This window comes from Macaca mulatta, chromosome 10, assembly GCF_049350105.2.
Source record: "Macaca mulatta isolate MMU2019108-1 chromosome 10, T2T-MMU8v2.0, whole genome shotgun sequence".
In the NCBI taxonomy this organism is placed as follows: domain Eukaryota; kingdom Metazoa; phylum Chordata; class Mammalia; order Primates; family Cercopithecidae; genus Macaca; species Macaca mulatta.
In genome coordinates, this window is record NC_133415.1 from 7,958,248 (window position 1) to 9,031,071 (window position 1,072,824).

General features: G+C 51.7%; 17 protein-coding genes, 21 long non-coding RNA genes, 3 other non-coding genes and 3 pseudogenes across 158 annotated transcripts; 20 read left to right on the plus strand and 24 right to left on the minus strand.

Moving 5' to 3' along the window:
- Window positions 1-5,753: 5,753 nt before the first annotated feature.
- Window positions 5,754-102,067, minus strand: MPPED1 (metallophosphoesterase domain containing 1). The gene is made up of 7 exons (XM_028827623.2): window positions 102,013-102,067; window positions 88,613-88,914; window positions 78,761-78,942; window positions 38,933-39,158; window positions 14,773-14,888; window positions 10,860-10,973; window positions 5,754-8,126 (listed from the first exon to the last, which is right to left on the minus strand). The coding sequence occupies exons 2-7, from the start codon at window positions 88,834-88,836 to the stop codon at window positions 8,008-8,010; spliced, it is 981 nt and encodes a 326-aa protein (XP_028683456.1). The 5' UTR covers window positions 88,837-88,914; window positions 102,013-102,067; the 3' UTR covers window positions 5,754-8,007.
- Window positions 102,068-170,142: 68,075 nt separating this feature from the next.
- Window positions 170,143-314,033, plus strand: SCUBE1 (signal peptide, CUB domain and EGF like domain containing 1). 3 transcript variants are annotated; one of them, XM_028827624.2, is made up of 23 exons: window positions 170,143-170,371; window positions 174,021-174,152; window positions 193,852-193,980; window positions 224,210-224,344; window positions 251,783-251,908; window positions 256,229-256,345; window positions 259,005-259,094; window positions 275,678-275,794; window positions 282,791-282,913; window positions 285,472-285,588; window positions 287,154-287,276; window positions 291,826-291,945; window positions 292,297-292,401; window positions 293,735-293,851; window positions 294,438-294,575; window positions 296,764-296,967; window positions 301,983-302,144; window positions 303,666-303,833; window positions 305,145-305,306; window positions 305,978-306,175; window positions 307,988-308,140; window positions 308,596-308,675; window positions 313,270-314,033. In XM_028827624.2, the coding sequence occupies exons 1-23, from the start codon at window positions 170,284-170,286 to the stop codon at window positions 313,420-313,422; spliced, it is 3,057 nt and encodes a 1,018-aa protein (XP_028683457.2). In that variant the 5' UTR covers window positions 170,143-170,283; the 3' UTR covers window positions 313,423-314,033. The 3 variants fall into 3 exon arrangements, with proteins under 3 accessions (XP_028683457.2, XP_015006008.3, XP_077805521.1); XM_015150522.3 differs by lacking the exon at window positions 259,005-259,094; XM_077949395.1 differs by lacking the exon at window positions 305,145-305,306 and having other exon boundaries at window positions 313,270-313,572.
- Window positions 208,295-213,524, minus strand: LOC144331624 (uncharacterized). Its single transcript, XR_013398934.1, has 3 exons — window positions 213,356-213,524; window positions 209,724-212,050; window positions 208,295-208,602 (listed from the first exon to the last, which is right to left on the minus strand). It is a non-coding gene; the product is annotated as an uncharacterized LOC144331624 (long non-coding RNA).
- Window positions 258,461-264,365, minus strand: LOC144331622 (uncharacterized). Its single transcript, XR_013398932.1, has 3 exons — window positions 263,928-264,365; window positions 262,533-262,668; window positions 258,461-261,805 (listed from the first exon to the last, which is right to left on the minus strand). It is a non-coding gene; the product is annotated as an uncharacterized LOC144331622 (long non-coding RNA).
- Window positions 277,946-364,841, plus strand: TTLL12 (tubulin tyrosine ligase like 12). 7 transcript variants are annotated; one of them, XM_077949396.1, is made up of 19 exons: window positions 330,283-330,577; window positions 334,182-334,351; window positions 336,679-336,877; window positions 337,606-337,765; window positions 337,854-337,987; window positions 340,839-340,915; window positions 342,914-343,030; window positions 343,126-343,320; window positions 343,706-343,817; window positions 345,156-345,307; window positions 345,788-345,869; window positions 348,230-348,298; window positions 348,896-349,034; window positions 349,634-349,700; window positions 354,604-354,763; window positions 355,596-355,662; window positions 361,886-361,989; window positions 363,222-363,295; window positions 363,971-364,841. In XM_077949396.1, the coding sequence occupies exons 1-19, from the start codon at window positions 330,401-330,403 to the stop codon at window positions 364,134-364,136; spliced, it is 2,421 nt and encodes an 806-aa protein (XP_077805522.1). In that variant the 5' UTR covers window positions 330,283-330,400; the 3' UTR covers window positions 364,137-364,841. The 7 variants fall into 7 exon arrangements, with proteins under 7 accessions (XP_077805524.1, XP_015006003.3, XP_077805522.1 ...); XM_077949400.1 differs by lacking the exon at window positions 361,886-361,989 and having other exon boundaries at window positions 355,596-355,658; window positions 363,515-364,841; XM_077949399.1 differs by lacking the exon at window positions 361,886-361,989 and having other exon boundaries at window positions 355,596-355,658; window positions 363,799-364,841.
- LOC107000681 (uncharacterized) lies at window positions 316,110-330,036 on the minus strand. Its single transcript, XM_028827626.2, has 3 exons — window positions 329,832-330,036; window positions 319,591-319,760; window positions 316,110-318,595 (listed from the first exon to the last, which is right to left on the minus strand). Exon 3 carries the CDS (start codon window positions 317,949-317,951, stop codon window positions 316,779-316,781), a length of 1,173 nt encoding a protein of 390 aa, XP_028683459.2. The 5' UTR covers window positions 317,952-318,595; window positions 319,591-319,760; window positions 329,832-330,036; the 3' UTR covers window positions 316,110-316,778.
- On the minus strand, window positions 330,367-353,806 carry LOC144331630 (uncharacterized). The gene is made up of 2 exons (XR_013398940.1): window positions 353,227-353,806; window positions 330,367-331,966 (listed from the first exon to the last, which is right to left on the minus strand). It is a non-coding gene; the product is annotated as an uncharacterized LOC144331630 (long non-coding RNA).
- TSPO (translocator protein) lies at window positions 354,765-367,109 on the minus strand. Of its 4 annotated transcripts, none has more exons than XM_077948640.1 (4): window positions 366,513-366,715; window positions 358,301-358,511; window positions 356,495-356,633; window positions 354,765-355,210 (listed from the first exon to the last, which is right to left on the minus strand). In XM_077948640.1, exons 2-4 carry the CDS (start codon window positions 358,480-358,482, stop codon window positions 355,022-355,024), a joined length of 510 nt encoding a protein of 169 aa, XP_077804766.1. In that variant the 5' UTR covers window positions 358,483-358,511; window positions 366,513-366,715; the 3' UTR covers window positions 354,765-355,021.
- Window positions 367,110-375,139: 8,030 nt separating this feature from the next.
- Window positions 375,140-387,393, plus strand: MCAT (malonyl-CoA-acyl carrier protein transacylase). Of its 2 annotated transcripts, NM_001261372.1 has the most exon segments (4): window positions 375,150-375,612; window positions 378,188-378,275; window positions 382,746-382,963; window positions 386,775-387,393. In NM_001261372.1, coding segments are annotated over 4 exon segments (1,173 nt in total). In that variant the 5' UTR covers window positions 375,150-375,189; the 3' UTR covers window positions 387,219-387,393.
- LOC144331627 (uncharacterized) lies at window positions 380,883-406,887 on the minus strand. Its single transcript, XR_013398937.1, has 3 exons — window positions 406,748-406,887; window positions 400,923-401,060; window positions 380,883-381,404 (listed from the first exon to the last, which is right to left on the minus strand). It is a non-coding gene; the product is annotated as an uncharacterized LOC144331627 (long non-coding RNA).
- On the minus strand, window positions 388,124-410,788 carry BIK (BCL2 interacting killer). 3 transcript variants are annotated; one of them, XM_077949458.1, is made up of 5 exons: window positions 410,687-410,788; window positions 393,996-394,161; window positions 390,001-390,099; window positions 389,190-389,319; window positions 388,124-388,624 (listed from the first exon to the last, which is right to left on the minus strand). In XM_077949458.1, the coding sequence occupies exons 2-5, from the start codon at window positions 394,154-394,156 to the stop codon at window positions 388,532-388,534; spliced, it is 483 nt and encodes a 160-aa protein (XP_077805584.1). In that variant the 5' UTR covers window positions 394,157-394,161; window positions 410,687-410,788; the 3' UTR covers window positions 388,124-388,531. The 3 variants fall into 3 exon arrangements, with proteins under 3 accessions (XP_077805584.1, XP_001108040.3, XP_077805585.1); XM_001108040.5 differs by lacking the exon at window positions 410,687-410,788 and adding an exon at window positions 409,306-410,620 and having other exon boundaries at window positions 393,996-394,523; XM_077949459.1 differs by lacking the exon at window positions 410,687-410,788 and adding an exon at window positions 406,384-406,504.
- Window positions 410,789-427,319: 16,531 nt separating this feature from the next.
- On the minus strand, window positions 427,320-427,679 carry LOC144332230 (small ribosomal subunit protein eS25 pseudogene; annotated as a pseudogene).
- An 8,302-nt stretch (window positions 427,680-435,981) lies between these two features.
- Window positions 435,982-502,139, plus strand: TTLL1 (TTL family tubulin polyglutamylase complex subunit L1). 13 transcript variants are annotated; one of them, XR_013398913.1, is made up of 12 exons: window positions 435,982-436,118; window positions 444,111-444,195; window positions 448,490-448,606; window positions 454,254-454,462; window positions 455,491-455,671; window positions 456,500-456,634; window positions 456,903-457,011; window positions 461,892-462,035; window positions 465,140-465,226; window positions 470,529-470,692; window positions 497,585-498,585; window positions 501,522-502,139. XR_013398913.1 is itself a non-coding variant. In XM_028827630.2 (12 exons), the coding sequence occupies exons 4-12, from the start codon at window positions 448,494-448,496 to the stop codon at window positions 478,238-478,240; spliced, it is 1,272 nt and encodes a 423-aa protein (XP_028683463.1). In that variant the 5' UTR covers window positions 435,982-436,118; window positions 439,030-439,105; window positions 444,111-444,195; window positions 448,490-448,493; the 3' UTR covers window positions 478,241-478,372. The 13 variants fall into 13 exon arrangements, 9 of the variants coding, with proteins under 9 accessions (XP_028683463.1, XP_077805563.1, XP_077805564.1 ...); XR_013398912.1 differs by lacking the exon at window positions 501,522-502,139 and adding an exon at window positions 499,361-499,640 and having other exon boundaries at window positions 497,585-497,964; XM_028827630.2 differs by lacking the exons at window positions 497,585-498,585; window positions 501,522-502,139 and adding exons at window positions 439,030-439,105; window positions 478,111-478,372.
- Window positions 502,140-505,669: 3,530 nt separating this feature from the next.
- Window positions 505,670-651,896, plus strand: PACSIN2 (protein kinase C and casein kinase substrate in neurons 2). Of its 39 annotated transcripts, none has more exons than XM_077949407.1 (12): window positions 505,670-505,802; window positions 588,564-588,652; window positions 608,960-609,096; window positions 627,977-628,133; window positions 629,983-630,218; window positions 631,458-631,613; window positions 635,970-636,145; window positions 638,774-638,894; window positions 642,201-642,322; window positions 644,674-644,796; window positions 645,353-645,549; window positions 650,213-651,896. In XM_077949407.1, exons 3-12 carry the CDS (start codon window positions 609,037-609,039, stop codon window positions 650,323-650,325), a joined length of 1,461 nt encoding a protein of 486 aa, XP_077805533.1. In that variant the 5' UTR covers window positions 505,670-505,802; window positions 588,564-588,652; window positions 608,960-609,036; the 3' UTR covers window positions 650,326-651,896. The 39 variants fall into 39 exon arrangements, with proteins under 39 accessions (XP_077805533.1, XP_077805539.1, XP_015005987.1 ...); XM_077949413.1 differs by lacking the exon at window positions 588,564-588,652 and adding an exon at window positions 626,056-626,085; XM_015150501.3 differs by lacking the exon at window positions 588,564-588,652 and adding an exon at window positions 640,458-640,463.
- Window positions 530,639-552,421, minus strand: LOC144331631 (uncharacterized). Its single transcript, XR_013398941.1, has 2 exons — window positions 551,269-552,421; window positions 530,639-531,276 (listed from the first exon to the last, which is right to left on the minus strand). It is a non-coding gene; the product is annotated as an uncharacterized LOC144331631 (long non-coding RNA).
- On the minus strand, window positions 609,403-629,762 carry LOC144331628 (uncharacterized). The gene is made up of 2 exons (XR_013398938.1): window positions 627,279-629,762; window positions 609,403-609,665 (listed from the first exon to the last, which is right to left on the minus strand). It is a non-coding gene; the product is annotated as an uncharacterized LOC144331628 (long non-coding RNA).
- Window positions 620,512-623,430, plus strand: LOC144331626 (uncharacterized). The gene is made up of 2 exons (XR_013398936.1): window positions 620,512-622,945; window positions 623,010-623,430. It is a non-coding gene; the product is annotated as an uncharacterized LOC144331626 (long non-coding RNA).
- Window positions 641,269-646,499, minus strand: LOC144331621 (uncharacterized). The gene is made up of 2 exons (XR_013398931.1): window positions 642,682-646,499; window positions 641,269-642,469 (listed from the first exon to the last, which is right to left on the minus strand). It is a non-coding gene; the product is annotated as an uncharacterized LOC144331621 (long non-coding RNA).
- Window positions 651,897-664,124: 12,228 nt separating the features above from the next.
- ARFGAP3 (ADP ribosylation factor GTPase activating protein 3) lies at window positions 664,125-728,404 on the plus strand. 6 transcript variants are annotated; one of them, NM_001266947.1, is given in 16 exon segments: window positions 664,130-664,283; window positions 675,025-675,143; window positions 682,148-682,220; window positions 687,644-687,775; window positions 688,818-688,901; window positions 691,456-691,543; window positions 696,320-696,379; window positions 700,235-700,281; window positions 701,493-701,632; window positions 705,986-706,114; window positions 706,866-706,988; window positions 713,206-713,337; window positions 715,540-715,663; window positions 717,298-717,388; window positions 725,781-725,902; window positions 727,355-728,142. In NM_001266947.1, coding segments are annotated over 16 exon segments (1,551 nt in total). In that variant the 5' UTR covers window positions 664,130-664,214; the 3' UTR covers window positions 727,373-728,142.
- LOC107000680 (cytochrome c oxidase assembly factor 1 homolog pseudogene) lies at window positions 667,599-667,986 on the plus strand (annotated as a pseudogene).
- Window positions 678,483-681,340, plus strand: LOC144331616 (uncharacterized). The gene is made up of 2 exons (XR_013398926.1): window positions 678,483-679,183; window positions 680,043-681,340. It is a non-coding gene; the product is annotated as an uncharacterized LOC144331616 (long non-coding RNA).
- On the minus strand, window positions 693,720-696,094 carry LOC144331619 (uncharacterized). Its single transcript, XR_013398929.1, has 3 exons — window positions 695,910-696,094; window positions 694,806-694,949; window positions 693,720-694,209 (listed from the first exon to the last, which is right to left on the minus strand). It is a non-coding gene; the product is annotated as an uncharacterized LOC144331619 (long non-coding RNA).
- A 1,044-nt stretch (window positions 728,405-729,448) lies between the features above and the next one.
- Window positions 729,449-731,682, plus strand: LOC144331610 (A disintegrin and metalloproteinase with thrombospondin motifs 7-like; annotated as a pseudogene).
- Window positions 731,683-800,777: 69,095 nt separating this feature from the next.
- Window positions 800,778-829,620, plus strand: A4GALT (alpha 1,4-galactosyltransferase). 6 transcript variants are annotated; one of them, XM_077949442.1, is made up of 3 exons: window positions 800,778-800,913; window positions 825,970-826,110; window positions 827,763-829,620. In XM_077949442.1, exon 3 carries the CDS (start codon window positions 827,809-827,811, stop codon window positions 828,868-828,870), a length of 1,062 nt encoding a protein of 353 aa, XP_077805568.1. In that variant the 5' UTR covers window positions 800,778-800,913; window positions 825,970-826,110; window positions 827,763-827,808; the 3' UTR covers window positions 828,871-829,620. The 6 variants fall into 6 exon arrangements, with proteins under 6 accessions (XP_077805568.1, XP_015005984.2, XP_077805567.1 ...); XM_015150498.3 differs by lacking the exon at window positions 800,778-800,913 and adding an exon at window positions 801,147-801,291 and having other exon boundaries at window positions 825,970-826,612; XM_077949441.1 differs by lacking the exon at window positions 800,778-800,913 and adding an exon at window positions 801,178-801,291 and having other exon boundaries at window positions 825,970-826,216.
- Window positions 810,831-882,002, minus strand: LOC144331623 (uncharacterized). Its single transcript, XR_013398933.1, has 3 exons — window positions 881,944-882,002; window positions 816,235-816,311; window positions 810,831-810,993 (listed from the first exon to the last, which is right to left on the minus strand). It is a non-coding gene; the product is annotated as an uncharacterized LOC144331623 (long non-coding RNA).
- Window positions 829,698-836,161, minus strand: LOC144331629 (uncharacterized). Its single transcript, XR_013398939.1, has 3 exons — window positions 834,674-836,161; window positions 832,553-834,231; window positions 829,698-830,524 (listed from the first exon to the last, which is right to left on the minus strand). It is a non-coding gene; the product is annotated as an uncharacterized LOC144331629 (long non-coding RNA).
- On the plus strand, window positions 832,236-836,239 carry LOC144331615 (uncharacterized). The gene is made up of 2 exons (XR_013398925.1): window positions 832,236-832,534; window positions 835,952-836,239. It is a non-coding gene; the product is annotated as an uncharacterized LOC144331615 (long non-coding RNA).
- On the minus strand, window positions 866,167-874,345 carry LOC144331618 (uncharacterized). The gene is made up of 3 exons (XR_013398928.1): window positions 874,041-874,345; window positions 868,132-869,141; window positions 866,167-867,809 (listed from the first exon to the last, which is right to left on the minus strand). It is a non-coding gene; the product is annotated as an uncharacterized LOC144331618 (long non-coding RNA).
- Window positions 875,031-936,307, plus strand: CYB5R3 (cytochrome b5 reductase 3). 21 transcript variants are annotated; one of them, XM_077948713.1, is made up of 12 exons: window positions 875,281-875,457; window positions 875,664-875,784; window positions 877,490-877,528; window positions 877,641-877,773; window positions 888,690-888,821; window positions 894,497-894,569; window positions 894,961-895,067; window positions 898,071-898,200; window positions 898,651-898,734; window positions 898,949-899,034; window positions 903,095-903,194; window positions 906,262-907,388. In XM_077948713.1, the coding sequence occupies exons 5-12, from the start codon at window positions 888,738-888,740 to the stop codon at window positions 906,432-906,434; spliced, it is 837 nt and encodes a 278-aa protein (XP_077804839.1). In that variant the 5' UTR covers window positions 875,281-875,457; window positions 875,664-875,784; window positions 877,490-877,528; window positions 877,641-877,773; window positions 888,690-888,737; the 3' UTR covers window positions 906,435-907,388.
- LOC144331617 (uncharacterized) lies at window positions 879,679-882,797 on the plus strand. Its single transcript, XR_013398927.1, has 4 exons — window positions 879,679-879,737; window positions 881,174-881,255; window positions 881,373-881,471; window positions 882,631-882,797. It is a non-coding gene; the product is annotated as an uncharacterized LOC144331617 (long non-coding RNA).
- LOC144331612 (uncharacterized) lies at window positions 903,092-905,044 on the minus strand. The gene is made up of 2 exons (XR_013398919.1): window positions 904,314-905,044; window positions 903,092-904,013 (listed from the first exon to the last, which is right to left on the minus strand). It is a non-coding gene; the product is annotated as an uncharacterized LOC144331612 (long non-coding RNA).
- Window positions 911,864-912,013, minus strand: LOC114670714 (U12 minor spliceosomal RNA). Its single transcript, XR_003720407.1, has one exon. It is a non-coding gene; the product is annotated as a U12 minor spliceosomal RNA (small nuclear RNA).
- POLDIP3 (DNA polymerase delta interacting protein 3) lies at window positions 912,324-944,074 on the plus strand. 6 transcript variants are annotated; one of them, XM_077948708.1, is made up of 9 exons: window positions 912,324-912,469; window positions 924,111-924,501; window positions 925,152-925,289; window positions 927,488-927,583; window positions 930,627-930,806; window positions 931,371-931,448; window positions 935,251-935,380; window positions 939,941-940,007; window positions 940,400-942,651. In XM_077948708.1, the coding sequence occupies exons 3-9, from the start codon at window positions 925,221-925,223 to the stop codon at window positions 940,575-940,577; spliced, it is 798 nt and encodes a 265-aa protein (XP_077804834.1). In that variant the 5' UTR covers window positions 912,324-912,469; window positions 924,111-924,501; window positions 925,152-925,220; the 3' UTR covers window positions 940,578-942,651.
- On the minus strand, window positions 931,744-933,900 carry LOC144331625 (uncharacterized). The gene is made up of 2 exons (XR_013398935.1): window positions 933,829-933,900; window positions 931,744-932,611 (listed from the first exon to the last, which is right to left on the minus strand). It is a non-coding gene; the product is annotated as an uncharacterized LOC144331625 (long non-coding RNA).
- Window positions 944,075-944,389: 315 nt separating the features above from the next.
- LOC710642 (ribosomal RNA-processing protein 7 homolog A) lies at window positions 944,390-952,756 on the plus strand. Its single transcript, XM_077949443.1, is given in 7 exon segments — window positions 944,390-944,732; window positions 946,608-946,750; window positions 948,852-948,977; window positions 949,721-949,853; window positions 950,207-950,304; window positions 950,694-950,892; window positions 951,818-952,756. Coding segments are annotated over 7 exon segments (993 nt in total). The 5' UTR covers window positions 944,390-944,524; the 3' UTR covers window positions 951,904-952,756.
- LOC144331613 (uncharacterized) lies at window positions 944,637-948,654 on the minus strand. Of its 3 annotated transcripts, XR_013398921.1 has the most exons (4): window positions 948,497-948,650; window positions 947,813-948,361; window positions 946,033-946,882; window positions 944,637-945,714 (listed from the first exon to the last, which is right to left on the minus strand). It is a non-coding gene; the product is annotated as an uncharacterized LOC144331613 (long non-coding RNA). The 3 variants fall into 3 exon arrangements; XR_013398922.1 differs by lacking the exon at window positions 947,813-948,361 and having other exon boundaries at window positions 946,033-946,953; window positions 948,497-948,654; XR_013398920.1 differs by lacking the exon at window positions 947,813-948,361 and having other exon boundaries at window positions 946,033-947,687; window positions 948,495-948,650.
- Window positions 952,572-1,005,326, minus strand: SERHL2 (serine hydrolase like 2). Of its 15 annotated transcripts, none has more exons than XM_077949448.1 (13): window positions 1,005,033-1,005,326; window positions 1,004,570-1,004,682; window positions 974,703-974,852; window positions 974,447-974,560; window positions 974,094-974,135; window positions 973,717-973,736; window positions 973,213-973,287; window positions 971,462-971,571; window positions 969,473-969,552; window positions 961,907-961,941; window positions 956,962-957,044; window positions 955,664-955,760; window positions 952,572-953,554 (listed from the first exon to the last, which is right to left on the minus strand). In XM_077949448.1, the coding sequence occupies exons 4-13, from the start codon at window positions 974,541-974,543 to the stop codon at window positions 953,441-953,443; spliced, it is 753 nt and encodes a 250-aa protein (XP_077805574.1). In that variant the 5' UTR covers window positions 974,544-974,560; window positions 974,703-974,852; window positions 1,004,570-1,004,682; window positions 1,005,033-1,005,326; the 3' UTR covers window positions 952,572-953,440. The 15 variants fall into 15 exon arrangements, 13 of the variants coding, with proteins under 13 accessions (XP_077805574.1, XP_077805575.1, XP_077805573.1 ...); XM_077949449.1 differs by lacking the exons at window positions 1,004,570-1,004,682; window positions 1,005,033-1,005,326 and adding exons at window positions 977,765-978,013; window positions 978,819-978,886; XM_077949447.1 differs by lacking the exons at window positions 1,004,570-1,004,682; window positions 1,005,033-1,005,326 and adding an exon at window positions 978,819-978,886.
- LOC144331614 (uncharacterized) lies at window positions 953,343-968,616 on the plus strand. 2 transcript variants are annotated; one of them, XR_013398924.1, is made up of 4 exons: window positions 953,345-953,660; window positions 963,147-963,221; window positions 966,589-967,771; window positions 968,080-968,616. It is a non-coding gene; the product is annotated as an uncharacterized LOC144331614 (long non-coding RNA). The 2 variants fall into 2 exon arrangements; XR_013398923.1 differs by lacking the exon at window positions 968,080-968,616 and having other exon boundaries at window positions 953,343-953,660; window positions 966,589-968,067.
- On the minus strand, window positions 953,804-954,092 carry LOC144331620 (uncharacterized). The gene is made up of 2 exons (XR_013398930.1): window positions 953,954-954,092; window positions 953,804-953,920 (listed from the first exon to the last, which is right to left on the minus strand). It is a non-coding gene; the product is annotated as an uncharacterized LOC144331620 (long non-coding RNA).
- LOC114670648 (U6 spliceosomal RNA) lies at window positions 958,784-958,890 on the plus strand. The gene has a single exon (XR_003720348.1). It is a non-coding gene; the product is annotated as a U6 spliceosomal RNA (small nuclear RNA).
- A 59-nt stretch (window positions 1,005,327-1,005,385) lies between the features above and the next one.
- LOC144331611 (uncharacterized) lies at window positions 1,005,386-1,008,296 on the minus strand. Its single transcript, XR_013398918.1, has 2 exons — window positions 1,007,662-1,008,296; window positions 1,005,386-1,007,336 (listed from the first exon to the last, which is right to left on the minus strand). It is a non-coding gene; the product is annotated as an uncharacterized LOC144331611 (long non-coding RNA).
- On the plus strand, window positions 1,005,393-1,015,313 carry RRP7A (ribosomal RNA processing 7 homolog A). Of its 2 annotated transcripts, none has more exon segments than NM_001194373.2 (7): window positions 1,005,393-1,005,495; window positions 1,007,048-1,007,190; window positions 1,009,899-1,010,024; window positions 1,010,768-1,010,885; window positions 1,011,255-1,011,352; window positions 1,011,735-1,011,933; window positions 1,013,278-1,015,228. In NM_001194373.2, coding segments are annotated over 7 exon segments (843 nt in total). In that variant the 5' UTR covers window positions 1,005,393-1,005,422; the 3' UTR covers window positions 1,013,364-1,015,228.
- On the minus strand, window positions 1,013,717-1,029,255 carry LOC713772 (serine hydrolase-like protein 2). The gene is given in 13 exon segments (XM_077949457.1): window positions 1,013,717-1,014,113; window positions 1,015,522-1,015,618; window positions 1,017,418-1,017,454; window positions 1,017,457-1,017,499; window positions 1,020,507-1,020,544; window positions 1,022,739-1,022,815; window positions 1,024,723-1,024,832; window positions 1,026,594-1,026,668; window positions 1,027,101-1,027,120; window positions 1,027,477-1,027,518; window positions 1,027,830-1,027,941; window positions 1,028,084-1,028,235; window positions 1,029,162-1,029,255. Coding segments are annotated over 13 exon segments (939 nt in total). The 5' UTR covers window positions 1,029,184-1,029,255; the 3' UTR covers window positions 1,013,717-1,013,999.
- On the plus strand, window positions 1,018,961-1,019,066 carry LOC114670639 (U6 spliceosomal RNA). Its single transcript, XR_003720341.1, has one exon. It is a non-coding gene; the product is annotated as a U6 spliceosomal RNA (small nuclear RNA).
- Window positions 1,029,256-1,072,824: the final 43,569 nt, after the last annotated feature.

Genomic DNA, 1,072,824 nt, shown 5'->3' on the forward strand with positions numbered 1-1,072,824 from the left:
ATACCAGACTGTATGCATTTGTCAAAACCCATATGACAGTAAACAATGAAGAATGAACGTCACTTTATGCAAATAAGTAATCAGCCAGGAGATCAGGGGATCCCAGGATGGAATGCAGACCAGGGACAAAGTAATCTAACTGTATTACAAACAGATGACATAGCCATACAGAAAGGCAATGGGGGAGGAACTGACCACTATAACTTCATAAAGCTGAAGATGAAAAGCCTGCACGTGGACACTGCACTCTGGTTGGAAACTGCTGCTCACGAGGGTAAGATGAGCAATAGACTGTAGGTATGTTAGGAATGGACAAATCCACAAGTAAATTGTAATTGTGGGAGCCAGGCTTCTTACCATCCACTGTCAAAGAAAAAAGTTACAAATAAGCAACAGGGCACAGTGGCTCACGCCTGTAATTCCAGCACTTTAGGAGGCTGAGGCAGATGGATCTCTTGAGCCCAGGAGTTTGAGACCAGCCTGGACAACATGGCAGAATCCCATCTCTACAAAAAATACAAAAATTAGCCAGGTGTGGTGGTGTGCATAGGTAGTCCCAGCTACTTGGGAGGCTGAGGCAGGAGGATCACCTGAGCCCAGGAGGTGGAGGTTGTGGTGAGCTGAGATCATAGCACTGCACTCCAGTCTGGGTGACAGAGTGAGACCCTGTCTCAAATAATAATAATAATAATAATAATAATAATAATTTACAGATGAACAAGGTAGAAAGGTAAGAATCAGTTGCATTGCTGAGATTGCATTGTTGGGTCAGGATGGGAGGTGGGGCTATCAGTAGGAATTAATGTCTATTGATAGGGAGACAGGGATGGAGAGATGGGGTAGATGATTGACAGATGATAGTAGGTTGACAGAGAGATGGGTGGGTGGTTGGATAGAGGTAGAGATAGATAAATATGTGTGCATAAATGGGTTAGTACACTAAATATGCTCTGTCTCTGAGAAGGCCTAGAAGCAGTGATGCCACAAGTTGCAACCAGCACACCTACCACCCAGATCTTTTTTTTTTTTTTTTTTTTTTTTTTTTTTTGTGAGCTGGAGTCTCACTCTGTCACACAACCTGGAGTGCAGTGACACAATCTTGGCTCACTGCAACTTCTGCCCCAGGTTCAAGCAATTCTCTCCTGACTCAGCCTCTCGAGTAGCTGGGACTACAGGCGTGCGCCACCACACCTGGCTAATTTTTTTGTATTTTTAATAGAGACGGGGTTTCAACATGTTGGCCAGGCTGGTCTTGAACTCCTGACCTCAAGTGATCTGCCCACTTGGCCTCCCAAAGTGCTGTGATTACAGGCGTGAGCCACCACACCTGGCCCTAGATCTTAATTTCTAAGTAAAAGGAGCTAGGACTCTCTGGACAAATGACTGATTCCAAGGCCAGGGCAAGGTAAATATAAGAGGAGCCTAGAACATCTTCTAGTGCCTGAAAGTAAGGAAGTAAAATTAATAAGCAAAAGGAATCAGGAACCAACTTGCCAGAGCTTCCAGCGGACAAAGCTACAACCATTGAAGCAACAAAACAGATAATGATAGAATCAGTTTCTAACCTAAAGAATAAAATAATGAGTTCAGAGTGAGATTAGTGCATAAACAGCAGAAAGAGGGCAGATCTTCCTTACAGAAGAATTCCAAAGGATAAATGCAGAAGGAATGAGGAAACGGAAAGTCACCACGTGAGTACCACAGTGGCAATTGCTGAAGCCAAGATCGACTGGCAGCTGCTAAAATGAGTGGGCAAAACTTGAAGGAGAAATGGGATATTGGCGTGGCCTGACAACATCTCCCCGAAATATTGATTAATTACCATGCTGGTTCTAACAGATGCCCACAAATCCTTTGATGTTCCTCCCTCCAGGAGGAGAGGCTTAACTCCTCTCTCCTTGAGTGGAGCTGGACCTAGTGGCTCGCTCCTAACAAATTGAATGTGGCTAAAGAAGAATAATATCTTTACAGTGGAGAAACCCACAGACATCACTTTAACCAAGGGATCAAGACGCATATCACCAGGAATGCATCCTGCTCCTCTCGCGTCACCCTAGATGGATGGCTTGAGACGGCACCTTCCTCTCCATGGGATTTTTCTCGAAAATGCATAACCCCAGACTAATTATGAGAAAATGGCAGACAAACACAAACTGAAGGACAGTCTGCAAAATACTCATCCAGCACTCCTCAAAACTTCCAAGGTCAGAAAAAGCAAGGAAATATGGAGAAACTGTCTTAGACTGGAAGACAGTTGGGAGCCATGATGACTAAATGCAGCTTGGGATCATGGATTGGATTCTGGAACAGAAAAAGGACACTAGTCAAAATTGTTGACATCCAAATAAAGGCTGTATTTAACAGTGTTGTACTGGTGTTGATTTCTTAGTTTGGATAAATGTATCATGAATATACAGGGGAAACTGGCTGAAGGGTGTGGAGGAACTCCCTCTATTAGCCTTACAACTCTTCCTCAAAACTAGAAGTATTTCAAAATAAAAAACGTTTTGTTTGTTTGTTTGTTTGAGACAGGGTCTCCCTCTGTTACCCAGGCTGGAGTGCACTGGCATGATCCCAGCTCACTGCAGCCTCAACCTCCCAGGCTCAAGCAATCCTCCCACCTCAGCCTCTCAAGTACCTAGGACTACAGGCACATGACACCATGCCCTGCTAATTTCATTTATTTTTTTGTAGAGGCAGGATTTCGCTATGTTGCCCAGGGTGGTATCAAACCCCTGAGCCCAAGCAACCCTCCTGACTCAGCTTCCCAAAGTGTTGGGATTACGGGCGTGAGTCACCCTGCCCCTGCTCAGGAGCCCTGCTGGGATGCATGCTGGCCAAGAGCAGCAGCCAGGGTCCCTCAAACTGAGTGGTTCCTTGTGGCCTGTGGATGGGGAGCCAGGGCCTGGGATGGCTGTTGTACACCCCTGTGAGACCCTGGTGGAAGGGACTCTGGAGGGGCAGGTGACAGGTGAGGTCAGTCTGAGAGAAGAAGAACACCATGAAGAGGTGACACATTGTGGTCTTCCCCAGGCTGTCCCCTGCCCTGCACAACTCCCTTGGAGGTCTCCCCTGCCCCACATCTTTGTTTATGATCCACATCTGGCTCCAGAGACACTGTTTCTCCTGCAGGCCTGTTTATCCACTGAACACCTCCCCCGTGTAGCCCAAAGATTCCCCCCGCTCATGAGTCCCAAACAGAATGCCACGTCCCTCCTCAGCCCTGTTCTTCCTGCTCCTATGCCCCTTCTCCATGACAGCACCCGACTTCCCCTGCCATCCTTGGCTGTCCCTCCCCCATGCCCCACATCCATTCCTCACTGCCATCCTACCTCCTAAATCTATCGCTGCTACCACCACTTCCCTAGCCCAAGCAAGACCCATGGGAGGTACTCAGTGGTGTTTGTAGATTGGATGGATGGATGAGAGGGAGGGAAGGATGAAGGATGGATGGATGGAAAGAGGGAGGAAAGGAAGGAGGAAGGGATGGATGGTGGATGAATGGAGGGATGGAGGGATGGATAGGGGTAAATGGAAGGATGAATGGAGGGATGGAGGGATGAATGAAGGGAGGGATGGATGAATGGAAGGATAGATGGGGAATGGATGGAAGGATGGATGGATGGGGGATGGATGGATGAATGGGGGTGAATGGAGGGATGGATGGATGGGAGGATGAATGGAGGGATGGATGGATGAGGGATGGATGAATGGATGGATGTTGAATGGAGGGATGGAAGGATGAATGAGGGATGGATAAATGGGTGGATGGGGGATGGATGGATACATGATAGATGAGGGATGGATGGACGGAGGGAGGGATGGATGGAGGGAGGGATGGATAGATGAATGGGGGATGGATGGCTAGATGGGGGATGGATGGATGGGGGATGGATAGATGGATGGATAGATGGGTGGATGGGGGATGGATAGATGGAGGGATGGATGGATGGACAGATGGGCGATGGATGGATGATAGATGGGGGATGGATGGATGGGGGATGGGGATGGATGGATAGATGGGTGGATGGGGGGATGGATAGATGGAGGATGGATAGATGGACAGATGGGGGATGGATGGATGATAGATGGGGGATAGATGGATAGATGGGGGATGGATGGATGGGGGATGGATAGATGGAGGGATGGAGGGATGAATGGATGGATAGGGGATGGATAGATGGAGGGATGGAGGGATGGATGGATGGATGGGGGATGGGTGGGTGGGTGGATGGATGGGTAATGGATGGATGGGGGGATGGATGGATGGATGATGGATGATGAATGGATGGAGGGAAGGATGGATGGATGACAGATGCAGGGAGAGATGGATGGATGGGGGATGGATGGATGGATAGATGTGGGATGAATGGATGGAGGGAGGGAGGGATGGATGGAGGGAGGGATGGATGGATGGGGGATGGATGGATGGAGGATGGATGGATGAATGGGGGATGGATAGAAGGAGGGATGGATGGATGGACAGATGGGGGATGGATGGTTAGATGGCAGATGGATGGATGGAGGGATGAGGGATGGATGGATGGATGATAGATGGGGATGGATGGATGGATAGATGGGGGATGGATGGATGGGGGATGGATAAATGGAGGGATGGAGGGATGGATGATAGATGGGGGATGGATGGATGGATAGATGGGGGATGGATGGATGGATGGATGATAGATGGGGGATGGATAGATGGAGGGATGAAGGGATGGATGATAAACGGGATGGATGGATGGGGATGGATAGATGGAGGGATGGAGGGATGGATGATAAACGGGATGGATGGATGGATGGGAGATGGATAGATGGAGGGATGGAGGGAGGGAGGGAGGGAGGGATGGATGGGGGATGGATGGATGGATGGATGAATGGATGGATGATGGATGGATGGAGGGAGGGATGGGTGGATGATGGATGGATGGAAGGAGGGATGGATGGATGAGGGATGGATGGAGGGAGGGATAGATGGATGGGGGATGGATGGAGGGAGGGATGGATGGATGGGGGATGGATGGACAAATGGATAGATGGGGGATGGATGGAGGGAGGGATGGATAGATGGATGGGGGATGGATGGATAGATGGGGATGGATGGATGGATGGATAGATGGGGATGGATGGATTGATGGATGGGGGATGGATGGATAGATGGATGGGAGATGGCTAGATGGAGGAATGGATAGATGGACAGATGAGGGATGGAGGGATGGGGGATGGATGAATGGATGGATAGATGGGGGATGGATAGATGGAGGGATGGGGAATGGATGGATGGGGGATGGTGGAAGGAGGGGTAGATGATATATAGAGGGATGGATGGACAGATGGATAAAAATGGCAGAATTTTTGCAGCTTAGGGACTTTGAGACTAGGCTCATTGTACCTAAGAGTGTTTCTCCGGGGCAATGTCTGGACCCTGCGTTTCACAGGGGCTGGGCTGAACACGCCACTTCCAGAAGAGTCCAGCACTAAGGCCTCTGGAGGCGTTCTATTTTGGGAGACCAGGCAGCCAAGTATTTGAACACAAGAGGACCCAGAACTGCCCACACCACCACATCTGGGATCCCCCCGCCCCAGGGGAGGCTAAAGCAAGCAGAGGGACACCGACCACTGCCACACAGGAGGTCTTCGGACTCCAAGCTCTGTCCAGGCCTCAGCATTCTGCAAGAGAACACCACGCTGCCCCCACGTGTCCCAGGCAACACCCAGAGATGTGGAAGGAAGAGACGCTGCGCGGACTTCTCTTTTTACAAAGACTTTATTGTCTGACATGCTTGACAAAAAAAAAAAAAAAAAAAAATTACAGCCACAATCAAGTTATGCCAAAATGATTGAGAAGCACGCCGTCATCTTCATATCTCGAGGACTTTTAATGAATTTTCTCTTAAAGTAACAGCTGCCTTCATAACTTTTCTTTTCCACATAAAAATACACCATATTCTGAAGATACCTTAGGAAAAAAATTTTTTTAAGTTTATAGTTCTTGGTCCACACAGAAATTGAGTGGAGCTGGCACTGAAAGGGCTTGCTTTTCTCCACCGCACACATGTCCCGCGCCTGGGGCATCAGAGAGACCTCGTAAACAACCCCGGCTACAGGAACCCCTTCAGCCAAATGGGATTCCTGGAGCCCTACACCCCACGGCGCTCAGCTTCAGCCAATCAGACACAGTGCTGCTGCCAGGCTTCCAGGGACAGCAGCCCCAGCCCTCGAGAAGCCCAGCTCAGCGTGGGTAGAAAAGGACTCCCAGCATGCTAGGATGCTGCACCCAGGGTTCAGGACTCCTCAGAGCTCAGACCAGTTTAGAACAGGACCCTTAAAAACAAAATTACCATCAAAAGAGCCTTGGACCATGCATTGCTTTGTAGGGACATAACTTCAGGTCATGGCAAAGTGAGGGCAGTGAGGTCAGAGAACAAGGGTCAGATCCTGCCTCTGCTCCTTTTGTGCTGTGAGCCCCCAGGCAAGTTGCCACACCCCTCTGGCCTCAATCGTCTCATGTTTAAAATGGGGAATAAAGTACCTACCTTGAAGGACCATCTGAGGATGAAATGAGACTATATCTGCAAAGGGGCTCACGGTAGGCTGGTTTCCAGGGCTGGGACCTGGGTGAGGGAGTGGCACCCTCCTCTCAGAGGAACAACGTAAAGGGGGTGCAAAAAAAATCACCAATCAGGACAAATAATACTACTTTAACGCAATGTTAAAAATAAAAATCAATGCAAAAAAAGTCCATGATGAACAAAATATTAAATAAAGACAGAATCTGACCCTGAACTTGCCATTTCTGCCTAACTGCCTGCCCCTCATCTAAGCCCTACCAGTTCCCACCACCATCCTGCCCCCACTCCCTCCAGTCCTAATTCAAAGAAGAAAAAGAAGCTGTCCAAAGTGGGGCTGCTGAAGCCTGAGGCCTGCTCTGTCCCTGTGCCACCCTCCCGTTCACGGGGCTGGCTGGTCCTGGGATGAGGATTTTGAGCCCTTTTAGCTTCCTCAGCTGCAGGCATGCCAGACAGAATCCTAACGGTGCAAGGGAAGCCACACCAAGGAACAAAACCTCACTGCGGGGCAGCAAAGAGAAACACAGGACCCGCTTGGTTCAGTTAAGAGGGGTGCGTGCGTACATGTGTGTCAGTGCGTGCCTGGACATGGGTTCACACCCATGGTAGGCCTGCTGCAGCCTAAGCCTGCAGACCCTCCATCCAGGCTACCGAGTTCTGCAGAGCAGCGTGTTCCCCGTGGGACCAAGGGTCATCCCCCCATGACTGGGAACCCTCTAGCTGGTCCTGGGCACGCACGCCAGCGGCTCATTCTGCAGAAGCAGCCCCCATCATCTAGGCGCCGAGTGAATGCCTAGAACACTCAGGCCATTGTTCACGTCAACAAAAATGCCTACAGGAAGAAGAAGAGGGGAATAATGCCAGGCAAACTGCTGTGGGCCTGGCCAGGTGTGGTCTGAATTCCTGAGATGTCCCTAAATGCTCCTTCGGAGGGCCTCCTTCTTGGGCCTGTCTCCTCCCTCACTTGGGAGGAGAGCAAGGACTGTCTGTGTGCAGCCCACGAATCCTCCCACCCACCCCTAACACAGGGGCATGCCACCACACAGACCCATGGTTAAAGGGAGATTTTGTATAACTTCCAAAACCCATTGAAGAGCAGCAGCTTCCCAAACCAGGAGGGCGTCCAAGGGAGAAGAATGCAGATTCAGTCATTTCCCAAACATGACAGGGCCATGAGCTTAGTAGGTCCTTTAACGAGGTACACGCAGGATGTACACGCAGAAAAAGTAAATGAGCACAGAACCCCTGATGGGGATGCGCAGGGTCCCAACTCCAGGTGACAGAAGGCTGAAGAGTTGTTTCAAGGCCCTGACCCGCCTGCTAGGCCAGTCCCCGCAGCCAAGTGGGTCGTCCAGGCAACTCAGTATGGAAGGAACGGTGGCCGGACCAGGCCTATGGAGCTGGCACAAATGGGCAGGACTGGGGCAGTGGGGATCAGTCAGGAGTTCCGGGGTGTGGGGAGGTCGATGACTATGGGCGGGTTCACGGGCTGGTAGTTCACAGTGCATACGGACGCATTCACATAGGTGGTCGTCCCATCTGCCATGACACCATACCCTGGAAAGTAAGCACACGCCCATCAGGTCAGCAGCCAGAGCAGTGAGGATGGTCAGGTGGATGTGGCAGTCATAGGACACTCAGCCCCCATGGGCTGAATGTCTTTGGGGCAAGCTAGTAAACTCTCAAGGTCAATCCCTTCATCTGTAAAATGGAGATGATAATGATACATGCCACTTCCAAGCTTGCTGTGAGGATTATATGAGAAAATTATCTATGTACTGTGCTCGGCCCAGTGCCTGGCACATGAGAAGCACACAGTGAGTCATCATCATCGACATCACCTTCACCACCATCCTCATCACCATCACCACCACCACTGCATCACCATCATCACCATCAACATCATCATCACTACCACGCTTATCGTGATCATCACTATTTTCACCACCACTACCATAATCATCATCACTAAGGCCATCATCATCACTATCATGATCAACATCATCACCAATGCCCTTATCATCATCTTCACCATTACCACCACTACCATTACCGTCACCATCATCATCATCACTAGTGCCATCATCATCACTATCACCATGAACATCATCAGCACTATCTTTATCATCACCATTATCACCACCAACACCGCCATCACCAACATCATCAAAAATGCCATCATCATATCACCATCAACATCATCATAACCACCCTTATCATCACCACCACCATCATCATCTTCACTAATGCCATCATCACTACAATCACCACCGCCATCATACCCATCACCACCACCATCAACATCATCATAACCAATGCCATCATCATCACTATCACAATCAACATCATCACCACCGCTCCTATCATTATCATCATCATTATCACCACCACCATCACCATCATTATCACCAATGCTATCATCATCACTGTTCTTATCATTATTGACATCACCATTATCACTGCCACCATCATCACCACCATCCCTAGTGCCATCAACATCACCAACATACCACCACCATCACCATCATCATCACCAATGCCATCATCGTCACTATCACCATCAACATCATCATCACTACCACCATCACCAAGAATGTTGTCATCACCAATGCCACCATGATCATCACTACCCTTATCATTTCATCGCCATTATCGCCAACATACCACCATCATCATCAGTATTGATGATGTCATCATTGATGCCATCATGATCATCACCACCAACACCACTGTCATTATTATCACCCTCATTATTGTATAAGCACCATCATCATCACCACAATCACCATCATCATCACCATTGTCATCATCATCACCACCACTGTATTTATCATTATCATCACCTTTGTCACCACTATCACCATCATCATCAGTATCATCATCATCATTGACATGATTACTATCACCATTATCACTACCAACACCACTGTGATCATGGTCATCATCTGTCATTATTGCCACCACCATCATCATCATTGCTACTATCACTACCATCCTCTCACCATCATCTCTATCATTATCATCATTGTCATGTACTTTCTCTGCCTCCACCATACCCTCTTCCTACCATCTTTATTTGTTAGAATCCCCCTCATCCTTCAGCTCAGGTCATCTCCAAGATAGAAGGAACATTTCCTCTTCCCTGTGTGGTGCTGGGGGAGGAAGGGAGTGGTGAGGGGTAGGTGAGGACCTATTCTTTGGACTCCAACTGTGCCTGTCCAATTGTGTGGGGGTGTGGTTTGGGTCACAGGCAAATTTGGATCTGATGGAGCTACATGCCCATAGTAGGGCCGCAGAAAATGACAGCCATTATTATTATCCCACAGCACGTGAGCTGCCCATCTCTCCCAGGACCTCTCACATCTGGCTTTGATGACTCGTCTGTGCCCAGGGCTCCTCCAGGAGCTACTCCCAGGCCAGGCAAGGTCTGCTCACTCCTGCCCCTTGAAAATGAGCTGCAGAGGCCCTCAGGGAATGAATGGTTTGAGGCTTGCTTGCTTTTGAACTGAAAAACGATCTGATGTGGACTAGACAATGTGGACGCCTGAGGTCCAACCAGACAGAGGTTCAGGAGGCCGGGAGATGCCTCTGGGGGAAACCACATGAGTCCAGACATCCCACAGCAGCCAATATGCTTCCTGGCAGGGATGTGACAGCGAGGCCTCAGGCAGGTGGGATAAATATCCAAAAGGAGCCAAAAGAGGCATCTGTGCCAAACTGGTGAAATGAGGCTCAGGTGAGGATGGCTGAGGTCTACTAGGGAACACCTGCACACAGCAACAGGCCAGGGCGTGGCCGTGTGGATGATAGACCTGGAGCGGACATCACCCTCACCATCACACGTAGTCCCTCCACACTTATTAAGCACCTATTGTATGCCAGGCCCAGGGGACAGAAGCAACAAGACAGAGCCACCAGTTTTAAGGGATTCATAGTGTGCTCACCAAATATAATTCATCCTCCATGTCGTGGCCCCAACACCCCCTCCTCTGAAAACCCCTGCCCCCCTCCCGATGACTTCCCAGGCTGGAGGCACAGCAGAGTTGCAGGGCTCCCCGGAAGCAAAATTTACCCCCTAAGTCATGCAGGATTTTGCGATCATCTTCCTATTATTAAACATTTAGCAATAGCTCATTGACAGCCAGGGTGTATATGGCAGTTAGCAGTTACAAAGCGAACAGCAGGAATGGGCTATTTACTTCCCTTCTGGCTGAACGGAGGGGAGGCCCCGCTGGAGGGTCCATTAGGAGCCCCTAGCCCGTGAGGTCCCCATCTCCACCACGTACTGACCTTCGTGGATGTGGCCAAAGACGTGTAGCCGCGGCTGGACGCGCCTCTGCACCGTGTTCAGCAGCTCCACGCAGCCCACCCGCTGCATCTTCTTGGGGACCCAGTCCAGGAAGCCTGGTGTGGGGGAGACAACAGGAGGTCATGACGGGGTCTGTTCCAGCCCCTCACTGCCCCATGCCCGGCAGCAGCTTCTGCAGCCTGGAAGAGGCATGGGGCTCCTGGACTATGGCTTTGCACTATTCTCCCCGAGCAAGCTCCCCAGAACCCTGCTCTGCCTCAGCCTTCAGGGATGGAAACCTTGCAGCCTCAGCCTCCTCGTCCATAGGGCTGCACTGAGGGCCTCCTTGAAAGAGCTTAGTGTGGGCCAGGCACTTGGGGCGGGGTACTCAGTAGCTGCTAGCGCCCCCCTCCCCCAACCATCTGTGCTCAAGTGGCCTCGAGGGTGGCATCTGTCCACTGCAGAGATCAGCAAACGGAGGCCAGAGAGGGACGGGTGAGTCCCAAGGGCGGGCACCCTGGTGGTCAGTGGCAGAGCGGGGCGTCCTGACACACAGCCCAGGAGTGAGATTTCCATGTCAGAAACTTCCTAAAAAGCACAGACTCATGAGCAGAAACTTCCTCCGTGGGTGCAGCATCGCTCACGTGGCTGCGCCTGCGCCTGCCCCCGCTGCCAGCCTCCTGGAGCCGCCCAGATGGTGGCTGCTTATTATCCTCACATGGCTACACAAACGGAGAATAACGGATTACTCCAAGCGAACAGTTCGGGTTCGCGGCGGCCTCTCTCTGTCTGGGGGAGCAGAACAGGTTTCCGCAACTGCCAGAAAGGGAACAGGGGAGCTCCCACTCAAAGGCCCAAGTGAGCGGCAACAGGCGTCAAGAGAAGACACAGACGGAGACAGAGGCAAAGATGAGGGAGGAGGAGGAGGAGGAGAAGTAGGGGAAAGCAGAGAAAAGAGGCGGGGAATGCGCTGGACACAGGCTGGGGGCAGACACTGGGGTGAAGTCCCAGGCTCTGCTGCCTACTGGCTGTGTGACCTTGGACAAGTCACTTAACCTCTCTGTACCTCCATATTATCCAACAGAGTGCTTGGGCCGGGCACTGGGATCCCACCATGCATGAGGCCAGACCCTTCCTCAATTCTGGAGTGTGTGTTGTGGGGAGGGTCTCCAGCACCTCGGTGCCCTGGCGCGCACAGTCTGGAGACAATGCAAGGGCAGCACCAGCTGGAGCGCCTGGCACACGGGCAGCCCTGAGACAGGAGCCGGGAGGTGTGTGAAGGGCCTGGGTGGGGCGTCCAGAGAGCAGGAAGCCAAACACCATGTTTGGAGAGATGGATGAATGGAAAGGAGAGAGGGAGAGACAGAAGGAAGAGGGAGGAGGGGAGGAAAGAAGGAAGAGGGGAGAAGGAAAAGGAGGAAAAAAAGGAGATAGGGAAAGGAGGGAGAAGGGGAGCAAGGGAACGAAAAGAGAAGGAAGAGAACAAGACACTTTTGCTGCTGAGCCTGTCAGTGACCGATGACACTGAATGTTGACCAGAACCGTCCCAAGGCTCAGGTGGCTTCCGGTGGGGGTGATACAAACCCAGCTACAACCTCACTGTGCTGCTTAAATCACACCAGGGGGGCCTCCGCTTCCACCTGTGAGGGTGAGGCTGACAAAACCTTCCTTTCCTGGACTTTGTGAGGAGGCAGAGGGGCCGTGGGGCACTGGCTGGGTCGGGGCACAAAGTGGTATCAGGAGTTTCTTCCTGAACTGGTGTGTGAGCCAGTGACACTCAAGCTGTCCTGTGCCTCACCCCACAGCCTCCCCCATGGCTTCTGCCGGGGACACCCTTCCCTCCCCTTCTCTACCTCCCCAGACCCAATTCTGGGATCACAGCTTGTGCAAGCTCCCCAGGCAGCCTAACAGCAGTCATCTCTCCTGACTCCTCAAGCTTCCCTCACCCCTGAATGTGTCCCACGGGGCTTGGCTGTTCCTAAACCCTCCACCCTGCAGCCTGGGGGCCCCCTCAACCCAGGCACACACTGAAGGGGTTACCCTGGACCAGTGTCGCCCAGCACAGGGGCTGGTCCCAAGCACTGAGGGAGTGATGGTGGGTTTCTGGAGGTGGTGGTGGGAGCAAGACACTGATATGGGCCGAACTGCTGGGAGATTGAACTTCATTCAGCGGCCTGAGGGAGCCACAGAGGGCCACAGAGGGATGGCATGGCATACATAAGGATACAGAGAACTCCCTCCTGCCGATGTAAAGTGAGTGGACTGGAAGGGACAAGAGCTTCACCTCCACCACTTCCATTACCATCTCCATCACCACCTCCACCACCACCTCCACCACTACTTCCGTCACCACCACCACCACCCCCATCACCACCAGCACCACCTCCATTACCATCACCACCACCACCCCCCATCACCACCACCACCTCCTTCACCACCACTACCACCTCCATCACCACCACCACCTCCACCACCACTATCACCACCACCACCTCCATCACCATCATCACCTCCACCACCAACATCACCACCACCTCCTTCATCACCACCACCACCACCATCACCACCACCACCCCCATCACCACCACCACCACCACCATCACCACCTTCATCACCACCTCCATCACCACCACCACCACCTCCATCACCACCACCACCCTCATCACCACCACCACCACCACCTCCATCACCACCTCATCACCACCTCCATCACCACCACCACCACCTCCATCACCACCACCACCACTTCCATCACCACCTCCATCACCACCACCTCCACAACCATCACCACCCCCATCACCACCACTACCACCATCACCATCATCACCTCCCACCACCACCACCTCCACCTCCCACCATCACCACCACCTCCATCACCACCAGCAACACCTCCATCACCACCACCACCCCATCCCCACTGCCACCACCTCCATCACCATCACTACCTCCCACCACCACCACCACCTCCACCTCCCCATCACCCCAACCACCCACCATCACCACCACCTCCATCACCACCACCACCACCACCCATCCCCACTGCCACCACCTCCATCACCATCACTACCTCCCATCACCACCACCACCTCCACCTCCCACCATCACCTCCATCACCACCATCACCTTCATCACCACCACCTTCATCACCTCTACCACCATCACCACCTCCACCGCCACCATCTCCACCATCACCACCTCCATCGCCACTACCTCCATCACCACCACCTCCACCATGACCATGGGAGACAGAGAGAAGACATTGTCCTGAACTGAGGCGGGGTCAGCAGTATGGAGAGAAGGGGGAGTGGGAGGCAGTTTGGAGGCAGAATGGGAGGCATGTGGTGATGGCCAGGCTGTGGGAATGAGGAAAGGAAGGGAACTGAGAAAGCCCCCAGATGGGACAGCAGGGGTGGGGGAGGTGATATGCGGATGAGGAATGACCTCAGTGTGGATTGGGTCATGGGGTGGGGGCAGAAAGGAGAGATGGGAGGTGGTTCCCAGGCCATGGGGACGTTGGGCTGGGTGAGGGAGCGGGGACCCCAGGTTTCTGAGGGAGTGAGGGCTGCCCGGACGAAGCCCTGTGCAGGGCTCTGGTGATTTTCAGCACCCAGGACTGGGGTCTGCAGGGGCATGAGCCAAAGCTCCAGAGTCCTGCATGTCAAATGGACGGGTGACTCTGGCCTCCCGTGCTGTTGTGAGGAGCCCACAAGGTAACAAGTCAAACCTCCAGCTCTCAGTGGGCACTCAGGAAATAAGAGGGACTATGGGGTGACGTGTCCTCAGTGCCCCAGCAAGTGGAACTCAGAGCCCCTCCAGGGCTCCCCTACACAGGCCAGGCCCAGCCAGCCCCCCATCCCAGAGCCCACCCACCAGCCCAGGTGGGCGAGCTGGAGGGCCATGCCAGCAGAGCCTTACCTAGTGGCGGTCCATGGGTTATCAGGATGTCTACGCCTTCGGGAATGAGGTTCCATTTCTCCAGCAGGGCTTGGCCTCGCGGGAGGTTGAAGCCCCAGCCGTAGAACCAGGGCTGCCTGCAGAAGAAGTGCAGGTGGTTGAGGGAGGGCGGGTGAAGGTACGGGGCGGTCACACAGAAGGCGGAACTCCCCGCAGGCCAGGTGGTCTTCAGGACCAACTTGCTACCTGGAAAGTCAGGGAAGGTCTCCACCCAGGGAAGGCAGGGACTCACCAGGACTCTGACCCACTGGCGGACTGTGGATCCCCGGGCAATTCTCTCTCCTGTCTCCTTCTGCTTACCTGTAGTTTCTGTTTTTCCATAAGTATTATTTACATAACCAAAAAAAAAGAAAGCTAAATACATACATATACACACACACACACACACAGGCACACACACACATATACACATACATACATATATATACATATACATGCAAGACCAGCCTGGGCAACACAGTAAGACGCTGTCTCTAAAAAATTATTTTTAAATGCATATATGGGTGTATGTGTGTGTGTATATATATGTGTATGTATGTGCGTGCGCGCGCGCGCGTGTGTGTGTGTGTGTGTGTATCAGCTTCTTCCTAAAACCTTTCCTGCTCCAAGCCTTCCCAAGAAAACCCACAGGGAACATTCTCCATTCTCCACTACCCCCACCCCCACCCCCAGGAAGATGCCCCTCCAATCTCCCTCCCCCAGGCAGAGTGTGTGGACCCCCAATCAAAAAAGAGCAGATTCCAGGTGTGGGCTGCTCATTCTTGCTTATACTGGAAGCTCTGGCCAGGGAGTCCAGGTAGAGTTGACCCACCCCCAGCTGGGAGGGTGGGGCCAGGTGGACCTAGACCATTAAATGCAATACCAGCCTGGTAGCCTGCTCTGCAGCCAAGACCTGGACCCATCAGTGCCAGATATTCCTCCTAGTCAGTTCAATGGTGAACACATCACCTAGATTCTTCCAGTTACAGGGAGTCTCAGATTCTTTCAAGGAGAAGAAAAGTGGATACTGTCATCCCTGTGTATAAACAGTGAGCTTCTAGCCTTGGGAGCTGTCAGCAGCTGCTAGCTACCCAAGAAACAGCTGGATCAAACTGGACCAGACAGCCACCCTACCTCAGCACTTCCCAATTATATGGGCCAACACAAAGCCATTTGAACTGGGTTTTCAGTCATTTGCAACAAAAGCATCAGAATCATCCCTCAGGTTTCACCCATAGATGATATCACAATAGGCCCTTTATGTCGATGAAGTAGCCAGCATCACCACCTCCACCACTACCTCCATCACCACCACTACCTCTACCACCATCACCTCCATCACCACTACCTCTACCATCACCAGCACTTCCACCACCACCTCCACTACCACCACTTCCACTACCACCACCTCCACCACCACTGCCTCCACCACCACCATCTCCATCACCACCACCACCACTTGTACCATCACCAGCACTTCCACCTCCACCACCACTACCTCCACCACCACCACCACCTCCATCACCACCACCACCACTACCTCTACCACCTCCACTACCACCACCTCCACCACCACCTCCACCATCACCACCACCTCCATCACCACCTCCATTACTAGTACCTCCTCCTCCACCACCACCAACTCCATCACTACCACCACCAGCTCTATCACCACCTCCATCACCACGACCACTGCCACCACCACCACCACCACCTCCATCACTACCTCCATCACCACTACCACCTCCATCACCACCACCACCACCACCACCTCCACTTGCATCACCACTTCCATCACCACCACCTCCATCACACCTGTCACCACCACCATCATCACCATCACCATCACCACTACCTCCATCATCACCAGTGCTTCCACTACCACCACCAGCACCTCCATCACCACCACCACCACCTCCTACCACCACCACCTCAACCATTGCTATGATCTAAATGTTTGCATCCCCCCAAAATTAATATTTTGAAATCTAATCCCCAAGGTGCTAGTACTAGGAGGTGGGGCCTCTGGGAGGTGATGAGATCATGAGAATGGAGCCCTCTCAAATGGGATCAGTGCCCTTATAAGGAGAGGCATGAGAGATCCCTTACTCCTTCCACTATGTAAGGAAACAGCAAGGAGGTGCCATCTATGAACCAGGAAGTGGGTCCTCACCAGATATGGAGTCTGCCAGCACCTTGATCTTGGAATTCTAGCCTCCAGACTATGAGAAACACACTTCTGTTGTTTAGAAACCACCCAGTCTATGACATTTTCTTGTAGCAGCCCAAATGGTCTAAGACAGCCACCATCACCATCACCACCACCACCACCACTGCTGTGAATCAAATTGTGTCCCCCAAAAAGACATGCTGCCAACCCCCAAGACCTGTGAATGTGACCTTATTTAGAAAGAGGTTCTTTGTAGATGAAATCAAGCTAAGATGGGGTCATACTGGATTCGTGTAGGTCTTACATCCAATGATGGGACAGTGGGGGTGGGGGAGGCGGTATGCAGATGAGGGATGACCTCAGTGTGGATTGGGTGGTGGGATGGGGGCAGAGAGGAGAGATGGGAGGTGGTTCACAGGCTGTGGGGATGTTGGGCTGGGTGGGGATGAGGGAGCGGGGACCCCGGGTTTCTGAGGGAGTGAGGGCTTAAAAAGAGGCCCTTAAAAGAGGGCCATGTGGTAACATAGAGACACCGGCAGAGGGAAGAACACCAGGTGACAATGGAGGTAGAGACTGAAGTGACACTTCCACAAGCCAAAGAATGACCAGGATCACCAGCAACCATCAGAAACCACGAGAGTGTGGCCAAGCATGGTGGCTCACGCCTGTAAACCCAGCGCTTTGGGAGGCTGAGGCAAGAGGACTGCTTGAGCCCTCGAGTGCAAGACCAGCCTGGGCAACACAGTAAGACACTGTCTCTATAAAAAATATTTTTTAAGAGTTAGTCGGTCATGGTGGTGCACACCTGTAATCCCAGCTACTCAAGAGGATGGGGTGGGAGAGGACTGCTTGAGCCCAGGAGGTCAAGACTGCAGTGAGCTAAGATTGTGCCACTGCACTCCAGCCTGGGCAACAGAGCAAGACCCTGTCTCAAAATAAAGCAGCAGCTGGAAAAGTGGCCCGGAACAGTTTTCCCTCAGAGCCTCCCAAAAGGAACCAATCTTGCAGTGGCCTCTCCAGGCTTCTGGCCTCCAGAACCGTGAGGGAGTGAATTTCTGTTGTTTTACGCCACTGGATTTGATCCTCAGTTACACAGCCCGACACACTAATGCAGTTGCCATCCCCACATCACCTCCCCGCCCGCTGCCCTGGGACGACCTTTACCCCTGCAGCACAGTTGGCCAGACAAGTCTCCTTCTACATGTTTTGTAGATGAGAAAATTGAGGACCAGAAGGTGGAAAATAAAAACAGCCACCAGCGTTTCCTGTGCACCTACTGCTCTGCCAGGCCCCGAGTACGTACATTGCTGGGATGGGCTCAGCTGTTAAAAGAACCCCGTGAAAGAGGGACTAGCATTATTCCCCTTTTACAAATGAGGACACTGAGGCTCCCAGCGGTGAGATGGTACAGGACTTGGGTCCTGGCGTGCTGGCCCAGACAGGGTGTCTCACTACCACTCTCCCGCCACCACATGCTGTGAGAGTCGGTGGGGCTGGGGGAGGGGTGGGTTTTGCCATTGTCTCTTCTGTGCCCAAGGCTGCCACTTAAATCCCTCCCTGGGTCATGCACTGTTCTGTGGGGTGACTAACACCCCTGGCTGTTAACCCAACATACTACCCTGTTGGCAGGCACCCAGTGCACCTCCTTGGAACCCTGGGGGTTCCATGGAACACCATTTGAAAACCCCAACTTAGTCCTATGCTGGCAGGTCCTGGACTAGAAGACGGAGGTTTGGCGAGGGAACGGAAGGTGCCCAGATTCACACAGTGGGTCAGTGGAGAAGTCATTCTCAAACCCATATCTGATGTTCTCTCCCCACTGTCCCACCCTGCCTTCAAGCCTGCAGAGGCATCTCCTGGGACACAGGCTTGTGACGGAGGAGGATGGGTGACCACACTGGTTATTTGGTGTCAAAGGCCTTTTCATTGTTTCAGACACCAGCCCAGGAGACACGCAAATCTATGTTTCACGAATGGTGGTGAGTGAGAGGGGACTGAAATAATGAATAAATTGTTAACAGGATGTTGAGCAGGACTTTACCTGCTCTTGGGATTGCAGCCAAAATGCCAAAGCTGCCACCAATCCCCCTCATTAGAAAGAGAAGCCCGAGAACCCCCAGGGGAATGTACTAAAAGCAGGCAGAACACGCCAGACCACCACTTCCCCAGTCCCCTACCAGCCGAGCTCTGGACCTTGAGGAAGAGGGCTCTCCCTCCTGCCTGGCTCTTGAGGGAGAAGAAAAAAGGGGGTCGCCTACACCCAGCCATAAGCAGGGTCCAGGAGAGCCCCTTGCACAGGCGGGGGCCTGGGGAATGAGACTGGTTGTGCTTTCTGGGCTGTGCCTGGGGATCCGCCCTGAGGCCTGGGAGAGGAAAAATTAAGTGTGAGGGGTAGGCCACAGAAGAGTTGCCTGCACCCCCAGTATGGGCTCTACCAGGGACCCCCACCCACAGGCAGTGCCCACCAATTGAGGAAACCAGGCAGCTGCGGCCGAGGAACAGCCTCTGGGTGGGCAGCACCAAGGACAGTGACTAATCCCATTAGGGGGCACTGCCTTCCTCAGTCACATCCACACAGGCCTGCAGGAAGCCAAGGTTCTCTCCGCAGAAATATGTATCACCCCCTAACATGCACACACACAATTTTACACCCAACTGCGAGTGCATCTTGGAGTTAGACCTGGGTTACAATGGTCCACCTCTTACCACCTGTGTGACCTTGAACAAAGAACTTAATTTCTATGCCCCAATTTCCCATCTGTAAAGTGGGGATAATACTATATGTCTCAACAGGGCTGTTGAAATTATTAAATCAGTTAATCCATGTAAAGTACCTAAAACAGGGCGTGGTTCACAGTAAGTGTTCAACATATTGCAAGTTCATCATCCCCATCACCTCCATCATCCCTATAATCACCCCCAGCACCACTTCCATCACCATCTCCATCATCACCAACATCATCACCACCACCACCTCCATCACCACCACCTCCATCACCACCAACATCACCACCACCACCACCACCTCCATCACCACCACCTGCACCACCTCCACTTGCATCACCACTTCCATCACCACCACCACCTCCATCACCACCACCTCCACCACCTCCATCATCACCACCACCACCTCCATCACCACCACCACCACCTCCATCATCACCAACATCATCACCACCACCACCTCCATCACCACCACTCTCACCATTACCACCACCATCTCCATCACCAGCACCTCAATCATTACCATCACCTCCATCATTACCACCATCACCACCACCATCTCAATCATTACCACTACCTCCATCACACTTCCATCACCACCACCTCCATCACCATCACCACCACCTCCATCCCCACCACCACCACCACCATCACCACCACCTCCATCACCACCAACATCACCTCCATCACCACCAACATCATCACCACCACCACCTCCATCACCACCAACATCACCACCACCACCACCTCCATCACCACCACCTGCACCACCTCCACTTGCATCACCACTTCCATCACCACCACCACCTCCATCACCACCACCTCCACCACCTCCATCATCACCACCACCACCTCCATCACCACCACCACCACCTCCATCATCACCAACATCATCACCACCACCACCTCCATCACCACCACTCTCACCATTACCACCACCATCTCCATCACCAGCACCTCAATCATTACCACCACCTCCATCATTACCACCATCACCACCGCCACCTCAATCATTACCACTACCTCCATCACACTTCCATCACCACCACCTCCATCACCATCACCACCACCTCCATCCCCACCACCACCACCACCATCACCACCACCTCCATAATCAACAACACCACCACCACCTCCATCACCACCAACACCACCACCACCTCCATCACCACCACCATCATCTTTATCACCACCTCCATCACCACCACCACCACCTCCATCACCACCATCACCACCTCCATAACCACCACCTCCATCATCACCACCTCCATCACCACCACTGCCTACTCTATCACTATCACCACCATCATCTCCATCACCACCACCATTATCAACATCAACATCACCATCATCACTCCCATCACCACCATCACCATTACCATCATCATCACCATCATCCGCCACCATTATCAATATGACCACAATCACCATCACCTCGTATACCACCACTACCACCACTATTGCTACCACCATTATTATCATGGAGCCCTCCTGAGACTCACCCATGGAGCCTGAATGAAAAACCTTTGGCCTACAGCAGGGTCTTTCAAATTGCATTTTGATGAATGGCAACAGCATATTTTTTAAAAAAAGAATAGAAAACATCAGCTCCCCAAGATTTGAGAGTCCATCAAGCCAGGAAAGGGATACTTCAGTTGAATATATTTCTATTTAAATAGCCACCCACATCCACACGGACTGAGTCACAGAGTAAAACGCTTTCCTGCCACAGTTCCTGGTGGAGAAGAGCCGACAGCGCCTCACTGGCAGCTCCCAAGGCTGCCCCAGTTCTAACCTGCTGAGCTCACAGCTGGAATTTTCTGATGCCGTGGTCCTAGACACATGCAGAGCCCCACCAGGCAGGTCGGGGGAGTGGGTAAGGTGCTTCTGGGAAGGACTCAGCAGCTTAGAAGCCACTTAGGGTCCTCCCCGGAGCCCCAGACCCATCAGCCAACAGAAAATGAAGCAACACATTTCGGATGCTGCCTTCCAAACACAGCCTCCATTTTTCAAAAATCTGATCAAATATTGACAAGGCAGGAGGAAGCCTCATCAGTAGGGAGAGAACACGTCTGTTGGTTCCCAAGAGCCACGGCAGGGGGCGGTTATTTGAAGGAAACACTCGGAAACACATCAGAGGCCCTGAGCACCCACCCCTGGGAGCTGGCCCCTGGTAGAGCCGCTGCCTGTCCCGCCTCCCCTCACCCAGCACCAAGGACCCTTCCTCTAGGGGTGACAGTTTCCTGCCAGCTTCTTGGAAACACATGACCTCAAATCTCGGGGAGCCGGAATCTGCCCTGTTCCCCCACCCCAATGCCCAGAGAGGTTGCTCCACTTCCCAGGGTCACACAGGGAGGCCCAGGCAGAGCTGGATGAAGAACCAGATCTCAACAGGGTAGCGGGTCTGGAATTTGTTCCTTTTTCCCTCCCCATCACACCCTTGCCCATCTTGGGGGCCATGAGAACGTCTCCAAATGCACAGAAGGACCAGCCTTGCCTGCAGGATCTGGGGACACGGGGACAGCTGACACCACAGCATTGGGTCCAGGGGCCAGAGGCTGCCTCGTTCTCCTCTACTGGGTAGAAAGGGCACTGAAGTGGGCATTGGACACCCCAGTTCTGCCCCTGGCTGGTCACTGCACCTCTTCCAGCCTCAGTTTCCTCCTGTGTAAAGATGGGGTTAATGATGCTTCTGTCCCCAGTCCTCTTGTTCTCCTCTGTGTCCCACTGCCTGATGCACGGGAGGAAAGGAGGGAGGAGAGGAGTCAGGAGGATGAGACTGCACCACCACTGTGAAAATGCCTCCCAAATACCCAGGAGCTCCATCAATGGGAAGAGGTGATGTTCCAGTTTTTATTAGAATGTCAGAGGACAGGGGCCGGGTACGGTGGCTCACGCCTGTAACCTCAGCACTTTGGGAGGCCGAGGCGGGTGGATCACCTGAGGTCAGGAGTTTGAGACCAGCCTGGCCAATGTGATGAAACCCCGTCTCTATTAAAAATACAAAAATTAGCTGGGCATAGTGGCGCACACTTGTAATCCCAGCTACTCAGGAGGCTGAGGCAGGAAAATCACTTGAACTAGGGGGTGAAGGTTGTAGTGAGCGAGATCATGCCACTGCACTCCAGCCCGGGTGACAGAGCAAGACTCCATCTCAAAAAAAAAAAAAAAAAAAAAAAAGGATGTCGGGGGATAGGAGGAGTCAAGTCATGCCCCATGCCCAAGACATCCAGAAGAGACACTTCCCAGGACGGACTGCTCGCTGGTGAGCACCATCCCCAGGCTGGGAAAGGGGGACTTCTCAAAGGCAGGCAGGAGCAGGTGGGTGAGCACGACTGAGTAGACCCCTCAGGGTGACCTCACTCCCAGAGGTCTCTGAGCCTCACACGAGGCCTGGACAGCCCCCGGCCTCCTGTACAGGCTTCATGGAAACCACCATCAGGTTCTGCCCTGGGCAGAGGAGACAAAAGGAGCGGTGCCTCCTGACGGCAAAGTGCACAGAGGTCCTCCCTGCGTGCTGTGTGTGGGGATGAAATGACCCTCTCCATGTCCAGTGAGACCTGGCAGGTGGGATCAACCACTGTGACCGGCAGGCCCCAAGCCTGTGGGGCCCCTGGTGTTTCAGAGGTCAGAGCAGACAAGGGCTCCAGGGGCCCAGTCAGCCCTGATCCAGCCCACCCCTCACTGCCCACACTGCCGCCATGGTCTGAGACTCACGAATGCCCGAGATGCGATGCTGAGGTGCCCCAAGAGCCACTGTACTGGTTGCCAACGCAACCCAGTGCCTGGACCCAACCTCACCACCCTGAGGGTCCACGAGCCCCAATGCCAGCCCCACTGTCCGGGTCACATCACAGCCCCGGAGGAAGGCGGACGGATGCGAATTCCCACTAAGCCATAGGAGGCGGCTTTATGTCCTGAATTTCTGTCTTTCTGTTCTAAAGTAACCATTGGAATAATTTTCTTACAGAATGATAGTTGCCATGACAACCAGAGCAAATTTTCCTTTTCTGAAACAGATGTCTCATTTAGTTGAAAATTAGAATGTGAACAAACCCATGGGAAAAATTAATTCAAACTTTAACAGAGCGCTGAATACAATGTAATCTCTCAGAGGTTAACCCCTTAACAGCTTTTTTGTGCTCTTATGGTAACCTTCGAGTCCCATCTAATTAAGCCCGCTTAGCCAATATAAATGACCTCCTCGTGGCCAATCATTAAACCGTCTCCCGCTGAAGCATGAATTCCAGGTTCCGCTGCAGCAAACAGGGAAGCCGGGAGACACTCGTCTACAGGAAATGGCAGAAGCCGAGCCTGCCCTGCTCAGGTTCTCTGCCTCCCCAGGTAAGGTACACGGCTGCTGGGCAGGTCGTGTCCCCAGGAGTCACTGTAGCACCCTGGAGTACAGCCATCCCTGACTGTACCCTATTTCCTGGAGTGCTGGGGCCTTGTGGGGCCCTGGGTCATGCTGAGCCCACAGGCACACCTGGGCCCGAGGCCGATGCTGAGGGCGGCGTAGGGGCTGCCCTCAACGGGACACTGAGCGGCACCCACACAGATGCAGTGCCCACGGCCTCTCCAGGAACAGCCAGACTCAATCCTCACGCCCCCCAGAGAGGCAGCTGCCACCACAGCCTCCACTCTACAGAGGCAGAAACTGAGATGGGGAGAGGTTCCCGAGTGACATGGTCAGAGCTCAAGCCCCGAATGCTAGTTCCAGGGCCTACACTCTATATGTCCATCCCATAATGATGCAAATGTGACCAGGAATCACCCTTGTGCCACCCCACCTCCCCTGCCACTGCCCTGCCCACAGCAAATCCCCTTTAGCAGTCGCTATGTCTAGCAGCTCAGTTCATCCTCAGGGCAAAACCATGGGGAGGACCCCGTTTTAGAGACAAAGAAACGGAAGCACAGAGAAGTCAAGCAGTGTGTCCGAGGACACGTAGGAAGCCAGAGGGGTGCGGGCCAGGGCTTGGGGCTCCTGCGTCCTGTACCCAAGCTGGCAGCTGACACACGGACGATTCCTGGGGTGCCAGGCCACAGGCTCACCCTCTCCCAAGACGACTTCCTGCCTGCTCCTCTGAGCTCCCTGATCCCTTGCCAGGTCCCCTCTTAACCCCGACTGGACAGAGGGGAAGAGGCCTGCACCCCTGGCTCCTGGGACCCCACCCACATGTCCCCTGCACGTGACTCCTCCACTCCTGCGCCTCCCATGGCTCCCTGCTGCCTCCAGGAAAAGCCCAGCCCTCATCCTGGCACACGGGGCTTTAGGATCTGCCCCGCCCACCTTCCAAGCCATTCTGCTCAGGCTCCCCACGGAGCTCATCGCCCATGTCAACCTTAACCATCCACTTCCTGCCATTCTGGCCTTTCTGTACCTCCAGGTTTTTGCTCGTGCTAGTTCAGAAATCTGAAATGCCCTTCGTAGCCTCTCCCGTCATCCACGACCCGTATTTTATTAAGGCCTGGCTCAAAGGCCACCTCTTCCAGGAGTTTCTCCTGATCACCTGCCTCCCCCTGCACAGGCGCGCTCTCTCCACCCTGACTGAGGTCCGTCCCTGAACCCCTCCTGCCCAGGTCAGCTTCAGGGAGCGGTTGCTCAAGACGGCCATGAATGAATGGATGAAGAATGAAATGAACAAGCAGGTGCTCTACCCGACAGGCAGGTGGGAGGAACCACATGCTAGCCCTCTTCACTCTGCACCCTCCTGCCAGGAGCCCCACCTCAGAGCCCCTGACAGTCAGGAAGCCCCTGACAGTCAGGAAGCCCCAAGACCTATATCAGCAATGAAAATAGTCACAAGAACTCTCCGAGCCCTCTGCCATCTGCTGAGTGTCCCATTCTCTCTCCCTCTCCCATGAACCTGCGCTGGGGACTTACGTGTCCATTTTACAGATGAAGCCTCAGAGGCGAGCCCAGATCCAGGATGCTCAACACCCCTCTGCTGCATCTGGACCCCCAGGAAGGCTCGCCTCCCCTGGAGGCCCCTCCCTGCCTCCCCAGGGCCCCCATTTCCTAGGGTACGGGCTGAGTGCTGGCAACCCCGCTGCCTGCTGGGGTGGCCACCGCCATGAAAGCCCTGTGGAGAAAGCAAGGCCTTTTACAGGACCTGCTAGCGGCCAGGTATTCCTATAATTCCTCCTCTTGACAATCCTCTGAGGACAGCTTTGCTGTCTCTACTCTACAGGAGCTGCAGCTCCAAGCAGGGGTGTGACATGTTCCAGCCATGTGGCTACTGCAACGGCCCCTGAGCTCTCAGAGGAGCCTGTCCAGGTCCAGGTCCGATCTCCCTCCCCCAAGGCCAAGCACTCTCTGTCCTGATCCCTTTGTTTGTTCTTCCCACCGCAATACCTACCCTCCCCAAAGAGGTCGGGCTTTCCAGGGAGCCAGCCATGGCCACAGCCAATATTAAAAGTGTCTCTGATGAGGATGACATCTGTCATTGGCCTCAAGTCCTTCCCCAGACACTCCCAGCACCCCAGTGAGGCTGTATTCCCATTCTGCAACAGGGGAAGCTGAGGCTCAAAGGTGTCAGAGACGTGCCTGGCTCCCAAGTGAGGGCATGCCTGCATGGAGACCAGACCAGTGTGTTGACTCCTCACCCCACAAGTTGTGGCTATCTCCTGGGGATGTCCCACCATCCGAACTTCCTCTGTCGTCTACCCAGCCCTGGTGACAGGGGTTTGCCCCGACCCCTCCCTCTGCATCTCCTAGGCCAGTGGGCCCAGGCAAAGGCTGGGGCAGATGGACAGCAGGGGTCCAGATCCAATGCCCTTGGGGCCCAAGAGGGGGCAGGGCAGTGCGGAGCTGGCAACGTGTCCCCAAAGCCCGTCAATCACACACCTGGTCGGGGCACACAACAGCGTACGGCAAGTCAGCAGCAAGATAAGTGGAACCAAAGAATGGGGTCCTTTGTCATTCCTAATTAATTTCCCCACCCTTCCCATGCACAGAATCATCCATCTTTTGTTTCGCTGGGATTTTGCGGCAGGAAAGAGGCAGACGATTCGTTTCAAACATTAATCTCATGTGGAGTAGTGTGCACACGTGTGTTGAGGGGCCTTCCAGAAAGGAAAACAGCCACGTGAAATCAATTTTATCTGGACAAGCAAATGGAAGACGAAGATAGGAAGGGGGCAAAAGAGAAATCGTGGCGGTGTCTGTGTGTGACTGTGTGTGTGTGAATGTGTGTGTGTGAATGTGTATGACGTGTGTACCCATGTGAATGTATGTGACTGTGTGAGTGTGTATGTGTGTATTTGTGACTATTAGTGTGTGTGAATGTGTGTATGAATATGTGTGAGTGTACATATGTGAATATACATGTATGGGTGAATTCATATGGGTATGAATGTGTCTGTGAATGTGCGTGTCCATGTGTGTCTATGAATATGTGTGTGGGTGTGTGAATGTATGTGTGTATGAGGGTGTGTGTGTGAACACATGTGTGTATGAGCGTGTGGGTGTGTGTGAACGCATGTGTGTATGAGCATGTGGGGGTGTGTGAACGCATGTGTGTATGAGCGTGTGGGGGTGTGTGAACGCATGTGTGTATGAGCGCGTGGGTGTGGGTGTGAATGCATGTGTGTATGAGCGTGCGGGTGTGGGTATGAACGCATGTGTGTATGAGCGTGTGGGTGTGGCTGTGAACGCATGTGTATGAGCGTGTGGGTGTGGCTGTGAACGCATGTGTGTATGAGCGTGTGGGGGTGTGTGAACGCATGTGTGTGTGTGTGTGAACATGTGTGTATGAGCATGTGGGGGGTGTGAACGCATGTGTGTATGAGCGTGTGGGTGTGTGAACACATGTATGTATGAGTGTATGGATGTGTATGTGAGTATGCATGCGTGTGTATGTGTATAGGTGTGTGTGTGTGAATTGTGTGTGTATATGTGAATGTTGTATGTGAATGTTTCTGTGCATATGTGATTGTGTGTGTATATGTGTGAATGTGCATGTGAGTGTGTGTGGTATGGGAATGTCTGTGCATGTACATGAATGTGTGTGTGTGTGAATATGTGTGAGTGTGTGTCTGTGTGGTTGTAGAAGCAGCACAGCAAGCTACCAGAGACTGAAACATTTCTTTGCCTCCATCAGAATTCAACTGATGCAGCGCGTCGGGCTCAGAATTCTAAGAAGCCAGAGCAGGAAGAAGGAGGTGGGCGGCTGTGGGATCACTCTCGGTGGACACTGCTGGCTGCCTTGGGCCCCCTCACCCATGGCACGTGCCAGCTGGCTCCCAAGCCCCTCAAGCAGCCATCAGAGAATGCCCCATTTCCCTGAGAGGCTCAGGCGGGGCTCACATCTGCCCTAGACGACAGGCTCTACAGCCACCCCTAAGCAGATGGGGCAATTCCTGACTCGATCTGGGCTCAAGGCAGGTAGGTCTCCACAACGCCCCAGCCGCATGGCTCTGCAGCCCTCACCCTGTTTCACCAGCCAGGACCCCGTGAGGGGAGAGGGAGAGTCCTCTTTACAGATGCAGGACCCAGTGCTCAGGAGGAATCTGTCACAGAAGGGGACAGGGATACAGGAGCCCAAAGCTCAGCAGGGACTGCCAGAGGCTGGGCCCAGGGGAAGCCAGGCAGCAGCTGCCAAGGCAAACCGCCCACTGGACGGCCAAGGCCAGGAGCTGCCCAAGTCTACACGCCTGAGCCAGACCTGGAGCTGCCTCTTCCTAGGGCTGAGATCTTGAGCCAGGTGCTAGACCTAGTCAAGCCTTACCTGACCCATCTGTAAGATGGGAATGGAGATCATCCTGCCTTGCCCGTTGCTAGGCAGATTACATGGGACAATACACGGGGCAGTCGGCCGAATGCAGATCTCGGGTATGAAGCAGCGGGGAAAGTCTTTGCCTCACCTGCCCAAACAAACTGGGGAAGGCCAGCCTTGTGCTGGAACCACCCAGAAACACAAGGCAACACGCAAGCAGCACTGCCCCAGGTGCATGGGGACTGCTGGCCCCTGGAACCAGAGGACATAGCCCTAAGAGGCTGCAAGGAGGGAGGCCTCGGCCACTTAAATGGGGAGTTGGACTCAGCCTCCATTCTCGGTATGCTGGGCCCCAGAGGGCTTCAGGAAAACAGCAGAACAGAAAAGGCCCCCACTGGCCACAGGAAGCAGGAGCTGGAACCCCAAAGCTGTCCTCAGGCCTGCAGACCTGTGTGGTCCAGGAAGCCCCAAGCCAAGAAACTCAGGTAAAGTGGCCCCTGCTGGATGTGCCCACAGACTGAGGCAGACACAGTCTCCCCAGGGAGCACCCCCAAACTGGGCTACACCCCCTAAACCAGTCACACCCCAAACCAGCCTGCCCAGGACTCCCCCAGATTGCACCTCGCTGGCCAAGAGCCTGCCATCTAAAATGACAACACCCCTAATACCTCAGAGGGAATTATTGGAGACTAAAACGTCAATGTTTTATAAAAGATTTAAAAGGTTCTTAAGAGAAAGGGCAAAGGATTCCAGGTCAGGAACTTGGCACCGAGTGCCAGGCCCACCTGTGTCTCACCCAGAGACAGGAGGGGACACCGAGGGCGTGGCATGCTGCAGAGAAGCTGGCAGTCCAAACCAACCCCCGCGGGGCTTCCTGGGAAGGGTGGCATCACCGGCCGCCTTGAATCCTGGGTGGAGCATGCCATGGGGCAAGGTGGAGAGGGGAGAAAGAGCCTCACCACTGTCAGCCATCAGCAGTGACAGCTGAGGGAGTGGGGGCTGCCTCAGGGCCGGCCAGGAATCCCGCCACCCTGCCCTCCACTTCCAGGACTCGACCCCATTCTGGTGGGAGACAAGGAGGAAGCTATGGGGCCAGGAGATCATCCTGTCTCGTTTTTTCTCTAAAATATACATTTATAAAGTTAGAAAGAAGCATTCTGGCAGCTCGCAGCGCACACCGGGTGGGGCCTCCATCCTCCCTGCCGTGCAGACCCAGCTTGTTCAGTTCCTGCAGGACCTCTCACAAGCCACTTCCCTGCTGGGGTCTCAGACCCCTCAGCTATAAAAGGGGGACAAGATTCTAGGCCTCCCTGACTGTTTCAGAGGACAGGGCCTCCGGGCCAGCATAAGACAGGGACTGTCACTACAATCACATCAACCCCTGGCCCCTGGCTCTTTCAGAGGACAGATTTCAAGTTCCAGGCTGCTCCGTTCTGGCTCCATCCACCCCGCAGGCCTGCTAAGTGCACAAAGGGAAGGGAAGGGAAGGAACAAACGTCAAAGGCCAGTGCCACAACCCACCCCAGTCTTGTCCCAGGGGCCACCTGGCTGCAGCTCTGTCCCATGGCTGTGGGCGGTAGAGAAACCACCCATATCGCCCCCGTCCCCTAGCCTGGGAAGTCATAAACGTTGAGCAGCAGGCGTGTGCATGCCCATCATGTGCCAAGCAGTGCACACACAGGACCTCCTTCAGTCCTGAGGGCAGTTCTACAAAGTGACTATCCCTCTTGGCATTTCACAGAAAGCCAAGATTCTGACCCAAGGTTAAACAGCTGGGAGCCATGTACCAGGACATGTATTCCAGAATGGTCTGGAGCAGCCCTGGCTGTTTGAAGAGGGCTGACACCCAAGGCCACTGGCTCCCACAGAGAGGTGCAGGGCATCCTGGCACCTCTGCCTGGCCTTGAGGTCCAGCCCTGCCGGGAGACAGTGAAACCCCTGAGCCGAGAATCAGGACCCGAGTGCAGATGCCCAGCAACGGGCCCGGCAGCCACTTCTCAAAGTTTAATGTCTCAGCAGGTTTGGATCCCTTCTTTCAAAATACCAGAAGTAATTAGACCAGATGGACTCGCTGCGTGCCAATTTCACTCTCTCCCTCACTCTTTTTTTTAAATCAAGGCCGTTTTCAGTTAAATGAGAACAAAAAATGCATCCAAAACCCATAAATGAATACGGTATGTATACGGGATTTTTTTTAACACTTAGGATTTTGTACCAGCTGAGTTCTTCCTCTTCTCCTGCAGTTGGTTCCCGCCCCCTTCCGCTAAGCTGCTCTCAGCGAAGGCCTGACACCGTCTGCACCTGAGAGTCCACAGTCTCCCTGAGCCCTGGAACATCACAGTGCCCTGGGAGGGGGCAGCACAAACACGCCACCCTAATGAGACTTTCATCCCTTCTTGCCCAGACAGACTGAAAGACTTGGTAAGTGCAGGGTGCAGCAGTGGTTATGGCCCTTCCCCTGGTAGTGATGATACTGTGATAGAGACCTTCTTCGGAGGGCAGGGCCCAGGATCCAGGGGACACAGAAGGGGGCATCTGGCCTTCAGCTTGAGGGTTAAGGGGATGGTATCAAGGGGGCGACATGGCAAGCCAGCAGGGGGCACAGTCAGGCCTTGCTTTAGAGACAGCAGCACAGAAGAGGAAGAAGGAACCAGAGGGGAGGGAGCTGGTGACAGGCCTGGGCGGAGACCCCAGAAAGGTTCAATCACAGGAGAATAAACCAGGCTTGGATTTTAACTGAGTCCCCACAGCTTGCCATCCATCCATCTGGTCACTCATTCACTCATTCATTCACCCAACAAATACTTATTATGAGGAGCCAGACTCTGTACTGAGCACTGGAGTTAGGTCCATGAGAAAGGGAGATCTGGGTCACTGCCCCCATGAAGTCTCAAATGCTCTAGTAGGATAAAGAGACCATAAATCAGCTGCCAGAGTAATAAAGACAGGGTGGTCCTACACTGAATGGCACAATGGAGCGGGAGAGAGAAGCCAGACACAGACCTCACGTGTCAGATAACGGTGGTAGGAGTAAAGAGGACAGGCTTTCTACACATGGTGCTGGGCCAGGAGGGTGTCCATGTGGAAAAACCCTGAACAAGATCCCTACCTCACACCATCAACACAATCATTTCCAGTAGATCCAACACCTGAACATAAGAGGCAAAACAACAAAACTTCTGGAAAACAATACAGAAACAAGGCCAGGTGAGGTGGCTCATGCCTGTAATCCCAGCACTCTGAGAGGCCTAAGCAGGTGGATCACTTGAGGTCAGGAGTTTAAGACCAGCCTGGCCAACATGGTGAAACCCTGTCTCTACAAAAACACAAAAATTATCTGGGCATGATGGCAGCTACCTGTAATCCCAGCTACTCAGGAGGCTGAGGAGGGAGAATCACTTGAACCCAGGAGGCAGAGGTTGCAGTGAGCCGAGATCATGCCATTGCACTCTAGCCTAGGAGACAGAGTGAGACTCCATCTCAAAAACACAAAAGAAACAAGTCTTCATGATTTCAGAGAACAGAAGATCTCTGCAATAAGATCTCTGCAATAAGGTACCAAAAGCATTTATCACAAAGAAAAACACAAGATATTTGACTACACCAAAATTTAAAACTTCTGTGCACCCGAAGGCTCTGCTAAGACAGGGGAAAGACAGGTCACAGAGGGGGAAAAGCTATTGGTAACATCACAACTGAGAAAAGGCTCATACTCATAATCAGAATACATGAAGAATCTCCATGAACCAGTAAGAAAAAGACAAACAACCCAATTATTGTTTTTAATGGACAAAAGACTTGAGCACTTCCCAAAAGAGGAAATCTAAGTGGCCAATCAACATGGGAAAATATTCTCAGCCTCACTGGTCATTAGGGGAATGCAAATGGAAACCACCCAGAGACACTGCACCAGCACATACCCATGAGAATCAACCCACTGCAAGGACTGAACGAGAACATGTGAGCAAGCACTGAGCAGGGGATCTGGCTTGTGCAAAGGCTGGGTAAGCAGAGGATTCCAACAGTCACAGGCCCCTGCCCCCAATAGTTATAGGCCCTTGTCAAACCTGAGCTCCTGGGAGGCAGGCTTGATCCATTTCAGGGTCTCCCAAGCCCTGCATAGAGCCAGGCACATGACAAACCACAATGGGCCTCAGAATGTGTGACTCAACAAGCAAGGAAGTCAAAACCATTACAATCTAGCCACTGAGGACTGCTTGAGCCCAGGAGTTTGAAATCAGTCTGGGCAACATCATGAGACCCCATCTCTACAAGTAGTTTTAAAAATCAGCCAGGCGTGGTGATACGTACCTGTGGTCCCAGCTACTTGGGAAGCTGAGGTGGGGGGATCACTTGAGCCCAGGCAGTCGAGGCTGCAGTGAGCTGTGACTGTACCACTGTACTCCAGCTAGGGCGACAGAGCAAGACCCTATCTCCAGGGAAAAAGAAAATCTGACCTACCAATCTCCCAAACAGAGTATCTCTTAGTGGTAGCAGAAGAAAAGCCAGTTGCTATAACCATATGTTTGCTTTTTGCTTCCCCTTCTTAGCTTGCTATGTAAAGCCCTCAATATCAAGGCTAGCCTCCAAGTCTAGCAGAGAGAGGACCTCCCAGGAATGGGCCCGTGCATCCCTCTGCTTAAGGGGGAATTGACAGCCACAGGCAGAGGAACTGTGCCCTGTAAGGGGGAAGAGGCTGGAAGGACACTAGGCCCACCCACAGCAGACCCCCTGCTTGCATGCCCCTCGTGATGGGCAGCTCACTACTTGGTAAGGCCACATCACCTCTTCCCTGGACTCCTGCCTATGGAGGAGTCTTCCCGCACTGGTGAGACTGCCTCCTGTCACTTGCCTCTGTCCCCTGCTCTGCCGTCTACCTCCTAGGGCCACATGGTGAACACATCTGCCCCTCAACCCGGTCGGCCCTGCCCACATGTCCAGCTGCAGCAGCTATTAGGTCACTCGTTGCTAGTGTTTATTCCATCCCTGCTCCCTGCCTGCTGGTCTAACTGTGCTTCTAAAGCTGGAGGGAATGCCTCCTGTAGTCCACGTGGTAGCCAATATGTTGGGGGCAGAGGGGAAAGAAAAGGAAAGTCTGGAACATCTGAACTCCCAATGATCACAAGCAGCTCCGTCACCTGCACCCCCCAAAAGAGCCGCCATATGCCCAGGTGGCCGGTGCCAGGGGAGCGGAGTGCCCCAGCCAGAACTTCGACAGGCAGCTGGGGAGGGGGTGCACAACCCCCCACACCCCACTGGACACCAGGCAGGATTGGCAGCCGGGCCGGGGGGTTCTTCAGCCGTGAATACTTTTTTAGGGGCTGGTTAATGCCACTTCCAATTGTGTCACTTCTAGCATCACCTGGGGATACCGGCAGCTGAGTGTCCCTCTCCGCCGAGAGACTCTCACAGGGTAGTGTCCTGCGCTCGCCAGATCACGTCATGTCACCTTCCCAGTTGCTTGGAAGCCCAGGGCTCAGAGAGGCTACCTGACACCCTCAAGGGAGAAGGCCGACCTGCAAAGTCCTGGCTACCAGCAGCATGGTGGGTGGACGGGGGTATGGCCAGGGACCTGGATTCTGGCGGCACCAACACGATCTGGCTGCCCAGCCGCTGCTCTCTTGCTGTCATCCACCCAGACCCCCGGAAGCCACACTCAGCTCTGTGTTCCCCAAAATGCCCCAGGCCCTTAAGCCTCCTGGCCTTTGCCCAGGCTGCTTCCTCTGCCTGCCACACCGTTTCACCTGCACTTAGCTGCCTGTATCTATTCAGCCTCTGGCTCTTCCCACAGGAAGCCTCGCCTGACTCCAGCACCCAAGGCCCCTCCTTCATGGCTCCTACGGATGATGGAATTAGCTGTTGACAGTCTCCCATGAGAACGTAAATCCCATGAAGGCAGCAGTGGCGTCTGTCTGTCCACACCATGTCCCCAGGGTCTCCCTGGCACTCCGTACAACCTTGATGAATGAATTAACAAGTTTATTCCTGAGGGCATGAGGACATCAGCTCGATCCCCAGGCCTCAGTCTCCTCAGGGGGCCGAAACGGCCCCTGTGCACCCAAAGGCTGTTCTGAGGATGGAGACCTGCCACACGGGAGGCGTTCAGAAAGGCCACTGAATGGCCTCCGCCCTGGAGCAGGAAGAGCTAGGACCGGGAGCATGGAGGGTCACCCCCCAGGTGCCCTGGGCAAGCCACATCCCTGCCTGGACCTCTACCTGCCCTTCTGTAAAATGGGGTAATTGCAGGCCTAGCCCTGCCTTGGAGTTTGTGGAATAAAACTAAATGGTTATTCTCTTCCTGGCTCCCCAAGGAGCACCCCAGTAATAATAAATGACCGCAGCCACTCTCCAGAGCCTTCCTTTGAGCCAGGCCTTCACCTGGATGGGCCCACGCAGCCCTCACAACCCCCCAACAAGGCAGGCACTGTCGTTTCCCCACTACACAGAAGGACCAGAGAAGCTGAGCCACCTGCCCAAAGTCACACAGCTGAAAAGTGGTGGTGTCCCAATTTGAACAGCCTCCAGTACTCAAAGGCCCTTGTCTGGGACCTCACTGGTTGCAGGGAAGGTTCATTGAGACTGTATACATCATGAGGTCCAGAGAGATGACAGCAGGCACCTGCCGAGGACAGGGAAGATGGGACAGTCCTGCACCTCCCCACTTTCCCCTCTGCTCCATGAGGAGGCTGTGGCAAGATGAGACCAGGTCCTAAATCCGCCCACAGCCTCCAGCCACCAGGTGGTCACCATGTGGCACCAACCAGGGCAGCGCAGGGGTTTCCCAGACACTCTCTGCTGGGGCATGGTGGCAGGACCCAGCCTCCCAGGGGAGGGTAGAGGCCAGAGTGGCTCGGCATCCATTCCGTGGCACCACAGCGGCGGACACCGGCAATCTGCTCACAACAGTTGGAAACTGAGTGAAACTTGCCAGCAAATGAGCCCAGGCCTCACCTCCACCACCTGCTCCCAGCCCCAGATAGGGCCTGAGAGGAACAGGAGGAGCACCAGCTCACAGCCTCCCTTGTGGGACGGAGAGGAGGGGGCGTTCAGCCCTCGGTGTTAACGGTTGTCAAGCGACACGACCCAAGAGCCTGGCACAGAGCCTGGCACAGAGCCTGACACGTAACAGAGGTTCAGACATGTGGGTCTTCCCCTGCCTCCTCTGCCTGTGGAAATCTCATGCCTCTTCTGGCCCCAGTTCAAATGCTCTCTCCAACAGGGAGTCCTCCTGGATCTCACCAAACCCTTTCTGGGGCAGGGTCACATGGCCCCTGAACCCATCTCCCGGGCTCGAGTTCCCTTGTCTATCCTTTGGCTTCTCCCACTCCCTAGCATGGCACAGGCTGTGTGTGTGCACCCAGTGGGTAGGGAGTCAGGGAGAAAGAAATGACACCGCCTGCTTGTGCTCAGACCCTGGGGGTAACCAGGAATGAGGGAGCCCAGAACTGCTCACACTGGAAGACACAGAAGCAAAACCGGGAGCCACTGGTGGCTGGAACTCAGAGCAGCTGGACCACAGCAGGACCACAGGCCGGTCTCACTTGGTCCTCAGGCCCACAACCACAGCAGTGCCAGGACTTGGCCTCGGCTGGCAGACGAGGGCAGGGCCCACTCCTGGCCTTTAGTTCGCTCCTGAGCCCAGGGAGCCAGTGGTCAAAGGGGCTCTTCGGAGCCCAGCTGTGGGATGCACAGAGCTGCGCTGTGTGGGGGAGTGGGCAACACCCTGAGTGATGCCTGGCAGCCCTCCTCCCCCACCATCCTCCACCCAACACACTGGGTGCCGGGCAAAGCTGTGCTGGAAGAGTAAGCTCTGCAGCAAACAACAAGAATGAGGTCTCTGTAGTGGCACCAGGCTCAGCCGAACCCTCCGGCAGCCTTACAGCCACCCTCTGGAGGAGCCACACTCTCACTCCCATTTTGCAGAGGAGGAAACTGAGGCACAGAGAGGTTAAGTGACTCACCCAGCATCACACAACTAGTAAAAGATGAGTCTGGCTAGGCACAAAGGCTCACACCTGTAATCCCAGCACTTTGGGAGGCCAAGGTGGGTGGATCACCTGAGGTCAGGAGTTCGAAACCAGCCTGGCCAACATGGTGAAACCCCATCTCTACTGAAAATACAAAAATTAGCCGGTCATGGTGGCAGGCTCCTGTAGTCCCAGCTACTCGGGAGGCTGAGGCAGAGAATTGCTTGAACCCAGGAGGTGGAGGTTGCAGTGAACCAAGATCGCACCAGTGCACTCCAGCCTGGGCAACAGAGCGAGACTCCATCTCAAAAAAAAAAAAAAAAAAAAAAAAAAAAAGGTGAGGCCAAGATTTGAGCCCAAACAGTTGGGCTCCAGAGCCATGCTCTTAACCTCTACAAAATCTAACTTAAACAAAAAAGCAGTTTGCTGAGGAGAAAAGTACAAACCATTGGGCAAAGAGATCAGTCCAGATTCCCAGGGACTGCGGGCCTCCACCTCTCACCATGCTGACCCCTACCTGCCCACCTGCCCGCACACACCTGACACTCCAGACTTTCCATCGTGCCTGGCTCACCCCCAGGCTGTTGCTTGCCGGTCCTCCTCCTAGACTGCCCTCCTGGTCTTCAGCCTATCAGACTTCTCCAGATCTGAGCTCTAGTCGCCTGTCAGGCAGACTCAACCATCTCCCCTCCTCTCCTTGTCGTTGGCACTGACCTCATCACATCCTTGAGTGCCCAAAGGTCCTTGTCTGGGACCTCACTGTCTGCAGGGAGGATTCACCAAGAACCTGTACATCATGAGGTCCAAGGAGATGATAGCAAGCACCTGCCAAGGCCAGGGAAGAGGAAACAGCCCTGAGCCTCCCAGCCCTCCCCTCTGCTCCATGAGAAGGCCATGGCAAGATGAGACCAGATCCTAAATCTGCCTACAGCCTCCAGCCACCAACCAGGGCAGCCCAGGGGTTTCCCAGATGCTCTATGCTGGCAGTAGCTCTCTCTGAAGTCTCTCCACCCAGGCAGGCCCTTTGTGCCTCTAAAGGGCTCCTTAGCCTCACTGACTGTGCTGCTTCCTGATAGTGCAGACTCAGACCACGTTACTCCCCCTGCCTGTGAATGCCTTTCTCTTCCCTCAAGGCTCAGGTCACTCCACACCCTCCAGGGAGCCTTCCAGGATCAAGCCACACTTTTAAGCATATGTGATCTTGCCCTTCCATGTATGAAGCCCATCTCACCCTGCCAGCACTGGACACCCTGTGGCCGATCATTCTGTCCACCTATAAAACAGGGATAATAAATCAATCCTCACAGGGCTGAGTCAGGATTAGAGGTAAGGTTTATGGAGCCTTTAGCCTAGGGCATAGATTACTGTAATTGCTCGGAAATTATTTCCTGCCATCACCATTATCATCATCACCATTGCCTTCTCCTTCATCATCATTGTCACCATCATCATCATCACCATCACCATCATGATACCATCATCACCAACACCACCATTATCACCATCATCACCATCACCACCCTCACCATCATCACACCACCATCATCATCATCACCATCACCATCACCATACCATCATCATCACCAACACCACCATTATCACCATCATCACCATCACCACCCTCACCATCATCACACCACCATCATCATCATCACCACCATTACCATTATCACCATCACTACCCTCACCATCATCATCACATCAGCATCATCACCATCATCATTATCACCATCACTACCCTCACCATTATAATCACACCAGCATCATTACCATCATCACCATCGTCATTCTCACTGCCATCATCATTGCCACCATCATCATCATCACCACCATCATCCTCCTCATTACCATCATCACATCATCACCACACCATCATCACCACCATCATCACCATCAGCATCAGCATCACCATCATCATCAACCATCATCATCACACCATCATCACCACCACCACCATCACCACCACCATCATCATCACCGTCACCACCATCCCCATGATTATCACCATCATCATTACTATACCATCAGCATCACCATCATCACCATCACCACCAATATCATCATTATTACCATCATCATCTCGCCCAGCCCCTGACATATGCATCTTTTTTGTGTGGAGCTGGAAGACAGCATCAGGGAAAGATTCCTAGCATTACAGAACATTCATTAAAGGCAGGGGTTCTGGAACCAAATCGCTTGGGTTTAATCCCAGCTCTGCCCCTTCCTAGCTGTGTGACCTTCGGCAAGGTCCTCGCCCACTCTGGGCCTCAGTTTTCTCACCTGTGAAATGCAGATAATAGTACCTGCCTGTAAGTGAGCTAGTATCGTGCACAGCATAACACAGGATACAGCTGATCATACTATTTTCAGTGAGATATGGGGGAAGAGAGGCCCAGAGAGCAGCAGTCACCTGCCTAGGTTCACACAGAGGGTGAGGGGGCAAGATTCAGTCCTGAGCCTCGCATGCGGAGCTCCCTGCTGCTTCTCCCATCCCCTACACCCCCTGCACTCAGCCTCAGCTCTGGTCTTGCCAGCAGGCAGGACCAGTGCCCAGGCCCACTCACCATGGGGAGCCGTAGATCCGGAAGCCCCGCACGGTGACCTCCGAGTCCTGAAGGTAGATGCAGTTGGTCAGCAGCGACTGCACATTCTCATAGTTCTCCGGCTTCAGCTTCGACACAGATGGGAAGTAGTAAAAGTCCTGCTTGATGAGGTCGGCCATGAACTCCTGGTCAAAGGTCAGCTCGTGGTTGCCTGCGATCACGATCTTGTACTCGTAGGGCAGGCTGCCTGCAGGGGCGGACACAGACAGACACGCAGCACACAGCTGTCAGCTTTTCCAGAAGCCACAGCACAGCTGAGAGAGGGGCGGCCAGGAGGAAGCTGCTGGAATCGCTGACGGAGTACCTGCTGCCAGGCCCCCAACAGGTGTCTTCATCAGATCAGAGGAGGCAGCAGAGGATCACTCAGACAGATCCTCAGACAGGATCACTGTCCCCATGGTCCTGCCTGCCCGGGCCTCCACTGGCCATCGGCCCCTGAGATCACTGGGAGGAGGCTGGACAGGTTCCTCCCAGGCTGCTAAGCTGCAGAGTGCCTGGCCTTATCCTGGGACTTCTCTGCCTCCGTTTCTTCTTTCTGGACTAGTTGTCTACTGGTAGAAGACCCCTCACCCTGCACCCCCAGTCCTAGCTGTCACCGGCCTCATGGTCCCAGGCCCCTACCCCCTGGGTATCTGGGACTCTATCCTCCACTTTCCGAAAGGAATCACAAGGTCTTTGCAGAACCCAGTTCAAACGTTTGGAGACCCCACACTCAGGAAACATTATAGGGCCGACCCCTACTGCCATGGAAATTCAAAGCCAAAACGCACTCTAGATGGAATCAAAACAAAAACGTCTATGTATACAGCCACCGAATTACAACAGTGTCATTCTAGCTTTGCCGTGTGCGAACTTTTGGGTAGTTCCTCCAAGGTACACATCTTTCTCTGGGGTCCAGTTTCATGGATGCCCTAGGCAGGAGTGTGCCACCCAGGACACTGGCTGGGGCTGGTTTCTGGACAGCTGCCTGGCAGGCTTCACCCACCAGACTGGCTCTATGCAGGAACAAGACCACCACGGCTCTTCGGTCTCAGTAAACGCCACTCGCCCCTGTGCCCCCTACTCCATCTGAGAGCCAGCCTGACCCCAGGCTCGGGCCCCTGACTCCCCAGTCCCCACCAGCCTCAGCTGCTGGGCTCTCATGGGCCTGGAGAGTCAAGATGGTACCTGTAAGCCCTGATTTGGATAAAAAATGAAATGTTGAAAGTGCACTTGGAGACCCAAGCCTTTCTCCCGGCCCCTCCTGGGTGGAGAGTGCCCTGGTGGGTCAGGCAAGTAGCATGTGAAGGCACCAGCACAGCACAGGGGCCTCGGGGAGATGGGGGCCCGGACAGGAAAACGGTGACATTCCATAACCAGTTCACAAAGCAGTAACTGTGGCTAACAGACCGACACCTCGTGAGGCATCCCCTCCATCCCTGGGAGACCGTGACCTTCATCTGCTAAGTCACACACAAGGCAAGGTGCTCGAACACTCCTCTGGCCGTCAGGCTCCACTGAGCCCCTTCCCTGACACCCCCTTCACTCCTCACCCTCCCGGGCAATGCCCAGCAGCATGGGCACCGTGCTCTGTCCCCTGGGACAACACAGCAGCCCAGGAACAGCAGAGCCTTTTCCACCAGGACCAAAACCTCTACCTCTCCCGCTGTGTGAGCATTCCATGGGGAACCGAACTCCAGAAATGCCTCTGCTCCAAATACTAAGGATTGTTTTTCTTATTGGAAACGGATGCTCGCAATATGGGCTGAGACTCAGAAGATGTGCCATCACACTCAGCTCTCAGGAAGCGCTCTAGGAAGAGCTCGCCTCCCCATCCCTTATGTGAGCTCCCGGGAAGGGCAGAGTGAGGTTTACGGCAATGCATGTCCTATAACTACAGCCATTATTATATCCTAATTGCAATGAAATAGAAGAGTCCAGAGCCCCTTTATAAGCTTCTTCTCTACTCCCAGCTAGGTAAGATCTATGCCGTCTGTCTAACCACATGCCCTATGGCCACGGCAAATGACCAGTTCCCAGCCTGGCCAGGGAAGGTAGGCCAGGGCAGTGAGAAAGGGAACCCTGAGGTGAGATAGAAGTTTTCTGCAAAACAGGAAGAAAATCCCAATCTACTCATAGCTGACTCACCGACCACCCCAGACTGCTTTACAGGTTTGAGAAAGCACTGCTCTTTCTTTTTTTTTTTTTTTTTTTTTTTTTTTGAGACGGAGTCTCGCTCTGCCGCCCAGGTTGGAGTACAGTGGCCGGATCTCAGCTCACTGCAAGCTCCGCCTCCCAGGTTTAAGCCATTCTCCTGCCTCAGTCTCCCGAGTAGCTGGGACTACAGGCGCCCGCCACCTCGCCCAGCTAGTTTTTTGTATTTTTAGTAGAGACGGGGTTTCACCGTGTTAGCCAGGATGGTCTCGATCTCCTGAGCTCGTGATCCGCCCGTCTCGGCCTCCCAAAGTGCTGGGATTACAGGCTTGAGCCACCGCGCCCGGCCAGCACTGCTCTTTCTTCTTCAGGATTTATCAACTCCAGGGCGGGGGGCCACTGGTACATAGCAGGCCACAGAATCTCAGCTCCAGCAGCCTAGATCCCAGACCCACTGAGGCACCAACGAGCTGTATGACTTAGCTTCCCTGTGCCTCAGTTTCCTCACCTGTAAAATGAGAAAAGTCACGGCTACCTTGCAGGACTGTTCTGATATTATAGAAGATAATCAATGTACAAAACTTTTGATGTTCAAAAAAACCAAAGAGCTTCCCTGGGCCGGAGTTTGCAAACTAGAAGCAGGCAGGCCAGACCCACCCACAGACATATTTTGTTTGGCACAACTTTTTTTTTTAAACTTGAACTTGTTGCCAACATCAAAAATCTGAGACATTCCTAATAACACTTCATTACTTCTGTTTTCTAAAAATAAAGAAATAAATACAATTTAACCTCTGGCCATCCCGGTCCAGTCAGGAAGTGCTGAGTGTCTGTGTCCACTTGGACAGGATGAATGCCTCCAGCTGGCCCCAGTCCCCACCTGTCCCTACCGTCTCACCCTAGTCCGCTTCATTCATTTGAAGGTACTGCCCACTCCTAACAGGCATTTGGGTTTCTGTCCCTGGGGATGTGAAGGGAACAGCCTGGCCCTGGTCTGAGGTTCTTCCAATCAGGCTGCTGGGATGAGATTCTCCAACCCCCTTCCACCTCCCCGACCCTCCTCTTGTTCATCAGAGCCCACCCTGGCCCCAGAGCGCTGGGAACTCTGCTTGCTGTGCTCTTGGGAGAGCTCCAAGACCATGGAGGCAGGCGGGTTTGCTTCCCCCAGCTCTGTCCCTAGCAGGCCCCAGCAGGAGTCTGGCAAATGAAGCTGCCCACAGCCCCACAGTGCGACCAGGAATGGTATGGAGAAGCCCTCTCCAGCGAGGCTCAGGCTGCGGAGCGGAGGGAAGAGGACTGCGTGGGCCTGAGCAGCTGGCGGTGGGCCGGGGAGGACACAGCAGGAAAGATGGCCACTTCCGGACCCCTGGTGGAGAGCTGAGATCTCATTTCCCTAGAGCACCCCCAAGGTACTTGGTTCTATTATCTCCTCTTTGCAGCTGAGCAGAATGAGGCACAAAGGCTGGGAAACCCACCCAGGCCCCATGGCTGCGGAGGGGGACGCTGGTCCAGCTGACCCCATACCTCTAGATGGGTGCCTCAGACTCCTCCAAGGCCAGCAGACCCAGAGTCAGTGTGCAACCCCTCACCGAGCCCCTCCCCAAACACACTGCAGCAGGGAGGCAGCCAGAACCCCCAGCTCAGGTCGGGGGTGGCCACCATCACTGCCTTCGGCTCTGATTCACCGCATTTCCACTTCAGATCACCCATCCATCCTGCCACCCAAGCTGGGGATGTGGAGCCTGCGCTCAGGTATTTATGTCATGTCTTTGACTGGGGGTGTTACTTAAGCAAATTAGCAAATTACTCCAACTGTACGGTTCCATTTATTTCTGCAGCTCCCGACTACTGGGGATTGGGAGGGGCGCAGAAGCTGTCAGCTCTCCTCTCTTCTTCTCACCTCAGCAGCCGATGACTGAGGCTTCTTCCCTCCCAGGAAAGGGTGGATGGGGCACAAGGCCGAGCTCCTGTACATAAAGCTGGGCAGCAGGGCAGGAGCCACCACCTGCTGGGGTGACACTCTCAAACACTGTCTGTTCCATGGCTTGGAGGCAAAGGGACATCCACTTATGAACACAGAAACTGTCCAGCACCACATCCCTCTGAGTCCAAAGTCGTGAGTATGCCTGTGGATGTCCACCTGGACTTGGCAATTCACCAGCTGTGCATAACCTTCACAGACACTTAAGTGTTACTATCCCCAGGTTACAGCTGAGAAAACTGAGGCCCAGGGAGAGGTTGCATAAGATCACACAAATCAATATCAAAATGACTGACAATTACAGAGGACAATGGACATTTGGTAGACCCTATGGCAGTATCCTGAGGTGCACTCTGCACCGTCATGCTACCCTGCCTCTCAGTGGATGGATGGATGGATGGATGGATGCATGCATGCATGGATGGATGAATGGTTTATAGATATGGACACACACATGGATAGACAGATGCATGCATGGATGGATGAATGGATGGTTTATAGATGGATGGATATATAGATGCACACATGGATGGATGGTTTATAGATGGATGGATGGATGGATGGATGGATGAATGGATGGTTTATAGATAGACGGATGGATGAGTGGATGAATGGGTGCTTTGTAGATGGATGGATGGATGCATGGATGGATGAATGGTTTATAGATATGGATGCACACATGGATAGATGGATGCATGCATGGATGAATGAATGGATGGTTTATAGATGGATGAATACATAGATGCACACATGGATGGACGGTTTATAGATGGAGGGATGAATGGATGGTTTATAGATAGACGGATGGATGAGCGGATGAATGGGTGCTTTGTAGATGGATGGATATATAGATGCATACATGGATGGATGAATGGATAGATGGATGGCTTATGGATGGATGGATGGATGCTTTATAGATGTATATAGAGATGGATGAATGGATGGATGGTTTATGGATGAATGGATGGGTGGGTGGAGGGATGCTTTATATATGTATGGATATATGGATGCACATATAGATGGATGGATGGACGGATGGATGGATGGATGGATGGATGGATGGTTTATAGATGGGTGGGTGGGTGGGTGGATGGATGGATGGATTGTTTAATGGATGGATGGGTGGGTGGATGGATGGATGTTTTATATATGTATGAATATATAGATGCATATATAGATGGATGGATGGATAGATGGTTTATAGATACATGGATACATAGATGCATACATAGATGGGTGGATAGATGAACTGACAGATGGGTGGATGGATGCATTTATCAATCAATACATCCTTAGCTGGGTCTGACTGTCTCCTTTACACCAACTGACCTCCGTGTCGTCTCTTTTCCTCAAACGTTTTCTCCAACTGTCCCTGCCAGGACATTTTTTTCAGACTCACCCTCCTTACCCACAATCTTGATTGTCCAACTCTGAATCTTCTCCAATAAACCTTCTCTCTTGCAGGTGGGTACGGGGGACAAAGAACGGAAGTTCCGGCATGGCCTGACCATCACAGAGTGGGGAAGAGGAGTCTCCTCCTCTGTTCTAGGGCTGCTACCTCTATTGTTAGAGCCTAAGGCTGCATTAGTTTTCCAGTGTTCACATCACCCTGCAGTTCTTACCAACCCAAACATGGATAAAATTCCCAGTGACCAATCATTAGAGGCTCTCTTGCTTAGTTTCATCAAAACCCTCCATCTAAACAGTGAATGAGGGGAGTGTCTTGGGGACCTCAGCCAACTAATTGATTTGCAGGGGCTTTATGGGGAAAAATTAGATGGATACAAACTCTTCTGCCTAATGCCTGCACTGAACACAGAGGAAATGGATGTTGTTCTCTTTGCCCTTTCCTGCTGCTGTTCCTCCCTGCAGCAGATAAGATGGCTGACACACAGGGAAGCTTCCCGTGGCCCTGATGAGAGCTGCCTGAGAAGCCACCAAAAGCACCTGAACCTTGAGAAAGCAACTGTTCTCCAAGCAGGTGTGGAAAGAGATTAGGCAGCACCAACCCTGGAGACCAGAATATAACGTGACCCCCTGAACCAAAGATGGATACAACATGGGGAAGCCGAAAGAAAAAGCCCTCTTCACACAGCACCCTGGGCTGGGCATGGTGGACAGCAGTGCGGGTGCTGGGGGCTGTGCTTGCCTTGGTAAGACTCAGCAAGGGCACAGATGGGTCCAAATGCCTTTTCTTATCCACTTCCCCCCATCAACCCAACGGAAGCTAAGAATCCACTGAGCCTATCCTGAATGCCCCTTAGGCTGAATGCCCACTTTCTTCCCTGAAGTTGGATCCACTGCAAAGCCCCCAGCCCTGGTCAGCTCTCCATGAGCCCTGATTAAACATGAGCCCAATGTTCCTATGTTCCAGACCCCGGCGAGGCTCCGCTGGGGACACAGTCATGAACCAGACACCACCAAGAGGCCCGCAGATCTCCTAATCCATGCCGCTCACTGGACAGGAGGAAACTGGAGCTCAGAAAGGGGAAGATACTTGTCCAAGGTCACACAGTGAGACAGTGTAGGGCTAGGACTTGAACCCTGGCCTCCTGCCTCTGAGATGTCTGAACAATGACCAGCCTCTGGTAGGACATGCCTGATGAGTAGACAGTTTAGGGGACTGGAAGGGTATGAGAGCATCTCGGAAGAGCGGAGCAGGGACTTGTGGCACCGGTCAGACCCTGAAACTGGAGACACGCCAGTCGGGCTCTGCTAGGTGGGCAAGGATGCTGATCTCCCCGCCTCTGCCACAAGCACCAGGTCCTTGATGCCAAAATCAGTCCTACCTCCCCTTGCTTTTCAGAGCTGGGGAGCAACGCTACACGTCTGTATTCTCCATGAAAATATTCAGACCATCTTCCCCAAATGCCTCCTTTTCCCCCCAGCCAGATCATTCAAGATCCTGGCATTTGCTAGCCATGGATTTCTTGGTGAAAAGATGTTTAAGTATTAACCAGGAGAGTACTAGAGGATGGCCCTATTGTTTTAACTTTTCATTTGCCACATACGTGTATTCAAATAGCTGTGCATCCACACACAGATTCCACACCGCAGCAAGCACGGCTGCCACACGGGGCAGAGGGGGACGCGCATGGAAGTCTCTGCTTTTTGTGCTTCCAAGATTAATCTCCCTCCAAAAGGTTACAATTCTTTATCGCTAACACTTACCCATCCCATTTAACAGAAAGTGCTGCCTCCAAACTGCATAATCTGTTAAATTCAACAAGATATGTGCAAGCTTCTCCACCATCGATGCCATTCCCGGAGCGAAGTATTGAGCCCGGCGGAGTTTTAGTGTTCTCTAAATGCAGTGACAATCAGGAAAATGCCCACTTATGGCTTCTTCCGCCCATTCCCACCTCGCAGAACACAGCAGAGGGGGATGGAATAAAGAGACGGCATAACGATCTCTGATTGCATTTTTAGTACGTCTTTGACAGTTCTGTGTTTAAACACTTGCCGATGTCTAGGAGATTCACATTAGCAGACTTCCTGGTATGGCGCATGGTCTAGAAACACACTGGGATGGAGCAAACTGCGAGAGTCAGCTGTGAGCCACCGTGGGGTCTTGGTGCAGCTCGGTGCATGAACGCCAGGAAGAGCATCACACGGCCAAGCACACACAGAGGACCGTGGCTGACCATGCAGAGAAAGGGAATTCTGTGTGTAACCTGAACAGGCGGGAGAGCTCTAGAGTCAAGATGTCTGGGCCAACAGCCAAGGCTGAGTTCAGGGGAACACTCTGCAGGGCTGCACCTGCAGCCTGCAGAAGCTGAATTCTGCTACCCTGCACTGAGCGCCCTGTCCAGGCACTGCGACCAGCAACATGCATTCGATGCTTCCAGACACCCCTAGCAGACCCGGGCCATTTTCCCCGTGACAGAGATGAGAGGCGGTGCAGCAGAGTGGGTAAGGGTGCAGGCTGGGTAGCCTGACTCCCATCTCTACCTCCCACTGGCTCTCTGGCCAGAATGAGAACCCTCACTTCCCTGAGCTTCAGTGTCCCCATTTGTAAACATGTCTATGCTTCCCCCACAGAGTACTTGCAATGATGAAGCTGGTGAGGACACGTGAGCCCCACGCTGTACCTCTACTTCTGCAGGGATTTGTTTTTAAGCAGGTTCGATAAGACACATGGACACAGAAATGACTGTCACAAAGGAGGCTTACACTCACAGTTCTCTAAAAACGCGAGTCACACTCCACCATGCCTGGTCAGACAGGGAAGCACCAGAGACAGTCAGGAGGTAGGGGGTGAGGGGAAAACATGGGCAGGAGCCTGTTTTGTGTTTTCCAAAGGAAGGGTCGGGCAAGGCAAGGGAAAGAGACTTAGGACTGTCTAGTTCGAATAATTCTGGCAGGCTCTGGGACACAGGGGCTGTCCCTAACTCTCTGGCACTGCCCCTGGGGTGATCAGGGCAGGTGGATAGTGGCCCTATCCACTTCACCGTGGACTGTGGAGTGGTTGGGCTTGTGTAGTTATTTGCTGTATCTGGGAACTGATTAACCCTGGGAGGGACAATCCCCTTGGCTCAGCAAGGCCTGCAGATGTCAAAGCATCAGAATACAGAAAATGAAAGGCAAGGTTAATATAACCTGGATGTTAGCCATTTTCAATGCATTTTGGGGTTATTCAGGAAGATTAATGCTGCAATGTACGGCACAGCCCAGAAATGTGAGCTGCGAAGCTGGAGATGAGAACAGAGATTCTAGAAGGTCAGGTCACCTGCCTGGGGCCACATAGCAGCTCTGGGAGCCAGGTCTGCCTGCCCAGAGCTCGGTGCCACAACACCCCAGATAGAACAGATATCCTAGGATGGCAGACCCCAATAAGCTGCAGACCCCCGGCCTCATCCAGCCTCCACGGGTCCTGCACGGGAGGCTGCTGGATTCGAGACTCAGCTCTGGTGCCTGGATTTAAAAGGCAAATGTGATTTTTCTTCTGTTCCATCTTAATAGCCAAAATGTTTAACTTTCAAACATTTGTTTTTCCTGGGAAATGTTTTAAAAACAGGAACATTCAGTCCTAATCATCTTCAACTGCTTGTTTCCACTGCTACTGCAAAGCACATATGACTTCAGGCTGAAAGTTTTCTGTGTTTTTTTCCCCCAGAATCAAGGCTGCCTGTAGCTAGCAGGACTTTGTGGGAACCCCCTCAGAAGTCACAGTCCGGAAGAACACACATGCCCAGAGATGTGCACAAAAGGCCCCTGGTGGCCCCTAGCTTCCCCAGCCAGGGGCTACTTCCTGCAGTGCTCTGACCTCAGCCCTCCTCCTCCGACCCTGTACCCCTCTGGGTGCTTACGGCCTCCTGACATCTGCATCTGCTGTTCCACACCCCGGGATCCTCTTCCCGCCCTGCTTTCTGAGTCAACTCCAATTCTACTTGCTCTTTATCAGCCAACCCAATGGCCGCTTCCTCCAGGACACCTTCCCAGAGCCCCTTCTCTTCACTCAACCCTAGTAGGATGATGGATGCCCCCCAACAAGCACCCGGGGACATGCCTCTCACAGCCCTGACCAGGCTGTGCTATCACTGTGGATTGATTTGTCTGCTTCCCCAGCAGCCTAAGAGCCCCTTCAAGGCCCCCCGCCTGGTTCAGCACTACCCCCAGCACGGGGCTTGGTGACAAGTAGACACTTAACACACAGCCACTGAATCCATGTGGTTCCATCATCCGTTACGACACTGGCAAGGGCCAGGGAGGTCACATGACTCCACAAAGGTCTCCTAAGTGATCGGCTACAGGATGCCCCCAGAGGCCAAACAGATGGCCCACGGATGGTAACCAACACTGTTAGGATGAGGTGAGCCCGTCAGGTGGCAGCATCCAAACTGCCATGGTCTCTGCTCACTCAGCAGACATCAAGAGTCCATGACATCAAGGCCCATGCCACGGAGCTGCCCCACGAGGCTGTGGGAGAGCCCTGGCCCAGGAGTTGGCTCAGCTCTCTACTATCTCACCATGCGACCTGGGGTGGTGAGGCCCTTCCCCGCCTCGTGCCTCAGTTTCCCTATCTGTTCCATGAAGACGTTCCTGACCTCCGAGAGCCCTTTCAATTCTCTGAGACTCTCCAGGCAGGTGTGTATGTGGTGCTGGGGTGGGGTGCCCACAGAGGGTGTTAACAGGGTCAGATGGTGGGACCCAAAAGGCCCTTGTGTAGGATGGGATTCTGGATGCCCATGTTTGTCTCCACTTGTGGCTGACATCCCATGAAATTGGCAATAAAGGAAGGAAAAGGCATGGCCTGCCAAGGACAGGTTTGGAAGCTGGAAAGAGATGGATGGGTGGACTGGCTTAACTGAGCAAAGACAACTAAAACCAAAGTCATGGGAGTGGGTAAGAGGAATGTGGAGCTACAAGAAGCAAGGTGCGCTGTGGCCAGATCCCAAGGGGGTCTCAGGGACTAGGAGCCCAAGAGCTGCAGTCTGACTTAGACCCTGTATGAGAAGCAGGTGGGACCCGGGCCCCTCCCACCTTGCACCCATCCAGCAGCCATGCCCTTTGCCTCTCATCCCCACAGAAGTGGGGAGCACCCCCAGGGGCACACAAAAACTCCATAGAGCCCCATTTAGGGAACACTGAGGCCAGGGGATGAACCCTGGGGTCCCAGCCTCCAGACCCACTTAGCTATCAAATCTGGAAGCCAGACTTGGAAAAGGAAAACTGGGGAGAAAAACAGATCCAGGAGGAAAAACCCACAGATATCGATATAGGGGTTGCCCAAAGACATGGCCAGGGCCCCATGATCACATCCCCCTACCCCTACTACACACACACACACACACACACACACATGCACACACACGCACACACACACACACGCACACAGAACTAACCAACAGCTTTCAGATGTTCAATTCATATACACAAATGCAGTGTCATCAGGCTTCTGGGAAAAACCCCACAGTGAAGGCCGGACGCAGTGGCTCACACGTGTAATCCCAGCACTTTGGGAGGCTGAGGCAGGTGAATCACCTGAGATCAGGAATTCAAGACCAGCCTGGCCAACATGGCGAAATGCTGTCTCTACTAAAAATACAAAAATTAGCCAGGCATGGTGGCAGGTGCCCATAATCCCAGCTACTCAGGAGACTGAGGCAGGAGAATCACTTGAACCTGGGAGGCAGAGGTTGTAGTCAGTCGAGATCACGCCACTGCACTCCAGCCTGGGCAATAGAGCAAGACTCTGTCTCAAAAAAAAAAAAAAAAGAAAAGAAAGAAAGAAAAGAAAAAAGAAAACAAAGAAAAATCCCCCACAGTGAAAATAGAGTCAGAGGCCAAATCAAACAAGAAAAGGAAATCAGAGGAAAGAAGGCTGAGGCAGGAAAATGCTTGTTTTTAACCATATCATTGACACCTTTGTTGAGATAATAAAATATTGCACCCATGAAATTTTAGCAGGGTGCTTTTACAAAAGAAATAAAAACATAGCAGGATATTTTTTAATTTGGCCAAAAGTAGGAAGATGAAGTCAAGGAAACCTCCCAGAGACTAAAATAAAAAAGACAATGAAGTAAATAACAGGTGAGAAAAGATTTAAAAATCAGGCTGGCTGCAGTGGCTCCCATCTGTAATCCCAACACTTTGAGAGGTTGAGGTGGGAGGACAGCTTGAGCCCAGGAATTCAAATATTCAGTGACCTATGACTGCACCACTGCTCTCTGGCCTGGGTGACAGAGCGAGATCCTGTCTCTTTAAAAAAAAAAAAAAAAAATCTTAAGCCCAACATGTGAGTATACAAGTTGCAGAAAGAGAAATCAGAGAAAGAGATGGAAGAAAAAACTGAAAATGAGAAAAGTTCCTAAATTAAAGGACAAAATTTTTCCATTAAGAGAGTGCTCAGAAAAAAATAAATGAAAAAAAAAAGACCCACATTAAGCACATTCTCCAGAAACCCAACAGGTTATATATAAAGGATGAAAAATCCCAATAGCGGTGGAATTTTCAATAGTGACACTGAAAAAACAAAAACGGAAAAATGCCTTCCAAATTCTAGGGGAAAATGTTTTGCAACCCAGAATTCTTTACCTAGATAAACTATTAGTTAAGACAGGACAGAATAAAGATCCTTTCTAACATGCAAGTCTGCCAGAGATTTATCTCTTGTGCACTTTCTCAGAGAGCTATTGGAGGGTGTGCTCCACCAAAATGAGGGAATAAACCAAGACCCAAAGCCTCCAAGAAAAACAAGAGGACAGATGACCTAGCACATCTCACTACACTACAGAGGGGCATGTAAAGCTCTGCAGAAGGCGTGACGATGAGCTATGATGGGCACATGAAAATATAAGCAAACAAACAAAATAACTAACTACTTTAAAAAATAATGTCAGCCAGGCGCGGTGGCTCACGCCTGTAATCCCAGCACTTTGGGAGGCTGAGGCGGGCGGATCACAAGGTCAGAAGATCGAGACCATTCTGGCTAACATTGTGAAACCCCGTCTCTACTAAAAATACAAAAAAATTAGCCGGGCATGGTGGTGGGCGCCTGTAGTCCCAGCTACTCGGGAGGCTGAGGCAGGAGAATGGCGTGAACCCGGGAGGCAGAGCTTGCAGTGAGCCAAGATCGCGCCACTGCACTCCAGCCTGGGCAACAGAACAAGACTCTGTCTCAAAAATAATAATAATAATAATAATAATAATAAATGTCATATAATGAATATTCAACCAAAAATTGTGATAGGAATACTAACAGGTGAAAAGATGCATATGTCAGTGGGGAAGCTAAACCTCTAAATCTTCATTTCCCATTGTAAGAAATCTAAAAGTAATGTCTAAATTGAAAAATCAAAACATAGCAATCCCAGGTTGTGCCTTCGAGAAACAAGGGAAGCAGCTCTAGAGCTGCACTGGGAGTGGGAACCAGGCCTCGGGAGGCGGCTGCTATCTTGAGCATAAGCCTTGTAGCACTCTGTGACTTACAGTGCACATATTACCTGAATGTAAATAAAATGTTGATTAAATAAAAAGAAGCATCTGCAAAGCCAGGTGCTTCTCATCTACTTCCCAACTCTGTCCAGGGCCACCCTGACCTCTCACTTGCTCTGCCTGTTGCTCAAAACCTACAACCAAAGCAAACTGGGCCACGATTAAGATTGATGGAAAGACAGAGCGGGTGGAAAATCAAAGCTGGCTGATTCATCCGAGACTCAGAGGGTCTGAGTGTTGGAATGACGCTAGCACCAGGTTCAAAGGCAGGCGATCCAGCTGAGCACCTCACCTGGACAGGTCAGGCAACTGCTAATGACATCACTGTTGCCACCTGCTGAGAATCTCAGCCACCTCCCTCGTGCTCTATTTCTCACCCTCGCAACAGTCCCACAAAACAGGCAATATTACTATTTGGCAGATGAAGAAATCAAGGCTCATAAAGTTAAGGAACTCCACAACTGATTGCCGAAGAAGTGGGAATTTGAACCTGGGTGCATCTGAAGCTGAAGCCCATGATTTTCCCCTCAGTCACAACCACTTAGACATATATTCTCAGGTTTTTTCATTAAATATTTCTCAAAAAAACAAAAGTAAAGAGTGTTGCCATACATTTGAGTCTTTATGGTATCCCTCCTGTTATGAGCAGCTCTCAACGACTTTATTTTAAGCAATGTAATACTCTGAGCAAGACTTTGTGGCTGTTATAAACAAAGAAGCAATACAGAGAAGCACTTTGAGAATGAGGATGAAGGATCTTTGAGCACATGCTCCTCCGCAAAGTCAACAACAACACTGGCAAAAGTTGTCAACATCTACTTTTTTAAAATTCTGGAAATTAACCAACAATCCGAGGAGCATATATGCAAGAAAAAGAGCTGAGTTGTGCAGCATTCTAACTTGGCCTCTTCTCAGCCTCCTCTTCGGAAGCCTGTAGCAGCCTGAAAATCAGCAGTCTCAGAACAATTGCAGCTGTGAAAATTACCAGCCTAGCAGTCACTGGAGGGGGAAAAATAGCTTTGAGACTCTCAAGAAAGCCCCTTTCACTATTTGGCATATAAAGCCTCATTTGTAGAACTTGTCTTTTTTAGAGATGAGGTCTCGCTATATTGCCCAGGCTGGTCTCAAACTCCTGGCCTCAAATGATCCTCCCATCTCAGCCTACCAAAGTGCTAGGATTACAGGTGTGTGCCACTGTACCCAGCCAGGACTTGTCTTTATTTGACCTGACTCAGAGCTTGCTCAATGAGGAAAGTCCTATCCCCAAAGTATTTGTTAAAAACAATCAGCAGCAGTTGTCTAACATCACAGCTTCCCAAGGAGGTCATACCAGTTAGGGCAAACAAGAGGCCAGCCAAGAAACTTAAAATGAAAATCTGGAGAATGAGGCATCCACACGGCATCTAGAGGATCATGCTCATGTGCAGGGCTGTGCATGTGCCCAGGAAAGGGGCCCTCATCATTCACCTCAGAATGACCTTGAGGCTCTGCACATGCAAGAAGCGAAGGTTTTTGTAAAATGCTAGGGTGTTGAGGATGTGCCCCAAAACAGTGGTTGGGAGCCCCTCAGCAAATGACGGGAGACTTATCATTTCAAGGCATGTAAGGAAATCTCTGACCAGTCATCAGCTGACAACTAAGCGAACCAAGCAGAGACTTTAGTAGCCACACATGATGGAGAATACAAACACCAGAGTTTCCAGGACATTCACCAAACAAACAACAACAAACCTTGGTGCCAGGCGGGGATCTGATGCCCACAGTCAGCAAATTATATTATTTAAAACAGCCACAGTCTTAAGTGTGGTGGTGCTCGCCTGTGGTCTTAGCTACTCAGGAGGCTGAGGCAGGAGAATCACTTGAACCCAGGAGACAGATATTGCAGTGAGCCAAGATCGTGCCACTGCACTCCAACCTGGATGCAGTGAGACAGAGTGAGACCCTGTCTCAAAAAAACAACAAACAAACAAACAAAAATCCATTTTTTGTTTTGTTTTGTTTTGTTTTTGTTTTTTGGGGTTTTTTTTTTTTTTTTTTTTAGATGGCGTCTTACTTTGTCGCCAGGCTAGAGAGCAGTGGCACAATCTCGGCTCACTGCAACCTCTGCCGCCCAGGTTCAAGCGATACTCCTGCCTCAGCCTCCTGAGTAGCTGGGACTACAGGCACACGCCACCACACCCGGCTAATTTTTGTATTTTTAGTAGAGTCGGGATTTCACCATGTTGGCCAGGATGGTCTCGATCTCTTGACCTTGTGATCCACTTGCCTCAGCCTTCCAAAGTGCTGGGATTACAGGCGTGAGCCACCACTCCTGTCCACAACAACATCTAGTATTTTTTTAAATGAAACACAAAGAAACAAGAATGTATCGTCCTTAGACAAGGAAAAGAGCAGTCAATAGAAATTGTCCTTGAGGAAACCCTGATGGTGGACATAACTAAATAAAGGCTTTAAATCAGCTATTAGAAATATGTTCAAAGAACTAGACTGTCTAAAAAATTCAAGAACATTATGAGAATGATGTGTTCACAAATAAAGAATATCAATAAGGAGATATAACTGTTAAAAAGAATCCAGTTCTGGAGTTGAAAAGTAAAATACCTGAAATGACATTTTCATTAGAGGGTCTCAACAGCAGTTTCAAGCTGGCAGAAGAAAGAATGAGCAAACCTGAAGACAGATCTGTTGAAATCATCCAGTTTGAGGAACAGAAAGGAAAAAGAATGAGGAAAAATGAACAGAGCCTCAGAGACCTGTGGGACACCATTGGGTGCATTAATGTGTGTGAAAAGAGGAGCCACAGAAGGAAAAGTGAGAGGGGACAGAAAGAGTAATTAAAGAAACAATAGCTGTATTTCCAAACAATAGCTCACGCCTATAATCCCAGCACTTTGGGAAACTGAGGTGGGTGGATTACTTGAGGCCAGGAGTTCAAGACCAGCCTGGCAACACCCCATCATGGCAAAACCCCATCTCTACTAAAAACACAAAAATTAGCTGGGCGTCGTGGTGTGCACTGGAGGCTGAGGCACAAGAATTGCTTGAACCTGGGAGGCAGAGGTTGCAATGAGCCAAGATTGTGCCACTGCACTCCAGCCTGGTGACAGATTGAGACTCTGTCTCAAAAAAAAAAAAAAAAGAAAAGAAAAAGAAAAAAGAAACAATAGCAAAACCTACCCAAACTTGATGAAAAACATTAATCTACACATCCAAGAAGTTCAAGTAACTGCAAACATGATAAACTCAAAGAGGTCCACACCGAAACACATCATAATCAAACTGTCAGAAAGCAGACAATCACTCATCATACACAAATAATCCTCAATAACAGCTGACTTCTCATCAGGAACCATGATAACCAGAAGGCAGTGGGATACACAAATGCTGGGAAGAACTGTCAGCCAGCAATTCTACATCCAACAAAACTATCCTTTAAAAATGGAGAAATTAAGTCATTCCCAGATAAACAAAAACAAACTGAATCTGTCACTAGCAGACACTCTCTACAAAAAATACTGAATGGACTCTTTCAGACTGAAATGAAAGGGCACCTGACGGCAACTCAAATCCATATGAAGAAATCGCACTGATAAAGGTAAATATACCTTTTATATTTACACAGGTAAATATAAAAGACAGTACAGGCCAGGCGCGGTGGCTCAAGCCTGTAATTCCAGCACTTTGGGAGGCTGAGGCAGGCAGATCACGAGGTCAGGAGATTGAGACCAGCCTGGCCAACATGGTGAACCCCCATCTCTACTAAAAATATAAAAATTAGCTGGGTGTGGTGGCACATGCCTGTAATCCCAGCTACTCGGGAGGCTGAGGCAGGAGAATCACTTGAACCAGGGAGTCGGAGGTTGCAGTGAGTCAAGACAGAGTGAGACTCTGTCTCAAAAAAAAAAAAAAAAGAAAGAAAGAGTACAATTGTATTTCTGTTTGTAACTCTTTTGTTCTCCTATCCGGTTTAAAAGACAACTACACTAAGGAACACAGTCATGGACTGTTAATGACAGAGAGGTATTCTGAGAAATGCACTGTTAGGTGATTTTGATATTGTACAAACAGCATAGAGTGTACTTATGCAAACCTAAATCGTACAGCCTACTACATACCAAAGCTATACGGTACAGCCCATCACTCACAGGCTACAAACCTGTACAGCACGTTATTATACTGAATACTTCAGGCAATCGTAACACAGTGGTAAGTATTAGTGTATCTAAACATAGAAAAGTAAGTAAAATTACAGTGTTGTAATCTTATGGGACCACTGTAGTATATACGGTCTGTCACTGACAGAAACATTACACACAGCACATGACTGTAGTTATAAAACTGTGTTAATGAGCTTATAATGCACAAAAATGTAATTTGTATGACAATAATAGCATCAAGGAGGGAGAAGGCATGGAATTCTACATTAGAGCACAGTTTTTGTATATTTATGAAATTAGGTTGCTATTAATCAAAACGAGATTGTTATAAGGTAAAAAAAATTAATTATAATCCCCAGGGCAACAACTAACAAAATTTTTCAATATAGTAAAAGAAATGAAATTAAAATAGTGAACTAGAAAATATCTATTTAACACAAAAGAAGGCAATAATAGAAGAAAAGATGGACAAAAAAATATATAAGATATATAGAGAACAAAAAGCAAAATGGCAGATATAAACCCTACTTTGTCAGTAGTTATATTAAATATAACATGCTTAAACACTCCAGTCAAAAGAAGGCAGAGATTAAAATTTTAATTTTTTAAAAATCCAATTATATGTTGTTTATAAAAGACACACTTTAGATCCAAAGAAACAAGTGGGTTGAAAGTAAAAGAATGGAAAAGATATACAAACAGTATCCAGACGCCAAAAGAGAGCTGTAGTCGCTATACCAGCATCAGAAAAAAATAGATTTGAAGACAAAAATTGTTACTAGAGGAAAGGAAGAATATTTTATAATGATAAAAAGCCCAGCAACAGATGGCTTCACTGGTGATTTGTATCAAACATTTCAAGAATTAACACCAGTCCTTGACAAACTCTTCCAAAAAGCAAACGAGGAGAAAACACTTTCCAGCTCAGTCTAGGAGGCTTTAATATCAAAACCAGACAAAGCTATCACAAGAAAAGAAAACCACAGACCTAGATTCCTTCTGAATATAGGCGCAAAATCCTCAAAAAAATACTAGCAAGTCAAATCAAGCAATAACAAAGGATTAGACACCATATAAAAAGGGATTATACACCATCACCAAACGGGATTGAACTCAGGAATGTAAGGTTGGTTCAACATACAACAACAATTAATGTAATATACCGTAATAAGGGGGAAAACATATGATCATCTCAACAGACACAGAAAAGCATTTGACAAAATAAAACACCCTTCCATGATTTAGACACACACACACACACACACACACACACACACACACTCTTGGCTGGGTGCAGTGGCTCACGCCTATAATCCCAGCACTTTGGGAGGCTGAGGTGGATGGATCATTTGAGGCCAGGAGTTTAAGACCAGCCTGGCCAACATGGCGAAAACTCTGTCTCTACTAAAAATACAAAAATCAGCCAGGCATGGTGCTGCACATCTGTAATCTCAGCTGCTTGGGAGGTTGAGTCACGAGAATCGCTTGAACCTCGGAGGCAGAGATTGCAGTGAGCCAAAATTGTACCCTTGCACTCCAGCCTGGGCGACAGGGCAAGACACTGTCTCTAAACAAAACAAAAAACATGCAACAAACTGGGAAGAGAAGGGACCTTCTCAACCTGACAAGGAACATCTCTGAAGGTTCCTCAGTGAGCTAGGCATGGTGATGCACACCTGTAGCCCTAGCTGTTTGGGAGGCTGAGGCAGAATCACCTAAGCCCAAGCTTTCAAGGCCAGCCTAGGCAATATAATGAGACTCTGTCTCTAAATAAACAAATAAATACATACATATTGCAAATCCCACAGCTAACATCATACTTAATAGTGAAGGACTGAAAGTCTTCCTCCTAAGATCGGTCAGAAAACAAGGAGGTCCACTCTTACCATGTCTATTCAGCATTATGCTTGAGGTTCTAGCCGGGACAATGAAGCATGAAAAAGAAAAAAAAGCATCCAGAATGGAAGGGAAGAAATAAAACTGTCTCTATTCACAGATAAACATGATCCTGTGGCCACAAGTCAAGGAAGCCAAAGATTGCCAACAGCCACCACAAGCTACAAGAGGCAAGGAAGGATTCCCTGCTTCCTCTCCCTCTCCAGAGCCTCCAGAAGGAACACAGCCCTGCTGACACCTGAATGTCAGATTTCTGACCCCCAGAGCAGTGAAAGGATACCTTACCTTTCTGGTTTTTTTTTTTTTTTTTTTGGAGATGGAGCTCACTCTGTCGCCCAGGCTGGAGTGCAGTGGCACAATCTCGGCTCACTGCAAGCTCCGCCTCCCGGGTTCACGCCATTCTCTTGCCTCAGCCTCCCGAGTAGCTGGGACTACAGGTGCCCGCCACCATGCCTGGCTAATTTTTTTGTATTTTTAGTAGAGATGGAGTTTCACCGTATTAACCAGGATGGTCTTGATCTCCTGACCTCGTGATCCACCCACCTCGGCCTCCCAAAGTGCTAGGATTACAGGCGTGAGCCACCGCGCCCGGCCCATTTCTGTTATCTTAAACCAAGAAGCTTGTGATAACTTGTTACTGCAGCCTATAACAGTCAAAGTGCCGGAAACCAAAGACAAGAAACTTTCAAGCAATGGCGGCGGAGGAAAGCACACATTATCTTCAAAGAATCAACAGTAATGCTGATAGCTGATCATTCAACATGGAGCAATTACACTGAGAAGTTCTGTTGCTGAGATTATGAATGGGTTTCTAGAGCTTCCTGCAACAGATTGGAAAATGCTCTGAAAAATATGTCGGAAACAGAAAATAGCTCTAGTGATGGCAGTTTCACCTGTTATAGGCTAAAAATTGTGTCCCCCTCTGCAAAATGAACATGTTGAAGTTATGTTAATCCCAAGTACCTCAGAATGGGATGGCATTTGGAGACAGGATCCTTGAGGTAATTCAGGTAAAATGAGGTCATATGAGTGGGCTCTAATTCAGTGACTGGTGTCCCTATAACAAGAGGACATTGGCCCGGTGCAGTGGCTCATGCCTGTAATCCCAGCACTTTGGGAGACCAAGATGGGTGGACCACCTGAGGTCAGGAGTTTGAGACCAGCCTGGCTAACATGGTGAAACCCCATCTCTACTAAAAATACAAATAGCTGGGCGTGGTAGCGGGCACCTGTAATCCCAGCTACTCTGGAGGCTGAGGCAGAAGAATCGCTTGAACCCCAGGACAGAGGTTGCTGTGGGCCGAGATCACATTACTGTGCTCCAGCCTGGGTGACAGAGTAAGACTTCATCTCAATAAAAACAAAAAACAAAAAACAAAAAAACAAAACAAGAAAAAAGGACATCATGAAGGCACAGACAGGCAGAGAAGCCCATATAAGGACACAGTGAGAAGACAGCCATCTGCAAGTCAAGGAGAGAGGCCTCAAAAGAAACCAACCTGCCAACATCTCAACCTCAGATTCTGGAACTAGGAGACAACAGGTTTCTATTGTTTGAGCCTCCCAGTCTCCGGTACTCGGTCAGGGAAGCCCTATCAAACTAACACAGTATCAATGCAGAAAATGCACTTGAAGAATCTGAATACAAACGTTCCATAAGATGCGAAAGAACAGAAATATATGTCTCAATCCCAGCACTGTGGGAAGCTGAGGCAAGTGGATCACCTGAGGTCAGGAGTTTGAGACCAGCCTAAGCAATGTGGCAAAACCCCATCTCTACTAAAAATACAAAAATTAGCTAGGTGTGATGGTGTGCACCGGTAGTCCCAGCTGCTCAGGAGGCTGAGGTGGGAAGATCACCTGAGCCTGGAAAGTTGAGGCTACAGTGAACCATGATGGAGCCCTATTCCTTAATAATACTGGTGGTTCCTTTAAGATGAAGAACTTTGGGAGGCCAAGGCGGGAGGATCCCTCGAAGCCAGGAGTTCAAGACCAGCCTGGGAAACATAGTGAGACCTTGTCTCTACAAAAATTCAAAAAATAAGCTGGATGTGGTGGCAAACACCTACAGTCCCAGCTACTCAGGAGGCTGAGGTGGGAGGATTGCTTGAGCCCATGAGATCAAGGCTGCAGCAAACCAAGAACACCACTGCACTCCAGCCTTGGCAACAGAGTGAGACCCTGTCTCTAAAAGGAAGAAAATAGGCTGGGAGCGGTGGTTCACGCCTGTAATCCCAGTACTTTGGGAGGCCAAGGAGGGCGGATCACCTGAGGTCAGGAGTTCGAGACTAGCCTGGCCAACATGGTGAAACTCCCTCTCTATTAAAAATACAAAAATTAGCCAGGTATGGTGGTGGGTGCCTGTAATCCCAGCTACTTGGGAGGCTGAGGCAGGAGAATTGCTTGAACCTGAGAGGCGGAGGTTGCAGTGAGCCTAGATTGTGCCACTGCACTCCAGCCTGGCTAACAGTGTGAGACTCTGTTTCAATAAAGAAATAAATAAATATTTAAATTTAAAAAAAGAAAGTAGAATGGTGGATGCCGGGGGCTGGGGAGAGGAGGGAGGAAGAAGTTGTTTAATGGATCATTCCATTTGGGAAGACAAAAAATGTTCGAGAGAGGAAAGGCAGTGATGTTTGTACAACAATGTGAATAGTCTTAATGCCACTGAACTACACACTTTTAAAAGGCTAAAATGATCAATGTCATGTATATTTCACCACAATTTAAATAAATAATCTGGGGAGCCTGGATCCTAGACAAGTAGAAGCGTCAGCAGGCAGAACTGTAGGCTCTTGGAGCTCTGAGAGTTCTAGCAATGCAGCTTTTCAAATCTTAGAATCCTGGGCCAGGCATGGTGGGCTCACGCCTGTAATCCCAGCACTTTGGGAGGCCGAGATGGACGGATCACGAGGTCAGGAGATCGAGACCACCCTGGCTAACATGGTGAAACCCTGTCTCCACTAAAAATACAAAAATAAATAAAATAAAATAAAATAAAATAAAACATTAGCTGGGCGGGGTGGTGGGCACCTGTAGTCCCAGCTACTCGGGAGGCTGAGGCAGGAGAATCACTTGAACCCAGCAGGCGGAGCTTGCAGTGAGCTGAGACTGTGCCACTGCACTCCAGCCTGGGCAACAGAGCGGGACTACATCTCAAAAAAAAAAAAAAAATGAGTAAGACTAAAAGTTCCTATTTTTAAAATTTTAAAATATTTATGGCTGGGTGTGGTGGCTCACACCCTTAATCCTGGCACTTGGGGAGGTTGAAAAAGGAGGATTGCTTGAGCCCAGAAGTTTGAGACCAGCCTGGGACACACAGGGAAACCTCGTCTCTACAAAAAATAAAAAAAATGAGCCAGGTGCAGTGGAATGTGCCTGTGCTCCCAGCTGCTTGGGAAGCTGAGATGGGGGGGTTGCTGAAGCCCGGGAAGGCGAGGCTGCAGCGAGCTGTGATCACGCCACCGCACTCCAGCCTGGGAGACAAAACAAGACTCTGTCTCAAAAAAAAATAATAAAATACTTATTCATAAAGCCAAGTGTTTTAAGGCTAAATAAACATTTTGAATGTTAGGATACACTAAAATAAAATCATCTTGCTCCCCCTCTGTTTATTCATTTCCCCATTCCCCAGTTCTCTTTCTTGGCCCTAGGAATTTTTGGTCGGCCCCCTCTAATCCCTTCCTCTGTGGCCGAGGGTTATGGAGGGAGACACGCACACGCAGCTGGGGAGCAGCAGTGGGGAGGGTATTGAGTTCTACAGAACCACAGGCAGCAGTGCTGTTTCCTTTCCCTGGCCAGGAGTATGAGAGTTTCCACAAAGTTGATAAAAGGGAGTGATTAGCTGGGTGCACTGGTTCACGTCTGTAATCCCAGCACTTTGGGAGGCTAAGGCAGATGGATCACCTAATGTCAGGAGTCCAAGACCAGCCTGGCCAATATGGTGAAACCCCACCTCTACTAAAAGTACAAAAATTAGCCAAGCGTGGTGGCACACGCCTGTAATCCCGGCTACCAGGGAGGCTGAGGCAGGAGAATCGCTTGAACCTGGGAGGCAGAGGTCACAGTGAGCCGAGATTGTACCACTGCACTTCAGCCTGGGCGACAGAGAAACACTCCGTTTCAAAAAAACAGAAAGAAAGAAAAATATGGGGAGGTGATCACAGAAACAGGTATCCACAGTGGACAGCAGCTCCCTCGGCAGACGACGGGATCGGCACTCCGGCAGAAGCAGCCCACACAAGAAAAGCACGGAGGCGGGAAAACATCCAACAATGTGACAACTGCCCCGAAGCCTCAGACAGACAAAGGGGAGCGGTGGAGCCAGGCCTAGTAGGGACCCTGGGGTCCCTCCCAGAAGCCTTGACCACAGGAGCAGTGCCTGGACTCACCCAGGACACAGGAGGGAACCTCTGCAGAGTTTTAAGGGGGTGCGGTGCATGGTTGAATCAATGAACAAAAAACTTCTTTCAAACACCAACATGACAAATGTTAGTTTGGAAAGTGACTATTTTGAGAGGTTGGGATGTTACCAAAGAAAGCCTCGCTTTGTCAGCTCCATGCTTCCCCTTCAGTGTCGTGGCTGTCAAACCAGCCCAGAATTAGCTCCAAACGGCCTTCCGCGAGCTCTCGGATCTTCATTTGCATCGTGCACACTCCGAAAGGTGTGAAATCCTTCTTCTTAAGAGAGATCAAAGAAACAAACCTATACACTTTTAAAAATCCGCTTTTCTTTTAAAAACAAATTTCAAAGAACTAAATTCTAACTTTTAAATGCACGATTTTAAAAAGCGGAAGTCCTCTTTGGATGATATTAATAGTAGTAATTAAAGCTACCACCGTCCGGGTGCGTGGCTCATGCCTGTAATTGCAGCACTTTGGGAGGCTGAGGTGGGTGGATCACGAGGTCAAGAGATTGAGACCGTCCTGGCCAACATGGTGAAACCCAGTCTCTACTAAAAATACAAAAATTAGCTGGGCATGGTGGCACACGCCGGTAGTCCTAGCTACTCAGGAAGCTGAGGCAGGAGTACTGCTTGAACCTGGGAGGCTGAGGTTGCAGTGAACCGAGACGGCACCACTGTACTCCAGCGAGACTCCAAAAAAAAAAAAAAAAAGAAAAAAAAGGTCGAGCACAGTGGCTCACGCCTGTAATCCCAGCACTTTGGGAGGCCAAGGGTAGTGGATCACCTGAGGTTGGGAGTTCGAGACCAGCCTGACCAACATGGAGAAACCCCATCTCTACTAAAAATACAAAATTAGCTGGGCATGGTGGCACATGCCTGTAATCCCAGCTACTCGAGAGGCTGAAGCAGGAGAATCGCCTGAGCCCGGGAGGCAGAGGTTGTGGTGAGCCGAGATGGCACCATTGCACTCCAGCCTGGGCAACAAGAACGAAACTCTGTCTCAAAAAAAAAAAAAAGAAAGAAAGAAAAGAAAAGAGTCTCATCAACTGAGCCGTCTACTCTGTGCCAGGCACTTTAGATTTAATGTGTTCACAAAATCACCATCACAGCAACAGCTGCGTGTGTTATGCATTTACCCCACGCCAGGCCCTATGATGAGCCCAGATCACCCACTGCCTCACTGAACTCTCCCAATATCAGCTCCCTTTGATAGATGAGAAAACTGAGGCTCAGAGAGCAGACAGAACATGCCCAAGGCCATATGGCTGGGAAGAGCAGAGCCAGGATCCAAACTCGAGGGGTCTCTCAGGACCCACAAGCCTAAGCAGATTCCCAGCTGCAATGCCTTATTCAATCCTCACAACAGCCCTCCAAAGCAAGTGTGTGGCCCCATTTTTTAGGTGAAGACACTGAGGCACAGGGGAGTAATGACCTTCTCAGGGCTGCCCAGCAGGCACGTGGCCAGGCAGGGCTGAGAGGGGGTCTAGCCATTCCTTTCCCCTGGTCCTTGTCTCATTCAGGAACTAAGCTAGGCCAGGTCCATGGACATGACCACATCATGGCTCCCTCTGAAACCCAGATAAGCCCTGCAATGGGGGAGGCTCCAAAAGCCACTGAGAACACTGAGTGGGAGGGAGGTCACTGACACCTGACCAGAATGGAGCTGGTCCCACTGAGGACAAGGGTCAGGGGGCTTACACCCTGCATGCCTCCTCCCCAGAGTACTTGCTGGTGTCCCTGGTTCTACAAACCACCACCACCCAGCTGGGCCCGCCCATTCTGCAGCCTCATCCCTCCAGCTGCCTCCACTGCGTTTCTGCTTCGAGAATGCGGTTTGCTCAGGAGGGACGGAAACAATGAAGAGTTTATGCTGCATCCACCTGAAGCTTGCATTCTCTTGTTCAGGTCTCACCAAGGCCCTGTGAGAAACATCCCGTTACTGACCCATTTTCCAAATGATAAAACTGAGGTCCAGGGAGACTAAGTCCCCTGCCCAAGATCACACATTGAGGAGGCAAGGTGGCCCAGCTCTGGTTTCAGTTCAAAGTCTGAGCTCTCAACCATGTCACCCCAACGCATGTGTGTGGCCCTCAGCGTCCAACTCCCTCCCTTGCTGGGTGGTAGGTGGAAGACTTTCAGGGTGCAGGAATGGGGCCGAGCAGGGGATCGAGGCAGGCAGAGGTCTAGCATATCCACAGTCTGCCAGGGCACTCACAGGGCCCACATCTGGAACTCAGTGCGGTAGGGGAAGGGGATGAGTGCATTCCTTGACTTAGCCAATAACAACACTGAGAGCCTACTATGGGGGGTTAGCACTGTCCGTGGTGCTGAAGATATGGCAGTGTACCCGACGGTCCAGATCCCTGCCCTGGAGATCTGCATGACCTCCAGAAACCACCTCTCTGCACTGGGTCTCAGTCTCCTCATCTGTCAAGTGGGGACAATATACTCAAGGCCCAGGATGTTTGCTGCAAGGGATCAGTGAGAAAACAACGTGAAAGTGCCTGTAAACTGTAAACTTCTGTCCAGAAGTCATTATTGCTGTTAAGCCCCCGTGTGACTTGGATACGAGGCTTTGCAGCAAAACGTGTATTTCGAATATGAAACGCAGGATGTAAAAATCCCTGTATCCCATCAGCAACTGACACAGGACTTTTTTTAGTTAGTCCTAAGCCTATAAAGCATTACTCCTGACCATAAATATTGAAACCGTCTTGGAAACGAAGAATTTGCTTTAAAAAAAAAAAAAAAAAGAGTCAGGAGCTGACAGGGGATTTTCCGGATACACAAGAGTAGTTCCCATATACAAAAGGTCTCCTTAGGTATTAAAAACAAATAAAAAAAAAATTAGGGCTGGGCATGGTGTCTCACGCCTGTAATCCCAACACTTTGGGAGCCCGAGGTGGGTGGAACATCTGAGGTCAGAAGTTCGAGACCAGCTTGGCCAACATGGTGAAACCCCGTCTCTACTAAAAATACAAAAATTAGCTGGGCACGGTGGCAGGTGCCTGTAATCCCAACTACTCGAGAGGCTGAGGCAAGAGAATCACTTGTACCCTGGAGGTGGAGGTTGCAGTGAGCTGAGATCATGCCACCGCACTCTAGTCTGGGCGACAGAGCAAGACTCTGTGTCAATCAATCAATCCATAAAGATTTTTAAAGAGCCTAGACCTTGGGTTGGAATCCTGACTCCACTTTTCTTTGCTGTATGACCTTAGGCAAGCTTTCTCTTCCCTGAGCTCAGCTTTTGCATCTGCAAAGCAGAAACAGCAACAGCAGACACCTCCAGGGATGTCTAGATGTGTGGTCCAATGCAGTAGCCATGAACTCCCTGTGGACATTTAATTTCAAATCAGCTACAATGAAACAAAAATACAAAAGTCAGTTTCTGAGTCACGCTAACTGAATTTTGAGTGCTCAATACCCACGTGTGGGCTCGCAGTTACCACACTGGACAGCACAGATACACAGCCCTCCACTATCTCAGGAAGTTGGGCAATGCTGGTGTCGGGCCCTACTACTCAAAATGTGATCCCCAGGACGGGCGCGGTGGCTTATGACTGTAATCCCAGCACTTTGGGAGGCCAAGGCAGGTGGATTACTTGAGTTCAAGAGTTCAAGACCAGCCTGACCAATATGGTGAAACCCTGTCTCTACTAAAAATACAAAAATTGCCAGGCGTGGTGGCAGGTGCCTATAATCCCAGCTACTTGTGAGGCTGAGGCAGGAGAATTGCTTGAACCCGGGAGACAGAGGTTGTAGTGAGCCGAGATTGTACCACTGCACTCCGGCCTGGGCAACAGAGTGAGACCTTGTCTCAAAAAAAAAAAAAAGGAAAAAAATCAAAGTGTGCTCCCCAAGAGTTCTCGGGAGAACAGAGAAGGGGCATCCCCTGGGAGCTCATTAGAAATGCAGAATGTCATGTCCTCCTGAGACCTGCATAATCTGCTCTTGAGCACTGAAGTGTGAGATGGGCCAGTTGTAAAGATAAACGAGAAACCAGGAGGGGAGACGCCCCTCTATATGAACAATAACAGCACCTGCTGGTTTCCACTCTCTCTAAGTGGCGATCATATTCTCCAAACGGAACCAGTCCCAGGGTTTCTGACAACGTTTACACTGAGTGCAGGTGCAGGAGGCAGGCAGGAGCAGGTTGTATAGACAGGGAAATAGTGGAAACTTCCAGACATTTCAGAAGTTTATGTGCACACAGGGACAGAATATTTTAATTCTGTGCTGGCCAGGATTTTCTGGCTTGTTCATTATTCCTGTTCTGGAATAAAATCCTGTATGAAAATGACATTTTAAAAAAATCTACAGGCTTGTTTCATATCCAAACACCTCTCTCCATGTTTGTGAAAAGAGAGAAGAAGCATGTCAGTAAGAAAATCTTGCTTCCACCAACTTCTGATCAACCAGCCAGCAATTTCTCCCCAAAGGGTCCACAGCCTTGAATGAGCTGAAGAGAAGCGGCACAGGAAGAAGAAGACTCACACAAGGGAACCTGGCACAGCCCCAGATCGCACGCTTGGCACACATCATCTCTCATCCGCAGAACCATCAGCTGGGGGGAGGAAGGCACCGCCACCCTCCATTGCACAGGAAAGTCACCTGCCCTCCGTCTCACACCTGGGAAGCAGGTGAGCTTCAAGTTAAGCCTAGATGGTCCAACTTGGTCCCAGGCTACCACTTCTCCCTGTCCTGTCTCCATCGTATCATGGCATTTTCTTGTTCGCGTGGCTCTCAAGTGGAAATCTTGCCTGATTTGCTGCCCACGGTATCTCTGGCATCTGGCACAGGGTGTAGAACAAACAGGGGCGCCACAAATGTTTGTTAAGTGAATGAATGATTGCAAACCAAAGGCAAGTAGCAGCTTCAGCCTTGAGCCCTTGGTTAGCCTCACCGCTTGAGCTAGAAGGCCTGTGCCCGTACTTCATGTGTCCAAGCACTGCCCAAATGCCCAGGCTGCCTCACTTGCCACCTCCTGTGTGAAGCCCCCGGAGCTTCCCTACTGGGTCCCATCCCCCATTGGGACTCAACTGCTTCCACTGACTCGCTCAGACTCTCCGTGGAGCTCCAGCCGCATCCTGCCATGTGCCATCAACACCCCCAACTCAGAGCTGCTGCCTCTGCCCAGACATGGGCACGGCTGGGTGCCTCCATTCAGGTCTTCATGCAAATATCACCTCAGCAGAGAGTCCCGCCCTTCCCCATCCCTTCATGTCCCCTCAGCCTGAACAGCCCACATCACATGACAGCTGTTTATCCACAGCCTGTCTTCTCCCCTGACTCACAAAGGCAGGAACTAGTTTCGTTCACTGCTGCATCCCCAGTGCCTAGAATCATGCCCAGTGCAGAAAAAGTGCTCGGAAACATCTGTTGAGTAAATAATCAAGTGCAACCTGGAAAACAAATACTTGACTAGTTTGAGGCAGAGTTTAAAATGCATTAAAAGTAAGCACCAGGCTGGGTGCAGTGGCTCATGCCTGTAATCCCAGCACTTTGGGAGGCCAAGGCAGGCAGATCGCTTGATCCCAGGAGTTTGAGACCAGCCTGGGCAACATGCCAAAACCCCACCTCTACAAAAAATAGAAAATCAGCTGGGTGTCGTGGTGCATGCCTGTAGTCCCAGCTACTAGGGGGGCTACGGTGGGAGAATCGCCTGATCCCAGGAGGTTGAGGCTGCAGTGAGCCATGATCACACCACTGCACTCCAGCCTGGGACCTCGTGTCAAAAAAAAAAAATGTAAACACCAGGCTAGGCACAGTGGCTCATGCCTGTAGTCCCAGCAATTTGAGAGGGCGAGGTAGGCAGATCGCCTGAGCCTAGGAGTTCAAGACCAGCCTGGGCAAAATGGTAAAACCCCATCTCTAAAAAAAAATATGAAAATTAGCCAGGCATGGAGGTGCATGCCTGTAATCCCAGCTACTTAGGGTGAGGTGGGGAACTAAGACGGGAGGCTTGCTTGAGCCCAGGAGGTCGAGGCTTCAGTGAGCAATGATTGTGCCACCACACTACACTGGGCAACAGAGTGAGGTCCCGTCAGCAAAAAAAAAAAAAGAAAAAAAAGTAAACACCAGACAGCCAAGATATAGATAAGATGGCAGCAAGAGGGGGCAGGGTAGGAGTATCCCCGAGTTCCTCAGGGAGGAATGGAGATGTTGATTAATTTTAGGCTGTGTTAAGTCTGATACACACATTAAAAATTTATGAGTAACTACTAAACAAATCAAAAAAGAATATAGAATTTCCAAACCAGTAGAGGCGAAAAAAAGAAACTTCAATCAATCCAAAAGAAAGCAGAGGTGGGGGGGATAGAAAGCACAAAATGAATGACAGAAATGGGCATGCTTTATATACCAAGAAACTAAATAAATATTTGTTGTTATTATCCAAATACAAAAGCCTTTACCAAGGTCTTTCCACACAGAAATAAGGAGGACACAGGAATAGGCCTTCAAGCTACTCCCAGTGGAATGAGATGGATGCCAAATATGCTACAGAGGACCAATCAGAGGAGCTGGCACATATCCCAATAATTAGGGCCATTAGTCAAATTACCTTCTTCACTTTGGCCCCCAGGAAGCTCAGACCCTAGTTTCCCACTTAGAGCCCCCATAGCACTGGGTGCTGGAATTCTAGGCCCTCTGTCTGAGCTACCCTAACTTTTTTTCAACCTTGGCTTTTAATTTATCATCAATATTCTACCCAATTTACTATTTTTGTCATTTTTATAAGCTATCTCCAACTCTTTGACACAAAATGAGATATAAACAAGCAAACAAAAAATCTAAACGAATAACAAATTACACAAAACAAAGCCACACAAGAACTTTCAGAGAGCCCAGCCCTTTCCGAGAAATGAATCTCTCTACCCTGCTTATATATTTTTTAAGTTTTTAATTTTAAGGCAGAGATACTTAGGATGATGGTCTTCAAAAAAAATAAAGAAAGGGCCAGGCACAGTGGCTCATGCCTATAATCCCAGCACTTTGGTAGGGCAAGGCAGGTGGACCACCTGAGGTCAGGAGTTCGAGACCAGCGTGGCCAATATGGTGAAACCCTGTCTCCACAAAAAATACAAAAATTAGTCAGGCGTGGTGACTGGCACCTGTAATGCCAGTTACTCAGGAGGCTGAAGCAGGAGAATTGCTTGAACCTGGGAAGGGGAGGTTACAGTGAGCTGAGATCGCGCCATTGCACTTTAGCCTGGGTGACAGGGTGAGACTCCATCTCAAAAAAAAAAAAAGAAAGAAAGAAAAAAACACCACTGCATAACATGTTTGATACACACACACACACACACACACACACACACACACACCAATGGGTCTCATTTTATTTCCAAAGCCATTTTGTTGTAAATAGATAATTATCACTTAAGCACACCTTTCAAGAGTTTATACATTAACATGAAAATACTGTAATTATGGCTGGCCAAAATCACTTGACTACAACTTAGAATTCTAGATTTTTCATCTTTCTTAGAAGTTAATTTTCTCCCTTTTAGCCTCTAACACACAGCGTGGCTTGTGAGGAGTTTTTTTGATGAAGAATATAGAAAATTAATTTTTTAAATGAAGACCAAACCTCTGCTGCACAAGCCATCCATTTTTCATCTGAGCATTGATCTGTCTCCCCAGGTGGTCACTCTGTTTATCAATCACGCTGGCCATGTGACTACGCCACCAAAATCCCTGGACACCAACCAGTTTCCCACCAGAGAGTGCCGGAGGTGACAAGAGGCTCTAGAGTTTAAAAGTAAAATTATTTTTAAAATATTCAATCTCAAGTCTGAGAGAATAACAATGTGTGTCTGGAAATGTCTGAATCAGGCCGTTGTACCAGAATCCATTTTAAGTCTGCTGTACACTTTCAGAGATAATTCTTGTTAGCTCTTTAAAAAAAAAAAAAAAGTTGGTTGGATGTTTTTTATCAAAGTGACCACATCACAAAATTTGTCTTTTCTTTTCTCATTCCTTTAACAACTATTTGTTAAATGCCCACCTCATGCTAGGCTGCCAGGCCCTAAGGATACCAGGTCAGCCATCTCCCTCACCCCTAACTCCATACCCCACCAGCAAATCCTGTTGATTTCACTTCCAAACCAGAGCCAAGCCCATACTGCACTCTTCCTGGGCCACCTCCAGGTCCAGTCTGAGCTACCCTGGCCTCTCACTGACACCTGCGCCAACCTCCCCTGGTGCCCTGGTGTCCCCTCCTGCCTGCCACAGTCAGAACCCCGAATCAGACCTTGTCCTCCCCTGTCTAAGACCCCCAGTGGCCTCTAGAATAAAATTCATGCCCTTGCCCCAGCTGGTCAGCGGGTCAGGATCACCAGGATCAGGCCCACAGGCCTCCATCGTGCAGCACAAATTCACAGCTGGGTCCTTCTCAGTGCACGACTCTCCCAGGGGGATCTTCCCCAACCATCTGATGTCAAGGAGTTTCCCACCCCAGTCACCACCAGCCTACCCCGCGCATTGATCAATTCTCTTCACCCCGCTTGCTGTGTACCACCTATGACTTCATTCACCCTCAAGCCACGCGGGCAGGGGCACCTCTGTGCCGTCCATCACTGAATCTCCGGCACCAAAGCAGTGAACACAGGAGCCCCTCACACTGTGTTGACTGAGATGCGTGTAGACCCCTGCCCTGGCCCCCAGCAGTCACAGCCCCGTGGGAGAGGCAGGAGCTCCACTAACCCACGCTGGGGGCTCTGATGCTGGCAGGTACGTGAACTGGCAGGGCCCTAAGTGCCAGGAGGGGCTAAGTTCACACAGGGTGCACAAACGGTCTCATCTGATTGAGGTGGACACTCCATGAGGGAGAAGAGAGGCCAGCTGCCTAAGGAGGACAGAGCCGGAAGTGGCCCCACACCCCTGACCTCCAGTGCTTGGTGCCCTGCCCGGGGGAGAGGCTGCAAGTCCCGACAGAGCCAGCATGAGGCCTGATGGCCCTTGGCACCCCATTCCCAGGAAGACTCCAGTCCCACCCGACTGCACCCTCCACGCATAGAGCAGGACGGCTCCACCTCCCGGAGGCAGGAGCAGCCCCGCACAGGGGCAGGCGCCCGGGTACCAGCTCCAGGTCCTGAGCTAGGATGGGAGGTGCCCGCCCAGCACACTCTGCAGCAGTCAGAAGGGGCGGCCACGCGGCAGGATCTTGCAGTGCTCAAGTCAGGAAAGGGCGGAAGAGCGAGGTGCACCCCGGCAGGAAGGAGCACGGGAGAGAAGGAGGGAGCTTGTGCATGCTGTTCATTGGGTGGGGAGGTGGGAAGAAGGCAGGGAAAAAATAAAGAAATGAGACAAGAGCAGGGACTCACACAAGCTGCAGGGGACAGAGAGCCATGAACTCTGAGCTGGGGACCTCCCCCATCCGCATCCAAGGTCGGTCCCCCCTCCAAGAAGAAGAGAGGAGGCCAGAGAGTAGACTGGAAGGAACAGACAAATTTTGAGGGGGACGTGGAGGGGTGTCAACCACCAGCTTGCACCAGAAAGTACTTGTTTCCCACACATGATCCTAATTCCTGTGCCTGTGAGCTGCCTCCTGCTCCTGCAACGGGAGGGTGAGGTCCCACCTGCTCCTTTCCGAAGCCCCCGACCTCCACTTGGAGCCTTGAACACAGAAGGTGCCCATTCCGCCGGGCCGGCGGCCTGGGATTAAATCACAAAGAGGCAAAACGATTGTGTGTGGCTCATTTCCACGCAAACCCCCTGCAGCCTCGGGCCTTCCACGCAGTGGCAAATGAGGCAAGAACCAAAGAAACGGTCTTGACGTGAATTCTCCATTTCCCTTTCTCTCCCTTCCTCCCTCACGGATTTTAATTAAGGGTTTACTTGCAAAAGACCTAGTTCTATTTCACTAAATCCTTGGACCCCTTTTATATTGTCTCATATATCGTGTTATGCTCGGCACCAGTACAAAGTTAATTATAACTTCTAAACACTCCATTACCAGGCCTCATCTTCCTCCCCTGCCTGAGTCTGCTAAGGGTAGTGCTACTTAATTAACGGGCCCTTCATGTGCTTTACAGACCACACTTTTTCAACAGACACCCCTGGGCACCTCGGTGCCAGGCTGGGCTGGGCTCTGAGGACCTGTGCTGACCAGGGCATGGTCTCAGCCCTGGAGAGGCTGATAGAAGCTGCAGGAGGAAGGGGGCCAGCAGGCTGGCACACAGAGCACCCACAGCAGCTCAGCAGATGACACAGTGGGCAGAGGGGACAGTGGGCAGGACAGACGATAGCAGTGTCAGAATCACAACAGATGACTGCAGACATCAGCCTCCAAGGGAAAGGAGAGGGGACACAGGAGCCCTGGCTGGGAGGGTACCAAACACCACAGTGAAGTGCTTCATCTTACTACATAGCCTAAGGGGATGGGTCAGAGGTTTGGGAGTTCAGTTTGGGATAGAACTGGTCTAAAACCCTGGCAGACACCCAGGAGGAGGTGTTTTGTAAGAAGACTAGACAATGCAGTGGCTGGACGAGAGAGATGGAGGCATTCTGCAGGTCTGGGTGGAGTGAGAACTGGGGAGTCTGAATGGTTAACATTTGGAAAGAAGGTGGTTGAGAGGCCTAAGGATGGACCCTAGGAGGAGCCCCCTTTGGCAGGCAGGAGGGGAATGAGGAACAAAAGGAGGAGATTGGAAAGGGCCCTGGAGAGGGAGGCCACATGGAAGCTGTGGCAGAACCCACGCTAGAGGAACCTTCGTCCAGCATCAGGCACCGCAGAGCTGAGGGGAGGAGAGGCTGACCAGTACAAAGCCATCTGTGGCCTCTGGCAGTCACTCCCGAGGGTGGCGCAGGGTCCCCAGGCTGTGGGGGCTAGGGGTGCAGTGAGGGCTGTGGAGGCTGCAGGCTTCCTGTGGCTGGGGGTGGGGAGGCCAGCCTGGTACCTGCCAGTCACAGAGAGGGAACTTTCTGGCATCTTGCAAATCCCAGCTCAGGAACTGACAGTTCTTGCAGGCAGGGCTGTCACTCAGAGACGGCAGCAGAATTGAGACCTGGCATTCTTGCCTTGGGAAAGATGTGGGCAGTGCCAGGGCCCTGGGGTCAGTGGCTGCCTCTGCAGAGCATCCCGGGAGGAGGGTGCTTCTGGGTGCTCAGCCTCCCCTCCTGCCCTCAGCACCCTGGCCTCCACGGGACCTGCATGCAAGCACATTTCATCAGGTCCAGAGCCCCTGTGGCCCCAGCTTCTAGCCTCGTCCTTGAGACCCCAACTCAACCTGTGCTCCCTGAGTCTTCCCAGATCGCTTCCCAAGTCCTGTATGGCAACAGCGATGGCTCACACTGGTCTGTGTCACAGCACTGCCCTCCTTGAAGCCCCCATTTACTGGTGGCCCACCCGGCGGCATTCAGGCACGCCCTGCCCTGCAGGGGTCACCATGGCCAGCTCACAGACAGGGCTGTGTCTGCGGGGTCAGCATGCCTCTCATGGCTGCACACTCCTCTCTGTCCAGGGCTCCCCTGGCTGGCGCTGGGCCTGAAGCCTTGACCCTCCCCTCCAGGGGCTGCCGGTGAAGGTGGGAGACACTCCCCCTGCCACAACGTGAGAGCCACTGCCAGAGCCCAGACCGGGAGCTCTGGGCGTACAGAGGAGGAGGGAACAGCTCTGCCCAGCGGGGTGGGGGAGGCTTCACAACGGGCAGCTCCGGAGGGGTGAGTGGAGCACGGGCCCAGGACCAGGGAGGGGAGGTTGTTCTATGAGTGAGGAGTCCAGGCGCCCGGTGTGGCTGCAGGGAAAAGGTGCTGCTGGTATTGAAGTCAAGGAGTCTGTTTTGTGTGGGGCAAGGATGAGGGAACGGCAAGTTGTTCACCATGAGAGCCATTTCACAATGACAGGGCTCCCGTGGTGCCCGGACTGGGCGAAGCGCTGCATGGGAACATTATTCATCAACCTTCCCCCACAGCCCTACGGCAGGAAAACAATTCTCCCCGTTCTACAGGTGAGGCACAGAGAGGTTGAGAGACTGGACTGAGATCACACAGCAAAGAAGAGGAGGAAACAGGGGTGAAGACAGCTGCCTGGCCTCCAGCCGCCCCACCTTCCTGCACTGGCACCGCGGACTGATCCGTCCAGCTGTGAGCTCCCTGAGGCTGGTGAGGAGCAAGGAGCCACCTGCACATTCTTTGCCATTTTCAGCAAGTTTTCCTTCTGCGTTCACTCTTTATAGCTGGAGAACCTGTCCTTATCAATTTTTTAGCTGCTTACTTGACATTTACAAATCAAGCTGCCGCTTCTAATTCATGAATACATTTGGGATATTAACGGCCAAGGGGAAAGAGGGACTGTTCAGAGGGACTTTTTCATCCCAACCCGGCCCCCTCCAACCAACTCAGACCCAGACAGAAGCCTGCAAACAGGCAACACAAGGACACCAGTCACAGCCGAGCCGAGAGCAACGCACCTCACAGCAAGTTAGAGTCCGCAGCAATTTAGCCACACAGAGCCCGGTTAGGTGCCTTGTCTTGTCTTACATGGTGGGTCTTTATTAATTTTTTAAATCTCCTCCTGTTTGTCTGGAGGCGGCTCTCAGAATATGATTTTAAATGCTTTCCATGAGATCATTGAACAGGGAAGGAGCAGGTTGTGAATTTCAAATCTAACTTTCTCATCCAGGAGAAGGGGCTGAGCCAGCGGGTGGGCGAGGGGGGCAAGGTGATGAGGTGGGTGTGCAAAGGTCTCCCACCCTGTTGGCTGGGGAAGGGGCTCATGGAGACCCTGGAGTGGCTGGATGACGCCAGGATTGACCCAAGGCCCAGCGCTGTCCCACCCCCTCCTGGGACACACTTGGCACCAGTCGCCCAGGAGCGTTGCCTTTGTTTGAAATTACCAGAAAAACACACCCCTCCCCCACAGAAAATCAGAGAGAGAGAGAGAGACGGACAACCCTAAAGGAGAAGGTAAAACCCCATGACCCCACCACCCAGACATCGATTCTGGAACATTCTGGAGCTTTAGCCCTCTCCGGGCACACTCTGGTTCTACAATCCATCATGGCCTAAACCTTCCCAAAGCTCCCCCTGCCCTTAGGATCAGCCCCTCACTCCTGTCCCTGACCCAGGAGGCCTGTGTGGACCAGTGCCTGCCCCGTTGCCCTGCCTCTCCCACTTCTCAATGCTCCCAGCGCTCTCTGCTCCCACCTCAGGGCCCCCTGCAGCCTCCACGTCCTCTGCCTGGAACGGGTCCTGCCCAGAGCTGCACGAGGCTGCCTCATTCTCACCCTCAGGCCTGGCCCAACATCCCCTCCTCAGGGAAGCCTTCTGTGCCCACCCAGCTGAATGGCCACCACCACACGCCCCCAGGTGGGTCCCTGACAGACCCCGTAGCTCTCTCTAATGAATGGCTCCCATGCCGCCCTCATATATATGGAGCCATAGTCCCCCCTCATCAGGCTGAGTGGGGCCCTGCGTGCCCTTGGCCTACTGTTACCCCAGGGCTTGTGACACACCTGGCACCTCGTGGGCTCTCAGTGAGGCTCAGCAATAGGATGACGGAATGTTTCCTTCCAGTCTCTTTTTCTGTGTCTGTTGTTGGGAGGGCTGTTGCTAGCTGAGACCACACGTGCATATCTCTCGGGAACTCCACACGCTGTAACACATGTGTTGTTCCACCACCTTCCCTGCCAACTCCACCTCAAGGTTCAGGTCCAATGTCTTCCTCCTAACACCCCACCCCTACCCAGGGGAGCCCAGATCTGGAGACGCCAGTTCATGGGGGCAATCATAACGGGTACACAGCACTTTACAGTTTACAAAGTGATTCTTTCCTCCATTCCAACACAGCCTCAAAACAACCTTTGGAGGGATGCGAGGCAGGAGAGCCTGACCGCCCCCATTCAAAATCAGGCCCAGAGGGGCCACGTGGCTGCTGCGGTCACCCAAGCAGAAAGCAGATCCAGACTCCAAACAGCATCGTCCATACCCTTACTTCCATTAGGGAGGCTTCACCTCAAGAAGGAGAGGCAACACAGAGCTATACCAAGAGTTCAGCACTGGGGTCCAACTACCCAGTTCTGCCATTTACAAGCTGTGTGACTTTGGGTGAGTGACTTCACTTCTCTGGGCCTTGGTTTTCTCCTCTGTAAAATGGGAAGGATAATGGTTCCTGCCTCATTGTCAGGAAGATTGAATGAGTTACTAATACATGCGAAGGGTATAGAACAGCACCCAGCACATACTAAATGTTCAGTAAACTTGAGCTTTATAGAAAAATGCCCCTGTCCAAATGCACCACATAGGCACACAGTCCCTCTCTCAGCCATAATCACCAAACTCTGGGGACCTGAAGCACTGGCCAACCAAGGGGTCTTGCTTTGTGCAGTGGGTGAGTGCCCAAAATACCAGCTGCAAATGGACTGCTATTCATGCCGTCGCTCGCATGCAAATGCTCCTCCTTCCTCAGTCTGAAGCCCATTCCTCCCTGAGTGACCGTCCTGACATCTGCAAACACTTCCAGGCAGCAAAGGGGCGAGGCCCGAGGGAAAGAACCTTTTGTAAAAGGAAGACCCCTTTACAAGTTATGAGTTCACACTTTCCACCCATGATGGGGTGCACCTGGAAGGCCAGGCTGTGTGTGAGAGACAGTCCTCACCCTTCAGAACCTCCATTCTCCTCTGTCGAATAGGGACGCAAATGGTAGCCACCTCAAATAGCCGTTCCCAAATTCAACAAGGCAGAGGTGATAAGAGACTGCCACCCTGTGCCTGGCACACAGTGGGGGCTTGGCCCACAGCGACTCCAGCCTCTCTGCCTTGGAAACGGCCTCTTGACTCCACCAAGTGCAACCTCCTGTCTTTTGAAACCCACAGCAGATGGGACAAGCAGCCTCCCTCGGGGAAGGGACCCCTCCTGAGGGGCAGCCCAGACCTGGAACCAGTGTGGACAAGGTGAGAATCCCAGGGCAGGCCTGCAGGAGCCCTCTCCCCCGGCCTGCACTTCCTGCAGCCCAAACAGAGCCTTTGATTAGAATTTCCCGTTTGAAAAATCAATTTTAAAGGCCTCTGCCTGCCAAACAGAAGGGAAGGCCTTGCTTGTAAATATTTGTCTCGCCTGGCAGAGTCAGGCCCCTGGCTCGCCGCGGCTGCCCTGCCTCGCTCCTGGCCCTCTGCTCGCGCAGTCTCAGCCAACTGCACAGCGGGACGCCCCTGAGGAGGCGGAAGGGACCGTCTGGCAGCTACGTGGGGCTGCGCAGAAAGGTGAGCGGCCCTGCACCCACGCCTCCACGGCAGCAGGCCTGGGTGCTGGGCTGCACAGGGGCCGTCCATCTGTCTTCCCCGGGTGGGGACAGAGACGCCTCACTGTGAGGTTTCTCTGGATTCCAAGGCAAGCGAGTTTTCCCAGGGGGTCCCCCAGGTTTTTTTCTCATTTTGGAAAAAAAGCACAAAGACAAAACCCAGGGGATGTGCTTATACATCATCATCCGCCATGGTGCAGTGTGTGGGAAAGGGCTCTGCTGCCGAGACCAGCAGCTGCCCACATCTGGTCCCTGGAGAAACCATCTCCATGGCAGTGGGTGGCTGAGCTAGGACGAACCAGCTGAGCACCTACCCTGGCACCACCATTCTCTATGCCATTCATTCATTCATTCACCCACTCAGCCATTCATTCATTCATTCATCAATTTCTTTTCTTTTTGAGACAGAGTCTCGCTCTGTTGTCCAGGTTGGAGTGCAGTGGAGTGATCTCAGCTCACTGCAACCTCCGCCTCCTAGGTTCAAGTGATTCTCCTGCCTCAGCCTCCCATGTAGCTGGGATTACAGATGCCCGCCACCACACCCGGCTAATTTTTGTACTTTTAGTGGAGATGAGGTTTCACCATGTTGGCCAGGCTGGTCTCGAACTCCTGATCTCAGGTGATCCACCAGCCTTGGCCTTCCAAAATGCTGGGATTACAGGCATAAGTCACTGCACCCAGCCTCATTCATCAATTATTTATTGAGGCCCTACCTTTGCCAGGCAGCGGGGCCTGGACACTCAAATGGACAAAGACATAAGCAAAGTCCCTTTTGGAGGGGGTCTTCCAGGCCAAAAAACAATTCCCAGAAACAAATGGAAAGTCACAACCAAGACAGATGCTGGAGGAGGGGAGGTCCAAGGTGGATGGGAGAAAGGGGCACCTGGTCTGAGAGGTCAGGGAGGATGACCAGGCAGGAACAGGCCAAGGAGCGGGCCAGGCAGAGCAGGAGGGAAAGGCAGGGAGGCAGCCTCGGAAGACGGCGGGAGCCCCCTTCCTGCTCAGCACAGCCGCCCACCTGGGGCAGGAGGGACCTACCCAGCCACTCGTTGAACTTCTTCACCTCGCTCGGGAGCCCCAGCTCGGTGAAGTCCCCAGCGTGGATCAGCACGTCGCCGTACGGCATCTGGATGGGGTCCGTCCTGGAGTGGGTGTCAGAGACGCAGACAAAGCGGGTGTAGCCCGGAGGCTTGGGGGCATCATGAGGCACCGGGTCCACCCTGTGGGGAGAGATGAGACTGCGGGTCAGGAGGCCATGGAGCCATGAGCCTGCGGGTGGTGCGTCTGCAGCCTCCTCCACCACAGTTCACAGCCCCGTCAATCCTGTTCATATCCACCAGACCAGGGACTAGACACCCAACCTTCCCACTGCAGCCTGAATCCTGACTTCCCTCATCTTTAGCCAGGCAAAGCATGTTTGGCCCCCGAGCCTCAGTTTCCCTGTCTGTAACATGGAAACGTCAGGTTGTGGGGGCTGTAGTGAGGGTTAAAGGGAGTGGGAAGCGGGTACAGCGAGCATCTGCCCTCCGAGCTGAGGTGCTGCACAGCTACCAACCTTTTGTTCATGATCACCCCCAGAGGAGACTTGAGGATGTCTTTTATTTCCCCTACTCACCTCCCTCCCATGAAGCTTCAGCACCACTGGGATGCCCTACGTGTGTTTAGGTACCTCCTGTCCACATCCGCTTTAGACAGAAGAGCAAGACGTTTTTTTGACTCCCCAAGCACCAGATTTTACCCCCTGGGGGCACTATGGCCCCCACTGAAACTGCATGGAATAAAGCCTACGGGGCGGGCGATGAGGACGACTGCCCGGCTGTGCAGGGCACGTCGGCCATCACAGGAGAGCCGCATGGGAGGGGGAGTTTCAGGAGAAATAAAGAACCTAAAGGCAAGGTGTCCATTTTTCAAAACTGCAAGACAGTGTGATCATTTCTAGACCGAGGGCCTTCCAGGGCTGTGTCAGAAAACAATCCTGAGTCAGAAGACCAGGCTTTGCACAGCCTCGGTCTGCACATCTGTAAAACGAAGCTACTTCACTAAGCGAAAATAACATTTTAAAAAGCGGCATAAATGTAGATTCTTGTGCCTCAGGAGCCCATCGTGGCCCTCTCGTTTGACAGACGAGGATGCCAAGATCCAGCCAGGCTGAGCAAGTGGTCCTGGGCACCCCAGTGCAGAAATGTGGACGTGGACTAAGACCCCGGCTCCCGGCTCCCCGTGGGCTAAGACCGCAGCTCCCCATCCAGGGCTGTCTCCACTACACGTTGCCTCCCCAGTTGAATGGTTTTACCAGGCTCAAAACTCTTAAAAACAACGCAATGACATTTCAACAAGCAGCTCTCTCCAAATGAGTATGCCGCTCGAGGAGTTGTGTTTAAATCTAATTATGCGGCAAACCAAAAGCGGTGCCATATCAGTTACATAAATACTTTTAAAGACATCTTTCTAATTATCCTTTTTTTTTTTCAGACAATATACTTCGAAGAAATTTAATTAACACCTTACGAGAGACGTGGGTTCAGCATGCTAATTTGCAGGGCGCACTAGCGCGCTCCATCCGCCGCAGCCGCAGCCGCAGGCGCGGAGCCAGCCTCTCCCCACCATGATGCCGCGGCGGGAGCGCGCACCCGGGGCCCCTTCCTGGGGGTTGTGAGGCCGAGGGAGAATCCCAGCAAGTCAGAGCTGGGCCAGACTGGGAGGAAAATGAAATGAATCCGATGACGACCAACTAGGGAAGTACTAGGAGCTCTTCCTCGTGTCCTCCATTCACTCATTCACTCATTCATTGAATACAACACATCCTGAATGACTACCGTGTGCCAGCCCTGAGCTCAGCGGAGGACCACAGGGATGAACCAGGCTGACCCCTACTCACGACGAGCCCAGGGACTGATGGCAGCAGCAGCCTTGGCCAGACGATGACAATACAGCCAGCACCTTTGACAGGGCAGCAGAGGGGACAGGGCCCAGAGAAGGCCCTAACCTGGCCTGGAGTCTCCTGGAAGCTTCCATCAGGGCAGTGTCTGAGCTGATCTGGAAGCCGAAATCTCCTTCCCAGGAATTCCCACCACTCCTCTGTCCTCTGGGGCCCCCAGTGACCCCCACTCCCCATGACACACAGCTGATGTGACCTACACACCCTGCCGCCGCCCCCCCCCAACCCCCACCACACACAGCTGAGCAGACCAAGGGCAGCCAATTGCTACTGGGCTACTGGCCTGGCACAGAAACTCAAGTGAGCCAATCAAATTCATTCATTCATATTCTCTCTCTCTCTCTCTCTCTCTCTCTCTCTCTCTCTCTCTCTCCGTCTCTCCTCCCTCCTCCTTTTCTCTGTTTCCCTCTCTCCTCCCTTTCTCTCTCCTTCCTTTCTCTCTCTTTCCTTTCTCTCTCTCTCCTCCCTTTCTCTCTCCTCCCTCTCTCTCCCCTCCCTCTCTCTCCTCCCTTTCTATCTCCTCACTTTCTCTCTCTCCTCCCTTTCTCTCTCTCCTCCCTTTCTCTCTCTCCTCCCTTTCTCTCTCCTTCCTTTCTCTCTCTCTCCACCCTTTCTCTCTCCTCCCTCTCTCTCCCCTCCCTCTCTCTCCCCTCCCTTTCTATCTCCTCACTTTCTCTCTCTCCTCCCTTTCTCTCCTCCCTTTCTCTCCTCCCTTTCTCTCTCTCCTCCCTTTCTCTCTCCTCCCTCTCTCTCTCCTCCCTTTCTCTCCTTCCTTTGTCTCTCTCTCCTCCCTTTATCTTTCTCTCTTCCCCTTCTCTCTCTCCTCCCTTTCTCTCTTTCTCCTCCCTTTCTATCTCCTCCCTTTCTCTCTCTTCTCCCTTTCTCTCTCCTTCCCCCCTTTGTGTGTGTGTGTGTGTCTCTCTCTCTGTGTGTGTCTCTGAGGTTTTGAAGATGTTATAAGGTGACAAAGACTAAGTCAAAGAGACAAAGAGATGAAGAAAGGAGAGACAGGGAGTATAATGCCACCCCCGAGCTGCTGGGACCCTGACAGTCTACCCTCCCCGGCGCCCTTCCTAGCAGAGGGGCCCTGAGTGGGCCTCAGCTCCCGCCCGCCACCAGCCAGCCAAGAGCAGTGTGGTTCTGAGGGCTCCGGTTGGGCTGGGCCTGCTACTGGAGCCAGAGCTCTTTAATTAACTCAACTCTTACTTCCCTGCACCCCGAGGCTTCTGGAGCACAGCGAAGATGCAGACCTAGTCATCCCCAGAGAAAGAAATAGACTCTCATTACCCGGCACAGTCCCCCAGCTATTTGGATTGAAACAAATGCTCGACTTTGAAATAACAACAACAATAATGATTCCAATGATCCCCACGCATCAAGAGCTCATTATGTGCTGGGCATGTTACAGGCAGTCGCTCTCTTCACCCTCATAATGACCATCTAAACAGGGTACTATGGGTAGCCCCATTTTACAGGTGAGCAAACTGAGGCTCAGAAAAGGCTGACTTGTCTATGATCTTAGCTACAGGAGCTGGTGCAGCTGAAATTGGAAGCTGGTTTTTGGCTCCAGAACTCACACCACACTGGACTATTACCAGGCTGGACTTCATTTCATTCAGTCAACCTATGGACAAATCTTACCGAATGCCTCTAAATGCCAGGCACCTGCTTGGTGTAAGGATACGTCTGTGGTCAGGACACCCACAGAGGCCACCGGTGTGAAGATCCAGAAACCCTGACTATGTTTGCAAATGAAGGAAAGAGCAAAAAGAGTCAAAATATGGAGAAGGAGGCCAGGCACAATGGCTCACACCTGTAATCCCAGCACTTTGGGAGGCCAAGGCGGGCAGATTACTTGAGGAAAGGAGTTCAAGACCAGCCTGGCCAACATGGTGAAACGTTGTCTCTACTAAAAATACAAAAATTAGCCGAGCGTGGTGGTGTGCACCTGTAGTCCCAGCTACTCGGGAGGCTGAGACAGGAGAATTGCTTGAACCTGGGAGGCGGAAGTTACAGTGAGCTGAGATCGCACCACTGAACTCCAGCCTGGGCAACAGAGTGAGACTGTATCAAAAAAAAAAAATTAACAACAACAACAAAATGTGTATATGTAGAGAAAGAGAGAGACAAAGAGACAGTGAACAACGGGGCATCATTTGAAGATCCATCTATACCTGAAGCCAGACCCAAACTTGAAATTCTTAATATGGGCCAGCAGACTCCTTTTCATCCTTAAGGCAACTTCAGTTGTGTTTCTGATACTTGCAATGACAATGAAAAGTTAGTCCATGCCCAAGCTCCCAGCTACTAAGTTAAAGAGTGGAATTTGAACCCAGGACTTCACAACAGGAATCTGGGTATCTAATCTCAACACTTTGTGACCAAAAAAAAAAAAAGTACAAAATGGTTCTTTCTCAGTGACATTCTGCAGGGACCAGAGATAAGACATGGAAGCAAAGGCTTCTTGTTTCTTGGAGCCAAACTCAACTTCCCCAAAGCTGCTGCCTACTGGGGTGGCTCTGAGACCTGACACCCATCTCCAGCTCTCCCCAGCCTACACCGATCTTCCCATGGGATTCCTGGCAGCAGGAACAATACAGAGGAGAGAACAGCCTCCGACACCAGACCCCAGGCTGGCACCCCAGCTCAGTGACCTCCTCCTCGCTGTGCCCCTGGACCCCACCAGCCTCCAGCCCTGCTCCGTAGGGTGGGGACGAGCCACTCCCTCTTTGTCATGTTGTGAGAACTTAACCAACCTTCACAGCTGGAGCCCTGATGCCAATATCCCTGCAGTGCGCTCTGCATCCTGCTCTCGGTTCCTTCTCTCCCATAAGCCACTGGTTCTGTGGAAGTGCAGTTCCTGGTGCCAAAAGCCCAGAGAGGCATCAGAAGCAGAGGCTGTTACCCCTCGTAACCCTATTCCTGCAGAAATGGGGTGCTCTGAAGGTCCAGGCAGGGACAGCTTCCAACAACTCGTCCAGCCGTGTGACTGGGCATCAGCCATGGTGTTTTAGTAGGAAAGGACCTTTAGCCCCTTCCTCTCATTTTACAAATGGGGAAACTGAGGCCTGGGGAGGAGCAATGACTGGCTGGATCAGCATCACACAACAACTGCCCCGACCCCTTGCCCAGTGGTCTTCCCACAAAGCAATGGATCCAAGGGGACCCTGGCCACAGGACCCTCTGGCGTCCCCACGCCTGTCCTTCCTTCCCACATCCTGGCCTCTGCTCTTACTGGTCCCTCTTCCTAAAGTGGCCCACTCCACAGAGGCCACAGTGCAGCTGGTCCTCCACGCCCAGGGATTATGCCACCCCCACCCCCACAGAAAGCCCTCCGTGATCCCTGACACTCCTCCTGAGTCTTGCCACCTGTCCCGTTCTCACTCTCTTCTCTTTCCTGCTTCCTGTTCCCTGTGCTAGGCTCCAGACATGCAGCCCCATGCTCGTGCAGGGGACAGATGCTTGGGAAATCCTCCCGCAAAGGAATGTATCAGCACAGACTGAATCAGGTTCCACTAAGCGTGCGCCACCAGGCCCAGCAGTGAGCACCTAGAGCTGGAGCGGGGAAGACTTCCCTGAGGTGGTGACACCTGGGTGAGATCTGAAGGAGGAGTCAGTGCTCATAGGGCAAAGAGTTGGGATCAGAGGGAACAGCATGTGCAAAGACCTGAGGCAGGAGGAAGACTGGAATGTTTAAGAAACCGGAAGCAGCCACTGTATCTGTTGCCCAGCACGACACGGATGGAGAATGAGGCTTGGGAGCCAGGCGGTGCCGGGGTGAGTCCTCCCCACTTGCTTTGCTCCTTGTCCCCCATCCCTGCACTCCAGGCTGAGCTCCACGTCTCCAGGAGCCTCTCAGTGTGTGGACAGGCCAAGGAGCCACACGGCACCGGGTGGGAGTCCCAGCTCCCCACGCTCACCTTCCAAAGCCTCAGCATCCTCATCTGTAGAGAGGGGGTCCACACCATCCTGGGACAGCAGGAAAGGCCAGGAACAGGCACAAAGGGGCTGCTCCAGGCCTGGCATGCAGCTGTGGCCTCCCATCCCACTCTGCTATAGCTTCAAGGACCCGGTGCACGCCTGAGGGGCTCGAAGGGTCTTTCAGCGATGACTCAAGCCTCTGCCATAACGCCTTGTAAAGGTCAGAGAGGGGTTGCTGTGCCTGATGCCATGGTCCTGGGGACCTACATGAGAGCTCCAGGCTAACCCTGTCCCCCAACACTCACTCTTGCCTTCCCACTGACCACTAGGTCAGTGGTCCGCCTGCCCACCCTGGGCAGAAGGGCCGGGCCTAGAGGGGCCTCCTGAGACCCCCACAGGGTTGCTCAGTTGCCAGGGCAAGGAATCTTCAGCCTTGCTCACAATCCAGAGGCCCAGCTCCAGAGATTCATTACCCAAGCAGAGCCGGCCTCGTCACCAGCAGGGTCTCTGAGGGCAACGGCATAAATCACAGGACTCAATCAGAGGCCATGTTTGGACTGTCACTGTTGTTATTAAATATAAATTGTGGATTTATTAAATAAGGCCCCCTCGCTCCCTCACCCCGGAGACAAAGCCCAGGGTGGCGACAAATCACATGTCAGAAGGTGGCAGCCATCCCCCCACCGCTCCTGGGAGGAAGCAGCCGACTCGCCATGGAAATCCGTTCAGCCACCTCCAGCAGCCTGCATGCTTCCGAGCTTGGGGTGTGGAGGCTGAATGAAGGGGCAGTGGGAGGCAGAAGCCCCCCATCTCTGTGCCCACCCTGGCTTTACCCAGCTGTGTGCAAAGTTGTGTTTCAAAGCTGGAGCTCAGAGCACGCTCTCTCCAGGGCCCCACCCAAACCCCAGCTGCCTCGGAGCCCCAGAGCCAGCAGGAGCCAGGAACTCTCCCCACTGCCGGAGGTGGTGGTGCAGAGCCGTCCAGGATGGGGTGGGGCAGGCCAGGTGTAAATCCTCACGGGGCCTGCTCCAGCTCCCCAGCTAAGTTCCTTCTCCACAGCGCTTACCATCACCAGCATCACACGCTTTCATGACCATCTGCTAACTGCCTGCCATCCACTGGATGTAAGCTCAGCACAGGCAGGAGTGCCTTCGATCACTGCTGGGTCCCAAGCCTCTCACCAGGCCTGGCATGTGCTACCAATGCTGAATGCTTGCTGCCCACTGGGCCTTCTCTACCAGGATTTAACTCTTTCATCCCCAGTATTACTGTGTGCAGCATTTTTTTCACCCCCTAAGAACCAGTTTTTACCCCTTGGAGGGGCTGTTTCCTCCACTGAGAATGCGTGGACTAGCGCCACGGGGGGTGAGGACCAGCTTTCCGAGCTGTGCAGAGCACATGTGCCAACCGAGGAGGGCGGCACGGCAAGGGGAATTTCAGGGAAGCATGTGGTGCCTCCACCTGGAGTAGCCAGCTCCAGATTGGGGAAACTGAGGCACCAAGCAGCATGACCCCCATCCAAGCAGGCAAGCTCAGTGCCCAAGGTCCTAAACACTGAGAAACTCAGCAGCTCACAGACATCCCAAATGCGTGAATAAATGAATGACTCAACAAAAGAATGAATGGCCCCGGGTGGCTCAGTTAAATGGAGTAGATCACCCCTTCTCATTCTGTCATTCACCACCCTCCCTCAGGACGCAGCCCAGCCTGCAGAGACCTGTGGTGTCTCCTGCTCATCCCCCACTCCCACTGCCTGCCCAGCTGGGCCTCTCTGCAGTTCTTAGAGACCCCCGTCTTCTAGCCACCTGCAGGCTCCAACCCTGCCACTGCTTCTGCCTGGTCCACTTCCTCCTCACACCCCCTTCCAACTTGCTATGTCTATTCCTCCTGCTCTGGCCTCAACCTAGAAATTATCTAGTTCTCCAGGAGGTCCAGGAGGTCCTTCCTGGATCCCTTGAAACTGGGAAGCGCCTCCTCAGCCCCCACTCCCTGTCTTCCTGTTTCCCCGGCTCTGTTCTCAGACTAGGAGCTCCCTGAGTGTGTGCCTGGCCCAGGAAGGGGCGCTGTGACTGACAGCTGTCCATGGTCCCACTGTGTGTGGTGCCGGCACCCTCACAAACCCCACCTGCCCTGGGAGGCCTTGCTGCTCTCTGCCTGCCCACTAGGCAGGAGTTCAGCCTGGCCTACAGGGACCTCAGGCTCAGTCACCTCTGACCCACCCAGTTGGAGGATGACCCTCACCAACAAAAGATAAAACTCAGGCCAGGGAAGGTCCCCGTCCCTGCAGCCCCTCCCAGGCCTCAAGTCCCACAGACCTAAGGCCCGAGGCCTTCCTTCCTGCCCAAACCCACCAATTTGGTCCCAAAAACAGAAACCCAGAGGCAGCAGCCCAAATAGAAATCTACCAAAAAATAAAGTAGGCAGCCACAGGCAACACCAGTCCTGCGGCCCCACACGGAGACAAGCATTTTCCTGGGCAAGTGCCACTAGAAGACCGCAATCCCTGCCTGGAGCCTGCTGCCCTGCAGAGCCCTTCCCTGTACCCCCCTCTGCCCACAACAGAGGCCAGGCCTGAGGGAGGCCGCACAGGCACGGGAGGCTGCAACCTCACACACATCCCACCAGGCCAGGGTTTGGAAACCCCCTTAATTCCTTCTCCAAGTGGTCCGAGGGACAGTGGCTGGGACTCCACAAGCACCGCTGCCCCAAGATGGTGATCACAGCCCCAGAGGCGGCCCAGAGCCTAGACCCTTGTTGGGGCACCAGACCCCTGGGCAGTCAGGAGGGCTTCCCGTAGGTCCTACAGCACTGGATCAGCCCCTGTCACAGCTCCCGCCTCCCTGTGCTGTTACCTCCCTGCTCTGCAGGGGTCATCCCTGATCCAGACCCAGCTTGGGCGCGGGCACCCAGAGTCGGGTGAAGGTACAACAGCCGAGGGGACAATAGCCTCCGCTCTCAGGCAGAAGCGTGAACATCCACACACATCACAGCCCGAGGATGTGGGAGGCCCAGCATGGAGAGCCCCGGGCTGGACTCAGGAAGCCTGGGTTCGAGTCCAGCTCTGGCACCTGCCAGCAGGGTGGGGCACCTCATGGGCCTGGGCCCCTGGTTCCTCACCAGGTAAACTCTGTCGTGCAGGGCTCATGGGAGAAGCAACAGGTATAAAGGAGGAGGGGAGTTCTAGGGACTCAGGGAACCACCCAGAGCAGGGTCAGGAGCTTGACCATCTCTGGAGCCACCCCCAGCCACCCACAGCTTTCCAGGACCTCAGGAAATCCAGATGGGAAAGGCTGGCCCTGCACACAGGCATCAGGACAAGCCCTCCTGCTGCCTATGGGGATCTTGAGTCTGTGTGCTCCCCAGGGCCTCACTGCTTGAGCACTGCTTGGCACTGTCTACCCCTAGTGCCCCAAGGGGTAGACAACAGAATCCCCCAGTCCTTTTGGAAAAGCATCTCTGCTTTCACAAGAGAAGCACAGGGTCTGGACAAAAGGAAGGGCAGGGAGAGGAAACACAGAGCCCAAGACTGGGTCCTAACCTGCCATGGGGCTTGTGGCAAGCCCCTTCCCCTTTCTGGGCCTCGGTCTCCCTGTGTGTACAATGAGGAGAGTAAATCAGACAAGGGGTCACCACCCAAATGCCAAGAAAGGGATCTGGAATGTGGCCCCCGCCAGACGCTGCCAGGAGGACATGTGGGCCTGGGGTTGCCAGGCCTTTGGGTTTTATAAAGTGAAGCCAGAAGTCTGGAGTTTTCTGTGCGTCCACCTCATCTTTAAATATTTGTAAAACATGCTCCTGGCCAAGTGAAACAGGACCGCGGCCAGAATCGGCCCACAGGCCATCCATCTGCAACTTCTTGCCGGTCCCTCCCAACTCAGAGCCCCAGTGATCCTAGGATTCCAGAATTGCTGCAGTCAACAAACATTCAATGCTTGTTAACGGTGCACCCAGAACCAGGAGGCACCCGAGACCATGCACCCACCCCAGGGGGCTGTCACCACCCCCACCCCCACCCCACAGGTCCCACTTACATCTGCACATGCGGTGGCTGGAAGCGGCCCTGGTTGATGTTGTAGAAGGTGAAGGCCTGGGTGGGGTTGGAGCTGTACTCGTCCACCTCGATGATGAGCCGGCTGTGCTGGTGCCGCCGAGCGGCCATCACGTGGGACTGGGAGAATGCCATGCCCAGGCCACAGGGGAGGAGGGCCAGGGCCTCCGCCTTCAGGACGCCGGCATCCCACCTAGAGCGCCACATGGACCTCCGCTGGCCGCCCCGGCATCTCCCACCGCTGCCGCCACCGCAGCCCGGCCCCCCGCCAGACCTGGAAACAGACTGAGGAGACGGAGCAGAACCGTGCGACAGTTAATCTGTTTGGGATTTGCTTTATTTAATGTCAGATGAAGATTTAGAAAGAGGGAGAGGGCGGGGGGAGAGGGAAAAAAACACAGTCGTACAGCTCAAAAACTCATTACAAATCTTTCCAACTCAGCAGTTTGATGAATATACTTTGGTAAAAAGAAAAGGGAAGGGAGGGAGGGGACAAGAAAAAAAAGAAAAAAAAAAAAAACACAACCCACAGCACTGTGGACGGATGCATGCATGGCCCAACGTGTTTAAATACTTCAGGCTTTTTTTTTTTTTTTCCTTCAACAAAATCCTCCAGAGCCTACAGGGTGACAGGGAGCTGGGGTAAGACAATGGCTGGTATTTTGTAAACAGGTGAGTTAAGTTTTACTTTTCAGAATTGGGAAATAAGAAGGATTCTCCTACAACCCTCCCCCATCCCCCACAGACCCCCAAACACACCCACACGGCCCCACGCCCACACCCCTGCAAGCCCGAGCAGGTGGAGACAGCACGGGCGAAAATTCTTCCCTCAACATCAATTTCATCTAAAGATATCTTTTAGTGGTGCCCCGAGAAGGGGTTTTCCCAGACATAGATGGTCACATACCCACCGGCTCAGGGGTGGTGGTGCAGGTAGGGGCGGAGATGGTGAGGGAGGAGGAACCTTTTGCAAAAACCTCCTCTGGTGCCTCACTACCTTCTCTCTCATGAGGATCTCAGGAACCCTGAGGTACCCCGTCAAGCTTTGAATTGCAGCTTGAGAATATGCAATATTTTTCAAATCTTTTTCACCGGGAAGTGCAGTTTGCACTTATATTTACTGGGCTTAAATATCCCTCCAACCGACCCCGCCTCGGGGTCAGTGTAGAACTCTGTAGAAACTTGGAAATGCAGGCCCCGGGTGAGACCCCATCCTACCCCAACACACAGCACTACGGCCGATGCCTCGTTACTCAGACCATCGAGTTGTCTCGTTCCTTTTCATAATTATTTTCTAAACTGTGTCAATGGGAAATGCCTTGAAGACTTTTTGTCGTTGTTTTCAGTTTGGGTCGTTAAGACCCTCCGACGATTCCTTTTGCACTGTATTTAACCAAGGAGAAAATAACATCATTGAAACTATTCCTGGATAGGCATATCGCAAACACGCTAAATGAAGAAAAATCCCGTTTGCTTTGCGCTTGGAAGAAGAATCGACACGGTCAGAAAACAAATTAGATTAGGAAAATGACAAAAATTAGAGAATGGAGAACATTGTAATTATGTGCAAAGGAGAAATGGGTTATTAATTGTTTTTAAATCTTGATCATCTCCCTAGAAGTTGAAATAAATAGCAATATCCTCCTTCTCCCACCGACCCCTAAAGACACGTCCTGATTCCCAACACATATCCCTCTTCTCCACCTGCAAAGACAAGGGGGGAAACGTCTCCCTTTTCCTGGGGACACACTTGTGCCATTGTTTGGTCCTGTGGGTTGTTTCTAAGTGATTGGCTCTCCCTGCGGGTGCTACGCAACAGAACTGTAGGTGGGGGAGCAGGGAACTGCACCCCTCTTGTCTGTAACTGCTGCCCGGCACCCAGAAACCCCGGGAAAGGCCTCAGAGCACCAGATGCCAAGTTCCAGGACTCTGCATACTCTGAGCCAGGCCTGCCCAGATCTGGACAGGGGTCAAGCCCCAGCATGGCTGACTTGCTGTGTGACCTTAAGTCAACTTCCTAACTTCTCTGAGCCACCAGCTTCCTCTTCTAGAAGATGGATTTGAGGCCCGGTGCAGTGGCTCACACCTGTAATCCCAGCACTTCCGGAGGCTGAGGCGGGCGGATCACCTGAGGTCAAGAGTTCGAGACCAGCCTGGCCAACATGGTGAAACGCCCCTCTCCACTAAAAATACAAAAATTAGCCGGGCACTGTGGTGCACACCTGTAATCCCAGCTACTTGGGAGACTGAGGCAGGAAAATCGCTTGAACCCAGAAGGCGGAGGTTGCAGTGAGCCAAGATAGCACCACTGCACTCCAGCCTGGATGACAGAGTAAGACTCTGTTTCAAAAAAAAAAAAAAAAAAGAAAAGACAATGGATTTGATAGTAGTAATGCCATCTCCCGGGGATTGTGCAGGTTAAATGAAGAGGTAAGCAGGAATCCTGAGTACAAAGCCTGGTGGGTCCCAGGGGCCCAGCTCACCTCGGCTGTGATGGTCAAAGTCACTATTCTGTTCAATTCGATCCCTGCATATTGAGGAGCTGCTGTCAGTGGGTGCTGCCTGAGTACTGGGCACCCTTGGTACCAGGGTGTCAAGTGCGAACTAAGGGGCCAGTTCCAGGAGCTAGGGGTGCCAGACGGGCCCTGAAGAACTCAAATATTTCTCAAATGCAAGCTGACCACATCACATCCCTACTTGAAATCCTTGTGGTGGCTTCTCTGATAAAATCCCTTGACCATAAGACCCCGCATGGTCTGGCCCTATGACTGGTCTGGCCTCTATTTGAGCCACACAGGCCAGCCCCGGTGGGCTCTTGCACCTGGAGGCCTACAGCTCACAAGGGCCATGCTCTTGTTCAGAGCCACACAATTCCAGCACTTTTCGAGAGTCTTCCTCTGCAATGCTCACCACTAAGAGACAGATATTGATGCTCATGTCTCACGTTTGACAAATGATGAAGGGTACATCCCACAGAAGTGATGTCTCGTTGCACAGAGAGTAGGTGGCAGGGCTGAGCCCCCAGACCTAGCTGCCTGGCTTCCGGCTTTGCCCTCCTCTCCTGCTGGCTGAAGCTGACACCCTTCCTCTCAGCAATGCTGGTGTCTCCTTGGAGAAGCCTGGATCTGGGGCCTTCTTTTCAGGGTGCCAGGAAGAGCCCGGATGTCCCCTGAGGGCAGGGCTGGGCCCCCCATTTGTGCACCCCATGTGTCAGCTCCGGCCCCCAGCAGCTCTGTGACCCTGAGCAAGCGGCTGAACCTCCAGAGGCTCTGTTTCCTCTTCTACAAAATGGAAAGAAAAACAGTCCCTATCTTGTGGAGTCATGAATATTCAGTGAGGTGACACATGTAAGCTGCTGATCACAGAGCCCAGCACACAGTGAGTGGTCAATAAATGTTAGCTAATATTTTTATAACATGATCACCCCATGGCCTATCACAAATACTTCATCAATAGTATTAGTGGATGGATGGAGGCAGGGAGGGAGAAACGGATGGATGGAGGGATGAATGCAGAGACCATAAGGGGACAGAAGGACAGAGTGTCTGGAGACTGCCTGGTGCCCAGCAGAGGCCTGGGAGAGGCTGGGTGTCAGGAGAGCACAGCTAAAGACTGAAGAGCCACTGCCCCGTCTCCATCTTACCCTCCTTGCATACCCAGCAAGGAGGCTGCCAGGCTGGCACAGCCCTTGTGAAAAGGGGTTCCGGGGCCCCCACCCGTCTTTGCCCCAGAGGAGCAGGCGCCAGCATGCAGATAGCCTGCAGTCGAGGGAGAACCGCTCTGCACCAAAGGGACTCAGCCGGGAAAGGCGGGCGGCAAGGCTCCCGGAGGCGCTCCGCGGTGAAATGCTGCATTTCACATAAAGGGGGTTCGCAACGGGCCCTGCTCAGAGAAATCCGGGAAACTGGAAACGCAGCGCCTTCTTTTAATGCCCATTTAATATTTATGGAGCCGCAGCAGCACGTTAGCCACCGTGCGAGGAGGCGAGCATTCTCCGCCGCGCAGCCGATCCACGGAGGAGGCGCAGCATCTCCCAAACAAACAGCTTTGAGCTAGGAAGCGTTTACACCTGGTCCACAAAACAGCACAGCACGCGAGCGACGCAGTGGTGCCCCGGGACCCGCCGCAGGGAGACCGCCTGGGCTCCCAGCCTGGCTCTCAGTACAGCGGAGTGACCTTAAGCAAGTCATGCATCCTGATGGGGCTGCAGGTGCCTCCCCCAAATGAAACTAGGGGGGAGGATGGATGGAATGAATGAATGAATGAATGAATGAATGAATGAATGAATAGACGAACGAGTTATTCAACAACCATTAGCCACTGCCCTACATCCTCTCCCTGTTCCGGGTGCCAGGAAGGGCAATGGAAAAACAAAGAGACCTGCCCTCAAGGACTATGGGACGGGGTGGGAGGGGGGACAATAAGGTAAACAAAGAATTAAACAGAAAAGACACTTTCAGCTAATAATCAGTACCTGGAAAAAGACAGAGCAGGGTGATGGGGTGATTAAATTGGATGATCAAGAAAGGTCTATCTGTGCTGGGCACGATGGCTCACACCTGTAATCCCAGCACTCTGGGAGGCCGAGGCAGGAGGATCACCTGAGGTCGGGAGTTCGAGACCAGCCTGACCAACATGGAGAAACACCGTCTCTACTAAAAATATAAACTTAGCCAGGTGTGGTGGCGCATGCCTGTAATCCCAGCTACTCGGGAGGGTGAGGTAGGAGAATCACTTGAACCCGGGAGGTGGAGGTTGCATTGAGCCGAGATCGGGCCACTGCACTCCAGCCTGGGTAACAGAGTGATACTCCATCTCCAAAAAAAAAAAAAAAAAAAAAAAAAAGGCTATCTGAAGGGGCCTCACCTCACATACCAGTGACAATAGCCATGCCCAGACCTAGGGAATGAGAAGCCGGGCAGAGGGAGGGGAAGTGCTAGGTCCCTGAGGCCCGGGCGGCCTGGATAAATGGCCTCACTCTTTCATTGTCACAGGTCACTGGCATGCGTCTGCCACGGAGGACAGCCTGGACTCTGAAGTCAGAGGAAGTGGGGTTCCCATTAAATTCCATCTCAGGCTGCTGAGCAGTGGGACATTGGGCAAGTCACTCAACCTCTGTTTCCACTTCTTCGGTGGTCCCCTTGAGGGGTTACCGAGGGGCCGGAATGAGCCTTGGACCTGCCCATAAAGGCCCAGTGAACCCAGAATGGGAGACTCCAGGTCCCCCCAGCCCAGCACTCCTTGAAAAATTCCCTCTGGTTCTAAGGGCTTGCTTTTCCAAAGTCTGATTCTCTTATCAGATGGTTTCTCTTTCCATTTTCCTCTCAGAGACATTTATTTGTTGTTCCTCGGGTACTGTGAGTTCAGTGACGCCAGGGTGCTCCAAGGAGAACCTGGGTGTCAGCCAAGACACTAAGGAGCAGGTCCCATTCGACGCCAACTGTATGGAAAACTGGTGTCTAGGAAAGAGGTCAGACTCCAGGCCCCACCTCTTTGTGCCTCTCTCTGACCGCCCCCCCACCCCCAAACTTGTCTGGTCTCTTGGCCGTATTGACCCCTCATCACCATGGCCACACCACGCCAGCCTCCAGAAGGAATGTCCTAGAACTCACCTCTGCCCGTGCCATTCCCTCTGGCACACCCAGCCCCTCCAGAGCCGCTGCTGCACTCAGGTGAAGCTCAGTGCCTCAGGTCAGCTGAGGAGGCTGCACCTGGCTCCAGTCCCACTCCCACTTCTCAGGCCCGGCTCAGTCATGCAGGCTTTCCCTGGCACAGAGGGGGTCCTGTCTTGAAGCCTCCATGAATGCTATTCCCTCTGCCCAGAAGGCCCTGCACCCAGCCCCACCCCTGCGTTCACCCTCGTTTCCTGACACAGGCCCACTCAGTCTCAGGAAGGTTCAGAACCTCGAAAACACCTTCCCTGACCTCCCCTGGCTGGGTCAGGAGCCTCCACCCACAGCCCCCAAGGCTTCCTGTATCAAAGTTCCCAACACACAGTCGGCTTTTTATCTGAGCTGAAACACCAAAGAATAAACTGGTATGTGAATGAATGAATGAATGAACGAATGAATGAATGAAACTACACAGGCCTTTGAGTATGACAGCAGGACTCCAAAGCAGCTTTGCCCCCCCTTAATCTTAGTTTTTCATCTACAAACATACGGTTGCTGGAGCACTGAAGGACACAGGAGATCCAAAAGCCTCCTGCCAGGGCCCAACACACAGGAGGTGCTCACTCCATGTCTCTTCTCCTCTAGTTAGAATGTTCTGATGAACTCAGAAGCTCCCCAGGGAAATTTCAAGAATGCAGATGGGATTTTCTTTTTTTTTTTTCCCTGAGACGGAGTCTCGCTCATCGCCCAGGCTGGAGTGCAGTGGTGCGACCTCGGCTCACTGCAAGCTCCGCCTCCTGGGTTCACGCCATTCGCCTGCCCCTCAGCCTCCCAAAGAGCTGGGACTACAGGCGTGTGCCACCACGCCCGGCTGATTTTTTGTATTTTCAGTAGAGACGGGGTTTCACCGTGTTAGCCAGGATGGTCTCCATCTCCTGACCTCGTGATCCGCCCGCCTCAGCCTCCCAAAGTGCTGGGATAACAGGGGTGAGCCACCGTGCCCGGCCACAGAAGGGATTTTCAAGCAACCCGTCCTCTGCTGCCTGAAAGCCCAGGGTGCCTGACCCCTTCCCTCTCGCCCTACTGAGTAAGTCTTTGGGGCTTTGACTTCCCAGGGAGTTGTGGCTGGACACATCCACTACGACCCGCCCTTGACTCGTTTTTCTAGGCAAATTCTTCACCACCACCCCCATCTGGACACTGCAGGGCACTGGTCAGCCCCAGCGCACCCGCTGCTGCTCCTGCTCTGGGCCAGATCCTTTTCTGGGCCAGGTCCTGTTCTGGGAGTCACAGGACCGACACGAAACTAGCCCTCCAAGGGCTCAGACCTGACGAAGCAGCCAGGCAGACAACAGACCTCCTCAGAACTCTGTTTCGAGGAGTTGCAGTGGACGGGGTCTGTGGGCCCCTAACAAGGCCCCCACCAAACAGCAAGGCCAGCCAGTGTGTGCTGAAGGCCCAGGAAGGAGAGAGAGTGAGAGAGGCCTTGGCTCACACACAGCATCTCAGCAGCAGATGGATTTTTGCAAAAGAGATTCTTGGATCATTCTGGTGGCCCCTATCTGTCCGAAGATATGTGAGGAAGATCTTGGAGCATTACACTACCAGAGGAGCTGCTGCCCTGCAGACCAAAGATAGATTTCGCTTTACCATGTGACTTGAAGCATCGCTCCCAGCCAACACAGGCTCCTCCAAGTCAGCGCGGGCCCGGGACAGCCCCGGTTCACATCGACTGTCCCGGTGCCACCGTTACCAGCATCCTCTTCGGCTCTCGAAAGTGCTCTCGTTTGGAAGGGAAAGGTCACTCTGATCAAAGCCAGTGCCAGGCCGGTAAGGCAGCCATCCCTAGAACCCACCTGTGTTTCTCTTCCATTCTGTCGGCAGCTCTTTAACAATCACTGGGGGGCTAGGACAGTATGGTGCTGTCCTGGGTCCAAAACTCGATGACAGTCAACGAGCACACAGAAACCACTGTCTTATTAAGCATGAGAAGCTTCCAGAGAAACATCTCCCCCAACAGCCGTCCCCGCGGCGGCATTCTGAGGAACCCCACCTTGGAAAGCTTTCGCAGGATCCTAGATGCACCTTGGCTCCGTCTCCTCTTGGGGCCTTTAACTGAGAGCAGGAGCGACTGAATAGCCCCAGCCTCTCTAACGGGCCAACCCCAAGTGCAGCTGCCTGTCTTCAGGCCGGTGGCTCAGGGCGATGCAGAGAAAAAGCCGGCTCGGCTCAGCGAAGGCAGTGCTTACTAGGGCTTTTGTCGCAATGTGGCAAAATGTCACAGAGAAACCACGCTAACACTTCCTAAGTGGTCCCCCCAAGCAAAATGCAGGAGATAATATTTAACAGAAAAGTACCAAGATGTAGGGATCTGGGGAGAATTGTTTTACAAGCGACGATTCCTACACAAGCCCAAAAATCACTTTTAAAATCGTATTTTCTTTCCTTGTTTTGCCTCTGCTTGAAAATATGCAATTGATGAGCTGATAGTTGAAAATGCCATAAAAGAAAAAAAAAAAAAAAAAAGCAGAGCAACTCAAAGGAAAAGAAGCAAATACCCTAATGGGAGAAAAAAAAATCAGACCTCGTCCCACCATGTCCTAAAATGACAGACCTTTGTGTTTGATCTCCTTCCCAATCAAGTGTGGGATCCCAAGGAAAAGAAACGCTGGCCAGCAGCTGGTATTAGCATCTAAGTTGAATAAGCTGATGAGCTCAGTAGATGAAGGAATCCACAAATAAAGTGAAAATTAGCCCCTATTCCTTGAAAAAGGATCAACCACAGTGACTTTAAAGCATTTACCACTTAAAAACCTTTTAGCTGGGCCCATTTTGAATTATGACTACATGATTTTAAATTACACTTTCTAATTCCTCACCACCGCCACCCCCCAGCAGTCTCTGCCGCTTCATTTTCCAATTATGTACTTTTATTTCGGAATATGAAGAGTGCTACTTACTGGATCATGTCCTGTCTGCCACAAATAGCTGCTCACTTATTCCTTTAATTTTAGCTATGAATGCAGTCGGCTCGCCGGGCCCGTCTTCAGATTCTGAATATTCTCCGTTCCCATTGCACGGAACGAGCCCCGAGACGCAAAGAAACCCACAAAGCTCGGGCAGAGAAATATGTTTGTAAACCAGTGCTCCACTCCATAAATTATTATAATTCTTGGTGCTTTCTATATCCATCTAGCAGATCAGCGATCACATAAACAATAGCAAGTGGACTGATTTTTCTTCTGCAAAGTGCTACGTCCTAGTTTTCAAAATAAAGCACTTGGAGAGTCACGTATCTATGGAGTTGAAATGGTAAGCTGTTCAGATCTGTTTCAAACATGCACACAGACATACCCACACACAAAAGGAAATAGGAGGTAAATGTGTAAAACTCAGCATTGTGTCCCCTTCCCACTTATACATCAAGTCACCCTCCACAGGAATGGGGGTTGAGCACATACATGGCTAGGGAGGGGAAGATGCTAGAGGGCTGTGGTTGCTCAGCATTCAAACACAATTTGCAAAGAAAGTAAATGTGGATTTACAGTTCTTGTGGAAATCTATTAAACAGATGTCACTGAAGCATAATCAAATCAGCACTATGGCAATTCTACACTTAAGTCTGATATTGGGGTTTTGCCATTTTTATGATCAGTTCAAGTGTATGTTTTGTGATCGTGCGGGAATTTGCAATTAAGGATTAAACCTCCCAAGTATGATCAATTCACTAATGTGTCTGAATGACAAACTTAACAAAAGCAAAACTCCATTCTCACCAGCCCCTCAGCACCCGCCCTGTGCGGGGAGCCCAGGGCAGAATAAGGGTTGGGGGAGAGAACCTTTGCCTTTTCTGTGAACACTGAGACACTAAAAAGCGCTTTGTCAGGAAGAAGGGAAAGGCAGGTTGCAGGAAGGGATTACATTTCTCAGGTAGCCAATGCAATATATTTTGCAGGCTTGCAGACTGCAGTACTGTCCGTAAAATGCAAAAGAATGAAATGAAGAGGAAATGATGAGAGTGTTAGAAATTGGAAGCAGGCATCGTTTTCTCCTTGAAGTGATGAAATTAGCATGGGCGATGCCAAAAGTCTCTTCTTGTGCATCAGTGCTGAGCCTCACTTCCTTCTTGGAAGGAGGAGACGGGAATGCGAAGGTGGGCAACAGACAAGTCACATTTTACAGAAACAAACGTTCAGGTGTAGACTGGGGTGGTGGAAAGAGGAGCCTACTCATCCCTGGCTTTGAACTGGATGCAGAGCAGAGTCAACCAGAAGGGAGAATTTTATATATATTTTTTTTTCCTGCAGCTGCTTCTATTTATGATGACGACCTGGTTCTGACATTAAGCTGGCCAAGTTCAGGTCCAAGAAAATCCCCCACAGACTGATTCACAAAAAGGCCTGAAAAGGCCAATGAACACCTCAAATCACAATTTGATTTCAAAAATAATACCTATAATCTCAATTTGTTATGATTTTTTCATGGAATTGGGCTGTCCTCATTGGTCACAGATATTTTAAGTGGAAATAAAGCATAACTAAGTCTTGTCTCATTAGGGGAAAAAAGTCAAAATAAAGTAAAATATTTGTGTTGGTAGCAGACCTGTCAGGTCACTGAGGAGAGCCATGGTGAATCAAATTAACTGAGAAGCATTTTATACCTTTCCTCCAATACCGCCCCCAAAAAGGGGTCTCTTATTTTTTTCCCCTGGGGGTTTTTGTTTCTTTCAAATTTTTTTTTTTTTTTTTTTTTTTTTTTTTTTTTTGCTTTTGACATTTTAGTCACCTCTTCAAACTCAAGTCAGACAACTTCAGTCTCACTACATGGGGACATCCACACAGCAGGAACGAGGGCTGCAGGGAATGGCTTTCAGACTGCCCCAGGCTACACTAAACGGTTCTTGCTGTGGGAAACAGTCCCTTCACCCCCTCTTCTCCCTGCCACCCCCAAGTGTTGGAAACTTCTGGTCCTAGAGGGTGAGGCGCCCAGGCCAGAAGGCAGGCCCCTACCTCTTATCGGAGGTGCCATCGACTTTGATCCGTGGGTATGGAGTGAGCCTGAGAAGCTATTCCCAGGCCTCTGCACCTGGGGAGCCCTTTGCCCAGGACCCTTGCTCCAGAGGGGCAGGCAGACAAAGGTACTTACTGCTGAACGGAAAGATCTCAGGGAGAAGAAGAATAGAAAGGGGGAATTCGTGAAAAGACCCTTTTTTGTTCCCGGTGAGGGAGGGGCGATGGGAGAGACATGTCACATTGTCACATTAAAGACTTTGACAGACAATTCAGGGATAACGCAGAAATTCCACCCTTAACTGCAGCTCGATGCAACTTGAAAGGCATTAACTAACCTCCACTAATTGCATGTTTTTCTGTGCATAATATTTACTTGTTAAAAGTCTTTGCCTGGCTGATTAATTTCCTCTGCCCTGGTATTCATGATCAGTTCACAGGCCTGAAATTGGGAAAATGAAGTCATTTTGATAGATTAAAAAATGATTGCACTTTGGGGAGGGTTTTCTTTTTTTTCCAGAAGTCCAAACCTGCACCCAGAATGCTGGTTTTTCTCCTTGAATGCTACCCTTCAGGGAAACCCAGCGACCACCCTAATTCCTCAAACAAGTACAGAGAGATGTGTCCTGTATAAAGTGAGCACACCAAGGCCCGTACTGCCTAGGTGGGAAGGTAGCAAGTTCAAAGAAGAACAAATGAACTTAAGCCACATTCATTGGATGAAGATTTAAGAGTCTCACGGGTAAGCTGGGAATTTATTAAAAGCAGGTTTTTCAAGAACAATGATTCCCTACATCAGTCTGTGTATTCCTGACAGTTGGGGCTCAAGTAAAACACCCTAAAATTCTTATTGTTCACCTAGATCTAAACCTGTCCTATGTGTCCACAGGCACAGCCCACAGGGCATCAGCCAGGGTGGATGTGAGTGATTCTAAGCATGCCATGGGGTGGTTACATCAGAGGTACCTCCTCAGCCATGTAGGTGACTCTCTGAACCCAACCACATCACCAATACAGGGACCTCATTCAATCCAGGTCTTCCGAAATTCCTGGGGCCGAGAAATAAACAGGAAGGCAGTCCCACGTTGAAACACTTCCGAACACACCATTAAGCCTCCGTGACTGGATTATCGCCTTTTGACTAGTCATCGCCCAATTAATGTACCTCCAACCAGCGCGCACTAGAATCAATGGAACCATTCCACCGACATCCATCTCGAGAAAAAGATTTTACAAGTGTTGTGGGGCTGCCACTCGGAAAGCCAATTTGCAAGGAGCCCAGCACGGTGAAGTGCAGTTTATCATGCATGGTTCCCACACAGTGGGCCCCTGTAGACCGCGCCTGACTCCAGAATGCCTGCCTAGCTCCACCAGCTCAAACGCCCTGAGATTCTCCCCTGCCTCGGACGGCCGAATCCATCAGCACCCTCCCCAAATAGTCTCTTGCCAACTGGACGTGGCAGTCAGCTGGTGGCCTCTCCAACATCCCCTAAAGCATGGTTAGCCCTGTGCCAGGTTTCTCACCAAGTTGGTTTAATTTTTTTTTTGAAAAGTCCAGTCAGACTATTGACAGTGCCTGTCTGCCTGACCCGCCCCCGCCCCCCAGCGCCTCAGATCCCTGCTAACAAGTCTCCCACTGCCATTCAACTCCCGTGAGCCAGCTCCACCATTCAACAGCCAGCCCACTTTTGTTCCCCCAGTTTAATTTCATAATTGTTTGCCACTTAACAAGCTCTCCTCTGGGCCATTCAATGGAGCCCGGGAAATGGGGAGGGGGAAGGCAAAGAAACTCAGGGAGGGGAGCTGGGAGCCAGGCCAGCCCAGCACTGGGGAAGAGACACCCTGGAGAGGTCAGCTGGACAGGAGTGGGGGCCAGTTCCGGAGTGGAGCCTCCTGACACCAACTGGGCCACCCAGCTTGAGCCTGGAGAGGTGGGAGGGAAAGGAGAAGGGTGAGTCCCAAAGGTCAAGCCGGGGCCTGCCAGATTCCTGGGCACATCAGTGCTCTGAATGACACACCTCTGGCCCTACCCGGGTGAAGGGAGGCTGTGCACGAATTCACGCTCCTCTAACATGTCCCAGAACAAACACACAGGAGACAGAACCGCTCCTTAGCTTGGGCATTCCATGATCAACATTCCCTTTGAGGGCTGGGACCTGTCTAGGTAGCCACTGAATCCCCTGGCCGGGCACATAGCAGACAGGAATAAATATGTGTTGAGTGAGTGGATGGATGGATGGATGGATGGAGGGGAGGGAGGGATGAATGAATGGAAGGAAATGGATGAAGTTTCCAGCAATACCTAGCAAAAGTGGCCACTCGGCCAGCGTTAGTCCCCCCTTTCTTCCCCCCAAGTGCCAGCAGCGGCTTGGCTGAGCACACAGTAGGCTCTCCACAAGCAGAGGCTGCTATTGTTACCACCATCATCATCACTGGCACCCCACCAGCCCGCTGCTTCCACCGGCTACTCTGCCAGCAGCCAGCAGCGACTGGCGAGCAAAGGAAAAGTTTCGCTGACCCCGCGGCCCCAGCCGGAGTCCCGCGCCCTGGCCGAGCCCCCTCCCGCCGGCGCCTGCTCGGCAGGCGGGGCAGCTGGGGTGCCCAGACCGCTTCCCGCACCCGGCAAAGGCGGCCAAAGTAACTTTGCGGGCGCCCCTGCGCAGCGCCGCGGGCGTTGCCCAGCGCCTGGAGAGGGTCCCGGCTGCGCCCCGCGCCCGGCCCCCCGCCCGCGCCCGCCGCGCCCCGCCCGTCCCTGGTCCTACCTGGCCCCGGGCTCCTCTTCGGCGGCCGCGGCGGCCGCGAGCAGCAGCGCGCACCGAGGGAGGCAGGGGCTCCCGGGAGGGAGGCGCGCAGGGGCGGGGGCTCCTCCGGCGGCGGCCGCCTTGCCGCGCGTCCGAGGCTGCAAGTGGGAGCCAGACTCCTCCTTCGGGGGGCGGGGGGCTCCCCGCGCCCCCTCCGCCGCCCGCCCGCGCGCCGCGAGGCTCCGAGCCTCCCTGGCTCCCCCCGCCCGCCGCCGCCCGCCTCCCCCCGCCCGCCCTCCCAGCCTCCCCGCGCCCGGCCGCCGGGAGCGGCGCGCTCGCGGCCTGGGTCCCGGCCCCTGCACCGCCGCCTGCCGGGTCCCCAGCCAGGCCCGCCAGGCCTCGGCCCTCGGCCCCCGCCCGGGCCCGGAGCCCGCATCCCGCTGCGGAGGAACAGGGAGCGCGGCCGCTGGCCTGGACGCGGGAGGAGGAGCGGGGCCCGCGCTGCGGAAAAGGGAGGGGGGCGCCCCTATCCGCGCCCGCCCCCCAGCCCCGGGCCGGGCCGCGCACGGGCTGGGCGGGGAGCGGGGCGGGGGCGCTCTCACCTCCGGATCCGCGGCCGCCGCAGCGGGCACCGCGTGCTGGGGCGTGCGCGGCTCCTTCCGGGGCGCCACAGCCCTCACCCGAGGCCGGGACCCCCTCCTGGGGCCGCCAGGGCACCCTGCTCCGGGCCCCTCCCGCCCGGGGTCTGAAAGGTCCCCCTCCGGAGACGGAGACACTCTGACCCCAGCTCCCAGTCTGAATAGGTTGAGGTCCTCCTCCCGGGCCACCATCTCTTCCCCTGGAGAGTCCCACGTCCCCAAACCCGGGCACAGCAGGTAGCCTGCGGCAGCCTGAGCCCCAAGGGGACGGGTAAACAAGTCAGGACCTCAGAGGGCGCGACACCCGTTGTAAAGAGGCCCTGCCTTGCTGGGAAGAGCGGAGAGCATCACCCTAAGTGTCAGGGGTCACCCTGGGGAGTTTGAGGCCCTGTGGCTTCCAGCCACCCGCCGCGAGTGGGACAGGGGTCCCAGGACCTTGTATAGCATAGCTAGGGTGCAGATCACTCTGGCCTGGGCCTCCCAGACCGAGAGGAAGATGAAAAGGGGCTGTGGCTCCTCAGAGGCTCAAGGCCCCTCCACAAATGCTTGTGAGTCTCCTTGGCCAACACACACATCATCCCCAAGGACAGCCTCTGTGGGCCCCTCAGGCCTGTTCTGCCCTTGAGGACAGCTATCCGGTGTGGCTTCCTGGAGGTGGGGACAGCCCAGTTGAATGAGTGTATGCCAGGGGAGAAGGCCTGGAAAAGACATCCAGGCCGAGGGAATGGAGCATGCAAAGGCCTTGGCATGTGAGTTCAGTAGGGCTAGAGACAAAGGAAAAGCAAGAGGAGGGAGATGAGGTGGCAAGGCTGGGAGTGAGGGAACAGAAGCCAGATCAGGAAGAGCCTTGGACAGACTTTATCAGGGGCAGTGGGGGCCATAGAGGGTTTTTGAGCAGGGCTGTGACTTGGTCAGGTTATCTTTTTAGAGCTTGTTCTGGCACCTCTAAAGACAGAGGTAGAGAGGGAGAGGCTGGGGTGTGGAGGGAGAGGATGGAGGCCTGGGGCCCTGAGGCCAGAGATGGGGGACAGGGGCTGGCTGAGGGGTCCTCAGGCAGTCACCCGCTCCTGCTTCCTTGTCTTTGGACCCTAATTATCTCAGGGAATCCCAAACTCCACCCGGGAGCCTCTTTCTCCTCCTAGGCTGCAAGCTTCCTGAGCACAGTAACTTTGAGGGAGGCGAAGGAGAAAACTCGTGCCTGCCTGGGAAGGCGGCTTGGACTCAGTGTCTCAGCAGACCCCACCTGCCGCCTGCCCGGGACAAAGCCACAGCTTGGCTATGGCCTCCGGAGATTACAAAGGACAGTGACAAATGTGCCTTCCTGGTCCCTGGGTCGAGAGCAGAGGTTCCTGTGACATTTGTCCTCCAAAGCCAGCTTCCTCACCACCTCCGGTCCTACCAGAACTACCCTCACCTCCCAGAACATCATCTCCTACCTTCCCAGGGTACACATTTAATGAACACCTACCGTATGCCTGGCACTCGGCACTTCCTTTGAAGCCTGGCATGAGCTCTCCACCAAAGGGGCCTGGTGCTACCTGCACCACCCAGGCCCAGGCACAGAGCTCTCAGCTTGACCCACACCGTCTCACGTAGCCCTCATGCCTCCCCTGGGTCAGGCTGCACCCCAGAGGTCAGCCTCCCCGGAGCCTAGTGCTGCATCTCACAGGGCCTGGCACTCTGTAGCTTCCCAGGGAATGGTCCCTAAAAGATGAGGGAATGAGGAGTGTGGGATGGGCAGGATAGAGCCACTCCTAAAAGAGCAACCATTCTGGCAAACACAGCACACATTCTGCTTTTGGAAAAATTTAATAACACAGTGGCACTTGTTCATGGAGACTAATAGAAACACCACACAATCCCACACTGCTAAACCAGCCAGGAGATGGCTCGTTCTGCTGGAAAGCATTTCCTAGGCGCCTACTACGTGCTGGAGGCCCAGGCAGAGGAGGAAGAGAAGGAAGGCACTCTGACCTGGGAGAAGCAGAAGGTCAGCAGATACTCATGACACTGGGGAGAAGAGGGCAGCCCAGGGCAAGGAGAGCAGCATATGCAGCCAGGACACTCCAGAGGAGGCAGTGTGTGTGCTGCAGAAGAATCTAGGGATCAATGGGAGAGGGGTAGCTTGGCAGAGGGACCAGCCTGTGCAAAGGCTCAGAGGCTCCAAAGTGCATGTGTGATATCCCCTGGCCAAGACACTCACCTTCCAGAAAGGTGTCCTGAGGCAGTAGCTGCAGGTTGCTTATTGCAGCCCAGAAGTGAAGGCAACCTACATGCCCAGTCAGAGGGGATACGTTTTTTAATTATGCTATGTCTGGGGAATTTCAAGTAGCCAAGTCATGTTGCTGAAATGCCGTGTGGTGGGAAAATGGGCTCCATGCTCACCACCCATCCCGTGAACGAGCGAAGCGGGTTACACCAGAGTGTGCCCGATTCCATGTTTTGAAAAATGAAAAAATAGAGGGAAAGAGGAGAAAGAAGGCCGGAAGTAAATATAGCAAAATGATGATAAGATTCTGGGCAGGGGAGGAGGGAGTCTACTTTATTTATGGGAATTTTTTGTCTCCTACTTTCCTGCGATCATCAGGATGTCATGAAGGACGGTGAGTGTGGGGCATTCAAGGAGGGGTGTGGGGTGTGTGGGGTCCTTGCAGGGCAGGGGCTGGGATGAGCTGGAGCCCTAGGCGGCTTTGTTGACAGAATGACCTAAGCTTTCATGCCTTCCTCGGGTCCTTCATGGTGACTGGCTCACAGCCAGCATGCCAGAAACGTTATTAATCAGCAAATATCCACGTGTACTGTGTTAGGCCCCAGGAATCACTCTGGCAGAGAAGGGCAGAGGACTTTGGAGGACATGAAAGTCATCGTGGGCTGGGGTTTGGGAGAGGCTCCCAAGAGGAGGTGACTCAAGTTGGGTCTTAAAGGATGGAGCCCTAGTTTCATATCTCCACCTCGGCTCCATTAGACCCCAGCAAGGTCTCTACCTGCCAGCCAGGTCTGTGTGGATCCTGACACAGCCCAGAGCGGGGTCAATTTCAGTCCAGCTATCTGGCATGGTCCTCATCCTGGGCCTTCCTCTAGGCCTAGAGCCCAAGGTGGAAAAGCCACACCTTATCAGGGTCCCTGGGCCCTGCTCACCTCCAGCAGGCTCAGGTACAGCCTGCAATGACTGCACCTACTCTTAAACCATGCCCTAAGCAAATTCTGCTTTTGCCACTTAACAGCTCGTGAGTCTGAATCTCAGTCTCTTCTTCTGTAAAGCTGATGCAATAATCCCTACCTCAAGGGCCGTGCACCTGCAGAGTGTGGGGTGCACAGTAAACATTCGGCACGGGGTGGCAGCTCACACTGTCACAGCTCTAGATACCTGATTTGGGCATCTGGATTCTAAAACGCAGTTCCGTTCCCAACTTGCTTGGGACCTTGGGACATTCTCATGTTTCTCTGAGCCTCAGTTTCCTCAGCGTGAGGAGAAAGGGCATGGGATGGCTCACTCCTGAGCTTGCTCATAGATGAAATGATAAGCTATGGAAAGACCCCAGGAGGTCCCTCCTCCTTCCCCCAGCAAGAGTTCCAGTCGGACCACTGTTCACGTGAGACGCCCACCCCACTCTGCAGCACTCCCCGCCACGTGACTCCAGGCCATCACCCGGAAAGCCAGGCAGGAGCTGGATGGAGGCCAAGCCCAGGCAGAACTAGGCTCCTGTGCAGTCAGCAGGAGGCAGGAGGCCATGCTCCCGAGGTGGAGGCTGCTCCTGGTGCCACTCCTGGTCCTCCGGTCACCGCTCCCGAGCCTCCCCTGTGGGTGGCCTGGGCTGACGGTACCTATGGCTCTTGGCCCCTCACATGCTGCCTGTGAGCCCTTTGCTCTTTGAGAGAACTTCTGCAGATGCCTTCTAGCTGGTTTATTTCTTGCAACAGCCTGGTTGGGAGCTCAGTGAGGGGCAACCCTCTCTGTGAAGGGAGATTAGAAACCCCATTTTATAGATGAAAAAACTGAGGCTCCAAGAGGTTTTGAGACCTGCCCAGCTGCTATAAAGTTGAGATGACAAGGCCCATCTTCAGACTCCAAGACACCCGCTCCTCCCTCCACCCAGCTCCCCTGCCCCCCACCTGGCGCCAGACCAACTCCTTCAGACCCTGCTGAGGCCCCCAACACATCTCGGCTACCATCCCAGCACTGCCCCCAACACATCTCGGCTACCATCCCAGTACTGCCCCCAACACGTTCTCGGCTACCATCCCAGCACTGCCATGGCCAGATGGGCTCTGCTGAGCTGTCCAGGGTCCTGGCCACACTCAGCCCTGCCCCTTGGCCTTCTCTAATCCTTCCCTGACTGCCACCTCTCCGACTTCCTGGATAGCAACAAAAAGTGGGAACATGTGGCCGGGTTTGGTGGCTCACGCTTGTAATCCTAGCACTTTGGGAGGCCGAGATCGGCAGATAGCCTGAGATCAGGAGTTTGAGACCAGCCTGAACAACGTGGTGAAACCCCGCCTCTACTAAAAATACAAAAATTAGCTGGGCATGGTGGTGCATGCCTGTAGTCCCACCTACTCAGGAGGCTGAGACAGGAGAATCACTTGAACCCAGGAGGCAGAGGTTGCAGTGAGCTGAGATCGTGCCATTGCACTCCAGCCTGGGCAACAGAGTGAGACTCCATCTAAAAAAAAAAAAAAAAGAAAAAAGAATGACTACACCTACTCATCACTATGTGATGCCGGGGCTGGCCCAGGGCTTCCGGTCCTACGCTGCCTGTGTGCCCATAGACACCAGTTTCCTTTTCTGAAAAATGGGCGCAGTGCGGGGCAAGCCAAGAGGTGGTTCAGACTCAGCACACCTCTGCAGACGTCTCTGCCTCCTCTGGGCCAAGAAAAGTCAGAGACTCAGAGGCATTCGGACCCAGCCCTGCCCTTGAGCAAGAGGTCCAGAGGCTGTGAGGCTTGAGAACACAGTGACCATGCCCTGCCAGGCTGAGGGGCACACGGGCTGGGGAGCACAGTGGGGCCTCCCATCCCTCCTGGAGGGCAGAGAGGAGAGGGGCTTGGAGAGTGCCCTTGACAAGGGCAGAGAGGGCATAATGGGCAGAGGGAGCAGAAGCAAAGGCCTAGAGGCAGGAACCAAAGGGGAGCCTGGCTCAGAGAGTGCCTGGGAAGCAGAGGTGGCCCCTCTTCCCTGCACCGTCAGTGGCCACAGAGAAGAACACCAGGGAAGGTGGTCGGGGCCAGGACCCGTCCTGGGGAGATTCCTCAGGCAGTGGGCGGAGGCTGAAGACTGAAAGCCAAGTGCAAAGCAGAGGCAGCAATCCAAGGGAAAGTGCGGGGCAGGGGCAGAGGGATGGCGAACAGGGGTCCCCAGGAGGTAGAAAGGCCAGAGCTACATGGCTTGTGGCATCAGAGTCCACAACAACAGCTGACTCTTGCTAAGCATTTGCTCAGCCCAGGGGCTGTGCTGGGCTCCTCATTCAATCCTCATGACCACCCAACCTGTTCTCTGTGGAGTGGTGGCAACGGTGGCATGAACTGGGACACTGTGAGGTCCACAGGTTTCCAGTCACCCCCTCCAGCTGAGCTTCTGAATTTGTCTAACGTCCCCGAGCTCAGTATCCCCACCCGGAGAGTAAGTTGCAGAGCCTGAGGCAACAGGCTCTGAAAACCAGGCCCTTATCACTGGGGATATTTTTCTCTACTGCGGGAGTTTGGGTGAGCTCACCAGCTCGTGGCGGGTCCCCTGTGTCCTCTTCTCTCTAGGATGGCCATCTCCAGAGCTGCCCCCACCGCAGGCTCATTTGCCCACACCACCCACAGAAGGCTCAGGTGCGGGGGCCAGTAGCAGGAACCCTGGGTTCAAGTCCAATAGTCTGACCCCAGAGCCAGGTCAACAGTGGTGCCAGAGTCAAATGTGGGGAAGGAAGGAGCAAAATAGGGTTCGCTCTTGGGACCCAGGAAAAGGATGAGTGAGGGAGGTCCTGGCTCCGACCATGAAAGCCCAGACCCAGATCTCTGCCCACCCCCAGCCCCAAACACCACACCCACCCACCCCAGACAGGTCCATGGGTGGCTTGGACAAGAAGGGGCTCCGGACATGGGCCTGAGTCTTGACACGAGTGTCCTGGCCAGGACCAAGCAGACCCTGGAGCGAATGTTCAGGGGTGCAGAGGGATGGAAGATGAAGGCAGCAGACAGCAGCTCAGAGCGGGCAGGTCCTTCCAGGGCAGTGAGACCCGAAATCTGTGCATCCCCATGCTCTGTCCCCTGTCCCTTACTCCTGCATCAGGCAGTACCCAGGTCCCGTCCACCTGCTCCTGAATCCACCTGCAGTCCCTCTGGCCCTCCCCACGCTCAGGCCTCACTGAGCTCCCAGCTCACCTTGCCCAGCACCCTGTTTGGGGAGGGGGTCCTGCCTGTCCTGCCAAAGATACGCTCATCCAGGCAACCTCCCCCTCCTGGCCACCATGGGCTGTGGCTGCTCTGTCCTCAACCTTGGCCCACAGCCGGTGGCAGGGCCTGGGCCTGTGAACCTTGGGTGGAATCAAGAGCAAAGGGGGCAGCTGGATGGGCCTGAGGTCCAGCAGCACACAACTGGGGCTTCCTGCCACGCAGGCGCCTTCTGGGAGCCCATACTAGCGCCACCCAGAGCCCTGCCTCATTCTTCTCCTGCCAGAAGTCCCCCTCCCAGTACCCCTCACCTGGGAGAGGCAGCACAGTGAGCTGGGGAGAGCACGGCCTAAGGCATCAGACAGGCCTGGGCCCGCTATGTGGTTGTGGGCAGGGTGCCGGACCTGCTGCCTCACCTGTAACATGAAGGAAAAGACGCTGACCTGCAAGGCTGTGCCAACGGCATGGAATTTGCACTGTGAACTGGTTAGTGCCAGCTCTGATTCCAGCAAGTACCAATCAGCGGTGGTCCCCGGGACAGCCAGCAGGCGCCTGCCCCAGCCTCCCCAACCACAGCAGGTCCCATGCTATACACTGCGGGACCCCCATCTCCATTCCTACTATGCAGAAGACACTCAGTCAACACAGCACGCACCAGGATGCATCAGACAGAGGAACCTGGGACAGCACCCTAAAAGGGGAGCCGTTATCCAGTGGTGAGAAGCGATTTCCCAAGGAGACAATGCAGGAGAGCTGGGGAGGGTTCGCGGAGCTGGGGGAGGCACAGAGGAGCTGGGGAGGAACAGGAGAGCTGGGGGAGGGACAACTGAGGTGAAGAGGGTCAGGAGAGCTGGGGAGGGACAGTGAAGCTGGGGGAGGGTCAGGAGAGCTGGGGAAGGGCAGTCGAGGTTGGGGAGGGGCAGAGAAGCTGGGGAGGGACAGGAGAGCTGGGGGAGGGACAATTGAGGTGGGGAGAGACAGAGAAGCTGGGGAGGGACAGGAGAGCTGGGGGAGGGACAATTGAGGTGGGAAGGAACAGGAGAGCTGGGGCGGGACAGGAGAGCTGGGGGAGGGACAATTGAGGTGAGGAGGGTCAGGAGAGCTGGGGAAGGGCAGTTGAGGTTGGGGAGGGACAGAGACGCTGGGGAGGGACAGGAGAGCTAGGGGAGGGACAATTGAGGTGGGGAGGAACAGGAGAGCTGGGGAGGGACAGGAGAGCTGGGGGAGGGACAATAGAGGTAGGGAAAGGACAGAGAAGCTGGGGAGGGACAGAAGAAGTTGGGGAGGGACAGTAGAGCTGGGGGAGGGACAGTAGGACTGGAGGAAGGACAGGAGAGCTGGGGATGGATAGTAGAAGTGGGGAAGGGACAGAAGAGCCTGGGAGGGACGGCAGGACTGTAGGAGGCACAGAAGAGCTGGGGAGGGACAGTAGAGGTGGGGGAGGGACAGAAAAGGTGGTGGGGGAGGGACAGTAGAGCTGGGTAGGAGGAGCAGTGCTGGGGAAGTAGCGCCGGACAAACCTTGCAGCTGCCCCCTGCTGCCCTCAGAAAATAGGCCTCTCCCCTGCATTCCTGCAAGGGTCCACATGCTCCCTGTGCCCACTGCTTTTCCCCTACCTGGACCTGTTCTATCTTTGGCATAGAACTTCTACCTGTCAGAAGTTTCTTCTTCTGTTGAGCTTGGAACTTCTCCCTTTGCGTCTCACCCCGCCTCCAGGGCTGCACAGCACCCTCAGCTCCCTCCTGGGTTCCCCAGGGAGCCCTGGAGCCATCAGTAGAACTCCCTGAGCTTCTTCTTCCCCATGCTCCACAGCCCGCCCTGCAGCTGTCTTGGCTCACCTGGCTGCACATCCCCACCCTTCTCTGGATGAGCCCCAGTCTCTCTTTCCCCTCAAGGTGAGGAAGTCAGACCAGCTGAGGCCAAATGCAGCTCTTAGCAGGGTGTGGATGATGCAGAACCCAGCTAGGCAGCGTGATGCGTCTGCCATGGCAGTCACTCACATCCTGCTCCAAATATTTCCAGCGCTTTTCTAACAGCATATGTGAATTAAGGTGCGGTGGCTCACGCCTGTGATCCCAGCACTTTGGGAGACTGAGGCGGGTGGATCACCTGAGGTCAGGAGTTCAAGACCAGCCTGGCCAACACGGTGAAACCCTGTCTCTACTAAAAATACAAAAATTAGCCAGGTGTGGTGGCGGGCGCCTGTAATCCCAGCTACTCAGGAGGCTTAGGCACGAAAATCACTTGAACCCAGGAGGCAGAGGTTACAGTGAGCCGAGATCACATCACTGCACTCCAGCCTGAGTGACAGAGTGAGACTCTGTCTCAAAAAAAAAAGGAATCATCAAAGTTAGACCTGGTGGGGACCTCAGTGCCCTTCTCCAAACCCACTCTATTCCTCCACTGTACAAATAGGAAAACTGAGACCCATGCCGAAGAAAAAGTGTAGGAGAGGAAATACTCTCTCCTCAGATTCAAGGAAAGGATAAATGGCTCCTGAAGAGGAGGTCAAGGTGTGAGGGCAAGACTAAAAAGAAACTTTTATGTTTTCTGTCCAGGATTGTTAACACCTATTACCTGAGACTGCAGAGGTTGCTGATAAACTTTACTATCTAATTCATCAGGAAAGCATCTATTTTGCCAATGAGTCAAGGGAGGTCAGAGCCACTGAGTGACTTGGCCAAGGGTGCATTGCAACCCTGCCCAGATCTGCATGACCCCAACCTCCATATACTTCCACTCCCTGACACCGCTCTGCAGGCAGCAGAGGGGAGGAGAAAGGTGTGCTTGCATGTGCAGTCCCCAGGCCATCACCCAATGCAACAGCACTTGGCCTCCCTCCTGACTCCCATCCCTATACTCCTCTGACCACCCTGCCTCTGCAAACCACTCACAGAGATCAAAGCTGCGATGTTTGAGCATCCCCCTTGAGCTGGTCACTCTGCACAAATTATGCATTTAATCCTCAAAACCACCAGGAAAGATGGAAGTATTATCTCCAGTTTACAGATGACAAAATTGCACTGGAAGAATGGACTTACCCAAGATCACACCTTGAGTCTCTGGTAGGGCTGGAGTGGCACCTAGTTCTAGCACCACTAGCAGAAGAAAGAGCCCAGGCAGGGGCAGTGCAGAAACTACTCAAGCTCTATACCTCCCAGTGTGTGTCCACAGCAGACATCACTAATCAATCACAGAACTCTTTCCTATTAAACCAGGATGCAGCAGATATCACTCATCAATCACAGAACTCTTTCCTATTAAACTAGAATCCTTGCACAGGGCTCCAGGCAGCCACTCAGAGGGCTTGGCCCTAGAAACAATATCCACTTGCCACTCCTACCTGGGCCAAGGTCCTTTTGGAGCAATCTGAACATTCCATGCCTGCCCCTGTGCTCTTATTCAGCTGTGACAGACCAGAAACTGGCCCAGAATCCCACGGTATTAGACTGGAAGGACTTGTTGGCAATCTTTGGGCATATAAGTGAAGAAAGAGGTGAACTGACCTATGCATACAGCAAACTGGTAGAGCAGCCTCTGCAGCAGGCCAGGCCTGGAGTTCCTCCTCCCTGTCCCCACCCCACTGTCCACCACTCAGTTTCCCCAAAATGCAATGGAGCCCTGGGGACTGCCTGCCTTGCAGGGTGCCCCCAGAGCCTGTGGCCCACAGGCAAAATGGCAACTGGAAGGTTGGATGATTATCTCAAAGCTTGCCACAGAAGCTGGTATCTCAATGTGAAAGACCCACTGGGCTCCCAGAGGCAATTACATCCCTGAAGGGCTGGATCTGGAGCTGACCAGGACCACACTGTGGTCCAGCAGGGCTCTGCTACTTCCACACTGCCCTCTCTCCCCAGATCTTCCTCTCCTTACACCTCCTGGGGTCTCCAGTTCTCTGCCTTGAAGACAAGCATACTTTGTATCTCACTGAACCAAGGAAACCCTCACAGCCTAAACCCTAAGCTGCAGCCCTTCCTGAAGCTCCTCTCTCCCCTCCAGCCTCTGCCTCCCTCAATAGCCCTCTACTTGGTACCCCACTTCTCCACATCTTCAGGTACCCCGGTGCACCCGCCCCTCTCCATCTGCATTCATATTTGCTCACATCACCTGACCTAAGAAACAGGCCTCTGTCCCTCCCACTCCTGCCCCATCTCATCCACCTCCTCAACTGAGTTTCCTTAAAGAGCCATCGCAGGTGTCCTCTCTGCTTCCCTGCCTCCTCAGGCCAGGCCAGGGCCACCAACGTTCTCCTTGGTGTCTAGCGTGGTCTTGGTCAGACCTCATCCTGCTCACTCCTGGCATATGGGCCCCACCCTCACTCTCAGCCTCCTGGCTGTGGCCCTTAAGTCTCCATGGTCTGGTCCAGCCTCATCCAGATGCACTGACCAACTTTCTTCTCCTGCCCTGGGACTCCATGCTGGCTCAGTCCTCTGCACCCTTGATAAACAATCACAGCAACAATAACAAAGATATTGCTTTTCTAGAACAAACATGTACCAATCACTGAGCTGAGCAAGAATTAGCCAGTTCCATGTTCCATCAAAACTATTGATTTGTTGACTCCAGAAAAATTCATTGAATGCCTACTGTGTGCCACTCACTACTCTCAGCACTGGGGATAAAATAGTGTAATGATGGTATTGTTCCAATTGCACAACTGTAGAAACTGAGGCCCAGAGAGGCTAAGTGACCTGCCTGGGCTCACATAACCACGAGGTGGGTTCCAAATCCTACACCCACACACACACTCATGCCATGGCCTCTCTGTGGGCCACACACTCCAGAACCCTGCCCCCATCCCCCACTCCTCTGTTGCCCCTGGAGCCCAGCATCCTCAGTGCTTTGTTCTCCCCAGAAGCCCCCTCCCACCACCGCCACCACCCGCCGCCAACTCGGCTGCTGCCTCCCTGGGAGCTGCTGCCAAGCCGTCAGCTCCTGTCATCGCCCCAAGGCAGCCAGAGGGAGCACCAGCAGCAGCTTTGGCACAGGCCACCTCCGGCCGCTCCACAGCCACCAGGCCAGCAGGGTGGGTGCCCCTCCCACAGTCATGCCGTGGGAGCATCAGTGAGAGGGGATCCAGCCTTCCCCATTACAAACCAAGAAACTGATGCTGGAGAGGAAACTGAGGTTCAGCTATGCCTCCAGTGACAGTGGCTAAATTTGTAAAATCAACCCATGGTAGTGAGGATCCGAAGTCTCTGGAAGGCAGTCCCTCTGCTGGCATAGTCCCCTGTTCAGCCTGCCACCAGTCTCTGGGAGCTCAGCGGGGTGGGGCACTTCCTCAGAGGAGGGTTCTGACCTCTGCTCAGATCAAAGGTCCCTCTTAGGTGCCCTTGGCACCCACCCCAGGGGCCCCGCCAAAAGTCAGCCCTGGGATCACCCAGCCCTGAGGTCATCCAGCCCTGAGGTTACCCAACCCTGGAGGAAACCCCCAGGAGGGATGCGGGCGCCGTGCTGGGGCCACACGGGGACTGAGGAGCACACGTGGCCAGGCCTGGCCACCACGAGACTGTGAGGGGCGGCCTGGGGCTCCCCCACAGGCAGGGAAGGCACCCCCGGCTGGGTGTCTCTCTCGGCTGCCACAGGAACCTCGTCCGAGGAGTTTAAGGGAAAAGGTTGTCCTCTGAGGGGTCCGTAGGTTGAAGGAAGGGGCTGGAAGGCAGCATGTGGAGCAGAGAGGCACACAAATCGTTGCCACCTACAGTGTCCAGGTCTCCTCCCCGGGTTCAGAATCACAGGAGAGAATCCCATTGGGTTTCACTTGGGTCACGTGTCCAGCCTGGACCAATCAGCCATGGCAGGGGTGGGGCCATCCAGAGGGAGTCTGGCCAGTCCCAGAGAAGAAAGAGTCTGTGGGCGGGGCAGTCACCGACACGCAGCTTCCCGTTTTACAGGCGGGAGGTGGATAGGCCCCCAAGGAAAGATCCCTGGGCACTGTGTCCTTGCGTTTCTGGATCAGCCCAGACAAAGGCCCTGCAGTGGAAGGGAGCCAGGTGTGCCCTGGTGAAGAGGAGGAAGAAGAGGTGGGGTAGGTCCCCAATGGAGGTGTGTACCAGGTGTGCCCTGGTGGAGAGGAAGGAGGAGAGGTAGGGTAATGTCCCAATGGAGAGGACCCCCGAGGCGGCCAACGGACTTCAGTCCATGCAGCAAGACAGACATGAGAGGCCCCTGTTTCCAACAATGACACTGGTAATAGGAGCCCAGGAGGTGACTGGGAGGAGGGAGGGAGTGGACAGGGAGAGAGAGAGGGTGAACAGCTGGACCCAGGCCACTGAGGGCAGGTGGAGAGAGAGGAGCCGCCGGTCTGGGCTCCAGGACACCCAGTGGGGCTCACTGGGTGAGATGGGGGGATCGAGGGCAGGAAGCCAGCTAGGGGGAGGATGAAGAGTTCAGTTGGAAACATTTCAGCATAAGGTTCTGTGGGGTACACCGGAGAGCCGGCTGGAGGGTAGGGGCCACAGGGAGAGAGCCCCGAGCTTTGATCGGGAACTTATGGGTGACTGGCAAGTGACACAGGTGGCCCAGGAGGCCACGGGAGTAGTCAAAATCTTATAGGAAATGGCTAGAAGAGGGGGCCAGGGCTGGGTCCTGAGGAACCCAAAATATGGGAGAAGGGTGCAGAGGAGTGCGGGGACAGCAGAGAGGGGTGAGACCAGGTCCTGTAGGAGAACTTGGACTTAGCAATGGGAGGTCATAGGGGACCTTGAGAAGAGGGTCCCCATGGGGTGGTGAGAAGGGGAGACATCACCCCGAAAAACGAGGAATCTCTTTATGCCTGGGAGTCTCCAGCACTCGGGAGCGATCCTCCATTATGTTGAGAACAATGACCTCAGTGTTCATCAGGGGCAGAGGTTTCCTTGGCTAGAAGGGACCAGTGTCTGAGATGTGTTGGGAAATGTCTGCACTGTGTTCCCAGGGCCACCTAGCAAAGCCAAGGTCATCCACGTTTGACAGATGGAAAATGAAGGGAAGCAGCTCATCCAAGGAGCACACCCCTGGCAGAGCTGGGACCAAGATCAGGACCTTGGTGTCCAGCCTCTCTTCCTGGTCCTGACCACTTCCCAAGTGCTACTTCCAGTGAATGTCATGGCTATAGTGGGGAAGACTGGTTAGATTTCCTCTCCTCAGGCCTTGGCCCTCCTTCCAGGTTCCTGAGCCAGACCTCTGCTTTTCCATGATGCCCTCTTTAGCCTGGCCTGGGGAGGCCAGAAGAGCCCAGCCTGCAGGTGATCCAGCTCTTACATAGAGGCCTCAGGTGGGGTCAGCCCCTGCCAAGCCCCAGATGTCCTGGGCAGATGCCCACTCAGGTCACCACCAGCAAATGAACTCCAGAGAACAGCAACCACCCTCACTAGCAAGCCGACACCAGCAACCCCGCACACCAGCAACCCCTCACACCAGCAGCCCCGCACACCAGCAGCCCCGCACACCAGCAGCCCCGCGCACCGACAGCCCCACATACCAGCAACCCCGCACACCAGCAACCCTGCATACCAGCAACCCCGAACACCAGCAACCTCAGGAAGAAGGCAGTGGGCATTTGAGTTCTCAACGAGGGCAATTCCAGGACTATTGTGGCTTTTTGGAGCCCACAGGAGCTTTGGTGCTTGTTGGACCCAGATTCCCGTTCTGACTTTGCCACCTGCCACCTGCCCCCTGCACAACCTTGGGCAAGTCTGGACACCACGTCAGAACCTCGGTTTCCTCATCTGCAAAATGGGCTTTCTATGCCCATCTCCCAGGAAGATGAGGATTAAGGGGGACCCCTTTGGATAGTTGCCTGAAGAGCGAGGGCCCCTATTTATGTCAGGTATTGAGCTCAGCACCAGCAAAAGAGGCAGTGCAGAGCCCAGCCTCACATCGCTCACTCCAGGGTCCTGATATTTCCCATCAGTGTGATCCAGGATTGAGTTCCTGACTCGCTGCCTTCATCTGCGCTGTGCCCTCTGCTTACTGTGCCCACACCATGCCAGTTTTCCAGGCTGTCGCTGGCCCTTGGCCTGTTTCTGCACCCTCCGGGCTGACCTGTCCTAACGTGGTCCTAGCCTTCTCCTTCTCTTTGGCGGCAGTCATTGGTGCCACACAGACAGCCCATCTGAAGCTCACGTTCAAACAGCCAGCCACCCACGGGCTCAGGAGGCTGCAGGAGCCAAGTGGATGCCCCTCCCCTTGCACCCCTCGCAGTGAGGGAGGGCGGGCAGGACTGGGCGGCCCGCACAGGAAAGCGGCTGTTTACACTGCAAACAGAGGCTGAGCAGAGATTGTGCCGTGGATTCAGCTTCAGGGAGGTGCAGACGCCCAGGTGCCAGGCCTGGTGTTTGCCCCCAGCCCCGGGGGCTGTTGCTGCCACCCGCAGCGCGGAGCATTGCTGAGCTGGATTTGCCTGTGCTGTGTGCGGTGGCGGCGGAGTGTGCTGGCTACAGGGTAGTAGCTGGCGCCTGCTCACCCTCCGCAGGCTGCTTCCTCCTGCCTGGGATTCGGCCGCCATGGCGCCTGCTGCTGAGTAGCTTGGCTCTGAACAGAGATGCAGGACCGACCCTGCTTCCTGCCCCAGGCCCTGCCCCAGCCAAGGACCCGCCACCCCCAGCCTCATCAGCTCCCCACTCTCTCTGGCGTCACCTCCCTGCCTTCCGCCTCACCCCAGACTAATCACTGTGAGCGCCACCCTGGCAAAGGCCATTCCAGCCCTCCCTCATCCCTTTGACAAGCAGCCCTGGTTTGGGCCTCTGTGCTCCTGCCAGTGGTGCAGGCGAAGGAGCAGCTCCTGCCCAGGGGGAGAAACAGAAGCCTGGAAGAGAGGCCAGGACTGCAGACTCTGAGCCAGGCGCCCAGCGCCACCACTCAGCGGCCGGGTGCTGACCTCGGGCAATCACGGTGCAGCTCCGGGCCCCCTTTCCCCTGCATCTGTGAAATGGGAAGATGCCAATCCCAGTCTCCATCTTGCAGGGCCAGCGTGAGGATTAAATAAGCCAGGGCAGTAGAGCATTTAGAAAAGCACCCAGCCGGGCACGGTGGCTCACGCCTGTAATCCCAGCACTTTGGGAGGCCGAGACGGGCGGATCACGAGGTCAGGAAATCGAAACCATCCTGGCTAACACAGTGAAACCCCGTCTCTACTAAAAATACAAAAAAAAAAAAAAAATTAGCCGGGCGTGGTGGCTGGCGCCTGTAGTCCCAGCTACTCAGGAGGCTGAGGCAGGAGAATGGCGTGAACCAGGGAGGCAGAGCTTGCAGTGAGCCGAAATCGTGCTGCTGCACTCCAGCCTGGGCGACAGAGAGAGACTCTGTCTCAAAAAAAGAAAAAAAAAAAAAGAAGAAGAAGAAGAAAGAAAGAAAGAAAAGCGCCCAGCACAGCCTGTGAGCTCCGCAGGTGACAGTTGCTGGTACCTCACTGTCATCACTGTGCTGGGACTAACGGAGGTCCCAGGAACTGGGGGCTCAGAGGAGGGTGAGGATGCCTTACACACCTGCCTTCATCCTCACAAACCCTGAGTGATGACAGTTGCCAGACCCCTGGAATACAAGAGAAAATCTTACCTGAGCCACCAGGCCGGGTAGAGCCTGGATTTGACCCACCAAACCCAGGCAAAAGGAGGAGGGCACAGTGCTTTACTGTGGTAGGCAGGTGGCTTCCCGAGGACCTGCCCAGGGCTCACCAGCACCAATCCCAATGTCCCTGTCCTTTAGGAAGCTGGCAGCCCTGGGGTCCCATCTCAGGCAGAGCCAGGACAGCCATCCCTCCCCCTGGTCCACATGTCTGGCCCAGCTGTGCCCCCACTGAGAGGCCTTTGAGTTTCCCAAGGCTCCGGCCCAATCGGACCCCCCCACACTGGGCTGGAGCTATGCTGGGCAGAGCTGGAAACAGGGCCATCACTCACCAGCCCTTGGCATCCAGGCCCTCCCTTCCAGACTGGTGAAATTCCGTGTCTGTACCGAGGTCACCTCTACCATCCACACTGAGCAGCTAGGGTGGGAAGCAGCCATGAGGAGCCCCCTCTGCTCTCAGAGCCCCCTCCCCGCATTCTCCTGCCCCGAATTTCCCCAAGACCCATCTCTCATCTCAACTACCTTGAGCCCCAGCACTCAGCAGGATGGCATATCTTGGAACAAGCAGAAAGAAGAAGGCAGGCGGAGAAAGCCCAGGAGCCTGCTGGCCAAGGCTGCCTGCGATTCAGGAGCAGCTGGGATCCAGCCTCATTCCCTCATCTGTGTGGTGAGACCCATGGCACCTAGGGGAGGCCTGGCGTCCTCTCTGAGCTTCAGTTTCCTCATCTGTAAAATGAGGCTGATAACATCAGGCCCTGTGCCACGGGACTGTGGAAAAAAGTACCCAAGATGGAGTTCCAAGCAGCAGCAAGCAGGTGGTAAGCGCTCAATGGAAATTAGCTGTGCCTGTATCATTGCCCCGTCCAGGTCCCCGACACCAGCTCTTACATGAGAAAGGCTTTATAGAGTGCTGTAGCCATGCAGCTGGGTTATGAAGAAGGGTGGATGTGGGGGCAAAAAGGCCTGGCAAAGTGGGAAGAGCCTGGCGAGGGATCAGGCACACCTGAATTCAAGAGTTGACTCCCTGAGGTGAGAGCTGGGCCACCTTGGTCATGCTGTTTAACCTCTCTGGACCTCTTTGCAAGGATTAAATGGGGAAAGGTGCATGAAGGGGTCTAGGAGGTGCCAGCACACAGTAGAAGCTTCATTAATGTCAATCTCATTATCCCTTCCTTCCTTCCTTGGATTTGTGAATAGTAGAGAAAAGATGCTCTTACACACCTATGCATTCTCCGTCTCCCTCCATCTCACTCAAAACCCTGATTTGGCCGGGCACAGTGGCTCATGCCTGCAATCCCAGAACTTTGGGAGGCCAGGGTGGGTGGATCACCTGAGGTCAGCAGTCCGAGACCAGCCAGGCCAACATGGTGAAATCCCCATCTCTACTAAAAATACAACTATTAGCCAGGTGTGGTAGTGCATGCCTGTAATCCCAGCTACTCAGGAGGCTGAGGCAGGAGAATCACTTGAACCTAGGAGGCGGAGGTTGCAGTGAGCTGAGATCATGCCACTGCACTCCAGCCTGGGTGACAGAGCAAGACTCTGTCTCAGAAATAAATTTTTTAAAAAACCTGATTTGTATCATCTGCCAATTTCCATGGTGTAAATACTCCCACTATGATCGATTTCAAGCTACCAACCTAAGCAGCGTTGGGAAGAGCTGTGCACAGACGACTGTCATGCATGATAAGAGCCAGCTCCAAGACACCACAGCTGTCCACAGCTCCCCTTCTCCATCATGCACCCCTCTTCCCAACCCACTGCTCTCCTGCCGTACCCACCATGTTTCTGGTCCCACACATGCCAGGTGTTCCTGCCTTAGGGCCTTTGCACTGAACTGCTGTGTCCTCTACCCAGAACATTTCTCCCCTGGTTGTGACATGGCTGTCATGTCTTGCTTTCCAGATCTCACCTCCTCCAAGAAGCCCACCGTGATCACCTTGCTAATATTGCTTTCCCACCCCACACACACCCCTACTGCTCTGTGATCTCATGATATTTTATTTCCTTCATGGCACTCGACTTGTCTTGAAAGTCTGACACACATTTATCTGTTATGTGTGTTTATCTGTTTACTTTCTGTCTTACCCACTATGGGATTGGCTCCATCAGGGCAGGGCCCCATCCCCGAGGTCCCTGATGTGTCCTTGGTGTTTTGCACAGTGCCTGACACATAGTAGGTGCTCAGGCAATATTTACAGCACAGATGAATGAATGAACAATTGAATAAGGAATGTCAGGACCCACCTGGGCTGAACTTCCCAGGCCCCGCCTGGCCCACAGCCCCTCCCCCGCCACAAACTTCCCATGCAGTGGCTCTAATTAGCAGAGGTCCCCCCCACCCAGTGCAGCCCCTCGACTGCGGCCCCATTGTGGACCCTGTAATTGCAGTCTCCTGCCTTTTTCTCCCCCACCCCAATTCTCCCTCTTCAGCAGAAAGACGGAGGCCGGCCCCATTGTGCAGCTCCTGTTGACACAGGGATGACCTCACTGGGGGCCTCCTGAGAGGGGCCCAGCAGGGGAAAGGGGAGTGGGGAATAGAGGGGTGGCAGTGGCCCGGCCTAGGTTGGGAAAGGCCCGGAGGCTGAGGCCTGGACAAAGGGCCACGGGGGGGTGAAGCCAAGGGTGGGGGGTACAGGAAGAAATGGAGAGAGAGAGAGAGTTTCCAGGGGTAAGACAAGGGTGCTTTTCATTAGAGGAATACTTGAGGGAGGGAAGATTTCATCCCAAGAAAGGATCCCGAGAGAAGCCTGGGCCAGACGGCCATGTTCTTGAGGGGCTTTTGAAGACACAGAAAGACAGACAGACCTAGGCCTAGGACCTGCCCGTCAAGAAGGCTTGAAGCAGAGACTCCCTGAGCCTGGATCTTCGTCTGTAACATGGCAAACAATGATACCTTCCACCTGGGACTGTCCTGGGGTCTCTAGTAGATCACAGAGGCCAGGGAAGGACACGGTAAAGGCTTGCTGGTCATTCCTCCCCACCCACGACTCCGGCACACACTCACGTGCGTTCTCGTTTTCTCTCTCTCCTCCCCTTTTACAGACTTTACTCGTTCCTTGCTGCCTCAAGCTGCCCACAGTTTGGCAAGGTCCCTCCCGCAGTGACCTCCGGCTGAGCCTGAGCACCTGCTCTCTCCTGCTCTGGACTCCTGCACTTGCATCCTCATATATGAGCCCCCAGCAAGGCCACCTGTTGTCTGCGCCTGGATTTCCGCCCTACGCCCCTGGTTATTGCTCCAGCCCTGAGCACCCCACTCCCTATCCCCCTACCTGAGGGGCCTTGTGGAGAGAGCATCTGCCCCCATGATGCCGGGGAGCCCTAGGTTTGCCATCAAGTCCCTCTCCCTGGAAAGAGGACAATCCCTGGGTCTGCACAGCTGCCAGATCCCAGGGAGCCCCATGCACTGGAGGGAACAGAGCGGGGCTTGGTGGGGGCAGCGCGTGGGCTCGAGGAAGAGTGGGGGGCCTGGCCAGGCCTTCCTCCTTGTCAGTGAATCACATTACTTTTTTTTTTTTTTTTTTGAGACGGAGTCTCACTCTGTTGCCCAGGCTGGAGTGCAGTGGCGCAATCTCAGCTCACTGCAGCCTCCACCTCCTGGGTTCAAGCAATTCTCCTGCCTCAGCCTCCTGAGTAGCTGGGATTACAGGCACCCACCGCCATGCCTGCTAATTTTTGTATTTTTAGTGTAGACGGGGTTTCACCGTGTTGGCCAGGCTGGTCTTGAACTCCTGACTTCAGGTGATCCACCCGCCTTGGCCTCACAAAGTGCTGGGATTATAGGCGTGAGCCACCGTGCCTGGCCACATTTAATTTTAATCAGAATTTTTTCAGCATTGCATCATTTTCATGAGCAAATATTTTGCAGATGGAAGCTCCTTACGTGAATTTAGTTCTTTGGCTGGTCTTCTATCGAGTGTGTTTCAAACAGTTTCTAACTTATTATTTTTATGTTCATTTCCATTTCACTGAACTTATTTTCATTGGCATCCGTATTTCCCCCTGTGATGTTTCCACTGAAGATTTCATCGTCCGAACAGTTTTCATCCACATCTCAAGTTAGCTTTTGCCACCATGGGTTTCCTTTGCTAGCCATAGTTTTCTGCCGAGGTCAATGTTTCCGAGACAGATGTCATAAGTGCTAAATTTGGTTAGGAAGGTTTGATTCTAACAAAAATCAAGAGGTTTTCCTGGGTGCAGATTTGGTTTAAGATGGATGATTCTCCCAGTGAGATTTCTCCTGCACTAAAGGACCAGGAGTCCTGCTAAGTCACCGCAGCGAGGAGCATCATCACAGGCATAGAGCAACCTATCAGGGCTTGGATCAAAGTGACATCCCCAGGGTCAACGTGCCCTGAGTCTGAAGAGGGCCCAGGTCCTTGACGGCAGAATCAGGACTGGAAAAAAGTCAACAGAAACCACCACAACCCAGTTAAGGCAGGACTAAGAGCCCAGACTCTTTAGGAATGAAGGTTTGGGTCACCCCACCTGGCAAGGAACCATGACCGGCTCAGGTACCACGTTCTCTTCTAACAAAACTTCTGCCTTGGGCCCCTGATGATTACGGTGGTGGGCCAGGTCTAAGAGGCCCTCAGCAATCTCTGCCTCCCAGCAGTCATGCGCTTCCTCTGGAGTGAGGGCATTTGGTTCTAGTCAATGGGGTACACCAAAAGTGATGGGACAATGTCACTTCTGCTGTGAGGTGATGTAAGCGTATGGCCTCCATCTTGCCAGCAGTGATGAAGCAAGCTGCCGTTGTGGAGAGGCCCATGGGGCCAGGAGCTGAGGTCCTCCAGTCCAACAGCCTGCAGGGAGCTGAATTCTGCCAGAACCATGTGAGTTAGGAAGCAGATCCTTCCTCAGTGGTGCTTTCAAGTGAGACTGCAGACCCCGTTCTCACACCCTGATTGTAGCCTTGTCAAAGACCCTAGAGCTTGGCTGGGTGCAGTGGCTCACGCCTGTAATTCCAGCACTTTGGGAGGCTGAGGTGGGCAGATCACATGAGGTCAGGAGTTCAAGACCAGCATGGCCAACATGGTGAAACCCCATCTCTACTACAAATACAAAAATTAGCCAGGCAAGGTGGTGCACCTGTAATCCCAGTCACTCAGGAGGATGAGACAGGAGAATCGCTTGAACCCAGGAGGTGGAGGTTGCAGTGAGCTGAGATCACACCACTCCACTCCAGCCTGGGTGACAGAGTGAGACTCTGTCTCAAAAAAAAAGACCCCAGAGCAAAGGACGCAATGACACGGTGCAGCCTCCTGCCCCACAGAGACCAGGAGATCATAAATGTGTTTTACTGTAAGCCTCCAAGTGTTGTGCTAATTTATTTTGCACCAGTGGACAATGAATCCACCAGGCAAACAAATAGCAATAACAAGAAGAAGAATTAGTAGTGGTAGTATAGAGATATGTTTGTATATTGAACACCTACTATGTGCCAGGCACTGTGTTAAGTACTGCACAGGCTTTGTCTTATTCATTCCTCATATGAACCATGTCCATGCTATGGTCACCTTTTACAGATGAAGAAAGTGAGGCTCAGAAAGGTCAAAATGACTGGGAGGCTCCAGAGGAAAGCCCAGAGCCTGGCTCTGAGCTAAGGGCTATTGGGAGAGGCAGGAGGTGGCCCAGGATCACCCACCCCAGTTTCTGTTTTCCAGATCCATTCTCATCCATATCGTGCTCCTCTTTGGGTGCAGACACCCTTCATCTTGTCTCACGGTGATCACATGGACACAAACACACCTGCAATATCTTTAGGCAGACAAACTTCCCAGAAACATAACATCAATTTTACCTGTACTTTTAGTAAGCTTTTAATTCCTTCAGTTGTCTGGTGGTCCATTTGCAGGGGAAACGGAACTACCTGATCATTTCTCACTTCACCTGCCGTACGGGGAAGAGATTCAATTAGAAAAATCTATTGCTAATTTGAAAGCTCTGATTCTATAATTTCCTACAGGGAAGACATGTAAATTGCGTGTTACTTAACACCCTTTCATGGCAGGTGAGTTCCGTGGGGGGCAATTATAATCCACTCTCCACTCTTCTTACAGATTCCTGACAAGCCGGGAGGAGGCAGGAGGGAGAAGGAGAAGGAGAAGGAGGGAGAACAAGAGAGTATTTTGAAGGCTGGTTCCAAGTGGCTTTAGGAACCCATGAATTTGAAGGGCTTAAGCAGGGTTAGCTGGTTGGTCAGCTCCCTGGGAACACAGGCCAGACCCCGCCCCCTCCAACTCTACAACTCCTCCGGCCCTCCCCCAACCATCTGGAAAATCACCATGGCAGGGGGAGGGGTCAGGATGCCCTGATCCACACTCCTGCCTCTGTCACCAGCTGTGTGGCACGTAGCTGTCCCTTAATCTCTCTGGCTCTGGTCTCCATCTGTGCAATGGGGAAATGTAACACTCCCCAGCCTGAGCTGCTGGGAGGACCAAAGCCAATTTCAAGTGTAAAACACAAAAGGGGACTTCACAAACTACAAAGCACCGTCCCCTGGTGGAGGGCGCTAGCATTGGGACCCGGACCGTAAAGCACTCACTCAGTGTCTCCCACCCTACAAACTCCCTAGAAGGTTTTTCTCTAGAGGGACCCGAATCTTTCTGGCTAAGGGGTTTTCAAGATGAAACTATTTCTTCCCACACAATTATAGCAAACGGGCTCTTTCCGGCACCCCCTGCACACACACACACACACACACACAGACACACACACACGCAAACACACATACCCCTGGGTAGATGTCTCTGGAAGAATGTTTCAGAAGCCAAGGGACCTCTGGGGACCTCTGGGGTGGGGAGGTGGGAAGGGAGGGGACAAAGAGACCTAGTTTTTACTGAATGCTTTTTGTATGGCTTAGATGTCCTTCCTCCTTCCTTCCCATCAGATGCACTCAATTACCTCTCAAAAGCATTCTTTTATACTTTTATACATTTATTCCGTTTTAACAAATGAAACACGTGACCCACGGCTTCTCCCTCCTTCCCCCGACCCTGGACCCCTGGCTTCCTGGCCTCCCCTGCCTCAGGCCATCATTCAGACCCCCATGTTCCAGCACTTGCCCCAGCCAGACCCAGGGCTGGGCTCCAACCAGGGGCTGTCACTTCCACCTGGGCCCCCCTTGAAGCTGTCGACCTGGAGCTGGCTCTAGAGGGAAGAGCAAAAGTGTGCTGCTCCTTTCAGGGAGCTGTGAGCAGACACACCCCCAAACACGAATGCACTGGGATGGGGCGCCCTTGACAACACCCAACGCCCTCCTGCCTAGCCGCCCTCCTTGCAGGCCCAACTGGCCGGGCGCCACCTGCTGGACGCCAATGAGAAGTGCATGCTGGTGCCCACTCTTTTCCTTGGTCCTTCCAGACTAAGACGGGCACAGGGGTCTGCAGCACTGGTCAATGTGTCCCGGGCTGCCGCCGGGGGCACGACATCCTCCTCCCCACAAGTTTCTCCCAACAGCTGTTTCAGGTGTTTTTCCCAGACGTGACATTTTTACATGTTGGAGGTGTGTCGGACTAAACATCTCCATTTACTCCCCAAATGTGCAGCGGGCCAGCCCAGTGACATGGTGACCAACAAAATATTCATGGTCCCTGCAGGCTCTGAGGACTGGAGACTGAGATTAAACAACTTAGTACACAAAGGACCATTTAATTACAAGCACAATCACGCTTAATGGGGAAGGAGAGAACGGAGCATGGTTTAAGATGATCTCCTCACCAGTTCTGCAAGCTAGGATTAATTGCTATATTACAGAGGAGGCTCAGAGAGGTGGAGTGACTTCCCTAACATCACACAGCAAGAGAAGGTGGGGCTCAGATAGGGACCCGGGTCATCCAGGCCCCAGGTGTCTGGGAAGGTGCAGGGTCCCCGGTAGACCCACTGGCAGTTTGCAGAAACAGCCTCCAACCCCCTCCCTCACAAGGGCCCAGGGAACAGCTGTTTCCCCAAAGGCTGGTTTCAGCAGGTTGCAACCACTGCTAGGGGTTACACCAGGCCCCCTGCAAGAGCTGCAGTCTCCTTTGTCTAAAAGGACAAGCAGACAGAATGGAGCCCTCAGACACTGTCCCCAAGAGACCACCTTCCTCTGTTCACCTCCCTTTTCAGCAAACTATCCCACCATCCTTCATGACAGAAGAGGGCCCTGCAGTAAAATGTAGCATGCCTGGGTCCCCTACAGATTGCCATCTCCTCCCTGGCCTCAGTTTCCCTGCCTGTCTATAAAATGAGAGTTCAGACCAGATGGTCTAAAGGTCAAGGTTGATCTAAGCGCTCTAACCCTCCCCGCCCACCTCCCTTCATCAGCCAATGCAGAGACACACACGCCCCTCCATTGTACTGGATGCCCTCAGCTTCCCTAAAATGACCTGATTTGGGGAGACCAAGGCCAAAAGTGTTTGGCAGTGACTGTGGAGGCCAACAGGACTCCCTGGCCCCATGGTGACTCAAGGAGGCAGCCTGCGGGACAGCCCTGCCTCCCTTTGGGACAGTGATGCAATCTGTGGACAGCTGGGAGGGCTCCGTCGGCCAGACCCCTGGGCAGGACCCCTCCCTGCCTGAGTTTCAGGACCTCATGGTAACCTGCAGACCCTCCTTGAGCTGGAATCAAAAGTCCTTCTGTGGGTGAATCCTGCACTTCTCTAAAAGTGATGGAAAAGACAGGCCAGGTTCAAGTCCAGCTCCCAACCTGCCACTGCTGTTTTCAAAGCCTTGTGCCCTTGGGCAGGTCACCTCACTCACCTCCTGCTGTCCTATCTCATTCCCAGGTGGATGTCGATGACACCTGCCTCCCAGGTGGTGGCAGGTAAGACGAGATCATCCTGTCAGCAGAAGGCAGAGTGTCTTGAGGGCATTGGTGCTCACAGAGTTAGCCCTGATGGAGATGGCTGCCCAGGCTGGCCCGTGTCAGCCTCCCCAGATGATGGATGAATAAGGGATGGGCAGGCCGGGCATGGTGGCTCACGCCTGTAATCCCAGCACTTTGGGAGGCTGAGGCAGGTGGATCACCTGAAGTGAGGAGTTTGAGACCAGCCTGACCAACATGCTGAAACCCTGTCTCTACTAAATACAAAAAATTAGCTGGGCGTGGTGGCGTGCGCCTGTAATCCCAGCTACTTGGAAGACTGAGGCAGGAGAATCGCTTGAGCCAGGGAGGCAGAGGTTGCACTGAGCTGAGATAGCGCCATTGAACTCCAGCCTGGGCAACAAGAGCGAAACTCAAAAGAAAAAAGAAAAGAAAAGAAGGAAGGAAGGGAGGGAGGGAGGGAGAGAGAGAAAGAAAGAAAGAGAGAAAGAAAAGAAAGAAAAAGAAAGAAAGAGAGAGAAAGAAAATAAAGAAAAAGAAAGAGAGAAAAAGAAAGAAAGAGAAAGAAGGCAAGAAAGAAGGCAAGAAAGGCAAGAAAAGAAAGAGAGAGAGAGAGAAAGAAAGAAAGAAAGAGAGAGAGAGAGAGAAAGAAAGAAAGAAAGAAAGAAAGAAAGAAAGAAAAGAAAGAAAGAAAGAAAGAAAGAAAGAAAGAAAGAAAGAAAGAAAGAAAGAAAGAAAGAAAGAAAGAAAGAAAGAAAGAAAGAAAAAGACAGACTGGATGGGCAAACTTGGACCATGCACCCACCAACCACCTTGCACAATGCTTGGTACTCTCACATCTGTGACTTCACTTAGCCCCCACAAAACCCCTGCTTCCATCATTTTCCAGCTGGGGAAACTGAGGCCCAGAAAAGGGAAAGACATTCCCAGTGTCACGCAGTGCTGGGTTCCAGCTGGGCCGTGCTAGAATCAAACCCCGGTCAACAGTCAGATGAACAGCCTGAGGCGTGTGGCCGCGTTTCGCCAGAAAATCACTCCCTTCTCATCACAACCGGCACCTCTCCATCTCGACCACACGGGGGCAGCAGCTCCCCAGCCATCGCCTGGCCTCGCACCGAGGCGTCTCCCATCCCTGCTGAGAACGCCTGGCGGCTGCCGCCGACAAGACTCAGAGCAGGAAGGGGCCACATGGGCGACCTCTAGGGTCTACCAGGGGGCCAGGCTGGGTCCTGCCGCCTCCGCTGCCTTGGTGCACGGAAGACGGCCGTATTCTAGCCCCAGTCCTGTGTCTGTCTTGCTGTGTGAACGGGGTAAGTCCCTGCCCCGCTCAGGCCTCAGTTTCCCCATCAAACGTAGAGTTGGTTCGAGTCAGGGATGGTAAAATGACAGTCTGCAATTTTGTTCAACCTACACGGGGTTTTTCAAACATTATAATTGGTTGACGGCTTCTCTGGAGTGGCCTGGCCAGGCCGGTGGGCCATGTGGCCTCCTCCGCCAGCCTCTGCCTGTGCCCAGGGGCAGACTCCGTGAACTTACGCCCCCGACGTACCTGATCAAGGCCAGAGTTTATCAAGCCACCTCGCCTTCTGGAGACACCAGGAAACAAAGCCATCAGTCCCCCGTGAACCAGGCTGGAGAAACAGCCTTCCAGGAGGGGCACACAAGGCCCCCACCCAGCCAACCACCTGCCCGCCCTCAGGAACACCACCAGGGTCCAGGGCAGCCGTCCCCTGCCCAACCTCAGGTATGGATTACAACAGATCACTTTTGGCGGGGACCTCACTTTTTGTCTTCTGTGAAAATGGATATAACCCAGAGTGGTGGTGAAGTTTGAGACTATATGTGTGTGTGTGTGTGTGTGTGTGTGTGTGTGTGTGTGTGTGTGTGTGTATGTATGTGTGTATATATATATATATATATATATATATATATATATATATATATATATAAAATACTTGTCACAGGGCCCAGCACAAACTAATAATGTGTAATCACATCAGTAGAGTCCTCCAATCCCACCATGAGATGCCCCAGATCCCCAGACCTCCTCTCCCCGACTCTCCCCTCCCCATCCAGAACCAAGCACCAAAGCGCTGGATAAACACAGACTCCGGGATTGTAGAGCAGGAGGGCATCAGGACACACTGCATCCTCTGGTCCCTGAGTCATAGGAGGGATTCCCTTGGGTCAGTCTCAGTAGATCATAAAGCCTGGCAGGTCTGGGGCCTGTGTCCCTACCCAGGCAGCCCAGGCTCCGGATAACATCGAGTGCCTCTGCCAGGCTGGGGTGTGGCGAATAGTCAAAGGGAGCATGGAACCACTGACCGGGTCCAAGTCTCCATTTCACAGAAGAAGTGGAGGCTTCATGGTATCACTACCTCCGTGCAGATGAAAAGGAGACTCCAGAGGCTGACGCAATTTGTCTGAGGTAGACGCAGAGTCAGACTCAGAGGCCGTATTGGTTCGTCCCACCGTTTTCCAGAAACAGTAGGCTGCCTGCTGGAACCCTGACACACCCACGACAGCCCCCAGGATGTCCTACAGCCAGTTGCAAACTCAATTTGTCCAAAGCCATTGCCTTTCCCTCTCTGCCCCCTGCCAGTGGGTGGCACCACTGCACAGAGCCCCCCAGCCTGAAACCTGGCATCTCCCAAAACTTCTCAGAGCCCCTTAACCCCACATCCCCCATCCAATTCATCACCAAACCCTGTGGATTCTCCCCAGGCCCATTTTTTAAGATGATAAAAATTGGCTTGAACTGCATCTGGGCTGTGCCTTCGGATTGGAGCACACACTCTTTAGTTTGCCACAAGCTTCACCGCTCCCTGCTGCATCCCCAGTTCTGAGGGCTCAGATCAGCTGCTGTCGAGTACTGGGCTTCAGTGATGTGCTTTTTACAGTGAGGAAACATCTCCTTGCCCCATCAAGTGTGCAGGAAAGAAAGCTGGGCAGAGAAGTCTGCCTATTTGAAGAAAAAAAAATGAGAGACAGTTTTCTTCATGGGAGAGAAGGCAATTTCTAAGGATCATGCAACCAAAATGCGTTATATGTAAAGTGTGTAATATCTAATTTTTTTACACCTGGCCCACGTTATACATTTTTGCTACCTGTCTGGCCACTGTAGGCTTTGGAGGTTGCAACCTCCAGGTTAGAGTAATCACAGAAGAGGCTTACAGTGAGATGGGGGTGGGTGTGGGCAGAGGGAGAGGAAGAGTCAAGCCATTTAGATAACTTAGGTTTCCTCTCCAGTCTCCAAAAGACAGGAAGGGGGTGTGTAGGTACTACCTCCTATCAGATTCATAATCATTGCCACTTCCATGCACCCCCCCTCTCAGCTTCCCACCCAATTATCCATAGACTGGGCCTCTCCACTATCTCCTGCCCACAGTGTAAGTTGCAAAGCCTTGAGCTGTCTCCCAAGCCTCAACCAGCTGAATGATGGTGCCTGATGTCACCCAGGACCTATTGAAATGATTATGTGTTTTTCATTTAAACTGTTAATGGAATGAATTATATTAATTAATTTCCTAATAATAAATCAACTTTGCATTCATAAGAAAAACACAACTTCATCATAATATATTGTAAATTTTTTTTCCTTTTTTTTTTTTTTTTTTTTTGAGATGGAGCCTTACTCTGTAGCCCAAGCTAGAGTGCAGTGGCGTGATCTCAGCTCACTACAACCTCTGCCTCCTGGGTTCAAGCAATTCTCCTGCCTCAGCCTCCCAAGTAGCTGGGACTACAGGTGCCCACCACCATGCCCGGCTAATTTTTTGTATTTTTAATAGAGACAGGGTTTCACTGCGTTGCCCAAGGTGGTCTCAATCTCCTGAGCTCAGGCAGTTCACCTGCCTCGGCCTCCCTAAGTGCTGGGATTATAGGCGTGAGCCACTGCACCCGGCCTCTACTGTATTTTTTAATTATTATTATTGCTGAATTCACTGTGCAAATAATTTTCAAGACTCCTTGGAATCTATGTTCGTGGGTAAAATTGACCTGAAAGTTTTCTTTATTGTATTGTCATCATCTGATTAGCAAGCTTATGCTAACCGAGTAAGGTGGACTGGTTAAGTGTTGACTGTGTTTCTCCACTTGCGGAGTAGAAATTTGGGTAAGCTTGAACTTATTTGTTCTTTGAATGTTTAGCCAAATTAGGATTTGGTTCATCCCACCATCTTCCAGAGAGAGCTGGGCTATCAATTTGGTGAATTCCAAATTCACATATCTGGAATTGTCATCTGGGACACATGTTTTCTTTATAGGAAGATTTTAAACTACTAAATTAATGTATTAAGCGATTACAGGACCTTTCAGGTTTTCTGTTTTTCCTTGAGTCAACTTTAATAAATTGTATTTTTCTAAGAATTCGGCAATTTTGTTTAAGACTTCTCATGTATTGGCATACAGTCACATAATAGTCTCGTGATATTTAATATTATTCACTTACTCTGTGAAGAATCTAGAATTATCCCTTCTTTCATCCCTAGTATTGTTTATTTGTGCTCTCTCTTATGTCTTAAACTTGTAAGAGATTTTTGTAATATTTTCAATCCTTTCAAAAAATAATCTTTTGTCTTTGATTCTTTTCCCTACTTAGGTTTGTTTTCCTTTTTTTTTTTTTTTTGTAATGGCACCTCACTCTGTTGCCCAAGCTGGAGTACAGTGGTGTGATCTTGGCTCACTGCAGCCTCGCAGCTCCTGGGTTCAAGTGATTCTCTGCCTCAGTCTCCTGAGTAGCTGGGACTACAGGTGCCCACCACCACGCCTGGCTAATTTTTGTGTTTTTTAGTAGAGACAGGATTTTGCCATGTTGGCCAAGCTGGTCTTGAACTCCTGGTCTCAAGTGATCCACCCGCCTCGGCCTCTCAAAGTGCTGGGATTACAGGTGTGAGCCACCATGCCCTACCATTTAGGTTTGTTTCCTATGTCATTAATTTCTGGTTTTTGTTTGGTTGGTTGGTGGGTTTTTTTTGTTTTTTTTGTTTTTGAGACAGAGTCTCATTCTGTTGCCCAGGCTGGAGTGCAGTGGCATGATCTCGACTCACAGGAAAGTTCCACCTCCCAGGTTCACGCAATTCTCCTGCCTCAGACTCCCGAGTAGTTGGGACTACAGGGGCCCACCACCACATCCGGCTAACTTTTTTGTATTTTTAGTAGAGACGGGGTTTCACCTGTGTTAGCCAGGATGGTCTCAATCTCCTGGCCTCGTGATCCTCCCGCCTCGGCCTCCCAAAGTGCTGGGCTTACAGGCATGAGCCATCGCACCCGGCCCTAATTTCTGTTCTTAACATTTGATTCCTTTTACTATCTTAGAGTTTATTCTGCTGTTCTTATTTTAACTTTTAAGTCAGATGCTTAGTTCATTCATTTGAAGCATTTCTTTTTTCTTCTTCTTTTATTTTATTTTATTTTTGAGACACTCTTTCTCTTTTGCCCAAGCTGGAGTGCAGTGGCACCATCTCAGTTCACTGTAACTTTTACCTCCTGGGCTCAAGCAATCCTCCTGCTTCAGCCTCCGAAGTAACTGGGACTACAGGTGTGCACCACCATGCCCAGCTAATTCTTGTATTTTTTGTAGAGACATGGTTTTGCCAGGTTGCCCAGGTTGGTCTCAAACACCTGGGCTCAAGCAATCCACCCACCTCGGCCTCTCAAAGTGCTGGGATTATAGGCGTGAACCACCACACCTGGGCCATGAAGCATTTCTTTTTTTTTTTTTTTTTTTTTGAGACGGAGTCTGGCTATGTCGCCCAGGGTGGAGTGCAGTGGCCGGATCTCAGCTCACTGCAAGCTCCGCCTCCCGGGTTTTTACGCCATTCTCCAGCCTCAGCCTCCCGAGTAGCTGGGACTACAGGCGCCCACCACCTCGCCCGGCTAGTTTTTTGTATTTTTTAGTAGAGACGGGGTTTCACCGTGTTAGCCAGGATGGTCTCGAACTCCTGACCTCGTGATCCGCCCGTCTCGGCCTCCCAAAGTGCTGGGATTACAGGCTTGAGCCACCGCGCCCGGCCCATGAAGCATTTCTTATTTGCCAATACAAACATTTAAGATTATAAACACTCCTCTAAATACTGCTTTGGTTGGATCTCACAAGTCTTGATGCGGAACATTTTTGTGAATACTCAGTTCTAAGTATTTTCTAATTTGAGTTGTAATTTCGTTTTTGGACCGCGAGTTGTTTGGATGTACTGTTTTTCCTAAAGTACAGGCATTTGCTTGTTGTCTTTTTGGTTATTAACATCTAACTTGTTTAGATTGTGATCAGAGAATATAGTCTGTGTACACATTGTGGTGGAAGCTATGACTACAGCACAGCTTCCTCTTCCGGAACAAAGGACTTAGTCCTCCAGCTGCTGGGAGAGCTGCTGGACGATGGCCCCCAGCTGTCTGCTCTCTTAGGAAGTTAAGTGGGCTGAGGAAATTGACTTGCGCAGTTAAGACCATGCATGCCTCCTTCAATGAGCAGCCTGCATGCAATGGCTGCTCAGGGTGGGAATGTAAAGGCCTGGTTCCTTAACCAACTCAAGACCCTTCTGAAGGACCACCCAGCTCCAGCACTCTCTGCAGAGCTGGCAGAGGTTTCCATGGGTATTGCATTGCCGCTCCACCTCTCCATCTGTGCAGACCTGCCTCATCCCATCCATTCCACACATGCTGGTCCCAGGAGTGTTCTCGAATAAAATTCCTGCACCCCAATCTCCATCTCAGAGCCTGACTCCCAGGAGATCCAACATGCCACCCTGATCTTGGACGTGCATTGAGGTTAGCTTTATAGTCTATGATACTTTCAAAAGGTCCCATGCATGCTTGAAAAGATTGTGTTTTACCCCATTTGGGGGTTTCATATGCTACGTGTTGATTATATGAAACTTTTCATTGTGTTCCTCAAATCTTCAGTTTCTTCACCAAAATGGCCTAAAAATATCCCATCCTGAAGGTGGAGATATCTATTCTTGTCCCTTCCCTTTTTGCTTTATATTTTTTGCAGCTATGATGCTATTATATATAAATTGAGAACTGGTATAGCTTCCTGGTGAATTGAGCCTTCCACCATTATCTAGTGACTCTGGATCACTGGATAATAGATTGCAATGGCACGATCTCGGCTCACTACAACCTCCACCTCCCGGGTTCAAGCAATTCTCCTGCCTCAGCCTCCTGAGTAGCTGGGATTACAGGTGTGCGCCACCACACTTGGCTAATTTTTTTGTATTTTTAGTAGAGACCGAGTTTCTCCATGTTGTTCAAGCTGGTCTCAAACTCCTGACCTCAGGTGATCTGCCCGCCTCAATCTCCCAAAATGCTGGAATTACAGGCATGAGCCACTGCGCCCGGCCACATATTTTTTTCTATACTTGGACTTTCAACAGTTCTTGGTTCCTATGTTTGAGGTATGGGATTATGTTCTCTTATAAACAGAACATAATCTCTATGTTTTTAAAATTCGTTCTGGCAGTCATCTTTTAACTAAAGTGTTTAGTGCTTTAATATGAATTACTGATAACATAAATGTAGATTAATTTCCATGGTCTCATAATGTGTTTTCTATTCATTCTATTTTTCCTACCCTCAGCCCCCTTTCTAATCTTCCTTTGAATCATTTGAGATTTTTATCTGCTTTTTCTTATCCTATTTTTTCTTTCTAATCATTTAGAAGTTATAAGCTCTATGACTAGTGTTTAGTGCTTACTCTAGCTATCTTAACACTGAGCACTTAACAAAGTCTAAACTCAATATATTTGCTTTCTCCCCAAATAATGGAAAGACATTCACAACTTGAATTTTGAGCATCCATCCCATATTATATGGTATTGTCCAGTATTTTAATACTAGCCCGTTTTTCCTATCATAAATTAGGCCGTACTATTGTGGAGTCCTATACTCCATTGTTGTTCAGTTTTCCACCAAATGTTTCCAACATATGTGCCCATTGTTCCTTTTCTCTGGAATAATTTTGATTCTGTCTGAACTACATTACATTTAAATGTGTCCTTAGTGAAGATCTTTTGGAGGTAAAATCTCACAGTTTCTATTTGAATATGTCTTCATTCCACCCTCAGTTCAGAAGGATAGTAAAGAGTTCTAAGTTGACCGTTGTTTTTTCCTCAGCACATGAAAGATATAATTCCACTGTCCTCGGGTTTCCATTGATGATAGTGACACATCGGCTATAAATGATCCTTTAGAGTTTTTTTTTTGTTTTTATTTTGTTGTGTTTTGTTTTTTGTTTTTTGGTTTTGGGGTTTTTTTGTTTTTTTTTTAGACAGTTTCACTCTTGTTGCCCAGGCTGGAGTGCAATGGGGTGATCTCAGCTCACTGCCACCTCCGCCACCTGGGTTCAAGTGATTCTTCTGCCTCAGCCTTCCCAGTAGCTGGGATTATAAGTGCCCGCCACCATGCCAGGCTAATTTTTGTATTTTTAGTAGAGACAGTGTTTCACCATGTTGGCCAGGATGGCCTTGGACTCCTGACCTCAGGTGATCCGCCCACCTTGGCCTCCCAGAGTGCTGGGATTACAGGCGTGAGCCACGGCGCCTAGCCAGATGCTTTCAACATCTCTTTTTCTCTGACGTTCCATAGGTTTCTTGGGATGTATGTAGATGTGAATTTCTTTTTATTTACCTTGCTTGGGATTCACTGGGCTTCCTGGATCTCAGATTTGTTATGTACAACAATTTCACAAAAGTATCAGCCATTACCTCTTTGTACATTGCCTGTTCTCCTATTCTGTTAGCTTCTTCCAGAACTCTAAATACATGTACATTAGGCCCTGCCACTTAATTTTTCTGGATAATTTCTTTGGTTCTATTAGCTTATTAAACCTCTCTTTGGCTGTGTGTAATGTGCTGCTCAGTCTGCTCATTTCAAATTTCAAATGTTGTATTTTTCACTTCTGTACATTTTATTTGATTCTTTTTCAAATCTGGTTTTTTTGGGGGGGTTTTGTGTGTGTGTGTGTGTGTGTGTGTGTGTGTGTGTGTTGTTTTTTTGTGTTTTTTTTTTGATGGAATCTTCGTCTGTCGCCCAGGCTGGAGTACAAATGGCATGATCTAGGCTCATTGCAACCTCTGCCTTCCGGGTTCAAGCCATTCTCCTGCCTCAGCCTCCCGAGTAGCTGGGATTACAGGCATATGCCACCACACCTGGCTAATTTTTGTATTTTTAGTAGAGACAGAGTTTCACCATGTTGGCCAGGCTGGTCTCAAACTCCTGAGCTCAAGTGATCCACCCACCTCAGCCTCCCAAAGTGCTGGGGTTACAGCCTTGAGCCACTGCGCTCAGCCTTGGTTGTTCCTTATACTTTCTTATTCCCTGAACTTCTCTTTCAATTCTTTGACAGCATAAAAATAGTTATTTTAAGTGTATATTCTGCCTGTGATCATTTCAAACCTGAAAGCTCTAAGGTTCCACTTGTACTGTCTCTTGTTTCTGCTGGTTCTCTTATCTTCCTTGCGAAGTGTATTAGTTTTCACTCGGAGTTGCTCATTTTCTTGGGAACTTTGTGGACATTTCTATAAGGCTGAGATTGTAGCTGAATTCCTCAAGGAAGGTTTAAGGTTTACTTCTGCAAGCTGACCGCGGGTACTATCAAACAGGGGCCAGTTTCAATTTTCAACTTGAGTTTTTTGAACCACACAAGTAGCAGGAATTCAAACTGAAAATCACGTGAGGACCAGCTTGTGGTTACAGATTCTCAGTGGAGATATTTTTCTCTCAACCCAATGTCAAGGTCAGGGCAGGCAGGCTTCCTTTCTGTTCTCCTCTGCGGGGTGAGATTTGCTTTTCATTCTTTCTGACACTCTAGACATAGACCTTTTGGACTCAGGCTTTGAAGAGGTCTCCTATTACAGCCCACCTTGGGGGAAGCCCAGACTTTATCTCCTGTCCCTTGCACCTCACACAGCTATGGAAACACAGGCTCCAAGTCTCCAAGGTTCTCCTTTGCTTCATGTTGGAGATCCGTAACTTTCTTGCATTCATGCTAACTCAGCAATATGTTAAAAAAAAAAAAAAAAAGATTAAAACAACATTTTATCCAGCATTTTGGTTATAATCAGGGGAGTGATTAAAGGTATCGAATCTGGCAGAGTGCCAGAAACAGAAGCTCTCTCTCTGAGAACTTTCCAGAGCGTGCCTTGGCCGTGAGCCCGTACTTTGCTTTTTAACACACACAAGAGCATATTCACAGATGTATCGTGGGTTGCTGTTGCTGTTGTCGCGGTGTGTCCTCTTACGCGGGCTTCTCAAGGGCCAGGAGGAAGGGCAGGTTCGGGGTTCTCAACCTTGATGTGGACATGAAACAATGAAGGCTCTGGAGAAACGTCTGGAGAAAGTTGAGTAACGGAATGATGGCTGTTATATGTGTGCAGCATATTTGCACGTCACCCGTTGTTAATCACAGCTTCCCCTCTGTACCGTGGAATGCATTTCAACCAGGATATGGTCACAGAAAGCTTCAAAACTGACCTGCAAAAAAAAAGTTTTCATGCCACAAAATGAAAATACTTCTTGCCAGTTGGAATCACACCAACCAAAGCTAGGCCTGTGGATCTTAGCAACCCTAACCAGAAGGCCCAACCGACGGGCGTCAAGAGCCTGGCAGGGAAAGCACTGGACTGTCTGATGGAGCGTGCATGCTTCAACCCTCATCTTTCTTAAAATGGAAGCAATCCCGGTCCCTAAATATACATGGGTCTTTCAAAACCTTGCTCCTTCTCCCACCTACCTTCACACTTCTGACTCAAGGGGGAAAAATAGCCCTCTAGCAATTCATCTTCTTCACGGGCTGCCGGCAAGCTTATAATTTTTTTTCACAGCTGAGTTATTTCTGATCTATGTCCTGGCAAAAAGAAATATAGAGCAACAGTGGCTGGGAGACGTTTGGAAGCTGTGCCAAGCCAAACAGTGTCTAAAAGTCTGCATCTGAGCCGCCAACCTTGGGAAAGTGTGTTTTAACTCTACAAAAAAAAAAGAAAAGAAAAGAAAAAAAAACACCAAAAACCTTAAAACACTCGTGATGTAAAACAAACTTAACATGAGGGTCAGAAAGGAACTCTCATGAGTTATCATGGGAGGCAGCCCCCCAGCCCCTGAACATGTTGCCTCACACACCCCTTCCGAGGATATCAGAAGAACCACAAAGCACTGCAGCTCAGCAGGTCCCAGAGGCCCCTGGTGACAGCGAAGTTTGGAGTTGACAGACAAGCTTATGAACCTCATCACACTGGAGTTGATGCCTTCTTCACCTCTTAGCTGGGTGCTCCTGGGCAATGCATTTGACCTGAACCTTCATTTGCTGAACTGTAAAACTGATGCTGATAAACCCACCTCATGAGGTCAACACAGCAATCAGATAAAATCATATAGGCAATCATACATACTCACAGTGCTTAGACAGTGCTAGTGCTTACTAAGTGCTCATGATGGCAAATGCCGCATTTTTTTGTTGTATTGATGCTTAGTAGATGATGATGATAACAATGATGAGGTTGATGATGATAAAGGAGGAGGAGTAGAAGAAATTGAATCTGAGAGAAAGAGAGAGAGACATGATTAAAGTCATTTTAGGCCAGGAACAGTGATTCATGCCTGTAATCCCAGTATTTTGGGAGGTGAGGTGGGAGGATCGCTGGAACCCAGGAGTTCAAGACCACCCTGGGTAACATGGCAAAACCCCATCTCTACAAAAAATACAAAAATTATCAGGGGCTGTTGGTGTGCACCTGTGGTCCCAGCTACTCAGGAGGCTGAGGTGGGAGGATTGCTTAAGTCCAGGAGGTAAAGGTTGCAGTAAGCTGCGATTACACCATGTCACTCCAGCCTGGATAACAGAGTGAGATCCTGTCTCCAAAAAATAAAAAATAATGTGATTTTAAAAAACAGTCAGTGGTAGACACAGGATTATAGCCTGGCTCTCCTGACTTCCAGTCCTGTATTCTTTCTACCACTACTAACATTGCAGTCATTCTTTTAGTATTACTGTTAACCACCGACAGTTCTAAATGGGTCTCATGCTCACTCAGTGCTCCCACACACATCTCCTTGGCACTGTTTTATGTCAACTTTGTGAGGAAATCTGGAGACACCCATTTTGCAGATGAAGAAATTGAGACAGAGAAATAAAATGATTTGTCCAGTTCCAGTAAGCCAATAGCAGAACTGGGGTCTGAACTCGAATCTCTTGGGGGAAGGTCAACCCTGGTTTTGTCTTCCAAAACATCAAACTAGTATTGATTAAGGCTGGGTCCTCTGCTAACTCAGGGGACTTGGACAGGATTTGGAACCGTTCCTTGTCCTGAGGACGCTCACAGACTAATGGGCCAGACAGACATTAAAAGAAATAAATAGGGGCTTCCAGGTCCAGCATGGTGGCTCACACCTGTAATCGCAGCACTTTGGGAGGCCAAGGTGGGTGGATCACCTGAGGTCAGGAGTTCGAGACCAGCCCAGACAACATGGTGAAACCCCATCTCTACTAAAAATACAACAATTAGCTGGGCATAGTGGCACATGCCTGTAATCCCAGCTACTTGGAAGGTTGAGGCAGGAGAATCACTTGAACCTGGGAGGCGGAGGTTGCAGTGAGTCGAGATCATGTCACTGCACTCCAGCCTGGGTGACAGAGTAAGACTCTGTCTCAAAGAAAATAATTAAATAACCAAAAAAAAAAAAGAAAAAATAAAATAAAATAAAATAAAATGAGGGTAGAACTAATTGAACATCTCTTCAAGGATGTTAAAGCCCCAGAGTCTTCTCCCCAACTCCAGGAAGCCATACAACACACCTCTCAACCACTCCCTGGCAGGGCCTAGAGGTTTATATTCTGGAAAGGGTGAGAGAGATCCTCTGGACAGGTATATATGGAATGCTGAGAATCCTCAGACTTTCCTCCCACCCCTGTCCTAGAACACTAGCAGCCAGTCCTTCACTGTCAGGCAAGAGATTGGAAGAGGTTTCTCCAGGGAATCTTACCAGCCCAGAGAAAAGGTCTTTACATGGAGACATTTTCCAAACCAATCCTCCCAGTCAAATGACCTTCAGGAAAGCTCTTATCACCAAGCCCCTCTCACACACTCAGAAGGACCAATCCCATGAATAGGCAACCAAGGATTGTTAGACATGGGAGGAAAGCAGCACAGAAGAAACAAATGACTCAGGTAAAAGTAACTTGGAAGAAATAGAACTATTTTAGGGGAGGAAAACTTCCTCTTTCTTTTTTTAGAGATGGAATCTCACTCTGTTGCCCAGGCTGGAGTACAGTGGCATGTTCATAGCTCACTGTAACCTGGAACTCCTGGGCTCAAGCAATCCTCTCGTCTCAGCCTTCCTAGAATCTAGCACAACAGGCATGTACCACCATGCCCAGCTAATTTTAAAAACAATTTTTTTTTGTACAGATGGAGTCTCTCCATGTTGCCCAGGCTGGTCTCAAACTCCTGGCCTCAAGCAATCTTCCTGCTTTGGCCACCCAAAGCCCTGGGATTATAGGCGTGAGCCACCACATATGCCCTAGGAAAAAATTTTTAAAACTGCCATTGACATTCTTAGAGAAAGAAGAGAAGATATTATACTCATGAAACAAGAACAGGGCACTGTAAAAAATGAATATTCTGAGAGTCTAAAAAGAGCTCTTAGAAACTAAAAACAGCAGAGATTTTAAACAATTAGTAGAAGAGCTGGAATATAAATTTGAGGAAATATACCAAAAGGACAGAGATGGAAAATAGAAGGTACGATGATTAATTTTATGCATCAATTTGGCTGGATCATGGGGTGCCCAGATATTTTGCTAAACATTATTCCAGAATGTGTCTGTTGAGGGCCCTCCCTGAGGAGATCCACATTTGACTCGGTAGCCTGAGTAAAGCAGACGGCCCTCCCCAGTGTGGGCAGGCACCACACAAACCTTGAGGCCCTGAATAGAACAGAAAGGTGGAGGAAGGGCAAATTTGCTGTCTGCCTGACTGCTTGAGCTGGACATTAGTCTTTTTCTGCCCTCAGACTAAGACTATGGGAACTCCATCAGCCCTTGGGTTCTCAGAACTATACTGCCGGCTTTCCTGAGTCTCCGGCTTTCAGACAGCAGATTGTGGGTCTTCTCACATTACACACACACACACACACACACACACACACACACACCCACGGTTGGTTCTGTTTCTCTGGAGAGACTTCATAAAGAAGTGGGGGAAAAAACAATGGAGCAGTTCAAGACTTTTATTTTATTTTATTTTATTTTGTTTTGTTTTATTTTTGTAGAAACGGGGTTTCACCATGTTGCCCAGGCTGGTCTCAAACTCCTGGGCTCAAGCAATCTTCCCACCTCAGCCTCCCAAAGTGCTAGGATTACAGGCATGAGCCACTGCACCCAGCCTATATCCAGTTAACAGAAGGTTCAGAAAAACAGACTAGAGAAAGTGGGGGGAAGAGATTAATAAATAATTTGGGGAGTTTTTCAAAATTAAAGGGCCCAAATTTTAAAAAGTACAAGGATCCACCAAGTACTTCTTCAGGCAAGCTATAAAAAGGGAGCCCTAATATGACACATCATCATGAAACATGAGCCTCGGGGACAAAGAGAAGATCCCACAAGCTTCCAGGAAGAAGAAACGGCAGGAATAGCTCTGGACTTCTTGACAGCAACACTGACAGTCAGCAGGTGCAGGAGCAATGCTATGAAGTGCTGAAGGAAAAGTGTTTCCAACCTAGGTTTCTTTGGGTTGTTGTTGTTGTTGTTGTTGTCATTGTTGTTTTGAGACAGAGTCTCCCCCTTGTCGCCCAGGCTGGAGTGCAGTGGCACAATCTCCAGCCCACTGCAACCTCCGCTTCATGGGTTCAAGCTATTCTCCCACCTCAGTCTCCCAAGTAGCTGGGACTACAGGCACGTGCCACCACACCTGGCTAATTTTTTGTATTTTTAGTAGAGACAGGGTTTTACCATGTTGCCCAGGCCTGTTTCGAACTGCTGACCTCAGGCAATCTGCCCACCTTGGCCTCCCAAAGTGCTAGGATTACGGGCGTGAACCACCGTGCCGGGCCCCAACCTATATTTCTTTACTCATCCAAGCTATCAGTCAAATGAGAGGATAGAATAAAGAAAGTTTTAGACATGCAAGGTCTTGAAACACATACAGTCAGTCCTCATTATTCTTGGATTCCATATTTTTGAATTCACTTAATCAATAAAATGTAAGTGTAACCCCCAAACCCGTATTCACACGGCTTTTGCAGTCATCTGCAGACATGCCTACAGCAGCAAAAATTTGAGTCACTCGATGTGCATGTTTCCAGCTAAGGTTGAACAAGGCGACCCTCTGCCTTCTTGTTTTGACTCTGATGGTGTAAACAAGTTTCCTTTTTGCAGTCTGGTTAGTGCCATGTTTTTCACATTTTTTGTGCTTTTTGTTGATGATTTTGCTGGGTTGTTTTTCATTTTGGTTTGGTTTTGCTTTTGGCTTTTTTTTTTTTTTTTTTAATGGAGTCTTGCTCCATCACCCAGGCTGGAGTGCAATGGCGCGATCTCAGCTCGCCGCAACTTCCGCCTCCCAGGTTCAAATGATTCTCATGCCTCAGCCTCCCGAGTAGCTGGGATTACAAACATGTGTCACCACACCCAACTAATTTTTGTATTTTTAGTAGGGATGGGATTTCATCATGTTGGCCAGGCTGGTCTTGAACTGCTGACCTCATGTGATCCACCTGCCTCAGCTTCCCAAAGTGCTGGGATTACAGGTGTGAGCTACCGTGCCCGGCCTGGATTTTGTTGTTGTCATTGTTGTTGTTGTTTTGTTTTGTTTTGTTTTGTTTGAGACAGCGTTTCACGCTGTCACCCAGGCTGGAGTGCAGCGGCATGATCTCCGCTCACTGTAACCTCCACCTCCCAGGTTCAAGCAATTCTCTTGCCTCAGCCTCCCTAGTAGCTAGAGTTACAGGCATGCGCCACCACACCTGGCTAATTTTTGTATTTTTACTAGAGACGGGGGTTTCACCATGTTGGCCAGGCTGGTCTTGCGCCACTGTGCCCAGCTGATTTCGCTGTTTTAAATGACCCCCTCCAAGCGCAGTGCTGAAGGGCGTTGATATGGTTTGGCTGTGTCTCCACTCAAATCTCATCTTGAATTCCCACGTGTCGTGGGAGGGACCCGTGGGAGGTAATTGAATCATGGGGCAGGTCTTTCCCGTGTTGCTCTGGTGATGGTAAGTCTCACGAGATCGGATGGTTATTATAAGGGGGAATTTTCCTTTCCTCTTTGTCTGCGACCATCCACGTAAGATGGGACTTGCTCCTCCTTGCCTTCTGCCGTAATTATGAGGCCTCCCCAGCCACGTGGAACTGTAAATCCAATTAAGCCTCTTTCTGTTGTAAATTGCCCAGTCTCAGGTAAGTCTTTATCAGCAGCATGAATATGGACTAATACAGCTGTCTAGTGTTCCTAAGCGCAGGAAGTCTGGGGTGTGCCTTACGGGGAAAGCCCATGTTAGAGAAGCTTCGTTCAGGCAGGAGTTAGAGTGCTGTTGGCCATGAGCTCAGTGTTAATGAGTCAATATACATTAAATAGGGTATCTTTAAACAGAAACATACAAAACGAAGTTATGTGTTGATCAGTTGGTGACAACACTGTGACCCCAGACTCATAGGAATGGAACCCTGTATTTCTCTCTTAGAGCAATGGCTTAGTTTTGGGTAATTCAGCATTTTTGGTGACTTTATAGACCGTAACTGGTGTGAATGAGAATAGACTGTGCTTTCCTTACACGCTTTCTTTGGAGGTTACTAGAGAAGATACTTCACTAGAATAAGGGCTAAATCAAGAAAGAGGAAAATATGGGATACGGAAAAAAGAGAAAGGCAAGGGGGATCCCAGGCTGCTGGGGGCGGGAGCCCTATAGGCCTGAGGCACCAGACTCTGGCTTCCCTGGGCAGATGGGCATGAAGACCCCGGTGCTTCAAGAAGCCCTGCAAGGAAAGTGCAGGACCGAATTAGCAACAATTGTCTAGAGAACGATGCAAAGGAGAAACCAAGAAAACGATTTGCTGGGGTGAGGGTAGGGAGTACGACTGTGCGGGAAAGGTTGACAAAGAGGACGGCCATTTCTTTGCTGCTGGAAGCCATTTACATGAATTGACTCATTGAAAGCAAGGCAAGGTCGAAGGCAATCAACCAAGAGGCTGAAGAATTTGTCCGGGATCACACAGCTAAGTGGCAGGAGGAGGACTAGAACCCAGGAAAGTGGCTCAGGACTCCTTGCCCTTCACCACTGACAATACTGGTGTCCTAAGAACAGGTCTGAGGGTGGGGCTCAGGTGCGCACAGTGAGTAGGGGCCAGGAGGCAGTGATATCCTCACCTTCCAGAAAGAAAGGTCAACCAATGAGGCTGACAACTAAAAAAAACTCGAGATGGCATCTCAGAGGCCAGGCAGAGTGGCTCACGCCTGTAACCCCAGCACTTTGGGAGGCCGAGGCAGATGGATCACCTGAGGTCAGGAATTCGAGACCTGCCTGAGCAACATGGCAAAACCCCACCTGTACTAAAAATACAAAAATTAGCCAGGTGTGGTGGCAGGCATCTGTAATCCCAGCTACTCAGGAGGCTGAGGCAGGAAAATCACTTGAACCTGGGAGGCAGAGATTATAGTAAGCCGAGCTCATGCCACTGCACTCCAGTCTGGGCAACAGAGCAAAACTCTGTCTCAAAAAAAAAAAAAAAAAAAAAAAAAAGATGCAGTCTCAGAGGCAAATGACACAGGGTAAAAACAAAATACTTGGTTAAAGAAGGTGAAATAGTTGCCTCTGGGGAGGGGACGGCGGGGGGTGGGGTGAAGGACAGGAACAGGGAACTGCTGTTGCTGTTAACAAACCTTGTAGAACTATTTGCCTGTATAAGTTTGATAAAAATAAAAGCTAAAAATAAAGAGAAGAAATAAACACTGTTCCCTGATCCTAGACAGAGCCTGCAAGCCAGGGCTGCCAGGTGGGGCCCCAGGGCTGGGGTAGCCGTGGCTTTCCCTGTTTGCCCTGGAGACTTTGTCTTTGACCTGGGAGACAACCTCTGGCCCTCCAGCACCAAGCAGGGTGATGGGGGGGATGAGGGAGTGGGGGGAAGGTAGGGGGCGGGGAGGTGGGGGAAAGGTTGGGGGGTGGGGGGTGATGGTTTCCCCGTGTGAGTTATGGCCCCAGATTGGTTGACGATCCCAGCAGAGAGGGAATCGCCCGCCTGTGGAAGACCCCAGCTGCACCAACCTTCCTGCTCATTCAGGGGCTCCTGGGATTGACATATCCATGTCAATTGCAAACGAGGGGTCCTCCCACAGCTGCTCAGCCGGCCCCTCATCTGAGACCCGTGCTCCATAAAAGAAGCTGGGGCGGCAGAGGGCTGTCACCTCACACGCTAATGACATGGGCACGGACATAAGAGGCCCCCAAGAGACACACCCAGCACCTGAGGTCACAGAGACAAAGTAGAATCCACAGAGCCGTGGTGCCCCAGGGAGGCAGGGGACCCTCATCCCACCTCTAATCCCGCCCTGGTCCCCACTCCCCAGTCCAGATGGGACTCCCTGCCTCCTTCCCTGATGTCCCCGACACTGACTCACTGTGGGTGGCAGCTTTTATGTAAGAGTCCCAGGTGATGGCCCCCACAACAGATCTTCTGAGGCTGAGTATTAGACACCACTGCATACCCACCTCCCCCCTCTTTTTCTCTTCCGGTCAAACTCAATAATGGAGACAATCTCCTTCCTCTGGGAATTTCAGATGCGGAGAGGCCCAGTTTTTCCTCATAGCTATGATAACTGTGTCGTCTCATCTGGCCCTTAGCAATTTTTGAACCCCAGCACATCCAGCTAGTGGAATTAATACTTCTTGCCTACTTCTCAGGGTTCCTTCGAGGGCCAAATGAATCATGCAGGCTGGGGTATTTTGGGAAATAAAAGGGTGAGAAATCCAAAGAATATTTTGAGAAATGCGAGCAATCAGCCCTTTCAGATGTTCAAATAGATGATTAAGTCCCTGATTAAACAGCAGAGCCGGCATGAATGGAACTGACCAGAGAGGAGAGAAATGTTCTCATGTACATGAATTTAATACATGACCAAGCTGTCTTCAGTGGGCAAAGAACAGTGGAAGGAGTAGCCAATACAAAAGCAGCTTGGGGGCTGGGCGCAGTGGCTCACACCTGTAAACCCAGCACTTTGGGAGGCCGAGGCGGATGGATCACCTGAGATCAGGAGTTTGAGACTAGCCTGACCGACATGGAGTCTCTACAAAAAATACAAAATTAGCCAGATGTGGTGGTGCATGCCTGTAATCCCAGCACCTCGGGAGGCTGAGGCAGGAGAATTGCTTGAACCTGGGAGGTGGAGGTTGCAGTGAGCCAGGATCATGCCACTGCACTCCAGCCTGGGCAAAAAGAGCAAAACTCCATCTCAAAAAAAAATAGCTTGGATGCCTTCTTCACATCTTTCACAGATGTTGAAAAAAGGAATTATTTATCAAGCAAAGCAAACCCTAGGAGGGCTGGCCAAAAATATAAGTGAATATTGACCAGATCCCAGAAGGAATGGGAAGTCTTCGAGCTTTAAAATCATTAAGGAGATTTTTTTAAGGGAAGGAGAAGTGATTGACGACTATATAAAAACAAAAAAACAAATCTCCCATACCACAGAAAAAATAACGGGGGTAGAAGGGAACTAGATTGACAATCAAATGAATGGCAAAGGGTTAATATCGGTAATCTGTGAAAACATTACACTGGCTGGTAAGAAAAGCCTTAAACCAACAGGGTTTTTATTTTCTTTTATTTTTTGGAACTTGACAAAATGATACCAAATTTCATCTGGAAAAATAAACATGTGAGACCAGCCAGGGAAATTCTGAGGAAAAACAAAAGTAGTGGAGGAGGGCTGGCTTTACCAGATGTTAAAACATCTTAGGAAAGTACAATAACTTTTAAAGTTTAGCCCTGAAAAAGAAGTAGACAGTTCCATCCAGACGCGAGTGCAGAAATGGTGGAAATGTGTAGGATTTCAGCATGTGAATGAAAAGGAATTTCACATCAGAGGGGAGAGGTGTGTTGTTCAAAGTAAGGTATGGAGATAAGTGGGTAGTCAGCCATCTGGAAAAAATAAAACGGAATCCCTACCTCACCCCCTACACCCAGATCAGTTCCAGATGGGTCAAAAATTTAAACCAAAAAATTGAACCATAAAAATTCTAAAAGAAACATAGGTGAACTTACAATCTTTAGAAAAGAAAGATCTTTATAAGCAGGATCCAGAACCCAGAAGCCACAATAAAATTCATTTGGGGAAATCGATGGGTCAGAAGTCCCAAGAATATTTTGAAAAAGATGGGGAATAAGCCCTCTCTGATATTAAAATACATGATTGGCCGGGCGCGGTGGCTCACGCCTGTAATCCCAGCACTTTGGGAGGCCGAGGCGGGCGGATCACAAGGTCAGGAGATCGAGACCACGGTGAAACCCCGTCTCTACTAAAAATACAAAAAATTAGCCGGGCGCGGTGGCGGGCGCCTGTAGTCCCAGCTACTCAGGAGGCTGAGGCAGGAGAATGGCGTAAACCCAGGAGGCGGAGCTTGCAGTGAGCCGAGATCGCGCCACTGCACTCCAGCCTGGGCGACAGAGCGAGACTCCGTCTCAAAAAACAAACAAAATACATGATTAATGGGGAGATGAGAAACTGTGAAGTTGGGACATCATGAAAAGAAACATAAGTTTAAGTCCATTTTCCACATATACTAAAGAATAAGTTATTTATAAAGCAAATTAAATATTAGGCTGGCCAAAACTGTAAAGGAATATTGAACAGGACTCTGAAGGAATGAGAACCTTGCAAGCTTTAAAATGATTTAGGAAATCGTAAAGGAAAAGGGGAACTGATTCAGCTATTTAGAAAAGACCTTCTATATCAAAATATCAAAGTGCAACAATTTTAACTACATAACATTTTTTCATTTCTAGGTGAACAAAAAAGGAATATACCAAGTCAAGACAGAGCTGAACAGGTACTGACATTTACAGAATTAATTGCTTTAATTTAGAACAAGTTCATACAAGTAAATGAAAGAAAGAATTAAAACCTAACAGATAATTGACAAAATCTGAATATGAAAAGGCAACTCCCAGAAAAACAAATTCAAGTGAATGGTAGCCATATGAAAAATGTTCAGGCTCACTCATCACCAAGAAACAATACAATGCCCTTTGGGGATAGGTTAAAAACCTATCAAATTGGCCAAGATTTTTAAGTTTGAATATACCCTAAATATATGGAAAAATAACTATTCTCAAACACTGTAGTGGGAGTATAAATTGGTCTTTTCTACTCCTTTTAATGGCTGTATAATACTCCATGTGTGGATGTAGCAACATTTATTCAAGCAGTTCCTGTTTATGGACATGAAGGTTTTTTTTCCTTCCACTTTAGAATGAAAAGTGGTACCATGATGAACATCCTTGTACACACATCTTTGCATCCATATGTAAATACATTTGTAGTAGAAATTCTTGACAATGGAATTTTGCAGTGAATGCTGGTTTGCTATGAAAATTTTGAAAGATGTTTCCAAACCTCCTCCCATGAGGTTACAGTCATTTACACTCTGACCAATTGTATGTGAGCTGTGTTCCTATACCTTCTCCAGCAGCAAAAATTATAGCATTAGTATTGTTTTGTTTTCATTGTTAAGTTTATTTTTTAAAAGGGCAGTGGGGTGGGGTAGAGTGGAGTGAGTAGGGGGATTGCCAGGAAATTGCAACTTGTGGTCCAAATGTAAGACATTTTCCTTTCTTCACCTTTGCCACTTACCTTCCGCGAGCTCCTCAGCTTATCCCCTTCCCTCCCTGGGCCTCAGTTTCCCCATCTGTGAAACAGGAGAATGAAATAAATTGACACTTTTCAAACTTATTCACCAAATGACAAAGCTGAGTGAGGTGATCTTACCTCTGTGTGTCTGGGGTGGGTGGGAGGTCACCCCTGCCCACTCTTCCCTCCAACATACCAGAGAAGCAACCACACATCAGGGGCTCCAGCCTGGCCCAGCCCAAGCATTCAGGACTCCGGTCTCATCCCCAAGCTGCAGCTGAGGAAGGTTGGGAATCCAATTCTGTTGCCAAAGTGGTTGCTTTCCTGCCATAAGTGATGTTGGACCCCAGGCCTGCCTTTCCTGTTGTCTTAGGTGTGAGCCATTCAAACACCAATCTTGCCCTGAACCATCTGTGGCTCCCCATTGCCTAGGGAATTAAGGCTGACTGGCTTCATTGATTGTGGCCTTGAGGCTCCAGATTCTGGCTCCAGCCTCTCTCTCCATGGTCTGGCCAGACACCCAGTTTCCATCTCCTGCAAACCAAGCCTTGAACACAGACCTTATCCAGGGGCTCCCCCTCCTGCAGGCCTTTGTTCACCCACCAGGTCTCCCGCCCATCTCTAATGACTTCCTTTACCACCAATTGTGTGTGCCCTTGTGTGTAATCTCCAGTGTGTAATGAGGTGTAGGAATCAGAGACCATGGGGTTATAATGGGGAAATCTATAAGCCTTCATCAAAGCTTTCCAGCTTGGTGAATCTTAAAGAATCTAAGAGAAAAAAAAGCAAGCATATTCAAAATAGAGCAAGTATACTTACAATTAAGTTTGGGTAGGTATGCATGGATAAAGAAAAAGACTGGAAGGAAATATAATACACCAAAATGCCCCAGGTTTTGAGTATCTTCCAGATAATACACTGATAGGCGGGGCACTGTGCCTCACCCCTATAATCCCAGGACTTTGGGAGACCGAGGCAGGTGAATCCCCTAAGGTCAGGAGTTCAAGACCGGCCTGACCAACATGGTGAAACCCTGTCTCTACTAAAAATACAAAATTAGCCAGGCATGGTGACGCATGCCTATAATCCCAGCTCCTCAGGATGCTGAGGCAGGAGAATCACTTGAACCCGGGAGGCGGAGGTTGCAATGAGCTGAGATTGCGCCGTCGCACTCCAGCCTGGGCAATAAGAGAGAAACTCCGACTCAAAAAAACATTGATAATGGTGATGATGATAGCTTACTCATGTTAAACACACCATGCCAAGGAGAACGCCAAACATTGTATATGCTCTCTTTACCTAATTTTATATATTTCAAGCTCTCTGTAATTTACGTGTTTAACTTTTGTCATAAGAAAAATGTGTTGCTTTTGAGCATATTTGAGTTAAAACGTGATGGATGGAGAATTATTTTTGTGCAATGAAAAGTGGGTTCTAGATACAGATGGCTAAGGTCAGACTCCTCCCACCTTCCAGATGAGGTTCCTAAGTTTCTTGACCCCCGTCCTCTGCTGCCCCCTTCCTACACCCCTGCAGTCTTCCTGAAAAGTGGGCCCAGCAGCTGGCTCTCATACACATCGTCAGAAGAATGAAGCTAGAACCCCAGATCCCAGGAGTCCCCTCCCCTGACCTGTTTTAGGTGACCCAAGCTCCCACAGCCACCCGGCAGCAGGGTAGTGGTCAAGAGCCCACACTCTAGAAGTCAGACCATCCCTGACCCTGCTGTATGCCCCTGTGTGAACTTGGCCAAGTGGCCCCTTCCTCTGTGTCTCAGTTTCCCCATCTGTAAAATGGCCATCATGGCGGAAGCCACCTCCTTTGTAGACCTGGGTGAGAAGGAAACAGGATGAGTTAAGAAAAGGCCTGGCACATAGTAGGCCCTCAGTACCCAGGTGCTATCATCATCATCGTCATCATTTGTGGTTAATGCGTTGGAGGAATGCTTAGAGGCAGCAGGCAGACATTCTCCCCAAAATAAGCTCTTGTGAAGAAGCCCTCTGGACGCAGGCTCGGAAAACCGGAATGTTAAAAAGATAAATAAAGGCTCTCTGTAGCTGGACGAAGTCTGGGCGGACCAGAGGGGGCAGGGGAATTCGGCTGCGGAGAAGGATTTAAGCCCTGGACAATGGGCGCCGTCTGAACTAACCGGAGCCGCTTCTTTGAGTCGTGAGAAGAGCTATTTTCTTGCTTAAAGCCTTAAAGAGCTATTAAGTTGGGCAAATCACTGGTAAAACAGCTGGAAACCTAAGTAGCAATTTAAACAGCCCATTGCCCTTCCATCCCGACGTAGAATGCCGCCGCTCGGACAGACCATCTCCAGGTCCGACTTTGTCAGGCCTAAGAGGATTGAGTGGGGGACCCTTCCCCAAGCTCTGAATGCAGCCAGGAACTTTATTTAGCAAATCCACAGTTTCTACCCCACCCCCTCCTCTTGTTTTTTTTTTTTTTTTTTTTTTTTTTTTAAGTGAGCAGACTGAACTCTAATTTTCCCTCTTTTCTCTCCCCAGTCTCCTTGAATCGGCCCATTCTTTCATTATGTGGAACTAATGAAGGCCTCGCAGAGTCCCTGCTCAGGAATAGGGCCCTTTACATGTTTCATTGATCAACTTCAAAAAGTCTTTTAGTGGGGCTGGAGGTGGGAGAGGGAGGAGGTGGTTGGGATAGAGTGGAGCGGGGGAGGGTCTCCCAGGGCACCGCTGGGGGAAGCTGAGCCTGGTGAGTGACAGCCTGGCTGGGGCAGGCGTGCATAATGTCTGTTTCTTTCCTCGTGATCCAAAATCCAAATCCACAATCCATTTGTTTGTTTTGTGGGCCGGTGATTCTGCAGGCGCAGGGACAGGCCTGCCTGAAGCCTCCCCATTCACCCACAGTGGAAGGGAAGGAGAGCTGGATTGCTTTAAATTTTTTATTTTATTTTTTCTTAATCGCCCCACAAATAAAACTTTTGGCCAGCTAAACAGTCCCCCCAGGGAAATATAGCCACCAGCTTTAGGCTGCTCTAACATCCGTTCCAGCAACATCCCTCAGGCATAGTGTGAGGGGGAAGGCGCCGCGGCACACAGACCGTGGGACCCCCGCCTGCCATGAATATTAAGTGAGCACCTACTGTGTGCCAGGGAGCCCTACAGATTAATTTTACTTTTACGGTTTTTAAAAAAATTTGTTTGAATTGCAAAAGCAGTGAATGCCAATTACAAAGCCATTCCATGACACCATGGGGTACACAGTAAAAAGTCAAAGACCCTATTAGGGACTTTTCTTTTCCTTTCTTTTTTTAAGAGTCTTGCTCTGTCGCCCAGGCTGGAGTGAAGTGGCACAGTCTCAGCTCACTGCAACCTCCACCTCCTGGGTTCAAGAGATTCTCCTGCCTCCGCCACCCAAGTAGCTGGGATTAGAAGTGCCTGCCACTGCACCCAGCTAAATTTTTTTTTTTTTTTTTTTTTTTTGAGACAGTGTCTCACCCTGTTGCCCGGGCTGGAGTGCAGTGGCGTGATCTCGGCTCACTGCAAGCTCTGCCTTCTGAGTTCACACCATTCTCCTGCCTCAGCCTCCGAAGTAGCTGGGACTACAGGCATCTGCCACCACGCCCGGCTAATTTTTTGTATTTTTAGTAGAAACAGGGTTTCATTGTGTTGGCCATGGTTGGCCAGGCTGGTCTTGAAGTCCTGATAGATGATCCGCCCACCTCGGCCTCCCAAAATGCTGGGATGACAGGCATGAGCCACCACTCCCAGCCCCTATTAGGGATCTTAATCTCACTCCCAGGAGAAAACCACTATTAACATTCAGATGTGTCACTTTTTGAGACTTTCTTTATAAAAATACACATGTACACTCACATCAGACAAGCAGGGTTTTTGAGTTTGTTGTGTTTTTGTAAACACAGGATCACAGACAAATCCTATTTCAAAACTTGATTTTGTCACAATGTAGCAGGACCATTTTTTCAAGACACTCTTTAATGGTTGCACATTAATATTCTATTGTGGCCAGGCACGGTGGCCCAGCACTTTGGGAGGCCGAGGTCGGTAGATCACCTGAGGTCAGGAGTTCAAGACCAGCTGGCCAACAGGGTGAAACCCCGTCTGAACTAAAACTACAAAAATTAGTTGGGCGTGGTGGTGAGTGCCTGTAATCCCAGCTACTGGGGAGGCTGAGGCAGGAGAATCGCTTGAACCCGGAAGGCGGAAGTTGCAGTGAGCTGAGATCACGCCGTTGCACTACAGCCTGCGCGACAGAGCAAGACTCCATCAAAAAAAAAAAAAATTCTGTTGTGTTTGTGCCATAATTTACTGAGCCTTTCCCCTATTGGAATATATTTAGGTTGTTTTCAAGTTCTTCTTGTTATTAGTGTTGGTGTCCTAAACACCCTTGAACAGATATCTCTGTCCATGAGTAAGTATTTCTGTAGATTTCTGGATGGGAAACTGTTGACTCAAAGGTAGCTGCATTTCGTTTCACTTTTATTTTTATCTAATACATACAGCATGGTACATTATGCACTCATCTTAAGTATTTAGCTCAATACATTTTGCACGTGGATATATCTGGGTAATCCTACCCAGACTGAGACAAAGAACACTTTCCTCAGCCCCGGAATGCTCCTTTGGGTGTCTTCCCTGACAGTCCCCCTCCCTGGAGGTAAGGAAAATGGATTTTCCATTTTGATAGATAAGCCCTCCATAAAGGCTGCTCCATCTTAAATCCTGCCCACAGTGTCCAAGAATGCCCATCTCCCAACAGCCTCTCCAGCACTGGCTGTTGCTGATATTTATCTTTTTTGCCAGTTCTGCAGGGAAATGTGTGTCTCATGTTGACCTAGTTGAGCCCTTGAATGAGAATGAAGCTAAACTTTTGTTTCCAGCAATACTCCACCTTTTATTAATTCCTCCTCTGCAAATTGCCAGTTCACATCCTTTGTCCATTTACTTTAGTCCCTTAAGAATTAATTATTTTGGGCCAGGCACAGTGGCTCATGCCTGTTATCCCAGTACTTTGGGAGACCAAGTTGGACAGATCACTTGAGGTCAGGAGTTCAAGACCAGCCTGGCCAACATGGAGAAACCCCGTCTCTACTAAAAATACAAAAAATAGCCGGGCGTGGTGGTGTGCACCTGTAATCCCAGCTACTCAGGAAGCTGAGGCCAGAGAATCACTTGAAGTCAGGAGGCAGAGGTTGCAGTGAGCCGATATTCCACCACTGCACTCCAGCCTGGACAACAGAGTAAGACTCCATCTCAAAAAAATAATTATCTTGGATTAAGTTTGGATTAATTATCTTCTTCCCTCATACTTCCAAACTCCTCACCTTGTTAGTTAAGGAAGAATTTAAAGATTCTCCTTTGTTGACTTCTGGACACCCATCTTTCTGGCCATTTTTACCCTGGAACACCTGGGACAAGTCGCTGAACGTCTCTGAGTCTCAGTTTCTGCATCTACAAAGTTGGGGGGACTCACACCTTCATGGCAAGAGTGTTTTGCAAACAAAGTGAGATTGTGAACAGCTGGCTTGTATTAAGAACTTACGTTCCCAGTCTTTTCTTGGGTTCCAAAATGAGGAGCCCCTGGAATTGGATTCCTGTTGCCAAAAGGCAAGAAAAGGTTAGGAGTTTAGAGGCTCCAGGTCCACCATGGTGAGGGTCCTAAGGTTTACATCCAAGCGGTTCTTCCCAAACCCTGGCATCTTCTCAACCTTAGATCAACAGGGTCTATACTGCCCCTCAAAGAGTGTTCCAAATAAACTAAACAGCAGCTGCATGATTGAAAGAAAGGGGGCGGGGGTGGTCAAACCAACACGGGGCACACAGGGCCAAGTAGACATAGGATATCTCCGCTGCAGGATCACCCAGAGCCCTTAGTAAGCCAACAGCCAGGGCTGTCTCCAAAAGGGCGGGGTGTACGTGGAGTAGTTCCGAAGTGGATGTGACCCTGGATTCCCAGAGCAGTGGAAGAAACAGCTTGGGTGTCTGCTCTCAGAAAGCTACCTTCAAAGAAGAGTTGGGTGGAGCTAAACAAACACCTTAACCCTATTTGCAGGATCCCCACCCAGACCAGAAGGAATTTTTTTTTTTTTTGAGACGGAGTCTCACTCTGTTGGCCAGGCTGGTCTCAAACTCCTGACCTCAAGTGATCCACCCTGTTCGGCCTCCCAAAGTGCTGGGATCACAGGCGTGAGCCTAGAACACAAATCTGCTATGTCAGACCCTTGCCCCGAGCCCTCCTGTGGCTCCTCACCACTGCCAGGATAGAGTGGGAACCCCACCTCACTCCCCATCACGGCTTTGCCTCCAGGCCCAACACACTATTTGCCATTTGCTCGCTTCTCAGGATGTTTCATGTCTATTCGTCTCCTTGGAATGTTCTTAGTCTCCAAGGCACCTGTCAAACTCCTACTGATCCGACAAAATCCCACTTAACCCTCTGGTGAAACTCTGTCTTCTAACATGTGCTCCTCCCCACCATGCCTGTCCTGCTGAGTGGACACCTCTCTCCTTTATCACAAAACAGCACATGGTATGGACTTCAAATCCAGCCCCTATGTCTCCAAGAGGTGACTATCTGCTCATTTCTATCCCCTAGTAGACTCTGAGCTCCCAGAGAGCAGAAGCTGTGCCCGGAACAGTGCTTGGCATACAGTGGGTGCTTGGTTAAATGTTCGTTGAATGACGAAATGAATATTTCTCCAAAAGAATGTCACCCAAAGAAAAGCGCAGAGGTTTGATGATCATTACTTTCTTTGCACTGAGTTCTGTGGAATCAAGTATCCAGGACCAGAAACCCAAAGAGAAAGTTAAAGCTTGGTCACTGGTTTGTCAAAGAAGGCATTGCCAAAAATGCCGTGTCCATTAGCTGCTGGTTAGGTGGCATCCTTCAGCAAGGCCTTCCTGGGTAGGTCATGATGGCAGAGGACAGCATCCCTTCCCCCATTCCCCATACCCTTGGGGGTGTGACATTCTCCCTGCAAGGCCCAGAGCCAATGCCACCTTCTCCAGGAAGCCCTCTAGGAGGCACACGGCAGGCTCTCAACAGGTTTCCTTTTCCTTTTTTTTTTCTTTTTGAGATGGATCTCGCTCTGTCGCCCTTGCTGGAGTGCAGTGGCACGATCTCAGGTCACTGCAACCTCCGCCTCCCAGGTTCAAGGGATTCTCCTCTGTCAGCCTCCCAAGTAGCTGGAATTACAGTCGCCTACCACCATGCCCAGCTAATTTTTATATCTTTAGTAGAGACAGAGTTTTACCATGTTGGCCAGGCTGGTCTTGAACTCTCGACCTCAGGTAATCTGCCTGCCTTGGCCTCCCAAAGTATTGAGATTATAGGTGTGAGCCACCGTGCTGGGCCCCTTTTTTCTTTCTTTTTTCTGCAGAGTGGGTCCCTTCTGTACCTACAGCTTGGCCTACAATGCCCCTTCTGGCCATGGCACCTCCACAGCCTACAGTCCAGTGGGCTCATCAGGCAAGGCCCCAAACCGCCCTGGCCAAAGTGGGCCCGCAGGTGTAGCTCTACCCACTAGACTCCTTCCTAGGAGCCCTCATCTTGACCCAGGGACTCACTCGAGCTGATGTACCCTGGCCCTGGAGAGCAGGGCCCCGGTTCCTGCTGCATGAATACCTGAGCTGCCTTGAGTCTGTCCCTTCTGAGGCCGAAGCTTCATGCTGTGCTTTTTTTTTTTTTAAATTCTGGGACGGAGTCTTGCTCTGTCACCCAGGCTGGAGTGCAGTGGCACGCTCTCAGCTCACTGCAATCTCTGCCTCCCAGGCTCAAGTGATTTTCCTGCCTCAGCCTCCGGACTAGCTGGGATTACAGGCGCCCGCCATCACACTTGGCTAATTTTTGTGTTTTTAGTAGAGTCAGGCTTTCTGCAGGTTGGCCAGGCTGGTCTCGAACTCCTGACCTCAAGTGATCTGCCTGCCTCGGTCTCTCAAACAAGCTGTCCTTTAATCACTGAGGTGTGTACCACTTTCCAGCAGATTTTGTGTTGCCTCAGTTATCCAGAGTCACAACCAACGACCTCTGAGCCACTGGCTCATTTCACCCAGGCTAGCACTCCCTACTCTCTTCCTTACATGTGTGTCTCTGGACTTACTCTAGCCTGTCTATAAAGTTTATACCAGTATTTGTTGAGTGCCAGCTGTATGCCAACCACCATGCCAGGAACTCTACATGTGTTATCTCATCTCTCCTTCATGAGTCCCAGTGATGAGAGTTTTTTATTATCATTTTACATATGAGGAAGCCCAAGCTCAGAGAGGCTAAGTAACTTTCCTGAGGACACACAGCTAGTTAAGTGGTTGTGTCCATTCAGGTCCACAACTAGTGTATGTGGTCAGTTGTGGGAGACTTGCAGTCTAGAAAAGAGGAACCAGGCTGGGCGCAGTGGCTCACGCCTGTAATCCCAGCACTTTGGGAGGCCAAGTGGGGAGGATCATGAGGTCAGGAGATCAAGACCATCCTGGCTAACACAGTGAAACCCTGTCTCTACTAAAAAGACAAAAAATTAGCTGGGTATGGTGGCACGCACCTGTAGTCCCAGCTACTCAGGAGGCTGAGGGAGGGGAATCACCTGAACCTGGGAGGTTGCAGTGAGCTGAGATAGCTCCATTGGACTCCAGCCTGGGTGACAGAGTGAGACTCCGTCTCCAAAAAAAAAAAAAGAAAGAAAGAAAGAAAAAGAAACAAAGACTGGATGTGGTGGCTCATACCTGTAATCCCAGTATTTTGGGAGGCCGAGGTGGGTGGATCACCTGAGGTCAGGAGTTCAAGACCAGCCTGACCAACATGGAGAAACCCTGTCTCTACTAAAAATACAAAATTAGCCAGGTGTGGTGGCGCATACCTGTAATCGCAGCTACTCAGGAGGCTGAGGCTGGAGAATTGTTTGAACCTGGGAGGCGGAGGTTGCAGTGAGCCAAGATCATACCATTGCACTCCAGCCTGGGCGACAAGAGTGAAACTCCATCTCAAAAAAAAAAAAAAAAAAAACACGAACCAGGCCCCTCCGGCTGGAATCTTGACTGCTGCTACAGAACTCATTGCTGGAGCCTCCTTCTCCAGCCTCAAGCTGATCATGGGCAGGGGCCAGGTCTCTTCCCATGGCTCTAGTGTCTGCCACAGGGCCTAGAGTTTCTGCTTAGTCAATTTCTTTCTAAATGAAATGAATTCTTTTCCATTTCTGCTGGGTATTATCCAACAACTGAATAGTTCTTTTTCTTTCTCTAACAACTTAGGTGTGACCAGCACAGCCTTGGGTGAGGGGGACTTAACTTTTCTTGGCCTCAGTTTCTCCATCTGCAAAAAAAAGGATACGAGATCCCCAACCTCACCCTAACTGTGAGGATCAAACAAGCTGATGGGTGTGACTGAGTCTGGCAAACTGTGAAGTCCTGCATAAAGCCCATTGTCACTGTCACCATGACCTGCCCCAGCTATACCATAAGCACCAAGCTAGTTATCAAAGAGTATAGCTGGCCTTGGGGGCAGAAGAGCTCAAGCCTCTTGGTCAAGCTCTCCCTGGCTGGCCTTGACTCCCCCGGCATTCCTCGGAGATAAGGCTGTCAGGCAAGAGGCTTAACGGCTCGCTGTGCGTGGGGTGCTGTGTCTGCAGGCAGCCCAGCATGGGCAGCTGTGGGGAGACTTTTATCATGGTGGTATTTGCACCCTCCTCCCCTTGTGCTGGGCACAGACTTAGAATTGAACTAGGCCTGGCCAGGTGGAGTGGCTCACGCCTATAATCCCAGCGCTATGGGATACTAAGGTGGGCGGATCATGAGGTCAAGAGTTCGAAACAAGCCTGGCCTACATGGTGAAATCCTGTCTCTACTAAAAATACAAAAATTAGCCGGGCATGGTGGCGCATGCTTGTAGTCCCAGCTACTCGGGAGGCTGAGGCAGGAGGATTGCTTAAACCTGGGAGGCGGAGGTTGCAGTGAGCCGAGATCATGCCACGGCACTCCAGCCTGGGCGACAGAGTGAGACTCCATCTCAAACAAACAAACAAACAAACAAAAGAATTGAACTAGACCTGACCTGGGACCAGAGAAGGGTTCGCATCTTCCATTCAAAATAGCCAACTGGGGCAAGGCCCCAGAGGATGGCAAAGCTGCGGATCGCTGGGCTGAGAGCCTTTAAGTTCTTCCTGGATCCTGGGAGACCCACCCTGGGATGCCACTGAGCAGCAGCATCGCTTCCTATTTCTATATTGTCACTTCCACTAATTAACCTTAGGGAAACACGTTTACGGGGAATCCAGGCAAATGTCTCCTCTGCTATGCCTGTTCTCAGTACCTTCTCTGTTGGACCACTTGCTGGGCACTGGAGGAAGAAAAGAAGGAAGGGGACTAGTGACGCCCTAATGTATTGATGCCCCCAAATTCATGAGGTCCCCTCTTTGTGCCTAGTATCAAGGCGCCTGCCCCCATCTGCAGCCTCGAAGGCCCTACCTGGCTTCCCTTCACCTCCTTGGAGGACAGTGTTGGTCTTGGGTTTAGAGAGCTGCTTGCAGCCCAGGCGGGTAGCATCCTTGGGCCGGAGCCCCAGGAAGAGTGCCAGGGAATGACTCCAAAGGGCAGAGGAAACTGAGAAGGTGGGGAGGGCTCCATGATTTGAGAGTCGCTTTAGAGGTAAAATTGACAGGACTTGATAATGTCTTTTTTTTTTTTTTTTTTTTTTTTTTTTTTTTTGAGACAGAGTTTTGCTCTTGTCACCCAGGCTAGAGTGCGGTGGCACAATCTCGGCTCACGGCAGGCTCCGCCTCCCGGGTTCCAGTGATTCCTGTGCCTCAGCTTCCTGGGTAGCTGGGATTACAGGCACCTGCCACCACACCTGGCTAATTTTTGTGGGGTTTCACCATGTTGACCAGGCTGGTCTCGAACTCCTGACCTCAGGTGACCCACCTGCCTCGGCCTCCCAAAGTGCTGGGATTACAGGACTGTGCGACCATGCTCAGTTGGTAACATGTTTCTGAGAAGCAAGTTGACAATAGGTCCAAGGAGACTAACACCTGATTCCCTTCCACCCAGTTGTTCCACCTCCACAGATTCATTTTCAAGACATAAGAGAGGTAGGCAAAGATTGAAGTACAAGGATGTTCCACTCAGTGTTGCTTATAACAGCAAAAAGTTGGAATCAAACTAGACTGGTTAAGTAAATTATGGTGTAGTATCCTTACAATGGAATACTATTATAGCCTGTTTAAAATGTTTATTTTATTTTGAGACAGAGTGTCGCTCTGTTGCTGAGGCTGGAGTGTAGTGGCGTGATCACAGTTCACTGCAGCCTCGACTTCCTGGGTTCATGGGATCCTCCCACTTCAGTCTCCCAGAAGCTGGGACTACAGGCACATGCCACCACGCTGATTTTTTTTTTATTTTTTATTTTTTTAGAGACAGGGTCTCACCATGTTGCCCAGGCTGATCTTCAACTCCTGGGCTCAAACAGTCTTCCTGCCTCAGCCTCCTAAAGTACTGGGATTACAGACATGAGCTGCTGTGTCTGGCCAAAAACCACGTTTTAAAAGATTTTATGCTTACAATTCTGAATGACGTGAGAGAAAACAGGTTGCAGAATGCATCTGTTGAATGAAATTCGAAAAGCACGCTGAACAAAAGAAGCCAGGAAGGGTAAATCACTATGTATGATTCCACTCATGTATAAAGTTCTGGAACAGGCAAAATCAATGCACACTCGAAGACATCAGATCAGTGGTTGCTTGGGTTGGAGGGATTGGGGCAATTGACTGGGAAGGGCAGGTGGAAGTTTTGGGAGTACTGAAAATGTTTTCTATCTTGACTGTGGTGGAAATTATACAGGAGTATGCATTTGTCAAAACCCGTTGAGTGGGGCCATCACCGTGGAAGTGAGCGTGGCAGTTTCTCCGAAACTTAAACATGGAATTACTACATGGCCCAGCAATTCCACTTCTAGTTATACCCAAAAGAGTTGGCAGCAGGGATTCAAACCAATATTTGTACAGCAATGTTCATAGCAGCATTATTTGCAATAGTCAACAGGTGGAACACCCCAAATGTCCATCTGCAGATAAATGGATAAGCAAAATGTGGCATAGACATGTGATGGAATATGACTCAGCCTTAAAAAGAGATAAAATCCTCCAGGTGGGGTGGCTCACGCCTGTAATCTCAACACTTTGGGAGGCTGAGGCAGGCAGATCACGAGGTCAGGAGATCAAGACCATTCTGGCTAACACAGTGAAACCTCATCTCTACTAAAAATACAACAACAAAAAACTAGCCGGGTGTGGTGGCGGGCGCCTGTAATCCCAGCTACTCAGGAGGCCGAGGCGGGAGAATGGCGTGAACCTGGGAGGTGGAGCTTGCAGTGAGCCGAGATAGCGCCACTGCACTCCAGCCTGGGTGACAGAGCAAGACACCATCTCGAAAAATAAAAATAAAAAATAGAGATAATATCAGCCAGGTGGGGTGGCTCACACCCGTAATTCCAGCACTTTGGGAGGCCAAGACAGTCGGATCACCTGAGGTCAGGAGTTCAAGACCAGGCTGGCCTGCATGGTGAAACCCTATCTCTACTAAAAATGCAAAAATTAGCCAAGCGTGGTGTGGTGTGCCTGTAGTCCCAGCTACTAGGGAAGCTGAGGCAGGAGAATCACTTGAACCTGGGAGGTGGAGGTTGCAGCAAGCCGAGATCATGACACTACACTCCAGCCTGGATGTCAGAGGGAAATTCCATCTCAAAAAAACAAAACAAAAACAGATAAAACCCTGATACATGCTACATCATGGATGGGCCTTCAAATCATTATGCTATGTGAAATAAGCCAGATATGAGAGGACCAATATCACATGATTCCACTTACATGAGGTTCCAAATTCATAGATCCAAAAAGCAGAATAGTGATTACCAGGGCAGAGGGAGGGGGAATGGGAAGTTACTGTTTAATAGGTACAGAGTTTCAGTTTGGGAAGATTAAAATTCTGAAGATGAATGGTAGTAACAGTTGCACAATGCGAACATACTTAATACCACTCAACTGTACACTTAAAATGGTTAAAATGGTAAATTGTATGTTATATATATTTTACCACGATAATTTTTTTTTCAGAAACACGGTCTCTGTCACCCAGGCTGGAATGCAATGGTGCTATCATAGCTCACTGCAGCGTCAAACTCCAAAGTTCTAGAGATCCTCCCATCTCAGCCTCCTGTGAAACTACAGGCACACGCCACCAGGCCCAGCTAATTTTTAAATTTTTTGTAAAGACGAGAGTCTTGTTATGTTGCCCAACTGGTCTGGAGCTCCTAGCCTCAAGCGATTTATCCACCTCACCCACCCAAAGCACTGGCATTATAGGCATGAGCCACCACACCTGGCATAAAAAAAGAAAAAATTGTTTTAAATCCATCAAACTATGCACATTTTTTTTTTTTTTGAGACAGTGTCTTACTCTGTCACCCAGGCTGGAGTGCAGTGGCGTGATCTCAGCTTATTGCAACCTCCACCTTCCAGGTTCAAGCAATTCTCCTGTCTCAGCCTCCCGAGTAGCTGGCACTACAGGCCCGCACCACCAGGCTTGGCTAATTTTTGTATTTTTAGTAGAGACGGGGTTTCACCGTGTTAGCCAGGCTGGTCACAAACTCCTGACCTCAAGTAATTGGACCTCAAGTAATCGGCCCGCCTCGGCCTCCCAAAGTGCTGGGATTATAGGCATGAGCCACCACACCCAGCCAAGTAGGAGCATTTTTATCGACTATTATGGTTATACCTGTTGGAGTGGCAGAGAGTATGTACTCTGGAGCCGTAGTACCTAGGTTTGACTCCTGGTTCTGCTGTGTGACCTCTCTGTGCCACATTCCACACCTGTAAATGGGGATAATATCACCTACCTCATCTAGTACCTGTAGGGTTGTAATATATGTAAAGTGTTGAGGACAAGGGCTGCCATGTGTGTTATTTGTCAATGGTGTCATTTCACAGAGGCACCCCCCACCACCCCCGTGCAATGATTGAGCAGGACTTTTTTGGCTGCAAGAGGCAGAAACCAACATAACTGTCTTAAGAGCAGAAGAGATGACTCAACGAGGGCCTCAAACAATGTCGCATTCCTCCTTTCCCTTTCTTCTCTACTTTCTCTCTCTCCTCTTTCCCTCTCCTACTCTCCTCTCTGCTTCTCTCTGATTGATGGTGGATACATTCCTCCAGGCAAGCTGTCCACACAATGGTAGGACCACAGTGACAGGCAGCTCTGGCCACCCGTCTTTACTGCTTCATGCCCACACAGGAATGAAGACACCCCCCAGCACCCAGCTCCACCTAGAGAATCCCAGGAAAGGCATCTCACTGGTGTGGCCCCATTGTGTGTGTCCCTGTCTATATGGCTGGGAGGTAGATTACAATGAATGGCTCAGCCAGTCACCTTTTCACTCCTGAGGGCTTGGGTTGCCATGTGGAAGGGATACTAGGTGGCCAGGATGTCTAACTAACCTATACACTGGGTATACCGCAACATTTTTACCTAAGCGGGAGGACATCAACTGGCGGACAGGTTCCAGGTTTCAACACTCTCCCAGTGCTCATGGCGGAGGGGCACGCAGGGCACAAATGGGGCTCAGCACAGAGGCTGGTGCCCGAAAATGGGGCCCCTGAGCTGAGCCTGAGTCTGTCTGCCAGGGGCAGGGGATGGGGAAGGGCATCGCAAGAAGAAGGAATGCAGTGAGCTGTGGCTCAGAGGTGTGGGGCAGCATAGGGTAGAGATGAAGCGTGGGAGTTTACCAGACAGCAGGTGAGGATGGAGAGGCCCACAGAGCACCATGTCCAAGGGTTTTGAGTGGATTTTGTCCTACAGGCGGCAAGGACTGGCAAAGTTAGCAAGCCCTTTGAGAGCTGCCTCTAGCTACTCTGGTGTTATGAGTTAGATTCTCAGTGGGTGAAAGCTGGTGCCAGTGGGTGAGGGGATGGAGAGGGGAGGTTACGAACACAGTGCTGACGGGGGGTGGGGAGTGGAGAGAGGAGATGAGAGGCATCCTCCCACCCCAGCTGGGAGTCCTGAGAGAAGCAGGCTTGGGCAGGAGGAGCTGAGGGTCCACTTGGTGGACTTTAGGTGCCGGAGGGGGCTCCAAATGGATGTGTCTGAGGGGCAGCAGATCTGTGAGGCTGGGCCTCAGTTTCCCCAGCTGTCAAATGAAGACCATAGGCTGGGCTATCTCTAAGATTCATCTGCAGCTTTTCCTGTAAACGTGTCTATGAACTTGCAGCCATGAGGCGATGGCTGGAGGTGTGCCTGGTGCACTGCAAGGCTCCACACGGCGTGGCTACAAGGGAAAAGCAGCTAGTCCTCCAGCTCCCGCTGGAAGACTCCAGGAAGTCCTTCTTGGTGTTGTACCATCTCTTGTGTCTCCTTAGCATGTGGGAGAGCAGTTCCAACAGATTTGGGAACTGTTAGAAAGATGAGAGAACATAAAACTCAGTCATCCCTAAAACCAACCCTGTGAGTTATTTACAGTTACAGTTTGACCACTGTGTTAGTCTGTTCTTGCATTGCTAGAAAGAACTACCTGAGACTGGGTAATTTATAAAGAAAAGGGCTTTAATTGACTCACAATTCTGCAGGCTGTACAGGAAGCATGGCTGGGAAGACCTCAGGAAACTTACAATCATGGCAAAAGGCGAAGGGGAAGCAGGCTCGTCTCACATGGCAGGAGCAGGAGGAAGAGTGCAAGGGGGAAGGTGCTACACACTTTTAAACCACCAGATCTCATGGTTACTCACTCACTCACTATCACAAGAACAGCAAGGGGGAAATCCGGCCCCATGATCCAATCACTTCCCATCAGGCCTTTCCTCTTCCTACATTGGGGATTACAACTGGACATGAGATTTGGGCGGTGATCTGGTTTGGCTGTGTCCCCACCCAAATCGCATCTTGAATCGTACTCCCATAATTCCCACGTGCTGGGGGAGGGACCCAGTGGGAGATCATTGAATCATGGGGGCAGTTCCCCCATGCTGTTCTCATGGTAGTGAATAAGTCTCACGAGATCTGATGGTTTTATCAGGGGTTTCCGCTTTTGCATCTTCCTCATCCTCTCTTTGCCTGCTGCCATCCATGTAAGACGAGACTTGCTCCTCCTTGCCTTACACCATGATTGTGAGACTTCCCCAACCACATGGAATTGTAAGTCCAGTTAAACCTCTTTCTTTTGTAAATCACCCAGTCTCAGGTATGTCTTTATCAGCAGGATGAAAACAGACTAGTACAGGTGGGAACACAAATTCAAACCATATCAGGCACTATGTGAAAACCACTTTTCTCAATATCTAAACTAAAAAAGTAAAACTTGAAGCATTACAGCCAGGAGTCCCCTACCACCCTCACGCCCCTCAACCCTTTGAGTCTCTGAGTGTGTTTCATTAAGGAAGAATGGTTAGGACTGTGCCGTGAGGGGTCACACAGGCCTAGGTTCAAATCCCACCTCTGCCACTTGCTAGCCCTGGGATCCTGGCCAGGCACCCTGAGTCCTTGTCTCTGCAGGTGTGAAGTGGAGATGGCTCACAGGCTTAAAAGATGTAATGCCTGGGACATCTCAGCAGAGTGCCTCGTACATATAATGCTCAACACATGTCAACTATTGTACCCCTCCAGAAGCAGCAGTGACAGGTCAGAATATGCTGGGTGACGCAACTCAGGCGGGACATCTCAGAATCTGGAACTTGGGTTCTTGGGAACTAAGCCCCTCACTTGACAGGTCAAGCCAAGAAATGGGCCTGTGTGGCCAAAGGTCATTTAGGGATTGCAAAAGTCTACCCTTGAAGGTCTAAAAACGTGTGCAACCACAGGAGGCTATTATGCCATTTCACTTTTAATAATAATAAAACAAAGGATGGCTGGGTGCAGTGGCTCACGCCTGTAATCCCAGCACTTTGGGAGGCTGAAGTGGGCGGATTGCCTGAGGTCAGGAGTTCAAGACCAGCCTGGGCAACTTGGTGAAACCCCGTCTCTACTTTAAAAAAAAAAAAAAAAAGGCCAGGCGTGGTGCCTGGTGTAATCTCAGCTACTTAGGAGGCTGAGGCAGAAAAATTACTTGAACCTGGGAGGCAGAGGTTGCAATGAGCTGAGATTGTGCCACTGCACTCCAGCCTGGGCAACAGAGCGAGATTCGGTCTCAAAAAAAAAAGAGAGAGAGAAAGGATGGCAAAAACATCTAAAGGAATCAAGATGGAGGCTTGACATCTATGTAATGACATTTTATGCTTGCAGATAACTTTATTTTCTGAAAGAACTTCCACAACTGTTATTAAGCAAGAGAATTCTTCATGAGGAAGTTTTTAAAATGTAAAGTGTTCCTAACTGGTTGTATATTACTACCATCTGCTACTATTAGTAACAGTATCAGTACTAGCAGTAGTGATAGTAGTAGTAAGAATAATCATCGCATGTCCTAAGGGCTTTATGTACAAAATCTCACTGAATCCTCCCCACGGGTGAGTGAAAAACACTAGCTACCATCACTTTCATTTTACTGACGAGAAAACTGAGGTTTGGAGAGCTTCCACATCATTTCTGCTGTGTTGTATCTTCCCGACTACTCTAAGAGGTAGGTCACCTACACAGAGGAGGAACCAGAACCCACAGAGATGTCAATAGATTTAGCCAAGGTTACAGTATGTGGTCTGGGAGCAGACCTGCCTGGTCCAGGGCCTCTGGCTTTCCCAGTGCTGAGGACTGGGGTCAGCCACTGGGGTCAGGTCTGAGAGGGGAGCTCACCTCCTCTCCCTCCTCTTCCACTGAGATCTGTGTGAGGCGTCACCAGGGGGAGCCAAAGGGCCCCAGGTCAGCCACTCGGCCCCTGAGGACTGCCATCCTGCTGGCTGGACCAGCTTCCCACCCACCCTGGGGCACAGAGGTGGAGGTGGGCAGGACGGAGTAGGCATTCGGATTCACTCTCAAGGCCCTGTCAAATAGCCACAGATTTGGCTTAAATTCTCCATTAGCTTGTTGCTCCTTTTCCCAGAGCAATAAGAATGATCAGGTAAATGATGTCTGCTCTGTTTCTTTCTTCGTTCATTCATTCATTTAGCAATAATTTCTTATGCCCCAACTAGGAGCTGTGGTCTCAGATAAAGATCAGCTGCAAGCCCTGTCCTCAAGAACCCCCAGTCTAGGAGGAGACAGAGGTAAAACCCAGAGCGAGCTGGGCTCTGATGAAGTAACTCCAGGGGACTGTGGGAGCCCAGAGGAGGCCCCACATCCAGTTGGAGGCAGTGGTCAGGGTGTGGGCAGAAGAGGAGGGGTGGGCCCTGTGAAGAAGGGGAACCAAGGGTGCTCCTGGCAGGGGAAAGGGTGCAGGCTCTGGGGTGTGAAAAAATAGGACAGCTGTGGGGCTCCCTTTGCAGCAGTTTGGTGAGGCTGGGGATTGTTAGAAAGATGAGAGAACATAAAGCTGAGTCATCCCTTATATCCCAGAGGGGTAAGCAGTGCTTTGTTTGCCACACAGAGAGCTCATAGGTCATTTGGAGGTGACAGGAGCCATAGCGTGCTCCCCGCCAAAGTCACTGCGCATTTCAGCCTTCGGCCTCCACTATTCCAGCTTGGTGTCCGGAGGTTCCAAGTCATCCTGTGCTGGAGGCGTGGCTGTGGGTTCCCACCTGCCAGCCCACCCCAGTCCAAAACAGACTCATCCGTTTCTGCACACAGCCCTCCAGCACATCACTATCACGTGCATACAGTGCTCTGCAGTTTTCAAGATGCTTCCAGAACATTCTCTGGCTCACTTATTCAGTCCTCACCTTCTCTCATGGACCTTGGCAGATTCTCTATTTGTTCTTCTCATCCATTAGGCAAATCTCCTCGTTATGTTCTGTGTCCAGCCCAGGTCACCTGCCCTAAGAGGCCTCCCTGATGGTGCCCTGCGGCAGAAGTGACCTCCTCTTTCTCTGCCCCACAGGCCACCTCCTTTCCTTCACCTGTGAGGGGCTTACAGGTGTATCTTCTCTCCATTTCCTTCCTCTGCTCACTGACTCCTCCACATAGACGACAGCCACCTGGAAGGAACCACTTTCCCTCTGTCTGCACACCTTAGAGGGTGTTGATTCACCCGCAAACTTCACCTGAGCAATCACTTGGGGGCAGGCTGGGGACTACAACTTGGTACAAGGGAGAGCTACCTCTGGGCTGAGGGGTCCCAGCGTAACCTGCCTCCATTCCTGCCTTGATTTGTGGGGACAGAGCCTGGAAGAAGGTTCTCCTGCTGCCATCAAGCTTGAGGGGCACCTGGCCAGGGCGGGGGGGGGGGGCGTAATGACCAGGTGCGTTAAAGGGCATTGTTTCAAGTAGGTTAGAGCCCCCTGGAAGGACCTCCTCCACCACCTCACACTGCTTGCCCTGTTGCCCAATGCACAAGATAATCTGTGGTTCTGAGGGAACTCCCCACCCCCTGCAGAAACTCAAAGCTACACAGTTGACGGGGACAAAATAAAGCCTGTCAACAGCATCTCCCAAATTAAATCAGCAGCCAGGAGCTGCCATACAGACTGAAATGTCTGGAGCAATGGGGTGGGGGCTCAGAGGAGACAACGAGCAGTGCTTCCTTCGCGCAGTGCTTCCTTCTTCTTTGGGCCTCTCTGGACCCCCTACACCCCCAATCCCCATGTAGGGGACCCCTTGCCTCGGCCACCAGGCCCGTGCCACAAGCTGATGTGAAGTCAGATAGTGAGTGAGAGCTGGCTGGATGCAGATTTAACCTTCCAGGGCTGAGGAGCTCATCTACAGCAGGTCGGATGAGGGCGTGAAGAAGCATGTGTGCCTGTGTGTGTGCTGGAGGATGTGAGGGTGTGAGGCTGTATCTGAGTGATTGCATGTGAGAGCGTGTGTCTGCATGTGTGACGGTGTGTGTGTGTGCGCGCGTGTGTGTGTGTTGAGGGCAGGAAGGGGAGCTGGTGTGGAGGGGCTCAAACTGGTGCAGGCAGAGTGGACAAAAAAAGAGAAAAGAGTTGTCTTTGAGTCGGGCCTGGAGAGCAGAAGAAAAAAGGAGCTCTTATTGGTGGTTGTCAAGGAGATGGGCCTTGGGGTTTGCTGAACTTTCTTCCCTTAAAGCGTCCTGCCTGGAGCTGAGAGGGGCCATTTATTTCCAGCCGCCCCTCGCTCCTAGGCCTGGTGGGACCAGACCCGAGGCCGACCCTCGCCAGGCGTCAGGTGTAGACCCCAGGCCAGGCCAGAGCAGTTCCCGGGTCTTCGGACCGGGATGCCCGCCCCGCCCCTCCTCCTGGCCCCGCCGGGTCTGTCACTGGGAGAGGCCCCGGCCTCGCATTCCGGTCAGCGAACTTCCCGGGCCGAGGTCAGCCCCGTGCGGGGCCTCGCGCGGCACCGACCGCCAAGGGGCATTGTCCGCCCCGGGCGCCCCGTTCCAGACGCGGGTCCTGCGGCCGCCCCGTGACAAGCACACTGACGAGCCACTGTCCTTTGACGAGTGCTAAAAAGTTCGTTTGTTTTGAACGTCAACTTTCAAGCGATCTTTACGAGGATTCCCCGCCCGGTTCGCTCGCTGCTGCCTCGCGGCGCTCAGCCCCCAGTAGGTGCTCAGGAAACGTCCAGCGAACGACGGCGCAGGCGAGTCTGCTCTGCGCGCTAGCGCGTTTCACTGCACACGGGTGGCGGGCGACCTCGCGGGACCCCCGGCTCGCAGGATCCCTGCCTCCGGGCCTGGAGGGACGGCGGGCTCGACGGCAGGGGCCGGGACGCCGAGGGCAGGGGAGGGCGCAGCCTCGGAGCAGCCCCAGCCTGGCCGAGACCCCGCGCCCGCAGCCTAGCGAGCAGACCGGCCAGGCCCCCACCCCCCACCTGCCGCCCGCCCCAAGGAAGGGCCCCCCCCACGACGCCCGCGCCCGCCCTCCCCCGAAGGGCCGGCGGCCGGCGCCCATTGGCCGGCCGTGGGCGACGCCCCGCCCCCCCGACGCCACGGGCCAATGAGCGCGCGCTGTCAGCTCATCAGCCGGGCCGGCTGGGCTGCTCAGGAGCCCGAGCCGTGGCGGAGCTGTGAGCAGCGAGCAGCGCCTGCGGGAGCCGCCGGTCGGTCGGGTCCTCGCGCCCCGCACGCCCGCACGCCCGCACGCCCAGCGGGGCCCGTATTGAGCATGGGCGCGGCGGCCTTGCGCTGGCACTTGTGCGTGCTGCTGGCCCTGGGCACGCGCGGGCGGCTGGCGGGGGGCAGCGGGCTCCCAGGTAAGTCCCCGACCGAGGTGGGGGGCGGCGGGCGCGGGGGGCGCGGGCGGCCGAGGCGCGGTCCCGGAGGGCTTCTTCCCTGCGCATCCCGAGCTCGCCCCGTGCGGCCCCGCGCCCCCCGCCTCTTTGCAAAGTAACTTCTGGGGCCGGCGCGGGGCGCCCCCTCTCGCAGCCCGGGCGGCCGGGGCTCCTGAGCCCGGAGGGGCCGCAGCAGGGGCGGGTGGGCCGGGGCCCCGGGAGGGGAAGCGCGAGCGCGGGAGCGAGGAAGAAAGGCGGCGGTTCCCGGGGGCCCCGCGTGCGGACCAGGGAGGGGCGGGACCCCGAGCGCAGAGGGGCGCTTTTCCCGGGAGAGGGAACGCGGGGCGGGGCGGGCGAAGGGGGACACGCCGGGAGGTGGAAGGGGAAAGGGTCGGACCGAAAGACCGGGACGGGGCGGGAGGTGCGGGACAGACGGACAGAAGAGGCTGCGCTGAGGGAGCAGACAAAAGGAAGCCCGGAGAAAAGACAGATGCGGAAGGGTAGAGAAGGAGGCCCGCACGGCCCGGGGAAGGAGGAGGAGGCCCGTGGACCAGGAGGAATCAAGAGGGACGGTCCCACTGTTGATAAGGGAGAGAGAAGAGGAGATGGGGGACAGATGGACACTGGAGAAAAACGGGGTTGGTGGGGCGGTGAGAGGGAGACCCGGAAAGAGAGAGGGACGGAGATGCCTGGAAAGCCGCGGACGAGGGACCGTCTGACAGGACGGGGAGGAGAGACAGAAGGAAGGAAGGCAGAGGAGACGCAGGGACAGACACGAGAGGAGAGTCCGGACGTCGGTGGAGCAGACCCAGGAAGGGGAGGGGGAGACCCGGAGGCCACAGGCCCAGGCCCGTGGGTTTCACGGGGACCCCCCACCCTCCCACCCCTTCCCCTCCTGCTCTCTGGCTGTCTTCAGGGGCTTCCCGAAAAGCTGGAGTCACATTCTCTCCCCCGCGTCATCAGAGACGCTCCTCCAGTGCTCTGCTTGGAGGGGGAGGCAGGGGAAGGGTCCTGTACGTCCTTCGCGGCTCCCTGAGGTCTGGTTTGGGTGGTGTAGGGTCTATTCCTGGTGGTCCCGCGTGCCCCGAGTGAGGATGCTGGGCCCGTGAGACTCTTCCACAGCAACACCCCTCCTGGAAGCCCAACCCTGCTGCCCCATTCCCCTTGTGTCTGTGGGTATCTCTCCCAAGCTTTGGGGTCCCTCACCTCTGAGTGACTGTTCCTGGGGGTGCCTATCTCTGCCTGTGTCCCTCCTCGTGTCTTTCTGTATCTGACTCTGTCTCCTCCCTGACCCTCTCAGTGGAAGCCCTGTGACTGTGAAACGCCAATAGCCTGTCCCCAGCATAAGCAAACCAGAATCAAAGGGAGCAGCCTATGCTGGGAGGGCTGGGTCGCCCTGCAGGGGAGTCTCCAGCCCAGACAGGAGCGGGAGCATGGCAGAGGACCGGTGGGGACAAGTGGCTTCTCACCCTCTCTTCTCAAACTCCTGTGTCCTCTCCCCATACTCCACACCAAGGACACCCAAGTGTTGAAAGATGTGTTGAGAGATAGCTCCACCCACCCCTCATCAACATCCATACATTTCCATCCCAATGAAGACACCTGTCTAGGTGGGAGATTGGCGGTGAGGGCACAAGGGGCTCCCGCCCCTCATTCCTACACACTGGCCCCTGGGAAGTGGGAAGAGCCATACCTGTGGCCCACTGCCTCTGCTGGTCCTGTTTCAGAAGTGTCCCCAGTCCTCCCGAATAGAAGCCTGGAGATGGGCCCTCTCTGGCCCCTGGGTCCCTGCCTTAGAGGCAGTGCCAGTCCTGCACAGCGTCCCTCCGTTGCCACTTCCCCAGAAGGCCCTCATGGATGTTCCTGCTGGCCCAGCCATCCAGTTGCCGGCCCCCTCCAGTCCCTGCCTCCTGGTCCCCTTTCCACTCTTCCCCTGGGCAAGCTGTCTAGGACAGGCCGCCCACCTGAGCAAATGTAGCCCCCCTGAAAAGCAATGCCACCTGCCATGTGTGTGCGCACGCGTGCACTTGTGTGTGTGTGCAGGGGGGTTATGCTGTTGTGTTTCTTTTTGATGCCTCTCTTCCTTCAGGGGTGGGCAGGAGACTTGGGGGCTAGGGCAAAGAAGGAGGAGCCCTGGAGGGCATGGATCTCATAGGCCCCACTGGCAGATTTCAAACCCAGATATTATGCAGGGGAGAAATTTAGAGTGGACACTCTTGGGGACCCAGCAATCTAAGGTGAGGCCAGAGGCATGACGAGATGGGGACATTCTGAGCTTAGCCCTGGGGCACTGCCCTCATGGCAGCTGCTGAGAGTTCTTTGTGCTGCTGCACTCCTGGGTCCTTCTGTCTGTCTGTCATCTGTCTGAATTTCATGCATTGCTAGCTAGAAGTCACATGGCACGTAGGAAAGCTCATTCTGTGTTGGAGTCCACTCTCTGTCCCAGTGAGCTACTGACCCATAGCAGATGTGACCTCACCGGGCCTCGGTTTCCTCATCTATAACCTGAGGAATTAACCTGGATTATAGCTTCAGCTCGGACTGTGCTGAACTGTGCCCGACAAGAGGCAGGTCCCCTCCCTGCCTGAACTGTGTGTGTGTGTGTGTGTGTGTGTGTGTGTGTGTGTGTGTGTGTGTGTGTGTAAAAGAGACAGGGAGAGAGGCTTGGGGTGTGTAGATGGACCGGATATGCAGAATCTATTTTGCTTGATTTGCCCCAACAGCTGTTCCAGACTGAAGGTGTATATGTGTTGGGGGTGGTAGGTGGAGAGTGTCGGGAGCCCTCAAAGCCTAGACTGAACTTGCATTTAGAAGTTGGGATATGAAAACCAGGTTCACGTGTGGATTTCCGAGGAGGGAGGACCATGGGGGGAGTCAGAACCACGGATGGGCTCAGGTTAGCCCAGTTGAGGGTGTGGTTCTGCCACCAGACACTTTGGTGTGGGGGTGTGGAAGCCAGATGACGAATCCCATTTTTCCACAGGCTAGCGGCAGGGTGGGATCCCACGTTCAGGTGACCTGCAGGAGCCTCCTAGCATGGCCTTGGTGTCCCCATCTGGAACCCAAAGGGGCTGGATTTAAACTCCTCCAAGGACCTTTCTGGCTCTAAATTCTAGAATGAGGAGAGTGGGGGAGGATTGGAGCGATGCCTGTGGGGGGATAGAGTGAGGAGAATGGGGGAGGGTTGGAGCGATGCCTGTGGGGGGATAGAGTGAGGAGAGTGGGGGAGGGTTGGAGCGATGCCTGTGGGGGGATAGAGTGAGGAGAGTGGGGGAAGGTTGGAGCGATGCTTGTTGGGGGAGTAGGACAGATGGAGGAGGAGGTTCTTCCTCACTGTCTCCTTAAGCCTCAGTTTTCTCATCTTTTTAGCGGAACGATAGCTCAATGGGATCATTGCGACAATAAATAAGGCCAAGTGTATCGATAGCATTGTCCCTGCCACAGAGTGGCTGTGCAAAAGATGCTACCAGTTGCCACTTGTCACACCAGATTGTCCTGTGACAGCTGTTATTGCCAATGAGCCCACTGACCAATGGACAGGCAGAGGCAAGAGCTCCCCTGCCCCACACCATCAGCCACCTGCCGCGGGGCCACAGCTTACCTGTTGTTCCCCCTACACCCCTACCCACAGGATCAGTCGACGTGGATGAGTGCTCAGAGGGCACGGATGACTGCCACATCGATGCCATCTGTCAGAACACGCCCAAGTCCTACAAATGCCTCTGCAAGCCAGGCTACAAGGGGGAAGGCAGGCAGTGTGAAGGTGAGTTCAGCCCGGCCCTCCTGGCCAGACCCTGAGGCTGCCAGGGCTGCTGTAGGTGGCCGATGCCTGCCCCATTCATCACCAGCTGGGGCTGAGCCTCCCGCACCACCGTCATGGTTGCTGACAGTCATGGTTGCTGACAGCACAGGCTTCTCTCGGCCTCAGGAGGGAGGCAGTGAACTTTTCGGGAATGCCGGCTGTTTTCCCTGGAAGGGTGGAGTTAGAGTCATGGGGTGCCTGATTCTCAACTGGGCTTGAAACTTTTCGTTTTTTTTAAGAAATTGGCTGGGTGCGGTGGCTCAGATCTGTAATCCCAGCACTTTGGGAGGCTGAGGCAGGCAGATTATCTGAGGTCAAGAGTTTGAGACCAGCCTGGCCAACATGGCAAAACCCCGTCTCTACTAAAAATACAACAAATACAAAAAAAAGTTAGCCGGGCGTGGTGGCGTGTGCTTGTAATCTCAGCTCCTCATGAAGCTGAGGCAGGAGAATCACTTGAACCCGAGAGGCGGAGGTTGTAGTAAACTGAGATGGCGCCACTGCACTCCAGCTTGGGCAACAGAGAAAGACTCTGTCTCAAAAAAAAAAAAAAGAAAAAGAAAAAGAAATTAAGATGAAGTATTGAATGATGTATTTGTGCATCTGTCCTTGACTGGCTATATGGGGCTGGAGTGCAAAGACCTGGGCTTACCCCCTGACCTCCAAGGTCCCTAACGTCAAGTTCAAAACCACCCTGTAGGTCTCTGTCTCGAGTTCCAGTGCTTGGACAGACACTGGTGGATTTGTACCATCTCTCTGTCTATCCAGCCTTTCTGCCCTGCACCTGGGGTGCTGGTTAGACCTCCTGGCATTAGAAACTGCCTCCCAGCAGGCTGAAAGAGAGAAAAGAGCAGCTCTGGCTGCGTTTGGTGCCAGGACTCTCCAAGCCCATTGGAACCTTTGGAGCTTTTGTCCATGAGGGTCTGCATGGCCGTCCTCACCCCATGGGTCTGGAGCAGGACTGGGCATCTGGGAGCTGGAAATAGCTCTCTCCGAAACAGACACACCCCCGGATGGGGTCACTGATCCCCAACTTCCCTGTCTGCACCCGTCGTATAAATGAGGAAAACTGAGGCTCAGACAGAGGAAGCATCATTTGCAAGATTCCCATGTTCACAGTGACATGACAAGGACTGAAATCCACGTCTTGCGGCTCCCACTCAATGACTGTGGCAGCTAGTTTTCTTCTCCCTGGACCCTGCCAGCTGAATTTTTCCAAGTTTGATATTTGTATTAGGAAAGTAACATGTGAGCACAGGATGGGTCCCTGTTCTTTCTGTATAAGGCGTTTACAGGGCTAGAGTTTTGTGGGCGATGCAGCCACGCCTCTCTGGGATGCTGGTGGTGTTTATCCTTCGCATTTGTTGAGCATTTATTTAAGGCTGAGTGCTGGGCAGATGACATCGCCCTGGATCATGCCTGGTTGGGTCATATTCCTGGCACGCTCAGGGCCCCAGAACCCAAAGGGGGGAGCTGGCGCCTACCTACAGATCTCTGGAAGGAGGCCAGGCTGGAGGCACACAGAGGAGGCCATGAGTGAGAAGCCTGGTGGGGCGGCTGGCCTGGCTGCTGTCAGGGCCAGAGGTTAGCTCCCTGGTTTGAGTGGTACATGTGAGGCTGTGTGTGACCGCTTTCTGATCCTCTATTCTGCCCCCCAGACCCAGTGTCCTGGCAAGGCAGGGCCATGGTTGACCCTCCATCTCTGCTGGTATAAGCCATTGACCTGGCCTCTTCGTCCCCCAGCCCAGCTCCTCCTTAGGCCCTCTCCTGCTGTCCCCTGCCCCGGAGGCCTTACCTGTTTCCCTAAAATTTTTCGGAGTTCAGCTTTAACTCCCCACTCTGCTTGACCCCTGAGTTAGGAGTCAGACTCTTGCCCCAAGCCCAGCTCTGTTGCTCACTGGCTCTGTAGGCCTCATGTTCTCACCTGCTAGAAAAGGAAATTTTTTGTCCTGCTGGGTATGAAAATGAGACAAGAGGAGGCTTGCGAATGTGCTGCAGGAACTGCCAGGGGTCTCCCTATCTCTCTAGCCAAATTTGGGCCTCCACCCTTCACATCCTGAAACACCTCTATCCTGGCATGCACACACACACACAGACACACACACATGCACACACACTGGGTTGCTCTACGTTTGTGAGCCCCAGCTCAGATTTCCTGCCTGCCTGGAGCTCCTTACCTTCTTTCTGCATCCTATCTAAATCTGAAGGCTAATCATTCTTTAGATTTGCCTCCTCCAGGGAGCCTCTGATACCTCCACTTATACATGCACTTACCCATGCACACACATGCATACTAGACTGCATTAGTTACCTACGCTGCTCCCAGAGGCTTCTGGGCTTCCCTCCATCATCACACTTCTGACTTGGTCATAATTACTTGTCTTGGTCCCCCACAGAACTGTGAGCTCATTTATTGCGGGCCCACCATAAGCTTGCTGTAGGGGTCACCATACCGAAGCTGTCAAACTCAGGCCATGCACCCAGGAGCTCTCAGAGAGCTCCTCAATTAGAAAGGGGCTTTACATTTGTAGCCATGTTCCCAGCTCATGGGGCAGGGCCTGGCACTAGCGTAGGTCTGCAGAAAACGTTTAGTCTTAGTTGGCTCTCCTTTGCCCAGACTGGACTTCACATTAGATGAGCAACCTCTAAGATAAACACAGAGGGGAGTGTGGAGTGTGGGGTCTGTAGAAGGGCTCGTTCTGGCCCTGGTATCATCTTGACTCTGCACAATGAGAGACAGGAGAGCAGATTCAAGGCTGGTCTCTTCAAGGGGAGCCTGGGTTGCAGCCCACCTTTCATGTGAACATTTGGGTGGTGATTTGCCCTCACTGAGCCTTAGTTTCTCCTTCGGTTGTGAGGGCCAAAAATACTCCCCATCACAGGTCATCCTGAAGATTGAGTGAGCCACAGTATAGTGCACTGGGGGCTGGCATCCAATACACAGTAGGCACTCATTCCACAGTGTGTGCTCCATATACAGATGGCAGGGTCATCACCATGGTCCTGTCATTATCATCATCAGCATTATCACCATCATCATTATCATCACCATCATCATCATCACCATCACCATCATCACTATCATCACCATCACCATCATCATTATCATCACCATCACCATCATCACCATCACTATCATCACCATCACCATTGTCACCATCATCACTATCATCATCACCACCATCACCATCACCATCATCACCATCATCATCATCACCATCATCACCATCACCATCATCACTATCGTCACCATCACCATCATCATTATCATCACCATCATCACCATCACCATCATCACCATCACCATCACTATCATCACCATCACCATTGTCACCATCATCACTATCATCATCACCACCATCACCATCACCATCATCACCATCATCACCATCACCATCATCATCATCACCATCATCATCATCATTACCACCACCATCACCATCATCACCATCACCATCATCATCATCACCATCACCATCACCGTCGGCATTATCATCATTATCATTATCATCACCGTCATCACCATCATCATTATTATCATTATCATCATCACCATCACCACCATCATCATCACCATCATCACCGTCATCATTATCATCATCACCATCATCACCATCACATCACCTGTTCTCACTAGCTGTCAAAGTGGTTTCAGGCTCAAATGAGACTATGAATGATGAAGACCTTTGAAAATCACTCCATTCTGCATATCTGTGGTGATAGTTATGGTGCAGCATAGTCCTTGCTCTCCAGGAGCTTGTGGTCTGGTGGGACTGCATGAGCTGGAAATTCCTGATAACAGATTTAGGGTAGTTCGGGTCATGAATCAGTGTCTGTTGAGTTGCTGTGTTAACAGTATGAGAACAATTGTTAGGAACCAAGAGGAGGGCACCATTTGGTTATGGGCTCCCTAAACCCTCAGTCAGTGAGTGTTGGCATGGATTCTGGAGGCCTGTGTGGACCCTGTCCTGCTAGCACTCTGGTTTTCTCATCCCTGGGGACCCATCTACAGTCATCAATTTGAATCAAGGCAGCCTGCCAGAGTGCTCACATATATACCTCACACCGCCAACACATAAACACGGAGGACCATCAGATCCCTGCTGGCTTCCCTGGGAGGACTACGGAGAGACATCCGGGGGTTTTGAAATCTGAAGGGGCACCATGTGCAGCGCTGGCCTGAGGGAGCTGGGAAACCATCCAGATGTTCACGTCCTTGGTTTACAGATGGAAAAATGGAGGCCTGCGGGGGCAGGGTCTTTCTTGGGTGGGGACTAGAGCCCAGGTTTGGTAGACCTGTTACTCCACACTATGTCTCTGCCAGTGGTTATTCCTATCTGTGGCTCTCTGTTCTGAGAAGAGGACGTGAACAGTCTCTATTAAGGTCAGCATAGGGGTTAAAGCATTGACTTTGGTGCCAGATGGCTTGGGTTCAAATCCTGCCCATGTAGCCTGGGCATGTTATTTAACCTCCATTTGTTTATCTATAAATTAGGCATAATGTTACTACTTATTTCATACAGATAGTGTGAAAATTAAATGAGTTAATGTATTTAAAGCCTTTGAACATAGCCTGGCACATAGGATGCTGTATATAAGCACTAGCTGCCCTTACTGTGATGACAACGACGACGACGATGATGATGATGATGATGATGATGATGATGATGATAGTGATGATGGTGCTATTGATGATCAGGGTGAAGGGGGTGATGATAATGTTGATGGTGCTGTTATGGTGCTATTGATGAGGGTGATGGTGATGGTGATATTGATGATGATGGTGCTGATGAAGATGATGATGATGTATCTGATCATCATCATCTTCACCATGTCAATGTCAGTGATCACAATGTTGTTCAAGATATGAAAGAACTAAAGCTTCGTCTTTTCCAACAATTTCTGGGACCTAAAATGGTTGGGAAATGAGGTATTCTGGTTCATCGACTGTTCATATAAACCATATGCATATACCTATATCCCCACAGAGGTGGACAGTCAGGTGTGCCATTCACAGATGGCTGCTTATCGAGAATGTACAATAAAAAAATACATAGGAAAGAAGACTTTCCTTTGTTCAACTAAGCCTACTTCGGGGATGGCAAATATGCCGTCACCTTCTGCCATAGCAGACATTAATAATCAATCACCACGCCCTCCAGTCATTTCTGCAGTAGATGAAACTTGCTTTCCTTCCCTGGGCTCCTGCATCTGCAGGTCCTGAGCTGGAGTTGAGTTTTGCTGAGGCTGGGGTTGGAGTCTTGGAGGCAGTGAGCCCCCTGTCCTGCAGATCTCACTGACTGTGCTCTTTGCTGTAATAAGCATAGAGGACGGACTCTCAGCAGAGCCTTCCCCGAGGATGTGGCTGCCACAGTCTCCCCAGTTTTTCACCAATATGTTGAGTGTTTGCTTCCAGACACCCCACTACATGCTCCATGTCCATGATCTCATTTAATCCTCTCAAGAACCCTACCAGATAGGGAGTATGCCTTCCATTTTTCAAGCAAGGAAACAGGCATGGAGAGGTAAAGTGACTGGCCAAAGGTCACACAGTTGATAGAGGACAGCTAGAATTTAAGCCCCAAACTGGCAGTTCCCAAGGTCTGTCCTCTTGACCGCTGGGTGATACTGCCTACTTTTAACTGGCTCTCCCACAGGGACTGTCAGCTCTGTCTTCACCAACTAATCAGTGCCCGAAACATACTTTCTCTATCATTTTCACAACCCAAGCCTGGGTTGTGGGAAGCCCGATGTGAGGCTGACCGAGCCTCTTACCCACTTCACCAGGTCACCTTGAAACCTGCTGCTTGCAGAATCCCTGTTAGCAAATCCAGCCCTGAAGGCCACCTGCCCCCCATTCTGGGAACAGTTTCTTCTCCCACCTTCAAGGGCAACTTGCCTCATGGCCAGTGGGCATATGCGATGATGCCATGGCCTCCATGTGTGCAGACATGTTGCATCTGTGCCCAGGAGTGGCCTGGGGCCCCCTGCAATCAGCCTAATGCTGGCAGAGGGCTTGCTGTAGCCAGACGGGTGAGTGCCTCAGAGAGCCGGGAAAGGCTCTGAGCAGGGCTGGAGATAAAGCACTGTTTTATTGATTGAATCTGAAGTACCTTGAGGTAGACTCATGGCTGTGTGGAGTTGGAAGAAACTTCGAAGGGCATTGAGGCAGCCCCTGTGAGTGACAGCTGCCACCCCTCTTTGCAGCCCAGCCCAGGTCCATACACACCACCATTGTAGCCCATGCCACACTGCACTTAGCTTGTCCCACATCTCCTCCTGGAATGTGAGCTCCTCAAAGACTGGATCTGGGATCCGTCAGCTCCCATCCCTGGAACCTAGAGACTGGGCCTGGCACAGGGTGTGGATGGCATTTGCTGGATGAAAGGGTCTCCTCCTCCAGGAAGCCATCTCTGGTCTCCCAGACAGGGGAGTTATCACCTGTGAGCATCCTCACTCAGTGCTCCTGTCACACTAGATTGTGAGGACCCATGCAACTTCCCTCAGGGCTAAGCCCAGAGCTGGTGTCAGTGGGCAGTGAATGACCCTTATCCATGCTGGGAGGACCCAGGAAGGCCTCCCAGAACCTCACAGACTCTGAGGGTTCTACAGATGAGGAAGCAGAGGCTTGGACAGGGAGAGAGCTAGTCTGAGGATAACTGGTGTGGACCGATGGCAGAATTCACCTGGGGAAACTGGTTCCAGAGAGGTCTGTCTCTAGCCAGGCCTCCCAGGTGAGAGGCAGCAAGGCCTGGGTTCCATCCATCCCCCATCAGCCAAGGGGTCCCAGCATCAGGCCAGGCCCCCATCAGCCCATTGGAAAGCAATAGGGAAGGCTCCTTCACTATGGAGGGATCGAGGGGGCTGCACAGCCCCTCTGCTTCTACACGTACTCGTTCCCTTGCTGCTGCTGGCTGGTCTGAGACAGGACCTGGGAATGGGAGGGGCTGGAAGCTACCATTTGTGATACTGTTATTATTTTAATTTATTTTAGAGGTGGGGCTTTGCTGTGTTGTGAGCTATTATTGTTATTTCTGTTTGTTTTTGAGATGAAGTTTTGCTTCGTCACCCGGGCTGGAGTTCAGTGGCTCAATCTCGGCTCACTGCAACCTCCGCCTCCCAGTTTCAAGGGATTCTCATGCCTCAGCCTCCCAAGTACCTGGGACTACAGGTGCGCACCACCATGCCCAGCTAATTTTTTGTATTTTTAGTAGAGATGGGGTTTCACCATGTTGGCCAGGCTGGTCTCAAACTCCTGACCTCAAGTGATCCACCTGCCTCAGCCTCCCAAAGTACTGGGATTATAGGCATGAGTCACTGCACCCGGCCATTTTTTATCCATCCCTCCCTACCCAGCCTCACTGTCTTCTTTTAGTTCATCAAACTTGCCAGCTTGTTCCTACCTCTGGACCTTTGCATACTCCATTTCCTCTTCCCTGTCCATTTAGCTAAGCGTGTGCATCCGCGGCTCACCCGGCCCCGGGGGCATGGGCCTTTCGGAATCTGCCAGGCCATTCCCGCACTGGCTTCCTGGTCTGAATTAACCAGGCCTGTTTGTGCTTATTCTGCTGAGGGGGCAGGCTGGGGGTGAGGAAGGGGCATTTCATCCCCTTTAAATACTTCAACTCATTTAACCTTAATTGCCTTGTTTTCATAGACATTTGCTAGGGAAAAGGACCAAATTATAGCTTGAATTGGGTCCTACTAATCTTAATTAAAAGCTCTCGTTTATAATCAGGACCAGGCCCCAAACGAGGAGCAAACCGCCCTCAAATGGCTTGTTTAAATAACTAAGACCCTCTTGATAATCACTGTTTAGTCTGAACCAACAGCACACATCACCCCTTCTATGTGTACTTAATTTTTTAGACCATTTATTCAAGTGGTTTATTCCACTTGCAAGTTCTAACTCGGGCCTTTTCCAAAATGCTATAATTAAAACTCTTGGGGGAAATAACTTTTTGTTTGGGCCACAGTATATCAAATATATTACTATTTTCCTCTTTTTGTGTGAAAAGGAAAAACATGACAACCTTGTGGCCGTCAGAGATCACAAAATTAGTGTGTATGTAATGAATGTAAATAGTCACTTCCTGAATTTTATATCCCCAGGGTCTACTTGTCAATCACTGAAGTTAGGTGGATTACAGAGCATGTTATTAAAGTGTTTTAACAAAATTCCTAATAACATACTCAGTGATCCATTTAGTTTAACATCAGAAAAAAAAAATCTTAAAACCAATTTGGCCTTCTTAGGAAATAATGTCCATGACCTTATTAAATCATTTTCATCATCATTACTACACACATTATTGAGACTCCAGATAAAATTCTGCTTTTTGGGAGGCCAGGAAAGGCAGTAGGAGGTGGGAGGGTGGGGGGAGAGAAGGGGAAATTCTTCTCCTTCAAGTCTTAAAACATGCAATTATGCATGCTAACGTGTGCTCTGCCGAAGATGAAAGTGCTCAAGTCCAGCAGACCAGCAGGCAGGAAGAAATTGGATGTGACTTAAAATTCCAAGGTGCTGTCAGCTAGCAATTAGGCAATGTTGCTTGCCAGCTCTGCTGCTGATTAGGGCTCTTGCAGAGTTCTTGGAGCCAATGTCCATTTTTAGGAGGAAAAAGTAAAAAACTCATGCTACCGCATTTAAACATTGGAGGCAAGTTCACCTCTGAGCCTCAGTTTGCCCATCTGTAAAGTGTGTGTGCACTGGACTGTTTTCAGTTGAGTATCAAGAATGTTTACTGAGCACCTACTCTGTGCCAAGCTAGGTGCTGGGGCTGAAACATGTTTCCTGCGTTTGACCTGCCTTGTGGGAGACACAGATTGGAAAAGATGTGATCATAATAGGATGTGGAAAGTGCAGCAATGAAAATACAAACAAAACAGGTGTTGTTTTGTTGAAGTAGAGAAAGTGCATATCTCTGCCAAGGAGGGGAAGAAATTCAGGAGGGCTTCTTAGAGGAGGTGTCCTCTGGGCTAGGTTAGGAAAGCATAGCAGAAGCAGGTCTCTGATGCTCCTTCCAGCTGTGATGGTCAGTGGAAGCATTTGTAGCAAGGATTTAGAGGCCTGCATTTCGGTCCCTTCTAACTCCGTGAGCCAGCGGTGACTTGACCATTCTGAGCCCTGGTTTCCTCATTCACCACATGGGAGCCACAACACCTGCCCTACAGAATGTGCACTGGAGTAGAGATTTGAGGAGGGAAGGGGCCTCACTGTCTGTGAGAATGTGTTGAAGGCTGCACCAGTGCCTGCATGTTGGGTTTTTTTTTTTTTTCTCTAATTCCCCATTTCTCCCAGGGTTAGGAGTCTCTGCCCCCACCTCCCACCCTCCATGTCCTCCAGCTCCCCAGGCAGCAGCCCCTCTCTGCCCCCTTCCTCTGGGCCCTCTCACCTCCTCTTAGCCGCTTCTTATTACAGTGGCTGTATTTGTTTTCCATCCGAGGAATGCTAACCAGCAAAAACCATTATTTCTAAGAAAATAAACCATGGACTTGTGTGCCTTTGAATGCTACTGAAATGGATGACGGCCTTCCCTAAAGGCCTTGAGACAAAGAGGGCTCGGGGCCTTGTGTGAACGGGCAAGGTCAGGGGGTCTCAGAGGGTGCTCCCAGACGGGCTTCCAGATGGGCCAGGACTGCGGCCTCTGGCTAGAAAGAGTGTAAAACCTCAGCCAGCTGGTTGGATGCCTGGCCTGGGTTAACAGCAGCCACTGGCGTAGATCACTCCCCACTCCCTCCAGGGTCTTCAAAGTGCTCCCCTCTCTCCAGGAACCCCTATGTCTTCTGTCTAGACCTCCTGCCTCTCTTATAGAGGGGAGTGGAGCTGGGAGTGTGTCCATGGAGACCGGGTTCCAGCCCTGTGTGGCCTGGGCCAAGTCTGTGGGCCTCTCCGGCCTTTGCATCCTGACATCAGAGTTCAGCGGGGGCAGGAGATCTCAGGCCCCTTGGACCCTCACTGTGGGCAGCTCCTTCCTCAGGGTGCTCCTCATTTCCATGGCGCCCAATGCTGGCCTCAGTCTGTCCAGCATGAGGGGTGGGCTTCAGTGGGGCTTAGCCAACTGTCCCTTCCCACTGCCAGCCCTGCGGGCAGACGTGGGCCTGGTCGGTCTGTGGGCAGGAGCACATGAGTTTGTGTGCATCTGTGTCTGGGTCATTCCCCTCTCCAGGCTGGCAGCACCTTGTGGCCAAGGTCCAGGCTAAGGGCAAAAGGCCTGGCCCAGGACAGCATTGGCATGGGAGGGAAGAAGGCAGAGAGGTGGCCTGATCCTTCACAAGGCCCGCGGGCCCCAGATTCCTGGTTCACAGAGATGCCATCTTCTCTGGACAACTGTGTCGAGGTGAGGAAGGTAGAGTCTGGGACCAGCCTGCCCAGGTTCAAATGTTGCCTTCACCACCTTCTAGCTGGGTGATCTTGGGAAAGACACTGAAATTTTCTGAGCCTCAGTTTATTTTTCTATGAGCCATGGGAAGTGAAGACCTTTCTGCACGACTCTAGGGAGGATTAAGCCAGTTACCATCAAGATGGTGCCTGGTGTGGAGTTGCCACTGCTGTTATTTTATTACATTGGAGAGGAAGGCCACCCGGGGGTTCGGAGAGAAGGGGAATGAACCCGAATTGCACCAGGCAAGCTCAGGCCCTGCCCACTGCTGGATCCTGAGATGAGAGAGAGAAGGCCAGGCCGAGAGCCCTGAGTTCAAGGTGCCGTCAGCCCCTGATCTGCTAAGATTTGTCTTTCAGCTCCCCTCTTTGGGCCTCAGTGACACCTTGATAAAATCCAGGGTGCTCTAGGATCCAGCTTACTAATTCTAAGGGGCGGCCCAGGTTTTCAGGCAACTTCCTGTTTGTGATTGTCCTCCTGAGCTCGGAGGTGGCTGGGCCTGTGGAGCGGCCCCACAGAACCTGCAGTGTTTGGGTCTCGGGCCTCTCCTTGGCCTTTCCCTAAGGGGATGGGGGAATGACTGCCTGTAATGGGCAGGAGGGTGGAACAGGGGCCTTGACTGAGGGCTGGCAGAACTAGACTCAAGCCTGGCAGGTTCCCCGCGGTCTCTCCTGGCTTCCATCTCACACGCGCCAACGACTCCGTTTTCTCTTGACCAGGCTGCCTCAGCATCCGTTAGTCCTGATGCGGGAGCCCAGGAGCAGCCCTCAGCAAGGGCTTCAGGGCATTTTTGAGGGAGAAAGGAAATAATGAACTGGTCTTCGTCATATCGGTTTGGTGGGAAATCTCCCCTGCTTCTTGGTAGCAACACGGCCCACCGTGACCCCAAGCTGGGCAGGTGGCATTTGAGGTCAGTTCAGAGCCAGCCTCCTTGTGGTTGCCCTTCATGCAAGCAGAGATCCCTGGAGATGCGACCAGCCCAGTGGAGAAGAACACCCACAGCATTACTTGTTTGACTTCTATTTTTAAACAGCTTTATCGCAATATAATTCACATACTGTACAATTCACTCATTAAAAGTATACAATTCAATGCCTTTAGTATATTCACATTGCCAGTCCATTACCACAATCAATGTTAGTATCTTTTTTTATTTATTATATGTGTGTATATATGTGTGTGTGTGTGTGTGTGTGTGTGTGTGTGTATATATTTTTTTTTTTTTTTTTTTGAGACGGAGTCTCGCTTTGTTGCCCAGGCTGGAGTGCAGTGGCGCAATCTCGGCTCACTGCAAGCTCCGCCTCCCGGGTTCACGCCATTCTCCTGCCTCAGCCTCTTGAGTAACTGGGACTACAGGTGCCCGCCACCACGCCCAGCTAATATTTTTGTATTTTTAGTAGAGACGAGGTTTCACCGTGTTAGCCAGGATGGTCTCGATCTTCTGACCTCGTGATCCGCCTGCCTCGGCCTCCCAAAGTGCTGGGATTACAGGCGTGAGCCACCATGCCCGGCCTTTTTTTTTTTTTTTTTTTTTTTTGGGGGGGGGGACAGAGTCTTGCTCTGTCGCCCAGGCTAGAGTGCAGTGGCATGATCTTGGCTCACTGCAACCTCCGCCTCCTGGGTTCAAGTGATTCTTCTGCCTCAGCCTCCTGAGTAGCTGGGATTACAGGCGTGCACCACCATGCCTGGCTAATTTTTTGTATTTTTAGTAGAGACAGGGTTTCACAATGTTGGCCACAATGCTGGTCTCAAACTCCTGACCTCAGGTGATGCACCCGCCTCAGCCTCCCAAAGTGCTGGAATTACAGGTGTGAGCTACCCTGCCCAGTCCAGTGTTAGAATCTTTTCATTACTCCAAAAAGAAACCCCATGCTCCTTGACCATCCTCTACCACTCCCGAAGTCTGCAGCCCCTCCAGTATTAGGAAAGCCCTCATCTGCTTTTTGTCTTAGCAGATTTGGTTTTTCTGGAGATTTGACGTAAATAAAATCATCGACTATATGATCTTGTGACGGAGACATCACTAACTCTGAAGTCAAGCCGCCTGGCTCCCTTCCCGGCTCCCCTTGCATTTGCTGTGTGATCTGAGGCAGGGCAGGCGATGTCTCTGAGCCGTGGTTTGCTGCTGTGAGATAGAGATGGTGGCACCCAGCTCTCAGGGCAGTCCTGTGTGTGGGGCCTGCAGACGGCCTGACGTGTCATGAGAGTCGCTCAGCAAGGCCACTGTCGTGATTGTTCATTCATGCAATGCCCAGAGGATTCCTTTGAACATGCTCGGGCTCTGCTTGGTTCTGAGGCTCAAGCTGCACAGGACATGGTTCTCATTCTCATGGATTTGCAGCATCAAAGGACACAGACACAAGCAAGCAAGAATAATGCTAGTGCCTGCTTGGGCTGGGGGAGGGGCTAGATCTGCTCGAAGATGAGCAAAAGCTTCCGGGAGGAGGTGGTACTGGGGCTCAGGATGCAGAAGTGAGTGGATGTTGTGGAGGGAAGGACCTCCAGGCAGAGGGAACAGCATGAGTCAAAGTGTGGAGGCCTGAAGCCACATAAGGGACTGGGAGAGGTCACTGAGCAGCTCCAACCCCACGGTTATCTTGAATCACAGAGTGGGAAGCGGGAGGGAACCTTCCCACCCTCTGGCTGAGCCACGGTCATTGTGTGCAGTTAGGAATGAAAAAGTATATAGATTTGTGTTAGTTTTACGTGCCCTTTGACCTTTCCCGTAATTAACTGCTGGGCCCACTTCTGGCATTGTCTCTGCAGAAGGGAAACCTGATCGATGGATGCCAGGGGCCCTCAGAGAGCGGGTCTCATTACTCAGTCATTACAAACCCAGAGCTTAACCCCGAGCCACCGGAGACAGGGGCTTAATCCTTCCTGCTAGGCAGCCCAAGAAACTACCTTCCCTGGAGCATAATTAGCCAACAAACCGGATTAAGATTTATTCATCAATAAGGACTCAACTTCCTAAGCCATACATCTCTCCCCGAATGGTTGCCTGATCTAAGGAGGGCACGGTTTTTCTTAAAGCCCCCAGACAAAGGAGAGGACATGCTAGCGCCCAGCCAGGAAAGGGCTCTTTGTTAGAGCGTTTGGTCTCTACTGTTCTTGAGGAATGTCTAGAAAAATGCCAGTTTCAGGGGGAAATGAGAAGACGTTTTCAGTAATGATCCCTGAGAGTAGAGAGTGGGATGCTTTAAAAATCCTTAATTTTGAGAAGGTTTCTAGTCAGTCCTGATTTTGAGGAAAATGCCCTAAAATAGTATTAAAATAAAATGAAAAGCCTCTCTGACTCATTGCAATAGGATCTTTTAGCACTTAGACACCACAGAATAAATGTATATTTTATGGAGCAGCAAGAATCAATTTTGAATTAAATGATTTTAAAAAAATATCTTACCCTATATGGGTTCCAAACCCGCACTGTTGGCGTGGAAGCACAGCTGTGGGGTTGTGTGTGTGCGTGCTTTCAATACACAAAAAGCAGAGCTGAGTGACCTTTCAAAAATTCCATAATGAGCAGTTCTCTGTGCTGCTTTTCTCTGTTCTGTTAGATGCTGGGAGCTGTCTTCTGTTGGGAATTGAGTTTTCATTAAAAAAAAAAAAAAAATCCAAGCAGGGGAAGGAACAGCAATGCTTGGAGTGAATTGCTGGACTTCTCATCTCCTGTGCCCAGGGCTCTGAAAGCTGGTCAGATCTTTTGTCCTGCCCACTTTCTCCATTCATGCGAACCATCCCTGTCACCACCCCTCCACTGTCACCACCCCTCGTCAACCTCAAGGGTAGGTACAGACCTTGGAAATAAAAATAATAATACCTATGACACCTCTTCCCCACTTTTCTCCTTAATGACTCTTTGGAGCATGAAGCACTTTTTTTATTTTTTTATTTTATTTTATTTTTTTGAGACGGAATTTCGCTCTTGTTGCCCAGGCTGGAGTGTAGTGGTGCAATCTCGGCTCACTGCAACCTCCGCCTCCCGGGTTCAAGGGATTCTCCTGCCTCAGCCTCCTGAGTAGCTGGGATTACAGGCATGTGCCACCACACCTGGCTAGGAGCATGAAGCACTTTTTAAAACTATTCATCTCACACACCCCAAGGATGTGGCTCCAAATGTGGGAATCAAGTCTGCACTTGAATGCAACCACTGGCTGGGGGCCTGAAGACAAGGTCCTCAGTGATGCTGAGCCTCAGCCTCTTCTGTGTGATGGCAGCTCTTACCCTGGCCTCACATACAGCTGCCTCACTCCAGTCTCTGCCTTCATCATCCCACGGCCGCCTTTTCTCTGTGTGTCTGTGTGCCTTCACATGGTATTCTTCTCCCTGTATGTCTGTGTCCAATTTCCCTCTTCTTAGGACAGCAGCATTGTATTAAGGCCCACCTTAATCTAGTATGACCTCATCGGAACTTGATTACATCTGCAAAGACCCTACTTCCAAGTCAGATCACATTCTCTGGTCCTGGGGGTTGGGACCTCAACATATCTTTTTGTGGGGACACAGTTCAATCCACAACAGCCCTTAAAGAATAAACATCCACAGAACTGAGCTCTGTCCCCTCCGTTCCTTTACCATCTCCCCGCTCCACCTGCCTGTTCCTTGTTCTCTGGCTTTCAGTCCTGAAAAAATGGTCTGAGTTGGATGAGCGTCTTGGAGGTCTGTGGTGCCTCTTCCGGGGCGGCGACTCCTGGATATGTTTTTATAATAATAAATTCACCTGCTTTGGCAGATTTTTTTAGCTGGTTTGTTTGTGTGTTTATCTCTTAGGTATTAAAGGAGGAGGCTCACATGATTTTAGAACAAAAATTCCAGGTACAAACATGGAAAATCAGGGAAGGTTTGGTTTAGGAGCCGACATCCTCCATCCAGGGCACTGGGAAGTAAAGCTGGCTGCCACAGCAGGCCTGGGGATTGGAGAAGAACTGGTCATTCTGAGAGATGCTCAATCTAGGAGAACTAATTGGGGATGGATTGAGGAAAGAAATGCAAGCAGCAAATATCTCGGCACTCTCCAGCGCACTGGCAATTATTGTGGCCTACCTTACGGGGAGTCAAAGGCAGGAAATGGGTAGAGCTGTTTTATTGACTATTCAATGATATCTTTATACTGCCTTATGGGTGTGGTGATCAGATAGTTTATCATTTTAATAATGAAAAGGTTAATAACTACTGTTAATAATTATACCCCAACAATAGGCATAAACTGGAACTGTGCCAAGAAAATTAAAGTGTATGATATTCTCTAAGCAGGGGAAGACATTCCCTCACTAGGAGGTCTGAGGTTTGTCAGAGCTTACCACCATTAAAATAGCCACTTGGATTACATTTTATAGATGCAGCAACTCTATAACCGATTGTGTTTCTTTCCTTGTCTTTGTCTTGGCATTTAGGAAGCTCACAGCCCACCTTCTGTCATTGTGCTGCAATTATCAAATGTGTTTTTGTATGTTTTCACCAGCTTTATCTTATTCTTCAACCTCATTTATTTTTCTTCATCCTAGCATCTTATTCTGTTTGAAAAAATTGTTGTACATATTTTGTAAGCTGTTTGGATGGATATTTGAAGGAATCAGTGAGTTAATAGAAGTTTGGATGGATGGATGGGTAGGTAGATGTTTGAATGCGTGTGTGTGTGTGTGTGTGTGCATGAGCATGAGTGTATGTGTGTCTGGATAGAAGGGTGAGTATTTGAATCAATGAATATACAGATGAGTAGCTAAGCACTTGGATGGATGGATGGGTGGATGGGTCAGTGCTTAGATGAATGGAAGGATAGGTATCTGGTTGAATATTTAGACAGATGGATGCATGCATTCATGTTTGGATGTATGGGTGAATGTTTGGCTGGATAAATGGATGGGTGAATAGGTGATTGGAGAAATGGAAGGGTGGTCAGCACACTGGATATTTAGATGGATAAAATTTAGCACAAATCGATAAATGGAAGAATGGTTGGGTAGATATTTGAATGGATAGGTTGAGGGTGAGTAGATGGATGGATAGTGGAAGGGTAGATGGGTGTTTGGATGAAAGGATGCATGGCTGGCTGGTTGGTTATTTGGGTAGATAGGCATGCACACATGTGTGTATGTGTGTGTGTATAGACAGATGCAGAACAAGTAGAAGGATAGATGGGTAAATGGGTATTTGGATGATTGGATAGTACTTTCTCAGTACACAGTATAAATGTGCCAAGGGTGAAATATTGTATCATGTATAAAGCATTTTGTCAATGACTGGCATGTCACAGGCATTCTAACTTATTAGAAAGGATGTGGGCTTCACAGACCGAAAGACCTTTGTTCTGATCCTTGCCCTACCACTTACTATGTGACCTTGAGCAATTATCTAACTTCTCTGCACTTTAGTTTGTTCAACCATAAAATGGAGTTAAAACACCTACTCCAGAGTGTTGCTGTGAGAATTAAAAGGGCTTGTGTATATTTCAGGAGTAGATACCTCCTTCTGAGGTATAAGATGAGAGAAAGTTCTTTTACCCAAGCATGGAGTAAAAGTCCTTTTCCTCAGTCTGATTGATCCAACCTAAGTCACCTACCAACCCTGGGACCAACAGCAATTGCTAGTGGCATGTGCTGTTTGGATGAGACTGATAAGTCTCCACCCCCAGAGTTAGGACCAGGCCAGCTTCCCCCTGAATCACCTGCTTGAGGGAGGAAAGGAGGGAGGGAACAGTTTGGGGGCTGCTGAGTCGAATCAGATGTGAGGTGATACTCATGCTGACAGGTAGTGAAAATAAGTGGCTAGTGGATAGACTGTACCTATATTAAGGGTGTAAAGAAACCACGCTTTGGTAGCTGATTTGATGTTAAGGGAGCAGTGGAAGGAAAACAATATTTACCGGGATGAGGAACCCCAGGTAACTGCAGGTCGATGAGTTAAAGCTGGGCTTTGTCGCCTTTGGAGTACCTTTGGAATACCCAGGGGAAGAGGTGGTTGCATTAGTCTCCCTGGGGCTCTGGAGAAAGGTCAGGGCTGCAAACAGAGACTGGGAAGTAATCAGTATCTCTCAGTTTTTTAAAATCTATGCCGGGCGAGGTGGCTCACGCCCATAATCCCAGCACTTTGGGAGGCCAAGGTGGGTGGATCATGAGATCAGGAGATGAAGACCATCCTGGCTAACACGGTGAAACCCCGTCTCTATTAAAAATACAAAAAATTAGCCGGCTGTGGTGGCACATGCCTGTAGTTCAGCTACTCGGGAGGCTGAGGCAGGCGAATTGCTTGAACCCAGGAGGTGGAGGTTGCAGTGAGCTGAGATCGTGCCACTGCACTCCAGCCTGGGCGACAGAGGGAGACACTGATTCAAAAAAAATAAAAAATAAAAAATAAAAACAAAAAATAAATAAATAACATCTATGTGCCTTTTCAATAAACATAAAATATCACATTCTCCCTTAATTTTATTTGCAATTTATAAGTGGATTAAATATCAGAATTAAAAACAGCTCAGAGCCAGGCACAGTGGAATATGCCTATAATTCCAGCTACTAGGGAGGCTGAGGCAGGAGGATCCCTTAAGCCCAGGAGTTTGAGTCTAGCTTCGGCAACATAGTGAGGCCCTGTCTCTACAAACAAACAAAACAATTCAAATGAGCTGCAGAATTGGGAACTGATGCAGGTGCCCCTGTAGGCAGATTAGGAGAGGACTCCTATCTCTTCATCCTTTGGTGACCCAGCCCAGGCTACTTTGTTCTTCCCTCATTGTGGCTGGGTGGACACCAAGAGTGGCTGCACAGCCCAGACCCTGTACTCTGGCGCATTCACTTCTGCTGCTTTCACCAAAGTTATCCCCTTTGCTCTGCAGCATCTCTGGCAGGCATCATGGCAGTGCTTAGTCACCTCCAGAGTCAGGGAGCTCTCTACCTCCTGCAACAGCCTCTACTTTGCAGACCAGCACTCCTACCCATGAACGTTCATTGGCCCCATGGCTTCCCCTCACTGTGAGTAGCTCTGCTGTCTGGACCAGTAGGGAGAAAGCAAGGAGTTCCGTGTCTCCCTGCAGCAGCTCCTCCAGCGATTGAGGGAAGCCAGGCCTGCCTTCTACAGGCTCTCTTCTTCTACAGGTTGGCCCCACCCCACTTTCAAAGCTGGAACCCAGCCTCAAAAATCCCTCTTCTACGCCATAGGGGAGGGACCACAGCTTCCTCCTCAGTAGCCTCCTGAGATGCACTTCCGGTTCCACTTAGTGCTGCACTTCCGGTTCCGGTTCCCGTTCCCCTGTGGGGGACATTTGCGGCCCTCTTCTCTCCCCAGCATGTCTTGGAGCCTCTGGAGGTCAGGGTGACTGTCGGTTGAGATGAGTGAAGCCAGAGGGATCTCGGGGAGATGCTGAAGACCCTGCAGAAGAGCCGGCACCCCCGGCTGGCAGATTCTTGCTGTGCCTGGTGCCCTCACAAGGAGGCCGGGTGTGACCGAGGTTAGGCCCCTTGGGCTCTGAAGCCGAAGGGTTTGAATCCCACGGGTTTGAATACCATTCGTGCCACTTTCTAGGTGTGTGACGTGTGACCATCTGTGAGGTTTTAGCCTCACTGTGCTTTGGTTTCTTCAGTGCTCTTGCAAAACTGGAATAGTGAGAATGGTGCCTGTATCACTGAGTTAGTGTGGGATTGAAGAGGTAATGACATGGCCTTACAAGCAGGACTTGGGCGTGGAAGCAGCTCAGACAAGGTTAACTAGGCATGTTCCTGTCATTCTCCAGGGTCTCTAAAATCTCTCTGGAACGCCAGAATTGATAGCCCTTTGACCCCTGACGGGAAATGTTGAAAAAGCCTTAAAAGAGCAAAAAGGGTGGCCTTTACCGAGGCTATTGGCCATTGTTTATGAGTGAGGAGCCTTTGTTATAGCAAGGAAGCTGGAGCAGTTGAAATGCAGGCATCAGACTCTGATGTGGAAAGAAACTGTTTGGAGGAATTAGTGGACTTTTCTTTCATTCCAGATATTACACTTTTTGCTGATATGCAGTTAATTTTACTCAGTACCGCCTGCTTCAAGAGAGCTAGTTTTCGGAAATTGTACACTGGCTCGGGGGAGGCAGAACTAGGTGTGAATCTTGCCTGTTCACTGTGGTAGGAACTGGAAGACACCCCACACATGATTAGCATTTTTATAATCCTCAAGTCCCCAGCTCCCAGGGAGCACTGAAGTGAATACTTGTTGAATCATCCCCTAATCACTCATATCCCGGTGGCTTCCCTGGTGTTGGGAGAGGGGGCCACCAGGCTCTTCTGACACCTCTCGTGCCCTTCGTTTTGCAGACATTGACGAGTGTGAGAATGACTACTACAACGGGGGCTGTGTCCACGAGTGCATCAACATCCCAGGGAACTACAGGTGCACCTGCTTTGATGGCTTCATGCTGGCACACGATGGACACAACTGCCTGGGTGAGTGATACAGCCACAGCCTGCCCTCTGGGCACACCCTGCCTGTTGCTTTGCTCCAGCTTACAGAGTCGGGGGCAATGGGAAGGTTTGCCTTCCTTTAGCTTCCTGTATTAGTTTGCCAGGGTTGTTGTAACAAAATACCACAGACTGGATGGCTTAGACAACAGAAGTTTATTTTGTCACATTTCTGGAGGCTGGCAGTCCAAGATCAAGGTGTGAGCAGGGTTGGTTTTTCGGCGGCCCCGCTCCTCTGTCAGGCTTACAGGTGGCTACCTTCTTTCTCCTTGTGTCTTCACACGGTCTTCCCACTGTGCATGCACATGTCTGGTGTCTCTCCCTGTCCTAATCTCCTCTTCTTCTTTTTTTGAGATGGAGTCTTGCTTTGTCACCCAAGCATGCAGTGGTGCGATCTCAGCTCACTGCAGCCTCCATCTCCCGGGTTCAAGCAGTTCTCCTGCCTCAGCCTCCCAAGTAGCTGAGATTACAGATGTGCCACCACACCCGGCTAATTTTTGTATTTTTAGTAGAGACAGGGTTTCACCATGTTGGCCAGGCTGGTCTCGAACTACTGACCTTGTGATCTGCCTGCCTCGGCCTCCCAAAGTGCTGGGATTATGTGTGTGAGCCACCTTGCCCAGCCAGTCACTGCACCTGGGCCTAATCTTCTCTTCTTTTAAGAACACAGTCATATGGGAGTAGGGCCCACCCTACAAACTCCATTTTTAACTTAATTTTCTCTCTAAAGGCCCTGTCTGCAAATATAGTCACATTTTGAGGTACTAGGGAGTTGAATTCCTTCAAAAAAGGAATTTTGAAGGGACACAATTTGGCCCATGATCTTATATACCTCCATCTTCCCATGGTCCAAATACATTTTTAAGCCAATTGTGTAAAATTTATAAGAGGCCAGGCATGGTGGCTCACACTTGTAATCCCAGCGCTCTGGGAAGCCAAGGCGGGTGGATCACCTGAGGTCAGGAGTTCAAGACCAGCCTGATCAACATGGCAAAACCCTCTCTCTACTAAAACTACAAAAATTAGCTGGGCACATGCCTGTAATCCCAGCTACTTGGGAGGCTAACGTAGGAGGATTGCTTGAACCTGGGAGGCAGAGGTTGCAGTGAGCCAAGATCACACCATTGCACTCCAGCCCGGCGACAAGAGTGAAACTCCATCTCAAAAACAAACAAACAAAAATTACAAGAGTAGTCCACATTTGCTGAATCAAGTTGGAAAAATGTAGAAGAGTAGGGAGAAAAAAATGGCAGGCATCTTAGTTGTGCTGGTGTGTTTCCTGTCAGTCTTCCATCTGCATCCAAGTGTGTTTTTACCATAGTGGTGATCAGATAGTCAGCACACGTTTGCCCCTTGCTTTTCCCTTTAATATCATGCGTACCTCAGGCATTTTGGTTTTCTTCTGAGAGAGTCTCACTCTGTCACCCAGGCTGGATTGCAGTATGGCTCAGTGCAGCCTTAACGTCTGGAACTCAGGTAATCCTCCCACCTCAGCCTCCAGAATAGCTGGGACCACAGACACATTCCACTGCTACTGGCTCACTTTTGGGTTTTTTTGGTAGAGACAGGGTCTCGCTATATTGCCCAGGCCTCTGGAACTCCTAGGTTCAGGTGATCTGCCCACCTCGACCTCCCAAAGTGCTGGGATTACAGGCGTGACCCATCGCCTTACCTCAGGCATTACTTCAGGTATTTTTGTGTGGCCCCTATTACCACAGTTTTTCTAGTTGCCCCGTAGTCTGATAAATTACTAATAACCTGTATCAGTTTCCTGGGGCTGCCATGACAAAGTAACAAACTAGGACTTAACAGAAATGGATTATCTTGATTAGGAGTCCAAACTCAAGGTGTAGGCAGGGTAGTTCCTTCTGAGAGCTTTAAGGGATCATCTGTTCAGGCCTTTCTCATAGCTTCTGGTAACATCAGGGATTCCTTGGCTTGTAGATGGCATTCTCCCTCTGTCTTCATGTTGTCTCAGCTCTATGTGTGTCTGGCTCTGTGTCCAAATTTTTCTTTTTTATAAGGACACCAGTCGTGTTGCATCAGGGCCCACCCTAACAATCTCATCTTAACCTGGACATCTGCCAAGACCTTATTTCCAACAAAAGTCACATTCACAAGTACTAGGAGTTAGGAATTCAACATCTTTTGAAGGGACATAATTCAACCTATAACAGAGGGAGTTCAGAGTCTGTCACAGAAGAACAGTATCTTGTCATGGGAAGCATGTGGCTCTTAAAGCGGATGTGTCTGTCCCCGAGGCCCTCTTCTGCCACTGGCTGCTGGGTGACCAGGGCACAGCAGCTGGAGCCCAGGGGGTACGGGCACGGAATTGGCAGGAGCATGGCCATAGATACATTATTGATTGTCTGGGTCTCAGGCCCTTGTTGGTAGAGGAGAGGCTGTGAGAAGCAGCTTCCTCACAGGGTTGTCATGAGCAGTGACTGAGATAATGTCCAGATGGCCGGGAAGCAGGCTCAGCACAGGGGACTCTCAGCAGCTGAGAGCTATTACTATCCCCATGGTGTCTGAGCCTCAGTCTTCTCCAGTATCCAACAGGGATAACTGCACAACCCGCTTCCCAAGATCGCGTGTGAGGATGAGGTGACAGTGTGAAGTGAAGTGACTAGCCCCTAGTAGGTGCTAAATAGTCAACACAGGCATTACTACTCCAGCTGACTCGGCTGCCTTTCTGTGGTTAGACATTTAGATTGTTTGCTTTTTTTGTTTTTTACCGTCAGAATCCAGAGGTGGTTCTGGGCATACAACTTTTTTCCCCCTGTTTTGCCAGTTGTTTCCTTAGAAATGCTTCACAAAAGTGGAACCACTGTGTCAAAGGATCATTTGGTTTTTTATGGCTTTCTAAAAGGGCTCAGCAAACCTTCTGTTGTGCCAACTGGTTTGTGGGTGTGTGGTAGAGGACACTGGGTGTCCTGAGTGCTCTGGAACTTTCCCTCTTAATGGGGTGTTGGCCTTAGACCTGCCTGCCTGTTTTTGTCCAGCCTATGTTGGATGTCAGATAAGTTTGTTGTGGGAAACATCTGTAAGCATGTAATTTTACCCCAAATAAATGCCCAAGTGGAGGTCTGAGCAGCAGGTTATTGAAGCCCAGAGGGGCTGTGAAGAGCTACCTCTGGATGCAATGAGTGTGGGGGTGGAAGTGCGGCTAACTCCCTGGGGGTCTTCAAAGAGGAGGTAGCATTGAGCGGAACCTCCAAGGTTGGGGAGAAGTTTGCTAGGCCAAGGGCAGAGCCTACATAGAGCTGCAAGCAGCCCCTGAGGCTCAGCTCCTGGTGTGTGCAAGGAGCAGCGGGCGTGGAGCTGTGGAGGTGGGCAGGGCTTTGACCAGATTGTGAAGAACTGGTACCATGCGACGTTGATCGTGCCAGATGCCAGGTGAAGTATCTCATTCAGTCCTCCCAAAACGTAAGTGCTTGGCTTTCTTGGTTGTTTGCTCCGTTTTCAAATGATAGAGAGAGTACATTTCGGGCTCTGATTAGTCAGTGAAGACAGAGCCGACAGTCCCTGTGGGACAGCCAGCTAAAAGCAGGCAGTGTCACCCAGCAGCCAGGAGGAGAGACCTTGGGAACTGCCAGTTTGGGGCTTAAATTCTAGCCCTCGTCTATCAACTGTATGACCTTTGGACAGTCACTTTACCTCTCTATCCCTCAGTTTCCTCATAGGAAGGCATAGTTCCTATCTGGTAGGGCTCTTGTGAGGATTAAACGAGATCGTGGATGTGGAGCATGTAGCGGGGTGTCTGGCACCAAATACTCAGCATTCATCTGGTCGTTGGCTTCCAGATAAGATGTGTTGATGTGGACTGGTTTGATGCCTCCAAGATCTTGTGAGGACCAGTACCCACCATTTGCACTCCCAGGGCTGTGCCTGACACATGGGACTCTCCTTCCAGTCACCGTACTCTTACCTGTGCAGAACCACCTGTTTGCAAATACCCTGTTCTTGGCTACAGCAAGCACTCACAGTACCCCCTGAGCCTGACACTAACAGCCTGCAGACTAACAGTGAGTCTGTGCGGGCCTTTGTCTCAACAACATTGTTTTCACAATGGATTATGGTTACCTAGATTAATTTAAAGGAACGGGCTAAGTCTCCCCACATCCCACCACCTCTGAGCACAGACTGAAACCTCACGCGGCTCTAACTTGCACACACAACAGCCAAGAAAAGGCTCTCTCTGTTGCTCCTCTGCCTTCAGCTGAGGACAGACCCTTCCCAACAGAGTTCTTTCTGTTCAGCCTTTCTCTTTCTCAAGACAAAGCTCCAGCTCTAGAGAAACCAGACCTTGGTTCCAACAGGCTCCAACCCATCCTGACCATGTGACCTCAAGCTAGTTAATTGACTTCTTGGAGTCTCAGCTCCCTCATCCTTGAAACACTGTAAGAACTAGAGCACCTCATACTCTAGGATCGTGGGGCTTCATCAGCGTTGGCAGAAATAAGTCATGCTCTAAGAGTCAGCTGGGCCTGGAGTTTGAAGATTTAGGTTCAAATTCTGGTGTCACCACTCATGAGTTTTATAGTTCGGGACCTGTTCCTCCAGCCCACCAAGCTTCAGTTCCCCTAACTATGAAGTGGGCCAGTAATACCTGTCTCAGAGGGTCAGCGTCATGATTAAATCTGAAAGGAGATGGCGCAGAGCTTATGTGCAGATGTAAATTCTGTACAGGTACTGGATATTGTCATCATTTTCCAGCAGAGGCTTCAAGCTGGCAACCCACAGTCCCCCTCTGGCCCGCAGACATGTTTGGTTTGTCCCCATGGTGGTATCATTTGTTCTTATTAAATTATTTGTCAACACTTAAACATTAAGGGTTATCACATAAAAATCAATATTTCTAGCATCATTCCAGTTACCCAGCCCGTGATGTTTGTGGGACTTGAGACAGGAGTCCAAATGGAGGCTCCTATCCCACATGGCTAAAATGTTAAAGTCATTATGAAGCTCCCAAACAAGAATGACTCTGTCTCTTCTACCTTGACAAATATTCCTAATTAATGACCTAGAGGCTAGTCTGGAATTTAGAAGACTGCTTGGATTTTGCACCAGAAAGTGGTAGCATGGGCAATGCCTGCTGCCCTCCCTGCCTTTCCCACCCTTGGCTCCACCCCACACCATGGTGAGCCTCAACACACCCTAAGGCAAATGTGCAAGCTTTGGCCATTTACCCTGAAAGCAGCCACCTTTTGCTTAAGTCTTACTCAGACCTAAGTGTCATCTGATAGGCTTAGGACCATTTGAGGGGAGTTTTAGGGTCCTAAATACCCAGGATGTAATGTAGAGTGGTAGGCATGTGTTCCAGGAGTCCGTGACTCCCCTATGGACTCCTTACTCCATGGTGTCGGCGGGGGGTGGGGGATGCTGCTGCAGCCAGAGGAGAGGCAGAACAAGGACCCCCAAAGTGTGGGGGCCCAGGGCAGCAGCACTCTTGCTTACATTTCACTTTGGTGCTGGCAGTAGCTAGAGTGAAATACACTGCAGCTGTCTGCTTCAGAGGGAGCGTATACTCTCTTGTTTGCCACAGTCTCCACCACTCCCTATTGTTTGCAACCAGCTTTGCTCATTTAACTATCTGCTTGAAATTGTGCTACCTGGAAATGTTTGGAATTGTTTGTGCTGCCTGACAAAGCTTCCTGTACGAGGTTTTGTCCCCAGTGGGCATTTGGTGGCTGTGAGTGGCCCACTGAGTTGTTAGAAGGTTCTCTGTCTTCACTGTCTTGTGCATTTTTGACTGCCTCTGGGCAGTCACTGAACCTCGCCCATCAGGAATAGTTAAGCCCATTCGCACCTCCTGCTGTTTTGTCTCAAGAAGTCTGGGTCAAGAGTCTTGTCCAGTTGTAACATTCCTCTCTGAACCACCACTGAATTCCTTAGGGATGGGGGCTGGGATAAAAACCTGATCACCTTAGAAATAAACAGGCCAGTTTGAAAAGCGTTCTGAGCTGATTAGGAGAAATGGGGCTGATGGCTTACATGTTATTTTCTTGCCTGAGTTTTCACAGTTGAACCTTTTCTTTTCTTTCGAGTAAGCGAGGTTATTTTCCTGTGGAGATGGCCTGCCTGTGACTGTGTCCTGGAGGTTGGCCAAGTCTGTCCTCTGGGGAGCAAAGCCCTCACTCTATTTGACATCTTTATTGAGGAATTTCTCAAATATAACAGAAAATGACACCAGAGGGAATTGAAACCATGATGAGATCTTGCTCAACCCCAAATGGCTGCTTTTAGCTGTGTAATTACTTGAAATAGCAGTAGTTCTGTTTGAAAAATATTATTCCAAACTCCATGCAATTGCACAGCAGAGCAATATTTAGGCTAATAGAATAAGATTTTTTTCATCTTAAATTAAAACCAGCAGTGGATAATTTCTTCCCGTCTCCACAAAGCAGGGCTCCTCTTTCTCTAAAGCCATTAGTTCACTTAGCCAGATGTTTTCTTCAACCCCGATCTTTACCTTGACTTACTGAAAAATACATTTCTCAAGTTGCTCACGGTTTGAATTTTGGCCCTGCCTCTCGGCACGTTTCTTCCCTGATGAAGAGAAGTCATCTGTATCCAGCTTCAGAAGCACTGATTTATTAGCCAGCTCTCTCCATTTCGTTAACATTTATTGAGCACCAACCCTATGACCAGCCTTGTGCTGGGTAGACCGTCCTACTTGAGTGAGATTCGAGAGCTTTGGTTGAGTCTCCTGTGTGCCTGGATTTGCCTGGAATGCTGTGCTCAGTTCTCTTGTTAGTTCTCACAGCATCCAAAGCCATTAGTGCCTTCTTTTTACAAACGAGGAAACTGAGGCCCGGTGAGGGAAAGGGACCTACCCAAGCTAACACAGACAGTAAGTGGAAGAGCTGGGACTAGAGCCCAGGTCTGGGATTTTGCCAGTTCAAGCCTGTAAGCCTACCCTGCTGCCCACCCCCTGCCCCGTAGTGCCCAGAACTGCACCAGCTCCGGGAGGCTGGCCAGGGTCTCCTTGTCATAGGGTGTTGGATATGTCCGCCTGTATCTGTCCACGAGTTTGGGAGTCACTGAGAGCATCCAGAAATTCCAGTACGTGCCAGGCCAGGCACAGGGAGGGAGTGTGCTGAAGGGCAAACGGGAACCCCTTGCTCTAGAGAGCTCACGCCAAGGGCATCTCCACCCCAGAGCTCGTTCAGCCTCCTCGGGCCAAGGGCAGAGCTTGTGGCCTTGTTTAGGCACCTCACATCACCCTCAAGTCGCCCTTGGAAACTTGTCTTACCTCATCCGACTGTACAGAGCCGTCCGCTCCAGCACCCTCCTCTCATGGCCCCCATTGCTTCCACAGTAGCATGAGGCCCCCCCGGCCAAGGCCCCACCAGCCTCCCCCCGACCCCATTTCTCACGCTTGCTCAGCTGTGCCCGCTGGCCCAGCCTTCCCTGCACCCACAGAGTCCTGCACAGATCTGTTGACAGGCTGCTCCTCCCCAGCAGGGATCTGGTGAGGTCCTGCTCATCCTTCAAGCCTCAACCAAACCTCCCTTTGCTCAGAGGTCTGCTGTGACCCACACCACACAGTTACATCTCCATTGCAGTTCTGTGTCACGGTCCTCTCTTCTTCCCCTGAAAGAAGAATTTCTCTTGTTTACCTTTCCGTCTTTCTTCTTAGAACCTAGGGCAGTGTCAGGTATATCGTAGGCATTTAGTAAATATTTGTAGAATAAATGAATGAATGGATTTGTCAAAATGCCTTGTAGTCTAAAAACCCTCTCACCCAGCAAACCTCTGATTTTGCAGCAGAAAGTGGTAGCATGGACAACGCCTGCTCCCTCCCTGCCTTTCCCACCCTTGGCTCCACCCCACACCATGGTGAGCCTCAGCACACCCTAACGCAAATGTGCAGGCTTCGGCCGTTTACCCTGAAAGCAGCCACCTTTTGCCTAAGTCTTTCTCAGACCTGAGTGTCATCTGATAGGCTTAGGACCATTTGAGGGGAGTTTTAGGGTCCTAAATACCCAGGATATAATGTAGAGTGGTAGGCATAGGGCAGAGGTAAAGATGAATTAAATGAGGTATCTCTCGCAGGGCTCTTAGGTCCATGAGGAAGCCAGAAATATTCACAACTCTAATAAAGGGTAGAAAGTACTATATTAGGGCCAGGCACGGTGACTCGCGTCTGTAATCCCAGCACTTTGAGAGGCCGAGGCGGGTGGATCACTTGAGGTCAGGAGTTCGAGACCAGCCTGGCCAACATGGTGAAACCCAGTTTCTACTAAAAATACCAAAAAAAATAGCAGGATGTGATGGCGGGCGCCTGTAGTCCCAACCACTTGGGAGGCTGAGAATTGCTTGAACCCGTGGGGCAGAGGTTGCAATGAGCCAAGATCACGCCACTGCATTCCAGCCTGGGCGACAGAGTAAGACTCTGTCCCAAAAAAAAAGAAAAAAAAAAGTGCCACATTAGGAATAATTCTAAAGCCTTCCACCTAGTATTCATCCATTTGTTTATTCCAAAAAATTGTTCTGGGCACCTGCTACATGCCAGACATGGTTTTAACTGCTTACTATGGAGGCGAACAAAAGCTACAACATCTCCCTGCTTATGAACTTACATAGAGGAGAAAGACAGTGAACACGTGAACATGTAACTCAGTAACTTCAGCCAGGTCAGAGCCACTGAAAAAAATAATAAAATAATGTGATACAAAGTGATGGGGGGAGGGTGACAGCATTGGGTAGGATAGGATTCCAGTTACTATTGCTGCATAAGAAACCACCTCAGTATGTATTGAGGCCAGGCGTGGTGGCTCACAGCTGTGATCCCGACACTTTGGGAGGCCAAGGTAGGAGGATCACTTGAGCCCAGGAGTTTGACCCCAGTCTGGGCAACATAGCAAGACCCCATCTCTACAGAAATTTTAAAAATTAGCCAGGCATGGAGGTGTGCGCCAGTGGCCCCAGCTACTAAGGAGGCTGAGGTGGGAGGATTGCATGAGCCCAGGAGGTTGAGGCTGCAGTGAGTTATGTTTGCACTGCTGCACTCCAGCCTGGGCAATGGAGCAAGATCCTGACTCAGTAAAACTAAAAAAAGTTTTTAAAAATGTGTATTGAAGCATCACTATGTACCCCACAAATATGTACAATTATTACATGTCCATTTTAAAAAGTAAAATTAAATTTTTTTAAAACTACCTCACATTTAGCGGCATAAAATACTATTTTGCTCATGAATTCTGTGGCTCAAGAAGTCAGACAGGATTGGCTCGTCTCTGCTCCATGGTGTCTGGGGTCTCAACTAGGAGACTTGAAGGCTGGGAATGACTTGATAGCCAAGAACTGGAATCATCTGGAAGTGTCTTTGCTCACCGCCGGTGGTGGTTGTTGGCCGTCAGCCAGAACACTATGGGCAGCCTCTTTATGTGGGCTTTCCCCATGGGCTGGTAGGAGCTTCTGCACATCATGGCCGCCGGGTCCTAAGATGACAGAATCCCACGCTTGGCAGTTTTACAGTCTGGCCTGAGAAGTCACCTCCACCAATGAGGGGAGTAACAAGTCTGCCCAGGGCAAGGGGAGGAAGCCTCAGTGAGAGGGAGGAAGTACCACGTGAAGGTCTAGGGAAGGTCCTATGTCCAAGCAGAAGGGGGACAAGTGTGGTAGGAACTGTTAGGAATTTGGGGATGGGCCAGGGTGCCTGGAGGATCAGGAGCGAGGGACACGGACTGGAGATGAGACAACGAGGTGGACAGGGGCTGGGTCACACAGGGTCATATCGGCTCAAAAAAGGGGTTTGGATGTTATTCTGTTACCTGGGAAGCTGTGGAATATTTTCACCAGGGACTGACATGTTCCGATGGACATTTTCATTTAAAAAGCCCTTCTGGCTGCTGAGTAGAGAGGCAGAGTGGCCTAAGCAGGGAAGCCACTGCAGTGGCCTGGGTCAGAGAGCTTGGTGGCTTCGTTCAGGGTGGCAGTGGGAGAAGTGGTCGTTGAACTCACAGTGTATTTTGAAAACGGTCAACGGGAGCTGCCGGTGGATGAGATGTGAGAGGCACGGGGAAAAGACAGTCAAAACCGACCATTAGGTTTTCCCAGAGTTTCTAGGGGCTCCGCTGCTGTGGCTGAGATGGGGAAGGCTAGGGGGAAGGACAGATTGGGTGTGAGGGTGGACACGGAGGTACAGGACTCAGGCGTCTGTTTGGCTGAGTTCTGTTTGAAATGATAAGCAACCATCAAAATGGAGATGGCGCACAAGCTTAGAAGTCTGTAGTCAAACCCCGGGGGAAACGTGAGGGTTTCTACATGGCGTCTAGATGGCTTTGGAAACCAGAAATCTTAATATTCACTCATTTCGTAAAGATTTCACGAGCACCCACCCTATGCTGTGCCTTGCTGGGAGCTCACAATTAGGAGATGGATGATGGCCTTATTTCAGGCCCTCAAGGAGCATCGGAAATCAATCTGCCTGGATCCATCACTTACTATGTGACCTTGAGCAAGTGACTCTGCTTCTCTGGGCCTCTGTATACTCCTGCATGAGGTGGGGCTGGTAACAGTGCTTATTTGACAGAGATGATGCAGAGGCCAACGAGATGAGCTTTGTAAAACACATCCCACAGTACCTAGCACAGAGCAAGGTCTCAACAGATGTGAATGAGCTAATTAACATTTATTCCCAGTGCGCAAAGCGGGAAGACCGTTTAGGGAAAATGGATGTATCGTGGAGCTGGTGAAGATGCAGGGGGCGAGCCTGGGCCTGGGCCACATAGGAAGCCCTTTCCTGGGCCCTGCCCCTCATTCCTGCCAGATGAGCTGCTGCCCACGGTCTGCTCCCCACCCCGCAAATGCTCTCCCAGCCTCTCGCACTGGTTCTTGCACTTACTGTCTGTTGACTGTGGGGTCGTGTGACATCGCGACTTCAATCCGAGCTCTGCTGTGTTCTTATTTTGTAACTTGGGGCACATCATCTCATTTCTCAGAGTCGCAGTTTCGGTCTCTGTGAAATGGGACTGGTCCCTCTCTGTTAGGATCAGATGAAGAGACGGATGTGCAAGTGGCACCTGAGGCTGCCAAGTGGAGGGGTAGAAAAGGAGGAGTAGGAGGGGCCCTCAGGAGACTCCCGATGGGGCCCGGAGCCCAGCTGCACCTGGGGGAGAAAGTCACCTGGAGTGCCCTGGATGCTCGGATGCTCGGTGTAGGCACCGTGCTCACAGCTCTCCCTCCGCTGGACTGGGCTGGTCCCTGGCCTGATGAAAGGGCCTGCGCAATCCCAGCCTTTTAAAGCAGCCCCTCTCATCCTGGAAGACAGCTGGAGTCAGCGTGTGGCTCCCTGGAACCCCTAACGAAGGCTCGAGTTGCTGCTGTTTATTTGTCTTTATACTTCAACAGCTCAAATACATTTCTTGCTGGGAAAAAAAAATGCTGATCATCTTAATGTAAAACTAAACAGCTTTGGACAGTCATGTACTTACTCCATAAACACCAATATTTTCTAAAGTAAACTCAAGAGGTTTCTTCCTGTTCTCTTTCATTATGCCCACCTACCACCACCCCACCACCTTTTCCCATTCTTGGCCCACTTTCAGGTGCTCTAAACACACTCGGTTGGAGGGATTTGCTGTCAGAGTACAAGATGGATCCAGGCCCGCCTCTCCTCTCCGCCTTCTACAGCTGTTAATCTGATAGAAATTCTTTGGCCTGAGAGAGACTCCCTGGACAGTGTTGTACATCTTTATGGACTCGCTTCCTTCTTTTCCCAAATCGCTACAAAAAAGGGGAGACCCTAGAGTGGGGTGTAGGGAAGCAGACTGGTTCAGACCCGTGCGTGTTTCGGGGTGGAGTGGACTTTGACAGCCTCATGCCCATGGCCTGCCTGGGATTGGGTGGGGGACAGTGGGGTGCTTATTACAGGCGGCCAGGTGGTTCTTCCAGCCCCCATCTGGCCCGGCGATCGGGGCAGAATCAGTGGCCCACAGAACAGAAGTCAGGCTCCTTAGGCCACTGACTTGCCGGGGGACCTTGGGAAATGCCCTGCGTCTTTGTGCCTCAGTTTCCCTGTCATATGTGAAATAAAAAGATGGGATTTGATCAGTGGTTTTCAGATGCTGTGGGGTTTATAGCAGCAGAAATCTTTTTTCCCAAGCAGAATCATGCAGGGGTTTCACACTCTGGCTGAGTGGGAGACAAGACTGGCCACAATTAGCGCTCTGCTCCCCCACGGAGCCTATCTCTACCTCTGCGAAGTTCCCGGAGCCCCTGCAACTCCGTTTGGAACCCCCTGGCTGGGCTGCTGAGTCAGAGCCCTTCTCCCTCCAGCATCCCGTGACCTGGCAGTACGGTCATATGCTTTGGCCCCAGGGACAGTGGCAGCTCAGCTCTTTCCCGTGTCTGCCTTGTCCCGGCAGGATGCAGTCCTTGTCTGTGTAGGTCTCCTTGTTTCTCGGAACTGTCATCTCCAGCATGGTGAACACCTTTCCTCTCCCTACCTGTCCCGCCCTTTCCTCCTCCGGGGTGTCTGTGCACCTGCTGTTCTGCCCTGAGCGCCCTTCCCCAGCCTCCTGATGAACGCTTAGTTTGACTGGCCCCCACTTGTTCCTCAGGGCTCAGGTGAGGCATCAACCCCCAGAGAAAACCTGTCTGAGCTGCACAGCCTCCCCTAGGCTTCCCTCTGACGCGGCCCTGAGCTCCTGGGCCTGGCACTCCGGCATCTCAGGGCAGATCTCCCCTCCTTCCCCGGGAATTCCTCGAGTGCTGAGCTCTGGATCGGCCAAGCTCTTCATCCGAGGCCCACACAGGCCAGGCCCACAGCAGGCTCATTGGCGTGGTGGAGGATGGTCAGGTGGCAGGGTAGCGGGGCAGAACGTTGGATTCCGGCCCTCAGGAGGCACACAACTTGACAGTGGCGGGTGCACAGACCTGCCGTGGGGGCAGGCAGGTCATCGACACACTTGGAGCTGGGTAGATGCGCTGGGAAAGCCTCACTGTCTCCCTCAGCCAGCAATGGCCTGTGACTCCCCAGTCCACTTCTCCATGCCTGGCTCCTTCTGGTCTCTGCTGTAGACACAGGGAGAGCATGGACTTGGGGATCACTCACATTGGCCTCGGCTCCCACTCCCTTCCTAGCTCTCTGTTCTTGGTTTTCTTTCCTGGATAGGGGCATGCTGGTGTTCCCAGGATGGGTCTCTGGGAACACAGTGAGGGGCGTATGTGAAGGAAGGTGGCACATGGTGGGCCTCAGGACCCTTCACCTCCTCTCCCCTTCCCACTCTCCCTGTGCTTGTACGTTCAGGTCAGGGATTGCATCCCCGTATGAGGCCACCTTCCCCTTGGTAGGAATGTGTGTTCAGGATCCTGTCCTCCTTCCGCTGGACTGAAATCTGTTGTCATTGTGCCTGGTGCCAGCCCCACTTTTGTAGGTCTCAATTTGGTGGCTTGAGGAAGAAACCCCGCTGTGTCTCAGAGCAGAGAATAGCGAGTCCATAAACAGCAAAGAAAACACTCGCTGCAGACACTTGCCTTCCTCTGTTCCTGTTTGCAGTCCCTGTGCCAAGGGCTTGGTCAGAACTCTGAAAAATTTAAAACAAAATAAGTGTCTTGTGAAGGCTCCTTAAAAATACCCTGCCAGCAAAACATATGCCCCCAAACCAGACACAGAGCCATGGCCCTAACTGGGGGCATTAGCAACAATTGAGGGCATCTCAACCCAGTCCACTAGTTCGTCTGTCAGTAGTCTCGCTTACCTCGGAGCACCCTGGGCCCTGGGTGGCGTTTGGGATCACCCTGGACACTTGCTAGGCCTGGCTGCATCAGGGCAGATGCTGCAGTGACCCTCCTCCCACAGGCTCGAGCTGTTTATAGTGGCCATTAGCCAGGCCTATGCATCAGGCTGCCCCGGCACCCCTCCCTGTCACCCACCTCATCCCAACCACATACAGCTAGAAATAGACTGCTGGCAGAGATGCCCTGCGCCTGGCTGGCACTCTTTATTTGTGGGAAGTGGGCAGCCATGGCAGCAGCCCAGCTGCTTGGTCTGGGGTCTTTAGTAACCTCCCAGGTGCTACTTTAATGACGGGGAGAGGATCCCACAGGCTTGACCTCCCATGGCTCATCTGCTGGCCGCCAGGAGGTCAGACGCCGGTGGAGTCATTTGGGACTCACCCATGGTGGAGGCCCTTCCGAGTGGGACCCTCCCCAGGGCCTGTGTTGCCATTGTGGGGGTCTGGCTTCTTTGGCCTGGCAGCTGGCCTCGCTGACACTCCAGCCTTTCCTTCTCTCCTTATGCTCCCAGCAAACTAAATATTAAGCCTGTCCCCATGCACCTCATGCTCTCTGGGCCTCTGCACCACACCATTCCCCTACCTGGAGAACTTCCTCCCAACTTGTCCTGGGCACCTCAGCTCTTCCTCCTGCGCCTCTTCCCTGGCCTCCCAGGCGAAGGGACCTGCTCTCTGCGTTCTGCTCCCTTGCCCTCCCTGACAACTCTCAGGCCTGCCAGAATCACACCAAGCTGCAAATGTCTGTTTACTTATCCATCGGCCACCCGTGCAATAATTATACAGCAACACTAAGAGAAATCCAGAGAAAAACAAAATCATCCCCCATTTCTCACCCCTCCAATAGAGGAAGCGTTTTCATGTCCTGATGTCCGTGTCCAGTGTCGCCTGGGCGTGGACAGAACTGTCTGTGGTGGCAGTCACCCATCAAGGTTTATGTGCCGCTTCTCCTCCATATTCCAGCAGGACTCTCTTCACTGTTGATGGGGAATCACGTCGCCAAGATGTGGGAATGGAATGAAAGCCTGGGACAGTGGGGGCAGCGGGGGTGATTATCTGGTAGGGACAGCAAGCATGCCCCAATGCTGTTCTGTCAGGACATGCCCCGGGTGCCTATATCTGCAGGTGAGGGGCCTCTGAGATTAGTTAGACTGACTCTTGCCCTCAGGGAGCTCCCAGGCCCTGTGCAGAAATACTCCCACTATGGTGTCCTTTGTGTAATGAATACTAGGGGTGTGAAAAGGGATGGTGAGGGGTGGGTGACTCGCCCTACCCCGAGTGAGTAGAGGGTCCCCTGGTGGGGGTGGAGATGGGGTGAAGGGAGGACCTTTAGGAGGGGGGAGCAGCATGTGCAGAGCCTGGAGGTGGGAAGGGCTCGGCCAAGGAGCAGAGTGGGTTCAGAGCAGGTGGTGGTGGTAAAAAGGCAATCTCTGTCAAATGAGCCACGTATACCATGTGCTCTCTGGGTCTGAGACCCGGAGATTACACACACACGCACATGACCAACCGCACATCTCACCACAAAACGCACCTTTCTCTGCACTGGTCCTCACATGGCTTAGAGAGACGCTCGCTACCTGGGTTCAGCCTGCCTGTTCCCGCTTCTCACGGCACACTCTTCTTATCCTGCAGGGCTCTGACCCCACTCTGGTTAGTAGACACTGGTCTGCCAGTGTCCTTACCACCTCTCTTTCCTGGAATGGCAGCTCCCTGAGGGCAGGCCTTGGCCTGTTCTTCCCTGTTTACCCTTGCACAAGTGTGGTGCCTTGCACCCCTGCCAAGGGACTGACTGAACAAATACATGTGACTAATCACAGAAGTTCGCTGGAGATGGACGTGGCCAATAGAAAAGATGGTGGCAGATGAGGCCACCGCAAGTGCAGACGCTGTACGGCAGGAGAGTCAGTCAGTTGTATGCAGGTTAACAGGGGTCCGCAGGGAGTCATGAGAAGCAAAAGCTCACAGTCGTTGACCCAGGAATCCCACTTCTGGGGGGCTCTCTGAAGGCAGTAATCCCTCAAATGAAAAGGGCCGTAGCTGCCCAGCTGCGTCCTTCACAGGGGAGTTTATTAACAACTGCACAGGGGCGTGGAAGAGGAGCCCACTGCGGACTGCACAAAGCAGCAAGTCAGAAGCGGGGGCAGGGCCAAGCCACAGCACAGAAGGCGCTTTAGCTCAGCTCACAGATCGACTCATTACATTTAGGAGAAAATCAGCTTGTGCAAAAAGACGGAAACAAAACAGATGCTCCTGACGGTGGTTGTGTCTAAAGTGTAAGGTTGTTGATCCGCTTTTCCACTGTTTCTCAGAATTCCTTGTCGGCTCAGAATCTTAAATAATAAAACAGTTTTATTGGTCAAGTTATAGAGAGCCATGCTAGGTCTTTGAGAGAAGGAGAACCACAGACAATGTGGCCACAAACTCAGAGACAGGTTGGCCGTGGGGAGGCCTGCGAGTGTGCCAGTGCCTAAGCCAAGCGAGTGCCCCCTTTTCTGTGAAGCTTCCTGGCGCCCACACCCAGCCCTCCGCCACCGCCCTCTGTGGCCTGCTGTCTGCCTTTCTCCGGTGCGTCAGCTCTGATGAGACAAAACTATTTGGTAGTCCTGGTTGCTGCCGCCAGGCCCAGCCGGGGCCTGACAGGGAGGAACTGCTGAGTGCAGGAAGGAACAAGCCCACATGCGGCAGGCCCAGCTGGGGAGCTGATGCAGGGCATGGATGGGGCAGGAGGCCAAGTGGCCAGGATCAGGGTGTGGCCACAGGCCTGGCAGGTGCCGAGGACCCTCACGCTCGAGGAGACCTCATAGGTGAGGACAGGTGTACACATGGAGGGTGCTAGCAAGGAAGAGGAAGAGAAGGAGCAGCCGCACAGCCGTCTGGCAATTTCACACAGCTTTGGAGGGTGGAAGAAAATGCGGACTTCCATGGGGAAGAATTAGCCCCTGAAGGTTAGAATTCCGACAGAACTGAGGCTGGGAAATGGATGCTGGGAATCAATCAGTTGACTTGGCTGGAGTCTGGCGGGATGAACCAGCCAGAGGACCTGTGTACCTGGGGTGTCGTGGGAGCTCCGGGGCCCCTCCTTGGTTCAGGGGAGTTTTGTTTTGTTTTTCAACGGGAGAGGGACTTGCCCTGCCGCCCCATCCACCGGCCTGGAGGTAATCACATGCAGCTGGGCCCGGGTAGGCGCGGAGGCTCTTCATTAAGTGTCCCGTGGGAGCGTTTCCTCTTTCTTTCCTTACAGCTTCTCGCTTTGGTTCCATGATTTGTTTGTTTGGTTTTCCTCCTTCCCTCTCTCCAGTCCTCCATTCTTATCCCCATCAAAAGAAATTTTTAAAAACTCCAGTGCCTCCTACAGATGTCCAGCCAGGATCACATTCACAGCTGCACTGTCAGAGGCCTGAGGGGATGAAAGCACCCCGTTCCCAGCCTGGCTCCGTCACTCACGTGCTGGGGACTGTGGGCAGGCTGCACACTGCTTAGAGCTCCCAGTTACAAAACAGCTACTGCCCTGGGCTGAGGTTAACTGAGATAACTGTAATGAGAGTGCCTGACCCTGAGCAGGGGCCCCAGCCAGCCCCTGCCCTGCCTGTGATCTAGAGGTTCAAGGAGGAGCTGGCCTTGCCATAGGTGGTCTAGCAAAATGAGTGAAATGTAGTTCTGTAGGGGATCCCACTGTGTCTCCAGACCCCTTCCCTCTCCATTCACTTCCTGAAACTCTACCCAGCTCAAGCAGCTTTTCTTTAGTGGGAGACTTTGGTCCTCGTGTCAGTAAAGCTGCCGACAAAGCAGGAGGAGAGGCCGAGCTGCACCCCTCTTCTGAGGCCTCCCAACGCGGGTCCCTTCAAGCACTGAGCACCAAAGCCACAGGCTGGCAATGACTGTGAGGCCACTTGGTTTCCCATCGCGATCTCTGCACAAGCTTCCGACTCTCGGGCAAGGCCAAGGGGGCAGATGAGCACAGCCCTTCTCTGAGAGCCTTCTCTGGCACCTCCTGATGTCAGTCGCTGACCCACCCACCCACCCAGGACCCACGGCCAGCCAGCGCATGTTCCTGTCACCCATCCAGAGCTGCTTCCTTGAGTGGGTCCTGGGGCTGCAGGGCCTCATGGCAGCCCCTCTGCAGCCACACTTTGCAGCATACGGCAGCAAAGGCTATGCGTCTGATCCCTGGTGGGACGGCCTTTAGCCAGGGCCTATGGATGTCCAGGCCAGAAGTGCTGTTCCCCCCCCCACACTTTTGGAAGTGCTCACTCAGTTATCCAGTCCGCAGACATATTTCATGTTTCCCACGCACTGTTCAAAACCCTGGGATACTGGGATGCTCAAGACAGACATGGTCCCTGTTCTCAGGGGCTCTGTGTTGTCTAGTGGGAAGACAGAAACAGTCAAAAAGAAGATTCCAGGTGGGTGGGGGCATGCTCTGAAGGAAGCAGGGGAGGGATATGTTGCAGAGTGGCCCGTCTGCCACTTTAGCTTGGTGGTCAGAGAGAGCATCTCGGGGAAAGTGGCACGTGACCTGAGGTCTGAAGGAGGAGGAGGAGCCAGCCGTGCCAAGACAAGGGAAGAACATTCCGGGCAGAGGAGCAAATGCCAAGGCCTGGAGATGGGAACAGGATAGCCAGGGTCAAGGGAGAGCAGGACACAGCAGCCTGGCTGGAGGTGGGTGAGCGAGGAGGAGGCCAGGGCGGGGGACGTGGGCAGAGCAGTTCCTGTGGGCTTGGTGGCCGGGAAAGGGAGTTCATGTTTATGACACCTTCGGGGGCTTTCAGGCAGGGGGATGGCATGAGGTCCATGAGGGATGAAGGATGGACAGGGGCAGGGTGGAGTCAGGGAGTTCGATAATCCAGGCCAGAGATGAGGGCGGCTGGACCAGCCGTGGCAGCCCTGGAGGGGAGCGAATGTGTTGTACTCGTGGTGAATTTCACGGGCAGAGTTGAAAGGACTGGGCCTGCTAAGGGCTTCAATGTGGGGAGAAAGCGGCATCAAAAATAACAACCAGGTGTTTTGCCTGAAGCGACTGCGGGTTGTGTGACCATTTGCTGAGCTGGGGAAGGCTGAGGGCAGACTGAGCTTTGTCTCGTTCTATTCTGCTTTTGTAGGAGGGGACTTGGGAGTTCAGTATGGGCCGCATGAGGTCCGTCATGCCTGCGGGGCGTCTGTGTGCAGGCACCAGGTCAGCTCTTGATGTCTAAGTTGGAGGGTGGTGGAGCAGGCAGGCCTGGGGGTTTGGGGGCAACCTTGGCAGATAAGCAGCCAAGGGACAGTGCAAAATCTCCCAGAAACAGAATGTAGATGGGGTGGGGGCGAGGGCAGAGCCCTAGAGGAGCCCAGGCCCCGCTGACCAGCACTGAGCTCCTGAGTACCTAGCACTGCCTGAGGCTACTTGAAAGGAGGTGTTGTCCACAGAATAGAAAAAAGTATTTGCCAGTCATATAGGTAAGGGCTTAGCATCCAGGATATATAAAGAATTCTTACAACTCAAGACAATGCAGTTTAAAGATAGGCAAAGGATCTGAATAGACATGTCTCCAAAGAAATGGAGACGCCCCGCCTACCTGGAATCTCTCTGATTGTTTCTGTCTTTCCACAGACAGCATAGAGCCTGTGAGAATAGGGACCGTGTCTGTCTTGAGTGTCACTGTATCCCAGGGCCATACAAATGGCCACTGAGCATGTGAAAAGCTGTTCAACATCATTATTCGTTAGAAAAATGAAAATCAAAACCATAATGAGAAACCATGCCACACCCACTAGGATGGCTGTTAAAAAAAAAAAAAAAACAGAAAGGAGCAAGTGTTGGTGAGGATATGGGATATGGAGAAATTAGAAACCTCATACTTTGGAAATGTAAAATGGTGTCGCCCGTGGGAAACAGTCATTTTCTCAAAAAGGCATACATGGAGTTACCAGATGATGTGACGGTACTACCCCCAGATAGGCACCCAAGAGAACTGAAAGCATACACCCCCACGACGACTTACACACAGTGTTCCAGCAGCACTGTGCATAACAGCCACCAAGCCGACACAACCCAGATGTCCATCAGCTCACGAAGAGATAAATAAAATGTGGTCTGTCCGTGCAATAGAATATTATTCAGCCGTAAAAGGGAACACGGTGCTGAGACACGCTATGACACGGATGAAGCTTGAAAACATGCTAAGTGAAAGAAGCCAGACACACAAAGGCAACTATTGTGTGACTTCTTTACATGAAATATCCAGAATGGACAAACCCATAGACGGAAAGTAGACACGTGGTTTCCAGGGGCGAAGGGGTGGGAATTGGGACTAACCAAAAACGGGCATGGGGCCTCTTTCTGGTGTGATGGAAACATTCTGGAATTAGTAGGGATGGTTATGCTACATACATAACACAGTGAATATACTAAAAGTCACTAAGATGTCGGCTTAAAGATCGTATGCTCCATGAATTCTATCTCAACCAGAAACCGGGATTGGAGAAATAGCAGAGGTCTCACGAACATAGCATCGAAAGGCCCATCCACACCGTCCGAGCAGACCACATGCACAGCTCTGTCCACTTCTGGGCCAACCGTGAGTGCCCCAGTAAGCTGGGGTCCCCAGAGAAGGGCGAGTGTGCCAGAGGCTTATTCAGGAGGGAGCAGTGTCAGGAGCCGAACGGCTTCACTTGGAGACCAGAAGGCCGAGGCAGGGCTGAGTGCTCCCCTCTGACGTGGTTTGTTGTTGCTTTTGCATTTTGGAAGAGACTTTGCTGTCACCAGAGTATGTTCGTACCCGTGATTCCCTGAGGCATGAGCGGCAGCTTTGTGCTACACCTGCTCACACTTGGTGGTGGTCTGTGTGTGCCAGGCGCTGTGCAGAGTACCTTACCTCCATCACCTCCTTTGGCTCCCAGACACCTCAGGGACTTTTATCCCTGTTTTATAGAGAAGGAAACCAGACCCAAAATGGTGAAATGGCCTGCTCAAGGTCACAGAGCGAGTGACTCACTGAATCTTTTTTTTTTTTTTTTGGGAGACGGAGTCTCGCTCTGTCACCCAGGCTGGAGTGCAGTGGCGCAATCTCAGCTCACTGCAAGCTCTGCCTCCCGGGTTCACGCCATTCTCCTGCCTCAGCCTCCCGAGTAGCTGGGAATACAGGCGCCCGCCACCATTCCCGGCTAATTTTTTGTATTTTTAGTAGAGACAGGGTTTCACCGTGTTAGCCAGGATGGTCTCGATCTCCTGACCTCATGATCCGCCCGCCTCAGCCTCCCGAAGTGCTGGGATTACAGGCGTGAGCCACTGCGCCCAGCTGGCTCACTGAATCTTGTACTCCATCTGGTGTGACTTGTGGAGCAAGAGCCAGGTCCCGTGGGCAGTGGTCCCAGGGCAGCGTCACGCAGACCCCTGTGAGGACTGGCCAGCGGTTTGCACTGGGCGGCAGACTCCCGTCCTTCCCTAGAGATGCACAGCAGGGGGCGGCAGGGCAGCAGCTGGGCTGGAAGGCGGGACTCAGATTGGGGAGGGCAGAGTCAGCAGACCCCAACGGCCAGCAGGCTTCACCACCTCCGCTTCCCCTGGACTGGCTTGCTGGGTTTGGACATGAGCAGTGAGCTTGCTGGTCTGGAAAGCTGACCTTACCATTCATACGCCTCATCTCCCACCCTGAGCTTGGACTCAGGCCCAGGCCAAGAGGTCGGCTCTGTGTCTTCTGCACACGGCCAACCTGCTGGGGAATCAGGACCCCCAGGGAAGGCCTCAGCTGATGCCCATACCAGGAAGCAGACAGGTCCTAGGAGACCCCAGGCACACCTCCTGCCTGCCTGTGCCAGCAGCTCTGGACAGCTCGGAGAGTGCTCTGGATCTGGCAGAACTCAGGCCCCAAAGCTCTAAGACCCATGTGTATTTTACCCGAAACCTAATCCATCTGGTTCTCATTTATTTACACTTAACTCATCAAATGCAATTTTGCAAGAGCCGCTAGATAGCCAAGAGGCTTTTCTGCCTAAGCCACCCTTCTGAAAGGAGCCGGCGGCCGGGGGCCCTCAGCCCCCTGGGACCAGGTGGGAGCTCTCAGTGCTGGAGGTCGAGTTCGCTTCCTAAGATGGGCTGGGCACCTCTGCCTCTGTTTCCAGACCTTCTGTGGGAGATGGGACGCTGGAGCCAGTGGAGGGCCTGACACACAGTAGGCTCTTGACAGCCATGAAAACATGGGTGGGGTCCAAGCAGCACACAGAGTCTCTGTTTCAAATCGGGAAACATTTGCGGGAAACACAAAGCAGCCAGAGCTGGATCCAGAAGTAATTTTTAGTTGTTATAAATAAGTGTGAACCTGGACTCTTGGTCCAAAGTAGAACAAACAGCCAGCTATTAATAAAAACAAACATCAGCATCCCGAGCCAAAAAGCACACCTCCCAGGGAAACTGGTCCGCCTGCAGAGGCCTTTCGGAAGCAGGTCAACCTATGGCCTGCTGATGTCAGCTCTGGAAATTCTTCTTGCTGGAAAACAACCATGTCAATCACAGCACGTGGGTCCCCTCTCACACGTGACCCTTCAGTGACTGGAGGTGGCCTGCACCTGTGAGGACCGAGTGGAGATGGGCAAGAGTCACAGGTGAGGGCCATCTGCCGCCAGAGCTGTGCTCATGCCAGGCAGTGCACAGTGAGGTGATGGGACCTGATCCCAGAGACCCCGTGGGACCAAGGTGCCATGTCCTGTTCCAGCCAGACTCATCACAGCAGCCACTGCCCATGGAGAAGGGATTGGGAAGGAGAGGCTGGAGGCTGAGAGACCCAGGAGAAGTGTGCAGCCTACCCCAAAGCGGAAGCTGAGGTCCAAGCCGGGGCTGTCTCATGGGAGCCAGGGAGACGGACGGGCAAAGTGGCATGGAAAAAGTCAGCAGCCTTGGTCGGACCCTTGGGAGAGCGGCAGAAGAAACAGGCTTCAAGGACAGCAGGGTCCTCAGGCCTGGTGGCTGGGTGGAGTGAGGGCCAGACCCTGACCATTGAGGCCCCTCTTTCGTGCTCCAAATGCTCGGCCTTTCTTGACCCGGTCCTTCCCCTCTCCCACCTCTGCCTTCCCCCAGCTCTGCGGGCTGAAGGAATGAGAGCTCACTGCTCACAGGGAGCAGCCTTCAAGGACCTTCAGGATCCCTGTCTTTTGTCCCAGACCTCACTGGAGTCATCTTTTTCCGAGGGTGTCTGCCCGCCCCACCTGCTGAAGGTCCCTGTGTCAGGGCCTGCCAAGGTTCCACCTTCTCTCCCAGCTCCCTCGCCTGCCATTTCACCCTTGTCCCGGAAGAGGGAAGGGCTCCAGCGGTTCCGATGGCACAATCACAGATACAGTTGTACATCATAGGAGGCTGTGGACCAGTGCCTTCCAGCCTCAACCAGGCCGGTCCAGACAGCCGTGAAAGGCTCCTCCCGGAGCTGGGCATCAAGGGCCTGCTCTCCACTCTACCTCCTCAGTCTCTCACCAGTTGAAAGGATTTCCTGAAAAGAGCCTCCTAGAGTCTGCCCCAGAGCCCAGGGGACCTCCTCTCCGCTTTGTAGCTAAGTCCCTGTGCTGCGCCGAGGAGCTCTGTGCCTTCTGGGAACATTCAGCTGTGGTCATAAATACAGATGAAGGACCATGAGCTGCCCCTACCCCTCCTGGAGCCGCCCAGGGATTCTGGACCCCGGGTTGGAAACAGGCCCACTCAGGGGCTTCACGACACGCAGGCTCAGCCCTGGCCCAAGGCCTCAGAGGTTTGGGACACTCTGCGTGTCAGGCTGCACAAATGTTTTCTGCAGGGACTGTCCCCCTGCTAGTTGGACTGATGTGGGGACCCGGACAGGGCTGGAGTTTTTGAGCGCTGTGTGGGGTCTCTCCAGGGCAGGGTGCAGGCCGCAGAGCAGCCTTGCTCACTCTCCATGCCCACAGCCTGGCTCTGCTATTCCTCTTAGCCCAGCATCCAGGACCCAGTCAGCCACCTTTCCCTGGTTGCTTCCAGAACTCTTCTTCTGTTAGAGGCTGCAAGCCCTTCCCCATCTGGGCCCTGCCCTGCCCCTTCCACAAGCCTTTGCTTTCAGAATACCTCCGCCTCCTCCAGGATCCCCGGGCTCAGGTCACATCTCTCTGCTCTTCTCAAAGCAGCTCGTACTTCACCTCTGCCAGGAAGCCTCCCGTCTCTGTGCTCTGGCCCAGAGCTGGGTGTCCCTGGCAGCTCACGGGTAGTGTGGCACAGAGTAGGTGCTTGGTGTCCATGGAGTGAGTGAATGAACAGAGACATTTCAGGTAGATTCAGAAGGCAAGAAAAACTTCAGTCTGGACAAGGAGGGGAGGCAGTTCCAGAAGGAAGGTGGCATGCACACTCGGGCAGAGGCGCCTGGGTGGGGTGTGTTCAGAGAGCAGCTGCAGGAGATTCCTAGAGCATGGCTGAAGAAGTGAGCAGGCTGCGAGAGCCCACTCACAGCTGAAGCCCCCGTCATGCCCAGTGGGAATGAGGACAGCACTCTGCCCCCCGGGACTGGTCCCTTGGCAGTAATGCGCTCCCTGGCACTGGTGTGTGCAAGCACAAACTGTGCCATCCCATTTACCCTCCTGTCACTTGGGCACTCACTCTTGGCCTGACCCGCTGCTAGGAGCAAGGATATAAAGGAGACTCAGATCTGTCCTCACCCCAGGGCAGGGACAGGACAGCCAAGCCCTCTCTGGTCCAGGGCAGAGGAAGGAAGTAGTGAAGGAAGGCAGGCCTGGCCTGGAAGCTGGGGTGGAGTGAATTATGCTGGACACCAGAAAGACTACACAGAGGAGGAGGCTGAGCACCAGGTTTTGGAGAGGTGGGTGTGGAGGGTCCAGGGAGGTTTGTAAGCATCAAAACCTGGGTACCTTCATCTCACTACTGTCATCGGGCTTGAAGGCTCCTCAAGAGGAGGAGAGGGAGGGCTTTGGACTCATGGGGCTTCCAGTTCTCCTTCTGCCTCTTTTAGAGCTTTGAGAAAATCTCTCCCCCTCTCCAGGCCTCAGTTTTCTCACTTGAGAATCTGGAATAATAAGAATAATGCCCCCGGCGTAGAGCTATTGTGTGGATTTATTAAGATAGTGCCTGAGCAGGGGCCTCGCTGCGGTAGTGAGGTTGGCAACCCCGCCCAGCCTCAGTGGTCACGTCTGTGTGCGGGCTTGGGGGTGGGGTGGGATTCTCACTCGGGGCCAGCCACACAGGACCCTCCGTGCACTGACAGTCAGTTCCACGGGGCAGAGAAGGAGGAGGGCTGCACACACCACAGGCATTCCAGGAGCACTTCCCAGAGAACATGGTCTGCAATCCCTCAAGCTCTGGGAGCCCTTCCCAGGCATGAGGCCTGGACATCACCCACAGGCCACAGGGCAAGACAGGGGCAGAACTCAGGGAGCCTGACTCCCAGGCATGGGTTCCCCTCTCGCCATGAGGGCACCTCTCATAACAGAGTGTGCCGAATGCTGAGGGACCATGGGGCGGGGTGTGCTGGGCTCACAGCACCCCTTGGAAAGGGCCAAAGGACTGTTTCTCAGAGTGCCCTGCCAGACCTGGCCAGGGCCTCCAGGTGAGCCCAGTCTGTCCTGGGCTCGTGGGCGGCATCTCACAGACCCAGCTGCTGCGGTTGGACGCTCTTCAGACCTCAGTGTGGGGCCCACTGGGAGTGCTGGAGACACGGGGTACAAGAGCCGTGCGTGGGGCCTCAGGCCCTTCCCTAGAGATGCTGCTCATGGCCTCAGGCCATCCAAGAGATTTGGCAGCTGTGATTTCCTCCCCTCTTCGGGGGCCAGGGGTGAGGCCTGTTTGGACCACAGTGGGAAAAGGGTGCAGGGGGCAGCCCCCTCTTCCCGTCTGCTTCATCTCAGGGCTTTATCACTTGGGAGTGGGGACAAGACATGTTTACATGGCCCTGCATTTGTTTCCCATTATTCATCAGCACTGGCGAGTCATTGTTCCCTAGCAGAGTAAACAGCCCTGTCCCAAGGCCCAGCCGCCCTGCCAGGTCACTGAGGGTTTGTAGATGCCTTACGTCAACCGCCCTTTGCTTCAAGCTTTCAGTGAGGTGAGGAGCGACCAGGCCAGATGGCTGCAGATGGGTGGCACCAGGGAGCTTACTTGTGACAGGGATGAGGTAGCATTTCTGCACCGGGAACTCAGCATTTGAGGGTCTGTATCTGTTTGGTTTGCTTTACAGTTGGACTTTTAGTGGAGCTAGGGAAGCCAAGGTACAGAGCAAGGAATCTGAGAACCATGAGAAGAAACGTAACAACTGTGACACGAGAGGGGTCTGGACTGAGTCCCAGGGATAGCTGCCCACATCCAGGTCTCATGGTTAAGTGTATGCCTGCACAGTTCTCTGCAGGGTCTTATTGGTCCAGAGATGGGACTAACCCCAGGAATGCTGGGCCCTTCCCAGTGCTCCTCGCGGCAAGCTGCCTCTGGGGCTGACGTGCATGTGCCCAAGTTGACAGGGACTCCAGCTCGTGTGAGGAGCGGCCAGCTCTTTGCAGCATTAGTCTGAGCACACTTGCTGACGCGGCCAGCTTAGCCCGGGGCCAGAGGCACGTGTTCTGCAGCTAGACCCTAGGGCTGGGTCACTGTACTCAAGCTACTTCAGCTCCAAGAGCCTCCGTGTCCTCATCTGTAAAATGGGGTCAGTAACACGACCTATCACACAGGTAGCTGTGAGGATCGCGTGGGCCTGCTCCTGACACATAATCAACACTCACGGATGTTTGCTGTGTTGTTAACAGGATGAGTGGGACATGGGGCCTGGCTTGGTGCTTTTCATGGTCCAGTGCAGGCTGGAGACAGACCCCAGGGGCAGACATGGCTGAGGTGTGGAGGGGAGGGAGGCGACCACTCACCACACCTAGGGGCTGCCCCCAGCAAAGGTGGCATTGGCCTTGGGCCCCGGGGGGTCAAAGCAAGGCTTTGTTGAATGGAGAAAGGTGCTGAGAATAGTCTCTCTCCCTCCCCGCTAGGCTTCCCCAGGCAGACTGTCGGGTCATGTTGCGATCACCTGGCTCCTCTCAGCGAGGGCCACCTCTCCCATTTTAGCTGTAACCGCTGGTGGCTTTTAAAGTTCAGAGCTCTGCCTGCCTCCTCTGGCTGCCCACACGGCTGGCATTTGAGCTTGCCAAAGAATAATGGCCTCGCTGTCGGCCTCAAAGGCAGCTGCGTGGTGTCTTAGGTGGTAAAGTGGTCTGTTGTCCGTGAGTCTAAATAGGACCCAGCTCACATCACTCAGCAGCTGAGTCCTGTCCCAGTTCAGTGCAGGTCACCGACTCTATGTTTTCACATCCTCTTGGTTCCAATAGTAAAAGATGTCTGTGTTAGAAACAAGAGTATCAAAGGCTCAACGCCAAGTGTGTGTGTGTGTGTGTGTGTGTGTGTGTGTGTGTGTGTCGGGGGCCGGGGATTGGCTAGAAGCAGCCAGTAGCTCACGCTGCCTTTGTGGTTTTATATATTTGCCTATTAAAATGACAATATAGACATGGAACATTAAGGTTTAAGAAGCCCTTCTTTCATTAAACAAACTGACAGAGGGGGGGTTATGACTCTGGTAATTGAAACATGCTGTTCTCTTCAAGACCAGAACTCCATAAAGACTCTTTTCAGCCAATAGCGCCCTTTGTGCCAGCGGCCTCTGGTCAGAAATGAGTGTCGGCCCTGAGGTCTGTCTCTCCCCGAGTGGGGAGACCACCTGGCAGCCTTCTGCAGCCGCCTTGGCAGCCGGAGGTCAGGGCCTTTTCTTCATAAAAACCTCATTCTCAGGGCTTTTGAAATTGGTTGCAGGGCACAGAGCCTTGGGGTGTTGCCCTGTGCTCCAGCCTGTTACCGTATTGTGCTGCTGGTGGTAAACCTGAGCAGAGTCAGGAGACAGGGGCTCGTGGGGTGCAGTTGGCAAAGCTTCATGTATTGGGGACAGCTGCTGCAGGCTGCTCTGTCTTCCTGCGAGGGGAGGGGTCTGGCGACGTCACTGCAAGCCGAGATTTCAGGGTCGGACCACCAGGTTTGAATCCTGCCTCTGCCACTTACCATATGTAGGACTTTAGACAAGTGACTTTGCCTCTCCGCACCTAAGTTTCTTCATCTATAAAATGGACTGGTACCTGGATCTGACTTACAGGGTTGCTGTGAGAATTAAAGGAATTAATACAGGTAAGATGCTTAGAACGGTGCTGGGCACTCAGAGAGCACTGTTGAGTTGGAGTGAGCTAGCATCATAGCCATTGAACTCTTTCCGTGAGTCACTCTTGGGAGTACCACTGTGTGGCATCACCATGGAGTCCCGCTGTGTACCACTGCAGCACAGTGTGACAGAGGCCCCCGTACCACTGCAGCACAGCGTGACAGAGGCCCTCGTACCACTGCAGCACAGCCTGACGGAGGCCACCATAACACTGCAGCACAGCGTGACAGAGACCCCCGTACCACTGCAGCACAGCCCGACGGAGGCCACCATAACACTGCAGCACAGCCCGACGGAGGCCACCATAACACTGCAGCACAGCCCGACGGAGGCCACCATAACACTGCAGCACAGCGTGACAGAGACCCCCGTACCACTGCAGCACAGCCCGACAGAGGCCACCATAACACTGCAGCACAGCGTGACAGAGACCCCCGTACCACTGCAGCACAGCCCGACGGAGGCCACCATAACACTGCAGCACAGCCCAACGGAGGCCCTCATACCACTGCAGCACAGCATGACAGAGGCCCTCGTACCACTGCAGCACAGCGTGACAGAGACCCCCATACCACTGTAGCACAGCCTGACGGAGGCCACTGTACCACTGCATCACAGCCTGACAGAGGCTGTAGTACCACTGCAGCACAGCCTGACAGAGACCCACCGTACCACTGCAGCACAGCCCGACGGAGACCACCGTACCACTGCAGCACAGCGTGACAGAGACCCCCATACCACTGTAGCACAGCCCGACGGAGACCCACCATACCACTGCAGCACAGCCCAACGGAGACCCACCATACCACTGCAGCACAGCGTGATGGAGGCCCTCGTACCACTGCAGCACAGCCCGACGGAGACCCCCATATCACTGTAGCACAGCCCGACGGAGACCCACCGTACCACTGCAGGACAGCGTGATGGAGACCCACTGTACCACTGCAACACAGCCCAACGGAGGCCCACTGTACCACTGCAGCACAGCCCGACGGAGGCCACCGTACCACTGTAGCACAGCCCGACGGAGGCCCTAGTACCACTGCAGCACAGCCCGACGGAGACCCACCGTACCACTGCAGCACAGCCCGATGGAGACCCACTGTACCACTGCAGCACAGCCCAATGGAGGCCCTCGTACCACTACAGCACAGCCCAACGGAGACCCACCGTACCACTGCAGCACAGCCCGACAGAGACCCACTGTACCACTGCAGCACAGCGTGATGGAGGCCCTCGTACCACTGCAGCACAGCCCGACGGAGACCCACTGTACCACTGCAGCACAGCCCGATGGAGGCCCTTGTACCACTGCAGCACAGCCCGACAGAGGCCACCGTACCACTGCAGCACAGCCCGACGGAGGCCACCGTACCACTGCAGCACAACCCAATGGAGGCCCTCGTACCACTGCAGCACAGCCCGACGGAGGCCCTTGTACCACTGCAGCACAGCGTGATGGAGGCCACTGTACCACTGCAGCACAGCCCAACAGAGGCCCTTGTACCACTGCAGCACAGCGTAATGGAGGCCACCGTACCACTGCAGCACAGCCCGACGGAGACCCACCGTACCACTGCAGCACAGCCCGACGGAGGCCCTCATACCACTGCAGCACAGTGTGATGGAGGCCACCGTACCACTGCAGCACAGCCCAACGGAGGCCCTCGTACCACTGCAGCACAGCCCGACGGAGGCCCTCGTACCACTGCAGCACAGCCCGACGGAGACCCACCGTACCACTGCAGCACAGCCCAACGGAGGCCCTCGTACCACTGCAGCACAGCCCAACGGAGGCCCTCGTACCACTGCAGCACAGCGTAATGGAGGCCACCGTACCACTGCAGCACAGCCCAATGGAGGCCCTCGTACCACTGCAGCACAGCCCAATGGAGGCCACCGTACCACTGCAGCACAGCGTGACAGAGACCCCCATACCACTGTAGCACAGCCCGACGGAGGCCACTGTACCACTGTAGCACAGTGTGACGGAGGCCCACTGTAGAGTACCATCATGGTGCATCCCCATGGAGTCCCACTATACCACTATAGCACAGCACAGTGGAGGCCCACTGTAGAGTACCACTGTGATACAGGGCTGGTGGAGGCCCACTGGAGAGTGCCACCATGGTGCAGGGCCGTGGAGGCCACTGTACAGTATCACCATCATACAGCACCAGGGAGGCCCTCTCTGGAGTCTCTCCCTTCAGGGCCATGTGAGGAAATTCACTGCATCCCTGTCCCGCCAGCCCATCGTGCCCTGCTTCCAACTTAGGTGTGATTTCTGTTCCCATTCTCTTCCTCTTCTCACAGATGTGGACGAGTGTCAGGACAATAATGGTGGCTGCCAGCAGATCTGCGTCAACGCCATGGGCAGCTACGAGTGTCAGTGCCACAGTGGCTTCTTCCTTAGTGACAACCAGCACACCTGCATCCACCGCTCCAATGGTGAGTACGGCCTGTGCTGACCAGGCGTGTCCCCCCCCAGGATGGGCAGCCCCCAGAGTCTCGTTCTCCACATCTCAATTCTGGGGCCCTCAAGGTCAAGGCAGGGAATTTTGCTGGTAGTCTGAATGACTGTTTTGCACGTCTGGTATTGGTTCTGCACGGGCCTCCTTCCAGCTCCTTCCCTCTGCCTGCTACACTAGGGCTGCGGGTGTTTCTCGTGTTTATATGTGGGGCCGCAAGTGGCACATGTGACCAGAGGAGCTGTTTTCCTTTCTGGGTTGGGGGCTGTCTGTGGCCGGGAAGAGTGGGGCACCATTCTCCATGGGCTCCTTCTCCAAAAGGGGCTTGAGGCTACCCAGGCTGTGTGCCAACTTCTCTGTCTCCATGAGCCTGGCAGCACCAGCGACTCCCTGCTGCCTGTTCATTGGGTTTTCTGCCAGGAGAGGGTCCTTGTGGTCGGGAGCCTGCTGTTTGGAGGCCAGGCAGGGTAGCAGGCCAGCCTGGGGAGGTGCAGAGGGCCCCAGGAAGACACCCCACCAGCTGGAGCACTAGGTGGCAGACCCAGGCTGAAGTGGAGCCTGGCTGCCAGCCAAGCCCAGCAGGCGAAGGGACTTGGTGTTAGGGCATCAGTGGTCAGATCCTGGAGTTTGGGCTCAGGGCAGTGGGGCTATGAGGTGGCGGCAGAGCTGGCCAGAAAGCCAGGACACATGTGCTTGGAGGAGTGGGACTTCCAGGCAGAGAACAGCATTTCCTGAGGCACGTCTCTTGCTTCAGATAATGCAAGGTCAGGCATCTTGAGGCAAGGCTGTGTGCCAAAGCAGAGTGTGCTGTGAGGGCAGAGGCAGGAGCCAAGGCTCCCAGGGCCTGGCTGTCGTGAGCTGTCAAGGAAATAGATGCAAGGAAGAAGGCCAGGACTGCCCCAGCTCGAGCACGCCCCCGTTGCTGACCCTTAACAAGGAGGAGGTGCTGGAGGCTGGTGGGCCTCGGGGGCGTTCCTGGGAAGGGCGCGCCTCTCTAGGACACAGCACCTGCAGAAGGCTCGGAGAGGGGCTCACGCTGAGAGATGGGGAACCAAAGGGCACGCACTGGGCTCCAGGCCAGCCAGACCCTGTGTAAATCCAGCTCCTCCCCTCCCACGCAGAAGCCCTCCCATGGGCAGCTCTACTGACTGCTCCCCAGCTTCCTCGCCCGCAAACTGGGGACGTGGTGTTACCCGGCAGTTCGGAGATGGAGCAGGACCCTGGGACGAGGTTCCAGCCTCCCGTGGGCAGGCAGGAGGCTGTGAGGTGCAACTCTGCCAGCCCAGGCTGGAGTTCCATTAGAAAACAGTTCCTGAGAAAGTGAAAGCAAAAACATCTAAAAAGTACTCAGGATAATAAAGTGGAAATACTCAAACAGGCTCCTTAGGATTCTTAGTGTTCATTGCCTCAAAGACAGGACGGGCCTGCTAATCATGGCTCTGTGGTGTCCCCGGAAGAACAGAAAGCCCGAGCTCCGTGGCTCCTGGCACTTGCTGCTGTCACATTGTCCACACTCCACCCAGGTGGCTCCCGGGCATCAGGAGTTTGTTTTGCGCCTTGTAAGACCTCCCAGTTGTGGGCTGTGGGGCCAAGCTGCCCACGATGGAGGAAAACCCTATAATCCAGGACTCTGAGCCCAACAGGTTGTATAAGAAGCAGATTTATAGGGACAGAGTGAGCAAGTGCGGGGAGGGGCCTCTGCTTTCATCCGGGGAGGGGAGTTCACAGAGTGACTGCTCTGAGCAGGCTGTAGAGTCCCAGGCCAGGGTGGTGTGAGCCTCCTTTTCAGCCAGGCTGTGTGTGCTCTGTTCCGGCTTTCTCCCCAGCAGGGCTCCAAGTGGAGCTGAGGCCCCTGGTTGAAAGGAGGGGCCTCAGTGCAGTGGGCATGTCACACCTGCAGCCACAGCCTGTTAGTTACAGGTTTGGCCTGTAAGCATCTGCTGCGCTGAGGAGGTTACAAACCTTAGCGTCCCCCACAGGACTGGGGTTGGGGAGGGGATGATGTGGGAACAGTGACAGCAGGAGCTGCCTGTGCTGAGCCAGGCATGGGCCTGAGCACTGCCCAGAGACCAGCTCACTCCACCTTTGCCACTGCCTGGTGAGGCTGGGTTGTGACGCTGAGGAAGCCAAAGCCCAGTGAAGTTAGGGAAGAGGCAGAGCCAGGATCCGAGCCAGGCACACCAGCGATGGGGCTCGCTCCTCGGGAGGTGATGCGGCACGAGAGGAAAGACATGGGTGGTACAGCAGACGGTGCTGGAGCTGATGAGAAAGCGAGATGGGAAGACTGTGGGGAATGTTCCAGGCTGGGCATGTGCAAAGGCCCTGGGGTGGGAATGGGCACATGAAAAGCAGAACAAAGGGTAGGATGAAGGAGCAGAGTGCGCGAAGTTGGAGGAGCCCAAGGCGGGAAGGTGGGGGCTGGACAACATGGGGCCTGGTGGGCCGTGGCAAGAGTTTGGATTTTGGGCAGAGGTAGCTGTGGGAAAGCTGGTTGAACAGAGGTAGGAAGTGATGCTCAGGGGAGAGGGGAGGCCATCTGGGGGAACGCCGACACTTCCGGGGGCTGGCATGACATAAATTGTGCAGGGGCTAGTGTTGGATGGGACCCTGGGTACACGTGGCTCACGCCACCCAGATGCCCCAGGCGGCCAGATCCTGATTTTTAAGGAAGCCAGGAATCCAGGTTTAACCAGAATATGGATTTGGGGGCCTCAGTCCCAATCTGCATTAACCAGCTTGTTGGTCAAGGAAGTGCCTTCTCTCCTTAGGATTTTTGTGTGGCCTCTCCTGATTTTTTAGTCTGGGCAATGAAATCAATCTAAAAAACAACAGATAACTTATCAGATTGCTCTCCAATGACAAGCTGCAGCATTCCAATGGGTTTCCATGGCTGTGTGGAAATCCTGAAGAGGGCAGAGCCAGCACACAGCACGGTGGCCAGCTGCCCGTGAATGCCCGTGGGGGAGACAGGGACCTGGGGACGGGGCAGGTTGTCTACCTCTCTGAGCCTCAGTCTGTTGTGACAATTTCCCACCATTAGTGTCAACTGCAATAATGATTGTTATAGCTCAAAATTAGAGCATGTCAGAGGAGCTAAGCCTGAGCTTGTTTTGCACACAAGTGACCTCTGATTCCCATAGCCCCTGGGAGGGCTGATGGAGCCAGAGCCATTTGGCAAATTAGATTCCTCCTATCACCTGACTCTTCCTCATGCCTGTCCAGCTCTTTGGGGCCTACCCCCGAGCAGGGAGAAAAGCACACAAGCTGGTTTTGATTAGATGGAACCAGATGCGTGAGAGGAGTTGGCCCAGGTCAGTCCAGACTCCTGGCTGAGAAACACAGGGCTCAGCCCTTCTGAGTGGCCCCGCTTCCTAGGTGCCAGAGCACACCCCGGCCCATGGAGTGGCTGCGACCCAGGCTAGGCTTGGGAGGATTGGGTTCTCAGCTCCAGCTCTCCATGTGGCCTCTGCACAATTACTATTGCCTCTTTGGGCCTTTTCAGCCATAAAATGGGCCTAGCTTTCAAATTTTCCCCATTTGCAGGAAAATGCTCTGGTCAATCAAGGGCAGCACCTGTCCTAGGATTAGTGACTGATGCAGGCAGCTTCTTCGGGTCTTTAGAACACAGGTGTGATTTGGGGGGGCACACACAGGCTGCTCCTCTGTGCCTACACTGGGTGGGAGGGAGTCAGAGATGTTGGGATCTGGCCAGTTTCCCTCTACTCAGCACTTCCCAGCTCAGGTTCTGGTCCCATGATAGGACCCCCTACCTCCCACTCAGCCCTAGCCCAATAAGCACTGACAATCCCTCCTCTGGCCACAGCCCCAGGGGCCCGCCCGCTGCCCCATCACACCCTTGTGCCTGGTGTATCTAGAAGGCAGCGTCTTCAGGCTCTCTCCCTCTCCCACACTGCTCTTCTTGTCTCTAACTTGTGACAAATTGATGCCACAGGAAGATGTGGCCTCCTGGAGGAACTTTCTCCTTTTCTCTCAGTGTAGAATTCTTTCTTTCAATCTGACCAGAATCGAGCTGGGAGCAGAAAGGGCTCTGAAAGGTCTCAGTCCTGCTAGCTACATGAGCGCAGGTCACTTGTATTTACCTGCTCATTCGTTCATTCATTCATTCATTCATTCATGTGCCGGGTGCTCTACTAGCCCCTAGGATCCGAGGCATGGTCCCCTGGGAAGCGTTCGGCGTGGAAAGGGGATCACATGCTAAGTAGAGGTCCTAAGAGTTCCTGTACAGTCATGTGCTGAGGGGAAATGCTCCAGGGATTCTGTGGCTTTGGTTTCCTCATCTGAGCAGCAGAGACTTTCATGACGTGGTCTCCTCCTCCACCTGGTGAAATATCGCCATTCCGAGGGTGTAGCTCTGACACTGGGCCGCACTGGCTGCCGGGAGCTTTGGGTCTGAGATGCCCCTGGCCCTCCGTGCAGGAGACTGTCCTGCTCGGCTCTGCGCTGAAGCCTCATCACATGCCCCCTGTGGGCTGGCCTCAGCCTTGGTGGAAGGCACCAGAGTGAGAGGAAATGTCACATTGTCTCCATCGTTGTAGGAAACAGCCCAGGCTCACAGCAGGGCTTCAGGCCCAGAGGCCTAGGCTGTATAACCCCAGCTCCTCCACGGACCATCTCGTGACCTTGAGCAAGTCACCTAACTTCTTTGTGCCTCACCTGTAAAATGGAGGTAGTCATAATACCTGCTTCGTAGGGTTAAAAAGGTATTGAAAAGACATTTTCAATAAACACGGACTCTTATTCATGTGATTTGTGACAGATGAGGGAACTGAGGCCCTGAGAGGGCAGGGCCTGGCCCAGGGCCCCACAGCAAGCCAGCCGCAGAGTCAGGACCCGGGAGCTCTTGGAACAAGGCTCTGCTGACATGTGCCAGGTGCTGCACGGGAGCCTGCGCATTCAGCGGAGGGGGAGGGAGAGGATCAAGAGGCCAGCTTTGTCCTTGAGGAACTAGCGAGCTGGTGGTCCTGCACCTATTCAGCCTCAGGGCTGCCCTCCGGAGTGCCCAGCCACCCATCCTTCCTGCAGAGGTCTGAGTGGTGTCCCCGCTGGGCACAGGTAATCAGGAGTCACAACACAGAGGGAGCACCAGGGCCCTGCTCCTCACCCCGCCCTGTCTACTGACGGCTTCCACACTTAGTCCCCAGTGAGAGCACGCTGCCCACGGGACAGCCCATTCTGAGCTAAGCCCTCGGGGAACACTGTTGGACTCTGCCTCTTCTGTGCCCCAGTGACCGCCTCTGTCCCCCGCCCCCTGCTGTTGCTGGCAACAAGCTCCAGAAAGTGGTTTTCTGCCTCATGGTGCCTGTGTCCCTGCAGCTTGGGAGCTCCCTGTGGGCAGGGACTATGGTCCCCACATCTCTGAGTCCCACTGCCAACTTGGGCCTTTGGAAAGGACAGAGGGAGGAAGGAAGACAGGGAGGTGGGAATGGGCAGAGCCAGGATGGGACGGGGAACAAGGCAGGGTGGCGAACAGTTCAGTGTGGACATTGAGGAGCATCGGAACAGCAGTGAGCTCACAGCGCCCTCGGTTCGTGCTGTTAGATATTGGTCAGTGTGGACTGGTGGACCTTGTGGTTGGGCTGGGCAGGGGGCCGGTCAGTAGGGGTCCTCTATCAATGAGGGCCCCCGTTTGGGAGAAATGAGGCCACATGCACAGAGAGCCTGCCGTGCAGCTGCTCTGCTGGGGTTTTATGCAGTGGAACAGGCCGTGGGGCAGCCTGAAGTTCTCCCCGCGAGGACTGCATGAGTTCACCTTCCGGTTAAAGTTTGGAGTTTGTTTAAACACATGTATAAATACATGTAGGAAACCGCATTGCCCTCCCTCCACAGGCATTCCTTGTGGGACTCGAGCCCACTGTTCACAAAGCTCAAGACTTGGCATCAAGAGTGATGGTGGTCCCAGCCAGAGTCAGAGGTGGGGGCCAGCAGTAGGAAAGCTTGGCGTCCGGAATCAGTCCCTTTGTGTATAATGTGATGATGATGATGATGATGATGATGATGATGATGATGATGATGATAGCAAGAGCCGCATCCAGTGCATGCTTGCGCATGCTAGGTCCCGCTACCAGGCACTTTCCATGCATTTTCATTCATTGCATCTTTACAGTACCCCATTTTCCAGATCAAGAAACTGAGGCACTGAGAGGTTAGGGAACTGCAAGATTGCCAGTGGCTTCGGGGGATTGGAGGTCTGCCAGTCTGGCCCCAGAGCCTGGGCTCCTGCCTGCCTGATAGCGAAGGCAGCAGCAATGGGGAAGGTTCTGGGACCCCTCTCAGTTGTCGGCCCAGGTATGGTGAGACTCAGGCAGGGCCTGAGGTTCAGCAGAGATGCCTTCACAGCTGGCACCACCTGCAGCTCCAGGCACCGAGTATGCCTCTTTAAGCACCGAGAGTTCAAAAGCCATCTTGTGGTAGAAATTTCCTGCAGTGTGGCACGCACTTCCCTTCTCCCTTCACAGGAACAGCCTGAGTCGGCTTGGCCTCTTTTTTCCTACAGTTCAGGATTCTTGTTATGAACTCAGTTACGCAGACAGAAAACGGTTGCTAATGTTTATCCCCACACTGAATGTCCCCAGACCTCTGGCCTAAAAGTAAACGCTTTTCTTTTGACACTGCTGTTACTGACTGTCAAGCACCAGTGTGTTGCCGTGGGTGTTGCTCTGAAGATCACGGCCGTATGTTTCCATACACAGACCAGGTAAGAGCCCGTGGGCTCGGGCTTGCTGATAAAATACGTGAGCTTTAGAGCAGCTGCCAGCCTCGTGGGAACCATTGTCACTCATTTCCGAGTATTTGCTGGATGACCTCTGGTTCAATTGAACTTAGTTATTTTGCTTATAAAACCCATCCATGAAGCATTTGGGGGATCTGTTCATTTTATCTGTAAGCTTGCAAGGGCAGATACCTAACAATAACTGGAGTCAAAACAATAGGATTTTTAGAACTTTGTATTTTGAAATAATTATAGATTCATAAGAAACTGCAAAAATAGTGAAGAGCGGTCTCAGATACCCTTCACCCAATTTCCCCCAATGGTGACATCTTACATCACTAGAGTTTAATATCCAAACCAGTAGTGGGATGTGGGTACAGTGTGTGAGTGTGGCTCCACGCCGTTTATGACATGTGGATCCACATCACGACCACCACAGTCAATAATTCGCATTTAGTTATCATTGAATAATATCCAAAGCAGTACACTTGTGAGAATGAAAAGAGATACTACTATTAATTATGCCAGGGCTGTGGGTATCAACTGGGACTGTCCCAGGCAAAGCAAGACATTGGGTCACCCTAATACTGCTTCATTTAATCCCTTGAACCCTCAGGTGGGTATAATATCCGTTGTAATTCCTCGAACGCTGTGAGCTGATTACTAGCCGCTCTCATGTTGCAGATGTGGGCCAGAAGCTCACAGAGGCAAACGGTGTGTCCAACGGTGGCAGGACTGGAACCCAGGTGGTCTGGGTTCAAATCATGACCCTCTCCCACAGCTGTCTCTCAGTGTTTAAAGGAATCACAACCATCCCATGGCTTCCCCCTTCTTTTTTCAAGTGTGGAAATTGGGTTTTAAGGAGAAGAGGGACCTGCCTGCCCAATATGCTGGTCAGCCTGTGGTCCCCAAATCTACATGTGCCTGGGCAGGGCGTGCTGGATAAGGAGCAGGGCCAGGGGCTTGGCCAGCGGGCTGTTCAAGGCAGAGGAAGCTGAGCTCAGGGCTGGAGCCAGTTGGGTATGGAAAGGGGTTGGAGAAGCCCACAAGAGGCCGAGTGTGGTGGCTCATGCCTACAATCCCAGAACTTTGGGAAGTCGAGGTAGGCAGATCACCTGAGGTCAGGAGTTTGAGACCAGCCTGGCCAACATGGAGAAACCCCATCTCTACAAAAAATACGAAAATGAGCCAGGCATGTGGCGCACTCCTCTAATCTCAGCTACTTGGGAGGCTGAGGCAGGAGAATTACTTGAACCCGGGAGGCAGAGGTTGCAGTGAGCTGAGATCGCGCCGTTGCACCCGAGCCTGGATAACAGAGTAAAACTCCAACTCAAAAAAAAAAAAGAAGAAGCCTGCAAGAGCAGGTGGCTTCTGAGGTGGTGGCCAGCTGATGGAGAGAAGGTGGGTGGTCAGCAGACAGACGGGCCAGAGTGACATAGGCAGGATGCTGCTGGGAGGATTAAGGCGGGGGATTGGGTAGCAGCAGGAGTTTCTGGTAGAAAGAGAGGGCAAGGGGCTGGCAGGGTCATCTGGGCCCAGACCTTGGTGGACAGCAACGGATTTGGAGGCAGCTGGCCTTAAAACACCACTTCAAGTAGGGCTCTGGAGACAGGGAGCCAGCAACCCTGGGGAAAGGCGCAAGCTTGTTCCCTCACTTTCCCGGAATGATGTCTGGAGCAGAGAGAGTCCTCAGATGCCATCCACCATCCTGTGCTATCTGACTGCAGGCAATTCCGTGGCTGTCCCAGGTCCACAGCACCTGGTGGGGTGGGTGCTCATGTCCGTCCTAGTGTCTGTTTGTTTTACTCCATGGGCCTCACTGGAGGGTGCTTGAGCCTCTGGCCTGTGCCTGACACTATTCCTGTGTGGTTGCTTTTGATTCAGTTCCAGCCTAGCTGAGACCTGGGGCCAGTGCCTCTCCCGTCCCCAGCGCCCTTCTCAACTCCCTTCGCCCTGTCAATCGTCCAGCTGCTCCCGCTGCCTGGGTCCCTCCGTCAGGCCAGCCTGTCCTCGCCCCATGGCCCGGGGTCCTCTGACACCGAAGATTGCAGCTTATTCCGGTTGACCAGAGGAGTCGTCGTCCCACCAGCCGTGGGAGACAATGGGCCCAGGAGCCTGAAGTCAGGCCCAAAGCTGGCGGAGCTCAGAGGGACGGGACCCCGTCTAGCAGGAATTTGGACTGTGCCGTGAGAGTGAAGGGTGCCCTGTTGGCCCTGAGGAGAAGGAGAATGAGCCCATTTTAGGAAGATCGCACTTGCCTCAGTTGTACAGGTGAAGCAGGGAGCAGGCCCAGAGAGAGCACTGGAAGCCATCAGGGTCTGGAACCCACATGGGGACAGCAAGGGGAGAGGGCAGGATGGCTGAGGAGGAGGTGACAGGAGGGTGGCCGGGGGAGGTGACAGAAGGGTGGCCGAGGGAGAGGTGACAGGAGGGTGGCCGAGGAGGGAGGTGACAGGAGGGTGACTGAGGGAGGCGGCAGGAAGGTGGCTGAGGAGGAGGTGACAGGAGGGTGACTGAGGGAGGCGGCAGGAAGGTGGCTGAGGAGGTGACAGGAGGGTGGCCGAGGAGGGAGGTGACAGGAGGGTAGCCAAGGAGGGAGGAGACAGGAGGATGGCCGAGGAGGAAGGTGGTGGGGATGTATGAAAGGACGGTGACAGAAGGAGGGCTGATAGGGGAAGTTGGCAGGAGCATGGCTGAGAGAGGAGGTGACAGCATAGCAGGGGGAAGGTAGCAGGAGGATGTCTGCAGGGGGAAGGTGACAGCAGGATGGGTGAGGGGAAGGGACAGGCAGATGGGTGAGGAGAAGGGACAGGTGGATGGGTGAGGGGAAGGTGACAGCAGGATGGGTGAGGGGAACGGACAGAAGGATGGGTGAGGGGAAGGGACAGCAGGATGGGTGAGGGGAACGGACAGAAGGATGGGTGAGGGGAAGGGACAGCAGGATGGGTATGGAGAAGGGGCAGGAGGATGGGTGAGGGGACGGTGAGAGGCTTGGTGATCTGACTCTTGGCAGAGCCCTCTGTCTGTCCCGGGTTTACACTTCAGCGAGGCCTGTTACCCCTGTCACATAGGTGCGGAATATTTTAGCTTTGGTGGCTCTGGACAAGGTGGGGCCTTGTTCTCTTCGTAGTGCGGAACCCTGGAGGTCTGGGAGACCTGGGGCTCAAGGCAGGGTCCACCGGTCTCTACTTTGAAAGAGGCAGACAGTGCCGAACCCTGCCCAGCGCCTTGCTCAGCATCAGATTCAAGGGGTCCGGGAAAGCCTTGTGCAGAGGGCCACTGCCCACCTTCCTCCTCCTGACTGGCTGGCTCAGGCCTGGCCCAGCCTGGGGCTGTGATCAATTGCAGGGACTTGACTGGCTTGAGTGAGGAAAAGCTCAGGATTCAAGGCTTCATTGGGGTTAGGAGCTTGGGACACTCGTGGAGTTTCAGATCCCCCTAGGGGATTGGGGACATCAGGACTCTTCTGCCATCTGTACTGCACTTTAGTGACCACGTGCCCGGGCCCCTGCATTCCACCCCCACGGGTAGTACTTGGAAGCCCCATTTTTGTGCCAGGGCAGGTCCTTTCGGAACTCACAGGCTGTACAAGGGTCCAACCTGAGGCAGGTCCCGACCAGACAGTGCGTGGAGGGCTGTGACAGAAGCCAGACAGGGGCTGTGGGAGCCCAGGAGAGCACGCCCCTGCCCACGCCGTCAGTCAGCAAAAAAGATTGCATCCTACTTCATTCCTGCTTCTATAACAAAAGAGCTGAGACTGGGTAATTTATAAAGATAGAAGTTTACTTTTCACAGTTCTGGAGGCTGGGAAGTCCAAGATCAAGACTCTGGCAGATTCACCATGTAGCAAGGACTGCCGTGATGGGGATTCAGTTTCAGCATCATTTTGGAGGAGACATAATCATTCAGACCATAGCACATGCTTCCTGTGTGGTGGGCTTAAAAATAAAGGTTTCTTTCCTGCTGGCACTCAGACCCCTAAGTGGCTGGAGGTGAGGCCCTGCACAGCATATACCCACCGAGTCGGCCACTGTCAGAAGCACTGCCAGAGACCAAGCCCACCCTGCCTCTGGGGCCTGAGCCCCCTGCTCCAAGTCCACAGCCGTCTCAGGACTGGCTGGGGGCTCCTTGAGAGTTACTTGAGAGTTTTAGGGTACAGGTTTCCTGGGGTTGAGCCAGAGCAGAGACCTAGTGAGTCTCCCCAGCAGCGTCTGGGGCAGCCTGTATCTGAAACCCTTTCCCTGAGCCCTCTTTCCCACCCCAGACTCTAGTCCTGGGCCCTCCCACCAGCCTCCTCCTGGCTGGTCCTTGAGCCTCCTCTTGACTCCGTCTTCCGCTCTGCCTCTCCCACTCTGGCTTCTCTGTGGCCTGCAGGCTGACTGTCCTTCCCCTATGCCTGTCTCAGCCCACAGGTGTCCTCAGCAGGCCCAGCTCCACCCTCCCGCAGCTCAGGTATCCTCAGCAGGCCCAGCTCCACCCTCCACAGCTCAGGTATTCTCAGCAGGCCCAGCTCCACCCTTCTGCAGCTTTGCTGTGGTTTCCGTACAGGGTCGCCTGATGCTCACAGCCACGCTGTGACATGCTTTGGATGAGTACTAATGTCCTCATCGTGGGAGGGAAAACTGAGCTTCCCTGAGCTACATCGTGGAGCAGGACTTCAGGATCAGGGGCTGGATTCTGATGCCACAGCCAGTTCTTTTTATCCTGCACCATCCGCTTGCAAACTCAAAAGAAACAAAAGCCAATGGACAGAGACCCACAGGCCCTCCTGAGCCGCCTCAGCCACATACTGATAGGATCCTATCAGTGTGCCTAGCTGTCAGGTTCCTGTTGGCTCCTGGGACGGGACTCCTACAGGATCTGAGCCAGGCCTTGACCTGAGGGGCCCTAGCACGGCTCCTGCAGGGCCAGAGACATCCCCTGTCCTGTTCCAGGGTTTTCCATCATCGACTGAGTGCTGGGGCAGCATGGCTAGGGACTTCCTGTTTAAGGAGAGGGGAGATGGCGTGGCCATGCCACCGAATCCCATCCCAGCCTCAGCACCTGCCTCCTTCAGCCACTCCTTGGAGAAGATCAGCCAGGCAAGGGCGCCAGGCAAGACATGTGGGGTTGCAGGTTCTCCTCGCTCCCCTGCCTGCTGCAGACCAGGTGGACGGGAGAATAAACAGCTCCCTTGCTTACTGGAGAGATTTATGGTGCTACTGGAGGAGGCCTGTCCTGGCCCTGTGCGGTCCGGAATGGCCCTCGAGGCGGGGACAATAAATCCAGCCCATTATTTTTTATGAGCCTCCCACTCCATAAACAACTCTTTTGGCTGGTAAGCCAGCTTCACGGCCCTCTCCTGGCCTGGCCTTGAGCCGGCGCCAGGGGCATCCCCAGCCTGACTTCACATCCGTGGTGTAAATTTCCCCTAAGCTGCAGAACGTTCAAGTCTCCCAGAGTTGCGGGTGCAGGGCACGGAGAGCTGCCACCCAGAGGGCACTAGGCCAACAGGTAGCTTGCGCAGCCCTGGCATCCTTCTCTGCCACGAGTCCTGGGGCAGACATTCACATATTTTATGATAGAATTGTTTATGAGAATTACAATGAGATCGTATGTACAAGACATCGCCCTGTGCGGAGCCCGGTCCGGATCACTGGAACTGTGCACAGCTGTCATACGCATCATAGCCAAGCATAGCACCCAGACTCTGACACGAGTCATCAGATCCTGAGAACAGTCTGTGTCATGGAGCTACCCCATTTTGCAGGTGAGCAAATGGAGGCTGAAAAGCAAAGAGACTTGTCCATAGTGAAGAAGTAGCAAAGGCAAGATTTGCACCCAGGTCCAACCGCCTCCTAAGATCAAAGACACTCAATGAACAAATGGATGGGGGGCCAAGGGCAGGGGTGCTGTGCAGCCCAGATGCCCCGTGACACAGGGAGCCCCTGCCTCGCCGTGCTGCCCTCTGCCTAGGGCTGCGCTGCCGTCTTTTGCCTGAGTTAATGCGGCAGCTGCCTCACAGGTCTCCCCGCCCCACAACCTTCTGGCAGCAGCCAGAGCCACTGCTCGGCCCGACCCTCTGGCTCTGTCATTCCCCACTCAAGACTTTCCCATGGCTCCTGAGAGGAATGTGGTTCTCTGCAGCCTCTCCTTGCTTGCCATGTCCTGAACCAGACACAGTGAACTTCTCATCCCGGCCTCCGCTCACGCAGCTCCCTCTGTCTGGAACTCCCACTCATCCTGACTGCCCATCGCTCACTGAGAACGTTCTACACCTTTTCCCTGCACACCTCCTGATCCCCCAGGCGGGGCCTACTCTCCCCTGCCTCTGTCTCATTCACGCCCCACCCTCAGCCTCCCTGCCCTGTCTCTCGTGTGTCTGCTCCCAGGTCTTTCTCCCCCAAGTGAGACACAAGGACCCCCTTGGATGCAAGGACCCCCTGGCCCCCCAGTGTCCAGCCTGGGGTCCGTAGGGAGCAGGCAGTCAGGAAGAGCTGAGGCGACATCATGGAGCTGATGTGCGTGAGAACCGAACGCATGCTGCCCTGGAGGGAAGCTGGCCTGCATGCCTGTTCTAGAGTGAAGTAGCAGAAGCTCTGGAAATGCCATATGTCCCTGTTGGAGGTCACTTAGCATGTTGGTGGCAGAGCTGGGACTTGTCCCAGGCTCCTAGGCTCCAGACCAGCACCCGCCCCCCACACTGTAGCCCACAGCCTGGGGTTTGTGGGCACAGGCCCCGTGCATGGAAAGCCATGCAGATCTGAAATGTGGGTTCAGAAACCTCCAGGCAGATGCCTGGTTGGCAGAGTGGGGAAGCAGTCGAGGTCATCCCGGGTCATTAGGGAAGGGTCTGAGCCCTCCCTAGCCTCATTAGGGAAATTGGGTTGTGACTGTGGCCACAAGGCCGATCTCCTGGTGGGATGTCTGCCTGGCCACCCCTGGCCGCAGCATTCTCCAGGGCCTCGTCACCCGTCTGAGGCCAGCCAGGTGGGTTTTTGTCCCCCGGCTGGTGGCTGCTTGATTGTGTCACCAGACTCTTTCAGCATGTACATCCCATGGGGCTTCTTCCCTTCTTCCTCAGCCCCCGACCCTGGCTCCTCCTTGGCCTCAGCCCTCTCCTAGCTCTCCCCCAAGCTTCTTGAGTCTCCTTGCTGACCAGCAGTGGCCACTTCTCCAGCTCTGACCCCAGTGCCAACTGTCCACTTGACGGGGACCCCAGCTACAGCAATTCCCACCTGCTCAAAACCAAACGCAGCATCTTCCCATCCTCCCAGACCTGTGCTTCCCAGAGCGTCCCCCATCAGTGGGGCACCAGCACTGGGGTGCTGCCTTGACCCTTCCCCTGTGTGGCTCCCACATCCCAGGGTGACCAGATCCTGCGTCTGAGCTCTACTCACCTCCCAAACCCAGCCAGTTTGCTCACCCCTGCTGCCCTGCCTTCTTCAAAGGCTGTGGTTGCTAATTGGGATCCCTACCTCTACGTCATCCCCCTTCCCTCCTGCATCCTGCAGCCCGGGCACTTTCTCCCCCAAGTTCCTCCGTTATCAGGCACTGTTGCCTTCCTGCCTCCCAAGGCCTCCCACAGTCCAGTTCCTCTCTCATGGTTCCTCCCCATCTGCCTGCTCTTCTCCCTGTTATGGCACACGTGCCCTTTACTGATTACAACCTTGGTGTGTGTCATCCTCTGCCTTTACTGCCATTTCCCATTCCCCTCCCTTCCTGGAGAACTCTTAGTCATCCATCAAAACCCAGCGCACTTTCACCTCCTCTCTGAAGCTGTCTCTGACTCTTAGGCAGGTGTGTGTGTCTTCCTCTTGACTCGCGCTCATGCGTTTGAAATGGGTCAGTCCTCTACTGCAGGACCAGTCCGTGAGCTCCCGAGAAGGGCAGGGATGTGTTTAAGTCATCCTTGTGTTTCTCACGCCTCACACAGGGCAGGGCGCAGAGGAAACATGCCGCATGGGAGTGCAGAGGGGACGAGACCGTCTCGTGAGGGAGTCATGCCCGAAGTGTGTGCATCGTCAGTTCACAAAGTGCCTTCTCACCCCTGGTGCAGAGCGGTGTGCTCAGCCCGCTGCCCGGGAGAGGGCTGCCCGGCGCGTCGTGGTTTGCTGGGTGCTGCACTGCCGTCCCGCCTTGCTCCCTTCTGCAGCTGGTCAGCTTGCAGTTCTGCCAGCTTCTCTCCATGAGGCCTCTCCAGCAGGACAGCCCCAGTTTGTCTGTCAGAAGCGCAGAGACCCCCAGCCTCACTCCCCAGGCCTCTGCGTGAGCTGGTTCCTGCTCCAGAACACCTTTCCCTCCTGCTGCCCAGCCTCGACTCCTGTGCCCCGGGGCACATCACAGAGCGCCTGACTCCCGTGCCCCGGGGCACATCACAGAGCGCCTGACTCCTGTGCCCCGGGGCACATCACAGAGCGCCTCGACTCCCGTGCCCCGGGGCACATCACAGAGCGCCTGACTCCCGTGCCCCGGGGCACATCACAGAGCGCCTGACTCCTGTGCCCCGGGGCACATCACAGAGCACCCACACATTTGACTGTTGAGTGCAGCAACAAGTCAGCAGACTTTTAAAGTTTGAGTCAATGGCGGGAATTGGCTTACGTCCCCAAAGTGGCTGTACCTGCCGATGATCCAAACGTACCTACTGTGCGCCGAGCCCATGAGCCCCTTTCGTCCTTGAAGGGCCATGAGAAGTACCCACCGCCGCCCCTCATGCACAGCTGAGGGAGGAGAAGCGAGCACCACTGCTTGTGACAGCCCCGGGCTCTGGCTCTGCAGCCCCCGCTCCTTTCCACAACATGTGGGTGGACAGTGGTGGAGAGTCACTGGCTGGGGCTCAGGGGCGCTGCTCACATCCTTATAGATTCTCCTGTTCGTGTGTCCACAGTGCCCTTACCACTGTCTCCTTCAGGGTTCCCAGGGCTGCTGTGGGAACACTTTTGGGATGCTGCCACCTTGGCCCCCATGCCTGGGCACCCTCCATCTCGTCACCTGCTGGAAAGGAAAAACAGACCTTTTCCCCCTTCATGGCAGGCCATGGCCAGGGCACCTGCCTGAGTTCTCTGGTGGTAGGAGCTATACGACTAAGGGTGGCACCAGACAGCCTGTCCGTCCGCCATGGCTTCCTTTAGGGTCCCTGTGGAGGGCAGGGCAGGGTTGCCAGATAAAATACAGAGTGCCAATTTAAACTGGGATTTCATATAAACAAGTAATTTTTTTATTACAAGTATGACCCATGCAACTTTTGAACATGCTTATACTCAGGAGGTATTGGTTGTCCATCTGAAATTCAGATTGAATGGGGCGTCCTGTATTTTTATTTGCTAAACCTGGCAACCCGAGGGAGGAAAGAAGGACACCTCCAGCCTCCCGGGCCTTGGAGGAGTAGAAGCTCCGGGGGTGAGTGAGTCTCTCGACCAGGCCTTCTCTGGTGCAAGACCCCGGGTCTGTGGGGGCAGAAAAACTTGATTGTGGTGGCACCTAGTGGCCAGCCTGGGAAATTTCAGGAATCAAGGGAGAGGAAGGTGGAAGAAACTAGGCAGGGCGGGGTCTCCAGGTAACAAGCCAGCGTGCAGGGGAGCGGGAGGGGGCCAGCCTTACAGAGCACCCGCCGCAGCTTGAGGGATCTGAGCTGGAGCCCATCACCTCTTTACTGCCCTTGAACACTCTTACAAAAGAAAGTTTTAAGCGGGGCGTGGTGGCTCACATCTGTAATCCCAGCACTTCGGGAGGCCGAGGTGGGAGGATCACTTGAGCCCAGGAGTTCGAAACCAGCCTGGGCAACATGGTGAAACCCCATCTCTACACAAAATACAGAAATTAGTCAGGTGTGGTAGCACACACCTGTAGTCACAGCTACTCCAGAGCCTGAGGCAGGAGGATTGCTTGAGCCCTGGAGTTCAAGGCTACAGTGAGCTGTGATTTGATTACACCACTGCACTCCAGCCTGGGCGGCAGAGTGAGACCCTGTCTCAAAAAAAAAAAAAAAAAAGAGGGTTTTAGTCTCCCCATTTTATAAATTAGGCCACAACAGGTTCTAAAACCACATGCCTTAGAAAGGACTGGGATTGGGATGCAAATCAGAGCTGTTGAATCAACCTGCCCCACCTCAGTGTTGCCCGGCCCATAGAGCTTTCTGTGGCTCTGCAAATGTTTCGTGGTCCTCCCAACTGTCAGAGACAGAACCACCTCCCATATCACAGAGGTAGCTTTCTGGGGGTTCCTGGTGCTAGGACTAGTCAAGGCCCTGGGGTGGGGAGAGGGTGCTGAAGGGAGGCTGATGTCCATCCTGCTTTCTGAGAAGCATGCCGGGAGCTAATCACAGTCCCAGCTCTGTCTGTCCGTCCATCTGTGTACACAGGGCATGCCTGTTGGTGAACCGCATGGCAGTGACTTGGCCTCAAACTGAGAATGAGCGTATGGGGTTGGACACCCTTCCCTCCTGGGTCTCAGCCCAGGGCCTGCACACAGGTGATGTTTAGCAAAGGTTTGTCAATTGCAGGAGTGAAGGAATGCGTGAGTGGAAAGATCAAGGGCAACAGTCCTTGTCACCCATCTCCTGATGTGCCAGAAAGAGCGCTGAGCTTGACTGAAAGTGGGAGGCTGCATATGGACTCTGCACTGACAGCTGCGTGACCAGGGCAAGTCACTGCCGGGTGACCCAGGACAGTCACTGTCTCGTGGGCTTCAGCCTCCTCATGGAAATGGAGAGGCTTCACCTAGATGCGCTCCAAGGCCCCTTCCAGTTCTGGCTTTCCAGAAAACCAATCCATTCTGGGTTTTTGCTTGTGTGTAAACACAAAGCAGGACAATTTCTCTTGGAGCTGTGCCCCATGTCCGTGCCCGGCGAGCTCATCAACCAACCACCCTGCAGGTGTTTATTGGGCACCCATTCGGACTTCACTGTGGTCCGGCCTCTAGGAGAGCAGATCAGGAGGAGGCACAGACAAGGAGCTGGCTGGTTGGTAGAAAGGCCTGCGCCTGCCTGGAGTCCTGGGGCTGGAAACCAAGGAGGCACTCCCTAAATACTTGTGGAATGAAGGGGCACATAAGCACGCGAGCAGATGAACGTGGAAGGCGTTGGGAGCCAGATACTACAAGGTGTGGGCTCTTGTGGCTGGACCAGCTGGGTGGTGAGTGCTGAGCCAAGGCTGTGCACACCCAGGACGACTAGTCCTCTGGGGCCCTGGCAGGGGCCTTTGAACCCTGAAGGAGGGCCCAGGGTTGGTGTCAGAATAGAAGGGACGGTGCTGCGAGTGTGTGGAGTGGGTGGGAAGGGGACCAGACAGAGTGGGCCAGCCTCTTTGCTGGGTCACACACCCAGCTGGGACCCAGGACCCCAAGAGGCTCTGGGGGATAAACTGTTTCCCCTACATCCAATATGGCATATTGGCCAAAGCAGAGGGGGCAGTGAGGAGGAGGACGAGAGGAGCAGAATTCCCTTGAGGGCCATCAAGGCTGCCAAGTGGGTACCAGAGCTGATGAGGTGTGAGGTGAGCACTTATTGGAGGGGCTAGAACCACTTTGGGCTTTGCCAGTGGAGTGGCCACCAGGGCATCGGCTCCCTACTCCCTCACACAAGGTAGAAGACCTGGGGCAGCAAGTCTCTTAATCTCTCGAAGCCTCAGCATCCTCACCTATCAGGTAAGCGCTGGTTGTACCTGGCACTTGGTCATTGAGATGTTCAGTTAGTGAGGTTTGCAACGAGCCTATTGTGGGGCCTGACACAGGGGAGCTCTGGGGAAGTTGAAGCCCACAGTCTTTGGTCACTCGCATCTCCCAGAGGGGACTTCCCCTAGGGATGCTGCCTGGGGTTGGCTAGGCTCAGGGTTAGCTGCGGGTTCTAGTCTGGGGCAGCCAGCTGTTGGTGCCCGGCAGGCCTAGATTTGCCCCAGAGGATGTAATCTGGGGGATACAGGGTGGGAGGCAAAGCCTTGTGTTTCTACTGAAGCCGAGGCCGCACAGTGAGAGGCTCTGTGTGCCGCTCCAGGGGCAGATGCTGTTAGCATGTAATTAGGGGATCAAGGGGGAGCCAGACCAGCAGCCAGGTCTGGGCCTGCAGACAAGCATACCGCTGTTGTCTGAGAGTTGGCCCCTGTTCTGACACAGTCCAAATCCAGAGTAGCTGAGCCCAGGCCGCTTACCAGTGAGCCTGGGTTCATCAGACGGTTCCTGTGCATTCACTGGGTGTTAGGCATTGTGCAGGGGACGAGGGCAGAGAGGTAGCTCAGGCGTGGGCCCTGTCCTTTTGAGAATCCCCCATCTAAAGAGAGGGAGACAATGTGTAACAGCTACAATTAGTGTGGTGGGTGCTATGAGCAAGGAGGGGGCAGAGGAGTCCCAGGCACGGCCCCAATCCAACCTAGGCACTGTGGAGAGGGTGAAAACAAGGAGGGCTTCCTGGAAGAGGTGACACAGAAATAGCATCTCAAGTAACTAGCCAGAAGTGGCCATTCAGAGGAGGGTGAGAGCATGTCCCAAGCAGGGGAAAGCACCTTCTCAAAGGCCTCAGGGTGGGAAGGGAGGGCGGGTTGTGCAGGGCGGCCACCAGGCTGCCCCTCACCAAGGGCTCGAGGAAGGATGAGCAAGCTGGAAAGGCAGGTGGTGGGGGTCAGGGAGGACCTTCAGTGCCATACTGAGAATTTTCAGCCTAACCCTTTGGGCACTGGGTGCCAGGGCATCGAAGAGTTTTTTCGTTTGTTTGTTTTGCTTGTTTTGTTTACAGTAGGAAGACACAGTCAGATTTATGCACTAGAAAGTTCCCTCCGCCACTGGAGAAGGGCAGGTCTTCAAGTCAGACAGACCCGGGTTTCAGTTTCGCCTCTACCTGCCTCCCATGTCCTCATCAGTGACCACGGGCAAATCGCTTCACTTCTCTGAAGAGCTTCTGTTACATGGGGATAAAGCTACTTACCTTGCTGGGTGATGCTGTAAAGGCTTCTCTGTCTCTGCCAGGCCCTGGCTCCGCAGGGTATGTTCCCAGCCCACGGGGGGCTCTCTGTGGATCTGAGGAGACTGGCAGGGCAGGATCAGAATCGGCACCCTGGAGAAGCTGTCGTTGGAGATGGCCTTGGCGGGACAGTGTGTTGCGGCTCCAGCTCTGTCCACTGGGTTCAGCCCCCACACCTTACTTCAGTCGCTAACCTCTGTGCGCTCAGTGTTCTCATCTGTTAAGTGGACGTAATAGAGGTTGAGCATCCTTTATCCAAAATGCTTGGGACCGGAAGTGTTTCCAGTGTTGGATTTTTTCACATGTGGGGACATTTGCAGATATATAATGAAGTATCTTGTGGATGGACCCAAGTCTAAAGATGGAACGCGTTTGTTTTATGTACTTCTTGTACACATAGCCTGAAGGCAATTCTACATGGCATTTCAATAATTTTGTTCATAAAACAAAGTTTGTGTGAAGTACTTACGTGTAGAATTCTCCACCTGTGGCATCATGGCAATGCCCAAAAAGCTTTGGGTTTTGGAGCCTTTCAGATTCTGGATTTTTGGATGAGGGATGCTCAGCCTGTGCACAGCCCCTCATGGGCTTTTCGGGGAATCTGTGAGGTAAGGAGTCTGGTTTGTGGCAGGCCTGGCGCACAGGCAGCTCCGATGAACGCAGGAGGCTGCACTGTTGCCATCGTCATCTCTCCCACCAGCCCGGACCCTACAGCTGTTCTGCACCCTTCCCCCTGGGCACCACCTCCCCCCGGTTTCCTTCAGCCCCCCTTCAACGTTGGTGGGAGCTCGTGTTTGTTTTTCCCTGCATGGCTTGGACAGCTTGCGGAGTCAGGGTTGGGGAAGGCAGCCGCCACCTCCCACTGCCACCCCCAAGGCTCCAACCTCTTTCTTGACTCCATAATTTTCTATTGATGAGGCAAAGGGAGGAAAATCCCTTCCTCCCAAGTTGAGGGGGAAGGGCGGAGCAAGGTGATTGTTCTTTTCTCCCTGCTCTGCCGTTCCCAGCTTGCCGTCCCTTCCCATGTATTTAAGGGACATGGATGCAGAAAATGATGTTATTGATGAAGTCGCCATAGCAACGACCCTCAGGAGGCACACATTCCAGCTTTGTTACCCGGCTGTGGCGGCAAGAAAGGCCCCGCTCCTAAGTACAAACACACTGGGCCGCGCGGCCCTGCTTGAGATGCATCCGTGAACTTTGCATTGCAGAGGATGTGATGTACGCGCTGGCTCAGGGCCAGGCAGACCGCGCCGTCATTTCTTTCCGCGAAAACCCTAGTGGAGTACCCAAGAATGACCAAAGGCCTTGGGGGAAGATAGGCCCCAGTGGGGAAGGGCTGCTGGGGCCTGTCAGAGTCCAGAGGAGATGGCGACCTGGGGGAGGGCCCATCGGGAGGAAGCACCGGGCACTTGGAGAAGAAGACACAGCCCGGGGCACATCTTCCCCCACGCTGTCCCAACCTCCGTCTGCTTGTCTGGAAGGTGGGCACGGTGATGCCCGCTCCTCAGGCTTGTGAGGGTCCAAGCGAATGAAAGTATAGTCAGGGCTCAAGTTCATACATCACGTCTTCCAGAAAACTCAGAAGCAGCTCTTAAATGTGTCCAATCCAGCCCTCCTCCCAGTCCCCATCACCACTGCCCTTCCACCAGACTTTGTCCCTTTCAGAGTGATAGCAACAGCCTCTCCCCTGTCCTGGCCTGCAGTCCTGGCCCTCCAGGGCATCTTCCGCACAGCCTCCAGAGATCTGAAACACAAGCGTGTCGCTCCCCTACTGACAACTCCCCTGTGGCTTCCTTCTGGCCAGGACAAAGTCCCACAACAGCCTATCTGTGCGCTTAGCCAGCACCTCACTCACCCAGACACTGGGACTGCACATTTAGCACACTCCGGGAGGCAGGTGCTGCTATTGTCCAGCTCCACATAGGTGGAAACCAAGGTTCGGGGTGAAGGGGTAAAGGGCTGGCCCGGGGTCACGCAGCAAGTGGCAGCCTGAATGTGGACCCGGCATTGTGGCAGCAGAGCATCTGTCCTCTCCTTGCTCCCTGGCCCATCTTGGGCACCAAGGAGACACTTGGTCTGAGTTTGCAGCATATAATTGGATTTGGATGGTTGGATCAGATTAGATTCGACCTGGCGGGCCGCCTGGCCTGACGGGCATCAGGCCTCTGAAGACCAGGATTTCTGGGAATGACTCTGAAATTCTCTCTCACTTCCCATCAAGAAGGGGAGACCAGCAGGGCTCTCTGCTGAACTTGCCTCTCCCTGGTTCTCCCCTTATCTAGGTCAAGGGAGCTGTCCTGTGGCTCCCAAGAGCAGACGTGACACAAATCAGGGAGCCACAGGAGGATGGAGTTTTTGAGCTGGAGCCCTTCCGGCCCTCAGGCTCACAGAAGCCTGCTCTGGGCCTGGGGCTTGGGGTTGAGCCTGAGTGGGCTCGGCCCCTGCTCTGGAAGAGCTCACAGGCTGGCATCAGTGGACGCAGCCTGCAGCTGCCGCTGGCTGCGTGGGCCTGACTGGCTCAGGGGAGCTGGAGGAGGCCCAGGGGAGCCTTCCCAGGTCACGGCAGAGCGGGTAGAGTCACAGACCCACAGATTCCTTTCCCATCTGGAGTCCAGGCCCATCCCTAGAGCAGAAGGGCTTGGAACCAAGCACCTCGCATGCCTCAGGGTTCACCTTTTCCCCTTCAAATCTCGACTTGGCCCTCATGGCCCCGGCCGCCATCCAGAAATACCACCTGCAGGAGGGGATGAGTTGGCATTCCTTCCCGATAGCTCACTGCCCTCAGACGGCCCCTCTGGGAGAGGGCAAGGAGGGCATGCCACCTGTTCTGTCTCTGAGGTTCGGAGGCACAGAGGATACCACAGGTGCTCCAGTGGGTGGGGCCAGTGCCCTATCCCTGCCCCAGCCTGCCACCCTGGTCCCTGTGTCGCTGTGCTTTGTCTGTCAGGTGAGGAACTAGAATGGGCCATCCTTAGATCCTGCTAGTGCTGGGGCCTCTTCCTGTCTAGGATGCTGTGTTAAGTGAGGAGGAAGGGACTGTTCCACAGTGACCATGGGACTTCTCAGAGCCTTTAACTTGTGCTGCGAATTTCCCACATCAGGCATCCAAAGCACTGTGTTTCTAGCACACGCAACTAGGGATGCCGCAAGAACGTTTTCAAAATTCTAGCCTTGCCTCCTAAAATAACAGACAACAGGCTTCATCTGTTCCGAAATAGGGGGCTTTATTTCTTCTTCCTACCTTGCTCCCTCCTATCTCCATTCTCCCCTCTCTTTCCCCACTCATTCTTCCCTTTCCTTCCACCCACTGTTTGCAGATCCCTAACCCTCCGCCAGGCCCTGTGCTGGGTACTTGTGATACTGAAAATAATAAAGCTCAGGTCTCCCCATCCGGTTACCCACGGTTGGCAGGAAAGAGTGTGACGGAAGCAACTATTCCGATTTCCGACAAGGCAGAATGAAGCAAGGGCAGATGGGAGTGCTGTCACAGCAGCCTTGCTCTACCCAGACCCTCCCTGTGCCTCCCTTGATATCGTTACCTTGTTTGAGCTTCCCAGCAACCCTCAGGGGCAAAGATTATTACATCCCCATTTCACAGCTGAGAAAATGGACATCCTGTGCCGCAGGGGAGCTGAGGCTCCGTCCTCACCTCAGGGCCTGCCAGTGATGGCTGTGGAAGGTCAAAAGTGGAGCCAGGGTGTGCGCTTCGTGGAGAGGCTGCTCTGAGAGCTTCAGGGGACGTAGCATCTGAACTGGCCTTGGATTTCGCTGGGCTCCTAAGTCTGGAAACAGTGGCCAGTAACAGGCACCATGTAGTCGCCCACTCTGCACCACGTTCCCAATCCTGTTCCACCTAGGAAACGTCTGCTCCCTGTCAGCCGTCTGGGTGCCACAGGTATAGCCGAGTGACCCCAAGGCAGGAGAGCTTAGGCTGGGAGCCCGGTGGCCCAGGTTCCAGCCCTGCTCTATGTGCTGGAACACTCATTTCCCGCCTCACGGGCTCATTTTCTGTCTCTGTAGGATGGATAGACAAGATGGGCTGCAGGCAGGGGTCCAACCCTGACCCTCTGTGGTTCTCCAGACACAGAGCCTGTCTGCTTGTGGCCTCCAGAAGCCAGTGTTGCCCCCGCGTGGAGGTGAAAGCGATGCAGCTGACAGTCGCTGATGGGCACCTGGGAAGCCACAGCCAGCCTCCAGGCCAGGCAGCAGCAGCCATCCTTGCAGTGGTTGTAGGGTCATTTTGAAATGTGATAGTGATGCTCCCCCGACCACCCTTCTGGGGGAGGAGGCGCCCCAGAAGCACTCAAGCTGAGCAGACTCCAGCCTGACCGCAGCCTCACCACGCAGCAGGTGAGCCTGGCTCACGCAGGCCTGACTGCTGCATCTCAGGGAACCCCGTTCTGGAAAATATAGTTTTCAATACAAACATATGGGTTGTGCTAACATGTAATACTTTTTTTCTTTTTTTTTTTTTCTTCTTTGTTTTTTCTTTTTTTTTTTTTTGAGACGGTCTCACTCTGCCGCCCAGGCTGCAGTGCAATGGCGCGATCTCAGCTCACTGCAGCCTCTGCCTCCTAAGTTCAAGCAATTCTGCCTCAGCCTCCTGAGTAGCTGGGATTACAGGCGTGCACCACTATACCTGGCTAATTTTTGTATTTTTAGTAGAGATGGGGTTTTACCATGTTGGCCAGGCTAGTCTCGAATTCCTGACCTCAGGTGATCCCCCTGCCTCACCCTCCCAAAGTGCTGGGATTACAGGCGTGAGCCACCACGCCCAGCCCACATGTAATATGTTTTTTGTCTTGTTTTTAAATAAGCTAATGAGTAAATGTAAATTTCTCTCTGTGATATCTAGCCAGTCTTGATCGCTGTAACACATAAGCCTGTCCATCAAAGCGATTTGGCCTCCTTTATAATTGTCAGGAATGTAAAGAGGTCCTGAAGCCAGTCCCACTAACAATCACCGGCCTGTCCCTTGCCCTCCGTTGCGGAGCCGGTGGGGGCTCCCATGCTGGGGGTGCTGGGTGAGAGGCAGCGTGCAGGGGGCCTTTCTTGGGGTGTTGAGTGAGGATGGCTAATCACAGGACCTCAACTCCACCTCAGGGTCTTTAGGTGGGAGATGAAGTGCTCCACCCGCTTCCCCAAGTTGTTGAGAGGTAAAGTAGAGACCTTTGAGGCCAGCTGACTACAGATAGGACCTGGGGCTCACCCTTCCCAGCTCTTCGATTCTGTTACTTAGCGTCTTATTGACTGTGGGTTACCACAGTCCATAGTCATGCGAGATTACATCCCCAAAGTGTCCTTCACCGAGAAAACAACAACATCTTGGCTCAGTGTTAAAGTCTCTGGAGTCTTAAGAAGAAAGATCACTTAATGGCAAGTCCACGATGAGGGAGAAAACTGAATGACCTCTAGAGTTTAATATTCCATTACCCGGGGCTCCGGCACGCATCAGCTCCCCAGTGACAAATGTATGGTTGGTGATGATTAGCAAGGCTTCTTGTAAATTGTGATTCTTTGGCTGGGAAGGGAAATTCAATCTCCCTTTCTTCATCGTCTGTAATCCTGAGCCAAACAAGGGCCCGTAGGCTCTTCCCAGCTCAGGAAGAGAGCACAGATCTGCTCGCAGCATTGATCGCCTGTGCCGGCCATAGGACAGCCCTAGGATGTCACATGGGTGGTGGCATGGGGAGACACGGGGAGTAGAAGGCAGGAGCCAGGAGGCTTTGCGGAACTGGTGGAGTTTGAGGGAGGCCTAGGATTTAGTTTATGGAAGATAGGAGAGGGTGTCCGGCCCAGGAGGAAGGAGCAGCAAGGGGAGATGGGGCACCCTCGAGGGCTGCTGAGCAGGCATTGTGGGATGGCGAACCGTGGAGTGTGTGCAGCTGGGAAGAAGCTGGAGCAGCAGGGAGCCATGGAAGCCAAATGAACAGGGAGTGAGGGGGGCTGGACTCAGCCCACCGCTGACAACAGCCGTCGGTGATGGTCAGGGAGATGGCTTGCTGGCCACCACCCACTGGCCAAACCCTGGCCAGGGCAGGAGGCTCCCAGAAGACCTGATGAGGGATTAAACATGTCTCAGTAGTCTGAGAAGGTTTCTCTACCAAGAGCTGCCTCTCAGGAGGGGCCGCCTGGTCCAGCCAGGTCCCAGGGAGGAGCCACACTGTCTCCAGACCTGCAGGAGAGACACTGGCCTCAGGAGCCAGTGCCCCCACAGACAGACCTCATCTCTTATTGCCTGGCATTTCCTGTCTGTAACTGGATTTAATTTGCACAGCTCCTCCATGAGACAGAGGTGATCGTGCCCATTCTAAGATTAGGCTCAGAAAAGCGAAGCAGTTGTCTCCGAGGCCACAGCCAGGAAGGAAGCCAGATTCACACCTACATCTGCCTGACTTTACAACGACCTTTCTAAGAAAGAGACGTGCTATGGCTGGCTGGTCTCAGCTTGCGAGAGCTAACTGTGCACATTTGTTCCCAGCTCTACCCTCGGCGACATCTCCCTGGTACTTTGAAATGAGCCATGGCTGGCGTCTTTATCCCACATACATTGGTAAATACTGCAGATCAGCCTCCACCCCCGCTGGCTGTTAAGCGTTGACCACACGCCACTATCTGTGCGACTCAGGCACTGATGCTCTTTTGGAATCGAGCCGGCGGAAAGGGTGTTTCCGTGTGAACTCGCAGCTTCTCTGCGGGGCAGCAGCATGACAGTGCTTTCCGTTGTTCACTCGTTGCTTAGTTAGACTCTACGTCATTCCAACGATTGGATTGATTAGTGAGAAACTCGAGGTGAGGAAATATGAGTCACAAAATTAGGTGAAACCAGGAGTCACCGTGCTGGGCAAAATGCAGGCTTCCTCGTTTCCGTTTGTTTGTTTGACTTTTAACTTCAGACGTTTTTATCTTTATTACAACTAGCAGGGTGTTTGTGTTTTTAAATCTATTCTGTGTTGCTGCATACCCGTATTTAAAGTGGACGGGGTCAGGATTGAGCCAGTCCTCCTCTGGAACAAGAGGCCAGTGTGTCCCGGGGGAAGGAGGTCGCCCTGTGCGTGTTCGCCGTCCGCAGCCTTCACTGCCGCTCCCCGAGCCGGCTTAGCTCCTGCCTGAGCTTCCTGTGGGTGGAGGTGGAAGGCAGGTCACAGAGCCAGTGGGGTGGCAAACAGAGGCTCTTCCCTTTCTTCTGCCTTGGCCTCTTGATGGACTTGTGACCTACAACCTCTCACTTGACCCCTGACCTCATAAATTCTGGAAACGCCTCAGAAATCACCAGGAAGATAAACATCAACTGAGGTCAACGGAAGGGGGTATGAGCCACTGCAGGCAGACAGAGAGGGGAGATCCAGTCTGCTGGGCGGGTGGGGGTACCCTAGAACCATGGGTGGCTCAGGAGAGGGGAGCAGATCACCCTGACACAAAAGTAGTTCCTCAGACCACGCCCCGCAATCTGACCTAGAGCAAGAGCTTGGTCTCTGTGGGTCACGAGGTACCATTTACAGTGCAACCCACAGAGCAAAGCCTGAATCTAGACCCAGGCACCGTGCTCTTGCTTTCTCCCTAAGGGATATCCATGTAGATGGCTGCTGCACACACGCATACGTGTGTGTGCACACGTGCGTGTGTGTGCATGATACATGCAATGACAGCCCGTTTGATTGTTACATATCATTGGCTATCCCCTTTCAGCCTGAAATGTTCTCTGTCGCTCTCTGCCTGGTCCCCAACCCGTCTCTGTCTGTCTCTCTTCCCAGAGGGTATGAACTGCATGAACAAAGACCATGGCTGTGCCCACATCTGCCGGGAGACGCCCAAAGGTGGGGTGGCCTGCGACTGCAGGCCCGGCTTTGACCTTGCCCAAAACCAGAAGGACTGCACACGTAGGTAGATGGAGACAAATGGGTCAAACGTCCCATGCGTCTCCTGCCATTGCTTTCTGGAGGGTCTGTCTAGTCTGCTGGACTTTGGCCAGGGAGGGTCCCCAGCCCCATGGGGTGGAGAGAAGGGCAGGGCCTGCGGAAGGGGCCTGACAGGGTATGAGGGAAAAGGGTTGTGAACCCTAGCCTTGGGGTTTTCCACACCAAGCATGACACCACCAGTGTAGCCCCAGGAGCTGGGCTGGATCTTATGGCAGCCCCTGAGCCTAAGGTCTGCTGCAGGAATAGTGGGGCCGTGGCACAGAGGTCTGCAGGACCAGGTTTCTCGATGGGCCTGGGAAGCCCCTGGTATGAGTAGTACAAGGAAGGAAAAGAGTGTGGTTCAGAAGTGGCACCATTCTGGGCTGTGCTGACCATTTTTCCGGGACCGAAGATCAGAACTCTGCACACCTCTAGTCCCAGCTTCTTGGGAGGCAGAAGCCGGAGGATCACTCTAGCCCGACTTTGAGTCCAGCTTGGACAACATAGCAAGACCGCATCTGTAAAATAAAATTTAAAGATCAGAACTCACAATCTGACCCCTGCAAGGCTGCCTGCCGATTGTGATACTCTGGGAGATCTGGGCTGAATGAGGCCTCTGGCCAAAGATACCATTTCAGGATCTGCTTGGTGGTCTGCCTACAGGGCCCACGTGTAGTCCAGCCTCGTAATGTGGTCACCCCGTCCCCCAGTAGGAGTAGGAGCCAGGAAACCAAGCAGAACAGTGGCTGAACTCAGAAGCTTGGGAGCCAGAGCATCCTGCCCACAGCTTCGTGGGGAGATGGTGGGATGGGCCTCTCCTCGTGGAAGATGAGGGCACCAGGGATAGCCAAAGTGATGTCACATTTGCCCTTTTTTACAAAGAGCCAAAGGAGACTGCCGGGAGCACTTTCCATCTCTGGCCAGAGACAAGTGCCTCATTTCAAGCCCATTTTCTAATGCAGAAAAATGTTAGGGAGAAGTGTCCAGTTCCAACTCCCAACAGAGAAGGTGGTCCTCACCCTAGGTGGCCCTGCTGTCATAAAGAAAATGACCGTTCTTCCACCCACCGTTCTGTGGAGAGGACAGCTGGCCCTTGTTGGTCCATCGTCCACAGTCACTGATCCTCTTAGTTGTCATCAGCTCTCCTATGGGTGCCTTGCCACACCCTTCCCAACTCATGGTCTCCTAGAACAGTCACCAAGACCCTGGGGACCCACGTACACCAGATGTGATTCATCCATTCTCCAAAGTGGAGGTGCTTCCTTCTGTCCCAGGTATGCTCCCAGAGGCAGACCACCTTTCTCGGTGTTCCTGGCTCTTTCCTGTGGGATGGCCAAGATAAGCCTGTATACTGTCACCCAGGGCAGGACCAAAAGGGGCAGTCTCAATTGGAAGTGCCAGCCTCCAGCCTCAGGGCTCCAGCCAGGCCCCCTCTCCACACCAGATGGATTCCTGTAGCTGCAGAGAAGTCTTCTGCCCCCGGCCACCTCAGAACAGAAGATGCTGGCTCCAGCTTTCCCAGTCCCCCTGTTGTGTGATCTGAGTTTCCTCACGAGGAAGGCCAAGGTCAAAATTGCATGGAGTCAGCAGGCTTGTGGATAGCCCTGGCCAGAAGGACAGTGCATTCCCTTAGGCAGAAGACAGGCCGAGAGCCCAGTGCCAGGGAGAGGCTGCAGGCATCCTGGCCGGGGCCAGCTTGCTCCCTGACCCCATAGTACAAGCACTACAAGGAGGAGGAGTTTGCTCAGAGAGCATCTTCTGAGCGCCAGCCTGGTGTGAGAGGTCAGGGACTAGGCAGGGCCCTGTGAGCAGCTAGGACGCCCCCCACAACCCTCACCCCAGCTGCCCCCGCCAGGGAAGGGGAATATGTGCTGGCTTGAGAAACAGCAGTCCCACCCTCTCCGTGGGCGGCTGAATATCACCAAGGTATGGAGAGCCTGATGTGACTTCCGGGACCTGAGGCCTCCCGTGAAGGGCCTGCATAGGCGGCTGCCCAGCCAGCCCAGCTTTGGCTGCTTCTCTGAGGTTCGTGAGGCAAGGCTGGTGTAAAGTTAGCTCTGAGGCATTCGCTCTAGTCCTTGAAGTCACTTGCATTCCAGGAAATTCCAGATCTCAAGCTGGGTTGGGGGCTGAGGCCTGGCTTAACCAACCAGCCTCCGTGGCTCCAGAGGACTGCAGGGCTCTGAACCAAGCTGTCATCCATCCAGAGCCCAGGACCCACTCCAGGGCCAGGGCCAGAGGAGCTTTTCTCCATCCTTCTGTCCGTCTCACCAGAGCTTGAGCTCAGACATCTCTGTGTATAAGCCATAGACTCTCCAGTACTTGAAGGCTTGACCCTTGGGGGTCTGTGAGATGCACAGATGACTATGTGGAGGGAACAAGGGCCCCGGAGCCTGCATCCCCCTCGAGTTGCCTCAGACAGGCCTCCATCCTCATTAGAGTCACTTTTGGGGAACAGCCTGTCTCCAGGAGCCTGGAGCTCAAAAAGAACAGCCTTCTCCCCAGCTGCACCCCTGCCCACTCTGAAACAGGAATCTCCTGGGTCCTAGAAAGGCACACGACGTCCAGCCCGAAATGGGCTCCACCTGGATCTCTCCCCATCGCCTGAGATCTGCGCGGAGCTGCAGCCTCCCGGAATCGCTGGCTTCCCTGCGTTCCTTCCTGGCCGTTGAGACAAGCCGTTGAGAGATGAAAGTTGAGCCCTCATCCAGGGTGTCAGCTCCACCCCGGAGAAAAGTCACTCCTGAGGAGAAGGGGCTGGAGGGTTTCATGCTGGAAGCCCAGTTGTGTTTCTGGAAGCATTTTTCAGGTCCCTGAAATTTCCCCCCAGAAGTCAGCTCCCTCCTCTGGATGGTCCTCAGCTCCCTATGGAAGGAGGAGCAGCCACTTAGAGCCTCTGGTTACAGAGGACAGCATCTGAGGCACTGAGCAGACACCTGTCCCCATACCAAGCCATTTTCTTGACATCCTCCTCACCCGCTGTGGAGACGGCACGTGTCCAAGGTTGAGGCATCCCGTCACTCAGGACAGGTGGGCAGGAAGGCCCTGCGTCGGTCTCTGTGAAGGAGATGAGCTGAGAAGTCAGTTCTGAAATGTTTGAGATCCTTCTCTGGGAGTTGCCACCAACTGACCTCCCTCTGGTACCAGCTGTGCTCAGGGGTCAACCTAATAGAACAGAATTTATTCAAACTCTCAGGATTTGGGGTTTTTGCCCCCTCTAATCATACTTGGTCTGGGATTTATTTTTGCATATTTGATCACTAGGGTTTTGCATAATAAATTAGAGTGTAGCTTGAATTCTGGACAGATGGTTAAAGTATCCAAGAACACGCCCCATACTGAGGTCCTCGTGCACATTTGCGTTCAGGGGATGGGCGTGCAGCTGTCTCGCCAGCATCACCAGGCAGGGGCCCTACACCCCCTGGGGAGCACCTGGGTCACCTTGCTCCCCTCTAGAGATCCCTCTCACCCTGGAGACAGACCATGTGTGTAAATAAACTTGAATTTGTAGTTTTATCTACTTCAGACTCCTTTTTGTTCTGCCCCCTTTTCAGCCAACCCAGATTGCTGATGTGAAACATGTTGAGATTCTGGGCTGAAAGGCACCAGATCCTCCAGGCCACAGCCATTGAAAACAGTGGAACGTGGTTATTATTTAGGTGATTTTCAAAACGGTACCTTAGATGACATTAATTTGCATGAGTCTGTCTGTTCGGACATTGCCGAGCTCCCGTAGGATTAGGGCTTTGAGGGGATAGAGTTTGAGATGGCCCCTGGGACTCTGAGAGGGGACGTCCGTGGAGACATCCACACGCCCCAAGACAGACAGAGGAAGGAAAGCTCTGCCAGAACTAAGGAAATGAGCGTCACCTGGAACCACGGGCCGCCATGTCGCTCCCCCGACAGCTTGACAAGTACGTCCTGGCATTGACAAACATTTGCCCCATCGAGACAGGCGGCTGTAAAGGGTCCTGCAGCCTGGGAAGGATGAAGCTGTCTTCATCTACCGCCATCTGAGCGCATCAGCTCTGTGCCTGCTCTGATCAAAGCCTAGACAACCCCAAGTCCATTCTGTCCCACCCCAGTTCAGCTCTAGGCAGTGAGTGACTCCAGGCCTGGTCCCTGGAGGGGCTGAAGTGCAGGGAAACGCACACCCGTTGCCCGGCGAGCCTCATGACCCTACCCACTGATGCTCTTAGGCCTCAGTTTCCCCAAACCCTGAAGGAAGCAGCCAACACCGACAAACTAATCGTTTTTGTTGTTCTGTTTATACACACGTGTGTACACTTTGGGCCTAACTAGTAACCTGTAACTATGGAAACGGAGGCTGCCAGCACAGCTGTGAGGACACAGACACAGGCCCCATGTGTGGCTGCCACCAGAAGTACGCCCTCCACTCAGACGGTCGCACGTGCATCGGTAAGTAGGCATCTCTGCCGCACGCCACCCTTGCACCCCCCGCCCCCACCCCCCATGCGTGCACCAGCAGGGCCAGCACCCTGCCACATCCGGGTTCCCTGGAAGGAAGCTCCAGGGAAATAAGGAAAGGCAAGCCCATGGCAATGGTGGGGATGGCCGGCCCCCCTGGGGAAGCTTTCTGGGGAGGCTTCTCTGGGCCCGCAGCCCCCAGGACTAGGCTCTTCTGCTTCGTGTTCCCTGGCGACGCCTGACGTGGGTTCCCTAGCAGCGGGGGTTCCGCACGTCCTCGTCCTGGAAGTGAGGGGTGGCCCCAGGCAGGGGGTGTGGGTGTGTGGGGAGAAGGGAGGTGTACACACCTAAGACCTTCTGTTCAGAAACCCAGGTGTTTCCTCCCCTGGTACGGAAAACAGCCAGATTCAGGTAACTGCACACAGCCACGTTAGTCATGGGAGCTGCCCACGGCCGTCTGGAAAACCGAGAGGTTTCCTCAGAACTCTGCTTTCAGTGGTCACTGACTAAACTCCAGGGGAGGTGGACAGTGTGGGCCCTGCGTGGGTGTGGCGTTTTCACTGCTGGTCTCTCCGAGCTGCCGGGCCCCTGCTGGCCTTTCTCCCCAACCTGAAGTCCGCTCTTCCCGCCGCTGCCCCAGCCCGTCTCTCACCTGTCACATGGAGTCTTGATCTGAGTCTCCGTCACCTCCTTCCTCCTGGTCCCTATTTCCAAGAGGAAGCTTGAATATTTGTGATTATTTCATGCCATAATCACTAGTAGGTTTTTTTCTCCCATTTAAAAATAACAGCAAATTTTTTAACTGAGAAAGGGTGGAGTTTCAAAGTTGGTGCCAGAGTTCAACCCTCCCTGTGCTGGCAAACTTTAGAAACCCAACACAAGTCAGTTATTTTTTTAGGCCCCATTTCTTATTGTCAATCTGGAAGATACTTCTTGAGGGAGACTCGGGACAGGAAAGGATTGGTCGGCAGACAGAAGCCCATGAGGCCAGGGTGTGCCCCCCCGCCCTGTCCCCCAGGACGCTACTCCCTTGGGTCTCAGGGAGCAGGGCCTGGGCGGGTGCCAGGCTGTCACCTCTGTAGTCCGGGGCTGTCATCACGGGTTCTGCTGCCTGCGGTGGCTCTCCCTTCCTCTGTGTGGCCTCTTCTTTCAGACAACCATTTTATATTTCATTTTTATCTCATTTATCTTGCTTTTCTGGTGATGGTCCCTGATTGCCTGTCTTGTCTGATAACTGACGTTCATTAATTATTTTCAGAGCCAAAAGCCAAACCAAACCAACCAACCAATTGAAAAAGAATTAAAAGCCAAACCCGGTCTCAAACCAGTGTCTCTATTGCAGCCTGATCCCATCTAGAACCTCCTCTCCTCCTGCCTCTCTCCCTCCACTGTCTGGCCTGGGACTCTCCCAGGCCACCCAGCCTCCCTCCTGTCTCGTCTGCTCGAGGTCTCCCGCAGGGTTTGCTACCTCTGCTGGAGCCGACTCTGCGGCCACAGGGGCAGTGCAAAGAGCTGCCGGGCCAGACACACCCAGCCTTTGTCTAACACATCTTGTCTCGTCCACCGAATCATCCTTTCTTCCTTTTTTATTTTTCGATGTCTACTGCATGTGAAGGCCCCTGCTTGGATCTCCTTTCTAAAGTAACTTCCCCAGCCCCACCTTCCCTCCCCTCTCGTTAGAAACCACCTTCCTTACCCGGCCCCTGCTGCTGCTACTTCCACTCCTGGCCAGGAAGAGATGCCTTCACCTGCCTTCGCCCACTGTTCATCCGTGTCCCCCTTGGGAACGAATGTCTCCACACATTTCCCTCTGAGCAAAGAAAATCAACCCAGCTAACCTCACCTGCCCCTCCACAGGAAGCCTCTTGGCATAGCCAGGATGCTCCCTGGCCCACTCGGGGCCGCTTGTCCCCTGCATGCTCCTAAAATAAGCGATCCCTCTTTGCATCCCCTTGTTGAGCACTTGAATGTTTAGCCCTAGTCCTCTATAGACAAGCAGGCAACCAGCGCTGCCCAAATCGATCCCGTGGTTTTTCTGTCTATTCTATTGGATCCATTGTGTGTGTGTGTGTGTGTGTGTGTGTATCTCCTATGTTTTGTTCTTAATTTTGCATGAGTGTTGACACCCCTTCACATCCCTGTGACAGAGCCTCTGCTGTCTCAGTGCATCCATCACCGGACCTTGTGGCCCTGTCCCCTTGTCCTGTGCCTTGTCCTGTGCCTGCCTCTCCAGCCTGAGCCACGGGGGTCTGTAATCACTTGTGTCTCCGTAAAGCACCATAAAGCACCATGGTGGTGCTTCTCTGCTTCTGTGGCTCTCTGCAGACAGGTCCTGTCTGCCCTGACCTCAGCCTCCTCCTCTGTCTGCTTGCCCATGGGCCCTGAGTCCCCTCTGTGTCCCAGGTCACTTTGTGGTCATTCCTCCTTTCCTGCACGTCCCCCCGCCCCCGCCCTCGCTGCCTCTCTGCTTTGCCCTGAACACCCCGACCTTGGAGGTTCCTGGGATTAGCCCCTCGGCGAGGCTGCCGAGCTGGCCGGCATGCGGTGTTGGCTTTGCGTGCACCACGCCGAGAGGCTGACTGTCTTGGGCCGCGGGAAGTGGGCTGTCATTAACCACTGGCTCCGTGTTTGTCCCTTACTTGTGTTTTAGAGAAGGATGAGGCTGCAATTGAGCGCTCTCAGTTCAATGCCACGTCAGTAGCTGATGTGGACAAGCGGGTGAAACGGCGGCTACTCATGGGTAACACTTTTCTTCCACTTCCTTTGTCGTACTTGCACGTGTGTGTGTGTACACGTGTGTGTGCACGTGTGTGTGTACACGTGTGTGTGTACACGTGTGTGTGTACACGTGTGTGTGCACGTGTGTGCGTGCGTGTGTTTGCGTATGTGTGCATGTGTGTGCGTGTGTGTATGTGCGCCTGTGTGCATGTGTGCGTGTGTGTGCAAGTGTGCGTGTGTGTGCAAGTGTGTGTCTCGGGTGTGCACTGGCATGTGGACATGGGTGTGTGTGTGCTGTGTGTGCGTGTGACGTGTGTGTGTGGGGGCATATGTCTGTGTTGTGGGGTGTGCCCACGTGTGTGCAGTCCCGCGTGTCGTGTGAGTGCGGGGGGCTCCACTCCAGGTGTGAACTCACTTTTTCCTTTTTAAAGTTTTTACCCACCATCAAACACGTTTGTTCTTTGTTTGTATGTTTGTAGCAAAGAACCCAGGGCTAGCATCCACTGGCCTGTACGTGTAAGGAGACCTGTGCCATAAAGCTCCCCCACTTGCGTAAACACCCACGTACACAGTTAGGATTCCCAGGGTCAGCAAAGCAGCACTGAGACTCAGCCGCAAAAGAGGGCATTTGAGTAGACGGGTCTGGGCAGAAGAGTCCTTACCCATCTCCTCTCCTGGGAGGGAACCTACCAGCCAGGACCTCCAGGACCTCTCAGGGAAAAAGCCACCTGCTGCTTAGGGTGTCTTGGGAAGCCTGCTGGCAGGGCTGATCAGGGACCGATGTGAGGAGAAAGAGAAGGAAGAGGAAATATCACTGCTCTTGGACAGAGCTCAGTGTGTGCACAGTGGAAAGCAGACTTCCTCATCTACTCGTTCTTCTCTATCAGTCAGTTCTGCTGTTCTGCTGGCCTCCGGGCTTCGCCAGCTGCCCAGGACCTCCTGAGCATAGCTGTGGTCGCCTAGGGTTGTCATGACCTTCTTAATGGCTCTCAGATAGCTCACACCAGTGTTTGCAGTGATGGAGTCAGGGATTGCAGTCTCCATTTCTCTGAAGAAGAGACTAAGGTTCGCTGGGGTGCCCTGGCTTGCCCAAGGTCACACACTGCCCTGCAGGGCTGAGCTCTACGCAGAAGTCCTGACCGTGTGGGCTGTCTCAAGCATCAGGGTTGCAGGGCCATGTGAAGGTCAGAGCCTGAAGGTCCCAGAGAGGTGGCTTTGTTTCATGGCCCCCTTGTGGACCTCAGGGGGACCCAGGCATCTAGAGAGGAAGCAGGAGGGAGGTCTGGGGGCCACAGGGGATATGGCCTTGTGTGCTGCTGAGAAGGCTTCAGGCCTGCTCACTCCTTAGGGGCTTCGAGGCGCTCATGGGTCTGGCTGATGGTGCTCTATGAACCCTAAGTCCATGCTGGACAGGACAGGTGCAGCCCTCTTTCTCAGGTGAAAAGAGTAAGGACCAGAGAGGTCAGAGCATTGACCTCTGGTCACACAGGCAGACAGGGCAAGCTCAGGCTGGAAGCTAGTTCTCTGCAAATTCTCTGGACGGGTCTGTCTTGTTGACTTGGACAGTCCAGGTTGGCCTGGGAAGAGCCGGAGATGGCAGATTGGGTTGGCTTTGAGCCTCCAGCCTCAGCCACAGCCAACAGGTATGACCACTGCCGTCCAGGCAGGCATGAGTCAGTGCTATGAACTTTCTGGAAGGGTGGCTGGGGGCAGGTGGAGGGAGCCCCAGAGATGTCACTGTTCTGAGGCCACTCTCAGGTCTCAGGGGGCCCAGGGCCCTCGGTCTTACTTACTAGGAGAAGCAGGCAGTACCTTCTGAGGCCAGAGCTCCACAGCCAGGCAGGACCAGGAGCTGGGGCCCCTCAGGTGCCCCGCAACCTTCCCAGCAAGAGGATGGGTGGTGGAAGAGGGCCGCGCTGGGTTGGCATCCTGTAAATGGGTAGTGCAGGGTGGGGAGGAGGGCCTCTGTGCTTGCATTCAAAAATGGGAGTCAGTGGATAAAGGCCCAGAACCAGACCCTGGTGCGGGGTCAGGAGGTGAGGACGGAGGCCCTGAGAATGCAGGTAGCCTCAGCCTGGGTTTGGAAGACTGACTGAAGGAACAGATCAAGCAGATCTCTGTGCCAGGCATCTGGGTGGGGACCCTCCCCTGCACCCCCACCTCTGTGATGATCAGAATCCTCCCGTGCCACCCCTTAGAGCGTGTCCTGCCCCAGACAGAAAAGACTTCTCCTCCAGTTTCCTCCAACACAAAGCAAAGGGAGAGCCAATAGCCAAGGCCTCACGCCTGAACTAGGAACCAGACTCGGGCTTCTGAGGAGGGTCAGTGTGGGGGCCTCAAGTCTAGAGCACAAGTGAGCCCCTCTCTCACAAGCTCATCACTCTTAGCACCATCTCCTCTAAGAACAGACTGTGGGGTAAAGACACAGGATCCTGCTGGACTTCAGGCCCTAACCAGTAGCTCCTGATGAGGTGTGGCTGCCCCCACGTTGTATTAATAGAGGCACGGTATGGAAGGTAAGGGAGGTGACCGTTCCCATCCTGCCCCATGCTGTATTAATGGAGGTAAGGTATGGAGAGTAAGGGAGGTGACCGTTCCCGTCCTGCCCCATGCTGGTCAGGCGCACCGGGGCATCACGTTCAGAGCCAGTCGCTACGTGGGGAGAGCAGCCGAGATGGTGAGGGGCTCAGAACTGGGTCATCCTCATCTGTTCACGCTGCCAGGATTGCTGGCCTGTGGGAGAGATCACAGGCAGTTCGTCCCAGTAGATCCTGGGCCTGTGGGCAGCCTGAGCCCCTTTTGGGGTTCTGGGAGGGGAGAAGGGTAGGACAGGCACAGGCAGAAGGAGCCAGTGATAGATGAGAAAAGTGAGACACCAAGGAGTTTCACGGTGAGGTCAGATCCTGGACCACGTGGCTCCAGAGTCTGTACCCTTGACTGCAGCACTGGCCAGCTTCCCATGAGAGCGGCTAGATGCTCAGACCCCCATCCCCTGGCGGAACCTTCAAGCCAAAGTGACCATCTCTTAGAAACCACGGAGGGGAGGACACTGCGGCTCAGAGGGGCTAAGGGCTCCAGCCATGCAGCTGGGCAGGACCGAGCCGGGATTCTGGCTCCAGTGAGGGAGGGGGGTGCCCTCAGTGGGAGGCGCAGTTGTTGTAAGTCTAGAGTGTGGCCGGAGAGAGAGAATACCTCCAGCACGGCGGCCTGGGCCACTGGATTCTCAGCTGCGCCCGGCAGTTGTTCTTTGTCATAATCACCCCAGTCCCTGAGCACAGGTGAAGAACAGAGTAACTATGTTTACTTTAAAGAGGCCCCAAAATGTGGGACCAATTGTAGACTCTCATTTCAATCAGTTAAAATTGTTGGATTTGCAGGTTAAAGTGATAAATTTCAATTATCTAGGAGACTTTCATGAAACATCTGGGTACCCAACAAAGGGTGCATCATGGGAGCTTACCTCAGGCCCCCGGGACGCTGCTTGTGGCAAGGTTGTTGGGGTGCGGTGCGCCACACTGGTCAGCTCCAGGTCCTCAGTCAAGCCCGTCTCCCTGGAGCATGCTTAGGATAGGTGCAGTATTCCGCTCCACTTGCCGCTGCCAACAGATTCCCGCAATCTCAGTTGCTTAAGACAATGCAGGTTTATTATCTTCTGTAGGTCAGACATTTGACCTGGGTCTCACTGGGCTAAATTCAAGATGTCAGCAGGGCTGCTTCCTTCTGGAGGCCCCAGGGGCGAATCCCCTTCCTTGCCTTTCCAGCTTCTAGAGTTGCCCACGTTCCTTGTCCCGCGGCCCCTCCTCCACCTTCAGAGCCAGCAGCCTGACCCACCCCAGTCCTCACCGCTGTTTCTGACCCACCTCTGCCACCTCCCTCGGTTACTCTCAAGGACCCCCGTGATCACGTTGGGCCCCTCCAGATAATCCAGGATAATTTCCCATCTCGTGGTCCTTGCACATCTGCAGAGTCCCTGCTGCCAGGTGGGGTCACAGTTTCTGGGGATTAGGATGTGGGCATTTTAAGGGGGCATTATTCTGCCTAAAACAGATGGTTCTGCTTGGGCTGAAGGAACCCTCTGTTAGGGCAGAGCCCACTCCTGCCCTCTTCACTGGCTGAGCCCCAGGACCACGAGCCTCCTCTGAAACCAGTCCTGAGGGTGTGGGATGCACCCCACCCCCCTCATGGAAGCTCCACTGGCTGCCCCGGCTGTGGGCACCCACTGTCCCTCAGGCAGCCTTGGGGGTGTATCTTCAGCCCATTCCCTCTGCCCCAGCTCTCCGGCCTCACCTCTGTAGTTTGCAAGGGACTTTCCGGGCAGCTCTCCAGTGAGTGACCCCACAGCCCTGGGAGGCAGCTGTCCCCACTTCACAGATGAAGACCCTGAGGCCCTGAGAAGAGAGGCCACATAGCCAGGGAGCAAAGCCTGGGCCAAGGTCCCAGCCCCATGGACTCCCAAGTCCAGGGCCCCAAGTTAGGAGCGGAACAGGCCTGAGGGACACGGCTCTGCAGGCCCAGCAGCAGTTCTGGCTGTGATATTCCTCCTGTGGGCACGACATCAGCAGAACTCACAGCCAGCCCATTCCAGGGGTCCCACCACAACCAGGAGAGCCGCAGGGCCTGAGCTGCAGGCCGGGGAGCCCAATCTGAGTTGACACTCAGCCCGATCTCTCTCTGGGCCTTGCACTCTGCCGCGTGTTTACCTGAACCCCACAGCCACCCTGAGAGCAGTGCGAGTGTTTTAGAGATGAGGACATGGGAGCACAGAAAGGCAGCTAGGAACTCCTGCCCCCGCGCCCCTGCGGCTGCTCCTCCCTGGCTCCCTGAACTGCTCCACCTCGTCCGATATAGGCCCCACATTTTCTGCCTCCTGTCTGGATCTGGCCAGCAGTGGGTGCTTGGCGATGCTTGTGGAGGTCAGAGCAAAGAGGAACACTGCCCAAGAAGCAGTGCCTGGCCTGAGGGGACCTTGGGCTCCAGCGGGGACAGGGCCCCCCTGAGCCTTCCCTGTCCCTCTGTACCGTTAGAGCCATCTTCATCAGTGTTCCCCAGGCCGGTGCCAGACAGAGCCTGGGAGCAGTCGCAGCATCCGTGACTCCCTTAAACAGCAGACACTGCCTGGGCATCTCCCAGGAAACAGGCCCAGACCTGCAGGAGCCCCCAGGCATCCCGAGGAGAGGGAAGAGGTTTGGTCTTGGAGTGAGGCCTGGGTACCAGTTCTGTCCACTCCCTGAAAGCCGTGCTTGCTCAGGCGAGTTTTTTAACTTCCCTCAGCCTGTTTCCTCAGCTGTAAAATGGCGATCGTGATGGTGTGTACTTCCTGTAGATTTGAGGATGAAAGGAGCGACTACATAGCAGGTGCTTAGAGCGGCACCAGGCACGTAGGAAGCACTCACTGTGCGTCACCTGTGTGACGCAGTTGGGGCACGGAGGGCAAAGCACCAGAAAGGGAAGCCGCCAGGGACGGATCTGCAGGTGAGCAGGCGGGGCTGGGTGGAGTCCCAGGCTTCCCCTGGCTTTTCTCCACCCTTCTGCCCCTAGACCTGTCTCCCCAGCCATCCCGACATCCCTGTCCTGCCCAGCCCCAGCCAAGCCCTCTGGGCCGCATGGCTGCACTCAGCGCCCACTGTCCTGCTAGCAGGGGGAGAAGGGAGGAGCTTTCCCTCTGGAGCTCACGGGGCTACAGATGGCCATGACCTGCTTCACTCTGCCAGGCTCAAAGGAGCTGGAAGTGAGAGAAAGGTTGGAAGGGCCCAGCACACAGGCCAGAGCCTGGTAAAGGGCTGTTTATCCTGAGAAAAGCAGGCAGAGAGGCCGGAGAACCGGGAGGCCAGGGAAGACCGAGGATAGTGGGTGGAGGCCACTGTGGAAATGGTGGCTGACACAAGGGGCACACACTGTGTCCCACACTGTCCCCAGCCTCATTTAACTGTACAGCCACCCTGAGCGGCCTGGCCAATGTCACTTCTCATCCGGACATATGCATTCCTGCTTCTCCCCACTAGCTCCCCTGCACCCCGTGTGCACCTCCTCTTCTGCAGCTCCCATCTCCAGGGTCCTGGGTGTCCCTGATTTCACCAATCTATGTCCCTGCCCCCACCCCGCACATTCACCCACTCCTGGAAGCCACCTCTGTCTGTTCCTCTGGCCCTGCAAGCTCAGCCTTTCCTGGACTCCCTGCCTCCATGGGTCACACCCTCATCTCTCTACCCAGGTGCCATCTTGGGTGGTTCTACCTGGCAAAGGCTGCCTTTTGCTCGTCCAAACCTCACTGGACCTTCCTCCTCTCCCCTGTCCCACCACTCACCCTTCCTCCACCAGCACCCCCTGACTGGAGGCAGAAGCTAGGTCTTTGCCAGCTTGGCGCCCCCCTCAGGGCACAGCACAGGGCCTTGCCCAGAGCAGGAGGATGGGTGAGGCTAGTTGGCTCAGCACATGAATGATGGCTTCCTGGAGGAGGTGCCGGGGGATGGATGGGGCCTCAGTGCCCAGGCGGCTGGTATCCAGCTCAGAGAGAAGGCGGGCCCCGGAGCCTGGACGTGCTTGGAAGTGGGAAGGGGCTCAGGCAGGTCTGAGTGCTGGTGAGGGAGGTGATGACACGGGGCAGCTGCCCAGGACCAGTGCTCAGCAGGTGACCTGGCTGAAGGAAAGTGGGGGCAAGCCCCTCTCAAGTCGTGGCCTCCCTGCCCACTGAGCTGCAGGGACTGGGCTCCTGTTACAGAAGGATCAGGTGGTCAAGCTATGCCTCAGTCACTGGACTGGCTCCAAGTGTGGCTGGTGTCTGGTCAGCTGGGGCCCCCAGCCAGGTTGAGTCCTGAGCCCTGCCCTCAGTTGAGTCCCTCACTGTCTCGCATGCACAGCCGGGGCTGGTAGCGGGAGATAGGTGATGGCGACTCAGCTGTGCTGAGGGCTGGAGGGTAGGTGGAGTCGCAGGGCCAGGCAGGGCTTAGTAGAGAAAAGATGAGGGCTCAGGGCATTGCCTGGTCTGGATGGGAGGTTGAGGCTTAGAGAGGATGTGGCCCACCCAAGGCCACCTTGTGCGTTGGGCCCTGGCACTCTTGGGTGGCCCTACCCTTCGCCCCCCAGCTTCCTTCCCACTGTACTCCATCCCAATGGAGGTGGGGCACACTTGACCCCCATCTGCTCCTTTTGGCCCTCAACTCTCATCTAATGTTTAAATACCCAAGAGCACATCTCACTGCCTGCCCTGGTTCCTCTCTCCTGGATTCTGGCCCAGCCTTCCTGTCTCCCTGTGAGGCCACAGCCAGAGCCCTCTTTGCTTTGGCACAAATCTGAACAGGCTCCAGCCCTGCCTTAATCCTCCCTAGGTTTCTTGGCCGCTGGTCTAAGTGGGCCCCAAAGCCCCAAAGCCCTTTGAGATGCAACCTCAGTGCCCTCTGTGATCTCCTGCCATTTTTGCTAATCCAGTCCTGACCCCCGTGGCCCCCTGGCCCTGCAGGCCGACATGGTAATACCGATGTCCACTGGAGCTGTAAATGGAAGGCTCCCGAGAACAGGGCATCCTCTTCACCTGCATTCTCAGGAGGAGCCCATGTGTAAAAACAGGCCCACCCGACCAGGTCCCTCTGCCACCCTGCCCGCTGGCTTCCTCTCACCCCACCTGCCTGGGGGGCAACGGCCTGCTCCTCCTGCTGGCCCTCCCCATCCAAGCTGCCCTTGCCTCTCTCTAGCTGGATCCAGCTAAGGGTGGGCCAGGTGTTGGCTGCAGGCCAAGGTTAGCCCTGACTTGACTGAGGAGTAGCAGGCAGCTCCCAGCAGCCCGCAGCTTCCTGAGGCCAGATTTCCTGGTCTGACCCAAGGAAGGTGGGTGGTTTCAGGTTGCTCACCAGGCTGTGTCATTGCTTTAAGGACCATGCATTTTGTTCTAAGAGCAGAGAAATCCGTGGTTGGAGCTTCACTCCAGTCAAGCACACGGTGACTCCTTTCTGGTTATCCTGAACCAGATTCTAGAGTCAGACCCAGATTCAGTCCTGGCTTCCCCAGTGACCAACTCCGCCAGCACCCCAGGGCCAGCTCACATCTGAGCTTCAGTTTCTCATTTACAAAGATGGCTTCTAGTCTCTGGAGAAGCTTAGCTGAGGCACTAGACAGGCTGCTCCTGGCCCCGTGTGTGGCCCATAGCAGGCGCTCAGCCGCTTTCCATCCTTTCCTTCTTCGCCATCACTGGCCATGAGCATGTCACTAGGGCACTCTAGAATGCCAGAGAGGAACAAAACCTTGACGGCAAGTCCCAGACAGTGAGACAAGAAGCCCAGAGCCAGCCTGGCGTTGGTCAGTTCATAGTGGTGGACCAACAGGAGCCCTGGAGACCCGGCGGGATTGACAGCGCCTGGTGCCTGTAACCCGGACCCCTCCAGGCGGCCCGCACAGCTCCCAGGCTGAAGCTCTGGAGAGGGAGAGGGAGAGAGCATGGACACAGGCTCCAGGTGCCAGCTACCCCCTGTCCCGCCCCAATCCCCGTGAAGTCACGGCGGGGGAGGGTGGGGGTAGGGAGTGCACCACTGCTGGAGGCCCACCTGGAAGCAGAGGTTTGTACTCAGACACTGGGCACTGCCTCCTTCTGCCCCAGGTTGTTGTTTAATCTGTCCTCAGCCACGTCTCCAGGGCAGCTCGCAGAAACCCGGAGCAAGGCTTCCCTCTGTTGAGCAGCCTCCAGGCTGGGCTCTTTGTATACCAGACATGTTCAATGTTCCCAGCAACCTGCAAGGTTTAGAGTTACAGATAAGGAAACCAAAGCTCAGGTGAAAGCAGCTCATCCGGTTCCCTCTACCCCACACCCCTCCCCCTCCAGGGGCAGGCAGGTGATAGCTCTGCCTCCCCAGGCTTTGCACAGGGCCCGGCATGAGCATGCTCAGTGAGTGTCAGCTGCTGGTTTTCAGGTCCCCAAGCCTCCCTGGGCACACACAGCTGGAGGGGCCGCCTGGTGCACAGGAAGAGCACTGGCCCAGCTGCTTTCCAGCTGCATGCCCTCACCAGCTCCTTCCCCCTGCCGCATCTCAATCCCCCAAACCTCCTGGGGCACGGCTGTGATGCCTCCTGTGGATGGGCCCCAGGGAGCCCACCCACAGGGGAGCCCCCTTGTCTGCCCTAAGCACCCTTCACTGAGGAGCCAGGGTAGAGGCAGGAAGTGAAGGAGGCAGGGCAGGAGGAGACTGGCCTCTGGAGGCCCTGCTCCTGCCACCTGCTTTAATACGAAACGTCCCTGTCCTCCAAGGGGCACTTGGGACTCCTCAAACCAAGAAACGAGACCTCTCCTGAGGTCGGCTTGTCTCGCTCCTGGGTGGGCATCTTCTATGCACCTGGTGCCACCAGCCCTCAGGCCTCCCTGCAGCCCTCCCTGCAGGGCACTGTCCCTCCATCCCGGTGGCTTCTGCTTTCTGAGCAGATGCAGGAACCCCCACCCACCCACTAGTCACGAGAGAAGGTGGCTTGCCACACTCCTAGCGCATCCTGGAATTGGGGCCCCGCCTGCTGCCTTGGAAGACAGTGCCACTGACAATAATTTGCCTCGCAAATTATTCCCCAAGCAGCGCAGCTCTCAGGTAGACGGTGGCCCTGAGGATGGCGCAGGCCTGTGGACCTTTTATTTCAGAAGGGCCAGGCTAAGGTTAGCAGAGGGCCAAAATGGGCCTCAGAGTCACGGGGCTATATGCTAAAAAGGCAGAGTCCAGGAGACCCCAGACTGTTCCAGAGGCCTGGGTGGCCCTTAGGGATCACGGGCGTTGGGGCCCCGCAGCCTTGGACGAGAGCAGTGCTGGCTCTGGAGGAGTCTGCCAGGGGCCGCCTGTCGCACGTTCTCCTTGAGAGCTGCTTCCTTGTCAGGGCTGCAGCCCTGGCCTCCACAGTCACCCTGCGTCCAGCCACACTGAGCCCCACCCCACCCACGCCACCACCTGCATGCGCTGTCACCAGCGTGTCCCCAGGCAGCCCTGGGGCAGACCCAGCCGGCACCCCCTCAGCAGACAGCTCAGGATTGACCATGTGCCCAGTGGAGGTAGAGGCAGGCGGGGAGGCGTGGTCAGGACCAGGCGTGGCCCTCTGCCGACGGGGTCAAGTCCCCTCCACCACTCCCTGCTGACTGTCAGAGGTGCAAGGGAGGCCACATTTGTGGTGCCCAGCACAGCGCTGGCCATGAGCCTGCTGCACAATGCTAGTGACGGGCCACAGGGCCTCCCTGGAGTTCAGAGGGCCCCTCGGGAGATAGGCCAGCCAGGGAGATCAGGGCGACTGTGTCACGGGCTTGCCAGGGAGCATGGCATGGCTTTTATCCCAAAGCAATGGGAGCCATGGAGGGTTTCAGCAGCCAGCTGTGGGGAGAGGGTCAGAGGTCAGAGGTCCCCAGATCTGCCAGAAGGGCCGGCCAACGCCTCTTCACCGCAGCTTTGGTTGATTCTAGGGACGTAAGGGCAGGTGGGCCAGCTCTGATTGAGTCATCGGCAGGTTCTGGCGAGGACCCTGGGCTGCCCCCACCATCAGGGTAGGCCACTGAGAAGGGAGGAAGAAGGGATGGCAGGGCCATTGTGGGACGCTGGGCCCATGCCAGACCCACCGGATCAGAGCCTCTGCCCTGGTGAAAAGCACCTCAGCGATGTTCAGGCGGGACACAGGGAAACCCGGGGCCTAGGGAGAGGAGGATCCTTTGCCCACAGTCCCCCGTGTGCTGGCACTGAGCCTGGCACCCACGCCCACCTCCCATCGTGCACCACAGAGTGCCCTCATGCCTTGTGCAGCGCAGCACCGCGCTGCCTCCTCCACCAGGGGCACATTTGCGCTTCAGTCCTGCCCACCTCACCTCCCAGCTCATTCTCCCTTCCAGGCCCAACAGAGGGCAGGGTCCCAGTCCCCTGGCTTGGTTCTGTTCCTCATGGGGCCTCCAGAGTCCCTGCTCATTACTCTAGTCGTTGAGCACAACTCATTAGGCACCTCCGCCGTGCTGGTGGCCTTGGCACTGCCCTGCCTGGAGAGCGTGTGGTCAGTGGGAGAGGCCTCCACACACATAAGCAGCGCTGCCCTATGGGGCAGAAGCCCAGGGCCAGGCCCGGGACAGCTTTTGAGGAGGCAGGTGGGGCTTGCTGTGTCCTGAGGAACTGGTTATTCAAGGCCAAGGGGGGCGCCCTGTAGAACCCTGAGGAACTGTGCTGGGGTGTGGCGGGGCATGGGCTGGGAGGTGGGCAGTGTGAGAGGAAGGCACAGACCCGGGAGAGAAAGGCAAGGTCTGGGCCTTATTTTGTGCCCCCTGCCACTCCATAAGCTGTTGACACCGGGGGCATGTCACCTTCATCTCTGTAGCTCCCCTCTCCCGGCCACCTAGCACCGTGAAATTGACCCGCCTGTGAAGACCAGGGGCTGTGTCCAAGGCGCATCCTAGCAGGGCAGAGAAGTTCAGATAATAATCATTGAATGAATTAGCAACTGCCTGTGGGTGCTGAGTCTCCATAGGTGGAGCTTCCAAGAATGGCACCAAAAGTGAGTGTGTGGACCCAATCGCAGAGCAGCTTCCAGAGCACTGTCGCATCCACGGTTCTGCCCGGGCCTTGCAAGAACTGTGTGGTAAATATGGTCATCTCCATGTTACACATCCAGAAGCTGACTCTGAGAAGCCAAGGGACTTGCCCAGGGTCACAGCCAGCATGTGGAACCCTGTCATTCTGCCTCTGTAGTGCCTGTTCCTTCTGTCCACCACACAGTGACCGAGACTGTCCTTTAAGGACCTTGTCCCAGACCTGGGGCAGTGTAAGCGGGCAGTGCCAACCCAAAGGCCAGCAGTGGCTGCAGCTGTCCCCAGGCATCCTTCTGTCCTCGCCCCTGCTTCGCTCTGTCAGAGCGCTGGCAGGCTGCATGCAGGGTCCAGTGGAGCACCTGGCCTCCCCTGCAGGGCCTGGCCCAAAGCAGGAGCTCCCCAGAGAGAGACCAAAGGTCAGACCTTTTAACTTGTCTGAGATTTTCCTCCCACACTTTCGAGCCCCAGCCAGCCCTGCACCTGGCCTTCCTCCTCCTTGGCCACCCTCGCCCTACAGGGCGAGCGCTCCCCCAACCAGCTAGAGGAGGAAGCCAGGGCACCAGGGGGTGCAGACCTCACAGTGAGGATCCCATCAAAGTCCTGGTTCTCTGGCCTTGTCTGGCTTAATCACCAGCCTGGAGTGTTGCAGCCCAGGTTTCAAATACCAGCTCCTCCCAATAACTGTGTGACCTGAACACGGCCAGCTTCTAGGGTATGCGGCATGTGCGGTGGCCCAGGACCCCGCCCTTAGAAGGGCCCACATTGGTTTTGTGTTCTGTCTCTGTCTTGAAATTCTTAGGAATTTTTTAACAAGACCATTCCATTTTTATTTTGCACTGGGTTCCACAAATGATGTAGCTATTCCTGCCTGGACAGGCAAGGTAACTTCTCCATGCCTTTGGCGCCTGTCTGCTTTGGCACTTCTGTGTCCCCCGTGGGACTGCTGTGAGGCCTGCTGAGGTTCGTGGATGACAGGTGCCTTGTCCACTACGAAGGGCTGTATTGTTCCATGATCTCTCCAGGTGGGGAGAGAAAGCTTTTAGAAAGAGCTCTGCAGCTCTCATCTAGAGGCTGGGGACAGAGAGACAGGAGGGCTCCCAGGGTCCACAAGGAAGTTCTGTCTTCAGCTCCCTGGGACGAAGCTCTTGGAGGCCGCACTGCGTCGTCCTCCTCTTCCCAGTCCCAGGCGCCTGAGCCGCCCTCCACAAGTGTGTTTCGGGGTGGGGGAGATTCCTCATGGGGCCATGTCAGCCCTGAGAAGGGGCAGAGGCCAGGATGGGACCCAGAGAAGGCCCATGGGTGGAGGAGGAGGAAGGCCCAGAGCCCACCCCCAGCCTCCCCACCAGGCAGAGATGCCACTGCTGCAGCCATCGGGCCTGTCTGCCGCTTGTATTTGGAGGGACCCTGTGGTAAAGGCGGCCTGGCCTGCTTTTGTACTGTCTCTGAGACAGCCGTGGCCTAATACCAGGTCTGGGTGGCCTCTGGTCCTGGGCAGCAGGAGAGGTGAGGCTGTTTTCTGAGGCTCTCAGAGATGGGGGCTGGGGCGATGCCCAGGCTGGTGGCCATGGAAGGCAGAGGCCTCCTCAGCAGCAGCACCAGAGCCTCTGCTTGGAAACTCCCAGGGACACAGTGCTTGGCCCCACCAGGCCCGCCTGTCCTGTCATTGTAGACTTCAGTCCCCAGCCCCCACTTCAGCCCAAAGGACCTAGGTCAGTTTCATTGTTGCTCCCTCTACCCGTCTTGCATTTATAGTGAACATCTAAAAACCTCACAACGATATGGCTGAGGTGAACACCGCAGACATGGCCATCCCTGTGCTATAGAGGAGGGATGGAGGCCCAGGCAAGGAGCTGCAGCCTGCCCCAGGCCCCAAAGTCGGAAGAGGTGAGGTCGGGCCCAAGGCCAGACTGCTCCCTCCACGTGACCCTCCCTGCCTGCACAGAGCCTGACAGACAAAGTCCTGGGGACTGCTGGCTCCCAGTGCTCTTACGTGAGCCTGACGTGGGCACGTTTCTCTGCCTGCCCAGGATGAGGCAGTGGTCTAGAGGAGGGACGATGGGAGGCAGTGACAGTCACAGGAGGACAGCGGTGGCCTGGCCACAGTAAGAGCAGGGGCTAGAGCTGGGAAGTGCTGGGGAAGCAGCAGGCCCAGGCCCTGGGTCCCGGCGGATGGGAGGGTCTTCAGCTTGGGGCAGGTAGGGGTAGCATTCCTGCAGCCAGGGAGCACTGGGGGAGGAGCGGCTAGAGGAGGATGATGAAGAGTCCAGTGGCATGTGCTTGGTGGTAGGGCCCTGGCGCTGCCAGGTGGGTCACTGCCCACAAGGAGCCAAGGGTGCTAGACTCAGATGGAGCAGGTCCTCTCCAGCTCTGCCACTGAGGCTGCAGAGCCTTGGGCTGAGTTCCTGATGCTCTGTACCAGGTCCTCTTCAGGGAAGTGGAGGGCACAGGAGCCATCCGGCTGGGAGCCTGAGAGTGGGAGGCGGAGCAGGGCCCGGCTCATGGTGACCAGGTGGGAGACAGAGCAGGGCCCGGCCTGTGGTGACCACGTGGTCCCTGCCATGGATCGGGGTGGTCAGCACCCAAGAACAGGCCCTAAGGGACTAAGAGTCCCTTGTTTACATACCAGCCATAGACTGAGGCAACTCGGGAACTCAAGCTGCCTGGTCCAGAGAGCGGGTGACCTTTCAGGTTGAGCTTCCAAGTCCCATTAGGGGCTTTAGGCAAGAGAAGAGCCTCAGGATTCTTGGAGTCTGTTTGGCCAGGTCCATTTCTCAGGGTCACTGCCCTCAGCGCCTGCACCACACCTCACCTCCCCCTCCGCAGAGACTCAGTGCCCTCAGCCCCGAGTTTTCAGCGCCTGTCTCCCCCTACCCTCTGCACCCTGCCATGTACCCCCATCTCTCCAAGGCCTGAGCCTTAATTACCTCCACCTGGAAAACAGGCAGGTTTTCTGCCTGCCTCTCCAGAGAGGGACTCTCCCACAGGAAAGGCTGAGAAGGCAGGAGGGGAGCCCATTGGCTCCTGGATTCGGGGGTGGGAGGCAGGAGGGGAGCCCATCGGTTCCTGGATTCGGGGGGTGGGAGGCAGGAGGGGAGCCCATCGGTTCCTGTATTCGGGGGGTGGGAGGCAGGAGGGGAGCCCATCGGTTCCTGGATTCGGGGGGTGGGAGGCAGGAGGGGAGTCCATTGGTTCCTGGACTCGGGGGTGGGAGGCAGGAGGGGAGACCATTGGCTCCTGGATTCCGGGGTGGGAGGCAGGAGGGGAGCCCATTGGTTCCTGGACTCGGGGGTGGGAGGCAGGAGTTCCCTCTCTGGTTGTCAGCCCAGGGAGGAAACTAGCAAGTCAGGCGCATGTAAGCGGGTTGATTTGACCCTCACCTCCACCCTGGAAGGGAAGGCTCGTCCTTATTTCCAGGTGTGAGTGCGGAGGTGCAGCCCCAAGGGGTGGCTGCCTGAGTGGCTCTGTGAGTGACAACCAGGACTCATTTGCTGGCCTGCCCACCTCCACTGTCCAGTAGATGGCCCAGAGGGCATAAGCCGACCAAGTGCCAGTCATACCACCTGCATGAGCCTAAGGGAGGGTGACGCCTTCCCTCACGTGTCCAGGGCATCAGGGAGGCTCCTTGCGGAGGTGGGCTCTGAGTCAGGCCTTGAAGGATGAACAGGAGGGAGGCGTCCAAGCCCTGGGACCACCACAGTGCCATGGCAGGAGGTGGGAGGGCAAAAGACTGGTTCATAGAAACCACCCATGCCCAGCTGAGGTCCAGGATTTGAGGAGACACACAAAGGACGAGCCAGGAATAGTGTCAGAGTCAAGGCCACCTGCCTTCCACTGGCAGCCGCAGCTCATCCTACGGTGGTGACGGCTCAGCCATGAGCATGAAGAGGACGCCCACCACTGCAGCCCTGCAGAATCTCAGATGCACACTCACACACACACACAGGGGAATATGCGGTTTCCCTCTCCCGCTGCACACCCCTACGAGGTGAAGTTCAAAAGAAAGGCCCCATGCATTTCATTTAATTAGCACCAAGGAGTCCTGACAGCTGACAGTATATATTCATTTATTCCCCCCAGCCTGCAGAAATGCAGACCCTACAGCACAGGAACAGAGTATACCCATTAGGGAGACCCTTCAGGGAGAAGGCACACCAGGTCCAGGAGTCCAGGTGATGCCGAGGTGAAGGCAGGCAGGGGAATCCAGGTTATGACCGATGGGCGTCCATTGACTGTCCGCCTCCCAGCAGCAAGGAGAAGAGGGAAGCCCATGCAGCCACAGTTTCCACAAGATAAAGCCTGCCAGATGCTCGGGAAGAAACCCAGGTGGCAGAGACCCGAGGGCCGGGCGAGCCCCCGGCACCCTGGTGTGCCAGCTCTGTGAGCCCCTCCTCCAGGCCTGGGGGGGATCACTCACGGCATGACAGCTTCAGTGACCTCAGTTATGCCTGAGCCACTCTAGCCCCTTTGAATTTTGCAAAAAAAAAAAAAAAAAAAAGGCACTAGACAAGCTTCAAGTGGACACAAACCAGATGCCTTTGGAATATCACTCAGTGAGAACAGATGTTGGGCTGAAAGCCTCATCAAGGTGATGGATGATGTGTAGGTCCTCAGAACCTCCCCTTCGGGTCCCTGGCCGGGGCCACAAGCCACTCTGTTCTGAGATGCATTTGGGGGCCCCAGTCACCTCTAAGTAACCTCCAGCCTGGACTTGGAGTCTGAGTCCAGGCAGGTCAAAGTTTTAGGAATCCAGCCCTGGGCAGTTAAATATAGCCAGGCCAGTCTGGCCCCAGATAATAGTTTTAACCCTGTTGGCAGCAGCCTCTACATAAGCACAGCCCTCTGTAGTTTACAGACTCATCCCTCATCACATGCAACCCCTCAGGAACGGTGTCATTCCCCCATTTCACAGATGGGGAGCTTGAGGCTCAGAAAGGCAGCACAGCTTCCCTGGAGCCCCACAGCCAGAGAGTATATCAGAGCCAGAGCTTGAACCCAGGTCTCCTGTCTCAGAAGATCTCTCCACAGAAGGGGAAAGTCAGTGGCTTCTGCCCAAGGAGACTGAGGTGTCTGTCTCTTTCCCTCCCCAGAGACGTGTGCAGTCAATAACGGAGGCTGCGACCGGACGTGCAAGGACACAGCCACCGGCGTGCGATGCAGCTGCCCCGTTGGATTCACGCTGCAGCCAGACGGGAAGACGTGCAAAGGTCAGCATGTGGAGCGGTGTGGGCGCCCCTGCCTGTACTGGCCTGGCCAGGAGCCTCCGTGTGCTTGCACAGCCGGGCCCAGGGCTGGGCTGGATGGGGGCCACGTGTGGCTGCGGGAAACGACACATGGCAATCATTTGCGTTGCTGTTGGAGAGGCCAGGAAGAGGGAGGGCTGGCCAGCAGCAGAGTCCCTAGCAGGGTTCGAGAGAACGCAGGTCTTACGGCACATCAGCAGGTTCCTGGGCCAAAATGGCACTGATGTCCGAGAATTTGGCTGCACACTGGGTTAAACGGTTACGCCAGCGTCTCTACCGTGGGGCTCCCTGGGCCCTCAGTGATATCGTGGCTTCCCAAGGCGGGTGGAATGTGGCGCATTTCCAGACCCCTTGACCTTTGGTTGCAGTGGGTCTTGCAGAGCTGGTGGGGACAGTCTGGTGCAGGGCCATCTAGGACATGCATGTCTACTCATGCCAGGAAAAATAAGGACAGTGTGTCACTACCAGAAGGGGCAAGGCTGGGGGATCCCATCTGAAAAGATAAGGACTCAGGACTTCCGCTTGCCATCGGAAAATGAAGAGTCAGGAAGATCTGAGAGTGACTGCGGTTGAAGGAAGGAGGGACAGGGCTGGGCTGCCGGTGGCTGGCAGTGAGGGAAGGCAGAAGTGTATCCTCCCATTCGTCCCCTGAGTCACCCCACAAAGACTTACCGAGTACCTCCTGGGTTGAGGGGACCCTCGGGAAACAGGAAGGCTGGGGAGCTGGGAGAGGAGAGCTGGCTCAAGACAGGCGTTGGGGAAGGAATAGACCAGCCCTGGAGATGAGGAGATCCAGCTACCCCCAAAGGATGGACAGAGCCCTCAAGAAGCTGTGGGCCCTGGGGCAGGGTGTTAGGCCTGAGTGCTGGAGCCCCCTGTGCTGAAGGGTGAGGGCAGCGCTCAGTGCCCCCAGCATCGCTCCAGACCACCCTCCAATTGCCCCCACCCCAGCTCTGGGCAGTACCCCCACACTTGGCCAGGAAGGGAGCGCCTAGAGAGCAGGGCGCGGAGGGGGAGAGGAACTGGAACTTCCAAAGTCCAGTCGGGGAAAACATTGAAAGTGGAGGTTAGGGTGACTTAAAATAGCTTGAGGTGGACTTTTTTTAAGCCTGTAAAAATAAATGTATTTTTGTACAGTGTATGACTTCTTCCTTGCCAACTCGCTGGGAAGAACCGAGTGATTATTGACAGAAATAACAGTGCTTCCGCCTGTTTATTTGAAAATAAAGCCCTTCTGTGGCCACCACTCAGCCTGTTAATAGCCTCAGTGCGTTCCTGGCAGGCAAGTGGGCAGGTGGGTGGCGTCTGAGTCCTCGCCACATGACTCAGTGCCAGGAGTGACTGGCCGAGGAAGCCCAAGGTCCGCGCAGATCTGGGCATCTCCACAGCCCAGCGATGGCACAGCCCGCCAGCATTTGCCTTTGGAGGGCCAGAGGGGCAAGCAGAGCTTAATTCCTCGGGCAAGGCTGGGGCTGCTGGAATGGGGTCTGGAGGCCAGGAGCCACCCTATCTGGGCCAGATCGAGGCCTGGTACAGGGCAGGCATGTGGCCCAAGACGGGGCTACTGGGATTGGGGCTCCCACTGCTGCCCCCTAACCATCCCTCGTAGCCCAAGGGACACAATTCCTTCTGCTCTGGTTCTGGCTCTGAGGGTAGCGTGGCGCTCAGGAGGGCTGTCCACAGCCCCAAGGCGACCCCCCAACCCCCGCACCACCACGTTTCCTTTTCTCTTCAAACAGTTGGGGCTCTCTCACCAGGCTGCCCCACTTGGCCCTTTGGCCAAACCTCCTCCACGGATGCCCAGCCCCGGGCCTGTGGCTGTACTCAGAGCCCTTCGGGCCCTGGCTCCCACTGGCCAAGGTCAGAGATCACCTCACTTGCTCACGGAACAGGTGCATTTTCTGGACTCCTACTGTGTACGCAGGTTCCGGTGAGAAAGGATGAATAAGAGATGCTTCCTGCCTGTAGGGATCCCCTACTGAGTGCAGAAGACAGGTTTTCATTTTTTAAATCACTGAGATATTTGAGTATTACAGACTACTTGGTGTGGGATAGAGAAGTTCAGTATGGCAGGAGGTGGGGGAGGCCAGGGAGGGCTGAGGCGAAGAGGCGTTTATCAGGCAATGGTGGGGGCAGGGGAAGCATTTTCAGCACTGTGACTGTTGCCAGAGGCCTGTGGGTTTAAGGACCTGGGACTGGGAAGGATGCAAAGGAGGCGGGCCAGATGGCACAAGGCCCAGGGCTACCCTACAAGCTTGGCCAGGTCCCAGTCAGCACTGGGCAGGAGAGGCTTACGCCCAGGCTTTCATTTTGAACTGACCCTGGCCACAGTGGGGTCCCAGTAGGGTCTGGAAGAGCAGCCAGGCACAGCTGCTGTCACTCAGGCTCAAGATGGCAGTGCCAAGGCAGGACTGGCAGCAGACATAGAGAAGGCAGAGACCATACATGTCCATAGATGCCCACATTTCAGCACCAAGGGACTGGCTAGAACTGCCCACAGGACCACCTCAGGGAGCCTGGGAAACCAGACGGTGGCCTCCAGCCCCAGGGTTGGTGTTGTTGGTGTGTTCCCAGGCCTGGCTGGAGAGGCACAGGCAGGAGGATTCCCAGCAAACTGACGACCCTGGCCCCAGGGTTTGGCTCCTTGGTCAAGTGCACACCATGATCTTGGCAGGGTCTGGGGAGGATCTCAGAGGAGGGAGTTCAAAGGCTCCGTGTTTTCTGAAAGCCAAGATGTTAATGTCAAGCCAGAGGAGTGGCTGGAGAACAGAGGTCACAGCGGGCTTGGACAGCCCAGGGCTGCAAACCCTGGGCGGGCGGGGGTCACGTGGGCAGGTGGAGGCAGGGGTGGGGAAGTTGGGAGGTTTTGTCTGAATGTCGGGGACGAGGGGGGCCTGGAAGATGTGCCTAAGCCCTCGTCTCAAGGGCTCCCTGCTGGGTGCCTTGCCCATTTGGTGTTGGGAGGCGGTTATCTTGCTAATCGGTCCCTCCAAGAGGAAGGGGGTCCTGGGCCTCAAGAATAAGGATGCAGGACTGCAGCTTGCCATTGGCAAGTGAAAAGTTAGGAGGATGGGAAAGTGACTGTAGCTGAAGGAAGCAGGGAAGGGCTGAGCTGCCAGTGGTTGGCAGTGAGAGAAGGCAGACGTGTATCTTCCCTTCCTCAGCGGAAGCCTGCATTTCCCCCAGGTCACCAGCCCCTCTTCCCAGCATCTCCAGAACAATCCGAGAGAACCCCCCACCTACTGCCTGTTTCCTCTCCTCCCTGCGCAGTGCTCTGGGCCAGGCAGGCCACAGCCAGGGCTTTTACCCGAGTAGGAACAATGGTACCCTCGAGTGCCCGCCACCTGGCCAGCCCCACCCAGCAGCTGGCCCTCCCTGCTGGGCACTCCAGGATGATGCCAGCCCATGACCCCGTGCCCTCCCTCTGCTCCCACCCAAAAGCCCTCCCCTACGTGGTCCCCCATATGAGATGGGCAGGAGGAAGCCAGAACCAGTGTCCTGTGCATCCCTATAGCTCACCCCATCGCCCTGCCCCCATGCACACTCACTCGAGCTCCAACCCTAGGTGATGCACCCAAATAATCCACTCAGTGACCCGAGACCCCACCCTTCCCTCAGCCCGCAGGCCCGCTCCATTGTCTGGAATCACCGTGACCCATTCGTTCATTCAGTGAGCGTTCCTGGACACTCACGCTGGGCCCTGGCGTGCGAGATAGGAACAGACACCCCCAAGTCTGTGTCCCAAGGCCCTCTCATGCCCCCAAAGGCAGGTCCCATGAAGAGGAAGCTACTGGCTCTGGAAAGAACGCGGGAAAGGCTTTCTAGAAGGGCCGTTTTTCCCAGGGCTGGGGTCAGCAGGTGAGAGTGGGGGCTGCGGCTGTACTGGGTGCAGTCACTGGAGTCCAGGCTGCCACGGCAGGAACCAAGCAGGCTGGAGAGAGGAGGCAAGGCAGCCTGGCCGGGCTGGAAGGGAAGCACTGGGAGCCTCTGCAGAGGAAGGGCCCACATCCTAGCAGACTCGGGAGCCTCAGAATGCTGGCCAGCAGGCAGGGACTCAGCCAGATTTGTGTGTGGAAGGTGGTGCTGGCTGCCTGGTGGAGGGCGGTGGGGTGGGAACCCAGGGAGGAGTGGAAGGGAAGAGAGGCGCAGAAGCTGCACCCCAGGGGCTATGAGCCCAGCAGCCCCTTCACTATATCCTGAGGTAGTGTGAGGAGGGGGCTTCCCTCCATCCTGACCCCCAGGCAGCCAGCTACACCAGCCTGGGCCTCAGGCAAACATGCCTCCCTCTGCCTGTCTGGTTGCTATGACAGCCCCTTAGCAGACAGGCCCAGATGGGGCAGGGGATGGGACTGGGGGTTCTGGAGGGCCTGAGGCTCCACTGAGGAGGCAGGAGTGGTGAGAATGATCATGTGCTGCCCCTGTCTGCTTAGCAGCCTTAGCTCATTTCAGTTTGCTAAGGATGCTGGGAGAGGGGATGCGAGGAGAGGCACCATTTAGCAGCCTGGTCTGCAGATGGGACCCTAAGGCTCAGAGAGGTGCCTTTTCTGCCCAACATCGCACAGCCAACTGAGGCAGAGCCAAGATGGGCCTCTGTTCTTCTACCTGGGGCTTGTATCTAGAAATTCCCCATCCGCCTCTAATCCCGGGGTTGGAGGGGAAGGAATGATCCAGATTCCTAAACCTCTGCCCTGGAGCAGCACCGCCGGGCTTCATATCTCTTTCTGTGGTGGCTGCAGCGCCAGCATGATGTGCTGTAGCAGGCCCGTCTTTGGGTTCGCACGGCGCTGGTTGAGACACGGCTCCTGGTGCAGTGCTCTGGCCTCCTCTGTGAAATGGGAGCCCTGCTGTCTGCGTTGTTTTGAAGGTCACGTGAGATGATACCAGAAAGTACATGCTATGTCCCTCCCCGAGGCTCCCAGAGAGCCACATGGGCATCTCAACCCTGCACGCCTCTAATATTCTTCACCAGAGATTTGACCTCTAATATCCTGGTTTTGTCATCATTGGGGGACATTCCCTGGGAACACTGCTTTAGGACTCTGGGCAGGTCTCAAGTCCAGCCTGTTTGGTTTGAGGAAAGAAAAGTGAGAACGACATGGGCCGGCCTGAGGTCGGAATAGCAGTGCCAGGAACAAGTTGCCGCTACGGGGCTCAGTGCCATCTGTAAAGTGGGGGCAGGCTTACCTTCCGCACAAGGCAGTGCCAGTGATACTGGACGGGCACTCAGGCACCTGACCCAGCAACTACGCCCAGGATGGGCTCTGCAGGTGCTGGAATCTGCATCTGGCAGGTCTGCTGAGACGTGACCGGTGACCAACAGGCGCTGCTCTTCCCATTGTCCTCTCTGGAAGGGCCTCTTCCACTGCCTCCTTTTTGCTTCTCCAAGTCAGGGTGAGACCGCCGTCCTGAAAGCCAGCACTGATTATTATTTTTTTTTTTTTTTTGAGATGGAGTTTCACTCTTGTTGCCCAGGCTGGAGTGCGATGGCACGATCTTGGCCCACCGCAACCTCCGCCTCCTGGGTTCAAGCGATTCTCCTGCCTCAGCTTCCAGGTAGCTGGGATTACAGGCATGCGCCACCACACACGGCTAGTTTTGTATTTTTAGTAGAGACAGGGTTTCTCCATGTTGGCCAGGCTGCTCTCGAACTCCCGACCTCAGGTGATCCGCCTGCCTCGGCCTCCTAAAGTGCTGGGATTACAGGCATGAGCCACCATGCCTGGCCAGCACTGATTATTTTTTTAAGCCACCCTGTAGTGTAGAAATAAAACCTCTTATTTTTCTTACTCATTGCTGGAGAGAGTCTGGAGGGGGTGGCCAGCATGGGGAACTGGAGAGAGTCCGGAGGGGTGGCCAGCATGGGGAACTGGAGGTCGGGACCCAAGAGGAATTTGGGAGTAGCTAAGACTGTGTCCCTTGGAGAAGAAGCCCCTTGGGGACAGGGACCTCTGATGAAACAGAATGCCAGGCTCGCCCAGGGCCTAAGGGCAAAGCCCAGATGGGCCCAGCAAGGAAGCAGGAGCATGGGGGCTGACAGGAGTCAGGGCTGCGCTCAGGGTGAGGAAGACATCTGTGAGGCATCGGCGGCAGGCCATGCTGGGAGGGAGAAAGCTCCCCGTCCCTGGAGGTATGCAAGCAGAGACTGACTGGCAGAGTTGCTCAGGATGGTGTCATTTATTACTCGGGATTGGGCCAGGCAACCTTCGGAGCATACTACACCTCATTCACTGCTAAGTGAAGAAGCAGCTCAAACAAACAGGTGAGGAGTCAGGCTGGGAAAATGGGGAGCGTCAGGCCCACTGCATAGCGCAGCTGCCCACTTACCTCCTGAAGCCTCTTGAACCAGGTGCTTTCCCTCTCTAAGCCTCAGTGTACTCCTCCAACAGAGGCAAAAATGCCTACTTTTTGAAAAACGTTTCTTGAGCGCTGATCAAGCACCGGCACTGTGGAAATGTTTTCTAGTCCTCGTGATGTCCTTCAGAGTGGGTGCACTTCCTGTCTTCGCTCTGCAGACAGGAGGCCAAGGCTCAGGGGTCTAGGAGCTTGCTGAGGTCACCAGAAGTGGTGCCTGCCTGCTCCAGCCTCCCTGCTGGCCAGGTGGCCTCCCTGGACCTGCAGATGAGAGGACATGGGAGAGTCGCCGTCCCTGCTTTCTTGCTGGGCACAGCAGCCGTCACTTCCTCTCTACTCGATATCGCACATCCCAGGCTTGCCAAGTCTCAGGGGAAGTGGTGAAGCTTGGGGAGCTGACCCTTTGCAGTACAACCCAGCCCCTGCCCTGACCCCTAGGAGACAGGGCCTCCACCCTCTGCCCAGCTGGGGAGCCAGCAGCCAGCCTGGGGAGTGGGCACCAGGCAAGTCAGAGCAGTGTCATCCCTGCCACTAGTCTGTCGTCCCCCCGCTGGTCACACAAGCTGATTCTCCTGGCTCTCACTCCTCCATCCGCCTTGGCTCCCACAGACATCAACGAGTGCCTGGTCAACAACGGAGGCTGCGACCACTTCTGCCGCAACACCGTGGGCAGCTTCGAGTGCGGCTGCCGGAAGGGCTACAAGCTGCTCACCGATGAGCGCACCTGCCAGGGTGAGCCCCTGCCATGCCCCAGGTGGCCCTCGGGCCCAGCGGGGTCGTACCTCTTCCAACCTCCTGGGCTGACACGGGCTCCTAGGAGGGGAGGGGAACGCAGATGGGGTTGGGCCCGAGGAAACAGGGTCCTTTATGACTCTAGGGGACATCCAGTCCAATCTGTTCCTTTTATTGAAGGGAAACTGAGGCCCGGGAGGGCTTCAGCACATGTCCCAGGTGGCAGAGGGAGCCGGTGGCCGAACTCATCGGCTCACCCAGCCCCTCCCTCCCCATGTGGCCCACGGGCCTCCCAGCGTCGAACTCCTCTGGCTTCGGAGGTGGGATGCTGCCATCTGTTGGAAAGCATTGCACATTGCAGGCAGGCGCTCTCGAACAATCCTCACCTGCTGGAAACAAGGATAAAGAGAAGGAGGGGTCTGGACAGAAGCCAAGAATCCCAGCCCAGGACGAGTCTAGTGGGATCCAGGATGCAGCGGGAGCCCAGAGGCTGGCAGTGCAGAGCGGGGTCGGGGAAGGCTGCAGGGGAGGGTCCGTTGGTGAAATGCTTGAGGGGTGAGTAGGGATTTTCCAGGAGGAGCCAGGGAGGTAAACCCACACAGGAGATGGCACTGCCGGCCTGAGGAGGTTTAGGGGACCACAAGGAACTTGGTGGGGCTGGATGAGGCCATGAGAAAGGAGACAGGTGCCCTGTGGGCCTCACACTGGGAGAAAGTGCAGGGGGTGGGGCACCCCATGTGGCAGGGCAGGGGCCCTCTTTCCCTGACGATGATCCAGCTGTGGTCTGGTTGTTTTGTGCCTGTGGGGTACCAGCAGTTGCGGGCAGCATGTGGCCTTGTCTGGGTACTGAGCTGTGCTTCTGCCTGTCAGTGCAGCTCGGGGGCTGGCACAGGGCAGGGTGAGGCCCTGAGGAGTGAGGGCTGTGCTCCTGCAAGGTCCCTGAAGAATGTAAAAGCAGGAGGCTGGCGGGAGTGGCGCCAGGGCCGGCCGTCCTCAGAATCAAGTGTGCCCCGTGCCAGCCACTCCCTTCCCCAGGCTCAGCCTCTTCATTCCTGGACGGGCATCCTGGCCCTGTCCTCCTCAGGGCCTGAGGTCTGATCAGGAGCACAGCGTCTGTCCAGGCTCTATCAGGGTTCCTCTGACTTTGACTTTGTTTCTCTATTGGCCTTGCCAAGTTCTGCAGAGGGCTGAAGAGAGCCCTTGACCTTGCCTCCCAGCTGCCCCCTGAAAGAGGCAGGCGGCTGTCGAGGAGGAGGTGAGATCGCTTGTGAGGCCCTGTCCTCACCCGCCCCACCCCCACCTGTATCTTTTTCCACGCCCTTCCAGGCTCATCTCTCTGAGGCCTTGGGGCTCTGGGCTCCACAGGTCTAGCAGGGAAGGGTCCATGCTCCTTTGCTTGGCACTCAGGGGACCCCAGACACTCCCGCAGTCCCCCTCGGGCTCCACACAAGTGGACCTGCCAGGATGGCTCCTAGGAGGCTCCTAGGAGGGGAGGGGAGTTCAGATGGCGCTAGGCGCAAGGGAACAGGTGCGTCTCCTGGGCACCACATGCCCCTACCTCCTAGCAGCTGCCTGAAGCACCCTTCCTCCACACTCATTCCCTCATTCCAGGCTGGTTCTATCCTTCAGATTTTATCCCAGGTGCCACAAGCACCAGGAGGTCCCAGATCCTCCCTGGGAGGGAGCACACTCACCTTTGAGCACCCATGCACAATTTCTTCCTTGTGTTAGTGTTTTTATAAATATGAATATATGACAAATATTTGTGAAATTACATGAGCTAATGTTTTCAAAGAATGAACTCTTAACTGTTATGCCCTAGGAGGGGCAGGTTGGTGTCTGTTTTGCCTTCAGGGGTCCACATCAACTGTCCCATAACAGCCATTTTCTTCAGAATTTATGGCCAGGACAGACTTGTCTCCAGTGAACATGGTGGTTCGTTTTTTCCTTTCCAGGAACAAACACCCCATGATTCCCTCTTTCCCTTTTTACCTTGGCTGCCAGAAAGCTTATCATCACCTTTCATATTCTATCAGAGCTGCCTTTTTAACCTTTATGGGTGGTGTATTTCCTCTTCTCTTTTTACTTGTATGGTTTTCCTTATTTTCTCAAGAAACGTCATGGGGTGATGGGGAAAGATGCTTTGGTCAGCATCCAAGAGGCCTAGGTTTATGTCCCAAGTCAGCTGCCTCTGCAGGGCCCTGGGGCCAGCCACAGTCTGTTTCCTGCAGACGTGGGTTCAATGCCTCTCCACCACTCCTAATCAGAGTTGACTATGAGATCGTAAAATGGCAGAGATTCATAATAATCCCCTCCATTCACAATGTTTCTGCCCTGCTCATCTCCAGAAAAGAAGTGAGGTGGTTCCCAACCCAGAAACAGAAGGCTAATGGAAACACAATGGAAAGTCGAGCAGCAAGAAGGAGTCTCCCATTTGCGTCTCGGCCCAGGGATTGTGTGTCCACAGATGTGCCTTGAGTGACTGAGAGTGACAGGCCGTGCCTACCTACTACTCCCTCAAACTCCTCCCCCAACTTTGTCTCCCTGTGGCCATGCAGACATTGACGAGTGCTCCTTCGAGCGGACCTGTGACCACATCTGCATCAACTCCCCGGGCAGCTTCCAGTGCCTGTGTCACCGCGGCTACATCCTCTATGGGACAACTCACTGCGGAGGTCTGCAGCCTGCCCGCCAGGGCCACCTCCCCCCCGAGGCACGCGCCTGGCCACACGGCCACCTACACTGCACCCCGCATCCCAACCCTGCCCTCAACCCTGGGGGGCCCGAGGCCTCAGCAAGGACAGGGACTGCTGGGCAGAGGGGCTCAGCCAAGGGCAAGTGGGGCAGGGCTGGGGAGACAAGGGGTAGCAGGAAATGGTTAGAGGTGGGTAGCAGGTCTCTGCCAGTGCCAGGGCTTGACCAGATGGGCATGGGACTGGAAACCACATTTACTAGAGAACCCGGGCCAGGAGCGGAGGCAGCCAAGACATGGAAATTCCAGACAGCTCGTTCCAGGGAGGCTCACAGCAGAGAGGGGCAGGGTAGAGGCGCAGTTCGGGATCCCCAAGGGGGAGTGTTTGGCTAGGGGGTGGGGAGGCACTCCAGAGGCTTCCGCGTGAGAAAGCAGTGGACAGAAGGACCAAGAGGCAGCCACAGGGCTGGGCCCACAGGAGGAGGGAGCTCAGAGGAAGATGCAGATAGGGGGCGCTACCCCGCCGTGCAGGCTTCGGGAGCCCACAGGGGAGTTGGGGGTGTATTCCCAGTCAGAGGAGAAGCCTGTGGAGGGTTTAAGCAGGGGTGCAATATGGTCAGGTTCATGGAACTGGATGCCCCAGTGGCCGCATGGAAAGGAGAGTGGAATCCAGGGTACCACTGGGAAGGCAGCTCCAGGCATGGGAGCGCACACTGCTGGAGCCAGGGCAGGGTGGGCAGGGATGGAACAAAGAGGAAGGTTCTAGATGTATTTAGGAGCCAGAGCCAGGCTGCTGGGACTTGGTGTTATATGGGCGTGGTGGGTGGAGATTGGGAAGCCAAGGACGGTCCCCTGTCTCTTCCTTTTCTGTGGCCTGGGGGCAGCCACACTCACGATGCCAGGCCACTCGAAGATCAGAGAGGGTCAGGCAAGAATGTGATCAGGACACAGCTGGTGCTTGGGCTTCTGGAGGTGGGCTACAGATTCTTCTGGAAAGACTCTCGAAAACCTGGGCACCCCTTCCCTGGGCCTGCCCAGTGCAGGCAGCTCAAGAACTAGCAGAACATGGAGCCCAGCCCCTTCCCCCAGCTCCAGCAGGTGCTTTTGGTCAGAGGAGGTGACCTCGTTCACCCTGGTGTCTGTTGTACCGCAGGGGACCTGGGGCTAGAAAAGGGCTTGTCCAGAGTCCCATGATAAAATCAGTTTCACAGTCCCTGGAGCAGTGCGTATTCCCTGCGCCACAAAACCTGGTTGGGTTGGAACTTTAATCGCGTGCCACCTCCTCTGCCCCCCAGCCTGGGGTGCAGCTGCCTGAGTTCAGAAAAACGACTGAGGTTCCTAGGGGAAGGGACGTTGGGGTCTGTGAGGAGCCTTCTAAACCCCCGCGTGTGTGTGCGTGTGGCGTGTGCACTGCTCCTCTGCATTCCGTGATGCTGTCTGACTCCGGGGGTCAGGAGATTCTCGGCCCTCTTGCCCCGGGTAGTCCCCTCCCCTGCCAGCCGCCAGCCGCCAGCCTCCCCTCTGCCCTTACGCCCGCTGTGCTTCCAGATGTGGACGAGTGCAGCATGAACAATGGGAGCTGTGACCAGGGCTGCGTCAACACCAAGGGCAGCTACGAGTGTGTCTGTCCCCCGGGGAGGCGGCTCCACTGGAACCGGAAGGACTGCGTGGGTAGGTGGCCACCCTGTGCTGGCTCCTCCCCTGTACCCGGGCTTGGATGAGAGGGGCAGTGGCTTTTCTGAGGTGGGGCTGAGCAGGGCAGCCCCTCCCTTTCCTCCAGGCCTTGCCTTCCCGGGCAGAGGTTACTCTGCTGCTGGGGTATGGCCGATGGGAATGAGGACTTGCAGAGAAGGAGGGGGTCCCAGGCAGAGCATGCCAGTGTCAACCAGAGGCACAGCAACAGGGACCTGCGGTGGGGAGGAGGGCACAGAGGAGATCTGGGGGTCTGTGTGCAGCCCCAGCCGTGGGGCACAGGGCCCTGCTGACGTCTCCGTAGAGCTAGAAGCTTAGAGGGAGTGGGTGTGGAGGCCTCTCCTCTGGCAGCTTCCCCTTGTCCTGCTGGGGAAGCTGAGGGGGAGGAAGAGGGTCACTCGGGGTGCAGCAGCCTCAGTGGGGCACAGTTGCAGGGGATGTGGCAGTGCCTCCCGGAAAGCCCATGGTCCCTGCACCCTCTGCGGACGTGCTCGCAGCACTGGGTGCCCCTAGGCTGAGTTCTGGAGGGGCCCCTGCGTTCCCTGGTTCCCTGTACACAGGGCCCTGTCTGGGTGCTGGGGCTGTGGGCCTGCCCTCCTGGAACCTCGCACCGGGTCCTTGCCCGGCCACGCTCTAACATCCCCAGGGCAGCCTAAGTGAGCCTTGTAAATTTGAGTTACAACATCCCTCTGGGCTCTGAACTGCCCCTCCTCCCCCCACCTCCCCGCCACCGCACCGCACCGCACCCTCCACCCCTTCCACTACCACTACCCACCCCTCCTTTGACTCCTCCTTTGACTCTGAATCAAAGCTACAGTGCTTGGAATGGCCTGAAGGCCAGCTGATGGGATTGCCCTCTGCTGTCTCCCTCGCTTGCTTCAGGCCAGCCTCACTGACTTCACAGGGCCTCCACCAGCCCTTGGCCCGAGGCTGTGCACTTCTCTTGGCCTGGAGGGCTGTCTCCCAGCACTCCTCACTCCTCCCTTGCTGTGACGGTCTGTGGGTGAGGCCTGCCCCGTCACCCACCCAGAGCCGCAGCCTCGGCCACTTCCGCACCCATCTGGGCCCCCTTTGCTTCAAGCTGTCTTTCGTTCCCATCACACTCCCAGCCACCAGAAGTAATGTGCACTTTACAGGTTCGTGTTGGTTTACGTCCGTCTGTCTGTCCGTCTCTCTGTCCTCACTAGAATGGAAGCTTGACACAGTTCAACAGGTCTTCTTGGCCTGTCCCATTCACTGCTGGAGCCCCAGCTCCTGGAACAGACCCTGACAATCATAGACACGAGTCAGTATTTGTCGGAGGAATGAACGCGTTGGTGAATACAGACCATCATTTAATATCTGAAATCGGAAGGTTGAGTTTCTCACGTACTTACGGAAGGAACTGCTGTGCTGTTCAGACAAAGTCTCGCTGAACAAAGTCAAGTGCTGCGCTTCTGTTGAGTTTCGGGAAAGAGCTTGTTTGGGGTTGTGCTGGTTGGTGGCAGAGGCAGCATTAGGGGATATCCGTCTTAGGAGCACAGGAAGGATATGGTACCTTCAGATTCTTTGCAGGAAAGTGTTGTTCATTGAGGATATTACGGGGTCATTGCTCTGTGGTGAGCGGGTTTACGCAAACCTGCCTCCAAGGGCCAAGGAAACTGAGTGGCGGGAGAAAGAGGCTGACACATTTAGTTTCTCAGAAGGAAACGTTTGGCCGGGCGCGGTCACTCACGCCTGTAATCCCAGCACTTGGAGAGGCTGAGGTGGGTACATCACCAGACCACCTAATTTTTGTATTTTTAGTAGAGAGGAGGTTTCACCATATTGGCCAGGCTGGTCTCGAAGTCCTGACCTTGTGATCCACCCGCCTTGGCCTCCCAAAGTGCTGGGATTGCAGGCGTGAGCCACCGCACCCGGCCGCTTCTACTGCTCTTTACCGTCTGCTGCTTTTGAACATTTTCTTCCATCCAAGATCCTAACAGTTAGGTGAACTCATTGTGATACAGACCTGATCACCCAGGACAATAGCTATCCAATGATATCCTGAAATCTTTTTTTTTTTTTTTTTTTTTTTTTTTTGAGACGGAGTCTCGCTCTGTCACCCGGGCTGGAGTGCAGTGGCCAGATCTCAGCTCACTGCAAGCTCCGCCTCCCGGGTTTACGCCATTCTCCTGCCTCAGCCTCCCGAGTAGCTGGGACTACAGGCGCCCGCCAGCTCACCCGGCTAGTTTTTTTGTATTTTTTAGTAGAGACGGGGTTTCACCGTGTTACCAGGATGGTCTCGATCTCCTGACCTCGTGATCCACCCGTCTCGGCCTCCCAAAGTGCTGGGATTACAGGCTTGAGCCACCGCGCCCGGCCAATATCCTGAATTCTTAAACAAATGTTGGTCTGTCTCCTGGAGTTTAGGAAAATTTCCTTCAGCACTCAGCATAGCTCTAGACCTGGCTTTACATCCAGCATTAGAGATCTGATTTCTGGCTCAGCAACTTTAATGGAATATTGTGCAATAGGATTTTTCCTTTCCTGGGATAAACCCTAAGGGAGGAGTTGCTTGTGTAGGAGGTGAGGGGCAGGAGCAGAGAGGGTAGGATGCGATGAGTGGCTGGTGAAGATGGAGCTGGGCGGAGAGAGCGGCAAGTGGATTTCAGAAGGTTTGGGTGGGAGGAAACTGAGGCCAAGGTATACCAGTGGCAGAAGCTATTAAATGATGGCATTTTGTCTCCTAACATTTTAGAGCTCCTCTTAAATATATTAATGTGTTAGTTTTGATGTGTCAGAAGTTCCCACAATGACCGATGTTATTCTAAGTTGGTGGTAGTTGTCGCTGTTTGGGTTTTGTGGTGAGTAGGGGGCAGTTTGCCATTTACCAAGAGAAGCACAAGCTAGGATAATAGTCTAAATTCATAAGGCTGCAGGAGCTCAGCCAGGGAAGTTGCAGCCTTGGCATAACCAGCCCGTGATCATCACTTTCATCAGTCAAAAGTGTGTGCTTAGAATGACGTTCCCGGTTCCCCCAAACATGCACAGGCTGGAAAGGGCCGTGCAGTCAGTGATCTGACAGCTGTGACCCCAGAATATGGAGAAGACAAAGGGGCCTCCTTTCACGTGTTGGCAGAACAGGAGTGCCCTGAGGAAGACTTGAGAAGAGACCCAAGGAAAACTCTGCCTAGTCGCCTATGGGAATTGGCCCCTAGTATCATAGACCTCTGACCATTGATCCTGGGGGCCAGCTTGGATTGAGTTGGAAGCATGCAGAGTCTATGTTGCCGTCTGCTCCCCAAGGAGCACCCCGTTGTCTATCCAGCAGACACGAGACAAGTCAGAGCACAACAAAACTCATGAGATAAACCTTTATCTAATAGTCAAGCAAAAGCAAAGTGCCCAGCAGCAGAACACGCAGGTAAATGTGCGTCTCCGAACACAAGGTCTTGCTCCACAGCCAGAGAACCACTTGCTAACAAAGCAGTCAGCGCAAGAGAGCAGCAAAGCAAGTGAGAACTCAGGGTGCTGCCGCACTCTGCCCTCCCAGAAAGCAGTCAGCAGGACAGACCAAATGTGGGCCCCGGGGGCTTGACCAAGGACACCTGTGGCTCACGGCTCCCAAAGGACACTGGGAAGCAAGGGTTTCTAAAACAATCTTGGAGGAACCTCTGGAATTACCAAAGGATGAGATCAGCCACCGCTCAGTATCTGAAACCAGAAAGCCGAGCTGTCACTTAAGAAAGGGGGAACTGTGTTGGTCAGGCAGGCTCAGGGAGCAAGGCAAACTGTCGGTCTTCCCTGGGGATTTGGAGCAAGCTTATTCCAGGCAGGTTGGGATCAGGGTGATGGGAGTGTAAAAGCATGGCCTGTGTGGGTTACAGAAGGGAGGTGACTTGCCTGAGCCTGGAAGCCTGGTTACCCTGGAGTGACCCCACACTGATGACTGAGCAGAGTGTGAGGCTGTCACTCAGGAGCTGGCTTTCAGAGGCGCGCCACGTAAGCCGGCTGTTACCGACTCATTAGCTGTCTGTAAAATCAGTTCTGGTATTTACCATGGCTGTAGAACCATCAGTCTTTTCCTCGGAGTCCGGGGGACTTTCTCATCCTCTAAAGATAAGTCAGCATGTGAAAAATTTTGGAGGCTGTTTCCGACGTCTCCAGACACCTGTATCAGGGGCTGCCCCAAAGAGGTGCTTCTGAGCAGTCCCTCCCATGGCCCTCCCAGGAAGCCCGTGTTCATTTACCGCCAGGGGGAACAGACGCCTGCCCTGGAGAACTCAGCCCTGCCCTCAGGGAGTTCCTGGTCTGGGGATGGGGACAGGAACCTTCTCACAGCCAGGACTGGAGCCTGAGCGGGAGGAGGGACTAAGCCAGCTGTCTGGGCCCAGCATCCCCACACGACCAAGGGACCTGTGATCTCCAGGCATCTTCCCACCAAGCCAGCCCAGCCATGGAAGAGGGCAGTGGGGGGAGTCCCCATTAGGCCATGGCCAGGACCCTCCCGGCTCCGGGAAGCCTCCGCCCCGGCCTCTCTCAGCCTCTCTACCATCTCCCTTCACAGACACAGGCCAGTGTCTTTCTCGCACCAAGACCTCCCCCCGGGCCCAGCTGTCCTGCGGCAAGGTGGGCGGCGTGGAGAGCTGCTTCCTTTCCTGCCCGGCCCACACGCTCTTTGTGCCAGGTAACCCGGCTGTCCCTGAGATGGGGTGCTGTGGCAGGGGGTTCTTCTTCCCTGGGGTCCCACCATTGCTCCCAGCTGTCCTCCAGGAAAGAGCCCGACCTAGGAGTGAGGGTCTCTGATAACTGAGTGACGCTAAGGCAGCTGTCTGGTTTTCTGTGGGCCTCACTGTCCTCAGTAAACCCAGTGGGCTCCTTCCTCCAGGCCACTTGCCTGTGGTTGTGTAGCGGAAACTGGCGGAAGAATCTGTCCTGATCTTCGTCTCACTCCACAATCCCTCGGAGGCCCCAAGAACCTGAGGGCCGTGGGAGGGAGGCGCACCCTGGCCCACCTCACCCACTGGCTTCTCTGCAGACTCGGAAAATAGCTACGTCCTGAGCTGCGGAGTTCCAGGGCCGCAGGGCAAGGCACTGCAGAAACGCAACGGCACCAGCTCTGGCCTCGGGCCCAGCTGCTCAGGTAACCCCTCGGCCTGTCCATGCTGCATGCCACTGGGTGACCTTGACTTTGCATCCAGCGTCATGCTGGCAGGGGAGGAAGGGGCACTGCCCAGGGAAGACCTTCCTGCTCTCGGTGGCCTGGGGCACTGGCGATGAGCCAGGCCCAGGACCTAGAAGCCAGCATGCTGCAGGCTGAGTTCCAGCCCAGAGTCAGGGGACCATGGGAGGGCCCTTCCGGCTCTGAGGTCACAGCCAGAGTGGTTCAGGGACCCTAACGTGCTGTGAGTGCACAGATCTCAGACTGTCTGGGTGGAGTAAGCCACATCTGCCGTGGCTAGTAGATTCTGCCGAGTCAGAGCTGGCCTGGCCGTGCAGAACGTGCCGAGAAGCGCCAAGGTGCAGCACAGTCCCAGCCATTCGGGAGCAACCCTCCGGGCTTGGTCAGCATGGCACAGCCAGCCTTAGCTCCTGCCAGCTAAGGAGCTGGGGATTGTGTCTTCAGCAGCTTTTCTTACTCAGGATGCTGAATTTGATAGATAGGTGCATTTCTGTATGTTTCTTTATTTTTATTATTTTCTTTTAACGGAGTCTCACTCTGTCACCCAGGCTGGAGTGCAGTGATGTGATCTTGGCTCACTGCAACCTCCGCATCCCAAGTTCAAGCAATTCTCCTGCCTCAGCCTCCCGAATAACTGGGATTACAGGTGCCCATCACCACACCTGGCTAATTTTTGTATTTTTAGTAGAGACAGGGTTTCACCATGTTGGTCAGGCTAGTCTCAAACCCCTGACCTCAAATGATCTGCCTGCCTCGGCCTCCCAGAGTGCTAGGATTACAGGCGTGAGCCACCACACCTGGCCCATTTCTGTATATTGAATGCATATGTGATTTTATTGTAAGCACCTGTGGTGGTAGGCTTCTTTAGTCCGAGGGCTATGATATGCTCTTGCAAGGAACCGGCAGTCCTGGGAATCTACAGTATTTCAAAGCACTTTCCCTTCCTTGCTCTCCTCTCTCTTCTGCTCTATGCTCTTTCCTAAAACACAGTCATGGCTTGGTGATGGGGAGGAGGTAGGAAGATCCGTTTCCTCCTCCAAAGAAGATCTCTGGTGGGTGGCCCCTGGGCTTGCGCTTGACGCCACCATCCATGTGTTCGCCTGTTTTAGGCCTTGCAGGGAGAGAAATGGGGCAGGAGAGGGTTCCCCACGCCAGGAGAGCTGTCAGGGCACAGGGACTCCGACCAAGCCCCACCCCCAGCCCCAGATGGATTTTTCCGTGGCAGCCCCTGTCCCCCACCACCTCCTTGCCTGCAGGAGAGGCCACCACCTGGGGGAATTTTGGCTTTCCCCAGATGCCCCTGCCACCCCCATCAAACAGAAGGCCCGCTTCAAGATCCGAGATGCCAAGTGCCATCTCCGGCCCCACAGCCAGGCGCGAGCAAAGGAGACCGCCAGGCAGCCGCTGCTGGGTGAGTGGGCCGCCCTGCTGCCAACCCACACCAAGGGGGCTGTGGGAGAGTCCTCATGCCTGGGAGCTAGGGCCCCGGGGTCCAGCGAGTCTGGTTTCCAAGGGTGGAGGCCTCTCCCACCTGGCAGCTGTTTATTGAATGAGAGTTTCCAAGGACCTTCCAGGCTGGGGGAACAGCAGAGGCAAACTTGGTACGAGGGGCCCCAGAGGAAGGCACCAGCTCTGTCGCCATGAAGATTCCTCCTCAACAGAGCTTTCAGCACGCAGCAGGCTCTGCCCGGAGCCCGGTCTGCACTGGCCAAACCCTCAGCAGGCCCAGAGCTGGGGTCACAGCCTCATTCATGAATATGTAGGAGGTGCCTCCGCCTGCAGCAGCGTGATGGACCGGGCGTGAGACCTGGCTCAGCCGCCAGCGCCTCCTGAGACCCCGAGCCAGCCCTGGCCTTCTCTAGCCTGAGTTTTTCCATCTGCACCACGGACTGCTAGGCACAGGGGTCCTCGCTGATGGTACTCTGTGTGCAGGGCTTGGTAGGACCTTGCTCCCTGCCCCATGCCGCCTTTGCCACAGTGGTCCTTTCCTTGTCCAGACCACTGCCATGTGACTTTCGTGACCCTCAAGTGTGACTCCTCCAAGAAGAGGCGCCGTGGCCGCAAGTCCCCATCCAAGGAGGTGTCGCACATCACAGCGGAGTTTGAGATCGAGACAAAGATGGAAGAGGCCTCAGGTAGGTGAGGGGTTCTCTTGGGGGCTTCTGCAGGCCTGAAGGAGGACAACAGGCTGGGGGCGCTGCCAGGGGCCTGCCAGGCATGAAGCTGGGCTCCCACCAGAGCACAGCTGTGGCTGGAGACAGAGGCAGGCCCACAAGCAAAGGGGGGTGGCAGGGGCCAACGCCTGCAGCCAGGATAGAAGAGGCAGCCCACAATGAGACAAGGTGACCGCAAAAGTCACATGACCCTTATCTGCCCGTCCACACTCCTGCTGGGGCCCGGGAGGACAAATAGGTATAGCCCCCCCAGAATGGTTGAGCCAAGGACTGTCTTTCCTGGTTCCGGAAGGGGGTTCTAATGCTGGCTCGGGTGTCACAGCAGCACTTTGCTCTTGGCTATACGTGAGTGTCAACTTGTGAGTCACTGATGTTGAAGAGATGGGATCTGTCAGCAGATAAGTGTGGTGTGGGCCTGGCTGTGGGCTTGGGCACTGTGAAAAGTCTCCACCCAGGTAACACTCTCAGCCAGAGAGGCAGACGCACGTGTAAACCACCCATTGCCAGGTGAGACTCGGGGCGGGGGGGACGGGGTGGGCACAAGAACAAACACTGCATACAGCTGAGGTCTCCCCCCATGGGAGGGCTTAGGAAATGTCTTAGTCTGGCTGGGCGCGGTGGTTCACAGCTGTAATCCCAGCACTCTGGGAGGCCAAAGTGGGTGGATCACTTGAGGTCAGGAGTTCAAGACCAGCCTGGCCAACATGGTGAAACCTCGTCTCTACTAAAAATACAAAAATTAGCCAGGTGTGGTGGTGGGCACCTGTAATCTCAGTTACTCAGGAGGCTGAGGCAGGAGAATCGCTTGAACCCGGGAGGCAGAGGTTGCAGTGAGCTGAGACCGAACCACTTCACTCCAGCCTGGGTAACAGAGTGAGACTCCATCTCAAAAAAAAGGAAATGTCTTAGTGTATTCGCGTTGCTAAAAGGAACACCTGAGGCTGGATAATTTATCAGGAAAAGAGTTTATTGGCTCTGGGCTCTGCAGGCTGTCTGAGAACACAGTAGCAGCGTCTGCCTGGTGAGGCCTTAGGCTGCTTCTGATCAAGGAGGAAGGTGAAGAGCAGCCGGCATCCCATGGCAAGAGGAAAGGAGCAAGAGAGAGGGGAGGGGGTGCCTACGTCTTTTCAACAATCACATCTCATGGGGACTAGTAGAGCCAGCAAGAACTCACTACCACCAGGACAGCACCAGGCCATTCATGAGGGACCTATCCATGACCCTGACACCGCCCACCAGGCCCCACCCCCAGCATTAGGGATCAGATTTCAACATGAGATTTGGAAGAGACAGATATCCAAACATATCAGGAAGCCTTCCCAGAAGAGGCACCATTTGAATGAGAGCTTGGAATCAAGCTCACTGGGTGGAAGAGGTGGCGAGGAATGGCATTCAGGCAGAGGGAACAGAATGAGACCACCTGCACACGGGAAGGGGAACATCACACACCGGGGCCTATTGTGGGGAGGGGGACGTGGGGAGGGATGGCATTGGGAGTTATACCCGATGTAAATGATGAGTTGATGGGTGCTGACAAGTTGATGGGTGCAGCACACCAACATGGCACGTGTATACATATGTAGCAAACCTGCACGTTGTGCACATGTGCCCTAGAACTTAAAGTATTAAAAAAGAACGGGCAAAGACACAGAGGTCAGAGAGAGAAGGAGGTGTCCAGGAAGCAGTGAGTAGGGCCAGGTGGTTATACTTTGGAATCCACAGGGAGTGTCAGAGTGGAGGGGATGAGGCTGGCAAGGCCAGACGGGGCTGGACCTTAAATGGCCTTGGATTCAAGGCCAGAGAGCTGGACACTCTCCTGGGGACAGTGGCAGTCCTCGAGGTCTTTGAGTGACAGAAAGGAGTTCTTGCCCCATGAGTCACACCCTGAGGGGTGATGTGTTGCGGTGGCAGCTGCCTGGATTGCACTCAGATCTGCCGCGTGGCCTTGGGCAGGCCCTGCCTCCCAGCTCCGCAGCCTCCTCATCTGTCAGATGGGCACGACAGTGGCCCCTTGCCCCAGGACTGTTGTGAGAATGCACTGAGGTGGTCCGAGCCTAGTGCAGGGCCTGGCGCGGGGAAACCCTCAGCTAAAAAGGCAGCTGCTAGCAGGGTTGCCAGCGATTCACGTTCTGTCTCCCTGCCCCCGCAGACACTTGCGAAGCGGACTGCTTGCGGAAGCGAGCGGAGCAGAGCCTGCAGGCTGCCATCAAGACCCTGCGCAAGTCCATTGGCCGGCAGCAGTTCTATGTCCAGGTCTCAGGCACTGAGTACGAGGTAGCCCAGAGGCCAGCCAAGGCCCTGGAGGGGCAGGGGGCATGTGGCGCCGGCCAGGTGCTACAGGACGGCAAATGCGGTGAGTCCTTGCCCATGGCCACTCAAATGCTCACTCTGTCCTTCCTTGCACATGAGCCGGGGTAAACAGTGATGGGCATGCAGGGGAGACAGACACCTGGGGAGGGGACAGAGAGATGCAGAGGCCTGCTGAGGAGAAGCACTGCAGCCCTCATGGTCATCGCTGTCATTTGAAGAGCACTCCTCTGTGCTGGGCCTCGGGCATATGATCACAGTCCTGGGGAGGGACAAGGAGTGAACAGGACAGCAAGGCCACGGTCGAGGGGCGCGAGGGGGCACAGGAACCAGAACAGGCCCTCTCCAGTCTGGGATGTGGTTCGAGGAAGCTTCCTGGAGGAGGAGAAGTCACGTGAGCTGAGACCTCAGGGCTCCGGGAGTCGGGGAGGCTGAGTCAGGGTTGGGGGACAGAACAGCGATGTCATGAGGCCTAGGGCCACCCAGGAGGGCAGCGTCGTGCTGCAGGGAAGCAGGTGAGGCCGGTCCCCAGCGGGCTGGTGTGGGCTGGAGGGGAGAGCCTGGAGGCAGAACAGGCAAAACCAGCACACCAGACGGTCCTAGTTTTAGTGGAGCTCGCATGCCCATGGGGAAGACAGACGGTGAGCCAGTGAACATGGCCACAGGTGCAGTGAGGCCAGAGGTGATGGAGCCTGGCAGGCCACAGACACCACTCTGAGTTCGATGGGGAGCCATAGGAATGCTTAGAGCAAGGACGCAGGCTTGTGCGCACTGTTATGGGAAGACTGAGTAGAGGGGGCGGAGCAAGGACGGGGAGGAGCATGAGATGGAGGGGGCTCCTAGGGAGAGACAGACTTCAAGGACGACTCCAAGGGTTTGGCCAATTGGGCAGAGGTGGTATCGCTCCCTGATCCAGGCCAAATCCCCAAGGACTTGAGGAAGAGTGGGCTGCGGGCAGGGAAATTGAGGAAGAGTGGCCTGGGGGGAGGGAAATTGAGGAAGAATGGGCTGAGGGGAGGGAAATTGAGGAAGAGTGGGCTGGGGGGAGGGAAATTGAGGAAGAGTGGGCTGGGGGGAGGGAAATTGAGGAAGAGTGGGCTGGGGGGAAGGGGCGCACAGGCTGGACGTGTTCAGTTTGAGATGCTCACAAGTCATCCACATGGAGATGCTGGATGGGCAGTTGAAGCCACAAGTCCGAAGCCTCAAACAATAGGGTTGGCCAGGGGTGTAAACTGGGAAGCTGGTGGAGAAGAGGTGACACCTGGTGGGGGAGGGGGTGAAGCTGTTGGAGAAGAGGTGACTCCTGGTGGGGGGGGACCAGGGGGAAGCTGTTGGTAAAGAGGTGACACCTGGTAAGGGGGACGCTGTTAGAGAAGAGGTGACACCTGGTGGGGGGGAAGCTGTTGGAGAAGAGGTGACTCCTGGCAGGGGGAGGGGAGCCGGGGGGAAGCTGTTGGTAAAGAGGTGACACCTGGTGGTGGGGGAAGTTGTTGGTAAAGAGGTGACACCTGGCGGGGGTGGGGGAAGCTGTTGGAAAGGAGGTGACACCTGGTGGGGGCGGGGAAGCTGCTGGAGAAGTGGGGAAGCTTTTGGAGAAGAGGTGACACCTGACGGGAGAAGGGCCAGATTGGGGAAGCTGGGACTCTGGCTCAGACAGTGGAGGGAAACAGCCGTACTGACAAGGGGGGACAAAGAGGACTTGGTGATGTCATTCTTCTCTTTCTTTTTTTGTTTGTTTTTGTTTTTGAGACGGAGTCTCACTCTGTAGCCAGGCTGGAGTGCAATAGTGTAATCTCAGCTCATTGCAACCTCTGCCTCCCAGGTTCAAGCTATTCTGCTGCCTCAGCCTCCCAAGTAGCTGGGACTACAGGCACATGCCACCATGTCTGGCTAATTTTTGTATTTTTAGTAGATATGGGGTTTCACTATGTTAGCCAGGCTGATCTCAAACTCCTGACCTCATGGTCTGCCCACCTCAGTCTCCCAAAGTGCTGGGATTATGGGCGTGAGCCACCGTGCCCAGCCTCTTCTACTTTCAATAACTTATTTTGGGCCGGGCATGGTGGCTCATGCCTGTAATTCCAGCACTTTGGGAGACCAAGACAGGTGGATCACCTGAGGTCAGGAGTTTGAGGCCAGCATGCCCAACATGGTGAAACCCCATCTCTACTAAAGATATAAAAATTAGCTGGGCATGGTGGCGGGCACCTGCAGTCCTAGCTACCAGGGAGGCAGACACAGCAGAATCACTTGAACCCAGGAGGCGGAGGTTGCAGTGAGCTGAGATCATGCCACTGCACTCCAGTCTGGGTGACAGAGCGAGACTCCATCTCAAAATAAAAATAAATAATTTCAAAATGTTATTTATTTATTTATTTCAAACTTTCAGAAACATTGTCAAACAGATAAAAAAACTTCCATTCATCCAAATTCCCCAACTGTGCACATTTGACTGCATCCGCCCCCTCTGTCTCCCACACATGTATGCATGTGTGTAAGTGTGCATGCGTGTGTGAGTGTGTAGTCTTTACCATCCAACCCACATGCCCACTCCATTCAGCTTCAGCAATCCTTCCAACAATGTCCCTTTTGTCTTTCTGGTCCCAGTTCCCATCTAGAAAGACATGTCACCCTGCACTGTGTCTTCAGGCTCCTTCCGTCTGGAGCCGCTTCTCTCCTTTCCCTGCCTCTCCTGTCCTTGTTCCAACCTCATCTCCTCTGGGCTGGCACTCAGAGCTCCCTCTGGTTTTTCCGGGGGACCTGACTCAGGGCCCAGGGTCCGGCAGGAACCTCAGCTTCGAGGCCTGATCCTGGGTGCCCCATCAGCAGGCACAGGATACCCGCAGCCCACCACAGGATACCCCCAGCCCACCACACAGGATACCCCCAGCCCACCACACAGGATACCCCCAGCCCACCACACGGGATACCCCCAGCCCACCACACAGGGTACCCCCAGCCCACCACACAGGATACCCGCAGCCCACCACACAGGATACCCGCAGCCCACCACAGGATACCCCCAGCCCACCACACAGGATACCCCCAGCCCACCACACAGGATACCCCCAGCCTACCACAGGATACCCCCAGCCCACCACACAGGATACCCCCAGCCCACCACACAGGATACCCCCAGCCCACCACACAGGATACCCCCAGCCCACCACACAGGATACCCCCGGCCCACCACAGGATACCCCCGGCCCACCACACAGGATACCCGCGGCCCACCACACAGGATACCCCCGGCCCACCACACAGGATACCCCCGGCCCACCACACAGGATACCCGCAGCCCACCACAGGATACCCCCAGCCCACCACACAGGATACCCCCAGCCCACCACACAGGATACCCCCAGCCCACCACACAGGATACCCCCAGCCCACCACACAGGATACCCCCAGCCCACCACACAGGATACCCCCAGCCCACCACACAGGATACCCGCAGCCCACCACACGGGATACCCCCAGCCCACCACACAGGGTACCCCCAGCCCACCACAGGATACCCCCAGCCCACCACACAGGATACCCCCAGCCCACCACAGGATACCCCCAGCCCACCACACAGGATACCCGCGGCCCACCACAGGATATCCCCAGCCCACCACACAGGATACCCGCGCCCCACCACAGGATACCCCCAGCCCACCACACAGGATACCCGCGGCCCACCACAGGATACCTGCAGCCCACCACACAGGATACCCCCAGCCCACAACACAGGATACCCCCAGCCCACCACTGGCTTCACTTTCACTCGCCATTTTCCCTCTGTGATTGATGAGTGTTTTCTGGGGACATTCTAAGTTTGGACCAATATTCTCCTCCTCATCAAGCTTCTGCACAGCTCCCACCATGTCAGCCACCTCTACCATTCGTTCCACATGCACTAGTCATGTTCTCCTGCAGGAAAGCGGGTGGCCATGGCCATTTACCTCTGGGTCTGTATCCCTGTAGACTCAGATCCCCCTTACTCATTGCGTTGTGATCCATTCCTGATGTTACTCAGTTCGGTGCTCGCTCTGTCGCCAGGGTAGCCAGGGGTGCCTCACCAGGCTGGCTGTTGGGTCTTTCTGACCTGCCACACACATGCTGTGAGCCTCCCCTTAGTTCAGATCCAGTCGACACTCTCCATCCCCTGGCATCAGCCAAATCCCCAAGGACCCCTGGTTCCTTTGAGAGGAGGATGAGGCGTAGAAACCAAAATCTGGGATATTCATTGCTCCTGGAGTACCACTGCCTCTAGGCCCTCTCATTGGACAGAACTGGAAAGCATAGGTGTGTATACAGGTGCGCACATTAGACATGGGAATCTTTGGCTGGGGGGTTCTAAAACCGTGAGTTCATGCCCGTGCCTCCCGTTCCACACCTCAGGGTCCTTTCTAACCTCACTCCCGTTTCCGCATTTGTAAGCATCTTCTCCAGCGCTGAGAAACTCGGCTCCCTTTCTCCTTAATTTACTGATTTACTCAGTTTCCTTTCTTACTCATCAGTTAACATATTTGTTCAGTGTAGCCAACCATACTGCACCGTCTTCAGCCCATCATCTCCTCACTGCGCCCCTCCCACCTCCCCCGCCAGGCCCTCCTGCCCTTGCCTATTTCAGCCCCAGTCCCTCCGCACTGCCCCTAACTCCTCCACTCAGGAAGGACAGGGGAGCTTTGGGGTGAAAGGACTGTAGCATGTCCAAGTGGCGACATCCAGGAGGCAGTTTGCTAAAGCTGGAGGGCAGGGTGTGGAGCAGAGAGAGGACAGAGGTATGGGGGAAGTGGGGACCACAGGCTTTTATAAGCAGGTGGAGATGGAGGGGTCCACAGAGGACTCTGAGGTGCAGCAGCCAGAGGGCCCAGGCTTCATGGCCCTCACAGATGGCTGCCCCTTGGGTCCTGCCCCAGGCTCTTCTGGGATAGGTCTGGGGCCCCTCTGTGTCCTTGGGGCCCCAGGGAACAAGGACTGTGCCTATCAGGAGAGCCTGGGCTTGAGCACACGGGAGACACCCCCGGCCTCCCCACCTCTGCCTCCAGCAGCCTCTCCACTTTGCCTCTGCAGTTGCCTGTGGGCCTGGCACCCACTTCGGCGGTGAGCTCGGCCAGTGTGTGCCATGTATGCCAGGGACATACCAGGACACAGAAGGCCAGCTCAGTTGCACACCGTGCCCCAGCAGTGACGGGGTTGGTCTGGCTGGTGCCCGCAACGTGTCGGAATGTGGAGGCAAGTGTGGGCCTACCCTAGAAGGAGAGGTGGGGGTGGGGGGTGGGCAGGGGCTCCTCCTGTCTCTGATGAGGCTCCTCCTGTCGAAGGCCCAGGTGCCTGGTGTGGCCAGAGAGCGTGGTATTTTCTAAAGTTCTTTGTCCTTTCCAAAGCCCTTCACGATGTCTGTGCAGTCATCACTTACAAAGTGCATGGCAGATCCCAAAGCGTCAGCAGTCTTGGAGTGCACTACAGTACTGAGCACCGCTCTGCACTCAGTGTGTTTCAGAATTGTATCATGTACTTTGGAAAGGACTTCACGGTGTGCAAACACTTTAGCATCCACAGATCAACTTACGGTTCTAAGGGAGGTACATAAGTGCCTTAGGAGGGACCAGACAGCTTACATGTTACGGAACGTTCCATTGTGACTGGAACACTTTGCAGAGTGTGTCTTATACTCGAGCAAGAACTTTGCTCTACACAAAGAACTTTGTGATGTGCCCACAGATGGTTTAGAAAGCCCTTGTTCAATTTCCCAAATACAATTCGGTTTGCAAAGAGCTTTTGCTTTTACCTCCCTCTCCCGACTTAATTCCATCTGTGAAGCCAGCTCAGGCTCCCCACGAGCCTTTCTTCCCAGACCACTGTGAGTTTCACCCAAGAGAATCCACGGGGAAGGTTCTCAGCACCCTGAGAAGCACGGTGCCTGTGAGGGTGGGGGAGTGGGGTCCCAGGATACCAGAGACCTCCAGCTTTCTCCAGGTCACAGAAGGGCTCAGTAGCCCAGCCCTGAGTCCGTGCAGGCTGCCGGCTGCTCTCTGGCCCACTGCCCGCTCCAGGAATGTGGTCTTCACCCCTGGGGGAGTGGCCACTGGTAGGCGATTCCGTGTTTGGGTAGAAGCTGAGAATCCCAGGGTCTGGGCTGAGAGGACGCTAAACCTGCCCCTCACTCAGTGCCAGAATGCGCTCTGCATCCTGAGTCTGCTGGAATGCTAGAACATTCTTTATGTGGAGCTGAAATTGGCTTTCCTGTGGTTCCCTCCCTTTGTCCCGGGGTGCTCTTGAGTACCTCAGAAACCCTCCCCAGACCCGCCTCCCTCTGCTCTGGTCTGGCCCTGTTGGTAGACCAGGCAGCGTCACCCCGAAGCTGAGCAGGTGCCCCTTCTGTGAAGACCCCGGTGCAGCCTGCCCCCCAGGGAGAGCCCCTCTGAAACACATGACCTCCCGTTCCACCCGTGGGTCCCCTTCCCAGCTCAGCAGCAAGATCTTGCTCTTCAGCCCCCAGGCCTTCTTGCTGGTGGGAGAAGGAAAGCCAGCTTGACCAAGGCTGCACATGAACCGCTGGCAACATCCGGACCAGGGCCCAGCCTCCTGCATCCAGGCTGCTGCGTCCTCCCCACCCCGTCCCCACCCCAGGCCTCGGGTGCCTGGTACCTTTTCCAGGGCCAGGCAAGGGCCAAGAGCAGGGCCTGAGACCACCCACAGCCTCGGCCCTGCGGCGCCCTCCTGCCCACCTGAGCCATGACCTCTGACTTCCAGGCCAGTGTTCTCCAGGCTTCTTCTCGGCTGATGGCTTCAAGCCCTGCCAGGCCTGCCTCGTGGGCACGTACCAGCCTGAGCCCGGGCGCACCAGCTGCTTCCCCTGCGGAGGGGGTTTGCTCACCAAACACGAAGGCACCACCTCCTTCCAGGACTGCGAGGCTAAAGGTGAGCATGTCCCCCCACCACGCCCGCCCACCCCAGGAGGCAGGGCTGCGCTGCTCAGGGAGGCTTCCCCGAACCCCTCTCATCTCCACGTGGCAAACCTCCCAGCTCAGAAGAGCAGCCTGGAGCTGTCAGGCGTGGGCGTGGGTGACCCACGGTGCCCTGCATTAGGACAGGGACGTCTTACAGCTGAGAGCTTTCTGAGCTCCAGGGGGAGCAGCAGCTCCTCAGAGCACTGGGGAGGGCTCTGGGGACAGGAGGGCTTGAGCAGCATCTAGAAGGGAGGTTGGGAGGGTCAGGAGGGGGCAGGAGTGTGGGGGCAGGAGTGTGGGGGCAGGAGCGGGATCAGGGTATCACCTCAACTGCTGTCTGTTCAGGGCACCTGGTCCCACCCAGGTCTGCATCCCGTCTTCCCTCACTCACCAACTCCCCCAAGTCTTCCCCATTCTCAGCTGCTGACCCTGCTTCCCCACCGTGCTCCCTCTCAGTGTCTGTCTGTCTGTCTAGGCAGCCTGGCCTTCAGTTCCCTGGAGCCAGCCACATCACCAGATACTCCCCTGCACATACAAACTGCTCTGAATTTGCCCATTTAAAAAAAGAATTGAAGCCAGGTGCGGTGGCTCACGCCTATAATCCCAACACTTTGGGAGGCCAAAGCAGGTGGATCACCTGAGGTCAGAAGTTTGAGGCCAGCCTGGCCAACATGGCGAAACCCCATCTCTACTAAAAAAAAAAAAAAAAAATGAGCCGAGCGTGGTGATGTGCACCTATAATCCCAGCTACTCGGGAGACTGGGAGGGGAGGATCGATGGAACCCGGGAGGCGGAGCTTGCAGTGAGCCAAGATGGCGCTACTGCACTCCAGCTTGGGTGACAGAGCAAGGCTCCATCTCAAAAAAAAAAAAAAAAAAAGAATTGCCCACCTCTAGCCCCCCACCCCGCCACCCTCAGACTCTGGCCGCCTGTCTCTCCTGCCCCAGCAACCTTGCAGAAAGAGGGTTTGGCCTCGCTGGCTCCACTTCCCCTCCTTTGTCTCCCCTGAATGCCTCTGGTCACATCCTCACCCCCACTCTCCCTGAAAATTGCTCCCATCAAGGTGGCCTGTGTGGTCCCTGTTTTGCTGGAGCGAACATCACATCAACCTGCCATGTGACCCCCACGCCAAGGGCTCTTCCCGGCCGTGGCGGAGCGAGGGTGGTGGGAGGTCATGGCGCGGTGGGGAAGAGCCTTGAACTCTGTGCCAAGACAGACCTCGAGGGCATGGGAGGTTCTGCACCCCTCCACACCCACCACACTGCCTTGTGTCCCCCGGCAGTGCACTGCTCCCCCGGCCACCACTACAACACCACCACCCACCGCTGCATCCGCTGCCCCGTCGGCACCTACCAGCCTGAGTTTGGCCAGAACCACTGCATCACCTGTCCGGGCAACACCAGCACAGACTTCGATGGCTCTACCAACGTCACACACTGCAAAAGTGGGTGCTGCTGCTCCGTGGCAGGAAGCTGGGAACGCAGGAGGGGCTGGGCAGGTTGTGGGGGCGGGAGGAGACCTGATCTCACACGAGGACACTGGACTTCTCCCGTTCCGTCACATCTGCTCTTGGGTGCCCTGCAGCCGTCTGGAGGCCTATGGCACCAAAGGGGCAGCCCTGGCTTGGCCCACTCTACAGAGCCCACAATGGTGCCCATCGTTCATCAGTTCCCACTGCTCACCCGACACAGCCTGAGCCTCTGCCCCGGGCCAGGTCCTGCTCTAGTTTCTGGGTCTGCTGGGGGAGCTGACAGACTACAGGGGCACTGACGGGGCTGCTAGAGAGCACAGGGCTCCAGGCCCTCTCAGTGCCCCTGACAAGGCCCAGCCACAGAGAAATAGGGTGGGCCTGCAGGCATGGCAGCCCAGTAAGAAGAAGCCCCCAGGTTGGGCCCCGGGTAACCACAGGTGTGAACAGGGGACCTGCCCTCCTGCTCTGGGGGTAGCCCAGGCAGGGTCCCCAAGGAAGATGGGCTCAGGGTCCGAGGGCTGGTGTGGGAGGGGACAAGAGCACCTTCCAGCCCTGCGCTAGGCCTCCCGGGTGGTTAGAGGCCTGGCCGGCCAGGGCCCCGCCGAGCAGAGCCTGATGAGGCCCTTGGGCCACTGTGCCCACAGACCAGCACTGCGGCGGCGAGCTTGGTGACTACACCGGGTACATCGAGTCCCCCAACTACCCTGGTGACTACCCAGCCAACGCGGAATGCGTCTGGCACATCGCGCCTCCGCCGAAGCGCAGGATCCTCATCGTGGTCCCGGAGATCTTCCTGCCCATCGAGGACGAGTGCGGCGATGTTCTGGTCATGAGGAAGAGCGGTACGTGGCGGGTGGCGGCGACCAGAGGCAGCCGCAGCCCCGTTTGCACTCCCGTCTCGCTGCGGTTCCACCAGGCGGGATCGCTGCCTTCACAGGGCAGAGAGCAGGGCCCTGGGGCTCAGGGCTCAGGGGACCAGCCAGCCCCTCAGAGTCCACCTGGGAGGCAGGGTTGAAACCCACTTGGGTCTAAGAGCTGGCTTCACAGAGTTCTATGGAAAGATCCGGAGAGCTTAGGGTATCCTCAGAGTAGATGCTGGGACATGGTCAGGCCTGGTCTCAACTCCGGCCACAAGCCCGGCCCTCATCCCAGTGGTAGGACCAGCCGCAGGGCCCCTTCCTACCACTGTCTGCCACACAGCTCAGGGCGAGACCTCAGACTCCAGCTCCACAGGTCTCCTCCTGCCTGCTGAGGTTTGGGGGACCACACGGCGGTCCCATGCACCACACAAGATACCAGCTCAGACAGCCCTCCTCACCCCTCTGGGAGCCCTGGACTCCTGGCTCATCCTCCCCCGTCAGGGCTCCTCCTGAGACTTCAGGGAGTGAAGGATGGAATGGCATGAGGACTGGTTAGTCCTCAGCAGTGGGTGTGACCGTGTGTGTGCCCAGCTGGCCACAGCAGCAGGAATGCCTGGGAGGCCCCTGAGCGCCCCCCAGCGCCAGCCAAATCCCTGCAGCGTCCCTGGCCAGGGGACCTCGCTGCTGTCGGGCTTTGGGTGCCCACGGGAGCGAGCTCCAAGTCTGAGTGTTAGGGAAGGAAGACAGGAACCCAAACACCCACAAACACTGGCCAGAGAAGATCTCTGGGTACACAGCGACCACAGAGACCGGCCAGAGGAGGGGGTGGGGAGGGGCCTGAGGGCTGAGCTGCATTATCCTGGGCAGGAGTTACTCAGCACAGCTAATGAGTAGACAAATGTCAGCAAGGCTGACGCAGCTGACCAGCCAAAAGCCGCAGTGTGCAGATGGGCAAGGGACCGGCCCGGGACCACCTTCCCCGCCCATTCCCCTCACCCGCTCCCCTGCCCCCAGCACCAATCCTTCTGTCTCCCACCACAAGGCTGAGCTCAAGTGAAGCCCAGCCTCTCCCCGATGAGGGGCTCTTTGGGAAGGCTCCCAGGGAGCCGGGAGGCCTTGCCGAGCAGCCGTTAAGTGAGGAGAGGCTGGGCAGGGCTGGGGTGCTCCCCTTGTCACCGCGTCTGAGAAAAGGATGGTTTGCAGAGTTTGGGAAGATTCACCTGCCGGTCACATGCTGTGCCCACGCTGCCGCACTCGGCTCCTGATTTCCTCCTCGGGAGATCAGCGCTCAGTGGGCCTTGCTGGTGCATTTGTTCTTGGGGAGAAGGGACTTCCCAAGTCTGTGCCTCTGGTTCCAGCAGTCAGTGCCGGTTCATCTCCCATGCCCTCCCCCAGCTTCCACTCCCGCCCTGGCCTTGCGCCAAGTGCAGGCCTGAGCCCTGTCATGGGGGAGCAGTTAGCTGGAGGGAGACAGAGACCCACCAATGGAGGGGCTGTGATAAGGGGTTCACCAGAGCAGAGCAGGATCTTGGGAGGGGAGGGAGGGCGCAGTCAGGGAGGCTTCCTGGAAGAGGGGACACAGAGATGGGTCTCAGAAAGACACGTAGGAACCAGGGTTGAGGGTAGGGAAGGGCCTCGGAGGCAGAGGGAACAAGCACGAAGATGAAGCTGTTGTGTTTGGGGTACCAGGCGTTCGGTGCAGGTGCTGGGTGGAGGACTGGATGGGAGGCAAGCGGCCTAGGGCAGGAGGAGCTGCCTACCTGGGGCAGCTCAGCAATGGTGCTTCACCTGCAGCCTCGCCCACGTCCATCACCACCTACGAGACCTGCCAGACCTACGAGAGGCCCATTGCCTTCACCTCCCGCTCCCGGAAGCTCTGGATCCAGTTCAAATCCAATGAAGGCAACAGCGGCAAAGGCTTCCAAGTGCCCTATGTCACCTATGATGGTAAGACCCAACTGTGTTCACGGCCCACTGTGCACGGCTCAGGCAGGGCCCTGGAGACAGAGATGAGTCGCATGTCCCCACCCTCAGGGAGCTGCGACCTGGCAGGTACAGACCCGGAAGCAGAACGAACCCTGTCAGGGGCCAGAGTCAGACAGGCCGAGGGTGGTACCGGGTGGTACAGGCAAGGCAGCAGTGAGTGGCATCTGCAGGCTTCAGCCAAGATGCTGCCCAAGCAGGGTTTTGAGGGCTAAATAGGGGGTTCTTAGCGAAACCCTGAGGAGGACAATACAGGTGGAGGGAGCCCCAGGTTCAAAGCCAAAGGCAGAGCTGCGGCCAGCCATAGCCCGGAGCCCGTGGCTGGAGCAGGGGAGGGAGGGCAGAGGCTGGAGGTGAAGGGGGAGCATGTGGGTCTCAAGCCCCTCGCCTTCCTCTCCCCTTGCTGACCCACGGCCCAGAGGACTACCAGCAACTCATAGAGGACATCGTGCGCGATGGGCGCCTGTACGCCTCGGAGAACCACCAGGAAATTTTGAAAGTGAGTGAGTTTATTGGAAGGGAATCCACGTAACCCTGGGATGGGGCCTGTGATGAGCCAGGACCGCCCCTGCGTCAGCCCTGGCCCCTGGAGGAGCAAGGGAGGGTGGGTGGTGATGGGAGAGGAGCAGGAGGCGTGGGGGTCCCAGAGCCCTAATGGTGAGGACTGGGTCCTGCATGTCTATCCCTCCAGACCAGGAGGCCTGAGGGAAGCTGTTTGGTGGGGATGTGGGGACCAGGACCTGGTGATGTGGCCTCGGGCACGTTCCTCACCAGCTCTCAGCCTCACTCTCCTCATCTGTAGAATGAGGGTATTCTGGGGGCTGTCTCAGAATCAGTGGGATCTACCCAGTGCCCCTGTCACTTGGAGACCCCCTGCCACTGGGACTGGGTTCCCTCCTCTTCCTGCTTCCAGCCTGGAGAGGCAGGGCCACCAGGTGTGTCACATGGTGGGTACTGGCCGGAGGCCCAGGGACCCAGGACTCACCCCGCTCAGCCCTGAGCAGCAGCACCATCAGCCCAGGAGCCCAGGGGTGTGGAGGACGAGGGCAGAGCTGGAGCGCTCCCGCTGTTGCCTCCTCTGAGGAAAGGATGCTTTGCAGAGTTCGGGAAGATTCACTTGAGTCTCCCCATAGTCTGCCAGTCGCGTGCTGCCGCCCTCGGCTCCTGATTTCCTCCTCAAGCCGTTTGGGCAGAAACCAGGGACACGTCCTGGGTTCTCTCCCCACATCCCTGTTCCCCCAGCTCTGCCCTGGGAGCATCGCTCCCAAACTGAAAGCGTCCTGATGCTGCTTTGGGGACATAAACCCCAGCCAGGGAGCCGCCCTCCTCCACAGCAGCTCCCAGCTCCTCACACTCACCAGGGCCCCTCGGCCCATCCTTCCTTCCCCAACCTCTTTCCCCAGCAAACGTCCCCCCAGCCTTCCACCCTCAGCTGGGACATCCTGTCATCCTCTGGGCAGCCTGCCCGGACCCCCTGACCTGGGTACACCCTCTGCAGCCCTTGGGCCCCACGCGCCCCTCCTTCCTGGCAGCCACCGGCACTCACTTTAGCTTTGTTCTGTGAATATTTAGTCCCCGCCCCCCTTGCGGGGGAGGAGCTGCCAGGGTTCATGGTCAACGCTGCCTCCAGCGCTGGCCCCGCCCCAGCACAGAGGAGGGCAGGAGTGTCTGTCTCCAGGGTGTGGCTTCAGGGCACGCGTGTGTGGGGTGTGTGGGGAGTGTGCTGTGTGGTGTGTTCATGGAGGCATGTGTGCTGAGTTTGGAGGTGTTCAGTGTGTGTGGTGACTGGTGTGTGTGTAGGGGTGTGTGGTGGGGTTGAGTGTGGGGTGTGAGTGGGTGTGTGTAGTGTGTATGTAGGGGTGTGTGTTGAGTGGGTGTGTGGTGGGGAGGGTGTAGTGAGTGGGGGTGTGGTGGGCGTGTGGTGTGTATGGGGGTGTGTGTGGTGAATGGAGGTGGGGGTGTGTTTGGTGAGTGGGAGTGTGTGGTGAGTGGGGTGTGTGTGTGTGTGTGTGTATGTGGTGAATAGAGGTGTGTGGGGGAGTGTGATGAGGGGGGTGTGGGGGGTGTGGTGTGTGTAGGGATGTGTGGTGAGTGGGTGTATGGTGGTATATAGGGGTGTATGTGGTGAGGGCAGTGGTGGGTGTGTGGTGTGTGGGGGTGTGTGTGTGGTGAATAGAGGTGTGGGGGGTGTGGTGTGTGTAGGGGTATGTGGTGAGTGGGTGTATGGTGGTATATAGGGGTGTATGTGGTGAGGGCGGTGGTGGGTGTGTGGTGTGTGGGGGTGTGTGTGTGAATAGAGGTGTGTGGGGGAGTGTGATGAGGGGGGTGTGGGGGGTGTGGTGTGTGTAGGGGTGTGTGGTGAGTGGGTGTATGGTGTGTATATAGGGGTGTATGTGGTGAGGGGGGTGGTGGGCGTGTGGTGTGTATGGGGGTGTGTGTGGTGAATGGAGATGGGGGTGTGTTTGGTGAGTGGGAGTGTGTGGGGGGTGTGTGTGGTGAATAGAGGTGTGGGGGGTGTGGTGTGTGTAGGGATGTGTGGTGAGTGGGTGTATGGTGGTATATAGGGGTGTATGTGGTGAGGGCGGTGGTGGGTGTGTGGTGTGTGGGGGTGTGTGTGTGGTGAATAGAGGTGTGTGGGGGAGTGTGATGAGGGGGGTGTGGGGGGTGTGGTGTGTGTAGGGGTGTGTGGTGAGTGGGTGTATGGTGTGTATATAGGGGTGTATGTGGTGAGGGCGGTGGTGGGTGTGTGGTGTGTGGGGGTGTGTGTGTGGTGAATAGAGGTGTGTGGGGGAGTGTGATGAGGGGGGTGTGGGGGGTGTGGTGTGTGTAGGGGTGTGTGGTGAGTGGGTGTATGGTGTGTATATAGGGGTGTGTGTGGTGAGGGGGGTGGTGGGCGTGTGGTGTGTATGGGGGTGTGTGTGGTGAATGGAGATGGGGGTGTGTTTGGTGAGTGGGAGTGTGTGGGGGGTGTGTGTGGTGAATAGAGGTGTGGGGGGTGTGGTGTGTGTAGGGATGTGTGGTGAGTGGGTGTATGGTGGTATATAGGGGTGTATGTGGTGAGGGCGGTGGTGGGTGTGTGGTGTGTGGGGGTGTGTGTGTGGTGAATAGAGGTGTGTGGGGGAGTGTGATGAGGGGGGTGTGGGGGGTGTGGTGTGTGTAGGGGTGTGTGGTGAGTGGGTGTATGGTGGTATATAGGGGTGTATGTGGTGAGGGCGGTGGTGGGTGTGTGGTGTGTGGGGGTGTGTGTGTGGTGAATAGAGGTGTGTGGGGGAGTGTGATGAGGGGGGTGTGGGGGGTGTGGTGTGTGTAGGGGTGTGTGGTGAGTGGGTGTATGGTGTGTATATAGGGGTGTGTGTGGTGAGGGGGGTGGTGGGCGTGTGGTGTGTATGGGGGTGTGTGTGGTGAATGGAGATGGGGGTGTGTTTGGTGAGTGGGAGTGTGTGGGGGTGTGTGTGTGGTGAATAGAGGTGTGTCTGTGTGGTGAATAGAGGTGTGGTGGGTGTGGTGTGTGTAGGGGTGTGTGGTGAGTGGGTGTACGGTTTGTACATAGGGGTGTGTGTGGTGAGGGGGTGTGGTGGGTGTGTGGTCTGTGTAGGGGTGAGTGTATGGGGAGTGGGGGTGTGTGATGTGTGTAGGGGTGAGTGTGTAGTGAGTGGGTGTATGGTGTGGGGTGTGGTGGATGTGTACGTAGAGATGAGTGTGTGCCAGGACAGGTCCACCCTAGATACAGCAGATGCAGCCAGAGTCAATAGGACGAGGAGCCCTCACGCCCCAACAGGTGGTGGTCACCATTTGCTGAGCACCTTCCCTGGGCCAGGCTCTGGGGACTCTGTCAGGAACCAGACCTACGCCAGGCCTCACCTCTGCTCCATAGTTTCTGCCCAGGGTGGCAGCCAGTGCCCCACTAGAGAGACGAGAGCCTGGGGCTCAGAGAGGGCAGGGACTGCATGTGTCCTCCAGAGACTGCTCCGGAGGACAGCCCCCGTTTGCTGCCTAGATCCCCACAGCAAACCTGTGCTGAGCACCACTGACGACAGGCTCTCTGCTCACGCCAGTGCAGACCGTTTTCCTCACAGCCCCAAGAAGCAGCATATTCTGTGCAGGGAAGAATGAAATTCAGAGCAGCAAAGCCACGTCCCTGAGGTCCAGCGGGCCAGCTAGCAGGCCCGAAGTGATGATTTGGGATCTGCCGGCTGCAAAGCCTGTGCTCTTGGCTGAGTGTTCTCTGTTTGCAAATGTTGGTTGTGTTGTGTTGTTTTGCAGTGGAACCCTTTGTTAGTAAAATCTTTTTTGTTATTTGTTTTGAGACAGTCTAGCTCTGTCATCCAGCATGGAGTGCAGTGGCGTACTCTCGGCTCACTGCAACCTCTGCCTCCCGGTTTTAAGCAGTTCTCCTGCCTCAGCCTCCCAAGTAGCTGGGATGACAGGCATGCGCCACCACACCCAGCTAATTTTGTATTTTTAGTAGAGATGGGGTTTCGCCATGTTGATCAGGCCGGTCTCGAACTCCTGACCTCGTGATCTGCCCGCCTCAGCCTCCCAAAGTGCTAGGATTACAGGTGTGAGCCACTACACCTGGCCTTTAGTAAAATCTTATTGGAATCCCAAGAGTTAATGCCAAGGATCTATTTAAAAACCAGTTACGGGCCAGGCGCGGTGGCTCATGCCTGTGATCCCAGCACTTTGGGAGGCCGAGGTGGGTGCATCACCTGAGGTCAGGAGTCTGAGACCAACCTGGCCAACATGGTGAAACCCTGTCTCTACTGAAAAGACAAAAATTAGCCAGGCGTGGTGGCACATGCCTGTAATCCCAGCTACCCGGGCAACTGAGGCAGAAGAATCACTTGAGCTCAGGAGGCAGAGGTATAGTAACCCAAGATCGTGCCACTGCACCCCAGCCTGGGTGACAGAGCAAGACTCTGTCTCAAAAAAAAATTTAAAAAAAAACCAATTATACTATTAAAACCAAAAGGTCTGTGGGGTCCTGAAACCCACGAGCCAGCCCAACTCTCTCCCCTCCCCCAGCCTGGCAACACCCCACAGACCCTACAGGCCCCAAGCCTCCCCCACCTCCCACCCACCCTATCTTACAGGACAAGAAGCTGATCAAGGCCCTCTTTGACGTGCTGGCCCATCCCCAGAACTACTTCAAGTACACAGCCCAGGAGTCCAAGGAGATGTTCCCACGGTCCTTCATCAAACTGCTGCGCTCCAAAGTATCTCGGTTCCTGCGGCCCTACAAATAACCGGGGGGAGCGGCCCTGCCTGGGGGTGGCCTGGTCCACGGAGGGCGCATCTGCCCTCCACAGTGGGAGCTGCATGGGCCACCTCGTCGCCTTGGGAACCCCATGGCACTGCTCTTCAGGGAAGCCAACCAGCCCATGGAGACCGAGCCCAGGCACCCTTCGGACCCGCTGCCCCTGTGGGAGCACCCTGCTTCAGGAAGCCTCCCTCCCTCCCTCCGCCTCCCTTCCCCAGGACACCAACAGCGCCCTCTCCTGAGCCCTGGCGGATGGACTGCAGGTAGCAGGATTGCAGGACCTCCGCCTGGCCTGGCATTTCAGGAGAGAGGGGAAGTAGGGCCTATGCTCTGGGAGGCGTGGTCATCCGAGACAGGAGGCCAGGGCAGAGAGGAGGGGACAAAGGTGCTGTCTCGGGGAGGTCGATGAGCCTGTGCTAGCATCCGCAGGCCCCACGCTCTGCCAACTCCTCCAGCCACAGGCAAGGCCATGGCTCCGGGCTGTTACGCTCTAGGGGTTCTGTGATGGGATGGAACAGAGCTGCTGGGGAGGAGACTGGAGGTTTCTGCGTTCCTTCAACAGAACATTTAATGAAGTACTCTCTCTATATATAAAAATATAAATATAAATATATATATATATATATATATATACACACACTTCTATTTGTGGGTACTTTAGGAAAACGCTCTTTGGTCACTGTAAATACGAATTGTGACCCCATCCCTTCCCGCATGAGCCCAGTGAGTCCTAGCAGCTCTCAGCCTCCCTGAACAATTCAACAGCTCCTCCCAACATCTGCCCTTCTGTTTCTGTGAGGCCGGCAGCCCTTGGGGCTAGGGAGAGCACAGCTTGCCTTGGACTTGCTTCCGAACACAAATTCTTCAAGAACTAGCTCAGATGCTCTGCTGGAGTGCTGACCTCACCCGTCCCCTTGCCAGCATCATCACTGCCCTTGGACAAGACTCAGTGGAAGATACTTCCCCTTGGACCTGTTCCTAGGAGGTGGAGGGGCCCCGCAATAAACTGCAGAAGGGGCCTTGGCTCTGACCCTGTGGCAGTGACCTTGGGGTCCGTACTATGCCCAGGTGTCAGCAGGAAACAAGGCCTTGCTCACAGAAGCACAGGCTGTGCCACCACAAGGAGACTCAGAGCGGCCAGTGAGGGAAGGGGAGAGAGAGGAGCTGGCTGTCAGAGGCCTGGCTCCCAGCGCAGCCTCCTCTTGCTACACCATGCCGCCCCCACTTAGAGGGAAACCTCTTTCCTTTCCCGTAAAGGAAAGAGGTTGAATTGACTCAGAGTTCCACATGGCTGGGGAGGCCTCCGGAAACTTACAGTCATGGCGGAGGGTGAAGGGGAAGCAAGCACCTTCTTCACAAGGTGGCAGGAGAGAGAAGCAAGCAGGGAAATGCCGAGGGAAGGAGAGTCTGGACTATGACGGAGCGCATGTGTCCCACCCAGCCGGGAGGCCAGCGCTGGGGATGCCGCCAGCAGAACTCCGCGCCGAGGTCCAGGAGGCCGTGCCTGCTCTTCATCTGCCTGTGCGCTGCGGGACCTGCGTGGGAAATGGTCTGTAGGTTTCAGGTTAACAAATACTGAAAATCCCAAGGGACCTGGGAGACTCTTAAAATGAACTCCATTCTTCGGCTTGAAGTTGCCTCTAGGGTTCCTCCTGGTCACCCCCGGGCCCAGCCTGGCTGGCAAGACATGAACACGGTTTAAGAGGCTGTGGCACACTGAGGACTGCACAGATGGAGGCAGGCAAGCGAGGTCCCCGGGGGTTCAGGGCTTGGTGACGAGGTAGGCCGGTCATCACATATTCTACAGCCCAAAAGAGGGCTTGGAGCTCAGGATTACGCTGTCACGTGTGCCCACAGCAGCGGGGTCCCCGGCCTGGCTCCTGCTGCCATCAGCTGCCTTCTCTGCTGAAGTCCGACTCAAGGTGGAGAGAGAGTGGAGCCTCTGCACTTGGTGGGTAGGTCAGTGTCAACTAACAAGCCCTGCCAGGGGCCACTGCCCCTCCTCTGGCTACAGTCCACGCAGCCCAGCCCTGGTTTCCAGAAAGAGGCCTCCCTCCCTCCCTTTGTGGAGCCATCAGTCATCCCCAAGATGAGAGGCGAGCGTCCTCCTCGGTGAGCCTGCAGCAGCAGCTCCTGAGGGGGTGCCGGGATGGGTGTCACCTCTTCATGAGTGTTCTCCAGAGAAACAGAACCCAGAGGATACAGACGTAGAGCTGTGAGGGCCTGCATTATGGGAATTAGCTCACAGATTCTGGAGGCCAAGAAGTCCCACGATCTGCTGTCTGCGAGTGGGAGACCAGAAGAAGCGACACCGTCACTCAGTCTGAGTCCAAAGCCCAAGAAGCCGGGGGCCACCCTGTGAGTCCCAGCATCCAAAGCCCCGAGAACGAGGAAGACGGATGTCCCAGTTCCAAAAGGGAGGGTTCTCCCTTCTTCCCCCTTCTGTTCCACTGGGGCCCTCAACAGATTGGATGGAGTGGATGTCTTCACTCAGTCTGCCGGTTCCCATCCTAACCTCTTCTGGAAACACCCTCACATGTTTTCCCAGCTAGCTGGGTATCCTCCACCCAACCAAGACGACCATGCAATCAACCATCATACTTAAGGGTTTTTGGTTTTTGGTTTTTGTTTTTTGAGATGGAGTCTCGCTCTGTCGCCCACTAGAGTACAGAGGCACGATCTCAGCTCACTGCAAGCTCCGCCTCCCGGGCTCACGCTATTCTCCTGCCTCAGCCTCCCCAGTAGCTGGGACTACAGGCGCCTGCCACCTCGCCCGGCTAATTTGTTTGTATTTTTAGTAGAGATGGGGTTTCACTATGTTAGGCAGGATGGTCTCAATCTCCTGACCTCATGATCCGCCCTCCTTGGCCTCCCAAAGTGTTGGGATTACAGGCGTAAGCACTGCGCCTGGTCAGGGTTTGTTTGTTTGTTTGTTTGTTTTTTAATCCTTTCCAAAAACAGAAAGAACTCTTAACCTCTCTGAGCTCTTTCTGCAGTTCCTTTGGGTGGTTTTGAAAGTTGCCACCCACATACCCACAGATCCACTGCCCGCCTCCCCTTCCCTCATGTTCCAGGACTCACCACCGTGGTCAGACCGTGCCCAGCGTGCCCAGGGCAAAGTTGGATGGGCAGGTGCAGACGCAACCCAGCCTTCATCTTGCTTTCCCTCGCAAGCCCTTCTATAGCTTGCAGCCCACGGGAGGGGCCGTGAGGAGCGCAGGGTTGCCAGCAGCCCCCCTGGGCCTCCCACACCATCCGGGTGACTTGAAGTCCAGGGTTGGGCTCTGTCTTGAGTCTCCACATCAGTCTCACACTGGAGAACTTGGGGTCCCCCTGTTAAAACTAGAGCTGACCCTGGGCCTCAGGGCAGGATGGTCCCAAGGAGAACTCTGTGGACAGCAAAGCGCATTTCTTCCAGTTGGTGTGTTGTTGAAGCCAACGGCAGCTTGACTGATGTGAGGTGGCTGTTCCACCTGGTTCAAGATGGAGGTGTAGAGAAAAGAGAAGTGGGGAACAAGGACTGGGCCAGGTAGGATGGATCCACGTAACAAAGCCCAAGAAAAGATGGAAGCTGAGGGCGGAGAGTGCAGGAGGCCCCCATGCTGTCTGAGGGGGAAGCCAGCATAGCCCCTCCTCGACTGCCGCCTGAGCAGCTGATGAGGTCCCCAGCACCGCACACTGTGCTCCAGGGAGAGGCGCCAAGAAGCGAGCAGGCTGCTGGGAGTCCCCGCCCTGCTCTCTGGCTGGGATGGAGGCAGATGCCCGGTCTCCAGGCTCCTCCGAGCTTGGGTCAGCTCCTAGTGGAGCACTGCACCCCAGGGAACCGAAGGACCTGTGTGAAGACAGGCATGGAAAACCAGAGTGTCTCCCGTACAGCTTCCCAGGAGTTAGGGGGAACCCAGGCGTGGGGGGACTTTCTGCCTCACATTCCTGGCATTCCCCCCAAGTTTGTTTCCACTTTCCAGAAACAAACCACGGGAAGGGAAGGAATCTGCGGCAGGGTTTCGAAGCCAGCCAGGCCCTCTGTGAGTGAGGGCTCGTGTAGCTGCTGAGGGCAGCCTGCAGCCAGGCGGCCTCATCCGCTGCCCAGATTAGGCTGTGCCTTTTCCAATTCCTTCCCCACGCCAGAGCCTCGCAGCCACAGCCACGCCAACCTCCCTCCTCCTGCTCTGGACTCTGCACCGGCCTCTCAAGCAGCAGAATCAGCCTGCGCTCCCCAGCCTCAGTGCCTCTGCCCCACACAAGTCGCGCTGGCCAGGCGGTGACCAGTTTCCCAAACGCTGGCTCCCCAAGGGGACAGTGTGGCCCACTCCTGCCCTGCCTCCATGGTGGCCCAGGCTCCAGGGCCCACGGTGGAGGCCTCGGGCAGCTTTCTCTCCGGCTACCCATTGGCTTGGGACACACAGATAAAATAGAGCTGAAACATGGGCCAAAACATCCCAGACAAGGATGGCACAAGAGGCCAAATTTGAAAGCCCTGGGAGAGAAGCCATTTCCCCCACTTCTAGCAAGCATGGTTTCTGTCTGAACGGCCTCCCTCTCATGCTCATTCTCCAGAGACGCACCGTCCGCAGGCAGCCTCTCCGTGAAGCCGCTCCCTGGGCTTGTCCACGGGAGGCGGCTCCTGGCCTGTCTAAGCCATACCGATGCTTAATGTACATTTTTGGAGTTGAATATTATTCCGTCACCTCCACCACCCCCAGCAGAAAAAAATAAGATACTGAAATAAGTTGAGTCATTTAGCAAACATTTACTGAGCACCTCCTGTGTGCCAGGCTCCTAGAAAGACAGGGGGTTGGTGCCCTGCATAGATGACAAACTGCCCCCGACAGCAGACAGACAAACTGCCCCAGACAGCAGACAAACAGACACACTTCTCCGGACAGCAGACAAACAGACACACTGCCGCAGACAGCAGACAGACAGACACACTGCCGCAGACAGCAGACAAGCTGCCCCGGACAGCCTGCTCACCTTGCCTGCCACAGTGCAGGCCCCGCAGGGAGAAGCCTTCCTTCTCACACAAGGGGTCCAGCCATTTTCACCTCCCCTGGTCCATGCTCAGGAAGTCTGGTTGCCCTGGCAAACTGCAGCTGACATTGAGGTCCCTTTTCACCAAAGATGCACAAGGTGTCCATGCTGAGCCGACATCATTCAGGCTAAGGGCAGAGGAGGTAATGAGGGGTGAGGGAGGATGTGGAGAGAGAGCAGAGAGCTCCTCCTATTCTCCTGCGGCTGCCTCTGCCCCCACAGCACCCACAGATCCCTGGCCCTTCCAGGAGTAAGTCCTGGGCAGGCAGAGCTGGGGTTGGCCTGATCCCACCTGCTTTGCTCTTGGAAAGGACATCAGGTGTGCGCAAAACATCCTTGGAGCCCAGACAACACAGGCATGGCCTGCGTGCGCTCCCAGCACCTGCTGCGATGGCCTCAAGGCCTCTCCAGTCCCCGGCTGCACCATGCCACTCAGAGCCCCTGGGTGAGCCCCCGGAACTGTCTGCATCCCCCAAGCCCCAACAGGAAGAAGGGAAGGGCAGGGAAGCTGACGCTCACTCACTGCCCACTGGGTGCCAGGCTCTGGGCTCAACCCTCTGATATCCACACATCCCATCCTCCCAGCCCCGTGTGGATGGTGGGGTTAAGACCATTCTTTAGATGTGGAAATGAAGGCTCCAGGAGACCACAGGACATGCCCAAGGCAAAGAGCTGGTAGTCCCTGGATTTGGGAATCAAACTCAAGCCCATCTAATCCCAGGGTAGGAAATGTCTCCAAAACGTTGATCAATCGGAAGCTTACGGACTGGAAACTGGGCCAGGTCAGCCCTCGTGGTGGAGTTCAGAGACAGAGAGAAGGTTGCAGGGAGGGGAGAGAACAGGAGGATCTGGGACCAGGGTGACTTCAGTGACATTCCCTCCCTCCTTCACAAGCACGAAAAACTCGTTTGGAGAAAGGACAGCTTCTGCCTTCCCTACCAGGCAGACAGGGCATTCACTGTGCCAGTGTGAGCAGACACGGCCGGAGGCTCAAGTGCCCTTGCCGAGTGTCCCCACTGCCCTTGGGGAGGCCCCGGCACAGCCCTGCAGAGATGCGAGTAAGAGTGCCCAGTGCCCTCAGCAGATGGGTGGCAGAAAGCAGGAGGAGGAAGAGGGAGCTGACCAATGCCAGGTGTCTTGTTCACTGAGATCAGAACTTCCAACATGCCGAGCAGACCCAGGCCACGTCGCTCGGGGAACAGGACACCAGGGCGCTGTGCTCAAGGCCCGCAGGCTTCACTTCTGGCTCCTGTGAGGGCACGGTATCGTCCAGGCACTTGGCAACGACTCTGCCTACAAATACCGACAAAACCACATCTTCCTTTTAGTTGCCACCAATATTCAGTTTTGTTTTATCCATCATGTCCTCCATATGCATGTAATGAAACATTTGTGAAAATCACTTTAATAATAAACAGGAAATGAACCTAAATATTGCTCTTTTCTCTTATTGGGCAGAAGTCATGAGTTGGGGGGAAATGCTAACTGGAATCCAGAAAAGAAAAAATAATGGAAGAAATTTCATGACGCTATTGAGGACTGAAAGCTACAGTAACCTCTGGAAAACAAAGCAGCGAGCTGGAGATCTAAGTGCAGAGGCAGGGGGCGCCCACATTGAGGGAACAGACATGCTCCCAACTGGCAGAAGGCAAAATGTCCATATTGCAAATCCCATTTCCCCACATAACTCATGATGAAATGAGAGTTCTTTTTTTTTTTTTCCCCAGACAGAGTCTCGCTCTGTCACCTAGGCTAGAGTGCAGTGGCGCGATCTCCGCTCACTGCAAGCTCCGCCTCCCGGGCTCATGCCAGTCTCCTGCCTCAGCCTCCCAAGTAGCTGGGACTACAGACACCCGCCACCATGCCTGGCTAATTTTTTGTATTTTTTGTAGAGATGGGGTTTCTCTGTGTTAGCCAGGATGGTCTTGACCTCCTGACCTCATGATCCACCCACCTCGGCCTCCCAAAGTGCTGGGATTACAGGCGTGAGCCACCATGCCCAGCCAAGAGTTGTTCTTTGACACTGGGCCTTTAATCTGGAAGTCATGGTCACAGTGAGCCTCAAGGAATGTACAACTCGTCGAAATTAGGCACACAATGCTCTGTGTGTGTGTGTGTGTGTGTGTGTATGCGCATGCACGGGTACACATTTCTATTTCTCTGGAATATGGCCCACAGCGTTCCTCAGGTTCTAAAAGAAATCTAGGGCTGGGTGCAGTGGCTCACACCTATAATCCCAGCACTTCGGGAGGCCAAGGCAAGAGGATTGCATGTGTCCAGGAGTTGGAGACCAGCTTGGGCAACATGGCGAGACCCCATCTCTACAAAAAATGAAAAATAAAAACTGAGCAAAAGACATATACATGCATTTCACAGAAGAAGAAACAGGATGGCCAATTACCATTTGAAAAAGTGCTCAATCTCGTTAATAATAATGGAAATACAGGCTGCTCTGCCTAGGAGTAGTCATGCTTTTGTTTCTTCTCTGATAAACTTGCTTTCACACACACACAAATGGAAGGATAAATTAAGACAACAAAAATATACCATGGTAGCACTGGGTTGGCAAAGAAAAATAAGTGTGATAAAATCAGAATCAGAGAGGACATAGATCAACTGACTACATACAAATGGGGAATCTCTTTTTTATATATATGTTCCAGGAAATATACAAAAATATTCATAGCTTCATATTTATTAGAGCAAAAAGCTTAAGATAACCTAAGGCTCTTAATGAAAGACTGCATCATAGTCACATAATTAAATATTATGTAGCTATGACAGTTAACATCCTGCAACAAAAGGGATATGTCTTAAAAACATCACGTGCAGGAACAAGACCAGGATGTGTGCCCTCACCACTCTGCTGGAGGTCTAGCCAGGACAAGTAGGCAGGAAAAAAATATAAACGGCATCCAGACTGGAACGGAAACAAAATTACCCGTTTCACATGTCCTGATCTTGTATATGGAAAATACTTAAGGAATCCACAAATAATTACTAGAGCTAATGAAATTCACAAGGTTACAGGACATAAGATCAATATCTAAAAATCAGTTGTAGGCTGGGCACAGTGGCTCACCCCTGTAATCCCAGCACTTTGGGAGGACAAGGAGGGTGGAGAGCCTGAGCTCAGGAGTTCGAGACCAACCAGGGCAACATGGCAAAGCCTGTCTCTACCAAAAATACAAAAAATTAGCCAGGCATGGTAGCACACACCTGTGGTCCTAGCTACTGGGGAGGCTGAGGTGAGAGGATCGCTTGAGCCTAGGAGGCAGAGGTTGCAGTGAGCTGACATTCAGCCACTGCACTCCAGCCTGGGTGACAGAGTAAGACCCCGTCTCACAAAAAGAAAAAAGAAATTAAAGAAGATCTGTATTCATGGGTTGGAAGACAGTATTGTTAAGATGACAGTACTCCCCAAATTGGTCTACAGATTCAATGCAGTAATGATCAACATCCTGGCTGGCTTCATGCACAAACTGACATGTGAATCCTAAAATTCATACAGAAATGCAAGGGACCCATAGTAGCCAAACAGTCTTGAAAAAGAACAAAGTTGGAAGATTCACACTTTTCATTTTTAAAACTTACTACAAGCTTACATTAATCAAGATTGTGTGGTACTAGCAGAAGCATAGACCTATAGATCAATAGAATAGAATTCAGAGTCCAGAAATGAACCCTTAAATTTATCATCCATCAGTTGGTTTTCACCGAGAGTGCCAAGATCATTTAATGGGGAAAAAAATAGTCTTTTCAACAAACGGTACTAGGACAACTAGATATCTACATTCAAAAGAAGGAAGTTGGATCCCTACCTCGTACACAAAAAATCAACTCAAAGTGATCAAAGACTGAAATGTAACAGCCAAAACTATAAAACTCTTAGAAACTAAGACAGATAAATAAGTCTTTGGAATCTTGAATTAGGCAGTGGCTTCCTTTTTTTTTTTTTAACTTCAATTTTTTATTTCCATTAAGTTTCAGGGGAACAGGTGGTGTTTGAATACATGAGTAAGTTCTTTAGTGGTGATTTCTGAAACCTTGGTGCACCCATCACCCAAGCAGTATACACTGTACCCAGGCAACGGCTTCTTTTTTTTTTTTTTTTGAGACGGAGTTTCGCTCGTGTCACCCAGGTTGGAGTGCAATGGTGCAATCTCAGCTCGTCGCAACCTCTGCCTCCCAGGTTCAAGCAATTCTCCTGCCTCAGCCTCCCGAGTAGCTGGGATTACAGGCACGTGCCACAACGCCTGGCTATTTTTTTTGTATTTTTAGTAGAGATGGGGTTTCGCCATGTTGGTCAGGCGAGTCTCGAGCTCCTGACCTCAGGTGATCCGGCCGCCATGGCCTCCCAAAGTGCTGGGATTGCAGGCATGAGTCACCGCGCCCAGCAGCAATGGCTTCTTAAATGTAACACGCAAATAATAAGCCACCAAAGAAAAAATATATAAATTGGACGTAACAAAAATTGAAAATTTGTACTTCAAAGGGCTCTGTGAAGAAAGTGGAAAGATAGCATAATAGGAAAAAAACCTTTACAAATCATATATCTGATAAGACTCCATCCAGTATCCAGGATATGTAAAGAACTCTTACAACTCAACAATAAGACAAATAACCTAACTTAAAAATGAACAGGCCGGGAGCAGTGGCTGTAATCCCAGCATTTTGGGAAGCCAAGGAAGGCGAATCACCTGAGGTCAGGAGTTTGAGACCAGCCTGACCAACATGATGAAATTGCGTCTCCACTAAAAATACAAAAAAAATTAACCAGGCGTGGTGGCGTGCACCTGTAACCCCAGCTACTTGGGAGGCTGAGGCAGGAGAATTGCTTGAACCCAGGAGGAGGAGGTTGCAGTGAGCCAAGATCGCACCATTACACTCCAACCTGGGCGACGTGAGGGAAACTCCCTCTCAAAAAAAAAAAAAAAAAAGAGCAAAGAAGGCCAGGCACAGAGGCTCATGCCTGTAATCCCAGCACTTTGGGAGGCCAAGATAAGAGGATCACTTGAGGCCAGGAGTTCAAGACCAGCCTGGGCAATAAAGCAAGACCCTGTCTCTGTATCAACAACAAAAACAGCCGGGCGCGGTGGCTCACGCCTGTAATCCCAGCACTTTGGGAGGCCGAGGCGGGCGGATCACAAGGTCAGGAGATCGAGACCACGGTGAAACCCCGTCTCTACTAAAAATACAAAAAATTAGCCGGGCGCGGTTGTGGGCGCCTGTAGTCCCAGCTACTCGGGAGGCTGAGGCAGGAGAATGGCGTGAACCCGGGAGGCGGAGCTTGCAGTGAGCCGAGATCGCGCCACTGCACTCCAGCCTGGGCAACAGCGTGAGACTCCGTCTCAAAAAAAAAAAAAAAAAAAAAAAAACAACAACAAAAACAATAGACAAAGAGGCCAGGCACAGTGGCTCACATCTGTAATCCAGCACTTTGGGAGGTCGACACCAGTGGATCACTTGAGGCCAGGAGTTCAAGACCAGCCTTCACAACATGACGAAACCCCCGTCTCTACAAAAAATACAAAAATTAGCCAGACATGGTGGCACATGCCTATAATCCCAGATACTTGGAAGGCTGAGGCAGGAGAATTGCTTGAACCCAGGTGACAGAGGTTGCAGTGAGCCAAGATCGCACCACTGCACTCCATCCTGGGCAACAGAGCAAGACACCATCTCAATATAAATAAATAAATAAATATTATGTATATATATACTTACCAGTTTATAAAAAACAGTTGGATCCAAATTATTTTTCTGACAAAATGGGAAAAGATTAAACTTTAAGAATTTTTAAAATACGCCAACTTATAAAGATTGTGAGCCAAATTTTGGGTAACACAGCCTAAGTCAGTTACCAATACACTGGGTTGGACCGAGAATAGTGAACTGTGAAAACATGACTGCATTATGTGAGGAGGCCTAAAAGATAGAAGTGACTCCCACCAGTCTGCACAGTATTCTCCTGGACTCAATTTTTTGTCCTTGAAGAAAAGAGTGTTGCCCTTTCTTTTAGTATAGGGAAGAAGTCTTTCCATGAGAACTTCATCTTTTGCTTTTAAGAAACAGCATGAAGTTCATAATGGTTTTCTTTTTGTATCTCCTGGTTGTCAAGTGTTTTTACTTAAATAGTCAGTATTCTGTCTTTCTCTCTTCTTTTTTCCAGTGGTGGGGGTCGGGGGGATTGGTGGCGGTAATGGGAGGAGACAGGTAATTTTACGTTGATTAAATACACATTCAGTGCCTCTTTAGAACATTTCCCCTGAGAAGAATGAGTCAGGATTAACAAACTGAGCACGGGGGGAAGGGCTTTCTGGCAGAAGACAGAGCACAATGCTTTCCAGGAGCCGAAGACAACTAGAGAGACAGGGACTCACAGCGTGAGGGGAAGAGTGTGATGAAAAGAGCCTGGAAAGGTTGGCAGTGTCCGCTCACACAGAGCCTTGGAACTCACATGAAGAGCTGAACCACAAAGGGTTCCAAGTAGGGATCTGACACAACTGGGTTTACATTTGGGGAGGAGCATGTAAAAGAGGCCTGCCCTGTCAGAGCCTCACATTCTCCTGGTCAAGGGGGCTGGGTCAGGAATGTTCACAGGATCTGACCAGTACCTGAGACAACTGAGACTCAGGCTGTCTTCCCCAGCAGGACGGGATACCTAGGAGAATGTGGGCTGGGCAGGAGCCGCTGAAGCTATCTTATTACCACAAGAGGATGGTCTATTGGAGAGTGAAGCTGAAAGAAAATTATGACAGTGAAGGAGATCTGGACTGACCAAATCCATCTTGCCTTTAACATCCAAGCTGCCTGTATTAGTCCATTTTCACACTGCTGATGAAGACTGGGCAATTTACAAAAGAAAGGGGTTGAATGGACTTAGAGTCCCACACGGCTGGGGAGCCCTCACAATCATGGCAGAAGACAAGGAGGAGCAAGTCACGTCTTATATGGATGGCAGCGGGCAAAGAGAAAGAGCTTGTGCAGGGAAACTCCCATTTTTATTTTTTTTTATTTATTGTTTTTAGATGGAGTCTCACTCTGTTGCCCAGGCTGGAGTGCAGTGGCATGATCTCAGCTCACTGCAGCCTCCACCTCCCAGGTTCAAGCAATTCTTCTGCCTCAGCCTCCCGAGTAGCTGGGATTACTGGTGCCCACCACCACACCTGGCTAATTTTTATGTTTTTCAGTACAGACAGGGTTTCACCATGTTGGCCAGGCTGGTCTCAAACTCCTGACCTCAGGTGATCCCCACCTTGGCCTCCCAAAGTGCTGGGATTACAGGTATGAACCACTGCGCCCGGCCTAAAAATAAAAATTATAAGACTGACAAAACAGACTCCTTGTTGCAATAAGATACCGAATTTCAACCTGACTCTGGCATTGCATCACATGCTCTCTGAGGGCTGCCACCTAAGAAACTTCATCTACGTAACAACGGCCTTGGCTTCCACAACCCCTTTATCTTAAGCATTCTTTTCTACTGACTTCTTAAATCTTTAGACAAAGCTTAACTCTGTCAGTCAGCCAACTGCCAATCAGGAAATCTCTGAATCCACCTGTGACCTGAAGCCCCCTCCCCAAGATATTCCACCTTCTTAGATGGAAGCAATGTACACCTTCCAGGTATTGACCTACGTCTTTGCTTGTTAACACCTGTCTCCCTAAAATGTATAAAACCAAACTATAACCCGACCGCCTCAGGCACACTTTCTCAGGAGCTCTTGAGACTGTACTCTGGGCCATGGTCACTCGTATTGGCCCAGAATAAACATCTTTAAATATTTTACAGAATTAGTTTTTTCATCAAGTGTCAAAGACAACAGGTTTCAGTCTGCATGGTTGCTGATAATAAAATAATTGTAAGTATGACATATACTATCTACATAGTCATGACTATAAGGCATGAGATATAATATAGTCAGGCTGTGTACAGTGGCTCACGCCTGTAATCCTAGCACTTTGGGAGGCCGTGGTAGGTGGATTGCTTGAGGTCAGGAGTTTGAGACCAGCCTGGCCAACATGGTAAAACCCCGTCTCTACTAAAAATACAAAAATTAGCCGGGTGTGATGGTGCGCGCCTGTAGTCCCAGTTACTTGGGAGGCGGAGGCATAAGAATCGCTTTAGCCCAGCAGGCAGAGGCTGCAGTGAGCTGAGATTGCACCGTTGCACTCCAACCTGGTCAACATGCGAAACTCCATCTCAAAATAAATAGATAATATAGTAAAATAGCATCACAATGCTGGGCATGGGGCATGCTGGCTCACACCTGTAATTCCCGCACTTTGGGAGGCCAAGACAGGAGGATCGCTTGAAATAAGGAGTTTGAGACCAGCCTGGGCAACAAAGCAAGACCTCAACTCTATAAAAGGAATTTTTAATTAGCCAGGTGTAGTGGTACACACCTAGTGTACCTCCCAGCTACTTGGGAGGCTGAGGCAGGAAGATCTCTTGAACCCAGGAGTTCAGGACTGCAGTGAGCTATGATAGGACCACTGCACTCTAGCCTGGGTGACAGAGGAAAACCCTGATTCAGAAAAAAAAAAAAAGAAAAAAATATATATAGATGGAATTTTGCAATGATCAGGTCTATGAAGAAGATATTTCTTACCTAATTGCAATATAATATTGTTATTTACTGAATAGTCACAGTGAGATCCTGCTGCCCCTGCCTACTTACAACCTGAGTTGTGCCTGTTCTGTATCCTGCAAGATACATGGAGCCTTAGGGAAATTATAGGTCAGGTGTAAATGAAATGTGTGGGAAATAGAGGCAATGGTTCCACTCTACATTGTATAGAGAAGGCTGAACACTTTTGCGGCCATGGTGGTTTTGTCCCCTTTAATGTGGTATAAGTCTAGTTCATACATTAATATTTAATATTTTATTCCTACTGTGCAACATAACTTTTTCAGGAGCAATAAACTAAAACAAAAACATTCCAGAAACTCATATTTCATTATAAATTAAGTTCTGAATTTCAATTTCTCAAAGTTGATTATGAAGGTGAAACTTCCACAAAATGTCAATCTTTACCTTCCATCATGGAGGTCAAAGATAGACCACCAGCCTCAAACAAGATGATACAATTCTGATTCAGAAGCATCACATCTATCAAAAGTTAGTAATTATTTTAAGACTGTGCCTGAAAACAAGAAGTGGATCTGCAGAAGTGGATTTACATATCATCCTGTAAATCATGACTCTTCTCTTAGATCAAATTTTTCCTCAGAAAAGTACTTCAGTGTGATAGTATTAATAACATGTTTTTCTGACTGGGCGAGGTGGCTCACATCTGTAATCACAGCACTTTGGGAGGCTGAGGTGGACGGATCACTTGAGGCCAGGAGTTTGAGACCAGCTTGGACAACATGGTGCAACTCTGTCCCTACTAAAAATCCAAAAATTAGCTGGGTGTGGTGGTGCATGCCTGTAATCCCAGCTACTTGGGAGTCTGAGGCACGAGGATTGCTTGAACCCAGGAGAGGGAGGTTGCAGTGAGCCGAGATCACGCCACGGTACTCCAGCCTGGGCCACAGAGCAAGATGAGACTGTGTCTCAAAAAACAAACAAAAAGGCCATTGCAGTGCCTCACACTTGTAATCCCAGCACTTTGGGAGGCCAAGGAGGGTAGATCACCTGAGGTCAGGAGTTCAAGGTCAGCCTGGACAACATGGTGAAACCCCGTCTCTACTAAAAATACAAAATTTAGCTGGGCATGGTGGTGCACACCTGTAGTCCCAGCTACTTGGGAGGCTGTGGCAGGAGAATTGCTTGAACCTGCAAGGTGGAGTTCCAGCATGGGCGATAGAGCCAGACTCCATTTCAAAAAAAAATAGGCCAGGCGCGATGGCACACGCCTGTCATCTCAGCACTTTGGGAGGCCGAGGTGTGTGGATCACCTAAGGTCCTAAGGTCAGGAGTTCGAGACCAGCCTGACATGGTGAAACCCCATCTCTACTAAATACAAAAAATTAGCCAGGCATGGTGGCACACACCTGTAGGCCCAGCTACTTGGGAGGCTGAGGCAGGAGAATCACTTGAACCCGGGAGGCAGAGGATGCAGTGAGCCGAGACTGCACCATTGCACTCCATCCAGCCTGGGCAACAGGGGCAAAACTCTGTCTCTAAATAAATAAATAAATAAGAAGGGTGCGGTGGCTCAAGCCTGTAATCCCAGCACTTTGGGAGGCCGAGACGGGCGGATCACGAGGTCAGGAGATCGAGACCATCCTGGCTAACACGGTGAAACCCCGTCTCTACTAAAAAATACAAAAAACTAGCTGGGCGAGGTGGCGGGCGCCTGTAGTCCCAGCTACTCGGGAGGCTGAGGCAGGAGAATGGCGTAAACCTGGGAGGCAGAGCTTGCAGTGAGCTGAGATCCGGCCACTGCACTCCAGCCCGGGCGACAGAGCAAGACTTCCTCTCAAAAATAAATAAATAAATAAATAAATAAATAAATAAATAAATAAATAAAATGCTTTTCTCCGGCCGGGCGCGGTGGCTCACGCCTGTAATCCCAGCACTTTGGGAGGCCGAGGCGGGCGGATCACAAGGTCAGGAGATCGAGACCACGGTGAAACCCCGTCTCTACTAAAAATACAAAAAATTAGCCGGGCGCGGTTGTGGGCGCCTGTAGTCCCAGCTACTCGGGAGGCTGAGGCAGGAGAATGGCGTGAACCCGGGAGGCGGAGCTTGCAGTGAGCCGAGATCGCGCCACTGCACTCCAGCCTGGGCGACAGAGCGAGACTCCGTCTCAAAAAAAAAATAAAAAATAAAAAAATAAAAAATAATAAAATGCTTTTCTCTGCAGCCCTCGCCAACTTGAGTTCGGAAATTTGAGCCTTTGCAGACCCACCTGCTTCCTACAATGGAATTGAACAAGTCTGAACTGGCGCATTTCGTTCAAACTCAGTTCAAACATGTTATCAAAATAGCATCTGAAACTCAAAAAAATTCTCAGCCTTTGTTTTTTTAGCAAATTACAATTCTTACAACATTGCAAACAGGAAGACATTAAAATATATCCCTATGGAGCAATAAAACTCAATGAAAGTTCAAAAGAGAATGTCTTTTGAAAGTCTGTAACTGAACTGTTTTTGTCTTTTAAAGAGGGAGTCTCGCTCTGTTGCGGAGGCTGGACTTGAATTCTTGGGCTCAAGCGATCCTCCCGCCTCAGCCTCCCGAGTAACTGGGACTACAGACGCGGCCACCACCCCCAGTTCAACATCCCGACATGTAGGAGTAAACTCTTCTGACAGGTACACTTGGTCTTAATTGGATCAACTGACATTCTGAATCCAAATATAATTGAGAAGGGCCACGATTTTGCAGCATCCAAATCTGGTGAAGCACTCACAAGAATCGAGAGTTCCTTACTCCCCGGGGGCGGGGACCTGCGAGCCCTGTGTGCCTGGTGCAGGAACAGCAGCGCCGCGTCACCCAGTTCCCCCTTCCGGGCAGTAGGTGGAGCCTCTTCCTGTCCTGACAGCGCCGGACATAGGCACCCCGCCCTCCCGGCATTCCCCTGCGTCGCCGCAGGCTGAGCGAGAAAAGCTCCGCCCCCATCGGGTGCGCGTGCGCACACGGCGGCAGCCAAACCGCAGGCGCCGCCGCAGGCGCGCGCCCCCTCCCTGCAAGCTCGCGCGCTCACGCACGCGCCCCGCTGACGCGCAGGGCCTGCCCGGGGGCCGCGGCGAACAGGGCCGGAGGCGGGCTGGGGGCGGGACGAGGGCGGGGCCGGGAGGGCCGGCAGGAGGGCGGGGCCGAGGGTGGCCGGGAGGAGGGCAGGGCAGGGCAGGGCAGGGCGGGGTAGGGGGCGGTGGGGAGGAGGGCGGGGCCTGGGGGGGCGGTGCTGGCGGCCGGGGGCGCAGAAGCGGGAGGGCAGGGCCGGCGGGCGGCGCTGGAGTCGGCGCGGGTGTAGGCGCCATGGAGGCCGAGCGGCGTCCGGAGCGCCCGCCTGCGGAGCGTAGCAGCCCGGGCCAGACGCCGGAGGAGGGCGCGGAGGCCTTGGCGGAGTTCGCGGCGCTGCACGGCCCGGCGCTGCGCGCTTCGGGAGTCCCCGAACGTTACTGGGGCCGCCTCCTGCACAAGCTGGAGCACGAGGTGCGGGGAAGGGCGGCGGGCACGTGCGGCTGCCGGGGTGGGAGCGCGGCGGGAGCCCGCGGCGCGGGGCAGGAAAGGGCGCTCTTGGGCGGCGGGAGCCGCGCTGAGCCACCCCGACCGCGTTCTGGGCAGTTCTGGAGCGGCGTGGAGTTGGGGGCCGAGGAGTGACAGCAGGAGACCAGGGTACCTGCGGCCCTGATCTGCCTGGGCCCGAGGCCGGCCGAGGGCTGCGGTGGAAACTTTAGGTCCTCCACACACGCGAGCCTCACAAACCCCTTTGAGGAGTGAAACTCATCTCTCCCACTTCACAGATGAGAACACTGCGGCTCCGAGGGTCCCTTCAGAGGGATTCTTTCAGCCGCTGCCTCACAGGGACAACGGGAACCCCGTGAATTTGTGTGACTGTAAGTGTTGGGTTCACCGAATTCAGTGTTTTTTCATTTTATTTGAGCCTCGGGTTCCCCTCATCTTGCAGGTTAAAGAAAACAGGCTGTGAGAGGTGGAGGAGAAATCTAAAGAAAAATGGAAAAGGTCGAGAAGCCTCTAGGTTCTCTCCCTTTTTGTGAGGACGGCCCATCCTGCTCACCTGCCTCCTCCACTCCAAAGCGTTTCCCAGTGTCCTGGCTGGGGATGAGCCCTGGATTTTGATTGCGTACCCAGGGGCTGAAGCCACAGCGCCTTCCCGGGCTGGCTGGGGGGTCTTTTCTTTAGCTGGGACCCGGCATCTCCTCCAGGTGCCGCCTCCCCGACTGAGATGAGCCAAGTGGCGCAAGTGATGAAGTGGAACCCCAGAGCCAAGAACAGGGACCCGGGCCGGGAGCTAGGAGTCCCTGAGCCTGGCTGCTGGCCAGACCCTACGGTCTCTGAGCCAGTTTTTCTCTGTGTAATCCTGGTTGGACTAGGAACCTTCCTGCGGGAAACGTACAGCGAGTGGCACCTCCTTATGCTACAGTGTCACAGAGAGTTTCCTCTGCCCCTCACTTCTGCCATATGCTTTCCGAGGCCCACTCTGGTCCCAGGCCTGTGCTGGGTGGAAGGGACCCTGGTTTGTTCGTGAGGACAAAAGATTTCCCATGTGCTGTGTGAAAGGAGCACGGTGGGAATGACCAGCTCCTGCCCAGCCAGCTTCCACGGCAGCACGCCCTCCCTCGGGCAGTCACTCGCCCATCTGAGTCCTGTTCTCCATCCGGGAAGGGGATGGTGAGACTCCAGCTGGCTCCCACAGTATTGGAGGGATGGGAGGTGGCATGAGAAATATGCCCGGCACACAGGATGGTCGCCACCGCATCGCGTCCCCTGCCCAGGCTGCCCTGCCTGCTGTTGCCCTACTAAGGGGCAGCAAGTGTTTTTACGTGACCCTCCCCAGCCATTAAGGGCAGAGCTGAGTCACTGCTTTACCAGACACAAACTTGCAGCTCTTCCGAGGGAAGCCTCCCGCTGCTGCTGGCCCAGGTGTGGGGGAGGCCGCCAGAAGCAGCAGCACCACCTGCCAGTGCCGTGGGCCCTTCCAGCCCTGGCCATCAGCCCTCCTGCCTCACCTTAGGCTGGCTGCCCTGGAAAGGATGGGGAAGATTTTTTTTTTTTTTTTGAGACGGAGTCTGCTCTGCCACCCAGGCTGGAGTGCAGTGGAGTGGTCTCGGCTCACTGCAAGCTCCGCCTCCCAGGTTCAAACGATTGTCCTGCCTCAACCTTACCTAAGTAGCTGGGATTACAGGCGTGCACCACCACACCTAGCTAGTTTTTGTATTTTTAATAGAGATGGGGTTTCACCATGTTGGTCAGGCTGGTCTCGAACTCCTGACCTCATGATCTGCCCTCCTCGGCCTCCCAAAGTGTTGGGATTACAGGTGTGAGGCACTGCGCCCGGCCGAAGAGATATTTTTAAAATGTCTACTCTTCTGTCTGCACAAGAAACCACCCCCCTTATCTCCTGGGGAGCTCTTCCAGTCCTGCCACGAAGGGGTTGTGGTTACCCCCATTTCACAGCTGGGTTGAAGCCAAGGCAGGCTTGAGGCAGGCTCTCTCCCTCAGCCTCAGACTGTCCCCTGGGGATTTGGGCTACTGGGGCGGAAGCCTGAGGTCTGGATTCCAGCCCTCTGAGCTTCCCCCCAGTCCTAAACTGGAGAAGGCAGTAGCCTCCCCGGACCCACCTTGAGGACTCAAGGAGAACTGGACGCCCCTTGTCTCAGGTGCCTTGTCTCTCACGTGACCCCTGGTTTGCTCCACCCTGGACTATCTGCCTCCAGGCCTTCGCTCTTACTCTTCCCTCTGCCTGGAGTTCCTTTCCATCCTCACCCTGTAGCCTCATGTTTAAATCTTCCCTCTGGTTATGGTTCCTCATCCATAAAGTCTTCCCAGGCCCTCCAGGCCCCAGAGCAAATTTACCTGATACTCTCAGGTGACCTAGAACTTACTCAGCCATGAGCTCCCTGAGCGAGACCATGAGTGATTCATCCTCATGCCACCAAAGGGCAAGTCCTGCCCGGTGCACAAAAGCTGCCTGCACCTGAGTAGTTAACTAGTTTCCAACTGCCGTTTTTAATCGAGTCGTGGGAAATAGGTGATCAGGAGGAACTGGCCTTTGTTGAGCCTCCACTGTGTGCCAGGACTTTTATGCACGCTGTTTGATTTCATTCCGTCAGTGTCCTGAAAGGTGGATGACACCCACTCTCACAGGTGAAGAAACAGTCTCAGAACAATGGCACCCCGTGCTTATAGAGCATTTGCTGTGGCCGGGCCCCACTCTGAGCTCTGGGTATGAATCATCTGATCCTCCCAGTAGTCCTCAGAGGGAGGTTCTGTTATTCCCATTGTGTGGATGAGGAAACACCCACGGGATAGTTAAGTAACTTGTTCAAGGTCACTTGTCTAGGAAGTGGTGAAACCAAGATTTGAACCCACACAGCCTGACTCCAGAATCTGCCCGGAAGCCCTCCTTGCCGGCTTGTGGCAGACAGTGCGTGAGTGTGGCTGGGCCAGGGACCCCTCTGCTCCACGCACACCGAAAGAGGTCACTTGCCTGCTTGACTAGCCATGTGAGGCAGGACCAAGGCCCTTATCTTCCCGTCCCACCTTGACCTGGGGCCTCACTTCCTATTGGCCTGGAGTGGGTGGGGCTGGGCTGGAGGAGGCTTCTCTGTGAGTTGACTCAGCTGTCCTAGTGTTGAAGGGTTCTTCTGTGAGGGGCACATTGGGGTGTGCCCCCAGCCACCAAGATCCTGACTCTTGCATTGACTTCTCTGCCTTTGGGGCCTCTCTTTCCCGGTAATGTGAAGAGGGTGGACTACAGATACCTCCAGCCTGTCCTCGAGGTCCCATCTCCATGCACAGCATCCCGTGGGACAAGGGGCTCTGGATGACAGCTCAGGCGATGGTGGGTTATGTTAGGTCCCCATTCTGACCCTGAAATCTCCAGAAGCTTCAATCTGCCCGCCCATAAGACTGTGTGTAGTTGCATTAAACGGGTCCCACTCCTCTGAAGGAGACAAGTTTGTCCTTGAGGCCTGGGTATGGCACCTTGGGTGGCTTTCTGGAGCTGGTGGTGAAGGCATTAGGGGTAGGGTCTCCTGCCCATGCCCCTGCTGACCTGAGCTCTGGCCCCCAGGTTTTCGACGCTGGGGAAGTGTTTGGGATCATGCAAGTGGAGGAAGTGGAAGAGGAAGAGGACGAGGCCGCCCGGGAGGTGCGGAAGAAGCAGCCCAACCCGGGGAGCGAGCTGTGCTACAAGGTCATCGTGACCAGGGAGAGCGGGCTCCAGGCAGCCAACCCCAACAGGTAGGAGCCTGGCCAGAGACACCACCACGACCTTCACCTGGTGAAAGGTGGGAGATGCGGTAATGCAGATTCTCCTGGGCCCTGCACCTCTGCTGGACACCTTCCTCAGGACGGCTTTGTGGCAAGCACATGTGGCCAGCGGTGTGTCCATCCGGGCTTCAGAGTAGTGTCCATGGCAACACAGAGCATTCCTATGGTGACCGGATGGACTGTGGCCTGACAGCCTCTCCCAGCAGTCTCATTGTCACAGTGGTCCTGCTACAGGGCATTAGGAGTTCGTTTTGCCCGAGGTCACCCTCCAGGTTAAGGGTGCAGGTCAGCCTTACTCCTCCCCAGTCACAGCCCCTTTCTGGTCCTGCTGAATTGGAATCTGGGCTGGGCCCTGGAACACCTGAGGACCTGAGACCCAGAGCAGGCCTGGCCTTGCCAAGGGCCATGGAGTAGTTAGGGCAGAGCTGAGACTGTACCTCAGGCTTCCTGCCCCTAGGGACCAAGAGTGGCTATCCCTAGGACAGGCCTGCAGGCCCCTCTGCCAAAGGTTTTGTGGACCCTCGGAGAAACTTGCTGGGCGCCTGTGTCCATGCACAGCTCTTTGGGCAGGGGTCTGGTCTCTTCTGCAGAGCTTCTCCCGCCTCCTCCTCCAGCTGTGAGTGGGCAGTAGCAAGTCACCCCAGAAATACGGAGAGCCCAGCACCCCCGCCCATGCGTGCTCGGGCTCACCCTCCCCTTCAGGTTCAGTGAAGTAAGTTCTGTGCCGCTCAGGCCCAGGAACAGGTGAATTCAATGCAGTGGCTGCCCTTGGAGCTCCCAGCTCACGTTCTCTCTCGGGCCTACAACCACAGAACCCGCTGCTAGCCGTGTTGTGGGTGGTGGGAGGCTGGGAATCCAGAGTCTTGGATTTGGAGGCTGAGCGTTCATTTCAGCCCTACCTGCTTCTGGGCCTTTCTGCTTCCAGGCCTTCATCCCCCAAAGTCTCCCCTGATTTCCAGGCCCCAACAAGCTCTCCATCCTCATCCCCATGCCTCTCTTTGTACAGCACCCCTTGTTGCACGTGCCAAGGGTCACCCCTAAGGCCTGGCTCTGCCCTGCATCCTGTGGTCACCCACGGTAGCACAAGCGCAAGAGTAAACCCACTTATTTTAGGACGGGCCAACAAAACTCATGTAAGCACAAGAAGATAAATACTCCTGAACTTGCCCCCCAGCCTAAGAACTGGAACATTGGCTGTCCCTTTCATTTTAAAAAGGGGACAGAGACGGAGGCAAGCTGGGGGCTGCTTTGCCCATTAGACACCTGTTTGGTGCCTCCTAATCCGGCAGGACTCTGGGAGGATTATGGTCAGCCCTGTGTCCTACGGGGTAGGGACGGCTCGTCCTGTGCCACAGCCCCAACATGCTTCTGTAGGAGCTCAGCTGCAGGGATCCTGTGTGCGGGGACTGGACGCCTCTCCCACAGAAAAGCCTTGGTGCTTCCAGAAGACCTGGCTGCGTGGGTGAGGCGTGTGGTAGCCCCCGTGCTGTCTGCCTGCGCTGGCCTCCAGCGTGTAGAGCCTTCGCTTTTGTTGTTTTTTTTTTTTGTTTTTTTTTTGAGACGGAGTCTCGCTCTGTCCCCAGGCTGGAGTGCAGTGGCCGCATCTCAGCTCACTGCAAGCTCCACCTCCCGGGTCTACGCCATTCTCCTGCCTCAGCCTCCCGAGTAGCTGGGACTACAGGCGCCCGCCACCTCACCCGGCTAGTTTTTTGTATTTTTTAGTAGAGACGGGGTTTCACCGTATTAGCCAGGCTGGTCTCAATCTCCTGACCTTGTGATCCGCCCGTCTTGGCTTCCCAAAGTGCTGGGATTACAGGCTTGAGCCACCGCGCCCGGCCAAGCCTTCGCTTTTGTTGAGCAGCTGTGGTGTGCCCGGCCTGCAGGCAGCAAGATAGGAAGCATGGGCCAGCCCTGCAGTGGTCCGAGGTCCAGGTTCATGCTGGTGACTGCTGGTGTGTTTATTGCAAGTGCTTGGTGGACAGTAGGTATACCACATATCTGGTCTCATCTGCTGCTTGTGACAGCCTAGTGACAGGCGGTAGAGACCCCTGCTACGCTGTTTGAGAAGCTTGAAGAGGAGGAGGCACTTGCTCAGGATCACACAGGCAGTGAACAGCAGCGCCAGCACCTGACCCAGGCTCACTGGAGTCCAAACTGGGCATAACTATGGCACCCGGTAGACCAGATCTCAGGAAGCTTGAGTCCTGGTCCCAACACAGCCCTGGGCCTCTTCCTCCCCCGACTTCCCTTTGCCCTGTGCCTGCCCGGCAGCCTCACATTGTGGCCTCTGCCTGCAGCATCTTCCTCATCGACCATGCCTGGACGTGCCGTGTGGAGCATGCACGCCAGCAGCTGCAGCAGGTGCCTGGGCTGCTGCACCGCATGGCCAACCTGATGGGCATTGAGTTCCACGGTGAGCTGCCCAGTGCGGAGGCTGTGGCCCTGGTACTGGAGGAGATGTGGAAGTTCAACCAGACCTACCAGCTGGCCCATGGGGTGAGTGGGTAGCTGGGCCCCGGGGACGGGGAGGACAGGCATGGGCACAGACCTCTGCTGCCCTGTGCCATCAGGCCGGGTGAGGGGCTGTCCAGAGCAAATAGCTCACTTTCTGCTGTGACTTCCTAAGGAGCATGCTATCCTGGGCACCTCTGAGCTCACAGGACGCAGCCCTCTCAGACTCCTAAACTCAGAGTGCCCAGATGACTCAGCTGCCGCTTTCCTGGCGCCTCTGATTCTGTCACTCTCTTAAAAGCCCTCAACCGTCCCTCACCCACCCCCGTTGGCCTCTCCGCGGACTCACCCCGTGCTCCAGCCCCTGACCACTCTTAGTTCAGGAAAAGACTCCTGCTTGTTTCTCATGATTTTAGCTTAGATGTCACCTCCTCCAGGGAGCCTTCCTTGAGCTCAAAGACTACTCCCCCCACCCCCCAGTTACCCACGAACCCAGATACAACCCTACGGGTGCTGGGCTGTGTGCCTTGTTACCAAACGCCCTTTTACCACGAGTTGTCACACTGCGTTACCCAGGCCTGGGTCCTGGTCTGCAAAGGCAGGGCTGCTGTCCCGGAGCCCCTAGCTTAGCTAAAGGGCCTGGGGTATATGTGAGAGGGCCTCCAAGATCAGAGAGGTGGCTGTGGGCTGATGGGTGCTCGATGTCTGGGTTCCGGAAGGGAGTTCCAGTAGGTGGACGGGTGAGCGAGCAGTGCCATGTGTGCTGTCTGCAGACAGCCGAGGAGAAGATGCCGGTGTGGTATATCATGGACGAGTTCGGTTCGCGGATCCAGCACGCAGACGTGCCCAGTTTCTCCACGGCACCCTTCTTCTACATGCCCCAGCAGCTGGCCTACACGCTGCTGTGGCCCCTGAGGGACCTGGACACTGGCGGTAAGTCCAGCACCTGCCCACCCTGGAAGAGGGGCCTCAGCCCAGTGTCCTGTCACCCTCTCTGATGGGCACGCGTGTCTTGGCACAGAGGAGGTGACCCGAGACTTTGCCCACGGAGAGACAGACCCCCTGATCCGGAAGTGCATGCTGCTGCCCTGGGCCCCCACCGACATGCTGGACCTCAGCTCCTGCACGCCTGAGCCACCCGCCGAGCACTACCAGGTGCGGCCCTCCCCGACCCCCGGGCCTGTCTGGTAGCTTCCAGAATGTTCTCTGTGCAGACACCAAATATTATTTAACCCCAGCCGGGTGCCAGGCCCTGAGCCAGTTACCATGGGAGGCAGAGAGAGTTCTGGGAGCCTCTGAGAGACGAGGGGCTCAGAGAGTGAACACAAGCTGCCTGCGGATGTGCGACTGGGGCTCCAGATCCCAGGGTGCCTGGTGCTGGTGTCCGTCCTCAGGGGGTCCATGCTGCTCCCTCAGGAAGGAGGGGGCTGTGCAGTTGGTCTTGGCCGTGAACCCCACTCAGCCCCGTCCTCATCTCACCGAGGCACAGAAACACCCTGTGTTCACATATCGCGTGCCTCCCTCACTCAGCAGGCCTGCAAGTTACCATCATGGTCACTGTTATTGATAACAAAAGTGCTTTCAGTCTCGGTCAGGGCCCCGAGGGACCCAGCTGGGCCACTCGGAAGTGCCTGGCTGGAGGTAAGAGCTCATCCAGGCCCCATACAAGGAGGCTGGCGGGTTAGGGAGCCAGAGTTGATGAGGCTCCAGTGCCAAGGGAGGAAGAGGAGCCTATGGGAACGTAGCCACCTCCAGGACCAGTCAGGGCTGGGTAGGGGGCTCCTACCCTGACCTGTCTCTCCTCCTTCCCTTCCCCTCTCATCTGTTGCTGCTTCCGCAGGCTGGAACCAGCCTACAGGGGAGCCTGTGCTTAGTACTTTGTGGCCATGTGCCACTCAGTTCCTTACAATTTTACAGTTCTGTTTTTATCTTCATTTTACTGAGGATGAGGACATTGAGACACAGAGAGGTTAAGTCACTTGCCAAGGGTCACACAGCAGGTGGAAGAGCCGGAGTCCAGAACCAAGGGAACCTGGCGGCTTGTGGGCTGAGGCTGCAGGCTTGCCCCACGGTGACCGAAGTCGTCCTTTTTGCACACCAGGCGCTCACTAAGTGCCTCGGAGTGTTGCAGGAAGGGTTAGATGAATGGGCGCGTGGAGTGGTGGTGTGCTTGTGAGGGCACTCCTCACTGCAGGGGTGGGCTGTAGGGGGGCCTCCTTTCACTTTCGGTCTAAGTCATTGATGATTGAACCAACCATGCCAAAAACAAGGGGGTCAGTCTTATTGGTTCAAAGGGTGCTTACAAGCCTCCTGGAGCCCCTGCACCAGGAAGGTGCTTAGTACACGTTTGCCTGAAAAAGTGAATGCGTTTGTGGATGCAACTGGAGGGACAAACGCTTCCTGGTCTTGGGGTTGTTTGTTAATGGAACATGAACTAAAAGTTCATGTTTTTCCTTGGGAAGCTCTGTGCTGACCAGGAAAAGGAGAAGATACAAGGCCAGGTGTCCTTGTTTTTTTCCCATTTGACCCTTCACAATCAGGTCTGTGCTCTGGGCCCAGGATTGCCTGTATCGATTAGCTATGGCTGGGTAACAAGTAACTCCAAAACGTAGCACCTTAAAACAGCAAACATTTATTCTCTCACACGATTTCTGTGGGCCAGGAGTTCAGGAGTGGCTCAGCGGGGTGCCTCTGGCCTCAGGTCTCCCTCGAGGTACACAGGCTGCCCATCGGGCTGCGGACCCGCTTCTGTACAGCATATGTGCATGCCTGCTGTGTTGGTGCTGGCTGTTGGCAGAAGGCCTGCGCTCCCTGCCTTGTGGGCCTCTCTGTAGGAGTGCTCAGGTGTCCCCAGGATGTGGCACCTGGTTTCTCCCAGCGCAGGCGATCCGAGGGAGAGAGCGAAGAGGAAGCCTTGGGCTTCATGGCCTTGTCACAGAAGCAACCCTGTCCCTCCCACCCTTTTCCTGCTTATTAGAAGCAACTCAGAGATGGATGCGGCTCTGCCTTTGGAAGAGAGTGTCAAAGAGTTTGTAGGCATGTTTTAATCTTTTTTTTTTTTTTTAAAGATGAGGTCTTGCTTTTGTCCAGGCTAGAGTACAGTGGCATCATCCTAGCTAACTGCCACCTCTAATTCCTGGGTTCAGGCAATCCTCCTGCCTCAGCCTCCCAAGTAGCTGGAATTCCAGGCAACGGCCACCAAGCCCCACTAATTATTTAATTTTTCTGTAGAGACGGGTCTCAGTATGTTGTCCAGGCTGGTCTTACACGCCTGGGCTCAGGCAGTCCTCCCTCTCAGCTTCCCAAAGTGCAGGCATTACTGGCTTGAGCCACCATGTGCAGCCACATGGCCATGTTTTAAATCATCACACTGCTGAAGCTCCGGACAGCCCTCGGGGCTCCTCCCAGGAGCAGTTTAGCACCTTCTTTCCCGTGTGATTTCGAGGTAGCATTGAGAAGATGTGCAACAATGTTTACCTTGTTCTTTTGACACCAAACTAAGACCTGAGGGGCCTGGACCCCCAGAATCCTGGGGTGAGGGGGTGGTTAGAGGCTTTGGGGTATTGGGAGGGAGGAGCAGCCATATGCCCCGTGAGGCCATAGTACCTGACGCCAGGCAGGGAGCCTTGTGTCCCCTCCCTCTCTTCCTTTACTTTTTTTTTTTTTTTTTTTTGAGATGGAGTCTCACACTCTTTCCCAGGCTGGAGTGTAGTGGTGCGATCTCGGCTCACTGCAACCTCCACCTCCTGGGTTCAAGCGATTCTCCTGCCTCAGCCTCCTGAGTAGTTGGGATTACAGGCACACGCCACCACACCCAGCTAATTTTTATATTCTTAGTAGAGTCAGGGTTTTGCCATGTTGGCCAGGCTGGTCTTGAACTCTTGACATCATGTGATCCACCTGCCTTGGCCTCTCAAAGTGCTGGGATTATGGGAATAAGCCACCACGCCCGGCCTTTCCCTCCCTTCCTTGACCTCATCTCTACCTCCGATGTGTTTCCTTCTAGGCCATTCTGGAGGAAAACAAGGAGAAGCTGCCACTTGACATCAACCCCGTAGTGCACCCCCACAACCACATCTTCAAGTGCGTAGCCCCCACTCCTTAGCCTGAGACTTGTCCCCAGTCGCCGCCTCCCACTCTTCGTGGTTCCCACAGCCCCAGAACAGTGCTTGGCACATGGCGCACAGCAAGTCAGCTGTGTCCTGTCTGGGCGCTGCAGTGACAAGTGCAGGGAGTAGTTCTTGGGATCCCAGAGAAAATGCCACGGAAAGTGCAAGAGTGAGCAGGGCTTTCTGGAGATTTTTTTTTTTTTTTTTGAGACGGAGTCTCCCTCTGTCACCAAGGCTGGAGTGCAGTGGCACGATCTCAGCTCACTGCAACCTCCACCTCCCAGGTTTCACACCTCACCCGTGAGGCCAGGTGTGGTGGCTCACGCCTGTGATCCCAGCAGTTTGGGAGGCCGAGCCAGGCGGGTCACCTGAGGTCGGGAGTTCAACACCAGCCTGGCCAGCATGATGAAACCCCGTCTCTACTAAAAATACAAAAAAAAAAAAGTATGGCACGGTGGCGGGCGCCTGTAATCACAGCTACTCGGGAGGCTAAGGAGGAAGAATCGTTTGAAGACTCTTCCTGCAGTGAGCTGAGATCAGGCCATGGCACTCCAGCCTGGGCTACAGAGCAAGACTCCTTCTTAAAAAAAAATAAAATAAAAATATCCTTGAAAGTTAAAAATAGGAGGCCGGGCGCGGTGGCTCAAGCCTGTAATCCCAGCACTTTGGGAGGCCGAGACGGGCGGATCACGAGGTCAGGAGATCAAGACCATCCTGGCTAACACGGTGAAACCCCCTCTCTACTAAAAAAATACAAAAAACTAGCCGGGCGAGGTGGCAGGCGCCTGTAGTCCCAGCTACTCGGGAGGCTGAGGCAGGAGAATGGTGTGAACCCGGGAGGCGAAGCTTGCAGTGAGCGGAGATCTGGCCACTGCACTCCAGCCTGGGCGACACAGCGAGACTCCGTCTCAAAAAAAAAAAAAAAAAAAAAAAAAGAAAGTTAAAAATAGGAATAGGCCATGGAAATGCTGGCAGTGGGTAAAGGGTCCCCTGGGCAGAAGCATTGGCCACCACCAGTCCCCATCCCACCCCGTCCTCTGGGCACCAAGGGGTCCCTTTACCAACCCTGCATGCCATGGGGCTGCTCCACTTACCCGGATGCCATGCTCATCCAGTCCTGGAACCCGACACCAGCCAGGCCTGTGCGTGCCGGCCCTCCCCAAAGCAGGGAGCCTTTGCTGGCTGGGAACATGCTGGGCATCTACAACAGGCACCCGGGCTGCCAGGAGGGGCCCCTCCCGAGAGGCTGCAGGTGTGGCTGGTGAGTTAAGGAAGGCCAGGCCGGCAGGTCCAGGCTGGACACCTTGTGGAAACAGGCACAGGTGAGGACCCAGAGATGCAGAGCAGGTTCCGCCTTAGCCTTCACAGGAGCCCCTCCCTGAGGCTCCCAGATACTCCCCTTGGCTGCCTAAATTTGCTCCAGCCAGGAACAGGCAGCCTGCTCCCCTCTGTCCCCTCCACCGGGCCTGAGGGCTTTCCTCCTGCTGGCCTCTGCCCCAGCTGGGCAGCCCAGGGGCTCTTGCTGAGACATGAGTCTGGTGGTGACCTGGCCGGGGCCTAAGGTCCCTCCACCTCCTCTGGGGCAGAGGCCTCATGGAGGCCCTTGGTGTGCCCGTGTGAAATTGGAGGCCCTGAGTTCATCCTTTTTCCATGTGAGAGGAAAGAACTAGCACATAATAAACACCCAAATTATGCCATTTAATTTTAACGACAAATGTGAGGTGGACGGTGTGGTCCAGTCCTGAAGATGGGGAACCAGGAGTCACAAGGGTACGGGTTGCCCCCCTCCCTCGGCAGATCGGAGGGAGCAGGTTCTGAACCTGGGCTGTCCAACATCGTGACTCAAACCCAGAACTCGCCTCTGCCTCATTAGCTTCAAAACAGGGAGGGGAGTCCCTGAGCTAGGGCTGGTGCTGGAGTCCTACTTGGACACTCGGGAGCCGGGGTCACCCAGCTCGGGCTGTCCCCACAGGGTCTACACGGACGTGCAGCAGGTGGCCAGCAGCCTCACCCACCCGCGCTTCACCCTCACCCAGAGCGAGGCAGACGCTGACATCCTGTTCAACTTCTCACACTTCAAGGACTACAGGTGAGGGCACCTCTGGCCACAGGAGTCCTCCCAGTCAGGGCCTCTAGGCACCGCCGGCCTCCCCTTGAGCTGGCGCACCTGCCTCCGCCCTGCAGGAAACTCAGCCAGGAGAGGCCGGGCGTGCTGCTGAACCAGTTCCCCTGCGAAAACCTGCTGACTGTCAAGGACTGCCTGGCCTCCATAGCGCGCCGGGCCGGCGGCCCCGAGGGCCCACCCTGGCTGCCCCGAACCTTTAACCTGCGCACCGAGCTGCCCCAGTTTGTCAGCTACTTCCAGCAGCGGGAAAGGTGGTAAGTCTCAGACACGGCATCGGCGCGCTCCGTGGCCCTTTCCCCCAGCCCAGCCTCTGTGTCCACCTGCTCCTCCGTGAGCACTCACTGTGGAAACCATGGTGCGGGAGCCGAGCTCTGGGTCCCGAATGTCACGGCTGGCCTCATGGACTGCAGGACCTCTCCAGGCTTTTGCTGGGGCTGTCCTCTCCACCGCAGCGCAGCTCCCTGGGCTCTGGCCAACCCCTCCTCGTTCCCCAAGCCCCTGCCTCTGACAGCTCCTCTCTGGTGCCCACTCAGCTCCCAAGGAGAAGTGGGCCACCCACTTCTGCCGCTGTGTCCTGGGGTGGCACCATCTGGGAACACAGGCCCCAGGTGCCACCCAGACAGCCCTTCTGCTCCCCAGGGGCGAGGACAACCACTGGATCTGCAAGCCCTGGAACCTGGCTCGCAGCCTGGACACCCACGTCACCAAGAGCCTGCACAGCATCATCCGGCACCGAGAGAGCACCCCAAAGGTGGGCCCTGCAGCCCAGGAGCCCCGGGGCTCAGGGCCCTGGCTGGACAGTGAGAGGTGGGGCAGAGGGGACCAAGTGTCATGGTCCTCATGGACAGGTCCAGGCTGGGCAAGGTGGCTTACACCTATAATCTCAGCACTCTGGGAAGTGGAGGAGGAACACTTGAGCCCAGGGGATTGAGGCTGCAGTGAGCTGTGATCGTGCCACTGCACTCCACCCTGGGTGACAGAGCAAGACCCTGTCTTTAAAAAAAGAACTGTCCTGGGTGCATCTACCCTCCAAGTCCCTACCACATGGCATGCCAGGTATGGCTGCCCAGCAGGATGAGGTGGCTGAGCCTGGACAAGGAGCCTCTCAGAGCCGTGGTAAAGATTCGTAGTGAGGGGACATCCAGAGGCAGTATCAGGATTGCAGGGCACAGAATCCGCCTGGGCTGTATACCTTGTCAGAGGCTGGCAGGAAATGCACCACAAGGAGGATTGGAATGGAGACTTCAGGCCGTGGGGTGGGGGTGGATGGAATTACGGGTGAGAATTTATATTCCATTTCAATTAAAAATGGTTATAAAGACTTTGCTGCAGAGCGTGGTGGCTCACGCCTATAATCCCAGCACTTTGGGAGGCCAAGGTGGGCAGATCACCTGAGGTCAGGAGTTCGAAACCAGCCAGGCCAAAATGGAGAAACCCCTTTCTGCTAAAAATACAGAAATTAGCTGGGGGTGGTGGCGGGCACCTGTAATCCCAGCTACTTGGGAGGCTGAGGCAGGAGAATCACTTGAACCTGGGAGGCGGAGGTTGCAGTGAGCTGAGATTATGCCATTGCACTCCAGCCTCGGTGACAGAATGAAACTACATCTCAAAAAAAAAAAAAAAGGACCGGGCACAGGCACAGTGGCTCACACCTGTAATCCCAGCACTTGGGGAGGCCGAGGCGGGCAGATCACAAGGTCAGGAGATCGAGACCATCCTGGCCCACACGGTGAAACCCCGTCTCTACTAAAAATACAAAAACTTAACTGGGCATGGTGGCAGGCACCTGTAGTCCCAGCTACTCAGGAGGCTGAGGCGGGAGAATGGCCTGAACCCGGGAGGCGGGGCTTGCAGTGAGCCCAGATCATGCCACTGCACTCCAGCCTGGGCGACAGAGCGAGACTGTCTCAAAATAAAAAAAGACTTTGCAGCAACCTCGGCAGGTTTGAAAAGGCAGAAGGAGGAGTAAAGTGCAGCCCTGTCTTTGCCCCCGTGTGGTTTTGTGTGCTCAGGAGCCCCAGAGTGCTCTGTCCTGGCCCAGCAGAGGGGAGACGAGGGCCACCAGTGAGCTTGCGCCTGTGTCCTCCAGGTTGTGTCCAAGTACATTGAAAGTCCTGTATTGTTCCTTCGAGAAGACGTGGGAAAGGTGAAGTTTGACATCCGCTACGTCGTGCTGCTGCGGTCAGTGAAGCCCCTGCGGTTGTTCGTGTATGACGTGTTCTGGCTGCGGTTCTCCAACCGGTAAGTGGAGGGCCGGCTGGGTCCAGGGTCAGGGAGCTGGGGGACCGGGTGGAGGTAGCGGGTGGGCGATGGGCCCTTTTCGGAATCAGAAAGTGTAGTTGGAAGGTGCCCTCCATCACTCACCCCGCGAGCGGCCCTTGGAGCTTGTCTCCCTTCGTGGTAGTTGGCGGTGACTTGCCCTGCCCACATCAGAGTTCTGGCGTTGCCCACAGTAATGGATGTGAACATTCTTTGTAAAAGAACCAGGTGCCGTTTTTATGGACCTGCAGAGACTTCACAGCTAGTATCTCACTCACCTCCACCCCAGCTCAGTGAGGCCATGGGGCTCCCCCACCCACACAAACAAGGGAACAGGCTCCTGCCCGGGCAGCAGGTGGTCCTGCCCCAAGCCCTGAGCCCCTAGCTGGGAAGGTTGAGTGGGTGGCACCTCCCTCGCAGGGACAACGCTGGCTCAAGAACCCACACGCGCTTGTCTTCCAGGGCCTTCGCACTCAACGACCTAGATGACTACGAGAAGCACTTCACAGTCATGAACTACGACCCGGACGTGGTGCTGAAGCAGGTAGGGCCTGAGGGAGGTGCAGAGCAGGTTCACACGGAGGCCAGGGCACACCCAGACCCCACCCCGCCCACACTGCCTTCTGGGAGGACTGGCACACGGGCCGATCCCAGGAGCCGCCTCCTGAGTTCCTGCTATGGAAGGTGATTGTTAGCCCTGCCACGATGAGCCGGGCTGGGCTCTGTGTTGTCTCAGGTAGGCCTCCGGGTACTCGCTGTGTTTGAGACGATGCGGACACAGGGGGATGTGGCCAGCAGCAGGTTGAGACAGTGTGTTCCCAGCCAGGGCTTAATCCTCACCGCCACTTCAACCGGAAAAGCACACCACCCTGTGAGCGCCAGGGCAGGCAGGGCCGGGAGGCACAGAGATGCATATGCTTAGAGGCCCCACCTGGTCCAGCTGCCTGCTGGCCCGTGACCCTGCCCGGGTCTAGGACCTCCTGTCCTCCCTGGTGCACAGTGCTGAGCAGTGCCCTGGGCAGTGGGCACTCAGTGAATGGCAGCTCCACCATCTGAGCACCTGGAGCTCAGGGACATCTGGACAAAGGCCCTTCCAAGATGGGGGCGAGAAACAGAGGTGGCCAGCCAGTGCACGGGGACAGGTAGGCACAGCCTCCACAGAGGCGAGAGGCCAGCTCTGGGTACAGGAAGGAAGAAAGGAAGTCCTGGAAGGCCTCTGTGACCTGGCTGGTTAATGAGTGTTTCAGATGTACAAAATGCCTACCCCACCCTGCCTATCACCAGCCTTGCAGGCGCCCTGGACTCCCCATGCAGCCAGCCCCAACGCTCCCCGGCTCCTGAATTGTGTGGCTGTCATTCCCAGGCGTGTCTTGTTCTTTTCAGCATGAGTATGTCCCTGACCATTCAAGCTGCTGTTTTGCTTACTCAAGTTTTTTGTTTTGTTTTGTTTTGTTTTGTTGAGAGACAATGTCTCACTCTGTCACCCAGGCTGGAGTGCAGAGGCGTGATCTCGGCTCACTGCAATCCAAGTCTCCTGGGCTCAAGCCATCCTTCTGCCTCAGCCCCCTAAAGTAGCTGGGACTGCGGGCACGTGCCTCCACGCCCGGCTAATTTTTTTGTCTTTTTAGTAGAGACAGGGTTTCACCATGTTGCCCAGGCTTGTCTCAAACTCCTGGACTCAAGCGATCTACCTGCCTCGGCCCCACAAAGTGCTGGGATTACAGGCATGAGCCACCACGCCCGGCCTCCTCCTTAGGTTTTTATGTAAATATCATCTTATGGAACAGATCCTTCTGCAGCTTGCTTTGTTGGCTGAGCGGCGTGTTTTGAGGCTCAGGGTTGTTGCTAAGTGTGGCTGCAGGTGGTTATCCGAGGTCTTCGCTAACAATAAACCATGGCACGTGCACACGCGTGGAGGCACCTGTCCATGCCCAAGTCTGAGGAGTCCTCTAGGAGGACTTGGAGAAAGGGCCCTGCCATGCCCTGGTGACTGTACCAGCACACACTCCTCACAGGGCCCAGCGGTCCTGTTGCTTCTGTCCCTCTTATCCTTGCCTGTGTTGAAGCCTACTCCCTAGGACCCAGAGCCCCCAGCAGGGCCCCAGGACGTTGCTGGAAGTCGCCCTCAGGTTCCGAGCCCCTCCCTTCTGTACTTCGGGGATCATCCCAAAAGCCCTCTCCTGGAGCCCTGTGCCTGGGGACGTGCGTCCAGCATGGCGTGGATGGCGGGCTTGCGTAGGGACCTTTCCTGGCTTGTCCTTTACTGGGAGAAACCTGAGCCGACTGCCACCTTCATCGGGTGTGTTTTGGGTAAAGTCTTGAGGCCAAAAAGATCTTGCGTCCCTCAAGCACTCCGAGCTGGTGCCGAGCCGGGGCACAGGCGGGCCCCGCGGGGGGTTCTGAGCTCCGCCTCCTTCGCACTGTACTGAGCTGAGTGTGAGGCTGGGTGCTGGCTCAGGCCCTGCAGTTTCTGGAGCTCTCGATGTTCAGTGTGTCGTGTGAGCCTCACAGCCGCCTGGCAAAGTCAGTTTACTGGGCAGGGCACATTTTTCCACTTCACAGAGGGGGAAGCAGGCTCAGAGAAGTTAATCCATTCGTCCAGAGTCACGCAGTGAGACCCGGGGCCCAGACTCCATCTCCTACCTTCTGTTTGGACCCTGAGGGGCTGGGGCTGGCTGCCTGCTCCTGGAACCCCCACCCAATGTCAGAAGCTTCTGGTCCAGGCAGTGGCAGGCTACCTGCTCCCTGGCCCGGCAGGGCCTGTGCGGAGCGTGATGGGCCCTGTGCGGGGCGCGATGATGGGCCCTGTGCGCGGCGTGATGGGCCCTGCGTGATGTGATGTGGCCTCTGCGGAGCGTGATGTGGCCTCTGTGCGGAGCGTGATGGGCCCTGTGTCTGTTGCAGGTGCACTGTGAAGAGTTCATCCCCGAGTTTGAGAAGCAATACCCAGAATTTCCCTGGACGGACGTCCAGGTAAGTCCTGTCCTGTACACCATCGCAGGCCAGTGGGGTGGGTCCCGGGCTGGGGGCCTGCAGGGGCTGCTCCCCTCCCTCTCGGCTGGTGTGGGCTGGGAGGGACCTTTGTCCTCTGCAGTTGGTCCTTCTCCCCAGAGGCTGGCGAGACAGCGTGGGCTCCCCTCCCTTTCCACCCTGGGTGTTTGTGGGTGCTCCTGAGAGGGAGGGGGCTGGAGGGGCTGGTGGGGCTGGTGGGGCACCCCTGGGACAGCCAGAGGACGGCAGCACTGCCTGAGCCCGGAATCCCAGTCATCTGGAGACGTAGGCTGGGCCCCCATGTCCGGCAGCAGCATTCTGGGTGCTGTGTTGAGCTCCTTGGGGCAGTGGGGAGCCACAGGGGGTCTGAGGCAGGAGATGGGCAGATTTACAGAAGGTGGGCGCCAGGAGTAAGAGGGCAGATGCTGGGTGGAGGCGGCCATGGTGAGGTCTAGAGACATGAAGATGTGGGAAGGGGTGACTTGGACCATGTGGGGCCCAGGGCTTCAACAGGGGCAGCAGACCCCCATTGAGAGGCTGTCTGAGCAGGTCTCATGACTCAGCCTCCTCGGTCCCCAGGCTGAGATCTTCCGGGCCTTCACAGAGCTGTTCCAGGTGGCCTGTGCCAAGCCGCCGCCCCTGGGCCTCTGCGACTACCCCTCATCCCGGGCCATGTATGCTGTCGACCTCATGCTGAAGTGGGACAACGGCCCAGATGGTAAGAGGGGCGCCCCATCTCCTGATCCAAACCAGCAGGCGCCCCCTCTGCCAGCCAGCCACATGCCTGGAGAAGGCAGGGGGCTGCGCCAGGCTGTCCTCTGGCTTGAATCAGCCAGGAATCTGGGTTGGGGGAAGTGCCTGCGGTGCAGAGACTGTAGGGGACGAGCTGCGGGTTGGGCCTCTGTGTCGGGGAAGAGCTCACAGGACAGGAGACCCGTGTGAAAGGCACCCTGACCCCAACCCACACCACCCTGGCCGGCCTCCCCTGTGCCAGACCCACACACTCCCCACACACTCTCCACTGCTGCTGCATGTCTGCTTTTTTTTGACTAAACTGAACATTCAAGCCTAAAGGGCCAGGCTGTCATCCCTAGGGCTAGAGGCAGCCCTGGCCTCTCCTGGAGAAGCAGATGTCAGGCCAGGCCTCCCCAACAAAGTCAAGAGACCCAAGTTCTAGGTCCGGGCTTGCCCTGCTCATCCCCTGGGAATCAGGGCCCAGGTTCACAGCCTCCCCAGCCTTTGCTGGGTCCCCAGGCCATTGGCCCTGCAGAGTGAAGCCACCGAGCCTTCACACTCTGCTGCGCTCTTTGCCGTCAGGAAAGCGGGTGATGCAGCCGCAGATCCTGGAGGTGAACTTCAACCCCGACTGTGAGCGAGCCTGCAGGTACCACCCCACCTTCTTCAACGACGTCTTCAGCACCTTGTTTCTGGACCAGCCCGGCGGCTGCCATGTTACCTGCCTTGTCTAGGCACTCGCTGTCCCCAAAACCTGTGCTTGGGGCAGGATTCCAACCTCAGTTCTCTGAGCTGCTTCTGCAAAGGCCCCCATGCCCCTCCCCACACCAGCTCTGGGCATAGCCTCAGCCCCAGGCCTCTGTCCTCCCGAGCCATCCTCCCGGCCTCACACTCCGGGAGCACAGCGTCCTCCTCCCACCTGTGGGTCAGAGCAGGACAGTGATGGTGTCCCCCGGGCTGAGCACTGCCCCAGGCCCTGCCCTCACCCCTCACCACCATCCATGCACTGATGAGTCTCCAGTTCAGCCAAGGGCTTCGTTCCTGGCATGGAGAATTTGTTCCTGGCTGCTGTGTTTCCAGGAGGTGCTGGGGGAAGGGTTCCGTGGAGTGAGACAAGGTGTCCTCGGGAGCAGGGTTCCACTGGGAAGCGTCTGGGAGCCCTGTGTCACACAGTGCAGGCCGGTTTCTCTTCCGGGGTCTCTGCTCTTATGCATCAGAATGACCTCGGAATGGGTGTGGGGCCCCACACTGCACCCACAGGGCTCTTTGCGACGGGGGCCCAGGAGCAGCCTGAGGCTACCACCAGGCAAGCCTGCCTTATCACCCATTCCAGCTCACCCAGGACCTTCACCAGCAAACCTCCTGCTGAGGTCCTGGCAGGAGGCCACTGTTAACTTTTCCGTTTGCTGAGGGTCACAGACCCCGACAGGGAAGTCGATACCTGTCTTCCCAGTGGTTGCCCTGCTCGCTGGGCACTCCACGGAGTCCCGCCCTCCTCTGAAATGGGCCAGGATCCTTCAGCAAGGGGCGCCTGGGGCTGGGACTGATTGTGGACGGCGGAGCACCGACAGAAAAGGATTCCAAGGAGAACTTCAGGTTAAAGTCAGATGCCACCTACCAGGGTCTACAGTCAAAATGTTGACTTTTTCTTATTTTTTAATGTATGGGAGAAAAATGTAAAATTCCAGTTCTTTTCTAATTGTGTTTCTGAAATTAGGAGTCAGCTGCCAGCGTTATTGTGTGGCTGCAGTATGCCTGGGCGCAGCTCACGGGCAGTGGGTGGCCTAACTTCCCAGACAGGCGGGAGCTACTTCCAGAGCCTTCCAGTGCGTGGGAGGGCAGGGCTAGGTGTGGCTGTGTCTCCTCTTTGAAATTAAGAACTATCTTTCTTGTAGCAAAGTTGCACCCGGTGATGCTGCCTCCTCTCTCCGTGTTGTCTGGGCCCCTGTTTACAAGCACACCTTGCCCTTTCTGAGGGGAGCCATGCTCTAGCCCCTGGAGAACCTGTTGCAGGGGCAGGGCAGGCCCATCGCCTTTGGCAGCTCCTGGAGAGCTGTTGACATGCAGTCCCCCTTTATTGGTTTGTGCTGCAATAAAGGCCATCTTCTCTTACTTCTGCCCTCTTTTCTCTTTGGACCCCGGAGCCACAGGCTCAGCCTGGCCTATCACCCCGGCTGTCACTGAAAAACCCCAAATACCAAGAAGTCACCCAGAAAAAGTGGGAGAAGAAATAAGATGGCCTTTAGATCGCAGGCCTCCACCCCAAAGTCTGATTTCTCTGCTGGATCTGTTTCCAAGTTGGCCAGGAGCCTCAGTCCTAGTGGCCCTAGAGATAGCGGCCTCCCCACACTTGCCTCCTTGTCCTGGGGTGGGGACAGTGAGAAACCCTGCCCACTGGGGCATCTGCAGAGCCCCTCAGGCCACTGCTGGGCAGGTGCATGGACACCGTCAGTGGGTGGCAGCAGCGCCACATGGTGACCAAGGAGGTTAAGATTCAGAAGGCAGGCCAGGCATGGTGGCTCATGCCTGTAATCCCAGCACTTCGGGAGGCTGAGGCAAGCGGATCACAAAGTCAAGAGATGGAGACCATCCTGGACAACATGGTAAAACCCCTTCTCTACTAAAAGTACAAAAAAAAAAAAAAATTGCCGGGCATGGTGGTGCATGCCTGTAGTCCCAGCTACTCGGGAGGCTGAGGCAGAGAAACGCTTGAACCCGGGAGGTGGAGGTTACAGTGAGCCACTGCACTCCAGCCTGACAACAGAGTGAGACTCCGTCTCAAAAAAAAAAAAAAAAGACACAGAGCGGCCCCGAGGCAGGCTGCCTGGACTGTGCTGCTTCTCTCCTGAGCCTCTCTTTGAGGGGAGGCCTCAGGACTGATGCCCACATGGACTCTGTCCAGATGCTCAGCAGCCAGTGCTCTCACTGGTTCCCAGCTCACTTAAAACCTGGTGCCCAGGGAGCAGCTGGGACAGCCCCCAGAATCAAGACCACATGGTCCAGGCTTTCCGTGCTTGTAGATAGCTGTTCTCTGTCCCCACATGTCCTTGCACCTCTGCTCACTGCAAATGGACACCCCCAAGGAAGGGTGGACATAGAGACCCAGGGACTCCATGAGCTGGAAGACCAGCTGGCTCCAGGTGCTAAGGCAGTTGCCAGGAGATGTTTATCCCACTAAATACTTCTTCCTGGTACTCATTTGCAGCCTCGTCAATCTGTGTTAAGAAGCCATCCAAAGCCAGAATTGACCAGGCACAGTGGTTCATGCCTGTAATCCCAGCACTGTGGGAGGCTGAGGTGAGCGGATCACTTGAGGTCAGGAGTTTGAGACCAGGCTGCCCAATATATTGAAATCCCATCCTACTAAAAATACAAAAATTAGCCAGGCATGGTGGTACGCACCTGTAATCCCGGCTACTCTGGAAGCTGAGGCAGGAGAATCGCTTGAACCTGGGAGGCAGAGGTTGCAATGAGCCAAGATCGCGCCACTGCACTCCAGCCTGGGCGACAGCATGACTCTGTCTCAAAAAATAATAAACCCACTCAGCATCAAAGCCTTAAGTCCCTAGTGGATGACAGCAGCTTAGAAAAGGGGGTAATGTTGTCTGTTACGAGCAGGGGAAACGTCGCCAGGCTGTTAAAAAGAAACTGGCAGATGAAATGCTAAATGTATTCTCTCGCCCGTTTTTCCAGGGCGTTTTTATGGCAATGCGTGTTTTGTGGCCAGCAGGAGCCATGTGGGATATTTGCTACAGATGAACAACCCCACGAGTTGGGCGGAGATGGCAGAAGTCTGGGTTGCACTTTCTCCAATCCCTAAGTGTCTGGTATGCACTCAGGTGTCCCTTGACACTTCAAAGGATACCCCTGTGCCCTGCGGGGATGGTGCCTGCTCACTGGCATGCTGGAGCGGGAGACAGCCTGGCCTATAAGTTTCTTGCTAGTGCCGGGCGCGGTGGCTCACGCCTGTAATCCCAGCACTTTGGGAGGCCGAGGCGGGCGGATCACAAGGTCAGGAGATCGAGACCACGGTGAAACCCCGTCTCTACTAAAAATACAAAAAATTAGCCGGGCGCGGTTGTGGGCGCCTGTAGTCCCAGCTACTCGGGAGGCTGAGGCAGGAGAATGGCGTGAACCCGGGAGGCGGAGCTTGCAGTGAGCCGAGATCACGCCACTGCACTCCAGCCTGGGCGACAGAGCGAGACTCCGTCTCAAAAAAAATAAAAATAAAAAAAAATAAGTTTCTTGCTAGCAAGGACCTCTCTGCCATCCGCTGCTTGGACTAATGTCTGCACAGAGTTCTGGAGGAATTCAACTCTGAGCGTCTTGGAGAACTTCAGAAATAATAAAAAGGATACACAGAGGCTCCCCAGCTGGCTCCTCTGCACCGGAGAGCGTCAGGAAAGCCATGTGGGCTGAGAGCTCAGCTGAGTGCCTGTGGCCACGAAGCTGTTGGGTCCTGCAGAGTGTGATCTGTTGGGCATCAAACTGTGCCAGAGTCGAGGGAGCGGGAGGCTGAGGGTCAGGATGGAGCGGCTCAGCCTCTGGGCGGAAGCCATCCCTTCTGTCAGAAGAATGCAGTCGACTGTCTTTGCTCCTCTTTTCCCTGAGCTGTTCATTCTTTCGTGTGTGTGTGGATGTGGGTGTGGGTGTGGGTGTGGTGTGCGTGCGCCAGAGTGAATGGTATAGACAGTCTCCCTATGTTGCCCAGGCTGGTCTCAAACACCTGGCCTCAAGCAATCCTCCCTCCTCAGCCTCCCAAAGTGCTGGGATTACCGGTGTGAGCCACTGTGTCCAAGCTTTTGTGAACGTCAGGTTTCGTTTGAGGTTCGGGTCAGGAGAGGACACAGGAGTCGGGGGAGAAAGGAGAGGAGGCAGCAGCCACGGGCTGCTGAGTGATGGCAAGCTCTCTATGAACATTTTGCCAATTTGAATGAACTTAGCCGCCAAAAACAAAACGCCCAGCAGGTCAGGCCTGGCCGTGGGGAGGGAGCCGCAGGCTGTGTTGCTGAGTGCTGCGTGGGTGTGGTGACCAATAGCAGGATGGAGGAGCGCTGCGTGTGGTTCTTGGCTCGATTACTCCAAACAGCTGCCTGGAGAGGTCATGGGTCGCCCAGTTGGAAGCCGGGGTGAGGGAGTGAGTGGCTGTGACGCCTCCAATCCTGGCCGCTCTGGGCCAGCAAGGAGGCCCTGTCTGCTGGAGTCGGGACCTAACTTTTCCTGCCTCGGACACCCTCTTGAGCCAACTGGGTGTTTGTGGGGCTATCCCTGGTGCAGTAAGGCTGCCACAAGCCTGGGCCCCTGGGGGACGGGGCAGTCAGCACCCCTAGCTCTGTCCTGGGTAAAACCAGCTGAGGGCCACGCATTGGGCAGGACTAGGCATTAGACACTGGTTGTGGGCCCAGCCATTCAAGGGCCCGGGCTGAGCATCCCGGAAGCCATGGGAAGTGGACAGGACCCCCTCCCTCTGCCGAAGCCCACGGCACCAGCTGGGTCTGCGCCAGTGTGGGCTCCAGGGTGGCACCCAGGGTTGCTCTGTTCATCTCCTGCAGGGCTTCAGGAGCGTCCCAGGAAGCGTGGGGCAGCCCCAGCCGGATCCAGCCCTGTGTGGAGAAGGCAGCCCAGGCAGATCCCGCAGAGACGAGCTCCAGCGCAGCCCCAGCTCCCCCTCTTCCCTGTGGCCGGGGGTCCCACCCAAGCAAAAAGGCCATGGTAAAGGAAGTCAAAAACTTTATTCAGCTTATAAAATTCCATGTTCCGAGAACATGCTCTGAGCATGCAGAAAGCGCAGGACACTGCTCCTGGGTGGGGGCTCAGGTGGGGCCACCTCTGAAGCTCTGCTGACCCCCTGGGCCAAGGCCCTGACAGACTAGCAGACAGACTAGCAGGCCCAGTGGTTGTGAAAGCATGACAGCCACCATCACTGATGGCACCTGCTTGTGCAGCTGCAGTCCCTGGTGGGCCGGGCACTCACTCTGGCAGCCGCCGGCCCCCACGCCAGCCACGGTTGTCCCGCCATACACAGTAGTTGAGTGTGGTCGCGAAGGCCAGCCAGGCCAGGTAGGGGTAGAGCAGGCGGGCGGCCAGCGGGCTCACCTGGTACCAGGCCACGGTAGTGGCTGCCGCCGCCCCACTGACCAACAGGAGATCCACCAGGGCCTGCAGAGATTGGGGGAGGAAGGACAGGGAGGCCTGAGGCACCACGTCCACCCAAGTGCGTGTCCCACTGCCCAACTGCTGCTGGATTTGGGAGTCAGGAACCTCACTCACCCCCACTCCACCCCTGAGTGACCTGGCCAACCCCCTCCCCCACCTCAGCCTCAGTTTCCTCATCTGTAAAATGGGAACAGTCCTCCCGCCTGACCCATGCCATGTGTGGGGTGCACATGACATGCCTGAAGTGAACTCGGTTTGTTCAAGGGTGCGGTGGTGGCTCAGAGAGGTCTTGCAGGTCCCTTCCCCTCTCTGAGCTCAGAGCCTCCACGGAGGGCAGCGCTGACCTTCCAGCATTACTACAAGGCCCAAACAAAAACCTCTTTTTCAGGTACAATGGCTCACGCCTGTAATCCCAACACTTCGGGAGGCCAAGACGGGTGGTTCGCCAGAGGTCAGTAGTTCAAGACCAACCTAACCAATATGGTAAAACCCTGTCTTAAGGCCAGGCACAGTGGCTCACGCCTGTAATCCCAGCACTTTGGGAGGCCGAGGCGGGCGGATCATGAGGTCAGGAGATCGAGACGACCCTGGCTAACAGAGAAATGCCGTCTCTACTAAAAATACAAAAAATTAGCCGGGCATAGTCGGGGGCGCCCGTAGTCCCAGCTACTCAGGAGGCTGAGGCAAGAGAATGGCCTGAACCCGGGAGGTGGAGCTTGCAGTGAGCCGAGATCGCGCCACTGCACTCCAACCTGGCCGACGGAGCAAGACGCTGTCTCAAAAAAAAAAAAAAAAAAAAATCCCTGTCTCTATTAAAAATAAAAAAATTAGCCAGGCATGGTGGCATGTGCCTGTAGTCCCAACTACTCAGGAGGCTGAGGCCGGAGAATTGCTTGAACCTGGGAGGCGGAGGTTGCAGTGAGCTGAGATCTCGCCACTGCACTCCAACCTGGGTGAGAGAGTAAGACTCTGTCTCAAAAAAAAAAAAAAGAAGCTGTCGTGTAGAGGGGCCAGTGACCCTGCCCACACAGTACCAGGCTTCATGTGGGTTTTCCTATACAGTAGCCCCCAAACCCACCCTGCAACCCCTTCTGCCTTAATAGCTTCCCTCACTGAAGGAGAGTCAGTAGAGGGGAGGCTCCAGGGCGTGGGCTGCTTAGAGCTACAGAGACATGGCCTTTTGCCTCCCCTGGCTCCGCCTACATTGACCCAGTGTCCTATGTGATGCCCCAGGGCCTCCAAGGGTCAGACCCAGGGATCAGGGACACATGCCGTAGCCACACTTACCCAGCCCATTTGTCGGGCACCAAAGAAGATGGGGGGCCACGCCCAGTTCAGGGCCAGCTGCCCGGTGTAGAGGCCCAGGGGAACCACAGCCTCCTCCGTGAAGCCTCCCAGCTCTTTCCAGACCAGGTAGGAGCCATACCTGAAACAGAGGCCGCAGTTCAGAGCACCGTTAGGAGCAAGGCCAGGAGCCTTGCCCACCTCCGAGTGACACAGTGATGGCTCATGCGTGACCTGACACTGATGGCTGTGTGATTTCAGGGAAGTTGCCTGACCTCTCTGGGCCTTCATTTTTCATAGGGTTGCTATAGGGATTCTAGTTAGCACACTGGCAGTGCTGCATGCGATACCCAGCATATAGGACACTCAATAAACACCTGCCATTATTATCACTGTCACTGCTATGAAGGGGAACCACATGGTGTGACTAGGTAGAGAGGAGGCTCTTAACCTAGCCAGAGCACTGCACAGAGGATAGGACATTTGGGCTGGGCCTTAAAGGATGAATAGGAGTTTTTCAGGGGGGGAAACAGGACATGCAAAGGCTGTGAGGCGGCTGTGAGGCAGATGTGAGACCCCGAGTCAGTCTGTGACTGCAGGGTGAGGTCCAGGGGGAGGCCTGGTGATGGGAGCTGTTAACACAGGGCAACAGTAACACCACCAGTAACAGTAGCCGATGCCCTCTGGCACTCACAGGAGCCCTACCTATGAGAAGGCCCTACCACTTCCCAAGCATTCACTCATTTCAGCCTCCTGATAATGCTGTAAGGCAGGCAGTGTCAGCACCCCCTTTACAGTGAGGAGACTGAGGCACAGGCGGTGAAGTGACTGAGATCTCTTGGCAGGTCATCAGTGGATAAAGTCCGGTCGGCCGGGGCCAGAGCCCTGACTCTCACCTACCAACAAGGGGTTTGCCTTATCCAGAGCCACAGGGAGCCCCAAAAAGTTCCCCCAAAGACAGGCTGGGACCAGGTGGTATAGGAAGGCCAAGCAGGGTGGGGACACTGGAGCCAGGAAAGTGTGGGAGCCTGGCTGGGCAGGGCCTGGGCCGGAAGGGGTGAGGCCCAGGTGACACCCAGGTTCCAGGGCCTTATTCCCATCAGAGCTGGGCACCTGGCCTGGCCTCTGCTATCTGCCCCCTGGAGTGCCTGGCACCTGCGTCCCCACCCTGCATTGGGCTGACACGGAACCAGTATGCAGGGAACATTCCAGAAGGCAGTCAATTCCCTGCCTCCTGGGTGCAGTCCCCTCTACAGCCACCAAGAGGCGCCCTGCCCCTCCCAGCACGTCCTTTCCGGGTGGAATTCCCCTGGTCTAGTTCCAAGGGATTCAGGCCAGACTCAGCCTGAAGGGGGCGGTGCGGGGTCCACACTTGCAAGCCCTGTGTCCTTGGGAGGCCCCTTATCATGGGGGGCGTTGAGTATGAATGAGATGAGTCTGGCACTGGGCAGGAGTTCAACAGAGGAGCTGCTCTCGGGGCTGTCGCTGCCGTTGTTAATCTTGGAAAGCATCCATGCCGCTGCCCAAGGCCAACCTTCACACACTAAGCCGGCCTCCGCCTGGAGCTGTGAACATGGCAGGGATGCCAGGGTGGGGTGAGCGTCTGACCCATCCCCGCAGGGGCCCAGGAGGAGAAAGTTCAGTTGTGCAATCAACAGGCCCACAGCTTCCCCACCCTGGCTTGCCAAATGGGGCTGGGAAACCATGCCGTGGCCCATGGCCCGCCTGGAGGAGACCCTCTGTCCTGGGCCAGGCCTCTCCTTGCAAAGGGCCAGGCTCATCCCCAGGCCAGCACGCGTGCCCACCTACCCCATGGCTGAGTAGAGCGTGCCCCAGACAGGGCCCAGCACCCAGTGGGGCGGGTGCCACGAGGGCTTCTGCAGGCCGGCGTACCAGCGGAGACCCTCGCCGTGGACAAAGCGGGAGCCCACGAAGCACCCCAGGCTGGGCGCCAGTGTGAAGCCCATGGCGGGCACCCAGGGCGGGGCCATGGCTGCTGCAGCTGCTGTTCAGGGGAGCTCTGAAAGAAAAGACAAGGCTGGGTGAAGGCATTCCTGAGGCCATGGGGTTAGGCCTGTGTCTCCTCCAGCATCCCTGAAAGGCCTGTCACCCACAGATCAACCAGTTGGCTTATCAGGAGGCACAGAGATGTGCAGGGCAGGAGTGGCTGAGTGAACACATTTCCAGCCCTGCTCCTGCCCCAGCTGCCTGGCCTCACCTTTGTCCACCCTCACCTCGACCTTGGGTCTCCTGGCACTGACCCCTCCTCCCTGCTGCCTCTTCCGAGGCCAGTTTGGGTCCCCTCCACCAAGAAGCCCTCCCAGCCTGCCTCCCTGGGCCAAGTCCCAGCTCTGGGGGCTCTGCCAGGCCAGTGCTTTACATTCCAGCACTTCACATTCACCTTTCACTCACTCACTCATTCGGTGACTGCTATCAGACAGAGTTTGGGTCAAATCCCTTTCCTCACTGCCTCACTGTGACCTCAGGCAAATCACATCAACTCAGGGCCTCAGTTTCCCCCTCGGTAGAGTGGGATATCAATGCTTACCTACCTTGAACACAGCTCAGTGCACAGCAGCAAGGACTCTACACAGCTGTTTCAGCACCCCACAGGGCCCCACTAAAACCACCGCCCCTTCCCCATGCACCGGAGATGGACAGCGGCCTGCCTGGGGCCACAGTGCACTCTGGGCCAGGCTCTGCCCCGGTGACAATATGGCTCCCACCCTGGCCTCATCAAAAAATGAAGGGCTAAGGTCCCACTCACTCTGATTCTAGGTGGAGAATCAGGGGTCATCTGCTCTTGTCTGAGACAAGCCACACAACCGGATTTAGTTCCGCCAACTTGCAGCAAGGCCTGCTGGGGCGAGGGTTGGGACCCAGCGGGGCACGGGGTTGGGGAGGCCCTGAGTGGGCACAGACTGGGGCTGAGGGAGCCTGGACCTCAGAAAGGGACCCTCTGACCGGGGACCAGGGAGGAGATGCCACAGGAAGAACAGTGAGCACTTTCGCCCCAGGGGAACGCGAGAGACAAGCATTCCAGGGGTCATGGAGGCAGCCAAGTGGGGGCAGAAGGGGGTCAGAGGAGACTGTGCTGAATGTGGGCTTCGGCAGGGGCAAAGGGCAAAGGGCAAAGGGCAAAGCCGGCCCCAGGGAGAAGGAGCAGCTGCTGGCCTGGAATCCATGGAGCTGGGTGAGCACAGAAGCCACATCAGTGCCCAGCAGCCACCTCAGTGCCCAGCAGCCAGGGACTATTAAAGACTGGCCCTTCACAAACCAAGCTTTTGAAGGCTTTTTAGTGATGAAAAAGTTGTTCTCACTAACACGAAGAAAGCAGAATATACATAGACTACAGAATGACCCCAATTTTGGCAAAGAATGGATAATACAGATTTGCTTTTTTTTTATATATATAGTCTCGCTCTGTTGCCCAGCCTGGAATACAATCTCAGCTCACTGTAACCCCCGCCTCCCAGGTTCAGGGGATTCCCCCGCCTCAGCCTCCCACCTCCCAAGTAGCTGGGATTACAGGCACATGCCACCATGCCGGGCTAATTTTTGTAGTTTTAGTAGAGACAGGGTTTCACCATGTTGGCCAGGCTGGTCTTGAACTCCTGACCTCAGATGATCTGCCTGCTTCGGCCTCCCAAAGTGCTGGGATTACAGGCGTGAGCCACTGCGCCCAGCCTAGATATGCATTTTTTTTTCTCAGTTGTAACCATTGCATGAAGATGTTAGCCACAGTCATAATCGTAAAGCCAGCATTTCCAGAGAAATGGCTGTATGCCAGGCCAGGCAAGCTTTACCCCAACACTGGCCATGAACCCTCACCCTGCGAGGGAGCGATGCCACCTTATGGCCGTCTGCCAACAGACACCTGAGGCACAGGGCAGTGGAGACGTCTGCCCAAGGCCCCTCCACAGGCCAGCCACTCAGGATTCCAGAGTCCACCCTCGGCAGCAGGATTTATGATGCTAAGTTCACTACGTTACTTGTTTGCCAAAATATGTATAATGAACATTACTGTATTTTATATTTCAGAGACAGAGTGTCGCTGCTGTCCAGGCTGGAGAGCAGCAGCACCATCGTAGCTCACTGCAGCCTTGACCTCCCAGGCTCAGGGGATCCTCCCACCTCAGCCTGGAGGTAGCTGGAACTCCAGGCATGCACCACCATGCCCAGCTACTTTTTGTATTTTTTTGTAGAGACAAGTTCTCTCCATGTTGCCCAGGCTAGTCTCAAACTCCTGGGCTCAGGTGATCCTTTCACTTTGTTCTCCGAAAGTGCTGGGATTATAGGCATGAGCCACCATGCCTGGCCAGGGCACTTTTTTTTTTTTTTTTTTTTTTTGAGATGGAGTCTTGCTCTGTCACCCAGGCTGGAGTGCAGTGGCAAGATCTCTGCTCACTGCAACCTCCGCCTCCCGGGTTCAAGCGATTCTCCTGCTTCAGCCTTCCAAGTAGCTGGGATTACAGGCACCCGCCACCACGCCCAGCTAATTTTTATATTTTTTAGTAGAGACAGGGTTTCATCATGTTGGCCTGGCTGGTCTCAAACTCCTGACCTGAGTTGATCTGCCTGCCTCAGCCTCCCAAAGTGCTAGGATTACAGGCATGAGCCACCGCACTGGGCCTGTTTTAAAGGAACAATCAGAGTGTCAGGCATCCAGCAGATTCCCATGCTGCCACTTACTATGATTCCCTCCCCTCCCTGGACCTCAGTTTTCTCACCTGTTGAATGGGGACAGTTACCCCATCCCCCAAGGTTGCTGCACAGATGAGCAGTAAGGATGGACATTCTTGGGGGCTGGGCATGTGACCTAGGTCCTGGCAAGAAATATTCCTGTGGGCCGGGCGCGGTGGCTCAAGCCTGTAATCCCAGCACTTTGGGAGGCCGAGACGGGCGGATCACAAGGTCAGGAGATCGAGACCATCCTGGCTAACACGGTGAAACCCCGTCTCTACTAAAAAATACAAAAAACTAGCCGGGCGAGGTGGCGGGCGCCTGTAGTCCCAGCTACTCGGGAGGCTGAGGCAGGAGAATGGCGGGAACCCGGGAGGCGGAGCTTGCAGTGAGCTGAGATCCGGCCACAGCACTCCAGCCTGGGTGACAGAGCAAGACTCCGTCTCAAAAAAAAAAAAAGAAATATTCCTGTGTTCTCCCTCTCCCTCCCTTCTGCCCCTCCCCCTCCTGCCCCTCCATCCTGCCCCTCCCCCTCCTGCCCCATCCCCTTCATCCTGCCCCGCCCCCTCCCTCCTGCCCCACCCCTTCCCTCCTGCCCCACCCCCTCCCTCCTGCCCCACCCTCCAGCTTCCAGGGTACACTGCTAATGGGGTGGTAGTGGGGGTCTGATGTCACTACACATATGAAAGGCCACCTTCCCCGGTACGGGAGGTACTGCTGAGCACTGGCCCTGCACCACTGCCAAGTGGATACGGAGCTCTGGACCACAGCCCTGGGACCACCTCCCAGCTCAGCCTCCCACTATATCCTCTCAGGTAAGCCCAGGCCAGCTCAGCCTGCTGCCCATCTGGGCAACTGAGACATAACCGCCGCTCTGCTGGAGCCTGCGTGAGTCCACAGCTGAGTGATGTTGTGGGGGAACCATAAGGAGTCTCATTCAGCCTCCGCTGGAAACAAGCCGGACCAGGGTTCCTGTACATGCGTTTTCCCAGGACACCCCCAGTTGAGGCCCACCTGCCCCACACTGATGGCCCACTCTCAGTCTCACAAGTGTCCCTGTCCAGGCGAGCAAGGTTAATACCACCAGCATAAGACACACGCACATCCAGAACCCCTTGATACCACATGGAAGCTGATGCACTTTCAGTGATGTTCATGCAACAAATGGAAACCCCCAGTGCACCATTCAGCAGCATTTGTATATTGCCATTGTTGTGCAGCCACCCTCTGTATCAAGTTCCAAAGCATTTTCAACCCCGAAAAGAAACCCTGTATCCATCAGCAGTGGCTCCCCTCCCTCCCCCCACCCCTGGCAGCCAGCGATCTGACTTCTCTCTGGGGACTTGCCCCTCCTGGATATTTGGTCTCAATGCAGTGTGTGGCCCTGGTGTCTGGCTTCCTTCACTGAGCGTCATGTTCTAGAGGTCCTCACCTTGTAGCATGTGGCAGAACTTCTCCCTCCCCACGGTTCTGTCACCTGGCCCCAGCACCCAGCCAGGGCCAGGCGCACACTCGGAGCCCAGTAAATCACAAATGGAACTCACCCCGTGTTCCAGCTGACACGACCTTAGAGACCACCCTCCAGGTGCCCTGTTGCACAGAACGAATTAAAGTCACAGAGGCATGGCGGCTTTCCCAAGGCACAGCAAGAGAGAGCAGGGTCTGGAGCCGGTTCTGAGTCCCGTGCTCACACTCCCACCCCAGGATGCCCCCTTCTCAGGCCTGGCTGTGGTTATGACCCACAGGGCCAATCTGCCCCACCAGAAAACAGGGTGGTCAGATGCCCCACATGGAGAAAGCCTGGTGGCGGGCAGGGAGTTTCCTAGGGCCTCTGGGGAACTGCCTGGCTCCTGAATCGCCCAATCAGGGAACAGGTGGGCAGCATGAACATGATGAGTCATGCTGGGCCGGGCTAGGCAGGGTCCAGAAATCTGCTCTGGGATGGGCCCAGGGAAGGCTGGGGTGGGCCAGGGGGCATACATGGCAGGGACGGGACTCGGGGTTCAGGCAGGGGGTGAAGCCACCTATGCCCCTTTGTCTCCTTCAGGTGAACAGGGATCCAGACCTCGGCTCTGCCTCCATCCAAGGCTCGTCTCTGGGCCCGGCTTCCCTCCACATCAGGTGGGTAAACCCGCCATGTCTGCTTCTCAGGGGCCTGGGGTAGCTCAAGGGAGGAAGGGGTGGGACAACAACGTTTTCCTGAAAACTCTAGAGAAGAGAGGGCTTGTGGGTATCGGTGTGGGGCCACTAGCCCCATTTCCTCCAGGGGAAGACAGGGCCTCAAGGCTTGGACCTGAGACGAGACCCTATCAGCCATGAGAGCCCCTGGACACTCCACAGGTGAAAATGCCCTGCACGGAGCAGCGCCCCCAAAACAGAGGCAAGATCAGGGCAGGGTAGAGGACGCAGGACATGGAGGCAGGAGAAGGCTCCAGGCCTCGCTCAGCTCTGGCTGTGCACGGGCCTCTGGTAGGCAGGGGCCTGCATGGTGGAGTCCGTGCTCATCCCGATGGTCACCGCCTCGTTTAGTCCCCACAGCGGCCACAGGGGACTAGCTGCTTTTCCCTGAGCCACATGGCCCACTTGGCCTCCACAGTGGACTCATAACTTGTCCCATTTTCCAGATGAGGAAGCTGAGACATGAGAAGTCACAGAACTTTCTAGGTCTGAGTGACTCCAAAACTCATCCCAACCCTCCCTCTGAGCCGGGTGTCTGCCGGCCTGCTCTGGGCTGCATGGCCACTTGCCAGCATCTGTGTCACCACCCGTCTCAGCCTCCTTCCTCATCTGTAACAGGGCTCATAAAGCCTGCAGCACCAGGATTGGACCCGCAGGCCCCAGGCCACTCCACCCCACCTGTGAACTGTGCCAGAAGGTTCTCCCAAGGCCAGCAGCATCACTCTCTCCACCTGCCACAGCAACATCCCAGCCCCCACAGAGCATCAGGCCCCGCAGGATCTGAGCCCTCCCCAACCAAGGGTGGGACCCAGGGTCTCCGGGTCTTGTGAGACTTCACTCCTGGCCCGGAGACCCCAGACCCATAGCTGCCCCAAGGTATCTCATCTTCTGGGCCTCTGTGTCCCTATCTGTGAGGTGGTGGTCGAGCCAGTGGGTTTCAGGGTGTCTTTCTGTTCTTGGAGACCTCTCTATAGGTGACCCAGAAGGCCAGGCACAGTGGCTCACACCTGTAATCTCAGCACTTTGGGAGGCTGAGGCAGGCAGATCACCTCAGGTCAGGAGTTCGAGACCAGCCTGGCTAACATGGTGAAATCCTGTCTCTGCTAAAAATACAAAAATTAGCCAGGTGTGGTGGCGGGCGCCTGTAGTCCCAGCTATTCAGAAGGCTAAGGCAGGAGAATCAACTGAACCCAAGAGGTGGAGGTTGCAGTGAACCGAGATTACGCCCCTGCACTCCAACCTGGGCAACAGAGCGAGACTCCCTCTCAAAAAAAAAAAAGAAAAAAACTGAACAAACAAAAAGCACAACTTAACTAACTAAAAAAAGAAGGCGATCCAGGAACAGAATAAGGAATGTGTCCCTTCTCTGATCCCCACCACCACCCCCAGCTGCACCCAGCTCCCCTGAGCCTTGTCTCTCCAATGAAGCCACCATTGTCCCAGAGACTTGTTTTCAGGCTTTTAAAAAATGACTCATGGCTAATCGTCCTGACTTTGTGTGCGTTTTTCATTACGAAAGTAACCAGTGGAACAGCCCACACGTCTGGAAAAATCCACAGCCAACCTGGCCATCGAGTGGCCTGGCAAAGGGTAGGGTGAGGGTGGGTGTCCAGGGGGAATTGGTTCTGTTAAGAAAGACTCATTTCCTTTCCTTCAAGGTTCGGGGGTTAAACTTTTTTTTTAGTGAAAGATAAAGAAACAGCCTGGCCGACATGGTGAAACCCCGTCTCTACTAAAAGTACAAATATTAGCCAGGCTGAGGCAGGAGAATCACTTCAACTCAGGAGGCAGAGGTTGCAGTGAGCCCAGCTCGAGCCACTGCACTCCAGCCTGGGCAATGGAGCGAGAGACACCGACTCCAAAAATACATATAAATAAAAGTAAAGAAGAAATTAAGAATGACTTCCCTAGTGGTCCAGTGGTTAAAAAGAAAATAAAATAAAAAAGACTACTGTTTTACACAAAGAGAGCATATCCACGCATTGTTTGCCCAATCAAAAGTAAACACAAATAAGCCAGAAACGGTGGCTCACACCTGTAATCCCAGCACTTTGGGAGGCTGAGGTGGGAGGATCGCTTGAGCCCGGGAGTTCTGCAGGAGACTGCAGTGAGCTATGATTGCATCACTGCACTCCAGCCTGCCTACCAGAGTAAGACCCTGTCTCAAACAAAAAAAAAAAAAGAAAAAAAGAAGGAAAAAAAGAGAAAGAAAGAAAAACGAAACAAAACAAAACAGAGATTCAAAACTGAAATACTGAAAAAGCTAAAGGTAAATGTAGGCTCCCTCCCTGTGAGCCCAAGCCCTTCACCCCACCTGGAGAACCTGCTGTGAATATTTTCTGGTAGATCCAGCCAGACATGGTGCCTCACGCCAGGCATAAGTCTGTACAGACGACAGGACACAGCACATGTGTGTGCACACATGCACAGACACACTCCCAGGAAACAAAGTGGCCCTCGGGGCACAGTGGAGGAGGCAGGCTGGGATCAGGCCCTGGCTCCACCACGCCAGCTGCATGACTCTGGACAAAGGCTTCTTTGGTAAGCCTCAGTTTCCCCCAGTTTCCAGCACTCCCCTGGGAGCCCAGGATTCCCGCGGAGCCTCCCTATGGGGCTGCCAGCAGCCAGGTGGAGACTCAGGGGCCGCCTTCCCCTGCTGGGCTGAGGCTGGCTCTCCTGCCCTTGCTACACAGCCCCTTTCACCGCCAGTGGAAACCTGCCTCACGCTGCCCTGTCTCGGGCCCCACCGACTCCACAGAGACGCCGGGCCTCGCCCACGTTCTGGCAGCAGGCCTTCATGGGCAGGGCTTGCTGTGTGCCAGGCGAGCTGGGCGACTGCTTCCTGTACACCACCTCCCCTAATATCCTCGCCCTGCCTGAGTCCATTCTGGGACAGCCTCAAGTCCTGTCTCTCCTGCCATCCAGCCCAGGGCACACTGCTGGTATTCCGTAGCGCCGGCCCCTGGCAGGCTGGCCAGAGGGGCTCCAGGCCCACGCCAGGCCATGGCCTCTGGAAGCTGCCCTGGCCAGCAGTGTGTTCACAGCAGGAAGCCCCCGCTTCTCCCACCTGGGCTCCGTCTTCTTTGCAAGGGGCAGGGGAAGCAGACAGGTCCCAGAGGCTGCTCGGCTCAGAGTAAGTCCCGTCTAGGCTGCAGCGCACCTGAGCCCCGCACTGGGAATTGAGGGCCGGGGGGCCTCTAACCGGCTTTGGGCAAAAAAAACTTCCCCGATCTGGGCTGTTCTCCTCCACTATGAAACGGGGTGTCTTGGGGGATCAGGATCCTGCCTGAGGTCTCCCAGACATTCTGAGACCCTGAAGGGAGCTCCGCCTGGGATTGCCCATCCGCGGAATGGGCGGGAGAGGGAGCATCGGCCTCTCCTGCGACCGCGCTTCCTGCAGGAGAAGCAGGGGCAGGGCGTGGCGGAGTTGCCCAAGTTTCCCCTCCCGAACCCCCAGTCGGAGGCGGCCCGCGCAGGAACCCCGGCCGCGGAGGTCCAGACCTGGCTGCCCGCCGCCTCCGCCCCTGACCCGATAGCCGAGCCCCAAGTGCTGCCCCGGGCCGCCCCCTCGGGTGTCCAGTCCTCGGCTCCGGCCTCAGTTTCCCTCTGTCCCGCGGCGCTGTCAGAGTCGCAGCCGTGCGGGCCCCCATTTCCCGCTGCCCCCTCCGCGTCCCGTTCTCACTCACCAGCGGCGAGGGCACGCTCCGGGAAGGGCACTGCCTGGCAGGAGTTAGCCAGACCGCTGTGCCCGCATCCGCCCCGCCCCTCTCAGCCGCCCGGCCCCGCCCCGCCACCAGGCCCCGCCCGTCAATCCACCGCCCGGCCCCGCCCCACTACCCGGCCGAGCCCCGCCCCGCTCCGCCCCGCCCCGCCTGGCAGCCCGGGCCCTGGACCCACTGGCATCCCCGCGGGACCGGGAGCTCACTCCTCAAACCCACCTCTCCCGCGGGACGCGCTTCTGCCTCCCCCCGGCCGCGAGCGAGTCTCTCGGCTCCTTCTCCTCCCCACGGTGACCGGTGATGGCCGCCCGGCCAGACCCAGCACCTAAAACGTTGCCGTGTGTCCGCCGGCGGGTCGCTTGTGGTTTCTTCTAGTCTCATTTTCCCATCTATAAAATGCGGCAACAAGACCGATCTCCGAGTGGGGGATTGCCTTTCCTGAGGGCAAGGCCCTGAGCGTCCTCCTGCTCAGCAGCCTTGGCCCCATTTCCGGAGCACCCCAGTTCCTTGAGCTGTTGATCCAGGGCACGGAGACTGCGCGCTGCACTCTTAGTCCTGGCCCGACCACTTTCTGACTGGTTATCTGGGTCTCCATCTCCTCATCTGTAAAATGGGCACAAACTCGTGGGACTGATGAAGCCACAAGGCGGTGATGCAGGCAGGACACCCCTCAGATGCTCGGCGCTCAGTGAGGGGAGAGGCTGCCATCATCACAGTCCAGAGGTGGCCTCCAGCTGCCCAGGTCCACTCCCATGCAGGGCGTGTCAAGCCCCAGGCCCTTGGCACTGTGGCTGTCTTGCTGCAGCCCAAGGCTGTCCCAGCTCCCTCCGGCCAACTCAGACTGGCAACACCCCTCAGCCTGCACCAGCCACATTGGGCCAAACTGATCCTGCAGGGGCCAAGGAGAACAGTGGCTACTTCTACCCAGACACAGAGGCTGGGAGCCTCCTTCCAGCCAGGCTGTACTATGGCTTTCCTAGGACCTGGCATTGTTGCCTTTGTAAGCCTCTTCCTCTATTAAAAGACAAACATATATAATCTATTTTTGACTGTGTTGGCCTAAAGACAAGGATAACCCAGGCTTGGTTCCATTCATCATTCATCTTTTTCTTCTGGGTTTCTTTTCCTTCCTTCCTTCCTTCCTTCCTTCCTTCCTTCCTTCCTTCCTTCCTTCCTTCCTTCCTTCCTCTCTCCCTCCCTCCCTCCCTCCCTCCTTCCTTTCTTTCTTTTTTTTTTGAGACGGAGTTTCGCTCTTGTCTCCCAGGCTAGAGTGCAATGGCACAATTCCGGCTCACTGCGACTTCTGCCTCCTGGGTTCAAGTGATTTTCTCCTCCCTCAACCTCCCAGCAGCTGGGATTACAGGCACCTGCCACCACGCCCGGCTAATTTTTGTATTTTTAGTAGAGATGGGGTTTCACCATGTTGGCCAGGCTGGTCTTGAACTCCTGACCTGAGGTGATCTACCCGCCTCAGCCTCCTAAAGTGCTGGGATTACAGGTGTGAGCCACCGCTCCCTGCCGCTTTTACTTTTAAAAAATTCCTTCTGGCCAGGCGCGGTGGCTCACGCCTGTAATCCCAGCACTTTGGGAGGCCGAGGTGGGTGGATCACTAGGTCAGGAGTTCAAGACCAGCCTGGCCAACATGGTGAAACACTATCTCTACTAAAAATACAAAAATTAGCCGGGCATGGTGGTGTGTGCCTGTAATCCCAGACACTTGGGAGGCTAAGGCAGGAGAATCTCTTGAACTCAGAAGGTGGAGGCTGCAGTGAGCCGAGACGGCACCACTGCACTCCAGCCTGGTGACACAGCGAGACTCCATCTCAAAAAAAAAAAAAAAAATCCTTCTTAGCCGGGCATGGTGGCTTACGCCTGTAATCCCAGCACTTTGGGAGGCCAAGGTGGGTGGATCACCTGAGGTCAGGAGTTCTCGACCAGCCTGACCAACATGGTGAAACCCTGTCTCTACTAAAAATACAAAAATTAGCTGGGTGTGGTGGCAGGCGCCTGTAATCCCAGCTACTCAGGAGGCTGAGGCAGGAGAATCGCTTGAACTGGGAGGCGGAGGTTGCAGTGAGCTGAGATCACACCTTTGCTTTGCAGCTTGGGCAACACAGTGAGACTCTTTATCAAAAAACAAAACAAAATAAAATAAAAATAAGACACACATGTGGCTGGGTGCAGTGGCTCACACCTATAATCCCAGCACTTTGGGAGGCCAAGGCAGGCAGATCACGTCAGGTCAGGAGTTGGAGACCAACCTGGCCAACATGGTGAAACCCCATCTCTACTAAAAATACAAAAATTAGCTGGGTGTGGTGGTGTGCACCTGTAATCCCAGCTATTCAGGAGGCTGAGGCAGGAGGATTGCTTTTAACCCGGGAGGCGGAGGTTGCAGTGAGTCGAGATCACACCTCTGCACTCCAGCCTGGGTGATAAAGCAAAACTCAATTAAAAAACACACACACACACACACACACACGTATACATTACAATAATAATACCAGTTGTGCCCATTCCCCAGGTTATGACCAGAACATTACCAGTGTCCTAGGAGCGCCCTGGGTCCTCCCAAGTGATTCCTCCCCACCTGAGAGGTCACCTTTACTTTGACTTGGGTTGAACACGCCCGTGCTTTCCTTTAGGGTTTTATGAATCCCACCCAGATGTGTTTCCCTGAGTACTATGTGTGCAGAGAGGCAGCACACCCCCGGCTGGGGCAGAACAGGCGCCATGGCCAGGCCAGAAGACTCCCGGAAAGATAAACTCAGGTGAGTGCCTGGGGTACAGGCTGGGCCCAGCCTCTGTGGGCACTGACAAGAGCCCCCTCTGGGGCAGGCAGAGGGCATGGCTGTGGGTGGGGCTCCCCTGTTTGGACGCTGAGCAGAGCTGTGGTATGGACATTCAGCAGGAAATGGTCAGGGGCATGAGCCGTTCTGTCTCTTGCTTCTGAGCTCACAGTGCCCTGAGGAGTAGGGTGCTCAGACCTCAGAAGCAGGGTGAGGCCTGTCAGGTGGGCCATGTGTCCTCAGCAGACCCAGGCAGCAGGGCAAGAACGGGGCGTCCTCAGCCTGTGATCGGGACCAGCCAGGTGCAGGCAAGAGTCTGGGCCAGGGCCAGGTACAGTGGCTCACGCCTGTAATCCCAGCACTTTGGGAGGTTAAGGTGGGCAGATCATGAGGTCAGGAGATCGACACAATCCTGGCTAACACGGTGAAACCCCATCTCTACTAAAAATACAAAAAAATAGCAGGGCGTGGTGGTGGGCACCTGTAGTCCCAGCTACTCGGGAGGCTGAGGCAGGAGAATCGCTTGAACCCGGGAGGCGGAGGTTGCAGTGAGCCGAGATCTTACCGCTGCACTCCAGCCTGGGTGACAAAGTGAGACTCTGTCTCAAACAAACAAAAAAAGAATCTAGGCCAGGCTCGTGGGGCATTCTGTACCTAAATGAGCAGCATGGCAGCAAGGATGTTGGTAATGCCAGCTCTCAACACGTCTCGAGTCACGCTGCTCCCCGCTGGACAGGCTGCACAGGCTGGGTACACACACCATTCCCGAGTCTTTCTTCACCCCCTGGGGATGCCCCCGCCCCCTCCTGCATGGGTCTTTATTTCCTGGATTTCACATCTTCCTCCTTCTTGGTCCTCCCTTGCTTGTGTTGAGCCTGTCCTCCAGGAGTTCTTGAGAAAGACTGCCCGGAAGGTAACATTGCTGAATTCTTGCATCCTACCCCATAGATCCCCATAGATGGCTGACGCTTGGCTGAACTGGAGCTCGTTGTCCTTCAGAATAATGAAGAGACGCTGTCGGCCAGCTGCAGTTGAGCAGGCTAAAGCCATTCTGTTTCGGGAGCCTTTGGTTCTTTTTTGTGTTTTGTTTTTTATTTTTTTGTAGACACAGGGTCACGCTACGTTGCTCTGACAGGTTTCCAACTCCTGGGCTCAAGCAATCCTCCTGCTCTGGCCACGTTGTGGATCCTTTATATGTAACCGATTTTGTTCTTCCTGGAAAGTTTTTAAGATTTTGGGCCCCAGAGTTCTGCAATTTCACACTGATATTCCTCTATGTAGGCCTACTTTACTTTTTTTTTTTTTTTTTTTTTTTGAGACAGAGTCTCACTCTGTAATCCAAGCTGGAGTGCAGTGGTACGATTTCAGCTCACTGCAACCTCTGCCTCCTGGGCTGAAGCAATTCTTCTGCCTCAGCCTCCCGAGTAGCTGGGATTACAGGCGAGCTCCAACACACCCAGATGATTATGTGGCCTCATTTCCTCCACTGTGCCCGCACTCAACAGGCACTTTCCTGCTGGAAGCTCATTCTTTACTTTTCAGAAGTTGGATTATTTCTTTGATTTCCTTCCCTCTATTTTCTCACTTCTCTTTCTTTTCAAATTTGTGTTATGTAGCAATCACTTCTCTTTCTGGAACTCCTATGACTCAGAATGTAGAGCCTCTACGGCTGTTTTTCTAGGGGTTGTTTTTCTAACTTCCTTTTCTCTTTTTTTTTTTTTTTTTTTTTTTGAGAGAGAGTCTCACTCTGTTGCCCAGGCTGGAGTGCAGTGGCGTAATCTCAGCTCACTGCAACCTCTGCCTCCCCAGTTCAAGGGATTCTCCTGCCTCAGCCTCCCAAGCAGCTGGGATTACAGGCATGTGCCGTGACACCTTGCTAATTTTTGTATTTTTAGTAGAGACAGGGTTTCGCCGCATTGGCCAGGCTGGTCTCGAACTCCTGATCTCAGGTGATCCACCCGCCTCGGCCTCCCAAAGTGCTGAGATTACGGACATGAGCCACTGTGCCCGGCCGTCTTTTTTTTTTTTTTAATATCACCTTTTATTTTAGATTCGGGGGTACATGTGCAGGTTTGTTATATGGGTATATTGTGTGATGCTGAGGTTTGGGGTACAATTGATTCTGTCATCCAGACAGTGACCATGGCAGTAGTGGGCAGTTTTTCAATCCTTGCCTCACTCCCACCCACCTCTAGGAGTTCCCAGTATCCATTGTTCTCATCTTTATGTCCAGATGTATCAATGTTTCACTCCCATTTATACGTGAGGACATGAGGTATTTGATTTTCTGTTTCTGCATTAATTTGCTTAGGATAATGACCTCTAGCTGCATCCGTGTAACTTCCTTTTCTTGCTGACATTTTTTTTTTTTTTTGAGATGGAATCTCGCTCTGTCGCCTAGGCTGGAGTGCAGTGGTGCGATCTTGGCTCACTGCAACCTCCACTTCCTGGGTTCAAGCAATTCTCCTGCCTCAGCCTCCTGAGTAGCTAGAATTACAGGCGCACGCCACCACGCCTGGCTAATTCTTTGTATTTTAGTAGAGACGGGGTTTCACCGTGTTGCCCAGGCTGGTCTTGAACTCCTGAGCTCAGGCAATCTGCCCACCTCGGCCTCCCAAACTGCTGAGATTACAGGTGTGATCCATCACGCCCGGCCTTTTCTTCTTCTTCTTCTTTTTTTTTTCAAACAGAATCTGACTCAGTCACCCAGGCTGAAGTGCAGTGGTGTGATCTCAGCTCACTGCAACCCCCACCTCACAGGTTCAAGCAGTTCTCATGCTTCATCCTCCCAAGTAGCTGGGATTACAGGTATGTGCCACCACATTCGGCTAATTTTTGTATTTTTAGTACAGATAGGGTTTTGCCATGTTTGGCCATGCTGGTCTTGAACTCCTGAACTCAGGTGATTTGTCCGCCTTGGCCTCCCAAAGTGCTTGGATTACAGGTGTGAGGCACTGCACCTGGCTTCTTTTTTTTTTTTTTTTTTTTTTTCAGACAGGGTCTCCCTCTGTCACCCAGGCTGGAGTGCAGTAGTTCAGTCATAGCTCACTGCAGCCTCATACGCCTGGGCTCAAGCAGTTCTCCCGACTCAGCCTCCTATGTAGCTGGAACTACAAGCATGAGCCACAGTACCCAGCTATTTTTTTTTTTCCTTTTGTAGAAACAGGGTCTTTCAAGTATCTGCTTTTGGTGAAGAAAAAAGGAAACAGTCTTGACTATTTTGCCCAGGCTGCTCTTGAACTCCTGGCCTCAAGTGATCCTCCTGCCTCAGCCTTCCAAATCACTGGGATTACAGGCCTGAGCCACTGTGTATGGCCAATAATTTTTTTCTTTCTTTCTTTCTTTCTTTCTTTCTTTTTTTTTTTTTTTTTTTTTTTTTTGAGACAGAGTTTCGCACTTGTTGCCCAGGCTGGAGTGCAATGGTGCGATCTCGACTCACTGCAACCTCCGCCTCCCAGGTTCAAGTGATTCTCCTGCCTCAGCCTCCTGAGTAGCTGGGATTATAGACATGAGCCACTGCACCTGGCCCAGAGACCCTTTGTTTGTCCCTCTCCCGTGAAACCCCAGATGGGTCCTAAAGTAGGGGAGGGACATCACCCAGTGGCTAGGGAGCTGGAGGGGACCTAAAGATCTGTTTATCAAAGGCACCTCCAAATAATCCTCTTTGTTTTGGCCTTCTTTCACCCTTAGCTCTAGCAGCAGCAGCAGCTGCTGCCCATTCTTACCTTTTTGAGGATTCTGTTGTATGAGTAAGGACTGGCTTGCAGCCTTCCCCACTCCTGGCAGGGATTTAGCTGTCTGAGATCAGCCCAGTCAGGTAATACCAGCCGATCTGCTTTCCAGCTTCCAGAGATTCTACTGCTGGGGGTCCCCTTTCCTGTTCTTCCTGTCCTTGTATATTTATATCTTTAAATATCTCTTTGTTGTGGATTTATGGGCTTCCAGAGGCAGTGCTCTCTCTATGTGTCTTAACCTGAAAGTCTCCTCCATATATATATATATATATATATATATATATATATATATATATATTTTTTTTTTTTTTTTTTTTGAGATGAAGTTTCTTTTTTGTTGCCCAGGGTGGAGTACGATGGCGCAGCGCAGTCTCGGCTCACTGCAACCTCTGCCGCCCAGGTTTAGGCGATTCTCCTGCCTCAGCCTCCCGAGTAGCTGGGACTATAAGTGCCTGCCACCACGCCCAGCTAATTTTTGTATTTTTAGTAGAGACGGGTTTCTCCATGTTGGCCAGGCTGGTCTTGAACTCCTGACCTCAAGTGATCCATCTGCCTCGGCCTCCCAAAGTGCTGAGATTACAGGCGTGAGCCACTGCACCTGGCCAAGCCTGTGTCTCTTGAGTTACTTTTAGGTTAGCATTAGATAACCCCAATTGCCAACCCCTATTCTGTCACTAACCACCTGTCACTCAATCTCTGAGCAACTATGCATCACAGCATTGCTGTGAGGAATTAAATAAGCTAATATCTGAAACATACTCAGGGCTTTGTTCAATAGCATAAAGATCTATTGGATGCTTATTATGTGCCAGGCCCTCTGTGGTTTGTAAGAAAACATAAAAGAGAGCTGTTATCTTGCATAGTTGGGAGCTGACAACGGATGGTCGGCCATGCCAACTCCTGTGGTTGGGAGAATCATATGCAAGAAATGTGGTTGCTGGCCGGGCGCGGTGGCTCACGCTTGTAATCCCAACACTTTACGAGGCCGAGGCGTGGTGGATCACCTGAGGTCAGGAGTTCGAGACCAGCCTGGTCAACATGGTGAAACCCTGTCCCTACTAAAAATACAAACATTAGCCGTGCGTGGTGGCGGGCGCCTGTAATCCCAGCTACTGGGGAGGCTGAAGCAGGAGAATCGCTTGAACCTGGGAGGCGGCGGTTGCAGTGAGCAAAGAACGTGCCACTGCACTCCAGTCTGAGTGACAGAGCGAGACTCTGTCTCAAAAAAACACAACAACAAAACCACCAATGTGGAAGAGTTTCAAGTGCTCTTCATGTGCCAGGTAGAAAGCGTAAATATTACATTGCGTTGCGTTATTTATTCCATAAATATCTGTTGAGGACCCATTGTGGTGTGGCATCATGTTCCGTTCTTGGCTGTGGATATTTAAGTAAACGCATGAGTCCCTCCAGGTCCCCAGAGCGCAGCCTGAAGGGCCTCGGAGCCGCGGCGGAACCAACCCCTGCGGAACCTTTCTTCCCGCTCCAGATGCCCCGGGAGCCCCGGCAGGAGATGCGTCAGGGACCACGCTGCGCCGCGCCGCCGCAGTTGGGCCTCGGTCGCCACAGTAACGCGCGCTGGCAGGTGTCCGACCATGAGCGTTCGGGTCGCGCGGACCGCGTGGGCCCGGGGCTTGGGCGCCAGCGGCCGCCGCGGCGTCTCGAGCTTCCCGGTGCCTCCGCCGGGCGCCCAGGATGTAGCGGAGCTGCTGCGAGATGCGACCGGGGCGGAGGAGGAGGCGCCCTCGGCGGCGACGGAGCGGCGAATGCCGGGCCAGTGCTCCGTGCTGCTCTTCCCTGGCCAGGGCAGCCAGGTGGTGGGCATGGGCCGCGGTCTGCTCGGCTACCCGCGCGTCCGCGAACTCTACGCCGCCGCCCGCCGAGTACTGGGCTACGACCTGCTGGAGCTGAGCCTGCACGGGCCGCAGGAGACCCTGGACCGCACCGTGCACTGCCAGCCCGCGATCTTCGTGGCATCGCTGGCCGCTGTGGAAAAACTACATCACCTGCAGCCCTCGGTGAGGCCGGAGGCCCCGTGGCAGGAGGGGGAAGGTGAGCTCTGCCTGAGCTCTCATCACCAGGGTGGTCCTCCCAGGGGCTTCCGCCTGCCATTCCGGGGGGCTCCCACGTCTCACTCATTCGATCGAGGTGTTTTTGTTTGTTTGTTTGTTTGTTTTTGAGGCGGAGTCTGGCTCTGTCGCCCAGGCTGGAGTGCAGTGGCCAGATCTCGGCTCACTGCAAGCTCCGCCTCCCGGGTTCACGCCATTCTCCTGCCTCAGCCTTCCGAGTAACTGGGACTACAGGCGCCCGCCACCACGCCCGGCTAATTTTTTGTATCTTTAGTAGAGACGGGGTTTCACTATGTTAGCCAGGATGGTCTCGATCTCCTGACCTCGTGATCTACCCGCCTCGGCCTCCCAAAGTGCTGGGATTACAGGCATGAGCCACCGCGCCCGGCCTCGATCTAGTTTTATAGAGTTCCCATGTATGCCAAGCAATGTTTTAGGCGCCCTGAGCAAAACAACGATCCCTGCCCTAGGGGACCTTACATCTTAGTGGAGACAGATAGTAAACAGTACATGAGGAGGGGCCCGGTGGCTCATGCCTGTAATCCCAGCGCTTTGGGAGGCCGAGGCGGGCGGATTACCTTAGGTCGAGAGTTCGAGACCAGCCTGACCAACATGGGGAAATCCTGTCCCTACTAAAAATACAAAATTAGCCGGGCGTGGTGGCGCGTGCCTGTAATCCCAGCTACTCGGGAGGCTGAGGAAGACAAATCACTTGAACCTGGGAGGCAGAGGTTGCGGTGAGCCCAGATCTTGCCATTGCACTGCAGCCTGGGCAACAAGAGCGAAACTCCGTCTCAAAAATTAAATAATAAAAAAAAGAAAACAGTAAATGCAATAACTAGGTAAATTGGATGCTCTGTTAAAATGATAAGTGTTACAGAAAGAAGTAGAGAGCAGGTAAAGGGGATGTGGGAGTGGAGGGCGGTTTGTGGTTTTAAATGATCCTAAATCATTGAATGAATTACTAAATGATTTTTAAAGGATTAAATTTCTTTCTTTTTTTTTTCTTTTTGAGATGCAGTTTTGCTCTATTACCCAGGCTGGAGTGCAGTGGCACAAACTTGACTTACTGCAGACCACTGCCTCCTGAGCCCAAGTGATAATCATACCTCAGCCTCCCGAGTAACTGAGATTACAGGTGTGGGCCACCACGCCCAGCTAATTTTGTATTTTTAGTAGAACCAGGGTTTCTCCGTGTTGCCCAGGCTGGTCTCAAACTCTTGACCTCAAGTGATCCACCCACCTCAGCCTCCCAAACTGTTGGGATTACAGGCGGGAGCCACCGCACCAGCCTAAATGGCATGCTTTTTTTTTTTTTTTCTTTTGAGAAGGAGTTTTGCTCTTGTTGCCTAGGCTGGAGTGCAGTGGCTCGATCTGGGCTCACTGCAAACTCCACCTCCCAGGTTCACCCACCTCGGCCTCCCAAAGTGGTAGGATTACAGGCATGAGCCACTGCACTGGCCTAAATGAAGGAACACTGAGATTAGTTGAGAATGTCACTTCATTCGAAGGTGGTGGATTGATTGTTATTAATATTTAATAAGACGGTAAATGTTAAGCTACCACTTGAGATCCTTTACCCTATTTCACCTACACAACCACCTTATGAGGTTAATACTGTTATTTGATGGTTGAGGAATGCAGACTCAGGGATATTAGAAGAATTAGTTACGTGTTCCTGTTGAATCATCATCATAATATTCATTCACTGCTTACCCTAGGCTGGGTCTGTGCTAAGCACTGTATAAACATTATATTCACATAATTCTCTCAGCAGCCTTTTGGGGTAGGTCCTGTTCTTTCCTCATTTCACAGATGAGATAAAAAGCTCAGAGGGATTAGGAACTCTCCCGAGCTAAGAAACCTAGTCTCTGACTCAAAGTCATGCTCTTGGCCGGGTGAGGTGGTTCACACCTATAATCCAGCACTTCAGGAGGCTGAGGCGGGTGGATCACGAGGTCAGGAGTTCGAGACCAGCCTGGCCAATATGGTGAAACCCTGTCTCTACTAAAAATACAAAAATTAGCCAGGCATGGTGGCAGGTGCCTATAATCCCAGCTACTCATGAGGCTAAGGCGGGAGAATTCCTTGAACCTGGGAGGTGAAGGTTGCAGTAAGCCGGGATTGTACCATCGGACTCCAGCCTGGGCAACAAGAGCGAAACTCCGCCTCAAAAAAAAAAAAAAAAAAAAGTGATGCACTTAACTTGTACACAATGATATGGCCTGAGAGCCTGCTGCAGGGCCACGGCAAGGGAATCCAGAGCCCTGGGTTGGTGTCAGTGTGACCATGGACGCATGGATGGAGTAGACTGGACTATAACCAGGAAAGCTCCTCCTAAATAAAGGGGCAGGACTCAGTGGTTGTCAACGTCACTTCTGTGTGTCCTCTTCCAGCTGGTGCACCAAGTTCGTAGAGCCTGGCTTCCTGAGATGCCAAACACCCTGCCATCTCTCAAGTGCAGGGTCCTGGAACTGGACTCCCCGGGAGAATGAGGCCTCACGTTCTGCGTCTGTTCCCACAGGTGATTGAGAACTGTGTTGCTGCCGCTGGATTCAGCGTGGGAGAATTTGCAGCCCTAGTGTTTGCCGGAGCCATGGAATTTGCTGAAGGTACAGGAAGGAGTTTGGTTTTATGCCAGGCTGTGGTCTTGGGCTCATTAGGGATAAGGGACACTGCCAAAAATGATACTGGACCCACTCAGGTGATGGGAAGGGAGCACATGGACAGGTGACATTGGCGCATGAGGACAGGATTTTGCTGTGATTCCTTTTCAAGCCTGAAGGATTCGTTAGGGATTTCCCTTATTTTTATAATCTCACAAAATCTGCTTGCTGAACTGTCTCACCCACTATCCTGCGCACTTATACCCGCAGCACCTGCCACGGATAGTGCGTGCTCAGTAGATGTTCATTGAATTAAAGAGTAAATAAATACTGGATCTGGAGCCATATCAGTTTTACTTCTTAAGATTTTTGCTGGCCAGGAACCATGGCTCATGTCTGTAATCCCAGCGCTTTGGGAGGCCAAGGCAGGAGGATCACTTGAGGCATTCCAGACCATCTTGGGCCACATAGTGAGACCCTCATCTCTGCCCCCAACAAAAAACAAAAATTACGTTGGATGCGGTGGTTCACACCTGTGATGCCAGCACTTTGGGAGGCAGAGGCAGATAGATGTTTGAGCCTAGGAGTTTTAGACCAGTGTGGGCAACATGGTGAAAACTTCATCTCTACTGAAAATATAAAAATTGGCCGGACGCGGTGGCTCACGCCTGTAATCCCAGTACTTTGGGAGGCCGAGGCAGGTGAATCACGAGGTCAGGAGATCAAGACCATCCTGGCTAACATGGTGAAACCCCGTCTCTACTAAAAACACAAAAAATTAGCCGGGCGTGGTGGTGGACGCCTGTATTCCCAGCTACTCAGGAGGCTGAGGCAGGAGAATGGCATGAACCCGGGAGGCGGAGCTTGCAGTGAGCCGAGATCGCACCATTGCAGTGCAGCCTGGGTGACAGAGCAAGACTGTCTCAAAAAAAAAAAAAAAAAGACAAAAATTAGCCAGGCATGGTGGTGGGCACCTGTAGTCCCAGCTCGAGTACTTGGGAGGATCACCTGAACCCAGGAGGTCAAAGCTGCAGTGAGCTATGATCATGCCACTGTACTCCAGCCTAGGTGGCAGAGTGACACCCTGTCAAAAAAAAAAAAAAAAAAAGTTAGCTGGGCTTGGTGGCATGCACCTGTAATTCCAGCTACTCAGGAGCCTGAGGTAAGAAGATCACTTGAGCCCCTGAGTCTGAGGCTACAGTGAGCTATGATTGTGTCACTGCACTGCAGCATGGATGGCAGAGCAAGACCCTGTCTAAAACAAACCAACAAGAATCTAGTGTAGAAACACGAGAGGTTATTGGGACTGGAGAGGGAGAAATGGAGAGTGCCTACATAGTGGACATGGAGTGTTTGAAACTAGAGACAGTTGGTGGTTACACAACATTATGAATACCCCAAATACCACTGAATTATACAAATTAAAGTGGTTAATTATATTTTCTGTGAATTTCACTGTAGTGCTTTTTTTTTCCAAAGCATTATAGCATTATTAAGGAAAGTTTCATAATTTCACTTTTTTTTTTTTTTTTTTTTTTTTTTTTTTTGAGACGGAGTCTCGCTCTTTCGCCCAGGCTGGAGTGCAGTGGCGCGATCTCGGCTCACTGCAAGCTCCGCCTCCCGGGTTCACGCCATTCTCCTGCCTCAGCCTCCCAAGTAGCTGGGACTACAGGCGCCCACAACCGCGCCCGGCTAATTTTTTGTATTTTTAGTAGAGACGGGGTTTCACCGTGGTCTTGATCTCCTGACCTTGTGATCCGCCCGCCTCGGCCTCCCAAAGTGCTGGGATTACAGGCGTGAGCCACCGTGCCCGGCCCAATTTCACATTTTATGAAATAATTTTATTACATGTATCATTTTATGTGTACATAATGTGCAGAATTAGGCCTGGTGTGGTGGCCCACTCCTATCATCCCAGCCCAGCACTTTGGGAGGCCAAGGCAGGCGGGTCACCTAAGGCAGGAGTTGGAGACCAGCCTGACCAACATGGTGAAACCCCATCTCTACTAAAAATTCAAAAATCATTTGGGTGTGGTGGTGGCGGGCACCTGTAATCTTAGCTACTTGGGAGGCTGAGGCACTAGAATCGCTTGAACCCAGAAGGCAGAGGTGGCAGTGAGCCGAGATTGTGTCACTGCCCTCCAGCTTGGGTGACAGAATGAGACTCTGTGTCAAAAAAAAAAAAGTGTGGAATTATAGCATATTTACAATTTTGTGTTTTCTTTTTCTTTTCTTTTTTTTTTTTTTTTTTTTTTTGAGACTGCATCTTGCTCTGTCACCCCAGCTACAGTGCAGTGGTGCAGTCATAGTTCACTGCAGCCTCAGCCTCTTGGCCTCAGGTGATCCTCCCGCCTCAGTCTCCAGACTAACTGGGGACTACAGGCTCACACCATCATGCCCAGCTAATTTTAAAATTTTTTGTAGAAATGGGGTCTCGCTGTGTTGCCAGGGCTGGTCTGGAACTCCTGACTCAAGTGCTCCTCCAGCTTCAGCCTCTTGCAGTGCTGGGATTACTTACAGGTGTGAGCCACTGTGCCTGGCCTAATTTTTTCCCTTGACATTTTACTTAGTTATTGAATGTCTCTGGGAGGACTTCTACGTGCTCTCCCCCGTTTTCTTGTATGTTTTCTTCCACTTCTTGTCACAGGCTCTTGTTCATTTGTTTTTTTAAGAGACAGGGTTTTGCTCTGTCTTCCAGCTTTAGTGCAGTGATGCAGTCATAGCTCACTGCAGCCTCTAACTCCTGGTCTCAAGCCTTAGCCTCCAAGTACCTGATGTCACAGGCTCTTTATGTATTTGTCCTACAGTTCTTGTGTAAGGGAGCTAAAAGTCCAGTACATAGAAGTGCTAAGTGAACGAAGATCTGTCAGAATTTGCTCCTTAGGCCTCTCTGTTGACCTCTGAAATGCTGTGCAGGTCCCTTAATCTCTTTTTGGTCTGCTCATCTCTTCTGTCTGCCCAGGAAGCAGGACCAGGGTGTTGAGGGTCTGGTAGTTTCAGGCCATTCTTATGTGTGGCTTTGTAGGGTTTTTTGATACAGGGTCTCACTCCGTCACCCAGGCTGGAATACAGTGGCATGAACACAGCTCACTGTAGCCTCGACTTCCTGGGCCCCAGCAATCCTCCCACCTCAGCCTCCCAAGTAGCTGGGACCACAGGCACACACCACCACGCCCAGCTCATTTTTGTATTTTTGGTAGTGACAGGGTTTTACCAAGTTGTCCAGTCTGGTCTCGAACTCCTGAGTTCAAGTGATCTGCCTGCCTTGGCCTCCCAAAGTGCTGGAACTACAGGTGCGAGCCACAGTGACCAGCCCTCAGGCCACTGTTACTATCATTGGCACTGCCTGCCTGGGCACAGCCTGCCCTCTCTCCACGCTCTTGAGCCACACTGAACCAGGAGTCGTAGGTTTTCGTTCATCTGCCTTGGCTGTGTCAGGTTCTCTAGCTCTAAGCAGGGACAGTAACACTTGACTTAGGACAATTATATTACTGAAATTCATGTAGTACAGTGGCCCATGTCTCTGATGGTTCTTTTTTGTTGTTCTTGTTTTGAGACAGGGTCTTGCTCTGTCACCCAGGCTGGTGTGCAGTGGAGCAATCATAGCTTACTACAGCTGCAGCCTCAACCTGCCAGGCACAAGTGATCCTCCCGTCTCAGCCTCCCAAGCATCTGGGACTACAGGCACGCACCACTATGCCTGGCTAATTTTTATTATTTTTTTGTAGGGACAGGGTCTCCCTGTGTTGCCAAGGCTGGTCTCGAACTCCTTGGGCTCAAGCAATCCTCCTGCCTCAGCCTTCCAAAGTGCTGGGATTACAGGCGTGAACCACCACGCCCGGCTTGACCTCTCTTGATAACCTAACTAATAATCATTCCCGGCTTTCACAACAGCCCAGGCAGATTAGATACTATTATCCTCATTTTACTAACTAAAAATTTGAACCTCAAGGAGGTTGTGACTTGGCTAAGGCAATGTGGCTGCTTCCACCCGGTTCCTCTTTACCTTTCACTGGGGTTTCTCAATAGTGGCACTATTTTTTTTTTTTTTAAGTGGTGCTGTTGGGCCAGGTCATTTGTTTTGTGGAGGGTAAGGGGAGCTGTCCTGTGCAGTGCAGCACATTGAGCAGCATCCCTGGCCTCTACCCACTAGATGTCAGTGGCACGCTCCCCTAGTCAGCACAACCAGAAAATGTCTCTGGACACTGCCCCCACCACTGTCCTACTCCAAACCAGCTTTATGGCAGGAAGCTCCTTGGGTTAGTTTGCATAGTGCCAAGCACAGCAGCGTACTTTTGGTGGTGAGCGCCTGTGTAGTCGATGGAGATATATAGAACTGTGGCCCTGTGGGCCGGCGGCAGACACTAGTGTCACTGTCTCTAGTGCAGAGTGGAGCTTGACCTTTGTTTTTCAGGCCTGGCCTTTTCTCCTTCATTCTGTGCCCTCATTTTTCCAAATGCACTTCTCTCTGGACAGGTTTGTATGCGGTGAAAATCCGAGCTGAGGCCATGCAGGAAGCTTCAGAAGCTGTCCCCAGTGGGATGCTGTCTGTCCTCGGCCAGCCTCAGTCCGAGTTCAACTTTGCCTGTTTGGAAGCCCGGGAACACTGCAAGTCTCTAGGCATGGAGAACCCTGTATGTGAAGTGTCCAACTACCTCTTTCCAGATTGCAGGGTGATTTCAGGACACCGAGAGGTGGGTGTTGATGGGAGCCGCCTTCATAAACCCCAGTCGAGTACACAGGGTTGGAACTGCTCCACACCCGTGAGGCCCAGCAGTGTGGTGGGTGCTCTGTCCAGCCTGCTCTTCAGGAAGTATTTTGGTGCCAGGGCAGTGAGGTGGACTGAGTGCTGCAAAGCGGGCAGGAGCAAGAATGCTGCCCTGCTCCACCATGTGTAGAATGGGGTCTGGAACCAACCAGCCAGCCCATGTAAAGGGGCAGGGCCAGGTGATCTCCAGGGCCTTCCCGTAGTACATTCTGGGCTTTTGAGGAGCCTCTGATCTGGTTGCTTCCTTAGAGAAAAGAGATCTGTTTTCTTTTCTTTTTTTTTTTTTGAGATGGAGTCTCTCTCTGTCGCCCAGGCTGGAGTGCAGTGGCGCGATCTCCACTCACTGCAAGCTCCGCCTCCCGGGTTCACACCAGTCTCCTGCCTCAGCCTCCAGTGTAGCTGGGACTACAGGCGCCTGCCACCGCGCCCGGCTAATTTTTGTATTTTTAGTAGAGACGGGGTTTCACCACGTTAGCCAGGATGGTCTCGATCTCCTGTCCTCGTGATCCGCCCGTCTCGGCCTCCCAAAGTGCTGGGATTACAAGCGTGAGCCACCGCGCCCGACCAAGAGATCTGTTTTCTGCTAGATCGCTCTGCCTGCCCTGCTTTTTTTAGGTGTCTGTTTTTGCACTGGAGTCCATTTCCTTTCCACCGTCTTTCCTTCCATTTGCTACTTCCCCAAACATTTATCAAGCGCTGGGGACGCACAGACTGATTAGCCAGGGTTCCTAGCGTCAAAGGAAGAACCCCTGTGAATGGATGACTCCAGGCTGAGGGGCGCAGTGAGGGTCTGGCTGACTACTGATGGGCCTAAGAGCAACCCCCGGAGGCAGCAGCTGGAGGATGGGCGCGCATTCATCAGCAGTGGGGCATCCTGAGCAGAGCGGCAGGAGCCCCCTACGGAAAGAGCAGTGGGTGCTGAGTGCCCGGCTCGGGGAATGCAGAGTGAGCGCAGATTGCAGCCCGTGTGAGGGGCTGCTGCCCAGACCAGGCATTTCTGTCTTACTTCGTGTCTTACTTACTCACAGCCCATCCTGTGCTATATGGAAGGAAGCGCTGCTTTTTTTTTTGAGACAGGGTCTCACTTTGTTGCCTAGGCTGGAGTACAGTGGCACCATCATGGCTCACTGCAGCCTGGACCTCTTGGGCTCAAGTGATCCCCCCACCTCAGTCTCCCAAGTAGCTGGGACTACAGACACAGGCCACCACACCCAGCTAAAGGAAGGGTTTCTTAATCACATTTTCCACACCAGAATGCTGAGGCAGAGAGAGGCGAGTGCTTGGGGATGGTAGCCTGAGCCCGTCTCACTCTGGAGTCTGTTTCCTCCACTTGACTGTGCTTGACTCCCCTTCCCCTTCGAGGGCTCACTGTATGCCAGGCGTTCCCGACTGACTCCTCTGAAGTAGTGGAAGTTGGCGGGAGCCTCCTGTGACTGTTCTGAGGTGGCAGGCAAGTCAGGTACGGTGGCCCCAGGTCAGTCATGGAGCTCGTTATGCATTCCCTGTAGCAGCCGTGGAAGGAAGCCCAGAAGTGACTCAGGAAGGACCTCCTAGTCAGGGCAGGAGTCTCCCCAACAGGCTCCCAGACAGGTGCACCCAGTCTAGGTGACAACTCCTAGGTTTGTCCTTTTGGTACTTCTTTTTTTGTTTTTTTGAGACAATGTCTTACTCTGTCATCCAGGCTACAGTACAGTGGCACGATCTTGGCTCACTGCAACCTCCACCTCCCAGGTTCAAGTGATTCTCCTGTAGCTGGGACTACAGGCGCACGCCACCATGCCCAGCTAATTTTTGTACTTTTAGTAGAGACGATTTCACCATGTTGGCCAGGCTGGTCTTGAACTCCTGAGCTCAGGTGATCTGCCCACCTCAGCCTTCCAAAGTGCTGGGATTATAGGCGTGAGCCACTGTGCCCAGCTGTCCTTTGGTATTCTTGGTAGTGCCACAGCAAAGAGCTCAGGTGAGGGCAGGGGTAACTCCTCAGTGGGGAAGCCCCTTTCCAACAACTGATGTGAAAAGGCTCCTGGGCCCTGCTCGCCCAATGCCTGGGCCAAGGACTGGCCATTGCAGAGGAGCCTGCTGGCCCCTGTGATGGTGACCTTGACCCCTGTGGCCCTAGCCTGGGACTTGAGAGGGCTCAACTGTTGAGCCAGAGTCCAGAGACCTTACACGGAAAGCACTTTGAGACCACAAATGCTCCAGGATGTGCTACTGAGTAGCCATCCTCATACCTGCCAGTCACTCAGACAATCTAGGTGTGGAGGGAGGGGCTTGGGCTACAGAGTCCAGAAGGCCCAGACCAAAGAGGCTCCTGGTTCCTGCAATCCAGCCCTCAGTGGGATGAAGCCGGATGGAGGGTGATAGTGGAGGGGAAGCATGGGTGAGTCAGTACAAGCCAGGTTTTGCTGCAGTGACAAGTAGCCCACATTTCAGTGGTCACAGCACACAAGCACAGGTCCCACTCCTGGTCTGTGCTCACCAGGCTGAGTTCTGCTGGGTGTCTTCAGCCCAGGACTCAGGCTATGGGAGCAGTCTCAAGGGAACACTGACAGACTAAAGTGGGTAGATGACTTGAGGCCAGGAGTTCAAGACCAGCCTGGCCAACATGGTGAAACTCCATCTCTACTAAAATTAGCCAGGCTTGGTGGTGCACGCTTAAGAGTCCCAGCTACTTGGGAGGCTGAGGCAGGAGCATTGCTTGAACCTGTGAGTTCAAGCAGGTTCAGGTTGCAGTGAGCCAAGATCACACCTTTGCACTCCAGCCTGGGTGACAGAACAAGACTCCATCTCAAAAAATAATAATTAAAAAAAATAAAAATTAGGCCAGGCGCGGTGGTTCAAGCCTGTAATCCCAGCACTTTGGGAGGCCAAGACGGGCGGATCACGAGGTCAGGAGATCAAGACCATCCTGGCTAACACAGTGAAACCCCGTCTCTACTAAAAAATACAAAAAAATAGCCGGGCAAGGTGGCGGGCGCCTGTAGTCCCAGCTACTCGGGAGGCTGAGGCAGGAGAATGGCGCAAACCCGGGAGGCGGAGCTTGCAGTGAGCTGAGATCCGGCCACTGCACTCCAGCCTGGGCGACAGAGTGAGACTCTGCCTCAAAAAAAATAAAAAATAAAAATTAAAAGAATATCTGCTATTTTAAAGACCTTTGCAAGTTCTGTTGCTTGCTAACTGTTGCAAGGGTTTGGAGCTATTGGCTCGCCCGAGTCCCCTTCTAAGCTCAGATGCCTCCAGGGAGGTTTTTGGCATCAAGAGGAGAGCTCTTTTCTCCTCCAGAGAAACCCCAGATGAAGGTGACAATATCCCAGACCCTGCTTTGTGAAATGGGGCTTGAATTTTAGTTCTGAATTTTTATTTTGAAGATGATGGAATAAAAAGCAAACAGACTGGTCAAAAATTATGAAAGGAGTGATAGAATTCTGAGAACTAACACTTCTTAGATAGTGCTTTTTCCTTTATCAGACACTGTTGCGTGCCTTGTAGGGTTTGCTCTTCCTGGCAGCGTTGTGAAGTAGATGGAATTGTGCTTATTTGAGGGATGAGACAGAAGAGATTCCAGGATGTTAAGTGAATTGCCTGGGGATGGTGCTGGGACAGACAGGTCACATGTCCACATCTAACAGCTGTGGGTCTCTTTGTGGTCACCCTCCCAGTTTGGCCATGTGAATGGTCAGATCCCTAAAGGCGGATTTCTGGGACATTGCCCGGCTGAAACTTCCTTCCTTCCCCAGGCTCTACGGTTTCTCCAGAAGAATTCCTCTAAGTTTCATTTCAGACGCGCCAGGATGTTACCGGTTAGTGGTGCATTCCACACCCGCCTCATGGAGCCAGCTGTGGAGCCCCTGACGCAAGTTTTAAAGGCAATTGACATTAAGAAGCCTCTGGTTTCTGTCTACTCCAATGTCCACGGGCATAGATACATGCATCCCAGCCACATCCAGAAGCTGCTGGCTCAGCAGGTGGTCTCCCCGGTGAAGTGGGAGCAGACGATGCATGCCATATATGAAAGGAAAAAGGGCAGAGAGTTCCCCCAAACTTTTGAAGTAGGCCCCGGCAGGCAGCTGGGAGCCATCCTGAAAAGCTGTAACATGCAGGCCTGGAAGTCCTACAGCGCCGTGAATGTGCTGCAGACCCTCGAACCTGTGGACCTGGACCCTGAGGAGCCCCCGAGATGACTGCAGGTGGCTCAAATGGGATAACGCCCTCTGCCCTCCTGAGGAGAGGCTGTAGGCTGCACCTGCCACACCCTCCCTTCCTAATGGCTCCTCCTCTGAGGAGTGAAAGGGATTTATTTGCAACGTGCTTTGAAGGCCACATAAAAAGCCCTAAAAATGAGTATTTCTTTACATGACCCAGTCCATTTCTCCCCCTTGGAAAAACGTTTGGATGTTGGGAAGGATGATGCCACGGGGCTGGTGTGTGGGGAAGCTGGAAGCCTGGCCCCGCCTCTGCCAGCCCTGCACCATGGGCGGGTGTGCCCTCTCAGTGGGAAGGGGCGTACTGGCTGCTGCAGGCTGCACTGCTCTGTGGATGCTGGGGACATGCTGGTGTGGCCTCAAGTTGGGCCAGTGCTAGGGGAGCCCCTCCTCCACCGCCAGCCTGCCCCCCAGGGCTCCTTGGTCACAAATCTGAAAGGTTGTAGAACCCAATTGGCCTTGGCAGTTTTGTTCACCCCCTCACTTGACAGCTGGGAAACAGAGTCCCACATTTGTTGACATACCCAAGACATATGTATTGAGTGCCTACTGTGTGCCAGAGAGTGAGGGGCTCTGTTCTGGTAGAACAGCCACGGCTGCGTCCTTCTGGCTGGAAGTCTGTGCAGGGAGAGACAGGCATCCCCTAAACAGGAACTGAAAGCCCAAAGGAAATAACCCCCAACAGTGGATTTTACGCCACAGACCAGGACAAGGGAGAAGGCAAACCGTTGGGCCAAACCAAGACGGCATTTGTGGTCCCCGGCTGCAGGGAAGGATCTGATTAGGAACACACAGGCCCTGCCCTCCCCACCAACACGGTGCGCCTCCCTGGGGCAAGAGGAAGCCTGTGCAGGTACTGCCAACTCCCAGAGAGGACCAGAGTCTGTTGGAAACCAACATTTTATTGAGCACTCCTGCTCCTTGGAATCTATTCCGGTAGATTCTTTGCCAAGGGCATCACACATCACACAGGGGTGTGGCCAGCACTCCCCCTGCTAACTGCCGTGTGGGCGGGGGCAGGAGTGAATGGCTCTTCCTGGGCACAAGCCACAGTTAACCGGCAACAAGTTCGGAGCCATAGGAATTCATCTCTTAGAAAAAACGAAAACTGGAATTTAAAAAAACACAAAAAACCTGAGTATAAAACCTCAGCAGTGTTCCAGCACTATCTCAGAGTTTAAATATAAAAAGGCATAATGAGAAAACAGTTAAAAAGACAACAGCAGCAGGCCGCCACCTCCAGGGCAGTGGTCACAGGGGTGGGGCCAGCCCTGCCCTGAGCCGCTGGGGCCTCACTTGAGCAGCAGGTGCAGGCCCCCGCTGAGCAGCGCCAGCAGCAGTGCCAGCAGCAGCAGCAGCACCAGCAGCACCTGTTCACGGGACACCTGCGGGAGTAAAACAGAGGAGTCAGGCTCGGAGCAGGCCCCAGCAATGAGGCCAGACGGGGTGACAGCAGAGTTCCAAGGGGAAGCCCAGGGAGGTGGGGACTGGGAAGCAGCTCGAGGGAACCAGAGAAGGAAGGAGTTCAGGAGAGGGGGAAAGTGGCCCTGAGGACATGGCCAAAGAGGCCAGCGGCTGCCAGTCTGTGGGACACAGGCAAAGGGTGGACACAGGTCAGGGCGGTTAGCTGCCCTGGTGGTGGGCAGTGCAGAGTGGCACCAGGCTGCCAGGACGGCTGCTCAGGGAGGCCTCTGCCCTGGCGAGGAGACGAGAATCCTGTCTGCCAGGTGAAGGCTCTCGGGCCAGAGGGAGACCCAGGACCACGCACTGGTTTGTGCACTCATAACCAGGAATCCCAAACTCAGAAGCCTATGGGACCAGGCGGATGTGGACAATGATGACACAGCAGATGACAGGGAGTGATGGGGACTGTGGCGCCCTGAGGAGCAGCTCTGACAGCCCCCACTGGCCGCAGAGCAAATCAGGGTCAGGAATCTCTAAGGCTCTTACCCAGGACCTGGGATTCGGGGATCTCCAGAACCTCATTATGTTCTCCCTAAGGGTGGTGAAACCATCCATGAAACTTCTAAGAACATCCCTGATGTCGTCCATCTGGTCGTAGATGAAAGCCAGACCCAGGCTACAGACAAAGAGGATGGGGGGACAAAGCCATTACTGCAGGAACAGGTAGGGACAGCCTGTACTTAGATGACACCATCACAGCTGTGGGGAGCAGGGGCCTGTGCCCTCCCACCCCACAGCCACGCGGGGCCCTTTCCATGGGCACCTTCACCTGCAGGGGCCTGTTTGTGGTGAAATTCATTCTGATTTCCTGCTTCCTTCCCCAGCCAGCCGCCTGCCAGTGTCCCTGTCTTCCGGAGCTGGCCACATAGAAAATAAACCCCCATTCTACAGGGCCCTGGCAAGCCACTGCCCACTCTGTTCCCCCACCGGAGACTAGCTGAGAGGCCCAGCCCTCAGGGTCTAGGATCCGAGCTTACGTTGCACCTCCTTTAAAGACCATGGTGGAAATGTACCATCTGGGCTTGATGAGGATGGCGAGAGAAGGGCCCTGGGCTCTGCTTTGTCTGTTGCCCAGGAATGCCAGGGACAGGTGGCAGGGGGCCAGTGCCAGGAGCTGGGGGCTCCCAGGGAGGTGCGGGAAGCAGCAAAGGGTTTCGGTACAGCCCCAGAGTGTCAGGATACATTCCCCACAGGGCTTCCCCACATTGCCCAGCCCTATGCTGCACTCAGGGCCTTTACCCACCGCCCAGGGCCCCTCCCCAGGTATAGAGGCCTGGGCAGGGCACAGGCCGGTTACCTGTGCATGGCCACCTCAGAGAGCTGGGCCAGGCGCGGGGCCCTGAGGCTCACATCCATCTCGTCCCCGATGCAGGCCAGCCGCAGGGCCAACATGTCACTGCAGGGAGCACACGTAGGAGTCGGGGTGTGGCTGTGCTGTGGAAGCCACATGTACCTGGACCCACCCAGCCAATGGATTGTGTGTGGCTGGGAGTGGCCCAGAGGATAAAAGATGGTGTCAGATTCGGGGCAGGCATTGAGCGGGCCTCCCTGCATCCCTCCTCCAGCTCCCACTTGGATTCAGAGATACCCGCGAGGTCCCATCCGTGGGTGGCCCCAGAGGTGCCAGAGACACCAGGGAGCAGCACTGCCTGCGTGGCGAGTCCCAGGCCTTCTTGTGCCCGTGACTGCCCACTAGCGTCAGCAGCAGGTGAGTCTCCTGAGGCAGCCTGCCCGTGCACCCAGGGATGCCTGAACATCCAGAACTCGGTCTCTGAACTTCCCTGAAGAATCCTGGGGCAGGCCCACCTGTGGGCTTTGGTGGAAACGGTGGACAAGGGGAACAGGCAGGTCTGGGGAGTGCTGAGCGCCCTGGATGGCTGAGGCTGGCTTCCCACAGGGGTTGCAGCTTACCTTCCTTTGTGGGAGGTGAGGGGGCTCTAAGACCTGTGTCCTGGTTCCCAATCCTGAAACCAGCCTTGTTGGCACCACCACTCTCAGAATGGGGGGACTAAGAAGCCCCTGGTGGCCCCCCCAACTAAGCCACATCCTTGATCCTACACCCCATCCACATCCACTCCCACACAAAGACTGAGACACTCCCCACCCTCCCAGCTTGCTGGTCTGGACCTCCACCAGGGACCTGTGTGCATTCCATCCCAGTGACTACAGCGGAGGAATTCCCAGGGAGGTGGGACTCCTAGGGGCCCTGAGCTGAGGCCGGGCCAGGGCCCTGGCCCCACCCACCTGACCTGCTAATGCCCTGGGCCTATGCTCCCTACTTGAAGGGGATGCAGGTAGGAGGTGTACAGGGGTGGGCTGGCAATCAGGGTTGGGGGCTGTGGTCCTACCTCCTGTCACCCTGGGGAACCTCAGGCAAACACTGCCCCAGGATGGAAAACACTGTCCATCCATCCTTGTCCATTAATGGACAAGTCCCTCCAGTTCTAAAATCCCAGCCAGCCCAATCCCTGTGTCCAGGACCTTAATGACTAAAAATCCTGAGGCTGACAGCAGAAAAGAATCCTGTGGAACCTGGAGCTGGTCTCTGGCCTGTGGGAAGCGCCACATCAGAGCCAGGATTCCCCAGCAGAAAGCAACAGCTCAGGTCAGGCCTGATCATTCTCTTCCAGGCTCAGGGTAGAAACTACTGAGGTCAGCTGCTCCTGGGCCTTCACATCCCTCATCTGTACCAGGGGAAGAATGAAAGTGCCAGTCTTGGCCGGGCGTGGTGGCTCACGCCTGTAATCCCAACACTTTGTGGGGCCAAGGTGAGTGGATTGCCTGAGGTCAGGAGTTCAAGACCAGCCTGGCCAACATGGTGAAACCCCGTCTCTACTAATACCAAATAAAAATTAGCCAGGCGGCCGGGTGTGGTGGCTCACGCCTGTAATCCCGGCACCTTTTGGGAGGCCGAGGCAGGCAGATCACGAGGTCAGGAGATCGAGACCATCTGGCTAACATGATGAAACCCCATCTCTACTAAAAGTACAAAAAATTAGCCGGATGTAGTGGTGGGCACCTGTAGTCCCGGCTACTCAGGAGGCTGAGGCAGGAGAATGGCGGGAACCAGAGAGGCGGAGCTTGTGGCGAGCAGAGATCATGCCACTGCACTCCATCCGGGGTGACAGAGACTCCGTCTCAAAAAAAAGAAAAGAAGTGCGTGGCCTTCCTGCCGCTGGGAAGGCCGGGTGTGCCTGGACATAGCTGGGAGCAGCTGGCAGAGTGCAAGGGTCAGGTCCTACTGGACCTTGGCCCCTGAAACCCCAGGCAAATCCTTTTGCCTCCAGGGGCCTTGTCAGTCCTAGGAAGATCCCTTCATGCCTCAGTAATTCTTTGAAGCTGGGGCCAGGAACTGCATGGCCTCCTCAGCCTCTTCCATAGGTTCTGGTTTTCTTTCTCTTTTCTTTCTCTTTCTTTTCTCCTTCTCTCTTTGTGAGATGGAGTCTCACTCTGTTGTCCAGGCTGGAGTGCGGTGGTGCAATCACAGGGCTCAGTACAACCTCCGCCTCCCGGGTTCAAGTGACTTTCCTGCCTCAGCCTCCTAAGTAGCTGGGACTATTGGCGCCCGCCCCCCTCCCCGACCCCCATACCCGGGTAATTTTTGTATTTTTAGTAGAGATGGGATTTCACCATGTTGGCCAGGCTGGTCTCGAACTCCCAACCTCAGGTGATCCACCCACCTCAGCCTCCCAAAGTGCTGGGATTACAGGCATCAGCCATAGCGCCCAGCCCGGTTCTGGTTTTCTAAAATGAGAGCCGTCAGAGGCAACTGAACCAGAGCAGCTCCATCTTGAATAGTGGCTGGGTAACAAAAGGCTGAGACCTACTGGGTTGCATTCCCAGGAGGCTAGGAATTCTAAGTCACAGTCACAGGATGAGATAGGAAGTCAGCATAAGATACAGGTTACAAAGACCCTGCTGATGAAACAGGATTCAGCAAAGACGCCAGCCAAAGTCCACCAAAGCCAAGATGGCCACAAAAGTGACCTCCAGTCATCCTCGCTATTCACTGTGCACCAACTCTATTAGCATGCTAGGAGTCACTCCCACCAGTGCCACGAGTTTACAAATGCCACGGCAACGTCAGGAAGTTGCCCTCTATGGTCTAAAAGGAGGAGGAATCCTCAGTTCCGGGAACTGCCCACCCCTTACCCGGAAACTCCTGAATAATCCACCCCTTGTTTAGCATATAATCAATAAACAACTATAAGCATATTCAGTCGAGCAGCACATGCACCTGCTCTGCCTATAGAGCAGCTTTTCTTTTTTTGAGATGGAGTCTCACTCTGTTGTCCAGGCTGGAGTACATTGGTGCAATCTTGGGTCACTGCAACCTCTGCCTCCTGGGTTCAAGATATTCTCCTGCCTCAGCCTCCCGACTAGCTGGGACTACAGACATGTGCCACCAGGCCAAGCTACTTTTTTCTTTTTTTTTTTTTGAGATGCAGTCTCGCTCTGCTGCCCAGGCTGGAGGTGCATTGGTACAATCTCGGCTCACTGCAAGCTCCGCCTCCCAGGTTCACGCCATTCTCCTGCCTCAGCCTCCCCAGTAGCTGGGACTACAGGCGCCTGCCACCACGCCCGGCTAATTGTTTGTATTTTTTAGTAGAGACAGGGTTTCACCATGTTAGCCAGGATGGTCTCGATCTCCTGACCTCGTGATCCGTCCGACTCGGCCTCCCAAACTGCTGGGATTATAGGTGTGAGCCACCACGCCCAGCCCCAGCTACTTTTTGTATTTTTAGTAGAGATGGGGTTTTGCCATGTTGACCAGGCTGGTCTAGAACTCCTGACCTCAAGTGATTCACCTGCCTCAGCCTCCCAAAGTGCTGGGATTACAGGTGCGAGCCACTGCATGTGGCCCAAATTCTTTCTTGCTTGAGATCCAAGAACCCTCTTTTGGGATCTGGATCGGGTCCCCTTTCTGGCAACAGAGCCACCTCCTTCAAGAGGCCTTGATATACTCAGCAGGTCAATAAGGGCCTGGCCTGTCTAGCTCCCTGAGGCCCAAACACTGTGCCATTTTGACAGCCAGTGGCCCCAGGTCCATCTTGGGACTGTGAACATGGTGGCTGTCCAGGGGTCTGTGAGCTGGTGTCAGGGGAGAGGGGACAGCAAAGCGAAGCCAATCCCAGGGCAGAAGCCTCCATGCCCACATCTGGGGAATCTTCCTTTCAGGGGCCCGGCCTGGGGGGCATCTGCAGTGCTCCCCCAGTCACAGAAGCTCTGCTTATCCGGCCCCCCCATGAAGTCACTCTCAGGCATGGGGTGGGGCAGGCCATGGGGACCTACCTGTCCTCCATACACTCCAAAGGATTGAAGTCCTCCATAGGGTCCAGGTCCTCTTCAGGGTCAGTGACACCAAGAACCTCCATGGTTAGGGGTTCCAGGAGCTGCTCATATAGGAGGGTCTCCATCAAGGTGTCTCTGGAGATGGGTCTTACTCCAGACATTTCTCCTTTGGGGCAAAAAGACGGCGTATGGCTGGACCCCTCAGAACTGAGCAGTCTGGGGGCTCTCTTACAGGGTAACCACCAGATTGCATAGCCCTACTCACCCGCTCTTTTGATCCGCTAAAGCTGACAATATCCCCCAGCCCCAGCTCCTGCAGGCATGAATCCCGCTACATGCTGTGTGCCTCTGGGCAAATCGCCCAGCATCTCTGTTCTTGGAAGGGAGGGACTTGAAGATGATTCATAAGGGCCCTTTCTTTCTTTCTTTGTTTTTGGATACTGAGCCTTGCTCTGTCCCCCAGGCTGGAGCGCAGTGACACAATCTTGGCTCACTGCAACCTCTGCCTCCTGGGTTCAAGCGATTCTCCTGCCTCAGCCTCCTGCGTAGCTGGGACTATAGGCATGCACCACTACGCCTGGCTAATTATTTTGTGTTTTTAGTAAAGACGGGGGTTTCACCATGTTGGCCAGGCTGGTCTTGAACCCCTGACCTCAAAGTGATGCAACCCACCTCGGCCTCCCAAAGTGCTGGGATTACAGACGTGAACTAACCGTGCCCAGCCTTTTTCTTCTTTGTGAAACAACATCAGAGTATAAATAAATATTAGAAGTTCTCTGACACCAGACCTCAAGAAAACCCAGGCACCTGCTGTCAGCACAGGGGACAGAGGCGAGGCTGCACAGGCAAGGCAATTCCTCTGCACCACTTAACAGAAGGCCACACCTGTTCTTTGGTGTCTGCTATTTCTCTTGAGAAGACAGGCAGAGAAGCAGCCTGAGAAAAACGTATCACAATCCCCATTCCCAGTGAGACCATCGCTAATTCTTCTAGTGTTTTTCCTAAACACATGTGCGCATCACACATCCTTCTTCACAAATGGGATCACCCCATACACAGTGTTTTACAGTCTTCTTTACTGGCAAACGCTATTTACCTCTCCAATATCCATTCCACCTGGCTCCTTGCTGATAGAACCCCAGTTTTCTTCGGGGTGGTCCTGCATTGTCATTCATCTAAGCCAACCGCGGCCCTCCTCTCCCTCAGCTTCCCAGCATCCCTTGCAGCTGGTGGCAACCGTGTAACCCAGTTCTGGTCAATGAGGGCTCAGAGGCTGGAGGCAGGAGTTGGATGCCAGGGAGCTGACACAGCCAGGGCAGCCCCTTCAAAGATGGAGCTGCAGCGGCTGGCCAGCAAGAGCAGAGTGGGGAGGCAGAGCGCCCAGGCCTCAGGGTGTTGCCGAGCTGCCTCCTCCAACTGTTTGTAAGAAAAATGAACCCAAATGTGTCCTCATCGCCATTCATTGAGTTTCTTGTTCTTTGCCACCAAAGGCCTTCCTAACTGTGATCACTGCGAATTCCCACGTCAATAAATGTTTCATCCTGATGGCAGAGAAGGGTTCTGCGACCCGATTCACTATCATGTACCCCACATTTACCCCACAGTGTACCAAACAGTCTTCGATCTAGACGATGATAATGACGATGACTGTGGCATGGGAATCTAATGGCCTAGTTCAAAGCCCAGCTCTGGCAGTTAGCACCAGTGTGTCAGTTTCTTCATCTGTGAAATGGGTTTCATGGTCTGAGAGCCCTGCCCTGGGCTATTGGGAAGATGAAATAAGGAACTCCTTCATGTACTTTGAACAGGGCCTGGCACGCTGGGAGGAAGCTGGCACTAACCATTACCTTTATGCTTCAACTCATTATTTTCTTACCATAATACCCTGGGTGTTCTTAATTTTCAATTCCCCATGCCTGCTGATAGAACACTCTGCCCTCCGACTATCTCACTGAACTGTTTGTTCACACAGGACACTGAGGCTTAGAGAAGTTCGTGACTGAGCCAAGAAGGGACAGAGCTCCAAGTCTCCCTGCCCCCCACACGAGGGAGAACTGACAGAAGGCAGGACCCACAGGGCCGCCCTCCCACAGGCCTAGGCACAAGTATGTGATCACAACTTGCTTTCAGTATTCAAGGGAGATGGATGGGCTGGGTGCGGTGGCTCACGCCTGTAATCCCAGCACTTTGAGAGGCTGAGGTGGGTGGGTCACCTGAGGTCAGGAGTTTGAGACCAGCCTGGCCAACATGGTAAAACCCCGCCTCTAATAAAAATACAAAATGAGCCAGGTGTGGTGGCGCATGCCTGGAATCCCAACTTGAATCTGGGAGGCAGAGCTAGATTCTGACTCAAGAAGAAAAAATAAAATTTCACAGATGGGATGTTTTACATTGTATAGACTGCCAGCACTGTGCGTGTTAAGGTGGCATTAAAAGAACTGTGTCCAGAACTTCCGGCTGCCTTGGGTGTCTATGCAAATGGCATTTCCCTAGGAAAGCAGCTCCAGCCCTTGTTTGCTTTTCCCCCCTTTCCCTACCCCTCGAAAAGGCAGTCTCCTGCTCTGTGCTCCCGTGGAGACCCCGGTACCTCCACGCCCCGCAAAGTGAGAACGACAGTGGAACCTCAGCTCACTGTTGAGCTGCGCTGTGAGCTGCACGGAGCCTTGCCTTGAGCCACTGTCCCAACAGCCCCCTTACCCAGCAGGCATTCCCAGAATCCTCAGGCGCCAGATAGGAAGAAGCCGCCAGCCACCAGAGTGGGCTACGCTGTCCAGGGTCTACAGCAGAGAGCAGGCCGGGCCTACCTGAGGAGTCAGTCACCCACGCTCTGCCTTCAAGACCCTTTCAAGCTCCCCACCCCGCCAACCTCCCCATCTGAGTAGACCCAGGACCACGTCTCACCTTAGATTAATACCCTAACCCAATCCTTCCTGCCCCAGCCTTGGTTTCCCCATCTATTGTGTTTTTGTTGGTGGTAGTGGGTTTTTCTGTTTGTTTGTTTGTTTTTTGAGACAGTCTCACTCTGTTGTCCAGGCTGGAGTGCAATGGTGCTATCTCAGCTCAGCTGCAACCTCCACCTCCCAGGTTCAAGTGATTCTCTGCCTCAGACTCCCAAGTACCTGGGACTACAGGCGCGCGCCACCACGCCACGCTAATTTTTCTGTTTTTAGTACAGACGGGGTTTTGACATGTTGGCCAGGCTGGTCTCAACTCCTGACCTCAAGTGATCCGCCCACCTCAGCCTCCCAAAGTACTGGGATTACAGCACTTTGGATTAACTCATTAAATACCCATTACCCTCTACCACATCAAAGAAGTGACCTAATCTGAGCCTTTAACCTCCGGCCTCTAGGCCCAGGCCCCAAGATTGGCTTGATATGAATGGCGAAGATCCCATCACCAACCGGGCCAAGGCTGGCCTTGGGGCCCAGATCTGCATGGGAAAACTCAGGGTTGAGCCAGGGATTGGAGGGTGGGGGGCCTGCCCAGGAGGGTCCTTACAGCTGTGGTCTCTCCTGGCCACCCCACCAGCCCAAGGGAGGCCCAGTCCTGATCAGCTCTTACCTGGCACCTGCGCTGAATGCCTTACTGGTCTCCAGCCTTCAGTGGAGCTCTCTCCAACCTAATCTCAAGGTGGCAGCCTCAACCCCGACCCTGTCACTGCTCTGTTCGGCTCCCTAGACCTGGCCTGGTCGGTGCAGCTCACGCCTGTAATCCCAGCACTTTGAGAGGTGGAGGCAAGTGGATCACCTGAGCTTAGGAGTTTGAGACTAGCCTGCCTAACGCGGTGAAACGCCATCTCCACTAAAAATACAAAAATTAGCCGGGTGTGGTGGTGCTCGCCTGTAATCCCAGCTACTCGGGAGGCTGAGGCAGGAGAATCACTTGAATCTGGAAGGTGAAAGTTGCAGTGAGCCGAGATCGCGACATTGCACTCCAGCCTGGGCAACAGAGCGAGACTTGTCTCAAAAAAAAAAAAAAAAAAATACTGGGGGGGTTGTGCCACATCCACTAACAGGCCCTCCCCCCTGTGGCCCTGCCACCCCAATCTTGGTTCCCGCCCTAACCACACTCAAGATAAGTACGCTTTCCACGGATGGTGCCTGGTCCTGCCATGCCTCCAAGTCTTCAAATGTGCAGAGCTCACCAGCCAACCTCAGACTGGCCCATGCCTATGCCTATTGGCCCTTTTATAAAAATTAAATTTTATTATTATTTTTTTCACATATAGGATCTCACTCTTTTGCCCAGGCTGGAGTGCGGTGGCCTGATCATGGCTCACCAAAGCCTCAAACTCCTGGGCTCAGGCAATCCTCCCACCTCAGCCTCCAGGGTAACTGGACAGGTATGTACCATGCACATGGCTAATTTTTATATAATTGTTGTAGAGATAGGGTCTTGCTTTGTTGCCCAGGCTTGTCTCGGAACTCCTGGCTTCAACTCCCACCTGGGCCTGCCAAAGTACGGAGATTATGAGTATGAGCCTGGCCGATTCAGGCATCACCTTATTGGACCCTCAGAGTCTGCGTGTCTCTGCTCCCCTCTGGCTCCAGCTGACCACACTAGCTGCTGCTCAGTTTCGTACCTGTGGCGGGCTGGAGTGTGGGCTCTGCAACTGGGCTGTTGGGTGTCCCTGGGCAAGTTAGCTGACCTCTGTTTCCTTAATTCTAAAATAAAGATGGCTCTGCCTGTAGTCCCAGCACTTTGGGAGGCCAAGGCGGGCAGATCATGAGGTTAGGAGTTCAAGACCAGTCTGGTCAACATTGTGAAACCCCGTCTCTGCTAAAACTACAAAAATTAGCTGGGCATGGTGGCGGGCACCTGTAATCCCAGCTACTCGGGAGGCTGAGACAGGAGAACTGCTTGAACCCGGGAGGCGGAAGTTGCAGTGAGCTAAGATTGCGTCACTGCACTCCAGGCTGGGCAACAGGGCAAGACTCCATCTCAGGAAAAAAAAAAAAAAAATTAGAATGGAGATACTAGTAACACCTATTGCACAGGACTATTGTGGGGATGAAATGATCCGGCACAGAGTAAACCCCTAAGAGGGGAGCTGCTGCTCTTACCAGTTTCTGGTTCTCAGCCCAAGGCCTGGCATAGAGCAGACATACGTTTGTTGACTGAAGACATGGAGGCAATCTATTCCCAGAGGGCCCCCTGTGAGGTCACTGCAGCTGCAGATCCAGGAAACTGGACTGATTTTTATTATCTTTTTTTTCCAGCAAACTTGCAAATGAGTAGTTGAAACCCTTCTTTGGTGAAGGAAGACACACCTAGCCGTGTGTCCCCACCCAGGCTACAGCCCACACTTTGCCTCCTACACATTCACAGTGGAAACACCAGGCGCCAGTCAGAAGCCCTGTTTTACCCTAAGAGGTTAGGATGCAAATCTCGTGTGCAGAAGAGCGCGCCACACCCACGGCCTTGAGGGTACCTGCAGGGCTCAGAGTGGGAGGGAGGGCAGGTTCTGGGCAGAGCAGCCTGCATTTGGTGAACAGCTCTGCACTCCACAGCTCGCCTGTGGCTCATCTGGAAGATGGGGAAACGCCATCTACCTCCCAAGCCCCTCCCGGGTTGCGCAGAAGCACGAGCAAGCAGAGATGTGTCCTGCACAGTCCTCAGCAGGTGTTCAAGGGCTGAGGCTGCAGGAGTGTCAGGGCAGGGGTTGGGGGCAGAGGTGGGTGGGGCTGGACCTGAGGGTGGGGTCGAACTCCCGGTAGGGACCCTCAGACTCTCATGATCTCACCCAGTCCTGTCAAAGCCAGGCAGGTGAGATCTGACACTTCCCGTTTCACAGGCAGGCAAAACCAAGAGGGTCAGGGGCCACGCTGGGGTCACAGGGAGGGCCGGCTGAGTGGGCCCAGCTAGAAAACCCTGGTCTAGTCTTCCACCTGCAACCCTCCCAGTCACAGCCTGGCCCTGGACCATGAGGGTGGGGTGACGCAAAGCCCTTAGAGCACACACAACTCCAGTGCAACCCAGCAGGAAATGCCCTGAGCCTGCAGCCAGGCTGGACCTCAGTTCCACCCCCTGCTCAGCCCCTGCTGTGTGAGGCAGAACAACCAGCTCACCTCTGAGCCTTGCAGAAACAGCGGGGCCTCCAGGGCTGCTGATAGGATGAAAAGATACGCTACTGCCCATTTCCCGCCACCTAGCAGGGGCTCCATAAAAGCTGGTTAACACAATCAACAGCCTTAGAAGGGAGGAGATCAGAGGCCACTCACAGCTCAGGACGCCACAGTGGACTGCACATGTTGCTGCCTTTCTGGAGGGTAGTGTGACAATCAGCATCCACCAGTCACACACGCACATGACCTTTGATTTCTAGGGATGCATCCCACATACACCCCTGCGTGGACCTGGCAGCCCTGAAAAATTGAAGCCAGAGATCTGCAGACACCGCTGTGCTGTCATCACAGCCCTTCAGGAGGCTGAGGCGGGCAGGTCGCACGAGCCCAGTTCAAGACCAGCCTGGCCAATATGGCGAGACCCCCCCCTCTAAAAATAACTTGACAATAAAAATTTCAAAAATATATGAAATGGGCCAGGCGCCGCGGCTCATGCCTATAATCCCAGCACTTTGGGAGGCCAAGGCGGGCAGATCACGAGGTCAGGAGTTCAAGACCAGCCTGACTAACATGGTGAAACCCCGTCTCTACCCCGTTTCAAAAAAAATTAGCCAGGTGTGGGGTGCGCGCCTGTAATCCAGCTACTCGGGCAGCTGAGGCAGGAACATCGCTTAAACCTGGGAGGAGGAGGCCGGGCGTGGTGGCTCACGCCTGTAATCCCAGCACTTTGGGAGGCCGAGATGGGTGGATCACGAGGTCAGGAGATCGAGACCATCCTGGCTAACACGGTGAAACCCCATCTCTACTAAAAAATACAAAAAACTAGCCGGGCGAGGTGGCGGGCGCCTGTAGTCCCAGCTATTCGGGAGGCTGAGGCAGGAGAATGGCGGGAACCCGGGAGGCGGAGCTTGCAGTGAGCCAAGATCCGGCCACTGCACTCCAGCCTGGGCGACAGAGCAAGACTCCGTCTCAAAAAAAAAAAAAAAAAAAAAAAAACCTGGGAGGAGGAGTTTGCAGTGAGCCGAGACCGCACCATTACACTCCAACCTGGGCGACAACAGCAAAAAACTCCATCTCAAAAAAAAAATATATATATATATATACATGAAATGGAGCTGTTTGATGTTTTTCTTCAAGGTATATTTTTTCTTTTTTTTTTTTTTTTTGAGACAGAGTCTTGCTTTGTCACTCAGCCTGGAGTACAGTGGCAAGGTCATGGCTCACAGCAGTCTCCACCTCCCAGGCTCAGGTGATCCTCCCACATCAGTCTCCCAAGTAGCTAGGACTGCAGGCGCATGCCACCACTCCCAGCTAATATTTTGGGTTTTACATTGCCCAGGCTATATTTCAAGAAGCTCAAAGTACACAATGCCCTACATCATGACTCCCTCACCACCTGACTGGGGAAGCCCAGGCTCCAGAGCCCGCTGTTAGGAACTTGCACGGGTCCAAAACTGCTCAGTTTGGGAGGGTGGGTCGATTCGCTTCCCATAAGTGATGGAGAATTAGCTAGGAAAAAAGAGGGAAGGCAGGGAGATTTAGAGAAGGGAGGAGAGGGGAGGAGCACCAAAGGGGAGAGGGAAGAAAGAAAGGAATTTCCTTTTTTTTTTATTTCTTCAAGAGGGAGCCTCGCTCGGTCACCCAGGCTGGAGTGCAGTGGCGCGATCTCAGCTCACTGCAGCCTCCGTCTCTGACAGTGAAGAGCAGAATATGGATGTGCAGGTGGGTATTCAAAGCGTGGTTTCAACCGATTGTGTGCCATGCTTGCACTACTCTACAGTGAAGAATCCTCAACCGAATCAAATCAAAGTTGGGGGACATCTGTACAGTAAAGTTGTAAGAGGCCGGGCACAGTGGTTCACGCCTGTAATCCCAGCACTTTGGGAGGCCAAGGTGGGCAGATCACGAGGTCAGGACATTGACACCATCCTGGCTAACACGGTGAAACCCCGTCTCTACTAAAAAAAATACAAAAAAATAGCCGGGCGTGGTAGCATGCACCCGTAGTCCCAGCTACTCGGGAGGCTGAGGCAGGAGAATTGTTTGAACCCGGGAGGCGGGGGCTGCAGTGAGCCGAGATCACCACTGCACTCCAGCCTGGGCGACAGAGTGAGACTCCATCTCAAAAAAAAAAAAAGTCGTAAGGGTGACAGTGTAAGGGAAGCACTCTCTCCTTTCCTGCCAGTAGAGTAAAGGGGATCGGGGCCCTTGCCACAGTCATCCCTGAAACGTCAGCACGGCAGGGGTAGGGGCTTGGGCTCTGGGGCCAGCCTGCACAGCTTCACTCATACATGGGCTACTCTTGGGGAAGCAGCTAGCTTCTCTGTGTCTCAGTTTCCTCCTCAGTAAAATCTACCTCCTGGGGTTGCTGTGAAGATTAAATGAGCTAAATCAGGTAGAGTACTCATGAGTGAATGCTCAATAAATATGAGTTGTTATTTTTTGGAGGCTCGCAAAGAGCCCTTTAGCTCAAAGTATACACTATCACAACCTTGTGACAGGGATAGGAAGGAGTGGCCCTGGGTCTCACTACGGCACCTTCTATAGAAAACAGGCGTAGCCGCTGGGCCCAGGGACAGAAACCAGACATTCCAGTCCATCTCCAAAAAGCAGCACACTTTCCCCACATAGCATGAAAAAAGACACCCTCTACCGCGCTGCAGACATGCATTTAGTTCTAAAAAAAAATCAGTAGAATGTATCTTGTTTCCTCAAGTTTCAAGAAAAAAAAAAAATGAAAGGTCACTTTTTTCTCTTTAAACACTGATGTGTAGCTAGTAACTTGGATAAAAAGGTGCCACCCTACACAATGTGCTCAGTGTGTTCTGATTCCAGGATGGGCTTGGCCGCCTGGGCTGGGCCTGGGAGACCTCCGTCCTTCACAGTGGAAACTGAAGCCGGGTGCCAGGGCCGCATCCGGCTGCAAGATCTAGAATCAGAGCCTTTGAAATTGAAAAGGGGCATCTGAAAGGGCACCCCCACCTGGGGCTTCGGGAGCTCAGGCTCCAGAATGAAGGGGTCACCTGGCTAGTGACAAGATGGGAGTCACCCTGAGCTGCAGCCCCCCCAAGATCCCCCTGTGGGAGGCCCAATATGGAGAATTATCATTTTGGGACAGGGTCTCTCTGTCACCTACGCTGGAGTGTGGTGGCATGAACATGGCTCACTGCAGTCTCCACCTCCCTGGGCTCAGGTGATCCTTCCACCTCAACTGCCAAGTACCTGGGATTACAGGCAAGCGCCACCACACCTGGCTAATTTTGTATTTTTAGTAAAGATGGGGTTTCATCGTGTTGCTCAGGCTGGTCTCAAACTCCCAACCTCAGGTGATCCACCCACCTCGGCCTCCCAAAGTGCTGGGATTACAGGCGTGAGCCACTTCACCTAGCAGACCTAGCTTGTATCCATTACTTTGAACTTGACAATGAGTCTGTAATTACTTACATAATTAAACATACTATCCCTTACCCCAACCCCCACTGAGAGGGACCATGTGATCCTGGTCATGGCACCTCTCTGATGCGCTCGCAGGGACAACCACAGGAGTGACACTGAGGCCTACATGAGACTTCAAACCCTGAAACGCTTGGCTGGGCGCGGTTGCTCACGCCTGTAATCCCAGCACTTTGGGAGGCCGAGGTGGGCGGATCACTTCAGGTCAGGAGTTCGAGACCAGCCTGGCTAACATGGTGAAACCCCATCTCTACTAAAAATACAAAAAATTAGCCGGGCGTGGTGGCAAGCGCCTGTAATCCTAGTTACTCTGGAGGCTGAGGTGGGAGAATCGCTGGAACCCGGGAGGCGGAGGCTGCAGTGAGCCGAGATGGCACCACTGCACTCCAGCCTGGGAAATAGAGTGAGACTGCACCTCAAAAACAAAAACAAAACAAAACCCTGAAACCCTTCGGAAACAAGGCATCACCCAGAGGCAGGACACAGGGCCTACTTTCAGATCATGCTTCCTTCCCCCACCCAGTGGCCCCTCAGGGCCCTGCACAGGGATGCAGATGTGCCGAGTGACAAACAGGCCTGTTCCCGTTTTGCCTGGCATACTGTAGAGATGGTCCAGATGTTTGGTTTCATGTCAGTTTCTCTCTTATCAAGAAAGCAAACCCCACTCCCTCCCACGCACACCCCACCCCATCTGGTACAGCCCCAGACAGAGTCAGGGCTCTTGGGGAGCCTGGCTCTGACAAGGGGCACTTGGCTGCTGAACCCCTGGGCCTGGGCCACGTTGGCCATGGGGCTTTGGAAGAATTCCTTAGCCTCTCTGGGCCCCTAATTCTTCATTTCTTTTCTTTTTTTTTTTTTTTTTTTTTGAGACGGAGTCTCGCTCTGTCGCCCAGGCTGGAGTGCAGTGGCCAGATCTCAGCTCACTACAAGCTCCGCCTCCCGGGTTTACGCCATTCTCCCGCCTCAGCCTCCCGAATAGCTGGGACTACAGGCGCCCGCCACCTCGCCCGGCTAGTTTTTTGTATTTTTTTAGTAGAGACGGGGTTTCACTGTGTTAGCCAGGATGGTCTTGATCTCCTGACCTCGTGATCCGCCCGTCTCGGCCTCCCAAAGTGCTGGGATTACAGGCGTGAGCCACCGCGCCCAGCCCTAATTCTTCATTTCTAAGACTAGAGTTAGGGGAAGCCAGGTGTGATGGCTCACTCCAAAATGCATTTAAGGCCAGGCACGGTGGCTCACACCTGTAATCCCAGCACTTTGGGAAGCCAAGCGGGTGGATCATCCAAGGTCAGGAGTTCGAGACCAGCCTGGTCAACATGGTGAAACCCCATCTCTACTAAAAATACAAAAATAGCTGGCTGTGGTGGCGGGTGCCTGTAATCCCAGCTACTTGGGAGGCTGAGGCAGAAGAATCGCTTGAACCTGGGAGGCAGAGGTTGTAGTGAGCCGAGATTGTGCCATTATACTTTAGCCTGGGTGACAAGAACAAAACTGTCTCCAAAAAAAAAAAAAAAATGCATTTAATACATGTAACCTACCCAACCTCACAGCTCAGCCTTTTGGAGGCTCCCAGCACTTTGAGAGGACAAGGTGAGAGGATCATTTGAGCCCAGGAGGTTGAGGCTGCAGTGAGCTGTGATTGCGCCACTGCACTCCAGCCTGGGCGACAGAGTGAGACCCTGTATCAAAAAGTCAGGGGAGAGAGATTTTAATCTATGTCCTTTCCTGTTCGAACACCTATAAAAATAATCCTAACCGTAGAGGAAGTGTAACAGACTAATAATTCTCCTGACTGATTTTGAAATGACCCCAAAAAGGGGAAGCCTGTGACTTTTTATCACCATGAAGGAAGCAGAGAATGCCAAGCCACCACCTGGGTCTACAGTTGTTAAGTTTCAAAAGTTCATATTTAAAACAAGTTCTGGGCTGGGGTGCGGTGGCTCCCTCCTCTAACCCCAGCACTTTGGGAGGCCAAGGCAGATGGATCAACTAAGGTCAGGAGTTCAAGACCCCCCTGGTCAACATGGTGAAACAATGTCTCTACTAAAAATACAAAAGTTAGCCAGGCGTGGTGGCTGGTGGCAGGTACCTGTAGTCCCAGCTACTCAGGAGACTAAGGCAGGAGAATCACTTAAACCTGAGAGGCAGAGTTTGCAGTGAGCCGGGATCGTGCCACTGCACTCCAACCTGGGAGACAGAGCAAGACTCACTCAAAAATAAAAATTAGGCCAGGCACGGTGGCTCACACCTGTAATCCTAGCACTTTGGGAGGCTGAGGTCAGGAGTTCGCAACCATCTTGGCCAATATGGCGAAACCTCATCTCTACTAAAAATACAAAAATTAGGCGTTGTGGCGTGTGCCTGTAATCCCAGCTACTAGGGAGGCTGAGGAAGGAGAATCACTTGAACCCAGGAGGTGGAGGTTGCAGTGAGCCGAGATCACGCCACTGCACTGCAGCCTGCACGACGGGAGCAAGGCACCATCTCAAAAACAATAAAATAAAGAAAACAAGTTCTGAAATGCTGAGGCTGAAGAATATGAAGACTGTTCACCCTGGGCCGGACCCTGAGGCTTGAGAGGCAGGTGCCGCCCCTGGGCTCCGCTTCACAGTGTTTGGGTCTCCCCTATGAACTTGCGCCCCAGCCCTTTTGCACCCCAACTCCTCCTTTACATCCCCCCTCTGCTACCATCATTCCCCAGGCAGGCACAGGGGACTCTCTCATTCCTTGGGGCTCAGGCGCAAGTCACTTCCTCCCCACCCTCACCCGGACAGAATTAACTGCTCCTCATCTGTGTTGTCCCAGCACCTTGGGTAAACAGACCTGGATTGGGCACTCAGCCCATCAAGGTCTCATTAAATGTTTACCTGTGTGTCTGACCCAGCCGGCCGGGAACCTGCACGGCCCCAGCACAGAGCAAGGACCCAGTGAAAGCAGGTGAGAGGATGCGGACAGCCAGAGAAAGGCTTGAGAGTTCACTGCAAAATCCTGAGGATGAGGAAAGGGGTTAATCAAGCGCTCGGCTCACGACGGCAGGCTGTTCCTGGCTGGGAGACCCTGGACTAGACAGTATCACCTTCTGTTAAAGGACAGGAGGGAGAGCCCCATGGGCAGATGTAGCCCTGAGAAGGAGGTGAAACGCTGCATGCAGGGTATACATGCAGATCACAAGGTCAGAAGTTCGAGACCAACCTGGCCAACACTGTGAAACCCCATCTCTATTAAAAATACAAAAATTAGCCTGCCATGGTGGCACGTGCCTGTAATCCCAGCTACTCAGGAGGCTGAGGCAGGAGGATCACCTGAACCCGGGAGGCAGAGGTTGCAGTGAGCCGAGATCACGCCACTGCACTCCAGCCTGGGCGACAGAGCAAGACGCCATCTTGGGGATGGAGGGGGGTGTCAAGAATACTTGATCTTAAATATCCAAAACGACAGGGACCCTCACTCAAATAAACAAGTGAGCTTTTCTCTGTTTGCTGCACGGCTTTTCAGTCTGGGTAACTAGGTGCCAAGTTCTCTCCCACCCCCAGAAAAACAGGTTTACTACGCAGGGCCTGGCGAGGCCCAGTGGTGTTTTGTATTGTCACATCCTAATATTGACACTAGGAAAATCAGCTGCCCTTTGTGCCCGCCCCTCTCCTGCCTGCCTCAGGGCCAACAAGGAACTTAGGGGCCGGCCACTGATTTGCTCACATTCTATGTTTCTACCAGGGACCAGCCCCAACCAACCAGTGGCAGGACAAAGGGAGGCTAGGAAGTGATCACATGTGTCCAGTTCAGACACACTGCTGGCTTCCTGGTGACCAGCAACAGTAAGACTGGTGCGGAGGCCGGGCGTGGTGGCTCACGCTTGTAATCCCAGCACTTTGGGAGGCCGAGGTGGGCGGATCACAAGGTCAGGAGATCGAGACCATGGTGAAACCCCGTCTCTACTAAAAATAGAAAAAATTAGCCGGGCGCAGGGGCGGGCGCCTGTAGTCCCAGCTACTCGGGAGGCTGAGGCAGGAGAATGGCGTGAACCCGGGAGGCGGAGCTTGCAGTGAGCCGAGATTGCGCCACTGCACTCCAGCCTGGGTGACAGAGCGAGACTCCGTCTCAAAAAAAAAAAAAAAGACTGGTGCGGAGACTTCCTCCGTACTGCTCAAACTGTTCTGAGCACAGACGGCAGTCAAAATCTCATGGGATCCACCAAGTCTGCAGCAGGGGAAGCAAAAAGCCATCAATTGTCTACACATTTAATAGGTTCACTAAAAACAGGATGCTTTCCAGGGAGAGGCGAAAATACCACCAGCAGTGGTGTCAGCTTCAAGACTCACTGGCCAATCAAGCCCTTCCTCAATTACCTCCTTCCGTTTATTTGAGACGGGATCAGAAATTGGGAAAAAAAAAAAAAAAAGTACACTGTTCTTAGTAGTCTCTGGTTTCTTTGCAGCTCTGTGGCACAAGATATCATTTTTTTTTTTTTTCTGAGATGGAGTCTCATGTTAGCCCAGGCTGAGTGCAGTGAGTGGTGCCATCTCTGCTCACTGCAATCTCCACCTCCTGGGTTCAAGCAGTCCTCCCGCCTTGGCCTCCCAAAGTGCTGTGATTACAGGCAAGTCAAATGTGTAAGAAACTTGAGCCAGGCGAGGTGGCTCACGCATGTATTCCCAGCCATTGCACTCCAGCCTGGGCAACAAGAGTGAAACTCCGTCTCAAATAAAAAAAAAACTTACAATAACTAACATGTATGCAGCCCCTCTATCTAGCCATAGAGTACCTGAGCTGTAACAGACACTGGGGATCTACCATTTGATGCTTTTTTTTTCCTTTGACAGAGAGTCTCACTCTGTGGCCCAGGCTGGAGTGCAGTGGTATGATCTCAGCTCAGTGCAACCTCCGCCTCCCAGGGTCAAGCAGTTCTCCTGCCTCAGTCTCCCAAGTAGCTGGGATTACAGGCATACTCCAACACGCCTGGCTAATTTTTGCATTTTTAAAACAGACTGATTTTGCCATGTTGGCCAGGCTAGTTGCACAACTCCTGACCTCAGGTGATCCACCTCCCTCGGCCTCCCAAAGTGCTAGGATTACAGATGTCAGCCACCATGCCCAGCCTAATGCTCCTTTTTTTGAGACAGGGTCTCACTCTGTCTCCCCGGCTAGAGTGCAGTGGTGTGATCAGGGCTCACTGCAGCCTTAACCCCTCCAAGCTCAGGTAGTCCTCTGAACTCAGCCTCCTGGGTAGCTAGGAACAGAGGCACATGCCACCATGCCCAGTTAATTTTTTGCTTTTTTTGGTAGAGACAGGGTTTCACCATGTTACCCAGTCTGGTCTCAATCTACTGAGCTCAAGCAATCCTCCTGCCTCAGCCTCCCAAAGTGCTAGGATTACAGGCACGTGTCAAATGTGTGAGAATTTTAGTCTTAATATCCTTAAGACAATAATGATAATAATAATAATAGTAATAATAATAAAAGGGCCGGGCATGGGGCCACATCTGTAATCCCAGCACTTTGGGAGGCTGAGGCGGGTGGATCGCCTGAGGTCAGGAGGAGTTCGAGACTACCTTGGCCAACATGGTGAAATCCCGTCTCTACTAAAAATACAAAAAATTAGCTGGGTGTCGTGGTGGGCGCCTGTAATCCCAGCTACTAGGGAGGCTAAGGCAGGAGAATGGCTTGAACCCAGGAAGTGGAGGTTGCAGTGAGCCGAGATCACGCCCCTGCACTCCAGCCTGGGCAACAAAAGCAAAGCTCTTGTTTCAAAAAACAAAACAAAACAAAACAAAAAAACACCCAGACTGTGCCATTTCTGAGAACTTATTCCAAAGACATGCCCAAATTAAGTAGAAATCAGGGTAAGTCTTAACTACACGGAGGCTACTAACTTGAGTCGGGCTTTCTTCATCTGGGCAGAAACCTCAGAAATACATTTTGCAGAATGAACAGAAGGAACTGAGGTTCAGAGAGATGGAATAGCCCTTCGGAGGCCACAGGGCTGGAGAGTGTAAAGAGGTTTTGGCTTGGGTTCCATAAAGGGTCCTTGGCTTCCAGCTAGACAACCCTGGCATTTCTGTGCCTCCTGTGACTGAAATCTCTTGTTTCTCCACCTGGATAACGAGGCCTCCTGCTCCCAAGGACGGACAGATGTTAATAACTTCCCGGCGCTAGTGCCCACCAGACTCTGCCCCTCCTAATGTGGGGACATGAGGCAGACACCAACCTCCCTGGGAAGCTCGGGCTCCCAGGCCACAGTAAACACTGCGTTAAAACAGCAACAAAAATGTTACAGTAGTAAGAGCAACAACAACATCAACAACCACGTCCTACCCCACGAGTGGCTCATTCTGTAAAACTGACAATGAAGGGGCTTGAAAGCGATCGCATTTAGGAGGCCAGAGCCCAGACGACGACCAGCTCCGAACCCCACAAGCCTTGTCGTGACCGCGCCCCGCAGGCGGGGGGACCCCTCTCGGGTCACCCGCAGGGGCGCACCCCCAATTTACCTAACAAGGTCGCACGCCCCAGCCGGGCTCTAGTCCCCGCGACCAGTCCGGGGCGCACCTGTGCAGGGCGCATGGGCAGGTGTGGGCGGGCGGCTGCGCGCCGCTCCGGGTGCACGTTCCTGTTCCGGACTTTCTGGGCGTCCCGTTACGAAGCATTTCCTCGGCCCTTAGGTGCACAGCGCCTCTGGGAGCCGGTCCCAGCAGCACCGGGCACGACGCCATCTTCCCTCTTTTAAGGGCACCGGGGCTGTGCGGCAGCGGCCGTGGGCTGGCGGTGCCGCGCTGCGCTCTGGCCGGGTCCGCACGACCCCAGAGGTCGGAGTCCGGTGCCCGGAAGCCGCCCTCGAGGATGGTGCGAGGGCGATGGAGCGTCCGGCCATAGCGGTGAGACGCAGAGGAACCACCCCATTGCACAGGCGCGGAGACTGAGGCCCGCAGGGGCCGCGCCTGGCACGATCGGCCGTCGGGGACCTGGAGCCCTGGGCAGAAAGGGGATGTTTCGGAGCCGGAGTCCCGAGACGTCGCCCCACAAGGGACTCGCCAGCGACTTGCTGGGGCGGAAAAACCTGGGCACGGGTCCCCACACTTCCAGCCGCTCGGCACCCGGGCCGCGGCCTGGGCGCTAACCGCCGGGCTCGAGCTGGGTGGAGCGGCGGGCGGCAGCAGGGTCAGGGGCACTCACCTGGCGGCGGCGATGCTGGCAGCGTCTGTGAGCCACCGGAGAAGCTTCGTGTCTACTGCCCGGCTGCCGGCGCGGGACCTAATAGGTCCGGGCGCCCCGCCCCTCCCGCCCCGCCCGGGTCCCGCCCCGCCCCGGGAGCGGCCTCTCGCACCCCGAGCGCGGAATCCCGGACTGGGGTCTGAATGGCATTGGCAACAGAACCGCTACAAGTGCAGCCGGTTGGCTTGTTTACAGCCTCTCTGCCCCCTGCGGTTCTGCAAGCTTGTTTTGTCCCGTGCGTCGCTGTTTCCCCTGCGCCCAGCACGGGCTTGCAGTCGAGATCGATCCATTGACAGAATCTGGGTGTATAATCCAAGCCCTTTACACAGATGGCCTCCCTTCGAGCTCAAAGTACTCCTCGGTGCTTTTTTTCACGATCATTTTACCCACCGAGGCTCCAAGAGGACGAAATGACTTGCTAAATGACAGCGTGAAGCCAGCGTTCAAAAACGTGCTCCTTAGGCTGGCAGCTTCGGGACTTAGGTGTTTTTAAGCCTATTTCACGAATATGAAAACCGAGGTTCACACTTGGGTAGCAGCAGCATCCAGTGCTCCATACCCGAAGCCAGGGGGACTGCCCCTCCACTGCCGCCCGTCCGCAGCCTTCCAGCTGCAGCACCCACCCCCTGCCTTCCCCCTCCCGTCGGGGCTCCGGGTCCGCGAGAGGCAGGTCGGAACGGGAGGGATTGGGGGCAGGGGGCCCACGTGCAGACCTGGTGAGAAGGACCCCAAAGCCCCCGCGAGGGACAGAGAAATCAGGAAGGTTCCAGGCGGGGTGGGCTGGTGGCAGCCTGCCCCGCGGGGATGAGTAGTGCCTAACAGCGGCACTGGGGTATATTGGGGGTGGGAGAAGGCAGAGCGCTCTTGGAATAACAAAGTAACAATTGTCCTGCGCACAGCAAAGCTTGTTTACCTCTGTCTTGATCCCCTCAGAGATTAGGGGAGGGGCAAGGGAGGGGCATGGGAGGGGCAAGGGAGGGGCAGGGGAGGGGCAGGGGCTCCCCTCCCCCAGCTCTGTCGTTTGCTACCTGTTGGGTACCCTCACTCTGTTCTTCCCACCTGTAGGGTAATTACTTCCCCCTCAGTGTTCTCATCTGTGAAATGGACAACAGCACCTACCAAGAGCTGGGCTGTTGGGAGGACCAGAGGAGGTAAAGCCTGATAAAGTCTTCAGAGCCCCTCCCTCCTTCTGGGCCTTGGACCTTCTTTGCTTTTGTAGTTTGTTGTTGTTGTTGTTGTTGTTGTTGGTTGGTTTGTTTTTTGAGATGGAATATCACCCTGTTGCCCAGGCTGGAGTGCAGTAGCACAATCTCGGCTCACTGCAACCTCCTAACTTTCCTCCGTCTCCCAGGTTCAAGCAATCCTCCTGCCTTAACACCCCCTAGCAGCTGGGATTACAGGCATGAGCCACCATGCCCGGCTAATTTTTGTATTTTTAGTAGAGAAAGGGTTTCGCCATGTTGGCCATGCTGGTCTGGAACTCCTGACCTCGGGTAATCCAACGGCCTTGGCCTCCCAAAGTGCTGGGATTACAGGTGTGAGCCACCACGCCCAGCCCTGTAACAGTCTTTTCTTCTAGGGCCTCCCAACTACATAAACTCCAACCCCTACAAAGCAGCTTGCCCTGACTGTGGCTACAGTCAGAAGTGGGGAACCCTTCATAATGGGGGCTTCCCTCTGAATGCATTTTGCAGATGAAGAAACAGAGACTCAGGGTGGTAAAGCAATGACACGGGGTCTCATGGGTCCAGAAGACCTGATATGAGTGAGATGCTTGCAGAGGGGTCTTGAGACTGGAGGCACAGTGCCAGGCATGTAGGAGATGTTCAGTAAACATTAGTGGAACAGATGGAGAAAGAAGGACCGTTTGGGGACACTTTGGATGATTCAAGGGTGGAGTGGGTGAAAATACAGTACTTATTTACTTTGCAAAATCCCAAGATAATATGCTGATCCATAGGAGGAAGAGATAGCTGGAGGTGGTGGCTCATGCCTATAACCCCAGCACTTTGTGAGGCCAAGGCAGGTGGATCACCTGAGGTCAGGTGTTCAAGACCAGCCTGGCCAACATGACGAAACCCTGTCTCTATTAGAAATTTAAAAACTCGGCCAGGCGCAGTGGCTCGCACCTGTAATCCCAGCGCTTTGGGAGGCCGAGGCAGGCGGATCATCTGAGGTCAGGAGTTCGAGACCTGACCAACATGGAGATCAGGAGTTCGAGACATGACCAACATGCCTAACCAACATGGAGAAACCTTGTCTCTACCAAAAATACAAAAGTAGCTGGGCGTGGTGGCGCACGCCTGTAATCCCAGCTACTAGGGAGGCTGTAGCAGGAGAATCACTTGAACCCGGGAGGCAGAGATTGCCGTGAGCCGAGATTGCGCCATTGCACTCCAGCCTGGGCAACAAGAGTGAAACTCTATCTCAAGGAAAAAAAAAAATTCAAAAATTAGCCAGGCCACTATTCACAATAGCAAAGACTTGGAACCAACCCAAATGTCCATCAATGACAGACTGGATTAAGAAAATGTGGCTCATAGACACCATGGAATACTATGCAGCCATAAAAAAGGATGAGTTCGTGTCCTTTGTAGGGACATGGATGCAGCTGGAAACCATCATTCTCAGCAAACTATCGCAAGAATAGAAAACCAAACACTGCATGTTCTCACTCATAGGTGGGAATTTAACAATTAGAACATTTGGACACAGGGTGGGGAACATCATACACTGGGGCCTGTCATTGGGTGGGGGAAGGGGGAAGGGATAGCATTAGGAGATATATCTAATGTAAATGACAAGTTAGTGGGTGCAGCACACCAACATGGCACATGTATACATATGTAACAAACCTGCACGTTGTGCACATGTACCCTAGAACATAAAGTATAATAATGAAAAAAAAATTTATATATATATAAGATTAGCCAGGCATGGTGGCAGGCACCTGTAATCCCAGCTACTTGGGAGGCTGAGACAGGAAAATTGCTTGAACTTGGGAGGCAGAGGTTACAGTGAGCCAAGATCGTGCCACTGCACTGCATCCTGGGCTACAGAGAGAGACTCCATCTCAAAATAAATAAATAATAATTTAAAAAAGAAAAAACAGCGGCAATGAGCAGGGCCTACAGCCTCCCAGCTGCCAACTACCTGGGTAACAGAAGCCCTAGGCCCTTCCCAGCCTCCCGCCAGCTCTGCCAAACCAGGACCTGAGAGTGGACAGTTAGCATGGGCACCGGCTGCAGGGCTGAGAGCTCCTGGCCAAGACCACGGTCCACTGAGCACTGGGACAAAGCTGTCTAAACGCAGATGGCCAGGTCCACCGGGAAAGCAGCTGTCTTCGAAGAAGCTCCTCGATATCTCCCTGCAAGATGCTATTTGGCGTCGCACTGAACTCCCAGTCTCCCCCAAACTCACCTCTCCTCTAACTTCCCATCTCAGCTGGTGGCAGCTCTGTCCTTCAAGAGGCTCAGGCCAGAGACCTCAGGGTTGTACCTGACTGTCTCTCATGCCCCTCACCTTGAATACAGACCAGGCCTGGGACCTGCCACTAATGAGTATAACAAAATGATGCTATGGGACTTCTGGGCCCCGATCAGAAAAGAACAGCTCCCACCTGGCCCTTGTTTTCTTGGGTCATTCACTCTGGGGAGCCCAGCCGCCAAGTCCTGAGGGCACGGAAGAAGGTTGGTGGAGAGCCCTGTGTGGGAGGAGCAGGGAACAGAGGCCTCCGGCCCACATCCCACAGCATGTGAGTGAACCACCTAGAGCTGGATCCTCCATCCCCACCTGAGCCTTCAGATGGTGGCAGCCCCAGCCAGTGTCAGCTGCAGCCTCACAAGAGACCACGTAGCTAAACTATTCCTAAATTTCTTTTTTTTTTTTTTTTCAGTTGGAGTTTTGCTCTTGTTGCCCAGGCTGGAGTGCAATGGCATGATCTCAGCTCACTGCAACCTCTGCCTCCCGGGTTCAAGTGATTCTCCTGCCTCAGCCTTCCGAGTAGGTGGGATTACAGGCACCTGCCAGCATGCCTGGCTAATTTTTGTATTTTTTTTTAAATGGAGTCTTGCTCTGTCACCCAGGCTGGAGTGCAGTGGCGCCATCTCCGCTCACAGCAAGCTCTGCCCCACAGGTTCACGCCATTCCCCTGCCTCAGTCTCCCGAGTAGCTGGGACTACAGACACCCACCACCACACCTGGCTAATTTTTTGTACTTTTAGTAAAGACAGGATTTCACCATGTTAGCCAGGATGGTCTTGATCTCTTGACCTTGTGATCTGCCCACCTCAGCCTCCCAAAGTGCTGGGATTATAGGCATGAGCCACTGCGCCTGGCCAATTTTTGTATTTTTTTTAGTAGAGATGGGGTTTCACCATGTTGGTCAGGCTGGTCTTGAACTCCTGACCTCAAGTGATCTGCCCACCTTGGCCTCCCAAAGTGCTGGGATTACAGGTTTGAACCACTGCACCGAGCTCTGTTCCTGAGTTCTTGACCCACAGACGCTGTGAGAGATAATAAATGTTTATTACTGGCCAAGTGCAATGGCTCCCAGCACTTTGGGAGGCCAAGGCAGGTGGATCACCTGAGGTCAGGAGTTCAAGACTAGTCTGGACAACATGGCAAACCCCCGTTTCTACTGAAAATGCAAAAATTAACTGGGCGTGGTGGCAGGCACCTGTAACCCCAGCTACTCAGGAGGCTGAGGCAAGAGAATCGCTTGAACCTGGGAGGCGGAGGTTGCAGTGATCTGAGATGGCACCACTGCACTCCAGCCTGGGCAGCAGAGCAAGACTCTGTCTCTATAATAATAATAATAATAATAATAATAATAATAATAACAACAATATTTAAATCCCCATGTAACACTGCAATCCCTGGCTCCCCTGCATGTATCACCTGCCCATACACTCCACAGTGCTCCTGTTTATTTTGCTTACCTTCTGTCTCTCCCAGCTGGCATGTCAGCTCCACAAGTGCAGGGATCTTTGTCCGCTTTTTTCTTTTTGCTGTTACATGCCCAGAGCCTAGGACAATGCCTGACATATAGTAGGCAGTTAAAGAAAGTAATAAAGGCCGGGCGCGGTGGCTCAAGCCTGTAATCCCAGCACTTTGGGAGGCCGAGACGGGCGGATCACAAGGTCAGGAGATCGAGACCATCCTGGCTAACACGGCGAAACCCCGTCTCTACTAAAAACACAAAAAATTAGCCGGGCGAGGTGGCGGCGCCTGTGGTCCCAGCTACTCGGGAGGCAGAGGCAGGAGAATGGCGGGAACCCGGGAGGCGGAGCTTGCAGTGAGCTGAGATCTGGCCACTGCACTCCAGCCTGGGCGACAGAGCGAGACTCCGCCTCAAAAAAAAAAAAAAAAAAAAAAGAAAGTAATAAAGTACGAATGGCTGGGAAAATGAATCAAATAATCTTCACCTTGAGGGGTAATTACAGAAATGTAATCGAAAACGTTGATGAACTGACCCTTGTCATCCAATGGGGAATGTGTCAAAGGCTCATGGTAGCTGAGGACAGACAGAGGGGAAGTGGCCTTGGGCCTCCCTCCCTGGGAGTGTACTGTGCTTCCCCACAAGGACACAGAACTACTGTTCATTGCTATATCACTGGCCCCTGGGACAGTGCCTGGCAGAGAGTAGATGTTCAATAAAAATTGGCAGAATAAACACATGAAAAAAACAAATCTTGGCCAGGCGCAGTGGCTCACACCTGTAATCCCTGCACTCTGGGAAGCCAAGGTGGGAGGATCACTTGAGCCCGGTAGTTTGGGGCCAGCCTGGGTAATGGCAAGACCCCCATCTTGAATTAATTTAAAATAATAATAATAATAATAATAATAATAATAAAAGAGTGGTTAATAGGTGGATATGATTCAGAGGTCTTTTCTTTCTTTTGAACATTATTTTTGCATAGTTGTTTGGTTTTGGTTTTGGTTTTGGTTTTGGTTTTTTCTTTTTTTTTTTTTTGAGACAGGCACCTGCCACCATGCCTGGCTAATTTTTGTATATTTTTTAAAACGGAGTCTTGCTCTGTCGCCCAGGCTGGAGTGCAGTGGCGCCATCTCAGCTCACAGCAACCTCTGCTTCACGGGTTCATGCCATTCTCCTGCCTCAGCCTCCCGAGTAGCTGGGACTACAGACATCCACCACTATGCCCGGCTAATTTTTTGTACTTTTAGTAGAGACAGGGTTTCACCATGTTAGCCAGGATGGTCTCAATCTCTTGACCTCATGATCCGCTCACCTGACCTCTGTCGCCCAGGCTGGAATCAGTGCTGCCATCTCAGCTCACTGCAACCTCCACCTCCTGGGTTCAAGTGATTCCCATGCCTCAGCCTCCCGAGTAGCTTGGATTACAGGTGTGCGCCACCACGCCCAGCTAATTTTTTTGTGTTTTTAGTAGAGACGGGGTTTCACCATGTTGGTCAGGCTGGTCTCGAACTCCTGACTTCAAATGATCCGACCACCTCAGCCTCCCAAAGTGCTGGGATTATAGGCATGAGCCGCTGCATCTGGGGCCAGACTTAAAAGAAGCTGGACACAAGATAAAGCATGCTGTAATTCCATTTCTATGATGCTCATAATTAGGCACAACTAATCTATGGCGTTAGATGTGAGATTGGTGACACTTTCTCCAGGGTGGGGATGGGTATTGGCTGGAAGGGGCATGATGGAAGCTTCTAGGGTAACACAGACGGTGGTTGCAGGGGTACATATGTATGCAAACATACATTGAACTGAATGCTTAGGATCTGAGCACTTTTGGGTGTATCAATTAAAACTCAATACTAAAAAAATAAAATCAAAGCAAACACAGTGGATCAAACTTGAAATAGTCAAGATCAAGGATTTTAATCGAGATCTGGATTCACAGCTGCCAGGGTGCTTGGTAGGCCAAGGCCATGGTGAGACCTGAGAGGCCAGCTTTGCTGGCGACAAGAATAATGTAAATGAAAACAGGACCAGTGCATTTCAGAGCAAATTATGGAGGCTTAACCTGCCAGGCCTCTCAGCTCAGTGCCACAGCCATGTAACAGACACGCGTTTGGGCCAGACACTCAAATGGCTAGTGTGACAAACATAATCTATTGTGGCCTGTCAGGGGGATGGAGAGCAGGCCTCCATTCTGTAAGACAATTGCAGGAATCCAGGGTCAGAAAAGAGGTGATCTCGGCTCCTGCAGCATCGCGGAGGCCTTGGGCAGCAGGCCGGGGACGTCCTGCAGTGATGGCCACTGCTGTCCCTGCCAGGAGCAGGCTCAAGGCCCCAGGTTATCACTCAAGCCGGGTCTGACGGGAGGGACTAGGCCCATGTGGTGTAAGCAGGAAGGACCTCCAGTCCTGCGGAATCTCCTTTCGCCCAGAAATAACATCCCTCCTGACAGCTGAGCTTATCAGAGTGATAGCAGATATTTTCAAAACAACAGCAGCCCTAACAGCTCCTGGGATTCAACCTGCACCGTCAACGGGGATGGGGTAGCCGTGGAATTGGCAGTGGCTGCCACCCACACCTCTGCTCTCAGGGCACCCTGGGAAGGATCTCTTCTTCTCCTTTTTTTTTTTTTTTTTTTGAGATGGAGTTTCCCTCTTGTTGCCCAGGCTGGAGTGCAATGGTGTGATCTCGGCTCACCGTAACCTCTGCCTCCTGGGTTCAAATCATTCTCCTGCCCCAGCCTCCGGAGTTGCTGGGATTACAGGTGCCCGCCACCATGCCTGGCTAATTTTTTTTGTATTTTTAGTAGAGATGGGGTTTCACAATGTTAGCCAGGCTGGTCTCGAACTCCTGACCTCAGGTGATCCACCCGCCTCAGCCTCCCAAAGTGCTGGGATGAGAGGCCCGAGCCAGCACACCCGGCTGGGAAGAATCTCTTCTAGTCAACCATCCTCTGCTCTATCAGCCCCAAGAGGGCAGGGCCCATGGACACGGGCCTGTGTGCATTTTTGCTCCTCTGTACCCCAAAAGCGGACCCTCAGTAGATATGTGTTGCACAAATGAGTGGATTTTTTCCATTCCTTTTCATCTCTACAACAACCTTAAGAGATAATTTCTGCTGTTGCCACTTTACAGGAGAGGAAACTGAGGCCAGACAGGCAAAATGATGAGGCGACAATAGTGAGACTCTCTCAAAAAGAAAAAAAAGTGCATGGTTGGGCTAGGCATGGTAGGTCACACCTGTAATCCCAGCACTTTGGGAGGCCAAAGCAGGTGGATCACTTGAGGTCAGGAGTTCGAGACCAGCCTGGCCAACATGGTGAAACCCTCTCTTCACTAAAAATACAAAAATTAGCCAAGCATGGTGGTGCACACTTGTAATCCCAGCCTCTCCGGAGGCTGAGGCACGAGAATCACTTGAACCCAAAAGGTGGACATTGCAGTGAGCCAAGATTGCACCACTGTACTCCAGCCTGGGCAACAGAGTGAAACTGTCTCAAAAAAAAAAAAAAAAAAAAAGGCTGGACGCGGTGGCTCACGCCTGTAATCCCTGCACTTTGGGAGGCCGAGGTGGGCGGATCACGAGGTCAGGAGATCGAGACCATCCTGGCTAACACGGTGAAACCCCGTCTCTACTAAAATACAAAAAATTAGCCGGGCGCGGTGGCGGGCGCCTGTAGTCCCAGCTACTCGGGAGGCTGAGGCAGGAGAATGGCACGAACCTGGGAGGCGGAGCTTGCAGTGAGCCGAGATGGTGCCACTGCACTCCAGCCTGGGTGACAGAGTGAAGACTCCGCCTCAAAAAAAAAAAAAAAAAGACCAGCCTGGCCAACATGGCAAAACCCCATCTCCACTAAAAATACAAAAATTAGCCAGGCATGGTGGCAGGTGCCTGCATTCCCAGCTACTCAGGAGGCTGAGGCACAAGAATCACTTGAACCCTGGAGGTGGAGGCTGCAGTGAGTTGAGACTGCAACAGAGTGAGGCCCTGTCTCAAAAAAAAAAAAAGTGTTGACATGTGGTAGCAAAAGCTAGCCTGGCTCTTTGCCTTGGAAGGAAGGGAGCTACCAGCCAAGTGGGCTGCAGAGGGTAAGGCAGGGAACTGCAGGGGCTAGAGAATTCCAGACAGGAGGCCCCAGTGGGAACCTGGAACCTGCAGGCGGGTGGAAGCCCCTGTCTCAGCTGCCTGTGAAGCATTTGCAGGGTTAGTGTTATTTCTGCTTCTCTCTAACCCGGTGAAGTGTGTATCATGAGCCCATTTCACAGATTTGGAAGCTGATTTCAGCCAGGGTCAGCCCTCCTGCACAATCCCAGTTTGAACTCAGGTGTGTCCAAGTCCCAATTTCTTTTTTTTTTCCTTTGAGGCGGAGTTTCGCTCTTGTTGCCCAGGCTGGAGTGAAGTGGCGTGATCTCGGCTCACTGCATCCTCCACCTCCCAGGCACAAGCGATTCTCCTACCTCAGTCTCCTGAGTAGCTGGGACTACAGGAGCACGCCATGATGCTTAGCTAATTTTTGTATTTTTAGTAGAGACAGACACCATGTTGACCAGGCTGATCTCAAACTCCCAACCTCAGGTGATCCCCCCGCCTTGGCCTTGCAAAGTGCTGGGATTACAGGCGTGAGCCACTGAGCCCAGCCCCAAGTCCTAATTTCAAGGTCACCCATTCTCATATTCCCAAACCTTCCCCAGGAACCTCCCCTGAGTGTCCAGACTCTGGGGACACACACAGGGTCTAAAGTCCCGCCCTCAGGGCACTCACTATGTAGGGGGTGGTTGGAATTGTGAAAAAAGTTTTCAGCAAATGGTGTCACGGCCTGAGTCCTCCCTTTATACCAAGGTCTTCTTTAGCAGGGTGGGATTGGGGGCCAAGGAAGACGTGAACCCATATGCAGCTCATCTGGGACCAGATGTGTGCTTTGGTCAGAGTGCTGGACCAGGCAGATATTCTTTCTTTTTTTTTTTTTTTTGAGACGGAGTCTCACTATGTGGCCAGGCTGGAGTGCAGTGGCACGATCTTGGCTCACTGCAACTTCCGCTTCCCAGGTTCAAGTGATTCTCCTGCCTCAGCCTCCTGAGTAGCTGGGATTACAGGTGCGTACCACCATTCCCAGTTAATTGTTGTATTTTTAGTACAGATGGGGTATCACCATGTTGGCCAGGATGGTCTCGATCTCCTGACCTCGTGATCCACCCGCCTCGGCCTCCCAAAGTGCTGGGATTACAGGCATGAGTCCAGAGGGCTGGACTGGGCAGATATTCTATAGGGTCTGGGCCAGGGCTGTGTTGGCCCCAGACAAGCTCTGAGCCTGGGCCAGCCTCTACATGTCTGTGAGCCTCAGGTTCCTTCTGTGCTAAACAGGGAAAACCTAAAGGGGACTGCCGTGGGGTCAAGTGGACATCGTGATGTAAACCAGACCTTAGTTCTCATTTTCCTGCCTTTCCTGTTGGGGCTAGGAGCTTAACTGATTGACAGAAACTTTTTTTTTTTTTTTTTTTTTTTTTTTTTTTTTTTTTTTTGAGACGGAGTCTCGCTCTGCCGCCCAGGCTGGAGTGCAGTGGCCGGATCTCAGCTCACTGCAAGCTCCGCCTCCCGGGTTCACGCCATTCTCCTGCCTCAGCCTCCCCAGTAGCTGGGACTACAGGCGCCCGCCACCTCGCCCGGCTAGTTTTTTGTATTTTTTAGTAGAGACGGGGTTTCACCGTGTCAGCCAGGATGGTCTCGATCTCCTGACCTCGTGATCCGCCCGCCTCGGCCTCCCAAAGTGCTGGGATTACAGGCTTGAGCCACCGCGCCCGGCCTTTTTTTTTTTTTTTTTAGAGACAGAGTCTCACTCTGTGGCTCAGGCTGGAGAGCGGTGGTGCCATCATAGCTCCTTACAGCCTCCAAATACTGGGCTTGAGCAATCCTCCCACCTCAGCCTCCAAAAATGTTGGGACTACATAAACCCAGCAGGAATTCTTCCGCCATCTCTCGCCAACACAACCCCGCCTTCCTGTTGCCTCAGTGCCCTTCCCTGGCTCCCTCAGCTATGAGTTCAGCCTCCGGCGCTGTCTGGGGGTGAGGTGTGCAGCGTGCCTGATGGAGGGAGAAAGGAGGGCTCACTGAAGTCAAGACCCACATTCCCGGCAGTTTGCTGTCTTCAATTCCGCCTCCTCAACAGCATTGCAAGGCCGGGTGCGTGGCTCCTTCTTGTTGGAGAAACCAAGGCCCAGGGACCTGGAGGGCTGAGCTTAGGTTCAGTGAAGAGGATCAGGGGTTCAGTTCTCTTATTTATTTATTTATGAGACAGAGTTTTGCTCTCGTCTCCCAGGCTGGAGTGCAATGGTGCAATCTCAGTTCACCACAACCTCTACAAGTGATTTTCCTGCCTCAGCCTCCTAAGTAGCTGGGACTACAGGCATGTGCCACCACACCCAGCTAATTTTGTGTTTTTAGTAGACATGAGGTTTCTCCATGTTGGTCAGGCTGGTCTCGACCTCCCAACCTCAGGTGATCTGCCTGCCTCGGTCTCCCAAAGTGCTGGGATTACAGGCGTGAGCCACCGCACCCGGCTCAGATTTCTTCTAAGGTGGTCTTGCTGCATCCCAGGAGGACCCAGGGCTGAGAGAAGTCTGGGGGTCCTAGCTGCCCACTCGTTACAGGGCACAGTTCTTCCCTCCATCCTTCACAGGCCTTACTGGTCACCTTTCAAGGCCAGGCCCATGTAGGTTTCTGGGGTATAGAATAGAGCCTCTCCAGGCAGGTGAAAGCAGCAGACCGGTGACTGGTCAGCCCCGTTAGATGGGGTCTGTGGTGCCTGGGCTCCCTAACCTGCACCGCACCTCCCAGGCTCCACTATCCACAACCCCTCACCCACACACCGCTGCCTTCCCCTTCCACCATCCGGCTGATACAGAAGAAACAGCACCAAACACAGAGGCCTCCAGACCTGGACTCAGATCCCCTCCGGAAGCCACTGGCTCCTCCTGGCTTGCAGGGGTCCAACCCCAGGCAATATGGAGGAAGACAGGGGTCCAACTCCGGGCAATATGGAGGAAGACGGAGAAAGGATTGGTTTCCACATCTCACTGGGCCATGGGGAAGTGGGCAGGACCCAGCTACTGGGGAGATCAGCCCCATCTTCTTCAGCTGGGGCTCTGCTGTCTGTGCTGGGTGCTGATTAGCAGGGGGTGGGGGAGGAGCTCTAGTCCCTCCCAGCTTCAAGCCCCTTGTCCCAACCCTCCCCACCAACCTTGGGTCCTGCTGTGGGTGGGGTGAACACACACACACACACACACACACACACACACACACACACAGTGACTCAGACGTGTTGGGAATGAAGTTTTTGGTGTCACAAAAAGTAAATAAATACAAAATAACGCAGGAACAAATGATCTCTCAGCAAGGTGAGCTTTACTTTCTGCAGAAAGGGTGCTACTCAATAGCTGTCCAGCCACGAGAGCACACTGAACAAAGGAGACAGTTATTTATAACCTAACACGTCTACCCTGCTGCTCTGTCCAGTTTCCACTGGCTGGAATAGGACCTCACATTTTACACTTTACCCAACTGGCTATTAGTTTAAAACGTTTTAATTGGGTAAGGGAGACAGAACAAAGAAAGAAAAGGAAGTTGCCCAGGAATAGTTAAGGAAGCATCTCCAAATAAGGAATGGGATGTTCTATGGGCTGGAGCTTGTCTAGTTGTGTCCAGGCACGCCGGAGCAAGCTAGGACGGCTGATTTGGAATATATATATATATATATAGTGGATAGCAATCTTATAGTAAGAAACTGTGACTTTTTATAATCTTTGAATAAGAACTTTCCCCATTCTCACACACACACACCACACACACGCTCCCACACTCACACACAAACACGACACACAAATACACTCATTCACACACACAACACACATACACTCACACACACTCTCACACTCACACACACTCTCACACTCCAAGCATGCGGTCCTCTCTGGGCAGCCTCCCCTTCATCGATCATGAACAGGTTTCCTAGGAGCTTTCCTCTGTGCGGGCTGCACGCTGAGCAGGGTCACCTGTGTGGTCTCATCTGATTGTCACAGCCGCCCCCAGAAGCTCGTTCTATTATTAACTCCGTTATAAAGAGCAGAGCGAGCAGAGGTTAAGCACTCGAAGTCCACCTGCAGGGAGGCTCTCCGGGGTACCAGTCGGTACTTCTGTTACTGTCCTTCCCTGACCGGACACCTCCTCAGCTTTATCTAGGTGGACACTTAGGTCCCCAGGACTGGGGAACTGGGGCACGGGGGGCTTGGCTGCCCAGCAGGAGGGCAAAGGGGTGGAAATGGACCAGAAGGGAAGGGGGAGAGAAGGAGGGAATGGAAAGCCAGACTCCCCAAGGGAAACAAACAGACCACCTGTGGGCGGTTCTTGGAGGAATAACAGGTGAGGAGCAGCCCTCGCCTCCCACCAGCTCTGGGGTTGAAGATTATTTTATTTTTATTTTATTTTTTTTTTTGGACGGAGTCTCCCTCTGCTGCCCAGGCTGGAGTATAATGGTGCAATCTCGGCTCACTGCAACCTCTGCCTCCCAGGTTCAAGCGATTCTCGTGCTTCAGCCTCCAGAGTAGCTGGGATTACAGGCACCCGCCACCACGCCTGGCTAATTCTTCATACTTTTGGTAGAAATGGGGTTTTGTCATGTTAGCCAGGCTGATCTCAAACTCCTGGCCTCAAGTAATCCGCCAGTCTCAGCATCCCACAGTGCTGGGATTACAGGCGTGAGCCAGAGCACGCTGCGCGCTTTCTTATTGTTCTCTGAGCCCCTAGGGACTCCACCCTTTGGCCCCAGACCAGGAGGCCTGCTCTCTGGGCCTCAGCTCCAGGGGCTAGAAAAGGGCCTGACAAAGCTGGAGTCTGAGGCCCAGCTGTCTAGCCCCTCCCTAATCCTTCTGGGTGCTCAGACAAATGGGCGAGGAGGATAAGGAGAGATCCCGAGAGCACCTGGTTCTTTCACCTGGAGAGAAGGCAGCCTTCCCACCTCCACGCTGCAAGCAGGAGAGAAGCAGGGACAGAGACCCTGGGAAGTCAGGACCTGCGGTGGGAAGTTGGGGAGACGGGGGCAAGGCTACTGGAGGCTGAGGGTGGGGCAGCATGGGGAGGAGCATGGCCAGGTCTATGCAGGTTGGGGCCAGCTGGCTGGCCAGCATGCTGCCGTAGCATGGGGTGCCCCCGAGGGCTCCTGTTGGCCTCAGGGAGCATCAGACTGAAGCGATGGCGAAGTCCTCGTGTGTGCTATTGGCTGGCACCGTGACAGTGGCGAGCCAGCCTCCTGGTGGCAGTGTGAATGGGGCTGATGCGTTGAGACACCCGCCCAGTGATGATGACTCAGGTAGGGATTGCTATAGTGATGGCTGCCTGGCCTTGGACAAGTTACTCACCACCTTCAAGCTTCAGTTCCCATATTTACAAGGCAGGGAGGATGTCACACCCGTTAGAATAACTGCTATCAAACAGTGGAAGATAACAGGTATTGTCCAAGATGTGGAGGAATTGGAACTCTGGCACTGTTGGTGGGAATGTGAAATGGGGCAGCCCTGCGGAAAACCCGATGGAGGGTCCTCGGAAAGTTCAATATAGAATTACTACATGATCCAGCAGTCTCACTCTGGGTATATACCCCAAATAACTGAAAGCAAGGAGCCTGGGCTGGTGGTTCATGCCTATAATCCCAGCACTTTGGGAGGCCAAGGCGGGTGGATCACTTGAGCCCAGGAGCTGGAGACAGCCTAGGCAACATAGTGAGACCTCATCTCAATTATTAAGAAAAAAAAAAAAGAATTGAAAGCAGGGTCTCAGATATATACCTGTGTTCATAGTAGCATTAATCATAATAGCCAAAAGGTAGAAATTGATGAATGGATTTTATTTTATTTTTTGAGGTGGAGCCTCGCTCTATCCCTCAGGCTGGAGTGGTATGATCTCGGCTCACTCAACCTCCGCCTCCTGGGTTCAAGTGATTCTCCTGTCTCAGCCTCCTGAGTAGCTGGGATTACAGGCACCCGCCACCACGCCTGGCTAATTCTTCGTACTTTTGGTAGAAATGGGGTTTTGTCATGTTAGCCAGGCTGATCTCAAACTCCTGGCCTCAAGTAATCCGCCAGTCTCAGCATCCCACAGTGCTGGGATTACAGGCGTGAGCCAGAGCACGCTGCACGCTTTCTTATTGTTCTCTGAGCCCCTAGGGACTCCACACTTTGGCCCCAGAACAGGAGGCCTGCTCTCTGGGCCTCAGCTCCAGGGGCTAGAAAAGGGCCTGACAAAGCTGGAGTCTGAGGCCCAGCTGTCTAGCCCCTCCCTAATCCTTCTGGGTGCTCAGACAAATGGGCGAGGAGGATAAGGAGAGATCCCGAGAGCACCTGGTTCTTTCACCTGGAGAGAAGGCAGCCTTCCCATCTCCACGCTGCAAGCGGGAGAGAAGCGGGGACAGAGACCCTGGGAAGTCAGGACCTGCGGTGGGAAGTTGGGGAGACGGGGGCAAGGCTGCTGGAGGCTGAGGGTGGGGCAGCATGGGGAGGAGCATGGCCAGGTCTATGCAGGTTGGGGCCAGCTGGCCGGCCAGCATGCTGCCGTAGCATGGGGTGCCCCCGAGGGCTCCTGTTGGCCTCAGGGAGCATCAGACTGAAGCGATGGCAAAGTCCTCGTGTGTGCTATTGGCTGGCGCCGTGACAGTGGCGAGCCAGCCTCCTGGTGGCAGTGTGAATGGGGCTGATGCGTTGAGACACCCGCCCAGTGATGATGACTCAGGTAGGGATTGCTATAGTGATGGCTGCCTGGCCTTGGGCAAGTTACTCACCACCTTCAAGCTTCAGTTCCCATATTTACAAGGCAGGGAGGATGTCACACCCGTTAGAATAACTGCTATCAAACAGTAGAAGATAACAGGTATTGTCCAGGATGTGGAGGAATTGGAACTCTGGCACTGTTGGTGGGAATGTGAAATGGGGCAGCCCTGCGGAAAACCCGATGGAGGGTCCTCGGCAAGTTCAATATAGAATTACTACATGATCCAGCAGTCTCACTCTGGGTATATACCCCAAATAACTGAAAGCGAGGAGCCTGGGCTGGTGGCTCATACCTATAATCCCAGCACTTTGGGAGGCCAAGGCAGGTGGATCACTTGAGCCCAGGAGCTGGAGACAGCCTAGGCAACATAGTGAGACCTCATCTCAATTATTAAGAAAAAAAAAAAAAAGGAATTGAAAGCAGGGTCTCAGATATATACCTGTGTTCATAGTAGCATTAATCATAATAGCCAAAAGGTAGAAATTGATGAATGGATTTTATTTTATTTTTTGAGGTGGAGCCTCGCTCTATCCCTCAGGCTGGAGTGGTATGATCTCGGCTCACTCAACCTCCGCCTCCCGGGTTCAAGTGATTCTCCTGTCTTAGCCTCCTGAGTAGCTGGGATTACAGGCACCTGCCACCATGCCCGGTTAATTTTTATAGTTTTAGTGGAAACGGGATTTCACCGTGTTGGTCAGGATGGTCTCGATCTCCTGACCTCATGATCTGCCTTCCTCGGCCTCCCAAAGTGCTGGGATTACAGGCGTGAGCCACCGTGCCAGGCCTCTTTTTTCGATTTAATAAAGTTTTATATTTGCAAATGTACAGTTGGTTGGACCTTTTCATGCATCGTCACCAGCAGCTGTAGCATCTCCACCCTTGGTATTTCTGGTGTAAATTATTTGAGCTCTGTGCTTTGAAACCAGTTTGTTAAGTCTTTTATTAAGGTGCCCTGGCCAGGGAGCCTCAAATCTTCAGTCTCTCAGAGACCACAGCAGGGCTTATAAGTTTATGTTTGGGAACTTCCTTACAGAGTTTGTCATAGGTAGGTTTGTCAAACACGACTCAGTTATTGAGCTTGTCCCGGACTTTGCCTTTGGACCACTTCTTTTTGGCCCTGCCCCCAGATTTGTTCACTGCATCTTTGTCTTTCTTAGTGACTTTCTGGTGTCTTCCTTCTTCTTGTCATCCTTGGATGGCATTGTGAAGCTCAGAGAGCAGCAGCAAACCCTTCTTTCCTTCCTTCCTTCCTTCCTTCCTTCCTTCCTTCCTTCCTTCCTTCCTTCCTTCCTTCCCTCCCTCCCTGCCTCTCCTTTTCTTTCTTTCTCTTTCTTTCTTTCTTTCTTTCTTTCTTTCTTTCTTTCTTTCTTTCTTTCTTTCTTTCTTTCTTTCTTTCTTTCTCTCTTTCTTTCTTTCTCTCCTTCCTTCCCTCCCTCCCTCCCGCTTTCTCTCTCTCTTTCTTTCCTTCCTTCCTTCTTTCTTTCTTTCTTTCTCCTTCCTTCCTTCCTTTCTTTCTTTCTCCTTCCTTCCTTCCTTCCTTCCTTCCTTCCTTCCTTCCTTCCTTCCTTCCTTCCCTCCCTGCCTCTCCTTTTTTCTTTCTTTCTTTCTTTCTTTCTTTCTTTCTTTCTTTCTTTCTTTCTTTCTCTCCTTCCTTCCTTCCCTCCCTCCCTCCCGCTTTCTCTCTCTCTTTCTTTCCTTCCTTCCTTCCTTCCTTCTTTCTTTCTTTCTTTCTTTCTTTCTTTCTTTCTTTCTTTCTTTCCCTTCCTTCCTTCCTTCCTTCCTTCCTTCCTTCCTTCCTTCCTTCCTTCCTTCCTTCCTTCCTTCCTTCCTTCCTTCCTTTCTTTCTTTCTTTCTTTCTTTCTTTCTTTCTTTCTTTCTTTCTTTCTTTCTTTCTTTCTCTCTTTCTTTCTTTCTTTCTTTCTTTCTTGAGACGAGGTCTCCCTATGTTGCCCAGGCTCGTCTCAAACTCCTGGGCTCAAGCAATCCTCCTGCCTCGGGATCCCAAAATGCTGGAATTACAGGCGTGAACCACTGTGTCCGGCCCAGATTCCACTTAAATGAAGTACTTAAGAAGTCTAATTCATTAAGACAGAAAATTGAAAGGTAGTTACCAGGGGTTGGGGAAGGAAGGATGGAGAGTTGTGATCAATAGGTAAAGAGTTTTAGTTTTGTGGCCAGGCACGGTGGCTCATGCCTGTAATCCCAGCACTTTGGAAGGCCAAGGCAGGCAGATCACAAGATCAGGAGATCGAGACCATCCTGGCTAACGCGGTGAAACACTGTCTCTACTAAAAATACAAAAAATTAGCCGGGCATGGCAGTGTGCGCCTGTAGTCCCAGCCACTCGGGAGGCTGAGGCAGGAGGATGGCGTGAATCTGGGAGGTGGAGCTTGCAGTAAGCCAAGATTGCGCCACTGCACTCCAGCCTGTGTGACACAGTGAGACTCTGTCTCAAAAAAAAAGAGTTTTAGTTTTGTAAGATGATAAAGTCCTGGAGATTGGTTGCACAACAATGTGAATATACTTAAAATCACTGAACTGTACACTTAAAAATGGCTAAGATGGTAAGTTTTATGTTATATGTATTTTACCACTTTTTTTTTTTTTTGAGACCGAGTCTTACTCTGTCGCTAGGCTGGAGTGCAGTGGTGCGATCTCGGCTCACTACAACCTCTGTCTCCCAGGTTCAAGCGATTCTCCTGCCTTAGCTTCCGGAGTAGCTGGGACTACAGGCGTGTGCCACCATGCCTAGCTAATTTTTGTATTTTTAGCAGAGACAGGTTTTCACCACGTTGGCCAGAATGGTCTTGATCTCTTGACCTCATGATCCACCCGCTTCGGCCTCCCAAAGTGCTGGGATTACAGATGTGAGCCACCACACCTGGCCTTTACCACTATTTTTTTTTTAGACCGAGTTTCACTCTTGTTGCCCAGTTGCCCAGGTTGGAGTGCAATGGCTCGATCTCGGCTCACTGCAACCTCTGCCTCCCGGCTTCAAGCGATTCTCCTGCCTCAGTCTCCCGAGTAGCTGGGATTATAGGCATGCACCACCACGCCTGGCTAATTTTGTGTTTTTCTAGAGATGGGGTTTTTCCATGTTGGTCAGGCTGGTGGAGAACCCCTGACCTCAGGTGATCCGCCTGCCTCGGCCTCCCAAGGAGCTGAGATTACAGGCATGAGCCACTACGTCCAGCCAATTTACCACTGTTTTCTTTTTTTTTTTTTTGGAGACGGAATCTCACTCTGTCGCCCAGGCTGGAGTGCAGTGGCTGGATCTCAGCTCACTGCAAGCTCTGCCTCCCGGGTTTACGCCATTCTCCTGCTTCAGCCTACCGAGTAGCTGGGATTACAGGTGCCCGCCACCTCGCCCAGCTAGTTTTTTGTATTTTTTTAGTAGAGACGGGGTTTCACCATGTTAGCCAGGATGGTCTCGATCTCCTGACCTTGTGATCCACCTGTCTCGGCCTCCCAAAGTGCTGGGATTACAAGCTTGAGCTACCGCACCCAGCCTTTACCACTATTTTCTAAAAAATGGTGATAAACACCATTAACTCAGCAGAGTTCTTGTGGGGATTGATTGAGGGGAGCTGTGGCCAGCTTCTTAGGGTAGGGCCAGCCTCATGGGCCTGTGACCTGTACAGACCCACAGGACCCTGTGCTCAGACAAGCCCTGCAGTTTGTTTAATGCTGCTGTTGCCATCTTAAAATTCTTTTTTTTTTTTAAGACGGAGTCTCGCCCTGTTGCTCAGGCTGGAGTGCAATGGTGTGATCTCGGCTCACTGTAACCTCCGTCTCCCGGGTTCAAACAATTCTCCTGCCTCAGTCTCCCAAGTTGCTGGGATTACAGGTGCACACCACCATGCCCAGTTCATTTTTTTTTTTTTTTTTTTGAGACGGAGTCTTGCTCTGTCACCCAGGCTGGAGTGCAGTGGTCGGATCTCAGCTCACTGCAAGCTCCGCCTCCCGGGTTTTACGCCATTCTCCTGCCTCAGCCTCCTGAGTAGCTGGGACTACAGGCACCCGCCACCGCGCCCGGCTAGTTTTTTGTAGTTTTAGTAGAGACGGGGTTGTTAGCCAGGATGGTCTCGATCTCCTGACCTCGTGATCCGCCCACCTCGGCCTCCCAAAGTGCTGGGATTACAGGCTTGAGCCACCGCGCCCGGCCGCCCAGTTCATTTTTGTATTTTTAGTAGAGACGGGGTTTCGCTATGTTGGTCACGCTGGTCTCGAACTCCTGATCTTAGGTGATCCACCCGCCTCGGACTCCCAAAGTGCTGGGATTACAGGTGTGAGGCACCGTGCCCAGCCTTAAAATTATTATTATTATTATTATTTTAACTTTTTTTCTCTTACAGACAGGGTCTTGTTCTGTTGGCCAGGCTGGAGTGAAGTGGCAGGATCATAGCTCACTGCAGCCTCAATCTTCTAGGCTCAAGTGATCCACCTCAGCCTCCTGAGTAGCTGAGTAGGACTGCAGGCGTACGCCCCCATACCTGGCTAATTAAAAAGATTTTTTTTTCCAGAAATGGGGTCTTGCTATATTGGCCAGGCTGGTCTGGAACTCCTGACCTCAAGCGATCCTCCTGTGTTGGCCTCCCAAAGTACAGGGATTGCAGGGATGAGGCAACATGCCGGAGGGCCACAATGTTTATTGAACACTTTACTATGCCAGGCCCTAAGCATTTCTTCCCTCGGGTGCTGGTGCTTCACTCACCTCCCGGGTTTAAGGTGAGAACACTGTAGCCAGAAGCCTTGGGACTTCACAAGGCCTCACAACTAGACAGCTGCTGAAGGGTATGAGTTGGCAATTTGGACTCCAGATTCGTGTTGGTTCCACTAGATGGAGCCAAAAGTAAATGATGATGAGCTGAATGTGCTCCGGGCCTGGGAGGCGGTTGTGTGGGAGATTATAGGAGGTGATGTTAGCAAAGCTCCAGTCATCACTAAGAAAGCACGCCACCACCCCTCCTGAGAGGCAGCAGCATGAATGGTCAGGCGTCCTGGGTTCAAAGCCAGACTCTGTCACTTACAAGTTGCACAAGTTTGCATAACTCTTTAAATTGATGAAATTAAAAATGAATAATTGTATAGAAAATTTGGAGTAACACACAGGTCTATAATGAATAATAAACTTCTTTTTTTTTTTTTTTGAGACGGAGTCTTGCTCTGTCACCCAGGCTGGAGTGCAGTGGCACGATCTTGGCTCACTTCAACCTTTGCCTCCTGGGTTCAAGCGATTCTCTTGCCTCAGCCTTCCCAAATACCTGGGACTACAGGTGCGCACCACCACGCCCAGCTAATTTTTGTATTTTTAGTAGAGATGGGGTTTCCCCATGTTGACCAGGCTGGTCTCAAACTCCTGACCTCAGGTGATCTGCCCACCTTGGCCTCCCAAAGTGCTAGGATTACAGGTGTGAGCCATTACGCCCAGCTGAGAATAAGAAAGTTCTTTTGGAGGAAGAAGAAGGACATTTCACTTAATTGGGGTTCAAAATTAGTATGTTCCCTATTCATAAATGGATTTCAAACGGCCATACGTAAAAACCATTCTTAGCTTTTAAGCTGCACAGAAACAGGTGGTGGGCTATGAGGACATTTTTGTTTGCTTTTTGAGATGAGGTCTCACTCTGTCACCCAGACTGGAGTGCAGTGGTGCAGTCACAGCTCACTGCAGCCTCAACCTTCCAGGCTCAAGCAATTCTCCTACCTCAGTCTCCTGAGTAGCTGGTTTTCCTTAATACTTTTCGTCTGAACCAGAACTGTTTGAACTCACTCTTTGATGAGTCATTCTAATGGCTTCAGATTAAATACCAGAGAACCCAACTGGTCTCTAAGGAAACCCATTCAGCGGCGTGGGTTTCCTTCTTACATTCTAGGGTAATTCCAGAGTTTTGTTCTGAAAACTCTTTTTTTTTTTTTTTTTTTTTTGAGACGAAGTCTTGCTTTGCTGCCCAGGCTGCAGTGCAGTGGCGAGATCTCGGCTCACTGCAACCTCTGCCTCCTGGGCTGAAAACTCGCTTCTTTTCTTTCTTTCTTTCTTTTTTTTTTTTGAGATAGAGTTTCGCTCTTGTTGCCCAGGCTGCAGGGCAATGGTGCAATCCTGCCTCCTGGGATCAAGTGGTTCTCCTGCCACAGCCCCCCGAGCAGCTGGGATTACAGGTGAGCACCACTAGGCCTGGCTAATTTGTGTATTTTTAGTAGAGATGGGGTTTCACCATGTTAGCCAGGCTGATCTCGAACTCCTGACCTCAGGGGATCCGCCCGCCTTGGCCTCTCAAAGTTCTGGGATTACAGGCATGAGCCACTGCACCCGGCCTCGAAAGCTCACTTCTTTGGAGGTTGTCTCTTTTGATTGGTAGAGAGTATTTGTTCTCATTTGTATTGGGATTTCCCCATTTATCTGTTCTCATCACATGGTCCAGGAATTGCTCACTGTTCTGTCTACTGGGAGTGCCTCTTCTAGCTTTCCAGCTATGTCACAGATTTATAGCAGATGGTCGCTTAGGCAGAAAACCAAATGTGGAAACGAATCTGTTCTGGATTAAGACAATTTCTGTAGTTTAACTATCTTGGCCAGGGGTGGTGGTTTGTTCCTGTAATCCTAGCACTTTGGGAGGCCAAGGCTGGTGGATCACTGAAGGTCAGGAGTTTGAGACCACCCTGGCCAACATGGTGAATCCCTGTCTCTACCAAAAATAAAAATAAAAAACTAGCTGGGCCTGGTGGCTAGCACCTGTAATCCCAGCTACTTGCGCCTGACCTTTGCCCATTTTTGTATTGCTTTTTTTCTCATTGATTTGTGCAAACTCTGTATGTTGTGCATATTAATGCTTTATCATACACCATGCATGTATTTTCTTTTCTTTTTTTTTTCTTTTTTTGAAATGGAGTCTTGCTCTGTCACCCAGGCTGGAGTGCAGTGGCGCAATCTCGGCTCACTCCAAGATCCGCCTCCCGGGTTCACGCCATTCTCCCGCCTCAGCCTCCCAAGTAGCTGGGACTACAGGTGCCCGCCACCATGCCCAGCTAATTTTGTTTTTGTATTTTTAGTAGAGAGGGGGTTTCACCATATTAGCCAGGATGGTCTTGATCTCCTGACCTTGTGATCCGCCTACCTCGGCCTCCCAAAGCGCTGGGATTACAGGCATGAGCCACCGCGCCTGGCCCCATGTATTTTCAGTTTATTGTATATCTGGTTTCATAAGGTTTTTTTTTCAACTTATGTGGATGAGTCTTCCTAGGCATGACAGGAAACCAAGCCTATATAAAGGAAAATGGTTAAGATTAAAACTAAAAACATATTAAGGAATTTGGACTTTATGGCAATGATTTTATCTTGATGGCAAGATTTTATCTTGAAGATTTTTTTAACTAGGTTTACACAATTAGATTAGCATTGTGAGTCAGGCCTTCGGTTTCCTCTTTTCTCTCAGAACTACTAGCTTCCAGTTAATTTTCACGTTGGTCACAAATTTTCCTAAAACTGTATTCACTATTCTTTGGAATGGCCTGTATGCCACATGGGGGCAGAAGGAAGTGGTAAAACCTGTTAAACACCCTTCTAGGTGCTATTCACAAGGGATTTAAATGTTTTCAGCACCCTGAGAGATGATCATTATTTCCAATTCACAGTAAGGAAACTGTATTTATTTATTTATTTATTTATTTATTTATTTATTTATTTGAGACGGAGTCTTGCTCTGTCGCCCAGGCTGGAGTGCAGTGGCCGGATCTCAGCTCACTGCAAGCTCCGCCTCCCAGGTTAACGCCATTCTCCTGCCTCAGCCTCCCGAGTAGCTGGGACTGCAGGCGCCCGCCACCTCGCCCGGCTAGTTTTTTGTATTTTTTAGTAGAAACAGGCTTCACCATGTTAGCCAGGATGGTCTCGATTTCCTGACCTTGTGATCCACCCGTCTCAGCCTCCCAAAGTGCTGGGAGTACAAAGAAACTGTATTTAATATGGTGGGTTTGGCTGGATAAGGTGGCTCATGCCTATAATCCCAGTACTTTAGGAGGCTGAGGCGGGTGCATCACCTGAGGTCGGGAGTTCGACACCAGCCTGACCAACATGGAGAAACCCCATCTCTACTTAAAAAAAAAAAAAAAAAGCTGGGTGTGGTGGCAGGCGCTGTAATCCCAGCTACACGGGAGGCTGAGGCAGAAGAATCGCTTCAACCTGGCAGGCGGACGTTGTAGTGAGCTGAGATGGCACCATTGCACTCCAACCTGGGCATCAAGAGCAGAACTCCCTCTCAAAAAAAAAAAAAAATACAGTGGGTTTGCTGACACTCAGACAGCTATAATGTATCAGAGCAGAGCAGGGATGTAAAGCCTGTTGTTTCTCTTCTTTCCCACTGCCTGTCAAGTTTCAAGCGCACTTTTTTTCCCCCGAGACGGAGTTTCGCTCTTATTGCCCAAGCTGGAGTGCAGTGGCATGATCTTGGCTCGCTGCAATCTCCCAGTCCCTGGTTCAAGCGATTCTCCTGCCTCAACCTTCCAAGTAGCTGGTATTACAGGCATGCACTACCACACCCGGCTAATTGTGTATTTTTAGTAGAGATGGGGTTTCACCATGTTGGTCAGGCTGCTCTCCAACTCCTGACCTCAGGTCATCCACCCACGACAGCCTCCCAAAGTGCTGGGATAACAGGCTTAAGCCACCGCACCCTGCCCTCCAGTGCTCTTTTATAGCTGAGAGCTGTCTGGGATACATGCTTTTATTATGAATCAATTAAACAAGTATTTGAGCAACTACCATGTGCTATGTCAACTACATTCCTTTTATTTATTTATTTTTTAAAATAGTCTTCCCAACAACCCTTCAATGTAGGTGTTATCTCCAATTTACAGACAAGGAAACTGAGGTTCAGAGAAATGAAGTGCTCTGCCTAAGCCACATAGCTAGTCGTTTTTTGGACAGGGGATTCAGATTCAGGTCCAGTTTCAGTTTTAAGGTCCTCACTGGGCCAGGTTGCCTCTTCCTAATGGAAGGGGTTTACAATATGTTTTGAGGAACCCTTAGGAAACAAGGTGTTCTTCAGTGGGCCATGTGTTGATGACTCCATGCTGGGTCCAGCATATCACGTTATCCTTACGACCACCCTAGGAGGCGCCTGCTACCAACATCACCATTTCTTCAGATAAGGAAGCTGAGGTAGAGGGGGTAGGAGAGGCTAAACAGCGGATTAAGACTGAACCTAGGATTCGGACCTAATCATCATACCGCTCTACCTTCCTTTTTAGACTCAATCCCATGCTTCAGACCCTTCTCAGTCTCCTTTCTGGGCCCCGAAGGTGTCGAAGTTGGATGGCCTGGCATTTCCTAGGATTTAAGCCCGGAGCATAGCGGGCGCCCGGGACAAAAAGCTCAGAGGAGCCCCAGGCAAGTCTGACTCCGGAAGTAGTCGCAGCGCCGGCGGTTGCGTCTTGGGTTGCCAGGGCGCCGCCCTGGAAGTAGAGTGCGGCGCGGGGCGGGGCGGGGCGGGGCGGGCCGGTGCGCCTGGCAGCTGGCTGCGTCCTTCTGCGAGCGCTGGAGAGGCGGTGGAGAGGGGCTGGAGAGGGGCTGGAGGCGGGGCGGGGGCGCGGCTCGAGGCATCCCTGCAGGGCGCTCCTCCGAGTCCCTCGGCGCTCCGAGCCCACAGGTGAGGTCCTGTTGCCCAGGCCGCCGCCTCCCGGGCACCGAGGGTGTGGCTGCGCGCGGGCGGGCGAGTGCGCATGGGTGAGAGAGTGTGGGCGCCTATGTCTACGGGGCTGCGAAAATGCGGTTCAGATACTGCTCGCCGGATCCGCGTAGTCCTGGAAGCCCGCGCTAATCACCATGCCTTTCTCCCTCCGCTGAGTTCCTATGACTTACCTCGTGCTGTCCGATTGTTGTTATTGCATCATTATGTTTATTATTTGCCAGACTTTGATTGTTCCTACACGTTTCCCATACATTTGCAATCTGTGTTGTTTCTGTTGGCATCTTTTGCAGGGCGCAGTGTACCTGTGGAGAGAACTCAGGGCAGGAGACAAGAGCCTTGTGTCTTCTCGCTAGGTGACTGGAACAAGACATTTCCCCTCTCTGATTCCCCATCAGCTAAGAGGGCAGGGAGAGGTAGTTATCCTCTCCATAGAGTAGCTGGGGCATTATAGGGGATTAATTCTGGAAGTGAAAGTATCTTATCATTCGTTAGCCCTTTTTTTTTTTTTTTTTGAGACGGAGTCTCGCTCTGTCGCCCAGGCTGGAGTGCAGTGGCCGGATCTCAGCTCACTGCAAGCTCCGCCTCCCGGGTTCACGCCATTCTCCGGCCTCAGGCTCCCGAGTAGCTGGGACTACAGGCGCCCGCCACCTCGCCCGGCTAGTTTTTTGTATTTCTTAATAGAGACGGGGTTTCACCGTGTTAGCCAGGATGGTTTCGATCTCCTGACCTCGTGATCCGCCCGTCTCGGCCTCCCAAAGTGCTGGGATTACAGGCTTGAGCCACCGCGCCCGGCCTCGTTAGCCCTTTTGGCATTTGCAAAGCAGGTTCTTTGCTCAGGAAACATTTGATGAGCACATTATGGTGCCGGGTTGTGGCGGTACAAAAAGATGGGCCCTACTCTGCCCTCAAATTACAGACACTGGTAAGCAGTCACTGTGGAACATGGTACTGTCACCCAGTGCGGGCGTGGAGATGGACAGTGACAATACCGCTGTGAATGAATGCACTGCTCAACGTGAAGTCATCATTGGCATTGTTATTACTTTATTTATTTATTTATTTATTTATTTATTTATTTATTTATTTTTAGACGGAGTCTCACTTTGTTGCCCGGGCTGGAGTGCAGTGGCGCGATGTCGGCTCACTGCAACCTCCGCCTCTCGGGTTCAAGCGATTCTCCTGCCTCAGCCTCCTGTGTAGCTGCGATTACAGGCACGCGCCACCATGCCCAGCTAATTTTTTAAATTTTAGTAGAGATGGGGTTTCGCCATGTTGGCCAGGCTGGTCTCGAGATCCTGACCTCAGGTGATCTGCCCACCTAGGCCTCTCAAAGTGCTGGGATTACAAGCCTGAACCACCATGCGTGGCCATATTCTTGCGTGGTTTTTTTTTTGTTTTTTTTGTTTTTTTTTTTAGAGGGAGTCTCGCTCTGTCGCCCAGGCTGGAGTGCAGTGGCGCGATCTCGGCTCACTGCAAGCTCCGCCTCCCGGGTTCACGCCATTCTCCTGCCTCAGCCTCCTGAGTAGCTGGGACTACAGGCGCCCGCCACCGCGCCCGGCTAATTTTTTTTTGTATTTTTAGTAGAGACGGGGTTTCACCGTGGTCTCGATCTCCTGACCTTGTGATCCGCCCTCCTCGGCCTCCCAAAGTGCTGGGATTACAGGCGTGAGCCACCGCGCCCGGCCTTTTTTTTTTTTTTTGAGATGGAGTCTCACTCTGTTGCCCAGGCTGGAGTGTGGTGGCGCAATGCCGACTCATTGCAACCACCACCTCCCAGGTTCAAGTGATTCTCCTGCATCAGCCTCCCGAGTAGCTGGGATCGTAGATGTGCGCCACCACGCGCAACTAATTTTGTATTTTTAGTAGAGACAGAGTTTCACCATGTTACCCAGGCTGGTCTCGAACTCCTGACCTCAGGTGATCCACCTGCCTTGGCCTCCCAAAGAATCTGTATTTCTAACAAGCTCCAGGTGCTGCTGACCCATGGGCCATGCTTTGAGTAGCACTGGACTAAATGATTGCTTACAACCCAAGTGCCATGGAGAAAATAAAGTGACAGTGTGGTAGAATGAGAAGGATTGAGATTGAGTGGTTGGGGAAAGCCACTCTGAGCAGTTGACTTTTGAGAAGGGGCCAGATCTGGAGGAAGAGCAAAGGCTTGAGACAAAATGCAGCTTGTGGGGTGTCAGGAGCTGAAAGAAGGTCAGGGGCTACAGAGGGTTGGTGAGAGACAGGGACTAAGAGGTGATGGTCCATATCTGCAGGGCTGGCCTTGTAGGCCATAGAGGACCACTAGCTTCGTTTTTAGTGCAATAGGAATCTACTGTGGGGTGGTGAGCAGGGTGACATGGTTAGTGTTGTGTGTGTCACACACTGGTCCGCTGCTCGGAGGGAAATGGGTTGTAGTGGAGTGAGGAGAGTAGCAGGGGACGGAGTGGGGCCTGCTGCAGTTGCCCAGGAGAGAGGGGACACTATGGGAGTTGAGGATGGATTTGGAATCTTCTGGAGTGAAGCTGACCTGATTTGCTGCTGGATCAAATTAACCATCCCTTTCTTCCCAGGCCGCAGTTGAACTGTGATGTGTTGTTGAAGCCCTGTGCTGCGGGCAGGCCTTACAGCTTGTTGAATGTGTCTCCTGCGCTCCCCGACCCCGTCTGGGCTCTCAGTTTAATGTCTCTCTGTCGCAGGCCTGGCACTGAATGGCTGTCAGGGCTGTGTGGATGGATGAGAAGTTAAACCATCAATGGCCCTGACACCCAGGGTGTTCGTGGGAAACCTTCTCTTCGAGCTCATGGTGATACTACCCCGTTGCCCCAGGAGCGAGACCCAGGCTGTCTTCTGAAAATAACCAGCAGCTCTCTGGTTTCAGGATGGCTTTCTGTGGTGGGCACATCTCAGGTGGTGACAGCTGCAACCCCAGTTCTGAGCTGCATTCAACATAAAAGGTCAATATGTCACTCTCTGTTTTTCCTGGTTAGGTTTTTATGATACTCAGTTTAGAAAGTGGCATAACATTCAGATGCATCAATTCACGTGAACCAGGAGAGATACAACATGTTACTCAGTACCCTTAACCCTACGTCTGTTTTTCTGTGTTATAAAACAATAAAACAATCTGATATTAGGTATTTATTTACTTTTCTAAGGAAGAGGGCTTAATATTGCTTAGGGTTGAGAAGGAATCACCCATTTTTCTGCACTGTGGGGCATGGCCTGGCGGATCACTTGTCTACATACGATTTTGGAGCCCCACACCAGGCCTGGCTGGCTGCGTACCAGACATGAGAACAGACGCGAGTCAGCCCACTCCTGAGCCAGCCCACTCTGCTGCCCTGCAGGAGGCTGCTATCTGATGTGGGAGGCATATGTGAAACAGTAGTTGTCGTCTGGTGTGGGAGGGAAGCATGTAGGCTGTCCACAGGCTGCACTCTCTCCTCTTCTTTTTATTCTCTGGCCCCCATTTTCCTCATCTGTAAAATGGGGAGAATTCCTGCTGTATGAGTCTGTTCTCATGCTACTAATAAAGACATACCCAAAACTGGGTAATTTATAAAAGGAAGAGGTTTAATTGACTCACAGTCACAATCATGGCGGAAGGTGAAGGAAGAGCAAAGGCACATCATACGTGGTGGCAGGCAAGAGAGCTTGTGCAGGGGAACTCGAGTTTATGAAACCATCAAATCTCACGAGATTTATTCACTACCATGAGAACAGTACATGGGGAACCACTCCCATGATTCGTTTATCTCTACCTTGCCCTGCCCTTGACTCGTGGTAATTATTACAATTCAAGGTGAGATTGGGATACAGTCAAACCATATCATCTGCCTTTGGGCATCACATGAGATGATAATATGAATATACACAGTGGAGAAGAATACTCATAAACTACCCCACCCAGTGCCTGACACATGCTAGTGTTTAATAAGTGATTTGCCAGGGGCAGTAGCTCACACCTGTAATCCCAGCATTTTGGGAGGCCGAGGCAGGCAGATCATGAGGTCGGGAGATCGAGACCATCCTGGCTGACACAGTGAAACCCCATCGCTATTAAAAATACAAAAAAGTAGCTGGGCATGGTGGCATGCGCCTGTAGTCCCAACTACTCAGGAGGCTGAGGCAGGAGAATCACTTGAACCCAGGAGGCGGAGGTTGCAGTGAGCCGAGAACACGCCACTGCACACCAGCTTGGGCGACAGAGTGAGATGCTGACTCAAAAAAAAAAAAGTGGTAGCTTTTGTTCTTAGTGATGATATAAATATGTCATTCCTTATTCTGCAGGCATGGTTGAGCTCCAGTGCCCAGCCAGGGTCCTGGCTGGAATTACTCCAACCTAACCACCTGATGATAAGAGATTGGAGGCTTATGGTTGAAACCTAGAAAAAGCAGGTGGGGAGCCTGCAAAGAAAGAGAAAAAGATGTCGGCTGGGCACGGTGGCTCTAGGCCGCCTATAATCCCAACACTTTGGCAGACTGAGGCGGGTGGATCACCTGAGGTTAGGAGTTCAGGACTAGCCTGGACAACATGGTGAAGCCCTGCCTCTACTAAAAATACAAAATTAGCTGGGCATTGTGGCGGGCGCCTGTAATCCCAGCTACTCAGAGGGCTGAGGCAGGAGAATCGCTTGAACCCTGGGAGGTGGAGGTTGCAGTGAGCCAAGATTGCGCCACTGCATTCTAGCCTGGGCAGCAGAGCTAGACTCCATCTCAAAAAAGAAAAAAAAAAAAAGATGTTTTAGACAGGAGCTCTGTTTCTATCTTACTTGGCATCCCTTTTGACGAAAATAAAGATTTAGTTTATTTTAATGCCATGATATTGTTAGGTAAATGACTAGTAGAAAGTATGACACAAAGTAGCAATTTGGTAAACATTAGTAAATAACTAATGTCAAGGAAATTAACCAAACTGCTTTGAGAGTCTCAACTTGTTAAATCTCAGTTGGCTCAGTTGATCTGTCAAGACACTTGTAGCTGACATATATCCTTTTTTCGTTTTTTTTTCTTGGTTAATTATATCAAGAGTTTTGCTCAGGGAAGGTGATCATATCCCCAACTCAGGAATAAATCCTAATTAGCCTAAGCCAGTTTGATATGCTTATTCCCTTGCCATTGGGTTTTTGTTGTTGTTGTTTTTGAGATAGAGTTTGCTCTTGTTTTCCAGGCTGGAGTGCAATGGTGCGATCTTGGCTCACTGCTGACTCCGCCTCCTGGGTTCAAGCAATTCTCCTACCTCAGCCTCCGGAGTAGCTGGCATTATAGGCATGTGCTACCATGCCCAGCTAATTTCGTATTTTTAGCAGAGACGGGGTTTCTGTTGGTCTGGCTGACCTCGAACTCCTGACCTCAGGTAATCCACCCGTTTTGGCCTCTCAAAGTGATGGGATTACAGGCATGAGCCACCATGCCCCACTCCCTGTCTGGCCATTATTTTTTTTTCTGAAAGATTTTCTCACATAAAAAGAAACGCTGAAAGAGAAACAGGCTTTTCTTCTCCTGGAAATGTAGCTGTCTTAACTGGGCTTGACTGAGGACAGAGCCAATTTTCTGAGGATGGCAAAATGTAAAATGGGAAGAACTCGAGCTATTGGTGGTGATATCAAGCCCAGAAATTACCAGCTCTAGAGCCTTGTTAGATATTATTAATGTAACGTAATCAATTATCTGTGTTATTTAAAAAAAAAAAAAAAATGGAAGGGGCCTGGGTGCGGTGGCTCACACCTGTAATCCCAGCACTTTAGGAGGCAGAGGGGAGATGGATCACTTGTGGTCAGGAGTTCGAGACCAGCCTGGCCAGCATGATGAAACCCTGCCTCTACTAAAAATATAAAAACTAGCCGTGCGTAGGGGCATGCACCTGTAATCCCAACCACTCGGGAGGCTGAGACAAGAGAATTGCTTGAACCCAGGAGGTGGAGGTTGCAGTGAGCCAAGATGGCACCGTTGCACTCCAGCCTGGGTGACAGAGTGAGAGTCTTACTCAAAAGAAAAAAAAAAAAAAAAAAGGCCGGGTGTGGTGGCTCACGTCTATAATTCCAGCACTTTGGAAGGCTGAAGCGGGTGGATCATGAGGTCAGGAGTTCAAGACCAACCTGGCCAACATAGTGAAACCACATCTCTACTAAAAATACAAAAATTAGCCAGACATGGTGGCAGCTGCTTGTAGTGCCAGCTACTTGGGAGGCTGAGGCAGAGGATGCCTGAACCCGGGAGGCGGAGGTTGCAGTGCGCTGAGATTGCGCCACTGCACTCCAGCCTGGGCGGGCGACAGAACGAGACTCTGTCTCAAATAAAAAGATTAAAAAATTAGAATAAAAATAAAAAATGGAAGGGGTGTGTGGGGAGCTTCAGGGCAACGCTCTTTCTGCTGCATGTACTTGTTTCAGACAAGTTAGGACTTCCCCGTAAGTTTGTGGGAGGCACAGCTGAACCCGTAACACATCTCTATGGGAACGACTGTCAAAAGCAAAGAGTCAGGTTCAAGGGACTCACCTGGAGGGTTTTCCCACTCCCTCCCTGTGCACTGAATGTTTACCATGGGCCTTGACTGTGCCTGGGCTTGTGCTAGAGATGTTCGAGTCAGGCAGGATGGACTGTGGGCTCTGATGCACGTGCCACACCATAGCCTGGAAATAATCCGTGCACCCGGGAACAGTGGCTCACGCTTGTCATCCCAGCACTTTGAGAGGCCGAGGCAGACATATCACCTGAGGTCGGGAGTTTGAGACCAGCCTGGCCAACATGGTGAAGCCCTGTCTCTACTAAAAATACAAAAATTAACCAGGCGTGGTGATGGGTGCCTGTAATCCCAGCTACTTGGAAGGCTGAGGCAGAAGAATCGCTTGAGCCCAGGAGGTGGAGGTTGCAGTGAACCAAGATCGCTCCAGCCTGGGCGACAGAGTGAGACTCTGTCTCAAAAAAAAAAAAAAAAAGAAAAGAAAAGAATTGCTTGAACCCAGGAGGCAGAGGTTATAGTGAGCCAAGGTGTGCCACTGCACTCCAGCCTGGGCAACAGAGCAAGACTTTGTCTCAAAAAAAAAAAATCACACAAGAGTGGGAACAGGTGACTCAGAGTCCCACCCTCATGTGTTTATGGAAGGAATGTACTTAAAGGGCTGAAATGCAAGGTAGGCAGTTCTGAGTGCCGACAAGGATGGTAGGAGAGGAGGCGGAGGGTCTGGGGAGGGCAGTTTAGCTCCAGCTAAGGCCGAGAATGGCTCTCTGTGGAGGGAGTGACCTTTGAACTGTGCCTTGCATGACTGGTGGGAGTTGGAGAAGAGGCCGTGCAGAGGGGCTGTTCCAGGAGGGGCACAGGGTACACACAGTCTTGTAGGTGGGAGGAAAGGGTCGGGCAGGTGCGGGAAGGGGCTGAGCTCAGCTGGGCGAGGGGTGCATGCCATGAAGGGTGGTGTGGCAGTTTGAGAAGGCCAGCTGGAGCCAGTAAGTAATACAGTTCAGAAATTCTTACTGTAACGGGAAGACTCTTAGGAGCATCTTTTAGTGTGCATTTGTTAAACAAGATGCCAGCCACTGAATAATATTCTAGTTAGTTATGGTTTTGTCATCGTATTCTTAAAATGGTTAAAGAAGCCGTGCACGGTGGCTCACGCCTGTAAATCCAGCACTTTGGGAGGCTGAGGTGGGCAGATTGCTAGAGCCTGGGAGTTCGAGACCAGCCTGGCCAACATGGGGAAACCCGGTCTCTACAAAAAAATACAAAAATTAGCTTGGTGTGGTGACACTCGCCTGTAGTCGCAGCTACTCAGGAGGCTCAGGCAGGAGAACTGCTTGAACCTGGGAGGCAGAGATTGCAGTGAGTCGAGATCGTACCACTGCGCTTCAGCCTGGGTGAGCAGAGTAAGAACCTGTCTCAAAAAAACAAAAACAAAAAATGGTGAAGGAGTGTCTTCTTAATGTGTGCGATGTACATTTCGTCTGTGTGTTAACTTTTAGGGAAGAAGGAGGGGCCAGCGTCAGTGACGTCAGCGACACCGAGGTGAGCGTGGGCGTCGCCAGTGGTGCTCCATCAGTGCCTATGGTAGGTACAGCCTGAGACGGCCCCTGAGGGACCGTTCGTCCGCACGGTGGGAGAGAGGGACACCTGATGGTCTGGCTAAAGCGCCTACCTCACTTGCTTAGTGAAATGTGGATGAGGATGTTTGGCCCGTCTGTCTCGGTGGGTTTGGGGTCTCACACCTGGAAGCGTTGAGGCCTGGGGAAGCACTGTGTGAGAATCGCGCACAGCCTTCCTGGTCTCCAGTCACTACTCTTCTGTCACCTCCAGGTAGATGTCAGTGGCTGGTGTGAGGTCACCCACTAAGATGCTTGCTTTAAGTACAACGTGTGAACCATGCAGCCTGGACGGCGGTGGTTTGGGGGTCCCCAGGCCGCAAGCAGGATTCATCAGGAAATCACGGATGTGGAGGCTGAAATCACATAGTGAAAACGAAAAGTCCCCTGAGCCATTGGCGTGGCCCCCGTGTCTGCGGGTGTGAGGGGTGTGGGATCGGCTCACGCTCTGGGGTGCGGCTCCCGTGGCCCCCGTGTCTGCGGGTGTGAGGGGTGTGGGATCGGCTCATGTTCTGGGATGTGGTTTCTGTGGCCACCTTGTCTGCAGGTGTGAGGGGTGTGGGATCGGCTCATGCTCTGGGGTGCGGCTCCCGTGGCCCCCGTGTCTGCGTGTGTGAGGGGTGTGGGATCGGCTCATATTCTGGGGTGTGGCTCCTGTGGCCCCCATGTCTGCGGGTATGAGGGGTGTGGGATCGGCTCACATGCTACGGTGTGGCTCTTGTGCTTTTACTGTCATCTTGGTGTGACTGCTGAGGTTCCACTGCTGAGGTTCCACGTGCACCGTGACAGATCACCTAATGGCAGTCCTTTATACAGCACCTTGTAGCTTCCAGAGAGCCATTCTGTTTATTGCTCGTTGACCCTGTGAGCTGGATGTTGTCATCATTCTGCCAAAGACCAGGTTCACAGAGGGAAGTGACGGGCTGTGTGGCGAGAGGTGGCACTTTAGGGTAGTATCACCCTGGCTTTGAATCAGGGCATCAGGACTCCCTTGAGTCTGGTTCCTTTTCTTTTCTTTCCTTTTCTTTTCATTTTTTTTTTTTTTTTGAGACGGAGTCTTGCTCTGTGCCCCAGGCTGGAGTGCAGTGGCGCGATCTCGGCTCACTGCAAGCTCCGCCCCCCCGAGTTCACGCCATTCTCCTGCCTCAGCCTCCCGAGTAGCTGGGACTACAGGCGCCCGCCACCTCGCCCGGCTAATTTTCTTGTATTTTTAGTAGAGACGGGGTTTCACCGTGTTAGCCAGGATGGTCTCGATCTCCTGACCTCGTGATCCGCCCGTCTCGGCCTCCCAAAGTGCTGGGATTACAGGCTTGAGCCACCGCGCCCGGCCCTTTCCTTTTCTTTTCTTCTTTTATTTTCTTTTCTTTTTCTGAGACAGAGTCTCACTCTGTCACCCAGGCTGGAGTGCAGTGGCGCGATCTCGGCTCACTACAAGCTCCACCTTCTAGGTTCACACCATTCTCCTGCCTCAGCCTCCCAAGTAGCTGGGACTACAGGCACCGCCACCATGCCCGACTAATTTTTTTTATTTTTAGTAGAGATGGGGTTTCACCGTGTTAGCCAAGATGGTCTCGATCTCCTGACCTCATGATCCGCCCGCCTCGGCCTCCCAAAGTGCTGGGATTACAGGCGTGAGCCACCGCCCCGGCCTCTTTTCTTTTCTTCTCTTTTCTTTTGTTTTCTTTTGTTTTCTTTTCTCTTCTCTTTTTTTCTTTTTTTTTCTGACAGAGTCTTGCTCTGTCACCAAGGCTAGAGTACAATGGCATGACGTTGGCTCACTATAACCTCTGCCTCTCGGGTTCAAGCGATTCTCCTGCCTCAGCCTCCTGAGTAGTTGGGATTACAGGCGTGCGCCACCGTGCCTGACTTATTTTTGTATTTTATTTTATTTATTTATTTTTTTGAGACAGAGTCTGGCTCTGTCGCCCAGGCTGGAGTGCAGTGGCCGGATCTCAGCTCACTGCAAGCTCCGCCTCCCGGGTTTACGCCATTCTCCTGCCTCAGCCTCCTGAGTAGCTGGGACTACAGGCGCCTACTACATCGCCTGGCTAGTTTTTGTATTTTTTTTGAGTAGAGACAGGGTTTCAACGTGTTAGCCATGATGGTCTCGATCTCCTGACCTCGTGATCCGCCCATCTCGGCCTCCCAAAGTGCTGGGATTACAGGCTTGAGCCACCGCGCCCGGCCTAATTTTTGTATTTTTATTAGAGATGGGGTTTCGCTATGTTGGCCAGGCTGGTCTTGAACTCCTGACCTCAGGTGATCCGCCCGCCTCGGCCTCCCAAAGTGCTGGAATTACAGGCATGAGCCACTGCACCCGGCCAGAAGATTGTCTTAAGTACAACGTGTGAGTTGTACAGGCCAGATGCCTGTGGTGTGGGGGTCGCCAGGGTGGAGAGGCAGCCTCCTATAGCCTTCCTGGTCGGAGCTGGGGTGGGAGCCTTGAATCTTGGGCTGCCTGAGCAGTTTGAAAACTAGACTTTTCAGAGCAAACCGAGGTCTAGACTCCTCTTGTAACTGTTACAGCTCCGAGTCCCACCGTGGCGCTGACAGGCTGGGACTGCAGCCAGTCTGTCTGTCTGATCTGAGCATCCCTCCCATGCCAGGCATGGAGCTGGGCCCTGGGCACATAGCAGTGAAGAAGAAAGCAAGCCAGCTCCCTGGCCCCCAGCAGGGACAGCAGGTGCTTCATACAGAGCTCCGGGGTGCCGAGGGGTCCAGCACCTGGTTTGGAGGGTCAGGGACGCTTAGTGGAGCAAGCGACATTCATTTATGCTGGCAGATGAGCGGGGGGCAGCTTAGCCAGGCAGAGAGTGAGGGCAGCACGCTGCAGGCGGAGGGGCCCAGTGTGTGTGAGGCCTGCGGCAGGAGAGAGAGTGGGCGCAGGAAGCCCAGGGTGGCGGAACAGAGCGTATAGGAGAAGGTGGTGTGAGGTGGACCTGGAGAAGCAGGTGAGGGCAAGGGGTCTGTGTGTTTAAGTACCATGGGGAGTCATGGAGGTTATTAAATGGGAGTGATGTGGTCAGATAAACACTTGTTTTAAAAAAATTTTTATTTTATTTATTTTATTTTTATTTTATTTATTTATTTATTTATTTAGAGATGGAGTCTCGCTCTATCACCCAGGCTGGAGTGCAGTGACGCAATCTCTGCCCGCTGCAACCTCCGCCTCCTGGGTTCAAGTGATTCTCCTACCTCAGCCTCCTAAGTAGCTGGGATTACAGGCACGTGCCACCACGCCTGGCTAATTTTTTATATTTTTAGTAGAGACGGGGTTTCACAGTGTTAGCCAGGATGGTCTCGATCTCCTGACCTCGTGATCTGCCTGCCTCGGCCTCCCAACGTGTTGGGATTATAGTCGTGAGCCACCGCGCCCAGCCTATTTTTATTTTTTGAGATGGAGTCTTGCTCTGTTGCCCAGGCTGGAGTGCAGTAGCACGATCTCGGCTTACCTCTGCCTCCCGGGTTCAAGTGATTCTCCTGCCTCAACCTCCCGAGTAGTTGGGATTATAGGTGCGCACCACCACACCTGGCTAATTTTTGTATTTTTAGTAGAGACGGGGTTTCACCATGTTGGCCACGCTGGTCTTGAACTCCCAACCTCAGGCGATCCGCCCGCCTCAGCCTCCCAAAGTCCTGGGATTACAGGCATGAGCCACCACGCCCAGTCCAGATAAACACTTACGGTCACTCCACAGTTACAGAGGGTGACTTGAAGTAGGGAGACAGGCGGTGCCTGGAGGGACATGGGACAGGCATGCCGACCCCCACTTACCCACTGGAAGTCGGCCCGAGGCCCGAGGGTTCCCTTGTCAGGGCAGCCCTCCCCAGCTGCCTTGCCTCTGGCTCTCAGAGCCCCGTGTGCCCCTGCTTTGTGGCTCCTGGCACAATTACAGTTGAATACTCCCGGGTGGCGACTTGCCGGCTGCCTGTTTCTCCCACCAGACCAGGGTTTCTCAGCCTTTGCACAATTGACATTTGGGGCTGGATGACTGGTTGTGAGGGGTCATCTGTGCAGTCGGATGTTGAGCGGCATCCCTGGCCTGGACATGCCCAATACCAGAGGCATCCCCCAGTCATGACAACCAGACTGTCTCTAGACGCTGCCAGGTGTCCCCTGGGAGACGGAATCACCCTGGTTGAGAACCACTGCCAGGGTAAGATCGAGTTTGGAGTGGGGCATGCTGTTTAGAGGATTCCTTGGGTTTAAAGGAAAGTGAGTTGTTAAAGTTTTGTAGCTCTGATATCTTGATCTCTTCCAGGATTATGGCAGGAAAAGTAAAATGGGTCACTGATATCGAGAAGTCAGTGCTGATCAATAACTTTGAAAAGAGAGGATGGGTCCAAGTGACAGAAAATGAGGACTGGAATTTTTACTGGTAAGCACGCACAGCAGGGCTGGGTTGTTTCTCTGAGACTTACGTGTCGGTTTTACTAATTCCAGTGCCCTGCAGAGAGTGGCCTCAGAGCTGGTGTCTCCCGTCGTTGTGCTGCCTCCTCGCACACATTTTTCCTTAAGGCTGTTTGTGAGAGAATGTGTTGTGGTGTGTTCCCACGTCACTGTGTTCAGCCTGGGGTATGAAGTCTGGGGTGTTTCAGCTCAGCAACCCTGTGGGGAATTTGGGTGAGAAACAAGAGCCTCAGGCCTCCCCTTCCAGTGAGCATGCATTATAGTTGGGCCAGAGGACAGGACAGAGTCTCGCTCTGTCACCCAGGCTGGAGTGCAATGGTGCCATCTCAGCTCACTGCAGTCTCCGCCTCCTGGGTTCAAGTGATTCTCCTGCCTCAGGCTCCCAAGTACCTGGGATTACAGGCGCCACCACACCTGGCTAATTTTTTTTGTATTTTTAGTAGAGACGGGGTTTCACCATGTTGGCCAGGCTGGTCTTGAACTCCTGACTTTGTGATCCACCCGCCTCAGCTTCCCAAAGTACTGGGATTACAGGCTTAAGCCACTGTGCCTGGCCGCATTTTTTTCTTTTATAGAGACAGGGTCTTGCTGTGTTGCCCAGGCTGGTCTTGAACTCCTGGCCTCAAAAGATCTTCCCATCTCGGCCTCCCAAAGTGCTGGGATTACAGGCATGAGCCACCGTGTCAAGCCATAAATAGGAAGCAGTTTGGAGTTACTCTTTTTTTCTTTTTTTGGTAATAAAGCTGGTGTGTGTGTGTGTTTGTTTGTTTATTTATTTCAGAGACAGAGTGTCCCCATGTTGCCCAGGCTGGTCTCAAACTTGTAGACTCAAGTGATCTTCCTGCTTCAGCCTCCCCAAGTGGGCCTTGGCCTCCCACAGTGCTGGAATTACAGGTGTGAGCCACTGTGCCCGGCCAAGCTAATTGATATTTTGAGAGCTCTTGTTCTGGCCGTGCACGGTGGCTCACGCCTGTAATCCCAGCACTGTGGGAGGCCAAGGCCCGTGGATCACTTGAGGCCAGGAGTTCGAGACCAGCATGGCCAACATGACCAAACCTTGTCTCTACTGAAAATACAAAAAAACTAGCTGGGCGTGGTGGTGCCTGCCTATAGTCCCAGCTACTCGGGAGGCTGAGGCAGGAGAGTCGCTTGAACCTGGGAGGCAGAGGTAGCAGTAAGCGGAGATCGCACCATTGCACTCCAGCCTGGGTGACAGAGTGAGACTCTGTCTCAAAAAAAATAAATAAATAAAAATAAAAATAAAAAAGAAGAGCTTATGTTCTAAGCACTAAGTGTACTATCAGGTTTACAGAAAAATTGGTTAGGGTAAAATACTGGAAACAACTAAATGTTAAACAGTGTGGGAGGGAGTAAGTACTTTGACTGGATTATGGTGCAGCCGTGATGGGCCGGGCACAGTGACTCTTGCCTGTAATCCCAGCACTTTGGGAGGCTGAGGCGGGTGCATCACCTGAGGTCAGGAGTTGGAGACCAGCCTAGCCAACTTGGTGAAACCCCATCACTACAAAAATGCAAAAATTAGCTGGGTGTGGTGGCATGTGCCTATAACCCTAGCTACCTAGGAGGCTGAGGCAAACTTATGGCCTGAACCTGGGAGGCGGAGGTTGTGGTGAGCTGAAATCACGCCATTGCACTCCGGCCTGGGTGACAGAGTGAGACTGTATCTCAAAAAATAAAATAGGCCGGGCGTGGTGGCTCAAGCCTGTAAATCCCAGCACTTTGGGAGGCCGAGATGGGCGGATCACAAGGTCAGGAGATAGAGACCATCCTGGCTAACACGGTGAAACCCCGTCTCTACTAAAAAAAAAAAAAAATACAAAAAACTAGCCAGGCGAGGTGGCGGGTGCCTGTAGTCCCAGCTACTCGGGAGGCTGAGGCGGGAGAATGGCATAAACCCGGGAGGCGGAGCTTGCAGTGAGCTGAGATCTGGCCACTGCACTCCAGCCCGGGTGACAGAGCGAGACTCCGTCTCAAAGAAAAAAAAAATTAAAAATTAAAAATTTAAAAAAATAAATAAATAAATAAATAAATAAATAGACTGGGCGCAGTGGCTCACGCCTGTAATCTCAGCACTTTGGGATGCCCAGGTAGGTGGATCACCTGAGGTCAGGAGTTCGAGACCAGCCTGGCCAACCATGGCCAACATGGTAAAACCCTGTCTCTCCTAAAAATACAAAAATTAGCTGGGCTCGGTGGCAGGCGCCTGTAATCCCAGCTACTTGGGAGGCTGAGGCAGGGAGAATTGCTTGAACCTGGGAGGTGGAGGTTGCAGTGAGCCGAGATCACACCACTGCATTCCAGCCTGGGTGACAGAGCAAGACTCTCACTCAAAAAAAAAAAAAAAAAAAAAGAATTGCAATGGATTGGAACTTATCATATGTGTTTCAAACTGTAAATTCATACAACTACAAACAGAAAAATACCCCAAAAGCCACATACCCAATTTGTGGCAGGTTAAAGATGGCCATAGGCCAGGGCATCGAACTCTTGGGCACAGTGGCTCATGCCTGTAATCCCAGCATTTTGGGAGGAGTTTGAGACCAGCCTGGGCAATATACTGAGACCCTGTCTCAAAAAAAAATGAGCTGGGTGGTGGGATGCCTGGGTGCAGTGGCTCATGCCTGTAATCCCAGCCTTTTGGGAGGTAGAGGCGGACAGGTCTCTTGAGCCCAGGAGTTTGACACCAGCCTGTGCAAATGGTGAAACCTCATCTCTACAAACAAATACGAACATTATCCAGGTGTAGTGGTTCGTGCCTGTAGCCCCAGCTACTTGTGAGGCTGAGGTGGGAGGCTTGCTTGAGCCCAGGAGGTCAAGACTCCAGTGAGCGTTGACTGTGCCACTGCACTCCAGCCTGGGCAACACAGCGAGACCCTGTCTCTAAAAGAGAGAAAGAGAGAGAGAAAATAAAGATGGCTACAAAGTTCTTGCCACTGCTTCACTCTAAAGTTGAGGTCTTTGGCCTTTCCTCTTGAAAGACTCTTTGACCACATTGACCAGTGGAATACAGTAAAAATCACACATGCCTGGGCCCAGGCCAGTTCCTCTATTGGAAACATGCAAGTGCCCTGAGCTGTCCTGTGAGAAGGTGCCATCCTCAAGCCCTTGTGCCACAGCAGTCACAGGTAGGTTTTTTACATGGCAGTGCAGCTGTGCCCACCTTCCAGCCTCCAGCTAGGCCAGTCAAGGTGCCAGACGTGAAGAAAACCTTCTGGGACCCCCAGCTTATCCCATCGACTGGCTCTAAACTTCTGAATGACCTCAGTCAGTACCACAAAGAGGAGTAGAATTGCTCAGCTGAGGCCGGCGCGGTGGCTCAAGCCTGTAATCCCAGCACTTTGGGAGGCCAAGGCAGGCGGATCACGAGGTTAGGAGATCGAGACCATCCTTGCTAACACAGTGAAACCCCATTTCTACTAAATATACAAAAAATTAGCCAGGCATGGTGGCGGGCACCTGTAGTCCCAGCTACTTGGGAGGCTGAGGCAGGAGAGTGGCTGGCGTGAAGCCGGGAGGCGGAGCTTGCAGTTAGCTGAGATCGCGCCACCGCACTCCAGCCTGAACGACAGAGTGAGACTCTGTCTCAAAAAAAAAAAAAAAAAATTGCTCAACTGAACACTGCCCCAATTCTCAGCCTTCCAATGTGCTGGATTATAGGCTGGCATGGTGGCTCATGCCTGTAATCCTAGCACTGTGGGAAGCCAAGGCAGGCAGATCACCTGAGGTCGGAAGTTCGAGACCAGCCTGGCCAACATGGCAAAACCCCATCTCTACTAAAAATACAAAAATTAGCTGGGTGTGGTGGTGCATGCCTGTAGTCCCAGCTACTCAGGAGGCTGAGGCAGGAGAATGGCTCGAACCTACGAGGCAGAGGTTGCAGTGAGCCAAGATCATACCATTGCACTCCAGCCTGGGCAACAGAGTAAGACTCCATCTCAAAAAACAAACAAAACAAAACCAAAATAAAACAAAAGTGTTGGATTACAGATGTGAACCACTGCGCCTGGCCAGCTCTTTACTTTGAAAAACTGATAAATAAAGGGAAGGAATCAAGCACTGATTCTGTGTTTTGTGTATGAACTCTTCTTGAGGCATCTAGATTGTTGATGAAGGGAAGCTTGTCCCTATAGAAGTATTCCTGCCGTTGCCAAGCACGGTGGCTCACGCCTGTAATTGCAGCACTTTGGGAGGCTGAGGCGGGAGGATCAGTTGAGTCCAGGAGTTTGAGACCAGCCTGGGCAACGTGGCAAAACTCCGTCTCTACAAAAAAAACTATAAAAATTTAGCTGGACACGGTGGCCGCTTCCTGTAGTACCAGCTACTTGGGAGGCTGAGGTAGGAGGATTGCTTGAGCCTGGGAGGCAGAGGTTGCAGCACGCCGAGATCAAGTCATGACACCCCGGCCTGGGCAACAGAGCGAGACCCTGTCTCAAAAATATATACATACATACTTTTTTAGTTGTGATACTTATATAAATTAGGATATCACATAATAGAACATGGAGTCTTAAACCATTAGAGAATCTTACAGAAATGCTTTGGATGAACTAATATAATGTCTGGGAGTTGGTTCAGAACATGCCAGTGCTGAGTGAGGTGGAGGTTCAGACTAAACGGGACTGGCCACGTGCCATTAACTGGGGAATGGGGCAATGGGGGTCCCTCAACGCTTTCTCTCTTCTTCTGAGTGCGGTGGAGGTTTTCCATAATAAAAAGTCAAAAAAGATTCCCTTTATTCTAGCCATCCTGGAATCCACAGCAACCCTTTGGGGGCTCTGGGCACCTTCTCCAGGGTGGTGCTGTGGGGTGGGGGTAGGCTGGAGGCACAGGGACCACAGTGCAAGAGGCTGGGGCCACTTGCCATGTTTTGTGACTCTGGCTCTGGGCGGGGCCAGCTCTTCCTCCGTACCCCTTCCCTGCTTCTCAGCGGGTGTGGTGAGGACAGGCGTGTGGCAGGGAGACCATGGCATTCTCAGAGGCTTGGAAGGAATCCATTTCTCTTTCAACTCTGTTGTCCCAACCTTGCCCCTTCAGCAGACTCTCCAAGAATATCAAGTACTGACTCAGGGCCCGTAACTAACCCCTGTGATTTTGTTTTGAAAGGGTCCTTGACCTTCCTGAATTTGGGTACAGATCCTGTTTAAATGAGTTTCCTGACTTCGGAGTCTGAAAAGGGTATATTTGTTGACAGTGTTATCATTAATCCGTGTTATCACTAATCAGTAAACATCTATTGAGCCCCTGCTCTGGGCCAGAGAGGGGTACAGCTCAGGGTACAGAATCAGCACAGCTCTTGGCCCTCACACAGCTTGGGTCCCGGCCTGTCCCCGGGCACCTGTTCTGGGCCAGAGAGGGAAACAGCTCAGGGTACAGAATCAGCACAGCTCCTGGCCCTCACACAGCTTGGGTCCTGGCCTGTCCCCGGGCACCTGTTCTGTGCTGCTCTGGGCCAGGCAGCCCCTGGCTCAGGTGCCGGGGGATGTGGGAGTAGTGGGGAAGGGTGCTGAGGGTTCAGGGTGTTTGCAGGGATGGGAACAAGGGCTCCTGCCACACAGACATCACTGCCCAGCATCTGTCCTGCTCATCTCTTTCAGGATGAGTGTGCAAACCATCCGAAATGTGTTCAGCGTCGAAACTGGATATCGGCTCTCAGATGACCAAATAGTCAACCATTTTCCAAACCACTATGAACTGACCCGGAAGGACCTGATGGTGAAGAACATCAAAAGATACAGGAAGGAGCTGGAGAAAGAAGGGAGTCCCCTGGCAGAAAAAGATGAAAATGGAAAATACCTCTATCTGGGTTTGTGCCTTTTCCACTGGCTCATGTTTTCAGTAAACAGCTGAATCGTTTCTTTGGGGCGCGAGGCGCTGAGGTGGTGACTGTTGGCTTTGATGCATGAGTATGTCCACGCGAGTTGTGGTGGCACCTGTTTCATTTCAGGTGTCTCCAGAATGAGGGAGCAGGAGGGGCCTGAATTTGGGATCCTAGTTTCTGTGAGTGCTTTGGGAATTGCCTGGCATGGACTTTTTTTTCTTTTCTTTCTTTGAGACGAAGTCTCACTCTGTCCCCCAGGCTGGAGTGCAGTGGCGTGATCTCAGCTCACTGCAACCTTTGCCTTCCGGGTTCAAGCAATTCTCCTGCTTCAGCCTCCCAAGTAGCTGTGACTCCAGGTGCCCGCCACCATGCCCGGCTACTTTCTTTTTGTATTTTTAGTAGAGACGGTATTTCACCATATTGGCCAGGCTGGTCTCGAACTCCTGACCTTGTGATCCACCCACCTCGGCCTCCCAAAATGCTGGGATTAGAGGCATGAGCCACCATGCCCAGCCGGCATGGACTTTGTGTAAGCCAGAGGATGCCCTCAGTACTCAGCCCGGGGAAACACTTCTTGAGCCATAGGCTGCCATGAGGGCTCATGACCATGTCTGGCTATACCCAGGAAAGACAGTGTGCCCCTGTCCAGTCCGGGATAAAAGCTGGACTGAATAGTTTCAGATTCCTTCACAAACCTGGGCAGAATTCTCTTAACTGACCTCAGTTTCCTCATCTGCTAAATGGGAATCATTACAGGGTTTATTTACAGGAGCTCCCAGGTAGCCGTGGGGATTGAAAAATACAGGTTTCTCAGGTGCTTAGGTAGGCTCTGTAAATGTAACTTCGGAGTGTTGCCCAGGGATTGTGCAGCAGAGGCCCTTGTTCTGTTAGCTGCTGGGTTGTGGCGGGGGGCACTAAACCCATAGACCCTGGAAAGGCAGGGGCAAGATCTTTCTGTTCATGGCCACTGCTGGGCTGGCCGCTTACCAGCGCTGGGTGTCTTTGCTTTGCAGACTTTGTTCCTGTCACCTATATGCTGCCTGCTGACTACAACCTGTTTGTAGAGGAGTTCCGGAAGAGCCCGTCCAGCACCTGGATCATGAAGCCTTGTGGCAAGGCCCAGGGAAAGGGCATCTTCCTTATCAACAAGCTCTCACAGATCAAAAAGTGGTCCCGGGACAGCAAGACGTCTTCGTAAGTGTGGGCAGCCACCTGCTTTGTGTGCCAGGTCCCAGTTCACCGTTTTATGCCGTTCTGCAGTCTTTGTGGTTTTCTTTTTTTTTTTTTTTTGAGACAGAGTCTCGTTCTGTTGCCCAGGCTGGAGTGCAGTGGCCGGATCTCAGCTCACTGCAAGCTCTGCCTCCCGGGTTCAAGTGATTCTATTTATTTATTTATTTATTTATTTATTTATTTATTGAGATGGAGTCTCGCTCTGTCGCCCAGGCTGGAGTACAGTGGCGCAATCTCGACTCACTGCAAGCTCCACCTCCTGGGTTCACGCCATTATCCTGCCTCAGCCTCCCGAGTAGCTGGGACTACAGGCGCCCACCATCATGCCTGGCTAATTTTTTGTGTTTTTAGTGGAGATGGGGTTTCACCGTGTTAGCCAGGATGGTCTCGATCTCCTGACCTCATGATCTGCCCGCCTCGGCCTCCCAAAGTGCTGGGGTTACAGGCGTGAGCCACCACGCCCAGCCGGGTTAAAGTGATTGTAATGCCTTAGCCTCCTGAGTATCTGGAATTACAGGCACACACCACCATACCCGGCTAATTTTTTTTCTTTTTAGTAGAGACAGGGTTTCACCATGCTGACTGGGCTCATCTTGAACTCCTGACCTGAAGTGATGCACCTGCCTCGGGCTCCCAAAGTGCTAGTATTACAGACGTGAGCCACCGCTCCCGGCCGAAACTCTAATTTTTTAATTTTAATGAAGTCTAGCTTATCAGTTATTCCTTTCATGGATTGTGTCTTCGGTATTCCATCTTTTACCATCTAATTTTTACTTTCTCTGCCATATTTAGGTTTGTGTCTCAATCTAATAAAGAAGCCTACGTGATTTCTCTCTATATCAACAACCCGTTACTAATTGGCGGGAGGAAGTTCGACCTGCGCTTGTACGTTCTGGTGTCCACGTACCGTCCGCTACGCTGTTACATGTAAGCGTCCCTAAGGTTTTGATTCCCTCTTGATTGTGTTTTCACCCAAAACGTCTTTCTTCTTAGCACCATTGTGAGGTCTGGTGAAACAATGCATGTGCGGTGCCTGGCACGGGGCAGGGATTGAGGGAAGTAAGAGCAGTCAGGCCTGATGCTGGTATGAGTCGTGTCAATCACACACACAAAAGTAGCTCTGTTTAGAGAATGAAGTGGTGTCTTTTCTTTGTGTTTCTCCTCAGAGTTTGAATTAATCTACATTCCCACCTAGGTATAAGCTTGGGTTTTGCCGGTTTTGCACAGTGAAATACACCCCGAGTACCAGTGAGCTGGACAACATGTTCGTTCATCTCACCAACGTCGCCATCCAGAAACACGGGGTGAGTGTGTCCTTTCATTTGTGCTTACAGAAAGGGACTGACTTTCAGGCCGGGCACGGTGGCTCACGCTTGTAATCCCAGTGCTTTGGGAGGCCGAGGCGGGTAGATCAATCACCTGAGGTCAAGAGTTGAAGACCAGTCTGGCCAACATGGCGAAACCTCATCTCTACTAAAAATATAAAAATTAGGCTGGGCGTGCCGGACGCAGTGGCTCACACCTGTAATCCCAGCACTTTGGGAGGCCAAGGTGGGCAGATCACCTGAGGTCAGGAGTTCAAGACCAGCCTGACCAACATGGAGAAACCTTATCTCTATTAAAAATACCAAATTAGCCAGGCATGGTGGCACACGCCTGTAATCCCAGCTACTCAGGAGGCTGAGGCAGAATTGTTTAAACCCGGGAGGCAGGGGTTGTGGTGAACCGAGATCACGCCATTGCACTTCAGCCTGGGCAACAAGAATGAAACTCCATCTCAAAACAAACAAACAAACAAAAAAACAACAAATGAACTTCTATACCTTTTACCATATACAAAAATTAACTCAAAATGGAGTATAGATCTAAAGTAAAATTTAAAACTATAAACCTTTTAGAAGAAAACCTTTGTATCCTTGAATTGGGCAATGGTGTTTTAGATAAGACACCAACAGCATGATCTGTAAAAGAACAAAGTACTAGGTTGAACCTCATCAAAATTTAAAACCCACGATCTGGCCAGGCGTGGTGGCTCACGCCTGTAATCCCAGCACTTTGGGAGGCCAAGGCGGTGGATCGTGGTCAGGAGATGGAGACCATCCTGGCTCACATGGTGAAACCCCGTCTCTACTAAAAATACAAAAAATTAGCTGGGCGTGGTGGCGGGCGCCTGTAGTCCCTGGCGTGAACCCGGGAGGCTGAGCTTGCAAGCTTGCAGTGAGCTGAGATTGCGCCACCGCACTCCAGCCTCGGTGACAGAGCGAGACTCCATCTCAAAAAAAAAAAAAAAGATTAGGCCGGGTGTGGTGGCTCATGCCTGTAATCCCAGCACTTGGGAGGCCAAGGCGGGTGGATCACCTGAGGTCAGGAGTTCAAGACCAGCTTGACCAACACAATGAAACCCTGTCTCTACTAAAAAAAAAAAAAAAAAATACAGAAATTACCATGGTGGCTGGCGCCTGTAATTCCAGCTACTCGGGAGGCTGAGGCAGGAATCACTTTGAACCGGGAGGCAGAGGTTGCAGTGAGCCAAGATAGCACCATTGCACTCCAGCCTGGACAATTGAGCGAGACTCTGTCTCCAAAAAATAAAAATAAAAAAAAAGACCAACTTTGTGGGTTTCTTTCTTCTATTTTTGCAAGAACAGGGTGGGTATAGGAGTGATACTTGAAGAGTAACCTGGTCTAAGGCCCGGCACTGATGGGACTGGGAGGCTCTAGGCATCAGGCGGGCTGGCATGGGGCGCATCAGCTGAATGCCCGGGGCTGCGGGGGGGGCACCTGGAGAAAGAAGGCGGCAGGCTCAAGCCCTGCCTTTCTAGTTCTGTGGCCTCGGGCAAGTCAGTGTAACTCTCAGAGCCTCAGTTTCTCCATTTATAAAAGGAAGTCATAGTATTACCTGGCGGGACTGTGGGAGGATGTCATGAGGTGACTTCTGTTTAGACTGTCCCTGAGGTACCCTGCCTCGACTTACAATTTTTCAAGTGTCCAGTGGTGTGAAAGCGACATGCATTCAGTAGGAACCGTACTTCAAGTACCCATGCAACCATTAGTTTTTCTTTGAGTACAGTAGTCAATAAATTACCTGAGGTATTTCACACACATTATAAAATAGGCTTTGTGTTAGATGATTTTGCCCAACGTCAGGCTATTGTAAGTGTTCTGTGCATGTTTTAGATAGGCAAGGCTATGATATTCAGTAGGTTAGGTGTATTAAATGCACTTTTTTCTTTTTTCTTTTTGAGGTAGAGTCTCACTCTGTTGCCCAGGCTGGAGTGCAGTGGCGTGATCTTGGCTCACTGCAACGTCCGCCTCCTGGGTTCAAGTGATTCTCCTGGCCCAGCCTCCTCAGTAGCTGGGATTACAGGCATGCGCCACCACGCATGGCTAATTTTGTATTTTTAGCAGAGACGGGGTTTCCTCCATGTTGGTCAGGCTGGTCTCGAACTCCTGACCTCAGGTGATCTGCCTGCATCGGCCTTCCAAAGTGCTGGGATTAGAGGCGCCTGGCCAAGTGCACTTTCAATTGATGATATTTTCAACTTGCTTTGGGCTTATCTGGACATAACCCCACCAAGGGGCCTCTGTATGCATTGAGCACCTATGTGAGTTGGTTCCCTTCTGAGTGCTCAGGACGCAGTGATAGGCAAAGCCTACCTTAGTACCTACTCTCGTGGATCCCAGAACTTCCGGGGGAGATAGTCATCAACTAATCACCCTGATGAACATGAAATTACAAACCAAGCTGCTTGCTCTGAAAGTGAGGAACGCACATCTAGAAGAGCATGGAACAAAAGAAGCCCCTCGTCCAGTGGTTGGAGAAGGCTTCCCTGCAAAGTAGTGCTGGAGCCGAGATCTGAAGCATGAGTTGGGATGATCCAGAGGAGGCAGGGAAGGTTCCATAGTGGTGGGTACAGCGTGTGCCGAGGCCATTGCCAGAGGGAGCTTTACAGGGGCTGAAAGGACGCCAAGGTGGCGGGAGCCCCTGGCGTGAGGGCAGTGGATGGGGAGGGACTGGAGAGGCCAGCGAGGGCAGACACACAGGGCTTTGTGGGTCCGGTTCAGGTTTGGGGCTCTCATTTCACCCCAACACAAACCAAAAGTCTCGTTTCTTTATGAAAGACTCTTTCTTTGTTTTGAATCTTCTTTGAATGGAAGCCTTGAATGCTCTGATCTTTTTTCTAATTTGAGGAGAAAGAGAGTGAGTATTGGTATGAAATATGCATTGGTATGAAATATGCTGAAGAGTTTGTTCAGACGAGGCTGGACTCGGTCCTCCGCCCATCACTTACCTCTGTGTGACGTGGGCAGCTCACCAGCCCTCCGGGCCCACAGCTGCTGGCAGGAGCCAGGGGTTCACCTCGCTGGTCTTGGGATGACGATGGCCACCGTTTACCGGGGCCAAGTGGTTTCCACATGTGGCTGGCCTAACTCACTTCCCCTTCAGGTCTTCCTGAGAGCAAACCAAGCAAGTGTCAGTTTTACAAATTTTATTTTTTATTTATGTCTTTATTATTATTGGTTTTTTTAGACAGAGTCTTGCTCTGTCACCCAGGCTGGAGTGCAGTGGCGCGATCTCGGCTCACTGCAGCCTCCGCCTCTCGGGTTCAAGTGATTCTCCTGCCTCAGCCCCCCGAGTAACTGGGGTTATAGGTGCGTTCCGCCACACCTGACTGGGGTTTTTAGTAGAGATGAGGTTCACCACGTTGGCCAGGCTGGTCTCGAACTCCTGACCTCAGGTGATCCTCTCACCTTGGCTTCCCAAAGTGCTGGGATTGCAGGCGTGAGCCACCGTGCCTGGACTTTCTTTTAAAATGTGGTTAATTCTCCTTTTATCTGCTTTGAGTCAGTGATGTTTGCTCAAGTAGTTAGTAGGCTGATATTGTTTTAGTTCATGGTTCTCACTTTATACTTAGAAAATGAAATTGCAGTCTCCTAACAATGTAATACATTTGGGTATTTTCTAGCCCTTTGCCTTCAAAGGCAAGCATTGTATGGAGAATTAATTTTCAGGGATGGCAAAACAGGAAGAGCTCAGAACTGGCTCAGAACATGTGGGCTGGGGGCCCAGCCCCATCCCAGCCCAGGAGGAAAGCTCGGCCAAGTAACTGCTTCTCTGAGCCCGGCCTCCTCTGTGAAATGGAATGATAATGGCAACTTCTCAAGGTTGTTGGAGAGTTATGGGTGTGGTGCTTTTACACTGCAGTGTGCAGCCTAAGGCGCGTCTTAGGCTGGCTTCCCCAGGAAAGACTGAGGTAGAAGTCAGCAAGCTGATGTTGCTGCAATGGAGGCCTCCGCCCACCCCGGGGTGCTGTGGAGTGGGGGTGGCCCTGCAGGGCTGTCCTGGAGGGAGCAGGGCCTGACACATGGCGTCAGCCAGACATGGTATGCTGTTGCCCTTGGGGAAGGCTTTCACCCTGGATTAGGCAGCTCCCTCAAGCCAAGGGCACTCCCAGTGAGGGTGGGTCTCAGCTGGAAGAACGAGCGCCTTGGTCTTGAAGGGTATCCCGGCAGCACTCCACAGCCTGTGCTGTGAGGCATAAATGATTAAGCCCGAGAGTCTTAGGGAGATGAGCATTTAAAAATACCCACGTAAGGCCAGGACGGTGACTCACAGTGCAATGAGCCGAGATCATGCCGTTGCACTCCAGCCTGGGCGACAGAGTGAGACTCTGTCTTAAAAAAAAAAAAAAAAAAAAACCCACATAATAGGAGGCCCAGGCGGCCGGGCACAGTGGCTCATGCCTGTAATCCCAACACTTTGGGAGGCCAAGGCAGGAGGATCGCTTGAGGCCAGGAGTTCACGACCAGTCCGGGCAACATAGTGAGACCTCTTCTCTAAAACAATTTAAAAATCAGCCAGGCATGGTGGCACGTGCCTGTAGTCCCAGCTACTTGGGAGGCTGAGGTGAGAGGCTCGCTTAAGCTCAAAAGGTCAAGGCTGCAGTACACCAAAGTCATGCCACTGCACTCCAGCTTGGGGGACGGAGTGAGACCCTATCTTAAAACAAAACAGAAAATAGCTGGCCCAGATCTCCCTGGGGTAAGGGTCCAGACGTTTGCCTTGTTGTTGCATGCCCACACCCAGGGGGCACTCCAGAAATGCTTGGGGGATGCAACGGTTCCACGGGGTTCCTATGGGGTGCATAACCTGAGGGATGCCTGCCCGCTTTCCTGTCACCAGGAGGACTACAACCACATCCATGGGGGCAAGTGGACAGTGAGCAACCTGCGGCTGTACCTGGAGAGCACCCGCGGCAAGGAGGTGACCAGCAAGCTGTTCGACGAGATCCATTGGATCATCGTGCAGTCCTTGAAGGCTGTGGCGGTGAGTTTGCTGTGGGCGGGGGAGGCAGCTCCCAAGGCATGTTTGGGAGTCGGTGGGCTTGCTGTTCTTGTTAAAAAATACCTGTTTTCAGGCCGGGCGCGGTGGCTCAAACCTGTAATCCCAGCACTTTGGGAGGCCGAGATGGGCGGATCACGAGGTCAGGAGATCGAGACCATCCTGGCTAACGCAGTGAAACCCCGTCTACTAAAAAATACAAAAAACTAGCCGGGCGAGGTGGCGGGCGCCTGTAGTCCCAGCTACTCGGGAGGCTGAGGCAGGAGAATGGCGTGAACCCGGGAGGCGGAGCTTGCAGTGAGCTGAGATCCGGCCACTGCACTCCAGCCTGGGCGGCAGAGCGAGACTCCGTCTCAAAAAAAAAAAAAAAAAAAAATACCTGTTTTCAGCTGTGTACAGTGGCTCACGCCTGTAATCCCGGCACTTTGGGATGCTGAGGCAGGCAGACCACCTGAGGTCAGAAGTTTGAGACTAGTCTGGCCCACATACATGGTGAAACCCTGTCTCTACTAAAAGTACAAAATTAGCCAGGCGTGGTGGCATGCACGTGTAATCCCAGCTACTTGGGAGGCTGAGGCAGGAGAATCACTTGAACCCAGGAGGTGGAGGTTTCAGTGAGCGGAGATCACACCACTGCACTCCAGCCTGGGTGATAGAGTGAGACACTGTCTCAAAAAACAAAGAACAGGCCGGGCACATTGGCTCATGCCTGTAATCCCAGCACTCTGAGAGGCTGAGGTGGGCGGATCACCTGAGGTCAGAAGTTCAAGACCAGCCTGGCCATGGTGAAACCATATCTCTACTAAAAATACAAAAAATTATCTGGGCATGGTGGTGCGCACCTGTAATCCCAGCTACTCGGGAAGCTGAGGCAGGAGAATTGCTTGAATCCGGGAGGTGGAAGTTGCAGTGAGGCAAGATCGCGCCATTGCACTCCAGCCTGGGCGCCAAGAGGGAACCTCCGTCTTCAAGATTGTGCTCCAGTCTGGGCAACAAGAGCAAAACTCTGTCTCAAAAAAAAAAAAAGCCTGTTTTGATGTTCTTGCCGCCTGCACGTCTGCCAGAGGCTGCGGTTTTTTCGGGGAGGGAAAGGGGCCAGCTTCCAGCCCAGTGCCGCCCTGGGGTGAGCTGGGCTAGCCTCTCAGGTGTAGCCACAGGCCCCAGCCCCTTCACTCCTCTTATACCCACTAAGTCAATAATAACTATTTTGACATAAAGTGATATATTGGAGATGGACATCCAGCAGCCTTTTGTCTGTAGATGTCCTGACTTTAGTATTTCATAGATATTTTGTACTGGAAATAGCATGCCTCTTCTTTTTTTTATCTTCTCATTTTTTGTTTATTTGCTGGTTTGCAGTTGGCATTCATGTTTTGCTTTACAGTGTTAAAGCAGGTGCACATCTATTTTCAAGGAAGAGGGGAGAAACGAACATTTGAGCACCAGCAAGCTGGCTACTATTAGTATTTCCCCGGGCTGGGCACTGTGGCTCACACCTGTAATCCCAGGACTTTGAGAGGCCGAGGTGGAGGATCATGTAAGCCCACAAGTTTGAGACTTGTGGTAACAAAGCAAGACCCTATTTTTTGTTTTGTTTTGTTTTTGTTTTTGAGGCAGAGTCTCATTCTGTCACCCAGGCTGAAATGCAGTGGCACAATCTTGGCCCACTGCAACCTCCAATTCCCTAGTTCAAGCGATTCTCCTGCCTCAGCCTCCCAAGTTCCTGGGATTACAGGCATGTGCCACAACGCCCAGCTAATTTTTGTATTTTTAATATAGACAGAGTTTCACCATATTGGCCAGGCTGCTCTCGATCTCCTGACCTCATTATCTCCCCACCTCGGCTTCCCAAGGTGCTGGGATTACAGATGTGAGCCTCTGCACCCAGCCAAGACCTGCTTCTTTTTTTTGTGTGTGTGAGACAGAGTCTCGCTCTGTCACCCAGGCTGGAGTGCAGTGGTGCGATCTCGGCTCACTGCAAGCTCCGCCTCCCAGGTACAAGCGATTCTCCTGTCTCAGCCTCCCGAGTAGCTGGGATTACAGGCACGAACCACCACACGCCGCTAATTTTTTGTATTTTTAGTAGAGACGGGGTTTCACCATGTTGGCCAGGCTGGTCTCGAACTCCCGACCTCAGGTGATCCACCGCCTCAGCCTCCCAAAGTGCTGGGATTACAGATATCAGCCACTGCACCCAGCCAGGTTTCTTTTGTTTGTTTGTTTGTTTGAAGTGACAGATTCTTGCTCTGTCACCCAGGCTGGAGTGTAGTGGCGTGTTCATGGATCACTGCAATCCACCACTCCTCATGGCACTCTTCTTCCTCCCAGCCTCCAGCCGTCCCGAGTAGCTGGGACTGCAGGCACATACCACCACACCCGGCTAAATGTTTCATTTCTTGTAGAGGCGGGGGTCTCACTGTATTAGCCATGCTGGTCTCAAACTCCTGGGATCAAGTGATCCTCCCACCCTGGCCTCCCAAAGTGCTGGGATTACGGGCATGAGCCACCGCACCCAGCCTCAGGTGATGTTATTTATGTATCTGGAGAACAGTTAATCGAATGTGTATCTAGGTGAAACAGAATCAAAAATTACAAAGGAAATTCAAAAATTTGTATATAAATGGATTTACTTTTGTCACTGGGAACAGAGGTTAATAGTCTGGCACCCGGATCCCTAAGGGCCTGGGAAGGGGTGACAGGCAGCCTGGGGGACAGTTTGTGTTTGTCTGTGATAAGCCTGCACAGACCTTCACTGCAGGTTCTGGGCTTGGAGCTGGACACCCGTCCACTCTGATGACAGTGTCACGCTGGCAGAGGGGTTGGGTGCTAGTCAAGCCTCTGATGAGTGAGATGCAGAGATGCCCGTTACGGTTCCATCAGTTCCCTCTATCAGGCTGAGGAAAGTGTCCAGTCTCTGAGCCTTGCGGGAGGAAGAGGGAGAGGAGGGAAGGAAGCGTTTGTGGTGGAGGGTGGGAACCCTTGCTGTGGGAGGTCGGGACCGTGGGATGATCCTGCTTGTTTCTGAGGCGTTGGTCTCGGCTGCGCCCTTCGATGATGGCCATGTCACCCACTGGTCACTCTCTCTCCAGCCGGTGATGAACAATGACAAGCACTGCTTTGAATGCTATGGCTATGACATCATCATTGACGACAAGCTGAAGCCCTGGCTGATCGAGGTAACCATGGGAGTACCCACACGCGGTCACACCACACACCACCCCCGACATGCTTCTGCCCCGACTCGGGCCCAGCGGACCCCCAGGCCCTGGATGTTTCTCAGGCCAGGCAGGAAAGGGACCGATGTTCAGGTTTGATGGTTTGCTGATAGTTAAATTATAAGCACATTCCTGCATTGCTCCCCTCCCAGAGCCCAGCCCACGACAGGGAGCTGTGGCGCATCTCACGCGAACTTGGTGGTGACGACACCTCCAGGGTGCCTCTAGGCTAGTCCATCCTCCCTCAGTCCTGCACCCTGTCCCCCGGGTCCTCCCCTGCCCTCATGGATGACAGTGTTCCCGTCTAGGAAAGCAGCTCACAACCTTGGCAGCCCTTGGCCAGCAGGAGCACGCTCCTGAGGGAAGGAACGCCTCTGCTGTTCTTCGGCATCTATGAAGGTCGAGTTTGGAAGTGGATTCCTCTGCCTCTCTCAGTGGGTGGAGAGGATGTCATGGTGGCTGTCTGTTTAGCACTGCCTCCTGACACCAAGCCTGGCTGGTGCGACCTCAGCCACAGTGGGCGCTGGCACACTTATCAGAGGCCCCAGCTTCAAACCCACCTTGCCCAACTGTTGCCCTGGAGCCAGGAGGAGGAGCTTCAGGCCTCCGAGGGGACAAAAGAACTCCGGCTCTATTGGTTATTGGTTCATCTCCCCGCATGCCCTCCCGACCAAGTTCATTTGCCAGTGCACTGCTCGGGCCCTTCATCTCGGTCACATTTTGAGCCAGGACACCTGAGTCCACAATAGCAGGTTGTAGGGCGTGGTTCCCTGTGGGTAGAGTCATGGGAACCCCTGCAGGAAGCTGCTGGAAAAGCCAAGTGAGCCGGTTCCATCGTGGCGTTTTCCAGGCAACTCCTTATGCCACCAAAGCTGTGTGTGTGAGCGGGGAATAGATCGTCAGTGTTTGTACTTTCTTGTCCTCCATGTTAAACAGAATAACTTGAGGCCAGGCACGGTGGCTCACTCCTTTAATCCCGGCACTTTGGGAGGCCGAGGCGGGTGGATCACCTGAGGTCAGGAATTCAAGACCAGCCTGGCCAACATGGCAAAATGCCGCCTCCACTAAAAATAAAAAAATTGGCCAGGTGTGGTGCTGCGCACCTGTAATCCCAGCTACTGGATAGGCTGAGGCAGGAGAATCGCTTGAACTTGGGAGGCTGAGGTTGCGGTGAGCTGAGATCGCGCCACACGCCACTGCATTCCAACCTGGGTGACAGAGGGGAGACTTTGTCTCAAAAAAAAGAAAACAAACCAAACAAAAAAATAGAGTAACGTGAATGGAAGTCTCTCCTGCATGAACTATGATCTTAATTGTGAACGTTACTTTTTTTTTTTTTCTTTTTTTTTTTTTTGAGATGGAGTCTCGCTCTGTCACCAGGCTGGAGTACAGTGGCACAATCTCGGCTCACTGCAACCTCCGCCTCCTGGGTTTAAGCAGTTCTCCTGCCTCAACCTCCTGAGTAGCTGGGATTACAGGCTTGTGCCATCATGCCCAGCCAATTTTTGTATTTTTAGTAGAGACGGGGTTTCACCATGTTGGTCAGGCTGGTCTCGAACTCCTGACCTTGTGATCTGCCCGCCTCGGCCTCCCAAAGTGCTGGGATTACAGGTGTGAGCCACTGCACCCGGCCCTACTTCTTAATAACAATTCTGTTTTTTTGTTTTTTGTTTTGTTTTGTTTTTGTTTTTTTGAGATGGAGTCTCACTCTGTCGCCTAGGCTGGAGTGCAATTGCTCAATCTTGGCTCACTGCAACCTCTGCCTCTTAGGTTCAAGCAATTCTCCTGCCTCAGCCTCCTAAGTAGCCAGGACTACGGGTGCATGCTGCCACCCCCGGCTAATTTTTTGTATTTTAGCAGAGACAGGGTTTCACCATGTTACCTAGGCTGGTCTCAAACCCCTGAGTGCTCAGGCAATCTGCCTGCCTTGGCCTCCCAAAGTGCTAAGAGGACAGGCATGAGCCACCATGCCTGGCCAACAATTCTTTTTTTTTCCTTTTCTTTTTTTTTTTTCTGTCTCTAGACAGGGTCCCACTCTGTGGCCTAGGCCGGAGGCAATGGCATAATCATAGCTCACTGCAGCCTCCAGCTTCTGGGCTTAAGTGATTCTCCTGCCTCAGCCTCCCAAGTAGCTGGGATTACAGGCATGCGCCACCATGCCTGGCTAATTTTTTTTTTTTTTTTTTTTTTTTTTTTTTAGAGATGGGGTCTCACTATGCTGCTCAAGCTGGAGTTTTTTTGTGTGTTTTTCATTTGTTTGTTGTTTGTTTTTTGAGATGGAATTTCACTCTTGTTGCCCAGGCTGGAGTGCAATGGCGCCATCTTGGCTCACCACAACTTCTACCTCCTGGGTTCAAGCGATTCTCCCGCCTCAGCCTGCAGAGTAGCTGGGATTACAGGCATGAGCCACCATGCCTGGCTAATTTTGTATTTTTAGTAGAGACAGGGTTTCTCCATGTTGGTCAGGCTGGTCTCGAACTCCTGACCTCAGGTGATCATCCCATCTTGGCCTCTCAAAGTGCTGGGATTACAGGCGTGAGCCACCACGCCCAGCCGCCTAAGCTGGTTTTGAACTCCTGGGCTCAAGTGATCCTCCTGCCTTGGCTTCCCAAAGTGCTGGAATTACAAGTGTGAGCAACTGCTCCCAGCCTTTTTTTTTTTTTTCATTTTAGGGGGCACATATCCAGGTTTGTTACATGGATATATTGCAGAATGCTGGGCTTTGGGCTTCTCTTGAACCCGTCACCCAAATAGTGAACATAGTATTCAATAGGGAGTATTTAAACCCTCGCCGCCTTCTTCTCTCTCCCCTCTTTTGCAGACCCTAGTGTTTTGGGTATTTTTTATTTTTATTTTTATTTCTTTTTTTTGAGACAGAGTCCTGCCTTGTCGCCCAGGCTGGAGTGCAGTGGCATGATCTCAGCTCACTGCCAATCTCCACCTCCTGAGTTCAAGCAATTCTCGTGCCTCAGCCTCCCAAGTAACTGGGATTATAGGTAACTGCCACCACGCCTGGCTAACTTTTGTATTTTTAGTAGAGATGGGGTTTTACCATGTTGGTCAGGCTGGTCTCGAACTCCGGACCTCAAGTGATCTGCCCACTGCAGCCTCCCAAAGTGCTGGGATTACAGGCTTGAGCCACCACGCCTGGCCTGGGTTGTTTTTTTTTGGTTTGTTTTTTGTTTTTAAGAGACCAAGTCTTGCTCTGTGGTCCAGGCTGGAGTGCAATGTCACTATCATTGCTCGCCGCAGCCTTGAACTCCTGGGCTCAAGTGATCTTCTTACTTCAGCCTCCTGTGTAGCTGGGACTAGAGGTGTGTGCCACTCTTCCCAGCTAATTTTTTTTTCTTTTTTGTAGAGATGGGGTCTTGCTGTGTTGCCTAGGCTAGTCTCGAACTCCTAACTTCAAGCGATCCTTCCACCTCAGCCTCCCAAAGTGCTGGGGTTATAGTTGTGAGCCACTGCACACAGCCTAAAACAATTATTTTATTTTATTTTATTTTATTTTTTTTTGAGATGGAGTCTCACTCTGTCGCCCAGGCTGGAGTGCAGTGGTGCGATCTCAGCTCACTGCAACCTCCACCTCCTGGGTTTAAGCGATTCTCCCGTCTCAGCCTCCCAAGTAGCTGGGATTACAGGTGCCTGCCACCACGCTTGGCTAATTTTTTTAAATTTTTAGTAGAGATGGGGTTTCACCATGTTGGCCAGGCTGGTCTCAAACTCTTGACCTCGTGATCCACCTGCCTCGGCCTCCCAAAGTACTAGGATTACAGGCGTGAGCCACCATGCCTGGCCCCTAATAACAATTCTTAGTCTTCATGTGTTCATAATAAGAATTACAGTATTATGGTATATTACAGTGGTCATTTTGAGGACAATGAGATCTGTGCAATTCTTTGGCACAGTACATATTTGATACCCTGCTAGCAGCATAGACAGGCAGTCTGACTGGGAGAAACCTGAACAGCTTACAGATTTGCTCCCTCTAATCCCCCATGACCTGAAACAACTAACCGAGGTCATTAGAACTGTGCCTAAAATATGAGTAAATAAGTAGTGACTGGCCGGGCACAGTGGCTCACACCTGTAACCCCAGCACTTTGGGAGGCCAAGGCAGGCAGATCCCCTGAGGTCAGGGGTTCGAGACCAGCCTGACTAACATGGTGAAACCCTGTCTGTACTAAAAATACAAATATTAGCCGGGCGTGGTGGTGGACGCCTGTAATCCCAGCTACTCAGGAGGCTGAGGCAGGAGAATTGCTTGAACCCGGGAGGTAGAGGTCACTGTGAGCTGAGATTGTGCCACTGCACTCCAGCCTGGGTGACAGAGCAAGACTCCATCTCAAAAAAAAAAAAAAGTAGTGACTGAGGGCCTATGGGACTCTCCACAGAACAAAGTGAATGTCTCCATTTTAATGTGTGGATTTTGTGACATTACTTAGCTTCTCAGAGGCCTTACGGGACCACCTTTCCATGTGTTGAAAGGATTCATCATTTGACTCGGAATGCTGCTTTACTGATGAGATACTACTCTCTTCGCGAAAAGGGGGCCCATCGCTTTTTACTTAAACCCACACTGCTGCTTGGGCAGGGTCATTTGGTTCGCTGATTCTAATAAACCGCTGGGGGGCTCTTGGTACTTAGGACAGAAGCAGTCACACAGGTAGGCACTGATAATGTTTGTGATGTACACTGGCCCAAAATGTTTGTGTGATTGCTGATTTGTAGACCCTAATTCTAATCCCACCTTTAAGTATTACTTATATTTCACTGACCAGCTAATAAAAGTGGATCACAAAGTGCTTCCTAGCAAGGTGCTCTGATGATATTAGATAGTAGCAATGTTAAATAACAACTTGCCAGGTGCAGTGGCTCACGCCTGAAATCGCAGCACTTTGGGAGGCTGAGGTGGGAGGATCACCTGAGGTCAGGAGTTCGAGACCAGCCTGATCAACATGGTGAAACACCATCTCTAATAAAATACAAAAAATAGCTGGGCGTGGTGGTGTGTGCCTCTAATCCCAGCTACTCGGGAGTCTGAGACAGGAGAATCGCTTGAGCCCGGGAGGCAGAGGTTGCAGTGAACTGAGATTGTGCCACTACACTCCAGCCTGGGCAACAAGAGCGAAACTCCGTCTCAAAAAAAAGAAAAAAAAAAAAAACTTGACTAAAGTGTGCAGCAGCCAGCATCTCCTGCAGTGCACGTTTTCATCCCAAAAGAGCAGGAGACACAGCTGAGGAACGTGTGTCCTTCGTCTCACAGGTGAACGCGTCCCCGTCTCTCACATCCAGCACTGCCAACGATCGCATCCTCAAGTATAACCTGATTAATGACACCCTCAACATCGCCGTCCCGAACGGCGAAATCCCAGACTGCAAATGGAACAAGTCGCCCCCAAAGGAAGTCCTCGGCAATTACGAGATTCTGTAAGTTTATGTGTGACTGTGCGCTTGTCCTTTTGTTTTGTGTTTCCGAATGGCATGTGCCATAGCCCAGCTTGGATTTCTGGCCATATGTGGATTCCCCTTATTTGGGCAGAGCGTTTCATTTACTAATGACATTATGGGATAGATTGTGTTGTAGCAGAAAAGCAATTTGTTTATTTATTTTACTATTATTATTATTTTGAGAGGGATTCTCACTCTGTCGCCAAGGCTGGATTGCAGTGGCACGATCTCGGCTCACTGCAACCTCCGCCTCCTAGGTTCAAGCAGTTCTCCTGCCTCAGCCTCCCAAGTAGCTGGGATTATAGGCATGTGTTACCACTCCTGGCTAATTTTTGTAGTTTTAGTAGAGATAGGGTTTCACCATGTTGGCCAGGCTGGTCTTGAACTCCTGACCTCAAGTGATCCTCCCACCTCGGCCTCCCAAAGTGCTGAGATTACAAGCGTGAGCCACTGCACACAGCCCAGAAAAGCAGTTTGGGTGCTAAACTTGATCATTGTGGATTCTCCTGCTTATGACATACGTGTGGTGCGCTGATCACGTGCCAGGCCCCCACTGGCTGCCGGGATGGCTGGAGCAGGCTAGATGGAGTGCCTGTTTCTCACAGGTCACCGGGGCTCATTCCTTGGCTTTGCCACATAGAGCTGGGTGACAGGGAGGAACTCAGTGCAACTATTTGAGCCTCAGTTTGTCCACCTTTAAATGGGTATAATAAGCCAGGTGCAGTGGCTCACGCCTGTAATCTCAGCATTTTGGGAGGCCGAGGCAGACAGATCACCTGAGGTCAGGAGTTCAAGACCAGGCTGGCCAACATGGCGAAACCCCATCTCTACAAAAAAAAAAAAAAAAAAAAGGCCGGGCGCGGTGGCTCACGCCTGTAATCCCAGCACTTTGGGAGGCCGAGACGGGCAGATCACGAGGTCAGGAGATCGAGACCATCCTGGCTAACACGGTGAAACCCCATCTCTACTAAAAATACAAAAAAATAGCCGGGGGAGGTGGCGGGCGCCTGTAGTCCCAGCTACTCGGGAGGCTGAGGCAGGAGAATGGCGTGAACCCGGGAGGCGGAGCTTGCAGTGAGCTGAGATCCGGCCACCGCACTCCAGCCTGGGTGACAGAGCGAGACTCCGTCTCAAAAAAAAAAAAAAAAGGGGTATAATAAGATCTTTCTCACAGAGTGGAAAAGAAATAGCTAACTTTCGAGGACTTGTCATGTGTCAGAAACTGTGCAGAATGCTTTACACACAGTATCAATTCCTTTCCCCAGTAATATTTTGAAGTAGGTAAGACTATTAGCTCCATTTCACGGGTGTGGAAACAAAGGCTTAGAGCGGTTCCACGGCATACTTGTAGTGACGAAAGTGGGAACAAAGTGAGAGCCCATCAGGAGTGTGGTGGCTGAACACAGTATGGTTCATTCATTCTGTGGTCTATGAGGTGGGCTTTAAAAAGATTGAACTGGCTGGCTGCGGTGGCTCACACCCAGCACTTTGGGAGGCTGAGGCGGGCAGATCATGAGGTCAGGAGTTCAAGACCAGCCTGACCAACATGGTGAAACCCTGTCTCTACTAAAAATACAAAAATTAGCTGGGCATGGTGGTGTGCACCTGTAATCTGAGCTACTCAGGAGGCTGAGGCAGCAGAATCGCTTGAACCCGGGAGGCGGAGGTTGCAGTGAGCCCAAATTGCACCCCTGTACTCCAGCCTGAGCAACAGAGTGAGACTGTCTCAAAAACAAAAACCAAAAAAAGATTGGCCCAGAGCTACACTGTGGGGCTTGGGAGGTTGCCTGGGAAAAACACACTGCAGAAAAGGGTGTATAGTTTATTCCTTGTAAAACATTGGCCTCAGAGTTCCCTGTGTGTACATACAGTGATGTGTGCAGTGGCTTACATGCGAATGCATGAGCAGGGAAACGTGGAAGGACACACATCATGTTGTTGGCATCGATACTGCGGTCGAGTGGGTGTGGAGGGAGCCAGAAAAGAGGGAAACAGACGGCAGTAAAAGGCGGAGGAGTAGGTGTGTTAGGATCACAGTTACATGCTTCTGTCAAAGCAAAAATGTGCGTTTCATTTAAATTTTTAAAAAACAAAAGAAGAAATATTTAGTGAAATTTACACACACACATAAGAGACTTCAGGCTTGCAGCTGGTAGGCGCTGCTGGTGGGAGGATTTGAACACGGGCCCAGGACTCTGGAGCCCACGCTCAGCTGGCTCCTGCCTCTGCTGTGAGTGATGTGTGGTGTGGATGTGCATGTCCCAGCTCATTGTCTGGGACAGGAGGAGCAGGTGGAAGGGGAGTTTAGATGGAAGTACGCTGGGCTTGCCGGCAACCTCGGGGCCTCTACAGGGTGGTGGCTGTGAACTTCAGGGGCAAGCAGTCAGTGTGTGTGGTTAGCTGTTCTCTCGCTCCATGGTCAGCTGCCCAGGCTAGGTACAGGGAAGGCAGAGGGTTGGAAGGGACCAGGGTTGGGAGCTTGTGATGGCAAGAGAGAGGGCAGCGGGGACAGGGAGAAGGCGGGGGTGGGTGGCAGTCTGGCAGGGAGGAGGGTTGTTGGAGTCGGGCACTAGGGAAGTGGGCTGGGAGGAGAAGGGGCAGTGGTTAGGGAGTGAGTCTTGGAGATAATATGAGGGGTGATGAGGCTTGGGGACTCCCTGGGGATGGGACTGAGATGGAGTAGAGGATGGGGTCACCAGAGGTCAGGGAGTTGGGGCTTTCATCTGTTTGGTCATTGCCATCACCTGCCACCATGAACTAGGAGCCTGGCTCTCCAAGGGATCTGGGGTGGTGACCTGGAGGACTGGAGGTGACTGTGCAAGGAGGGAGGTAACTGTGGTGACCAGGCCTGGAAAAAGCTGGGGGTTTTAGAGAGGAGGCCGCTCCAACCGGGAGGATGGTGGGTGGAAGAGAAAGCAGCCTCCATACCAGGAGCTGCGGGGGAAGCAGCGTCTCCCAGGAGACTCAGGAGCCCGTTAGAACAGGAGAGGGGAGCGGAGATTGAAGGACAAGCGGAGGGCAATGGCGGGTGCGGCGATGGGCAGAGAGTTCCGGAGCCCACAGAGGGCGATTCTGGGGATGGGCTCAGACTGGGATTGGCAGCCTGGGAGGTGAAGGGTAACATCAGGGTTGGGGACGGCAACTGCAATGGTGGCCTTGGGGGTGGGTCCTGATGGTCCCTGTGCTGGAGGACCAAGGGGGTCTGTGAGGGTGCACAGGGGTGGGGACCGTTGTGGGGAGACTTGTCAGTAGCATGAGGACCTTGGGGGGGTTCTCTTCAGTCCAGTGAGCGAGGGTGGTGGGGAGGCTGGCTTGTTGGGAGTGTGTGGAGCCTGAGACCTGTCCAGCCCGTGGCCTTCGTGAGGGAGAGGACCAGACTTGCCATCTCCAGGCTAAGAAGCAGAGGCCAGGCCAGGCATGGTGGCTCATACCTGTAATCCCAGCACTTTGGGAGGCTAAGGCAGGTGGATCACCTGAGGCCATGAGTTCAGGACCAGCCCAGCCAACATGGTGAAACCCTGTCTCTACTGAAAATACAAAAATTAGCCAGCTGTGGTGGCGGGCACCTGTAATCCCAGCTACTTGGGAGTCTGAGGGCAGGCGAATGGCTTGAACCGGCAGGTGGAGGTTGCAGTGAGCCGAGATTGTGCCACTGCACTCCAGCCTGGGCAACAGAGCAAAACTCTGCCTAAAAAAAAAAGAAAGAAAGAAAGAAAGAAAAAAAAAAAACCAGAAAAGAAGAAGCAGAGACCAGTGCCTCACTGCTTTTAGTTGAAGAGACAATAAGGTGACCCCCTCCCTGATCCAGCCGTTCTCCCCTGGCTCCTGAGGGGTAATGGAAGGCTTTTGTGTAGAGCTGATGGCTTCTAAACGCTTCCAGTCAGTCGGGGCTCGCTTCCCCTAGGCATTCAGATGATCAAAGAACCTCAGCTCCATTTTCAGGTGCAGCCACCTGCAGCAGTAGCAGTTGGTGCTGACTGCGAGGGCCACGTCATCTGAGCGGTGCCACCCGTCCGTGCCAGGTACTCTGTGTGCCCACAGCAACCCCTCAGAGCCCAGCAGCATCTAGTGGAGGACAATGGCTGCATGAGGTCACTCCCAGCACTTTGGGAGGCCAAGGTGGGCAGGAGGCAGCTGACGTGCCCCAGGCCACGCCATTGGCTGTGGCCCCACAAGGCCTGGCACTTTGCATCTGCCACCTGGAGGTGGACCCTGTTCTGAAGTTGCTGGCTGTACTTTTACAGCCTTTAAAAAACCCTAATAGTGACTAGATTCTTTCTGTGAAAATCCAGAAGAAAAGCCTGCTAGAACAGGAGCTTCGAAGAACTATCTTGGCTCTGATTCTCCTCTGCGTTGGCTCAGTAGGTGGCCAGACCACCCCTGGGAACAGCACATCCCGGTGCCAGCTGCTTGCCAAATGCTCCTTTCTGTTTGTTTTGTTTTTTGAGCTGCACAGATCAGCACAAGTGCTCCGTGAAACTGGTCACCATATGTGGTCCTTTTCTCCATTCATTCAGTACGTTCCTATCCACCAGACCTTGAGCAAGCTGCCGGGGGCAGCCACGAACCAGACGGGCGGTCACCGCAGCCCCCTGGCCACTGAGGCAAACACGGAGGGGCAGTGGAGTGACGACATTTATGAATGTGGAGTCCCCAGTGGGTCGGGGTATCTGATCCTGTGGAGACGGACCAGGAAGGCATCCTGGAGGACCCCCCACCCAGGGAGATTCCAGAGTTCCGGGGGTATCCTGTCTGGCTTCCTTGTGTCATAGGGACTGTGGCTGTGTCTCTCCTTCGAGAGCCAGGGAGGAAGCAAACCCGTGTCACTGTCCTGACAGCCCCACCCTGGTGCAGAGCCTGGATGCCTGTGGTGTCTGCCGCACAGACAGAAGTCAGAAAACGCGGCCAGGCGTGCTGGCTCATGCCTGTAATCCCAGCGCTTTGGGAGACCAAGGCAGGCAGATTGCTTGAGCTCAGGGGTTCGAGACCAGCCTGGCAACATGATGGAACCCCATCTCTACCAAAAATACAAAAAATTAGCCAGGCATGGTGGCATGTGCCTGTAATCCCAGCTACTTGGGAGGCCGAGGCATGAGAATCTCTTGAACCCAGGAGGCAGAGGTTGCAGTGAGCCGAGATTGCATCACTACACTCCAGTCTGCATGACCATTTCAAAAAAAAGTAGTCAGAAAATGCTTTCTTCCCTCCTGCTCTTTCAGTCCCAGTTTGCCACCAGAAGCACAATGTAGAAAATGCATTCTTTAACCTCAGAAGTTTCTCTTTTTTTTTTTTGAGATGGAGTCTCGCTCTGTTGCCAGGCTGGGGTGCAGTGGCGTGACCTCGGCTCACTGTAACCTCCGCCTCCCTGGTTCAAGCGATTCTCTTGCCTCAGCCTGCCAAGTAGCTGGGATTACGGGCATGCGCCACCACGCCCAACTAATTTTTGTATTTTTAGTAGAGACGGGGTTTCACCATGTTGGCCAGGATGGTCTCGATCTCCTGACCTTGTGATCCACCCGCCTCGGCCTCCCAAAGTGCTGGGATTACAGGCATGAGCCACAGTGCCCGGCCTCAACCTCAGAAGTTTCTAACCTGCAGACTCTGGTTTTGGTAATAAGCTTACCATAGAAATCTACCTTTTTCCAGAAGTCCACAAGGTTAGCGCTCAGGATCTGGGTACCTTTTGTTTTTGACATAAATACCTACATACAACCGAAGGTCCTGGTCAGGATGGCCGGCACAGCACACCGACGGATGTGCTTTTACCGGGGCAGAGATGCTTTCCACACTCCTTAGCTCTGTGGGACAAAAAGCTCCGAATTAGGAATCAGAAACCCTAGAGGCCTTTGGGAGGCCGAGGCGGGCGGATCACCTGAGGTTGGGAGTTCGAGACCAGTCTGACCAACATGGAGAAACTCCATCTCTACTAAAAATACAAAATTAGTGGTGGTGCATGCCTGTAATCCCAGCTACTCAGGAGACTGAGGCAGGATAATCGCTTGAACCCAGGAGGTGGAGGTTGCTGTGAGCTGAGATCGCGCCATTGTGCTCCAGCCTGGGCAACAAGAGTGAAACTCTGTCTCAAAAAAAAAAAAAAAAAAAAAAAAAATATATATATATATATATATAAAAAAGAAGTCCTGGAGGTTAATCCTACCTCTGCCACAGACCAGCTGTGGGAACCTAGGCCCTGAGCAAACCTCTAGAACCCCAGTTTCCCCCCATAGGAAGCAAGTCCTGATGCTGCCGCCTGAGTTGGGAGGGTAATGTGAGTCACCGTGGAGGGGCGGCCCTGTTCCCCGGAGCCTGCTCCCTCCCGCAGCCTGCAATAGGTGCCGGCAGCAATGACCATGCTCCAGGACCCCATGAGAGAAGGGCCCCGCCACTGTGGGAAAGACCCAGCACTTGCCCATTGCTGTGACTGCCCCGTCTGGGGAGCTGCGGGTGCTGTCCACCTCTTCTATACACACAAGTTCAGGCTGTTTCCTGCACTGTTACCTTCTTAGCGCATGCAGCCTGAGGATGCATGAACTTTAATTGGGAAACAGGCAGTTAAAGAAAATGGGGGCCGGGCACAATGGCTCACACCTGTCATCCCAGCCCTTTGGGAGGCCTAGGCGGGCGGATCACCTGAGGTCAGGAGTTCGAGACCAGCTTGGCCAACATGGGGAAACCCCGTCTCTACTAAATATACAAAATTAGCTGGATGTGGTGGCACATGCCTGTCATCCCAGCTACTCGGGAGGCTGAGGCAGGAGAATCGTTTGAACCCAGGAGGCAGATGCTGTAGTAAGCCGACATCACGCCACTGTATACGAGCCTGGGCGATAGAGTGAAACTCCATCTCAAAAAAAAAAGAAAAGAAAAGAAAATGGGGAGGGGTGGCGTGGGTCACACTGGCAGAGTCTCTAGCTGAGTGTGCACTGTGGGCCTCTCTGCCCTGGCCTCCCCTGGCCGGTACTCATGTGCTGCTCCCATCTGAAATGGAGTTAGTCTCCCCAGCCTGCAGGTGCCTTGTGTGAAGCATTTCCAGCCAGGTAGTCTCATCTCTGTACCCCGGGCTGGTTCCGTGTCACCTCATTCATGTTGCCTTTGGAGTCCTTGCCAAATTTGACCTGGTGACCTGTATAAAATGTCAGCTTCCGTGGAGAGAGCACTGTCCATAACAACAACTTAACAAGGTTATACACGTAGGCACGGTGGCCTTGGGCAGCGTTTGCCGGGCTGCAAAAGCCACCAGGTGGACTGCAGCCAGGTGGGAGGTGGGCGGGAGCTGGCAGGAACCAGGGGGCCCCCTCAGGTCGCTTCTCTGGGTGATGTTGCATTTGGCACACAGCAGCCTGGTCTGTTGCCTTTGAAAGAGAGCCTGCCGTGATCCTGGCTCTTTCTGTCTCCAGGTTCGATGAAGAACTGGCCCAGGGTGATGGGGCCGACCGGGAGCTGAGAAGTCGTCAGGGCCAGTCTCTGGGGCCCAGAGCAGGCCGATCCAGAGACTCGGGGAGAGCCGTCCTTACCACCTGGAAGTGACTCCCACCAGGACCTTATCAAAACTACTCACTCTACCCGGGCCCCTGCTGAAGCCCTATTTTGAAATTTCCCTTTTCTAGAGCTTTTTTCCTTTCCTAAGCCCTGTAAATAAATGAAGGCACTTCTTTGGAAGGGTCTGTAGTCTGTTTGACTATTGCGAAAGGTACCAATTCATGCAGATGTATAAAACTTGCATTTTTTGTTTTTTAATTTTTTTTTTTTTTTTTTGAGACAGTCTCGCTCTGTCGCCCAGGCCGGAGTGCAGTGGCCGGATCTCAGCTCACTGCAAGCTCCGCCTCCCGGGTTTACGCCATTCTCCTGCCTCAGCCTCCCGAGTAGCTAGGACTACAGGCGCCCGCCACCTCGCCCGGCTAGTTTTTTGTATTTTTTTTTAGTAGAGATGGGGTTTCACCGTGTTAGCCAGGATGGTCTCAATCTCCTGACCTGGTGATCCGCCCGTCTCAGCCTCCCAAAGTGCTGGGATTACAGGCTGGAGCCACCGTGCCCAGCCTTTAATTTTTAACCTAAGCAGAATTTTTGTATTAAAAACTCACTTTTTTGGCAGAAAGTAACAGCTTCAGCATGTAATTTGATGTGTCACAGGGTTTTAACATTAAAAAACTTTACACTAAATTAAAAACAAAACAAATCTTATAGACTAATCGTGCCATGAGAGAGGAATGTATTTAACTGACGGCTCTTTTAGTTCCATCTCTTTTTCCTTGACTGCAATTTTTTTTTTTCCTGAGACAGTTTTGCTCTGTCGCCCAGGCTGGAGTGCACTGGCACAATCTCGGCTCACTGCAACCTCTGCCTCCTGGGTACTCATTCTCCCACTTCGGGCTCCCACGTAGCTGGGATTACAGGCACTCGCCACCACATCTGGCTAATTTTTGTATTTTTAGTAGAGACGGGCTTTCACCATGTTGGGCTGGCTGGTCTCAAACTCCTGACCTCAGGTGATCTGCACACCTCAGCCTCCCAAAGTGCTGGAATTACAGATGTGAGCCACTGCACCTGGCTTACTTGACTGTGATTTTGAAGAAAACAGGCAACTAGAAATATTCCTCAGTGATTTATCTTTACAAAGGCCTTTGTCTAGGTGATCCCAGGAAGACCTGTGTTCTTTTCTTTTTTCTTTTCAGGCAGGATCTCGCCCTGTCACCCAGACTGGAGTGCCGTGGTGCAATCATGGCTCACTGCAGCCTCAACTTCCTGGGCTCAAGTGATCCACCCACCTCAGCCTCCCGAGTAGCTGGGACCACAGGCACACACCACCACCCCCAGCTAATTTTTAACATTTTTTTGCAGAGACAGAGTTTCACCATGTTGGCCAGGCTGGTTTCCAACTCCTGGGCTCAAGCGATCCTCCTGCCTAAGCCTCCCAAAGTGTTGGGATTACAGGCATGAGCCACCACACCTGGCTTCAGAAAGACCTGTTTCTGCCACTTAAGGTTTGTGGATGAGTCTGTAGTAAATTGAAGCAGATGAGTGCAGCCAGGTCCGGCTGTCCCTTTTATGACATCAGCGGCTGGGTTTGCTGCAGGGAAGCGCGTGGGCAGCCAGGAGCTGTAAGAGGAGCGATGGCTGCGAGACAGGCTGGATGAGCATGGTGTTCTCATGCAGTCTTCTGGTAGCCCAGTGACTTACAGGAGTGTATGGAGAGGACCTGAGTCGGCGGGTAGACGGACAGATGCATCTGAGTAATAACACACGAGTTACATTGCTGTTTCTTTCTTTTTTTTTTTTTTTTTGAGGTGGAGTTTCACTCTTGACACCCAGGCTGGAGTGCAATGGCAAGATCTAGGCTCACTGCAACCTCCATCTCCTGGGTTCACGGGATTCTCCTGCCTCAGCCTCCCGAGTAGCTGGGATTATAAGCGCCCGCCACCATACCCAACTAATTTTTGTATTTTTAGTGGAGACGGGATTTTACCATGTTGGCCAGGCTGGTCCCAAACTCCTGACCTCAGGTGATCCTCCTGCCTTGGCCTCTCGAAGTGCTGAAATTACAGGTGTGAGCCACCACGCCCGGCCAGGAAGGGCCTTTTACTCACGGTCGTATTAACATGTATTTGCTGAAGCTTCACTCGCTGTCTTGAGTTTATCTTTAAAACTTGCCACCTGTTGGCCGGGTGCGGTGGCTCAAGCCTGTAATCCCAGCACTTTGGGAGGCCGAGACGGGCGGATCATGAGGTCAGGAGATCGAGACCATCCTGGCTAACACGGTGAAACCCCATCTCTACTAAAAAAATACACACAAAAAAATCTAGCCGGGCGAGGTGGCGGGCGCCTGTAGTCCCAGCTACTCGGGAGGCTGAGGCAGGAGAATGGCGTAAACCCGGGAGGCGGAGCTTGCAGTGAGCTGAGATCCGGCCACTGCACCCCAGCCTGGGCGACAGAGCGAGACTCCCTCTCAAAAAAAAAAAAACTTGCCACCTGTTTTTGTTGCGATGCTAGTAACAGGAGTTTGTTCTCCCAAATGGCACCAAGGGTATGTCCTTCAGATAAGGGTCTTCCCTAACCCTTGCCCAAGCTCTCTCAGTACCCATGCATGGACGTGTGTTAAGTGTACATGCCATATTGTGTGTGTATATTTTACATATATTTGATGACGTTTCACTGCCAATTAGGGAAAAATAGATCTTTTCAACACATATGGTAGAATAGAAAGTGAGAGAAACAATACAAATGGTACTTGGCTAGACTCCAAATAAACTGCAATTGGTGGACTTTTCAGGCGCTCCTTCTTCACGATCTTACTGGTATGTGCGTTGTGTGTGTTCCCTGGTGTTTAAGTTTTGTTTTGCTTTGTTTTGTTTTGTTTTGTTTTTTGAGACAGAGTCTCGCTCTGTCGCCCACCAGGCTGGAGTGCAGTGGCGTGACCTCAGCTCACTGCAACCTTTGCCTCTCGGGTTCAAGCGATTCTTGTGCCTCAGCCTCCCAAGTAGCTGGGATTACAGATGTACACCACCATTACTGGCTAATTTTTGTATTTTTAGTAGAGACAGGGCTTCACCATGTTGGCCAGGCTGGTCTCGAACTCCTAACCTTAGGGGATCCGCCTGCCTCAGCCTCCCAGAGTGCTGGGAATACAGGTGTGAGCCACTGCGCCCAGCCGTGGCATTTAGTTTTAATGTGTTTGCTGTTGATAACGGGTGTGGGATGGAGCCCCCGAGTCAGACTTGGCCTTGTGGCCTGGCTCTGCTGTTTATCAGCTGTTTCCCAAGCCTGTCCCCAGGGTCATTGCGCCTTTGTTTCCCACTGTATAAAATGGGGAGTTCTGTGGCCGGGTGCAGTGGCTCACGCCTGTAATCCCAGCACATTGGGAGGCCGAGAAGGGTGGATCACCTGAGGTCAGGAGTTCGAGACCAGCCTGGCCAACATGGTGAAACCTCTTCTCTACTAAAAATACAAAAATTAGCCTGGAGGCTGAGGCAGGAGAATCTCTTGAACCCAGGAGGCAGAGGTTACGGTGAGCCGAGATTGCGCCAAGCCTGGGCAATAAGAGCGAAACTCCGTCAAAAAAAAAAAAGGGCCAGGCGCGGTGGCTCAAGCCTGTAATCCCAGCACTTTGGGAGGCCGAGACGGGTGGATCACAGGTCAGGAGATCGAGACCATCCTGGCTAACACGGTGAAACCCCGTCTCTACTAAAAAAATACAAAAAACTAGCCAGGCGAGGTGGCGGGCGCCTGTAGTCCCAGCTACTCGGGAGGCTGAGGCAGGAGAATGAAGTAAACCCGGGAGGCGGAGCTTGCAGTGAGCTGAGATCCGGCCACTGTACTCCAGCCCGGGCGACAGAGTGAGACTCCGTCTCAAAAAAAAAAAAAAAAAAGGCCGGGGGCGGGGGGGAGTTCTGTTTGCCTCAGAAATAGCCAATGCCACCCCACAGGGACCCTGCCCGCCTGCCTCATGTGAGGCCTCTTACCCCCCAGGAGGGGGCGTCCTCTGCTCTTACCCCCCAGGAGGGGGCGTCCTCTGCTCTTACCCCCCAGGAGGGGGCATCCTCTGCTCTTACCCCCCAGGAGGGGGCGTCCTCTGCTCTTACCCCCCAGGAGGGGGCGTCCTCTGTACAGCTGGCAGCTCCACCTCGGCTCCTACACACAGAGGTGAGACACCCTGTTAACCGTTCCCAGCTCTTCCACCGGGTTCTCATTTCCATTGTTTTGTTTTTGCCTCTCTCTGGGAGAAGGGTGGAGTCCCTGGTTGGGAACGTTGGCCTCTGAGGCTCCCAGGCCACGTAGTCCTAATGGAGGAGTCACACCAAGTGGTTAGTTTGCTGGTGACCCAGTTGCTAGGTGAGGGTGAGGCTGTGCTAAGTGGATTTATGTCATATAGTGACTGTCTCATTAGTGATGTCATGTTCTGGGCAGATGTTTCCTCTGAGCACTTCCAGGACACGGATGGGAAGGGTGTGGCGTTGGCAGCTGGCCTCGGGAGGCTGTCGGGCCAGGAACAGCCCCACTCAGCGCTAGGCTGGGCCCGAGCAGTGAGCCCTGCTGGGAGCTGTCCAGGAGCCGTTGCTGTTTTCCACTTGTTGGGGTGGGTCCCAGGCCAGAAGGTTGCATCCTGTCGTCGTTTTCACCAAGTCTGATAGGCTTCGTTTTTCCCAATATAAACCCATCCTCGACTGGGCACAGTAGCGCACGCCTGTAGTCCCAGCACTTTGGGAGGCCGAGGCGGGTGGATCACCTGAGGTCAGGAGTTTGAGACCAGCCTGGCCAACATGGTGAAACCCCCATCTCTACTAAAAATACAAAAATTAGCTGGGTGTGGTGGTTCATGCCTGTAATCCCACCTACATGGGAGGCTGAGGTAGGAGAATTGCTTGAACCCAGGAGGCGGAGGTTGCAGTGAGCCGAGATCGCACCACTGCACTCCAGCCTGGACAATGGAGCAAGACTCCATCTCAAACAAAACAAAAAACAAAACAAAACCACCATCCTTCACCTCCTTTGCACACGGGCTGCTCCCCGAGTATTAGTGAGGGCCTGGTGACAAACTTCTCACTGTCTCCCTTTTCCTCCTCTGCCTCCCACCTGGACTCCCGGGTGGACTCCCGGGGAGACCCCACCAGTCTGGGCCCGCATCTGGTTGCGCTCCACTGGCTGCTGGGACTTTCCTCACAGGGGCCATTTCCCCTCCACACAGTGGTTCTTCAGGGCACTCCATAAAGCCTCCTATGCTTGCCGCCCATTGGCCTGTTGGCTCACACCGCCACACACCACATCCACCAGCGCCAAACACACACAACGCCTCTCTGAGTCCCCCCAGGGGCCAGCGCACTCTCCACCCTCCCCTCTGGAGCCATTCCCAGCTGTGCTGCGGCTGCCTGGCCCCCTCCCCGCAGCAGCCCTGCAGCCCCTGTGGTCTGGGGAGGCCAAGGTCTCCTGCAGGGCCCCACCTGCTGGTAACGCACAGCGTCTGTAGCTGCTCAGCGACCGGGCACCCTCAGGCTGTTTGTGTGTCACCTAACATGAACTGTACCCCAGCGGAGGGCCCTGGGGCACGTGAGGACGCTTTGGGAGCAGGCGGGAGCATATCCACCTTTGATTCCAGTCCCTCATTGTGGAAAATGAGGGATTTTGGTCTTCACTGATTTGCCCCAGCCTGAACCATATTAGATCTCACACCCTGTGAACAGTGGCAGCCTCCTGCTTTTGTCCTGAGAAGCGTTCGGAGCACTCCTCCAGTGACAGATGCAAACCCACCTCATTCGTGCTCCTGCCCAGCCGCTGGTGCTCTGTCGGCAGGAGCAAGTCTGCGGGTCCACGGCATTCCTTCAGGCCGAGGCCCACCCTGCCTGCCACTTGGCCAACTTTCCCCCGACCCCTGGTTTAACTTACCTGATCTCCCCTCCCCTCCCTTCCCTCCTTTCTTTTCTTTTCTTTTTTTTTTCTTTTTGAGATGGAGTCTCACTCTGTTGCCCAGGCTAGTGGCGCGATCTCGGCTCACAGCAATCTTTGCCTCCTGGGTTCAAGTGATTGTCACGCCTCAACCTCCCGAGTAGCTGGGATTACAGGCATGCGCCACCATGCCCAGCTGGTTTTGTTTTGTTTTGAGACGGAGTCTCGCTCTGTCACCTAGGCTGGAGTGCAGTGGCATGATCTTAGCTCACTGCAAGCTCCACCTCCCAGGTTCATGCCATTCTCCTGCCTCAGCCTCCTGAGTACCTGGGACTACAGGCGTCTGCCACCATGCCTGGCTAATTTTTTTGTGTTTTTAGCAGAGATGGGATTTCACCATATTAGCCAGGATGGTCTCAATCTCCTGAACTCGTGATCCACCCGCCTCGGACTCCCAAAGTGCTGGGATTACAGGCGTGAGCCACTGCGCGCAACCTAGTTTTGTATTTTTTTTTTTTTTTTTTTTTTTTTTTTGAGACAGAGTCTCACTCTGTCGCCCGGGCTGGAGTACAGTGGCCGGATCTCAGCTCACTGCAAGCTCCGCCTCCCGGGTTTACGCCATTCTCCTGCCTCAGCCTCCCAAGTAGCTGGGACTACAGGCGCCCGTCACCTCCCCCGGCTAGTTTTTTGTATTTTTTTAGTAGAGACGGGGTTTCACTGTGTTAGCCAGGATGGTCTTGATCTCCTGACCTCGTGATCCGCCCGTCTCGGCCTCCCAAAGTGCTGGGATTACAGGCTTGAGCCACCGCGCCCGGCCTAGTTTTGTATTTTTAGTAGAGACGGGGTTTCACCATGTTGGCCAGGGTGTTCTTGAACTCCAGACCTCAAGTGATCTGCCGTCTTCCACCTCCCAAAGTGCTGGGATTACACGCATGAGCCACCGTGCCCAGCTTCCAGCCAAATGTTTTTGAGTGATGGCATTAGTGTTCTTAGAGATGTGCCTCTGGGGCAGATCAGAGGATGATGGAGCTGGTGAGAGGCTGGAGGGAGATCTGGCAGTGCAGACCAGAATGTGAACTCAGTCTGGGCCCTGGAGCCTGGAGGAGGGGAGTTGCGCACAGGGAGCCTGCACACCGGGTGGAGGGGGACCTGCAGAGACGAGCAGTTCTCAGTGGCCCAGTAGGGGGCGCGTGTTAAACGGGGTTTGAGCCCTGAACATAGAAGGAGGTAAACTGCAAAGCTAAAGTAACAAAAGTGCTTTTCAGGAGCTGTTCAGAGAGGCCAGGCTACTCATGGTTATGAACAATGCTGCCTCGAGGCCATGGCTGAATAGCAAGAACATCACCAGGCAGCTTCTCTTCCTGCACCTTGTACTAGTTCTTTTTGTTTTTTTTTGTTTTTTTTTTTTTTTGAGACGGAGTCTCGCTCTGTCACCCAGGCTGGAGTGCAGTGGCCTGATCTCAGCTCACTGCAAGCTCCGCCTCCCGGGTTCACGCCATTCTCCTGCCTCAGCCTCCCGAGTAGCTGGGACTACAGGCTCCTGCCACCTCGCCCGGCTAAGTTTTTTTTTGTATTTTTAGTAGAGACGGGGTTTCACTGTGTTACCCAGGATGGTCTCGATCTCCTGACCTCGTGATCCGCCCATCTCGGCCTCCCAAAGTGCTGGGATTACAGGCTTGAGCCACCGCGCCCAGCCCTTTTTGTTTTTTTGAGATGGAGTCTTGCTCTGTTGCCCAGGCTGGAGTGCAATGGCGTCATCTCGGTTCACAGCAACCTCCACCTCCCAGGTTCCAGCGACTCTCCTGTCTCAGCCGGGATTACAGGCGCCCGCCACCGTGCCCGCCACGACACCCGGCAAAATAATTTTTGTATTTTTAGTAGAGACAGGGTTTCACCATCTTGGCCAGGCTGGTCTTGAACTCCTGACCTTGTGATCCACCTGCCTCGGCCTCCCAAAGTGCTGGGATTACAGGCGTGAGCCACCATGCCCAGCCTGATAGCTCTTTTTTTTTTGAGACAGGGTCTCACTCTGTCATCCAGGCTAGAGTGCAGTGGTATGATCACAGCTCACTGCAGCCTTGACCTCCTGGGGTGATCCTCCCACCTCAGCCTCCCAAGTAGCTGGGATTACAGGTGCATGCCACCACACTCTGCTAATTTTATTTTATTTTATTTTATTTTATTTTATTTTATTTTATTTTTTGAAACAGAGTCTCACTCTGTCACCCAGGCTGGAGTGCAATGCTGTGGTCTCGGCTCACTGCAACTTCTGCCTTCTGGGTTCAAGCGATTCTCCAGCCTCAGCCTCCCAAGTAGTTGGGATTATAGGCATGCGCCACCACATGTGGCTAACTTTTGTATTTTTAGTAGAGACAGGATTTCACTATGTTGGCCAGGCTGATCTCGAACTCCTGACCTGTCTCAGCCTCCCAAAGTGCTGGGATTACAGGCATGAGCCACCATGCCCGGCTGCTAATTTTTTATTTTTTGTGCAGCGACAGCGTCTCACCATGTTGCCCAGGCTGGTCTTGAACTCCTGGCCTCAAGCAATTAGCCTGCCTTGACCTCCCAAAGTGCTGGGATTATAAGTGTGAACCACTGCTCCCCTGAAGTGGTATCTCATTATGGTTTTGATTTGCATTTTTTTCTGACAGTTAATGATGTTGAGTATCTTTTCATATGCTTATTGGCCATTTGTATACCTTCGTGGGAGAAACTGTTTTGATATTTATTTATTTATTTATTTATTTATTTATTTATTTATTTTGAGACGGAGTCTCGCTCTGTTGCCCAGGCTGGAGTGCAGTGGCGCGATCTCGGCTCACTGCAAGCTCCGCCTCCCGGGTTCACGCCATTCTCCTGCCTCAGCCTCCCGAGTAGCTGGGACTACAGGCGCCCACAACCGCGCCCGGCTAATTTTTTGTATTTTTAGTAGAGACGGGGTTTCACTGTGGTCTCGATCTCCTGACCTTGTGATCCGCCCGCCTCGGCCTCCCAAAGTGCTGGGATTACAGGCGTGAGCCACCGCGCCCGGCGATATTTATTTTTTATTTTTCTTGAGACAGGGTCTTACTCCATCACCTAGGCTGGAGTGCAGTGGCACAATCACAGCTCACTGCAGCCTCAACCTCCCAGGCTCAGGTGATCCTCCTACTTCAGCCTCCTGAGTAGCTAGAACTACAGGCATGTGCCACCATGCCCGGTTAATTTTTTTGTATTTTTTGTAGAGATGGGGTTTTGCCATGTTGCCCAGGCTGGTTTCAAACTCCTGCGTTCAGCTGGGCGTGGTGGCGCACGCCTGTAATCCCAGCACTTTGGGAGCCCGAGGTGGGCAGATCGCAAGATCAAGACCATCCTGGCTAACACGGTGAAACCCCATCTCTACTAAAAATACAAAAAATTAGCCGGGCGTGGTGGCGGGCGCCTGTAGTCCCAGCTACCTGGGAGGCTGAGACAGGAGAATGGCGTGAACCTAGGAGGCGGAGCTTGCAGTGAGCCAAGATTGCACCACTGCACTCCAGCCTGGGCAACAGAGCGAGACTCTGTCTAAAAAAACAAAAACAAAACAAAAAACAGACAAACTCCTGGGCTCACATGATCCGCCCACCTTGACCTCCCATAGGATTACAGGCAGGAGCCACCATGCCCAGCCGCATGTTTAAGGGGGTGATTTTTGTACTGCTCATAGGAAATAATGACTCCTCTGTAATTCTGTGGTTTCAAGAAGGCATCATTGCCTCTTCCATGAAGCGTTTCCTGGTGACTCTAGTCTCCACTGGTCTCTTCTTTCTCTTCTATTTTATTATTATTTTAAAAATACGTCCGGGCGCGGTGGCTCAAGCCTGTAATCCCAGCACTTTGGGAGGCCGAGACGGGCGGATCACGAGGTCAGGAGATCGAGACCATCACTGGCTAACACAGTGAAACCCCGTCTCTACTAAAAAAAAAAATACGAAAAACTAGCCGGGCGAGGTGGCGGGTGCCTGTAGTCCCAGCACTTGGGAGGCTGAGGCAGGAGAATGGCGCAAACCCAGGAGGCGGAGCTTGCAGTGAGCTGAGATCCGGCCACTGCACTCCAGCCTGGGCGACAGTGCGAGATTCCGTCTCAAAAAAAAAAAAAAAAATTAGAGATGGGGGTCTTGTTATGTTGCCCAGGGTGGTCTGTAACTCCTGGGCTTCAGTGATCCTCTCATCTCAGCCTCCCAAAGAGCTGGGATTACAGGCATGAGTCACCACACCCAACCTCTCTTGCATTTTAAAGCATAAATCAGATTCTATCAGAGCCCTAATGCCCTCCAAAGGCCTCCCCTGGAACATAAATAAACTCAGGTTCCTCACCTCTCTGGCCTCCCCCTCCACCCCCTTCCTTCTGCCCTTGCTGGTTTTGCTGGAGACACAGCAATCTTCAAGCGCCGTGCCCCTCCCTGCCTCAGGGCCTTTGCATGGCAGGCCCCTCTACTAGAATTCTCTTCCCCCATCTCTGCAGGCCTGGCTCCTTTCATCACTTGGAGCAGCCTGTCCTGTCTTCCACCTTCCCAGAGAGGCTCTCCTTTTTTTTTTTTTTTTTTTTTTTTTTTTGAGACTGAGCCTCACTCTGTCACCCAGGCTGGAGTACAGTGGCATGATCTTGGCTCACTACAACCTCTGCCTCCCGGGTTCAAGCAATTCTCCTGTCTCAGCCTCCTGAGGAGCTGGGACTATAGGCACCCGCCACCACGTCCGGCTAATTTTTGTGTTTTTAGTAGAGATGGGGTTTTACCATGTTGGTCAGGCTAGTCTCGAACTCCTGACCTCAGGTGATCCACCTGCCCTCAGCCTCCCAAAGTGCTGGGATTGCAGGCGTCAGCCACCATGGCTGGTCCCAGAGAGGCTCTCCTGATGGTCCCTCTAGCCCCACTTTCTTACCACCTTCTTCCGTTTTCTCCAAAGCACTCATATCCCTGAGATGATCCAGGTCAGGCATGTGCCTCTGTGCTTTCTCCCCGGCATAGCCTCCAGCTCCACAGGCCCCTGCCTGGTCCCAGCCTGACACGCTTGCAGCACTGATAGGTGATGGCTGAATGACTGTGGGAACCAGGCCATCTACTCATCTGGGATGGTCCTTGCCCTCCTGCTGTGTCGCTCCTATTGCCTGGGTCTTTGCTATCCATCCCCAGGCTGAGATAAGGGGGAACTGGAGGGCAAGGGCCGAGTTCTGTTCTCCATGCTCAGGCAATGCTGGTCACTTGTCAAAGTGTTTATGGACAATGTCAGAGCAGCAAAAACGGAGGGAGAGCAGCTGGCGGGCGAGGGATGATTGAGAAATCAAAGACATTTAGTCTCAAGGAGGAATGAGGGGCGGGGCGCGGTGGCTCAAGTCTGTAATCCCAACACTTTGGGAGGCCGAGGCGGGCGGATCACGAGGTCAGGAGATCGAGACCATCCTGGCTAACATGGTGAAACCCTGTCTCTACTAAAAAATACAAAAAACTAGCCAGGCGAGGTGGTAGGCGCCTGTAGTCCCAGCTACTCGGGAGGCTGAGGCAGGCGAATGGCGTGAACCCGGGAGGCGGAGCTTGCAGTGAGCTGAGATCCGGCCACTGCACTCCAGCCTGGGCGACAGAGCGAGACTCCGTCTCAAAAAAAAAAAAGAAGGGATGAGTTAGGTATAACACAAAGGATTTCAGAGGCTGTTAGGTGATGAGGGGCAATTCATGACATGTGTGTGTTTCTGGGGGCCGAGTGAGGAGCAGGGCACAGAAGGAATGGGCGAGGGGCGCTGGCTCCACGGAGGGAGGGAGTGCTGGAGACAGGGAAGCCCCTTTGGCCTTTTGGGGTCGTTCCAGCACAGCCGCAGAAATCACACTCAGAGAGGTGTAGGTGAGGGCTCAATTACACTCACGGGCCCCAGAGAGGAAGGCTGGCCCCCATGTAGGGGGCTGGATGGGAGGAGCCCACAGGGAGCGGGCCCACCTAGCAGGTGCAGGGCCAAGAGAGCGTGAGGGCCTGAGGTCCCGCAGGCAAGTGCCTTTCCTGGGGGTCAGGGCGGAAGGCACTAGCCAGAGACGTGAGCAGATCTCGCCGGTGTGTTTCAAAGTGACTGGGTGACCCTCAGGGGAAGGCTGGAAGGGAACCTGGGGCAGGGACCAGGCTTATTCCACGGGGCTGCCTGGCTGCCAGGGTGGGGTGCTCTCAGCCTGTGTGTGGGGATGTTGAGGTGTCAGGGCAATAGGAAGGGTTAAAAATGGGCTAATCTCTTGCCAGGCACGGTGGCTGACGCCTGTAATCCCAGCACTTTGGGAGGCCAAGGCGGGCGGATCACGAGGTCCAGAGATTGAAACCATCCTAGCTAACACGGTGAAACCCTGTCTCTACTAAAAATACAAAAAAATTAGCTAGGCATGGGGGCTTGCGCCTGTAGTCCCAGCTGCTGGGCAGGGGCTGAGGCAGGAGAATGGTGTGAACCCGGAAGGCAGAGCTTGCAGTGAGCCGAGATCGCGCCACTGCACTCCAGCCTGGGTGACAGAGCAAGACTCCATCTTAAAAAAAAAAAAAGGGCTAGTCTCGGCCACGTGTGATAGTTCATGCCTATAATCCCAACACTTTGGGAGGCCGAGGCAGGTGGATCACTTGAGGTTAGGAGTTCAAGAAGAGCCTGACCAAGATGGAGAAACCCCGTCTCTACTAAAAATACAAAATTAGTCAGACGTGGTGGCGCATGCCTGTAATCCCAGCTACTTGGGAGGCTGAGGCAGGAGAATCACTTGAACCTGGAAGGCAGAGGTTGTGGTGAACCGGGATCACACCATTGCACTCCAGCCTGGGCAACAAGAGCGAAACGCCGTCTTAAAAAAAACAAAAAACAAAAACAAAAAAAACCTGCTAATCTCGAATTCCTGGACTCAAGCGAATCCTCGGCCACCTCAGCCTCCCAACGTACCGAGATTACAGGCATGAGCTACCATGCTTAGCCGAATGTTAGGGGCCAGGGGATGTCTCCATTAACATTGCCTGGGTATGGCATGGTTCATTTTGTGAGGTAATGAGTCTCCCATCAAGGGCAAGTTCAAGCAGAGGCCGGATTCCCCCCAGGGGTGCGTAGAAGGGACACATGGAAAAGATGGCCTTTCTGCCTCTGAGTGCCCTCAGCTGAAGGCCATGTGTTGCACTGACCCAGCTTTCAGGGGAGACCCAGATTTTGCCCTGGGACTTCTGGGACAGGGAAGGACAGCACCAGCCTGGGAACTGAGTGACACAGAGAAGCCAGGCCGAGGACAGGCCGAGCTCCGTGGCCCTGAGAAGGAATTTCTGCTCGCTGCTTGTTTTGTTGAATGTTTCTCCCCACTGAGCAGGGCTGCCCCATGAGGGCAGGAGCTCGTCATCACAGTCCCCTCAGTAGCCCCAGTGTGCAGAACGGTGCCAGACACCTCCAGAGAAAAAACCTGAGCTCTGGAATTAGGAGGCCGTGGAGGCACTCCCTGCCCACCTAACTGGCTGTGTGAGCTCAGGTTGGCTCCGTCACCTCTCTGAGTATATTTCCTTGCAGATGGTGACATGAGGGTAATGGCTATTCCTACCCCCAGGTGACCAAGTTTGCACACCTGTGCCTGGGTCTGGTTGCTTTCCGGCTATTGTTAGCCGCCATGAAGGCATACCTGCCATTGGGTGCTGCCCCTCCCCTCCCATGGTTTCCCGGGCAGGCAGTTTTCAGACCCTGCCCACCACCTGTTGGCTTGTGGGGAAGAACAGCCCAGCTGGTGGAGCTGGAACATGGGCCAGTGCCAAAGGCGGGTGAGCTTGGGGCTGGCAGAACCCTGGGCTGGAAGAAGGCTGAGTCACAGCCATAAGGTCAGGGGTGTGTTGTGGTGACAGGACAGGACATCCACTTCCAGCCTGGAGGGTGCCGTGTCTCATATTTGGCACATTTGGGCAAGTGAGCCTAAGCAGAAGGGCTTTGGGAAAGAAAGGAGACAGGAGGGTAGCTGGAAATTTTTGACTAACAGCTGTCCAGGAATCCCTTCATCATGGGAGAGTCCTTGGGGTATCAGCCCCCTGGCTTGGCCCCATCACTCAGCCTGGAGTGGCCTTCTCAACTACAGGCACTGAACCTTCGGGCACCCCTGTGCTCCTCACCATCTTGCCCCAGAGCCACAGCTCATGCCATACCTGTGTCCGGTATGTGTGTCCCCTCCCCTTTCCCTCACCTGCTGAACTCCTGCTCGATCCACCCAATTAAAACACATTTCCGGCCAGGCGTGGTGGTTCACGCCTGTAATCCCAGCACTTTGGGAAGCTGAGGTGGGTGGATCACGAGGTCAGGAGATCAAGACCATCCTGGCTAACGTGGTGAAACCCCCGTCTCTACTAAAAATGCAAAAAAATTAGCTGGGTGTGGTGGCAGGCGCCTGTGGTCCCAGCTACTTGGGAGGCTGAGGTAGGAGAATAGCATGAACCCGGGAGGCGGAGCCTGCAGTGAGCCGAGATCGTGCCACTGCACTCCAGCCTGGGTGACAGAGCGAGACTCCGTCTCAAAAACAAAAACAAAACAAAACATTTCCCTGAGGCTTTCAGCCATCTTCTGACGTAGCCCCTGCCACTGTCCTCTGCCTGCCCTTGACATTTCAGGCTTTGAATAGCACCCAGGCTGGATAGGCCAGCCTGGCCAACATGGTGAAACTCTTGTCTCTACAAAAAAATAGAAAAATTAGCGCGATGTGGCGGTGTGTGCCTGTAGTCCCAGCTACTTGAGGGGCTGGGGAGGGAGGATTGCTTTAGTCCAGGGGTTCCAGGCTGCAGTGAGCCAAGATCTCACCCCTGCACTCCAGCCTGGGTGACAGAGCAAGACTCTGGCTCAAAAAAAGACAAGAACTATTAAGCTTTGAAAAGACATGGAGGAGGCTGGGCGCTGTGGCTCATGCCCGTAATCCGGGCACTTTGGGAGGGCAAGGCAAGCCGATCATTTGAGGTCAGGGGTTCGAGACCAGCCTGGTCAACATGGTAAAACACCGTCTCTACTAAAAATAAAAAACTTAGGCTGGGTGTGGTGGCTCACGCCTGTAATTCCAGCACTTTGGAAGGCTGAGGCAGGCCAAGCATTTGAGGTCAGGGGTTCGAGACCAGCCTGGCCAACACGGTAAAACCCCATCTCTACTAAAAATACAAAAATTAGGCCAGGCACGGTGGTCCACGCCTGTAATCCCAGCACTTTGGAAGGCCCAGGTGGGCAAATCACCTGAGGTCAGGAGTTTGAGACCAGCCTGGCCAACATGGCAAAAACCCATCTCTACTAAAAGTATAAAAATGAGCCAGGCGTGGTGGTGGGCGCCTGTAATAACAGCTACTCAGGAGGCGGAGGCAGGAGAATCGCTTGAACCCAGGAGGCGGAGGTTGCAGTGAGCTGAGATGGTGTCACTGCACTCCAGCCTGGGCGATAGAGAGAGACTCAGTCTCAAAAAGAAAGGAACAGACATGGAGGAAACTTAAATGCATATCACCCAATGAAAGAAGCAAGTTGAAAAGCTACGAATATTATGATTCCAACTCTGGGACGCTTTGGAAAAGACAAAACTATGGAGATGGTAAAAAGATTGGTGGTTGCCAGGGGCTTGGGAGTGAAGAGGGAGAGATGAAAACATGAGGCACAGGGGACTTTTAGGGTAGTTAAACTACTATGTATGATGTAGTTACGCATGGGTCAAAACTCACAAACTACAACACAAACAATGAACCCTAATGTAAACTGTGGACTTGAATTCATAATAATGTGTCAATATTGACTCATCAATTGTAAAGGTACCACCCTAATACAGCATATAAAGAATAAGGGGCCGGGCGCGGTGGCTCACGCCTGTAATCCCAGCACTTTGGGAGGCCGAGGCGGGCGGATCACAAGGTCAGGAGATCGAGACCACGGTGAAACCCCGTCTCTACTAAAAATACAAAAAATTAGCCGGGCGCGGTTGTGGGCGCCTGTAGTCCCAGCTACTCAGGAGGCTGAGGCAGGAGAATGGCGTGAACCCGGGAGGCGGAGCTTGCAGTGAGCCGAGATCGCGCCACTGCACTCCAGCCTGGGCAACAGAGCGAGACTCCGTCTCAAAAAAAAAAAAAAAAAAAAAGAATAAGGGGTGGCCGGGTGTGGTCCCTCACACCTGTAATCCCAGCACTTCGGGAGGCCGAGGTGGGTGGATCATTTGAGGTCAGGAGTTCGAGACCAGCCTGACCAATGTGGTGAAACATCCCCTCTCCACTAAAAATACAAAAAGTAGCCGGGTGCCATGGTGCATGCCTGTAATCACAGCTACTCGGGAGGCTGAGGCAGGAGAATCACTTGAACTTGGAAGGTGGAGGTTGCAGTGAACCGAGATTGCGCCACTGTACTCCAGCCTGGGTGACAGAGTGAGACTCCATCTCAAAAAAAGGCCGGGCGCGGTGGCTCAAGCCTGTAATCCCAGCACTTTGGGAGGCCGAGACGGGCGGATCACAAGGTCAGGAGATCGAGACCATCCTGGCTAACCCGGTGAAACCTCGTCTCTACTGAAAAAAACAAAAACAAAAACAAAAACAAACTAGCCGGGCGAGGTGGTGGGCGCCTGTAGTCCCAGCTACTCAGGAGGCTGAGGCAGGAGAATGGCGTGAACCTGAAAGGTGGCTTACAGTGAGCTGAGATCCGGCCACTGCACTCCAGCCTGGGCGACAGAGCGAGACTCTGTCTCAAAAAAAAAAAAAAAACAAAGCTACCTAACTGCAGTTTGACAAAGACAGCAGGTCATGGAGGTGCCTTTGCTCCTCAGAAAGGGGTGCTGCATTTAGGGATCTCCAGGAAGGAGCACCATCTGCCAGATGGGCATGCTGGCAGGTGGTGGGAGCTGCAGGAACCGAAGAACAGAGACGGAGAGGGCATGGGGGCTCAGTGGGCAAGGGCATCACAGAGCAAGCTCTGGAAACATGCTGCAGACATCCAGCCTGGCTCCAAGGCCAGTGCTCATGGGTGTGAGAAGGGCGTGGCTTTGAAGCCACACATGAGCTACATGACCTTTACCTCTGAGTCTCAGTTTCCCTAACTGCAAAGTGGGGAGATTGTGAGGAAACCTGAGGTGCCGTGTATAAAACACTGAGCATGCGGCCGGCCACTGTGGAGGGAATTAGTTGGGTGGCAGTCACTGGGACCCTCCCTGCGTGCCCAGTACAGGGTCTGCCCCCATGGGCAATTGACTAACCCACCAGCTGTGCAAATGAGTGGTGGGTGGCTGTGTCACAGGCCTGGTCCTAGCCTGGCTGCCCACTGTCTGGGCACACAGCAGGAATGCTGTGACCTGTAATTAACCCAGGCCAGGCTTGGCAGGCAGGCAGGCTCTCCCCGGTGCCCACATGATACTGCCATCAGCCTTAATGAGTGCACGTGCTGCAATCTGAAACCTGAGCCAGGGGCTGGAACCAGTTGCACAGATAATAGAATTGTCACAACAGGAAGGGTGTGTTCAGAGCCTGCTGGAGGAGCGGCAGGAGGGGACCTGGGCCTGCTGTCCCACACCTAATGCCACCCAGAGGCTGCCAGGACCCCAAAGCCTAGAGAATGGCTGCTGGGAGAGTGCCCAGGCCTGGGTACTTGATTCAGGCCCTTTCGGCCTCCTGACCTTAGTCTTTTTTTTTTCTTTTGGGACAGAGTCCTGCTCTGTTGCCCAGGCTGGAGTGCAGTAGCGCGATCTCGGCTCACTGCAACCTCCGCCTCCCAGGTTCACGCCATTCTCCTGCCTCAGCTTCCTGAGTAGCTGGGACTACAGGTGGCCACCGCCCCTCCTGACTAATTTTTTTTTGTATTTTTAGTAGAGACGGGGTTTCACTATGTTAGCCAGGATGGTCTTCCCCTCCTGACCTCATGATCTGCCTGCCTCGGCCTCCCAAAGTGCTGGGATTACAGGTGCAAGCCACTGCGCCTGGCCTGAAAACAATCTCTTGAAAAGGTTTAAGACCAAGGTCAGTCTCAAAAAAAAAAAAAAAAAAAAAAAAGATTGTTTTCCCACGGTCTTCAGGAATATGCCTATGCTCCAGTCCTTCGCTTCCAGTGTCCACAGCACCTTTCCTTCCACTGTGCCCTGCCTATATTCAGGACCTGCTCAAACTCCTCCTCCCAGGTTTCCTCCCAGAAACCTCCCAGGGCCCGCTCTGCGCTGCTCCAGTCCCTCTAGAACACTGCTCATGACCTCTCCTCTGGCCCCCTATCTAGCACGAGTTGCTTGAAGGTGGGGAGTAGTTTTCCTTCATGCCCAGCATGGTAGCTCACATCATGTACCCACTGAATTAAATAGAGGGAGAGATGGGGTTGGTAAAGAATACTGGAGCAGAACCCGGCGTGGTGGCTCAGTCTGTAATTCCAGCACTTTGGGAGGTTGAAGTGGGCAGATCACTTGAGGTCAGGAGTTCGAGACCAGCCTGGCCAACATGGTGAAACCCCGTCTCTACCAAAAATGTAAAAAATGAGCCAGGCGTGGTGGCAGGCACCTGTAATCCCAGCTACCCAGGAGGCTGAAGCAGGAGAATCGCTTGAATCCAGGAGGTAGAGGTTGCAGTGAGCTGAGATTGCGCCACTGCACTCCAGCCTGGGTGACAGGGAGAGACTCTGTCTCAAAAAAAAAAAAAAAAAAGAATACTGGAGCAGGAGCCAGAAGGCCTGAGTTTGATTTGAGGGGGGGTCTCTGACTCCTAATGACTGGCAGACTTTGGGCCACTCGCCTGACTTCCCTGGGCCTCAGCTTCCTTACCTTAGAAGAGGCTAGGACTCACCTTTGGGGGTCCTCTGGCTTAGATGTTCTGTGGTCCCAAATGCTCCACACGGCTGCCCCCTGCCCTGTCTCCCACCCACCCACTCCCTGCCCCATACTGAGCTGTGAGGTGAAACCACCCTCCAGGCCTGTCCACCTTCTGACTGCCCATGTGGTGGGCTCTCCTTTCTTCATGCACCTCCGGGGGAAAGGGAAGGTTCCTTCCTCGCACGCTTCCAGCATCTGCCTCGCGCTGTGCACAGTTCTGGGCCAGACAGACGACTTACAACAACTTACAACCATCAGTCACCCATGCCAGCTTGGACCCGCCATCTGTGGCCCAGACCCAGAGAGAAGAGAACTTGAGGCAGAGTTGGCCTCACCCACCCCCTGCCTCCAGCGGGGCTGCCTGGATTGGAGTATGGGTTCCCATGGGTCTCAGACCCTGTTGGAGGCTCATCAGAAGAATGGGGGACAGGGAGACAGGTGGGGGTGGGAATGGAGGCTGGGAGGTGCAGAGCGCTGTGGGAGTGGAATGCAGGCAGCAGGTGCCGCCCTGCAGGATGGGGAGATGGGGCCTCATTCTTCTGTGGGTGATAATGCCGGTGGGCTGGGTGCTAGCTGGAGCCGAAAGTCAGCTCCCCAGAGACACGTCCGTTCCTGGGAGGCAGAACCCCTTGGCTCCACCCCCGTCGGGGCAGGGAGTGTGGGTGAGAGGGAGCTGCCACGCACCTCAGTGGCTTGCTCTCCTCTTTCACAGACCAGGAGGCGGCTCTGGGTTAGGGCCATGACAGCCCAGGCCAGGAACCAGCATTGGTGGAGCCAGTACTTACTGTGTGCCGTGACGGGCATGCACACTGAGCGCTTCCTCCATGTGACTGCACTGAGTTCCAGCAGCATCCCATGAAGCAGGGGTGAGCTATCACTCCCTGTCCAGATGAGGACATTGAAGCTGAGAAGTGAGTGGCTTGCCCATAGCCATGTGGCTTATAAAGGATGTGTGTGTGTGGCAGGGGCGTGGGGGCGGTGGGATTCCAATTCATCTCTTTGTCCCAGGATGATGGGAGGGGATGTCCTTTAAGCTCTTGGGCACAGGTTTATGGAACAACTTGCTGTTTGTGTATTTTTTTTTGAGATGGAGTTTCACTCTTGTCGCCCAGGCTGGAGTGCAGTGGTGCGATCTCGGCTCACTGCAAACTCTGCCTCCCGAGTAGCTGGGATTATAGGCATGCACCATCATGCCCAGATAATTTCTTGTATTTTTAGTACAGGTGGGGTTTCACCATGTTGGCAAGGCTGGTCTTGAACTCCTGACCTTGTGATCTACCCACCTCAACCTCCCAAAGTGCTGGGATTACAGGCATGAGCCACTGTGCCTGGCAGGCATTTTATTTTTATTGGTACACAATTTACAATGTATGTATTGGTGTACAGGTTATTTTACAAGTTCAAGTTAATAACATTTATTTGTTATAGGGCTGGGCGCCATGGCTCATGCTTGTAATCTCAGCACCCAGCACTTTTTTTTGTTTGTTTGTTTTTTAAGACAGAGTCTCATTCTGTTGCCCAGGCTGGAGTGCAGTGGCAAGAGCTCAGCTCATTGCAACCTCCATCTCCCGAATTCAAGTGATTCTCCTGCTACAGACTCCTGAGTAGCTGGGATTACAGGCACCCACCACCATGCTTGGCTAATTTTTGTATTTTTAGTAAAGATGGGGTTTCACCATGTCGGTGAGGCTAATCTTGAACTCCTGACATCAGGTGATCCACTTGCCTTGGCCTCCTAAAGTGCTTGTGAGCCACCACACTTGGCCGGTATACATCGTATAATGTATGTATTGATGTACAGGTTATTTTACAATTTCAAGTTAATATTTGTTATAGGGCTGAGCGTTATGGCTTATGCCTGTAATCCCAGCATCCAGCAATTTTTTTTTTTCAGGCAGAGTCTTACTCTGTCACCCAGGCTAGAGTGCAGTGGCATGATCTCAGCTCACTGCAGCCTCCACCTCCTGGGTTTAAGTGATTCTCATTCCTCAGCCTTCCAAGTGGCTGGGACTATAGGCACCCACCACCACACCCAGCTAATTTTTGTATTTTTAGTACAGATGCAGTTTTGCCATATTGTCCAGGCTTGTCTCGAACTCCTGACCTCAAGTGATCTGCCTGCCTTGACCTCCCAGAGTGCTGAGGTTACAGGCATGAGCCACTGCGTTTGGCCAATCTTAGCACTTTCAAAAGCTGATGTGGGGCTGGGCACAGTGGCTCACGCCTGTAATCCCAGCACTTTGGGAGGCCAAGGCGGGTGGATCACAAGGTCAGGAGATCGAGACCATCCTGGCTAACATGGTGAAACCCCGTCTCTACTAAAAAAAAAAAAAAAAAGAAAAAGAATACAAAAAATTAGCCAGGCGTGCTGGTGGGCGCCTATAGTCCCAGCTACTTGGGAGGCTGAGGCAGGAGAATGGTGTGAACCTGGGAGGCGGAGCTTGCAGTGACCAGAGATTGCGCCACTGCACTCCAGCCTGGGCGACAGAGCAAGACTCCGTCTCAAAAAAAAAAAAAAAAAAAAAGCTGATGTGGGAGGATCGCTTAAGACCAGGAGTTCAAGATTAGTCTGGGCAACATAGTGAGACCCAATCTCTGCAAAAAATATTTAAACCATTAGCCAGGTGTGGTGGGACATGCCTGTAGTCCTAGCTATTTGGGAGGCTGAGGCTGCAGTCAAGTATGATCACACCACTGCACTGCAGTCTGCGTGACAAAGCAAGATCCTGTCTCAAAAGAAAAAGGAAAAAAAAAAAAAAAAAGAAATAGCATGCAAGGCCCATATGTAATCTTGTACCCACATTTAAAAAGTATAAAAATTCTCAGCACGGTAGTGCCTGTCCGCGGCACTAGCTACTCAGGAGGGCTGAGGTGGGAGGATCACTTGAGCCTAGGAGTTTGAATCCAGCCTGGGCAACATAGCAAGACCTTGTCTCTCTCCAAAAAAAAAAGTATAAAGAAATGGTAAAATTACTTTAAAAATTAGGAATGCAAAAGGTTTATAAAAAAAAATTTAAAAAGAGAAAATATTTGCTATAAAGTTAACCAGCAAGGGCTATGTTACTTTTTTGATGCATTCACATTTTGAGAAGGCTGCAGTATTTTAAAAAGTAGCCTCAGTATCTCATTTTACTTTTTTTTTTTGAGACAAAGTCTCACTCTGTCGCCCAGGCTGGAGTGCAGTGGCCGGACCTCAGCTCACTGCAAGCTCCGCCTCCCAGGTTTATGCCATTCTCCTGCCTCAGCCACCTCGCCCGGCTAGTTTTTTGTATTTTTTAGTAGAGATGGGGTTTCAACGTGTTAGCCAGGATGGTCTTGATCTCCTGACCTCGTGATCTGCCCGTCTCGGCCTCCCAAAGTGCTGGGATTACAGGCTTGAGCCACCGCACCCGGCCCTCATTTTACTTTATACTAAGGCAATCTGGATTCACAGCAATTGCACCCAATAACTTTTAAAAAATTTAGTTTTACAACTGCAGGATGCCTTTTAATTTATCTAATTAGGAGCTGGCAAAGGGTAAGATGATTGGCTGGATTCAGAATGGAATCTGTTGGCTTCTGGGACCTCCTCATCCTCCTGCATAGCAAGGACTCAAGGAGGGACTATTGCCAGAGTTTCTGTCTTCATCCCAGAGTAGAAAATACTTTAAAATTTATCACAGAAAGTCTGGACATTGTTAGGTTTTCATTCCAAATTTTAAAACAGTTACTTTGAAATTGTTGACACTGGCCCACTTTGGTACAAATGGTAACAGTGTAAACCCAAACCCTCCAAATGAGCTTTTACGCTTAGTAAAATAAGATAGTAGTAGCACCAATTAAAGAACTTGTAAAAAGTTGAGTGATCCCATGGCCAGGCGCGGTGGCTCACGCCTGTAATCCCAGCACTTTGGGAGGCCAAGGTGGGCGGATCACGAGGTTAGGAGATAGAGACCATCCTGGCTAACACAGTGAAACCCTGTCTCTACTAAAAAAATACAAAAAATGAGCCAGGCATAGTGGTACGGGCCTGTAGTCCCAGCTACTTGGGAGACTGAGGAAGGAGAATGGCGTGAACCCGGGAGGCGGAGCTTTCAGTGAGCCGAGATCGCACCACTGCACTCTAGCCTGGGTGACCGAGTGAGACTCCGTCTCAAAAAAAAAAAATGCATGGAGTGATCCCAATTCAGGGCACCTGGGCAGTGCCCACTTGGGAAGCCCTGTTCATATGCTGTTCCATACCTACCTTTGTCTGGGAGCAGGCTTCAGCCGGGCATGACGGGAGTGGAACATTGTACTTGCTGGTACAATTTTACGTGAGCAGACATGTGCAGGCCAGAATGGAACAAAACACAACAAAGCCAGGAAGATTGGGGTAATTGCCTCCTAATCAATGACACATTTACAAGGAATTCAGATCTTTACACATACTGGGCAGGGGAGCAAGTCATTCGGAGGTATTTCCAGAAACGTGTTCCTCCAGCCGCTATAGTTAACGCTCTGATATGGCCAAAATATTAACAATTGGTGCACAGCATGTGTTCTTAGGTTTGTTTTCCGTTTATTTATTTATTTATTTATTTATTGAGACCGGGTCTTGCTCTGTCGCCCAGGCTGGAGTGTAGTGGTGCGATCTTGGCTCACTGCAGCCTCCACCTCCTGGGCTCAAGTGATCCTCCTACCTCAGCCTCCCGAGTACCTGGGACTACAGGTGTGCACCACCCGTCTGTCTAATTTTTTTTTTGAGACCAGAGGTCTCATGATGTTGCCCGGGCTGGTCTCCAACTCTTGAACTCAAGTGATACTCCTGCGTTGGCCTCCCAAAGTACTGGAATTTCAGGCGTGAGCCACCATGCCCAGGCTTTTCTTTCAGACACAGTTAAAAAAAAAAAGAATGAATATACCCTGAAACACTTTCACAAAATTAGGGGCCCTTGAACATGCTGAACAATGATCTGTGCCAGGCCCCATCCTGAATATTGCAGAGTGAACTCACAAATCCTTGCAGATTCCCTAAGCTAACAATCACTAGGTTTTGTGATTATCCCCATTTTACAGTAGGGAAAACCGAGGGCTGGAGTAGTGAAGTCACTTGCCAGGGCCGCAGACCTCCTTGCCGCTCGACTGTCTTACTGCCTTGTTTTCCTGGCTTCTCCTTGTGCTTGCAATGCTCCAGCCAAGTGGAACCCTCCTCTCTTCCTGGACAGGAGGATTTATTGCCTCCTGATCTTTGCTCTCTGTAATCTTCCACTCATCTTGGCTCAGGTAAACAGTACTGTCTTCAATACTACTGCACCCTCTTCTGTTCTAAACTCTATGTCCTTGCCGAATCTTTCCGGGAACATCAGCAGGACCCAGGTCCACCCCAAGCCACCTTCCCTGCCTGGCACGTTCTAAATATTGGAATTATTGAGTGAGTGAATGTCTGTAACAGATTTTGATTTTTTTTCTTAAAACTCATATATCACTGTACAATCCATAAATCACTGTACTTATCACACTGAAATACACATATCTCTGTATTTTCAGCAGTACAACTATATCTGGTGTTTTAACTTTTTTGAGACTATTATATTCTCTGTGCAAGTATGTTTTAGCCCAGACTGTTTATCCAGGCTGCTTAGTGGGAAATGGTTAATAAAGGACTAAACTAAAGCCGGTCAGTCTCAGTCCCAGGCACTTGGTGGCAATGGTCACATTCTGAGGGAAGGAAGGAGCAGCTGACAAGGCATGGCCACAAGTCCACCGTTCAGACACAGCATTCACAGTCGTGTGCCCGGAACAGCTCTCCATGCTTTGACTCTTTACCACAACCCTGTCACTCTTCCTAATCCCCACGTCACAGAGGGGATGCAGAGGTGCAGAGAGCTGCAGTGACTGGCCCAAGGCCCCTTGGCTAAAAAGGGGTGGAGCCAGGATTGGGCTCCAGGCCTGTTCGAGTATGACTGAAGGAGGAGGCTGGATGGAATGTTGTGAAATGTTTGTGGGGAACAAAGTTGGGGTGCTCACATCTGGCAACGGGGAGCTATCTTTGGAAAAATACCCTGATAAGCTGCCAGGACAGAAGGTATAAGGCCCAAAGAGTTCAGGTAATGATGTCAAGCTGCTGGGTGCAAGACAAGGAAAGGAATGTTGTGTTTGTCTTGAGAAGGAGGAGGAGAGAAAAGAAGAGGGGGAGAATGAAGAAAACCAAAGGCGTGTGAAGTGGCCATAGTGTGGCATGGCTCACGTGACCAGGTGGTGACTCCTGGGGCCAGGTGGCCAAAAAGGCTCACAAGGCATCCTGTCTTGTTGCTGGGCATTGTCAGGCTTGATGCCTCTCTCCAGCTTCCAGTCTCCAGGAACCCCTGCTAGACTCAGCAGTGCTTGGAGTGCAGGGGGATTTGTGCAACTGGATAAGGGGATGATGGTGAGGCCAGTAGGCCAGTGAGCATGCAGTGTGTGGAAAAGCAGGAGGCCTGATGACAGACACTTGTTCAGAAACCTTGGGAGAGACTGCATACAGCGGCTCATGCCTGTAATCCCAGCACTTTGGGGGGATGACGCAGGAGGACTGCTTGAGTCCAGGAGTTCAAGACCAGCCCAGGCAACATGGTGAGATTCTGTCTCTACAAAAATTTAAAAAATAATTAGCTGGGCATGGTGGTGCACACCAGTGGTTGCCACTACTTGGGAGGCTGAGGCAGGCGGATAGCTTTAGTCTAGGAGGTCAAGGCTGCAGTGAGCCATGATTGTGCCACTGCATTCCAGCCTGTCTCAAACCGAAACAAAAACCCCCAAAAAACTGGGGAGAGGCTCTGTATTTTCTTTTTCTTTCTTTCTTTTTTTTTTCTGAGACAGAGTCTCGCTCTGTCGCCCAGGCTGGAGTGCAGTGGCGCAATCTCCGCTCACTGCAAGCTCCGCCGCCTCCCAGGTTCCCACCATTCTCCTGCCTCAGCCTCCCGAGTAGCTGGGACTACAGGCGCCTGCCATCACGCCCGGCTAATTTTTTTGTGTTTTTAGTAGAGACGGGGTTTCACTGTGTTAGCCAGTATGGTCTTGATCTCCTGACCTCGTGATCCACCTGCCTCGGCCTCCCAAAGTGCTGGGATTACAGGCGTGAGCCACTGCGCCCGGCCGAGGCTCTGTATTTTCATAGGGCATGGAATTGCGATATAAGCTGAATTTACCCAGATATGAAGGTGCTGAGAGCTGATGGCTGAGTTCTATACAAATGGTCCAGAGGTATCGTGGGTGACAAAGAGGTCCCTGTTGGCCCAGTCCTGGAGAATGAGGAGAGACTTCTTGGCAATGGCTTGTCCTGGCACTGCATGTTGGTTCTTTTTTTTGAGATGGAGTCTCGCATTGTGGCCAGGGCTGGAGTGCAGTGGCGCGATCTTGGCTCACTGCAACCTCCACCTCTCGGGTTCAAGTGATTCTCCTGCCTCAGCCTCCCGAGTAGCTGGGATTACAGGCGCCTGCCACCACGCCCAGGTAATTTTTTGTATTTTTGGTAGAGATGGGCTTTCACTATGTTGGCCAGGCTGGTGTCAAACTCCTGACCTCGTGATCCGCCCACCTCGGCCTCCCAAAGTGCTGGGATTCCAGGCGTGAGCCACCGCGCCCAGCCAGTTCTTTTATTTCTTTCTTAATTATTGTCATAAGGACAATGCCACAGAGCAATCTAGAAAGTAAACAATCACTAGATTTTTTTTTGTGGACTCATTTCTCGTCCCTATCTATATGTAGCAGCAATTCTACAGTTTCTACCATTTTGTATCTAGCTTTTCCTTTTACTATTATTTTCTTTTATTTCACTTTTTAGAGAACTGGGTCTTGCTATGCGGCCCAGGTTGGCCTCAAACTCCTAGGCTGAAGTGATCCTCCTGCCTCAGCGTCCCAAGTAGCTGGGATTCCAGGTGCATATCACCATGCCTGGCTGTATCTGGCTTTTTCTTTTAACATTTTAGTTTAAGCATTTTCCCATATTGCTACACAGTCATCATTATTATTCTCAAGGGTTGGGCTGACCTGGGTTTCTAATCCTGTCTCTGCCATTTACTTTCTTTACTCCACATCACCCCCAGCAAGTTACCTGGCTAACCCCTCACCTGGGGGTCCTCTCACCATCCTCTCCGCCTGGATGACATGAAGCAGTGCTTGGACAGCGCTTAGGACAGTGCTCAGGACGTGCTCTCCATTTTCCTTCAGGAGTATCTCCCTCTGCAGAACGGGGCTAATACCCTATCATGCAAGGTGATTGTGAGAATTGGAAAGAATGCGTGTACTTTGCCTGGTGCCTTGTCATCCAAATGTATTTTATTAGAGAGAGCAGCAACATCCGCCCTCCCACCCCCCACCTTTTAAGCGGGTCCACGTGGAATGACGCTTATGGCGCAAGTCGGAGGAGCTCCTAATGACATTAGCTTCTCTGAGTCCCTTGGGAGAGGAAACTTTATGATAGACTGTAGGATTACGTTTCCTGAACTTCCGGTCAGGTGCGGCGCTGCCCTGCCGCGCCCTCCACCTCTGGGTGCCGATGAAACCGCAAAACTCCGGCCCTGGGAAGCCAGTCCCAGGGACCACCACCGGCAAACTGCTTTGGGAGAGTAACCTGCGCCAACCTCGCAGTCCATTAAATAGGCACCCCTTTGATTGACAGGAGAAGTCACCAATACGCGTCCTGGGGCGTTCCCTCGTGCCCACAGGGGTTGAGCCGCCGCTCTACTCAGTTGGCCCAATCGGGGGCGCCGGGGAGGCTGTGGGGCGGGGCTCTGTGTCCGGCAGCCAATGGGCAGAGCCCAGAGGGAGAGGCGAGGGCGGTGCGGTCGCGGCTGGCGGCAGAAGCGGTCGCGGGGGGTCTGGGCAGGGCTGGGCAGCGCTGCCGGAGCAACAGCGGGAGCGGGAGCCGGGACGGATCCGGGGCTGGAGACGCCGTCGCAGCCTGAGCGGAGTGTGCGGCGGATTGGGAGGTGAGTGGCCGCCGAGGTGAGGGGTCGCTGCGACGGTTGGGGCGCCGCGGGCGGGACGCGGGGGCGCTGGTCGGCGGCCGGGCCCGCGCCCTTTTAGGGCCGCCGCGCCGAGCTCCGCGCCCTGAGGGAAGCGGGTCGGGCCGCGCGGAACTTCCTGTCTCCGTGGGAGGGGGCGAGTGCTCGGGGCCCCGGGGGCGCCCGGAGAAGACATCTTGGGGAGGACGAGGGCGAGTGGGGTCGGCTCCGGGAAGGGGCGGGGGCCCATGGGGGCGGCGCTGTGGGAGCAGGGTAGTTTTCCGGGGTCCGGGGCCTGCCGAAGAGAGAAGTGCAGGAGCAGGCCGTCGGGGGTTAAGGGCTGCTAATGGAGTGGGGGAGGTGTAGACAGCTGCAGAAGGCGCTAGGGCGACTTTTGGAGGGACGCGATTTGCGAGGAAGCTGGGAATCCGAGGCGTGCAGAGGTTAGGCGAGGCTGCCGGAGCAGCGCTGGAGGGGAGGCGTGGCTGGGACGCTCCGGTGAGAGGGCAGGGCTTGGTCCTGGGGTGGCCTTGGGGGCGACGCAGGACACACGCGGATGCGCTGATTTGGGGCGCTTTGATGAGCGGCCTCCATTTCCTTCCTTCCCACCCTCCCCGTCCCGGCTCTGTGTGTGTGTGTGTGTCTGGGGAGGGCGGGGGGAGCAAAGCCCTTACCGCAGCTCGTCCTAGGGCTGGGGCCAAGCAGGAGAGGCTGGGGAGGTTTGCCCTTGTGACCCTCGTCGGAGTTTCCCCAGACTCACTGAATCAGAAATCCGAACTCCCTAACTCCTCTAGGGGCTTTTAAGCCTGACCAGGCATCCTGAGAGGTCCGCGATTGGAGAGGTAGTGACTGCTGCTCCTGTTGAATTTCATTGATTCAATGGGTTTGGACTCCATCAGAGAAAGTCGATTTTCTTTTCAGAAGGAGTTGGTTGGTCAGAGGAGCAAGCTGTGCTATTGCCTTGGGGCCCACACGGCTGCAGCTTTGAGGCTTAACAGGACCCGGGCCACTCTCAGCTTGGGTGGCTGAGGGAAGGTGGCCTTTGACTGGGTGCGTGCACCATTCCTGGATCCTGTCTTCTCGTTTTACCCCTGCCTGTCCCGTGTTTTTGTGGTTAAGGGAGTAGGCTGCTCAGAGTCTCCAGGGCTACTTGGTACACTGTTCACCAAATACTGCCTTGCTGTCTTGATGAAAAGCAAGAGACCAGCTCAAAGAGTTTGAACCTCAGCTGCAGACGGTGAGCTCACACCTTCTTCCTTCCCTCCTTTTCAGTGCCTCCCTCTGCAGTTATTCCCATGTGCTGAAGTTCTGCTTTAACCCTCCTGGGATTGCCAGGTTGGAGCCCAGGGCAAGGGAGCTGACCAGGTGGGCAGTGTTGAATACCAGCCCTCCTGTTCTTGCCCAAGATGTTGTCATTCCGCTTGATTCATGAGCCGGCCTGCATGCAGCCTCCTCGTAGAGACATTGAAGCTGTGCCAGTGCAGCTTGGATCTCTCTTGATTCACCTGGAAAACTTTCACTTGTGTGGACCTAAACTTAATTCTAGAGTTTGGCAGCCTCCTTGGTGAGGTTATGCTAGTTGAGATATGAAGCCACGGCCGGGCGCGGTGACTCACGCCTGTAATCCCAGCACTTTGGGAGGCCGAGGCGGGCGGATCACAAGGTCAGGAGATCGAGACCACGGTGAAACCCCGTCTCTACTAAAAATACAAAAAATTAGCCGGGTGCGGTGGCGGGCGCCTATAGTCCCAGCTACTCGGGAGGCTGAGGCAGGAGAATGGCCTGAACCCAGGAGACGGAGCTTGCAGTGAGCCGAGATCGTGCCACTGCACTCCAGCCTGGGGGACAGAGCGAGACTCTGTCTCAAAAAAAAAAAAAAAAAAAAAGAGATATGAAGCCACTACATCAAAAACATTTCTGTGGTGTGTGGTGTGTTTTTCTTTTGACAAAAGTCTTAAAGCTTTAAGGAAAGTGGCCATTAGGCTGATGATATTTATTACTTGGGAAAGTAACATGACACAGAGAAGTAGATGGGTGATTAGGTCTGCACTCTATCCACTTTTTGGGAGAAGAATAACAACTCGTTTGAATGGAAATGGTATCCTTAGCTCGTGCTGCTTTGGGACTTGGAACTTTATTACTTTTAATCTCAAATGTATATGAAGTTGTGATGTGATATTTAAATAAGCTAGGCTGGGTGGGGTGGCTCACGCCTGGGATCCCAGCACTTTGGAAGGCCAAGGCGGGCAGATCACCTGAGGTCAGAACTTAAGAGACCAGCCTGGCCAACCTGGTGAAACCCCGTCTTTACTAAAAATACAAAAATTAAGGCTGGGCGTGGTGCCTCACGCCTGTAATCCCAGCACTTTGGGAGGGCCGGGGTGGGCGGATCACCTGAGGTCAGGAGTTCGAGACCAGCCTGACCAACATGGAGAAACCCCATGTCTACTAAAAATACAAAATTAGCCGGGCGTGGTGGTGCTCACATGTGTAATCCCAGCTACTCAGGAGGCTGAGGAAGGAGAATTGCTTGAAACCAGGAGGCAGAGGTTGCGGTGAGCCGAGATCGGGCTGTTGCACTCCAGCCTAGGCAACAAGAGCAAAACTCCGTCTCAAAAAAAAAAAAAAAATTAATCTGGCGTGGTGGTGCACATGTGTAATCTCAGCTACTTGGGAGGCTGTGGCATGATAATTGCTTGAACCCGGGAGATGGAAGTTGCAGTGAGCTGAGATCATGCCACTGCACTCTCGCCTGGGTGACAGAGACTCTGTCTAAAAATAAATAATCTAAAAGTATGCATATATTAAAAAAAAAAATCTGGGTTTCCAACATAGCATTCTGCAGGGAGATAACGTTGACTTTTCCCTAATCCTGGGTACCCATCCACATCTCTGATGGCCAGGCATTTCTGGAGTGGGAGCAGAAGGGCATTTGTCCTTGCTTTTTTTTTTTTTTCTTTTGAGACAGAGTCTCCGCCTCCCGGGTTCATACGATTCCTCTGCCTCAGCCTCCTCAGTAGCTGGGATTACAGGTGCCTGCCACCTTGCCTAGCTAGTTTTTGTATTTTTAATAGAGATGGGGTTTCACCATGTTGGCCAGGCTGATCTGGAACTCCTGACCTCAAGTGATCTGCCCACCTTGGCCTCGCGCAAATGTCCTTGCCTTTTGTTTCTTTATACCTTGAAAGTCCGTGCTGTGTTAAGGGCGCCATGCTCTGGCTTCCTGATTCTGAAGGGGTTATCAGTGGATGATTCCGGATGTTGTGGAATGTCAAACAGATCGAAAGGTTTCTTTAATAATAGTGATGGCACCTTATGTTTAGAGTTTGCAGTGGCATTTACCAGATGCTCTCTGACCACCTTCATCAGGCCCAGCTGACTCGGGCCTGCTTTATCTGCCATCAGATTATAATGGCAGCTTTGTGGAGGCCACCCTGCAGATTATGCGATTAATGACCACATTCATGTGAGCGATAGTGCTGGCTTAGTTTTTTTCCAGTTAGGTTGTTTGGAATGGTAGTTGCATACCTGAGGGCAGTGCAGCAATGCCTTAGTTACGAAGTCAGTTTGCATTCCACAGGTAGAGTCTTTCCTTATGGCCAGGGCACTGATCCCTCACATACCAGAAAGTATCATTCGTCCTTGCCCCAGATAGACTCCAGATGCGTCCCAGTGGTGGTTCTTGGGTTAGTTTTGTAGGAATTTCTGCAGAATTTTAGTATTCAGATAAGTATGCTCTGTCTGTGGACTGGAGACAGGCTTCAAAGAATTCTCAAATTATTCTGCACAATGCATCATTTTTTGGTATCTCTGCAGTTCCAAGGGTAACTACTTGAGGGATAGTGGCCACCAAAGAGCACAAGTTTTGACATTTTGATGAAAAACACACATAAAACAATTAAAAACCATCTTTCCTTAAGTTACCTATTGAATTATGTTTATTCCCATAATTGCATGTTCATCTGTTTGCTTAATAAAACTTAAAGCATCATAGAGTCTTTCTTGTTTCCTAGAATAAGGTCTTTTTTCTTTTCTTTTTTTTTTTTTTTGAGATGGAGACTTGCTTTGTCACCCAGGCTAGAGTGCAGTGGCCTGATCTCGGCTCACTGCAAGCTCCACCTCCTGGGTTCACGCCATTCTCCTGCCTCAGCCTCCCAGGTAGCTGGAACTACAGGCGCCTGCCGCCATGCCTGGCTAATTTCTTGTATTTTTAGTAGAGATGGGGTTTCACCGTGTTAGCCAAGATGGTCTCGATCTCCTGACCTTTGTAATCCACCCGCCTCGGCCTCCTAGAGTGCTGGGATTACTGGCGTGAGCCACCGCGTCTGGCGGGTCTTTTTAATTTTCAATTAGGAAAAAAAAAAAAAAAGAAATATATATATATATATATATATGTATTTTTAAATAGAGTTGGGATTTTTGCCATCTTTGCCAGGCTGGTCTCAAACCCCTGGCCTCAAGTGCTCCTCCCATCTCGGGTTCCCAGAGTGCTAGGATTACAGGTGTGAGCCACCACACCCGGCGTATTTTCAATCCTTAAAAAATCATTTACATGTTTCTTGACTTCAGGCACTGAACTAGACAGAAATGAGAATATAGAAATAATAAAATGGGGCTGGGCGCAGTTCTCACGCCTGTAATCCCAGTACTGTGGGAGGCTGAGGCGGGAGGATCACTTGAGGTCAGGAGTTCGAGACCAGCTTGGCCAATATGGTGAAACCCCGTCTCTGCTAAAAATACAAAAATAGTCGGGCACGGTGGCAGGCGCCTATAATCCTAGCTACTCAGGAGGCTGAGGCAGGAGAATCACTAGAACCCAGGAGGCAGAGGCTGCAGTGAGCCGAGATTGCGCCACTGCACTCCAGCCTGGAAGGCAGAGTAAGACTCTGTCTCAAAAAAAAAAAAGAAAAAGAAAAAGAAAAGAAATAATAAAATGATGTTTCAGTTATCAAAGATCTCTCAAGAAACCTTAAAAACGATACGTGGCCGGGCGCGGTGGCTCAAGCCTGTAATCCCAGCACTTTGGGAGGCCGAGACGGGCGAATCACGAGGTCAGGAGATCGAGACCATCCTGGTTAATACGGTGAAACCCCGTCTCTACTGAAAAGTACAAAAAACTAGCCGGGCGAGGTGGCGGGCGCCTGTAGTCCCAGCTACTTGGGAGGCTGAGGCAGGAGAATGGCGTGAACCCGGGAGGCGGAGCTTGCAGTGAGCTGAGATCTGGCCACTGCACTCCAGCCTGGGCGACAGAGCGAGACTCCGTCTCAAAAAAAAAAAAAAAACAAAAAAAAAAACACAAAAAAACGATACGTAAGGCTAGAGATTTTGCTGTACCTTTGGAAAGTGCATGTGTGGTGGTTTATAGAATGTTTTCTGTGGCCAGATAAAATTTATATGATTATTTTTCCTCCCAAGAATATGGGATAACAGAGGGGGAGGAGCATGGATGGAGACTAGGAGCCTTGGGGTCTTGACCAGCCTTTTCCTGACTAACCCTGAGGTCTGGGACAATCAACACAGAACTCCGGGTCTCAGTTTTCACATTTGTAAATGGAAGAACTTAGAGGACCTTCACCTTTTGCAAATCTGATAGCAACTGTGACCCCTTCCCATGAAGGGGGACAGCTTCATAGGCCTGAACCCAGATTAAGAACTGAATCATTCCATCGCTAAGCTCCCTCCCACCTGTGATATTCTGTAATCCTCTTTTCTGGGTCATCTTTGAGCTAATAATAATGCTGACTTGGATTTGTAGAAGGTGCACTTTCCAAAGCACTTCCACCTCTCATCTTTGGTCCTCAAGACATTTCGGAGTGGTATGGGTGGCAATAGATATTCCTTCCTGTGATGAAGCAAGTGGGCCAGGCTTGGTTAGCACGTTGATGGAGCACACAGCCAGAGGCCGTCCTGGGACCAGAACTGGGGCTCCTGGTTGCCATCCTGGGGCTTTTCCATTAGGCTTTGCTTCCTTGGTGGTTGTCATTATGAGTTATATTTGGCAATTCAAATATCCCAGAATGTGTCACTCACAGAGGAAACTATTTGTTCATCTGCCGAAAGGACTGTTTTTCTCTCTGAGTTTGGATCGCTAAACACCTTTCTGTATGTGAAAAGGCTACTCATTTGTTTTTGTTATTTTTTCTTGCCACATTTTTCATAGGGACAGTTTGTAGGGCTTGAGTGTTTTGAGCAGACTTATTTAATGCTTATTGATGAAAGAGTACATTAAAATGACTACTTCTCAGTTGCTTAGCACTTGAGATAGTTGTGAAATAAATGTTAAGTAAAAATTCCAAATGTCTGACTTGTCCTATCCAAATATGTCCTCACAGATGAGGTGCTTTCTGCAGTCTAGGAGGCTCCTCCCTGGGCCCAGAGCCGCTGGGTGGGTTTGAAAGTTGGGTGTGGATTGTGCCAGTGGCCAGGACTGTCCAACAGTGGCTTCTTGTGGCCTTCTGGCCAGACTCCTAACATTTTATGGACTAATTTTTTCGGTTTATTGAAAGAGTACACATTCTCAGCTATATAAAGAGCTCACATATGTAAAAGAACACTGAACTTAGGCCGGGTGTGGTGACTCATGCCTATAATTCCAGCACTTTGGGAGGCCGAGGTGGGTGGATCACGAGGTCAGGAGTTTGAGACAAGCCTGGCCAATATGATGAAACCCCATCTCTACTAAAAATACGAAAACTAGCTGGTCGTGGTGGCGGGTGCCTGTAGTCCCAGCTACTGGGGAGGCTGAGGCAGGAGAATGGCTTGAATCCAGGAGGCGGAGGTTGCAGTCAGCCAAGATTGTGCCGCTGCACTCCAGCCTGGGCAACAGAGCGAGACTCCGTCTCAAAAAAAAAAAAGAAGACCACTGAACTTTAGAGCCTCACAGGTATTAGGTGGCTTATTTCTGATGAAAATAATCATAATAAAGATGTTTTTTATTTTTATTTTTTAAAGTAATACTTCTGGTCTATTTCTGAAAGATGTTTTGAATACTCAGACGTGGGAGCTGATAGTACTGCACACAGTAGACGTCACTCGGTGTGGAGTGTGTGCGGAGAATCCACCTGTCTTCCTGTTATGTCACGTGTGATGTGACTATTGATAGAGTTGCAGCCAGCTGGGGCACGCCATTAAGCTGCCCATGGAAGTACCTCTTTTTATTTTCATTTCACTCCCTGGACTGAGAGTGTTTGGAGGATATCTCAGTGGCTCCTGTGGAGGGAGCATCTGTGGGTGGAAGGCAGCGGGCAAGGTGGGTCAGAGGGAGTGGTCCTGGCCACTGCATGTCTGGTGCCCCGGCTCTGCCTGCAGCTCTGGAATCTGGAGGTAAAGATGGTGGCTGCTCTGTAAAGGCAGCTCAGTATAGGCAGCAGGCCTGGAAACTATCTCTATTCATTGTGGCAGTACCAGATAGGAGTGTGTACAAAGTACTGCATGACAGGAGGGCGGGTCTCACTGTCCTCAGGACACTGCAGAGAGCTGACCTTCAGGGAGGTGACTTGGGAGGGATTGTGCCAGAGCCACAGGTGCTGTCCAGGTGGGGCCAGTGGGAAGGACCGTTCTGGGCAGAGCTGCAGAGCTCTGAAGAACAAGCAGTGGCTGAGAGAGAGGGCTCACACCTGTAATCCCAACACTTTGGGAAGCTGAGGTGGGTGGATCACTCGAGACCAGGAGTTTAAGACCAGCCTGGCCAACATAGCAAAACCCTGTCTCTACTAAAAGTACAAAAATTAGCTGGGTGTGGTGGTTTGTGACTGTGATCCCAGGTACTTGGGAGGCTGAGGCCGGAGAATTGCTTGAACCTGGGAAGCAGAGATTGCAGTGAGCCAAGATAGTGCCACTGCATTCCAGTCTGGGCGACAGGCGAGATTGTCTCAAAAAAAAAAAAAAAAAAAAAAAAAAAAAAAAGGACAAGGGGTGTGTGTAAGAGGGTGGGGGCAGGGAAGGCTTCAGGTTGTGACCTGCCTTATATTCTCCTGGAGGACAGTTCACTGGGGAGCAGTTTCTGGGTATTTAAAATACCGGGATGAAGATCTTCAGAGAAGCAAGATGTCAGTTGAGAAGTCAGGGATGCAGATGGGGCAGGGGTAATTCAGGTTACTCAATTTCACAAAGGTCACCTCTGTCCCTGGGAGTCTCAAGGATTGCCATCTGTGTTCCTAGGAAGCAGTGGCTCCACTCCAATGAGAGGGACTTTTCGAGTGGGAATGGCCTCAGCCTTGACTCATTCTCTTAAATTGCATTTATGTGTTTGGTTGGGAATGCAGTAACTGTGTGGGTTCTGCTTCTCTCTCTTTTTTTTTTTTTAAATTTTGAGGCAGAGTTTTGCTCTTGTCGCCCAGGCTGGAGTGCAGTGGTACGATCTCGGCTCACTGCAACCTCTGCCTCCCGGGTTCCAGCGATTCTCCTGCCTCAGCCTCCCAGGTAGCTGGGATTATAGGCATGCACCATTATGCCCAGCTAATTTTTGTATTTTTTGCAGAGATGGGGTTTTACCATGTTGGCCAGGCTGGTCTCAAACTCGTGACCTCAAATGGCCCGCCTGCCTTGGCCTCCCAAAGTGCTGGGATTTCGGGCGTGAGCCACCGTGCCTGGCTGTTCTCTTTCCATATGGTTTATGCTTACAGATCCTTGAAGTTAGTATGTCACTTTCACTGTTAGTTCCTGCAGAAGAAAGGTAATTTTGCAATAAGGTATTCGAGGTTAAGAACATGGTTTTGGAGTCATACAGCCCTTGGGTGTGGGTTCGAGCTCCATCACTAGGTGACTGTGTGGCTTTTGGCCAAATGCTTCAACGTCTCCAAAACTCGAGTGTCCTAGTCAGTCGGGGCTGCTGTAATAAAGATGCAGTGGCTTGTCAACAGCAGAAATTTCTTCCTTATGGTTCAGCAGGCTGCAAGTCTGAGATCAGGGTACAGCATGGTTGGGTTCTGAGGAGGGTCCTTTTTCATGTTGCAGATTGCTGACTTCTTATAGCCTCACATGGCAGAAAGAAGGCGAGAGAGCTCTCGGTACTTTCTATAAAGGCACAAGTGGCTGGGTGCGGTGGCTCATGCCTGTAATCCCAACACTTTTGGAGGGTGAGGCAGGAGGATCACTTGATGCCAGGAGTTCATGGCCAGCCTGGGTAACATAGTGAGACCCTATCTCGACAAAAACTAGAAAAAAAAAGTTGTAAGAACACTAGTCCCATTCATGAGGGCCCTGCCTAATTAGCTTCCAAAGGCCCTACTTCCTAATGCCATCCAACTGAGGGGCAGAATTTCAACATACGAATTTTGGGAGGATCCATACATGCAGTCAGTCCTTTGCGCCAGTATACTGAGCGCCCTGCCTCATAGGATTTTGGCGGGGCAGCATGAGGTGATGGACCCCAGGAGCCCAGCATGTGTACCTGGTCACAGTGCTTCTGCAGTCACTCTGTCACTCAAGTGAATTTGCCAGCAAACTATACCTTTAAAATGCTCCAAGTGATTTTATCCAGTTCTATTTAAAAATCCTTCCAAAACTTTTTGGACCTTTCCTTGGTGACTCGGGGTCACGGGTGTGTGCGTGGGTAATTGGTGTGGGTGAAGCCTCCTGCCCTGCATGGACTCCCCTCGTATCCTGGCACTTACAGGGCCTGTCTTCTTTCTTCTCACCACCTTTTGTAAGCTGCTGTTGGCACCTGGCACGTTCGTTGGGGTGAGGGCCTGGTGATGGTCATATCCTCCCTGGGTTTTGAGGGCAGCCCTGCCATGCAGAGGCCTTGCTCTCTTCTGGGTTGGTGATTCTCTGGGATGGTTCTAGAAAGCCTGACCCTGGGATCAATGGATGTTGCTTGACTACACTACAGGTAGTGACTCAGGACTGGAAGGGAGTACTGGTGATGATAGCTTATCCCTAGGTGATGAGAAATAGGACTTAGAAAGCAAATGATAAAGCTGTGAGCACTGCTCACCTATGTGAAATTGTGTGAAGATAACATGCAGCAGTGATAGTTAAGGTTTTAGAATTATGGGAAGTTTTTCCTTGTTTTCCAAACTGTACCATTGCCCTTTTACTTTTAGATTAATGTTTAAGTAATAACTTTGTAATTTAAAAAAGTATAAATAAAAAGAGCTTGGTTGTCTAGGCATTTGCATTTTACCAATAAGCTTTCCATAGCTCTCCTTTTGTTTTCAGAACAGCCTTGTTGTTTTGGTTCCTTATTCATTGTTCAGAGGGGAAAGAGAGGTAGAGCTGAAGGGGTCAGTGGTTTTGCCTGAGGCCACCAGCCAAGACCCCATATGGGCCTCTGAGCCCAAGCCCAGAGCTTCCAGGGAGGCCTGTGATGAGGCCTCTGCCTGGACCTGCAGGGTGGTCTTTAGATAGGATCAACTGTGGCTAGTATTTTGAAGTTTAAATGAAATCTTCTTATTGTAAAGTGATACCCACACCGTACTTTGTGAACATTTTCATATTTTAAACTGCATTTGTCTTTCATTATATTAAATTATGTTGTCGCCAACTGAGCGTGCCAAGATCGTGAATTGTGGTCTTCAGAGGAACCACAGAGCAGGCAGTGCTCCCCGTACAGACCTCCAAGCCTACTATTAGTGGGTTTTGTAGCTGTCTGATTGGCTGGAACTGGCTGCCTGCTCGCCACTTAGCTCGCACGTGGTGATGCTTTAATTAAGCAATTGCGACCTTTGCTCCTGCAAATGTGTCATCAGATAAGGAGTCTGGGCATGTACCACCAAGGAGGATATGCGTGGGGGGTGTAGAGTCAGTGGTGAGGGGCTGTCTGCACAGGCCCCCGTGTTCTTAAGTTTTCTGAGGGACCATTCAAGAAGCTTTACATTCCTGCCCGTTTAATTCTTGCAATAAGATGGTGTTCTCTCCACTTGGCGCATCAGTAAACCTAAGCTCAGAGAGATTAAGTGGCCTTCAGAGGGTCACCATCAGAGCTGGTGCTCTGCCTACTGAAGCCCACACTCATTTCACCTCCTCTGTCTGGCTGGAATAAGTAAGTTGTGAATCGCTCTCAGATGTGAACATCTTTAAAAGATAATCTTTCTCCCCCACCTCTGAGAAACATAGACGTGAGGCAGATTATGTGTGTCTTTTGCTTAAGATGGGATTTATGTCTGTAACTAACTTGGTTAAGATAATCTGAAGGTTTACAGCCATTTACACAGCAGGGAGATAAGGGCAGAAAAGGGAGAGCTGCTGGTGTGCGGTCAAGGCCGTGGGTGACTCGCTGGTGCACCCACACCATAATGCATCCCATGTGGGACAGGAGGAAGATTCCAGAGGCCCTGGCTTAGGAGTGCCTCACCTTTGGCAGATGCATTCTAAAAGGCATCTTATGCTGTTAAAGAGCAGGTAGACAAGGGAAAAGAAATTGCGTTTCTTCAGAGTGCTGCACTTTGTAAAATTGTGAAAGGTCTTCACATTTTGTCAACATTGTGATATCACATAAGAGCATTTGCTCAGGTATATTAGAGCAGATATTTGTGTTTTTTTTTTTTTTTTTTTAAGTCAGATTTTCACTCTGTCGCCCAGGCTGGAGTGCAGTGGCACGATCTTGGCTCACTGCAGGCTCCACCTCCCGGAGTCATGCCATTCTCCTGCCTCAGCCTCCCAAGTAGCTGGGACTACAGGCGCCCGCCACCACGCCAGACAAATTTTTTGTATTTTTAGTAGAGACGGGGTTTCACCGTGTTGGCCAGGATGGTCTCCATCTCCTGACCTCGTGATCTGCCTGCCTCGGCCTCCCGAAGTGCTGGGATTACAAGCGTGAGCCACCGTGCCCGGCCGATATTTGTTTTTATGCTTGGGATAGTCATCACTTTTGTGTCGAATGACTTCTTTTTTGCTTTCTTTAAATCTTTTAAAAATTGAAGGTTCAACATAGAAAACAATGTTCTAAATAAGAAACTCTCTTTGTAGTTTACCTTCCACACACGAAGCGGTTTTTATGTATCTTGATCAAGTAACCTATTCCCTGCCAACTTTGTACCAAGCTTCAGAAGAGGCAAGAGAGGTATGTTGTCACTGTCCTTCCTCAAGGCAACGCTTTGAGGTTGTTAGTTTGAACATGAGGAAGCTGTAGGTAGTGAGATGGGTGCCTAGTTGAAGGCCTTCCAGTTTGTAGATGGGAGAGATCTGAAGCTTGAACTGACCTCACTGTTTTCTTTTCAGTAACTGACGTTGTTATGATTGTATTATTCAGATTCACTTAAATATTTTCTCAAGTATTTTCCATGTTTTACCATCATCTTCAAAAAGATGATTAATGGTTATATTATCCTGTTGATATAATGAGATTAAAACATTCCTTAGTGCTGGACATTTTAGGTTATTTCCACTTTTTTGCTAAGGTAGATGAATTTGCAGTTTATAGTTTCATCCATGTAGTTATTGGTTCCTGGGGATAAATCCCCAGGAATAGAAATCTTGTATTAAAGGGTATGAACACATTAAGAGTGTTTTTGAAAGCCTGTCTTGCTGCTTGTAAGTTTATTTTTCTGATTTTTTGGGTGAAAAAATGGAGATTCTTTCTACAGCGCTTGCCTTGGCCTTTAGAACTTCCAAGTATCTGTGAGATAAGAAAGTTCTGTGAGGGTTTCTTAAATGAGTCACATTTCCTTCCTAAGTTTCTGGATATCATTTTAGTTGAATTGGTTGCTTTACTTTGATGAGCAAGGAACGATGTTTTAGAAAATCCTTACTACTTGATTATTAATCCCTAGAGCTAACGTTCCACATTCCCAAGGTGGTGAGTGCTTATGGTCGCCTTCCTCCATCAGCGCAGCCAGCGTGGTAGGTATCTCACAGACCTTCTCTAGCTTGCTTTTCCTCACTTGGGGGATGCATATTGGAAAGACTGCAGGGTTCTTCTGGCAGGCAGCCTGGGGGTCTTGTGGGCCTTTGGAGTTATCTCTAGCTTCTAGATGCTGCTGTCATGGGTGTTCCTGGCTCTGTTCATCTCCAGAGACAAGCATCTCAAAGGCAACATGGGAAGTTTATAGCACTGGTGCTTGCTCGCCTTGTTTGCTTGTTTGTTTTTCTATTCTGGTCTGCTGTGGAACTTGTCACCATGTCCCCTCCCCATGGACTGATTTTCCTACCCTCCACTATCCTTTGGGTATTCACTCTCAGACTGAGCAGTGTCCTGTTTTCCTGGTGGCTCATTTGCCAGGATCTGCAAAGGACAAGGTGCTTAGCAGGGACAGAGAGGAGCTCCAGGTGGGGAGCAGTGGCCGGGCCAGCCGACCTCAGTGCTAACCCCTGGGTCCCCTCCCTTGAATTCCTGCGATGCCTCCACCATATCCACCCTCTCCCCCCAGGGGCTGTTTCCCTTTTAGTTCTCTTGCCTTACTGTGGGCAAAAGCTTGCTCTTCTTGGTTCCTCTTATCCCAGCTAAGAAAAGCTGATGTTCATAACAAAATGAAGAGACTTGACTACACAGGAAGGTAGAAATAAGAGGAAACAGTCAGAAACAGTGCAGGCATACAAGTGTCTTGCTTCCCAAGCACAGGCAGGTTTTTGTGCCCACACTCCAGGGCTCGTCTGACTGCACTGGCTCTGCCAGGCGCTGCCCAGCTTCCTGCTTCCCCTCCCAGCCCTGCTGCTTCTTGTCAGTAAAACAAAATTTTAGACTAATGCTTTGCTTGATGCTTCGGGGGCTGTAGTTCTATCACAAGTGTGGAAATTGTACTTTGCCCTGGTTTCTACAGATGCCTAAACATGTCTAGGTTGCCGTTGCCTTGGCAACTGGCTGAACTGTTGGTTGTGTGTGTGGTGAAGGTTCTGGCAGGGGCTGGATGGAAGCCCCAGGTCGTCCTTAGAGCTTTTCAGCCAAGCTGGTGGTTGCTCCCAAGCCCAGAGCCATATGCTCTTAGCTCCTGTTTGTCGTTTGGAGCTTCCCATTTTATTTCCCTGAGAAATCCCTGCTCGGCTGCCCTAGACTTGGGTGGGTGGTATGGCATGGCATGCCTTGCACTGATAGGGCTGATTTCTTTCGAGACTGGATTTTTGGTAACACAAGACGCAGTTCCTTAGCAGCCTTTGGCCTAAGCTTTATTTGAGGTCGGACGGGGTGCAAGGGCTGCTCGTGCTCTCCCTTCAAGTTCCTTCTGCTTCTTAGGCCTGGGGCTGCTTGTTGGGGCCTAGAGCTGGGCCTTGCCTGAGAGTCCTGCAAAAGCAGGGCCTTCCAGTGTGCCACAGGGGTACTCCTGACCACCTATAAGTCATGGGAAGCAAGTTAATGTGATTGGATCACTGCAGTGCCACATAGTATGTCTCCTTTTATGAAGACTGAGTGAAAGCGTTGGTATAATCAATTCCAGTCTTATCCTTTGTTATTTTCTTTAATGCTTCTTGTATTTCCTTTTCGATTTATTTCTTTTCTTCTTAGTCTTGCAAATGGATGTGGGGGTTGGGGCTGGCTCATCACCTCCCCTTACAGCTCAGACAAGTCACCTTCCTTGAAGTTTTTTGGGTGTACGCTCATTTCCAGAATTGCTGTTTTTGACCCATGCTTTTCTCTCTGCTGCCTCTATTAGGAACTTGCAGGTTCACGAAATTTAGAAATAATTAACATAACACGAGCTCTTACTAGTAAGTAAAGAGGTGAGTAGCGAGAGAAACCTCTTCCAATCCTCCAAACCCTCCGAAAGCCTCAGGTTAGCAGTTTGCTTGGTGGAGGTGGAGACAAACTCAGTCCATTGGGAACTCGTGGAGGTACCAGGTGGGAGAGGGGAGTTCTCTCCTTGGGGTAGAGTTGGCAAATTACCAGCCCCCACAAAGGCTGCAAAGCCTTGCTCCCCAGTCCCTGTGCATCCTGCTGTCCAGGATGTCTGGCTTTTGGGGCCCTGACCTGGAACCTGGGTTGCTTTTCCCCATAGGAGGGCCTCTGTCTGGAGCAGAGGTACAGGGACAAGCCTCTGCTGTGTTTTGGTCTTGAACCAGCCCAGTCCAGTGAGGCTACAAGTGCCTGTGGTGAGCTGTAACTAGTAAGGAGCTCCGCAGCCAGGTTGCCTGGGCTTGAATCCCAGCTCTGAGATTGGTTGTGATACCTATGTCACCTTTGAAATGGGGATCATGATAGGATTGTTGCGCAGATGGGATGCATGAACGTGTGCCCTGCACTTGGGTTGGCATTGCCCTTAGAGAGCTCCACTGTAGCACAGCCATTGGTGCCTCTGAGCCTGCCAACCATCTTGCCTTGGGACTCTTTGATTCCCACTTTACAGTTGAGGAAATGGCTCAGAGAATCTTATTATTTCAGATCTGGGTCTATCTCAGGGTTCTCTCTTCAAAGCACTGGGGTCTTCCACAGTGGCCCTGGCTCCCCAGCAAATTAGGGAGTGACTGCCAGGGGACTGCTCCATCAGTGCTGTGCCCACCAGGCATAGTTTGTAGACAGAGTTTTTTTTTTTTTTTTTTTTGAGATGGAGTTTCACTCTTGTTGCCCAGGCTGGAGTGCAGTGGTGTGATCCTGTCTCACCGCAACCTCTGCCTCCCAGGTTCAAGCGTTTCTCCCAAGTAGCTGGCATTACAGGCATGCACTACCACGCTGGGCTAATTTTGTATTTTTAGTAGAGATAGCGTTTCTTCATCTTGGTCAGGCTGGTCTTGAACTCCCGACCTCAGGTGATCTGCCCGCCTCGGCCTCCCAAAGTGCTGGGATTATAGGCATGAGCCACTGTGCCTGGCCTGTAGATAGATTTTTTTTAATGCCTCCATACACATACATACACACACACATAAAGCATTTGTATGTTACTGAAATGGGAGAGTTCCCTGGACCCCTTTGAAGTACTTGGGACAGGGATGTGGCTGGTTTGCTCAGACCCCTCACGGGACGGGGAGCATGCAGGTAAGCAAGTGCAGGAGCCAAGGGGAGTACTTTTGGGCTCCGGCGTCACAGCAGTGTCTAGGGTTGTTACGGTGCTCATTTAGCCCTCCTGTCCAGGGATGGCTTAAGTGTTAAATGGCTTAAGAGTCAGTGTGACAGCCTTTTTGGGTTCAGCATCCTGAATTGTCTGGTGTCCAGGAAGAATCAGGTCATGTGGACTTGAAGGATGGTGAATGCGGGATTTTATTGAGTGATGGAGGTGGCTCTCAGCAGTATGGGGAGCTGGAGATGGGACGGAGTGGGAAGGTGACCTTTTCCTGGGGTTTGGCCATTCTGCAGCCGATCTCCTTTCCAGCTGCCCCCAGCTGAACTCCTCTCGACTTCCTCACTTCTCTCCTCTGCCACTCTTCTGCTCCTGGGGTCTGGGATTTGGGGTTTGTATGGGCACAGGATGACAGGGGGGCATGGTGGGCCGAAAGGCAACATTTGGGTGTGAAAACAGGAATACCTGTTCTCATTTAGGGCCTTGGGTCCAGGCTTGAGGGTGGGGCGCTCACCCGGGACCCTGTCCTCCTTCCTCCTGTTTATGTCATTACTATATATAAAGGATACTGTGATTATGATTAACAAAATACCAGTTTACTTTAAAACTTGAATTTACAGTAGCCTTTTGTCATCTGGATTTTCTAAATCATTGAATGTGAAAAATACTATTATTTAGGAATCTAGCAACCTTGTTGATCTTTAAAAGGCTTGAGTTCAGAAAAAGTTTATTGTTGCCCTTTTCTTGCTCTGTGTTTTCCTTCTGTCTGTCTGGCATCTGTGTGAGTCATGCGTCAGGGCCTGTTGGGGAGATGCAGGCTGGTGTGGCTGGGCTGAGTTACAAACTGGAAGCAAGGTTGGGAGCCCAGAATCCAAACCAGGTTCAGACTGGGAGAATATCTGAAATCCCTGCAGCAGCGAAGAAGGTTCCTATATCCACGGTCCCTGAAGGAATTTTGCTGGGTCCCCAGGTTCTCCGGGAGCATGTCTCACTGTCATGGTACCAAAGACTTTCTGTTTTTATTCATCAACTTGCTGTACTTCCTTCTGCTCCCTCATTAACCTGGGGTTGGCTCTAGTTTCAAAGTTAATTCTGAAATCCAAACATCAGACTTCAAGGCTGGTGGCTGCCCTTGGATATGTTTGGGGCTGGCTCCTGAGAAACCTCTTTTCCAGGAAAGCTCTGGCCTGTTAGATTTTGCCCTGTAATTTTACTGCCCTGCTCACCTAATGGTGGTCATTGGTGTTCTGAGACACATGGGTGGAACTCAGCAATGTTTCTTCACCTGTATTTTTGTTTGTTTGTTTTTTGAGACAGAGTCTTGCCCTGTCGCCCAGGCTGGAGTGCAGTGGTGTGATCTCAGCTCACTGCATCCTCTGCCTCGTGGGTTCAGATGATTCTCCTGCCTCACTCTGCCTGGCGAGTGAGGTGATAGCTGGGACCACAGTCATGTGCCACCATGCCTGGCTATTTTTTGGTGACCTGTATTTGGATCTTATATTTATGGCAGAATTTCATGCAAATAGATTCTTTCCCCCTAGAAATGGACTCAGACATTTTTGCATGCAATTCCATTGTATTCATAAATCCCCATTCATTTTTATTTATTTATTTATTATTTATTTATTTTTTGAGATGGAGCCTCTCTGTCGCCCAGGCTGGAGTGCAGTGGCACCATCTTGGCTCACTGCAACCTCTGCCTCCTGGATTCAAGCGATTCTCCTGCCTCAGCCTCCTGGGTAGCTGGGACTACAGGTGCGTGCCGCCACACCCGGCCAATTTTTTCTATTTTTGGTAGAGACAGGGTTTTACCGTATTAGCCAGGATGGTCTCAATCTCCTGACCTTGTGATCCGCCCGCCTCTCCCTCCCAAAGTGCTGGGATTACAGGCGTGAGCCACCGCGCCTGGCCAAATCCCCATTCATGTATTCAGCAAATATTTGAACGCCTGCCATGTGCTAGGCATGGTTCTAGGCAATGGAGTTACAACAGGAACAACATAGTCCATGATCTTACATTCTGGTCGCAGGAGGCAGAGCACGATTAAACACCCCCAGCCTGGTGTGGAGGGCAGGCCAGGCTCAGTGCGCTGGAGGGTCCAGGCCTTATCACCCCCTGCCTAGGGCTCTGCTTGTTGCCAACCTCCTAGCCCCCTTTTAGCCTTCACTTCCCTGAACTGGTTTGACTTCACAATCATTATCAGAATGATTTTTTAAAAATTTAATGTTTCTTGAAGCTCATTTTGTGCCAGGTGTCCTATTTTTCCTTGCATGATTACACTTAGTCTCATGACAACTTTGTTTTGCAAGTGAGAAAGCTGGGCCTAGGCCTCATACCTAGGAAATGTGATGTGTGGTTTTGATCAGCATGCAGCTTGAGGCTATAGAACTCAGTAAGCCAGGCCTGAGGACACCATCAGAAATACCAGCAACAAATTCAGTGTGTCCATTTTGGCCCGGACCGTCTCTATTCTCTGCTTTTTTTTTCCCCCCCCCGATTGAGACAGGGCCTCCCTCTGTCACCCAGGCTGGAGTGCAGTGGTGTGATTGTGGCTCACTGCAGCCTCCAACTCCAGGGCTTAACTTTAAGATCCTCTCGCCTCAGCCTCCCAAACTACAAGTGTGTGCCGTCATACCTGGCCAATTTTTTTTTTTTTTTTTTGAGATGGAGTCTTGCTCTGTCGCCAGGCTGGAGTACAGTGGCTTGATCTTGGCTCGCTGCAACCTCTGCCCCCCAGGTTCAAGCGATTCTCCTGCCTCAGCCTCCTGAGTAACTGGGATTACAGGCATGCACCACCATGCCCAGCTAAGTTTTGTATTTTTAGTAGAGACGGAGTTTCAGCATCTTGGCCAGGCTGGTCTCGAACTCCTGACCTTGTGATCCACCCATCTCGGCCTCCCAAAAGTGCTGGGATTACAGGCTGAGCCACCGCGCCTGGCCTCATACCTGGCTAATTTTTAAATTTTTCTAGAGACCGGGGAAGGGGGCAGGTCTCATTGTGTTTCTCAGGGTGGTCTTGAACTCCTGGCTTCAAGTGATCCTCCTGCCCCGGCTTCCCAGAGCACAGGGATTACAGGTGTGGGTCACCGTGCCTGGCCACTGTTTATTTTAGCGATCAAATTGCCTTGCTCAAGGAGGAAAACGTGGGTGGAACGTGCTTTAAGGCCTCTGTCTGGTGGACATTATAGGCACTTGAAGTCACTAAGTCTGTATATTTATTGTTGGCAAAATTGCATGATCCCATCCTTATTTCCAAATAACTGCCGCGTGGATGGCATTTGAAATGCATATGTAGTTCTTGACTGAGTAGATGTGTATGCACTCTGGTTTTTCCACAGCAGACACTTGCTGTCTTGTTGTAACTTTTAAGGTCCTGCCCAATGGACAGAGTAACTTCCTGAAATGTTGCTTTAAAAAACCTTGTTTCCTCAGTGGACGGAGGGTGCAATGAAACTGCATTTGTGATCCTGACTCAGTCCCAACCAAGCAGAACCTTTATTCTGACTGGAGGTTTGCAAGCTGCCATCCTCCTGGCACCAAAAGCAGCCTGTTCTTTAAATATTTGCATTGGGTAACTTTGTAGCTCTGTTTCCTTCTAAGGCTTGCCACACTTCATGTCAGAAGCAGAGCTCCTCCTCTGGAGTTGTTGTGAAACATGACTCGATGCCAGGATGCAGTTTCTCCGCAGTCAGCTCACTTTATAGAGGAAGAACTGGGCTGCTTCAGCTCAGTGTGACTTAAACATTGCAGTGTTCAGTCTTGCTTCCTGGCAGTTGGGGCCCAGAGCAGCCCTGAGGCTGGGAGGGGGGACATTGTCCCCTTTGACTATGTGAGTGTTGGAAGCAGGGTCCTGAGAGAGAGTCCAGGAGGCAACCTAAATGGAATTTCCAGTCTAAAGGGGCAGGGCACAGTTGCGGGAGTCCTGGTCTAAAGTCCAGTGAGATGGAGACTGGGGCTTGGGGTGGGATGGGGATTGCTGACAAGAAAGAAGGATCTCTGGGCCAGGGAAGAGGCAGCTGCATTCGCTGGCTGCAAGGCTGACGCTCTAGGTGTGGATATGCTGGGGTGCTCCCCGAAGCCCCCAGACCTTTCATATGTTAGCATTCCCGTAGATGGGGCATGTAGGACCCCTGCCCTAGGCCCTTGTTTCAGTCTGACTCTCCCTACAGGGTGAGGAATCTGAGGTGTCAAGAAGTGGTATCTCCCTAAAACTTGTGCCTCTCCCTTTAGGCCATGCACAGGGGCAGAGACCCTGGAATTCCCTGCCCCAGTAACCTCCAGCCCCCATACACAGCCTGCATGGGCCGCCTCCCTGGCGCGTCCTGCTGAGGGTAGGCTGTGCACTGTGTGCGTGTGCCTCCAGCCAAACGTGGCTGAATGGTGGCCATGGGCAGGGTGTGTGTGGACACAGCGTGGGTGTACAGGCTGGGGTGTCCCCACAAGCACGCCTGAGGGTCTTTGTGGCACAGGACACAGCCCTGGATTCATGTGTGTGCTTGGTTTCTTGAATGGTAAAGTTCATGCTTATTTTCTGGGTGTGCTTGGGGCCTATCTGACACACGGGGCTTGGGGCCATGCCTGGAACCCCAGTTGTGTGGGGAGGTGGGGTTAAGAGCAGGCCTGTCCCCTGCTCAGCCCTTCTTCCCACCAAACCAGCCACATGTGAGGAGGAGCACACTCCACTGTCATTTTACCCAAATGGCTTTCCCTCTTGGCTTTTGTTAGCATTCTGGCACAATATCAGAAGGATTCCAGTCTACATCGTGGTCTTCTTGAGAGCTCATATTTGATTTCCGCTTTAGCTCAGTGGACTTTAGCCTGGAGGAATCCCAGTGAAGAGTTTTTAATGTTGACCTATGGAGCTTGTCCAGCAGCAAACCACAGATACTGTGGCGTGGGGGTGAGCAGCTCTTGTGGAAACAAGGCAGTTCCCTTCTTCAGCTGCATAGGAGTGCTTCAGGAACCTTTTGGGCCACATTCTTCTTGTGATTTCTTGACTTCCAGGAGGGGAGGGAAGTGATGTCTGGGTCCCACAGTGCACATGGCCATCCCTGGTGCTGCCCTTCCAGGAGGAACTGCCAGGTCGGACATGGAGATGAACCCGGAGAGCTTCCTTCAGGTCTGGTCGGCCTTCAGGGCATTCCTGCCAGTCTCAGAAGATGACAGTCTGCAATCATGTTATCACCAACGTGGAAAAAATAAGGGCAGTGCAGTTTTCATGTGTGTAAGGTTAGCAACTGCCCTTTCTTGGGAAGGGCTTTTTCTGCATAAAATTTTGACCATTGTACCTTTTACATTTTAAAATGTCCTGTCTTCCCGTGTTGGAAAAGAGCTGGTAGTTTCTAAAGGATATTCTTACTTGGCAAAATAAAAAGTAAGCAGGCTTATGTTATTCCACCTTCAAATTTGAAACAGTTTTATTGAGTTATAATGAACAGGTGATAAGTTTTGGCATATGAATACACTATTAAGCCATCATCGCAAACAAGATAGTGAGAAGTATACCCTCTGAGGGTTCTTCCTGCTACTTGGGGTCGCTCTGGCTCCCCTTTCTTCCAGGCCACCACTGCTCTGCTCTTCGTCACTCTAGAATCATTTGCATTTTCTAAAATTTTATGTAAATGGAATCATACAGTATTATTATTTTTTTTTTTTGAGATGGAATCTTTCTCTGTTGCCCAGGCTGGAGTGCAGTGGTGTGATCTCAGCTCACTGCAACCTCCGCCTCTCAGGTTCAAGTGATTCTCCTGCCTCAGTCTCCCAAGTAGCTGGGACTACAGTCACACACTGCCACGCCCGGCCAATTTTTTTGTGTTTTCAGTAGAGACTGGGCTTCACTCTGTTGCCCAGGCTGGTCTCGAACTCCTGAGCTCAGGCAGTCCACCCGCCTCAGCCTCCCAGAGTGCTGGGATTACAGATGTGAGCCACCGCTTCCGGCCAGTATATATTCTTTTTATAGTATGTATTATTTTTAGTCTGGCTTATTTCACTCAGTAAAATTACTTTGAGATTGTTGTAGCATTTATCAGTTTCATTTTTTTTTTTTTTTTTTTTGAGACGGAGTCTCGCTCTGTCGCCCAGGCTGGAGTGCAGTGGCCGGATCTCAGCTCACTGCAAGCTCCGCCTCCCGGGTTCACGCCATTCTCCTGCCTCAGCCTCCGGAGTAGCTGGGACTACAGGCGCCCGCCACCGCGCCCGGCTAGTTTTTTGTATTTTTTAGTAGAGACGGGGTTTCACCGTGTTAGCCAGGATGGTCTCGATCTCCTGACCTCGTGATCCGCCCATCTCGGCCTCCCAAAGTGCTGGGATTACAGGCTTGAGCCACCGCGCCCGGCCTTATCAGTTTCATTTTTTAAAAAATCCAATGCATGGGCATTTTACAATTTGTTCATTCACCTATTGACGGACGTTTGGGCTGTTTCCACTTGGTGTAATCACAAATGAAGATACTATGTTGTGAAAAGATGTTACAAAAAAATAAGGTGCTGTCAACATTTGTGTGCCAGTCTTTGTGGGGACATCTACTTTCTTTTTATCAACAATTTAATGGAGACAGTTGCCCAGACTGATCTTGAACTCATGGGCTTAAATGATCCTCCTGCCTCAGTCTCCCAAAGTGCTGGGATTATAGGTGTGAACCACTGCACTCGGCCAACATCTGCTTCCACTTCCCTGGGGTAAATACCTAGAGTGGAATGGTTAGGTGATTTGGTGGGTGTACGTTTAACATGTCCAGACACTGCCAAGCTTTTCCAAAGTGCTTTGCACACCTCACCAGCACTGGGTTCTAGCTCCCCCACATCCTCCCCAACACTTGGTGTGTGTAGTCTTTTGTGTGTTTCTTTTTTTGAGACGGAGTCTCGCTCTGTTGCTCAGGCTGGAGTGCAGTGGTGCCATCTCTGCTCATTGTAAGCTCTGCCTCCCGGGTTCATGCTATTCTCCTGCCTCAGCCTCCCGAGTAGCTGGGACTACAGGCGCCTGCAGCCACGCCCGGCTAATTTTGTATTTTTAGTAGAGACGGGGTTTCACCGTCTTAGCCAGGATGGTCTCGATTTCCTGACCTCGTGATCCACCCACCTTGGCCTCCCAAAGTGCTGGGATTACAGGTGTGAGCCACCGCGCCTGATTGTATGTGTAGTCTTTTTAAATTTTGCCGTTCTGGTAGGTTTAATTTGCATTTCCCTTGTGAGTAAGGGTGGTTACTCTCTTTTCCTGAACCTACTTGCTATCTGTGTATCTCCCTCAGTGAAGTATCTCTTTAAATCACTTGCCTGTTGAAAAAGTTGAGTTATTAACTTAGTTTTGAGGTTTTTAAAAATATATTTTGGATACAATTCCTTGATCAATTATATAATTTGCAAATATTGACTCCCTGTCTGAGGCTGTCTTTTCATTCTTTTAACAGTGTCTTTTGAAGAACAGAAGTTTTAAACATTTGCTGAAGTCAATTTGTTCTTTTATGGCTTGTGCTTTTATGGTTGGTGTCACAGCTAAAATCTTTGCCTACTCCCACGTCACAAATATTTTCTCATGTGTCGTCTAGAAATTTTATAGTTTTATGTTCTACATTTAGTCCTGTGATCCATTTTGAACTTTTAAAATGTGGTGCGATATGTGAATTGAAGGTTTGTGTGTGTGCGTGTGTGTGTGTGTCTGTGGATAAGTAGTTGTTTCAGTACCATTTGTTGAAAAGTCCCCAAAACTTTTGGGGAAAATTTCTAATTGGTGAAACCCAAAGGTCTGGGAATTGTGGTTCTGGGCTCTTGGATCTCTTCATGACTGTTTACTGTTCTCAGCTTCGTACAGCATGGCTTTCTCTTTATCCCACCTGGGAGTCCCCGGCTCCTGACAGCAGGGTCTTTATCATTGGATAGCGCTGGGAAAGGGACTGGGCCATGCCCGCTGGATTCCGCACAGTCGCTCTCCTTCTTCCCTGGGCCATACAGAGGCTTCTGGTTGGTGGATTCTGGGCTTTGTCTCATTTCCGGAGGTGACTAGAGGGTTGCCAGGACAGAGAGGTGGAGGGACAAGAAGCCTTCTGTGCCTGGATGGGTGGGGCGGGGCTCAGGCTGAGAAAGGTGGGAGGGGCTGTTCCCCATTCTGTGAGAGCTGACAGCCTTGAGACCTGCAGCCAGCTGAGACCAAGGGAACTGGGCTCTGCTCTGGGCCACTGCTTCTCCTTGACCAGCTTTATGACTGGAGGGGATGGGGGCGGGAGGGGCTAACACGTGTTCGTTCTTTTCCCTTCAGTCACAAAGTGACTCTGAGCAGTCTCCAAGCCTATACCATTGTACAGCAGCTTCCTAGGAGGTGGTAAAGTCTCCATCTGCTTTTTGATCTGGGGGCAGTGGGTTTTGACTCATAAACTGCTGGTACTACTAGTCCTAGCACTAGTAGTTCCACCACCACCTAATAGTGATGGAGCTTTCTTCTGCTGTAAGCACTTTGTGTATAGAACCCATTCAGTCCTCACAACAGCCCTGTGAGGTGGCTGCTGTCCGTTTTACAGATGAGGAAACTGAGGCACAGAGAAGGTGACCATCTGGAAGAAGTCTTTGGGCTGTGCTTTTCGTTGAAGGATAGATATGGTTTAGCATTTTTCATTAGCTCTTGAGCCAAATAGAGTGTTTTCATGACCCTCTTCCACATCTTCATGTTCTTATCCGCAACGGGGAGGGGTCGGACTGTCTGAGATTAAAATTCTTGAGTGGTTCTCTGTTGTTACCACAATAAAATCCAAACTTGTGGTCTGACTCCTGCTTACCCCTTGAGTCTCATCTCTTGCCACACTCCTGAACTTCTTGCGTTTCTCCCTGTGCAAATCTTGTCTCTACTGCATATGCCATTCTTCCCTTCTTTGCCTGCTGAACTCATCCTTCAAAACTTGGCTCTAGTTTGACCTTCCCCTCCCTCCAGGTGTTTTGCCTGTGGGCCTGCAGAGTGAATGGTCCACCCCCACCCCCCATACTCCTCATGTGTGGTATGACTGACCTGTTTGTCTTCTGTGGGGTTAGGAGCTGGGTAGGCGGAGGGCAGGGGACTGCTTTTTGCATTGGAATGCGCAGTTCTTAGCTCTGAAATGGCACATCATAGGCAAGCAGGCTCTGTGGGATGAACAGTGCAGGCATGAGTGATATGAGGATCTGTGGTCCTAAGACTGATTCATTCTTTGGGAGGAGTATCCCTTCTTACCCAAAGCCAGTTGGTTTGTGGCCGTCTTGTGTTACAGGTGCCTAGGGCTGCCCACATGTGGAAAGTCACATTGACTGCAGAAATTAGCTGTGTTTAAAAAGCATTCATTTTTTAAACCTGTTTAAATGCTTGAACTGGCATATATATATATACACACACATATATTTCCCCTCCAAGAGAATGAGTTTTCTTTTCTTTCTTTCTTTTTTTTTTTTGAGACAGAGTCTCACTGTGTCGCCCAGGCCGGAATGCAGTGGCATGATCTCAGCTCACTGAGGTAATCTCCGCCTCCCAGGTTCAAACCATTCTCCTACCTCAGCCTCCCAAGTAGCTGGGACTACAGGTGCCCACCACCATGCCCAGCTAATTTTTTTGTATTTTTGGTAGAGATGGGGGTTTCACTGTGTTGACCAGGCTGGTCTTGAACTCGTGACCTCGTGATCCACCCGCCTTGGCCTCCCAAGGTGCTGGGATTACAGGTGTGAGCCATTGCACCTGATCTTTTTTTTTTTTGAGATGGAGTTTCACTCTTGTTGCCAGCCTGGAGTGCAGTGGTGTGATCTCCGCTCACTGCAGCCTCCACCTCCCGGGTTCAAGCGATTCTCCTGCCTCAGCCTCCTGAGTAGCTGGGATTACAGGCATCCACCACCATGCTCGACTAATTTTTTTGTATTTTTAGTAGAGATGGGATTTCATCATGTTGGCCTGGCTGGTCTCTACCTCCTGACCTCAGGTGATCCACCCACCTCAGCCTCCCAAAGTGCTGAGATTACAGAGTTTTCTATTGTGTTAAGAAACGAACTAGACCAGGTGCAGTGGCTCATACCTGTAATCCCAGCACTTTGGGAGGTCAGTGCAGGAGGATTGCGTGAGCCTAGGAGTTTGGGTCCAGCCTGGGCAACATAGTGAGACCCTGTGTCTACAGAAAATTTAAAACTAGCAAAGTGTGGTGGTATGTGCCTGTGGTCCCAGCTATTCGGGAGGCTGAGGTGGAAGAGTCGATTGAGCCTAGGAAGTCAAGGCTACAGTGAGCCATGATTGCGCCACTGCACTCCAGTCTGGATGACAGACTCACTCCCAAAAACAAAAAAACAATTTCTTTGACCATCATTCAGATCATGGATTTAAGTTTCTACATTTTTTCCCAAATGCATGTGATGTCATTATAAATTTTATGGTAAGCTAAAAAAATAATCTGAGTTTTGAAAATGTTTATTTGGAATGTGTGGGCTGGGGCCAACATTAATTAGATTGGATCAAGTTTGGTATCTCTCTTTGAAAGAGAAGGAAGTTTGGAGAGCAATGTTAACTGAACTGCGTTTGGTACAGAGAGCTATTTAGAAATGTTTTGCTACATTTCACTGAAATCTTCATACCTGTGGCTACATTATTTTCTTCCCAAGCTGCTGTAGTTAGGAGCAGTTATACTTTTGGCCAATGGACCCTAAACCTGGACTCTTACGGGTTGCTGAATTTGAACCAGATTTTCAGTTCATTGCATAATGTATTTTTTTCTTTAATTACAAGGAGGCAGGATTAACCAATCTTGGGAAGTAGAAGGTTGAGTTGTACCTTGATGAAGATGAGTTCAAGCTCTCTTTGGTTGTGGTCCTCTCTCTCCTGCTCCAGCTATGATGTACCCCCCCACCCCTCACTCACACACCCCACAGCTGTCTGTGTCCTTGTAGGGTCTGTAACTGTGAGGGTCCTAGTAGTAGCTGTGAATGAAAAGTGTTCAGGGACTATCTTCTCCTTGTCTTTGGTGCCTGGGACAAAACCTGTATTTTCTAAGTGGTTTTACTTTTGTGTTCTCTGAAACAGGCATTTATGTATTTATTTATTTTGTTTTTGAGCCACAGACATTGAGTTTACAGACGTAAACCACTACGTCCAGCCTGGAACAGGCATTTTAAAATGTGTTCTGGAGGTTTTATGGCTCACGCCTGTAATCCCAGCACTTTGGGAGGCCGAGGCGGGTAGATCATGAAGTCGGGAAATCGAGACCATCCTGGCTAACACAGTGAAACCCTGTCTCTACTAAAAATACAAAAAATTAGCTAGATGTGGTGGTACGCACCTGTAGTCCCAGCTACTTGGGAGGCTGAGGCAGGAGAATCGCTTGAACCCAGGAGGTGGAGGTTGCAGTGAGCCGAGATCACACTGCTGCATTCCAGCCTGGGCGACAGAGTGAGACTCCATCTCAAAAAAAAAAAAAAAAAAAAAAGAAAGAGAAAAAAAGGAATGAATGTACCAGTCTTCTGAACATGGTGCCGTGGGTGTGTGTGTGTGTGGTGCTTGCTCCTGGACTCAGGGTGGGGTGTCTCGAACCACATGGTGGGTGGCCAGTGAGGTCCCTCAGGGGCAGAGCCACCTGCGTTTAGGGGTGTCATCTAGGGGCTGGAGATGAAATTTTTATCTGTGGGAAGCTAAGCAGCCCATGTAATAACAGTGATGATCAGTGTTGGTGCACCCAAGGTTAGTGCTATTATCACTTTTTTTTTTTTTTTTTTTTTTTGAGACAGAGTCTTGCTCTCTCACCCAGGCTGGAGTGCAGTGGCCGGATCTCAGCTCACTGCAAGCTCCGCCTCCCGGGTTTACGCCATTCTCCTGCCTCAGCCTCCCGAGTAGCTGTGACTACAGGCGCCCGCCACCTCACCCGGCTATTTTTTTGTATTTTTTAGTAGAGACGGGGTTTCACTGTGTTAGCCGGGATCGTCTCTCGATCTCCTGACCTCGTGATCCGCCCGTCTCGGCCTCCCAAAGTGCTGGGATTACAGGCTTGAGCCACCGCGCCCGGCCATCACTTTTTTACACATAAATGAAATGGAGGCTCAGAGAGATAGTTAAGGTATTTGTTCAGGGACACATGGGTAGTAAGTGACAGAGTCAGGGTTTGAACCCAGGTCAGTCTTGGTGTGTTGTGTATAGATTCAGACACACCCCCGACCAAGTCATCAAGAATGTCTTCTTTTTTTTTTTTTTTTTTGAGACGGAGTCTCGCTCTGTGCCCAGGCTAGAGTGCAGTGGCCGGATCTCAGCTCACTGCAAGCTCCGCCTCCCGGGTTCACGCCATTCTCCTGCCTCAGCCTCCCGAGTAGCTGGGACTACAGGCACCCGCCACCACGCCCGGCTCATTTTTTGTGTTTTTAGTAGAGACGAGGTTTCACCGTGTTAGCCAGGATGGTCTCGATCTCCTGACCTCGTGATCCGCCCATCTCGGCCTCCCAAAGTGCTGGGATTACAGGCTTGAGCCACCGCGCCCGGCCAAGAATGTCTTCTCATTGACTACGCATCAAGGGTGGGTGGAGTGGACTCTACAGGCTGTCTGAGGGGTGTTGGTAGTCAGGGAAGGTGTCAGTGGAAATGGAGTATCTATGTATGTGTGCGTGTAGGTATGTGTGATTTACGTTCAGTAAACTTTACTCAAGAAGGGGGTCTTAGGGGCTTTATTATATAGGCAGTGGGAATCAAAGGCTTTTAAGCAGAAGAGAAAGGTGAGACCACATCTAGGTTTCGGGAAGGTTTTTTTAGAATGGGTAGAAAAGGGTAGAGATTAGATGCAGTAGCTGCTGCTCCTTCTTAGGGTCTTTGCACATGGGGTTCCCACTTCCTGGAATGTTCTTTGTCTTCAGGTCATAAAAAAGCCCACCCTCAGTGGTCACTGATGTTGCTCTCTGCCCTGAAGTAGCCCTCTGCTGTGTCTGAAGTCATCGTGTTCCCATGTGGATTTTAGTGTGTGTCTCCAACCCCCATTAGAGTGTCACTGTCATGCACTCAGCAGAGTGCAAGGCCCCAAAAGGCCTCGGTGAACTGTGGAGGAATGAGCCCTGAAGGGGCAGGTGGTGAGATCGAGCCTGTCTGCTGGTAACCGTGCTGGGAAGGGGTTGCGGGGGGAGAGGGGAACCAAGGTCATTTCTTTTAGGTGTTTGATTTCGTTTGACCAGGTGAATGCTGCCCTTGATTGATACTCACGAGTGTTTTCGTTGGGGGCCGCCACGCTTTTCTAAACAGCCAGGATGCTTGCCAGACTCCCTGACCATGCTGCAGCCCAGCGTCTTGGCTGATGCAGTGGCATGGTTTTGCTTAGCTTGAATTGCTTTTCCTTTTCTGTTGGGCAAGTTCTCTTTTATTAGTGATCATTTCCCTCTTTTAAATCTCCTAGCATAGTTCCTGGTCTTCTTTTTCTGTTTTTCCCTTGCCTAATGCTTTCTTTTTCTGTGTTAATTCTGGGAAAAGGGAAATCACCTTGAGGGTGCTTGGCTAAAACTACAGAGCGAGGGGATGGTTGTTTGGAAAGTCAAGCAGGAGCCTCCTGACTTGGGGCATTGGTCCAATCAAGAAGACCTTGATATTTCTTTGTGTTGGGGGTGTGGGGTGAAGCCAGGTGGCTGGTGGCTCTACAGTGGCCCTGTGATGGACATCAGTCCTGCAGTCAGCAAGGGGTGGGCAGGGTGGGCGTGGGAGGGTGGAGAATCACTTTAGTTGGAGGTGAGACTGTGGAGAACCTGGGTTTGCTCAGTGATTCCTGAGTGGGGAGGGATTAGGCACCTGGGAGACTTCTCAGATTCCTAGGAATCAGACCTTACCCCTCCCTCTGAATAGAATGTGGTGAAGGCAGACAGAAGCTTAAAAACCAGCTGGAGCTGGAGCTGGATGACACATGAATGTGTCTGTGTGTATGTCTGTTGGAGGGGCTGTTCTTTGTCCTGTTCTTTATGTTTTGCAAATGTTTCAATACCAAGTGGGTCCTTCTCAGGGGTGGCTGAGGGCTGGTGGCAGTGTGTTCGGTTGCACCTAGGTGCTGTAAAGGTGACCCTCCTGGACCTGGCCCTGGCCCTGCATGTGGAGAGAAGTGAGGCCAGTGGGGGGCCACAACAGAGCCTTGGAGTTTGCCCATCTGCTGCCCTTGTGGGCAGAATGTGGAGCCCATCAGGAATGGCTTGTGGGAGACAGCCAGTCTCTGGGGTGAGTACCCCATCCAGAGAGGTGCACAGCTGATGGAGTCTCGCTCTGTCGCCGAAGCTGGAGTGCTGGAGTGCAGTGATGCGATCTCTGCTCACTGCAACCTCTGCCTCCATTTTCTTTCTTTTCTTTTTTTTTTTTTTTTTTTGTGATGAAGTCTCGCTCTGTTGCCCAGGCTGGAGTGCAGTGGTACAATCTCGGCTCACTGCAAGCTCCGCCTCCTGGGTTCATGCCATTCTCCTGCCTCAACCTCCCACATAGCTGGGACTACAGGCGCCTGCAACCACGCCTGGCTAATTTTTTGTATTTTTAGTAGAGACGGAATTTCACTGTGTTAGCCAGGATGGTCTCGATCTCCTGACCTTGTGATCTGCCTGCCTCGGCCTCCCAAAGTGCTGGGATTACAGGCGAGAGCCACCGCACCTGGCCTGATTGCATTTTTTTTTTTTTTTTTTTTTTTGAGACGGAGTCTTGCTCTGTTGCCCAGGCTGGAGCGCAGTGGCCAGATCTCAGCTCACTGCAACCTCCGCCTCCCGGGTTTACGCCATTCTCCTGCCTCAGCCTCCCGAGTAACTGGGACTACAGGCGCCCGCCACCTCGCCCGGCTGGTTTTTTGTATTTTTTTAGTAGAGACGGGGTTTCACCGTGTTAGCCAGGATGGTCTCGATCTCCTGACCTCGTGATCCGCCCGTCTCGGCCTCCCAAAGTGCTGGGATTACAGGCTTGAGCCACTGCGCCCGGCCCTGATTGCGTTTTTTGTAGAAAGCAGCCGGCTTTCCTGACCTTCGGTTACCAAACAGGACAAGCAAATCTACATATATCCATCTCTAGGGTTTAGTCTAGAACAAGAAAAACTAGAGGTGGAGCCCACTTTTGTTTTCCAGTCTCTCCCCAGCTGCTTTTTTCAGGTAGGTAGTTGCCTCTTTTGGGGTCTCATTGTTACTGAGCTGGGTGGTGATGTGCTGAGAAGGAAGACCTGTGCTCTTTGTCTTGGGGATGTTTTCTGCCCTCCTGGTGTTAAGATAATCTTGTAAGTGTCAAAGGCCACAGCTCTGCAGCCTTTAGGCATAGGTGAGGTAAGAGAAATTTCATTTTCATTTCATTCTGGTTTACCCTGCTCCTTATTCCCAGATGCCCTGAAACACCGATTAAAGGGAGTAGTTTTTACCCCAGGAACCTTTGCAGCAGGTGTAGTCAACCTGCTGGCCTGGGTCAGGCAGTGCAGATCACAGTCATGCTTTTCTCCTGGCCATGTGGGTTTTCACCTCATCTCTAGATCTAGTTTGGGGAGATGCAAAATAGGACCAGTGTTTTACTAGGTTCACATATCAACATCAGGGTAGCCTCAGGGAGGCCTGGGACCTAGAGCATTTGTTTCAGGTGGGAAATTGAGAATTCTGAATTCTGTACTCTTATTAACTTGTCCTGGTCTTTAAACAAATTATATAGTCGTTTCTTTTCGTTGAGGGCAGGAAGAATTTTATTTAGGAAGTGCTAAGTACTAGGCTGTGTATGGTGGCTCACACCTGTAATCCCAGCACATTGGGAGGCTGGGACAGGCAGATAACTTGAGTTCAGGAGTTCGAGACTAGCCTGGGCAACATGATGAAACTCCGTCTGTACAAAAAAACATAAAAATTAGCCAGGCGTGGTGGTGCACACCTGTGGTCCCAGCTACTCAGGAGGCTGAAGTGGGAGGATTGCTTGAGTCCAGGAGGCTGAGGCTGCAGTGAGCCAAGACTGCATCATTGCGCTCCCGCCTTGGTGACAGAGCCAGATCCTGTCTCAAAAAAAAAAAAAGTGCTAAGTGCTGTGCCCATAGCCTGTGCATAGCTTCTTCAGCCCAGGTTTACACTAGATTATTTCCTGACCTGACATGACATCTGATCAGTGGTCATTAAGTGTCTGTCTCATGAGATGGGGACTGACCACCAGTCAGTTAACTGAAGAACAAAGACAAAGATTCTTAAAAAACAATACATAGTTTAGGGATGTAAAAAAATGATAGGCATGATAGTGTGCTCCTATAGTCCCAGCTACTCAGGAGGCTGAGGTGGGAGGATGACTTGAGCCCAGGAGTTTAAGACCAGCCTGGGCAACATAGCAAGACCCTATCTCTTAAAAACCAAAAATTGATATATTCTCATATGTCAATCTTTTATTGTCATTTTCTTTTACTTTCAGTTTACTAATGAGAACTGCTAGTTATTTTTTTGCATATGCCACACCGATAATTGATTGTCTTCAATATCTGTTTTTTCCTTTTTTTTTGAGACGGAGTCTTGCTCTGTTACCCAGGCTGGAGTGCAGTGGTACAAGCTCGGCTCACTGCAACCTCTGCCTCCTGGGTTCAAGTGATCCTCCTGCCTCAGCCTCCCAAGTAGTTGGGATTACAAGTGTGTGTCACCATACCCAGCTAGTTTTTTTTTTTCTTTTTCTTTTTTTTTTTTTGAGATGGAGTCTCGCTCTGTTGCCCAGGCTGGAGTGCAGTGGCACAATCTCGACTCACTGCAGCCTCCACCTCCTGGATTTGAGCAATTCTTTTGCCTCAGCCTACTAAGTAGCTGAGACTACAGGCATGCGCCACCACACCCGGCTAATTTTTGTATTTTCAATAGAGATGGGATTTCACCACGTTGGCCAGGCTGGTCTTGAACTCCTGACTTCAGGTGATCCATCCGCCTCAGCTTCCCAAAGTGCTGAAATTATAGTTGTGAGCCACTGTGACCGACCTAATTTTTGTATTTTTAGTAGAGATGGGGTTTCACCATGTTGCCCAGGCTGGTCTTGAATTCGTGACCTCAAGTGATCTGCCTGCCTCAGCCTCCCAAAGTGCTGAGATTACAGGTGTGAGCCACTGCTCCCAGCCTTGTTGTTTGTTTTTTGAGGCAGGGTCTCTCTGTCACCCAGGCTGGAGTGTCATGGTGCGATCATGCAGCCTTGACCTCCTAATGACCATGACAAGCTAGTGTTTTTGATTTTTAGTAGAGACAGAGTCCTACCATGTTGCCCAGGCTGGTCTTGAACTCCTGGGCTCAAGCTGTCCTCCTGCCTTGGCCTCTCAAAGTGCTGGGATTATAGACATGAGTCACTGTGCCTGGCCATTAATTAATTTAATTAATTTTCTTGGTGACAATTGAGAACTTAGAAGCAACATGAATGTGGAATTACAGATTTTACGAATTTTCACCCAATCCTCTATACTTGTTTTGCCATAGCTGTACTTTGGTTAGCAGGTGGTTTCTTTCTTTTCCTTTTTCTGTTTCTGTTTCTTTTTTTTTTTTTTTAACAACTTGTTTTAATAGAAACTTGTTAATAGTGTTTTTTTGTTTGTTTGTTTTTTTGAGACGTAGTCTCACTGTCTCCCAGGCTGGAGTGCAGTGGCGTGATCTTGACTCACTGCAAGCTCCGCCTCCTGGGTTCACGCCATTCTCCTGCCTCAGCCTCCCGAGTAGCTGGGACTACAGGCGCCCGCCACCACACCCGGCTAATTTTTTTGTGTGTGTTTTTTAGTAGGGACGGGGTTTCACTGTGTTAGCCAGGATGGTTTCGATCTTCTGACCTCGTGATCTGCCCACCTTGGCCTCCCAAATGCTGGGATTACAGGCCTTGAGCCACCACGCCAGGCCTTACTAGTTTTAGTAGAAACAACGATGCACTTATTTCATGGGTTTATGTAGTTAAGTGCATGTATATATATTTATACTATATGTGTATTATATGTATGTATGTTTGTGTAATAAATGTATGTAAATTTGCAATAACAAGTACAGTTGGCGTAAGCAGGGGTTTGCAGACAAACGTGTTTCAGCACACTGGGCAACATATGAGTCTGTCCCATGTGGTCAGGACGCCAGGGGGATCCATTAATCCATTAATAATTTAGGGATTTTGTCCTAAAGGATTCCTGCCTGGAGGAGACAATGTCTGTATTTAAATAACTATAACCCAAGTTAGAAAGCGGCAGGTGCCTTAAGAGAGAGCGTATACTCCCAGAAGGAAGAGGCCAGAGAATTCATAGAGAAGGAGGTATTTGACCTGGGCCAATTACTTCTTTCTTTGTTTTTTTTGACTGTTTTTATATTTAGTTAAATATATATTTCTTTTTTCTTTTCATTTTTTTTTTTGAGACGGAGTTTCACTCTTTTTGCCCAGGTTGGAGTGCAATGGCGCAATCTCAGCTCACCGCAACCTCTGCCTCCCAGGTTCAAGCGATTCTCCTGTCTCAGCCTCTTGAGTAGCTGGGATTACAGGCGTGTGCCACCCTGCCTGGCTAATTTTTGTATTTTTAGTAGAGACGGGGTTTCTCCATGTTGGTCAGGCTGGTCTTGAACTCCCAACCTCAGGTGATCCACCCGCCTTGGCCTCCCAAAGTGCTGGGATTACAGGCGTGAGCCACCGCGCCCGGCTCTTTTTTCTTTTCTTAAGAAAAACTTCTAGGCTAGCGTGCAGTGGCATAATCTCGGCTCACTGCAACCTCCGCCTCCCGTGTTCAAGCGATTCTCACGTCTCAGCCTCTTGAGTAGCTGGGATTACAGACGCCCGCTACCACGCCTGGCTAATTTTTGTATTTTTAGTAGAGATAGGGTTTCACCATGTTGACCAGACTCAAACTCCCGACCTCAGGTGATCCACCTGCCTCTGCCTCCCAAAGTGCTAGCATTACAGGCGTGAGCCACTGCACCTGGCCAGATATCTCTATATTTCCATAAATCTATAAATAAAAACACAAACAGATGAACCATCATTGGGCCTTGGGCAGTGGTATGGACACTTGAATTGTTTTCGAAGTTTCTATGTCTCAGCCAGTATCGGTGCTGGCTGTTTCTCCTAAGCAATGGAGCGTTGAAGTACCCCTGTCGTCTATGCTGTATTGCAGGGGGATTGGTCAACAGGATGCATTCCTTTCTGTCACAGTTCATTATACTGGTCAAAGTTCTGTGGTGGCCAGCTAACCTGAGCATAATCAGTTCCTTGGAAGACTTTGGGTGAGGTGGCTTCATAGACTCATAGGAAACCTGAAAAGAAGTCAGAGGAGAAACCATTGTTTTGAAGGAGTAGGGAGATTTCCCAAAGCCCAGCTGGAATGCTGTTGCTTGGAGGAGGAACCAGTTAAGGGACAGGGACCAGCCTTTTTGGAAATGCTTTGTAGAATCCCCTAGGGAAGAGGAAATACATAAATCAAGGGCCAGGATGGGAACATACTTTTGAATATGTCTCAGATCTGAGTCCACCTGAATACGCAGGCCAAAAAGCATAGCACATCATTCATAAGAACTCCAGAAATGTTGCCCGACTACCTCCCACAACTTACCATCAGTGCGGGCATGGAAACCTTCCTACTTTCTGCTCTGTGTGGGTGGGTGAATGTGAGTGAGGAGAAACACTGTCATCTTATAGTGAAGAGCCCAGCTTTTCATTCATTCAGCAGGATGAGGGTGGACTTTTGGCTCTGCCACTAACACAGTGTGGGCCCTGTGCTCTTCTTGTGTTGTGTGTAAACAAAGACTGTGATATTTTCTGTTAGATTTCTCAGCGTTATAGGCTATTGCTGTTGTTACTGTGTGCTCATGCCAAGAGAAACAGAAGATGTATAAACAGCTAGGTGCTAATCAACTCTTGACTACTTGTTGTAGCAGAGCCTTCCACAACTTTCTCCTGACCCTCACAAACATGCATGTTTTTAAAAAAGGGAGGAACCTATTTTAGGCATTATTCAGCAGCTTGCCATTTTCACTTCTCTTGAGCTTACACACTTCTGAATTTAAGCTCTTTTGATAACAAATAATTGAAAAAAGTGCATGGCAGGTTGTAGGTGCTCATTGTGGAATGAATGAATGAATGAATGAGCCGGTAAGTGAATGTTGTACTCTGGATCTCTCTCCAGGTCACTAGTTTTTAGTAGTTACGCCACGCTGAATTGCTCTAGTCTTTTGGCAGACTTGTACTAGCAGTGTATGAGTACCCCTGTATTAGTTTGTTCTCATACTGCTGTAAAGAACTACCTGAGACTGGGTACTTTATGAAGAAAAGAGGTTTAATTGACTCAGTTTCACAGGCTTGGCAGGAAGCATGGCTAGAAGGCCTCAGGAAACTACAATCATGGTGGAAAGTGAAGGGGAAGCAAGCATGTCTTACCATGGCAGAGCAGGAGACAGAGAGTGTGAGGGGGGACGTGCCATACACTTCAGATCTCCGAGAACACACTTACTATCATGAAAATAGTAGGGGGGATATCCGCCCCCATGATCTAATCATCTCCCATCAGGCCCCTCCCCTGACACATGGGGATTACAATTTGCCATGAGATTTGGGTGAGGACACAGAGCCTGATCACATCAACACCTTTTACTGGGCATTTCCACCAGTGGTAGACGTTGTGTTGTTTTTGCTGATGACTGAAAATGGTATTCCAGTCTTAATTATTTTTAACTAAACTTTTTTTTTCACCATTCTACTGTTTCTATGAACCACTTTTATTTTAATTTGTGTTTTCCTGAGTACTGGTGAGGTTGAGCATCATTTCACATGTTTATTGATCATTTGTATTTTTTCTTGTATGAATTCCATACCCATATCCTTTCTCCGTTTTTCCGTCTACTGGATTGTTTTGAATTTTTAGGAGGTCTTTGTATATTAGAGCTATAAATTATTTGTTGTGTGCATTGCAAATGCGTCCCCAGCTATTGTTTCTATAATTTGTTTTTACATTGTTTAGGTGTGTTTTGCCATAAAATTTTAAGATTTTTATGCGAATTTCTATTTCTATTTCTTTGTAAAAATGTTTCTTCTTCCATTCATGGTGTAGATAAAATTACAGATCAGTCTCATATGAATGTAATATGTGTTAATGCATATATATGTTTATATATATTTGCAACATTTTAAAGTAGGTTTCTAAATCAAATAATAGTTTGAATACAGTAGTGTATTAAAAGATTACTTTTTCAGGACCAAAAAAGGTTTACTCTAGCAATGCAAGGATAGCATAACATGAGGCATTGTGTCGGCTAGAGAAACTTCTGGCTCACGGATTAGAGCATGGTTTGCCCCAGCCTTGTCATTTACTAATTCTCTGACGTTAGCCAAATTAGTTAATCTCCCTGAGCTTCAGTCCCCTCATCTATAAAATTGGCAGGACGATTACAGTACTGCTGTATAGGGTTGATGGAAGGACGAAATGGGGTATCTGTGAAATGATTAGACCTGGGCTTGGTGCATAGTAAGTGCTCAGTTAATGTTATACATCACAATTCACTGTATCACATTAAAAAGAAAACCCTTGTGGTTATATTAACATATTTAAAAGACATGTAGTACAATTCTGCCGCTAATCTTAATACAAATCTAAAACAGTCATAGAATCTACATAAATAGGCCGGGCGCGGTGGCTCAAGCCTGTAATCCCAGCACTTTGGGAGGCCGAGACGGGCGGATCACGAGGTCAGGAGATTGAGACCATCCTGGCTAACACGGTGAAACCCCGTCTCTACTAAAAAATACTAAAAACTAGCCGGGCGAGGTGGCGGGCGCCTGTAGTCCCAGCTATTCGGGAGGCTGAGGCAGGAGAATGGTCTAAACCCGGGAGGCGGAGCTTGCAGTGAGCTGAGATCCGGCCACTGCACCCCAGCCTGGGCAACAGAGCAAGACTCTGTCTCAAAAAAAAAAAAAAAAAAAAAAAAAGAATCTACATAAATATAGAAATAGGTGCCAACATCCAGCAGCAAGCCTATTAAGTGGCCATTCTGTGACACTCCAGGCATGACAGGGAGACCTGCATTTAACACTGTTGCCCCAAATCTGTGAACCCCTAGATAATCCTGTGGACTTGTCAGGCTTGTGGGGACAGGAGCCAGTCTGTCACCTGGGCTGACTAGTGTTGCCTCTGCTCTGTCTGGAGCAAGTGTGCATTAAGGCCTGTACTTCCCGGTGGCCTTTCACCAGGGTGTAGCTTCTGGCCTTGCTGTACAGGAACCAGGAATTCCTGGGGTTGGGCCGGGAAGAGGATTATTAAAGTGATAAGTCTGGAGGCATTTTGAGAACTACCTGTGACATTTAGAGTGAGGAGGGTCAGCAGTGGGTGGGTTAGCCTGGCAGGTGCCAATGTTCTGTACTCCCTCTAGGCGAAGAATTAGCACAGGCATAGTTTTTTAGCCTCCTTTTCCTTTCCTACATGCAAAATAAGATGATGACTGCAAATGAGAGAGTTGCGGGGGAGGGGGGGAAGGCCTCAATGCTCTGAACCCTGTAGGGTTTCAGCTCAGATTGGACCTTCCAGACTGGCCTGGAAAGCCATGGGGGGCCAGGGTGTCTCAGCATTGGCCCGCTTTTGGCCTGGTGTTTGTTGAACATCTATCAGTGGGTCTTTTTCTTGTGTCTGTCTTACAGCCTTTCTCTCATCTACCTGTAGTTTAGAAATGTTTTCTTAGATAACTTAAAATTCGTGTAAAACAAGAGGTGATGGATATATAAGTTTTGGAGCATACTGATACATACCTGGGAGCCAACCTCCTAGCTGGAGAACTAAACCACTGTGCACCACAGGGAAGTACCTGGTGGGTGCTCCCTGCCAGGAGCAACTGGGAACTGTGCAGCTGGGAATCTCTGCTTCCAGTTATCCACCATCCAGTGCACCATGACTAGGGGTAAAGGCATTCTAGAATAGTTCATCATTCCTGCACTTTTTTTTTTTTAAAAAGAATATTGACAAGGCTCTGGTTAGAAAAAGGAAAAAAAAAAGAGTACTTATACACATGTATCTGTAAATAATATATACTATTTTTGTTTATGAATTTTATAAAAAGAGACTCATAAGTAGTCTGCAGATTTCATTTTCATTCATTTTTGCTGCTGGATAATTTTTCATTGTGTGCACGATATATATATATATATATATATATATATATGTTTATATTTATTTTATTTATTTTTGTAGAGACAGGGTCTCGCCCGAACTCCTGACCTCAAGCAATTCTCCTGCCTCAGCTGCCCAAAGTGCTGGGATTATAGGTGTAAGCCACCGTGTCCTGCCCCCTTTCTACCTTTTAATAGATATATTTTAGTTTTATTTTTCTTATGAGTAAACCACAAGAATGGGTACTTTGTCTAGTGGATTTCTGTATCTTGTAAATTTTTTGAGATCTCACTCTGTTGCCCAGGCTGGAGTACAGTGGCACGATCTAAACTCACTGCAACCTCCACCTCCCAGGTTCAAGCAGTTATGGTGCCTCAGCCTTCCGAATAGCTGGGATTACAGGCACACACCACCATGCCTGGCTAATTTTTGTATTTTTAGTAGAAGCAAGGTTTCACCATGTTGGCCATGGCTGGTGCTTATGATCTTTTTTTTTTTTTTTTTTTTTTTTTTTGAGATGGAGTCTCGCTCTGCCGCCCAGGCTGGAGTGCAGTGGCCGGATCTCAGCTCACTGCAAGCTCCGCCTCCGGGGTTTATGCCATTCTCCTGCCTCAACCTCCCGAGTAGCTGGGACTACAGGCGCCCGCCACTTCGCCCGGCTAGTTTTTTGTATTTTTTAGTAGAGATGGGGTTTCACCGTGTTAGCCAGGATGGTCTTGATCTCCTGACCTCGTGATCCGCCCGTCTCGGCCTCCCAAAGTGCTGGGATTACAGGCTTGAGCCACCGCGCCCGGCCTGCTTATGATCTTTTAATGGATGGTCTCTACCCAGACAAGAGGCCTGTACATGGTACCTGCCTTCTGCCCCTACTCACCAGGAATAGCACTCTCCTCTACCATTCTCCGATGGGGAGGAGTTAGGCGTGGCTTAGACCAGGAGCATTGAGGGAATGGAAATCAGTGGCAAAGGGGAGCTGGCATCCTTCCCTACTACTTAGAATTAGATCATATCCAATCAACAGGTGAATGCTCTGGGTATGGCACCTGCTATCTGGTGCTCATGGGAAAGGGCTATGGGGAGACGGTTCAGGTGCCAGCCCCTTGGTGGAACTGGCTTTTGTTTTTCATTGTACCTAGTCATGGTGCACCGAATGGGGGATAACTAGAAGCAAAGTCGACATAGGGATTCGGAGGGAAGGAGACATACATAGATTTCAGGACAACAGTGAGCTGCCAGGCACCAGGCCAGGTGTTTCATCTCATTTAATCCTCTTGGTAACCTGTGAAGCGGGAGATACTGATACTTTTTATTCATTTGAGGAAACTGAGGCTCTGAGATAAATTGACTTTTGTGATTCCACAGCTCGTGGGCTGTGAGCTGGCATTTATATTAGGCTACAAGTTGAGGCTACGCTTCTGTTCTTGATACTTGGCATCCACACCTGAGCTGTGTGTCCCCAAGGGTGAGGCTGCCATTTCTCTCATAGGCTTTTCTCTTTTCCTCTTTATGCTGTGCCCCTAGATGCTAAGCCCTGTGCTAGGTGCCAAGGAAACAAGGGCAATGAGGGATGATGGAGACAGGAGTGGGGGATGGGCACAGGCCTGAGACTGGAGTCTAACAGGCCTGTTTCTGTGTCAGTTACAGGGGAGAGCAGCCAACCCACTCTGGGTTTATGGGGCAGGGGGCCATGCCTGGCACAAGTGTGGGGCTTGCCACACCTGGGAGGAGACAGACAGGCATGTTGGCTGGAGAGCTTGCCTGCGAGCTTTGCAGCTATCAAATGTGTAAATTCCAAAGTGTATATGTCGAGTTTCTGATTGAATGAAACATTTGAAAAATGAATGGGGAAGGCATCTGAAGTCTTTTTCCCAATGTGAAGTTAAAGGAGGAAGCTTCAGTGGAGCCTTGTTGACAAAAACAGTGTGGTATGGATTCCCAGTTGCATAATTCAGAGCACTGGGGAAGTTTTGACCTGTGTTTTGCAAGACGCTCGTCAATTCCTGAGCAAGTGGAAATAATGAAGTTGCTCAGGAGGGATTGCCTTGGGGGCGAGACCTGTGACAGAGTCTGTCGTTTTTAACCTTCTGTTCTGGAAATACTTTTTACAGTGTCTTCTGCCTTTTTCCTTTTTAAAGATTGTTTTAAAAACACCACTTCTGGCTTTCTTTCCTTATCTTTCAGTAATTTGTTGCAGGGCATTTTGGATAGGAATATTTCACAGACATTCTTGTTTGAGCTGACGGTCATGTCCCAGATGTGTTTGCTGCAGTATGTGGGCAGACATATGACTGCCCCGTCAAAGCTCTTACTTCCGTATTGACCCCAGCCATAAAAGTCATCATAAATCTGGTTCGTAATGAACAATCCTTGTATGCTGTTCATAATTAGAAAATCCAGGTGTGTGCTTTTATTTCTAGAATTTTGTCCTGTCTGAAATGTAGGAAGATGCTGTTACAAAGAAGCACATTCAAAGCCATTTAAAAGCATGGTTGAACTGGGTGCAGTGGCATGCATCTGTAATCCAGGTACACAGGAGGCTGAGGCAGGAGCATGACTTCAGCCCAGGAGTTGAAGTCCAGCCTGGGCAACATAAGAAAAAAAAAAAAAAAAGTAAAAACATGGCTGACTTTTCTTAGAGTGAGGCAGTAGACTGTGTGCTTCCAGGCATGGTCTCCAGGTCAGAAAGCCCAGAGGTGGAATTCTCCTTTGGGCACTTTGGGCTCATCCTGGTGCAGAGCTACAATTTCAGGTTTCCTAGTGCACAGTTCTGATCATATCTTTTTTTTCTAGATATATAAGGAGCTATTTTTGTAGAATGATGGTGGTTTAAAGTATTTTTATCATATGGTGGTTTGTAATGCCACCTCCTTTTTATTGTTTTTAGCTTAGCGTTAGCCTGTAGACCCTCAGAAACTGCTGAGTGGTGAGAGGCACTGCAGGGGTAGGCTGGAGCAGAGGGCTGTGGAGAGGCTGGGGGCAGGGCAGGGTGGTGCAGGGAGCCTGGGTGGCTGTCTGATTGCACAGCTGTGGGTGGCGTGGGGCGGCTGCAGGCCAGCCTCACATCTCATGGTCAGCACTGCTTGTTACCACAAGCACTCCATATCTGGTGGTGCACTGCCGTGGAGCACCTCAGGTGTGACGTCAGCTTACGTAGGAGCCTGCCTTCATTTCCAGGTGCTTGCTTACTTCAAGATTTTAACAAATCATTTGATTTCTTTAGGCTTCGTCTTCCTTGGCTAAATTTTAAAAAGAAGACCACATTGTCACTGACTCCTTTTTGCAAAGGACGTAATGAATATTTGTTAAACTTTTGTATTATCATTTCTATAATAAACTTTTTATTTTGCAAGAATTCTGTATGTGCAGAAAGTTGCAAAACTAATAGAGTTCCTGTCTACTTTTTACCTGGCTTTCTCTAATGTTAACATTTTATGTAACCGCAGCTCATTTTTTGAAATTAAGAAATTAACATTGATGCAGTGTTACTAAATAAACTATGAACTTTCTTTGGATTTCACCAGCATTCCCACTGATGTTTTCTTGCAGTTCTAGGATCCCACCCAGGTCCTTGATGATTTTTCCTAGTATTAGATTGGCAGATGATTTTGGGAAGAGTCCTACAGAGGTGAACTGCCCTTCTCATTACGTCGTCTCAGGAGGCGCCTGATACTGCCATGACTCATCAGTGTGATGTTAACCTTGCGGGTTTACTGTAGTCGGTCTCGGTTTTAAATGTGGTTCAGGTGCGCTGGTTCCCCACAAGGTTGCTGATCTCTTCAGGCCAGGGCCCTGCTCTACTTGCTTTGTGCCTCTTCCCAGCCTGAGGACTTGGGCTGTGGGTGCCAGTGTCGACAGGGGCACGCCAGGCCAGGTGGAGATGCATTTGGGTTTTGTGGTTCTGTGAGCATTCTACAGTTTTCACATCACAGGTGAAACAGGATTGGCCATGTGTTGATAATTGTTGACATGGGGGATCGTTCTATTTTCGTTTCTTTTTTTTTTTTTAAGGGCCAGCATCTCACCCTGTCATGCAGGCTAGAGTGCAGTGGTGGGATCCTGATCCATGGCAGCCTCACCCTCCTGAGTAGCTGGGACCACATCTATGCACTATCTTGCCCAGCTAATTTTTAAAACATTTTCAGAGGGATGGGATCTCTCCATGTTGCCCAGGCTGGTCTCGAACACATGGACTCAAGCGATCCTCATGCCTCAGCTTCTCAAAGTGCTGGGATTAAAGGCGTGAGCCACTGTGCCTGACCTAGTTTCTACTTTCTACATGTTTGACGTTTTCCATTAAAAATGAAAAAGAGAAAACTATTTCCAATCTACAGCGATAATCAATCCCATATTGCTTGGATGATGCAGGTGTTACAATGGTGATCGTTGCCAGAAGTTATTGAGGTGGGAGGATTACTCATCTTAAATGTATTTGGTTCTTCCCCAAGGCCTCCATAAGAAGAAAAACTTGAGGCCGGGCACGGTGGCTCAAGCCTGCAATCCCAGCACTTTGGGAGGCCAAGACAGGCGGATCACGAGGTCGGGAGATCGAGACCGTCCTGGCTAACACGGTGAAACCCTGTCTCTACTAAAAAATACAAAAAACTAGCCGGGCGTGGTGGCGGGCGCCTGTAGTCCCAGCTACTCGGGAGGCTGAGGCAGGAGAATAGTGGAAACCCGTGAGGCGGAGCTTGCAGTGAGCTGAGATCTGGCCACTGCACTCCAGCCTGGGCGACAGAGCGAGACTCCATCTCAAAAAAAAAAAAGAAGAAGAAGAAAAACTTGAATCCAAACCAGTGTTAAGTGGTACTGCTAATAACAGTGTAATAATAATGCTCCTTAACATCTTTCAGGGAGAAAAATCATTGGTGTGCCATCAGAAAAGAATTCCAATTGAAATGAAGTTACAGATTAGTTGGAATATATTTATAGAATACAAAGACAGAAAGTCTACCATGTAATGTCACGATCATTTGTTGAAAAGAAATTTGTAAAATGAGATACACTTTTAAGTTTATGGTTGGTATTCTATTTATAATTATCTCCATATTTCAAACTGGGAATGGAAGCTTTTAGAAGTTAGTGACCATGTCTTTTAAGTTGTATTTAGGTAACACTTGCCAACGCCTAGAGGCTTTAAGATGTATACTTACTGCATGGCTGTATTAGTCAGAGCCAATAGGGTGGATGGATGGATGTAGATAGATAAGAAGCAATTTGTTAGGGGAATTGGCTCACATGGTTGTGGAGTCTGAGAAATTCTATGACAGGCCGCCTGCAAGCTGGAGACCCTGGGATGCCGGTAGTGTGGCTCAGTCCTCTTTTGAGGGCCCCAGAACCAGAGAAGCCAATCATGTAGCTCTCAGTCCAGTGCTGAAGGCCTAAGAACCCAGGGGCCGCTGGTGTAAGTCCTGGGGTCCAAAGGCTGGCAAGCTTGGGGTTCTGTGGTCCAAGGAAGGAGATGAGTGCATCCCAGGTCCAGGACATTGATAGACACATTTGCCCTTTTCGTTTTTTTTTTTCTCTTCAGGCCCCCAGCAGATTGGATGGTGCCTGCCCTTATTGATGGTGGCTCTTCCCCACCTCATCCACTCTACACCCATGTGCCAGTCTCTTCTGGAAACAGCTTCATGGACACACAGCAAAATCAGACTTTACTAGGTTTCTAGATTTTCCTAGGTATTCCAGTCGAGTTGACACCTAAAACTCTAAAACTAACCATGACACACTCCAAGTATTGAAAATCTTGAATAAGGGTTCAAATGCTACCTATTTCTTTTCCCATCTTAACCATTTTCTTTTTCCCCAGCGCTGATCCAAAATATAGAAGGAGAAGGGAGAAGATAATGGTAGCGCTCTGGAATGCTTGGCACCACGATTTCATTGTCTTACGTATTTATACCCCTCCTGGTTTCTCTAAGGGTTTGAGTTGGTTATTAGGGACTATGAAAAAAAAGGTGGCAGACTTGAACTCTTCCTTTGCCTTCCCCAAAGCAGCAACAGTGAAACATGTTTAGTTCTGGGAAGAGCTGCTGCAATCACCCATAGCTCTCTTGCAGTGTCACGCTGTTTGTGGAGGTCCAGGACACACTCTGCCGTCAGAGGGAGCCAGGGTTGCAGCTTCCCACACCGCCATTGCTGTGCAACTGAGAGCAAGCCACTTCCCGAAACCTGTAGTTTTCTCATCTGAAAACTGGCGCAGTACTCCCACCTTGCAAGGCTATCATGAGTATATCGTTGTATATAAAGATCTGGGAAGTGTGTATCAAATGTCATAAAATAAGCACTCAGTAAAGTACCTAATTTGATCATCTATTTGCAGGGTTTCTTTCTTCGTTTCTTTCTTTCTTTCTTTCTTTCTTTCTTTTTCTTTCTTTCTTTCTTTCTTTTTTTTTTTTTTGATGGAGTCTCGCTCTGTTACCCAGGCTGGAGTGCATTGGCGCAATCTCGGCTCACTGCAAGCTCTGCCTCCCAGGTTCATGCCATTCTCCTGCCTCAGCCTCCCAAGTAGCTGGGACTACAGGCGCCCGCCACCGCCCCTGGCTAATTTTATGTATTTTTAGTAGAGACGGGGTTTCACCTTGTTAGCCAGGATGGTCTCGATCTCCTGACCTCTTGATCCGCCCGCCTTGGCCTCCCAAAGTGCTGGGATTTCAGGTGTGAGCCACCGCGCCCGGCCCATTTGCAGGGTTTCTAAATACCAACTCACAGTGCCAGTTTCACTATCATGCTAGATGGTGACACACCAACAGTATAATTATTCTGTTACAAAGTTAAAGAGCTCTAGTTTAAGGCTTTTTATTGATTCTGGGGTTGTATTACCTGTCTTTTGGTGTTAAAATGTCTTTGAAATGAAATAATGGGAGTGATAGGTCTTTTTCTTTTTTAAGTGTCCTTAGGGGGCAAAATTAAGTTGGCAGCCTTATGTTGGCTGCCTTTCCTGCCCTCAGGAAAAAGCCCTGATCAGTAACATTGGAATCTTCTGTCTGGTCCCTACTCTCCTTTGAGGGAGGAAGAAGCCCCAGCCAAAGAGGGGAGGCCACAGCCAGAAGTGCAGCGGGACACTGCCCTTGTTTACGTGATTCAGCTCAGAGTCCAGCCTTCCTGGGCGTCTTCCCACATCTCTTCCTGGCCCCCTGCCCCAGCCCCACCTTCAGCACTCCCTACCTAAGTCTGTCATGTAGCACCTGTCACCCTGCATAGTCCTCTGGGTGCTCGTCCATCTACCCTACCAGACTCGAAGCTGCTTACGGACGAGTTAGTTTAAGTTAATTATTTAGTTTGTAACTTCCAGAGCCTGGTGTAGGGACAGTGCTGAAAAAATGTTTGTCAGATGGCTGAATTAAAATATAAATAGATGAGGGGGAAAAATCACACTGATAAAACATTAACATAACAGGCCCCTAACTTTATTCCTGAAAATACCCACAAGCTCACCAGGAACCTTGCTCACATTCCTTTTGAATTTCAGATCTTTCTTGGATCATCTTCCATTTTTAATGTGTTGCCCAAAGGAGGCTCGAGCTGTTCCCAGGACCATGGGGCTGTGTGACATCTTAACTGAGATGTGCTAGAAATCTCGATGTTGCTCCTCCTGTGGCATTTGGGGATTTTATAAAATGAGTAAGAAAAAAATTAGCATGGTCCCTCTATCACATTGGTGCTTTAAAGTTTTTCCTCAATTGGACTGTCTCCATTAATTAGTCTTGCTTCACTTTAAAAAAAAAAAAAATCTTTGGACGAGTGCCAGAGAGGCAAAGACGCTTATGTAAAGGGTTTTAACATTTTTTTCCTTTGCCAAAGATTGAACTGATACTTAGCTTTGCTTTGTCCCGGCACCTTCTTCTTTGATAGAGAATGTTAGACATTTGGCTTGGTTTATTCCTTTTTTTTTTTTTTTTTTTTGAGACGGAGTCTAGCTCTGTCGCCCAGACTGGAGTGCAGTGGCGCGATCTCGGCTCACTGCAAGCTCCGCCTCCCGGGTTCACGCCATTCTCCTGCCTCAGCCTCCGGAGTAGCTGGGACTACAGGCGCCCGCCACCACGCCCGGCTAATTTCTTTTTGTATTTTTAGTAGAGACGGGGTTTCACCGTGTTAGCCAGGATGGTCTTGATCTCCTGACCTCGTGATCCGCCCGCCTCGGCCTCCCAAAGTGCTGGGATTACAGGCTTGAGCCACCGTGCCCGGCCCAGTTTATTCCTTTTTATGTACACTTGTGAGATGAGTAAAGGCAAGATGGCTCTTTTTTTTTTTTTTTTGAGACGGAGTCTCGCTCTGTCGCCAGGCTGGAGTGCAGGGGCACGATCTCACTGCAACCTCCTCCTCCTGGGTTCAAGCAGTTCTCCTGCCTCAGCCTCCCAAGTAGGTGGGACTACAGGTGCACACCACCACACCCAGCTAATTTTTGTATTTTTCATAGAGACGGGGTTTCACCATGTTGGCCAGGATGGTCTTGATCTCTTGATCTCATGATCCTCCTGCCTCAGCCTCCCAAAGTGCTGGGATTACAGGAGTGAGCCACCGTGCTCAGCCCAAGATGGCTCAATCTACGTCTTGGTTCATGAAACATACGAAAGGCTAACAAGTAGGATTTGAAAATAGCTACTATCCCGTTCTCAGCCAAAAGAAAAATATGAAAAAGATTGACCTATCACATTTTCACAATCTATTTATGATTATAGTAGGTTTTCTAGAATTTAAGATTTACTTATCATTTGAAGACAAAAACTAATGCCTTAAAGTATCGTATTAAATTTGGCTGGTTTACTGTCTCGCAGCCATTGAAACGTGTTGCTGATACCTGCCACTTCCAGGTCACTGAACTGTCATTGTCATGCCTTTCACTGTGGTGCTAGTGGGAAGAACCCAAGCTAGTCTGGTTAGAAAGTGGACCATTTGGATCCTCTACCAAAGTCGTTGGTAGAGGATCAGTTATTCTAAGACTTGAGGTCCAAGAAATACACTTGGGCTAAAATGACCCAGAACTTACTTTAATCTTTTGAATCCGAGGCACTTTGTGGTCCTTGGTTAATGTCAGTGACTGTTGTATTGCAGATGCAGATGCGGGGTAGGAAGGAAGCTCTGTTACTAGACTTCTGCTGGGGGCTTTTCTTCCTTTTCTCCTGTTTTTCTTCTCACCTTCTTCTCCCCTCCTTCTCCCCGCTTCTTCCTCTTTATTGAGGTATTAGTTTACAAACAATTGAATGCATCCTTTTAGGAGCTTTGACAAGTGGAAACACCTGTGTGACTCAGTCAAGACAGAGTATTTCCATTGCTCCAAAAGTTCCTTGTGTCCCTTTGACGTCAGTCCCCCACCCTGCCCCCTGGCCCTGGCAAACATTGATCTGTCACTATAGGTTGTTTTTGCTTGGTTTCAAATTTCATCCACATAGACACACGCAGTGTGTGCTGTTTTGCATCTGGCTGCTTTGCTCACCATGATGTTTTTGTGATTCATCCGTATTACATCTGTCAGTAGCTCATTCCTTTTTATTGCTGAGTGGTTTTTAGCTGTGTGCCGATGCCACACACAGTTGGGTTTTGATGTCCTGTATAGAGATGTGTGGCAGAAACCTAGGTGCTACAGGAGTGCGTGCATTCTCTCCCCAACTTTCAGCAGCATGTGAGGAAGGCAGAGAGAACTAGCAAATAAACGAACCAGATTTGGGGGAATCTTCTTTTTATCCAAGCCTTGCTATTCCTTGACTAGTTTGGCTTCTCAGAACAACACTATTCTGGTTACCCCTGGCTTGGGCCAGTCTGTAGGATCTCGGTGTTTGCCTTTCTGGAGATGGGGAGTTACAAATTCCTAATGGAAAAGGCTTTGGTCAGAGCAGCTCCTTTTGGTCTTTTGTCTAACTTCGTTGTCCCTGCTGCCGATGGATCACCTGGCTCTGTGTTTGAGGCGTGCTAAGTTCAGGGACCCAGGTACATAGGAACTGTAGAGCCTGCCCCGTGCCAGGCTGCCAGGTACCCCACTTCCTATGCTAGCCACCTGCCACTGAGGTCTCCTGCCTTGCCCTCGCCCTGTCCTGGCTCAGCTGTTAGTTTTAGCCTGCTAGGGAAAGACTGAGGCGAGTGCAGAATTGCAATCTGTGGTATTCTATTAACAACCCAATTACTGTGTGCCCATAATCACTTTAAGAATCACCGTTTTTTTTTCTTTATTGAGACAGAGTCTCACTTTGTCGCCCAGCCTGGAGTGTAATGGCACGATCTTGGCTCACTGCAACCTCCACCTCCTGGGTTCAAGCAATTCTTCTGCCTCAGCCTCTCGAGTAGCTGAGATTACAGGCGTGCACCACCATGCCCAGCTAATGTTTGTATTTTTAGTAGAGACAGGGTTTCACTATGTGGCCAGGCTGGTCTCCAACTCCTGACCTCAAGTGATCTGCTCACCTTGGCCCCACGAAGTGCTGGGATTACAGGCGTGAGCCACCTCGCCCAGCCAAGAATCACCGTGTAAAACACAATGACTGGGCTGGGGAAAGGGCTGGGAATAGAGGGATGATAGCTAAAGGGTACAGGGTTTCTCTTTGAGGTAATGAAAATGTCTTGGCCTTGACGGTAGTGATGGTTGCACGCACCTGTGAATATACTAAATCACGTTGAATTGTGCCCTTTAATTGGGTGACCTGTGTGACATGTGAATTATATCTTAATAAAGTGGTTTTTTTTTTAAGGCAATATAGAGCAATGACAGACCAGTAGAGGAGTGGTGAAAACAAAATATGACATTGTAGAAATTTTATTGTTTCCAAATGACATGACCTTCTGCCAGATATCCTGATTTTCATAGCAGGTCCCGTTCCATGGGAGGCACAGGTGTGGGAGAGAGAGGAGGGGCTTTGTATCAAGTGGGCCTGAGTGTGAATCCCATTCTGCGCTTATTAGCTGGGTGACCTTGGGCAGATTGCTTATGCTCTGCGGTGGTTTCCCTCCCTGTAAAACAGGGCTAGGAGTACCTATCTTACAGTGTTTCAGAAGAGCGTGGTCAACGTGGTAAAAGCAGTCATTTTTATCATGCGACAATCATATAACAAAAGGCCTCAGATAGAAGCAGCAGCCTTGCTGGGTCCTGTCCTGTCTTTGAGTCCTGCTAGGCCGATGAATCGGTCTGCTGGAGCTGCAGTGGGCGCTGGGTGAAAGAATCTCCCTGGGAAGTGCTGCCCTGCGTGGTGTTGGCTGCCTCTGCAGGGGGCCAGAGCTGATGGATGGCACTGCTGGTCTTTAATTAACTTGGTGGACTCTCTCTTTCTGAATTTTCTTCCGCCTTAATCCACACGGTTTGAGTAGGCTGGTTGCACACTCTTGGAGAACCAGCACGAGATGTCCCTCATTTTATTTATTTGCACTTCTACTCAGCCTGTATATTGTGGGCCCGGGCAGGGACCTTGGCTGCTTTGACTGTGGGACCCTAAGCACTGTGCCTGGCATTAATGTTTGTTGAATGAATGTCCAATGGTTTCCAGTCTTTGATGACAGAAGCCAGATCAGAACTGGAATTCCAGCTTAGGCTCTGCATGCCAGAGGCCAGCAAGTGAGCTTCCCTGAGCGGAGTTTCTGTCCCAGCATCACCTAGAGGGTGGTCGGGCAGCTGTACCACTGCCCCGGACAGGAGAGCTGCCTGAGTCAGTCTTGTCTTCTGCCATAGTCCATTTTTCCTGCCTGGAGTCCACTAGTGAGGTGTGGCTGACTTGGGCAGGGAAAGGGTGTCTTTAACCACACTGGAGATCTGGTTTAATGACTTCCTAGTCCCACTACTATTCAGTTCAAAGTCAGTTTTCCTTTTCTTTGCCACCCCCCTCACCTCCCCCCGCCCCCGCCCTGTTGCTCTGCTAACTGGGTACTTGGGGCAGGACTCACAATGCCTCCACCCACCTCAGGCATCCAGGCTGCACTTTGCCTGAGGGCATGTGAGGGTAGCCCTGTGGCCTGGACTGTGAATGGCTGCTGCTGGTGCTGGGCTGGCCTTCCCTTGCCCTGTGCTGGATGTGGCCCTCAACCCCTACCCCAGACCTCACCCTCCATCCCCCAACCCCAGTTCTGCCTTAGGCCCTCTTCTTTTCCAAGTTCGGCTTTTTATTAAGCAGAAACTATATCCAAGACCCAGTTCTGATCCTTGAGGGAAGTCAAGATGGAGGGGCAGTGTTGTGTAGCTGGGACTCTGGAGGCTGGCTGCCTGGGCTCACAGGCTGGCTCTCCTGGCACCAGCTGTGGGACACTTAGCAAATTGCATAAACCTTGCATCTGGGAAATGGAGATAACAATGCTTACCCCCAGAGAGCTATTTTCATGATTAGCCAGAAATAAAATGCTGTGTAAATGTTTGTTGAGCAGCCTGTATTTGTTGGATTTAAAAAAGGAGAGTGACTGTCTTAAACAAAAAGCCCTCCCATAACCAGCAGCCCTAAGTGGGGGTCTGTGACCAAAAAAAAAAAAGTTGTCTGATACCCTGGCTTGGGGGAGGGGACAGGTAGACAATTTTTGTAGAGACGGGGTTTCACCGTGTTGGCCAGGCTGGTCTCAAACTCGCTCCCCCAGAACTCAGGTGCTGCTTCTGTCTTAGTGGAGAGGGCGCTTGCCAGCTGTGGTGGGCGTGGCACTCTGGTGTTCATCTTCTGTGATGGTGCAGTGGATTTAACTAAACCCACTACAGGATATAGTGAAGTATGTGTTCACTTCTCTGCTTTTTTGGTGAAGGGCTGTGTGGGGAGGGTGGTAAATAATTTCTCAAGTAGTGTAAATTATTATCATATGTCAAGTAATAGGGTCTCGTGTTATGTGGTCTTTGCTTTTATTGGTACTTTTCCATTAAGGAATTTCTTTTTTTTTTTTCTTTTTTGAGACAAGATCTCGCTCTGTCACCCAGGCTAGAGTGCAGTGGTGTGATCTCAGCTCACTGCAACCTCTGCCCGCTGGGGTCAAGCGATTCTCGTGCCTCAGCCTTCTGAGTAGCTGGGATTACAGGCATGCACCACCACGCCTGGCCAATTTTTGTATTTTTTTAGTAAAGACGAGGTTTCACCATATTGGCCAGGCTGGTCTCAAACTCCTGGCTTCAAGCAATCCATTCGCTTCAGCCTCCCAAAGTGCTGGGACTACAAGTGTGAGCCACTGGCCCAGCCTAAGGAATTTCTAAACACAAGATTTTCAAAAGAGATTTTTAACCTACTTCGTTTTGTGTTATAAGGTAAGACTAGATGGCTGTTTTTAACTGAACATTTTTGTTTGTTGTTGTTTTTGTTTTTGTTTTTGAGATGGAGTCTTGCTCTGTTGCCCAGGCAGTGGTACAATCTCTGCTCTGCAAGCTCTGCCTCCCGGGTTCATGTCATTCTCCTGCCTCAGCCTCCCGAGTAGCTGGGACTACAGGTGCCACCACCATGCCTGGCATATTTTTTTTTGTATTTTGTATTTTTAGTAGAGGCGGGGTTTCACCGTGTTAGCCAGGATGGTCTTGATCTCCTGGCCTTGTGATCCACCCACCTCAGCCTCCCAAAGTGCTGGGATTACAGGCTTGAGCCACCACGCCCGGCCAACTGAACATTTTTGAATGAATGTGAGTAGCAAGAACACTGGTAAATAGTGTATATCCACTGAGCAGTTTCCCCTTTTGCCAATTATGTATTTTCCCATCCCTACATACACCCCCTTGGGCCATGTTGAAAGGAGGAAACCACCCTGAACTGGGCCTGCCCTGGCCATTACCACTTAAATCCTGGCTTGCCAAGGGGAATGGGGGAGTGGGCATGTGTATCTTCTAGGAGGGCACCTAGGGGAAATTGAGCCCTTGAAATATTTGTTTCCTGTTTTTGCAGGTTAGTTTCCATTATCTACTCTTTCCTGTAGTGTCTGTATTTTTTGATATGGTATGAGATTCAAAAAGTTTCATTGAATAATATATATACCTAAAGTGCACAGATCTCAAGTGTGCGTATCAGTGAATTTTCACAAGTGCAGCACAACCATAGCCAGTTTAAGAGCCACAGCACGGCTCCAAAACCCTCCTGGTGCCCCTTCCCGCCTGCCTCCTCTCTCTCTTCCCTGTCCTGGCTTCAAAGGGTGTAGATTAGTTACGCCGCTTCTTGTGCTGGATCCAAAGGGAATCATACAGTATGTATTCTTGTAGGCACAAGCATTTTAAAATCTTTCTCTCCTCACCTGAAGTTTTATTGTTTTTTTCTTCACTTTAAATTCTTTGTAAAAATTGAAGAAGCGAGGTGTTTTTGTTTTTATTTCTGTGTAATCACACTTGCGTATTTGAGTGTCCTAGTTCTTAGGAGTCAGTCGTGCTGCTGAGAGACGATGGGGTCCCCTGCCTGTCTCCAGGGGACTCTGAGTCCCCAGTCCCGTCTCCTGCATGAGGCTTCCTGTTCATCTGCTGACAGGCATTGCCTTGTTGTCTGTAGTCACAGAAGGAAGTTGAATTCCACATGTTGGGACAATGTAAGATTATCCTGTGCAAGCAAGTCCCTGTCCCACTGACTGCTGTGACGCCCCTCAGATGCAGAGCATGCCGTCTTTTTTCTCTTGTAAGCAGGAGGATCTCAAGTACAAGAAGATAATAGAAGACGCTCATGTATGGTGTAAGTTAGTTTGTATATAAGTTGATTTTTTGTGTGTGGGGGAGGGGGTAGTATGAATTTTGTTCTCAGACCTCTTCTCCCTGATTTTCCATGGAAATACTGAAATTTCTCTTTGGCCACTTTCTGAAAAGAAGGCTCCTGCCTTCTGTGATGGCCACAGCAGGCAGGAGCGTGCAGTCTGGGAACCTGGAACTGTACAGCGAATGCAGCAGTGTAGGGGAATGACCTTATCTCGGCAGCCAACAGGAAATGATGAAATGTGCTGGGAGAATTCAGCTGAGAGACAGAGGTCAGACATGCCGGCAGGGTTGGAAACAGGCAGGTACGGAAGCTGAGCCGCAGAGTTAGCTGGCATCTGACAGAAAAACGTGAGTGTGCCGTGGAAGGCTTGCATTTCCTTTAAGGTAGACCTCTTTGAAAGTAGAATTTTCATGGAATTGTTTTCTTTCTCACTGAGTGACTGATTTAACAGAACTCTCACCTTCTGTGCAAGCGCACCTAGTTTTAGAGCTCCTTGATGGAAATGTTCAGTTAGTTCATTATTAACTGAGCAATGCAGAATGCTTTATCCAGGGTGCTTGGAGAAAACGTCAGAGTGTTTGATTTTCTTGGAGAATAGATTTCGGCTTAAACAAATGAAGGATTGTGTTTTATAATTTTTGACTCTGGTTTTAGAGCATACGTGCATGTTTCCTTTCAAAACAGATGCAATAACTTTGCACCTTTGCTTTGGCATGTTTTAGAGTAGCTGACATACTTTAGCTGTATTTTTTTTCTTACCGAAATGAGTTACTTGAGTTAGCTGTTAATAGAGGGCTTTTTCCCCTACTTTAAGGCGTTAATGTTTATTACATGCTGCCATTTTCTTTCTTTACAACCAGATCTAATCTACAAACACATAAGTGGGACTTGAGAGAGAAAAAACAAATTATCTTTTCCAGGAGACGTAATTGCTGTTTCATGACTCGTCTCCTGCAGACTCTCTGAATCACCTGCCACTGCTCCAGGCCCCCTCCCGGCCCTCTCCCCATCCGCCTCCTCAGTTCTTCTCATTTCTCATCCCAGCTGGACCCTGTGCCCTCATCCCCCTCTGAGGGTTGTCACTAGACACTGTTTATATTTTTGTCGGGTAACAAAATGTTAAAAGTTTTATTGTTTTAATAACTGAGCAGCCTTATATACATATTTAATTGTTTCTTAGAAGTCATATTCTGGAATTTTAAAAAAACAGTGGCTCCCCTTTATTGCTGTGGTGCTGTAATTCTAATTAGATTTTAAAAATCCTGAGACTTAAGTGATCCATCATCAGTGAATTATACTTACTGGATTACTGATTGCTGTTAAAAAGGCAGCGTCCTGTCTCCGTTTTCCAGAAAATATTGTGCTGGTGCAGCCCGTGCCTCACAGAGAGGCACGCTTTCTTGTTAGGATGTTACCTACTGTGAAGCATGTGTTTCGAATACTTTTAAGATTACATAGGAAAGGTTTCTAGAAACCCCCAAGATATATAGTATGTCTGTTCGACCTTAATCGGGCCCATCAGTTTTGTCTTTGCTCTTGTAGCTCTGAATATCTCTATCTTCACATCCCTTCCTTCTTGTCAATAAAACATCCTACTGAATTCTAGATGAACTTTAAATGCTGTATTTATGAAAACAGCAAAGAGGTTTCATACCTTCAAACCAAAACATGTTTTACAGGTATGAGATTTATGCCAATAAGTAAAAATACACCTTCCTTTTTTCTTTTTAAACAGTGTTAGTCCTTTGAGACCCGTTTGCCCACCCACACAATTCTGTTATTCATTTGGTGGCATAATACAGAAGGTGGGAATGCAATATTTAGAGCTGTAATGGCTCTTGGAGTTAATATTCCAGGCTCCGCACTTTACCAAAGGAATTGAGTTCCAGAGGTGACGACTTGTCCAAGGTCACTTGTCTTGTCGGTAGCCGAGTGAGTCTGAAACCCTGGTCTCATGACCAGGGTCATTACTCTTTCCATTACAGTAATCTGCTTTCTTCACATTATTATCTTAAGATTAATATCACTTAGCTAAGAGTGTTTTTTTTTTTTCTTCTGATGAGTACATTTATATTTGTTTCACTTTCAGACACTCAGCTTTTATTCAATAACTTTTTCTCTGTAAGTACTATTTGGCATAGATGTATAATGAATTACCTCAAGTACAAAGAGCACTGACATTTCTGCCTCTGATACTTCTTCTTAAAAATCAACAATTCTCTATATTATAAAGTTCTGCTTGCCTCTCTCCTAGCTCAGGGGAGAGACAGTCCATTGTTACTGATAGAAGCGGGCCTTACGGTGGGATTGCTTGTCAGGCGAGAATGCCAAACTTAATACAATCACAACTAATAAAAGAAACAGACAAGCACTCAATTCTTCTTTGAAAGAGAATTCTTCAGGGTGTGAAAGGGAAACCCCGAACATTTAGCATTTCTGCCTTTCAGCCCCTATAAGGGAATACTGACAGCTCTGTCTTGAGCTGAACTGAACAGGTTTTGAAATATGAAAGACTTTAAAATAATACAACATAATATAAATAAAGGAGAAGATGATTTAATTTATAAAAATGGAATTTACTCACAACTTTCCAGAATCATTAAAAATGGTCTCTGCTAAAAATTGAATTTGAATCCTCTGAAATTCAGGTGTGGGAGTTAGTTGTAAACAGGTATGCTGAGAACAGTGGGTGACTGTTCTAGACCTCGGTGTGACCATCACTGTCTGTCCAAAGTCACCTTAAAATGCCTTGGGGAAGTTCACAGGATAGCACTTACTTGTATTTTCTTTTCTTTTCTTTTCTTTTTTTGAGATGGAGTCTTGCTCTGTCGCCCAGGCTGGAGTGCAGTGGTGTGATCTCGGCTCACTGCAAGCTCCACCTCCCCGGGTTCACGCCATTCTTCTGCCTCAGCCTCCCGAGTAGCTGGGACTACAGGCGCCCGCCACCATGCTGGGCTAATTTTTTGTATTCTTAGTAGAGGCGGGGTTTCACCGTGTTAGCCAGGATGGTCTCGATCTCCTGACCTCGTGATCGTCTCCATCTCCTGACCTTGTGATCTGCCTGCCTCGGCCTCCCAAAGTGCTGGGATTATAGGCGTGAGCCACTGCACCCGGCCCTTACTTGTATTTTCTAAAGTATTTAAAATATATGCCTTGAAGAATTTCTGAAACAAAAGCACTTCAGGGAAACAGGCACTTTCATAAATATGTTAATCGTATTTAAAGTTGAATTTAGTAACTTTACAACTATTTTAATGTATAAAACTGAAGAATGAAGTGGGATACATAAGCAGTATTTTTATGCAGTGTGTCAGAACTGTCTTCCCTCCTGGTGTTCTAGTGGGTACTTTCTGTCGGTCTCCTTGAAGAGGTGCTGCTTTCATTTGGTGAGCCAGGCAACATGATCCTGGGGCCTGGAGAAGAAGGGAGGCAGCAGGCTCATAAGCTGCAGTGACTTAGTTCGCGTCTCCCATAATATAGTTTACCTTTGTTCCCCAATTAGCATTTTACACTTACTGTTATATTTTCAGTATATATTAAGTATAGAATATTCCAACTGGCTTCCTTTTCTTAGTTATAATTGACCTTCTTATCTTGTTCAGTCTATAAGTAACATTTGATGTCCTTCCGTCCCTGGCGCCTACCTTCTGCCCACATTAGTGTAAATGCTGCTGTGCTTGTGAGATTTAAAGATGAGAAAGGGATACCAGACTGTTGCAGTGCTGGCATTGCTCCAAACTGAGAAGGGGTTAAACGGCAGCCCCTGGGGCTGCTATTGGCTTAGAAATCTCAGAGTTTGTGTTGTTGGCGTTTGGGCCTTTTTCATGTCCACCTCTGCTCGGGGCAGCTCTCCAGACCGGATTCTAGTGGTGGCCTCAGAACCTTCTCTAAGACTATGAAGAAATGTCCCCTGGTATCCTAGGCCCTTAGAGTTTGGTAAAGAGGAGCATGTGTATGTGTCAGTATGGTGAGATCGTAATTAGACAAGGGCTATTGATTTGAATGAATGAATGGCAGTGTTTGCCTTTCCATAGTGATTGCTTTTGAAGGCACTATAGTCACATTTCACTAGGCTGGTCTAAATGCATTTGCATGTCACAGTTCTGCCTTGACATCAAGTAACAGATTGTGCCTACGTGATGTCTCCTCCAGCCCTGGGACTCTGGCCTAAATTTTTTCTCATTAGACTCTGTCATATATGAATCATAAGACACAAACCTTTATGTGAGCTCATGACGCATACTTTATTTTGAGAAACTTAAAGAATCTAATAGGAAGTTAGAATTAATTTGAAATGTGTGTCAGTGGTCATCACAATAGTATGGGATTTAGATTATCTTTTTGTTAATGTGAGGGGTGCTATGAATTTCGTACTCAGTCATGTTTCCCATCGGGATTTGTTCTACAGTGGAGTCCTTGAAGGAGAACAAGGAAGAATGATTTTGCTGGAAAATGGTTACTTGACAAAATGTTGATGTAATTAACAGGACAAAGCGTTGAACTTCCCAATTTGGAATTCTCTCTTTGAATCTTAAATTCCTAACACAGATTGGTAGTGCTAGTTTAACAAAGTAAATGAAGCACATGACAGTTTTGGGGATAATGAAGTGATTTCTCTATGCTCTGAACTGACACATAAAGAAAAAATAGCACAGGGCATAGTAGACTGATCACCAGTATCTATTGATTTGGAAGACAGAAACATTTGTTACTAGTTTTCCATCTGTAGGGACGGTCACCTCAGGTTCACTTAGTCGGATCCTACCATCACTGTGCAGGAAGAATGTTAGAAAGCAAGACCATAAAGCCATGAAGGAAAGCAGCAAGACCACTTTTGGAGGATAAGTCTTTCATATTTAACATTGAACTCTAAGACATTAAGTTGAATCTCAGGTGTACCCAGTGAACTTCTGAGGTTGAAGAGTTTGCATTTGGGATGGTGGAAGTTGTTATGATGATGAAAAATCATGATGTGAGGCTATGTAAACTGTACTTGTTCCAGCATCTGACAGCGTTTTTTTTTCCGCCCGTGATGCTATCTCCAGGTATGACAGCTTTCATTGGTAGACATGCAGGCACCTGAGTGAGCTCTGGGCTTATTTCCAGCCATCCGTTAGATCACTACCTGGAGGGACAGTTCACCTGGATGCTGGCTCGCTGAATCAGTTAATTTGTTCATTCATTCATTCATTCATTCATTCAGTTTACCTTCTTGGTCTCTTGTCCACGCAGTTCACATCAGGCACTGTGCTGGGGATCCATAGACGGTTAGGATTGAGTTCTTGTCTCTGAGGACCTCACAGTCCAGCAAGGTAAAGAGACTTCTAAGCAGCAGGTTGATGAGTCTTAAAGAGCTATTGGGACCTTATTCTGCCATGAAGGATGGAGGAGACTGGGGGAAACTCCAGTTTGGTGATGAGTTTTAGAGGGAATGGTTTGTCAGGTACCCAAGAGAAGCAGAGGGAGCAATATATACAAAGGTGAAGAGGTCAGAATCTGCCAGACTTGGGAGCTTGATGTGGCTGGAGTGCCATTTATGTGTGGACATGCTTCAGGAACATCGTATTTATCAGATCCAAACCAGTTATTTTTCATCCCAAACCAGTTTGTTCTTAATTCTCTTTTTCTCTTTGTGGCATTATCACCTACCATGCCTCCCAAATTAGAAACTTTGAATCCCTGCCCCCGTCCTCCATTCCCTGGCATCATCCTTCACTATGTTCTGTCTGTTTTTCGTCTTGGATATATTCCTCTTTCCTAGTCTTCTAACCATTTCCCTTTCTCCAGGCTTGAACCTCCAGAACTGTGCTGTCCAATGTGGTAGCCACTAACCACATGTGACTGTTTACATTAAAATTAAATAAAATTAAAAAGTCATTGAGACCAGTCTGGGCAATATAGTGAGTCCTCTGTCTCTATAAAAAATAAAAAATTAGCCAGGTGCAGTGGCGCATACTTGTAGTCGAAGCTTCAGAAGGCTGAGGTGGGAGAATTACTTAGACCCAGGAGGTTGAGGCTGCAATGAGCTGTGATAGTGCCACTGCATTCCAGCCTGAATGACACAGTGACACCCTGTCTCAAAAAAAAAAAGTCAGTTTCTCACTTGGACTAACTACATTTTAAGTGTTAATAGCTGGTGGCTGCCATACTGGACAGCCCAAGACTGGAGACTGGATGAGCTGTTCTCCACTCTCTGTCCAAGGGAACCTTCCTTTATGCGCTATTTTTCTTTTGAGACAGGGTCTTGCCCAGTCGCCCAGGCTGGAGTGCAGTGGCATGATCTCGGCTCACTGCAACCTCCGCCTCCCAGGTTCAAGTGATTCTCATGCCTCAGCTTCCCAAGTAGCTGGGACTATAGGCACATGCCACCATGCCCGGCTAATTTTTTGTGTTTTTTGGTAGAGACAGGGTTTCACTATGTTGGCTAGGCTGATCTCGAACTCCTGACCTCAAGTGATCTGCCTGCCTCAGCCTCCCAAAGTGCTGGGATTACAGGCATGAGCCACCGCACCCAGCCTCATGCCTTTTAACCTTTGTACGTGCTGTTCTTATTCTCTCCAGAATACCATCCTTGCTCTAAGCATGCCCCTTTTCCCTGGCTTTCCTCAGGTGAATTTCTTCTCTTTTTCCTCCAGTGTCCTTGTAATCACACAGTCATGCTTGCCTCTGAGAGGGCACATGTATGTTTGTCGTGTGTCGAGACATCATAGTATAGTGGTTAAACCTTGGGGACAGATTGTCTTAATTTCAAAACTAGCCACTTACTTGCCAGGTGGCTTTGAACAAATTATTTAACCTCTCTGAATTTTAGTTTCTTCAGCTATAAAATGAAGACAAAGTTTTTTTCCTCATGTTAAATGAAACCCTTAGTACTGCATTTAAATATATAGCTCTCAAATTGGAGCCGAGAGCTCTCGTTCTAAGTAAATTGCTGCCTTCTGTTCATCAGCCATGCTAAAACCATATAATGGTTTATTAATGCTAATAATGCTGTTACGTTTCTTTTCTGATTGTTACAGCTTTTAGTTATTTTTCTTATTGCAGTAGCTAGGCCCTTCAATGCAGTTTGCATAGACATGCAGTTTTTTCTTATTCCTGTAATTTCTATTGACTATAGTTCTTCTGGTGAGATTTTTATTCTGTCTTTTGTTTTGATTGCATTTCACTGTGCCCACTTTCCAATGCATTTGTTTTTTCTCTCTTAGTTTAGAAATTATATTCTCAGCCTGCTCCTTTAGTGGTTATCCTAGATATTTTTGTGTACTTAACAAAGTCTAAAGTAATATCTTTACCCTTCTCTTGAATAATGGAAGGATAGAAAACATTTTAACTCCATGTGCCCTCTCAACTTGTCCAGTTTTTTTTTCTGATTTTTTAAATCCTGTAAATTTGCCACTGTCTTTTATACAGCTAATGCTATTTAGATTTATCCAATATATTTACCTGCATATTTGCTTACCATTCTTCTTGTGCTTTGGGGCTTTCCATCTGAAATAATTTCTTTCCTTTAAAAGTATATCCTTTAAGGGCTGGGCATGGTGGCTCATGCCTGTAATCCCAGCACTTTGGGAGGCCGAGGCCGGTGGATCACTTGAGGTCAGGAGTTCAAGACCAGCCTGTCCAACATGGAGAAACCCCGTCTCTACTAAAAATACAAAAAAAATTAGCTGGGTTTGGTGGCACACACCTGTAATCCCAGCTACTCAGGAGGCTGAAGCAGGAGAATTGCTTGAACCTGGGAGGCAGAGCTTGCAGTGAGCCGAGATTGCTCCAGCGCACTCCAACCTGGGCAACAGAGCAAGACTCCATCTCAAAAAAAAATAAATAAATAGGCTGGGCGCAGTGGCTCAATACCTGTAATCCCAGGACTTTGGGAGGCTCAGGCGGGCGGATCACGAGGTCAGGAGATTGAGGCCATCCTGGCCAATGTGGTGAAACCCCGTCTCTACTAAAAAATACCACACAAATTAGCCAGGCGTGGTGGCACACGCCTGTAGTGCCAGCTACTTGGGAGACTGAGGCAGGAGAATCGCTTAAACCCAGGAGGCGGAGGCTGCAGTGAGCTGAGATTGCACCCCTGCACTCCAGCCTGGGCAACAGAATGAGACTCTGTCTCAAAAATAAATAAATAATAAATAAATAAATAAAAACAAATAAATAAAATAATAAATAAATAAATTTCTTCAACAGGAGAGTCATTAAGATACCTGGTTTGCGGTGCTGCTGAAAACAGAAGTATGCTCTGCCGTTCCTTGAATCATTCATTCCGGTTGTGTTTATTATGTGCCTGTTTCGTGTCAGTGGTAGGAACACGGGCAAACAAGGCAAAATCCTGGTGCATAAGGAACTTACATTCTCGTGAGTGGGGAGAGAAAATATAATAATTTGGCAGGTGAGACTGAGTGTTAAGAAAATAAAACAGAGTTAGGGCTGGAGTATCAGGGCTGGGGAAGACTTTCTTAAGAAGAGGGTAATGTTTGAGCAGGTCTCTGATGCTGGGAGGCAGCAGATCCTACAGATGTGGGAGGCAGGTATTCCCTGCAGAGGGGAGGCAGGTGCAAAGGTAAGCCGAGTCTGTTGCATCTGGAGAACCACATGGAGGTCACTGTAGCCAGAGACCAGGGTGGGGATTGGAAGGAGCAAGACTGGCGCTGGAAGCAGGGGCTAGAATCACATGGGACCTCGTAATCAGGGTGGGGAGTATCAATAACTGTGATGGTTGACAATAGGTGTTGGCAAGTTTTGAGTTTGGTAGATTGAACCAGGGTAACTGAGACAGAGGTGGTATGAAGCGGCCACATTGTGGCTCTGTTTTGAGGTAGAGGTGGTGTGATGTGGACATGAGAGCAGGAGAGGAGTCAGGGATGACACTGGGGCATTTGTCATGAGCAGCTGTGTCCTGGAGGAGCCTACCCGGGGGATGCAGGAGCAAGAGGTGGGTTTCGGCCAGTGTGTCAGAGAGGCCTATGAGCCTCCCCGGGGGAGATACTGAGCCAGCAGCTCGGGCTGTGCTGGATCTGGAGCTTCAGGTAGAGGCTGAGTGAGGAGGCATCAGCATATGAATGGAATTTCAGGTCACAGGAAGGAGAGGGTCACCCAGGAAATTAGTGTGCACAGAGGAGAGGAGGTTGAGCCCTGGGCCCCACGGGTGTGTACAGGGTAATAAGGGCACCGTTTGGGTGCTTTGCAGGACTGTCCGGAAGTACTTGTCTTGAGAGAACGCAGTTGATACTGCAGGCTGGTTATCATGACTAGAAGATAAGGCTCTTGGATTCCTCTACCGGAAGCTTGGATTTCATGCTTATGTAAAGGGAAGGTGCCTACGTGCTGCCTTATTTTCCTTTTGAATTTTCAAAAGCAACTCAATCAGTATATTCTTTTTTTTTTTTTTTTTTTTTTTTTTTGAGACGGAGTCTCGCTGTGTCGCCCAGGCTGGAGTGCAGTGGCCGGATCTCAGCTCACTGCAAGCTCTGCCTCCCGGGTTTTTACGCCATTCTCCTGCCTCAGCCTCCCGAGTAGCCAGGACTACAGGCGCCCGCCACCTCGCCTGGCTAGTTTTTTGTATTTTTTAGTAGAGACGGGGTTTCACCGTGTTAGCCAGGATGGTCTCGAACTCCTGACCTCGTGATCCGCCCGTCTCGGCCTCCCAAAGTGCTGGGATTACAGGCTTGAGCCACCGCGCCCGGCCTCAATCAGTATATTCTTATGGCAGAATAATTAAGTGATACAGATATGTAAAAGCCCAGACTTTCATGTTCCGCCACCCAGAGATGTTCATTCAAGACTCAGGACAACCTTCCCTGACCACCATCTGTCCAGGTAGACCCTGTCACTCTCTGTCCCCCACTTGGCTTCATGCTTTCCCCCAGCCCTTAATGCTGTCTCCCGCTACATTACCTACTGGTGTGGCTTTGAATCCCCGACCCCTACTGGAATATATACAGGGACCTTGTCACTTCTACCCATCCCGGGACCCCACAGACCCAGCGAGGTGCCTGGCATACAGTAAGTAAGGCTGCGTTACATTTCACTGAATGGAAGAATTCACATTTTTGGTACATAGCCATCTGGACTTTTTTCTGGGTAATCACCCACTCTTAAACATATATTTTTAGATAAAGCCCAAGTGTTCAGCTTTTTAGACGTAAGAATGCTACTTACGATTTTGAACGTTACTATAAGCTAACTTTGCACTAGTTGGCTGTAGGCTGCTGCTTTCAGTTTCAGCAATGGTGGCTGCACAGGCCTTCAGAGCCCTTCCTGAGCCTGTGCAGCAGGCCTGGACAGCCCTTCCTGAGCCTGGACAGCAGCCTCAATCGTCAGTCCACCTCTTGCTGGCTCCTAGGAGGCTGCCGCTGAAGGCCTTCTTTCCTCATCCAAACTGCTGTGCCTGCCCACCTGCCCACTCCCTTCCCTCCCCGCTTCCCTTCCCCTCCCCTCCCCAGCAGATCCCCTCTCTCCCTCTCTCCTTCCCTCCCTCCCTCCCTCTCAACCTAATCAGGTATGACTTTGTCTAATCTTTCCTAGCGTTTAGACAGTTTGTTCCTCTGTATCTTGGAGGATTGGTTCCAGGACCCTCCAAAGGATACCAAAATCCATGGATGCTCGTCTCTGATATAAAATAGTGTTGTATTTGCATATAACCTATGTACACTCTTCAGTGTTCTTTAAATCATCTCTAGATTACTTATAATACCTAATAGAATATAAATACAATGTAAGTAGTTATACTATATTGTTTAGGGAATAATGACAAGCAAAGGAAAGTCTGTACATGTTTAGTACAGACGCAGCTACCCACTTCTTTCCCCCGGATTATTTTCGATTCCTGACTGGTTGAATCCACAGATGTGGAACCCTTGGGTATGAAGGGCTGAGTGTGCTGTGAGCTCCTGGACTGCAGGGCCTGCATGGTGTTATTCACTTATTTTCACTTCCGTCCCCTAGCTCTTAGCAAGGTTTCTGGCACTCAGAAAGTAAATGTTTTTAGAATATTGGGAGAGATATGTGTAAAAGAATTTTTAAAATCAATTTCCTTGGCTTGATATTTACTCAGTTTATTAGAATAAATTAAACATTTTATTGAAAATATTTAAGAATTTGGAACACAGGCTATGTCTTGAGACAGCCAAACTGACAAATTTTTATGAAGGACAGGCTCTTTCTGCCTGTGTGTGTGTGTGTGTGTGTGTGTGTAGTGGGGGTATTGGGTATTGTAATGAAGTTAAGAGAGTAACCAAGACATTTTCTTCAGGGCTTCTCAGATAATATTATTGTATATTGTAATTAGGCATTTTATCATAAATAGAGTTGTCATTAATTTTTCCCCTTTATAAGTGGTCACTGGAAATGTTTATTAGGCAGGTTGCATCACAAAATGTGTGTGTGTGTGTGCGCGCGCGTGTGTATGAGTCTTAACGTTGAAGATCTTTGTGTTTCTAGAGTTCGCAGTGGCACAGCTGAGAATGGGTGTGTAAGTCCTGCTTGCCGAAGCCATATCCTCCCTGTGGGGGGTGGGGGTTGCCAGAGAGGCCAGGAGGAGTCATACTAGGAGCAAGAAGACTGGGAAGGCCGGAGACTGACATTTGCAGGCACTCACGTACAATGTGTCGTTCAAATTCCTACTCTGTGTAGGTCAGCTACCTTTATTCCCATTTTGCTGGTAAGAAGGTGGTTTAGAAGTTAAAACGGGCACCTATCACAGCTGATTTAAACCCTATTCTCTTTCTACTCTCCTTTTTTTTTCTTTTTTTTTTTTTAACTATTTAAGAAATGTTTTGTCCTTCTTATAGAGACAGGATCCCACCATGTTGCTCAGGCTGGTTTTTAACTCCTGGGCTCCAGCAATCTTTCCACCTCCGCTTCCCAAAGTGCCAGGATCACAGGCGGGAGCCCCTGTGCCTGGCCCCCTCTCCTTGTTTAAGGGAAACTTTTGCTATTAATTTTATGCTTGATTTAAGCCTATTAGTTTCAGATTGTTGCTTGACAATTGAGTTCCCTGTTTGTTTTTCCGAATTACTGGCTAGTTGATTTTATGTGAACTTTTAAAAAAATAAAAGTACTATCAAGTTAGAATTTATTTACCAGTTTGTCACACCAAACTGGCTGTGTATTCTTCTCTACAGTAGAGTGCTTTGGCTTTAGCTGATACCTTTGAATGAAACAGAATATTTTCTTGAGAAAGCGGCACCATAGTTGAGTGCATAGATGCCCAGAAAATATTTGAAAACCAAATCCTCTCATGGTTTATACTTAAATTTTTTTTTTTTTTTACAGATGGGATCTCACTGTGTTGCCCAGGCTGGAGTACAGTGGCTACTCATAGGCACTATCATAGCTCACTGCAGCCTCAAACTCTTGGGCTCAAGTGATCTTCCTGCCTCAACCTCCCAAGTAGCTGGGACTATAGATAGTCATGTGCCACCACACCCAGCCCGTGTGGCTTTTTAAACTTCAAAGGCACATATTTATAGTACTGGTTGAGAAGGTATTTAGGCAGTTCATTTCTAGATAGCACTTCTGATGGATGTGACCTCTTCTTGTCCATGCTTACTGACATTCTCATGGTGGGCTTTTATCAGGACAGTCTACTTTTTATTGCTGGTAGGTAAATGGAGCAGAAGTCCCTCTTGTGGTGGAGTGACTAGTGACTCCGGCTGGTGTCTGATCTTCAGTGCCCTGCCATTTGTAAATCCTCTCTCCCCTCCCTCGCAGCCACAGCAGCTTCCCAGGGTTTGCCCTCCAGGACCAGCCTGACCGTGCACACTGGAGGGTCACAAAGGACCAGTGTAACTCCCCTTTGTCACACAGGTTCCTCTACCTGGGATGCCTTTCCTTGCTGCTCCAGCTGAAGAATTCCCACTGAAACATCAGCCCTGGGCACCCTTTCTGGACCCTCTGTGTGTCCCTGTAGCACGTTGTGCAGAACTGTTTCCTAGCTCTTGGCCGGTGTGTTGGAGGAGGTTGTTCAAGTGTCCATCAACCCTGTGAGAATGGAGTGCCCCAGTGCAGGGGCCCTGGCTTACTGGCTCAGGAGCTGGGCTGCTGTGGAGCCTGGCCCCAGTCACCATCTCCCTGGCCAGTGCTTGTGGAAGGCCCCCATACTCCAGGCATATGCCAGGTCCCATCCGGATGCCATTTGATCCCTGCAACCTGTCAGGCAGATTGGATTCCATTTCACCGATGAGCAGTGTCAGGCACACAGCTCTTAGGTATTTTGCCTGAGGCGACTGGATCATTAAGAGGTCACCCCCACCCCCAGGGTCTTGTGCAGACTCATAGATGCAGATTTCAGAGACCTTCTAGATTTGTGCATCCAGGCTAGCATGGTCTTTGGTGGTGTCCCCTCTTGCTGTCTCGCGTTTTCAGCTTGTTCAGACCAGGGCTTCAGCTCCTCTTGGGGATTCCACTCAGTCAGACTGTTGGGTAGCGAAGAGCCTCCGAAACTGCCGCCTGCAAGCACGGGAAGAGGCTGCTCATCCTTTGCAGACAAAGGGCCACAGAGGCACTTTGTGTGACAGGAAGTCCTGCTTCTAGAACGGGCTCCCTGAAAGTGGAGGGATTAAAAGAAGCTGAAGCATTGACCTGGGGCCACTCTGACTCATGCATGTCGTCAATAATGCCCTTTGTCTGTCTTGGGAACCTGCCACAGCAGACCTCCAAGGGTGGCCTGGAGCGTTCCTCTTCTCCCTCTTTCCCCGCTCACTCTGCCCCCTGTGAATGCCCCTATTTTCTGACCTGAACAAAGGGCAGCCTCCTGACCCATTCTATATTTTTTCCTTCTACTTATGCCAGGAGAATCTTTGTGTCTCATCTGGACCTATGTGAGTTTTCTTTTTTAGGGTTGAAGTGCATCTCTTGAGTTGGAAAACTCGCAGCTTAAGGGAGAGTTGTCCTACTGGGCAGGTGCCTCTGACTGAGAGGAGGCGTCAGGAAGTATGTGGCCGTGGCTGCTCTGGCATGATCCTGAAGACTGGCATGAAGGGGAATGGAGCCATACAGAGAATTTTAGGCATCAGAGTGGAAGCACGGGCACCTGGACCCACAGCCCAGCTCCCTGCAACGTGGTCCACACATCTCCTGTATTTGTGGCCGTCTGTCAGTTGTTAAATACTGCGGTTAGGATGTGAGGACACCAGAAGCGAGGGCAGTGGTGGCAGAGATGAGCTGACGTGTCCTCATGTGCTCTCAAGTCCTGATCCCCAGCTGGATGAGAGAGGATCATGTGTGCGTGCATGCCTGTGTGAAGGGATCCTAGGATTATGCTGGAATAACACTGCATCAGTCCTGGGCAGGCAGCTTTACGTGTTGTAGTGTAACTGGGGCTTCTTGCTGTGGGGACATGGTGGCAAATCAGTGAGCACTTGTTCTTTTTGTTTTATGAGACAGAGTTTTGCTCTGTCTGCCAGGCTGGAGTGCAGTGGTGTGATCTCACTGCAACCTTCATCACCTGGGTTCAAGTGATTATCCTGCCTCAGCCTCCCAAGTAGTGGGTGAGCCCATGGTGCATTGCTGCTCTCACCAGGCTTAGAGGCCAATGTGTGCCTCCTTCCTGGATGCAGTGGTGCTCAGTGAGTGCTTCCACTCCTGTCCTCGGGGACAAATCCTTTGGCTTTATTAGCTTTGTCCTTACTTCCCCCTTAGACTGTGGCGGGTTTGGGGTACCCATACTTCTGGAGACCCTACCCTGGATTATATTAGATATGTTATACTCACATGTAGTTTAAACACTTCTTTATGTTATAAAAGTAATTGGAAGGATTCTTACAATTTTGCTTTTGAAACTATTTGGCTATGCGAAGTGATTTCTCCTTCACCTCCTCTGATCAATTTGTGCATTTGTTCAGAGGGAACAGTGTGCATGAAGGGGTGGAGCTGATAGGAGTGTGGTACTTGTGTTGGGAGATGCCGGTTGTTAATGGTGGCCGGAGCGTGTATAGCGTGGCCAGGAGCGTGGTGTGAGTGGTGAGGCTGGAGGAGCAGTAGTTACAGCCTGGAGGCCCTGCTGGCCTCTGGAGGAAGGAGGAAGTAGGGGAAGGAGTTTGAATGGAGGCAAAACCTGAACTTTCCAAAAGACATTCCAACCACCGTGGTACAGTCACAGTATGTCATGGAGAATGAAGGGAGTTGGGGACTAGACAAGTGGCTGCGGGTCAGGACGTTGTTAGGGATTAGGCAGGAGGCAATGGTGGCCTTAGCGAAGGTAGCTGTCATCATGGGGACAGAGCCAAGTGGGAGGATTCAAGAGATATTGAAGAGCTGGTTTAGTCTGGTCTTGGAAGCTGATTGAATGTGGTAGTGGTAAGGGGGGTTCGGTGTGGGAAGAAGAGGAGTTTCTGGCTTGAGAAGCTGGGTGAATGAATGGTGGGACCATTTCTGATGTAGAAAACCCAGGAACAGGAGCAGGCTCATAGGGAAGGGGATAGTTTGCAAGGACTGTGTGATGGCCAAGTGGAGGCATCCAGTAGGCAGAGATGTGGGTCTGGGCCAGACAGCAGATCAGGGGCTTAAGGTTAAAGGTGGTTTGGTGTGTGGGAACAGAAGAGGTGAAGAGAGAGGGCCCGGGACAGAACCTGGGTTGTGCCAGCAGCCAAGGAACAGGCAGAGGAGGTTGGGAGAAGGCACACTGCAGCCACTACAGAAATGAGCTGGTGAGTGTCATCTCCCTCCCTCCCCAGAGACTCCTCTTGCCCTCATCCCCCACTGATTTGCTTCTGTCAGCTTGGCAGCTGCCGGTGCAGACATCCAATCACTCTGCAGTCATTTGAGCATCTACCTCATGCTAAGTGCTGGGCATACAGAGATGACACAGCCCTCGCCTCTTTTTTTTTTTTTTTTGAGATGAGTCTTGCTCTGTCACCCAGGCTGGAGTGCGGTGGTGTGATCTTGGCTCACCGCAACCTCTGCCATCCAGGTTCAAGTGATTCTCCTGCCTCAGCCTCCTGAGCAGCTGGGACTACAGGGGTGCACCACCACACCTGGCTAATTTTTGTATTTTTAGTAGAAATAGGGTTTCACTATGTTGGCCAGACTGGTCTCGAACTCCTGACCTCAGGTGATCTGCCCATCTTGGCTTCCCAAAGTGCTGAAATTACAAGCGTGAGCCACCACACCCAGCTACAGTCCTCGCCTTATAAACTGATGTATAGTGGGTGCGCTGTGCCACTCTGCCTTTTTTGCTTATACCCGATTTCGGATGGAAAATAGCTCACCTGCCTTGTCCTCTGTAATGGACGTGTGGTGTCCTTTCTGTCAACTCACCATTGTTTTCTTAGCCTTCAGCAGTTGACTTGTTTCCAGTTTTTACTGTTATAAATATTGCAGTGATGAACATTTTGTTCAAGCTATTTTTTCTTCGAGTTTATTTGCTTGGGGCATGTTCCCCAGAGTGGGACTTAAGGGTCAGAGGTTGGTAACTGTTATCTGCCTTGTTCTGTATTTCCAGATTTTTCCATGAAGCCTATTAGCAATGTTAGAGTACATTTCTGTTTTCTTATAGCCCCACCAAAACTGGCATTGTCATATTAATTTTCCTTATTTTATAAGTTATTTCCATATTTTAAAGGAAATTGTGCTTTTTTCCCAGCATGGGAATTTGTTGTATTATATTTAGCTAGGTTACATTGCAGTAACAAGCAAACCCCAAGTCTCAGAGACTTAACCTAACACAAATGTCTTTCTCGCTTGGTCTGGGTGTCTCTTGTAGGACAGCTGGGGGTGCGGTTCCACAGAGTCCCTCAGGCCAGGCTGATTCAGGAGACACCACTCTCTGAGAGCTGCCCCTCGAGGCCTGCTCAGTGGACTACACAGCAGACAGGAGAGGCTGGGGGCTTTGTGTGGACTTTTCACTACTGACGTGGCCAGGACTACTAACACAGTCTGGCTTAGCAGGCAGAGCTTAGTGAGCGTTCTGCCTCTGCCCAGCCATCTCTTCTGTTTGTTCCTCTCCAGCAACTTCTTTGTCCAGTGGAACTGGATCTCAGTCTTCATATCGGCTCTTAATGTATTTTAGGTAATAAGATTTTTTTTTATCAATTGTGTCTTTTTCTTTCTTTGCTTTCCATATTGTATTGTGTAAAAGTTTAAAGTAAGCTTTGGGCATGTTCATGTTTTCCTCTAATACCTTGTTTATTATCACAAATTTATCATTTCTCAAAGCCAGAGAATACGCTGTTTTTCTTTGAGTTGCTTAAAATGGATTTTATTTGGTTCCTTATGACACTTGAAATTCATCAAAATATATGATGTCAGATGATTTTAATCTAAGTTAACTTTGGTCCTTGGTGATGCCTGTTCTGCAACATTAAAACAAAAAACAAAACAAACAAAAAACACCCAACCCCAATCAACACCTATTCATGATAGAAAACTCAGCAAACCAGAAACAGAAGGGAACTTGACTGGATAAAGGGTATTAATCAAAACTTCCAGGGCTGGCAGTGAAAGACTGAAAGCTTTCTTCCTACGATCAAGAAGAATAGGACCTTGATGTCTTTTCTCACTCCTTCTGCTCAACATTGTACGGGAGGGTCTAACCAGGAACTTTGAAGTTAGACAAGAAAACAAGGCATACAGATTGGAAAGAAAAAGGTAAAACACATTCTGTTCGAAAATGACATGGTCTTATATAAAGAAAATCATGGCCGGGCACAGTGGCTCAAGCCTGTAATCCCAGCACTTTGGGAGGCCGAGACAGGCGGATCACGAGGTCAGGAGATCAAGACCGTCCTGGCTAACATGGTGAAACCCCGTCTCTACTAAAAAATACAAAAAACTAGCCGGGCGAGGTGGCGGGCGCCTGTAGTCCCAGCTATTCAGAAGGCTGAGGCAGGAGAATGGCGTAAACCCGGAAGGAGGAGCTTGTAGTGAGCTGAGATCCGGCCACTGCCCTCCAGCCTGGGCGACAGAGGGAGACTCCGTCTCAAAAAAAAAAAGAAAAAGAAAATCATAAGGAATCCACCAAAAAAACTCTTAGAATTAATATACAGGTTCAGCAAGGTTGTAGGATACAAGATCAATATACAAAAATAACGATATTTCTATAATCTAGCAAGGAATAATTCAAAAAATGGAATTAAGAAAACAGTTTCATTTATTATAGTATATAAAGAATAAGTAAATTTAACAAGAGAAGTGTAAGACTTATATACTGAAAACTACAAAACGTTGTTGAAATAAATTTAAAAGGACCTGAATAAATGGAAAGAGATCTACATCCATGGACTGGAAGACTTCACATAGTTCAGATGGCGGTACTCCTCAGAGTGATCTGCAGAGTCACAGCAGCCCCTCTCAAAATCCCAAATCAGCAAGCCAATTCTAAAATCCCTATGAAAATGGAAGGGACCAAGAATAGTCAGAACAGTTTTGAAAAGGCAGAGAACAAAGTTGGAGAGCTTACACTTCCCAATTTACAAAAATGTATAAATCTACAGTATTGAAGAAACACTGTGGTGCGGGCATAAGGATAGACGTGGAAAAATGAGATAGAGTCAAGAAAACAAAACTAAACCCCTACATTTATGGTCAGTTGACTTTGGACAAGGATGCTAAGCCAGTTCAATGGGGGAAAGAAAAATCTTTTCAACAAGTGACGCCGGGACAACTGGATATCTACATGCAGAAGCATGAATTTGGATCTCTGCCTCATGCCACATATAAAACTTAGCTCCAGATGGATCAGAGACCTAAATGTAAGAGCTAAATCTGTAAAACTTTTTTAATTAAAAAAATTTTTTAAAAATTAGTCATAATAAGAGATGTAAAACTCTTAAAACATAGCATAAGTTTTTGTCACCTTGGATTAGGCAGTGTTTTCCTAGATGTGACACCAAAACACAATAAAAGAAAAAAATGGGTAAATTGGGCTTCATAAAAAGTAAGAACTTTTGTGCTTCAGAGGATGTTATCAAGAAAGTAAAAAGACAACTCAGAATGGAAGAAAATAGTTTCAAATCATATATCTGATAAAGATACCTTGAATACATAAAGAACTCTTGGCTGGGTACATTGGCTCATATCGGTAATCCCATTACTTCAGAGGATCACTTGAGGCCAAGAGTTTGAGACCAGCCCAAGCAACATGAGATCCTGTCTCTACCACAAAAATTGAAAGGGGGGGGGAGAAAAGAAGAAGAACTCTTAAAATTCAATAATAAAGGCCGGGTGCAGTGGCTCACGCCTGTAATCCCAGCATTTTGGGAGGCAGAGGTGGGCAGATCACCTGAGGTCAAGAGTTCGAGACCAGCCGGGCCAACATGGTGAAACCCTATCTCTACTAAAAATATAAAAATTAGCCGGGCATGGTGGCACATGCCTGTAATCCCAGCTACTGGGGAGGCTGAGGCAGGAGAAATGCTTGAACCCAGGAGGCAGAGGTTGCAGTGAGCCGAGATTATGCCACTGCACTCCAGCCTGGGTGACAGAGTGATAGATTGAGACTCTGTATTAAATAAAACAAAACCCCCCCCCCCCAAACTCAACAATAAAAAGACACACCAATTTAAAAATGAGCTAAGGATCTAAACAGACATTTCTTCAAAGATAGTATACAGCTGGCCAATAAGCACATGAAAAGATACCCAACATCATTTTTCATTAGGGAAACACGAATCAAAATCACAATGAGATATAACTTCCCACTCACTAAGATGGTTACAATAAAAAAGACAACATGTGTTGGTGAGGATATGGAGAAATTGGAACTGTCACACACTGCTGGTGGGAATGTCAAATGATGCACCCTGTTGGAAGGCAGTCTGGCTGAATGTTGGAAACTCCTGATTTTGGAAGTTTCTCATTTTGACCCAGCAGTTCTACTCCTAGGTATCTACTCAAAAGTAATGAAAACATCTGTCCATGCAAAGGCTTATACACAGATGGTGATAGCAGCACTATTAACAGCTGAAAAGTGGAAAACAACTCAAACGTCCAGTCACTTGGTAATGGGCAAACAAATCATGGTACATTCATACAACGGAATATTATTTAGCAACAAAAGGAGTGAAGTACTGACACATGCTGCAGCATGGACGAACCCTGAAGACATTATGGAAAAAGCTAAAGAAGCCAATCCCCAGAGCCACATATGTTGTGATCCCATTTATCTGAAATGTCCAGCATAGGCAAATCCATAGAGACAGAAAGTAGATGAGTGATTGCCAGGATTGGGAGTAGAGGAGGTGGGGGATGACTGGGGAAGAGTGTGGGGTTTCTTTCTGGGGTGATGAAAATGTTCTAAAATGATTGTCATGATGTGGCACAACTCTGTGAACACACCGAAAATCATTGTGTACATTTTAGATGGGTGAACTGTGTGTGAATTATTATCTTAATAAAGCTGTTAAAAAAATAGCAAGAATCTCAAATACTTCACCCATCATCCCTCCCACAGCCTCTCCTGGCTAAATAATCCCATCCCTTTGGCTATTCTTGACAGACACGTTTGGATCTTTTTCATTTGTATACCCAGAATTTTATTCTTTTTGCGCCTCCTAAATTGTGACTTCCAGGATTAAACACAAAGCCCCAAGGTAGGAGAGGAGGTGGTGGCGGCAGCAGGGGCTTCACCAGCTTGAAGAGAAGCAGCTGGGTATAGGGAGACCCGGGAGCTGGGGTGGCCCCTCTCCAGCATGCTAGTGAGGGCTCTGTGCCCCGTCCCAGGGCGGGGCTCACATTCTGGTGGCACTGCTTCCAGTGTAATTGGCTGACCTTGGGGACTGGGCTTCTTTCCCCCTCCCTTTCCACAAACGTAAAAGGAGGATTGGATTGTGGAGAAAGTTTGAGAGCTACCTGGTATAACCTGTATTCCTGTTGACAGGAACAGTGTTACTCATTCAGCAAACATATGCTGATCCACTGCTTTGCACAGCGTCTGAGATTCAGAGATGAAGACAGCATAAGGTCACGATCTAATGACTTACTCTGAACTGCATTTCTTTCCTTCTATTGTATAAAATAGAAAAATCTACTTTTGGTGTAAAATGATGTCCTAATTACTGAGTAGTTAAGTAGTTTGAGTTTTTAAGTCTGTGTATGCTTTCCACTTGGTTTTACTGTTTGTTCTCTAAGGTGTAGGAATGGTACTAGGTAACATCTGTGGAGCTGACAGCAAGCATTGTCCTGCTCCTGCCCACAGCCGTCGGAGGAGCTTCCCTGAAGCAGGGGGCCGGGGGAATCATTCCATTTTAGAAACCCAGTAATGGTGTCTGGTGCTAGGTAGAATTTTCCTTCATTCAGTAGTTTATTGAAAGCCAGGTAGATGCCAGTTGCCACTAACATGCAGTCTCTTAGAAGTCAGGGACTTTTTTATCTTGCACACTGCCATCTCCTGTTCCAGGAACGTCGCAGGTGCTCAAGATGTCTTAATTAGCGAAGAAGCAAATGACTAGAGGATGCAGTGATAATGACCTTTCGTTCACCCTGAGGGCTAGGCTGGCCGGGGAGTGTCTCTCCCTCTTGTAGGTAAGGAAATAGGCTGGCAGGAAGTGACTGCTTACAGTTAGGCGGACTGTAAAAGCCAGAGCGGGCACAAGAATCCAGGTCTCCTGACTCCATCCTTCCACTGTGTGTTCTAGTCCCACCCAACTTTGAAAGCAAAAGTTGTTGTATATTTCTCATAAAAACATTGCCCTGTGGAAATGTTTCCCATTCCCACTGTGGGGTTGGCCCCACTGGAACGGGGAGGGGAGGAGCTGTGGAGTTGCATTGTTCTGGTTCAGTTAGGCCTGCTCTAACTGAATCACTTCTGATCATTTTTATTTCAAATCTTTAGACTCTTCTTGTACATTTTCTTACACTATTGTTTGAATTCTCATGTTAATATCAATTTTGAAAAAGCATCATTTTTGTCCTTTTTAAAGTAACTTTTTCTATTTTAAACCTGTGGAACATCAACTGAGTGTTTAGGTTGGGGAAGTGTTCAGCCTCCATTTCCACATTCCCAGAGTGCTTGCCAACCGGAGGCTAAAAAAATCTTGCTGTAAAAATCAGTCAAGGCAAGTCTGGATCTGTCAGCTGATGTGTTCCCATTGCATAAGATCAACGAGTTTTGGGGACACATCTGATTACACACAGTTAGTTCCAGCTCTTCATTAAGTTGCATAGGTGAGCTAAGAGCTGATGGGCTGCACTGGGACTGGGTGACCTTGGGGCCTGTCTTACCTTTGCTGCTGATTCCGATAGCCTAGGTGGTTGTCAGCTGGAGCAAGTGGTCTGAATGCCACCAGGATGGCTGGTCATCAGCTTGTTTCCTTTGAGCTATGAAGATGTTGGGGACAACATGGTTATTTTAAAGGTTGCTATATGAATCTGCATATAGGATTTTTAAAAAATACTAATTTGTCACAGACATCATTTTTACCTTCTCCACCTTGGGATCCAGCACAAAGAGCACTCCTCTCTCCCCTCCCTCGTCTTCCTGTCTTGTTTCTTGAGCACTTGTTTTGGGTTAGATAAAAAGGGTCAAGCCCTTCCCTTGTGGAGCTCCAGGTGGAGTAGGAGAAAGGCTCTTCACCAGCCGGGCACGAGTAGCACACACCAGAATGCCACTGTGCCAGGCTGTCGAGAGGGAGATGGTTCCACCTAAATGGTCCTGTGGAACAGGCATTTGGCCTGTGCGGAGCCATTCATATTTGGACACCCTCTGCTTGGCGTGGTCCTTGGCACACAGCACACACCTGGTGAGTTCTTCCCATAGAAAAAGATTCCCTACCTGCTTCTGAGCAGCTGCTGCTGTGACTGACCTTCCTTTCCTCTAAGGTTATGGGAAAGGGAAAAGGTCAGGCTTCTTTCTGACGCCTCCTGTGTGTTCCAGAGGGGAGGCTTCCTTACGCAGTTTCTGCATCAGGGCCTTCCCTTTCTTCTTTAGGCCAATTTTAAGAATAAGATTAACTGGCATATCTTTCTGTGGGATCTTCAGAACCATCTGTGTTTTCATCCTCGGGTTTCAGGAATTCACTGCCTAGCATTCTCTATTCATATCTTCTGCTTCTTCGTGAGCCCAGGAAACAACTTGGAAACTGGATCTGGAGAGAGTGATTGATTTCAAAAGACCTTCCCCAAACTTACCTCAAGTGATTGCTTGGTTTATTTAAAAAACATTTTAAATTTTGCTCAACTTAAATGGCAGTCGTTTTTAGGGCTATCAGCTAGAATCTAGTATTTAACATGATGATTTTGTTATACACTGTACAACTGTGGGTAGAGGGCAGGGAGCAAGTTAGCCAGGAAAAATCAACCAGTCAGGCACAGGTGAGACTTCTACCGCTGTCATTCCAGAGTTCTCCAGTGGGAGATTGAAGCCTTCTGGAGATGGGGGTCCAGACTGCTGGAGCCGGGAGAAGGATCCCCCTGCTCCATGTCTGTGTGGCTGGTCTTCAGATTGTGTGAGCCCCGAGGGATGCTGGACTTTGCTGTTCTCGGAGCTGCATGGGTGCATTGGAAAGGGCTGGGAGCCGGTGTCCCTGCTCCTCACCCAGAGTGGGGGCCTTCGCCGAGTCTGAGGGAGAGCCGAGTTAGGGTAAGTGCAGGATTTGTGGCCAGGCAGGGAGTGTGGTAAGTGAAAGCACCTCGTGTGCTGACTCATGTTCCTGACTGCTTACATAGGGCTCCTTGAGAACAAGGCCGTGTGGAGATTCAGTGTATGGCAGTCACGGCACACAACCTTGCCAGTGATGGAGCCGGGACATCTAGGAAGGGACTGAGAGGTGGGCTGTGGTGGTGGGGTTAGGAGCTGAACGAAGAGGTCGTTTTGTTTTGTCTTCAGTGTCCATTTAAGTTCACGCATCATCATTTCTTCTGCTGCCTGCCTGGGCTCACCCACAGCCATCTCACCAGGAACTGCTGCCACAGCTGTCTTTCTGTGCCTCAGACGTGCCAGGCGGGCCTCCCTTGCCTTTTGCTGGGGCTGCCTGTGCTCTGGGGGCCCTCATGACTTACTTCTTCCCGTGTTGTCTCAGGTGTCACCTTCTCTGGCGGATCTTCTCTGGTCACTCTGTTTAGAAGCAGTCTCCTTTCTGTCTCCTCCCTATCTCATCCTCACTTATTTCCCTGCATAGCACCTGCTGGGTCAGTCACCTGTGCTGGAACACAGATTCCACAAGGGCAGGAGTTTTGGTCTGTTCTGTCACCTGTTGGATTCCCAGTACTCAGAACACCATGTGGCTGCAGAGGCACCCAATATACAGGTGTTGAAAGAATGGAAAGTAGGCATTGGTGGGTAGATTACCAATGGATTTGCAATGGGTGTAAATAGGTATATGCTAATTTAATTTACTTCCTCCGCGCCCCCCTCCCTTTTTTTTTTGAGGCAGAGTCTTGGTCTGTTGCCCAGGCTGGAGTGCTATGGCATGATCTCAGCTCACTGCAACCTCCATCTCCTGGCTTCAGGTGATTCTCTTGCCTCAGCCTCCTGAGTAACTGGAATTGCAGATGTGTGCTGCCACGCCTGGCTAATTTTTTGTATTTTTAGTGGAGATGGGGTTTCACCATGTTGGCCAGGTTGGTCTCGACCCCCTGATCTTAGGTGATCCACCCACTTCGGCCTTCCAAAGTGCTGGGATTACAGGCATGAGCCACCATGCCCAGCTGTAACCCCATTTTTATTTCTGCTTTGATATATGTAAAAATCTTTTTTCTTTTTTTGTTTTGATACAAAATGCATACTAGATATTTTCACTTAAACCAGCCCATCCTTTGCCTTTGCCTATGCTTCATGTCCCCTTAGAATGTTTGAGTCTTCTTAGGACTTAAAGATCACCTGCTCCATGAACAAGGGAACTGAAGGCCGGAGGGGAGGAGTCTTGTGCTAAGTCCGGGGTCTTTCAGCTCCATCTCTTTCCACTGATACAGGAGCCAGGGAAGGGAACTAACATGGATTGTTTGCCAGATGAGAGACAGATATTTTCCTGCATGATCTAAGTGAATCCTCAGAAGTCACAGGGTGTGCATTGTTATCCCTGTTTAATGAGTGGAATTCTGAAGTTTTCTTTTTTTTTCTTTTTTCTTTTTTTCTTTTTTGAGACAGAGTCTTGCTCTGTCGCCCAGGCTGGAGTGCAGTGGCGCGATCTTGGCTTACTGCAAGCTCCACCTCCCGGGTTCACGCCATTCTCCTGCCTTTGCCTCTCAAGTAGCTGGGACTACAGGTACCACCATGCCCGGCTAATTTTTTGTATTTTTTTTTAGTAGAGATGGGGTTTCGCCGTGTTAGCCAGGATGGTCTCGATCTCCTGACCTCGTGATCCGCCCGCCTCAGCCTCCCAAAGTGCTGGGATTACAAGTTTGAGCCACCTCGCCTGGCCGGAATTCTGTAGTTTTCAACAGGAAGAATGAAGTGATAGAATGTACTTGGGTAACGTGGCCATTAAGACTTGATGGCTAGGTCCTCTCTCAGGGGTGCCATGGAGCCCTTGGGATGCGTAGGACTCTCTGGGCTCTTCAGGTCTCATACTGTCTGAGGGTGCTGCCTGTGTTCCCTTGGGACCAGTGTGTTTCAGTGTCTGGCCCGTGAACCTGTTCTCAGGTTGACCTTGTCTCTGCGGAAACACTTTTTCCTCGAAGCCAGTGTTTGGGATTTTGGTAACAAGCTAAATTGAAATCTCCGTGATTATAGGACTTGATGAATAATTTGTGTTGCAAAAGATTGAAAAATCATCCCTCACAAAGTCAATTTTAAGTGTTGCCTAAGTACAGTTACTTCATTGAAACTGCTCACCAGCTGGTGGCAAAGCTTATTTGTGAACGAGTGTTTCTAGTGTTCTGACTCCAGACAAGACCGTGAGTCTGGAACATGTCCACAGTAGGTCTCTGCACATGTAGAAGAGGGGCAGTGTGTGCAGGAGAATCTTCTTTCCCGCCACCCCCCCGCCCCCCACCATGGGAAAAGGAGAGAAATGGTGAGTTAGGGCAGGGGAAAGGGGAACAGGGAGGAGGCAGGTCAAGGATAATCAGGAATATGGCACAGACACTGCTGGACTCTGAGGTTTCCTAAGAAATCCATGCCCTGTCTCCATTTTTTCTGTCAATGACCCTCACTGAGGAGCTGTGGGTACCGTGATAGGCACTAGAGAAGGCGGGTGACTCGAGTATGATCTGATCTACCAGGGTTAACAACTTGGTTGGGGAAAGAGGAATGGGGGCCAAATAATGGCACCATAGGGGAACTATAAAGGGGCAGTGGTAGGCAAAGGGCCACTAGAACGGTGGGGGGCTCCTTGGAAGAGGTGACACTCATACTGGGCCTTGCAGGGTAGGTGGGGGTTGACCAGGAAGGCGGCAGTCTCAGGTGGCAGTGTGCTGCACGTATGGCTATCAGGGCTGGCCCACGAGGGGCAAGGCTGCTGGGCAGGCTGGGAAGCCAGACTGGGGAGGCCCCAGGAGGTGTACCATGTGCGCTGCCACACTGAAAGGTGTGTAAGTGTAGTTGGAGGATGTGCGGCTGAGGCAGGGCCCAAGGGAGGGGTGTACACACGAGCCAAGAGGGGAAAAGGCAGTCTGCACACGTACACAGTGCCTTGAAGGTCTTGCGTTTCTCATAGAAATTGTGCTGTAGCTCTTTACCAAATTGACTGGTGTTTGGGCACACAGTTGAGCACACTCTGGGCCTCGGTTGTATGTTTTGAATTTAGTGTGGTTTTTATTCAAGGCCCTAGTGCTCTCTGCACGTTTCCATACTCCCATCTCAACTCTAAAACATGTAAGTTCTTATTCAGATCAACTTGCTGGTAAAATTAGAGAAAATTTCAAAGCTTCTTTTTACTCTCTTTGTCTCACATTTCTCCAGTGGGGAAAAAGCCTGGAAGACAAGTGTGTTAAAGAACTGGCTGTTCTTGTAAGTATTTGAGGAGAACAGTGTGAGTCATTGTAGCTTTTCACTGGTATTTGAGTATCCGGTTTATTTTTAAACAGTTCTGTGAAACTGGAGTTTCTTCCATGGTTTCTGTTACCATGGCGCCATAATATTTCCTCGTCTGCTTGTTCAGACTTTCACACACTTCAGCATCACATTTACAATTCTTTACAATCAGAATATCTTATTCATAATCTCCAAGAATGTTTCTCCAGCTGCAATAGCATTTTTCTCCAGATGGGAAAAGTTCGTAGTTTCTGCCACTTGCAGATGCTGGGAAGAGAGAGGGTCTGGTTCTGTGAAGGACAGTGCAGTGGGTGCGGGGGCTGCAAGGGCCCTCTCGGGGTTCGAGTGGGTGGACCCATGTCATCTGTGCGGAGCCACTTCCCCTTTAGGCGCCACGGTGGAGAGTATAGGACGGACAGGCTGCTGCTTTTGCTTGGGAAGAGTTGGTGGTGTATGTTTTGGTCTAGACGTCTAACACACCACCCTTGATTCTTTGGTTCCCTCAAACATGAACATGGGTTTGTTCTGTTGCTCTTATCTATTTTGTCATTTATTTTTGGGCTTGAATTGAGGCTTCCACTTTGGGCAGGTCTCTTGTTTTGACAATCTACAGTCCAGAGAAAAACAATGCTGGGCTTGGCAGTCACTGGCAAAGTCGGCTTTGCCCGCCCTCCAGGCATGCAGGATTATTCAGAGAGGTACCTTTCTACATCTCATTGCTTTGAGAAGCCTATATTTCTTAAAGAGTTGTTCAGGATTTAAGGAAAGTTGGGGAGGTATATGGAACCATAGAGAGAGTTTATTTCCAATCTCTTAAAGTCTTAGACCTCAACTTTTCAGGGATAACAAGGTTTTCCTCTGACACATAAAGATAATAATAGACTAGGTTCTGAATGTGTGCTTTGGACTTAATTATGGGAACTTGGCTTTGTCAGGTGTTTTCAAATTCTACTGTAAATACAAATGCTGATTCAGTGATATAGCAACTCTTGATACTTGAGAATGTAAAGTGCTGTGTAACTGATTGGATCTTTTGTCTCCTGACACAATTGGCTCCTTTGATTCAGAGAGGACCCCTTTTTGAAGATCAAAAGCAAAATAAAAGTGTGGATTTCTAGTGGCATGTGGACAGGGGGGTATCCCAGGGGTTGCCCAGGAGGCTCCAGGTGGGAAGTGCTTCTGACTTAGTGGCTGCACAAGCTGGCCATTGTGGAAGAACTGGCTTTTTCCTTTTTTTTTTTTTGTAACAATTGACTTTTTAAGAATCATCAAAATATTGTTTTGCTCTCAGCTCAAGAAACGTTTGTAATTAATAATCCGAGTAACTTAATATTTTTTCTCGCCTGTGTAATCCAAGATATGTCAGTATATGGCCTTTGTGAGTAAAATTGATAACAATAGTACATTATCCTAAAGGTCTTATTTGATATCCTTTTATCAAGTCAACACTTTGCTCTCCCACCATTTGACTTGTAAAGATCCCCAAATGTTTGTCGCTGTCAATTTCAACAAATGTTAGGAAGGACCTGTTGTCATATGTGAGATATGCTTGTGGAATTTACTGTCTAGAGGGGAAACCAGACTGCACACAGGTAAAAACTGAGGTAGTGGTATGTGCTTTGAAGAAATATAAAAAGAGTTAGAATAGAAGGTAACAGGCTAGAGTTGGTGGTGATGGGAGGTGTGGCTAGGTTCTCTAAGCGATGCCCCAAATGGTATGAGGGAGCCGGCCATACCCTTGTCTCAGGGAATAGCATTCCAGGCAGAGGGAACAGCATGTGCAAAGGCTCTGAGGCAGGGATGAGCTTATTATGTTGAAGAAACAGAAGATCTTGTGCTGGGACAGAGAAGGGTCAGCAGGTAAGGGAGAGTGGTGGGGGAATGGGTGGAAGGGCAGACAGGGGCCAGGTCATGATGGGATTTACAGTACAGCGGAGGAGTTAGGGTTGAAGTGATGTGATGGTTTGGAGAAGGGAAGTGACATGATTTGAGTATTTACAAAGATTGCTCTGAAGAGGCTAGAAACTGGAAGTGAGGATAGATTTTCTGTTTTCTTTAACATTGAGTTTTCATGGGAAAACATTAAACATTTTCATTTTAGCTTTGAAAATTTAGAGTTATTAATACCACCTGTGTTCCTTACAGTTGGGGGTTTTGTGACATTTTCTGGGCTGTTTTGGAAGAGAGGGATTGTGTAAGTGAATATACCCTGGTTGTTAATCATAATAACAACGTGATCTCTGCATGGCTCTGTTAAATTAAAAAATGTAACTATTAATAGTGTGTAAAATAGTTCTCAGCCTAGCCAGCAGCTGGAAGATTACGCATTATGAGAAACTCATTGCGTTTAAACCACATGGGGATTTCTGTGTAGAAATCTACCAGTTCCTCCTTCCTTCCTCACTGTTCTTGTTTCAGGGCAGGCATCGGCTGTGTGGAGCCCTCTGAACCCTGGCTGGTCCCACTGACACTGACTTTGTTCCTCCACCGCCCTCGCATCACCTAAGGTCTCTTCTGTCTGGAACACCTCCCGCCTCTCTACTCTGCACCTGCCCCATTCCCATCCAAGGTTCAACTTGGTGTCACTGGCTGGGAAGCCACTTCCTCACTTCCCTGGGTGGAGAGTGGCTACTTCAATCCTCCGACAATCCCAAGGAGTAGTAGGCAGTGTTCGTTTTGTTTTCCAGATGAGGAAACTAAGGTTCAGGAAGGTTAAGTAATGTTCCCCTGATTACCCAGCTGGTTTACAGCAAGACTGGGATTCATTCATTGCTGCTTCTCACATATCATTGCCTCGTGTAAGCCAGGCGCTGTGCCCAGCCATGGGATACAACTGTGAACAAGGCAGGCCTGAGTTATATGTCTGCCTCCCTCAACACCCTGAGCTGTTTGAGCAGGCAGGCTTCTGGAATGGGCATTCAGTGAACACTGAGCGAATAAGTGAGTGAACGAAAGAATTCTCGTCAGCATTCTACTCTTGTTGGGCCCGGGTTGGCGTGCTGCCTCCCTTAACATCCAGCCTGTCACTCTTCAGAGTCATGCACACGTAACTCGCCTCTCCCTTTCCTTGGTGTCTTTCGTTGCCTGTGTCTCACGCAGGAGACAGCACAGCCTGGTGGCTCAGGGAGGCTCTGGAGCACCTGGTCTAGTTTTGAATCCGAGCTCCGCCACTTACTAGTTGTGTGACTTGGGCAAGTTATTTAAATACTCTTATGCCTCTGTTTCTTCATCTGTAAATTTCCTTTTGAACTTGAACTGTCAAAAACTTTTGTTTTTTAATTCTTTTTTTTTTTTTTTTTTTTTTTGAGACGGAGTCTGGCTCTGTTGCCCAGGCTGGAGTGCAGTGGCCGGATCTCAGCCCACTGCAAGCCCCGCCTCCCGGGTTCACGCCATTCTCCTGCCTCAGCCTCCCGAGTAGCTGGGAGTACAGGCGCTCACCACCTCGCCCGGCTAATTTTTTTTGTATTTTTAGTAGAGACGGGGTTTCACTGTGTTAGCCAGGATGGTCTCGATCTCCTGACCTCGTGATCCGCCCGTCTCAGCCTCCCAAAGTGCTGGGATTACAGGCTTGAGCCACCGCGCCCGGCCTGTTTTTTAATTCTTAAAGTTTCCCACTGACCCAAACCAGATTGAGAGATTGGATCACCGAAACCATGGAGGTATTTTTGCTTTTTATGAGAGTGCCTTTTGTTATTTCAAAATGACCTACTTTCATACTTCCAAATGCATTTTAGAAACATTTCAATTAATTTGAAAGACAATCATTTTCAAATTCATTTATTCAGTGTTTTCCCTCGTTTACGTGGTGTGAACGTGGGTATCCATGTACTTCTTAGGTCAGGATTGACTGGGTGCCTCACCCGTGCTATGCTCTGAGTGAGACACGAGGACAGGAGGGTCCAGAGAAGGTCTGGAAGCTGAGACAAAGGTTCTGAGTGTGTCCAGGGCCCAAACCCAGAGGTCCTGGTGCTGCTGTGTGTTCTGGCTATGGAATTGGGGCAGAGAGCACAGGTAGCAGGAAAGTGTATGAGTTAGACTACAAGTCTCAGAGACCCTCAAAATAACAGTGGCTTGAAGAGAAGTTTATTCCTCTCATCTGCAGAGTCTAGAGGTGGCATGGCTGGTGGGCACACCACACTGTCAGAGACCCAGACTACTTCCTCTGTCTTGTTTTGTGCATGGCTCTGTTCCCAAGTCACCTCATGGTTCGTGATGAGAAAAGCATGGCATTCGTATTTAACACAGAGAACTTTGTGCTGGCATTGGGACACAAAAATAAACCCCATGTGGTTCCTGCCCTCGAGGATCTTAGTTCTCTTGGGAGAGACAGATGCCTGGATGACCGCCCTCCATCTGAGGTTGAATGGAAGGAGCCCTGTGTGAGAGGAACACAGGCAGGCAGGCCAGGCAGCAGAGCTGACATTTGGGACTAAAGGAAGGCTTTATGAAGGAGGTGGCATCTGATCTTGATCTTAAAGAATAATTAGTATCTTGACAGTCATCTGGGAGGCGGTTTGAGGGAGAAGGATACAGTGAAGGGAGGCATGAAGACCTGAAAGGGAAGGGAACCCCTGCTTGGAGCCCCAGGTGGCGGGTCGCTCTCCTGCCTTGTCCAAGTTGAAGTAGACCATCATTCTAGAGCAGACGTCACACAGTTGGAAAGATGTCCCCAGCTGTGTGATTAGTATGACATCCATTTTATTTTTTATTTTTATTTATTTTTTTTTTTTGAGACGGAGTCTCGCTCTGTCACCCAGGCTGGAGTGCAGTGGCCGGATCTCAGCTCACTGCAAGCTCCGCCTCCCGGGTTCACGCCATTCTCCTGCCTCAGCCTCCCGAGTAGCTGGGACTACAGGCGCCTGCCACCTCGCCCGGCTAAGTTTTTGTATTTTTAGTAGAGACGGGGTTTCACTGTGTTACCCAGGATGGTCTCGATCTCCTGACCTCGTGATCCGCCCGTCTCGGCCTCCCAAAGTGCTGGGATTACAGGCTTGAGCCACCGCGCCCAGCCGACATCCATTTTAAAAGTGAACAAAAGAACCTGGAAATAAACCAGACAAGATTGTTTTGGGGTTCTGAGATACTCGTTCTTTTGCCTGTACTTTGGAAGCAGGATCAAGCTATTCACAGGCACGCCACTCCCACTAAATATTTCACAATCCACTGAGCCCAGTGCTGTCACTGTGTTTCAGTTCTCAGAAGCCACTGACAGCATCTTCAGTGAGAAGCCCTGAGACCCAGAGTCAGAGCACTTTTTACTAGTTTTGCAAGACACAAATATTAATTGCTGTTTACTTTCCCTTTAAATTTTAGCCTCTGTGTGTGTGCAGGACTTGTAGCATAGATGAGACCTTGTGTTACCAACATTGTAAGTAATTTCTTTGATGTGGACATGCTTGGGAAACATGGACTTTCTTTATGCTGACTGTGGCTTGTTTCACAGTGAGACCCTAATAATGGGCTCAAGCCTTGACACTGGGGTCTTGGTGGGTATGCTTGCACAGGGCTGCCGTCAGGCCCAGAGCTGATGAAGCAGGGAAGATCTTTGCAGCCATGCTCACTGCACACACACACTCTTTTAATTACTTGGCTTTAATTCACGTATATTCTCCTGTAATCTCCTGCTTATAGGAGGCCCTCTTAAAACGTTTTAAACTCAGAGAAATCTTTTTTTTTTTTTTTTTTTTGAGGTGGAGTCTCGCTCTGTCGCCCAGGCTGGAGTGCAGTGGCCGGATCTCAGCTCACTGCAAGCTCCGCCTCCTGGGTTTACGCCATTCTCCTGCCTCAGCCTCCCGAGTAGCTGGGACTACAGGCGCCCGCCACCTCGCCCGGCTAGTTTTTTGTATTTTTTAGTAGAGACGGGGTTTCACTGTGTTAGCCAGGATGGTCTCGATCTCCTGACCTCGTGATCCACCCGTCTCGGCCTCCCAAAGTGCTGGGATTACAGGCTTGAGCCACCGCGCCCGGCCTAGAGAGCTCTTAAGAGCTTGTTCAATCCCACTCTCTTCTTTTCATGTGAAAGTAGTTGGATGCTGAGAAGATAAGGGACTTGCCCAATGTCTCATTGCTGTTTATGGCAAATTTGAGATGAGGCTTCTAAATTTTAGCACTGAGAACCCTTTGTAAGTGTAAAAAATGACTTCTGAATTATCAAAAATGAAATTATGTTTAGTGTAGCTTTATTGATTTTGTTTGTTTAGAGGTATGTGTATTTGTGTGTATTTTTCCTTAAATTTGGTGTTCCAGGTAGGGTATACCCAGTGATTCCCTTCACCAGCCTGATTACCTGCAAGTGCCTCCACCACCATTTTGGGGTGTACTTCATTGTCTTCAGACATTAACACCATCTACTGAGTTGAATGGGCATCAGTCCATCAGGACCGATGAAATACTCTGACAACTTATGTATTAAAGGAGTTTCAAATTTAAAATTTCACAAATGAGGCTTATGTATTTGAAGTTTCTTAAAAATAAAAACAACCAACCTGATTTCTGTACTCCCGTTCATGAAATTAGAGGCTATGTGAGGCTCACCTGCCTCCACGACAGCTGAAGTCTTGTTTTATGTGAACGCCTTCTTTTCTTTCCTCCTCCTATTTCTGATGCATGTGTAAGATGGCAGGTGATATTTCATTGCCTACAGCACTCTCAGATTCAGCACGTGAAGAGACAATGAACCACTTTAAGGACTTCAGAGGCAGCAGCATTTTTTAGCCAAGGTGTTCTTTGGGCCATTTTCCTCCTCTGCCTCTCCGGGTGTTTTCCCATCCTTTCTCAAGGGTTTGTGGTTTACCCCTTAAGTGTAGATGGAGGACATCAGATTGAAGTCTTGCTTTTTAAACTGTATCCAGAGGTTCACCAACTCTCTTTGGAATGTGTGAGCCAGAGACCGCGCCAGGGAAACAGTGGAACAGAAGTGGAAGCTGCATGTGCCATGACATCCCAACCTGGGCTCTGCCTAGGGACTACCTGAAAACCCAGACATCTGGACATGAGGGCTTGGCTCAGTGGAGTGTGGGACCATGACATGATATTTTACAGCCATGAAAAATGACTGGAGCTGGGCACGGTGGCTCACGCCTGTAATCCCAGCACTTTGGGAGGCCAAGGCAAGCGGATCACCTGAGGTCGGGAGTTCAAGACCAGCCTGACCAACATGGCGAAACCCCGTCTCTACTAAAAATACAAAATTAGCCAGGCGTGGGGGCACATGCCTGTAATCCCAGCTACTCAGGAGGCTGAGGCAGTAGATCCGCTTGAACTCGGGAGGTGGAGGTTGCAGTGAGCCGAGATCGTGCCATCGCACTCCAAACTGGGCAACAAGAGCGAAATTCGGTCTCAAAAATAAATAAATAAATAATAAAATAAAAATATGACCGGGACCAGGCTTAGTGGCTCACGTCTGTCATCCCAGCACTTTGGGAGGCCGAGATGGGTGGATCACTTGAGACCAGAAGTTCGAGACCAGCTTGGCCAACATGGCGAAACCCTGTCTGTACTAAAAATATTTTTAAAAATTAGTTGGGCATAGTGGCGGGCTCCTGTAGTCCCAGCTACTCGGGAGGCTGAGGCATGAAAGTTGCTTGAACTCGGGGGCGGAGGTTGCAGTGAGCTAAGATCGTGCCACTGCGCTCCAGTCTGGGCAACAGAGCGAGACTCTCTCTCAAAAAAAAAAAAAAGTGACTGGAAGATGCCCAGACAACAGGGAGAAATGCTGCTTATGCAGCTGAGAAAAACAGACCACAGGATGGCTTGTTGGCTGTAAGGACAGTGAAGTTAGGCCATAGATGACGGCAGAAGCAAGGGCTAAATGAGGAGAGCGGAGGCTGGTGGGACAGAACTGGCCATGAGGAGCCCCTGTTGGCCTTGACAGCTCTGTGCTAGCCAACATTTGGACTTAAAATCATCATGGGCTTGGCAGTGTGGGGAGGGTGGAAAGAGCAGAGCTGGAGATTCTCCTGGACAGGAGTCGTGAGCTCCAGAGCTGCCGATGAGCAGGTATGGTAAGCAGAAGAACTGCACTGGGGTTGCTCTGTTGTTCGGTTTTCCTTAACCACCTCCGAGCAGTTTTTTTTTTTTTTTTTTTTTTTAAAGAGAGAGGGTCTCTCTATGTTGCCCAGGCTGGAGTGCAGTGGCTGTTCACAGGCGTGATCATAACTCACTGCAGCCTCAAACTCCTAGGCTCAGGCAGTCCTCCCACCTCAGCCTCCTGAGGAGCTGGGACCACAGGTGCACTCGGCTCCGGGATAATTTTTTTTTCCTGTGGGAGGAAGAGGGCTGCTCTATTGTGTTGACTGAAACAAGATGTGTTCTCCCCCCTCTCTTTTTCTCTTTTCTTCTTAACAGAATATTGGAGAGTCTGCGCTGTGTTTCTTTGAAGTGGTTCTGTGTCCTAGCAGAGTTCCTAAGATTCCTCTTCCTCCCACTGTTTTTCTTCAGTTTGCAGTGGATAGTTCTGTGCCACGAGGTGGTTTGAAATCCTCTGGTTTTGAGGTGATGGTGATGGTTTCTATAGCAACAATTAGTTGTGTCTGCCTGGAGATGCTGGCTGTTTTTTTAATCTCTGGAAGCACCTTCGAGTGTGTTCTGGCTCACCCTGCCCAGGCTGATGGGTGCTTCCGGAGGGCCTAGGACCTGCTGAGCTGTAGGCCTCAGTGTGATTCCCTTGAGGGAGAGGCCAGCCTTTAAGCGCAAGCATCTTGCAGTGCACAAGCTGTTTTCCATTGTTGAATCAAATGTATTACACCATGTTCCAGAGAGATATAAGTCACTTTATTTACTGGTCTCTTATCTCTTCCTTTGAGGAATGTTCACTTTTCCAGATGAAATCATTGGAAACAAAATGAGTTGTGCCAGATAGTTGGGCTCTTAAAAAGCATCCCAGCTTTGGCCGGGCGCGGTGGCTCACGCCTGTAATCCCAGCACTTTGGGAGGCCGAGGCGGGTGGATCACAAGGTCAGGAGATCGAGACCATCCTGGCTAACACGGTGAAACCCCGTCTCTACTAAAAATACAAAAAAAAAAAAAATTAGCTGGGTATGGTGGCAGGTGCCTGTAGTCCCAGCTACTTGGGAGGCTGAGGTGGGAGAATGGCATGAACCTGGGAGGCGGAGCTTGCAGTGAGCTGAGATTGTGCCTCTGCACTCCAGCCTGGGTGACAGAGCGAGACTCCATCTCCAAAAAACAAAACAAAACAAAAAAACCATCCCAGCTTTGCTAATGGTGCAAAGCACTATCTTAACGTGGGCCTTACTGCCTGAGCAGCTTATAGGAGGTGACCTGGGTGGTAGAGACAAGCAGAAGACCCCATTCTTTCTTCCAGGGGACTGACGACAGACATGAATAGCCCGAGCTGAGCCAAAGCTGGTGACATGGAGGACCCAGAAACCCATGGGCCCCAGCTGGGTTGTCAGGCAGCAGGAGGGCCTCCCGTGAGGCTGGTGGTAGCCAGGGTTGAACCTCACACACCCCCAACCATGGTTGCTAAACCTGTGTGTGGTTTAGTTTAGCGTGTGCAGTAGTGTTTATGAAAGAATTCTAACCGTTAGAGTTATAGCACCTTCACATAAATGCTGTCATTATTTTCCATCTTTGAATCCTCAGTATCCATAAATCAGAATTACCCAGGCTCTTCAACTTTTCTTGTCCTGAATTCATCCAGCAATTTGCAGAGCGACTGCTTTGTATTTGACACTGGATACTGGAGCTGTAGCAGTGAGCACAACTGACAAATGTCCCTGCCCTCCTAGAGCTGTTTTTGTTTGTTTGTTTGTTTGTTTGTTTTTTGTTTTTGAGACAGTCTCGCTGTGTCGCCCAGGCTGGAATGCTATGGCACGATCTCAGCTCACTGCAACCTCTGCCTCCTGGGTTCAAGTGATTCTCCTGCCTCAGCCTCCCAAGTAGCTGGGATTACAGGCATGGGCCACCACACCCAGCTAATCCTTGTATTTTTAGTAGAAAAGGGGTTTCACCGTGTTGGCCAGGCTAGTCACAAACTCCTGACCTCAGTGATCTGCCCACTTCGGCCTCCCAAAGTGCTGGGATTACAGGCATGAGCCACCATGCCCGGCCCTAGAGCTGACTTTCTAGAGGGGCAGACAGACAAGAAATAAAACAGTTAAGTAAATTATGTAGCTCCTTAAGAGGTGTTAAGTGCTTGGGAGAGAAGAATAAAGCAGGGAGGGGGTCTGAGTGGGCTAGGGCAGGGTCAGAAAAGACCTCACTGGGGTGGGGGCTGATACAGGCCTGTGGGGCAGGAGGGAGACCATTTCAGGGAGAAGACAGCACATTGACTGTGCCTGGCAGTGCTAGGACCAACAGAGGAGCCGAGTGGAGCTTGGTGTAGGGTGGACAGCAGTGGTGGGGGGTTGGAGAGCAGGATCGGAGGACGAAGTAGCTCAGTGGAGGTGAGCAGATGCGGGCCGGGAGGACCTGGGCTTTTACTCTGCGTGGGGGGACTTAAGAGCAGCCATGTGGTCTGCCTTGCATTTTGAGAGGGTCACTGTGTTGAGAGTGGACTGAAGTCAGATTGTTAAATAATTCATGCTTTGAGAAGGCATGCAACAATACACACAGCTACAGTTCTATGGACAAGTATGAAATTAATATGTTCTAATTTTTAAAAACAGTAGCATGGATACGAAACACTGAGTTACTGTGGGAAGCTGGGAGCCCTGTTAGGGAAAAGATGACTGCAGCCACACAAAGGAGAGGTGATAGTGGCAGTGACAGTGGAGAGATGCAGGGGGTCTGGTCTTCTCTTTGGCATTTTGGAGGCAAGGCCGGTCCAGGAGATGCTCATGGACCTCTCCTACTCCCTAAAGCTGGGGGCGGGGGGTCTTGTGGGAACCTCCCTTCCTTCCAGTATGGGGCCATTCATGAAGCAAAGTCAGGTATTCTCCATGGTTTTTTTTTTTTTTTTTTTTTTTTAAGAGACCAGGTCTCACTTTGTCACCCAGATTGAAGTGCAGTGGCACAGTCGTAACTCACTGCTGCCTCAAATTCCTGGGCTCAAGCAGTCCTCCCGCCTCAGCCTCCTGAGTAGCTGGGACTCACAGGTGTGCACTACCACACCTGGCTAATTTTATTTTTTTATTTATTTTAGAGGTGGGATCTCACCATCTTGCCTAGGCTGGTCTTGAATTCCTGGCTTCAAGCAGACCTCCCACCTTGGCTTCTCAAAGTGCTGGGATTACAGGCGTGAGCCACCATGCCCAGTCAGGGTAAATTTTTAGAAGAAATAGTTGAGGATGAAGTAGCTCAGTGGAGGTGAGCAGATGCGGGCCGGGAGGACCTGGGCTTTTACGCTGCACAAGGGGCTTAAGAGCAGCAATGTGGTCTGCCTTGCATTTTGAGAGGGTCACCTTGTTGAGAATAGACTAAAGTTGGATTGTTAAATATGTCATGCATTGAGAAGGCATGCAACAATACATACAGCTACAGTTCTGTGGCCAGTTATGAAATGAATATGTTCTCATTTTTAAAACCAGTAGCATGGGCACAAAACTGAGTTACCATGCAGCTTATCTGTGACGTCAGATTAGTCCTTTCTAAAGTGCACCCGGCCCCACAGAAGCATGTGAGCATCCACTTTGCTGGGTGCTGGGACAGGCACAGCACTCACTCCCTCTGCCTTTGCCGGAAAGACCCCTCCCCTGTCCTTCTCATGCCCACTGCCCATCTTCCTGCAGTCCTCAGAGAGGTTGCATTCTGTCTCAGTAAGCCCGCCCCCACCCCCAGGTCTTTTAGGGTGCCCTACTTCTCTGTGTCCTGGTGCTTTTCACACCATATAGCTGTTTTTAGTTTGCCGTGTGCCAATCTGCCCTAGTAGGATGTCAGCCCCAGGAGGGCAGGGACCCAGTCTGCCTTGTTCACTGCCCCTCCCCAAGCTTAGGAGAGTGCCTGGCACATAGTAGATGTTCAAATGGTAAATATGTCCCTTATCAAAGGATCCTCTCACCTTGGGCCCAAACAGTGGCTTAGAATAAATCATTATTTCCCAACCACTGAAAAATCTCCCCCCAGATAATGAAGAGGAAACAAGCTGCAGGTCAATCTGTGCTCAGTGCAAGGCCTGTGGAGCAGCCAGAACCCAGCCAGCCGGATGTGCTGGGGCCGTGGCAGCGAGGATGTCCACCTCTGCCTACCTTTGCAGTTAGAGGATTAGAGCGGGGCGGAGGGGCTTTCTCCCGAGGCCAGCTTTCAGGAGAGATGAGCAACATGGTCTTTTTACTCACAATGTTCTAACTTTATGAAAATAGGCTTTTGGCCTAAAAAATGACCTGTTCTTTTGTCTGGTTATGGAATAAATTAAGGGTATTAAGGGGGAGCTTGATGTCCTTGTGTAACATGTCACTTGTTTACCTGTTATCAAGCCCAAAGGGGAGGAAGGAGGTTATGCCAGCTTCCAGCCTGTGCCAAGGGCACCTTGGCAATCTCTGTTAACCTCTGAGACTCTGCACACTATCTAAGGAATGGCTCTGACTCACTGTACTTACATACATTGTTAGCAGAAGTCACTGGAATCTGAGATCTGGAACTGTTTCAGTACCTCAGTCATTCTCTGATTCCCAGATTCCTGAGAAGTGCCCCTTAGAACAAAAGGGCGTGGTGGCTTACACCTGTAATCCCAGCACTTTGGGAGGTCGAGGCAGGTGGATCACCTGAGATCAAGAGTTTGAGACCAGCCTGGCCAACATGGCGAAACCCTGTCTCTACTAAAAATGCAAAAATTAGCCCGGTAAGGTGGCGTGCGCCTGTAATCCCAGCTGCTCGGGAGGCTGAGGCAGGAGAATGAACCCGGGAGGCGGAGGTTGCAGTGAACTGAGATCGCACCACTGCATTCCAGCCTGGGCAACGACGGAGTAAGACTCTGTCTCAAAAAAAAATTTAAAAAGCTTCTAAACGAAGTTCCCAAAAGTTAGAAAAACTATTTTCTGGTTTCTCATTGCTCCCTTTTCATAGCATCCTGTTTGTGTTTTATGGATACACAACCCTTGAGTCTCTCCAAGAATTCTCACCAGATTTCATTAGAATTTCTCTCTTGTTCCCTCAAGTATTTGTTTTCCCCAGATGTCCGTTTGAACTTTATGAAAAGACTGGGCTGATGGCATAGGAAGCTGAGCTGGTTCCTTCTTGGCCCTTCCCCTAAATGGGAGAGTGGCCACATCTCTGTATGAGGCTGGGCAAGGGGCTTCCCTGAAAGTCATCTGCCCTTGATGGCTTGGCTCCAAATGCAGCTGTTTTTTTTTTTTTGTTTGTTTGTTTTTTTTGAGACTAGTCTCATCCTGTCGCCCAGGCTGGAGTGCAGTGGCGCGATCTCCGCCTCCTGGGTTCAAACGATTCTCCTGCCTAAGCCTCCCGAGTAACTGGAACTACAGGCACGTGCCACCACGCCCGGCTAACGTTTTGTAGTTTTAGTAGAGACGGGGTTTCACCGTGTTAGCCAGGATGGTCTCTATCTCCTGACCTCATGATCTGCCTGCCTTGGCCTCCCAAAGTACTGGGATTACAGGCGTGAGCCACCGTGCCCAGCCCAAATACAGTTTTTAAAATGACCCTGGGCCAGACGCAGTGGATTACTTGAGCCCAGGAGTTCAAGACCAGCTTGGGCAATAGGACGAAACCCCGTCTCTACTGGAAATACAAAAGTTAGCTGGGCATGGTAGCGTATGCCTTCTAGCTACTGGGGAGGCCGAGGTGGGAGAATCACTTGAGCTGAGGAGGTTGAGGCTGCAGTGAGCTGTGATCACGCCACTGCACTTCAGCCTGGGTGACAGATTGAGACCCTGTCTCAAAAAAAAAAAAAAAAAGACCATCATAATTCATGATAATTAACCCTCACTCCTGCCACTCACAACTTTGCATTTCTCAACCCTGAGCTTAGTGTTCCTAAGGCCTTGTCTCCAGCACTGGCATTTTTAGGTGGTTTTCTTCTCCCGGCGCATACCTGGCCGCTCTCTTCCAGCATGTACTCCACCATGGGCGGCACGGCCTTTTTTCTGTGTTGTTACAGCTTCCACCTCATAATTCAGCAGGTCTTTGGGAGGAAGGAGAAGGAGGTGTGTCTGCCTCCCTTGAATTTGTTTCTTTCCAAAAAAATGACACTATAATGGCAATGCTGTGATGTCATTATTTTGGGGAAGAAACAAATTCAGAGGAACTACATGGGAAACATATTTTCTTATCTGTTTTTGCCATTGTGATGGCAAAGAATCCAGAATAACTCAGCACACACCACCCCATCCTAAAGGTTTATTTCAAAATCACCTGTTGGAATTCGGATGGCATGCTTCTGGTTCATCTTGCAAGGCACCCAGGGTAGCCTGTGAGAGCGAGTTCAAGTCTGGAGTGTGTGCAGGAACAGTCTCCCTCATGTGTAGCCCTTGTTCAGAGTTCACAGAACTCATTCAGCTTTGAATTGCGGTATTGGAGCTCAGTTTCTTTTTTAGATTTTTTCTTATTTTTAATTTTTAAAGTTCTTTTAGAGACCAGGTCTCACTCTGTCACCCAGCCTGGAGTGCAGCAGTATGATTGTAGCTCACTGCAGCCTCCAGCTCCTGGGCTCAAGTGATCCTCCCACCTCAGCTTCCTGAGAAGCTGGGACTACAGGTGTGTACTACCACACCTGCTAATTTTTCTTTTCTTTTTTTTTAAATAGAGATGGGGGTCTCACTGTGTTGGCCAGGCTGGCCTCAAGTGATCCACCTGCTTTAGTCTTTCAAAGTGTTGAGATTTCCAGGCATGAATCACCGTGCCTGGCTGAGCTCAGTTTTGTTTGTTTGTTTTTGTTTTTTTTTTTTTGAGACGGATTATCACTCTGTCGCCCAGGCTGGAGTGCAGTGGCGCGATCTTGGCTCACTGCAACCTCCACTTCCCGGGTTCAAGTGATTCTCCTGCCTCAGCCTCCTGAGTAGCTGAGATTACAGGTGCATGTTACCACACCCAGCTAATTTTTGTATTTTTAGTAGAGACACAGTTTCACCATGTTGGCCAGACTGGTCTTGAACTCCTGATCTCGTGATCCGCCTGCCTCGGCCTCCCAAAGTTCTGGAATTACAGGCATGAGCCACCACGCCCAGCCTGAGTTCATTTTCTTTAGGAAGAAATAATTAGTCAACCACTGGGTGCCAGACAGTCTGAAATGTACAAAAGAAGTGCCAGATGAGTCCCTGTCCTTGGAAAGACCAGGGATGACTCATTTGTCTGTCACTTTGCACTTTCTCAAAATTATTTCACAGCTGTCACCCCTGAGCCTCTTAATGCCCTGGGAGGTAACGAGAGCCCCTGTTGTACTGCCTTACAGACGAGGACAGTGGCTCTCAGAGGGGACAAATAGCTGAATTACAGAGGTGGAGCTGAGACTCATTTTCAACTCAATATCACACTCTCTTCCCAGGAACTTTACCTTCCAGATGAGAAGCCCCCAGTAAATTACTAAATACACATTTATATATTTTTTGCATTAATAAATTGATTTTCAAAGGTTCCAGCACTGTGTGGCATTAGAGAGCAGCTTGTCCCACACATGTGCACAGGTATGGTAAAGGTCATTGTAGTGGGCTCAACCTGGAAGAATGAATGAAGCAGAGCCAGGAAACATGCCCTACCTGACCTCCTTTTGAAGAAACAATCGCTCTCAGTGTCCTTAGCTTACATATTTCTTCAGCTCAAAGGGTGCTGCAAGCAGATTCATTTTTATGGTTAAGGACGTATGTGTGTCAAAAAAAATTCTGAGTGGTACTTCCTGACAGGCCCAGCGCCTTTGGGGATGTGGTAGAGATCAGGATCAGTGCGGAAGCCCCAAGGCTCCAGCCTCCCTGGCAGGTGGTGGGACTCTGGATAATCCTCCTGCCCTTTCTTCTTTTCACTGCCAAAGATTGCGGATTCTGGAAATGCCTGGTAGCTGGGCATGTGGTGTCTTGCTGGAGTTGGGCAGCATGGAGTCCGATGGTCTGGGCTGAGTCCCAGCCTAGCACTTACGAGCTGTGGGTCTGTGACCAGTGATTTGAATTATCTGTATCTTGGTTGCCTTTTCATCAAATGGAGACAATAATACATCTTTTGTAGGATTTTTGAGGTACAAAAATAATATATCTGAAGCTCACCTCACCCACCTGTTGACGCTGAGAGGTACTGAGTAGCTGGTAGCTGCTTAGATGGTGGTTTATCCCACTTCTACAAAATTCATAACCTGGACTCCCAGGTGGAGCAGCAGAACTGCATCCGGGTAAAGTAGTCTTGCTTGATTTGATGCAAACATGACAGACTCCAGGCAAGAGAACTGTCTTTGGAGGACGAAATGCAGTCATTGAATAGGTTTTGAACACTGCATGGTGCCATGAGGCAGCTCTTCTAGCTCCTGGGACTCCCTGTGAGGTTGAGCATGGCTATTCTAGGCTGTGGCCTGTCTGCAGTGGCCCTGGTCTGCAGCTGGTTCCTACTCAGGATAGGGTCATGCCCACCGTAGCAACTGATATCTGCAAAGGACATTTTTACTTCACAAAACATTTTCACATCCTTCTCAGTTGACCCTCACCATGATTCTGCCAGGCAAGTGGGGGTAATATTGGTACAGTAAACATTATATTTAAATACCGTTGCCCTGGGACTGAGTGTTCTCATGCAACAAATGGCACCATTAAGGCATAAAAAGGTAGGGCATAGCCAGGCAGTGGCACACACCCTGTAGTCCTAGCTACTTGGGAGGCTGAGGCAGGAGGATCCCTTGAGCCCAGGAGTTCCAGGCCAGCCTGGGCAACATAGTGAGATCCCATCTCTAAAAAAAAAAAAGAAAAGGGCAGAGAGCACCAATCAGTGAGGAAATGCAGATGAAACCACTGTGGCTTACTAACACCACCTGAAAGGCCAAGATTGACAGACTGTTCCTGGAAATAGGACTGTAGCGGTAGTTCGTCACGGCACAGGGCAGGCCAGTGCATGTTCACTTTTTTTGTTTGGTTGGTTTTTTTTGAGATAGGGTCTTGCTCTGTTGACCAGGCAGGAGTGCAGTGGCCCAGTAATAGCTCACTGCAGCCTTGACCTCCTGGGCTCAAGCAATCCTCTCGCCTCAGACTCCCGAGTAGCTGGGACCACAGGTGCGTGCCACCATACTTGGCTAATTTTTTTTATTTTTTACTTTTTGTAGAGATGGGGTCTCACTATGTCGCCCAGGCTAGTCTTGAGCTTCTGGGCTCAGGCATTCCTCCTGCCTTGGCCTCTCAAAGTGCTGGGATTACAAGCGTGAGCCATCATGTCTGACCCATATTTAGTTTTTCATGTTGTATGTTCTAGAATATTTGAACTCAGCACTGAGGTGGTTAAGATCAGTGGTGAAGAGCATGACTGCTGTTGGCCTGCCTTTCTTAAGGTCTCAGCTCCTCTGCTTGGGCAAGCTCCTAACCCTTTCTGTGCCCCAGGTTCCTTGCTTTGACAGTGCCCATGGCGAAACCGCTACCCCATAGAGTTCTTAGGACTAAATGGAGTGCATGCATGTAGTGCATGGGGCACAGCGTCTGGCACATGAGGAGTCGCCATAGGGGTGGGTATGACTGGCCTCTTTGTTGTTGAAGAAGGGAGTGCTGGTGGCAAGGTCACAGTGGTAGGTGGCAGCCTCACCAAAAGTGCTTATCCCAGTAGAAACAATGACGGGAAAACAAAAATCAAACCCAGTCTCAGTCATCAACATTTCTCAGAACCTTTGGGTGGCTTGCTCTGGTGATTCTAAGAACAATGGCTATCACTTTTAGGGTGTCAGGTGTGTGCCAGGTGACTTAACGTCACTGCTGGACCTTCTCCGTGCCTGCGAGGAAATCGCCTTCTTACTGGGTTGAGAGGCTGCCTCTTGAGAGCTGCTGGTGTGTCCCTGCACATGGATGACGTTTGAAGTCATGGGAGTTCCACAGATCAGTGCTGGGAGGGGTGGGAGGAGCCATAGAGCGAACTGCAAGGTGTGCAGTGTGGTTGGGAGAGGAAAGGGAGGCTCATCAGGGTGAGAGCGGGGAGCCAGGAGAGTCCCATACGATGAGGCTGGTGCGGGGCTCCGTGGGAGGGACGAGGTGGTTGGACAGGGCCCCTGCTGCTCATGTCCCAGAGCAGGGGCAGGAGAGAGGGGACTTAGGAGTTGTCATTGAGAACTCAGCTCGGTGCCTGCGCTCAAGCCCCCCCTCCCCACCCTCCACCCCCCCTCCCCACCCTCCACCCCCCCTCCCCACCCTCCACCCCCCCTCCCCACCCTCCACCCCCCCTCCCCACCCTCCACCCCCCCTCCCCACCCTCCACCCCCCCACAGGTTGTTGCTCTGTGAACATCAGAAATGAGTTCCCAGCTTGGCCACGGTTGTACTATCAGTTGGGTTTTCTTTTTGGTGCAGATTCTTGTCCCCCAGGTCCTCCCCTTTACCTGCATTCCTTGTGACTGTGGAGCTGAAGGAAGTAGCAAGGACACTTTGAAGCCCAGGGTGCAGACCAAGGACAATGCTCCCATTGAGGGAGGCCCTGCCATGGCTTGTGACCTGGGGGTACTGAAACCTTCATCTCATTTAACCTTCACTGGTTAAACGAGCTGGTAAAGCACAGCTCAGGAACTGGGGCGCAGAGAAATGACATGGCTTTCTGAGGTCACCCAGCTGGCCTGTGGTAGAGCTGGGATTTCCCGCCTTCCACCGTCCCAGGCCTTCTCCATGGGCACCTCATCTGCATTACCTCACTGACTCTTTGGGCAGGAGACTTTCATTTCTTCCCCTCAGTCTCTGTCTCTTTGGGTTTTCTATACCTTGCCTCAGTGTCCCCTTAGGGCTTCAGATATCTTTGCTAGATTCTAACTGCACAGTTCATTTTTTTTTTTCTTTCTTTTTTTTTTTTGAGACGGAGTCTCGCTCTGTCGCCCAGGCTGGAGTGCAGTGGCCGGGTCTCAGCTCACTGCAAGCTCCGCCTCCCGGGTTCACGCCATTCTCCTGCCTCAGCCTCCGGAGTAGCTGGGACTACAGGCGCCCGCCACCTCGCCCGGCTGGTTTTTTGTATTTTTAGTAGAGACGGGGTTTCACCATGTTAGCCAGGATGGTCTCGATCTCCTGACCTTGTGATCCGCCCGTCTCGGCCTCCCAAAGTGCTGGGACTAACTGCACAGTTCAATGAGACCTTGTATAAGATGTGCTTGGAGGGTTCAGATGAAAGTGTAGTTGATTATGAATTATTCCAGCTCAAGAACTGAAGTGGTGGTGCAGAGCTTCCTAAAGTCATTTCTATTGGGTCTGAAATGCCTTGTGCCATTTTATAAAAAGAGATGTGTCTTCCTAATTCTGTTTTACTTAATAAAGATGTATATAATCTTGGAGAATGTCTAAGTTGGGAGGTGACAGATTTGTGGCAGGGAGCAGCTGGCTGAGCATTAAGATGAACCCTAAGTAATGCACATGGGGATAGTTGAGCTGATGGCATCACAGATTGAGCTGTGGCCACAGAAGATGCCCGTGGGGTACGCTTGTCCCTCGTTGCACCTGAAGGCATTCTATAGGATGTCACTGTTGCTGCGTACAGTGCTGTGATGAGATCCCAGACAGATGGTCCCAGACAGAAGGAAAGTGAACAAGTATGGGCCTTTCCCAGCTCTGCCACCATGTGACCGGAGAATGTCCCTTTCCCTTGCTGGTTGTTCCTTGTTCCTTTTGGTCAGCTAAGAGCATATATCCTGTCTGATGCCCTTGGCAGACCCATGATCTTGGTTATATTACCTCTCTGCTCAGTGATTCAGGCTCTTACTCCTAAAGGCTGACCACTGTGCTGAGCCTCTCCTTGGCTCCTGGCACTTAAGTGGGCTCTTAAATCTTAGGCCCGGTGTGGTGGCTCATTCATGTAATCTCAGCAATTTGGGAGGCCAAGGCAGGAGGATCGCTTGAGCCCAGGAGTTTGAGACCAGCCTGGGCAACAGTGACATCCCAGTTTCCACACACAAATTTTTTTTTTTAACTAGCTGGGTGTGGTAGCACGTGCCTATAGTCCCAACTACTCAGGAGGCTGAGACGAGAGGATTGCTTGAGCCCATGAGTTCGAGGCTGCAGTGAGCTGTGATCATGCCACTGCACTCCAGCCTGGATGACAGACAAGACGCTTTGTCAGTCAGTCAACCAATCAGTCAGACCGTCAATCAGTCTTGTGGAAAACTGCGTCAAGACCACAGCTGCCTCCAGACAGAATCTGAATTCCTCTGCCCAAGTGGCTCAGGTGTCAAGCTGCCTCTCAGTCCGGAGCAGGGGCCTGCTCTTCACTGCAGCTTCTCCCGTGGCTGGCCAGGCAGCCCAGCTGGCGGCTTGATTGGGCCACTTTGAGACTCACCTGAGCCCAAAGCCCTGCTATTCCCTGAGAAGCCTGGAGCAGAGACCAGCTGCTCTGGGTAGAAAACTTTCTGCTGCTGAAACATGGGGTGAGGCAACTCCAGGAGGACCCTGGCTAGTAGCATAGGAGTCCATAGAAAAAAGGCTCACACCTGTAATCCTAGCACTTTGGGAGGGCAAGGTGGGTGGATCACTTGAGGTCAGGAGTTTGAGACCACCTGGCCAACATGGCGGAAACCCCGTCTCTACTAAAAAATACAAAAATTAGCCAAGCATGGTTGCGCATGCCTGTAATCCCAGCTACTGGGGAGGCTGAGACACTAGAGTTGCTTGAACCTGGGAAGCAGAGGTGTCAGTGAGCTGAGATTGCACTACTGTACTCCAGCCTGGGCAACAGAGCCAGATTCCACCTCAAAAAAAGAAAGAAAAAATTGCTGTGAGAGGTGGCATCAGGGCCCAGGCCAAGTGGCCTGTCCAGCCTTTGTGAATCCTAGTGGTTCACATGACACACTGCCCCTATGATTATGGAGCAGAGCCCCAACCAGCGTGGGAGAACCCCTTGCTGGAGTTCTCTCCATGAGAGCCTGGTTAGGATCGTGCACGCATCTTAGTCCTGCAGCTGTCTCCTCACAGCGGCAATGTCTTTGTAGGACTTGGCTTTGAAGTACCGTTATCTGTTGCGGACTTTGTCTCTCTTGCTACACAGCAGTGTTTTACCTTTAGGAGCTCTGCAATCCACCAGATTAAGCCCTTTTAATTAGCGATCCAATTGTAGGTTATGGGAAGCCTGATTTACTTAACTTTGAGATTGTTTTTGGAAAACATCTGGATGTCATGGAGAGAATATTACCTTAGCAAGCAGGCAGAGCTGGTGTCAAATACTAGTCTCCACCACCCATTACTTGGACAACCGTGGACAAATTACTGAACATCAATTTTCTTGACTTTAAAATAGAGACAGAAGTAATGATAGTAATGATAATTACTATATAATAATAATAGTGGCAATAATTCATTATTTACTATGTTCATAGCACTTACTAAGGGTATATAACGGTACTTAGTGAGGTCGTAGCACTTACTAAGGGCCAAGTATTGTTTTAAGCTCTTGTGTGTATTTGACTCACAGCAATTCTCTATTGTAGGTTCCATTATTGTCTCTTTTTTTTTGAGATGGAGTTTTGCTCTTGTTGCCCAGGCTGGAGTGCAGTGGCATGATCTCGGCTCACTGCAACCTCCACCTCCTGGGTTCAAGCGATTCTCCTGCCTCAGCCTCCCTAGTAGCTGGGATTACAGGCATGTGCCACCACGCTTAGCTAATTTTATATTTTTAGTAGAGACAGGATTTCTCTGTCTTGGTCAGGCTGGCCTCGAATTCCTGACCTCAGGTGATCTGCCCGCCTTGGCCTCCCAAAGTGCTGGGATTACAGGCGTGACTGCGCCCGGCTGTTGTCTCTCTTTTACAGATAAGGCACGCGAGGCACAGAGAGGGTAGGTAACTTGCCCACTGTTGCCCAGCTCGTAAGTAATGCGTCTGGAATTCAAGCCTAGGCAGCCTGACTCTGGAGTCTGTGTTTCTTACTACAATTCCAGGTTGTCTCACAGAGAATCATGAAGAGTCATGTGATAACATACGGAACAGGACCTAGAACAAAGTCTTGCACCTTGTTGGTGCTCAAAACAAGTTGGCCACTCTGTCTCACCCCTTCCTGTTGCTAAGCTAAGGCTTTGGACTGTTGTCTGTGGCAGTGAGGAAGGTCTCAGATCTCTGGCTGTGTGTTCTGAACATAGGGTAAGGTAAAGAAAGATGGGGTCACCTTTTTACCAAAAAATCAGACAGTTTCATCTTGGCTGTGGACAGGTCATCACACTAGCAAGGTGTGGTTTGTGCTTATGGGAGTCTTTCAGTTTCTTCCCTCCAGCAGGGGAAATAATTGCCACCTTTACCCTTGCCTAGATTGTAGATTGCTGAATCTGTTTCTCAGAAGTGATCCATTTAGCTTTCCAGCTGAGCCACACACAGTGTCAGAATAAACTGGTCTGAATTTGGGGCTTCAGTGGCTGAGTCAGTAAAGGTGGAGTTGAGTGGGGACGGTGCTCAACACAGGTGGAATGTGGTAGACACTCTGGAGAGGGGAGTCGGGTGTCACAGGTGGGATGGCCTCCACTCATGTTTTATCCCAGGTCCTAGCCCTACCAGTTAGGTAGAGTAGGCCGGGATGGGCTAGCCCAAAGATCCAGGGGCTCTGCCTGATTTTACGCACAGGCACCCCCTGCCCCCATCACCCACCATGCACACACAGACATACACATGTCTGCCCAGAGTTGGTTAGAGTCTACTGGCTTTCTCCCACCTAAAGGAAATATTATAGACCACCCGGTACTGAAGGCAGTGATTAGAAATGGGAAGTTGTGAAATAGAGATGACTTGTTTCTTTACCTTGGGCATTTAAAAACCACTATGATATATGTTTTTCGTTCATAGGTTTGTCTACAGATTTTGAGCATCCGAAGTTGATCCCTGACTAAGTATACTTTGGTGCTCCCTCAGCCTTTGAAGAAATGTCTGTCACGTATGATGATTCCGTTGGAGTAGAAGTGTCCAGCGACAGCTTCTGGGAGGTAATGCACCTGCTTTCTTCCAGTGAATGAAGTGGCCAAGCCAACAGTGTCTGGCAGGCCCTTTGGTTTTTTTGGTGGAGGTTGGGAAATGAGGTGAACATACCCCAAAACCAGCCAGGGATTTGTAGTCAGACCTAGATAGTAGCAGAAAAGGTGTGGACACTTGTTTTTAGGCAGTTCAGGTATGCCTTAGCCATCATCGAAGGCAGTAAACTTACCTTGCTAGGAAAGTCTGATACTTAAAGAGATTAGGGGTGTTTATGAAAGGTCTTGGCGATCATCTTCCTTTTTATGTTTGCCATGATGTGGGTGGGAGAGACAGATGCTAATTGCTCAGCTTATCCTACAAGGCACTTTACTGTTGAGTTTTATGTGGAAACACGGAGGGCTGTGATTTGACATCACGCTGGACAGCACAGGCAAGTGGCCAGAGGGCCAAACGCCTTCAAACTTGTTTGAGCATCTGCTGCCAGTTTATACCTGTGAGTGGCTCTCTTCCTGATTAGATTATTTTGTGTTTTTTTTTGTGGGGGGCGGAGGGCATTGTTCCTGAGTCCCACTTACTTTTCCTGCCTGCTAGTTAATGGAAAGTCCATCTTTTTTTTTTTTTTTTTAAACAGTTGAGGTCTTGAGAGCGTAGGCTGGAGTGCAGTGGCACCATCATGGCTCACTGAAGCCTTGATCTCCTGGGCTCAAGCCATCCTCCCACCTCAGCCTAGTGAGCAGCTGGGACTATGGGAGGTCAATTTTTGGTCTAATTTTGTCCATGTGGCAAAATCCCTGGAGCTTTCCTGGCCTTCGCGGAAAGAGGCTTTGCATGGCTGGGAGCGGTGGCTCACGCCTGTAATCCCAGCACTTTGGAGGCCGAGGCGGGTAGATCATGAGGTCAGGAGTTCAAGATCAGCCTGGCCAACATGGTGAAACCCCATCTCTACTAAAATACAAAAAATTAGCCGGGCGTGGTGGCAGGCACCTGTAACCCCAGCTATTTGGGAGGCTGAGGCAGGAGAATTGCTTGAACCCAGAAGGCGGAGGTTGCAGTGAGCCAAGACTGCGCCACTGCACTCCAGCCTGGGCAACAGAGCAAGACTCGGTCTCAAAAAAAAAAAAGAAAGAAAAGGAGGCTTTGCAGTTAGAAAACTCTGAGCTCTGATTCCAGCTGTGCTGTTGCTGGCTGTGTGACTTTGGGCAAGTTGCTCAACTGATCTGAGCCTTGCGATCTTCATCTGTGAAGTGGGGGATACTGTTGGCCTCTAAGGAGGGCTGCCAGGACAAGATAAGAACATGGATGGCAGCACCCACGTGGATGCTTCTGTGACACAGGAGGCTCCAGTAGTAGAAGAGATGAGGGTGATGCCCTGGTGTTTGCTGGGGACTAGCATGAAGTCATTTTATAAACAAATGATCAGTGATAGATACTGTGACATAGACAAGTGATCACAGTTGCCCAAGTTTAAACAAAAGATGGACAAGAAGCTCAAAATTCTGTCAACACATTTTTCCCCTATGTATTGGACAAAAGATCATCGACTTTTAGCCGAATACCTTTGTTAAAATTATGTGTTAACTGAGTACCTACAGTGTGCTAGGCAAGGGATGTGGCAGACCAAGTCCCTGCCCTCCAGGAGCTGGCTTCTGCCACAGCAGAAGTAAATGTGGAAAGGCACAGAGCATGCAGGCCCTCTCTGCTGCCACCCCTCGGCTGGTGGCATCCTTCTGGAGGGGTGAAGGGGGCACCCAGCTCAAATTTCAGCAGCTGGAGAGGCATATCTGCCTGGGAAATATTTCACTTAAGACACCAAGAGTGACAGTCAAACAGGTCACCAGCCCCATGTCACAGCATGCCAGGAGGTTGGCCGTGAAACTAGATGAAGCTGTGTCAGAACCAGTAGTTACAAGACGTGGTTTGGAGGTGCCCCTGGAACAGTGCTAGAATTCAGGACTGCCTCTGCCCCCACCTGCAGGTACAGGTTCTAGTAGTCAGGTCCCGCTGGCTGGCCCCCCCCAGAGAAGCTGTGGCCTCGTTAGTGCAGGAGCACTCATGGAGCCAGCAGCAGCTGTGCAGAGCCTTCCTGTGAGCTCGCCGGCCTTCAGAAGTGCAGGCCCTTGTTCTCAACACTGAACCAAAACTATAGATAGAAACCTTTCCAGTTATGGGGAGCTTCTTTTTTGTAACTGTAGTGACATTGCTGGCTGGCATCAATCATTCCCTGCCTTGAGCTTGGTGATGGTGCACACAGGACAAGCACACTCAAAAGGCCCTTCCTTGTGAGGGATAGGTGGGGAGAGGCAATGGGGACAGGGGAAGACATTGCTTTGGAACCAGGAGGTCTGGGTTTGACTGCTGGCCTGATCACTTACTTCCTGTGTATGGCTTTGGGCAAGTTACTGATTTTTTTTTGCCTTCATTTCCCAATCTATAAGATGGGGGTAATAACGGTACCCATATCCTAGTATTGTAAGGGTTAAAAGAATGAATAAACGTTAAGTGTTTTAGGGCGTCAGGGCAAGGCTGGTGGGGGCCCTTCCCTCTGACATGGGAACTGAGGGAGTCGGTGCACACAGTCAATGTCTGTTCCTGCGGTGCCCTTGGTGGCATTGTCTTCGTTACCCACTTGGTGGCAGAAACGGCTGGGAAAAGAGCTAAACTGTAGCTAAATATAGTGCTATTACAGAAGTCTTCAGCTGCCTGTTAAAAACATTTAGGTGAATGTTGCCAGTGTATATTGTCAGCATATATTATATCAAGTAGCTTTAACAAGCCCAGTAATTAAACTCTTATGCTCCCTGTTAAATTCTCAACCGCAATAATGTCAGTAGTCAAGAACGTCTCCTTTTGCCTGAAAACGCTCAGGCGGGCTCTGCTCAGGTTGTGATGCTGTCCCTGAAATTGCTCTTCAGCCGCTGTCAGCCCCACAGTGCTGTGGTCGTCCGCCTCCTCCATGATGGATGTTCGCTGAGTGGCGGAGCGACTGCTCAGTGGTGGCCTGCTGGGATCTGAGAGACTCAGGGGCACACTGCCAACTGCACATCTTCCCAGGCAGATGGCAAGTTCCTCTTTCCCATAGAAGGACACTTTTCCATAGAAAGCCTTGTGGTCTTGAGGTGAAAAAGTTTTTTGTGTTTAATTTTACTCCTTCCCACCAAAAGGTGTTAACTGGAGTATGTCACTCCAGAGCCATCTTCTGTGTGGCCCTGTCCTCCAGGAGCCTTTGGCTGTGACATTTACAAGGAATAAGGTAGACACTAGGCAGTTCATCATGCCAGGTGCTATATGATTTGCTGGGGTTGCCATGGGGGAAGGAGCAGGGAAGGCAGCATGGGCCAGGGACATTGCTGCACTCGGATGCTTACTAGACAAATGAAGGAACCCATACTGACCTGTGGGAGGAGAGGTTACCCACAGGGGCATGATGCTGAATAGAGCTATTTAATGCGTATTTGGAAGGAGTACCTCCTGCATTCCCCAACCCTGTAGATATAGGGGGAAAAAAAAGAGGAAGAGAGGAGAGGGGATCCAGTTCCCACAAAGAAGATGCTTACGGAGTATGAGAGCAGGAGGGACCACCCCAAGCTCTGCCTCTCAGTGACATGGTCTGCTGGGCAGCGCGGAGGCCTGTGGCTGAGTAGGGTTGGGCCAAGAATTGGAAACAAGTAGAGGGGATGGCATTCCAGGTTGGAACCAAGTCTGGAGCCTGAATGAGTGTGGTCTTACAGAGTGCTGAGGACCTTGACCTTTTTGGTGCTAAGGGCCAGTTTTGGAGCAAGATGGGAAGTCGTGTGGGATTACAGTGGCAGGGCCAGGTGGAGGCAGTTCCCCAGGTGGGTCGCTCCCTCAGCAAGTCAGAGCCTGGTCTGGTCTGCCCACAGGCTTCACAGCAGGGTATGGAAGCTTGGCTGCTTCTGGCAAGTTTTCCTGACTTCTTGCAGGAGCCCAGGGGCCCTCCTCCTGCCTCTCCGCTTCTGGGCACTGCTTGCAGGCCTTCTCTTTGGTTCTAGGAGCTGGTGTACAAAGGGCCTAGGCTGTGGGCCATGGGACTTTTCAAGTGTCACCGGTGCTTCCTGGCCTCCCTTGCCCGCAGTGGGCTCTGGGAACAGGATGACAGGTCTGTCCCCAGCAGGGCTGAGAGCCGCTGCCTGCATCTCTGAGGGCTCCTTGGGGGCCAGGCCAGGAGGGCAGACGCCACTTATTTTAGGAACTGGAGCCTGAGTCTGCCTGAACAAAAGCTCCCCAGAGACGGGATTTCTGCACAGCTGTCAGCTGGCCGTGCATTTAGAGCTCAGATCTCCTGGATGAAGCCAGGCTGGGTCTGACCTCTCTGCACTATCTTATGGGCACAAAGAGCCCCTGAGAAGAATATTTGGGGAGATGAAGAGAACATAAGTATCTTGTGTCAAATATTCTGGGAATGTTAGCCCCGAAGAGTTGGCACGTGACTCAACATTTACCGTTCCCTGCCAGGAAGGCGCTCTCGGTAGGTTGTTTGTAACTCGCTCTCAGTCGGGCTGGTTTCTCTCAGACTCTAGCACTGCAGGACAGCTCATTGTGTGATAACACCTTCATCTTCGTTGTCCATGTGGAGCGATACTTTCCCCATCCTTCCATACCAATTTTATAGGACACATATTTAGAAGCTGCCATGACCCAGGCCCTGGGCTAAGTCCTGGGCACCCTAAATGAGAGCACAGCCTCGGGCCTCCTAGAGCCAGAGCAGTAAGGAGGCGGCTGAGCAGTGCCCTGAGCGCAAGCACGAAGTGAGCGAACGACAATACCACCTCGTGCTCAGCAGCAGTGACCGGCTCTGTCTGCTGTCCAGCCGCCTCCACACGCCGACCCCGACGGACTTTTCCCTGAGGTGGCCTGCCTGTGTCAGCCCTGCGGGAGCGGTGTGCCACAGCCTCGGGCTCCTCGGGACAGGGTGTGCATCAGTTTAATTATCACCCCACCGTGCTCAGACATGGCTCCTAGAAGGTTAGTGATCCACTAAAGTTTAGTTTCACTAAAGTTTCTAAAAATTACTATTAATTCTTTCTTTTCACTGAACTGGTATCTGCTGAACCATGAGCAAGGATTAAGGCATCAACTCCTCAGTCTCCACCCCACTGCTAGGTAGCCCATCGAGAAAAGCAGATTGGACAGCTCCCTGCCCTGCTGGGAAGCTTCAGTTTTCTGCATCACCTTCCAAATAGAAGCATACTCTTTCGCATGGCCAAGACATGAGCATGTGCTGACAGCCAGCTGGACTCCCTGGCTCTTCCTGAGAAGCTCTGCCCTGGGTTGTAGCCAAGCTGAGCCACCCCAGGCTCCCATCCACAGAGATCTGTGACCTGCCTGATGTGGCCCCTGACCGCTCTGGGCAGGCTTGGGCAGTCTTCCCGTGTGCTCTCCAGCATTTCCTAGGCTGTAACATGGCATTGCTAATTTCCTACTTCCAGGATGGTTGTAAGAATTACAGAGAACACCCACCAAGAGGCTAGAATTGTGTGTGATACTTTTTTTCTCTTTTTGCAAAAACTTTTTTTCCTACCCCGATGTTACACACAAAATGTAGACATGGTGTATATTGCATAATCTTCGTTTAAGGCTATCCTTATTTTGGGGAGAGTTGCGTTTCTGATGGCATTTGGCGATTCTGGGATTTCTGAACGGGCTGCTGCAGCCCGCTCTTCAGAGCGCTGTTTACCTACCTTTTTCAGGAATGAGTTGTATTGACGTGAATTTCTTCTAAGCCTGTGAGAAAATAGTTTTCCTAAGATCCTGTCCTTCTTAGGTGGGTGACCCTCCCCCTGAGCTATAGTGGACATTCCCATTATGGTTCAGATAGACCTTGTTGTCCTGTGGGGCAGATCAGGGCCCTTGACATGTGGGCTGCCTTTGTCTTGGCGAAGTTTGGCTGACCCTGAACTTCGTGACTCTTCAGAATTAGGTGTTTTTAAATAGGTGGTTTTCACAGTTTAGAATACACAACCTAAGCAAAGACAGAAGTCAACACTGGACAGACTTTGACATTGAGATTAGAGCAGAAAGCAGCCTTTGCTGCCCAATCTCTACCCAGTAATGGAGGTTTTTCTTTTTCTCATGATGTGATGGGTTTTAACCAAGCCGTCCTTTGTCCCCCTTGATCAGTCAGTCAGGCTCGTGGCTGGCCTGAGCTTGGGACTGGGACACAGAGGTGAATGTGACAGGGACAGTCCCTTGTCCTCTTGGAGCTCACAGGCCAGCAGCAGCACAAGACAGTTCCACAAGTGACTGCCATTTCCCTTGGACAGTTTTCAGCACTGCTGCCATCGCTGTCCATGGCCACTGTCCCCTAGCTCGGCAGGAGCAGGGAGGCCCTGCTTGGCTGGTGTTGCCAGGGCCTGGTGCCATGCACAGCACATGGGAGGGACTTACATACTTGAAGGAGTGGGTGGCGGTGGGTGGTCAGGTAGATATGACTGAAGCTCTCCCAGGAGCCTCGCCTGCTGGGTTCCGGTAGCTGCAGAAGTGGCCTGGTTCCCATAGGTAGCTTCCCACGTGCAGGGCAAACAGGGCGGGGACCAGCCCCGGCCAGCATCAGTCCCCTTTACCCATCCACCCAGGAGTACTGCAGGGAGCCAGCCGGGCAGTTTATTTTGGCTGGCTGCCACAGGCTGTCGAATCTGTCATTTTGTTTTCAGCTCTTTCATGTATGACATCTACAACATTGTCTTCGGCCTGTGTGCTCAGTCATTCCCGATACTGGGAAAAATCAGGTTCCACTTTTAGTGGAAGAAGGGAAAGCAGAATTTGGGGTGCACTGTCACAGGTCAGGCCCAGGCCAGGGATGACTCTTGCTGGTAGTTGGGCCCTGGGCCAGTGGACCGTTGAGCCTGTTGACACCCAGAGTTTATCTTGTCTGAGGTCACAGAACACCTGCATGGCGGGGCCAAGTCTAGATGACTCCCGAGCCTGAGTGGTCTCTGAGCATCCTCTCTACACTTACCGCTTCTGCAGCCACACACGGGAGCATTGCACATGCGGAGACAGGAAAAGGTGGATGAGTATGAGTGAGGTCACCTTTCCTTCTGTTGTGCAGGCAGACCTGTCTCCCCCCGTCTGAATGCCGTCATTCTAAATGCAGAGAAAGAGTTCTTTGGTTTTGTGTTGAGGGAATTTAGCACTTTGGGGTTTTGTGCTGTCAAGAAGCTTGTCTTCTGGAGATAAAATTTAAAACTTTTTTTTTGTGTATTTCTGTAGATGAAGATAAAATTTTATTTTCTTATTTGATTTCAGTGGTGTCAGAGTAGCTTTTAAAAACTGTTTAAGAGACCTGTTTTTCCTCTCTACTCAGTAACAAATCTCCTTTCATTTTAAAGCAGGTGGGGTCTGTAGTGCTCGTTAGACTGGTGGCTTAGCTCCATGGAGACGTGTGGATAAACAATTGTTTGAGCTGGGCACATGCAGGGGGGCAGAGCTGGGGTGCCCAGGTACCGAGATGGGGAGAGGAGCCCACATTCCAGTAGCGGGGACTGGTAGGGTAACAGGAGTCATGAAGTAAACCAGGATTCAGGTACAGGGGGCTAGGGCCAGGGTGGAGGTAGACTGGAGTGCAGTATAGGGGGCTGTGGAAGCACCAAACCGGGGAGAGGAAGGAACGGAAGGAGGCGGGGAGGCTTCCTGGAAAAATTGCTCCTCCACCTTTTCCCAGCTGGCAGTTTCCCCACTAGATCATCGGCTTTGGACCTTAGCGGTCGAGCCAGTTTTGGATGTCTCACACTCCCCGTCAGTCAGGGGGTGCCTCGGGGATTCTGCCAAAAGCCTTGGGTCTTCAGCGAGCTTAGGGACCGGGCAGGTGACCTCGCGGCTCTTCCAGCAAGGTGATGCCTGCGTCAGTGGGGGTGCATCCCTGAGGAGTGAGGGAGAGCAAAAGGGGCAGCCACGGACCAAATTCCTGCCACTTGCTGGGTGCTCAGCTGAAGGCAAGTGAGCAGTGCCTGTCTTCCCGGAGACCCAGGGCTCCAGGGTGGGGTCTTGGGGGCTATGGCACACAGGGTGGCATATGCTGCGCGTGTGAACGCCATGTACGGTGTCGCAGGGCCTTCTCGATGTCTGTAACATGCACCAAGGGAGCAGAGCATGGGGAACCTGGCCGACGACCTCGAGGAAGAGTTCAGTTCAACACAACTTTGCGTAAACACATCCTTCCACTCTACGTTATTTATCTTATGTGTTCTGCCTTTGGAGTTAGGATCCAAAAATTGCAATTTCTGGGTTTCTGTGTCATCTATTTTTTATTTTGTCGTTTTGAACATTTCAGTTAGAGATTCATAACTCAGCGGGTCTTTAAGGTTGTTGAAATCTGGGATTTGTGGTTTTAAATAACCAAACAGCGAGGAGTGCTTTCAGGGTAGTGAGCTCCATTTTCTTTAGCTTTGTTCTTGAGGATACAGGTTTCAGAAACAGAGGATACGGCCAGTCAGTGTTGGGGGCAAGAACTGAAAACCCCAAGTTGAGACAGAAGCGAGGCCCCAAGGAAAGGACAGGACTAGTGCTGGGTCAGAATCAAGCTGGAATTGCAGATCAGACTCAAGGCGATTCTGAATCTCTAACCCTCTTGGGGCCTGCAAGGTAAATAGCATCACCTCATTTGCAGATGGGGATCCCCAGTGAGGTTAGATGTTAGTCTGAGCTTGTGGTTCAAGGTAGCACCGAAGTATGGAACTCCTAGGGCCTACATTCCAGGGCTGAGACAAGTTGGAAGTCCAGTGGTGGACGAGCTGGTAGGAAGTTTGGGGACCAGGATGAGTGGAATCCCATAGAAATGAGGATGTGGAAATTGCAGTTTGGCACCTGAAAGCAAGGCACAGACTTGATAATATTTCAAGGACACCTGTTACTCTTTGGTGTTTTCAAACACACATCATAGATTTCACAACCCTAATATCAACAGTCATCCCCGTTTGGAAAGGAGGATTCAGCATAGGGGTTAGGATAGGTTGGAAGAAAGTTGCCTGAAGCTGTCACCATGGGGACGCCTCCAGTTGTGTACAGGATACAACATCTGCCAGGCACACGCACACCCTCCCCAGGGAAGGTGGGTGAGAGGTAGTGACTCTGCAAGGCACAGTCCTGAGGAGAAGGGACTCAGTCCAGGCGCCCCCGCTAGCTGCCTGGGGCACGGGTTGCTTAGGGATAAACTAACTCAGGCCCTGGATTTCCCTGAAAGCTTTGTAGCTGCAGTGAAGGCCCGGTGAGTTCCTGCAGCTGGCTGTGCTTACGTGACTCTCTCAGGAATGTGGCAGAAGCGCCGGGAGCTGCTCTTCTGCTGGCCATGAAGTTACTGGCTGATGACACGCTGAGAGTTGATTCCTTTTAGCTGCCATGGAGAGAGCTCGTGTGACTCGCAGGATTAAGAACTGATAAATAGCCTGGGCGTGGTGGCTCACGCCTGTAATCCAACACTTTGGGAGACTGAGGTCAGTGGATCACTTGAGGTCAGGAGTTCAGGAGCAGCCTGGCCAACATGGCGAAGCCCTGTCTCTACTAAAAATACAAAAATTAGCCAGGCATGGTGGCGCACACCTGTAGACCCAGCTACTCGGGAGGCTGAGGCAGGAGAATCACTTGAACCCAGGAGGCGGAGGTTGCAGTGAGCCGAGATGCACCACTGCACTCCAGCCTGGACGACAGAGCAAGACTCCGTCTCAAAAAAAAAAAAGAACTGATAGATAAAGGATCATGAGTTGTTTCGTTGGCCGTGCCTCTGAGGTCTCAGCAACTTCTCAGTCCCTTCCTTTCCAGGGGGAATGGAAATCCCATCTCCCAGCACCATTTGGGCTCTGAGAAGATAGGGTGTCCTCTCTCTGCCTGGCATGGATGATGGAGACATATAGAGACATAGTAGTTGCCCTCAGAACCCACTATTTTGACGCATTTTGGCATGGAACAGCACATGTTCACCGGGAGAGGGGTGAGCTGTGGGGGAGGTGTCCCGGGGCAGCAGAGCCCCCATCTTGCTCTCCGTGGGCCTCATGGCATTTTCCTCAGCTGTGAGAAAGCGGCCTTGCCTCAGAGCTGCCTTCAGCTACTGCCTCAAACATCGTTTCCTCCAGGCAGCCGTGACCACCCAGAGTGTTCCTTCTCAGAAAGTGTCACTGCCTCATTGCATTATTTTTCTGGCCAGAAGTTCCATGAGGGACAGTCTAATGGCAGTTTGTTCACCACTATATCCCTAGGGCCTCGTGGCCCTTCACACACAGTGGATGTTCCTTAAATACCTCTCAGTGGCAAGAGGGTGTTGCCAGACGCTCAGAAATGGAGTGATGAATGCTTCCGTGGGGAGCCAGCCAGCTGGTGGCATCAACAGACTGGAAACTGCTCCCTCTGCACCCTGGAGAGGAAGGGCCAGGGGCGAGCCAGCTGGTCTGAGCTGAGCCAGGGAAGGAGGAAGCCCTGGTGGTGCCCCTGCGGGCAAGCCCATGGAACCAGAGTCAAATATTTGACCCAGAGCTGCTCAGGTGTGCCAGGAACCGTCAACATCATCTTCAATCAGAAATCCTGGAATTGTGAAGGCTCACCTCACCCCCCACCCCAACCCCCAGACAGGATGAAGAAATGGCTTAGCAAGAAGTTCGGTCTTGTCAGGCGATCGCCATGGCAGGTGGAGAGCACAGCTGGCTAGGAAGAAACCTACCCTGCAGTGTGAACTCCTCCTATCCTGGGCCATTTGGTCCTCACAGGAATAGCCCTGACTCTGCCTGACAACTGAAAGGACAGAAATATATGGAGAGGGACTTGTACAAAGTTACACATTTCGGGGCAGGGCCAGATCTGTGCTGCTTCCCTCATGAGAGCAAGTGAAGGGAAGGAGGTCTTGTTAGGGCTGGGAAATCTGATGGATTTGAACAAGATATTGAAAGCATTTTGCCCGTCTTGTTGCCAGCTACAGAATTGGAATTAAGGAATTCCTAAAGAGTTGCCTCATCCTTGTCTGCCAGGCTGGCAGAGGAGATGCTAGAGCTTCTTGGCATACTTGGTCAGTTTTGGATAAAACATTTGACTCTGGTTCCACGAACTTGCCTGGAGAGGGGTGCCACCAGGAGCTCTTCTGTACGTCAGGTTGGCACAGCTGGCTCACCCTTGGCCCTTCCTCTCCAGGGTGCAGAGGGAGCAATTGTGGTGCTTTTGGGCCTTCAGGGCCACAGATTAAAGGGGAAGATCATCCTGAGGTTAAAATCAAGCTCATCGGGCCGGGCGCGGTGGCTCAAGCCTGTAATCCCAGCACTTTGGGAGGCCGAGACGGGCGGATCACAAGGTCAGGAGATCGAGACCATCCTGGCGAACCCGGTGAAACCCCGTCTCTACTAAAAAATACAAAAAACTAGCCGGGCGAGGTGGCGGGCACCTGTAGTCCCAGCTACTCGGGAGGCCGAGGCAGGAGAATGGCGTGAACCTGGGAGGCGGAGCTTGCAGTGAGCTGAGATCCGGCCACTGCACTGCAGCCTGGGTGACAGAGCAAGACCCCGTCTCAAAAAACAAAACAAAACAAAACAAACAAACAAACAAACAAAAAAATCAAGCTCATCCTCGGCAACCGGTCCTAGTAGTTTACAGGCTTGGGGTTCCTGGGAACTTCGTTGGCATATAGTGGGGACAGGAGCAGGGCCTGTGTGTGCTGCTTGGAGTCTGGAATTCTGTTGTGACTTGCTGGAGTCCACAGGGCTGGCTGGAAGCACATGCACCATCTCATGTTGACCTGATAAATCTCAGTTTACACCAGCTGTGATCCTGGCCTGAGGGAGGTTTGGGCAGGTGGCCTCTCTTTCTGTTGCATGACCATGAGTGACTGCATCTCTTCAAACTCCAGTTTCCTTTTCTGTAAAATAGGGACACTAGGTCAGGTGCAGTGGCTCATGCCTGTAATCCCAGCACTTTGGGAGGTCATGTTGGGAGGATTGCTTGAGCCTAGGAGTTTGAAATCAGCCCTGGCAACATAGTAAGAACCTGTCTCTACAAAAAATAGAAAAAATTAGCCAGGTGTAGTGGTACATACCTGTGGTCCCACCTACTCAGAGGCTGAGGCAGGAGGATCGCTTTAGACAGGAAGGTCGCGCCTCTGTGATGTGCCACTGCACTCCAGCCTGGGCAATAGAGTGAGACCCTTCTCTCAAATAATAAAATTTAATTTAATTTTTAAAAATAGACATTAATAGTATCCCCTGGCTAGCACTGTCACAAGATTAAGTGGAGTGGCATGTAAAACTGTCAGTACCCTGCCTGGCCAAGTGTGGGCATGCTCTATTAGGATGCCGTCGCTAGTGAAAATCACTCAGTGTGATACCTGTTGCCGGGAGGCTTGCAGTCTAGCCAGGGAAGTGAGGCTAATGTGCTCGAGGCAATTTTGAGACGAGCTGTGACCCGAGGGGCATGGGGACGGTATTTGGAAGGGCCATCATGGCCTCCAGCTGGACCAGATGGCAGGAGTATCCTCAGACAAGTCGCCCCTGTCTGTGTGGGTGCGGATGGTGTAGACTGGGCTGGTGCTCCACGCTGGTGCTCCAGCAAGGACGGGCTGCATCAGGGAAGCCTCCATGGGGAAAAGGAGCCAGGACTTCAGAGAGAGCTGGGATGGGGGCAGGTAGGAGGGGGACTTGCTCATCAATACCGTTCCTGTTTCCATTTCTCCACCTGCAGTTGATACCTAGGCCCCCTCCCCATTTCTAATGTTACAGCTTTTGTTAGCATCTGCTGTCATAAACTTCGCACCCCTACTTCATGTGCACACATTCTTAATTGATGTAAATGGCATCATGCCCCACATCATTCTGTTCTGGGTCAGTGTGTCGGCGTAGTCGTGCACATCCTTCTTTCTCCTGCACTGCTGGGCCCTGTGCTTCCCTGTGCATTCCCCAGGGAGAGGCCCCTACCTGTCCTGGGACCCAAGGGAACATTTCTGTGGGGATGTAAGCCCGGAATGAAGCTGCCGGGTCATTGTAGGGCGCGTGCATGCTTCATGGCTGAATGGCTGCCTGGTTGTGCATAGAGGCCTGCCCAGTCTCTTCCACCAGGATATCCAGTAAAGGGTGCTGTACACCCACCTCTGCCCGCACTTGGCCTTTCCCACTCTCTAATGACTGCAGTCTACAGGCATAGAGCTGCCTTGCTGTTCTCAGGCGCGTGCCTCTGGGTACCCACGTACGGGACATCTCTGTGTGCCCTTCGTGCTGTCATCGCAGCTACTCGGGAGGCTGAGGCAGGAAAATTGCTTGAACCCGGGAGGCAGAGGTTGCAGTGAGCCGAGATCGCACCACTGTACTCCAGCTTGGGCAACAGAGCTAGACTCCGTCTCAAAAAAAAAGAAAAAGAACAGTTTTGTTGAGGGAGCCCCACCCTAAGTCACAAAGGTATTCACGTACATTTTCTTCTGGTCATGTTTTATGGCTTTACCTCACATTTTTATGGGGTGCCTGCTGTGTGGTAGACCCTGTGGAAAGCAATGGAGAAAGAGTGGTGGATTAGAAAGACACAGGTCCACACCCTCTTAGGGCCCAGAGTCTGAAGGTGTTAGGGGTTGAGAGCACCACAGAGCTTGGCATGGTCCTGTGTCTGCACAGCAGACTTTCCCCAGCATCCTTGTGAAAGGCACCTCTGGACTCTTCACAACAGATGCATGCAGGATGGAGGAGCTGACGTGGCCTCTTCGGATAGTCCCCTCAGCATGCCTGTGACAAGCCACTGGGTTTCAGGTAGAGCCCCTTTCTCTGCTCCTGATTGCACGGATGTTTCTGCACAGGGATGGTTGAGATTCCAGCCCCCACCTCATCCTAGCTGACTTTAAAACTGAGGTTTGGCTGACACTGGGTTCTCAGAGGAACGATTAGAAGCCTGGCTCACTGAGAGGTTGTGAGTGCGGCCTGGAGGAGGGCAGGCGGCAGGGCGAGTCCTGGCTCAGGGAAGGGCATGGGGAAGGGAGTGGATTCCTTGGAGGCAGAGCTCGATTGTGAGAGATGTGGCCCCCAAGGCCCATCCCTGGGAGGCAGGAGAGCGGCCTCCGGAGTACCCTAGAAAGGAGGTTCTTGGCCGGGCACAGTGGCTCGCGCCTGTAATCCCAGCACTTTGGGAGGCTGAGGTGGGCAGATCACCTGAGGTTGGAAGTTCGAGACCAGCCTGACCAACATGGAGAAACCCCGTCTCTACTAAAAATACAAAATTAGCCGGGCGTGGTGGCACATGTCTGTAATCCCAGCTACTTAGGAGGCTGAGGCAGGAGAATCGCTTGAACTGAGGAGGCAGAGGTTGTGGTGAGCTGAGATCGCACCATTGTACTCCAGCCTGGGCAATAAGAGTGAAACTCTGTCTTAAGAAAAAAGAAAGGAGGTTCTCTTTCCCAAGGTGGGCACAACCTGGAGAAGGCGGGGATGCTGTATGCAGAGAAGCCTGTCTGGGAGCCAGGGATCCCACGACCTCTGTCCCCACATCCGCCACCTGGAGGGTGGGCAGCTCCCTTTTTTGGCTCGCCTGCCCTGGGTTCCACTGGGCAGCCCCGTTCTTTGGAGGCTGCTCTCAATCCTTCCTTCCAGGATGTCCCCACCCCTGCCAGCCTTCTGAGCCCCACCAGTCCCCAAGCCTGATGCCTTTCAGGATGCAGGCCTAACCCTCCCAGTTTCTCAGCATCTGCCCTTCCTCATTGCCGGTCGCTCCCTGTATTCTGTGTTCCATTCCCAGCCGACTTCTCTCAGGGCCCCAGGGTCGCCATGTGGACACACCTTCCTTTTGCCGGTGCTATTCCCTGTGCCTGGAATTATTTCCCTGGCCTCACCTTTAATCTGGGCAGCCTCCTACCTGTCCTTGAAGATGCCCTTTGGATATTGCCTTCAGGATACCTCTCACCCCCTCCTCCCAGTGCCCTAGTTCCAGTGCCCTGTGCCCAAGCGCTGAGTCCCTCAGTAGGAACATGCTTGGCACTCCGTCTGCCAGGCAGTCCCTCAGGGAAGTGAAGGGACGTCCAGGCACATGTATGCTGAGCATTTGTCTTTAGTAGCTTAGTTTCTGAGTGGAGTGAGCCTGAATTTAGAGGAAGTTAGATACATAGCTTCATACCTGGTTCAAAAATGAGGATTTTGTGAATGAAGCCATTAATATCACAATTAATATGTTTGGAAGAAAGCATGCTTATATTCAGTTTCTACCTAAAGTTTTCTGCTATTTGGCTGTCCCAAAACAAGCTCATGTTTTGAAAAAGTAGAAGAGAGCTGTTTAATTACAAAACTGATAGAGCAGAAATAGTTAACTATATATGTGCTAATTTTAATGTATGATTGATTTGTTAAATATTTGAAAATTAATTTTCTTGCATTTTAAAAACAAGTCATTGTTATACCTTTGATTTAAAAAAAAAATGTATTAAAAAGGAAACAGGCCAGGCGCTGTGGCTTACACACGTCATCCCAACGCTTTGGGAGGCCAAGGTGGGAGGATCGCTTGAGCCCAGGAATTCAAGACCAGCCTGGGCAACGTGGCAAAACCCCATCTCTGCAAAAATTACAAAAATTAGCCAGGTGTGGTGGTGCGCACCTGTAGTTCCAGCTACTTTGGAGGCTGAGGTGGGAGGATCACTTGAGCCTGGGAGGTTAAGGCTGCAGTGAGCCATGATTGTGGCATTGCACTCTAGCCTGGGCAACAAAGCAAGACCCTGTCTCAGAAAAAAAAGGAACAAACTTTAGTCAAGAAGGCATACAGATGGCAAATAGTCATAAGAAAAGATTTTCAGTATTATTAGACTTTAAAAAGGTGCAAATTAAAATCACAATGCAATATTGCTACACTAAGTAGAATGGCTAAAAATAACAGAACAAAATACCCTGACAATACTAAGTGCTGGAAGCATGCAGGATGGGGAACTCTCATACGTTGCTGATGGCAATGCACAGTGGCACAGTTACTTTGGATAGCGGTTTGGCACTTTGGTTAAACGTACATGTGCCATGTGACATTTCCACTCCTAGGTATTCACCCAAGAGACATGAAAGTATATGTCCCCACAAAAGACCAATAGATGAACATTATAGCTTCTTTATTCATAATTACCCCAAACTGAAAATGACCCAAGCAGCCTTTAACAGGAAGAATGGATAAACAAAATCGTGGTATAACTACACAATAGGATACTGCTTAGCAGTAAGAAAGAATGAACTTCTAACATAGACAGCAACATGGATCAGTCTCAGAAGCATTATGGTGGGTGACAGAAGCCAGTCTCAAAAGCCAGGCTGCATACTGTGTATTCCAAATATCCTTGCCATCCTGGAAAAGGGGCAGAAATCATGTCTGTGGTTGCTGGGGGCTGTGTGGGGAGGCGATGGGGCTGCAAGGGGGTACAAAGGCACTGCATGAGAGATGGAAGTGTCCTGTTCCTTGCTGTGGAGACGGTAGACAGTGGTGTATGTTTGTTTACACTCATCTAAGTGTACCCTGTAGTGGGCAGTTTTGCCTGTGTGTAGATTCCATGTCAACCTAGAGAAACAGCCAGCAGTAACTCTGCTCCCGGGATGACTGCAGTGCTTTGCCCAGGGAAGTGGGAAGGCCACATTGCTCTGTCCCTGGTGGTTTATGGCGATAGAGACTTGCAGCGATGGCCTGTCACGAGCCACCACACAGCCGTTTCATTAACAGGACAGCACGGCCAGTGTTGCTGGGGTGCCTTGATCCCAGCTGTTTGGCGTACTCCCCTTCTCCCATTGGCTCTGTGCTCAGAGCTTGCCTCTTGTCCCCAGCAGTGGTCACAGGACCAGCACAGCCTCCTCTGCAGCCTCTAGGACCAACTGGGAGCTTACATGGAAACCTAAGATGTATACTTACGGAAACATTCTTCCTGTATTCATCGCGGCTTTCCAGGTTTCAAGAGTTGTGGTGTAAATGTGTGTTGCAGCTCCTGTGTGTGCCGATGGGTGGTACCAACATGTGACTTGTTAAGAAATATCCTTTTCTTTTCCCTAAAGCTTTAACCAAGGATTCTGAAAATCAGAGAGGTAAGCAGGTTTCAAGAGAGCCAAAATACATGATTTGATGGTGATTACCAATTTGAATACTGTTGGTAATAGACAGATGAAAACCAGCTCTGGGTCGTGGCTTCATGTCAACTGTCAAGGCTAAGTTAGGGCTGTGTTACCTCAGCTCCTTCTACCACCAGCTCGGCGATACTAAGTCGCTTGTTGGGTATTTTTTTTCGTCCTGCCGTCAATTTCAAAATGACAGTAAGGCCTCATTTTAAGGGAAGCTACCACATAATGTCACTTCCAGTGAGCTGTGAAAATGCTCGCTTTCAACTTCCTCATAGGAGCTGCTCGAGTATGGAGTGGACGCTCAGGTTCAGCTCGTGTTTTGACGAGCAGACGAGCTGCCAGCCTTGCCGGGGGAGGTCTTTGGAGGGAATGAGCAGAGCCGGAAGTCTCATCTGCCTCTGGAGAAGGCTGCCCAGGCTAACCACCTTCCAGGGGTCTTTGCTGTTCACAAGGATTCTGGTTCTCAGCCCATCTAGCTCAGCCTCAGGGACAGCCCTTCCTCCAGATGCTGCAGCCCCTTTCCCTCCCCTTACCCATCTCTGCAGGGCTAGGCAAAGAGATTTTAGAAAAGGTAAAACTGACAAGGGGTTGACTAAGATTTTTGAAGGCAATGGGAGAAAAAGGCTGAAAAGAGACCATCTTTCTGTCATATTTCCTTTGGGTGCTCAAGTTATCAGTGACTGTATCCTTTCAAGCCAGCAGCTCAAAGAATGAAACATAGCAAACATTTTCATTTTCACCCCAAATTAGCCATTAACATTTCCTCAGTTACTCTTTTAATACTTATAACTTAGATGAACTAGTTTCTCTTTTCATATGCGAAAAAAGGCAGTCAAAACTCAGCTTAGCCCTGCAAAACCTTTGCCATCAAGACAGTCCTACCTGGAATGCTTTGAAAAACTGCCTTTGGGCCGGGCTTGGTGGCTCACACCTGTAATTCCAGCGTTTTGGGAAGCTGACGCAGGCGGATCACAAGGTCAGGAGATTGAGACCATCCTGGCCAACATGGTGAAACCCTGTCTCCATTAAAAATACAAAAATTAGCTGGGTGTGATGGCATGCGTGCCTGTAGTCCCAGCTACTCAGGAGGCAGGAGACTGAGACAGAAGAATCGCTTGAACCTGGGAGGCGGAGGTTGCAGTGAGCCGAGATCGCGCCACTGCACTCCAGCCTGATGACAGTGACACTGTCTCAAAAAAAAAAAACCACAAATGCCTTCAACTCGAGCCTAGCCACTGTGGCTGCAGGATCTTGACTAACCATGTAACTTCTCTAAGCCTTTGTTTCCTCATCTGTAAAATGGGGACACTTATTCCTACTAGGTTGGGGAGACAATATTTGGAGGTGTAAAACACCTAGCAGGTTGCCTGGCACATGGTAGGTGCTCAGGAAGTGGAAAAGTTTTTACGGCTATGATTGGGAAGTAATAACCCAGCACAGGATGGATGACATCAAAGCAGAAGGCTTTGGTTAGATGTCACCTACTCCAGGAAGCCGGCCCCAGCTTCTCTGTCTGCATGAGGTGCTCTTATAGGCATCCTCAGCCCCACCCCTTCTTCCATGATAGCCCTTCCTGAGCCAGTCAGCCTCCTTTCCTGACCCACGGCCCAGTTTCTGCTTGGTACCCAACCTAAAGAACATTGAGAAGCCCCCGTTCCCTGATGTGTATGATCTCATTAATAATAAAAATAGAGAGGTTGATTAACTACACGGGTTGCCTTTCAAACTGTGGGAGTGGGGTGTGGTAAACGTGACCCCAGGGGCGCATCAGGGCCTGATTGGCATGGAGGCCATTTATGCAGCAGCCAAGGACAGGCTGCCCCAAGCCCCCTGCCTCCCAGCTAGTTGTGTCTCCTAGGTCGGGAACTACAAGCGGACTGTGAAGCGGATTGACGATGGCCACCGCCTGTGCAGCGACCTCATGAACTGCCTGCATGAGCGGGCACGCATCGAGAAGGCGTACGCGCAGCAGCTCACTGAGTGGGCCCGGCGCTGGAGGCAGCTTGTGGAGAAGGGTAGGGAGGCCCCGGCACAGGTCCTGTGGCCTGGAGGCAGCTATGCCCCAGCTACGGGCTCTGGGCACGTTGTGACCCTCTCTATGCCAGTTTTCTGTCCTTTAAGATTGGGGCAAGAGTGCATTTCCCAGTTCCAGAGCAGGGTGTGATTTTTATGGGGAGCATTAGTGTCCGTCACCAGCAGGCACAGGCTCCGTGAACTTTTGTCCGCTTTCCTCGGGGACACAGGATTACAGCCCTTGTCATCCATAGGATACACTTGCCCTTGCCGAGTTAACTGAGAGCTCGGGTAAGTTCCTATCCCGTGGGAGGCCTTGCTGCTCGGCACCTTGGTTTCTAACACAGAGAGCCATTTATTTTTAAACTTGGCCATGTAGCAGGTCAGATAAGACTAGCTGGCAACACCTGGCAGTCTTTCTGAGTTTAAATTTTAAGGGAATAATTATAGGTGCTATATGGTGGAGGTTTCACTCCCTTCTGTCCCCACCGAAAAGCTCAGAAGCTTCTGCAGCTTCATCACTGCCACTGTTGTGTGGACAGGGGCCATGTTTAGAACACACTTCCCAGCAGTGAAGGGGGAGCTTGACTGATTACAGGCTTTCCGGCACAGAAGCAGAGCAGCACAGGTTTCTCAAGGTGTGTTTTGGGGCAGGCTCTCCTGTGCTGACCAGCTGTCCTCAGGAGCCAACTGGGGAGCCAGGCCCCAGGCGAACCAGGTCTAGTCCAGCTGCCTGTCCTTTCCCGTCATGCTGACACGGGTTGTGTGTGTGGGCTTAGCCTAGTCCTTAGGGCAGGGTGTGTGCCCAGGCTGTGGAGCAGGCACGTGGTGGAGGAGGGGCCTGGGGTAGGTCTGCTCCCTCGGTCGGTGGCACTGTCATCATTTCATTTCCACCTGCTCCAGCCCCTCTCCCGGGATCCAGCTGTCAGTTAGAGCTTGAGGTTTACAAAGCTCTGGTCCAGAGCAGGCTCCTGCTTCCTCCTCTCCTGCCTCCTGCAGGATGGGCTTCCATTCTGCCGAGGGGACAGTCTTCATTCCAGTGTTCTCGAGCTTGTGCTCAGAGCCAGGCTCTTTCTGGGAGTGAATGAACACGGTCCTGCAAAGGGAGGCAGCACAGGTCTAGCCAAGGGCCAAGCAGGGCAGATAGGAGCCACGCCAGGAGAAGCGTTGGCATGATGTGGATGGGTGCCCAAAACCTGGGAGAAGCGTCTGCTCACTTCAGAAGGTCCCCCCTTCTTTGGCCACTGTTAAGTAAATTAAGACTTCTAAGATGTGGAAATTGGAGTTTTTAAAGAGTTCAGTGGCTTTAAATAAAGGAAAGGCATGGCCAGATGCAGTGGCTCACGCCTGTAATCCTTGCACTTTGGGAGGCTGAGGCGAGTGGATCACCTGAGGTCAGGAGTTTGAGATCAGCCTGGCCAACATGGTGAAACCCCGTCTCTACTAAAAATACAAAAATTTAGCCGGGCGTGGTGGCGGGCACCTGTAATCCCAGCTACTTGGGAGGCTGAGGCAGGAGAATCACTTGAACCCGGGAGACAGAGTTTGCAGTGAGCCAAGATCGCGCCACTGCACTCCAGCCGGGGCAACAAGAGCGAAACTCCATCTCAAAAAATAAAAATAAAAATAAAGGAAAGGGATGTAATACCCCAATTTTCCTAACACGAGTGGCAAAGCAAATTCAGCTTCAGGAACTGAAAAAGGCACAGAGTCCCTGAGAGAAAAATATCTGAAACCCCGAAAGGAAACCCTCTGTGGTCTAAATGCCCACATTGAACAGCCAAGGTGTGAGCAGAGGAGACCCCACCATGCCCCGCGTTGAGTGACCCACAGCTTTTCTCCCCTGTGCAGGGCCCCAGTACGGGACCGTGGAGAAGGCCTGGATGGCCTTCATGTCCGAGGCAGAGAGGGTAAGTGAGCTGCACCTCGAGGTGAAGGCCTCGCTAATGAACGATGACTTCGAGAAGATCAAGAACTGGCAGAAGGAAGCCTTTCACAAGCAGATGATGGGCGGCTTCAAGGAGACCAAGGAAGCCGAGGACGGCTTTCGGAAGGCACAGAAGCCCTGGGCCAAGAAGCTGAAAGAGGTACATCTGTCCTGCAGGCTTCCTTGCCCGGCCTCGCTCTGCCTGGCACCTTACCAGCAGCACCCCCTCCTGCACCCAGGACTTTCTGCTACTGGCTCTAGGCACAGGAGGCCATTTTAGGTTTTTCTCCTAAAATTTCAAGTAACATTGATACCTGTTTTTCTAAAAGTAGCAACCAAAACCAGAGTTTTGTCGAGCCTTGGCTAATTGGAGGCTGTCATCTGTCCACCCCAGCCCTCCGCTTGTGTGCCCCGCCCCTGCCTGCAGCCTCGCCCCCATTCCCTGCTGGAATGGGCTAGACGGTAGATGTGCCACCCCCAACACCCAGCTGTTCTCTGGCCCTGCACTGCCTTCCTCCTCCTCAGAATCATCCAGAACATGCCTTTGTCTTTCCGGATGGTTTTCTCTGTGTCTCCTTTTCTGTGTTTTAGCTTTTGTCGCATCTCCTTTCTCTTCTGTTTTGTCCCTGGCCCCATTCATAATGAAACTGTCTGTGTCTCATGAGGCCTTTGCTGTAAACTCCTCCTTCCCTCTAGAATGAAATCTGTGGCTTTGGCTCAAATAAGGAAGGATCTATTGAGAGAGAGAGAGAGAGAGGAGAGAGAGAGAGAGAGAGAGAGAGAGAGAGTGTGTGTGTGTGTGTGTGTGTGTGTGTGTGTGTGTGTAAAATAGCCATTAAAACCAGAGGAAATGTGGCCGATCACCCTGCGCCCCCTCCCCCCAACCACCCAGTATAGTCCTCTCGCTCATGCTAGGTTCCTCCTTGGAACTTTCTTTGTATTCGCTGATCCAGCAGCCTGGCATGGTCTTCCTGGGATTGTCCATAACCCCTCCATGTGCATGCTCCATGTCATCTCAGTGGCTTTCTCCACCCACCCCATGCTCCGTCTCTGTTGTCCTCCCCAACACTTAACGCCCTCCAATTGACTCTGGCATGTAACTTTTCCTGTACTGTATCTGCCTCCCACAACTCAAATGAAAGCTTCACGAAGGCCTGGGCTCTTGTGTTTCTTGCTGTGTCCCTGGTGCCTCGAACCATTCACGGGGCAAGCAAGTGCTCCGTGATTATGTGTTGAGTGCATTCCTGTTGTGACTAGTTGCTATGATAGTATACATACAATTTTGTACCTGCCTTTTCCTCCCCTCTTGGTAGCACAAGCATTCCCATGGTCTGTGTAACCTCTAGTGAGATCCGGAACTCCCAGCGACATGGCATTCAGGAACTCATTATCCCTGTAGGTAGAAGCAGCAAAGAAAGCCCACCATGCAGCGTGCAAAGAGGAGAAGCTGGCTATCTCACGAGAAGCCAATAGCAAGGCAGACCCATCCCTCAACCCTGAACAGCTCAAGAAATTGCAAGACAAAATAGAAAAGTGCAAGCAAGATGTTCTTAAGGTAAATTGTACACTTGTTTTTACACGTCGAGTGTCACCATGTCAGTTGATCACATGTTTGGCACATAGTAAGCCTTCTGTAACTGCTTGGGTGATTGGGTGGATAGAGGGATAAAGAACCAATGAAACACACCCCTGTCCTCAAGAAGGCCACAGGTGAGTGCCCTAGCACCTCACCTCACCATAGCCACTGTACCTGCTCAGTTGAGGGGCAGAGCCAAGCTCTGGCCAAGCTGGGGAAAGAGAGAGCTCTTTGTGCTCAGAGACACAAGGACAGCTGGGATTGCTGCAGGGAACTGCTTGTGCCAACATGGGCATGGCCAGTGGTCAGTGTGAATGGGCATGGCCAGTGATGAGTGTGAATGGTTGTGGCTGGTGGCAGGTGTGAATGGTTGTGGCCAATGGTGGGTGCGAATGGGTGTGGTGTGAGCTGGCATGGAGGGTTACGAGGACCAAATCGCCAGTGGCCTGGACAGCCAGGCTGAGTAAGGAGCTTAGGATGCTGCTGACCAGGAGCCACTGAGGAAGGCCTGAGCCTGGGTGGGGTCAGGGAGGAGGTGAGGAGGGGGAGATGGTTTAGAAGGATTGCTCTGCTTGTGTAGGGAGAGGGGCTGGAGGCAGAGACCTGGGGGAGGGACTGCAGGCTGGGAGCACTTGTCTGGGCAGCCAGGTGGGAGGGGGATGGAGGTGCCCCGCAGTCTCCACAGTGACAGGCCGCAAGAGTGAGGCAGAGGTTATGGAGCCAGGGGTGGCAGAAGGTGGTCTTTGGCCCATGAGAGACCGTGACCAGGTACTGTGGCATCCTGGGTGCCCTTCCATTTCTGTTGTGAAGGGGAGATTTTCTGCCCCGGTGGGTGAGAGAGAAATCACTGTGTCAACTATGAAGTGCTCCGCAGATGTCGACAGTGATTCTGCCTAGAAGGTCCTGGAGTCACAGGACTTAAAACCAGACAGCGTCATCGTCTTGTGATTTACTAGTTCACAGGAAGGGAGGGCTCAGCCCTCGGCCCCACCTCCCCTCCTTTGCTCAGCCATGACAGGTGAGGGCTGGGGGGGGGTGCAGTTGCCGAGGGCCTGCCCTGCCTCAGTGTTTGGAGATGAAATTCCCCACCAGGATTTGCAGAGAGAGACGGAATGAGGTAGAGAGAGGCTGCACTCCAGGAAGAGGACATGGGCAAAAGGGAGGCAGGAGGCCTAAGCTGGTTTCACTACCCACTAACCTTTCCCGGCCCCTGTCAGTTAGGTGGTGGCATCCCTTTTTTGTGAATGAGAAAACCAAGATCAGAGAGGTTAAGTCGTGCCATCCAGCAGGTGAGAGCAGGAACTTCTGACCTCAAGCCCATACATATGCCTATGCCCTTTCTCCACTGTTCCTCACTGCTGTGCTGTTGGCGTAGCAAGGGGAACCCGTCATCTACACATTCATCACTCAGACCGAGCGTCAGAATCCTCTGGGAAACCCCTCTCACTCCCATTGCTGGAGCCAGGAATCTGGGCTTTTGAAGCAGCCCAGGTGCCTCCATGGTGGGATCAGGTGAAGAGCCTGGAACCAACTACTGAGTGCGGGGCACGTGGGCTCAAGAAGCACAAGGTTGGCCGGGCGCGGTGGCTCAAGCCTGTAATCCCAGCACTTTGGGAGGCCGAGGCGGGCGGATCACAAGGTCAGGAGATCGAGACCACAGTGAAACCCCGTCTCTACTAAAAATACAAAAAAAAAAATTGGCCAGGCGCGGTGGCGGGCGCCTGTAGTCCCAGCTACTCAGGAGGCTGAGGCAGGAGAATGGCGGGAACCCGGGAGGCGGAGCTTGCAGTGAGCCGAGATCGCGCCACTGCACTCCAGCCTGGGCAACAGCGTGAGACTCCGTCTCAAAAAAAAAAAAAAAAAAGCACAAGGTCCCGGAGAACTCTCCGGCCTTTGCTAGAATCCCAGGGAATCAGGTGCCCAAAAAGGTGCCTAGAAGAAAGATGGGGCTTCTCCATGTTGGGCGGGGCCGTGCCTGTGTGAGAGAAAGGGAGACGGAGATGGAGAGGAAGAGAGGCCTTTCATGTTTGACAGCCACCCAGAACATCAACTCAGGCTTTGCAGAACAGGCCCAGGGCGCGAGGTTGGACATAAGCGTCTGGCAGGATGAATGGGACACTTTGCAGTGGGTTCCCTCCTGGGGCCCTCCCTGCCTCTGTGGTCTGGCCAGTAACTGCAGAACGTGAGAGGTCCTTGTGGGCCTAGAGCTCTGGAGAGGAGGCCAGTCCCTCCCCAGCACCCTTCTTGACGCAGTTTCCAAAATCCAGCACACAGCCTGGGCAATGTAGTGAGACCTCATCTCTACAAAAAATTTAAAAATTTAGTTGGGTGTGGAGGCATGTGCCTGTAGTCCCAGCTACTTCAGAGGCTGAGGCGGGAGGATTGCTTGAGCCCAGGAGTTCAAGGCTGCTGTGAGCTGTGGTCACACCACTGCACTCCAGCCTGGGTGACAGAGTGAGACCCCATCTCTAAAGTAGGTAGGTAGGTAGGTACATACATACATACATACATACATACATACCACTGCTGACTGGATGCACATGTACTTTCATGTTTCTTATCAGCCATCAACTACGTCTTGGAGCATCCATCAGAAAAGAACTTTTTGCATTTAGTGCGAAAATATTACAATCTACCTAAGGGTGAAGGCCGCCTTTTGTTTTACTCCATGGGTATTCATTGAGAACTTTCTATGCCCTGCAAGGGGGTTTCCAGAACAGTGATGACCCTGCTCAGTACCTGGCCTGTGCTGGGGGCAGGACTTGGGGCCAGCAGGGTCGGCACAGGCTGAGGGCAGGGGCAGTCCAGAGGTGGAGCATCTTGTTGCCACTAGTACCCTGAGAGCTTCTGGGAGGCTACTGTGTCTTGAAGGCTCCTGAGATGGGACTGCTGTGTCACTTAAGCAGTATCCTCCAGATGCCGGGCGCTGAACCCACAGCTGTGTGTCTTGGGCTTCTGAGCTAGGCTCCTATGCAGGGCTGCCAGGTAGTGGGCACGGGCAGTGTCGATGGCGGTGGGGAGCTCTCTTTCTGCTGGGCATGCCCCAGCCCTGGCAGGGGTGGCCTTTTCCTGTAGGCACAGAGTACCCAAGCCCAGCCATCTGAGGAGGCTGAGAAGCAGAGCAAGGACCCGGATACCAGGAGAGGAGAAAGGGGCAGGAGTCAGAGCCCTAGAGGGCGAGGTGGGACCTGGTCTCAGGAGACTGCGGAAGGCTTCAAAGAGAGGAGTTGCTTTGGAGCCTGAAGCGGAGTCTCCCAGGGCCCTGAGCCACATGAGTCAGAGGCGAGCATCTGGGAGGGGAAGAGGGGAGCCTCATGGGCAGGGTAGACTCAGTCCCAGCTGGGGGCAGAGCGGGTGCCCCATAGGCTTGCAGTGGCTCAGGAAGCACTCCATCCTTCCTCATCCTTCCTTCCTTCCTCAGAAGGCCCTGCATATGTTGTTAGGGACAGCAAAGCTTAGACTCGAATGGAGCCCGTGACTACCCCCATAGTAGAAAGAATTGCAATAAATAGGTGGCCCCAGCCCTGCTATCGCTCACCCACCCCAGGGGGCCAACACGACCATGATCCCACCAACTAACAAAACCACCTGGTCACCACACTGGTGGCCCTGTCCCCAAGATGAGGGGTGAGGGGAAGCCATTGACCTCGAGGCACATCCCCACCAGATGAATGTGCCCACTTCAGCCACATCTTCAGAATTTCACACATTTTCTAGCTGCCCCTCGATACTCTTGAGATAGGCCACACCTGCTTTTAACATTTCCTGCCTTGCAAAACCCCTTCTTGAGACAATCTGGGAGGGAGCAGCTATGTGAGGGGGATGGAGTGTGCTGAAGGACAAGGGAAGGAGGACTTTTTTTGAATGCCTTCTTCCTGCAGCCCATCATTTACATATCAGAACACTGTGAAGGAGAGTGTCCTCATCTAATAAAGGACAGTGAGGCTCCAAGAGAGCTGCAGGATTCAGCCCCAGCCCCACCTTTTCTGTGGGAGGCTTGAGGGTAGCCAGGCACAGCCCTTCCCCACAGGGAAAAGAGGACATGGGCGTTTGGCACACTCAAGACCACACACACCAAGCTCTGGGGAGACTGCCCTTTGCCGGCATCTACCTCTCTGGGCCTTGCTGCAGCTGAGAGACCGGGCAGATGGCAGGAGTGTGATTTACCTTGCAGGAGTGGAGGGACTGGAACTTGAACTTGAAGTCTGTCAGAAGCCAGAGCTCCTGTTTTTTCTTTGCATTGGAATCTGGGGAGGCCTGAGACACTCCAGGGGTGGGGTGAGTCAAGGGCCGAATGGAAATGAACCTTTGTCTTGTGCCTGGATTTTCCTTTAGACCAAAGATAAGTATGAGAAGTCCCTGAAGGAGCTCGACCAGGGCACGCCCCAGTACATGGAGAACATGGAGCAGGTGTTTGAGCAGTGCCAGCAGTTCGAGGAGAAACGCCTGCGCTTCTTCCGGGAGGTTCTGCTGGAGGTTCAGAAGCACCTAGACCTGTCCAATGTGACTGGGTAAGTTTCCTTTGAGCTAAAACACACATGTCGTTGAAGTCAACGGAAAGTGCTTTTAAAGCAAACTCAGATGCTGCTCCCAGGTTTGGGATGGCGCGTTTGTCAGGAGGTCTCCTCACCACCCTCAGGGCCTCCTGCTTCTCTGTAATCTGCATGGCAGGGAGGGCCCCTCTGCTGAGCGTTTCTGCAGCTGCAGGCATGGCTGGCTGGACCTGTGGAAGGCCTGGCTGACCCAGCCAATTGCTGGCCCAAGCAGATAAGGCCAGGCCCACTCTGCCAGCTCCACGTATGGGTCTGGGCAGGAAGGGAGATTGCCCTTTCTGGGGCCACAGCTAGGACCAATGCAGCTGACTTTGCTTTGCTTTGCTTTGCTTTTCCTTTTCTTTCCTCCCCCTCTCCCCCTCTCCCCCTCTTCCCCTCTTCCCCTCTTCCCCTCTCCCCCTCTCCCCCCTCCCCCCCTCCCTCTCCCTCTCCCTCTCTCCCCTCTCCCCTCTCCTCTCTCCTCTCTCCTCTCCCTCTCTCCCTCTCTCCCTCTCCCTCTCCCTCTCTCCCTCTCTCCCTCTCTCCCTCTCTCCCTCTCTCCCTCTCCCTCTCCCTCTCCCTCTCTCCCTCTCTCCCTCTCTCCTCTCTCCTCTCCCTCTCCCTCTCTCTCTCTCCTCTCCCTCTCTCCCTCTCCTCTCCCTCTCTCCCTCTCTCCCTCTCTCCTCTCTCCTCTCCCTCTCTCCTCTCCCTCTCCCTCTCCCTCTCCCTCTCTCCCTCTCTCCCTCTCTCCCTCTCTCCCTCTCTCCTCTCCCTCTCCCTCTCCCTCTCTCCTCTCCCTCTCTCCTCTCCCTCTCTCTCTCTCCTCTCCCTCTCCCTCTCCCTCTCTCTCTCTCCTCTCCCTCTCTCCTCTCCCTCTCCCTCTCCCTCTCTCTCTCTCCTCTCCCTCTCTCCTCTCCCTCTCCCTCTCCCTCTCCCTCTCTCTCTCTCCTCTCCCTCTCTGCTCTCCCTCTCTCTCTCTCCTCTCCCTCTCTGCTCTCTCCTCTCCCTCTCTCCTCTCCCTCTCTCCTCTCCTCTCTTTTCTGACAGTCTTGCTCTGTCGCCAGGCTTGTGTGCAGTGGCGTGATCTCCGTTCACTGCAGCCTCCTCTGCCTTCCGGGTTCAAGCGATTCTCCTGCCTCAGCCTCCCGAGTAGCTGGGATTACAGGCGTGAGCCACCGTGCCCAGCCGCAGCTGGCATATCTAAGATCCACTAGGGGTGAATCTGGCATTTCTGGGCTGGTTGTGCCTGGGACAGTCTTTCTTTGAGGCCCTTTGTGATCAGCTGACTGCTTAGTGGCTCTCAGCCCCCGGGACAGCACATACCCTCTGAGACATGGTTCTGAATTGTGACATGGAAGCTGTGCTGTTTGTTCTGAATTGTGACATGGAAGCTGTGCTGTTTGTTCTGCGCTTTCCTCATCTGTGCTTCTGTGATGCCTTCACCAGGGCAGAGGTCCCGGCTAACTCAAGGGCATGGACTACTGTCATCCATCTAGCAGAACCATGTAGGGACGCATCACAAAAACACATTCCTTTTGTCTCCCTCTGTATAAAAATCATCAAAGGCAAGTTATTGCACCACTGTTGCTCTGCCACCATTCCATTTTTATGACAGTTTTGTAAAGTGGGTGGCACTGACCCCATCTTATCGATGAGGAAGCTGAGGCTGGGTGAGATTAAATGACTTGCCCGAGGCAGCTCTGCTGGCAGGAGCAGGGTGGGGCTGGCCTGTGTCGGCCTCTTCTGCATGTGGAGTGACTTCCATCATGCGGAGGCTTGTCTGTCTCTGTGTCTGGATTTCCCCCTTTTAATACAGGCACCAGTCATATGGATTCGGGCTCCTGCTAGTGACCTCCTTTTACCTTGATTACCTCTATAGAGACCTTATTTCCAAATAAGGCCACATTCCGAGGCACTGGGGTTTGGACTCCAGCATGTCTCCTATGAAGGACACAACTCAACCCTTGATGGAGGGGATCATGTCCACTCAACAGAGGAGGAAACCGAAGCCCAGAGAAAGCACATGACTCACCAGCCATAACGATTATAAGTGAAAATATCAGGTCCAGCGGTGATCCATACTCTTCCCCCACAGGGCAGCTTCCTAGGAAGGTGAGCCGGCGATGGCTGCCAGGCGGAAGGCGGCCCCCACCCCATCTTGGTGGGTGTGTTCAGCACTGGGTCATCTTCACACTCTGCATTTGCACGTCTGGGTATAAAGCCTTTCTGACAGATGAGGAAGGAGGGTTACTTTCTAACACCCTCCAGTTTTCTCTTCCTCAACTCTGGGCCTGGTTAAATGGGAGCACACAGAGTGGTGGCCCACGCAGCCCACCTGCTGGTGCCTTTTGCATATGTGACACAGAGCAGGTCTCATTCATTGCTACCTGCTTTGCTGGTTTGATTTAAAGCTCATTTGTTAGAAGCCATCTGTGCACGTGGTGGCCCGTGATATTCCACCCGAGCCAAGGGAGGAGTGTTCTGGCTCTGTCTGTGAAACCACCTCACGGGGCAGAGACCACGGGACCTGCTCTGGCTGGCACTGGGCTGGGACAAATGGTAGCTGGCCCCTGCCTTCTAAAAGAGCCATGTTTCCCTCTGATTTAGCTACAAAGCCGTTTACCATGACCTGGAGCAGAGCATCAGAGCAGCTGATGCGGTGGAGGACCTGAGGTGGTTCCGAGCCAATCACGGGCCAGGCATGGCCATGAACTGGCCACAGTTTGAGGTAAGAGGAGGGTGTGCCCATGACCTCGTTGGCCTGGAAGAGGACCTGGGCCCACAGAGTTGGTAGACGATGTCCTCGTTCTCATTCCAGACTCTATGTTGGTGTTTGCCCTGTTTATCAGGCAGTCTTTAGGCATAGCTATAGTACAGACCAAGTTCTGGCATGGAGGCCTGGGGGGCTGCAGGCATTACCAAAGGCCTTCTGAACCTCTTGGGAAGTTGCAGTTATGTCCTCTCTAGTTGGCAATGTTTGACTGTCACTCTTTGGCCACTGGCATTCCCTTCCTTCCTAGTCAGTCCCTGGAGCCGCAGGCACACAGGACCTCAGGTCCCTGATTCACCCTGTGGAATGGCCGGGAAGGGAGCAGCCGCAGTGCCCCCCTCACAGTGGGCCAGGGGAGGGGAGGTGGTCTCAGTGGGCAGCCCTCTTTACCCTTCCAACAAAGGACTTTTCCCTACTCCAGGCAGTAAATTCAGTGAATCCTGATTCAAAATGAACGTTCTTTTCCCATCATGTGGGTCTGAGCCTTTCATTATCTTTACATTCGAAATGCAAGGACTTGGGGATCTCAGGACTCACCCAGGCCTAGGATTGGTCACCAGGCCCCACCTGGCACCCTGAAGGCAGTGGGTGAAGGTCCTGCTGCCCCTAAGGCTGAAGCACGTGGCGTCAGCTGCCCCAGCGGGGATGCTGAGGGCGACTACCTCTGCCGTGGGCATGGACCTCGTGGCTTCCCCGACTCAGCAGTGGCCAGAGCCCGGGCTGCATTCAGATTCTGCTCACCTCTGACCAACTGTGGGAAGCTGAGCAAACTATTCACCCTTTTTGTGACTCGGTTTTCCCACGTGTGGAATGGGAATGACAAGAGCACCCATCTCCTGTCGGGGGCTGTTGGGGAACATGGTGACTTTGTCCATGCAGGGCTGTTGACCCAGGCCCACCCCCCAGAAGCCTCCTGGGGCCTCGTAGCCTGCAGTTTTGTCAGTCCTTACTCCTGCATTTCTTTTGTGGCCCTTAACAGGAAGGTTTCTCCAAATGACAGCATGGGCCCTGCCGCCGAGCACTCCCCTGTGCCAGCCCAGGACTTGCTCCCAGGAGGAGGCTGCAGAGCAGCTGTGCCCCTTCCACAGAGGCACTGGGAGAGCATGGAGGGCCAGAGCCTTCCCGAGTGGAAGTGGCCCTAGAGGGGACAGCACAAAGCCCAGCCTCTCCTCTGGAGCCACACACCAGGAAGCCTCGGCTGATGTGTTTTGTGCACAGCTGGGGTTTCACACACAGCGAGGTTTTGCTGCTCCCGGAGTGGCACAGGAAACCACCTGTGAAACTCACTTGGGTACCTTAGAGGTGCCCATTATACCCAGAGAGGGGCACAGTGGGGAGGACTATTTGACAGTCTGTCTCCTGGAGGGTGTCCCAGCCAGAGCCCAGGGGGCCCATCTCTCTATGGGTCCATGGGCTGGGAACCAGCCCCTGTGCGTTTCTTGTGCGCACATTTGCAGCTGTTACAGGACCATGCCTGACTTTCTCTAATGCAGTTCTTTGTTTTATTTTTCATGCCACAAGGATGAAGTAAGTGTCTGCGTTCGGCTAACTCATAGAGTGCCATACGCCGTGCAGGGTGTCTGTGGCCCGCATGGGTGTGTGTGCTGCCCCTGCCAGGCTCCTAGCAGTTCAGCTGAGGCTGCCCTGCTGTCAGGGGTATTGAAAGCCAGCCCTTCCCTTCAGCACCAGCTTGGTATTGATCCCATTGGCCTTTGGAAGCTGCCTGATCAGGATGAATTTATATTCAGAGGTCACTGTGGAGAACTCTGAGGTTCTGATTGAGTTCTCAGTCAACCTATTCCAGTCAGAAAATAATTAATAGACAAAAAGGTGACCCAGATTTAGGATCAGGGGCCCAGGTCTGCCACCCCCTCTGCGTGGGCAAGTCACGTTGCCTTTCTGGGCCTCAGTTTCCTCATCTGACAAATGGACAGGTTAGACAGGATGCTTCTGAGTTGGCTTCCAACCTAAAAGTTCTGGCCGGGCGCGGTGGCTCAAGCCTGTAATCCCAGCACTTTGGGAGGCCGAGACGGGCGGATCACAAGGTCAGGAGATCGAGACCATCCTGGCTAACACGGTGAAACCCCGTCTCTACTAAAAAATACAAAAAACTAGCCGGGCGAGGTGGCGGGCGCCTGTAGTCCCAGCTACTCGGGAGGCTGAGGCAGGAGAATGGCGTAAACCCGGGAGGCGGAGCTTGCAGTGAGCCGAGATCTGGCCACTGCACTCCAGCCTGGGTGACAGAGCCAGAGTCCGTCTCAAAAAAAAAAAAATAAAATAAAAATAAAATAAAATAAAATAAAATAAAAAATAAAAGTTCTGTAAGTACGTGTGAGCAGAGCTGTGGACTCAGCCACACCAAGTTTTAATCAAAGTTGTCTGGTAACCGGTGGAGATGTGGGTGAAGGAGAGCTCATTAAACATCTGCAGGCATGCACAGACTCTTCTAGAAAATCAAGACACAGTCTCCATTCATGGTTTTGCCCTAGTCCATTTTCCGTGCAGCTGGTGAAGCCCGTTCGCTGCCCGGGAACTCATGAGGCTTCCGGGAGGAGCGTGCTGTGCTTCGTTAGCCCCAGCATGAGCTCAGGTCCCAGAGGAAAATCCCAGGGCAGCAAAACACAGGGGAGAGCCCTGCTCCTTGGAGACTGTGAGTCTGCTTGCCTGCCCCTTCTGTCAGGTGGTAGCCACCTAGCCCTGGTTTTATTTGCAGTCCAGGGCCCATTTTTCCACATGGCAGGCTTGCTCAGGTCTCCGAAGCCAGCTGTCTTGACCCTGTGGCCCAGGGACAATTTAGGGCATCGATGCAAAGGATCTTCAGCACTTCAGGACAAGTGCCTCAGAGGCTGGCTCATGTCTACTTTAGGAGGCTCAGCACGACATCTGGGGAGGCCACAGGGGCCCATGCTGGCCTGAGGGGGATGGGGCTGAGAACCTTGGTTGGCAGGGTCAGGATCAGGAGGCCCAGGACCTTGCCCTGGTCCTCACCACCCCCGCTGGTCCTCTAGGAGGGGGCAGCATGGCCTGGGGGTGGTGGTAGAAGTGCCCCTGCTTTGAACAGTGAGGAGGGGCTCGGGTCGTTTGGAGACATAAGTGGGGCGTGGGGAGCCCGAGGTCTTCCGGGAAGCCAGGGAGAGCAGGGGCCCCGAGTCTACACATCAGATGCACGGAGCGGACTGCAGGCTCGCTGGGTAGGAATGGAGGACAGACGTGGCTTCCCGCAAGTGAACCTTCGGTTTCTCTCCCTCGGCACCTGTTACCCAGGAGTGGTCCGCAGACCTGAATCGAACCCTCAGCCGGAGAGAGAAGAAGAAGGCCACTGACGGCGTCACTCTGACGGGCATCAACCAGACAGGCGACCAGTCTCTGCCGAATAAGCCCAGCAGGTGAGTGGGTGCCACCTCCATCCAAAAGAGGCCGTTCCATGGAGGGGGGCCCCCGGGCAATCTGCATGGTCCAGGAGAGCCCCAGCCTGGACACCTGGGAGGTTCCTGGGCTCCCGAGCTCTGTGGGCCATGACCCAGCCTGGACACCTGGGAGGTTCCTGGGCTCCCGAGCTCTGTGGACCATGACCCAGCCTGGACACCTGGGAGGTTCCTGGGCTCCCGAGCTCTGTGGGCCATGACCCAGCCTGGACACCTGGGAGGTTCCTGGGCTCCCGAGCTCTGTGGGCCATGACCCAGCCTGGACACCTGGGAGGTTCCTGGGCTCCCGAGCTCTGTGGACCATGACCCAGCCTGGACACCTGGGAGGTTCCTGGGCTCCCGAGCTCTGTGGACCATGACCCAGCCTGGACACCTGGGAGGTTCCTGGGCTCCCGAGCTCTGTGGACCATGACCCAGCCTGGACACCTGGGAGGTTCCTGGGCTCCCGAGCTCTGTGGGCCGTGGCCTGGGGCATCTCCGGGGAGGGTCATCTTCCTGCCTGGTGCCAGAACTGCTGACAGATCCAGAGAGGGAGCCTTGGCCCTGAGCTTCAGACCCGAGTGGGTAGGAGCTGATGACAGGGCTGGCATTCATGTCTCCAGGGATAGCACCGCCCTGCCTGGACACTGGTGGAGGTGCCACCCTGGTTCCCTTGGGCAGCCGAGGTCCTGCTGAGTTTCGTGCTCACTCTGTATTACGTGCAGGCGCCAGTCAAGGGAGGGACAGGAGAGGACTGCCAGACATCTCCCTTCCAAATTACCTCTTTGCTAGGAGCATTAGTTATTTCTGACTTAGTCACTGGCTGAAAACGAGAGATATAAGGGTGGCACTGTGGTCATTAGAACCTTCTGGAAAGTGTGTGCTAGAGGAGGTCTTCCTACAGGACCTGCCCAGAGGCCTCCATGTCACAGTCAGTAATAGTCATTTCATACTGGGGCTTCCTAAGAAGGCTCAGCGCAGGTTCCCATGGCCTTCCTGCAGCCCCAGGCACTGAAGCCCCCAGCCAGGCTTCCCAGCAGGTGTGGCTGTCATCATTCTGCTGCTGTGCACACTGTCTGGGCGGGTGGGCTCGGCGGTAAGTGCCTGTCCCAGGGATCAGGCGAGCACCTGTAATGCTTGGGGGTGGGAATGGGAAAGAAGAAACACTGCCTCAGAGGAGACGCTGGGGACCCTGGGCTGGCCAGGGCTGCTGCACAATTCAGCCGCCCCCACCAGTGCCCTCTCACAACAGTCCGCTAGAGAAAGGTGCCAAGGAGGGAGGAGGGCCGGTGAGCTCAGACATGTGGCCTGGATATTGGCCTCCAGCAGGCCTAGGTCCAGTACCCCTTGCCAGGCTGAAGCGGATGAGGCAGTTACTGGCCACTCAGGATCACTCTGGTGGCATTGGAGACATGTCCTCGCCTCCCTTCCTTGGTTCTGGAGTGGTGGGTGCTCAGGCTGAGCCGTCCGTCCAGTGCTTTGGGGGCCTGTGCCCTGAGGCCCTGGTCTTGGAAGTAGAAGGTGCTGCTGGCCAGGGTAGCCCGGTCCATAGGATCAGTTACTTGGTGGGGCTCCACGGCCCTTGGTGCCTGTCTGATTGCTTGACGGTCTCCCTGTGGTCTTCGTAGTGCGTAACTTAGCTCCCGGCTCCCAGCCCTCAGGCAGAGCTTGGCCCAGATCTCTCTGGCTCCCACACTGGGCCTGGCACACAGTAGGCAGTTGCATGACTGGATTTTCCCTCTGGAGCACCAAAGGAATCCTTCTTTATGCCTAGAAAAGACTGTGCAGCAGGCCCTGGCCCTGATTTTGGAAGCTCCAGCCCCACAGAGCAGAAGAGTGAGCCTTGAACCCCTTACTAGTCAGGAGGAGGCCGTGTGGTCTGAAGAGCTCAGAGGCCTCTCCCACTCATCCATGAGAGCCGGCCCCTCCCAAATTATCACTCTCAGAGGAGACCCCAAGGGGCTCTTTGACCTCCCCCCAGCTCACGGTGGTAGGAGCCAGGACAGGGGAGAAGCCCTGAACATGGAAACCACTTTTGCTCCAACTGTGGCTTGTCACCCACCACCCCAGGGCCCCTGCTCTGGACGGACTGTCTCCAGGTGCAAGGAAGGAAAAGGGAAACTAAGTCCTCTCCTAGGCTCCTGGACCATGTTTCACAGCTGAAGTATTATTGCCCGTATTCTGCCACAGTAACCTTTCTGTTGAAACACCATGGTCCCCTCCAGTCACAGGAGGAGCTGATCTGTCCCTTGAGATCCTGCAGCTAAGAATTGCCAGGACCCTCATGGGCCCCTGCAGAGCTGGGATCCCCTGAAAGCTCTCTCTCTCCATAGCACCCTTAATGTCCCGAGCAACCCCGCCCAGTCTGCGCAGTCACAGTCCAGCTACAACCCCTTCGAGGATGAGGACGACACGGGCAGCACCGTCAGTGAGAAGGAGGACACTAAGGCCAAAAAGTTGGTGAACAAACGCTTCCTCTGGTCCCACCTCGCTCGCTCTGTCTCTCTCCCTCTGTCTCTCTGTCCAGGGGTCTCACCCCTGAGCACTCAGCAATGCACGAAGCTCTGCAGGAAGTGGGCACCTGGCGTGCTGCACCCAGGCCTACCGCCTGCTGGTGCACAGGCTCTCTGGCACCCCCATTCCTCGGGGAGGGCACAGCTAACAATCTTCAGTTGCTTTTTTTCTGTCCTCTGTTAACCCTTCAAGGCCCCAGCAGCACCATGACAGGAAAACAAAAAAGCACGCAGTCTGTGCTGGGGACTAGAGAGCGAGGCCCCAGGTTGGCCTCTGCTGTGGGCATCTCCAGCCGCCTGCCCCTGGAAAGCCTGTTGGTGGCTCAGGATGAGTGTGGATGGCATGAACTCGCACTAGCACTGGCTCTACCTGTGCTCCTTCGGAAGGAGCCCTCAGCCCTGAGCCCCAAGGCTCCAGTGCCCTCCCCTTGCAGGGGCGGGGGCCTCACACCCTCTGCCAGCCCTGTGCTGCAGCCCTGTGGCCTCCCCTTTCTTGCAGTGTCAGCAGCTACGAGAAGACCCAGAGCTATCCCACCGACTGGTCAGACGATGAGTCTAACAACCCCTTCTCCTCCACGGATGCCAATGGGGACTCGAATCCATTTGACGACGACGCCACCTCGGGGACGGAAGTGCGAGTCCGGGCCCTGTATGACTACGAGGGGCAGGAGCACGATGAGCTGAGCTTCAAGGCTGGTAGGTGGGCTCCCCCGGCATCCAGGGGAGGAGGGCTTCCCACCTGCAGGTGGTGGGCTCTTTTTTGTTTTTTAAGTCTGGAAAAGTTCTTGCTAGTTTCACTTGTGAGTCACTGCAGGCCCTTCCCCAGTGCCCTGGCTTCATTGTCAAAAGCAGCCAATTGGCTGGATGCTGTGGCTCATATCTGTAGTACGAGAGCTTTGGGAGGCCGAGGTGGAAGGATCGCTTGAGCCCAGGAGTTTGAGACCAGCCTGGGCAACATGGCGAAACCTGTCTCTACAAAAAATACGAAAAATTAGACCAGGCATGGTGACACGTGCCTGTAATCCCAGCACTTTGGGAGGCCGAGGCAGGCAGATCACTTGAGGTCAGGAGTTCAAGACTAGCCTAACCAACATGGTGAAACCCTGTCTCTACTAAAAATACAAAAATGAGCCAGGCGTGTGGCAGACGCCTGTAATCACAGCTACTCAGGAGGCTGAGGCAGGAGAATCACGTGAACCTGGAAGGTGGAGGTTGCAGTGAGCTGAGATCGCACCACTGCACCCCAGCGTGGGTGACAGAGCAAAACTTTGTCTTAAAAAAAAAGAAAAAATTAGCTGGGCTGATTTTAGTGGCACGTGCCTGTAGTCCCAACCATCTGGGAGGCTGAGGTGGGAGAATCACCTGAGCCCAGTAGATTGAGGTTGCAATGAACCATGATTGTACCACTATACTCCAACGTGGGCAACAGAGCAAGACCCTGTCTCAAATAAATAAACAAACCAAAGTAGCAGATTAGCTGGGTGTGGTGATGCATACCTATAGTCCCAGCTGCTTGGGAGGCTAAGGCAGGAGGATCACTGAAACCCAAGAGGATGCAGTGAGCCATGTTCATACCACTGTACTCTAGCCTAGAAGAAAGAACAAGACCCCATCTCTTAAAAAAAAAAAAAAAAAAAAAAAAAAAACAGGTAGGCCGGGCACAGTGGCTCACGCCTGTAATCCCAGCACTTTGGGAGGCTGAGGTGGGCAGATCATGAGGTCAAGAGATCAAGACTATCCTGGCTAACAGGGTGAAACCCTGTCTACTAAAAGTACAAAAAATTAGCAGGGCATAGTGGCGGCTGCCTGTAGTCCCAGCTACTTGGGAGGCTGAGGCAGGAGAATCACTTGAACCTGGGAGGTGGAGCTTATGGTTAGCTGAGATTGTGCCATTGCGCTCCAGCTTGGGTGACAGAGTGAGACTCGGTCTCAAAAAAAAAAGAAAAAAAATAGTAGCAGATGCCCAATGCCAAGACTCAGAAATAGTGAGGTGCCCCCAAGCCAGTGCCTGGACGCCTCCCCTCGCTGGGCCAAGGCTGTGAACTGCAGGGCACTGGCTAGTCACGCAGAAGGGCATCTGGAGAAGCTGTTGGCCAGGACCACCAGGTTCCCCCATGTGTACTCTGGGAGCTGCTAGCCCTGTAGGTCCCTGAGGGAAGCCTTTCTCCAGGGGTCCCCAACTGCCAGAGAAGCCCTTAGGAAAGCCACAGCTTTGCCCAGACCCTGGAGTAGCACTTGGCATGCCTCTGGACCAGGTAGGGCCTTGTCTCAGGTAGCAACTTGTGTGTGTGCACATCTACCTGCCCCCACCTACCATGCACATACCAACCCACACACATACCTGTGTTGCCAGGAGCAGGAACCATAGTTTTATAAAACAGCCTGGATCCTGATTATGTGTGCTCTACCTGTGAAGACTTGCTGTCCAATGTCTTTTTCTTCTTTGAATGGTCGTCAATGATAATCTTTTTTTTTATTCTTAAGAGAGACATGGTCGGCCGGGCGCGGTGGCTCAAGCCTGTAATCCCAGCACTTTGGGAGGCCAAGACGGGCGGATCGCGAGGTCAGGAGATCGAGACTATCCTGGCTAATACGGTGAAACCCCGTCTCTACTAAAAAAATACAAAAAAACTAGCCGGGCGAGGTGGCGGACGCCTGTAGTCCGAGCTACTGGAGGCTGAGGCAGGAGAATGGCGTGAACACGGGAGGCGGAGCTTGCAGTGAGCCGAGATCGCGCCACTGCACTCCAGCCTGGGTGACAGAGCAAGACTCCGTCTCAAAAAAAAAAAAAAAAAAAAAAGAGAGACATGGTCTCACTCTGTTAGCCAAGCTGGGGTACAGTCATGCAGTCCTAGCCCACACCTTTGTTGGCTCACACCTGTAATCCCAGCTACTGGGGAGACTGAGACAAGAGAATCACTTGAACCTGGGCTGTGGAGGTTGCAGTGAGCCAAGATCATGCCACTGCACTCCAGCCTGGGTGATGGAGTGACACTCTGTCTCAAAAAAAAAAAAAGGAAAATTGCTATCTTAGTAGCACCTAAGGAAGATGGAGTGGCCTAGGGCCAAAGCAGACTCAACAGCAACCCAGATTCTTCCCTCTCTCTTGCCCTCTTTGTGAAGCTCCCCTAGAAGCAGCATCTACCACTCCAAGAGGGAAACTGGGCCAGAACTCAACCCACATAGGCTGAGGTGTGCCCCTGCCCTTAGGCTACACTTGTGGGAAAGGCTGCCTTACCACCAGCACCCCAATCCCCCACTCAGCAGGGAAGCCAGGGCCTGGGGGCTGTGCCCAATGGCCTAGCTTCTAACCAGCCTTCAGCCTCCTTCCCTCAGCACTCAAAATGCCCCCCTGCTGTCCCCAGACACTCATCCCCTGGGCTGGTTATCAGCTAGCTGCCTCTGCCCAGTTTGAGAAGTTGGGTTTTTTTGGTTTTGTTTTTTGGGATTTTTTTTTTGATGTGCCTTTAAGCCATCTTCATCCAGTTTCTGATATCTTTGGTTGGGGTTGTTACCCCCGACTTTGTTGGTTTATTTGTTTATAATTTCTAACTCCTTTTCAATCCTACCTATTGGGTTTGACAGTAATTTTGTAGGTTTAAAATGTTTCTTCCAGATTCAAGTAAATTGTCAGAAGCAAACTGATTGAAATGAACCTTCTAATCACCAGTTCACATTTGCACAATGTGAAAGCTTTCCTGTTCGTTCTATTTTCTGTGTTATCCTGCTTTTTCACAATGCAAAATTAGCTCCCAACCGGTGTGGCTTGACTTACGTCTGTCTCTTGCGGTGCTCTGGCTGTTTGCCACATGGTAGTGTGGGGCTACAGGTCTCATCCTAGCCTCGGTAGCCTGGAGCCAGGCCTGTGAGCACAGCAGCCCATGAAGGCAGGACAAAAGAAACGCCAGGGGCCCAAGGCACAAAGCAGGGGAAGAGATGGTGGTTCATCACGGCTGCTGCCCTGTGGCACCTGCGTGTGCTCCTAATGCCTCTGGGTCAGATCTTCAGGAGCACTGCTCTGGCAGAAGTGGCATGACAGTGGGAGGTTGAGCCAGTGCTTACGCGTGTCCCACCCTCCCAGGGTTCTTTGGTGTCTTAACACTTAATCCTCACAGCACCCTCAGTCCACAGATGAGGGCCACAGGCCCAGGGAGTGGAGGCAGTTGGTCCAGGTCTCCCAGCCAGTGAGTGGTGGCTCTGGGATTTGAGCCCAGGCAGTCCGGGGAGCACTGAAAGCCCCAGGCGTTAGCTCCGCAGGCATCTTGACCAGCATTGCTGCCATACAAAATTCAAAGCATCAGGGAAATGCTAAACCAGGGGGAAAACTGCATCTAATCTGAAAAATGGACGAAAAGATGCCAAAGCGAGTTACAAAACTACAAACTTAACAATAAAGGCCAAACAGCACTGGGACTATTTCTTTCCCACCAATTGCTTGCTCCTGACAAGGTCCGAGCCAGCAGGCCCAACTGGCCTTCCCTGCAGTGAGTTACCAGCCAGAAGCACACGGGCCCTGCCCACCCCTGGGCTCTGAGCTGCTCTGCTTCCCTAACCTGGCAAATGCCAGACCTGGGGCCCCGCCCTAGTGCCACCTCCTCCTCACCATCCTAGTCTGCCTCCTTGAGACCAGTCTCCATCAGTTCCTCTCATCTCTGTATCTCCTCCTCTACCTGAGGCCTGGCCAGAAGTAGGAGGTCCTTCAGGCTGGAACAAGCAGAAGATAAATGGAACCACGTTAATACATTAGAGCCACAGGGAGATTCCAGAACAGTGCCAGGGGCTCCTATCTCAGGGTGTCAGGAAGGGTTGACACATGGCACCGTGCACAAGTCCTCAGCCAGATGCTGGGGATAGAATGACAGGTATGACTGTCAGACGTGGTCCCTTCCCCTCTCGCAGCCTGGAAGTTGCAGAGGAGAGGGATTAACAAAGGCGGAGAGACCCCAGAGACAGCTGCTGGGAGAAAGGCGGCCGGGGCCCTGGTGGGGAGGACAGAAGAGGCCCAGCGTGAGGGAGGGGCACAACCGAGGGAGAATTCCTGCCACCTGGCCAGGGTGGTGAGGAAGGCACAGCCCTATGGAGCTCGATGCTGCAGTCCCAGTGGGAGCCACTGTGGCAGCTGAGAGCTGCTTGCTCTAAATTACTGTGTGAGACTGTCATCTCTAGATCTGTCAGAGGCCCATGACCAAAGAGGCAACTTAAAATGCATTTAGTAGAGAAATGACCAGGCCCTCGGCCTTCCCGCCACAGAATGCCTGGCCTTCCACTCTCTGTGGGCCCGAAGCTCGTGAATGCGGCTCTCTAGCCCACCATCGGTGTCACACCCTCTCATGGAGACGGCTCCCTCTTTGTCTTACAGGGGACGAGCTGACCAAGATGGAGGACGAGGATGAGCAGGGCTGGTGCAAGGGACGATTGGACAACGGGCAAGTTGGCCTATACCCGGCAAATTATGTGGAGGCGATCCAGTGATGAGCCAGGGGTCAGGCCAGCGGGGGACGGAGGCGGCGGGCCCAGGAGCTTCAGCCAGCCATGTGGGCATCCACTCCTTTTCCTGCAAGAGATGATGGTTCCATTGCTCTTGGCTTCATGGTGTCCCTGGAAGGCAGATGAGCTGGTCATTTCGCCTGGGTCTCGGCACCTTTCCGAGTGCAGCTGGAGGGATCTGAGCGCAGGAAGACGCAGAACAACAGAAATAGCTGCCCCTCCCCGCCCACTGTGCCTATTGGCCTATCATGGATCTCTATGTTCTTGACTTTGTCTCTCCTTTCCGAGTCAATGGTGGGTTACACTGATCTTGTTCCACTGATTACTCTCTCTGACGACTCCATCACCTGCAACTTAAATGAACAAGCTTACATCCTATTTTCTGAGTGAAGATTTTGAGGTTTTTAATTTAAAGGCTATGTACAGTTATACTTTTTTATACACCTGTTCATTTCTACTTAAATTATGGCACAGATTGATGCACACCAGTCTTGAGGAAGCGATCTCCCTATTCCCATGCCCTGTTAGCCATGCCATGTGTAGGCTTAGCCTCAGGTGGCAGATGATGTTTGAGGAAACAGATTGTAGCAGGAAGATGGAACCGGGTTATGGTCGGGTTTCTGTTGGGAATGCTAATGCTCTTTGTGCTTTTGGGCATCTGAATGGAAGCTTTAGATAGAACCTTCGGTAGAACTCCCCCAAATCGCCATATTTAAAAATTATTTTCACTCTATTCTTGCTTAAAACTATACTCTTTTGCAAATTAACAATTTTATCAGTGATTCAGAGTTAAAAAGAAGACTAACTTTTCAAGCAAATGCATCTGTAGATAAAGATGCTTTATATTAGACTGTCATGTCTCAGTGTATATCTGTATATATTATTTGATATTCAGAGAATCTAAAGCACTCATCTACTGTTTTAATGAGATTTAACAGTGAGTTTCGTTTGTAAACTGCTTGAAGTCTGTGGCGTTCGGGCACAGGTCTGGCTGGCCAGCTGGGTCTCCTCCTGGGCTCAGTGGGCCTGGGGCCTCTCTGACGTGGTGCCTGCTGGAGGGAGGCTTGTCATCACCGGCTGACTGCTGGTCCGGCTTCTGACTGGCCTTTGTCCTGGTTCCGTAGCAGAACACTGTAAAAGTGCCCGCGACTTTGCAGTAGTTGCAGATTTCAGTCGTCCTATTACTTGTGTGCAAACAAAAGCTGGGTCTTACCCACCGCACAAGTCTCTCCGGCTGCCCAGAGTCGCCAGGGAGCAGGTGCTGCAGCCAGAGCTACACTGTGGTCACATGGGGCGGCCGGGGGTGGGGGAGAACCTGTATTTTATGTAACTCAGCAGTGCCCACCGCCATCACGAGCTATGCATTTACTGTTCCCAGTGAGCAGATGTCTTGCTTGGAAAGTGGACCTGTGTCTGTGTCTGTCGCGAGAACTTACCAGCAGAAATCCTCATTTCTGTGCTACAGATTTACCAAAAATTGTCGTCTTTTCAGTTGAAGAGTTCCTTTAAATGTATAGTATTTTAGGAAAAAATCAATAAACATTTGATCTCGTGCATCTGGAAGTCCCTTTGCCATCATCTGTCTTCACGCCCACTTCACTTGGTGGGGGTGGCCTCCCTGGGGCTTACTAGCTTTGGAGCTGGGCAAGATCCAGGGCACAGGACCCCTGCCCAAAAGGCCATGGCCCACTGCCCCTGCCAAACTAGAGGTTGGGGATTTGAGGCACATGAGCCCTTTGGGGTTCCCTTCTCCCCGAGACCTGCTGCTGTTTGACCTGGGCTTCCCCACGGTGCGGGCATTGGCTGGCGCCTCTCTATTGCCCCAGCCCAAACAGCAGGACAAGACTGGTGTCACCCATAACTCTCCTCTGAGCACATTTTCCTGAGCACCTACCGTGTGCTGTCCACTTTTTACTTACATTATCTGCAAGTGCATCTCCAAACATCTCCATGGGGTATGGGCAAGTCTCCCCCATTTCCATTCTACAGCCAAGGAAACAGAGGCTCCAAGAGCCAGCCAGGGTTTTTTGAGGAGTCTCAGCCAGCCCAAGGCACTGAGTGAAATCCCTGAGGAACCCCTTCCCTCGCTGGAGAAACTGAGGGGGGAGGAGGCCTGGCTTGGCAGCCTTGGCTGGCTTGAAGATGGGAGAGAAGCAAGACATGAGGGCGGCTGTGGCCATGCTCACCAAGCCCTGGGAAGGCTGCCCAGAAAAGCACGCCAGCTGGGCATGGGGCCTCACAGAGCACCCGGGAGTGAGGCAGGCAACTGCCCCTGCAGTGTGGCTTTGTCCCGGCTCAGCAAGGGTAGGGGACGGGTCCTTGTCACCCAGCCTCCTTGTCTGAGGGGTGGCGGGTCCCCTGCTCCTAGCTTCTGAGGAGCTGGAACCCTGCAGCCTGGGGCGGACGCCCAGCTTGGCCCACAGCCCCAGGCTGCAAACAGGCAGAACGGGGTTGGGAGGGGAGGTGGCGGGTCACAAGCAGGCTCCTGGTGCCCCTGGCCTCAGTCACTGCCCAAACACCGTGGCGAGACCGTGGCCCCCGCTGAGCTGGATGAAGCAACCTCCACTCTAAGGCCAGATCACACAGCCCCCCGATGAGGGACCTGGCAGGGCCTCTTAACTGCCCACCTCCCCTCTCCTACCCTGCCCTCAGAGGCCAGCTTGCAAACTTGACCTCATCTCTGGGCCTCAGTTTCCCCAAGTAGAAGTGAAATTTTTCCAGTTGGAGAGTTAGAGCAAGAAGAAAAGGTGGCCTGGGCAACATAGTGAGACCCTGCCTCTACAAAAAGTTTAAAAATTGGTTGAGTGTGGTGGTGCATGCATCTAGTCCCAACTACTTGGGAGGCTGAGGCAGGAGGATTGCTTGAGCACGGGAGTTTGAGGCTGCAGTGAGCCATGATTCCACCACTGCTCTCCAGCCTGGACAACAGAGCTCTCGAGACACTGTCTCAAAAAAAGAAAAAGGCCAGACACAGTTGCTCATGCCTGTAATCCCAGCACTTTGGGAGGCCAAGGTGGGTGGATCATGAGGTCAGGAGATCGAGACCATCCTGGCTAACACGGTGAAACCGCATCTCGGGCCGGGCGCGGTGGCTCAAGCCTGTAATCCCAGCACTTTGGGAGGCTGGGACGGGCGGATCACGAGGTCAGGAGATCAAGACCATCCTGGCGAACACTGTGAAACCCCATCTCTACTAAAAAATACAAAAAAACTAGCCGGGTGAGGTGGCAGGCACCTGTAGTCCCAGCTACTTGGGAGGCTGAGGCAGGAGAATGGCGTAAACCCGGGAGGAGGAGCTTGCAGTGAGCTGAGATCCGGCCACTGCACTCCAGCCTGGGCGACAGAGCGAGACTCTGTCTCAAAAAAAAAAAAAAAAAAGAAACCCCATCTCGACTAAAAATACAAAAAACTAGCCGGGTGTGGTGGCGGGCGCCTGTAGTCCCAGCTACTCGGGAGGCTGAGGCAGGAGAATGGCATGAACCCGGGAAGTGGAGCTTGCAGTGAGCCGAGATCACACCACTGCACTCCAGCCTGGGCGACAGAGAAAGACTCAAAAAAGAAAAGAAAAAGGCCACAGGCACTCATGAGCTGGTCACTGTCATGATTATGAGTGACACCATAGGCCGGGGCCCAGGGTTCTCTGCCGTCCACAGCTGCCCTTCCCACTTCCCACAGCCACCACCCTGGATCAGTGCTGCCACCAACTGTCCACATCTCTTCAGGTCCCTAAGGCCCCTGAGTTGACACTAGGGGGAGCGTTAGCCCCAGAGCCCTCTCCTGGGCCAAAGCTCCCTGGACCTCAGGACGGGGGTATTTCATCATCCCTCTTCACCCTTCTCACACCCCAGAAATGTCGGGAGGGTGAGCAAGTGCTGCCAAGTGACGGGAGTAGGGATCTGGCTCTGCTGCAGCCTGTGCCAAAACTGGACCTTCGGAGGTCCCTGCAGATGGAGAACAGGGCTGGCCTCTGCATCCTGGGCCCTGATGTCAGATCCTGGTCCACTCAGACACAGGCAGCGAAGGCCCAGTCGGGATGGGGGAGGTTGGGAAGAACTCGTGTGGACCACCTGACCAATCCCCCCGTAGTTCATAGGGAGAGGGGACAAGTGAGAGGACGCAGTGACTTCCCCGTGGGCTCAGACCACATGCTTTGGGAAGCTGAGCAAGGCCTGACCCCTGAGTGGCCCAGCCTGGTGGGGGATCAGCTGGCTCTCCTTATGTATCCACTGGGCCATCATTCATTCACCATGCATTTATTGAGCACATACTGTATGTGAGACTCAGCTGTGCCAAGACAAACATGAAGAGAAACCAATCTTGCCCTTGGGAAACTCCGCTAGGCTCAGAGAAGGACCTGCGTTATTCTGACACCATGATGGGACAGCCAGCCAAAGGGCCAGAGTTGGCTTCTGAGAATGTGTGGTGGGTTTTAGAAGTCTCAGGCCTCCCAACCCAGGCTCCAAGGCCTCAGAGATCAGAGCACTGCTCAATCCTTGAGCCGTTCCCCGACTTCCTGTAGGAGGTGTCCCTGAGTCCCCACCTGGATGGGAGGCTGGACCACAGACAAACGGAAAATGCCTGAGCTTCGTTTGCTGAAAAGTGGGGATGATTGGCGGGACGCAGTGGCTCATGCCTGTAATCCCAGCACTTTGGGAGGCTGAGGCGGGTGGATCACCTGAGATCAGGAGTGCGAGACCAGCCTGGCCAACATGGTGAAACCCCGTTTCTACTAAAAATACAAAAAATTAGCCAGGCGTGGTGGTGGGCGCCTATAATCACAGATACTTGGGAGGCTGAGGCAAGAGAGTCGCGTGAACCCTTGAGGTGGAGGTTGCGGTGAGCCAAGATCGCCCCATTGCACTCCAGCCTGGGCAATAAGAGCAAAACTGTCTCAAAACAACAACAATAAAATAGGGATGATCAAGTGAGGATAATTTAAGGGGTGCTCAGAAGCCAAGAGATCCTGCCAGGTGGGCACCCTAGCCTCTGGGTGCCCTGTAAGCTTTCCTTCCCCCACCCCTTTTCACAGTCCAAGGTCCCCCCAGAGTAGTGGCTGCCCGATCTGCTCCCCTCCCTTGCCCACCCTTCCTTAAGCCTCCTCTGAGGCAGGGAAGGTCTGTGCCCCTCCCCAGCCCTTCCCCAGTCACCTGTGGAAGACACAGGCCACTCTCTGGGCCTCGGTTTTACGAAGAAATGGGCTGCATCCCTGTGGCCACTGTGGTGGCAGCAAGCAGAGGGGCCCTCAGGCCAGGACGGAGTCAGCTCCAGGGGCCAGCCAGTGAAAAGAACCAGGGTCAGGATGGAGGTGGCTCCACCACACCTGGGAGGATGTGCCCAGGCTGAGCTAAATCTGGCCTGGCCTGCAGTTGAGGTGCAAGGCTCATTTCTGGCCAGGCATGACCACCACCAGGCAGAGGGTCAGAGGAACCACAGTGTTCATCTTTCCTCTGGCCCATGTTTGTGGCGCTAAACCAAAAAAAAAAAAAAAAAAAAATGCAACAAATCTAGGACCATCCTATGAAATCCAGATTATATTGTTTTAGGCATCTCCAAATCCTTTGTGGAAAGGGCTAGGAAAGGAAGGAAGGAAGAAATGAACTAAATAAGTGACGTCACTCTTTTGGGGGAAAGGACACCAGCACTGTCAGTGGACTAAAACTCAGACGTGAGCGGAATATTAGGTGCTAGACCTGCCGAAGGTTGCAGAAACCCAGAGCGCCTTAGGGTTAGGGTTAGGGTACCAGGACCTAAAAGACCCCAAGCTCAACAGCATTCGGATCACCAAGGCAGCCGCCTCAGGGCACATGAACTGTATGCAGTCACTGGCCGCTTCTGGGCAAAGACAGCCAGGCGGCCCTGCCCCTTTATGGTATTTTCCAATAGCAATCTTAATTATTTTTTCCTGATTGTAAAAGGAACAAAGGCTCAGATGAAAATTTGGAAATTTAGTAAAGGTATTCAGAAAAACATTAGTTATCTGTGATCCTGACTTCCACAGGTTACATTGCTAACATTGGGGTGCATTTTTTTCTAATCGTTTTCCTAACATATATCATATATATGCACATGTGCCATTTTCTTTTTCTTTTCTTTCTTTTTTTTTTTTTTTTTTGAGGCAGAACTTCACTCTTGTTGTCCAGGCTGGAGTGCAATGGTGCGATCTCAGCTCCCTCTGCCCTCCACCTCTCAGGTTCAAGCAATTCTCCTGTCTCAGCCTCCCAAGTAGCTGGGATTACAGGCGTGAGCCACCACGCCTGGTCACATGTGCTGTTTTCTTGTCATCATCATCATCATCAATGTGTGTGTGTGTCTTACAAAACTGGGATCGTACTGTAAATATAGTCTTGTACCCTACTTCGTTCTCCTACCATTTGATCATGAGCATTTCCTCATGTCCTAAATATACTTCAATTAAAAATAAACACGAGACACAGTGGCTCATACCTCTAATGCCAGCACTTTGGGAGGCCAAGGCAGGAGGATCACTTGAGCCCAGGAGTTCAAATCCAGCTTGGGCAACATAGGGACACCCTGTCTCTATCAAAAATTTAAAAAAAAATTAGCCAGGCATGGTAGCGCACACCTGTAGTCCCAGCTACTCGGGAGGCTGAGGCGGGAGAATTGCTAGAACCTGGGAGGTGGAGGTTGCAGTGAGCTGAGATCGTGCTACCAAACTCCAGCCTGGGTGACAGAGCAAGACTCTGTCTCAGGGAAAAAAAAAAAAAAAAGAAGAAGAAGAAGAAAAGAAAAGAAAAGAAAAAAGAAAAGAGAAAAGAAAAAAATCCACATGTAAGTGGATCCATGTAGTTCGAGACCAGGTTGTTCACGTGTGACGTGTACTGCTTAGTGACTGAATGATATTCACGCTGTAAGTCCCACGTTGCTTACCATTTGCTTTGTTTCCCATTTTTCTCAGTTCTTAAGGTATAATTTATGTACAGTGAATACACTTTTTTTTTTTTTTTATAGATGGAGTCTCCCTCTGTTGCCCAGGCTGGAGTGCAGTGGCACCATCTTGGCTCACTGCAACCTCCGCCTCCTGGGTTCAAGCGATTCTCCTGCCTCAACCTCTCAAGTAGCTGGACTACAGGTGCCCACCACCATGCCCAGCTAATTTTTGTATTTTTTAGTAGAGAGGGGGTTTCACCATGTTGGTCAGGCCGGTCTCAAACTCCTGACCTCGTGATCCACCTGCCTCAGCCTCCCAAAATGCTGGGATTACAGGCGTGAGCCACTGTGCCAGGCCAAATACACTCCTTTTAGTGTACAGTTCTTGAAGTTTTGATGAATGTATACAGTTATGTAACGTATTAGTCCATTCTCATGCTGCCATAAAGCATTGCTCAAGACTGGGTAATTTATAAAGGAAAAAGGTTTAATTGACTCACACATCTGCATGGCTGGGGAAGCCTCAGGAAACTGATAATCATGGCAGAAGGGGCAGCAAACATGTCCTTCTTCACATGGCAGCAGGAAAGAGACATGCTGAGCAAAGGCGGGAAAACCTCTTATAAAACCATAAGAACTCATGAGAATTTACTCACTATCGACAACAGCTTAGGGGTAACTGCCCCCATGATTCAGTTACCTCCCACCAGGTTCCTTTCATGACACATGAGGATTATGGGAACTACAATTCAAGACGAGATTTGAGTGGGACACAGCTAAACCGTATCATGTAACCATCACCACAATCAAGATATAGAACTCTTCCATCACCTCCCCAAGAGGTGGACCCTTTGTAGTCAACCCCTCCTTACACCCCCAGTCCCTAGAAACCACTGATATGTTTTCTGTTTCTATAGTTTTACCTTTTCCAGAATGCCATATGAATGGAACCATGCAATATGTAGCCTTGTCTGTTTTCACTTCACATGACTCATCTGAGATTCATCTATGTGGTTTCATATGTCAGTATTTTATTCCTTCTTCTTCTCCTTTTTTTTTTTTTTTTTTTTTTTGAGACAGGGTCTCCCTCTGTCACCCAGGGTGGAGTACAGTGGTACAATCCCTCCTCACTGCAACCTCTGCCTCCCGGGTTCATGCGATTCTCATGCCTCAGCTGCCTGAGTAGCTGGAATTACAGCCACGCACCACCACGCCCGGCTAATTTTTGTATTTTTAGCAGAGATGGAGTTTTCCCATGTTGGCCAGGCTGGTCTCAAACTCCTGGCTTCAAGTCATCCGCCCACTTTGGTCTCCCAAAGTGCTGGAATTCCAGGCGTGAGCCACTGTGCCTGGCCTTCTTTTGTTTTTTTATTTTTTATTTTTATTTTTTGACAGTGTCTTGTTCTGTCACCCAGGCTGGAGTGCAGTGATGCAATCATAGCTCACTGCAGCCTTGAACTCCCGGGCTCAAGTGATCCTCCTGCCTCAGCCTCCTGAGTAGCTGGGACTACAGGCACGTGCCACCATGCCCCGCTCATTTTTTACTTTTTTGTAGAGATGGGATCTTGCTATGTTGCCCAGGGTGGTCTCAAACTCCTGGCCAGAATCCATCCTTCTGCCTCAGCCTCCCAAAGTGCTGAGATTACAGGCATGAGCCACCACGCCCGGTCCCAGTAAATTCATTTCAAATGTATCTGACCTATACAGAAAGAACATGATAAAGAGATAGCATTCACTTGTTTTCACTTGGCACTAAGCAAAGTCCACAGGTGTTGTCTTCCAGGGGCAAGGGACAGGATCTGTGCGTATTCTCGCTTGTGATTCATCATATGACTATGTAGCCGTGTCTGGTTTCTCTTTAGGGTGGCATTTGGCTTTCAGCAAGCTCCTATTAAACTGTAAATGAACTAAATAAACACAATGCTGCTTCACTTGGCCATCGCTATGTCAGGATCTCTTCATGAAAGACGAACAGCACAGAGTTAGAATTCAAATACTCTACAAAAGGGATAATACTGGGCCGGGTGGTGGCTCACCCCTGTAATCCCAGCACAGTGGGAGGCCGAGGCAGGCGGATCACTTGAGGTCAGGAGTTCCAGACCACCCTGGACAACATGGTGAAACTCCATCTCTACTAAAAATGCAAAAATCAGCTGGGTGTGGTGGCGGATGCCTGTAATCCCAGCTACTTGGGAGGCTGAGGCAGGAGAATTGCTTGAACCCGGGAGGCAGAGGTTGCAGTGAGCTGAGATCAAGCCCACTGTACTGGATGACACAGCCGTCTTGAAGAAAAAAAAAAAAATGTGTAGCCCAGGATGCTCAAGGGTGGGGCTTTCTCGGCTTTCTCAACATTCCCACCATCCTCATGGCAAACCCCTGGATCGTAGAGGGATTCTGCTTCTCTTTCTCCTGCTTTTTTGCATTTGAATTTGGATTCCTGGGTTTTGTTTCTACCCCTCCCCTGGCAGCAATAGATCTTTGCCCATTCCCTGAGACAGAGGGAATTTACTGCTTTTGCTTTCTTTCTTTCTTTTATTCTTTCTCTCTCTCTTTTTTTTTTTTAGCGGCGAGTCTCCCTCTGTTGCCCAGGCTGGAGTGCACTGGCTTGATCCTGGCTCACCGCAGCCTTTGCCTCCCAGGTTCAAGCAATTCTCCTGCCTCAGCCCCCAAGTGGCTGGGACTATAGGTGTGCGCCATCACACCCAGCTAATTTTGTGTTTTTAGTAGAGACAGAGTTTCACCATGTTGACCAGGCTGGTCTCGAATTCCTGGCCTCAGATGATCTGCCTGCCTTGGCCTCCCAAAGTGCTGGGATTACAGCCATGAGCCACCGCACCTGGCCTGCTTTTTTAGAAGAGAAGGGTCCAGAGGAAGCAGGTGGGGTCTGCGCCTGTTCCTGAGCAGCTAGATGCCTACCCCACAGAAAGGTCTCTCTCCAGGCTCTTTGCCAGTCCCCATCTTCCAATACGGTTGCTGGTGGAGGTTATTAAAAAGGGCTTATGAATGAGTGTGAACTCCCTTTGTATCTGAGGCCCCCAGCTAGTCCAAACTCACATGCCAACCTATACTTGGCCTTTAAGACTTAATTAAAATTATAGCGGATTTCCTGTTGCCAACTAGGTTGGCAGTAATCTCTTTCTCCTGTGCTCTGCCAAAGGTGAAGGCGTTCTTGTGTTCTGTCTTTGGAGAGGCTTCTCTTGTCTCTCTCTCTTTGGCACTGAGGTTACTTGGTTGCCTTGCAACCTCAGCTTTCTGATGGGCTCAACAGAAGTTACAATTTGGTAGATTATCCAGCTTTTCTCATTATGATATTGGGAGTGATAGCCTTTGTAGCTTTCTACATTCTAAGCCCATTCCACAAATCTTTACTGAATGCATACTATGTGCCAGGCATTCTAGGTGCTGGGGATAAAGAAGTAGAAAAAACAGGCTGAGCACAGTGGCTCACACCTGTAATCCCAGCACACTAGGAGGCCAAGGTGGGTGGTTCACTTGAAGGAGTTTGAGACCAGCCTGACCAACGTGGTAAAACCCCGTCTCTACTAAAAATACAAAAAGTAGCCAGGTGTGGCGGCAGGCGCCTGTAGTTCCAGCTACTCAGGAGACTGAGGCAGGATAATTGCTTGAATCCAAAAGGCAGAGGTTGCAGTGAGCTGAGATTGCGCCACTGCACTCCAGCCTGGGTGACAAAGCAAGACGGTCTCAAAAAAGAAAAAAAGTAGAAAAAATAGATCTGATTTCGAGAAATTTTTTTTTTTTTTTGAGGCGGAGTCTCGCTCTGTCGCCCAGGCTGGAGTGCAGTGGCCGGATCTCAGCTCACTGCAAGCTCCGCCTCCCGGGTTCCCGCCATTCTCCTGCCTCAGCCTCCGGAGTAGCTGGGACTACAGGCGCCGCCACCACGCCCGGCTAATTTTTTGTGTTTTTAGTAGAGACGGGGTTTCGCCGTGTTAGCCAGGATGGTCTCGATCTCCTGACCTCATGATCCGCCCGTCTCGGCCTCCCAAAGTGCTGGGATTACAGGCTTGAGCCACCGCGCCCGGCCGATTTCGAGAAATTTATATTCAATTGAGGAGAGGCAGATACAAATAGATAGAATATTGTATTTTATAATATTAGATGCTAATAAGTTCTATGAAGAACACTTAAGCAACTGACACATAAGACAACTATAGTGTATTGGCCAGGTGCGGTGGCCCACGCCTATAATCCCAGCTCTTTGGGAGGCCAAGGTGGGCAGACCACCTGAGGTCAGGAGTTCGAGACCAGTCTGGACAACATGGTGAAACTCCGTCTCTACTAAAAATACAAAAATTAGCCAAGTGTGGTGGCACGCGCCTGTAATCCCAGCTACTCGGGAGGATGAGGCAGGAGAATTGCTTGAATCCAGGAGGCAGAGGTTGCAGTGAGCAAGGATCGCACCACTGCACTCCAGTGAGACTCCTCAAAAAAAAAAAAAAAGTAGAAAAAACAGATTTGATTTCAATATATATCTATATTTTTTGTTTGTTTGTTTTTGTTTTTGAGACAGAGTCTTGCTCTGTCGCCTAGGCTGGAGTGCAGTGGTGTGTTCTCGGCCCACTGCAACCTCTGCCTCTCAGGTTCAAGTGATTCTCCTGCTTCAGCCTCCTGAGTACTTGGGATTACAGGTGCCCACCACCACGCCTGGCTAATTTTTGTATTTTTAGTAGAGACAGGGTTTCACCGTGTTGGTCAGGCTGGTCTCGAACTCCGGACCTCATAATCCACCCACCTCGACTTCCCAAAGTGCTGGGATTACAAGTGTGAGGCACTACACCTGGCCAGAAGTATGTATTCAATTGAGAGCGAGATACAGAGAGATAGAATATTATATAGTATAGTATTAGATGCTAAATTCTATGAAGAACACTTAAGCAACCATAGTGTATAAATGGTACCTCCTACCCCTTCCTCCCCTATTCATGCAGATACTGTCTATAATTTACTGCTTTTTTTTTCTCCTCTCCTCAGGGATCTCTATGGTGGAGAACGGGCTAGACTGCCCTACTCTGTTAATAGAACTTAATAAGATTTCAGCTCCAAGTAGTAAATGGGACCGTCATTCCCATTCCCATCAGGAAGGATAGGACTGCTGCTCATAAACATGCCAGGTATTCTGTATAAGGCCAAACTAGGACCTGGTGGACACAAAGCACAGGTGTTATACTTCGACTCAATACAGGAAGAACTTTCAAACCGTCAGAGCTGCCTGCAAAAGTAATGTACTTTTCTGGAAGGTAATCGACTTCCCTTTCTTGGAAAAGTTGCAGCTTTGGGTTTATAAGTTACATTGTTTGCAAGCTCCCAACTGCCCCTGAGGGTATCTAAGCAGATGGGTGGAGTGTACATTTCCTGACTTCTAACAGTAGAAAGGCTCGACAGCCCTAGGAAGCTGCTTGCCTGTGCTACTCAGCACTGATTCTTTCATTTCTTCGTACAGATGAATAAACCATGCTTTATTTTATTTTATTTTTTTGAGACAGGGTCTTGCTCTGTCGCCCATGCTGGAGTGCAGTGGCGTGATCTTGGCTCACTGCAGCCTCGATCTTCTGGGCTAAAGCGATCCTCCCACCTCAGCCTCCCCAGTAGCTAGGACTACAGGCCCATGCCAGCATGCCCAGCTAATTTTTGCATTTTTTTTGTAGAGACGGGGTTTCACCATATTGCCCAATCTGGTCTTGAACGCCTGAGCTAAAGTGATCCTCCCACCTCAGCCTCCCAAAGTGCTGGGATCATAGGCATGAGCCACTGAGCCTACAAATAAACCATGCTTTAGGGAAGGTAAGTGTCTTGACCAAGGCCACAGAGCTAGGAAGCAGCTGGCTGAACTGGGATTGAGGCCAAGGTACTGTCTTTGATGCCAAAACCTGCTATCCTTCCTCACTATCACCCAACCTCTTCCCAGTGGCTCCACACCCATTGTGGTGACAGAGGCACCTTCTGTTGAGTTGTTTCCGAGAGTAGGGTGCAGCCCCGAGGGCTGGGGTTAAAAGTCAAGCTTCTCATCTGGACTCATTAGTTCTGACTGAGCACTTCTGCCTCAACCCGCACCGCTACCTCTCCATGAACGTGACACAAAAACCCTTGGTTTCAGAAAGCCAGTTTCCAGGCAAAGAAAGCTTTCCACCCAGGGCCTGGAGTGAGCTGAGGGCAAGAACAAAGAGAGTCGGGCGCGGTGGCTCACGTCTGTAATCCCAGCACTTTGGAAGGCCGAGGTGGGTGAATCACCTGAAGTCAGGAGTTAGAGACCAGCCTGGGCAACATGGCGAAACCCCCGTCTCTACTAAAAATACAAAAATTAGCCGGGCGTGGTGGTGGGCGCCTGTAATCCTAGCTACTGGGGAGGCTGAGGCAGGAGAATTGTTTGAACCCGGGAGGCGGAGGTTGCAGGGAGCCGCAATCGCGCCACTGCACTCCAGCCTGGGGGACAGAGCGAGGCTCCGTCTCAAAAAAGAAAAATAAAAAAAGGAAGGCGACCAGCTAACGTCCGGCGTCAAGGCGCGCGAGCCCTCCATCCGTCTGGTGCCAAAAGATGGCGCGTGGGCCCCTTCCCCTGCCTCTGATATTTCCATGGAAGCAGCCGGTTAGGCGAAATGGCGATCGACCAGACTAAACGTTGGCGGATCCTATGGCAGTGCGCCTGGCAGCCAGCCACACTCGGGACCTGCTTCGCCCAGCGTTAGGGGCGTGGAGCCGCGCCGCGAATGGCGCGTGAGCCTCCTGCGCACGCGCGTGCAGCGTCCGGGGTCCGGCCAGCCGCGCGGCTGAATCGAGGGCGGGGAGGGAAAGCGAGCGGCGCCTGCGCCCCGGCGGTGAGCGGGCCCAGTCGTGGGCGGGGCTTGGGGCGGAGCCTGACCGTCACGCGCAGCGCCGCCCCCGCGGCCTCGTAGCTCCTGCTGAGGCGGCAACCGCTCTTCGTCGGTCCTTACCGGTTGGCTGGGCCAGCAGTGCCCGGCTCTCAGCTGACGATGGGGGACCCCAGCAAGCAGGACATCTTGACCATCTTCAAGCGCCTCCGCTCGGTGCCCACTAACAAGGTAGCGGCCGTGAGCGAGTGCGGGCCTGCCTGCCATCCTTGCGGGAACCGGCGGGCGGCCCCTGCGGGCGCCAGTGGCCGTGGCGTGGGAGGCGGGGCCGGCGCGGCCTGTGACACGTCGCACTGTGGGGCCGCGGCAGCCTGGCCGGGACGGGGCGGGCGGGGCTGGGCAGCTGGGAGGCCCGAGCGGGAGACCGGAGCGCGGGGGTCCTCACGCGGGCCCGGGAGCGTTCCCGGGGCGGCGGCGAGGGCACACCCTCCAGCGAGCTCTTGGGGCGGGGGGCGAGCACCGGGGGCTCTGAGCGGGGGCGGGGTCTTCCTGGGGGCGCTGGGAGGAGGGGGCTCCCGGCTCAGAAACCCCGGCTGCTGGCGCCAGATGCGGGGAAAGCGCGGCTCCCCCGGCGCCACCCTGGAGCTCGACCCCGCCTGTTGGAGCCGGCTAGACTCCTCGGGCCTTGCGGTGCCTGCCTCAGTTTCTCTTCTGATAAAGCTGCCGAGTAGTCTCCGCTCTGGCTTCCAGCTTTTGTCGCTTTGGCCAGGGAGGTTCACCACAGCCTCCTCCCTCCCCTCGGCTCTCTTTGGAGATGGGGGTTTTCTTTTTTTTTGTCTCCAGAGACTGTTCTCTCCTTGGAACTTTTACAGCTTTGCGCAGCTGGCTGGAGGTGTTGGGGTGACGCAGGGGGCTAAGGTGACAAGTCGGGTCGGAGAGGGACCTGGAGAGTGCAAAGGGCTGTTGCGTCAGCGTGGACTCTCCCCGCCCCTCCGGTGACACGAGTTTTGTGTGGTCCCCACTGTCACTTCCGAAGGGAACAGCTGTTACTGAGCATGGTCCTGAACCTCAACATGCTGGCATAGGAAGTGTTATAAGTGTTTCTGTTGGTTTTAAGTCTTGATGGTACAGGGGAGCCCATATTTTTTCCAGCCTAGGTGAGGAAGGAAACAGTTTATTGGGGGTGATGTCTGATGGATATGGGAAAGTTAAGAGAAAGGCTCCAGGAATTCTCCAGTGTCCATTTCTTCATTGTTTTCTTGATTTTCACATTTTTATTTATTTATTTTTTTACAGACAGGGTCTCACCCCGTCACCCAGGCTGAAGTATAGTGAAGTGTCTTGATCCTAGTTCACTGCAGCCTTGACCTACCCAGCCCAAGCCATCCTTTCTTCCCAGCCTCCTGATAAGGCTGAGACCACAGGGTTGCACCACCATACCCAGCTAATTTTTATTATTAATTAATTTATTTATTTTTGAAGAGACAGGGTCTTGCTATGTTGCCCAGGCTGGTCTCAAATTCCCGGGCTCAAGCAGTCCTCCTGCCTCCCCCTGCCTTGGCCTCCCAGAGTGCTAGGATTATAGGCATGAGCCACCATACTGGCCTTAATTTTCTTTCTTTCTTTATTTTTTTAATGTTTTAATTTTAATTTTTTTGAGACAGAGCCTTGCTCTGTCGCTCAGGCTGGAGTGCAGTGGTGCGATCTCAGCTCACTGCAGCCTCTGCCTCCTGGGTTCAAGCAATTCAGCCGCAGCCTCCTGAGTCACCAGAATTACAGGCATCCACCACTACACCCAGCTACTTTTTGTATTTTTAGTAGAGACGAGGTTTCACCATGTCGGCCAGTCTGGTCTCAAACTCCTGGCCTCAAGTGATCCACCTGCCTTGGCCTCCTAAAGTGCTGGGATTACAGGCGTGAGCCACCGCGCCCAGCCTTGGTTTTTAAATTTATATTGATGTGTTTATGAAGAGTGGGTCCTGTATAACTAGACAAGATTAGGATCTGCGGTTAGCAATGTGTAAACGATATATTTTTTGTCACCTTTATCTCAGAAACATCAACATGTATTCTCTTTGATTTAATTCAAAGATAATTTTAAATAAGAAGTCAATGTCCTTATATCAAGAGGCTTTTGAGAGACAGGCTTGTATGGTCCAAACTGCTACTTTCTAGGTATGTCACCCTTGGACAGGTTACTTGACCACTTTGTCCCTTTTTTCCTTATCTGAAAATGGGGCATGAACTGGACCTAAATCAGAGGGTGATTGTGAAGATTAAATGGAATAATCCAAGGAAAACACTTAACAGTAGGAACTGCATATAATAGTCTTCAATAAATGGCAACTGTTTTTATTATGAAGAACACACCTATGAAAAAGTTTATATTCTGTAATAAGATTAATAAAAGCAGTGATCAGAAATGTTTTCTGGTAATGTTTTCCAGTAATGTGCTATATTTCTTGGTTGAGACCTTGTATTTGATCACTGGTTTGAAACCCTTACCTAAAAGACAACAATAGCGCTTTAAAATTGGGGTTATAAAAGAGAACTCTAAGATACATGAGCCGGGAGAGGTAATCAAAGAAAAACAAGTTGGCTTACTTTTAGAATGTGGTATCCAATTTCTTCCTCTCATGTGTGATGACTTACTCTGGATGAAAGGTCATGAGGGTCAATTTTCTTTTTCTTTCTTTTTTTTTTTTTTTTGAGACAGTCTAGCTTTGTTGTCCAGTCTGGAGTGCCATGGTGCCATCTTGGCACACTGCAACCTCCTCCTCCCAGGTTCAAGAGATTCTCTTGCACCAGCCTCCTGAGTAGATGGGACCACAGGCGTGTGCCATCAAGCATGGCTAATTTTTGTATTTTTAGTAGAAATGGAGTTTCACCATATTGGCCAGGCTGGCCTCAAACTCCTGACCTCAAGTGATCCGCCTATCTCAGCCTCCAAAGTGTTGTGATTACAGGCGTGAGCCACTGCACCTGGCCAAGGGTCAATTTTCTAGTTTGTGAAATCCTTCTTTGTTGCTATACCATTCCTTACTTTTATATAGATTGGGTTATTCATTCAACAAGTATTCCTCAAGCCCCTATGGTATGCTGGGCACTGTGTATAGCATTAAAGGTATGTACACTGATGGTATGTTCCTGTCCTCTGGGAGCTTACAGTCTAGTGGATGGATGAAGGGCAGGACAGCAGGTGGTGTGTTTTCTGCTCTGAAGCACAGTGTGGTGGAGCGGGAAGAGTGGCTCGGGTAACAGACTGCATGGGATCCAGTCCCCACTCTGGACATTTCCACTAAGGAATTACTAAGAAGTGGCCACTTCTTATCTGTCATACTTAATTCAGTAATTCCTTAGTTTTCTCTAAAATAGAGATCAAGATTTACTGCCGCCATCCCACACCCGGAAGGACTCCTCATGCTCTCTGCAGCATGGTGCTTCTGTCGCTTACAGAACAACTTGCCTTTGATGATTTTCAAGAGAGTTGTGCTGTGAGGTGGCAAAAGTATCCAGGAAGCAGGATGCCAGTGCCTCAAGGAAAAAATGGTCCTTTTCGGCAATGTGTTCAGTACTGGGGGCTTGGCCCTTGTGTATTACCTCATACAAAAGACTTTTCCAGGGCTTCGTGTTACCAGTTGGCATTGGAGCAGGTGCATAGCCATCCCAAGGCACAGGGTGCTCTGGGCCCTCTTCTCAACATTCACTGTCTCAAACTCACCAACAAGCACAACTTCGTGGACATTGCTGATGCCAAGTTGAAGATTCCTAGCTCTGGATCCAAGTCAGAGAGCCGTCTCCACATCAGCTCATCCAGAAGTGCACCTTTCAGAGGTGGCACCTTGATGAGGTCTTCCTAGAGCCCAAGGATTGCCAGCAGATTCCTATGTTCAAGCTCAGTGGGGAGAATGGTGAAGAAGTGAAAAAGAAGTAGAGACGATCCGAAAGACCCAGTTTTCTTCTAGTCCGGCCTTCCCTCATCTCCACCATGTGCCCACCAGGGGTGATGGCTCGTCTGAATGACAGACACTCCCTTAAGCCAATTTTCCGGCCACCAGTGGGATGATTGTACATGCTGACATATGGTAATTTTGGTGTAATTCTAACTTGGGCACAACGAATGCTATTGTCATTTTTAAACTGAATCAGAAAGAAACTCTTATTGTAAGATAATTTATGTGAAAGTTCTTTGTGTAAGAAAGCACATGATAAAAAGAATCAGAATTAAGAAAATGTTCTTTGATTTAAAAAACAAATAGGCCAGGCGCGGTGGCTCATGCCTGTAATCCCAGCACCTTGGGAGGCTGAGGTGGGTGGATCACCTGAGGTCAGGAGTTCAAGACCAACCTGGCCAACATGATGAAACCCCTTCTCTACAAAAATTAGCTAGGCATGATGGCAGGTGCCTGTAATCTCAGCTATTTGGGAGGCTGAGGCAGGAGAATCGCTTGAACCCAGGAGGCAGAAGTTGCAGTGAGCCAGATCACACCACTGCACTCCAGCCTGGGCGACAGAGAGCAACTCCATCTCACACACACACAAAAATAAAATAAAATAAAATAAAAATAAAAAATAAATAAAATGGAGATCAAGACTAGCTACATAATTTGTAAAATGTACAAAATGAAAATGCAGGGCCCTTGTTTGAACAGTATTAAGAGTTTTGGGCCGGGCACGGTGGCTCAAGCCTGTAATCCCAGCACTTTGGGAGGCCGAGACGGGCGGATCACGAGGTCAGGAGATCGAGACCATCCTGGCTAACACGGTGAAACCCCGTCTCTACTAAAAAATACAAAAAAACTAGCCGGGCGAGGTGGCGGGCGCCTGTAGTCCCAGCTACTCGGGAGGTTGAGGCAGGAGAATGGTGTAAACCTGGGAGGCAGAGCTTGCAGTGAGCTGAGATCTGGCCACTGTACCCCAGCCTGGGCAACAGAGCAAGACTCCGTCTCAAAAAAAAAAAAAAAAGTTTCCACCAATACAGTCGCTCACTCCTATAATCCTAGCACTTTGGGAGGCTGAGGTGGGTGGATCATTTGAGCTCAGGAGTTCGAGACCAGCCTGGGCAACATGGTGAAACCCTGTCTCTACTAAAAATACAAAAAATTAGCTGGGCGTGGTGACATGTGCCTGTAATCCCAACTAATCGGGAGGCTGAAACAGGAGAGTTGCTTGAACCCAGGAGGCGGAGGTTGCAGTGAACCAAGATCATGCTACTGCACTCAAGCCTGGGTGACAGAGCAAGACCCTATCTAAAAATAATAATAATAATTTCAAGATGAGGCTGGGTGCGGTGGCACCTGTATTCCGAGCACTTTGGGAGGCCAAGGTGGACAAATAGCTTGAGCTCAGGAGTTTGACACCAGCCTGAGCAACATGGTGAAATCCCATCTCTACCAAAAAAAATAAAATTAGCCATGCATGGTGGCGCAAGCCTGTGGTCCCAGCTGCTCAGGAGGCTGAAGTGGGAGGATTGCCTGAGCTCAGGAGGCAGAGGTTGAAGTGAGTCGAGATCATACCATATACTCTAGCATGGGTAACAGCGTGAGACGCTGCCTCAAAAAAAAAAAAAAAAAAAAGAATTTCAAGATGAGACAGCAGAGCATTAAGCCAATTACACGCTCTTTTCTTCTAAGTGTGGGGCCCTCTGCGACTGCATAGATCACACACATGACCAGGAAGCTGGCCCCGATGGGGATGACAATAGTACCTTCTACTAGTAACCCTACTAACGAAAGCGTTGTTAGGAAGATGAAACTGGCTAAAGTGCCAACAATAGTGCCTGACTTAAACACTCAGTATTAGCTGTTACTATTTGTATACTAATTATTCTCATCATTAGGCAAAACAAATTGTCAGTCAAAAGCTATTTCTTATTCATCACCATAAGAACTGATGTTCTGCTTCAAAAGCCACATCTTGACTTTGGTTTGGGATTGCATATCAAATCAAAGCATAGCCTCCTGGTATAGCAGGAGGATCAAGGCAGCATTTATGGGAGCTAGACCTGTATTTCTCACCACTTCTGACCTCCACATGTCCCAGTCTCCACTTGTTAGCTCCTCTACCCCTACAAACTGCTCCACCATGTGCATTTGCATTTAGTGAGCACCTGTGTTGTGCCAGGCATGGTGCCAAGTTCAAGTGAATAAGGTAGACGTGGCCCCTCCTCATGGGGCTACATTTTAGCAATCCTTTAGCTTAGGTGATGGGTCAGGAGGATGCCAAAGCTGCCTCCCTCATTAGGAACCTCAGTGCTCTCTTCTTGTGGCCAGTCTGGTGACCACCTTAGAAGTGATTCTCAAACTTGGCCCGCTCTGGGCTGTGTACCCAAAATCTCTGCCATCACCTCTACCAAAAACCCTTTGCATCCTGTCCTTGCTTACTAGGAAACAATCTTGTAACCAATTGTCTTGCCCACTGGACTGCTAGACTGTGGGCTCCATGTGGGCAGACTTCCTGAACCATGCTGGTATGTCCACTTGGTATGTGCCAGGTACACTTGACAGTAAGTGCACAGCAACTGGTAGTTGAGTGACTAGGTGAGAAATTACAAACAGCCTGATGGGGAAGAACAGCATCTTTTGGCAGAGTCTGTTGTGTTGTTTGATGCCCAATAGAAGAGGGTTCCCCTAATGGCCATCACCACAGGGCATTTGAATTTGCGTGTCTTCCCCACTTCTCAGTGAGCTCTTTAAAGACTGGCACCAGTAGGGGTTCTGCTAGTATTTGCGCTGCTACTTTTTCATACCTCATCAACTGCCACATGTCTGACATACAGCAGGTAATCAGTAAACACCAAAGTGAATCCCCTGGCCTCTTTTTGTGTCAGTTGTCACTCCACCCCCATTATTCAATGTGCCATCAGTGTGAGCATATCGTGGTGAGGGGCTTTAGAAAACCCACTCGTAGGCCGGGCGCAGTGGCTCAAGCCTGTAATCCCAGCACTTTGGGAGGCCGAGACGGGCGGATCACGAGGTCAGGAGATCGAGACCATCCTGGCTAACCCGGTGAAACCCCGTCTCTACTAAAAAATACAAAAAACTAGCCGGACGAAGTGGCGGGCGCCTGTAGTCCCAGCTACTCGGGAGGCTGAGGCAGGAGAATGGTGTAAACCCGGGAGGCGGAGCTTGCAGTGAGCTGAGATCCGGCCACTGCACTCCAGCCTGGGCGACAGAGCGAGACTCCATCTCAAAAAAAAAAAAAAAAAAAACCCACTGGTGTTTCCTCTCTTGTATTGCCCTCAAAAGACCAGAAGCCAGATCTTGCTTGATAATGATAGGTTGGACAGCCTTCACATAAGTGGTTCTGCCTATAAACTTTTTTTACATTTTTTTATTTTTTAAATTTTTTATAGCAAGGTCTCACTGTTGCTGAGGCTGGAGTGCAGTGGAGTGATCTCAGCTCATTGCATCCTCTGCCTCCCAGGCTCAAGCGATCCTCTCACCTCAAACTCCTGAGTAGCTGGGACTACAGGCGTGTTCCACCACGCTGGCTAATTTTTTTTTGTTTTTTTGGTAGAGGCAGGGTTTCGCCACGTTGCCCAGGCTGGTCTCAAACTCCTGAACTCAAGCAATCTACCTGCCTTGGCCTCCAAAGTGCTAGGATTACAGGTGTCAGCCACTGCACCCAGCGTATATATCTAATTATCTAATACATTTTTTTTTTTCCTGCAGAAAGATTAAAAACAATTCTATTGGAGGATTTTTTTTTTCCTATTCTGAGTTTAATGAGTTATAAATACTACTTTCCACAGCAAGCACTGTGTATTTTATGGGCCCAGCACACTTCCCATGTGTGACTCTGCTAGTTAGCACTGTGTATTTTTTTTTTTTTTTTTTTTTTTTTTTTGAGACGGAGTCTCGCTCTGTCGCCCAGGCTGGAGTGCAGTGGCCGGATCTCAGCTCACTGCAAGCTCCGCCTCCTGGGTTCATGCCATTCTCCCACCTCAGCCTCCCGAGTAGCTGGGACCACAGGCGCCCGCCACCTCGCCCGGCTAATTTTTTGTATTTTTTAGTAGAGACAGGGTTTCACCGTGTTAGCCAGCATGGTCTCGATCTCCTGACCTCGTGATCCGCCCATCTCGGCCTCCCAAAGTGCTGGGATTACAGGCTTGAGCCACCGCGCCCGGCCAGCACTGTGTATTTTAAAGTACTTTTATGCTCCTGTTGGTGAAGAATGTTGGGCTTCAGTGTCAGTGTTGAAGGGGCAAGTAATAATTTTTGAGCTGGCAATAAGTTTTTAAAGTTTTTCTTTTGATTAACAAATATTTACTGAATGCTTACCATACCATGGGTAAGCCTGTTTTTCAGACTGTGTGTGAGATTTAAAAGTACACAGCTATTCAGCAAACACTTATTGTGCATTTACCATGTGCAGGTTCTGTTCTAGTAAACAGGAAAACAAGGTGACATGACAGGGGCCGGACGTGGTGGCTCACACCTGTAATCCTAGCATTTTGGGAGGCCGAGAGGGCCAAATTGCTTGAGCCTAGGAGTTCAAGACCAGCTTAGGCAACATAGCAAGACCCCTGTCTCTACAAAAGAAAAAAAAAAATTAGCTGGGCGTGGTGGCGTACACTTGTCCTAACTGCTTAGGAGGCTGAGGTGGGAGGATGGCTCAAGCTCAAGAGTTCGAGACTGCAGTGAGCTAGGGCCGTGCCCCTGCACTCCAGCCTAGGTGACAGAGCCAAGAAAAGCCGTAAAGCAGCAAAGTAGGACCGTGCCACTGCACTCCAGCCTAGGTGACAGAGCCAGGAAAAGCCATAAAGCAGCAAACTAGGACCATGCCACTGCATTCCTGCCTAAGTGAGAGCCAGACCTTGTCTCTTTAAAAAAAAAAAAAAACCGTAAAGATTGGCGAAAGGGAAAGATTTTACCCCTGTAAGAGCTCTCAGGGCTCTCAGTGGGCAGGGGACATAGTCCTCGGTTATGAACATGCATCTAAGAGTTATCAAAGTGACCTGGATAGAGTGAGGTGGTGGAGGTAGAGAAGGGCACAGCATTTCATAAAGGAATCTCTCTCTGTATTAGTTATCTGTTGCTGCGTATCAGATCGCCCCCAGCTTAGTATATAAAACAACAGATAGTTCTGAGGGTCAGGAATTTGGGGTGACTTAGCTGGCTGCTTCTGACCCAGGGTCTTTCATGAGGCTGCAGTCAAGCTGTTGGCCAGGGCTGAGGTCATCTGGGAGCTTACATGGTGGTTGCAGGCCTCCTCTCTTCGCTGGCAGTTGGACCGAGGGCCTCAGTTCCTCAGCACTTCACCCTTTCCACAGAGCTAGCTGAGCGTCCTCAAGACATGGCACCTGGCTTCCCCTAGAGCTCATGATCCAAGGTGGAGAGGGAGCAGGGGGAGAGAAAAAGAGAGTGGGGGAGAGAAGAAAAAGCCATAGTGTCATTTGTAACCCAGTCTCAAAAATGACATGGTCATTTCTGCCATACACACACACAGACACACAGATCACCTTGGTAAAGTGAGGATGGAGATTACACAGGACGTGAATACCAGGAGGTGGGTTTCATTGGGGCCATCTTGGAGTCTGGCTGCCACAACTTCTTCCTCGGGCTGGGGAGAGAAGAAATATGTGCAACAGCCTACCATCTGGTATAGCCAGTGCCAGGAAGGATGGTAGGGCTAGAGTGTTCCCAGGCAGGGCTGTTCCCTCACTAGCATTCCTTTACATGACTGGTAGGATCCTTGCTGAAGCTTCAAGGATAAGGCATGTTTGAGATGGTACACAAACCTAAATTCTCTTCACTATGTATAGTGTGCGTTTTTAAAACATATAGACGATACGCCAGGCGGGGTGGCTCACGCCTGTAATCCCAGCACTTTGGGAGGCCGAGGTGGGCAGATCATGAGGTCAGTAGATTGAGACTATCCTGGCTAACACGGTGAAACTCTGTATCTACTAAATATACAAAAAATTAGCCGGTTGTGATGGCGGGCGCCTGTAGTCTTAGCTACTCAGGAGGCTGAGGCAGGAGAATGGCATGAACCTGGGAGGCAGAGGTTGCAGTGAGCCGAAATCGTGCTGCTGCACTCCAGCCTGGGTGACAAAGCGAGACTCTGTCTCAAAATAAAAAAATACATAATATAGGCCGGGCGCGGTGGCTCAAGCCTGTAATCCCAGCACTTTGGGAGGCCGAGACGGGCGGATCGCGAGGTCAGGAGATCGAGACCATCCTGGCTAACACGGTGAAACCCTGTCTCTACTGAAAAATACGAAAAACTAGCCGGGTGAGGTGGCGGGCGCCTGTAGTCCCAGCTACTCGGGAGGCTGAGGCAGGAGAATGGCGTGAACCCGGGAGGCGGAGCTTGCAGTGAGCTGAGATCCAGTCACTGCACTCCAGCCTGGGCGGCAGAGCGAGACTCCGTCTCACAAAAAAAAAAAAAAAAAAAAAAAAAAAAAATACATAATATAGTAATTAACTCTACTAATTTATAATTTTTTTATTTTTTTTATTTTTTTTTGAGACGGAGTCTCGCTCTGCTGCCCAGGTTGGAGTACAGTGGCCGGATCTCAGCTTACTGCAAGCTCCGCCTCCCAGGTTTACGCCATTCTCCTGCCTCAGTCTCCTGAGTAGCTGGGACTACAGGCGCCCGCCACCTCGCCCGGCTAGTTTTTTGTATTTTTAGTAGAGACGGGGTTTCACCGTGTTAGCCAGGATGGTCTCGATCTCCTGACCTCGTGATCCGCCCATCTCGGCCTCCCAAAGTGCTGGGATTACAGGCTTGAGCCACCGCGCCCGGCCCTAATTTATAATTAATATAATTATATATAATAATAAAAGAACATGAAATATGAGGCTTTTTAAAAAAACCTAGATGAGATACTTTCTAATATTACAATCCCAAAGTTTACATTATAAAGGTTAAGCAGTTTTCAAGCTAAGTCATTTACTGTATCTTATAGGATAATTTATTTGGCTAACATAAATTAGTAACTGAATTTAGCTTTTTTTTTTTCCAGGTGTGTTTTGATTGTGGTGCCAAAAATCCCAGCTGGGCGAGCATAACCTATGGAGTGTTCCTTTGCATTGATTGCTCCGGGTCCCACCGGTCACTTGGTGTTCACTTGAGTTTTATTCGGTAAGTGAATCTTCTCTCATTGGGGTGAAAGTGATTACATTGTTACATGGGTGTTTTTTTTTCCCCTTTTTTCTTTTCTTTTTTTGAGACAGGGTCTTGCCTTGTCACCTGTCACCTTTGCTGCAGTAGTGCCATCATAGCTCACTGGGCTCAAGCGAACTCAGCCTCTACAAAAAAATAAAAAATGTTGTGGTGTGATGATGTATAACTGTAGTCCTGATTACTCGGGAGGCTGAAGTGGGAGGATCACTTAAGCCCAGGAGTCAAGGCTGCAGTGAACTATGATCATGCTGCTACATTCCAGCCTGGGTGACAGAGTGAGACCCTGTCTCTTAAAAAAAAAGAAAAGAAAGAAATTTGATTTTCAGTGTTGCCATACGATATTAAAAGGTGAGGCCTTTTTTTTTTTTTTTTTTTTTGAGACGGAGTCTTGCTCTGTCGCCCAGGCTGGAGTGCAGTGGTGCGATCTTGGCTCACTGCAAGTTCCGCCTCCCGGGTTCACGCCATTCTCCTGGCTCAGCCTCCTGAGTAGCTGGGACTGCAGACACCCACCACCATGCCCAGCTAATTTTTGTGTATTTTTAGTAGAGACGGGGTTTCACCATGTTTGCCAGGATGGTCTCGATCTCCTGACCTCGTGATCCGCCCGTCTCGGCCTCCCAAAGTGCTGGGTTTACAGGCGTGAGCCACCGTGCCCAGCCAAAGTGAGGCCTTTAAGAAGTGATTGAGCCCTCATGGATGGATTAATCCATTCCTGGATTAATGGGCTATCATGTGAGCGGCTTTATAGGAAGAGGAAGAGAGACCTGAGCTAGCATGCTCAGCGTTCTCACTAGTTGATGGCCTGTGCTGCCTCTGGACTCTGCAGAGTCCAGCCAGTTCTCACCGGGCCGGGCGCGGTGGCTCACGCCTGTAATCCCAGCACTTTGGGAGGCCGAGGTGGGCAGATCACGAGGTCAGGAGATCCAGACCATCCTGGCTAACATGGTGAAACCCCGTCTCTACTAAAAATACAAAAAATTAGCCGGGCGTGGTGGCGGGCGCCTGTAGTCCCAGCTACTTGGGAGGCTGAGGCGGGAGAATGACGCAAACCCGGGAGGCGGAGCTTGCAGTGAGCCGAGATCGTGCCACTGCACTCCTGCCTGGGCGACAGAGCGAGACTCCGTCTCAAAAAAAAGAAGGTTCTCACCAGATGTAGCCCCTTGACCTTGGACTTCTCAGCCTCCTTAACTGTAAGAAATCAACTTCTTTTCTTTATAAATTACCCAGTTTCAGGAATTGTGTTACAAGCAATGGAAAACCAATTTATGACAATTTATCTTCTAATAATTCATCAGTACGAAGTACCGACCCATGGGAGAAGGGGAATCAGGTGCTGTGGGTCTGTCCTATGTCCACCAAAGTGGAGAGTTTATGTCAATGATGAGACACTCTCCTTGCATCAGGGCTTCACTTCCAGCGTAATCTTACAGCTCTGGCTTCCAAGGACACTAATATCACAAAGCCTGAGTGAATGATTTTTAGTAGCAGTTTCAAATGTATATAACATGAAGGTCTTTTTTCTCCTTTTATCTGAAGACTTGGGTTGCATTGGCCCCTGTGGTGAGTAAACCATCTTCTACTTCTGATACTTAACAGCAATAGCCCATATGGGGCCTATGCAAAGCGTCAGAAGACACCACCTTTGGACAGACAGTCTGATGGGATAACCCCACAGGCCAGTGGGAGGCAGGACTATTTGTGAAGTGAAATAAATTGAAATAATAGAAGAAATAATGGAAAGATCCCCAGGGCTTGGAAGCCAAGCAAGGCCTGCATGTCAGCTGCCACAGGCCCTTGCCGGGACAGCTTCTGCAGGGCACCCTCAAACAGCCATGGCTTAGTCATTGCTGCCTTCCCCAGACAATCCAGAGATTTCCCTACTGCATCTTTTTTTTTTTTGTTTGTTTTGTTTTGTTTTGTTTTGTTTTTTGAGACGGAGTCTCGCTCTGTCGCCCAGGCTGGAGTGCAGTGGCGCGATCTCGGCTCACTGCAAGCTCCGCCTCCTGGGTTTACGCCATTCTCCTGCCTCAGCCTCCTGAGTAGCTGGGACTACAGGCGCCCGCCACCGCACCCAGCTAATTTTTTGTATTTTTAGTAGAGACGGGGTTTCACCGTGGTCTCGATCTCCTGACCTTGTGATCCGCCCGCCTCGGCCTCCCAAAGTGCTGGGATTACAGGCGTGAGCCACCGCGCCTGGCCTCCCTACTGCATCTTTTCTAGGGAAGGAACCAGTTAGGCTGCCCATTTGGAATTGTGGCAAGCAATCTTATATTATGACTTACGGAATATTGAAATATTGATACAACGTGATTATTAAGAAGGAGCATTGGTTCCTATAAGATAAAATCTATTATAATTCTTTGTTTGTTTGTTTGTTTGTTTGTTTGTTTGTTTGTTTGTTTTTGAGACGGAGTCTCACTCTGTCGCCCAGGCTGGAGTGCAGTGGCCCGATCTCAGCTCACTGCAACCTCTGCTTTCCGGACTCAAGTGATTCTCCTGCCTCAGCCTCCTGAGTAGCTGGGATTACAGGCATGTGCCACCACGTCCGGCTAATTTTTGTATTTTTAGTAGAGACAAGAGTTTCTCCATGTTGGGCAGGTTGGTCTTGAACTCCTGACCTCTGGTGATCCGCCCACCTCAGCCTCCCAAAGTTCTGGGATTACCCCGGCTGAAGCTTGTTTTTAGTGTACTTTGTTTTCCAGATTGATCATTACCAGTTAACTTATGGTAACCTTCCCTGCCCAGAGCAGGTGAAGACTAGACTCCAATACCTAGTCGCTTCTCTTCCTTCTGTCTTTACTGTGTTCTTTCCCTCCTTCTTTCTACTAAGTCTCGCCCATTATAATCTGGCTCTCCTTCTTCCTCATCACTTAAGAATACTTCTGGTTTAAGCCATTCCAGGAAATTGGGTGGTTTTATGATGTGTTCCTCCCTGAGGCAAGGACTGAGCTAGAGCCTGAGGGTGGTACAGCAGGATCTGTTTGGGCCACTGCAGGTTTAATCACTGACCTTTTAAAAGTCAGATAAATAGAACTGTATGAATTACAATGCTTGTAAATGATTCAAAAACAACAATTAAAATTCATGATACAATCTTAGGGCAGGAGTCTAGGATTTGGGCAAGAGAAAGTCAAGGATGAGAAGGTACTGAGTATGGTTTTTGTTATTTTTAAGGCAGAGAAGAGCTATTCTTTAAATTTTTTATTCCTAAAAAAATTAGGGGGCCGGACACAGTGGCTCACACGTGTAATCCCAGCACTTTGGGAGGCCAAGGTGGAAGGATCACTTGAGATTAGGATTTTTTTTGTTTTTTTTATTTGCTTGTTTATTTTGTTTTTTATCTTTTTCTTTTAGACAGCCTCATTCTGTCGCCCAGGCTGGAGTGCAATGGTACGATCTCAGCTTGTTGCAGTCTCCACCTCCTGGGTTCAAGTGATTCTCCTGCCTCAGCCTCCTCAGTAGCTGGGATTACAGGTGTGCGCCACCACACTCAGCTAATTTTTGTATTTTTAGTAGAGACGGGGTTTCACCATGTTGGCCAGGCTGGTCATGGGCTCCTGACCTCATGTGATCCACCCGCCTCAGCCTCCCAAAGTGCTGGGATTACAGGCATGAGCCTCAGCACCTGGCTGAGCCTGGGGGTTTGAGGCTGTAGTGAGCTATGATCTTACTACTTCACTTCAGTCTAGGTGACAGAACAAAGACCCTGACTCAATAAAATAAAATAAATAAAAAATAAAAAAACACCACTAGCTAACTGGGAAAAAATCCAAGCAGCCCCAAAATATGAAGTCTCTCCTCTAGAATACTTTTCCCCTCTTCTTCCCCTCCCACTGCCAGACACACACACACACACACACACACACACAGCTTCCTGTGTGGCATGGGTGGTGTGCATGTTTAAGTGGAGTTTTTTTTCTTTAACTAGAATTTCAAGTCAAATTTACAGAGGAAAAATAATTTATAAGTTATGGCTTTTGCCAAGCAAAAGGGGGAAGGCAGATTAAGAATATATGGAGAGCGCAAGCTGCATTGGTTGCTGACTGCTCCCACAGTGGACCTGATTGAACTGACCTCTGCCCCTTTTCACCTCCATTGCTGGGATCTCCATGTTTCAGGCTACTCTTCCCCTCTAGCTCTGTTTCTTCTCAAGTTTGCCGTTATGTATTTCATGAGCTTATTAAAGGTGAATGGGATCCCTGCATCTATCTCGTTGGCATGGGGTTAGGGACAGGCTTAAATACAACGTAAATAAGAAGATGGACTGCAAAGTTATGCATCAGAGTTGGAAACTAAGTCCTGTGCCCACTTCTGGTTGGAAAATTAGGGCAAGTTTAAAAGAGGTAATGTTTGCGATGAACTTGGAAGGTTTGGTGAGGTTTTGATAATGGAGACAAGGCTGGGCATGGTGGCTTGCGCCTGTAATCCCAGCACTTGGGAGGCCGAGGTTGGAAGATAGTTTGAGCCCAGGAGTTTAAGACCAGCCTGGGCAACATAGTGAGACCTCATCTCTACAACAACAAAAAAAGATAATGGAGACAAGGGAGGGAATATTGAGGTCAGTGCTCGGACCTTCAGATATAGAAGTAGGAAAAAGCGAAATGCCTCGTAGTAAGTTTTTGTATGCATAGGAAAATAAAGAGAAGTAAGGGTTAAAGGAGAGGATCTGTGTCATATTGTGGAGCTCCTTAGCTGCCGGGCTGGGAACTAATACTTCACTCCTGAGGCCCTGGAGGGGTGAGGCATGTAGGGAGGCCGACCCAGCCTGGGCAGAGCAGGAGACAACGTCAGGAAGAGGTGAGGACCCAGGCTGAGGATGCAGGAGCTGGGATGCGGTGGGGCAGGGCGGTGGGGGAGGGCAAATCTGAGCTGTCCTTTCCTGGCCTTGGGTGTGTGTTCCTTACCTCTGAATGTCTTACTTTCCTTCTCTTGAAAGTGAGGGTAAGAATACTAGGACCTGCCATATAGGATGTTGGCAGGAGCGAGCAAGAGAGTCCCATAAAGCCTGGCACATGGTGAGCCCTAGAACACGTTGATGATGACCAGGGCAGAATCTGGGCTCCTGCTCGGTGGACACTGGGGAGAATCTTTTTATGATGTTAGTGTAGAAAGGGTCTTTAGTAGAGACGCTCTGTCACCCAGGCTGGAGTGCAGTGGTGTGATCTTGGCTCACTGCAACCTCTGCTTCCCAGGTTCATGACCTTATAGAGTTAATCAAACAAATTATAAACAAAGGGCTGCTGGGAAGTAGTTACTGAGCTTGTCTATAAGTAAAACTCTAGATTAATAGTGGTATGCACTTTGGGAGGCTGAAATGAGGGGATTGCTTGAGGCTAGCAGTTTGAGACTAGCCTGGCCAACATGGCGAAACCCCGTCTCTACTAAAATTATGAAAATTAGCCAGGTGTGGTTCCACACGCCTCTATTCCCAGCTACCTCTGGAGGCTGGGGCACAAGAATTGCTTGAATCCAGAAGGCAGAGGTTACAATGAGCTGAAATCGCATCACTGCACTCTAGCCTGGGAGACAGAGACTCTGTGTCAAAAAAAAAATAAAAGGTATGGTTCACTGGGCATGGTGGCTCACACCTGTAATCCCAACACTGAGAGGCTGAGGTGGGAGGATTGCTTGAGCTCAGAAGTTCTAGACAAGCTTGGGCAACACAAGACCCTATCTCTATTAAAAAACAACAAAGAACAAACAAACAAAAAAGGCCGGACACGGTGGCTCATGCCTGTAATCACAGTACTTTGGGAGGCCAAGGCAGGTGGATCACCTAAGGTCGGGAGTTCAAGACCAACCTGACCAACATGGAAAAACCCTGTCTCTGCTAAAAATACAAAAATTAACCGGGCGTGGTGACACATGCCTGTTATCCCAGCTACTTGGGAGGCTGAGGCAAGAGAATCGCTTGAACCCAGGAGGTGGAGGTTGCAGTGAGCCAAGATCGCACCATTGTACTCCAGCCTGAGCAACAAGAGCAAAACTCCGTCTCAAAAAAAAAAAAAGCCAGGGATGGTGGCTACCATCTACTTGGGAGGCTGAGACAGGAGGATTTCTTGAGCAATCCTGGTTGAGGCTGCAGTGAGCTGTGATCACACTACTACATTCCTGGGTGACGGAGTGAGACCCTGTCTCAAAAAGAAAGAAAGAAATTAGTAAATATAAGGGCAGCACAATTCTTTTCTTTTTTTCCTTGCCCGTTTTGTAAAAGGTATTCTACGTATACCCATTCTAAAATATCCACATTCCTTTACAGTTAGTGTAAGGCAAGTTATTACTGAATAACAGCCTCTGCTTTTTGCTCATTTCTGTGGATTCAGTATAAAGATTCTAACATTGTTGCTTTACAATCGACCCCTTGGTGAATGTGCATTGTTGAAGCTATACTCAATGCCTTGTTTCAGATTTGATCTTACAGTGGAGAGAAGTCAGGCATAAGGTGTGGCAGGGGCAGGAAGTGCTTGTAGCTTTCACTTCAGGAGCATGAAATCTTGTGTTTTCTCCTCTCCCTGCCGGTCGTGATGTTGGGTAGGTCTCTTCTACCTTGTAATGAGAGAATGAGCATCCTCCAAGCTTCTGGTAGGGATCAAACTGGACAAGTAGATCACCGACATGAAAACATCCAAACAGTGCATCTGTTTCGAGTAGAGACGCATTAACAAATTTTAAATCATACCCAACCAAGGATAGGAGGCAAAGGGTTGGTGGTGTTCCAGCAGCCTGCTGACACTTGTCATGTCCCCATGCCCTGCATTCCAGCAAGGACGAGAGGAGCCAGGGGTTGCTCGCACCAGCCATCATCCACTCTGGAGTCCTGGCATCCCAAAAGTGTGGGTCCTTGTTGACACAAACTTAGAATTCTTTAGGATCCTAAAAAGGAAACCTTGTTCTCAAAAGCTCGCTGATTTTGATCCTGGGGATAAAAAATATTAATGTTTAGTAATATTCTTTCCATTTAGATCTACAGAGTTGGATTCTAACTGGTCATGGTTTCAGTTGCGATGCATGCAAGTCGGAGGAAACGCTAATGCAGTAAGTTCATCTCAAACTCATCATTTTCCTTCTTGTTTAAATATTTGTTATGCTATAATAGTAAAGAAGCTCAGGCTACGTGCAGTGGCTCATACCTGTAATCTCAGCCGTTTGGGAGGCTGAGATGGAGGATCACTGGAGCCCAGGAGTTCAAGACCACCCTGTGCAACATGGCAAGACCCTCTATTTATAAAAAACAAACAGGTCGGGCGCAGTGGTTCACGCCTATAACCCCAACACTTTGGGAGGCTGAGGTGGGCGGATCACTTGAGGTCAGGAGTTCGAGACCAGCCTGGCCAACATGGAGGAACCCCGTCTCCACTAAAAAAAAAAAAAAAAATTACAAAAATTAGCCAGGCATGGTGGCACACACCTGTAATCCCAGCTACTCGGGAGGCTGAGACGGGAGAATTGCATGAACCTGGGAGGCAGAGGTTGCAGTGAGCCGAGATCAGACCACTGCACTCCAGCCTGGGTGACAGAGCGAGACTCCACCCCAAAAAACAAACAAAAAGAGTTCAATACTTGTAAGTTTGGGAGGCCCTATGAGATGAAGCAGAGAGCCTGATGGGTTTTGGAGTTGGACAGACCCAGTTGACTTGTTTATTGAAAAATCTGTTAAACACCTAATAAAATGGAAACGTTGGCTAGGTGCTGGGGATACAGTGACAGACAAGACAAACAAGATCCCCAACTGGGCACAGTGGCTCATGCTTGTCATCCTAGAACTTTGGGAGGCTGAGGCAGGCAGATCACCTTGAGCCCATGAATATAAGACCAGCCTGGACAACATGGCAAAAGCCCGTTTCTACAAAAAATACAAAAATTAGGAAAGCATGGTGGTGCATACCTGTAGTCCCAGCTACTCGGGAGGCTGAGGTGGGAGGATTTCTTGAGCCTGGGAGGTAGAGATTGCAGTGAGCTGAGATGGTGCCATTGTGCTCCAGCCTGGGTGATAGAGTGAGACCTTGTCTCAAAATACTACGTAAAAATAACCAAGATCCCCTCTTATAGACAGAGGCAGTCAGAGAGTGATCAAAGAAATATGTTCACAGGAAAATAACAGGCAGTGATAAGTGCTTTAAGAAAATTAAAACAGGAAACAAGGGTACAGAGAAACTGGAGGCTTCTTTATGACAATAGTTTTTTAATAACTGGGGTGACTTTTGTGGTTAGGATGGAATGCTTGTATTTGAATTAATATTTAACTTCATAACTATAAATTACAAAACCCATTCTTTTTTTTTTTTGAGACAGAGTCTGGCTCTGTTGCCCAACCTGGAGTGCAGTGGCACTGTTTCAGCTCGCTGCAACCTCTACCTCCCGGGTTCAAAAGATTCTCCTGCCTCAGCTTCCTGAGTAGCTGGACTACAGGCGCACGTCACCACACCCGGGTTTTTTGGTATTTTTAGGAGAGACAGGGTTTCACCATGTTGGCCAGGCTGGTCTCAAACTCCTGACCTCAAGTGATCCACCTGCCCTGGCCTCCCAAAGTGCTGGAATTACAGGCGTGAGCCACCGCGCCTGGCCAAAAAACCCATTCTTCACGTCTTTAAATATAGCAAATATTGTGTGTTAATTTCTAAACACAAATATAAATACTGTATGTTAGGTTCTGTGAAAAAACAACCTTAAAATATTAATTTATAATTTTAAAAGAACTGATTTCCTTAACCCCATTTACAAACCTAATTAAGGATTTTCAAACATTGTAAACTTTATTTACAAATTCAGTATATTTGATTATTTCAAACACTGAACTGGCAGCCTCACAAATCTAGCCAGCCAAATCTTGCACAGCACTGGTAGCCTGTTTATCAGGACAAAATGGTGTAGATTGAGTAACTGGAATTCCTTTAGGCGTTTCTTATACACTAAAGTATAAGAAATCAAATTTGTATGCATTTCAAATAAAAATTATGACCAGGCATGGTGGCTCATGCCGGGAATCCAAACACTTTGGGAGGCTGAGGCAAGAGGATCACTTGAGCCCAGGAGTGTAAGACCAGCCTGGGCAACTTAGTGAGACCTCATCTGTACGAAAGACTTAAAAATTAGCAAGGCATAGTGGAACCTGCCTATAGCCTCAGCTACTCAGGAGGCTGAGGTAGGAGGATCACTTGAGCCCAGGAGTTCCAGGCTGCAGTGAACTGTGATTATGCCATTGCACTCCAGCCTGGGTGACAGAACAAGACCTTGTCTCAAAAAGAAAAAAAAAATATATATATATATACACACATATATGTGTGTGTGTGTGTGTGTGTATATCAAATAAAGTCAGAAGTCTATAATAGCAGTTTCAAAAATGCTAGTTTCTCAATCTTTTTTCTTCGTAGTCCCTAATCATTAAAATCAATCAATTAATTTTCCATTTAAATTGGATCCGATGTTTCCCTAATGAGATAAATTAAATACTAAGGAATACAGTTTTGTCAGGTAGAGGTGATCTTTGGAAGGCCATAAACCATTGTAATAACTAAGATTTTTTTTTTCACTTTTCTTTTTTTTTTTTTTTTTTTTTTTGAGACGGAGTCTCGCTCTGCCGCCCAGGCTGGAGTGCAGTGGCCGGATCTCAGCTCACTGCAAGCTCCGCCTCCCGGGTTCACGCCATTCTCCTGCCTCAGCCTCCGGAGTAGCTGGGACTACAGGCGCCCGCCACCGCGCCCGGCTAGTTTTTTTGTATTTTTTAGTAGAGACGGGGTTTCACCGTGTTACCCAGGATGGTCTCGATCTCCTGACCTCGTGATCCGCCCATCTCGGCCTCCCAAAGTGCTGGGATTACAGGCTTGAGCCACCGCGCCCGGCCTTTTTTCACTTTTCAAGAAACAATTTTTGCCCCTCTTAATTAAAAATATATGCCTAGCCAGACATGGTGGCTGACACCCGTAATCCCAGAACTTTGGGAGGCCGAGGCGGGAGGACCACTTGAGCTCATGAGTTCAAGACCAGCCTGGACAACAAAGTCTACAAAAAAAAATTTTTAATTAGCCAGGCATAGTGGTGCATGCCTGTAGTCCCAGCCACTTGGGAGTCTGAGGCAGAAGAATTACTTGAGTCCAGGAGGTTGACGCTACAGTGAACGGTGTTCACCGTGCCACTGCACTCCAGCCTAGGTAATTGAGCAAGACCATCTCAAAAAAAAAAAAAAAGAAAGAAAGAAAGAAAAAAGTATGCCTTAGATGTTTCAAGCTTATTTTTTGAGATAGAGTCTCACTCCTGTTGCCTAGGCTGGAGTACAGTGGCAAAATCATAGCTCACTGCAGCCTCAACTTCCTGGGCTCAGGTGATTCACTCAGCCTCCCAAGTAGCTGGGACTATAGGCAAGTACCACCAGGCACAGCAAGTTTTTTACATTTTTAGTAGAGACAGGGTTTTGCCATGTTTGCCAGTCTGGTCTCGAACTCCTAGGCTCAAGTGATCTGCCTACTTTGGCCACCCAAAATGCTGGGATTACAGGCATGAGCTGCCGGACCCAGCCAGTGTTTCTTATTAATTTTTTATTTATTTTCTGGGTGTTTGTAGAGACGTGGTCTCACTTTGGTTCCCAGGTCGGTCTCAAATTCCTGGCCTCAAGCAATCCTCCTGCTTTGGCTTCCCAAAGTGCTAGGATTACAGGCATGAGCCACTGTGCCCAGCCTCAAGCATCTTTTTAGAAACCTTTGCCCATTATCATGACGTTCACAAACTTGTTCCTAAACTTAGCCCTGTTGGTTTGACTTACCTGTCCTTATTTCTAAGCCTTCCCAAGGTTGCAGAGTCACCCTCCAAACTCTAGAAAGGAGCTTTCGCATCTCAAGCCAGCAGGAGTCAGGGGACATCTCAAGCCAGCAGGAGTCAGGGGACATCTCAAGCCAGCAGGAGTCAGGGGACATCTCAAGCCAGCAGGGGTCAGGGAACATGGGGAGGGAAGGCTCAGATGAGTGGTCATTCAGTTTACCCAGTGGAGCTCTAAGTTATGGGCTTGGAACCATCCTTTTGTATTTGAATCCTAACTCTGTCCCTTGCTACCCATGTGATCTGGGGCACGTTGTTGAACCTCTCTGTGCTTCATTGTCCCCATCTGTAAAGTGTAGACAGGAGTAGTGACTGACTGTCTGATAGTGTTGCTATGAGGATTGAATGCGATGATGCCCATGAACCACTCACGACAGGATCTGGAACATGTGGGTGACCAATATCATTATCAGTCAAATCAGGTTCATCAAAGGATCACTTGTATAGGTTTTTAGAAGACCTGTTTTAATTAAGATATGAATTCTATAATTCATGTCTGTACATGGATCCTCATGAAGTGGGTAAAAGCAGTTTCTTTTAATTGTTTAAATACTTGTTTTATCGTCTTACTTATATTGTAGTCTCTGTTAATGACAGAATAGTGTTGAACGAGGTGAATGTTAACGTAGCTCCTCACTAATTTGTCAAAAATTCTGATTTACTGGAATCCATTTTGAGATCGATTGTGGACTGGGCATGGTGGCTCACACTTCTAATCCCAGCACTTTGGGAAGCCAAGGTGAGAGGACTGCTTGAATCCAGGAGTTGGAGGCTGCAGTGAGCCATGATCATGCCACACTACACTCCAGCCTGAGTGACAGAGTCAGACCATCTCAAGAAACAAAGAAAAGGGCCAGGAGCGGTGGCTCACGCCTGTAATCCAGCACTTTGTGAGGCCAAGGCAGGTGGATTCTTTGAGCTCAGGAGTTCAAGACTAGCCTGGACAACATAGCAAGACCCCATCTCTACAAAAAATACAGAAATTAGCCAGGCGTGGTGGCACACACCTGTAGTCCCAGCTACTTGGGAGACTGAGGTGGTGGGATCGCTTGAGCCCAGGAGGTGGAGGTTGCAGTGAACCGAGATGGAGCCACTCCATTCCAGCCTGGGTAATAGAGCAAGACTCTGTCTCAAAAGAAAAAAGAAAAGAAAAGAAATGGATTGCTCATGAATTAAAAGTAGTCCTGAGAAGAAAGCTTCTCCCCAAATGAAGTTCACAATGACAGAGGTGGTTTAATGAACAAATGAGGACTAGTTATTTCATTTTGTAATGCAAGTCTCATAGCTAGTTTTTGGTTTGTTTTTTGTTTGTTTGTTTGTTTTCTGAGATGGAGTCTTGCTCTGTTTCCCAGACTGGAGTGCAGTGGCACGATCTCAACTCACTACAAGCTCCGCCTCCTGGGTTCACCATTCTCCTGCCTCAGCCTCCCAAGTAGCTGGGATTACAGGCACCTGCCACCATGCTTGGCTAATTTTTTGTATTTTTAGTAGAGGTGGGATTTCACCGTGTTAGCTAGGATGGTCTTGATCTCCCAACCTCGTGATCCACCTGCCTTGGCCTCCCAAAGTACTGGGATACAGGTGTAAGCCACCACACCTGGCCATAACTAGTTTTACCAAAATATTAATCTGCATGCTTTTCTCCGTAGTCTTCCTTTTTTCATCAACATGGGTGTTCCACCAGTGACACCAATGCCAAGTATAACAGTCGCGCTGCTCAGCTTTACAGGGAGAAAATCAAATCGCTCGCCTCTCAAGCAACACGGAAGCATGGCACTGACGTAAGTCACTGGAGGCTGCATTGTCTCCTTTAGATACATGTTGACTTAGTAGAAAAAGTGATTTTTATCCTGAATAGTAAAACTTTTCTACCTGAGTTGTCTTACAAGGAATTAGTGTACAATAGATTCTTACTATTTGAAGTAGTTATGTTCTGTAAATTCATCATGAGTACTGGATTAGCGAATACTAAAACATTGCTCCTAGGAGAAATACAGGATTAGGTTCCTATGAGCTCTGGTCTCATTTTTGTCAGCTGATCAATACATAACCTTATTTAACATGTGTTTCTATTTAGAGACACCTTTTTTAAATATATATTGATGGCTCGCAAATGTTGAACTCACAGCCAAGGACTGTAACTGAGCCCTGAATGAAGCTTATTTAATGCCTGGATTTTCTCCGCATGAGGCACATCACAGCCTTCACGTGCTTCAGAACGTTAGCTAGCCCTTCAGTGCTGCACTTGAGAGGCATCTGAAAAAGTGATGTCCTCAATAAAAAGCACGGAAAGATGAAGAACGTAGCACGAAAGAAGCTACAGAAAGGACATTTGTTATGAGAACTGAAACAAGAAGGCCAGAGTAGTGTGTCTTGTTTACCTCAGCTGAGAATATGGTTCTCAGGCAACTCATTTTTTGCTGCACTATTCTCCAAATGACTAAAAACACCACAAGGACTGAGTTTGGGTTAAAAGTAAATTTTAGCAAGTAGGTAAATTCATAAATATGGAATCCGTGAATAACGAGGATTGATTATCGTTGGGAACCTGCATTTAGATATGAAGTCTTTGATCTTTCCTTTTCAGAGATGGTTTGTGTATTTGAGGTACTTGACTTCCTCAAGGTTTGGAAGCAAAATTTACTGGATGATAGATTACTAAAGTGCACTCAGAGGTCCTCTGTAGGGATGTTACTGATTTTATAAGAATGGAAAGCACCAATCTTTAGGAAACAGGTCTCTATAAGGGAAGTGAAGGGTATCAAATAAAATCCTTTACAGGCCGGACGAAATGCTCAGCCCTGCGTTGTGTTTTTGTTCTAGCTGTGGCTTGATAGTTGTGTGGTTCCACCTTTGTCCCCTCCACCAAAGGAGGAAGATTTTTTTGCCTCTCACGTTTCTCCTGAGGTATGTATTATGCTTCACCTCATTTTAAAGTGTGCTTACTCTGACAGTTAACAAAAGGTACCTATTTAAAATGTTAGGATGTAGGCTATGCTGTTGTAACAAGAAGTCCTGAAACATAACTACTGAAGAGAGAAATGACATTATCAACAATTCTAAGGTTAGGCTATCTGCTGTTGACTGATGGACTTTGCTGTTCTCAACGTGTGGCTTCCATCTGAGGGTCTAAAGCAGCTGCTTCAGTTTAAGACTCTCCCAGCTTAAGAGAAGAGGACAAGCATCCTCGAGAACTAATGCCCTATTCTTTTATTTCTTTTTTTATTTTTGGGGGGACCGAATCTGGCTCTGTTGCCCGAGCTGGAGTGGAGTGGCACGATCTCATCTCATTATAGCCTCTGCCCCCTGGGTAAGCGATTCTCCAGCCTCAGCCTCCCTAGTAGCTGGAATTACAGGTGTGCACCAACACACCCAGGTAACTTTTTTTTTGAGATGGAGTTTTGCTCTTGTCGCCTAGGCTGGAGTGCAATGGCATGATCTTGGCTCACTGCATTCTCCGCCTCCTGGGTTCAAGCGATTCTCTTGCCTCAGCCTCCCGAGTCGCTGGGACTACAGGTGTGTGCCACCACGCCCGGCTAATTTTTGTATTTATAGTAGAGATGAGGTTTCACCATATTGGCCAGGCTGGTCTCGAACTCCTGACCTCAGGTGATCCACCCACCTTGGCCACCCAAAGTTCTGGGATTATAAGTGTAAGCCACCTTACCCTGCCACAAATGCCCTATTGTTTTACAGAAAAAGTTCAGAGGTAGCTCCCATCCCTTCTGCTTAATGTCCTATGAGCTGGAATTTAGTTGCATGTCTTATCTAGCTGCCAGGGAGAACTGAGAATTTATTACTAATACTGTGTCACAGTTCAGAGCTCTGAAACTGACAAAAAATGAAGACATTTTTAATAGGGGCTTCATTCTCAGTGCCCCAGTTTTGCTGTTTACGTATCTCAAAGCTGTTGCATGAGTTAATAGTACTGGTAAAAGTACTTAGTACCTGGCACAAAGTAAGCCTTCAATAAGTGCTCTAAATATCACACTCTTCATCTTTGTGACCTGATAGCAACAGTGACAGCAATCCATAGTACTTCTGTGGCCTCTCCTCAGATCACTTAGATCTAGGGAAAGTAAAGCCTAAAAAGCCACAATATTTACTATTTGGCTCTTTCTTTTCTTTCTTTTCTTTCTTTCTTTCTTTTTTTTTTTTTTTTGATGGAGTTTTTGCTCTTGTTGCCCAGGCTGGAGTGCAGTGGCGTGATCTCAGTTCACTGCAGCCTCTGCCTCCCGGGTTCAAGAGATTCTCCTGCCTCAGCCTCCCGAGTAGCTGGGATTATAGGCATGCGCTACCACACCTGGCTAATTTTGTGTTTTTAGTAGAGACGGGATTTCGCCATGTTGGTCAGGCTTGTCTCGAACTCCTGACCTCAGGTGATCCACCTGCTTCGGCCTCCTAAAGTGCTGGGATTATAGGCGTGAGCCACCGTGCCCCCGCCTACTATTTAGCCCTTTAAGGTAACATGTGCCTACCTCTGTCTTGGAATGTCATATGTTCTGCCAGCTACCCTAGCTTCGCCCAGTCCCCTTGGGTAAGGAGCATGATTTGGTGAACTCTTGCTCAATCTTTTCTTTCTTTTTTTTTTTTTATTTTGAGATGGACTCTTGCTCTGTCACCTAGGCTGGAGTGCACTGGCACAATCTCGGCTCACTGCAACCTCTGCCTGCCAGGTTCAGGTGATTCTCCTGCCTCAGCCTCCCCACACCACCACACCCGGCTAATTTTTTTGTAATTTTAGTAGGGACATGGTTTCACCATATTGACCAGTCTGGTCTCGAACTCCTGACCTCAGATGATCTGCATGCCTCAGCCTCCCAAAGTGCTGGGATTACAGATGTGAGCCACTGTGCCCAGCTTATTCTTTAATTTTCAATTTAAAACTATGTAAAGTCATACAAGTTGTTAAACCTTGTTTTGTTGTTGTTGTTGTTGTTGCTATTGTAATTTGCACATACTTATTAGCATTGTCACAGTCAGTAGTTACCCAAAAAGGTTATCAAGAAAGAGGAGAATAGGCCAGGCATGGTGGCTCATGCCTGTAGTCTCAGCACTTTGGGAAGCCAAGGTGGGAGGATAACTTGAGCCCAGGAGTTTGAGACGAGCCTGGGCAACATAGACCCCTTCTCTACAAACAATTTAAACTTTAGCTGGGTGTGGTGGCACATGCCTGCAATCTCAGCTACTCAGGAGGCTGAGGTGGAAGCATCACTTGAGCCTGGGAGGTCAAGGATGCAGTGAGCTATGATTGTGCTTCTGCACTCCAGCCTGGGAAATAGAGCAAGACCCCGTCTCTATAAAAAAAGAAAGCAAGAAAAAAATAGATATGCCTTCCTTTCCATTAACAGGGACTCAGAATGTGGCTGTTTAAATTGTTAGGTTTTTCCCGTACTTTGATTTGTTTTTTATGGCTGTTTTCTTGCTTTGTCTGCTAATGACTTTTCTCACTTTGTTTCAGGTGAGTGACACAGCATGGGCATCAGCAATAGCAGAACCATCTTCTTTAACATCAAGGCCTGTGGAAACCACTTTGGAAAATAATGAAGGTGGAGTCCTTATAACTGTCATGTAATACTATTCTGTGGTTCAGTGGCATGCTATGAAACTATTAAAAATTAAGGTGGGCCAGGCACAGTGGCTCATGCCTGTAATTCCAGCACTTCGTGAGGCTGAGGCGGGAGGATCACCTGAGCCCCGGAATCAGAGACCAGCGTGGGCAACATAGTCCCCATCTCTACCGAAAAAACAAAAAACCAAAAAAAAAACACCTGAAACCTAAAAAAATTAAAATGTAGATCCTTCTGTCCTTTTTTTTTTTTTTTTTTTTTTTGAGACAAAGTCTTGCTCTGTCACCCAGGCTGGAGTGCAATGGCACGATCTCGGCTCACTGCAACCTTTGCCTCCTGGGTTCAAGCAATTCTCCTGCTTCAGCCTCCCTAGAAGCTGGGATTACAGACGTGCACCCCACGCCTGGTTAATTTTTGCAACATGGTTTCACCATGTTGTTCATACTGGTCTCGAACTCCTGACCTCAGGTGATCCACCAAAGTATTGGCCTTCCAAAGTATCGGGGTTATAGGCGTGAGCCACCACTCCTGGTCGACCCTTCTGTCTTAACAGGAAGAAATATTCGTAATAGACTATAAAGTGGGGGAACAATATTACTGAACATGGAATATAATAATCATTTTTGTAAAAAAAGAAAAACATACCAAAAACATCCTGGAAAGCACACAGCAAATTGTTAAATAGGGAATGAAGTTACTGAGGATGTTTAGTTCTTGCTTGATACAGAGTTGAAGTATCTGAACTTTTATAGTAAGTATGGGTTACTTTTATAATCAAAAACAAAATTTCAATTTTAAAACTTACAAAAATAGTTGATACATAATGATTCACATTTGGTGACTTTCTTATAGGATTACATTTATTGTAAATATATCAGTTGCTTACATATTACAAATCACTTGTGACATGAGTAATCGGCTCTTTCTGTTTTAAAAGTGCATCCTTTGTTAGGCCAGAATGTTAGTGTAAATTAACAACAAAAATGTAACTTTGGACAACTAAGCAGTGAGCTCATGGGTTTTGATACCATAAGAAGTGCTGGCTTGTATAAACTGAGCCTTGACCAACTCTAAGTATCATGGCATAACAGGAAAGATGAAGCAGTCACCAACCATGGGTTGGGTGATAGTATTGAGAAAATTTCTGGCAAGGATTTTGCCGGAGTGTAGGAGAGTAAGTGGTATTTATCAAGAAAGTAGTCCTAGGAGAGAGAGACACTTGGCTCTATCCCAGAGTGGAGTCATGTTGTAAAGAAAAGGAGTCGCATAGCCAGGCGTGGTTGTGCATGCCTGTGATCCCAGCTACTAGGGAGACTGAGGCGGGCAGATCTCTTAAGCCTATGAGTTTGAAGCTGCAGTGAGCTCTGATTGCACCACTGCACTCTCCAGCCTGGATGACAGAGAGAGACCCTGACTCTAAAAAAAAAATAAGAAAAAGAAAGAAAAGGAGTCACTTCCTTTGTATTGTTATAGGTATAAGGGTGGGAATGTCTTGAGATTTCCATCAAACAATAGACTGCTGGTTTTTCATTTTACTGGTATAGGAGTAGGCGTATCCGTGAATCGGGATAAGAACATTTCATATCCTAGGTAACAATGGGTTATTTGATTAATGGAATTTGGACTAGTGTCTGGCATTTTAGAAACAAATAATAAAAGTAGAATTCCTTCTTTACTCTTTACACACCAGGCTAAATTCAGGTATTTCAAAGATTTACTTGAAAATATGATTATCCTAGAAGAAAACCTGGGTAAAGCTTTTTTTATTATCCTGAATTGGGGAATCCCTTCTATGCATATTCAAACCTCATAAAAGGAAAAGGTTAATAAATCTGATGACATAAAAATGTAACATTTCTGTTCTGAAAAAGTACTTTAAAGTGAAGACAAATGAGAAACATTTGCAATTCATATGTAGACAAAAGCGGCTTGTTTCCTTACTATGCAAAGAACTCTGATGTGGTGATTTTGTGGATGATTTGCACCCTGTCATTTTTTTTCACATTCTTTTTTTAGGCATATGACCGAAGATGCCTGCAAAGAAGACATTTATACACCTCTAACTGGGGTTTAGTTTTTTGATTTCTTAGCTTTACACTACACTGAAGCTGCAGGGGCCCTTGGGTGTTTCTCTGCCTGCGTTTGCTTTCTGTTTTGCTTGAAGTGTGGCTCTGCCTTGATTGGCATGGGCTCCCTCTTTATTGGGATTCAGCTTTTAAGACCAGCTGGCGAGCACTCCCAGTCACAACTGCGTTTGTGCATTTTTTCTTCCTCATAGCATAGCAAACACCAGTTCTGGAAATTACTGCGTCTGTTAGTTTGCATGCCCACTGTGTGTCCCCTCTGCTGAGCTGTGAGCTTCTCCAGAGAGAGATTCTTTTTTAAGATGAGAAATCTACCTGAGCCATTGATTGATTTACCATTATCAGAGAGAAGAAAGAATTCCCGTAATCTCCTAACAAACAGGAACAGTGACTTACGTATCTTTTGTGAAAGTACAAATGATAATTTAACTATTTTTATTATTATAATTTATTAGCATAAAAGGGCTTTGAGGCCAGGCACAGTGGCTATCGCCTGTTAATCCCAACACTTTGGATGGCTGAGGTGGGTGGATCACTTGAGGCCAGGGGTTCAAGGCCAGCCTGGCCAACATTGCAGAACCCTATCTCTACTAAAAATACAAAAATTAGCCAGGCATGGTGGTGTGCCGAGTTTGTGCCACTACACTCCAGCCTGGGCAACAGAGCAGGGCTCTGAAAAAAAAAAAAAGGCCAGGGACTTTGAGATTGAGGGTTAGCCCCAGGAGATACATGTAATCTCTGAAGTCCGGATGTCTCAGTTTTGTTTTAACAGAAACCCCAGTAACTAACACAGAACAAGATGTTGCCCAGGCTGGAGTGCAATGGTGTGATCTCGGCTCACCACAACCTCCACCTCCCAGGTTCAAGCAATTCTCCTGCCTCAGCCTCCCAAGTAGCTGGGATCACAGGCATGCGCCACCACGCCTGGCTACTTTTTTGTATTTTTAGTAGAGAGAGGGTTTCACCATGTTGGCCAGGCTGGTCTCGGACTCTTGACCTCAAGTGATCCACCCGCCTTCATTCCTTTTTATAGTTAAATAATATTCTGTTGAATGGCTGTATATGTATATATATATATATTTATATATATATATGTATTTTTTTTTTTTTTGAGATGGGGGTCTCGCTCTGTTGCTCAGGCTGGAGTGCAGTGGTGCAATCTTGGCTTACTGCAACCTCAGCCTCCCGAGTTCAAGATACTCTCCTGCCTCAGCCTCCCAAGTAGCTGGCATTACAGGCTTGCATCACCATGCCCAGCTAATTTTTTGTTTTGTTTTGTTTTTTGTTTTTTGAGATGCAGTCTTACTCTGTCACCCAGGCTGGAGTGCAGTGGCATGATCTCAGCTCACTGCATACTTCGTCTTCCGGGTTCAAGCAATTCTCCTGCCCCTCGTAGCTGGGATTACAGGTACCTGCCACCACACCCAGCTAATTTTTGTATTTTTAGTAGAGACGGGGTTTCACCATGTTGACCAGGCTTGTCTTGAACTCTTGACCTCGTGATCCATCCCCCTCAGCCTCCCAAAGTGCTGGGTCACGCCACCATGCCCAGCCCTCATCTTTGTATTTTTTAGTGGAGACGGGGTTTCACCATGTTGGTCAGGCTGGTCTCAAACTCCTCACCTCAAGTAATCCGCCCGCCTCAACCTCCCAAAGTGCTGGGATTATAGGCATAAGCCACCACATGGCCAGCCTACACTTTATCTATTTTTAAAGTAATAAATAAAATTAAGTATGATTGGGCGCCGTAGCTCACACCTATAATACCAGCACTTTAGGAGGCCAAGGTGGGAGATCTCGAACTCCTGAACTCAAGCAGTCGGCCCAGCTTGGCCTCCCAAAGTTCTGGGATTACAGGTGTGAGCCACTGTGCCTGGCTTTTAATGAAGGCTGTGTTCACAGAGTTGCTAACCAGGATGACTTTTTAGGTAAAATAGAATAAACAAGACAGATTTCTTGGCAACTGAAAATTTCGATTTCCATCATTGATGTAATTGGAATTTCCACATATTAGGCCGGGCGCGGTGGCTCACGCCTGTAATCCCAGCACTTCAGGAGGCCGAGGCGGGTGGATCACCTGAGGTCAGGAGTTCAAGACCAGCCTGACCAATATGGAGAAACCCTGTCTCTACTAAAAATACAAAATTAACTGGGCATGGTGGTGCATGCCTGTAATCCCAGCTACTCGAGAGGCTGAGGCAGGAGAATCGCTTGAACCCGGGAGGTGGAGTTTGCAGTGAGCCAAGATCATGCCATTGCACTCCAGCTTGGGTAAGAAGAAAGAAATTCCGTCTCCAAAAGAAGGAAAAAAAAAAATTTCCACATATTAACATACATTGGGTATGTATAGTCCACAGAGGTACTAAGTATCTTATGACAGGTCACATTAAATCACCAGATCATAAGGCAGAATTTTGAATTATATTAGTTGAAGAGACCACTAACATTTTTATTCGATAAATCCATTGGATGAAAAATACATTTCTACTTTAATGGACTTTTAAGTCAAAATTCTTATAACCGTAAAATAGAATATACAGCTAAAAAGGTAGGTGATCATTGACAAAATTGGATAAAATACGTAGCACTGAGCAAGTTGAATTATTATACATTGAAAAGCAAGTTAGCTGAGTATATTTTCTGCACTAATATCAATGTTTTGAATTTTCAGGTGGACAAGAGCAAGGACCAAGTGTGGAAGGTCTTAATGTACCATCAAAGGCTGCTTTAGGTAATATGCTTAAAATCTTACATTCTGATTTAAAGTGTATGACTCATTAAGAAAAAAGTAAATCCTCTTGCATTTGGCCTAGGCGTCTCACCTGATGGAGTAATAGCATCATGACTGAATCTGTTAATAATATTTTATTAAGCGAAAGGTGCCATATATATATATCGCCATATATATGTATGTATGTGTATATATATATATATCTTTTTTATTCATCTCTCAAGCTTCCAACAAAGATGCTACATTTTAACCAGCTTGATAATATAAAGTGCAGCATTGTGGCTGGGGGCAGTGGCTTACACCTGTAATCCTAACGCTTTATGAAGCCGAGGTGGTCAGATTGCTTGAGCCCAGGAGTTCGAGACCAGCTTGGGCAACATGGCGAAACCTTGTCTCTCTTAAAAAAAAAAAAAAAGTTAGCTGAGTGTGGTGGCATACACCTGTAGTCCCAGCTACTTGGGAGACTGAGGAAGGAGGATCACTTGAGCCTGAGATGTTGAGGCTGCAGTGAGCAGTGATCACACCACTGTACTCCAGCCTGGGTGACAGACTGATACCTTGCCTCAAAAAAAAAAAAGCAGCAATGTGCATATTTAGCCAATATGGCTGCTGATGGTTTTGGTTGGTAGGTTTACGTTGGGCTGGCTCACATTACCGAAATAAGCAGTGGTCAGAACATGTACACCATTCCTTTTTACTCAAGAACTCAGCATTTTCTTCTCTTTCTGATTTTATTATAGGTGAACTTAATCTTAAGTTTTTCATTATCAAGGAATTTTAATTTGTAATTGTTACATATTCCATTGCATTAGTTGGAAAGCAGCTGCTTTGGTGAAAAATAACTAAACTGTTAGAAATGTTCCTGACATTTTCATCATGTATTAGACTTGTCAGAAGTTGGGAGCAGGTGATGTGACTACTACAATACAAATCTAAAAGAAAGTGATGAAAAGGAAAATTCCCACGAGCATCTTTTTCACACTTGAAATGTAATGATGCCGTTCTGCACTCACGGCTAAAGGTTGTAATCTTTTGCTGTTTGTGGTTTTATGCTATCTTTTCCTATCAAAGCACGTTCTTATCTTAATATGAAAAAATTGGCCGGGCGCGGTGGCTCAAGCCTGTAATCCCAGCACTTTGGGAGGCCGAGACGGGCAGATCACGAGGTCAGGAGATCGAGACCATCCTGGCTAACATGGTGAAACCCCGTCTCTACTAAAAAATACAAAAAAACTAGCCGGGCGAGGTGGCGGGCGCCTGTAGTCCCAGCTACTCAGGAGGCTGAGGCAGGAGAATGGCATAAACCCGGGAGGCGGAGCTTGCAGTGAGCTGAGATCCGGCCACAGCACTCCAGCCTGGGCGACAGAGCGAGACTCTGTCTCAAAAAAAAAAAAAGAAAGAAAAGAAAAGAAAAAATTAAGACTTTAATTTTGCTGGGTTTCTTAAACATAATTCTAAAAACAATATATAACCTACAAGTAAAATGTACTTAGAAAATGATTTTTAAGAAACTTTCTCTGAAAGTATTTTTGTGCAATTTAGAAAGTACTGTTATTAAAATAAGAGAATGCTTTATATTTCTTCTTTTTTTGTTTTGTTTTTTGGAGACAGAGTCTCACTCTGTCACCCAGCCTGGAGTACAGTGCCACGATCTCGGCTCACTGCCTCCTCTGCCTCCTGGCGCCTCCTGGGTTCAAGCGATTCTCATGCCTCAGCCTCCCAAGTAGCTGGGATTACAGGTGTGCGCCACCACGCCCAGCAAACTTTTTGTATTTTTAGTGGAGACAAGGTTTCACCATATTATCCAAGTTGTTCTCAAACTCCTGACCTCGGGTGATCCGCCTGCCTTGGCCTCCCAAAGTGCTGGGATTACAGGCGTGAGCCACCATGCCTGGCCGAGAATGCTTTATATTTATTTTGGCTAATGTAATAAAATATATATATAAGCCAAGGTGAAAAAGCACGTCACTGGCTGCTTTAGTTGTATACATAATGCCTAGCTAACTTTACTTTTATTATTGTTATTACTTTTTTGAGATAGAGTCTCGCTTTATTGCCCATGCTGGGGTGCAGTGGGTTCTATCACAGTTCACTGCAGCCTGGCCCAAGGGATTCTCCCACCTCAGCCTCCCAAGTAACTGGGACCACAGGTGCATGCCATCACACTGGGCTAATTTTGTTTGTTTGTTTGTAGAGATGGAGTCTCCCTTTGTTGTCCAGGCTGCTAACTTTATATTTTCAAATAAGTTTTGTGCAGCCATAAAAAAGAGTAATCATGTCTTTTCCAGCAACATGGCTGGAGGCCATTGTCCTAAACAAACTAATGCAGAAACAGAAAACCAAATATCACATGTGTTCACTTATAAGCAGGAGCTAAATCTTGGGTTCATACAAACATAAAGATGGGAAGAGTAGACACTGAGGACTCCAAAGGGAGGGAGGGAGGGAGAGAGGGGAGCAAGAGCTGAAACACTTCCTGTTGGATACTGTGCTCACTGTCTGGGTGATGGGATCAAGAGAAGCCCAAACCTCAGCACCACACAATATACCCTTGTAACAAAACTGCACATGTACTCCCTGAATCTAAAATATAAATGGAAAATTATAATGATTTTTAAAGCTTTTGGGATGGGCATGACAGTTCATACCTATAATCCCAGCACTTTAGAAAGCCAAGGTGGGAGGATCACTTGAGGCCAGGAGTTTGAGACCAGACCAGGCAATATAGTGAGATCCCCCCATCTCTACAAAAAAAAGAAAGCCAAGCATGGTAGCATATGCATGTAGTCCCAGCTACTAGGGAGGCTGAGACAAGAGGGTCACTTGAATACAGGAGTTCAATGCTGCAGTGAGCTCTGATCACACTACTATACTCCAGCCTAGGTAATGGAGTGAGAACAACTCTAAAAGATTGTTAGATTTTTTAAAGTTTTTGAAGAGCAGAGCTTAACAAAAGAGTTGTGACATGGTGGCTCATACTTATTTTCACACTTTGAGAGGCTGAGGCAGGAGCATCACTTGAGCCCAGGAGTCCAAGACCAGTCTGGGCAACATAGCGAGACTCCCATCTCCTAAAAAAAAAAATGCCAGATGTGGTGGTGCGCACCTGTGATCCTAACTACTCAGGAGGCTGAAGTGGAAGGATCCCTTGATCTGGGAGGTAATGCCACTGCACTCAGCTTAGGCGACAGAGCAAGTCCCTGTCTCAAAAAACAAAAGTTGTTGTAATATACTTTTTAAAATGCTCCTGAAGAAGGTACTGAGTGGGGCAAGCTCAGGCTCTGTTTCTCTTCAGTGTGCTGTTAAAAAAAAAAAAAAAAAAAAAGGCCGGGCGCGGTGGCTCACGCCTGTAATCCCAGCACTTTGGGAGGCCGAGGCGGGCGGATCACAAGGTCAGGAGATCGAGACCACGGTGAAACCCCGTCTCTACTAAAAATACAAAAAATTAGCCGGGCGTGGTTGTGGGCGCCTGTAGTCCCAGCTACTCGGGAGGCTGAGGCAGGAGAATGGCGTGAACCCGGGAGGCGGAGCTTGCAGTGAGCCGAGATCGCGCCACTGCACTCCAGCCTGGGCGACAGAGGGAGACTCCGTCTCAAAAAAAAAAAAAAAAAAAAAAAAAAAAAAAGGCATTTTCTCTGAGTTTGGAGACTGCATGGAAATACTGAGGATTCCATTTCAACGAAGCTCTGTCCATCTAAAATATGCTCATCAACTTGAGTCTTCTGAATGACAAACTAATGTGAAAAATGTTCTCTCTTAAATAATAAAGTGCTGTATGTTAGAATTTTAAAAGACACACTAAAAAAGAAAAATTATTTCTATTGGTCTGACTTTTTAATTTTTATTTTTTGGCAGAGGTTTCCTCTATCATAAAAAAGAAACCAAATCAAGCTAAAAAAGGCGTGAGTATTATGTACTTTATATATAAAAATCTGGTAGTTAAGCTTTAAAACTAAAAAGCTACTTTGTCATTTTAGTTTTATTCTTTTGAACCATCTTGTAATAAATGTGGCTTGTTCAAAGAGATTAATGTTATACTTACTGAATTTTTTCTAGAATGATTTAACATTTTTTTCTGTCTATGACAAAATTCTGAAAAAATTAACAAAGGTCCCCTGGGAATTTCTCTCCTGCTTGCGTAGATCAATAAGCAGTGATATCTTGTAAGGCTTAGAGGGTAGTCAGTCGTCTGGTGAGCTTTCAGATAACAGCGATGCATTGCGGAGCACCAGCTCTGGAGGCAGGTGCAGGGATTGAATCCTGGCCTTGCCATTTATTGGCTGTGTGTTCTTGGCCACATTGCTTAACTTACATGAGCTTTACTTTCCTCAGCCCTCTGTATCCAGGGGTTCTGCATCCTGGGATTCAACCAACTGCAGATCAAAAATATTTGGGGGAAAAAAAACCACAATAGGCCAGGCGTAGTGACTCACGCCTGTAATCCCAGCACTTTGGGAGGCTGAGGCAAGTGGATCACTTAAGCCCCGGAGTTCAAGACCAGCCTGGGCAACTTGGTGAAATCCCGTCTCTTCAAAAATTACAAAAAGTAGCTGGATTTGGTGGCCTATGCCGACAGTCCCAGCTACTCGGGATACTATGGTGGGAGGATCGCATTACCCCAGGAGGCAGAGGTTGCAGTGAGCTGAGATTGTGCCACTGTACTCCAGCCTGGTCAACAGCGTGAGACCCTCTCTCAAAAAAAGTAAAATAAAATGAAAAGTAAGAATACAACAGTAAAAACGATACAAATAAAAACACAGAATTAGTAACTATTTTCATAGCATTTACATTATTTAGATATAATAAGTAATCTAGAGATGATTGAAAGTATGCTGGAGGGTATATGTAGGTTAAATGCAGATACTATGCCATTTTATATAAGGGACTTGATCATCGCAGATTTTGTTATCCACAGGGTCCTGAAACCAATCCCCCCATGCTGAGGGACTCCTGAGATAATACCAGCTTCACAGAGTTCTGAGGACTAAGCCAGAGAATAAATGTAAAGTGCTTGTGACAGTGCCTGGCAGGTCCTAACCCTTAGGAAATGTTAGCTGTAGTCCCAAAAGCTTTCAAACAGCTCGTGTAGACTATAGTCTTATATATCTTCTAGCTTGGGGCCAAAAAAGGAAGTTTGGGAGCTCAGAAACTGGCAAATACATGCTTTAATGAAATTGAAAAACAAGCTCAAGCTGCGGATAAAATGAAGGAGCAGGAAGACCTGGCCAAGGCGGCACCTAAAGAAGAATCAATGTAAGTTTAATTTCATTATATTAATATGTTTGCAGGGAATAAAACTATTAACTCCAAGATTTGCTTTCCAAATGCCATGTATTTTTTGGGGGCGGGGAGGGGAGGGCACTGCAAAATTTAGTTGTAAGAAAACTGATATTGCATTGGCATCTGGATTGGAAGAGAAAGAGACGATGGGGGCAGCAACACTTTCTGTTGATGCTGTAAGGGCAGGACTGGAGTGGTGTCAGTGAGAAGGGAAAGACAGAGATGCATTGAGGTGTTTACATATGAAACATGCTTCACATTATTAGAGTTAGGGAAATGCAAATCAAAGCCACAATAAGATACTACTGTGTACCCTCTAGGGAAGCTATAATAAAAAAAAACGGACAATAACAAGTGTTGGCTAGGATGTGGAGAAATTTGAACCCTTGTACATTGCTGATGGCAGTGTGAAATGGTGCCACTATTGTGAAAAACAGTTTGGCAGTCCTTCAAAAAGTTAAATGTAAAGTGTCCATGTGACCCAGCTAATCTACTCCTAAGTATATACTCAAGAGAAATTAAACTTACATCTGTGTAACCACACAAAAACTTGTGCATGAATGTTCATAGTGGCATCCTAATAGCCAAAAAGTAGAAATAACCTAAATGTCTACCAACTGATAAATGAGAAACAAAATGTGGTATGTCCATACAATGGACTGTTGGCCACAAAAAGGAATATAGTCCTGATATGTGCTACAACATGGATAAACCTTGAAAAGTTTATGCTAAAGAAAGAAGCCAGTCATAAAAGATCATATGACATGATTCTGTCCATATGCAATGTCTGGAATAGGCAAATCCATAGAGACAGAAAGCAACTTACTGGTTACCAGGGCCCAAGAGGAGGAGAGAATGGAGAGTGGCTGCTAAAGGGTCCAGGCCTGCTTTTTGGACTGCTGAAAATGTTCTGGAGTTAGTGGTGATGGTGGTACAACTTTGTGAATGTGCTAAAACCACTGAATCATGTACTTTAATAGGGTGAGTTTTACAGTATGTGAATTATATCTCCATAATGAAAAAAGTATTTATAATCTGAAGCCCTGTTGGACTCTGTGACTAAATTCTAAATACATGATGGAAGACTGTGGCTCTGGTGGTGTCTCCAGAGGTTCTGAGCCTGGATCTTGGAGAGGGAGAAGGAAGAGTTTCAGAGAATGAAGAAGGTGGAATGATCATGTGTGTCGGGGGCCTGCCTGAAGTGGAGGAGTTGGAACGATAATGTGGAGCACCTTAAAGTCAGGCTGTGGTTGTCCACTTACCCAAGAGTCAGAAACAGCTCCTTCAGCAGTGCTGTGATGAAGCGGCATCTCGAGAAAGTGAGATTGGTAGTGATATCCAGGCCAGGAAGAGGGGAGGAAACTGGAAGCCAGGAAGCCAGTGAAGAGACTGGTTTTCTGTAGACGTTTGTAAGGCTCTTGAGAGGTTTTCATTTGTGTTGAAATCAGAAGAGAAAGATGGCCATCCAGAAACTGGGACTGTGTACGAAAGATCAGGAGAGAAGAAGGGCGGGGGGTGCATGCCACACAGAAAGGAAAAGTAACCTGGATCCCTATTTTTTATGCATGTGTTTTTTAACGGTGTTTTCTCTTACTTTCATGTGTATTTTATCTGTTTTAGCTTGAGTTACTATGGACTGTATGATGAAGAAAATAATACCTATTTTATGAGGTGGTTTTAAGGATTAGTTTAATAGCTTAAATGCTCATTGAAGTGCATCAAACAGTACCTGGCACACAGTAGGTGCTCAATAAATGCAACTACTTTTCATACCATCTTACTGTTCATACTGACAGTTTGCTAAGGTGGAGTTTATAAGGTAAACCCAAATAATTTGAAGTTGATAGTTATTTCTCCTTGTCATTTAACTCACAGAACTTAGGGGGCAGCACTGAACTGTATTTAGGTTGAATATGGTTTGATATGCTTTGTGTAAAAATTTACATTGACTTGTCACAGACTTTAATTTCTCTTACTAAGCTAAGTTTTTGATCCTGGCAAAGGGAAAGGTTAGATTTAAGTGTTTCCATGGCTTCTCTTGGTATTTGGGAGTAGGTTCTGTCCAGATTACTCACGCTTGAGGTTTTCCCAGAGCGTGTATAAAATCGGGCCCTGATCAACTCCCTTCCTGCAGGTAAACTGGGTGGAGTGAAGTCTGGTTGTTACTTCTAATATTAACATGCTAATCTTCCTGAAAACAGGAAGCAACAACCAGCCTTCACTTGTATCTTTCATTAGGAGTGTTTGATACATCACAAAAACAAAGATGCTGATCGGAAGATTTATGAATTTGATTTGGGAAGCCAATTTGGCAACTTTCATGGCCTTGTTCAGAACAACCACATAACTATGCCTTACTGACCACCACTGCCACTCAAACCCGTAGAAAGGTGTTTTATCCTTAATGTATGAGTGTTATTTTGCAAGTTAGTTTTTTTAAAGGCTGTAAATAAAGTTATTTCAGCTCAGTAAACTGTCAGAGCAGTGCTGTTTCTTGTACTGTCAGGGTGTGAAACTAAACGGCCCATGCAGTGTCCTGGTCTCCTTCTAGCAGTTTCCCAGCCCATCCTCAGAGGCTCTCTGTGTGCCCACTTGGTAGGAAGGAAGGAAGAGGCAGAGCTGCCTCGAGCTACTTCGCTTGTTTGATCTGTGTCCTGTAGTCTTCCCTTGAGCCAGTACCCGTAAGCGCTCCTGAAGTTCTGAGAAACGCGTGTTCTGACTTAACTCTGCTGGTTCTTCCAGAGAGATGTTCTCGTAAGCTTGGATATCAAAGTGCATGCTTTTAGTGAGTGACCCAGTCCCATGTCAGATTACCTAGGAAGGAAAACTTTTCCATCTCTTATCTTTCTAGTAGAACCTTTTCATCCCCATGCATCTTCTCCAGAGGAATCTGTTGCTGTAATTATATGTATTCATGATTTTAAACAGAGCTATTGTTTTCCTCCAAAAGAAAAAGTAGTATTTATTTGTTAAGGAGTAAAATAGCCATAACCTGTTCTGTAGGAAGAGTAAGGAAAACAAACTGCCACGTGAAAACCAAAGAAATCTTGCTTGATTCATTAAAGAAAAGAAACAGCAAAAGCAAGATTACTTTTTCCTAGTAAGAAATTCTGTGCCGGGCACGGTGGCTCACGCCTGTAAACCTAGGACTCTTTGAGGCAGAGGCGGGCAGATTGCCTGAGGTCAGGAGTTTGAGACCAGCCTGGCCAACATGGTGAAACCTCGTCTCTACTAAAAATACAAAAATTAGCTGGGTATGGTGGCAGGCACCTGTAATCCCAGCTACTCAGGAGGCTGAGGCAGGAGAATCACTTGAACCTGGTGGGTGGAAGTTGCACCACTGTACTCCAGCCTGGGCGACAGAGCGAGACTATCTCAAAAAACAGAAAGAAATTCTGTTGTCCTTCCCTGTTACTACACAGAAATTTATATTACTAGGAATTCATACAATGCCTCTTTTGCCAGGAATTCATGACATTTTACATGTTTTTGTAAAGTGGATGGTAACTTAGAAATCCTTGTAAGGAGATAGATCATTTTTCAGGGCCCTGAAATGTTGCTGTCTCACTAAAATATGATGCAAACTGCTGTTCTTGCTATATAGGCATAGTTTTTTTTATGAAAAATTAAGTCATTATTGCATTTTTAGAAATCTGAGAGCAAGGACAATGTTTTGTACACCTTTTTACCCCTTTGGTATCCTGCTTGTGGCAGATACTTGATTTTAAATAGAAGCGTGGTATATGACTGACTAGTAGTGCTAAAGAGTCTATTAGCTGATGAGTGACTATGCCATTTTAAACACTCTCAGAAGCCTGATTTCATGGAGATACCCTACAAGAAATTATTTTGTAAATGGAAGGATCCTTTTACAATTAACAGCCCCTTCTTTGATCTATTTGTAAAGTCAAATTTATACATTTCTTTATCTTAAGATAGACTAGTGAGACTAACCTCATGCTTTGTTATGTAATGTGGAAGTGTAATAAAATAATCCAAGTAAGAAATTCTGCTTTTCACTATCCCATATAGAAGTGATTTGGGTATACATTATGTTATTTTACAATAATAGGTAATGTGAACTAAACTTGAACAGTGGCATAGGTTGAGCAGCAGTGAGAAAGGAGCTGTAGGCTCATTCAAATTTTCTTAAACATCTATTCAAAAAAGGCAGGTAGAAAAAACGCCAACTTGCCTTCATAATTGTTAATTATGGAAAGAATCATGGAGCTAAAAGTATAAATTACATGTTTAATTTTGCTTGCTATTTTAATGTAAGAACAAAGGATTAAAGCTAAATTAAGGAGTATTTGGTTTTTCTGGCAGTGTTTCATCATTACGATTAGCCTATAAGGATCTTGAAATTCAAATGAAGAAAGATGAAAAGTTGAACATTAGTGGCAAAAAAAATGTTGACTCAGACAGACTCGGCATGGGATTTGGAAATTGCAGAAGGTATGTGAGACTGCTTTCTTGAAGTTAGAATTTAAAACAGTGTGCCAATCATCGGTGGATTTTTCTTGGACTCTGTTAGTTTCAACTTTAGAGGGTTTTTTTGTTATTCATTAACTTCTCTAATTATTTTTGCTTTGCTCTGGTATTCACTATAACATGAAAATTTTCAAATTTGGCTCTTTAAAAGAAGGAAAAAGGTCTAGCTCTTCATGAAGCACCTACTGGAGAGGAAGCCATGGACATAACCAATATTTTTCTTTTCTTTTCTTTTCTTTTTTTTTTTTGAGACGGAGTCTCACTCTGTCACCCAGACGGGAGTGCAGTGGCACAATCTCGGCTCACTGCAAGCTCCGCCTCCCGGGCTCATGCCATTCTCCTGCCTCAGCCTCCGGAGTAGCTGGGACTACAGGCGCCCGCCGCCCAGGGTTTCACTGTGTTAGCCAGGATGGTCTCGATCTCCTGACCTCGTGATCCGCCCACCTCGGCCTCCCAAAGTGCTGGGATTACAGGCGTGAGCCACCGAGCCCGACCCATAACCAATATTTGTGACTGTATTTGGGTAGACACAGTCCTCACAAAATTTTAACATTTTTGAAAGCTTGCACCAGAAAAAAAAATTGTTTTATTGCTTATATTTTTAACCCTTCTAATAAATTTGTCTTTGTTCAAAATATAAATTAAAGCTTTGTTTATTTTGGTGAAACAAAAGTTTGTGAACCTACTAATATATATATTTTTCTGTTTTCTCAAGTGGTATTTCACATTCAGTGACTTCAGATATGCAGACCATAGAACAGGAATCACCCATCATGGCAAAACCAAGAAAAAAGTACAACGATGACAGTGACGATTCATATTTTACTTCCAGCTCAAGGTACTCTATGACAAATCATCGTTAAAGTGTCATTTTGAAAAGTAGTGATTAGTATGGATTGATTAGTTTATTTGCATTAGAAGAAATTACAAATCAGTTTACTCCACTGTTTTTAAAAGCTTTGACTGAAGCCAAAGGTATTCTTTGAAATAAAAATTAGAGAAACATTTGTGAAAGGACAATGTTTGCTAACATTAAAATGTTTGATAATAAAATCAGCAACTGTGAGTTAAAGGTAGGAGAGATGTGTTTATTTAAATTATGAAATTGGAGAAAACTGCAAAATCCTGAAGGTGTGTGTTGTTTAGTTTTAGTCCAGCAGTTGGAATATTTCACAGCTCTTTCTCAGGGCTTCAGCAGATTTCTGTGCTTCAGAATGTCAGCTTCAGAAAACTCCAATTGGTACACCTGTACATTAAATAAACTCTATGAGTGTGTGTATTTATTAATGAGGAACATGATTGCACCTTGAGGGGATCCCAGAGTAAAGCCCAGGTTTCTCTTCTTCAGCACTCACTATCTGATTGAGACAAAATGCATAACTCTAGTGTGAAGTCGACTGTGGAGATCAGTGCACGGTCAAGTGGCCTGCCAGAGCAAAAGAACAAGTTTAAACTTGAGTCAGTTCACTTTGTAAGGACCTGCCCAGCCCAGGGAGAGGTCTGCTAAAAAAGTACCAAATGAACCTGTGATTTCACTGGAGAGGGCACAGCTCAGGAACAGAGGGGTAAGAATATGGGCCCAGGGGCCAGATGGCATGGATTTGAATCCTGGCTTTCACTTATGTGTGACCTGGGCCAAGTTATTTAACTTCTTTGTGCTATAGCTTCCTCATCTGTAAATTAGGGACTCTAGTAGTACCTATCTGATAGGGTTGTGTGAGGATCAAATGAGATACTGCAAATACTATAGCACGTTTAGAATGGTGCTTGGCTCTTACTATGTTTAGCTGCTATATGATAATGTAGAAACTCAGTTTAAGAGACGTGTGATTCAGTCTAAATGTTTTTTGTTTGTTTGTTTATGAGATAGAGTCTCACTCTGTCACCCAGGCTGGAGTGCAGTAGCATGATCTTGGCTCACTGCAACCTCCACCTCCCAGGTTCAAGGGATTCTCCTGCCTCAGCCTCCTGAGTAGCTGGGACTACAGGCGTGTGCCACCATACCCAGCTAATTTTTTGTATTTTTAGTAGAGATGGGTTTTTGCCATGTTGGCCAGGCTGGTCTCAAACCCCTGACTTCAAATGATCTGCTGGCCTCAGCCTCCCAAAGTGCTGGGATTACAGGCATGAGCCTCCGTGCCCAGCCTAAATGTTTAATTACTATTGTTAGGTAGTTAAACTAACCACATTGAGGACCACCTTTGGGTTAGCAGTTCATGAAAACTGAAGGTGTTTCTGTCAGTAATGGGTGGTGCTTACCGGAAGGCTCCATCACTTACATCTCGGAGGGCATTAGAGTTGTCTGGCAATTTATAGGTTTGAAGCGTTTTCATATGTATAAAAGCTATATACTTCATATATAGAACAGATATAAATTTATTACCTAGAATCTAATTGTGAAATTGTATATTTTCCTATCAATGTTTATAGACAAGGAATTGTATAAAGAATACTATCCTTAAAAAATGTCTCTTAAGTATAGCTCCAAATTATTTCAAGTCCAGGGATTTTACCAAAAAAAAAAAAAAAAAAAAAAAAAGATAGTAGTTTAGTGGTGTTCCATGGTGGTGTTTTCAGAGACACGGGTGGTTTTATATTTGCCTATCCTTTGCAGCTTGTATAATGCATCAAGTTTCACTTTACTCAGAAGTGATACCCAAATCATGCCTTTTAAAGGTATGTAAATAGATTTTTACACAGAATAAAATTAAATGCGTAATTTGATTTGGAAACTGCATGCATGTCAAATCATTTCAGATATGAATATTAAATGATGGACTAAGTCTGGGTCAGAGGAAACACTTGGCAATACGGGTCTGTATTTGCCTGTGTGGCTTCTCGCACATCTTTGATTATTTCACTGCTTATTGGCAACTTCTACAGATGATAGTAAAGAAAGTTTAGGCTAGGCATGGTGGCTCACACCTATAATCCCAGCACTTTGGGAGGCCAAGGCAGGAGGATCACTCGAGCCCAGGAGTTCAAGACCAGACTGGGAAATATAGTGAGACCTCATCTTTACAAAAAGTTTCAAAAATATTAGCCAAGCATGGCGGCACATGCCTGTAGTCGTAGCTACTTGGGAGGCTGAGGTGGGAGGATCACTTGAACCTGGGAGGTAGAGGTTGCCGTGAGATTAGATTGCACCACTGCACTCCAGCCAGAGCAACAGAGCAAGACTCTGTCTCAAAAAAAAGAGACAATTTAAGTTAAATCAGTACTCTTGCTTGGTAGCCGGGTTGCTAAGAGAACTCTTAAGTGAGGTTGCCTAATGGGAACTTCAGAGATTCTCACTGGCTCCAGGTCACTGACAGGCCCTTGCGGGGCCTTTCTGCCTTGTAAGGGCTTCAGGGATCTTTCAGACTTCCCCTCCTTCCAAGGCTTAATCAAAAGGGTTAGCCCCTAGAAGCCACTGTTACTGTGAAACTGTTACAGTTTGAAACCTGGGAGCAGATGGCATATTTATATAGACCTTGCCTCCTGGACTCTTGCCAGAGAGACCTTGCAGTATTGTTTATCACGCCCTGCAGATTGTCTAATAGGAACATAAATGCCTTCTCTAGTCCTCCTTGGTAGGGTAACCACCATTAGTAGAACGAGGGTACTATTAGGTACTTTGGCAACTGAGGTAAAATAAACATGGACTCTGAAAGCAAATATAATAGTTCGATGAAGAGCTCTTACTGCTTTCAAATTATTCATTAGCCCATTAGAACTTGAATATTATGAATTATGAAAGAGTTCTGTTTCTGTTAAAAATAAGATAAAACCTGTCCTTGGTTTTTTTTTATTACTATTATTGAGTTCCATTATTTCCAGGATATAAACAGTATAATTATATATTGAGTACAAGATAATGAAACTAGAACAATTTGCTCAGCCTTATAAAGCCAGCATGGCCTTCATTAGAATAGACAACTGTCTATAGCTCTAAATCAGAGAGAATGTGATATTAGGATGTTCTTATCAAGGGATTTTAAGGAATGTTTTCAAGATTGGGTAAAGACAGTGGGAGGGCAAAAATAAAAGTAAAAAAGCATTGAGAGCTACAGTCAAAGCATTAGAAAGCCAGTAAAGGTTTGGCGATGAGGAAGGAAAGTCTGTTTGTTTCTGAGCAGGGACTAATGGCCATTAGTGGTCCCACTCACCCTGTCCTTCCAAGGGTCAGCTGGAGGCCTGACTGGTGGTCTGTCCATCCCCTTAGTGAGTTGCCGGTCCTCCTGCTGAGTTGCTCCTGCTTAGCATGAGCACAGAGAGCCTCTCATGGGTGACTGGAAGAGAAGGCGCCATCCAGCCCACGCACAGACTGCTGCCTCACAGGCTTATGCTGGTCAGGGGGACCCAAGCCAATGGCTGTCTCTCTCCTTTGACTTCTGAATAGTTCAGTCACTTAAAAGTAATCAGATTCCCCTACATTTCAGGATAAGCACATTGGCTTATAAGAATGAAGAATGTTATTTACCTAGAGTGTTGTTCAATCTACAAAATTTAGTATCACAGAGTCATAAAGAACCTGGAAGTTCACCCTCACCCTGCACCAGTCCAGTGCTGAGCCCCCTCTTCCCACTCCAGGGCCATCCAGCCTCTACTGTACCATTCCTTCTCAGGGCAGCCATTTGGTCCCAGGGCAGCTCCATGAGAAACTCTCCCTTTCATTAACACAGCTTCTGAGGCTTCTGCGCTCAAGTCAGCCTCCGTTCCATAAGCCAGTTCACAAGCCTCATGAGGGCAGGAGCTGAATGTGTCTTCTTGCCCTGTGTCTTCCCCTAGCAGAGTGCCTGACTCCTCACAGGTGCTTATTAAGTAGTTTTAAAATTCCTCATTGAATTGGTCTTAGTTTTTTCATGGTCCCTTAAAATAAGTCCCTCAAACATGTGAATAGCACCTTCCAGGCCCGCACACATCCCACATCTTTTGAACCTTCCTCTGATGTAACTTCCGGTTCCTTCAGTGTCCTGATCTCTCTTCTCTGAAGGGGAATCGGTCATCTCTTCCTCCAGGCAGAGCCTGGGTGTAGTACAGATCCACTCGTCCACCATGGGGAAAGGCTGGTTGGTTTCTAGCTGAAATCCAGATACACTTTGAACACCGCGTTTTCCTTCCTAAGGAGAAGATGCTAGTGTCATGAGATTTGTTCTTAATGACCTTCTTGCCAGAGAAGACAGAAGCCACATTGAGAAATTCTACTTTCTGTCTATTAAGGATGTAATATCATACCATCTGCTCCAAACAGCAGGTTTATCAAACTCTGTCCCTTTTTTTGTTTTGTTTTGTTTTGTTTTGTTTTCTGCCAAGAAAGAGTAAATTGGTTCTTAGCATGTCCCCCACCCAGATCTTAGTTCACTGAGGTCCTGGCCTCTTTGCTCTTAGGGGTTCTTGCTTTCCTCTTACATTGGCCTTTGGTTACTGGCCCCTCTGACCTATGATCTCCATCTTTTGTGCAACTCCTTATAGCACAGAGCTTGGTGCTCACCTTGTTTCCAGTGTGCTTCCTGTCCTTACTCTCTGGAGAAAGCCTGGATGATGTCTGTTAAGGCCTCTGTATTCTCTTCTGTCACCCTTCCTTTCCTAAGACCTCCCTGGGATCTGCCTCTCTCCTCTGAACTTCTTGGACTGCCTTCATGAGGTGTGTATATCTGGCCAGACTGCTTTTCCATCCTAAGCTGTTGCGAATTCTGGCATAGCACAGTCACTTTTTGTTTTGAGATAGTATCTCACTTTATCACCCCGTCTGGAGTGCAGTGGCATGATTACGGCTCATCTCAGCCTCAGCCTCCCACGCTCAGGTGATCCTGTCACCCAGGCTTGAGTGCAGTGGCGTCATCACAGCTCACTGCAGTCTCGGCCTCCCAGGCTTAGGTGAGCCTCCCAAGTAGCTGGGACTATAGGTGTGCCACCATGCCCCATTAATTTTTTTCTTTTAATCCCCAGAGATGGTCAGGAAACAGTTATTTTATTTGTTTATTTATTTATTTTGCATTTTTTGTCAAGATGGGGCTTTGCCATGTTGCCCAGGCTGGTCTGGAACTCCCAGGCTCAAGCAGTCTACCTGCCTTGGCCTTCCAAAGTGCTGGGATTACAGGTGTGAGAAACCGTGCCTGGCTGGTTGATGGTCACTTTTTCTCAAGGCTTTGGCACATCCACCTTGCCTGTCAGTCGCTCCTGTTCCAGGCAGACCTTGCTGCTCTTGGTCAAAGATTTTTCTCTAATCACACAGGACAAAAGGCCGCCACTGAGTGCTGCTCTCTGAGCAATGCCCTGCTCGGTGATAATTGGTTAATTAAAGTGTAAACTGATCCGAAGACCAGGCTCTCCTGAGATGCTTGCAAATCAGATCAAGTTTACTGCAGGCTCCAGGCTGAAAGAGTATCCGAAGAATGGTCCAGTGATCAATGATCCGTAGCTTTGTATCCAACTCCAGGAGAAGGTTAATTAGCGTCATTTACATCATTTTCATTGAATGTACTTAACATGGAAGGGATTGCCAACAAGAAGCTTCCTGTATGGAGTCGGTTCTCTAGGCCCAGCGGTGTTATTTGTGACTGCCTAACCAGGCGGAGTAAGACCTAAAGAGAGTGAAATGTGTAACCTGTGGTGGATAACATTTAAAGATGCCCTGTGTTGTCTGGATAGGCCAAGTAATACTAAGGTAACAAACATCCCCCAGATCTCAAGGGCTGAACACAATGGCAGTTGATTTCTTTTTCACATGAACTCAGCTGAGGGTGCAGATGGTTCTCTAGGGTACCTGTCCTCCATGTGTCACTTTGATTGTCCAGACTGATGGAGGTTTTACCTACCTGAGACTGTAGCACCTGGAACACAGTCTCTTCCGTGTAGCTTGGGAAGAGAGGACTTGGCAAGGTTGAACACAGGTACTTGAAAGGCCTTGGAAATGACACACCTCGCGTCTGCTCCTGTCTCATTGGCTAGACCTAATAACGTGACTGCCATTAACTTCAGGGAGGCATCCCCCACATCCGTGGAAGTGAGAGGGCCCAGAACGAGTGTCAGCAAGGACCTCCAAAGTCACCGTTGTACTCTTGCTCACACAGGTACTTTGACGAGGCAGTGGAGTTAAGGAGCAGTTCTTTCTCTAGCTGGGATGACAGTTCAGATTCCTACTGGAAAAAAGAGACCAGCAAAGATACTGAAACCATTCTGAAAACCACAGGCTATTCAGACAGGTATGAATGCAAAACTGTGGGGTTGTAGTAGTGAATCCATGCATTTCTGGGAAAAAAGTGCTGATAACATGATGACATGAAAACCTTTGTAAGGGGCTGGGCACGGTGGCTCATTCCCATAATCCCAGCACTTTAAGAGGCCGAGGTCGAAGGATCACTTGAGCCCAGGAGTACAAGGCTGCAGTGAGCTATGATCGTGCCACTGTACTCCAGCCTGGTCAACAGAATAAGACCTTGTCCCCCTCAAAAAAGAAAACCTTTTGAAACCTTTTGTAAGACTAGTGAATAATTTTGTTCTACTATTTTAGGAATATTGTTTTGATTTTTTTTTTTTTTTTTTGAGACGGAATCTCACTCTGTTGCCCAGGCTGGAGTGCAGTGGTACAATCTCAGCTTACTGCAGCCTCTGTCTCCCAGGTTCAAGCAATTCTCCTGCCTCAGCCTCCCGAGTAGCTGGGACTACAGGTGCGCACCATCATGCCAGGGTAATTTTTGTATTTTTAGTAGAGACAGGGTCTTACCATGTTGGGCGGGCTGGTCTCAAACTCCTGACCTCAAATGGATCCGCCTGCCTCGGCCTCCCAAAGTGCTGGGATTACAGGTGTGAGCCACCATGCCCGGCCTGTTTTGATTTTAAATTATTGATTCTAAATAGGAGGTGCACATCAGAATCCTCTGTGGACCTTGAAATAAATATGTGTGTGGAGGCCTCTTCCCTGAAGATTCTGATCCATGGGTCAGGGGTGGCCTAGGCCAGGAAGATTTCACCTTTTTCCCCAATTTTTTGTTTTTTAGATTGAGTCTCACTCTGTCGCCCAGGCTGGAGTGTAGTGGCGCAATCTCGGCTCACTGCAAGCTCTGCCTCCTGGGTTCACACCATTCTCCTGCCTCAGCCTCCCAAGTAGCTGGGACTACAGGTGCTGGCCACCATGCCTGGCTAATTTTTTTGTATTTTTAGGAGAGATGGGGTTTCGCCGTGTCAGCCAGGATGGTCTCAGTCTCCTGACTTCATGATCCACCCGTCTCAGCCTCCCAAAGTGCTGGGATTACAGGCGTGAGCCACCGCACCTGGCCTTTTTTCCCCAAATTTTAAGATATTATTTACATATAGTAAAATTCATCTTTTTATACTTACAGTTCTGACAAGCACATACGTTCATGTAATTACCACCAAAACCAAGGAACAAAACAGTTCCCATCACCCCCAGATTTTCCCCATGCCCTTTGTAGTCCCCCCTCCCCTGCCCCTGGCCCCTGGTCACACCAGGTCTGTTTTCTGGCCTTACAATTTTGCCTTTCCCAAATGTCATATAAGTGGAGTCATGTAGCAATTGGCCTTCCTACTCTGGTTTAACTTTTCTTAGTACACTTGGTCAAGACTCATTCATTCTTGTGTTCATTCCTCTTAATTGCCAAGTTTATCCATTCACCTACTGAAGGACTGACTCCAGTTTTTGGTGATTATGAATGAATTTATTTTCCAACCAGAGAACTTGTGAGAATGCAAAGGGGCACTACTAATATGTTGGGACAACAGATGTAACTTGAAATTGTCCCAGGTAACTGGGACATTTTATATCCTATACAATGTAGAGAGAGCAGTGTCCTATGGACATTCCAAACAATGTATTCAGTGTTCACCAGTTGATCTGAAATGTGAAACAACAGACCCCATTTTAAACAGAAATTCCTTCAAATGTTGTATCGTTTGGATATTCTTTTTTTTTTTTTTTTTTTTAAATTAGAATTTTCAGGCTTTTAAAAATGGCCTAAAATCCTTTTACAAAATTTACTGCTATTGGCATTTTAAAAAATAAAATGGCCGGGCGCGGTGGCTCAAGCCTGTAATCCCAGCACTTTGGGAGGCCGAGACGGGCGGATCACGAGGTCAGGAGTTCGAGACCATCCTGGCTAACACGGTGAAACCCCGTCTCTACTAAAAAATACAAAAAACTAGCCGGGCGAGGTGGCGGGCGCCTGTAGTCCCGGCTACTCGGGAGGCTGAGGCAGGAGAATGGCGTAAAAACCCGGGAGGCAGAGCTTGCAGTGAGCTGAGATCCGGCCACTGCACTCCAGCCTGGGCGACACAGCGAGACTCCGTCTCAAAAAAAAATAAAATAAAAAAAAAAAATAAAATGAGTATGAAACACATTTGCTTCACCTCAAATTAGTTAACCTAATGTTGGCTGTTTTTAATTGCAGACCTACTGCTCGCCGCAAGCCAGATTATGAGCCAGTTGAAAATACAGATGAGGCCCAGAAGAAGTTTGGCAATGTCAAGGCCATTTCATCAGATATGTACTTTGGAAGACAAGCCCAGGCTGATGTAAGGGTCCAGAGAGTTTCTTTGGGTGCCCCATAATGCAGGAAAGAAGTGTGGGTGTAGGCACTGGGGAGGAGATCCTGAGTGAGCTAGACTCAGGCTGCCAGATGCCCTCCAGCCTGAAAGTGCTGGAGTCGGGACTTGAACCCAGGTCTGTGTAACTGATCGTGTGCTTGCCGCCTCAGCAAGAGGAGTGTTTACAAGACAAGGACTTACCTCACAGTTCTCTTATTCCTCTCTCGGTGTTTTGAATAGCCATTATCCAGTATCTTTTGAATGTATTTCAAACAATTGTTGATGCAGCTGTAATTTACTTAATAACTTTTAAACATAGTGAAATGAAGCACATAGATATGTTTCTTTTTTTTTTTTTTTTTGAGACGGGGCCTCCCTGTCACCCAGGCTGGAGTGCAGTGGCACAATTTCAGCTCACTGCAACCTCCACCTCCCAGGTTCAAGCAATTCTCCTGCTTCAGCCTCCCAAGTAGCTGGGACTACAGGCATGCACCACTACACCTGGCTAATTTTTGTATTTTTAGTAGAGATGAGGTTTCACCATATTGGCTAGGCTGGTCTTGAACTCCTGACCTCAGGTGATCTGCCTGCCTTGGCTTCCCAAAGTGCTGGGATTACAGGCGTGAACCACCATGCCTGGCCAGATATGTTTCTGGGGAGTGCATATATTTATTTTCAGATTGTTGGCTTTTCTCAGAAATGTTAATGAACTTGGCCAGGCACTGTGGCTCACACCTTAATCCTAGCACTTTCGGAGGCTGAGGCAGGTGGATCATTTGAGGCCAGGAGTTCGAGACCAGCCTGGCCAACATGACGAAACTCCGTCTCTACAAAAAATACAAAAATTAGCTGGGTGTGGTGGTGTGCGCCTGTAGTCCAGCTCCTTGGGAGGCTGAGGCAGAGAATCGCTTGAACCCAGAAGCAGAGGTTACAGTGAGCCAAGATCACATCACTGCATTCCAGCCTGGGTGACAGAGTGAGACTCTCTCTCCAAAAAAAAAAAAGAAATGTTAATGAACTCATCAGAGTGAAGTCTTGCTAAGCTGTAAGACTCAAGTGGAAGTGGGGAGGTTTACGTCTTCCCTCTCATCCTGAATGGCTAGTGTGCCTCTGACTATTTGGACGATGGTTCCCTAAAATGTGCTGAATGTATTTTGCAGAAGTTTGAACTTCTGCCATCGTTTCGAAAGTAGAATTGGCCCTCGCTTTTCCCACGGTCCATAATATCTGCCTTGCTTCAAAGTTGACATTGAAGTTCAGTTTTAAAATAGTGTCATGGGGCTTGGAAAAGAGCCTCTCAGAGTGGCCTTTGCTGACCGCTGGCTAGAAGCAGCAGCAGGAGAGAGATGCTGCTCTCCCTCCCTCCCTCTGACTGCCTCCGCACTGGCCGTCTTGGCTGAGGTGCTGTATGTTGATCGGTTGGCCTGTGACCTGCCTCCCATGCAGAACATGAGCTTTGTGCTGTCCCGCAGGACCCGGCCTTGGCAGTGGCATTCAGTAACTGTTGGAGAGAGAGAGCCTGGGGGACAAACACTTTGAAATGACAGCTCTTCGGTGATTCTTCTTGCAAAACTGCCCATGATCTTTGGAGCCTAACGTTTCCTTTTCCTTGTCTTCTCTAGTATGAGACCAGGGCCCGCCTAGAGAGGCTGTCGGCGAGTTCCTCCATAAGCTCGGCTGATCTGTTCGAGGAGCAGAGGAAGCAGGCAGCAGGTAGGGGGTCACTGAACAAGAGCTGGTCTCTGTCATGCCTACGGTATGAACACATTTCATCTAGATAGGACTGTTTCCTTTTCCAAGATATTTTAGCAACCATTATTTGATGCTCTGATCTCTGCCGTAAGTCAGGTAGAGTAGAAGTTACTATTCCAGGCTTCACATGTGAGGAGACCAAGTCATGAAATGAAAGCATCATCCCCAACATTGCCTGGCAATCATCCTTCTAAACACTGTCATAGAGGAATGTTTTCTAGCTGAGTGCGGATGTGCTATGAAATACCATGTGGTGTCTTAGCCTTAGAGGTGGACAGCCCTGGGCTCCCATGTGATCCTAACCACCCTCTAGCTGTGAGTCCTTGAGTATGTCATGGCGCCTTTAGCCTCAGTCTCCTTCTCCATAACGTGGGTGGATAAAACTACCTCTCAAGGTTTTCATGAGGCTTAAATGAGAAATACAAAGTGCCACCAAGTGTCTGGCACACAGCAGGCCCCAGGGGTGGGCAGAGGCAGAGAGAAGCATGTGGCTCTACCAGCATCTCTTCCAGAGAAGACAGAACACAACTTTGGGAGTGAGCAAGCGGAGGGGAATTGCCTGTCTCCCGTATCCCTCTTCAGGGTTCAGACCCCAGCAAAGAGGTATCTGGTCCTCCCAGGGCTGGGATGACCTAGGATGGGGCAGCCTGGGAGCCCAGTGGTGGGCTTCAGAGCACCGGCCCCTCTGCTTCGACTTCCATATCCCCCTGACTGAGGGATGCCTTGCAAGAGTACCCTACAAAGGCCTCTGCCAAGCCACAGTGGGGAGGAGGGGGCCCCGCGGTTAACATGAAAGGAGCAGCGTCCTCTGAGGTCATTTCAGGAACCCATTTATCAGCAGGAGAGCCAAGGGGAGGGAGGATTCTCAGGAGCCAGGCATTCCAGGCCTGGCACCCTCAGCACACCTCATTTCTAGGCCTAGAGGAACTGGGTGTGGCTCTAGGTGACCAACCTGGGCAAACACTTGGCCTTACAGCCACAGAGAACAGCTGTTTTCAGAGTCCAAAGAGAAACAGCTCGACAGAGAAGGTCTGAGTGTCAGACATTCTGGGTTGCGGTTTGGGAATGTTATAGAGACACACTGTGGCCCTCGGGGTGCAGTGGGCACTACCAAGTTGCTGTGCTGCGGTGGAGGGAACACACCTAGCCAGGTGGCACCAAGTGAGCCAAGGGTTGTGCTGGCAGAGAGCCAGGCAGCCCAAGGAGCCAGAGGCCACGGCCAGAGTGGACAAGCCCCAGCACATCCACTGCCAATGAGGGTGTGGCGGTGCCTGGGGGTGGGCAGCCAGGGCCGCGGCTCCCACGAGCCACTCTCTGGGCAACAGCACACCCTGTGCCTCACCCCAGCCTCAGCAGAGGGGCGCGTTTCCCTCAGGCAGTTACTTGCTGACTGGGCATTTCCTGGCAGTGAGTCTTGGTGGGGGCAGGTGAGGCTCATTGGCTTGTTCCATCTCCAGACTTTCAGTGTCCTGGCCTTTTGTCAGGGCAACTTCATTTTGTGACCATCCCTGGCAGAGAGGCTCTCCAGCCACCTTTGGAGGCCTCCAGCAACCCCAGCCTTGCTGCCCCCACAGGTCAGTGCTGGGTCGCCTTGTAGGGGCCCTGGCACAGCCGGCAGGCCAGTCCAGAGACCTGCATTGTTCAGTCCCCCGACTCCCTGCAATGGATGCTTTTGTAATTTAAGTCAGTAGAAGTTTTTCTCTGAAGCATTGTTTGTTTAAAAAAAAAAAAAATTGGAGATCAAATGAGAGCAGCCTTTCCAGTTACTGAAACAAAATAGTGGCCAGCCTGTGTTTACCTTCCTGTTCCCTTTCAGAGAACAAAGATCCATTAAGTTTTCTTGAGCCTGTGTAGGTGCCAAACCAACCCTGATCCCTGGCACTTCGTGGTCATTGTAAGGTGCACCCTGGGGTGAGAGGCCACCCAGAAACCTTCACCCCCCTGCCCCCACTGGGGTCTCACTGTGTTGCCCAGGCTGGTCTCAAACTCTGGGCCTTAAGCAAATCTCCCTCCTCAGCCTCCCAAGAAGCTGGGATTACAGGCACCAGCAAGTTTTATTAAATGTTTATTTTTTTATTATTTAGAGCATATTTCAACAAAGAGCTTTATGTGTTCTGCCTCCATAAAAGCTTGTTTTCTTTTATAACATTTTTTTCTTTTATTTTGTCTTTAATACTTTGTTATTGAAGTAAAAGTTTGTTTTAAGAAAACAAGTTCTTAAAACTTGTTCTGGGCAAGGCACGGTGACTCACACCTATAATCCCAACACTTTGGGAGGCCGAGGTAGGTGAATCACCTGAGGTCGGGAGTTCAAGATCAGCCTGGCTAACATGGTGAAACCCCATCCCTTCTAAAAATACAAAAATTAGGCCGGTCACCGTGGCTCACGCCTATAATCCCAGCACTTTGGGAGGCCGAGGCGGGTGGATCATGAGGTCAAGAGATCGAGACCAGCCTGGCCAACATGGTGAAACCCCATCTCTACTAAAAATACAAAAATTAGCTGGGCGTGGTGGCACGTGCCTGTAGTCCCAGCTACTTGTGAGGCTGAGGCAGGAGAATTGCTTGAACCTGGGAGGCGGGGGTTGCAGTGCGCCAAGATCGCACCACTACACTCCAGCCTGGTGACAGAGCAAGACTCCGTCTCAAAAAAAAAAAAAAAAATAGCCAGGCATGGTGGTGGGTGCCTGTAATCCCAGCCGCTCAGGAGACTGAGGCACAAGAATTGCTTGAACCCTGGAGGGGGAAGTTGCAGTGGCCTGGATTGCACCACTGCACTCCAGCCTGGGCAATAGAATGAGATTCTGTTTCAAAAAAAAAAGAAAAAAGAAAAAAAGAAAAGAAAAAAAGACACTATTCTGCGTGGTGCCTCACCTCTGTAATCCAGCACTTTGAGAGGCTGAGAAGGATGCATCACTTGAGCTCAGGAGTTCCAGACCAGCCTGGGCAACATGGCAAAACTGTGTCTCTACAAAAAATACAGAAATTAGCCAGGCGTGGTGGTGCATGCCTGTAGTCCCAGCTACTCCGGAGGCTAAGGTGGGAGGATGACTTGAGGCCAGGAGGCAGAGGTTGTAGTGATCTGAGATCGTGCCACTGCACTCCAGCCTGGGCAATAGAGCCAGGCCTTGTATCGAAAAAAAAAAGAAAGAAAGAAAAAAGAAGCCATTCTGTATTCCTTATCTTAATTTCCACATTTGAAATGCTTCTGGTGAGGTAAGCTACTTTCCGGGGCTGTTTCTAGCCCAGGAACCCTGCGGCCGTTCTTACGGGCACTCTATTTCACTGTAGCTGAAGGATTGAGTGGGAAGCACATGTAAGCGCCCGCAGCCAACCTGACCTGGCACAGCAGCAGTCCCTGTGGCCACACCCGTGGGACAGGGTCATTGGAGCTGGGGGACTGCCATCAACTGGGCACTGCCTCAGGCAGGTGTGAGGCACTCAGACACCAGATGACGGAGTGGAGGCAGCGTGTGAGAGCCAGGATACAACAAAAAGCTTCAAACCCAGCTGTCCCCTCAGCATGTCTCTTTCCAGAAAGCCAATTCTGATTGTTTGAATGAGAGCACGTCTGCGTGGCAGTGCAGACACCTGCACCCTTCCTTGTGTGCATCGTGGGGTCAAGTGGCTGGTTGTTTGCGGGGTCCCTTGACCACTGTCTCCTTTTCTCCTTGCTCCGGCCCAGGGTCTGGGAGTGTGGCCTCAAAAGCACTACCCTCAGTCCGCAGTCAGGCAGTCCGGTTTGGTTATTGCCACATGTGCTTGTCAGACAGTATAGCTGTGCAGTGGCATTGCCAACAGAGATTCAGTTAAACCAGAGTGGCATGTATTTAGCAAAGTGGCATCTGTTACGCCTATCTGAGAAGTAGCCATTGGAGCAATTTTTGTTGTTAAACTCATTGTTTGGCTAGGCACAGTGATACACACCTGTAATCCCAACACTTCGGGAGGCCAAAGTAGGATTGCTTGAGCCCAGGAGTTCCAGACCAGCCTGGAAAACATAGTGGGACCCCCATCTCTATAAAAAATTTAAAAAATAAAAAAATTAGCTAGGTATGATGGTTCACGCCTGTAGTCCCAATTATTTAGGAGGCTAAGGCAGGAGGATCACTTGAGCCCAAAAGATTGAGGCTGTAGTGAGCCATGATCACACCACTGTACTCCAACCTGGGCAACAGAGTGAGTCCCTGTCTCAAACAAACAATGCCCAAACTTGTTCTTATAATCTTGGAATTACTTTTTCTCTTCATTTGTCTCCACGAAGCAGAGAGATTAGAATTGGTATTCTTAGGCCGGGCGCGGTGGCTCAAGCCTGTAATCCCAGCACTTTGGGAGGCCGAGACGGGTGGATCACGAGGTCAGGAGATCGAGACCATCCTGGCTAACACAGTGAAACCCCGTCTCTACTAAAAATACAAAAAACTAGCCGGGCGAGGTGGCGGGCGCCTGTAGTCCCAGCTACTCGGGAGGCTGAGGCAGGAGAATGGCTTAAACCCGGGAGGCAGAGTTTGCAGTGAGCTGAGATCCGGCCACTGCACTCCAGCCTGGGCAACAGAGCGAGACTCCGTCTCAAAAAAAAAAAAAAAAAAAAAAGAACTGGTATTCTTTTAAAAATTCTTATTTTGGGCCGAGCGCGGTGGCTCACGCCTGTAATCCCAGCACTTTGGGAGGCTGAGGTGGGCAGATCATGAGGTCAGGAGATCGAGACCATCCTAGCCAACACGGTGAAACCCCATCTCTACTAAAAATACAAAAAATTAGCTGAGCGTGGTGGCAGGCGCCTGTAGTCCCAGCAACTCCGGAGACTGAGGCAGGAGAATGGCGTGAACCTGGGAGGCGGAGCTTGCAGTGAGCCAAGATGTCACCACTGCACTCCAGCCTGGGCAACAGAGCGAGACTCCGTCTCAAAGAAAAGAAAAAGAAAATTATTATTTTGGGCCGGGCGTGGTGGTTCACGCCTGTAATCCCAGCATTTTGGGAAGCTGAGGCAGATGGATCACAAGGTGGGGAGATTGAGACCATCCATCCCGGCTAACACAGCGAAACCCCGTCTCTACTAAAAAATTAAAAAAAAAAAAAAAAAATGCCGAGCGTGGTGGCGGGCACCTGTAGTCCCACCTACTCAGGAGGCTGAGGCAGGAGAATGGCGTGAACCCAGGAGGTGGAGCTTGCAGTGAACTGAGATTGTGCCACTGCACTCCAGCCTCGGCGACAGAACAAGACTCTGTCTTAAAAAAAAAAAAAAAAAAAAAGATCTTATTTTGAGGAGCCTGGGAGTTGTCCTGGAACCTTCCACCTCCCTTGTCACACCATAGACCCATATGATCGGAGTCTCTCCTGGGTGACCCCAGACCTGAAGCGTGGCCACAACCCCCTGCTTGGTCCTCCTGCTCCGGTCTTGGCTGCTGCTCACCCCTCTCCTCAGTCCTCCCACAATGATGTTTCGAAACACAGTCATCCGTGCTGAAAATCCTGCCCTCGAGAGCTTGAAGCACAGCTCCCCACCCAGCACTCACCTCCAGGACCATGGTTCCGTTGGCCTTTCCAGCCTCGTTTCTCATGATTTACTGCTGTGACTCGCTCCAGCGGTGTTGAGCCTGTGGAGCCCCCAGCCCAGAATGCTTCTCTTCCCCATTCCCCCAGACAGCCCCCCAACCTGTATTTACCCTGGGGGCCTGGTTAGTGCCCCCTGCACCACTCTTGTGCCTTACACCGAGGGCAAGACCATGTGATGACCATCTTCCCCCAGCGGACCATCAGTTCTCCTTTCTGTGCCCTTGGCACCTGACAGAGCCTGGCAGAGGAAGCCCTCTGCAGGTGTTTGAGGATGAATGGGTGGAGGGATGATGAATGACCCCAGGAGCTTGCTGAGTCTGAGCGCCTGCCCGCCGGCCAGCATAGGCTGGAACACGCCTCCCACTACCTCCCGTGTCCCATGGCCAGTGCCAGGCTGCAGTGGCGATGTGTTCCGCCTCCAGCACAAGCCTTGAGAGCTGTGTGTGTGTTGCCATGTTTCATTCCCTGTCACAGTAGGCAAGGAAGCTGGAATTAAGAGGTGGCCCCGTGGGCTTGGACCGCCAGTGGCTGTGATGTACAGAACCCCCTGCCCACCTGCACTGGGCACAGCGAACATCAGTTGTGGGTGGTTGTTAGCTCAGCGTCACCTGTCCTGTCCTGACTCATCCAGGGCATTTGCCGCAACCACGGACCACTGTGTAGCTCAGCGTCCCCTTTGTCTCAGAGAGGGGAGCCGCTGTCTTCTTCCTGGCTGCTCAAGCAGAAACCTGGGAAATATCCTTAATCCGCCTGCCTCCCAGCCTGCCTCGGCGTCAGTCAGTGTGTCTCTTGACACCTGCCTCCTGAGGACGCTCAGCCTATTCCCTCCCGATCCCCACTGCCACCTGCTCAGGCTCAGGTACCGCCCCATGCACCTGGACCCCTGCAGCCACCTCCAAGCTGTTTACCTGAGTTTGCTCTGTGTCCCTTCCACATGACACAGGTCACACTTTAGTGGTGTTATCAGTTAATTGTCTGCTTTCCTTAGTAGGTGGTGAGCTGTGGAAAAGCGGGTCTGTGGTGGTGTCCTCAGTACGCACTGTGGGTGTTCTGAGAACAGATAGGGACGAGAGATTCCCTGGGTCAAGGACACTTTTCCTGAGCAGGTGGCTGGAGCTGTCATTTCCTGGAGCTCATTGTGTAACCTGAGCACACTAGGGCTGTCTTTGACCATGGCCACCTGGCCCCTCCAGCCTGCCCAGGCAGCCCCCAGAGGAGACAGCACCCCAGTCCCATCACTGTGTTGGAATTCTACTCTGTCATTGGCGAAGGCCTACAAGATTTTACATAGTCAGCTGGAGATGGAGATGGGAGGACCTGCATCTGTGGTAGGCATGAGAACAGTGCTGTGGGCAAATGCAGTGTCTCTTCCAAGGGACACATTGCAGGGTAACTTGTCAGTTCTGTTTTGTTCTCAGAGAGGGACTTGACCAAGGATTTCTATTTTGTTATTGTTTTTGAGATGGGGTCTCACTCTGTCACCCAGGCTGTAGTGGGGTGGCACAATCTTGGCTCACTGCAACCTCCACCTCCCCAGTTCAAGTGATTCTCCTGCCTCAGCCTCCTGAGTAGCTAGGGTTACAGGTGCCCGCCACCATGCCCAGCTAATTTTTTGTATTTTTAGTAGAGATGGGGTTTCACCATGTTGGCCAGGCTGGTCTTGAACTCCTGACCTCAAGTGATCCACCCACCTCAGCCTCCCAAAGTGCTGGGATTACAGGCGTGAGCCACTGTGTCCGGTGGGTTTCTGTTTTGTAAGGAACAGGTGGTGTCACGTGGGGCTTAGGGCATAGCTAGGTGTGGCTACTTCTGAGGACCTTCAGGGTTTGCGTTGAGCTCACTGAGCCCCTGCAGCGTCTTATTACAATTGTGACACAGAAGTTTATGAACCCCTGATTGTCAGCTCTAGGAGTGTGGTCAGACCTCCTTTATGTGTGATAACCCTGATGAACTTCACCCACATTGGTAGCAATTATGGTGATGTTTATGTCAGGGCAACCAAAACTTAAGCAACAGTAACCCACTAACACCGGTCCTAGCAGAGAGGGTGGAAGTGTCAACTTCTGTACCTGGGAAGACTGGCAGTGGAGCTCGGCTTCTAAGTCACAGTCAGAGAGCATCAGTGATGTATCCATGTGGCTCACCTCCCCGGGGAGGAAACAAGCTTCCTCCATCCCCCAAGCGAGTGGGAGGGGCAGTCCTAGTCACAGATGGCTGCTGCTTTGCTTCGTCCCTGCCAGTAACCCCAGAGCAAGCAAATGGCTCCTCTCATTTGAGGATACGTGCATCCCAGGGAAGGCTCTGATTGGTCAGGCCTGGGTCATGAGCCCATGCCTGTGGACAGGGTAGAAGGGAGAGGTGGTTCCCGGAGGAAGGGAGGAGTACTGTTACCAAAAGAGGGAGGAGGCGATGTGAAAGAGGCCATCCGTGTTGGCCCATCTGCCTTTTGCTGGGTACTTACCTGCCAGGGCTATGTTAAGCACCTTGAGGAAAGGGGCCCAGAGAGAGCAAGGAACTAAATTCTCCAGAGGCACATAGCCTGGAAGTGGCAGTGCCAGGATTTGAACTCATGGTGGTGTTAAGTCCCCCATACTACATCTTCTCTCATGTGGATTCTCTCATGTGGATCGTGGCAGGGCTGCCACTTCAGCCCGAGTCTCCATCCCACTGCTGGGCTCCTTGTGAGGCGGCAGGAGGGGAGACATCCAGGTTCTCTGAAGCCGTTGAGCACTCTGGGCACAGGGTTTGCCGCAGCCATGGCCATGGCAGTAATGAGCCAGCTTGTGTGTGTGTGCAGGGAACTACAGCCTGTCCAACGTGCTGCCCAGTGCCCCTGACATGGCGCAATTCAAGCAGGGAGTGAGGTCCGTTGCTGGAAAACTCTCCGTCTTTGCTAATGGAGTCGTGACTTCAATTCAGGTCAGTGGAATGGGGCGGTGCTCACTGGCTATGATGGTAGTAGATTCAGCAGTTTGAAAATGAGACCTACTTCAATCTTCAACTGCTGGAAAATTCAATTATATGTTATTGGATCGATGTGTTTGCTACAGTATAACCCAGGACATTATGAAAACCAGAAATTATAATTTTATATTTAATATTTTCTAATGTATGACTCTCTGGGAATTGTTAGAGGAATTGTCATGACCATTATGCAGTTTTTTTTTCCTAGATTGGAACAGAGAAGTAAGTATTAAGAAAATTGAAATTATCTGTAATGCCATATCACAGGGATAACCTCTTAATATTATGGTATATTTTTAGCTCTAGATTTCTAAGGATATTTTTCTATTCATAGATAAAAAGGATATACATATCTTTTTAAAATCAAAAAGGGATTATATTGTATATAGGGTTTTATATCTTGCTTTTTCTCTGTGATGTTAGGAGCATTTCCATGTCATCAGAAGTTTTTCTAAAACCACATTCTATCGAGTGAAAACATAAGCCAAGGATGGCACATACTTGCACATAAGAGTCGAGGCCATCTCTGACGATATGAATGGCTCGTTTCTTTGTACCTTCTTGTTTACATCAGGCCATTGAAGAAGGATTCTATTAAAGATGCTGCTAAAGGAAGTAGGACTGGAACTGTGGTGGACTGTGGACTGTCCACATGTGGACTGTGGTGCCTCTAAAGGGGGTTCCTGGCCCCAGGCAGATGTTGCTCTGGCTGCAGGTTAAGGAGGGCATGGAGGTGCCTCCCGTTCTGGAGAGTTCCCTTAGTCCCAGGACTCTTGATGTAGCTGTTTTCACACTGTGAATAGCACAGTCTTCCCTTTCATTTGACTCTGAAGTTAAAATTCACAGAGTTCTTTCACGTCCCTCAGGTCAGCTAAGCCCACATCAGTCTCCATGTAGGTAACATCCCTATTTTATAGATGGTCATCCCCATTTTAGAGATGACTCCCTTTTATATCCCCATTTTACAGGTGAAGGAATTGAGGCACAGGTTAGGTCACTTCTGCAAGATGACCAGCTGAGCCGAAATTTCAGGGCTTCAAACACCAAGTGTGTTCCTCTGTCCTGCCCATCACACTTGTTTCCCAGAGGCTCAGCAAGTAGCCTCCGGCCCACTGAGCATCCTCCCGCCCAGACACTTTGCTCCCTGTCTCCCGATCCCGGGACTGTGGCCATGGATGCCAGAGACAGGATGTGAATCCTGTTGGCTTCTGAAGCCCACACCTGCCCTCAGCCTTGAAGCTGCAGCAATGGCTGCTTCCAGATGAGCACACCCTCGCGGTGTAGTGTTCATGTCACATGCCCGACACCGGCTGCAGTGTCAGTTTTGGTGATGGTGAATATTCAGGGCGCAGGAGTCAGGGATCGCTGCTGAATGGTCGTAAACTTCCGTTTTGGTTCTCTCTTCAGGATCGCTATGGTTCTTAATACTGAAGTCGTGATATGTATTTCCTGGAGAAATTCTTCTGTAAATGAACCAGTGACCACGCAACAGGCGGCAGTGAAGACCAGATAGTTTTGCGGATTGTTTTGCTACTTTTTCATATGGTATATGTTTCTGATTTTTAATATTTCTTTTGAGAAATTCTGAGTTCTGATGTAGTAGGAGCTTTACTGTGATTTCTGTTTCGTGTTCCTTCCTGCCACACCCTCCTTTGGCGTCTCCACGTATATCCTTGCTTTATTTTCTTGGAACCTTTGGTTTCAACACTGAGGGCCTGGAGACATCGGCTCCTCCTGCTCCTGAACCAGGAGGCTTCAGGAGGGGAGGAGAGGTCTCCATGTGACACGTGGGCTCAGGGCTGCCAGAATCAAAAGATGCCAGATGGACCTGCAGAAACAACGCTCACCACACACATGTCCTTCAAAAGACCAAAGTGACGGGTGTCTCCTGTGACAGGTTGCTTCATTTATGTTTCTACATAGTAAGGTGACTGCCAAATAATATTTGAAGTCATCTGTCTCTTTGTAAATTATTTTCTATGACCTATAAATTTAAAAATATTTTTCAGTGAGTGCTTTTAACAAATGTAAGCTGCCTTGCCAAGGGGATTAATGTTATCTTGTAAAAGGTGTTGCTGTTTGAATTGATGAGAAATGGAAGATGAGAACTCCCTAAGGGTGTTTATAAATCGATGTGGTATACAGAATTAAAATGGAGTGAGGTAAGAAGATACAGCTACAGAGAATAGTTCCATGTATGGGAGAACAGTCATTGTAATTGGGTAGTTTTGTTAATATTTTTAAACCTTGCTTTTCAAAAATTACAGAATGTGTATAAACGAATAAAGAAAAATAATTTAGCTGTGTTTTAGACAGCATTAGAATATATTGTTCAGCACAGTAAAATATATTTGAAATCTGATAAGCCAAAAATGTGGTTTTGAATGAATATTTTGTGAATCTTTCTTAAAAGCTCAAATTTGTAGACTTCTAAATAGAATAAACACTTGCAGCAGATGGCATTGCCTACATTTTTTCCTGAACGCTTTGGTAATAAGTCATTGTAAGTCAGAGTTTGTGGTATAACATTGATGGACATTTGAATTGTGGTAACTGTAGATGGACATGGATTTAATGTGCGTTTGGGGCCTGATGTGCAGTTGTGATGAATTGGGATGTTGTTCGTAGCACAGGAGCAAGGTGGAGTGTCCTGGTTGAAAATGACGTTGGGCCAGGTGCGGCAGCTCACACCTGTAATCCTAGCACTTTGGGAGGCTGGGGTGGGAGGATTACCTGAGCCCAGGAATTTGAAACCAACCTGGACAACATAGCAAGACCCTGCCTCTACCAAAAAAGAAAAAATTCAGCCGGGTACAATGGCATGTGCCTGTTATTCCAACTACTTGGGAGGCTGCAGCAGGAGGATCCCTTGAGCCCAGGAGGTCAAGGCTGCAGTGAGCTATGATCTCAACACTGCACTGCAGCCTGGATGACAGAGCAAGACCCTGTCCCAAAAAAAAAAAAAAAAGAAAAACGTTGGGAGGGAGGGAGGGGATTGACTCCCCACTCCCAGAGCCTTAGCTGAGGGTGCCTGTGATGTGCCTTCCATGCCCCTCCCCACTGCCCCTCCCCTTCCCTGCTGTTCCTCGGTCTCCCCACCATGCCCCTCCCCGCTGCCCCTCGGTCTCTGCCCTGCCCCTCAGTATCCCCCCATGCCGCTCCCTGCTGCCCCTTGGTCTCCACCCTGCCCCTCAGTCTCCCCTAAGCACACACCCACCAAATCCCTACCCCTAGATGTACTGGGTCTGCCACAGGCCCCTACATCTGGGTCCCCGGAGGCCCTGGAGAGGAGCAGAGGGAGCCGGGCTTTCACTCTTCCTAAGGCTGAAGTCCTAGCCCTGGGTTGCTGCTTACCCCAGCCTGGGCCAGCCCGGACACCTGTGGTCCTCCTCTTTGGGTCCCTGGATGTGGAAATAGGCCTCCAGTCGCCCTCAGTTCCCCTGAGGAGAGGGTTGCGGGAGTGGAGGGACTGTGCTGTGTAACCAGGCTTTGGAGGCAGGACACCGACCTGGGCTTGGAGCTCTAGAGAATCATCGACTGGCCTCAGTCCCAGCTCTGCCCAAACCCTGAGGGTCTGGGAGCCTGGCCTGGCCCTCCCTGCTGGTGAGCCTGCTGATGCCACCTGTGTGCCCTTGCCAGGTGGGCAGGGGCCTCTCCCGCTGGGCAGTGCTCTGCATCCCAGTGTGGGGCTGGATGAGCAGAGCCCCCTGGAGCCACCCGCCTGTGAACACCATCCCCAGTCTCCTGCTGAAACCCCTTGCAACCACCATGTTCCCTGGGCCACCTGGGCTGCGGGGAACTGGTCTCAGGATGAGAAGGGGCCCGCCTCCAGCTCCACCCTTGGTCTTGGGCTGCAGGGAGGTAGACAGCCTTCCTGGAGCGTTTATTGCCTGGTACCATGGGTGGGAGGGAGCCTGGGGGATTCCAAGGTCCAGACTCTGACTCCAGAGCCTGAGGGTCAGGAAGCTGCTGGCAAGCTGTGGCCACAGCCGTGGCCTTGAGCTGGGCATGGCCAAAGAGGGGGCTGGCTGGGGTCTCTGCCGCTCTGACATCGGGCAGTGGACAGGTTACCCAACCTTGCCCCAGCGTCCCCTGGCAGCCTGCCTCCCAGCCTGAGCCCCTCCGCTGGCTTCCCTGCAGTGCTCAGTGACATGCGGGGAGAGCATTCAGCACCGAAGTGTCCTCTGCACCGATGATACCAGTGTCCCTGTGATGAGGCCCAGCAGCCAGCCAGCGCAGTCACCTGCTCTCTGCCACCCTGTTGGCGGCCTCTGGACACACTGGGCCCTGAAGGCTCAGGCAGCGGCTCCTCCAGCCACGAGCTCTTCAGCAAGGCTGACTTCATCCCGTGCCTCTTGGCCCCACGCCCTTCACCCACCTCATCACCCGAACCAGCCAGCATGGCAATGCCATTGAGGAGGAGGCCCCAGAGCTGGGCCCGCCGGGGCGTGTGTTTGTATACAACTTATAGTATGACTACAATTTCATTCACCTCCATGAGGATCTGTGCTATGGGCCCTTCAATGGGCCTGATCTAGACCTGGCAGGGTCAGGGGACTGGACACCCCCACTGCGCAGCCGTCCTGCTGCGCCCTCCACTGGCAGCCCCATGCCTGCCACAGGGCCTCCTGCAGCCGAGGAGGAGGGGGTACTGGGACCCTGGTCCGCTAGCCCTTGGCCCAGCCAGGCCAACCACTCCCCATCCCCACCTTCAGAGCAGACCCCTGGGAACCCTCTGGTCAATTTCCTGCCAGAGGAAGACGCCCCTATAGAGGCTCCAGACCTTGGGCTCTCCAGCCTGCCCTGGCCCAGGGTTTCTGTTGATGGCACGCAGACGCCTGCTGCGCCTGGAGCCAAAATGACTTCCTAGTCAGCTAGGACAGCCAGAGCCAGCTGCCCCCTCCGTTGTGGGACAGGACCAATGAGGTTTCCAAGGATGATGAGGAACCCGTGGGCCACGGAGCACCCCACCAGCCCCAGAGGCCCAGCCCCACGCTGCCCTCTGTCCTGTCGACAGCACCCACTCCTCTCCTGGTCCTGACATGGTGGAGCTGTGGACAGGAGGGACTGTAGCCTGGAAGCCAGCTCTGGAGGGCGGCCTGGGGCCTGTGGACAGTGAGCTGAGGCTCCTCCCCCTCCTCCCATGGGCACTCTGCCAGAAATTAAGGGCAGGGACAGCCTCCTGGAGCCAGAGACTCCCACCTTCCCAACCCCAGGACCAGGCTCATGGGGCCTGCAGACTGTGGCAGTGCCAGGGACCTTCCTCCCCACAACCCTGATTGGCCTCAGGCACACACCCTGGGTGACTGCCTAGAGCCCGGGACCCAAGGACCAGCCTGAGCCCCTCAGCCCTGAGGTGCCGCTGAGCTCTGGGCTTCTATCTACGCCAGCTTGGGACAACCCCAACAGCAGAGTCCCTGAGGCCCAGCCCCTGGCCCCAGCCCGGCCGAGGCGGAGCCCCGGTGGACCTGCTGGCTGCCAGGAACGCCAGCTGGCGAGCGGGAAGCTGGAACAAGGCAAGGGGTGTGGGCTGCTGGGTGGGCGGGGAGTTTGCACCGGACCTTGGTGACTGTTTCCTCATCTGAAAATGAGCAGAGTGGGACACAGTCGCTGTCTATCCTGCCTCCCTCGGGGCGGGAGTTCCTAGGATTAGGGGAAACCGACAGCCGTGGTGGGTGGAGGCTCCATGAGGTGGGAGGAGCATTGCTCCAGCTCAGCCTGGCCAACATGGCAAAACTCTCTCTCTATAAAAACTACAAAAAGTAGCTGGGCGTGGTGGTGGGCGCCTGTAGTCCCACTTAGGAGGCTGAGGCAGGAGAATCACTTGAACCCAGGAGGCGGAGGTTACAGTGAGCCGAGATCACGCCACTGCACTCCAGCGTGGGCGATAAAACAAGACTCTGTCTCAAAAATAAAAATAAAAAATAAAATAAAATATAGCTACTAAGCATCTACCTGTGCCAAGCACTATTCTAGGCACAGGACACAGTGGAAAAATGAGAAAGACAAACAGAAAAAAGAAATAGGATCATTCATTCTTCACTCCCCAACATTATAGAACTAGTTCAGGCCTATTAATGAAATAACTTGGAGCTATGAAAATGTAGTGTGCATAGACTAACGCGGGCACGTGACGAGCATTTACTGAAACACACACTTTGGCGTTCTGCCACCAAGCTCTGCCGGCAGCACTTGGCAACGAACACGGCTGCTGCACAGGCTCAAAAGAAGCAAGAGAGTCAGTGCTCGGTTAGGGCACGTTCAGCCGGCCATCGTCGCAACAGCGGGAGAGACACTACCTCTGAGCAGCTTCCTGGAGAAACCTCAACCTGCTTCCTGAAAAGGCAAGCCAGGCTGAGCACCTTCAGTAGAGAGTCATTTGTGGGATAACTTACCATCTATGCGCTATAGGAAAAGCAGTCTCTTGAGAGATGAGAACCTAGGACAGGGAAATTCTGCTAAGGACAGGGACTTTGAGTTCTGAGGACTTCCCAGTGCTGGGGATGACTTGCAGCTGTGGGTGAATCACGATGGCTGTTGATATTGATTGCGTGTGCACGGAGCCTCCTGGCCACCACACCACACAGATTAGCTCTAGAATTGCCGAAACTTACCAGGCAGGTATCTTTTCTCTCTTCTGTCTTTATTGACGGAGAAACAGACACAGTGAAGTCACAGGAACAACAAGCAGGGGAGCTGGGATTCTTTTTATTTTCTTTGAGACAGTCTCCCTCTTGTCGCCCAGGCTGGAATGCAATGGGGCGATCTCAGCTCACTGCAACCTCCGCCTCTTGGGATCAAGCGATTCTCCTGCCTCAGCCTCCTGAGTAGCTGGGATTACAGGAGCCCACCGCCATGCTGGGCTAATTTTTGTATTTTTAGTAGAGATGGGGTTTCATCATCTTGGCCAGAATGGTCTCGATCTGACCTCGTGATTCACCCACCTCGGCCTCCCAAAGTGCTGGGATTACAGGCGTGAGCCACCGCGCCTGGCCTGGCCTCAGATTTTTATTTTAAGTGCACGAAATAAAATACGGAGAGTGATAGATATAAATCATATAGAAATAGAGTTTATGAAAATATTTGTGATATTACATGATATGTTTTACTGGCACGTTAAATGACAAGATCCAGAGTTGGGTCTAATTACTATAATTTTGAGGTAATGATGAGCAAAAATGGTATCTCAAGATGTCTGCAACAGCTGCAGTTAACATGAAAATATCTGATTTCTATTGGTAACAAGGTAACAGGTGCTGCTAACACTAATGAGGTTTGTTCCCAGCAACATTCACTATGGAAAGAAATGCTGAATTTTAATTAAAGTGTAGGGGGAAAAAAGCAAGATGTAATCTCCCTCCTCCTTGTCTTTCCTGTTTTGTTTTGTTTTGTTTTGTTTTTGAGGCATGGTCTTGCTCTGTTGCCCAGGCTGAAGTACAGTGGCACAATCATGGCCCGCAGGAGCCTCAGCCTCCTAAGTAGTTGGAACCACAGGTGTGCACTACCACACCGGGCTAATTTACCTTCTTTTATTTTTTATTTTTTTTGAGACGGAGTTTTGCTCTTGTTGCCCAGGCTGGAGTGCAATGGTGCGATCTTGGCTCACTGCAACCTCCGCCTCCCGGATTCAAGCAATTCTCCTGCCTCAGCCTCCTGAGTAGCTGGGATTACAGGTGCCCACCACCATACCCAGCTAATGTTTCTATTTTTTTTTTTTTTTTTTTTTTTTGAGACGGAGTCTCGCTCTGTCACCCAGGCTGGAGTGCAGTGGCCGGATCTCAGCTCACTGCAAGCTCCGCCTACCGGGTTTACACCATTCTCCTGCCTCAGCCTCCCGAGTAGCTGGGACTACAGGTGCCCGCCACCTCGCCCGGCTGGTTTTTTGTATTTTTTAGTAGAGACGGGGTTTCACGGTGTTAGCCAGGATGGTCTCGATCTCCTGACCTCGTGATCCGCCCGTCTCGGCCTCCCAAAGTGCTGGGATTACAGGCTTGAGCCACCGCGCCCGGCCAATGTTTCTATTTTTAGTAGAGATGGGGTTTCACCATGTTGGCCAGGCTTGTCTCAAACTCCTGACCTTGCGATCCACCTGCCTCAACCTCCTAAAGTGCTAAGATTACAGGTGTGAGCCGCTGTGCCCAGCTTTCTTTTATTTATTTATTTTTTTTATAGAAATGGGGTCTTGCCTCCCTCCTGGTACCGACATACCTACTAGCATGTGACTGAAGGCAGTGTCCCTGGCCCCAGCAGAAGGACCGTGGCCAGCCAGTGGGCTCACGTACCTTGGCCTGTTGCTCCAAGGAGCTGCCTATGCTAGTCAGCCAAGGGGAGCACAGTGCCTGCTGGCCCAGCTGAGCTCTGCCCACTGAGCCCGCCCACTTCCCCAGCCACTGACTCTCACTCTTCCGCTTTTCCCAGCAGGAAGGGCCCAGCCTCACCTGCAGCCCCGCCCCCCCCCCACCACCAGCTGAGGCTCCCCGCTTAGACTTACAAGTCTACGGCCACTGGCGTCCGGCTGCCTGCCCTCCCTGCCTCCCCTCCCTGCCTCCCCCAGGGTCCTTTCAGAGGGTCTTGGGCTTTCTGACCCCTTTTAGCTTCACCCTCCTGGTTCAAAGCAGTGTTCTTTCTCTAGCAGGCCTGTTGGCTGTTGCATGGGATTCTCCAAGGCGAGGGCTGGCCCTGAGCCAGTGGGTTGGAAGACAGGGTGACCAGAGAAGAGGGAAGCCCGAGGGAACTGAGATCGGTCTGAACTGTGGGTGCGCTGCCCGGGTGCCGTGGGAAAGGCCAGCATGTGTGGGGTGGGGGAGGGCCGCTACAGCCCCCAGGCGCTACCTGTGAAGGTCCGGCTCCTCCCTCCATCACCTCCCCTTTCTCTTCCAGCCTCTCCTTTCCAGGAACCTTGCCACACCCGCACCTGCATCCTCCCCTCCCCGGCCCTCCCACCACTGCTGCGGCGTGGCTGGTCGTGTGCTGCACTTGCCTTACCAGCTCTCCTCTTTTTTCTCTCTCCCATTTTCTCTCTGCTTTTCCTCCAACTGCCAGCTAATCGATCGGGTCAGGCAAGTCCCTCCCCTCCTGAGAGCCCCCGGCCCTTCGACCTCTAAACAGATCCCTCCTCTTCTCGGGGACCTCCCTTTCCAAGCCTGCCTGGACGGCTGTTCTGTGACTTAACAGTGGCTGCCCCAGCCCCAAAGCCAGCCCCCTTCATCTGTGACTTCGTCTGCGGTCATGGTGAGCTGACACATCCAGGCGTGACCACTGGGGAGAACTGGTGCCTCCGTGGTATGCCCTACCCTGCTCTATAAATACCTATCAACACTCATATACAGACATACCTACACACGGCTGACCGCCTCGCCTCTAGCGCTGGGAATCAGTCACCGCGCTGTCCTTGTGGAGTCTTGTGGTCCAACTACAAGAGAACGCTGTCCCCTGACATCCCCCTCCAAAATGTGCCGCCTCCAGTGAGCCTCCCTGCCATGCCCAGCATGTGGACAGCCAGCTCCTGCCACCCCTCCTGTCCCCCGCCAAGCATTGGGGTTCTGTGCAGGCGGCCGTGTGGCCTGACAGTCTCTACCAGTCCTGCCGTCCCTCGGCTGGGAATCAGACTCATTTCTGGATGACAGGGAATGTCTCCTCTGCTGGTTGTGTTCTCCGTGGAGCTCAGGGGAGGGGAAGGGCCAAGCCATTACTAGGGTACTGTTGGGAGCAGTGAAAAGGGACACCTTTCGCCTTAAAATTGTTTCCAAGGGACACTTGTCCTGGAAAGTCCCTGGAGCTTAGCTGGCTCTCATCCTGTGAAGCTGACTCTGGCCACGACGGGGCAGGGCCACGAACTCAGCCTGGAGGGAGCCTGTGGGGCAGCCCGCACTCCGGAGGCACAGACCAGTGAGGGAGGCAGGGGGACGGAATGGAAGACGCCTGGGCTGGATGGAAGTCAGTGCCCTTGGTTACTAATACAGGTGTCCCAGGTACTGGTCTCGCTGCAGACTCTGAGCCTCCGGGCTCTTCCTGCAGGAAGACCCTGGGCGTAAGGGCAGGTGATGGCTGGCCTCCAGATTCTGGGCCCATAAATAAGGTAGCGAGGGCTCTGTGGGACTCTCTCACCTCCCCAGGCCCCTGGCCCCAGGCTTTAGGCCTCAGTGACTGCTTCCCTTGCCTAGAGGCCCATGCCTCCTTCCCCAGCCTCAGATCTCACAGCCTTCTTCCCACCATTTGAACTGTAGGCCCCAGACTGGTGGAAATGCAGAGGGAGCCAACCACCATCTGTTAAGTGTGCAACATATCTAATGCTTTCCACGTTTTATCCCATTTAATCCTCAGCACCGCTGCGAGGAAGGTGCTAACTTCCTTTTTAAGCTAATGAAACCAAGACTTAGAGATGCAAAGTAGTTGAATGGTGACCAGTGGAGCTGAGGCCGGGATCCAGTTCGAATCTAAGGAGCCTGTTATACCACTGTCTCTTTCCCTGTGACCGGACAGCTCCATGCCTCTATTCACTATGATGATGTCCAGACCCCGGGCTACCTGCCTCTAAAAGTCAGAGGACAGGAAGCAAGAAACAGTCACAGGCCTGCCCTGGAGGGTTCTGGGGTCACTGTCCCCCACGCTGGAGCTGCCTCTGGCCTCACACCTCCCCTCCCCAGGGGCTGGTACCCACCTCCCAGCCCTTCTTGGATGGGGCAGGGTTACCATCTCCTTCAGCCCAGCTTCTCCTGCAGCTCCTTCTTGCCATGCAGCTCTGACTGCAGCAGACCGGCTGTCTCTATGTTCTCCTTGTTCTGGACAGAGAGAAGCGATCAGTGGTCACCCGCTGCAGCTGGAGACCCCAGAACTTGGTGTCTGCCCTTCTGCCTCCCACGGCACCAGGAAGGGTGGAGGCAGGTTAGAGAAAAACCATCCCTCCTCCCCCACAGCCATCGGAGCAGGGCTCTGGCTCACAGGTGCCTTCAGAAGTACCATTTCATGTGAGGACTACACGCCCCATTTCACAGGTGGGGAAACAAAGACCCAGAGGGCCAGGGAGAGGGGGAGGCTCCCCAGGTGGGGCTGAGCACCAGCTCCTTAAAGCCGCTCTGCAGCTCGACCAGCTGCTCCTCAAGCTCGTGGTTCTGGGAGAGCACGCAGCTGACGGCGGTAAGCTCGGTCTGCGTGGCCTCCAGGGTTTGCACGCGTGCCTTCGCCGGCTCTCCCCAGAGCTCGGCCTTATGTCCAGTTTCTGCAGCCTCTCCTCCTCCTGCTGCGTCTTCTCTTCCTGTGCCCGCAGCCTCTCATCCTGAGGTGCATGCAGAGAGGAGGAGGTAGAGGAGGACTTCGGGGACAGGTGCAGCAATCATTAGGGTTGGGGGTTGTGTGGGCTGTCTCAGCTGGCAGAGGGGCACCCAGTCCCCGCTGTGGGAGGAGGTTGGGAGGAGGTTGGAGGGCTGGGCTGCAGGGACACTGGGCCATGGCCCCGAAGCTCTCACCTGCAGACCCTTCAGGTTAGCAGATGATGCAGGGTCCTCCCGTTTGACAAATATTGTTGACTATGAGAGAGGAGCGTGCGCCTGAGATGTTCTGTGCCCCGGCGTCTAAGCCCTCTGACTTCCTTTCTTCCCCATCAACTAGCAACATTTTCTTTTCTGCCTAACTTGGACCCTTCATCCCATAACCCCTTTGTGCCAGCGTCTCTCATGGTTCTTATCTCCCTACCATCCCTCCCTCCCGAGCAACTCTCAGCTGGTGCTTCTGCAGCAGCATAAAATAATACAACCAGCCACCAGCCACGCGGTCCAACTCCTCCCTGTGAACAGCTTCCAGGGAGAAGGCTCAGGGAAGAGGCGACCTCCTCAACACTGCCCAGCAAATCGGCTGGTCCCAGGATCTCCCCTCTCGTGAATCCCTGCCTCGGTTTCTGTCACACTTTCCTTCCCCCCGCACCCTCCTCAATTTCCGAGGTACTTCACATACAAGACCATTGATCTGTTGGGAGAGTTGTCACAGGCTCTCGGTCGATGAGAAAGTCCTAGAGGTGGAGACACAGGGGTGAAGGGTGCAGGTGGCTTGATGGGAAAGAAGGTCATGGGCAGTGGCTTCCCTGACTCCCTCGGCCTAGAGACAGCTGCCCTGATAGGAGACACTTGGTTTCATCCATGAGATTGAGGCCGGTGTCAACATCGTGATTCTGTGTGGGAAGAAACATATTCAATTTCTGGTAACAATCACCCAGGACGGGGTGAGCCAAGCTCCCGAGCTCATTCCAACAATCTTCCATCTCCCCAGACCTCAAGAAAAGCCCAGTCTGAGCCTTCCACCAGCCCGGTCCCAGGAGGAGCACTTTGCATTACGGAACAAGCTACCTGTGAAAGGAGAGGAGAATCCATAGTAAGTACAGGAGGGCAGTGGGCAGAGGGGGAGGAGGCACCAAACTGAGGTGCCGCCATGCTAGTGAGACTGGCACCAGGGGAAGGGACACTGCCAGGTAACACGGTGTCATCAGATGGCTGCGGAGAAGCAGCATAGTCTTTGGGCATCTGTCATTTGACAGAGCAGGGGGTTAGGGGGCCATGCAGGAGAGAAGGTGCCTCAGTGCCACGGACGCAAGTGATTCTGCTGCCTCAGCCTCCCGAGTAGCTGAGATGACAGGCGCTCACAACCATGTCTGGCTAATTTTTGTATTTTTAGTAGAGACGGGGTTTTGCCATATTGTCCAGGCTGGTCTTGAACTGACCTTAGGTGATCTGCTCGCCTTGGCCTCCCAAAGTGCTGGGAATACAGGAGTGAGCCACTGCACCTGGCCTGAGTATGGGTCTTAAGAGAAGGAATCAGATATGGCAGGCAGGATATTGTAGGCAAGGCAAATACGGCACTAGAAAAGCCAAAGCAAGTCAGTCATGGCATGAGTCCAAACCCAGGTTTAATAGGACTGGATCGCTGTTATTAAGCTAAGGGTGGAAGAGGCAACAGAGGAAAAGCTGCAAACACAAGCCAAAGCAGTTCCCAATTGACATCTGAAACTCAACAAATGTGAGCAAAACAAAGCATTTCGGTTTTGTTTGGGTTTGCTGCCACTAGTACACGGTATAAAGGCAGATATTCACATTCATACAATTTTCTGCATTCTTCAGTATCTGTCAGTGTGTTTAAGTACTTTTTTTTGTTTTTGTTTTTTGAGACACAGTCTCATTCCATCACCAGACTGGAGTGCAGTGGCATGATCTTGGCTCACTGCAACTTCTGTCTCCTGGGTTCAAGAAATTCTTGTGCCTCAGCCTCCCAAGTAACTGGAACTACAGGTGTGAGCCACCACAACTGGCTGATTTTTGTATTTTTAGTAGAGACAGGGTTTTGCCATGTTGTTCAGGCTGGTCTTGAACTCCTGACCTCAGGTGATCCACCGCCTCAGCCTCTGACCTCGCCTGGCCGCGTTTAAGTGCTTTTAATACACAGCTTTTTAAAAAGTCAAGACACACTATGAGAAACTTTTTCCGAAGAAAATGATCCAAAAAGCAGAGTGTGAGTCAATGCACACAGACAGGTAGGATAGAAGTGATTTTCTATTCCCTCCTCCCGTGCCAGGGAAAAAGAAAAAAAAAAAAAAAGAAAATAATAGTAATGTGTTTTCACAACAATCTATATGGAGGAGAACAATTTAAATTCCTGGCAATGATGAATTTGAAATAATCTTTTCATGGACTCTCATTTTTTATTTTCTGATTTTTTTTTCTTTTTTTTTGAGACAGAGTCTCACTTTGTCCCCCAAGCTGGAGTGCACAGGAGTCACGTGGCACTTCTCTAGCTGTGAGGACTCTAGGAGAGCAAATATCTGCTCTTTTTGGCTTCCTTAGTCGGGGGCAGAATCTGTTTTTTTGCCAAAAGTCATGCAATGGGCCGGGCGCGGTGGCTCATGCCTGTAATCCCAGCACTTTGGGAGGCCGAGGCAGGTGGATCACCTGAGGTCGGGAGTTCGAGACCAGCTTGACCAATATGGTGAAACCCCGTCTCTACTAAAAATACAAAAATTAGCCAGGCGTGGTGGTGGGTACCTATAATCCCAGCTACTCAGGAGGCTGAGGCAGGAGAAATGCTTGAACCCAGGAGGCGGAGGTTGCAGTGAGCCGAGATTGCACCACTGCACTCCAGCTTGGGCAACAAGAGTGAAACTCCGTCTCAAAAAAATAATAATAGTAAAGTCATGGAATGGAGCCTTCCCAAATGTATTCATCAGTTCTTGAACTGCTATAAAGAAATACCTGAGGCCGGGCACGGTGGCTCAAGCCTGTAATCCCAGCACTTTGGGAGGCCGAGGCGGGCGGATCACGAGGTCAGGAGATCGAGACCATCCTGGCTGACACGGTGAAACCCCGTCTCTACTAAGAAATACAAAAAAAAAAAACTAGCCGGGCGAGGTAGCGGGCGCCTGTAGTCCCAGCTACTGGGGAGGCTGAGGCAGGAGAATGGCGTGAACCCGGGAGGCGGAGCTTGCAGTGAGCTGAGACCCGGCCACTGCACTCCAGCCTGGGCGGCAGAGCGAGACTCCGTCTCAAAAAAAAAAAAAAAAAAAAAAAAAAGAAATACCTGAGACTGAGTAATTTATAAGGAAAAGAGCTTTAACTGGCTCATGGTTCTGCAGGCTATACAGAAAGTATAGTGGCTTCTGCTTCTGGGGAGGCCTCAAGGAGCTTCAAAGCAGAAGGCAGAAGGCAAGTGGGAGTACGAGTCTTCCATGGCAGGCACAGGACAGAGGGAGACAGAGGAGGCGCTATCCACTTTTAAACAGCCAGATCTCGTGAGAACTCACTATCCAGTACCAAGAGGGATGCTGCTAATCCATTCATGAGAACTCTGCCCCATGTCCAGTGGCCTTCCCCTGAGCCCGACCTCGACCTCCACCACTGGGGATTACAACGGATCATGAGACTTGGGTGGGGACACAGACCCAATCCACATCACCCAGACAAAATGTTTATTTGTATCATTAACTGTTAGGCAGGCATGCATGTGCAGAACCTGATAGAGGTCATGACTAGTCTGAAAGAATGTTTAAGAAATGGCCAGTGTATCAGTCAGAATACGATACATTATGCTGCAGTAACAAATGGCTCCAATGTCTCAGCAGCTTACAAAAATAAAGGTTTACCTCTCATTCGTGTCCACTGCAGAGGGCCAATATTTTCACGTTGGGACCCAAGCTGATGGAGCAGCCTCTAGAACATGACTGATCTCATAGCAGGGAAAGAGAAAAGCAAACCAAAAACCCCACAGCAAGTCACATTCTGGCTCTTGAAGCTTCTGCTTAGAAGTGACAAACATAACTTCTGCCCATATAGTATTGGCTAAAACAAAGTATGTCTCCAAACCTGATTTCTGTGGGGCAGGGAAGTCTGATATTACCCCAGGGATGGGTAATTAATATTTTTGAAAAAGAATAGGAATATTTTGAATAGAATGCTTCACTAGGCGGGGTGTGGTGGCTCATGTCTATAATCCCAGCACTTTGGGAGGCTGAGGTGGGCGGATCACCTGAGGTCAGGAGTTCGAGACCAGCCTGACCAACATGAAGAAACCCTGTCTCTACTAAAAATACAAAATTAACCAGGCTTAGTAGCGCGTGCCTGTAATCCCAGCTACTTGGGAGGCTGAGGCAGGAGAATCACTTGAACCCAGGAGGTGGAGGTTGCAGTGAGCCAAGATTGCGCCACTGCACTCCGGCCTGGGCAACAGAGCAAGACTTTGTTTCAAAATAAATAAATAAATAAATATAATAATAAAGAGAAAAGTTAAATAGCACAGATATTATGTGCAATAATTAATCAGATGTATTAAAATATATATTCTTCAGAAAAAGACCCTTAACACAGTATCACAGATAGATATTGCTAAGGAACTGAATAATGTAAGTGGCTAGGGGAGACAGAAACTCTCAGAGATGTGTGCCCAGGGGCAACATGGTTCCACAGCAGATATGGCTGTTGGGATCCAGATTACAGCATTTTTGGGAGGCTCTAAGCCCTAGTGCCCAGCCCCTTCCTCCGGTTATCCATCAGAAGTAAAAAAAGGAAGGCAGCAATGTAGCAGAAGACAATATATAGGATAAAGTACTCCAAAGCCAGTAAGCACCATCTAGTGGCAAGGGGATAATTTTTCCCATTTTGTATGTGTCGTCAGATTCAGACTATGTAGGACAATTTGCATTGCTATCAGGGTGTGAGAGTTGCCAATGTTTTTGTTTTTTGTGTGTTTTTTTCCTTTGTTTTGTTTTGATTTTTGAGATGCAGTTTCACTCTGTCGCCCAGGCTGAAGTGTGGGGGCGCAATCTCGGCTCACTGCAACCTCTGCCTCCCAGGTTCAAGCAATTCTCCTGCCTCAGCCTCCCAAGTAGCTGGGATTACAGGCGCCCGCCACCACACCTGACTAATTTTTACATTTTTAGTAGAGATGGGGTTTCACCATGTTGGCCAGGCTGGTTTCAAACTCCTGACCTCAGGTGATCCTCCCACCTCAGCCTCCCAGAGTGCTGGGATTATAGGTGTGAGCGACCGTGCCTGGCAGAGTTTACAGTGTTCTACGTTGTCACTAAGCTTACTAAGGTCAGACTCACTAAGTTTTCTCATTTTAATGAATACAGCATAGTATTTCTTATAAACTGATAGTAAGATTTAGAGGCTTGTTGCTGGGCCCAGTGGCTCACACCTGTAATCCCAGCACTTTGGGAGGCTGAGGTGGGTGGTGGATCACCTGAGGTCGGGAGTTCGAGACCAGCCTGATCAACATGGAGAAACCCTGTCTCTACTAAAAATACAAAATTAGCTGGGTATGGTGGCACATGCCTGTAATCCCAGCTACTTGGGAGGCTGAAGCAGGAGAATTGCTTGAACCCAGGAAACAGAGATTGCGGTGAGCTGAAATCGCGCCACTGCACTCCAGCCTGGGCAACAAGAGCAAAATTCTGTCTCAAAAAAAAAAAAAAAAAAAAGATTTAGAGGCGTGTTTCTGATTCCATTTTTAAAATGTATTTATTTAGGCCGGACACAGTGGCTCACGCCTGTAATCCCAGCACTTTGGGAGGCCAAGGCGGGCGGATCACCTGAGAATGAGAGTTCGAGACCAGCCTGGCCAACATGGTAAAACCTCGTCTTACTAAAAACACAAAAATTAGTCAAGTGTGGTGGCAGGTGCCTGTAATCCTAGATACTCGGGAGGCTGAGGCAGGAGAATTGCTTGAACCCGGGAGGTGGAGATTGTGGCAAGCTGAGATCACGCTATTGCATTCTAGCGGACAACAAAAGCAAAAACTCCGTCTCAAAAAAAAAAATTATTTATTTAGGTAAGGATATTTTATATATATATACTCTATTTTTTTTTTTTTTTTGAAACATGTCTCGCTCTGTCACCCAGGCTGGAGTCCAATGGCATGATCTTGGCTCACTGCAAACTCTGCCTCCCAGATTCAAGTGATTCTCCTGCTGCAGCTTCCGAGTCTACAGGCGCGCACCACCAGCCCCAGCTAATTTTTTATATTTTTAGTATAGATGGGGTTTCACCATGCTGGCCAGGCTGGTCTCGAACTCCTGACCTCAGGTGATCCACCTGCCCCGGCCTCCCAAAGTGCTGGGATTACAGTCATGAGCCACTGCTTCCAGCCACTTTATATATGTATACTCTATCCTCTATATATTTCCTATGGTACCATATCAAGAGGCACATAATGTCTTGTTATCAATTAATCAAATGTGGTTCCAATGTGGTTGGCCTGATTCATCAATAGATACAGTAATAAGATCTATCTTTCACCCAGTGGTTTTAGAAACCACTGATGATTGGCCAGGCATGGTGGCTTATGTCTGTAATCCCAGCACTTTAGGAGGCCGAGGTGGGCAGATCACGAGGTCAAGAGATCAAGACCATCCTGGATAACATGGTGAAACCCTGTCTACTAAAAATATAAAAATAAGCTAGGTGTTGTGGCATGTGCCTGTAGTCCCAGCTACTTGGGAGGCTGAGGCAGGAGAACTGCTTAGAACCCAGGAGGTGGAGGTTGCAGTGAGCCAAGGTGGCACCACTGCACTCCAGCCTGGCGACAGATTGAGACTCCATCTCAAAACAAAACAAAACAAAACACTGGTGATTATTACTTAGACTCATCATTTCATAAAAGTTTTGAAAAAAATAGTAATTTTCTAATTTTATTATTCCTTCTGCATTTATTTATTTATTTATTTTGAGATGGAGTGTCACTCCTGTTGCCCAGACTGGAGTGCAATGGCACGATCTCAGCTCACTGCAAACTCCACCTCCTGGGTTCAAGCAATTCTCCTGCCTCAGCCTCCCGAGTAGCTGGGATTACAAGCACGAGCCACCACAATTGGCTTATTTTTGTATTTTTAGTAGAGACGGGATTTGACTATGCTGGCCAGGCTGGTCTTGAACTTCTGACATCAGGTGATCCACCCACCTTGGCCTCCCAAAGTGCTGGGATTACAGGTGTGAGCCTCCGCGCCTGGCTAGGAATTGCTCTTAAAGAAATAGATTTTCTATTTTGGCTTTAGAAGAAATATGTCATTTTTATGGATAATTTAACCGTTGACTAAAATATAGAATGACCACAACTAGAGTTGAAAAGAATTTCAGAGACAGAGGATTCTGACCCTATCATATAACAAATTCAGGCTCTGGGGCTCAAAGAAGCCAAGTAATTAACTTGAAGTCACATAGTTTATGAGAAACAAGCTTGCCTTTAACTATAATTGGCATTGTGGTCAACGTATAAAACTTACGGAGAACATTATCCAGAAAACTAGGAGGTATAACATTCATCTTTATAACAATTCCACTACATTTAAATGATACAGGAAGTTGAATGCATTGCATCAAAGTCAAGGTACTGGGCCAGGCATGGTGGCTCACGCCAGTAATCTCAACACTTTGGGAGGCCAAGGCAGGTGGATCACTTGAGATCAGGAGTTCAAGACCATCCTGGCCAACATGGCGAAACCCAGTCTCTACTAAAAACACAAAAATTAGCCGGGCATGGTGGCGTGTACCTGTAGTCCCAGCTACTTGGGAGGCTGAGGCAGGAGAACTGTTTGAACTCAGGAGGCGGAGGTTGCAGTGAGCCAATATTGTACCACTGTACTCCAGCCTGGGGGACAGAGTGAGACTCTGTCTCAAAAAATAATAATAAAATAAAAATAAAAATAAATGATACAGAAAGTAGAATGCATTGCAGCAAAGTCAAAGTATTGGGCCGGGCGCAGTGGCTCACACCTGTAATCCCAACCTTTGCCTGCGTTCTTGTCCTGTGTCCAGGAAGAATGAGGCACACAGACAAGTGGAGAGTGAGCAAGACAAAGAAAAGCTTTATTGAATCTTAGGACAGCTGGGAGGAGACCCACAGTGGGCAGTTCCTCTCTGTAGGCAGGTCATCTCCTCCAGCGTTCAGCTCTCTGTAGAGAGGAGGCCCCGGAGGCCCTGGAGTGGGTGGCTCCACTCTGCAGGCAGGTCCCTGTTGACTTCCCAGCTCTCAGCAGAGAGGGTAGCTCCTCTGCAGCTGGTCATCTAGTCTCCGGTTGCTTCTCCATCCTCTGCCTTGCTCTGGTTGAGCCTGGGGTGTTTGTGGACCTCAGAGAGGAGGAAATGCATGCCGATTGGTGCATGGGCACCCAGAAAAGGTACCACAAGTCCCCACTCTGGTCTGTGGATCTGGCAGCTCGGCCTTCAGCCTTCAGGCTCTCCCTGGTCTGAAAGTGGGGTCTTATCGGGTACCTGCCGGCTTCTGCCCAGGAATCTGCCTCCCACTGCCATTCATGGCCCCTGCTCAGCCCAACTTTGCTCCGAGATCAGAGTGGGTGTTAACAGCCAACAGCAGGGAGAAGCCAGGCAGTGGGGGCAGGGGGGGCCTTCCCAGGCCCCCAAGAGTGGAGGGATGCCTGAAGCTGCAGCCACAGTTTGGGTGGCTGCAGTGGCACCCGGGAGAGCAGGGCTCCTACCTGCTTGCCCTGGAAGACCACAGGAAGACTCAGATCTGCAGTTACAACTTGGGTGGCTGCAAAAGTTGCAGGCTTGCAACTCGGAAGGGGCAGGGCTCCTGCCAGCTCCATGCAGTGTGTAGTCCTAGTGGCACCTCCCTGCTGCAGCGGGGGCAGGCTGTCTGGAGCGGCTGCTGCCACGAACTGGAGGAATGAGTAATATATCAAGAAGGCAGTTTTTGAACAGAAGTATATTTTTTCATTATAATATAAACATTTGAGAATTGTTATTTCTAAAATTTCTAGTCTGAAACTATAATATAAATTAGAAAATATTTAGATAAATTCATCGATAGTTGAACAGTGATTGACCTTTTTTTTTTTTAAGACAGAGTTTCCCTCTTGTTGCCCAGGCTGGAGTGCAATGGCGCAACCTCGGTTCATTGCAACCTCCACCTCCTGGGTTCAAGCAATTCTCCTGCCTCAGCCTCCTAAGTAGCTGGGATTACAGGCATGTGTCACGATGCCCGGCTAATTTTGTATTTTCAGTAGAGATGGGGTTTTTCCGTGTTGGTCAGGCTGGTCTCGAACTCCTGACCTCAGGTGATCCACCGCCTTGGCCTCCCAAAGTGCTGGGATTACAGGCATGAGCCACCACGCCCGACCCAATGATTGACTTTTAAAGTTGAGGTTAAATCAATATAATTATTTCACTGAGTAACGCTTTTCCCCGAACTGGATTCATTGTAAATTTTAGACAGCCTAATAATCTGATCCCAAATTATTATATTCTGTTGTCCTTACATTCACTCATTCAACAAATATTTGAGTACCTACCAGAAAATTTTAAAAGTCTAGTCTTTTTTTTTTTTTTTTTTGAGATGGAGTCTCGCTCTGTCGCCAAGGCTGGAGTGCAGTGGCGTGATCTCGGCTCACTGCAAGCTCCGCCTCCCGGGTTCACGCCATTCTCCTGCCTCAGCCTCCCAAGTAGCTGGGACTACAGGCACCCGCCACCTCGCCCAGCTAATTTTCTGTATTTTTAGTACAGGCAGGGTTTCATTGCATTAGCCAGGATGGTCTGGATCTCCTGACCTTGTGATCCGCCCACCTCGGCCTCCCAAAGTGTTGGGATTATAGGCGTGAGCCACCGCGCCCGGCCTCTAGTCTTTTTTTTAATAAACAATCTTCTATTAGCAATTTCATATTCTACATAGCAAGTTCAGAATTTTATGATGCCTGAAATTAGAAACAAATACAGAGAGTATTAAACCTTGGATATTGTGGAGACAAATATGTTTGATGAATGACCTTGGAGGCCCGGAAATGAGAATGGCTAGAACTGGGGATTCCAGCAGGGGCAGCAGCGGCAACAGTCACGCCCGAGGGCTGCAGAGGGAGGCAGCGGCAGAAGTGGGTGCCCGCTGGGCCTGGGCTGCCCTCCCCAGGGTCCCTCCACCTCCGGTCTCCCTGCCTCGTGGTGTTGTTTCTGGGCAGACTTGTCTTCACCACACCATATCAGCAGGAGTGTGTAGTGGACACAGACGGTGCCTGCTGGTGTCTGCCCGGTTCCCCGCCGCTGCCAGGCAATGCCGGCAGGAGTAGATAAGTGTGTGACAGAGGCTGGGGTCAGCCCTGCGGGGGGTGGGGTAGACAGGGGACGGGCACAGCTGCCCCGGGGTTCTCTCCCAGGGGAGGGGCTGCTCTCCAGACCTTGTCCTTCCACAGGACCCGAGGCCTCTGCCTGGGTGGGGCTACCGGAGGCTCTGTTATGTCAACTGTGGTGTCCTGTCCTCCAGATCCTTGTAGAGCTGGGCTTAGGGTGCAGGCTGCAGGGACGGAGGCTACAGGGACGGAGAGCAGGACCACATGAGGGCTTGGTGGTCCAGGAGGCCTTCTGAGGGCAGGGCCCTGGGGTTGCATTTTGGGGAGAGGCTGCCACAATACAGCAGGAGGAGCAGGGATGGGGGTGGCAGTGTGTGCAAAGGCCCGGCTCTGGGGGTAGGGCTGTTGTTTAGCCAGCTGGAGTGCCTGGGAGATGAGATGAGAGGGGCGGGAGGGCCTCTGCTGATGGTCTGGGGGTGGAGGATCGGCTGAGCCAAGCCAGGAGACTGGAGTTTTCCTATAATTGTAGGGCCCTGTGCCCACTCCCACCTCTGCTCCTCTCTCAGCCCCACTGAGGCCTCTCCGGTGGATCTCACAGGCTGCCCCCACTCGCCCCATTCTCCTGTCCCATGTCTAGCCTCAGGTAGCCTGTGCCTGGGGAGGGGAGGGGAGGGGAAGGGAGGGGAAGGGAAGGGAGATGAGGGGAGACTAGGAGAAGGGACGGGAGGGGAAGATGTGCAGGTCAGTCTCCCGGAGGGGAGGCTCTATGACAAGATCCCACAGACTGGGGCTTCAGCAACAGACTTTTCTTTTCTCTCAGTTCTGGAGGCTGAAGTCCAAGATGAAGGCGCCATCACGGTTGGTTTCCGGTGAGGCTTCTCTTCCGGGCTTGTAGGTGGCCCCCCTCCCGCATGGCCTTTCCTCCGTGTATGCAGAGGGGAGAGAGAGCTCTCCCGTATCTCTTCCTCTTCCTGTGGAAGGGCCTCCCCGTGGCCTTCTAACACCCTATCGCCAATACAGTCACTCAGGGCATTCCCTCTTCAACATAGGAGTATTTTTTTTTTTGAGACGGAGTCTCGCTCTGCCGCCCAGGCTGGAGTGCTGTGGCCGGATCTCAGCTCACTGCAAGCTCCGCCTCCCGGGTTCACGCCATTCTCCTGCCTCAGCCTCCCGAGTAGCTGGGACTACAGGCGCCGCCACGTCGCCCGGCTAGTTTTTTGTATTTTTAGTAGAGACGGGGTTTCACCCTGTTAGCCAGGATGGTCTCGATCTCCTGACCTCGTGATCCACCCGCCTCGGCCTCCCAAAGTGCTGGGATTACAGGCTTGAGCCACCACGCCCGGCCAACATAGGAGTATTGAAGATGGGGTTGGTGATGTCACAGTCCCATCTGTAGCAGTGTCCGTAGGAAATTCCCACACTGGGACCAGGCACGGTGGCTCACACCTGTAATCCCAGCACTTTGGGAGGCTGGGGCAGGCGGATCGCTTGAGCCCAGGGGTTCAAGACCAGCCTGGGCAACATAGCGAGACCTTGTCTCTACAAAAAATGCAAACATTAGCTGGGCATGGTGGCACGTGCCGGTGGTCCCAGCTACATGGGAGGCTGAGGCAGGAGAATCCTTTGAGCTCAGAAAGGCAGAGGTTGCAAAGAGCTGCGATTGTGCCATCGCACTCCAGCCTAGGCAACAGAGTGAGACCCTGTCTCAGAAAAAAACCATCAACAAACTTCCCACACTGAGAGAGCCTGCTCCAGGCTGGGGCCTGGACTCAGCCGGTTGCTGTGTGGTCATTCGCTCTTCCAGAAACGCTCCCAGCAGATTATGTTCCCATTTCACACGGAGGGTGAGTGCAAGGCAGCCCTAGGTGACTCCCTCTAACTCCGAACGTGTGAACATGGGTTTCCCCAGCACTGTCCAACCCCAGGCTCACTGGAACACCTTCCCGGGCTTTCCATCTGATGCTTTTAGGGCCCAGCAGCCACAGGTGTCTCAGGGAGGACGCTGGGCCCAGTGCTGGACCCTGCTGGGCAGGTTCCCTCAGCCGCAGGGCAGGTGGCCGGTCCCATCTGGTGGGCCCATTCCCCCTGCCTGAGTGCGCGGATGTGTGTGTGTGTGAGTTTAGTGTGTGTTCTTGGCCCATTCATCCTTCAGCTTTTGTGTTTTATTATGTAATCATTTTGCATGAGTGCTTCGTATATGAAGGATGTTAGTTAATATTTGTTTAACAAAACACATTTTGCATCTATTGATTAAAAAAGAAAATGGTGATAACGGCAATCCAAGGACCCGGTGGAAACTGGTGAAGGCTGGACTGAGGGCTCAGGCAGTGGTGCGTGGAAAAGGTGCTTATTGTACTTTTGTTCTTGAGATGAAGCCAGTGAGGGCTAGGGGATGTTTCGGAACCTCTGTGCCAAGAGGAATCGGGTCAGCAAAGAGAGAGGAGTGGGAGACGGGGTGAGTCTTACACGCACAGCCTTTCCCAGGAACAAATTCTCTCTTAAATTGCAGCATTAGGAAATTACCTCAGAGCTGGGCACGGTGACTCACGCCTGTAATCCCAGCACTTTGGGAGGCCGAGGCAGGGGGGTTGCTTGAGCTCAGGAGTTTGAGACCAGCCTGGGCCACATGGCAAAACCCCGTCTCTACTAAAAATACAAAAATTACCCGGGCATGGTGGTGGGCGCCTGTAATCCCAGCTACTCGGGAGACTGAGGCACGAGAATTGCTTGAACCTGGGAGGCAGAGGTTGCAGTGAGCTGAGATCATACCACACACTATACTCTAGCCTGGGCGACAGAGCGAAACTCCATCTCAAAAAAGTAAAGATAAAAATTGCAACCCTCCCTAGCTGAGCGTGGTAACTCCTGCCTGTAATCCCAGCACTTTGGGAAGCCAAGGCGGGAGGATCCCTTAAGCCCAGAAGTCTAAGACCAACCTGGACAACATAGTAAGACTCCATCTCTACGAAAAACAGGGGAAAAAAATTAGCTGGGCATGGGAGTGTGCACCTATAGTCCCAACTACTTGGGAGGCTGAAGCCAGATGATTGCTTGAGCCTGGGAGGCTGAGACTGCACAGAGCTGTGACTGTAATTCTGCACTCCAGCCCCGGCAAGAGGGAGAGACTCTGTCTCAAAAACAAATAATTGCGACCCTCCCCCATGCAGCTGCTGCTTGGCTCGGGAAGGAGCTGACTCTCCCCACTGACCCCGGAACGTCCTGCTCTCTGTGATTACGTGGGCTCGGAGACCGTTGTTTGCACTGCGTCCCGGGATGGATTTACACAGGACCACGTGCCTTCTGTTCCCTTCCACTCCCGCCCGCGTTCCCTGTTTGTGGTTCTTATCATTCTGCTTGCCTGAGTCATTGGTCTCACCAAAAACAAGAGCACAGTGGAGGTCACACCAGCTGCAGCCCAGCATGGACAGACGGACGACAGCAGCGAGACATCAGGGGCTCCTCTGCTTCCCTCTGCCCGGCACCTGTGCTGGTCCCACCAGGGCGGCTGTGGTCCTGCAGGGGCGCTGGGCAGAGAGGGTGCCGCCCAGCCAGGCTGTGAACCCACCTGTGCCCTGTGCCCTGTGCCCTGTGCCCTGAGGCCCACTCCTGGGTTGAGGGGAACCCGCTCGCTCCCACACCAGACATGACCTCTCCCACAAGCTCTCACTTCCTCTCTGCTGCCCTGTGGCTGTCCTCCTTGTCACGCAGTTGGCTGCCCTTGTCTGCACCACAACGCCCTGCCTGGAAAGGCCCCTGTTTGTCCAGGCACCCAGGGCTAGAGCCAAGCGCAAGGCATCACTGCCTGGACGCCTGAGTCCAGTGGACGCTCCCATGGGACCCGTGTCCCTCAAACGGAACCCTGCAGCTCAGCACTCCAGCTGCATCCCCTGTCGCCTCCTCACCTCACCCCAGGCCCACCCGGCCCCTGCGGCCCCCACCAAGCTGCTCAGGCCACTCTCACGGCCCTCACTTTCCACCCGCAGCCAGTGAGCCTGCAGACCCTCCCGGTCCCCGACTCCTGAGCATCCCAAGCCCACGGTCTCCACGTGACTTGAGCCACTCCCCCGGCCCTGGCTAGGAGCCCTGAGGGTCCCTTCTTCCTGCCACAGGGGCTCCTACCTCTCCGCAGGGCAGACCCTCCCAGGTGAACCTGAACCCTCGGAATGACCCAAGGGGCCCTGTCCACCCTGCTGCCCCCCACGCTCTTCCCCTTGAGGCCTGGGGCAGCCAGGCTCTATGACTTTTCCAAGGGTTTGCTGGAAGGAGCCTGGTGTTGGGAGCCACTTCTGGAGGCGAACAGGCTCGTGGGCCATGACAGTTCCCTCGCTTCCTCCCTCACACGGAGGACAGCAGCATCCACCAGGTCACCTGTGCGAGAGTTGGAGCCACTGGAAACGCAGGGCTCAGGGTGCCCGGCACACAGTGGGCCAGCCGCCACGGGCCGCAGGCTGGTGGGCATGGTCGGCCCCTCAGAGCAAGCGGCCGAGGCACTGCCTGTGTTTGTGAGGTGCTCAAGTCACACCCCAGTAAACAATGGGGGAGGGCGCTGCCTCCACCGCACCCTCATCTATTCAGGTTCTCACACACACCCATCACCGTCAGCCAGCGCCCCAGCCCTCCCAGTTCCCTGAACGACGTCACCTCTCAGGCCTCCGTCCTGCCACTGGCCAGGTCACTTGGACTGTGGAGGGGAGAGTCCGACAGGCCCGAGCCCGGCCCTGGGCCCCTCTCCAGCTGCAGCCCCGCACGCCTGAGGGTGGCTGGAGGGGCCTGGTGCCTGCCGGGTGGGTTTGCTTTCCGGAAGTTCTGCACGTGAGTTGCCTTCTGAGTCCATGCTGGTGGTCAGTGGGATCTGGTTTCTGTGGCTGTGGGACTGAAGTCCCTGGTCCCTGGCTGGCTGGCAGCCAGGGCCCAGCCTTAGCAAGTAGAGGCCCGTCTCTGTCCTTGCCCGTGGGCCCGTGTCTCGGAGCCGGCAGCAGCCTGTCCAGTCCTCACACTTGGAAACTCTGGCTTCCCATTCAGCCTGGTCTCTCTTCTGCTTCCAACCGGAGAAAGCCCTTCTCTGCTCTTACGGCTCATGGGACTGGACAAGACCCACTATCCCAGCCACGTCTACGATAATCTCCCTCCCTGTTTTAAGGTTCGTAATCTTAATTACATCTGCAAATTTCCTTTTGTCTTGTAACATAACAACTTCCCAGCTACCAGGGATCAGGGCTGGGACATCTTTGGGGGCCACTTCGCCTTCCACCAGACCCTGGTCTGCCCCCTCTGCTGCCCTCTGTACAGCCTTGTAACATCCTTTTCCAATAATCCAAGCAACTCAAAACACCCCAAGTTAGTGACATCAGCAGTCCTCCCAGGAAAACCATCCAGCTGGTCGCTCCTGACATGAGTCCCACACGCATGAACCCTGCACGTGGCACAAGGTGTCTAAGCCACTGTTTGCCGCCCCTTTCTCACATAGGAGCAGGTGGCTGGGCACGGTGGCTCATGCCTATGATCCCAGGACTTTGGGAGGCTGAGGCAGCCAGGTCACTTGAGGTCAGGAGTTTGAGCCCAGCCTGGCCAACATAGTGAAACCCTGTCTCCACTAAAAAGGTGAAAAAATTAGCTGGGCGTGGTGGCGTGCCCCTGTAGTCCCAGCTACTCAGGAGGCTGAGGCAGGAGAATCACGTGAACCTGGGAGGCTCGTGAACCTGGGAGGCTCATTAACCCGGGAGGCTGCAGTGAGCCGAGATCTCACCACTGCACTCCGGCCTGGGCGACAGCAAGACTGTGTCTCAAAAATAAATTTAAAAATTAATTAATTAAAAAGGCCATGGAGGGAAACATGTTCTCAAGACCTCTTGGACTATGCCATGCGCAAAAAAAAAGAAAAAAACTATGTGTGTGTGTGTGTGTGTGTATATATATATGTGTATGTGTGTATATATATATATATATACACACACACACACACACACCACTTTTTTTTTTTTTTTTTTTGAGACAGAGTCTCTCTCTGTCGCCCAGGCTGGAATGCAATGGCGTGATCTCGGCTCACTGCAACCTCTGCCTCCCGAGTTCAAGTGATTCTCCTGCCTCAGCCTCCCGAGTAGCTGGAATTATAGGTGCCCGCCACCACAACCGGTTAATTTGTGTATGTTTAGTAGAGACAGGGTTTCTCCATGTTGGCCAGGCTGGTCTCGAACTCCTGAACTCAGGTGATCCGCCCGCCTCGGCCTCCCAAAGTGCTGGAATTACAGGCGTGACCTACCGTGCCTGGTCCTCATTATATATATTTTTTAAAAAAAGAAGTATTGGAGGGTGGGCATGAGCAAAATGTGGGGCAGCCACATAGAGGAAGATGGGGCCCAGGCAGCAGGAGCCAACTGAGAGGAGACAGTGGGTGCCAGATGACAGAGGCCAGGGCACCAGGTCACAGGGGGTGGTCAGGAGGCTCCGGGAGGAAATTTCCGATGTGTCTGAACACGTGGAGAGGCAGCTTACACAGCGGAAGGAGAGTGCAGAGGTGAAGTCACAGTCCCAGGAAGAAGCTGGGGCCTAGGCGGCCTGGGAACCAGATGACCTCCAGGGAAAACAAAGAACCCAAGGCTGTTGCACGGCTCAGCGTGAGCTGCACCCGCATAGTAACGTAGATACTGAATGTGTCTCACCAAAATTATGTCGGGGGTGGGGACAGTTGTGGGGTTCTGTGTGTGAGAGGGAATTAACTCCTTCACCTCCAGGGTGGAGAATCAGGAGACCCTGTCCAACACTGAGAAGTTGAGAAGTGCCCACCTAAGCACATTATAGGGTAGAGATGGGGTCTTGCTGTGTTGCCCACAGTGGTCTCCAACTCCTGGGCTCAAGAGATCCTCCTGCCTCAGCCCCCTAAAGTGCTGGGATGATAGACATAAGCCCCCATGCCCGACCTAAGTACTTTATTACTTTTTTATTTATTTGTGTGCATTTATTTATTTATTTTTCAGATGGAGTCTTGCTCTGTCACCCAGGCTGGAGTGCAGTGGCCCGATCTCAGCCCACTACAAACTCTGCGTCCTGGGTTCAAGCTATTCTCATGCCTCAGCCTCCCAAGTTGCTGGGATTACAGGTGTGTGCCACCATGCCCAGCTAATTTTTGTATTTTTGGTAGTGATGGGGTTTCACCATGTTGGCCAAGCTGGTCTCGAACTCCTGACCACCGCACCCAGTCGTTTTTATTTATTTTTTGAGATGGAGTTGCACTCTGTTGCCCAGGCTGGAGTACAGTGGCGAGGTGGCAGTGCCCAGGCTGGGGTAGTGAGATCTCGGCTCACTGCAACCTCTGCCTCCATGGCTCAAGCGATACTCCCACCTCAGCCTCCCAAGTAGCTGGGATTACAAGCATTCCCACCTGGGTCTGGCTAATTTTTGTATTTTTAGTAGAGATGGGGTTTCACCATGTTGGCCAGGCTGGTCTCGAACTCCTGATCTCAAGTGATCCGCCCACCTCAGTCTGCCAAAGTGCTGGGATGACAGGTGTAAGCCACCACGTCCGGCCTTGTAAGCACATTATTTAAGGATAAAAAGGCAGACATGAAAAGACTGACCTGAAACATAAACACTGGGAAAATAAACACAAGGGCATGGGAGCCTTGTGGACGCACAACCGGGTGGGAAGGGGCAAGGACTGTTTTTATAACAGAAGCATAAACCACTTGTGTCCTCAAGTCACACGCATGGGTCTTTGGTTGACAGAGAGAATGGGGTGGGAGGAGACCACACACAAGAGTCCCACCCGGGAGGGGCTGGGCCTTGTAGGGGACACAGGGAAGGATCCCTGGGCTCCACTTGGGGTGCGGGCAGGGTGAGGGAGCCCCTTCCTCCATGGGGAAGGAAGGAAATTCCACCGCAGGGACGCAGGAGCCAGAGCCAGAGAGCAGCAACCCCACTCCTGGTACAGTGGGAACTCAGGGGTGGGGAGGAGGGACGGCGGCGGGGCCAGTGTTGCCTCTCTGCTGGCTGGGACCCCCCACGCCCAGCTGTCGGTCCCATGGATATGCCATCTTCTGTGGCACATTGCTTCAAGACTCGGGATCATTGCTTGTCTTCCTGCGGATGACAGGAAGAAAGATGAAGGCATGAGAGAGATGGCACTTTATAAGGGGTCAGAGAAGGGCCTTTCTGATGAGCGACATTGGGGCAGAGACTCGGGACCTGAGGCACGTGAATAACAGGGTTCCCAGCTATTAAGGAGCCAGCTCGCGGTCACACAAGGATGACCTCCTTGCCCACCCAGGCTCTGCCTTGACCAATCCAGAAGCCATGGGGCCTCTGCGTGACTCCCTGCTCTTCTCCCAGGCTGGGGACTGGGGCACTGGCTTGGACCACGGGTCACTGTTTCTTGGAGTCTCCAACCAGAGCTGAGCTCTTCAGGGGACCTGGATGATGTACTGTTTGGGTGGTTGTGTTTGGGGTGTGATGTGGCCATCCTGAAAAGCCCCGGCCTGTCAGCTCTGATCCGCTTCCCTGGGGTTCACCTCCCACTTCCGTGTCAGAACCTCTTTCTGCCCTTTCCCGCGGACTCGGGGGATCTGAGTGCTTCCCCCCATGTTTCATGAACTGAAACTGAAGCTGGAGAAGATAGGGCTTATCTGGGGTCAAAAGGAGCCCAGGTCCCCAGCTTTTGCGGGGAAACTTGTTCTGGGGGCTGGGTGAGCCTTGCCGGGTTATATGGGCGCTGGGGGCTGGGTGAGCCTGGCCAGGTTATATGGGCGCTGGGGGCTGGGTGAGCCTGGCCGGGTTATATGGGCGTTGGGGGCTGGGTGAGCCTGGCTGGGTTATATGGGCGTTGGGGGCTGGGTGAGCCTGGCTGGGTTATATGGGCGCTGGGGGCTGGGTGAGCCTGGTCGGGTTATATGGGCGTCGGGGATGAAGTGCAGGAGAGGAGTTTGGAGTCCTCCCATGAGTGATCAGAGGCCCTTGGGGGCTTGGGTGGGAGCATCAGAGAGTGGGACATGCCAGAGCCTTTCTCTGCCTTCAGAAGGAAGATGAGTGAGGAGGTGCGAGGGGAACAGGAGACCGAACAGAGAAAGAAATTCGAGAGCAGAGCTCTGGAGAGACAGGCAGGTGCCGATGGAGGAGCTGGCCCGTGGGGCGTTGGGTGGGTGTAACACGGTTCTCCCCACATCTGTCCAGAAAACCTTCCAAAAAGTCCCATCTCTTTGCAGAGCAGATAATAAGAGCAGCTCCCAGGCACCCTATGTACTGACCAAGCTTTACAGAGCACCAGCCATGACTGGTCCAGTGCATCCTCACAGCTGCTCTGTGGGACAGGTACATTACTCCTTGCTTTCATAAATGGGGAAACTGAGGCACAGGGAGGTGCCCAAGGTCAAGCACTGGAAGATGGCGGGACTGGGAGCAGGCAGAGTGACTGGGGGTCCACTCCCACCTCCCCACCTGCCCTGTGTCTCTGGGGTGTAGGAAATTAGTCCTGCAGCCAGGTGTGGGGGCAGGGGGCGGGGTCCACCTCAGTGAGGCTGGCCGGGCCCCGGTCACAGGGTTGATGGGGTTTTTCAGCTCATGGACAGTACACCACTGCATCGTGCATTGAATCAGGCCCTGGGCTCTGAGTCGAAGCAAACCCTTCCAGTGACTGCCAGTGAGGTGGCAACGGAGCCCACATGATCCGGGGGGCCTGGCATGCCCTCCATCGCCCAGGGAAGCCAGCCCCAGCCTGCAGGGCCACCTCCGGATGAGACACCGCTGGAGATGTGTGGCATTCTCAGGGCCTCTTTGTAGAGAAAAACAGGAAACTATGATTATAAAATTATGCATACAAGTGAATATTAAGAGTAAATAGGGCCGGGCACGGTGGCTCACGCCTATAATCCCAGCACTTTGGGAGGCCAAGGTGGGCAGACCACCTGAGGTCGGGAGTATGAGACCAGCCTGGACAACATGGTGAAACCCTCTCTCTACTAAAAATACAAAAATTAGCTGGGCATGGTGGTGCGTGCCTGTAATCCCAGCTACTCAGGAGGCAGGAGAATCTCTTAAACCCAGGGGGCAGAGGTTGCAGTGAGCCAAGATCGTACCACTGCACTCTAGCCTGGGCGACAGAGTGAGACTCCATCTCAAAAAAAAAAAAAAAAAAAGAGTAAATAGGTCACACACAGTGGCTCACAATTGTAATCCCAGCAATTTTGGGAATCTGAGGTGGGAGGATCACTTGAGCCCAGGAGTCCAAGACCAGCCTGGGCAATAGAGCGAGACCCCATCTCTATTTTTAAAAAGTAAATAAATCACAACAAACTGCAAAAATGTAAAAAGCCAATAAGCAGCATAAGCATAATAAGATCCAATAAATTAACATAATATTTCTCTTAGAGAACTGCCTGATGCACCCCTGAAGTACTTTGTGCTTTTTTGTTTGTTTATTTGTTTGAGACAGAGTCTCGGTCTGTCACCCAGGCTGGAGTGCAGCAGCATGATCTCGGCTCACTGCAACCTCCACCTCCCGAGTTCAAGCAATTCTCCTGCCTCAGCCTCCCGAGTAGCTAGGATTACGGGTGCTCGCCACCACGCCCGGCTAATTTTTGTATTTTTAGTAGAGACGGAGTTTCACCATGTTGGCCAGGCTGGTCTCGAACTCCTGACCTCAGGTGATCCACCCACCTCGGGCTCCCAAAGTGCTGGGATTACAGGCGTGAGCCAACGCGCCCGGCCAGTACTTTGTATTTTACGTTTCTCCCCTAAATACTCTCAGATCATCTTTTGAAAAGACAACCAGTTTTGTAATATCATTTTCCACTGAAAGAATAGAAGAATAATTCAGCCTTTCGCTAGCATGGTTGGCTAAAAATTATTATTGGTCCGAAGGTAGCAAGTTATCTCAATCGATTCTTCACAGTCAGTTACGGATCCAGCTCCTTCCCCCTTCTGACTACTGCACTTGACTAGTCTTTAAAAACCAACAAAAGAAAAATGGCTGGGCATGGTGGCTCACACCTGTAATCCTAGCACTTTGGGAGTCCGAGGTGGGCGGATCATTTGAGGTCAGAAGTTCAAGACCAGCCTGACCAACATGGTGAAATGCTGGTTCTACTAAAAATACAAAAAAATTAGCCAGGCGTGGTGGTGCATGCCTGTAATTCCAGCTACTGTGGAAGCTGAGGCAGGAGAATCACTTGAACCCAGGAGGTGGAGGTTGCAATGAGCCAAGATCGCACCACTGTACTCCAGCCTGGGTGACAGAGCAAGACTCTGTCTCAAAAAAGAAAAAAAAAAGAAAGAAAGAAAAAAAGAAAGAAAATTATCATTATTGTTTTTTAAACATTGCATCAGTATTTTCTTCTTGTTTTATTTTCTTTTTTCTTTTTTTTTTTTTTTTGAGATGGAGTCTCGCTCTGTCGCCCAGGTTGGAGTGCAGTGGCCGGATCTCAGCTCACTGCAAGCTCCGCCTCCCGGGTTCACGCCATTCTCCTGCCTCAGCCTCCCGAGTAGCTGGGACTGCAGGCGCCCACCACCTCGCCCGGCTAGTTTTTTGTATTTTTTAGTAGAGAGGGGGTTTCACCGTGTTAGCCAGGATGGTCTTGATCTCCTGACCTCGTGATCTGCCTGTCTCGGCCTCCCAAAGTGCTGGGATTACAGGCTTGAGCCACCGCGCCTGGCCTTCTTGTTTTATTTTCTTTTTTTTGACAGAGAAAGTGTCTAACTATGTTGCCCAGCCTGGTTTTGACCTCCTGGGTTCAAGCAATCCTCCTGCCTCAGCCTCCTAAAAGTGTGGGATTACAGGCGTAAGCCACTGCACCCGGCCATTGTATCAGTATTTTATCCCTCCCTCCCTTTCTCCCTTCCTTCCTCCCTTCCTTTTTCTCAGTCTCTCCGTTACTCAGGCTGGGGTGCAATGGTGCAATCTTGGCTCACTGCAACCTCCACCTCCCAGGTTCAAGCCATTCTCCTGCCTCAGCCTCCGGAGTAGCTGGGATTATAGGTTCACGCCACAATGCCTGGCTAATTTTCATATTTTTAGCAGAGACAAGATTTTGCCATGTTGGCCAGTCTGGTCTCGAACTCCTGACCTCAGGTGATCTGCCTGCCTCGGCCTCCCAAAGTGCTGGGATTACAGTCTTGAGGCACCTGGCCAAGATGGTGAAACCTTGTCTCTATTAAAAACACCAAAAATTTAGCCGAGCGTGGTGGCAACCCGCCTGTAATCCCAGCTACTCGGGAGGCTGAGGCACAAGCATCACTTGAATCTGAGAGGCAGAGGCTGCAGTGAGCCGAGACTGCACCACTTCACTCCAGCCTGGGTGACAGAATGAGACTCCAGCTCAGACAAAAAACAAACAAACAAAACACAAGGAAGCCTGGGGGTCTGGCATCTATGGGGACTCACAGTCACAAAGTCCCTGTCCCTGGGGCCCATTGCCCAGCAGCCCCCGCAAGGGCCACGCCAGTGTCAGGAGAGTCACTGGGATTCATGGACTTCTCTCAGACCAGAGGAACTTCTGCACCAAGCCCCACAGTGTGACTGGCGGGGAACTGGGCCGGGCAGGAGGTGGCCGGGGGAGCAGCTGGGGGAACAGTTGGGAGCGCAGCCTCTCTGGGAAACTGTGGAGGCCCAGCAGCCTCCCCACTCTTCAGCTTCCCTTGCTGATGATGCTAATACTAGAAAAGGAAGTGAGAGGCAGTGAGCTGTCCCTGAGAACAAAACCGCATTATTGGGGTGTGGCTGAGGTGGCCTTGGGTGGCACTGAGCAGGCTCAGGCCTAGAGACTGGTCCCCACCCATCAACATCTCACAGACAGCGGGACCAGTGTTTGAGGCTGCACACCTGCATCCTTCCCCACAGAGAGGGCTTGGCCACAGCGGGCCACCCAGGAGCCACCTGGGGAGCCCTCACAGGCCCCGGCTTTCAGAAGATTCATTCAGAGGCAGAAAGGGCCTGGAGATCTGAGGTGAGGGCCCCACCCTGTTCCATTCATAGGGAGACAGGCATTCCCTAAGAGGCCTCCTCCCATCGGAAACAAAATCCTCCGCAAAAACACCAACCTTCTCACCTTTCAGGAACCAGGAGTTTGGCCCGAGTGAGGGCCCAAGCAGCTACTGTGTGGGGTCCAAGACATGGGTGGGCCTGACTCCAGCTGCATTTGACCCCAACAGAAGTAAACACCACAGCCCCAGGGGTGCGGGTGGTTCCCTCCAACCACGGGCCTTCCCCAGCCAGGCCCAGCCAAAAGCCACGGCCCTAGACATTGGCAGCAGGGCTGGGCCTCAGATCAGAGAAGGTCCCAGTGTCCCCAGGAACACTGCACAGTCCCTCTGGGCGAGGCCTCCCAAATTCCCCCAGTGTTGGGTGTGAGGGGAATAGAGACCCCCAGGTACGTACCTGTTTGCAGAAAAACAAGTGACCAGTTCTGGGGGACTCTGGACTTAGTTTTGTGGGGTTTATTTCTATTTTTATTTTTATTTTTTTTTGAGACAGAGTCTCGCTCTGTTGCCCAGGCTGGAGTGCAGTGGCGCAATCTCGGCTCACTGCAACCTCCACTTCCCTGGTTCAAGTGATTCTCCCACCTCAGCCTCCCAAGTAGCTGGGATAACAAGCATTCCCCCCGTGTCTGGCTAATTTTTGTATTTTTGGTAGAGATGGGGTTTCACCATGCTGACCAGGCATGGATTGCAGACATCAGCCACTGCCCCCGGCCCATGGTTTTGTGGTTTTGTGAAGCTAAATTCCTCCACATTGAAAGAGGAGACAATTTTAACATGAGTTTGGAGGGGAAGAAAAAAACTTAAACATTTTTGGCCGGGCGAGGTGGCTCACGCCTGTAATCCCAGCACTTTGGGAGGCTGAGGCCGGTGGATCACTTGAGGTCTGGAGTTCAAGACCAGCCTTGCCAACATGGTGAAACCCCATCTCTACTAAAAATACAAAAATTAGCTGGGCGTGATGGCACGCACCTGTCATCCCAGCTACTCAGTTTGAGACCAGTGGTCCGTTGTGGATAAGGGGGTAGAGCAGGGGAGCTTAGAGTAAGTAAGAAAAGAAATTGGGACCGGGCGCAGTGGCTCACGTCTGTAATCCCAGCACTTTGGGAGGCCGAGGTGGGTGGATCATCTGAGGTCGGGAGTTTGAGACCAGCCTGACCAACAAGGAGAAACCCTATCTCTAATAAAAATACAAAACTAGCCATGCTTGTGATCTCAGCTACTTGGGAGGCTGAGGCAGGAGAATCACTTGTACCCGGGAGGTGGAGGTTGCGGTGAGCCAAGATCATGCCATTGCACTCCACCCTGGGAAACAAGAGTGAAACTCTGTCTCAAAAAAAAAAAAAAAAAAAAAAAAAAAGATGATGAAGAAGAAGAAATTGGAGAAACCATGCTGGGTGGTGTCCAGCCTTGTGAATCTCTTACAAAACCAACATTACTCACCAAAGCTTTTCACGTGTTTCGTTTTGTCTATGGGAGTGGGGAAGAAGATGGGAGAAATGCTGAGGGCGACCTACAGGTGGGCAAAGAGGCAGACGCTGCCATGGGGGTCCTGCTAGACTCAGTGCCACTGCACAGGGAAACTGTCGCCAAGGGTGGGCAGGGATGCAGCCTCAGAGACCGCCCCAAGCAGCACCGTTAACACGCACGACACCCGCTCCCCGCCTCCTGGCTTCCTCCTCTTCCACTCTAGACGGCTTTCTAGCAGGGGAGAAGGGGTGCCAACCCTTCCAGCTCCTTCTGCCTGAGCCGCTGAGCGCTGACTTGAGGTTAACTAAAATCCCAGGAAATGACTCTTGATTGGCACCGGTCAGGGCCTGCCCCTGACCAATTAAGAGTGGCCAAGTGGTGATGTCACATAACAATGGTTGCTCGTGGGGGTGTCCCACAGTTGAGGGGCAGGTTGGGGAGGTGTGGGGAGGGTTCAGGACAGGCAGAATAGCAGAGGGAGGAGCCCACTGCCCAAGGGACTTTGCGTCTCTGCACCCTGCAATATATATTTATCCTCAACTCACAGATGAGGCGGCCATGGCCAGAGAGGGTCTGTGATGACAGCTGCTGAATGGAGGAGTCATGGGTGCCAGTGCTCAGACTCACCTCCTGCACCACTGCCTGGTCTTGGATCCTGTCTCTTCTAGGTGCTCACACCTTGCAAGATTTTTTTTTTTTTTTTGAGACGGACTTTCACTCTTGTCGCCCAGGCTGGATTGTAATGACTGGATCTTGGCTCACTGCAACCTCCACCTCCCGGGTTCAAGTGATTCTCCTGCCTCAGCCTCCCAAGTAGCTGGGATTACAGATGCACGCCACCACGCCCGGCTAATTTTTTATCTTTTTAGTAGAGACAGTTTCACCATGTTGGCCAGGTCGGTCTCAAACTCCTGACCTTAGGTGACCTCCTTGGCCTCTCCAAGTGCTGGAATTACAGGTGTGAGCCACTGTGCCTGGCCTGTCCTTGCCAGATCTTAAGGCCTTGAAGGCAGAAACCACGCTGGATCTTTTCTCTCATCCCCAGAGTTCGTTTCTCCAGGCTGGATCTGGATAGTCCCTGGCTGCTACAAGGGGTCCTCCGAGGAGTCTGCAGTGATGGAGAGGGAGCCACAAACCCATTTGTCACCTGAATTTCCCAAACGTGCCATGTCAGAGTGGTCCTGATGATTCACAGAAATCTCTCCATGTTATTTTATTTATTTATTTTTGGTTTTGTTTTTAGAGACATATTTCACTCTGTCACCCAGGCTAGAGAGCAGTGGTGTGATAATAGCTCACTGCAGCCTCGAACTCCTGGGCTCAAGTAATTCTCCCAACTCAGCCTTCAGAGAAGCTGAGACTACAGGTGTGCATCATCACACCCAGCTCTTTAGATTTTTTTGTAGAGACTGGGTCTCATTATGTTGCCCAGGCTGGTCTCGATCTCCTGGCCTCAAGTGATCCTCCCACCTCCCAAAGTGCTGGAATGACAGGCGTAAGCCCCACCTAGCCCCATGTTCTTAACAATCCTTACATCCTCAGGGGCTGGGCGTGAGCCCCAGGACTGTGCCAGCCAGCTCACCTCAGCTGCGGTGTTGGCATCTGATTTGCTGGTTAGAGTCTCCAGGTGTTAAATTTGCATTTCCCTTGTTATTATGGTATTAGGTTTTATTCCCAATACTCAGAGCTAGAAGATATGGCTCAAAGTGATTCAGGAGGCATGCAGGAGTCATGTGGATCCCGCCACGTGGACGATCTTGTAAACATAAACAAGGGGCATGGGAGCCATGCAAATGCAGAGAGGGTCCCTGCCAGCTACTCCGCAGGTGCAACTGGAAAGAGCAAGAAGGCAGGACAGCCAGGAGCCCGCAGGGACTGACTGGCCCCCACCTAACCCCAGCTCCTGGCAGTGGCTGTGATGCAGCTGTGAGTGCGGAAGAGGCCAAGAGCTCTTTTTTTTTTATCTTGAGACAGAGTCTAGCTCCGTCACCCAGGCTGGAGTGCAATGGTGCAATCTCGGCTCACTGCAACCTCTGCCTCCCGGGTTCAAGTGATTGTCCTGCCTCAGCCTACTGAGTAGCTGGGATTACACGCATATGCCATCACGCCCAGGTAATTTTTGTATTTTTAGTATAGATGGCGTTTTACCATGTTGGTCAGACTTGTCTCAAACTCCTGACCTTGTAATCCGCCTGCGTTGGCCTCCCAAATGCTGATATTACAGGTGTGAGACACCACGCCTAGCCGGGAGCTCTTTTTCGAAGTGGGCACTTGTATTCTCTAAATCCGTAGGGTTTTTTTTTCCAGAACAAGCAAAAAATAATTATTTGCAGCAGAAAACTGATTAATTTTTGACACTAAAGGCAGAGATGTTCAAACTATAGACACCATTCAATGTCCCCTTCCCTCTAGCAAGAAAAGGGAAACAGTTCACACTGTGCTGAGAAGGCAGGAAAACCTGGTTGTGATGAATTATGTGCCTCCAGATCCACTGGCTGAAACCCCAACTCCCAGTACCTCAGAATGGGACCGTATTTGGAGAGAGGGTAAAGGGGTATTTAAGTTCAAATAAGATCATATGGGTGGGTATTTAAGTTTTTTAAAAAGGCCATACTATCCTTATGAGAAGAGATTAGGCTGGGCATGGGAGCCTTACTCCTGTAGTCCCAGCACTTTGGGAGGCCAAGGCAGGCAGATCACTTGAGCCCAGGAGTTCAAGACCAGCCTTGGCAACATGGCAAGACCTCATCTCTACAAACATATATGAAAATCAGGGCTGGGCGCGGTGGCTCATGCCTGTAACACCAGCACTTTGGGAGGCCAAGGCAGGTAGATCACCTGAGGTCAAGAGTTTGAGACCAGCTTGGCCAACATGGTGAATCCCCATCTCTACTAAAAATATAAAAATTAGCCGGGCATTGTAACGGGTGCCTGTAGTCCAGCTAGTCAGGAGGCTGAGGCACAAGAATCGCTTGAACCTGGGAGGCAGAAGTTGCAGTGAGCCAAGATTGCACCACTGCACTCCAGTCTGGGCAGCAGAGTGAGACTCCATCTCAAAAAAGGGGAAAAAAAAATTAGCTGGTCACTGTGGCGTGTGCCTGAAGTCCCTGCTACTAGAGGAGCCAAGGTGGGAGCAGCTGAGCCTGGGAGGTCAAGGCTGCAGTGAGTCAAGACTGCGCCACTGCTCTCCAGCCTGGGTGACAGAACGAGAATCTGCCCCCCGCAAAAAAGAAGAAGAGATGAGGACATAAACACACAGAGGTAAGACAGCATGAAGACCTGGGAAGGAGAAGGTGGCCGGCCACCTACAAGCCAAGGACAGAGGCCTCAGAAGACACCAACCCCACTGACACCTTGATCCTAGACTTCCGGCCTCTAGAGTTGCGAGAAAATAAATTTCTATCATCACAGTGGTGCACACCTGTAGTCCCAGCTACTCAGGAGACTGAGGCAGGAGGATCACTTGAGTCCAGGAGTTTGAGGCTGGAGGGCTCTATGATCACACCTGTGAATACCCGCACTGCCTCCCGCCTCTGGCAGAACAGTAAGACTCTGTCTCTAAAAAAAAATAATAAAAAAAATTAACGTAAACTGGCCAGGCGCGGTGGCTCACACTGTAGCAGGACGAGCCGCAGACAAAACTCCTCAGACACCGGATTAAAGAAGGAAGAGGTTTTTTATTCGGCCGGGAGCGTCGGCAGACTCGAGTCTTAAGAGCCAAGCTCCCCGAGAAAGAAATACTTGGCCTTTGTAAAGGCTTACAACTTTTTTTTTTTTTTTTGAGACGGAGTCTGGCTCTGTCACCCAGGCTGGAGTGCAGTGGCGCGATCTCGGCTCACTGCAAGCTCCGCCTCCCGGGTTTATGCCATTCTCCTGCCTCAGCCTCCTGAGTAGCTGGGACTACAGGCGCCCGCCACCTCGCCCGGCTGGTTTTTTTGTATTTTTTAGTAGAGACGGGGTTTCACTGTGTTAGCCAGGATGGTCTCGATCGCCTGACCTTGTGATCCGCCCGTCTCGGCCTCCCAAAGTGCTGGGATTACAGGCTTGAGCCACCGCGCCCGGCCTAAGGCTTACAACTTTAAGGGGTCCACGTCAAAGGGTCGTGATAAATCGAGCAAACGTGACTGGGGGCTACATGCATCAGCTAACAGAACAAAAAGTTTTACAATGCTTTTCTCATACAGTGTCTGGAATTTACAGATAACACAAGTAGTTTAGGCCAGGGGTTGATGTTATTATTATTACTTTGTTTAACTCCTAGGGCCGAGTGGTGGTGCCAAGGTTGTCTGGCTATTTATCTTACTTTTGTTTCTTTCTCTCTTTCCTCCTGTCTTGTGAACTAGGCAAGGTCGGGGGAGGAGGGCAGCCGGAGTAGTAGTGGTCTCCTTCCTTAACTCCTGTAATCCCAGCACTTTGGGAGGCCGAGTCGGGCGGATCACGAGGGGAGGAGATCAAGACCATCCTGGCTAATATGGCGAAACCCTATCTCTACTAAAAATACAAAAAATTAGCTGGGCGAGGTGACAGGCGCCTGTAGTCCCAGCTACTCGGGAGACTGAGGCAGGAGAATAGCGTGAACCTGGGAGGCGGAGCTTACAGTGAGCCAAGATTGTGCCACTGCACTCCAGCCTGGGTGACAGAGCGAGACTTCGTCTCAAAAAAAAAAAAAAAATTTAAAAGTAAACTGTTGTTTAATCTACCCAGTCTGTTATTTTCTTACGTCAGCCCAAGCTCACTCATACAATGCCCCAGAGTTCATGTCAGATATTATGTTCAGAAAGTATGACGTTCTATTTGCAAATTTTTTTTCGAGACAGGGTCTTGCTATGTTGCCCAGGCCGGTCTCAAACTCCCGGGCGCAAGCAATCCTCCTGCTTCAGCTTCCTAAAGTGCTGGGATTTGCCAGGTGCGGTGGCTCATGCCTGTAATCCCAGCACTTTGGGAGGTTGAGGTGGGTGGATCACCTGAGGTCAGGAGTTCGAGACCAGCCTGGTCAACATAGTGAAACCCCATCTCCACTAAAAATACAAAAAAAAAAATTAGCTAGCCATGGTGGTGGGACAGGCGCCTGCATTCCTAGTTACTTGCAAGGCTGAGGCAGGGGGATCGCTTGAACCCGGGAGGCGGAGGTTGAGATCGCACCACTGCACTCCAGCCTGGGCAACAGCACAAGACTCCATTGCAAAAAAAGAAAAAAAAAAAAAGAAAGTCATCAGTCCAAAGTGCTGGGATTACAGCTGTGAGACGCAGACCCCAGCCCAGTGACTCGTCAACATTTTGACAGTTGGACAAAGCTACCGAAGTCTCGGCTCTCAGCCCCTGTGCAGAGCAGGAGCAAGGGAGGAAGGTTTCATGACTTTGTTCTGCTTATCACTGAGCACCCAGGCTCAGGGAAGTGCTGTGTGTGTGTGTGTTTATCCAGGGCCCTGCAAATCAGGAGCCCAAGCCATCTGGCCCCTCCAGCACGAGTGCTGCTTCTCGATTTGACCAGGCTGAGGATCAAGTCAATGATTTTTTTTCTTATTTTTGAGACAGAGTTTCGCTCTTGTCGCCCAGGCTGGAGTGCAATGGCGAGATCTTGGCTCACTGCAACCTCCAGCTCCTAGGTTCAAGTGATCCTCCTGCCTCAGCCTCCCGAGTAGCTGGGATTACAGGTGCCCGCCACCACGCCCAGCTAATTTTTGTATGTTCAGTTTTTTTGTTTGTTTGTTGGTTGGTTGGTTGGTTTTGAGACGGAGTCTTGCTCTGTCACCAGGTTGTGGTGCAGTGGCGCGATCTCGGCTCACTGCAACCTCCAACCACCCAGTTCAAGAGATTCTCCGTCTCAGCCTCTCAAGTAGCTGGGATTATAGGCACACACCACCACGCCCGGCTAATTCTTTGTAATTTTAGTAGAGACAGGGTTTCACCATGTTGGCCAGGATGGTCTCGATCTCCCGACTGTGTGGTACACCCGCCTCGGCCTCCCAGAGTGCTGGGATTACAGTTGTGAGCCACCACGCCTCACCTTCTTTTTGTATTTTTAGTAGAGATGGGGTTTCCCCATGTTGGCCAGGCTGGTCTCGAACTCCTGACCTCAGGTGATCCATCTGCCTCAGCCTTCCAGGGTGCTGGGATTACAGGTGTGAACCCTCACGCCTGGCCAATGATGTATTTTTAGCTACATCTAAATGTTGTGCCAGAGAAAGAACCTTCTCCAAAGCCAGATGTCACCAGAGACAGGCTTAAAACTAGGCTAGCCAGGGACAGGCCCAGGTCGAGAGGGTGGCGTGCTGCTGGTGTGTCGCCAGGACCACACCACGGGCAGCCTCCTGAGGAAACATCACCAGTTTCTGAGGCCAGGTTTGACCCGAACACCCAGAAGGGTCCCATCTTAGCCTATTTGGGCAGGTGTGACAAATACCCCAAGACCAGGAGGCTTCTAAACAACAGACACTTCATTCTCAAAGTTCTAGAGGCCGGAAAGTCGAGAAGTCAAGGCACTGGCAGATTATGTGTCCTGTTCAGAGTTAGTCATTCTATTTATTTATTTATTTTTAGGCTAGGCATGGTGGCTCATGCCTGTAATCCCAGCACTTTGGGAGGCCTAGGCAGATCACCTGAGGTTGGGAGTTCGAGACCAGCCTGACCAACATGAAGAAACCCGTTTCTACTAAAAATACAAAATTAGCCAGGCATGGTGGCACATGCCTGTAATCCCAGCTACCCGGGAGGCTGAGGCAGGAGAATCGCTTGAACCCAGAAGGCGGAGGTTGCAGTGAGCCGAGATCATGCCATTGCACTCCAGCCTGGGCAAGAGCGAAACTCCGTCTCAAAAACAAAAACAAAAACAAAAATTAGCCGGGCATGGTGGTGGGCGTGTGGAATACCAGCTACTCAGGAGGCTGAGACATGAGAATCACTTGAACCCAGGAGGCAGAGGGTGCAATGAGCCGAGATTACGCACCACTGCACTCCAGCCTGGGTGACAGAGCAAGACTCTGTCTCAAAAAAAAAAAAAAAAAAAAATTAGCTGGGCATGATGACGTACGCCTGTAATTCCAGCTATTCAGGAGGCTGAGGTGAGAGAATCACTTGAACCCAGGAGGTGGAGGTTTCTGTGAGCCGAGATCACTCCATTGCATTCCAGCCTGGGTGAGCGAGCAAGTCTCCTTCTCAAAATAAAATAAAATAAAAAATAAAAAATCTTTTTAGAGACGGGGTCTTGCTCTGTCCAGAGTGGCAGAAACAGAAACTTTCCTGGGCCTTCCTATAGCAGGCAGCTGTCAGGGCCTGGGGGACACAGAATGTCTCCCTGGAATTCCCCGTGAACCCCAAAGGTACTTTGGGGTCCACCTCTTTGACTTCTTCCTCGCTCCTAGAAAAGTCCTCCGTCAGGACCGGGCACGGTGCCTCACGCCTGCAATCCCAGCACTTTGGGAGGCCAAGGTGGCAGATCACTTGAGCCCAGGAGTTCAACACCGGCCTGAGTAACATAGTAAGACCACAAAAAATCAAAAAAATTAGCCGGGCGTGGTGGCATGTGCCTGTAGTCCCAGCTCCTTGGAAGGCTGAGGCGGAAAGATCACCTGAGCCCAGGAGGTTGAGGCTGCAGTGAGCTGTGAACACAACGCTGCACTCTAGCCAGGGCAACAGAGGAAGACCCTGTCTCAAAAAAATATGTAAAGAAAAGAAAAGAAAAAAAAAAAAAGCCTGAAAAATCCCCTGTCAGTCCAGAACCCCCAAGCCATGCGTCATGCGGCTGTGGCTGATTTTTAATCTGCTGGTCTTGTGTGTTTGCAGAGGGACTCTGCCGGAATTGGAGTAATTTGGTTAAGGCCGAAGCTGCGTGGACACAGACAGCTTGTCCTGTGTCCTGGGAGGGTGGCAGGAGGAGGCCACAAGTTCCCAGAACCACAGCCCTCACAGATGGAGGGGGATTGGGAGAGACCCCCTCCCTGCACAGCCCCCAGGAACCAGTGCGTCACCCCAAGCCTGCGAGGGAAGGATGATTAGTCTTCCTAGTTTACAGATGAGAAAACCCAGGCTCTGAACGGCCCACGGTCTCACAGAGAATGAGCAGCTGAAAGGTGCTAACCAGGCCTGTTGGAGCCCACAGCCTCGTCTGCCTCTCGGGACAGGTGCTGCCGCTGAACGAGGTGGCTGAGCTGATCCGGGGTGCCCGAGCTGATCCGGGGTGCCCTCTCCCCAATACTGCTTTCCCATGGGTCCCTCGCATGCCTGGAAGCTCTTCCAGAGGCAGCCTTTGGAGTCCGGCAAAGGATCGGTCCAGGTCACTCCCTGGGGACTCGCCTTAGCTGACCCCCAGCTGGACAGCAGGCAGGGGCCTGGGAAATAGTCGAGGAGGAGGACCACGGGGTTGGGGGAGTCTTCATGGCCTCCGCCCCTCTCCTCACTTCCCCTTCCAGCCTGGCCCTGGCCTTTCCGCCCCTCCTTCTGCTCCCCATGGGCACCCAGGGACAGATGTGGCCTGTTAGTGCTATCCGAGAGCTGTGGGGGATGCCTGTCACCTGTGTCCATGGGCACACAGGGACAATTCAAAGTCCTCTCTCAGCTCCCAAAAGGCTGACCCCACCCTGGGCAGCACGGTCCTTTGTCCTGCTTTCCTGGGGGAACCACTTGTATGTTGATTTGGGGACTTGTCCTAGCTCCAGATTGTTTTGCTTTATTTTAAATAACAGGTCAAGGCAGCTTGAACAGGGGCGTGAGAGGAAGTCACAGGCAATCCCAGGGCAGCAGCCCTGCAGGGCGGCCCTCCACCCTGAGGTCTCCCACAGACTGGCTAGGTTTCAGAGCCATCTGAGGACACGGCTGGGACAGGCCCCCACCCCACATCACCTGGCCTTGCACTGTGTCTCAATATCTGGGGTGGGAGTTTTCCATGGGCGGATAAGACGTTTCACAGTTTCCTAACAGGAAACGTGGGGTGTGGAGGCCTCCTTCGGGTCCCAGTCCACTGGGGTTAAGAAGAAGGGCTTGAGGCCAGGTGCAGTGGTTCATGCTTGTAATCCCAGCACTTTGGGAGGCCAAGGCGGGCAGATCATTTGAGGTCAGGAGTTCTAGACCAGCCTAACCAACATGATGAAACCATGTCTCTACTAAAATTACAAAAAAAAAAATTAGCCAGGTGTGGCCAGGTGCGGTGGCTCACACCTGTAATACCAGCACTTTGGGAGGCAGAGGCAGGCGGATCATGCGGTCAAGAGTTCAAGACCAGCCAGGCGCGGTGGCTCACGCTTGTAATCCCAGCACTTTGGGAGGCCGAGGCAGGTGGATCACCTGAGGTCGGGAGTTCAAGACCAGCCTGACCAACATGGAGAAACCCCGTCTTTACTAAAAATACAAAATTAGCTGGGGTGGTGGCACATGCCTGTAATCCCAGCTACTCGGGAGGCTGAGGCAGGATAATTGCTTGAACTCGGGAGGCGGAGGTTGCGGTGAGCCGAGATCGCGCCATTGCACTCCAGCCTGGGCAAAAAGAGCGAAACTCTGTCTCAAAAAAAAAAAAAAAAAAAAAGAGTTCAAGACCAGCACAGCCAATACGGTAAAACCCCGTCTCTACTAAAAATACAAAAATTAGCAGGGTGTAGCTGGGCACAGTGGCTCACGCCTGTAATCCCAGCACTTTAGGAGGCCGAGGCGGGTGGATCACTTGAGGTCAGGGGTTCGAGACCAGCCTAGCCAATATGGTGAAACTCCATCTCTACTAAAAATACAAAAATTAGCTGGGCACGGTGGTGTGCGCCTGTAATCCCAGCTACTCAGGAGGCTGAGACCAGAGAATCACTTCAACACAGGAGGCGGAGTTTGCAGTGAGCCAAGATCGTGCCACTGTACTCCAGCCTGGGCAACAGAGTGAGACTCCATCACACACACACACACACACACACACACACACACAACTAGCCAAGCATGGTGGCAGGTGCCTGTAATCTCAACTACTAGGGAGGCTGAGGCAGGAGAATTGCTTGAACCCAGGAGGTGGAGATTGCAGTAAGCCGAGATCATGCCACCGCACTCCAGCCTGGGCAACAGAGCGAGACTCTGTCTTAAAAGAAAAAAAAAAGAAGAAGAAGAAAGGCTTGGCCCTTGGCTTCCACACAGAGCCCTGGGGTCCCACCACCCTGCTCCCCAGGCCTACCCTGGACCCCAAAGCCTGCAGCCCCACTGCCTCCCAGGCCATGCGGCCCAGGCCCCAAGTCCTCACCTATGGATGGAGATAGCACCCTGCCCACCTGGCCACGCAGGGAGAGGGCAAAACGACCTGGTCATCACACTCTCCCAGTGTCACCTTCCTGGTTTCCCCTCCCAGAGACTCTTCCACTCATTGAACGAACACAGAGGCCTTGGCCTTGGCAGGGAGCCAGTCGCTGTGGGTGGGCAGCGCCAACAACCATCACTGGGAGCAGGGCAGGAGGGGGCACAGGGGTTGCTGAGCAGAGTGGCAAGGGGCCAGCTCTCTGGGGAACTGGCTGAAGTCAGCAGTCATTGGCCATGGGCCTACACCCTGGAGAGGCCTGGCCGGGTCTGTGCCACCCTCTGATGGGGGCAGTCGGGTACCTGGAGAGATCACCGCAGTGAGACAGACACGCTGCGGCACACTCCCCTTCCCAAAGAGAAACGACAAGCTGTCTCGAGAGACGGGCTGGATGCAACGCAGGCAGGAACACAGACGGGGCAGGAACACGGGCTGGATGTTCACCACCGGCCCTTGCCTGAGGCCACCTCTACATGGGGGACCCAAACGTGATAACCACGGTGAAGGCTTGGGGTCACCCTTGAGCTATACAAGAAGATCCTGTTTCATCTTAAGAACACCTCGGGCCGGGCGCGGTGGCTCAAGCCTGTAATCCCAGCACTTTGGGAGGCCGAGGCGGGCGGATCACGAGGTCAGGAGATCGAGACCATCCTGGCTGACACGGTGAAACCCCGTCTCTACTAAAAATACAAAAAAACTTAGCCGGGCGAGGTGGCAGGCGCCTGTAGTCCCAGCTACTTGGGAGGCTGAGGCAGGAGAATGGCGTGAACCCCGGAGGTGGAGCTTGCAGTGAGCTGAGATCCGGCCACTGCACTCCAGCCTGGGTGACAGAGCGAGACTCCATCTCAAAAAAAAAAAAAAAAAGAACACCTCGGCCAAGGCTGGGTACAGTGGCTCACGCCTGTAATCCCAGCACTTTGAGAGGCCTAGGCGGGCGGATCACCTGAGTTCAGGAGTTCGAGACCAGCCTGGGCAACATGATGAAACACCGTCTCTACTAAAATACGAAAATTAGCCGGATGTGGTGGTGTGCACCTGTAATCCCAGCTCCTCCGGAGGATGAGGCAGGAGAATCATCTGAACCTGGGAAGTGGAAGTTGCAGTGAGCCGAGTTTGTGCCACTGCACTCCAACCTGGGTGACAGAGCGAGACTCCATCAAAAAAAACAAAAAACAAAAAAACTCAACTCTATGAGGTCCACACTGTAAGGAAGCACAGAAGCAGCAAAGGCTTCGCTGAGTATTGGGAACCTACCCTGGGCAACAAGCTCGGGCATGCCTGGGAAGGAGCTGTGCCCAGCGATGATGGTTTTTTGTTTTTTTTTAAGGCATGCACCACCATGCCCAACTAATTTTGTATTTGTAGTAGAGACAAGAGTTCTCCATGTTGGCCAGGCTGGTCTTGAACTCCTGACCTCAGGTGATCCACCTGCCTCGGCCTCCCAAAATGCTGGTATCACAGGCATGAGCCACCGCACCCGGCCAGTGATGCTTATTTTTTCCGCCAGTGGTGAGGCTGGGAACACAGGGACCATAGGAGTGGGAGCAGCCAGCCTGAGGATGGACAGTAGTACAGGGGCACCCCCACCTGGCATGGGAGGTTAAGAGCCAGCCACCAGGCCTACATGGCTGGGCAGGGTGGATCCATAGCTGCCAGGAGAGGGTGGTGCCCCTGGGGAGGCCACAGAATGTCCTCTTCGAGTCCCTCAGCCTGCATCCTGCAGGCTGCAAAGCGCAGTCGCCTGGAGCGGCCGGTGCTGACTGGGATGCTAACCAAGCGCTTCTCATTGCTGGGGGGCATCTCTCTTTCCCATCCCAACAAAGAGGGCAGGTCTTCGGCTCTCTTGTCTCAGGGAAAGCAGACAGAGCAGGCAACTAGATCATAGCCTCCCTGGCCAGCACCCACACACCCTGGGGTGGCAGAAACTGGAGCTCCCTGAGAGGATTAGGCTGGGGCAAGCAGGAGGGCAGTGGGTTAGAGGTAGGTGCGGGCGGACGGGAGGGGTTGGCAGCCTCCCCACCTAAGACTGGGAAGGGATGAGGCCCCTCCTAGCCTCAGATGGCAGGACCCTGGGATCCTGCAGGTGGCTACAGGGGAGCCCAGGATAGCCAAACCCTGGAGACAGGAGTCCCAGGGAAACTGTCCTTATAAAATTTATAAAATTAAACAGGGTCTGGGTACAGTGGCTCATGCATGTCATCCCAGCACTTTGGGAGGCTGAGGCAGGCAGATCACTTGAGAGTAGGAGTTTGAGACCAGCCTGGTCAACATGGCGAAACCCTGTCTCTACTAAAAACACAAAAATTAGCTGGCTGTGGTGATGGGCACCTTTATAGGCACCGCAGCTACTCGGGAGGCTGAGGAAGGAGAATTACTTGAATCGAGAAGCGGAGGTTGCAGTGAGCTGAGATTGCACCACTGCACTCCAACCTGGGCGACAAGAGCGAGACTCCACCTCAAAAAAAAAAAAAAAAAAAAAAAAGTAATCAGGGAAGAGGAGGGAAAAACGGAAACAAGGCAAGCTTGCAAGCTACTCAGCATGAGCTGTGAGGGCAGCCTGCTCTCTGACGGCTGCCTCACAGCCATGCAGTGCCTGTGGCCTCAGAACCACACAGACCCTGTCGCAGGATGATAACACCACTTAACTGCTCTGCAGATAGCCACTTGTACATCATGAAACGTTAACTTTTGCATTTGAGATATTCTTTTAGGTCCTGCATCCGGATGAAACTACTGACGCCAGCTAGTCTGAAAGATCCCACAAAGAATTGACTCACGCGGAAAAAAAAAAAAAAAAAAAGCCGTTTCCACATCCTGATGAATTCATCTCCGTGCCCCGACCAATCAACGACTCCAGTTTTCCAACCCCTTGACTTCTTTATAGAATCCCCGTAAAAGCCTCAGCCCGGAACTCCTCCGGAGGTGGATTTGAGGTCTCCTCCCAATTCCTCGCTCTGTGCTCTGCAACCATTAAACTCTTTCTTTGCTGCAAACCCTGCTGTCTCAGTGTCCTGGTCTGCTACTGAGCAACGGGCATGCAAACATGTCGGTCCTATGACACCAGTCTTAGCCAAATGCTAGGCCCAGGAAAGTCACACCCTAGAGGTCTAGACAAGAAGAGTGTCAGCAGGGACCATTTTGTATTGTACACTGCAGGCCCAGCTAATTTTTGTACTTTTAGTAGAGACAGGGTTTCACCACGTTGGCCAGGCTGGTCTCTGGTCTCGAACCCCTGACTTCAGGTGACCCGCCCACCTTAGCCTCCCAAAGTGCTGGGGTTACAGGCCTGGAAGTTCCTGTTAATTAGTATAATATAAATCTTTAGGCCGGGTGCGGTGGCTCAAGCCTGTAATCCCAGCACTTTGGGAGGCCGAGACGGGCGGATCACGAGGTCAGGAGATCGAGACCATCCTGGCTAACACGGTGAAACCCCGTCTCTACTAAAAAATACAAAAAACTAGCCGGGCGAGGTGGCGGGCGCCTGTAGTCCCAGCTACTCGGGAGGCTGAGGCAGGAGAATGGCGTAAACCCGGGAGGCGGAGCTTGCAGTGAGCTGAGATCCGGCCACTGCACTCCAGCCTGGGCGACAGAGCGAGACTCCGTCTCAAAAAAATAAAATAAAATAAAATCTTTAGATCTTGTTTTTTGGAAAATGCTATATTTCAGCTTTGTTCTTAAAAGACTGTTTTCCTTGGTACACATGAAAAATTAATATTTTATCCTCACATTTTGAAAACATTATTCCACTGTCTTCCAGCTTCCATTGTCATTGAAATCCTCCCTATTGTCCTCTACTAGGTTTGGTGTTTTTTTTTTTTTTTTTTTTTTTTAAATTGGCCAGGTGCAGCGGCTCATGCTTGTAATCCCAGCACTTTGGGAGGCCGAGGCCGGCGGATTGCAAGGTCTGGAGTTTGAAACCTGCCTGGCCAACATGGTAAAACCCGTCTGTACTAAAAAATACAAAAATTAGCCGGGCGTGGTGGTGTGTGCCTGTAATCCCAGCTACTTGGGAGACTGAGGCAGGAGAATTGCTTGAACCTGGGAGGTGGAGGTTGCAGTGAGACGAGATCACGCCACTGCACTCTAGCCTGGGTGACAGAGCAAGACTCCATGTCTCAAGACTCCAGCTATGGTGGCTCATGCCTGTAATCCCAACACTTTGGGAGGCCGAGGCTAGCAGATTGCTTGAGTTCAGGAATTCGAGGCCAGCCTGGGCAACGTGGTAAAACCCCGTTGTCACCAGTGGAGGTTCTTGGCATCTTGAACAAAGAATTGGACAAAATGCACAAACAAAGCAAGGAAGGAATAAAGGGATTTATTGAGAATGAAAATACACTCCGCAGTGTGGGAGCTGTCCTGAGTATAGGGGCTCAAGGGCCCTGTTACAGAATTTTTGGGAATTTAAATACCCTCTAAAGGATTCCATTGGTTACTTAAGGTATGCCCTATGTAAATGAAGAGGATGAAGTAGTTACAAGGTTATTTACTTGGCCTCTGCCCTGTGGAGAGGATATTTCCTGTCATAGTTGAAGTATGAATTGGCCTTATGTGCCCTGCCTCCAGACCCTATTTTCCTGCCTCACCTTCTGTACTAAAAATACAGAAGAATTAGTCAGGCGTGGTAACACGTGCCTGTAGTCCCAGCTACTGAGGAGGCTGAAGTGGGAGGACTGCTTGAGCCCCAGAGGCAGAGGCTGCAGTAAGTGGAAATCATGCCACTGTACTCCAGCCTGGGTGACAGAGCCTGTCTCAAAAAAAAAAAGTCTCCCGTTCATCTCGCTGCCATGATCTGCGGCTTTCCAAAAGCATACCTAGGTTTAGATTATTTTTATTTATCCTGCTCAATATACGTTGTGATTCTATGTTTATAGATTCCTGACTTGCACCATTTCTAGAAAATTCTCAGTCATTAGCTTTTTTTTTTTGAGAGACAGAGCCTCACTCTGTCCCCAGGCTGGAGTACAGTGGTGAGATCTCCGCTCATCGCAACCTCTGCCTCCTGGGTTCAAGCAATCCTCCTGCCTCAGCCTCCCGAGTAGCTGGGACTACAGGCACCTGCCACCCCGCCCAGCTAATTTTTGTATTTTTAGGAGATATGGGGTTTCACCATATTGGCCAGGCTGGCCTCGAACTCCTGACCTTGTGATCCGCCCGCCTCAGCCTCCCAAAGTGCTGAGATTACAAGCAAGAGCCACCACCCCCAGCAGCTTTTTTTGAGAGGGAGTTTAGCTCCTGTTGCCTAGGGTTCAAGCGATTCTCCTGCCTCGACCTCCCAAGTAGCTGGGATTACAGGCATGTGTCACTACACTGGCTAATTCGGGTTTTTTATTTTTTATTTTTTGAGATGGTGTCTCCCTCTGTTACCCAGGCTGGAGCGCAGCGGTGCAATCTCAGCCCACTGCAACATTTGCCTCCCGGGTTCGAGCGATTCTCCTGCCCCAGCCTCCCAAGTAGCTGGGATTACAGACGCCCGCTACCATGCTAGCTAATTTTTGTATTTTTGGTAGAGCTGGGGTTTCACCATGTTGGCCAGGCTGGTCTCAAACTCCTGACCTCAAGCAATCCCCGCCTGCCTCAGCCTGCCAAAGTGCTGGTATTACAAGTGTGAGCCACCACGCCTGGCCATTAGCTCTTTATTTGCTGCCTCTCCTTCCTCCCTTCCTGGGACTCAAGATTAGACTCTGTGAATGTCCCCTGGTGGGTGATGGGCAGGTCTAGACAAACCTGCCCCCAAAGTCTGAGGAAGCTAAGAGGCTGAAAAAGGAGGCTGACAAATCTGGCTTCTCAGGAAAAAACATTTAATAGGGCCTTATGAACAGAAGCCATGTCTGTGTCTGAGGCAGTGAGACAAGACAGTGGATCCCCACACACTCACTCCCAGACTCATAGCCTGGGAAAGGGTGAGTCAGAGGAGCGAGCAGGACACTTGAAGTATGATAACATTAAGGTTGTTTGACCTTAGGGCAGGATTTACAGTAAGTGTGTGCTCTTACACAAGGAACAATAGAGAAACTGGAAATCGTTCTGTTTTTGAGTCGAAGTCTCACTTTATCACCCGGGCTGGAGTGCAGTGACATGATCTCGGCTCACTGCAACCTCTCCCACCAGGTTTCAAGGGATTCTCCTGCCTCAGCCTCCTGAGTAGCAGGCACAGGCCACCACGCCCGACTTATTTTTGTATTTTTAGTAGAGACGGGGCCAGGCGCGGTAGCTCATGCCTGTAATCCCAGCACTTTGGGAGGCCGAGGTGGGCGGATCACTTGAGGTCAGGAGTTTGAGACCAGCCTGGCAAACATGGTGAAACCCCATCTCTCCTAAAAGTACAAAAATTAGCCGGGCATGGTGGTGTGTGCCTGTAATCAATCCCACCTGCTCAGGAGGCTGAGGCAGGAGAATCGCCTGAATCTGGGAGGCGGGGGTTGCAGTGAGCCAAGATTGCGCCACTGCACTCCAGTCTGGGTGATGGAGAGACTCCGTCTCAAAAAAGAAATAAAATAGTAGAGACGAGGTTTCGCCTTGTTGCCCAGGCTGATGTCCAACTCCTGACCTCAGGTGATCCACCCGCCTCGGCCTCCCAAATTGAAGGTTCTCCTGTGGGTTCCAAACCCGAGAGCCAATAGACAACAAGAGGCAATGCAGAGCAAACACGCTGTTATAATTAGCGATTGGATGCAGGCAGGCTGAAGCGTAAAATGGCGTCAGCACCAAGCGAGGACGGGGCAGGGATTTTAGTCTCCTGTAAACAGGAAGCGCCCCCGTCTGACGTCACTGCTACCAAGTACCCGGACGGCCTCCCTCTAGCTCTTCAGCGTGTATGTGTCTTCCGGCCAGGGTAAGTGTCTTCCGGCCAGGGTAAGTGTTTTCCGGCTGGCTCTCTTCCTGCTTCTGCCATCTTGCTGGCGCAGGCTGCTGCTGCAAATAGTCTTGCGCCGTGGGACTGGGCCTGAGAAGGGAGGAGTTACTCATCCCTTCAAGCTTTCAGGTCCCGGGGAGAATCACCAAAGTGCTGGGATTACAGGGCTGAGCCACCGCGCCTGACCAAACTGGAAATCTTAGAGGCCTCCCTGAACTGGGATTATTCAGAAGTAAACATGGCGGATTAGCGTCCAAGATGGAGCTGCTTTGGCAGCCTCGGCAGCCTCGACCTCCCCAGCTCAAGCGAGCCTCCCACTGGAACTACAGGCATGCACCACCGTGCCCGTCTAATTTTTTATTTTATGTTTTAATTTTATTTATTTATTTTGAAATGGAGTCTCGCTCTGTCGCCCAGTCTGGAGTGCAGTGGTGCGATCTCGGCTCACTGCAACCCCCGCCTCCCTAGTTCAAGCAATTCTCCTGCCTCAGCCTCTGGAGTAGTTGGGACTACAGGTACCCGCCACCACGCCCCGCTAATTTTTTGTATTTTAGTAGAGACGGGGTTTCACCATGTTGGTCAGGATGGTCTCGATCTCCTGACCTCGTGATCCACCCGCCTTGGCCTCCCAAAGTGCTGGGATTACAGGCGTGAGTCACTGCGCCCGGCCTTTATTTTTTAATTTTTTTTTTCTAGAGACAAAGTCTCACTATGTTGCTCAGGCTGGTCTCAAACTTTTGGCCTCAAGTGATCCTCCCGCCCGGCCTCCCAAAGTGCAGGGATTACAGGCGTCAGCCAGGGCGCCCAGCCTCTCTGTCTCTTTATTGCTATTAATATTTCATCCTCTTTCCTTCTCCACGTCCTCCCCGCCACTTCCTGGCTTCCCTCTCACGCTCCAGGCCTTGCCAAGGCCCCACCCGGCCTCCAGGGATGTTCCAAGGACCAGCCTGCCAGGCTGAAGTGAGTGTTCTCTAGGTTCAGCTGAGATCAGCTGGAATCTCCCCCAAAGCAAACTTCCTAGGTAACTTAAGGGCAAACAGAGGCCAAACAATGGAAAGAATAGAGGCCCCCAGAGGGAGAGGCCAAAGGGGCCGCCATGGGCTGTCCCCGGGGCTGAGCCTGGGCTCTGCTCCAAATGCCTGCCCTCCTCCCCACCAGAGTCCTCTTGCCTCGGGCTCCGAAGATTGAATCACGAGGAGGCCCCCAGATGCTTTTTCTCCCCACTCCCACCCACTGCTGATCCCCTGGCGGGGGAGGTGAGAAGGCGCAGGTCGGGGGCAGGGCTGGAACCCCTTAAGCCACAGACAAAACTGAAAAATGAAGTGTCTGTCCTCTGGGGATGGGGGTTGGAACCCATGACAGAGGGTGCTCAGTCCCCTAGCCCAGCCCAAGTCCAGTCTGAATGTCCCCTGCCCCAGACCCTCACAGATTTTCAATCTCCTGCCACCCAGGATGGCCACTGCTGGGCCTGTAGGGTCCTCCCAGGACCCTAGGAGAGAGGATGCTCTGACCCACACAGCACTTCGCTACCCGGGACTTGCAGGAGCCTCTAAGCAGAGCGTGAGAGCCAGCAGACTCAGGGCGACCAATCCGAGTCCAGACCTTGTACCGAGCTGATTGGCTCAAGGAGAACCAATCAGAGCCCAGAGTTGGGATTTTGCAAACAAGATGCAGAAGAGAACTTTTGTCTTCCCAGTCCCACGGAGAGCCAGCCTGTCAAGAAGAGAGATAAGGAGTGGACAGGAAGAGAGTAGCGGAGGCACTGGGGCACTAGGCTTGGGGTATTCCTGCTTGTCCCAATATTCGGTTTGGAATCTTCCCAACTCCACAAGCCAGTGAATCCTCTTTGTAGCTGAGTGAATGTGAAGTGGATTTCTGAAATTTGCAACTAAGAGAATCCTGACTCTCTTAGTTGCAAGGATGTTTACACCTTGAAACAAAACAAACAGGAAAAACCTGGGCCCTATCACCCTGGGCTCCAGGCCATGCGAGCTTCTCAGGAGAGTGGTCTACACCTGCTGTCTCTCCTTCGGAGGTCTGGTCTCTCCATGCTGCCCTCTGAAACCGCCCCCACCACTACCCCCACGAGGAGGCCAAAGACCTACGTGTCCCCGAGCCTGAGAGAGACACTCAGTCGTCATCTTCCTAAACCCTGCCAGGGCCTGATGCTGCCCGATACTCTCCTCCCCCTCAAGACTCTGTCCTGGCCTCTCATCCTTTCTTTTCTTCTCCTCCTCTGGGGGCCTCGCAGGCCAATCGCAGCCACCTAAATCCTTGTCACTGGCCCAGGCCTCTGCCTGGAGGTTGATGAAGACACCTTACTACGACATGTCAAAATCAAACTCCCCCTCTTTCCCCGCACTCTCCTACCTCCCGGCCTTTGTATAAGCTGTTCCCTCTGCCCGGTGTGCCCTCTCCACCCTGACCCCCTATATAAACCAATTGCCTTTCCAGCTTCCGGACTCCCTGGCATCAGCCCACACCCTGCAAAACTTCTTGCCCAAGCTGGAGGAGCCAGGTAGGAGGAGGGTCTGAGTTGTGACGTCCCCACTGAAGGAAATCAAAATATCACACCCCAAAATATGGCTCCCTGCTATAATGAGCATTTGAATTAAAAACCCTTAGGCCGGGTGCGGTGGCTCATGCCTGTAATCCCGGCACTTTGGGAGGCTGAGACGGGCGGATCACGAGGTCAGGAGATCGAGACCATTCCGGCTAACACGGTGAAACCCCGTCTCTACTAAAACTACAAAAAAAGAAAAAAGTTAACTGGGCGTGGTGGCGGACGCCTGTAGTCCCAGCTACACGGGAGGCTGAGGCAGAGAATGGCGTGAACCCGGGGGGCGGAGCTTGCAGTGAGCCGAGATCGTGCCACTGCACTCCAGCCTGGGCCACAGAGAGAGACTCCGTCTCCAAAAAATAAAATAAATAAATACATAAAATTAACAACCCTGAGAGATCGGCAATGCAGGAAGAGACTTTTTCCCAGTCTACCTAAAGGTGGGACTCACCCGCCAAGGAGAACAGCTGTTCTTTTTGTCACGCGCATTCCGTGTGGGAAGAGACCACCAAACAGGCTTTTGTGTGAGCGACAAGGCTGTTTATTTCATAGTTCACCTGGGTGCAGGCTGGCTGAGTCCAAAAAGAGAGTCAGCAAAGTGTGGTGGGATTATGGCTGGTTCTCATAGGTTTTGGGATAGGCGGTGGAGTTAGGAGTAATGTTTTGCGGGGCAGTGGGTAGATCTCAAGGGTGGGGAGATTACAAAGAACCTTCTTAAGGGTGGGGGAGATTACAAAGTACATGGATCAGTTAGGGTGGGGCAGAAACAAATCACAATGGTGGAATGTCATCAGTTAAGGCTACTTTCACTTCTTCTGTGGATCTTCAGTTGCTTCAGGCCATCTGGATGTATACGTGCAGGTCACAGGGGATATGATGGCTCAGCTTGGGCTCAGAGGCCTGACACTTTTCCCTCCCTGTTATGTCATTATCCAAAAATGCAGCCACACCTGAACGAATTCTTTTTTCTTTTTCTTTAAGACAGAGTCTCACAGAGTCTCACTCTGTCGCCCAGGCTGGAGTGCAGTGGTGCGATCTCAGCTCACTGCAACCTCCACCTCCCGGGTTCAAGCGATTCTCCTGCCTCAGCCTCTTGAATAGCTGGGATTACAGGCGTGTGCCACCTCTCCCACCCCCTGAACACATTCTTTCCAAGACAATGACTGTCTCCAGGGGTTGTTTAAATTCCAAAGAGAACGATTTAGAAATTAATCTCTGAGGCCGGGTGCCTCACGCCTATAATCCCAGCACTTTGGGAGGCTGAGGTGGGTGGATCACGAGGTCGGGAGATCTCCTGGCGAGACCATCCTGGCCAACATGGTGAAACTCTGTCTCTACTAATATGCTAAAAAAAAAAAAAAAAAGTAATATCCGTTCCCCATTTAATCCTTCTACCTGGCACTCATTTGTTGCTCAACAGATTTCCTCTCTTCCCCTCCCTTCCCCTGTTTTACCAGGATCTAAGCCCCCATTCTTTCTGCAACCTCAAGATGGTTTGGAAGTTTCTGTGCTGCGCTGAGAGGTTGGGTCTTCATTGTGAAGGCTCCCGTGTATGCACCGCCTCATAAACCTGTGTGCCTTTTGTACTGTGAATCACTCTGCCTCACATCAGTGATTACAGCTCTTGACCCCCAACCCCCCTAACTCCAGTCCCTTCATCTGCCAGCCACGAACAGTAAGCTCCAGCTCACCTGCTTCAAGGGTTGAACTAAGCTCAAGTGAGGACTAGACCCTGAATGTTTCATGTGAGGAGCCTGGTCAGGTTTAAGAGACCAAAAAGGGGGTTGAAACTGTTAACAGGAAAGGGGTCCCGATCCAGACACAAGAGAGGGTTCTTGGATCTCCCAGAAGAAAGAATTCGGCCGGGCGCGGTGGCTCAAGCCTGTAATCCCAGCACTTTGGGAGGCCGAGGCGGGCGGATCACAAGGTCAGGAGATCGAGACCACAGTGAAACCCCGTCTCTACTAAAAATACAAAAAATTAGCCGGGCGCGGTGGCGGGCGCCTGTAGTCCCAGCTACTCAAGAGGCTGAGGCAGGAGAATGGCGTGAACCCAGGAGGCGGAGCCTGCAGTGAGCCGAGATCGCGCCACTGCACTCCAGCCTGGGCAACAGCGTGAGACTCCGTCTCAAAAAAAAAAAAAAAAAGAAAGAATTCAGGGCGAGTCCATAAAGTGAAAGCAAATTTATTAAGAAAGTAAAGGAGCTGAGCACAATGGCTCATGCCTGTAATCCCTACACTTGGGGAGGCTGTGGCTGGCGATCACTTGAGGTCAGGAGTTCGAGAGCAGCCTGGCCAACATGGTGAAACTGCGTCTCTAGTAAAAATACAAAAATGAGCCGGGCATGGTGATGCACACTTGTAATCCCAGCTACTCAGGAGGCTGAGGCAGGAGAATTGCTTGAACTGGGAGGCGGAGGTTGCAGTGAGCTGAGATCTCGCCACTGCACTCTAGCCTGGGGCAACAGAGTGAGACTCCTCAAGAGAAAAAAAAAGTAAAGGAATAAAGAATGGCTGCTCCATAGACAGAGCAGCCCCGAGGGCTGCTGGTTGTCCTTTTTTTTTTTTTTTTTTTGAGACGGAGTTTTGCTCTTGTTGCGCAAGCTGGAGTACAATGGTGCGATTTCGGCTCACCGCAACCTCCGCCTCCCAGGTTCAAGCCTCAACCTCCCTAGTAGCTGGGATTACAGGCATGTGCCACCACGCCTGGCTAATTTTGTATTTTTAGCAGAGATGGGGTTTCTCCATGTTGATCAGGCTGGTCTCGAACTCCCAACCTCAGTTGATCCACCCGCCTTGGACTCCCAAAGTGCTGGGATTACAGGCATGAGCCACCACGCCCAGCCTGGTTGCCCATTTTTATGGTTTTTTTTTTCTTTTTTTGAGACGAGTCTCATTCTGCTGCCCAGGCTAGAACTGGAGTGCAATGGTGTGATCTCAGATCACTGCAGCCTCTGCCTCCCGGGTTCAAGCGATTCTCCTGCCTCAGCTTCCCAAGTAGCTGGGACTACAGGAGCCTGCCACCACACTGGCTAAGTATTGTTTTTTTTTTTTTTTTTTTTTTAATACTTTTAAGTTCTAGGGTACATGTGCATAATGTGCAGGTTTGTTATATATGTATACCTGTGCCATGTTGGTGTGCTGCACCCATCAACTCGTCAGCACCCATCAACTCACCATTTACATCAGGTATAACTCCCAATGCAATCCCTCCCCCCAAGTTTTGTGTTTTTAGTAAAGATGGGGTTTCACCATTTTGGCCAGACTGGTCTCAAACTCCCGACCACAAGTGATCCACCAGCCTTGGTCTTCTGAAGTGCTGGGATCATAGGCATGAGCCACTACGCCCAGCTGGTTATATCTTAATTAAATGCTAAACAAGGGGTGGGGTTATTCATGCCTCCCCTTTTTAGACCATATAGGGTAACTTCCTGACGTTGCCATTGCATTTGTAAACTGTTATGGAGTTGGTGGGAGTGTAGCCTTGAGGACGACCAGAGGTCACTCTCATTGCTATCTTGGTTTTGGTTCACTGCAAGCACCGCCTCCCGGGTTCACACCATTTTCCTGCCTCAGCCTCCTGAGTAGCTGGGACGATAGGCGCCCACCACCACGCCCGGCTAATTTTTTGTATTTTTAGTAGCGATGGGGTTTCACCACGTTAGCCAGGATGGTCTCAATCTCCTGACCTCGTGATCCACCCGCCTCAGCCTCCCAAAGTGCTGGGATTACAGGCGCGAGTCACCGCGCCCGGTGGTTTTGGTGGGTTTTGACCGGCTTCTTTGGTGCAACCTGCTTGATCAGCAAGGTCTTTATGACCTGTATCTTGTGCTGAACTCCTGTCTCACCCTGTGACTTAGAATCCCTTAACCACCTGGGACCGCATCCCAGTAAGTAGGTCGCAGCCTCACTTTACCCAGCTCCTATCCAAGATGGGAGTTCCTGTGGTTTACATGCCTCTGACAAAACCACTTAGAGGTAGAAAGCCACGTGTGAGCTGACTTTTGAAGAAGACTCGCTTCATTTGTAACCAAACACAGGTCCGGATGCCCACAGAGTCCAGTTTACAAGAGTGAAAGGTCTGGTAGAAAGAAAATGATTTTGCCTGGGCGTGGTGGCTCACACCTGTAATCCTAGCACTTTGGGAAGCCAAGGTGGGTGGATCACCTGAGGTCAGGGGTTTGAAACCAGCCTGGCCAACATGGTGAAACCCCTGTCTCTACTAAAAATACAAAATTAGGCCGGGCGCGGTGGCTCAAGCCTGTAATCCCAGCACTTTGGGAGGCCGAGACGGGCGGATCACGAGGTCAGGAGATCGAGACCATCCTGGCTGACACAGTGAAACCCCGTCTCTACTAAAAAATACAAAAAAACTAGCCGGGCGAGGTGGCGGGCGCCTGTAGTCCCAGCTACTCGGGAGGCTGAGGCAGGAGAATGGCGTGAACCTGGGAGGCGGAGCTTGCAGTGAGCCAAGATCACGCCACTGCACTCCAGCCTGGGCGGCAGAGCGAGACTCTGTCTCAAAAAAAAAAAAAAAAAAAAAAATACAAAATTAGCTGGGCATGGTGGCACATGCCTGTAATCCCAGCTACTTGGAAGGCTGAGGCAGGAGAATCGCTTGAACCTGGGAGGTGGAGGTTACAGTGAGCTGAGATCCTGCAATTGCACTCCAGCCTGGGCAACAAGAGCGAAAAACTCTGTGTCAAAAAAAAGGAAGAAAGTGATCTTATTACTCAGAACTCCCAAAACTAGTAGTGGGCAAGTGGCCGGACTCCCATCTAAAGTAACCACTTCAAATTTGTGGGGGGAAAGCAAGGGTTTAGAAAGGGATAACTGTCCGGGGCGGTGGCTCACGCCTGTAATCCCAGCACTTTGAGAGGCTGAGGTGGGTGAATCGCTCGAGCTGAGGTGTTTGAGACCAGCCTGGGCAACATGGAGAGACCCTGTCTCTACAAAAATACAAAAAAAAATTAGCTGGGCGTGGTGGCACACACATGTAGTCCCAGCTGCTTGGAGGAGGGTGAGGCAGGAGGGTCATCACTTGAGAGCAGAGATCATGCCACTGCACTCCAGCCTGGGCAACACTGTGAGGCGCCATCTCAAAAAAAAAAAAAAAAAAAAAAAACCAGAGAGAGAGAGAAAAGTTGATAAGGAAGGTAAGGAAGGTATATGCAGGAATGTGCTGAGTAGTCTATTGTCTTATTCCTGAGGCTGTCGGCTATCTTGGGTCCCAGTCCACCTGGAACATGGGCTGGCATCATCTCAAGAATGGGAGGGGGCCGGGCGCGGTGGCTCAAGCCTGTAATCCCAGCACTTTGGGAGGCCGAGACGGGCGGATCACGAGATCAGGAGATCGAGACCATCCTGGCTAATACGGTGAAACCCCGTCTCTACTAAAAAATACAAAAAACTAGCCGGGCGAGGTGGCAGGCGCCTGTAGTCCCAGCTACTCGGGAGGCTGAGGCAGGAGAATGGCCGGAACCCGGGAGGCGGAGCTTGCAGTGAGCTGAGATCCGGCCGCTGCACTCCAGCCTGGGCGACAGAGGAGACTCCGTCTCAAAAAAAAAAAAAAAAAAAAAAAAAAAAAAAAATGGGAGGGTTGTTAATTAGCCGTCTTGAGGTCATCTCTGGAATTTTGCAGCTGTGTCTCCAGGCTTGGTCTGTCTGTCTCAAGATCAGCCCTGGAGCTTCTAAGAAGGCTCATGATCAGATATTAACATGCAGTTAGGTAAATGTGAAGGGAGTATAGATGGCGGAAAGGGGAGAGACCTGGAGCGTATTTCAAGGCTAAGGGAAAAGGGGCTTCTGCAATTTGTTACAAGGTTACATCTTGAAACCCGAGAGAAAGAGAAAGAAAATGTAAAAATGCGTTTTGGTGTGGGGCGCAGTAGCTCACATCCCTATAATCTCAGCTACTTGGGCGGCTGAGGCAGGAGAATCACTTGAACCTGGGAGGTGGAGGTTGCAGTGAGCTGAGATCGTGCCACTGCCCTCCAGCCTGGGCAACAGAGCGAGACTCCATCTCAAAAACAAACAAAAAAATATAAAAATAAATGCATTTTGAAGTTAAGCTGCCTAGTTACACATTCACTCACTCATTCATTCATCAAACACTGTCTGAGTACTTAGTATCTTCCAGGTCCTGGGCTTGAATGGAACCCCAGCCTGCCCTCCAGGAACTCCTGGTCAGTGGGGCTGAGAGGAAAAAACAGGCCATCCCCCTGTCGTGATCAAGTCATGATGGAGGGCAGGGAGAGGTGGGACAGAGCAGAGAGCCAGAGCCTGTGGGCTCTGAGATGGACGTGGAGGCTGATCCACTGCTGTCCCTGTATCGGGAGGGGCAACCCCGGCTGCTCCTGGCAGGGCCAGGGATTAGAACAGATTGGGACTCAGGGGCTTCTGGGGTTAGTATAGATGGGGAGTAAGGCCTGGGGTCTCCGTTCTGTGGGAGAGGTACCCCCATCAGGCAGTGGCCTGGAGGGGTGAGCACAGAGGCTGCCAGCTCTCTGCTGATCCTGCCCACCCTCTCAGTCCACATGGGCTGGGGGTGGTTATGAGGAGAGTCCAACAGTGCCCAGTGCCAGGCTGGCTCACCCTGCTGCACACCTGAAAGTCCTAGCTAGTGGCTCCCAAAGCAAGGCTGCCCGGCCCAGCAGCATCAGCATTAACTAGGTACTGTCAGAAATGCAAATTCTCAGCCGGGGTGGCTCACGCCTGTAATCCCCGCACTTTGGGAGGCTGAGGCGAGTGGATTACTTGAGGTCAGGAGTTCAAGACCAGCCTGGCCAAGATGGCGAAACCCCATCTCTACAAAAATACAAAAGATTAGCCAGCCTTAGTGGCGCATGCCTGTAATGCCACCTGCTCGGGAGGCTGAGGCAGGAGAATCTCTTGAATCCAGGAGGCGGAGGCGGAGGTAGAGATTGCAGTGAGCTGAGATCACGCCACTGCACTCCAGTCTGGGCAACAGTGTGAGACTCCCTCTCAAAAAAAAAAAAAAGAAAAGAAAAGAGAAAGAAGGCCAGGCACCGTGCCTCACTCCTGTAATCCCAGCACTTTGGGAGGCCGAGGTGGGCAGATCACCTGAGGTCAGGAGTTCAAGACCAGCTTGGCCAACATGGTGAAACCCCGTCTGTACTAAAAATACAAAACTTAGCCAGGCATGGTGGCGGACGCCTGTAATCCCAGCTACTTGGGAGGCTGAGGCAAGAGAATCCCTTGAACCCAGGAGGCAGAGGTTACAGTAAGCCAAGATTGAGCCATTACACTCTAGCCTGGGCGACAGAGCAAGACAGACTCTGTTTAAAAAAAAAAAAAAGAAAGAAAGAAAAGAAATGCAAATTCTCAGGCTCCACCCCAGACCTGAACCAGAAGCCCCAGGGATGGCACCCAGCCATCTGTGTGCTAACAAGCCCTCCTGGAAGACCCTGATGCACTCCAGAGCCTAAGCCACCGTTCTAGAGTTCCGAGGACCGTCTAAGAAGACAATAATGGAAGTCACATATGTGCTGGGTGCTTTGTGTCATCTCAGGTAATGCTTCCAACAGTGCATGCAGCAGGGGCCTACAAATCCTTCCGGGCTCAAGAGAGTCACAGGCTTAGCCCCGGGCTGGATCAGCATCCAACTCCAGGTCACTGTGACCCCAAGGCCTGGGCTTCGGTTATCAGACAGAACCCTCTGTGCAGTAAACACCCACGCAGCAGTTAGTGGCTGCAAAAACGCTTCCTCATACCTGTTGTCATTGTTCAGTTTATCTCCCAGGGGCTCCAGCCAGGCACAGAGGCTGCACACTTTGCTGGGCTGAACAGCCAATGCGTTATAGCCAGGGCCTGCTGAGCAAACTGGAGAGAAAGGGGAGGCAGGTGGACTCGGCGCCAAGTCACACAATGTCCAGTGGGTCAGGCAATCTGTCCAGAGTTCAGTTTCTTCATCTGTAGAATGGGACGATAATCCCTCCCACATAGCCAAAAGAGATGGAGGTCAGATACGAAGCAGCCACCTCCACTTTCTCCCAAAATTCCACCAAAATGGCACAAAAAAAGATGTCTTTATTTTATTTTATTGTTGAGATGGAGGCTGGCTCTCTCACCCAGGCTGGAGTACAGTGGCACGATCTCAGCTCACTGCAACCTCCGCGTCCTTGGTTGAAGTGATTCTTCTGCCTCAGCCTCTACAGGTGCCCACCACCATGCTCAGCTAATTTTTGTATTTTAGTAGAGATGGGGTTTCACCATGTTGGTCAGGCTGGTCTTCAACTCCTGACCTCAGGTGATCCACCTGCCTTGGCCTTCTGAAGTTCTGGGATTGCAGGCATGAGCCATGACATCATTCTTTTTTTTTTTTTTTTGGAGATGGAGTTTCATTCTTGTTGCCCAGGCTGGAGTGCAGTGGCATGATCTTGGCTCACCAAAACCTTCGCCTCCCAGGTTCAAATGATTCTTCTGCCTCAGCCTCCCGAGTAGCTGAGATTACAAGCACCCGCCATCACGCCCAGATAATTTTTTATTTTTAGTAGAGACGGGGTTTCACCATGTTTGCCAGGCTGGTCTCAAACTCCTGACCTCAGGTGTTCCACCCCCGCAGCTTCCCAAAGTGCTGGGATTACAGGCGTGAACCACCAAGCTTGGCCTGTTATTCTTTTTTATGGCTGCATAGTATTCCACAGTGTATATGTACTACATTTTCTTTTCATTTTTTTAGACAGAGTCTCACTCTGTCACCAGGCTGGAGTGCTGTGGTGCAGTCTCAGCTCACTGTAACCTCTGCCTCCAGTGTTCAAGTGATTCTGCTGCCTCAGCCTCCTGAGTAGCTGGGACTACAGGCGCACGCCACCATGCCCAGCTAATTTATGTATTTTTTAGTAGAGACAAGTTTCACCATGTTGGCCAGGATTGTCTCAATCTCTTGATTGAGATTGGGGTGCCCAGCCCCAAACAGAAGCCTAGTTCCATGTCTTTGCTATTGTAAATAGTTCTGCAATAAACACGTGTGCATGCATCTTTATAGTAGATTGATTTATATTCCTTTGGGTATATACCCAGTATATACCCAGCCTGATCTTTCTAAAACTGAAAAAAAAAAAAAAAAAAAGAAAGTCCAGGCGCGGTGGCTCACGCCTGTAATCCCAGCACTTTGGGAGGCCAAGGTGGGCAGATCACAAGGTCAGGAGTTCGAGACCAGTCTGGCTAACATGGTGAAACCCCGTCTCTACTAACAAAATACAAAAAAATTAGCTGGGCATGGTGGCGTGCACCTGTAATCCCAGCTACTTGGGAGGCTGAGGCAGGAGAATTGCTTGAACCAGGAAGTTGAAGGTTGCAGTGAGCCGAGATAGCACCACTGCACTCCATCCTGGCAACAGAGTAAGATTCAGTCTCAAAAAAAAAAAAAAAAATTCAAGCAGACCATGACTCTGGGCACCAGCATCTCCTTTGTGGGCTGGACTAGGGTTCGGCTTTGGAAGGAGGCTAGGGTGGGATGGGGGCCAGGCCACCTATGCAGGAGACCACCCGGGAAATATAAGGCAAGGAGAGAGGGGGCTGGCAAAGGGCCAGGGCTCCAGCATGGGAGGGGTGAGTTGAGAGGAGTCCTCAACCAGTCAGAGAGGCAGGAGGCCAAGGACACAGAATTTGTGACCAACTGTCAAATACACAAGCAGTTCAGAGGGACAGCCTCTGAACCACCATTGCGTTTGCTGATGGAGTTGTTGCTATCAAGAGATCTCAGGCCAGGCGTGGTGGCTCAAGCCTGTAATCCTAGCACTGTGTGAGGCTGAAGCAGGAGAATCACTTGAGGCCGGGGATTTGAGACCAGCTTGGGCAATATAGTGAAACCCCATCTCTGGAAATTAAAAAAAAAAAGACAGGGCCGGGCGCGGTGGCTCAAGCCTGTAATCCCAGCACTTTGGGAGGCCGAGACGGGCGGATCACGAGGTCAGGAGTTCGAGACCATCCTGGCTAACATGGTGAAACCCCGTCTCTACTAAAAAATACAAAAAACTAGCCGGGTGAGGTGGTGGGCGCCTGTAGTCCCGGCTACTCGGGAGGCTGAGGCAGGAGAATGGCGTAAAAACCCGGGAGGCAGAGCTTGCAGTGAGCTGAGATCCGGCCACTGCACTCCACCCTGGGCGACATAGCGAGACTCCGTCTCAAAAAAAAAAAAAAAAAAAAAAAGACAGGTGTGATGGTGCACACCCACAGCCCCAGCTACTCGGGAGGCTGAGGTGGGAGGATCACTTAAGCCCAGGAGTGCAAGGCTGCAGTGATCTGCGATCATGTCACTGTACTCCAGCCTGGGCTGGAGTGAGATCTTGTCTCAAAAAAACAAGAGTATAATTTCCTTTTTACCAAGAAAATGTATCCACTTATTTGTGTCATAAACAACAACTGCTGGGCACAGTGGTTCATGCCTGTAGTCCCATCTACTCAGGAGACTGAGGCAGGAATTCCTTGAGGGCAGGAGTTTGAGAGCAGCCTGGACAACAAACAAACAAACAAAAACCTTCTGAACCATACAAGGCAAAGAACAAAACAAACTAATAACCACAACAAAAACACCAATAAACCAACAATAACCTTTTTTTTTTTTTTGAGATAGAGTCTTGCTCTGTTGCCCAGGCTGGAGTGCAGTGGTGTAAAATCATGAATCACGGCAGCCTTGACCTCTAGAGTTCAAACAATCCTCCTACCTCAGCCTCCCAAGCATCTGGGACTACAGGGGTATGCCACCAGGCCTGGCTAATTTTTAAAATTTTTTTTTAGAGACAGGGTCTCATCATGTTGCCCAGGCTGGTCTCGAACTCCTGACCTCAAGTGATCCTCCGACCTTAGCCTCCCAAAGTCTCGAGATTATTAGCGTGAGCCACCGTACCCAGCTGGGCTCTTCTATTGCAAAAGCAAAACTTTGAAATCCAATTTCTTGAGTATTCCAACCTTGATTACAAACTTAATTAACTAAACTCCTACACATGATCTAAACTGCAGTGACAGATTTTGTATGGCTGACTTCTATTACAATACTGTTACACTTAACACTCTTCTGAAACATCAAGGTCCAGGGGTCATTCAGTGCTTCCTCACTTTTTTTTCTTTTCTTTTTTTTTTTTTTTGAGATGGAGTCTTGCTCTGTTGCCCAGGCTGGAGTGCAGTGGCGCGATCTTGGTTCACTACAATCTGCGCCTCCCAAGTTCAAGCGATTCTTCTGCCTCAGCCTCCCGAGTAGCTGGGATTACAGGTGCCTGACACCACACCCAGCTAATTTTTGTATTTTTAGTAGAGACAGGGTTTCACCATGTTGGTCAAACTGGTCTCGAACTCCTGACCTCGTGATCTGCCAGCCTCGGCCTCCCAAAGTGCTAGGATTACAGGCGTGAGCTGCCACACCCAGCCAGTGCTTTCTCATTTCTATCCTTGCTTTTATCTTCTTAGGGATATTTTGATTTCTCACTAGGGCTTTGGTGATGGGAGTTTATTTATTTATTTATTTATTTATTTATTTATTTATTGGATAAAGGGTCTTGCTTTGTCACTCAAGCTGGAATGCAATGGCTAACAGCTCACTGTAGCCTCAACCTCCTGGGCTGAGGCAATCCTCCCATCTCAACCTCCCAAGAAGCTGGAACTACAGGCACACACCACGACACCTAGCTAAAATTTTTATATTTTGTAGAGGCAGGGGTCTTGCTATGTTGCCCAGGCTGGTCTTGAACTCTTGGGCTCGAGCGATCCTCCTGCCTCAGCTTTCCAAAGTGCTAGAGTTACAGGGTGAGCTACCCTGCCTGACCCGTGATGGGATTTTGGTATGTTCCCATGTTTGGAATAATTTTCCAAGACAAGCTGAGATCACTGGATCTGGATGTTTGACCGTGGGTCCTTGGCTGGAACATAGGGCTTGACTGCCTCTGCTGGGATTGCACTTGCCTATTTAATTGTTTTGGACATTCTCTGTTGAATCCTCCTCGTCCTTGACAACTAGGGGTGGCCCCTGTCCTGAATACCCGGCAGAGCCTCGTCTGCCTGGTAGTTCTGTGCAGCTACCAGTGCCCATGAGTCTGTGCTTGCTTTCCTTGGTGCAGTTTCTGCCTCTCCAGGGCTCCAGTCCAGAGCTCTGTGTTTATTCTTTTCTAATTACACAGAGAGAAAGCAAACAGATCTCTTTACTGTTTTGTTTTTTTGTTTGTTTTGCTTTCTTTTGTCGTTTTGTTTTTGAGATGGAGTTTCGCTCTTGTCGCCCAGGCTGGAGTGTAATGGCGTGATCTAGGCTCACTGCAACCTCTGCCTCCTGGGTTCAAGCGATTCTCCTGCCTCCTTGGGATTATAAGCTTGAGCCTCCTGAGTAGCTGGGATTACAAGCATGCACCACCACGCCTGGACATCTGTAATCCTAGCACTTTGGGAGGCCAAGGTGGGTGGATTGCCTGAGCTCAGGAGTTCGAGACCAACCTGGGCAACATGGTGAAACCTTGTCTCTACTAAAAATACAAAAAATTAGCCAGGCGTGGTGGTGCATGCCTGTAATCATAGCTACTCGGGAGGCTGAGGCAGGAGAATCACTTGAACCCAGGAGGCAGAGGTTGCAGTGAGCCAAGATTACACCACTGCACTGCAGCCTGGGCGACAGAGCGAGACTCTGTCTCAAAAGAAAAAGAAAAGAAAAGAAAAGAAAAAACATGGCCAGGTGTGGTGGCTCACGACTGTAATCCCAGCACTTTGGGAGGCCGAGGCGGGTGGATCACCTGAGGTCAGAAGTTCAAGACCAGCCTGGCCAACATAGTGAAACTCAGTCTCAACTAAAAATACAAAAAAATTAGCTGGGTGTGGTGGCGGACGCCTGTAATCCCAGCTACTTCGGGAGACTGAGGCAGGAGAATCACTTGAACCTAGGAGCAGAGGTTGCAGTGAGCCAAGATGATGCCATTGCACTCCAGCCTGGGTGACAAGAGTGAAACTCTGTCTTAAAAAAAAAAACAAAAAAAAAACCAAAGCTGGAAATACCTCATATACTTTTAAGGTCATAAATTGACAGTAAATTCCTTCAGTCTGTGGTTTTGTTTTCGGACATTAATAACATTGTTATTGTTAATTCTATATTGACACGGGCAAGCCACAGCAGTTACTGTGACACTGGCTGGCTCGGCAGGGGATGAAGAAGGCAGGGAAGGAAGGGTCCGAAACAGCGAGTGGAGGTGATTGGTTTGAGAAATCTGGCTGACAGGAGAGCGCTGGCAGTCACAGCATACAGGGAGGCGTGTTTGCTTTACTTTTTGTTTTCTTGTCCTTTTCTTGGGATGGGAGGGGCTCAACCTTGCCCATGGGTGGAGTGAAAGTGCCAGTAACCCATAAGGGTGCATCAATCAAAATTCCTGCTTGTACAAAGGAAAGTAAGAAGCCGGGCGTGTAATCCCCACACTTTGGGAGGCCAAGAAGGGCGGATCACCTAAGGTCCAGAGTTGGAGACATGGTGAAACCCTGTCTCTATTAAAAATACAAAAACTAGCTGGATATGGTGGTGTGTGCCTTTAGTCCCAGCTACTAGGGAGGCTGAGGCTCGAGAATCTCTTGAACCCAGGAGGCTGAGGTTTCAGTGAGCCAAGATCACGCTACTACATTCCAGCCTGGGCTACAGAGGGAGCCTGAGTGAACAACAACAACAAAAAAAATAGTGAAAAAATCCAGCTCATCTGGTTAAACCAAACCATGTAACAGGAAGGCCCAGGTTGGGGTGGAAACAGGGAGATCACCAGGTCAGGCCCAGCTGGACATGGCTCCAGGGATGCCTTGACTCAGTTCTGTGTGTATAACCAGCTCCATTCATGGGGGACTGGGCTCTGTTCTGAGATGGGCCCTCCCCTTATGTGGCAATGAAATATCACTGAGTCCAGAAAAAGACCTAGAAGCCATCCAGAAGAGGACACACCTCTATCCCAGACTTCTGTCATTAACACCATGTGGATTACATCATCTCTGGACCAGTCTCTGGCTGGGTGTCGTGAACGGTCCATGGTCAGAGATAACCAGTCCCATGTTTGTGTCTTTCCACAATGTCAGGATTTTAGCGGATTTTTTGTGTTTTGATCACAAAAGCCATGAGCTCCATGGCGTTCCCAAGGAGGCGTTCTCATTGATTCCCATTTACTCGGTAGTCAGTGCCACAGGCACACAGGCTTAAGCCACTCCACAAGTCAGTCAATACTACAAACCATACAGAGTAGTGTCCTTAGTCTATATATAAATGCTACAGATTAAACATTCCACAACAAAGTCACACTTAACATCAAGAGGAAAAAGAGGCTGGGCGTGGTGGCTCACATCTGTAATCCCAGCACTTTGGGAGACTGAGGTGGGCAGACTGCCTGAGTTCAGGAGTTTGAGACCAGCCTGGCCAACATGATGAAACCCATCTCTACTAAAAATACCAAAAAAAAAAAAGAAAAAAAAACGCCAGGCATGGTGACAAGTGCCTGTAATCCCAGCTACTCGGGAGACTGAGGCACTAGAATCACTTGAGCCTGGGAGGCAGAGCTTGCAGCAGTGACAACAGAGCAAGACCCTGTCTCAAAAAACAAAACAAAAACCCAGGTGGAACTCCTCAGGAAGTATTTAGTGTGCTGTTACCAGACAGTTGGCAGAGAGAAGAAAGAAAGACTCCTGTCCACCAGAAAGTTGGAGTTAGAGGCCAGAGAGGGGGTGACCAATGAGAGCAGTCACAGAGGGGATGACAGCAGACGGGCCCTGTGCCTTGCCTTTGCCTGTGCTGTTCCTTCTGCCAGGAGAGCCATATGGAGTAATTCACAGAACTTCCCCTCCCCCGTAAGTAATGGTCTAGATGTTGACATCCTGCCTTTCTTCTGTAGGGCCCAGGAAATGCCTGTTGAAATAAATTGCATTTGCTGGAAAGCCACCACGAACCATGCAAATTGTCAGACTGTTCTTTCCCATGTGGGTATGAAATCTGCTTTGGAGCACGGGCCCAGTGGGGCTGCAGCGAGCGCACCACCTTCCAGGACCACTCTCCAGATGACTAAGAGCTGTGGACTGAGACCTAGTCACTGAGGGCCCTGAGGCAAACCTGTGCCTGGCTCCCTAAGCCCCAGGTCCTCCTGGGTAAGGGGTGCCCCTGGAAAGCAAGTGGTGGGAGTTCACCCCACCAGTAACTATGCCAGTGCTTTATCTGTCCTTTATTGCAGGTAGACCAAAGTGGCCACAGGCTTTCTACTCAAGGTTCACAACCAGATGACCAACTCCAGTTTACTGATGGGAGAGAAACCCACTGGTTTAGAGAGTTTAAGAATTTCAGCCTAGAAGCTGGGCAACGTGGCTCACACCTGTAATCCCAGCACTTTGGGAGGTCAAAGCGGGAGGATCATTAGTGGTCAGGAGACAAAGACCAGCCTGGGCAACATAGGGAGCACCTATCACTTCAAAAAACATTTTTAAAGAAAAGGCCAGGTGTGGTAGCTCACGTCTGTAATCCCAGCACTTTGGGAGGCCGAGGCGGGTGGATCACCTGAGGTCAGGAGTTCAAGACCAGCCTGACCAACCTGGTGAAACCCTGTCTCTACTAAAAATACAAAAAAATTAGCCAGGTGTGGTGGCGGGCGCCTGTAATCCCAGCTACTCAGGAGGCTGAGGCAGGAGAACCACTTGAACCCAAGAGGCGGAGGTTGCAGTGAGCCGAGATTGCGCCACTGCACTCCAGCCTGGGTGACAAGAGCAAAACTCCATCTCAAAAAAAAAAAAAAAGAGCCAGGCATGGTGGTACACACCTGTGGTCCCAGCTACTGAGGAGGCTGAGGCAGGAGGATCACTTGTGCCTGGAAGGACAAGGCTGCAGAGTTGTAATCACATCACTGCACTCCATCCTGAGTAACAGAGTAAGACACTGTCTCTAAATAGTAATAATGAATCCCAGCCTGGGTAAGACTCTGTCTCAAAAAAAAAAAAAAAAAGAAAGAAAGAAAGAAAGAAAGAAAAAAAAAATTTGGCCACACTCACCCTGCTAAGACAGCTGGCAGATTCAACCCCAGGCAGATCACTCTCTTTCACAAGCATCCCAGGGCTGTCCATCTCCGACCAGAAAGCCAGCCATGAGCCATGCCTTCCTGTCCTCTCAGAGCCTGTGTGCTCCACCTTAGGAGGAAAGGGACCTGCCAGGGTGCTCGGAGGGAGGGAAGAGGGGAGCACTGGGCTCAGAGGCGGAAGGGGTGCTCCAGGGGCCAGGCTGTGCTTCCAGGGCAGGGTTTCACAGATGAGTAAACTAAGGCCACGGCAGGTCAGACACGTAGGCTCTTTTGTCCCCTGCTTCCTCCTCCATGCCCTGGCCTCTGAAGCTCTCCCAACAGTCGGGACAGGTCAGACCAGAAAATAATTGGCCTCGGCTGGGCGCGGTGGCTTAAACCTGTAATCCCAGCACTTTGGGAGGCCAAGGTGGGCAGATCACAAGGTCAGGAGATCAAGACCATCCTGGCTAACACAGTGAAACCCTGTCTCTACTAAAAGTACAAAAAAATTAGCCAGGCGTGGTGGCGTGCACCTGTAGTCCCAGCTACTCGGAGACTGAGGCAGGAGAATGGCGTGAACCCGGGAGGCGGAGTTTGCAGTGAGCTGAGATCATGCCACTGCACTCCAGCCTGGGTGACAGAGCAAGACTCCATCTCAGAAAAAAAAAAAAGAAAAGAAAAGAATTTGGCCTCGAAGGCTGCTGGGGCTTTGGGGGTCAGGCAAATTTGAATTCCAACCTCTGCTTGTCTTTTTCTTTCTTACTTTTTTTGGAGATAGGATCTTTCTATGTTGCCCAGGCTGGTCTTGAACTCCTGGGTTCAAACGATCCTACTGCCTCAACCTCTGTGAGCTTAGGTTAATTTCCATCTCGGGCTCAGTTTTCTTTTTTTTTTTGAGACGGGGTCTCACCCTCACCTAGGCTGGAGTACAGTGGCATGATCTCGGATCACTGCAACCTCCGCCTTCCAGGTCCAAGCAATTCCCCTGCCTCAGCCTCCCGAGTAGCTGGGATGACAGGTAGGTGCCACCACATCTGGCTAATTTTTGTATTTTTAGTAGAGATGGGGTTTCACCATGTTGGCCAGGCTGGTCTTGAATACCCAAGTTTAGGTGATCCACCTGCCTCGGCCACCCAGGTGCTGGGATTACAGGCTTAAGCCCCTGAACCCAGCCAATGGCCTCCGTTTTTTTTGTTTGTTTGTTTGTTTATTTTGAGATGAAGTCTCGCTGTGTCGCCAGGCTAGAATGCATTGGCACGATCTCGGCTCACTACAACGTCTACCTCCCGGGTTCACGTGATTTTCCTGCCTCAGCCTCCCGAGGAGCTGGGACTACAGGCGCCCTCCACTGCGCCCGGCTAATTTTTGTATTTTAGTAGAGATGGGTTTCACCGTGTTGGCCAGGATGGTCTCGATCCCCTGACCTCATGATCCGCCCGCCTCGGCCTCCCAAAGTGCTGGGATTAGAGGCGTGAGCCATGGCGCCTGGCCCAGCCTCCGTTTTTTTCATTTGTAAAATGGGGATGATAACAGTGTGACCTCAGAGGGTTGTGAGATTAACAACTGCAAGGAGGCCGTTTCCCCAGGCATAGCCAGGAAGAGCTCGTGGGTCTGGGCACAACAGCAGTGGTGGCTGTTGTAAGAAAGCCATTCCCTTCTCAATTCTCTTTTAATCCCTTTGCTTAAGTCCAGGGGCGAGTCCCTGCTGGGTGCTGGCCTGTCTTGAATACCTCTCTACACCTTTTGAATCTTCCTTTTAACAAGGAGAGGGAAGGAGGAGCTCAGCTCTTAGAGGGGCAACAGGACCTACCCAGGTTTTATAACATTGTTTTAGTGTTACTTTTACTGTTGACTTCTAGTCTCTGAGATACTCGTGTTCCATTTAGGGTGGCAATACAAAGTTTCTCTGAAAAATACATTTGTGATCATGGAAAAGCCAACATAAAGCAAAAGCATTAAAAGTATTACAAGTGGGCCAGACTGGGTGGCTCACACCTGTAATCCCCACACTGTGGGAGGCTGAGGCGAGTAGATCACTTGAGATCAGAAGTTCGAGACCATCCTGGCCAACATGGTGAAACACTGTCTCTACTAAAAATACAAAAATTCGCCAGGCATGGTTGTGCACGCCTGTAGTCCCAGCTACTCAGGAGGGTGAGGCAGGAGAATCGCTTGAAACCAGGAGACAGAGGTTGCAGTGAGTCGAGATGGTGTCACTGCACTCCAGCCTAGGCAACACAGCGAGTCTCAAAAAAAAGAGTATTGCTAGTGCAGAAAGGGTCCACATTCATTCATTCCTTTTTTTTGTTTGTTTTGTTTTGAGACAGAGTCTGGCTCTTGTCACCCAGGCTGGAGTGCAGTGGCATGATCTAGGCTCACTGCAACCTCTGCCTCCTGGGTTCAAGTGAGCATGTCCTGCTGATTTTTGTATTTTGTAGAGAGGGAGTTTCACCATGTTGGCCAGGCTGGTCTTAAACTTCTGACCTCAGGTGATCCACTTGCCTTGGCCTCCCAAAGTGCTGGGATTACAGGCCTGAGTGCTTGCCTGGCCTCTCCTTTCCATTTTAAGATGGGAGAAGTAACAGCCTGTGATGGAAACGACCCGGGGAGAGTGGAGAGAGGGCAGAGTTTTGGGATCAGTGTTGGCTTGAAGGGTCGGGTCGGGATCTTGTGAAGGGGGTGGTCGTGGCCAGGAGCTGGATGGGTTCAGCCCGGTCCCAGGAGGGAAAGGAATGGGTGCTACCTCAGCAGGTGGGTGGGGGAGCTGGTGGGAATTTTCTACTGATTCCTTCATTCGAAGTGTATTTATTAGGCACCCACTAAGTGCCAGGCTCTTTCTCAGGGCTAGGATAGAGGTTCCATTTTCTCAGTGGCTTAGGCACCGGATCATCAGCAGAGTGAGAGGATGGGCGTCAGCACTCAAGAGGTCACCCAATGGTTTCATTTTTTGCAGTCTTTGTTGTCCCAGAGGAATAAGAACTAAAATCACTAGTATTGTGACATGCTGGAAATACGGCATCTTCCAAAGATGATAATATACAGTTTTGTGATACACAAATTGTGTGTGTTACATTCCAATTCCTCACATTGAATAAATTACCAATAGCAATATGCTGTGAAGATGGGCGAGATGAGAGTGAAGAGGAGAAGGTATAGAGAAAGGATGTGGCGGCGTTAAGGATACAGCAAATAACTGGAATTCCGCAAACACTGGGGTGATGCAGGCACGCCCTTAGAACGGTCCCGGCAGAGGGCGGTGGGGTCAGGCCGACCCGGGTCCCAGGGGTGACAGCGTCCTTTCCCCACTGCAGGACATTGAGGTACTCAACCCTCTGAACCTCAGTTTTCTCATCAGTTACATGGGGAAAACAGGATGGTAACCCGTAATACTGGCGGCGCGGAGGCCGGGGAGCGATCCCTACCTGTTGGCCCGCGGGCTGGGGACGGTCCGCACCCGCTCCAGGGAGGAGCGAGGGTGCGCGGGCCGGGTCGCCGGGACCCAGCAGGGGTTCTGGTGATCGGGACCCGAAGGGCAGGGCGAGACGGGCGGGACGGGCGGGGCGGGGCGGCGCTGACCCCGCCCCGGGCCGGAGGGGCGGTGCTGCCTCCCGCCGGGCCCCGGGCATTGCCCTCCGGCCGCCGAGCCGCCCGCCCGCCGGCGCCCCGCTGTCCGCTGCCAGCTGCCGCGGGAGCCAGAGGTACTAGGGGCCGCGCCGAGGGTGCGGGGGGCGGGGGCTCCATGCAGATCCTGCGGCTCCCTGTGGGGAGGGGGCGCCTCGGGAAGGCAGGGGCTGGGGGGACCGCGAGGGGCGGAGGTGCTGGGCCGCCGCCCTAGCCCGGGCCACCTGTTCTGGAGGCGACATTTGTGCGCGCACGAACCCCGCGGGGCGGTGCCGGCCACCGCCTCCACCCCAACTGCGCCCCGAAGTGGAGCGCAGCGGCTGGACCCGGAGCCCCGGCCCTCGCGGGCAGGACGCTCCTGGCTCCGGAACCCTCGAGGGCAGCCCCTCCCGGTTGGGTCCCGGGGCTGGAGAGGGGGCGTCGGGGAGAAGTCAGGTTCGAGGCAGGCTCTGCCCGGCCACCTTGGGCGAGTCGTGCCCCTCCGTCCGAGGGAGGCCTGGGCGCCGGGCGGTGCTCGCCCCGGAGCGGATGCGACTGGGGACGGGGATGGAGAGCGTCCGGCAGGAGGGGGCTTTGCCGGGCTGGAGGCGTCGGCGCCGGCCTTGGGGAGGGTGAGGATTTGAACCTGCCCAGAAGCTGGAAGGGCCCTCCCCATGCGGGAAACGGCCTGGGTACAAGCTGGGCACAGAGCGAGCCGGTTGGAGTCGCCCGGCCTCCGCGCTCGCCTGGGATCCACAGGCGCCCCTCCCTCCTCTCCAGCTGGGGAAAATTGAGGGCTGAGCGGGAGCGGAACTGGGCTTGGGAGAGGCTCTGCTGGGGCACCTGGTTCCAGCGCCCATCCCATTTCACTGCCAGGGCCCTTCCCTCAGTTTCATCACCTGTCATCCGGGGGGATAAGTTCCCACCGCCTGGATAGTCTCGGCTGAGCCTCTGGCCCTGAGTGGGTTAAAGCGCCATCTCCCGTGCACCCACCTTTCCCTTACGACACCCTCTCTGCGGCTTCCTCCGCTCCGCCAATGTCGAGTGATTGACTGTTCCGCGAAGGCCCCTTGGGGTCACTTACCCTGCATTCAGCAAATAATCCCGAGCACCTGGTGTGTCTCAGGCCAGGTCTGGCCTTCCTGTTCCGCCACCAGCTGCTCAAAGACTACCCCTATGTCACCTCCTCCCAAAGAATGGGGGGGCGCCACCTTGCCCAGAGTCCCATAGCAGAGTGCCGATGGAGCCAGGCCTCCCTCAAGATTTCCCACAACCCTCTCCAGCCTCAAACCTTCTCCAGGACCCGAAACCCCCTCAAAAGGGGGTCCCCAAATCAAAGGAATACAAAGGAAAACAAAATATAAAGGTAAAGAAAGGGAGAGGAGAGATGGAATCCTCTCTGTCATTAGTTTTTTGTTTTTTTAGGGTCTCCCTCTGTCACCCATGCTGGAGTGTTGTGGCAACTCATTGCAGCCTCAAACTGCTAGGCTCAAGCAATCCTCCCACGCCAGCTTGCTGAGCTGAGACTGGGGGCACACACCACTACACCCAATGTTGTCATTAGTTTGTCTCTCAAACATTTTTCTAATGCCTTGGGTGCCTGTCGTTTCTTGTCTGATAGGACAGCTCAGTATTAGAGGATAAACTCCGAAATGGACAGCCATCTAAAAAATATGTTTTGTTTCCTTCTACTAATTGAAGCCCTCTAGCTGCTAGTTTAATGGGTCCATTAATTTCCAGTTCGTGTGATGGGCCCTGGGACCCCAGTGTGGGGCAGGGTTGACAGAATCTCTGCAGGTGGTTTGTGTGGAACACAGGAGGTTGTGAACGACCACATCAGCCCCAGCTAGCAACTCCCAAGCCCACCCGGCCATGGGGCCACTGGGTTCAGACCTCCAAGGACGCAGTTCAGCTGGGGATGCAGGTCCCTGAATGTGGTGGCAGGTGGACGGCTCCACCACCAAGCTGGCCATCTGAGTTCTGAAGTGTACCTCCTCTCACTCTTCCCAGCTGCCTCCTTCTTTGGGGACTTCCTAGGTGTGCTCACAAACTCCTGTTGATCACCCTGCATTTTCATCGGCTCACCGCATCCTTCCCTCCAGATTGGAAGCTCCTGGAGGGAAGGAGCCTTGTCCAGATCCCAGAGCCCAGTGCCAGGCCTAGCACCTAGCAGGTGCTTGCTGAATATCGTTTGAATGAATTAACCGAAAGAAGTAGGAAAAATCATTCCTGTTTGCATACTTGTAGATAACTATTGTTAACATTTGCCTTTTTTTGCCAGACCTTTAAAAACACGTTTTCCCAGTCGGGCGCGGTGGCTCATGCCTGTAATCCCAGCACTTTGGGAGGCTGAGGCGGGTGGATCACTTGAAGTCAGGAGTTCGAGACCAGCCTGGCCAATGTGGTGAAACCCCGTCTCCACTAAAAAAAAAATACAAAAAATTAACCAGGTGTGGTGGCACGTGCCCGTAATCCCAGCTACTCAGGAGGCTGAGGCAGGAGAATCGCTTGAACCTGGGAGGTGGAGGTTGCAGTGAGCCGAGATCACACCACTGCACTTTAGGCTGAGCAACAGAGCAAGACTCTGTCTCCAAAAAAATAAATAAAATAAAACAAATAAATAATAATAAAATAACACGTTTTTCCATATTTGAATATGTCTATATAAAATATTTTTCCATTGGTATAATTTCATGAGCATTCCTCACCTCAAACATTTTTTATATTTTTCAATGCTTACATTTTGCTACATCATGTTGCGTTATTGGATCTCTTTTGACTTTTTAAAAATATATTTGGCTCTTTTTGATAATGTTACATTGAATTTCTGCGTACATTTATACATGGCCAGATCTTTCCTGGGAAGGAATTAACCTGGTAATCAGTGCGTATGAACTTCTAGAATGGCTGTATCTAGACCCAACTAGATATTTCTTCGTATTTCCTAGAAATGAAATTCCTGGGTCAGAGTATGAGCAACCAGGTTCTTTGTGTGTTGCTTATTGATTGGTTTGAGTTGATCAATAAGGTTTTGCCCCTTGTCTGGTTTCTGTGTGGCAAAGATCTTTCCCCAGTTTATCATTTGGCTCTTATTTGTGGGGGTGTGTGTGGGTGTATGTCTGTGAGAGAGAGAGATAGAGAGGAGCAGCAAGTTTTTTAATTTTATCTGTGTGTGTGCTTTCTGATGAGGGAAACCTGGCGGCATTTATGAGCTGATGGAAAAGCCAGAAGAGAGAGCTCAGCTCCCTCAGACCCGGGAGAAGGAGGGACAGGTTAACAGGCTGAGGTCTCTGAGGACTGAGGAGGTGGGAGGATGCCGTGCTGCTCCCAAGGGACCTCCTGAGCTGGTGAGGACAGGAGGCAAGAGGGAGGGGCTGGGGGGGGACACTTGATGAATTGGCTTTGATCTTCCCCAGAGAGAGTTGGGGAAGGCCCCAGTCCCTCGGTGCTTCCTTCCTGGGAGGGAGCAGGTGTGAACACTCCCATTGACGACTATGCAGGGAGGGGAGAGCCTAGTTCAGGGGGAGTCCATGCAGAGCCAGGTTCAAAGCAGGCTGTCCACATACAAACCACATGCCCTTGGGAATTGCTCTTCTCTCCGAGTCTCCGTTTCTTGTAGCTATTAGGAAGTGGCAGCTCTTTGAGTAAGTGCCCTTCCCTCTCCCATCCGCCGCCTTTGTCTTCCCTATGGACAGACCCTGGGGGTGCAGAAGCTTCCAGCTGTCCAGTTGGCCACAGGACTAGGGGAGCCCCCTTCCCTTCCAGACCAGTGTCCACATACCCTCCCCTGTGCCAACACACCTTCCCCTGTGCCCACATTCTCACCCACCACAAGCCTACTCCAGCAGGAGCACCACAGCCTTCTGGGGTCATGATGAGCTGGCAGACAGGGAGCCAGGTGGACCAGCACATGAGAGCGAAACAGGAAGAGTGTCTGTCTTCACCTTCGCTGTTTGAAAGTCATTGTCCCAGATATAGGTATAGGACCCAGAGAGCCCCAATCATCTGTGACCATCATCTGTTCCTTCCCCTTCAGTTTGGGGTGGGCCTCTTTCCACTGAGCTCCCACTAGGTACCAGACACTGTTACCTGACCTTACCAGACCCTCTCAGCCACCATGCTCTGTTATTCCCGTTTTACAGACAAGGAGACTGAGTCTCAGAGTCAAGCGCCTCCTCTTGGCCACAGTGAGATTGAGCCGCTAGCCTGGTGCAACCCCAGGCGAATGAGGCTGAACTACAGGTAGACTCCTTTCCCCCAGCAAAGGGTGTTTGAACCCCGCTCTGCCGCTGCCCAGCAGGTCTTGGTTTCCTCCGCACTTACACTGTAGTTAATCATAAGAAGACCTGCCACACGCGATGGTGAGGGATTAAGCAAGTCACAGCAGAAAACCACTTTGACCAGCGTCTGCACAGGGTCAGTGCTCAGAAAATACACGCCATTGTTATTATTAAACCACACAGCTCCAGGCCTGACAGTGAGCTTTTAATAAATGTTAACTCAACACTGGAGAAGCCTTCTCACCCCGTCAGCAGTGCAAGCAGAAACAACAATGAGATCACATTTGCCACTCACCCGAGTGGTGGAGAGGACGGTCATGCAGCCCACTCACCCTCCTATGCCCTGGGAGAGCCTGTGGTGAGGCAAGTGTGCCCTGAGCCTGGAGTAGGAGCGGGAGAGAGCAGGTTAGGGCTCCATATCTGAAGCTTTAAATTATATTTCCAAGGCCAGGTGCGGTGGCTCACACCTGTAATCCCAGCACTTTGGGAGACTGAGACGAGTGGATCACCTGAGGTCGGGAGTTCAAGACAGCCTGAGCAACATGGAGAAACCCTATCCCTACTAAAAATACAAAATCAGCTGGGTGTGGTGGCGCATGCCTGTAATCCCAGCTACTTGGGAGGCTGAGGCAGGAGAATCGCTTAAACCCGGGAGGCAGAGGTTGTGGTGAGCCGAGATTGCGCCATTGCACTCCAGTCTGGGCAACAAGAGCAAAACTCCGTCTCAAAAAAAAAAAAAAAAAAAAAAAAATTGTATCTTTCCAGCCAGGTGTGGTGGCTCACACCTATAATCCCAGCACTTTAGGAGGCTGAAGGGGGTGGATCGCTTGAGTCCAGGAGTTGCCTTTTTTTTTTTCCAGTATAACTTTTGAGACAGGTTCTGGCTCTATTGTCTAGGGTGGAGTGCACTGGGGCAATCATGGCTCACTACAGCCTCAACCTTCTGGGCTCAAGCGATCCTCCCACCTCAGCCTCCTGAGTAGCTGGGACCACAGGCACCCTCCACCATTCCCTGCTAATTTTTTTATTCGATTTTTTGCAGAGAAGGAGTCTCATTATGTTGCCCAGGCTGGTCTGGAGCTCCTGGGCTCAAGTGATCCTCACGCCTCCACCTCCCAAAGTACTGGGATTACAGGCATGAGCCACCTTGCCCAGCCCTAAATTACATTTCCTTTAACCCACAGGGTTCTCTTCTAGGAACCAGTCCTATAGAAGCTATTAAGGACCTGCTCAAAGATATAAGTGATGGTTACCATGGTGTTGTTTATAAAAGCCAAAAAGATCAAAACCACATTTCTGGTGGTCAAGATAGGAAATGTATGAAAGGAAGGCAGAAACTGTCTTAAAATGGGATACAATGTTGCCTTGGAATTTATGGTGTGAGGGCTGTATTGCTTTCTTAGATCTCTAAGACATAAGTCACATTGTAGCACTCCCAAAATCATCCCAATCAAAAGGCAAGTCCTTCAGCAGCTCTCAAGGTCTCCCCCCGCCCCACCCTGCACCTGGCCACCCCGTGGCCCACCCTCCCCTTATCTTTCTGACCTCCTCTCCTGGAAACCCCCAAGCCCACATACTCTGCTGTTTGCTCAGTCCTCAGCCACACTCGCCCCTGGATCTTTGCACTCCCTGGTCTTCCTCCTCCCTGAGTCACTTCCCCCAGGGCCCCACAGTGTGCTCCCTGGTTTCCTTCAGGCCTCAGCACAAATGTCCCCTTTTCAGAGTGGCATCCCCTAACCCAACTGTATGTAGTAGCCCCTGTCCCGCAGCCCATCTCCCCGAGTGCATTTTTCTCCTGGCACATTTTATCCCCTGATGTATTTCTTTATTTATTTTCTTTTTCTCTTTCCTTTTCTTTCCTTTCTTTCTTTTTTTTTTCCAGCCTGTAGTGCAGTGGCACCATCTTGGCTCACTGCAATCTACGCCTCCTGGGTTCAAGTGATTCTCCTGCCTCAGCCTCTCGAGTGGCTGGGATTACAGGCAAGCGCCACCACGCCCAGCTAATTTTTGTATTTTTAGTAGAGATGGCGTTTCACCATGTTGGCTAGGTTGATCTTTTTTTTTTTTTTTTTTTTCTTGCTCTGTTGCCCAAGCTGGTGTGCAGTGACGAAACCCTGGCTCAGTCTTCTGGGCGCAAGCAAACCATCCTCCCACCTCAGCCTCCCGAGTGGCTGAGACTACAGGCCATGCTAATTTTTGTATTTTTTTGAAGAAACGGGGTTTCACTGTGTTGCCTAGGCTGGTCTTGAACTCCTGGGCTCAAGTGATGTTCCCACCTTAGCCTTACAAAATTCTGGAATTACAGGAGGGAGCCACCATTCCTGCCATTTATTTATTTATTTATTTATTTATTTTTTCTTTCTTTTTTTTTTTTTGAGACGGAGTCTCACTCTGTTGCCCAGTCTGGAGTGCAGTAGTATGAGCATAGCTCACTGCAGCCTCAGCCTTCTGGGCTCATGCAATCCTTCCACCTCAGCTTCCCGAGTAGCTGAGACTACCACGCCTGGCTAATTGTTTTATTTTTATTTTTTGTAGTGATGTGGTCTCCCTCTGTTGCCCAGGCTGATACTGAACTCTTGGCCTCAAGATTCTCCTGCCTCAGCCTCCCAAAGTGCTGGAATTACAGGCATGCTCCACTGTGCCTGGCCTCTGACTAATTTTTTTATTTTTATTTCTGTTTTTTGTAGAGATGAGGTCTTCCTGTGTTGCCCAGGCTGGTATTGAACTCTTGGCCTCAAGATCCTACCACCTTAGCCTCCCAAAGTGCTAGGATTACAGGTGTGAGCCACCTCGCCCAGCCAGCACCTGATGTCTGACTGTCTGCCTGTCTTTTTTTTTTTTTTTTTTTGATGGAGTTTCACTCTTGTTGCCCAGGCTGGAGTGCAATGGCACAGTCTTGGCTGACTGCAACCTCCACCTCCCTGAGTCTCATTCTCACAGAATTTCTCCTGAATCAGCCTCCTGAGTAGCTGGGATTACAGGCGCCCACCACCACACTTGGCTAATTTTTGTATTTTTAGTAGAGATGGGATTTCGCCATGTTGGCCAGGCTGGTCTCGAACTCCTAACCTCAGGTGATCCACCCACCTCGGCCTCCCAAAGTGCTGTGATTACAGGTGTGAGCCACCGCGCCCAGCCAGCACTTAATGTTTTTCTTCACTAATTTTCCCCTACTCGAATGTCAGCTCCATGAAGCCAAAGACAATTCTTCTCTTCCCTGCTATACATATTCCCTGACCTTGGAGAGGGGCCGCCACCACATCGGCACCCAGGCACTTGTTGGATGAACGGTCTAGGTGCTAAGGGCAGTGCTGGGGACTTGTCTGGTTTCTTTCCAGGAGACTTCTTGCACGAGGTTGAGCAGAAACTCTCACCTGTGAGTTGTCACCTCCTGACTTCTTTAATTGTCTTCTGCACCCTTGGCCTTGACCCAAGGGGGCAGGTGGCACAGAGCTGCTCTAAGAGGTCAGTGATGTTGGCTCCTGATGGAATGGACAGAGGTGGTGCTAGCAGACCAGATTAGGAAGGTCTTTCTAGAAGGGTCCTAAGAGATTGTCTTTTCTTTTTTTTTTTTTTTTTTTTGAGACGGAGTCTCGCTCTGTCGCCCAGGCTGGAGTGCAGTGGCGCGATCTCGGCTCACTGCAAGCTCCGCCTCCCGGGTTCACGCCATTCTCCTGCCTCAGCCTCCCGAGTAGCTGGGACTACAGGCACCCGCCACCTCGCCCGGCTAATTTTTTTGTATTTTTAGTAGAGACGGGGTTTCATTGTGTTAGCCAGGATGGTCTCGATCTCCTGACCTCGTGATCCGCCCGTCTCGGCCTCCCAAAGTGCTGGGATTACAGGCTTGAGCCACCGCGCCCGGCGAGATTGTCTTTTCTAAGCTCTTTATTTTACAGATGAAGAAGCTGAGGCTCAGAATTGAGGGGGAGGCTACAGAGCAGGATGTAGAAGAAAGAAGACAGGCCCTTTCTCAGGCAGTATCATTAGCAAAGATGGTTAATGACAAGAACACCCAGTAGGTGATGCTAGGGGAGCAGGGGGAGGATGAGCACTCTCTTTTGCTGCTATTTTTGTTGTAGTTGTTGTTTTTTTGAGACGGAGTCCCACTCTGTCGCCCAGGCTGGAGTGCAGTGGCATGATCTTAGCTCACTGTAACCTCTTCCTCCTGGGTTCAAGTGATTCTCCTGCCTCAACTTCCCAAGTAGCTGGAATTACAGGCGTCCACCACCACACCCAGCTAATTTTGGTATTTTTAGTAGAGACGGGGTTTCACCATGTTGGCCAGCCTGGTCTTGAACTTCTGACCTCAAGTGATCCAGCCACCTGGGTCTCTCAAAGTGCTGGGATTACAGACATGAGTCACCACACCCGGCCTTGCTACTGGATATTTTTAATCTTTAAGACAGTAAAACAGGTGAAAGCGAAGCAACATGGGAACTTTCTTTCAAATAGAATGAACTCAGTACTCTTCTAACTCAGACCTAGATTTCTAGATGCCCTTTCCATGGGCATTGCATTTGCCAGGCAAGATTACCCCGTGAAGAACTTTCCCTGAGACTTGCATCTCTGGGATCTCCGTGCAAAGCGAGTGACCCAGTCAGAAAACATATCCACATCCAGGCAGCCTGGCACGACAGGATATCCCCATATGTGCATGTGCATGTGTCCAGAGTAAAGGTGTAGGAGCCCAGATTCAAGGTCACTTAGTACTTTCTGAACTGAGATAAAACCCAGTGGGGGGCGTTGTGGGGAATTTCACTCTGCCCCTGAGAAGCCAGCCCCACCCAGCCAGATCCAGCCTCCTGCATAGAGCTAGAGTGACCCTGGGAGGGAAGGATGGCCTCAGGGAAGGAAGAAAGGCGCTCTTGGGACTGGCAAGTAGTCAGGTACTTTACCACGAAGAGCTAAAGGCATGTGACTTGATTTGTACCTTCAAATAATGAGGCAGCTGAAATTTGCATCGCATAGAGTTTATAGTTTGCAAAGGGCATTTCCCAGGATTAGTTATCACATTTGATCCTGGCTTTGTGGGCAGGACTGGTATCATTTACTCATCCTTTCAAAAAATATGTATTGGGACCAGTCACGGTGGCTCATGCCTGTAATCCTAGCACTCTGGAAGGCCAAGATGGACGGATCACTTGAGGTCAGGAGTTCGAGACCAGCCCGGCCAACATGGTGAAACTAAAAATACAAAAATTAGCCGGGCGTGGTGGTACTTGTCTGTAGTCCCAGCTACCCGGGAGGCTGAGGCAGGAGAATCTCTTGAACCCAGGAAGTGGAGGTTGTAGTGAGCCAAGATCATGCCACTGCATTCCAGCCTGGGCGACAGAGTGAGACTCGGTGGTGGGGAAAAAAAAAAAAAAGCAAAAAACAGAAAATATGTATTGAGCACTTACTATGTGGTAGGATCTGTGCTGGCCCCAGAGGAGACGACAGTGAGTAAAAGCAGCATTGGTCTGCCCATTTCCATGGTCTCGTTGCATCATTGTTTATTTAATCAGCCTCTTCAAGAAAGACCTTGGGTTGTTTCTAATCTTTTGCAACTGCAAACCTGTGACCTTGTGCAAATGTCACATTCATCTGTAGGATAAAGGCCCAGAGTGAGATAGACGTTGTTAAATTGTCCTCTGCAGCCGCTGAACACTGTTTTGTTGCCCACTGGCTGTGTATGAGCATGCCTGTTTGCTCACAGCCTTGCCAAAAGAATGTGTTAAGTGTTTTGGATTTTTGCTAATCTGATAGGTGAGAGATGCTATCTGAGTATGTCCATTTGCATTTCTCTACTTATAAAAAGATCCTTGCTCTAGCTGACTTGTTTAGAGGTCATATTTTGTATGTATGTGAATTGTCTTTGCCCCTTTTTTTTGGGGAGTGTTGGTCTTCTTCCCTGAGCTTACTATTAGTGCCCAGGTATGAAACTGTGTATTCGTACTCTCTGGAGTATGAAGCTAGTTCCTGGCTTCTGTGTTAATCTGTATAATTTTGTTAAGGAAGTGTCCATTGATTTGTAATTTACTAAGTATTGGCTACTCTGTTAAATGTTTTTTGGAGTCACCAGGGATGATTTTTCTGCTTAGATCTATTTAATATGATGAATTATATTCATGATTTCCTAATTATATTGAACCATCCTTACATTCTTTGAATAAACCCCACTTGCATTCCTGAATCACCCCCATTTTTTATTTTTGTAATTTTTTGAGACAGAGTCTCATTGTATCGCCCAGGCTGGAATGCAGTCTGGTACAGTCTTGGCTCCCTGCAACCTGTGCCTCACAAGCTCAAGTGATTCTTGCGCCTGAGCCTCCTGAGTAGCTGGGATTACAGTTGTGCCCCACCACACCAGGCTAATTTTTGTATTTTTAGTTGAGATGGGTTTTTGCCACGTTGGCCAGGCTGGTCTCAAACTCCTGGCCTCAAGTAATCCACCTGCCTCAGCTTCCCAAACTGCTGGGATTACAGGCATGAGCCACCACACTTGGCCTCCTTTAATTTTAATGTGCTGCTGAATTCTATTTGGTTATATTTTATTTTGGATTTTTACAATAATATTCATAAGTGAAATTAGTCAGAAGGATATTCTGTGAAGCCGTTGTCAGGTTTTGGTTTAAGTATTTGCTTTATTTAAATTTTTTTTTGCCTGGCACAGTGGCTCATGACTGTAGTTCCAGCATTTTGGGAGGCCAAGGCAGGTGGGAGCCTAGGAGTTCAAGACCAGCCTGGGTAACATGGTGAAACCCCATCTCTACTAAAAATGAACCTGGTATGGTGGCATGTGCCTGTAGTCCCAGCTACTCAGGAGGCTGAGGTGGGAGGGGCGTGTACTTGAGCCTGGAAAGTGGAGGCTGTAGTGAGCCATGATCATGCCACTGCATTCCAGCCTGGGTGAGAGCAGACCCTGTCTAAAAAAAAAAAATATATATATATATATATATATATATATATATTAAACTTTCCTTTCTATGTGTTGCTGTTTAACAGTTTAAACATTATCTGTTATTTCAGAGTTTTCCAGGATTCCCTCCCAAAATGTTTTGCCCTGGTGCTTTTGTTTTGTAATGGTAGTCCTTTTGTAATTCTGATTCTAATGTGGAAGTTGTCCTGTGTAGATTAGCTATGTCTTCTGGGATCCATTTGATTTATTATTTTTCTCCAGAAATTATTTTATTCAGGTTTTAAATGTTATTTGCTAAGTACTGTCTTATTTTTTAAAATAATTATCTGCTTATTTGGTTATTTTCCCATTTGGCATTTCCTAGTTTGTATGGGAAGCTTTCTCCCCACCCTCTTATCTTGATTAGGTTAGTTGGTGGTTGTACATTTTATTGGCTTTTTTTCCAACGAGCCAGCTTTTTACCTTATTTATTAGTTCTACTGCTTATTTCTTCCCTAATTTATTTCTTCTTTATTCCCTCCCTCCCTTCCTTCCTTCCTTCCTTCCTTCCTTCCTTCCTTCCTTCCTTCCTTCCTTTTCTTTCTCCCTCCCCTCCCCTCCCCTCTCCTCCCCTCTCCCGTCTTCTCTCTTCTTGAAACAGGGTCTTGCAGTGTCATACAGGCTGGAGTGCAGTGGCACCATCATGGCTCACTGCAGTCTTAACTTCCCAGGCTCAGGTGATCCTCCTGAGTAGCTGCACTGCAGGTACACACCACCACATCTGACTAAGTTTTTTTTATTTTTTGAGAGGGAGTTTAGCTTTTGTTGCCCAGGCTAGAGTGCAATGACATGATCTTGGCTAACTGCAACCTCCACGTCCTGGGTTCAAGCGATTCTCCTGCCTCAGCCTCCCAAGCAGCTGGGATTACAGGCATGCGCCACCACACCCAGCTAAGTTTGTATTTTTAGTAGAGACGGGGTTTTTCCATGTTGGTCAGGCTGGTCTTGAACTCCTGACTTCAGGTGATCTGCCCAGCTCAGCCTCCCAAAGTCCTGGGATTACAGGCGTGAGCCACCGCACCCAGCCTTTTTTTTTTTTTTTTTTTTTTTTTCCTATAGTGACAAGGTCTCACTGTGGTTCCCAGGGTCTCAAACTCCTGGGCCCAAACGATCCTCCCACCCCAGCCTCCCAAAATGCTGAGATTACAGACAGGAGCCACCATGACCAGCCATTGTTTCTGTTTTTCATTTTGTGGTTCTTTTTCTAACATTTTTAAACCGGTGCTTTATTTATTTTTATCCTTTCTGTTTTAATTGTTATATACACTGGTGGCTAAAAATATTCTGATCATTTGCAAATATTCATACATCTGCTGTGGCTGTATCCTGTAGATATGGATACTTGGTGTTTTGGTATTTATTGTTGTTGTTGGTGGTGTTACATTTTGAGATAGAGTCTCAGTCACTCAGGGTAGAATACAATGATGCAATCTTGGCTCACTGCAACCTCCGACTCCTGGGTTCAAGCAATTCTCGTGCCTCAGCCTTCTGAGGTAGCTGGGACTAGATGCGTGTGCCACCATGCCTGGCTAATTTTTTGTACTTTTAGTAGAGACCAAGTTTCACCACGTTGGCCAGGCTGGTCTCAAACTCCTGTCCTTAACTGATCCCCTGCCTCAGCCTCACAAAGTGCTGGGATTACAGGCGTGAGCCACCACACCCAGCCTGGTGTTTTTATTATTTTTATTTGCTAGAAATCCCATATATTCAATTTTTTAAAAATTTCCTGATTTTTAAATTAATTTCTAGTGATATTGCCTCATAACCGTACATTTTAAAAATATTTTTTGGATGTTATTGACATTTTCTTTGGACTGAATATGGTCAGATTTCATGATTGTTCCATCAGCTCAGCTCTTAAAAAGAAAGCACATTATCTATCACTATGGTAGAGAGTTTGAAATATTATAGTACCTTACTGATTATCTTATTTCAGTCTTCTGAATTCTTATTTCTGTTTATGCTACTTAACATTTCTTGGACTGAAAGTGGTAAAATCTCGGCCGGGCGTGGTGGCTCAAGCCTGTAATCCCAGCACTTTGGGAGGCCGAGGCGGGCGGATCACGAGGTCAGGAGATGGAGACCATCCTGGCTAACTCGGTGAAACTCCGTCTCTACTAAAAAATACAAAAAAACTAGCCGGGCGAGGTGGCAGGCGCCTGTAGTCCCAGCTGCTCGGGAGGCTGAGGCAGGAGAATGGCGTGAACCCGGGAGGCGGAGCTTGCAGTGAGCTGAGATCCGGCCACTGCACTCCAGCCTGGGCGACAGAGCGAGACTCGGTCTCAAAAAAGAAAAAAAAAAAAAACTGGTAAAATCTCTTATTAGTGTTTTGATATTATTTATCCTAGTAGCTCTGTAATTTTTCTATTCTGAAAATTGTAGCAGTATTATTTGATACATTGTAAATTATACCGTTAGCATAATAAATTGCCCTTTGGCTCATTTAGTGATGTTTGTTGTGATTTTGCATCATTTTATATTGAGATTATTGCCCCAGCATTTTGTTTGCATTTGCTTTTATATCTTTGCTTTTTTCTTTCTTTTTTTTTTTGAGACAGAATCTCTTTCGCCCAGGCTAGAGTGTAGTGGTACCATCTCAGCTCGCTGCAACTTCTACCTGCTGGGTTCAAGTGATTCTCCTGCCTTAGCCTCCCAAGTAGCTGGGATTACAGGCACGCGCCACCACGCCCAGCTAATTTTTTGTATTTTTAGTAGAGAGAGGGTTTCGCCCTATTGGCCAAGCTGATCTTGAACTCCTGACCTCAAGTGATCCGCCTGCCTCGGCCTCCCAAAGTGCTGGGATTACAGGCATGAGTCATTGCGCCCAGCCTTGTGGCAATATTTTCATAGTGAATTTTCTTTATATATAAGCGAGTGTTTGTGCTCCTCACCCCCGTTTCCATTTTGTTTTATACCTTTAAATTTTTTTCCATATTTGAATTAGTTGAATTTTCCTGGAGTGGCAATTAACAGGAGGTTTTGGTGGAAATTGGGAGAGGAGCCAGGACAATTCTTTGGGTTTCTCTGGTGAAAGGCTCCCTCCTCTGTTGCCATGGTAATGGGCTGTGCTTTTAAAATATGGCCTTTCTCTGTATCCACTCCTTTTTCACCTCCAGAACCTAACCTGTCTCAAGAGGTCACCTGCCTCCAGCCCTGAGTACTCCCAGTTCTTTCTGGCTGTAGCTCCTGCCTTCTGCCATCTCCCTTTTAGAAGTGGCCTTTTCTGGGGTCCTCCACGCCTGAGCGCACCCCCTGCCGTCCCCCACCGCCTGCGCCATTGCCATGTCTGCTGCTCGCGGGTGCTTTGGGCCACACTCACCTGTGGTTAGGAGTTTGTGGGTTTTCCCTGCCTCTTAGTTGCTTTGTATAATTTGGTAGAAGAGGGAAAGTTCAGAACTAAGCTGCTGCCTTATTCCTCCTGGAATGAAGTCCACCTCCCTGAGTTTTCTGTTTGTGGCGTCCACGCAGAGAGCAAGGCCGCCTGCTTGATTCCCGGCTTCTGAGGCGTTAAAGCCTTGGGAGGAAGAATATTTTGTAACCTCTGCTCTGAAAAGAGCCCTTCTGCCCTTCTTTTTTTTTTTTTTTTTTTTTTTGAGACAGAGTCTCGCTCTGTCGCCCAGGCTGGAGTACAGTGGCGGGATCTCCGCTCACTGCAAGCTCCGCCTCCTGGGTTCCCGCCATTCTCCTGCTTCAGCCTCCTGAGTACCTGGGGCTACAGGCACCGGCCACCACGCCCGGCTAATTTTTTTGTATTTTTAGTAGAGATGGGGTTTCCCAGTGTTCGCCAGGTTGGTCTCGATCTCCTGACCTCGTGATCCGCCCACCTTGGCCTCCCAAAGTGCTGGGATTACAGACGTGAGCCACTGGGCCCGGCCCCTTCTGCCCTTCTTACAAACAACAGCTCTTTTTTGGGGGGGGGTGTCCAGAGTCTCACTCTGTTGCCCAGGCTGGAGTGCAGTGGCGCAAACTTGGCTCACTGCAATCTCCGCCTCCTGGGTTTAAGCGGTTCTCCTGCCTCAGCCTCCCGAGCAGCTAGGACTACAGAAGTGCACCACCATACCTGGCTGATTTTTTGTTTTTCTTTTTTTGAGACAAAGTTTTTTTGCTCTTGTTGCCCAGGCTGGAGTGCAGTGGCGCAGTCTCAGCTCACCAAAACCTCCACCTCCCGGGTTCAAGTGGTTCTCCTGCCTCAGCCTCCCGAGTAGCTGGGAGTACAGACCTGCACCACCATGCCCGGCTAATTTAATTTTTGTATTTTTTAGTAGAGACAGAGTTTCACCATATTGGACAGGCTAGTCTTGAACTCCTGACCTCGTGATCTGCCCACCTTGGCCCCCAAAGTGCTGGGATTACAAGCATGAGCCACCGCGCCCGGCCACAAACAGTCCTTCTTATGACAATACTTCCTCCTAAAAACTGTCATTCTTACTTCTTGGGTAGAAACATTGTATGTATTTGTGCCCTGGAAGACTGTGGGGGCTAGGGGTGGGGAACAGGACACTGGGTCCTCCAAGCACGGTTTGGAAGGGCATTAAGTTTTCACACCAAGAGGGGTCTGAGTTCCAAGACCAAGGAGCCCACCCCCTCCTTTGATGGACAAAGCAGTGAAGGTCCAGGGAGGGGCAGAGGTGGGTCCAAGGTCACGTTGCCAAATCTTAGCAGGTGGGGAAGCTGTCAGGCAGGGCCTGGGTTTGAATTCTGTACTCCGTGCTGTTTCTTGGCTCTGTGGCCTTCCACCCCAGATCCCTCAGGGTTCTTGGCGCCTCAGGTCTGTGCTAAGGTGTTACTTATCACATGTAGGTTAGCAGCAGGTGCTCACGCGTCCCCCCAAGGTTAGAGCATTTGGTTAGCCTGCACCTGCCCCGCCCCCTCCCCCCGCCACTGTGCAGAAGGGAATCCGAGGCCCAAAACGGAAAGTAACCTGTCTAAGGTCACACGACAAGTCATATTCCCGACCTCACTGGTGAGTGGGCTGAGGTCAGCTTCCTAGTTCTGCACTTTCAGAGTTTTCAAAACACTCCTTATTGCAGGCCGGGCATGGTGGTTCACGCCTGTAATCCCACCACTTTGGGAGGCTGAGGCCAGTGGATCACAATGTCAGCAGTTCAAGACCAGCCTGGCCAAGATGGTGAAACCCCATCTCTACTAAAAATACAAAAATTAGCCAGATGCGGTGGCAGGTGCCTGTAGTCCCAGCTACTCGGGAGGCTGAGGCAGGAGAATCACTTGAACCCAGGAGGCAGAGCTTGCAGTAAGCTGAGATCATGCCACTGCACTCCAGCCTGGGCAACAGAGCAAGACTCCGTCTCAAAAACAACAACAAACAAACAAAAACGCTCGTTATTTATTTAACACATGTGGCTGAACCCTAGGCTGGGCTAGTCTCTGCCCCCAAGGCATTGACAGCCTGGTGGGGACAGCACACAAACACACACACACACACACAGTAGGGCAGCACGCACACACACACACGCACACAGTGGGGCAGCACACACAGTGGGACAGCATGTTCACACACACACACACAGCAGGGGAGCATGTGCCAGCCAAGGCTGCAGCGTGGAGAGCAGGGGTGCTGCAGCCAGCAGACCACACTGTAATGTACCCCGGCCTGAGTACCACTGTGGCCCCTTAACTATTCTGAAAGTTAAACAAGGGAGCAGGGCTGGGATTGGCTGGAGTAATCCCTGCATCCCTTACTGGGAGTCAGGCTGAGCTAAGACAGCCTGCCGAGCCCATTGTTTGGGCCAGGACCTCCTGACTCCACCAGGTGCGTCCTCAGCAAGTGGAGGAACCCAATCCGGCGGGCATTTCACCTTTTCTGCATGAAGGCTCCTGACCCTTTGTCTCCCACTACATCCCCTCCCCAAAACCACCCAGTTCCAGTGAGTCCAGGTGTCCTCTTCCCGGCAAGCGGGCTCCCATGCCAGTTGGGGGTAAAGAGTGTGTTCCAGCCGGACACAGCGGCTCACACCTGTAATCCCAGCACTTTGGGAGGCCGAAGTGGGCAGATCACCTGAGGTAAGGAGTTCCAGAACATCCTGGCGAACATGGCGAAACCCCATCTCAACTAAAAATACAAAAAAATTAGCCCGACGTGGTGGCACATGCCGGTAGTCCCAGCTACTTGGGAGACTGAGGCAAGAGAATTTCTTGAACCCGGGTAGCGGAAGTTGGCAGTGAGCCGAGATCGCACCACTGCACTCCAGCCTGGGCGACAGAGCAAGACTCCATCTCTTAAAAAAAAAAAAAAAATCCCTCTCCTCTGGTGGGGGAGCCCCTTTTTCTGGTGGGGGAGCCCCTTTTTCTGGTGAGGTCACAAGTCCTCAACAGTGGCCGCACATCTAGGTGCCTTCAGTCCTGTGAGTCTGGCCCTGGCCCTCTCTATCTCCTGCCATTGCAGCCCCACCCCTGATACGATGTTTTGGGGTCAGAGACCAAGAAAGGCATCCTGGTGTCCGCTGAGGGGGATGAGGAGGGAGAAAGGAGAGAGAGAGAGACCAACCTGGAGTGGCAGGAGTGAGAGAAAGAGCGGAGGGACTAGGAGTTCTGGGGAGAAAAAGCAGGAAGAAGACACAGATCAGGGGGATGAGACATTCATTGACTGACTGAGGAGGTCATCAGAAGATTCCATCATTGATTTCTAGGTTCTCCTTTCCTCTTGGGTGGGCTGTGCAGGGTGGGATCCACGTGTCGTGACAGTGTCGTGTGGGTCTCTGTCTCCTTCCCTTGACTCTGCTTGCCTCAGGGCTGGCTTCATTCCCAGGCAGCCTCTGCCCGGACGGTTCCTGGCTCACACCTAGTGACCCTATGGGAAGCACATACCTCTGCTTGGCCCGGACTGCATTCTGGGTGCCTCAGCCTGACCACTGCGGCCAGGGGAATGTGGTACTATCATTAGCCGGACCTGAGTCAGTGCTCACAGCAACAGCCAGGGAGCGGGGCCCCCAGGCAGGGGTGGCTTCCCACAGGACAGCAGGTGTTCTCAGGAGGATGAATGGGTGCGGGGTAGGTAAACCTAGATGACCCCTCTGCCTCCACTACAGAACAGCGGCGCATGTGACTTTGCTCTTTCCTCTCCTGCTGCGGCGGGAGCCTTCTCCACGGAGCTGCCATGTTAGTGATGTTCAAAGCCACGTGTGACCTTAGGGTCATGGGGACCCTGGAGAAGGTAGTATGAGAAGTTTCCTTTCTACCTCACCCTGGCCAGGGTTCTACCTCGGGCTCCTGTCTAAGTCTGGGACCCAGCTGAGACCTGACCACACTTAATCCCCACAGCAACCTGTGACCTGAACCAAGGTTCAGAGAGGTGGCCTGTCTTGTGGGCACGTGGCAGGGCCAGGAAGGAAGCTCAGGATGTTGGTGCGGGCCTTTGTCCTCCAGGCCTGGCCACATAAAGTCCTGCTCAGGAAGGAAGCCGTGAGGCAATGAGCTGGGAGACGCTGGGGGAGAAGCCCACCTTGGTCCCTGTCTGACCAGGCAAGGGTGGAGGTGGATGGGGAGGGGACCCAATTTGGCTCCACTAGAGGCCAGTGTGACCGTGGGACAGGGATGGCAGGCTCTGACGGTCCAGTTGGTGACAGCTGTGGGACTGGGAGCATGATAAAGAACATGCTACGTCCTGGCTGCATGTCCCTGCTTCCTGACCTTAAACACTATCCTGAGTGGCCCCTCCCTCCCAGCCCCATCACAGACGCCCACCAGTTCCCCTGCCAGAGGAAAGGCCTATGACACAATGGCCGTGGCCACATCTGTTGAGGGCCTGCTCCGTAGGCTGGGCCCTGGAGATGCATTGCCTCCCTCCATCCCTCCAAAGTGGAGTTAATCCCATTTTGTGGGCAGAGAGAGACTAAGGTTCAGAGAACGAGCATGGCCTGACTGCAGTCACATGGCTGGTGACACAGTAGGAACCCCTGTGTGACCCTGGTGCTGGTGTCTTTCACCTCAGAGGTCTGGGGTCACAATCACAAGTCAGCAGGGGTGGCTACACCCCAGCCTGGCCATGCACAGGGGCCAGCTCCTTATCTGGAGGCTTGGAAGCCACGGCAGGATCCAGCCATGGTCACTGATGCGCCCCCCTTGGCCATTCCTGGGCCTGTTTATCCCCATATCCCACCGTGGCTTTGCTCCTGAAGTTCCAGTTCCTGGGCCCTCCTGTTGAGACCCCAAGAACATGAGAAGAGCGGAAATAGCCTCTGGCTCTCCTGGAAGGCCACTCCCCATCTCATCGGTGTCTGTTGAGCTCCTGCTGTCCGCTAAACCTGCGTCAGCACCAGGAACAGAATGAGAGCGAGGAGCCCCCGCCCGTGAGGACTGAGATCACGGAAAACACACACAATCATTTCCAGGGGATGAGGGCTGCGCTGGGCGCGGTGGCTCCATCTGGTCTCACCACTGAGCCCTGGAGCCCCCGTCTCCTGGGTGGATTGCTCCCTACCTCAGGAACAGCCCATCTCCAGTGACCCACTGTGGGCCAGTGTTGGTGTAGGCCCCTGGGTTAGTCGGGGTTCTCCAAATAAACAGAACCAGTCGATGAGAAGATGAAATAAGACGTCTCAGCTCAGCAGTGAGGCAGGAGAACAGGGGCACATTCCTCCGTCCTCAGCCTTTCCTTCTACTCAGGCCCTCGAGGGTTGAGGGGCCACCCACACTGGGGGCCATCTGCTTCCCGAGTCCGCTACTCGAATGCTAATCTCATCCGGAAACACCCCCAGACACACCCAGGAGTAGTGTTTAATTGGGGCACCCTGTGGCCTGGTCAAGTTGACACATGAAATTAACCATCATAGCCCTGACTCTGGTTTGGAATAAACATCTCTGAAGGCCAGCCCAGCTACAGCACTCCCCGGGGACTGGCCGAGGCCTCTGTGGTGACGACAGCCTCACGGCTCAGCCTCTCTCTCTGCGCAGTTGTGCGGCCCTTGCCCTCACGGGGACCCAGAGCCCTCCCCAGGCCCTGCATGGGGCTCTCCAAGTCCTCAGTGAGCTCCCTGGGCCAGGTCCATGACCAAGGAAAGGAAATGTTGAGGGACGTGACCAAGAGTCACAGGAGGGTCATGGTCACTCACGCCAAGGGGCAAGAAAGAATTCAGGGCGAGTCTGCAGTGCAAAGTGAAAGCAAGTTTATTACGAAAGTAAAGGGGCCAGGCGCAGTGTCTCACGCCTGTAATCCCAGCACTTTGGGAGGCCGAGGTGGGCGGATCACGAGGTCAGGAATTCAAGACTAGCCTGGCCAACATGGTGAAACCCCATCTCTACTAAAAATACAAAAAATTAGCCGAGCATGGTGGCACACACCTGTAATCCCAGCTACTCAGGGGGCTGAGGCAGGAGAATTGCGTGAAGCCAGGAGGCGGAAGTTGCAGTGAACCGAGATTGGGCCATTACACTTCAGCCTGGGCGACAGGGCAAGACTCTGTCACACACACACACAAAAAAAACGGAAAGGAATAAAAGAATGGTTATGCCATAGAGCAGCCCCTAGGGCTGCTGATTACCAATTTTTATGGTTATGTCTTGATGATAATGCTAAACAAGGGGTGGATGATTCATACCTCCCCTTTTTAGACCACATAGGGTAACTTCCTGACATTGCCACGGCATTTGTAAACTGTCATGGTGCTGGTGGGAGACTAGTAGAGAGGACGACCAGAGGTCAGTCTCATGGCCATTTTGGTTTTGGTGGGTTTTGGCCGGCTTCTCTACTGCAACCTGTTTTATCAGCAAGGTCTTTATGACCTGTTTTGTGCTGAACTCCTATCTCGCCCTGTGACTTACAATGCCTTAACTGTCTGGGAATGCAGCCCAGTAGGTGTCAGCCTCATTTTACTCACCTCCTATTTAAGATGGTGTTGGTCTGGCTCACACGCTTCTGACACCTTTTTCCCTCTTGGGGCCTCTGTGTTCCCGTCAGGACATCGGAATCTCCAAGGGCACAACCCTGGTGCTCTGGGAGCCTCTCTGTCAGCACTCAGCCTGGATGGAGGGCTCAGTGCGGACTCCATTTCGTTGGGTCATGGTTGGCCAGTGCTAGGCTGAGCTGGGCTGGACACAGGGCGGGAGGGGTAGCGCCCTTACTGTAGGGACAGGTGGGGGTGCAATTCGTGTAGGGATGAAAAGCACCAGCTTGGAGGGCCTTTCCTAAGCCCTTGGGCCTGGCCCCTGATATTGATACCCCTAGTTGGGGCCTGCAGAGCTGGTGCCAAGAACCTAGCCAGTAGGAGTCTGACCCAGCCTTTGGCCCTCTGTCTCCATTACCCTGCACCTCTCGATTTTTTTTTTTTTTTTTTTTGAGATGGAGTCTCGCTCTGTCGCCAGGCTGGAGTACAGTGGTGCAATCTCAGCTCACTGCAATCTCTGCCTCCCAAGTTCAAGCAATTCTCCTGCTTCAGCCTCCTGAGTAGCTGAGACTACAGGCGCACAGCACTACACCAGCTAATTTTTGTATTTTTGGTAGAGACGGGGTTTCACCATGTTGGCCAGGATGGTCTTAATCTCTTGACCTTGTGATCCGCCCACCTAAGCCTCCCAAAGTGCTGGGATTACAGGCGTGAGCCACCACGCCCGGCCATGCCCTGCACCTTTCCTCACTCCTCACTTCCTGCCTAAGATGAGTCATGGGGGATCCTGGTGGTGGGAACCATGGAAGGGCTTAGAGCAGGGGAGTGGCCACAGTAACAGGCTAACTGGGAATAGCTCCCTGGTGACAGGGTGGGAAGTGGTGAGCCTGGAGGCAGGGGCAGGCAGCAGGAGTGTGCCAGGCCCAGCTGACAAGGCCCAGGACATAGGCTGCAACTGTGAGGCCTGTCTCGGGGGCCAGGAGCATGCTTTGGGCCTGAGGTCACCCGGGTATTGGGCTGCGGCCAACTTGGCCCCATATACAGTTTCTATTCCTGGGTCTTGGGCTCTGACACCAAATATGGCGTGGCTCGAGTCTGGCACCCCCAACTGTGGTCCGACGACATATCCTGCCCCTCCAAGTGGGCCCGGACCCCGCTTACACCATGGAGTCAGATCATGCCAGCACTCGGGGCCCCCAAGCAGGCAGGGGCCCCTGCTGCTGCTCCTGGACCTCCAACTGTTCACCTGTTCGCATGGTTCACATGGGTTAAAAGTACTCAGGACCAAAATAGCCCCTCTCCCTGCAAAAGAAAGACAGGGGCAGGGGGCACCATGTCTTAGTTACACCACAGCCCTGTCCTTGCTACCCGCATCCCAGGGAGCTCACCCAGCCTCTGCCCCCCACTTTTCTCACTGGCCCACTTGGTCACACAGCAGTCTACACACTCATTGGTTCGCTCTTACTGGTCACCCACTCGTTAATTAATCCATTCATTTGCTGATCATTCATTAATTCACTCATTGGTTAACTCATGGAGTCACTATTTATTGACTACATACTAAGAGCTGGGCACTGTTCTACTATTCTAGAGCTGAACAAAACACAAAACATACCTATCCTCATGGTGTTATGTTCTAGACAACCAAAGCAAATAAGTAGGATGTACTGTGTGTTAGAATAAGTGCAAGGATGAGGAAACTAACGAGGGGGCTCTGAGGTGATGGGGGCAGTTGGAAATTCAGGGGGCCCAGGGAGGACTTGATGAGAAGGGGACTTTTGAGTGGGCACCTAAGAGAAGAACCTTCCAAGCAGAAGGACAGCAGGTGCCAAGGCCCTGGCAGCCAGGTGTGGCTGGGGCACAGGTGACGGGGAGAGAATCAGAACATGAGGTCACGGGTATGGGGTACACATGGCACCCAGCGGGTCAGGGCCTCCCATCACTCAGGGTCTAAGCTGAGAGTGACGTGGCCGAGGTACTTGTAAAGCATCCTGCTGGCTGTCGAGGGAGTGGGTCAGGGTGAGCCGTTTTCCCATGTGTCTGCTGCATGCTGGGAACCTAGCTGGGTGCCGGGGAGAGAAGATACAGGTGCACACTAGATTCTTGTTCCCATGGTGCTTGCAGAGGTCTGGAGCCACCACTGTCTCCTCCATCTGACCTGCTCATCTGCTTAACCAAGTGTCACCTCCCTGAGGGAGTCACCGTCTTGTTTCCTTTTTTCTTTTTCTTTTTTTTTTTTGAGACGGAGTTTTTTTTTTTTTTTTTTTTTTTTTTTTTTTTTTTTGAGGCAGAGTCTCACTCTCTTGCCCAGGCTGGAGTGCAGTGGCCAGATCTCAGCTCACTGCAAGCTCCGCCTCTCGGGTTCACGCCATTCTCTTGCCTCAGCCTCCCGAGTAGCTGGGACTACAGGCGCCCGCCACCTCGCCCGGCTGGTTTTTTTGTATTTTTTAGTAGAGACGGGGTTTCACCGTGTTAGCCAGGATGGTCTCGAACTCCTGACCTCGTGATCCGCCCGTCTCGGCCTCCCAAAGTGCTGGGATTACAGGCTTGAGCCACCGCGCCCAGCTTGAGACGGGGTTTTGCTCTTGTCGTCCAGGCTGGAGTGCAGTGGTGCGATTTCAGTGCACTGCAACCTCCGCCTGCTGGGTTCAAGCAGTTCTCCTACCTCAGCCTCCTGAGTAGCTGGGATTACAGGCATGCACCACCACGCCAGGCTAATTTTGTATTTTCAGTAGAGACAGGGCTTCTCCATGTGGGTCAGGCTGGTCTCGAATTCCCCATCTCAAGTGATCCACCCGCCTTGGCCTCCCAAAGTGTTGGGATTACAGGCGTGAGCCATCGTGCCTGGCCCCCTTTTTTTTTTTTTTTTTTGAGACGGATTCTCGCTCTGTCGCCCAGGCTGGAGTGCAGTGGTGCGATCTCTGCTCACTGCAAGCTCCGCTGTCTCCCGGGTTAACGCCATTCTCCTGCCTCAGCCTCCCTAGAAGCTGGGACTATAGGCGCCCACCAGCACGCCCGGCTAATTTTTTTTTTGTATTTTCAGTAGAGACGGGGTTTCACCATGTTCACCAGGATGGTCTCGATCTCCTGACCTCATGATCTGCCCACCCCAGCCTCCCAAAGTGCTGGGATTACAGGTGTGAGCCACCGCACCCAGCCTTTTTTTTTTTTTTTTTTTTTTTTGGAGACAGAGTCTGGCTCCGTCACCCAGGCTGGAGTACAGTGGCGCAACTCGGCTCACTGCAACCTCCGCCTCCCTGGTTTTCAAGTGATTCTCCTGCCTCATTCTCCTGAGTAGCTGGGATTACAGGTGCGCACCACCACACCTGGCTAATTTTTGTATTTTTAGAAGAGACAAGGTTGCACCACGTTGGCCAGGCTGGTCTTGAACTCCTGATCTCAAGTGATCCACCTGCCTCGGCCTCCCAAAGTGCTGGAATTACAGGCGTGAGCCACCACGCCTGGCTTCTTTGTCTGTTTCTAAATGGTGCCCCCACCAGACTGAGAACTCCTTCAGGGAAAGGCTGTGTCTGATTCTCCCCTTCTCCCAGGTACCAGTGCAGGGCGTGCCCCTGTTCCCTGAGTGTCCCCTGAGAGGTGGAGCGAGTGAATGTATCAGTGAACACATGAGCCCCAGGCCTGACCTGCCTGTGTGGCCAGGGGGACGAGGCCTCTGAGAGCCAGCGACCTGTCTCACTCTCTTCTTGCCATCTTTTGCAGATGGATTTGCAGCCGCTGCAAGTGTGTGGAAGGGCCGTGTTCGTGTTGGCAAAGAAGGTCGGCTGCTGAGCCAGGGCGTGTCTCCCGGAGGCCTGCAGACTGCCAGGATCCCCACCTCTTTGCAATGGGCTGCCCAGGCTGGTCAGTTACCAGCCAGTGACATCGTTGAGGTTCCCGGCTCTCTACCCTGGGAAGGGCCCAGCCTAAGTTACGAAGCCCCAGGCTCCCAGTACCACTCTCAGCCTGTGTGAGATTGCCACCCCACCTTCTGCCTATCCTTGGAAGGGGACCGACTCTCAGTTCCCCTTAGCAACCAGGTTGCACCCAGTCCCTTGACTTCGTGCCCAGGTTTCCTGGCACCTAAAGTAGAAACGATGCAACTGCCCCCTGGGCTTGCTGAGGGCCAGCGGGGGTGTGAGTTTGTCACGGAGCATAGAAGTCACTGAGTTAATGGTGATCCCGCTGGCTGTTAACATCGATACAGTTCAGGTCAGCATGCACCAAGTTCCTCCAACACACCAGGTACACTGGCTAACCACTTCTTCCAGTCAGGGTGGTGCAGTGATGAGAGCAGGGACCCTGGCCAGGTGGCCTGGGACCTAACCCCTGCACTGTCACTGCTGGCTGTGGGACTCTGCACAAGGTACTGTACTTCTATGCCTCAATTTCCTCATCTGTGGGGTGGGGGTGGTAATTGCCACACCATAGGGTGGTTATAAGGGGCCACACATGTTCCTATGTGTGAGATGCTGAGAAAGTCACCCGGTATGGACAGGATGGACAGCCAGTATTTACAGAATTATAAACGAATGAATGTTCCCTTTAGTGGGTTCCAGCGTCCTGTCCTGCCGGTGGGAAGACAGGCTCAGGGAGCTCCGTAACTTGCCCCAGGTCACACAGCCGGTTCAGGCAGAGTTGGGGTCTCATGCCTCCCAGGTGTTCACACAGTCTTTTCCCCAGGAGCATGGTCCAAGCCTGCTGCTCCCCCAACCACCTGCGAGGTACCTGGGCATGTTCCTGCACTGGCCAAGCGCACATCACCAAGAAAGAGAGGTCTAAGGGCAGTAGTACCAGTCAGCATCGTGGCCTAAGGCACAACCTCCCAGTTTCTTTCCCACCTGTGTCTATGAAAAGCACAGCCCAGGGTCTGGGCTGGGCAGCCAGGGGGCCAAGAGACCCCCGTGTGTCTGGAGCAAAGGGCTCTGGGATGCAATTCGGTAGGCATCCCATGTGCCTGGAACGAGTGCCCTGTGAGTGCACCTGCCGGGCCAGCCTTTAGCAAGCCAGTGCCCGGGCCTGCCAGAGCCCCAGGCCTCATGCTGAACGTCCTCAGGACCCCTCAGTGGCCTGTCCTTGGATGAGCCCCAGGCCTGGTTCATGGAGCTGAGGCGGGCATGAGCTGGGCCTCAAATCCCAGGCTGCCAATCCTAACAGAGCCCTGTGTGTCACATGGTGAAGCCATCACTTCTGACAGTCCTTATGTGAACCAGACTCTGGCCTGGGCCTGTAATGGTTACACACCATGGGTGGCACTGACCTGGTCCTTGGGGGAGCTTACAGGTGTGTCACAGAGAGTGGAAGGGACCCTGCTCAGACCCCAGTCTATGGCCCACTGTGCTCCCATTTCGTAGGTGAGCAGCCAGCAGGCTGGGGTTCAAGCCTTGACCCCTGTGGGCCCAGGAGTCCATGGGCTTGGAAGCCAACCTTGGCTCTGGCTGATGCTCACAGGAAGCATTTCCCTGTGGGTCGGGAATGCCAACGGCCTCCCTGATGGGGGTGCTCATCTCTTGCAGACCAGCCGGTTCCTGCTGGAAGCTCCTGGTCTGATCTGGGGAGACCATGTCCAAGCCCCCCGACCTCCTGCTGCGGCTGCTGCGGGGTGCCCCAAGGCAGCGGGTCTGCGCCCTGTTCATCATCGGCTTCAAGTTCACGTTTTTCGTCTCCATCATGATCTACTGGCATGTTGTGGGAGAGCCCAAGGAGCAAGGGCAGCTGTATAACCTGCCAGCAGATATTCCCTGCCCCACCTTGGCACCCCCCGCCCTACCCTCCCACGGCCCTGCTCCGGGCAACATCTTCTTCCTGGAGACTTCAGACCGGACCAACCCCAACTTCCTGTTCATGTGCTCCGTGGAGTCGGCGGCCAGAACTCACCCCGAATCCCACGTGCTGGTCCTGATGAAAGGGCTTCCAGGTGGCAACGCCTCCCTGCCCCGGCACCTGGGCATCTCACTTCTGAGCTGCTTCCCGAATGTCCAGATGCTCCCGCTGGACCTGCAGGAACTGTTCCGGGACACACCCCTGGCTGACTGGTACGCGGCTGTGCAGGGGCGCTGGGAACCGTACCTGCTCCCCGTGCTCTCCGACGCCTCCAGGATCGCACTCATGTGGAAGTTCGGCGGCATCTACCTGGACACCGACTTCATTGTTCTCAAGAACCTGAGGAACCTGACCAACATGCTGGGCACCCAGTCCCGCTACGTCCTCAACGGCGCCTTCCTGGCCTTCGAGCGCAGGCACGAGTTCATGGCGCTGTGCATGCGGGACTTCGTGGACCACTACAACGGCTGGATCTGGGGTCACCAGGGCCCGCAGCTGCTCACGCGGGTCTTCAAGAAGTGGTGCTCCATCCGCAGCCTGGCCGAGAGCCACGCCTGCCGCGGCGTCACCACCCTGCCCCCCGAGGCCTTCTACCCCATCCCCTGGCAGGACTGGAAGAAGTACTTTGAGGACATCAACCCCGAGGAGCTGCCACAGCTGTTCAATGCCACCTATGCTGTCCACGTGTGGAACAAGAAGAGCCAGGGCACGCGGTTCAAGGCCACGTCCAGGGCACTGCTGGCCCAGCTCCATGCCCGCTACTGCCCCACGACACACAAGGCCATGAAGATGTACTTGTGAGAGGCCTGAGAGGCCACCTTCCCGACCCGCTCCTGATGGAGGGGGCACTTGGCCACCCTTCCTGGGGAGGCAAGATTGGGGCCCAGGAGAGGGAGGCCTGAGCTGCCACTGGGCTTAGGCTGGCTGTTGAGGAGCTGAGGGAGCAGGTCCAGTGGGAGGCTATGGACACCCCCAGGACAGTGTCCTGTCTTGAGGCAGGGCTGACCCGTGGTGCCAGAGCCTGCGGAGTGAGCTCAGTGAGCGCCCCAGGCCTTCTAGACAACAGGCAGGAAGGATGAACCTCAGGGCACCCCTCGGGTGGCACAGGAAGCCAGACAGTTGGGGCAGAGGTGCCCACAAGGGCAGAGGCCGGTGCTAAGGGGATGGGGAAGGAAGGACGAGGTTCCCAGAGAGGAGAGGAGGCTGTTGGTAGGAAAGCGGCAGCGATGGGGGAGACCCAGCCCTAAGGACCAGGTGTTGAGTAGCTTTTCTCTTTTCTGGTTTTGGTTCCTCTTTCAGAGGGGCCAGCAGGGACTGAGTGGGCAGAGGCCTGGCAGTGCCAGCCTGGGGAGCCCCTTAGGGGCAGCCCCTCCTGCCCACCCCATCCTTCCTCCTCTCCAGAGATGCCAGGGGGGCGCGTATGCTCTGCCCCTTCCCTCTGACGGGGGCTGGGTGGGGAGGCTCTTTAGGCTCAGGAGAAGCATTTTAAAGAAACCCCCTCCCCATTATAAACAGGAGAATAATCAATAGAATAAAAGTGACCCACTGTCACCTCGGGCCTTGTGATTGGTGAAGTGCGTTCAGGCTCACAGCCTCCTCCGCTCCATTCTTCTGATGGGGAAGCCACTGGGTGGACAGGTGGTGGCTTCGCTGAGGTCTCACAACCTGCCTGGCACGGAGAGCCTGGGACCTGGCTCCTAGCCCCGGCGTCCCTGGTGATGGAGCGGGGAACGAGGGGAGCTTGTTTTTCCCTCTTCCTTTTTCAAGGCTCACAAACACCCGAGGTTGGGTCTGAGGAGCCCACCACCCATCCAGGGAGGGGTCCATTGAGGGAGCTGTGAGGGCCTGTGGGGTTCCTCTGGCCTCCACCTGGATGCCCAGCTGAAATCCCGGGAGGGTCCTGAAGTACTGTGTGGGCGGCTCCAGGACTGGGCCATAGGAATATCTGATCCCCACAGGGCAAGACCCCAGCTGGTTCACATTGTGGAAGCTGCCTAGGCGTTCCCACCAGGCTGGAGGAGAGCTCCCCACCAGGCCTGGGGGTGCTGTCAGGAGCACTGGGGCCCAGCGGGCTGCTGTTTGGCAGCTGAAGGGGGAGGCATTCATTGGCCTCCGTTTACTGCCCACAGACCGTCTCGGGCAGCATGGGAAGGAGGTGAGCTTCCTGGCTCTTTAGGGGTATTCAAGAGCAGATTATGTGTTGTTTTCTTTCTTTTTTTTTTTCTTGAACTCCTGACCTCGGGTGAGCCACTGCACCTGGCCCAAGTTTTGTTTTTGATAAATACAAAGGGTTGTTAAGTCAGTGATTTCTCCAGCCACAGCAGCATTTCAAATGAGCAGGTTTTACTTAAATAATACAAATCATATACTAACTATATATGTATGTGAACAAACGAGATGACCTTTTAGAGTCCAGCATTGTTTAGTCATTTGACCATTATACAGTGAGTGCCTACTCGGTGCCAGCATGAGGTCAGGAGTTCAAGTTCAGCCTGGCCAATATGGTGAAACCCTGTCTCTACTAAAAATACAAAAATTAGCCAGGCATGGTGGTGGGCGCCTGTAATCCCAGCTACTTGGGAGGCTGAGGCAGGATAAACGTTTGAACCTGGGAAGCAAAAGTTGTAGTGAGCTGAGATCGCACCGCTGTGCTTCAGCCTGGGTGACAAGAGCAAGACTCCATCTCAAAAAAAAAAGGCCTGGCGTGGTGGCTCATGCCTGTAACCCCAGCACTTTGGGAGACCAAGGCGGGCAGATCATAAGGTCAGGAGTTCAAGACCAGTCTGACCAATATGGTGAAACCCCATCTCTACTAAAAATACACAAACTAGCCAGGCGTGATGGGGGGCGCCTATAGTCCCAGCTACTCAGGAGGCAGAGGCAGAATTGCTTGAACCCGGGAGGCGGAGGTTGCCGTGAGCTGAAATCACACCACTGCACTCCAGCCTGGGTGACAGACCGAGATTTCATCTCAAAAAAAAGGGCCCGGGCGTGGTGGCTCAAGCCTGTAATCCCAGCACTTTGGGAGGCCGAGATGGGTGGATCACGAGGTCAGGAGATCGAGACCATCCTGGCGAACACAGTGAAACCCCGTCTCTACTAAAAAATACAAAACACTAGCCGGGTGAGGTGGTGGGCTCCTGTAGTCCCAGCTACTTGGGAGGCTGAGGCAGGAGAATGGCGTGAACCCGGGAGGCGGAGCTTGCAGTGAGCCGAGATCGCACCACTGCACTCAGCCTGGGCAATAGAGCGAGACTCCGTCTCAAAAAAAAAAAGGAAATTATGTGCATAAATGTCTGCTTAGGGCAGAGAGGTGGGTAGGAAGTGCCAGTTCCTGGGGAGGATGCTGTTCACTCCTATTCCATGGCCATTCTCCTCCCCCTTCTTTCTGGCTAAGGAAACCCCAATTTTCTTCGACCCTCAGGTAACTCAGGCCTGTAGAGGAAGTGGGCCCTCTCTAGGCCTGGGAGTGAATCTCCTTTGGTCTAAGCCAGTCCTAGTCATTCCAGTCCCTTCCTAGTAATTGGAGTGGAAATGGGCATGTAATGCTATTCTGGCCAATGAGAGGGCAAGTCAGCTGGAAAAGGGGGCTCTGAGAAAATTTCCATAGGCAAGAAAGCAGCATTTCTTTTCTGCGTTTGGCATAAGGGTGTAATGCTCCAAGCAATGGCAGCCATTTTGGGGCCATGAGGGGACAAGTCTGAGATCAAAAGTCACCACACTGCATCCTTGAAGATGTGAAGACCTCAAGGAGCTGCTGAGTTAACCAGCCTTGGAGGCGCCCTATCCTAACTCCTTGTCTCGTGTGTTAGATGCTATCTACTGTCCTCGAGAGTCTTTTCTTCCTGTGGTCCTTAGTAATAGAACACACTGAGTTCTAGGCAGACATATCACCTCTTGGCAGCTGGCTGTGGCCATGTGACTAAGTCCAGGCCAATGGGATGTGAGCAGGAGTGATGCCTGCAACTCATGTATGATCTTAAAGGCATCTGCTTTGGGCACTCTTCCCTGCTTCCCACTGGCTGGCGCGTGGCAGCAACTGGAGCAAAGGTTTTGCAGGGCACATTTTGAGGGTGGCAGAGTGGCCCCAGTAGCCTTGGAGCCCTCACCTTGGGATTGTAATGCGAGACAGAAACAATCTCTTTTTTTTTTTTTTTTTTTTTGAGGTGGAGTTTGACTCTTGTCGCCCAGGCTGGAGTGCAATGGCGTGATCTCGGCTCACCGAAACCTCTGCCTCCCGGGTTCAAGCGATTCTTCTGCCCCAGCCTCCCGAGTAGCTGGGATTACAGGTGTGTGTCACTACACCCAGCTAATTTTGTATTTTTAGTAGAGACAGAGTTTCTCCATGTTGGTCAGTCAGGCTGATCTCAAACTCCCGACCTCAGGTGATCTGCCCGCCTTGGCCTCCCATAGTTCTGGGATTATAGGCATGAGCCACTGCGCCTGATCTAATTTTTATATTTTTGTAGAGATGGGATTTCACCATGTTGGCCAGGCTGGTCTTGAACTCCTGACCTCAGGTGATCTGCCTACCTTGGCCTCCCAAAGTGCTGGCATTATAGGCATGAGCCACTGCACCTGGCCTGGTCTCGCTTCTCTCCTTGGAAGTTGGTGGGGCCGGGGCCGGGTTCTGATTTTTGGCGGTGACTACAGCTGGGAGGAGTGTCTCCCTCCAAGACCACGTCTCACCTCCCCCTGGTTTCCTGCTGCTGCTGCTGCACCCGCCCTGGAAGGGGATGCTTCTCCCCCCGACCCCACACCCCCCACCGCAGCACAGATCACACCTGAGTCCAGGGCCTGTGGTCAGGGCCTGAAGCCTGGTCCCACCCTGACCCCCAAACTCACAGCGGAATTCCGAGCACGCCTTGCACTGGGCTGATCCAAGTCAGAACAAGCAGAGAATTAGGAACAAGTGAACCATGAAACCAGACTTCCAGGAACACAGGGCTCACTCATCCCCGATCTCTGTTAGGCGCTCAGATGGAGGACATTACAATTTAATATTTAAACAAGAAGTTGAATATTGATACGCCAGCCAGGCGGAATTATTTTCCTTCCCTAGAGCTGCTGGGGAAACGACTCCCTGCTTGCCTGTGCCTGGCCCGCTGGGAAGATTCGTAAATAACCAACAGGATGCCAGCCCCAGGCCATGCAGTGCCCCCCGCCCCCAGTAAAGGATGGGTCCACATCTTTCTCAGTCCTGGCCAAAAACGTCTGTGAACACACCCACTAGAAACAAACCAGGAACAAACCGCTGCTCTGAGGATCTGATTACATTTCCCCAGAGCAGGTTTCCGCCAGAGCGAGCGCCCCTCCCTCCTTTCCCAGAACTCAGTTGCCCAACAACTGTTCTGGCTCCTGCTCCTGAGGCGGGGGCAGCCTGAGGAACCAGGGCCTCAGGCGACAGCCAGCTCTGTTAGGCAGGGGCAGAGCGAAGTGCAAGGTCTCTCTGGAATCCCCCAAGGCAGAGGGCAGGGGCCAGACTCCTCTGGTAGCTGTGGGGGCTCGGAAGGGGACATTAGACTCTGGTCTGTGGCTGTTGGCACAGGGAGGTGAAGAATGGCAGCTGCCACTCGAGGCAGGCACTGGACCCCTTCCTGGCTCCCCAGCCAGCCTCCTTCCTACCGTGCGCACAGAACAGTGAAGGTCTGGGTTCAAATCCCAGCACCACCACCTACTTGCTGAGCCTCTGTTTCTCCACGTGGAAAGTGGAGGTGTGATAATAACACCACTCTGTGTCGTAGAGAACGTGGTCTGTGCCAGGGGCTGGGCTGGGCTGGCTCATTTGATCATTACAACCATGCTGGGAGGGGGCACCACCCATCTCTTTGCAAAAGAGGAGACATACAACTCTGGCCAGGGGTTGGAGGCCAGGAGGGAGGGTCAGAGGATCTTCGAGACTTAGGCCTGTTGCTCCCAGCCCAGAGGTGCAAGAGCACAGCACCATGATGGGCAGAGGCTGGGGTCCTCACCTGGCTGGGTGGTGTGGTGGTAGTGGGCACCTTCTGGCCTTTCTCCTGTTACCTCTGCCCTGCCTGTGCCCGTCCTCACTGCCTCTGTGTTCTCTAGGATGCTACTCTTATTTCTGGCCAGCTGGATCCTGGCTCATTTACAGCAGTTGCATTAACAGGCTGGGCTGAAGCCAGGCGCGGTGGCTCACGCCTGTAATCCCAGCACTTTGGGAGGCCAAGGCGGGCAGATCACTTAAGGTCAGGAATTCAAGACCAACCTGGCAAACATGGTGAAACTCCATCTCTACTAAAAATACAAAAATCAGCTGGGCATGGTGGCGCGTGTCTGTAATTCCAGCTACTTGGGAGGCTGAGGCACAAGAATTGCTTGAACCCAGGAAGTGGAGGTAGCAGCAAGCCGAGATGGTGCCACTGCACCACCACCCAGGCTGGGGTGTGGTGGTGCAATCATGGCTCTCTGCAGCCTCAAATTCCTGGGCTCAAGAGATCCTCCCACCTCAGCCTCTCAAGTAGCTGGGACTACAGTCATGGACCACCACACCCGCCCAGCTAATTTTTAACTTTATTTGTAGAGTCGGGATTTCGCCATGTTGCCTGGGCTGGTCTCAAATTCCTGGCCTCAAGGGATCCACCTGCCTTGGCCTCCCAAAGTGCTAAGATTACAGGCATGCGCTACTACACCTGGGCTGGTTATTGTTTCTTGATCTGGTGCTGGTTAAGTGGTGTGTAATTTGCTGAAAATTCACCGATTTTAGACTTAGGGTTTGTGGACTTCAAGAACATTTACATGAACAACAAGACAGAGGCCGTGAGGGTGAAGGAGGGGGCGGTTGGAGAGGTACTTGGGCCAGGGAACAGGGCTGAATGTTGGGGATCTAGGGTGCAGCCTGGCTTCTGGCCAAGTGGCTGGAGAGATGGGAGGATGAGCAGATGAGACACTCAGCTGAGTCTGAATGCGAGGGGCCCCCCCGAGATGTGGCTCCCGGGGACCCAGATTGAGGAGCTGACCTTAAGGCAATGGGAAGTGCTGCCATAGGAAGGAGGGCTTGTTCTGGGCGAGGGAGCTGAATAAGGGGCATGAGCACCCATTCTAGGGGCTGCCTCCCCCCCAGAGAGTGGGTCCTGGAGGAGGGCTAGGGGAGATGGGGAGAGGACCAGAGCCAGCAGTGTCCAAGGAGTGAGCAGGGTAGCAGGGAGAAGTTCTGGAGCTGCTGCTGACATGGGGCCTCAGGAAAGAGAACCAAAAGCTGGGGCCCTCAGAGCCCCCTATGTCAGCAGCGCCAGGCACCCTGGCCTGGGACAAAGGAAGCAAGTGGCCACACCCACCTGTTTATAGAAGGGTCTGGCAGGGATCAGGGAGGCCTTACAGGGGCCCTGGGGGAGCGGATGACGAAGGCTCTGCCAGGTCTCTGCCAGCCCCGTCCATATCCTCAGAGCAGAGACCAGGCCAGAGTTCAAGGAGATCTGGGACAGATGCGGGCCAACTGCACCGTGCAGGCACAGCTGGGCCTAGGAGCAGGGGCTTGGGTCTATCTGTGCTCTGTGGGCTGAGGGAGCTTTTTCTTCTCTGGCCTTGCTGTCCTTTCCTGTGGTATAGGAGACCCCATTTGTCTCTGCCATGAGACCACGTACTCCTCCTGGAGCCCAGGGTGGGGTTCCCTCTTGGCCCCAACCCAGTCCAGGGTTGGACAGGACACGCCTGCTTACTGAGGGGTGAATAAATGAGAAACTCACGTCCCCAGAGGCTGAGGGACCTGCACAAACCCCAGGCCTTCTCCTGGCCACTCAGACCCCTCTGATGTTGCCCTAAAGACCTCAGGGACTCCAGGTGCAGTGGCTCACACCTGTAGCCCCAGCACTTTGGGAGGCCAAGGCGGGTGGATTACTTGAGGCCAGGAGTTCAAGACCAGCCTGGCCAACATGGTGAAACTCTATCTCTCCTAGAAATACAAAAATTAGCCGGGCATGGTGGCAGGTGCCTGTAATCCCAGCTACTCAGGAGGCCGAGGCAGGAGAATTGCTTGAACCCAGGAGGCAGAAGTTGCAGTAACTGAGATCACATCACTGCACACACCAGCCTGGGCAACAGTGCGAGACTCCATCTCAAAAAAAAAAAAAAAGTCTCAGTGCCCCCAACAGCAGGGGCTGCCCAGCCTGGCCAACATGGTCAAACCCTGTCTCTACCAAAAATACAAAAAGTAGCAGGGTGTGGTGGCGAGGCCTGTAATCCCAGCTACTCGGGAGGCTGAGGCAGAGATTTGCTTGAACCCAGGAGTGGAGGTTGCAGTGAGCTGAGACCACACCACTGCACTCCAGCCTGGGTGACAGAGCAAGATTCCGCCTCAAAAAAAAAAAAAAAAAAAAAATTAGCTGGGCATGTTGGCAGGTGGCTGTAATCCCAGCTACTTGGGAGGCTGAGGCAGGAGAATCGCCTAAACCCAGGAGGCGGAGGTTGCAGTGATCCAATATCGTGACATTGCACTCCAGCCTGGGCAACAAGAGTGAAACTCCATCTCAGGAAAAAAAAGAAAGAAAAGAAAAACTCAAGAGAGAGTTAATTGGCCTGGCGTGGTGGCTCACGCCTGTAATCCTCGCACTTTGGGAGGCCGAGGTGGGCGGATCACGAGGTCAGGAGATCGAGACTATCCTGGTTAACACGGTGAAACCCCGTCTCTACTAAAAAAAAAATTCAAAAAATTAGCCGGGCATGGTGGCAGTCGCCTTTAGTCCCAGCTACTCAGGAGGCTGAGGCAGGAGAATGGCATGAACCTGGGAGGCGGAGCTTGCAGTAAGCCGAGATCGCGCCACTGCACTCCAGTCTGGGAGACACAGTGAGACTCCATCTCAAAAAAAAAAAAAAAAAAAAAAAGTTAATTGAGGATGTGCTAACCACACTTGAGATCCCTTGGAGGGCTACCCTGCAGTGTCATGGACAGAATGTTTTTCTAGCAGCTGATAGAACAGGCCACAAACTCCCTGAGCAAGTTATATCTGAGCAAGTTACATCTTCTTGGAGCCTCAGTTTCTTCATCTGCAAAGCTGGGCAGGGAACCAGGGAGCCTTTACCCAGTTTCTGGCCCTAAAATTCATGTTTGGATAGAGATCTTCAGGGGTCTCGGGGTAAGAGCTGGAATGTGGCCATAGGCCCTTTGTGAGGCATGGGTGGGATCTGGGATCGGGGGTTTGGATGCCTGTGTCAGGGCTTGGGAGGAATGATCCAGATGCAGCCCACAGAGCCACGAGAGGGCATCTATGCCAGGAGGCCACATCCCAAAGTCCAGAGGCAGTGGAGGCCCATGTGATGTCCCTGGGCGGCAGCATGGTCCAGGGGAAAGTGCCTACCATGTGCTACCTCACCCAGCCCTCTGACGTGGGTATCATGATTGTCATTTTGCCAAAGAGGAAATGGGTGCCCAGAGAGGGCAAGTGTATTTGCAGAGTCACACAGCTGTGTCTAGGGCATCTTCAGCTTCTGCCATCTGTAACAGCGGCAGCAGCTCAATCTTTTTTTTTTTTTTTTTTTTTTTTTTTGAGACGGAGTCTTGCTCTGTCACCCAAGCTGGAGTGCAGTGGCTGGATCTCAGCTCACTGCAAGCTCCACCTCCCGGGTTCACGCCATTCTCCTGCCTCAGCCTCCCGAGTAGCTGGGACTACAGGCGTCCACCACCTCGCCCGGCTAGGTTTTTGTATTTTTTTTTTTTAGTAGAGACGGGGTTTCACCATGTTAGCCAGGATGGTCTCGATCTCCTGACCTTGTGATCCGCCCGTCTCGGCCTCCCAAAGTGCTGGGATTACAGGCTTGAGCCACCGTGCCCGGCCCAGCAGCTCAATCTTGAGCCAGAACAACTCCCACCTCCAGCCTGGCCCCATGGTCCTCTTCTGTCGCCTGTCTATCCTGGACCCTCTGCATAGAGCACCTCTGTCTCCCGGCAGGCTGTGAGCATCTCAAGGACAGGACCGGGTTGTAGGATAACCCCTTTCACCGGCTACAGGAGTTTACCTTTCACAGAGCACTCTCCCTCCCTCTTCTGCACAGAACCCTGAAGGGCAGATATGAGCCCCGTGTGACCCAGGAGAACCCTGAGGCCCTGAGAAGTTGGAGGCCTTGCCCGAAGTTCACAGCTCCTAGGAGGCAGGGCCACAGTCCAGGTCTGTCTGACCCAAGCCTGGGCTTACGTTGTGCTCCACCCTCCCTCAGATAAACCCAAGAAGGGCCAACGTGCTAATGGGGAAATGCGGGGCCACAAAACCACCCCTCTTTCCACACAGTCACATGCAAGCCGCAGTCAGGTCCATTCCGTCAGGGAAAGTCCAGACTGTTAGAAGCCAAGAGACTGACTGTAATGTGGGCATCCAGGCAGAGTGAAGCCCTGGGGAGTAAGTTCCCCTAGCTCGCCCTCCTGCTGGCAACCATGCCCAGGGCCTGGCCCAGCCTCCCTGGCTGCTCTGAGAGGCCTGGCCCTGGCTCTGCAGATGCTGGAGCCAGCGGAGGCATCTGGATCCCATGAGCTGGTTTGAGCAGAATGGCCTCAACAGCCCCCAGAGAGCCCCCCTCGCCCCTGGCTGCGCTGATGTAACTCCCATCTGTCCCCAGCCCAAGCAGCTCCCAAGGATGGAAAGTGTGAATCCTCAGGGAGGGTTGTCTAGAGGCCCTGGGCTGGACGGGGATCCCATGCTGACCGGTAGACACGGCCCCAAATCCCCCTGCACTGCACTTGCTGCTCTGTGTTGCCTGTAAGCGCCTCCCCCATCAGACGGTGAGCTCCTCCAGGATAAGAACTGTGTCTGATTTATCTGTGAGCTGCCAGCACCACCCTGCCTGGGACCTGGCACAAAGGAAATGTCAGGCGACTGCTAAGTGAATGAGTGAAGGGATGAATGGATGAAGCATCATCTCCACAGATCGGCCAGGGTCCAGTTAGGAAAACAGGAACCTTGTGAGTTATTTTACCATAAAGTATTTAATGTGCAGGGAGTTAGCTAAAGAGGCATTGACCAAGCCATAAAGAGAACCCTGAAGGCATGAGAGAACGCCACCTCCAAGAAGCAGCTGCCACACCAGAGGGGGCGAGATGAAGAGATGGGAGCTACTAGAGCCTAGAAGCTTGGAGGGGGTGCCCGGGGCTGGAATTCACACTTCTAGGCAGGGCACAGTGGCTCACACCTGTAATTCCAGCATTTTGGGAGGCCAAAGCAGGTGGATCACTTGGGGCCAGGAGTTCAAGACCAGCCTGGCCAACATGGTGAAACCCCGTCTTTACTAAAATAAATACAAAAAATTAGCTGAGCATGGTGGCGGGTGCCTGTAGTCCCAGCTACTCGGGAGACTGAGGCAGGAGAATCGCTTGAACCTGGGAGACAGAGGTTGCAGTGAGCCGAGATAGCACCACTGCATTCCAGTCTGGGTGACAGAGTGAGACTCTGGCTCAAAAAAGAAGTCACACCTCGGAGGAGGAGAGGCTGCCCAGCCTCAGGATCTTGGAGAAGGGACCCCACCCTGAGGCAGCACTCAGGCCTCAAAGGAGGGAGTGCCAGAGTCTCTGAGCAGCTGGTTCTCAGAGCATGGAGAAAACTCTGAAACTGGAACTGTGCGCCGCTGCTGACTGAAGGGCCATCAGCTGGGTGATTTTGGCAGGACACTGAGCAAATGAGGAATAAGTCCTTCCTCCCTCCCCCAGCCTTCCAGTCTCTCTCTAGTCCCTCCTGTTGGTAGAGCACAACAGGCTGCCAGATGGCAAAGGAGACACGCAGTGTGCAGAGGCTCCCACCCGAGCAGGGGGCCAGGAGCCCAGCCCCATGGCATGGGCGGCCCCACTAACGCAGGTGCACCTCCATCAACAGTAACAAGCTTGTCATGCTTCTGCTTCGAGGGACAGACCTTCTCTTCCTAGAAAGATACTTTCACCCTCTTCCCCCAACAGAGACACAAAGTCCCAAGGGTCACTGTATCCATCTCTGGGAAAGGTTAATTACTCTCCAAGTCAACCTCACCTGTGTGTTCTGCAATCTAAAGAATACATTTTAGGCTGGGTACTGTGTGGCTTGCACCTGTAATCCCAGCACTTTGGGGAGCCGAGGCAGGAAGATCCCTTGAGCCCAGGAGTTTGCGACCAGCCTGGGCAACATGGCAAAAGCCCATCTCGACAAAAAATACAAAAATTAGCCGGGCATGGCAGCGTATGCCTGTAATTCCAGCTATTCAGGTGGCGGAGGCATGAGAATTGCTTGAACCCAGAAGGCAGAGGTTGCAGTGAGCCAAGATCACATAACTGTATTCCAGCCTGGTTGACAGTTCCAGCCTGGGTGACAGAGTGAGACTCTGTCTCAAAAATAAAGAAGAAGGAAGGGAGGGAGGGAGGGAGAGAAGAAGGAAAGAAAGAAAGGAAGAAAGGAAAGAAGGAAGGAAGGAAGAAGGAAAGAAGAGAAAGAAAGAAAGAAGGAAAGAAAGAGAAAAAGAAAGAAAGAGAGAGAAAGAAAAAGAGAAGGAAGGAAGAAAGGAAGGAAAGAAAGAAAGAAGGAAGGGGCCGGGCACGGTGGCTTATGCCTGTAATCCCAGCAATTTGGGAGGCCGCGGCGGGTGGATCACGAGGTCAGTAGATCGAGACCATCCTGGCTAACACGGTGAAACCCTGTCTCTACTAAAAATTCAAAAAATTAGCTGGGCATGGTGGCAGGCACCTGTAGTCCCAGCTACTTGGGAGGCTGAGGCGGGAGAATGGTGTGAACCCGGGAGGCCGAGCTTGCAGTGAGCGGAGATCACACCACTGCACTCCAGCCTGGGTGACAGAGCGAGACTCTGAAAAAAAAAAAGAGAGAGGGAGGGAGGAAGGAAGGAAACAAAGAAGAAAGAAAAGAAGAAGGAAGGAAGGAAGAAAGAAAGAAAGGAGAAAAGAAAGAAAGAAGAAAAGGAAAGAAAAGAAAAAAGGTACAGATGTATAGGCTGGGGATGGTGGCTCACACCTATAATCTTAGCACTTTGGGAGGCCAAAGCAGGTGGATTCCTTGAGCTCAGGAATTCGAGACCAGCCCTGGCAACATGGCAAAACCCTGTCTCTAAATAAATAAATAAAAATAATTAATTAAATATATATAAAAATTATATAATACATTTTAAACTTAATCACCAACATCAATGCTGAAATAAATCAGGGGAAGGAGGAAGAGAGAAGATAATAGGAAGTTAGGAGGGGAGAAGAGTGAGGAGGAGGAAAAGAAGAAATGTATGTATGTGTAAAATACATACATACCCGTGTATGTGTGCGCACATGCATTATTTTCTTTTCTGTGTGTGTGCATGCGTGTTTAGTTCAGTGGATAAGGAGCCTAACATGGCCAGGTGGCAATCTCAGCTTCTGACTAAGTGGAACCATTGTTGTCTGCTGGTAGAAACACCCCTCTGTTGGGGACCAAGACCTTTACCCAACAGAGCTCCAAGCTTCAGGAACCGGAAATGACAATTCTGTGGGTGATGACTCGGTGCGGTCATGATTCCTGGCTGTGTGTTCTGTCATGGAATGTGCGGGTCTCTGAGTCACCACACACTGTATCCTACAAGACAGAGCCTCATCTTTTCAGTGTGTTGCCTCCCAACTGGGGTTGTACCTGAGCCTTCAGGAGGTCATGCCACCATCCTGCTGTACCAGCTGTTTCTGGGTAGAGGGGTATCTCAGAGACAATAAGAGCCTACTCTGCCCTGGAAGGTCCTCCACTAGGTCATGGATGAAGCCCACCCAGCAGTCCTCGCCTGTGCTGCTGAACCAGGCTGGGGGCTAAAGGCAAAGGGTGGGGGTTGGGTGGTGGAACATCACCTTTGACCCCAGCTTGGTCTAAAGTCCCCAAATGTGATCCCCTCCTGGCTAAAATATCGGGGGGAGTTCATTCTACTTGAGTCTGGGAGGAAACAACAGGGATTGATCACAGTGAAGGCTCAGTGAGAAACAAGAAATGTACACCTCCACAACCCTCCAGGGTAATATTCAAAATAAAGAGGATGACATCCCACGACAATGTGAATGCACTGAACACTCCTGAACTGTACACTTACACTTGGCCAGAAGGATCGATTTTTATGTCGTGTATATTTTATCACAATATTTTTGTGTTTTGAGACAGGGTCTTGCTCTGTCACCCAGGCTGGGGTGCAGTGGCTCAAAATGCCTCCCAGAGTGCTGAAATTACAGGCATGAGTCACTGCACCTGGTCTTCTTATTTTTTAGTAGAGACAGGGTCTTGCTATGTTGCTGAGACTGGTCTCTAACTCCTGGCCTCAACAAATCCTCCTGCATCAGCCTCTCAAAGTGTAGAAATTACAGAAGTGAGCCACTGCACCAGGCTTGTTTTACCATAATTAAATTAAAATAATAATAATGAGATGGGAAATGTGAGGTATTTTCACACTGCTATGAAGAAATACCCTAGACTGGGTAATTTATCAGATGAGATTGGGCATATTCAGGGTGGTACAGTCATCCACGACACTGGGTAATTTATAAAGAAAAGAGGTTTAATTGACTCACACTTCTGCATGGCTAGGTAGGCCTCAGGAAACTTACAACCATGGCAGAAGGCACCCCTTCACAAGGCGGCAGGAGAGAGAATGAGCACTAGCAAGGGAAATGCCAGACACATAAAACCATCAGATCTCATAAGACACACTCATTATGAGAACAGCATGGGAGAAACTGCCCTCCATGATCCAGTTACTTCTACCTGGTCCCGCCCTTGACATGTGGGGATTATTACAATTCAAGGTGAGATTTGAGTGGGGATACAGAGCCAAACCATATCATTCTGCCTCTAGCTCCTCCCAAATCTCTTCTCCTCACATTTCAAGACACAATCATGCCCTTCCAACAGTCCCCCAAAGTCTAAACAAAGTCCCCAAAGTCTACACCCAGTATTAACCCAAAAGTCCAAGTCCAAAGCCTCATCTGAGACAAGGCAAGTCCCTTCTGCCTATGAGCCTATAAAATCAAAAATGGGTTAGTTATTTCCTTCCTAACACAATGCAGGTACAGGCATTGGGTAAATTCACCCATTCAAATGGGAGAAACTGGCCAAAATAAAGGGGCTATAGACCCCTTGGAAGTCTGAAATTCAATAGGGAAGTCATTGAACCTTTAACTTCCAAAATGATCTTCTTCAACTCCACGTCTTGCGTCCAGGTCATGTTGATGCAAGAGGTGGGCTCCCATGGCCTTGGACCACTCCATCCATGTGTCTTTGCAGCATATAGCTCCCCCTTCTGGCTGCTTTCACAGGTTAGTGTTGAGTGTTTGTGACTTTTTCAGGCACACAGTGCAAGCTATTGGTGTATCTACCATTTTGGGGTCTGGAGGATGGTGGCCCTCTTCTCACAGCTGCTCTATGCAGTGCCCCAGTGGGGACTTTGTGTGGGGGCTCCAATCCTACCTTTCCCTTCTGCACTGCCCTAGCAGAGGTTCTCCATGAGGGCTCTGACCCTGCAACAAACTTCTGCCTGGACATCCAGGCATTTCTATACATCCTCTGAAATCTAGGCAGAGGTTCTCCAACCTCAGTTCTTGACTTCTGTGTACCTGCAGGCCCAAAACTTTGTGTAAGCCACCAAGCCTTAGGGCCTGCACCCTCTGAAGCAATGGCCTGAACTGACCTGACCTTGGCCCCTTTTAGCCATGGCAGGAGCTGAAACAGCTGGGACACAGGGCACTATGTCCCAAGGTGGCATAGAGCCTGGGACCCTGGGCCCAGCCCAGGAAACCATTTTTCTCTCCTAAGCCTCAGGTCATGTGATGAAAGGGGCAGCTGTGAAGGTCTCTGACATGCCCTGGAGACATTTTCCCCATTGTCTTGGTGGTTAATATTCAGCTCTTCATTAGGCAAATTTCTGCAGGCAGCTTGAATTTCTCCCCAGAAAATGGGTTTTTCTTTTCTATCACATTGTCAGGCTGCAAATTTCCCAAACTTTTATGCTCTACTTCCTCTTGAACACTTTGCCACTTAGAAACTTCTTCTGCCAGATACCCCAAATCATCTTTCTCAAGTTCAAAGTTCCACAGATCTCTAGGCCAGGAACAAAATGCTGCCAATCTCTTTGCTAAAGCATAGCAAGAATGACCTTTACCCCAGTTCCCAACAAATTCTTCATCTCCATCTGAGATCACTTCAGCCTGGACTTCATTGTTCATATCACAATCAGCATTTTGGGCAAAGGCATTCAAGAAGCCTCTAGGAAGTTCCAAACATTCCCACATCTTCCTGTCTTTTGAGCCCTCCAAGTCTCTAGGAAGTTCCAAACTTTTCCACATTTTCCTGTCTTCTTCTGAGCCCTCCAAACTGTTCCAACCTCTGCCTGTTACCCAGTTTCAAAGTTGCTTCCACATTTTCAGTTATGCTTAGAGCAGCACCCAACTCCTGCTACCAATTTACTGTACTGGTCTGTTCTCACGTTGCTATGAAGAAATACCCAAGACACTGGGTTTTGTTTTGTTGTTGTTGTTGTTTTATTTTTAGTTTGTTTGTTTGTTTGTTTGCTTTTGAGAGGGAGTCTCGCTCTGTCACCCAGGCTGGAATGCAGTGGTGCCATCTTGCCTCACTGCAACCTCTACCTCCGGGTTTAAACAATTCTTCTGCCTCAGCCTCTCAAATAGCTGGAGTTACAGACGCCTGTCACCATACCTGGCTAATTTTTGTATTTTAGTGGAGATGAGGTTTCACCATGTTGGCCAGGCTGGTCTCAAACTCCTGACTCAAGTGATCCACCTGCCCTGACCTCCCAAAGTGGTGGGCTTACAGGCATGAGCCACTGCACCTGGCCATGACTGGGTAGTTTATAAATAAGTTTAGTTGACTCACAGTTTCACACAGCTAGGGAGGCCTCAGGAAAAATTACAATTATAACAGAAGGCACCTATTCACAGGGTGGCAGGAGAGAGTATGAGTGCGAGCAGGGTAAATGTCAGATGCTTATAAAACAATCAGAGTTCGTGAGACTCACTCATTATCATGAAAACAGCATGGGATGCCGGGCGCGGTGGCTCAAGCCTGTAATCCCAGCACTTTGGGAGGCCGAGACGGGCGGATCACGAGGTCAGGAGATCGAGACCATCCTGGCTAACACAGCGAAACCCCGTCTCTACTAAAAAATACAAAAACTAGCCGGGCGAGGTGGTGGGCGCCTGTAGTCCCTGCTGCTCCGGAGGCTGAGGCAGGAGAATGGCATAAACCCGGGAGGCGGAGCTTGCAGTGAGCTGAGATCCGGCCACTGCACTCCAGCCTGGGTGACAGAGCGAAACTCTGTCTCAAAAAAAAAAAAAAAGAAAAAAGAAAACAGCATGGGGGAAGCCGGTCCCATAAACCAATTACTGCCACCTGGTTCCACCCTTGACATGTGGAGATTATCACAATTCAAGGTGAGATCTGGATGGGGATGTGGTGCCAAACCATATCAGCTAGGGACCACTATGGCAAAATCCATGTCTGAACTTGAAACCCATCCAACAAATATGTGTCAACACTAATTGTGCTTAAAAAAACACAAATGCCAACCCTAAAGTTCCTCAAATTTCAGGAGAATTTCAGCACCTTCCTTCTTCGCCTTTAGCAATTCAATATTTTAATAGCAGTGTGAAACTTCCTCATGACAAAACGTTTCTTGGTCAAGAAAAACCAACTCCAGTGAATAGTTGCCTGTAAGCACAGGCCACCATGCCTGGCTAAATTTTTTAATTTTTAGTATAGACGATCTCCCTGTGTTGCCCAGGCTGGTCTCAAACTCCTGGGCTCAAGCAATCTGCCCACTCTGGGCTCTCAAAGTGCCTGGGTTATAGGCGTGAGCCACCACACCCGGCCAACTCTAAAAGATCAAGGACCACCTTCCAAGTCAGGGTGATTCACTTGTGGTCAATGTCATTTTGATGTTGGCCTTTAACCAATTTTATCTTCTTCCAGATTTGGCCAGCCCGACTCTTCCTGTGTACTGGGACCCCCTGGACAGGAGCACCTCATCTGAGAGATGGCCTGGTCTTAGGAACCGTGGCCCTGGAACCAGCTACCTGTCTTCCCAGGATCAGATCTCTATTCTTGGCCAATATTGCTGGGTGCTGGGTCACCTCCTCCATTTCTCTTTTTTTTTTTTTTTTGAGATGGAGTGTCACTCTGTCGCCCAGGCTGGAGTGCAGTGATGGGATCTTGGCTCACTTCAACCCCTCCGCCTCCTGGGTTCAAGCAAGTCTCTGCCTCAGCCTCCCGAGTAGCTGGTATTATAGACACATGCCACAATGCCTGGTTAATTTTTGTATTTTTGGTAGAGATGGGATTTCACCATATTGGCCGGGTTGGTCTTGAACTCCTGACCTCAGGTGATCTGCCTGCCTCGTCCTCCCAAAGTGCTAGGACTACAGGCACGAGCCACTGTGCCCAGCCCATTTCTCTTCTTTTCTTTCTCTCTCTCTCTCTTTTTTTCTTTCTCTCTCTCTCTCTTTTTTTCTTTCTTCTGGGAGATTTGAGCAAGATTTTGAGGTCTTGCTCTGTCACCAGGCTGGAGTGCAGTGGCACAATCATGGCTCATTGCAACCGCGATCTCCCGGGTTCATGCCATCCTCCCACCTCAACCTCCCGAGTGGCTGGGACCAGGAATATGCCATCATGCCCAGTTAATTTTTGTATTTTTTAGTACAGATGGGATTTCACCATGTTGTCTAGACTGGTCTTAATTCCTGGGCTCAAGCAATCTGGCTGTCTCAGCCTCCCAAAGTGTCGTGGTTGCAGGCACGAGCTATCGTGCCTGGCCCCCTCCTCCATTTCTGCCCCTGCCTGGAGCTTCTGCAGAGTTTGGGCTTGAGCCCCATCCGTTCCAGCCCCAGAAACCTCTCCCCACTTCAGTTCTACTTTTGTAAGCTCCAGCCTCTGTGCCCCCTCATCCTGTTCCCTGTCCCAGGGAAGTCCCCCACCTGCCTAACAGGCCTCAGAGCCAAATCAACCCAAATATTTCTTTAACAGGAAACAGCATCACAGCCATGCTGGGAAAACAAGGCTTAAAAAAAATTAGAGGCAATAAAAATCCCCAAATGACTCTGTTGTATTCTGACAGAAGGGGAGGAAAAAACAGGATTTCACAAACTGGATTTTTGGCGTCGCAAAATGGTCATCGACTCTCCCAACTTCCCAGTGAGACTGAAAGGAAAATTCCCAAAGAGCTTCTTACTCTTTTCTGTAAGTGCAGTCCATCTTCTAGTTCAATTACAGAAGGTCAGAACTGAGGTTGAGGGAAAAGAGTTCACATGAAAAAAGGAAGTAGATAAAAGATCAGGCTGGGTGTGATGGTTCATGCCTGTAATCCCAACACTTCAGGAGGCCGAGGCGGGTGGATCAATTGAGTCCAAGAGTTAGAAACCAGCCTGGGCAATACGGCAAAACCCGTCTACAAAAAATACAAAAAAATCAGCCAAGCACCTGTAATCCCAGCTACTCGGAAGGGTGAGGCAGGAAGATCACTTGAGGCCAGGAGTTTGAGACCAGCCTGGGCAACACAGCAAGATCTGTCTGTTCTTAAAAATCTATATATATTAGCTGGCATGGTGGCATGAGCCTGTAGTCCCAGCAACTCAGGAGGCTGAGGCGGGAGGATCACCTCAGCCCGGGAGATCAAGGCTGTGATGAGCAATGATGCCACTGCACTCCAGCATGAGCAATAGAGTAAGACCCTGTCTAAAAGAAAAGAAAGGAAAGGAAAACTCAGAATCCAGTCCAGAGCCTTGAAACTTTGGGGGTCCTCAGCCTAACCAAAACCTGTCCCATCCTATAACCGCAGAATTTCAAGACTGGGAGGGTCCAGGCTTGGTGGCTCACACCTGTAATCCCAGCACTTTGGGAGGCCAAGGTGGGTGGATCACTTGAGGTCAGGAGTTTGAGACCAGCCTGACCAACATGGTGAAACCCTGTCTCTCCTACAGATACAAAAATTAGCCAGACATGGTGACAGGCACCTGTAATCCAAGCTGCTCGGGAGGCTGAAACAGGAGAATCGTTTGAACCCGGGAGGCAGAGGTTGCAGTGAGCCAAGATGGTGCCATTGCACTCCAGCCTGGGAGACAGAGTGAGACCCCGTCTCAAAAAATCAAAACAAAACAAAAAACTGTGAGGGACCATCGACCATAGAGATCTACTGGTTCAGCTGGCACATTCCTGGAGAAGCACACATTTCCCACCATAAGACAATCTGGGCCAGGTGCAGTGGCTCATGCCTGTAATCCCAGCACTTTGGGAGGCCGAGGCGGGCGGATCATGAGGTGAAGAGATTGAGACCATTCTGGCTAACACAGTGAAACCTCGTCTCTACTAAAAATACAAAAAAATTAGCTGGGCGTGGTGGCGGCGCCTGTAGTCCCAGCTACTCGGGAAGCTGAGGCAGGAGAATTGCTTTAACCCGGGAGGCGGAGGTTGCAGTGAGCCGAGATCGCACCGTTACACTCCAGCCTGGGGGAGAGAGCGAGATTCTGTCTCCAAAAAAAAAAAAAAAAAAAGTAAAAAAAAAAAAAAGACAATCTGCAAGTTACTACACAGTACCATACAGAATACCCAGGAGAGGCCGGGCGCGGTGGCTCAAGCCTGTAATCCCAGCACTTTGGGAGGCTGAGGCGGGTGGATCACGAGGTCAGGAGATCGAGACTATCCTGGCTAACATGGTGAAACCCCGTCTCTACTAAAAATACAAAAAACTAGCGAGGCGTGGTGGCAGGCGCCTGTAGTCTCAGCTACTTGGGAGGCTGAGGCGGGAGAATGGCGTGAACCCGGGAGGCGGAGCTTGCAGTGAGCCGAGATCACGCCACTGCACTCCAGCCTGGGAGACACAGCGAGACTCCGTCTCAAAAAAAAAAAAAAAATACCCAGGAGACCCACACAGGGAGGAAAACACTCTCCATTAATAACGGCCTAAAGAAGGTGGAATTGTATTTCCATCTGAGGTAAGAGACCAGAGGTGGGCAGTCAGGGCCCAAAGATTGACCATCTCCCCGAAGTCATCCAAACACCCCAGACTCCTGCAACCCTGCTCTGTTCCTTAACGCTCAGCTCTCATCTCATGGTCCAAAGCAGCTCCTCCAGTTCCTGCTGTTGCACCCACATTGAGCCAGCCGACTTGACCCAGAGATCATGATGTCACTTCTTTCTTCTCTTATCCCATTGGCCAGCCCTTATTTCCCTTCGTTGCAAGAAGAGCTGGGAAAAACAGTTGCTAGGTAGGGAGCCAGGTGCTGACCTAAAAATCCCATTGTGGTGTATGACAGTAGCGTGGGTGCTGCCGAGAACTAGCCATGTCTGCTAGAGAGGTTTCCTCTGGGAAAATCCAAGTCTTTGTATGCTGTGATTTCCCAGAATGCACTATGCTGAAGCATGAAGAATGTCACATTTTGTTTTATTTGAACTTGCTAGCATCTTGAGCACAATTCCACTTTGTTGTTAATGCCAAATCCAGGTCCCAAGGCAAAAATGTAACCGTTTTTGGACTTTGCTCCTGGCGTAGAGTCAAACTGCTCAGGTTTGACTCTGCTGAGGAGTCAAACTCCTCCGCTGGGAGGCTGAGGTGGGTGGATCGCTTGAGGTCAGGAGATTGAGACCAGCCTGGCCAACATGGCAAAACCCTGTCTCTACTAAAAACACAAAAATTAGCCAGCCATGACGGGGTGCACCTGTAATCCTAGCTACTAGGGATGCTGAGGCAGGAGAATTGATCTAACCCAGGAGGCAGAAGTCACAGTGAGCCAAGATCACCCCACTGCACTCCAGCCTGGGCAGCAGAGTGAGTCTCCATCTCAGGAAAAAAAAAAAAAACACACACACACACACACACAATTGATTCTACCTCATATGATTTCATGTGGGTGGCCGGGTGCAGTGGCTCATGCCTGTAATTCCAGCACTTTGGGAGGCCAAGGCAGGCGGATCATCTGAGGACAGGAGTTCAAGACCTACCTGGCCAACATGGTGAAATCCCGACTCTACTAAAAATTTTAAAAAAATTAGCTGGGCAAGGTGACGCACGCCTGTAATCCCAACTACTGGGGAGGCTGAGGCAGGAGAATTGCTTGAACCCGGGAGGTGGAGGTTGCAATGAGCCGAGATCGCACCACTGCACTCCAGCCTGGGTGACAGAGCAAGACTTCGTCTCAAAAGAAAAAAAGAGATTGCATCTAGGAGCACCCAGCATGGCATAAGCACATACAAATGGCTCAATGAACGCTGTCATTTCTATTATTCCTCTGTCCCCTGAGCCACTAGTCCCATCTCTGAATCTCGGCTTCTTCGTTTGTGTAATCAGGGGCGTGGTAGCTAATCTCCAAAGATGATTTCAAACAATTCTTTCCCTGTCTGCACACATATACCAGTCCTGTCAAGATGTATCTGGAGGCCAAAGCCACTCCGTCTTAGATGCTAATCTGCCATGTTGACTTCTGATTACCCTCAGTTCCAGGACTACTTTATCTACTGTTAAAAACACATACCTCCAGCCCTGGCAACCATAGTGAGACCCCATCTCTACAAAAAAAATTAATAATAATAACTAAAAATTAGCTGGGCGTGGTGCATGTGCCTGTAGTCCCAAACTGTTCAGGAGACTGAGACGGGAGGATTGCCTGAGCCCAGGAGTTTGAGTCTGCAGTGATCTAGTATTCCATCATTGCCCTCCAGAGTGACAGCCTGTCTTTTTTTCTTTGAGATGGAGCTGAGCTCTGTTGCCCAGGCTAGTGTGCAGTGGCGTGATCTCAGCTCACTGCAACCTCCACCTCCTGGGTTCAAGCAATTCTCCTGCCTTAGCCTCCTGAGTAGCTGGGATTACAGGCATGTGCCACCACACCTAGCTATTTTTTTTGTATTTTTAGTAGAGACAGGGTTTCACCATGTTGGTCAGGCTGGTCTTGAACTCCTGACCTCATGATCCACCCACCTTGGCCTCCCAAAGTGCTGGGATAATAGGCATGAGTCACAGTGCCCAGCCCAGGAAATTACTATTGGATGCTGAAGAAAATAAGACCCAGTTATGTAACCCAGTGAGATAAACTGGAACACTTGCTTTAATCACCTCTCTTTACCTCATCGGTACAGGAGGGATTCCTGCCCTAGGATTATGGCGATGGCTGAACACAGGACACCCGAATCTGGACAGAAGGGATCCAGAGCAGTTTATGAGTCACATGTACTCACAGCTCAGGAGAGGAGGACACACTCTGCAGGGCCACACAGGGCTTGTGCCTGGTACCAGTGGATCACAAGAGGCTTTGTAGAATCAAGAGGGTAAGGTTGGCGTGGCACAGTGGCTCATGCCTGTAATACCAGCACTTTGGGAGGCCGAGGTGGGTGGATCATTTGAGATCAGGAGTTCGAGACCAGCCTTGCCAAACATGGTGAAACCCCATCTCTACTAAAATATAAAAATTAGCCGGCGTGGTGGCGAGTGCCTGTAATCCCGTTACTTGAGAGGCTGAGGTAGGAGAATCACTTGAAACATGAAAATGGAGGTTGCAGTGAGCCAAGATCGTGCCACTGCACTCCAGCCTAGGTGACACAGCAAGACTCATCTCGAAAAAAAAAACCAAAAAAAAAAAAACAAAACCAAAAAAACGGTGAGGTGCTCCCTGGTTTCATGGTGTATGAGATTGACTTGTTTGTATAATTCCATGGGTGGGCTGGGAACTGAAACCAGCTACTCAGGAGGAAGCAGGAATTGTACCCAGTCCACTTGATAAGGAGAATTGCTCGGCGCTTGGCTAGAGTACATTACGTTGAAATGTTGAAAATGCCTTTTTTTTTTTTTTTTTTTTGGAGACGAAGTCTCGCTCTTGTCCGTCAGACTGGAGTGCGATGGCGCGATCTCGGCTCACTGCAACCTCTGCCTCCCGGGTTCAAGCGATTCTCCTGCCTCAGCCTCCGGAGTAGCTGGGATTACAGGCACCTGAAACCACCGGCAAATTTTTGTATCTTTAGTAGAGACGGGGTTTCACCATGTTGGCCAGGCTGGTCTGGAACTCCTGACCTCAGCCTCCCAAAGTGCTGGGATTACAGGTGTAAGCCACTGCACCCGGCCAACCAGCTATTTTCTTTTAGCTGCTTATTATAAAATTCAAGATTATAATGAGTGAAAAAGGAAGGATTCAGGTCTCGGGTAGAATTAAAAGGGCATATAAAGGAGCCAGGATTTGCTGGTTTCAAACATATAAACTACCATGTAATTTCTTTCTCTGTTTCTTTCTTTCTCTCTCTCTCTCTTTTTTTTTTTTTTCTGAGACAGGTTCCAGCTCTGTCACCCAGGCTGGAGTGCAGTGGCACGATCTTGGCTTAGCGCAACCTCTGCCTCCCCAGCTCAAGCCATCCTCCCACCTCAGCCTCCTGAGTAGCTGGGACTACAGGTACAAACTACCATGCCCGGCCAATTTTTGTATTTTTGGTAGAGACGGGGTTTTGCCCTGTTGTCCAGGCTGGAATCCAGCTCCTGGGTTCAAAGCGATCCTCCTGCGTCAGCCTTCTAAAATGCTAGGATTATAGGCGTGAGCCACTGCACCCAACCTAATTTCAGTTCTTGTTTGTTTTTTTCCTTTCCTTTTTTTTTTTTGAGAAGAAATTTCCCTCTTGTCACCCAGGCTGGAGTGTAATGGCATGATCTTGGCTCACTACAACCTCCGCCTCCTGGGTTCAAGCAATTCTGTCTCAGCCTCCTGAGGAGCTGGGATTACAGGCACCCGTCCCCATGCCTAAGTAATTTTTGTATTTTTAGTAGAGATGAGATTTCACCATGTTGGCTAGACTGGCCTCAAACTCCTGACCTCAAGTGATCCACCTGCCTCAGTCTCCCAAAGTGCTGGGATTATAGGCGTGAGCCACCGCGCCCGGCCCTAATTTCATTTTTTAAACAATGAGATCAGTTTCTTTTATAATAAACTTAGCCTCGCAGTAAAAGATTTTTAAAAATATCTTGGCAGTCTTTGCACCTAGGACAGAACCTGGCATGGTGCTTATCCACATTGACATCTGAACAAATGCGGTCTGAGACTTGTTCAACCTCTATTTCTCAAGTTCCTGCCTGCAAACGGACAACAGTCTGTTACCTCAAAAAAAGCAAGAGCAGAACAAGTGACTCCAGCAAAAAGTAGGGCATCTGGGGAGCTGAGATGACTGAAAGCCACCAGGAAGGTACTTTCCAGGCAAAGTTAAATTTTTTTTTTCTGGCATCCCCCTCTTCCTCCATCAGCCACAGATTGCTCCCTACAAGAGGTGACCTGTGATGCCAAGTCAGTGATGCTCAGGGCTGGGTGCTGTGATCTTCCTCCAGGTGTCAAGGAACTTGCAGGAAATGGTCAGACCAATTCGGGCTGCCACGACGAAGCAAGTGAGGCTCAGAAAAGTAGTCACCCAGCCAAGATTTGAACTGTGGTCTCTCTGAGGATAAACTCATGCTCTGTCAACTACATCAGGGGATTTCAAGCTTTCTCCCAAAGCCCTTGCCCTGTGAATACCCAGGAGACCCATAAAAGTCCCAGATCTCAGATGAGGATAAAAATACATGCCATCATTTGCATGTTACAATGCAAAACCTGTGGTACTCACCTGCTTCAGCAAGCAGGATGGTATGTGGATGCCCTCAGACTCCACTCTGACCTGGGTACATCAGAGCAGCTGTGCTGGGCCTCCACTCTAAGGGCACTTTTGTGGTGTCATTCATTCAACCATTATTGAGGGCCACCATGCTCCAGGCCCTGGCACACAGTGGACTGTACCCAGGGAGACAGCCTGGGCATAGGGAGGCAGCCTAGGCACAGGGAGGCAGCCTGTGTACAGGGAGGTAGCCTGGGTAGAGGGAGGCAGCCAGTGAGGCCAGAGTGCCTGCATCTGCAGCACATTCAGCTATGTGATGCTGAGTATGTGAATTACTGGTCTGTTTTCTCTTCTGTGGGATGGCAGTAATACAGACTTTCTCCTCCCAGGGTGGCCAGGAGAAATGGATGAGTTAAGGCATGTACACAGTACCAGGCATATAGCAAGCAGTCTCATATTCTTCTTTTCTTTTCTTTTTGAGACAGGGTCTGGCTCTGTCACCTAGACTGGAGTGCAGCGGTGCGATCTTGGCTCACTGCAACCTCCGCCTCCCAGGCTCAAGCCATTCTCCCACCTCAGGCTTCCCACGTAGCTGGGACTACAGGCATACACCACCATGCCCAGTTAGTTTTTGTATTTTTTTGTAGAGATGGGGTTTCACCATGTTACCCAGGCTGGTCTCGAGCTCCTGGGCTCAAGGGATCCATCTGCTTCAGCTTCCCAAAGTACTGGGATTACAGACTTGAGCAACTGCACCCAGTCTCTCATTTCTTTATTACTATTATTTGATAACTGGATGGATGGATTTAATTACAAAATTGTAAGATACATAGGAAAGGCCATGGTTAAACCCATTTTACAGGTGAGAAAAATTGAGGCTTGGGGCCACTGAAAAAGGTTGCCAGGAATAGAGTAGGTAGAATTATTCCCATTTCATAGACAAGTAGACTGAGGCTCAGGGAGTTAAGTCACCAGCTCAAGGTCAGTATCAGTGTCAGAGCCAGGCCCAGGCCCCTCTGGCCCCCTCTTTGAACTCTGAACTTTGGGGCAGTGTTTCACAGAAGGCACAGATGGCCTCAGTGACAGGAGAGGCCCAGGAGGACAGGTGGCCTGAGATAGCTGATGTCCTGCAGCAGCGTGTACTCCTCCAGCTGAATCGGCCTGGGCCTCACCTCCTTGGTCCTCACCTGCTCAGACTCTGCAGGAAGCCCCCTGGGAAATGGCTCAACCCAGAGTTTGTGCTCAGGAAACCCGTCCTCCCACTGCCACTGGGCTCAGCACCTAACCCTGGCTCCATGGCTGATAGGGATTGATTGATTGATTGATTGATTTAGAGACACAGTCTCACTCTGTCAGCCAGGCTGGAGTGCAGTGGCATGATCTCGGCTCACTGCAACCTCCGCCTCCTGGGCTCAAGTGATTATTCTGCCTCAGCCTCCTCAGTAGCTGGGGTTACAGGTGTGTGCCACCACGCCCAGCTAATTTTTGTATTTTTAGTAGACTCCTGACCTCATGAAATAGAAATAATACCCCGAGGGAAAACTATCAAAAGTTTGTAATTGGCTGGGTGCGGTGGTTCACACCTGTAATCCCTGAACTTTGGGAGGCCGAGGTGGGCGGATCGCCTGAGATCAGGAGACCGAGACCAGCCTAACCAACATGGTGAAACCCTGTCTCTACTAAAAATACAAAAGTTAGCTGGGAATGGTGGCAGGCACCTGTAATCCCAGCTACTCGGGAGGCTGAGGCAGGAGAATCACTTGAACCCGGGAGGCAGAGGTTGCAGTGATCCCAGATGGTGCTACTGCACTCCAGCCTGAACAACAGAGTGAGACTCCGTCTCAAAAAAAAACAAAAATAGTTTGTAATTATAGAAGGGAAGGAGCTCCTGTCTTTCTTTTCTCTTCTCCTTTTTTTTTTTTTTTTTGAGACGGAGTCTCGTTCTGTCACTTGGCTGAAGTGCAGTGGCACGATCTTGGCCTACTGCAACCTCCGCTTCCCAGGTTCAAACGATTCTCCTGCCTCAACCTCCCGAGTAGCTGGGAGTACAGGTGTGTACCACCACGCTCAGTTAATTTTTGTAGTTTTAATAGAGACAGAGTTTCGCCATGTTGGTCGTCAGAATGGTCTCGATCTCTTGACCTCGTGATCTGCCTGCCCCAGCCTCCCAAAGTGCTGGTATTACAGGTGTGAGCCATCACACCGGCCGCTCCTGTCTTTCTTGTTTTTGTTTGTTTGTTTGTTTGTTTTTGAGGTGGAGTCTTACTCTGTCACCCAGGCTGGAGTGCAGTGGTGTAATCTCGGCTCACTGCAACCTTCGCCTCCTGGGTTCAAGTGATTCTGGTGATTCAGCCTCCCCAGTAGCTGGGATTACAGGCACGTGGCACCACACTCGGCTAATTTTATATTTTTAGTAGAGAAGGGATTTCACCATGTTGGCCAGGCTGGTCTCGAACTTCTGACCTCAAGTCTGCCTGCCTCAGTCTCCCAAAGTGCTGGGATTACAGGCATGAGCCACAGTACCCAGCCTCTTTCTTGATTTTTAAAAAAAGGATGCAGAGTCTGTTTTTTTGTTTGTTTGTTTTATTGTTGTTTTCTTTTTGAGACAGAATCTCGCTTTGTTGTCAAGGCTGGAGTGCAGTGGTGCCACCTCGGCTCACTGCCCGCCTCAGCCTCCCAAAGTGTTCGGATTACACGCGTGAGCCCCCAAGCCCGGCCAAAAGGATGCAGAATCTGTTTTGAAGGAGGAGGTGGAAATGGATGGAAGAGACTTCCAGAGCGTGCCGTCTTCTTTGTGACAGGCCCTGTCCTCGGCAGGGGCCGGCGTGACCTCTCTGAGCCCATGAGCGGGAACTATTTTTGCCCTGGACGCCCGGTGATGGGCCCTCAAGGCGCTGGGCATCCCCTGCCCCGCTGCCCTCTCGGCTTCCATTCAGGAGCTTCATATCCCCCTCCCCTCACCCCTACCCCTGGGGCGCTGGAGTACTGGGGGACCAACTGGGAACTCCGCGGGGAGTAACCCCACGAGGGCGGGGAAGGGGAGGGCGCCGCCCAACACCCCTTGGGGCTTCGGCCACCTCGAAGCAATCCCGGATCCAGAGGGCGCCTGGACCAGGTAGGGCCCCCATCCCGCCCCTGGCTGTGCGTGCCCTTGCAAGAGTCACCCGTCTCCATCCGTCACCTCCTCTCGCTCCCGGGCCTCCCCGGCAGCCCCCACGACCGTCCACCCTGGCCCGGCCCTGCCCGGGCTCCCGCTCTCTCGGCCGCTCCCTGCAGAGCCCCGCAGCCCGAGGGGGCAGCACCCACCCCGTGGCCCGCTGCCTCTCTTCCCCACCGAGGCGTCTGCAGGAGTCCCTGTCGCGGCGCGGGACTCGGGGGCACTGACGCGAAGGAACCTGAACACCCCCAGAGCGCGGAGGTCGTGGGGGATGAGCCCGAAGAGGCGCACACCCCTCCCAGGCTGCCAGGACCTAAGGTGGGCACGGGCTGGGTCCGAGGAAGTGGTAGAGGAGGCAGGATTTGGGGCTCGGCTGGCGCAGAGCAGCGGCAGAACCCCTAGCGGAAGCCGGTGAGAGGGGAGATTTCGAACGGAGCCCGCCGGACCGGCGCCCCGGCGCCAGGAGCCTTGTCGTGGCTTGGGCGCGCCCCCTGGAGGCCTGAACCTGACATCAGGCGCGCCCAAATTGCTGAGATTGCAGACAGGGCCACCGCACCCAGCCTGTCCTCCTCAACTGCAAACGCCCCCTTTATACTTAGGTCTATTTCTGGACTCTCAAAGATCCATTGAGGCCTATTCTGCATTGGTTGGACAGAACCAATTTTCTTCGTCTACAAATAATAATAGAACTCCTCTTTTTTTTTTTTTTTTTTTTGACAGAGTCTGGCTCTGCCACCCAGGCTGGAATGCAGTGGCGTGATCTCCGCTCACTGCAGCCTCTACCTCCCGGGTTCAAGTGATCTGAGATTATAGGCATGCGCCACCATGCAGGCTAATTTTTGTATTTTTAGTAGAAATGGGGATTTCACCATATTGGCCAGGCTGGTCTCGAACTCCTGACCTCAGTTGATCCTCCCACCTCGGCCTCCCAAAGTGCTGGGATTACAGAGGTGAGCCACCACACCTAGCCAAGTTAATTCAATTTTTTAAAATAAATAATTTTTTTTTTTTGAGACGGAGTGTAGCTCTTGTTGCCCAGGCTGGAGTGCAATGGCCCGATCTCAGCTCACTACAACCTCTGCCTCCCGGGTTCAAGCAGTTCACCTGCCTCAGCCTCCTGAGTATCTGGGATTACAGGCATGCACCACCACATCTGGCTAATTTTGTATTTTTAGTAGAGATGGGGTTTCCCTATGTTGGTCAGGCTGATCTCGAACTCCTGACCTCAGGTGATACACCCGCCTCGGCCTCCCAAAGTGCTGGGATTACAGGTGTGTGCCACCGTACCCAGCCAAAAAAATAAATTTAAAAATATGTAAATCAATAATAATATATAATTAAATATAATAAATAAAAATATATAGAAATAAATAGATTGAGCACAGTGGCTCACACCTGTAATTCCAGCACTTTGGGAGGCCAAGGCGGGTGGATCACATGAGGTCAAGAGTTCAAGACCAGCCTGGCCAACATGATGAAACCCCCATCTCTACTAAAAATACAAAAATTAGCTGGACATGGTGGTGGGCACCTGTAATCCCAGCTACTCGGGAGGCTGAGGCAGGAGAATCGCTTGAACCCAGGAGGCAGAGGTTGCAGTGAGCCAAAATCATGCCATTGCACTCCAACCTGGGTGACAAGAGCAAGACTCCGTCTGAAAAAAAAAAAAAAAAAAAAAAAAAGCAAAGAAAAGAAAAAAAAGAAAGAAATAATGGACGGGGGTTGGGAGAGCTTCTGGACAGCTTAACACTTGCTGGTGCCTATAGGGTGGTGTGCCTGGAGAGGGCATGGAGGTGCCACACATTTCCCCTTCCCTTGCCCTCTGGATCTCTTCCACCTGGTTGTCCTTCTGTGTCCTTCTGAATATCATTTTATTTTATTTTATTCTATTTTATTTTATTTTTTTTGAGATGGAGTCTCAGTCTGTCGCTCAGGCTGGAGTGCAGTGGCACGATCTTGGCTCACTGCAGCCTCCACCTCCCAGGCTCAAGTGGTCCTCCTGTCTCAGCCTCTCAAGTAGCTGGGACTACAGCTGGGACTACACTATGCCCAGCTAATTTTTTGTATTTTTGGTAGAGATGGGGTTTTGCCATGTTGCCCAGGCTGGTCTTGAACTCCTGAGCTCAAGCAATTCACCTGCCTCAGCCTCCCAGAGTGCTGGGATTACAGGTGTGAGCCATCACACCCGGCCCCTAAATATCCTTTATGATAAACCTGTAAATGTTAGTGTTTCTCTGAGTTCTGTGAGCCATGCTTCCAAATTAATCAAACTTAAATGGGGGGTCTTGGGAATTCCAACTTACAGCTGGACAGTCAGAAGTGTTACCAGCACACTGGGTTCTTGTAATCTTCCAGGATAGAAATCAAGAGAGATCACCAGACATAGCAGCAAAAAGAAAGTTTATTTTAGCTTGTGCACAAGGGAGCCAGCACTGAGACAGGAAAAGGAACGGGCTGCTCCCCAGGGGTAGTGTGTGGGTTAGTTTTATAGCAGAGGTGCCCAGCCTTTTTGGCACCAGGGACCAGTTTTATGGAAGACAATGTTTCCATGGATGGGGGAGGCGGGTGAGGGGGTGGTTTCAGGATGATTCAAGCACATGACATTTATTTGCACTTTATTTCTATTATTACTACATTGTAATATATAATGAAATAATTATACAACTGGCCATCATGTAGAATCGGTGGGAACCTGAGCTTGTTTTCCTGCAACTAGACGGTCCCATTTGGGGGTGATGGAAAACAGTGACAGATCATCAGGCATTAGATTCTCATAAAGAGTGTGGAACCTAGATCTCTCACATGCACCATTCACAATAGTGTTCACGATAGGATTCTCCTATGAGAATCTAATGCTGCCGCTGATCTGACAGGAGGCAAGCTCAGGCGGTAATGCAAGCGATGGGGAGTGGCTGTACATACAGATGAAGCTTTGCTCACTCGCCTGCCACTCACCTCTTGCTGTGTAGTCCAGTTCCTAAAGGTCGTAAACCAGTATCAGTCCATGGCCCGGGGTTTGAGGACCCCGGTTTTATAGGGTTGTGAAAGGAGAATAGGGCCAGGCGTGGTGGCTCACGCCTGTAATTCCAGCACTTTGGGAAGCTGAGGCAGGCAGATCACCTGAGGTCAGGAGTTTGAGACCAGCTTGGCCAACATGGTGAAACCCTGTCTCTGCTAAAAATACAAAAAATTAGGCCGGGCGCGGTGGCTCAAGCCTGTAATCCCAGCACTTTGGGAGGCCGAGACGGGCGGATCACGAGGTCAGGAGATCGAGACCATCCTGGCTAACAAGGTGAAACCCAATCTCAACTAAAAAATACAAAAAATAACTAGCCGGGCGAGGTGGCGGGCGCCTGTAGTCCCAGCTACTCAGGAGGCTGAGGCAGGAGAATGGCGTAAACCCGGGAGGCGGAGCTTGCAGTGAGCCGAGATCCGGCCACTGCATCCCAGCCTGGGTGACAGAGCGAGACTCCCTCTCAAAAAAAAAAAAAAAAATTAGCCAGGCATGGTGACGCACACCTGTAATCCCAGCTACTCAGGAGGCTGAGGCAGGTGAATCACTTGAACCCAGGAGGCAGCAGTTGCAGACAGCAGAGATCGCGCCATTGCATTCCAGCCTGGGTGACAGAACAAGACTCCATCACAAAAAATAAAATAAAATAAAATAAAATAAGAAAGAAAGGATAATAAATCTCAGGACCCTTAAAATCACTAAGCCAAAGGGAAAAGCCAAGCTAGGAACAGCATCAGGCAAACCTGCCCCCATTTTATTCTGCTTGTTTTTGTGGTTTGCTTTTGTTTTATGAGATGGAATCTCTCTCTGTCACCCAGGCTGGAGTGCAGTGGCGTGATCTAGGCTCACTGCAACCTCCACCTCCCGGTTTCAAGCAATTGTTTTGCCCCAGCCTCCGGAGTAGCTGGGACTACAGGCATGCCCCATCATGCCCGGCTAATTTTTGTATTTTTAGCAGAGACGGGGTTTCACCATATTGGCCAGGCTGGTCTCGAACTCCTGACCTCATGATCCTCCAGCCTCAGCCTCCAAGTGCTGGGATTACAGGCATGAGCCACCATGCCCTGCCCATTTTATTCTTAAATAAGATAACTACAGATATTTAAAAAAAAGAAAGAATCTACATACCTCCCTCACGATTTACCCACAAGGAAATTCCTTGCGGTCCCCAAGATCACCTTAAAATAATTCTATTGAATTCCACCCTGGCGATGTAAATTGATACCTTGTCTTCCCAGGTGTGGGACAAAGGACAGAACTCAGTCACACCTCTGCTCACCTGAGACAAATGCATATCTGATTGACTCCTCTGCCCTATTGTTTATGCTATATCTAATGTAAAATGCAGATTCACTGAGCCAGACTAAGGCGTAAGTGACTACTCCTCTACCCCGCTCCCACATGGAAATTGTGTACTCAGTGAAAGGCTGATCAAAGACTCAAAAGGATGCAACTATTTGTTTCTTATCTACCCACACACTTTTAAAATTTCTTCCTCTTATGACCGGGCACGGTGGCTCATACCTGTAATCCCAGCACTTTGGGAGGCCGAGGCATGTGGATCACCTGAGGTCTGGAGTTCGAGACCAGCCTGACTACCATGGAGAAACCCTGTCTCTACTAAAAAAAAAAAATTCAAAATTAGCTGGGCATGGTGGCACACGCCTGTAATCCCAGCTACTAGGGAGGCTGAGGCAGGAGAATCGCTTGAACCTGGGAGGCGGAGGTTGTGGTGAGCCGAGATTGCACCATTGCACTCCAGCCTGGGCAACGAGAGTGAAACTCTGTCTCAAAAATAAATAAAATAAAATAAAATAAAATAAAATGTCTTCCTCTTTCCCCAATATCCACCCTTTCCCCTTTAAATACTGAAGCTCAGGCACGAGTCCTTAACCTTTGTAAAATAAACTTTCTAAATTGACTGAGACCTGTCTCAGATAGTTCTGGCTTAGAGTGTCTTTCTAAAGGAAGGATTATGTCAGGGCATGTATGGGAAGGTTTTGTCTAGCTCTTGCATGGTGGTTCAACATACTTCTTCATACATCATGTGTAGCATTAGCATTTTAAATCTCTACCCCTGGAAATGATTTTTAGCATTAAAATGAGGAAAGGGGGCCGGGTGTGGTGGCTCACTGTAATCCCAGCACTTTGGGAGGCCAAGCCAGGCAGATCACCTGAGGTCAGGAGTTCAAGACCAGCCTAGCCAACATGGCGAAACCCCGTCTATACTAAAAATACAAAAATTAGCCAGGTGTGGTGTGGTGGCGCATGCCTGTAATTCCAGCTACTTGGAAGGCTGAGGCAAGAGAATCGCTTGAGCCTAGGAGGCGGAGGTTGCAGTGAGCAGAGATCATGCCACCGCACTCCAGCCTGGGTGACCCCCGCCCCCAAAAAAAGAATTATGGCAGGGGCCTGACTTTTGCTAAGACATTTTCCTCTCCCTCCGACCTTTTCCTCCCCTTCACATGGTTGCATGCCGGCAGTCATTTCCATAAGCGGAAGTCACTAATAATTCATTGTCTTCCTGTCCTAACCACCTCCCCACAACCCTGGCAGGCTGCCTGCAAGATTAATAAATTTGTTTTTTATTTTAAAGAACAATGGGATGCCGGTAGAAAAAAAGAAAAATAAATAAAAATAAAGAACAATGATCTTTAGATCACATAAACCCCCTTGACGGCTTCTAGGAGTTGGGACTGGCTAAGGGGGCACTCAGGCAGCTTTGACCACGGGGGGTCTCACCTCCTGCGTTCTGCTATGCTCTAGGCGGAGTTAAACGACAGCCCCGGCCGGGCACGGTGGTTCACACCTGTAATCCTGCACTTTGGGAGGCTGAGGGATCACTTGAGCCCTAGAGTTTGAGACCAGAGTGGGCAACGTGATGAGACCCTGTGTCTACAAAAAATTTTAAAATTGGCTCAGAGTGGTGGCATGCACCTGTACTCCCCCTGCTCCTGAGAGGAGGCCCGCTTGAGCCTACGAGGTCAAGGCTGCAGTGAGCCGTAATCACACCACTGCACTCCAGCTTGGACAACAGGGCAAGACCCTGCCTCAAAAAAAATAAAAATAAAAGAGACCGGGCGCCATGGTTCACGCCTGTAATCCCAGCACTTTGGGAGACCGAGGTGGGTGGATCACGAGGTCAAGAGATCGAGACCATTCTGGCTAATGCAGTGAAACCCCGTTTCTACTAAAAATACAAGAAATTAGCCAGGCATGGTGGCGGGCACCTGTAGTCCCAGCTACTTGGGAGGCTGAGGAAGGAGAATGGCATGAACCTGGGAGACGGAGCTTGCGTGAGCTGAGATCACGCCACTGCACTCCAGCCTAGGCGACAGAGCAAGATTATGTCTAAAAAAAAAAGAAAGAAATATATTTTGGGGTAAACTATTTTTATTTCCTTCAAAGCCACACAGGAAATAGCTGGAGTGTTCACCAAATCGAGTTAAACAAGTGAGGCTCTAACTCTAATAGTAAAATGGGACGGGAGGTGGCTAAAAGAAGGACAGGGCGGTGACACGGTCTAGAGAGCCTGCCCAGTACAGGGACTGCCCAGGTGAGGGAGCGCAAGGGCTGAAGCAAGCAGAAGCAAGGAACGAAAAGCAGACTGGTCGTTTCCATCTGACCTTCCTTACAGGGTAAAACAGAGAGACCTTCCTCACAGGAAGCTGGGCCTGGCATGCTGCGGTTCATGGGTGGAACACGCACCCCTGCAGAGGGGAGCAGAGGAGACTCGCTCCTCCCCTCATAATCTTTTTTGTTTCAATCAATTTCCTGAAGTACAAACAACTTTTTCCCCCCCGGAATCATGTGAACTTAAGTTGCAACATCAACCCCAAACATTTCCTACAAAGATATTCTCCACAAAAGCACAATCAGGAGTTAATATTGACCCATCAATGACCGGTACGTCAAGTTCAATTGGCCATAATTTTTTTTTTTTTTTTTTTTTTGAGATGGAGTCTCGATGTTTGTTTCAGGCTGAAGTGCAGTGGTGTGATCTTGGCTCACCGCAACCTCCGCCTCCTGGGTTCAGGCAATTTCCTTGCCTCAGCCTCCCGATTAGGTGGGCCCACAGGCACCCACCACCATGCCTGGCTAATTTTTTGTGTTTTTAGTAGAAACCGGAGTTTCACCATTTTTGTCAGGCTGGTCTCAAACTCATGACCTCAGGTGATCCACCTGCCTTAGCTTCCCAAAGTGCTGGGATTACAGGCATAAGCCACTGTGCCCAGCCCAAATTGGCCATTATTTTGGACAGAGCTCTTGCCCTAGGCCCCAACAGACCAGACCAAACTAGAATTGAATCACTCGTGCTAGGTGCCACATGATCAAGCCGAACTTTGAAATGGGCCAGTTGTCCAAAAAATAGAAGATTCACAGCAACTAACCAGAAGGGGCCCAGTTTACCTGAGCTCAGGAGTTCAGGGTTGTAGTGTGCTATGATCGTACCTATGAACAGCCACTGCACACCAGCCTGAGCAACATAGCAAGACCCCATCTCTCGCTCTCTTAAAAAAAAAAAAAAAGTCAGTTAGCTCTTCAAACTAATTTTGTTGAAATTTTGTCTTTTGACATATTGACCCATTAGTGACTTATAAGTGCAGTTCAGACAGAACACAGCCAAGTTCATTTGTTTACATTTGGTCTACAGCTGTTTGGTTTTCTTTGGCAGAACTGAGTAGTTTCAACAGAAACCATATGGCTTGGCTGGGTGCAGCGGCTCATACCTGTAATCCCAGCACTTTGGGAGGCCAAGGCAAGAGGATTGCTTGAGGCCAGGAGTTCAAGACCAGCCTGGGCAACATAGCGAGACTGTCTCTACAAAAAATAAAAAAAGGCTGGACGAGGTGGCTCACACCTGTAATCCCAGCACTTTGGGAGGCTTAAGTGGGCGGATCACCTGAGGTCAGGAGTTCGAGACCAGCCTGGCCAACATGGTGAAACCCCATCTGTACTGAAAATACAAAAATTAGCTGGGCATGGTGGCACATGCCTGTAATCCCAGTTACTTGGGAGGCTGAGGCAGGAAAATCGCTTGAACCCAGGAGGTGGAGGTTGCAGTGAGCCGAGATTACATCATTTCACTCCAGCCTAGGCAACAAGAGCAAAACCCCATCTCAAAAAAAAAAAAAAAAAAAAGGAAAAGGAAAAAGAAAGAAAGAAAAGAAAATGAAACCACTTTTGCAAAACCTGTAACAGTGAAAAAATTATAACAGAGAAAGAGATCTGACCTAACCGACTCCCTCTTGCCTCTAACCTCCAAGGTGTCATTGTTCATTCCTGGGTGTACGCCAAACTAACTTTGCGAGGAACTTAATTTATAGTTTAACTTTGTTTGGGGGTTTTATTTTTTGTCTTTTTTGAAATAGGGTCTTACTGCATCACCCAGGCTGAGAACATTGGTGTAATCATGGCTCACTGCAGCCTCTGCCTTCTGGGCTCAAGGGATCCTCCTGCCTCAGTAGCTGGGACCAAAAGTGTGTGCCACCATGTCTGGCTACTTTTTTATGTTTAGACATAGGGTCTATATTGCCCAGTCTGGTCTCAAACTCCTGGGCTCAAGTGATCCTCCCACCTAGGCCTCCTAAAGCTGAGATTACAGGCACGAGCCACTGCACCCAGCTTCTGAGATCATATAGGTCACTGTGTGGCTGTGTCATCCTGTCACCAGTTGGCCACGCCAGTGAAAAACAAATGGTGTAGGGGATAGGGAGGCACCTACAATCATCTGTGGTCCTTCTAGGATTGAACCCCATTTTATTTTATTATTATTATTTTTCGAAACAGGGTCTTGCTCTGTTGCCCAGGCTGTGGTGCAGTGGTGAGATCATAGCTCCCTGAAGCCTCCAACTCCTGGGCTCAAGAGATCCTCTTGCCACAGCCTCACAAGTAGCTGAGTACAGGCATGCGACATCACGCCTGGCTAATTTTTCTTGAATTTTTGTTGAGATGGGGTCTTGCTATGTTGCCCATGCTGGACTCGAACCCCTGAGCTCAAGCGATCCTTACACCTCGGCCTCCCAAATTGCTGCACCTGGCCTAAATCCCGAGGTCCTGGAGCAGGTAAGGGCTGGAGGCCAGGTTCCAGTGAAGTTGCCAGAGGCTACTTGGCAAGGTGACTTCAGCTCCCCATCCGGGAAGTAGGAACTGCAGCTCTTCTCCTTTTTCAGTGTTTTCAGTCATTCTTAAATTAACCACTTGAGGGCGCTGGTGGCCTCTGGCCGCTCTTGAAGCAAGGCGATCAGGGCTGCCGCTGCCTAAGGAGGCTGTGGTCGGAGCTCTGCAGAGCAGCCTGGATGTCTTCTCTCAGGGCCCCACGGCCCCCTCCTGCCTTTCAGAGCCAAGCTCACAGCCTTCTCTACCTACACCTCCTCCACGCCCACCCAGGCCTGGGCAGACCACCACCTGAGTGCCATCTTTGGCTCGTCTCCCCCACCCATGCCGGCTCTAGCCCTGGACGGCCTAGCACCCCAACCTTGCTGGCGTCTCAGCCGGCAGGCCCCAGCCATGCCCTCCTCGCCTCTTCCATCTCCAGAACTCCTCCTTGGATGCCGTCTTCTCTCTGAACCTGGCCCAGTGGCCTCACGGGGTGCTCCCTTCTTGTTGCCCCCACTGCTCATCTGTCCTATCATCACTGCCTCTGGGCCTGAGTCCCAGGATCTTCAGCTCCCTGAGGGCAGGCCCTGAATGGTCTCCAGGGCAGTCTCTGTGCAGGGCGTGGTGAGTGAACAGCGAATGGCTTCCGCGAGGGCAGAGGGAGGGTGTTCAGACATGTCAGGGCTCTGGGGGACAGGGACGCTGTGATTGGGTCCTCTGTGCCAGCATTCCCAGCATTAGGTGGCCACAGGACTGGCTTTCTGCTAACCAGATTCCAAGAAACTGGCCAAGAACCCACAGTGACGAGGTCCTAATCTACCCAGATGGATGTACCTTGGGGGTGACCTGCCTGAGCTGCTGGGGGCTGAGGAGCCCTTAGGCTGCAAGCCCAGCAGCCCCTGCGTCAGGGACTTCCGGGTTCACCAAGCAAGGCTTTCCCATCCCCATGGTGTAGGCATGGCCTGGGGCTGGGCCTGGAAAATTCTTGCCTTTTCAAGTCTCTTTCCAGCCTTTAGACCCAGGGAAGAGAAGACCCAGGCTTAGGCCTCTGGCCAGCAACAGACTGGGATGTGGCTAGAATTGAATTACATTATTTCCATCGTGCTTATCTTTATGGTTCCTTTCTATTTCTGTCAAGTAATATTTGTTTTCCACTGTGAGGATGCCTTAACACAGCCCTGTGTAGTGTCCCCTCCATGGGGGAGGGAGCTGAGATCCAAAGGGATAGGTATCATTATCTCCACACTGCCGATGGGGAAACAGACTCCAGCCATGTGATGTACTCAAGGCCACATAGTTAGAGGGTAGAAGGGCTGGGATTGGAACCCAGGCCTGTCTGACACCAGAGCCTGTTTCTTTCTTCCTTTCTTTCTTCTTTCTTTCTCTCTCTCTCTGTTCCTTCCTTCCTTCCTTCCTTCCTTCCTTCCTTCCTTCCTGCCTGTCTTCCTTCCTTCCTTCCTTTCTTTCCTTCTTTCCTTCTTTCTTTTTCTTGACGGAGTCACCCTCTGTCATCCAGGCTGGAGTGCAGTGGCTTGATCTCAGCTCACTACAACCTCCACCTCTGGGGTTCAAGTGATTCTCCTGCCTCAGCCTCCCAAAGTGCTAGGACTACCGGCATGAGCCACTGCACCTGACAATTTTTGTATTTTTAATAGAGACGGAATTTCACCATGTTGGCCAGGCTGGTCTCGAACTCCTGACCACAGGTGATCTGCCCGCCTTGGCCTCCCAAAGTGCTGGGATTATAGCCACCGTACCCGACTGAGCCTGTGTTCTTTTTTTTTTTTTTTTAGACGGAGTCTTGCTCTTGTCACCCAGGCTGGAATACAATGGCAAGATCTTGGCCCACTACAACCTCCGTCTCCAGGGGTCAAGCAATTTTCCTGCCTCAGCCTCCCAAGTAGCTGGGATTACAGGCGCCCGCCACCATGCCCGGCTAATTTTTTTTTTTTTTTTTTTTTTTTTTTTTTTTTGAGACGGAGTCTCGCTCTGTGGCCCAGGCTGGAGTGCAGTGGCCGGATCTCAGCTCTCTGCAAGCTCCGCCTCCCAGGTTCACGCCATTCTCCTGCCTCAGCCTCCCGAGTAGCTGGGACTACAGGCGCCCGCCATCTCGCCCGGCTAGTTTTTTGTATTTTTTTAGTAGAGACGAGGTTTCACCGGGTTAGCCAGGATGGTCTCGATCTCCTGACCTCGTGATCCGCCCGTCTCGGCCTCCCAAAGTGCTGGGATTACAGGCTTGAGCCACCGCGCCCGGCAACCAGCTAATTTTTGTATTTTTTGTAAAAGCAAGATTTCACCATACTGGCCAGGCTGGTCTCGAACTCCTGACCTCAGGTGATCCGCCTGCCTCGGCCCCTTAAAGTGCTGGGATTATAGGCATGAGCCACTGCACCTGGCCACCGCACCTGGCACCTGTGTTCTTTCATTTGCCCCAACTGCCAGCTGCACTGAGGACCTGCACCCAGAGGCTGATTCCTTGGGGACCTACCCTAGGGCTCTCTCTGCACTCATTTTGTTTGCCATGTTTATTCCCATGACGCTCTTTGTGAGGGCTGCAACTAGAACCATGGAAAAAGCCTGGCAAGTCCATTAACCACTCAGGCCCTTCTCTGAGCCTTACTCATAGCATCTGGGAGATGAGGCCGTTAACCCTGCCCTACATCCCGCTCAGGGCAAATGTGTGGGTTGAAGGAAGTGGTAGACGAGCCCTAGTCCCTACCTCGGCTTCCTCCTGTCCCTGATATTGGTTCTCTCATCCCTCCATCTCCCAGCATAGTACTGGTGCACAGAGGCTGCCATGTAGCAGAGCTCTTTTCTTTTTGTTTGATTTATGGGTTTTTTATTTTATTTTATTTTATTTTATTTTTTTGAGATGGAGTTTCACTCTTCTCCCCCAGGCTGGAGTGTAATGGCACCATCTTGGCTCACTGCAACCTCTGCCTCCCAGGTTCAAGCAATTCTTCTGTCTCAGCCTCCCGAGCAGCTAGGATTACAGGTGCCCGCCACCACACCCAGCTAATTTTTTGTATTTTTTAGTACAGACAGGGTTTCACCATGTTGACCAGGCTGATCTCAAACTCCTGACCTTAGGTGATCCACCCGCCTTGGGCCTCCCAAAGTGCTGGGATTACAGGCGCGAGCCACTGTGCCCAGTCTGGTTTTTTTTTTTTTCTTTTTGTGGAGACAGGGTTTTGCTCTGTCGCCCAGGCTCACAGCAGCCTTAACATCCCAGGCTCAAGACATCATCCCACTTCAGCCTCCTGAGTAGCTGCAACTACAGGCATGTGCCACCGTGTGCAGCTAGCTTTCTTTTCTTTCTTTCTTTTTGAGACAGACTCTCGCTCTGTCACCCAGGCTGGAGTGCAGTGGTGCGATTTCAGCTCACTGCAAGCTCCGCCTCCTGGGTTCACGCTAGCATCTCCAGCAGCTGGGACTACAGGCGTTCACCACCATGCCCAGGTAATTTTTTGTATTTTTAGTAGAAACAGGGTTTCACCGTGTTAGCCAGGATGGTCTCGATCTCCTGACCGCGTTATCTGCCCGCCTCGGCCTCCCAAAGTGCTGGGATTACAGGTGTGAGCCACCGCGCCTGGCCGGCGCTTTTGTGCAATTAGCAATAACATGCCTCAGATAAACCTCCTTGCTACCATACTGCCACTGTGCCAAGCTAGCTTGCTCGCGCCCTCTCTCTCTCTCTCTCTCTTTCTTGTGAGATGGAGTCTCATTCTGTTGCCCAGGCTGAAGTGCACTGGTGCGATCTTGGCTCACCACAACCTCTGCCTCCCAGGTTCAAGTGATTCTCCTGCCTCAGCCTCCCAAGGAGCTGGGATTACAGGCATGTGCCACCAGGACTGGGTAATTTTTTTTTTTTTGAGACGGAGTCTGGCTCTGTCGCCCAGGCTGGAGTGCAGTGGCCGGATCTCAGCTCACTGCAAGCTCCGCCTCCCAGGTTCACACCATTCTCCTGCCTCAGCCTCCCGAGTAGCTGGGACTACAGGTGCCCGCCACCTCGCCCGGCTAGTTTTTTGTATTTTTTAGTAGAGACGGGGTTTCACCATGTTAGCCAGGATGGTCTCGATCTCCTGACCTCGTGATCCACCCGTCTCAGCCTCCCAAATTGCTGGGATTACAGGCTTGAGCCACTGCGCCCGGCCTAATTTTTATATTTTTAGTAGAGACAGGGTTTCACCATGTTGGCCAGGCTGGTCTTGAACTCCTGACCTCGTGATCTATCTGCCTTGGCCTTCCAAAGTGCTGGAATTACAGGCATGAGCCACTGTGCCCAGCCAATTTTTGTATTTTTAGCAGGTGATCCACCCTCCTAAGCCTCCCAAAGTGCTGGGATTACAGGCGTGGGCCACTGCACCCAGCTTTTTTTTTTTTTTTTTTTTTTAAACAGATGAAGTCTTACTATGTTGTCAGGGCTCGTCTGGAGCTACTGGGCTCAAGTGATCCCCCTGCCTCAACCTCCCAAAGTGTTGGGATTACAGGCATGAGCTACTCTGCCCAGTCAGAGCTCTTTTGTTCTGCACAACTGACTTGTGGGTGTCATTTATTAGTTGCCTGAGAGAACCATAGGTAATGAGTGATGCATGCCTCAAACAGTTTGCTTTCTTTTTTTTTTTCTTTTTTTTGTTTTTTGAGGCGGAGTCTTGCTCTGTAGCTGAGGCTGGAGTGCAGTGGCGCGATTTTGGCTTACTGCAACCTCTGCCTCCTGGGTCCCGGTTAAGCAATTCTGCCTCAGCTTCCCAAGTAGCTGGGATTACAGGCGTGCACCACCATGCCCATGCCCAGATAATTTTTGTATTTTTAGTAGAGATGGGGTTTCACCATGTTGCCCAGGCTGGTCTTGAACTCCTGACCTCAAAGTTCTTTACAACTTGTGAGGGATGATTAAAAGGAGAAAGCCAACTTAGTCACCTCCACGTTTCACAAGGAAGCCAGATGTGGTGGCTCACACCTGTAATCCCAGCACTTTGGGAGGCTGAGGCAGGAGGATCACTTGCTCCCAGGAGTTCGAGACCAGCTTGGGCAACATGGCAAAACCCCATCTCTACAAAAAAAAAAACAAAACAAAAATAAAACAAAACTAGCTGGGCGTGGTGGTGCATGGTAATGCATGCCTGTAGTTCCAGCTACTTGGGAGGCTGAGGTAGGGAATCATCTGAGCCCTGGGAGATGGAGGCTGCAGTGAGCTGTGATGATGCCACCGCACTCCAGCCCGGGCAACAGAGCAAAACTCCATCTCAAAAAAAAAAAAAAAAGAAAAAGAAAAAGAAAAAAAGGCTACTTGAAGTAAATTATTCTGAGTGGAGTTATCTTTTTTAGTTTTTGAAACAAAGTCTTGCTCTGTCGCCCAGACTGGAGTGCAGTGGTGAGATCTCGGCTCACTGCAACATCTGCCTCCCGGGTTCAAGCGATTCTCCTGCCTTAGCCTCCCCAGTATCTGGGACTACAGGCGCCCGCCACCACACCTGGCTAATTTTTGTATTTTTAGTAGAGATGGGGTTTCACCACGTTGGCCATGTTGGCCAGGCTGGTCTCAGACTCCTGACCTTGTGATCTGCCCGCCTCAGCCTCCCAAAGTGCTGGGGGATTACAGGCGTGAGCCACGGCGCCCGGCCTTCAGAGGAGTTGTTAAGATGTGTTCCACCTTCCTGGAGTCCAGGAGCAGCACTAGTATTGACTTGCCTGTATGTAGCAGGGCTCCCTTAACTGCATCTGATGATTTTAAAATTTTATGTTACTTTTAATCCTGTTAGCTTTGAATATATTGCCTAGAGACTCAGTTACTACCCAGTTTTTTTTTTTTGAGAGAGAAATATGCAACTGGACAATGTATTAGCCTTGCTTTTCTTTCTTTTCTGTTTTTTTTTTTTTTTTTTTTTTTTTGAGTCTCCAACTCCTGACCTCAGATGATCCATTCACCTCGGCCTCCCAAAGTGCTGGGATTACAGGCGTGAGCCACCGCGCCTGGCCTGTGTGTGTGTTTTTCTTTTCCTTTTTTGGTTAGTTTTTCAATTAAAAAAAGACACCTAACCCATGTAGTGTCATCTTTCTACAATCAGTGTTCCCATGGGGGTAAAACTATTCAGATTACTTGCATGCAAAAAATAATTTAACTTTAACATGAAAATACGTGGCAAAACCCAGAAAGATCCGTCATGAATGCAGGATACTTTCCACAAAGTTATACAAAAATAAATAAAATAAAATTGAAATAATGCTTGACTGATCCCAGGCCAAGATTCACTCTTGTATTCTACGGTAGTAGGTCCCTCCCTCCGCACTGCCCCCAGAGTTCCCTCTTTAAAACCAGTAGGTCAGCTGGGCACGGTGGCTCACGCTTATAATCCTAGCACTTTGGGAAGCAGAGGCAGGTGGATCATGAGGTCAAGAAATCGAGACCATCCTGGCCAACATGGTGAAACTCCGTCTCTACTAAAAACACAAAAATTAGTTGGGCGTGCTGGGCGTGGTGCCGAGGTGGGCGGATCACCTGAGGTTAGGAGTTCTAGAACAGCCTGACCAACATGGAGAAACCCTGTTTCTACTAAAAATACAATAATTTTATTGTTGTATAAATTATTGTATTTTATACAACAATAAAATTGTATTTGGGTGTGGTGGCACATGCTTGTAATCCCAGCTACTCAGGAGGCTGAGGCAGGAGAATCGCTTGAACCTGGGAGGCAGAGGCTGCAGTGAGCTGAGATCACACCATTGCACTCCAGCCTGGGCAACAAGAGCGAAACTCCGTCTCAAAAAAATATATAATAATAATAAAATAATAATACTAATCAGCTGGGCATGGTGGTGCACACCTGTAGTCCCAGGTACTTGGGAAGCCAAGGCAGGAAAATTGCTTGAACCCAGGAGGCGGAGGTTGCAGTGAGCCGTGATTGCACCACTGCACTCTAGCCTGGCAACAGAGCAAGACTCCGTCTCAAAAAAAAAACCACAAAACAAACAAACAGAAAAAAAACCAGTAGGTCAGGTGGGTGGGTAGGCGGGCGGACATGGTGGCTTATGCCTGTAATTCCAGTGCTCTGGGAGGCTGTGGTGGGAGGATGGCTTGAGCTGCAGTGAGCTGTGATTGCATCACTACACTCCAGCCTGGGCAACAGAGCGAGATCTCATCTCTAGGTAAACAAATAAACCCAGTAAGTCACTCCCTCACCTGCCTAGATCCTGCAGGGCTCCCCATTCTCCTTGACATTCCAGTTCTTTCCACCTGGGGCTCCACATTGCCTCCACAACGTCACATCGCACCACTATGCCGCCGGCTCGGCCTCTCTAACCTTGCACATCAGGCCTCTGTTCACCTGTCTCCACCTCCAGGCCCTGCCAGCAAGGCGCTTCTCCCTTTCTCTGCCTGGTCTGTGCCACAATGCCTGAACACACGGCCCACCCCACCCCCTCAGAGCACCAGGAGCTCATATCTGGGTCCAAGACCCTACTAGGAGAGCAAGGCCAGAGAATGACCTCTAGGGCCCAGCATGAGCCTACACGAAGAAGGTGCCCACTGTCCGTTGAATTCACCCATTCAACAAGTATTTAGGCTGCTCATCGTGGCTCACGCCTGTAATCCCAGCACTTTGGGAGGCCAAGGTGGAAGGATGGCTTGAACCCAGGAGTTCCAGACCAGCCTAGGAAACATAGTGAAACCCATCTCTACAAAAAAATACAAAAATGGCCGGGCGCGATGGCTCACGCCTGTAATCCCAGCACTTTGGGAGGCCGAGGCAGGCGGATCACCTGAGGTCGGAAGTTCGAGACTAGCCTGACCAACATGTTGAAACCCCGTCTCTACTAAAAATACAAAATTAGGCCGGGCGCGGTGGCTCACGCCTGTAATCCCAGCACTTTGGAAGGACGAGGAGGACAGATCACGAGGTCAGGAGATCGAGACCATCCTGGCTAACATGGTGAAACCCTGTCTCTACTAAGAATACAAAAAATTAGCCGGGCGTGGTGGTGGGCGCCTGTAGTCCCAGCTACTCGGGAGGCTGAGGCAGGAGAATGGTGTGAACCCAGGAGGCGGAGCTTGCAGTGAGCCGAGATAGTGCCAATGCATTCCAGCCTGGGCAACAGAGCAAGACTCCGTCTCAAAAAAAAAAAAAAAAAAAAAAAAATTAGCCAGTTAGCCGGGCGTGGTAGCACATGCCTGTAATTTCGGGAGGCTGAGGCAGGAGAATCTGTTGAACCCTGGAGAAGGAGTGTGCGGCAAGCCGAGATCGCGTCATTGCATTCCAGCCTGGGCAACAAGAGTGAAACTCCATCTCAAAAAAAAAAAAAAAAAAAATTAGCTGGACGTGGTGGCACGTGCCCAGCTACTCAGGAGGCTGAGGCAGGAGGAACGCTTGAGCCTGGGAGGTTGAGGCTAAAGTGAGCTGTAATCAGGCTCCTGCATTCCAGCCTGGGCAAGAGTAAGACCCTGCTTTAAAAAAAAAAAAAAGAAAGAAAAATAAGCATTTATTGAGCACCTACTATGTGGTAGGCTCTGTGCTAGGCTCCGGGGATGTAGGGGACTTCAAACCAGACAGGGCCTTGCCCTCCGGGAGCCCACAGTCCACTGAGATAGGGTGGGAGTGGGGGAAACACGCAGGAGGCCTTCAGCTACGTGGGACAAAGACCACTCCACAGTGGGACAATAGGGTGGGGAGCGGAGGCGCCGCCGGGGAGGAGGCTCTGGGCGGGCCGTGCTGAGACCGCAGCATTTGACCTGGGACGTGAGCAATCAGAACGGCCCGGTCAGAGGCAGCTGGGAACAGTGCTGCCCAGGGAATTGCAAGTTCAAAGGCCTGGGGAAAGGCTGCGCTGAGCAGCTGCAGGCACAGGCCCAGGCCCAGGCCCAGGCCAGGCCAGGCAGGGCCGGCCCCTGCAGGCTCGGAGGCCTGGCGAAGATTCCGCTTCTTATTCTCGCTCCCGTTCGGGGGGCGCCATCTTGCTTCCTTTATGGCGGCGAACGAGGCCCAGAGAGGCCACCGTCCCGCGTGGGGCCGCACAGCGGCGGGAGAGCTCCGAGCGCAGAGGGGCGCATCCCCACTTCCCCGTCTCCAGTGCGCGGCAGAAGCGGGCGGAGCGACCCGGTACCCGCCCCCGCGCCCGCCCCGCGCGCCCGCCTGGCCCCTCGGCCCCGCCCCTGCTCCGGGGTGACGCGGGCTGGGGCGCGACGGTCTCGGCAGCAGCTGCAGAGGGAGCGCAGCGCAGGGCCACCATGGGGGCCCAGCTGAGCACGGTAGGCGGGGAGGGGTCGCCGGGGCCGCAGGGCGTCGCGAGGGACAGGGACCCATTGGCGAGGGGGCGGGCTGGCCTGCGGGAGGGGGCGCGGGACCCGGGCCGAACCCGGCCCCATCTCAACCGGCCGCACCCACTCCGCCCGCCCAGCCCGCCGCGCCCCACCCCACCGCACCCTAGCCCTGCCCGGGGGAGCAACGTGGTGACCGCGACTCACGCCCTGGTCGTCTGTAGCGGGGAACCAGCCCTCCTGCCCGGGGTGCGCGGCAGAGCCCAGCAACGGGGAGCACCCGAGCCCTGCCCTGGCCGCCGTGGGGCCTTGGCTGCTGGAGGGACCCGTGGTTGTGAGTGTGTGTGCGTCTGAGTGTGAGTGTGTGAGCGAGCGTGCGAATGACTGTGGCTTGAGAGTGTGTGAGTGTGACGGTGGGTGTGAAGGGCGGGCATGGAAACGTGTGATGTGTGTGTGTCGGGAGTATATGAATGGGCGATGTGACTGTGACAACGTGTGTGTGCGCGATGTCACTGAGTCAGAGGGTTTTGCACGTTTTAGCAACAAGGAACAGAACCCCGATGACGCTGGGGCGTCCTTCCAGTGCGCAGTGGGCCAGGCTGCCAGCGAGGCCAGGCTCCCACTGACTCTGCAAGCTGTGCTGGGGACCTCACACTTTATGGTATCAGTGCCGTTTGCCCCATTTCACAGATGGGGAAATGCATGCTAGTCTTGGCCACCGTCCCACAGCGCCGCCGCCCGAGGGAGCCTGCTCCATGGGGTTTCAAAGTCCACTCTGCTGCTGTCACTTCTGGGCTGGCCTAGAACCACCTTCCCTTCCCCCCAGGCGACTTCCTCTCTCCAGTTTCTCAAAAGTTGATCATGATGGGGCTGGAGGCTTGAGTCTGTGTGGACACGTGGAGGCTGCAGCTGCAGAGGGCAGCTCCCCCCTCAACTGTGACCCGCTGTGTGTGGGGAGGCAGACACAGAAGGAATCAGCCCAGCACCCCTCCACCTCCACCTCCACACCTGGCATCTGCCACTTGGAGGGCACCTGGGCCCTCCCTCTGGCGCTAGAGGCTCCTCCTTGGGGAACCAGGCAAAAGGCCTCTTGGCTTGGGCGGTTGCTCAGGAAAATGTGGCTTAACCCAGAACTTGGGGGTATTCAGACCCCAGGGTGAACCTGTGGGCATCACCCCAGCCTTCATGCAACACTCTCCCCATTCTTCCCCAGAAAGCACCTGCCTCCTTTATTGTTGAAATGTCCTGCCTGTGTCTCCAAAGCTTCCCCTGGGCTCCACTCAACCCTTCCCTGCTGTTTTTGGTGGTGCTCCTTACCTTCCAGCTGGTGGTTGGATTTATGGCCACTTCCCCAGCACCTGGCTGCTCTACACATTTCTCGTGTTCTTTTTTGAGACAGGGTCTCACCCGGACTGTAGTGTAGTGGTGTGATCATAGCTCACTGCAGCCTCACCCTCTTGGGCACAAGTGATCCTTCTACCTCAGCATTCTGAGTACAGGCACGCGCCAACACGCCCGTCTGAATTTTTTTTTTTTTTTTTTTTTGAGACGGAGTCTCTCTTTGTCACCCAGGTTGGAGTGCAGTGGCCGGATCTCAGCTCACTGCAACCTCCACTTCCTGGGCTCGGGCAATTCTCCTGCCTCAGCCTCCCAAGTAGCTGGGATTATAGGCACTCGCCATCACACCTAGCTATTTTTTGTACTTTTAGTAGATACAGGGCTTCGCCATCTTGGCCAAGCTGATCCCGAACTCCTGACCTCAGATGATCCACCTGCCTCAGCCTTCCAAAGTGCTGGGATTACAGGAGTGAGCCACTGTGCCTGGCCTGATTTTTTGTATTTTTAATGGAGACAACGTCTTCCTATGTTGCCCAGGCTGGTCACAAACTTCTGAGCTCAAGTGATCCTCCCGTCCCAGTTCCTCAAAGTGCTGGGATTACAGGTGTGAGCTGCCGTGCCTGGCCTCATTCCATTTATTTCTGTTGAATGACTGAGTAGTCCCCTGTGAGGGGCAGAGCCCTGCCTGGGAGTCGGGAGACCTTCACCAACCCCCTGAGCCCCATCTCTCCAAGGGTGGGTGGGGATTACCCTTTGTGGGTGCTGCTGGGGTCCCCGCTTGGCCCAGAATGTCTCCAGCATGTTCTGAGCTAGGCCTCCTGGCTTAAGGGCTCCCCACAGTCTGCAGGAGGCTGGCTGGGGGCCTGGTGCACTAGGTGTCTTATCTAGGACGTGCAGGCCCCGTGGGAGGCCTCTCCCAACATTTTGGGGGATCCAGGCCGGGGGTTGGCCCTGGAGTCTGCCAGCCACACTGGGAGAACGTTGGAGCTTGGCCTGCCGTCCTGAACTGTGGTTCCCCTGCTTCCCAGCCCGGCTGTGAGTGCTCAGCGACCCTGACAGGCTGACAGGTAGAGTCTGCCGGGCTTTCCTACTGTCCTTGGCAGCCCCATGCTTAGTCGGTGGCCCAGATCCCAGCTCTGTGTCCACCTGTTCCTCCTCCTGGGTTCCATTCTCCCACAGTTCCCAGCCAAGCCAGAGCCCCCCACTGCAGAACTTCCTCCGCTCCCTCCCACTTCCTCCCTGTTAGAACAGAACCAGGAGGGAGGTGCCGCTCAGATTCTGGTGGGACTGCTGGCGGGCAGGCGGGCGACAGGTAAGCAAGTAACCCGACTGGCTTGTCCAAGCTCCAGGGCAGGGAACTGGCACCTGGGGATGACCGGGCCTGCCACGTAGGGGGCCCTGGCAGCTTTCTCTGCCCATCCCGAACCTGGCCTGGGCAGAGTGGAGGCCAGGGTCCCCGTAGGGAATTATAGGGATGGGCAGCTGAGCAGGGCATTCTATGCGTGGGGAGCAGAGCTACGCAACCCCTCAGCTATGGTGTATTAGCTGGGGGCTCCCTGGGACTCTGGCACCCTGTGTCCCTCTTCCCCTCTGTGTTATTAGAGACAAGGAGAGGCGGGTGGTGGGTTCCCTGGTGGGGCAGAGCATGGCCTGTGGGCATTAGGTCAGGAACTGGGAGGCAGCTGTCCCCTGGGTCTGCAGGTGGCTGGGTTGAGGTGGTCTGTGTGTGTGAGTGTGTGTGTAAGTGCGCATGCAGCACAGCTGAGGAGGCACAGGGGTGGGACCTTGGCCTCAGCCGTCTGCCTCCTGTTTACTTGGCCCACTGCTGGTGGGGGTGGGGGTGGTGCTGTGGTTGGGGACGGGGCAGAGCCTGTTCCAAGCCGTGCTGGTGGGAATAGAGTGTACTCCACCGTGTGAGTCTGGTAGGGCCTCTAGCTTTCTGGAGGTAAAACGTTCGCCCCTCCACTGCTCCTGGCTGTGGTGCACCCTCTCTGCCCATGTCTGTCACCCCCTTTGGCTTGAATTCAGGTGGGGCCTCCTGGCCTGTGTCCCCCGCATTGGGCATGGGACCTGCCACTTGAGTGCCCACTGGGGTTTGTGGACTAAATGACTGACAGATGGTGATGGTCTGCCCGTGGCTGCCTCCCCAGATAAGAACTTTTACCAATAAAAAGCCCACCCCTTCTCTTTAGTGGCCGGAAGGTTTCGCCGGGCTCAAGTCTGTCCCCTGAGGCTTGGTTTCCTCACCTAAAGTGGGAGGAGTCATGAACAGGCTAGAGGACTGAATGAGGTGGCGGGAGCAAAGGCTGCCCCCTCCGGCTCCGGGCAGCCCCCGTTGTTGGGAGCGGACACTGGAAGGAAGGCCCCTGACTCTCATCTGCTGCTCACGGCGAGCCCGGCTTTCTGAGCAGTGCCTGACTCCCAGCTCAGCCCTGGGAGCTGTGTGTATCCTCTCTGGGTGTGGAACAGGCGTGGGAACAGCCTGGAGCCGGATCCTAAGCCCACCTCTGATTCCTGTGCTCTTGGAGGACAAGCGGGCTTTTCTGACACATAGGACAGGCTGTGCCCCGCCCTCACCCAGGAGTCTGGGCTCTTGTCCTGGTTCTGGAAACTTCTAGGCAAAATAAGAAGACTGGGAGGGTGGGAGCCTATTGTCCCTTCACTAATTCATTCCACAAATATTTGTTGAGTGCTTTCTGCGTGGAGTATTGGGGATACAGTGGTGACGACAGACACAGATCCCGGGATCTGCTCCAGGGCCACCTCTGGATACTTGTGGGGAGCCGGTGCCTGGGGTTGGAGGAAGGTCTGTGCAACGGCCAAGGCCAGCATTCAGGGACTTGCCATTGGGGCCACTGACACGTGGGTATCTTTTTCTTGGCCTGGCACCCACCCAGGCCCACGTCCGTGGGTTTAGTGTTAGGGCAAGTGAGGGAAGTGGGAAAGCAACAGAAAATCAGAAACCAACACCCAGGCTCCACCCTGGGCCTCCTTGAGCTACATTTGTGCCCTCACCGTCACGCATTTGTCCCTCATTGTCACATGGAGAACATGGTGGTTCCCACCTTGCATCACTGTGGGAGGGCCAGGGAGGAAATAGGGGAAGGTGCCTCGCAGCCGCTGAAGCCAGCTGCCCGCAGAGGGGCCTTAAGCTGGGCTGTGCGCTGACACAGCTGTGCTGGAAAACAACTCTAGGAAGCAGCAAGCACAACTCCAGCTCCTCATGTCATTCAGGTTCATTGCCAGGGTCCCCAACAATGATGATTTCCTGCAAAGGTAACTTCCGCCAACTTTTTCCCTAGACGCTATTCCCCCTGGGTGTGGTTTCTGTGACTGAGGGAGAGGTCGATAGCAGAGGAATCGTCGGAATTGTCCTCATCCCAGAGAGTTTCCAGAGGGGACCAGGGGCTGTGAAAAGTCTACCAAGGGCCTGGTTAGCTAGGGAAGGGCTCATCAGGGAAGATTTTGATATTTGAGCTGGGCTCTGAGGGATGAATAGGAGTTTGCTGGTTGGATGCCTGCAGATGAAGGACATTTAGGGCAGAGAGGAGAGCATATGCTAACGCCTGAAGCAAGAAGGGCTTAATGTTGAGAGAGCAGAGAGCTGGGAGGTGAGTCCAGAGTTGGGGCCATAGAGAGAGTGCCTTCAGGTAGGCAGTGGGGAGCTATGGTGGGTATTTGAGGAGGGGGTGGAGCCGCCTGTTGGTTTGGGCCCCCGGGGCTGGGGGCAGGTGCTCAGGCCTCACTGTGTGAGGCAGGATATCAGATTTGGGCTGTGAGCTCTGTGACTGGGGCAGAGAGAGGGCACCTGTCTTGGGTGGTGACTCAGGAAGAGCGGCACTTTGGGCTGGACGTTGGGAGTCCAGTCCCGGCCCACCCCGCAGGGCTGCATGACCTTGGCAGGTCACCTCATCTATCTGAGGGACAGATAACAGTGTCATGTGGTGAGCAGTGCTTGGAGGGCTGGCTTTGGTGTACTCGGGGAAGGTCACTCCCCTTTCCTGGCCTCGGTTTCCTCACGTGCTGGGATGATCACCACGCCCGCGGCCTAGGGTTGAGGTGGGGAATATCCCAGGAAACCCGTGGCCCCTACTCGGAACAGCGCCAGCTCAGGGGCGCTGACCGCTGGGTGCCTCCTTCCTCCCCATCCTCCAGGTAGGGCCCAGGGAGGTGAAGCGACTCTCCTGCTGTCCTAAGCTGGGACTCAAATCCTGGTCTCTCTGACCCAAGTCCACAGCTGCCAACTGGGGCCTTGAAGGATGCGTGAAACACCTGGGCCATGCTGATTAAATGGGTGGTGGCCAGAGACCCCAGCTGGGTGGCCCTGGGCATGGGTGAGGGGTGGGCTAGGCATCCACAGCCCTTCTTTTAGACCCGTGGGTCAAATACCAAGGGCCCCACGGAGCGAGGCCTCAGCTGCACCCATCACGGAGGCCCTGCCTGGGAGAGAGGCGTTTTGTTTTAAGTCCAACAAAGGGCCTGTAACTGTAGCCGGGCAGCTTGGAGCTGCTGGGCTGGTTTGGGGGTGGGGGCCAGGCCTGGTATGAGGTTGTAGCACCCTGCCCTTCCTTCACTTGGCTATTCCACTTCTCAGTTGGTAGTGGCCCCATGAGGGTGGCAGGAAAAGCTCCTGTGTGTGAGCTGGCACTTCCCAAGTTATAGACCCCTATGTGACCTGGGACCCCGCTTATCTCATCTCACATCTCTTCAAGGAGATAGGCCAGGCAGTGGCCCTTGCCTTCTAGGGACAGGACACGCGGCTCCGCCAGAGCACCCTCCTCAAATCGTTGCAGAGTAAGGACTCCTGGTGGGGTTTCCAGAAGGGGAGGGGCGATGGGGCTAGGCCTTGAGAGGTTAGCAGCGTCTTACCTGGCCCTGCGTAGAGCGGAGGCACTTGTCTGTGTTCTGCAGGATACACTACCTCAAGGGGCCCGTAGCAGATCCCACAAAGGAAGTAGAGAGGCCTGCACGCATGCAAGGAACTTGTTTCCGAGCTTCCTGGCAGTCAAGGTGAAAAGGGAACTAGTAGGGTAATGATAAGAAGAGAACACACATGCACATTTGCTGAGAGAACTACAGTCAGGGAGGTATATGGGGAGGCTATATAAACAAGCTGTGAAACAGCTTTCTTGAGAGCCAGTGTTTTATATGAACTTTGACTTCTCAGTCTCTCTAATTGAACTACCAGTATGGGCTTCACACACCTTTTATTTTGAAATAATTTCAAAGTTACTGGCCGGGCGCGGTGGCTCATGCCTGTAATCCCAGCACTTTGGAAGGCTGAGGCGAGTGGATCACGAGGTCAGGAGATTGAGACCATCCTGGCTAACACAGTGAAACCCCATCTCTACTAAAAAGTACAAAAAACTTAGGGACGTGGTGGCGGGTGCCTGTAGTCCCAGCTACTCAGGAGGCTGAGGCAGGAGAATGGCGTGAACCCAGGAGGCAGAGCTTGCAGTGAGCCGAGATCCGGCCACTGCACTCCAGCCTGGGCGACAGAGCAAGACTCGTCTCAAAAAAAAAACAAAAAAAAACAAAAAACCACATCAACACCTCAGTGGCCAGCAAACCACTCAGCACGGCTTCCTTAACCGTGAGCTGTTTGAAGCTACCAGGCTGAGCACTACTGACTATTTTTTTCAGGCTCTGAATCGCTCCAGGGATCTCAGCAGGGGTGGGAGGAACCAGCTCAACTGTGGAATAGTACCAAAATGTGGCCAGTCGAGGCTTCAAATAAGTCACAGCGGTCTTCACCAGTGCTGGGGTCTTCTCCCCAAGGTTATGGACAAATTGAGCCAAGGTTCTGGGATGGAAAGTCCATCATCCCAAACGGTCAGCTGAAGGTCACCCCCCCGGAAGGACCCTGTGTGGTTCACTTATTTATTTATTTATTTATTTATTTATTTATTTTGAGATGGAGTCTCACTCTGTCACCCAGGCTGGAGTGCAGTGGTGTGATCTCAGCTCACTGCAACCTCCCCCTCCCAGGTTCAAGTGATTTTCCTGCCTCAGCCTCCCGAGTAGCTGGGATTACAGGTGCCTGCCACCACGTCTGGCTAATTTTTGTATTTTTAGTAGAGACAGGGTTTCACCATCTTGGCCAGGCTGGTCTTGAACTCTTGACCTTGTGATCTGCCCACCTCTGCCTCCCAAAGTGCTGGGATTACAGGCGTGAGCCACCGCGCCTGGCCAGGACGCGTGGTTCACTTATACAAGGATCTTCCTCCCCCTCTGTCACCTGAGACCGCAAGACCACCCCCTGCCTCCTCCTCAGCCTTCTCAACCTGAGAACAAGGATGAAGACCTTTATGATGATCCACTTCCTCTTAATGAATAGTAAATATGTTTTCTCTTATGATTTATTTTCTCTTTATTTTTTGAGACGGAGTCTTGCTCTGTCACCCAGGATGGAGTACAGTGGCGTGGTCTCAGCTCACTGTAACCTCCACCTCCCGGGTTGAAGCAATTCTCCTGTATCAGCCTCCCGAGTAGCTGGGATTACAGGCACGTGCCACCATGCCCAGCTAGTTTTTGTATTTTTAGTAGAGATGGGGTTTCACCATGTTGGCCAGGCTGGTCTTGAACTCCTGACCTTATGATCCTCCTGTCTCGGCCTCCCAAAGTGCTGGGATTACAGGTGTGAGCCACCGCGCCCGGCCCCTTATGAGAACAGTTTTCTCTAGCTTTCTTTACTGTAAAAATATAGTATACAATACATAAAATATACAAATACGTTATTGGTAAGGCTTTTAGTCAATAGTATACTAGTACGAAAGTTTTGGGGAAACCAGAAGTTATACATGGATTTTTTTTTTTTTTTTTTTTTTTAAAGACAGGTCTGGCCCAGGCTGGAGTGCAGTGGCGTGATCTTGGCTCACTGCAACCTCTGCCTTCTGGGCTCAAGCGATTCTCCTGCCTCAGCCTCCCAAGTGGCTGGGATTACAGGTGCCCACCACCACACCTGGTTAATTTTTGTATCACTAGTAGAGATGGGGTTTCACCATGTTGGCCAGGCTGGTCTTGAACTTCTGACCTCGGGTGATCTGCCTGCCTCGGCCTCCCACAGTGCTGGGATTACAGGTGTGAGCCACCGCACCTGGCCTATACATGGACTGTCAACTATACAGGTCAGCCCCTAACCCCCATGCCATTCAAGGGTCCACCGTGTATATATGCACACATGCAGTATCTAATATATTTAATATACATTGGATATATACTGTGAAGAGAGAAATAAAGCAAATGTAGCAAATAATAACGTTAGGTACATCTGGGTGAAGAGTACATGAGAGCTCTGTTTGTTTTTTTTTTTTTTTTGAGACAGGGTTTCACTTTATCACCCAGGCTGGAGTGCAGAGGCATGATCTCAGCTCACTGTAGCCTTGACCTCTTGTACCCAAGCAATCCTCCCACCTCAGTCCCCGAAGTAACTGGGGCTACAGGCACGTACCACCAGGCCTTGGTAATTTTTTTGCAGAGACACAGTTTCACCATGTTGCCCAGGCTAATCTCAAACTTCTGAGCTCAAGCGATGGGCCAGCCTTAGCCTTCCAAGTGCTAGGATTGCAGGTGTAAGCCACCGCGTCCAGCCCATAAATGCTCTTTTACAGTAACTTTGAAATTATTTCTTTTTTTTTTTTTTTGAGATGGAGTCTTGTTCTGTCAAGCTCTGCCTCCCGGGTTCACGCCATTCTCCTGCCTCAGCCTCCGGAGTAGCTGGGACTACAGGCGCCCGCCACCTCGCCCGTCTAATTTTTTTTTTTTTTTTTTTTTTTTGAGACAGAGTCTCGCTCTGTCGCCCAGGCTGGAGTGCAGTGGCCGCATCTCAGCTCACTGCAAGCTCCGCCTCCCGGGTCTACGCCATTCTCCTGCCTCAGCCTCCCGAGTAGCTGGGACTATAGGCGCCCGCCACCTCACCCGGCTAGTTTTTTGTATTTTTTTAGTAGAGACGGGGTTTCACCGTATTAGCCAGGCTGGTCTCGATCTCCTGACCTTGTGATCCGCCCGTCTCGGCCTCCCAAAGTGCTGGGATTACAGGCTTGAGCCACCGCGCCCGGCCCCGTCTAATTTTTTTTTTGTATTTTTTAGTAGAGACAGGGTTTCACCGTGTTAGCCAGGATGGTCTCGATCTCCTGACCTCGTGATCCGCCCATCTTGGCCTCCCAAAGTGCTGGGATTACAGGCTTGAGCCACCGTGCCCGGCCTGATGTGGTTTTATGTCGGAGAGATCATAGGCAAGCGTGGCATCATTGGCTAGAATGTTTGAAGACCAATCTTTAACATCTGATTATATTTGATTTATTATTTGAGTGTTGTTGGACCACGTGTGATCAGACTGCTATCTGAATAAAACAAGATTTGTCAAAAATTCCAAAAAAAAAGTGAACCAAGCAGTTCCAACCCATGTTCAAGGGTCATCTGTGTCTATCTTTTGAACCATTTGAGAGTAAGTTTGCCCCTTTGCCCCTAAATATTTCGGTGTGTATCTCCTAAGAACAAGGACATTCTTTTGCATAACCACAGAATAATTACAGGAAAGTAACATTAGTACAACACTATTATCTAATCCACAAGCCTTATTCAAATTTTTTTTTTTTTTTTTGAGACGGAGTCTTGGCTCTTGTCATCCAGGCTGGAGTCCAGTGGCATGATCTTGGCTCACTGCAACCTCCGCCTCCTGTGTTCAAGCAGTTGTCCTGCCTCAGCCCCCAAAGTAGCTGGGATTACAGGCACTTGCCACCATGCACAGCTAATTTTTGTGATTTTAGTAGAGATGGGATTTCACCATGTTGGCCAGGCTGGCCAAATTTCATCAATTGTCTCAGTATTGGCCTTTGTAACAATTCTTTCTTGGGCCAGTGCTAATCTAAAACCACATGCCGGAGTTCGTCCTGTCTCTTTGGCTTCTGTACTAGTTTACCAGGGCTGCCATAACAAATTTTCTGCAAACCAGGCAGCTGAAGACAACAGAACCTTATTCTCTTATAGTTCTGGAGGCCAGAAGTCTGAGATCCAGGTGTCAGGAGGGCAGGGCTGTGCTCTCTCTGAGGTTTAGGGGAGGATCCTTCAGCTCTTGGAGTCTGTCAGCAGTTTTTGGTTTTTAATTTTTTTGGATTTTTTTGTTTGAGAGGGAGTCTTGCTCTGTCGCCCAGGCTGGAGTGAAGTGGCGCGATCTCAGCTCACTGCAACCTCCACCTTCTGGATTCAAGTGATCCTCCTGCCTCAGCCTCCCGAGTAGCTGGGATTACAGGTGTGCACCACCACGCCCGGCTACTTTTTGTATTTCTGGTAGAGACGCGGTTTTCCATGTTGGTCAGGCTGGTCTCCAACTCCTGACCTCGTGATCCACCCGCCTCGGCCTCCCAAACTGCTGGGATTACAGGCGTGAGCCACTGTGCCCGGCCCCCCACTTTTTTTTTTTTTTTTTGTGACAAGAGTCTCGCTCTATCGCCCAGGCTAGTGCAGTGGCACGATCTCAGCTCACTGCAACCTCCACCTCCCGGGTTCAGGCGATTCTCCTGCTCCAGCCGCCCAAGTAGCTGGGGTAGCCCACCACACCCAGCTAATTTTTGTATTTTTGGTAGAGATGGGGTTTCACCATGTTGGCCAGGCTGGTCTCGATCTTCTGACCTCAAGTGATCTGCCTGCCTTGGCCTCCTAAAGTGCTGGGATTACAAATGTGAGCTACCGTGCCTGGCCTTTTTTTTTGTTTTGTTTTGAGATGGAGTTTCTCTCTCGTTGCCCAAGTGGTAGTGCAATGGCGCAATCTCGGCTCACTGCAACCTCCACCTCCTGGGTTCAAGCATTTCTCCTGCCTCAGTTTCCCAAGTAGCTAGGATTACAGGCATGCGCCACCACACCCAGCTAATTTTTTGCATTTTTAGTAGAAACTGGATTTCACGATGTTGGCCAGGCTGGTCTTGAACTCCTGACCTCAGATGATCCACCTGCCTCAGCCTCCCTAAGTGCTGGGATTACAAGCGTGAGCCACCGCGCCCAGCCTCTTTTTTTTTTTTTTTTTTTTTTCGATATGGAGTCTTGCTCTGTCTCCCAGGCTGGAGTGTGGTGGTACAATCTTGGCTCACTGCAACCTCCTCCTCCCAGATTCAAGTGATTTTCCTGCCTCAGCCTCCTGAGTAGCTGGGATTACAGGTGTGTGCCCAGCCAGGGATTTGGGTTTTCTAACCAACTTTTAGGGCTTTTCTTTTTGAATAGAGACAGAGTTTTGCTATGTTGCCCAGGCTGGTCTCGAACTCCTGGACTCAAGCAATCTTTTTGCCTCTACCATCTGAGTAGCTGGGACCACGGGCATGTGACACCGCAACCAGCTAACTTTTTTTTTTTTTGAGATGGAGCCTCGCTCTTGATGCCCAGGCGGGAGTGCAATGGCATGATCTTGGCTCATTGCAACCTCCACCTCCCAGGTTCAAGCGATTCTCCTGCCCCACCCTCCCAAGGATCTGGGATTACAGGCACCCGCCACCACGCCTGGCTAATTTTTGTATTTTTAGTAGAGACGGGATTTCGCCATGTTGGCCAGGCTTGTCTTGAACCCCTGACCTCAGGTGATCCACCCACCTCGGCCTCCCAAAGTGCTGGGATTACAGGTGTAAGCTACTGTGCCCGGCCTACAACCAGCTAACTTTTTATATTTTTTCTAGAGACAGAGTTTCACCTTGTTGCCCAGGCTGGTTTCAAACTCCTGGACTCAAACTGTTCCCCTGCCTCCGCCTCCCAGAGTGTTGGGATTACAGGCGTGAGCCACTATGCCTGGCCCCGTTTTAGGGCCTTCGTGAGGCTGAGATGTCGGGGGCAGGGGCTGGAAAGGAACAGCCCCTCAGGGCTGTGTGGCGCGGTCCGCCTGAGCCTGAGGTTCCCAGTGTGGTATAAGGGATGAGTGGACTCTGGGTCAGCTCCGACCTGCCAGCTGTGTGACTGAGTGAGTCGCTTTGCCCTTCTGGGTTGTTTCCTCATCTGCGAAATGGTGGCGGTGACAGTGCCTACCGCGTGGGGTTACTGCGAGGGCTGTGCCTGTGTGGTGCCCGATGTGGCCCTGGGATCCCCGAGGCTGTTGACCTTGGTGATCTGAGCAGTAGAGTCGCAGCTCTGGGGGCCTTGCAGATCACCTGGTCCACTCCAGTTGAGAGGGGAAGGGACTTTCTTGGGGTCACACAGCCAGTGACCTTCCCAGTGCCTGGCTCGGTGCTTTGCTTTCCTTACACCTGATGGCAAAACCTCAGGGCTCAGGGACATTCATGGATGTCATTTGGGGGAAGTGGCTCAGTTCACCCAGCTTCACTGACTTGTTCTAGTGTGCTCTGTGGGAGAGCAAAGAGGAGAGCATCAATCTCAGTGGCCCCAAGGGACCGGATCTAAAGGTGCCATAGAGCCATTTGGTCAGTGTAGTCCTTTCAGATAGATTCTGAGTTGGGGTTATTATTTGTCTGTTTGTCTAAATCAAGCTAGAACTTGACATCGCTTAATAAGACCAGGGAAGTTGCTGGGTGTGGGGGCTCACGCCTGTAATCCCAGCACTTTGGGAGGCCGAGGCAGGTGGATCACAAGGTCGGGAGTTCAAGACCAGCCTGGCCAACGTGGTGAAACCCTGTCTCTACTAAAAATACAAAAATTAGCCAGGCATGATGATAGGTGCCTGTAATCCCAGCTACTCGGGAGGCTGAGGCAGAGAATTGCTTGAACCCAGGAGGCAGAGGTTGCAGTGAGCCGAGATCGGGCCACTGCACTCCAGCCTGGGTGGTGGGGTGACAGAGCGAGACTCTGTATCAAAAACAAAACAAAACAAAAACCAGGGAAGCTGACTAAAGGAAGGAAGAGAAGGAGGGAACACAAATATATTATGCTCAAGATTAATTTTGCTCTGAGCTTCCTAGTAGCCAAAGTGAAAAAGGATATGTGCTTAGAGACACAGCACTTTTTGGTCCTGGCTCCTCAGAGGAAATGGAGCTTTTTCTCATGGTACTGAGCATAGAAGCCTGGGTAATGCTCAGTGACAAGTGTAATGAGCAACAGGTGTAATGCTCAGTCTGGTCTTTATAGCTTCTCCTAGTGGGCACCAAAATTGATGATGCTGTCTGGATGAGGGTGGTGGGGAGAGGGTGCTCCCGGCAGAGGGGACAGCATGAGCAGAGGCCTGGGAGTGTGGACGAGCCGGTGTGTTTAGGGAAAGGCAGGCTTCTGTGCTGACCCCATGGGTCCCTGTCGTTTCAGTTGGGCCATGTGGTGCTCTCCCCAGTCTGGTTCCTATACAGTCTGCTCATGAAGCTGTTCCGGCGCTCCACGCCAGCCATCACCCTCGAGAGTCCGGACATCAAGTACTCGCTGCGGCTCATCGACCGGGAGGTGAGTGCCGGCCACTGCTGCTGCCTCGTCAGCATCACAGCATTGCCCAGGCACCTACAGGCATCTACTCTGTGCTCAGGGCATGGTCCCGCTCTGAAGTAGATACTGTTGTCCGCCCATTCTACAGATGGAGAAAGCGAGGTGATGTCCTTTGCTAAGGCCACCAGGAAGTGGCTGAGGGATTTAAACCCTGGTCTCTCTGTCCACAGAGCCCATTCTCTGAACCACACTCACTGCCTCATGGAAGGTCAGAGTGGAAGGAACCCCTCAGAACTTTTAGGTCCATTTATGGGGTAGGAATGCAGGGGGTGAGAGGTTTGAAGATAAGCTCTCCTCCCTCCTCCCCCTCCCCCAGCCTCATTCCCCACAGCCTGGTACTGCTGGACCTGGACACCTTTCACATCTGTGCAGATTCCCTGGGTGCTCTGAGCTGTGTGGGCTCCCTCTGCCCTGTTTGATTCTTACTTTCTTTCATTAGTTAGTTCATACTTTTTTTTGAGACAGAGTCTTGCTCTGTGTCCCAGGCTGGAGTGCAGTGGTGCAATCTCGACTCACCGCAACCTCTGCCTCCCCAGGCTCAAGTGATTCTCCTACCTCAGCCCCCTGAGTAGCTGCAATGACAGGCGTGAGCCACTGCGCCCAGCCTAATTTTTGTATTTTTTGTAGAGGTGGGGTTTCGTCCTGTTGCCCAGGCTGGTCTCAAACTCCTGGGCTCTAGTGATCCCTGCCCCTCCACCTCCCAAAGTGTTGGGATTACAGGCATGAGCCATGGTTCCTGACCTGACTCCTTTTTTTCTTTTTTTTTTTTTTGAGACAGAGTCTTGCTCTGTCGCCCAGGCTGGAGTGCAGTGGCCGGATCTCAGCTCACTGCAAGCTCTGCCTCCCGGGTTTACGCCATTCTCCTGCCTCAGACTCCCGAGTAGCTGGGACTACAGGCGCCCGCCACCTCACCCGGCTAGTTTTTTGTATTTTTTTAGTAGAGACGGGGTTTCACTGTGTTAGCCAGGATGGTCTCGATCTCCTGACCTCGTGATCCGCCCGTCTCGGCCTCCCAAAGTGCTGGGATTACAGGCTTGAGCCACCGCGCCCGGCCGACTCCTTTTTTTCAAAGCTCTGATTATGATTTAAAACCAACCTCTCCCTCTTTTGCCTTGCTGCCCAGTAAAAGCTGCTTCCTTCGGTCGCTTGCCCTCTTTGGAGCCCCTCCCTTGCTCTATTTCTGGCCACCCCCAGCAGGCACAGGAGGGGTGTGGCAGGGAAAACTGAGTCACAGCAGAGAATGTCGTCTGCCAGGGCCCAAGTCTCCACCCTGGGCTTGTGCCTGGTGCATCTGACTCAGGCTTCACAGGAATCTCAGGCTTCCATGGCACGGAACTGGCCGCTTCCTGGAACTTTTGGAGCAAGTGTCTGTAATTATCCCAGGAGCTCACAGAGACGTTGACATTCAGAAGCAAAAAAAAAAATACAAAATGAAAAGTAAATTACCAGCCAGGCACGGTGACTCATGCCTGTAATCCCAGCACTTTGGGAGGTTGAGGCCAGTGGATCACCTGAGACCAGCCTGGCCAACATAGTGAAACCCCATCTCTACTAACAATACGAAAATTAGGCCAGGCACGGTGGCTCACACCTGTAATCCCAGCACTTTGGGAGGCCGAGGTGGGCGGATCACAAGGGCAGGAGATCGAGACCATCTTGGCTAACACAGTGAAACCCTGTCTCTACTAAAAATACAAAAAATTAGCTGGGCGTGGCAGCGTGTGCCTGTAGTCCCAGCTGCTGGGGAGGCTGAGGCAGGAGAATGGTGTGAACCCGGGAGGCGGAGCTTGCAGTGAGCCGAGATGGTGCCACTGCGCTCCAGCCTGGGTGACAGAGCGAGACTCCGTCTCGAGATAAATAAATAAATTAATTAGCCAGGCGTGGTGGCGGGCACCTGTAATCCCAGCGGGACTCCGTCTCGAGATAAATAAATAAATAAATAAATAAATAAATAAGCAAGCCAGGCGTGGTGGCGGGCACCTGTAATCCCAGCGGGACTCCGTCTCGAGATAAATAAATAAATAAATAAATAAGCCAGGCGTGGTGGCGGGCACCTGTAATCCCAGCTGCTCTAGAGGCTAAGGCAGGAGAATGGCGTGAACCTGGAAGGTGGAGCTTGCGGTGAGCCGAGATTGTGCCACTGCACTCCAGCCTGGGCTACAGAGCAAGACTCCATCTCAAAAGAATAAATAAATACGAAAATTAGCCGGGCATGGTGGCAGGTGCATGTAATCCCAGCTACTCGGGAGGCTGAGGCAGGAGAATCACTTGAAGCGGGAGACAGAGGTTGCAGTGAGCTGAGATCACACCATTGCACTCCAGTCTGGGTGATAAGAGCGAAACTCCGTTTCAAAAAAATAAAAAAACAAAAAAAAGTAAATCACCACCTTCCAGATGAGACCACACTTACCTTTGGGATATGATTTTTTTTTTTTTTCCAAGATGGAGTCTTGCTCTGTCACCTAGGCTGAGTGCAGTGGTGCAATCTCGGCTCACTGCAAACTCCACCTCCCAGGTTCACGCCATTCTCCTGCCTCAGCCTCCCACGTAGCTGATACTACAGGTGCCCGCCACCATGCCCGGCTAATTTTTTGTATTTTTAGTAGAGATGGGGTTTCACCGGGTTAGCCAGGATGGTCTCGATCTCCTGACCTCGTGATCTGCCCGCCTCGGCCTCCCAAAGTGCTGAGATTACAGGTGTGAGCCACCGCATCCGGCTGTTTGTTTTTGAGATGGAGTTTCACTCTCGTTGCCCAGACTGTAGTGCAATGGCGTGATCTCAGCTCACTGCAACCTCTGCCTCCTAGGTTCAAGCGATTCTCCTGCCTCAGCCTCCCAAGTAGCTGGGATTACAGGTGCCCACCACACCCTGCTAATTTTTTTTGTATTTTTAGTAGAATTGGGGTTTCACCATGCTGGCCAGGCTGGTCTTGAACTCCTGACCTCAGGTGATCCACCTGACTTGGCCTCTCAAAGTGCTGGAATTACAGGCGTGAGCCACCGCACCCAGCCCTGTGGTATGTTTTATACTTATGTGAGCAGGCACACATGTTTTTTTCTTACCCAAATGAAATCATAACATTTTGAAACCTGTTAACATTCTTTTCCCTTGTTATTGGTGGTTTTTTTGTGTGTGTTTGTGTTTTTTTAGAACAAGGTCTCGCTCTGTCACCCAGGCTGCTTACTGCAACCTCTCACTCTTGGGCACAAGCCTTCTAAGTAGCTGGGACCATGTGCATGCACCATTATGCCTGGCTCTGTTACTGTTGTTCCTTTTTTTTTTTTTCTGAGACGGAGTTTCGCTCTTGTTGCCCAGGCTGGAGTGCAATGGCACAATCTTGACTCACCGCAACCTCAGCCTCCCAGGTTCAAGCGATTCTCAGGCCTCAGCCTCCCAGGTGGCTGGGATTATAAGCATGCACCACCGGCTAATTTTGTATTTTTAGTAGAGACGGGGTTTCTCCATGTTGGTCAGGCTGGTCTCCAACTTTGACCTCAGGTGATCTGCCAGCCTCAGCCTCCCGAAGTGCTGGGATTACAGGCATGAGCCACCGCGTCTGGCCCTATTGTTTCTTAATTCCAGAAATAATGTATTATTTATATGTGCTCACAATAAAAATTCTGTGAAGGACGACCTCCATACCTACCCCATTGCCGCATCCCAGGGCCCCATGCAGATGGCCCAGGTCACGGCTCAGCGTGAGCCTGCCAGACCCTATATGGGTATCTCGTTCATACACGCGGGTGTGTGGAGGTGCGGGTGTGCACACGCAGTTTCTTGTTCTGATAACCTGGTTTTTTAGCCAGCCGTACAACATGGATCCTTTTAGTATTTCATCATAGGGATGTTACACAAGGGAGTGTGTGGCAGATGTCCTAGGATTGCAGCTTTGCCCCCGCATTGTGCCCGCGTGGCTTTGCAGGTTCCGCAGCAGGCCTGCTCTGGGTGCTCTGTGCTTTGCCCCACCTGGCTACCCTACTAGAGGTTGGCCAGCACCATAATTATTCGTCTCTTGTCCTCATTTCTGTTCCTTTTTTTTTTTTTTTTTTTTTTTGAGATTGAGTTTCACTCTTGTTGCCCAGGCTAGAGTACAATGGTGCAATCTCGGCTCACTGCGACCTCTGCCTCCTGGATTCAAGTGATTCTTCTGCCTCAGCCTCCTGAGTAGCTGGGATGACAGGCATGCACTACCACGCCCAGCTAATTTTGTAGGTTCAGTAGAGACGGGGGTTTCTCCATGTTGTTCAGGCTGGTCTCGAACTCCTGACCTCAGGTGATCTGCCCGCCTCGGCTTCCCAAAGTGCTGGGATTATAGGCCACCGTGCCCGGCCATCTCATTTCTATTCTTCCTCCAAATGTTTTCTGGCATGGGTTTCTGACCTTGACTGTTGGGACCAATTGATAATCCTGGAATCCACTTCCGGAAGGCCTTGGGGCTGTGTTTGCCTACAATGCAGAGGCTTCTGGTAGAGGCACCTTTGAGGCCTGGGCTGCTGGGCAGAGGTTGGTGGGCCACCTGCACACTTGATCCTGAGCAGTGTCTGCACCGTCTTTCCTGCGATTTGCCTCGGCTCACACGTGCAGGGACGGGTCTCCCCTTGCGGCAGCTGCTCTGTGCTAGAACACTGCTGAGGTCAGAGGGTTCTTGTACCGAGCCTGGATGGGCATCTGTGATGTCCTCCCCCATTGGAGAGGTCTGTTATCCCCCACTAAGTGATGACACCGTCCACCTGTGGACTTTGCCACATTTGGATGTAAGCGCCTCTGCAGCACCCACCTTCCGCATGGCTCCTTCACAGTCCCTCTCCTGGCCATGCCGGGTATTGGGAACCCCACAGGGAGTGCACCCTCAGGGCGCTGGGTTTGGTTCCAGCTCTGACTGGAACTGGTTATGTGATTGGCCCTGGCCTCAGCATAAGACCCACTTAACAAGACCTCAGGGGTTTTAGTCTCAGCTCCGTCCCTGGCCCAGTCTGGCTCTTAGCCAGCCCCCCTCCTCCTCTGCCACTGTCCCAGCCACTGGCCATGCTCTGGGTGCCCACCTCGTGCAGGGTGGAAGCCTGGCTTTGGGCTTTTGGAGTTCCTGGGCAGGGAAGGCTCCCACTTTTTGCCCTGTGAAGCCTACCTCAGTCCTGGCTGCCCCATTTCCCAAGGGGCTCTCAGGTGCAGTGGCCTCTGCAGCCCCTCTCTTGGGGTGCAGGCCTGGGCACATGCAGCCTTGTCTAGCTCTGCCCCAGTTTGCCCATCCAGCCCCCGAGTTCTTCCTGCCGCTTCAGGCCGCTGCTTGAACTGAAGGCAGAGGTGGGTTCCTCCCTCCCTGTCCTGGAAGTTTTGGGGCTGTTCTGACATCCTCCCTTTGGGACCCTGGGTTCATTCCTGCTCTGGCCACCTTGTTTGTGGCCCCTCTGGGCCAGGACACACACACCCGGCGTGCACCTGACCTCAGCAACTCACACGCAGTGTGCAGGTGTGTGCATCTGCACGTGGCACCGGCGTCACTTCTTACAAGGACACTCGGGCACTGGGGAAGGGTGAGGACACAAAGGAGGAATGGGATGGGGACTCTGACGCCTGGGAGCCCCCCTGGGAGGCCTCTGCCCTGGGGACCGTTCAGCAGCTCTGGACCTCTCTCCAGATTATCAGCCATGACACCCGGCGCTTCCGCTTTGCCCTGCCGTCACCCGAGCATATCCTGGGCCTGCCTGTCGGTGAGTCACGCCCCTGCCAGGCCCACTTGGAGCCTGGCAGGCAGCTGGGGCACTAAATCAGAGAGATGGGAGCTTCATATTTCCACCAGGGAGAGCGGGGAAGGCTTCAGGAGGAGGTGACAGCTGCCCTGGGCCTTTGAGGGGGAGTCTGTTGGAATGAGAGTGGGAAGGCCCAGGGTCCCTGACAGTGGCACCAGGAGGAGTGAAGGTGTGGAGGCAGGAAGCTGGGACGTGAGGGGAATCCCCAGGAGGGGTGGGAGGGGGCCGTGGGAGCTGAGGCCAGGCCAGGCTTTGAATGCTGGGTGGGGGTGCAGGGTAGTGGCTTGACAAGACCCAGGGGTCACCTGTAGGGATGATCTCTGGCCCAGTGTGACCCCGTTCTGTCCTGCAGGCCAGCACATCTACCTCTCGGCTCGAATTGACGGAAACCTGGTCATCCGGCCCTATACACCTGTCTCCAGTGATGATGACAAGGGCTTCGTGGACCTGGTCATCAAGGTGAAGCCTCTGGGTCATGACTGTGGAGGAGGCCCGGGTGGGTGGCCATGGCAACAGCCCATGTGGACCCCCCCTGGACAGGGAAGGCTCCCGCTCCCGCCCTGTGCAGCCTAGCCTTGGTCATGGCTGCCCCCATGCTTCCCCAGGGGCTTGCAGATGCAGTGGCTTCTAGAGCCCCTCTCGAGTCCACGTCCCCCACAGCCTGGACTCTAAAGAGCCAGTGCTCCCTTGTGCCTGGTTTCTGAGTAAATAGCACGTCATCGTTTACCAACAAAAGCCAAACAAGGGGGTCTTGGCAGAGATCAGGGGCCAGGGTTCAGGGCAAGCGCCCTTAAACCAGGAACAGGTACCTGCAGCAGAGGCGCCAGGAAGGCTGGCCGGTGGTGCAGATGCCCTGCTGCGAGGTGTGACAGCGCAGCCCCGTCCCTGCTCTCATGCCAGGAGATTCCTGGGAGCTGGGTCCCGAGTGTGCGGGGTGAGGCAGCCACTCCACCGTGGTCAGCGGCCGCGCCTCGGTGACACACAGGCCCTGTTCTTACTCCTTTCTCTGAGAAATGTCCCTCAGGCCTGCTAGGGAAACGTGAGGGGCTCGTGCAGTGTGGTCTGGGAGCTGGGGTGATGGGCTTTCTGGGGTCTGTTGCGGAGTTCGAGGTGGAGGTTCACAGTAGAAGATGCAGCCGTTAGGGGCAGCAGACCACAGAGACCTGGGGCTGCAGCCCAGAGCCTGAAACATACGTGCCGAGTGGGGCCGCAGCCCGGAGCATGAAATGTACCTGCCGAGTGGGAAGAAAGAGGCAGCACAGCGGCTCCTGCAGGGACATTTTTGTGAAAATCAGAAATACAAGCTTTTAGCTGGGCGCGGTGGCTCACAACTGTAAGCCGCTGTGGGAGGCGGAGGCGGGCGGATCACCTGAGGTCAGGAGTTCAAGACCAGCCTGGCCAACATGGAGAAACCCCGTCTCTACTAAAAATACAAAAAAATTAGCTGGGCATGGTGGCGTGCACCTGCAATCCCAGCTACTTGGGAGGCTGAGGCAGGAGAATGGCTTGAATCTGGGAGGCAGAGGTTGCAGTGAGACAAGATTGTGCCACTATATTCCAGCCTGGGCAATAGAACGAGAGTCAGTCAAAAAAAAAAAAAAAAAGGAAAAAAAAGAAATACAAGTTTTCTTGCAGAACAGAGGGTGAGAAGCAGCCTAGACCAGTAGGTGTATGGGGTGTTGGAGACCCTCCCCAGTCAAGGCCAAAGCCCTATAGCCTTCCCAGCCCAGTGCCCTCAGGTGCCCCTGGAGCCCTCTTACTGGGCCGCAGCTGAGGCCCTGGATCTCGCCAGGTCTTGGGGCAGGCACTGGATCTCAAGAGTGGGTGGGGCCCTGGCCTGGGCTCCTTCCTTGCTGGGGCACCCAGACCTGGCCTCAGGAACCTGTCTTTGGCTGGAGGACGGGCACTGGGCACATGGTCATGGGGAAGCCAGTGCTCCCTGCAGGGGACAGGTATCTGCGACCGAGCTTCCAGAAGGGCCACCAGGGATGGGTGGGGTTGGCTGGTGAGAGTGGCTCCCTAGTAGGCGACAGGGAAGGTGAGATCTGGGACTGAGGAGGCGCTGACCAGGTGAAGAAGGAAGAACAGAAGCTTCAGGTGCTTGGCCGGGCGCGGTGGCTCAAGCCTGTAATCCCAGCACTTTGGGAGGCCGAGATGGGCGGATCACGAGGTCAGGAGATCGAGACCATCCTGGCTAACACGGTGAAACCCCGTCTCTACTAAAAAATACAAAAAACTAGCCGGGCGCGGTGGCGGGCGCCTGTAGTCCCAGCTACTCGGGAGGCTGAGGCAGGAGAATGGCGTGAACCCGGGAGGCGGAGCTTGCAGTGAGCTGAGATCCGGCCACTGCACTCCAGCCTGGGCGGCAGAGCAAGACTCCGTCTCAAAAAAAAAAAAAAAAAAAAAAAAGAAGCTTCAGGTGCAAAGGCCCTGAGGTCAGCAGCAGGCTCGAGGATTGAAGTGGCTGGAGGGTTGGGGCAAGGGGTGGGAGAGGTCAGTGGGGCCAGACAGGGCCTTGGAGGCCCCAGTAAGTTTTGGGGCTTTGTCCAGAAGCACAGAGGAGGTGGTGAGGGCTCAAGCATCTGTTCACATTGAAGTCTCTCTGGCCAGATGTGGAGAAGCTATTAGGAGGATTCAAGTTGGGGTTGAAAAACCCACAGGTGACCAGGCCTCTCCTGGCTTGGAGACCTCGCTGGCTCCCTTGGTCCTTGGTAAAGGTCAGAGTCCTGGCCTGGCACCCAGGGCCCAGGAAAGTGTGCTCTGTCTGCCTTTCCCTGGCCCTCCACTCCCCTCTGCCTTCACGCCCCGTAGCCACTCTCTGTGCTGAAGCCACAACAGGCTCCCCTCCCCGAGGCCCTGTATACGCACTGTCCCTCCCCCAGCCGCCTTTCCCTTCTCCATCCATCAGACTCCCCGGGCGGGGTGAGCCACTCCTCCTCTGTCTCCCCATCTCTTTGTAGGTGTCAGATCGAGGCCCTTCTCTTTCCCAAGACAGTAATCCCAGAGAGTGCAGAGCAGGAAGTAGTTCCAAGAGTGAGCGAGGTTTTTATGACAGCACGAAACAGAAGGGACTGAGTGTCCACCAGGAGGAGTGTGGCTGAGTGGGCCTCCCAGAGCCTTGACTTTGCTGACGGGTGTCAGTGTCTCCCGTTGGGAGGGGCCCCGGAGACAGTTGGTGAAATGTGAGCGCATCCAGCCCTGGAGTTGGTTGGCCTTGTACACGCGGCTGGTGCTTTGCTTTCCCCGGGGATGTCGGGGGGAGGCCGACTCCTGGGAGGGTGGGGTGAAGGACAGGCTGCAGGACGGATACAGTTTGACGGCTGGGTGGATTGGGCTGCACAGGAGAAGGCCATGTGTGGGCCTCAGAAGAGCTGCGGAAGAGGCACTTGCGCCCCGCTGTGGGCAAGAGCTCACCCCTGAGGCCTGGAGCCGGCGACTGAGGGCTGCGGGGGTGTCTTGCAGGTTTACTTCAAGGACACTCATCCCAAGTTTCCCGCCGGAGGCAAGATGTCTCAGTACCTGGAAAGCATGCAGATTGGAGACACCATTGAGTTCCGGGGCCCCAACGGGCTGCTGGTCTACCAGGGCAAAGGTGACTTGGGTCGGAATCCCTTGATTACAGAGCAGGCTCAGAGAATTGGAGAGCTTGGGGGTGCTGGGTGCAGGGTGCAGGTCCCTGGCTCTCTGTGGATGGGTGACTCCCACTGGGCCAGCTGTCCCTTTCTGGGACCTGAGTCTCCTTGCCTGTAGAGGGGATAAGTTGCTGGCACAGGGGTTGCAGACAGGCCACTCCCAGGGGCCACATCTCACCCACTGCCAGCCTCCGTTTGGCTTTTTCAGCATCTGAAACAAGCAAGCAAGAGGACGGAGCTGAGCCTCCGGGTTCCCAGCCTCTCCACTGCTCCTGCACCTTCCTAATGGCTGGCGTAGAATGGCAGCCGCCTCCACCTCGGACCTCACAGTGGGGGCAGGTTCTCCACCCTCTCCAGCCCCCACACATGGCATGTTGGATGGCCGGGCCTCACGCTTTCTGTCTCCCCAGGGAAGTTCGCCATCCGGCCTGACAAAAAGTCCAACCCCGTCATCAAGACAGTGAAGTCTGTGGGCATGATCGCAGGAGGGACAGGTACGTGGAACCCCCACTGAGGCGTCCGGCGGCTGATGTTAAGGGAGGAGTTGGGGTGTGGGTGAGGCGCAGGTTCTGAGTGCCTGGGAGCTACCAGAGGTCAGGGGCCTGGGCCCAGTGGCCCTGGCCGCTGTCCCCCGGTACACCTGGGCGGGGCGGTGCCTGTGAGCAGGCCTCACTCAGCACATGGGGGGCCTGGCTGGCTATTTTGCAGGCATCACTCCGATGCTGCAGGTGATCCGTGCTATCATGAAGGACCCTGACGACCACACCGTGTGCCACCTGCTCTTTGCCAACCAGGTCAGTGGGTGTCCCCATGATGGGCAAACTCAGCGTCTCCTGAGAGGGGACTTAGGGCCTGCTCAGGTGCTGTTGAGGAGTGTGCACAGCTCTGCTAAGATTCTGGGGATGACCAGCATGGGGGGAGCTCTGAACGTTCTGTGCACTGGCAGCCTTGGCAGCGGCATGGCCGGCAGGCTTCGTGGTGCAGAGCCTGGATCTGGCTGAGGGGGCTGCCCTGCGGGGAGCTCCCTGAGCACCCCATCCCCTGGCTGCTTCCTCCAAAACTCAGAACTCCCCTCACCATGAGCACGGATTGGAACCCACCGGTGGCGTGGGAGGAACAATGGCCTGGGCTGGCCTGGAGATGGAGGGGCTCATATGACCAGACGTTTGCACGAAGCCCCTGAGCTACAGGGTGTCAGGGCAGGATTTGAATGTTGGTTTCTCTGGCTTCTGATTCATATCCTTGTCCACGAGCCCACTGCCTGCCTGCTCTGGCCTGCTGTGTGGCCTTGGACCAGCTGCTTTCCCTCTCTGGGCTTCACTCCCTCATCTGTAGAATGAGCTGATGAAACTGCGTTGTTCCAAGGTCTTTCCAGGTTCAGTGTTTTGTGACTGATGACGTAGATTGCGGGAGAAGATACTTGCCTGAGGTCCTTGGATGTGGGTCCTTGCCCCACCCTGCCTCCCCACAGCTGCAGAAAACTGCCCTAAGGCAAACCGAGATGGCCTTGCTAGGCCCGGGGGAGAAAGGCAGAAATTCCAGGCTGGCTGGCATGGAGGGAGGGAGGGAGGGCAGCAGTGAGACTTGGTGGTGCTGGGTCCGAGTCTGTGGAGGCCGCCAGACTGTCTGTCACCCGTACAGGCCATCTTTGTACCTGGTAGCGAGGACAGTGTGGTCACCTTATTTTGTACCCCCGGACACAGACTTTGGGAGGGGCTTGACTGTGCCAGTCTCATGGGAAGTGCTCAAACCAGGACTCAAACCAGGGCATATTTTTATTTTTATTTTATTATTTATTTTTGAGATGAAGTCTTGCTCTTGTCCCCCAGGCTGGGGTGCAGTGGCATGATCTCGGCTCACTGCAACCTCTGCCTCCTGGGTTCAAGTGATTCTCCTGCCTCAGCCTCCCAAGTAGCTGGGATTACAGGTGCCTGCCACCATGCCCGGCTAATTTTTGTATTTTTAGTAGAGACAGGGTTTCACTATGTTGGCCAGGCTGGTCTGAAACTCCTGACCTCAGGTGATCCGCCTGCCTCGGCCTCCCAAAGTGCTGGGATTACAGGCATGAGCCACTGCGCCCAGCCTATTTTTATTTTTAAAAAACTATACTTTAGAAAACATCATTTTGTTTTACATTTTTGCAAACCTCGGCATGTCTCGCTTCATAGGACAGCTGGATTCCTGCGTTTGTTTCTGCGTCCCATCCGCGTGACGTTGCCAGTCACGCAGCCTCTGGACAGTGGCCCCATCTACTCCTGAGAGAGCAAGAGTGAAAAATACCAATAATGTCTCAGTATTGTATGAAAACCGTTTGGCCAGGCCAGGTGCGGTGGCTCAAGCCTGTAATCCCAGCACTTTGGGAGGCCGAGATGGGCGGATCATGGGGTCAGGAGATCGAGACCATCCTGGCTAACACAGTGAAACCCCGTCTCTACTAAAAAATACAGAAAACTAGCCGGGCGCGGTGGCGGGCGCTTGTAGTCCCAGCTACTCGGGAGGCTGAGGCAGGAGAATGGCGTAAACCCGGGAGGCGGAGCTTGCAGTGAGCTGAGATCCGGCCACTGCACTCCAGCCTGGGCAACAGAGCGAGACTCCGTCTCAAAAAAAAAAAAAAAAAAACAAAAAACCGTTTGGCCTCAGGTATCCTCTTCAGGGTCCCAACCCCAGGGGTCCCCACGCTACACTCTGAGAACCGTGCCAGTCAGGTCATCGCCGCTCCTTTCCTCTCCTTCCTTCCTCTGTGACCTCAGTGCCTGGTTTTGAGCTGGGAGCCCCCTACCCTTGAGTAGCAGACCCCCAAGGTTCTATCCCTCTGTTCATCTGTCAGGTGGGTCGAGGCGGTGGCCACCTCACAGGATGGTGGTGAGGATTAAAGCATGAGACACACTTTAGCTCAGATAGGAAGACACAACTTTTTTTTTTTTTTTTGAGACGGAGTCTTGCTCTTGTCACCCAGGCTGGAGTGCAGTGGCCAGATCTCTGCTCACTGCAAGCTCCGCCTCCCGGGTTCACGCCATTCTCCTGCCTCAGCCTCCCGAGTAGCTGGGACTACAGGTACCTGCCACCTCGCCCGGCTAGTTTTTTGTATTTTTTTAGTAGAGACGGGGTTTCACCGTGTTAGCCAGGATGGTCTCGATCTCCTGACCTCGTGATCCGCCCGTCTCGGCCTCCCAAAGTGCTGGGATTACAGGCTTGAACCACCGCGCCCAGCCGACACAACTTTTTTTTAAAAATTGAGATGGAATTTCACTCTTGTTACCCAGGCTAGAGTGCAATGACATGATCTCGGCCCACTGTAACCTCCACCTCCCAGGTTCAAGCAATTCTCCTGCCTCAGCTTCCTGAGTAGCGGGGATTATAGGCGCATGCCACCACACTGGCTAATTCTTTGTATTTTTAGTAGAGATGGAGTTTCACCATGTTGCCAGGCTGGTGTTGAACTCCTGACCTCAAGTGAGTACTGGGGTACTCCTCAGCCTCAGCCTCCCAGAGTACTGGGCAGGCATGAACCACCGTGCCTGGCCTAAAAAGAAAGTTACACATAGTTAATAGAAAACAAAGTCAAAAGATGCACACACAAATCCTAACAGTCATTATTTCTGAAGGGTTTCAGGTACTTTTTCTTCCATATTTTCTGCTTTTTTTTCCTTGAGCTCGTCTAGCCCAAAGCCTGTCTCTGTCCCTGTCCTCACTCCATTAGAGCAGAAAGGGCCCTCAGCCTCCTACCCTCAGAAACTGGAAAAACTGTTTAACACCCCGTCTTCCCTAGGATGTGTCGAGGCTCATGCCCCTCACGCAGCTCATCTCCTGGAGGGGAGCACCGAGGAGCTGGACCTGCAGTCCCCCACCCTGGCAATTCCCATATTCAGGCGCCTCGGGCTACACGGAGGCTGGGTGCTGTTCCCCACCCTGGGAACAGAGAAATCACATCTGTGGCTGCTTCCTGGGGAGAGTCCACCCCGCCCTTGCCCAGCCTGGGAACTCAGTAGCGATTTGTTAGTTGGCAGACCTTTCTGGGTGGCAGCGGTCTTTGGCCCCCAGTTTCTTTGAGTCCCATGGGGTCAGGGACACTGCACGTTGGCCTGAGGAGCCCCCTCTGTCCTGTGTGACCTGCAAACACCGGGCAGCAGCCTGTGCTGTGATCAGAAGTGGAACGGGGATGGTGGCGAGGCAGGTGGGGGATTCAGGAGGAGATCCTTGATAGCCCCTGGAGGGTCCAGGAAGCTTTTCTGGAAGGGATGATGCTGGACTGAGTTCTGTAGGGCTCTGTGACTGCCAGGTAGGGGTGGGGGAGCTTCAGGCCAGCCAGGGGGATGGGTGTGGGCAAGGCCCGAGGGGGCGGGTGGAGTGGGGAGTGGTGTCTGTACTTCCTGGTTTCTGCAGGTACAACCTGAATGAGATCCCAGAACTCAAAAAGACTTGCTGGAAGGCTCAGGGCGGCAAACCCTGCGCCTTTTCACAGGACCATTGCTTATCGTATGTGTGATACCCGCTGCCAGGCTGCCCGCCTGGAGGGTCTGGCGCATTTCCCGTCTCTTCCCTGTTACGTGTCACGCAGCTCGGCCGCCTTTAGTTTTTTCCATTCTCCCCCCTCTCAGGACATTGAGCGCATTTCCCCACAACAGCAGAAGCAGTTGACACACTGAGTTTCTAGCGAACGCCTTCACCCTTCAGCAGCAGCTTTGAGGGGCTCTGTAGGCTAGACAAGGAGAGGGGGTGGTGGGGTGATCTCTGAAGCTCCGCAAGCCTGTGGCCCATGGGCGGGTGCGATGACCAGGTGCGTCTCTGTTGAGTGTCTCCAGGGGCAGTCTCTGCCACCCATCCCTCCTGACCGCCTGGCCCTGTCCCTTGCAGACCGAGAAGGACATCCTGCTGCGACCTGAGCTAGAGGAACTCAGGAATGAACATTCTGCGCGCTTCAAGCTCTGGTACACGCTGGACAGAGCCCCTGAAGGTGAGCGAGGGAGGCCCCGTGCTGGGTGGGTGGGAGGTGCCAGCCTGCAGTTCACCTTTGCCCAGCCCTTTGCACGATGTCTGGCAGTCACTATGGCCCTGTGGGAGGGAGGTGGTGTGGCCCCGTCTCACGGATGAGGAACGAGGGCTCACTGAAGCACATGGCTGGAAACCACCACAGCCTGGCCTGGAACCCAGGTTCTTGCTTCCAGAGGCGGAGTCCTTTCCTGGGCGCACTGCACTGCCCGGCTGGGCAGAGAAGGCCAGCGTCCCCTCCCTGGGCGGGGCTCACTTCAGGGCAAGTCTTGGGGCAGTGGTGGTGGCTGCCTCTTCCACATCCCAGCGTGCACACTCTCAGAAGCTGCTGAGTACACCAAGGCCATCTTCTCTCCCATCATCAACCCTGGGGAGTGGGCTAGGCCGACACTGGGGTTACCCTTGTTCCACCTGTCCAGTGGCTAAGCTGCTTGCCAAGGGAGTTGTGAGAGAGCCAAGACCGCGCTGGAGGCAGCGGTGAGGACCGCCACACCCACCACTTGCAGTGAGGTTGCCTCTGGGAGTTAAAGCGCCCTTCCCTTTTCGGCTTCAGATAGAGATGTAGGAGTAAGTAATATGTCAGTTTCTTTGCTGTAAGAAAAGCAAAGCTCAGGCTTCCCCAGGCCAGTTACTTAGCTTAGGATCATTCTGGTGATGTTTAGCTGCAGGGCTGAGAGACGGTAGGGACTGCGATAAATTGGAGTGCGTCTGCCTGGTCCGGAGGACATAGTGCCACCCACCGTGGGCAGTCCTGCTGTGGAGTACAGCCCTGTGTGGCCAGGGCCTCTGCTTTTCTTTTTTTTTTTTTTGAGATGGAGTCTCACGCTGTTGCCCAGGCTGGAGTGCAGTGGTGCGATCTCGGCTCACTGCAAGCTCCGCCTCCCGGGTTCCCGCCATTCTCCTGCCTCAGCCTCCTGAGTAGCTGGGACTACAGGCGCCCACCACCGCGCCCGGCTAATTTTTTGTATTTTTAGTAGAGACGGGGTTTCACTGTGGTCTCGATCTCCTGACCTTGTGATCCGCCCGCCTCGGCCTCCCAAAGTGCTGGGATTACAGGCTTGAGCCACCGCGCCCGGCCATGGGCCTCTGCTTTTCAAGAGAAGCTGGGGACCTGCATTTTCTGGGAAATTTCTAAGTGTTGGAAGCACCATTTTTGAACACCCGTGTGAGCGCCAGTTTGGGGTCTCGTGCTGCCATCTGCCCCTGCTTTGCCTCCGGCACCTCCTACAGCCCCAGTTTCCCCAGGACTCATCCTGCCCTGTGGCCAGAGCAAGGCCTGGTCCCCCAGGGAGGGGCCAATGCTGACCCCTGGTGGCAACAGGCGGCAGCGCCTGCACCATCGCCTAGGGACAGCTACCTGCCGATGAGAGGACTAGTTGGGTGATTGCCCAACATTTTTCATGTACATTTATCGCCACTGTGACCCCCAATTCAAGCCTAGTTGAGGTGCTGCTGTAGCATTAGATGTAAGCTGAAATCCCAGAGATTGAGAGAGAAAGTGGTAACGGGCCAGTCTGGCTGTACTGTAGCTAGGCGAAGGATGAGGAGAGCGGCAAGGCCTCCAGGCAGGGGCAGTGACTGTTTCCCCCCCAGAGCCACTTTCAGGACAGGTACAGAGAAAAATACACTAAGCCGTGCACGGTGGCATGCACCTGTAGTCCCAGCTACTCAAAGCTGAGGTAGGAGGATCACGTGAGCCCAGGAGCTCCAGGCTGGAGGGCATTATGATCGCACCTGTGAATAGCTACTGCATGCCAGCCGGGGCAACATGGCCAATTCTCGTCTTAAAAAAAAAAAAAAAAAAACACATACACACACTAAAAAGAAATCCCTGTGAAATTGAAAGGTGTCTTACATACCTGCACATTTTGTACACTAGCAAATACAGTTTATTCCCGTGCAGTTTTTACAAAGTACTTTCAGATCCATTTCAGATCCATTGCCCGGCTATAAAAATATTTTCTGTGCCTTGCCTTGTTCCAGAGGGATTTAGGAAGCTTACAAAGACTCATCCGGTGAGTCAGAGTGGCACAAATGGAAAACAAGTGCAGGGCCATAAAATGAATGGACTCAGGAATGGGGTTTGTACAAAAACGGACTATAATGCACGCTTGCCGTGAATGGGCCATGCGTATCACTCCAGGCTTCCCAGCAGCCAAAGTGAAAAGGGAAATGTGACCAGTTACTTAGCTCATGGTGTCCGTGAGATAAAGAGGACCCCCTTGCTCAGCACGGTAGACTCTTCCTGGTTCCAGGGCAAGCTGGGACTGCTTTGGCCCCTCCCCGTCAGGACCTCCATAGTGTGGACTGTATGCTGTAAACTTTGGCCATCTAGGCAAGGTGTCTGTGTCAGCCAGTGCCAGCCCTCCTGGCCTGAGGCTTCAGCAGCTTTTCTGTTGGTGTTGAGGGCTGCGGGTTGGCTGTTTCTGGTTGCTAAGGATAGAGACCAGCCATATCATCGTGGGTGCTCAGGGCTCGAGGGGGCAGGACACACAGCTGAGACTCGGCTCCGCATGGGCCAACATTCTTGTGGGGGAGTCACAGTGGGTTCATGGAGGTGGGGGCAGTTAGAGACTGTCACCCTGGCCAGGCTGGGGCAGAGCACCAGCCTGGGGACCTCTGGATCCTGGAAGGTACATTTCGGTCATGTATTGTGTGACCCTGAGCAACTCAACTCTGGGTCCTCTGGGCCTCAGTTGCCACATCTGTAAAATGGGATTCATATTCCCCGCCCTGTCCACTCACTGGGTTGTTCCAAGGGCCACATAGGAGGCCAAATGTAAGCAAAAGGCTTTGCAAACTATAAAGTGCAGTGAGGGGAAGCATGTTGGGCTTGCGTTCTGGTTTCAGGCTACAAGGCCTGAGGCCACAGGCTTGAGTCAGGGTTGGGGGCAGGGGGTCCTGGTGACAGTTTGCTGGGATCAGCCTCTCCATTCTTCAGCATTTAAGGAATTCACTGCTTAGGGTTGGTCGGTCAGTAGGTTGGTGACCCCACAGCCACACATCAGCTTACCTGGTCTCTCACCCCACAGCCTGGGACTACAGCCAGGGCTTCGTGAATGAGGAGATGATCCGGGACCACCTTCCGCCCCCAGAGGAGGAGCCGCTGGTGCTGATGTGTGGCCCCCCACCCATGATCCAGTATGCCTGCCTGCCCAACCTGGACCACGTGGGCCACCCCAAGGAGCGCTGCTTCGCCTTCTGAGGGCTGGGCATGGCCACACGGCCACCCACCTCGCACACCCCATGCCCTGTCCACACTCACCCAGTCACCTCCCCACATTGCACACTGGGGCCCCGGGTTCAGCCTGGCCTGCCCGTGCCCTGGTGAATCACCCAGCCGAGCAGGCCCCCTGGGGCCCCTTCAGGAGCAGGGCTGTGTCCCAGGTGGGTCACTGCTGAGCCTTCAGGGTAGGCCCTGCCTGGCACTTACTGGTCCTTACCAGAGACGCCCAGTCCCATCCCTGTCCTCATGACCCCTCGTCCACCCCACACACACACTACAAGGCTGAGGGCTGCCAGCAGCCATCTGCCCACCCTTCCCGGCCGTGGACCACAGTCAGGATGTCAGCAGACACAGACGGGCAGCCCAGAGCTGCGGGAGCCAGGGCCCACCCCAGCCTCACCTGGCACCCCCACTCCCGCCTCAGGGCCAGGCCCAGGCCTCACCACCTGACACTGTGTGAGACATTGACACCAGAAAGCCCTCTTGGGGCACTGCTCCCCGCCCCAGGGCCCTGGTCAGCCGGGAGTTTGGCTCTCCTCTGGCTAGAGTGGGAAGAGGGAGCTGGCCACGGGGCCCTCCCAGCACCTCAGCATTTCCTTCCAATCCATCCAAACACTGAGGCAGCCTCGGGGAACCCCGAGCTGTGGGGTCGGCAGCCCGCTGCACCATCTCAGGGTTTTGGGGTCCTGGGCTGGGGCCACCATCCCTGATGGCAGAAGTCCCACAACCACATGTATTTATTCCTCTGTCCTAAACCGTCCCCTCCTGCCCTCACCCCCAGCACAGGGGGATTCTGAGCAGTGCCTCTCGTCTGAGGGACATATCGGTGACCTCGACGTTGCCTTTAGACTACAGTTGCATTAGCCTCTGGCGTATCGGCTTTTTCAGAGTCATTTATGAGCAGAAAAAAAAAAAGTAAAACTTTGCTAATATTAACCCTTCTCTAGCTCCTCGAGGGTCTGTGACCTGCATCACAAGGGGTCGGGGGGTTAGGAAAGGGCTGGGGAAGACCTAGCATTTTGTTTTTCTTTCTCTCTTTTTTTTTTTTTTTTTTGAGATGGTGTCTCCTGTCACCCAGGCTGGAGTGCAGTGACATGATCTCAGCTCGCAGCAACCTCCACCTCTCGAATTTAAGCGATTCTCCTGCCTCAGCCTCCCGGGTATCTGGGACTAAAGGTGCCCGCCACCACACCCAGCTAGTTTTTGTCTTTTTAGTAGAGACAGGGTTTTGCCATGTTAGCCAGGCTGGGCTCGAACTCCTGACCTCAAGTGATCCACTCACCTCAGCATCCCAAAGTGCTGGGATTACAGGCATGAGCCACTGCGCCCAGCTCTGGCATTTATTTATTTAATTTTTTTTTTTTTGAGACGGAGTCTCTTCGCTCTGTCGCCCAGGCTGGAGTGCAGTGGCGCGATCTCAGCTCACTGCAAGCTCCGCCTCCCGGGTTCAAGCCATTCTCCTGCCTCAGCCTCCCGAGTAGCTGGGACCATAGGTGCCTGCCACCACGCCCGGCTAATTTTTTGTATTTTTAGTAGAGACGGGTTTCACCGTGTTAGCCAGGATGGTCTCGATCTCTTGACCTCGTGATCCGCCTGCTTTGGCCTCCCAGAGTGCTGGGATTACAGGCATGAGCCACCGCGCCCGGCCAGGCATTTATTTTTGATGTATCTTTGTGATAGAAAATTTGGAAAGTGCAGAGAAATATACACAGGAAGAAAAATTCCCAATCCCCAGAACCAAACCAGCTGGAACCAAGCAACCCTAGTCACCCCAATCCACCACTAGGCTGCTGCCTCCCGTCAAGATCAGATGAGTCTCGAGGCTCAGGGAAGTCAGAGGATGCCATCTGCACGGTGGTAAATTACAGAGGTGATGAGGCAAAGTGGGTGTGGGGCTGTTCTTAAAATGGGGTAGCAGGAAGGCCCCAAGGAGATGGATTTGGGCTGGGATGGGAAGAGAGAGCTGGCCCTGCCGGGGTGGGTGGGTGTTCAAGTGGTGGAAACAGCAGGTGCAAAGGCCCTGCCATTGGAACCAGCTTGTGGAATAAACTTTCAGAAATAGATCAAAGAAGGTGGGTGGCTGGAGGAGGCAGTGATGATGAGGCTGAAGAGGGAGGCGGGGCTAGGCTGGTGCTATGGAGACTTGCTGGGTGGCCCCAGGAGCACAGCGAGGTCAGTGTGGCTGGAGGGGAGTGGGGGAGAAGAGGGGACGGGGCAGGTTCACAGGAAGGAGGGCCCAAGACCAACCCCAAGGACTAGGAAAGCCCTGTCTCCTTTCACCTCTCATTTTCCATTCTGTCTCTGGCCACCTCACTACCTACAGGGGCAGGAAAAGGAATCTCAGACCCAAAATGGCCTTTTCCACACTGTGGCCGGGGACTGTGCTAGCAGTGGACACACATTAGGTCTCATCCTCATTTCTGTCCCTCTCTGAGGCTGAAAGGCACAGGATTTGAACACAGGCCTGCCTGAGCCCACAAGAGGCTACCTCCGGGACCTGGGAAAAGGGGATGAATTGGACCTGATTCCTACCCCCTGCAGGTCTATTTCCCCATTCAGAAAACGGGAGAGGGCTTTATGGCGGCTATTCTCCATTCAGACTCAACACCTTTATTTATTATTTTTGAGACGAAGTCTCGCTCTGTCTCCCAGGCTGGAGTGCAGTGACACAATCTCGGCTCCCTGCAACCTCTGCCTCCCGGGTTCAAGTGATTCTCTTGCCTCAGTCTCCGGAATACCTGGGATTACAGGTGTGCACCACCACACCGGCTAATTTTTTGTAGTTTTGGTAGAGACGGGGTTTCACCATGTTGGTCAGGCTGGTCTGAAACTCCTGACCTCAGGTGACCCACCTGCCTCGGCCTCCCAAAGTGCTGGGATCACAGGCATGAGCCACTGCACCTGGACAACACCTTTAAAATAACAGTTGTAACGGGTCCTTTACACTCCAGAATTCACAGGCAGTGTCACCTACCTATGCGAAGAATTTAAAAATCAACACAGCTCCAAATGAGTTATAAAAGAGCAAGAAAGGAGACTGGGTGCGGTGGCTCACACCTGTAATCTCAGCACTTTGGGAGGCCGAAGTGGGTGGATCACCTGAGGTCAGGAGTTCGAGACCAGCATGGTGAAACCCCGTCTCTACTAAAAATACAAAAATTAGCAGGGCTTGGTGACGTGTGCCTGTAATCCCAGCTACTGGGGGTGCTGGGGCAGGAGGATCGCTTGAACGTGGGAGACTAAGCTTGCAGTGAGCCAAGATCAAGCCACTGCACTCCAGCCTGGGCAACAGAGTGAGACACTGTCTCAAAAAAAAAAAAAAAAAAAAAAAGACTCTGGTGAAACAGACTATTTCTGCACGCAAACGCTGAGCCGGTCCCGGGGATACATGGGGCAGGAGCAGAATCCCCGGAGTCGCGGCCGCAGACGCTGCCAGGCTCTACCGACTGGGGCGCGGCTTCCCGGGCGGGACCCGAATTCCTTCCGCTGCGGCGCAGCTGCTCTGCTAGAAACTCCGTTTGTTCTCACTGAGCAAAAAGTCCTGCGAGTCCACAAAAGACAGGGAGTGGGGCCCTGGCTGGGAGATCCGCAAGGGGCTTCACTCTGGGGATGCCCCGGGACGTTGGGAGGGCCAGAGCCCCACCAGTCCCCACCCCCACGTGCCCGCCATCCCTGTCTTTGGGACCAAAAGTCCAAACAAAGCTCTGAAATGCCCCGGGGGAGGGGCCATCCCAGACTTAGATTACATGTTTATGATCAGTTGTGCTGACTTAAAAAAAAAAAAAAGTCGGCCGGGCGCGGTGGCTCACGCCTGTTATCTTAGCACTTTGGGAGGCCGAGGCGGGCAGATCGCCTGAGGTCAGGAGTTTGAGACCAGCCTGGTCAACATGGTGAAACCCCTGTCTGCACTAAAAATACAAAAATTAGCCAGGCGTGGTGGCACGCGCCTGTAATCCCAGCTCCTCGGGAGGCTGAGATAGAAGAATCGCTTGAACCCGGGAGGCGGAGGCTGCAGTGAGCTGAGATCATGCCACTGCACTCTAGCCTGGGCGACAGAGCGGGACTCCATCTCAAAAATAAAAACAAAAATAAAATTGTCCTCCGCATCTGCTCTACACTGCCCAGCTGACCCCACTGGCCAGCCTGTCCTCCCGTCGCGCGTTCCTCCTGGCACGCCTGGAAGGGAGGAAAGGCTTAATGGTCCCGTTTTATGGGTGAGGAAGAGGCCTGGGAAGGAGCCCGGAGTGGTGGGGTGAGCCTGTAGTCCCAACTACTCGGGAGGCTGAGGCAGAAGGATTGTACGATCGCTCTTACCCTCTTTCTTTCTTTCTTTTTTTTTTTTTTTTTTTGTAATGGAGTCTTGCTGTGTTGCCCAGGCTGGAGTGCAATGGCGCGATGTCGGCTCACTGCAACCTCCGCCTCCCGAGTTCCAGTGATTCTTCTGCCTTAGTCTCCTGAGTAGGTGGGATTTCAGGCCGTGCCACCACACCTGGCTTTTTTTTTTTTAATTTTTTTTTTTTTTTTTTTTTTTTAATTTCAGTAGAGACGGAGTTTCTCCGTGTTGGCCAGGCTGGTCTCAACCTCCTGACCTCAGGTGATCCACCCGCTTCGGCCTCCCAAAGTGCTGGGATTACAGGCGTGAGCCACCGTCACTGGCCTCTTACCCAGTTTCTGTACGGAGCTCCTGATGCCTGATGGCCAAGAGGACTTAACCCCATCTGTTCTAAGGGCATGGAGTGTATTTTTAGAGTGATTGGACAAATATGTGCCGAACACCTACCTCATGCCTGGCGCATGCTGGAGGCTGGGGTTGTATCAATGCAAAAGTCATTCCCTGTATTTAACACTTAAATGAATTAGTCTCTTTAACTCTCCCAACGCCCTATAAATTATTTGCTCCATAATACATATTAGGAAGACAGAGGCAGAGAGATGAAGTGCTTTGCTCGTGACGGTCACGCCGCCACCGGTCACGCCGCCACCGGGACGCGAGACAGGCAGTCGTCCGGCTCTCACCCCCAAGAGCACTACATTATAAGGTAGCAAAGTGAAGACACGCTGTCATTAACTGAGCTGCTGTGTGAGGCCGGGGACGGACATATCTTTCTGAAGCACAGAGAAGCGGTTATACAGGGAAGTTTGGGAGAACTGGGTTAAGTCCGCATGTATGGAAATTGCCAGTTTCGTGGGTCACAACGTCAATATTGTGGGCAACCTTGGACTGACTCAATGCGCAGTTGGAGACAGCGACGAAGTGCAGAGCGTCCTCAGCCGGTGACTAGACTCCCTAGGAACTGGCGGCGTTGGCAGGAGAAGAAAACAGGCATGAGAACGCACCCACTGTGCACCGGAAACAAACAGAAATTGCGCCACCCCGCGCCCAGTCTACTTTTCAGATGTAAAGGAATCGGGCAGATCGCAACTCCCAGGCATCCCGCAAAGTAGGCGGGTCACCTTAGGGGCGACCTTTACCCGCTCAAAAATTCGTCTCACATTAGCAGTGAGGATTCGGGCGTCACCCCGAATCGTTATTTTCCTTACTCATAAGTTTAAGGCATAAAGAAACAGTAACGCTTATTTCCTAGGTAATGAATCATATTCTCATTTGGCGTATGATGAGTATCATAGTTGACCGTTGAGGTAATGATCCACTTCCATTGAAGTTTGTCTTACTCGTTAATGAAATTATTTTGTTGCTTTTCATTTAATGTTTTTTCTTCGGAGAGAATAAATAATTCATAATGTGCCGACCTTCTGTATGCAGATGAGCAGCCAGCTCCGCGAAGGCTCACGGGGAGCGTCCCCGCCCCTTCCGGTTCTTGCTTGCGTTTAGCTGGCTGTCGCGAGAGTTGGTCGGCGGACGTCGGAAGTAGTTCGTCGCTCTGTAGCGGCCGAAGGGGCGGGCTCGCGGGCTGGGGGTGTCTCGGCAGCTTTCGGCTCGCTCGGCGGAGCAAGATGGCGGACATCTCCCTGGACGAACTCATCAGGAAGCGCGGGGCGGTGGCGAAAGGACGGTGAGAGACCTTTCTTTTCTTCGGGGTTTCGGGTCCGCGGCATAGTGGAGCTCGAGGCGGGGGAGGGAGCGGCCCGGGCGCGACGCGGAGGACCGGGTGCGCCCGCCCCCAACAGCAGCCGCGCTCCTCATTGGCCGGGCCGCCGCCGTCGCCGCAGCGGCCCCGACCGCCCGCCCACTGGCCGAGGTGCAGTCCCTCCGGCGGGCCTGGGAGGCCGACGGGGCCGCGGCTGGACAGGGTGCCGCCTCGTGGACTTGAGGGGCTGCACCCTAGGGCCCCCGCGTTCCGGGGTCCGGGAGTCTCGGCGGTGCAGCCCCCTGGCCTGTCTGGACTGGCATTTGGGCCCCGCTCCGTGATCTCGGGGCTGCTTGGTCTCCACCTATCTTATAGTTGAGGCAACCGAAGTTTAGCAGCAGGGAAGTGACTTGCTCCGACGGCCGAAGCTGAGGCGCAAGCCCAAATCCCCGTCCACGCGGCCTCTGTTAACACTCGCCTCCCTTTGTGCGGCGTCTTAAGTTTTCTAAGCCTGTTCGTATAAACGATGCCTCGTTTGATCTTTCACGGTCCTGTTGTCTGCTAGCAATTCATGTTACTCCACTTTTACTGATGGGGAACTTGAGGCTGGGAGTGGTAGAGTGACTTGCCCGAGACCACGGAGAACTGAGCGGCGGGGCTGAGTGCGATTTAATTGCTGGCTGAGTTGGCCTCCTGCATGGGCTTGAAAAACAAGTGGGCTGGGCTGGAGATTGGTTATTTCCTTAGGGAGAAGAAAGTGCTTGAGCTGGGTGAGGAGCCATGGAGGTGATTTGCAGTCATGTCTCCCAAACTTCCCCATGACCGTTAAATGTTATTAGTCATTTCAAGTCTTTGTGAGCTGAGTTCACCTGTATGAAGAAGTGAGAACTTTGCCCAATAGTTTCCCAACACGCATTAAGTTTAAGTCTTTGTAAATAGCCAGGATGTAAATATGTTAGATACTGTTTTCTCAGACATATGTTTTCTCAGCAGATGTTTATTTTTATTTATTTTTTGAGACGGAGTGTTGCTCCGTCGCCCAGGCTGGAGTGCAGTGGTGCGGTCTCTGCTCACTGCAACCCCCGCCTCCCCGGTTCCAGCGATTCTCCTGCCTCAGCCTCCCGAGTAACTGGGACTACAGGTGTGCACCACCACGCCTGGCTAATTTTTGTATTTTTAGTAGAGACGGAGGTTTCACTATGTTGGTCATGCTGGTTTCGAACTCCTGACCTCATGTGATCTACCCGCCTCGGCCTCCTAAAGTGCTGGGATTACAGGCGTGAGCCACAGGCCCGGCCATTCAGCGGATGTTTATTCATATCACCCGTGTGCCTGTGGCTAGGTTTTTCTCTTGATGTCTGAAATGTATCCCTCACCTCCTTCCCCATCTGGACACTTGTATCAACTACAACTGCCACCACCACCTGGTAATTCGCAGCCAGCACTTACCGGGCTTCTGGTTCATAACGGGCATGCATTAGTATTTGTTTCCTCAGCTACTGACTGCGAAAGCTTTCTCACATCTCCGCCTAGTGTCTGATGTGAAGTTGGCGCTGGCTCCTCTGGCCACTTCTAAATCCATCCAGGTTTTGTAGGTTCCTTTGGAAACGACAGAATGATTGACACCAGGTTCTTCTCTCTCTGAGGTCACTCCCCCAGTTTCTGACTACAGGTGGACCGCACTGTAGTCTATTTGATCTGTACGGTTTTGGCTTTAGTGTGTGCAGAGTTTTGTGTTGGGCAGTAGGTGGGGCTGCAGGAATGGGGTGAGGGGTATGTGTGGATCCACAGGAACAGGGGCCTTGCAGTTGGATATACCTGGCACGTGAAACAGTTGGGTTCTGTTTCCCTGGCCAGGGGACTTCTAAACTAGGCAGTTTCCTCATTTGTAATGGTGATTCCTGGTTGAAGGAATTAAATGTGAGAAAGGTTTTTTTTGGTTTTTTTGGTTTTTTGTTTGAGACGGAGTCTCGCTCTGTCGCCTGGGCTGGAGTGCAGTGGCCGGATCTCAGCTCACTGCAAGCTCCGCCTCCCGGGTTTACGCCATTCTCCTGCCTCAGCCTCCCCAATAACTGGGACTACAGGCGCCCGCCACCTCGCCCGTCTAATTTTTTGTATTTTTTAGTAGAGACGGGGTTTCACGGTGTTAGCCAGGATGGTCCTGATCTCCTGACCTCGTGATCCGACCGTCTCGGCCTCCCAAAGTGCTGGGATTACAGGCTTGAGCCTCTGGACCCGGCCGGGTTTTTTTTGTTTTTGTTTTGAGATGGAGTCTCACTGTATTGTCCAGGTTGGAGTGCAGTGGCACAGCCTTGGCACACTGCAACCTCTGCCTTCCGGGTTTAAGCGATTCTGCTGCCTCAGCCTCCCAAGTAGCTGGGATTACAGGTGCCTAACACCACACCTGTCTAATTTTTGTATTTTAAGTAGAGATGGGGTTTCACCATGTTGGCCAGGCTGGTCTGGAACTCCTCACCTCAGGTGATCCACCCCCCTCGGCCTCCCAAAGTCCTGGGATTACAGGCATGAGCCACCACGGCCCGCCAGAAGGTATGTTTTAAAGTTTGTGCCATGTGGCAAGTGTTCAGCAAAGGCTGGTAATTATCTTGAACCTTTCCTTAAAGGAATAGAAGCACACAGTGCCCCTGGAGCATAGGTGAGCACTGGGACTCTGGAGTCACCGTCAGGGTTCCAATCCCCGCTTCTCCCACTTTCCGTAGAACCCTCTGCAAGTTACTTAACCATGCCTTGCTCTCTTTACTTATCTATAAAACATGAGTAATGTCTACTTTATTAGGTTATTGTCAGGATCGAGTGAATTAATATACCTAAAATGCATTGAAAAGTTTCTGACAACGGGCACTTAAGTGCTTGATAGATGTTAGTTTTCGTTATTGTCATTGAAGGCTTCTTAAGGAGTAACGTGATTCAATTTTTAGCACGAGAATATTGCTTTGTCATTATGTGAGGATTGGATTGGGCCAAAGAGTGCAGGCAGAGAGACTAGTGTGGGAGAACCTGGAGTGCATGCTGGGTTTGAGTTAAATCTTCTGGAAACTCCATTTTTATCTCACTTGCACAACCAACAAAGAAAAACTAGATCCAGGGGTCCCTGTTAAGATAATGTGAAGGATCTGAACAAATTCAATGAACAGATGTCATTTCCTGCAGTAAGTTTATTTTTATTTTATGTCTTTATATTTTTTGAGTTGGAGCCTCGCTCTGTTGCCCAGGCTGGAGTGCAGTGACATGATCTCAGCTCACTGCAACCTCTGGCTTCCAGGTTCAAGCGATTCTCCTGCCTCAGCCTCCCAAGTATCTGGGACCATAGGCATGCACCACCACGCCTGGTTAATTTTTTGTATTTTTAGTAGAGACGAGGTTTCACCATGTTGGTCACGCTGGTCTTGAATTCCTGATCTCAAATGATCCACCCCCGTCAGCCTCCCAAAGTGCTGGGATTACAGGTGTGAGCCAGTGCGCCCGGCCATATATTCTGTTTTACATACTGCCTAGAAGAAATCTGCATACTTGGAACTGTGGTTTTAATGTTACATGGATGTTCCAGGAAGAATTTTGTTGTTTAAGAAAGTTTTTTTCCTCTTGGTAGAAATAGCCAAAGATCCAGCTTGAGGAAGTGTAAATAACCTCTTTCCCCAGCACTCTGCTCACTTTGTTTCCTGTGATCCCAAGGATCACATTTGTGGAATGTGCTTGTTCTCAAAAGCAGCCGTTCTGTTTTGTGTTCTTCACACCTTTTGAGTCAAGAAAAGGGTCATAGCTGGATGCAGTGGTGGCTCGTGCCTGTAACTGCTGCTGTGAGGGAGGCTAAGGCAGGAGGATTGCCTGAGCCCAGGAGTTCAAGGCTGCAGTGACCCATGCTTGCACCACTGCACCCCAGCCTGGTCGACAGAGCAAGACCTCATCTCTTTAAAAAGGAAAGAGAAGAGTCATTACCATTATTATTACCTAGGCTTCCAATTAATTATTAAAAGATTCCTTGACTAATGGGAAATGATTGAACCAGAAGGGGGTCGTTTTGAGTGATACCTTCTTCCATGGTGAGATGCTGTCTTTCCTTACCACAGCACATCTCCAGTGACTTTAGTTGCGAAAGATGCGTAGAGAGTCTCCTCAGGATAGCATTAGGCACCAGTTGCAGTGCTGGCCTGCCCCTCATGTTGGTTTCTTCCTTTATTTATTTGAGACAGGGTCTTGCTCTGTTGTCCAGGCTGGAGTGCAGTGGCAAGATCATGGCTCACTGCAACCTCTGCCTCCTGGGCTTAAGCATTCTTCCTGCCTCAGTCTACCAAGTAACTGGGACCACAGGCATATGCTATCATGCCTGGCTAATTATTTTTGTATTTTCTGTAGAGACGAGGTCTCGCCACGTTGCCCGGGCTGGTTTCGAACTGCTGGACTCAAGCAGTCCTCCTGCCTCTACCTCACAGAGTGCTGGGATTACAGGCGTGAGCTACTGTGCCCAGCAGTTTCTTCCTTTAGATATGAGAGCATCCCCAGTTAAGTCAGTTGACATGTCCCTTCTTGTTAGTTTGATGAGTTTAACCCTCAGTGAATAGCTTGCTATCTGCTGCCTCCAAGCAGTTCAGTGTGGCAGCCTTGAGTGTGCTGGAGGCTAGAGTTAAGCAGCTCTCTGGGCCAGATGCCTTATCTGGGGAGTCCTTGGAGCTGGAAGTGGGAGGTTGTGGGGGGACAGGGTGGATTGTAAACTTTGCAGTTCAGCTCAGGACTCTGATCCTGGTGCTGACCGCTTGTTTCCTTGTTGAAATAAGATAAAGGAAATATAAACCTAAACACAAAAGGGAGGAAATGGGTTATTACATAACTCTAGGCAAAGAATTATGTTTTAAAATGAAACATCTGCACAAGACTCTTGGGTAAGGGGATAGTATTTTATTTTATTTTATTTATTTTTGAGACGGAGTTTTGCTCTTGCTGCCCAGGCTGGAGTACAATGGTGCAATCTCAGCTCACCGAAACCTCCGCCTCCTGGGTTCAAGCGATTCTCCTGCCTCATCCTCCTGAGTAGCTGGGACTACAGGTGTGCGCCACTACGCCTGGCTAATTTTTTGTATTTTTAGTAGAGACAGGGTTTCATCGTGTTGGTCAGGCTGGTCTCAAACTCCTGACCTCAGGTGATGCGCCCGCCTTGGCCTCCCAAGGTACTGGGATTAAAGGCGTGAGCTAGTGCGCCCAGCAGGGGAAAGTATTTTAGTGTCTTGTTTTTCTTTGTGTTGCTTTTTTTTTTTTTTTTTTGAGACGGAGTCTCTCTCTGTCCCCCAGGCTGGAGTGCAGTGGCACGATCTCCGCTCACTGCAAGCTCCGCCTCCCAGGTTCATGCCATTCTCCTGCCTCAGCCTCCCAAGTAGCTGGGACTACAGGCGCCCACCTCTACTCCCAGCTAATTTTTTTGTGTGTGTTTTTAGTAGAGACGGGTTTTCACCGTGTTAGCCAGGATGATCTCGATCTCCTGACCTCGTGATCCGCCCACCTCGGCTTCCCAAAGTGCTGGGATTACAGGCGTGAGGAGGCACTGCGCCCGGCCTTTTCTTTGTATTTCTAAAACACCTAATTCAGAGTTGACCCTCAGTCATAGTTAGAATTAAGCTGTTTTCTCTCTATAAAAATGACCTAAACACATACATCCCCTAACCCAGAAGTTTTTGTTTGTTTGTTTGTTTTTTTAAGACAGAGTCTTGCGCTGTGGCCCAGACTGGAGTGCATTGGTGCGATCTTGGCTCACAGCAACCTCCGCCTCCCATAACCCAGAGGATTTGAAACCCGTGGGTTAAAATCTACTTTATAATAATCCAGGGCCCCACTTCATGGGCCTGAATCCTTTGGACTGGACATCTGTCCTGAGCGGGCTGTAGCCCTGCCCTCCCCAGACAGAGCCAGGAGGGTGAAATATTCCTATAGCCCAGACAGACCCTCCCTGCTGGTCATCACATGTATGCCAGGTTCCCCTTGGGGATATAGGGGAGAGAATTTGGGGTCCAGGGAGTGTTTGCCTTCTCACCTGCCAGCAGCACTCTTGCCAGGACCTCGCGGAATACCTGCTGAAGGCCTGGAAGCAGTTGCAGAGCTGTAGTTTCAGTGCGATGGATGTGGGGCGTTACGAGACTCACTCAAAACCTTCCTCCTTCCCCCTCCCAAACATTTACTGAGGATAAAAGTGCAGGATGTGTTTTGGGAACGTCAGTAGTCACTACTGTGGGGAGTGAGGCTGCAGCCATAAGCTGGAGCCAGACCCGAGGCTCCCCCCAGGGGTTGGGCTTTGTTAAGGAGCCCTCAGCAGTTCTAGAAGCGGAAGGGTAACATAATTGAGTCTATGTTTTAGAGACCTACCCCTAGCAGGAGTGTTGATTTGAAAAATTTCCGATGACTAATGCCTGCCTGAAACCAGTACGGCTGCCTGCTGGGATGAATAGCTGTCTTTTCATGCAGGAAGAGCAGCTGTGATTATAAAAAGCCTGAACACTGAAGCCCCCTCAAGCTGTTCACGAAAGAAGTTGAAAGCACTGGTGGAACCAGGGAACTGAGTGCATCAGATTGAGGGGAAATAGCTTACTCCTTCCCACCGTGAGGAGCTCCTACTACATCCTCAACTACCGTTACCTCCCACCCACAAATGTGCCTGTTAGGCTGTTCAAATAGATAAAAATGCCAGCACAAAGCATCTTGGTGGTCCTCCCTGCCAGGCAGGCACTGTGCTGTGTGAGTTCTCAGTGCGTGCACTGCCCGCTTGCCTTGCTGCTTGTGCTCACCTTTTGGTCACTAGAGAGTGCTCTGTATCCCTGGGCATGACTGGAGTCCTAATATTTCTTCAGCCTGGGGACAGTGTTCATCCTTCCTTTATATATGTGTAAATTTTTAAGGGTTTAACAACATATTGAAACTCAATTACCAGACACTAATAAGGAAGATTGTTTCTTTTTGTTTTGGTGGTGGTTTTTGGTTTTGTTTTTTGTTTTTGTTTGTTTTTGTTTGTTTTGTTTTGATTTTTGAGATAGGGTCTTGTTCTGTCACGCAGACTGGAGTCCAGTGGCGTGATCTTGGCTCACTGCAGCCTGGACCTCCTGGGCTTAGTTGATCCTCCTGCCTTGGCCTCCTGAGTAGCTGTGACTACAGGTGTGCATCAACACTTGCAGCTAATTTTTTTGTATCTTTTGTAGAGACAGGGTTTTGCCATATTGCCCAGGCTGGTCTCGAACACCTGGGCTCAAGCAGTCTGTCTGCCTTGGCCTCCCAAAGTGTCAGGATTACAGGCATGAGCTACTGCTCCAGGCCTTTTTTATTTTTTAAAGTTTTTTCTTAACTCTTCCAGTTCTGATGCTTACTTTTAACCCATGCTTATTTAATTGATGCTTGAACCAGGCACAGTGAAGTTCAAACCCATTCCTCACCCGTTAGTAGCTCTTGGGATAGTTAATCTCCTTGGTTCTGAGTTTCCTCATTGATAGAATGTGAACAATAACCTGATTCACGGGGTTGTAACATTTAAAGGATGTCTAAAGCTGAGCATGGTGGCTCCAGACTTAGAAGGCTGAGGCAGGAGGTCAAGGCTGAAGTAAGCTGTGATCACTACACTCCAGCCTGGGCAACTGAATGAGATTCTGTCCTTTCAATTTTTTTTTTTTTTTTTTTTTTTTTTTTGTGAGACGGAGTCTTGCTCTGTCGCCCAGGCTGGAGTACAGTGGTGCGATTTCGGTTCACTGCAAGTGTGCAAGTGCCGCCTCCTAGATTCACACCGTTCTCCTGCCTCAGCCTCCCGAGTAGCTGGGACTACAGGCACCCGCCACCGCACCTGGCTAATTTTTTTTTTTTTTTTTTGTATTTTTAGTAGAGGCGGGGTTTCACCATGTTAGCCAGGATGGTCTCGATCTCCTGACCTCATGATCTGCCCGCCTCGGCCTCCCAAAGTGCTGGGATTACAGGCTTGAGCCACCGCACCCGGCCCTCTGCTTTCATTTTTATAGAGATGGAGTCTCACTTTGTTGCCCAGGCTGGTCCTGAACGCCTGGGCTCAAGCCGTCGTCCTGCCTCAGCCTTCCAAAGTGCTGAGATTACAGGTGTGAGCCACCATGCCCAGGGAGTCCGGCTATGTTTCCCATGCTATTCTTGATCTCCTGGGCTCAAGCCATCCTCCTACTTTGACCTCCCAAAGTGCTGAGATTACAGGCATGAGCCACTGTACCCAGCCTTGTCTCTTAAAAAAAAAAAAAAAAAAAAGTCTGTGCCAAAAATTGTCAACCTGTAGTGAGTAATACTCAAAAGTTTTCATTGATCGTGTCCTTTATTTTTTTTGAAACAGTCTTGCTCTGTCGCCCAGGCTGGAGTGCAGTGGTGTAATCTTGACTTACTGTAACCTCCATCACCTGGGTTCACGCGATTCTCCTGCCTCAGCCTTCTGAGTAGCTGGGATTACAGGTGCGTGCCACCACATCTGGCTGATTTTTGCATTTTTAGTAGAGACGGGGTTTTACCATGTTGGCCAGGCTGGTCTTGAACACCTGACCTCAAGTGATCCACCTGCCTTGGCCTCCCAAAGTGCTGGGATTACAGGTGTGAGTCACTGCACCTGGCCTAGCTGCAGGTTTCTGAGGTTACCCCAAAGGATAGCCCCAGTTTGTCCATGACTTTGCAGGCCATGGAACACAAAGCCTAGGATAGCCCAGTCCTAGGGACGGTGGATGCCATCTAGCACATACAACCATTTCTTTCTAATCGTGCATGCCGGCCCCCTGAACACCCCCTTCCTTTGGCCCTGCTTTCTCTAGTGCCTCCATCTCCCAGAGTCCTCACATTAAAAAATAGGGCAGGGCCGGGCACCATGGCTCACGCCTGTAATCCCAGCACTTTGGGAGGCCGAGGCGGGTGGATCACAAGGTCAGGAGATCGAGACCACGGTGAAACCCCGTCTCTACTAAAAATACAAAAAATTAGCCAGGCGCGGTGGCGGGCGCCTGTAGTCCCAGCTACTCAGGAGGCTGAGGCAGGAGGATGGCGTGAACCCAGGAGGCGGAGCTTGCAGTGAGCTGAGATCGCACCACTGCACTGCAGCTTGAGCGACAGCGCCAGACTCCGTCTCAAAAAATAAAATAAATAAATAAAAAATAGAGCAGGGATGGGCAAGTAAACCTTAAGCCTTATCTGATTAACTGTATAAATGACCCTTCTACCCAGAACTCACTGGAAAATCTTTAAATCTTAATTTGCCACTTTCCAAAGAGAAAAATGATGGCATGCATCACTGCCTGTTTTAGTCCATTTAGGCTGCTATAAGAAAACACCATAAGCTGGGTAGCTTATAGAAAACAGAAACTGCCGGGCGCAGTGGCTCACTCCTGTAATCCTAGCACTTTGGGAGGCCAAGACGGGCAGATCACGAGATCAGGAGATCGAGACCATCCTGGCTAACACGATGAAACCCCGTCTCTACTAAAAATATGAAAAATTAGCCGGGCATGGTGGTGGGCGTCTGTAGTCCCAGCTACTCGGGAGGCTGAGGCCGGAGAATGGCGTGAACCCAGGAGGCGGAGCTTGCAGTGAGCCGAGATAGCGCCACTACACCCCAGCCTGGGCAACAGAGCGAGAGGAGTCTCAGAAAACAACAACAACAACAACAAAACACACACACACACAAAAAACAGAAACTTCCTTCTCACAGAGAGTCTGGGACGTCTAGGATCAGGATGCTGGCGGATTCCATGTCTGATGAGAGCCTGCCTGCTTCCTGGTTCTAGATGGTCTTTTTGCTGAGTCCTCACATGGTGGAAGGGGCCAGGGAGCTTTCTGGGGCTTCTTCCTTATAAAGGGCACTAATCCCATTCATGAAGTCTCTGTCCTCATGACTTAATCACTTCCCAAAGGCCCCCACCTCCTACCACCATCACATTGCAGATTAGGTTTCAACAGAGGAATTTTGGGGGGACACATGTTCAGTCTGTATTGCCGCCGTAGGTCTGGTACTGGCATATTGGAGGCAGTGGGTGTTTTTCCATTATTTGAGGTATAACAAGATGAAGGTCCAGGTTTGCTTTTATTGGTACCAGGTAGGCTCACCTTTGGCTATACTTCTGGTATTTATTAGCAAAGGAACTGACAGCCAGTCTTCACTCCAACCACTTGAATGCAGCAGTGGGAGAGTGCCAGTGACTGGCCCAGTATGAGAGATGCCTCCTGGGAGGTCCAGGCAGTGAAGTGGGAGGCAGTATAGGAACTCGTTTGTGCAGCAGTTTACCCTCTAACACCAGGTCAGAGATCCTCAACATGGCTCTTCTCCAGAATCACCCATGGAGTTAGAAATGCAGATGACCAGGCTTCCCCGCAGATTTTGGATTCAGTATCTAGGGTGGGATCTGGATAGCTCCGTATTTAAGAAGTGCCACCGGAGTTTCTGACACTCAGCCAGGGCTCAATGCTGCTTAGGAGGTACTGGGCCCTGCAAAAGGAATGAACCCCATTCTCCTCCCCCAGCCCCACCCAGGTAGGGAGAGAAAAAAGGAAACAAGCATGTGTAAAAATAGGCACAGAGAAGAGCTGGTCTGGAGAAATCGGGGAGGATTTTCCAAAGAGCACACCTTGACATAGGAGTCCCCAGGTGGAGCTTCTGCCACAGGAGTGGCCATTGATGGTAGCTACTGTAGAGAGGCCTGAGGGTGGCAGGTGACAGAAGAAGCCCAAAGACCTTGGGGAGGATCTCCAGTGCTGTACTGGGGAGGGCCGTCTGTTCACTTTGAAGCCATTGTAGGCCAACAGAGGAACCCAAGAAAGAGACCAGGGCCTGTTTATGGAGTTTCATTCATTTCCAATTAAAAATATATATTTTATTTTAAATTCAGGAAGTGCATGTACATGTTTGTTCCATGGATTATATTGCATACAAATGAGGATTAGGCTTCTAGTGCACCCATTACTCAAACAGTGAACACTGAACCCATCATTTCCAATTCCAGTGGTTTCTGTATTTGATATTTTTGCTATTGCAACTTTATGTTTCTTTCCTACCAAGTCTTTGTGTTTTCTGTTTTCCTCTAGCTCTAAGCCAGACCCACATGTTTGCTCTCTTGGTCCTAGCCCAGTAGATGGTGTCTGCCTTCCTTAAAGACACTCTTTGTTAGTCATTGAGCCTCTCCAAACCTACTTCTCCGACTGTGAAGTGGGCATAGTAAGTACTTCTCAGGGTGCTGAGAGGGCTGAGTGAGAACATGGATGGGGATGGGCCTTGGAAACTAAAGTTACTCTTCAGATGAGTGGGATTATGTTTGGTGGATGTTTATTTTATTTGACTGGCATTGTTGGGAAGTTATTGTCCATGTTGGTGTCTCAAGACAGGTGGTCTAGGAAGCGAAACAGTCTTAGCTAGTGATAAAACTTGCCAGCCCCTCCCTCTTAATTTTGCTTAAAATGCAAAGTTAAAAGCCATCATGAAACCAGGAAAGGAGTCATCATGTAAGCATAATTATTTACTCAGGCACAGGCAAGGAACTGCTTTCTGATTCTCCAGGACCTCCTCTGTCCCCAGTGTTACCACAGTTCCACTTTCATAGACTGCTGTTGATATCCAGATCCACTTAATATTGATTGCAATTTGTATTTACAGGCTTAATGCCAGACCGGGGGTTGGAGGTGTCCGATCTCGAGTTGGGATCCAGCAAGGCCTTCTCAGCCAGTCAACACGCACAGCCACCTTCCAGCAGAGATTTGATGCCCGGCAAAAGATTGGCCTCTCAGATGCCCGGCTCAAACTGGGAGTCAAGGATGCCCGGGAGAAGCTTTTGCAGAAAGATGCCCGATTTCGGATCAAAGGGAAAGTGCAGGATGCCAGAGAGATGTTGAACTCTCGCAAGCAGCAGACCACGGCGCCCCAGAAGCCCCGCCAGGTCACTGATGCCCGGGAGAAGATTAGCTTGAAGAGGAGTTCCCCTGCTGCCTTCATAAACCCACCTATTGGGACAGTGACCCCTGCTCTGAAACTCACCAAAACCATCCAGGTAAGTTGTGGCTTTTGTCATGAATTCCCAGAAAGCTAGTAACAAAGGTAGATTTAGAGGCAAGGTGCCAGGAGTGATTGGGCAAAACTACTATCTCTCAAGTGTTGGTATAGCACTTTGCTCCTTACAGAGGCTTTAAGTACGTTATAGCCAAGGAACTATACAAGGAAGGAAGGGTATTATCTCAGTTCTGTACAAAAGAAAGAGGAGGCCCATAGAAATTTAGTGACTTTCCCAAGTGAGATACTGGTGGAAGAGAGAGGAAAGGACAAAAGATTTACTGAGCACATGCCATGTGGCAAGCACTTAACATACATGATCTTACAGTCCTCACTCCACCCCCAGGCCCAGTGGGATTTGCCCTGAGTCCAGGGCACTGGCCACCCTTCACAGCTGCCACCACAGAGGGAAAGGAAACAATGTCGTTTAACCTTCATAGCAGCTTTGGTAATAGGAACAGCAGGGGCCACAGCAAACATTTACTGAGCCAAGTCCGTTAAGCCCTACATGTGCATTACCATGTGGTCTCTGGGTGGATGATGATTCTTTTACTTCCTACCGTGGGGGATAAGGCCCTCTGTAGTGCCTTTTACCAAAGACCAAAGCTGCATGCGCACCATGTATCAAGTTCAGTAACCCCCTCCTTCTAGAGAATGCATGTGGACCCTGTGGGGTGAATTCTGACCACTGAGTGTTTCCAGGTTCCACAGCAGAAAGCCATGGCACCACTTCATCCCCATCCTGCTGGAATGAGAATCAATGTTGTCAATAACCACCAGGCCAAACAGGTAGAGTGAGTGAGAGAGAGTGTGTGTGTGTGTACATAGTGAACATGTAGGCGTGCACATGTTTTTTAATGAGGCCTACTTGGGTGCATGGACTGAGGCTTGCTCCCAAGGTTCCCAGTTGATAGTACTGGAGGCAGGGTTACAGTGAACTTTTTGCAATTTAAAGAAGAAACTTCTTTTTTTTTTTTTTTTGAGACGGAGTCTCGCTCTGTCGCCAGGCTGGAGTGCAGTGGCGTAATCTCGGCTCACTACAACCTCTGCCTCCCGGGTTCAATTGATCCTCCTGCCTCAGCCTCCTGAGTATCTGGGACTACAGGCGTGCACCACCACACCCCACTAATTTTTGTATTTTTAGTAGAGATGGGGTTTCACAGTGTTCGCCAGGCTGGTCTCAATCTCTTGACCTTGTGATCCGCCCACCTCAGCTTCCCAAAGTGCTGGGATTACAGGCATAAGCCACCGCACCCAGCCAAAAAGCGACTTCTTAATAGATTCTTAATAGAGGAAGGGAGGCATAGGGGGCAGAGAGGCTAATAAAATTTTTGTTGTTGTTGTTAATTTTTTTTAAAATAAAAGTTCTATGTGCTTAATATAGAAAACTTGCCAAAAAGTTCCTCAAGTTCCTATTATCCAAAGCCAATCACTGTTGAAATTTTGCCATAGTTCCTTACATGTCCCCCCACCCCCCGCTTTTTTTTTTTTTTTTTTTTGAGACAGGGTCTCACTCTGTCCCCCAGGGTGGAGTGCAGTGGTGCAGTCATGGCTCACTGCAGCCTTGACTTTCTGGGCTCAAATGATCCTCCCACCTCAGCCTCCTGAGTAGCTGGGATCACAGGTGCATACCACCACATCTGGCTAATTTTTGTAGAGATAGAGTCTTGCCATGTTGCCCAGGCTGGTCTCCAACTCCTGGGTTCAGTCGATCCTCCTGCCTCGGCCTCCCAAAGTGCTGGGGTTACAGGCACAGGTGTGAGCCACCATGCCCAGCCTGTTTTTTTGTTTTTTGTTTTTTTGAGATGGAGTTTCGCTCTTGTTGCCCAGGCTGGAGTACAGTGGCACAATCTCAGCTCACCACAACCTACAGGCCTCCCGGGTTCGAGTGATTCTCCTGCCTCTGCCTCCCAAGTAGCTGGGATTCCAGGCATGCGCCACCACGCCTGGCTGATTTTGTATTTTTAGTAGAGATGGGGTTTCTCCATGTTGGTCAGGCTGGTCTCAAACTCCCAACCTCAGGTAATCTGCCTGCCTTGGCCTCCCAAAGTGCTGGGATTACAGGTGTGAGCCACCGTGCCCAGCCCCAGTCTGTTTTTTACTTAACTCATAGTTGTGGTTGTGGTTCTTTTCTTTTTTTTTTTTTTTTGAGGCTGAGTCTCGCTCTGTCACCCAAGCTAGAGTGCAGTGGCGCCATCTCGGCTCACTGCAAGCTCCGCCTCACAGGTTCACACCATTCTCCTGCCTCAGCCTCCTTAGTAGCTGGGACTACAGGTGCCCACCACCGCGCCTGGCTAATTTTTTTTTTTTAATTTTTAGTAGAGACGGGGTTTCACCGTGTTAGCCAGGATGGTCTTGATCTGCTGACCTCGTGATCCGCTCTCCTCGGCCTCCCAAAGTGCTGGGATTACAGGCGTGAGCCACTGCGCCCAGCCATGGTTATATTCTTATCCACTTTTCTATCATTCTTTTTTCACTTTGTAACTCAAGCATTTTTCTGCGACATTTCACATTTACTGTAAACGTTTTAGTAATTACAAAATCCATATAGTTGGCATTCCAGTTTTATTTAAACCATTTTCCTGTCGTTTTCACTGTTAGAAATCCTTCTGCTATGAACATCTTTGTAGATAAAGTTCTTACTAGGGTTTGGATTTATTTCTGTAGGTCATATTAACAAGGATGGACTTTCCAAGCCAAAGGATATAAAGGAACATTTTAGGAACTCTTCGTAGATACTGCCCACTGGGAAAAAGGGACTTCTGATGTATCTGGAAGTTGTAGGACTTTCACTGGGCCCTTGTTGACAGGGAGTTCGCCTGTCAGGACTTGTGCCCCAGTCTTTCCAGGCACCATCAGCCCTGTGCCCACTTCTACTTTGGTCCCTTTCTCTCTCCAGCAGCCATTTCCTTGCCATGCCTGTTCTAGATGTCTGTTGAGGGCACACATGCCACATTTGCTTATATTTCTTTATGTTATATTCTCAGAATTTATATGACCTGGATGAAGATGATGATGGTATAGCTTCCGTTCCTACTAAACAGATGAAGTTTGCAGCCTCCAGCGGCTTTCTTCACCACATGGTATGGCATTTCATGTTTTCTTACGCTGCATGTCTGATCAGACAGGTGGGAGAGGTTGTGGTGAATAGAGCCTGTTTTTTCTTTTTTTGGTTTTTTTTTGTTTTTTTGAGACGAAGTCTTGCTCTTGTCCCCAAGGCTGCTGGAGTGCAGTGGCACAATCTCAGCTCACTGCAACCTCCGCCTCCCAGGTTCAAGCTATTCTCCTGCCTCAGCCTCCCTAGTAGCTGGGATTACAAGCACCTGCTACCATGCCCAGCTAATTTTTGTATTTTTAGTAGAGATGAGGTTTCACCATGTTGGCCAGGCTGGTCTGGAACTCCTGACCTCAAGTGATCCGCCTGCCTCAGCCTCCCAAAGTACTGGGATTACAGGGTGAGCCACTGCGCCCCGTGTGAATAGAGCCTTTCAATGCAGAAATATTTCTTCCTTTGGGCCGTAAGATTTTCAGAGCTGGAGTTAGTCCAACCCCTTAGTTTTATAAATGCTGAGACACTGGGGTGCCTCCTGATTTGTTCAAGGTCCAACAGCAAGTGAAGTGCAGGGCTGCAGCTCCCAGGTGCTGTGTTTGAGACACTATAGGGAAAATGTGAGTGATCCCACAGTGGGGAGTCTGTGTTCTTTCCTTGGTGGCTGGTCATTCTGCATGCTCTGTCACCCTCTATGGTCAGCAGCTCGGGCGCTGCTCTTGGAGTCTGGATTCCCTTGGTTGACATTAGCAGGAATACATCTCACCTGATCTGTGGGCTCTGCCAGGTGCAGCCTGCATGCAGGGAAAGCTTGCTGGGCTAGAGTGTTGATCAGACATCATGCAGAGAAGGAAAGAAAACAGCATCTGGGAGCATCAGGGAGGTCCATGCTGCTCAGTTCAGTAGTACAGCCAAGTGTCAGACAGGGAGGCCAGTGGGCTGCCCAGGTGGGTCCTTATGGCAGACACCTCTTTTGTTTTTCCTTCAGAAGCTCAAAGACTCAGTTTTGGTTACTGTCTCGAGTATGTGGACCAGACTCCTGGTTAGTAATTAAGAGAAACATGGGCCGAGCGCAGTGGCTCACGCATGTAATCCCAGCACTTTGGGAGGCAGAGGTGGGCAGATCACAAGGTCAGGAGACCAAGACCATCCTGGCTAACACGATGAAACCCCGTCTCTACTAAAAAACACAAAAAAATTATCCGGGCATGGTGGTGGGCACCTGTAGTCCCAGCTACTCGGAAGGCTGAGGCAGGAGAAGGGCGTGAACCTGGGAGGCAGAGCTTGCAGTGAGCCGATATCACGCCACAGCACTCCAGCCTGGGTGGCAGAGCGAGACTCCATCTGGAAAAAAAAAAAAAAAGAGAAACATGAAGCTGGCTGTGCGCGGTGGCTCACGCCTGTAATCCGAGCACTTTGGGAGGCCGAGGTGGGCAGATTACCCGAGGTCAGGAGTTCGAGACCAGCCTGGCAACATGGTGAAACGCTGTCTCTACTAAAAATACAAAAATTAGCTGGACATGGTGCCGCGTGCCTGTAATCCCAGCTACTCGGGAGGCTGAGGCAGGAGAATTGTTTGAACCCTGAGATGGAGGTTGCAGTGAGCCAAGATTGCACCACTGCACTCCAGCCTGGGTGACAGGGTGAGACTCCGTGTCAAAAAAAAAAAAAAAAAAAGAGAGATACGTCGTGAAGCTGAATGATGCCAGTTTGTTTCTTTACAAAGGGACCAGGCCTTTCCAGTAATTAGACTGCTCAAGTCTGCTATCAAGGGAACTATCACCTTGCTCAGTGAGTCTCTATCCCTATTTGATACCCTAATTGAATAAATGCCATATTTATACTAATGCGTTTTGTACCCTGTGAGATGGGTACTGTTGATTACCCTCGTTTATGGATGAGGAAGCAGGCATGGAGAGGTAAAATAAGCCTGTTCAACATCACCCAGCTGATAAGAAGCAGTGGATCTAGGAATGGAGCCTGAGCAGTCTGGTTCTCAGGGCCCTGTGTGTAGTCACTGTGCTGTCCTGGCTCTGGAGACTCAGAAAGCCGCCTGAGGAATGTGGAATCCAGCCTGGGGTGACGCTGCTTCTCCCAGACTTGGAGAAGCGTGGTGAATTGCCCCTGCCCATTCTCTGATCTGCCTTTCTGGCTGCTGCGTTCCTCCCTTCTCCCTGGGTCAGTGCCTTTAAACACTGCCCTAAATCAGCAGGGCTCCCGTCGCTTCTGCTTTATGCGCCTTTTTCCTCAGACACAATACAGGGGAGTTTTGTTTCCAAGGGACCATATCGAGATGGGAGGGGCTATTTTTGGTGATCTGCGCTGCCGAATGCCCGTGTGTCCCTGACTGTCCAGGAGCTGATGAGGCCAAGGCTGTGTGTGGTTCCTCTGGATGGCCAGAAGAGGAACCAAAAAGCTGAGTTCTGGGCCTTCTTAAGTGTGGTGATCAGCACACTGTGATAGAAGCATATCTGGGAATGAACTTGGCCTCAACCTTTTGGCCTTTTAATTTTTCAGCTTTATTAAGAAAACAAAGGAATAAAATCATGGCTACTCCATAGGCATAGCGGCTCTTTTACATTTTTTGTAGAGATGAGGTTTCACTGTGTTGCCCAGGTTGGTCTTGAACTTCTGGCCTCAAGCAATCCTCTCACCTCAGCATCCCAAACTGCTGGGATGACAGGTGTGATCCACTATGCCCGGCCAAGCTTTTGGCCTTCTGACCAGCCTCATTATTGTAGAATTTTTAGAAAGTCTAAGTGGTATGGGTGAGTCTGTGGCTCTTAGGTAATTTTCCAGGTCAGGGCTGTATGGAAGCTTCCTGCCAAGAGCTTCTAGCACTGTGGAGAGTGGCTTCTGTGAGTGCGCGCTCAGGCCGTGTGTTTTTTTCTCCCCCTGCCCCTTCACTATGGGATATCACTGGCAGCCGGCAGCTTTTTTGGCTCCAGACCTCTAATAGAATTGGAGAGCTGGGAGGCGTAGAGGGTTCATGCTCTCAGCAAGTTGTCAGCCCCTTGGGGCTTCTTCAGAACATTCCAGGTCTGGCTTCTCAGATTCTTTTCTGTCTCTTTGTTTAGGCTGGGCTAAGTAGTTCCAAGCTTTCCATGTCCAAGGCCCTCCCTCTTACCAAAGTGGTTCAGAATGACGCATACACAGCTCCTGCTCTCCCTTCCTCTGTTCGAACAAAAGCCTTGACCAACATGTCCCGGACACTGGTGAACAAGGAAGAACCCCCCAAAGAGCTGCCACCTGCTGAGGTGAGGTGACGGTGGTGACCACAGCAGTTGGGGTCAGGAGGGCTGTATGCTTATATGTATCTCATTGTGTCCCCACAACGCCTTTGTGAGGTGGGCATTGCCACCCCCATTCTACAGATGAGCAAACCAAGACCTAGGGACTCTTACTCTCGAAGACCTTGCAGGCTGCTGGGGACAGTAAACCTGCTGAGAGGTTACGGTATCTGGTGATATGTTAGACTCTCCCAGAAGAAAGCTGTTAGGAGTGCTGAGGACAGAGCATCTCCATTTGGGAAATCTGGGAAAAAGGGCTCTTTTAGCTGAGTGGGTCTGGAAGCATGAGCAGCCTTCCAGGTAGAGGCTCAGGGCCTGAGAGGCTTGCGTATTTGGGAGATGGAAAAGGGTCCATGCTTTTAGCATAGAGTGGTGGGGGGTGTAGTGGACACTGAAGTTCAGGGGGCCCAGTTGTGGTAACTCTCCATGGAGCTTTCCTCTGGGCCTTCCTAGTCACGTGCCTGGAGGAATTTATGTTGTGGGAATGCTTATCAGCTATCCAGCTTCTGGTAACGCTTTTGTCTGTGACAGCCTGTTCTCAGCCCATTGGAAGGCACCAAGATGACTGTGAATAATCTGCACCCTCGGGTCACGGAGGAGGACATTGTTGTAAGTACTGTGACCTACCAAACATTTAAATCTCAAACCGCCTCTGTGGCAAATGTCTCTTAAGACCCACCCTCAGGTTTGATGACTGCTAGGACTCACCAGACTCAGCATATAGTCACGCTCAGGGCTGAGACTAATGACAGCAAAAGGATGCAGAGCAAATGGTTCATGGGGTGAAGCTGGGGGGAAACCAGGCACAAGCCTCCAGAGGCCCCTCCCAGCAGAGTTGCACAGGATGCTGGGTGCAACTCGCAGCAAGTTGTGACAACACATGTGACACCAGGGAAGTTCATTAAAGACTCGGTGCCCAAAGGTTTTATTGGGGACTGGTCACTTCGGCATTCTTTGTGTAGCATGTACCAAAATTCCAGACTCCCAGAAGAAAAGCAGCTGTTGAGTAGAAACCATGTTGTTTGCACAGTCCAGGCACAGTGAACTGTGGGGTGGCAGGAGCCCTCTTGAGATCCGAGTTCCCAGATGCCAGCCAAGGGCCACCCCTGGAATCGGGCCTTTCAAACAGTAGCAGTCAGCCCAGCTGCTTCACTCTTCTGCGCAGCTTCTAACCAAGGCCAGGTGCCTGGCCTGAATGTCAGAGTCGGGGGATATCTGTGATGTAATGGGTCCTAAATGGGATCCTTTAGTCCCACTGGGTGATATCCAGTAGTTGTGTTTTCCTGTGAGTCTTTGGAACGTTCTATGTCCTTTGGAGGTTTTACAAGATGATTCCAAAGTGAAAGAGGTGCGATGGACTGGTGGTATCCACCTTCCTGGTCCATCCTGTCCCACCCATGGCAGTCATGGGCAAAACCTGTCAAGTGCCTGTGAGTGGGGTTCTGGATGCAGCTAGGACTTTTTTTCAACATCATTTTCATTCAGGCAGCCAAAAGAGCCATTAGTTTAGAAATCCAGGCATCCTTTGAACTGTCAGATCACAAAATGAATACAGTTGGAGAATCCAGCCTCTCCCTGCAGTTGAGCCCCAGACTAACAGACTGCACTGGTCACTACATTTGTTAAAATCTTTTTGTTTCGTTTTGTTTTGTTTTGTTTTTGAGATAGAGTCTCACTGTCACCTAAGCTAGAGTATAATGGCGTGATCTCGGCTCACTGCAACCTCTGCCTCCCAGGCTCAAGCAATTTTCCTGCCTCAGCCTCCCGAGTAACTGGGATTAGAGGCACTTGCCACTACACCTGGCTAATTTTTGTATTTTTAGTAGAGACAGGGTTTCACCATGTTGGCCAGGGTGGTCTCGAACTCCTGACCTCAAATGATCTGCCCGCCTTGGGTTTTTTTTGTTTTGTTTTTTTGTTTGTTTTTTAAGACGAGTCTTGCTCTGTGGCACAGGCTGGAGTGCAGTGGTGCAATCTTGGCTCACTGCAACTTCCGCCTCCTGGGTTCAAGCAATTCTCATGCCTCAGCCTCCCTGGTAGCTGGGATTACAGGCGCGTGCCACCACACCCAGCTAATTTTTGTATTTTTCAGTAGAGATGGGGTTTCACCATGTAGGCTATGCTGGTCTTGAACTCCTGACCTTATAATCTGCCTGCCTTGGCCTCCCAAAGTGCTGGTATTAAAGGTGTGAGCCACTGTGCCCAGCCCAGCTGAGGTTAAACCTTTTTTTTTTTTTTTGGAGACAGAGTCTCGCTTTGTCGCCCAGGCTGGAGTGCAGTGGCCGGATCTCAGCTCACTGCAAGCTCCGCCTCCCGGGTTTACGCCATTCTCCTGCCTCAGCCTCCCAAGTAGCTGGGACTACAGGCGCCCACCACCTCGCCCGGCTAGTTTTTTGTATTTTTTTAGTAGAGACGGGGTTTCACCGTGTTAGCCAGGATGGTCTCGATCTCCTGACCTCGTGATCTGCCCGTCTCAGCCTCCCAAAGTGCTGGGATTACAGGCTTGAGCCTCCGCACCTGGCCTAGGTTAAATCTTAATTATGAAACACACACATGCTGTGAAATGGGTCCCTCATACGCCCTTCTCCTTTACAGCGACAGTGCTGTGAATGGTGCACGTGAGGATGGAAATTGTAGCTTGTTTTGTGTAATACTTGACAAGTCATTAAGAATTAAAGCTGATTGCTGGGTGCAGTGGCTCACGTCTGTAATCCCAGCACTTTGTGAGGCCGAGGCTGGTGGATCACCTGAGGTCAGGAGTTCGAGACCAGCTTGGCCAACATGGCGAAACCCCATCTCTACTAAAAATAGAAAAATTAGCCAGGCGTGGTGGTGCGTGCCCGTAGTCCCAGCTACTCGGGAGGCTGAGGCAGGAGAATCACTTAGAACCTGGGAGGTGGAAGTTGCAGTAAGCTGAGATCACACCATTGCTCTCCCGCCTAGGCGACAGAGTGAGACTCTGTCTCAAAAAAAAGGAAAGAATTAAAACTGTTTATAAGCGTAATAACGACTGCCATTTATTGAGTACTTGCTATGTGCCAGTCACTTTAGGCAGACTCCTGGGAGATATATAATGGTGGAAAACTGAACACCAGTCATGATCAGCACTCAGGGGAGATTGCCAGTAATAATCATCCTCTCTCCTCTTCTACCCAAATAGGCAATGTTAAAAGGACAATGGAAATAAAATTGGAATTACACCTACTATTTATAGTTGGCCCTTCATATCTGTTGGTTCTGCATCTGCAGATTTAGCCAACCACTGAATGAAAATATTCAAATTTTTAAAAATAACAGTATAATGAGAAATAATACAAATTTTAGAAATACAGTATAACAACTATTTATATAGCATTTACATTGGTATTGTAAGTAATCTAGAGATGATTTAAAGTATAGTGGACAGTGTGCATAGGTTATACGTAAATACTACAGCATTTTATAGCAGGGACTTGAGCATCCACAGATTTTAGTATCTGTGAGTGGTTCTGGAGCCAGTCTCCCGCAGGTGCAGAGGGACGTCTTGTTTTGATATTTACCAGTAAATCAAATCATGTCAAGGACCTTTTCATAAACCTTCTTTTGGCCCTCACAGCAACCTTGTGAAGGCAGTTGCAGGTGAAGAAATGGTGTGAGTGCTAGTCAGGCTCTGTCTGTCTTCACATTCTGCTCCCTCTCTGGCCTTAATTGTCTTGTCTGTAAAATGGGGTGGAGATTGGAGTCAATGATGTGTGCAAAGCACTGCTTAAAAATGATCTCTGTTGAGCTTTCCAGCAACCCTCGAAAGTAAGCTAGTTCTTTTTATTTTCAGAAGAGGAAACAGGCTTAGAGAAGTTAAGTAACTTGCTAGATGTCGCATAGCAGATAGGAAGCAAAGCCTGGGGAATCAAACTCAGGTCTGACTTAGAGTGACCAACTGTCCCAGTTTTGCTAGGGACTCTCCTGGTTTTATCACTCAAAGTCTTATGTCTAGGGAAACCCTTCAATCCAGCCAAACCAGGACTCTGGGTAGAACTTCAGAATTTGTATTTCTAACAGATTATCAGGTGACATGTTAGCAGCTGTCCTTCTTTGTATACATGTATTCTCATGACAGGGCTCTCTGAGAAAATTTTCATAACTATTTTATCCCTGTTGAGGTGAGCACTGAAGACTTTGGTGGTGGCTTGCTGGGAGATCCCAGGTGATCCAAGGCTTGTAAACCCAGCCCCTTTCCCACTGCTGACTTCATCTGGTGCTGTGTTGAGGCCTATGGATGTCTCAAGAGCACCACCTAACGTGGAACCTCCCTGCAGTCTCAGGCACAGGGGCATATTTAGCTGCAGTGGAGCCCACACCCCAGGGCCTTCAGAGTGTGTGAGTGGCAGGCGGTGAGAAATCCTTCCCTAATCCCAACCCCTCTTGTGTGCAGGAACTTTTCTGTGTGTGTGGGGCCCTCAAGCGAGCTCGACTGGTCCATCCTGGGGTAGCAGAGGTGGTGTTTGTGAAGAAGGACGATGCCATCACCGCATATAAGAAGTACAACAACCGGTGTCTGGACGGTAAGTTAGGGAGAAGGCAGCCCTCTGACCCTCCCACTCCTCTCTACTTGCTGTCAGGTAGCAGGCTTTCCAGGGGAAGTCTCTCTGAGATGGGTGGAACCCATCTCCGGGGCCTCGTCTGCACCAGGAACTGCTGTGCAGTCTCTGAGTAGTCCTGAGCCGTGGGTTACACAGGGCCCTGGATTTTCACCCAGCCCTTAAGCTTTTGAGCCCAGCAAAAAGGAAAACAGCGTTTCTCTGTGGATGGTTCTCTTAAGCGGTTTTGCAGGGAAGCCAAGAGGCACAGCCGTTCCCTCCCAGATGTTGATCTGCTTAGTGCTAGGGCAGACGTTCCTCAAAGCCCTGGAGTCTGGTCTGAATGTTGGCTCCTGGGTGAGAGCTGCTCCTAGTGGGTAAACAACAGACTTTATTGACTTGAGGTTCGTATTTTTCATCTCCAGAGAGCCTGTAGAGAAGAATTCTGTCTGCCATGTTCCTTTTCTACTCATTTGTTCTTTCAGTATGTATTGAGTGCCTACTGTGGACCAAGGCCCTGTGCTAGAAGTGGAGAAGCAGAGACTAATAAAACAATACAACAATTAAAAAATTACAAATAAAAGACCTAGAGCCTTGGCTAAATCTTGGCACCTGGGTGAACTCCCCTGGGTGAGTCAGTGGAGTTCTGATTTGCATTTCCCCGTGGCTAATGATGTTGAGCACCTTTTCATGTGCTTATTGGCCATTTGTATGTCATTAAAAAAAATTATTTTTAATTTTGTTTTAAATTTTAAATTTCTCTTGTTTTTTCTTATTTTGTCATATTGGATGTGGAAAGATACTTTTCTTTTTCTTTTTTTTTTGAGTTTCTCTCTGTAGCTGGGGTGCAGTGGCATGATCTTGGCTCACAGGAACCTCTGCCTTCCATGTTCAAGCAATTTTCCTGCCTCAGCCTTCCAAGTAGCTGGGACTACAGGCATGCGCCACCACGCCCAGCTAATTTTTTTGTATTTTTAGTAGAGATGGGGTTTCACCATGTTGGCCAGGCTGGTCTCAAACTCCTGACCTCAGGTGATCCGCCCACCTCGGCCTCCCAAAGTGCTAGGATTACAGGCGTGAGCCACCGTGCCCGGCTATCTTCTTTGGAGAAATGCCAGTACAGAATCTTTGTCTGCCTTTTAGGTTCTTTTTTATTATTGAGTTGTAAAAGTACTTTACATATTCTTAAGTCCTTTATCAGATAAGTGATTTACTAATATTTTCTCCCATTCTGTAGGTTTTTTTACTTCTGCTTGTTAATGTATTCATACACTGTATAAGGACTTTTTGGTTAACAACAGACCACATATGGCCGGGCGCGGTGGCTCAAGCCTGTAATCCCAGCACTTTGGGAGGCCGAGGCGGGCGGATCACAAGGTCAGGAGATCGAGACCACAGTGAAACCCCGTCTCTACTAAAAATACAAAAAATTAGCCGGGCGCGGTGGCGGGCGCCTGTAGTCCCAGCTACTCAGGAGGCTGAGGCAGGAGAATGGCGGGAACCCGGGAGGCGGAGCTTGCAGTGAGCCGAGATCGCGCCACTGCACTCCAGCCTGGGCAACAGCGTGAGACTCCGTCTCAAAAAAAAAAAAAAAAAAAAAAAACAACAGACCACATATATGACAGTGGGCCCATAACATTATAATACCATATTTTTACTGTATTTTCTCTATATTTAGATGTACAAATACAGTTGCCTACTCTACTCAGTAGAGTAACATGCTGTACAGCCAGGTGTGGTGGCTCAAGCCTGTAATTCCAGCACTTTGGGAGACTGAGGCAGGAAGATCACTTGAACCTAGAAACTTGAGACCAACCTGTGCAATGTGGCAAGACCCTGTCTCAAAAAATAAATTAGCTGGGCATGGTGGCGTGTGCCCGTAGTCCCAGATGCTGGGGAGGCTGAGGTGGGAGGATCACCTGAGCCTGGAAAGTTGAGGCTATAGTGAGCTTTGATCATGCCACTGCACTCTGGAATGTATTCCCATGGTTAAATGATACATGACTATATGTGCATTTACAGCTATATATTCTAAGCATTGCTTTAACTGCATTCCATATCATGCCTTCATTTTCATTCATCTTGAATTATTTTCTAATTTCCCTTGTGATTTCTCCTGTGACCCACTGGTTATTTAGGATTGTTTCAATTTCCATATCTTCATGAATTTTCCAGATTTTCTTTTCTTCTTTGAGTGTTTAAGGAGAGTATGTATTTTCTTGTTGTGGGTGGAGTGTTCTGTGCATGTCTATTATGTCTAGTTGCTTTGTCATGTTGTTCAAGTGTTGTTTCATTGTTGATCTGCCTGGTTCTATCTAGTATTGAAAGTGAAATATGGAGTGTTTTGTTTTGTTTTTTTGAGACGGAGTCTCCCTCTGTTGCCCAGGCTGGAGTGCAGTGGCATGATCTTGACTCACAGCAACCTCTCCCTTCTGGGTTCAAGCAGTTCTCCTGTCTCAGCCTCCCAAGTAGCTGGGATTACAGGTGCCCGCTGTCACGCCCAGCTAATTTTTGTATTTTTAGTAGACATGGGGTTTTTACCATGTTGGCCAGGCTAGTTTCAAAGTCCTGACCTCAAGTGATCCGTCTGCCTAGGCCTTCCAAAGTGCTGGGATTAGGGGCATGAGCCACTGCGCCCGGTGAGATCTTTATTACTGTTTGTCTGTTCTTTTCACTTCTGTGTATTTTTATTTCATATATTTGAGGCTCTGTTGTTACTTGCATATATGTTTGATTATATTCTTCCTGATGAATTGACCCTTTAATTAAATTTAAATCCCTCTTTACCTCTAGTAACTTTTTTGTTGTTGTTTTAAAGTCTATTTCATTTTATATTACTAATAGCTAATAAGTAAAAGACCAGCTTTCCTAGGGTTGCTGTTTGGGTAATATATCTTTGTTCACGCTTTTTTTTTTTTTTTTTTTTTGAGATGGAGTCTCGCTCTGTCACCCAGGCTGGAATGCGGGGGCATGATCTTGGCTCACTGCAACGTCTGCCTCCCGAGTTCAAGCGATTCTCGTGCCTTAGCCTCCTGAGTGGCTGAGACTACAGGCGCGCACCACCACACCAGGCTAATTTTTAGTATTTTTAGCAGAAATGGGGTTTCTGCCATGTGGGCCAGGCTGCTCTCAATCAGCTGGCTTCAAGTGATCTGCCCATCTCAGCCTTGCCAAGTGCTGGGATTACAGGCATGAGCCACCATGCCTGGCCCACTCTTACTTTCAATCTTTTTCTCTCATCGACTGTAAAAATGTGTTTCCTAGGCTGGGCGTAGCGTCTTACGCCTGTAATCCCAGCACTTTGGGAGGCTGAGCCAGGAGAATTACCTGATTGGGAGTTCAAGACTAGCTTGACCAATATGAGGAAACTCCATCTCTACTTTACAAAATTAGCCAGGCATGGTGGTACATGCCTGTAATCCCAGCTAAACGGGAGGCTGAGGCAGGAGAATCGCTTGAACCTGGGAGGCAGAGGTTGCCGTGAGCTGAGATCGTGCCACTGCTCTCCAGCCTGGGCAATAAGAGTGAAACTCCATCTCAAAAAAAAGAAAGAAAAATGTGTCTTTTTTTAATTTTAATTCAATCTGACAATCTGTCTTTGGATTGGATTATTTAAGCCATTCATATTTAATATTGATAATTAGGTTTGTTTCTTCCATTTTACTTTTTGTTTGTTTGTTTGTTTGAGACGGAGTCTCGCGCTGTTGCCCAGGCTGGAGTGCAGTGGCGCGCGGTCTCTGCTCACTGCAGCTCCGCCTCCGAGGTTCACGCCATTCTCCTGCCTCAGCCTCCCGAGTAGCCGGGACTACAGGTGCCCACCACCATGCTTGGCGAATTTTTTGTATTTTTAGTAGAGACGGGGTTTCACCGTGTTAGCCAGGATGGTCTCAATCTCCTGATCTCGTGATCCGCCCGCCTTGGCCTCCCAAAGTGCTGGGATTACAGTTGTGAGCCACCGCGCCTGACCGCATTTTACTTTTTTGTTCCTCTTCAGTGGCTTTTCTTTCACATTTTTTTCCTAATATTTTAATTCCTTTCATGATGTATTCACTAACTTAACTCGAGTAAGATATGGAAATGTTACTCCCAAATGGCCTTGTTTCTTCTTCCTCTTTTTTGTGCTATTACCATTACACACGTTGTGCTTTGTATACAGTGGGAGTGTGGTCTTCCTAGTGCTTCATCCTTTGTAGATAGAGTAGAAGCCTGTACGAATGCTTTTGATCATCTTTTCACTGAATTTGATAGCATAAACCTTTTCCCTTACTACTTGGATGGCTTCACATTGAGTCTCATTTCTCCTTCACTTTCACTCATCTCCTGTATGAAGCAAGGTTTGTGGCCACTTTGCCTCTTGGTGCGCCATTGCTGAGGTTTCCTCACGCTTTGGATTTTCTTAGTGTCTGGCTTGATTGGAACCTAGCAGCCAGGTCTCCATCTGCGGAGCCAGAACCGCCGTGGTGATAATGGAGGAACAGCCCTTGTCCTCTTTTGTGAGGAGCTGAGGTCTCATAGCAGAGCCTTTTTCTTTCTCTGGTTTTTCAGGGCAGCCGATGAAGTGCAACCTTCACATGAATGGGAACGTTATCACCTCAGACCAGCCCATCCTGCTGTGAGTTCCAAAGGCGGGGTGCTGGGGAGAGGGAACTCCGTCCATCTCTTTTTATTCTAATGGGTAAACTGCCTGCATTCCTTTGTTCTAATGGCAGCTGGTTGTTTCAAATGCTTAAACTCAACCAAAATGGTTTGCTTTGTCATTTCCCCAGGGGTTGACCCTACAGGGGCTAGCATTATGATCTCGTTCTCAGCCTTCTGATTTAGAAATATCTGAGTGGAAGGTGGAGGGGAGGCTGCTTGGGTCTCCCAGCTGTGTGCATCATCATCATCCTAGGAACACAGAACTCCACCTCACGATTGGCTCTGATGGAGACAGAGCCAGATGTTACCCCTCTTTTTGTTCCCCAATTAGGTTTTTTTTTTTTTACCCTTTTCTGCTCTCCACAGGCGGCTGAGTGACAGCCCATCGGTGAAAAAGGAGAGTGAGCTGCCTCGCAGGGTGAACTCTGCCTCCTCCTCCAACCCCCCTGCCGAAGTGGACCCTGACACCATCCTGAAGGCACTCTTCAAGTCCTCAGGGGCCTCTGTGACCACGCAGCCCACAGAATTCAAAATCAAGCTTTGAGCAGGGGAGTGAGGCAGCTGGAAGTGGGGGCAGAGGAGGGTGGCTCTGTTTCCCCAAGGCAAAGCTTGTGACCAATGGGCCATCGGACTGGAGACCCCTGATTGTGGGAAGGGTCACCAGGGGTAAAGAGCTTCCTCACTGGATGGGACCCGCATTTCTGTGTTGTGTTCTGCCATGTGCTTTCTCTGTACGTTAACGTTTCCTGTAGTATGTTTCTTCTCCATCTCATCACCAAGTTAGGCTTGTGTTTTTCAGTGTGCCTCCGCCAGCCTCAGCCCCAAGCTGATTTCTTATCTGGAAATGGTACACTGAATTCTCTGGGTGGCTTTCTTGTGGCCCCATGGGATGCAGGGCGGGGGCTGTCTGAAGGACCCTGCTTTTTCCAGGGGCCGACGGGCTGCCTGTCCTTTGTGTGTATTAAGCTTTTCAGACAACGGAGGGGATGGAAAACCCTGGTATCCTGATGGGAGCCAGGTCGGCCTGAGAGCTGTGCCGCTCCTCTGCCTGGTCATTGGAGGTGCCTGGGTGGGGAGCAGGTCTCAGGCCTCTTGTCCTCTCCCCAGTGGCTCCAGGTCTCACTAATGGCAAGGGCAGGATGAGGCTGCACCGCTGGGAAGAGTGTCCAAGCTCTTGGCTTGGAGGCCCGTGCTGTCTCCGCCCAGAGGAAGTTCTCCAGAGTTCACCTTTCCCTTTTCCTTGAGTTGTGCTGAATGCCCTACCCTAGCACTCTTTCCCTTCTGGGTGTCTCTGCTAGGAGGGGGTTGTGTTGTGAGCCCTCCTGGTTCTCACCTCGCCTGGCACTCATCACACCCTGGTTTTGTGCAGCTGCCAGCTCTCCTCTGGTTGGGCCTTTCAAAGGTTCAACCTCCCATTCTGCAATGCTGTGGGTTAGGAGCTTATTTGAATGGAAGAGGTCGGTTTGCTCCTGGCTCTCCATTTCTGGCCTAAGTTGTCAACAGGACAGTGGTCAGGAGTGCCTGGAGGCATATATCCAGCTGCCACCAAGGGGCACTGTTTGTTCCCACTTACGTGAGTGACCCATCCATCCATGACCAGAGGGTTATTTTCCTGCCTTGGCAGAGGAGGAGTCAAGGGAGCAGGGCAGCTCTCCCAGGCAAGCTGTTTCCCCAGCATAGGCACAGGCAGTTGGGACAAAACTATAGAGCCCAGGGGCAGTCCCTGAATGACCAGGCCAGTGTTGTCCCTGGTGTCACTGAGTGGTCCCCTGCTGGTTTGCTGGGAATGAAGGGAATCCAGGCTGGCAGAGCTGGAACCAGTTGGGGAGCACAGTTCTGGGAGCTCTGCAAAATCAGTAGCAAGTGCTGGGAAAGGCGCATGCCAGAGATACTCAAGAGTTCCCGAGACTTGCTTGAGGCTGACCCAGTGAAGAAAAACCCAGAGACTCATGTTTCCAGAGGTCAGTCTGTCAGGCAGGAAGGACCCAGGGTTTGAACTCAGCTTCAGTCTGCAGACTCTGAGGCTGCCCAGGCCGGGAAAGTCCAAGGAAGGGGCCTGGTGGTGCTCCACTTCCAGTTCTTTAAAGAATGCTGCTTTTTATTCTCTTAACCCCTTCAAGTGGGTGCAGACTTCTTGTTAGCAGCTGGAAGACATTCCTCCCACACTTTACCCTTCCTGGCCCAAGAGAGCATCCAGAAGGCAGTTGGACCTGGTTTTTCAGGTACTGGGAACAGGGGACTCAGTGCTTGGACTCTGCTTAGGGTAGGGACGGTAAATATCCTGCCTGCATGGCTTTACCCTCCCTCTGATCCCAAAGCAGGGATCTTCTGGTTGTCACAGAGTTTGATTGAGTCCAGCTGCAGCCACGTGGCCATCTGGAGCTGGTGCTGTAGGTGACCATCTGGTACATTGAGGGGACCTGTTTGCCTCCTCCACTCTATAAGTGGTAATCTTGGGAGACCGGGAAGAGAAGGTGGTGGGCTAGTCCTGTGTCCTTCACTTCCCATGCCCCCGTGTTACCCGTCTGTGTCTCCCATGCAGAAGGAGAGGAAGAGGCATTAAGGGATGAAGGGTGATTATGTATTATCCATTTCTGAATAAACATTTGGTATTCCTACCTTTGAGTTACTTTTTTTTTTTGAGACAAAGTCTCACTTTATTGCCCAGATTGAAGTGCAGGGGCACTATCTTGGCTCACTGCAACCTCCGCAGCCAGACTCAAATAATCCTCCTACCTCAGCCTCCCAATTAGCTGGGACTACAGGTGTGCATCACCATGCCTGGCTAATTTTTGTAGAGATGGGGTTTCACCATGTTGCACAGGCTGGTCTTGAACTCTTGACCTCAGGTGGTCTGCCTTCCTCAGCCTCCCAAAGTTGGAATTACAGGCATGAGCCACCACACCCAGCCAAGGGTTTTGATCTTCAGGGATTTCAGCATTTGGAGTGCAACTTAATTATTTAAAAAATAGGTTCCTGATACGATACCCAGGATGGTCTTTAACTCCTGGGCCCAAGTGATCCTCCTGCTTCGGCCTCTCAAAGTGTTGGGGTTACAGGCATGAGCCACTGCTCCCCTCCAGGGATGCAAATTATTTGATACTCCTTTCATCAGAAGATGGGGTCCCATGCCCATCCTGAACCCAAGTGTGCTCTGTTACTACTTTGACCAGATGTGACTTTGCCATTTCTGGGCCTAGGCTTTCAAAGACTGTCACTTCCCCATTTTCTGTGTGTGGAACATTCTCTGGGAGCCTTAACACACCACATTAAAAGTTGCCTGTTGGGGCCAGCATGTTCACTCACTCCTGTAATCCCAGCAGTTTGCAAGGCCGAGGCAGGCAGATCACATGAGGTCAGGAGTTTGAGACCAGCCTGACGAACATGGTAAAACCCCGTCTCTACCAAAAATTACAAAAATTAGAGGGGCGGCCGGGCGCGGTGGCTCAAGCCTGTAATCCTAGCACTTTGGGAGGCCGAGACGGGCGGATCACGAGGTCAGGAGATCGAGACCATCCTGGCTAACACGGTGAAACCCCGTCTCTACTAAAAATACAAAAAAAAAAAAAATTAGCCGGGCGAGGTGGCGGGCGCCTGTAGTCCCAGCTACACGGGAGGCTGAGGCAGGAGAATGGCGTAAACACGGGAGGCGGAGCTTGCAGTGAGCTGAGATCCGGCCACTGCACTCCAGCCCGGGCGACAGAGCGAGACTCCGTCTCAACAACAAAAAAAAAAAGGGGCATGGTGGTGGGCACCTGTAATCCCAGCTACTGGGGGGCTGAGGCAGGAGAATCACTTGAATCTGGGAGGTGGAGGTTGCAGTGAGGTGAAATCACGCCACTGCACTCCAGCCTGGGCAACAGCGAGACTCTCAAAAGAAAAAAAAAGTTGACTATCTGCTGGGCATGGTGGCTTATGCCTGTAGTCCCAGCAGTTTGGGATGCTGGGGCAGGAAGATTACTTGAGCGTAAGGAGTTCGGGACCAGCTTGGGCAATAGAGTGAAGCCCTATCTCTACAAAAACAAAAACAAAAACGAAAAATGACCTCAGCTACTCAGGAGGCTAAAGTGGAGGATCATTTGCACCCAGGAGACAGAGGTAGCAGTGAGCTGTGATCATGCCACTGTACTCCAGCCTGGGCAACAGAGTGAGACTGCAGGAAAACAAAAGACTACCGAGTCTCATGTGGAACTGCCCACCTGACATCTCCCCTGAAAGGCCTAATGGGCGTCTCACCATGGCCCACAGAGAACTGATCCACTTGATTTTCCCCAAGCTGGCCCCTCTCCTGCAGTCTCCCCATCTCAGTCAATGGCAACACCATCCTTTTAGTTGCCCCGACTGAAAACCTAGCAGCCATCCTGGATTTCTCTCACACTGTCTATTCAAGGTGTGAATGCATGAGTGGAAAGCTGAGTTCGCACTCGTGACTGGCCGGGGTCAACGCTGACGTTCCCTCCCACTTCCGCGCGCTGATTTGACTCTGAGCTGATGAAGGTTGGGCCCTGGCGGGCGGGGCCGGAGAGGCGGGCCTGGAGCCAGGGGGCGGGACAGACGCCACGGAAACGCGCTCGCGCCGGCGCCGAACCACAACTTCTGGCGGCCCCCGCGCTTCCGGGCGGCAAGATGGTGGCGCGCAGGAGGAAGCGGCTGGCGCGGGAACGGGACGACCGTATCCCGAGCCCACCGGGTTACACAGGTGAGGAGCTCCGGGAGGCGAGACCGGGGGCGGTCAGGCATCGCCAGGAGGTGTTTGGGGGTTGGCGGCGGCCGAGGGTCCCCAGGAGCGGCCGCACGGTTAGGTGTGAGCCCCGGTGGCCCCTGGCCCCAGGCTCGGGAGGTCGTGAGGCTCCGAGGACGCAGGAGGCGCTCTTCTGTCTTCCCACTCTACCAGGGCGAGCCTGTCTTCGTCCACGCTTCCCGTGGGTGAGCCCACCTCTGTCCACCCCTCACCCAGGGCAAACCCATTTCCGTCCACACTCGCTCATCCAGGTGAGCCCATCCCCTTGTCATCGTCTCTGCTCCTAGTCCAGCCCCCAGCAGCTCTTACCTGGGCTGTTATGGGCTCTCCTATTTGGTTGCCCTCCTTCTCATCTTGCCGCTGCTTCTGTTCTCCACCCATGTGGTAGAATGTTCTTTTTAAGTCCATTTAAAATTTAGATCATGTCTCACACGCCCACGATAGCCCCCACATCCACTGCATTCCCTCCAGTGGCTTTATCAGGTAGCTTCTAAAACAAAAAGCAGACTTCTTAACCTGTGTGGGCCACGTGGTCTGGCTGGTGCTGACCTAAGGCTCTTTCTGTTTCTCTGAGGCAAGGTGCTTTTTCCCCCCTGGGTTTTTGCACGTGCTGTGCCAATTTGTTGCTTATTGGCGTTTCTGGTCTGAGCTTTAATGTTGCTTCCTCAAAGAGGCCATCCCTGAGAGCCTATGGAAAGAAGACCTCTGCCACCCCATGACCCTGTAATGTTTCTTTCATAATTGATACAAGCTTGCTGTATGCTTACTTGGTAATTGTCTTCTCCGTTATTGCAACTGAGCTTCCTGAGTTCAGGGACCGCAGCTCTATGCCAACCGGTAGTCTGACGGAGGTGTGAGAAAAATAGAAGCAGTTCCTAGCTTTATGAGATTACAGTCATGGGTGTGCCAGCGATTAATCAAAGAGTCTCATCAGTATAGCCTACAGACTTTTTTTTTTTTTTTTTTTTTTTTTTTTTTGAGACGGAGTCTTGCTCTGTCACCCAGGCTGGAGTGCAGTGGCCGGATCTCAGCTCACTGCAAGCTCCGCCTCCCGGGTTCACGCCATTCTCCTGACTCAGCCTCCCGAGTAGCTGGGACTACAGATGCCCGCCACCGCGCCCGGCTAGTTTTTTGTATTTTTAGTAGAGACGGGGTTTCATGTTAGCCAGGATGGTCTCGATCTCCTGACCTTGTGATCCGCCCGCCTCGGCCTCCCAAAGTGCTGGGATTACAGGTTTGAGCCACCGCGCCCGGCAGCCTACAGACTATTAAGAGAAGCTGTGAAGGCACAGGCAGTGGGATCTGACCTGGCAGGAGGGGCTGCGGGTGATGCTGAGGAAGCGAGGTTTGAGCTAAACCTGAAGGTTAGTGGGAAGGAAGAGGGTGACGCGCCAGGTAAGAGAGGCCAGTGTGTGTGAGGCCCTGGTGTACCCAGGGGAAGAGGGAGAATCCAAGGTGGTGGGGGAAGATGGTACGAGAAGAGGCCACAGTGGCAGGCAGGGTCTCTCGGAGCTTCCAGCCACGGTTAAGATTTTGGTGTTCACTCCAAGAGCCGCAGGGTTCGAGAGCTTCCCTTTCATTGCGCCCCCATCTGTAATCATTGCCCATTTATCTTCTCTTTCCCTGCACCACCTTGGGAGGCCCTCCTGGGCAGACTCTTAGAGCCCGCACAGGCTTTGCCAAAGGGTCGGGTCGGGGGGTTGGTGAAGGGATGGATGGATTGATGAGCAGATAGGACTAGACAGGGATGTGGAGAAAGGAAGTTGTGTGAATGTCTTGCTGGCCTCAGCTCAGGGTAGCCTGGCCATCCCTCCCCTCCCATTTCCTTTCCAGCTATTCCAATCAAGTTCTCTGAAAAGCAGCAGGCTTCTCACTACCTCTATGTGAGGGCACTTGGCATTTGACAAGGCACCAAGTCCACCTGGCCTCAGAAGAGGACTCTTTTTGTCCTCAATGTGCCCCCATACTGCACAGAAGTGAGCTAGTGTCTGGGAGGGGACCTGTGGGCTCTAGGTGGGGGCTCCCTTGGCCTCCACCAAGTCCTTGGTGGTGAGACGGACACAGCTAATGGGAGCCCCAGAGGAGAGTGTCCAGAGGGCTACCTTGATCTCCAGTCAGGAAACGGGTTTTTCAAAGATGTCTTTAAAAGTATAATCCTGCCAGGCATGGTGGCTCATGCCTGTAATTCCAGCACTTTGGGAGGCTGAAGGGGGCAGATCACCCGAAGTCAGGAGTTCAAGACCAGCCTGGCCAGCATGATGAAACCCCGTCTCTACTAAAAAACACAAAAAATTAGCCAGGCGTGATGGCGTGCGCCAGTAGACTACTCAGGAAGCTGAAGCATGAGAATCCCTTGAACCTGGGAGGCGGAGGTTGCAGTGAGCCGAGATTGTGCCTCTACAATCCAGTCTGGGTGACAGAGTGAGACTCCATCTCAAAAGAACCCAAAAAAACCCCAAAATTAGCTGGATATGGTGGCACACGCCTGTAATCCCAACTACTTGGGGGACTGAGGCACAAGAACTGCTTGAACCTGAGAGGCGGAGGTTGCAGTGATCCAAGGTCTGCCACTGCACTCCAGCCTGGCAACAGTGTGAGACTCTGTCTCAAAAAAAAAGAAAAAGTATAATCCTAAGTAGCCCAAGGCTTTTTTACGTATTACCCGAAGTTGTTTGAATTGCGTGTTTTCTTTGAGATTATACGTGTCCATAGTTTAAAACTAGGAAAGTATAAGGAAATAAAAAGTGCCTCTCGTTCTATCCAAACACAACTGTTAATTTTTTTTTTTTTTTACAAAAACTAAACTAAGGGAATTGCTCCCTCTGTTGCTCACGCTGGAGCGCTGCGATCTCAGCTCACTGCGACCTCGCTTCCTGAGTTCAAGAGATTCTCCTGCCATAGCCTCCCAAGCAGCTGGAATTACAGGCGCCCACCACCACGTCCGGCTAATTTTTGTATTTTTAGTATAGACAAGGTTTCACCATGTTGGCCAGGCTGGTCTTGAACTCCTGACCTGAAGTAATCCGCCCCCCCTCAGCCTCCCAAAGTGCTGGGATTACATGCGTGAGCCACCACCCCTGGTCAAGAGAACTGTTGGATTTGTTTTCAAAAAAGAAACTAATTTGTAAAAGAATCCTCTAAACTTAGAGAAAAAAGAAGCGTGTAGAAGAGGGGGTGTGAGTACTGACCTTTTTTGAAGTGCAGCATGTGTACAGGGAAGGGCCCCAGTGGCAGGTGTCCAGCTCGCTGCATCCCAGAGACAGAACATACCTGTGTAGTCAGCACCCAGGTGGAGACACAGCAGCACATCCCAGAACCCCCACTGATAACCTCCATCCTGACTGTCACAGCATAGGGTCACCACTGCTGATTCAGACAGACAACCTGCATCCTGACTGTCACAGTATAGTGTCACCACTGCTGATTCAGACAGACAACCTCCATCCTGACTGTCACAGCATAGGGTCACCACTGCTGATTCAGGTAGTAAAACTTGTCATATATATAAAATCAGAATAATAGCAAGAATGTCCCTACCTGTCTCCAGTGAGAGAGAGCAGGAATATGCCAGGCACGCTGGCTCATGCCTGTAATCCCAGCATTTTGGGAGGCCGAAACGGGGGGATCACCTGAGGTCAGGAGTTCAAGACCAGCCTGGCCAATGTGACAAAACCCCGTCTCTACTCAAAATACAAAAACTAGCCGGGTGTGGTGGTGGGCGCCTGTAATCCCAGCTACTCGGGGGACTGAGGCACGAGAATCACTTGAAACCCGGAGGTGGAGGTTGCCGTGAGCCGAGATCACGCTATAGGACTCCAGCCTGGGCTACAGAGCAGTACTCCAACTCAAAAAAAATAAAAAATAAAAAAGAGAAAGAGCAGGAATATTGACCTCCATATTATCCCTGCAGAACAGGTCGGAGGCTGTGGTGCCCACAGGCTCCCAGTTTGGGCAGATGTGACTGTGGCTCTGAGTCCTTCAGGGGCGCTGGACCCCTGGCAGTGCCACCCATGGTGGAGGGAGGCTTTCGGATGCCCCTGCAGATGCTCACACTTGACTTCCCTCTCCCTGCGGCAGGAGAGCCTGTCCCGCCTCCTGTCCTCCTGTGGCCTCGTCCAGTCTGTAGAGTTGCAGGAGAAGCCGGACCTGGCCGAGAGCCCAAAGGAGTCAAGGTCGAAGTTTTTTCATCCCAAGCCGGTTCCGGTGAGCCGCCAAGCACGGGGTTCCACTAGAGTGAGGGGGGTGGGGCATTGTCCCCAGTGTGTTGGGGGAGCTGGCAGTGGGACGTCAGAGCATTCTCTGGTCCTGAGCCCATCCTCACCGTGTGTGGTGTAGGAGGCTGTCCAGGTGACAAAGCCTGTTACTCCTTCCCAGATTTGCCACATCCTTGCACTTCTTGCCTGGCTTTTTCCATCCTGTGTTAATGCTCAGGGACCGTCTCTGCTGGGCGCTTGCGGGGCCTCCCCCAGCTGCCCTCCTGCTTCCCCCGCTGAGGGAGCTCCTTCCCCAGGCTTAGGGGCCGGGTCTGCAGGAGCACTGTTCTTCACGGCTTTCCCAGTGGCCCTGGAGCCCACACCTCCTCCCCACACAGTGGCATCTGGCATGGTGTGTGCCCAGGCCTGGCTTCCAAAAACCTGCCCTGGCCCAGGGCGACCCCTGCGTGTCACAGCATCCCTCCTGTGACTGGAAGAAAGGCAGCCTGTGTGTCCCCTCTTCCTGAGGAAGAGCTGGGAACAGCTGTCACTTCCCGCAGAAGCAGGATCACTGGAAGTGTGGCTGCCCCTGACCTGGGTTATGGGATGGCCTCTGGTTCTCTCCATGGCTCAGAAATAGCCTAGCACTGTCTCCCCTGGTGTAGCCACCGGCTAGGCTGAGGGCGGGCCTGGAGACCTTGTGCCAGACATGCGGAGGCGCCCCCAGCCTCTGACATCTGTCTCTCTCTTCAGGGGTTCCAGGTAGCCTACGTGGTGTTCCAGAAGCCAAGTGGGGTGTCAGCGGCCTTGGCCCTGAAGGGCCCCCTGCTGGTGTCCACAGAGAGCCACCCTGTGAAGAGTGGCATTCACAGGTAGTACCACGGGGGTGACTGGCACCTCCTTTCTGGGCTCTGGGTTGGCAGAACACTCTATGGGGACAGTGTCTGAATGTCACCAGCCAAGTCCATGCTCCCTGAGAGTGGCATGTGGAGGCCTGGGCAGGAGGACTGCGGGGCTGTGTCTGGGTCCCCAGGGAGTCATTAGCCTGAGTCCCTGGCACAGTGGCACAGGCATACTGGGCAGGCAAAGTGAGGGCCCAGCTTGCAGCCCCTGGGGTTTCCTTAGCACCTGCGCCCCGGGCCCTGTGGGAAAAGGTCTCCATTAGCCTGGCAGGCCCTGGGGTGGGGCCCAAATGCCAGGCCTGAGGAAGCCCCATTTCCCTGCCTCCCTTTTCCTCAGAGTGGATCAGTGACTACGCAGACTCCGTGCCCGACCCTGAGGCCCTGAGGGTGGAAGTGGACACGTTCATGGAGGCGTATGACCAGAAGATCGCTGAGGTGGAGGCTCCGCAGGGTTGGCCGAGCACCGCATCGCCTGTGTGGCTGTGGGAAGGTGGCACCCCAGAGGGAGGGCGGTGGCGGCCTGTCCTTAGCCACTCTGTAGAGGCCAGGCTCCCTTTTTCCCTGCTGGATCCTGGGCTGCCTGGCTGGGTGACACATCTAGTCTCCACATGGTCTGTAGTGGAGAAGGAGGCAGCGCCGGCAGGTCCGTGCCCTCCCCGCCATCCTGAGCCCCAACACCATGCTGGGAGGAGGGGAGCAGCCCGTCCCTGGGGGGCGGGGCTCAGGGCGGTTCTGACTTAGGATGGAGGGCGTGGAGGGTGTGCTGCTGGAGGCTGCAGGAGGTCCCAGGTGCCGACCGGACGACAGGATCACCTTCCTTTCAGGAAGAAGCTAAGGCCAAGGAGGAGGAGGGGGTCCCTGACAAGGAGGGGTGGGTGAAGGTGACCCGCCGGGGCCGGCGGCCTGTGCTCCCCCGGACTGAAGCAGCCAGCCTGCGGGTGCTGGAGAGGGAGAGACGGAAGCGCGCCCGAAAGGAGCTGCTCAACTTCTATGCCTGGCAGCACCGGGAGAGCAAGATGGAGCGTAAGCCACGCCCAGCCCATCCTCAGGCCCCTCGGCCTTGGCCCCAACCATGGATGAGGCCTCTGGCCAGGGCTCCTGACAGCGGGCACTGAACCTGCTGGTCGCGGAGGGAGGGCGTCCCTAAGCACAGGGCTCCCACTAGGCTCTGGAAAGAGGCCCAGCCTGGCAGCACCCGGTGTGGCGGTCCCCCATCACCCCCCGGGGCAGATGCATTTGCTCAGTGGGTGGGGACCCTGGGTCATCAGTGCCCACCTCTGGGCTCCTGTGCACTTAGTGCTGGCGCTGGTCAGCCTCCAGCCAGCAAGGAGTTCGAGTGCAGAGGGGGCCTCCGAACCCACTGTGGGTGCAGGGAGGATGCTGCAGAATACGTGTGTTGGGGTATATATGTGTGGTGTGTCAGGTGGCCAGTCACTGGGTGCCTTCCCTGCCTCGCTGGCCCTCTTGGCTCCCACTTGTGCTCGCTCTAGACCCTCAGCTTCCCCCTCTGTGCCATCAGCCTGTCACTGACCTGGGCCACCCGGTGACCAGAGTTGCCATCGGCATTCACCAGCACTAGGGGTGGGGTCCCTTTACCGAGTCTCAGGGTTGCTCCAGGCCGAGCGGTCAGGACTCCTTCCTTCCCCCTTGCGCATGGGTCGGGGTGGGGGCAGATGCCTTTGCTTTGTTTCTAGGGCTTCATCTCCAGGCTCGGGGTGCCAGCGTCTCCCACTTTGGCCTTGCCCTTGGACTCGGCCTGCCGTCGGATTCTGTTTCCTTACAGGATCCAGACCCTGCCCCCCAAAGCAGAGCTGGGAAGGGGGCTGGGTTGGTGGGGGAGACATGCCCCCCGTGCCCCACAATAACTGGGAGGAGGGGTGGGGCATGAGCAAGCCGGCTGCCCGGGGCATGCTGTCTGACCCTGCCCCGTGCCTCCTCTCGCCCCCAGATCTAGCGCAGCTGCGCAAGAAGTTCGAGGAGGACAAGCAGAGGATCGAGCTGCTGCGGGCCCAGCGCAAATTCCGACCCTACTGAGCCACGAGAGCCGCAGTGGATGGCTGGAGGTGCAGGGCCTGGAGGAACATCAGGTGAGGCAGGGCCTGTATCCGTCTCCGAGAGGCTGAGCTCTGGGAAACGGGCCCCAGGTTGAGGCCACCACATCCAATAGCCCTATGAGAGTCCACACAGGCCAGGAGTGAAGGGCCAGGCCACCCCTCGGGTGTTGGGCTTCAGCAGTCCTGGGGACCTGGGCGTGTCCAGAGGAGGACTTGCCCCTTCTGCCTCCACACCCTCCCGTCAAGGACCCTGCCTGAATCCACTCTGTTTTCCCTTTTCCTTTAATGGAAAAGTCCTTGATGGAAAGCAGTGAGAACGCGAGAAGCTTTTATTTTCCACCCAGTTGGGCAGCAGGGAAAGGCTAGGTGGCCCCAGCCCTTCCTCCCTGCAGCTGGCTGGAGATTATTAGCCAGGAGACAGCAGCCCCCCGAACCCAGACTCTGTCTCCCCCTTGAGGTCACAGATGTTGAAGTTGGAATCTCACTCCTTCCCCTGACTACACCCTAGGCTGGGCTTCAAGACCAGTGAGGCCTGTCCCTACCACACCTGTGGGCATTTCTCGAGAGAGTGAGAGACAAAGTATAAAGAAAAGTGGGCGCAGGGGACCGGTGCTCAGGCTCAGCATACGAGGACCCACAGCTCTCTTAGTTCCCTCAGTATTTATTGATCATTATCTTTACCATTGCCCCTAGGGTAATAGTGGGGGGAGCGTCAGCACAAAAACGTGTGAACAACGGTCTCTGTGTCATAAGGTTAAGGAAAGGTGCTGTGCCTTGATGTGCACATGTACTAACATATAGGCGTGCATTAAAGAGCAGTATTGCAACCAGCATTTCTCACCTCCAGCTGTAAGGTGGTTTCCTCCTATCTCAGTAAATGGACCATACAATTGGGTTTTACACGGAGATATTCTATTCTATTCCCAGGGATGAGCAGGAGACAGCTGCCTTCCTCTTAACTGCAAAGAGGCCCTTCCTCTTTCACTAATCCTCCTCAGCACAGACGCTTTACGGGGGTGTGGGACTGAGGGAGGGGCAGGGCTTTCCCTTCCCAGGAAGCCATAGCTCAGGCTATCACATGGGGAGAAACCTTGGACAGTACCTGGCTTTCCTAGGCAGAGGTCCCTGCCGCCTTCCGGAGTGTATTGTGTCCCTGGGTACTTGAGATTAGAGAATGGTGATGACTTTTAACAAGCATACTGCCTTCAAGCTCTTTTTTAACAAAGCACATTCTGCATAGCCCTAAATCCATTAAACCTTGAGTCAGCACAGCACATGTCTCTGCAAGCACAGGGTTGGGGCTAGGGTTACAGATTAACAGCATCTCAAGGCAGAAGAATTTCTCTTAGTACAGACAAGATGCAGTCTCTTATGTCTGCTTCTTTCTACATAGACACAGTAACAGTCTGATCTGCTTTCCCCACAGGCCTGGCCTTATTGCAGGGCTCGGGAACTCACATTCCCAGTGTTGAGTCTGGCAGCACGAGGTCGTCACAGTTCCAGGCCCAGAGCTACAGCTAGGCTGTGAGCATGTGTTTGTGCTGTAAGAAGGAGCTGATGATACTGGCCACATGCTGGGGTTCGCTCATGTGGACATAGTGATTGCCTGGAATTTCCACAAACTGGAACTGCTGGAGAAGGGAGAGGGTGTGTGGTGAGGTGTGGCCAGAGGAGCCTAGGGAGCTGCATAGGCCTTGGGGTCAGGGCCCTCCCACAGCCTTCGGAGCACCTCCCACGGTGAGTTTCCCGCACACTCTACACCTTGGAGCCGGGTCAGTCCATAGCACCCCAGGAGGTGTGTGAGCCCTGGGGACTTGGAGGCCTCCCAGCTAAGTTGTGAAGTTGCACGGGGCGGGGGGATGGGAGGGGGGAGGAGGACAGGGACACTACGGGAAGACAGGGCGGGGCTAAGGCCAGGGATACTGTGATTGTATTAGAGGAGGTCCCCTTGAGAACAGATAATGAGATGGGGACCTGAGCAGCCTGCAGACTTGTGCCTGCCTTCAAGAAGCCAGACGGGAGGGCCCTGCCTGCCTTGGCTCTGACCACGTGACCAGCCAGCCACAGGTGCGCTTCCTCCCTTTGTGACAACGCCAGGAAACCTGCAGAGGCCCCAGGATCAGGTGGTTGAGGGTAGGTAACCCTGAATCACCAACTGCTCCGAGGAACCCGGGCACAGCCACCCCCACCTACAGCCAGCACACCCACTGGCGCGATGGGTGCGGAGGGAAGAGGCAGCCAGATGTTCTGCTGTGGTTTGGGAGCCTATAAAATGTGAGACTAGGCTGGGCACGGTGGCTCCTGTCTGCAAAAGCAGCACTTCGGGAGGCCAAGTCGGGCAGATCACCTGAGGTCAGGAGTTTGAGACCAGCCTGGCCAACATGGTGAAACCCCGTCTCTTTCTTTTCTTTTCTTTTTTTTTTTTTTTTTTTTTTTTGAGACGGAGTCTCACTCTGTCGCCCGGGCTGGAGTGCAGTGGCCGGATCTCAGCTCACTGCAAGCTCCGCCTCCCGGGTTTACGCCATTCTCCTGCCTCAGCCTCTCGAATAGCTGGGACTACAGGCGCCCGCCACCTCGCCCGGCTAGTTTTTTGTATTTTTTTTAGTAGAGACGGGGTTTCACCGTGTTAGCCAGGATGGTCTCGATCTCCTGACCTCGTGATCTGCCCGCCTCGGCCTCCCAGAGTGCTGGGATTACAGGCTTGAGCCACCGCGCCCAGCCGAAACCCCGTCTCTTAAAAATATAAAAATTATGGCTGGGCGCGGTGGCTCAAGCCTGTAATCCCAGCACTTTGGGAGGCCGAGATGGGCAGATCACGTAGGTCAGGAGATGGAGACTATCCTGGCTAACACGGTGAAACCCCGTCTCTACTAAAAAATACAAAAAAACTAGCCAGGTGAGGTAGAGGGCGCCTGTAGCCCCAGCTACTTGGGAGGCTGAGGCAGGAGAATGGCGGGAACCCGGGAGGCGGAGCTTGCAGTGAGCTGAGATCTGGCCACTGGGCGACACAGCGAGACTCCGTCTCAAAAAAAAAAAAAAAAAAAAAAAAAAAAAAATATATATATATATATATATATATAAAAAATAATTAGCTGCGCATGATGGCAGGTGCCTGTAATCCCAGCTACTCAGGAGGCTGAGGCATGAGAGTCTCTTGAACCCAGGTGGTGTAGGTTACAGTGAGCCGAGATCTTGCCACTGCACTCCAGCCTGGGCAACAGAGTGAGACTCCATCTCAAGAAAAAAAAAAAAAAAAAAAAAGTGGGACTATTAGCTGGGCATGATGGCGTGCACCTGTAGTCCCAGCTACTCAGGAGACTGAGGTGAGAGGATCACTTGAGCCCTGGAGTTTGAGGCTGCAGTGAGCTATGATTGAGCCACGGCACTCCAGCCTGAGCAACAGAATGAGACCTTGTCTCAAAAAATAAAATAAAAACTGTGGGACTGCCTCTGGCAGTTGGGTCACCTAATTGTGTCTGGCCCAGGAAGGAGGGTGGGTACTCGCGGATGATAAAAGAATCTCCCCACCAAAGGTCTCTGTTTCCTGAATTCTGATGACATGTGTCCCCAGGCCTCTAGGGACCGACCACAGTGGAGCGTGAGGCCTCAGAGATCCTGGTGGTCACTTGTTGGGCCTGGGGCCAGACCAGGGGTCTTCCCAGTGCACGAGAAGAGATGGGTGAGGTGGGACCAGAGTGGGTGACAGTGGCCGGACACCAGCTCCCTGAGCCCCGCCTTACCTCTTTGAGGGTGGACTTCAGCGTGTGTATCATGAACGACAGGGACTCCTTGTCAGAGTAATTCTCTCTTCTCACATCAAAATATCCGTGGACTGCTCTGGAAAGTGAGGAGTTGGGGTTGTTGGGGTTCATCTTAGAACCTCCTCCCAGCACTACCCTCATCCTGCCCTGGGTTCAGGCCTCTGAGGAGAAACCAAAGCCTGGGCTACCCCACCTCCCACAGCCGGGTCCCTTGACCCTGGGTTGGATTTGAGGTTCAGTTAATCTCAGTTCACACTCAGCTGGCACAAGCCAGGCGCAAGCAAGTGCTTAAGGTACGCCCTGCTGGGGCTCAGGGAGTTTAGGACTTGGCCACAGTCACAGTCCTGAATAGCAGAGCTGGGATCTGAACAGGCTCTGGAGTCCACACTTGCTCTGAGAGAATTTACGTCTTACAGTCCTCCCATTGAAAGTCTACAATCCCGTGGTTTTTAATATGTTGAGTTGTGAGACCATCGTCACAATTACAGAATATTTTCATCACCCCCAATGAAGTCCCGAACCTCTGCGCTTTCACACACACACACACACACACCCCCCACCCACAGGCTTCCAGTCCTGAGCAGCCATGAACTGGCTTTGTCTCTGCAGTGTGTCCTATTTGGACTTCAGCGTGAATGCAGTCATACAACACGTAGATGGTTGTGTCTGACTTCGTCTGCTTAGCGTGAAGGTTCATCCACGCTGGAGCCCATGTCAGTGCTTCCTTTCTTTTTATGGCTTAAAAATTGTCTGTGGTGGGCCAGGCACAGTGGCTCATGCCTGTAATCCCAGCACTTTGGGAGGCTAAAGTGGGCGGATCATGGGGTCAGGAGATGGAGATCAGCCTGGCCAACATGGTGAAACCTCCTCTCTACTAAAAATACAAAAGTCAGTCAGGCGTGGTGGCGGGCACCTGTAGTCCCAGCTACTTGGGAGGCTGAGGAAGGAGAATCGCCTGAATCCGGGAGGCAGAGGTTGCAGTGAGCCGACATTGTGCTCACTGGTCATGGAGCCTTACCTGGGCATGCCCCCGGCTGACACCTGTGGAAAGATGTGGGACAGCCCTGGCCCATCCCCTGCTGCCTGAGCCCTCCCCTCCTCTGACCTTCCTCCTTCCATGACCCTGCTGCCAGGGGGGCTTCCCGAAAAAGATCTTGAGCCTCAGCGGTGTGGTCAACACAGAGAACTTGGAGCCTCATGCCAGGGCTCCCTCCCGGAGATTCCTGGCGCCCATGTGTCTTTTGGGGGTGACTGAAGGGCACTTGGTCCAGACTCACTTGATGAACAGAACGTGGGCCTGCAGCTTCCTGATGGAATGCGCATACAGCTCCCTGCTGACTAAGTCAACACTGTTCTCAGGCTGCAGAGACAAAAGCATGGTGAATTCCACCCTAGATCCGAGCCCAGGACCCCACCACATCACCGCCTCATCAAAGGCTCTTTAGCCCCTGGTGGCCAGAGACTCCTGCCCTCTCCAAGTCTGTTCTCCCCTCTTCCTGGGCTCCTGGCTACCCAGCCTGACTCAATTTCCCTTACTGCTTTGCCACCAGGTATGGCTGTGTGATTAAAGTCAGAGAAGTGACTTGGGCCACTTCTGGGCCTGGATTTTAGGACTAAGACGTGGCCCTTCCACACCCCTTTCCCAGTCCGCAGGCTGCACCTCACGCTGTCCCCTGCCAGCCTGGGACAGGCTTCTTGCCAGCAGGAAGAAACTTGCTGGGACCACAGTACAGGATGGGCACTCCATCATGGCCCCTGCCGGCCTCCTCCGCAGCCCTGCCTGCCCTGTCTTGTGACAGTTTCATGTCTGGATGGCGGGGATGTGGCCAGCTCCAGTGAGATGTGCTGTAGGTGTGACACGAAGCTGGATTTGGAAAACTTAGCATGCAAAATAATGCAGTCAAGCTTCATGTTGATTACATCTGAAATCACATCATGGATGTTAAATAAAAATATGAGAACAATTGATAGAGCTTATTTATTTTTGAGACAGTTTTGCTCTTGTTGCCCAGGCTGGAGTGTGATCTCAGTTCACCACAACCTCCACCTCCCAGGTTCAAGCGATTCGCCTGCCTCAGCCCCCTGAGTAGTTGGGATTACAGGTGCCCGCCACTATGCCCGGCTAATTTTGTATTTTTAGTAGAGACGGGGTTTCACCATATTGGTCAGGCTGGCCTTGAAGTCCTGACCTCAGGTGATCTGCCTGCCTTGGCCTCCCAAAGTGCTGGGATTACAGGTGTGAGCCACTGCGCCCAGGCTTGGGCCTGTTTTAATATAGCTGCTAGACAAATTTGAACTTCCATGAGGCTCACTCTGCTTCCTTCGGACTGTGCTGCTCTGATTTGAGGACTCTAAGGGCAGGAGCTCTCAGCATTTTCTCTATTCCTAGTTCTCAGCACACAGAGTGCAGGGCATGCTGAGTGGATTAATTCCAGGAAGCTCTTGTAAGGACCAGCTCCACTAAGTGACAGCCGACACTCCTCCACCTCCACCATCGCGAATATAAAATTGCTGTGGCTATGAACACACACACATACCTGAGAGAACTCACTGCCTTGGTTCCACCCTGGCCCGCCAGCTATTTTCTACTTCTCAGACTAAAATGACCTGAGATGCCTTTCCTGAAACAGGGGTTCCCATACTGTCCTCAAGGCCTGCGTGCTCTCATATGGCAGCTGCCACATCTCACAGCGGGGCGTGGCCAAGCCTTTCGGGCCTGCACACAGGAGGGGCTTTCTGGGCACAATGTGAACAGGTAAACTTGACCCTGTCTCTACTAAAAACACAACAATTAGGCTGGGCACAGTGGCTCATGCCTGTAGTCCCAGCACTTTAGGAAGCTGACGCAGGTGGATCACCTGGGGCCAGAAGTTCGAGACCAGCCTGGCAAACGGAGTGAAACCACATCTCTACTAAAATTACAAAAACGTAGCTGGGCATGGTGTTAGGCGCCTGTAATCCCAGTTACTCAGGAGGCTGAGGCAGGAGAATTGCTTGAATCCGGGAGGCAGAAGTTGCACTGACCCAAATTTGGGCCATGGCACCCCAGGCTGGATGACAGAGTAAGACTTGTTCTCTAAATAAATAAATAGAATGTGGGTGCTTTGCGTTATCAGCACATATACTGCCAAACTGGGACAATACAGGAGAAGATTAGCATGGCCCCTGTAAAAGCATGTTACGAAAATTTGTGAAATGTTCCTTTCCAAAAAAAAAAATTCAGATCACCTGAGGTCAGGAGTTCAAAACCAGTTGCCCAACATGGTGAAACCCCATCTCGACCAAAAATACAAAAAATTAGCCCAGCGTGGTAGAGGGCGCCTGTAGTCTCAGCTACTCTGGAGGCTAAGGCAGGACAATCGCTTGATCCCGGGAGGCGGAGGTTGCAGTGAGTCGAGATCGCACCACTGTACTGTAGCCCAGGTGATATAGTGAGACTCTGTCTCAAAAAAAAAAAAAAAAAAAGAAGAAATATATGAAAAAGTTTTTTTTTTTTTGAGGCAGGGTCTTACTCTGTTGCCCAGGCTGGAGTGCACTGGTACAATCTCGGCTCACTGTAATCTCCACCTCCCTGGTTAAAGCGATTCTCCTGCCTCAGCCTCCCGAGTAGCTGGGACTACAGGTGTGTATCACCACTCCCGGCTAATTTTTGTATTTTTGTGTAGAGACAAAGTTTCACCACGTTGGCCAGGCTGGTCTTAAACTCCTGGCCTCAAGTCATCTGCTCGTCTTGGCATCCCATGGTGCTGGGATTACAGGTGTGAGCCACTGCACCGGGCCAGACATTTAAAAAATTAAAAAAAGGATTTTGGGCCAGCTCCATCTTGGAATGTGAATCTTCTGCAACTAGTTTATGTCCTAACAAAGTCTTTCCATCCCGGGGAAGCCTCTCCTTCCAGCATTATGGGTGACCACGGCTCCCACTACAGAACAGGTCACATAAGCCATGGTCCCTAAGGACAGGGAAGGGGGCATCTCCAAAAGCCAGACTGACTAGGATCTGGCAATAAACTCCCACCACGCAGGTCAGCACACACACGGGACAAGCCACCAGTGAGTGAGTATTGGTGGGTAGGGAGGACCACCCAGCAGCGGGTATTGGAATAACTAGCTGTTCATCTAGAAAAACAATTACAATGGCTGAGTGCAGTGGCTCACACCTGTAATCCCTATAAACTTTGGAAACTGAGGCAGGAGGATAGCTTGAGCCCAGGCATTCAAGACTAGCCTGGGCAACATGGCAAGACCCTGTCTCTACAAAAGTGAAAACCTTAGCAGGGTGTGATAGCGCACACCTGTAGTCCTAGCTACTCGGGAGGCTGAGGTGGGAAGATCACTTGAACCCAGCAGTCTGAGGCTGCGTAAGCCATGATTGAGCCATGGCGCTCCAGTCTGGGTGACAGAGGGAGAGCCTGTCTCTAAAATTAAAATAGACTGAGCATGGTGGTTCACGTATATAATCTGAGCACTTTGGGAGGTCGAGGCAGGTGGATCACCTGAGGTCAAGAGTTTGAGACCAGACTGGCCAACATGGTGAAACCCCGTCTCTACCAAAAATGCAAAAATTAGCTGGGGGTGGTGGTGGGTGCCCGTAATCCCAGCTTCTTGGGGGCTAAGGGAGGAGAATTGCTTGAACCTGGGAGGCAAGGGTTGCAGTGAGCTGAGATCGTGCCATTGCTCTCCAGCCTGGGCAACAAGAGCAAGACTCTGTATCAATAATAATAATAAAGAAAAATAGAACTTTTAAAACATGAAAAAGAAAAAAAGAAAGAAAGAAAACGAATCACTACCTCATACCATGCTCAAGAACAAATCCCACACAGATCAAAGACAAACACATTAACATTCCCAGACCATTGACTGACACCCTGGTCCAAGCCTCATCTCTTGGCCTGGGCCTGGACAGCAACTCTCAGCGGTCTCCCTGCAGTTAGAGCTTCCCCACCTCTAATGACAGTGTCTCACACATGTCCAGTGTTCTACCATTTTTGAACAATCACAAAATAGCACAGGCCATGAGTACCTGAAGCGACAGCAGTGTGCGAGGCCACTCAACACACACGACCTCACCTAGTCTCGACAACAACCCTTCAAAGGCAGGCCCAGGGCGTGGCTCCCCTAGCCAAGCTGCTCAGAAACCAGCTGAATGAATGAAAGCACTTTCTTTCTGCACATGAGACAACCAAGGCTCAGAGAGGGTAAGCATCTTGCCCAAGGTCACACAGCCCCTCAGTGGCAGAGATGGCCAAGTTTCTATTAATACAAGTGCTCCAGTGACACTTCCAGGCTTCCAGATGGGACGCTGTTTTTTGAGAACTTTGTCATCCTGCCTCTCCCCTCTTCACAGCCTCTATCAGGAATCCCGCTCTCAACAGATGCTCTGAGCTGACTTCCAGCTTTTCCCTGTGCAGCGGTCAGTGCCTGGAATGTCTCCCTCCTCTCCTCACCTCCACTGACTCTATTTAATGCCACTGAGGCCGGGCACGGTGGCTCAAGCCTGTAATCCCAGCACTTTGGGAGGCCGAGACGGGCGGATCACAAGGTCAGGAGATGGAGACCATCCTGGCTAACACGGTGAAACCCCGTCTCTACTAAAAAATACAAAAAAAAAAAAACTAGCCGGGCGAGGTGGCGGGCACCTGTAGTCCCAGCTACTCGGGAGGCTGAGGCAGGAGAATGGCGGGAACCCGGGAGGCGGAGCTTTCAGTGAGCTGAGATCCGGCCGCTACACTCCAGCCCAGGCAACAGAGCAAGACTCCATCTCAAAAAAAAAAAAAAAAAAATGCCACTGAAGTGCACACTTACAAACGGTTAAGTTGACAATTATTATGTATTATGTTACCTATGTAATTTTTTTTTTTTTTTTTGAGATGGAGTCTCACTCTGCCACCCAGACTGCAGTGCAGTGGTGCAATCTCGGTTCACTGCAACCTCTGCCTCCCATTCAAGTGATTCTCCTGCCTCAGCCTCCTGAGTAGCTAGGATTAGAGTCGTGTGCCACCACGCCTAGCTTTATTTATTTATTTACTTTTTTTTTGTATTTTTAGTAGAGAAGGGGTTTCACCATGTTGGCCAGGCTGCTCTCAAACTCCTGACGTCAGGTGATCTACCCGCCTCAGCCTCCCAAAGCGAGCCACCATGCCCAGCGTGTAATTTTCAAAAACGATAAAGATGCTCATAAGCAAACCGTGGCAGGGGGGACGCAGAGGCAGCGGTACTCACCCAGGATAGCCTCTGGTCTCTGTTCAGAACCAGACCTGGAGGCGGAAGCACAAAGACAGTGGCGTCAATGCTGTCCGTCAGGCTCAGGGGACGCTCTGTGAGTTTGCTGGAATCCCCCAGGCCTTTCCAACCAGTGCCCATGTCTCCCATCTGCCCCCGACGTCCTCAGCTGCCCAGGACTCCCTGTCCTGGGGTCCAGCTGGACCAGGGCTCAACCATGGCCACCTGACCACGGACCTGTCAGCCCACACGGGCCCTCACCGGCCACCCCAAAGGGCCGGTGCAAAATGAGGGCAGGAGCTTAGGCTGACAGTCGGGTGGATGGTGGACCTCTCGTCTCTGAGAAACTCATTCCTAGGAAAAAGCAAATAAGTACCAATCGTGTCATCGTTTGTTGAGAAGATCCTGAATGAAAAAAGAAACATGAGCGGAGTTGCGAGGCCTGGGTGGTGCCCAGCTTCAGCTTCGGGCGCTGACTTGGTTCTCTGCCCCCATCCCGATGGTGGCCAACAACTCGGCCTCAACTGCAGGCTGAACACCCAGCAGTTCCTTCCCGAGCAATGTCCCCTCAAGAACGGCCTGCATGGGAGTGTCCAGAAAGGGCAGAGGGTCCCCTGTGGCCCTGGGGGTAATCGCAAGCTGGAAGCTGCCGGCGGTAGGAAGGGATGGAGACGTGAACAGAGGGGTGTTTGTACGGAACCCGTCCAGCAGGACACACGGGGACTAGAGCTACAGGTGTCCACAGGGATAAGAGGCAGGGCTGTTCCCTCCCCCATATAAATCTTTCTCAAATACCTGCATGGCCAGGCCTCCCCACCACCCCTTCTTATTTTTCTCCATGGCACTTTCTCTTTTTCGAGACAGAGTTCCCCTCTGTCGCTCAGGCTGGAGTGCAGTGGTGTGATCTCGGCTCCCTGCAACCTCCGCTTCTAGGGTTCAAGCAATTCTCCTGCCCCAAACTCCAGTGTGGCTGGGACTACAGGTACCCACCACCACGCCCAGCTAATTTTGTATTTTTAGTCGAGATGGGGTTTTGCCATGTTGGCCAGGCTGGTCTCAAACTCCTGAGCTCAAATGATCTGTCCACCTCCTGAAGTGCTGGGATTACAGGTGTGAGCCGTCACGCCCAGCCCCCATAGCACTTTCTAAGGCACTTCATCCTTTGCCTATTGATTGCGTCTCTCCTCTGCTAGAGTTCAGCTTCCATGAGGACAAACAGTTTGGTCTGCCTTGTTCACAGCTGTATCCTCAGGACCAAGAACTGTGCCTGCCACATAGGAGGGGCTCCCAAAGTGCTTGCTGAATGAATAGACAGGTGTTTACCTCTGGGTGGGGTCTAGGAGGGGCTGGAGAGGGTTCAAAGGAACGGGTGCTGTGCCATTGTTTTAGCTGTGTGATGGATACACACGTTACTGTTATTAAGACTTTATTATTTAAACATACATATATGAGCTGGGCACCGTGTTTTGCGCCTGTAATCCCAGCATTCCAGGAGGCCTAGGCGGATGGATCACTTGAAGCCAGGAGTTTGAGACCAGCCTGGCCAACATGGTGAAACCCAGTCTCTACTAATAAAGTACAAAAAAATTAGCCAGGTGTCATGGCGGGCGCCTGTAGTCCCAACTACTTGGGAGGCTGAGGCATAAGAATTGCCTGAACCAGGGAGGCAGAGGTTGTGGTGAGCTGAGATGGTGCCATTACACTCCAGCCTGGGTGACAGAGCAAGACTCTGTCTCAAAAAATTAAACAAACAAAAAAACACTAAACTATACATATATGATATGCAAACAAGATTTATATGGGGGGGCCTAAACCACCTGATTTTAAAGTTCACGTGGAAAAATTACACAGGCAAGAATAGCAGGAGGTCAGGCACCTGTAATTCCAGCACTTTGGGAGGCCGAAGTGGGAGGACTGCTTGAGACCAGCCTGGGTAATGAAGCAAGACCCCATGTCTACACAGAAAGCTGAAAGATTAGCCAATCATGGTGGCACACGCCTGTAGTCCCAGCTACTGGGAAGACTGAAGTGGGAGAGTTAAGCCAGGGAGGCAGAGGCTGCAGTGAGCCGAGATCTTGCCACTGCAATCCAGCCTGGGCAACAGAGCAAGACCCTGTCTCAAAAAAGGAAAAGAAAAAAAGACTAGTAGAAAAACTCTGTAAAAGAGCCATGAAGGGAGATGGTCCCGTCAGATATGAAAATCCTCAGGCCGGGCACAGTGGCTCACGCCTGTAATCCCAGTACTTTGCGAGGCCAAGGCAGGTGGATCACCTGAGGTCAGGAGTTTGAGACCAGCCTGGCCAACATGGCGAAACCCCATCTCTACTAAAAATACAAAAATTAGCTGGGCATGGTGGCGGACACCTGTAATCCCAGCTACTTGGGAGGCTGAGGCAGGAGAATTACTCGAACCTGGGGTGCGGAGGTTGCAGTGAGCCGAGATCGTGCCATTGCACTCCAGCTTGGACGACAAAAGCAAGACTCTATCTCAAAAAAAAAAAAAGAAAGAAAATCCTCTGTTGGGCCTCAACTTAAAGCGTGTGGTACAGTACGATCATAGACAGGCAGTCAGAGACAGACCCAAGTACAGATGGGCGTTCAGTGTCTGACCAAGGCAGCCCCTTACGTGAACAGGGTAAAGACAGACTTGTCTAAAAATGGCATTAGGCAGCTGAGGAGCCATCTGGAAAAAGATGAAGTCAGATTCAAACCTCACCCTGTACACCAGAGAAGAATGCAATGTAGTAAATATTTAAATGCAAGTACTAGACCCAAAATAGTATTAGCATCAAGCATGACCTTTTAACTATGATTCAAATTCCAGAAGCCATACAAAAGACATATTTTCTTTTCTTTTTTGAGATGAAGTTTCGCTCTCGTTGCCCAGGCTGGAGTGCAATGGTGTGATCTCGGCTCACCGCAACCTCCACCTCCCGGGTTTAAGTAATTCTCCTGCCTCAGCCTTCCAAGTACCTGGGATTACAGGCATGCGCCATCACGCCCAGCTAATTTTGTATTTTTAGTAGAGATGGGGTTTCTTCATGTTGCTCAGGCTGGTCTCGAACTCCCAACCTCAGGTGATTTGCCCACCTCAGCCTCCCAAAGTGCTGGGATTACACGCATGAGCCACTGCGCCCGGTCTAGAAATCTGTATCTTTACATAAAATCTTTCCATTTAAAATAAGGGCCTTGTGCCCTTCCTCCAAAAAATAAAAAGAGCACAATAAAAAATAAATAAAATCTGGGCAATCTATTCAAAATTCCCCCCATGCCAAATGTTTTTGTTTAAACTGCACAAGTTAAACAAATCATACCTGCAACCTGAATGCAGCCCAGCTTATGATGAAGATTTGAACCATCCCCATAGCATGACGCTTCAGGGGTCAGGTATTTTTGTTTTATTTATTTATTTATTTATTTATTTTTTTTTTTTTTTTGAGACAGAGTCTCGCTCTGTCACCCAGGCTGGAGTGCAGTGGCCGGATCTCAGCTCACTACAAGCTCTGCCTCCCAGGTTTACGCCATTCTCCTGCCTCAGCCTCCCAAATAGCTGGGACTACAGGCGCCCGCCACCTCGCCCGGCTAGTTTTTTATATTTTTAGTAGAGATGGGGTTTCACCGTGTTAGCCAGGCTGGTCTTGATCTCCTGACCTCGTGATCCGCCCGTCTCGGCCTCCCAAAGTGCTGGGATTACAGGCTTGAGCCACCGTGCCCGGCCTTTTTGTTTTATTTTTAAGACAGGGTTGGCTGGGCACGGTGGCTCACACCTGTAATCCCAGCACTTTGGGAGGTTGAGGCAGTAGGATCACTAGAGTTCAGGAGTTCGAGACCAGCCTGGGCAACATGGTGAAACTCCATCTCTATGGAAAAATACAAAAATTAGCCAGGTGTGGTGGTGCACACCTGTGGTCCCAGCTACTCAAGAGGTTGAGGTAGGAGGATCGCCTGAGCCCATAAGGCTGAGGATTCAGTGAGCCAAGGTCATGCCACTGCATTCCAGTCTGAGTGACAGACCAAGACCCTGATTTTTAAAAACAAAAAAACAAAACAAAAAAAACACAGGAAAAAGACAGGGTCTTGCTAGAGTGCAGTGGCACAATCATGGTTCACTGAGGCCTCCGACTCCTGGGCTCATATGAGTCTCCCGCTTCAGCCTCCCAAGTAGCTGGGAGCACAGGTGCGCCACCATGGTGATGCCGTTTAATTCTGAATTTTTTGTTTGTTTGTTTTTTTTTTTTTGAGACGGAGTCTCACGCTGTTGCCCAGGCTGGAGTGCAGTGGCGCGATCTCGGCTCACTGCAAGTTCCGCCTCCCGGGTTCCCGCCATTCTCCTGCCTCAGCCTCCTGAGTAGCTGGGACTACAGGCGCCCGCCACCGCGCCCGGCTAATTTTTTGTATTTTTAGTAGAGACGGGGTTTCACTGTGGTCTCGATCTCCTGACCTTGTGATCTGCCCGCCTCGGCCTCCCAAAGTGCTGGGATTACAGGCTTGAGCCACCGCGCCCGGCCTTAATTCTGAATTTTTTGTAGAGATGGTGATGTCTCCCTATATTGTCCAGGCTGGTCTTGAACTCCTGCCTCAAGTGATCCTCCCACCTGGCCTCCCAAAATGCGGGGATTACAGGCATGTGTGAATATGATTGGTCAGGGGCCAGATACTGACACAGATCCCTCTGTCCTTAGGGCGCCACAGGCAGAGTGGGCCCCTCCCTCCTTCATGGGAACACTTCAAGATGGTTTCCACAAAACCAGTATTGTGGGGCTTGAACTGAGATGAGAAGATAAAGACCTCATCTCCTCTGCTCTCTCACCATCCTGCACCACCCGCTCACACCTCCAGGCCTGTCCTGCCAGCTCCTTTCTCCTCCTGGAGTCCGTGGGAGCAGCTCCCGCACCTGCACTGCTTTGCTCAAAAGTCACCTTCTCATGAGGCCCACCCAGACCCTCCTATTCAAAAGAGGAAGTGGAGCTGCAGCCTCTCCAGCAATGCTCGCCGCCCTCCCCACTCTGCCTCCTCCACGAGCCCTCCCCTCCTCACGCACTCTAACCCATCCAGAGAACCTCACAGACAAGCCAACGGGCTCCAGAGGCTCCCAGCAGCCAGAGAGGCGGGGACAGATTCTCCCTCACAGCCCTCGGAAGGAACCAGCCCTGCCGAGGCCTTGACCTTGGACCCTGAACTCCGGAACTGTGGGGAAACGTGTCTTGGTGGTTAAAGCTCCAGATTCTGGAGGGATCAGGTTGGATGATGCGGGCGGGGGAGGACAGAATGTGAACTCTCAGGTGCTCTGGGGCTGGCGGGAAGGATTTGGGAGGAGCTGACATCGTCCTGGAGGCACTGGGTGGGGGTCTGGGTACTGTCTTCTTTTAGGTTATTTCCTTCGTTTACTGCGGCTGGGTCCCAAAAGGCCAGAACTGCTGTAGAGGGCTTGTCCGCACACAACGTTCCAGCCAGCTGACCTCTTCCCCAGACCCAGGGTCACCTCCTTCTCAGCCCTCCCTCTTGCCTGTTCCCTCACCCCCCTGAGACCCACATAGGGGTTCCTGGTCAGCATCCTGCATTCACTGTTTCCTGTGACCTGGGCCTAATCAGATTCCCCGGCCTCATCACAGATTAGCTCACTTCTGTGCCTGGGGCTCCCTAGGTCAGCCATCCGTGAGGCATGTCCAGGAAGCCTGGGCCCGGGGTCCCTGACCTCCCCTCCCCATGATAGGTTTCCAGGGAGGCGAGATAAAGGTTCACAGATGATCACAAAGACCCAACAGGTCCCAAACTGGCGACCGAGGCCAAAACAGCCCACAGGTGCCGCTCTTTAGATCCTCATATCCATTTCTGGATTCATGACACCTAAAAATCCACAACTCGGCCGGGCGTGGTGGCTCACGCCTGTAATCCCAGCACTTTCGGAGGCCGAGGTGGGCAGATCACAACGTCAGGAGATCAAGACCATGGTGAAACCCCGTCTCTACTAAAAATAGAAAAAAATAGCCGGGTGCAGGGGTGGGCGCCTGTAGTCCCAGCTACTCGGGAGGCTGAGGCAGGAGAAGGGCGTGAACCCGGGAGGCGGAGCTTGCAGTGAGCCGAGATTGCGCCACTGCACTCCAGCCTGGGCGACAGAGCGAGACTCCATCTCAAAAAAAAAAAAAAAAAAAAAAAAAAAATCCACAACTCAGCAGATCAACTGCAGAGCTGAGCAACTGGAAATTCTGGCCACATGAGACTAAATTCCCACTTGATTAGCACTGGCCCAGCTGCCTGCCAAGGTGGGCCGGCTCCAGCTCCAAAGTCCCTACACATCCCATAGCCTCCCTCCCAGCCGGCATGGTGGACTCCACAACACCCCCCACCTACCCCCAGGTGCCGGAGTTTCTGACCCCTGCATCACTCAGCACTTTATAAAGGGAAGGCACATGCCCACCTCGCCTGATCCGATGAGCGCGAATAACCCAAGACCTTGTTTGTCACCTGAGCACACAAGGGGACTCAAAAGGGAAAGGGCTGTCCCAGGTTCACTCGGCTGGCAGTGTCAGGAAGCCACGTTGTTTCGCCCAACTCAGCACATTCTCCGTCCGACCACAGCATCTCCCTCCAGCTGTTCCCTCACCCTGGGAGAGCTGCCTCCCGGACAACCCCTCTGGAGCAGGCCCCGCCACCAGTCTCTTCTAGAGCGTGTGTATTTCCCTCGTTACATCCAGAGAATGTCTAACCGCTCATGTGCCTGTTGACCGGTTTATCATCTGCTTCTCTTCCAAGAATCTAGGCCTCTGCCCGGACTCCTCCTTGCTCAACTCCAGAGGGTGCCCTTTGTGAGCGGCGGCCCCTGGAGTTGTGATGCTGGAGGTCTGGCCCCACTGAGAGAGGGACGGTGGGCTCTTGCTCACTGCAGCCTCACTGAGCCGGGCCTGTAGCGCACCTTAGAAAAGATTTCCTGGGCAGGCACAGTGGCTCACACCCGTAGTCCCAGCTACTCAGGAGGCTGAGGTGGGACGATGTCTGGAGCCCGGGAGGTGGAGGCTGCAGTGAGCCATGATGGTGCCACCGCACTCCAGCCTACGTGACAGAGTGAGACCTTGTCTCAAAAAGAAGAACGAACGAAAGAAAAAAAATTCCTGGGTAAAAAGCAATGTGCAGAAATTAATTGTGCCAGAAGCTTCCCTGAAGCCAAGACACGCCAGCTCTACCTCTCCATTGTGAAAAGCCTCTCCCAAGTCACTCAGCCCCTGGGATGTCCTCACAGCCTGCCCCTGATGCTGGGCACCCACCCCAGGTCCAGCAGAGCATGGCCGCAACATTCACCAACATTTAGTCCAAGACACCTGACCAAACTCTCCCAGAGTGTGGCTTTCTGGGATGTGCAGTAGCTGTATGGCCTCGCCCGGGTCACTTGGCAACACTGAATCTTAGTTTCTCCTGCTGTAAATGGGATGAGGGTGAGGCAGGAGGGGAATTCAGTGAGATGCTGTTTGCAAAGTGCTTAGTATCTTGCCTTGTCTAGGGCAAATCCTTGACATCCTCAGTAAGAACAGTGACAAGTATACAAAGGCTTTGGACAGCGGAGTCCCCTACCTGCGGCCACCTTCGTGGTTCCTCTTTGCAGGAGGAGCTCCCCGCACTCCTCATTCAAGTGGCTATTGCTCTTCAGTAACCTAGGGGACACAGAAGGATGCTGAGTGCCTGGAGGCCAATAAAGAGGAAATCAGATAAAAAGGAGAGGGCCGGGGATGGTGGCTCGTGCCTGTAATCCCAGCACTTTGGGAGGCCGAGATGGGCGAATCACCTGAGGTCAGCAGTTCGAGACCAGCCTGGCCAACATGGTAAAACCCCATCTCTACTAAAAATATAAAACTTAGCAGGACGTGGTGGCGTGTGCCTATAATCACAGCTACTTGGGAGGCTGAGGCATGAGAATCACTTGAACCTAAGAGGCGGAGGTTGCAGTGAGCTGAGATTGTGGCACTGCATTCCAGCTTGGGGAACAGAGCAAGATTTGGTCTCAAAAAAAAAAAAGGTGCAGCAAAAGGGAGGAAAAGGGAGGTCACCCACAAAGGGTGCATGTGTTCCGTGATTTTTTGTGTTCTTTTTTTTTTCTTCTTTTTCTTTTGTGAGATGGAGTATCGCTCTGTCACCCAGGCTGGAGGTGCATTGGCGCAATCTTGGCTCACTGCAAGCTCTGCCTCCCGATTTCATCCCATTCTCCTGCCTCAGCCTCCCGAGCAGCTGGGACTACAGGCGCCCGCCACCATGCCTGGCTAATTTTTTGTATTTTTTAGTAGACAGAGCTTTACCATGTTAGCCAGGATGTTCTCGATCTCCTGACTTCATGATCCACCCGCATCAGCCTCCCAAAGTGCTGGGATTACACGCGTGAGCCACTGCGTCTGGCCCTTGTTTTCTTTTTAATCGAGACAGGGTCTCACTCTGTCACCCAGGCTGGGGTACAGTGACATGATCATGGCTCTCTGCAGCCTCGACTTCCCGGGGCTGCACAATCCTCCCAACTAAGGCTGCCGAGTAGCTGGGACCACATGCGTGTGCCACCGTGACCAGCTATTTTTTTTTTTTTTTTTTTTGATACAGGGTCTCGCTATGTTGCTAACGCTGGTCTCTAACTCCTGGGCTCAAGCTGTCTTCCCACCTCAGCTTCCCAGTGTGCTGGGATTACAGGTGTGAGCCACTCCGCCTGGACTGTGTCCTGTGTTTCAATGGCATGTTTACAGCGGCAGGGTGTGTGTGTGCGCGCGTGCGTGTGGTGGGGCAGTGGGCGGCAGGGGGTGTGTGTGCGTGCGTGTGGTGGGGCAGTGGGCGGCAGGGTGTGTGTGCGCGCACGTGCGTGTGGTGAGGCAGTGGGCGGCAGGGTGTGTGTGTGCGCGCGTGCGTGTGGTGGGGCAGTGGGTGGAAGGGTGTGTGTGTGCACGCGTGCGTGTGGTGGGGCAGTGGGCGGCAGGGTGTGTGTGTGCGCGTGCGTGTGGTAGGGCAGTGGGGGGCTTCTCCTCCATCAGACAACAAATATGTGTGGAGCTCCGACCTACCAGGCCCACCGCCAGATGCAGGAGGCACAAACATGACCAAGTCAGCCATAGTGGGGGTTGTGGGGATCACAGGCCTCGGGAACCAGGGGAGTCAGTAGGCTCTTATTGGACAGTGTGGTTACCTGCAGGGCAGGGAGGGACAGCTCGCCTGGGGGTGTCAGGGCAGGGCTCCCAGCTGAGGCCCCCAGGAGTGGGGAAGCCAGTGAGCAAGCACAGGGGAGAATTCCAGCTAAGGGAGCCCAGGCTGGAGTCCCAGAGGGGAGAGAAGGCGTGGAAGCAGCGTGTGCTCGGGGAGAGGCGGGGGCTGAGAGGTGTGGGGAGGGTATTGGAGTAAGGAAGGGGCATGGCCGGAGCAGGGGCAGAGGGAAAGGAGATAACGTCCCTGAAGACCCTGGGAAGCCTGGTGCTCAGCGTGACCCCAGAGAGAAACAGGCTTGTTGGGTGACAGGGAGAAAGACGCTTCCCCACGTCTCACCGGGTGTCCTCCCGTGGACCCCACAGCTCCCCATCCACACCAGGCACTCACCTCTGCAGCAGCTGCTTCAGGCTGTACACACGCGAGGGCTCCTGGGAGGCCTCTACCTGCAGCATGTGCTCTATGGTTCTCCGCTTGTAGGTCAGCAAGTTCTCCACTTCCTAAGAAGGCACAGTTGGCTGGGTGGGCAGGGATCCAGGCTGCAGACGAGGCCTCCGCCCCTCCCAGCCCTGCCCGCCGCTCTCGCTGAGCCCCTCTTGGCAAAGACAGTTAAGAGATCAGGTGGGATGATGGGGAGGTTGGGGAATCTCTATCAACTCTTGAGTGCTTTGCAAAGGCATGAAATTAGGGTCCAGATGCCATGAACCACCGGGGTTGGCGATTTCTTCTGGTTCAAAAAATGCCATCATTCTCAGTGGCAGACAGGGAGTGGCGGAAAGGGCACCGTTCTGGGGCTTCCAGACTCCCCCAGGATGCGTGGCTCACTCTGTGAGGACAGCCTTGGGCCCACTGCCTGGGGCTGCAGAGGGGGCAACTCCCATCTACCTGCTCCTGAGAATGGAGGATAAGAGAAACAAATGCCCCTCTTGACTCACCCAGGAGGAAGCCCCCGGGGGCACTGCGCTTGTCAATTCAGTGGGTGAAATGCAGAAAGAAGGGAGTGTCTGCTGTCTGCCATCTGTGAACTGGATCCTCACAATAGTCCCTGAGCTAGCTGAGCTCATGCAAGGAACATTTACTGAGCCCTTCCTAGGTACCAGGGTTCGGGGAGTGGTGGCAAAGAGATGGACATGATTCTTGCCCTTATGACATCTGTGGTAGTTTTTTTTTTCTTTTTCGGAGATGGAGTTTCACTCTTGTTGCCCAGGCTGGAGTGCAATGGCGCGATCTCAGCTCACCACAACCTCCGCCTCCTGGGTTCAAGTGATTCTCCTGCCTCAGCCTCCCAAGTAGCTGGGATTACGGGCATGCGCCCAGCTAATCTTATATTTTCAGTAGAGATGTGGTTTCTCCATGTTGGTCAGGCTGGTGTCAAACTCCTGACCTCAGGTGATCCGCCCGCCTTGGCCTCCCAAAGTGCTGGGATTACAGGCATGAGCCACCGAGTCCGGCCGATCTGTGGTCCTTCTATGGACAAAAAAACTGAAACTGACGGGAGTTGTGTCACAACTGAGAGGCTGAGACCTTGGCAAGAAAATGACAGGATGTCAGGGCTGGCTAGGGCATGGAGCCCAACCTCATTTTACAGGTGCGGGAACTAAGGCTCAGAGAGGCAAAGTAACTTGCCAAGGGTCACCCAGCAGGTAAACAACCAGGCCAGGACCCAGATGCAGGGACAGTACTGGTTATGGGTAGTGGTGGCCAGAGGGGTCAGTACTTGTTCCATCAGTTCACTTTTAGGGCTGTCATGTGTGGTGGTGCAACATGTACACAGTGCAAAGGCATTCAACTGGGTGTGAGTGCGGTACGCCTGCCCAGCTGTGTGCCCTACAACATCCTCCAGCCATGGCTCCTGCCCTCTTCCACCCCTGCCACTGCATGATCAGCCTGGCATTCTGCAGATCCCAAGCCACACGTCCAGTTTCCAAGGGGTCCCCCACACCCCTTCTCCTGACCACTCCTAGGGGTATAAGCAGCAGAGAGCTGTCCTCTGGTGGAGAGCGGGTCCCTGACTCCCCTTTCCCACCCTCTGCCGCCTCCTCCTGCCTCCCTAGTGTCCACCAAAGGAGACAGGGCTGAGAGCACTGCCCGGGGTCCAGGTCCTCCCTAATGACAGCACGCACGAAAGCCCCGCTTCTCACATTCGATTCCAGGAGAAGTAGCGGCGAGTCCAGCAAGATAAGTTTATTCACCATCTCGGGGAAGATACAGGAAAACTGAGGACAGCAGAAGGGGAGAATGAATAGGGGGAAGAAGGAAAGGACTCTCCCACCTTTCCCAGGGGACCCTGGAGTTCCCGGAAATATCTTTTAGGCTGGGGGGTAGGTGCTGACCAAGGGACCAGAAGGAGAATATTCTATCCTAAGGTGTGCCTTCCCCCACCACTCGCAAGTCTGTACCTAGCACTGAGCTGCAGACCCTGGTGATGGCGGGACTCCAGGGTGCTCTGGGACAGGGTATGGGGGCGTGGAAACATTAACTCTACCAGAAGTCTCCACCGTTTCCACCAACTTCCTGGTATAATGACTATTACTGTGACAGGAGGAGGCACTTCCTGTCCCAGGTACCTTCTCCTTCCTCCTCTGTGCTACCATCCCCAGCCCAACCCAGGGACCCCTGTTGGCCAGACAAAGCCATCTACTCACCATTCCGCCCACAATGCCACCTGGGGGACAGAAGAGCCATTGGTGACATTCCCTCACTCCCTCCCCAGCTGCAAACCCTAAAGCTTCTTCCCACCAGTGGCGGAGGGAGAGGGGGGCTCCATATGGGTGGTGGGGGCTCACTATCAGGCCACGATGGCCCCTTCATCAGACCCGACTACTCAAAAGACCACATTTCCCTCATCTCTGCGTCCCTTGCAGCAGTTGCCTGAGGTCAGAGGACGCAGTGGTCAATCTCTGATGCTCTCATCTCTCTCTGCAGATCTCATAAGCGCAGGGGAAAGCGGTGGGGCAGCAGCTCCTATCCTTCCCTCCCAGCCCTACTCCGGGCCCGGTCAGCTGCTGGTCAGTGTACTCACCGAAGCTGTGGCCCAGAATGGAGAATCGATTCCATTTCAAGGCTGGAAACACAAGGAGCCAGAAGGTCCAGCTGTGCACAGGCTCAGCCCGCCCTCTCGCTTCTACTCCCCGGGCTCAGGAAATTCCTTCCCAGCATCTGGGGTGTCCACCCAGGAGACCAGCTTGGGGGAACCACAGGAGGAAGCAAACTCTTCAACTTTCCTAAGATCTCCCGTGAATTGCTGGCAGACCTGGGGCCAGAGCCCAGGCCCCACTCCCAGGCCAGTGCAGCTTCCTGGATCCTAGCACCACTCCAATGCTAAGAGGGGGTGTCCCAGAGCAACCCCGTGCCGAAAAATACACTGCTTCTTACCTGCCACAACTCTTCGGATCTCACTCACAAAAGTCTGGTGGTAATATGGGACACCTGAGCTGTAATGGGACGAGAGCCCATGACCTCCGAAATCCATGGCAACATAATAAAAGTCTGAAACAGAGAAGCAGGTTGGAGGGCAGGAAGAGGTGTCTATGCCAGCTGTCTCCCCGCCCTCCTCACTCCCCTGCAGACCTCCCCCCTCACCTTCTTGCCCACTTTCCCCCTGGACTTCCCTTCAGCCCCAGCCTCACACCTTGCGGGAGAAGAGGGATGAGTCTGTCGAAGGAGTTGGCATTGTCCAGCCAGCCATGCAGGCAGAGAACTGGAGGGCCCTGCAGGGAGCCCCAGGCTTTGGCTGCGATGTGGCCCCAGGGCACAGCCAACTTCAGCTCTGAGATGAGACCTAAAAGACAGAGCCGGCTCTTTCATTCCTTCACTCTTTCATCCATGAAGCTGGTGCTCCCTGAGCCCCTTATCTCTGCCTGCTGTGCTTGAGCCAGGGGTCATGTCCAGAGAGACTCAGCTGCCCCCAGAAGGTTATGGGGAGAGAGAGCCAGACATGGGTGTTGAGACTCCCAGAGGAGGGAAACATAAGTTAGGCCGGAAAAACCTGAGGCAGGCCTCACAGCATGTACCCCATTTAAACTGGGGCAGAACCTTCTAGAATGTGCTGGGGTCGGTGCGCTGGTCATGCCCGGACCCTACCACTTGCAGGCTGGGTGACCTTGGACAAAGTACTGAACTGTCTTGAGACTCAGTTTCCTTTCCTGTAAAACCGGAGTAAACAGAGTCAACAGCCAGTTTCCTTAGCCTTTCCCAAGGGCCAGAGGGGTGCCAAAGCCTCACACATGCAACAGGTGGGACCACTGTCACTCTATACTCCACAGAGTGGGAAACTGAGGCACTGGGCGCTGCAGTACATGCCCAAGATCACACTGGGCGGCAGGGAGGGAGTGGAAATTTAGGGTAGGTGGTGGGACTCCAGGACCCATCACTGCCCCCAGAGCTCGCAGCCTCCGCCGTCCCTGCCGGGCTGGAAACCTGCACACGCCCGACACCCACGCGCGCGCTCGGCTAACTCAGGGGCTCCTGGAACCCTGTGAGGCCACATGCGGCCGTGTCCCGGGGCCCCCACCTCCCGGCCGGTCGCGCTCTTACGCCCCGGGACTGCCGAGGAAGGAGCTGCGACACCCAGGAGGGCGACGCGGTCCGCGAACCCTCCACTCCATCCCGCTCTCCTCCACAGTCCCAATCAGGTGGGTGGGCAGCAGAGCGCTCGCGCGAGGCTTCCTGGTCCCACTGGAGTCTAAGACCTGGTGCAGCGTTCTCACCCATCGCTCTTTTCCCGCGAATGCGCGGCCGTCACGCCCTCACACCTGGCTCAGTCGCCGGAGGGGAGCGACGCCCGCACTTCCAGGCGCTGCCTCTAGTCTCTCCCGCTCCGCCCCGCCCCATGCAGGCCACGCCTCCACGCCTCACGCCCCGCCTTCACGCCGCCCTCCCTGCGCCCTGGCCGGCCCCGCTCCGGTGGCCGCCGGCCCCACCCCTAGGCCGCCCCACCCCTAGGCCGCCCCGCCCCGCCCCACGCAGGCCCTGCAACTCCTACCGTCCCCGTCCGCATTCAGAAGGCCCCGCCTTCTCACCACTCTGCTAGCGCCCCCGGGCGGGCCCTGCTTCCACTCCGCCGGCTCCACCCCAGGAAGGCCCCCGCCCCACCCGCCAGGCCCCGCCTTCGCACCACCTTGTTGGCGCCCACCGGCTGGAAGCCAGCAGGGCCCCAATCCCTGGGCAGTCCTGACGGCCGCCCCCACGTCCTTGCGGGACCAGGCCTGGGGAGCAGCCACAGCGAGTTGGGCCTCTGAGTGTTCGCTGGCCCGCGATGCAGCGCTGAAGGCTACTCTTTGTTTAGTGGCTTACTAGGCCCCCTGACCGACAGCCTGAGACCACCGTGTACCCACCGTGTTCTGGGGTCCTCAACAGAGCCTGGACAAGCAAGTCTTAATGGTTGTTGTATAGGTGAACAAATGAATATATAAACTGGGGACCTGGAGGAACCCTCCAGCTGAGGGATTATAAACAATATCTGCCTGGAAAGGATCGAAAACCCCAAGTTCAGAAGAGGATGTTTGGGGTGAGCAGATTCATGCACTAAATCCTACCACGAAAGAGGAGAAGTGCACCCTTTGAGTCTGAAACAGTGGCAAGTCTAGGACAAATAAGAACATGTACTGGTAGTGAACTTTTTTTTTTTGAAACGGAGTCTCGCTCGGTTGCCCAGGCTGGAGTGCAGTGGCGCAATCTCCGCTCACTGTAACCTTCGCCTCCTGGGTTCATGCCATTCTCCTGCCTCAGCCTCCTGAGTAGCTGGGACTACAGGCGCATGCCACCACGCCCGGGCTAATTTTTGGGGGGGGGTTTTTAGTAGAGACGGGTTTTCACTGTGTTAGCCACGATGGTCTCCATCTCCTGACCTCGTGATCCGCCCGACTCGGCCTCCCAAAGTGCTGGGATTATAGGCGTGAGCTGCAACACCTGGCCAAGTACTGGTAGTGAATTCTAATTTTATGTTGCCTTGGCGTCCATTTTGGTAAGATTTAATTTTTTCCTACAAGCAGCAGGGCTCAGGCACCCTTGGCAGTTTCCAGGCCTATACCACACCCAAATGACTGCAGAGATAAGAAGTTAGAGGTCTGACAGGGTGGGAATAGGCTCAGGCCTGTAATCCAAGGTAAGAAGATCGCTTGAGGCTAGGAGTTTGAGACCAGGGCTGGGCAACATAGTGAGACTCCCCCACGCCACCACCACAACCACTAAAAAATAAAACAACACTTAGAGGCATCTCTAGTGCCTAGCAGACTGCACTCCTGCTTTCCCCGTGCTTCCTTTAAAAAGAACAGCCAGCAAACTTACTGGCCCCTGACCATTCCCTTCTACCTGCTATTAGTCGCCACGTGCTCTTTCTGCCTGACTCTTCACTCCCGCCTCCCATGACCAGGAATGAGGACTTCCCTCCAGTCTCACTACACTTTCCTTGCCCATGTTCTGTATTAAAAATCTCTGGACTTGTTTGTTGCTGCAGTGGTGGGTTGAATTTGCACTTTCCATCAGAACAACCAGGGGCTGCCCAAGGCCGGGCTCCCGGGGCCAGGCTGATAGGCAGCATAAACTGGACACAAGTCTCAGCAGAGCCACAAAGGCCTTTCCCATGTGAGGGATCTCTGGTCATAGGTCAGACACTAGGCCTGAGGTTGTCCACTAGTTACAAGAAGTATCCTGTGTAAGGTGCACCGCACGCACCCACGTCTAGCCCCCTACCTTTCTGCTTAGGGCACGTTGCTGGCTGCTCTGGTACTGAAATCCCAGTTTAGCTGGGGGCTCTCAAAACAGGACTTCCTGTTCCTTCAGTACCATTTGCTAGTTGGAAGCTCTGGGAGTAAATGGGATGTGGTCCCTCGGGCTCCAGTGCGGCAGCGCTTGTGAGTGGGGAGCCACCGTACAGCACGCCGAGGCGGGGAGAGATCTGTGGAACGAGTTCGCCCTGGACCGGGACAGGGGAGCCGACCCCTGGAGACAGAGAAGACATTGGGCTGCAGAAGTTAAGGGAGCTTCCCGGTGGAGCCGCAATGCAGGGAAGGTTGTCAATGGCTAGAAACAGTGGGCAAGGGCGGGCTATGGACTGGGGCTTAGGGTGGCACGAGGTTATGACGGGCCTTGCATGTGGGGCCAAGGAGCTTGGCCCTTATTCTGAGTGGTGGGGCCCTGGGGAAGCTAGGAGCTGGGAGATGACAAGACTGCTTCTAAAAAGGTCCATGCACGGTACAGTCCATCTGCTCAGTAAACAGTTTGGCTTTCCATGGGCCTGGACCCTTTTACAAGTTATGCAAGGGGTCAAAGATCCTGGGGTGACAGAGGCATTGAGACATGAACCCCTGTGAGGTGGGTTCGTCCCTTTCCTCTTCGGCCCTGAGGACCCATCGGCACCCCCTCTTCACTGATGACACCAAATTTATGCCTGGGCACCAGGCTCCAGCCTGACCCCAGGATGGGGACCTGACCTCCAGCATCTTCACCTCAATCTGTTGTGGCTCCACCAGCCCCTTCAACACAGATGCACCCAGTCCCTTCTCTGTCCGGCAGATTCGTGGCCTCAGTCCCCCCACTTCCACCCCCCCCATCCTCATCTTCACACTCACATCCTGTTATCACACCTCGGCCTTTCCCCACCTGCCTGTCTTCACTTTCATTCCTGTGACCCTCCCCTCCTCCCACCCCCTGGGCTGGCTTGTCATCACCCCAAGAAGACAAGAGAAATCACCTCGCGCCATGCCACCAGCTCCCCGCTGGAGCTCAGCTGGAACTCCGATCTTACTTCCCTGTGTGGGAGTCTCCGGTGCTTCTCACCGCCTGCTGGAGGGAGGTGGATTCCTGCCCCGGCATGGAAAGCCTTCTCTGGGGCCCGCTCTCCTTTATACCACATTCAATTCTAGGAATGCTGGGATGCCTATTGTATGCACCTGCCCCCAATTTTCACACTCCTGTATCCTTGCTTATGCCGTTCCTTCAGCCCAGAACGCGGTTCCCCTTTGCCTTTACCACTGAAATCATACCCTTCTTGTAAGGCATGGTTCAGAATCACCTGCTCCAGGAGGTGCTCTACGATCCTCCCAGGTGAAACGCATCTATCTCCCCATCTCCATTAGTGCTGCTGCCACCTGCCTCTCACCCCTATCTGGTATGGCAGTCCGTTGGGTCTGGCTGCCTCTCTGGCTGGATGTCTGCCCTAAAAAGTGGAAAAAGGTTTCACTCAACTTTGTTTTTTCCAATAGCGTCTACTAGAGGACCTTGCACACAGTAGGGCCTCAATCAATGTCTGCAGGTTGAATTGGCTGAGAACTGCTAAGAACTTCCTCTCCCAGTCTCCCTAAAAGGGCTCACAAAAGCAGCAGCAAGCAGGGGTGGGGGAGGGCGTGGAATCTGCCGGGAATTCTTAAGATCTTATCTTCTCACACCTTATTTATGGCAACATAGTAGCTGCATCCAGAAAGATAGGAGTATATGAAGTGTTCACATAACCACTTGTGAGACAGAAATGTTTCCCAGGAGTTCCTCCTTCATCAGCAAGACAAGGCCCCCAAGCTAAGTCAGTGAAATAAAAACAATCCCTGGCCGGGCGCGGTGGCTCAAGCCTGTAATCCCAGCACTTTGGGAGGCCGAGACGGGTGGATCACGAGGTCAGGAGATCGAGACCATCCTGGATAACACGGTGAAACCCCGTCTCTACTAAGAAATACAAAAAACTAGCCGGGCGAGGTGGCGGGTGCCTGTAGTCCCAGCTACTCGGGAGGCTGAGGCCGGAGAATGGCGTGAACCCGGGAGGCGGAGCTTGCAGTGAGCTGAGATCCGGCCACTGCACTCCAGCCTGGGCTACAGAGCAAGAATCCGTCTCAAAAAAAAAAAAAAAAAAAAAAATCCCTGACACTAAATGCAATGTCGTATCCTGGACTGGACCCTGGAATAGACATGACCAAGAACATTAGATTTATTTATTTTTTAATTTTTTATTTTTTTGGTGAGACGGACATCTACTCTTATTGCCCAGGCTTGAGTGAAATGGCGCCATCTCGGCTCACCGCATCCTCCGCCTCCCAGGTTCAAGCAATTCTCCTGCCTCGGCCTCCCAAGTAGCTGGGATTACAGATATCTGCCACCACGCCCAGCTAATTTCTATTTTTAGTAGAGACAGGGTTTCACTGTGAAGAACATAAGATTTAAAGACAAACAAACATGGGGGGCTAGCAAATATGTATACACTGAAATGTACAGTCATTTATTTATTTATTTATTTATTTATTTATTTATTTATTTATTTGAGACAGAGTCTCGCTTAGTCGCCCAGGCTGGAGTGCAATGGCGCGATCTCGGCTCACTGCAAGCTCCGCCTCCCGGGTTCACGCCATTCTCCTGCCTCAGCCTCCCGAGTAGCTGGGACTACAGGCGCCCGCCGCCTCGCCCGGCTAATTTTTTGCATTTTTAGTAGAGATGGGGTTTCACCGTGTTAGCCAGGATGGTCTTGATCTCCTGACCTCGTGATCCGCCCGTCTCGGCCTCCCAAAGTGCTGGGATTACAGGCTTGAGCCACCGCGCACGGCCTTTTTTTTTTTTTTTTTTTTTGAGACGGAGTCTCGCTCTGTCGCCCAGGCTGGAGTGCAGTGGCGCGATCTCGGCTCACTGCAAGCTCCGCCTCCCGGGTTCACGCCATTCTCCTGCCTCAGCCTCCCGAGTAGCTGGGACTACAGGCGCCCACAACCGCGCCCGGCTAATTTTTTGTATTTTTAGTAGAGACGGGGTTTCACCGTGGTCTCGATCTCCTGACCTTGTGATCCGCCCGCCTCGGCCTCCCAAAGTGCTGGGATTACAGGCATGAGCCACCGCGCCCGGCCTTCTCTTTTCTTTTTTGAGACAGAATCTCGCTCTGTTACCCAGGCTGGAGTGCAATGGTGCAATCTCAGTTCACTGCAACCTCTGCCTCCTGGGCTCAAGCAATTCTCCCGCCTTAGCCTCCCAAGTAGCTGGGATTACAGGCATTTGCCACCGTGCCCAGCTAATTTTTGTATTTTTAGTAGAGATGGGGCTTCACCATGTTGGTCAGGCTGGTCTTGAACTCCTGACCTCAAGTGATTCGCCTGCTTTGGCCTCCCATAGTACTGGGATTACAGGTGTGAGCCACTGGGCCTGGCCAGTTTTTTTTGTTTTTAGAGAAAAGGTCTTGCTCTGTCACCCAGCCTGAAGTGCCGTGGCACAGTCACAGTTCACTGCAGCCTCAAACTCCCAGGCTCAAGTAATCCTCCCACCTCGGTCTCCATAGTAGTTGGAACTACAGGCATGCGCCACTACACTCAGCTTCAATACATGCATTTAATGCTCTAAATTTCTTTTCTTTTTCTTTTGAGACAGGGTCTCATTCTGTTGCCCAGGCTGACTGCAGTGGCGCAGTAACGGCTCACTGGAGCCTTGACCTCCTGGGCTCAAATGATCCTCCTACCTCAGCCTTCCAAGTAGCTGAGACTACAGGCATGCACCACCATGCCTGGCTAATTTTTGATTTTTTTGTAGAGATGGAGTCTTGAACTCCTGGGCTTAACAATCCTCCCACTTTAGCCTCTCAGAGTGCTGGGATTACGGGAATGAGCCACCACACGGGCCTAACGCTCTAACTTTCTAAAAAAATTTTTAGCTGTGTTCCATATACTTTGACATGCTGTATTTTCATTATCATTGAGTGATTTTATTTTATTATTTTTGAGACAGAGTTGGCTCTGTTGCCCAGGCTGGAGTGCAGTGGTGTGACTGTGCCTCACTGCAACCTTCACCTCTCAGGTTCAATCAATTCTCCTGCCTCAGCCTCCTAAGTAGCTGGGATTACAGGTGTGTGCCACCAGGCCTGGCTAATTTTTGTATTTTTAGTAGAGACGAGGTTTCACCCCATTGGCCAGGCTTCTCTTGAACTCCTGACCTCAAGTGATCCGCCCACCTCCACTTCCCCAAGTGTTGGGATTACAGGCGTGAGCCACTGTGTCTGGCCTAATTTTTGTATTTTTGCAGGGTTTCACCATGTTGCCCAGGCTGGACTCAAACTCCTGAGCTCAAGTGATCTGCCCACTTCAGCCTCCCAAAGTGCTGGGATTACAGGCATGAGCTACTGCGCCCAACAGGGCTACTTTGTTTTTACCCTGTCCCTGTCCACCCTATTTTCACCACCTGCTTTAAGAAACTTCCTCTTTGGCTGGATGTGGTGGTTCACACCTGTAATTCACCATTTTGGGAGGCCAAGGCGGGTGGATCACCTGAGGTCAGGGGTTCAAGACCAGCCTGGCCAACATGGCAAAACCCTGTCTCTACTAAAAATACAAAAATTAGCAGGGTGTGGTGGTGCATGCCTGTAATCCCAGCTACTCTGGAGGCTGAGGCAGGAGAGTCACTGGAACCCAGGAGGCAGAGGTTGCGTGAGCCGAGATTACGCCACTGCACTCCAGCCTGGGTGACAGAGTGAGACCCCATCTCAAAGAAAAAAAAGGAGGTTGGCTGTATACGCTGTTCTGCACCTTAGCAATATATTCCTGAGCTTCTCCTGTATTTGTCAAAAAAAAAAAAAAAAAGAAATCACAAAGCTGCCTCATTCTTTTTTATACTTGTGAAGTCTTCTGCTGGGTGAATATTCCACGGTTGTATTTGTCTACCCTCTACAGAGAGAATATTGGAAAGTTTCCCATGTTTTGCTTTACAGACAATGCTCCAATGACTAGCAGAGGTAACCGTGAGATAACTTCCCAGCGGTGGAAGAGCCGGGGCAAAAGCTAAACACATTTGTCATTTTCTAGATGTTTCTGCATCACCAGACTGTCTCATTCTGCTTCCCTCCTGCACTAGAAAGGCTGCCTCCTTCCCTATGGCCTTGACAGATGACCGTATCCAGCCTTTGAAACTGTGTCAATTTGATAGGTGAGAAATTGTATCTTACAGTGCTTAGAATTGTTTTTCTTTTTATAAATTGGCTTAATCATTTTTTATATATCTGAGGATCAGCTGTATTTTTAATGTCCTTTCCCTACTTTTTCTTTTTCTTCCCCCCCTGGATTTCTTAGAACTTTTTTTTTTTTTGAGACAAGGTCTTGCTTTGTCACCCAGGCTGGAGTGCGGTGGCGCAATCTCAGCTCACTGCAACCTCTGCCTCCCGGGTTCAAGCTATTCTCCTGCCTCAGCCTCCTGAGTAAATGGGATTCCAGGCGCCCACCACCACACTCGGCTAATTTTTTGTATTTTTAGTAGAGATGGGGTTTCATCATGTTGGCCAGGGGCTGCTTTCAAACGCCTGATCTGAAGTGATCCACCCTCCTCAGCCCTTCAAAGTCCGGGGATTACAGGGGAGAACCACAGCGCCAGGCCCAGAATCCGTTTTGAAGTGGAGCCAACAGGATTTGCTGCTGGGTGTTGTGAGGGTGGGAGGAGTCAGGGATGACCCACGGATGTTGGCCCGAGTAGCTGGAGGAAGTGACTTGCCATGAGCTATGGGCACAGCCGGAGCTGGCTTTGTTGACTGTTTTATCTAATGCTGATCAGCCACTGACCTACTCTTCCCACAGATACATTGGGAGTATCACACCGAGGGCCCACGGGCTTCGCTGGTCTGAGACCAAGTGCCCTTTCTCTTGAAGTGTTTGCATAATGTCTGCTTCAATGCACTGTAGCTGGTGTTCACTGTAGAGTTTCACTCTCAGGAGGAAATTTATTCCACAACTGTAACTGCGCATGTCTTCCCAAAGATACTTACTCGCTGTTACCAACTCCTAGGATTCCTTACGACTGTATGGCTTTGAACTTCATCTGAGGCTTCTATACTCTGTAGCTTTGACTTGGCCTTCCTCTGCTACCTTTGATGATTCTCAGGGGCTAGTACAATTCTTTTTTTTCTTTTTTTTTTCTTTTTTTTTTGAGATGGAGTCTTGCTCTGTTGCCCAGGCTGGAGTGCAATGGCTGTGATCTTGGCTCACTGCAACCTCTGCCTCCTGGGTTCAAGCGATTCTCCTGCCTCAGCCTCCAGAGTAGCTGGGATGACAGGCATGCGCCACCACGTCCAGCTAATTTTGTATATTTAGTAGAGATGGGAGTTCACCATGTTAGCCAGGCTGATCTCGAACTCCCGACCTTAGGTGATCCCCCTGCTTTGGTCTCCCAAAGTGCTGGTATTAGGGGCATGAGTCACCGCGCCCGGCCTTTTTCTTTTTTTTTTTTTTTGAGACAGAGCTTCACTCTTGTCGCCCAGGCTGGAGTGAAGTGGCGCAATCTCAGCCCACTGCAACCTCCGCCTTCCAATTTTCAAGCGATTCTCCTGCCTCAGCCTCCCGGGTAGCTGGGATTACAGGGGCCCACCCACCACACCTGGCTAATTTTTTGTATTTTTAGTCGAGACAGGGTTTCACTGTGTTAGCCAGGATGATCTTGATCTCCTGACCTCATGATCTGCCCGCCTCGGCCTCCAAAAGTGCTGGCATTACAAGTGTGAGCGACCGCGCCCAGCCTTTGTATTTTTTAGTAGAGACAGGGTTTCACCATGTTGTCCAGGCTGGTCTTGAACTCCTGACCTCGTGATCTGTCCGCCTTGGCCTCCAATGTGCTAGGATTACAGGTGTGAGCCTCAGCGCCCGGCTTTTTTTTGTTGTTGTTGTTGTTGTTGGGTTTTTCTTTTTTTTTTTTTTTTTTTTGAGAGACAAGATCACCCAGACTAGGGTACTGTGGAGCAGTCATAGCTCACTGCAGCCTTGAACTCCTGGGCTCCAGCCATCCTCTTGCCTCAGCGCCCTGAGTAGCTAGGACTACAGGCACACACTATTACACCAAATTTAGTAGCTATAGCACCCATTGTTAGCTCACAATTGAGTAGGACTGTAATGGTTTGAGCTGTGACTTGTTCCCCCCACTAAATTTGCATGTTGAAGTTCCAACTCCTACTACCTCAGAATGTCATCTTATTTGGGGATAGGTTCTTCTCAGAGGTGAACAAGTTAAAATTAAGACATCAGGCTGGGCCATATTCCAATATGACGGGTGTCCTTAGGAAAAAGGGAAATTTGCATATACGCATCCAGAGAGAATGTCAAATAGAAATGATGTGGTTATTTATTTACTGAGTCGGAGTTTCACGCTTGTTGCCCAGAGTGGAGTGCAATGGCATGATCTCGGCTCACTGCAACCTCCATCTCCCGGATTCAAGCCATTCTCCTGCCTCAGCCTCCCGAGTAGCTGGGATTACAGGTGCCCACCATCACACCTAGCAATTTTTTGTATTTTTAGTAGAGATGGGGTTTCATCATGTTGGTCAGGCTGGTTTCAAACTCCTGACCTCAAGGGATCCACCCTCCTCAGCCCCTCAGAGTACTGGGATTACAGGGGAGAACCACAGCGCCAGGCCCAGAATCCGTTTTGAAGTGGAGCCAACAGGATTTGCTGCTGGGTGTTGTGAGGGTGGGAGGAGTCAGGGGTGACCCACGGATGTTGGCCCGAGCAGCTGGAGGAAGTGAGTTGCCGTGATCTATGGGCACAGCCAGAGCTGGCTTTGTTGGCTGTTTTATCTAATGCTGACCAGCCACTGACCTACTCTTCCTACAGATACACTGAGACTATCACACCGAGGGTCCACGGGCTTCGCTGGTCTGAGACCAAGTGCCCTTTCTCTTGAAGTGTTTGCATAATGTCTGCTTCAATGCACTGTAGCTGGTGTTCACTGTAGAGTTTCACTCTCAGGAGGAATCTTATTCCATGACTGTAGCTGCGCATGTCTTCCCAAAGATATTAACTTGCTGTGTTACCAACTCTGAGCATTCCTTACGACTGTATGGCTTTGAACTTCATCTGAGGCTTCTATACTCTGTGGCTTTGACTTGGCCTTCCTCTGTTACCTTTGGTGATTCTCAGGGGCTGGTACAATTTTTTTTTTTTTTTTGAGATGGAGTCTTGCTCTGTTGCCCAGGCCAGAGTGCAATGACTGTGATCTTGGCTTACTGCAACCTCTGCCTTCCGGGTTCAAGTGAAACTCATGCCTCAGCCTCCTGAGTAGCTGAGATTACAGGCGCCCACCACCATGCCCAGCTAATTTTTTTTGTATATTTAACAGAGATGGGGTTTTACCACGATGGCCAGGCTGGTCTCTAACTCCTGATCTCAGGTGATCTGCCTGCCTCGGCCTCCCTAAGTGCTGTGATTCCAAGCGTGAGCCACTGCACCCGGCCCCTCTCTGTGTTTTCACATCATCTTTCCTCTGTGTGTGTGTCTCTGTGTCCAAATTTCCCCTTTTTGTGAGGACACCAGTCATACTGGATTAAAGCCACCCTAATAACTTCATTTTAACTTGATGACCTCTGTCAAACTTCCATTTCCAGGCTAGGCGTGGTGGCTCAGGCCTGTAATCCCCGCAGGTGGGGAGGTCCAGGCAGGCAGATCACCTGAAGTCAGGAGTTCAATAACAGCCTGGCCACCACGGCAAAACCCCGTCTCCACTAAAAATACAAAAATTAGCTGGGTGTGGTGGCTGGAACCTGTAATCCCAGCTATTCGGGAGTCTGAGGCAGGAGAATCACTTCAACCCGGGAGGTGGAGGTTGCAGTGAGCCGAGATCGCACCATTGCACTCCAGCCTGGGTGACAAAAGTAAGGCCCCATTAAAAAAAAAAAAAAAAGTCAACTCAGACTGTGCTGTTCGTATTTATTCAGTAACTTATCAAAACATCTTCTAGGGGAATTACTACCACAGGAATTACTACTCTCCGTTTGGTGTTGCTCTCCATCCGGCATTGCTACTTGTGTTCTTGGGAATGCCGCCTGACGGCTCTGTTAGTTTCCCAATTTGTGAAACGGATGTGAGGGCCCTCTGCTCGTGGAAGGTGCTGGTGGATTAACAGTCACCACCATCACTGGGGCCCTGTTCAGCTCAGCCCGGCCTCCTTGATGCTTCATGCGCGTGGCACACCCTGACCGCCTTTTCCTTGTCTTCCCCGCCCTGCCCTCAGGCCTTCAAAGTGGTGGAAGCCATGGTGTGACTCCCACACTGGGTTTGGACGGGCAGGGATTGCCACTGAGCGGCCACGATCCTGAGAGGTGACAACGTGCTAGCAGCCCTCACTCGCTCTCCACACCTCCTCGACCTGGGCGTCCACTCTAGCGGCGCTTGAGGAGCCCTTCAGCCCACTACTGCACTGTGGGAGGCCCTTTCTGGGCTGGCAGAGTCCGGAGCTGGCTCCCTATGCTTGCAGGGAGGTGTGGAGGGAGAGGCACTGGCGGGAACCGGGGCTGCGAGAGGCACTCAGGTACCAGCCTGAGTTCCGGGTGGGTGTGGGCTCCGTGGGCCCCGCACTCAGAGTGGCCCGCCGGAGCCCTCAGCCCTGGGCAGTGAGGGGCTTAGAACCCGGGCCAGCAGCTGCAGAGGGTGCAGCCAGGTCCCCCAGCACTGCTGGCCCGCCTGTGCCACGTGGGAATTCTCACGGGGATTCGCCGCCTCCAGGCGGGGCAGGGCTGGGGACCTGCAGCACACCATGCTGGAGCCTCCCCGACCGGCGCCGCCCCCTGCTCTGCGCCCGGTCCCATGGACAGCCCAAGGGCTGAGGCGTGTGGGGGCACAGTGCAGGATTCACGGGCAGCTCCACCCGTCGCCCGGCAAGGGATCCACTAGGGGAAGCCAGCTGGGCTCCTGAGTGGGGTGGGGACTTGGAGAACTTTTATGTCTAGCTGGAGGATTGTATATGCACCAATCAGCACTGTGTCTAGCTGGGGGTTTGTAGATGCACCAATCTGCCCTCTGTATCTAACTAATCTGGCGAGGACTTGGAGAACTTTTATGTCTAGCTGGAGGATTGTAAATGCACCAATCAGCACTTTGTGTCTAGCTCAGGGATTGTAAATGCACCAATCAACTCCCTGTGTCTATCTAGCTCAGGGATTGTAAACGCACCAATCAGCACCCTGTCAAAACGGACCAATCAGCTCTCTGTAAAACAGACCAAGCTGCTCTCTGTAAAATGGACCAATCAGCTCTCTGTAAAATGGACTAATCAGCAGGACGTGGGTGAGGTCAGATAAGGGAATAAAAGCAGGCAGCCCCAGCCAGCAGCGGCAACCCACTCAGGTCACCCTCCATGCTGTGAAAGGTTTGCTCTTTCTCTTTTTGCAATAAATTTTGCTGCTACTCAGTCTTTGGGTCTGTGCGGCCTTTATGAGCTGTAACACTCACTGCGAAGGTCAGCAGCTTCATTCCTGAGGCCAGCGATACCAGGAACCCAATGGAAGGAAGGAACAACTCCCGACGCAGCGTCTTTATGAGCTGTGACGCTCATCAGAAAGGTCTACAAGTTCACTCCTGAAGCCAGCAAGATCACAAACCCACCAGAAGGAAGAAACTGCAAACACGTCTGAACATCACAAGGAACAAACTCCAGACACACCATCTTTAAGAACTGCAACACTCACCATGAGGGTCTGTAGCTTCATTCTTGAAGTCAGGGAGACCAAGAAGCCACCAATTCCGGACCCAATCTCTCCCTTCAGGGTGAGGGTCTCATTCCCCAGCTGGTGGGAAGGTCAGCAGCCATCAGCCCCTCCGAGAATGTCCCTTGGCTGGTGAGAGCCGCTCTTCCCAGGAGCTCGCTGTAACCCGTGTCCAGTCAACTCAAGGACATCCCTGCTTCGAGCCTTCCTGAGGGGGCATGGGGAGCCTGCATTGCCCTCCTGCTGTTGGCTGTCCCTTGCATCCTGCAGGCATGGCCCTGATAACACACCCTCAGAATGCACCCACCCTCCAGCCTGGGCAACAGAGAGAGACTGCATCTCAAAAACAAACAAAAAACACCCTCCAACAGAACCGGACAGCAGTCACATTCATTCACCCAACACCTTTTTTTTTGGTTTGTTTTTTTGAGACGGAGTCTTGCTCTGTCACCGAGGCTGGAGTGCAGTGGTGTGAACTTGGCTCACTGAGAGCTCCCGCCTGGGTTCTTGCCATTTTCCTATCTCAGCCTCCTGAGTAGCTGGGACTACAGGCACCTACCACCACACCCAGCTAATTTTTTGTACTTTGTAGTAGAGACGGGATTTCACCGTGTTAGCCAGGATGGTCTTGATCTCCTGACCTTGTGATCCTCCTGACTGGGCCTCCCAAAGTGCTGGGATTACAGGCATGAGCCACCGTGCCCAGCCTCATTCACCTAACACATCTTAACAGGCTCCCAGTGAACAAAACAGACAAGCCCCTGCCATCACGGGGCCTACGTTGCAGTGATGGGACACAGACTACTAGAAAAGACAAGGGAACTCCTGGGTGTGTTACTTGGTGCTGTTATGGAGAAAAATGGGAGACAAGGTGGTTAACAGTGTGTAGGGTGAGGAACTGTAGTTGTTAGATAGTGGGGGTCAGGGAAGATCTCACCAACTGGAAGACATTCATATTTGAAAAAAGACAAGAGGGGCTGGGCATGCTGGCTCATGCCTATAATCTCAGCGCTTGGGGAGGCCTAAACAGGATGGTTGCTTGAGGCCAGGAGTTTGAGACCAGTCTAGGCAACAGAGTGAGACTACATCTCTACAAAAAATTTAAAAATGAGCCGGGCATGCTGATGTGTGCTTGTAGTCCTAGCATAGTGTATTCAGGGGGCTGAGTCAGGAGGATTACATGTACCCAGGAATTTGAGACTGCAGTGAACTATGATCACACCACTGCACTCCAGCCTCTTTGACAGAGCAAGGTCCCATCCACCTCCCAAAGCACCCCCCCCCAAAAAAAAGGGCTGGGCGTGGTGGCTCACGCCTGTAATCCCAGCACTTTGGGAGGCTGAGGCGAGTGGATCATCTGAGGTCAGGCATTTGAGACCAGGCTGGACAACATAGTGAAACCCCTCCTCTACTAAAAATATAAAATTTAGCTGGGTGTGGTGGTGCGCACCTATAATCCCAGCTACTCAGGAGGCTGAGGCAGGAGAATCGCTTGAACCCAGGTGGCTGAGGTTGTAGTGAGCCGAGATTGTACCACTGCACTCCAGCCTGGGTGAGAGAGCAAGTCTGTGTCTCAAAAAAAGAAAAAGAAAGAAAAATCTGCGGGCAGGACCTTCCAGACCAAGAGAGTAGCAAGTGCTAAAGCCCCAAGGGAAGGTGACTGGTGCGCCCAAAACACACGTAGCCACCAGGGTTCTGGGGCAGAGCCAGCCATGGGAAGTCCGGGAGATGGGTCAGGGCCGCTATGCCAAATCAGGCACAGGCCACAAAGAGACTTGGAGGCCATCAGGACATGAACTTCACCCTGTGTGAGGTGGAAGCCATTGGGTGGGTTTGAGCAGAAAAATGGTGTGAACATTGTTTTAACTGGATCCCCCTGGCTGTCAGGAGGAAAGTGGGTGAGGGGAATCAGAGCAGGGAGGCCCGGCTGGGGGTGTCGCTTGGACCATTGTAGTGGAGGTGCCAAGGGTGACCAGGTTCAGGATCGATCGATCTATCTATCTATCTATCTATCTATCTATCTATCTATCTATCTATCTATATTTTTTTAGAAAGAGTCTTCCTCTGTTGCCCAGGCTGGAGTGCAGTGGCGTGGCCCTTGGCCCACTGCAACCTCCGCCTCCCCGGTTTGAGCCATTCTCCTGCCTCAGCCTCCCGAGTACCTGGGATTACAGGTGCATGCCACCAAGCCTGACTAATTTTTTTGCATTTTTAGTAGAGACGGGCTTTCATCATGTTGGTCAGGCTGCTTTCAAACTCCTGATCTGAAGTGATCCACCCTCCTCAGCCCCTCAAAGTCCTGGGATTACAGGGGAGAACCACAGCGCCAGGCCCAGAATCCGTTTTGAAGTGGAGCCAACAGGATTTGCTGCTGGGTGTTGTGAGGGTGGGAGGAGTCAGGGATGACCCACGGATGTTGGCCCGGGCAGCTGGAGGAAGTGACTTGCCATGAGCTATGGGCACAGCCAGAGCTGGCTTTGTTGACTGTTTTATCTAATGCTGATCAGCCACTGACCTACTCTTCCCACAGATACATTGAGAGTATCACACCGAGGGCCCACGGGCTTCGTTGGTCTGAGACCAAGTGCCCTTTCTCTTGAAGTGTTTGCGTAATGTCTGCTTCAATGCACTGTAGCTGGTGTTCACTGTAGAGTTTCACTCTCAGGAGGAAATTTATTCCACAGCTGTAGCTGCACATGTCTACCCAAAGATATTAACTTGCTGTGTTACCGACTCCTAGCATTCCTTAGGACTGTATGGCCTTGAACTTCATCTGAGGCTTCTATACTCGTGGCTTTGACATGGCCCTCCTCTGCTACCTTTGGTGATTCTCAAGGGCTGGTACAATTCTTTTTTTTTTTTTTTTTTTTTTTTTTCTTTTTTTGAGATGGAGTCTTGCTCTGTCACCCAGGCTGGAGTGCAATGGTGCCTGATCTTGGCTCACTGCAACCTCTGCCTCCCAGGTTCAAGCGAGTCTCATGCCTCAGTCTCCTGAGTAGCTGGGATAATAAGCACCAGCCACCACGCCCGGCTAATTTTTATATTTTTAGTAGAGATGGGGTTTCACCATGTTGGCCAGGCTGATCTTGAACTCCTGACCTCAAGTGATCCACCCACCTTGGCCTCACAGAGTGCTGGGATTACAGGTGTTAGCCAGGGCACCCAGCCAGACTAAGATATTTCCTCTCTCATCTGCTCAGGCTGGAGTGCAGTAGCGCGATCTCCGCTCACTGCAACCATTGTCTCCCGGGTTCAAGCGATTCTACCGTATCAGCCTTCTGAGTAGGTGGAATTACAGGCACCCACCATCATGCCCGGCTAATTTTTGTGTTAGTAGAGATGGGGTTTTGCCATGTTGGCCAGGCTCGTCTTGAACTCCTGATCTCAGGTGATCCGACTGCCTCAAAAACATTGTCTTCTTTTTCTTTTTTGAGACCGAGTCTCACTCTGTTGCCAGTCTGGAATGCAGTGACAGGATCTCAGCTGACTGCAACTTCTGCCTCTTGGGTTCAAGCAATTCTCCTGTCTCAGCCTCCCAAGTAACTGGGACCACAGGTGCCAGGAAGGCTGAAGGCATCCGTTTGAACCTAAATAGATCATCCTGCTCCCCTACTGCTGTCCCCGTGGAGGGTTTGTGACTCTGCTTTCAACATAATTAATTCCTTTCCCACTTTACAGCTTTTGAACGGGCACAGTGGAGGCTGCTAGTATGTTCTTCTCCTAAAAGACACCTATAAACTCAGACACAGACCGGTAACAACGGGGAGTGAACTTTAAGACTTGCTCAGTGGTTGGCATACCTCCTTTTCCTATTAAAGACAGCTCCTCGGCCAGGCACGGTGGCTTATGCCTGTAATCCCAGCACTTTGGGAGGCCAAGGTGGGGGGATCACGAGGTCAGGAGATCCAGACCATCCTGGCTAACACGGTGAAACCCCATCTCTACTAAAAATACAAAAAATTAGCCAGGTGTGGTGTCAGGCACCAGTAGTCCCAGCTACTGGGGAGGCTGAGGCAGGAGAATGGCTTGAACCTGGGAGGTGGAGTTTGCAGTCAGCCAAGATCACACCACTGCACTCCAGCCTGGGCTACAGAGCGAGACTCTGCCTCAAAAAAAAAAAAAAAAAAAAGAGATGGCTCCTCCTGTGCCTCCCTTAGGCAGCCAGTGCAAGTGCTGACTTTACAAGGTTGGACCCGGGGTGCTGGTTTCACAACAAGCCTAGGTGTCAGTAGAGGCACGTACATAGATAGCAGAATGGGCTTTTTCCTCCTCCTTTGCTCCTAGAAAACTCTGCCTCAGCTCCAAATAGGATATTACAAACGATGTTAATGGGTAAATAAAAGATAGGAAAGCTGAGTGCGGTGGCTCACGCCTGTAATCTCAGCACTTTGGGAGGCTGAGGCAGGTGGATCACTTGAGGTCAGGAGTTTGAGACCAACCTGGTCAACGTGGTGAAATCCCATCTCTACTAAAAATACAAAAATTAGCTGGGCATGGTGATGGGCGCCTGTAATTCCAGCTACTCGCGAGGCTGAGGCAGGAGCATCACTTGAACCTGGGAGGTGGAGGTTGCAGTGAGCTAAGATCACGCCACTGTACTCCTGCCTGGGCGACAGAGCGAGACTCTGTCTCAAAAAAAAAAAAAAAAAAAAAAAAAAAAAAAAAAAAGCAAGAAAGCAAGAAAGCAAGCAAACAAACAAAAACATATAGGAAAGATGAACCACTGTCAATATGTGACAAACGTTCTCTTTAATAGCGGAGCTGGCAAGGCGCGGTGGTTCACAGCCGTCATCTAGCGCTTTGGGAGACTGAGGCGGAAGATTGCTTGAGCCCAGGATTTTGAGGCTGCAGTGAACCATGATTGCACCACTGTACTCCACTCTGGGTGACAAAACCAGACCCTATCTCTAAAAGAGAAAGAGGCCGGGTGCGGTGGCTCAAGCCTGTAATCCCAGCACTTTGGGAGGCCGAGACGGGCGGATCACGAGGTCAGGAGATCGAGACCATCCTGGTGAACACGGTGAAACCCCGTCTCTAAAGTACAAAAAAACTAGCCGGGTGTGGTGGCGGGCGCCTGTAGTCCCAGCTACTCAGGAGGCTGAGGCAGGAGAATGGCGTAAACCCGGGAGGCGGAGCTTGCAGTGAGCTGAGATCCGGCCACTGCACTCTGGCCTATGCGACAGAGCGAGACTCCGTCTCAAAAAAAAAAAAAAATAAAAATAAATAAATAAATAAAAGAGAAAGAAAGAAAAAACAGGTAGATACCTATTCAGGATGACGCCTGTCGATGGCAGGGTTAGGAGTTCTCAGTTCCCATTCTCAGTAGCTTTCATCTCTCCATCTTTCTTCACACCACGCTGGCCCATCATCTTTTTTTTTTTTTTTTTTTTTTTGAGTCAGTCTCTTTTTTTTTTTTTTTTTTTTTTTGAGTCAGAGTTTAGGTCTTGTTGCCCAGACTGGAGTGCAATGGCGCAATCTCAGATCACCTCAATCTCTGCCTCCCGGGTTCAAGAGACTCTCCTGCCCGGCCGGGCGCGGTGGCTCAAGCCTGTAATCCCAGCACTTTGGGAGGCCGAGACGGGCGGATCACTAGGTCAGGAGATTGAGACCATCCTGGCTAACACGGTGAAACTCCGTCTCTACTAAAAAATACAAAAAACTAGCCGGGCGAGGTGGCGGGTGCCTGTAGTCCCAGTTACTAGGGAGGCTGAGACAGGAGAATGGCGTGAACCCGGGGGGCGGAGCTTGCAGTGAGCTGAGATCTGGCCACTGCACTCCAGCCTGGGCGACAGAGCGATACTCCGTCTCAAAAAAAAAAGAGAGACTCTCCTGCCTCAGCCTCCCAAGTAGCTGGGATTACAGGTGCCTGCCACCATGCCTGGCTAATTTTTGCATTTTTAGTAGAGAGGGGGTTTCACCATGTTGGTTAGGTTGGTCTCAAACTCCAGACCTCAGGTGACCCGCCCGCCTCGGCCTCCCAAAATGCTGGTATGAGGGCAGCTCGCATGCAGAACCATGGTCAAGCAAAGCGGGTCTGAGAAGGTGGCTCCAGGTTCATGGAGCTCAAAGAGAGCCGGTGAGGGTGGGTGGGGGAGGCTGCGCCAGGGAGGAGGCCTAGGGAACGATAGGTGCTCTGAGTTGGAAAGTGCCCCCAAGAAATTCATGGCTACCTGGTACCCGTGAATGTGACCTTATTTGGAAATAGGGTCTTTGCAGTTGTAATCAAGTTCAGATGAGGTCACACCTGTAGGGGCCAGTCTTACAGGGTCTGTGGGTGTTTCTCCCCGTGTGCAGAGACGAGAGATCGTAGAAATAAAGACACAAGACACAGAGATAAAAGAAAAGACAGCTGGGCCCAGGGGACCCCAACCACCAAGACGTGGAGACCGATATGCCTGGCTGCACTGTTATTTATTGGATACAAAGCAAAAGGGGCAGGGTAAAGAGAGTGATTGATAAGGTCTCTTTACCTTATCATGTGTCCACCGGACAGGGGGCACTTCCCTGTTAGGTAGCCGAGGCGGAGAGAGAGAGAGGATAGCTTACCTCATTGTTTCTTCTATGCTCTTTTCAGAAAGACCGAAGACTTTAATACTTTCACTAATTTTGCTACTGCTATCTAGAGGGCAGAGCCAGATGTACAGAGTGGAATATGAAAGTAAAACAGGAGCGTGACCGCTGAAGCACAGTATCACAGGGAGACGGTTAGGCCTCCGGATAACTGCAGGCCGGTCTGACTGATGTCACGCCCTCCACAAGAGGTGGAGGAGTAGTCTTCTCTAAACTCCTCCGGGAAAGGGATAGACTCCCTTTCCCAGTATGCTAAGTAGCAGGTGCTTTTCCTTGGCACTGACTAGCTACCGTTAGACCACGGTCCGCTTGGCAACGGGCATCTTCCCAGACGCTGGCGTTACCACTAGACCAAGGAGCCCTCTGGTGGCCCTGTCTGGCCGTGACAGAGGGCTCACACTTGTCTTCTGGTCACTTCTCACCATGCCCCTTCAGCTCCTATCTCTTTATGGCCTGGTTTTTCCTAGGTTATAATTGTAGAGAAAGGATTATACTAATATTGGAATAAAGAGTAATTGCCGCAAACTAATGATTAATGATATTCATATATAATCATGTCTATGATCTATAGTATAACTCTTGTTATTTTATATATTTTATTACACTGGAACAGCTCGTGCCCTCGGTCTCTTGCCTCCGCACCTGGGTGACTTGTCGCCCACACACACCCTCATCCAATGACTGGCATCCTTAGAAGAGGAACATTTGGACACAGAGACACTGTCCCAGAGGGACAATAGCCACATGAAGACGGAAGCAGAGGTCAGAGCAACGCTCCCACAAGCCCACCACTGGCAATGATTGCAGGTGTCTTCGTCTGTTGTGGCTGCTAAAGAAGATACGGTAGACTGGGAGGCTCAAACAGCAGGCATTCGTTTCTCACAGTTCTGGAGACCGGGAAGTTTGAGATCAAGATGCTGGAAGATTCGGTTCAATCTGGTGAGGGCCTCTTCCTGGTTTTAAGGATGGCTGCCCTCTTACTTCAGACCTCAAGAGGCGAGGAAGGATCCCTTCCTCGATGTGACACCTTCATTTTAGGCTTCTGGCCTCTGGAACTGTGAGAGAATAAAGTCTGTTGTATTAAGCCACCCAGTTCATGGTCTTTTTACTTTAGCTGTGGTAGAAAGCACAGGAAGAAGTCTCCAGAGTGAGCTGGGGGACACACCTGCCCCTCGCACCCTTGGCCGTGGTCACCTAAGGGTTTCCTTTCCTCCTCGTGCCTCCTCCCTCTTCCACCAGGGACACGGGCACCATCCCCGTGCAGCCTCTGCAGGCGGGGGAGACTCCTGCACGGACTTCCTGCAGAGTCAGTTCTGTGATAGACACCAGCTGGGGGTCCTTTGCTTCCACTCAGTCCCAACACTGTCTACCTGGAGATGTCCTCAGGTCCCACAGGTTGAAGACTTGGTCCCACAAGACCTGAGCCCCACTCCCAAAGCTGATCCCAAGCCCAGGTTTTGTGAGTTTGCTGCTGCTGCTGCTGCTTCCTCCTTCCTTCTTCTTTCTTCTTATTTCTTCTTCCCCTTCTTCTGCTTCTTTCTTCTTCCAGGGTCTCACTGTGTTGCCCAGCTGGAGTGCAGTGGTGTGATCTTGACTCACTGCAGCCTCCACCTCCCAGGTTCAAGCGAATCTTCTACCTCAGCGCCCCCCCTGCCCAATAGCTGGAATTACAGGCCTGCACCACCATGCCCCACCAATTTTTGTATTTTTAGCAGAGATGGGGTTTCACCATGTTGGCCAGGCTGGTCTTGAACTCCTGACTTCAAGGGATCCACCTGCCTCAGCCTCCCAAAGTGCTGGGATTACAGGAGTGAGCCACTGCACCAGGGCTATTTTGTGTTTGCTTCTGACCAACCAGCCATAAATTGGGGTTCCCACAGCCCTCTCTTTGGGTTCAATTCACTTGCTAGAGAGGCTCAGAACTCGGGGGAGCACTTAGTTTTACCGTGCAGGGGTGCAGGGAAAACTTCCCCTTTGCCCTCTGAAGGCTCATGGAAAATCAACTCACAAAAAGCAAATGAATAGGAGAAAACGATGTGCATTTATTTGATTATAGTTTTACCTGTCACAGGAGCCTTCGGAATGAAGACCCAAAGATACAGGGGAAACTGTCCATTTTCATGCTGAGGTTCAAACAGTATGGGCAGCTGTGGAGACATAGGATTGGACAAAAGCGATCTGATCCAATGCTAGCAGATGGAGTGGGGAACCCAGCAGGGCCTGTCTGGCTAGATTCCTCCTGGCCTGTCTGAGCCGAGTTCCTTCCTTCTGGGTGTGGGGAGGACCCTCTCTGGAATGGGGTCTTATTATTATTATTTTTTTTTTGAGACGGAGTCTTGCTCTGTCGCCCAGACTGGAGTGCAGTGACATGATCTCAGCTCATTGCAACCTCCGCCTCCGGGGTTCAAGCGATTCTCCTGCCTCAGCCTCCTGAGTAGCTGGGATTACAGGTGCACAACACCACGCCTGGCTAATTTTTGTGTTTTTAATAGAGATGGAGTTTCATCATGTTGGCCTGGCTGGTCTTGAACTCCTGACCTCAGGTGATCTACCCACCTCAGCCTCCCAAAGTGCTGGGATTACAGGCGTGAGCCACGGCGCCTGGCCTGGAATGGGGGTCTTATGGCCTACAGTCAAACAAGGTAGGCCAGGGAATTTCTTTATGGCCAGTTTTGACACAGATAGGGCAGAGGGGGAAGTTAGTCATACATTAGGTTGTATGGCTGGTTTGGGGGAAAGGGGTTCTGGTTTCTCTGACCCACCCTGAGGAAGAGGGATTCTAGTCTCTATGGCCGGCCTCAGGGCAGAACGAGGGGCCAGAGACAGGAGGGCAGGAGAATTTCAGAGAGAAACTTTTCCGCACGGGTGACACAGACCCCCACCTCCAGGCCTGAAAGCACCAGGACCAGGAGGAAAAGCAAACCCCACTCAAGGAGGTAGCAGCAGAGCACAGATGAAAACAACGCTGCAAAATTCGTGTCTAGCCTTTGGAGCAGACCAGACCGGATACACAGTTACAGCTGACGGGAGCCGGTCCCTGGCTGGTGCTACCCTCCTCCCCACCCTGGCCTGGAGTCCTGTAGCACGCCCCAGAAACAGTGCCAGCAGCCAGGCCTGATGAAGTGGTGCCTGGCTGTGCAGACACGGCTGGTTGGAGGAAGCCCTGAACGGGACCACATTTTGACTGTCATGAGGCCTTCATCCACTAAAAAAAAAAAAAGTAAAAATTGTATATTATGCCCGCATGGCTAAAAAGATGCATATAACCAGGCTGGGCTGCTTATAAATTAGTGACATGTTTTCTTCTGGTTTTAATAGAAATTAAGACATTTTTGTGGGCTCACAGTGTCCCTCAGGCACAGTGCCTGCTGAGCCAAATGTGGATGTGGGCTCTGCCTCTGGGGTTGGTGTCAGGAAACTCCAGCTTCTTCCCTTGCAGGATAAGCAAGGGGTCGCTCTGGCTTTCCCCATGGCAAAGACACTTCCCATGGGCACCTGCACACACCCCAGGCCTCCTCTCTGCAAAGGCAAGGATTCCCGTGCCACCTTCTGAGGAGGGCAGCCCAGCAAATGAGCCAGCTGCATGGGTGGGAGTTGGTGACTGTTCTTCATTTTCCGCAATGGCTCGGTTTTTGCATCAACTTATTGGAGCCATGAGGTGCCCAGTATTTGGTTCAACATTATTCTGGGTTTGTCTGTGAAGGTGTTTCCAGAAGAGATCAGCCTCATTTAACTTTCTCTCCCACAAGGTGTTTAAATCCAGCTACCTTGCTCCCTGATCCAGACCTTACCACACCTGTCCATGACTGCCAAGAACTGTTAAAGACTACGGAAACTGGCCGACCTGATCTCCAAGATGTGCCTTTCGAGGAGGCAGACGCCACCGTGTTTACAGATGCTAGCAGCTTCCTCGAGCAGGGAGTTTGAAAGGCTGGTGCAGCCGTCACTACGGACACGGATATACCGTAGGCCCAAGCACTGCCAGCAGGTGCCTCAGCACAGAGGGCTGAGTTGATTGCCCTCACTCAGGCCCTTGATTGCCCTCACTCAGGCCCTCCGATGGGGTAAGGACAAGCGTATTAACATTTACACTGACGGCAGCTATGCTTTCACTACTGTGCATGTTCACGAGCCGTCTACCAAGAGTGTAGCCACTCACCTCAGCAGGAAAGGCTATCAAGAACAAAGAAGAAATTTTGGCCCTGCTTGAAGCTGTTTGGCTCCCTCAACAGGTGGCTGTAATTCACTGCAAAGGACATCAAAAAGAAGACATGGCCGTTGCCCGTGGTAACCAAAGAGCCGACTCTGCAGCCTGGGAGGCAGCTGGACTCCCAGTCGCGCCTCTGACCCTGCCGCCTGCAGTGTCCTTTCCGCAACCTGACTTGCCAGATCACCCAGAATATGACCCAGAGGAGGAAAAACAGGCTTTGGATCTTCAGGCCAGTAAAAATCAGGAAGGTTGGTGGATTCTTCCTGATTTCAGAATCGTCATACCCCGAGCTCTCCGGGAAACTTTAATCAGTTGTCTGCATTCTACCACCCGTTTAGGAGGAGTAAAACTGGTTCAGCTTCTGAGGAGCCATTTCGAGATTCCCCCACCTTCAGGACTTAGTTAACCAAGCAGCTCTCTGGTGTACAGCTTGTGCGCAGGTAAACGCCAAGCAAGGTCCTAAACCCAGCCCAGGCCACTGCCTCCGGGGAGACTCACCAGGAGAAAGGTGGGAAATTGACTTTACAGAGATAAAACTGCACCGGGCAGCCTATAAATACCTCCTGGTACTAGTAGACACCTTTTCCTCATAGACTGAGGCATTTGCCACCAAAAATGAGACTGCCATCACGGTAGTTAGGCTTTTACTCAATGAAATCATCCCTCGGCATGGGCTGCCTGCTGCCATAGGATCTGATAATGGACCGGCCTTCACCTTGCCTATAGCTCAGTCAGTCAGTAAGGCATTAAAATTCAATGGAAACTCCATTGTGCCTATCGACCTCAGAGCTCTAGACAGGTAGAACACATGAACCGCACCCTAAAAGGTACCCTTACAAAGTTAATCCTAGAGACCGGGGAAAATTAGGTAAAGCTCCTTCCTTTAGCCCTTCTTAGAGTAAGACGCACTCCTTACAGGGCTAGGTTTTCACCTTTTGAAATCATGTATAGGAGGGTTCCGCCTATGTTGCCTAAGCTAAAGGATACCCATTTACCAGAAATCTCACAAGCTAATTTATTACAGTACCTGCAGTCTCCCGACAGGTACAGACATCATCCAGCCGCTTGTCCAGGGAGCTCATCCCCATCCAGTTCCTGACCAGACGGGGCCCTGCCACACTTTCCAGCCAGGTGACCTGGTGTGTTAAAAAGTTGCAAAAAGAAGGACTCACCCCTGCCTGGAAAGGGCTTCATACTGTCATCCTCACCACACTGACGGCTCTGAAAGTGGATGGCATTCCGGCTTAGATTCATCATTCGCATCAAAAAGGTCAACAGAGCCCGACAAGAAACATAGGTCCCTAAGCCTGGGCCAGGCCCCTTAAAACCACGCCTAAGTCGAGTGAAGCCATCAGATTAATTCTTTTTATTTACCTCTATTGTTTCTTTCCGCCTAGTATGCCCTCTGCTCCACCCTGCTCTTTCCTCTTCACTTCTTTCACTACAGGACGTGCATTTGCAAACACTACTTAGAAGGCAGCAACCTCCAGTCAGCCATAAATATACTGCATACCCAGGTGGAGTCTCTGGCTGCAGTAGTTCTTCAAAACCGCCGAGGTTTAGATCTGCTATTCCTCTCCCAAGGAGGTTTATGCGCGGCTCTAAGAAAGCGTTGTTGTTTCTGTGCCAATCTAAGGTCATACATGATACTCCTCAAAAAGTTTGAGAAAATCTAGATAGACGCCAGAGAGAACAAGAAAGTAACACCCCCTGGTACCAAAATGTGTTTAACTGGAATCCATGGCTAACTACTCTAATCACTAAGTTAACTGGAGCTCTCCTCCTCCTACGGTTAGGTTGAGTCTTCGGGCCCTGTATATTAAATTGGTTTCTTTGTAAAGCAACACATAGCTTCTGTTAAGCTTATGTATCTTAAAGCCCAATATAACCCCCTTGTTATAACCGAGGAATCAATGATTTGATTCTCCAAAAACACAAGTGGGGAATGTGATACCCTAACTTGTATGAACTTGATTGACTCTCTCTTAGCTGAGAAAGCCGGACAGATTCCATTTGGCTCCTTCATTTGCAAGATATTAAGGGCTCCTTACCCACCCCCTTCCTCAAGGACTTAACTAGTGCCAGCTGACTCCCAGCACATCAAAGAATGCAGTTAACTGATAAGATGCTGTGGCAAGCTGTGTCCATAGTTCCCAAGAATTCGCCCGGTTGATGGTACCAAACCCCTGCGTTTGCGTCCGGTTGGTAGCACCCAAAGCCCAGCGTCTATCACCTTGTGATGGATTTTAAGCCCCTGCACCTAGAACTGTTTCCTTTCCTGTAACTGTTTGTCTTTGAACTTTTATTGCCTGTTTTACTTCCATAAGATTGCTACAGCTAGGCTGCCCCCTCCCCTTTCTAAACCAAAGAATAAAAGAAAATCTAGCCCCTTCTTCGGGGCCGAGAGAATTTTGAGCACTAGCCGTCTCCCGGTCGCCAGCTAATAAAGGACTCCTGAATTCGTCTCAAAGTGTGGCGTTTCTCCATAACTCGCTCCATTACAACAACTTCAGATGGTGAAAGCCATAGCAACAAAGCGGGGGTGAAGCAGCCACCCATTTTTAAACAAGCAGATCTCGTAAGAACTCGCGATCGCAAAAACAGCATCAAGCCATGAAGCCCCAATGATCCAAACACCTCCCACCAGGCCCCGCCTCTAGCATTGGGGATTACAATTTAATATGCGATTTGGGCAGAGACAAATATTCAAACTCTATCACCAGCCATCCCTGCTGAGATGCCGGATGTGTGAGTGAAGTGACTTGGAACCTTGAGTGCAGCCCATATGCCAGCTGAATACCATCAAATGGCCTCAGTCAGTGCCACAGGGAGCAACGGAATCTCCTAGCAGAGCATTGCCCAAATTCCTAACCCACGAAATACATGGGCAGTGGTAATTATAAAGACAGTGGAGTGAATTGATTGAGTGGCATCAGTGTGCTGAAGGAAAAAAACAACAGGCCTCAGGATAGCCATTGATCAACTTATGGCCCAAGGTGAAAATCAGGAGGGGCTTCCAGAGATGTGTTTAAAGACAGGTCACACTGTGCTGACAAAGGCCTAGGACCTGATGAGAACTGCAGCGTTTGAATCAGGGCAGATGAATGGCTCTGCCGGTCCTGTGCTCCAGTTGAGGAGCACAGAAGGGAAGGAGCGGAACACTGCCACCTAGGGCAGGGACGTCAGGGTAGATGGGCTCAAGAGTCTTGAACTCTAGGCTGGGTGCAGTGGCTCATGCCTGTAATCTCAGCACTTTGGGAGGCTGAAGTGGGTGAATCATCTGAGGTCAGGAGACCGAGACCAGCCTGGCCAACATGGTGAAACCCCGTCTCTACTAAAAATACAAAAAATTAGCTGGGCATGGTGGCGCATGTGTGTAATCCCAGCTACTTGGGAGGCTGAGGCAGGAGAATTGCTTGAACCCGGGAGGTGGAGGTTGCAGTGAGCTGAGATGGCAGCACTGCACTCCAGCCTGGGCGTCAGAGTGAGACTCCATCTCAAAAAAAAAAAAAAAAAAAAAAAAAAAAAGGCCGGGCACAGTGGCTTATGCCTGTAATCCCAGCACTTTGAGATGACGAGGTGGGCAGATCACAAGGTCAAGAGATCGAGACTATCCTGGCCAATATGGTGAAGCTCCGTGTCTATTAAAAATAAGAAATTTTGGCCGGGCGCGGTGGCTCACGCCTGTAATCCCTGCACTTTGGGAGGCCGAGGCGGGCGGATCACGAGGTCAGTAGATCAAGACCATCCTGGCTAACACGGTGAAACCCCGTCTCTACTAAAATACAAAAAATTAGCCGGGCGCGGTGGCGGGCGCCTGTAGTCCCAGCTACTCCGGAGGCTGAGGCAGGAGAATGGCGCGAACCCGGGAGGCGGAGCTTGCAGTGAGCCGAGATGGTGCCACTGCACTCCAGCCTGGGCGACAGAGTGAAGACTCCGCCTCAAAAAAAAAAAAAAAAAAAAAAAAAAAAAGAAATTGGCCGGGCGCGGTGGCTCAAGCCTGTAATCCCAGCACTTTGGGAGGCCGAGACGGGCGGATCACAAGGTCAGGAGATCGAGACCATCCTGGCTAACACGGCGAAACCCCGTCTCTACTAAAAACACAAAAAATTAGCCGGGCGAGGTGGCGGCGCCTGTGGTCCCAGCTACTCAGGAGGCTGAGGCAGGAGAATGGCGGGAACCCGGGAGGCGGAGCTTGCAGTGAGCTGAGATCTGGCCACTGCACTCCAGCCTGGGCGACAGAGCGAGACTCCGTCTCAAAAAAAAAAAAAAAAAAAAAAAAAAAAAGAAATTTAGCTGGGCATGGTGGTGCACACCTGTAATCCCAGCTACTCAGGAGGCTGATGCAGGAGAATTGCTTGAACCCAGGAGGCAGAGGTTGCTGTGAGCTGAGATCGCGCCACTGTACTCCAGCCTGGTGACAGAGCAAGACTCCATCTCAAAAAAAAAAAGAATGTGATATTGTGACCAGTCCTGATATCCCACCGAGATGGCTCCATGAAGTGTGGAAGCAATACATGAGAGGGAGATAACAGAACGATCGTGGAAGGGCATTGAGAAGGAGCCAGAGGCCTCCGGGAGGGGGATGTGCTGGTACAGATTTATTATGCAAGATCTGAGAAGCCAGCTGACCGTATTTCTGGAGGGTTCACCAGATACTGCTTTCACTAGTGAGGGGTCTAGGCATCACTGGGCAATCGGCATGGCCATCCTCTGAGGCCAGGGTATAAGAGAGCAAATAGGACTGGAGCTGGACTTGGAAGGGTCAGCAGGAGATAGGATTTCAGAGAGCAGAGGTTCGGTTGATGTGACTGTCAGAACAGGAGCAAGGCCAGAGTGGCTGCCAGGGAGCCTGGATGAATAGGAGTCTCTGGTGAAGGCTAGTGGACCACGGTATTCCCAGGGGCCACAGCAGCCCTGACGCTGCTTGACTGCTCTAAGCAAAGAAAGATCAAAAAGAAAAAACAAGCAAACAGGACAATAATGGCAGCTGCTGATGGAAAATCCCAACCCCTCACCCAGTTTCCAGGCCTAAGCTAGGCCTCAGACCCGGAGGTCACTGACTGAAAGGGAGGCTGGGTCCCCTCGAGACCACAAAGATTTGCAGTAATAGTCTCCTAATTTTCCCCAAAAGGGCCGGCAGCATTTCCAAGAAGCAACTGTACACTGGGAGAAGAGAAATAGTAGATATATCAAGGGCTGGTGGGTACATGGTCTGAGAGGCCCTTTGGAGTCCAGATAAGTGGAGTCCTTGGACTTCTTTTCTCCCCTGTCTACACTTGCTCCCTTGGCGATCACACCGTCTCCTACCTTTTTCTCTTCTCTTCTCTTCTCTTCTTTTCTTTTCTTTTCTGACGAAGTCTCTCTCTGTTGCCCAGGCTGGAGTGCAGTGGGGCGATCTGGTTCCCTGCAATCTCCGCCTCCTGGGTTCAAGCGATTTTCCTGTCTCAACCTTCCGAGTATTTGGAATTATAGGCCTGCGCTACCACACCCGGCTAATTTTTGTACGTAGTAGAGACGGGGTTTCACCAAGTTGGCCAGGCTGGTCTGTAATTCCTGACCTCAAGTGATCTGCCCCCCTCGGCCTCCCAAATTGCTGGGATTACAGGCATGAATCACCGCACCCGGCCCCTCTCATAACTTTCAGTAACCTATCCACGGCCAGTCCCAGGTGTATTGCTCCAGGCCTGACACCTCTGATGTTCAGTCTGTTCAGTCTCATATCAAACTGCCCACCTGACATCTCCCCTGAGAGACCTAATGGGCGTCTCACCATGGCCCACAGAGAACTGATCCACTCGATTTTCCCCAAGCTGGCCCCTCTCCTGCAGTCTCCCCATCTCAGTCAATGGCAACACCATCCTCTTAGTTGCCTCGACTGAAAAGCTAGCAGCCATCCTGGATTTCTCTCACACTGTCTATTCAAGGTGTGAATGCATGAGTGGAAAGCTGAGTTCGCACTCGTGACTGGCCGGGGTCAACGCTGACGTTCCCTCCCACTTCCGCGCGCTGATTTGACTCTGAGCTGATGAAGGTTGGGCCCTGGCGGGCGGGGCCGGAGAGGCGGGCCTGGAGCCAGGGGGCGGGACAGACGCCACGGAAACGCGCTCGCGCCGGCGCCGAACCACAACTCCCGGCGGCCCCTGCGCTCCCGGGCGGCAAGATGGTGGCGCGCAGGAGGAAGCGCGCGGCGCGGGACCCGGAGGACTGTATCCCCAGCCCACCGGGCTACGCAGGTGAGGGGCTCCGGGACGCGAGACCGGGGGGGCCAGGCATCGCCGGGAGGTGTTTGGGGGTTGGCGGCGGCCGGGGGTCCCCAGGAGCGGCCGCACGGTTGGGTGTGAGCTCCGGCGGCCTCTGGCCCCAGCTTCGGAGTCCCGAGGACCCACGCGGCGCCCTTCTGCTTGCCCACTCTCTCGGGGCGAGCCTGTCTTGGTCCACGCTTCCCTTGGGTGAGCCCACTACTGTGCACCTCTCACCCAGGGCAAACCCATTTCCGTCCACATTCGCTCGTCCAGGTGAGCCCATCCCCTTCTCATCGCCTCTGCTTCTAGTCCAGCCCCCATCAGCTCTTACTGGGCTGTTACGGGCCCTCCTACTTGGTTACCCTCCTCTTTCTCTTGCCCCTGCTTCTGTTCTCCACCCACGTACCAGAATGTTCTTTTTAAGGCCATTTAAGTTAGAGCATGTCTCACACGCCCACGATAGGCGCCACACCCACTGCATTCCTTCCAGTAGCTTCATCAAGTCGCTTCTAAAACAAAAAGCAGACTTCTTAACCTGTGTGGGCCACATGGTCTGACTGGTGCTGACCTAAAGCTCTTTCTGTTCATCTGAGGCAACATGCTTTTTCCCCCTCTGGGTTTTTGCACTTGCTGTAACAGTTTGTTGCACAGTGGCGTTTCTGTTCTGAGCTTTAATGTTGCTTCCTCAAAGAGGCCATCCCTGAGAGCCTATGGAAAGAAGACCTCTGCCACCCCATGACCCTGTAATGTTTCTTTCATAATTGATACAAGCTTGCTGTATGCTTACTTGGTAATTGTCTTCTCCGTTATTGCAACTGAGCTTCCTGAGTTCAGGGACCGCAGCTCTATGCCAACCGGTAGTCTGACGGAGGTGTGAGAAAAATAGAACCAGTTCCTAGCTTTATGAGATTACAGTGATGGGTGTGGCAGTGATTAACCAAAGAATCTCATCAGTATAGCCTACAGACTATTAAGAGAAGCTGTGAAGGCACAGGCAGTGGGGTCTGACCTGGCAGGAGGGGCGGAGGGTGATGCTAAGGCTCTCTTGAGGAAGCGAGGTTTGAGCTAAACCTGAAGGTTAGCAGGAGGGAAGAGGGTGATGCACTAGGTAGAGAGGCCAGTGTGTGTGAGGCCCTGGTGTACCCAGGGGAACAGGGAGAATCCAAGGTGGTGGGGGAAGATGGTACGAGAAGAGGCCACAGTGGCAGGCAGGGTCTCACGGAGCTTCCAGCCACGGTTAGGATTTTGGTGTTCACTCCAAGAGCCGCAGGGTTCGAGCTTCCCTTTCATTGCGCCCCCATCTGTAATCATTGCCCATTTATCTTCTCTTTCCCTGCACCACCTTGGGAGGCCCTCCTGGGCAGACTCTTAGAGCCCGCACAGGCTTTGCCAAAGGGTAGGGTCGGGGGGTTGGTGAAGGGATGGATGGATTGATGAGCAGATAGGACTAGACAGGGATGTGGAGAAAGGAAGTTGTGTGAATGTCTTGCTGACCTCAGCTCAGGGTAGCCTGGCCATCCCTCCCCTCCCATTTCCTTTCCAGCTATTCCAATCAAGTTCTCCGAAAAGCAGCAGGCTTCTCACTACCTCTATGTGAGAGCACACGGCGTTCGACAAGGCACCAAGTCCACCTGGCCTCAGAAGAGGACTCTTTTTGTCCTCAATGTGCCCCCATACTGCACAGAGGTGAGCTAGTGTCTGGGAGGGGACCTGTGGGCTCTAGGTGGGGGCTCCCTTGGCCTCCACCAAGTCCTTGGTGGTGAGACAGACACAGCTAATGGGAGCCCCAGAGGAGAGTGTCCAGAGGGCTACCTTGATCTCCAGTCAGGAAACTGGCTTTTCTTTTTTTTTTTTTTTTTTTTTTTTTTGAGACGGAGTCTCGCTCTGTCACCCAGGTTGGAGTACAGTGGCCGGATCTCAGCTCACTGCAAGCTCCACCTCCCAGGTTTACGCCATTCTCCTGCCTCAGCCTCCTGAGTAGCTGGGACTACAGGCGCCCGCCACCTCGCCCGGCTAGTTTTTTGTATTTTTAGTAGAGACGGGGTTTCACCGTGTTAGCCAGGATGGTCTCGATCTCCTGACCTTGTGATCCGCCCGTCTCGGCCTCCCAAAATGCTGGGATTACAGGCTTGAGCCACCGCGCCCGGCCTAGGAAACTGGCTTTTCAAAGATGTCTTTAAAAGTATAATCCTGCCAGGCATGGTGGCTCATGCCTGTAATCCCAGCACTTTGGGAGGCTGAGGCCGGTGGATCACCTGAAGTCAGGAGTTCAAGACCAGCCTGGCCAACATGGTGAAACCCTGTCTCTACTAAAAAACAAAAAATTAGCCAGGCATGATGGCGTGTGCAGGTAGTCTTGGCTACTCGGGAAGCTGAGGGATGAGAATACCTTGAACCCGGGAGGCGGAGGTTACAGTGAGTCGAGATTGCGCCACTGCATTCCAGTCTAGGTGACAGAGTGAGACTCCATCTCAAAAAAACCCAAAAAACCCCCAAAATTAGCCGGACATGGTGGCACACGCCTGTAATCCCAACTGCTTGGGAGACTGAGGCACAAGAACTGCTTGAACCTGGTAGGCGGAGGTTGCAGTGAGCCAAGATCGCGCCATTGCACTCAAGCCTGGGCAACAGTGTGAGACTCTGACTCAAACAAAAAAAAGGAAAAAAAAGTGTAATCCTAAGTAGCCCAAGGTTTTTTTACGTATTACCCGAAGTTGTTTGAATTACGTGTTTTCTTTGAGACTATACGTGTCCATAATTTGAAAGTAGGAAAGTATAAAAAAATGAAAAGTGCCTCTAATTTTATCCAAACACAACTGTTAATTTTTTTTTTTTTTTTTTTTTTTTTTTTTTTACAAAAACTAAACTAAGGGAATTGCTGGATTTTTTTTTTTTTTTTTTTTTTTTGAGACAGAGTCTCCCTCTGTTGCTCAGGCTAGAGCACAGCGATCGTGGCTCACTGTGACTTCCGCTTCCCAGGTTCAAGCTGTTCTCCTGCCGCAGCCTCCCGAGCAGCTGGAATTACAGGCGCCCACTACCATGCCCGGCTAATTTTTGTATTTTTAGTATAGACAAGGTTTCACCATGTTGGCCAGGCTGGTCTTGAACTCCTGACCTGAAGTAATCCGACCCCCTCAGCCTCCCAAAGTCCTGGGATTACATGCGTGAGCCACCGCCCCTGGCCAAGGGAATTCCTGGATTAGTTTTCAAAAAAGAAACCCTAATTTCTAAAACATTCCTTTAAACTTAGAGAAAAAAGAAGCGTGTAGAAGAGGGGGTGTGAGTTCTGACCTTTTTTGAAGTGCAGCATGTGTACAGGGAAGGGCCCCAGTGGCAGGTGTCCAGCTCGCTGCATCCCAGAGACAGAACATACCTGTGTAGTCAGCACCCAGGTGGAGACACAGCAGCACATCCCAGAACCCCTGCTGCCTCCTCCACCGATAACCACCGTCCTGACTGTCACAGCATAGGGTCACTACTGCTGATTCAGGTAGTAAAATTTGTCATAGAAAATCAGAATAGGGCCGGGCGCAGTGGCTCAAGGCTGTAATCCCAGCACTTTGGGAGGCCGAGACTGGCGGATCACGAGGTCAGGAGATTGAGACCATCCTGGCTAACACAGTGAAACCCTGTCTCTACTAAAAGATACAAAAATATAGCCGGGCGAGGTGGCGGGCGCCTGTAGTCCCAGCTACTCGGGAGGCTGAGGCAGGAGAATGGCGTGAACCCGGGAGGTGGAGCTTGCAGTGAGCCGAGATCCGGCCACTGCACTCCAGCCTGGGCGACAGACCGAGACTCCGTCTCAAAAAAAAAAAAAAAAAAGAAAATCAGAATAACAGCAAGAATGTCCCCACCTGTCTCCAATGAGAGAGAGCGGGAATATGCCGGGCACTCTGGCTCATGCCTGTAATCCCAGCATTTTGGGAGGCCGAGGCAGGCGGATCACCTGAGGTCAGGAGTTCAAGACCAGCCTGGCCAACATGGCAAAACCTCATCTCTATTCAAAATACAAAAATTAGCCGGGTGTGGTGGTGGGCGCCTGTAATCCCAGCTACTCGGGGGACTGAGGCACGAGAATCACTTGAAACCCGGAGGTGGAGGTTGCCGTGAGCTGAGATCACGCTATAGGACTCCAGCCTGGGCTACAGAGCAGTACTCCAACTCAAAAAAAATAAAAAATAAAAAAGAGAAAGAGCAGGAATATTGACCTCCATATTATCCCTGCAGAACAGGTCGGAGGCCATGGTGCCCACAGGCTCCTGGCTTGGGCAGATGTGGCTGTGGCTCTGAGTTCTTCAGGGGCGCTGGACCCCTGGCAGTGCCACCCATGGTGGAGGGAGGCTTTCGGATGCCCCTGCAGATGCTCACACTTGACTTCCCTCTCCCTGCGGCAGGAGAGCCTGTCCCGCCTCCTGTCCTCTTGTGGCCTCGTCCAGTCTGTAGAGTTGCAGGAGAAGCCGGACCTGGCCGAGAGCCCAAAGGAGTCAAGGTCGAAGTTTTTTCATCCCAAGCCGGTTCCGGTGAGCCGCCAAGCACGGGGTTCCACTAGAGTGAGGGGGGTGGGGCATTGTCCCCAGTGTGTTGGGGGAGCTGGCAGTGGGACGTCAGAGCATTCTCTGGTCCTGAGCCCATCCTCACCGTGTGTGGTGTAGGAGGCTGTCCAGGTGACAAAGCCTGTTATTCCTTCCCAGATTTGCCACATCCTTGCACTTCTTGCCTGGCTTTTTCCATCCTGTGTTAATGCTCAGGGACCGTCTCTGCTGGGCGCTTGCGGGGCCTCCCCCGGCTGCCCTCCTGCTTCCCCCGCTGAGGGAGCTCCTTCCCCAGGCTTAGGGGCCGGGTCTGCAGGAGCACTGTTCTTCACGGCTTTCCCACTGGCCCTGGAGCCCACACCTCCTCCCCACACAGTGGCATCTGGCATGGTGTGTGCCCAGGCCTGGCTTCCAAAAACCTACCCTGGCCCAGGGCGACCCCTGCGTGTCACAGCATCCCTCCTGTGACTGGAAGAAAGGCAGCCTGTGTGTCCCCTCTTCCTGAGGAAGAGCTGGGAACAGCTGTCACTTCCCGCAGAAGCAGGATCACTGGAAGTGTGGCTGCCCCTGACCTGGGTTATGGGATGGCCTCTGGTTCTCTCCATGGCTCAGAAATAGCCTAGCACTGTCTCCCCTGGTGTAGCCACCGGCTAGGCTGAGGGCGGGCCTGGAGACCTTGTGCCAGACATGCGGAGGCGCCCCCAGCCTCTGACATCTGTCTCTCTCTTCAGGGGTTCCAGGTAGCCTACGTGGTGTTCCAGAAGCCAAGTGGGGTGTCAGCGGCCTTGGCCCTGAAGGGCCCCCTGCTGGTGTCCACAGAGAGCCACCCTGTGAAGAGTGGCATTCACAGTTAGTACCTCAGGGGGTGACTGGCACCTCCTTTCTGGGCTCTGGGTTGGCAGGACACTCTATGGGGACAGTGTCTGAATGTCACCAGCCAAGTCCATGCTCCCTGAGAGTGGCGTGTGGAGGCCTGGGCAGGAGGACTGCGGGGCTGTGTCTGGGTCCCCAGGGAGTCATTAGCCTGAGTCCCTGGCACAGTGGCACAGGCATACTGGGCAGGCAAAGTGAGGGCCCAGCTTGCAGCCCCTGGGGTTTCCTTAGCACCTGCGCCCTGGGCCCTGTGGGAAAAGGTCTCCATTAGCCTGGCAGGCCCTGGGGTGGGGCCCAAATGCCAGGCCTGAGGAAGCCCCGTTTCCCTGCCTCCCTTTTCCTCAGAGTGGATCAGTGACTACGCAGACTCCGTGCCCGACCCTGAGGCCCTGAGGGTGGAAGTGGACACGTTCATGGAGGCGTATGACCAGAAGATCGCTGAGGTAGAGGCTCCGCAGGGTCGGCCGAGCACCCCATCACCTGTGTGGCTGTGGGAAGGTGACGCCCAAGAGGGAGGGCGGTGGCGGCCTGTCCTTAGCCACTCTGTAGAGGCCAGGCTCCCTTTTTCCCTGCTGGATCCTGGGCTGCCTGGCTGGGTGACACATCTAGTCTCCACATGGTCTGTAGTGGAGAAGGAGGCAGCGCTGGCAGGTCCGTGCCCTCCCCGCCATTTAGCCCAAAATCGTGCTGGGAGGAGGGGAGCAGCCTGCCCCTGCAGGGGCTCAGGGCGGTTCTGACTTAGGATGGAGGGCGTGGAGGGTGTGCTGCTGGAGGCTGCAGGAGGTCCCAGGTGCCGACCGGACGACAGGATCACCTTCCTTTCAGGAAGAAGCTAAGGCCAAGGAGGAGGAGGGGGTCCCTGACGAGGAGGGGTGGGTGAAGGTGACCCGCCGGGGCCGACGGCCTGTGCTCCCCCGGACTGAAGCAGCCAGCCTGCGGGTGCTGGAGAGGGAGAGACGGAAGCGCGCCCGAAAGGAGCTGCTCAACTTCTATGCCTGGCAGCACCGGGAGAGCAAGATGGAGCGTAAGCCACGCCCAGCCCATCCTCAGGCCCCTCGGCCTTGGCCCCAACCATGGATGAGGCCTCTGGCCAGGGCTCCTGACAGCGGGCACTGAACCTGCTGGTCACAGAGGGAGGGCGTCCCTAAGCACAGGGCTCCCACTAGGCTCTGGAAAGAGGCCCAGCCTGGCAGCACCCGGTGTGGCGGTCCCCCATCACCCCCCGGGGCAGATGCATTTGTTCAATGGGTGGGGACCCTGGGTCATCAGTGCCCACCTCTGGGCTCCTGTGCACTTAGTGCTGGCGCTGGTCAGCCTCCAGCCAGCAAGGAGTTCGAGTGCAGAGGGGGCCTCCGAACCCACTGTGGGTGCAGGGAGGATGCTGCAGAATATGTGTGTTGAGGTGGTGGTGGTGGTGGTGGTGGTGGTGTGTGTGTCTGTGTCTGTGTCTGTGTCTGTGCTGTGTGTCAGGTGACCCTGCACAGTGCCCGTGTGTGGCTGTGCGGGTGTGTGTGGTAGTATGTGGTGTGCGGGTGTGTGGGTGTGCAGGGGTGTGGTGGTGTGTGTGGCTGTGCGGGTGTGTGTAGTAGTGTGTGGTGTGCGGGTGTGGGGATGTGCGGGTGTGTGGTGGTGTGTGTGGGTGTGCGGGGGTGTGTGTCAGGTGGCCTGCACAGGACCCTCTCCTGGCTGTGCACCTGATCACCTGTGACCCACTCCTGGTGCTGCAGCTGAGCCTCCTGCCCCACTGCCTGGTGTCCCTGTCTACAGGACAGCTTTCCTGTGGGCCCAGGAGTCTCCTTGCCCTGGCTAGGGCACAGGGAGGGGCTCTGCAGCAGGCCCTGAGCCATCCGCCCAGTCACTGGTGCTTTCCCTGCCTCGCTGGCCCTCTTGGCTCCCACTTGTGCTCGCTCTAGACCCTCAGCTTCCCCCTCCATGCCATCAGCCTGCCACTGACCTGGGCCACCCGGTGCCAGAGTTGCCATCGGCATTCACCAGCACTAGGGGTGGCATCCCTTTACCAAGTCTCAGAGTCGCTCCAGGCCGAGCGGTCAGGACTCCTTCCTTCCCCCTTGCGCAGGGGTCGGGGTGGGGGCGGATGCCTTTGCTTTGTTTCTAGGGCTTCATCTCCAGGCTCGGGGTGCCAGCGTCTCCCACTTTGGCCTTGCCCTTGGACTCGGCCTGCCGTCGGGTTGATTCCTTACAGGATCCAGACCCTACCCCCAAAGCAGAGCTGGGAAGGGGGCTGGGTTGGTGGGGGAGACATGCCCCTGCGCCCCACAATAACTGGGAGGAGGGGTGGGGCATGAGCAAGCCGGTTGCCCCGGGGGCGTGCTGTCTGACCCTGCCCTGCGCCTCCTCTCGCCCCCAGATCTAGCGCAGCTGCGCAAGAAGTTCGAGGAGGACAAGCAGAGGATCGAGCTGCTGCGGGCCCAGCGCAAATTCCGACCCTACTGAGCCGCGAGAGCCGCAGTGGATGGCTAGAGGTGCAGGGCCTGGAGAAACATGAGGCGAGGCAGGGCCTGCAGCCATCTCTGAGAGGCCGAGCTCTGGGAAACGGGCCCCAGGTTGAGGCCACCACGTACAACAGCCCCATGAGAGTCCACACAGGCCAGGAGTAAGGGCCAGGCCACCCCTCGGGTCTTGGGCTTCAGCAGTCCTGGGGACCTGGGCGTGCCCAGAGGAGGACTTGCCCCTTCCGCATCCTGCCTCCACACCCTCCTGTCAAGGACCCTGGATGAATCTGCTCTGTTCTCCCTTTTCCCTCAATGGAAAAGCCCTTGATGGTAACGAAACAGCCTTGAAAGCAGTGAGAACGCGAGAAGCTTTTATTTTCCACCCAGTTGGGCAGCAGGGAAAGGCTAGGTGGCCCCAGCCTGCCCTTCCTCCCTGCAGCTGGCTGGAGATTATTAGCCAGGAGGCAGCAGCCCCCCGAACCCAGACTCTGTCTCCCCCTTGAGGTCACAGATGTTGAAGTTGGAGTCTCACTCCTTCCCCTGACTACACCCTAGGCTGGGCGTCAAGACCAGTGAGGCATGTCCCCACAGGCCTGGCCTTGTTGCGGTCGTCATAGTTCCAGGCCCAGAGCTACAGCTAGGCTGTGAGCATGTGTTTGTGCTGTAAGAAGGAGCTGATGATACTGGCCACATGCTGGGGTTCGCTCATGTGGACACAGTGATTGCCTGGGACTTCCACAAACTGGAACCGCTGGAGAAAGGAGAGGGTGTGTGGTGAGGTGTGGCCAGAGGAGCCTAGGGAGCTCCATAGGCCTTGGGGTCAGGGCCCTCCCATAGCCTTCAGGCTCCCTGCAGGGCAGGAGCACCTCCCATGGTGAGTTTCCCACACACTCAATGCCTTGGAGCCGGGTCAGTCCATAGCACCCCAGGAGGTGTGTGAGCCCTGGGGACTTGGAGGCCTCCCAGCTGAGTTGTGAAGTTGCATGGCAGGGACAGGGCGGGGCCGAGGCCAGGGTTGCTGTGATTGTATTAGAGGAAGTCCCTGTGAGAAAAAATAATCAGATGGGGGCGTGAGCAGCCTGCAGACTTGTGCCTGCCTTCAAGAAGCCAGACAGGAAGGCCCTGCCTGCCTTGGCTCTGACCAGGTGACCGGCCAGCCACAGGTGCGCTTCCTCCCTTTGTGACAACACCAGGAAACCTGCAGAGGCCCCAGGGTCAGGTGTTTGAGGGTAAGTGACCATGAATCACCAGGTGCTCCCAGGAACCCGGGCACAGCCACCCCCACCTACAGCCAGCACACCCACTGGCGCGATGGGTGCGGAGGGAAGAGGCAGCCAGATGTTCTGCTGTGGTTTGGGAGCCTATAAAATGTGAGACTAGGCTGGGCACGGTGGCTCCTGTCTGCAAAAGCAGCACTTCGGGAGGCCAAGTCGGGCAGATCGCCTGAGGTCAGGAGTTTGAGACCAGCCTGGCCAACATGGTGAAACCCCGTCTCTTAAAAATATAAAAATTAGCTGGGCATAGTGGCAGATGCCTGTAATCCCAGCTACTCAGGAGGCTGAGGCAGGAGAGTTTCTTTGAACCCGGGAGGCGTAGGTTACAGTGAGCCAAGATCTTGCCACTGCACTCCAGCCTGGGCAACAGAGTGAGACTCCATGACTCCATCTCAAAAAAAAAAAAAAAAAGTAGGACTATTAGCTGGGCATGATGGCGTGCACCTGTAGTCCCAGCTACTCAGGAGGCTGAGGTGGGAGGATCAGTTGAGCCCTGGAGTTTGAGGCTGCAGTGAGCTATGATTGAGCCACTGCAGTCCAGCCTGAGCAACGGAATGAGACCCTGTTTCAAAAAATAAAAACTGTGGGACTGCCTCTGGCAGTTGGGTCACCTAATTGTGTCTGGCCCAGGAAGGAGGGTGGGTACTCGCGGATGATAAAAGAATCTCCCCACCAAAGGTCTCTGTTTCCTGAATTCTGATGACATGTGTCCCCAGGCCTCTAGGGACCGACCACAGTGGAGCGTGAGGCCTCAGAGATCCTGGTGGTCACTTGTTGGGCCTGGGGCCAGACCAGGGGTCTTCCCAGTGCACGAGAAGAGATGGGTGAGGTGGGACCAGAGTGGGTGACAGTGGCCGGACACCAGCTCCCTGAGCCCCGCCTTACCTCTTTGAGGGTGGACTTCAGCGTGTGTATCATGAACGACAGGGACTCCTTGTCATAGTAACTCTCTCTTCTCACATCAAAATATCCGTGGACTGCTCTGGAAAGTGAGGAGTTGGGGTTGTTGGGGTTCATCTTAGAACCGCCTCCCAGCACTGCCCTCATCCTGCCCTGGGTTCAGGCCTCTGAGGAGAAACTAAAACCTGGGCTACCCCACCTCCCACAGCTGGGTCCCTTGACCCTGGGTTGGATTTGAGGTTCAGTTAATCTCAGTTCACACTCAGCTGGCACAAGCCAGGCGCAAGCGAGTGCTTAAGGTACAGCCCTGCTGGGGCACAGAGTTCAGGACTTGGCCACAGTCACAGCCCTGAATAGCAGAGCTGGGATCTGAACAGGCTCTGGAGTCCACACTTGCTCTGAGAGAATTTACGTCTTTACAATCCTCCCATTGAAAGTCTACAATCCATGGTTTTTAATATGTTGAGTTGTGAGACCATCGTCACAATTACAGAACATTTTCATCACCCCCAATGAAGTCCCGAACCTCTGCGCTTTCACACACACACACCCCCCACAGGCTTCCGGTCCTGAGCTACCATGAACTGGCTTTGTCTCTGCAGTGTGTCCTATTTGGACTTGAGTGTGAATGCAGTCATACAACACGTAGACGGTTGTGTCTGACTTCATCCGCTTAGCGTGAAGGTTCATCCACACTGGAGCCCATCTCAGAGCTTCGTTTCTTTTTATGGCTTAAACATTGTGGTGGACCAGGCATGGTGGCTCATACCTGTAATCCCAGCACTTTGGGAGCCTAAGGCGGGTGGATCATGAGGTCAGGAGATGGAGATCAGCCTGGCCAACATGGTGAAACCTCCTCTCTACTAAAAATACAAAAGTCAGTCAGGCGTGGTGGTGGGCACCTGTAGTCCCAGCTACTTGGGTGGCTGAGGCAGGAGAATCGCTTGAATCCAGGAGGCAGAGGTTGCAGTGAGCAGACATTGCGCTCACTGGTCATGGAGCCTTACCTGGGCATGCCCCCTGCTGACACCTGTAGAAAGGTGTGGGACAGGCCGGGCGTGGTGGCTCACGCCTGTAATCCCAGCACTTTGGGAGGCCGAGCTGGGCGGATCACGAAGTCAGGAGATCGAGACCATCCTGACTAACATGGTAAAACCCCGTCTCTTTTTTTTTTTTTTTTTTTGAGACGGAGTCTCGCTCTGTAGCCCAGGCTGGAGTGCAGTGGCCGGATCTCGGCTCACTGCAAGCTCCGCCTCCCGGGTTCACGCCATTCTCCGGCCTCAGCCTCCCGAGTAGCTGGGACTAGAGGCGCCCGCCACCTCGCCCGGCTAGTTTTTTGTATTTCTTAGTAGAGACGGGGTTTCACCGTGTTATCCAGGATGGTCTCGATCTCCTGACCTCGTGATCCACCCGTCTCGGCCTCCCAAAGTGCTGGGATTACAGGCTTGAGCCACCGTGCCCGGCCTGAAACCCCGTCTCTACTAAAAAATACAAAAATTAGCCGGGCGCCTGTAGTCCCAGCCACACGGGAGGCTGAGGCAGGAGAATGGCGTGAACCCGGGAGGCGGAGCTTGCAGTGAGTGGAGACTGCGCCACAGCACTCCAGCCTGGGCGACAGAGGGAGACTCCATCTCCAAAAAAAAAAAAAAAAAAAGGTGTGGGACAGCCTTGGCCCATCCCCTGCTGCCTGAGCCCTCCCCTCCTCTGACCTTCCTCCTTCCATGACCCTGCTGCCAGGGGGGCTTCCCGAAAAAGATCTTGAGCCTCAGCAGTGTGGTCAACACAGAGAACTTGGAGCCTCATGCCAGGGCTGCCTCCCGGAGATTCCTGGCGCCCATGTGTCTTTTGGGGGTAACTGAAGGGCACTTGGTCCAGACTCACTTGATGAACAGGACATGGGCCTGCAGCTTCCTGATGAATGCGCATACAGCTCCCTGCTGAGGAAGTCAAAGCTGTTCTCAGGCTGCAGAGACAAAAGCATGGTGAATTCTCGTCACAAGGCACAGGCACTCTTGTGGGCTCAAAACCCATGTCTGTTGGGGCAGCTTAGCCCTGGCACGGGCACCTTAGCCATCCACCCTGGATCCGAGCCCAGGACCCCACCACATCACCGCCTCATCGAAGGCTCTTTAGCCCCTGGTGGCCAGAGACCCCTGCCCTCTCCAAGTCTGTTCTCCCCTCTTCCTGGGCTCCTGGCTACCCAGCCTGACTCCATTTCCCATACTCCTTTGCCACTGGGTATGCCTGTGTGATTAAAGTCAGAGAAGTGACTTGGGCCACTTCTGGGCCTGGATTTTAGGACTGAGGCGTGGCCCTTCCACACCCCTTTCCCAGTCCGCAGGCTGCACCTCACGCTGTCCCCTGCCAGCCTGGGACAGGCTTCTTGCCAGCAGGAAGAAACTTGCTGGGATCACAGTACAGGATGGGCACTCCATCATGGCCCCTGCAGGCCTCCTCCGCAGCCCTGCCTGCCCTGTCTTTTGACTATTTCACATCTGGATGGTGGGGATGTGGCCAGCTCCAGTGAGATGTGCTGTAGGTATGACACGAAGCTGGATATGGAAAACAGCATGCAAAATAATGCAGTCAAGTTTTATGTTGATTACATCTGAAATCACATCGTGGATGTTAAATAAAAATATGAGAACAATTGATAGAGCCTTTTTTTTTTTTTTTTTTGAGACGGAGTTTTGCCTTTGTTGCCAGAGGACAAGCTTCATAAATGCATGCTCAGTGGATTAATTCCAGGAAGCTCCCGTAAGGACCAGCTCCATGAAATCACACCCGATACTCCTCCACCTCCAGCATCGTGAATATAAAATTGCTATGGCTATGAACACACACACCCTTGAAAACTCACTGCCCTGGTTCCACCCTGGCCCTCCAGCTATTTTCTGCTTCTCAGACCAAAATGACCTGAGATGCCTTTCCTGAAACAGGGGTTCCCATACTGTCCTCAAGGCCTGCGTGCTCTCATATGGCAGCTGCCACATCTCACAGCGGGGTGTGGCCAAGCCTTTCCGGCCTGCACACAGGAGGGGCTTTCTGGGCACAATGTGAACAGGCAAACTTGAATCTGTCTCTACTAAAAATACAAAAATTAAGCTGGGCGCAGTGGCTCACGTCTGTCATCCCAGCGCTTTGGGAGGCCAAGGCGGGCAGATCGCTTGAGGTCAGAAGATCGAGACCAGCCTGGCAAATGTGGTGAAACGCCATCTCTACTAAAATTACAAAAAATTAGCTGGGCATGGTGTTAGGCGCCTGTAATCCCAGCTACTCAGGAGGCTGAGACAGGAGAATTGCTTGAACCCCGGAAGCAGAAGTTGCAGTGACCCAAACTTGGGCCACTGTACCCCAGCCCGGATGACAGAGTAAGACTTGGTGTCTAAATAAATAAATAAATAAATAAATAAATAGAATGTGGGTGCTTTGCTTCAGTAGCACATATACTGCCAAATTGGAACAACATAGAGAAGACTAGCAAGGCCCCTGTACAAGCATGATATGAAAATTCGTGAAATGTTCCTTTACAAAAAAATTAAAAAAAATTCAGATCACCTGAGGTCAGGAGTTCCAAACCAGCCTGCCCAACATGGTGAAACCCCGTCTCTACTAAAAATACACAAAACATTAGCCCAGCATGGTGTAGGGCACCTGTAATCTCAGCTACACGAAAGACTGAGGAAGGGGAATCGCTAGATTCTAGTGAGCTGAGATCACGCCATTGCACTCCAGCCTGGGCGACAAGAGCAAGACTCTGTATCGATAATAATAATAACAACAATAATAAAATTAAGGAAAAATAGAACTTTTAAAACATTAAAAAAAGAAAAATGAATCACTACCTCACACCATGCTCAAGAACAAATCCCACATGGATCAAAGACAAACACATTAACATTCCCAGACCATTGACTGACACCCTGGTCTAAGCCTCATCTCTTGGCCTGGGCCTGGACAGCAGCTCTCAGCGGTCTCCCTGCAGTTAGAGCTTCCCTACCTCTAATGACAGTGTCTCACATGTGTCCCGTGTTCTATCGTTTTTGAACAATCACAAAATAGCACAGGCCATGAGTACCTGAAGCGACAGCAGTGTGTGAGGCCACTCAACACACATGACCTCACCTAGTCTCGACAACAACCCTTCAAAGGCAGGCCCAGGGCGTGGCTCCCCTAGCCAAGCTGCTCAGAAACCAGCTGAATGAATGAAAGCACCTTCTTTCTGCACATGAGACAACCAAGGCTCAGAGAGGGTAAGCACCTTGCCCAAGGTCACACAGCCCCTCAGTGGCAGAGATGGCCAAGTTTCTATTAATACAAGTGCTCCAGTGACACACTTCCAGGCTTCCAGATGGGACGCGGTTTTTTGAGAACTTTGTCATCCTGCCTCTCCCCTCTTCACAGCCTCTATCAGGAATCCCGCTCTCAACAGATGCACCGAGCTGACTTCCAGCTTTTCCCTGTGCAGCGGTCAGTGCCTGGAATGTCTCCCTCCTCTCCTCACCTCCACTGACTCTATTTAATGCCACTGAAGTGCACACTTACAAACAGTTAAGTTGATAATATTGTGTATTATGTTACCTATGTAATTTTCTTTTTTTTTTTGAGATGGAGTCTCTCTCTGTTGCCCAGACTGCAGTGCAGTGGTGCGATTTTGGTTCACTGCAACCTCCGCCTCCCATTCAAGCTATTCTCCTGCCTCAGCCTCCCGAGTAGCTGGGATCACAGGCGTGTGCCACCACGCCTAGCTAACTGTTTTGTTGTTGTTGTTTTTGTATTTTTAGTAGAGAACGGGTTTCACCATATTGGCTAGGCTAGTCTCAAACTCCTGACCTCAGGTGATCCACCTACCCCAGCCAAAGAGCTGGGATTACAGGCGTGAGTCACCATGCTCAGCCTGTAATTTTCAAAAACAACAAAAGTGCTAACAGGCAAACTGTGGCGGGGGGAGCAGAGGCAGCGGTACTCACCCAGGATAGCCTCTGGTCTCTGTTCAGAACCAGACCCGGAGGCAGAAGCACAAAGACAGCGGCGTCAATGCTGTCCGTCAGGGTCAGGGGACACTCCGTGACTTTGCTGGGATCCCTAGGCCTTTTCAGCCAGGGCTCATTTCTCCCACCTGCCCCCAACATCCTCAGCTGCCCACGACTCCCTATCCTGGGGTCCAGCTGGACCAGGGCTCGACCATGGCCGCCTGACCACGGACCTGTCAGCCCACACAGGCCCTCACCAGCCACCCCAAAGGGCCGGTGCAAAATGAGGGCAGGAGCTTAGGCTGACAGTCGGGTGTACAGTGGAGCTCTCATCTCTGAGAAACTCATTCATTCCTTTAGTCACTAGGAAGAAGCAAATAAGTACCAATCGTGTCATCGTTTGTTGAGAAGACACTGAATGAAAAAAGAAACATGAGCGGAGTTGCGAGGCCTGGGTGGTGCCCAGCTTCAGCTTCGGGTGCTGACTTGGTTCTCTGCCCCCATCCCGATGGTGGCCAACAACTCAGCCTCAAGTACAGGCTGAACACTCGGCAGTTCCTTCCCGAGCAATGTCCCCTCAAGAACGGCCTGCATGGGATTGTCCAGAAAGGGCAGAGGGTCCCCTGTGGCCCTGGGGGTAATCGCAAGCTGGAAGCTGCTGGCGGTCGGAAGGGATGGAGACATGAACAGAGGGGTGTTTGTATGGAACCCGTCCAGCAGGACACACGGGGACTAGAGCTACAGGTGTCCACAGGGATAAGAGGCAGGGCTGTTCCCTCCCCCATATAAATCTTTCTCAAATACCTGCATGGCCAGGCCTCCCCACCACCCCTTCTTATTTTTCTCCATGGCACTTTCTCTTTTTTGAGACAGAGTTCCCCTCTGTCGTTCAGGCTGGAGTGCAGTGGTGTGATCTCGGCTCCCTGCAACCTCCGCCTCTAGGGTTCAAGCAATTCTCCTGCCCCAAACTCCAGTGTGGCTGGGACTACAGGCGCCCGCCACTACGCCCAGCTAATTTTGTATTTTTAGTAGAGACGGGTGTTGCCATGTTGGCCAGGCTGGTCTCAAACTCCTGAGCTCAAATGATCTGTCCACCTCCTGAAGTGCTGGGATTACAGGTGTGAGCCGTCACGCCCAGCCCCCGTAGCACTTTCTAAGGCGCTTCATCCTTTGCCTGTTGACTGCTTCTCTCCTCTGCTAGAGTTCAGCTTTCACAAGGACAAACAGTTTGGTCTGCCTTGTTCACAGCTATATCCTCAGGACCAAGAACTGTGCCTGCCACATAGGAGGGGCTCCCAAAGTGCTTGCTGAATGAATAGACAGGTGTTTACCTCTGGGTGAGGTCCAGGAGGAGCTGGAGAGGGTTCAAAGGAACGGGTGCTGTGCCATTGTTTTAGCAGTGTGATGGGTGCACAGGTTATTACTGTTATTAACATTATTATTTTATTATTTAAACATACATATATGGGCTGGGCACCGTGTTTTGTGCCTGTAATCCCAGCATTCCGGGCGGCCAAGGCGGGTGGATCACTTGAAGCCAGGAGTTTGAGACCAGCCTGGCCAACATGGTGAAACGCCATCCCTACTAAAAGTACACAAAAATTAGCCAGGTGTCATGGCGGGCGCCTGTAGTCCCAGCTACTCAGGAGGCTGAGGCATGAGAATGGCCTGAACCAGGGAGGCAGAGGTTGTGGTGAGCTGAGATGGTGCCACTGCACTCCAGCCTGGGTGACAGAGCAAGACTCTGTCTCAAAAAATTAAACAAACAAAAAAACACTAAACTATACATATATGATATACCAACAAGATTTGTATGGGGGGGCCTAAACCACCTGATTTTCAAGTTCACATGGAAAAATTACACAGGCAAGAATAGCAGGAGGTCAGGCACCTGTAATTCCAGCACTTTGGGAGGCCGAAGTGGGAGGATCACTTGAGACCAGCCTGGGTAATGGAGCAAGACCCCATCTCTACACAAAAAACTAAAAGATTAGCGGAGCATAGTGGCACACGCCTGTAGTTCCAGCTACTGGGAAGACTGAAGTGGGAGGGTTGAGCCAGGGAGACAGAGGCTGCAGTGAGCCGAGAGATCCTGCCAGTATCCTGCCTAGTATCTTAGTATCCTGCCTAGTGCTTAGTATCCCGCCTAGTCTAGGGCAAGTCTTTGACATCCTCAGTAAGAACAGTGACAAATATATAACGGCCTTGGACAGCGGAGTACCTTACCTGTGGCCACCTTTGTGGTTCCTCTTTGCAAGAGGAGCTCCCCGCACTCCTCATTCAAGTGGCTATTGCTCTTCAGTAACCTGGGAGAGACAGAAGGATGCTGGGTGCCTGGAGGCCAATAAAGAGGAGGTCAGAGGACATCAGATGAAAAGGAGAGGAGGGCCAGGGATGGTGGCTCATGCCTGTAATCCCAGCACTTTGGGAGGCTGAGATGGACGGATCACCTGAGGTCAGGAGTTCGAGACCAGCCTGGCCAACATGGTAAAACCCCATCTCTACTAAAAATATAAAACTTAGCTAGACATGGTGGCGTGTGCCTATAATCCAAGCTACTTGGGAGGCTGAGGCATGAGAATCACTTGAACCCAGGAGGCAGAGGTTGCAGTGAGCTGAGATTGTGGCACTGCACTCCAGCTTGGGGAACAGAGCGAGATTTGGTCTCCAAAAAAAAAAAAAAGGGGAGAGAAGAGCAGCGAAAGGGAGGAAAGGGAGGTCACCCACAAAGGGTGTATATGTCCCATGTGTTTTTTTTTTTGAGACAGAGTCTCACTCTGTCACCCAAGGTGGAGTACAATGGTGTGATCTCGGCTCACTGCAAGCTCCACCTCCTGGGTTCACGCCATTCTCATGCCTCAGCCTCCTGAGTAGCTGGGACTACAGGTGCCCACTACCACCATGCCCAGCTAATTTTTTGTATTTTTAGTAGAGACGGGGTTTCACCGTGTCAGCCAGGATGGTCTCGATCTCCTGACCTCGTGGTCCGCCTGCATCGGACTCCCAAAGTGGTGGGATTACAGGCGTGAGCCATCGCACCCAGCCCTTGTTTTCTTTTTAATGGAGACAGGGTAACACTCTGTCACCCAGGCTGGGGTACAGTGACATGATCATGGCTCTCCGCAGCCTCGACCTCCTGGGGCTAAGCAATCCTACCAACTAAGGCTGCCAAGTAGCTGGGACCACAGGCGTGTGCCACCGTGACCAGCTAATTTTTTTGTTTATTTTTTTGATATAGGGTTTCACTGTGTCGCTAAGGCTGGTCTCTACTCCTGGGCTCAAGCTATCTTCCACCTCAGCTTCCCAGTGTGCTGGGATTACAGGTGTGAGCCACTGCACCTGGACTGTGTCCGTATTTCAATGGCATGTTTACAGTGGCAGGATGTGTGTGTGCGCGCGTGCGTGTGGTGGGGCAGTGGGCGGCAGGGTGTGTGTGTGCGCGCGTGCGTGTGGTGGGGCAGTGGGCGGCAGGGTGTGTGTGTGCGCGCGTGCGTGTGGTGCGGCAGTGGGTGGGTGTGTGTGTGCGCGCGTGCGTGTGGTGGGGCAGTGGGTGGAAGGGTGTGTGTGTGCACGCGTGCGTGTGGTGGGGCAGTGGGCGGCAGGGTGTGTGTGTGCGCGTGCGTGTGGTAGGGCAGTGGGGGGCTTCTCCTCCATCAGACAACAAATATGTGTGGAGCTCCGACCTACCAGGCCCACCGCCAGATGCAGGAGGCACAAACATGACCAAGTCAGCCATAGTGGGGGTTGTGGGGATCACAGGCCTCGGGAACCAGGGGAGTCAGTAGGCTCTTATTGGACAGTGTGGTTACCTGCAGGGCAGGGAGGGACAGCTCGCCTGGGGGTGTCAGGGCAGGGCTCCCAGCTGAGGCCCCCAGGAGTGGGGAAGCCAGTGAGCAAGCACAGGGGAGAATTCCAGCTAAGGGAGCCCAGGCTGGAGTCCCAGAGGGGAGAGAAGGCGTGGAAGCAGCGTGTGCTCGGGGAGAGGCGGGGGCTGAGAGGTGTGGGGAGGGTATTGGAGTAAGGAAGGGGCATGGCCGGAGCAGGGGCAGAGGGAAAGGAGATAACGTCCCTGAAGACCCTGGGAAGCCTGGTGCTCAGCGTGACCCCAGAGAGAAACAGGCTTGTTGGGTGACAGGGAGAAAGACGCTTCCCCACGTCTCACCGGGTGTCCTCCCGTGGACCCCACAGCTCCCCATCCACACCAGGCACTCACCTCTGCAGCAGCTGCTTCAGGCTGTACACACGTGAGGGCTCCTGGGAGGCCTCTACCTGCAGCATGTGCTCTATGGTTCTCCGCTTGTAGGTCAGCAAGTTCTCCACTTCCTAAGAAGGCACAGTTGGCTGGGTGGGCAGGGATCCAGGCTGCAGACGAGGCCTCCGCCCCTCCCAGCCCTGCCCTCTGCTGTCGCTGAGCCCCTCTCAGCAAAGTGGACACAGGCACAGCTCTGGCTAGTCAGTCCTGTGATTCTGAACCAGTCTGTGTTTCATCTCAGTCACAGCCAGCCTGGTCTTGCCTGCGGCCAGGGACACTTGAAGAGGTCAGGTGGGATGATGGGGAGGTTGGGGAATCTCTGTCAACTGTTGAGTGCTTTGCAAAGGCATGAAATTAGGGTCCAGATGCCATGAACCATCGGGGTTGGTGATTTCTTCTGGTTCAACAAATGCCATCATTCTCAGTGGCAGACAGGGAGTGGCGGAAAGGGCACCGTTCTGGGGCTTCCAGGCTCCCCCAGGATGCGTGGCTCACTCTGTGAGGACAGCCTCGGGCCCACTGCCTGGGGCTGCAGAGGGGGCAACTCCCATCTACCTGCTCCTGAGAATGGAGGACAAGAGGAACAAATGCCCCTCTTGACTCACCCAGTAGGAAGCCCCCGGGGGCACTGCGCTTGTCAATTCAGTGGGTGAAATGCAGAAAGAAGGGAGTGTCTGCTGTCTGCCATCTGTGAACTGGATCCTCACAATAGTCCCTGAGCTAGCTGAGCTCATGCAAGGAACATTTACTGAGCCCTCCCTAGGTGCCAGGTTTCGGGGTGTGGTGACAAAGAGATGGACATGATTCTTGCCCTTATGGCATCTGTGGTCATTCTTTTTTTTCCTTTTTTTCTTTTTTTTTTTTGGAGATGGAGTTTTACTCTTGTTATCCAGGCTGGAGTGCAATGGCGCGATCTCAATTCACCACAACCTCCGCCTCCCGGGTTCAAGTGATTCTCCTGCCTCGGCCTCCTGAGTAGCTGGGATTACAGGCATGCGCCACCACGCCCAGCTAATCTTGTATTTTCAGTAGAGACGGGGTTTCTCCATGTTGGTCAGGCTGGTCTCAAACTCCTGACCTCAGGTGATCCGCCCGCCTTGGCCTCCCAAAGTGCTGGGATTACAGGCATGAGCCACCGCGTCCGGCCGATCTGTGGTCCTTCTATGGACAAAAACCTGAAACTGATGGGAGTTGTGTCACAACTGAGAGGCTGAGACCTTGGCAAGAAAATGACAGGATGTCAGGGCTGGCCGTCATTCAGCCCAATCTCATTTTACAGGAGCGGGAACTAAGGCCGGGAGAGGCAAAGTAACTTGCCAAAGGTCACCCAGCAGGTAAACAACCAGGCCAGAACCCAGATGCAGGGACAGTACTGGTTACAGGTGGTCGTGGCCAGAGGGGTCAGTACTTGTTCCATGAGTTCACTTTTAGGGCTGTCATGTGTGGTGGTGCAACGTGTACACAGTGCAAAGGCATTCGACTGGGTGTGAGTGCACTGCGCCTGCCCAGCTGTGTGCCCTACAACATCCTCCAGCCATGGCTCCTGCCCTCTTCCACCCCTGCCACTGCATGATCAGCCTGGCATTCTGCAGATCCCAAGCCACACGTCCAGTTTCCAAGGGGTCCCCCACACCCCTTCTCCTGACCACTCCTAGGGGTATAAGCGGCAGAGAGCTGTCCTCTGGTGGAGAGCGGGTCCCTGACTCCCCTTTCCCACCCTCTGCCGCCTCCTCCTGCCTCCCTAGTGTCCACCAAAGGAAACAGGGCTGAGAGCACTGCCCGGGGTGCAGGTCCTCCCTAATGACAGCACGCACGAAAGCCCCGCTTCTCACATTCGATTCCAGGAGAAGTAGTGGCGAGTCCAGCAAGATAAGTTTATTCACCATCTCGGGGAAGATACAGGAAAACTGTGAGGACAGCAGAAGGGGAGAATGAATAGGGGGAAGAAGGAAAGGACTCTCCCGCCTTTCCCAGGGGACCCTGGAGTTCCCGGAAATATCTTTTAGGCTGGGGGGTATGTGCTGACCAAGGGGCCAGAAGGAGAATATTCTATCCTATGGTGTGCCTTCTCCCACCACCCACAAGTCTGTACCTAGCACTGAGCTGCAGACCCTGGTGATGGCGGGACTCCAGGGTGCTCTGGGACAGGGTAGGAGGGCGTGAAAACATTAACTCTACCAGAAGTCTCCACCGTTTCCACCAACTTCCTGGTATAATGACTATTACTGTGACAGGAGGAGGCACTTCCTGTCCCAGGTACCTTCTCCTTCCTCCTCTGTGCTACCATCCCTACCCCACCCGAGGGACCCCTAGTTGGCCAGACAAAGCCATCTACTCACCATTCCGCCCACAATGCCACCTGGGGGACAGAAGAGCCATTGGTGACATTCCCTCACTCCCTCCCCAGCTGCAAACCCTAAAGCTTCTTCCCACCAGTGGCGGAGGGAGGGGGGGCTCCATATGGGTGGTGGGGGCTCACTATCAGGTCACGATGGCCCCGTCATCAGACCCGACCACTCAAAAGACCACATTTCCCTCATCTCTGCGTCCCTTGCAGCAGTTGCCTGAGGTCAGAGGACGCAGTGGTCAATCTCTGATGCTCTCATCTCTCTCTGCAGATCTCATAAGCGCAGGGGAAAGCGGTGGGGCAGCAGCTCCTATCCTTCCCTCCCAGCCCTACTCCAGGCCCAGTCAGCTGCTGGTCAGTGTACTCACCGAAGCTGTGGCCCAGAATGGAGAATCGATTCCATTTCAAGGCTGGAAACACAAGGAGCCAGAAGGTCCAGCTGTGCACAGGCTCAGCCCGCCCTCTCGCTTCTACTCCCCGGGCTCAGGAAATTCCTTCCCAGCATCTGGGGTGTCCACCCAGGAGACCAGCTTGGGGGAACCACAGGAGGAAGCAAACTTTTCAACTTTCCTAAGATCTCCCGTGAATTGCTGGCAGACCTGGGGCCAGAGCCCAGGCCCCACTCCCAGGCCAGTGCAGCTTCCTGGATCCTAGCACCACTCCAATGCTAAGAGGGGGTGTCCCAGAGCAACCCTGTGCCGAAAAATACACTGCTTCTTACCTGCCACAACTCTTCGGATCTCACTCACAAAAGTCTGGTGGTAATATGGGACACCTGAGCTGTAATGGGATGAGAGCCCATGACCTCCGAAATCCATGGCTACATAATAAGTCTGAAACAGAGAGAAGCAGGTTGGAGGGCAGGAAGAGGTGTCTATGCCAGCTGTCTCCCCGCCCTCCTCACTCCCCTGCAGACCTCCCCCCTCACCTTCTTGCCCACTTTCCCCCTGGACTTCCCTTCAGCCCCAGCCTCACACCTTGCGGGAGAAGAGGGATGAGTCTGTCGAAGGAGTTGGCATTATCCAGCCAGCCGTGCAGGCAGAGAACTGGAGGGCCCTGCAGGGAGCCCCAGGCTTTGGCTGCCATGTGGCCCCAGGGCACAGCCAACTTCAGCTCTGAGATGAGACCTGAAAGACAGAGCCGGCTCTTTCATTCCTTCTCTTTCATCCATGAAGCTGGTGCTCCCTGAGCCCCTTATCTCTGCCTGCTGTGCTTGAGCCAGGGGTCATGTCCAGAGAGACTGAGACCTTTAGTTGCCCCCAGAAGGTTATGGGGAGAGAGAGCCAGACATGGGTGTGGGGACTCCCAGAGGAGGGAAAGATAAGCTAAGCCAGAAAAACCTGAGACAGGCCTCACAGCATGCACCCCATTGAAACTGGGTGAGAACCTTCTAGAATGTGCTGGGGCAGGTGTGCTGGTCAGGCCTGGAGCCTACCACTTGCTGGCTGGGTGACCTTGGACAAATTACTAAAATGTCTTGAGACTCAGTTTCCTTTCCTGTAAAACCGGAGTAAACAGAGTCAACAGCCAGTTTCCTTAGCCTTTCCCAAGGGCCAGAGGGGTGCCAAACCCTCACACATGCAGCAGGTGGGACCACTGTCACTCTCACTCCACCGAGCGGGAAACTGAGGCACTGGGAGCTGCAGCCATGCCCAAGGTCACACTGGGCGACAGGGACGGAGTGGAAATTTAGGGCAAGTAGTGGGACTCCAGGATCCACCGCTGCCCCCAGAGCTCGTAGCCTTCGCAGCCTCCGCCGTCCCTGCCGGGCTGGAGACCCGCGCTCCCCCGACACCCACGCGCACGCTCGGCTAACTCAGGGGCTCCTGGAACCCTGCGAGGCCACGTGCGGCCGCATCCTGGGGCCCCCACCTCCCGGCTGGTCGCGCTCTCACGCCCCGGGACTGCCGAGGAAGGAGCTTCGACACCTAGGAGGGCGACGCGGTCGGCGAACCCTCCACTCCATCCCGCCCTCCTCCACAGTCCCAATCAGGTGGGTGGGCAGCGGGGCGCTCGCGCGAGGCCTCCCCGTGCCAGAGTCGTCTAAGGAGACCTGTTGCGGCGTTCTCACCCATCGCTCTTGTCTGGCGAATGCGCTGCCTTCACTCCCTCACGCCGGGCTACGTCGCTAGAGAGGAGGGACGCCCGCACTTCCATGCGCTGCCTCTAGGCTGTCCCGCCGCGCCGCGCCGCGCCCCGCCCCAGGCAGGCCACGCCTCCCCGTCGCAGGCCCCGCCTTCCCACCGCCCTCCCTGCTCCCTCACAGGCCCCGCTCCAACAGCCACCGGCCCCACCCCTTAGGCTGCCCCGCCCCACCTCAGGCAGGCCCCGCAACTCCGGCAGTCCCCGCCCCCATTCAGAAAGCAGAGCCTTCCCACCGCCCTGCCAGCGCCCCCCGCGGGCCCTGCTCCCAAGGCCGCAGGCTCCTTCCCAGTAAGGCCCCGGCTCCTCCCCAGGAAGGCCCGGACTCCACCCCAGAAAGGCCCCCACCACCCGCCAGGCCCCGCCATCCCACCGACCTGTCCGCGCCCACCGGCTGGAACCCAGTAGGGCCCCGACCCCCGGGCAGTCCTGGAATTACAGGCACGCGCCACCAAGCCAAGCTAATTTTGTAGTTTTGGTAGAGACATGGGTTCTCCATGTTGGTCAGGCTGGTCTCGAACTCTCGACCTCAGGTGGTCAGCCCGCCTCGGCCTCCCGAAGTGCTGGGGATTACAGGCGTGAGCCACCGCACCCGGCCTGGTCAAACTAACTTTTAGGTATGAAAATAGCAGATTGTCAGGCCGGACTCAGTGGCTCACACCTGTAATTCCAGCAACTCGGGAGGCCAAGGCAGGTGGATCACTTGAAGTCAGGAGTTCAAGACCAGCTTGGCCAACATGGCTAAACCACGTCTCTACTAAAAATACAAAAACAGCTGGGCGTGGTGGCACACTATTGTAATTTCAGCTACTCAGGGGGCTGAGGCAGAATTGCTTGAACTTGGGGGGCAGAGGTTGCAGTGAGCCCAGATCTCGCCACTGCATTGCAGCCTGGGTGACAGAGTTAGTTAAGAAGAGAAAAAAAAAAGCAGATTGTCACCAATGTGCAGGAACCCGGAGAATATTGCTCCCAAAGCCTTTCCTGAGGACTGACTAGAAAATAAGCTTCAGACAACCAAAGAGACTAAAAAGACATTGTCATTAGCCTGGTGTAAACATTAAAGATACATTTACATGGAGAACCAAGAGATGAGGAGTAAAAGAGAAGATGAGTGTAATGGTGATGTTTGCCAACAACATAGATAAAGTAGAGCTATAAATAGGGGGAGAAAATGGTGTGGGCTTATCTTTAAAATGTTTTTTGTTTGTTTGTTTGCTTGTTTTTTGGCCAGGCACGGTGGCTCAGGCCTGTAATCTCAGCACTTTGGGAGGCCAAGGCAGGTGGATGGCTTGAGGTGAGGAGTTCGAGATCAGCCTGGCCAACGTGGCGCAACTTCATCTCTCCTAAAATACAAAAATTAGCTGGGTGTGGTGGTGGGCGCCTGTAATCCCAGCTACTTGGGAGGCTGGGGCAGGAGAATCACTTGAACCCAGGAGGTGGAGGTTGCAGTGAGCTGAGATCACACCATTGCACTCCAGTCTGGGTGACAGAGCAAGATAATAATAATAATAAATAAAATATCAAAAAAATAATAATAAATAATAAATCAAAAAATAAAATAAAATAAAATAAAATAATTTGAAACTGGTTTTTAGTGATCATATGGAGTGGTAATGTTACATTTTTATTCTAAGAAGGTTTTCAAACATGGGACAAAGCAATTAGTAATTATGTGATATTCAAATTCTATCATCCCCAGTGGCCAGAGAACTGAATTCTTGGTGTAGGGAAAAGGAGTCACAGATGTGAAATAGAAGAGAATGAGTAACATTTTCTCTCTTGAATTTCAATCAGAAGTATCAGTATGTTTCATGAGGCATCTTAAAAGAACACACAAGACCGGGCGCGGTGGCTCACGCCTGTAATCCCAGCACTTTGGGAGGCCGAGGCAGGCGGATAGCGAGGTCAGGAGATCGAGACCATCCTGGCTAACACTGTGAAACCCTGTCTCTACTAAAAATACAAAAAATTTAGCTGGGCGCGGTGGCGGGCGCCTGTAGTCCCAGCTACTCCGGAGGCTGAGGCAGGAGAATGATGTGAACCTGGGAGGCGGAGCTTGCAGAAAGCCGAGATCATGCCACTGCACTCCAGCCTGGGAGACAGAGCCAGACTCTGTCTCAAAAAAAAAAAAAAAAAAAGAATACACAAATTCACATATACACACACATATACAAACACCTTGTAGCTGTGTGCTTTGAAAGAGGCTGTGTGCTTTGAAAGAGTCTTAACAAAAACATAAAAGCTTAATCTGATTAACACTCTATGCAATGATCAATTTACAGGAAAAAAAAAAGAAACTTCTTATTTATTTATTTATTTTTTTTTTTGAGACAGAGTCTGGCTCTGCCGCCCAGGCTGGAGTGCAGTGGCGCCATCTCAGCTCACTGCAAGCTCCGCCTCCCGGGTTCACGCCATTCTCCTGCCTCAGCCTCCCGAGTAGTTGGGACTACAGGCGCCCGCCACCGCGCCCGGCTAGTTTTTTGTATTTTTTTAGCAGAGACGGGGTTTCACCGTGTTAGCCAGGATGGTCTCGATCTCCTGACCTCATGATCCGCCCGTCTCGGCCTCCCAAAGTGCTGGGATTACAGGCTTGAGCCACCGTGCCTGGCCAAAAAAGAAACTTCTTAACCTATACGACAGGAATGTAACCAGCAAAATCCAGACTATGGGAAGTGATACAAATTAACCATCCCAAATTTTTCAATAAAAAATTGCAAGACAGAAAAAAGAGATTCTGGGGGAATCTACAGATTTAAAGAGGGCAGTACTACACATTTAACAGCTTTTGTTTTTTCTTTTTTTTTTTTTTAGACAGAGCCTCACTCTGGCCAGGCTGGAGTTCAGTAGTGCAATCCTGGCTCACTTCAACTTCCGCCTCCCGGGTTCAAGCGATTGTCCTGCCTCAGCCTCCCGAGTAGCTTGGGATGACAGGCATGCACCACCACATCCAGCTAATTTGTATGTTTAGTAGAGATGGGGTTTCACCATATTAGCCAGGCTCATCTCGAACTCCCGACCTTAGGTGATCCTCCTGTCTTGGTCTCCCAAAGTGCTGGGATTACAGGCATGAGCCACCGTGCCCGGCCCTTTTTTTTTTTTGAGACAGAAGTTTCACTTTTGTTGCCCAGGCTGGAGTGCAGTGGCGCGATCTCGGCCCACTGCTACCTCCACCATCTGGTTTTCAAGCGATTCTCCTGCCTCAGCCTCCCGGTTAGTTGGGATTACAGGCGCCGGCCACCATGCCCAGCTAATTTTTTTTGTATTTTTTAGTAGAGACGGGGCTTCACCATGTTGGCCAGGCTGGTCTCAAACTCCTGACCTCGTGATCCGCCTGCCTCGGCCTCCAAAGTGCTGGGATTACATGCGTGAGTCACTGCGCCCAGCTGTTTTTTTTGTTTTGTTTTTGTTGCTGTTGTTTGACAGACAAGATCACCCAGGCTAGGCTGCCGTGGAGCAGTCATAGCTCACTGCAGCCTTGAACTCCTGGGCTCAAGTCATTCTCTTGCCTCAGCCTTCTGAGTAGCTGGGACTACAGGCACACACCATTCATTACACCAAATTCAGTAGCTTAAAATAACACCCATTGTTAGCTCACAATTGGGTAGGACTGTAATGGATTGAACTGTGACTCGTTCTCCCCACCAAATTCACATGTTGAAGTTCCGACTCCTACTACCTCAGAATGTCATCTTATTTGGGGATAGTTTCTTCTCAGAGGTGAACAAGTCATAATTAAGACATCAGGCTGGACCATATTCCAATATGACGGGTGTCCTTAGGAAAACGGGAAATTTGCATGTACACATCCAGAGAGAATGTCAAATAGAAATGATGTGGTTATTTATTTACTGAGTCGGAGTTTCGCTCTTGTTGCCCAGAGTGGAGTGCAATGGCATGATCTCGGCTCACTGCAACCTCCATCTCCCGGGTTCAAGCCATTCTCCTGCCTCAGCCTCCCGAATAGCTGGGATTACAGGCCCCCACCATCACACTCAGCTAATTTTTTGTATTTTTGGTAGAGACAGGGTTTCATCATGTTGGCCAGGCCGGTTTCAAACTCCTGACCTCAAGGGATCCACCCTCCTCAGCCCCTCAAAGTCCTGGGATTACAGGGGAGAACCACAGCGCCAGGCCCAGAATCCGTTTTGAAGTGGAGCCAACAGGATTTGCTGCTGGGTGTTGTGAGGGTGGGAGGAGTCAGGGATGACCCACGGATGTTGGCCTGAGCAGCTGGAGGAAGTGACTTGCCATGAGCTATGGGCACAGCCAGAGCTGGCTTTATTGACAGTTTTATCTAATGCTGACCAGCCACTGACCTACTCTTCCTACAGATACATGGAAATTATCACAATGAGGACCCACAGGCTTCACTGGTCTGAGACCAAGTGCCCTTTCTCTTGAAGTGTTTGCATAATGTCTGCTTCAATGCACTGTAGCTGGTGTTCACTGTAGAGTTTCACTCTCAGGAGGAAATTTATTCCACAGCTGTAGCTGCGCATGTCTACCCAAAGATATTCACTTGCTGTGTTACCGACTCCTAGCATTCCTTAGGACTGCATGGCTTTGAACTTCATCTGAGGCTTCTACACTCTGTGGCTTTGACTTGGCCCTCCTCTGCTACCTTTGGTGATTCTCAGGAGCTGGTACAATTCTTTTTTTTTTTTTGAGATGGAGTCTTGCTGTCACCCAGGCTGGAGTGCAATGGCATGTGATCTTGGCTCACTGCAACCTCTGCCTGCCGGGTTCAAGCGAGTCTCATGCCTCAGCCTTCCATCAGAGTAGCTGGGATGACAGGCACCTGCCACCATGCCCAGCTAATTTATTTTGCATTTTTAATAGAGATGGAGTTTCACCATGTTGGCCAGGCTGATCTCTTACTCCTGACCTCAGGTGATCTGCCTGCCTCGGCCTCCCGAAGTGCTGTGATTATAAGTGTGAGCCACTGCACCTGGCCTCTCTCTGTGTTTTCACATTATTTTTCCTCTGTGTGTGTCTCTGTGTCCAAATTTCTCCTTTTTGTAAGGACACCAGTCATACTGGATAAAGGCCCACCCTAACAACTTCATTTCAACTTGATGACCTCTGTCAAACTTCCATTTCCAGGCTGGGCATGGTGGCTCATGCCTGTAATCCCAACACTTTGGGAGGCGTAGGCATGTGGATCACCTGAGGTCAGGAGTTCAAGACCAGCCTGGCCACCACGGCAAAACCCCGTCTCTACTAAAAATACAAAAATGAGCTGGGCATGGTGGCTGGCACCTGTAATCCCAGCTACTCAGGAGGCTGAGGGAGGAGAATCGCTTGAACCCAGGAAGCGGAGGTTGCAGTGAGCTGAGATCTTACCATGGCATTACAGCCTGAGGGACAAAAGTGAGGCTCAAAAAAAAATAAAAAATAAAAATAAAAATAAAAATAAAGCACCCTCCAACAGAACCCAGCAGCAGTCACATTCATTCACCCAACACCACTGTTTTTTTTTTTTTGAGACAGGTCTCGCTCTGTCGCCCAGGCTGGAGGGCAGTGGTGCGATCTCGGCTCACTGCACGCTCCGCCTCCTGAGTTCATGGCATTATCCTGCCTCAGCCTCCTGAGTAGCTGGGACTACAGGCACCTGCCACCATGCCCAGCTAATTTTTGGTACTTTTAGCAGAGATGGGGTTTCACCGTGTTACCCCAGTATGGTCTCGATCTCCTGACCTCGTGATCCACCCGCCTCAGCCACCCAAAGTGCTGGGATTACAGGCGCGAGCCACCGCGCCTGGCCTCATTCACCTAACACATCTTTTTTTTTTTTTTTTTTTTTTTTTTTTTTGAGACGGAGTCTCGCTCTGTTGCCCAGCCCAGGCTGGAGTGCAGTGGCGCGATCTCGGCTCACTGCAAGCTCCGCCTCCCGGGTTCACGCCATTCTCCTGCCTCAGCCTCCCGAGTAGCTGGGACTACAGGCGCCCACAACCGCGCCCGGCTAATTTTTTGTAATTTTTAGTAGAGACGGGGTTTCACCGTGGTCTCGATCTCCTGACCTTGTGATCCGCCCGCCTCGGCCTCCCAAAGTGCTGGGATTACAGGCGTGAGCCACCGCGCCCGGCCACCTAACACATCTTAACAGTCTCCCAGTGAACAAAACAGACAAGCGCCTACCGTCACGGAGCCTACACTGCAGTGATGGGACACAGACCACTAGAAAAGACAAGGGAACTCCTGAGTGTGTTCCTTGGTGATGTTTTGGAGAAAAATGGGAGACAAAGTGGCTAACAGGGTGCTGGGTGAGGAACTGCAGTTGTTAGATAGTGGGGGTCAGGGAAGGTCTCACCAACTGGAAGACATTCATATGTGATAAAAGACAAGAGGGGCTGGGCATGCTGGTTCATGCCTATAATCTCAGCGCTTGGGGAGGCCTAAACAGGACGGTTGCTTGAGGCCAGGAGTTTGAGACCAGTCTAGGCAACAGAGTGAGACCACATCTCTACAAAAAATTTAAAAATGAGCGGGCATGTTGATGTGTGCTTGTAGTCCTAGCATACTGTATTCAGGGGGCTGAGTCAGGAGGATTACATGTACTCAGGGGTTTGAGACTGTGGTGAACTATGATCACACCACTGCACCAGCTGTTTGACAGAGCAAGGCGCCATCCCCCCTACCGCACCCCCCCAACACACGCACAAAAAGGGCTGGGCGTGGTGGCTCACGCCTGTAATCCCAGCACTTTGGGAGGCCGAGGCAGGTGGATCATCTGAGGTCAGGGATTTGAGACCAGGCTGGACAACATAGTGAAACCCCTTCTCTACTAAAAATATAAAATGTAGCTGGGTATGGTGGTGTGTGCCTATAATCCCAGCTACTCAGGGGGCTGATGCAGGAGAATCGCTTGAACCCGGGTGGCTGAGGTTGCAGTGAGCTGAGATCGCACCACTGCACTCCAGCCTGGGTGACAGAGCAAGTCTGCATCTCAAAAAGGAAAAAAAAAAGGAAAGAAATCTGCGGACAGGATGTTCCAGGCCAAGGGAGTAGCAAGTGCTAAAGCCCCAGGGGAAGGTGCCTGGTGTGCCCAAAACACACGTAGCCACCAGGGTTCTGGGGCAGAGCCAGCCATGGGAAGTCCGGGAGATGGTCAGGGCCGCTATGCCAAATCAGGCACAGGCCACAAAGAGACTTGGAGGCCATCAGGACATGAACTTCACCCTGTGTGAGGTGGAAGCCATTGGCTGGGTTTGAGCAGAAAAATGGTGTGAACATTGTTCTAACTGGATCCCCCTGGCTATCAGGAGGAAAGTGGGCTGAGGGGAATCAGAGCAGGGAGGCCCGGCTAGGGGTGTCACTTCGACCGGTGTAGTAGGAGTGGAGGTGCCAAGGGTGACCAGGTTCAGTATCTTTTTTTTTTTTTTTTGAGAAAGAGTCTTCCTCTGTTGCCAAGGCTGGAGTGCAGTGGCATGACTTTGGCTCACTGCAACCTCCGCCTCCCGGATTCGAGCCTCAGCCTCTCGAGCAGCTGGGATTACAGGTGCATGCCACCAAGCCTGGCTAATTTTTTTGTATTTTTAGTAGAGACGGGCTTTCATCATGTTGGCCAGCCCGGTTTCAAACTCCTGACCTCAAGTGATCCACCTCAACTGATCCACCCTCAAAGTACTCAAAGTCCTGGGATTACAGGGGTGAACCACAGCGCCAGGCCCAGAATCCGTTTTGAAGTGGAGCCAACAGGATTTGCTGCTGGGTGTTGTGAGGGTGGGAGGAGTCAGGGGTGACCCACGGATGTTGGCCCGACCAGCTGGAGGAAGTGAGTTGCCATGAGCTATGGGCACAGCCAGAGCTGGCTTTGTTGACTGTTTTATCTAATGCTGACCAGACACTGACCAGCCACTGACCTACTCTTCCTACAGATACATTGAGACTATCACAGTGAGGACCCACCGGCTTCGCTGGTCTGAGACCAAGTGCCCTTTCTCTTGAAGTGTTTGCATAATGTCTGCTTCAATGCACTGTAGCTGGTGTTCACTGTAGAGTTTCACTCTCAGGAGGAAATTTATTCCACAGCTGTAGCTGCGCATGTCTTCCCAAAGATGTTCACTTGCTGTGTTACCAACTCCTAGGATTCCTTACGACTGTATGGCTTTGAACTTCATCTGAGGCTTCTATACTCTGTGACTTTGACTTGGCCCTCCTTCTCTCTGCTACCTTTGGTGACTCTTAGGGGCTGGTACTTTTTTTTTTTGAGATGGAGTCTTGTTGCTCTGTTGCCTAGGCTGGAGTGCAATGGCGCATGACCTTGGCTCAATGCAACCTCTGCTTCCCGGGTTCAAGCGACTCTCATGCCTCAGCCTCCCGAGTAGCTGGGATTACAGGTGCCCAACACCACCCCTGGCTAATTTTTGTATTTTTAGTAGAGATGGAGTTTCACCATGTTGGCCAGGCTGGTCTCGAACTCCTGACCTTGCGATCCACCCGCCACGGCCTCCCAAAGTGCTAGGATTACAGGTGTGAGCCACTGCACTCGGCTGGTACAATTCTTTACCTCTTTCTTCATAACCCCCCGTTTTTGTTGAGACAGAGTCTTGCTCTTTTATCCAGGCTGGAGTGCAGTGGCGCAGTCTCAGCTCCCTGTGGCCTCTGCCTCCTGGTCTCAGATCAGCAAAGCCCATGAGCCCTTGGTATGATAGTTCCCAGGTTCAAACGAGTCTCCTGCCTCATCCTCTCAAGTTGCTGGGATTACAGGCGTGTGCCACTACGCCTGGCTAATTTTTTTTTGTATTTTTTGTAGAGATGGGTTTTTGCCATGTTGGCTAGGCTGGCCTCAAACTCCTGGCCTCAAGTGATCTGCCTGCCTTGGTCTCCCAAAGTGCTGGGATTACAGGCGTGAGCCCCCATGTCTGGCCCATACCCTGTTTTATCACACAAGCATTCCCGTGCATGCGCATCCACACACACACACACACACACACACACACACACACACACACACACAGCAGGTCACCAGAGTCCTCTGTCCTCCAGAGTCAGGCTCCTGGCCCCATCAATCTGTTAATACACTCCTATTAATACCACCTGTCCTGGCAAATGCCATCTCCAAACTTACAGCTGCAATAATGGTGGGGGCCAGATTCTTCCTAGACAGTCTCAGTTTCTAATATTCTGCAGCAGCTCTGTTCAACAGAAATACAATATAAGCCACAAATGCAATTCAAAATTTCCTAGGACCCTCATTTAAAAGCCCTCATAAAAAGAAACAGGTGAAAGTAATTTTAATAATGTATGTATTTTATTTTACCCAACCTACCCAAAACATTTTTTTTTTTTTGAGACAGAGTCTCTCTCAGCCACCCAGGCTGGAGTGCAGTAGCGCGATCTCCACTCACTGCAACCACCGTCTCCCAGGTTCAAGTGATTCTCCCATCTCAGCTTCCTGAGTAGCTGTAATTACAGGCACCTGCCATCATGTCTGGCTAATTTTTGTATGTTAGTAGAGACGGGGTTTCGCCATGTTGGCCAGGTTACTGTTGAACTCCTGACCTCAGGTGATCCGACCGCCTCAAAAACATTATCTTTTTTTTTCCTTTTTTTCAGACGGAGTCTCACTCTGTTGCCAGTCTGGAATGCAGTGGCAGGATCTCAGCTCACTATAACCTCTGCCTCCTGGGTTCAAGTGATTCTCCTGCCTCAGCCTCCCAAGTAACTGGGACCACAGGTGCAAGCCACCACACCTAGCTAAGTTTTGTATTTTTAGGAGAGACGGGGTTTCACCATGTTGGCCAGGATGGTCTCATTCTCTTGACCTCGTGATCCACCCACGTTGGCCTCCCAAAGTGCTGGGATTACAGATATGAGCCACTGCACCCAGCAAAAAACATTATCTTTTAAACATGCAATCAATATAAAAAGTATTGGAATGCTTTACATCGTTTTTTTCCCCTTCATGTCAAGTCTTTGAAATCTGGTATTTTACACTTACAGCACATCTCCATTCAGACCAAACACATTTCACAGCTTAATGGCCACACGTGGCTAACTGCCACTGTTTTGCACAGTGCAGTTCCAGTTACTCAACTATCCCCACAGTGGTCAGGCAGGATCAGCATCCGTCTCAGCTGGAAGCTTGTTTGTAATGCAGAATCCCAGACCCACTCAGTGCAATCTGCCTTTTAACGAGATGCTCAAGTAATTTACACACACATTCCAATGTGAGACGCATGGGTGGATGGCCATTGTTTTGGTTTGTTCTGGAAAGTAGACTTGCATTTTTCAGACTACATGTCTTAATTTTGGCTCTGAAAGCACAATCACTTCACCTATGATGGCATCTGTATTAGGGTCCTCCAGAGAAACAGAACCAATAGAATATATAGAGAGAGATACAGACAGAGATTTATTTATTTATTGAGACATGGTCTTGCTCTGTTGCCCAGGCTGGAGTGCAGTGGGGCAATCATGGCTCACTCCAGCCTCGACCTCCCAGGCTCAGGCAATTCTCCTGCCTCAGCCTCATGAGTAGCTGGGACCACAGCGTGTGCCACCATGCCCAGCTAATTTTAAAAAATTATTTGTGGAAACAGGGTTTTCTTATGTTACCCAGGCTGGTCCAAACTCCTGAGCTCAAGCGATCCTCCTGCCTTGGCCTCCTGGGATTATAGGCATGAGCCACCGGCCCAGTCACCTAAATGATACGCAAATAAAGTTTAAAGACAAGGCAAAGAACTCCCCAGAATATGCACCCTATGTTCCAAAAACAACTCCCAAAAGTTTGGTCAGTGGCATTGCCGCTGACATCACCGCAAAGCCTCCTGGGACTACTTGGAAGGACCAGGCCTGTGCGGATGTGCACGCCGGCACCTCTTGGTAGGTGGCCCACGGCCTGTGGTGTCCACTGTTCTGCGAGCCTGGGAGAGTTGTAGTGCCCTCGGTCTTGAGCACAGATACACCTGTGTTTAGGGCCGCTTTGTCCTTCGACAAATGGTGATGAGAGATGCTCAGGGGAGGTGGGTTGGGGGTGGGCATGAGTCCCATCGCACCCCCACGCCTTCACCCAGCTTCCCACACATTGGGACTCCTACTGTGGCCAATGCCACTGCCACCACCACTGCCCATTAGCTCGAGTGTGTGGCGCCGTCACCCCTTCTCTGATTTCCTTCATCTGCTTCCGGCTGGAGAGCTTTCTCGGACTCCATGGGGAGGTTTCCGGAAAGGATTGCAAAAGCAACAGACCAGCTCTGTCCACTGAGATGGCAGCATGGGTGAGCACCAGGCCTGCCACGGCCAGAGCTTCAGGAGGACAAGAGGCAGGACAGGCTGGGGCATTTCGGCTGTGTGGGAGAAAGAGACTTGCTGACACCAGGACTGGTGCCCATCTGGGACACTGGCTGCCAGCCAGGGAATGGGCAGTGCTGAGATGTGAGTCTTCATGTCAGCAATCAATTGCAAGGCGGTAGCATCCTACCTAAGTGCCACTTCTAGAACACCTGGACCAACCGTGCTGTTGGTTATTTTTATTTATTTATTTATTTTTGTAGAGATGGGATCTTGCTGTGTTGCCCAGGCTGGTCTTGAACTCCTGGCCTCAAGCAATCCTCTCACCTTGGCCTCCCAAAATGCCAGGATTACTGACATGAGTCACCACACCTGGGCTGTTATTGTTGTTATTTTATTATTTTATTTTATTTTACTTTTTTGAAATGGAGTCTCACTCTTGTCACCCAGGCTGGCATGCAGTGGTGTGATCTCAGCTCACAACAACCTCCGCCTCCCAGGTTCAAGCGATCCTCCTGCCTCAGTAACTGCCTCAGTTACTCCTCCCGAATAACTGGGATCATAGGCATGTGCCACCACATCCAGCTAATTTTTGTATTTTTAGTAGAGACAGGGTTTTGCCATGTTGGCCAGGCTGGTCTCGAACTCCTGACCATGGGTGATCTTCCCGCCTCGGCCTCCCAAAGTGGTGGGATTAAGGGCATGAGCCACCACGCCCGGCCTGTTATTGCAATTTTTTAAAGTGGTGGTTGTTCATATAAAGTTTTTTTTTTTTTTGAGATGGAGTTTCGCTCTGTCGTCCAGGCTAGAATGCAGTGGCATGATCTCGGCTCACTGCAACCTCCACCTCCCAGATTCATGCCATTCTCCTACCTCAGCTTCCCAGTAGCTGGGACTACAGGCTCCCGCCACTATGCCCAGCTAATTTTTTGTATTTTTAGTAGAGACAGGGTTTCACAGTGTTAGCCAGGATGGTCTCGATCTCCTGACCTCGTGATCTGCCCAGCTCGGCCTCCCAAAGTGCTGGGATTACAGGCGTGAGCCACCATGCCCAGCCCATATGAAGTTTTAGAAGGAAGGTTGAAGGCATCTGTTTGAGCCTAAATAGATCATCCTGCTCCCCTACTGCTGTCCCTGTGGAGGGTTTGTGACTCTGCTTTCAACATAATTAATTCCTTTCCCACTTTACAGCTTTTGAACGGGCACAGTGGAGGCTGCTAGTATGTTCTTCTCCTAAAAGACACCTACAAACTCAGACGCAGACCAGAAACAATGGGGAGGGAACTTTTATTTAAGGCTTGCTCAGTGGTTGGCATACCTCCTTTTCCTGTTAAGGACAGCTCCTCATGTGCCTCCCATAGGCAGCCAGTGCAAGTGCTGACTTTACAACCCCTGTGGCCAGCCAAGGTTGGACCCGGGGTGCTGGTTTCACAACAAGCCTAGGTGTCAGTAGAGGCACGTACATAGATAGCAGAATGGGCTTTTTCCTCTCTCCTTTGCTCCTAGAAAACTCTGCCTCAGCTCTAAATAGGATATTACAAACTATGTTAATGGGTAAATAAAAGATAGGAAAGCTGAGTGCGGTGGCTCACGCCTGTAATCCCAGCACTTTGGGAGGCTGAGGCAGGTGGATCACTTCAGGTCAGGAATTTGCAACCAGCCTGGCCAATGTAGTGAAACGCTGTGTCTACTGAAAATACAAAAATTAGCTAGACATGGTGGTGGGCACCTCTAACTCCACCTACTCGCAAGGCTGAGGCAGGAGAATCGCTTGAACCTGGGAGGTGGAGGTTGCAGTGAGCTAAGATCACGCCACTGTACTCCTGCCTGGGCGACAGAGCGAGACTCTGTCTCAAAAAAAATAAAAATAAAAATAAGGAAAGATGAACCACTGTCAACATGTGACAAACGTTCTCTTTAATAGCCGAGCCGGCCAGGCGCAGTGGTTCACAGCCGTCATCTAGCGCTTTGGGAGACTGAGGGGGAAGATCGCTTGAGCCCAGGATTTTGAGGCTACAGTGAGCCATGATTGCACCACTGTACTCCAGTCTGGGTGACAAAACCAGACCCTATCTCTAAAAAAAGAAAGAAAGAAAGAACAGGTAGATGCCTATTCAGGATGATGCCTGTTGATGGCACCTGCCCAGGAGACCCGTGGCATAAGACCGAGTCTAAACAGAAAAGGAGAGTAATTTCATGGACTTTTATGAAGTGAGGCCCAAGGTTTGAACAGAATGCCCTGGTGAAAGGTTAGATCATAGACCCTGGTGTAAGTTGAACTCTTAACCTTGTGGAGCAATAATTGAAGGCCTCCAGATATGAAATGATTTGCTTGGTGTCTCCTGCCTGCAACCTGTACATTCTTCTTCTAGACCATGCCTATTGTAGTCTTGATTTTTTAAAAAAGACTATTTTGGGGAAACAGTTTTAGGTTCGCAGCATAATTGAGAGGAAGGTACATTTATATGATTTTTCAACCTTGGAGGAAGAGGAAGTTTTTTTTTTTTTTTTTTTTAAAGAGAGTCTCACTCTGTCACACAGGCTGGAGTGCACTGGCACAATCCCAGCTTACTGCAACCTCTGCCTCCCGGGCTCCAGTGATTCTCCTGCCTTAGCCTCCCAAGTAGCTGGGACTGCAGGTGCACACCACCACACCTGGCTAATTTTTGTATTTTTAGTAGAGACAGGGCTTCACCATGTTGGCCACACTGGTCTCAAACTCCTAACCTCAAGTGATCCTCCCGCCTCAGCCTCTCAAAGTTCTGGGATTACAGGCGTGAGTGCGGCCTAAATTTTTTGTATTTTTAGTAGAGATGGGGTTTCACCATGTTGGCCAGGCTAGTCTCAAACTCCTGATCTCAAGTGATCCACCCACCTTGACCTCCCAAAGTGCTGGGATTACAGACATGAGCCACCGTGCCAGGCCTCAAAGGTAATAATTTTATTTATTTATTTATTTATTTACTTACTTACTTTGGGACAGAGTCTCGCTCTGTCGCCCAGGCTGGAGTGCGATGGCACCATCTCGGCTCACTGCAACCTCCGCCTCCCAGGTTCAAGCGATTGTCCTGCCTCAGCTTCCCAAGTAGCTGGGATTACAGGCGCGTGCCACTATGCCTGGCTAATTTTTGTGTTTTTAGTAGAGACGGGGTTTCACCATGTTGGTCAGGCTGGTCTTGAGCTCCTGACTTCGTGATCCACCCACCTCGGCTTCCCAAAGTGCTGGGATTACAGGCGTGAGCCACCACGCCCGGCCAAAGGTAATAATTTTAAATTATTACCAGTTGCCCCACATTTTCTGTAATTACAGTTATTAGGCACAAGGATTCTTTATTAGGCACAAAGATTTTGCATCTGAACATTAAAAAGAAATGAAAAACCACATATGCCTTGTATAGGTTGTCTACTGTGCATGACATCAGTGGGCTTAATGGTTTTCTCTCAAAGGTACTTAGCAAATATTTCACAACTCATAGTGGGAAGCTCGGCCTTGGTGAGGGTCCTGGTCTTAATTCAGGCCTGACTCCACCCTGACAAACCTGTAGAACTCTGAATCATACAAGTTAGGTCCAGATTTAAACACTCTCAGAAAGTTGTAGCTACAAAGGGGATTAGGAAGACATGATTATGGTGATTTTTCTGGAGTTAGGAACCTTATATTCTGGTTTTGGAAGGACACTTGACTTCTAAATAGTTTTCTTTACCATTGGACATCTTTTTGTAGATCTTACTATTTTAAAAGTTTAGTTAATAGAAGAAAAGCTTTTCTTTTTCTTTCTTCTTCTTCTTTTTTTTTTCTTTTTCTTTTGTGAGACGGAGTCTGGCTCTATCTCCCAGGCTAGAGTGCAATGGCATGACCTCAGCTGACTGCAACCTTCGCCTCCCAGGTTCAAGCGACTCTCCTGACAGCCTCATGAGTAGTTGGGATTACAGATGCCCACCACCACGCCCGGCTAATGTTTGTATTTTCAGTAGAGACAGGATTTCGCCATATTGGCCAGGCTGGTCTTGAACTCCTGACCTCAGGTGATCCACCCACCTCGGCCTCCCAAAGTGCTGGGATTACAGGTGTGAGCCACCATGCCCAGCCTCACTTTCTTTTTTTTTTTTCCTTTTTTTTGAGACGGAGTTTCACTCTTGTTACCCACACTGGTGTGCAATGGTGCGATCTTGGCTCACTGCAACCTCCGCCTCCCAGGTTTGAGCAATTCTCCTCCCTCAGCCTCCCATCCTGCCTCAGCCTCCCAAGTAGCTGGGATTACAGGCATGTGCCACCACGCCCAGCTAATTTTGTATTTTTAGTAGAGACGGGGTTTCACTATGTTGGTCAGGCTGGTCTCAAACTCCTGACCTCAGGCGATCCACCCACCTCAGCCTCCCAAAGTGCTGGGATTACTGGTGTGAGCCACCATGCCCGGCCACATTTTTTTTTGAGACAGCGTCTTGGTTTGTTGCCTAGGCTGAAGTGCAATGGTGTGATCACAGCTCACTGCTGCCTCTACCTCTTGGGCTCAAGTGATCCTCCTGCCTCAGCCTCCTGAGTAGCTAATTCTACAGGCACTGCCACCACACTAGGCTAATTTTTCAAATTTTTAAAAATCAATACAATATTTTTACATAGAGACATAGTCTCACTATGTTGCCCAGGCTGTTCTTGAACTCCTGGGCTCAATCAATCCACCTGCCTTAGCCTCCCAAAGTGCTAGGATTATAGGTGTGAGTCACTGCACCTGGCCTTTTTTTTTTTAAACAGTGTCTCACCTTGTCACTCAGACTGGAATGCAGTGCTGTGATCACAGTTCACTGCAGCCTCGACCGCCCGGGCTCAGGTGATCCTCCCATCTCAGTCTCCCAAGCAGCTGTGACTATAGGCACATACCACCACGCCTGGCTAATTTTTTGTGTTTTTTGTAGAGACGGGATCTTGACATGTTGCCCAGGCTGGTCTCTAACTCCTGGACTCACGTAATCCACCCACCTCGGACTCCCAAAGTGCTGGGATTATAAGCATGAGCTATCGTGCCCGGCCAAAAAGTTTTTCTTCACTTGAGTGTCTGATAATAAATACTTCATCTTTATTCCTCCTGGGTATTGATAGAAGTAGAAATTATTGGCCGGGCGCGGTGGCTCAAGCCTGTAATCCCAGCACTTTGGGAGGCCGAGACGGGTGGATCACGAGGTCAGGAGATCGAGACCATCCTGGCTAACATGGTGAAACCCTGTCTCTACTAAAAAATACAAAAAAAGAAAACAAAAACAAAAAACAAAACTAGCCGGGCGAAGTGGCGGGCGCCTGTAGTCCCAGCTACTAGGGAGGCTGAGGCAGGAGAATGGCGTAAACCCGGGAGGCAGAGCTTGCAGTGAGCTGAGATCCGGCCACTGCAGTCCAACCTGGGCGACAGCGTGAGACTCTGTCTCAAAAAAAAAAAAAATTTATTTACTTTGGTCTCCAATTATATACATATATATATGTGTGTGTGTGTGTGTGTATATATATATATTTTTTTTATTTTTTATTTTTTTTGAGACGGAGTCTCGCTCTGTCACCCAGGCTGGAGTGCAGTGGCGAGATCTCGGCTCACTGCAAGCTCCACCTCCCAGGTTCACACCATTCTCCTGCCTCAGCCTCTTGAGTAGCTGGGACTACAGGTGAGTGCCACCATGCCCAACTAACTTTTGCATTTTTAGTATAGACGGGGTTCACCATGTTAGCCAGGATGGTCTCGCTCTCCTGACCTCGTGATCTGCCCGCCTCGGCCTCCCAAAGTGCTGGGATTACAGGCGTGAGCCACCACGCCCGACCAGTCTCCAATTATATTTATAGTAAAAGTCAAAAAAACATTTCATTCAAATCTGGTAGACAAGGACCTGCCCCAATTTTTTTTTTTTTTTTTTTTGAGACGGAGTCTTGCTGCTTTGCCCTGGCAGGAGGGCAATGGCACAATCTCAGTTCACTGCCACCTCTGCCTCTCAGGTTCAAGCAATTCTCCTGCCTCAGCCTCCCAAGTAGCTGGGATGACAGGCACGTGCTAGCACACCTGGCTAATTTTTGTATTTTTGGTAGAGACAGGGTTTCACCATGTTGGCCAGGCTGGTCTTGAACTTCTGACCTCAAGTGATCTTCCTGCCTTGACTTCCCAAAGTGCTGGGATTACAGGTGTGAGTCATCGTGCCTGGCCCCAAATTTATCTTAAGGAAAGCTTTTCTTTATAGTATGCAGTAGTTTAAAAGAACATTGTAAAAAGATTTTGAAGTTATATTTTATTACAGTTTCTTTAATTCAGGCTTGTCACTGACTCAGTCTAGCTTCCTGCCAAATGGGCCGAATTGACCCAATTTTCTGTCACTGTTGTCACCTGCCCGGTGCACTAGGCCAGGCATTGACTCCTAATCCAGTTGGGTTGCAGATCAGAGATCCGAATGACCCTGCTGTCTTAGCAAGAAGTTCAGAGCAAGTAATTCAAGCTCTCCACCTCTGTAATCTCTGCTGATTGGACCCTTTGGTGACTTCTGTTCCCTTGGGAACTTCATGCTGGAGACAGTGTAGGTATCCACCCCTCAAGCACTGGTGGGGGTTGCCAATGCTGTGCCCTAAAGGTATGACAGAGCCTTAAGGACCAACCCAGTGAGGACAAAAGAGGAGTGAGGGACAGAGCTCTCAGAGCTTTGTAATCGTGTCCATCCTCTCTGCAAAGGGCAGGTTCAATGGGAATAAATAGAGGTGCCTTTAAAAGAGAAAAGGAGGCCAGGCATGGTGGCACATGCCTGTAATCCCAGCACCTTGGGAAGCTGAGGCAGGGGGATCACCCCGAGGTCAGGCGTTCGAGACCAGCCCGGGCAACATGGCAAAACCCCATCTCTACTAAAAATACATAACTTACCCGATGCGGTGGTAACCTGTAATCCCAGCTACTCGGGAGGCTGAGGCATGAGAATTGCTTGAACCTGGGAGACGGAGGTTGCAATGAGACTAGATTGTGCCATTGCACTCCAGCCTGGGCTATGGAGCAAGACCCTGTCTCCAAAAACAAACAAACAAACAAACAAAAAAACCCAAAAAAAAACCTAAAAAAACAAAAACAAAAAAGGCAAACCCAGAAAGGGAAATGAGCTATTGCAGAGAACAACTGTGTTTTGTGAGCAGGTCTCAACAATGCCATCACCGGGAACAGGTGCCACCCGCTTGGTCCCTGCAGAGTTGGGGAGCTCAGATGAAGGGGTGCACGTGGTGGGGAGGGACAGGCTGCAGACGTGGGGCCTCATTTTCTTTCCTTGTAAAGTGAATTCCCCAAAGGGTTCTGATGCTTTTGCTTGGCAGAGCAAGGGATAATAAGACATTTTAAATGGATTCCATTGTCTTTCCTGGTGACAGAGCAGCCTCCCCAGCGTGTTTCCGTGTCTCTGTAGCCCTGTGAGAGCAGTTGCTCCTTCTCCTCTGAAAACGCTGCAATAATGAGTAGGGAGAAAAAGTGCTTGTTGCCAAAGGCTGATTATTATAGGTCTCCGAGCATTCTGCATCCACCTGCTGAGGAAATCATGGCTTTTAGTGTGCAGAGATTTATTGCCATGCAAGTTCATTTGCAAGTTTAGGAGATAGGAAAAGACTAATACTGAACAACAGAGGCAAAGATGCTAGAGTGTTTGAAGGGGTGCAACATAATTTTAAGATCCAGCCAATTCTTCCCCTCATCTCTGCTTCCCATCCCAAGGGCAATAACATCCCACATGCCTCTGGCCACACCCCGCATAGCTCTATGTAGCTGGCACGTTTCCTAGGACTTGAGCTAACTGGAGCCTGGGGTCCTTGGCTATGACAAGCATGATATGCAGGGCAGCTCTCATCTCACAAGACCAGCTGGTAGGAAGCCCTTCCAAGACGTGGGTGGCCCTGAGCTTGAGCTTAGCTCAGGCGAAGTGGTAGATTGGAAAGAGAAGTGGAGGCAGGCTGGCCATCTTCCTTTTCTCACATACCTGCTGTGGCCTTGAGGAAGTCCTGTAAACTTTCAGGGTCCCAACTACCTCCTTTTCCAAATGTGCCCCTAGTGGCCTCCTTGGGCTCTTTGAATAGGGCCACAGGCCACAGCAGCGAGGGTCCTCTGGGGAGGATGAAGTTTTAGGGAGCCCCAGGCAAAGCAGCACACAGCGTGAAATACCATTTCATAGCATGAGCTTGTATGTGGGTCAATTGGTTGGTATAAAGATCAAGGCCAGGCATGGTGGCTCATGCCTTAATCCCAGCACTTTGGGAGTCTGAGGAGGGGTGGATCTCTTGAGCCCAAACTTGGCCAACATGGTGAAACACCGTCTCTACAAAAAAAGAAAAAAGGCCGGGCGCGGTGGCTCAAGCCTGTAATCCCAGCACTTTGGGAGGCCGAGACGGGCGGATCACGAGGTCAGGAGATCGAGACCATCCTGGCTAATATGGTGAAACCCCGTCTCTACTAAAAATACAAAAAAAAAACTAGCCGGGCGAGGTGGTGGGTGCCTGTAGTCCCAGCTACTCGGGAGGCTGAGGCAGGAGAATGGCGTAAACCCGGGAGGCGGAGCTTGCAGTGAGCTGAGATCCAGCCACTGCACTCCAGCCTGGGCGACAAAGCGAGACTCCGTCTCAAAAAAAAAAAAAAAGAAAAAAAAAATTAGCTGAGCATGGTGGTGCATGCCTGTAGCCCCAGCTATTTAGGAGGCTGAGGCGGGAGGATCACTTGAGTCAAGGAGGTCAAGGCTGTAGTGAGCCATGATCACACCACTGCACTCCAGCCTGGGTATCAGAGTGAGACTCTGTGTCAAAAAAAAAAAAAAAAAAAAAAAAAAAAAAGATCAAACTCACATTCTACCCAGGGTTTCTAAGACGAGCACTTACAGAGGGACGTGGACCTGAAAGGAAGTATCTGGAGGATTTTAACGGCATTCGGTCTGCTTTGAAATTGTGTATGGGTAAAAATGGCTCCAGTTGCCATCGCAGGTTGTGGGAGGGCTGGCAGGCAATGAGGAGGAGGGCAGCTCGCATGCAGAACCACGGTCAAGCAAAGCGGGTCTGAGAAGTTGGGTCCGGGTTCATGGAGCTCAAAGAGAGCGGGTGAGGGTGGGTGGGGGAGGCTGCACCAGGGAGGAGGCCTAGGGAACAGCAGGTGCTCTGAGTTGGAAAGTGCCCCCAAGAAATTCATGGCTACCTGGTACCCGTGAATGTGACCTTATCTGGAAATACGGTCTTTGCAGTGTAATAAAGTTCAGATGAGGTCATACCCTCATTCAATGACTGGCATCTTTAGAAGAGGAACATTTGGACACAGAGACACTGCCCCAGAGGGGCAATGACCACATGAAGACGGAAGCAGAGGTCAGAGCGACGCTCCCACAAGCCTGGCACTGGCAATGATTGCAGTTGTCTTTGCTGTGGCTGCTAAAGAAGATACGGTAGACTGGGAGGCTCAAACAACAGACATTCATTTCTCACAGTTCTGGAAACAGGGAAGTTCGAGATCAAGGTGCTGGAAGATTCGGGTCAATCTAGTGAGGGCCTCTTCCTGGTTTTAAGGATGGCTGCCTTCCTAATTCAGACCTCACATGGCAGAGGGGGTGAAGAGAGAGAGAGGAGAGAGCAGGGAGGGACAGAGAGCAGAAAGAGAGAGAGAGAGATCCCCTGTCTCTTTTTTCTTTTTTTTTGGAGATAGAGTCTCACTCTGGCTGGAGGGCAGTGATCTGATCTCAGCTCACTGCAGCCTCTGGCTCCCAGGTTCAAATGATTCTCCTGTCTCAACCTCCTGAGTAGCTGGGATTACAGGCACCCCCCACCATGCCTGGTTCATTTTTGTATTTTTAGTAGAGATGGGGTTTTGCCATGTTGGCCAGGCTGGTCTCAAACTCCTGACCTCAAGTTATCCACCTGTCTTGGCCTCCCACAGTGCTGGGATCACAGGTGTGAGCCACCACACCCGGTGTCCCCCGTCTCTTCTTATAAAGGCACTCATCCCATCATGGCATCAGGGGGCTCTACCCACATGACCTCATCTAACCCTAGTTACCTCCCAAAGATCTCACCTCTTAATACCATACCTAACTGGGGGTTAGAGTTTCAACAGATGAATTTTATGGGGACACAAACACTCGGTTCATAACAGCCAGGAACCACCAGAAGCTAGAAGAGGCGAGGAAGGATCCCTTCCTTGATGTGACACCTTCATTTTAGGCTTCTGGTCTCTGGAACTGTGAGAGGATAAAGTCTGTTGTATTAAGCCACCCAGTTCGTGGTCTTTTTACTTTAGCTGTGGTAGAAAGCACAGGAAGAAGTCTCCAGAGTGAGCTGAGGGACACACCTGCCCCTCGCACCCTTGGCCGTGGTCACCTAAGGGTTTCCTTTCCTCCTTGTGCCTCCTCCCTCTTCCACCAGGGACACGGGCACCATCCCCGTGCAGCCTCTGCAGGCGGGGGAGACTCCTGCACGGACTTCCTGCAGAGTCAGTTCTGTGATAGACACCAGCTGGGGGTCCTTTGCTTCCACTCAGTCCCAACACTGTCTACCTGGAGATGTCCTCAGGTCCCACAGGTTGAGGACTTGGTCCTACAAGACCTGAGCCCCACTCCCAAAGCTGATCCCAAGCCCAGGTTATTTTGAGTCTTCTTCTCCTTCTCCTTCTCCTTCTCCTTCTCCTTCTCCTTCTCCTTCTCCTCCTCCTCCTTCTTCTTCTTCTTCTTCCTTCTTCCTTCTTCTTTCTTCCTCCTCCTCTTCCTCTTTCTCTTCCTCCTCCTCCTCTTCCTCCTCCTCCTCTTCCCCTTCCTCCTCTTCCTCTTCTTCCTCTTCCTCCTTTTTTTTTTTTCTTTGAGACAGGGTCTCACTGTGTTGCCCAGGCTGGAGTGTAGTGGTATGATCTTGGCTCACTGCAGCCTCCACCTCCCAGGTTCAAGCGAATCTTCTGCCTCAGCCTCCCCAGCAGCTGGGACTACAGGCCTGTGCCACCATGCCACACCAATTTTTGCATTTTTAGTAGAGATGGGGTTTCACCATGTTGGCCAGGCTTGTTTTGAACTCCTGACCTCAAGGGATCCACCCACCTCAACCTCCCAAAGTACTGGGATTACAGGAGTGAGCCACCGTGCCTGGCCTATTTTGTGTTTGCTTCTGACCAACCAGCCGTAAATTGGGGTTCCCACAGCCCTCTCTTTGGGTTCAATTCACTTGCTAGAGAGGCTCAGAACTCGGGGGAGCACTTACTCAGGTTTACCATGCAGGGGTGCAGGGAAAACTTCCCCTTCGCCCTCTGAAGGCTCACGGAAAATCAACTCACAAAAGGCAGATGAATAGGAGAAAACGATGTGCATTTATTCGATTATAGTTTTACCTGTCACAGGAGCCTTCGGAATGAAGACCCAAAGATATAGAGGAAATTGTCCATTTTCATGCTGAGGTTCAACACAGCATGGGCAGCTGTGGAGACATAGGATTGGACAAAAGCGATCTGATCCAATGCTAGCAGATGGAGTGGGGAACCCAGCAGGGCCTGTCTGGCTAGATTCCTCCTGGCCTGTCTGAGCCGAGTTCCTTCCTTCTGGGTGTGGGGAGGACCCTCTCTGGAATGGGGTCTTATTATTATTATTTTTTTTTTGAGACAGAGTCTTGCTGTGTCGCCCAGACTGGAGTGCAATGGCACGATCTTGGCTTATTGCAACCTCCGCCGCCTGGATTCAGGTGATTCTCCTGCCTCAGCCTCCTGAGTAGCTGGGATTACAAGTGCACACCACCACGCCTGGCTAGTTTTTGTGTTTTTAGTAGAGATGGGATTTCACCATGTTGACCAGGCTGGTCTCAAACTCCTGACCTCAGGTGATCTACCCACCTCAGCCTCCCAAAGTGCTGGCATTAGAGGCGTAAGCCACGGTGCCTGGCCTGGAACGGGGGTCTTATGGCCTACAGTCAAACAAAGTAGGCCAGAGAATTTCTTTATGGCCAGTTTTTACACAGCTTTTACACAGATAGGGCAGAGGGGGAAGTTAGAGTCGTTGTTGACTGAGATTGCGCTACTGCACTCCAGTCTGGGCGACAGAGTGAGACTCCTTCGCAAAAAAACTAAAATATAATGAAACAAAGTCCGTTAATTAGCAAACTTCATTTCATCTTTGACTTCATTCCCTCTTGCCATGTAACATAACATATTCACAGGTTCCAGGGATTAGGACATGGACATCTTGGGGGAGGCATCATCCTGCTACCACAGTGAGGATGCTACTTTGAACAGGATGGTCAGGGAGAGCTTCTCTGAGTAGCTGGCATTGAAAGGAAGATCTGAAGCATAAGAAGGAGCTGACCACCTCAAGTAGCAGAAGAGCTTCTCAGGCAGAGGGAGTGCCACGTGCAAAGGCCCCGGGGCAGAGAAGAGATAGGTGTGTTTAGGAGCAGGCGGGATCTAGAGTGGCTACAGCGCACTAAGGGGAAGAGTGACCCCAGGTGAGGCTCAGAGGGAGGCTGGGATCAGACACTGCAGGTGCGCTGGTTTTCTGTCCCAACCTAGGTCATCATAATTCGTGTGATTTCCATGCCATTGTCAAACACAAGCTTGATTCTGTGTGTGAGGTGGCTGTGTTTTAACAATGTGCGATTCTTGTAGATTTTTTTCATGAAGCTATTTGAGATCTGGCTCTAAGACACAGGCAATTGCTACTCATTCATAAGGTCATTTTTTTTTTTTTTTTTTTTTTTGAGACAGAATCTCACTCTGTTGGAGTGACTGGTGCGATCTCGGCTCACTGCAACCTCCACTTCCAGGGTTCAAGCGATTCTCCTGTGTCAGCCTCCAGAGTAGCTGGGATTACAGTTGTGCACCACCACATCTGGCTAATTTTTGTATTATTAGTAGATATGGGGTTTCACCATGTTGGTCATACTAGTCTCGAACTCCTGACCTCAGGTGATCCACTTGCCTCAGCCTCCCACAGTGCTGGAATTACAGATGTGAGCCACCATGGCCAGCCCCAGTCACCTTTTAAATTTACTGAATGGACTGATTCATCTTTCACAGAGAAGGGATAGCCAGGTGCAGTGGCTCACACCTGTAATCCCAGCACTTTGGGAGTCTGAAGTGGGTGGATCTCTTGAGCCCAGGAGTTTGAGACCAGCGTGGGCAACATGGTGAAATCCTGTCTCTACAAAAAATACAAAAAAATTAGCTGGACGTGGTGGTGCACACCTTTAGTCCCAGCTTCTCAGGATGCTGAGGCAGGAGGATCACTTAAACCCGGGAGGCAGAGGTTGCAGTGAGCTGAGATCGTGTCACTACACTCCAGTCTGGGTGACAGAGCACGACTCTGTCTCAAAAATAAATAGGCCGGGCGTGGTGGCTCACGCCTGTAATCCCAGCACTTTGGGAGGCCGAGGTGGGCGGATCACAAGGTCAGGAGATCGAGACCATGGTGAAACCCCGTCTCTACTAAAAATAGAAAAAATTAGCCGGGCGCAGGGGTGGGCGCCTGTAGTCCCAGCTACTCGGGAGGCTGAGGCAGGAGAATGGCGTGAACCCGGGAGGCGGAGCTTGCAGTGAGCCGAGATTGCGCCACTGCACTCCAGCCTGGGTGACAGAGCGAGACTCCGTCTCAAAAAAAAAAAAAATAAATAAAATAAAATAAATAAATAAATAAATAAATAAATAGGCCAGGTGCAGTGGCTCACGCCTGTAATCCCAGCACTTCGGGAGGCCAAGGTGGGCGGATCACAAGGTCAGGAGTTTGAAATCAGCCTGGTCAATATGGTGAAACCCCATCTCTACCAAAAAATACAAAAATTAGCTGGGCATGGTGGTGGGTGCCTGTAGTACCAGTTACTCGGGAGACTGAGGCAGGAGAATCGCTTGAACCCAGGAGGCGAAGGTTGCAGTGAGCCGAGATCATGCCACTGCACTCCAGCCTGGGCGACAGAATGAGGCTCCGTCTCAAAAAATAAAAATAAATAAATAAATAAATAAATAAATAAATAAATGGTAATATAACCCTCGTTTGCATAATGGTTTTGAGCTATGAAGCTAGACTTAAAGGGAATACATTGAATAAATCAAATGACCATGGAGAACTAGATGAGACCTGTCGTAACCAAGTGGCTTGTTTTCTTATTTTGTGTATTTGGGTCTCAACTTCCCCAAATAAATTTACCCAGGTATGGCATGTAGTATTAGCAATAGCACAGACATTTCCTTATCCAACCAATAAATAATATAGAGCAAATTCATCATCTAGTATCCCATGACTGGGATGAATTAAAGCCGAGTGAACAACAGTTCTATTAGGGATGTTGCCAAAGTCATCCACTAGGTGGCCTAAAGGATCTCTTAGGTCAGGTTCTGTCAAGTTACCAGCAGAAGCTACTGATTGTGAAGTTTCACTTGCATCATTATCCTGCCAAGTGGAAAAAATTGGCATAAGCAGGGACAAATTAAGAGGGACAAGAGGCTCATGATGGGGACTCTTGTTCTGTTGTCTTGGGAAAAGCCACCCACAGCACGAAGCCATCAACTTCTTGTCCTGGTTTGCAGTTACAGTGTCTCTGCTCATGGCATGGGGCAGTCCAGTGAGCGTTCTATGTGGTTCGTATATCTATGTGGTTCGTATATCACACACAAGACTCATCCCTTTAAATTCATTTAGTTTCAACTTACAGTGCCTTAGAAACAGAGCAATTCCCATTCTTAGTATTCTGTGGAAGAAAGTTGGATTGGAGGAACCAAAAAGAATTTAGGGTCAGCTGGGCACGATGGCTCATGCCTGTAATCCCAGCATCCTGTGCATGCCTCAACTGAGGTAAAAATCTTTATGCTATATGCAGGCAGATGTGCGCAGAAATAGAACTAAAAATGGTCTATAACTGATTCCCTTGAGCTTGCAAGTCCCCACTCTTGCTAACGGCAAAAGAGAGAAAGGAAATAACGCCAGGAACATGCTCATCAGAGCTAACTCAGCCTCTTCAGTCTTCAAAAACTCCCTTCCTCGTTAACGCGTCAAGATTGAAGTTCAGGCCGGGTGCGGTGGCTCAAGCCTGTAATCCCAGCACTTTGGGAGGCCGAGGCGGGTGGATCACGAGGTCAGGAGATCGAGACTATCCTGGCTAACATGGTGAAACCCCGTCTCTACTAAAAATACAAAAAGCTAGCCGGGCGTGGTGGCGGGCGCCTGTAGTCCCAGCTACTTGGGAGGCTGAGGTGGGAGAATGGCGGGAACCCGGGAGGCGGAGCTTGCAGTGAGCCGAGATCACGCCACTGCACTCCAGCCTGGGAGACACAGCGAGACTCCGTCTCAAAAAAAAAAAAAAAAAAAAAAAGATTGAAGTTCAAGTTCAGGTTCAAGTTCCCATCAAGTGTCTCTCCCTGCTCCTTTCTGAGATGCTGCTGAGGTGCGGGGGAACTAAGGCACCCTCCTGGCTCCTGCCTCTCAGCCATGGCCAGGGCGGTTCCTGGGCCTTCCGTCCTGGTGCCCACAAGGTGATACCATCATGCATTATTCTCAAGCTCCAGCCCAGGGCTCCCAGTCTGGTCTCTGTACCCTACCCTCAGTCTTCTGATTCATCAGGGCCTGGGCTGCTTTTCTCACTCCACGCTGGAGACTGTAGGATCTGTGAGGCTACCTTCCAGGCCACCCGCCTAGACCCTTTCCTGGCCATTTCCAAACCATGCCCGAGCAACCCGTGTCGTTCTGCTGCCATGCTCACCACGGGCCTTGCCACCACTGTGTTAACCTCGAGGAGGGAATCGGGATACTGACATCTGATCTCCTGTGTCTTCCTAACTGATGGGAACTTCCCTAAGTCACACCTTCTGACCCTGTGCACTGCTTATAATCCAAGTCCAGAATTCTGTTCTTTATGTATTAAAGCAGAGCCTTTGAAATTTAGAAAATCTGTTTCTTCTCTGAAAGCTCGGTTTCAAGACTATCGAATCACATGCACTTGGAGTCAGTCTTAATACTTAAGACCCCTTCTTTCTCATCACCTTCCTACTATGAAAATCATAATTATCCTTGAGGCCAACAGAAGCTTCTGATTGAATAAGAGAAGGAAAAAATATTAATAGTTTAAGATAGTATCTGGCCGGGTGCGGTGGCTCATGCCTGTAATCCCAGCACTTTGGGAAGCTGAGGTGGGTGGATCATTTGAGGTCAGGAGTTCAAGACCAGCCTGGCCAACATGGTGAAACTGTGTCTCTACTAAAAATACCAAAAAAAAAAAAAAAAAAAAAAAAAAGAGCCAGGCATGGTGCATGGTGGCGCACGCCCATAATCCCCTCTACTCAGGACGCTGAGGCACGAGAATCGCTTGAACCTAGGAGATGGAGGTTTCAGTGAGCCAAGTTCGCACCACTGCACTCCTGCCTGGGTTACAGAGTGAGACCTTGTCTTGAAATTAAAAAAAAAAAAAAAGATAGTATCCCTTTTTTACCTGTAGCATAGCACTTGTCACAAACGTACTAGAATTGTTCCATATCTGTCTTCCTAAATAGAGAGGAATTACTCGAAGGAAGGGCACAAATCTTACTCACTTTTTATGTCAAGTGCCTATTGTGCCTGGCACTTTATATGCTCTCAGAAATTATTGGATAGATGGATAAATGGATGGATAGATGGATGAGCGGGTAGAAGGGTGGGTGGATGGTGGATGGATGGATGGATATGTGAGTGGGTGGCTGGATGGGTGGAAGGATGGGTGAATGGGTGAATGGATGGGTGGATGGGTAAGTGGATAGGTGGGTAGGTGGGTGAATGGTTGGTTGATGAGTGGATGGGTGGATGAGTGAGTTGTTGTCTGGAGGGATGAGTGGATGGATGGATGGGTGGGTGGATGGATGGGTGGGTGGGTAGATGGGTGTTGGATGGGTATCTGGGTGGACAGATGGAAAATAAAATGGGGATAAAAGGGATTGGAGACAGGCAAAGGAAGAGGTCATATTTTTTTCCTTGATGCCAACAATAAAAACTCTTAAAGCATCTTACGTGTACCATGACTTGCATCCAGACCACAGGAGACTTCTTGCCAACAGCCATGTGAGTAAACCTCCTTGGAAGAAGATCCTCCAGACCTAGTCAAGCCTTCGGATGACTGCAGCCCCAGTGGACACCTTGACTACAACCTCATTAAGATCCTGAACCAGAACTACCCAGATAAGCCACTCCCAAATTCCTGACCCACAAAAATTGTGAGATAATAAAAACATCTACTGCTTTAAACCACTAAGTTTTTGGATACTTTGATATGCATCAATAGATAACTAATAAATCTAGCAAACTTCTACCTGTATTTCATTGCCCAAAACTGTGTCACTTGGCCGCCCTGAGATACAGAGGGAGCTGGGAATATAATGCAATAGTTGTAGTCATTTTAAAAGGACCATATTAGAACAAAATTGTGGTTCTATTCTTAAGGAAGTGGGGGCAGAATGGATACTGGCTATGCTCTTGGCAGTAACAGCCAAAGGAGGTTGCATTTTAACCAAACCTCACAGGGTGCAAAGGAGAGGAAGGGCATTTGGAGCTGAAGAAACAGCCTAATCAAAGGTATGGAGGCAAGAGAGTTCCTAACAGGAGCAGGGAATGGCTCCTAGTAAATTCTGGGTAAATGCTAGCCCATTACTATTAACATACATAAGCAGAGGATCCTGTAGAAAGGATTTGTATTTTAACCTAAACTGTAAATAAATATTGCATTATAGAATGAGGCATGAAACTGACTCATAAATGTGAGCTATCGTTATTTCTGAATGTCTACTTTAGCTGTGTTCGGTTCCTTCTGTTCTTTCCTAACAAGCCCATACTCTCTCTTGCATTTGCTCTGCTGCTCTCGCCAGAGGTCTGCCTATTTCATGAGTCTTAAAGATCCAGCTGCAGTTTTGTGTATCCTCTATTCATTTTTTTCTTTAATTTCTGTTTTTATCTTTATGATTTTCTTGTTTCCTTCCTTCTACTTTTGTTTTTGTTGTTTTATTCTGCTCTTTTTCTTACTTTTAGAGTTGGACACTTAGCTCATGAACTGGGAATCTTCTTATTCTTGTTTTTTTTTTTTTTTTTTGAGATACAGTTTCACTCTGTCACCCAGGCTGGAGTGCAGTGGCGTGATCTCAGTTCACTGCAACCTCTGCCTCCCAGGTTCAAGTCATTCTCCTGCCTCAGCCTCCCGAGTAGCTGGGATTACAGGCACCACACCTGGCAAATTTTTGTATTTTTAGTAGAGACGGGCTTTCACCATGTTGGCCAGGCTGGTCTTGAACTCCTGACCTCAAGTGATCCACCCACTTAGGCCTCCCCAAGTGCTGGAATTACAGGCGTGAGCCACCATGCCCAGCCTTTTTTTTTTTTTTTTTTTTTTTGAGACAGGGTCTCACTCTGTCATGTCACCCAAGCTAGAGTGCAGTGGCACAAACACAGTGCACTGCAGCCTCCACCTCCTGGGTTCAAATGATCCTCCTGCCTCAGCCTCCCAAGTAGCTGGGACTACAGGTGTCCACCACCATGCCCAGCTAATTTTTGTAAAGATGGGGTTTCGCCATGTTGTTCAGGCTGGCCTCGACCTCCCCAGCTCAAGCAATCTACCTATCTTGGCCTCCCAAAGTGTTGGGATCACAGGCGTGAGCCACCATGCCTAGCTGAATCTTCTTATTTTCCGATGTGCGCAGTTAAGGCTATAAATTTCCCTCTATATACTCCTTTAGTGGTATCCTTCGAGATTTATCACACAGTGACTTAATTATCTTCCAGTTCTAAATATTTTCTGATTTCCCGTATGATATCTTCTTTAACTTTTATGTTAGGCAATCCACTAATTTAAATTCTAAAATATATGGGTTTAAAAAATCGTTTTATAATTTATTTCTAACCTGACTGCATTGTAGCCAACTACCAATTTATTGTACGTGTTGAGTGTGACACTGCAACCTGCTACACATGCAGTCTAAAAAATCTTTTAAAAAAATTTCAGTCTTAAAATTATTTCTTCAAAGACAACATGTACAATTTTTGTAAAAGTACTATGTGTGCTTGGAAAGATACAGTCTCTAATTCTTGGGTATAGGAGTCTCTTATTGCCCATTCATATTTAGGAGAATATCTCCATTTTTGCCTGCTTGGTCTATCAATTCCTGAGAGATGGATAGGATGCAGATTATGGCTTTCTACTGTAATATTACATGTGGTGGCCATGGATTTACGCTGCTCGGATTCCCCTTCAAAGGGACCTGCTGCAGGGAGTGTGATTGGCCAACAGCCTTCAGACCACTGTGGTATTCAAGCCAAAACCACATTCCTGTCCCTCTGACCCCAGTTGCTCCCAGTCAATGACTAATCACCAAGGGAGTGCTGGAGCCTGACCACATTTGCCTGGTGCGAGACTCTGATGAGGAGTCGTTGCTCAGAGACTCACCATCTGCCTGGCCAAGTTGCTCAGAGTCCTGAGGCTTCCTTCTTCCCTCCCTCCCTCCCTCCTTTCGTATATGAACACCATGTTCCATGCATAAGAACGTTTGCAGCAGGCTGGGCGCGGTGGCTCATGCCTGTAATCCCAGCACTTCGGGAGGCCAAGGCGGGCGGATCACCTGAGGTCGGGAGTTCACGACCAGCCTGACCAACATGGAGAAACCCTGTCTCTACTAAAAATACAAAATTAGCAGGACACATGTGGAAGGTGATCATGCGGGTGGGGGAGCCTGCCTGTAATCCCAGCTACTCGGGAGGCCTGCTGTTGTGGGCTGAAGGCTCTCCCAGCCTGCTACTTCTTTGCTTCTTTTTTTTTTTTTGAGACAGAGTGAGACTCTATCTCCCAGGCTGGAGGGCAGTGGCATGATCACTGCTCACTGCAGCCTCAACTTCCAGGGCTCAATGTGATCCTCCTGCCTCAGCCTCCCAAGTGGCTGGGACTACAGGCATGTGCCTCGATACCTAATTATTTTATTTTTCATAGAGATGGGGTCTCCCTATGTTGCCCAGGCTGGTTTCAACCCCCTGCCTCAAGCAATCCTCCTGTCTTGGCCTCCCAAAGTGCTGGGATTACAGGTGTGAACCACCATGCCCAGCCCCTAGCCTGCTTCTGCACTCTCTCCCCTTCATCCCTCGCCAAATCTCTTGTGTATCTAATGCCGTCTTGGTGTTTATTTCTTGAAATCCAAACTAACACAGGGAATTTGTCCATTTCTCCTTGCAATTCTGACAATTCTTGACATATCTTGGGGTACATAAAAGCTCTACTTCTTATATATTCTTGATGAATTGTTTCCATTATTGTATATAATAATCCTCCTAATTCTTAATAGCACACTTTATTAAGTGTCTATGCCCCTGAACAATACATAGTTTGTTCTATATTTTTTCAACTTTAAAGTTGTTTTGAAGTATTCCTCTCCAATTTATGTTTTTGAGGTTTATTCATGTAGATATATGTAGTTGCAGTTTACTTTTACTGCTTTATATTAACCTGTTATGTGAATAAAATACAATCTATTTATCTGCTCTGTCACTGAAGGACACTTCACTTATTTCCAAATTTTCTCTATTGCATATAATGCTGCTGTAGACTGTGCTTTCTTTTCTTTTCTTTTTTTTTTTTTTTTGAGACGGAGTTTCACTCTTGTTGCCCAGGCTGGAGTGCAATGGCGTGATCTCGGCTCACTGCAACCTCCGCCCCCCGGGTTCAAGCGATTCTCCTGCCTCAGCCTCCCGAGTAGCTGGGATTACAGGCATGCACCCCCACCTGCATGCTCACCCTCCACATGTGTCCTGCTAATTTTGTATTTTTAGTAGAGACGGGGTTTCTCCATGTTTGTCAGGCTGGTCACGAACTCCCGACCTCAGGTGATGCGCCCGCCTTGGCCTCCCGAAGTGCTGGGATTACAGGCATGAGCCACCGCGCCCAGCCTGCTGTAAACGTTCTTATGCATAGAACATGGTGTTCATATACAAAAGTTTCTTTAAGATACTTGCCTGGCAATAAAACTCCTAGGTCATAGCACATGTACATCTTCAATACAAAAAATGTCCAATTGCTCTCTACAGTGATTGTCCTTATTTACACACAACTAGCATAGATAAGGGTTTTCTTGTCTCCATATCTTTGCCTATACTTGGTAATATTAGACTCTGATATTTTTGACAATCTGATACTATCTTATTGTGGCTTTTAATGTAGGTATGTATGTATGTTTTTGAGATGGAGTTTTGCTCTTGTCACCCAGGCTGGAGTGCAATGGCGCGATCTCAGCTCACTACAACCTCCGTCTCCCAGGTTCAAGTGGTTCTTCTGCCTCAGCCTCCCAAGCCGCTGGGATTACAGGCGTGCACCACCATGCCTAGCTAATTTTTGTATTTTTAGTAGAGATGGGATTTCACCATGTTGGCCATCTGGTCTTGAACTCCTGACCTCAGGTAATCTGCCTGCCTTGACCTTCCAAAGTGCTGGGATTACAGGTGTGAGCCACTGCATCAGGCCAGCTTATTATTATTATTATTGGAGACAGAGTCTCACTGTATCACTCAGGCTGGAGTGCAATGGCGTGATCATGGCTCATTGCAGCCTTGACATCCCAGGCTCAAGCAATCCTCCCACCTTAGCCTCCCGAGTAGCTGCGACTACAGGCATGCACCATGCCCCGGAAACTTTATTCTATTTTTGTAGAGACTGGGTCTCACCATATTGCCCAGGCTGGTCTCAAACTCGTGAGCTCAAGCAATCTGCCTGCCTCCATCTCCCAAAGTGCTGGGATTACATGTGTGAGCCATGGTGCCCAGCCTGTTTGTTGTCGCTTAAATGTTCATTTCCTCTAATATCAGTGCAGTTGATGGCAACAGTGGCCTGTCTAGAGCAGCCACTGCCATGACGCCAGCCACAGTGGGGGAAGCACGGCCAGGGCTGCATGCTCAGCGGAACTGGCAGGAGCTGGGAATGGGTGGAAGCCCCTTCTGAATGGGCAGGCCGGGAGCCTTGGGCTCCCTGGGCACAGTTGCAGCTGTCCAAGCCACAGCTGCGGACCTGGGCATCCCTGTGCTCTTGGGGGCTGGAAGCAGGCAGGAGTCCCACCCTCCCAGGCACAGCTGAGGCCACCCAGCTGTGGCTGCAGACCCAGGCATCTCTGCACTCTTGGGGCTCAGGAAAGCCTCCCCTGTCCCTGCAGGCTTGGAGGTGTCTGCTGCCACTGCCTGGCCTCTCCCTGCTCCCAGCACCCGCTCAAGTCTTAGAGCAGAATTGAGGCCAAGCCCAGAGGCTGTCACAACCAGCCAGGTGTACGCATGCTTGGGGCAGCACTTACACACCAGCCCCCTGCCACCTGGGCCCCTTCCAGACTTTGGACACCAACAAGCATGAGAGGGAGGCCAAGCGGGGTGCTAAGAGCAGCAGGGTGCTGAGATGTGTCTCATCACAAAAAGCCTGGGTGATGGCAGGAGGCAGACAGGCTTCTAGGCAGAAAGGGGAGGGTCCCTGGTGAAGCCCCACCTTCAAGCCAGGGATGGCCTGAACCCTCTGGGCTGGGCTGATGGACCAGAATGGGAACTTACAATGCTTTTTCCAGGCCCGCCTATAGCTGCCCATGGACCAATCAGCATGCAATTCCTCCCCTCTGAAGCCCATAAAAACCCCAGACTCAGCCAGACTCCAGGAGACAACAGGAAGACCTACCTGCAAAGAGGGGTTACCCACTCCAGGGTTTCCTCTCTGCTGAGAGCTGAATGCTCATTAGGACACCCTGGCTGTGGAGAGGAGCTACCCACCGCAAGCCTCCTCTGAGCTGTTCTATTCCTCAGTAAATCTCCTGTTCATCTTGCTCACCCTCCACTTGTCTGCATACCTCATTCTTCCTGGGCACAGGACAAGAACTTGGGACCTGCCAAATGGCAGGGCTGAAAGAGCTATAACACAAAACAGGGCAGAAACATGCCCCTTGCTCATCATGTTGTGGATGACAAGAAAGAGAGAAGAGCTGCAGTGCTTCAGGGATCCCAGACCTAGGAGCTCCCCAGGCCAGGGCTATGACACTCTCTTTGGGGATCTGTGGTTCTTGACATCTCCAAGCTTCCAGGTGCCACTGTGTTCCCCAGTGTCAGCCGTGGAAGCTGCTTGAGGTATGCCTGATCCAGCCACAGCCTCACAGGAAGTTGGCACCCATGCCAACCCTTGGAACTGCCTGCCCCACCACAGCCAGAATGCCTAGCTGTGTGCAGTGGCTGGACTCCACACTTGTTCGCTCCCACACCCCTTGGCAAGCATGGAATCCAGGCCAGTAGCGCCAGCTTAGTGCAGCCTGCCAGGCCAAGTGCACCCAGCAGGCCAGAGCAAAACTTGGTCAGAGGCACCACTGGCCATGGAGATTTCCAGCTGGTGAAGTGACCCTCCTAGGTTCCCATAACACAGTGGAACATCTTTTCTTTTTTTTTTTTTTTTTTTTTTTTGAGACGGAGTCTCGCTCTGTTGCCCACGCTGGAGTGCAGTGGCCGGATCTCAGCTCACTGCAAGCTCCGCCTCCCGGGTTCACGCCATTCTCCTGCCTCAGCCTCCCGAGTAGTTGGGACTACAGGCGCCCGCCACCGCGCCCGGCTAGTTTTTTTTTGTATTTTTTAGTAGAGACGGGGTTTCACCGTGTCAGCCAGGATGGTCTCGATCTCCTGACCTCGTGATCCGCCCATCTCGGCCTCCCAAAGTGCTGGGATTACAGGCTTGAGCCACCGCGCCCGGCCGGTGGAACATCTTTTCATCTTCTCATTAGCCACGTAAGATTTCCTTCCTGTAATTTGGCTTTTGTTATCCCGTGCCAATTTTTCTAATAAACTGTTTGACTTTTTATTTCTGTGAATTATTTGTGTATATTGAAAATGAATTCCTTGTCTGTTACATATGTGTTCTATCTTCTCCTAATCAATGGTTTGTTAAATTTATCTTGTAATTGAGGCAGAAAGGTTTTTTTAAAATGTAAATATAGTCAGATTTTTCACTCATTTAATTTACAACTTGTGCTTTTAGTGTCTTCTTTAAGAAATCTTTTGCTCCTCCAAAGTTGTAAAAATTTATCCTGGCCAGGCATGGTGGCTCTTGCCTGTAATCCCAGCAATTTGAGTGGTTGAGGATCACTTAAGCCTAGGAGTTCAAGACCAGCCTGGGCAACATAGCGAGACCTCATCTCCACAAAAATAGAATAAAATTACCTGGGCATGGTGGTGCATACCTGTAGTCCCAGCTACTCAGGAGGCTGACACAGGAGGATCGCTTGAGCCCAGAAGGTTGAAGTAGCAGTGAGCTTTGATTGTGCCACTGTGCTCCAGCCTGGGCAACAGAGCAAGACCCTGTCTCAAAAAGAAAAAAAAGATTGATCACAGTTGAGCCTCTGATATTTTTATGTATATGGTATGAAGCAGAAATCCAATTTTATTTTCTCCCATTTGTAAAACAAATAGTCCCAATATCATGTACTGAATACTGCCATTGTTTTTATACCCTAATTGTTGCTGTTAGTATTGTTTGATGGGGTCAGCGGTCGTTTGGGTCCATTCACTTTTTTTTCAGTGTCTTTGCTCACTACTATTTTCATTTGGGAATTCCTTCTCAACATTTTTTCACAAATTTATATTTTTTTCAAATGCTGAAACCCAAGAAAAATAAGTTGAGAAATTGGGGAAAAGGATTACAAAACCCTATGAGAATTAAAGCTTAATCAAAATAGAAATGTTTCTGGTTCAGGCTGGGCACAGTGGCTCACGCCTGTAATCCCAGCACTTTGGGAGGCTGAGGCGGGAGGATCACCTGAGGTCAGGAGTTCAAGACCAGCCTGGCGAATATGGTGAAACCCTGTCTCTACTAAAAATACTAAAATTAGCTGGGTGTGGTGGCTGGCACCTGTAATACCAGCCACTCAGGAGGTTGAGGCAGGAGAATTGCTTGAACCCAGGAGGTGGAGGTTGTAGTGAGCCAAGATCACATCACTGCACTCCAGCTTGGGCAACAGAGTGACTGTCTCAAAAAACAAAAACAAAACAAATTGCCCAGGTGCAGTGGCTCACACCTGTAATCCCAGCACTTTGGGAGGCTGAGGTGGGTAGATCACCTGAGGTCAAGAGTTCAAGACCAGCCTGGCCAACATGGCGAAACCCCGTCTCTATTAAAAATACATAAAAATTAGACAGGTATGGTGGCATGCACCTGTACTCCCAGCTACTTGGGAAGTTAAGGCAGGAGAATCGCTTGAACCTGGGAGGTGGCGATTGCAGTGAGCCAAGATTGTGCCATTGCACTCAAGCCTGGGTGACAGAGTGAGAATCTGTCTCAGAAAAAAAAAAAAAAAAAAAAGAAGTCATCTTTCTCACAACTGTTCCCGTGTTGTGAACATGGATGGCCCTGTCTGCTGCTGTAAGTCATTCTTGCAAATAAAATAATTATTAACTTGTCTATATGCATAATATACTTTATATAAACTCTATCATATCAATAGTGTTCCAAGAACAAGTTTGGGAATCCAAATAAGTCTTAAAATTGAAAATTTTGACATATGAAGTGTTATTTGCAGTGACTCATGAAGTACTATTAACCTTGCTAGGAAATCCAAATATTACATTATTTGAATCTCGCTCAATAGTAGTCACTGGTTTTTCCTGTGTTGTAATATGCCCTATAGGCTATAGTTCTTTATAAATAGTATTAAGTTTAATGTTTCTTATTTGTTAAATACATTTTTAGGTGATTGGGTTAAGAGTATGAATCATGTTGGAAGCATTTTAGGAATAACTTATGATTTGGGGAATTCCCAAGAGTTCCTGGGAATTCTGATTTCTTATTCCTGAATCCTAAAGTTTAGTATCTGTCAGAATTTGGAAACAGTTTTATCCACTTGAGGCAATACTGCTTACTTGAAAAGCACACTATTGCTTCTATTAAAAATGTTTTTTTTTCTGTCAAAAGAGAGCTGCAGTAATGTCATAATTTTTTGAGACAGGGTCTCACTCTGTTGACCAGGCTGCAGTGCAGTGGCACAATGCATGGCTCACTGCATCCTCAACCTCCCAGGCTCAGGGGAGCCTCCTGACTCAGTCTCCTGAGTAGCTGGGACTACAGGTGCACACCACCATGCTCAGCTAATTTTCAAATTTTTGTAGAGATGGGGTCTCACTATACTATGCAGGCTAGTCTTGGAACTCCTGGCCTCAAATGATCCTCCTGCCTCAGCCTCCCAAAGTGCTGGTATTACAGGCATGAGCCACAACACCTGGCTCTCCACTACTGCTTCTCCAGCTGGTATAGCATAGTGTTTAAGAATGTGGGCTGGCCGGGCGCGGTGGCTCACGCCTGTAATCCCAGCACTTTGGGAGGCCGAGACGGGCGGATCACGAGGTCAGGAGATCGAGACCATGCTAACACGGTGAAACCCCGTCTCTACTAAAAAATACAAAAAACTAGCCGGGCGAGGTGGCGGGCGCCTATAGTCCCAGCTACTCGGGAGGCTGAGGCAGGAGAATGGCGTGAACCCGGGAGGCGGGGCTTGCAGTGAGCTGAGATCCGGCCACTGCACTCCAGCCTGGGTGACAGAGCGAGACTCCGTCTCAAAAAAAAAAAAAAAAAAAAAAAAAAAAAAAAAAAAAAAAAAAAAAAAAAAAAAAAAAAAAAAGAATGTGGGCTTTTGTAGCCAAACCTTGACCTGTGACCAGGGCAAGTTTTAACCCCTCCGTGACTCAGTTTCCCCATCTGTAAAGGGACTATGATAGTAATTGCACCCAGTTCTAAGGGTTAACATGAGAATTAAATAAATAAGAGGCTGGGCGTGGCGGCTCACACCTGTAATCCCAGCATTTTGGGAGGCCAAGGCGGACAGATCACCTGAGGTCAAGAGTTCAAGACCAGCCTGGCCAACATGGTGAAACCCAGTCTCTACTAAAAATACAAAAATTAGCTGGGTGTAGTGGTGAGTACCTATAATCCCAGCTACTCAGGGGGCTGAGGCAGAAGAATCACTTGAATCTGGGAGGCAGATGTTGCAGTGAGCTGAGATTGCTCCATTGCACTCCAGCCTGGGCGACAGAGCAAGACTCTGTCTCGGAAAAAAAAAAAAAAAGAAAGAATTAAGGAAAGGCGCACACCACCACTACTCGCGGCTAATTTTCAAATTTTTTGTAGAGAAAACCTTAGAACAGTGCCTGGTGTACAACAACCACTCAATAAACGAGACTTATTATTATTGTTTCCAAGTCTTTTCTTTCTCTGGGTTGACTCTTCTCTTTCATAAAGCACATTTTTATCAGTACAGCACTTTCAGTGAGCATGGCAAACAGCCTCTGTGTTCATTCTAAAATATATATATTTTTGCCCTCATCCTAGAACAATAATTAAGCTAAGCATAGGATTCTAGGTCGACAATTCCTTTGAAAACACTGCTTAGCTGCCTTCAGAGATTTTGGTTGCTGTTGAGAAATCTTCTGTCAGCAGAATTGTTACCCGTAGGTGAGGTGCCTTTTTTTTCTAGTTGTTCCTATGGTTGTCTTTTTGTCTTTTTTTTTTTGAGACAGAGTCTCACTTTGTCGCCCAGGCTGGAGTGCCGTGGTGCAATCTCGGCTCACTTCAAGCTCCGCCTCCCGGGTTCAGGCCATTCTCCTGCCTCAGGCACCTGCCACTACGCCTGGCTCATTTTAAAAAATATTTTTAGTACAGATGGGGCATCACCATGTTAGCCAGGATGGTCTTGATCTCCTGTCCTGGTGATCCGCCCGTCTGAGACTCCCAAAGTGCTGGGATTACAAGCATGAGCCACCGCACCCGGCTCATCTTTTTGTCTTTTGTAGCTTACAGTTTCTCTATAGTGAGCCGAGGTGTAAATTTATTCTTACTTATTGCTCAGAGCCGTTTCTGTTTCTTGAACTGGACGAGTTAGGTCTTCCACCAATTTTCAAAAAACTGTCCGTTATGATTTCTTTGAATCTCACTTCTTCCTTTTCTTTTTTCTTGTTTTCTTTTCTTTTCTTTTTTTTCTTTTTTTAATTTTTTGAGACAGAGTTTGGCTCTTGTTGCCCAGGTTGGAGTGCAATGGTGTAGTCCTGGCTTACCGCAACCTCTGCCTCCCCAGTTCAAGCAATTCTCCTGCCTCAGCCTCAAGAGTAGCTGGGATTACAGGCATGTGCCACCACGCTCGGCTAATTTTTTTGTATTTTTAGTAGAGATGAGGTTTCACCATGCTGGCCAGGCTGGTCTTGAACTCCTGACCTGAGGTAATCCTCCCGCCTCAGCCTCCCAAAGTGCTGGGATTACAGGCGTGAGCCACTGCGCCTATCTCCTTTTCTTTTGGAATTCCTATTAAATGAGCAGCATGCCTTTCGATTTATTCCCTGTGTCTCTTAATCTCTCTTGACTTTTTTTTTTTTTTGGTATATTTCTGTCTCCACTCTGCGTTCTGGATATTTTTTTTTTCTTTTTCTTTTTTGAAACAGAGTTTCACTCTTGTTGCCCAGGCTGGAGTGCAATGGCACAGTCTCGGATCTCGGCTCACCACAACCTCCGCCTCCCAGGTTCAAGTGATTCTCCTGCCTCAGCCTCCCAAATAGCTGGGACTACAGGCAGGTGCCACCACGCCCGGCTAATTTTGTATTTTTAGTAGAGACAGGGTTTCTCCATGTTAGGCTGGTCTCGAACTCCCGACCTCAGGTGATCCACCCACCTCGGCCTCCCACAATGCTGGGATTACAGGCATTGAGCCACTGTGCCTGGCCTAGATATTTTTTTTCATATCTTCTAGTTTATCAATTATCTCTTCATTTGTGTCCAATCTGCCATTAAGCCTGTCCTAAGTGTTAAATTTCATTATTGATATTGTTCATTTCTAGAAGCTCTGTTTGGAGCTTTATGTTTTGTTTCATAATTTTTATTATGGAAAATTCAAATGTATATAAAATTAGAGACAATGGAATAAACTTCTGTATTTATTAACCTTTTTTCTTATTTATTCATTTATTTTTTATAGAGATGACATCTCTATAAAAAAGTTTGGCAGTCTCGAACTGATGGCCTCAAGCAATATTCCCACCTTGACCTTCCAAACCACTGGGATTATAGGTGTGAGCCATGGTGCCTGGCCCTGTGTAGTTATTATTCACCTTCAACAAGTATCGACCCATATCTCATCTTGTTTCATCCATGATCCTTCCTACAGCTCCCCACTCTGAGATTGTTTTGAGGCAAATCTCAGACACCACATCATTTCATCCATAAGTATTTTTCAAATCCGTCTATTCTAGCCAGGTGTGGTGGCTCACGCCTGTAATTCCAGCATTTTGGGAAGCTGAGGTGGGTGGACTGCTTGAGCTCAGGAGTTCAAGACCACTCTGGGCAACATGGCGAAACTCTGTCTCTAGAAAAAATACAAAAATTATCCAGGTGTTGGTAGCTTGCACCTGCAGTCCCAACTACTTGAGAGGCTGAGGTGGGAGGGTCGCTTGAGCCCAGGAGGCAGAGGTTACAGTGAGTTGAGATCGCACCACTGCACTCCAGCCTGGGTGACGGATTGAGACTTTATCTAAAAAATAAATCTATAAAATTAGCTGGGCGGCTGGGCGCAGTGGCTCACACCTATGCTCCCAGCACTTTGGGAGACCGAGGCGGGTGAATCACGAGGTCAGGAGTTCAAGAGCAGGCTGGCCAACACAGTGAAACCCAGTCTCTACTAAAAATACAAAAAATTAGCTGTGCATAATGGCAGGCGCCTGTAATCCCAGCTACTCGGGAGGCTGAGGCGGGAGAATCACTTGAATTCAGGAGGCAGAGGTTGCAATGAGCCAAGATCATGCCACTGCACTCCAGCTCTGGTGACAGAGTGAGACTCTGTCTCAAAAAAAAAAAAAAAAAAAAATTAGCTGGGCATGGTGACATGCGCCTGTAGTCCCAACTGCTAGGGAAGCTGAGGTAGGAGGATCGCTTGAGCCCAGGAGGCAGAGGTTACAGTGAGTCGAGATTGCACCACTACACTCCAGCCTGGGTGACAGAGCAAGTCCCCACCTCAAAAAAAGAAAAAAAATGGTCTATTCTTGGTGTCATGATGTCCATCTTGAGAGTTTGAGTCTTTTATTTTGGCCTTTAATCATCACAAACATTCTTCTTCGATATTCTCTTTTGGCCTGCTATTCTGTTATCTCAGAGTCTTGGCCTCTATTCCTTCTGTGTGTACCGTCTGTCCATGTGCTCCAGGTGACCCCTTTCCTTGTGTGTACTGAGATTTGATTGTGAGCTCATCTTCAGTGGAGCATGTTTTTCGCGTGGGAATTTCCTGCTGCTGGAGTTGTAAAAATGCCCCTCCAGAGCCATTTTGCAGCTGCTTCATCAGGTGGCCCAGGGTTATCGCCAGCCTGGTATCAATTTTCTTCTGGGATAGGAATCCCAGACCATGCATGAAGTAAAAATTTGGACCTCAAACCCTCTCAAAGCACAGATATGAGGCTTGGATTTTTCAAGGGATCCTTTTGTAGCATGTCCCCCAGGCTTCCACTGCTCTATGCCCCTGCTATGATAAACAAGCTTTCTTGTTATCTCCCTGTGCCAGAGGGTAGGTTTTTTTCTAGCCCATCTTTCACTGAGAGATCTGCCCTCAGAGGAGTCCGGCTTTTGCAAGGAGGCATAGTTTCAACTCTCTACTCCTGTCAGCTGAAGATCTTATCTCCAGCCTCAACACAGCCACCAGAACCAAGGTCCCTGGTTGCTGGCTCTGATAACCCTTGCCTTCTCTTACATGCCTCCTGGAGGCAGCTGTGGGACAGAACCCTGTGCTTACCATTCTGGCTTTTCTCTCTTTGTTTCGGGCCCCTGGGGATATTCCTTTCTTTCTTGCTAACTCATCCACACACTGGCACTTTATTTATTTACTGAGATTTTATCATGAATTTCTATGTTTTTGTAGGGAGAGGTTTCTTCCATGACCCTAGTCAAATACGATGTCAGACTGGAGTTCCTTTCATTGGTAAAGCCAGTTTAATTTGGTTTTATTTCTTCCTTGCAATTTAAAAAACCTAACTGATCAGTGATCGCAGCAACAGGCTCAGATCAGACCCACCAGACAGCAAAACTGCTGTAGAGTTGCACCTGTCTCTCTCTGAGCCTTTCGTCGCTAAGGAGCCTGCGCTTGCACTGGACAGAGGCAGGCCTGCTCACAACCCAGGATTCACAGGTGACTCAGCACTTCAGTCTGAATGCAGCCTTTGAGGACAGAGCCCGTGCCCTTTATTTGATCCAGACCAGCTGCGGTTCTGGCTGCAGGAAACTTGCTGGACAGTGCTCTGTCTTGCTCCCATTTTGCAGAAACTTCAGCATTCTGGATTTCGCTGTGATATGGCCGCTCTGTCATTTTTTTCTTTGTAAATAAGCAATATCATCCATAATACTGATTTGTAGAACTGCCACTAAATAGCCAGCCAGCAAAAAATGACCTGCGTCTTCATAACCTAGTTCTTTTCCTGGCAAAGAAGAATCTAAGAGATGGAGTATATTTCCCCCATCACTGCTATAAATCTTTAGCCCTTGTGCACAATCACTGCTGTGCAATTGCTCATGTTCTTGGCTCGATGAGGGCCCACACTTGTCCCCTCCAAGCCCGTCTCTGCTGTGCTGCCAAACTGGTGAGAGACGTAATTTGGGCAGGCCATGACCCTGTCAAAAACCCTCCTCAGAAGGGCTTTTCTGTGGGATGTCCTAAAGTTAGTTATGGTGACACAACTCTGTCAATATACTAAAACCCATTGACTTGCCTACTTTAAGCAGGTGCATTTTACAGTATGTAAATTAAATCTAAATAAAGCTGTTTATTGGTTTTGAGACGGAGTCTCACTCTGTCAACCAGGCTGGAGTGCAATGGCACAATCTCGGCTCACTGCAACCTCCGCCTCCCAGGTTCAAGCAGTTCTCGTGCCTTGGCCTCCCAAGTAGCTGGGATTACAGGTGCACGCCACTACACCCAGCTGATTTTTGTATTTTTAGTAGAGCCAAGATTTCATCATGGCCAGTCTGGTCTCGAACTCCTCATCTCAGGTGATCTTCCCACCTCGGCCTCCCAAAGTGCTGGGATTACAGGTGTGAGCCACCATGCTTGGTCTGTTTGTTTGCTTTTTAAGTGCATGAGAATTATAGGGAGAAAACCTGCAGGGCACCCAAGCCCTGCTGGAGCTGGTCCTCCATGTGACCTTAATCGCTAGCCATAGCAAACTTCTTTCTGCTCCTCTCAGGCACCACCATGCTCCACGGCGCCCATGACCTTCCACAAGCTGTCTCATCTACCTGGGATGTTACTGCCGCCACCATCTCCTAGCCAACTCCTAGCTATCGTGCAAAGCCTAGCTCCAACTTTGCTTTCTCCAGGAAGTTTCTGTGACCCTCGGTGAGTTCCACA

What these genes read in the sequence shown, in the direction of transcription:
- CYB5R3 (XM_077948709.1), top strand. Translation starts at nt 875,094, where the DNA reads ATGGGGGCCCAGCTGAGCACG. An exon ending in TGCGGCTCATCGACCGGGAG is followed by an intron (nt 888,822 to 894,496) that starts GTGAGTGCCGGC and finishes ACCTCTCTCCAG; the next exon opens with ATTATCAGCCATGACACCCG. An exon ending in GCTGGTCTACCAGGGCAAAG is followed by an intron (nt 898,201 to 898,650) that starts GTGACTTGGGTC and finishes CTGTCTCCCCAG; the next exon opens with GGAAGTTCGCCATCCGGCCT.
- BIK (XM_077949458.1), bottom strand. Translation starts at nt 394,156, where the DNA reads ATGTCTGGAGTAAGACCCATCTCCAGAGACACCTTGATGGAGACCCTC. An exon ending in TTGGAGTGTATGGAGGACAG is followed by an intron (nt 390,100 to 393,995) that starts GTAGGTCCCCAT and finishes TGCTCCCTGCAG; the next exon opens with TGACATGTTGGCCCTGCGGC. An exon ending in CCCCGAATCCCAGGTCCTGG is followed by an intron (nt 388,625 to 389,189) that starts GTAAGAGCCTTA and finishes TTACTCCCGCAG; the next exon opens with GTGTCCCGTGAACAGGTGCT.
- TTLL1 (XM_028827630.2), top strand. Translation starts at nt 448,494, where the DNA reads ATGGCAGGAAAAGTAAAATGGGTCACTGATATCGAGAAGTCAGTGCTG. An exon ending in GAGGACTGGAATTTTTACTG is followed by an intron (nt 448,607 to 454,253) that starts GTAAGCACGCAC and finishes CATCTCTTTCAG; the next exon opens with GATGAGTGTGCAAACCATCC. An exon ending in CGTCCGCTACGCTGTTACAT is followed by an intron (nt 456,635 to 456,902) that starts GTAAGCGTCCCT and finishes ATTCCCACCTAG; the next exon opens with GTATAAGCTTGGGTTTTGCC.
- ARFGAP3 (XM_015150406.3), top strand. An exon ending in GTTCACTTGAGTTTTATTCG is followed by an intron (nt 675,144 to 682,147) that starts GTAAGTGAATCT and finishes CTTTCCATTTAG; the next exon opens with ATCTACAGAGTTGGATTCTA. An exon ending in CAAATCAAGCTAAAAAAGGC is followed by an intron (nt 700,282 to 701,492) that starts GTGAGTATTATG and finishes TATATCTTCTAG; the next exon opens with CTTGGGGCCAAAAAAGGAAG.
- PACSIN2 (XM_077949402.1), top strand. Translation starts at nt 609,037, where the DNA reads ATGTCTGTCACGTATGATGATTCCGTTGGAGTAGAAGTGTCCAGCGAC. An exon ending in GGGCCAAGAAGCTGAAAGAG is followed by an intron (nt 630,219 to 631,457) that starts GTACATCTGTCC and finishes TTATCCCTGTAG; the next exon opens with GTAGAAGCAGCAAAGAAAGC. An exon ending in GCAAGCAAGATGTTCTTAAG is followed by an intron (nt 631,614 to 635,969) that starts GTAAATTGTACA and finishes ATTTTCCTTTAG; the next exon opens with ACCAAAGATAAGTATGAGAA.
- MPPED1 (XM_028827623.2), bottom strand. Translation starts at nt 88,836, where the DNA reads ATGTGGCGCTCTAGGTGGGATGCCGGCGTCCTGAAGGCGGAGGCCCTG. An exon ending in CGGATCTACGGCTCCCCATG is followed by an intron (nt 14,889 to 38,932) that starts GTGAGTGGGCCT and finishes CTTCTTCTGCAG; the next exon opens with GCAGCCCTGGTTCTACGGCT. An exon ending in AACCCATGGACCGCCACTAG is followed by an intron (nt 10,974 to 14,772) that starts GTAAGGCTCTGC and finishes CCCCCACACCAG; the next exon opens with GCTTCCTGGACTGGGTCCCC.
- RRP7A (XM_077948612.1), top strand. Translation starts at nt 1,005,423, where the DNA reads ATGGTGGCGCGCAGGAGGAAGCGCGCGGCGCGGGACCCGGAGGACTGT. An exon ending in TGCCCCCATACTGCACAGAG is followed by an intron (nt 1,007,191 to 1,009,898) that starts GTGAGCTAGTGT and finishes TCCCTGCGGCAG; the next exon opens with GAGAGCCTGTCCCGCCTCCT. An exon ending in CGGTTCCGGTGAGCCGCCAA is followed by an intron (nt 1,010,037 to 1,010,767) that starts GCACGGGGTTCC and finishes CTCTCTCTTCAG; the next exon opens with GGGTTCCAGGTAGCCTACGT.
- A4GALT (XM_077949442.1), top strand. Translation starts at nt 827,809, where the DNA reads ATGTCCAAGCCCCCCGACCTCCTGCTGCGGCTGCTGCGGGGTGCCCCA.
- POLDIP3 (XM_015150410.3), top strand. Translation starts at nt 912,411, where the DNA reads ATGGCGGACATCTCCCTGGACGAACTCATCAGGAAGCGCGGGGCGGTG. An exon ending in GCGGCTTTCTTCACCACATG is followed by an intron (nt 927,584 to 930,626) that starts GTATGGCATTTC and finishes CTCTTTGTTTAG; the next exon opens with GCTGGGCTAAGTAGTTCCAA. An exon ending in TCACGGAGGAGGACATTGTT is followed by an intron (nt 931,449 to 935,250) that starts GTAAGTACTGTG and finishes TCTTGTGTGCAG; the next exon opens with GAACTTTTCTGTGTGTGTGG.
- SERHL2 (XM_077949444.1), bottom strand. An exon ending in GATCCGAAGAGTTGTGGCAG is followed by an intron (nt 974,136 to 974,446) that starts GTAAGAAGCAGT and finishes TTGTGTTTCCAG; the next exon opens with CCTTGAAATGGAATCGATTC. An exon ending in GAGACCAGAGGCTATCCTGG is followed by an intron (nt 957,045 to 961,906) that starts GTGAGTACCGCT and finishes TTGTCTCTGCAG; the next exon opens with CCTGAGAACAGTGTTGACTT.
- MCAT (XM_077948633.1), top strand. Translation starts at nt 375,190, where the DNA reads ATGAGCGTTCGGGTCGCGCGGACCGCGTGGGCCCGGGGCTTGGGCGCC. An exon ending in TACATCACCTGCAGCCCTCG is followed by an intron (nt 375,613 to 378,187) that starts GTGAGGCCGGAG and finishes CTGTTCCCACAG; the next exon opens with GTGATTGAGAACTGTGTTGC. An exon ending in AGCCATGGAATTTGCTGAAG is followed by an intron (nt 378,276 to 386,774) that starts GTACAGGAAGGA and finishes TTCCTTCCCCAG; the next exon opens with GCTCTACGGTTTCTCCAGAA.
- SCUBE1 (XM_028827624.2), top strand. Translation starts at nt 170,284, where the DNA reads ATGGGCGCGGCGGCCTTGCGCTGGCACTTGTGCGTGCTGCTGGCCCTG. An exon ending in GGAAGGCAGGCAGTGTGAAG is followed by an intron (nt 174,153 to 193,851) that starts GTGAGTTCAGCC and finishes TTCGTTTTGCAG; the next exon opens with ACATTGACGAGTGTGAGAAT. An exon ending in CCTCGGGCCCAGCTGCTCAG is followed by an intron (nt 292,402 to 293,734) that starts GTAACCCCTCGG and finishes GGCTTTCCCCAG; the next exon opens with ATGCCCCTGCCACCCCCATC.
- TTLL12 (XM_077949396.1), top strand. Translation starts at nt 330,401, where the DNA reads ATGGAGGCCGAGCGGCGTCCGGAGCGCCCGCCTGCGGAGCGTAGCAGC. An exon ending in GAGGGACCTGGACACTGGCG is followed by an intron (nt 337,766 to 337,853) that starts GTAAGTCCAGCA and finishes GTCTTGGCACAG; the next exon opens with AGGAGGTGACCCGAGACTTT. An exon ending in CCCCACAACCACATCTTCAA is followed by an intron (nt 340,916 to 342,913) that starts GTGCGTAGCCCC and finishes CTGTCCCCACAG; the next exon opens with GGTCTACACGGACGTGCAGC.
- TSPO (XM_077948640.1), bottom strand. Translation starts at nt 358,482, where the DNA reads ATGGCCCCGCCCTGGGTGCCCGCCATGGGCTTCACACTGGCGCCCAGC. An exon ending in ACGCTCTACTCAGCCATGGG is followed by an intron (nt 356,634 to 358,300) that starts GTAGGTGGGCAC and finishes CCTCTGTTTCAG; the next exon opens with GTATGGCTCCTACCTGGTCT. An exon ending in GTGCCCGACAAATGGGCTGG is followed by an intron (nt 355,211 to 356,494) that starts GTAAGTGTGGCT and finishes CAATCTCTGCAG; the next exon opens with GCCCTGGTGGATCTCCTGTT.
- LOC107000681 (XM_028827626.2), bottom strand. Translation starts at nt 317,951, where the DNA reads ATGCTTGCTAGAAGTGGGGGAAATGGCTTCTCTCCCAGGGCTTTCAAA.